At 39.8% G+C, this 1,097,909-nt stretch overlaps 8 protein-coding genes, 4 long non-coding RNA genes and 1 other non-coding gene across 40 annotated transcripts; 6 read left to right on the top strand and 7 right to left on the bottom strand.

Moving 5' to 3' along the window:
• Nucleotides 1-156,641: 156,641 nt before the first annotated feature.
• Nucleotides 156,642-157,426, bottom strand: LOC101127016 (uncharacterized). Its single transcript, XR_008667443.2, has one exon. It is a non-coding gene; the product is annotated as an uncharacterized lncRNA (long non-coding RNA).
• An 18,457-nt stretch (nt 157,427-175,883) lies between these two features.
• On the bottom strand, nt 175,884-755,950 carry BBS9 (Bardet-Biedl syndrome 9). 18 transcript variants are annotated; one of them, XM_063708103.1, is made up of 24 exons: nt 755,182-755,906; nt 738,835-738,957; nt 732,339-732,489; nt 729,315-729,379; nt 709,620-709,733; nt 629,776-629,950; nt 622,807-622,891; nt 613,691-613,874; nt 612,930-613,059; nt 550,360-550,541; nt 546,010-546,086; nt 542,345-542,398; nt 537,813-537,915; nt 535,657-535,761; nt 534,101-534,115; nt 528,974-529,114; nt 519,416-519,511; nt 503,455-503,627; nt 499,178-499,330; nt 381,162-381,344; nt 352,965-353,187; nt 282,183-282,293; nt 281,426-281,460; nt 277,551-280,714 (listed from the first exon to the last, which is right to left on the bottom strand). In XM_063708103.1, the coding sequence occupies exons 2-23, from the start codon at nt 738,944-738,946 to the stop codon at nt 281,444-281,446; spliced, it is 2,649 nt and encodes an 882-aa protein (XP_063564173.1). In that variant the 5' UTR covers nt 738,947-738,957; nt 755,182-755,906; the 3' UTR covers nt 277,551-280,714; nt 281,426-281,443. The 18 variants fall into 18 exon arrangements, 17 of the variants coding, with proteins under 17 accessions (XP_055203516.1, XP_018887207.1, XP_063564172.1 ...); XM_055347541.2 differs by lacking the exons at nt 277,551-280,714; nt 281,426-281,460 and adding an exon at nt 175,884-177,634; XM_019031662.4 differs by lacking the exons at nt 277,551-280,714; nt 281,426-281,460 and adding an exon at nt 196,493-196,566.
• Nucleotides 225,542-245,707, bottom strand: LOC134758838 (uncharacterized). The gene is made up of 4 exons (XR_010134446.1): nt 245,459-245,707; nt 242,827-242,913; nt 242,265-242,373; nt 225,542-225,689 (listed from the first exon to the last, which is right to left on the bottom strand). It is a non-coding gene; the product is annotated as an uncharacterized lncRNA (long non-coding RNA).
• A 19,867-nt stretch (nt 755,951-775,817) lies between the features above and the next one.
• LOC101125582 (retinitis pigmentosa 9 protein) lies at nt 775,818-790,447 on the top strand. Its single transcript, XM_004045295.4, has 6 exons — nt 775,818-776,022; nt 784,680-784,710; nt 785,807-785,936; nt 787,885-787,976; nt 788,694-788,755; nt 789,816-790,447. The coding sequence occupies exons 1-6, from the start codon at nt 775,871-775,873 to the stop codon at nt 790,012-790,014; spliced, it is 666 nt and encodes a 221-aa protein (XP_004045343.1). The 5' UTR covers nt 775,818-775,870; the 3' UTR covers nt 790,015-790,447.
• Nucleotides 779,316-789,392, bottom strand: LOC134758837 (uncharacterized). The gene is made up of 2 exons (XR_010134444.1): nt 789,273-789,392; nt 779,316-782,181 (listed from the first exon to the last, which is right to left on the bottom strand). It is a non-coding gene; the product is annotated as an uncharacterized lncRNA (long non-coding RNA).
• On the bottom strand, nt 790,324-823,303 carry LOC129523806 (uncharacterized). The gene is made up of 2 exons (XR_008667439.2): nt 823,173-823,303; nt 790,324-790,405 (listed from the first exon to the last, which is right to left on the bottom strand). It is a non-coding gene; the product is annotated as an uncharacterized lncRNA (long non-coding RNA).
• Nucleotides 823,304-823,323: 20 nt separating this feature from the next.
• Nucleotides 823,324-871,312, top strand: NT5C3A (5'-nucleotidase, cytosolic IIIA). Of its 4 annotated transcripts, none has more exons than XM_063708096.1 (10): nt 823,490-823,587; nt 850,113-850,167; nt 859,190-859,288; nt 861,988-862,057; nt 864,003-864,049; nt 864,741-864,826; nt 866,382-866,471; nt 867,854-868,016; nt 869,570-869,770; nt 870,608-871,312. In XM_063708096.1, the coding sequence occupies exons 2-10, from the start codon at nt 850,132-850,134 to the stop codon at nt 870,707-870,709; spliced, it is 894 nt and encodes a 297-aa protein (XP_063564166.1). In that variant the 5' UTR covers nt 823,490-823,587; nt 850,113-850,131; the 3' UTR covers nt 870,710-871,312. The 4 variants fall into 4 exon arrangements, with proteins under 4 accessions (XP_018886437.2, XP_063564166.1, XP_055203502.1 ...); XM_055347527.2 differs by lacking the exon at nt 823,490-823,587 and adding an exon at nt 844,870-845,238 and having other exon boundaries at nt 850,116-850,167; XM_019030894.4 differs by lacking the exon at nt 823,490-823,587 and adding an exon at nt 844,870-845,238.
• LOC129523807 (small ribosomal subunit protein uS14-like) lies at nt 845,255-850,098 on the top strand. Its single transcript, XM_055347535.2, has one exon. The coding sequence runs from the start codon at nt 849,719-849,721 to the stop codon at nt 849,887-849,889; it is 171 nt and encodes a 56-aa protein (XP_055203510.1). The 5' UTR covers nt 845,255-849,718; the 3' UTR covers nt 849,890-850,098.
• A 7,278-nt stretch (nt 871,313-878,590) lies between the features above and the next one.
• FKBP9 (FKBP prolyl isomerase 9) lies at nt 878,591-927,579 on the bottom strand. 2 transcript variants are annotated; one of them, XM_055347526.2, is made up of 11 exons: nt 927,145-927,510; nt 921,210-921,368; nt 910,511-910,656; nt 909,902-910,091; nt 908,769-908,914; nt 904,578-904,767; nt 896,505-896,650; nt 888,816-889,002; nt 885,269-885,414; nt 882,689-882,852; nt 878,591-880,341 (listed from the first exon to the last, which is right to left on the bottom strand). In XM_055347526.2, exons 1-11 carry the CDS (start codon nt 927,363-927,365, stop codon nt 880,165-880,167), a joined length of 1,872 nt encoding a protein of 623 aa, XP_055203501.1. In that variant the 5' UTR covers nt 927,366-927,510; the 3' UTR covers nt 878,591-880,164. The 2 variants fall into 2 exon arrangements, with proteins under 2 accessions (XP_055203501.1, XP_030868840.1); XM_031012980.3 differs by lacking the exon at nt 921,210-921,368 and having other exon boundaries at nt 927,145-927,579.
• Nucleotides 883,476-883,578, top strand: LOC115935453 (U6 spliceosomal RNA). Its single transcript, XR_004071081.1, has one exon. It is a non-coding gene; the product is annotated as a U6 spliceosomal RNA (small nuclear RNA).
• A 14,200-nt stretch (nt 927,580-941,779) lies between the features above and the next one.
• On the top strand, nt 941,780-971,693 carry LOC101153372 (retinitis pigmentosa 9 protein-like). 2 transcript variants are annotated; one of them, XM_004045290.4, is made up of 6 exons: nt 941,780-942,066; nt 954,984-955,014; nt 956,402-956,531; nt 963,661-963,752; nt 966,703-966,764; nt 967,531-971,693. In XM_004045290.4, the coding sequence occupies exons 1-6, from the start codon at nt 941,915-941,917 to the stop codon at nt 967,727-967,729; spliced, it is 666 nt and encodes a 221-aa protein (XP_004045338.1). In that variant the 5' UTR covers nt 941,780-941,914; the 3' UTR covers nt 967,730-971,693. The 2 variants fall into 2 exon arrangements, 1 of the variants encoding a protein (XP_004045338.1); XR_010134443.1 differs by lacking the exons at nt 941,780-942,066; nt 956,402-956,531; nt 967,531-971,693 and adding an exon at nt 951,232-951,722 and having other exon boundaries at nt 966,703-966,765.
• Nucleotides 971,694-992,165: 20,472 nt separating this feature from the next.
• Nucleotides 992,166-1,022,620, top strand: KBTBD2 (kelch repeat and BTB domain containing 2). 4 transcript variants are annotated; one of them, XM_055347524.1, is made up of 5 exons: nt 992,166-992,353; nt 996,662-996,923; nt 1,010,892-1,011,399; nt 1,015,660-1,015,825; nt 1,019,908-1,022,620. In XM_055347524.1, the coding sequence occupies exons 3-5, from the start codon at nt 1,011,230-1,011,232 to the stop codon at nt 1,021,441-1,021,443; spliced, it is 1,872 nt and encodes a 623-aa protein (XP_055203499.1). In that variant the 5' UTR covers nt 992,166-992,353; nt 996,662-996,923; nt 1,010,892-1,011,229; the 3' UTR covers nt 1,021,444-1,022,620. The 4 variants fall into 4 exon arrangements, with proteins under 4 accessions (XP_055203499.1, XP_030868838.1, XP_030868839.1 ...); XM_031012979.3 differs by lacking the exons at nt 992,166-992,353; nt 996,662-996,923 and adding exons at nt 999,069-999,203; nt 999,924-1,000,045; XM_055347525.2 differs by lacking the exons at nt 992,166-992,353; nt 996,662-996,923 and adding exons at nt 999,083-999,203; nt 999,955-1,000,045.
• A 28,982-nt stretch (nt 1,022,621-1,051,602) lies between these two features.
• LOC115935302 (protein C-mannosyl-transferase DPY19L1-like) lies at nt 1,051,603-1,079,683 on the bottom strand. Of its 3 annotated transcripts, XR_010134442.1 has the most exons (8): nt 1,078,697-1,078,830; nt 1,076,547-1,076,618; nt 1,074,232-1,074,281; nt 1,070,838-1,070,862; nt 1,069,986-1,070,105; nt 1,064,042-1,064,167; nt 1,057,563-1,057,795; nt 1,052,316-1,052,420 (listed from the first exon to the last, which is right to left on the bottom strand). XR_010134442.1 is itself a non-coding variant. In XM_063708098.1 (6 exons), the coding sequence occupies exons 4-6, from the start codon at nt 1,070,843-1,070,845 to the stop codon at nt 1,052,264-1,052,266; spliced, it is 291 nt and encodes a 96-aa protein (XP_063564168.1). In that variant the 5' UTR covers nt 1,070,846-1,070,862; nt 1,072,969-1,072,996; nt 1,074,232-1,074,281; nt 1,076,547-1,076,620; the 3' UTR covers nt 1,051,603-1,052,263. The 3 variants fall into 3 exon arrangements, 2 of the variants coding, with proteins under 2 accessions (XP_063564168.1, XP_030868842.2); XM_063708098.1 differs by lacking the exons at nt 1,057,563-1,057,795; nt 1,069,986-1,070,105; nt 1,078,697-1,078,830 and adding an exon at nt 1,072,969-1,072,996 and having other exon boundaries at nt 1,051,603-1,052,420; nt 1,076,547-1,076,620; XM_031012982.3 differs by lacking the exons at nt 1,052,316-1,052,420; nt 1,057,563-1,057,795; nt 1,064,042-1,064,167 and adding an exon at nt 1,067,907-1,068,529 and having other exon boundaries at nt 1,078,697-1,079,683.
• Nucleotides 1,079,684-1,097,909: the final 18,226 nt, after the last annotated feature.

Here is a 1,097,909-nt window from a genome sequence, read left to right as displayed (position 1 = left end):
CAGGTTACTTTCCCAGGCACATGGACCTGGTGCTTCCTCAGTTTCCCCCATCTGCAAAACATAAAATGAATTCTTCTCCAAGGCCTTGCATGGCTTGGATGAGCTACACAGAAAGTATTATGTGGCTTCCAACTTTCATCTGCTTTATTGGTTCATGAGTGAAAACGTTCATTTATTTTTATGGGACACATGGGCTTGGTAATTTTTTATTATTAAAAATGAAATTCTTGAGAAAAATTCAAAACTTTGGTTTCACAGCTTTCTACAATATTACATTTGGATTCTGTGTCTCTCAGGCAAAGCCAAAGAGCTGAATGACAACAAAACATGTGGGTTTCTTTTGAAATAAAAATGAACGTGTGCGCAATTTTCCCCCATTCCTCCCCTCCCCTTTCCCACAAACAAAGACTCGTGAACATTTCACTTCACTGTTTTCCAGGGAGTTGACACCCAAGTAATGAGTGGGCTGGTTGGTTGAATAAGTAAAGCTGATTGTGTCAATCTGTGACCACCCAGGATGACCATTTTGACAAATACTTCCGAAGAGGAGGGAAGAGGAGACAGTGCCCCCACCCTCCGACCTTTCTGATTGATCCTACTTTTGAACCGCAGATCCCAGAGAACCAGGACCTTCTGCTTTTATATTGAGGCACACCTGTGTCTGCATTTACTCTGGCACTGGGATGAGGGATAGGAGTGGATGTGTGGATGCTATGGTGATGTCAGCCCAAAATGGTGGGAGAAAGAATAGGCTTTGGAAAGAAATGAGCTTGATTGAGGGGTTGGATGACATGGGGCCATGAGTCTTCAAATGGGGTTCAAGAAGCCCTCACATCAGAACGATCTGTATTGCTTGCTTAGAATGGAGATTCCTGGGACTCCACCTCAGTTCCTAAATGGAATCTTTGGGAGTGAAGTAGAGGAATCTGCGTTTTTTATCAGGACTCCAGGGAAAGTTAAAAAATTACTCTGGGTCAGACAGGAGGAAAAAGCCCAGATACTCCCACTCATTTGCTGAGTCAACTTGTCAAACCTCAATTGCCTTCACCCATACAATAGAGATAATCTGTACCAGTGGGACTATCTGTACCAGTAGAACATGGTTGGCTGCAATAAACATAATTTCCAATATTTAAAAATAATATAAGCATTCATTCACTCACATAACCGTAAGTCCCAAGAGAGTAGTCTCATGGTAGGTAGACTCAGCATTCAAAGGCTTCAGGAGTCTGTCTGCAATCATTATCTCCTTTTGTGCAACTCTGTTGTAGCCACTAAACAGTCCCATGTGTTCTGGTCCAGGACCTTGAATTCCGATTCCATTTGTACAGTGTAGGATGTGTTTTCATGATAGTAAGATGGCTCAAATCTTTTGTGCATGGATAACGTAGGTAAACACAAGTAAATAAACAATATGAGGAACTCAGGAATGAAAGCATATGTTTGTTCTACTATAACTACACAGGGCAACCTCACTGTGCGTGAATGGGCAGCTGGCTGCCCTTGTTGTGAAGAGTTTTCTGGTTGGGGTTAACAAGAATGAAAATCAAAACAGACCAGACTCAAAGCCTCACCCCATCCCATCTCAGGGAAGGGCTGAGAGCCAGGGGAGGAAGTAGGAGGAGATCAAGGTAATGGGTCTTGTGGATAAACCAGAAAAGGAACTGTGGGCAGCTCTCTTAGAGAGCCACAAGGCTGGCAATACAAGATAACCAGTCTAGACTGTCTTCCGAGGGCTGAGAGACAAACTCTCACCCCGTGCAGCCCGACCAACAGGCCCGCCCCTTTGCCGTGGCTTCCCAGCTGCTGCCACCATGGAGTTGTCAGGAAATTTGTGATAATTCTTTTTATTGATCGTCTCTATTGATTTTGTCTATGGTGAAAATATACTGCAGACACATTAAGTAGCTATTATAGGTAAATTGTCTTTTAATGAATTGTACCAACAGACAGGATTTTACAGTTAACCTTAACTGGGACTCAGACTTCTCAGACACTAATGATCATAGAGGGACTAGATGCTAGTGCAGAAACCAAGCTGACATTGGACCATGGAGATTCACCTGGATACTACCTGGACATGCAAAGACCTGCCCAAATGGGCAAGCCTGAATAAGCATGGGTTCTCTTCTCATTAAGAGATAAAACAAATCACCATAAAGATCACACAATGATGAATCCTATGACTCTATTTCAAAAGCATACAAATTTTGCCATTTTCCTCAACCTTAAATATTTGCCAATTAGTCTCCTTATTTCAAAACTCCATCAAAAAAGGCAGGGGGAGGGCATCACTTTGGATGAACTCCCTGTCTTGTCTCATATCTTAAAACCAGGTTATTGCTTATGAGAGACTAGAAGAAAGCAAGACTTCAGCACTTTGTAGAAGGGTTTGCTTCTTTCTTCTTCATGCAGTTTTTTGTTTTATTTTCTTAAAAAAAAACAACAAGCTCTGTGTGTGTGTGTGTGTGTGTGTGTGTGTGCATGTGTGTGTGTCTGAATTTTGGCAAAACTGTATTGAGAAGAATCCTTGGAAGCTTAAGTCTAATCTGCCAAATTATAGCCAGTAGCAACATTTTTCCACTTTGTTATCACATCCTCAAAACAGGGCTTGAAATAGAAGTGTCACTTTGTGGTGGTGCTAGCAAATACTCAGAGTACTCAATGACCAGAAGCAAGACTTTGGCTATTATTGTTTTACAATGTAATGGGCAGAAATCACCATAAAAATATGCTATCTCTGATGGGAAAACGCTCCTTGCCAAACTTTTGAAAATTGTGATTTCAACGGTTTGGCAGGAAAAAACCCCTGTATTTTGACAGAAAATGAATTATGGCTACAGGCATTGAATACAAAGGCCAATGTCTCGATTGTATTTGAGTTTTGGTTTTAAGGGGAACAATCATTTAGGGCTGGTCACATGATAAAAATCCTCTTTTCTTACACAATCTACGGGAAATAGAGTAGCCCTTCCAATTCTCACTGGCCAACATGCCAGAATCCTTTCGGTACAAATCCAAAGGAAGGTTCCTCTCCAAATCAACAGAACCCAGGCTGCTGCTTAGATTACGTGGACTGAACGCTGACTATAGGCCAAGCTCTGGGCTCACAGCTTTGGTCCTTCTCTTCTGACTCTCAACAGAGCCTCTGTCCCAAGGCTGTTTTGCCTCTTGGTTATAAGATGGCTGCCTGCAGCAATCAGCATTCATTTGTGTACTGATTCCACCCAACAGGACAAAAACAAGAAAAGAACACTTTTCTCCCAACATGGGATGCAAACAATTCCTGCTTGCATAGTTGAGTCAATTCAATCATGTGCCCTCTCCTAAATAACTGCAGATGTTAGGGAAGGACCATAGGCTTCTTGGTTTACATTGCTCAGAACACCTCTCTGGAGCTGGAGACAATGTGGACACCTAGATGAACCTGGGGCTCTGTTCAGAAATCAGGAAGTGAACGTCGGGTGGGCAATCAAAGGTGTCTGCTACATGGTCTTATTTAGTGCTTACTATGCAGTGTGTATGATTTTGGTTCATGAAGAAATTGAAACTTACAGATATCAACAAATGTGCCCACTTACAGATATCAATAAATGTGCCCAAGTTTACATAGCTGGTATATGGTGGAGTCTGGGTTTGAACCCAGGCATATTGAATGAGGAAAGCTCATACCTTTAACCTCATCATTCTGCCGCTTCCTTTTAGTCAGCATTCCAGGCTGTGCTTCCAATATTTTTCTTTATACATGTTTATTGTCTATGCCACAAAGAAGTGATGTTTTTCTGTTAGTAATATAAATAGCAAAGAAGTATGAGCCAATGGGATGTAAGCAATTGATTCTGCTCTCCGTTACTGCCTTCCTGCATCTGCCGCTACACTACAAAACTTAATGGTTTAAGATAGCTATGTTAAAGGATAATTTTCAAAATAAGGTAAAACCATAATCTCATGTAGGTATAGGATGAGCACATGTTAAATAAAATGAAGGAAACAGATAGATGTTACAAGTAATTCAAAGAAGTCAAAGAAGCATAAATTTATATGGAGCAAAGGGAAGTTGAAATGCAAGCAAAAATGGGATAAAACTGACTTTTGCAGGAAAAGACAGTGCTGTTCCTCCACTGGACAGAATTCATTTAAATGTGTATAGACAAGAATTATTTGTGGTTGAGATCAGTTGTTTATAATATCACAGAGCTGTGAAATAGCTCCCATAGAATTAGAATCTGATAACCTGGAAGGGTGTGCTGTAGATAATGCATAGTTTTCCATTGAATTTCTTCCCTATACCACAAACATTCACTTTCTCATGACTTTACAATTTGGGCTGGATTCAGCTGGGAAGCTCTGCTAGTTTCACCTGAGATCATTCCCATGGCTTTGATCATCTGAAGGTTTGACTAAGGCTGGATAGCCCTCCCTACTAATTAGGGCTGGTTCTAAAATTTGTACCCACAGGGTTTTAATTGATAGAAGAGACTGAGTGACAACATGGAGAGGTTAATGACCTTGAGAGAAGATTTTTGTTACTTACATTTCCCCAGAGAAGGGGGCACTCCAGATCACTCAGGACCACATGGCAAAGAACTAGGTTTTGATTTAGAGGCAGAAACAAGAGTAAGGGGGAAGCCTAGACCTGAGACTTTATTGAGGTTTTTGCAAAAAGGCAAGGCAAGACAGAGTCAAAGCTTAGAATCATCTCATTTGAATAACTCTGGGGGGCTCGGAGACATAAAGACTTGTCCCTGGTTGTCTGACACCTGGCCCTGGATTGATTTAGGACAGGGGAGATATTGACTTGGTGTGTGGGAGTTAGGTGAAGGGGGTTGGGGGACAGCACTGGGCCAAACAGTCTATACATGAAAGGCCAACACCCCCAGGAGTAAGCTGGCTCTGCGAGGGGCAGTGTCTCCCCAGGTCTGAAAGACCTGCAAGATGTCCAGACATCTTAACAATACAGAAAATACAAAACATGATTAACACAGTGCTGCCATCAGCTGAACCACCTCCATTCTCTTCTGAGTGGCCTCTCATTATCCAGTGCACTTCACTGGGTGTCATGTTATGGCAGCTGAGATCCAAGAGGGAGGGCAGAAGCTGGCAAGACCTCTAGGGGCCAAGGCTCAGAAATGACAACAGTGTCACTTCCACTGAATTCTATAGGTCAAAGCAAGACACAGGGACAGCCCACGCCCAAGGAGGGGAGAGAGAATCCTCTTTTTCATAAGAGGAGCCACAAAGAATTGGTGACCATAGTTAATCTACCCATAGAAACTTATCAAATCACTCACCAAATTTTATTGGAATTGCTTGTTGATATGGCCAACTCACACACTCACACACTAAATAAGATTCTTATGGGACGAGACTGTGCCTTATTTATCTTTGTACTCAAGGGCCTGAAATACATTAAACACTATTTGTCCAAAGCTAATGGATAGAAAGATCATTCAGATGGATGGAATTAAATGAACAAAGATAAGGAAACAAGAAAATACAAGAACTGTTCAATTTCCCGAAGCTGTTCAATTTAGCGTATGATGGATAGTAGAAAACAAAAGTTGTAAGAGCCTTGTATTCAAGACAAAGGACTTGGACTTAGTTCTTTGGAACTAGGATACCACAAAAGGTCTTTGAGTGAGAGAATGACTGGTACTGTTGTGCCTCTAACATTGCTTAAATTAACTGGTGGCTGGGATGAGGGGCCAGTTTAATCATTTTGCCACAACAAAGACAAACACTAGGGGACACACAGGGGCTACTTTACCTTGCAAGGGATGCAGTCAGTTGTCTTATGCATCGATTTCTTGTCTCATCAGTTCTGTTGCAGAATGGCCTGAGTCAACTTGGTCATTCACAATTGTCCACTTCTTTTTGGTTGATTTCTTTAGCCTCTATTGAGAGCTGCAAGTCTCTCATACCCTCAACAGCAGATCATATGTTACAGTGAAATCAAATCTCTGACCAAATTCTGCCTCATGAACAAGCAATTATTAACATATAGGCACAAAAATATCACAGAATCTGCTCATGTAAGTTCAGGGAGGCATCACTGCCTTCTTCAGACTCCCTGAAAAGTAGCTTGCTTGACGGTTTTACTTGGGGCAAAGGCCACTGTGCTCTAACAGCAGATCTTAGCTAACCTGAGTCCATTCAAGCCACATGATCCCTCCATGTTATGGCCAAATCTAAGACTGAATGAGAGTCCTGGGCCTAGGGTACCACTTGGGAGAGTACAAGGCTCTGGGCTTTCCACATTCTTATGCCTCTCGTGCAAAAACAGAGGTACTCTGCTGTCCATTATTTCTAGTCAACTCACATATTTTATACACCACTCCTTTCACAGATGTATGCATTTCTAATATTATTTATGCTATTTAACAAATGCCCTGATATAAATCTTTAAACAGCTTTATTGAGGTATAATTCACATGCCATATAATCCACTTACTGTTAGATCAACTAGTACAGATCAAAACGTGATCCCCGTAGCTCTTGTGTATTAGTTATCTATTGTTGTCGCATAAAAAATTACCTCTAAATCTAATGGCTTAAAACAACATTTGTTATCTCAGTTTCTGTGGGTCAGAAATCCAAATACAATTTATCAGGGTCCTCTGCTTTGGGGTATCTCACAAGCTGCAATCAAGGCATCAGCTGGGTTCACTGTCATCTCATGGCTCGACGCAAAAGGATCAGCTTCCAAGGAAGGCAAGAGAGAGAGTGCTAGCAAGATGGAAGTCACAATCTTTTATAACCTGATCTTTCAGAACTTCTCAACACTTTTGCTATATTCTATTTGTTCAATCAAATTGATTGGTCCAGCCTATACTCAAGTGGAGAGGATTACTGCACAAGGGTGGAAACACTGGGAGACTGCCTACCATACCTTATAATAATTTCCCGTGGACTCTTGATTAGAGTCTTTCAAATGTTAACCAACAACCCTCTACTTTAGGTACAGAAACAAATTAATACAAGTATTTATCACCTTGAAGTCTATGTTGAAATATTTTAAAGTCAATTACAGACAGAATAATAGTACTGCTACTCTATTTGCCCAAGACACCAAACTATATTTTTAAAAATTTCTATTAAAAATAATTTTATTTCTCAGTAGAGTTTCCTTTAATCCCTGATCTTTACATTTATCTTACCAGTTTTACAGGCCTTATTTCCATGTATGGCTTACAGAGAGGCAGAACAGGTTAAGCTAAAAAATAAATAAATAAATAGGCCCAAGACTTGAAAAGTTGAGTTTTTTCTGATTACAGAATGTTTAAATCCACAATAAGAGACAGTACAAAGTCACCAGGTAGTTACTGAGATTGCCAAAATTATAGCTGGAGAAGACAGTTGACATTGAGGTCATTTTTTCTAAGAAAATAGCCCTCAAATTTTTGTCTATCTTGAGTAGAGGAGGAAAAAAAGAACAACAGGATTACTTATACTGAAAATAATCTACTCCCTCTTTGGTATTGGAAACCATAAACAGCATATTTTGACAAGAAATAAAATATACTTATTCAGGATGTAATCTTTAAAACCTGACATAAAATTGACAATTTCTGCTGTGTGACCTGGGTAATGCAATAAAATCATCTTTGTGTACATGAGCTCTCAAACAAATCTCCTATGAGCCTGCATTGTAAAGGGTGGCAGAGAAGAAGATAATGGACTCTCACCCCTGCACAAGATTGGGTTTCTTGGAAACACAGGACGTATTGTTATCCTTTACTTTATTCAAATATGACTTGGATAGAAAATTATTCTTGGGGTACACAAACCACAGAAGGCTTTTGGATGGAACACAACTTTCAAAAATTAAAAGATTCCAATCTTGCGAAGTTTCAGTTGGATTCATGTCCTTATAAAAGTCATTTTTATTTAACTTGGTAATTGCAAGGTCAAATCAAAAGTGAGCAGAGTGCAAACTTCTAAATCATGTCATTAAGCAGCCAAATTTATAAAATTTCCCATTATTAAGAAAAGGTATAGCCACTCAATGTTATTGGTAAAATCATTTTATTCTAAAAACAGCAATAACAATAGCAAACTTGTAAAATGGCTAAAATGAAAAACAAAACAATTCATTTCCATCAACTCATTGTAGGAGAACGATACTGCCACATAAACAGCAATAAGATGAAGACTTCTATTTCTTTTGGTGTAATTGAAAGCATCTTGATAAATGTCAGCTTGTCTATTGAATAAAATCCATGTCAACCTGTCACATAAAAATACAACATTTTTTTTTTTCATAATCTCATGAAGTCAAGGCATTCCCTGGGCTTCAAGCTTGTTCCAGTGAGAAACAATAAGATCTTTATGCAGCTATTCACTTTGAGGTATAAATAACCAGAACCCCAGATAAGAAAATTATATTTACAGCCTAACTTTATTATTTTAAAATTGTTGTTTTTCTCCTTAGCAGATCAGCTGACTGTGGATTGCTGGAAATCCCTGCACATTTTATCATGCCTCAGTCAGCAATATATTCTTGGCTTCAGAAACATTGATGTTGAAAACTGAACATCTGGTCTTCCCTTTCTGCCCCCCCTTCTACCATTTCTCCCCCAAATAATCAGCATTTCCTCCTTTGCTTCCCTGGCTTGAGTAGCTTTAAAACTTGAATTTGGTGTATATTACATTATATTTATTTGGTTTTGAGCCACTTTGATACTACTTCCAGTTCTGTAAAGTTCTTAGCAGTGCCATTTCTGTTGTTCCTTTTTAGAAACCACTTAAAAGAAAGATTAAATGTTACTCTGATGGGTTGGATTAATTGGTCACTAGTAAAAGGAATTATATCGCTGCCCAAGGTGAGAATCCTATTTCTTTCCTCTCACCTATTATGGATATTTTTAAAACAGACCTAAATGGAAATCTTCCCATAATGACATTCTAGACCTGAAGCTTCTTATTTTTCTAGACCTGGAACTGAATGCAAAATGCAATGTGTATGTGGTATGCATGTTTTCTTTTACTTGACTTTAATAAGTTTCTCAAAATGATCTATAAGCCTTATATTTTAAGAACCACATTTCTAAGCCAAGAAGATTCATCACTTACTTTATATAAACCCCCAAATTTCCTCCTTGAACCACTGCTAATTTTCACACAGTGTGAGGGATACTGCTGAATATAAACTTGTCGGGTAGAATATAGAGAAAAGGCAAATCCAGAGTGATCCAACAGCATTCCCAAATGCATCCAAAATACTGGAGTGCAGGACACAACCAGGATTATTTGAATTCCATTTGGATCCCCATAATTCCATTCTTTTTAAAAACAGGTCATTCTTTTCTTTATTATAATGAAGCATTCTTTAATATTTCTTGCCTCTCTGGTTGAAGATGCTTTTGAAAAGCAAGACTTTAGTTGTATATTTTTTCTGGATTCCCTAGCAATATATTTTGATGCAATCATTGAAAAATATCATGCTCTCTCTGGGGTCTTCGCAGTCAATGGTAACTAAACATTTGATTGAGAAGTGTACTTTCTGTGGACTTTTTTAGGGTCACTGCGATGTGAACAGAACCCAGTAGAATTCACTTCTGCTGTTTCATTTTAAAATAGGGTTGAGAATGGAAATAATGCCTTTCTAAGTGGAACTGAGCTTCAACTTTGAAGAGATGCTATAGATTTCTGAGGGAGCAAGAGCTTGTGTCTGGAACCCAGCATCTCCATGTGGTTAACAGCTTCTAAAATTTATCTCATGTGTTTAAGGTTTTTTGTATAAATTTAAGGGACTTCACATTTCTAACCAGTGTGTTAACACTTAGATTAAGACCACACTTACATACCCTTTTCTTACTTATGAGCAATTAAATGGTGTACTAACAAGAAGAAAGTTACTTTATTTACAGTGTTGATGGAAAAATATTGGCAATGTGATAACTATTACTATAAAAATATGATTTTTTAATACTTCTAAACTAACCTTTGAAAAAGGCTGTGTCTTTTTTCTTTTTTTCAAGGCAAGATTCTTGGAATCACTTGGTGAGTCTACATTGAATATTTTACTTTCTTTTTTCTGTGAGACAGCAAAAAGTTCATCCAAATAGAACCATGCTTCTACCACATAAATCACTCAGAAAATCTGGTAACCTTCCATGTGATTCAGTTAAATCCTTTAAATCCCACAGGAGAATTTACTTGCTTTTGGCATATTTCACCATATTAGGAGGAAAACCAGTCTCCAGGGACATGGTGGTTAACGAGAATGGGCCAAAGGCAGATGTCCTAAACTCAGTTTTGTTAGCTTAGGCATTTTCAGATGGTGTTTCTCTTGGTCAAAGTTCCTCGGGAAGTTTCTTTTCTGTGTCCTCCATCCCCGCTTAGGTCCCCCACCATATCTTTAAAAGGACAGACCCTTTCCTTTTATAATTAAATATAAGATTTAAATGTAGAGGGCCGTTAACATGTTAAACTAAACCCAGCCTTACCTAACACCAGGATAGGTGGGTTTGAGCGCACAGCAAGAGATGCAGGGAGAGGAGAAGAGAGCAAGACACTCGCTGACAAGTGGAGGGGCTGAAGGAAGCAAACCAAGTCTTCTCCCACTTCTCAATTTTGCCCAAGGCTGGCCCACATGTTAGTGGATTCTCTGAGCTGAGATAGAAATCCACCTTCTGGAGGCGGTTGCTATTATATGGGTTGTGCAAACTCTAAACAACTTTAAGCCAGAAGACTTTTGCATCCTGCATATTTTTAAGTTTTATTACATAAATATGAATGCACAATGCCCAGGAAAGAGGTGTTCTGTGTCCTAAGAAGAGTCACTGTTTGTTCATAGACGCTCAGGTCATGACTCACATGCTTTTTAAGAGACTTTTCTTTCAAGTGAATGTAAATGGGGTGGAGGAAGGGAGAGAGGGAGACAAGATCAGGGACAGAATGCCATCCACTATAAATTATATTGATGCCACAATGAAAAGAAATAGCTCCTCTGCAAGACTTCACATATTCAAGTCAACAAATGGCTAAGTGTTGTAAATATTTCCCAGTTCCATGGGTTTGAGAGTAAATTTTAAAAATCATATTGGGGCTCTCTGCTAAAGACAGTAGAAGTCCAGCCTCTCCCACAGTCAGACTGGTCATTGGTCATCTCCACTCCTAGAAGAGTTTCAAACATCTGTACTTTCAGACTGGAGGAAATAAGGTAAGGAAGGAAACAAAAAGGAATGTTTTCAATGTGTGGCCTCTTACTCTACCCTCTTGAACAATCTCAGTAGATCCTGGTGAGACCCCCCTTCCCTTTCTTTTCGAGAATTTCTTCGATAGAAAATTTAGCATAGCAGAGCTATAGAATTTGGAGAATTTCTACATATATGCTTGATCTCTTTTGAAACTCAATAGACCTGCTAGCAGGGTAAAGAAGAAAAGTATTGCATTCAGTCTAACCCAAGGGGGACTTGGATCACCTAACCCAGATTCCCCAGGGCTCATGCTGAGGCTCATTCTTCCTTAATTCAAAACATGGTCTGTGTCTTGAAGTCTGAATGCAAAGGCTCAAGTTAGATAATAAGGTGCCATTTGTCCAGGGAGAGAGACAAAGCAAAACAGAAGAATGTGAATAGATACCAAGGCATGCCAAAGAGTTTCCCGTGCTTGTCGCCTGAGTGTAGTTAGGTGAAATACTTAAAGCCTGCCTCTGTAGCCTGAGCCCAGGCAGCCAAAGTGGGAGAAAATTGCTCCTTCAAAAGTTAGTGCTTAAATTAACTGCCCCCATCTCCACCACAGCCCCAGGTGTTGTAAAAACTGGATTAATCTAAGGTCTTTTTAACCCCCTACTTTGCATACATATTTAAATTCTGGGGCTGTAAGCCAAAATTCCCCAGTGGACCACCTTATCCTTTGTTAATTGAAAAAATAAACAGTTCTGTGGTAGTGGAGAGGGGTGTTTTCACAGAAATGTCTTTGATGCTAAGGCTGCTTTAGGGATACATTTCCTGTGCCTTCCATGAAGTTTAGCACAAGACAAACTCAAGGACCTCAAAAAACAAAGGGGCAACCAATAGTCAGGACCCAAAGTGTTTTCTATAAAGGCGATTGACGGGTGGTTACACTTACCCTGACTCAGGTTAAACCCAGGAATGGTGAGGGGTTTGGGGAATAACAGCCTATGCATTCAACACTGCCCAGAAGTCAGAGCTCAGCACAGTGTGGGTGTGACCAACACATGCACACCAGGCTACTGCTTCTCCTCTCTTGAAGTGGTGACAGCTTATGAAATTCTAGCTGCTACTGCTGATTCAGCGGAAGGAGTCCATGGAATGTTATTGCCAACCACTATTTCTCCATTAACTTATCTATACCCACCATGGGTCATGGGAAAGAAAAGTTTATCAATATTGCATTTGTTTTTACTTGGTGTGAGAGGTGGAGGGAAGCTGGCATGTGCCTATAACACACAGTTATATTAGATTGACAGGATTTAAATAAGCATGAAGACCTAGCGGAGAGTTACTTTCCCCTATGCAAAGGATTTTTTCCAAAGGGGTGAAGAACATACATTCTCAAGGTATCTGCTGGACCCCTATTGACTTCTGTAGGGATGGCACTGAGAGACCAAAGAAAAGACCTACAGCCAGCGAACGAAATACAGGCTTTATTGAAGACTCACCTATCGGGTGGTCCAGGGACAGCGGATTAGGCAGGAAGACCCACTATCGTGTGTAAAAAGTATGCAGTGTATATAGCATTTTGGCTTAGCAACCTCCACCTAGCAACCTCCATTTAACCCAAAACGAAGGGCCTTCCCCTCCCCGGATGGCCTGTATTTCAAGGAACGGGCCAGGAGTTCAGATATTCTTCGTAAAGAAGGAGTGAATCTCCAGGTTGGCCACTCCCATATTCCTTAGCTTGAAACTGAAACAAAATTCTTCCTAGATCATACGGCCATTCTCTGGGTTTGCTTAAGTTATTGCTGTCAGGTGCATCTGCCATACACACGGTAGAAAGAGACACTTTAATGTGTGGTAAAATAAGAAGCATAGTTTTGTAGACCCTGCAACTGGATGGACTAACCTGTTAACAGGCCTACACCAGTAATCTGAGAGCACATAGTCCAGTGTGCTAGCTAAAAGCACCTGTGCTGAAGTAAGGCTGCCTTGGGTTCAAATCCTGACTTCTGCCACTTAGGTGAGTGACAGTCTTCAGAGTCTCTAAGAAGTAGACCCCAAGGCAAAGATTCAAGTGATCCATCAACAAAGAACTCCCCAGGGAAAGTGGTAAATGAGAAGCCCACTACAGAAGGAGAAGTAAAGAGGTGTGATTTTAGTTGAAGGCCAGTCACAGCCTGATTCTCAGGGAGCTCAGGAGTGTAAATTGCACCCCAGAATTCATCCAGAGGCAAAGAAGCTGATCTTTGGTTCACCAATTGGTCATCAGCTAGTAGGTGGAGGTTCAGTAATCAACTTCTGGATGCTTGGGTACAGGTGAGGCGGCTATGGCAGCCCACAGGCAAGCCTTTGAAGAATTTTCCAGCCATAAGCCCTTGGCAGCAAGGCACACGGAACTGGGGAATGGGTGCAGAGCACTGGTGATCATGACCACATGGGCACTTGACAGGGGTGCCAAGGGTGTTCACTGTAGTGAGTATGGACACACTTCCTAATTTCTCTGGGTCTAAGTTTCCTTCTATAGAAAATGGGGATAGGGTCGGGCATGGTGGCCACGTCTGTAATCCCAGCACTTTGGGAGGCTGAGGCGGGTGGATCACCTCAGGTCAGGAGTTCGAGACCAGCCTGGCCATCATAGTGAAACCCCGTCTCTACTAAAAATACAAAAATTAGCCAGATGTGGTGGCACGCCCCTGTAGTCCCAGCTACTCAGGAGGCTGAGGCGGGAGAATCACTTGAACCCGGGAGGCAGAGGTTGCAGTGAGCCGAGATCATGCCACTGCACTCCAGCCTGGGTGACAGAGTGAGACTCTGTCTCAAAAAAAAAAAAAAAAAAAAATTACTAAGGACTCCAAAGAGCTTAGTTTATGTGGGGTATAGCTATCAATATTTTCCATATTAGAAACTGAAACTGAGAAAAATTTTAAATATTAATTACTTAACTGTAAAGTAATAATTACATGTTAAAGTAAATTACACATTTTATGAAAAATAGCTATATTTTCCAAAACAGAAAAAAACGAGAGAATAGTGGCATTGTTTTACATGTTTTCAAATTTCTTTAATATCTGGTTCTGTAAAGATAGCAGGATTCTCCTCTCTGCTTCTGTGTTGCTTACTTTGCAATATGTTGTTTTGGTTGAAGTATAGAAAGAAAATCCAGCTTCACATAGTTATATAGTTGGAAAAGCAGGAATATGTTCCAATTTTTTCAAATAATTTTAGGTATTTTTCTTTCACTATACTCCAAAACTCTACACATGTTAGTTTTAATAAAGGTGAGTTGCAGAATAGAATTTGAAACCAGGTAATTGAACATTTTATACTCAATTACATTAAATCCATTGCCTATCTTGCATGTTGAGTGTATTATTTTATCCACACATGATTTATAACCTAATATATTGGAAAATATTACACTGAATTATGCAAATCTTCCCAATGTTGACACGTTTCATTTACAGTATTTTAAAATACCATTTATAAATAATGCCACTGATCCTATCAGAAAACTCTTTAAATATTGAGAAACTTTCAGGCTCAAAGTAAAAGATAAAAGTTTTCCAAATTCAATTTTCAGTTGAAAGCTCAGATTTGCACTGTTCTAATTACCGTTGAGACTGAGAAGCCATCCCTGACCCTCCCAGGCTGGGTCAAGGACCCTCCTGGAACAGCATCCCTTCCTGGCCTCTGGCGCAACACTTGCCACATTCTATTGAGATTATCTGCTTTGGTCACTGTGTCTCTCACTAGACCGTGAGCTCCTTCCAGGCAGAATTATGTCTTCTATCTCCTTGTCCTTAGTACCTCACACATAAACATTAGTCAGTGAGGGAATGATTGAATAAATCCCTGGGAGTGATGAATGCAGTGACTACAGGAATCTGTCTCACATTCCCAGACAGGAGATTTTGTTATCATGTAAATCCTATGCATGACTGAAAATGTAAGCCGAGCTGAAGTTGCCTTACAAACATAGATGTCACACGGGTGATGCAAAAACACACACCAAAGAAATAAAGGTCTGTCTTCCTCTGGGGCAAGGGCCCAGAATAAAAAGGCCAAATGGAAGCAGGGACAAAAGACAGACCCTGTGAAGTGGGCAGCAGAGTGGGTGGGTCATACGCGGGGCGTGGAACCATTTGTGGGGGAAGGGAATAGAAGGAGGTTTGAAAGGAAACAGAAAATAAGGAATGGGAAGCACAAGTCCAGCCAGAAGAAGAAACTAGGAGGCAACAAGACTAAAGGATGGCAGAAAAGTTGAGGAAGAAAAGAATAACCAGAGCCCAGCCCTCGCTCGGCAGCCACAGACAGAATAAGAAAGGGGCAGAGACAGTAAGGAGAGGTGGATGTGAGCACAGCAGATGGACGGCAAAGAGAATACTTTGAGATACTTTCCATGTAGAATTTGTCTACCCCCTAAATTCCTCACAGTCCCACCCCACCTCCTGGCCCCAAATTCATGTTTATTTGTGCAATGAAATTGTGTCTCTGCATTTGTCTACACTGGAAAGAAGGCCTTCTCTTATCCAGATATTTTTCTACTCACTTTGAAGAAGCCCTGAGCGACCTTTTCTGTAGGACCACATTTACAACCATCTACATTCGGTCCATAATGATTTCGTGTATTTGTCCTCTGTGTCCAGGACCCAGTGGTTGTACTGGAGAATTTTATCCCTAAGCCCTGCCTGACAATACAACAAAACTGACATCAAGGACGAGTGAAGAAACAGTGAACCAGACAGTCTATAACCAGCATGGAACACTATTGTGTGAGTCAATGTCTTCTGATGAACATCTCTTCCATAGCATCGCAATAGTCATGGCATGAGAACAAGTTAGGGACACTCAGGGTTAAAGAAAATTCAACAGGCTTCTTTATTGTAGGGATTCTCAAAGGTAATCTTCACTTTGGGAAGACAGCACACTGTATCTCCCCAGTTTATTTACAAACAAGGCCTTTTTTTGCTGAGCAAATATCTCTCAGGATAAGCCCCTGAAGATCACAGTTTGGAAACATTAGTATAAACTCTAATGGCAGAGAGAGGGTCTGTGAGGCCTCAGAAGCTCCTGGACAGGTTGGAAAGCCACAGACTTAAAAATAATTTCTAACAAGTGTTAAGATACTTCTGTTCCCTTGGGGTCCCTTCTGCAAATTTCCAATAATCCATTTTTCAGGTTAGGTTATTACCACCATAGACAGACCAAGGCAGAGATGAAGTCCAAGGCTAGAAAATATCAGAGGGAGTTCTTCCCCATGTCAGGTGCACCCTCTCCCAGGTGCCTGCATGGCCGACTGTCTTTCCTCCCTCAAATCTCCTCAAACATCATCTCTTCATCGGGTCCTTCTCTGATTGCCCAGTCTAGAATTACAGACCCATTCCCCTGTGCTCCTTCTCTCTGCTGCATTTTTTTCTATCCTCCTTCTCAACATCTAACATACTATTTAATTTAGTTATTTATTTTGTTTCATTACTGTCTGCTTCTACCAGAATGCAGGCTCCAAAAGGGCAGGAATTTTCATCTCTCTTGCTTACAACCAAATCTCCAGCATCTGAAGCAATGTCTGGGGAATATCAGCTACTCCATAAATCTTTGTTGAGTGAATGAATAAATGAGTACGAGAAAGAAGGAATGCTGGGTTTTTAGTTGAGGTTATGGAGCATGTTTCACATTTCTTTGTCGCATCCCTCCATCCTCCAGCCTCTGAGCCTCTGGGTCTCAGCAGGCTAAGCAGTCACGGAGATCACATTCTGATCTTGTGACACTGCCCCAACTCCAGCCCTCTGAAGCCCTGGGTGTTTGGTATCCTGGAGGTGAAACAGCAGCAGCCTTTGCGTTTCCAAAGCTGTGTCACTCAGCGACATCACACAGCCACCCACAACAGGCCAGCTTGCGAAATTGTTAAGGAGCCTGAGGATATTATTTTCATTTCCACACAAACATAAATGATCAGATATAAGCGTGGAGCTGCTGCTCTGGAAAATAACCATCAACCATCAAGGGAATGTGGCATAGTTTCCTTAATATTCCTCCAAATACTCCATATTTAGGGTATGTGCTAATTTCTCTCTCTTATAAGTAACTCTTTTTTTTTTGGACGGAGGCTCACTGCCCAGGCGAGTGCAGTGGTGTGATCTCGACTCACTGCAACCTCTGCCTCCTGGGTTCAAGGGATTCTCCTGCCTCAGCCTCCCAAGTGGCTGGGATTACAGGCACCTGCCACAATGCCCAATCAACATTTTAGGATATAACTCTTTTATATTTAGTTAATGTATTTGTGGAACATATTTAAAAACATAAGTACTGAATCAAAATTTATGGACCCTTTTAAGTCTTTTAATACATAGTTCTAAATTTCTTCCTAAAAGAATTAACAGTGAAGGAGAACACATCATTTTCATGCAATGGATATTTTAACTTCATGTAGAAGAATACCAACATTTTAGGCAGGAATTTACATTCTCCTTTGAGAATGTGAAGCCCTTATCTTATTCACTTTTTAATCGCTACAGCCTTGTGCATAACTGATGCTCAATAACTATTTGTTGAATAAATGAAACAACACCGATGAATTTTTATTGAGTTTTTTGATCAATTTCTATACAAGGCAATTTTTTAAATTCCAAACTTTTTCTTATTATTTTTATTTTACCAATATTGTCTTCATCAAAGTCAATTCTTTGACCTTAAATTGCATGACCAATTTTTGATTAATCATTAAAGATTTTTTCTCTGTATTAAGCATTGCAAATTAAAGCCATTGTCTACTACAGATTTTATTCTGTGATTATTTATTTCCATCAAGTTCAATTTCCTGAAATCAATTATTCAGATTTACCTTTTAAAAGACGTTTGTTTTTATTCTTCCATCGATTTTAGTCAAAACGAATGTTACCATGTGTAGTTTAACTATGAGCAATTTTATTTTATTTTGAGTATTTCTTACCTAAGTTATTCAATTTTGGTGAATTTTTGTCATTTTTAATCTTACAAACAAGAAGTGACTTTTTAGGCAGTTAATCATATAACACTGAATCTTTAGTAATATATAGTATGAATTGAATAACAGTTTTTATTTTATATTAAACAGTCACAAAATTGTGATTCCTCTCAGATACTGGAAGGTTGTTCTTTTATGAAAGTACCGTATCACTCTCAAAATCTTCTTTCAACTTTTATGAATTCTGAAAGGTGCTATGGTAAAGTCAACACATCCTTGGGTAAAAATGGTACGAGTGCAAACATTGGGGTCAAAATGTTCTGCTTTGGATTAGAAAAGGCTCAATGCAAGATGTTAAATTTCAGTTAGGCATGGAAGAATAATTAAGATTTGCTGCCAGAAGGAAGGAGTACAGATGGTTTTCATGCAGCTACTTTGCTCCATAACTTTGACTCCACCATTTGACCAGGTGGTAGTCAGATCCCACCCTTCCAGCCCATTTTGACTCATGTTTATATATTTTTCATCCAAATTTTGCCAACACTGACAAATCATCTTCTCATAAAATCTTTCTTGGATGAAATGTATTTTCTGAATCAAATGCTATTAAATCATTTTACTTCTTTTAAATTATATACCACACATTTAAACTTTTTAAAATAGTTTTTCCATTTTCATTTTTGTTCTGAAGTTTTATCAGATTATTTTCCTTGTAAATTTTAAGATGTTATGCAACACTTTTTTATTATTTATAAAGAAAAAAGGTTTAATTGACTCACAGTTCCGCATGATTGGGGAGGCCTCAAGAAGCTTACAATCATAGTGGAAGGCACCTCTTCACAGGGCATCAGGAGAGAGAACGAGAGCCAGCAGAGGAAATGCCAGATGCTTATAAAACCGTCAGGTCTCGTGAGACTCACTCATTAGCAAAAGAATAGCATGAGGGAAACAGCCCCCATGACTCAATTACCACCGCCTAGTCCCACCCTTGGACACTTAAGGATTATGGAGATTATAATTCAAGGTGAGATTTGGGTGGGGACACAGAGCCAAACCATACATTTTTAACTGAGCTACTTTTTTGTGCTGGGCAGTGTTCTAGATACTGGGATATAGGAATAAATAAGACAGATACAGATTCCTGCACTCATGCAATTTAATATTGAATCATGAATCAGGGCTTTGTTGTTGTCTAGAAATAATTTTAGCGTAATAATCTCTTCCTATGTGGATTTTCCTCTTGAGGCCACTATTTCTAACAAGTTCAATGTTTTTCTCCAATTTTACTGATTTAGTTTTGGTTAAGAAGACTTGATTCTTCTATCAGTTTTTTTGTTTATTCGTCTGTATCTTAGTTGTGGACAGTTTTTTTCATGTTGATTATTTCTAACAAGTCTATTTTTTTCCTGAGCCAATTTTTGCCATATCCAATATGACCAACATGATATGATGTTTTAGATGATTTTCATTTATAACTGATTGTATGTATGTATAACATACATTGTATGTTGCAGACAATGTATGCATACATTGTATGTATGCATGTTGCATTGTATGTATGTATAATTTATAACAGATTGTATGTATGTATAACAGATTATATTCATTTATATGCAGATTGTACCAATTGTCAATTTTATTTTGTGTTGATAATTTCTGAAAAGCCAAAATTTTCTCAAGCTACTCAGTAAAAAAGCCCTTTGGGTTAAATTTGCAGTGTCAAAACTTCAGAGTATATATATTTTTAAATCCTTATCAAAATAGTCTGATTTTGTGAATTGTGATTCTAGACTTCTTATTTTGAAAGAATGGAAGGAGAAAACATGAAGAGTCATGGATGTTTACAGTGGCACTTCTTAGATTTTAATGTGCACATGAATAATGTGGGTTCTTGATAAAATGCAAATCCTGATTCAGTGAGTCTGGGTAGGGCCTGAGACTCGGCATTTCCAACAACTCACCAGGTGATATTGATACTGCCAATCCACAGGCTGAATAGCAAGAAGCTGGAGTGTGTTGCTTTGTGGTTCAGCAGGCCTGGGTTCTAGCCCCTTGCTGGCTGTCTAATCTTGAAAAAGTTACTTAACCTCTGAATCTGGTTTTTTTTCATTTGTAAAATGAAATGGTAATAATATTATCTATCTAAGAGATGTGTTGTCAGGAGCAAATAAGATGAGTTATGTAAAATGTTTAGCACAGGACCTGGCACCTAGTAAATTATGAATGGTAATTAACCCTTGTTAACTGATGGGTGAAAGCACACAGCAGGTTCAGGGAATGAATGGTAAGGGGTTTGAGGTGGCATAGAGCCTGGCTACTGAAAATGTGGTCCTTGGACCAGCAGGATCTGGGGGCTTGATAGAAATGCAGACTCTCAGACCCCACCTCAGACCTATGAATAGGAATGTGCATGTTAAGAGATCCCCTGGATATTTCTGGGCACCCTACAGTTGGAGAAGTGCTGGCACCATATTTAAAGACAGGGGGCTGGAAGCAAGTCTGGAAGGGCAAGAAAAGTCAGATAGTAAAGGGCCTGACTTACCTACTAAGGATCTTGAACTTTTTTTTTTTTTTTTTTTTTGAGACGGAGTCTCGCTCTGTCGCCCAGGCTGGAGAGCAGTGGCGCAATCTCTGCTCACCGCAACCTCCACCTCCCGAGTTCAAGCAATTGTTCTGCCTCAGCCTCCCAAGTAACTGGGACTATAGGCACGTGCCACCACGCCAGGCTAATTTTTTGTATTTTTAGTAGAGACGGAGTTTCACCATGTTGGCCAGGATGGTCTCGATCTCCTGACCTCATGATCAGACCGCCTCAGCTTCCCAAGTGCTGGGATTACAGGCGTGAGCCACCAAGCCCGCTGATCTTAAACTTTTTTTAGAGGGCTATGGGGTGGCAAATATCCACACTTCCTACCCTCCCCTGCATCCCCTTCCCTCCCTGCATCTTGTCCCCTCTCTCCCCAACCTCCTGTCAGGCATTGTTCATCAATCCAGGCTCTTTCCAGCTGAGCCTCTGTTCATCCTCATGATCCTTACTAACACAGTGCCACAGACAGGGCACTATCAGTGGATCCAAGTTGACAGAAATGAGAATTTGCCATCACTGCAAGAGACCAAAGGGAGCCACTAAATAACTTTAAAAGGGAAAAATGAGATAGCATGTGTAAGTGCTTAGACAGCACCTAGTATCCAGTAAGCGCTCAATAAAGAGACGTCATCATTATTTCTGTCTAGCCTAGCAACATTGTCAACATTTGTTGTGCCAACATTTTCACCAGACAGTGAGTAAATGAGAAAATGTAAGACAATGAATTAACGTTTTTGGTATTACAATGCCCATTTTTATGTGAAATGATGGGAAGAGTAGAAAATTTTTTTTTTAATTTTCATATGACAAAATGAAAACTTTGGCAGTTCCATGTTCTCTTCTGCCCATTTTCTGCGTTGTTAAAGAATGACACTGTGAACACCCGCAGGTGATGAGGGTTTATGTAGATGGGCCGTGGGTAGTTGGGTGGCTTTGTGCTGCTGAAAACTCCGAGCAGAGTGGACCAGCCCTTCTTACTGTTCTCCCTCTCCTCACCCCACAATGTCTGCTTTTGAACAAGTAAGAGTGAGAATGTTTTCTCTTGCAAATTATGAAAGTTCTCCCTCTTACCATATCACACCAGCGTTCACTCTGCACTTAGAGGAGTAGTGCTGACAAGAAGGAGTGGGAGCCTGTGACAAGACCAGCAGTGGTGGCAAAAAGCCATCATGAAGGATTCAGCTCCAGCTATCCCCATGAAGTCTGCCCAGGCAGTGGTATTTAAGAGGGAGAAGGTAGAGTCTCCCTATCAGCAGCCCTCAGAGGCTAAAACGGGTAGGATTAGCCCAGTCCAAGGACCCAGAGTTGAAGAGGGTTGCTTTGCATGAGACGACCCGAGAGAACTTTTGCAATGTGAGCATCAGACTTTTGGACACAAGTGAACTGCTGGCTCCATTTTCTGGAGGCTGCACTGCACCAGGATACCCTCAGCGCTCAGAGCCAGCACTGGCTTTGCAATGCATGTGCTTCTGCTTCCAAGTGCTCGGCTCTCCCTGAGAGCTCACTCAGTGTTTCAAAGACCAAACTGTTCTAACAAGCCCAAGAACCAAAGCCCATTGAGGTTTAAAGCTTCTCTTGTTTAAAAACATTTTGTATTTACTGCCTTTTTATTTTTTAGATCAAACACAGGAATCTGTGTCCTGTAGTAAACCACCCGCTCCTTCTTCCTATACTCCCTGGTGTCATGTATGTAGTTGCACTGCCATCTGATTCTAGAACATTAATATGCAAATAGAAGTAATAACAATGCCATATAGTGAAATACAGTGTTATTCTTCAACTGGTCTCTTCTTGGCAGAGCAACCCGAGAGAGAGAGGGGAACCAGAGTTCAGAGCTGCAACCTACGAGGATGAGACAGGAACCCCATTTACTACCACACTATATGCCATATTTCCCATGGGGGCCTTCCTTGACTTCTTTTTGAATATTCAATTTACCCAAGCTCATCATTAATTCACTTTCAAAGTGTGATATCAACAGACTTCCCATAAAAACATCTCTCAAATAATGAAGGCTTTGGTTCTAATGGGTTGCTTTGAAATGGCAGCCCTTACAAACATGATTAAAAGTCTCCATTGGAGCTTATTATTAATGAATAAGATTTTGTATGTATGCATATGAGGCCTTCTCCTGAAAAAGATTTCAAATTCTGTTCCCAGTGAGGCTCGGGGCAAACATCACCACTTCCCATCATGAGTAGATACACTAGGGCTGGTCTGTGTGGCCAACAGAAGCCATGACTGAAAATACAAAGTATTTTAACCTTTTACCAAAGGATCAAAAAGAAAAAGAACAAAGAAATAGTGCTGACCACCTTCCAGCTGTTTTGCTGTATTAACAATGTCTTTTGTTTTCTGTATTCTGATGCTTTGACATCTGGGGCTTTGCTCACCCTAAAGAGACGACCCCTCCCAGGGTTAGCCAATTCCTAGAGATAGTAAATGACTCAGCACAGAGCACTTTTAAATACAAACCAACCACTCCAGAGGGCCAGCCATCTCCTTTATAGGCCTCTCACACTCCAGGCTACCATCCACCTGCCCTAATCACCCCAGGGCCAGGTACCAGACAACTAGGGACAGTCCCTGTGCCCCAGATCCTGCTGAAATTGTTCCAATCAGCCAATCCTCAGCCTCCTTACCCTGTCTTGCCTGTTCCTTTTCACAAAAACACAGTGAAGGCCTCTGCCCCCCAGTGCTGTCCCACCTCTGCCTCCTGACTGACCCCTTAACTGACCTGTGCACCACCCATGACATGGCATGCCCCTTCTCTTGGGATCTGTGAGTAACACACTTTCTTTTCAATAGTAGTCATCTCCTGCTGTGCTGGTGTTACCATACCTCAAATTTTCTATTAACTTTATAGAAATTTACAACTATTTTAAAACATAGTTATAAAGCATAGACTTTATAGTGCTGGACACCTCGTTTGCTCACCAGGTGAGAGCAGCACATCTCTAGTTCTTTTATTCCCCAGTTCTTCCAGTGAGCACCTGTCATCCTGTTTCCCCATAGGCTTTTTTCCCTATGCCCCTACTCCCGACCAGGATGGTTTGTGTCAGACTTGCTACTGCCATTAGGCAATACATTGACATTCTGACAGCTTCAACCTCAACACCTCCCAGGTATCCCTGGCTCCCAATTTGAGAAACAACTCTGAAGCTGCTCACTGCAATTACTTCTGACAAAGATTTGGGTTTATTTCATTTTATCCTTAGGGGGGATTACAGAGATGTTGTTACACCTCCCCATCCGGAAATTCCTTGGAAGCCTCTGAAAATGACCCCCTTTCTATGGGTATTGAGGGTTCTTGGATTGGTAAAGAAAATATTTCTCTCCTTCCTTCCCCAAACAGTTAATTTCTCTGGGGCCTTATTTCCTTTGAGAAAGAGACCTCTGCCACCAGTGTGAGAGAGCGGAGAGATCCATTTCCCTCTATTTAAGCTCTCATCATGTGCTTGTTCTCCTCTGGGAGGATTTGGTAACAATTCTCTACACAAAGAGGACCTACGTTCACATTCAATTTTATGAAAGCCAAGGTAACTGCTTTTAAAAGGTATGCAGGGTCCAAAAGCTCTTCTGTCACTGAACTTGAGATATGCAAGGAGATGCTTGGCTTCAGCTCCCCTTCAGCCCCTATCCTCCAAAGAAAAGAAACAAGGAAAGATTTTTTTTTTTCCAATGCTAAACTTGTATCACAGGATTTGGGAGTCTAAGGTGACTTCCATGTGTAGGGTTCCTCCGCTTATCTATGTTTCCCTAGCTTATGGCCCATCCACCCCCACCCCTGTTTTCATGCTGCTGATAAAGACATACTCAAGACTGGGCAATTTAGAAAAGAAAGAGGTTTAATTGGACTTACAGTTCCATGTGGCTGGGGTAGCCTCACAATCATGGTGGAAGGCAAAGAGGAGCAAGTCACATCTTACATGGATGGCAGCAAGCAAAGAGAGCTTGTGCAGGAAAACTCCACCTGATAATAACCGTAGGACCTTGTGAGATTTATTCACTATCACTAGAACAACACAGGAAAGACCTGCCCCCATGATTCAATTACCTCCCACCGGGTCCCTCCCACACCATGTGGGAATTCAAGATGAAATTTGGGTGGGGACACACCCAAACCATATAAACCCCTAACACAGTTGCCTATTTCTCTGTAATATTTCACCTGAAATGGAGGCAATGTTCAAGCCACAATAAACATAACTCAATAATATAGGAGAGAAGAAAGAAGAAAACATAGAATTGATCTAGCTGCTCGTTGTTGCAGGGCTTTTGACTGAATTTGGGTTTGAGCTGGGAGACTCAGGCTCCCCAGAGACAAAATGCCTAGTTTAGATGCTTGACATCTCTGGGAAAGAATTCCCAACCTCTTTCTCCCTGCGCAATCTTAGAACCAGGAAGGTAGAAAGTGAATCCTTCCAACCACCTTAGTTGATGTTCTTAGTACTCTCCCATGGCCCCATTTCCTCCTTATCTCAGGGTCCCTAGCCCAAATTACAAGCTCCCAGAGAAATGCACCTGTGTTTCTCTGACAGAAGGCCTTTGCTGCTACTTTGTAAGCTAAAAGTACAAGGGAATTATGCTCCCCATGAATAGCCCTCAACAAAAAAAATGAATGGATATTGGTACTTTCTACCCCAGGGTGTGCTCTATGCTGGCTCCCAAAGATCCACAGCAGGACTAAGCTTTAGATTCCCAGTAGTAACTTGCTTGATGATGAACCCTTATCTTGGCTGCCCTTCCTCCCTGCCTCACTTTCCCACTCTCCTCCCAGTGTTTCCTGGGATCACCTCCATTAATGTCCTTATCTTAGTATCTGCTTCTGGAGGGACACAGACCAAGACATCATTTGTGAAAGAGATCAGTCCTTTTGCTACAAGCTCTCATTTTCCAAAATAAGAGGTGAACTTTTGATGGAGTCATTCATGTGAAAAGTAGTTACTGTACATATCACATGTGCCAAGGCCCCTGCTCATTGCTCTTGCTTAGAAAGCCAGGCTCAATCCTATTCTTCATCTTCCCATAGACTAAAGAGAAGTGGGGAATAATGATGAAAAGTCAAGGCTCCAGAGTCAGAGCACCTGGGATTGGATCCCAGCCCTAAACCTTCCTAGGTGTGCAATTTTGAATAATTCATTCTCCATGTCTCCAAGTCTTCATTTCTCTGTCTGTAACGTGGATAAAATAGTTGTGTCTACCTTAAGAGATTTAAATGAGATAACTTATGCAAAGCACTGAACACATCATGTGGTGCAAAGCACATGCTCAATAAGTGGCAGATTCTCTTATTGACCTTCTAGTTTCAATTTAAATGCCCTCTCTTTGCGGAAGCCTTGCCTGGCCTAAGAGTAAGGTTTTCTCGTATGTTCCCACAAGATCCCTGTTCTTCCTCTGTCATAACCCTCACTGCTCTTTATTTCAATTACGTGTTTGATGCCTGTGAACTACGATGTTTCATTGTCCAATGAGAGCAGGAACCTTTTTGTCTGCCTTGTGCTCTCATATATATAACATATGTATGCATGTGTGTGTGTGTGTGTGTGTGTGTGTGTGTGTATTTGTGTGCATTCAGCTCCTGTGGCTGCTGCAACCAATTAGTGTACTGCAAACTGGCTGGTTTAAAACAACAAAAAATTATTTCCTCACTCTTCTGGAGACTAGAAGTCTAAAATCAGTATTTGCAGGGACACATCCCCTCCGGAGGCTCTAGGGGAGAACCCATTCCTTGCCCCTTCCAGCTTCTGGTAGCTCACAAGTCAAGCATCCCTTGCCTTGTGGCTGCATCACCCCAATCTCTGCCTCTGTGGTCACACTGTCTTCTTTTCTGTGTCTGTCTTCTCTGCGTGCCTCCTATAAGGACAATTGCACTGAATTTAATCGAGGATGATTTCACCTCAATATCCCTAACTTAATTACATAAGCCAAGAATCTTTTTCCAATTAAGGTCACATTCAGAGGTTCTCGGGATCAGGACATGGATATATCTTTTGGGGGGCCACCACTCAGCCCACTACTATATACATATCTAAAGCATACATACCGAAAACATGTTTAATATAGCCATACATATATATGAGGCAGTATGTATGTGTGTGTGTGTGCGTGCATGTGTGTGTGTATTCTCAGTGTGTAGCACAGAGTGGTTCACATCATGAATGTGTAATAATTGTTGTTGAAGGAGCAAATAGACAAACAGAACAGGGTCCCTGCCTTCTAAGAATCAGAGAAAAACTAATGTCAAAAGTGGACAAATTTTAGTTGAGCACAGTGGCTCACACCGGTATTCCCAGCACTTTGGGAGGCCTGAGGTGGGTGCATCACAAGACCAGGAGTTCAAGACCAGCCTGGCCAACATGGTGAAACCCTGTCTCTACTAAAAATACAAAAATTAGCTGGGCATGGTGGCACACACTTGTAGTCCCAGCTACTCAGGAGGCTGAGGTAGGAGAATTGCTTGAACCCGGGAGGTGGAGGTTACAGTGAGCTGAGATCGTGCCACTGCACTTTAGCCTGGGTGACGGAGTGAGACTCCATGTTAAAAAAAAAAAAAAAAAAAAGGAGACAAATTTATGGAGAATATCCTACTATTCACAAAATATGTAATTCCCTCACAACACTCCTCCAACATCAACAAATAGCTCAGGAGAGTGCCTGGACTTGGTAAAAGCTGTGACTGCTTCTAGAAGCACTACTCTTTTCAGGTCACAGCCTGCCTCCAAAATTTCCCTGGAAAAAACACAATAGGGCTTTTACTTCCTAATTAGCAAGATCCTGTCCAGAATATTCTAGCACTTCAAAGAAGCTTTCATTCACCAAGTTTTCTCTAAAGAAACCGTAGCCCCCGACTGTTCACAGCTTTTCATTATGAAACTGGGGGCAGTAGGAACCCTCCTGTTTCCTTTTCCTCAACATATAATATTTCTCTCATGCACCTTTGCCAAAAATGGCACTTCAGAAGATCTAAGAGGGGAAAAATGGCTGATCATTGCCAAGAAAATCATGGAGAATTTCACCCATCGTGGCCACACACTCTCTGGAGCACAAACAGGGAATTTGCCTTTCACGCCTTTACTCTTTAATAAAGTCAGATCTGCACAGATATGGGCTGGCTTCTGTGGAACTCTCTGTTATTTGGCATTGTCACTTTGACAGTGGCCATCCCACTTAAGTCACTGGGTCATCTAAAGGTCACGAGAAGGTGTGGTTCTTTCTCCCATGTCTCAGCACAGAGAAAAGATGGGGGCACCCAAGGAGGTGGTGTCTGAGCTGGAGTCACAGCCATGGACGCCCTGGCCAAAGATCACCTCGCACCTGACCTCCAGTCACTGAGGCTCCAGATGGTCATAATTTTCATGTTTTCCCAGTCAGGTTTGGAACTGAATCAGTGTCATCGTCTCCTCCCCACCCCAACCCCTCTATCATGGGACTTTCTGGGGCCAGCTCCTGCCATTTTCTTCTGTGGGTCTCTGGCACCCTGACCTTCCTGCTCAGGCTTTCAGACGAGGAGCCATCCAATCCTCCTGTGCTGTGGCATGGCACACAAATGCCATGGGATGGGGACAGTGCATCTCGCTTTTCATTATGAAGATTTTTTTTATAATTACAAAATTTTTTTTTTATTACAAAAGAGTGTAAAATAAAAGTGTCAAAAAAGGTAAAAAATAAAATAAAATCAGTTATTATCCTACTATTCAGAAATAACCACAATTACCATTTGATGATGATATTTTTTAATGCAACATAAGCTTTATTTAATACATATTTTCATTTGGTTTTTCTTTGCTCTTGCAAAATTGGGATCACATAAACAATGGATCTTAGTGAACCTTCAAAAGAACCTTCACAAGTTTATTAGGTGATATTAATTGCTACAGTAAAAGCAGGAGCTTAGATGAGGAAGGTGAAAAGAGCTCAGTCGGATGCAGGCTCAGATGGTACAAGAGGCAAGGCAAACAGGGACAGCCTGGCTTCTGAGCCCAGCAAACCTAGCAGGTCAGAACCTTCTACTTATTGGCTCTGTGACCTTGGGCAAGTTCCATAATCCCTCTGACCCACTGCTTCCTATCTCTAGTGCATATAAAATTATTAGCATCATACCTAGCAAGTAGGTAAAAATATGAATGGTATTAGTATCCTTCTCCTTCTGAATAGCAATGTGGCAGCCACAGAGACTTCAATCACTTCCTCGGGGTAAATTTTTTTTCCTAAAGAATAAATGTCAATTTGTGTGATAATTATCGATTGTATTGGTCTTCTTGGGCTGCTATCACAAAATACCATAGCCTGGGTGGCTGAAACAACAGAAATCGGTTTCTCACATATCTGGAAGCTGGGAAGACCAGGATCAAGGTGCCAGCTGATTCCATTTCTGGGGAGGGCTCTCTCCCTGGCTTGTAGATGGCAGCCTTCTCACTGTATCCTCACATGGTAGAGACAGGGAAGCAGAGATTTCCATAGGATTAGTAGGGCCATCTATGGCTCTACCCTTTTGATTTCATTTAATTACTTCCTTAAAGGCCCTATCTCCAAATTAAGTCACACCAGAGGTAAGGACCTCAGTGTATGAATTGGAAGGGAGGGCAGAGAGACATGATTCAGTCCACAGCACTGATTAATATTAATAAGGCAACACTAATACAATAGTCTTCTCCTGCAGAAAAAGGCAGTATGATGCTTTTAACCTATGGTTAAGTTGGACGTATCATGAGAAAAGAAGAGGGCAGCATGAGTCTTCTCCAGTGCAATGTGAGAAGCCTCATGGATCTGCTCCCTCAGACCAACAGCATTTCTTCAGGGCCCCTGTCAGTGACCCAAGGAAAGCGCTGTTCACTTCTGCAGCCTCCAGGAAGAAGTCTTGAGGTGAAAGCTCACTGATTTAGAGTTCCTTACTTGAGACGAAGAATTAATATTAACTCCGTCTTAGAAAGTTAAGGCAACTTTCCCCGCCAGTTATTGGAGTGGTTTTCTAGTCTTTCCTGTAGCTGGTTGGTGGGTGAGGTTGCTGAGGAAGATAGGAATTCCTTCTAACTCCAGTGGGAGGGAATGAGGTATCTTGACTCACCCATTCCTTTCCTCCGCTCTTCCACTCTGAGGCATAAACAGTGGTCTGACCCTTTGCCCACAGGCTGGCTTCCCCTGAAATTAGAATCTCTAATGGGTTGAACATATCACACTTGCAGGCTGTGAAGGAAGCTGGTTTCAGAATCTCATCTGCCAGTTCCTCTTCATTTTCTACTTGAAGAATCCAGGGCTGTTTCTTCCACCCTGAGAAATGCCTCAGTCTTCAGAAGAGCAGAAGTACCTCAGGTAGTAGGAACTGTGCCCTAACTTCTCATTCAATCAACGGTTTCCGACTTGTAGATTTGGCAGACTTGGATAATGCATTGTGGGGATTCTCATGGAGCTGTCAACTTTGTAATTTCACCAGTTGCGTGGCTTGCTATCTTGAAATAGCTGGTGTTTCAAATTAGGAAGAAGATATTCCTAAACTAAATTGACAGTCTTTCCCACATGAGACCTTTGGTGACCTTAGACTGATACATGGGTCTAAGGTTACCAAAGGTGTTTTATGATGTAAAATACTACATTGTCTTTATTCTTCTCATTTTGTGATAGATGATAAAAAAAAAAATCACCAAGATGGCACCAGTCCAGAGATTAGACATTTTGGAATCTTTGACCTTTGATTCTGCTTTTCATTCTTCCCCATTTCAGAGCTGGCTCTTTACTGCTCTGCAGTTATTTTCTCACTTTGTCTTCCTCCTGTCTTCTCGTCTCTTTTACTCACAAATCTGTTGACTGACCCTACAGGATCCATGGTTGGTGGACAATCAATTGTGGTCAGAACTGAAGGCATGCCAGGTCTGGGGTGGCATAACTATGAGTACTTCTATGTGAGCCACCTCCAGCTCTGCATCTCCTCTGGTCTGAAGTGATTATGTAGCACAAATCAACTTCACCCACACTTGCAAGTTACAGCAGATTCTAAGCTCCTTGAGGACAAGAACTGGTCATTCTTCATCTCCATATCCTCTGGGCTTGGCAAAGTGTCTGGCCCAGAATACGGCATCAATAATTTTCTGTTGAATTTATTTACGTTGAAGTCCTTTACCTTGATTATTATTTTTTCCTTCTGATTCCTGAACTTTAGTTCACCTAAAGAGACCTCAGAAAAATTGTATTTGAGACCCAACCCATCACCATCTTACTTACACGTTGCTATATTTTATTCTCAGAAACATCATCCAAGGGTGACAGGGTTTGGAGTAGGAGGCAGCCAAGTACCATTAAAAGAGCAAACGCTGACCAATATTTCCGCCTCTGCCGAGACCTCCTCCTACTCTCTCTTCTGCAGTGGGCTGATTCATTCAACACATATGCATGTTCATAATAACCTCCATCTGTAGACCAGCTTGGATCACATGAGTGGTGGTCATTTTGTAAACCTCAGTGTCTTGGCACTTTACACTTATTTTAAAGTATTTACTTAAATAAGCTCTATTTAGAGCTTATTCAGCCAAAGATAAAGAAATAATTAAAAGGTCAATAAGTTAATGCAAAGATCCACACTAATGGCTTGAAACCTTTATCTTTTTAGAGGTGGAGAATTTCAGGAAAGAGATAAGATACAGAAGGCTCTGGGATCTCCCTAACCAACATTTCACTGACTAACACCCTAAAACAGGATCAAACTCTTCACCTTCTCCAGCCAAATCACTGAATTGATGCAATCCAGGAGGTCTTAAGAACAGTTGTTTTAAGAGATATTTGAAAAAAAATAAAAGGATTAACCTCTCCACCTGATTTTTCCTTATCACCAGTGTAGCACTTAAACAGCAATGCTATAGTAGTTTAATTCTTACTAACTTAAGCAGAAAAGAAAAAAAATTAGAAAGAAATCAGGACAACTCATAGGATCAAAGGGATGCTGAAGGACTAGGTTTGGGCAATGGCAGGAACCAAAGGAGCACTGAGGGCCAGAAGTGAGAGTCCTGTGGCTGGGACCCCCATGGACCTGGCACTCCAGGCAACCAGCAATAAACCTGGCTCTGAAATGCTTCCTCTCCATTGTCTTACTTGTTGAAGAGTCAAAGTCCCAGAAATGGTTTTTGATTGGTGGGGCTTACTCATGAGCCTGGCTCTAAGATCACACTCTTGGCCTTTAGGTCACACTCTTGGCCATTGAACATGACAACGAGCAGTAGGGAGGAAGAATCTGGACACCCAGGTCCCACAATGTGAGGCATATTCTGGGAATTGCTCTCATGTCAACTCACACACAAAAGGGCATTTCCACAAAGGAAGATTGAAGTGTCAGCAGGAAGGTTGGGGGTTTGGATATTAAGGCCAAGAAACAAAAAATGTCCACTAGACTCTTTCATGAGAATGGAAGTGTCCCTCTTCACTCAGAAGCTGGCATGGTATCAATATAATTTTTAAAAATATATTTTTAAACTTTTCTTCTTTTCAATTTGGGGAATCCCTTTCGAAATACTTTTCCTAATGAAGGAAATTCATTAAGAACATATTAGATTCAGGCATTTACATCCTTTCTAAGATGGAAATTAAAGTTCATCTTCCATATTCTTATCAAAAGCATGTCACCAGGTGAATTTCACAATTGTTCTCTCACAGCCTCTTCCTTCCCCTCTGGTTTCTTACACATGAGAAAGAGAAAATGTACCATATAGTGATGCTGCAAAAGGAAAAAGATTCTGGCTATAAGACAACAAAACATCCCCCTTGGAGCATGAGAATGTGAAGAATGACAGCTGCAAGAAGAGAAAAAGGAAAATAGTTTAAAATTAAAAGAGGTTAGGTATCCAGCTACCACTCATTGGGTACCAACTATGTGCCAGGCACAGTTTATGTTTATCACATTATTTTCCCCAAATCGCAGATGAGGGAACAGACATTCAAAGCTTTAAGTTACTGAAGGAATGCTTGAATGAATAAACATGATGTTAAGTGGAGTTGAGGGGTCCTGGTATTTGATGGCCCAGGCATCACGTGTCTGGCCAGATCTGATCTCCATGCCCCCAGCCTAATCTAGAGATTGCTGTGTGCGCCTTGGCTTCCCTGCCCGTGACTCTACTACCTCTTGGGCTTAGAGTCCTTCTCCAAAACCCAGAGCAACTGGCTCTAAATCCAGCCAGTCACCCAGCACCACACCCTGGCCCACCTGAGTATCATCATCTCCTGAGAGGTGGGCCACACCTGACAGGTGTGTCCCCTCTTCCCTGCCAGGAGGCCAGCTGAACATACTTCCATGCTTATCTGGCATCCTGTGATCAGCCCTACCATCTCACTAACCACAGCACAATAAGATGACGAAAAAAACCTCTCTTAGATCTTAGAGCAATAAGACAACAAAAATTTCCCTTGGCATTGTGTTGATTTGTAGAATGTAGGGACCATGTCATTTTCATAGTTTTATTTTGTTTTTTGTTTTGTTGTTGTTGTCGTTTTGAGATAGAGTCTTGCTCTGTCACCCAGACTGGAGTGAGTGGTATGAACTCAGCTCACTGCAACATCTGCCTCCTGGGTTCAAGCAATTCTCCTGCCTCAGCCTCTCGAGTAGCTGGGATTACAGGCATGTGCCACCACGCCCAGCTAATTTTTGTATTTTTAGTAGAGATGGGGTTTTATCATGTTGGCCAGGCTGGTCTCTAACTCCTGACCTCAGGTAATCCACCTGCCTCGACCTCCCAGAGTGCTGGGATGACAGGTGTGAGCCACTGTGCCTGGGCCAATTTCATAGTTGTAAACCCAGAACCTAGCGCATTGCCTCACATATAGTGGGTACATAATAAATGTTTGCTGACTGAAAAACAAAACAGAACAGCAATGATGCTCTTTGGAGTTTGAGTATTGGACTGCCCTAATATCATATAAGAGCTACCTTACAATCAGATGATTCTGCCCTGCCTAGTCCCACCCTCCTCAACACTTTGTGTTTTTAATACTCAAAAAGCATTATACCTAAGCCTGTCCACAGGATGGCAGAAACATGTCTCCACTTTGTCCTCATTCAGCGATTTTTATAGCATAGAAGAAATGATGTTAAGAACAATGGCCAAAAGATGCAGCAGTAGCCTTCATTGTTCATGGGGTACTATGATCAGTTTGTTCTTCCTAGCACAAGGAATTGGAATATCACTGTGGATTGAAACAAATGACTTTCTGTTTACTTCCTACTTAAACAGAAATTCAGTTAGCTAGAACACCTTGTTCTCCGAGCACTCTGGCTCATCAAGGATTTATCATCCTGTATTGGATAATTTTTCCCTTCTGACATCTGCTGCATTTTTATGGTATTCATAAAGCAGTGTGCTTCTTTTACAGAGGAAGTCTAATTATAATGACTTACATTTGTACATGGTTAAAAAGCAATTTCTGACAACAATCTGTAATAAAGTTAGGGCAGGTGTTAATGTCCCTACTTTGTTTGTGATTAGACTGAGTCTTACATAATTAAATATGCCTGGGTTCACAAAACTGATACAGGGTTCCCACTCATTTATTCAACAAGTATTTGTTGAGCACCTACTATGTACCAAGTGCTGTGCTAGGCCCTAGGATGCAACTTTGAGCTAGACGGACAGTCTCTCCTCTCCCAGAGCATAAGTGTATGGCTGCAGGTCATGCCATTTCCCTTATCCCTCACTAGGGCCCCACCCCCTGCCAAATAACTCCCTGAAAGCCCCTGAGGAAGCTTCCCAACCATGCAAGAAAAATGGAGGCCCAATTTCCTCCAGGGCAAAATGGCTGGACATGTCCATTTGAACGGCTAAGGCTTCTCAGTGCAGTGGGATGAGGGCTCCCCAGCCTCCTTCCCCCACCTCCAAGGAGGGTGAAGTTCAGGTCCACACCCACACTGTGCCCAGTCTATCTTGTCCAGCTATGAAACCCTTGCTCATTCTGATGTCAGTGAGTCATTTACCATGCAATTAGCAGAGTTGTGAAAATGATAGAAGGAAAGGAAACAACTCTGGTGTTTAAATGTGGTGCTTAGAATCAACACTACCTCCTTCTCCATCATCATGGCTAATCCAAAATGTAGAAATGCATATGATAGATGGTTACGTTTGGGGAGATAAGATCTAGTTCTTGGTCTATAGAATAACAAAATGTGCTGAAAAGCAGCATTACTGCAGTTCCAGGTTTCTCTTTCATTCAACTCTAGGGAATTCGCACGAGCTAAATACCATAGTCATTCAGATTCTCTCTTTTTTCCCAAGAGAAGCTACTGAGCCCTTGTAGCAGGCAATCATATTTTATTAATAGTGGATTTAAGAAGGGTTCAGGGAAGATTCTCAGAAAACTTATTTTCTAAGGATACAGGTAGTAGATTAGCAGTCTGATCCAACTGAATATCCCCCCTTCCAGCCCTCACCCAGTGGACCCTTATGACCTTGGGGTCAGACCTAACATATCTGACATATCCTATCCCCAGACCTTGATCATAGCTGACCTGCACCCTCTCCCAGATAGGCACAAGCCAGTGGCTGACACCACCTCCCCATATCCCACCTGGGCAATCACTCAATGCCCTTTTCAGGCCACTCTTGGTCTCCTACCAGTTGCTTTTATCCGTTAGTTTCAGGATTTCTGATCCTATACTCTGGCTTTTATCCCTACATGTGACACCTTTTGGTTAGCAACTCTCCAGCTTCCTGATGTGAAGATTTAGACTTCAACTTCCACCCATGCCAACTGTGTTCTCAGTTCTAGGGACTTCTGGAATGGGTGTCTCCTGCGGCCTCTGAGAAAACTCCAGATCTACTCCTAGCCTTGACAAATTCCTCTGGATGGAACATTTCTAATACCCTCCATTTCTCCTCTCTTCCTACTAGGTCTTCTTCCTATTCCCCCAAATCTAAGCTAACCTGTAATTGCACCAAACAAAACAGGTTCAGGTGGAAATGGACCAGCTTCAGCAACAGTGAAGCTAAACACACTTCCAACCATAAAGTACCACATGGAGAGTGGCTAACTAAAGCCAAGAGAATCACAGAGTGATGTGTCATCTCCACACTGACTAGAAAGGATAATGCTGCGTCTGGTGAGTGTCATGCAGCTGCAGCAGGTGGCATAGAGGAGGGCGGTGAGGGATGAGGTCAGCTGAGCCATCTGTGTGTTCCCCGACTCTAAACCAGTGCCAGATACATGAAGACATTCAGTCCAAGCACAAACCCCAGCACCCCTTCAACAACCATGCAAAGGGAGTCAACTCACCCAGCAGGCACTTCCAGCTTGGCTTTTCAAGATGTCCCTCAGCTGCAATGCAATGGGAGGTCTAGAGGGGTGGGGTAAAGAGGCTCTAGTCCATTTGGAGGAGAGCAGAGAGAAAATGCCTGAACCAGCAGTGACGGTGGATGGGGAAATCAAAAGCTCCTGCAAAAGCAGATTGGAAAGGGCTTAATGAAGGAAGGGGAGCAGGAAGGGCTGATCAGGGTCCCAAGTTTCTGATTTGGTTAACTGTGTGAATGGGTGAAAGATGTAAATATGCTGGAGGCTTGGGACAGCGGGGATGTTGAATTTGTTTGGGGGCCTATTAGGTCTGAGGCCCCAGGGGACCTCTACTGTGGAAACATCTACAAGGTGAGTTTGGGATTGAAGGGCTTGAAAAATGTTTACATTAACAGAGATCCCTTCCTGAGGGCCAAAGCACAATTTATATATAAGCTGATAAGATGCTATCAAGATAAAGAAAATAATATAATGTATATTCCCTGTCAAGGTGACTCTCATGAGAGAACTACTATATAAAGCTGCACTCATCAAAGCATGATTAAAAGATAAAATAATGGCCAGCATAATGGTTTACACTAAGAAAATGACATTCCTGTGAACTGTAGAGAGGGCGTTTGTGTGTGTCTACCTGTGCTTGTCTGTCTATATGTGTCTGTCTGACTCCTGTGTCTGCAGGGCCAGGACTGGGGGTGGCCAGTGAGGCAATCAGAATTGAACGGGGCTCCAGAAACCACAGTAATCAAGATAAATCATTTTTGTCTTCATCATTTTAATGTGATATCTTCAAAATCATAATTAACATGAAAATCCATAATAAACAAAACATCAACATTTTAAATAAACGCAGGATCAGTTACAGTACCATGCCATGACAAACTGTATTGGAGCCTGAGGCAAAGGAAAAATCAATAATACTGATCCTGCCTCTGTTTAAAGTTTTGATATTCTGTGCATCATGGGTTTTTAACATTAATTCTGATTTTTAAAAAAGATTGCATTAAAATATTATTTATCTTGATTACTGTGGGGTTTTTTTTGGCATCTCCTTAAGTTTTGTGCCCAGGGCAAGTGTTTTACTCAACTTACCTTAATCCTGGCCGTGTGTGTGTGTGTAAGTGTGAGTGTGTGTAAGACTGAAGACAGGAAGACAGAAAGAATGAGAACAAGTACATCAATTCAAGTAGAGCTTTACAGTAAAGAGACTACAAAACAGACCCTCAGCATATAACATCATTCCTTGCCAAGCAATACTTATTTTTTCTTTTGAGATGGAGTTTCACTCTTCTTGCCCAGGCTGGAGTACAATGGCATGATCTCAGCTCAGTGCAACCTCTGCCTCCCAGTTTCAAGCTATTCTCCTGCCTCAGCCTCCCAAGGAGCTGGGATCACACGCTCCCGCCACCATGCCCAGCTAATTTTTTGTATTTTTAGTAGAGACAGGGTTTCACCATGTTGACCAGGCTGACATCAGGTGAGCCACCTACCTCGGCCTCCCAAAGTGCTGGGATTACAGGTGTGAGCCACCATGCCCGGCCAACACTTTTTTTTTTTTTTAAGATGAAGTCTCAATCCCTTCACGCAGGCTGGAGTGCAGTGGTGCGATCTCTGCTCACTTCAATCTCCACCTCCCGGGTTCAAGCAATTCTCCTTCCTCAGCCTCCCGAGTAGCTGGGATTACAGGTGTGTGCCACCACGCCCAGCTAAGTTTTGTATTTTTAGTAGAGACGGGGTTTCACCATGTTGTCCAGGCTGGTCTCGAACTCCTGACCTCAGATGATCCACCCACCTCGGCCTCCCAAAGCGCTAGGATTATAGGCGTGAGACACCCCACTTGGCCGGGCCAACACTTTTAACTTCAGGTTTCATGCTGTCCTTTGTTGCTGTTCAAGATGCATCTATAAGGCTCAAGACCTTATTTTAAACACCAGAAGTCTGACACCATCATATTTAAGCACACCAACAATGTACAAGACTCCATGGCCTTCCTTCACCCACCCACCAAGCTATTCTCAAACCTGTGCTGCCTGGATCCCGGGAAGGACCTGAGCTTCCCTTCCCAGACTGGAGACTCTTTTACAACCCTTAATCATCAGAGGTCACACAGACACTGGGGATACAGGACAGGGTTGGCGAGAATCAATGACTAGGTACCTCATTTGGCCCCCTCAAAATAGAAATGTTTCCCAATGTGATATGCTTTTATTCTGGGCATGAGATATAAGTTTTACAGCAGCAGACATCAGGGAATCACCCAGATAATCTGAACAAGAGTGTGTAAAAATGAGTTCAAATATAAATAAGGTTCCAGGCCTTCAAGGTTGAAGAGAGCCCACAAACAGAAGGTTATGAGAGGAAAGTATGGCTACCACTGCAGTGGACAGAAATAAGGCACCAAACTCAGACAAATTTGGCAGAGCAGAAGGTGCTAGGTGTAGAAAAGCAAAAGACTTGGAGTTGGGGCTTCCCTGCCTGCTTCACAGGTCAGGCTGAGCTCTCCCAGCTTCAGAATGAGGGCGTGTTCAGTTTGTTCCTACTTGGCCGCCCTTGCTCTGCATGACCTTGGAGGCAATCCAGAACGACACCTACGTCTGGACAACCCAGTGTAACTGACAGATCAGATCTCAGTGACCCAGGCCCACACGGCAAAGGCCCTCCGTGCCTCTAAGCTGTGTCCATTCAGAGGAGCACGTAGGAAACCAAAACAAAAGTGAGACTTTTGGCTTGCTAACACCATTTGACACATTTCCCAGATTTTGAAGGTCAATCCAGCTGAAATTTGAGCATCCAAGATTTCGGGTGTTGAGTTTTAAAAGGCCTAATATAGGATGACTCATATGCCAACTGAATCAACTATCAACACTGTGATTTTTCAACTAGATAACCAAGATGGCTTCTGAAACCTTCTAAAAGAACGGCTTCTGCTCTGCAACAGTTGGGCTGCCAAGTACTGTCATGGGGGAAGAGAATAGTCTCTCATGTTGCCTATTGCTGAATTCACCTCCAGGTTCATCTTCTTAACTCAGTTATTCCTCCTTCCAAATGTGAAAATCGTAAATAACTTTTATTTTGCTTTAAATGTCACCTCACTTTATGTTAAAGATCTTAATTTATTAGCCTTCCATAATCAGTTTTTTAAAGAAAGTTCAGGCCTACATATAGGAGGCATTACAGCCCCTTTGCCTGTCAGGTAATTACTTAAGAACTAGGTAGGGAATTGCAAGAGAAACAAATAAAAAAGACCCAGATTAAACCTACTACACATTTGTCTGCCAGTGTAAAACTGCCTGGAATAGACTTTTTTGGTTGTTTAAATTACCTCTGTAGGGAAGCCCATCTCCAAATACAGTCACATTCTGAGGTACTGGGGCCCAAAACTCCAACATATATTTTTAAAGGAGACACAATTCAACCCATAACACCGCTGCACCCCCAGGATCTAGCACAGTGGTTGATGCTGAGTAGGGGTTCAATAACTATTTGTGGGGTGAATGAATGAGAGGCTCACTCACTGCTTTAGCTCAGGGCCACCCAAAAATCTTGGCCAATCTAAAAGCCTTTTATAGACCGTATTGCTTGACTGAAAGAGTTGCAGAAAAGGGACAGAACTCTGTCACAGGATCAAGGACATCTCGGCATAGCCTCAGTTTCATTCTTTCCTCAGCCCCTCAGTTATCTCTCAAAAAGCCAACACTGGTGCTATGCCCTCACCTTCCTGTTGCATGAGCAAGCTAGACTTCCAGCAACAACAGCACAAGACAAATGATCCTTGTTGCATATGAACTCTTTACACATGAAAATACATTTCCAGGCCGGGCACAGTGGCTCACACCTGTAATTCCAACACTTTGGGAGGCTGAGGCAGGCAGATCACTTGACACCAGGAGTTTGAGAACAGCCTGGCCAACATGGTAAAACCTTGTCTCTACTAAAAATACAAAAATTATCCAGGCCTGATGACACACACCTGTAGTCCCAGCTACTTGGGAGGCTGAGGCATGAGAATCACTTGAACCCGGGAGGTGGAGGTTGCAGTGAGCTGAGATTGTGCCAGTGCACTCCAGCCTGGGCAACAGAGTGAGACTCCATCTCAAAAAAAAAAAAAAAAGAAAGAATATATATTTTTATAACAAACAAAATTATCTGTATTATGTTAGTGTGATTCAACATTCTCTAAGTATTCACATTGGACCCATGACCCACAGAAAGCACAGGTCTTAAGGGTTTTACATTCAACCTAATTGCAATCAAGCCAATACACATTTTGTTAACTGAGTGCCATGTGCAAAGGACTGGGCTTCACACTTTGGAGACTTTTTTTTTTTTTTTTTACTGAAAAGAGGAGGCTCCTGCCCTCAAATAGCTTATAATCAAACAGGAAGATTAGTCGTACTCAGAACATTCAATGACAAAGGGAGATGTACTAAGATATATAATTCCATCTGTAGAGGATTGAATGCTGCATGGTGAGGAGGAGCAGGGAGTAAATGGAAGGTGAAGAAGGAGTTGTCTTTCTGCAAGTAGGAATGGAAGGGAAGGGTTGATGCTTCTAAGGGAACAGCATGAGCAATGGTAGGGACACGATGAGCCTAGCCCTACTATGTATTACAGAGCACACAAAATGAGTTAGACCTTGGCAGGGGAAATAAACTATGTACAGACAGGGAAGGGGAGGAAAAGGATGACAGAAGATGCAGAGAAATTGAGAAAGCCTTCGTAGAAGAGATAAGTATTTGAGATAGAGCTTAAGAGAAAGTTAAACTTTCCAGGAGAGATGGTAGTGGGAGAGTCCAAGCTAAAAGAAGAATCTGATAAAGGATAGAGGTACAAAAGTGAAGAACATGCCTGGGGAACCACAAAGGCCTCTTTTCCTTTCTATTTTTAGCTGAGTGCATGATGGAGAAAGTAGAGAAATTGGAGCCCAATTGTAGAGGGCCCTGACTACCATATTGGGGATTTTGAATGAGATACTCTAAGAAAGTACAACCAAGCAAGTTTTTGAGCAAGGACAGGCAGGCACATGATCAGAGGTTCCCAGGGTGCAAAGGATGGACAGGAGAGGTACTTAAAGGTGGGATGGGTATCTAAATCTCCCTAGGCCAGTTCCTCGAGAATGTCACTTCCACGTGGACATGGATGTTTGTTTTGCTCACTGATGCATCCTGTGTCTTGGCCTGTGTCCGGTGTATGGCAGACATTTAGTTAATTTTTGGATTTTTGGACAGGAACTTGGAAACAGCCTTCCTACCTGACCACAAGGCTGTTAAGATGTGAGCCCATATCTGTCAACATTCCTGAATCCCACCTCATGGAAAAGTTTGTTTGCATACAGGGTCAGAGAAGACAGGTGAGTGGAGAACACTGAGGCCATTCCCAGTGTCTCTGTTCTCCCCGTGCTCAGTTGTGGGAGCCACTTGGGCTCAAGCTTGCTAGAGTTAGGGTGCTCTTACTTAACCAAGAAAGCACCAACATCATTCCACATAACCCAGGCTCACTCAGCTCACACACCTCTAGTGAGAGAGGGGCCTTGAAATCAGCCACCACTGCCCCGACAGCTTCTTCTCTCTCCCTAGTTCTTGTCTCCCGAAGCTAGACAGAGGAAGTCCACTTGTTCCTAGACTGATTAAAATGGTTTTCATGTTCCCTTCTAGTCTCCTCTTCCACATGCAAGAGACCCCAATCCTTCCTACTGCTTCTCTTCTCATGTGGAGTCCAGGCTTCTCTAAATCCTGGCTGGTCCTCTTCAGGTAATCCCGAGTGTCTTTTAAAACTGGTGGCCCAGAGCTGAGCATGTGCTCCCAGGAGTAGTCAGACCTGAGCCCCTTGAGTAGCATAACTCAATGGTGGGCACCACGACTCAGTTCACACAACGTGAACTGCATCCTGATTCACTGCTGTCTTATGATTATGAAAGTGCTGACTTCATTGGAACAGCCAGGGCTTTTCCTTCCCTCATCTGTAAATGGGCTGGGAAGGTAGAAGGGGTACTGACTTCATGCTCTTTGGAGTTTCTTTCCCTTCTGTCATGATATAACACTGAGCACACGACTGGGTATTAATCAGTGATTATTCTTCTGACTGTAATCCTTTTGTCCCCTTCCCTGCTTACCAGAACATTTCGTTATGGTCTAGCAGAAGATTAGCAAAACTCAGGGAACAGGAGATTCTCACCACAAAGATAGAAGTCCCTGGTAGAGTCTGGAAATTGCTTGCTGTGGCAGGGAACTTCTGAGACGGCTTCCAATAATGCCCCCCACCCTTGATTATGGCCGGACCTACATTCAATGTGACTTGACTTGCTTCAAAACTTACCAAATAGAACATTGCAAAGGTGACAAGATGTTATTGCCAAAATTAGGTCATAAAGGGCTGTGACTTCCCTCCTGCTTTCTCACTTGTTGCTCTGATGGAATTCAGCTGCCATGATGCAGGCCGCCCTATGGAGAGACCCACATGGCAAAGATGGGGGTGGTCTTCATCCAAAAGCCATCAAGGAACCAAGGCCCTAAGTCCAACAGTCTGTGAGAAAATGAATCCTGCCAACAGCCATGTGTGTGAGCTTGGAAGTGCATCCTGCCCCAGTCTTACCTCAGGAGGACTGCAGCCCCAGCTGGCACTGTGCTTGCAGCCTGTGGGAAATGACCCGGCCAAGCTGTGCCTGGATTATCTGCTCTGGCTTATCTGTCCAAGGTATCCTCTACCGTCTGCTAAGGATTTCAATGTCTTTGTCATGTTTCCAAGCCTTAGAATTAAAACCCTTACAGATCAAGACCATATCAGATTCACTAATTATTCTACCTTGTGTCCTGGCAGCAGAATCTTTAATAGGCTGAATCATAGGACATTGCCCTTATTCAATGGTTTCTGACCTACACTAATAGCCAATTTATATGGTTCAACTTCACACCTCTCTGATATTGCTTACTGTTATGTGTTGTCAGTTTTTTGCGTGCCTGACTCCTCTTCTAGGCTCTGGCAACTTTAAGGTAGGAAATAGTGATTTGCTTAAGTTTGAGTCCCTGGCACCTGGCCCAACAGCTGCCACATTGCATACATCAATAAACATCTTTAGAATTGAGTTGTTGGTATGTTTACATTGTCTCACAAAACAATTATTCATTAACTCAATAAATATTTCCAAAGAACCTGAGTGTCAGGTCTGGGCTAGGTGCCAGCATTACAGAGATGAATCATTCCCTGTCCCTGAAGTGTTCACTGTCTAATAGGAGATAGATAAGTAAGCAGAAAATTACGATTCAATATGGAAAGTGCTTAAATAAGACATTAACAGTGATAAAGGTCACAAACCAAGTTCATTATATCTAGGGTAGTTAAGAAAAACTTCCTAAAGGAGGTAAATTCAGAGCTAGCAGGGAAGCGACTGATAGTGTGGGTTGTGGATTTAGTCAGCAAGTCCCAGGATCTTAGGAATATGACTGTATTTAATTATCTATTTCTGCATAACAAATTACCACAATATTGGTGATTTAAAACAACACATGTTTATTATCTCATAGCTTCTGTGGATCAGAATTTCAGTCCTGGCTTAGCCAGGTCCTCTGGTTTATGGTTTCTCATGAAGCTACAATCAACTTATCAGGTACACTCAACTTATCACGTAGGGCTGGGTCTTATCTGAATGCTCATCTGGAGAAGGATCTGCTTCCAAGCTTACTTACACAGTTGTTAGCAAGATTCAGTTCCTTTGAGCTGCTGGACTGAGGGCCTCAGTTTCTAGCTGGTTTTGGATTGGAGTCTGCCCTCAGTTCCTTGCCATGTGGGCATTCCTAACACGGCAACTTACTTCATCAAAACCAGCAAGGGACAGAGTTTGCCAACAAGACAAAAGTCAGCAATTTCTTGGACTATAATCATGGAATTGCTATCCCATCATCTGTGCCATATTCTGTTTCTTAAAAAGCAAGTCACTAAGCCACCCTACTCTCAAGCGGAAGTGATTACATAAGTCCTCGTCTTGGGCTCTGTTTTAGGAAGAACCCAAAGTAGGACAGGCCCCATACAATTACTCACTAAATCATGTTTTAAGACACACCATTGACTTTCATTGATGGGTGCTACAAAAACAGTCTTATCAAAACTTCTGCAATAGGGAAATTGCCAAGGAATCTGTTCACCTCATTTCACAGATAAAGTCCCACATTAATGCCTCTCAAGCTGGGGGCTGAAAAACTTTGCTTCCTCTAAGGAAATTTTTACTACTCAGGCACAGCAAAAATCATACCCACTGCTCAGTGGCTTTCCCTCTTTGCTTCAGCCACTAGGAACCATCATCCAATTTATGGACCAATTAATGCAATTAGGTATGCCTTTATGGACTATAGGTCTGGGTTCTATTTTTACCTTTTAGTCTTGGTATTGCATTCAAATTTATGTTTTCTTCAATCCTGATTTTTTAAATTATGTTTCATCATTTTACCATATGTATTTCTTATAAGAGGCCTCAGCTTTCATGGATAAAACAGGGCCTGGTCAAATAAATAAAGTTACTTTTGTTTATATCCTTTAATAAATTTCTTAGTTCTTCAAACAAAAAGTACATTTAGGAATTTTTGAATTATGAGTTAATTATAAGTGTTAATTTAAAATGCTATGTTTGTTGTTGAAAACACGATGAGTAAAGAAAAATTTCTGTGATCTTACCAGCCAGATATAAACCAACATATATTGGTAATTATGTCCTTTTAATCCTTTTCCTACAGATATTATTTACTAAAATTATTTCATTAATTCTAGTTTCATTCCCTGCTTTTTATTTCACTTAACATTATATTGGGGTAACAATCCTTTTTGACACTCAGTAGTCTTCAAAAATTGTTTTTATGTTTGCAGAATATCTATGTGATAATTTACTTAACTACCCCCTTCTATTGGACATTTTATTATTTCCATTTTTTCATTTTTAGAATGATGTTATGAAAATCCTTATATATGTAATTCTATTTGTATCACTGATTACATCCTTAGGATAAATTATTAAAAGAGGTATTACTTTATTACAGTACACAAATACTTTTACTCAAAAGCCCTTAACAATTTGCACTCATACTGGCAATGTAGAAGCAGTATGTCCATTCCCAACCCCTCGCCAATATCAGATACTATTTTTTTTAAATGTCAACTTGATAAAGTACTGCTTAATTTTAAAGAGCTAACTAAAGACAGTGGACCTCTCTGCAAGTCACTTTGCTTCTCTTAAAACAACACCTCACTATAAACTCAACTTCTATTTAAAAGCAAAAATATTTTATTGAATAACTATGTATCGACCACCTACTAGTGCAAACAAGGTCCTCAATTCTCCATCCCTTCAGGCAGTATCAGCTTGATGAAATTTCTTGGCTCACATAGAAAGTAAGACTTTGCCATGTGCCTGGGAGGCTCAAAATTGCAAATATAGCCAACAAGAGGAAAATCCACACTACACGTTTTGGTGCAGTGCCACCATTTGTCAGACACTGTTATAAATAATGTCTTTGAGACTTTTAGAAGTGTGCACTGTGCCTTGGAGGTGCGGCATATGGAAAGTTCCCCTGGAGTGTCAATTTTGAAATGAATTCCAATGCCAAGGTCACAGCTCCAGCTAGATTCTCCTTTCAGAACGGTGATTCCATGGGAATTCCCATAATCCATATACAGCTACTACTCATGGAGGGTGAGAAGGTGAGATGAAAACAAGTCTCTTTCTTTGAGGTCTAGTCACTTGGAAAATAATGAACTTTAGTTGGTGATTTTAACGTCTTTGAGATCTTTGCTTTAAGGTGACCCATGAAGGGGAAATATCAGTGGAATTAAGTTACTGCAGGAATAAAAAATGTTGCCCAGACTACAGGATAATCAACCAACTTATCAGGCAACTATTCATTTGGGAACCTGGAGTACCTTTCAGTGCCTAGTGTCCTTGGCCAAGACAGGTAAGAGGTGGTGGGGAAGGGTTGGCCTAAGTGGATCTCATTGCCTTTGTCTTCTCAGGGACCCAGCATGCAAGTCCATTTTTTCCCCATTCACATGTGCCAACATTCAGTTTTTCCTATGGCTCTAACATGGACAAAGGAGGACCAGGTCAGATTTTCTGCCTAAAAACTCATAGGTGATGGCTATTGCCCTTACATAGGCAAGCAAGCACAAGCCACAGAAGAGCTCTAGCAGATATAGAATCATTCCCATTTCAAAAGTCGTGAACTCCAGAACCCTCTCTCCCGCATCTGCACTCCAGGCCTGGTTCCTTACTCAGGTTCCCCATACTTCTCACCCACACACACACACAAACACACCCAGGCAGAGTCATGTGCCTGGCAGTTCCATTTTGCATGCCTCTTGCATAGTGGGAACTTGTTTACTTTACCTGAAATTCAGTTCATTTTTCATTCCTATTTCTTCTGTTTTTTAGCGTCATTGTAATGGAAGGACTAAGAAAATTCAACAGATGCTGCACACCATTCCTTTGGTTTGGGGATTATAGCCTTCAAAAATGAAGAAAATTCACATTATTCAATGTCCACCAATGGTATAAATAAATGCTTTATATGTAGCAGAGTGTAATTGCCACATTCCAAGGTAAATTAACCCATTTAAAAAATGTTCAGGAAACATTTTTATTTTCTTTAGATTCCCAAGGGAGATTGGGATGAAATAAATATCTCCACCCTTCTACCAAGTAGAAGAAAATAGAATATTTTGGCACAATTTGGGTTCAGAGAAAGGGCAAAATATATATAAGTAAACAAACATATAGTCATAGGTTTCCTTATCCAACTTTATTCCCAAAAAGATTTATCATGGAGGAGAAGCAAACACACCTAGGTTGCGGCAACTCTCACTTCAATTCATTGGCGCTGAAAGGAACAAACCCAAGTCTTCATTTGGATTTGGGTTCCTAGGACCTTATTTCAACCATTCCCCAATATTGTGAGCAGAAGTTCAAGGCAACTTAAGAAAGAAAGCACCCAGGTCAAAACTTTGTGAGTTAAAGCTAATTTTATTTTTTGCCCTGAGATTCACTACTGTGCAAAACAACTTGTCCTCTTGTCTCCCCACAAGGTTTCCCCACCACAGAGCACGTGCTCCATGCCGGGAAGGAAAGCACACCTACTCTTCAGGGTGTTTTTCATATCACGAAGTTTGGACGTTAGGGCAGGAGCCTCAAACAGCCAACAAAACGGAATGAGGCTGTGAGTCAAGAGGAGTCGTGAATCAACAGCGGAAAGCCTGCTCTGAGCCTGGGTTGGTCCCGCCAGTAGGTGTTACTTTAGCCATTAATCCGGGGCGCTCTGTGGATGGAGGAGGGTCGCCTCCTGCCAAGACACACACAACAAAACTCCAAACCAAACTGAAATCTGCCAGTTCTGCAAGTCTCCTCTGAAGGCAGAGTTGGGCCCCTAAGACAGGATCCAGAGCTCGCCTGCGAGGGCTGACAGCAGCCCCACCCGGCTGGGGCAGCAACACAGAGCCTCCTGGTCGCCATCGCAGGCTGCTTCACTTCATCATTCAAAGTGGCTTTTGGCATTGGGATTAGTATGATTTACTGCAATTGCAACAATAACCATCCTCACCCACTGTCTGAGGCCATGAGAACCCATCCAGCACTGTTTATTAGCTTTGGCTTCACTCGTCATGATTAAGTCCTTTTCAGCATGCTTTCCCTGTCCTCTCAGTCTTACTTCTCTCCCAAGAAGCTTTACACTCTAGCTGGAGGACCCAAGTTCCCCACGTTTCTCTACTTAAAGCATGTGCTTTATGAATTCAAGGTCATCAGGGGCAAACAGAAACTTCCCTGCTGCTTTGCAGTGGCCATCATACTGAACACGAGTCTTAACGATCTGACACACCTGCACAAAGCTTTTACCCTTTCTCTGTGTCCTGCAGCCCATATTGCGTGCAAAAAGTCCTCCTGGCCAGTAGGGGGTGCTGCATCTTTCACTGTTAGGACGATCGGCTTGTGGATTGCTTGCAAGGTGGGCTGTGGGTATTTTATTCAGATTTACAACTCTGACTACACCTTCTTCCCTTTCTCACTCTCCTTTCCTGGAGTTAGACACATACAAAGTGTGACGGTGTCCTCAGTGATCACTTAATCCAGTGGTCAGCTGAATTGTTCTGTAAAAGGCCTTATGTAAATATTTCATGCTTGGTGGGTTATGAAGTCTCTGTTGCAACTACTCAGCTCATATTGTAGCTCAAAAACTGGCACAGACAATATGTAAACAAATGGGATGGCTGTGTTCTAGTAAAACTTTATTTACCAAAACTAGTAGGGACCCCTTATAATCTAATGTCAGATTTTTTTCTTTTTTTAAGATGAGGAAACAGAATCTGAGAAAGGTCTATTCTTTGAGCAACATTACATGTCTAGTAAATGTGAAATGCAGAGGTGGAATCAAGGTTTTCAGACCCACTGTATCAGGCTATTTATTATCCATCGTATTTCCCGTAGTGTAAGTTTACTCAAAATGCCTGAAAGAATCTTAGTCATCTGTGATTGGCTAATATCAAACACGCACTGGATAAAGCACTTTATTACTTTCTGACAGAACGTAGTGCAAAAGCATGACACTATAAATGCTACTAGCATCCTTGGCTCTGGCATGCAGGTTGGCTCAGTCACCAACTTTATAATTATAATATCCAGGAGCAGTTCTGTGTCTGATTCTATTATAGCTCTGTTACTTTTCTTGAAATCCATGAGCTCATATCACAGCCTCCATTGTGACCACCAGTTCTTCATCTGTTTCTCCGTATTTCACCCCTAGTCTCACAAGGGGACAAAGTGAGAGACAGTGTCTGGAAACGCAGGACAAATCCAGCTCCCCCCTGTTGGGAAACACTGAAGGAACATGCTTTCCTTGCAAATAGCTTTGAAAATAAATTACTTTGTCCTATTACTAGATGAGTACTATTCTTTTGGTATAGATTAAACACTCTTCGGGAAGTACCATGATGAAGCAAAAGAAAAATCTTTGTTGCCAGATTCTTGTTGTGTGGCTTTGAGGTAGTTAACCTCTCAGAGACCCAGCTTCCAGAAATAATGGAAATAATAAGATTTTGCCTAAAGAGTCCTTGTTCAGAGTGTACATAGGGTGACAATATAATTTATTATCCAAATCAGGATATTTCTGAAAATGAAAGGGAATTATATTATAATTATTCTAGGCAAAATCTGGAACTGAGTATATGGCCACCAAGTTATACAGTATAGTGACTGGTACATAGATACTTGACACATCTCAGTTTTCTTTTGTCTTTTTCTCCAGAATTCAAGCAATTCTACATATATATCCTTTTCTTCTGTGTGTCAGTGTCATTTTGAGCGCTAGGACTAGACAGTGAAGCCCTCCCCTCCTCCACCCCTTTCCTGATACTGCAGAAAACTATAGCTGTGCCTGGTCACTCTGCTTTGAAAGCCTCAGTGACACCATCAGGGTCAGCGGGGCAAAAGAAGATGGCATTCACTATTCTGCACTAAGCACAGATGTTAATTTGAAACAACAACATGCCTATTTGGGAAAGAGAAACATTGTGCTGTGAATGCGACAATTATGAAAGCATAAGGAATAAACGCGTTGGATGGGGCAGAGGGAGGGTTGGGTGGGAGTTCTGATCAGCTCAACCCGTGTACACTACGTGAACTCACTTAGAAATAATAAAGCCTCTATGCTTTCTCAGTCTTGTATTTGTCTTCAACTCAGGCCCGCCAAATTGTGCCAAATTATGTGTTGTTCAACTTGGACTGCCCCGAGAACACTAAGCTCCTTTTGCAAGTTAACTGTGCCGTATTTATAAGATTTCAGCATTACAACTAGGAGTTATCGACAGAGAAAGGGAAATAAACAGATAATTTTTAAAAAGTCGAAATGACAGCCATTCTTTCCCTCAAGCTTGAATCAAGGTTACATTTGTTTGAGTCCCTGGGTGACAGTTACATGCATGTACACACAGGCAGACTCACGTTATACAGTACTCTGTGTATGAGAACATGTAAATAAGAGGATTAAGATCAACATCATGTTGCATTTCTGAAATTCGCATCTATTTTAAGATAGGACATTTTGAATGAACTTCACTTTTAACCCATAGAGTTATTCTTTTTTCTTTTTGAAAATATAATTTATTCATCTCATTTCAAACTAGTTATTTAACTCAGGCCAAGAAAATAATAATAAAAAATTTATTTTGAAAGGTTACATTTCCAGTATTTTTTAAAAAGTTACTTCTCCTCCCCACTCCCCACCACCCCATCCCCTCAATAATCAGATAGCAAGGCACACTTGGGGGTTAAGAGTTTGAAGTGTAAGTTCAAATCCCAGCTCTCCCACTTCCACAATGTGACATTGGTCAAGTTACTTGACTCCTGCAAGCCTCAGTTTCCTCATCTGAAAGTGGGACTAATGAGAGTTCTCACTTCACAGAGTTTCTATAAAGGTTAAAAACATGTAAAGTGCTTAACAGTTTTTCAGGCAGAGAGGAAGGGGACCAAAAATGTCAGTTACTCCTACTCTTAACGACTCAGCTTAGTTAACTTCCTCCTGTGTAAAACCTCACCCTCCTCTCCCATGGTAACTAGAGTTCAGGCCCTCCTAACCTCACCCCTGGATCACTGCAGAGGTCGCCTGCCTGGTCTCCATGCCACCTGCCTCATCCTACCTGCCGGTGTATCCTGTGAACTCTGATCAAACTAGCATTCTCTTTCTAAACTGTATTCTCATTCACATCTCTTCTCCAAAAGTTTTAGAGGCTCCCTATTCCTACAGGAAAAAATTAAGTTATTAGTAGTGTGTATGGTACAACTATCTTTTTATTCCTTGAAACTTCTCAGTTTTGCTCACTTCACAAAGGTGTAAAAGAGGGCTCTGAGTAAAAACTCCCCAAATGGGATGATTCAAGGTCGGCCTGCTCTGATCTCACTTTCCAGTGTAACTTTGAACCCCATATGTGAACTACTAATTGCTTCCCCTACCCCTCCGGCATGACTCTCCTTCAAGGGCCATCTTAATCTCCCCTCTTCTATAGAGCCCTGTCTACCTTCTCCACCATGACAGATTCATCCCTGCACTGAATCCACTCAACAGACTGTTGCTGTATCCCACTTGGCACTCAGTTATGAACTCTCTTATAACATCTCTACAACCAATATAATAGTATTTTCTCCCAACTAGAATGTGGACTTTTGGGGAGCAAAGAATACTTTTAAAATTTTTCTGGATTTCTGCCACTTCCACATAGTAGATGCTCAATAAAAAGCTTGTTGAGGCCGGGCGCAGTGGCTTATGCCTGTAATCCCAGCACTTTGGGAGGCTGAGGTGGGTGGATCACGAGGTCAGGAGATCAAGACCATCCTGGCTATCATGGTGAAACCCCGTCTCTACTAAAAATACAAAAAAATTAGCCAGGTGTGGTGGTGGGTGCCTGTAGTCCCAGCTACTCGGGAGGCTGAGGCAGGAGAATGGCATGAACCCAGGAGGCAGAGCTTGCAGTGAGCTGAGATTGTGCCACTGCACTCCAGCCTGGGCAACAGAGCAAGACTCCATCTAAAAAACAAAACAAAACAAAACAAAACAAAAAGCTTGTTGAATGAGTGAAAAAGAATTAAAATGTAAAACATGAGGTCAACATTTTACAATGTAAAAATCAAACTCTATGATAAAGACTAAAGGTTCTAATTTATAATGACTGTGATAGGCTTTTCCACTCTAAAAATGTGTAAGATAATATGACTCATAAAAATGACAGTGTGAGAGATGACTGACATTTCTTTGGACCACTTCTTGTGGATGAATATTTTAGAGAATTTGATCAAATCAGGAAAAAGAAATTCCATTTAAAATGATAATATTTAACAATCACGTTAAACCCATCTCAGGGTCAAAGCGCCCTGACATCAATCTCCCCTTTCGTAAATTTCTAGGGAACAAAGTTTACTAGATGATTATCTAACCTACACACCTTCATAGGCCAGTTCATCAAATATAATACACTGGAGATGAAAACAGATCTTTTTTTTTAATTAATATACCTTGAAGCCAGCCCTTAAAACAATAGTTTTCACAAAGGCAAGATGATTTGCTGTGTTCATGAAGAAATTTGATAATGTCTCAACATCATCCAAATGTCTGCGGCATATGCTGCCCATCAGACCCAAAGAAATGTATAAGTGCATCTGTTTTTACTCAGAGCCCTCTTTTACGTCTTTATGAAGTGAGCAAAACTGAAAAGTCCCAAGGAATAAAAAGATGGTTGTAACATACACACTACTAATCACTTAATCCTCTCTCCAGTGCCCAGGCTGTCGGGGCCAGGACGATAATGCGGATGCTAATACATGCTGTCTGCTGGAGCTGTCACAGCCGCCGCGTCCTGGAGCTCTATTTGTCAATACCAGAGGGATTACAGAGAGACAAAGTACATAACTGAGAAGAGTGTGTGTCCAACATGGATCCAGTTTCCTTGTTTGTCAGCGAGTGCTGATGGATCCAAGAAGATGCTGCTGACACCAGCTGAGTTCTCCACAGGCAGATGCAGTGGAATTTCTGTTCCAAAGCAAAGTAATAGGCAGAAGGGGCCAGAAAGAACAATTCAGTGACCCAATCTCCAAAACAGCTGGGTTCACTTAACTCATACTTAGCCAGAGAAGTTCCATCCCGGCTGAAATCCCACAGGAGAAAGCGTTAGATGTTAAAACACCTGGGTGCTTGGAAACCAAAACTCAAAGACCATTTCCAAGACTGTTGGAGCCCGGACAGTCACGTCACTTGTCCAGGCTTCCCGCAGCTCTGCATGAAGAAGGGCAATTGGAAGCACAACCAACTGCTCAGGGATGTAGTGAGGCTGAGGAGGCAAGAGAAGTGAACGCCCCTGGTGAGATTCCTGTAACTCTTGGTGATTGTTTGCAAGGTGAGGACGCAGAACCAGCTGTTCTGAAGCCCTGCACTGCTTGAAGAGTTGCACAACCCTCTTTCTGCTTTGGCTGGGGAAGGCCGGGCGTAGGTGTGGCGCCAAGCCCAGCTCATCTTTATTTAAAGACCATTGTCTGAAACACAAGTTCTGCTGTGCCACGTCTTCCCGAAAACCTCAATTCCAATCCAGCTGGCATTCGAAGAGAGAATGGATTGGGTCAAGTAGCCAGTCTTCATTAGTGTGAAGGCTAATAATGTCTAGAAAGAATAACAGGAGAGTGACCCTTCAAAGGGAGGCGGAGAAAGAAAAAAAATCCTGGCTCTCCTACCCACCAGCGATGAGACTTTAGGTGCTTCACCTGAGCCTCACTTAAAAAGTGGGGATCATCAAATCCACCATCCTAGTCTTGTGCCAAGACTAAAGGAGATGATTTATGTAAAAATTATCTGGCATTGTTCCTAGAACTTTGCAGCCACTCAAAAATATGTTATTAACATCCCTTTATTGAACACAGAGAATTCCCAGAACATGAAATGGTTAGGGATGGTTTCAAATGCATTAAGGCTTGAGTGGCTTGTCCTGGACTCTGCCAGTTCCTTGGAGTATAAGAAAGAGGCAGTCAATCCCATGGAAGGAAATAGTCTATCAATATCTTCACTGAGTACTCTGAAAAAGAGGAGGATTTTCCACATCCCCCTTAAAGATATAGCGTAGCTTCAGCTGGACGTAGGAGGCCAGTCCTTAGTGACTAGCCAGATAATTGAAAAAACAAAGGTTAAACTTTGGTGTTTCTCAGTCTAGCATGGCAAATGCCCAGTGCAGATTTTCAAGACATTTTTTTCCCTTACATAAGAGAAAAACAGGTGCTGAGAAGGGTGAGCTTGGTGTAAATCCAGCTTAGAGCAAGCACAGAGCCACTGGGGGAAATCTTGCCAAAGCATTAACAAAACAGGAGTTTACCTTTCCCCAAAGTTTGCTTTCCACCACAGTTTCATATTTAATGTGATAGGAAATAGTACGTGTTAATTTTCTTACTAAACACACTACATGTGTTCCACACCTCCGAGGGCCAGTCCAGGTGGGGAGATGAGGAAAGAAGGCACCTAGGGTCAGCCCGCATCCCTATAAAAATGGGGAATAGCAGGCCAGATAGTCGAACTTCTGAGCCCTCTCGTGCCCTAGTGGGACTGATGATCTTTAAAGACACCTCCTCATGCATCCGATGAGGTTGAAAAACACAGTGTCATGGAAAGAGTGATGGTGGGAAGCCAGCACCTAGAAATTAGAGAGGAGAAGCAGATGGGCTTTGTTCCTATGCTAGGATCAGCAGGAGAACGTGTGCTGGGTACAGATTCTGAGCCGATGGTGACCTATTCTTATCACCCTATGTCATCAGACACCGAACCCCCTCCCTGGCTTCATCCCTAACTACTGTCCCCAGGCTCACACAACTCAGAGTCATACTGGCCTCCCTGATATCCCCTGTAACTGCACGCATGCTCCGACCTCAGGGCCTTTGCATGTACTGTATCCTCTGCTCAGAACACCCCTTCCCTTGTGTCTGCGTGACTTGTTCTATACTTCATTCAGGTCTCTGCACATTTGTGCAGCTACTGGAGAGAACTTTCCTACCCACCACATCTCAAAAGCACCATCAGATTCAGCCTCCCCACCTCACCATTACTGTCACTCCTTCTCCCTTCTCCCTGCTTCGCTCTCCTTTGCAACACTTGCCACCCCTTAAATGTATATACTCATTTATACTTTGTTTTCTGCCTCCCTCACTGGTATGTAAGTTCCATGAGAGCAGAAATTTTGCTTGTTTAGTTTCTGCTGTATCCTCAGTTAGTGCATATGTGCTTGGTACTTAGTAGTATCAAGTACTACTAAGACTAAGTAGTACCAAGTACTATTAAGACTAAGTAGTGTTCAATAAATATCTGCTAAATTAATAAAAGAACATTATTCCCCACATAACATTATGCTGGAGCTTAAGGGCCCTTATAAACTATCTAGTTTCACCCTTTTGTTTTAAGGAGTTTAAGTCTACTAAAGGGAAATAACTTGCCCAAGAGCCCACAACTAGTAAGTCTAACAACACAGAAGGCAAAAGTGGAGAAAAAATGATTCTAGCCAAAAAAAGGAAAGAGAAAGAGAGTACACACACTTTTACTGGCTAAAGAAGAGATTCTATAGTCCAAACATGTTTTAGATACAGCCAAACTAATATTTAGTATCTATAAAGTACTTTGCAAAATCGCATCTTTTGCAAGCAGACAAAACAAACTTAGGAACGGGCCCGAGACGTTCAGTTCTCCATTCATCACTGTGGTGCAGTGGGAATATTCCAACTGCTGAGGTTTATCTAAAGAGCAATTATTGTTTTGGTTCAAATCTCCCACCTGCAGGCAAACTTCATTCATCCTAGATGGAGAAGGAAAAAGGAGAAGGAAACAGGTATTTGTTGAACTAGGCACTATGCCAAGGGCTTTCAAGTATCTCAGTTAATTTTCATAACATCCCTGTGGCCACTTTACAGATGAGAAAACTAAGTCTCAATGGGGTTAAGTGAAAGGCTCCAAATCCCACAGCTAATCAGTGGCAAAGCCAGAAGGCTCACTTTGGTAAGCCAACTCCAAAGCTCAGGTATTTTCCACTACATTAGGCTGTTCTCTTTAATTTTCAAAAGAAATTCAGTGAAGAAAACTCCCCCATGCTTGTTTTGACCTAGGATTTTTCTACCCACTGAAGGGCGAAGGGGGATGGATGTATAGTCAGCAACGTGTCTTGTTTAGGTTCCTCAGGTTTACATAAAGATAGGACTCCACCACTCATCACACTGATAAAGCATTCAGATTTGACAACAGAGCGCCTGCATTGGCTCTGAGGGGGAAAGCCATCAGTTTCCCCCAAAGCCACCCCTATATAAACATGCAATCCAAGTCAAAACAGTGTGCTTGCTATGCAAACGTGGCTTTGAAACACCCATCCTAGCACTAGGGTGACCAACTGTGTTAGTCCTTTCTTGCACTGCTATAAAGAATTACCTGAGACTGGGTAATTTATAAAGAAAAGAGGCTTAATTGGCTGATGGTTCTGCAGGCTGTACAGGAAGCAGGGCTTGGGAGGCCTCATGAAACTTACAATCATGGCAGAAGGAGAAGAGGAAGCAGGCACGTCTTACATAGCTGGAGAAGGGGAAGAGAGTGAAGGGAGAAGTGCTACACACTTTTAAACAACCAGATCTCGTGAGAACTCACTCACTATCACAAGAACAGCAAGGGGGAAGTCTTCCCCCTATGATCCAATCACCTCCCACCAAGCCCCTCTTCCAACACTGGGGATTACAATTTGACATGAGATTTGGGTGGGAACAGAAATCCAAACCATACCACCAACTGTCCCAGTTTCCCTGGGACTAAGATGGGCAGGGTAGCAAGCTGTGAGGATGCAGAATTTTTAGCCTCAAAACTGGGAAAGTTCTGGGCAAACTGGAAAACATTGGTCACCCACCCGGCACCCATACTTGCCACAAAGCTTCCTCTCTTAAGCCTACTGTCATGAAAGCCACGTTTGTCCTTATACAACCTCAAACTCACTTTTGTTCAACTTTCGTTTCAAGTTCTATTGATTAAAATGTCATTTATAGAAGATAAAAATATATGCATTTCATCTATTTTTTATTTTAGATTTTAATCCTGGATTCACTGAAGCTCTAGAAATATGTACCAATGAACCATAATCTTGTAGTCCTTTTTCAGAATTCCTTTAAAACGACTGCACTTTGGTATTTTGCCTTTATATAATATGAAGACACCATAAGAGTACTATTGAATTAAATGGGGGAGGAGGGATGATGAGGACAATAGTCACTACATAATTTATTGTCCTTTTCAATCTTCTAAAGAAATTTATTTCAGATCTAAGTGACAGGAATATTTCCATGTCCCTTGAGGAACTACATTTTCTATAGCTTTTTTCTGTATGAAAATTGGTTCTGTATACCTGATCTTGTTTCCATTTTTACTTAAACCAGATGGAAGCTCAGAGACAAATTTCTTGCTCAACACTAAAAATTGTGTCAGACTTAGACCAATGGAACAGAACAGAGCCCTCAGAAATGATGCCACATATCTACAACTATCTGATCTTTGACAAACCTGAGAAAAACAAGCAGTGGGGAAAGGATTCCCTATTTAATAAATGGTGCTGGGAAAACTGGCTAGCCATATGGAGAAAGCTGAAACTGGATCCCTTCTTTACACCTTATACAAAAATCAATTCAAGATGGATTAAAGACTTACAAGTTAGACCTAAAAACATAAAAACCCTAGAAGAAAACCTAGGCAATACCATTCAGGACATAGGCATGGGCAAGGACTTCATGTCTAAAACACCAAAAGCAATGGCAACAAAAGCCAAAATTGACAAATGGGATCTAATTAAACTAAAGAGCTTCTTCACAGCAAAACAAACCACCATCAGAGTGAACAGGCAACCTACAGAATGGGAGAAAATTTTTGCAACTTACTCATCTGACAAAGGGCTAATATCCAGAATCTACAATGAACTCAAACAAATTTACAAGAAAAAAACAACCCCATCAAAAAGTGGGTGAAGGATATGAACAGACACTTCTCAAAAGAAGACATTTATGCAGCCAAAAAACACATGAAAAAATGCTCATAATCACTGGCCATCAGAGAAATGCAAATCAAAACCACAATGAGATACGATCTCACACCAGTTAGAATGGCGATCATTAAAAAGTCAGGAAACAACAGGTACTAGAGAGGATGTGGAGAAATAGGAATACTCTTACACTGTTGGTGGGACTGTAAACTAGTTCAACCATTGTGGAAGTCGGTGTGGCGATTCCTCAGGGATCTAGAACTAGAAATACCATTTGACCCAGCCATCCCATTACTGGGTATATACCCAAAGGATTATAAATCATGCTGCTATAAAGACACATGCAGACATATGTTTATTGCAGCACTATTCACAATAGCAAAGACTTGGAACCAACCGAAATGTCCAACAATGATAGACTGGATTAAGAAAATGTGGCACATATACACCATGGAATACTATGCAGCCATAAAAAATGATGAGTTCATGTCCTTTGTAGGGACATGGATGAAGCTGGAAACTATCATTCTCAGCAAACTATTGCAATGACAAGAAACCAAACACCGCATGTTCTCACTCATAGGTGGGAATTGAACACTGAGATCACATGGACACAGGAAGGGGAACATCACACACTGGAGACTGTTGTGGAGTGGGGGGAGGGGGGAGGGATAGCATTAGGAGATATATACCTAACGCTAAATGACGAGTTAATGGGTGCAGCACACCAACATGTCACATGTATACATATGCAACAAATCTGCACGTTGTGCACATGTACCCTAAAACTTAAAGTATAATAATAATAAAAAAAGAAATTAACAACAACAACAAAAATTGTCAGACTCTTTTGTCTGTATATGTATATTTCAACTTTCTGCATGTTACAGATTTTAATTTTTATGTAATGTAATGAGGTGATAGTGAGAATATGATCATATGTGCATTTCATTATAAGTTTCCATTTCTCCTTACAACAATCCAGTGAAGTGGGTGTTATTTTGGGGATTTAAAGTACCTGTTGAAATCTGAGAGACAAAGGAAAATGTTTAGTTCATCATTGGAATGGAAATTTAAGACGAGTAGCTGAACAAACAGCAATGATTGGTCAAAAGTTTTCTGATTTATTCTGACATTTGTCAACACCTTCTATATGTTTCCTAGGGAAGATGGAGAATGCCCAGCTGAAAGGCTCATAGATGCAATCCCCAATTCCCTCTTTGAAAGGTCTCAGGTGAGGTGGAGAAACAGCCTCACTCCTGTTACTAATGGGGGCCAAATACCCAGCCTTAGGCCAAATGGCTCAGGTTATTTCTGAGGCAGCCTGGTGTGGGACAGGCAATGGGTCTGGAGCAGAATCTCAGTCCCAGTATTTGCTACCTCTGTGACCTTGTGGCCCTGAATGTGTCACCTGAACCATTTAAGTCTTCATTTTCTCACTGGTAAAGCAGGAATAATAATATCCACCTTAGAGAGTTATGATGATGACTAATTGAAATCATGCAAATGAAAGCATCTCCCTATCCTCATCCCTACCACCCAGCACAGTGCCTGGCATGCAGTGAAACCTTAAAAAGAAAAAGTCTTAGCTGTTACTACAGAAAAGTTAATCCTCAGACTGACAGGGTTCACACTGTCCCTGGCAGTGACTAGAGATTTTATCACAATCCTCTGGCAATGCTGCCTCATATAACTTTGGTCACTTTTGCTCATTTGTTAAAGGATCCTACACAGGCCCAAAGCAAAGGCCCCACATTAAAGTGGTTATCGTAGTGGGTCACTGGGGTTCTTTTTCCCCAGGCAACAATGAAACTGCATTAACAAGCATTCACCAGGGCAAACCATAGGCCATGAACATTAGAACGTTGCAAAAAATAACAAACTCTTAAAGAGATAAACTGCTACACAGGCCCTCCTTCAGGGATCCTTGCTTTTTGCACATGCTAAGCTGGCCAGAGCCAACAACATGTTATAGTAGAAGCATGCTAAGCAACACTATGTGTTCATCCTTGGGATGCCCTAAGATCCAACCTTTGAGAAGTTGCAGAGACCTGCTCAGATCATGTTAGCTAGTGACAGGCTGCCTTGTGCTGTCTCTCTCTGCTCCTGCTCACCTCCTCCCAATCTCTACTCAGCATCCTACCCCGACTGAATCTGACACTCTCCAAATTCAGGTGTTGGAATGGGCAGAATAAACAGAGCCGATTACAAATTTAGCCCCATTCTTTGGATCACAGACTCAAACCACAAGAAGCAAAAAGGACAACAAGAATGACCCACAGGGTCAAGACTCCTGAGTCTCAAGCTGGAAGTGTCAAATGCTTCCGAAATGCTCCATGGGTTGGGAAATCAAAAAGAAAAGGGATAGTGCCAGTAGAAAGAATGGAAGAGAGTCTCACAATAATTTAATGCCAGGGCATTATTTGAATGCATGGAGTATTCAGAGCACAGATTCTCAGAACTAACTTTTAGAAGTTATCTCAGCCAACCCTTATCTGATGTATGAATCAATTTAGAATTCACTAACAGAGAAATGAAATCCACCCGAGGCAGCCCATACTCTTTTGGGGATAACTACAATGTATAAACTGGTCTTCATTTGTCCTGCAACGTCTATATAATTCCTCCCTTATTTTGAAGCTCTTTATGTGTTTAACGAGCACTTGCTCTGGTGTCAGGCATTGGGCAAAAACTGGGGGTGCATTGGAAAACTGGGGAACAAGAGACACATTTCTTGCACTCATGGAGCTTATTGTGTAGTTTGGGAGACAGACATTAATCAAACATGACTGATGGGTATGGGCTAAGTACTGTGAAGGAAAGAGAAAAGATAGTTCGATGACATAGCTCCACCTAGGCTGCAGGGTAGGTGGCAGGGAAGTGGTTTGTTGGAAATGCTCCTCTGAAGAAGTCATAACAAGCTGAGAGCTGAAGGACGAATAGGAATTAACTATTGGATGGCGTTAGGGGCCAATGATGTTCCAGAGAGAGCAAGCTCAAGGCAAGAGGGATCCCAATGGATGCAAGGACCCGAAAGAAACCCAGAGTGACTCCAACCTAAAGTGAGTGGGCAAGAGCCATGCAAAGGATTTTTTCCTTATTCTAAAAGTAGTGGGAACAACTAAAGAAGTGTATGTGTGTGTGTGTGTGTTGGACCCTATATATGTACCTTCAGATTCTATTCTCCTCAACCCTCTCCCAAACCCTTGGCTGCCTACTCCTGGAGCGCCCTGGATGATGCAGCCTCAGGAGCTGCCGCCTCACCCTAGTCCCACCTGCATGCACACGGGCCACCAATGTGGGCTCCAGCATGGCCCTGGGTGCCCAGACCCAATCTTGCCATCCCATGGAGGCTGTGCCTCTTCCTGCCACTGGAGTTTCGTCCTATCAGCTGTCAGAGGGATTGGGATCTGACTTCCATAGGAATGCATCCATAGGAAATGGGAAAGACTCAACAAATAGGTTCTTCCATCCTGTTCTTCCTCCCTTTAGTGGAATATGAGAGGCTTAGTGGTTCCTTACGGCCTGTCTGGTAATATCCTATTGACCAAGCCACCAACCATGTGTGTCTCTTTGTGGAGCTGTATCTGGCATCATAATCACACCATCACTCCATATTTTTTCCCTTTGTCCCATAACTTAATTCTCTTCTACCTGGCTCTTTGTCCCCAGACCTCCAACAAAGCATTATCTTTTGAGCTTTGCCCTTACGTTCTGAAGAAACTGTATGTAGAAGACCATATATGTAGTGGGTGTGTATGTAAGTGTAACTGTGCGTAGAAGACCGTATATGTAGGGGTGTGTGTGTGTGTGTGTGTGTGTATGTGTATCTGTGGCTGTGTATGTGGATGTGTTTGCACTGAGAGTGTTTGCTAAGGGAAGAAGCATGGGGAACCACAATAATAAAGTCACATTTGTGTTTGGTAAAGGTCACCATGCACATGGTGAATGCAATGGCTGCTGTGGGCAGTCGTGGTCATCCAGGAGAGAGGGGATTACAACTTGGCCTCCCTGTTGCCCCTTTTAGCACTTTAGGTGTCCTAAGACAGCCATCACTCCTTCTAGAGGCTTCTCTTCTTTGGGTTAAATACTTATGCTCCTTCACTTTACAACTGCTATGAGTTTTCTCAGCATCTTGTTTGCTCTCATCTGGACGTAGTTTAGCTTGTCAATATTCCTCTTGAAATCTGTTGCTTGGAACTAAATGTAATATTCCAGGTGTCCTTTGATCAGCTAGAAAAGAAACAATTGCCATTTTCTTTTTTCCAGACAGCACACTTCCACTAACATGGCCTGGTACCGAGCCACTTTTCCATAACAGCTGAGCTTTGAGTCTTCGATTCTCACCACTAGGCCTGTGGTCAGGGAGCACCTTGCTCATGCTCTGCTTGTATCCTAGTTACTATTATTTTTGTTGCTGTTGTTTTAACTGACACATTGAGCCATGCATTCCTTCCAGTGAAACTCCATCCTGTTGTTTTTGACCCATCGCCCTAGCCTGTTGCAAATTTGGAAGGAGATACAGTGTAGTGGTTAAGAGCATGGACTCCTCAGAAATAAGGCAGTCCTGGCTTGAAGTCTGGCTCCCTCTCTTATTAGGTTGTGATCTGTGGATATTGTTTAATTTCTCCAAGCCTAAATTTACTCATTGAGGAAATTGATGTAAAAAGAGTACTGCTCTATTATTCGGTTTCTATCGAATAATAACAAACGTTCTCTCAAAATTTCAATAGCTTAAAGCTAACACAAGGGATTGTTGCATAAAGCTTTAAGGTTTAAGCAGCACATATTTATTTTACACTCATAGGTCTGCAGATTGGGATGGGATTCTGGTGTTCTAGCTGAACGCAGGCTTCCAGATACATTCAGGTCTGCTCTACCTGAAGATCCATGCTGATACCAAGGGTAAAAGGCTACAACTACCTGGGGCTTGCTCTTCTTATAGAGATCACGGTAGTGAAAGAAGCCAGGTCAAATGCCCAGAACTCACATAAGCTGCTCCTGCAAAGTCAGCTGACAGTCCATTGCTTTCTAATTTCCCTTCACTGCCTTTAATGGGGCTATTGTGAAGAATACTTCAGTCATGTCAATGAAGGGCTTAGCACAGGGCCTGGCTCAAAGCAACCATGCAGCAAATGTCAGCAGTTGCCACTGTTAGTCCCAAACCTGTCATCCAACACACTAATGATCTTTCACATATTTGAGTCATTCATAGCCACATCTGTCCTCTTTAACAAGACAAATTCTTTGCAATTGACATGATTCATCACAGCCTAATGCAGAAAAAGGGTTAGATCTCTAATTCTGCTGGGAGTGATGAGTGATGAAAAACAACTACGTAACCCCAAATAGGCAAAGCCTAAATTAGGTAACTATGCCTCACTTAAGCTTCCATGGTATTGGAGACCATTTCTTATAGGAGTGGGATGTGTGTATAGGGAAAGGAGTGAACTTTTGAAAGTTTAAGAGTAATTCAAGAGAATTTTGCCATTAATAGATTTTTTTTAAAAAGCTTGCCAAACATCACCTAGATAATCTTTTTCTGACTGGAACAAAGGAGAAGACTGGAAAACAAGCAGGGAAGAAAAGGGGATTTATCTCTAGACTAAAGTGAGCTTTCTCTCACCAGCTTATTTTTGAGGGATTCTCTGAATGTAAGCTCTCCTGGATGGCACCATAGAAATGTTTGTGACAGGAGAGCACCTTTTCAACAAAACCTTACACTCTTGTATTTATATACAAAAAGCAATGCATAAACATATGAAAAAGTACGCTCTGTCATTAGTCATCAAGAAAATGTAAATTAAGACCCCAATGAGATACTGCTACACACCCACCAGACTGGTCAAAATAGGAAAAGGTTGACAATACCAAATGAAGACGAGGATGTGAAGCAACTGGAATTTTCAAACAGATCGCTGTGGGGGTGCAAATTTACACAGCCACTTTAGACAACTGTTTGAAGTAACTCTTAAATCCAAACATACAAATACCCTATAATTTAGCAATTCTACTTTTAAGTATACATCTCACTAAAACACTTACATGTGTGTACCAAATAACATGTGCAAGAATTTTCAAAACAGCATTATTCCTAATAACCCCAAACTTAGGTTTTTCCCATTTAGGAAAAGCCTAAATACCTATCAAAGTAGAGTGGTATTGGATACTATGCTCAGTACCTGGTGATGGGAATCATTCGTACCCCAACCTCAGTATCATACAATATACCCAGGTAACAAACCTGCACATGTACCCTCTGAATCTAAAGTAAAAGTTGGAAAAAAAAGGTAGAATAGATGAATAAAGTATGTGATATACCATGTATTATGCTATGTATAAATAAAATTAAGAAACCACTACTATATGCAAAAATATACGGACATTTCAAAAATACAATATTGAGCCAAATGAATTAGATGTAAAAGGCTGCATTGTATATTATTCTATTTATATAAAGCTTAAAAACAGGTAAGACAATTTCTTGTGTTAGGAGGGATAGTAATAACTTATGGAGATGAGAGATGGATAAGGATTGTTAGAAGGGCATAAGGACATTCTATTTCATGACCTAGATGGTAGCTGTGTAATTACAGTGCACTGAATAGTGTCTACCCAGAATCTTGGAATGTGGGCTTATTTGGAAGAAAAGTCTTTGCAAATGTAATCAAGATGAGGTCATCCTGGATTAGGACAAGCCCTAAATCCAATGATGAATGTCTTAATAAGAGACAGAAAAGAAAAAGGTACAGGGAGATACAGAAAGGAGAAGTTCACGTGAAAACTCAAGTGAAAACTGAAGCAGAGACTAAAGTTATGTTTCCACAAGCCAAGGAACACCAGAAGCCACCAGAGAAGCTGGAAGTGGCAAGAAAGGGTTTTTCTCTTAGGCCTTCAGACGTAGGCTTGCCCAGCCAAGATCTAGAGATTTTGGACTTCTGGTTTCCAGAATGTGAGATAATAAATTTCCGTTGTTTTAAGCCACTCCCTGTTTGAGGTAATTTGTTACAGCAGCTCTAGGAAACCAATACGGGTTTTGGTCCCAGAAAATGGGGTATTGATGTAACAAAAACCTAAAAAAAATGTGGAAGTGGCCTTGCAATTGGCTAAATGGCAGAAGCTAGAAGAATTTTGAGGCACCTGATAGGAAAGATGTAGTTTAACCTGCAGAGATGGTTGACAGAGATATAGACTTTAAAGGGCATTCTGGTGAGGAGTTAGAAAGAAGAGAAGGGCAGGAAAGAGAATGGTTCTATCATCTTAGAGAATACATATTTCATCAAAAATAGAATCTTAAAAGAAATACAAATGGTAAAGGCACTTCTGGTGAGGTCTCAGAAGGAAATGTGGAATATGTTTTTGAAAACTGGTGGAAAAGCTATGCCTGTTATAAAGTGGGAAAACCTTGGCTGAATTTAGTTCTAACATTGAGTGTAAGGAAGAATGTGTAAGCCGTGAACTTAAATATTTAGCTGAGGAGATTTCCAAGCAAAGTCTGGAAGGTGCAGCCTGGCTTTTGCTTGCTGCTGCTTGTAGTAAAACACCAGAGGAAAGAGATAAACTGAGGAAAGAACTGCTAATCAACAAATAACTAGCACTTGATAATTTTAGAGATTCTTGGCCTATCCAGATTGCAAAAGATGCTAAAATTAGGAAACTAATACAGTGGTTGTGCTCACTTTGTGGTTATACCTCAAGCTGGCACTTACAAGTTACATAATTTTCTATATGTATGTTATACGTAAAAGTTTTTTTCAAGCAATAAAGCTCATGGTTGAAAAACTAGAAAATATATATGCAAGAACAAGAAAATAAAAAAATTATCCATATTGGCAATATTCAGAAACAACCCCTGTTAAAATTTTATTATATATGCATCTAGATTTTCTTCCATCTTTTAATATTTCTACAGGTATTTTCACCAAAGTGGGATCTTATTATGCATTCTGATTTATAGGCTACTTTTTTCTCTTAACAATGTATTTGTTAACAGATAGCTTTCTAATAAGTATACTCCTATAAGAGTATTCTTAAGATCTAAAAAACAGCAAGTGCTTTACAGGTTTACACAAGTTTCACAGTAGCACATTTTATTCTTTTTATTTTATTTGCATGTTCCTTTTAAAAGTTGTCAAGAAGTACAGAGGTTAATAAATAAAAAGTCTTACTTATCAGCAGTAATTTGTTTAAATTTGCATTTATTTGATTAGAAGCAAGGTTAAAAACATAAAAACATGTTTTTATATTTTATTGACCATTTATATTTCTTCTCTATGAATTGCCTATTTTTAGCCTTTGTCCCTTTGTTTCAATTGTAGTGTTTATTTTTTTCTTATAGGCGCATAGTGATTCTTTACATATTGAATATATTAATCTCTTGTTTGTTTCATATGTTACAAATACTTTTCTCAGTTCTGCCATTTGCTTTTCAATTCTGTTTATGATACCTTTGATGCATAATTTCATATTTATGTAGTTACATATCCAAATGTGTTTTTCATGGTTTTTGCCTTCAGTTTATGGCTAAAAAGACCTCCCACATACCCAGATTATATAAATAGTTAACTAAGATTTATTTCTTCCAGTGCTTTTGTGGCATATTTTATCTTTTCAATTTTTTATCTTCCCAGGATTTGTTTTATTGGTGAGAGGTAAAAGATTCTTGATTTTTTAAATCAAAATTACATTAGCTTCATTTAGTGGATAAACCATCATTTCACATTAAAAAATACTTTTTCACTACTAAAAAGAGATATATCCTTGCATTTAGGGTTGTCTTATTTCATTATTCTATCTATTCTGATAAAATTTCTGCATATTTATTTGACTGTAACTTCACAATTTAATATTTAGTTAGTGTACATTTCCCTTCAATTCCTTCTTTTTAAATATTTTTTGTTATTCATGTGCATCTATTCCTACAGATAAATTTTAGAAGTTACAAAAATAAAACCATTTTCACCTCAATTTGCAACTCCATTAAATGTGTAGATTAATTTCGAGAACTGCCATCTTTACAATAAGTATAGGGTATTCAGGCAGAGAAATGGAGAAACAGTAAGAAACACAACTGTGTGACTAAAGAAAAGTATTCCTGTAGAATTCTGTAGAAGCAGAGACACAGATAACCCTGGATCACTAGGTTGTAGCCAAACTGCATTTAGATTATCTTGGAAGCAGTACAAAGAATTTTTAAGGAAAATTAGTCTCACAAACACGCATGTCCTAATGAAACTGGAGAGGTACAGGAGGCCAGATACTGATGGGGTCTCCTGGAATAGTTTGGAGGCAAAAGAAATAAAAGATTACAGAAGTCAGGACCTGGTGCCTTTTCAGGCTTGGGGGACAAGACAGAGGAGGTTCTTATGATGTTGCTGTGGTGTCAGGATCAACAGACAGGGAGAAGCTGCTGCCAGCAACAGAGAGAAGGAAGTCAGGAAGTAACTCCCAAAAGTCAAGAGAGACAACGGGCTCAGGTTTAAACAGGCTAAGATGAAGACATGGCATGACTTCTAAGTGGAAATGTTCAGGAGGTTGTAAGTTTGGAGCTTTCTGAGAGGTAGGAGTACAGCAAACACCGAATTTGGCACACAGGGGACCCTCAATAACTGTTTGTGGCCCTGGACTCAGTGGTAGGTTCAATGGGCGTCAGAGCTGAAAACCGTGTTGTGGAAGAACAAAGATTCAAGAAGTATGCTTTAAACCTTGTTGAATACTACATTTACAGGACAGAAAGAAAACTAGAGTCAGAGAAAGAAACAAATAAAAAATAAAGGTATGACTTGAATTTTTATACAGTCAGCAAGAAAGAACATGAATTTAAATAGTGTTGTCACAGGGAGGGAAAGGCTGGTCACTGGAACATGTGGAGTGCCCACCCGAGTTTGTAGCGAGCCCATGGCCTTGTGGTTTATCAATGTTGTAACAGGCTGTGTGCACGGAATTAGATATGCAGAATGTGATGAGCAATTTAAGGGATTTTCAAAGGTAATTTTGGTTCTACATCATTTTCACCGCCCCCACCCCCCCCCCAGCAATGACTTCTAGACAGTAATCCTTTCATGAGGTATGACTTCACACTAACTTGGTCTTTTCACATGGTTTTTATCACGTCATGTTATTACACTCAAGTTGCTGCAACCCCCTTATCTGAGCCAAAGCCAATAAATTCTCTAGGTAGAAATCTAGGTGAAAATGTCTAGGTAGAAATCTCATATGGATGGCATAGCTACAAAGGATGCTACTGGGCTCACACTCAGACCTGTGGCCCCCAGTCCTTTGTATCGCTACTAAAGGGAGACTAGTAAAGTGGCTAAAAGAATGGACTCTAGTCAAACTCTCTGTGTTCAGATTTTATCTCTACCACCTTCCATCTGTGTGACTTGGGCAAGACACTTAATCTCATGAACTTCAGCAGTCCCATCTGCAAAATGGGGCTAAGCATAGTTCCTATCCCATGGGATTGTACTTAAGTAATTGTTAAATGAGTTTGATATATGTGAAGAGTTTAGAACTGTGCCTGGCCACGTGTAAATGCTCATTAAATATTAGCTATTAGGTTCGTGCAAAAACAGCTGCAGGTTTGGCCATTTAAAGTAATAGCAAAAAACTGCAATTACTTTTGTATCAACCTACATTAATTAGTATCCATATACTGTTCCAGCTAACAAAGTAGTTAAATAATTTATCCAAATATATACAGCTGGTAAGTGGGTGAACCTAGACTCATAAATATCTTGATGAGTTCAATATTTTTTCTACTACTTTATACTTGTTCAATCATGTGTATACTCAAAGTAATGAACTATGTCCAATTTGGGCAACAATATAGTTTGACCAAAAAAAATGTGCTTAATTCAAATTAATTCACTTTCAATTTTGGGGGGTGTTTGGTAGGGCATGTTTGATGTATTTACATGCACACAAATAAATATATTATGTATGACACATGCCATTGATCATACCACTAACAATTGTTCTAGAACCCTTTGGAAGAGTGAAAAGTCACTGAAACCAGACCAGTGGTGACACAGGCCCTCTTGCTTTGAGAAACCCTGTCACCACACACTTCTGAGTTTGAAAAATGAAACCAGTAATGAGGACCATGTATTGGGAGCCTGTGGGTGGTATGCTATACTATGATAAACTCTTTGTAGATATTATCTCTAAAATAAGTCTCAGTATTTCTATTATATAGATGAGAAAACAGGGCTTAGAGAGGTTACATAACTTGTCAAAGGAATGGAATAAGTACCCAAACCCAGGTCTGCCTAACACCAAAACTCTTGTTCTCCCCCACCTCAACCGTGTGGCTCCAATCAAAGTTAATGGGAATTAAAGAAGAATTAAAATGGTCGGATGTATACATGATGAACCACTATGAAAGCCACTGTTGTGAACTTTAACGGCTGGAGAGTCACTAGCTCAACATTGGTTAAGAGAAGGCTTTTACAATGATTATGTTTTTCCCTTATTTTTCATGTTGTTCCAAAACAAAAGAACAAAGGGTCAGTCCAAGTTCACGGCAGGTAAATTTAGAAAAAGAAAATTGTTTTGCCCCCAGCATGGAGCCCCACTATAGAATTTCATATCACAAAACACTGCAGATCAAATATCAGGGCTGCAGTTTTTAAAGGCATTTTGGTTAATTTAATGATCAACAATAATGCTAGCTGTTGACTGGGCTAAGATTAGAGTAACCAAATCCCATGCCTCAGGGCTTCAGCTGACTTCCACAGAGGCCAGAGAGGAGAGTTTTCGTTCTCTCCTGCTTTCACCATCTGCCACGTAACCTTCTGGACAGAGATCCTGCATGTCCTTCCACTGTCCCGTGAGGCTCTAGGTCTCCAGCACAACCAGCATGTCACTGACAACTCATCTGACCAAAGCAGCAAATGTCAGTCCCCATAGGAAAAGCTAATCCAGTCACTGAAGGGTTACCCAGTCCAATCCCCCACCACAAAGTGAAAACAGAGCAGGGTCTTTGTTTATTGATTTGCCTAGGACCCTCTGACTGGCAAAGGAAGAAAAAAAATAACCCAGCGCAAAATAAATGTTCGATTTTTTTATGTAAACAAGATCAAGACCAACTTGGCTGTACAAAGCAATTCTTTGCATGTAAAGCAAAAAATAGCTCCCCTGAGGAGGAAGGAACCCAAGCCCCGCTCCACTCTCCCTCCTCTCCACGCTTCCCCCAGACATTTTCAGTAACCACTGCTTTTCTGCCAATGAATGTCTTATTCAGGGTCCCTGTGCGGGAGTCACTGCAGGCAATGAGCTCACTCCCACCCCACCTTTCTATCCAAATTGTTTTCTGATCGAGATAAAGGATATGGAGTCTAGGCTGAAAGTCAGTATTATTGCCAATTATCTCCATAAAAAAGAAAAACTTTTATCCAAAAATCTCAGTCTCCTATTTCTTTCTGTGGGGCTCTGACCAGCTCCAAACTGCTTTTATGTGGGTTTAGAAGTGGACTAAGGGGAGACTTTTTTTAAAAACCCAAATTCTTTTTGTCAAATACCCAGATGGTGGATGGCAATCTGGATGCAAGTCCTTTAAACAAGGGTCCCAAAAACTTAGTCCACCTTTTGGGACCAAGGAAATTAATCCTAAATTCTTGTTCAATCCTTATTTACACCAAACTCTTAGTGACTTCAGTGAAACATCTGCCAATTTAGATCACATGACTCGGCCTCATTAGCCAGGATATCTATGGATAGGAACATTTTAAGGAAAACAAGAACCTAAACGAACCTTCACCCCAAACTCAAAGCCAACACAAACGAAAACGCTCACATTTTAGATCTGATTTCCTGTGGAAAACGAGGCTAGTTTTTCACTTTCATACAGGTCTCATTTTCTTAGTGCATTCAAAATGAAGCCTGAATAAATCTCTCTGGAAAACCTCATTCCCTTAGAGTCCAGTGACACAGAGAGAACTGGGCATTGGGTATTTGGGGTACAGGATATGTATGATACCCTTCTAAAACTCCGTGTAGGGAAGCATTGGGCCTGATTGATGTTCTCACATTTATTGGGGTACTCAGGGAATGCAAGGAAAGTAGAAAAAGGGATTCTTACACTTTACTCGCTGATACTTCTCTGACTGAGAACCCAAATCCTGGCAGGTAGGCCCTGAGAACATAAGAATGCCGACTGATTAATCACATAGATGTAAGAACGTTCTTCCTGGATTTACTCAATGAGCCCATGAACTGCCCTCCATGAGAACACTGGGAACACACATAAGAACTAAGCAGAACCCATGGTGGTATCGGCACTGTCTTTCCTTCCTGATTGCTCATGGCTTCATCCCTTAATAAGGAACACCCCAGGAACTGAGTGGCCTGGACATACAGGGTGGGAGGGGACAGAGGCACACCCTCTCCTAACTAACCCTCCCTTTCCTCAACCATCCTGGTGCTCAGGAAAGAGGCAGGTGTGAGTAACAGAGGAGTTAGTCTTATAGGGTCACATGCAAATTCCTGGTGCCCCAGCCTTTAGTAAACTCATGGCATCTCAACTCTTCTATCTAGTGATGAGATTCTTCTAATAAAATGAGTGATACAAGATAATCAACAGAAATGTGTGTTGTTTACCTACTTGTTCACATAGGATACATTTATAGTCCACCTCATTCTACAAAGGATTTGAGGTGGAACAACTGTTCATTCTCAAAGGCTCAATGAAACTCTTCCAGAGGGTTATTATCTTGACTCAAACTAGAGGTTGCCAAAAACAAAGGACAAAATCAGGAAAGCAATCACCGCCAGTATGCCAACAAGCTCCACTAGCTACACGTCCCAGGGTGGAAAATGCTCCAGTGGTTAAAAGTATTCTGTTTTGGCATTCCTATCCTAGAACAAACTGTATCTACCACAGACCAGTGCTCCTTTTCATTCACTGTGATGTCGGACTTAACCACAGGCAGCAAAATATCTGCAAGGCCAAGTACATTCAAGTTTTACCAAAGGAAAATGAGCTATGGTACACTGGGCATGGGAGGAGAGAATTACTATCAAGGGACATATGATGTCTACCAATTTCCTACCAAAAAACTACAAGTGTCTAAAATAATTCTTAGGATAGAGGGCAATTCTTAGAAAAAGTCTGAATTTTAGACTCTTTAAAAATAGGCTATTTTTAGAGCAGTTTTAGATTTATAGCAAAATTGATCAGAATTTACAGAAAGTTTCTATATACCCCTTTCCCCCACAGATGCACACAGCCCCCCAAAATGGTACATCTGTTAGAAATGATGAACCTACATTGACACACCATCACTGAAAGTCCATCGTTTACATTATGGTTCACTCTTAGTGCTGTATGTGTTATGGGTTTTGACAAATGTGTAGTGACATATATCTATCATTGTAGTATCATACAGAAAGTTTCACTGTTCTAAAAATCTTCTGTGCTCTGACTATTCATTCCTTTCTCCCCCTGACCCCTGGCAACTACTGATCTTTTCATTATCTCTACAGTTTTGCCTTTTTCAAAATATCATATAGTTGGAACCATATGGCCTTTTTAGAATAGCTTCTCTCACTTAATAATATGCATTTAAGTTTCCCCATATGTTTTCCTGGCTTGATAGTTCATTTTAGAGCTGAATAATATTCCATTGTCTAGATGTATCACAGTTTAGTTATCCATTCATCTACTGTATTAGTCTGTTTTCCCACTACTATAAAGAAATACCCAAGACTGGGTAATTTATAATGGAAAGAGGTTTAATTGACTCACAGTTCCACATGGCTAGGGAGGCCTCAGGAAATTAAAATCATGATGGAAGGGGAAGCACACATATCCTTCTTCACAAGGCAGCAGGGGAGAGACAAGTGAGTAGCAAAGGGGGAAAAGCCCCTTATAAAACCATCATATCTAGTGAGAACTCACGCTCATGAGAACATCACGGGGGAAACCACCCCCATGATCCAATCACCTGCCACCAGGTATCCCCCTAGACATGTAGGGATTATGGGGATGACAATTCAGGATGAGATTTGGGTGGGAACACAAAGCCTAACCATATCACCTAGTAAAGGATATCTTTGTTGTTTCCAAGTTTTAGCAATTACGAATAAAGCTGCTATAGAAAACCATGTGCAAGTTTTTGTGTCAACATAAGTTTTTAATTCATTTGGGTTAACACCAAGGATCATATGGTAAGAGTATGTTCAGTTTTGCAAGAAACTGCCAAATTTTTAACATAGTGGCTGTACCATTTTGCATTCCCACCAGCAGTGAATGAGACTTCCTGTTGCTCCACATCCTTACCAGCATTTGGTGTTTCAAGCATTTGGTATTTTTGCCAACCTTAAAAGTGCACAGTAGTATCTCATTGTTGTCTGGAGACTTTTTTTTTTTTTTTTTTTTTTTTTTTTTTTTTTTGTTGAGATGCAGTCTTGCTCTGTCGCCCAGGCTGGAGTGCAGTGGCACGATCTCGGCTCACTGCAAGCTCCGCCTCCTGGGTTCATGCCATTCTCCTGCCTCAGCCTCCCGAGTAGCTGGGACTACAGGCACCCGTCACCACGCCCAGCTAATTTTTTTTGTATTTTTAGTAGAGAGTCTGGAGACTTTTTAAGCATTCATTACATTTCTTAATTACAAAGCCATCCACTAATGCAAACTCAGTCAGCCAAAGGAAGTTAATATTTAATGAAGATAGATACCCTCTAAGCCCAGGAACAGCACTAGATATTCCTTATTCCTATTTTACAGACAAGAAAACAGAGATTCAAATATGTTGGTTCATTTCCCCGGTCACACAGGTCAGGAGGTGAGGCCCGGATTTGTACTCATGTCTATCTTTCCCCAAAGGCCATGCTTCTCCCACCATATTAATCAAAGCAGAAGGGAAGTAAGCTTACTTATGAGTGTCCATGTTGGGCAGGCCAGGCCTTATGAGTTTACAACCTTCAATACATTCTCTTATTTAATCCTCATAGAAAAGCTAACTGTGATATTATTGTCCCCATCTACAATGAATGAGAACAATGGAGCTCAGAAAGGTTAGATTCTTCCTGGGCTAGGAACTGACCATTTGGTTGTTAGACCATGAGGGAGGATAGAAGATGGGGGCTTGGTGGAAGGGACTTGGGTGCTGAGATGGGAGGATGAAGACCCTCAGGAGGTCCATGGAAGAGATGACTTACAAAATTGTCTGGGAGAATTTTCCCATGTTGACAATCTGTGTGACCACATCAGCCAATGCCAGCTCTGAGGGGACCTAACACAATTTGCTGATGGATTAGATGTGGCGAGGTGGTGAGCAAAAAAGAGAGGACTAATGTATAACATAGGCATTGGCTTTGGCAACTGGGTAGATAGTGATGCCATTTCTTGAGACAAGAAAGACTGCAGGAGATGTGTTTTCAGGGATAAAATCAGAGTTCCAAAGCTATGCCGTTAGTTAACAGTAGAGTACTGTTTATGCTCAGATTTCAGCACTAAGTCAGAGAGAAAAGTTTGCAAAGAAGAATAAGGCATTATTCCTGGTCAGCTTTAATGCAGCAGTCATGCCCCTAATAAGCCATAATACAAGGCAGAACAAGAGAGGTGGCTAGAGAGAAGAACTTGAAGGCTGTTCTAAATCCCTTAGTTTTCTATATACTCATTGGCCAATTAAGCAACCACACAAATCAATGCTTCACTATAAACCTTAAAATTGAAATCCTAACTTCAAGTCCAGGCCTAAGATATTGTAGAGAAGAGAACACAGTGAGAGCCCCAAAGAGGACAGCCTTCCATACTTGAGCATGTTGTTTGCGTGGCATAGCCTCAAATTGCATGAGAATCATTTATTTGTCTTTAGCCATCTGCTTCATGAGCTTTTCTTAGTTTATGTGGTAGGAAGGGAGGGAATGTGGTCTTGTGTTTTGCATCATAGGTTTCTGGCTTTGCAGCAAACTCAATGAGTGATCTCCGGTAAGATGCGGAGCGTCACTAGAATGTGAATCTACAGTTATCTGCCTTGGTTCAGGTGTATTAAAAAGAACAAGAATATACTGCACCATTTTGCAAAATATCAACAACTTCAAATAGCACTGTAGAGAGTTATGCAGATGCTGAAGTCCCATTTGAGAGAGAGCCTTGCCCTCATTTACAAATGACCTGAAAACTCCCCAAGATATGTTCTGAAGAAACACTGAGACAAAGGCCATGCACCCAGTCCTTAAGCCCAGAAATCTTGTCTCCAAGTACAGAGGTAGCAGTGGTAGGGAAAGAGTTTTTGCCAATTATTGGCTGCCTGTATAGAAAAGATGGTCTTGGCCAGATGCAGTGGCTCACTTCTGCACTCCCAGCACTTTGGGAGGCCAAGGCAGGTGGATCACCTGAGGTCGGGAGTTCGAGACCAGCCTGACCAACATGGAGAAACCTTGTCTCTACTAAAAATACAAAATTAGCTGGGTGTGGTGGCGCCTGCCTGTAATCCCAGCTACTTAGGAGGCTGAGGCAGTAGAATCGCTTGAACCCGGGAGGAGGAGATTGTGATGAGCTGAGATTGTGCCACTGCAATCCAGCCTGGGCAACAAGAGCGAAACTTCATCTCAAAAAAAAAAAAAAAGAAAAGAAAAGATGGTCTTTACAGAGAATTTGATTATTTATTTAATCAGGGACAGGGAATAGCCTTGAAGACAGTTAGCAGAAAGCACTTTTTAATGATGACAATTGTGACTCTACTACATGGCCAGTGCAGAAAAAGATGCTCGCTCTGCTAATTCACATTACAACCCCACAGGCAGAGTAAGACTGTACCCTTACTTTAGATATGAAGAGACTGGGTTAAGGAACTTGCCAGGGATCTTACAGCAAGTAGAAGAGCCAAGATGTGAGCATGAGTGCCAAGCTGCTCAACCCTCACATCCAGACACGTTTCTAATGCCCCACACTGCAGAAGGCAGATCATGTTTTTCCTCAAGGATCAAGTTCACTTGCCCTCCAATGACCTCCTCTGTGAAGAGAAGGCCGCTTTAGGTGATCTCTGAGGATCTCGTGAACTCTAGAACTGCCAAAGCTTATTGTGATTTTTAAGCCAAGATGTGTTTCACAACACAGCATAGGAGGAGAAACCTGCCTTTATAGATCCTCCTTCCATGTAACTCTGAATTTACTGCCTTGATTTTCTCATTTCAAAAAATGGATCTGTACCAAGCATACCACTTACTTCTCTTAAAATACATACCATCTTGCTGACAAATATGTTTATAATACATTTTAAAATAAAGATAAATAATAATGCCATGAGAAAAAGCAGGGGGTAAACAATGTTGCCAAATTTAATAAGGGTTTCACTCTTTTTTTTCTTTTTTGAGATGGAGTTTCACTCTTGTCTCCCAGGCTGGAGTGCAATGGTGCAATCTTGGCTCACTGCAACCTCCGCCTCCCGGGTTCAAGCAATCCTCCTGCCTCAGCCTCCTGAGTAGCTGAGATTACAGGTATGCACCACCACACCCAGCAAATTTTTGTCTCTTTAATAGAGACAGGGTTTCACCATGTTGGCTAAGCTGGTCTCGAACTCCTGACCTCAGGTGATCCACCCACTTTGGCCTCCCAAAGTGCTGGGATTACAGGCGTGAGCCACAGTGCCCAGCTGGGGTTTCACGTTTCTTTTAAAGGATTATTTTTAAAAGGCTGGTCACTATGTACTAAGCAGAGAAATGTCATCTGAGTCAAGGGATGAGAAATGGGTTCTCACAAAGGCAACACACAGTCAGCTCAAGGGTAGCCCCATGTCTCACAGTCTCACAAGCTGTGACTTCCCACCTTTGAAGTATGGAAGCTAAAGTCTCACCAGATCCCCATAGGCAGAGTGGTGCCAGGAGTATTGATAGTGACAATTGAAATTCAATGTAGATTGACCATTTTATCTGTGCCAGGCAGCATGAAAAACTTTAGGAAGATGACTAAGATATAATTCTTGCCCTAAGAGCTCATAGTTTTGTCTGGTGATCTTTGACTCTGTTTCCATGGCAACACACTTGACTAATGACTTTCATATCCCTGGCACAGTAGGATAAAGTGCTCAGTTACACCTAATTCGCATTCTGGAGCTGTATCTCCACCACCTTCTCTCTCGCTCGCTCTAGCTCTCTCTCTTGTCTTTGTTCTCTTGCTCTCTTTCTCAGTTATCTAATGTTTAAATATGAAAAACAAAGCCAGCATATCTCCCTCACTGTGAGAGTGATCTAGCAATGATCTTAGCTTCCCTTAACTTGTAATAAAGAAGGAATGTGTTTGAAAATGTTTGTACTTTATTTATTACTAGCAACCAGTGACCTGCAACCACCTCCTATTGTCTTGACATGCCAGTGTGTGGAGCATCACAGGAGGCTGAAAATCACTGGTCTTGTGGGAACTGAGCCTCAAGTTCAGGCTGCCGTCTCCTGCCGGGCAGGTTGTGCACCGCATGACTCCAGAGGGCGCCACTCGCACAGTCTATGATGGGGAAGGAACCCCACCCCCCCGCCCCACTGGAGTTGTGTAATCAGGTGGTCTTACCCAAGTTGGACTTTGGGTCCAACTTGAAAACCTCCTAAACACCCGCTTTGAGCAGGCTAAGCTTCCATATCGCAACATTCCGTCTGGCCAAACTACATGGACTCTTTTCTGCAAGGGAGTTTCTAACCTGACTTCTGACTTTGTAGGGAAGAAGAGAAAAGCAGGAAGGTTGATTTCACTCTAACCAGCTTTTAAGACGACTTGGTTTCTCATGAACCTGGGATCTTTAATATGGAGGAAAATCCAGCTCTAGAGGGAGGAGAACGAATGGTGAGAAGCAGGTCTCCACCCTCTTGCTTTCTATTGTCAAACAACAGGTCCCCAAAACCTAAGACCGATCACATGGAAATGACCCTATGCCAGTGCATCTGCAGATGTTGGAGCCATGGGGACCCTGAAGTGGGGGTAGCGCCAGAAGCCCATTCCAGGAACAGGAATTAGTTGCATCCCTGCTCTGGTGACAGTGGGTGATGTGGACAATAGCTGGCTCCAGTAGGCTGGGAGGGATGAGGGATATCTTGACTTTGTCAGGGGCTCTCCTATCCATGAAGCCTCCTTTCCTGATAATGTGTTAGAGGGTTTATCAGTGGGGTACATCGGGCTGTCCTGTGAGAATGCCTCCCATTGCCCCCATAAATGAGCCCAGATGTTTCGGGCCATCTCCTTGACATAGCTTCGTTGGAGTTTCCATACAGAAAATGGCTACTCCCTGCCTGAGAAAATTTCTCAGCTGTCTTGGCTGCTTCCATGTTCCCGACAAGCTGCTCCAAAAGTTATTTCAAGATGGAAGCAGCAGAAAGATGGATTAGCTCTGTCAACGGGGAGTCCTGAAGTCCTGCCATTCACTGAGCAAAGAAGCGTGTGCCTGCCATGGGCGGCTGATAAGGGAAGTGGACACAGGATAAACTTCAGCCCGGCCAGCTGACAAAGCTCAAATGCAGTCTGAAAGAAAACAGCTACTCCTGGGCCTCTGGTTTTTCAAAGCAAAGACTGTGGGCTTTGTTCGATTACCAGGTTGTTACCATCAGCAGAAAGCTTGCCATTCTGAGCTGCTGCTGCCTTCTGCAGAGACAACAGGACCAAAAAGTATCTCTTATAAGACAGTTTACTTGTAAGGAACCAGAAGCACAAGTTGCCACAAGAAATGCTCAGTCATCTCCTATGCCTCACGTCTCTGCCCCTCACCCCTAAACCATAAACCCCTCCACTCTTGTTCATTTTAAAGAGCAGAGCAGGGTTTTTACATAATGGACTTCCTAATGCATATCTCAGAACTGTGTAACTGCTAACACTTACTGGAGAGTTCAGTGTGTGCTTAATAAGAACAGTAAGAGCTTCACATGCATTCCCTCATTGAATCTTTACAACACACTGCTGTAATAACACAGCATTTTGCAGATGAGGAAACCAAGATGCAGTGTGGTGAGGTGCCTTGCCTAAGCACAGCAGACAGGTGGTAGCTCTGGGAAGCGCTACCAGGCTGGTCCTCTTCTGTTAAGTGCGCTCCTTCTCTTGCCTTTTCTTACAACAACAACAAAAAAATGTTGTGTTTACAGCTTGCAAAGGCTTTAGAATCTCTTGCCTGCATCACAGGCTTGGAGAAGCACAAGTTGCATGTGCTTCCATGCAATAAAATAATAACCAGACACTAATAATTCCCATGATTCCTTTCAGAAATCCCTGTGTCTGTGTTTGTCCCTTTTGAAAGGATTGTCCAGTTTGCTTGTTCCTATCTTATCTTGGTTAATTGAGCCAGATTTTACTTTTTTCCTGGCTCCTTGAAACTCTCCCTGGCTAGATAAGCCTCAAGGGTTCTCTCTCCTTGCTATTAGTCACAATTTCCTAATGTTGAGCTTCTGCCAGGAAGACAGAGGAGGCAGCTCCAAACGCAAATGATTAGTTTGTGTGTGGGACTTTGGCAAAGTGTTGGTCACTTACAAAGGCTACACACAATTGGCCCAAGGACAGCTCCATGTCATTTTCCATCACAATGGAAAAAAAAAAGTCTGTGTTAAAGTTGCTTCAAAACAGCTAGTTCCTTAACTTCTGTGGGGATAACTGGGCAGACATCTGAAGCCAGTGTACTGGGTCTCCGCAGGCTTCTGGCTCATCCAGGGGCTTGCCCCATCAAGGCAATGCGCGCAGCTGTTTCCTAAAAAGAACTGAGGGTCCATTAGGAAAAGTCGGCCAACCGTACCAAGATTTGCAAATGAAACATGTTAATCTTGTGCCATTTCTTTAGCAAATATTCCCCACCTTGCAATGCAAGGTCCAGAACCAGAATACAAAACTGCACATAAAACTGAATGAAAACTGTTATCGAAGACAGCAGTTTTGAATTATTTAAGTATGTTTCTCAGGTGACCATTATTTTTAACAGACATAGAAACACAATAATTTTATTAATGGCTTTCTCCTTATCTCTCTAATAATAAATACCTTATTTCTGTATGCATTCATTCAACAAGCATGTCACTGAACCCTTACCATGCACTTGCAAGACAATACAGACACTAAGATAATACACTGAGCCCATTGAGGAGTCCACTGTCCCATCCCATGGGAGTGACACACAATGTATCAGGAAAGACTGGCTAGAGTGTGCTACAGTAACAAACAATACCAGCTTCTCCTCGGCCTAAATTAGCAAAGGTTCTTGCTCATGTTATGCATGCACTGTGGATTGGGAGGTGCCTAGGTTGATGGAGCAGGGGCCATCTTTAACATTGCTAGTCACCATGCTAGAAGAAAAAAGATCTCTCCAGACTCTTGTACGGGCAATTAAATGTGCCATCCTAGAAATGACACTCAAGTCTTCTGCTCTCAATTTGTTGCCCAGTACTGGTTGTTGGCCCCACCCAACCACAAGAAGCCCAGAAAGAGCAATTCTACCTTACAATTAGATGGGAAGATGCATCAACATTTGAAGAGCAGCCCTAATGAATACCACACACACATTAGTTGGTAATCATGATACCATGTGAAAAGTGCTCTAATAGAAACATGGAAAAAAGAGGGAGCAATAAACTAACAAACTTCACGGAGTCATTACAAAAGGTACCCAGAGGCAGTGGCATTGAGTTTACTCTTAGAGGATAAAAAGGTGTTTTTCTGAAACTGCATATGGGCATTCTAAGAGAAAGAGTGCTGCAAAGACAGGGAACATGAAAAAAACACCTTTTATCTGAAGGCAGTGGAAGGAAACCCAGGGTGGCCAAAGCAACGAAGGTGAGAGAAGCAGAGAAAAGAGGGGCCCATTGTGAAAGGCATTTGTCTTCTCAAGGAGTTCCAGTTCATCCTACAGACAACAGAGAGATAACAGAAATTATCCTACAAGGGACAGTCACACAGAGGTGCACCAGGAATATGTTTATTTGTTTTTCAGGAAGATAACACAGAAGACACATGGATGAGGAACTAGAAGAGAGAGGAAGGCCATTAAGAAGCCATGGCTGTCATGGAGGTAAAGATAGTGAAGCCGGAGCCAGACACTGCCAGGGGGTCTGAGATGTGAGCGGCGTATCTGAGGAAGAACTGATAAAACTCTAATGTGGAAGCTGGTGACAAGGGAAACCTTCAAGACCACTGCAAGGCTGCTAGCTTAAGAAATGAGGTAAATGCTGAACACCATCCCCCCAGGCAGGGATTCCACTGGAGGATGCAGAGGTTTGAGGCAGGAAGATGATGAACTTAGGTTTGTACAGGTTGAATTTGAGGTGCCCCTGGAGATTCAGGTGGAGCTGTCCCTGGGAATGCAGGACCCAGGAGTCTAAGTTCCTAAGGCAATATAATTTGGAGATTGATGTAATTTGGGATTAATGCATGTAGTTGGCAGTTGAGCCCTAGTCATAATGACAGTACCTCTTGGAGAAAACTGAAGGGACAGATGAAAACACATGGAAACATTCTGAAGTGTAACTTGGTTAGTCACTACCTTTATAAAACTAAGTATAAGAAGCTCAGGCCAAATAATTTGGGAATATCTCATCCGTTCAAATGCCCTGAGAAAATTACTTCTAAAATTTCCATTAACATCTACCCCCATCAGAGCAAAAATTTATACATCTGCTTCTTCTAAATTATCAACATTTCCACAGGCAACGTTGTGGAAATGTTGATAATTAGAAGTAGATGTATAAATTTCAGTCAGAACTGATTTCTTGTTTAACCTGAGGAAAGAATTTTGAAACTGAACTTCTAATGACAATTATAAGTAATCAATGCTATTTTTAAGGGACTAATCAAGTTTTCAGGGTTTCAGCAAATTTGGGTGGCCATCCATAGGAATTTTCATTAAGCTAGAGTTTGTTCTTTTAATTTTTAATTAAGTTGGCCTAAGTCAGCAATCAACGTTTCCATGTTACTATGTAATGTATAGGGTAGCAAGTACAAGAGGCTCCCACCAGCTCCAAAAAAGTTCATTCAGAAGGCTGGAGGGAGAAATCTGAACTCTCATTGTCAGCGATCCAAGAGATAAACAGAGCATTATAAGTCGTTCTGAGGCAACGGGATCAGGGTTTTTTAAATAAATCATATTAATATGTGAATAAGACAAGCATTATTCTCTCTTAAAATTTAATAGAGCTTTTGTTTCTGCCAAGTAGGAAGGTGACTCTTGGGCTGTGCACCTGGGGAATACGTCACAGGCTTTCTGGTCTTGCCTCTCACATGCACCCACTTTATAAGTTGCTAACCCTGACTCCCCGGGTCAGTCCACTTCTGCTAGGCAAACACAGACAGTTTCTAGTTGCAAGATATCCCCCATGGCAGGGAAAAAAAAAGTTTCTTCTGGGATGCAGACAATCCAGGAATCGGTAATAATCCACTGACCTTTCTAGGAAGTAACAGCAAAGAACAAACAGGTTAGATTCTGAGAAGCTGTTTCTAAGTTTGATGGGTTTTTTTTCCTAAGCCCGAGGCACTGAGAAGGGTTCAAGCTTGTATTCTCCAGATGCAAGGTGAGTCTGTCTTTTTGCATTTTAAAAACTAGACATACTTTTCTCTTCTTTGCTAATCTATGTTCTGAAAAGCAGTGGCTTTCAAACTTTTGGCAACTGACCCACGTTAAGAAATATGTACATATTTCATTGACGCAGAAGTTTCTGCAACAATATTTGATTTTGCAGCATGAAACGTGGCCTGATATGTTCTAGTCTGTTCTATTTCATTTTAAAATGTCTGCTGGGTCCTAAATGATTCATGACCCCCTAATTAATTTTGCCCCACAGTTTGATAAATACTGTGATCTAGTATCTCTTCCCAAAACATACATTTAAACCTACATTGGGCTGGGCACGGTGGCTCATGCCTGTAATCCCAGCACTTTAGGATGCCAAGGTGGGTGGATCACCTCAGGTCGGGAGTTCAAGACCAGCCTGCCCAACATGGCCAAACCCCGTCTCTACTAAAAATACAAAAATCAGTCGGGCATGGTGGCTCATGCCTATAATCCCAGCTACTAGTGGGGCTGAGGCAGACGGATCACTTGAACCTGGGAGGCGGAGATTGCCGTGAACCGAGATCGTGCCACTGCAGTCCAGTCTGGGCAACAGAGTGAGACTCCGTCTCAAAAAAATCCTAGATTGAAAAAAGCAAATAACAGTGGTAAGGCTTGATGCTCTTGATGTGCTCCATACTATTGACTCTGGGTCATCAATTCAGAACTGACTGTTTCCTCCCCACCACTGATGTTGAGTAGATTCTGATGTGCCTCAACTCCGTGGAGCCCTCTGTTGCTTTTGACCAAAATTTTATCACCAGCATATTTGCCATATTTGGCCTCTACATTCTCTAACAAACCCCCTCTGGTGACTTGAGGCTACAAGGCACTTGGCTTTGCTAATTCTAGACCAGCACTCTATCCAATAGAACTCTTAATAATAGAACTTTTTTTTTTTTTTTTTGAGACACAGTCTCGTTCTGTTGCCCAAGCTGGAGTGCAATGGTGCGATCTTGGGTCACCAAAACCTCCACCTCCCGGGTTCAAGCAATTCTCTTGCTTCAGCCTCCCCAGTAGCTGGGATTACAGGCACGTGCCACCACACCGGGCTAATTTTTTGTATTTTTAGTAGAGATGGGGTTTCACTGTGTTAGCCAGGATGGTCTCAATATCCTGACCTCATGATCCGCCCGCCTCTGCCTCCCAAAGTGCTGGGATTACAGGCGTGAGCCACCATGCCCAGCCAATAATAGAACTCTTAATAAGCATAATACCTGATACTTTTTCGATCCTCACCCTTCTCCCTCCCTCCGACCTCAAGTAGGCCCTTACATCTGTTGTTCCCTTCTTTGTGTCCATATGTATTAAATGTTTAGCTCTCGCTTTTACATGAGAGCATGTGGTATTTGATTTTCCATTCCTATGTTAGCTTACTTAGGATAATGGCCTCCAGCTCCATTCATTTTGCTGCAAAGGATATGCTCTCATTCTTCTTTATGGCTACATAGTATTCCATGGTGTATATGTACCACATTTTCTTTATCCGGTCTACCTTTGAAGAGCATTTAAGTTGATTCCATCTCTTTGCTATTATGAATAGTGCTGCAATAAATATAATTTTTCATGATGATGGAAATGTTTGATATCTGCACTATCCAATATGGTGGCCACTAGCTACAAGTAGCTAATGAGCGCTTGAAATGTGACTAGTGGGACTGAGGAATTGAATTTAAATTTTATTTAATTTCCATTACTTAAATTTAAATAACTCCATGTTGTTAGTAGTTCTTATATTGAACAGTGCTGCTTCTAAACAAATCCTTAAAACATTTTCTCATTTCCTCAGTATATACCTCCCCTCTTATTACTTGTGATTAATTATACTGGCATCACATTGACATGGCACACTTGATGTAGTTCATCCTTTAAAATCATGTCTAGCAGCAAAGATTCAATCTACAACACTCTCCATTTTCCTGCTCTTTTCATTTTTTAAATGAGTTTTTCTTTGTTTTATTTTCATCATGACTTCATCTTCCCAGGCCTTTCAATATCCTCTCAATTTCTACTTTTTTTTTTTTGACGATTTGATGCTTTTTTCTTAATTTAAAAAAAAAAAGGCTAAAAGTGAATTACAGACTCAATAAGCATGCTATAGACTACTTGTAAACAAGAGATGGTTGAGACTGAAGTAATCAACCCCAAATGCCATTTGTCAGTGGTGAGTGAAGAGAACTTATTAAAACTTTAGCTCTGGACTGTAGCTTGTTTGCATCTTATATGCTGGAAATGTGTATATTTTATATCTGAAATTAGAGAATACCTAATAGAGGAGCTTCTCTACTTGAACAGAGTAATAAGCTGAGGAATTAATAGTTGAAGAAGAAGAAAAATTGTTAAGAAAGATACCTTCACCCTCTAGAGAGCTTTGGATTGACAGAGGTAGACAAATGCAGGTAGAAGTAACTTCACTGTGAGGCAGACTTGCTATGAGATAAAACTGTCAGAGAGGTATACTCTTATTCAAGACAGTTTCAGAGAAGAAGAGCTCTGAGTTGTGAATGTGAGTATAGAGGGCTTTGCAGAAGAGGCTAGGTCTTATAGATTAGGATGTATAAATATTTAAGGGCTAGGAAGAGCATTACAGGCTGGAAACTATAGTTAAGGGAGATTTATAGCACATGAATGTGTGGCATATTCAAATAAGGCTAAGTTTCTAGGGTCTCAATGTCCCTTGTGTCTAATTGGGCCTGGATTTTAGGAAGATATATTCCTCAACAAATATTTACTTTGGATGGTAAGATCAACAAAATAGTTTAGAGCAGGGAGACCAGCTTCTGGATTGATAAAATCCAGGTGAGAGATAACAATGATCTAAAAGAGGAGGTGGCAAACTATGGCCCTGAATCAGACTGGAAGAGTGTTTTTATAAATAAAGGTTTATTGGAACACAGACATGCCTATGCACTTACCTATTGCCTATGGCTTCTTTCATGCTTTATGGACGTAGTTGAATAGATGCAACAAAGGGAGTGTGACTCACAAAGCCTAAAATGTTTACTATCTGGCCCTGGCCCTTTCAAGAAAAAGTTTGTTGGCTGGGCAGAGTGGGCTCACATCAGTAACCCCAGCTCTTTGGAAGCCCAAGGCAGAAGGATTGCTTGAGGCTAGGAGTTTGAGATCAGACTGGGCAACACAGAAAGACCCTGTCTCTAAAAAGAAATTTTTTTAAGTAAAAATTTTTAAAAAGAAAAGGAATGTTTGCTGACCTCTAGTCTCAACTGGAGCAATGGGAGTAGAAAGGGTGGAATACATATCAGGGAAACAGTGGCAGTGAAACCCACATGATTCAGAGGCAGATGACATCATAGGATTGGTTTATAAGGAAGGTTGACATCAAGATATCGCTAGGGTCTCTAGCCTGGAAAACAATTCCGTTAACTGAAATGGGGACAAGGAGAAGACAGGCTAGGAAAACAGGTAAAAGTTTACATGTTAGAAGTGTTGTGTTAGGCCCCTGTGGTACACCAACATGAAGATAAATGTGTCCAACACTACAGCAAACAAGAGAGGGCCCAACTGAAGATGCAGGCTTGGGGCTGTATGCCCAGAGTTGAGAGATGATGAGAGAGGAGAGGAGAAACAGGAACAGGCCAGAAACCTGGAGGAAACATCTCCATAAGCAGCTGACAGAGAAAAGGGAACCAGTGAAGAATTCAACAGACAGGCAGGAGCAAGACTACGGCATCATGGAAGTAACAGCAAGCAGCAAACATAAGAGAAAGAGGATGGCCACCAGCATGGAAAGCTGTCCTAAGAATGAGGAAGACTGAGATGAGTTGACTCAACACATTAGAGCATCATTGCAGGCATGTAGGGACAGAATCCAAGGAATGAACAGAAGGCGAGCAAGTCATAACAGCAAATAAAGATGAATCCTTTGAGGTCTTTTGCTATTGAAGAAAGATAAGGCCAGCAGGGAGCTAGAAGGGGAAGCAGGTCTAAGGGGGCTTTCTTGAAGAGAAGGGAGCTTTGCCAAAGCTGATTTCACACAACTGTCAGTAGACTCTGACATGAGGATGTTTCCCAGACTCTGCCTGGTTTACAAATTGCTCAGATGCCTTTGTTTGCTCTTTTAACGCATACATCAGCATGATCATCTGAAAGGTTGATGCTTCCAGAGCCCAGGGACAAACCAACTGATAGGCTCCTTCTAACTCAGTGCAAAAAACTTCTTAAGTTTTCTAAAAGGGACCAATTCCTTTTTAAGATAAAAGTTTGTAAAAGAGCTTCATATCCTTTGAGTTCCAAAGGCGGAAAACGTGCTGATAAAATCTGAACACTGGAGGAGAGGTTAGTATCTGGAGTCTGTGGCCTCCCCAAGCAGCAAATCCCCTCCTCCTAAGCCCAGGAGGTTTCTGTCCAGACTCAACTTTTTGGTGCTTAGGGTTCCAGCCCTCAAGAATGTGCCTCTTCCTCCGTGCTGCCTTTGACTTCTCAATTTAACATTCAATTGCAGATGGCGTTACTTTAGAGGCAGAGGAACAGAAATTTAAAACTTCCAGGTTTGGAGCCAAGTCCTAGATGTAAACCAGTGGTTTACATCCCAGGGGACATTTGGCACTGTCTGGAGACATTTTTGGTTGTCAACAAATGTGTGTAGAGGTACAGCGAAACATCCTACAATACACAGGACAACAATTCCACAACAAAGAATTATTCAGCCTAAAATGTCAGTAGTTCCATCCAATCTGCTCTGAGCCACCTATCCTATTGGAAAAGGTGTCATACATTAATTTCCACTAAAATATTAAAGATTGATGTTGTATTAATGTGTTTTTTGGGCTGCGGGGTCGGGGGTAATCTTTACAGTTGAAGACACTTTTGGTCTCCTACCTCAAATGAATTTCCTATTTCCTCTTTCCTAACAAACCCTCTTTATAGTTAAGGAAATCACCCATTGACAGCCACAAAGGATAACTAGTGCACGGCACTGCGGGCTTAGGGGTGAGAGGTGAAGCCAGCTGGGCTTCTGGGTCAGGTGGGGACTTGGAGAACTTTTCTGTCTAGCTAGAGGATTATAAACACGCCAATCAGCACTCTCTGTCTAGCTAAAGGATTGTAAACGCACCAATCAGCACTCTGTAAAAATGCAACAATCAGTGCTCTGTGTCTAGCTAAAGGATTGTAAACACACCAATCAGCACTCTGTAAAAACACACCAATCAGCACTCTGTGTCTAGCTAAAGGATTGTAAATGCACCAATCAGCACTCTGTAAAAATGCAACAATCAGCACTCTGTGTCTAGCTAAAGGATTGTAAATGCACCAATCAGCACTCTGTAAAATGGACCATTCAGCGCTCTGTAAAATGGACCAATCAGCAGGATGTGGGCGGGGCCAAATAAGGGAATAAAAGCTGGCCACCTGAGCCAGCAGTGGCAACCCGCTCCGGTCTGCTTCCACACTGCAGAAGCTTTGTTCTTTTGCTCTTCACAATAAATCTTGCTGCTGCTCAGTCTTTGGGTCCACACCACCTTTAAGAGCTGTAACACTCACCACGAGGGTCTGCGGCTTCATTCCTGCAGTCAGCAAGACCTTGAACCCACCAGGAAGAACAAACAACTCCAGACGTGCCACCTTTAAGAGCTGTAACACTCACTGCAAAGGTCTGAGGCTTCACTCCTGAAGTCAGCACCACCATGAACCCACCAGAAGGAATAAACTCCAGACACATCTGAACATCTGAAGGAACAAACTCTGGACAGACCACCTTTAAGAGCTGTAACACTCACTGCGAGGCTCCGCGGCTTCATTCTTGAAGTCAGCGAGACCAAGAACCCACCGGAAGGAATAAATTCCAGACACAGGAATAGACATATAAACTAGGTTGGCCCAGTGAAACAAAAAGATTGAAGGAGTGGTGCTAATAAATGTTTAACTAAAGGTTGTCCAGGAAAAAATTATATCCATATATTTACATACATACATACATACATTTATTATAAATTTTTACTGACATAGTGGATGTGTAGAACCCAATATACAAATAAAATAAAACATACAATGCTCTTTATTGTACCACACTGCCAATCAATTTTTCACAGAATACTTTCATTGACTTTTGCAATTCATGCATCTACAGCCAACCTATTGCTGCAACTGACAAATGAGTATAATACTGACACAAATGTGGGCTGTTTTTGTTTGTGTGTGAAGACATATGTCAGAACTCCATTCATCTGTCAATGATGTGAGTGACTTTGCTGAATCAAATAATACTAGGAGACTATTTCCTCTAATTTTTGGGCCATTCACAATGTAACAGTTTAGAGCCAAACCTTTGAAAGTTTAACCTGCATTATTTACATTTCTCCATCATTTTCTTAAGTTCAGATGATAAAATAAAATCAAAATCTGATTTATAGCAGTTGCCTATTTCTATGCTAGAAACACTACTACTATCATGGCTGATTTCAAGCCACCAATGTGATATCACTGAGTGTGGAGCTGGGAGAGACGTACAGTAGCATACCATTGTATACTGTCACCATCCTAAAAATATGATAGACTTTATATTCATGTCATGTCAAAGGCATAATAATAGGAAAATAATTAACAAATGATGCATATTGAGTATTATCTTTATTTTAATGTAACTCATTTCATTAAATTATATAATTTAATGTTTAATAACAGCTGTGTTTAACAATCAGCTTGCAAAATTCCTGAAAATTTAACAGTCAGATCTCATCAGTCCGTACAAGCCAATTCTAGTACACCAGTGATTAAGACAGAGAGTTTTCTCTTTCTCTCCTGCAGGGTGCAAATAAAGCCCGATTTCCACTGGCAGCTATTATAACCAGGAGAGGATCCTGCCTTTGGCTAAGGCCAGTGGAAAGGAAGGCAAATGGAGAGATAGAAAGAGCCTGAATCTTTCAGCCATCACTCAGTTGCGATCAAACTGCCTGGAACCCACCCCACCCCTGATCTCCTGCTCGGACAAAAATAACTCAAGCTCCCATTGTTCAAACCAGCTTGTGTCATGGTTTCTGATGTTTATAACTAAGACCAATTCAAACAATACAATATTTTAAATCTTTATTATTTTTTAAGGAAACAATAGCTTAAGGGTAAAAACTCATCTGTAATTGTAAAAAAAAATTATCTCTAATTGTAGGCCTTTGAAGTTAGGGTCGGTCAGTATTTTTAGATAGAATCTTTCAAAACTCAGGAGAGAGACTCAGCTTATTTTATCTGTGTGATGAGGATGTCTCCTTTATTCTTTTTCCTGCTATCACACTTATGCCAGGCTTTCTTTCAAAACTTAACTCACCCAGCTCCTTGTCTTTGAAGCCTTCTTTTAATTCTTCTCCCACATTCCCCAAAACCAAGTTAACTCTCCCTCACTGCCCTCATGTGTATAAATTGCATATCATATGGCATTTTTTTCATGTCTGTAAGACTCCCAATTTCCCAAAGGCGAGGTTACTGTCATTTTCTTCTGTATCTACAGTGACCATCACATGAAAAGTACTCCATAAAGGTGTTAAGGATGGAATTGTGTCCCCAACCCCAAAATTCATGTGTTGAAGCCCTCACCCTGGATGTGACCATATTTGGAGATAGATAGGGCTTTTAAAGAGGTAATTAAGTTAAATGAAGTCAAAATAGTGGGGCCTAATATCATATGACCGATGTCCTTATAGGAAGAGGAGACACCAGGGATGTGCACACAGAGGGGAGTCCATGGGAGGACGGGGCAAGAAGGTGGCTGTCCTCGAGCCAAAGAGAGAGGCCTCAGAAGAAACCCAACCTGCTGGCACCTTGATCTTGAACTTTCAGCTTCCAGAACTGTGAGAAAATAAATTCCTGTTGTTTAAGCCACCCAGCCTGTGGTATTTTCTTATGGCAATCCAGGCAGACTAATCCAACAAGAGTGCTGAATGAATGAAAGTCCTTTAAGAAAGAGAGTTCACGTGTATACATTAATCTGCTGCTATTAAGCACTTATTTCTCACTATCCCAAGAGTATGATTTTATGAAAACTCTGACAAATTAGCTTAATTTAATGTTTGTTAAGAAAAGGAAGAAAACATCAAAACAGCATATCTGTTTGCCATAGAAAACATAAAGAGATTTTCTCTGTAAGTCCTTCTGTATCCCTAATTTATGATTTTTTTTTTCGGTTTGTTTTAAAGAGAGTATGATGAACCCAGTGGAGACCTGGGAACTATACCCAAAAAGGAAACAGGACCAAAGAAAGAGGTTGCTTTCATCTCCCATGAAAGCAAGGCTGTTTTTGTTGATACATATGGAAAAAATCAGGGCCAATTATACATTGTGATTTGGCACCGAGGTTGCAGCCTCACCACAGGCCTTTTCTTTCTTTCCACAGATTTACCGTTACAGCACACTGAAGTCCTGAGCCCTCCGCCACCCGCAAGGCCTTCCTCGGAGACAGGGACCTATCCAGAGATGTCTCTGTCACTGTCAGGATGCGCTGCAAGTGGACAAAGGGTTTCCTTCGTGTTGACCCTAAGAAGACCTCAACTTGATCAAGGAAGAACTGAGCATGGCTTGCAATAGAGACAGTCACACACAGCTTCCCACGAATAGGTGTGGGCCTGATCATCCTAGCACCTTCTCTAGCCTTCAAGAAGCTCTCAAAATCAGGGCCATCTTGGTGTTTCACTAGCTGCTTCTTTCTTTTTTTGATATTTTAGAGACAGGGACTTGCTATGTTGCCCAGGTTGGACTTGTATTCCTGGGCTCAAGCCATTACCCTGCCCCAGGGCTCCCAAGTAGCTGGGACTACAGGCCTGTGCCACTGTTTATTATAATCCTCGCCGTTTATTTCAATGAACTGCAGGTTGATGATGATCAATCTTCTTTCCTCATCTCCTGGTTGAAATTAGGGATATTCAGATTTTTTTGAAGTGGAGACTATCAGGGTGTTCGAAGACCTAGTTCTGAACCCGCTCTCTGCTAACTTACCATATGACTTTAGGCAAGTTGCTGCCCCACTAAGAACTTCAGTCTTATCTGTGAAATCAAGGGACTGGACTAAGTGGTCTCCGAGATCCCCTCCAGCTGAAACCATCTCCTGTACTGTCCACTATTATAGCAAATAACCACACATGGCTGATTAAATCTAAATTAATGAAATAAAAGTAAGAATGCAGTTCCTCAATCTCACTAATCATATTTCAAGGGCTTTAATAGCCACGTGTGGCCAGTGGCTGCCAGGTTGAACAGTGTAGTTCTCCTGCTCTCATTTTATTGATGATCATGGTTTCACAACAAAACCTGCCAGTTGAAGACCACTTTCACGTGTATGGTGCATTTTAATACATTCTTACATTTAACTACCCAAAATAGGCAAGAGAGATATTCTAATATCTGCTTTATCAGATGAGGACACTAACTCAAAGAGTAAATTACTTGCTATAGGGTCATACCACTAATGACTAAATGTAGTTTCCAAGCCCAGGACTCTCTAACACATGGTGCAAAGTCATGACGAGAAGACATGTGCCCCCTGGCCAAAACTATTCAACCCATGGTGGCACCAGAACTGAGATCCAGGGATTAAGGGCTGATCTGGAGACCCTGTGCCTTGGTGTAGACCTTAGCTCAGCACATCCTAGCTGTGTGACCATGGGCAAGTTATTTAATATCTCTGGGCTCCTTTCTAGTCCTCTGTTAAATGGGAATGACCACAGGATCCACTGCTTATGAGAATTGCACAAGTAGATGCAAATAAAATGCTTTGCATGGGAGGTCAGGCACATAACAATGGCTCACTTAGCATCGTCACTGCCTTTATTTTACTCCAGGCCCTTGCATGTCCTCACTGCCCCAAATAGACCGATGGCCCCTGCAGCCTTACTCCCAACTTGTCTAAAGAAAGATGCTACTCTTAGGCATGGACAACAGCTTGCTTTTTGAAACCTACTGAGTAGTTTGGCCTCATAGCCTCCTGGGGCTGTGAGCACTCTGTATTAATTACAAGTTGTACAGGAAGAGCGCTTTCTGAGGGATCGGATTAACCCACCTGGGCAGTGTGCCATGAGCAAATGGCTTTTCCCTATATACTTTTTTGAAACTCTTCAGTGGCAGGAACCCACCATATACCTGCCCCCAAGGAAGACCTGACCCACAGTAGGTGCCACCAGTGCATATGGCAAGAGGGGTGAGGAGGTGTAGGGGCCACCCCAAGAGCCTCCAGCACAGCACTCTGCCCTGGAGCAGGGTACAACAGACTGCAAAGCTGGCTCTGCCCAGACTAAATTTTATCTTCTGCAAAAGGCAAAGCAGACACACATATCCCCTGGTGATGGTTTTTCCTTCCCTGTCCCATCACAGTGTACTGTTTGAAAGAACAATATTTACACTGATGTTGCGGCAGGAGTGGGGGCCGGGCTACAAAGCGGAAACTGGGCTCCACCAGAGCAGGAGGGAGGGTCTGGGCCCAGCACCGACTCCAGAGGTGTTTTCCTCCGCCCTCCTATCCTCTCAGGGGCCTGCCCTGGGGACTGAGGAAGCCAGGAAGGATCATCTGGCCCCATGTCACTTCTCCAGGGGCCAGGAATGGAACTACCATCAGAACCTAGGTCACTCTTGATGCAGGAAAATGAATAGCTACTGGATGCAGCTATTGGGCATCCATGGAATGCAAGATGCAGCGTAAACCATTAACAGTGGCTTCTATCTGCTGGTTTCCACATAACACAACCAAGGCCACAGGCATGCCAATGTAGAGGAGGCACTCAGTCACTCACATGCTTATCTATTTGTTCATTCATTCAACAATGACTTACTGAGCACTTGGTCTCAGGGATGATTCTGCGCTAAGTAAAACATGGTTCCTTTAGCAAGAAATTCAATAATCAGTGGGGAACACAGAAGGACAAAAATCAAATTATAGTATATTAAGTGCTAAAACTGAGACACAAAGAGTTAAGGGGTGGACAGAGATCCAGGGTCCTCTTCCAGGAGGAGATGTATGGGATCTGCGTCTCAGTCGGCAAATGAGAATTTGCGTTGGGCTGGGGGGTGGGGGATATCAGGGGAGCAATCTTGTGCAGCCTTATAGACCACTGTAGAGACTTTTACTCCAAGAGACGTGGAGAGCCCTTGGAGGGTGTGGGGCAGAGGTGTGATATGATCCAAATGTGCATTTTCATGGGATCACTCTAGCTGTTCTGTTGATAACAGATTGGGATTGGGAGGGGGAGAATGGAAGCAAGGAGACCAGTTAGGGGATTATTGCAAAATTCAAGTGAAAGTTGATGGGGGCTTATTGACTCAAGCCCCTAAAAAAAATCGTCACTGCCTTTATTTTAGCAGAGCCTGCTATACAGTAGATGTACAGTCAGTGTTAAATTATACCAGCCATTCGTGATATTTTTTAACCACCTGGCCAGAGCAAACCTTCTTCCTCCTTCGGCAGCTGTCAGAGTCTCTATCTTCCCATTTATTGTGCTCATTTTCCTCCAAGTCTTCAAATAACCACCAGGCCCGTCGAGTTTCCCTTCATAGTACCCTCTCTGGATCTAAGCACTTTGCAGAGTGTCTGCCCCATCTCTGGGGTGGTTGGAAATCAATTAAGGGGATCCTGCTTTGGAGAATCATACCAGTTCAAGCCAAGTTCGATCATGAGGGTACCCTAAAAATTCCCACAGACCCAGTCATTGCTATTACGGTTCAGTACCAGAGATATGGAAAGACAGATATCAAAATGCCATGTAAGTACAACAGACACCATTCTTCCCGGAGTTCCTAGGAGATACCTTGGCTGTCTTACAGAAGACCCTCTTTTGTTTCATCTCTCTCCCTTCTAGGGTGAGCAGTGTCCTTAAAGGAAGCATTTAGAGGAAAATGTCTCCACAAGCCTGATCCCTTTCTCTGAAAGCATAATAACGCTCAAGAATGACAACAATGTAAATCGCCAGGATCATTAGCGGAACCTCGATGAATTAAAATGGCTCACATCAGGGTAAGATTAGGTCAGCTGCATTGAAGGGAGCCAGAGTGCTGGGGTTTGCTGACTTCCAAGCATTTCAAAAGCAAATATTGTCAGAGCCCCACCGTCTCAGTCTCAGCAGCACGGATAGTCAACCCCTGATAAGATCATCCTTGTCTGGAAAGGACCAAACTACCGTGCTGTTCAGTCTCTAAGACCCCTTCATTACCCATCCCACAAAGACAAATTACCCTGGAAACGCTGAAAGGAGTGAGCCTCTAAAAAGGCTCCATCTGCTCCATGGAGAAAGGGCTACTTCTGCTCACAACACAGGTGGAGGTGAAGGGCTATGCAGAAAGCCCAAGAGTTCGCCTCAAGAGAAAAATGGCATTGAAATCATCAAGCAAGCCCAGGAAAGTCTGAATGCCCCAAGAGGTGAAAATCCTAAAAGCAAAATAGAGCCATTATGTCTCAAGCCAAGGGAAAGCTTGAGAGATTCTGGTGCCTGAAACAAATAACAGGAAAACTATGTCAGATGTGTGGTCATGGCATAAATCATGAACAAAAACACAATTATAAGACTCCACAGAAGCAGGAGGAGCGATTGCTCGAGCACAAATCTTGATAACTATTGAATACAATTTTCACCACGGAGAGGCAGGCAGTTTGTAACCGAGTTTATTTTAGAATGTCAGGAGTGGCTTGTCCTGAGGAGCTATGGTGGGTTTAAATTTGTTGTTGTTGTTTATTTGAAACACAGTAAAATTTATACAGGAGAAACTGGGAGTCGATTCCTTCTGAGAGTAGAGTGCACTCCAGTCTCAAGGACCATGAGAATGAAGCAGGGAACAGGCCTGGATTAATTGCAGCAGCAAGTCCCCCAGTTGCGTCTGAACAGCACGTTGCATTTCCTGTTCCGCTCTCACCATTTACGACTAAGTCATTTGGTTTGTCTGATGTGAGCCTCATGATTTTGGCCCTTTTTTGTGCAATCTCTCCTAATGGGGTAAAGGAACACCTGGTACATAAAGGCTCAGTTCTTAATGCTCTGGAATCCAACTGCCTGGGTTCAAATCCTACCTCCACCACTTATGAGCTGGATTAGCTCAGAAAAGTTACTTAATAACTCTGTGTCCTCTGTCCTTCTCAGTAACAAAGGAATAACAATAAAGTAGTCAAGAAAATTAAATTAGCTCATCCATATAAACTGCTTAGCTATCATTAAATATTTGCAGAATTGGATTAATAACAGACTAGAGATGAGTAGAAGGCAAGGAAGGCACAAGGGTCTGTGTCACACATAAAACATAAGCCTTCAGTCCTAGTCCATGGGTAATCGAGAGAGGACTTAAGCAATGCATTTTCCGCTGGGGAAACATATTTTCATATTTTAAAAATTAAGAGAAAATAGTGAATGAGGGAGGGATGAAGAGAGCCAGTTATCACAGTTGCCAAAATAGAAGCGCATGACCCAAAATGGCCTCAGGAGAATACAAAAATATCTAGAAAAGGCTTGATGGCAGCCTCTGAGTGTGGCTGTTCCCTACTATATGCCAAGGAATCCTCTTGGTCCATTATAGAGAGTTTAAAATTGAGGATACGGGGACCATGGAGATGTTCTCAGGAAACAAGAGTCCCAGAAGAGAAAGGGATGGCCCATGATTCCCGTTTATTATGTTACTATGCTGCGAGATTCTCAAATATTGTTCATATTATAGCAGCCCAATAACATAGGTTTCACCATTTTACGGATGAGGAGAGTGAGTCTCCAGGAGGAGCCAAAAGTCATGCTACCAGCTGAGTGGAAAAGCTGAGATTACAACCCAAGTTTGTCTCACTTCCAACCAAAGCATCCAAGCATCTGTGGCCACCAGCAGCACACACTTGGTGGGGAATATCAGTTAATCTGCTATGCTCCTCAACAAGCCCGTCTTTCATTAATGACAGAGGGGAGTGACAGTGAAGGGACCTTTATTCTTTCCCTGACTGAATCTTCCCTCTCCACATAATGCACGGTTATCCTCGAGCACATTTCTTGGAGGCAATTTGAGGTTTCAGTGTCCCCTAATGTCACACTGCCAAGCAGGAAAGGAAAGCCAGTGTTAACAATGCATCTCATTTTTCACCTAATGAGCACCAACATGCTTAGGGATGTGAAGGGTGAAGTCTGACCTGTCAGCTGCTGGCGAACACAGACCCATCAGTGTAAAACCCCTCCTGGGTGGGGGAGTGGGGTATTTCCCAGTTGAAGGGTGTTGTTCTTGGCTGAATAATTGACAAAACATTGACATCGTTCCTCCTCTTTTACGTCTATGGTTCTGGAAGAGTCTGGCACTGCCGTGCACAAGGCTGACTTCCCTCCCAGTTCAGGAGTTTCTTGGGATTCTTTGCACCCACAAAGCCTGCTCTGAGGGAGTGAAGCGACACGGCCACCCCTTCTTTTGCCGGGAATAGAAGCTGCCTTCTATCAACTGTCCACCGCTGTGGATTCTCCCTCCTCTCCAGTTACAAAATGGAAACAGATGAATTCAATCAAACATAAGCCCCCGAATTATGGCTTCCTTTATACCTTGTGGTAAAGGAGTTTAGACATAATTGGCACATGATTTTCTCCAGCGGTTTCAAGTTGTTCCCAAACGTAAAAAGGAACCTTTCAGTTTGGGAACGAGATGGTTTTGTTTCAAACCAATCCATCATGCCTTCCGAAGGCAAAGAGGGTGGGTCTGCTGAATGGAACCAGGAAAGTGGTGGGTGGGTCACAGCCTTCATGGCTCTAATTGGGCAGATATAGGCAGGCCGCGGGTCAGTGAGAAAAGAGGCACAGAACTCCCTTTTGGCGGTTGTGGGGGCTCTGGGGAGTGAGACTGTCAGAGTTGGGGTGGAGAGCCACTGATTATTCTGTTTCACCAGCAACACACACTTGGAGAGGGATATCAATTAACCCGCTATTAATCCCCCCCATGTAATTGAGCACTGCAGTCTGTTATTGGACCATAAAATATAGAGGTAAGTCCTTCCCTTTTGCAAAACAAGGTCAACAGACACCCAAAACTCCATGTTTTACAGACCCTGCAGATAAAAAACAATCTCCACCAACAAACACTGCTGGCCCCAAAAAGCAGCATAGTCACCATTCAGCTATGTTTACACAAATCTGCAATGACAGTCAACATAGAAAACAAGGGTACACTTGGCTGTAAAAAGCTGGGTTTGGAGCCCGAGAGGTTTTCCTAAATTACTATTAACAAAGTCAACAGGTTAGTATGTTTTCAAGACTTCATCCAAATGGGGCACCTAGATAATGATCCTATTACATTAAGGTAAACAAAAGGGTGGTTGTGCACACCCTAGGATTAGGAGGCATCTTAAACGCTCTTTCATATTTATTTTCCACAATTTAGCAAGCCCAAAAGGGAAATGTTCAACTTCATTAGAGAGGAGTGCTTACATGTTGTAGAAACAACAGGTCACTCCAGGTTCTCCGGGCATTAAAGATTCATTTAGAAATCTTACCGAGGACATCGTAGGCCCCATATGGGTCAGCCTTTAGCAAGCTTTCCTAGGAGATAATGGATACAAATTTGAGATGATAGAACCATCAGCCAAGGAGAGAGAATTTCTGCCACAACCTGTTATTTACTTCTGGTTGGGGGCAAAGGGGCCTTTGTTTTCAAGAAAGTCTGGATTGATTGTGAACCAATAGTCTGCCAAGCTTAGGAAACCCAAATGTGACTCTTCTGGGTGCTGCCCTGAGTTTGGCTCCTATCCCATCTCCCTCTCAGACAAGCAGGAACTGGGAGCTCTGGTCCACAGAGGAGAGTCACGTGGTGGTAACCAGATCAGCTGCATCAATCCTGGTCAACACAGAGAGAGAAATTCTGAATGCAGATGACCCTCACACGTGTGCTTCAGAGCAGAGGCTAGCTCCAGTTCTGCAGATGAGGACATTAAAACTTGCAAAGCTAGTTCAAGGTAGCAAAGCCAGGACATGGTTCAAGTGGAAATTGGAACCAGGTCTTACATCATACTCAGTGGCTTTTCTGCATCCCAAGTTGAGTTGTTGACTATTTAGCATGCAGGTCCAACTTCAGACCTCATCCCAGGCTGCCCAGGCAACTTTCTCCAGGCCTCAGCAGGAAGCAAATGATCAAGACCCTAAGAATATTAGCAAAGGCACTTCATATTTGGAATCATCTCAGACCTTTTAATACAAAAGATCAACATGGACAGGCGTGCCCCTCATTTCCAGTCTAGCTCTAGCTGAAGTAATTGTTCTCTCTCTTCTCCATTCCTCAAATCCACTCAATCCCCCATCATGATTTGTTCTTAGAGATATGAAGCAAATTTGTTTCTTCCCTCCATCACCACTGGCACTACCTTAGTGTGGGTAACAGCTTCTCTTACCTTGCCTGCTTCAGAACTGGCCTCCTTGTATCTGGGGTTGTGCCTAGAGATGGGCTGTGTCTTTTTCAGAGTGAACTTGTCAAAACCCAGATCTGGCCCCAACATGTGTTTCTTTCAAACCCCACCAAGTCATCCATTATACTACAGGATAAATCTCATCTCTTCAATAGCATACAAGGTTTTACAAGGCTGGCCTGACCTCCATCCATCTCAGCAGCCTGAGCTCTCACCACTCTCCGCCTCTTACTTCATGTTCCAGCCACTGCTGGAACTGTTTCTGCTTCCTTAGATAGATCATGCTGCCTCACTTTCCAGACCTTGTCTCATGCCGTCCCCTTCACAAAAAGTGCCTGCTTTTTCTCCTACATGTGACTTAATCCTACCCCATTTCTAAGGCCCAGACACTCACTCCTCCTCTCTTCTCCTGCTCCTCCTTCCCCTCTCCAATACAGTCCCTCATTCCTCTGTGGTGCCACTGCATCCTGGCATGCATCTCTCTGCCACCACTGACATCATATTGTAACATCATTATCCATGTGGGCACCTACCTTCCACACCAACTTGGGACAGAAGACTGAGAGTAAGCATGCTGTCCACGCACAAATGGCCAGACGAGTACTCACACTCACAATGAAAACACAAGCAAAATAGTGGATTTGCATGCCCACCGCTTTGGATACAAATTCAGGTTTGCTTACTCTCTCTCTTCCCACAGCGAAATGGCCACACAACCATACCGAAGTGGCAGAAAGAAAACGAAGAAAGCTTCCTTCCGGGTTCAATTCAGACACATCTACTGAGGATGTTTCAGGCAGATGTGGAAGAACATCAGGCTGGCATTTGAGGGGCAAATGGCTTTGTGAGGAGCCTACTATTATTATCTCCTTTTGGAAATAAAGGGATTTGCAGGTCAAACAGATTTAGGAAATACTGCATAGTGTTATATTGAAAGCTCCGAGAGGTCCTGCAGTAAGTTAAAAGTATATATGTATATATTTTACAGATAGGGTCTTGTTATAACACCAGGCTGGTCTCGAACTCCTGTCTTCAAGTGATCCTTCCACCTCAGCCTCCTGAGTAGGTCTTTAATCTAACATTTTTGGCATGCATTTGATCACAGTCCCTCCTTCCCCTTCCCTTTTCTACACATCATCCAGAGGACTTCATTCTAAGCACACGTGGGTAAATGCTGGCTTAATGGAAATGTGTGTAAGCCACAGAATCAAGCAGACCCTGCTTTCAATATCTGCTTCGCCATCTCTAACAATGAAGGCAATTCATTTAAATTATCTGAACTGAAGTTCCCTCACCTCTGCAAAACATGGACAGTAATATCAGCCTGATAGGCTGTCGTGAAAATTAAAAGAGATACCTTAAGTAAACCACTTGGCACTTATTAAGTACTTAATCATTGCTAGTTTTGCTTGCTTTCCCCAGTGTCATCCTAGATGTCTACGCTAGAGCCATGTCTACATGGCCTTAACACTTCTGGCAAAGAAGCAAATGCCAGCGGCACGACAACTCGCTTTCTAGGGCACCAAACAAACATTACACTTTACTGAAATGTTTGACTAAATTGACCTGAAACAATATCTACTACAGGCACACCATCAAACCCTCCTTTTCAAACTGGCTGATCACTATTTCCAAATAAGGACTCCTTTTGTGCCATGGATATCATGGATGTCATGTACCATGACACAAACATGAAAGTATCCTGTCCTGGCGCCCGTGAGACGCGCAGTGGGAAATTAGCCCCCAGCGTAGAGGATTGGGGCCACCAGGGTATCATTCAGAACACACAGCAGACACAACTTTCATTTTATTTCTCTTCCTTTGAATAAAAATGTGTCTGATGCTTCACCTACAATGAAAATATTCTACAAGTTGTAAAAAACAAAAGTATTAACACACTTCATAGACATGCATAACCATGAGATAATTGTGCTTCTCAGTTCGTTGATATCACCCAACCCCCAAACCAGGGGTTATAATGTGTGCCTTGTTGTGTGGTAGTTCCCCAAAATATTATTCATGGGAGGTTTATAATAACAAAGCATTACCATAATAAATAGTGGTCACAAGAGTCTTCTATCGAGAAGAAACCTGCGAACCTTGCTCATATTCCCTAACCTTGATTCAAGATTAAATTTCACTCTTTCAATCACGGATTCTAAATCCTAAGAACTCTAAACCTTGAAATTGATACCCTTTTTTGAAAGAAAAATTAGATCGGAACTGTCAGAAGGAGTGATCAAAATGACATGAAACAAATCAGATGACGTGTGTGTAAGAGGTTTTCTTTAGTTCAGCTGTCAGGAAAACGCTGAAGTGTCTTATCTCTCCCAAAGCCCCAAAGCCAGTGTCCCAGGCCAAGCAAGCCAAAATTGTTTTAAGAAAAAATAAAGGCACAAAAGACTTCTTAGGAAATTCAAATTTAAAGTGTTACTTAAGCTCACAGCTTGGACCTGTCAGAAATGGGAAATCCAGGATGGTGGTAGGCAAATGAAAGAAGAAATTATTTATACTAAAGCTCAAATCCTGTTAAAAAGAACTCTAAAGAGACCAGAGTTGTTTAATTATTCTACCCTACTACTCTATCAAATATTCCTTGAAGTAACTGGGTCAGGATTTAGACCTTAGAAATTTAATTACTGTACATAATTTTGTTGGAAGAGCATTTGTTAGAATGCTTTGATGGAAAAGACAGCCTACTTTTTAAAAATCCCTTTATAATGAAATACAGTATTGGCAACTTCTCTTGAGGGGTCACTCAGATCACTTAAAATGCGTAGTGCAGGCCAGGCACGGTGGCTCACGCCTGTAATCCCAGCACTCTGGGAGGCCGAGGCGGGCGGATCACCAGGTCAGGAGATCGAGACCATCCTGACTAACACAGTGAAACCCCATCTCTACTAAAAATACAAAAAATTAGCCAGGCACGGTGGCGGGCGCCTATAGTCCCAGCTACTCAGAGGGCTGAGACAAGAATGGCATGAACCCGGAGACAGAGTTTTCAGTGAGCCAAGATCGCGCCACTGCACTCCAGCCTGGGTGATAGAGCAAGACTCCATCTCAAAAAAAAAAAAAAAAAAAAAAAAAAAAGGGGCAGTGCAGCAGAGGTAAATCTGTAGTTAACCAATGTGGGAGTTATTGATTATTAGCCCTGCTGTGTTCTGAAAGTGAATTGGAAACCCATTTGCCTTAAACCTTACAAAAAATATTCAGCAAGGGGTTGTATGTGCATGCCTGTCATTGTAAGGACAATGTCATAATCACAGTAGAGAGAAGTACTGGTTCCCATCATTCACTGCTCCCTTGCTCTAGCCTCACTGTGGCTGGGTGCACCTCCCTGCCTGCATTGGTAGGGTTCAATCAAAGAAGCAGAATCATGGTGAGGGGCATACTGGATTTCTTATAGAGATCAGACCTTATGTAATCTTGGGAGTGGGGTAAGCAGCCCATTTCAGGATGTTGTCCTTGTGTCTGGTGCTAGACCCGAGCACTGGCAGACAGGAAGGAAAGCTGGATGTGAAGCGAGGAAGAGCAGTGGTAAACCAGAGGCCACAGGATGAGCTAGATGCCACATGGTTGTCTCACTGCCTCCAAGCCTCCAACATTCACGCAGAACGACAGAAAAGCTCGTGCATTTCTCCATGGAGTGGCCCTTGAACACCACCCATGATTTGAGGAAGCTGAAGGAGACCAGGTGGGAGCTAAAGGAGGTTGTGAGCTGACTGCTGCCCCTGTGCCAACAAGGCGAGCCAGCAGGTCCTCGCCGGTGATCGCAACTGCATAGATATGACCATAGCTTGACTTCTGCTTTCCAGATCTTTTGCAAATTTCTCTTTCAGCCAACCCTACTTCACACCCATAAAGAGAGGGACATTCTTGGAAGCACAGTTTCAGCTTAGCTAAAGCCACCACACTTCCCCATGGCTTTGAGTTCAGCCATGTGACTTACAGAGGTGATCGTGTACCAAATCTATGTCCAGAACTTAAGAGACTCTAAGTGCCACCTGACCACTTGTACCATCTTGCATAGAACTGAAGTGAGAAGCACAGCAAGCCCATTGCAACCCCAGCAGCCACAGCCTAAAGCAGAAGATGCCAGCCAAGCCCAGACTAGATGAGCTGAACTGGGGCCAAGCTGCAGATGTATGCTCAACAATAAATGACTGTTGAAGGCACTGAGTTTTGGGAAGTACCTGATACAGACTTACCTTGACTTTGATGATTAAGGACCCTCTAATTACTGATCCCTCTCATGATCCCCAATTCCTGCAAGGTACCAGGCCCCTATTGCCCATAAGCACATAGCCATGAAGACTGAAACCCTGAAGCAAGAATTTAGTCTATCCTCCTAATTTCGGGAATCCCCTTTTTAAAAGCAGTTGGGGTGTACATGTATAAATTCAACATTAATCCCAACTACAGCCACAATAATACAAAACCTTGAGAAAAATAGTTAAAGAAATAAAGCCTGCATGAAGACAAACATAAAATCTGACTTAGGAACATGAATAAATGGAAAGGCACGCAATGTTCTTACGTGGGAAGACACAGTGTTGACAAGAGGCCAGTTCTCCAAATTAAATTATGAATGTAACGTAACTCCACTTAAAATCCCAGTGGGATTTTGGGGTGGAGAAAGCTTGGTAACATCATGAGGAAAGTGAAATGTGTGAGAATAGTCAAGAAATACCTTTCAGAGGTAAGGTCTTTTGAATCTTTGAATCTGTTTCTGATGGCGAGGGTCCTTCTGGCCCCAGGACCCCATGAATCCTTGCCTCAAAGACCTTCACTTCTTTGCCAAGGAAGCCTGCATAAAGAGACTCAATAAAAGCTGATGAGATAAATACATAGTCACACACACACACACAAACACACACACACAAACACACACACACACACACACAAATAAACAACATTTTTTAAAAACATTTGTTTGAATTTCTTTTTTTAGGCACACGTTTCCATTCTTTAAGTTACTTCAAAAGTCTGGGAGTTGTGGCTTGTCCCTGGGCAAGAGGGAACAGAAAGAGGCAACCAGTGGCTCCCAAATGCACCCCTGGATGTGCAGAAGCTGTGTCAGCTGCTTGGTTGTGATTTTGACCTAACACAGAGCTGCCCAGACCAGGGGTGAACAAGTGATGTCAGAAGTTTCAAGCCTTGTGTTGAATAGCACTGATGTTATTTAGGTTTAGTCTTTAAGAAAAAGGCTCCACTGGCACTCAAAAGCCCCTGTTTTCAACCACAAAAGCCCTGAGTGTCAAGGAAATCATGTGCTAGCCACTAACACTCAACTGTGGATTTTCCTGACTGCTAGACTATTTTTATGCATGTAGTATTGGCTACAGTCTTTGGAGCCAAAGGTTTTACTGCCATGCAATTTCATAAGAAAGCTCAAGCATCGATTTGACATTAGTTAACAGATCATCCCCAGCTCCCTCTATGGGGTGAGGCCAAGGGGGACCCAGAGGACAACCTTGGGGGTATTCTATTCCCAAGAGGCTGCAGCTGAGGGTGGGGGCTGCAGATGGAGTTAGATAGGCGGATAATCCACAGAGCTGGAGGTGGTTAAGGCAGTTTAGCTGGGAGAAGGGAGAAGGCTCAACAGTAAAGCACCCTGGGTTGAAATCCCTCCTCTACAGATCCTATCACTCTAAGCAAACTACTGGGTCTCTCAGAGACCCTACTTCCTGGCTGTAGAAGGGGGGTGATGGTGGCTGTTGACAGATCCTGGTGAGAATTGTCCTGAAAAGTTATGTAAAGCCCTTACCACTATGCCTGGCACACACAGTAGTGCTCCACAGATACTTGTATGTATGTAATGAATGTTAAAAGCAGTATTAGAAGTGCTGGACTAAAGACACATTCAGTTCAGTAGGCACCAGGGGTGGGATGGGGCTATTAATTCAGCCTGTTTTGGCTTAGGCTTCTCACAGTAAGTAATGTTTGAGCTGGAACTTCAAGAATGAATGGGGGCTGGGCACAGTGGCTCATGCCTATAATCCCAGCAATTTGGGGGTCCAAGGCAGGAGGATCACTTGAGCCCAGGGCGTTGAGGCTGCAATGAGCTATGATTGCACCACTGCACTCCAGCCTGGGTGACAGAGCAAGACCCTGCCTTAAAAAAAAAAAAAAAAGAATGGGATTTCAGCAGCTAATGATGAGGGAGGCTCTCCAGGATAGAGAAAGAGCATGTGCAAAAGAGAGGAGGTGGAAAGAGGTGTGAAGGGAGGTGAGGGGAGAACCGTGAGGCACCAGGGCAGCTGGGTCCAGGTTGGGGGCACCCTGTGTGCCACAGGGAGGATCAGTGAGCAACCAGAGAGGGTTGTGAACTAGGGGTGATCCTCAGTCAGATAACATCACCTTCTTATGCCACATTTCCCTTCTCAACCTGAAACCTTCACAATTACAGAAAAGTAAGCACAGGGTGACCAAGAAGCAGGTGGCCCAGAATTCCCTTGGCCACTGCTTTGTGTGACGTGATCTTCCCACCGTAGCCTGGCCAGGCCATGCCCGGTTGCCAGGCTGTTCCATCAAGGACTCTCATCATCCATTTTCCCAGAGCCCCTTCAGCTATCATAAGAAAATATTTTTCCACTGGGAGTCTACTAAATGTCATGTCTAATTTAATCCTAAATACATTTCCATAGAAAAAGGAGTCAAATGAGTAAACCTCTTCTACGTTTCCTGATTTCTTGTTGCTCTAGGCCTTCACCCATATCTCCATTCTGTCTCTCTCTCTCTCTTTTTTTTCTCCTGGGGAAGTAGAAGTGGATGGGGAGGAGAGAAGGAGGATCCTGTCACTTACTAATTCATTTTCCATCCTCAGCCCTGGATTTCATTCTCTCTGAGTGGGACAGAACAGATGGAATTGTGCCAAAGGGAGACTAACTTATTTATCCCGAAAGCGTAAATTACCCCCAATTATCAGAATCCCAGTTACATCCAAGTAAGCCCCTCCGCCTCTCCTCAAACATTTTGTTTTTCTCAGCTGTTCATTTAAGTTTTAATGGGGTAGCGAGAGGTTAGAAAGTCAGGGAGAAATTGAGCTTTGCTGTAGATCTAAGCCCCCTCCCCCTTCCCCCTATGCTGAGCTCTTCCCTGCTCTTCCTCGTGGGGGACCTGAAATGATTCTGACTAGCAGCAGATGGTGGGAAGACCCCTGGTGGGGACAGGAGACCTGGGCTTAGCGTCAGCTTGCTGCTGAGTTCCCATGTGGCACCCAAGTCTCACATGTCCCAAGACTCAGCTTCCGCATCTGCAGGACAAGGGATTCAAAGGATTCTCACCAATACCTCTTCGCACCCTGACTGCTATAATTTCAAGATTCCAACCAAATTTACCTTTTGTTTCTGAATCATCTCGTTTGATTTAAAATTACTTATGGAAACCTTCTGTGATGTGTGCATTAGTGCAATGCCACTCAGAGTGTGGCCACAGCCCCAGGCCTGTCTGTGCATTGTTCCCGGTCTGTGTTAAGGTAACTAGGAAAGTTGAAAGTAAGCATTTAGAAACTCTATGGCAATTTGACATGGCCAAAACCTCCAAGCAAGTGACTAGGGACCTCGTTTGTTTGAGCTTGCATGGTGAGTTTTTTGTCGCATCAACTATGTTGTACACAATTGGACCTTATGTAAAATGGAAATAAAAAAGAAACAAATACTGCAGCTAGGTGATCAAGGTCAACATCAACAGTCATGCTGATAGTTTGTGCCATTAAATATGATGTAATAAAAATGTCACTTTACCTCTGTAGTGTTCCTGCTAATAACCCTTAATTCCAGTTTTTTTAATGTTAGAGACAAGGTCTTGCTCTGTTGCCCAGGCTGGAGTACAGTGGCACAATTATAGCTCACTGCAACCTCAAGCTCCCGGGCTCAAGCAATCCTCCATCCTCAGTCTCCTAAGTAACTGGGAATACAGGTGCACACCAGCAAGCCTGGCTAATTTTTAAAATTTATTTTTGTTGAGACAGGCCCTTGCTATGTTGCCCAGGCTTTTCTTGAACTCTTGGCCTCAAGCATCCCTCCTACCTCAGCCTCCCAGAGCACTGGATTTACAGGTGTGAGCCATTATGCCTGCACCCAGCCAATTGCATTCATATGACCAAAAAAAAAAAAAAAAAAAATCACACAAACTCCAACAATGGAGCATTCTACAAAATACTTGACCAGTACTCTTCAAAACTGTCAAGGTCATCAAAAAAGAGGCAAGTCTGAGAAACAGTCACAGCCAAGAGGAGCTACAGATACATGATGAGAAAATGCAATGTGGTGTCCTGGAGGGAATCCTGGAACAGACAAAGGACATTTGGTAAAAACCTAAGGAAACAGAAATAACTACAGACTTTAATTTATTTTTTAAAAAAGGAAAGAAACAAACTAGTCCTTCCCACAGATAATTTAAGAATTGCTCTAACATAGATTAATTTATTAAATCTTCATAAAAGCCCTGGGATGTATGGAAAGTAAGTGGTCTGTTTCCCATTTTATAGATTTTTATGAATGAAGTAGCCCAGTCTAATGTTATTTAGTGAGTTATAAAAGAACAAAGTCTGAGCTCTCTTCTCCTGGCTTCTGTTCTCTCTCTTTGGCTTTTCCAAGTAGATGGACATTTATCCAAGTTTATGTTCTTTTTCTGATTATGAAACAACCCATGGTTGGTGTAAAAAAATCAAAAAGTATATACAAGATAAAGAAACATACTTTTTAAAATCATTCATAATCTCTAAAGTCAGAGCAAGCAGCTGCTAACTTTTAGATTTCCTTCGTGTGTGTGTGTGTGTGTGTGTGTGTGTGTGTTTCCTAGGCACTTACCACTCCTAAGTGTGAAAGGGAGGGAGTGGGTACTAGAACCTAAAGAGGGAGAGAGAGAGGGAGAGAGAGAGAGTGCTCGTGTATGCTGTGTGGAGAGGGCCATCCCACAGGAGATCAGGAGATGGCCCTTGGGTGCCGGGATGCAGCCACCTGCTGGAAAAAAGAGGGAGGGAGAGTAAGCAGGAACTTATGGGACAGCAGGACAGAGAGAAGCTTCCTCTAGACCACAGTAGTCATGGTCTGTAAGCAAATAAGAAGGCACCCGTTGAAATGAAGGGACTGAACATGTAAGAAAGAAAGGGCTAGATGGTGACACAAGGCACTAAGGAAGTAAGAGGGATGGCATCAGGGATGGTGTCAAGAGCTATGGGAAGAGCCCAGCAATGGAACAAAGAAGGGACTAGATTTCTCAAAATCAAAATGAAACAAGAGAAAGGGTGAAAATACAGTGATTTCTGGGGTGCAAAGGACATAGCTCAAGTCAAATGACCTCATCTTTTTAAATTTTTTTGTAAAGTAAGATTTGAGGTCACCTATGACTGAGAAGGGGGCAAGAATACAGTCAGAGTTCTGGAAGGTAGAGTAAGTTTTAAACATCTGCTGTAGGGATTTAGCCAGAGAACTCATTAGAAATTAATAAGAGCAGTTTCTAGCACAACCGAGGTGAGAAGTGCATCACTTCTTAGCTGTGTCAGTAGAACAATGGCTACATGTGAACAAACTGTGACCTCAGCACTGGTGCACCTTTGACCTTATGACAGCAAAACCTTCAAGGAAGCCCAGTAGTCACCAATCAGTTCTCCCAAGCCTGGCACCATCTGCTTCATCTGCAAAGGCCTGAATTCAACGATGTGACTCAGCCTGAGCTGCACTTGTAAGCACTGTTAGCCAGAGAAGAGATGCGCCTGTTACCTAAACTTGCATGGGGTGGTATTCCAATGAGGAACCTGAGGTCACGAAAGAAAGCAGAACCTGTTGGCTGGGCGCGGTAGCTCACGCCTGTAATCCCAGCACTTTGGGAGGCCGAGGCAGGCAGATCATGAGGTCAGGAGCTCGAGACCAGCCTGACCAACATGGTGAAACCCCGTCTCTACTAAAACTACAAAAAAATGAGCCAAGCGTGGTGGCATGTGCCTGTAATCCCAGCTACTCAGGAGGCTGAGGCAGGAGAATTGCTTGAACCCAGGAGGTGGAGGTTGCAGTGAGCTGAGATTGCACGACTGCACTCCAGCCTAGGTGACAGAGCGAGACTCCATCTCAATTTAAAAAAAAAAAAAAAGATAGATAGAAAGCAGAATCTGTTACAAAAAAAAGCAAAAGAAAACCACAGCAAGAGCTGAGTACAGTAATTTAAAGAGTGGAATAGAGCAGGCCAGGAGGTAGTATGGATGTATCCCCAGGAGCCAGAAGGAAAGAATCTTCTGATAGATCTGGCAGGCACTGCTGGTTGTCAAACTGTTATGCTCTCTCCCCTTCTTCCTTAGAAATGGGTCCCACCTTTGTTGCAGACAACACCATACCCAGCTAGAAGGCAATACGTACATTCCTCCTGTGCAGATGGAATAGCGTGTGATATAGTTCTAGCGAAGTTATATAAGCTGAAGTCATTGGACGAAGTTTTCAGAAAATCTCCTTCAAATGTGGGGACAGGAGCAGAGGAAGAAGACGGAGCACAGCTGTCTCCAGCTGTTTCATGCTTCATCTGCCCCCTTTGCTTGCCTAGAACATGGGGAAGATGCCAGAGGAGAAGTGGGAATAATCTTGGTCAGTGGTAAACAAAGCCAAGAGAACTCCAAGAACCTGGATCTCAGTGTCCCTGAGGACAACTCCATCATCACAGCTGCATGCTACAGACTGCTTCTTACCTAAGAAAAATTGAACCAGTCATCTGTGTAGGGCTCTGCCTTGGGGGCCTCGGTTTCTCCCAGCCGAATATAATCCCCAATTCATACCTTAAGCAACTTTTCATTTCAATCATTAATTTAGAAATAGTGTGTCAGATATTTGATGTACTAGAGTTTCATGTAGCCATTATTCCTTGAAAGAACCCAGCCATCATTCTTCGGGGACTTAGAAATCCTTTTGCACAACTGAGATTTTGTTTTGGGGTGTCTGTGTTTGCCGTAAAGCCAGTTGATCTACATACATGCACAACGTATGATAAGCATGAAGCAGCCCAACTGGTTTTATTAGTTTTCCTTGGGCTTTGGTCTAAAAAGGTTTCTTGCTGAGTTGATTTCACCCCCGATAACTTCCTTTACACTCGACTTCCTAATCGAAAAAGGCCCACATCAGGGGTAAAGAAACAGAGACTGATCCTTTCCCAACCCTCTCCTGGGACTCCTCAGCTCTTTACTACACCGCTGGGCTGGCTTAGCAAAAGCAATTTGATGTCCAGAATTTCCTGGCAGCCTTCCACAACTCTGTCTGCCTCATCAGAAAACTCCAATCAGTGAGTCTGTGGCTAAACGCAGTCTGATCTCACTGGTGGTGTTGCCACACTTTGTTCTTTTTCTAATGTGCTCTGTGTTCACAATGGTTTTGTTCTTTTTTAGTCATGAAAGCTGACATGATTTTGGAAAGTGAAACATGCTTCCCTAAATCTTTGCTCATACCCCCTCAGGTGAAACTCTCCAAGTCATTAACCTTAAGGCCATTCTTGTTGTGGGAGGGCTGTTTGTATTGGATTCCAAGAGCTACCATTCCCATAGCCTAGATTTAAAAATTGGTGTTAGTTGCAATGTAACTGCTTCAAGCTAAAGCAAATAGAGAAAGTCAATACATAAAAGCAATAAAAGTGGAGGTGTTCTGATTAAAGTGGAGGCCTGCAAGGGTGAAGAGTATGAGGGAAAGACTGTTGAGAGCCCCTCCAGGTTAACCATACCCTTCCTCCAAAAGGATCTCCATGGGGAATCCTCCAAGGAACCATAGGATTCCCGGGAATACAGCCTGAAAACCACTTTGCCATAGGCCTAGAGTGGCAAGAAGATGTTTCATCATCATCTTTAAGATAAGCAAGCTAAAACCACATTGAATCTAGGTGTATTAGTCCATTCTCATGCTGCTATGAAGAAATACCCAAGACTGAGTAATTTATAAAGGAAAGAGGGTTAATTGACTCAAAGTTCTGCATGGCTGGGTAGGCCTCCAGAAACTTACAATCATGGCGGAAGGGGAAGAAACACATCCTTCTTCACATGAAGGCAAGAAAGAGAAGAACAAGAAGTGCTGAGCAAAAGGGGAAAAATCCCTTATAAAACCATCTGATCTTGTGAGAACTCATCCACTGTGACAAGAACAGCATGGAGGTAACCACCCCCATGATTCAATTACTTCCCATTGGGTCCCTCTCATGACATGTGGGGATTATGGGAACTACAGTTCAAGATGGTCACACAGCCAAACCATATCACTAGGACACTGGGGACTCTTGATGAAAAGAGTCTGTTTCTAAACCTTCCCTTCATTTCCAAATTACACTGACCATTTTCAAGCCTCTTGCATTTTGTTTTCTGTCTTTATTCCCTCAGCTGTATTGAGATATACAAAAAATATTCTGTACTTACAGTGTTCAACATGATGCTTTGATATATGTAGATGTTGTGAAATTAGTATCACAATCAAGCTAATTGGTATATCTACCACCTCATATAGTTACCTTTGTGTGCATGTGTATAGTGAGAACGTCTCCTCTCTTAGCAAATTTCAAGTATATAATACAGTACCATTTACTATAGCCACCATACTGTACATTAGTTCTCCAGAACTTCACAGAAACTTTCTGCTCTTTGATCAGCATCTCCCAGAAACTACTATTCTACTGTCTGCTTCTATGAGTTTGACTGTTTTAGATGCCACCGATAAGTGAAATCATATAATATTTGTCTTACCATGTGTGGTTTATTTCACTTAGCATAATGTCCTCCAGATTCATCTGTGTTGTTGCACTTGACAGGAGTTCCTTCTTTTTTCCTTCTTTTTAAAAGCTGAATAGTACTCCATTGTGTATACACACCACATTTTCTTTATCCAATCATCTGCTGATGGACACTTAGGTTGATTCCATATTTTGGCTACTGTGAATAGTGCTGCTATCAACATAGGAATGCAGATGTCTTTTTGAGAAACTGATTTCATTTTCTTTGAATATATACCCAGCAGAGGAATTTCCAGATCATATGGTAGTTCTAGTTTTAATTTTTTGAGGAACCTACTGTATTCCATAATGGCTGTATCAATTTACATTCCTACCAACCGTGTACAAGGTTCCCTTTTCTCCATATCCTTGTCAACCCTTGTTATCTTTTGTTGTTTGGGTTTGTTTTCAATGAGCTTGAAAGTTTACAGACTTGCCAAACCTAAACGGATTTGGATCATTACCATGGCTCCCTAACATTTTCTAAGTTGAAAAATAATGAGCTTGCTATATAGGCAAATGACCAAATCACACAGTGATTCAGAATTAGGGACTGGATTAGGGGACACAACCTCTGTGGTGTCATGCTTAGTCATAAACAATAGATACTCCCTCACTCCCAATGACAAATTATGTTTCCTTTATGTGTTTAATGTTTTGTTTTGCTTTTCTCCTGTATCTATGTATGGCTCCAAATGAATCATTTTCTCAGATCTCTTTTATTCTAACTCTCCTCAACATACTATAGTCATTCACTAACAGACACACCTAACAAGAGAAAAAGCACAGAGCCAACAGAAACTCAGTTTCCTTACCAGCAAAATGGGAAGAATAACACACTGTATTTTCTGGAGTAGTCCTGGGAACCAAGTGAAATAAGGTCAGGTGAAAGCATAGTGTCCAGTACATCCTGAAAATTCAATTTAAGATGTTATTTTCTCCTCTGTCCTTCCACATGCCTTCCAGGGAAACATGAGAGGCTGTGTGAGTCCATTCTTGCACTGCTATAAAGAAATACCTGAGACAAGGTAATTTATAAAGGAAAGAGGTTTAATTGGCACACAGTTCTTCAGGCTGTACAGGAAGCATGATACTGGCACCTGCTTAGCTTCTGGGGAGGCTTCAAGAAACTTACAGTCATGGTGGAAAACGAAGGGGAAGCCAGCACATCTTACATGGCCAGAGCAGCAGGAAGGGTGGAGGGAGGCACTACATACTTTTAAACAGACAGATTTCATGATAACTCACTCACTCACTGTCTTGACCAAGGGAGATGGTGCTAAATCATTCATGAGAAACTGCCCCCATGATCCAATCACCTCCCACCAGCCTCCACCTCCAACATTGGGGATTACAATTTGACACAAGATTTGGGCGAGGACACAGATCCACACCATATTAGAGGCCATGGGTAAAAATGCTCCGAATGATTTAGAAAACTAAAAGCAAGCAAGTGCTTAGAACTCTCAGGTTCAAGACCATGGGTAAAGCTCTACACTGGAGCCCTCTGAGCTCAGCCTATTTGTGTCTCCTCGTCTGCAGACACACCAGCATTCACTAGCTCTTTCTCAATTGTCAGTCCTGAGTGAGGGACCTTCCACACCTGCAATGATGTGTCTTTGTTCTCACTCTAACAATACAGATTCCATTTTATTCTGGAAAAGTTGGCTCCTCAGAAAGGGTTTCCTTTGACCAACAGTGGAGTTGAATGTTAGAGCAAGGAAAATGTTTCCCGTTTCCTCCTCTGATTTGGATCCATTTTTGACCAGGACCTCAAGTGGCATCACATTTAACGTGGGACAAAAGAAGCCATTTCCACTCAGGCCTCATGCTGCCCACTGTAAAATTCCACCACAAAGCTGTTTTCAAATTAATCCAATAGTTAGAAGCTATAATGCATTCTGTTTTCGATTTTAAAATTCAAATATATGCATGTATGCACACACACACACACACACACTTATGTGAGTACACGAAGATTTTGGTAGCATCTGGTAGAAGAAAACTCCAATTGCTGTCTGCCCTCTAATTCCATCTCACCTTTCAATGACCCTAGGAAGGTTCGCCATCTGCCTCCTGCCAAAAACTGGAGGTAGCAGTGGCGAGAGAATGAGTATATTTTTATTTTCTCCTTTAAGCTGGGCTCAGCGCTAGACACTTAACCCAACTTGAACCCATGCAATAGCCCTTAAGCTCAAGTATCATTATTGCCATTTTAAGGTGAAGACAATGAGGCCAAGTATTGCAAAGTTCTTGCTTAACTCTTGGCAAGTGGAACTGTGTTTTGCTTACTTTTGTACCTAGGTCACACTTCCTCATGCATCATGGTGATTCTTTCCAGAAGGTCCAGCTAAGTGTAGACACAACTATGATACATAAGATTAGAAACTCAGGCCAAATTTAAGGTGAGTGGTCCCAGGCAGAAGACAGAGGGGTTCCAGAGAAAGGCCTTCATTGTGGGGTGGGAAGTGCATCTCCTGGGTTTCCTCAATGATTGGTTGCGTGATTTCAAAGAAAAATGGGCTTTAGAGCATTGAAGACCTGGGCTTGGATCCCCACTCAGCCACTTACAAATTGTGTCACTTTTGACATCTTCTGTGGTCTCTTTGAGCCTCCATTTTGCACTTAAAACAAGAGGAGATAACAATACCTATCTCAGACAGTCATGAGAATTAAATGAGAGAACAACAGATGTGAAACTTCCTAGCCCACATCATGACATGCGACAAATGCACCATAAATGTTTGTTTCTTCCTCCGCTTTCCCCAAAGTCCAAAGCATTCACAGACTCTTTACAAGGTGGCAGGAGGCTTGTATTAAGTATCACCATGACCCCTGATGTTCACAGTCTCAACATCTTTAAAGCAATATCTAGAAAATGGTGATTTTTTTCAAAATTCAGAATTAATGAAACAAGAATCTGATACAGTGGAATTACTTTGTTTCACGTTTTTTTCTTCTTGTAATTGAAACCATTTTCAAGTTTTATTTAGTACAAAATTAATTTCACATTTTCATCAAGGAACTCATGTGGGTCTCAGGATGATTCAGATTTTCCGATACAGAAATTCATAGCATTCATGACTGAGTGTTTTCTAAGACAAAAGAGTTTATGCCACAGGAGACCATTTCAGTCCTGTTATATGAGCAAACTAAAAAACCTTTTACATGGCACTTCCGAATTCAGGTCTAACATTAACGTTTTGTAAGAGAGCTCGATTTTTAAAAATCTACGTGAGTTACTCATCCCCAACTTTCAAGTTCCCCAAGTAAAAAAAGCAACTTGATTAACTTTAAGAATAAACCAGTTTCCTCTTGAACTGAACTCAGAAGTCACATTGAGCTCACTTGTCAAGGCGAAGTGCATACTGAATCAGCTTGTGTGGTGTAAGGCTCTGGGCACAAGAAATTGGGAAGGTTGTCCCCTCAAGCTTCACAAGGCACAGGCTATCAGGTTGATCCCATGGCTTTTTCATAGACACACGAGCAACACCACTTGGGTCACAGCTAGGACCCCTCTAGCCTGTATTCTCTACCAGGCAAAGAAAAACAGAGGATGTGCTTTGAGACATCTGACCTAAGCATTTGAGGGAGCAGTCACTGCTATTAGTCTCCAGAACCTAACTCAGAGTCAGAAAAGCCAGCCAAACTGGGGCAGGTGAGCAGGAGGCAGTGGTCAAGGAAAGGTAAATGGGTTCTTTCCAGAACACGCCTGTGTGTACACTGCATGAGCGCATTCCCACCAGACCTGACCCTGACATTATTCACCTCCCTCTCTCCAACGCTGGAATCAAACCACACTCCTCTCTGGCCCTACCCCTGCCCCAGGCCTCAGGAGCCCCTCTTAGCAATCTCCAGGATGCAGGCGGCATCCCCCCAACCCCATCCCTAGCCATTCCCTAGCACTTGGGAGAGCTGACGTTTGTCCATGGTTCAGTGCTCTTAGTTCATCTTACCTCTTTTTTCTTGGATTGAGGTAAAAGTTACAAAACATGAAACTTGCCATTTTAACCATTTTGAAGCGTACCGTTCAGGGGCTTTTAGTACATTTACAATGTTGTGCAACCATCACCACAATCTAATTGCAGAACATTTTCATCACCCTAAAAAGCAATCCTATACCCATTAAGTAGTCCCTCCACATTCTCTGCTGCCCCCGGCCCCCGGAAGCCACTACTGCACCTCTGTCTATGGATCTGCCAATCCTGGATAAGTGGATTCCCTTAAGGAGTACTTTTGCCCTTGGACAATACCATGAGAAAGGATGGCCAAAAGATGACCCAAGCTATTTTAAGATATCAGTGTCTCTTCAGCAAAATGTTAAATTGCCCTTATGGTAGAGTTAGTATGTTTTGTTTTGTTCTATTATCTTATTCCCTAAAATCTATCTGTGGCATTGCAATAAACCTGGACTCTTAATCAATGAGAACATGCATGCATGGATGGCTACATGTGGCTAAGTATGCACCTGTGTACGAATGCATATGTTACTGTACATAGATGTTCTGTTTTCACAGAAGGGCCACACTCCATGGTCTCTGCCCTGAAAGGTCTTGCTACTGTCAAATGAGAGGAAGTGCATGGTGCAAGTTTCCAGGGAGAAAGAAGGGCTCTTGATGACAGCTTGGCACAGTGGGAAAGGCAGCGCCACTTGATTTTGGCCACGTCACCCTTGCCCTGGGTCTCATGGAATTTGTTCCCCTCTGGATCTAATATCTGTGCCTATAGAAGTGCAGGAAAGGAGGTTGTCATCCATCGATCTGTCCGAGGCCTCCTGGCAACACTTGGGGAGCACATTGCAGTTTTGTAGAATTATGTTCAAAGGTCAACTCTACTTGTTAAGATTCTTAAGGTGTCTGTTTCGTTTAAACCAAGTTTTGTGTTTGTACATGTGTGTTTTTTAAGGGAGAATGGAATCTACTGAGAGAACAATCCCACACAAATTAGAAACACGTGCAGGCATTCAGTAGGTCAGCTCGGTAAAGATGTGTTATTATATCTTGTGTATAGGAACCGTATTCACAGACAAGGCCAACATATGAATTTCATGATTCTCTGGTGCACAGGTTAGCTGGTCCCCCAGATCCTGGTCCATACAGTTGCTCAGATGCAAAAATTATTTTCAACTCCTTCAGATAGAGATAAGGAGGAAAAACATCATATTATGATGTAAAGAGTTAGAGCTTAGTTGAAGAATGGATGCACTCATGACATCTGGCATCATATTTAATACCAAAAAGCTAAAGAGACACAAGGTCTGTGCGGACCACACTGCTTTAAAGCATCCTTGACCTCTTTTGCTTTGCAAAACAGCCCATGTAGAGCCAATTTAGTATCTAAATATGAGAGAGATTTAGAGACAAGATTAATACTGTTATTAGGACTTTCTGCATTGAAAATTAAATACACAAAAATATATTTCATGGTTGTTTACAATGACCACTTCCTCTCTCTACATTTCAAAAGTTGCTAAGTCAGTAATGCCAATATAATGGAAGAGGGAAGCAAAAATAAGAAGGAAAGGAAAACACACTTATTGATGATCTTGTCCTCTCTATTAGATTGTAATATATTTGATCCTATTTTAAGTTCTTATAACCACCATATAAGGCCAATATTATTATATCCATTTTACAGGTGGGAAAATGAAGATTCACAGAGATTTAATAACTCATCTGAAGGCACATAACAGAGCTGGAATTTGAAGCCAGGTTGGTCTGACCTTAAGAATCATATAACTCTGTTAAGATGTTAGACTAGAAGCTGCCAGATACAGTGGGAAGAGCCCTAGGGAGGGGCAGAGAGTTCTGTTCCTATTACAAGCTTTGCCACTCTCTTGCTAATGTTGTGGAAGAGCCAAGAATTATCTGGGCTTCTCTTTTCCCATTGGTGCAATGAGAATAACACTGCCTGCCTTCTTGCCTCTCAGGAATATCATGAACATCAAATAAGAAAAGAGGTCAGACGTGGTGGCTCATGCCTGTAATCTTAGCACTTTGGGAGGCCGAGGCGGGTGGATCGCCTGAGGTCAGGAGTTCGAGACCAGCCTGACCAACAGGTGAAATCCCTGTCTCTACTAAAAATACAAACATTAGCTGGGCATGGTGGCAGATGCCTGTAATCCCAGCTATTGGGAGGCTGAGGCAGGAGAATTGCTTGAACCCCGTGGGGGCGGAGGTTGCAGTGAGCCAAGATCACACCACTTCACTCCAGAAAATAAATGCCAGGCGTTGGGGAGAGACTTTGAAATAGAAAAGTAAATTATTTGCATAATATGATTTAGTTATCTATAGATATCCCCAAAGTGGAATGCACAAGATAATCCACTGAAGTATAAGAAGAAATTATTCAAACTTCTATTTATATTTCATTTTACCTTAAAACAAAGAAAAATATATAGATATATTGATAAGGGTAGATGTACACAAATTCACAGATATTAGGAGTGGATGCCCTAATTTTTTTCTCTGATTGGGTGCATGATTAGAAAAATTTGAAGAGCATAAATTTATACAATAGACAATATAAATCCAAAATACTGTGGTAGGGTTATGGGTATATGAGTAGTAGTGGCCATTGTCACATAATGAAGCTACCAAGTGAATAGCTCAGAGCTGTGTTAATACATTATCAGATAGCTATTTTTACTGCTTAAGCATCAGAGCATAATGCAAAGACTATAAAAGTCATTTTTTTTCTTTTTTTCTTTTAACGGGCTTCAATTGCAGAGTTGAATCATTCATCATTTTCAGTTCGTAATACATTGTCATCATTGGTCCAGATAGGTTGAATTCTTATTTCATTCATTCATTACTCATTCATTTATTCATTCAGTTACAGTGCCGTCAATGTCCATACACTCACCGCTCTACTCAAGAACTTGAACTGCTATTTACCTATATGTTCCTCTATTATCCTACCTCCTACCTCCCCACACAGCAGCAATCAGTATCCAGAAGTTTATGATTATCACTCCTTTGCTTTAAACAGTTTGATTACATGTATATGTATGCCTAAATTATATAGTTTTGTGGGGTTTTTGTGAACCCCACAAGAGTGAAATGTTCTAAGTCTTGTGGGACTTGTTTTCATTTAATATCATATTGAATGACACTCGTATTGTTGTGGGTAGCTGTAGGTCACTCCGCTTCACAGTTGTGTAATATTCTATCATGTGATTTTACCATAAGCTCTCCACCCATTTTCCTGAGGATAGCTATTTGGATTATTTCCAGTTCTTTATTAAGAACAATACTATCTTGAACATCCTTATATGTGTATTTCCTAGTACTCCTTTATAAAAATTTCCTTTGGAAATATACCAAGAATTGGAAATTTGGGGTTGTAAGGGCATGTGAAAATTCAATGTAACAGAATAAAACCATAATTTTTCAAAGCAGTTGCATGAATTGGTCACTTTCTTTGCCAGTTTATTCAGTTTTCTCACACACAAAGCCTGGCTACAATGACTAACTTACAGATAGTTATGAAGATAAAGAAGTTTAACAGGAAAGTATCCAGCAACCTTTCTAGAAAACAGAAGATTATCAATAAGTAAGCACTTAAATCTTTCTCCTAGTTCCCTTAACACCATGCTTTATACAGATCCCTTGCCCTGTCTATCAAATCACGGGGGTAAGACTAGGGGAGTTCCAGGTCCCTGCAGCTCTGACCCGTTGTGAGTTAGTGCCACAAATGCTTAAGAAGTAGACCCTCACTGCAGGCTCCAGGGCCTTACCCTCAGAGCAGGATGTGCTTTTCTGCCACCTTGGTATTTATTCCCTAATCCTTGGAGTGTATTCCTTAGAATTTCTGCAAAACTGGATGACAGCCAGCAGGTTCTTGGTGCTAGATACTTGTTGAAATTATGATGGAGAGGGAAGAAAACCAATGAAGAAATGGTACTTAGAATAAAATTCAAACTCTCTACCAAGGTCACGCGAGATCCTTCCTGCTGATTTCTCCCACCTCATCTCTAGATCTTCGCTTCTTTGCTCTCCAGGTTCATCCCTAGTGGTTCACCTTTTGCAACCATTCATCTGCTCAATTCCTGGAACATTCCAAGCCATTTCCTGCCTCAAGGCTGCTGCACATGAATCCCTTTTGCTTAGAATGCTTTACCCCCAACTTTTTTCACAGCTGGCTCTTTCTCATGCTTTAGGTCTCTGCTTAAAGTCATCTGCCCAGAAAGGCATTCCCTGTCCTACCCTATGTGAAGTCATTTCACATTTACCCCAAATATTCTTCACCTCAGCCTTTACTCCCTTTATGACATTTGGCTACATTTATCATGATTATATATATTTGTTTTTTATATATTTTTTAATATATATTTTTAAATATATTTTTATATATTTTATTTTTCACCTCCCTTTCTTACTAAACTGTTAAATCTACAAGGACACAGACTGCTTTAATCGTTCTCATATTCCCCAGCCTCTAGCACAATGCCAAATGGTTGTTGAATGAATGGGTATATTAGTGACTACTAGGCAACGAGTTTTGTGTTAGTCACTCTACACGAGTAACTGTTTTCATTCTCTCAACAATCCTCTGACATGGCTATTAGTAACTTCACTTAGAAGATAAGAAAACAGGCTTCTGGGGGTTAAGTAACGTCTCCAAAGCCCCACTTCTATAAAATGATAGAGCTAGGATTTAAACACAGATCTGACTTCAAAGTCCATGCTCTTTCCACTGAATCATGAAAACCAGAGGAAGAGGAATTGAAGGAATCCAACTGATGGTGGACGGTCTTTCCAAACTGCCAACCCAGAGTTTCCCTGGGAATTTCTCATTTTCTATGCTAAATCTTGGAGCTGTTAGTTTTGCAGCATTGCACAACACACCAATGGAAAATGTCACCTGACTTCTTTATCTGTTAAACAAACATTACGAATAGCGATTTGGCCAAACTCATGCTATTGTTCCCTCATCTATCACACTACGGTATTACTTATCAATGGAAAAGCATGTTCCCAAATGTCACAGCAGGACTTTAAAAGCTAAGTAGAACTGTAAATCATTCTTCTAAAAGCAACAAAGCTGACCTCTTCCTTAACACTCACATATTTAATCCGTAAATTATTTAGCTTGCAGTATTTCTTTTTCCCAAAGCCAATAGTAAAGCAGCCACTTTCATTTCCTTTTGTATTTCTCCAAGTGATTAGAAAGTAGCACTCTTCAGAAACATAAGCCACTTTTATGTTTTCTTTTTTTTTGAGATGGAGTCTCACTCGTCACCGAGGCTGGAGTGCAATGGCATGATCTTGGCTCACTGCATCCTCCGCCTCCCAGGTTCAAGTGATTCTCCTGCCTCAGCCTCCCGAATAGCTGAGATTACAGACGCCTGCCATCATACACCCAGCTAATTTTTGAATTTTTAGTAGAGACAGGGTTTCACCATGTTGGCCAGGCTGGTCTCGAACTCCTGACCTCAGGTGATCCACCTGCCTCAGCCTCCAAAAGTGCTGAGATTACAGACTTGAGCCACTGTGCCTGGCCCCACTTTTATATTTTCGATAAATGGACTAAAAGAATAGATTTCCTTGGCCTACTAGGTGAACTGTGCTTTCACTGCAGAAATGCAAACACCAAAGGAAAATTGCTGGAATATAAGTAATTTCCAGTTTTCAAGTAATAGTGACACAGATACTTTTCTGTAGTCTATCATTTTGGAAAACACCAGAGACAGCCATACACTTCTCTGTCAACTACATACATCGTTTCTCTCAACATTTAACTAAATACTGTGTCTTCCAGGAGCTCTCGCCTGACTAGTCTTGATTTATGCTGTTCAATCCCAGCACTGGCATATGACACACACCACACTATTAACTTCGAGTGTAAGTATTTCCTTATATTTTTGTTAGTTGTTCCAAAAACTTGCCACAGAAATAAGTGCCTGGTCTTCCCATGTTTAGATGGCAAGCATTTCAAGGACAGGGACAATTTCTTCTAACTCTTTGGTGCCCCCATACAAGCCTACGGATGCATGCATTCATCCTTCTCTCCCTCCATCCATTCTGCAGACCTCCTCAGAGCAACTTTAAGACTCCAGATACTGTGTTGCGTGCTCCTGGGGAAACAAAACTGAAAGATACACACACAACTTATACTCGATCAAAACGAAAAGTTGCTGATTCAACACGCTTGGGGAAAAGCGCAGCACAATGTTGATAGTGATTGTCTTAAAGGGACAGAGTTCTTTCTATTTCTCTTACTGATTTTTCTGTATTTTTATTAAGAATACGTGTTCATTTTATATCAGAGAAAAGCTATTTAAAAAAAAATCTAATCACTAAGTTGAAAGACCAACGTCAAATTTACAGAACAAAGAGGTAAATAAGAATGTAGTAAACAAACACTCAAATGGGACTTAGCAGCTTGGGTCTGAGTTGAGACTTTGCTCCTGACAAATTGTGTGATCTTTTCAAGGTTTGGTGTCCTTAGTCTATAAACTGAAGATGAAAATATTTCCTTAATAGAGTTGTTCTAAGGATTCTATGAGATAATGCCACTGAAAATGCCTTACAGGCATTGAATAAAGAAAGGTATCATTACTGATGTTGTGGATTGCGTCTGATTTCAAATGACAAGCTCTGGAAGTCAGGCCTGTTGCATATACCACTAAGCATATTATGAAATTATGAAGGTCAAGGCCAATTATGCCAAAAAGTAGTTTAAATGCTTGGTTCTCCCCACCCCATGGATGTCACAATTTGCTCAAGATGAATGAATACTAAAAAAGTCTTGCCAATTCAAGCGCCCTTCCTACTTGCAATTAAAACCCAGGCATTGCAGACCACAGAAAGAGAGTGGGTTGACAAATTCCTCGGGCTCATGTTTCTTTCATGGTCTTCCGGGCTGTATGAAATCACAAATATATGTTCGGATTTTATTTTCACAAGTCAGGGAAACAATAGGGAGCATGTTGATTTGTTTTTCTTTCTTATAAAAAGAACAAAAGCAGTGACATTCCATTTTCATCTACTAAGAAGAGATGATAAACTTTGGTTGAGAGGAGAACAAATTGCTTCGTTCCCCTGATCAGGCACAACGTCCTAATGTCCTGTACTATCCTGCTTCTATAATTCCTTCAATTGTTTTGGGATTTACTGTGCCCCCTACAGCTCTAAGGGGAATATTCACTCCACAAGTCACTTGCCTAACGATGGAAGCAAACTTCTTACGGCATGTATTAATGCATTATTTCCCCTTGTTCTAAATTTCTCTGCACCAAGCAAAAGAAGGAAGACATGCTCTTTCAAAATTACTGGACGAAGGTTGGCTAAAGTCAAAACTGGCCTATTAAATTTCTCTGCACCAAGCAAAAGAAGGAAGACATGCTCTTTCAAAATTACTGGACGAAGGTTGGCTAAAGTGAAAACTGGCCTAGTAATTGCCCAGTAAATCACAAGTCATAAGGCATCCTCACCTCCTCTGAACCTCAAGCCTTCAAGTTCTCTCTCTCTCTCTCTCTCTCTCTCTCTCTCTGTCTCTCATTAAATGGAAAGATAACAGCTGCTAGGGTCAGATTACCTTGGGCTGAAATCCTGGCTTCTCCATTTTCAAGGTTGATGGGCTTAGGCAAGTTATTTAGCTTCTTGAAACCCCATTTTCTTCACATGAGTAAGAACATCTAACTTGCAAGACTGTTATGAGGATTAAATGAGATGACTGTAAAGTATCGAACACAATGCCTGGCACATGATCAGTCTCAATAAATACTAGTTTCCAGATTCCCCTCCTTGGCCTCTTTTGCTAGTTTGAGTACAGCATATGTCTTCATTGTACATTCATCACAAATTCCTGGACCTCTGGCACATCAGATGTTCCAAGCATTCAGAGGTAATAAATTGGAGGGAACCCCCAAGGCTGTGGGAAGCCTGGTTTCCCAGCCCCTTATGCAGACCACCTACTGCTGCCTGCAGCAACCACCCTGTGAGGAGAGCAGCTGCCAGACAAAGGGACAAGGGACAGGCCTCCATCTGTACCTCCTCCTGTTTGCCTCCAGCACAGCGGGCAGCCATCATCCCCCAGGAGACGCCTGGGAGAAGTTTCAGTGTTTCAGATGACAGATCAGCCCATGCTCTCTGACCCAGATTAGACCAGACCCAGAACCAGTCCACCCCTCTATGTCACCAGCAAAGGATTTTAATTCACTCCCAGGAGACTGTAAGGAACACTTGGACCAGTGACGCATGTAATCGGTTGCGCTCTGCAGTGAGCCTTTGGAAGGCTGTAAGTTTCACATGTTGCACTAATATTTCACCAGCCTGTCAGCCTTAGCCTGTCCATAGAAGCCAGGCTGCAAATTCAGCACTCTTCGTGTCCCCAGACAGTTGGGGGAGGAGAGGCAAAAAGGAGGCAGAAGAAGACTCAGAAGAGAAGAAGAAAGAAAACACATTTGAGACCTAATTCAGTGGTTCTCAGTATGGCCCTGGTCCAGCAGCATCAGCATCCCCCAGGAGCTTGATAGAAAAGCAAATTCACAGGCCCCACCAGGGCCCCATCAGATATTCTATGGTGAAGCCTAGCAATCTGCTTCCACAAGCCCTCCTGCAAATCCGATGCACGTTATCACTTGAGAACCACCAAGCAAGCTAAATAATGTTTAGGTAAACTAAAAGTCTAAATTTGATGAGAAAAACAATGGCCCAGGGATCGTTGTGATAAAGGAGGAAATCTCTACTTTGGGATCAGGAGTCCTTAGTATCATTTCCAGCTCCAGTGATTGCTAACCATGTGATCTTGAGGAAGTGACTTATCTTTTCTAAGCTTCAGTTTCCTCTGTGTTAAAGGTGGTAATCAGACCTCCCCTGCAGAGTTGGGGGATGAGATACACTCTATCGATGATCTAACATTTATAAGCCTATTGTTTACTACACTACACCACAGAGCTTCCCCTGTATACTATCAGGGCAGGGTTCTCAACCTGTGGCAACTGAAAATGTCTCCAGACATTTCCGCAGGCCCCCATTCTGAAGCTCCAAGCCAAGTCAATATTGGAGTATCTTTATGCCATTCACATGAGTGAGGCAGATGGGAGGCAGGGAAGAAAAGGGAGTGGTAAGAGCTTGGGGTTCTCACAGATCTGAATTCAAATCCTAGCTCTGTACATGTTGCTTTTGTGAGCTTGGCCAAATAATTTAAGCTTTCTGAGTCTCAATTTTCCTATTGGTAAAATGGGTAGACAAATAGTAGCTACTTCTTAGGGTCTCAGTGAAAAGTTACATGATATCATGTGTGTGTAACACTTAGCATAGTGCTAGAAAATTATCACCTTGAGGTACTATGTGGCCATATTTGGCTGGGCTCACAACAAATTGTGCATGATGAAACTGAAGACACTGTCTCTTAACAAGAATCCTAAAAATGATACATTTCAGTACAATGAGAAACTGGTTCCACATTTCAGTCTCCATCCTTCAGTCCTTTACGGCCATTATGAACTTAGGGGTTGTCCATACAGAGAGGCTCTTTCATCAAGCCATAAGAGATTAACCACAATACAGCTTTAAAGGAACACTTTGTTTAATACCCCCCAGGGTGTGTGTGTGTGTGTGTGTGTGTGTGTGTGTGTGTGTGTGTGTGTGTGTGTGTACAGAGAGAGAGAGAGAACAAGAGAAAGAGACTCTTCTTGAACTCAGTAACAGTTGGCTAGAATGTCTCACCTCTAGGATAGAAAGGGAGTCCCCCTTTATATTATCAGTTACTGACCACTTACAACAACGTAGCACAGTGCACTACCTGCACTACTCACTTCATCTGCACAACCACCATTGTGAAGATTATATAGGTACCACTATAATCCCCGTTTTACATGTAAAGAAACAGGCTTTTAGGGGTAATTACATCCATACCACCTTAGGCAGACAGACTGATCTAATTCATTTCTTAGAGAGATTTTACAACCGATCTTTGTCATCTATTTAGCTAATATTTTCCAGAGTCAGAAGAATTATCTTCCTCCGCATTAAGCTCCAAGTTGCTCTGAGACCTGATTTAGGGGGGTCAGAGGAACTGGACTAAAGCCAGGGTCATGGACTGGATTTGTCATCTTCTCCAAACATCTTTACATTCAGGCCAGACACAGCTCTGGGGAAGGAAAGCCACAGAACTGTAGATGTGTTCCTACGTTCTGTACCAAGATGGGGCTCCCACTTGGATTATGCCTGGATGGCAGCTGGCAGACACCTAGCTACATTCCAGCCACATTCAGCACCATTCTGGGGGAGCTGAGGGCCTCCCTTCCTTTTTAAAGACCACCAAACTTCACTGATTCACACACTTTTCACTTTGTGGGTCACAGTTGATCATAAATATAACACGTCTGAAATCTGTGAATTTACGCTGGGTTTGTATCAATCGAGCCATCTACCTCTGGACCACTCGGGTGATACATCAGACATAGTTGCACTTTGCTCTCTTCCTGAATTCGCTAGAAACAGTTTGGGGCACATGATTAGGAAGGTGTTTATTCAAAGGTAGAGTTCAGGGAGGAAAATATTATTAGGTGACTGTTGGGATTGGCTCATTATGCAAAGACTGGCTTAGAATTGCTTTTATCATAAAACTTTCACTTCTTCTAAGTTTAGTCCAATAACAAAAGTCTTCCTGTGGCAGTGGAAGGAGCCAAACAATAGCATGCTTTGTCTTTGGACTCACGAATTTTATTTCTAAGGTGTTGGGTGCCATTGGTCCTTGAGCTATAGTGCTCACTAGGCAATGGGAAATTATGTAGACGAATTGAAGGACATAGCCTATATAAATTGCTAATCTAGTAAAACTTCAGCTCATGCTAGAACCAAACTTGTCTCCAAGGTTTTGAGCAACATTTGGTCTTACCATCTCTTCCTCTCTCAGGCACATGTGGACTGCTGGGTTCTAGGCTAACTGGAAAGGAAACAAAAGCTAAAATCTTACAGCCAGAAAACCTGTTTATATTTAATTGATAGTCTTAAAACTTGTGTCTGGGAGGAAGTGTTGTCTAATTGTTACAACTGTGAGCGATCCCTAATTTCATGAGTCTAGTCTCTTTTACTATTACCAACAAATTATACAAGACCTTCGGTGATTTAATTTAAACCAAAATGGCCTAGTTTTCTTGGTGAATGATAAGAACATAGAATTAAAGACGTTATTCAGGTGTAAGTGTTATTCAGGATTAAATTCTCCGAAATGGAGAATTAAATCCTGGGCAAGGAGTTCGAATTTGTGAGCAAACTTGACCAGGAAAGAGAACCAGTAGGTATTGCTTTTGGAGAGGCAGCCTCACCATCCTGATATTTACAAAATTTCTACCCAGGGACCCAGGAATGAATTTGGTTCTCAAAAAGAGTTTAAAGACACCCCTCCCAGAAGTCTTTAAAGGCAGTAAGGAGTATTGGTGAACAATTTCCATTACTTGAAAATAAACCTTGATAACATTACATAGGCATGCTATCTAAAATACTAAATGTCTTTAATTTTTAGCTGGAGAAACATAACTTACTTGATAACACATATTCTGAGCAGAAGCTCTGATAGTCTTTGATTAATGAAAACCCCCAAATGAATTTTTATTACTAATTGAGGTTTGTTTGCTAGATTAAGGCATTTAAAATATGGGGACTATGAGGAAAGAATAATAATAAAAAAGGTACTTGGAGGAGCTATTTGCTTGTTGGACCATTGGCTCGTTAGTTTGTTTTGAGAAGGGTTGGGGAAATGAAGGAAAGAACTAAAATGAGTGTGAAAAGAAAAATAGAGTTCAAAATTTCAGTTAGATGGCAGGAATTAGTTCTACAGATCCATTGTACAATATTATGACTACAGTTAATAACAATGTATTGTATTGTATTGTATTTTTGCAAATTTGCCTAGAGAGTAGATTTTAAATGTTCTCACCACACAAAAGATAAAAAGTGTGTGAGGTAATGCATACGTTAATTAGCTCAATTCAGGCATTCCACAGAGTATGCATATTTCAAAGTAACATGTTGTACGCAATAAATAGCTACAATTTTTATTTTTCAATAAAAAATAAATTTTTAAAAAGTAAGCAAGTAAAACAGGAACAAAAAGAGAATAGAGTAGTCAGCAAGCAATCCACGAAGCATTTATAAATTGAGTAATAGATTATAGCGCCACCTCGTGGTTGGAGGAGTTTTTGTTTTGATCATTCATTTAGGTTTCATTCCCCTATTGTTACTGCAACAAAGATAGAAAATAATTACTCTCTAAATAGGATGCTTTAAGGGCAGGATACCCTAGGTATTGCCAGGGTGCCTTCAAGTGTGTTTTACTTACAAAAATATAAGCCCCTGAAATGCTGATGGACCACAACTTGATACTTTCCAGAGTGGCAATTAAGAGGCTTTTTTAAATAGAATTTTCTTCCTAACAGGTTATGAATAATACATTGCTACCAACATATAACCATTGTGGGTATACATTGTTACCCAACACACAGGCACAATTCTGCTTGACGACAGACTATGCCTCCTAGTAACCTGAGGCGAACCCAGCATACGCTCAGCCGGCCTGCTGCCTGCTGGCCTCCCCAGCCAAACACGTGGCCAACACCATTCATCAACTGGAGAATTTCACCCAACGACAATCTTTCTCCACACGGCATTCCAGGCACTACTACTAATCCAGCAACTTTGACATAAAATCCTATTTGCCTACCCAGCCTTAAGTCAGAGATGTCACATAAATTTGAGATCTCACTCTTGGGAGGCAGTGAGGCACAGGAGAAACACTGTGTGTTGACAGTCACCCTAACCTAGTTTCAACTCTCAGCTCTGTCAGTCACATAGCTATGTGTGCTTGAGCAAGTGACCTCACCCCTCTGAGTCTTGATTTTCCTCTTTCTTTTTTTCTTTATTTTTTTTTGAGATAGAGTCTCTCTCTGTCGCCCAGGCTGGAGTGCAGTGAAGTGGCACGATCTCAGCTCACTGCAACCTCCACCTCCCGGGTTCAAGCGATTCTTCTGCCTCAGCCTCCCAAGTAACTGGGACCACAGGTGTGCGCCACCACACCCGGCTAATTTTTGTATTTTTAATAGAGACAGGGTTTCACCATATTGGCCAGGCTGTTCTCAAACTCCTGACCTTGTGATCCACCCACCTCGGCCTCCCAAAGTGTAAAAGAAATTACAGGCGTGAGCCACCACACCCAGCCTCCTCTTTCTTAAATAATGATTATATCACCCAACAGGATTACTGTCAGGATTAAGTGAGATAACATTTCCAAGTCAGGCAGCATAGTGCCTTGAACTGAGTATGTGTTTAACAATGCTAATTCCCTCTCCTGCCAATATTAATCATAAAAGGAGTTATGCATCTTACTTTGAACTCCAAATTCTCTCTTTGGTACCCCCTATCAATCTCCCCAGTTTTGGCTGTTCAGCTCTTGTGTGAACAGCAGTCTCCCTTTATTCATGGAGAGTACATTCCAAGACCCCCAGCGGATGCCTGAAACCTTGGACAGTACTGAAACCTATAGAAACTGTTTTTGCCTATACATACATGCCTATGATAAATTTATAAATTAGGCACAGGAAAAAATTAACAATCGTGAAATTAGACACTATAATAATATACTGTAATAAAATTTATATTAATATTGTCTCTGTCTCTCTCTGTTTCTCAAAATATCTTAATGTACTGTACTTAACCTATTTTTGGACCACAGTTGAGGTAACAGAAACTTGGGAAAGCTAAACTGTGGATAATGAGGGCCAACTATAATTAATTCCGAAAATAAGTAAAGCTCGAGAAGAGGAATAGATTAACTCTATTGTGAATTTTAGAGCAAGTTAAAGAACAAAATACAGACTGAGAATTGCCAAACACTTGGTCTGAGCAGTCAATTCTCATCCGTGTATAAGCTTTGACCCCATACAACCAACAAGTGTTAACAATCCCATTGTGCCCAAAGTGGCCACCAATCAGACAGTTAAACCTATGAAGCCATGAACATAAGCCACCAACGCAAAGTGAAAAAACTCAGTTAGGAGGCACAACTGAGCAAATTCACCATTCCCCAGGCCATTTCTGCCCAAAACTCTGGTTCCACGTTCTACGACAATGGAATCATTTGCTCAGCAACCCGGCTTTACCATGCAATCTTCCTCTGCTTCCTTCCTTTGGAATAAATAGAACTTGTCCCATGCTCTCTGTGGCTGATCCCCAGTGCAGACGCCAGCTTTCACTGATTTCATGAGTACAGAAGGGAAAGCCAAAAAATCAACAAAGAGAGAAAGCTACTACCTTGATCTATTTCTAAACAGCAACCCTGCTGTTTTTCATGGGCAGACAGGAGCTGTGAATGTAATTGTGACCAATGCTGAGATTAAACCCATGAATGATTTGGCTTGAGCTTTTAAGAGTGATCAAAATTGTGGAGCATAGCCTTGTTTACGGGTGTATAGATCTGCCTGGGGCATCCGACGCCCTTGACTATGATTTATTATTACAGGACAGAGATTATCTCAGACTGGGCTGGAAATGGATCTTGGCTGAGTTATTTAACTCACCGGATGCAATGTGTGAGAGTTGATGGCCTTGTTTCTCAATTTGTCAGTTGTAAAGGGAGTCCCCAAGGCTCAATTTCAGACCCAGTATTGTTTACATAGCCCGGCAATAATACATCACATGTGGCAAAATATTACAAATTCATTTTTATGCTGATGATATGGCTCATGCATAATGGCAGCTAATGTGCTGCTCTTTTTATTTGAAATTGCAGCTACGTCTCTAAAGGCACAAAGGGGCTTTTGTGTTTTGAACCATAAAGAAGAGAATGTATATGACAGTTTTTAGAAGGACTAATGAATGGTTTGATGAGGCTCGGCTGCCATCTGTAAAAGAGTCCCATTATAGCAGTTACGGTCATTATAATACCATACTATCTGAAGGTATCTGTCAGGATTTTTTCATACTATTATTATTATTATTATTGTTTGGGAAGCAATGGAAAATAGCTTTCCATTTTGCTATTTATATTTAGATGATGGGAAAGGAATAATTTGAACAATGATTTCCATCTGGAACTTTATTCAAATGGCCTGCACCAGTCATATGGAGACGACACTTTGGCACATACATGAAGTACCAAAGGGTACACTGAGTTTAAAATTTGGAGAAAATTCTCCATATAAATAAATTCACTATGAATCACAACAAATTGCCTACCCACTGCTTCTGAAGCATCTTTAGCAGGAAAAACACCAGCACATTTTAAGAATACAGAAATGCTCCCAATGAGGCAGAACTGCATTTCATTTTTGGACTTAGAAAGTAAGAATGAAAATCATGGGCATCCATATCAAGAAAGAACAGTGCCTTTTAAACAAGATTTCGTGCTCTAGGACAGTAACAAATCAAAAAAATAAACAGATAAAACAGCAAATTCCTCAGGAATTTGGTGTGTTTTAAAAGAACATTTACAAAAAGGGAAAGAAAAAAAGACAGAGTCACTTCATATTTTTTTCAGATATTTTCTAGCCCTACAAAGCCCTGCCTTTTCCCACACGGAAAGACAGCCAGTGGCTGCGTGGCCACGGGTAATTTGGATTTAATTGTGTTTGCTTAAGCCATACATTCCACTCCCAAACCATAAAAACGAATCCTAGAAATCACAATAATTTGAAAATTCTGGAGTCTGTGTCCTGTTCGCTTTTTCAAAAGAAGATTCTCAGGAAAGCTTTATTGCAACCTGTATGTTTACCTTTGGGATCTTCCTAAAACACAGTACCTCCTTTAGAAGGATGCATGGAAGATCAAAAGACGCAACTGCAGTGCCTCCAAGTAGCACTGTCAGCCCATTGCTAGAGGAGGATCTCCGAGAAAGAGGGCTGGGTTTCCAGGGCCTTTACTCTCATATGTAGCCATTTACTTCTTTGACAAATATTTACTGAGTGCCTACTATGTGCTAGGAGAAAAAGCATCCTGGCGAGAGCACAGGCTTAGAATCCGATAGGCCTGAGCTCAATGACTGGCTTTGCAATTTTCTAAATGGGCAGCCTTGGGCAGATTAGTTAACCCTTGTATGCCAGGCACATAATGGAAAGTCAGTGGAGATTTGTCAAGGAAATAAATAAATTTTTGTTTCTTCATCTATAAAATGTGGCTATCAGAGCCTGCTTTGTGGGGTTATTGAAGATGTGATGAGAAAATGGATAGATCGTGCTTTACTGCTGTTGCTGTTTTTCCATTAGTATACAGTGGTCCCCGATCTTTGGTATTCTGGAGAAGGCAGACAAGCAAATCAACAATTATTCTGCAATGTGGCTGAAAAATAAACTAAACTGGGGGTGGGAAAGCACAGTGGTGAGACTCAGAAAAGGCTTCCCAGGGAAATGATTCTCAAGCTAAGGTTTATCAGGTAGGTAAAACCCAGCCAGGCAAAAGAAGGGAGGAATGGCATTCCAAGCAAAGGGATTGGAACCCAGTGGGCAAAGAGGCAGGAGGGAGGTCTGTGTCCTGACAGGTGGCTTGATGTGGCTCAACTCCCAGGCACACAGGGGCAGATAATAGGCTAAAGAGATAGGCTCTATTCAGTCATTTTTCTGGGTCTCAACCTTACATTCTTAATCCAAACCAAACACCAGTGATGGAGGCACTGGTAAGAAAGAAACTTGGTCAGCCACAGTGGCTTACACCTGGAATCCCAGCACTTTGGGAGGCCAAGGCAGGCAGATCACTGGAGATTAGGAGTTCGAGTCCAGCCTGGCCAACACGGTGAAACCCCATCTCTACTAAAAAAAAAAAAATACAAAAATTAGCTGGGCGTGGTGGCACATGCCTGTAATCCCAGCTACTAGGGAGGCTGAGGCAGGAGCATTGCTTGAACCCGGCAGGTGGAGGTTGCAGTTAGCCGAGATTGAGCCACTGGACTCTAGCCTGGGCAACAGAGCAAGACTTTATCTAGAAAGAAAAAAAAAAGAAAGAAGAAAGAAGAACAGAAAGAAAGAAAGAAAGAAAGAAGGAAGGAAGGAAGGAAGGAAGGAAGGAAGGAAGAAAGAGGGAAGGAGGGAGGGAAGGAAGGAAGGAAGGAAGACTTGCAAGCAGGAAAGCGTCTATTGCCACCATGGCTGTAGGGCAGTGGGGTGGTTCCAGGATTCAGCCTTCACAGAAGCCACCAGAAAATCTGCAGGAGTCAGCAGGAAACCTGTTATTTTCCTGAAGCACCCAACTCTAAAGGACACTTGAAATCTTAGAGTTTTAATATCTTTATCCTAGTCTTTTTAGTTCTGAATTCCTGAACTTAATTGCTAATCCCATCTACAGTCACGCATGGCTTAATGATGGGGATATATTCGGAGATATGTGTCCTTAGGTGATTTCGTTGTTGTGACCATCACAGAGTGCATTACACAAGCTAGATGGTAGGGCCTCCTACACACCGAGGCTATGTGGTATGGCCTAGTGCTCCTAGACTACAGACCTGTACAGCATGGTCCTGTACTGAATACTGTAGGCAACTGTAACACAGCAGTATTTGTGTATAAGATATCTAAACACAGAAAAGATAGAGTAAAAATACTGTATTATAATCTTATGGGCCCACCATCATCTATGTGGTCCTGTGGTTTAATAAAACATCGTAATATGGTGTGTAACTGTAGTTTTACATTTTCAGCTTTTCATCTATGAGCATTTTATCTTAATATTTTACCTCCTCTATGCTTATGCTTTTAAACTTTTATCTTACTAACTTCAAGCCTCTTATCTTTTATTTTAAATGTCATTCATTTTATCACATGTACCTTATCTTACAAACATTTTAAATTTTATTTTCAACTAATACTTTGTTTTTCTTACATTTTTTTTCTGGCAGTGTTTTAATGTTATTCATCTTGTAACTTTCTAGCTTCTTTTTCTTTTAAAAGAATTTCTTCTTTCTTTTCTCTTTCATTTTCCTTTTCCTCCTCCTCCTTTTCTTTGCCTTCCTTTTCTTCTATTTGACCATATTTGGGTTTGTTTTTTTAATGTCCAGAGAAGACAAAAGCTGATAGAGAAGGGAACATGGTGAGAAGCTACCCCACAGACAGAGGCAGCTGGATCAATGTCCTTCTTCCCCTTGGGTAACTCTGTGGACCCTCCTGCCCCAGCCTGGCTCTGCCCCAATTGTCCTTGCAGCTTCCCCTAAAATGCAGCCTGAACACCCTCCCTCTGCCTGCTATCCTGCCCAGCTCCACCAATGATTTACCCAGCCCTTTAAAGAATGGATTGAGAAAAAGAGAGAGAGAGAGGAAACTTACCTGCAGAGAATAACATGTTAACCCCTTCCCTGGCTGCAGTTCTGTGACATAGTACACAAAAGATATTGCAATGGTTTTTCTTTCTGACATCATATCTACCAGGCCTTAAAGGAATTTTTTGCATGTTTAGAATCCATGTGTGTGTGTGTGTGTGTGTGTGTTACCAGGGACTGTTGTGCCCCTACTAGGAGGTTTTAAACATTGTCAGAACCTATACGTGTTCTCCCAGAACATCAGATATCAAAGAGCAAGGGGGGCCCGTGCATTTCGAAGATACGTGCCCAGGTCTCTCCTAGTAGTTCTCAGGGAGAGAAGTAGGTAAGGCTGAGCTTCTCCACTTTTTTATTGTCTTCCAAAAAAGAATAGAATGTTATTCTGAGGAGAATGGCATTTCTGAAGATCATTTAATCATCTCTCAGGGTCTAGGCTGCTTTGTACACATAAGAGTAATTTAGGGAACTGTTAATAATGCAGATTTCACCTACTCAACATCAGCCTTGGCAAAGAACTTATGGCTAAGTCCCCAAAAGCAATTGTAAGAAAAACAAAAAAAAAACAGTGGGACCTAATTATACTAAAGGGCTCTGCACAACAAAAGAAAATAGCAACAAAGTAAACAGACAACCTGCACAATGAGAGAAAATATTTGCAGACTATGCATCCAATAAAGGACTACTATCCAGAATGTGTAAGGAACTTCAATCAGCAAGCAAAAAACAAATGACCTCATTAAAAGACACGCAAGGCTGGGAGCAGTAGCTCACACCTGTAATCCCAACATTTTGGGAGGCCAAGGTGGGCAGATCACTTGAGGTCAGGAGTTCGAGACCAGCCTGGTCAACATCCAGTGAAATTCCATCTCTACTAAAAATACAAAAAGTAGCCAGGCATGGTTGTGCACACCTGTAATCCCAGCTACATGGGAGGTGGAGCAATAGAATCGCTTGAACCTGGCAGGCAGAGGTTGCAGTGAGCTGAGATCACACCTCTGCCCTCTAGCCTGAGCTACAGAGCAAGACTCTGTCTCAGAAAAAAAAAAAAAAAAAGATGGGCAAAGGACATGAACAGTTGCTTCTCAAAAGAAGATATACAAGTGGCCAACAAACATATTTTTAAAAATGCTCATTGTCACTAGTCATAACAGAAATGCAAATCAAAACCACAATGAGATTCTATCTCACCCCAGTCAGCATGGCTATTATCAAAAAGTCAAAAAATAGCAGAGGCTGGGGAGGTTGCAAAGAAAAGGGAACACTTAAACACTGCTGGTGGGAATGTAAGTTAGGCCAGCTACTGCGGAAGGTAGTTTGTAGTTTTCTCAAAGAGCTTAAAACAGAACTACCATTTGACCCATCAATCCCATTACTGGGTATAAACCCAAAAGAAGATAAACTTTTCTACCAAAAAGACACACACACTCATATGTTCATCACAGCACTATTCACAATAGCGAAGTCATGGAATCCATCTAGGTGCCCATCAAAGATGGATTAGATAAAGGAAATATAGTACATATACACCATGGAATACTACACAACCATAAACAAGAATGAAATCAGGTCCTTTGCAGCAACGTGAATGCAGCTGGAGATTATGATCCTAAGCAAATGAATACAGGAACAGAAAACCAAATACCACATGTTTTCACTTATAAGTGGGAGCTAAGCATTGAGGACACATGAACATAAAGATGGGAACAATAGAAAGTGGAGACTACTAGAAGCAGGAGGGAGGAAGGGGAATGTGGGCTGGAAAACTTCCTATTAGGTACAATGCTCACTACTTGAGTGATGGAATCATTCGTACCCCAAACCTCAGCACCATGCAATATACCCAGGTAACAAGCCTGCACATGTACCCCCTGAGTCAAAAATAAAAGTTGAAAAAAAATTTTTATTTATTTATTTGCTTTTTTTTTTTTTTGAGACAGAGTCTTGCTCTGTTGCCCAGGCTAGAGTGCAGTGGCTCAATCTCGGCTCACTGCAAGCTCCGCCTCCTGGGTTCACGCCATTCTCCTGCCTCAGCCTCCCGAGTAGCTGTGACTACAGGCACCCGCCACCATGCCCAGCTAATTTTTTGTATTTTTAGTAGAGACAGGGTTTCACCATGTTGGCCAGGATGGTCTCAATCTCCTGACCTCGTGATCCACCTGCCTCGGCCTCCCAAAGTGCTGGGATTACAGGCGTGAGCCACCGCGCTTGGCCAAAAGTTGAAATTTTTAATGCAGATTTTACAGACACTCCCCAGAGATTGTGACTCAATAGAATGGGGTCCAGGAATCCAAAAAAGTTTTTGCCAGATGTCCCCAGGAGATTCTGATGTAGGTGGTCCATGGGCTACACTTTGAGAAGCACTCACTAAGCTTATATGGACAGAATCTTTTTATAGATTCTGCCTTCAGAACTCTCCCTTTGCAGCATCCTGCTGAGGGGGTGTCCCCTTCCCAAAGATGGCTGTTGTCCCACTACTGTAAAACCCGAATGTGTCTCCTACCCAGGAAGATGCTTCTGGTCCTTTTCTAAGAAACCTTCAGACTTCTCTCACCCTTTCCAATACTCCTCTCCAGAATTATCCTGGAAACTCTCCTTAGGTGCCCGACTCAGGAATAAGCCCCACCCTGGCAAGGGAACAGTCGCATTCCACCTTTGGTGGGATGAGTCAGGTTCGTCAAAGCTGGGATGAGCTGTTCCACCAGGCAACACGGCCGTAGTGGCTGCCCGGTGCAGTGAGGCCATGGGATGCATTCCTCCAGCTGCTCTGGATCCCCTAGAGTGAGGCTTTCATCAGTTGAATTCCTGTCTTGGAGCCCAGCCAGTTCCAGGATAAGGGCCTGGGACACTGGGCTCTCGCATAGATTTTGATGCTGGGTTTGTTTGCTGATCTGTTGTTCTTGTTTTTTTTTTTTAAGACTTGAGGGTGTGTTTGAATCCTGAAAGGGATGTAATAAAGGGGAGAAGCTAAGATGAAGGAGGAGAGGGCCTTCCTACCTGAAGGAGGCCCCAAGAAGGCAGCAGAGAGGGATCTGAGCACAGTTCCTCCAGTGTGGTTAGGAGCAAGAAGTGGAGGATGAGCGTAGGGGCAAGTGAGAGCCTGGGCTCAGCAGCAGGCTCCATCTGGCAGCTCCACTATGAGGCTGAAACTGAGGGAGGGTTCCAGTGGAACCAACTTTTAGAGAGAATACAGGGAATGGAGGCACCTTGGCGAAGGAGGGAAGAGTGAGCTCTCTGGAAAAATGAAGTAAGTTTTCTGTACTCCATCGGGATCCCAGTTAGCGTTGTTATTTCAGAATTTATGATGTTAAAAATTGACACAGTTGTGCAGATTTCCTCCGGCGATTTTCAGACGCCAGGAGAAGGTAGAGGATGGATTCATCCAGGGTTGGAGTCTTGCTAATTCCATTTTGGAAGGACAGAGATGCATAGGAATTTAATATGTAAAAGATTAGTTTTATGAAATCTGAACTGAACAATAAAGACAGGAGGCAGGTGATGGATAATGAGAAAATGTATATATGGGGAGCTGGTCAAAGGTCCCAATTAATTCTAAGAGCAATTGAAGATGGAAGGGGTGTTGAATAGATGGCTGAAGAGGAGAAGAGGCTAAGTTCAAGAGTGGGATGTTTGTTTTCTATGGAGAAGTTCCTGGAACTGACAAGGATCAGGATGTGACCATGGGAGGAAGCTGCTAAAGTTGGATAGAAGAGGAAAAGATGACATAGTCCCAGAACAGAGAGGATGGTGGATGGGTTAGTTGCTTGAAAGTGATTTCTATGGTAAGCGAACCACTTTCTTACCATTGTGATTTCTATTAGGTATAATAACCGAAATGGATAATTCTACCCCTATTACAGAGGCGATGGCATTGCATCAATGTGAGACATGCTTCTGGGGAGAGCGTGGTTCACGTCCCTTGCCCAGGGAGGATGGCAAGGTATAGAGAATTTGCTCCTCTGTTCTCTATCGTCATTTTGAAGGACTCTGAATGGTATAAAAATGATTAGCCGCTATCCCTCACTTTAAAAATGGAATTTTACCATAGCTTAGCCTAGCCTGCCTTAAACGTGCTCGGAGCACTTACATTAGCCTAGAGTTTGGCAAAATCATCTCACACAAAGACCTTTTTATAAGAAAGTGTTGAATATCTCAAGTAATTTATTAAATACTGTACTGAAGGTGAAAAACAGAATGGTACCCAAAACACTGTTTATACTGACCTCACCTTATGTTCCCACCATCATAAAGTCAAAAATCGTAAGTTGAACCATTGTAAATTGAGGACTGTCTGTGTACAATTTTTGCTGGTTAAAAGTAAATAATCATAAAGAAAAAATAAAAATGGATTTTTATTTCTTAGTGTCAAAAATTTAGAAGATAAACACAAGGAAAAAGAAACAGAAAATGAAAAACTGTGTATCGTATATTACTCAAAATATCACCTTACGAAGAAAACCACTATGTACATTTTAATGTATATAATTCTAGGATGTGTGTGTGTATACTTGTGTGCATTTTTTAAAAAAATAAAATCATATTGCATAGTAATATGCTTGTCTCATCTGTTTAGTTATAAATGGATTTCCGTGTCAGTAAAAAAATCATCCAGCATGGTTTATTTTTACATTGTTTTCTTCAACATGATTTTTAGTGTCTATCCTACTTCACAGGTAAACTACAATTTCTTCAATCCCCTATTTTCTCATTTTCGGACATTAGAAACAATGCAATGATGAACATCTTTGTAAGTACATCTTTGGACACACCCATGATTATTTCCTTCAGTGAATTTTCTAGAAAGAGTCTTCCTCATGGCCATACTTGTCTTGATGTGTTTTTACACAGCCAAACTGCCATGCAAGAAGGTTGTATCAATTTAGAAATATCAGAAGTGCCAGTTTCTACACACCCTCACAGGTATGAGGCATTATTCCTCTTTGGAATTAGTCTCTGTAGTCTTTGCCAATCTGATAGCTGGAAAGTAGCATTGCATTTTTATTTACATTTTATGGATTCCCTGGGATGTTGAACATCATCTCACACAGATGCATTCCTGGCCCCACCTTCACCCCTTCCCAAACGACTTTTCCCAGCCTGAACTTTGGAATTTTGCCCTGAACGTACACTGAAGAACACTCTGAAGAAGAGTCCCACAAAGTGTGTGTTTGTATTCACTATAAGAATGTTATGGAGGGTTTGGATCATCAGGAAAGATGTCTTTTTCTAGGACCTTTCTCACTGAGAGGAATAGGCTGCTTCTGAATATCCATTTTATTTTTATCTCATTGATGCTGTGGAATGTGCAGTTCACTCAAGTCTATTCCACTTGCCTTCTTGGCTACCAACCCGACCTCTCTCTTGTCTCCTTGTTGTCTTTCCAATCTTTATTTTTCCTTTGTCATATTTTCTGCAACTATTTCTAATTTGATTGCTTCTTGCTTCTTGGGCATTTACGCAACATAGGGTATAAAGAGATAAAATATGGTAATTGATGGGTTGATTGTGGAGTTTTACGATGGGTACCACCCCATACCTTGGCAGACACTGATACTGAGCTAATGTGGAGCTTCCCAGAGTTTTGTGCATTATGGTACACACAGAAAATGATGATGTTGGTATGACTCATTCAGGAAAAAGGAGGAGATTCCAGAGCCAGAGGAGATTGTTGAGGGATTCTATTCCCACCCCATCCCATTCCCTAAGGTGTGGGAAGACCACTGGTGGCATACAAGTTGAGAAGCCCTGGACCAGTGGAACAAAAATACTTTACTAAAGTAAAGCTAATAAAGGTAAATTATTTCCTGACTTGTTCCTACTTCAAAAGAAATGCTTTTTTTCCCCTCAGGTAAATGTATATTATTTCAATATACTATAAAGAAAACAAGAATGATTCCCTAGTATGGAAGTTACCTACAGACCGCTGCTACCCTTACGTGCTTCTGGAATTTCTGTTCACCCATGTCCTTTTCCTTCTTTTCTTCCATGCTTTTTTTTTTTTTTTTTTTTTTTTTTTTTGAGACTGTCTCACTCTGTCACCTGGGCTGGAGCACAGTGGCACGATCTCGGCTCACTGCAACCTCCACCTCCCAGGTTCAAACAATTCTCCTGCCTCAGCTCCTGAGTAGCTGGGATTACAGGAGCCTGCCACCACGCCCAGCTAATTTTTTTTTTTGTATTTTTAGTAGAGACGGGGTTTCACTGTGTTGGTCAGCTGGTCTCAAACTCCTGACCTCATGATCTGCCTGCTTCGGCCTCCCAAAGTGCTGGGATTATAGGTGTGAGCCACCACACCCAACCCCCATGCTTCTTTAAAAGCATCCAATCCCTTCTCAGAGCCTCAAGATGGCACCTTCTATTCATGGAGACCCTGGAGTCTTTGGCTCTGCCTCTCCTAGGCTGGCTCCTGGGTGTCCTTTTCCTTTTGCTCCAGGCTCCCAGTCCTGCCTTTCTCTCTGTCTTCACCATCTCTCGGGTCCCTTCCTTCTGCCTCCGCCCAGACTAGGATTCAGACACCTCAACTCAATGTCTTATCTCACAGTGGCAGAGAGGACTCAGATGTTCGCCATGCGTGTTTCAGTTTTCTGGACACAAGGCTAAGCTGCCTTTCCTGGCATGCCTGTATCTAGGTGGGGCACCACAGAGAGTCTCACCATAGCATGTATGTAGGGCTGGCTATGTCACTGCTGGGCCCAAGGAGTTCAGCACGTGTGTCTTCTTTACTCTCTCTCTTCCCCCATCTGCCAGCTGGACCACAGCAAGGTGACCTTGAAGTCCCATTCTGGACATGGCAAAGCCACACAGTGGGAGAAGAATGAAACCCTGAATGACTGCACAGGGTAGGGTTCCCCACTAACTGCACTGAGCTGTGACATGGTAGAGAGATAAATGTATGTAGTTTAAGATAATCAAAATTCAGGGAGTTGTCTGTTACAGCAGTTAGCATATGCTAATTATGTACTCATTTTTTCTTCTGTTTCTAAAGACAGGAAAAGCAGGCCCTTCTAACTTTTTCATTTTAAGATTATGATTACCAGTCACCAGGGTATATACCCCAGATACAGGTTTTTGTTTTTTTGGTTGTTTTTTTTTTTTAAAGGGCAAGGGAGGTTTTGGAATTATTAAATTCTTAGAACAGTGTTTCGCAGAGGGTACTTTGTGGAACACTAGTTCCCCCAGGAGTACAAAGCAAAATTTAGAAAAGGAGTTTCTATGGCTTAATAATATTGGGAAATGCCAAATTAAAGACAGTGGGCTTCTTTGCTACAGGCCTTCTCAGGGCCTTTGATAGACAGTTGTACATTGTCTCTCTCCACAAGGGGGCTCTGTTGAACATATTTGTCTCAACCCAAAAGACTAAAGAGCAAATTGGAGCAGAGCAAGAACTGGCTCCTTTCAGAGTGAAATTGGCACCTCTGGGTACCTTTAGAAGTAGAAATCGCATTCTGCTGGGACCCTGCACCAGCCTAGAGTGATTCTCCTAAAGCAGATCTTTTAATGACCCTCCCCCATAGCAGAGGACCCAATCTAGGGGCGCCTGTTCCATCATCCACCTCCTCGTGTTGCATCAAACTCACCAAGGTGATGGTGGTACCATGATCCCTGGTGAAAGCAACAAGCCCCTCCCACCTCAGGGCTGCTGGCATGGAACCATCATGGCCTCTTCCCAGGAAGGCAAAGAAAAGACAGTCTCCAATTGCCCAACAGCTACTGCAGTTGAATAGTTGATGTGGTATAGCTAAAGGGAAGGTTGGTAAGAGTCATACCATGTGTGGCCTGAAGGGAAAGATTGAGGAAGGACAACCAAGTCCTCAGTAGAACAGAGGAAACCAAGTCAGCATGACAAGCATCAGAGTGTGTACTTAGTGACAGTCTAGAGAGGGCAAGAGGTGTTGTTGCCCAAATTCCGTATGAGCACATTAGCAGTCAACCGCCTGCAAGCCTTCCAGTAAATAGAGTGCAGCCTTGCGTCAATTTCTGAGAGAAAGACTGTCCGAACTTGCTCTGAATCACATCCAACTGAATGTTGTAACCCTACAGTCTTCAAGCCTCAACACTAACTCTAAACTGTATCACTTGCCCCTGCCTGAAACCCGAGATTCCATTTCCTGCCGTGATTGCAGCACACAGAGCTCAGCAGACAAGTTGCTTGTAAGACACTTTTAAGACAAACTAAATGTGCATTTTAGGTTTTAATCTCATCTGGAAGATGGCTAGCACCAACACCAGGAGAAATCTCTGTCAGCTTAAACCAGAGGAGTCAATGTTGTCCCAAGAAAGGAAGTAGAATAAGGCCTGCCCTCAGTGGCGCTCACCAGTGACTCCCCCATCTGTGGCACACTAACGGAGCAAAAATGCCAGCTGGCATTATAGAAATCATCCAACACCCAGGACCCTGGACTGCTCCTTGTGTACTTAAGAACTCAAGTCATCGTCTACCTAGATTTGGCAGGGAAAACTGAATGTCCAGGCTGAAACTGTACCCTTCATCTCTCTAGATACCAAAGGCCAGGCATTCATGCTCCTCAAAGTCAAACCACGCCTCAGTACCAGCATCATCCATGAATCCAGCCTCTGCCAGGGAGAAACAGCGCCTGGAACAGCTGCTGGGCCTTCACCAGTCTCACTCTCCCCACCGCTCTACCTCCTTCATTTGTGTTTCCCACAGTATTGGACACACCAAAGCACAATAGATCCCTGTCAAATGAGTGAAAACCAGGTGAAATACATGGAATAATGCCTTGACCAACTCTAGCTCCAACCAAAGTGCTGACAGTCTCTTTTGCTCCCCTTGGTGTCTTCATTGGATCTCCTAATTGTTCTCCAGCATCATCCTCTCTGAGTATATGTTACAGACACAGTTCCCAGGCCTGCCATTAGACATTCAGAAGTAGAGGCAGAGGGGAGAGCCCAGGAATCTGCATTCTGAAACCTCTGCCCAGGAGACACTCTGCACATAGAGTGTGAAGAATGCTGCCCTAGGTTCCTACTCCCGGCAGCCTTCCTTCTATCCGGAGTGAACTGCAGACCTGCCCACACCCACTCACTTCCTGCTTCCCTGAGGACGCCCATTCGCAGGCTAGCCTCTCTCCTCTCTACTACTGCCAAACCAGTGAGCTCTGGCCTCTGAGAAAGGAGCACACCCCTCCCAGTCTTGCCCATAATCCCACCTCTACTGCCCCACCAGGCCATCGCTGCTGCCCACGTGTGCTGTCAGATGAGATTCTGCTGCTTCCCCTCCATGTGAGAGATCACACTCAATGTCCCCATTCTTTAAAAAAAAAAAAAAAAAATCAGGTCTGTCTTCCCTTCACCACCAAACCCATTAACCTCCTGCCTACCCTGGTCCTCCTCATTCCCCACCTCCCCCTTACTCTCCAGTCCTGCCTGCCTGCCTGCACCACTCTACTGGACCACCTGCAGCATCTGTCATGAAAATGATGCTGTGTTACACCCAAAGGGTGCTTTATAGCTCATGAAACACTTTCACACGTTTTGTCATTTGAACCTCATGACTCTGATAAAAGCATGCAATATCTCAGTCCCAAACTTCAGGCTAGATGATCGTACCACCTTCCCCATGTTTGCCATATCCTTTTGCCCCTCAGTTACTTACTAAGCATTTTTCTTAAATAGACTCACCTATTTTAACAAATTTATTTTGAAAGAAAAATGTATATTGTTCTTATTAATAATCAATATCATTGGTCTTAAATAAGAGGCACTAGTATAAAGAAATTCAGTGAAAACAAAACAATGTTGTTCAATTTTAAAGTCAGAGACTGTGGCCTGTGGCTGAAGGTGAACTCCTGAGCCCCTGGAGAAAGTCAGCTCTCTGGTTTCCCCCACTGCTCCCACCCAGAGGAGGAAGGCTCACTCCACCTACTGAGCTTCCTCCTGGCCCTTCCAGGTCCATAGAGGCCTGTCTCACTCACAAGGGTCAACATCAACCCTTCCCCTGTCCCCAGATGCCAGACTTTTCCCAGGACCTAGTCCCAGACACTGCTTTCTAACCACTGTCCAACCCACGAGGAGGAGCCTCCACCCCAGTCCCACCCATAAGGATCTCAGCGGAGCCTCACGCCCAGGTGCCCACAGGTTTCTTTGATGGCCCATAGGAGAGGCAAGGAATGGGGCACTGGGAGGACATAGTGGGGGCCACGCTTGAGTGACCACGTTTCCAGCATTTCCTTTGTAAGTCTAGCCAGAAATGATTTCCTGACAAGGCTTAGAGCCCACAGTCCATTCACATTTTGTCTTAAAATGAGGATGCTGCAGGCATTGTGAAAAACAGTACGGAGGGTCCTCAAAAAATTAAGCGTAGAACTACCATTTGATCCACCAATTTCACTGCTGGACGTGTACACAAAGAAATCAAAAGCAGGGCCTTGAAGAGGTATTTGTATGCCCACGTTCATAGCAGCATTATTCACAAAATCCAAAGGCGGAAATAACCCAAGTGTCCTGGATAGTTGAATGAATAAGCAAAATGTGGTCAATCTGTAAAACGGAATATTATTCAGCCTTAAAATGATAGGAAATTCTGACACATGCTGCAACACAGATTAACTTGAAGATATTACGTGAAGTGAAAGAAGCCAGATATAAAAGGGCAAGTATTATACAATTCTACTTATATGTGATACCTAGAGTAGTCAAAGTAATGGAGACAGAAAGTATTAATGGTGGTTGTCTGGGGCTGGGGAAGGGGGGATGGAGAGTGATTATTTAATGGATACAGAGTTTCAGTTTGGGTTCATTAAAAAGTTCTGGAGATAGGCCAGGCGCAGTGGCTTATGCCTGTAATCCCAGCACTTTGAGAGGCTGAGATGGAAGGATTGCCAGGAGTTCAAAGTTGCAGTGAGCTATGATCACAGTACTGCACTCCAGCCTGGGTAGGAGAGCGAGACCCTGTCTCAAAAAATAAAAAATAAAGTTCTGGAGATAATGATAATAATTGTACAACAATGTGAATGTACTTCATGCTACTGAACTGTACACTTAAAAATGGTTAAAGTGATTTTTATATTATATGTATTTTATATTATATATATTTTATTTATCACAATAAAAATTGAGCTCAGCAGTTAATTATTGCAAAGCCATTACAGTCATACTAACATCAAATTGAAACTTTCTATTTCACCAAATTTGAACTGAAAAGCAGATTACTTTCTTACTGTGTGATTCAATATTATTTTGAAGGTCACATTTCAGTATCTTCAAAACCACCAACTGATTTTGGTATGTTTACCAAGTTTGGGGAAACACTCTAATGTCTTACATAGTTATTACACAGGTAAGAACAGTAATAATGAATCCCAGACATAACAGATGTAGTAAGTGGATTCCCCAAGGTCACACATAGTAAATGGCTTGATAGAGGCTATTCTGATTCCTGACTTGATGTCAGTCCCATTAATCCAGAGTGTTCCTTCGCCTTTCTCCTCTTCTTCTCTTTTGGCATCCAAGACTGAACTCATTTTGTTTTTCTCCTTCCCGTTTTTCTTCCTCTAATTTTTGTGGGTTTTCTTAAATTAGTAGACCTCATTTTTTAGAGCAGTTTTAGGTTTACAGAAAAATTGAGCAGAAAGCACAGAGAGTTTCCACATAACTCCCCCTTACCCCTGCCAACTTCCCCATTATTAATATCTTGCATTAGCATGGTACGTTTGTTAGAATAGATGAGCTAATACTGATACAATATTATTAAAGCCCACAGTTTACATTACGGTGCACTCTTTGTCTTGTCCATTCTTTTGGTTTTGACAAATGTATAATGACAGGCATCCACCACTACAGAATCGTATCGTTCCACTGCCCTAAAAATCCCATTTGTTTCTCTTGATTCGCCCAAGTTTAGAGATTTCGCAGAGTTCTGGCCCTCTCCTCTTTCTCTCCTTGCTTTACTTGGGCAGAAAATGCCTTTGGGGGATCCCTTCCTCCCCACATTTCCAGGGATCACTTCCATCTTGATCACTTCCAACTCTCCGAGCCACCTCCCTGCTGGCCTGCTGCCCAGCACCACTGGGATGTGGAAGAAACCCCACTGTATTGTGTGTCTCTGCCCCCACCCCTGACCACCTATTTCTCTTAATGACAAGCCATCCTCCTAGTCACCTCATCACCCTGGAATCAACTTTGGCTCTTCCCTTCTTATCCTTTGAGGCAGAGGCCTTAAAAGGGGGCAGGGGGCAGTGACAGGTTAGAGTCATGTCTGCGATGATTGTAGACTCTCTGGCTGCGGGAATCTATCTTCAAGTCTTCTGACCCATGCAAGGTGAATGGCAAAAATAATGACCTGGTGAGCCAGCAGCCACTTTCACAGAAGAAGTGCTTCTTTGTAGTCAACCCACGAAAGACCCCTCCCTCTATTTTCACATCAAACAGGTCTTTCCCTCCCCACCCCCTCGGCTGCCTTTGATGTCTCTCTTCTCTGACCCAGGTCTTGGCACTGGTGGGAAAGAAGCTCAGGATGAGACAAGATTTGCTGATCACCAATAGAACGATTGAGCTTATTCTCTGAGGGAAATGTTCGAAGAATTTATTAAAGGTTTATTTTAAATATAAACTCATCAATTTAATAAAAATGTACTGTACAAGGCTAAGTCTGACCCAATGTTTGCCCTCAAGTAGTTCACTGAAGAGTTGAGGAGAAACCCACGTAAATAAGGAATGAAAATTCAGTGTGATGTACTGTGTAATTATAGAAGTCAGAAGATGACAAAGGAATGTATTGGGGCTAGGATTGTGTCCAGGTGCACGTAGCAAGAAACAGTGACATAACCAAATAGGAGTCATTTTTCCCAAATAACAGAAAGTGCAGAGCTATGTAGTCAGTCCAGGGAGGTAGCACCAGAAGCTCCATTAAGCCATCAGGTCTCAAACTCCCTTTATCATTCCCCCCCACCATCCCTCATTTGTGACTTTCATCTTTATGCCTATAAGATGACTGCTTGCACACCCAGACATCGAATGTGGGTTGTGGGCATGAAAAACAGCTAACAGTGAAGGTCAAAAGGCATGTACCACGTGAGACTGTCTCTTTTAACCAGGAAATTAAGAGCTGTTCAGGAAGCTCCACCCAATAGACATCCACATACACCTCATCGGCTAGAATGATGTCATGGGGCCACCAGGCACAAGTGAGCTGGGAATTCAATTTTATAAAGTGGGCACATTGCTGCACTGAACAAAATTGGAGATCAGTGAGAAAGGAAGATCTGGGACAAGCCAGCCATCATGTGGTAAAGACACTCCATCAGCTATATTGAGAGGTCCATGTGGTGAGGAACTGAGGCTTCCTGTCAGCCACCAGCACTAACACATCAGCTGTGTGCTCAAGCCACTTTAGAAGCAGTTCCTCCAGCCCCATCAAGCCTTCAGATAACTGCAGCCCCAGTTGTAACCCAATGCAATGTCATGAGCCCCTCAGCCACAATCACCCAACTAACCCCCTCACGGATTTGTGTGTTAGTCTGTTTGGGCTGCTATTACAAAAATACCATAGACCAGGTAGTTTATAAACAACAGAAATTTATTTATCATGGTTCTAGAAGCTGGGAAGTCCAAGATCAAAGTGCCAGCAGATTCAGTGTCTGGTAAGGGCTTTCTTCCTGGTTCATAGACAGCCATCTTTTTTGCTGCATTTTCACACGACACAAGGGGCAAGAGGGTCTCTTTCATAAGGGCACTAATCCCATTCATGATGGCTCCACCCTCATGACCTAATCAACTCCAAAAGGCCCCACCTCCTAATACCATCACATTGGGGGATAGAATTTCAACATATGAATTTTGGGGAGACACAAAAGTTCACACCATAGCAATTCATAACTCTCAGAAATGTCATGAGATCATAAGTGATTGCTGCTGTTTTAATGAAGTTTGGGGCTAATTTGTTAAGTAGCAATGGATTAACTCATGACTAATGCAGAAAATGAGAAAGAAGAGATGGGGGAAATGTGGATTGGGCAATTAGCCATGCCTACCACAAAGAGAGAATAGTTAGAAATTTCTTTCAGAGTTGGATAAATCTTTGAAGAAGAAATAATATCTTAACAAGGTGTACAATAATAGAACAGCTTGCCAGGCTGAGAAGGAAAGTCCGTGGGGAAATCCTTTAGATAAGGAGAATCCATGCCTAGTTAACTGAGCCCACACACTGTATGGATATTGGGTTTAGAGGAAGCACTGCTACTTCCAGCTTGTCCATTGGTGGCACCAGCAGGGTGGGGGTTGAGGTGGTGTTGGGGAGAGAAAAGTGAAAGAAGCAGTAGATGTATGTGAGAGCTGAATCATAAGGGGCCTTGAAATTCTCATTTAAAATCTTAGTTTTGCTTGGAGTTTTGATGGAGGGCCTGAAGGCTCTGAAGAGGGGATACTCATGATCAGATTCTATTTGAAAAAGATCACATTGGCAGTAGCGGGGAGCATAAACTAGACACAGACTTCCTAGACCATTTAAAGGAAAGTTCTATTGATGAAATTAGATGAACAAAACTTGGCAACCACATGACATTTAGGTATTTCAAGTTTTTGCAGAGATCATGGGCCCTTTCACGATGCCTAAAAGTAGCAGAAAATTGTGCATCCTTATATCCAAAATACAAGTAATGTACAATAGGCAGAGAATAGCTGCCTGACTCTGGACTTAGAGTTCAGCCTAAATCACACCCTGCTACACACCCTGATGCAAAACGAGATGCCACTTCACACTTATCAGAATGGCTGAAATCCAAAACACTGACACCCATGCTGGCAAAGATGTGGGCCAACAGGAATGCTGCTTCACTGCTGGTGGGAATGCAAACTGATACCACCACTTTGGAAGACAGTTTCACAGTTTCTGCTACTTAGGCAACGCCTCACCTTTGGAGACCCTCTGTACCTTGGAGCCCTCTCCAGTAAAATGAGGATAATGATGGAGTCTATCTCATAGCCAAGAGTGAGCTTCAGAAATAAACTATGTAAAGATCCCAGCAAAATGCTTGGCAAGTGGTGGGATCTATCTAGTACTCTTCAGTTGATTGTCTCATTATCTGTAAAACCGTTTAGTCAGCAAGATGGTACTGGGCCGAGTCACCCGCTTCACAAGTAAGGAAACCCTAACAAAGATGATTTATGATTTATGGCAGAGCTAGATTTGAATCTGGGTGTCTTGATTGTCAGTTCAATGTTGCTCCCCTCAGCAATGACATGCAGCCAAGCAATTACACTATTAGTAGTGAAAATAAAAGTTAAGAAATTCTGATGAAAGATAAAATAAACAATCAAAATAAAGGCACAGGATTATTCCCAGAAGATGCATCTTCAGCCTTCTCTCCCCTGCTCTCAATCCACGTCTCCACCTGTTTAGTCCATTTTCACACTGCTGATAAAGACTTACCCAAGAGTGGGTAATTTATAAAGAAAAAGAGGTGTAACGGACTCACAGTTCCACCTGGCTGGGGAGGCCTCATATTCACGGCAGAAGGCGAAAGGCATGTTTTACACCGCATCAGGCAAGAGAGAAGTGCCGAGCAAAACGGGGGAAAGCCCCTTATAAGACCATCAGATCTCGTGAGAACTCACTCACTATCACAAAAACAGCATGAGGGTAACTGACCCCATGATTCAATTACCTCCCACTGGCACCTCCCACAACATGTGGGGCTTATGGGAACAATTCAAGATGAGATTTTGGTGGGGACACAGCCAAACCATATCTCCACCCATCTTACTGCCACTCCATCTTACTCTTATTCGCAATGTACCATAAGGTGCTGTGGATGAGGATCATGCTTTTCTGTGAATTATCTCACTCTACCCTCACAGGTGTTCAGTGAGTAAGTGGCAATTGCCACTTGGCTTTGTCACATTTGTTACAGGTGCATTATTTTAGTTCAGAGGAAATTGAGATTCTAACATGGTTGGTTATTGAGTATGTAAAGTTAAACAAGCACGATCTCAGCCCTGGAGGAGTCCAGTATTCAGTGGGGAAAACAGGCCTTGAGCGAACACCTAGTGTGCCAGATGATAAACCATACCCTAGAGAGATAAGCAGCCTGCCCTGAAGAGCACAGACAAGGAAATATTTCATTGTAGTTCTGTCAGTGAGGAGGATGGATGGACCCCGAAGTTAGAATAAGGGTGCCCTAGAGTTAGGTTTTGAAGGATGAGTAGAAGATCACCAGAAAGAAAGGTGTTTGAGCCAAAGGGGAGTAGCATGAGTGATGTCCATGAGCACAGACACCGAACTGCTGTGGAACTGAAAGAATGTGCGCAGTGCTGGAGGGGTGTGCGCAGCACTGCAGGCAGGGAGTGGCAAGAGATGAGGCTGGAAAGACAGGCTGAGGCCTTGATGCCTCTTCAGAGAGGGAGGTGAGGCTTCATTTCAAAGACAGTGAGGAGCACCTGGGAGGTTTGTGAGCACCGAATTCAACTCTTTGGCTTTTGGAAGAGGCACCTATCATGGGCTCCTCCTTCTGACACCATGTCTTGTTTTAACAGTACCGAGGTTGTTCACCCCGCAGAATCCCATGGCGAATGCAGACCATCCATTTTACTAGGGACTGAGTCTTTCCCTTTTGTGAGCCCACTGGAGTCACAAACGAGGCATAATGGGAGTAGCATACATGACCAACAGACACTTATCTGGGCCAAATCCAATTGTTTATGAGGGTGATTTATCAAGAAAGCAAACCCACTGCCAAGTTGGGGGAGCAGGAGTCTCCTGGAGCTGATGCACGCTTGCTGGCAGAGCATTAACATCACTGAGCTCCACACTCAGAGAGTCATCGCAGCTCCCTGGCCATGCCAGTGCCTCCCCGCCATTCACAGGACTGTTTGGGAGGGGACCTCACCTCTTAGACCACAGCACCATACAAGTGCACCAACCAAGCAGAAAGGACTTAGAATCCACGGAAGTTGTCATGAGCCCTTTGGGCTCCACTAATGTGATTTGTAAACCTCATGGTGACCTCATCTGGGGGCCAGCCCGGGTCCTCCAAGAAGACACTGGGCGCCACTAGGACTGAAGAATTTATTTATCACCTGCAGCATCCAGGATTGCAGGAGGAGGGAAGCATAGAAAACGACCAGCCACCCATGGTTCAAGAAACACCCTGCCCAAATATTATTCTGCACCAGGCGTTTACTGCCCTTCTCAGCAGCTCTCTGGATTCCGGCTCTGGGCCAGTGCCATGCCCTGTGGGAGGAAGCCCTTTCCATCCCCACCATCCCGTCCAGCCCTCTCAGGTGACATCGGACCCAGCCAAGGAGCTTACCAATCTAACTGGCGAGGGATCGCCTCACTGCCTGTGAGACACATAAGTAACTCAGGGCCAGGACCTCCTGTTGTTTTGTAACATAAGTACTTTCCACCCAGGGTGCATAAGTCAAGGAGAGTTTGATTGTGGAGTCCAAATCTCCGCTATCGCAGTGTTATTGTAGCCTCCCATTCTTCCTTCTGATTACTCCACTCAACATAATCTACAGTGGTCAGCGATAAACCTGCTGGCACTCAATTTATAGGCAAACAATTCCTGTCTCTTGTCAGACACTTATCTTTTCCAGCAGTCAAAGAAAAACTATATATAGTGTCTCTCTGGCGTCTAATCCTCTTTTTTTTTTTGACAGAAGGGAGACATCAAGGTTTTATGTTGGGTGAAAGGGAGCAGAGTTTAGCTTCTTCCTGGAACATAACAAATGGCTGTGTACCAGGGTGGAGCCGGCTGGCAGTGCAGGACTGGCTGTAGAAAGAACAGGTAAGGGAGGGGGAGGAGCAAGGCTGGAGATGAGGCCATGACGTAGCCTGCAGGTGATTAGCCCAACACACAAACCGAGTGAGACAAAAGCAGGATTGGTGTTGGGAAGGAAAATGGCAACAAGACGAATGACCAAGAGTGGTCCTCCAGAAAACTCTCCCCTTTTCTTCCCAGAACTTGGTGTCGTAGTAATGTCATAGGAAGTCTGTACGGTGCTTTCTTTATGAAGCATTTTCACACCATATGATTGCATTCCCACGGTAATCCCATAAGGCAGGTTGAGATAAGAACTACTCCCATTTTTAGATGAGAAAACAGACATGCTAAATGTGCTTGCCAAAGGTCATAGCACTGGTAAGTAATAAAGAGAAGGATAAAAAGTCCTGGCTTTCTGACATTTAATCCACTGCTTTTCCCATTCAGTCCACTGTAGGGTTTATTCATCTTAGGCTAACTCAGTTGCACCTGCAAATAGTCACACACACACACACACACACACACACACACACACACACACCCCTAACACTACCAGTAGCGAAATAGAAGGAAACATAGAGAAGTGGCCAAAACTTTCTTCTTATTGCAATATTTATAATATTGTCTGTCCTCTATAGAGATGCAATTGATTACTGCTCAGAAATTATTCTTAGCACTTCAGAAGAAAAGCCAAAATTAGACATCAGCAAAAGAAACCTTCGCTTAATTGGCTGTTTTCTGTCCTCCACTTTTGGAGAAAAAAATAAATGCTCCAAAAAACAAGTTGATGAAAAGGATTTTTTTGGCCCAGCGTGGTGGCTCACGCCTGTAATCGCAGCACTCTGAGAGGCCAAGGTGGGCAGGTCACCTGAGGTTTGGAGTTCAAGACCAGCCTCACCAACATGGAGAAACCCCATCTCTACTAAAAATAAAAAATTAGCCGGGCAAGGTGGTGCATGCCTGTAATCCCAGCTACTCAGGAGGCCCAGGCAGGAGAATTGCTTGAACCCAGGAGGCAGAGGTTGCAGTGAGCCGAGATCGCACCATTGCACTCCAGCCTGGGCAACGAGAATGAGACTCCATCTCAAAAAAAAAAAAAAAAAAAGGATTTTTTTTTTGACAGTGTCTCTCTCTGCTGCCCATGCTGAAATGCAGTGACACAATTATGGCTCACTGTATTCTCAACCTTCCAGGCAGAAGCAAACCTCCTGCCTCAACTTCCCAAGTAGCTGGGACTACAGCCACCATGCCTTGCTAACTTTTGTATATGTATATGTATATGATGTATATGTATATATGTTGCCCAGGCTGGTCTTGAACTCCTGGACTCAAGCAATCATCCTGCCTCAGCCTCCCAAAGAGCTGGGATTACAGGCAAGAACAATTGCACCTGGTTAATATTTTGTTAAGGTCATGACCCAAGATTACTCAGCTCAATTTCCAAAGCTACACCCCTAGTCCTCTTTGCGTGAGCAAAAAGCGTGCATCCCATTTGCTCTGCTTTCTAAAACAGAAAAGATATATGCAGTTAAGGCAACATTGCAACAAGAATTAAAACCCAAAAGGGGGTCTTGGTTACCATAAAATTAAAAGAATAGTGCTCCTCATTTCCCAAGTGTTCCAGGTAAACAAAGCTTATCTCTACAGGAATTTAGGAGGCTTTTAAAATACTTAGTAGAACAAAATACAATAATTGCTTGCTAAAGAAAAACACCTACCAGCTTTAAATGAATTTTTAGGGTATAGCCCCATTCTTTATCCCAATTTCAGATCAAATTCCTCTACCAGAAGTACTGTGACAATCTAAATCGACTGTTTCTTTCCCCACTTCTGGTCCTGACCAGGCTTGTTTCTGACAAGACTTCATCAACAGCAGTACTTCTTAATGAGGACTGCTCTGGGCAGCCATGTGTGATGTAGGTCCAGGAAGGAAGGGGTTTCAGGCAAACTGGAGACAAATCCCAGACTTATGAGGTGCCTGGTGAGTGTCCAGCAGATGCAGGGCAGAGCCACGTGAGGCTCAGGAGGGTGTAAGGAAGCTGTTTTGACCCAAAACAAGAAGAGAAGACTGGAACCCAGACAAAAGGGCCTGGTCCTCATGGGAGAAAGGAACTGAGATGTGACATTGGCCCTTGGAGCAGAGGCCACAGGCCCTGCTCTGCCCTTGAGGAGCTGCCAGTGGACTGTCAAGGCGATAAGTGCCATGCACAAGAACAAGGAACTATGGGGGCCCAGGAGAGATGGTAAGTGGGTCTGATCATGTAGTCCAGGCAAGGTTTCATGCTGAAGGTGACACTTGAGAGGAGACTTGAAGGATTTTTCTAGAAGGAGGAGGGTAGGGGACACTAGGTTGAAGGAACAGCTTGAACAAAATTAAGGAGGTTGCAGTGGGTGAAATGGTGGCCCCCAAAAGATATGCCCACATCCTAAGCCCTAAAAGCTGTGAATGTGGCCTTGTTTGGATAAGGGATCTTTGCAATCTGGGTGGGCCCTAAGTCCAATGACACATAGAGAAAGATGCCACACAGAGGAGAGACACAGAGGAAAGGAGAAGGCCATGTGCAGGAGGCGGCAGGGATTGGAGTGATGCAGCCCCAGCCAAGGCACACCTGGAGTCAGCAGAGCCTGAAGGAGGCATAGAAGGACCTTTCCTGGAGTCTCTAAAGGAAGCACGGCCCTGCTAATGCCTTGATTTTGAAAGTCTGGCCTCCAGAACTGTGGGAGTAAATGTCTGCTGTTTCAGCCATCCAAGGGTCTAGTCATTTGCTGCAGCAGCCACAAGAAACTAACAGACAGCTACGAAAGGAACCGTAGTCCTGGGCCTGTTTGCCCTGAGAGCCACTCCTCAACCATTTCCTGCTCTGCTGTCTATGGCAGGGGCTGACCCCTGAAGGCTGTGTTTCCCCAGCTGCCCCAGATCCCAGCAGGGCTCAGCCAAGGAGACACTGACAAGAGTCTGAGGGTGGGAGGAGGAGAGCAGCCAGGGAACTTCCTCTCTCCTCTCTCAGCCTGGAGTGGCATCTTCAGTCAGCGTCCATCTCCTCCACGGATCCAGCTCCCACTACATAGGATCACTGTGATTCCAGGGTGCCCTGAGTGACCCCAGCCTCTCACTCTAACTAAAAGTCATGATAGCTTCTGGGAAAATGACTCCAGAGATACTAGGGCACAGAGCACATGCGGGGAGGGAAGGCAACAATTTTTCCAGACTAGGGGGGAAGGGGGCAATGGTTTCTGGATGAAACTGTTCCACCTCAGATCATTAGACATTAGACTCTCATAAGGAGCATGCACCCTAGATCCCTCACATGCACAGTTCACACTAGGATTTGCACTCCTATGAGAATCTAATGGGGCAGGTGAGCTGATCTGGAGGAGACGGAGCTCAGGCAGTAAGGCTCGCTCACCCGCCACTCACTTCCTGCTGTTCCTAACAGGCCACAGACCACAGACTGGTACCAATACATGGCCCTGGGGTTGGAGACCCCTGGGCTACTCCACAAACACTGAATGACATCGGCACAAACAGCAGGGTTTGGGGGCTCCTCTCTGAGGGCAAACATCAGCAGAAGCTGCAAGCTGTCATCCCTGACTTGACATCCAGTGGTACCCAGCTTGGTCGTCATGAAGGTGCCAGACATTTCTTGGTAGTGGATTGTAATCGTTTCCTGGGATGACCATGACAAAGTACCAGACCGTGTGACTTCCACAACAGAAATATATTTTCTCACCATTCTGAAGGCTGGACGTCTGAGATCAGGGTGTCAACTTCTTCCAAGGTAGGGTTGGTTCCTTCTGAGGCCCCTGTCCCTGGCTAGCAGATGAGCGTCTTCTCCCTGTGTCTTCATATGATCTTTCCCTTTGTGTGTGTCTGGGCCCAAATTTCCTCTCCTTATAAGAACATCAGTTATATGCAATTAAGGCCCAGCCTAACAACCTCCTTTTACCTTAATTACATGTTAAAGGCCATCTCTGCAAATACAGTCACACTCTGAGGTACTGAGGGCTAGGATTTCACATATGGATTTGAGGGAACAAAGTGCAGCCCCTAGTCGGGACTTAGGTGTCAGTAGCAGACAGAGAGACTGGAAGACATAGCAAGCCCCGTGGGAACTGCACACACCCAGCAGAAGAGGCCAGCACAGGGGGAAGGAAGGAAATGGAAGATGCCTTGGAGGAGCTGACCTGACTACTTGGGCAAGTCAATACTGGCCTCACTTCCGAGAGCATGTGAAAAACCCCAAGGACTTCCAGAAAGCTCTAGCTGAGGTGCTGGTGGCTGGGAAGGAAAAGAGTCAGCGAACAAAAGGTTTGCATTATTAATGCAACTCTGTTTGTACCCACAGGTTGATGAAATCTATTAGGGGAAAAATCTGTAGATTTGGGGAGGAATTAAGTTCTTCCTATGGCCCGGCCCTCCGCACCACAACACAAACATACACAGGTGGTGTCTGGCCTCCTTTACATGGCATCCCTGCAGAGGTGAAAACAAGAAACCAGGCCACGCAGACAGTCATTGCAAGTAGAGGGAGACTCAGACAGAGGCTGCGGGAGCCGGCCCAGCTACGTTTGTGTGTTGGCCACATGCAGCTTGTGCGGCCGCTCCAGGACCCTAAGCCTATATCCAAGGGAGCCATAGACACGTGCTTTTGCTGATGAGCCACAATTTATTAATAGGAGACTCTGTGGGGTGCACCGCAATAAATTGTGATTCGTGAAATTTATAAACTGAGATAGCACTAGCAAGAGGTCCTGTGAATCGTAATTCTCTCGACCTGACAAATGAACTGCTTTGAGCAGTGACAGCTTCAGCCAAGTAAGAGAAATAAATCAGCCGGTGGAACTGTGGTAAGAAAGCAAACAGTTTTATTGGTCTACGGATCTTGAGAAATGTTGATTAAGTCAGATCTGGAATCCCCCCATAGTCGTTTTACAAGCTGCTTTATCCCAGAGACCCCCCCACCAGGCCTCTCCATGTTACCACAATCTCCCAGGAAAAACAAGGAGTGAGTTACACTGTGTTTAGGGTAGGAAACAAAAATATATATTTTTATGGTCCTGGGAAAAGGTGAGTCCAACCATTCATTTGAGGCGGCTTCTGTATTCCCCAGGACTACATTAGAGGAAAACTTCCTGGAAGGCTTTCCACAGCTGATAACCTCTCAGTCTCCAGAGAGCAAAGAATAGAAAATACCTTGAGTTGTGGAAGCCATTATGTGAAAACAAATTTAGAATAAATGGGACTGATCAGAGATTAGTGTTGGAACTAACAAACTATGGGTTTACTTGGCAAGTTAAGAGTAGAAACATGAATGCAACGGGCAGTGTTGAAACTGTAGACACTAGAACAAACTGCTTTAAATTGTATTTATGTCCTGAGAGAACCCATTTGCTATCAAATAACTAATTACACTCCTGTCTGTTCATTGAAGGAAGCCCCAAAAGACTCCCTTCCAGAAAGCGGTCTGGTTTCAGCCAATGGTTACATTTATTTTTAAGTGTAGCCCTCAATCTCAAAATGGGCGACAGAGCGAGACTCCGTCTGAAAAAAAAAAAAAAAAAAGTAATATTCCAGACTTGTCTTCCCTCAGTTGATACAAATTACCAGGCGGGAACTATTTAATTCAGAAGTTTATTTGCAAGACCCCAGGAGGAGAGAGGTAGCAACTTCAGAGAAGGGAAGGAAAGTAAGGGTAGGAAAATATTGATTAGCCATCTATGTGCCAGGCAGCATGTTCAGGGCCTCACAACCTTCAAGAAGCTATTATCACCTCATTTTAGACAGGAGACCGAAACTCAGAGATGTTCATTAATTTGCTGTGGCCACACAGCATTGATTGGAAAAGGCAAGGACGAACTGACAACTAAGTTCATGCCCTTTCCAGGGTATCATGTCACCTTTCAAAACTGAGGACCCTAGAATCTTCCAGTTGATCACTCTCTCCATGTGCCCCAGCCTCTTTCTGCCTGCAAACGCAGATCTAACTGGATCCCAGAGATGATCACTACCTCCCTTATTCTTCACCGTCTCTATGGAAGGAACCCCTACCTCCTCCCTGGGGCAAGGTGCATGGGAAACTGAGTCTGCGCCACCCATGGGGCAAGGCTGCCATGCTTGGACAGAGAGGCCAGGCATTCCAGACAACTCCCCCTGCCCCACCCCCACAAGGAGAGCCTGAGGGGTAGGGTGAGGAGGTGCTGGGGAGTTTCCAGTTTCAGGAGCTGGTTGCCCTAAGATGGAGAAAGACAGGTCACAGCGGTGCTCCAGTGCAGATTTGAACAACTTGTTGCAGCCACAGGAAACTTCCGAAATGTCTTTCCCAGCAGCTCTGCCTCCGCCAGGAGCAGGAGCATGTTTGTGTGGCTGCAGGGCACCGGGAGCAGCGCTCTGTGCTCTCCCGGCTCCCTGTGGCAACAGGAGCAAGAACTTCGGGGGGTCAGGCATAGAAACCACAGCAATGAGATCTGACTTCAAAAACACAGAGCCGCGATGTCCACTTCCAGAACACACAACAATGGATCACCAATAAGATTCCTGCGACCTGAGGTGGAGGCAGGGCAGGAGGCGTGCCTCGGGCCTTGTGGCTTGTGAGGAAAACCGGTCTCCCTCGCAGCCCCCCGCCCCCCTCCTTCACTCACGCCTGCATTGCTGTGGGGCTCCCAAGTGAGTGTTCTCTAAGCACTCTAGTGGCTTCATTCCCAAACACTTCTCCCATCACTTTATCCCCAGCTCTAAAAATTGTTCTTGCTTCCTCTTAGCCTAGAGCAGTGCTTGAAGGAGGATAGAAATTTCCTGGGGGTCTTGTTAAAATGCAGGTTGTGATTCAGCAGGCCTGGGGCGAGCCCGGGCTTCTGCGTGTCTAACAAGCTTTCAAGTCCAAGGATGCTGTTGGTCCCAGGACCACACTTTGAATGGCAAAGGCCAGTACGTATGTCCCAGATTCCTAAGTCTGGTGTTCAAAACTCTGGGCCCCTCCCCCTAGACTACCTTTCTTACCTCCTTGATCTCTTCCCCACCCCTGCGATGCTACGGGCAGAGTCACCTGCCAGCCCACAGGCACACCCACACCCCAGCTTGCCCACCATGGGGGTTCTGTGCCCACCATTTCCCTCAGCAGGAAAGCTAGCACCCAGCTCTGCCGTTCAAATCTTACCTCCTTCAAGTCCTAGCCTTCCCATAAAGACCATTGTCTTCCTTACAGGAAGAGCTGCATTCCAGAGCCGTGGCATACAAAGGGAACAATCTCTGCTTTCTCGGGAAGTGTCAAACCCAGACATTGTTTGGGAGAGACAGATCTGGGCCGCCTCCCTAGAGTGGTGGAGCAACCCCTGAAAGCTGCCTTGGCTGGGACCATGGCTCTCCGATGGGAAGGCCTGCTGCATGATGGCCCTTTCGGAAGGGCATTCACTAGAGTCTGGTATGCTTAACAATTTGGAAACCAGGGTCCGTCATGCAGTGAATACATGTGTCTGAGAGAATCTGGCTGATACAGATAGAATTTCATTTTCATGCTTCACCTTGGTAAGGCCAAATACCAGCTAATGAAAAGTGGATTATGAATTCTTTTTCTTTTTGAGATAGAGTGTCACTGTGTTGCCCAGGCTGGAGGTGCAGTGGTTCGATCTCATCTCACTGCAACCTCCACCTCCCGGGTTCAAGCAATTCTCATGCCTCAGCCTCCTGACCTAGCTGAGATTATTAGTGTGCATCACCACGCCAGGCTAATTTTTGTATTTTCAGTAGAGACGGGGTTTCGCCATGTTAGCCAGACTGGTCTTGAACACCTGGCCTCAAGTGATCTGCCCACCTCGGTCTCCCAAAGTGTGGGGATTACAGGTGTGAGCCATCACACCTGGCCTGTACTTTCTATAAAAATATTTCATACCATCTGATATTTAACTGGAAAATGACTGCAGAACTCTTAGCCATCCTTTGTTTTAAATATTCAAAAGCACTTACCTGACACAGGCCCCTAAGAAAGGCTATCTGGGGCACTCTTTTAGTTTTTCTGTTTTATTCCTGATGGTGAAATTCCAGCCAAGATTTTCTGGTTGTGGAACCTCTTCTGATTCTGCCGTTTCACTGACTGGAAATGATTGCTAATTGGAATGAAAATTTTCATCTTATCTGCCCCTCTGTTATTTTGCAGAGGAGGGTGTGGTGTTATCAGTTTGCAGTGGGGTTTAGGGGTGGTGTCAGCCTTGCAGAAAGTTTGGTGGGTTTTCATTTCCCTGGCTTTGCTATCTGCTGTTTTGAGGGAAATGGGTAACCGGATCTTAGAATCCCTGGATGTGAAGAGATAACATTTGGACTATAGGCAATTCTATTTACTGATAAAAATAATATATAGTTTTCAAACAGTCCCATAATGAGTCACTTCTAAATAGTCAGAAATACATTTCCTGCTATTATTCTTTGAGACTGAATTGATAATTTTATAAAATTACTCCCCTCACTAAGGTAGTCCTATTGAATGCATGCCGAATTTGCAACATGGTCTTAAATCTGCAGTACCCTGGTCTTTTGGGACCCACCAGATATGAATCAAAGTCCCGAGCATATTCTCTCATAAGAAATGTACTCTACTTGCTTCTTGCTGTTCACGTTACCAAGAAAAAGAAATGTACTCTACATCTAGCTCCCCTTCCTGAAAATAACAAAGAATAGCATCAGAACAAGAGTCAGACAAAATCTACTGGCAAGAGTCCAGAATGTCAGGGCACTAGCTCTTCAGCCATCCCCCTCTTTGGCAAAAGGCAAACATCACAAATCACTGATGAGCCAAAGCCTCATCTGAGCACCGAGTGTGGCTGTGGGCTCTTGAAGCAAAAGTCAAGAGACCTGGATACTGTGTCCTGCTGCTTTGCCCCTCAACAGCTTGGTTACTTTGGGCAAGTCTTTTAATCAGTGTGAGCCTCAGCTTCCTTATCTGGAAAATGGGGTTAACGACTGCCCCACTTACCTTGCAGGATGGCTGTGACAGTCAAGCCAGATTGTTCCTGGGCAAGCACCTTCTAAATTTACACAAAGAGGTGAGTGCCATGTGATTGGCAGGGAGTATCCGCTGCTGGTTCTGGGGCTCAACAAAGCAGTTCTGTCTTCTGCTGTGCTCCCAGCCTTCCCTCCCAACCTGGGTTACCTTTTAAAGATAGAAGAATTGGCTGGGAGCAGTGGCTCACGCCTGTAATCCCAGCACTTTGGGAGGCTGAGGCAGGCAGATCACGAGGTCCATAGATCGAGACCATCCTGGCCAACCTGGTGAAACCCCGTCTCTACTAAAAATACAAAAATTAGCTGGGCGTGGTGGCACACATCTGTAGTCCCAGCTATTCGGGAGGCTGAGGCAGGAGAATCTCTTGAACCCAGGAGACAGAGGTTGCAGTGAGCCAAGATTGCTCCACTGCACTCCAGGCTGGTGACAGAACAAGACTCTGTCTCCAAAAAAAGAGAGAAGAATTATGTGGGATAGGGGTCGAAGTGGAAGAAGGAAAGCAACAGATATTTTAGAGGGATCAGAGCCCTGTCCATTTCACATGTGATTCTTTGAATCTGTCTCCTGCATGTCCTCACTGAGTCCCCAAACAAATTCCCCAATCCCATCTTGTCACCCAGCTCAGTAACAGAATTAGTTAATCCTAGTTAACCTAGATAACTTATCTTTTCCCCACTCCTAAAGAACAGAGGCCATCATTGTGTCTCCACAGGCTCTCTCAAGGGAGATTACCCTTCATCTTCTCCAAAAGGTGGAGAATGAGACAGTCCTGATAGAAAAGGGAACCTTCAAAGGATTCTAGTGTCTCCCCGGGACTGGAAGGGAAGGGAGCTGTGATCCCAGGTGTGGAGGCTCTCCTTCTCTGACAACCCTCGGGAGGCGACAGGGCCTCAGGGAGAAATCGTAGCAATGGCAAAGCTCTGCCAAGGAATGGTGGAGCCACCAGCCTCCCAGGAGCATGAGGACTTAGCAGATGAGCACATCAGTAGTCACCCCTGCGGACCGAAGACCAGAGGACTCTATCCAAACGATCTGGGCGAATGGCCACAGGAACTGAGAGGAAGGGGCATTTCAGGAAAGTCTGCAACTGAATTTCCTACCATCCTGGCAGGATGGCTACAGTAGCATATCAAATTTAGCTTAAAGTAATAAAAGAAACATGAAATTTCTTATGCCCTATTGTTAATGTAGAATTCATATGCCTGCTATCTTTCTGATACATTCTGGCAGATAACCCTGCTTTCTTTGGATACTCCAGAATTTGGGAGAAACAGTTCGAAAGATCAGCACAAGGTCTTTCTGAAATTACCTTCTGCTCCCTCCCGCAATGAGAACTTATGCAGGGAAACAGCAGCCCAGCAGATATTTCCTCCATAGCCTGAAAACTGAGCCACAGATGCCCTACCCTCAGCTCACCCACGAGCACTTCTCGGCAAACCTGGAGGAGAAAATAATGTCTTATCGTTCTTATGTTCAAAAAGGAACACACAATAAACACATCAAGAAATAAATACAAAACTTTATGACTAGAAAACATTGTCCACAGTTACCAGGCAAGAACTAAGGTTGAACTGCTCTCCCAACCAATGCTCACAATTTTGGAAATAGAAATGTTATTGTGCTTATTTTACCCTCAGAAAATTGAGGCTCAGAGGTGTTAACTAACTTGCTAAAGATATCGAGCTATTAAGTGGCAGAGCTAGGATTAGAATCCAAATCAGCATTCTATTCTACTGCATGTCATAATCCCAGTTATCAGGTATTCTCTAGCAGCATGCTTCTGTTTTTTAGTTAGTAACGTGTGTGTGTGTGTGTGTGTGTGTGAGAGAGAGAGAGAGAGAGAGACTGAATGTAGAATAGAAAACACAGATTTTAAAATGTAACCATTGCCATATTTGTTGAACTCTGGAAGGAGAAACTGTGAGTTCCAGTAGGCGTCTGTTGAGTTTCAGCTGAAATGTGCCCACCGGCTGATTTAATGTGATAATCAGGGGTGGGGGCCCTGGTGACAGGCTATGATGTATTGGCTGTTGTTCAGCACTTTGATGTCCCTTGGAATTTGTCAAAGCTTCACTTCAGCACTCCAAAAATGCCATGACATCATCCGTCCCACTCTCTGCAGGAGCAAATGGCAGGGGAGTGGCTGTCCCTGGAGTTCAGGTCAACAGCAGGTCGGAGAGTGGCAGACCTTTCCTGAGGACAGGTGGCGGCAGCCGCTCCCCAGGCTTACCACTTCACAGCCAGGGGATTCCTGTCTCTGGGGGATAAAAATCTTCGCTGTCTCTGAGTGAAGGGGGACTGCAGATCCCTCCTGTCCCAGCTCAGTCATGGGCTTGTGGAAAAAGGAATCCTCTTCCACACCCTTAGTCATGGGGATTGAGCTGCAGGCGAGGAAGGTGGGCAGGGCTGGCGGAATGAGGGGGACGTGCCGGCTGAGCGCGCAGCCTCCGGGACACTCCCTGCCAGCAGCCCGGGTCAGGAGCCAGCCTCCGCCATCCCCTGAGGCAGCTGTGGTCACACTGAGGCAGCAGCAGGCAGAAGGGCGTGCTGATGCACAGTGTCAGGAGCCAGATGAGTCACCCCCAGGGCTTGGCCAGCTGGAGAGCGGGGCCCTGGTTGCTGAGGCTGGTCTGGACAACATAAAGATCTGGGAACACTGCTGGCTCCCAGCACCGGAGATCTGTAGCGGCTTCTGACAGCCGCTGGTCTCTGAAGAGTCACCCTATTACAGAGGCGAGGAATGGCAATGTTTGGGACAACGGGGTTAAGTGGGAGAGTGGTTTGCCTAGAAAACCCCATCATGCTTTTGGGTTGCCTCACGTTGGCCTCTTGATAGGACTGGACCTGTCAAGTAGGATCTCAGTGGGTCCCTGGTACTGTGCCATTGGAATCATTGTCCCGATCTTCCCAGCACAACATGACACCACCTCTATTGAGAAGCCAACCCCCCATCCAAATAAAGCCATATGCCTTAGCTCATTCAGGCTGCTGTAGCAACATACCATAAGCTGGGTGGCTTATAAACAACAGAAACTTATTTCTCATAGTTCTGGAAGCTGGGAAGTTCAAGGCCAAAGCACTGGCCAGTTCCATGTCTGATAAGGGCCTCTTTTCTGATTCATAGAAGGCACCTGTCTGCTTTGTCCTCCCACCGTAGAAGGGGTAAGATCGTTCCCTTTATAAAGCCCAATCATGAAGGCTTCTTCCTCATGACCTAATCACCTCCCAAAGACTGCACCTCCTAATACTATCAGTTTTGGGGTTAGGGTTTCAACATATGCATTTTGTAGGGACATACACATTCAGTCTATTGTATGGCATAACTCTTCATTTTATTTTTCTCTCTCCAAACCTTAGTTTCCAGATCCATAACATGAGATTTGTAATGTCCTAGCTTAGAGAGCTGTTTTAAGAACTAAGTGATCATGTACATTAAAATGTTTAAGCACGGTGCCTGGTGTATAGTAAGTGCTCAGTAAATATTCATTGGTTTCCCTCTTCCTTGCCCTCTCTTTTCCCTCCAAATCCCCAAATAAAAATAAACACCATTTTGCAGTAACTAAAACTTAGAAAAGATGATGTGACATCGTCAACTACCACAAAGCTGGAGACTAAACAAGCTTCTAGAGACATCAAGCTGCTTCCCTGTCTACTGCTGAAGGAAACCACATTCCAGTCCTGTAAGCAGGGAGCCAAAAATCATGCCGGCCCCCCATGCAGGGGTACAGCTAGTGAGGGTGGCAGTCACTACAACTAGCTGAGACAAAGAGACTTAAACTAGGAAGCTTGGGCAGTCCAGACATGGGTCTGCAGGGGAGAAGTCCTCAGCCAGAGAAGCCATCAATTTCCCTTCTATTTCAGCTGGAAGGAGGAGCCTCATTGGCCCAGAAAGGGCCACTTCTCATTGCAAACCAACAATTTCTGACAGGGAAGTGGTCTTAAGGGTCACTTGGGATTAACTACTGGGAAATAATTTCAGAAACGGGCCACAGACATCGAGACAGTTTGGCTCCCTGTGCTGAGAGGGTGACGTCAGCCATGCAGATAAATTCTAAAGAATCTATCACCCCTCAAGCATGTTTTACTAGCTTATAAAATGTTCCTGAGATCTTTCCATACTAATGACTTCTGGGGGGTGTCCAGGGCATCCTGGAAAATTACAGCAAGAGGGTATCCCTCCAATTCTTCCTTGTCCAGAGCCTAATTTCTTTTAGACCTAGCCTAATTGCTTTCTATCCCATGAATTCTTATTAAATGGGAAAACTTGATACTGCATATTTACTGTTGAGTGTTGTGCAGAAGAGCATGGAAACATGGCCAAATGCTAGGTTCTGATCAGAAAATATGCCAGACTTGTATAATGACCACAGCATTGAAATGATTACAATTTGCCTTTCTGAGTTCCCACTACATCATTTCTCAAGACCTGCTTATGGGTGTGGTATCCATTCTACAGATCAAGAAACTGAACTATAAAGATAGGCCAGATAGAATCTGCTTATGGATATTGAGCAAAACATCTGCTGAACCAATCCAAAAGGTTATGACATCTTGATCCGCCTCACCATCATTCTTCGGAAAACAAAGTGAGATTCAAGAGAGAAAACAAAAGTGGAAACAGAAGGTCCAAACAAAGCAGGAGTTCCCTTGATCTAATAAGCGCCCAGTGTCCTTTAGGGGACTCTTTGAGAGAAAAGAGATTTCCATGCGGTGGAAGGAACTAGTCAAATCCAAGCAAACATTTGCTACCAGCCAAGATTACTTAGTAGAGAATGCAATCTACTTTTACAAAGAGCATTTGAAAATGTGTAACATCTTCTCACTTGTTGCTGACAGCAAAGCTGTGAATATGGTCTTATTATTGCCATTTTCCAGACAAGGAAACAGAAGCTTGGATAAGGTACCTTGCCCAATGTCATACCACTAATAAGCAATAAAGCCAGACCACCCAGCAACCCAGTTGTTCTGAATCCAGGTCCACTGCTCTTTGCCCTACATTTCAGAAGTTCTTACATGGACAAGGTAACCAGATCCTGCATCATTGAACAACAAAGGAAACACTGATCCAAAGGGATCTGAACATGCCCTAGGAGAACTTACTTTTAAGAGAATATTCACTCAACAACTCCCCAAAGTATTCAAACAAGATGAAAATGGCAGGGGGGTTCTAGGGCGGGGAATCACTGAAGGGGCCTATTCTGGGCCAGGAGGGGTTTTAGAAGCCTTTCCCAATGAACCCCTTAGGGCTGGTGTCTTTTCAAGATGGAACTCTTGTGTTCACTCTAGCATGGGCTCAGGGTGTGCACTGGGACCTTGGACCCTGAAGCCTTACGGAAAAGCCCTGGGATGTTTCAGGCCTCCTGCCATACCAGGATCTGGTCCAAAGGGGTACAAACCTGGGCCTCATGTTCTCCCAGGATCATTCACAGAGACTCAGACTCCTGTTCTCTGTCACATCTGCGCTTACAGAGCTGGGCCTCAGGAGGTGAAGTGGGGACAAGACAACATCCCCAGGTGTTGACTCCAGCTTAGGCTCAGGGTCGGGAGCCCTGGCCACAGCCAAATGACTTGCCCCGGCCAACACAGTCATAAGCACAGATGATCACACCCCAGGCTAAAAAGGCGGAAAACCAGTAGGCAAGGAAACCGTTTTGTCATCCAAGGACAATAAAGTTTATGTATTCCCAGATGTGGGTCCTCCCACTTAATCAAAGCAGAGGCCCATTCCCGTGAAAAGAGCTTTTCTCCAGCAAAATGAGAAGGCAACTTCTTTGGGGCTAAATTTAGACTTCACCCACAGGCAAAGGGCTCCAGTTCTTCTGGGCTGTCAACAGAACAAGCAAATGGTTCAGTGTCCCAGCTGGCTACAGCCAGCTCCAGAGCCAAGTCAGCATGAGTCTGAAATGTTCCGAGCCTAGGAGTGTGGGCTGTGTAGTCCCTGGGGCCAGGCTCTGCTCCAGGCTGGATCACATCTTAGAGGGTATGCAGCTTTGGTCACTCTGCTGATGTGTCAGCCTGTTTGCTTTCCCCACCGAGGAGTAGCAGCCCAATACCCACTACTCCACAGAGCAGGCTCAGAGTTACAGAGGATGCAAGGTGCAAGAAGGCCTTTGCCTTTAAAACTTTCTTAGAGATATCCGGGAAATCATCACTGAGAAGGCGATGCTTTGCAAAAGGACCAAATCAGTATACAGGACATTATGGCTCCAGAGAAGTCAAGATAAATGACCTACAGTCACATAGAGCTTCAGTGGAAAAGTTGAGGTTTTTTCCCTGGGGCAGGACCCCTTTGATCTGAAGCTTGCAGTGTCCTGTCCCTACATCAGCACTTTTTCTTAGTGGCCCCAAAGCCATCATGGCAAAATATTAAGAGGCATGCCCTGTCTTGGGGAGAAGTGAGTATGCTCTCTACTTAAAAAAAAAAAAAAAAAAGTTTGTTATTTCTCGGCTTGGCCAAGCTGGCATTTTCCCAAAGGTGCCCTAAACTAAAGATCTGGCTTCCCATCCTTAACTCTCAGGAAGTATACGCCAGCACGTCACAACGTGGTCACGAACTCGCTACTGCCAAACCTAATCACAACGTACACCAGGTGAAACTGGGTGAGACTTGGATGGGGAATGATAATTAGAATTTACTGTATCCTTCCCAGTCAGCACTCCTATAGATATGATCCAAGATTGTTTAGGGAGTAAAACAAGATAAAAATTCACCCCAAAACATGCCTCATACTGCATAGACACAGCTCCAATGGTGTTTCCTTAGAAGCCTCTGGCTGGTAGAGCAAACCACCGTTTCCACTGAGCTGCCATGGCCCTGTGCTCTTGGCTGGGTTACACCACCTACTCCTCTGTAAACATTAATGACCTACATTGGTATCCCCCAGAGACTGGGAGTTATTCCAAGGAAGGGTCCTGGTTTTTTCTCATTTTGAATCTCTAACTCCAGGGTATAGTAGGCTTTCTATAGACATGGGATAAGTGAGTGAATGATTGAAACTCAAATGTGTAAACATTGTTGTTTAAATATCATGGTGTTCTCCTTAATAAAAGGGGCTGGTGTGAAGCTAAGGTTAATAGAGTTCCATTAAAAAAAGAAGTACTGGCCGAGTGTGGTGGCTCATGCCTGTAATCCCAGCACTTTGGGAGGCCAAGGTGGGCGGATCACAAGGTCAGGAGTTCGAGACCAGCCTGACCAATATGGTGAAACCTCATCTCTACTAAAAAGACAAAAAAATTAGCCAGGTATGGCGGCACATGCCTGTAATCCCAGCTACTCAGGAGGCTGAGGCAGGAGAATTGATTGAACCCAGGAGATGGAGGTTGCAGTGAGCCGAGATCACGCCACTGCACTCCAGCCTGGCAACAGAGTGAGTCTCCATCTCAAAAAAAAAAAAAAAAAAAGTATTCCAGGACTGCACAGCCACCCCTCTCTACCCTGTGATGAAACAAACACCATCCTCTTTAAAGTGAGTAAGCAAATGTTAATGTTTGATTATTCCCCAACTGGCTTTTGTTAAATGGAAAAAACTGGGCTACCTTGTGTATCTCTTTCTTTCTGCTTATCCTGAGGTGGGGGTGCTGCTTTACCCTGGTGGGTCCCCTGGCAGCAGGGTTAAGCAGTATATCAAAAATCCATCCTGATTCAAGAACCAGAGACAGAAAAGAAAAAAACCCAGCTGCCCTTACTTTCTGGAGTAAAGCCCCTCAGCAACTTCCCAGTCTGTCTGTCCCTACACCAATGACCTGCCTGCTGATACACACTGTGGGGAAGTCAGACTGTACCAGACAGACTCCAGAGGTCAGCTTAACAACTCTCTCCACCAGTCCTAGGGTGAAATACACACAGCGACAGTCTAGCAAGGAGGGAATATAGGAATCACCTCAAAGAGTGAGAGAATTCTCAGAGAACCTAATCAAACACAAGCAATTACACTATCTTCTAAGGCCAGTGTCAAGAAAAGAGAAGCATGCTTGTATCATCACTCCTGAGCCAAATTTTGCACTGCATCTCACCCAGGCAACCAGAAAGGGAGGACAAGAATGCAAATCCCATTGAAATAATAAGTAAATAAAATCACTTTCTTTCACAGCAGCCAGACATTTCTAAGAGGTTTTTGCTAAGGCAATGTACTGAACAAGAATACTGGGAAGGAATTGCTGAATGGAAGAATGATTAGGGTGGATGAGCGTGTTTCCTTTAAAAATAAAGAGATATAAATGATCATAAGTTGCCATGCATATTTCAACTTGATGTTTAAAGACATTGTACTTAGCAGGTAGGAACTGTTGCCCTCTACTGGCTGGAACGTCATAAGAATGCCATGATTTCATATTTGCAGTTGCCTGGATGCTTTTTATCCTTCCAAGGGTGCAGATGGTCACGATGGTGGTGAAAATGATGATGAAGGAGAAGGAGGGAAGCAGGAGAGAGAAGGAGGAGGTGATAACCACGGCAATAAGAATCCCTTAGATTTATACAGCACTTTAGTGTCTTACAAAGTACATTCGCACAAACTGACTTACTTGAGCCTCACAGTTATCCTGTGAAGAAGGTGATGTTGCAAATGAGATGACTTTGGCAAAGAAATTAGATCAGTTCCTACAGATACCAAGACAGTAAGAGGCAGAGCTGAAGTTCTGACTCAGGCTTTCTAAGTCCAAGCCCTGGAATGGTTTCCCTTCACTCTGTTTATTTGGCAAGTTCTATTTATATTTACTTAAATCCAGTCTTTCGGGGAGAGCTTTTACAAATCTCTTTTCTGTACTGAAGATAGAATTCATTAACACATTTATTCACAAACATTATTATACACCTGTTCCGTGTCTGGCCCTTCAATTGTAAACTAGGGAATAGCAGAGAACAAGGCAAAGTCTAGCTCTTATGAAGCTCTCATGGGGCAGTCAACAAACAAGGGAACAAATCAATGAGGATCATAATGTCAGAGAGTGGTTCGAAGGCAATAGGACAAGGTGAAGATTTACAATGGCTCCAAGGTGAAAATGAACTTAGCAGATGACAAATTTTGGTAGCTAGAATTTTTTCAGACAGGTGACTTCTAACAGAAAAGGACCAGCCTTGGTCTTCCTAAATATAAGTCTGGAAACCATAGGAGGATATCAGAGGGGTGAACTGGAGATGGTCAGTTTTGCAGACACCCCTTTAAGAAACCTCTGAAGTATGTAGGTAGGAAAGATCTCTCCTTGAAATGTGTATATTGTTCTATTAACTAAGATTCAGAGAGCTCATTTCTAAAAGATCTGCATGACTGATATTCATTTAAATTTATTCAGCCAGTTATATGACTCATGCAGCTTTATATACATAAATATCTAAAACCTGAAAACAACCCAAATTTCAACTGGTGAATGGTAACACAAAGTGTGGTGCATCCATACCATGGAATACTACTCAGCAACAAAAAAGGAACGAACTGTTGATACATGCAACAACTTGGATGGAGCTCAAGGGAATTATGCTAAGTGAAGAAAAGCCCATCTCAAAAGATTACACACTGCATGATTCCATTGATATAGCATTTTCAAAATGGCATTGCTGTAGAGATGGAGTGCAGGGGAGTGGTTGCTAGTGCATAGAAAAGAGGAGGGTGTGACTACAAGGAGGAATACAAGGTGCTTTCCCCCATAGTGACAGCATAGCTCTGGAACTTGATGTGGTGGTAATTATACGAATCTATATATGTGATAAAACATCATGGAATTAGATACAAAAATATACAAAAATGAGTGGATGTGAACACTGGTGAAATATGAGTAAGAGCTGTAATCCAGTTGATGATCTGGAGCCAATCAATGTCCTTGCTTCATGATGTAAGAAGTCATCATTGGGGGAAACTGGATGATAGGTACTCGGGACCTCTGCACTACTGTGACAACTTATTGTGGTCCATAGTGATTTCAAAAGAAAAAGAGAGGGAAGACAAAAAGAAGACAAAGATGAAGAAAAAGCGAGGACATGAGGAGGAGGAGGAGCTGCTGGAGGAGGAGCACGAGGAGCAGGAGCAGGAGAAGCAGGAGGACGAACAGGAGGAGCAAAAGGAGGAGGAGGAGGAAGAACAGGAGGGGCAGGAGGAGGAGCAGGAAGAGGAGGATAAGCAGGAGCAAAAGGAGGAGGAGAAAGAGGAGGAGGAGCAGGAGGAGGAAGAGAAAGAGAAGGAGGAGGAGCAGGAGGAGGAAGAGGAGCAGAAGGAGGAGAAGCAGGAAAACAAGGGTCAGGAAGAGGAAGAAGAGTTGGACGAGGAGCAGAAGGAAGAGGAGCAGGAGGACGAGGAGCAGGAGGAGGAGAAAGAGAAGAAGGAGCAGGAGGAGGAGGAGAAAGAGGAGGAGGAGCAGGAGGAGGAAGAGGAGCAGAAGGAGGAGGAGCAGGACGAAGAGGAGCAGGAGGAGGAGGAGCAGGAGGAGGAAGAGGAGCAAGAAGAGGACAAGGAGCAGAAAGAAGAGGAGCAGGAGGATGAGGAGCAGGAGGACGAGGAGCAGGAGGAGGAGAAAGAGAAGGAGGAGTAGCAGGAGGAGAAGGAGCAGGAGGAGGAGGAGCAGGAGGAAAAGGAGCGGCAGGAGCAGGGCCAGACAGCCAGGCCCCCAGACCCAGCAGCCAGAGCTCTAGTACAGGTGTCGCTGGGATCTCCATGGCAGCTCACACGGCAGCCTCTCCCAGTGCTAGGGCTGCCGCAGAAAGAGCCTGGGGAGGAGATGGACTCAGGCACCCACCTTGAGGGCACTTAGGAGAGCACCTGGCGGGGGCTGGTGCTGCTGCTGGGTGTGGGGGCAGTCACCTCTGAAAATGCGTGTTTTTATATTAAATGGAGGGATTGGATTAGGTGGGTCTCAGGACTATCCCATGCCTAATATTCCGCATTTCCAGGAGTCGCCTAAGCGAATCTGGTCACCATGATTCAGCGTTCACTTGTGCTGCTTGCTCTGTTTCCTGACAGCCAAAGTGAAATCACCTATTTTTTGTGCCAAGTGTTGACACTCATCATAGACAGCTTGTGTTAGTGACTATAGTTTTATTTGAATATCTTGTCCCACAACTAAATTATAAATTCCTTTTGAGGCCATAACTGCCTATTATTTGTGACCCTTGGTGTCTTTCACATAGCAGGTCTAACTGCAGAGTTTATAATAATTGAACAGAGCTCAGTGACTAAAAAAATTAAAAGTTCCAGTTGAAAATATTGATATATTTGACCATTTTTTTAAAGTTAAAAGTTTTGTAGGATAAAAATCACTACCAAGCCAAAAAATTAATGGCAAACTGGACAACATATTTGTAAAGATAACAGGACAGATGTGAATAAGCAATGCACAAAACAAAAATGACAAATGGCCAATAAGTACATCGATAGACATTCAGTCCCATCCTTATCAAAGACACTAACATTAAAACAATGAGATGTGGCCGGGCGCAGTGGCTCACGCCTGTAATCCCAGCACTTTGGGAGGCCAAGGTGGGTGGATCACGAGGTCAGGAGATCAAGACCATCCTGGCTAACACGGTGAAACCCCGTCTCTATTAAAAATACAAAAAATAAGCCAGGCACTGTGGTGGGTGCCTGCAGTCCCAGCTACTCGGGAGGCTGAGGCAGGAGAATGGCGTGAACCCAGGAGGTGGAGCTGGCAATGAGCTGAGATCATGCCACTGCACTCCAGCCTGGGCGACAGAGTAAGACTCTGTCTCAAAAACAACAACAACAACAAAAAAACAATGAGATGCTAGTTTTTGTTTTTAATTTGTTTTTATCTATTAGATCAGCAAAAATTAAAATGAATTACAATATATAACATTAGCAAGGATGTGGAGAAATAGACATTCTCATTAACTGCTAATAGGACCATAAATGAAGGTGGTGGGCATGGAGTAAAATTTGTTGGTAGATAACAAAAGTCTTTAAAATGTGCCCAGTAGTTCATGACTTAGGGATTTATCTTAAAAATAATAATCCGGGAACAAACATACAGAAGAATAGTAATTGAATAACTGCCTGGAAGAGTATAAATTTGGAAATAAGCTAATTTTTCATTAACAGAAGAATGAATTGATAAATAGGAGTGTTTTTTATCTAGTGGAATATTATATCATAGTTTTAATGAATAAACTAGAACTACATGGATAAATCTCTAAAATACACTGTTGATGCCAAAGATCAGGTTGGAGAAGAAAATATATAGTATAATAGCATCTGTATAAATCTTAAAAACACAGAAAACATTATTATTTTGTCCACTACATATGGTTCATGGATATGCAGCAAAGTTATAAAATGGCTGTAAAAGATACTCATCAACTTCAAAATTGTGTTTGAAGGAGAAGGATGAGAATATTGTTTGTATGATGTTTTGGTGCCTTTAAAAAAATGGTTGAATTAAATGAGAAAATGCATGTATGGCCTTTGGTGTAGTATCTGACTAAATAAATAGAAATATCAACTATTAACATAATGTTGCTACCTAAGTATATACTTATACGTACGCACTTATAACTTACTATTCTTGTGTATGTCTCCTTGTTCCCCAATTATTATTTTTTAAGACAAATCCATAAGTGATGAATTCTTAGGCACATTTTAAAAAATTTATTTACTTTCAAATTTTAGTCCATCTCTACCCCCTTCACTTACGGTCTGACTGGCAGGTTATGAGTATAGTCTAAGAGGGAGGCTTTGAACTTTACGGGGAAGAATACAGAATAAAAAGTAATGCTTAAGGTTGAGCATGAAAAAAGGGGGAATATGTGTAGAGGTGCTTCCTTCGACAGGAAGGAATTGTGCTAGATGTGTGCCATCCATTGTCTCCTCGAGTCCTCACAGCAACCTATGTCACAATTTTATTGGGCCCATTTCCCTCACTGGGAAACTGAGGCTCAATTACTAGATTATGTAATTTGGAGAAAATTATAGCTCTATCAGTGGAAGATCAGGGATGTAAATACGAGCTTGTTTGACGCCAAACCTTAGGTTCTTTACATTGGATCACAGTGAGTTGAGAAGTAAAGAAATAAAGGAAGTTTCTACACAGATGCTGGAAGGGTTTACAAAGAAAGTCAGGGTGACATGGGCCTGCATCTCACCATATCTTGGACTGGATTTGCCATTGAATTTCCTGCTAATGTATTCTCAGAAGCTGTCCCAGGGCTGGGGACTGTGTCGTTGACCTATTAAACAAACATCCCTGCTGACAAATGTGGAGGCTGCCAAGATGGGATGCAGAGTAAGTAGGAAGCTGACAGCAGATCCCAGCACCCATGGTCTAATCAGCAGGATTTCCAGCAAAGCTCTCAGTCCCCCAGGGTCACAGGGCTCCCTGGTTCCTAGCTTTGCAGAAGCCAAACAAGAGTGTGAATGATAAGTAGATAAGGACTGCCTAGCATGAAAAACAAAGCCCAGGATTTGGGACTTTGCAGGGGACACGCGATCTGTAAGCAGTTTTTATTTTTCCTTTCTGTTAAAGTTTCCAAGACCTGAAGTATACGGGTTGGAGAAAGGGGGAGACAGTGCTATTGTTATTGTAAATAATACAATTGTTTAGAAACTGCAAGAGAAACAACTGAAGAAGTACTAGAGTGTGGCATGTAGTGTGGTGGCGAAGATCAACTCCATAGCCACACCAGCTGAGGCTGAGAGGAACATGTGTCTGTTTAACACCAAAGAGAAACCCTCTCAGGAAAGACAGAAACAGAACATTATGATGTGCCCTTGGAAAAAGAGCCCTGGGGGCATGAGCATATGACCTACGGCAAGACCAGGGAATACCTAACCTGTATCCTGGATGAGCAGGAATTAGGGAAGCTTGAGGCAAAGGGGAGGAGAGGGAAGAAGTAAGAAGGAACCCAGTAATTTAGCAAGAGTTTAGAATCTGCAAAGAAATTAACACTGCTGATAATTTCTCCATGGTTGGAACAATCTTCAAATGTCCAAGAACATAGGTAACTGTCATAGGCTGAAGAATGGCCCCTCCTCAAGAATTAAAAAAAAACATTTAAGAGTTCCAAGTTGTAATTCCTGGAACCTGTGAATGTTACCTTACATTAATTCTTTTTTTAAAAAAAAAGGACCACACAGATGTGATTAGGTTAAGGATCTTGAGATGGAGAGATTATCCTGGATTATTTGATCACAGAAGAGAAAGCAATGTGATCACAGAGGTAGAGATCAGAGAGCTGTGGTCACCTGCCAAGGAATGCCAGAAGCCACCAGAAGCTGGCAGAGGAGAGGAAGAGGCTAGATCCTCCAGAGTGAGTGTGGCCGCACCTCCACCTTGATTCTGGTCCAGTGGTAGTGATGTTGGACTTCTGGCCTCCAGAGCTGTGAGAGAATACATTCCTGTTGTTTTAAGCAACCACATTTGTGGTAATTTCTTACAGCAGCTGTAGAACACTAATAGAACTAAAATTCAGTTTTGAGAAATTTGTTGTGTTGCTCTGTTAACTAATCCCCAAATAGTCATAAGTAGTCATTTAAGCTTTGTGTATAAAAGTAAAAAATTGTAAACATCCTAGAATGTCTATCAACAGCCATTAAACAAATTATGATAATTTGTTAAGTGAAGTACTATGCAAATATTAAAAATGAAATGGCAGAAGTATAGAACTTATTTCTTGACATGGCCCTGTGTTCATAATATACTTACCATTGAGCAAAAAACAATAAATACCAGTTATATAATACTTTTTTACATTTAAATTTTGACCTGTTTGAAAATTATTCTTCTATACGACATGCGGTGTAGATATAAATATATCTCTTCCTACTTGGCTACCCATTTTATAATTTGTCCCAACACCATTTATTGAGTAGTATGTGCTTCCTCCCATATATTAAATTCCCATATATTGCATGTATTAAATTTTGCATATATTAAATTCCCATATATTGCATGTATTAAATTTTGCATATATTAAATTCCCATATATTGCATGTATTAAATTTTGCATATATTAAATTCCCATATATTGCATGTATTAAATTTTGCATATATTAAATTCCCATATATTGCTTTATTTTTGGACTTCTCATTTTGTCCCATTCTTCTGTCTGCTTATTCATGCACGCATCAATGCTGAGCAGTTATAATATAATTTAATATAAGATAGGACACCTCACTCCATTGGCCTATTTTTTCTGAATTTTTCCTGCTTTTCTTGCTTTATAGTTATCTCAGTATTTTTTTCAATAAAACCAGTGGGCTCTTTTTTGTTATAATCATGTTAAATTTGTAATTAGTGAAAATTGATAACTTTATGGTGTTGTCTCCCTAAGCAAGAATGGGTAGGTATCTCCTGTGTTCGTGTGTGTGTGTGTGTGTGTGTGTGTGTGTGTGTGTGTGAACATACTCATGCTCTCTTCAGAAGTGATTTTGAAGTTTCCTTCATATCTTTATTTTTTGTTATCTTTATGAAGCTTATTCCTAAGAAGTTTATCCCTTTTGTTACTATTAAACATGGGAATTTTTCATTATACTTTCTGATTGTTATTTTATATATATAATCGATTTTTATCTTTATTAATTTGCACTCTAATATATTGCTGAATATTCTCATTTTTAACTTTTTCAGGTGCCACTTTTGGGTTTTACAGATAAATTATCTTTTACAAATAACAATAGTTACATTTCCTTCATTCCAATTTTTGTAGCTATCACATTTTCCCTTTTCTGATTCTATCAGTTTGTGTTTCTAGTAAAATGATAAAAAGAATAGTGATATCTATATAATATTCCTGAATTTACTGGGAATGTTATTAACATTAAGCATGGTTTATACTGGATTTGGACCTGAAATATTAATAGATGTCAATGAAGTATCTGTTATTAATGTATTGAATGTTTTATCAAGAATGGATATGAGATTATGTCAAATGATCTTTCAGCATCTATGAAAATAAACAGTTTTTCTTAGATTAACATAATAAATTTATTTATATATTTCTTAATATTGAAACAATCTTGCATTCCTAGAATACCTACTTAGATATGATATATTATTGTTTCAACGTGTTGTTGAATCATATTTTCTAATATTTAATTTAGGATTTTAAAATAAATATTTATAAGAAAGATAACTCTGGCCAGGTGCGGTGGCTCACTCCTGTAATCCCAGCACTTTGGGAGGCCAATGCGGGCGGATCATGAGGTCAGGAGATCGAGACCATCCTGGCCAACATGGTGAAACCCCGTCTCTACTAAAAATACAAAAATTAGCCAGGCGCGGTGGTGGGCACCTGTAATCCCAGCTACTTGGGAGGCTGAGGCAGAAGAATTGCTTGAACCCGGGAGGCGGAGGTTGCAGTGAGCCGAGATCACGCCACTGCACTCCAGCCTGGGTGACAGAGTGAGACTCCATATCAGAAAAAGAAAGAAAGAAAGATAACTCCATTTTGTAATCTTTCTTGGTTTTGATATCAATGTAATGCATTTTCTTTGTAAAAATTGGAAGTTTTCCTTATTCTTCTATGTGCTATGCTTTTTGTATGTTATGGGGTTATTTTTTTTCTTTATATATGTGATATAATTCCCCTGTGAAATCATCCGGGCCTCATGCTTATGTAGGAGATTACTCTGAAAACTTCCCCTATTTCTTCTGTGGTAATATATTGGTTTGGATTTTCTTTCTCTTCTGGGGTCAGTTTTGGAAAGTTATATTTTTCTGGAAAGTTGACCATTTCATCTAAATGTCAAATTTATTTGTATACAGTTGTATACAGATTTTATGATTTAAAATTTTGCCTCTATTTATTTTCCTTTATCATTTGCCATTTTTGTAGAAAATATAGGAAAATTCTTTTCTTTACCTTCAGAGTAGAAAATGAAAGCTTTTGTAACTATGACTTAACAGCCAAAAGCCATAAAAAAGTACAGATGAATTCTACCACATAAACTTTATATATTAAAAAACCTTTGCACAGCAAAAAAAAACACTATAAGAAATGTCTAAAGTTTGACAACAAATTGGGAAAAATGTGAAATTTACACAATAAATCAAGGGCTAATATCCTTACATATGTATAAGACATATTAAAAGACCTTTTGTAAATACAGAGAAAAAAAATCCAGTGGAAAAGTTAGCAAAAGATATGATGATATGGTTCAGAAATAAATTACATATGGCTCAGGAACATATGAACAGATGTTTATCTCACTTATAAGAGAAATTCATATTAAAACAAAACTGAGAGACCATTTTTAAAATACATATTGGTAAAAATGTTAAAGTGTGATTACATGCTTCTGTGGAGTGGCTAGGGGAAACAGGTAGCCTCATATATTGCAAGTGGAAGTAAAACTTCATGCAATACCTAAGGAGGGAAATTTGAGACTCTCCATCAAAAAGGAAAATGCTTTGACCAAGACATTCCACCTGCAGAAACATCAGCTACATTTCTGGGCCAGCTGGGACTGACAGCCAAGTACAGCCTCTGACACCATCTCTGCTTACAGCAAGTCCCATAAACTCTTACCGGATGGGGACAGTTTTCACACAATAGAGGACAGAAGCCGCAACACACCCAACAAAATCACACTTGCTGATGTTGGCCAGAACATTTCTCACAGCTGTTTCTCTTTCCTGGGTTTGACAACGAGGGATCCTGTGCACTGAACAGACTCAGCCATATGATCTCGGCAACGCAACACCTCTCAGTCTTCAAGCACTGAAAAACCACAAATGAGAAGTGTACTCCCACCACTAATTGCTTTAAGATGTGATATGAATTAAAGCTGCCTTCCCTCCCCTTTTTAATTCAGGCCACTCTATTAATTTTGCTACCCAAGGGTGATTACTCTAGTTGTCCTAAACTTTGCTGACAACCTGCCCTTCCCATGAAATATGTACCGCATTTCTAGAGAAGGCCTTTGGTTAAAGATACCCTCCTTCTTTGTGATACTTTGCTCACCTTTCCATAACTCTGTATTCTGAGTAGCAACATGAAATGTGACAAACATTCCTCACCAAAAATGATCATGATCCTAATATAACATATTCCATTTCTATCTCATTCCTCATTTACCTTTACCAAGGCACCATTCAAAGGGTTAACTCCTTTCCCCCAACAGAGTGAAGCATTTTTTGCTGACCCAGTGTGAGATGGGTTGGGCCAAATTCAATTTAGCTGCAGTCAACAGGAAAGTAGGAAGAAAAATAGGATCTAACAAACAAAGCATTAAAAAAAGAGGGAGTCCACAGCAGGAAATAATTATTTGGGCAATTGTTCACTTTGTTAAAGGACCAGCCCGTATGAATATCCATCAGGATGCAGTGCTGTGTCCGTGGTTTCTCCGCAGCACCCTGTCTGGTCTAATTAGTTACAAAAGCAGTTCTATGGGCTGGAGAAATGTGCAATTGTGTTGTGTTTCAGGGGAACAAACACATATGTCATTGAAGTGGAGTCTGGCACCAGCCTATTTTGGTGAAACCTCGAGTGGTCGGCCAGAATGGAATCAATACGAAAGGAAGCTCTGAATGCCAACAGAAGTGGTTTACAAAAATAATTCACTGACCATTCCATCTGCCTCGGATTAAGCGTGTTAAACGGTTCAGTTCAAGTTAACATTTCTAATATATAGATATACACAAAATAAACAAAACCACATACTTTTATCAAATATTTGCATTTGAAAACCTCCACTAACATATACACACCCAGAACTCAGCCTGTGCTCTTTCATCTGACCGTATACTTTTCCCCTCAGAACATTTACACTAAAAACATGGAATCTGAAAGAAAACTCAGATTGGCCCACTAGAGAAGAGTAAACCCCCTGTGGAAAGGGAAGTGAAAATAATATTTTCAGAATAAAAATCTTTCAGTCTGTAAAAGGAGTTTTATAGCTCAGTCTTGGGAAAGTCAGCCAAAGGTTCACCTGACATGTGAACAGAGCAGGTCTTGGGGAATCAAGGCTTAGCAGATTTGTTCTTTCACAGTCCTGACAATGGGTGCTGGAACCAAATCAATAACCTGTTGATATTGCAAAACTATCAGTTTGCATAGAAAGTCTACTATATGCATTTTTTAATTGCATAAATTAGAATCTAAGGAGACATGATGCCACAGATAAATAACAAATAAAAATGTCAACACATATTGAATACTTACTAAGTTAAATACTGCTCATGTAATCTCTGTAACCACACTGAGGCAGGCATTGTATTACTATCTCAATTTAGCAGATGTGAAAACTTAAGCACAGAGTGGTTGAGTAACTTGCCCAAGATCATACAGCCAGGAACTACAAGAGGCCTGGATTGGAACCTGGGCCATCCAACTCCGGATCATGCTCTATTCTACTCCCCAGTGTACACAAAATAGGCAAGAGAGGTGTCACACAGGAAGACAGAGCAGTTTCCCACAGCAAGTCCTAGGAGCAGACAGGGTGAAATTAATCTACTCATTGGCAGGCCTTTGCCTCCCATTCACCCCCTTCACACAGTAGGCCATGAAACAAAGGGGCCCTGCATCCACTCAATCTGTACTGCAATCCTTTGTTCCCCACCTGCCTACCCTGGGGACTCTTGCCCCTTACCTGTGGAAGGAGGGTGAAATGGGATAGCTTTTCACAGCCCAGCAGGGAAAAACAAACAAACAAACAAAAAAGCCAGCTGCTTCCCTGGGAACAAATTCCTAGGCTTGGCTAAAGAATGGCTTTGCAGGCCATCAATGTCAAGTTCAAACTCTGCAAATGAGCATATCCTGCCAGATCAAGTAGCTCTAGAGATTCTGCTTCCCTGTAGGGTCCCACGACCTGTGCTCCAGCTTATCTGGTAAGGAAGCAGAGGTGGACCAGGAAGACAAAGGCAGAAGGACTCGGGAGCACATGCTCCTACATGCATTTGACGCAGCTTGTCTCGGTGAAGCCTCACAGGATCCTGTGTGGCTGATGAACTCAGAGTGTGTAAGTGGCTTGATGAAAGTCACACACATAGTGAATGGCAAAGTGAGGATTCAAGCTGAGCTCTGACTCCTAGCCCTCGCTTTGTTGGCTTGGTGATGCTTGGCAGCCCAGCCAGCAACCTCAAATGCCACTTGGTATGAGTTTTTCAATGGTGCCCTTACTCCATGCACTGCCAGCAAAATAGCACAAAAATGATAAAATCGGTGAGAGGATTGGCACCCCCAAAGAGGGCAGCCCTGATGCTGGAGGACAGGGGCTCAGGTCCCTGAGACTGGTCTAGTGAACCTCCGCTAATAGGGTCCTTGGCTTTAGTCTGCGAGCAGCATGTGAGCTCATGCGGCTCCTGGGTCAGGCTGAGCAAGACTGTGGAGCGTTTCCAGCACTCAAGGTGACGGGAAATGTTGAGCAAAGTAGGTGCAAAGCCTTGTCTAATATTTCCATTTACCTCCTTTGTCTGTCTGAATAAGTGTCATTAATTCAAACCATTTCAAAATGGGGCTTGAAGATGTGTGAGAGCGGAAGCCCCCAAGCCCCTGGCCTCTCCGCACCACATCCTTGCTGACTCTATCTCTTGTGTGCAGTAATCAATTGAACCCCAGCAAATGTGCTGTGAATATTGCAGCTAAACTGACCACTAATGTGCGTGTGTCTGTGTGTGCACGGCGAGGGGAGGGGGACTAGAAGCAGCATCCTAAGCCGGCTCTTCTCCCATCCATTTCCCTGGCCTGACATCCCCCTACAATCAAGTTACCCCTCCTTCTCCAGCACCCCACCCCCCAAATAAAGCAAGACCACACCAGGAACACTTCAAGGGAAGAAAAGACACTTCAAGGGGAAAAAAGGTGTTATTTTCTCTCTAGGAAATACCCCCAAATCAACTACTTCACTAACTTCTCACTGCTAATGCTTTTCTTACAGAGAGCAGAGTTCTCACTGAAATAACAGCTAGCTTCAATAATACTGTAAATTCTGCAGCCAGAAGGAAAACCCATCCTTTTCCAAATGCAAGAGAAACGTCTGAAAGCTTAGCAATGTACAACTTTAATATTTTGGTTGATAACATGCCATGGACCCAGAGTATTTTCCATTTCCTCTTTGTCCTTTTTCCAGTGATCTTAAGGCCTTTATTAAATCTATCAAAACCTAAATATGAGTCGTGATGGTAAAAATTAGGTGACTTTTTTCCTAACAAATATGGTAGAAAAGTATACCCATCCAAATGAGTCTCATCCTCTTCAAAGTAGACTCCTACATGGGACTTAGGCTTATGTTAATGAGGTCTCACCCCCCCCCCCAAACACACACACACACACACAGAGTTATCTATGTGTGTGGGAAATTCTTTTGCAGTTGCATTCAGCATAGGCACATCATTTTGAATACACTTCATGGTACCATACTACAATTTTTAGGAAAAACCCAAGATGTTCAGTGCCATGTCTGCTGTCTTTAAAAAATAATCAAGCTGAAGCATAGTATTTGAGGGTCAAAATGAGATTGCACTAGAGCAAAAAAATTGATTTTCTGATGTATCCTCAGAAGTCTTTTGTACTGGAGTCCATTATCCAAAACACATCAAAGCAGATTGAGGGCTGAGGAAGAGTGTGCCTGCCAGTTTAACCCCTCCGGTATTTAAACACTCCCCACCTTTCAGCAATTCCTGAGGCACCTCTGAGATCCCCTGCCTGCCCTCTGCATACAGCCCGGTATTCAAACATCTAAGCCAATTCTAAAAAAGCTGTTTGTAAACTGTAAAGCCCAGGATAAACATGAGTCTATTCTCCCCAGATCTGCTCTATTAGCCACAGGGTCTGTCATCTGTAGACATCTATGGCCACGACTAAAATAATGATTTCAAAACATTCATCTACTGCGGTTGACCCTAGCCCTGACCTCTAGCAACTTACTGTCCACAAAGGGGTTCCGTGATCTCTCTAAAAATCACTACTGTAGTAGGCAGAATTCTAAAGATGTCCCCAAGATTTTTACCCAACAGTCATTCAATTCAACACAAATCTAGGTGATGCTATGAAGGGACTTTGCAGATGAATTAAGGTTACTGGTCAGCTGACTTTAAAATAGGGAGATTATCCTGAATCATCCAGTTGGACCCTACGCAATCACTTGGGTCCTGAGAAGCAGAAGAGGAAGGCAAAAGAGGGAACCAGAAGAAGGTGGTGGAAGAGGGAGGCAGGGGACAGATGAGCTAACGGGAGGTCAGAGAGATTTGAAACATGAGAAAGACTCAACCCATACTGCTGGCTTTGAAGAAAGAGGAAAAGGGCAATGACTCAAATAATGCAGGCAGCCTCTGGAAGCTGATAATGACCCTGATCAACAGCCGGGAATGAAGTGGGGACCTCAGTCCTACAACCACTTGAATGAAACTGGAAGTACATTTTCCACAAGGGCCCCTGCCTCCTTGTGCAGCCCTGCCCACATCTTGATTTTACCTTGTGAGACAAATTCACACTTCCAACCCACACAACTGCAAGATAATAAATGGGTATTATTTTCAGCTGCTAAATTGGTAGTAACTCACTGTGGCAGCAATGGAAACCTAATACAGCTACCCACAATGTTTTCCTGACATCTGCAGTCTTCTAGACAAAATAGATCACTCTTAGTATTAGAAGATACTGTTTCAGTCCAGTTCATTTGGCAAACATATGGGGCACCCACACGCTGGGCAGAAGCCAGGCGAGAGGACACATCACAGGTCATAATGGAGAAGACATTGCCAGGGGCTAGATGGGCTACAGCCTGATATTTGGAAACAGCCAGGGGGAAAATGAAATGATGTGAGTCTAGTCTTGGTGCTTAACACTGACTGCTCATTGGATTCACTTGGGGAGTTTTTAAAAATCCCCATTCCAGCTCATACCTCAGACCAATTACATCAAAACTTCAGGAAGATGAGCATCAATGCATTTTAAACCTCCACAGGTGATTCCAATGAAAGTGAACATTGAGAATCACTGGTCTAGGCATGAGGGAAGAGGAAAATTTGATTAGGTGGGGGACGATTTCATCTGCTGGTAGAACTTGTGGGAAATACTCAAGAACAAAATCTCCTATTCAGGTGCTGGCAGGTTGCTCTGATGGAGTTTATCTTCATCGTTGACATGTATTGCTCAACAGAGAAAAATGCAGACATTGTCTGTCTTGAAAACTGTCATATTCCCCAGAACTGGCAGAATGCCTGGCACATAGTTGATTCTCAAAATTTTTCACTAACTATCTTGTCTTTTCAGTAATTCTCAGTTCCACTCAGAGGAGTATGGAGACATTGCAGAGTTTCCTAATATAAAACAGGGTGTGTGTTTGCAATGTGGAAAGGCCCTCTGCTCAACTTTGCAGGGAGCATTTTAGGAGGACATGGAAGATTTTGCTCAGAAATGGGGAGGAGGGTAGAGTAGAAAGCTGTCTACCACAAGGCTCTTTCTTAGTCCTAAGTATGGATACCAACAGGGGTGTAACCCTTGTAGAGGGTTTCTTTCCAATGGGTGACAAGGCTTCTGCCATGATGGAACTGACAGTTGAACAACTTGGGCCAATGGCTGGTTTTCCCACATTCGTAAATTTCTACAGTGTGCTTTAGAATTCTCAAGTTACTCTGTGCATTCTCAGTACTTAGGCATCAAGGCAGGGGGCAGGGAAGCAGGCTTGTCTTTATGGTAATGTTTTCCGTTGAATATGTCCTATGGGATGCATCCTCTGGCTAATATGTGAAGCCTTCCATGCCAGGTGGGTTCAGGGTGACCGACCGCCTTCCAGAATCTTTCCCACATGAACTGCATCCTTGGGTCTTCTCACTTACTCATGAGTTGGTACACTGAGCTGACATTCTCCATTGCCTGGAAAGCTTTTTCCACATTCCAAACACCTGAGAATCATTGCCCCTGTGTGGACTCTCCCACAGCGACACCAGTTGAAAACTGTCACAGGAGATTTTCCCACACTGCAAACATGCAAGGTTTTGCTCCTGGATGGATTCATTTGGGGTCAGTTCATGGCTGAAGCTTTTCCCCACAGTGGCCCTGTGGATCTCACAGTCTCGTTAACTCACATACTGATCACACTTTGAGACAATCTGAAAGCGTAAGTTATTATTTCAAGTGTCCTACTTTACATGTATGAATCCGTTTTTATTTGGCTGATGGCCTAGGCAAATACCATTAGCATTTTAAGCACAGGTTGGCACAACAAACGTTTCCATAAAACGTTTTTTGAACACACAAATATTACTTTGTCAAAGGCTTTCAATGCTGCTATTCCCTGGCCAAGGAACCTAGAGCTAAAGTTTCTCAGCTGTTGCTGCTGCTGCTGCTGCTGCTGTGAACTCCTCCTTTGCAGCCCCAAAGCAATCCCTTCTAATAACCAGTAAGCTTAAAGGGAAATGCAGACATGGAGAAGCAATGTCTAGGGAGGAGACTCTGAATATAAAAATTGTGCAACTAAAAGGTTTTTACAGTTAATGCAGCTCTTTCCCACTGTGAAAGACTACCTTTAAAAGCTGTCATTTCCTTTGCATTAACTAAAAATGGACACATCTGTTGAAAGAAATAGGGCGGGGAGAAGACAATAGCTATTATGATGGTCAGGCAAAGTGTGTGTGTGCATAAACCTCTGAAGAAAGTGCAAAGAGGGGCAAGACTGGTGGAAAGATTGCCACAGGGTTGCTGTCAGTTATTATTTATACATCACCATAAATGCATGGCCGTCAAAGTCAACGGCCATCTTACTTAACTGCCACCTAAGTGCTGGCAATGTGAGACCTCAGAAGAATGACTCTTCTATTTAATATTTAACCAGATGCTTCCATGTTTGAAAATATACTTTGCTCCTTACAAAAGAGGGAGCGAAGGCTGACTTGCAACTTCCGTGATGTATGAGCTAACGTTGAGAGTAACAGAAAACCAGTCTTTGTTCATCAAATTTCATTGTCAGTATTTCCACCATGTTGGCAAACACAGCGTTTTTCTACAAGTTTGAATAACTTCCTATATTATTGCATTCATTAACATCTTGATGAAATAAGCTAAGGTAACTACTATATCTGCACAATGGAGATAGGAAAGCCAAGGCAGGAAGGTTTTACACAATCAGCCCCAGGTCAGGAAAGATGGAGGAAGGGCTAAACCAGAAGCTGACTTTTTTGTTAGGGTTTGACTTTTGTGGTAGAATGGAAAGGTCGTGTTACCTGGACTGATGGTCTTTGGGAAATTACCCAGATTACCAAATGGAACCAGAACTGCCAGTTGCACTCAGCACCCTGAGATGTGCTAAGTGGCGATGCCCATGTTACTTGCAGAAAACTGGAGACTTCCCACCTCTCCTCCTTGAGTGCTCTCTCTCCTTGTCTCAGGTACATCCCTTGCCTCTCAGTCATTTCTCATCTTTGTCCTCCACCTCTGGGCCTTCTCCAAGCCCAGACATCATAGCCATGGCCAACCACCCATGGGACAAGGTACTCATGCATCCCATGGCCTCATCTTGAAACTGACTTAGAAGGCCATCAGTCAATCAATACAGTGACCAACAGGCACACAGAAAACAGTCACCAAGAGCCTCTGGGGCACACCTGCCAGACAGCCTTCTCCCTCTCTGCATCATGAAGAATTTACTTTCCTTCATGCCTTTCTATTCTGCTTCCGCCTGTGTGTGTGGCACGTCTCTTAATGGCTCTGTGCTTCTGCCCATGCTTGGGGAGGGGGTGGGTGGGTGATGGAAGTAGCCAGCCCCTTGAAAGGCCCTCTATTATTCCAGAGCTGTTATTGTTACAGCTTGACTGTCAAGCTCTTTCTCCCACGTCTCTCACACATCATTTCCTCTTGGGCCTGTATATCTTAAATGAAAAATGTAAGGACATAAGACAGACTAAGAACAAGAAAGCAATAGCCACAAGAAGGAAGACTGTCTGTTCTTGTTGTTCTTGGTTTACTTTAATCTCACCTTTGGGCCTCTTTAATACATCCCACTCTCCTGAAGGAAAAATAAGAGAGACAGAGAAAAATTGAACAATGAAGCATTTCTGTGCTCCACTCACTAGTTCCCCCATCCCACCATCCCAGACCCCCTAGGGCCAAGAATGACTCCCATGCTTCATAAAATTTCAGATAATATTGAGGGGGATGTCAGAATGACTTCACTGGCACATACAGACAGCATCTGTACAGGCTTCTAAGGGAGATGGGATCAGGCACAGAGCAGCCCCTTGTGCCGGGGACAGTATCAGAGGGTCCCATTATCTGCAGAAGGGATGTGAAATTGGAACAACTCCAGCTGAGAATGCACCAAGCCACACCATTTACATGAAATATACGGTGCTGGGCCCGCCACAAAACAGGCTGGCTTTGATCTTGGTGAACTTTTGAATCATGTGTGACTAAAGAATTCTTTACAAAGAATTATTTCAGCTCTCTGAGTTAATGAAAAGCCAGGCTGCACAATTTATGGAAGCAAGAGACCAAGCATTAGAAGGAGGAAAAAAAAAGTCGTAAAAAAAATCCCCAGGAGCCTTTAATGCGACAGTCCTCATGGTCTGTGCGGATCTCTAACCCCACATTTTTCTGTCAGATTTATTAGGTCTTACTGGGATTCATTCTTCTCAGCACTGGGGTTGTGGAGATGATCTTAGGGAGAAAAACGTATCTGAGGCAAAATGAACAATATTGATGAGACAAAATCAAGAGAGCAAGCTCCTAATTATCAGGCAGGGATCAACCCCGCATATGCCACTTTACAAAACTGGTGTCACTTAAACACTGCCATAGTACCAAAAGGATTTCATAGGAGTCCCGAATACCTAGGATCAATGATTGTAGCCGGCGCAGCAAAAATCCACAAAATCAACCTGCCATTTTTATTGTGTGAAATGGGTCTGCTTCCTGAACAACTTCATGGTAGATGATGTATTCTCAGGGGAAAAGACATATGGGAAGCTTGGGGAAAGTGACCACTTAAAAGCAGAGTGCATGTCTCTTCTAAAATGGATAATGCCTGCGTGCGTTGGTCCGGTATTTACTACAGAACCATCTTCCAGAGAGCGTATCACAGGATACATACGAAGAGAGAAACTGGAGTAAAAGGGTTAAGATGTGAGTCATCTCAGATGTGGGAAACCATTTCTCGCCCAAGGCTGGGCATAGTTCACTTTCATTTATGCTTTTCCAAGGTTTTTCTTCCAAGAGGAGATTAAAGACAGCAGTGATCTCTGAGATTCCTTCATTCTTTATGCTGCAGTAATAATAAATCTAAACCTTTCCACTGGTTATCGCTTTCAATAAAAAGAAAAAATTCTACCCATAGGCCATCCTCTACACAGTGAGAGGGGAGTGTTGGTTTGGATAATTTTTCTACTATAGGGAGGCAACCTGGTGCAGAGGTTTAAAGCTTGGTCTCAGCATCATACCACCCTGGTTTGAATTTTCCTAGCAAGTTCTGCCTTTTCTGGCTGGGAACTTTGCGCTTAGCTTTATTCTCTATGTTTCAGTTTCATCATGAGAATAATGATGCTGTCTCTCTCTTTAAGTTGTGATAAGGACCCAATGAGATAATAGATAATAAACTCTTTCTGGTATATAGTAAACCTTCAGTAAATACTAAATGACTTCCTGAAACAAGACGCTTTAGAAAATATATATGGGTTAGGTCTTTTTAACTTAATTTTAAGCAGTTTTCAAGTTTAAGGAGGAACATGCTGTTTAAAAACAGAACGAGAATGCAAATAACATCCGTTTATTGCTCCAACGAAGCTCTCAGTTGAACAAATTCCCAGTAGCTATTAATATATTTAGCGTATACCTAGGTGTGAGCATGCCAGCTATTTTAATGTACATCATTTAATTTTTTTTTTTTTTTTGAGACTGAATCTCACTCTGTCGCCAGGCTGGAGTGCAATGGCACGATCTCAGCTCACTGCAACCTCCATCTCCCAGGTTCAAGAAATTCTCCTGCCTCAGCCTCCTGAGTAGCTGGGATTACAGGCACATGCCACCATGCCTTGCTAATTTTTGTATTTTTAGTAGAGACAGGGTTTCACCGTGTTGGCCAGCATGGTCTTGAACTCCAGACCTCATGATCTGCCTGCCTCAGTCTCCTAAAGTGCTGGGATTACAGGCATGAGCCACTGCACTCAGCCCATCATTTAATTTTAATTCTCAGAATCAATACATGGAGGAGACTACCATGTTGTAGCTTTGAACAGCGTTCAGTGATATTATGTGATTAGTTTACAGTTTCAAAGGTAGGAAGTATCAGGGCTTGCACTTGAACTCAGAGTTTCCTATTCCAAGTCCAATACTCAATCTAGACACCATATTTCTTTTCCTTTTTAGTTCCTAATAGGTCATATTCAAAATTCAGATTATAGGATGCATAGTCTTTACTAACAATAGCTTATCACATCATAAAATAAAAAGCAGAATCCTATTATAACCTGTCCCTTAGAAAAATATGCATGACTTTGCCAATAAGGGAAAGTAAATTCTGTGCCTCTTGGGTATCCAGAAACAAGAATGAAATTAAAGAATACCGATCATTAAAGGCTGAAATTCAGAGAAACTAAAAAAAATAAGTGAGGGAGTTGAGATAAACATCAGAGAATGCTACTAAATCTTTGAGAAAACAAAGTCAAGATTTGGGGGGTTATTTGGGTTTTTTGGTGATTTGAAAAGGAAATTCTCAAAAATACCTTCTCTCCTTAAAAAAAAACCCACCAATAACCTGTGAATTATTTTAACTGCTGGTTAAAAGTAAGTATTATTAAAGTGCCCTGGGGCTGTTTCTTTCTCTTTTTCTTCCCTGTCCAACATTCCACAAAATAAAAGAAAGCTAATCTGCAAGTTTTTACTCTCTTCCAATACAATTTTTAAAAAATAAAAGGTCCCCATGTTGGGCCATATGCATTCACAGCCCATGTTAGGCATCTCTGGGGAAAAGTCTTGAGGCCCCTCCCGGCAGCATGGTGGAAAGTGAGCAGCTCTCATAGAATGAAGCGACGCTTCCACAGACCCATTCCCTCTACTGAAGCCACGATGCCAGTATATTAGTTTTCTAGGGCTGCTGTAACAAAGTACCACAAAGTGGTGGCTTAAACAAGAGAAATGTGCTGCCTTGCAGTTCTGGAGACTAGAAGTCTGAACTTAGTGTGTCCTCAGGGTTGATTCCTTCTAAGGACCCTAAGGGTCCTCAGGGAAGGATCTGTCCCAGGCCCCTCTCCTTGGCTTGTAGGTGGCCTTTTCTTCCTGTGTCTCTTCACATTGCCTTCCCTCTATGAGCGTCTTTGTCCAGATTTCATATATATATATATGAAATCACATCATATCATAGATATATATCATATATATGATATATATGTATGATATATGATAGATATGACATATATGATAGATGTGATAGATATATGATATATATGACAGATATAGATATATAGAGATAAATATAGATATCTATCATATATATGATCATACATATATATATATATATATATATATATATATATATATATATATATGATCTTAAGACAGGTCTCACTCTGTTGCCCAGGCTGGTCTTGGACTCTGGTTCAAGTGATTCTCCCACCTCAGTCTCCCAAGTTGCTGGGACTACAGGTGCACACCACCACACTCAGCTAAAATTTCACCTTGCTATAAGGATAGAGGTCATATTGGATCAGGAGCCCACCCTACTCCAGTAAGACCTCAACTGATTACATCTGCAATGACCCAAATAAAGTCACGTTTTGGGATAAGGACTCTAAGATACAAAGTTGAGGGAGACACACTTCAACCCATAATGGTGGGTATGGCTCTGAAATGTTGTCTAGAAAAGTTGGCTCCAGCCACTGAAAGGATGAATTGAGTATTAGCCAAATACTGTCATGCCTATTAACACACTTTCTAAGATTCTTATACAAATAGGTAGTATTGTGTCTATAATCACCTTGAAAATTTTTTCCCCTAAGCAAATAAACTCTCAAACCACTGTAGTCATGAATTACAAGATGGCACCCTGACTCTTGAGATGCCTAACCTGTTATTAGTGGGTATCTAACTATCTGAACTAAAAGGAGGAAGACACAGGATTGGGGTTGGGGAACCAATGAAATAACATTCAAACACATTTCTGTTTGAGTTACAATACCTTGCTTAGTAAGACAGACAAATGTTTCCCACTGGGTACTAAGGTTTAGGGCTTATTTTATCTGATTTATGTACCATTCAGAGTATTTGAGTTAGCCCTGGTGTGGTCTTCTCTGGATCCTTTTCTGGGAACCCTTCCTCTGCTCCCCACTACCAGAATGAATTGTCTGCCTTTACCTGAACTCCCCAACATTTTGTGTTCCTGACGTGGCTCATTCCACAGACTGAAATCCTTGACAAAAGAGGTCATGCTTAATCACTACAGCCACAGTACAAAGAATAGTACAGTAAACATGTGTTAAAGGAAAGGAGTTCAGTAAGTATTTGCAGAATTAAAATTGGATAAAAATGGACCATCTTAACTCGAGAGTCAGCTGGCCAGGTGCAGTGGCTCACGCCTGTAATCCCAACACTTTGGGAGGCTGAGGCTGGAGGATCACTTGAGCCCAAGAGTTCAAGACCAGCTTGGGCAATATGGTAAGATCCTGTCTCTACAAAAAATAAAATACAAAAGAGTCTGTGACCACCTAATTGTCCCTTCTGAATAAAGAGGCACAGCCATCCTCCATTTTTTCTGAGGAGACCATAGAGGGAAGAAGCAAGAAGGGTCTTGAGTTGCACTGAGACTGCTACCCACCATGCAGACAGGTTCCACCTGTTTATGTGAGTCCTTTGCTGGGCACTCACAAGTGACATATCAAAACGCACAGACCACAGCTGACTCCCTTGTGAAGATGAAAAGATTAGATACTTTGAGCCTTTTTAAGCCAAAAGTATGACTGTTTAAATTTTGTCTTCCTTTATTTTGAACTAGCTTTGCTGAATCTCTGGACAAAGCTGTTGGAAAAAAAAAGTGTGTATCTTTTTGCAGTAGTTTCTCCCCTATGAGAGTTTCTCTATGGCATTTACTGCTATTTTATTTGGGCACATTTGGTTTCTCCCACAAGGACTCTATCAGCTGGCATTAGGAAATCTTATAAATGTGTTTACAACAAAGCACTCTTGAAATTGAATCCTCAAGATGACCCAAATCTAAAGGGACTGTTATTTTATTAACGCAACTCTGTTTTCTCTAAATTTGCTTTTGTTAAACTAAATTCTTTCACGAGTTGGGACTGGGTCAGGAGGCAACAAACAAACTTAGGTTAACTCCTTATCAACTATAAATGCTGCCAAGAGGGGAAAAGTTGCCTTTATTGGGTTCCTATCTCTGAGTGGCTTAGCACATGGCGAGACTTCTGGCAGCCCTGAATTAACTGCCTTCCAAAGTACTGTCTTCACGTGTCCTCTTGAGCCACCTTGCATTCAAATTCAAGACCTCAATGGGAAGAAGTTCAGGGAGGTGTCCCAGGATCCCAGGACAATGTGAGTCCAACTTAGTCCTAATTTGGTGACAGTCTTCAGAATGCAAAAGAAAGAAGAATTGCTTTCTTATTTGATGGGATTTTTATCAGAAAAACTCCAAGTACTTAAGAAAAAAAAAATTCCCATCACCTCTCATCTGTTTGGTTCTATATGTACATAATTCTGGGGCTATATGATCCAGCCTTCACCTTGGGAGAAGAAAAGACAACTATTATTATTGAATGCACTAGCCCATTGCAGTGCAGATGAACCCCCCTCCTGCTCCATGGGGGATGATGTCAAGGGTAGATGTACAACCAAAAGATGGAGAGCGAAGCCCCTTGGCACCATCACCCCCCTACCCTCCCATCAAACTCTGGTGGCCCCTCCTAACCTTTAGTACCACTGTCCTGAGCTCTACAAGCCACTCTTACTGAGCCAGACTCTGTCTGTACAGGGAGGAGATGAGCTCTTGTTTTGTTTCTCTTTCTGAAGAAAACAGTTTTTGTTGGAGGGGGATCTATACAGTGGTGAGAATGCAGTATGAAACGTGCTTCTTCCATGGGCCATGAGGAAGATGACTCATGTTCCCTTACCATTTAAATCCGGAGACGGATGAAAAGAGTTTCTCTTCTGACTCTGAATAGCTGGCACATGGAATCAAGTTGTGGATGCATTAAGCCAAATGCAACATAATGGATAAAAATTGTAAAATCTTTCAGTGGCGTTCCATGCCTTGTAGGATATCTAAACCTCATCCTATCTTTCAGCATTCTAGAGTCCTATCCATCACAACCTCATCCTTCACTCCCACACCACCCCATTCCCCTAAGCTTTGTGCTGTCAAGCTTCCTTCCTCCTCACACCATTCCTGCTTTCCCTGCTTCTGCTGTTAATCACCATAGCTTGCCCTCTGTGTTATTGCTTTGAAGACCTGCTAAATTATGTGTCACAGTCTTGTCATAGCCACCTCCTCAAACTGTTTTATTATTTTTAAAAGAGCCTTGCTCATGCTGAAAGACAGACTTTCATTCCTTCTCTTTTCTTTTTTAGCATTAGACGTCGGACCCAAAGACCTTGCCACAATCGCTCTCAGTTCACTTGAAACATTACACCTGAAGCCAGTTGTGTTAAATGGGTTCACAGGTTTCCTCCTCTGACATTTTTCCCTTCCTATAAAGTAACACCAGCCTGAAATTTCTTCCAAATAAGTTCTTTCCTGGAGGGCTTTTCTATCTGGCCTAACTTTTCAAAGCTTGTATGAGCAGCTGCAGATGCAATGGGTATAGTTCAGTTCTGTTAAAAGTGGTGTTATCAGCTCTTCTTGGCCTAAAGTGGCCAAGTGGTGATCCGAGTGGTGATCAGAGAGGCAGTCAGAAAATCTAGAGGTGAGAGGCGGTTTGAAGAACCAGGCTCTGCACATTCCGCTGTGAACCCGGGCCCATCAGGGAAGGGGAGTTAGGAATCACATGGGGGGAAAAACTGCCTTCAGAAAATGGGCCGGTGCAAACTTAGCATCTTCTAGTTCAACACATTTTAAAATAACCCAGTTCCTACAGCTAATTCATTAATGGGTACTGATCGGGGCACAAACATCTGAAACTATTCCGGCCCCTTGACAGCACAGGGAACATGTCTAATTCATCTTTGTATCCTTAGCACGTAGGAGAGACTTGATATAGATGCACAAAGCGTGACTAAATGAAGATAAATAACTGCAGTTGCACATCATAAGTCATCTAATCCTTGGTTTGGGGATAAACCTCATCTTTATCAATTCTCAATTAATTCTCAATTAATAAATGGGAGTCACCCATGTATTAGTTTCCTATGGCTGCTATAACAAATTACCACAAATGTAGTGGCTTAAAACAACTTAATTTATTATCTTCCAGTTCTGGAAGTCAGAAACCCAAAATCAGCTTCAGGGGCAAAAATCAAGGTGTTAGCAGGGCTGCACTTTTTCTGGAGGTTCTAAGGGAAAGCAAGTTTCTTGACCTTTTTCAGCTTCTAGAGGCTACTCACATTCCTGGGCTCATGGCTCCTTCACCCAAAGCATGCTACTGCAACCTCTGCTTTTGTTCTTAAGTCTTCTCTTTCCCACTCGGACCCTCCTGCCTCCCTCTTAGGATTATACTGAGCCACTTGGATAAACCAGGGTAATCGCCGTATCTCAGGATCCTTGGCTTAATCACATCTGCAAAACCTCTCTCACCACATTAAGTCACATATTCACGGGTTCTGGAGTTGACAGTGTGATCATTTTTGAGGGGGGACATGATGTAGTCTACCACACTCTATGTAAAACATAAGTATTTTCTATCACACCTCTGCTGAAGATTTTTCCAACTCTCTTCTTACTGTACTTCAGAAGAAAGTTAGATAACACAGTGCCCTTCAATAACCCACTCTTCCTACTTCTCTAGTAGTTCAAAGTTGCTGTTAAGACCACAGATTCAAAGTCCAGCAGCTCTGAGTTTTTATGAGCAATGAAATCTTGGACAAGTTACTTGACCTAACTTTTGTTTTCTCATCTAGAAGTGAGAGAAGTGACCATCTGTCCCACAGAGTTATTGGTGAGGATTAAATGAGATAAATCATGTAAGTATAGCCATAAACTCAGACCCTGGTACATAAAAAAGGTAATAAATGGTAGTTAGTTATACAAATACTATATCATATTACCATTATTGATTTAGTCAAGTCATCATCTATTGTTGGGCAGCTACTATGTGCCAAGCATTGTTCTATCCACTTGGGATACATCAATAAAAAAGAGACAAAGGTTTCCACTCTTATAGAGCTCACATGCTGATGGGAGATATACACCGAAGAAACAAAGAAATAAATAATAGTCCAAGTTAGAGAGTGGTACACATTTTAGAAAAGTTTACAGGAGCAAGGTAAGGAAGACTGGGATGCTGGAGTGGGAGGATACTGGTGCAATTTCAAATGTGGAAGAAGGAGGTCAGTGTATCCCACTGAGTAGGTGACCCACGAGCCAGAGACTGAAGGGGGTGAATGGGTAGCATTCTGGGCAGAAGGAAAAGCAAAATCCTTAGGAGAGGACGATGGTGCATTGCAGGAGCAGCAGGAAAACCTGTGTGGTTCAGTGAGCAAGGACAAGAAGAGGTCAGTCTGAGCGGAAGATGCTACTTAAATCAACTTTTTGGAAAGTGATGAGGGTTCCCAGGGCTTTTTAGGACACAGTAGAGACTCTGGCTTTTACTCTGAATGAAATGGGGAGCCCCGGTGGGGTTTGGAGCAGATGAGCGGCATGAGCTGACTTGGATTGACTGCTGTGTTGGGAATCCACTGCAGGGAGGTGAGGCTGAAGTCAGGGAGACAGGTAGGAAGCTGTGGTTATAATGCAGAAAGATCAATCGTACTCCAAACCTCAGCATCAGGTAATGTACCCATGTGATATGATTTGGTTGTGTCCCCACCCAAATCTCATCTTGAATTGTAGCTCCCATAATTCCCACATGTTGTGGGAGGGACCCAGTGGGAGATAATTGAATCATGGGGGTGGTTTCCCCCATACTGTTCTCGTGGTAGTGAATAAGTCTCACAAGATCCCATGATTTTATAAGGGGTTTTCCCTTTTGCTTGGTTCTCATTCTCTGTTGTCTGCTGCCATGTAAAACGTGCCTTTTACCTTCAGCCATGATTGTGAGGCCCCCCTAACCATGTGAAACTGTGAGTCAAACCTCTTTTTCTTCATAAATTACCCAGTCTCAGGTATGTCTCTATCAGCAGCATGAAAACAAACCAATACACCATGTGACAAACTTGCGTATGTACCCCCTGAATCTAAAAAAAAGTTAAAAATTTTAAAAAGATATGGTAATACCTCACACCAGGGTGGTCACAGCAGAGGAACTGAGAAGGGCTCAGATTCCAGATACATTTTGAAGATAAATCTAAAAGAATTTCTTGTTGGATTGGATGTGAGATGTTAAGAGAGAGAAGTGAAAAATATTCTTGCTCTACAATATAGATGAACACTGAAAACATGATACTAAGTGAAAGAAGCCAGACACAAAAGGCCACACATTATATAATTCCATTTATATGAAATGTTCAAAATAGGCAAATCTATGGCTATGGAAAATAGATTAGTGCTTACCATGGCCAGGGGGATGAACAGAACACAAAATGATTGCTAATGGGTAAAGGGATTAGTTTTTGGAGTGATGAAAAAGTTCTGGAGTTAGATAGTGGTGATGCTTGCACAACATTATGAATGTACTAAAAGCCACTGGGTTGTACACTTTAATTAAAATGGTGAATTTAATGTTCTGTGAATTTCACCTCAATAAAAAAAAGTAACTCATCATATTCTGATTTGAGCAACTGGCAGAATGGAGTGGCCATCGACTGGGGCGGAAAGGCTGTTGGGAGAGCAGACCATACAGGGGTAAGCAGACCATACAGGGGTAAGTTTAGCTTTGAACAGTATGAATTATTTTAATTTGAATTTTTATTTTAAGTTCTGAGGTACATGTGCAGGATGTGCAGGTTTGTTACATAGGTAAATGTGTGCCATGGTGGTTTCCTGCACCTATCAACCCATCACCTAGGTATTAAGCCCAGTATGCATTAGCTATTTTGTCTAATGCTCTCTTTCTCCCGTTCCACCTCCCAACAGGCCCCAGTGTGCGTTGTTCCCCTCCCTGTGTCCATGTGTTCTCATTGTTCAGCTCCCACTTATAATTGAGAATATGCAGTGTTTGTTTTTTTTTTTTCTGTTTCTGTGCTAGTTTGCTGAGGATAATGGCTTCCAGCTCCATCCATGTCCCTTGGACTTTTTGAATTTGAAGAGTCTATTAGGTACACAAATAGAAATGTTGAAAAGATAGTTTGGCATGCATGTTTTGAGTTTGGAAGGGTATTTAGGCTAGAATATCTAGATTTGAGAGCTGTTGGCATGGCTCTGTCTTAGTCAAATTTGTCTTAGTATGTTTTATGCTGCTGTAACAAAACCCTCGAGACTGGGTAATTTATAAAGAACAGAAATTTATTTCCTCACAGTCTGTTGGCTGGGAAGTTTAAGATCACAGTGCCAGGACGTCTGGTTGTCTGGTGCAGGCTGCTCTCTGCTTCCAAGATGACACCTTGTTGCTGTGTCCTCCAGAAGGGAGGATCCCTGTGTCCTGACGTGGTAGAAGGTCTCGAGGCTGAATGAAATCACTAAGGCGTGACTGCAGAAAGAGGAGAGGACCAAGGATTGTACTCTTGTAAACTCTGAAGTTAAGAACTTAGGGAGAAAAATAGGAACCAACCAAGGAGATAGAGAAAGGGTATCCAGTGAACAGGAATACAGCCAAGAGAGATTATTATTGTCTTCTATCACTCTCCCAAGCTCACCTTCTTGATCATACATGAAGGTCCCAGACAGTGCCATGATGTGTCATATCATAAGGAGGCTTCCTGTATGCTGTTTTCTCTCACTAGAATGTGCTTTCTCCTTTCTCAGCTGGTTAACTCCTTCTCATCCTTCAAGTATCACCACTCGCAAGAAGCCCACCTTTCCCCTCTATCCTGATTTAGAATGCCCCCATCTTTGTGCTTCCACAACATCGCCTTATCTCAGGATCCTTGGCTTAATCACATCCACAAAACCCCTTTTACCATGTTAAGTCACATATTCATGGGTTCTGGGGATTAGGATGTGACCATATTTTTGAGGGGGGACATGATGTAGTCTACAACACTCCATGTAAAACAGAAGTTTGTTCTCTCACACCTCTGCTGAAGACTTTTCCAACTCTCTTCTTGTACTTCAGGAGAAAGTTAGAGAACACAGTGCTTCCACAACCCTGGGCATAATTTACCATAGCCCTTATCCTGCTGAACATGTCATCCAGCTTACATGTCAGTCTCCCCTACAAGACTCGAAGACAAGGGTATGTCGTGATAGCATGCTTAGCATTTAGTCCAGGATTCTGCACGTAGAAAATACATTTAAAAATATCCACTTAATGAAAGACAAATATAGAGATGCCTTACTTCACCCAGTAGGCATGTTCTTAAGAAGTTAAGTGTACGTCAAAGTGCTTAGGAATTTTTTATATTCATAATCCTCTGTTAAACATACTGGGTGGGAATGCTACTTAACTCTATGGAGAGTTATTTTATAAGGCAAAGAATTCTATTATACCACCAAAAAAATCCACCTTCAAATCAGCTGTTATTACAAGCTGTGATTTCTATGCACATATTTGGAATTTATATGCCATTCTACTAAAATTAATTTGAAAGGTTGCTTTTATCTTGTATGTTTACATATATTTTAAAATATATAATTATATCTAGATGTTTGGGGTAAAAGAAAAATCTGAAAACAACAGCCAGAATATTTGCAAATAAAGTTCCCATTTTTTTTTTTTTTTTTTTAGACGGAGTCTCACTCTGTCACCCAGGTTGGAGGGCAGTGGCGTGATCTCGGCTCACTGCAAGCTCCGCCTCCCGGGTTCACGCCATCCTCCTGCCTCAGCCTCCCGCGTAGCTGGGACTACAGGTGCACGCCGCCAGGCCCAGCTAATTTTTTGTATTTTTAGTAGAGACGGGGTTTCACCGTGTTAGATAGGATGGTCTCCATCTCCTGACCTTGTGATCGGCCCGCCTCGGCCTCCCAAAGTGCTGGGATTACAGGCGTGAGCCACCGTGCCCGGCCAAAGTTCCCCATCTTTAAAATGGGGAGCTGGGACTAGCACATGCTGTAATGTCTCCTATGGATGCAAACTGTCAAATGAAGAAAAGTTAAAATTATATACAGGTATTGTAATGAGAATCAAAATACTGTGTTCAAGACTTTGCATTAAAAAAAAAAGACGCCTACAAAAACTTTTTATCACATGAGGGAGATTCTCTCTCAACTTTAAGAAGTTTCATAATCTTATTAAAAGAAACATAAACTCTGACCCCTCAGTCATGCTTAGAAAAAGTAATTCCATATGTTTATTACATTAGGAAAGGTAATTATGTCAGAGGCCAAACATGCAGAAAACAGACAAACTCCAATAGAAAGCCACCTCATGATCACTTCTTTTTCCTATGCATTAATCTGTCACCATGAAAGAAGATCCCACACAAGGCAGAGCTGGTGACTTATGTGACTAAGAAGGGATCAAAATGTTGGATTTGCCTTTCAAACAAAAAATAAAACTACAGGGGGGATTGCAACAAAATCCTTTTAAGCATGGCCTGGCATTGCCTCAGTACCTGCTAGCAAGCCTTCCAGATGCCCTGGGCTTCCAGGCCCATTCTCCTGTTTCTACTTTGCTACCTTTGACGTCTGAGGAGAGTTTGGCAAGAGAAAGACAGTTTCACAACTCGGGATTTTCGTCTAGATTTGCTCCGAGCAGAGCTCAGTTACAGGCTGACTCTGGGAGTATTCTGCACTTCTTTCCGCCTCTTGAGATTTACCAAACATCATTCAATGAGGAATCGGCCAGCTAAGCCCAAAGCACCTCGCAAGAGTGTTAGGTTACTGCCTCAGTGCTTACCGAGTGGGACCTGGCGTAATCTTTCTCAATAGAAAGCTTGTCTTTCTGACAGACGGTAAGAGAGAGTTCTAACAGGAACAAAAGGAGAACACCCTGCAGAATCAGCCTGAGTGATCTCCCGCCTCCTGAACACCTCGCTCAGGCCTGGGCCGCCTGCGCCACACACAGCAGCCAGGATGCCCAGTTGCGCTGCCACTAGAGGAGCTGTTTGTACTTGTCAATCATTGGACTAAACTGGCAGAAAACTGCTGCAGGCCAACCCATTCACAAATATGTCTTCTCCTGAGCAAAAACATGCAATGTGATGTCACCTTCTTAGAGCAGCTATCCTTCAGGGCTTGCAAAGAATGCGAGGCTTGCGTCTGTGGTGGGCTTGTGCACAGACTAAGCCTATGCGCTGAAGAACACATCTGAGGAAACTTTTTCCTTAATGTTGAAGACGAACTTGCTTAACCCCTCTGACCCACATCTCTCACTAGATTTCAGGCTCCGAGTCTGTCAGTTAATTTTCCTGTCAAGCGTATTTTTTTTCCTATACAGCATGTGTATAAACAATGGGCAAAATATACAGCTGTCAGGAAAACATATGTGAAAACATGTCATTAGAAACACTCCTCAGGCCAGAGCGTAGCCCTGAAACTTGATAACCTGTCTGGAGCGCTTCAGAGCAGCGGTCACACGCTTTTGTGACATGGAAATTTAGCTGTCCTGTCATCCTGGGAGATTTCCAGATTGAAACCAATCATCACGAAAAATTGGGTCTAGTTTTAGAGCTTCAGCGTTATTATGCTTACTTCTCCTGCAGCCTCTGCTCTAAAATTCATGCTTTTCTAAAACTGAAGATAGATAGATAGATAGATAGATAGATAGATAGATAGATAGATAGATAGACAGACAGACAGACAGACAGACAGACAGACAGACAGACAGATAGATAGATAGATAGACAGACAGACAGATAAATAGATAGATAAATAGATAGATAGATAGATTTTTGTAGAGACAAGATTTCTCTACGTTCCCCAGGCTTGGTCTCCAACTCCTGGGCTCAAGCGATCCGCCCACCTCGGCCTCCAAAAGGGCTAAGATTCCAGGCATGAGCCACAGCGCCCGGCTCCCGAAACTGAATTTTAATGCATGTTGCCTCATCAACAAGGAGCATAAACCACACCTTACACAATCATTTCTTCTATCTCCTAGCACGTGAGCTCCATGAGGGCAAGAACTTAACTCAGTGCCTGGCAAAGGTTAGGGCTGTACTTTTTAGTTAATAAATGCATACATCATACTAACTTAAGTCAACCTTGAAATATTTCTCACGGTTTCAATATTCCAAGAGTTTATTCATGAGAGAGCCGCAGGAATACTGCAAGCTTTTAACACGAATCTGGCAGTATCACTAAATTGCTTGGACTCCCATGAATTCTTGACTCTCCAGCTAGAATTCCCACTCTTTACAGAAGGATCTAGGCTTCGTGTGTCTTTTTTTAAACCCCTCAGAGCCTAACACTAGCTGCAACCAATTCTGGTGTTGGCTAGGAGGCAATATTTCACCTCCAAAATGTTATGAATGATGAATAAATTATGAATTCAGTCACATTTATTTTGGGTTGGGATAACCTTTATCTCCATGCAAGAAAGTTGTATAGAAAGAAATTAATGAAAACAAGAACAACCAAAGTAAATAATTGATACTTGTTTTTAACTTGTTTAAATTTGTTTTTAACAAATTTATACTTGGCAAATGGGTTGCTTCTCTATTTTACCCCAAAGTAATAAAATAGAATTTCCCTAAAAAATATGCAATAAAATGTACTTTTCAGTCATTTCTATTGCTCTTTTTTCCTGTTAGTCTCAACTGGTGAATTGTTTGCTACAAGAAAAAAAGGCTTCAAGGACCAAAACTATTAGTCTTTTGATAACCTGCGTTCGACAGTGGATTTAAAGTATTTATGGGTACAGGTAAATATCATAATAGCAGTTGCAACTCTCATTTGAACAATCTGAAAATAATTTTTATGTTCATTTTTGTCCTAGGAAAATAACCATAGAGTTTACTCTTTCTAAAAGAAATGGAACAAATGACTTTCTTTTCTAATTCATCCAGAAATCTTTCTTTCCATCAGTATACCACTTAAAATGTAATATCCAGTACAGATTATGTCACTGTAAATACACCTATAAAGTCATGATGCTGTATTTAAAAAAAAAAAACAGAACTTAGATATTCCTAACAGAGTCTAATTCTTTAGGGCAGTCAGCTTGGAAGGAAATCCTTAATTTTTTTGTTCAGTCTACCCTAACAATCCAGGAACTGGTCACTATTGAATAGTATGTAATATATGTGATATAATAATATATCTAACCCATAGCACTTATCATATCTTATGTGATGTATTTCATGTATTTCTTCTGTCTCCTCCATTTCCCCCACCCAAAGTGGATTGAGCACTCATCAAAGAACAGAGTGAAATAGTGGCCGGGCGCGGTGGCTCAGGCCTGTAATCCTAGCATTTTGGGAGGCCGAGGTGAGTGGATTGCCTAAGCTCAGGAATTCGAGACCAGCCTGGGCAACATGGTGAAACCCCGTCTCTACTAAAATACAAAAAAAAAGTAGCCGGGTGTGGTGGCGTACGCCTGTAGTCCCAGTTATTTGGGAGGCTGAGGCAGGAGAATTGCTAGAACCTGGGAGGCGGAGGTTGCAGTGAGCTGAGATCATGCCACTGCACTCCAGCCTGGGTGACAGAGCGAGACTCCATCTCAAAAAAAAAAAAAAAAAAAAAAGCAGAGCTAACTGTGTCTTATTCACCTTCTTTATTCCAAGCACCTAATATTGCATTAGAGTAATAATAATAAGCCCTCAATAAATATCTGATGACTAAGCAAGCAAGTGAATAAACTAGAGTGATTCAATTAATGCTAAAAAGATATTTTCTGAAACTTCTTTCTAAACTACCTTCCAGAATCATTTTTGCAAGGCATCCAAGAAAACGCTTCTCATGACTTCTTAGTGGCACCTCATGGGTAAATTAAAATTATATTTCATGCTTCATTCACGAGACATGATTGGGAGGTTTCCAAAGTGGAATTTACCTTTACCCATAAAAGGATGAAAGTAATTGAGAATATTCAATAAACCATGCTTCAGGATCTAAAGGCAGCCTTGGCACCAGAATCCACCTTCCCAAGGGACAACCATGATGTAGGCCCTACTAATCTTTATGATTTTCATCATCATTTTATCTCTACACCTAATAGGAAAAAATGCTTACCATTATTCTGAAATTAGCTGAACTCAGCAGTGACCAAGCCACACTATGCTGTTCATGGAAAATACAAGCACAGCCAAAAACACTAATGGAGCAATGTGTGTGTGTTCATGTCAGCTCACCTCTGACTCTAAGAGAGAGTACTGAGAACTTATAGGTGATTAATCCATCCCCATTCATGAACAATATAATTTTAAAAATCCACGTTAACCTCAGCAGCAGAGTTTTCATATTGAGCTAGAATTCCCTGTGTGTCTCAAATAAGGGGGTTATGTCTCAATTCCATCGCAGCCCTTGGCAGGAATACCTTTTCAGGGAATTCAGGAATAGGCAAACCCAGCTCACTGCTAAGAAAAAGTCCCCTATGTGGTACCAGTCTGAGCCCAAGGATTTTCATAGATCATGACAGCGGTTTATAGAGAATTATACAGAGAGTTCATAGAGAAGTAGAGCAGAGTGTAACCTAATAGACCACATTAGCATATATTTTGTGTGTATAATATACACCTGCATATTAGATTATACCCTAATCTAATATATTAATGACAGAGGTCAAACTGAAACTGCTAGGAGGAAAAAAACTGGCTTTCTAATGAAACCCAATATAAAATCAACCAAAGATGACAGAACACAAGCCCATCTACACACATGTACACATATCTCTGTACACACACACAGACACACACACACACAATCCCACAGGGGCTATACCTGACTCATATGATGGATATCTCTACATCTTGACTCCTTGAATTTTTTTTTTTTTTTTTGAGACGGAGTCTCGCTCTGTTGCCCAAGCTGGAGTGCAATGTCATGATCTCAGCTCACTGTAAATTCTGCCTCCTGGGTTCAGGCAATTCTCCTGTCTCAGCCTTCTGAGTAACTGGGATTACAGGCGCCCAGCTAGTTTTTATATTTTTAGTAGAGATGGGATTTCACCATGTTGGCCAGGCTAGTCTCAAACTCCTGACCTCAAGTGATCTGCCCACCTCGGTCTCCAAAAGTGCTGGGATTACAGGCGTGAGCCACTGCACCCGGCTCCCTTGAATTTTTAAGACCACATTTAGAGGCTGAAGGGAGGATGTGACTAATATTTCTGCAGTGTCAGAGACCTTGTTAGGCAAGTCATTAACACAAAATCATGTTTACCTTCCAATATAAACAATGTTGAATCTGGCCTCTGTAATCTTTGCTTATACTGTCCCCATAATGTGGAATATTCTTTTCCTTCCTCTTCACTGAGGTAATGCCTGACCTTCTTTTAAGATCTGGCATTCAAGTCCCAAGCATCACCCTCTGGAGAGCATTCCCTGACATGCCACCACCCTCCAGGGTGGGGTTAGGTACTCATCACCTGTACTCCCATAATGCATCTCTCTATCCCAGCACTCACCACTCTAGACCCTAATAATCTGCTCCTGGGCCTCCCTCCTCTGTTGAACTGTCATCAGGAATTTTTGGCCTATTCATCTTTGCATCAAGTATTATGCCTGGCACTTGAAGGGAGTTCAAGAAATGTTTGTTGATACAGTTTGTCTCTGTGTCTCCACCCAAATCTCACCTTGAATTGTAATAATCCCCACAAGTCAAGGGCGGGACTAAGTGGAGATAATTGAACCATGGGGATGGTTCACCTCATCCATGCTGTTCTTGTGATACTGAGTGATGGTTTTCTAAGGGGCTTCCCCCTTTGCTCAGCACTTCTTCCTTCTGCCATGTGAAGAAGGATGTGTTTGCTTTCCTTTCTTCCATGAATGTAAGTTTCCTGAGGCCTCCCCAGCCATGCTGAATTGTGAGTCAATTAAACCTCTTTTGTTTATAAATTGCCCAGTCTCAAGGATGTCTTTATTAGCAGTGTGAGAATGGACTAATACATTTGTATAATAAATAAATGGATTAATTTATTGATTCATTTAATATCATCAGTACCTCTGGTATTATTTTTCCTGACTGAAGGGAGAGGAAACTGAGGCAGAATTGTTTAACTTGCCCAAGTTCACATAGTTCATAAGGCAGAGTCAGAATTCACATTCTGAAATAATTATACAGGCAATCATTTTTCTTTTGCACCAGATTAAGAGATTGGAAGGAACGATGAAGAGAGTTAACTCTTATAAATTATCACAAGTAGCATGAGGCACTGATCTCAAAGAGAGAGACCCACACAGTCAAAGCCTCTTCAAAGAGGAGGCTCTATTTCCCTTATCAATTCTCCTCCCAGAAATGCTTGGCACCTTTAGCTAACGTTTGATGTTGACAGTCTGAGGCAACTAAACATACAGTCAATAGTAAGCAGGAGTTCAGACTTCCAAGAAAATCAAACCCAATTATTGTAAAAAGAAAAAGAAGGCTTTCTGGGTTTCTTTAATATCCAGGTGTTATTTTATTTAGCCACAGAGTACAACGTTCCATTCCTAAGGTATTCTGATGTAAAAGTTAATAACAACATCTTCATGTTTCAAGACAGTAAAGACGTTTCTGTCTCCTTATTTTCTCCAAAACTACCCCAAACTGTAAGTAGGATGAGAAACAGAAACACAAACTTGCTATTGAAGCTAAATTCAATAGCATTAGGAAACACCTATAACCTTATGCTGTAATACACAAATGCAGAAACAAGACGGACCAACAGGGTGCAGGAGGGTCAAAATAATGCCTCAATGGCACTATCAATGAGAAGCAAGCTAAGTCACCATGTTAAACTCTGGAAATATTCAGACACTGGAAACACCAAGATGGCACAGGTAAGGAGAGAGGCTGAAAACAGGGATTATTTGAAGTCTGTGTTAGAGTCAGTTATAACTCGAGGTTCCGTCTTTACCTGCTGACAACCTTTCCCCCACTGGAGGTAGGTGGTATGGTCTCTGGAGAAATGGAACTCAAGAGACTCCTGAAACAAAGACACAGACACTGAGGTGGACATCAGACTAAATATTGAACAGTGTTTACTCCAAGCTCCCTTTCCAACCCACCTCTCAACACCAGCTGCCAAGCTTAAAAGCCTTAGGCAGGAAATTGAAAGATTCTCTTCAGAGGTACCATACCATTGAGAAGATCTATAGATACATTTGAGTCACATAAGAAAGATCAGTTAGCAACTAGATGCTATTACAGGGAAGCAGCACCTATACACAATTACAATCAACTTTTTGGTAGGCTACTTTTTACGTATTAAAGGCAGCCAAGAATCACTAGACATTTGAGAAAAGCTTCCAAGAGGAACAAGAGAGACACAAAACAAATAAATATAAGGGAATTCAGAGATTCTCTAGGAAGGAAATTTCAAAGAAATATTGAAACAAGAACAGGTTGCTACGTAAGGGGAATAAACAGGGAATAAAGACTTCTTGAATATTAAAAACAGCTAAATATTTTTAGTCAGCAAAAAATTTAACTGTCAGGTAAAAAAGTCTCCCCAAGAGTAGAATAAAAAAATAAAAAAGATACATAATAGAAAAGATGAGATAGAGACTTTATTCAGGAAGTCCAATTTCCAGAAAGGGAAATCTCAGAAAGAGAGAATAGAGAAGATGATAGAAAGAAAATTACAAAGAAATAATATAAGAAAAATTTCCCAGACTCCAGATTGGAAGGGCTTACTGAGTGCCCAGTGCAATAAACAAAAAAATACCCATCAAGGCATATTTTCATGAATTTGCCAGGATACTAGCAATAAAGAGATCTTAAAAGCTTCCAGAAAGGAAAACAGACACATACAAAGGACTAGGAAACAGAATGACATCAGGCTTTTTAATACCAGTATTAGAAGCAATTTTAGGCCTGAAAATGCTGGGTGAAAAAAAATTTTAAGAATCCTATATCTAGGCAAACGATAAATCAAGTGCAAGAAAGAAACACAGATAATTTAAGATATACAAGTCTCAACAAAGTGTTTTACCCATAGACTTTTTTTCCCCAAATGTTACCGGAGGATACAATTCACCAAAATGAGGGAGTAAAGCCAAGAGAGGAGAAATGGGATCGGGAAAACAAACGATGCAACAGGTAACATCTGGGCAACAGGTCCAGAGAGTGACAGTCGTTTTTGGAGTGGGAAATGAAATAATTATTAACTGTAGAAAGAAAAAAACTTCTTAAATAACAGGAAAAAGAGTCATGATATATTACTTGGCATAGCTGATGTGTATCTCACTAAATATAAATTTAATCCCAAATTCTGATACTGTTGTCCATAATGCCAGGTTCTGTAGGACACAGTAGTAGTGCTGGTCACCACAAGCCAACAACAGGATGACTAGGGAGAGAATATGGAGACAGCCTTGAAGCTCTTGAGCCTTTGGTTACACTTCCTTTAACAAGGCTTACTAAATATTCTTTGCATACATTGACAAGTAAATCAATGAGTCTTAGAATTGAATCAACTATATGTGTATTTCCCTTTCTGCCAAAGACACAGTTTCATTAAGTATGCAAACATCAGACATGCAGAATGAAAGATGATTTGTAGAAACTCTCAACATCCTGAAGTTTATTTCAGTTGTTACACTTTTTTGTTATACTTTTTTGGCATGCCATCCAGTTTCTTTAGCTTCTAAAAAAATATGGAGAGCTATGCTTTATTAAGGGTATATTTTGAGCCACTTTACAAATATCTATTTTTATCCTTATTCACCATCTTACAAAGTAGAAAATTATGACTATATATACATTAATTTAAAATAAATCGGTTGAAATAAAAAATTAGCCAAATGATTAATTAGGTAAAAATGAATATTTCCAGATACATAGAATTTTTGTTTATATTAGTCATCTTGGTGCATATTAAGCTGTTTTGGTACTCTTTGTAAATTTTTATGCATTTTTGCAGGTTTTTTAATTTGGAGAGCAACCCAAAATATTATGGATATTTCTGGATTTTGGTTCACTTTACAGATCTTTGATTTTTTTTTTTACATGTTTGATTTACCTTTAGCCAGTTCTGTCCACTCTGTCTGGCAATAATTTTTGCTTTACATTTTTATCTCCAGCTCTACATGAACTAACTGAAAGTAAAATGGTCCAGAATTTCTTGTTTCTGATCAGTAATTCACATATTGATGATGTCTGTGTATCCTGGTATGACTTTTCTGATTTTTAATTATAATTTTTAATTTTAATTAATTTTTGTTTAGATAGTTTATCCCTTTCTAAGTGCCTTGCTTTTTAAAAAGTGTAAACATATTTTGCAACAGTCACACCACTTCTGCCTTATTAGTAACTGTGAAACAAAGGACCTGCACTACATAAATGCATATTAGTGAATGTGAGTAAAAGGTACAACAATGTCTACTGGGATGAGCAAATAATGATAAACTGTCTAGGCAAATATTTATCAACTTTTTATTCTACATTCCATTTAAAAAAATAACCTTTTAGTGACCAACTAAGGAATAGCCAACAAAAATTGCACGCAAAAAGTAAAAATGAAATAAGACATTGTGCAATGAATTTTGTGGAAATAATGACTAAAGAGGCAAAAATAGGCATTACTCACAGCTTTACCACTATTGATTTCTCTTTATAGTTCTTTTGGCTTTATTTTATCTTCTATTTCTATTATCTTTTACCTTTTACTAATATCATAAATTTTCATAAATGGCTAAAATTGCATTAGAAATAGTGTTTAAATCTCAAAAGCTAACAGAGAAAGTATTAAGGTACATTAAAAGTTGTTAAATCATCCCAGAAGTCACAAAACATAAATTTGTAAACAAACGCTTTTAAAACAAAACAAAAATGCTTGTAAGGTGTGTTAAAACAAATGCTTTTAAAACAAAACAAAAATGCTTTTATGGTGCATTAAAAGTTGCAAATAACAAACGCAACAATTAGAGGCAGAAAATACCAATATTCAACCAACTGTCATTTTCACAAGTTAATCTTTCAACTTGTATATTCAACTTGAATATTGAAATGACAATATTCAACTTGAATACTGAAATGACAATATTCAACTTGAATACTGAAATGACAATATTCAACTTGTCATTTTCACAAGTTAATCTGAAAGTAAATAATCTGTTTCTGTTGCTTTTGTGATGGTCATGTTACCTTGAGCAAACCAGATGAGGGGTTAACACACAGCTGGCTAGTAAGAGGCAGAACTGGGAGGTGCATCCAGGCCCGCTGACTCCCAGGCTCCCTGGGATGGCTCTCCCTTGCTGGCCTCTGTCTCCTGGCCTTCTGTTTTTTCCTGATTGATACCCTTTATACCTGATTCCAAATTGTTTGTTGGGTGAAAATAAAGAGAAAAAAAATCTCATGTCTAGTATTTCATTTTCCCTTAGCAGTTTTAAAAATTGATATTAAGGGAAATCAAAATCAGTAGTTAAAATAAGACTGAGATTCTAGATGAATTTCACAAATATTTCACATATTCCTGATCCTGAACCATCAAGAGTTGACTCTTCTGGCAAATATGACCCCCAAAAAGTACACTGGATTCCGAACAACACCTTTCTTTGCAGCAAAGACCAGGCACAAACAGGGAGTATCTCGGACATGTGTCTTCTTTGTATGTGGTTTCAAACTGGAATAGGGGTTTCTCTGCCAAAAATTTCCAGGCTGTTGCTGTGTTTTTCGGCCCCCCTTCTTGATTTATCAAATCAGAAAGAAGATTTTTAAAACAGGCAAGGTATTTTAATCCACAGCAGTTCATTTCTCTAACGTTTTAGCTATCTAAAGGATGTGAATACAAAACACAGTATATAGTCAGTATGACAGCATGTGCTTGCCAGAGAGATGAAGCTCTTAACTAAAACAGACGAAGCCAGATATAAATATTTAAATTAAAACAGGAATATTTTAAAACAAAGTAAGCTGGATTTGTGGCTTAGTTTCTTTCATTCTTTCTTTTTTCTCCTCTCTTAAAAAATTAAGTATGTAAGTTTGTTTATAATGCTAGTAAGCAAACCTCACTTGGAAATTCATTATTATTTGATTAATCAGATTATCTTTTTTAAACATCATCACTTAGAAACATTTAAACTGGGGGCAGGTAAGGGAGAAGTATGAGAGAATGAAACAATATCATTCATATTATATATATTATCTCATTTAATCCTTACCACAATCCTGTGAAAAGGACATTACCCTGCCCATTTTATAGATGGAGTGGGAAAATGTAGGCTCAGAGAAACTAAGTAGTTCACTCAAGGTCACATAGATAGTAAATGTCCAAATAAATTTTGATATTTATTCTGTCTGTTAAAAGCTTCTACCCAGCATGAAGCACTGCCTCCCAAAGGAGGAAAAGACTCTCAAACACATTATTAAGGTTTCTGAAAAACTATTAACTGGAAGGGAAGCTCGTGTTAAAAGCAGTGAATGAAGACTAAAGGTCACTTATTTCTCTGTAAAGGCTGCGATCTCTCCAAATGCATCAGTCTTTTTCTGAGCTGACCCCACTAAGTGGGAGGAAACCTAGGAACCAGCGCTGCTTCCCCCAACTTGAAATCCATCTCAAGGATATTGACTGGTTCCTGCATCACCCTCCCATGAGCTTTCAAAACGTTAAACAAACACGGTCACCTCCAACAAATCACCTCTCCTGTCTAGTGCACAGAAGACGATGCCTTGTGTGTAGATTTGCTCGTAGCTTTGATTTGCCCAATTCTGGCAGCTCACCTCACCAGTCCTAACCCTCAGTCGTAAGAAGTTAGTGCACCGGGGCTGAGGGGCTGCTGGCTCGAGTTTAGGATCTGCCGTTCGGCTTCTCTTTCCTTGTCTGCTGTGCATTTCGAATCAGGCAGGCATGGGATACAAATCAGCTTGTATATCTGTGCCCAAAAATAGGCTCAAAGAAAAAGTCATCTTTTGTTTAATCTGTGGGCAGTTTGCGGGAGTCATACTTAAGAAGGTCGCACACACATACAGAGAAAAACTTGAAAGGGACATTTATTCTAACAAATAGAGAAAGAAAAAAGGGCAGACAGAAAAACCAGGGGACAGGAATGGCGTGGCTTCTCACAAGATAGCACTGGTTTTATTTTTCAAATCACAGAGGTATGACAAAGAATGGCACAAACTGCTACTGTGAGCTTGAGGGAATAGATACCTTTTGTCTTGTTCTTTTTTTCAATTTGTGAGAGCAGCTATTATGCTGTTGTTTTTAGCTGGCCAGGGCCTGCAAGGGAGCCCTTCCCTCTGCTGGTGACGCTGCTTCTCTCACAGGTGTGTTAGTCTTTGGGGGACTCTCATCTAAAACTCAAGGGCATTCCCTGGATTGGTCTTTCAAGCCCTCTTGACCTTGGGGAGTATCTTATTCACTCAGCTCAGTCTGCACTGTTACATTTTAGAGAATAAAGAGTCCCCTGGAAGTATTAAAAGTGCACATTTATGTGCTGGTCCCCTTTGTAAACTCAATCAGATTTAGCTCTGAAAACATAACTCAAAAACAGTTAACTTCAGTAACAAGAAGTTACTGAATATAATTTTCCAGGACCAAATAATAACTCTCATTTTTCCCCCTACAGAACAACTCTCATTTTCCCCCCCAACATAAATTCTGTAATAACGTGATTATGCATATGTGTGTATACAGCACCTGTTTTTCCTTACCATTCTTGGTCTTCCAGAAAACCATATATCACTGTTATTTATAAAACTGACATAGTACTAACATAGTAATAAAAATTAATAATTTTCAAATCCATACACTTATCAAAGATACATAGATTAATACTAAATTTCCTAGAGACTCCTGATTTAATGTACTCTCTTCCAATGTATGATTATGGCTCATCAACTATGGTTCAAACACGTTTGGATTCAGAAAATGTGGTCACTCTATATGGAATGCCAGCTGAAACTCTCTAAGCAGCTGTAAGACCATAGGTTGCCCAAGTAGGCAAAATGTTAAGATTATCACGGTATGAACAAAGTGGTCACTCTTTATCTGCCAAGAGGTGCTGGAGAAGCCCAGCCCCAGAGACCAAAGACAGAAAGGACTGCAGGGTCTGTCCTTGCCCCTTGAGTTCGCCCTGTCTGGAATGGATTTCCATCTTGAAAGTGAGGCATCCAGGTTAGTTCAGGGGCAACAGATACATGAAAGAGACCATGTTCTTGGCTCTGTTAACCTTTCATAGTGGGTTCACGGGGACCCACTGCCAGGGCACACAGAGGGCACGGCTGGAAAGAGCTATTCCCAGAAAGCTATTGATTCATATAAAGTGAATCTACAGGAAAACAGCCTTCTCCTCACTTTTGTATATCACGTAGCCCTTGGTTCACCTGGCCTGGAACCCCCAGCTTACTACAGTTTTGTGAAAATGACATTATGGACACCCTGGACAACTGTTCCATGGCATCCGGTGCCCAACAACTCTCTCTCTCCTTTTATCTAATTAACAACTAATAGAAAGGGGACCCAAGCCAACATATGAATCCGTCACGTGACATCAAACAGGGAAGCCTCATCTCCTTCCTCACCTTATTTTGCCAGTTAATATCTACAATGCATTTCAAAATCTATAAAAAAGATGTTATCAATAAACCAAACATATTTATCATTAATCCAAAATAGATCAAGCATAGTACTGAGAATGAAGCATACTTTTTAATTCTGGCTCTGGGATCAAACAATAATTCATAGAGAAAGAGATCCCCAAACACCTGCTCCCTTTTGCCACAGCCAGGGGTATAATGAGATAGCAAGCAGGCGTGTAAGGCCCAGGAAGCCACAGATATTCCTGTCTGCCCAGCTCTTTGAAATGGCCACTTGCTGTAGGAAATCCTCAGAGACATTTTCTAGACTCTGAAGTCTCTTTGGAAATCAAAAGTTTGGTTTTCCAAATTTGGAAGTAGCCAGAAGCAGCAAGGCAAGCTCCTGCATAAGAAAAGAGATTTCCCAGGGAATTCTGCTGGGGAAGAGCATGAGGACAGTTTTGAGGCCTTCAGAGAATGATGAAGCCAAATAAAGACAAAATCCTAACTAGGATTCCAACACTCTAGCTAGGGGGCAGTATCCCTGGTTGCTCCTTTTGCCTCACATTCCTGCATAGCTCTGCAGGGCACTGCAAGTGTCTGGTCCATATTTAAAATCTTGATACTTTCTTCATCTTGGAATTTTGTGTTATTTAAAATATTGCAGTAAGATATTCTTTATCTTGTTTACTGAATTTTTGACCCCCTCCTTGTAGGTTGCACCCAAAGCAAGTGCCTCACTCACTTCGCCCTGCACCTGAAGCCCTCCCTTTAAAGAATGTTTGTCGACCCCTGGCTAGAACATAGAGGAGGCCAACCGAGTTGTCCTTCTAGTGAGAAATAAAATCAGTAGTCACTGAAACTAAGCTCAAAGGAAAGGCAAAGAAAAATGGAAGCATAGTATGTCTTTTAACATCAGCACGATATTGTGGTTAAGACATTGCCAGTTGAGTCAAATAGAAGGGCAAAAGAGTCTCTCCCACTAGGTTCTGTAGCCATCGGCTTGGTTTTCACCTGGGAAAAAAACAGGCTTAGTGGAATACATGAGTGAGTAATCAAGGTAGCATGAATATTCTGCAGCACATCAAGTGTGATACTCTCAGGCACAATCACAGTTAGCTATGGCCTCCTCAACCAAGCCCAATGCACTAACCCTCCCAGAAGGCCTCACACATCCCACTGGATTTCCATGAACCACTAAGCCTCTAGAGGCAGGGACATATTTGCCATATTATTGGTACTAAATTATTATGAAAGAAAGAGAGGAAGGGAAGAAGGGAAGAAGGGAGGAAAGAAGGAAGGAAGGAAGGAAGGAAGGAAGGAAGGAAGGAAGGAAGGAAGGAAGGAAGGAAGGAAGGAAAGGAGGGAAGGAGGGAGGGAGGGAAGAAAAGAAAAATTAAAGACAACAGGCTCTGCAGACAGAAGCCCTGGGCACTAATCCCACCTTGTGTGACCTTCAGGAACTCTCTGAAGTTCAGTTTCCTCATCTGTAAGATGGAGAGGAGAACAATAACTATTTCACAGGGTTTAGGAGAGGATCAAATGATAAACTGCTCCTGAAAGTGTTTCATAAAGTGTAAGAATGTAGTTTAACAAAAGACTGTATTGGTTTAAGTGCTACTGAGAAAAATGCTGTATGCTCTGGAGGGTATTTTTGGAGGAAGTGAAAATCTTTGGAGCCAAAATAAAAACAGTGAGGGAAGGTCATGAATGATTAAGGGAGGTGATTGTCTGCTACTGTCTATGGAAAACAGAAATCAAAACATAATTCCCCAAAAACAGAGAAATGAAGCTTTCAAGTATTGAAAAAAAAAAAAACCCATGGCAAGAGACCATGGTCCTCATTCCTGCATAATGTGAATATGTTTCAGATTATAGGTCTAGTTTACTCAGGGCACAGTCAGAATCCCCCAAAAGCCATCATTTTCTCTGTTGATTGCTTTTCCAAATATGTAGTATTCAAAATAAATGGTCAGATGCCACACACACCACACACAAAAAAGGAGAGTGCTCGTGTTTTTAATAGCTTGTGAAATGCAGCCATGGGCCTGCTGGTTGGGGTTGAAAGGAAGTAGCCCATAAACAACTCCATCAAGCGTGACAGAGCATGTTTGAGCTCAGCTTCACACAAAGAAAATTATTCCACAGTTCCAAGTGCCTGGGACCCTCAAGCAAGATCACATCCTACTGGTAGAGACATAAGGTGCTTCAAGGAAGCTGCAATGATACCTTGTAGCCCCAGCCTGAGGACTGAGGTGTGAGATTTAAGATTTATAAGAAACATGGGATCTATGGATTGCTCACTTATAAAACTGATAAAAAGCTTTACTGACAGTTTTATAATGTTAGAGTTTGAATGGAAGCTTACTGTGTAGGGAAACAATTTCAATTTAATTTGTTTTTGACCAATTAAATGTTCATAGGAAAAGATATATCTCTTTGGGAGGGTAGGGGGAGTCATTCACTTAGATTCCTTCTCCTTGTACACAGAATTACCTCTCAAAGTGGTTATAGAATCTATTCAAATGAGTCGTTAGATCCCCTAATGAGATCTAATTCAATATATTCAAGTAGACAGAATGAAAAGCCGAGATCTGTGTTTCATTCTTAATCCATTCAGTTACTGCTGTCTGAGTATGTCTAAGTCCTTCAACATCTCTTCATCTCAGCCACCACCTCGGATAAGTGGGAGCCATGGTTCTCAGCCTCTGGAATGATTCAACCTGGCTTAATACCAGGTGATGGCTCCTCTCTACCCTCAAAAGTGCATGAGAGCCACCTTGTCCCTACTATATGCCCCCACACTCTGGTCCAATGAGACCCAAGCTAGGGAAATCAGTCTCTACACATTTTCTATCAGATCTACAAGAGAGTCATTTTCTGCCACCTGGATAGGTAAACGGGCAAGACTGTTCCTCAGGAAAGAACAGACCATTTGACTACAATTGCCCAGGAGAGGTAGAGAGGAGACACCAAGAGGACAGAGATTTGGAGGATCTCAGTGTCCCAGTTGTAGGATCCTTTTCTGAAGCTCAGCTGCCTCCCAAGTTCTTAGAACTCATGATGTGCTGCTAACATGAAATCAATAAAAGCCCCTAACTTGAATATAAGCTTGCTTAGGTCAGGTTAGATTTTCATAATTGCAGCCTGAAGAGCCCTAACTAATATAGTTCTGTAATATAAACCCTAAAACTAAATTAGGTAGTATTTGTGATGTCTAGCCCTATGTTCCTTACCACCACCACCTCTCTTTCTCTGTTTGTTGAATAAATTAGATTTATAGATGAGAAGACTGGACAAAACCATAGGGAACATCTGATCACATTCCACTTATAGATGCAGAACCAGAGAGGTTAAGTGACTTGCTCAAAACCAGCTTGTTTACAGTGGAAGATTCCGGAAGCTTTCTATTACAGCCACAATATTTTAGGCAAACGTCTTACAGGTTTTCTATTTTTCTCTCTACCTCTCTCTTTCTCATTGGGTAACCCTTGTTTCAATGTGCTCTGAGAGTGTGCTCTAAGAAACCTAATCTAGAAATTTAAGAGGTTGGGACAGAAATCCTATGCTACAAGTCCAGATACCACAGGGAGACAGTGTTTGGGGTAGAAACATGGTTTGCATGTCGGACTGCCTGGGTTCAAATCCAGCCCTACTACTCAGGAGCTACGTGAGCTTGGCAAGTTAAACTCATTTGAACTACATTTTTTCATCCCAAAATGGGGATGACAATGCCTGTCTCATAGGGTTGATGCCTGGTACCCCATCACATAATGTTGGCTATTACTTTTATTAAAGGGCAGACCATTTCAGCAGACAGAGAGAAAACTGCCACATACAAGACCTTTCAGCCTCATTGGTTATACCTTTTCAACAATACCCTCTGCCAAGCCTGAGAGAAGCATTACCTACCCACATGGTAAGAAAATAAAGCAGACGCATTAGAGATTATGGGGAGCTTAAAAAGCCACCTGCGAGACATTTACAATACACCCAACTGCTCCAAACAGATGTGTACCAGAATAGGTTTCGCTGTGCTTTTTAACTTACTCTCCTGATTTCTGCCTCCAGGTGACTGGGACACTCATTCACAGCTTGGAGCCAAACACTTTCACATAGATGCTCAGAAATACTCCACTTACTTCATGGCATTGCTATTTTAACTATTTGAGAAATTTATCTTTCATTTTGCCCATCCCTCGAGTCTTCACTTCTAACCTCAAACAAAAGCTCTCAGGCACTCCTTTCCTCCCTGACACTGACAGAGAAAGTAATTTAGCAAAGCGGATATTTACTTAAGTGACTGGGTGTTGATTTAAACGCTAGTGATAAATTTGTTGATCTTGCTCTAAAGGCTGTTATTCTTGGTAATGTAATTGTCATGGATCATAACTACAAGACAAAGTATAGCTTCAGCCCTCCTGCTTGTTGCCAGAGGATGGAATGTCAAGTGATGTTTTGACTATGGAGCATTTCCTGGAGAACGGAGAACAATAGACCCTTCTCAAGACGGGATTAAACACATAAGAAAACATGTCTTGAAATTGGTGGAAACATGGATCTACCAAGGAGTTATAAGAGAGTATTTCTTTCATTCCTTTCTTTTGTAGCACTAAACAGCATTTAATTAATGATATTCAATGGCACCCCACTGCCTTCTGAAAATACTTTGCCTTCCTTTTCCTGTTCCACTAACCCACCACACTTTCTTACCTGTCTCTTTGCCCACGCTCTTTCCTCTCCCTCAAATCCTTTTCTTTTCTCATTTACTACACCAAGATCTAGCAGATAATTCTTTTTTTTTCTTTTTGACAGAGTCTTGCTCTGTCGCCCAGGCTGGAGTGCAGTGGTGCAATCTTAGCTCGCTACAATCTCTGCCTCCTGAGTTCAAGTGATTCTCCTGCCTCAGCCTCCCAAGTAGCTGGGATTACAGGCGTGTGCCACCACACCAGTTAATTTTTGTATTTTTAGTAGTGATGGGGTTTCGCCATGTTAGCTGGGCTGGTCTTAAACTCTTGACCTCAGGTGATCCGCTCGCCTTGGCCTCCCAAAGCGCTAGGATTACAGGCATAAGCCACCGCACCCGGCCTAATGGAAAATTCTTTATCATTCCTCAAGGGTCAGCTCAACTCTCCTCTCTTGGTAGGTTTCCATGAGAGTCCCAAACCAGTTGGAGATCCCTGCTCAATGTTCCTAAAGCTGTGCTCACTGTAATGACCCCTCACTGTAAATCATGGACATACATGTCTGTTGTCCCAGTAAGCGTGAATTTCTTCAAACAGGGTTAACAATTCATTCATCTCTGCATATTAGATGCTGAATAGTATTGTTGAATGAATGACTGAACCAGTTCGTGAATAATGAATGAATGGTCTTTATGCAGAAAAACAACAGAAATGAAGACAATATCTTGTAACCTAGACAAACTGGGAATTCTCTGACATTCCAGCCCAGCTGAAAGTGCCCACTGGGTTTACACAGGTCAGAGCAATTACAGAGTAGAAAAAAGATTTACCTCTACTTTGCGAAAGCATTTGTTTTAGAAACAATCTGAGGTAACAGATCATATTTTCTGCATTCTCATTTTCTTGTTTCTTATTCCAAAGCTATTTTCAGAAAAACAGGATGTTACATGATTCCAAGTTCATTTTTTTTCTGCTCACTCACCTCCCCAACAGAAAGCTTGGTCCTTAACTGGTCAGCACTAGAGAAAATCACAGTACCCACACCCCCTGCTCCACACACACACACACACACACACACAAATTATATATATATAAAATTTCAGATGGATAATAAGCCAAGGTGCAAAGAGGGAAAATATTAAGCTATCATCATGAAGGTCTTATTTCTATTCCTGTATCAGACACAAATGGGAAGGCAGAAAGCACAGAATCACACTGTTTATATGATACATGGGTATTCATAGGGGTTGTTTTGAAATAACCCACCCTAAATCTTCCTGCATAAAAAACTCTGATCACACAGGTTGGTAAAACATGAAGAAACAACATGCTTTCAAAGTGAAGACCAATTTGGAAGTACCCACCTTTTAATACTGAACATGGAAATTACCTGGACTGGCAATATGGCAGCAGGCAAAATTAGAAAGTAGATGACCAATTTTCTTAGCAACTGTCCTGCTGAGAAGCTCTGCAGTTGAGGCTCATGCAAAAGGCACTGTGTCTCCATAGGACACTAGGCTGTCCATGGGTGTTCCTTCTCTGTGTCTGAGTCTGTAGGAACTCTGATGTAACAGGAATGCCTCTGAATCATTCCACACTGACAACCTGTACTGCTCATGAAATGCTGTCTTCAAGACAGACTCTGTAAGATCTTTCTGTAGGCCATTCCACAGCAACTAATCCAATCTGGGAGTGCTGGCCATGTATTGAAATGTAATTCAAATAACAGCACTTAAAGTACATGCCTGGCACTGTGTCAAGCACAGTCCTTACAAAAACTTGAGTCTTATAGGATTATTATCCCCATTTTACAATGAATAAACTGAGAATCAAAGAGACTGGCCAATTTGACCAGTCATAGAGCTAGGATGGAGTTGATCCAGATTGAACCCAGCCTGTCTAACATCTAGGCACATTTTCTTATTCGCTACATTTGGACAGAATCCATGGTCTCCACACTCAGTGTATCAGAATACAGAAAAAGCAGGCACCAGCTCTGCATGAAAACCTGTTTGTTTCATGACTGTTTCTAAGGACCCTCTCTCCCTAGAGATGAACAACCTTAGTCCTTTAATATTTCCATATTCAGATGATATTTCATTTCTCCTTGTCATGATCATCAGTGTCATCAGAACTACCATTTACTAAGCCTGTACTATGTGCCAGATCCTTTATTATAATTCTACACAGTAAGCTTGAGAAACAACTCAATTAAAACATAGGCAAAGGACCTGAATAGACATTTTTCCAAAGAAGACATATAAGTGGTCAATAAGTGCATGAAAAAAATGCTCAAATCACTTATCATCAGGGAAATGAGAATCAAAACCACAATGAGACATCACCTCACTCCTGTTAGGAATCTACTGTCAAAAAGACAAGGAATAACAAGGGCTGGCAAGGATGCAGAAAAAGGGAGCCCTGTACACTGCTGGTGGGTCCTAAATTAGTACAACCACTTATGCAAAACAGTATGGAGATTCTCAAAAAGTTAAAAATAGAACTACCATCATATGATCCAGAAACCCCACAACTGGGTATGTATCCAAAGAAAATGAAATCAGTATTTCAAGAGATATCTGCACTCCCATGTTCATAGAAGCATTATTCATAATAACCAAGATATGGAAACAACCTAAGTGTCCATCAGTGGATGACGGATAAGGAAACTGTGGTACATATACACAATGGAATATTATTCAGCCATAAAAATGAAGGAAATCTCGCCATTTGTTACAACATGGGTGAACCTAGAGGACATTATGCTAAGTGAAATAAGCCAGACACAGAAAGACAAATACTGCATTATCTCACATGTGGAATCTAAAAAACTCAAACTCATAGAAGGAGGGTAAAATGGTGGTTACTAAAGGCTGGGGATGAGGGAAATGGGGAGATGTTGATCAAACTGTACAAACCTTCAGTTATAAGATGAATAAGTTCTGGGATCTAATGTACATCATGGGTGGTGAAGAATGTTTTAATTATTCTGATAGTGATAATCATTATGCAATATATACTTAAATAAAATCATTGCATTGTATACCTTGAATATATTCAATTCTTATTCATCAATTAAATATTTCAAAATTTTAAAAAGCCTGAGATGTTCATTATCTAGAAACGAAACGTTCAATGAGATGAGCTCACTTGCCCAAGCAAGCCCTGGTTTCCAGCAGGTGACAAAACCAAGATTCTAACTTGGTTGACCCTATAGCCCAGGCTTTTCTTGTAATTCCTTGCCACAGCTCCACAGTTAGAGATCTTGACTTCTACTCTAGGTCTTGTAAGTCCTCCTTTAGTCACAGAAACTCATACTGGACCCTCCACCTTGCCCAGAGCATGATGGAAAGATGATAGACCCACACACCAGCGCCATATGGGCTTTTAAAAGTAGAATCAAAGGGGAGCAACATGCTCCAGGATAGACAATCACATTCCTGTTTAAAGAAACCAGACAGGAGATGACTACAGACTAGCAAGTTGAGGGGATCCTTGGAAGGTGTGTCATATGCTATAGAAAACTTCCCAAGCCCTTCCTGATTTTAAGGCATTTGGCTACTGACACTGGTTCGAATTTACTAAGCACAAAAATTTTAAAAATTAAAAAAATAAAGCACTTGGCAAGCAACTTAGAACTTTCACTTCCTTAGTTTCCAGCCGAAACTTTGGTGTCACTGTGGTGGAGCTAAGTGGCCCTGGGTGGAGCTTCACTCAAAAGGTTCGCTTCGGAAGGGCAGTGGGAGAATGAGCAAGTTGAAAGAGAGGGAGTGTCTTGAAGCACATTTGTAGAGCAAGCACAATTTCATTTATTATGCACAATTATATGCAAAACTATCTCAATTGCATAATTACTTATTAGATTAATTTTAGTGGGTGTTTTGGTGCTGGTGATAGGAACTAGGGAAGCCCTTGAAGCCACCGCTTAGCAATGCCCCCCTCATTCAAGGCATATGACCTTCCTGAGCCTCCATTCCTAACCTATAAAATGGAGATAAAAACACCCACTTCATAGAATTTTGTGAGGACTGAGTGAGTTTGCATATCCAGGGCTAATACACAGTAGATGCTCAATTAATAGTGGTTACTTATTAACCCTAAATTGAGTTAAAACTACTTATGGCTCCTTTTTCTCCTTCATGAAGCTGTTATTAAAATGTTTTCTCTAATACATATGAAAATGCCTGGACTATCAAACCCTGGTTTGGAGGACAGTTTGTTCTTAACGTTTACTAAATATTACACAACATCAAGGACCAAAAAGGATTTGAGGTGGCCCACAATAAGAAACACAATGTAAGAAATTCATGAAGCCATTAAACGAGAGTGATAGAAAAGATTCCAGTAAAGGGGGGAGAGAGAAATGGTGCACAGCCTAGAGCAGCTCTTCTCTCCCTGCAGAGGCATCACTTGCCAACTTATTGGAATGCAGGTCCTGCCTCCCCAGGTCCCCGAGTGGAGCCCGAGATTCTGCCTTTCTCACCAGCTCCCCCCAACCCCACCCCCAGGAAGCAAATGCTGCTGGTTCACACTTTGTAGGGTGAAGGAAGTTAATGAAAGAGGACAAAGCTACTTTATAGTTCAAGTCAATCTTTCTGAACAAATGCAACATAGAATCTCATATGGAAAGGCATTCTGATGACTTTTTTAATTAACAGAAAACTCCGGGGATGTTGGTGTGTGTCAAACAGTCCTCCCTGCTTGAACAAATGTTTTCTACTCCTCTGTCTCTCCCTTTTCCTCCAGGACCTTCTGGACCTGACGCAGTGAGCAAGAAATCTGACGTGCCCAACAACCCTCTCTCTAAATGACTTCAAGGAAGAGGCAGCAAGCTGCACAGATACTGGAAATGCGTGATGTAACCTTTTACATTCAGAGAAAGGGCTGTCCCTAATTCAAGCCATATTTCACCCAATGAAGTAGACTTATTTAAAACTGGAAAACATCCAAAGAAGATATGAAATTCAATATATTTCAGTAGGTCGTGGCCTTTGCCTTCTTGTGGCCCCAATTACTTCCCTGTGCCCAGATGGGTCGTCCCTCTTTCCTCGTGCTGGATACTTCCTAATGCTCATTCCAACCTGAGCTCTCAAGTGAGGCATCTGCGGGTGAGAAATCTATAATGCACTTAAAGGTTGTTGAGAGCTTCCCAGGAGTCAGGCTATGTCCTAAAAGCTGTAATAGATTATCTCATTTAACCCACTGTGAGGACTTTACAGATGAGGGTGTTTATAAAGATGGAGTATATTATAAAGTCACACCTGTATTAGGTATCATCACAGGGATTCAAACTGCAGTCTATTTAGCCCAGGATTTCTCCACCTCAGCAAAATGTCAAGGGATATTTTGGCCCTGATAATTCTTTGTTATTGGGGGCAGAGGGGCTGTCCTGTGCATTGTAGAATATTTAGCAGCATTCCCTGGTCTCTATTCACTAGATGTTATTAGCAACCCCTAATCCTATTTATGACAAACAAATATGTCTCCAGACATTGCCAAATATCCCCTGGGGGGATAAATTGCCCCTGGTTGAGACCATCCCAACCCAAAGCCTGAGACCCTAATAAACAAGGACAGGCATTAGTTTTCAACACTTCACAAGGGCCTATTGTAGGCTGAACTATGTCTCCCTAAAATTCACATATTGAAGCCCTAACCCTCAGTGGCTCAGAATGGGAATGTACATAGAGATAGATGCTTTAAAGAGGTGAGTTAAAATTAGTTCATTAGGGTGAGCTGTAATCCAATCTGACTGGTGTCCCTATAAGAAGAGGAAATTCAGACACACAAAGAGATACCAGGGTTGCACACACACAGAGGAAAGCCTACGTGAGGACACAGCGAGAAGACAGACATTTGCAAGCTGAGGAAAGAGGCCTCAGAAGAAACCAGCTCTGCTGACACCTTGACATTGGGCTTCCAGCTTGCAGAACTGTGAGAAAAGTCTTGTCGTTGAAGCCACAAGTCTGTGATATTTTATTATGATCACCCTAGCAAACTAATACAAGTCCCCAAAAGCCACACTCAGCTTTCTGTCTTTACTTTTCCATTTTGTTTAGAATATATCTTGGAAGGTTTCAGAACCAATTCCAAGCCTAGCCAAAGAAAAGGTCAGTTCATGAGTTCTGTGGAGAGATATCCCAAAATATAACCTGGCAATACTGTGCCTGATCCATATTTGTCTGGAAGATAACCACTGCTAGGAAAATATTCCTGAAATTCTTAGCAGGCCATAGCAAGTTGCTTTAGGACTTTCATGACTGGTTGTCAGTCACACCCTCACACTAACCCTGTTTGTGTCCTTGTCTTTATGTGTTTTTAGTGAGAATATACTTTCTAGAAACTAAACAGAATGGCAATATGATGTAATGCCAAGATAGCAAGGACAGTTTTGATGTCCCTCCCCAGTCTAGTTCATGGCAGACATTATAGAAAATGAGTCCCAGCTCACTTTCTCACTAAGACAAGAAGGCATCAGAATCCTTCTTAACACTAGGCTCCAGGCAAGACTACAAAATGATCAGAGGTGGCAGGAGAGGTGAATTCTTATGCTATCTTAGGTGCAATGCCGTGTTCTGTACCCTGGCCGCACACTGGAATCATTTGACGATTTTTTTAAAAATACCATGGAAAAGCAAAAATTGACAAATGGGATCTAATTAAACTAAAAGCTTCTGCACAGCAAAATAAACTATAATCAGAGTGAACAGAATGGGAGGAAATTCTTACAATCTATCCATCTGACAAAGGTCTAATATCCAGAATCTACAAGGAACTTAAACCAATTTACAAAAAAACAAACAACCCCATTACAAAGTAGGAAAAGGATGTGGATAGACATTTCTCAAAATAAGACATTCATGCAGCCAACATACATATGAAAAAAAGCTCAACATCACTGATCGTTAGAGAAATGCAAATCAAAACCACAATGAGATATTATCTCATGCCAATCAGAATGGCGATTATGAAAAAGTCAGAAAACCACAGATGCTGGCATCATGGAACAGAGGATTCCAGCCTGCCTGCAGGCTCAAACACACTACCTGTAGGGCTACACAAAAAGCTCTCAGGATCTTGGGGCCTCAGTTTTCCCATTTGTAAAATGGCCATCATAACTCTTGCCTTGCCTATTTTATGGGATTGCTATGTTCAAACAGATAAAGTTGAAAACCACACAAAATATAGAGTGTGATCAATTTTAAAATCAAGCAATATTCTGCTGACATTAGCATCAGTGGTTCTCATCTCATCCCTGCACCAATCCACTGTGCAACCTCAGGTGAGTACTTTGCCTCTGGAGGCTTCAGTTTAGACTCACATAAAATGAGGCAGTGTCTAAAGCCACCTTCAGAACAAACATTACACGTTCCTGGCGGGAAAGTTTAATATGTCGTACATTAATCATGGCTATTTCAGTTGAGATCTGATTTTCTCATTAAACATCATGGGTTTACATTCCTCCTCTTAACACCAAGATGACTTCAGGAATCAAATTTAAATTACGCTGTAGCCTGGAAGCTAATTTTGTTATTGGGATCAAGTACCTTAAATGTTCAATATTTGGCCCGGAAGTCCAATTCTTGGAATTCATTTTAAGAAAATAATCAAGATGTGGTCAAAGCATTAGGTACAAGGATGTTCATTACAGCATTATTTATAAATGTGGGGGGCAGGGAGTAAATATAACATCTAACAAGAGAAATGTTTCTATAAATTATGATACAGTCATAGGGTAGAATATTATATAGTCATGAAAAAATACCTGTATCAAAAAATATTTAATGACAGAGAAAGTATGATATATGTTAAATAAAACAAGAGATAAAGGACAGAAAACTTGATACAACACACACACACACACACACACACACACACACACACATCCCAGAAAATGATTAGAAGGAAATACATACATTGAATTGTTAATCAGTGATACTAATTTTAATGATTTATAGGATGCTTTTATTTTCTTTATATTTTCTGCACTTTCTAAATTTTCTTCCATATGCACAACTGTTTTTATCAACAGAAGGGGAAAAGCATTATTTTAAAGAGCTACTGTGGATTCAGACATAATAAAGACAATACATTTGCGGAAACATATGGTGAAGGAAAACATAACAGGCCAACATCTCAGCAAAGAAACCAGCACCATCCCCCAGAAGCAGGGCCTGTGAGAAAACTGGGAGAGGTCAGGACTTCAGGTGAAAAGGGAAGACCAGCTGCGGCCTCTCCCACCTGCAGCAGGTCGTTATGCAGTTGGAAAAATGGCAAAGTCTCCCAGCTCAGTGCTTAGTGGGCTTTTACCATCTTATCTGCACAACTCACATTGTATCTTTGGAGGACGTAGGGAAGGAAGAAAGAATCCAATGTAAAGCACCAAAGAGGCTTAAAACGTTATTACTATAAAATGAATGAAGCCAAAGCTTCAGGACACCTCACTCCACTGGCCCCTTCAAAGCCCCTAACCCCCTAGCAAGGTGTTCATGTCCGTGTGGTTGATGTTTCCCAATATTTGCAAAAGCAAACTATTTTAACTGTAATCAATGATAACTGCAGTCACTTCCACTTTTACCTCCATCACGGCTCTGCTCACATCGGGGGGCACTGGAGTGGCTGTGGCCTTTGGGGGACCCCTCCAGTCAGGGTTCCTCAGCCTTGGCACTCTTGGCATTTGGGGCTGGATTCTCCTTTCTGTTGGAGCTACCCTGTGCACTACAGGATGTTCCCAGGCACCCTGGCCTCCACCTGCTTGATTTCAGCAGTACCAACACCATCCAAAATGGTCATGACAACCAAAAATGTCTCTAGACATTTCCAAAAATATCTGAGGCAGTGGTGGGGCAAAATTCCCAGTCGTTGAGAACCACTGGCCTAGGGGGACATTGAATACATTTGGTTTGGGGTTTATAGTGGAATATAGTTATGTGGTTCATGGTTACTTCCCTGCGCAATTAAGTTCCCAGATATCCTGGTAGGAAGTTTTTCCAGGAAAACTTCCACAGCTCTCTATTGATTCACCTGTGTAAGATGAAGGTGCAAGGCCAGAGGGGTCATGTGTGATGGGAACGAGACCATGGCACTTGGCACATAAACTATGTGGGTAGTGGAGGAGAAACAATGTTTAAAATATATGGAGCCAGAAACTACTCAGCAGAAAGTTCTTCCAATCAGATGTGTAAGAGAATTTCATTTCTCACCAATGCTGATCAAAGTGAAAGTTTTAATATGCACCACATAAATTATAAATGCACCAGGTAAGGACATCTCATTTATTTTTGGATGGAATCAACAGAAACAGTTTTGACATAAAGAAACAAATTGGTCCAGGCACGGTGGCTCACGTCTGTAATCCCAATACTTTGGGAGGCCGAGGCCAGGGGATCGCTTGAGTCCAGGAGTTCAAGACCAGCTGCTTGGGTAACATAGTGAGACCCTGTCTCAACAAAAAAATTAAAAAAATTACCCAGGCATGGTGACATGTTCCTGGGGTCCCAGCTACTCAGGAGGCTAAGGTAGGATGATTGCTTGAGCCCAGGAGGTCAAGGATGCAGTGAGCCAAGATAGCGCCATTGCACTCCAGCCTGGGTGACAGAGCAAGACCCTGTCTTTAAGAAGAAAAAAAGCAAACTGTAACCAAAACATTTTCAAAGCACGCAAAAATCAGTAATTCCTTAAGAAGGAGAGATGTATATTGCGTAGAAGTCATGAAGAAGTTCATGGATTTGATATTCCATCTAACAAGAAGAATGGATTCATATAAATACAGAAAGAGTTTTCCTTTTTTTTTTTTTTTGAGACAGAGTCTCGCTCTGTCACCCAGGCTGGAGTCTCACTCTATCGCCCAGGCTGGAGTGCAGTAGTACAATTTCGGCTCACTGCAACCTCCGCTTCCTGGGTTCTAGTGATTCTCCAGCCTCAGCCTCCCAAGTAGCTGGGATTACAGGCACACACCGCCACGCCCAACTAATTTTCTGTATTTTAGTAGAGAAGGGGTTTCACCGTGTTGTCCAGGCTGGTCTCGAACTCTGGAGCTCAGGCAATCCACCCGCCTTGGCCTCCCGAAGTGCTAGTATTACAGGCGTGAGCCACCGCGCCCGGCACTTTTTTGTAAATTTTTGCTGTTTGACATGAAATTACTGCTATGGATGAAGATCACATAAAACTTATAATTCTTAGGCTAGGCATGCTGGCTCACACCTGTAATCCCAGCACTTTGGGAGGCTGAAGGAGGCACATCACTTGAGGTCATGAGTCCGAGACCAGCCTGGCCAACATGGTGAAACTTCGTCTCTACTAAAAATACAAAAATTAGCTGGGCATGGTGGCGCGTGCCTGTAATCCCAGCTACTTGGGAGGCTGAGGTGGGAGGATTGCTTGAACCCGAAAGCCGGAGGTTGCAGTGAGCTGAGATCTTGCCACTGCACTCCAGCCTGGGTGACAGAACGAGACTCCATCTCAAAAAAAAGAAAACAACAACAACAACAAAAAACCTTATAATGCTCCACTGAAACAAGGATGTGAATGACAAACTGTTTAAGGAGCACTGTCAATTCAAATACTTAGGTTTCATTACTATGCAAGAACACTTCGAGATCCTTAAAACAGATTTGATAGAGGCCTTCCTAAATTTGACAATAATTCTAAAATTTAACAAGACATTACTAATAGCAATTTGTGAAGCAGAAAGAAACTTTTGAAAATTATCAATAGCAAAAAAGGTTAATCTGATCAACCACACCAGAGGAAACACAAAATTATCTTCTTACTCACTCCACAGAAAATCGAACAAAAATTGTCATGTGAAGAGGTAGTCAAAGAGTGCATAGCTCAAAAATATAGGGAAAATGTATTAATGAGGTTGGATATCCAGCAGTTAATTAATACAAATATTATATCATTCTGGATGTTATGATGTTTGTGATAATGGTCGGCTTTTAACATTTTTGAATTTGTGGAGATCTATTATATTTTTAATTCAGATTTTTGTATTTTTTCTTTTTCTTACGGGATCCCCCCCAAATTTCAAAAGCTTCAGGCCTCACCACCCTGGGCCTTCCCCTGAGCTCTCACCCCAGCCAGGCCCTGGGTATATGTCCTCTCAGTCACACTCACATCCACTGAATAAAGTGGGTCTGTTATTATCCCTTTTACAGTTAATCTAATTTATTGGCTCATATACCTTTCTCCAAAACATGTTAAGGATTCTGACACTTAATTTGGAAGTGCCCAAAAGTCTACATCACAGAAGAAATCCCCATTACCCTTTATTACCACATTATAGAGTCCACGCGTGTCAGTGACTCTCATATCAGAGGACAGAGACGATACCCTCTCACTGTGACCTACAGTGGGTACTGAAACTCTCAAGACAGCAGCTAACGTGACAGAGCACATATCCAATCAGCTGTAGACTAGTCAGCTCCATTAAATTGTCTCCAATTTTAAAGGTAAAAGATGTCTTAGTTAGATTATATAGTGAATAGGCCAAAACAAATACACTTAGTTTAGTATCAATCCACTGCACAAATAGCTAAAGGTCAATCAGTAATACAGCATTACTTATGCTATTAGGCCACTAATACTGAGAATATGTATTTTTCAGTGTTCTGAAAAGAAAGATTTTTAGCCTGGGAGAGACTATTAGCCTATTATATTTTCCAGAAAGCTCTGTGAGTGCCAGGACTATGCGCTAGCATCTAGCACCATACCTGGCACCTACAGATGCTCAACAAATATTTGTTGAATGGATGAGACTCTACCACTCTTTCCTGTTTCCTGGGAGTGAAGAGAGAATAAGAAAATAGGAGTAGCCGTTTTCTTCGTGCAACGACCCCTGCTTAACAAGGGAAACCCACTGTTCAGAAACCTGAGATTACAGTAACAAGTAGACTCTTAAAAAGGAAGTCACAACAGATCCCACTGACCGATGAAGACACAATTCAGCAGCACCAAGCGAGCGCAAGATGGCTCCTACTAGAACCAAAAGGCAACTAAAAGCTAGAAATCCCCACCAGGGCCATTTATTTATCTTAAAGGCTAAATTTAGCAAAATTCTCTCTCATGTCAAACTCGAGGCAATCTGAAGATTTAGCCTTGGGAGGATGTAATTGATTGTAAATTATTTTCATTTTCCATGTAGTGCCTGCATTGCTACATATTTGACTGTTAGAACGATTAGGCGGGAAAGTATAATGTATATCCTAAAATGTGTGATTTATAAAAGTCGCTTCAATCTCAACACTGATTTTTATTGCATAGTGGGACTATTTCCTTCCTTCTCTTTTGAAAATGTACACCTCTAACACTATGTTCCACAGGAAAACGTTTTCTACAGCCAACTTTATAGAAACATATATTTAAAAGAATTCTAAAGACCATGCCAAAATCCTTTCCTCACCAATGACTGGTTTTGTATTTGTTAGACCTGAATCAATATACAACATTCCTGTCTTCTCTTGCTTTTGCACTTTTTAGATTTTATTTAGATGTTATTCTCATCTATAAATATATACTTTCTCCCACTCTTTGAAGAATCAAGTGCAAAGAAAAGTCTTAAAAGGAGACAGTATGAGATGATCATTTGCAGAATCAAGAGTTTGCTATGTTTGATTTCTGTCCTTGGCAATACTGAGGCTCATGGTATGTTTTACCTCTTAGCATTTTATATTCCTTGCTGCCTACTTAGCAATGGGCAACCAGAGTATTTACTTAGATTAATTAACTGTTACTTAAAATACAATGATTTTTCTATTAAATCATCAAATTACGAGCCCAAATTTGTGGTCTATTTGTATAGGATATGCGAGATATTACTTCTTTCAAAAGTATTTTTCAGGATCATATAGGTGATGGCAACCTAGTTTTCCAAGTTTATTAAATTTGAAACTGGACCATTGGAGAAAAAGTGCAAACAATTCCAAACGACTCAAAACAGCAATAGGCTTAAATTATATTTTAATGACTTTCACAACAAACCTCAGTGTCTGTTTTGGCAAAGAATGTCTCCTAACTTTATTGAAAAAAACAAGCTCAAAATGCCAAAACATTTTTAGCAAAATCTCAGACTGATGGTTTATTTGCTTTGTGATTTAAAATAATAGGGAAAAAATTTCAAAAAAATAAAAGTCTGGAATGAAACTGCTAAAATTTAAATTTACATTCTTCTAACAGGGTTTAAAATCTGTTTGAAGACAGATAATTGAATGATGTAGGTACCAGTTCCACATCAGTCATCTGCCATGCTGTTCGTCATGAGCAGACATGATGCCTGCTGGGAATTAAATTGCTTCATGTTGCTCAGAGTCAGGAGATAGGACTGAACTCTGACCCATGGGTTCTGTATCCCAGAGCCCACTGGAGATGCCAATAATGGCATTATAATAAAGCCTGAAGAACCGTAAATCTGAGTGAGGAGAAGGGCTGGTCCCCACCAGCACTGACCGGCCCACTAGCTATCAGCATGTGATGTTGGCCCTCAGTGTTGATGGAACTAACACTTCACAGTAGGAGCCCCATGAAGTTCCCTCAGGTTAAGCAAAACCACAAAGAAAATAAAATCTGAGGCTGAGTTGGTTGCACTACAGCATTACAGAATGCACCTACCTGTACAAACGGCCTTTCTGGGCTGGAAGTAGATAGAGTTTAGAAGCTTTACCAAGCCCTATCTCCTGAGGTCCAGAAAAGGGAACAGCCGGCCACACAGTCTGGGGCAGAGCAGGAATGGGGATTCAGGGCTCTCCATGTGCAAATCAAGCCTTCCACACAGCTTTGCCATATCCTTCCACCTTGAAACAAACCAATTCTACTCCCTTACCCTTAAAGTGATCATAATTTATGCTTTGGGTCTGAGCTTTCACTGAAACTCTGTGCCCCTTCAACAGCAGCGCTCTGTTAGCACCAAATTCTATTCCTTCTAGGCCATTTTTAGGCTTGCCAAGCTTTAAAGTGGGCCCCAAAGGAGGAAGATAATGATGTTAATTGAGTCTCCTAATTTCTCCCCATAAAAGTTATGGAGTTGCTTGATGAAGCGAATTTATTACAGAGTCAACATGTAGCGGGGTGAGTGTGGGGGCTGTTCCCTCTCAGTTCCCGGATCTTTTGCTGATGAGGCCTTTGAACTCCTGCCCACACAAAGCACATGAATCAGTGTCATTTACCATGTGCATTTAGATAATTGAAATAATAAAGATGAAATGTATACAAAAGATCTACTATTTCATGAATAGTAACCCCTTTTTATCAGCACACCAACTGTGAAGCAAATTAAATCACCTACTTCCTTGCTCTGTAAGAAAGTTCCTATCCTCTTGCCCCCATCTTTCCACCATCCTACCAATTTTCACTTTCTTCCTCAAAAGGTCCTAACACACACACACATATGTGAACTTCCAATCAAATTTACCATTTTCAATGGAAATAATATGAGAAAATAATAATACACAGTAAGAAAATTAAACCCACATTTTTATATTTTCCTGCTTCGCTATAGTTTTAAAAATTTAAGCATACAAAAACTGGAAGTTTTAACAACTCAGCTCACTTTAAACTTTGAAATGCTATGCTGAAAAGGAATAAATGTGTTCATATTTAAAGCCACTTAACCTGCCATAAAATCACAAAAGAATATCATTATTAAAAATTAAATACTCCTAAAATAAACAGTCAGGAAGACATTATTGTTATGAGAGGACTTCATTACTTTTGAACATTATTTTGAATGTCCAAACCTGTCCTGAAATCCCAGTGATGACAATAAATCATGCTTTACCTCCCTTACTAGAAACTTACACAAATTTAAAAGGGACATAGCACATCTGAATCAAAAGGATTCCTCTAGATCAGTTTCCAATTTCAACATTGGTTTCCTATCTATAATTGAACTTCAAAATGTTAAACCATCCACAGCTTTAAGTCACAAAGACAGCAGTGAAGGAAAAGAGTACATTCTCTTGACAAAGAATGCCAGAAAAGGAAACTTTTAAGGGAAACCTCTGTAAAAATAGACACTTAGCTAAGACATGCACAGTGTTACCAACGCACTTGTCGCTTGCCTTCTGTGCCACAAGATTACCCCTTGACAATCTTCTGAGGTCTAAGTGTGGGCCTCTGAGCAAACATCTGGGGGCTGTTTGCATCCTTCTCCCATTACAACCTCTCTTCACCATCCCGAGTGGCATCAGCATCTTGGACAGTCATTCTCTCTGAAGATAACCTTTGCTCAGAGCATCAAACAGCACCAGACACACACAGGACTCTCAAGAAACAGTTGTGTGAGTTAATGAGCCAGCACTTCTCTTCCATCTGGCCTTACAAATGCTGGGACTCAGAGCACGATACTCCAAAGACAGCTCTTTGGTGTACTAAGTACTTCAAACTGAAGGATATCAGAAAAGTCTCACAAGCAAGGTCCCTCTGACCTTCTCCATCCTCCTGTCTCCCATCCCTCTTCCTCCTCTGAAGTGAATCACAGAAACCAGAATTCCTCCTCCCCAAGGTGGAGTCATAAAAACTAGAACCCCTCTCCCCAAAAGTAAGCCAGAAAACCTACCAAGGTCACTCTCTTCCTTCTCCCTTCGGTCCTGCCCCATCCCCAGGGGGAAGGAATGCTACACAGAAAGGCCAGGAAGAATCTGAACTGACAGGCCTTGCTGGGGTTCCCCCCTTGGTCTATTGCCATGAGGTCACACCTTTTGTCCCATCACAGTTCTACATGGCTATCCATTCTTCATGGAACCTAAGCATAAAAAACAATTTTCCCTGGGGTTTTGGGTCTTCATTTCTAAAGGCTCTCACATCACGTAAAACTTTGATTCAATAAATTTGTTATGCTTTTCTCTTGTTAATCTGTCTTTTGTTATAGTAGTGTCAGCCGTGACCCTTATGATAGGTGGGGAAAGTAATCACACCTTTCCATCCTGACGCAACTCAACAGGAGAAAGTTCATTTCCTCAGAGGTCTTTCTGCTCAAATGGTCAAGATACCTCCTTGGCCTGGCTTTCAAACTGGATACTTCCCCACATAGGAGTGCTCTAAGGAAACTTTTCTACAGGTGCTCAGATGAAATTTAAAAAAACAGCAAAGAAGAAATCAGAAAGAAAGTAAATCACAAACTCTCATTTCTTTCTCCCACCAGATATGTTCAAATAAAACTAAAAATTCCAGCAACCTCTGGGGGACTTTTTGTTTCCTTTTTTTCCCTACATTCCTTAAAATTTCGGTATCAGCACTCTAGGAAGGCATAAATTCCAAATTCCAGCATTTCAGACTATCGTGGTTTTTATTAGAGAAACTTGAGATTTTAGAAGGGTTAAAACAACACTGAAAGCCAGGCTTTGGGGATCAGAAGATCCCTCTGCTTTGGGTGTATCAATAATTAACTTTATAAAATTTCGAGAAAATAGTAGCCATTGGCATCTATTTGCCAAATAAAGCATGGACCACTCACTGAAAGGAATTCACAATCCAGTTCAATTTCAAAAGCATCTTACTGAGCAAAAGTGCCCGACATTCTGCTAGGTAACGAGGAATCAGAAATGACTGAGACATGAGGCAACACGGCAGAGGGGAGAGGGCAGAGCATGTAGCAGGTGGGGAGGGATAGTGTTTACTCCAGAGCATTCCTCAGTGCCAAGCTGAGAGCCAGCAGGTCCGCCCTGGGACCTGGCAGAGCACGCTGATCTCCTGGAAGAGCCCAAGCAGAGTATCTGAGTCGGGGAGTGGGTGCAAGACCAGGAGGCATTGAATCAACAAAGAGGAGCCACCCAGCTGAGAAAGACCAGGTGACATGTTTGTCAGCTGCAGACATCAGAAAAACAGGCCAATAAAACACACAGGGGCAAGGCTCCCTGGAAATGCCAGGAGCTTCAGTGCAGCAGGGGCCAAGGTAGGACCAGAGTCCATCCACAGATCCAGGCACCATCTTGATGTAGATCCAGGGACCGGCTCATGAGAGCAAGCGCTGTGCCCACTCCACACAGCCAGCCACTATCTAAAGACAAGCAGGGGACAGGAAATGGAAATTAGAGAGGCTCAACAATCATCATTAAAGACAGGTTTACCTACAGAGACTCTAGAAAAATTACTACTGGGGCTAAGATTGAAGGTGGATTATGTACTTAGTTATCTTTTGCTTTCCTATTACCTAGAAGGGTAGAGGTTCCTGCAGAGCATGAGATAGTTATAGAGAAACAAACAAACAAACAAACAAATTTTATTTTGCTCTTGCACAGCTTAATTGCAGTGGACAATCCAACTGACCAAAAAAAAAAAAAAAAAAAAAAAAAAAAAAGAATGGCTGTAAGGATATGCCAGGCTTGGAGGATGAATAAAGCAAAGGTATGGAGTTGAGAATATGAGCACCACATTTGGGAATTAATAAGATTTTCGACTTCACTATAGAAGAGAGTCTAAGAACAAGACCCTCAAAGGTCAGGGCAATATGGAGGTTTACGATTCCCTCAATATGGAGTTTAAACCTTATTATTTGACTTTAAACTCAAGTTTCATTTGCAAAACAGCAGCATTTTTTCTGAGTTAAAAATAAATCCAAATTTCAAATTAATGTCATCATTCACCTTCAATGCTCTAGTCTGCAGATCTTTTCTTTTATGGAGAAATGCACTAACAATTTGACTACCGATGGAGAGAGGAGAGATCCTTGGGGTAAAATAAATCTCATGTACAAGAGGAGCTGAATTCATTATATGCATGTTCACGTAAAAAGTGATCAAAATGAGCAAAATAATAAAAAGAGACACATAGTAAAACTGTACCACACCAAGGGATTGCATGGTTTTACTTTCCACTGGACTGTAAACTGTCTGAAAGAAATTTTAAAAAAAAGGGATGTCTGGGTTGAATTTCAGCACATCACATGAGGAATTAATTACCTCCAATTTCAAAACTAGCCTTTCTGGGGTTTGCTTTCAGTTTGGGATATTTATGACTTTGAATCTTTTTTACGTCAAATTAGCAGGGTTTTCCCCTTTTATTATCCATGGTACAAAAATAGCCATATCCTTCCCCATCATACAGCACTGAGGTCCTCATGACCTCATTGGGAAAGGTGGCTGTTGTCAGAGGCCTTCACCCATCCATCCATCCCCAGCAAGGGTCAGTAAGGGGGCTCCCCCTCATCATCTGTACTTCTGGCAAAGGAGGGTCGGGGTAGATACCAGCTCACCTCAGCACTGGCTGTGTCATCTGACAGGCAAGGCAATTCTGCAGCAAGCACTATGCAATGGAGTCATACACTGATGGTCAAGGGCTACTCCTTCCATGTTGATCTACATGTACGTCCTTCAAAAGGAAATAGACTTTATCTTCTAGGACCACAGGCATCTGCAGTACACAGGCTGTCTCACCACAAAATTCACTAATGTAAATTGGAATTTTATCTGGCAGTTTGGAATGGCTTTTGTTTGAAACTCAGTGGGACAGTGCTCCTGCCTCCCAATTTACATGGGCTTTTGAGTTACTGAGGGGATGCACACATGCAGAATCATCTGCAGTTCCTCGACCATGCTGAGCTGTTTTATGTCTTTTTCCTCTACCTGAAATACCCTCATCCTCATCCACTTATCCTTCACTGAACTCCTATACACTCTTTAAGACCCAGCTCAACTGCCACTGCTCAGGCTTCTCTGACCTTCTACAAGGAGGGGTAATTGCTTCCTCCTCTGAGCAAGCACACACCCCTCCCATTTATGGCATACATCACGGTTCACTGCACTCATGTGTCAGGAAGTTGGTCAGTGCCCACACTTCTACAAGGGACTCCAATAGCCTTGAGGATAAAAAGTTGATTATATGCTTGGCAAAGAGTAGGTGTTCAATAAAGGCTAATTGAATGTAGCAGATACTAAGAGAAGGACAAAATGACAATGGGGCAAGCTATACAAGGAGACAATCAAGCTGTGTCAATGGATGTGCTTTGCAGTAGACTTTGTTAAGTAACAGAATGGGGTGGCAAGTGAAGTGGTGGAATGCCCACATGAAATTCAAGTCAATGACTAACTGATAGGTACTGATGAATGACTAATGGAATGAGAGAATATTAATTGAGCAAAATATTTGAGTTGGTAGGATAAATAGAGTCCCCCAAAATTAACTTGTTAATTGATTGTAGCTGCCACAATAATCTACAGGAGACACAGTGTCTTTACATAGATGAATGAGGCAGAGAGATGCAGAGTCTGCTTGACTGAGGGTGGTCCTGAGTGAAGCACCAATCCTCAGAGTACGGGCCAGGCCTCAAGGCATGAGAATCATCAGCAGTGAATCAGCGTCCCTGGGGGTGGCCTAGGTATCTATATTTTAAACACATTCCATGGTGATGCCTATGCATTACAATCTGAAAACCTATGCATAAGAGAGTCATCTCCCTACTATAGATTTTGACCTTGAACTTGCTTCAAAAGTAAATTTCAATGGAGAAAGTGCGGTAATTTCAATAAAAGATGCTGGAGCAATTGCAAATCTATGTAGAAATAAAGGCGAATATTGACCCCCATCCCAAACCATGTACATAAATTCATTTCCAAAGGGTTTGTAGATCTAAATATAAGACACAAAACAATAGCTCTTATGGAAGAAAACATAGAAGAATAGCTCCACAACTCGGAGTAGGAAAAAATTTCTTAATAGATCACGAAAGAATTAAATAATTTTTCCTTCAGGAAAAATATATATAAATTGGAATATATTAAAATTAAGAATTTTGTTATCAAAAGACACTATTAAGAAAGTAAAATCCAAGCCACAGGAAGGATAAGAGTTATCTATGATACAGATAGCAAACCTGACAAAGGACTTCCCACAAGAATAAATTTAAAAACTCTCATAAACCAATAAGGAAAAGGCAACTTTACAGTAAAATAGATAACAGACTTGAATGGGCACTTCACAAAAGGAAATATACGAATCGCCAATAAACATAGGTAAAGGTGACCAGCATCATTAGTTATCAAAAAAGTGAAAATTAAAACCACATTGAGATGGATCAGGTCATGCTATCCCCAAATTATGGCATGTTGGCATTTGAGAAATCAGCAGAAGCGGGAAGTTCTCTCCGACTTTCTCCAGCCATTCTCCCCTGAAGGAGGCCATAAAAGAATCATTCAACCTTCCTCTAAAGTAAGTTACAAGAGCCTCATTCCATCAGTCTTCCTTATAAGAAATGAAGACACGGACAAGAATCTGAACAAACAGGCCTATGTTCCCCCGTTTTTTGCCAGTAGATCATACCCTTTTTTCTCCAATCATACCTCTGCATGACTATCCATAAAAATACACAGCTTTCTTTACTTCTTCAGGGCTTCATTTCTGGATGCTTCAGTGTTATGTAAAACTTAAATAAACTTGTTATGCTTTTCTTATGTTAATCTGTTTTTATTCAGAGGTCTCAGCCATGAACCTTGCAATGGGTGAGGAAAAGATATTACTGCTTCTCCCCTACACATCCAACAGAATGGCTAAAACTTAGAAGACTGGCAACGCCAATGTGAGTAGTGTAGAAAACAAAACAAAACAAAATCTCTTCCTCTAACCATCTCAGGTTCTCCAGTGGGGTACTGTAAATCAGACTGGCTAAAGTCAGATGAACAACAGAAAAACAAACAGAGGTTTATTTGCATGTGCATTACACATGGGAGTGCCCAGTGATGAGTCCCAAGGGTGATTAGAACTTGGGTTTACACACCATCTTAGGCCAAAACAAAGGAAAAGAGGCTTGGGGCTTCTTGGTAGGGGAGACAAGTTACAGGAAGATGACTGGGAAAAGTATGGTAAACAAGGGTTGTTCAATAAAGTATGTTAAGTGGATTTAAGTTGGCTCCTTCTCCATTGATAAGAGTTGTTAAGAATCCTCCTCTTCCCGGTATGGGAGAGGAAGACATTTCTACAAATGGAATTTTCTTTATAAATGTAAATTTGCTTTACAACAGAAAAACTCGTGCCCTGTTTTAAGAGCTTTTCTGGCATCTGCTGGTTCTCAATGGCCTTTAGCTCAAAATGATCTCTACGCCAAAGAGGCAAATGGGGGCAGGCGGATAATCTGGTGCCCCTCAGTAAGGTTATGGAGCAATCAGAGCACTCACACACCACTGATGGGAGCAAAAATTGGTACAACAATTTCTGAAAAATGTTTGGCTATATACCAACGTCAAGCATGTGCATATGCACTTGATGGCCCAGGAATTCCACTCGTATGTACCTATCCAAAATAAATACATACATATGTTCATCAAAAGACATATACAAAAATGTCATTAATAGTGGCATTATATGTAAGCCAAAAATTGGAAACAACTAAAACATCTTTCAGTAGGAGAATGGTTAAATAGTATACTTGTACAATAAAATCTCACATAACAAAAAGACCTGAAGAATTGTGGCACAGACGAACATCACTCACACTGTGCTCAGAACAAAAAGCCAGGTCCTAAAGAGTATATTCTGTGTGATTTGAGCTTTATGAAGTTCAAAATCAAGTGAAAATAATCTATGGTGATAGAAGTCAGAACAGTGGTGACCTTAGGGGGTGTAGGGAATGAGAAGGGGCATGAGGGATACTGCAATGTTCTATTTCTGGCTGTGGGTGCTGGTTACACGGGTGTATTCAGTATGCTGAAATTCATCAGGCTGAACACTTACGATGTGTGCACTTTTTTGTATGTATGTTTACTTCAATAAGAAAGCATACTTGAAAAATAAACTCCTGAAACAAGCCACCATCTGAGTAGACACTTTGGCATTAGCATTCCACAGTCTAGTACACTCTTCCATCCAACAGCTTTGCTAAGCTGGACTTCACCCATAAAGCCACTCTTCTGTATGATTATAATGGATTTCTGCATTTATATGGCGCCTTTCCTCTGTAGAGATCAAAGGGCTTCTGCATAATAAAAGATAGCATATCAAATGCAGTTAGCTCTGAGGGAATAAAGGGGGAAAACTGAACTCAGGGACATATAATCGAGGAAGCTTACAGAGAATAAGTAAAATAAGTCATAAAAACTGTAATGTAAAAACAATCATAAACATCAACTATCAGAAATTCACTTGTGTGAAATAAAAGGCTCACTTCTCTTGAGGTTGCTTTCTTACTCTTGACAGGGGAAGGACGGAGAGCAGCCGAGGCATTCAATTTAGGACTTAGACTCCTAGGCACCACATGGCAAGATTTCTCTGGAGTCAGCTTGGCACCTCACCGCAGTAAAACAGAACAACTAAATAAACTCTCTGTGCTGCTGTTCAAAGAGCTTTCATATGTGCTTTAAGACATAAACTCACTAGCTCTGACAATTAATTAAATGGGCCTTGTTCATATTTGTGAAATAAATATTCTATTGCCATATCTCTCTGAGGCATGTAGAATTATATACATCACTTTCATATTTTACATTGATATTCACCAAATGTGTTTTTCTCAAGCTTTAATTCTTGAAATTGCCTAAGGAAAGTACATACAATGAGGAATTTTTCACTGACCTAAGGTCAGTTTCGAAAACCGTGCGGGTGACATTCTGGCTTGGCCAGTGACCCCAGGAGATGTTTCCATTGGCCTAAAAAACGATACCCTTAGCTTTGTGGATTGTGAAACAGTGGCCCAGGCATCTCCCTGTAATCTCTACACATGTGGAAGGAGAAAAAGGAAAACAGTTTGCCTTGAATAATTTAAATAGTCCCTGTTCAGCAAATGGATTAACTTCAATAAAGGGAATCAGATAAAGAAAAGCAGGGTTTTAATTTCATGTATATTTCCCTTGTGAGGGATGACAATGGTCAGTGATGATGGAAAGGAGAAGGAGGAGGAAACTGGCCGTGAACATTTGATAAGCCTTTAAATGGATAACCTCATTAAATTTTCACAACAACCCTATTAAGTTAGTAGTTTATTATCTCCATTTTACAGATAGAAAAATGGGGATTAAAAAAAAAATGCTAACTAGCTTGCCTGAGGGTCACACTACATAAGTGATAAAGCCAAGGTGTAATCCCAGACAATGTGACTGCAGAGCTTTTGCTCTTTGGCTGGGCAGTTGATGAAATCAGGTGGAAGGGACACTTGGGCGTCCCATGGTAAGGTTTTGTGTTAGAAGACGGCCTTTGCGTCTCCGAGGGATCTTACTTTTCAGGGACTGCTCTGGCAGCAGCTACTCTTGTCATCTGTGATAAGCTTCAGAGAGAAAAATATCTGCTTCCCTAAGTAGAATGAGCCACAAGTCCTGTGTGCCTACAGGACTCTCAAACAGTGTGCCAGGAATCAGGGCACTCCTTGCAGTCATGTTTTGACACAACTCACATGCCTTTAAAATATTAAAACCACACCCCCTCATCAGAGTTTGCCCTTTTGAAGATTTCCAACTTGTCCTTGTGTTCAGGATTTTGGCTAGCAGCATTTACAAAGGGTTCCCTGGAAGGTAAGTTCACTTTCCTTGAAAACCCTATGGAACAATCCAGATTTCCTCTATAGGCAGTAGCAATGATTCATTCACAACAAGAGTGTTGCTAACTCGTTCAATAGGAGACCAGTCTTTAGGGAAAAAACCACAGCTAGGAGATTTTCATCTGAACAGGAGGTCACTTTAAAATTCAATTTAGTGACACACTTGTGGGTTTTCCCTGGCACCTAGAATATATGGACTAATAATTGGGAACAGCTGCATGTCTTGACTGGAACCACTCTATTTAAATAGCTCCAAGATTACACCCTTGGCCTCTGCTTCTTTATATACTTTGGAAATAAACTACTGTGGATGCCCAAATGTATTCAGACAATGGAAGAAATGATTTATGGAGACTGACCATATACATCCAGCGCTACAAGCCCCATTCATTTCTCTGGTTCAATCATCACCACCCATGCAATGGAGGGAGAAAAAACTGACAAGGTCATGCGGTTACTTATCCCCAAGAGTCAACCTGAATAAAAGTTACCCTCAGATTGAAGTTCTTTTTCATGACCTTCACTCTAAGACACAGTTGTTGCATTCTGACTTCAGCAAACACCTTAGTTATCAACTTTATTCAATCTGACAATCCCAGAGCATTTATTTCTGGTGGGCCCCAAGTGAAGTCCTAAACAGTTAATGAAATTCCTTTAGGATATGGGATTTATATGTTTTAACTGGACATTTTAAAAGATGCTTCAGTTTTCTTCACATTTGGGCAATGTTATTCAGTTTTATTTTTCTTTTGAATCATTGATTCCATAAAGATTTATTATATGCTTATCCTGGGCCAAGTGCTCATCCCTCAAAATGGCCTGAGCTAAATCTCTTCATGCCAAACACACTTGTAATCATCCTTTTCCAATGTAAATATCCAACAATAGAAAAGTAATAAAATATAGCATGGCATCTCCACTTGGAAAAAGATTATGGGCCCATTGACAAATAATGATAGCATCTACAGGAAATTGGGAAAATTAAAATGATATTAAGTTAAAAAGAAAGAAATTGAATAGACACATGATGACAATGATGTAAAATTATAACAGAAAAAAAGGTGGAAAGGAAATAAAACTCAAAAGGAAACAAATAGTCTATATTCTGAATCTCTTCATAAATATTCCTGAAAACCACATAGATCAACAAAATGAACAAGTAAAACCACCAAGAACCCATGCCTGTAGCATAACTACGGAACAGAGAATACTCCAAACTTCAAATTATGCCCAAACAGGTAAATAAATGACCAAATTCAGAAGAAAAAGTGCAGAAAAGAAGAAAGGAAAGCAGAGGAGTAGGTATGGAAAACACCCCCCAGAGAAACAATGTCTCATCCCAGATGGGAAAACATTGAACACAGTTGTGAGACGTGGCGGATTAGGGCACTGGCTACTGAGAATCACAAGGAATGAGATTGAAAGTCTGCAGGAACAGAGGTAGGTATCTTGGGAAGCCAGGGGTTCCGTAGGAAAAGGATTAACTGGAAAGGGCGGCCTTCAGAGATTTGATGTTGAAGAAAAACAAGAAAGAACTGGAAATTAAAGTACTGGAAAAACAAGAGAATTACAAAACCAGAAGGCAAACTGCCACTCCCCAAAAGGAGGGCAATTTTTAAGGAAATTGCACTTCACAAACAAACAGAAGAATCTCTTGAATTCAGAAACCTCATGTATCACCCGGTCCTCACCTCCTCACCTCTGTCTACATGTGACAGTCATTGCTGGCTGCTCCAGGAAAGAAAACATCTCAAAATGAAGGGTAAATAGCAACATATCCATACAAAGTGACTAGAAGATGAAAGCAGATCATAAAAAACCTTTTAGCTGATGAATATTCTTCCTCCCCAAACAATAATGAAGCATGAGAAAATGTGAACACCCCAGTCTTAATTAAATAACAAGTAAACTTGGAGGTATGGGAGAAAAAAAACACCCTGCCTCAGGAAATGTAACCCATGGCATCACTAGGGGTATTTTGGCCAAAATATTTAATCTGAATTGAGTCATTCAGAAACAGCCAGACAAATTCAAATTGAAGGCTATTTTACACAAACAGCCTGGACATGAAAAATGCCATTATTAAAAAACAAAGAGAGAGCAGAAAGACTATTCCAGATTAAAGGAGACTAAATGAAGTCAAGCAATTAAATTATAGGAGATGACTCATTATATCACATGTAGTTTTTAAAAAACTATAAAATTTTTGAAATGATTGGGGAAATCTGACCATTATAACTGCATTGCTTCATCAATGATTAATTTTATGAGGGTGATAATGGTATTGGGGTTATACAGGAGAACATCTTTGTTTTAAGGTGATAACTGATAAAGCATTTGGGGGAAAACATGATGTTTACAACTTTAGAATGGTTCAGAGAAATAAGAAAATACGGCAAAATGTTAGCAGTCAGTGAATCTGGGTAAGGAAAATATGAGTGTTCATTGTACTGTTATTTCAGTTAACCTAATTTGAAATTTTCAAAATTAAAAAAAAATTGAAAAAAAAAGTCAAAAGTATTTAAAGATGTTAGAAGAGGAGGCAGGCTAGTGATTGATTACCTAGGCGAGGGGACAGAGTCGTGACTGGAAGGGACATCAGGGACTTCTGGGACTGGTGATGTCTCCACTGCTCTGGATGGTGGCTACCCAAGGCTGTTCACTCAGAGAACTGTAAACATACAATTTAATCGAGCCAGGCTTCCATTAAAACTGTATTTATTGTTTGTTTAAGGCAAGAGTCATGAGGTTAAGGAGATTTTGTTATTTTACTTAGCTACTTTTCTTTTCTGTACATTTTTAAAAATGTCTTTTAAATAACTCACATTTATAATTCAAATGCTATAAATAAATGTCTTAAAGTTTAAATCTTCCTTTTCCTCTTCAGAGATGCAAGAGAGTGTGATGGTCTAAGGTGTAACAGGGTATCAAGATTCCATTTCCTGTCGTTCAGGAAAGGCTTGATCTAGGTACTTCTTGAATGGAAACATCACTGCATTTCCTTATATACCAGGTGACAGCAAGAGAGGTTTGTATTCTAAATATTTCCCTTTGGAGATAAGTGACCATATTTCATGGTGATTAAACAATGGCTGGTTCAAAAAAAAATGTTTAGAATATTTACCCCAAGTGATTATTGCATCTGAGTCTATGCTTTTCTTCGAGCTCTCTTATGTTTTCAGATTGGTATGGAGATGCCATACCCAGGAATCTAGAGACAAAGTAACAACTAGGTTAGCAGCAGCATCAAGACCTGCTGTGTTCCCTTCCCAACTTGGGCAAAGCTATTTGCAATACATAGTATAATAAAATCTGAGTAATAAACATGTCCTTCTCCTTCTGTTCACTCATTTTAGAACTGACTTCATAACATTACCCTGCAGATTTTATTGGTTATCTACATTTTATGTATCTGCAGGGTAAAGATGAAAAAGTGAATAAAAATAGTATATCTCTGTAAGCAGGTACATCTGTGTAGAGAAGAATGGCAGTTTTCTAAGGGAAGAAATGTCAGCTTTTTAAAAAAGATTCTAACCCACACTCTAACTTAAACTTTTTGATAAGAGAAAAAAAGATAGTCCAAGCACTTCTAAAACAGATTAAAGAGCAAAAGCTGGGCAGCGTCCTTGTAGTGCAGAAATGAGAGATGAATGAGGCTTCACTAGGTCATTCTCAATATCCTCTAGAAAGTTCCCTGGGTGTTCTTCTTACTTCTCTGACCACATTTTTTGTAAAATTATAAGCTTACCTATTTTTCAAAGCTTCACTGAATTAAAAGCTTTGTAATTATTTGAGGAATGAAACAAAAAATGATTAAGAGAATAATTCATCTCTTAATGGATGTAATTTAAAACACTGGCAGTCTCTTTTCATGTCAACATACCACTGTTCAGAGCTCAGTGGGTCTGAGGTGGAGCAGAGGGACAACACTGACTCCAAAGAGAAAGAAAGCCTTTTCTTTTTCTTTTTTTTCTCAGATAGAGTTTCGGTCTTGTCACACAGGCTGGAGTGCAATGGTGCAATCTTGGCTTACTATAACCTCCACCTCCTGGGTTCAAGCGATTCTCCTGCCTCAGCCTCCCAAGTAGCTGGGATTATAGGCGCCCGCCACCACGCCCGGCTAATGTTTTGTATTTTTCAGTAGATACAGGGTTTCACCATGTAAGCCAGGCTGGTCTCAAACTCCTGACCTCAGATGATCCACCCGGCTCAGCCTCCCAAAGTGCTGGGATTAATTGCACCCGGCCAAGAAAGTGTTTTCTACTGGAGGCCACATCCACACAGACCTTGTTCACCAAAGTCTAGAAGGGTTCCATTCAAAGGCAGCACTGACTGTCGCAGAGTCTTAGTCTACTCCTCCATGTGCTGGAGCCCCAGCCATTTCAAACAAGTTGCTGGTTGCCTGTAGATTTCTAATTCTCCAGACAGTGGAGAAAACTTACAGGAGAATAGTGCTGAGGACATGGGAGAGTAAGCTTCCAAAATCCACCTGATGCAGATACCAGCTGGAGCAATTACTGTTGGTCTTCAGCTCTGCCCATCCCAGAGAGAGGCAGCACATTCACAGGCAAAGCCTTCATGTCTGGCGACTCACTCATCTCCTAGGGAAAGAAGTAAAATAGACACAGCCTCCCTTTTCCAGTGAAACATCATTTCCCTTAAAGGAACACAATGTAGTCTTCCCATGGAAATGGACAGAAATGCTTAGCCAGGCACAGGGTGGGAAAGGAAACACTCTTGAAAAATCACAAATCCTTGCCTCTGGTTAAGATTAAACCAAAGTTATCTTTCAATGAGCACTTACAGCCTAAATTTTAAAATGTCCACAGAAAGAAATGGATTTCTCCTCGTCCACAAATTTCTAAACATGAAAGAAACATATTTTCCTTTTTCTATGTAAACTTTTCATCAGTTCTTGATAGCAATAGATAACATTTCCTGTAATATTCCACACACACATTCAGCCTTCATCCACTGGAGCCTGTTATTTAGTCTCCTCAGATGAGCTTTCTTCACGTTGGGCAATTTTCATCCCTTATTGATTCCTCATGTGCCTTGCTTTTCATGTAAAGATGTATTCCTAAATGCATCAAGCAGACCCTCTATAACACATCCATGTGTTGCAAGGTCCTGGTCCACATGCCATACAAAATTAACTTGAATAATCCTGTCACCTATTTAGAAGTCAGCATGGTGGTCACCCCTGGGGGTGGTGACTGGAAGGGGGCACGAAAGTGTTACATTGTTCTGTTTCTTGACCTGGATACTGATTCCATGAGAGTGTTCTCTTTGTGACAATTCATCAATCTCTGTCGTTATAATTTCCTGCACTCCTCCGTATGCGCCTTACTATAGTTAATGAACTGTTAAAATGTTTGCAAGAAAACAACAAAACATATCATGTCATCTACTGACTTTGCCACAGGTTCCTCACACATTAGATGGAAACCTTACCCTCGCCTATCTCTCAGGGTTGCTGTGAAAAAGAATTCTGATAATATCAGGGGCGGGGCTTTGTAAACTGTGAAGCTGGTGGTGCCATTATGGCGGATCACATCAATACTGAGCTTCTCAAAGGGCTATGTTTTGCAGGACTAGCCTTTACCAGTGTAATGTATTTACAGTTGATAAGCAGACAAAGCAGAATGAAGGAATACATGATTTACACATTGTTAGACCACAGTTGGAACTTCTATTGCCCAACCCTTCTCTCACCCACAGTCCCAAGACAGATTATTTTGCAACTAATTACTTACAGATGTGAAATCATTTAGAGTGTTATGAAAATAGCAGTATGGATCCTGGAATGGGAGGCAGTGAGTCTGGAGTAGACAACATAACACAATTATTGTTATTCCGGGCTTGAGGCCTCATTTCGTGGCTCTCAGTTCTGTCTCCCTCTGATATTCTACTAGGGAAGAAGTAAAAACTGCATCCATCTCATTAAAAACAAATCTAGATTGTATTTTCTTTCTTACTTATTCACACCCTTAATACCAGAAACTGAAAATATAACTTTAGCCCTTCCATTATTTTCAGTTTTTAGCTTCAGCCAATTGGAAAGAGGACAAATTCTTCAAGAAAAGTGACACAGAAGGGGCATTATTTCAAAACAGAAGGGAACAGAAGGAAAATAATGAAGCACTTCTGAAGCAATAAATGGAAAGAGGGAAACCCTAGTGGAAGGAGCTAATGGCATGGGATTTTCTCTCTCTCTCTCTTTCCCCCTCCTCCCTCTCCCCAGCCATACCCCCTTGCTCCCTTTGCAAAATATTTAGCCAATGTTAGAAGCATTAGAACAGAATGGCACAATTATTGCTTTAAGCAATTATTAAACAAGAAAAGACACTTCTGAATTTTGGGAGTGAAGGACAGAGCTTGAAACATACATTCCTCACAAGTGGAAAAGGAATAAAGATAGAAGAAAAATGTTTGCTTGAGACCCCATGGGACCAAAGCTCTTCCCACAGGAGTAGAATCCCTCAGACAACAAATAACCCATGTGGAGGCCTCATTTAGGGGGCTCAGAACTGAGTGAGGGGAGAAATCTGTAGATCGTGAATCCCTTAGTTCTGAATTATTGCTTAATTCATGCCTTGGTGGGCATGTCTTCAAGTAAATATTTAAAATCAGGCACATCAGCACTATGAATTTCTCTCTGTTGGTTTAATACATTACAAACAACTTTGCTTATAAATTAATTACTGGGCACCCCAAAACTAATAAGAAAAACAGTTTACCTACAATGGAAGAAGTAACCCCAGATGCAAGAAGACAAAAAGTAATGACTTCAAAGTTAAGAGGGAAAATGATGTTGTTCTAATTAGCATTTTTACCAGGAAAAAACAATTATTTTAAACTAAAATTCTACTAATAGGGAAAATATTATTCACTGAAAGTTTATCAAACAAGAACTTTTCTGTTCTTGCTTCTAAGAATTATTAGAAGATATCTTCTAGGAAAAAAAATCCAAAGCAGAGATCCAAAAGAGGAATGCATGGGATCCAAGAAAAAGCAATAAATAAAGAAATTAGAAAAATTCATATGTAAACCTAAAAATGTATTGATAATATGACCAGCACTTCAAACATTTGTCACGAAATTATGCCTAAGTAGAAGCATAATATAAAAAATACTTTTAGTATTATCATCAGTTTTTCTTTCAGCTAAATCATTCCCATCTGCCAAATAAACGAAAAGCTCTGCCGTTAATTTTCCTAAACTTTTTTAAAAATCTTGCTGCAAAATAATCCAAATTGGTGAGAATTGATTGTTTTTGAAGCAGAGTGACATATTCACAGTTCTCTTCTTTAGTGTATGTTTGAAATTTTCCACAGTAAAAAAAATTACAAATTTTCTCCTGTTGAAAGAGATACAGACTGAGGGAACGGAAGAGAATCTATGTTGATATTTCAAAGAGATACATTTAAGCTGAGCGCGGTGGTTCAGGTCTGTAATCTTAGCACTTTGGGAGCCTGAGGCGGGCGGATCGCTTGAGCACAGGAGTTCAAGACCAGCCTGGGTAACATGACGAAATGCATGAACTCAAAATACAAACCCATTAATTAAAAATATAAAAATTAGCTGGGCATGGTGGCACACACCTGTAGTCTCAGCTACTTGGGGGGCTGAAGCAGGAGGATCACTTGAACCCAGGAGGTCGAGATTGCAGTGAGTCAATATCACACCACTGCACTCCAGCCCGGGCAACAGAGGGAGACCCTGTCTTAAAAAAGAAAAAAATACCATTACGACAAAATTATTAAGAATGATTAAAAATGAAGAGATGAGGAATAATATACCAGGTGAATGTTTTCAAAAAAAGAACTAGATTTAATATATTAGTATCACCAAAATATAACTCAAAATGAAAATATTAAACATGACAAAGGGAGATTACATTGATAGAAGGCGGAAACATTTTTGTGAATCTTTATTCACCTAAATAGTAGCATATAAAGTAAAAATTTTGGAAGGATAAGGAGATATTAACAAATCCAATGTCATTGTGGAAAACTTTGACCTAATCTCTCACAAATCAACAGATCAGGTTGGGCAAATGTAAGATTTCAGAATATTTACCAAAAAATGGTGATGTAATGGTCCTCAAGGAAAAAACCTCCATAAATTATGAAAGTAAAAATCACAGAGGGCTCATTTCCTGATCATAATGTAATAGAACTAGAAAGTAATATTCAAAACATAGGGGAAAAAAATCCCCTTCATTTAGAATGTATTTAATACTTCCTTTTAAATAACTTGCACACAGGAGGAAATCAAACCTGAAATATCACAATACTTTCAATGCAGCATAGCAAAAGTTATGGAAGGTTTGCAAGCTTTTGTCAAAACATCTCATGTATACCATAAATACATACACCTACTATGTACCCACAAAAATTCAAAATAAAAAATTATTTGAAAACCATTATGGAATGCAGCCAAATTGGTACTCAGAGAAAATTTTATCATCTTAACTATATGTATTAGAAAATAAAAAAAATTGAATACAAAAGAACTAATTCAGCTAAAAGAAGGTAGAAAAAGACCAAATAAACCTAAAGGAAAATAAAATAAGTAAATGTCATCTTATTCCATTGTCTCTTTATGTCAGTTTGAACTCTCCTTTGAGTGTGTTTTTTTTCAGAGACTGTGTTTTTGTTTTGTTTTGTTTTTTGCTTAGGCTAATTGCTGGTGCCTCAATCATTTTTCTAAAAATTTCCTTCCAGAGCTTATAGATCATTTTTTAAATCTTCAAGATGTTCTCCTTCCTTCTATAGTATTTTCTCATCAGCCTAAATTGAAGTTTTAAAAACAATGTTTCTATCCTTTACAGGAAGAGTCATCTAAACTCAATATTTGCCAACACCCAGCAATATATTGACTTCCCATGGCAATGCTGACGTGAGTTATGTTCAGACTTGTGTGTAGGCTAACATAAATTCCTCCCTGCCCAATTTCATGTAACTAGTGGGCACTCATCACGTATGGCTCCGTTGTGGTGAGGTGGAATTATTTACTCCCTCTGCTGTGGAGACTGAATTGGAGATGGGATATACTTGATCCACGTGGGAGCACCAGAATCAGCTCTGCTCAGACTACCTGCCGCTGATAAATAATCATGGCTGCCCCATTAAGCCCACATTCAGCCTCAGACTATTTCTGGACACAATTCTCCCCATAGTCTTCATTATCTGTCAAAAATTGTCATATAAGATGAAACCTACTTTTCTACCCTATGCTCTACCCAATGGACCATCTGCAAACTCCTGTCTGGTGTCCACTCTGCTCAGAAAACTGCCTTCGGCTGGGGCTGCCTCCTTGCTGTTGCCCTTGGCTGGCTTCCAGAGCTGCCTCTTCTTCCACAGTGCCCCTTCCCTTTAGAAAATTATCCCTTTCCTCCAACCCAATAAATATGTATAGCTCAGAGGTAGAAACCACTTTCTTGTGTTTTTTAAATTATTGTAATCTTCCCAACCTTTTGGATATCCTCAAGTGACCCTTGCTTGGGTCATAATCTGAAATTGGGACGCAATAGCCAACATTTAATTTCTGTCAGGTCTCCAGTCATCAGCACGTTGACTTGAACTCCATCTGGAATGATCTAAAATTAAATTACCATTGTCTTTGCCCTTTAAAAAATAAAATGTCTGTATTATAGCTACCTACACTTTGAGCATGTTAGGCTGAAAAAGTACATACAGACCAATAGTCTTTCAATGAATTTAATTTCCTACTTATTTCCTGAATGTAATTCATTAAAATGAATAGTTGAAAGAAAAATGCCTTACACTCTCCTATATTTGGATACCTAACAGTGACTAAGAAATCCACCTCAAGGAGGAAGACCCTGGAGTCAGTCAAAGCACAGAGGATTTTTCCAGAAAGAAGCAACAGAAAATGCAAACTGATTAAAGCAAAACAAGGCGGGGTTTGTTGAAAGGGCACTGAGGAGCTCACAGACTGGAAGAGCCGCAGCTGCATGGAGCAGGCTGGTTCCAGGGCCCTGGGGGGCTGGTTCCAGGGCCCAGGCCTGGCAGCCTCTCCCTGGCACCCCCTTGGCTCAGTACGGCTCTAGGCTCCTCTTTCTCCACACACCAGGAAAGATCCCTGTGTTCCTCGCATCACAGACCAAAGACAGAAGGACCTTCTCCATTGGCCTGTCCCAGTTCTAACCATCCCAGGGAAGGTGTCTGATTGACCCCACTTAGCTTTTGGGTCCCTCCATCAGCTGGAGATGCTGGCTCAGGGAGTGGGGTATTCTTAGGGTCCAGGCCTCGATCCTCTGTCCAGTCCTGGGGTCTGTGAACAGAGAGAGATGGAGGGAGTAATGGCAGAGGAGGCATCCAACACCCACAGCTACCACATCCATGCCATGTCCCTCACACAGATCGCAGCATCTAATTCTGAGCACAGGATTGAACCGGGGGAAAAGGAAGGACACTGGGTACCGATGGTTTCGAAGAGAGCCACTGCGAGTGTGGGAGGCCAAGGACACCAAAAGAGAATTTCAACTGCCCGTGACAGGCACCCGCACCTCTGAGCAGGGATGTGTGAGGAGTCCACTGCCCATCTCTAACCCCACACTCGGGACTAAGCCTGTGGCTGGAAAATCTCTTCTTGATGTCGTCATTTAGCCCACTGTGGGGCCTACTCATCCTCCTTCAGCCTGATGGCTTTCAAGTTCTTACCAAGTCTTACTCCAGCTTTTATTCACGCCCTGCCCTGTCCACATACACACTGCATGCTTACACATCCTCAGCTCAGGGGCTCCCCAGCAGGGCTTTGTGGTTGTTTCTTTAGCCGTTTCCTACAAATGTGCACTGAATCTGTTTTACGTGACACAGCCTGGGCCTGGACAGAAACTCACACCTGGGGTAATAGGACCAAGGTAAGATAGCACTGAGGGTAGGGGCATCTGACAGGGTGTCTGTGGAAAGGTCTAGAAACGCTCTTATGTGATTCCTACTATGTGCCGGGAAGGATGCAAAGTATTTTACACTTATCATTCAATTTAAACCTAACAACAACCATGTGAATAGGCATTATTATCTCTGCTTCACAGACAGGAAAATGAGGCTCAGAGGGCTTAACAGTGTGACCACTGAGCTGCAATTCTGACCTCAGGCTGCCCACTGCAGAGTCCAAACAAGCTCCATGCACCACCTCTCACGACTCACACACTGCAAGGACAGGAGCCTTTAGGCTCTGCTGGGTCTTGTCCTCCTCTTTTTTGGCAGAGTGCTTTAGCCAAAATTGAGCCTTGTATCCATCCACCTCCCTACCAAGGCTCAGGCGCTCCTGGGGGAGGCAGGGACTTGGGAGAGCGGGGAGTCTGCAGGTTTCCACTCATGGATCTCCATGGGAGAGGGGCCTGCGTGAGGAAGATGTTCTGTGCAGCTTCCTGAGGCGGGGTGGCCAGATTGCTGGGGACCAGCGGGAGGCTGTGCAGGGCTTGAGTCACTACGGATTCCCAAAACAGTCCTTAGGTCTCAGATCTGAACTGTGAAGAGAAGGGCCATGGCATTAGGTGCAGCACTGTTTTCATGAGTAGGGGAAGACTCTGCAGGCAGGGTTGGCAGAGAGCAAAGAGGGCTGGATAGGGAAACAGTTCTGATGTCCAAGTGACAAACTCCAACTCACACAGAGGAAAGGTAGGCTGCAGGCAAAAAGTCTCCCTTTTATTGACCTCAAAACCACATAACCCAAGATAATTACAGGAACACAGTTTTTACAAGAGGAAAATAATTTTTCCTCTGAATCTGTAAAGTCTACAGAAAGGAATACTGCAAGTATGCCTTTAATAGTTTATAAGGAAGCTATTCCAGAGATCGTGGGAAGCCACTACCTGCAGTAAAACCCGTAAAGATCACAGGAGAACTGTATTTTAGCATTTACCTGGTAAAGAGCTCCTCTCCTATCACTAACCCAAGGATTTTCAAATCTCAAAAAAAAAAAAAAAAGAAAAAAGTTAACTTTACCAACTTCACCATACAAAGCAATTGTTCATGGTGTTCATGCATTCCCAATCTTCAAAACCTGTCAGCTGAGTAATATGATTTTCCCCAAGAAATAGTTCCAATATGTAGCCCTGCTTTCCAAACATATCTGGCAGTTTTCTCAGAAGAAAATACAATCAAGTGCTTTTTAAAGTTTTTTTTTTTTAAGTCTTTTCTTAGAATATTTTCCAAAACAAAAGCAAACTATATAGAACTATTTTCTAGTAAAACCGGTGACTACACTTCCACTTTGCCTTATAGGAACAAACAATTCAATCAAATCAGAAGTAAGAAGTGTAAAGAAAGGAATGTTGTGTGAGGACAATGCTTCGGGCACACAAGCAGCTCTTTCAGGGATTAAGTATTTGGGGCAAGTGGCTTCCCCAAAGCAGATTGTCTTAATTCACAAGCCTTGTTTGGTTTGGTTAATCCTAGTTTGGGCCGCCTGATTGGGTCACACCAAGCTTTAGAAAGGGTTAGAGTGCCGACCACTCACCCAGCTGAAAGGTTTCCTTGATCCTTTGTGACAAACCAGAGAAATTCTTCCTTAAGGCTAAAATGAAGACGTGGCCTCAACAGCCTCCAGCCATCCCCTCATTCAAACTCACCCCAAAAGCAACCACAACTCAGTCCAATGCTTCATTTACATCTATCTCTGTATTTCCTTTTTTTAAAAAAAAACTAAGAATGTTTGAGTAGTGTGGCCTTGTTATAAGCTGTGTACATTAAAGCCAACACACGGAGGCCCATAGTCATTGTCTTCCTTTACTGCGGAGACTGGCGGGAGGGGTGGGACGGGAGGTGCTGGGACCTGGAGTCCCCGGGGCTGGGCAGTGGTCGTTCTGAAGCCAAACACCGAAGCCCGAATGGGTCATTCTGGGACGGGGAAAACACAGGATCCGGCGAACCCAGAGGGAGGACAAGGCAAAATCGCAAGTCCACCAGAACGAAGCAGCAAGCCACCCAGCAGCCGCGAGCGGGGCGAGGGCGCCGGTGGAGCGCGGCTGGAGGGGACAGAGGCCCGGGCAAGGTGGGTGCACGCCAAGGCGGTGCTCGCTTGTGGCTCATTGTACAAACAGAAGATAATGTCAAACAAAGCCTTTCCATTCACACCATGATTTTGAAATAAGTGGAAAGCAGCGATCCCCCCACCTAGGGTCGGTGGAACACTGAAGAGTGAACATTTCTCAGGGGGCGCTGCTGCTGCTGCTGGGAAGCAATCGCTGAGCAAAAGGGTTTATGATTGTCCAGGCAGGGCGAGCGCCAAGTAACACCGAGGACAGGAGGAAGTAAGCCCTTTGGAAGGACAGAAGGGAGACACTAAAGAAAACCCACTTATGAGAGCACCTACCCCGTTCTCCTTATGCCATATTCCATTACATTCCTGGCACACCAGTCTGGCCCGCAAACAATTTCTTCCCTACGGTTTCCAACCTAATTTGTAGGCAAATCTCTCCTTTCCCTCAACACGAAATACAATACCTTTCTGTGATGAGAGGGAATTTATTCCATTCTACGTACTAATTAGCTCTGTGATTCCCCATTTTTGGTCCCCTGTTGCTCACTGGAACATCCCAAAAAGCACAGCCTCCCTCTCCAGGCTTTCTTCATAATCCCCATCATGGGAACACCAAGCAGGGAACAAGGATGGGAACAGGCCTGGCCCCGACAGTGTGGAGCACGTCAAGGTTGAGTTCCTCTGTAGAAACCACACACTTCCACCACCCATCCAGTGTTTCCTTACCATCTGAAATTGCATCGAGCTGGAATTTGGTTTGCATTTAAAGGGAGGGGTTTTTTGAGGCAAGGGGCCCCTGCACTGCTACCGGATGAGTCTGGGCCACCACTGGGAGGGCCTCTGAAAATTGGATTCAGATGGCCAAGTTGTGTCCATAAATGCTCAGCAAACCAAGCCTCGAAATCATGCTTGGCCCTGCTTTCTACACACATGTTCCTCCACTTCATGATGCCTGCTGCCTGCGGGAGCCTGTGAAAGGAGCTAAGGATGCAAAGATCAACAGGCCATGAGGCCAGAGTGGGGACATTTCACCCTTTGGAGAGGACAAGGTCATTAAAGCCTTTCCAGAGAAGGGGACACTAGAGCTGAGCCTTGAGGGATGAAGATGATGGGAGAGGAGGGTCCAGAGAGAAGGAAGAGCCCGCTGGCATGGAACGCTGCTGGGATAAATATCACCATCCTTAAGTCGCCTGCAGGGCCGGCATGGGCTGAGGGTCTCCCTGGAACGGCGCAGTTCGCCATGCTTCTCTCCTGTCTGTGGACCAGACACACGGCCTTTTCGCCTTTCCTCCAAATTACCACTCTGCACACTCTGATGAGCCTCCTGGTCTCAGGGCCTCAGTCACTTCCTCAGAAAAGCTTTCCCCACTTTCCAACAAAAAACAAGTCTCTGCACTTTGCAGGGGCCTGTATCACCCCCCGTGCTTTGCCTCGGTAGCACTCCTCAGAATGGTCGTTTTGTAGTTATCTATGGAATTCATTGAGTAAAGTCTATTTCCCCCCACTTGGCTGAAATCCCATGAGGGCAGGGAGAGGGCTTATTTTGGGCTGACTATTGTATCCCCAACACTAAGCACAGTGCCTGGCACATAGTAGACAATAAATATTTATGAGATGAATGTCTGAATGGCTGAAAGAATGCATAAATGAGTGAGTGCAGAAGGCAGGAAACCATGCCTCTGCATCCAGAGGAGTGCAATGTCACCAGAGGGAAAGGTATGCATGGCAGGTAGGGATGCCCAGCGAGGAAGTCAGAGGAAGAGGGGTGATGAAGGAACTTGGCTCCACTGAGGGTGTGAATTTGAAGTTGATACTGAAAGCTGTGAGGATCTGCTGAAGACTCTTCAGCAGGGGACTGGCTGCCTGACAAATCTAACTCATAGAAAACATGCAGTGTGCTTAAGTATTTAGGGCCTTACTGAACTCACGAGGAGAGAGTTTGATCCTTAACGGATGCAGGGGTAGGGGCATTGTGGTTTAGTAATCCAATTGAATTGGCTCAACAGGCAGTAAGTGCAATTTACTGTGAACCATAATTATATGAGTTTAATTTTTTACTCCAAAAAAACTCCCCAGAAGAATCAATTATGCTGTGATTTGAAAAAAAAAATTTGAACTTGTACACTTTAAATTTCTCTTACATGCTTTTCGCACCTCATTTATTTTTTGTTCTGTTTCAATTTGAAATAAATCCTCCATATATGTGTAAATTAAATGGATTTGCTTTTGTTACATGGCTTGAAGTGGTTTTCATGTGGATCTGTTTTGCTTTGCTTATGTCTCGTTTCTGTGTGTTTTAATCATTATTTGACAAGGGATTTTTAGACGTAATTAAAAGCAGCTAATCATATCAAAAATTCAAATGGAAAGTTTTATAAACCTGTGGCACATTACAAAAAAAATGTAAATAGTAGCAATGTGGGAGCTGTGCTAGGTTTCACAAATAAGAATCCAAACCTTATGAAAGGTCTCGAAATATAAACTGTTCACAAGAGAAGGCCCAAATCTGAAATTAGCCTTTTAAAGTCTTTTAAATATTTACACAGCAATAAAATACAGAGGAGTTTTAGAGGAACTCAGAGGTAACCACAGTAGCAAGTGTAATTATTGAAGTTTAATTTGCTGATACATTTAAGAAAGATTGTATTGATTTAAGAGCATTGAGCTGAATACATGGTTTCACAGAAATGTAATTTTAACATTGAATCAGGATATGTCACAGTGAATACTTGACCTGTGAAGTTTAAGTACCTTATTTCTGACAAAGTTCAGTGACTAACGTTTTAAAATACCTAAAAGGGAAAGAAGCAAAATAGTATCACTTGAGCTCCTACTATGTGTCAAGCATCATACCAAACGAGTTATACATTTCAGCACAGTTTAGTCAGCACACAAAGGGCTGAGGGAGGCATTTTTGTACTCATTTCACATATGCTAAGAACAGAGGTTCAGGAAGAGTCCCTCACTGGCTGATGTCACATAGCGATCGAACAGCAGAGCCAAGTTTGCCACCCAAGTCTATCCCTGAGTCCCTTTGCCCTTTCCACTGTCACTTAGAATTAAAAAAACAAACAAACAAAAAACAAAGGAAACAAAAATTGTTAAATCATTTTTTAAATGAGCTCACACAAGAGTATTTTAGCAAGAACCCCCCCATGCAGGATTTAAGAGCAATTATGTAAATGACATTCTTTGGCTCTGGAAACTAACTCCCTAATTCACACAAAATGTACATTCTCCTCATTTGTGTTTTTGCCCCTGTATGGGGACTTTAATGTGCTAAGTCCTAGAGGTCAGCGTTTACTTTGCTCCTTGTGTACAGGCTCTATTCAACAGGTTGCACAAATGAGCACTCAATAAGGACTTGGATAAGGACAATGACTCAGTTGCACCAGAGTTCATCCCCTTCCCTTCCTTGAATTCCCATTCCAATACCTGTCCCGGGCTAACTAGGGAGCCCCTCATGCTCATGGTTCTCTGGGTGCACTACTGTGAAGTGCTTGTTACATTGCATTTACTGTGTTGTTTGTGTCTTTCCTGTTCTGAAAGCAGGCAAGAGTATTGCAATTTTACTTTCCAATTGTTTGTTGGTAATATATGGATATTATCAAGTGTTTACATTAAGCTTGTATTCTGCAACTTTGTTAAATTCAGTTATTCTATAAGAATTTGAAATTCTAAATTCTAGTTTCTGAGAATGACATTATCTGGGAATAAAGACAGTTTTATTTATTCCTTTCCAATTTCTGTGCACTACCTGCTGGCCTCATTGCACTGGATAGCATCTCTAGTACCTGGCTGAATAGAAGGCAGAGCAGATACATTCTTTCCTGATTCCCACTCTTGAAAGTAAAGAGCTCAGTCTTTTACCAGTAAGCATGATGTTGACTCTAGGTTTTCATAAATGCCCTTTATCACCTTGAGGGAGTTCTCTTCTATTTCTACTTAAGCAATAATAGGTACTGAATTTCATCAAATGCTCCTGCTGCATCTACTGAGATAATCTTAGTGTTTTTCTCCCATATTCTGTTAATACAGTGAATTATCTTGATTGATTTCAGAATGTTAAACCAACATTGCAATTTGGAGGTAAACCCCACCTGGTTATGATGTGTTATCCTTTTCATATATTGCTGGCTCCTACTTGGAAATGTGTTAGTCAATATTTTGCATCTGTATTCATGAGGGACATTGGTCTCTAGTTTTTTTATTCTTCTGTTTGTGTCTTTTGCTATTGTCATTGTTTCCTAAATACTGTTTTTGTCTGGTTGGGTATCAGGATGATGCTGGCTTTTAAAAAAAGGTGGAAATGTTTCCTCTGACATGTTTTCTGAAAAAGTTTGTGTAGGATTGATATGTCTTCATTAAATCTTTGACAAAATTCGCCAGTGAATTTGCCATCTGAGACGTTTTTAAATTACAAGTTTAATTTTTTTTTTGAGACAGAGTCTCATTCAGTTTCCCAGGCTGGAATGTAGTGGCACAATCACAGCTCACTGCAGCCTTGACCTCTTCAGTTTGCCAAGTAGCTGGGATCATAGGCATGCACCACCACATCCAGCTAATTCTTTTATTTTTTTGTACAGATGGGGTTTCACCATGTTGCTCAGGCTGGTCTCAAACTCCTGGGCTCAAGTGATCCACCCGCCTCGGCCTCCCAAAGTGCTGGGCATGAGCCCCCATGCCCAGCCTGTGTGGTATAAATATTTATTTAGGGAAATCCTAAAACAAACAACAGCAACTTACTTGATCACTATCGGCTTTGTGGTATAATATCAAGTGTCTCATATCCAGGCCACACTGATGCAAGGGGTGGGCCCCTAAGACTTTGGCCATCTCTGCCTACGTGGCTCTTCAGGGTACAGCCCCCTTGGCTGCTTTCACGGGCTGGAATTGAGTGTCTGTGGCTTTTCCAGGTACATGGTACAAGCTGTCAGTGGATCCACCATTCTGGGGTCTGGAGGATGGTGGACCTCTTCTCACAGCTCTACTAGGCAGTGCCCCACTGGGGACTTTTTGTGGGGGCTCCAAGCCCACATTTTCCCTCCACACTGCCCTAGCAGAGGTTCTCCATAAGGGCTCTGCCCCTGCAGCAGACTTCTGCCTGAACATCCAAATGTTCCCATACATCCTGTAAAATCTAGGCAGAGGCTCCCAAGCCTCAACTCTTGCCCTTTATGCACCTGCAGGCCTAACATCATGTGGAAACCAAAGCTTACAGCTTGCACCCTCTGGAGCAGCAGCCTAGATGTATCTGGGGCCCTTTTAGCCACAGCTGGGGCTGGAATGGCTGGGATGCTGGGAGCAGTGTCCTGAGGTTGTGCAGGGCAGTGGAAAACTGGCCCCAGCCCACAATACCATTCTTCCCTCCTAACCCTCTGGGCCTATGATGGGAAGGGCTACCACAAAGTTCTCTGAAATGCCTTCCAGGCATCTTCCCCATTGTCTTGGCTAGTAACATTTGGCTCCTCTTTACTTATGCACATTTCTGCAGCCAGCCTGAATTCCTTCCCAGAAAATGGGTTCTTCTTTCTACCACATGGTCAGGCTGCAAATTTTCCAAACTTTCACACTCTGCTTCCCTTTTAAATATAAGTTCTAGTTTCAGGACATCTCTTTGCTCATGCACATGACCATATACTGTTAGAAGCAGCCAGGCAACATATTTAATGCTTTGCTGCTTAGAAATTTCTTCTGCTAGATACCCTAAGTCATCACCCTCAAGTTCAAAGTTCCACAGATTTCTAGGGCCTCCAACCTCTTTGCTAATGCATAACAACCTCCACAATGCCTCCAACCTCTTTGCTAATGCATAACAAAAGTGACCTTTGGTCCAGTTCCCAATAAGTTCCTCACCTCTATCTGAGACCACCTCAGCCTGGACTTTATTGTTCATGTCACTATCAGCATTTTGGTCACAACTTTAACAAGTCTCTAGGAAGTTCCAAACTTTCTGTTACCTTTTTATCTTCTTCTGAGCCCTCCAAACTGTTCCACCCTCTGCCTGTTACCCAGTTCCAAAGTTGCTTCCACATTTTCAGGTACCTTTATGGCAATGCCCCATTCCTGGTACCAATCTTCTGCATTAATCTCTTCTTGCATTGCTATAAGGAACCACCTGAGACTGGATAATTTATAAAGAAAAGAGGTTTAATTGACTTCACAGTTCTGCAGGCAGTACAGGAAGCAGGGCTGGGGAGGCCTCAGAAAACTTAGAATCACAGTGGAAGGTGAAGGGGAAGCAAGCATGTCTTACATGGCCAGAGCAGGAGGAAGAGAGAGAAGGGAGAAGTGCTACACATTTTTAAACAACCAAATCTTGTGAGAACTTACTCACTATCATGAGCACAGCAAGGGGGAAGTCCACCCCCATGTTCCAATCACCTCCCACCAGGCCCCTCTCCTCCAACACTGAGAATTACAATTCAATGTGAATTTAGGTGGGGACACAAATCCAAACCATATCACTTCCAAAATGGATACATATTCATAACTAGTCTAGTTAAACTAGACTACCCACCATCCTAGTGATTTCTCTTTTTAATTTTCAGACATATAATTTAGTGTGACAACTTAGAAATGTTATGAGAGCTTAACTAAGATGATTATATATTTATTCTAATTGCTAAGATAAGTTATAAACAACTGCTAATCCTTAACTGTGGCTAAGTAAACAGTTAAGCATATCTTATGACCGTATCTTTATGAGGAAAAAGAAATATCAGCATTACCCACCTAAGTAGGAGAATTGGATCTGTTAGGCTCCATCGCTAACAGTCATAAAAATCATGGTAAGGTGCTTCCTGAAATTAATGTATTAATTACAATAGCAGTTGTTTACATGAAACTTAAGAGTCACTTTAGGAATGTGCAAAGGGAGCCTGACCCTTGCACCAGCAGTGATACAGTTGGTAATCTGCACAATAAAAGAAAAAATCCAGAGAATCAGTAGTCATAGTAGATAGAAGACAGGTTTTTAAATCAAACAGACTTAAATTTATTTCCTTAAGTCTTCCACCTATGTAACCCTGGGCAAATTTCTTGGCAGTTTCCTCATGTGGACAACAGAAATAATACCTTCTTCATATGGCTGTTAAGATGAGTAGGTGCTATAATATGAGTAGAATTCAGTGCCTGGAACATAGTAGGAACACAATAAAGGCTCATTTTTATAATTTTATTATTATTTATAAACCTGTACAACTCATTTCTATTTCACCTCCAGATAAAATTTTCATTCTTCCTGTCATATTTCTGATTTTGAGCCCATATAGAATAGGACCCAAGGTACTATAATTTTGTGCTTCTTCAGGTGGTAATCAAACAAAAAAATGACAAAACATACAAAATGACCTTTCCCTCATAGAATAGTTGGGCACTTGTTGCTTCACATGAATTTCCAATAAAACTCCTTATCAATAAACAGGTACATCATTGGTTGGTGTCAATGAAGCCTAGCAGACACATCTACTGAGAGTACTGGTTCAGGACTACAATTATGGCCGTACACATTTCTTAACTCAGAGTGATTACTGTTTATGATGTTTCAATCGTTGAAAGGATAACCTGTACCAGACCAGATGTGCCTTCAGCTGGGTACTCACTGAGCTAGCTTCCTCTATAATCAGGATGACCTACACCCCAGGACTATTCTATTTTACACCTGTTATTTCAGCATAATTATTAATAGTGCCCCCTTTAACTCCCCCAAAATGTTACAGTTTGGATAATCAATTACATGGTTTCTCTATTTACAATTATCCTTTATCAACTATATTCTGCAACTCATTTGGTGGCTGTCATAAAGTACTATTGCGCTGTTGTTACTCATGAAGCTGATACAGGGTTAAGACCTATATTAACATCTGGAATGTGTGAAACACCACCTGGTGAAGCAAATTACTTTATGCCAAGCTGGTGGTGAATTTAAAGAAAACACATGGAAAGTTAATTAGAAAGTAAAAGAGGAGAAATAGATCTCAACAGTACTGCCAAACAGAATGTTTACAGGATGAGCAGATACAGATGGGATTGTTAGCTCAGAAGTTAACAGCTGCAAAATTTTCTGCCCACTAGCAATCCTTGGCTTCTAATGTGGCCACTGTGTGGTAATATTCAAGGGTTGAGGGTGGAGGTGGGTGGTAGGTGGTGGGTGGAAAGAAATAGATATCTAAACAGACAAGGATAGGTATTTATAGTTATAAAAGTCATATTCAGTATAGTATTATATATAATTTTACATTTAGAAAACTAAAATAGCCATTGTTTTCTTAAACCAAGGGAAATAAAGTCTGACAAAAAGCTCTTTTGGCCAAGATACACAGAGATTTGCAAATTGGGCACATCTCTCTCAAGGGCTGAAATTTATCAGAATCATGAGGGAAATTAGAGGCATGTCGTTTTCTGTTTTTAAATTTTTTATGGTAAAATAAATTAAACAGACAAAAGAGTAAGACTTATATGAATTTTTTTTTAATAATAGAATGAATGAAAGATTTGCTCACCAACCAGCTTAGGAAATAAAACAGGCCTTCTGGCCCCTCCCCAGTGGTATTTTCTCTCTCCTCAACTTCCAAGAAGTAACCTCAATTAAAAAAGTCAATCCTAAGCCAAAAGAACAAAGCTGGAGGCATCACACTACCTGACTTCAAACTATACTACAAGGCTACAGTAACCAAAACAGCATGGTACTGGTACCAAAACAGAGATATGGATCAATGGAACAGAACAGAGCCCTCAGAAATAACGCCGCATACCTACAACTATCTGATCTTTGACAAACCTGAGAAAAACATGCAATGGGGAAAGGATTCCCTATTTAATAAATGGTGCTGGGAAAACTGGCTAGCCATATGTAGAAAGCTGAAACTGGATCCCTTCCTTACACCTTATACAAAAATCAATTCAAGATGGATTAAAGACTTAAACGTTAGACCTAAAAGCATAAAAACCCTAGAAGAAAACCTAGGCATTACCATTCAGGACATAGGCGTGGGCAAGGACTTCATGTCCAAAACCAAAAGCAATGGCAACAAAAGCCAAAATTGACAAATGGGATCTAATTAAACTAAAGAGCTTCTGCACAGCAAAAGAAACTACCATCAGAGTGAACAGGCAACCTACAACATGGGAGAAAATTTTCGCAACCTACTCATCTGACAAAGGGCTAATATCCAGAATCTACAATGAACTCAAACAAATTTACAAGAAAAAAACAAACAACCCCATCAAAAAGTGGGCGAAGGACATGAACAGACACTTCACAAAAGAAGACATTTATGCAGCCAAAAAACACATGAAAAAATGCTCATCATCACTGGCCATCAGAGAAATGCAAATCAAAACCACTATGAGATATCATCTCACACCAGTTAGAATGGCGATCATTAAAAAGTCAGGAAACAACAGGTGCTGGAGAGGATGTGGAGAAATAGGAACACTTTTACACTGTTGGTGGGACTGTAAACTAGTTCAACCATTGTGGAAGTCGATGTGGCGATTCCTCAGGGATCTAGAACTAGAAATACCATTTGACCCAGCCATCCCATTACTGGGTATATACCCAAAGGACTATAAATCATGCTGCTATAAAGACACATGCACACGTATGTTTATTGCGGCATTATTCACAATAGCAAAGACTTGGAACCAACCCAAATGTCCAACAATGATAGACTGGATTAAGAAAATGTGGCACATATACACCATGGAATACTATGCAGCCATAAAAAATGATAAGTTCATGTCCTTTGTAGGGACATGGATGAAACTGGAAACCATCATTCTCAGTAAACTATCGCAAGAACAAAAAACCAAACACCGCATATTCTCACTCATAGGTGGGAATTGAACAATGAGATCACATGGACACAGGAAGGGGAATATCACACTCTGGGGACTGTTGTGGGGTGGGGGGAGGGGGGAGGGATAGCATTGGGAGATATACCTAATGCTAGATGACGAGTTAGTGGGTGCAGCACACCAGAATGGCACATGTATACATATGTAACTAACCTGCACAATGTGCACATGTACCCTAAAACTTAAAGTATAATAAAAAAAAAATTTAAAAAAAAAAAAAAATTTTGTTAATCTTTGCCTTACAGTTTGCCATCTAGGTATATACCCTAAAACAATATGTTGTTATGTTTGCCTGATTTCAAACTTTCATAAACAGAATCATAATATATACATTCTATAATTTGCTTCTGTCTCTGAGATTCATCCATGTTAATCTTTGTAGCTTTAATTAACTTTTGTTGCTGTGTAGTACCCCATAGTAAGAATATATTGAAATTGGTCAAATCTACAGTTGATGACTTTTTAGATGGTTTGGGGGTTTTGGTTTTTCTTTTTTTTAACCATGCTTTTATGAGCATTCTCAAAATTCCTATTGGGCAAGATTTTCTCTAAGTTATACATCTAGGAATGTAATTCCTGGTGATAGGTTATGTGCACGTGCAACTTTACTAACAAATGCCAAACTCTTGGCCAAAACAGCTGAGCTGAGCCAACAGATTCAATAGATGTGGGTATTTTCTGTTCTATGTCCTTTCCAACCGGTATTTGTAGACTTCTCCTTTTTCTCCTATCTGGTAGATGCAACAACATATTGTGTTTTAATTTGCATTTCCTCAACTACTAATGAGATTAGGTTTTTTTTTTCCAATTTTAGCATATTAATTGTTTAATCTTCTGTAAGCCATCCATGTATGTTTTTGCTCATATTAAGATGTTGCTTTCTTATCAAACTGCTGGAGGTTCCTTAGACACTCTAAATACTAATTCTTTGCCAGTTATACGCACTGGAAATATTTTCTTCCACTTTATGACATGATTTTTACCTTTTCTTATAGTGTCTTTTGATGACTATAAATTCTTAATTTTAAGGCAATCAGTATTTTTCTTTTAGGCTATGATGAAATTAAGGAATCCTTCACTACACTGAGGTCATAAAGACATTCTCCTACATGTGTTCCTAAAATATTTGTTGTTTTGTCTTTCACATTTAAGTATTTAATCCAACCAAAATTGACTTTTCTGTATGGTTGAAGTATGAGTCTAATTTCATTTTTCTCAATATGGTTATCCAATTGCTTCAGCAACATATATTGAAAACTATTTTTACCCACTGATCTGCAATATTATCTCTGTCATATTTGGACATTCTGTTTCTGGACACATTATTATGATGCATTGGTCCATTAGTATATCCCTACATTAATTCCATACTATGTTTTAGCTTTACAATCAGACTTGATATCTGGTGGAGCAAATTTTTCAAGAATGGCTGTTTTGAGGCCTTTGCTCTTCCATGTAAATTGTATTTTATGTATATATTTTCTCAAGCTTTATTAAAGTATAAATGACAAATAAAAATTGTATATATTTACGGTATACAAAGTGATGCTTTGATATTGAATGTGTATATGCTGTGAAATGCTAATTAACATATCTAGTATTTCACATACTTTTCATTTTTTGTGTGGTGAGAGTATTTAGGGTCTACTCACTTAACAATTTTCAAGTATACATTATTACTAACTATAGTCACAATGTTTAACTGAAACTTGGTATGCTTCGACCAACATCTCCCCTTCTTCATCTCAACCCCACAAACTAGAACCTGACAGCCACCATTCTACTTTCTGCTTCTATGAGTCTGACTTTCTTACATTCCACAAATAAGTGAGGTCATGCAGTATTTTTCTTTTTTATTTTTATTTTTATTTTTTATTTTTTGAGATTGAGTCTCCAGCACCGAGGCTGGAGTGCAATGGCGCTATCTCAGCTCACTGCAACCTCTGCCTCCTGGGCTCAAGCGATTCTCCTACCTCAGCCTCTGGAGTAGCTACAATTACAGGTGCGTGCCACCACACTCAGCTAAATTTTGTATTTTTAGTAGAGATGGTGTTTCACTATGTTGGCCAGGCTGGTCTCAAACTCCTAACCTCATGTGATCCCTCTGCCTTGGCCCCTCAAAGAGCTGGAATTACAGGCGTGAACCACTACGCCCAGCCCATTGTAGTATTTGTCTTTCCATGCCTGGCTAAGTTCACATAGCATAATGTCCTCTAGGTTTATCCACATTTTCACAAATGACAGGATTTCCTTCTTTTTAAAGGCTAAATAGTATTCCACTGTATGTACTACCACATTTTCTTTATCCAGGTTAGGTTAATTCCATACCTTGGTTATGGTGAATAATGGTGCAATAAACATGGGAATACAGGTATTTCTTTGACATACTCATTTTATTTCCTTTGGATATGGTGGGATTGCTGGATGATATAGTAGTTCTATTTTTAATTTTTTTAAGAATCTCCATACTGCTTTCTTTACACTAATGGCTGCACTAATTTACATTTCCAACAATGTGCAAGGGTTCCTTTTACTCCACTTTCTCGCCAGCACTTTTGTCTTTTTGATCATAGTCATTCTAAAAGGTGTGAGGTGATATCTCATTGTGGTTTAATTTATTTTCCTGATGATGAATGATGTTGAGCATTTATTCATATACCTGTTGGCCATCTGTATGTCTTCTTTTGAGAAATGTCTATTCAGGTCCTTTGCCCATTTTTCAATCAGATTCTTTGTTTCCTTGCTATTGAGTTTTTTGTGTCCCTTATGTATTTTGGATATTCATTAGGTATACGGTTCACAAATATTTTCCCCATTCCATAGGTTGTCTGTTTACTCTTTTGATTGTCTCCTTTGCTGTGCAGAGCTTCTAAGTTTAATGAAATCCCCTTTGTCTATTTTTGCTTTTGTGGTCATGTCCAAATAATCACTGCCCAGATCAATGTTAAGAAGCTCTTCCTCATGTTTTCCACTAGTAGTCTGCAGTTTCACATCTTACTTTTAAGTCTTTTTTCATTCGTTTTTGTATATGATGTGAGATAAGGGGCAATTTTTCATTCTTCTGCATATGGATGCCCAGGTTTCTCAGCACCATTTATTTTCTCCATTGTGTATTCTTAATACCTTTGTTAAAGATCAGTTGACTGTAAACACATGGAATTATTTCTGGACTCTGTTATGTTCCATTGGTCAGTGTTTCTGTATTTATTGCAGTACAATGCTGTTTTGATTACTATAGCTTTGTAGTATATTTTAAAATCAGGTAGTGTGATGCCTCCAGCTTTGATCTTTTTGCTCAAGACTGCTTTGGCTATTTAGAGTCTTTTGTGGTTGCATACAAATTTGAGAATTGATTTTTCTATTTCTGTGAAAAACGTCATTGGAATTTTGATGGGATTGTATTGAATCTATAGACCACTTTGCACAGTATGGACATTTTAACAGTATTAATTCTCCTGATTCAAAAAGACAGGATATTTTTTCATTTGTGTTTTTTTCCTTTTTTTTCATCAATGCTTTATAATTTTCAGTGTATAGATCTTTCACCTCCTTGGCTAAATTTATTCCTGATATTTTTTATTATTGTAAATGGGATTTTTTCTTGATTTCTTTTTCAGGTAGTTTCTTGTTAGTGTATAGAAATGCTACAGATTTTTATATGTTGATTTTTGTCCCGCAACTTTACTCAATTTATTGCTTTTAATGGTTTTTAAAAGGAGTCTTAAGGGTTTATTTAACAGTTTTTTTAAGGAGTCCTAAGGATTTACTATATGCAAGATTATTAATCTATTCAGATTTTATATTTCTTCATAATTCAGTCTTGGTAAGTTGTATGTTTCTAGGACTTTGTTCATTTCCTCTAGGTAATCCAATTTGCTGGCCTATAGTTTTTATATTAGTCTCTTAATATCTTTTCGATTTCTGTGGTAGAGGTTGTAATGTCTCTTCCTCCATTTATAATTTCATTTGCATCTTCTTTTTTTCTTACTCTAGCTAAAGGTTTGCATTATTTTGTTTGTTTTTCAAAAGTGCAACTCTTCATTGATCTTTTCTATTATTTTTCTAGTCTCTATGTATTTCTGCTCGGATCTTTATTATTTCATTCCTTTGCTGACTTTGGTCTTAGTTTGTTTTTCCTTTTCTAGTTCTTTGAGGTGTAACATTAGGTTACTTATTTAAAGTCTTTCATATTTTTTGATGTAGGCATTTATTGCTACAAACTTTCCTCTTAGAACTGCTTTTGCTATATCCCATAAGTTTTGTCTGTGTTGTGCTTCTGTTTTCTTTTGTCTCAAGATACTTTTGGATTTCCTTTTTGATTTCTTCTTTGACCCATTGGTTATTCAGGAGTATTTTGTTTAATTTCAACATATTTGTGAATTTTCCAATTTTCCTGTTATTATAGTTTCATAGCATTGAGGTAAAAGAAGATACTTAATATTATGTCAATCTTCTTGGATTTGTTAGGACTTGTTTTGTGACCTAACATATGATCTATCCTGGGTAATGTTCCATGTGCATTCAAAAATATCGTGTGTTCTGCTGCTGTTGAATGGAATGTTATACATATGTCTGTTAGGTCTACTTGGTCACTAGTGTTGCTCAGGTCAGCTGTTTTTCTTATTGATTTTCTGCCTGGATGATTTATCCATTGTGGAGAGTGGGGTCTGAAGTCCCTTACTACTGCTGTGTTACTATTTGTTTCATCCTTCAGTTCTATTAATATTTTCTTTATGTATTTAGGTGTTCCAACATTGGGCAAATATATATTTACAATCGTTATACATTCTTGATGAATTGACCACTTTATCAATATATAATTATATATATCTTTGTTTCTTGTGACATTTTTTGACTAAAGTCTATTTTGTCGGATGTAAGTATAGACACCCCTGCTCTCTTTTGTCTACAGTTTTCATGAAATATCTTTTTTCATTCCTTCATTTTCAGGCTACGTGTATTTTTAAAGCTAAAGTGAGTCTCTTCTATGCTGCATGTAGTTGTGTCTTGTTTTCTAATCCATTCAGCCACTCTGTCTTTTGATTGAAGAATCTATTTATATTTAATGTAATTAATGAGGACTTCTATTGCCATTTTGTTGTTTCTAATTGTTTTGTAGTACTTTCGTTCTATTCTTCCTCTCTCGCTGTCTTCTTTGTAATTTGATAATTTTTTTCATAGTGGTAAGCTTTCTTTCTCTTTCTCTTTTGTGTACCCACTACAGGTCTATTCGTGTGTGTGTGTGTGTGTGTGTGTGTGTGTGTGTGTGTGTGTGTGTGTGTGTGTGTGTATGTGTGTATGTGGTTACCATGAGGCTTATGTAAAACATCTCATAGTTATAAGTCTATTTTAAGCTGAAAAGAAGTTCACTTGCATATGATAAATCTTAAACTTCTCACTCACATTATGTTATTAATGTCATAATTTACATTTTAAAAAAATAGATGGGGGTCTTGATATATTGCCCGGCCTGGTCTGGAACTCCTGGGCTTAAGTGATCCTCCAACCGCAGGCTCCCAAAGTGTTGGGATTATAGGTGTGAGCCACTGTACCCAGCCATAATTTACATTTTGTAGATAATGTGTATCTGTTACCAAATTATCGTAAGTATAGTTATTTTTATTACTTTTGTCTTTTAATTTTAATACTAGAGGTCAAAGTGATTTATGCACCACCATGATGGTATTAATGTAGTCTCAATTTAACTACATTCTCATCTATATAGTGAGTTTTATACTTTCATAGGTTTTCATATTGTCAGTTAATGTCTTACTTTTTTTTTTTTTGAGACAAGGTTCTGCTCTTTCACCCAGGCTGGAGTGCAGTGATGCGATCACAGCTCACTGCTGCCTCAACTTCCTAGGCTCAAGTGATCCTCCCATCTCAGCCTCCAGAGTAGCTATGAATACAGGCATGTGACATTATGCCCAGCTAATTCTGAAACAAAAAAATTTGTAGAGACAGAGTCTCACTATGTTGCCCAGGTCGGTCTCTAATTCCTGGCCTAAAGCAATCATCCTGCCTTGGCCTCCTAAAGTGTTGGGATTACAGGCATGAGACACCATGCCCAGCATGTGTCCTTGCATTTAAACCTGAAGAACTCTCTTTAACATTTCTTGTAAGGTAGATCTAGTAGTGATGAACTCCCACAGCCTTTGTTTGCCTGGGAACATCCTTATCTCCCCTTCATTTTTGAAGAACTTCCATAATGCATATGTTAGTTGGCTTGATTATATCCCACAATTCTTATAGGCTGTCTACATTATTTTATCTTTTTGTTCCTCAAACTGCGTAATCTCAAATGACTTGTCTTTGGGCTCTCTGATTCTTTCCTCTGCTCAATTGAGTCTCCAATTGGAGCACTCTTGAAGTTTTCAGTTCATTCATTGTGTTCTTTAGCACTAGAATTTGTTTGGTTCTTTTTCATGGTTTTTATTCCTTTGTTGAACACTTTATTTTCTTCATGCATTGTTTTCCCAATTTTGTTTAGTTGTCTACTGTGTTTTCTTGCAGTTCACTGAGCTTCTTTAAGATGATTAATTTGAATTATTTCTCAGGCACTCAATAAAGCTCCATTTCTTTAGAGCTGGTTACTGGTGCTTTATTTTACTCCCATGACAGTGTCAAGTTTCCCTGATTATTTGTGATCCTTGTGGCCATGCACTGATGTTTGCACATTTGAAGAAGGAGGCACTGACCTCTTTATCTTTACGGAGAACTGACTTTATCATTATGTTTGGCCCCTCTTTATCCCTGATAACTTACCTTTCTCTGAAGTCCCTGTCTGAAATTAATACATTGACTTCTGCTTTCTTTTGATTAGTGTTATGGTATATACTTCTCCATTCCCTTCTTTTAATCTATATGTGTCTTTATATTTAAAATGAATTTCTTGTTGACAAGATATAGTTGGGTCTTGATTTTTGATTCATTAAGACAATGTATCTTTTAATTGGTGTATTTAGATCATTAGCATTGAAAGTAATTATTGATCACAGTTGTCCATCAATGGATGATGGGATAAAGAAAATATAGTATATTTATATATACACTATGGAATACTACCCGTTTATTTTAAAAAAAGAATGAAGTCATGTCTTTTTTGCAACACTGAATGAGCTGGAGGCCATTATCTCAAGTGATATAACCCAGAAACAGAAAGTCAAATACCACATGCTCTCACTTATAAACAAAAGCCAAATATGTGTACACATGGACATAGCAAGTGGAATAATCGACATTGGAGACTCCAAAAGGTGGAAGGTTGGGAGAGGGATGAGGGATGAGAAATTATATATGGGATATAATGTATACTATTTGGGTGATGGTTACAGTAAAAGTCCAGACTTCATTCACTATGCAATATATCCATGTAACAAAACTGCACTTTACTCCCTAAATCTATAAAAAGAAAAGACAAAAAGCAAAAATTAAAATGAAAAAAACCCAAAGTGACTATTAACATAACTGGATTAAGATCTATCATATTTGTTACTGTTTTCTATTTCTTGCCCACCCCCCATTTTTTTTCCTATTTTTCTCTTTCACTCTTTTTCTTCCTTTTGTGGTTTCATTGAGCATTTTATATGATTCCATTCTCTATCCTTTCTCTCTCTCTATATATATATACACACACGTATATATTATATAAAGTTATATAACATATATGTAACTTTTTAGAGGTTGCCCTAGTATATCTACAATACATATTTACAACTAATCCAAGTCCACTTTCAAATAACACTATACTTTTTCATAAGTAGTGCGAATACCTTATAACAACAAAATAATCCTAATTCTTCCATCCCATCTCTTGTATCATTGTTGTCATTCATTTCACTACGTGTATGTATATATGTATTCAATATATATTTCATTTCACTTATATATATATTTTAATACATTGTTTATTATTTTGAATAAACATTATCTGTTAGATCAATCAAAACTAATAAAGATAAAAATTTTTATTTTACTTTCACTTACTCTTTCTCTGATGCTCTTCTTTATGTAGATGCAAATTTCTAACCTATATTATTTTCCTTTTCTCTGAATCACTTCTTTTAACATTTCTTGCAAGGCTGGTCTGCTGACAACAAATTCCCTCAGTTTTGTTTGTCTGAGAAAGTCTTTATTTCCCTTTCATTTTTGAAGGATCATTTTGCAGGGTACAGAGTTCTAGGCTAGTGAATTTTTCTTTCAGCACTAAATACTTTACTCCACCCTTCTTGCTTAGTTTCTGAGAAGTGGATAGGATTATTTTCTCCTTAATAGGTAGGGCTTTTCCCCTCTAGCTTCTTTCAAGAATTTCCTTTATCTTTGATTTTCTGCAGTTTGAAACTCATATACCTATGTGTGGATTTTTAGTATTTACCCACTTTGATGTTCTCCGAACTTCCTGGCTCTGTGATTTGGTGCCTGACATTAATTTGAAAACATTCTCAGTCATTATTGCTTCAAATATTTGTTTCTTTTTTCTCTTTCTGGTATTCCCATTATGTGTAAGTTACATCTCTGTAAATGTCTAACATTTCTTGGATATTTGTTCCAGTATTTTTTTTTCTTTGCTTTTCTGTTTGGGAAGTTTCTATTGACATATCCTCAAACTCAGAAATTCTTCCCTCAGCCATGTCCAGTCTACCAATGAGCCCATCAAAGGCATCTTTATTTCTTTTACAGTGATCTCTAGCACTTCTTAATTCTTAGAATTTTCATCACTCTGTTTACATTGCCCATTTGTTCTAGCATGCTGTTTATTTGATCCAGTGCAGAACCCTTAGTATACTAGAGTTGTTTTAAATTCCCATTCTGACAATTCTAACAATCATGCCATATCTGACTCTGGTTCTGATGCTTGAAATGTCTTTTCAAACTGTATTTTTGGCCATTTAGTATGCCTTGTAAGTTTTTCTTGGCAGCTGGATATGATGTACTGGGTAAAAAGAACTGTGGTAAACAAGCCTTTAGTAATGTGGTGGTAAGGTTGTGGGGCAGGGGAGGGCACAGAAGGCATTCTATAGTCCTATGATTAGGTCTCAGTGTTGCAGTCAGCCGGCATCTGAACTGCAAACTTCACAAGTCCTTCTTAGCTCCCCACCTCCACTCCTTCAGTGAAACAGGATTGACTGTGGACTGACATCAGGTATTTCCCGTCTTTCAAGTTGGTTAGGCTCTGTTAAAACTCCAGTAGTTTATGCTCTGGAAAATAGTTTCACTTGAAGGAAGGCCTTGTTAAGAAGGATAGGATGCTCTGGCATATTTCAAAATCGTTTGATTTCCTCTCACACTGTTGGAAACATGAAAGGATTTTCCTTAAATATTCACTTCAGAACATGGTCAAGCTCCTGAAAGGAAAACTCATGAAAGTGTGGAGGCTCCCTTATGACTGGGTCTTCTGGAGTTTTTAACTCTCAGACCTGTCCACTCTGGGCCTCCAGCAATTAGTTAATTACACTTCAGGTTTTCTTGCCCTGATACTAGCTCCCATAGAGGTTTCTGCTCATGGGTTTCTGCTGCAAAAACCTGTGATTCTCTGTATGCACCTGTATTTTTCTCCAAACCACAGGGCAGTGGTTTGCCCTCTGACCTCATTTCTCTGACAGATAAGAAGAGTTACTGATTTTTTTCAGGTTTTCCCTTGTTAGGACAGAGTGACGTTTTCCAAGCTCCTTATATCTGGGACCAGATAAGTACAGACGGAATTTTAAAAATGTATGTATACATAATATAAAAGAAACTACAATATAAAGAGGGTGGGTAATGGGAACCATAAGGCAAATGTCAGTAGGATTCACCTGTAAAGTCATGTGTCACGTTATTGTATTTTTTGTGGCAAGGTTAACTTCTGATATTTTTAATTGTTATAGGATTATTCAAGTTTTCACTTTCTTGTTTAGTCAATTTAAAACTGTATTTTAAAAAGGATAACCATTTCATTGAAGTTTTTGTATTTACTGGCATGAAGTTGTTCAACACAGAATTTAGCAGAAACTATCAATGTGAAAGCTGGTTTGGCACAGGCTGACCTCTCAGGATTTCTGCTTTCATGCTTTTCATGACAGCTCAGCATATCATAAAAAGGCATATTTATTGTATTTTCCCAGCATTTAGTTGTGTCAACTGGTAGAGTTAGTCATGGCATATAGCCTGCCATGCAGAAACAGAGTGTATGGTTGTTCTTTCTTAAATTAGGACATAAGTCTTCAAAGCCTGAGAAACACTTTACTCTATACTAATGTATTCTTCAACTAGACTAATGGTAGAAGTCCAAGCCTTGGTGTTATTCATGATATGTCTTTCTCTGTAATATAATGAACCCCGGACTGGGGACAAGAAGCCTTGGCTTCTTGCCCAGGTCACCTATTTTTGTCATTGCTGGGTCACTTTAAGGGAATACTATATACTCTGATCCTACACTTTTCCATCTGTGACTTGGGATGTTAATTTTTTTTTCGTGTATGTTGCAAACATAGTGAGGTTGTTGCGAGGATCAAAAAATATCCACTTAAGCGAATGAGGTTTTTGTCACTTTATACAAGGTATTATTTTTCTGTGTGGCACTACACTAAATGGGATGCATACAAGTCATATTTCCAATTCCAACCCTCCCCTCACAGCCTGCCAACTCTTATCCAAGCAATCCTGATGTACAGCCAGTCTGAAAAACCCCTGTACCACAGTATACATTCTCCATAACATTATGGAGAAGTGAAAATATACAAACTTTGAAGTGACAAGTAAAAGAGCACTACAGGAATTTCACGGTTATAAAAGACATTAATCAAGGAGAATTCACAATTGCTCTTCCAACCACTAAGGAACAACAGTCTTACATTTTAGGGTTCTTTCAAGCATTTGAAGCCCTTTTCTTTGATTTCCAGAACAATACTTTGAGGATGGTGACACAGGTGGGACAGGCCCCCCACTTTGCAGATGAAATAATAAGAGCTTGGAGATGCTAAACTACATCTTCTAGCTCCCTTTCCTAATTACTTTCTTCTAAAGTTGAGTTTTTGTCATCTTGTATTGCAACTATCCATTTTCTTCTCTGTTCCCCCACTGAACTGAAAGTTCTTTAAGGACAAGATCCATGTTTTATTGTTCTTTGGAGCCCCGGTGCCCAGGACAATGTCTGAAAACAACTTAATTTTGCTGTTGAATGAATAGATCTCTATTTAGTGCATATAAAAATGAGGTGAAGAGAGGCTAAGTGACTGACACAGATCAGAAAGCACCTTTTCAAGAGGACCAGGCCTAAAATTGAGGCCATCTGATTCCTAGTCATAAGGTCTTTTCTCTATATCATATTGTCTCCTTAAAGAAGTGGACTTTGAGTGGCTGTCTAAAAATAGAATGAACCCTGACCAGACAGAGATGAGTAAAGCTTGGAAAAACATCCGGAAGAGGTACTGGGATAATCAGGCAAACAAGACTCCTAGCAGATGAGCTTTGATGGGATGAAGGAATAGACTACACAATAGAAGATAAGGGAGAGATGACATGAGCCAGTGCCACTGTAGGGACCAATGATATACATGCAAATGATGGGAGGGACTCAAATGAAGGACAAAGACAACCAGGCATCAGAGGAGGTGATGACATTGGAGGGCAGCCTGGGGAAAAGTACATCACTGTTACTGAAATGGAAAGGGAGGACCAGATCCAGATGGCACTGGTTTTAGAAGTAGGGAATGTGAAGTGTATGTGTATGTGTATGTGTGTATGTGTTTTATGATTTGTTATTGACATTTTGGGGGAAAAGTTGAAAATAAATCCCAACTCTCATCCTCTATCCATCCTCATGTGATTAAAGTCTGGAGAATGTTTAATGTTTTCTTTCAGAAATACTTGTTGATTGCTTTTTTCATTTTTGTGAGCTGCTGAGTGCAAAAGATGAGTATTACACACCATACTTTCCCCCAAGGAATGAGTAACTTAATTTTTATCCCAAAAGACTTAGTAAAATAAAAGCTTCAGTTTCCTCACTTACGACTAGAGATCTAAAGTAATTTCCTAATTTTCATCCTTAAATAAATAACAGTTCACTTAAATGTTATCTGTTAACTATTTCTACACAATAGAAGATAAGGGAGAGATGACATGAGCCAGTGCCACTGTAGGGACCAATGATATACATGCAACTGATGGGAGGGACTCAAATGAAGGATAAAGACAACCAGGCATCAGAGGAGGTGATGTTAAGAAATGTTAACTTCTTAATATTAAAGGATATATTTTATCCTTTAATATTAAAGGATTATATTTTATCCTTTAATATTAAAGGATTATATTTTATCCTTTAATATTAAAGGATTATATTTATTCCTTTATATATTATTATATAATAATATTATATATAAGGTATAAGGTATAATATATGCCTTATATATAATATTATTATATAATAATATTATATAATATTATATAAAGGAATAAATATAATCCTTTAATATTATATATAACACACCATATATATTAATTAATATTAATTATTAATTAATTAAGGATTAAATATCAATCATTTAATATTATATAATATACCTTATATAATATTATTAATTAATTAATATTAATTAATTAAATAATTAATATTATATATAATATATACCTTATATATTATATATAATATATACCTTATATATTATATATAATATATACCTTATATATTATATATAATATATACCTTATATATTATATATAATATATACCTTATATATTATATATAATATATACCTTATATATTATATATAATATATACCTTATATATTATATATAATATATACCTTATATATTATATATAATATATACCTTATATATTATATATAATATATACCTTATATATTATATATAATATATACCTTATATATTATATATAATATATACCTTATATATTATATATAATATATACCTTATATATTATATATAATATATACCTTATATATTATATATAATATATACCTTATATATTATATATAATATATACCTTATATATTTATTATATATAATATATACCTTATATATTATATATAATATATAATATTATATAAAGGAATAAATATAATACTTTAATATTATATATAATATACCTTATATATAATATTACATTATTATAATATATTATTATATTAAATATTATAATATTAAAGAAGATAATATTAAAGGATTCAATGAATATTACAGACCTAAATTTCACAAAGTGGTAAGTGACTTGTGTCTGGGCTTAATCAGTACTCTGTTCTAACTGAGAAGATAAAGTTTCTAGATTTTTTTGTTTACATAAAAGAATTTAGTTCCAACTGTTCTTCATATTCAGATGATCTTAATGTTCTTTTGGGAGGCCTGGCACATAGAAATGAGAGTTCACAGGTGACATCATGAACTTCTTTTTCTGGAACTGGTACCAGATGGAATAAACATGATTACTGTAGCCTGTTAAACAGAATTTCATCAATTTAATAGCATTTTAAACCTCCTCACTTTCTCCAATCAGATGATCCTGGAGCCAATGAAGCGGCTGGGCCCTCTTAAATTTGATAGCTTGCTGTGAACTTTTTATCTAAAACCGACCCTTCAGCCAATTGAGATACAAGACTGACTCAGTCCCTTTTGGGACAATTCATGGAGTGGCTGCTAAGAAATAAGCATTAGTAGAACTGTCCCTGAATGTGTAAGGTGAAACATCTCTCCACAAAACCAAGACAGCGAACAGAGAATTGCTGTTTTGCTAGTCCATAAAGGTTTGCTGATATTTCTCAGGGAACAGTTAATTACTAAAAATGAAAAGTAAAAGTGTACTTACATTTGAGCCCAAAGCTAGGTCGAGGCTCACACTGGCAAACTTAAGGAGACCTATAGTATATTTAAGGGAATTTTGAATACCTCCTTACTGTTATGGTTTGAATGTTTGTTCCCTCCAAAAGTCGTGTCGAAACAGTATTTAGGGGCGAGACTGTTAAGAGGTGATTAGGCCATGGGGGCTCTGCCCTCATGAAGAGATTAATGTCATTATCTTGAAAGTGGGTTCATTATCAAAAGTTGAATTTCGCCCCCTACTCCCTCTTTCTCTCTTGCCCTCTCTTGGCTCTTCTGCCACGCGAAGAACAGCATTGCTTCCTGCCTCTGGAGAATGCAAGGCGTCGTCTTGGAAGTGGGAGTTGGACCCTTACCAGATATCAAACCTTCTGGTGCCCTGATCTTGGACTTCCCAGCTTCCAGAATGCTAAGAAATTAATTTCTATTCTTTATAAATTACCCAGTCTGTGGTATTCTGTTATAGCAGTACAGAAATAAGACACTTACAAAATCTGCCCTTTCCACCTGCCACACTCATACTGCTATCCCATACATATTTTGGAGTTATTTCAACCACGGAGGAAATTAACAAGCCAATAATTTAAAGTGTAGTTTCTATTCTCTCTCTCTATCTCGCTCGCTCACTCTCTCCTGTTATAAACAGATTTACTGTGATGCTAATCAGGCTTAAACTTCAGGGCAGTTCCTTGCCCGGGTGTATGGTCATATGCTTTTGCACAATTTGAAAAAAGACATTTTAATCATGATTGGTGAAAACTACTGTCTCTTCTGCCTGTCTTCCCCTTGTAGCAGGCATTGGAAGGGTGGTGGCCTTGACAATCTGGCTAAGGGGAAGTTGAGTTGGGGAGACATTCAACTTGGGCTAACTGGATATATTTATGGGGATTACAGACAACTCTGTATATGGTTAAATTACTGATAGCTGTTCTGCTGGAAGAATGGATTCCAGGAATATCATTACCACCCACTGCTCTCACTTAAGCCAGTGTCATAGAGGAAGGTGTGGAGCAAAACGCTGTATCACTAAATAAGCATGTTCTATGCAGCCTGGCACCAGAGGCATAAATGTGTTGGAGATAAAATATGATTTGAAACATATGAAATCTGACGTTCTGACCATCAGACATGTAAAAGCAGAAGCAGTAAGATTCCAGTTTCATGGACCCCAAGTCAAAGGAGAATTTCTTGCCTGTTAAGAATATATTTAATAATTCAGAGTACACAATTACAAACTCATCATAAAATAACTTTCCCAATTAACTCCTATATAAAATGGATAAAAGTTATTCTGTCAATAAGCAAATTATAACAAAAACATTTTCAAATCATACCAAAATTAACTCATTAAGATGAGATGATACATTTGAAAGAGAATAAGCAGACTTTGGATTGTCTAATAATCTAGCTAATGAAGAAGAGTAAATCACATGAACATATTCGAAAAATACTTAAATATCTTCTTGCTGATTTGAAATAAAATACTAGTGGTAATGAAGATCATTTCAATGAGGATTTTGATGATAAACTGGCTAATGAGTTGTCAATTTCCACAAAGACCAATGGAACAGAATAGTGAACCCAGCAATAAAGTCACACGCCTACAGCCATTTGATCCTCAACAAAGTCAACAAAAATAAGCAATGGGGAAAGGGATCCCTGTTCAATAAATGGTGCTAGAATATGTAACTAGTCATAGAAAGAAAAATAAAACTGGACCCCTATCTGTCATTATATACAAAAATTAACTCAAAATGGATAAAAGATTTAAATGTAAGACCTCAAGCTATAAGAATACTGGAAGAAAACCTAGGAAACATCATTCTGGACATTGGTCTTAGGAAACAACTTATGAGTAAGTCCTCAAAAGCAAATGCAACAAAAACAAAAATTGATAAGTAGGACCTAATTAACTAAAGAGCTTCTGCATCATAAAAGACACTATCAACAGAGTAAAAAGACAACCCATTGAATAGGAGAAAATATGTGCAAACTATGCAGCCAACAAAGGTCTAATATCCACAATCTATAAGGAACCTAAACAAATAAACAAGCAAAAAACAAATAATACCATTTAAAAATGTGCAAAAGACATGAACAGACAAGCATTCAACAAACATGAAAAGATGTTCAACATCAATAATCACCAGAGAAATGCAAATTGAAGCCACAATGAGACACCCTCTCACACCAGTCAGAATGGCTATTATTAACAAGTCAAAAAACAATAGCTGGCAAGGCTGTGGGGAAAAGGAAATGCTTGTACACTTTTGCTGGAAATGTAAATTAGTTCAGCCACTGTAGACAGCAGTTTGGAGATTTCTCAAAGAACTTAGAACTACCATTCCACCTAGTCATCCCACTACTGAGTATATATCCAAAAGAAAATAAATAATTCTACCAAAAGGCATAGGTACTTATATGTTCATTGCAGCACTATTCACAATAGTAAAGACATGGAATCAACCTAGGTGCCCATCAATGGTGGACTGGATAAAGAAAATGTGGTACACATATACCACAGAATACTATGCAGTTATAAAAAAGATCATGTCTTTTTCGGCAATATGAATGTAGCTAGAGGCCATTATCCTAAGCAAATTAATGCCAGAACAGAAAACCAAATACCACATGTTCTCACTTATAAGTGGGAACTAAACAATGGGTACTCATGGACTTGAAGATAACAACAATAGACACTGGGGATTACTAGAGGTGGGGAGAGGGGCCAAAGGTTAAAAAATAGCTATTGGGTACTATGCTTAGTACCTGGGTAATGGAATCGATTGTACCCCAAGCCTCAGCATCACCCAGTATACCCAGGTAAGAAACTTGCATGTGTACCTCCTGAATTTAAAATAAAAGTTGAAATTATCTAAGAAAAAAAAAAAAGAGTTGTCAATTGCATGGCTATTTAAAATGTATCACTGCATAAGAAAAATTAAAATGCCCTGATAATATAATCCTAAAAACCTGGCTGACATTACAAATGATGAGTTGTAAAGCTGAAAGAAGTTTTTGCAAACTATCAGTAATTTTTTTTTTAAAAGTCTGATCAACAATTTCAGAGAAAAAATTATCTTTTAATTCACTGTATACAAAATGAAATTACAAATGGTCTATAATTAAAGAAGTGAATAAGAAATGTGTGCAAGAAAATGCAGAATTGTTAAAAAGGTATATCAAGTAGTTAATATAAATATTTGTATAGATTTTGTGATATATATGGTGATTATCAGCTTTTTACAAATGTGACTTGTTATTCTTTTCTTATTCTAAATAAATGTTCATTTTTGTAACTAATGTTGTATTAGAATTTTTATTCATCTTATTTAAAGCCTGAATCCTGTGTTTAAATCAATGTTACCCAAGTACTCATGAACAAAATCATTAAGTATTGAATTTTTAAGATTCAAATCTCTCTTCAAAGCCAAATTTAAGAAAAAATAGTAGGATAGTCACATCAGCTTCCTCTCAGCATAAACCGAAATACTAAATTAGGAAGGTTAGACCACAGTGTTCTAAATCACCGGCTTCTCCATTTCTCTATGACTTGTTGATTTCTTTTAGGAGATTAGTTGACCTTTTGATACAACAAATATTTACCAAGCAGCGAAAAGAATCCAAGAACAGTTATGTCCAAGGAGCTTGCAAATCTATCCTACCAGGAAAGGAAAACATAACTTCTGAAATACAATAAGTAAGAGAGAGGTATGTAGAGAGGCATAGAGTTCTCCAGGGATTCTAAAGAGGGGAAGATGACTGCCAAGAAAGGTGATTAGGAGAACCTTAAGAGGAGACAGTGGGACTATATTCATTTCCCCATTCCATTATAGAAATGATTTAAGGGGCATATAAGAGAGACACAACAAGAGAGAATACACTAAATGTTGAAGCAAAATAAAAAGACAAAAACGAGGAGAATATAATAAAGGGCCAGAAAATAGGGCTAAAAGTACAGTCCATGATGCCTTGTCCACTTATTCCAAGAGGACCTCGAATGTGGCTCTTGGTGTAGGGATAAGGAGATAATTGATTCAAAATGAGCCTTGAAGTGAAGGGTTGGGGTCTGAGTTTACAATTAAGATGAAATGATGGCAAAAACCTGGGAAGTAGCGTGTTGGTAACGTTTTCCCCACATTAGCCAGAATAGAGACTCTCTCTGCTCCAGACATTAAGCACTGGGGAAAGTGGTTATTCCAAGAGGCATCTTACTCTGATTAGGCCTTGGCAGTTGTGCTGTACCATAAGTTATATATTTTCCAGTCCAAAGCAACAAAACCCTTAATGCATGTAATGTCCACATAGCTTCCATAGTTCACCTGCTAAAACATAAAAATAATGCCAGCTAATTCAACACTGCATAAATCACAAGGCCGTTGAGAAGACAGCATCCAATAGAATCCACACAGCCTTCTGTTGCTCTTTCAGAACCATCTCTATAATTGTTTTTGTATTTCACTGATAGGTTTACTTTTTGACATAAAGGACTTAAAGAGAAAATGATAATTTCAGTAAAATTTTATGCTCATATCATGGCTATAAATGATCATAATGATGTTATTTTGATAATATATCTGCATCTCCTAAAAGAGGATGCTACAAATAATAAGTAATACATCCTCTGCAGTTTTTTTTTGACATTTCACACATAGAAAAACCATAAACAACTTTCCCCTTTGTACTGAGAGGCATTCCAAAACTGGCAAAGGCATATTTTTATTTAAATAAATCAGTCTCACAACTGTAATTCGAACTTGAAATTAGCAAAGTTTCTTTCACTTCTTACACATAAAAACCTTAAATTTTAACTGTAATAAAGTGTGAATCCTTTAATAACCTGGATTTTTAAAAGGTGCCACCCAATGGGGTAATGAAAAGGGGATGTTAATGTACTAGCTTCCTTGAAAATATTTAAACATTTTCATACAATACTAGAAAACTTCCCTTCCTCCACGTTTAGCTTAATAGAACAAATCACATGAAAGTTTCATAGTGGTTCTTTTATTTATAAAATAATCACATTCAAGTCTTACCAGAGAGTAGCAAAGTCTTCAATTCCTTTCCTTTCCTTTGAAGAAATAATGTAGAGCAATCACTCATAAATCCCTCTAATTATAAATAAAATCCAAGATATTATTTGACAATGAGATGCTTTATTAAACTTGATACATTTACTATATAAGAATTCTGTGAAAAAATGGGGTATGAAATTATTTTGGATCTGAATCTTTGCATTATAAAATCTAACCCAAAACTATGTCATTTCACTGTATTCTGTGACTATTAGCAGATGGATGACCAAAGGCAACTACTTCCTTTCCTGGCAAAACAAGACAAGTTTCAGCTGACTTCCCCATGGTGTTACAAGTCCTCCTAGTGAAGTAAAAAGTCCCAACCCCTCTTTCTATGCATGTCATCTCCAGGTAGGTAAGCTTTAGGAAGCACCTGCGCCAGCCCTATATCTGTGCTTGGCATGAGGTTCACACAGGTTCGGCCTTGAGATGGGGATGTTCCTCTCAACCAAACAACTCTACTTGAATTATTCCAAGACTCCTTGGAGGGGTGAAACTTCTGGAAAAAAAGAGAGTAAGAGAGAAAGAGAGAGAAAAGATCTGAATAGTGACAGGAATACACAAAGGATCAAATTCAGCTGCACCAGTGCTAAGGGGAAGAATGAAGAAATTGGAAAACAAGCAGCTTTGCGGAACGCTCTCTGGTATGACAAAAACTGACCAGATTGTCACTGCTTCTGACTTAACTAACGCTTGTGAAGGCCATCCATTCTCTTACCAGGCCTGGGTGTCTCTGCAGTGAGATGTCTGTGGTTGGTAAACAGTTCTGTAGAGTCTTGTTCTACTGATCTTTCTTCTAGGTCTGACTCTGGGATTGTAGTACAACCACCTAGTTGAAAAATACAAACAATATTTTAAGCAATGTGTAAGAAAATCTGCCTCTCTACACAGCAATCATAGCTTAGGAACACACTGATCATAAAGATAATAAATGACGTGACAACAATCTTCAGGAGTGGCCTGAAAAGAATAACCTTAAATGTTTCTTTTTGGTGAGAATACTGGGAATGAATTACTGCCCCTAAAGACATATTATACTGATTATGACTTGGCAACAGCAGCAACAGTATTGTCTTTAAATTTATCCTTTTTAAAGTCAGAAAGGACAAAACCTATCCTATAGCATATGTGATATCCAGAATATAAAGGCCCCTCAGCAGGAATTCCCTTTAATACCAGAGCATCAGAAACTATAAAAGAAGCAAAGCACATGAACCATGAGGGAAAGAAGCCTTCCTTGAGCAAAGAGAAAGGTTGCTGGTGTTCTGGGACGGTGGTTGTGGTCGTATTTCTCTGGAATTTGATTCTATTCCTGAATCCCAACACCTTACAGCACAGACACAAACACTTCATAATTCAACAGCAAAGTCATGAACTGCATTGTGGAAGATTTCAATCCAAAGGTGACTTGAGGATGAGCTGGCAGTGCTGTGCTTTTGAAGTACTGGGTATAACTCATTTGACTTTATCCACCAAAATCTTGTATGGGAAACTCACAATCATGAGAGAATTTCCTGACTACATCTGCAACTTGATTTGACTGATTTGCCATCATTTCCTGGAAATGTACTAAAATGTTGTATACTGTACATGCTTTTTTCCGAAGCCATTCTTCTTATTAATGAAGTGTGATTTCTTTTTCTGAGGCTTCTCACACACAGAGTCCAAAGCCTCAGCTCTCAAGTTTGGTTTTATGCATGAGGGGGTTTATGAAGCTCACATCATTCTGAGGAAAGAGAGGGTATCAGCAGCACTGATTTCAAAACCACATCATTCAAATGAGAGGGAAGTGGCAAGACCCCAGGTTTGAAGGAAAACACACCTTACTATCCACGCCTCTGCATCAACTCTGAAACAGAAATCGATGCTGAGGGAAATGAGAGAAACGCATTTCCACACTCATAAAATAAGAATTAGAGCTATCCTCAGAGATTCCCTGAATAGAAAACATTAGAATTATCCATCAATGCAATGGAACTTGCCCAGCCATACCCGAAAATGACAAGGGCCTTACCCAGAAGGAGAACCAGGCTTATTTTTAATCTCTCCAAAGCCTGTAGATCACAGTAACAAGAACTATCATTATTGAGTACTTTCTAAGGGTTAGAAATCCTGCCCATATTATCTCACTTAATTCCTACACACTACACCATGAAATAGATATTATTATTATTATTCTCATTTTATAAGAAAACTGAGGTCTCATGAGATTCAGTAACTTGCCAATGTCACAGAACTCCAGTCTTGTCACACGGTGGGGCTGAGACCTTTGGAAAGGCACAAAAACCCAGTTCTTTTCTTCTTCTTTACACTCATCCAACTGAGTAAAAAGGCAAAGGGTATATGCGGTGGTGGCAGGGGCTGGGGGAGACCTGGAAGACTAATGACAGGGAAGAGCAGAAAGAAGGGATGTGCACCCTGCTGAACAGAACCCTGAAAAAAAAAGGCAGAAAAGTCACTTCTCCATCCCTGAGACAGAGGGAGGTGGGGGAGGCCAGGAATGCTGTACTCATGCAGCTGCCTTCACACACAAGACAACTTCAGGAGCAAGGAAGAGACGTCCCCCAGCCAACAGATGAGAGCGAGTTTGATGAGCAGTTAAGACAGCTGCCACGTGCTTGGGGAGAGGCAGGTCTCCACTGATAAATTAGTGTCCCTTTCATTCCAGCTGACTCAGTATTTTGACAAAACAGAAATAGAAGACTTCCTAGTTCTCTATCATGAGGGCTCAAAAGGAAAAGCCAGTTGCTATAGATTATCAACAATGAACGTAATTTCCTCTCTTCTCTCTGCCCTACCCGACATACAGAGACGGCAAGGTGCCCTGCCCTGGTGCTCTAACCCTCAGGTGCTGTAGTGGGCACAGATTGCATGCACCTCCTCAGACTCCACACCCACAGCAAGGGCTGACCAGCCACTTGCCCTGGGAATGCCACCCACCTTTCTTTCTTTCTTTTTTTTTGAGACAGAGTTTCGCTCTTGTTGCCTAGGCTGGAGTGCAATGGCGTGAACTCGGCTCACCGCAACCTCTGTCTCCCAGGTTCCAGCGATTCTCCTGCCTCAGCCTTCGTGAGTAGCTGTGATTACAGGCATGTGCCACCATGCCCAGCTAATTTTGTATTTTTAGTAGAGATGGGGTTTCTCCATCTTGGTCAGGCTGGTCTCGAACTTCCAACCTCAGATGATCCGCTTGCCTCAGCCTCCCAAAGTGCTGGGATTACAGGCGTGAGCCACCCTGCCTGGTATCACCCCCCTTTCTTTGGATGCCTCCTGTAGCCAGACTGCCCAACGGCACACCCAGAGTGTCTGCCACTTCCAGTTTGGGAAGAACAATGTTGGTGGGCTCTGGCATCCTGCCCAGCGGGTGCATCATAGGAAAAGAAAAGAAGCCGAAGCTGAGCAGAGAATTCCCCCTCTGCTCCCACCAACTAGGAATATGCCAGATGGTTAGTTCTCTTCTGTAGGCCTCGAAAAAAAGGGCTGTGTGCTGTGTAGCTGCACCTGCTCAGACTCTTCATGGCTCTTGGAAAGAGGCACTCCCAGGTGCAGGCAGCACCACTCTGCATGGCCTCATATATTCCCTTGGTTGCTGCCCTTTGTCCCCACCCTCCCTTCCCTGAGTCTGTGTTCTCAAACAGCCATCACTTCAATCCTTGCCCCAGGCTCTGTCCTCTTGAGAAAATCACTGATACTGGGAGTAGTTGTATAACAAAAAGTAGGTCTTCACAATGGAATTTTGAAGTTAGACTGGCCACCCATCTGAAAGCACTAGGGGCTCCATAGCTGGAGGTGAACGGGATGGTAAGAGCCCCTGGTGTACAATTACTTATGCTTTTACCCATGCTTAACTAGGATGATGTGCAGGCAGAAGTCAAGACACTGGGAGATCAAGGGGCTGTGGCATGTAATTATAAGGATTTCAGATGCTGCTTCTGATGACTGCGTATCTTGCAAAAAGAAAATGGCAGCTCATGGGCTAATGGGCAATGGGAGGTAAGTCCACAAATTCGGAAGGCCTCTTTGGCCTTGCTCATGTAATGAGATCACACCAGCCGAACAGGAATCACCTGGGAGCCTGTCAGAAATGCAGAATCTCAGGCCCCATCCCACATCTACTAAATTGACATCTGCTAAGAAACAACAGATGAGTATATCTGATACTTTTGCTAGGAAAAAAATATGTATTTGTTAAAAATTTAAGGTTAAGCAAACAAAAGAATATAGATAAAATATAAAACTTCCAAACAAACTGAAACTCTCTGAGGTCATCCATGGAAATGAAGCCTGGGTTCTATGGACTCCAGATGAAGTACCCTTGGCTTAGAGTCCATCCCATAAAAGGAGAAGGGGAAGAAAAGCTGCAGCTGGAGGAAGTCATCCAAACACAATGGCAAGTGTGACACAAATGAGCCCGCAGGCAAGGACAAGCAGAACTGCAGGCTTCTGGCCTGGAAATCAGGCAAGCGTCTCGCCTCGAGGAGGGCAGGAGACTTAAAATCCCATGGACCTACTGTGTGCTGAGCACTCTACCTTGCATTTTCAGTACAGTAACTCACTCCATCCTCAAATAACGCTGTCACAAAGGGCTCAGTGCCCTCACTTTGCAAGGGTAAATGTATTGATAGTAATGTGTGCTTTTCTTCTACTGGCCCTCCCCCTGCCCCTTTTCCTACAATGTTACCCCAGATCATTTTGTGCCTCCTCGCCTCCAAGGAAGTTTGTAATGGGGCCCCCATGAATAAAAGTAGCCTGGAAATACTTTTCTTTCCAGCTTTGGTTTTCCATAGCCAGGGCTCCCTGAAGAGACAGAACTGAGAGAGTAAGAGGCAGCCAGTACCTGAGTTGGCTCAGAGGCAGCAGCCCACAGCCCAAGGTAACAAGACATCATCCAGAGATGGAGGCATGGGACACAGAAGGACTGGGCACCAGAAGCCCCAGCCTTAGCCACAGTGAGCCCTGGAGTTGACTCTACTGATGGCTCAGGCATTGAGGCTGTGGGTAGCTACTGTGTCCTCATTTTCTGAGCCCCATGTATAAGCCTCCCTGGATGCAGTGGGGTGTGGCAAGGGTGGGCAATAATAACTGAGACTGAATTCCTTACCCTCTTGCTATTAAAGAAAATATAAATTTTACATTTCTTGCATCTCTGACTTAGCTATGCAGAGTCGGGCCTGCTAGAAAGTTTCAATTTATTAAATAAAACCAAGAGATATGGTATTTGCTAAGGCTTACACAAGTTTCTATACCACTGTAACCTGGCTCTCTATAGTTTACAGTGATGCTTCTCAAAAAAAAAAAAACTTGCTTTTCAAATTTCCAATCTATCTAAACCAATACTTTTGTAAAAGGTAACAGAAATGAATAAAAAGAACTAGTAGAAAAATTAAATGAATAAGACATCAGCTTTCACCTTTTAGAATTAGGTTCAACAGTCGTAAAAATGCCCTTTCAATTGCTACAAAAGTTTCTCAACACTTTGTGAATGTCACGTAACAAAAAGTTTGCAGACAGATGCCAGTCTTCCGGCCATACTTTGAGTAGCACTAACTACTTAACTAATAATTAAGTTAGATATGATCTAACTTAATTAATGTGATATGTAGAATTAGGGTTAAAAATAATAATACAGCAAATTCCTATTTATCTAAGGTTCAAATACCAGCAAACTCTTTGTGGCAACAAAATGGGCTTTCCCAACTTATGTTCATTCTTTCTAGTCATACATCTAGTGACTAAATGTGGCAGCTCTCTCTCTAGTGGTCATGGTGTTCAGAACAATCTCTCTCTCCCACCAGCGCAGGGTGTCTAGGTTCCCCTCACCACTGCTAGGTGGAACATAATTAAGGGAATCTGGCATCTTGAGTCAGAACTCTAGATGCATTTCTACAATGGAATATTGCTGTTATATGTGATAGTTTTATTATTGAGCCCTATTACAATTATTACTTTAAAAACTTTTCTGGACTAATCTGGAAAACTAACTCGTGAAATTATAAAATATGAAGCATATATAATGAATTTTGAACAATCAGCATAGAACCAACCATTTATAAATTGGAGACTACATCAATGGATGTTAAAAAGAATGTCTTTGAGGCACTTTATTATGGGGCCTATGACTGAATTGCTGACAATCAAATTATGTATATGGCCCTTTGTGTTAACTAAACCTCGCTGTAAAAATTTGACTTTTCCACATTGATAACATATTCATACATATAGCAATCATTAGCCAGCCAAAAATTTATTTAAGTAGAAAATTTCACTGACTATTTTCAGGCCAAAGTCAGGAACACCAAAAGAAGAGTAGGATAAACAGGTCAAGATAAAGTCCCTAAGGTGGGGAATAGGCAGGGTAGGTTTCAAACAAACTGATATATCCCTGGGGCCAAAGACAGCTTCCAGCAAAGAGAAAAGTGCCTGAAAACCTTAACCAGATGGCCACCTAGGGAACTGGCTAATCTATTTTACTCAAGCCCTGCCTAATATCTCTCCTGCTACTTGATCTGCTGGGTTCCAATATTTGATTCTACCCCAGGTGAATTGGGCCTCTTAGCTAGCTTGCCTCAAAACCTACTTTGTAATTCAAATAGCCTAAACCAGGGGGTTGGCCAGATAGTAAATATTTTTTAGACTCTGTGGGCCATCTGGTCTCTGGTACCACTATTCCATTTTGCTGTCATAGTGCAAAAGCAGCCATAGTCAATACATAAACGTGAATGAGCACTGGCTGTGTTCCAATAAAACTTTATTTACTAAAACAGGTGTTGGGCCAGGTTTGGCCTGTGGGCCATAAGTAGTTTGGCAACCCTGGCCTAATCTAAGGCTCACGGAAAGCTTCTCTGCATACAGTATCGTAATTTTCAAACTTCCTAGAGGCATTTAACACTGCCAGATGTCTTATCTTACAATATTACTACCAGAATATCCTATGGTGTTATTATCATAAGTTTGAAAGCATAGTTTTTGCCCAACTGTGACAAATGTTCTTTCTTGTTGGGTAACGGTAAAAAAATTTTTCTCTAATAGATTTTATTTTTTAGAATAGTTTCAGATGTGCAGAAAAATTTATCAGATAGTACAGAGAATATCCTCTGCATAGCTTTCCCTATTAATATCTTTCATTAGTGTGGTACATGTGTTATAACTAATGAACCAATATTGATACATTATTATTAACTGAAGTCCACAGTTTATTCAGGTTTTTTCATTTTTACCTAATGTCCTTTGTCTTTTTCAGGATGTTATCCAGAATACTTCATAACATTCATTGTCACGTCTCCTTTGGCTCTTCTTGGTCGTGATAATTTCTCAGACTTTGTTTTCAATAGCCTTGACAGTTTTGAGGAGTACTGGTCAGGTATATTGCATGATACTTTTCTATTGGAATTTGTCTGATGTCCTTCTTACGATTACACTGGGGAAATTTTTTTAAAGAAGGTTTTTTTTTTTCCCATAAACTCTTAGAGTTTCCAATATTTTACAATTGTCTCCAGGAGTTTCTCTTTTCCTCTATCAATAGTGAAGCCAAGTGGGGAGTGAACAGAGAGGCCCCTGAAGGAGAGAAGGCAAAGAACAAGGCTTAAGTCTTGAACGGTGGAGTTCAAGTTATCACAGTAGTGGACCAAGCTGCACCTAGCTGTAGGACCCGAGGCAGATCATCAGTTGCCCCATCTTTAAAGAGGGGGTGATGCTGAGGCCGACTGTGAAAATGCCATGAGATCATGTAAACCTAGCATCACGCTCAGCACACCGTGCATTTTATCACCTCCTGCCTTCTATTTGTTTTTGGTTTTTTTTTTTTTTTTTTTTGGTATACATGCACTTTCTGCACCATTTTTTTTTTTTTTGTGGAATCAAAGAACTGTAGGTTTAGGTTTAATCACTTTCGTGTAGTAGATATCAAGACAGAGGCTCAGAGAGGGGAACTGATGCCACAAATGTCCCAGAGCTAGTGCAGGTTCCCCTTCTTCCTATCGCACCAGGGCTTTCTCAATAACACATTTTTTTTTTTGGCAGGAAGATCTTAATGGATTTGCTTGTGAGTTGGCTGTCCTAACTAGTCCTTCCTTTCAGTGATACAGAAAATCCAGAAGGCTGGCAAGCTGTTCTATGGGTATATTTGAAGACTTTGCTGGTTTATTTTCTTGCAATAGTGACCTTTGTAATAAACTGGGTATTGGATGAGAGTGTCCCACTCCTTCACAGAGGAGAAAATCTTTTCTTCTTTTTTCTTCATATATTTAAGAGGAATCAGGCAAGGAGACACATTAAGAAAATCACAAATGACCACAGATCTTGTTCTGACTTGCCAAAGAATCTTCTGTCTGCATGACCTGAATTGCCACTAAGAATTAAAAACAGCAGAAACCTCAAAAATATACACCAGTGACATTTTTCTTTTGATCAAGATTTACTTGATGAATAAAGTGTTTTTCTGAGATTTCATTTCAATGGTTTATAATTCATGTGCAGTGTGAGGAATGGGTCCTTTGAAAAGAATATCACACTATCTTAAATATGAAGCTTCCCTCAGACTCAGAGACTCTATAAATATATTCATTTGGAGAAATTTTACTCTGTGTGTGTGTGTGTGTGTGTGTGTGTGTGTGTGTGAGACAGAGAGAGAGAGAGATGATTCATATATATGCACATAGGTACATAGACATGTATAAATTTTCTGATAATTCTCTACTCTGTTAGTTTTTCCAGTTGTTTCAAATATTTTTTTCTAGCCCAAGGAGAATGTAAGCTATAAAAAGCCAGGCATCTGCTGTATGCTTGTGTAGCAATACTGGCTGAGTATTTAGAAACTCTTTGGCAAAATGGAAGAATAGAAGGAAGGGGGATGGGCAGGAGAGAGGGAGACAGGATTAAAAGCAAAGGGGAGGAGAAAGAATGGATCATAACATATTTTATCTTTCTGTGTATGCACTTCTACACAAGACATTAGAGGTGATTTACAAAAGGTGTAAATGACAAAATAGTAAATCATACAAAATATATTAGCAGTAAGAAGAACGTAAACCAGAATAGGAGGTATAGCGAGGAAGAATCATGGATAAACACAGACAAGGACTTACACAAGGGCTACAATGGAGACAAAATGCAAAAAGTTATGGAGAAAAAGTGGGACTGCACTTCCTCTGATCCATCCTCCATGACCTCTCTTCTTCTACACTGGACTTCAGACCAAAGGGCTCAGTCTGCCCTCACTTGGACTTAACTTTTCCTCAAGAGCACCCAATTGGTAAAGGTATGATGGTGGGAATTTTTTTGACTAATTAGATAGACAGATAGATAGATAGATAGATAGATAGATAGATAATTATATATATATATCAATTATATATCTACAATTATATATATCAATAGTCACACACACACATATATCAATGTGTGTGTGTGTGTGTGTGTGTGTGTGTGTTTCCGTTCTGTGCTCAGGGGCCATCTTGGAAAGCCAACATTTCTGTGAAATTGTTGGGTTTTTTTTTATTTTACTTTAAGTTCCAGGATACGAGTGCAGAATATGCAGGTTTGTTACAAAGGTATATGTGTGCCATGGTGGTTTGCTGCACCTATCAACCTGCCATCTATGTTTTAAGCTCCACTTGCATTAGCTATTTGTCCTAATGCTCTCCCTCCCCTTGCCTCCAACCCCATGACTGGCCCCAGTGTGTGTTGTTCCCCTCCTTGTGTCCATGTGTTCTCATTGTTCAACTCCCGCTTATAAGTGAGAACATGTGGTGTTTGGTTTTCTGTTCCTGTGTTAGTTTCCTGAGGATGATGGCTTCCAGCTTCATCTATGTTCCTGTAAAGGACATGATCTCATTCATTTTTATAGCTGCATAGTATTCCATGGTGTACACGTACCACATTTTCTTTATCCAGGCTATCACTGATGGGTTTTGGGTTGGTTTCATGTCTTTGCTATTGTAAATAATGCTGCAATAAATATACACATGCATATGTCTTTACAGTGGAATGATTTATATTCCTTTGGGTATATACCCAGTAATGAGATTTCTGGGTCAAATGGTATTTGTGGTTCTAGATCCTTAAGGAATCACCACACTGTCTTCCACAATGGTTGAACTCATTTACATTCCCACCAACAGTGTAAAAGTGTTCTTATTTCTCCACAGCCTCACCAGCATCTATTGTCTCCTGACTTTTTAATAATTGCCATTCTGACTGGTGTAAGATGGTATCTCATTGTAGTTTTGATTTGCATTTCTCTAATGATCAGTGATGTTGAGCTTTTTTTCATGTTTGTTGGCTGCATAAATGTCTTCTTTTGAGAAGTGTCTGTCTGTATCCTTTGCCCACTTTTTGATGGGGTTGTTTTTTTCTTATAAATTTAAGTTCCTTGTAGATTCTGGATATTACACCATTGTCAGATGGGTAGATTGCAAAAATTTTCTCCTATTCTGTACATTGCCTGTTACTCCGATGATATAGCTTCTTTTGCTGTGCAGAAGCTCTTTAGTTTAATTAAATCCCATTTGTCAATTTTGGCTTTTGTTGCAATTGCTTTTGGCGGTTTTGTCATGAAGTCTCTGCCCATGCCTATGTCTTGAATGCTATTGCCTAGGCTTTCTTCTAGGATTTTTATGGTTTTGGTTTTTACATTTAAGTCTTTAATCTATCTTGAGTTAATTTTTATGTAAGGTCTAAGGAAGGGGTCCAGTTTCAGTTTTCTGCGTATGGCTAGCCAGTTTTCCCAGCACCATTTATTAAATAGGAAATCCTTTCCCCATTGCTTGTTTTTTTCAGGTTTGTCCAAGATGAAATGGTTGTAGATGTGTGGTCTTATGAAATTGGGTTTTCAAAGGCACTCACTGAGCAGACATTTTCCAGAATAACATATATATAGGAGATTGTTAATAAATACAACAGGCACAGACCTCATCAAAGCACATCTTGGAAATAAAGCCCTTGGGAATGGAACATTTTGCTTACTGTGCTCTTAACACAGCATGGTGAATCAGGTTGACACCATCCAATGCTGCTGTTGCTCTCTAGGTAAGACTGGAAGACTTATGTCCATTTCTCTCTCATTTCCATTTCTACTCTACTCTTCACTGTGTTGTCATATAGAGGCAAAACCCCCTTAACCAGGTATAATTTTACAGTTGCAAACTCAGCAAAGCAGCAGAAAAAAATGCCTTTCTATATAGTCTTAGGTTTCCAGTGCCAACATATGATATTCAGTTTTCTACGTTCCTTGTAAATCCATCCCATGACTTTTCTTTCTCCCTGTTTTTGCAGAAACAATGCTGACCACATTGACAGAGACAACAGTGTTCAGCTGCAGAGGGGCAGGTGAAGGTCACTGTAGCGTGTGTCCAATAGGATGCCCTGCGAAATGTATGGAGCTCAGTTCCGCTGCCTGATAACCAACTTTGATCCCCACAACATGGTGGGAACTGAAAGTGTGTTTAAGACTATGCATGTACCCATGTTTGAAAATATTTCCATTTCACACCTCAGAGCAGAGACAAAGCGTGTGAATAAAAGGGAGTCTAATACATTTTAAGAGGTCCAGCATGTGTCTCAACAAGTTTTAAAACCCTGTAAAGGCTGAACACTAAGTCCCTTAGGGTATAAGGGCTCCAGTCAGAGAGTCGGGATTTAAGAGAGCAGGGTGCTCCTAGTATTAAGATGTTTCCACAACTTGAATAATGATAGGTGTCCAAGTATTCTTTTAGCTGGATTGCTGGTTAGAATTTAGGCTCACTTGGTGGCGAGAATTAAGAAATTACAGAAACATAGCCATTTTCATCCATTGATAATTATGTAAACAGAATGTACTAAGCAGAAAAAGAGTTCTATTTACAAAAAAGCAAGCACAGTCCATAAATCCTACAGATTGGAATGGATCCAGGTTAAGAATTTCTCCAGATGTCAGTCTGTAAACAGGGCTTCATAAAGTGAATTCCCCAATTAATTGTTAGCAAGAGCGGTCTCTACACTATGTTGGTGCATTGCGACCCCCTACCATATGTAGGTGAATTGCTGTCTGGCCCTATCAATTGTTAATCAGTTATGATACAACAAAACTCAGAGAAAAGCAGCTGGGTTCAGCACAAATTCTTCTGATATGGCGAGAAGGTACTGTAAAATTACTGCTCAGGAACTCAGAGCTCTGTTCATTGAAGGAAATGAGAACTCTTCTATTTATTTGCATTACATCTGCTTTTCTAACACATTTAGTTCTTAACCTAGAGCACTAGGAAAGACACACACCCAGTAAGAACATAAACATGGAACCTAAAAAAACAAAACAAAACAAAACAAAAAAAACCTCTACTCACTATTTTGTTAAAGTCTTCAATCACAGTGTTTTTACACATGTTAACAAGGCCATTAAATCCTCCAAACAGGAATACAAAAGTATTGCCCAGCCATTGTGAGAAGGTGGGGAGGAAAAGAAAGTTAATATTTGCTTTTCCTTGCCATTTGATCAATGTCTGGAACACTCTGGAATGAAATGTAAGATCTACTGTCTTTCAACTAATTCTTCACTATACAGTACAATGTTTTCTAGTTTGAAAAGAAGGTATTTGTGATTTTTTATTTTCCATTTTGTTTCTAAATCCTAAAGAAGTCCAATGTACAATTGGAAAGACACATAATTTTAAGATATTTCCATTTCAAATACTTTCCTTTTCTAACTCCCTCTTCAGAGACCAATACTCTCTCAAAAGTACACATGCACAAATAAAACATTACAGCTACAGCTGAGAAAGAAAGGAAGCCAACGGTTCTGCAATAATAATTTCTCAAAAAAATGAAATGAAATGGAATAGTAAGAGCATAACTCCCCTTTGCCTGGACACCACATAATAAGAGAGCTAGTGTTCTTCACAGCTTTCCCTCTTGCATCAAGTGGCTATTCATTCCCCAATGATCCTGGCAACATTTCTTCAACTTGAGTTTCTTTCCACATCCCAATTAAAAGCCATAATCTTGACCAAATTGTGTTGTTTTTAATAATGACAGAGTCTAGGTGGTGATTAGGAAACTGAGAGTCCAGCTGGGTCACTGGCTTGGAAACAGGTTGAGAGAAGACAGAAAAGAACACAACAGCTCTGGAGTGTGCCTGTTTTATCATATCCTTCCACATAGGACAAGGAAACTGAAGAAACACTCAGGACTCATTCCCAGGCAACTCTACTATCTAGCGATATATTTGTTTAACAGCCCATTAAACAATGCTATATTTTAAAGAAAAGAGAAATATACACAGAGTGGCAAACTAAACCATTGATCATAGAAAGGGACACTCTGAAAGGGGACATGACGTGGCAAGTATCATGTATCCTGAGCAAAGTCAAAGTCTGGGCCTTCATTCCCTTTCCTTTCAATGCAGAAAATATAGCATGTGCTTTCTGAGAGATTAGGATTAAATTAGATGCTTGTAATGGGGCCCATCACAATGCCCGGCACAGAGAAAGACTCCCAGTAAATGTTAGCTATTATTTTCAGTTCTAACTCCCAATATATATTAGTCATTACAAGTTACAGCCAAATACACATGAAACTGCAAGCCATGAATACAGCATAAATTTATATATGACTTTCTAAAAAACGCTCAGGTAAAAAAGTTGAGGATGGAGTAAGTAGACCACTGGTGGAATGCTCATAGCTGAACTCAGTGGTGAATGGCAAAATTGTCACCAAGGCATTAAAAGTAATTCACATGAAAATACTGTACACATCCCTTTTAAAATGAAACCACGGATAGTCTACTATCATAGATAACCACTCCTCTGAGATTACAATAGGAATTTTTAAAGGGCTCAAATGATGATGATGATGATGATGATGATGGCAGTGACGACGGCCAGGGGTACATAATCACATTCATTGTTTTCTATTTACCAGCAGTGCTATTACTACTGAGAAATGCAAACTCACAAGATAATATGACACAAATGGATGAAACATTAAGATAAAAGGGTAAAACAGTGGTAGGTTTGCTTTCTCATGGGAAATTGTAATGGCCAGCAGCTGAACCTTGAAAGAGGAAGTCTGCTGATCTAGTGTTACTAAACATAGGAGGCAGCCAAGGAACAGAGAAATAGAGCAATGTATTTAAATGTATGCCTTGAAGGAAACAAACACCAATTATTTTTATATGACTTTAATTCTCCCAGTGAATACTTTACGGGTGTTGGCAAGTCCTTCTGGAAAAGGAAGGGATTATTAATGAAGGATTCAGTGGCAACTGCTCACCAGTGCTCTAAGAAATAACACTTAACAAAGAATCATTTAGTTCACACCTCATCTCTAGAGACATAGAAATTTTAAGGATCCTTTTAAAAAATAGTAAAATATTACGTTCACATGCAAAGCCCTTTCTATTTTAGTTTCCAAATGATTCTATAGCCTGTGTGATAAACAAATCAGCTTCCCACAGGAAAATAAACATATAGAGGGAAGGAGTTAAATTTTTTTCCTCTTATGCAAAGAGTAGGTGCTTAATATTTACTTGTTGACTTAAAAAGGAATTTATGAAACTTGAGGAAATACAGCCTTAAAAAAAAAAAGTCATCATTTAAGAATGTTCCACCACATCCTTCCAGGATTGTGGGCTGAGCACAGCCCACTAATGTATAGGCTAGTAAATCTAAGGAAATGACCAATCAGCTCCTGTATTCTATCCTGTTTCTCCAAAAACATAACCCATTCACTCAAGCAAATTCCTATATTATGTAAAATGAAATCTCTCTAGCTAACTGCCTGCTCTTAAAATTCTCCAGTTGCTTCAAAAGCATGGCCTCTGGAGCTAAACCGTCAGAATTTTAATCCCAGCTCCACGATTATTAGTTTTTTTTAAAAAAAGAAAAACTATTTACTTGATCTTTCTCTGCTTCAATTTCCTTATTTGTAAAATGCAGATAATAATTATACCTAGTTCATAGGGTATTGTAAAGATTAAATGAGTAAATGGATGTAAAGCGCTTCAAATGGTGCCTGACTCATAGTAAATGATACACAAGTGTTATAATAATAAGCATTTACAGCATCAGCATCATTTTTGCCCTATACTGCCAAATTATTCCAGTCTAAGCCTGAGATTCTCATGTAAGATGAGTGGGGAACTGAAGGTACAAAGGGTAGTAAATTTTAGGAAGACAGAGCAGCAACTATAGCTATCTAGGAACACCAATAGTTGGATTAAATATTCAAATAAAACCTTAATTGATTGTCTGATCTGGTAAAAAAAAAAAAAAAAAAAACAGTGGCCAGTAAGAAATAACAGCTTGGTAAAGAAAGAACAAAGATTAGGGTCCAGATCAATAATAGAGGACAACAATATACATCAAATCAAGAAAAATTAACTATCTCTTGACCCCACTTTCATGCCAGCATTTTCTTCTGTTTCTTTGCTCCTCTTAGCAGCAAAGCTTCTCCGAAGAGTTCTCTATATATGCTCTTTACAACTCTTCTTTTTTCCTTTCTCTCACACATCCATCCCAGTCTAGCTTTTGCCTCTGCCACTCTACAGAAGCTGCCCAAGATCACAATGATCTTCACATGGTTCCATCAATGGGCTAATTTTCAGCTCTCAGCTGACTTGATCTGTGAGCAGCATTTGACACAGCTGATCATTCAGTCTTCCTTGAAACTTTTTTTGCTTGACTTCTAGGATACCACATTCTACTGCTTTTCCTGTTACCTCACTGCAGGCTCTTTTTCAGTATTCTTTGCTGGTTCCTTCTCTTCTCCCAAACTTCCTAAAAGTTACAATATCCAGCACTCAGTTTTTGGTCCTCATCTCTTTTCTAAACTTACTCCCTTGGTGACTTTATCCAGTCTTCTGGCTTTAAAGTAACATTTTCATGCTGACAACTCCTAATTTTGTAACTTCAGCCCAGATTTCTCTCCTGAACCCCAGATTCATACCCAACTTCTTACTTAATATCTCCACTTAGATCTCTAACAGCATCTCAAACTCAACATGTCCCAAACTTTACTCTTATCCTTCTCCACAAACCTTTCCCATCTCACCCCACAGCCTTCCCCATCTCAACCCCACCTTTTCAGTGTCTCAAGCCAAAACTACTAGAGTCATTCTAAATTCCCTTCTTCCTCTCACATATCATGTCCATTCTGTTAGGAAATTCTATTGTTTCAACATTTGAAATACATCCAGAATAAGACCATTTCTCACCACTACTACCACTTTGGTACAATCTATCATCATCTCTTACCTGAATTACAGTAATATGCAGTTTTGCTGTCTGCAGTTTAAGTTACCTGCAATCAACCACAGTCTGAAATATTAAATAAAAAATTCCAGAAATAATTCACAAGTTTTAAATTGCACTCTGTTTTGGGTAGTGTGATGAAATCCTGGGTCATCCTTCTCCATCCTGCCTGGGACGTAACTCATCCCTTTGTTCAGCACATCCATGCTGCATATGCTACCTGCCTGTTATTGTATAGGAAAACACAACATTTTTTCATAGTACAGGGTTCAGTACTATCTGCAGTTTCAGGCAACCACTGGGAGTCTCAGAACACATCCTCCATGGATAAGGAGGGAATTACTGTATTGCTAAATTGCTTCTCTGAGTAACCCTTAAATTGGACTGCCCATTTTTACCTCTGACCCCCACTATAGTCTATTCTCAAAAGAGTAACCCGTGATCGTTTTAAAAGGTAAAGTCATGTCATTCCTTCATTCAAAATGGCTTTCCCCATTTCACCCAGAGGAAAAGCAAATGAGCAAATGTCTGCACAAAGGCTGCACGTGATCTGATCTCTCCAGCCTCCTCTCCTACCACACCACCTCACTGTCCTCCTTGCTGTCCCTGGAACACACCAGGCCCATTCCCACTTTAGGGATGGTGCTGACCATTCCCTTTACCTGAAACACTTGTCCCTCTGATTTCTGCATGAATAATTCCCTCACCTTCTACAAGTCTTTCTTCAAAAATTGTCTTGTGAACAAAGCCTACCCTGACCACCCAATTTGAAATTATAACCATGTGGCCCCCATCCCTTTTCTGACACACATTTTCTTTTTCTGTAACACTTAACATTAGCACTTACTACTTTCTCACATACATAGTTCACTTATTTATCATGCTTATTGCTTATTGTCTTCACTTGTGAGAATAAGAGTTCCAAAATGGCAGGGATCTCTGTCTAATTTGGTGGCTACAGTATCCTAAGTCTTGGAACAGTGCTTGGCACACAACAGGCACACGATATTTAGTTGTCAACTTAAATGAATGAATTTAGGCTGAGAGATTAGGAGGAAGCAATGGAAACCAAAATCAATTCTAATTTTTACATAGTATTATCTGCCTTTTCCGCTGGGAGGTTGGAAAGCAGTTACAACAGAACACAGTATAGAATCTCTTCTTTCTACTCCCCCAGTAGACCTGGCTGCTCTGTGAACCAAAAAAGGTTCTTAAAAACTTCTTTGCTTTAGCTGATACAAATCTTTAGGAAATGAATTTCACTGGATAAAAACACATGGAGAACTTGTGAGACTGAATAGGTACAACAACAAAATGTCCACCCCAGAGAAAAAATAAGATCCCAGTAGTAATTTCTGTAGGAATCAAAGTTAAAAAGAAATAACAGAGCATTTGTAATTCCAGTTCTTGATAATAGTTATTTATGGATGAAGAAACTGCAAAAGAAGGTATAAAGACATCTGTCTGCTTGGGAAATTTCTCAAAACGAATGAAAAAGGATCCATGTTATATCCACTGGGGCATCAAGTTATGGCCTGGAACAGTTTATTTTTCCCAGGCTACTTCAAATCTAAATGTGTTTTTAAAAGCAAGCCCAATGAAAGATTAGATAAACAACTGGACAATGTTTTTTACACTCTGGTAACATAAACATTTCAAATTCCTCCCCAACTCTTTACTAGCATAAATCTCTAATTCCAGAGAAGGTGAAATATCCTGAAAGTTTAAACATTACTTTGAATTATTCACATTTACCTCCATCTCTATCTTATATTTTTTTGGCAATAAAAAGTCAGGTTTTGTCCAAACTATGGTACTAAGACTCCCTTGCAATTGTCAAACGATTGGACTAACCCCAGCTCTACTTTCTTTGAAGATGGAACATAGCAGCCCTTCCCAATGGTTTCTGTTCTTTTCTTTCTTACCTCCTATACATCCTGCACTGCCCTTTTTCAAACCAAGCTTTTATAAACACAAAGAGGAAATGTAGAACTGTCTGCCTTCAATTAAGCTATGAAAACAATTTTTAAAATGGTATCAAACACCAAAGAGATCAACTGAAACAGAAAACATCAGGCAGAGGAGAGAGCTCTCTCTGGTTAAGGAAAGGGGATATAGAATAGGAGCTCCAAGAAGCAGCTCTGTGGAAGCACTACAGAACAAAGAAAAGGAAGGGAGAGAATGGAGGGAAGCAAAGGATGTGAAAACCCAGAGGGAATGAGGATAAGTGGCTCACTGTACAATCCACAAGTCAGAAGGTATAGGGATGACAGAGTGGTGGCCAGGAGAGAAAATACTGAGCTGAGAGAGCTGTTCCATTGACATCATAGTCCACAGTTTATGAAAGAACTTCACCTGACCCTGGGTCTCACAACTTTGAGCAGTAGAGTAGGTAAAAATCTGCACCTTTTTTGTTCCCAATTTTTATTTTAGAATCGGGGGTACATGTTCAGGTTTGGAAGGGGTATATTGTGTGATCCTGAAGCTTGGCGTATGAATGGATCCATCACTCAGGTAGTGAGCATAGTACCCAACAGGTAGCTTTTATTAACCTTCACTCCTGCCCTCCCTGATCTTACATTCTGCAGTGTCTATTGATTCTATGTTTATGACCATTGTACCCAATGTTCAGCTTCCACTCATAAGTGAGAACATGTGGTATCTGGTTTTCTGTTTCTGCATAGTTCACTTAGGATAATGGTTTCCAGCTGTATCCATGTTGCTTCAAAGGACATGCTTTCATTGTTTTGTTTTTTATGGCTACATAGTACTCCATGGTGCATATGTACCACATTTTCTTTATCCAATCCACTGCTGATGGTCACCTGGGTTGATTCCACGTCTTTGCTACCGTGAATAGCACTGCGATGAACATACAAGTACATGTGTCTTTGGGAAAATGATTTATTTTTCTTTCGATATATACCCAGTAATGGAATTGCTGGGTTGCATGGTAGTTCAACTCTCAGTTCTCTGAGAAATCTCCAAACTGCTCTTTATAGTGGCTGAACTAATTCACATTCCTACCTACAGTATATAAGCATTCCCTTTTCTCTGTGGCCTCACCCAGATCTGTTATTTATTTTTTTTTACTTCTTAACAGTAGCCATTCTGACTGGTGTGAGTTGGTATCCCATTGTGGTTTTGGGTGGCATTTCTCTGGTGATTAGTGATAATGAGCATTTTTTCAGGTTTGTTGGCTGCTTGTATGTCTTCTTTTGAGAAGTATCTGTTCATGTCTTTTGCCCATTTTTAATGAGGTTATTTGGTTTTTACTTGTTTATTTGTTTAAGTTCCTTATAGAAAATCTGCACCTTTATGTCCCAGAAAAACCACACATCAAGTTAGCTCTCGGGCAAATTACCCAATACCTTTGAGTTTCTATTTCTTCATTTGAGAAATGAAAGTATCTTCCTAAAACTGATTGTGGGGAGTAAATAAAACCTTATATAAGGCATCACAGGTAAAGTGATGCTCAGTAATTGGCAGTTATTATAATAAATGATAAAAAGATTTACTGACCTAAGGTCAGACAGCGAGCCAATGACCCTGTTAGGAGTAGAGCCCAGGTCTGCTGTGTCATGAGTATTTTCTACCAAAGCACACTGCAGTAGTGAGAGAAACACAGTAGGCAGAAATTGAAGAAACTCAAAAAAAGGTACGAATGTACAAGGCAGGAATGTACAGATTATCTACAGTTTAGATAATCCAGACAACTAGATCCAGACTATGGGTTTTGAGGGGTGATGAACCGGATGCAATTTTTATATAAGAATATGTTAATCATAATTGAATAATAATTACATTAGTACCTTTTTTTAGCACTTATGTGCTAGCCATAGTGTTACTGATTTTGTGTTTGCTCATTTAATAGTGATCTAGAATGGTAGTGATTAGTGTCTCATTTCACTAATGATGAAACTAAGCTGTAAAAAGCTTAAGTGACTTGCTCAAAGTCACATACATAGTGATTGGGAGAACTTGAATTCCAATCTGTTATATGCTGACTCCAAAATTCAAGTCTAAACTATCCCATTATCTCGCTTCTCCTTGTCAGAAAGGAAAGACACATAGAAATGCAGTTGTGAATTACTGTCCAAACAATCTGAGTTCTAGACGGGCAAAAAGAAGATCATGGTATATACTCCATATCCTCAACACCTACTACACATCCCTTGCTCAAAAGAAAAGTGAAAGGGTTTGGGAAAATCACTGAAGTGTCCTCTTAGTAAAAAAGGAATTAGCACAGAAGTAACTTAAAGAGACACCAATGAAGATAGACCCTGAGACTGTCTAAAAACATCTTACACTGTTTTAAAAGAATTCAGCATTGGTGGATACTTCTATAGGAATCCAGCATATAATTACGAAGGAGAGAAAGTGGCTCATTAGAGTAGATAGGATTTACAACTAAAAAGAAGTAAAATAATAAAGTGGAAAATAAAGCCTTTACCAATTCTGTTGAGGAAAAAGACAAAATCAATCTTCTGAAAGTTGGGAAAATTCAAAGGAGCTCATAGAGGATAAAATTTAATTACAACAAATATAAAGGAAAAATGATTAAAAGAATGATCTTAGGGAAAGGGAACTTGGCATTTTCTAAAGATGCTGGACAGTGGTAGAACATTTAACATTTCTAGGAAGATCTATTTTCCAAAGTTAGCATCACCATGCTATAAAACCACCCAAATCCCTGAGTACAAACTCATTCAGAAAAAAATTTGAGAGCAATCTCATGCACGTATATGTATGCAAAATCCATTAAGGTATTAGTAATTCAAACTCAGAATCATATTTTTAAAAGTATAATTAAAGATAACTTGATCCAGAAATGCAAAATGATTCAATTAAGTCCTCAAATAAATATGTCAAAACGGAATCTCAATAGAGGATAATATTTAACATCCACTTCTAATTTTCAAAAAAAAATAGAGATTCCATAGTGTAATGATGAGCACTCTGGACTCTAATTTTTAAAAAAATGCCAGTGAACTAGGAATAAGGATCTAAAACTAATAGGCAACATAAAATTTATAAGTAAAGCAGACAAAATATTCACGTTAGCATTAGGTTAAAAATGAGGATCTTAGCTATCACAACTACTACTTGACATTGTTCTAGAAATTCAAAGCAGTATAATAAGATATTTTAGAAAGGAAGAAATGTATGCATTAGAAAAAAGAATAATCATAATTTCCAGATGATATAATTGTAGACCTAAAAAATTCCAAAAACATAAAATAAAAAGTCTTATTTTCCACCTATCACATAGACTAGGTAGAAGATTACAAAATACATGTAAAATATAAGTATAAAAATATTGATCATTTCTCTCTGCATTAACAATATCCACTTAGAAAATATAGTGGAGGGGTTATTATATTCAAAGTAACACCAATTAAATTATATCCTCTGCCAGGAATGTTCCTTTAAATAACATTCTTCATGAATCAGCTTAAAGAATAACTATGATAATAATTATAGAAATAATAATAATAATGACAATGGCTAATATCTATCAAGTGCTTCTAAAAGGCAAGTGCTATTCTAAATGAGATATATATAATAACATTCAACACTGGTAACAACATCTACAAGGTAATGCTACTATAATCTCCCCTTTACAGATGAGAAAACTGAGGCACAGAGGGGTTAAATAACTTACCCAAGGTCACACAGCTAGTTAGTGTGAAGCTATGATACAAACTCAACCAAAAATGTGGCTCTAAAACCATGTTCGTAGCATTTGGCCTCTCCAGGTCACTTCCTCTGTAAAATTTTTTCCAGCCCCAAATCCAGAGTCAAGCCCTAGCTCTCAAACAACCTAGATGTTCCCAAAGGGCACATCACATGTTTTGGCGTCTTTATTTGTGCATCTCCTGTACCAGACTCTCCTATGCTGAGGATTTTATCTTATCCTGGCTTGTATCTCCCATAATTAAGTACAATCACTTGGATAAAATGGCTTTCAATAAATAAATAAACAAACAAAAACTATATGTGAAAATTAAAGAAACCAAATATCAAGAATCCAATGTGAGAAATATATATATAAAGAGAATCAAGGGGGAAAGGACAGGACAGGACAGGACAGGACAGGAAAGGAAAGGAAGATCTAGTCTATAGATAGTCTGTCTATAGATAAAGAAGTCTATTTATCTATCTATCATGGATCTATCAAATGCATGTGAGCTGATGCAACAGTATCAACCAAAACACCAAAAAGCAACACAAGTAAATAAAATTAGGGAGAAAGGGTAGAGGGGAGAGGAAACAAAAGTACTGAGCATCCCCCACTTGTCAGGCACGGTGCTAAATGCTTTCATATTAAGATATGTCACTGAAGTAGTCAAAAAGGAGATTTCTTTACTACTGTGTCTGAGCTTGGTAAGGTTAGTCTTAGAAAAAATAGAATTCTGTTTTCAGACATATGCGGGTCAAATTGTAGATACCAGGAAAATGAAACAAGAGGGTATATTCAAGATAATGTAAAATACAGGAGAAAGGACAGGCTCCCACATTACTTAGTTCTGGACCAGTAGTTTTGTTCCAAAGGCTGATCCTCTGGTAGCAGGCAGGAATAGATGTGGTATGGAGCTCCCACAAACTGAGCAGACGTGCAATACCATGGCAGTCATAAGGGGACACATTTAACAAGAAAGTATGAGGATGGGAAAGGATGTTGCCAAGTTTAAATTAAGAAAAGTCTTTTATCACCCAAATCCTCATATTCTCTTTAAGTCCATGTAAACATACAATGTGGCAGATCTGCTCCTGGAGGGCTTTAAGATGTTCCTAACTAAATGTTTACTGAATTGAATAAAATGAATGGGCAGGAGGTCAAGTGAGTAGAAATAGAACCTGAAGGGCAAAAGTGTCCAGAAATGTTAACTATGTAACTTTGACCTTGTGAGCATCAGATGCAGTGTGTGTATGTGTGTGTGTGTGTGTATGTATTGTAGAAACAAGGTATAACTATGAAAAGCGAACAGTGATCATATCATCCTTGTACTTAAAAGCCTTAAGTGGTTCTGTTTAGCTTTTCGGAGTAGACTGCAGTTCTCCCAACCTGTCCTGGCCTTCACTTAGCCCCTTCCCAGCCTCCTCTGATGGACACCACCCCTTCCAAGCAGCCCCATGGGTCTGCTCACATTACGTTTCCGAGCCTCCTCACACTGTGCCCCACCTCTGTGCCTTTTTGCATGCATACAGTTCACTCAGCCTGGAACACCTCTGCCTCCTAGTTGGCCTAACTCCTCCATGTTTTCCAACAACCACTCAGATGTCTGATAGGCCTTCCCTCACCCCGTGCCCTGACTGAGATAACTCAAGGACTTAGGGTCAATATCTATTACAGCAAAGAGGGGCTAGGGGTAGGTGAGAAAACCAAGCAGAAAAAAGACAAGTCATGATTTTACATCAAGTCTTAAGAAAAAGAAGACAAAAGAAAAAATCACAATGTTCTGCAAAGGCCTGGAAGGCTCACCGATGACTGACCATGGTGTAAAATAATTGGAAGTAAAACTGTCTAGACAACACAAAAGAAGGAAAATAAGAAAAGGAAAAAAAAAAGAGTGCATTAGTCTATTAAGAAATTGATAGTAAATTATTCTGGAAATCGTGTGTGTTTAAATTCATGTGCGTGAAAAACAAACTGAAACAGTATATGCTATATATATTACGGCTTTTACTTTCTAAAAACCTTGTAAGGATAAAATGAGATCATATAAATGATTTTGCAAAGGTCAGAATATCATATAAATGTTAGTGGCTATCATCATTCTGGAACCAGCAAGGCTTTTGAACCCAAACTACAAGAATAACCAACCCTCTTGGCAGGTGATACTTCTAACTTTCATGAAAATTAAAACCAGCTATTTATCAGCTGGGCTCCGTTTGTTACTACTGAAGGCTGTTCAGGTAAGTAGATCTAGCCAAAGTCTCTGAATAAGTTACACGAGCCTTCTTGCACAATTGCTTCTTTATTTGATGTCTATTTGTCAAGCAGAGATACAGCTAGACAGGCTATAAAACAAAGCTCTGTTTTTACAGGAACAAGTTAAGGCTGAGGTAAAGTGGCTTTTTATGTACAAGAATATGGGCTTAATGTGCCACAGTCATAATGTTTATAGGTGTAAATAAAGTCTCTGGACATACAGTGACCTTCCATTTCGCCAGTGAGAAGAACTTACTCTGCTATCATTTAATTCTACTAGAAAAACTACTTATTTTTGAAACAAATGTCCTATTTTATAGTCTTTTTCCCCGAAGCAAGTACAAAGTGTCTTGGCCCAAGATGGACATTTTAGAACAAAAAAAAACAAATAAAAAAGATTCTTCTCACTCTCTTCCTCTCTCTCTCTCTCTCTCTCTCACACACACACACACACACACACACACACACACACACACACACAAATACAGACAAAATACACACCTTTCGGTAAGTGGTAGACAAAGGCTTTCTCTGACTGCCATGGCCAATGACTGGCTATATAACACAGCTTGGTATGGATACTTACCAATGTTTAAAACAACCTTTACTTTTTCCAAAGGTTCTGTTCTAAATGATGTGGTTCACAATGCAGAGAGAGCATTAAACCTCTAGCACTCCAAGTTACTGAATCACGGGTTTCAGTGATATTCATGGAAACCCTAAGCATATAAAAGTGAAAAAATCCAAAACTGTCTTAGCATCCTGGCTGAATCCATCACCCTATATATGTTCAAACTGGAATGATTTCTATTGTATTCCTTTCAGCTATTTCTGGAAGAGATGAATGAATAACTCCCATCTGCCAGTTTCATCTGTAAAAAATTTCTCCTCAGTGAAATTATTCTTTAACAACCTTCCAGAATATTCTCTGGTTCAGCCTCTTGTAGGGTTCTTTGATGTTTTCTCTGGTCTCTTTTGAGCAGCATGTGGGTAGTTATCACTTAAAAAGGAAAAACAAAGTCTTTTCTTGGCAACACAAGCAATAGCTATCGTTTTGCATACAAATAAGCAATCTTATTTCTTGACTGTTACCTACTTCATTTCTACCTAAGTCTACTTCTATAAAATTACTTCTACGGGGCCCACTACAATTATACACATGCTAAATAAGCATGTTAAAAAAGTCAATTTCTCCCATTGTCCCTGAAAAACAATGCCTCGTGATTAACTTTCTTTTCTCGAGTGATCATCTAGTAGACGTGTCATCAACCAACCATGTTACCAGGGCTAACTGAGCTACATGACAGAAAATCATCTAGTGAAGAGGGTACCGTGCTGCAGTGAGACTCCTGGGCTTCAGTTCCTGCTCCACAGCTGGATGGCCTTTGGCAAGTCACCTAACCAGCAGAGGCCTCTATTCAGTCATCTATAAAGTAGGGGGGTAATAAGTACCTATCTCGTAGGATTTTTTAAAAGATTAAATAAAAGTTCCCATAAGGATATGCCAGGCATATAAAAGTGGTCGACAAATGTTATTGTTATCATAAATAAATTGGTTTTAAAACAGCTAATAATTAAATAAAACTTTTTGCTGCATTTATGGTGTTCCAATTGAGTAATGACACAGAAAAGAGAGTTCTTCATAAAGAATATACTAGGTATGAAGCAAACATTATAGATTACATTTTTTGGTTGGTGTTCTGTCCCAAATGAATGAATTCATCCAGTTGAACATAAACTGCTTAGTTTTAAATTTTTAAACAAACATTTGCCTTAGACTTAGAGTGAGGAGGTGGAGGGAATTGGGTAATTCTCTAATCTGTCTTGAAATGCTTGGCTGACATTTTATTTTTTTCACCATCATCAGGGGTACTGGGAAGCTCACTAACACTTTATTGAAATGGATTCTGAAGTCTGGTTGTTGTCCAGGTCATCTTATAATTTAACTTCTCTTCATCTGATCATTAAAATGACAGGTAATATCCTAGCCACTGTTGAAACTTCTTTCATGTTTGAGGCGAAAATTGATGGAAAACAAACCTCAGTGCTTCAAGACAGGGCTGTGATACACGCTGGGCCAAACCTTCCAAAGAGTGTAATAAACATATTTTAACTCTTAACAATTTAGAAAATGAATTCCCCTTTGCATGACACAAATAAATAAGACCAACTTGAGATAGTGGATGGCTTGGTGACCCTAAGACCTGGCAATACTAGGAAACAAGACAAACATACTGTCCTGTTCCATCTCAGATAGAATAGGGTCTTCTGTACTGGCTCCCTTTCAGCTCATAATGAAGTGTTTCAGAGGATGAAGTGGTTTGTCTTTTTTGGAGGCCCCTGAAGGGCAGGATGAATTCCAAGCTAAACACTGAAAAGGATGGCCCTTCAAAAATTTCCCACTTTTATTAGGGATTTCAAATAGGAATGCCCAATACTAAGATTTTCAAGTTGTCAGGACTTAGGGCCAAAGAGCAAGCTTTAGCTTTCTGACTGTGGAGAAACAGACAGCCCTGAAGCCTGGTGGGAGAGCAGAGCCTGCAAAAGGCGGCAGCCTAAAGCCACTGAATGTGCTTCTTTGAACACAGGATTTTCATGTTCTGGTACTTTTAATGCATATTTCCTTTGGGCTTTACTCCAGTGTTTCATACTAGTTCTTGCATATGTTTTTGCATATGCTTTGCTAAGTATATTCTGAATCCAGTTGGAAAACTACACCATTGTCCTTTGTCCTAGAGATACAGGAAATATGAAAGCTTATATACTGATATGGGATAGATTTTAACAGCTCAGGCATCTCAGAACACAGCTGTGACGATGAGTCCTTCCCAAAAGGCAATGCAACATAAAAGCATAAATTCCTACCTGAAACCTTGGTTTTTGTTTTTGTTTTCAGGCTGTGTGTGGCAGGGAGATTGTGCTAGGTGAGTGGTAACACACTCAACTTCCTATGTAACTTCTGGTTTATCTTCCAGAACTTGCCAAAACTAGGCTTCAAATATTTAGCAGAGTTCTCCACCAAAACAAGAGAAATATGTAGAGCAGTGCAAAAGTAGTCTTAAAGGGCCTGCACAAGCAGGTGACTTCCTGTGAAAAAGGAAGAAGCAGTCTCTGGCATTGTCTTGCTCCATTCCAGACCACAGCTGAACAACTATTGTGATTTCTGGGATCGCAAGTCATCCCACTTGGGAGTGTCCTGCCTTGTAGGGAAGAACAAGCATTGGAGTCAGGAGTCCAGCTTACTCATTTCCTACCAGCTCTACCTCACCACTGTACTGCAACCTTGGGCAAATTGCTTAAAATCTCTAAGACTCAGTTTTCTCTACACACTGGTGGTAATAGCTTCCCTCCTTATTTCAAGATCTATGTAGAAATTAAATGTGATAACTTGTGTGAAGGCATGATAATAGTATAAAATTATTACAAATAAAAAATAAAGTGATAGGGCAAAGATATGTCTGAATCCAATTTTCAGACTTCTTAGCAAGAGGACATTTTTTAAAATTATACTTTAAGTTCTAGGGTACATGTGCACAATGTGCAGATTTGTTACATAGGTATACATGTGCCATGTTGGTTTGCTGCACCCATCAACTCGTCATTTACATTAGGTATTTCTCCTAATGCTATTCCTCTCCTACTCCTCAATCCCCCATCAGGCCCCAGTATGTGATGTTCCCTGCCCTGTGTGCAAGTGTTCTCATTGTTCAATTCTCACCTATGAGTGAGAACATGCGGTGTTTGGTTTTCTGTCCTTGTGACAGTTGGCTGAGAATGATGGTTTCCAGCTTCATCCATGTCCCTGCAAAGGACATGAACTTATCCTTTTTTATGGCTGTATAGTATTCCATGGTGTATATGTGCCACATTTTCTTAATCCAGTCTATCATTGGTGGATATTTGGGTTGGTTCCAAGTCTTTGCTATTGTGAATAGTGCCACAATAAACATACGTGTGCACGTGTCTTTATAGTAGCATGATTTATAATTCTTTGGGTATATACCCAGTAATGGGATCGCTGGGTCAAATGGTATTTCTAGTTCTAGATACTTGAGGAACCTCCACACTGTCTTCCACAATAGTTGAACTAATTTACACTCCCACCAACAGTGTAAAAGTGTTCCTATTTCTCTACATCCTCTCCAGCATCTGTTGTTTCCTGACTTTTTAACGATCGCCATTCTAACTGGCGTGAGATGGTATATCATTGTGGTTTTGATTTGCATTTCTCTGATGACCAGTGATGATGAGCATTTTTTCATGTGTCTGTTGCCTGCATAAACGTCTTCTTTTGAGAAGTGTCTGTTCATATCCTTTGCCCACTTTTGGATGGGGTTGTTTTTTTTCCTTGCAAATTTCTTTAAGTTCTTTGTAGATTCTGGATGTTAGCCCTTTGTCAAATGGGTAAATTGCAAAAATTTTCTCCCATTCTGTAGGTTGCCTGTTCACTCTGATGGTAACTTCTTTTGCTGTGCAGAAGCTCTTCAGTTTAATTAGATCCCATTTGTCTATTTTGGCTTTTGTTGCCATTGCTTTTGGTGTTTTAGTCATGAAGTCCTTGCCCATACCTATGTCCTGAATGGTATTGCCTTGGTTTTCTTCTAGGGTTTTTATGGTTTTAGGTCTAACATTTAAGTCTTTAATCCCTCTTGAATTAATTTTTGTATAAGGTGTAAGGAAGGGATCCAGTTTCAGCTTTCTACATATGGCTAGCCAGTTTTCCCAGCACCATTTAAATAGGGAATTCTTTCTCCACTTCTTGTTTTTGTCATGTTTGTCAAAGATCAGATGATTGTAGATGTCTGGTGTTATTTCTGAGGCCTCTGTTCTGTTCCATTGGTCTATATCTCTGTTTTGGTACCAGTACCATGCTGTTTTGGTTACTGTAGCCTTGTAGTATAGTTTGAAGTCAGGTAGTGTGATGCCTCCAGCTTTGTTCTTTTTGCTTAGGATTGTCTTGGCAATGCGGGCTCCTTTTTGGTTCCATATGAACTTTAAAGTGTCTTTTTCCAATTCTGTGAAGAAACTCATTGGTAGCTTGATGGGGACGACATTGAATCTATAAATTACCTTGGTCAGCATGGCCATTTTCACGATATTGATTCTTCCTATCCATAAGCATGAAATGTTCTTCCATTTCTTTATGTCCTCTTTTATTCGTTGAGCAGTGGTTTGTAGTTCTCCCTGAAGAGGTCCTTCACATCTCTTGTAAGTTGGATTCCTAGGTATTTTATTCTCTTTATAGCAATTGTGAATGGGAGTCCACTCATGATTTGGCTCTGTGTCTGTTATTGGTGTATAGGAATACTTGTGATTTCTGCACATTGATTTTGTATTCTGAGACTTTGCTGAAGCTGCTTATCAGCTTAAGGAGATTTTGGGCTGAGACGACAGGGTTTCCTAAATATACAATCATGTCACCTGCAAACAGGGACAATTTGACTTCCTCTTTTCCTAATTGAATACCCTTTATTTCTTTCTCTTGTCTGGTTGCCCTGGCCAGAACTTCCAATACTACATTGAATAGGAGAGGTGAGAGAGGATATCCTTGTCTTGTGCGTGTTTTCAAAGGGAATGCTTCCAGTTTTTGCCCATTCAGTATGATACCGGCTGTGGGATTGTCATAAATAGCTCTTATTATTTTGAGATATGTTCCATCAATACCTAGTTTATTGAGAGTTTTTAGCATGAAGGGCTGTTGAATTTTGTCTAAGGCCTTTTCTACATCTATTGAGATAATCATGTGGTTTTGTTGTTGGTTCTGTTTAGGTGATGGATTATGTTTATTGATTTGTGTATGTTGAACCAGCCTTGCAACCCAGGGATGAAGCTGACTTAATTGTGGTGGATAAGCTTTTTGATGTGCTGCTGGATTTCGTTTGCCAGTATTTTATTGAGGATTTTCACATCGATGTTCATCAGGGATATTGGTCTAAAATTCTTTTTTTGTTGTGTCTCTGCCAGGCTTTGGTATCAGGATGATACTGGCCTCATAAAATGAGTTAGGGAGGATTTCCTCTTTTTCTATTGATTGGAATAGTTTCAGAAGGAATGGTAACAGCTCCTTTCTGTACCTCTGGTAGAATGTGGCTGTGAATCCATCTGGTCCTGGACTTCTTTTGGTTGGTAGGCTATTAATTATTGCCTCAATTTCAGAGCTTGTTATTGGTCTACTCAGAGATTCAACTTCTTCCTGGTTTAGTCTTGGGAGGGTATATGTGTACCAAGAGGACATTTATTTAAGGCTTTTAAGAGACATACTGATGAACTGTTTCATGACAGCATGATTGAACCCATGAGAACACCACTCTAATTCAACTAAAAAGTTTAAAGGAATACTGGGCCAGCCAAGAGCATGCAGCATCAATTCTTCTCTGTCCTCCTTTACTTGGGAGAGGCTGGAATATCTTTTTTTAAATCATTTCATACTTTTAAAAGACAAATACTTACCAGCCTCAAGTCCTGAAGTTTAGAGTGGTAAATCATCCTATCACCAGACCTGTTCAAGTCAGATAAGGTTACATAATAGTAGAAGCCAGATAAGAGCCCCACTTGTGAATAAAAAGATCACTTCTTTTTAATTAATCGTAAGCAACAAGCCCAAGTTATAACTTCAAGAAATCTTGAGGTATTTAAAGTATGCATATTTTAAATTTAAAAATAGCAATCAATTAACTGCTGAAAGGTAAAAGTTTTAAAATGTCTTCAAATTTTCTTTTGAAATAGTCTTTCCACTCACTCTGAAATAACCCGTCAAACTCTCTCTATATAGTTTATACATAAACTATATAAAATAAATAAATAGTGAAAGTGTGTGTGTGTGTGTGTGTGTGTGTGTGTGTGTGTGTGTGTGTGTGTTTTCTATGACTTCCAGTACAATTGAAGTACTTATTCTTCCCTGTATCAGAAATTTCTAGGATAATCTGTGTGGTCCCAGGGGATCTCTGGCTCTGGTACCAAATATGGCAGGGGAAAAAAATAAAAGACATCAGGGAGACATATTCTTGTCTGTGCTGCCAGGACTTTATCAATCAGCAGCCCAGACCTTGAACACGCATGTGACCTTGAATGAGTTACTTAGCTTCTCTGGGCCTCATTTTCTTCATCTGAAATCATCTCTACCTTGTTGGATGACTGGAAGGGATAAATGCTTTAATATGTGTAATGTGCTTAAAAAGTGGCCAGCACATAGTAAGCACTGTGTATCTGCTGCTTACCACTGACCCACAGTTGGTGAGAAGAAAGGGCAAAGAGTTGCAGCAAAAATTGGAGCAAAAAAATAAAGGACCTTAAAGGTTAAAATCAAAATAAGTTATTTAGCTTCTTATATTCACTATTTGCAAAAAAAGTTTTTCCAACTCCATGCCAAAGTCTGATGTTTGTAAAAGGAAAGATGATGTGGTGTAGGTGGAACAAGCATGTGTTTGGAGATCTGGTTCCAGTCACAGCTCACCATTAAAATGCTATGTGATATCAGGTAAGCCTGTGGGCACTGGGACCCCACATGCACAATGGAGAAGTTGAAGTGGACAGTCTTTGAGGACCTTCCTTTTTAAATATTCTACCAGTGAACCACCTGAAGACAAAGATAGCATCGCCACCACTAATGCCAGCAACTAAAAACCCCAAGCGAGGTGCAAATAGCCTTGTACATGTGAAATGGGAACAACTAAGTAGCCAACCTTTATTATTTAGGAGTTAATGTTCTCATACCCTACTCTCTTCTACTCCTTGGCTATCTGCATCTTCACTATTTCACTGTACATTACTATATCTACCAGAGAGTAAATGAGAAATAAAAAATAAGGTGGAACAAATCAGTCAGTAACACCCCTAGTGAGCACCTTTGATAAAGTTTTAAGAAATAGCTAAGATGAAGTCTTAAAATTAATTATCAATACCTTTAATAAAATGAAAATATATCTGCACAAAGTAATAAATTACAGCATTTTTTTGCAGTAGCAAAAGAGTTGAAACTACTTAAATGAGAGTGGTTGAATAAACTATGGTATATCCATAAATTGGAGAACTATAAAGCTTAGACAAGAATAAGAAAGAGCTCTATGAACTGGTAGAACCTGATATCTAGGGTACACTGTTACCCTGCAAAATCAAAGTGCAAAAGAGTATATTTCATGAGCTACCATTTTTAGATGCTAAAAAAGCAGTCTAGGGAATAGAAGAGCAAACAAATCATAAACATTTACTTCTTCGTACGTTTTTCCTGTCCACTGAAGAATCAAGAAGCAATAACACACCAATAGCAATAAGCACACCTACTACTCAGATACTGGTTTCTTAATAATATCCTATACTAAAAAGAACCAGGAGAAATTGCTTATTTCAAGCTTGGGAAGGTACAAAATAGGCCAAAAATGTCTTATTGTACCAGAAAATTAGAAAATTAGGGAAAAAAATGATGGGGGCATATTAAAAGGACACAGGAGGGTGAATTTTGTGGCATGTGAATTATATCTCAATAAAATTACAAGAAAGAAAGAGGGAAAGGGAAGAACAGAAAGAGGAGCCAGGGAGGGGTGAGAGGGAAGGAGGACACAGGAGCCTGAATTATTTTCCTCTGGTCAAATCTGGGAAATTTTCAGTATCAAAATAAGCAAAGGCAGTAGTGAAGTATAACCACTGAATAAAATGAATCCATCAATCCTATATTAATTTTAAAAATGGATAGGTAAATAGTTGATTGATAGACAAGAGAAAGTTCTCAAACAGCTCAATAGCAAAAAAAAGGAAAGAAAATCCAATTAAAAATGGGTAAAAGATTGAACAGACATTTCTCAAAAGAAGGTATACAAATGGGCAACACATACATGAAAAATATGCTCAACATCACTAATCATCAGAGAAATGCAAATCAAAACCACAATGAGACATCATCTCACTCCAGTTAAAATGGCTTTTATCAAAATGACAAAAAGTAACAGATGTTGGTGAGGATGTGGGGAAAGGGGAATGTTTGTACACTGTTGGTGGGAATGTAAATTAATACAACCACTATGGAAAACGGTACGGAGGTTCCTCAAAAAACTAAAAATAGAACTATTATATGATCTGGCAATCCCACTGCTGGATATATATCCAAAAGAAAGGAAATTGGTATATTGAAGAGAGATCTGCATTCCCATGTTTATTGCAGCACTATTCACACTAGGCAAGATAAGTAATCAAGTTAAGTGTCCATCAACGAATGAATGAAGAAAATGTGATACATATACACAATGGAATATTATTCAGACATAAAAGAATGAAATCCTTTCATTTGTAATAACATGGATGGAACTACAGGACATTACGTTAAGTGAAATAAGCTAGACACAGAAAGACAAATATTGCATGTTCTTATCCTGCCTTAACTCATATGTGGAAGCTAAAATATTGACCTCATGGAAATAAGAGAGTAGAATGACAGTTACTAGAGGCTGGGAGGGTAGTGAGGAGCAGGGGATAAAAAGGTTTGGATAGTAAATACAAAAATACAACTAGATACAGGGAATAAGGTCTAATGTTCAGAAGCACAATAAAAAGACTATAGCTAACAATAATTTATTGTATATTTAAAAATAACGAGAGGAGTGGAATTGATATGTTCCTAACACAAAGAAATGATAAAATATTTGAGGTGACAGATGTTCCAATTACCCTAATTTGATCATTGCACATGGTATCCTTGTATCAAAATATCACATGTACTACATATTTATGGTATGTACAAATATTATCTATATGTAAAAATTAAACATTTATATTGAAAAAGAGAGGGTTCTTTTAGCAGAATGCTCCCTGATGAATGTAAAATTTAATTGCACATGGAAGTTGAGTGTACCTTACTGTGGCATCTCAAATTCCAAAATGATAAGAGTTCTATACTAATGAAACCATATAACTATAAAAAAACATAAACTTCCTCTGTAGCCTGGGATTGAGAAAAATTTCCTAATTATAGATAAAAATTAAAAGAAATCTGGCAAAAAAAGAAGAAAAATTAAATGATCATTTCAAAGATGCAGAAGATACATTTAATAAGCTTAAAACATCCACTCATGGTAAGAACTTTCAGCAAACTCAGAATAGAAGAGACTTTCCTTAATCTGGCAGAAAGAGCATTTTATGTTTTCCAGTTGTCCTCCCATTTTCTTCTTTTTTCGTCTCCTTTAATATTTTCTGTTTTTTCTCTATTCTATTCTGTTCTTTCAGTAGTTTCCCTCAAAATGGTAAAACACATACCTAAATTATAAAAGTCAAAAGTTAATCGATAACCCAATAGCTTTATCCTAAATATCTGTATGTATTTGTTTTTAGGAAGAGACCATAGAGCATATTTGTAGTTCCTCTTTATAAACTTTTTTGTTTTAAATAATTTTAGAGCAAGATTGAAAACAAAATAGTACAATGAGTTTCCATATACCCCTCACCTATATAACATCTTATATAACCACAGTAAAATTACCAAAACCAGGAAATTAACATTGGTATTATATCGTTAGCTAGTTAGCCGACAGACTTTATTCAAATTTCACCAGTTTTTCCACTAATGTCCCTTTTCTGTTTCAGCATCCATTATGAAATTCCACATCACATCTGTTGTTACATCTCCTTAGTTTCCTCCAGTCTGTGATAATTCCTTAGTCTTCATGACACTGGCACTCCTGAAGCATACTGACGAATTATTTTCTGAAATGTTTGTCAACTTGGGGTTGTCTGGTGCTTCATCATAATTAGATTGAGGTTGTGTGCCTTTGTCACTAATACCACAGAAATGATGTTGTACACTTCTCAGTGCATCACATGTGTGATACATGATGTTGATATGTCTCATTACACTGTGATCATTTGGTTAAGGTGATGTCTACTAGGTCTCTCTCCTGTAAAGTAACAGTTTTCCCTTAAAATTAATAAATATATTTGAGACTATGCAAATATTTTGTTTCTCTTCAAACTTTCTCTCACTGATGTTAGCATCCACTGCTGGATCTTGCTTGCAGTAATGGCTATTGTGATGTTTGTCTAATGGTGATTTTACATTCTCTCATTTCTTCTTCATTTATCAAATGGAATTTTACTGTAAGGAATAGCTGTCCTTCCCCCCTATTTTTATTTATTTATTTATATCAGTATGGGTTCATATTTCTTTTATTCTACAGGTTATAATCTAATATCACCATTATTTGTTTTGTTGCTCAAATTGTTCCAGTTTGGCTGTTGGAAGCTCTTTGAGGCTGGCTTCTATGTCTTTTGAGCGCACTTTCAGCCTTCTGGCACTAGAAGATGCTTCAGGCTCATCTTGTGTTTTCTTGAGTCTGCCCTGGAATCAACCACTTCTCCAAGGAGCTCTGGTTCCTTTTTTAAAGTATTTAATTTTTATATCTTCTGTCACGTAGAAGAAGGTGCTATTACTATTTATATTTAATGCAAAACCTCCTTGCTTTTGGATATGCTTTGAATCTTGAAAAATGCTTTTTCTCATTTGGGACAGCGCTTACAATACAGAAAGTAAGAAAAGCAGAATAAAACCACTTTTTAAGATAAGCATGTATTACCTACATAATCAGCCTGGTTATTTTTATTACAGATGGTAATTAGAAACCAAAATCTGGGCACCAGCTATGTTCACTACTACTAGTATGTCTTTGCTCCCAGGCCCTCTTTGTTCCCAGGTCCTCTTCAGACAGAGCTAGGGAATATCATGTATTATGTATGCATGTGCATGCACACATTCATCTATTTTATTTTTGCATTTATTTTATTTTATTTTATTTTTTTGAAACGGAGTCTTGCTTTGTCACCCAGGCTGGAGTGCAGTGGCGCGATCTCGGCTCATTGCAATTTCCTCCTCCTGGGTTCATGCCATTCTCCTGCCTCAGCCTCCTGAGTAGCTAGGACTATAGGCGCCAGCCACCCTACCCAGCTAATTTTTTGTATTTTTTTTTTTTTTTTTTTTAGTAGAGATGGGATTTCACCATAGCCAGGATGTTCTCAGTCTCCTGACCTCGTGATCTGCCCGACTTGGCCTCCCAAAGTGCTGGGATTACAGGCGTGGGCCACCGCGCCTGGCCTATTTTTATTTTTGCATTAATATATCTGCATATATATATATGTCTGTATACTACTATATATATATATGTATATATGTATATATATATATACACACACACACATCTGTATATACTAAAAACCATGAGTTCATACTACTACCTCTGATTGAGTTTGATACTACAGGGTTCCCACTTCCATACTTCTAACTTCTTTGTTTAATCCTAGCATACACATAAAGCAGTTTCAGAATTGATAATCCACACTGCTAGGAGACACAAATTCACTAACTTGAGCGAAGCGTTTGTGTATAATACTTTTTACCCTTAGCCTCACAATACCAGTCAAAATACCCAGATTAGTGCTTTTCTTTCCCACCCCCTTCAGTGTAAATATGTTATCAATATCAATTCACAATAAAGTCAGGCTCATCTGTTATATTTTGTATCCAATTTTAGGTTCCCCTACATCCTGGTTTTATTGATCTATTTATTTATAGAGAGGGAGTATGCAAAACACTACTATGTTTCTAGGAATCAAGCAAAACACAAAGAGCTTCTCAGAAAAGAATTGTACCCTCCTTATCCTTTTTATCTTGTTTCCATCTCTCTCCCCTTCTTTCTACCCCTTTGCCATTCACTTCCTATAGGTAACCAATCTCTTTAGTTTCTGATTTATCCTGCTTTAATTTCTTTTACACAAATAAATACATGCACATATATTTTCTTATATTCCTTCCTTCTTACCCGAAGGGAAGCATACCATAACACCATTCTGTATTTCCCTTTTTCATTTAGCAGTATATACTGTTCAACATGTTTTGAAGTTAAGCTCTTATAGAAGTTAGAAGAGAAATTCTGAAAATAAGAGAAGATATGATACATGATGACATTGGCAAAACCACTATGGAAACAGTAAGGAATTGTCACAGTAATTCATGCATACACTCAACTCAAGAAATAGCTTTGTAGTATCCACTATGTTCCAGGAACTACTAACGAGTTACAACACAGATAAGCCCATTGCTAACCTTAAGGAACTTACAGTCTAGAAGGGAAATGTGAGAGTAAAAAGACAGTTCTAATACATTAGGATAAATCCATGATAGGGGTAAGCGATAGGGTTACCTAGGAGAAAACACAAAACTGGTTAAGTGGGAGGAAGGAAGTGGGGATGTCAGCAAGAGCTTCTGGAGGAGATATCATGCATGCTGAGAAATTAAGTCAATTAGAAACTCACCAAGCAAAAGTGGTAAGGGAGGAAGAGGCAGGAGCTCCAGAGAGGAAGCCATGTACACATTTTTAAAGAGAAAAATCCATGTCATGCATTGGTATGGAGAGTGCTGAGAGACAAGGCTAGAAAAGAAAGCAATGATGAAATCATGAGGTCACGAAGGGCCTGATAACCATATTAAGGAATTGGTACTTAAGCCTAGAGATAATAGGAGGCAAAGAAGTAAGACTGTAAGCCAAGGAAGTTCTTTCTATGTGTTCTGAAGTATAAAAAATGTATTGAAGAAGAAAGACTACAGGAAGGGAGAACAGGCTGCTGCAACAAAGCAAATGTAGCAATAGTGGTGGCCTAAGCTAGGCTAATGGGTGGGGACAGAGAGATATGGTTCAGGGCAAGAGATTTTATGCATCTATTTAAATCTAGCTTGAGCACCTATAGGTGCCAGTACTAATCCTGAGATATTAAATACAAAGAGAAGTAGGTTTTGGGGTAAGACGGGGTATGGAAGATAATGACTTCAGTTTCTGAAAATATTGAGATTAAGGTTCCTCTGTCACATTTAAGTGGAAAAGGTCAATAAACAATTGGATGTATGGATCTAGAGCTTGGGAGAGAAGACCTGGTGAGAATTCAAATTGAGAAGTCATCAGCATGCAGAAAGTAACTAATAACAGAAATTAAAACCACCCAGTAAATGAGAAGAGCCAAGGACAGAATCTGAAGGAATACCAACTTCTCAGGCTAAGCAGAGAAGAGAGGCCCATGAAAGAGGCTGAGAAGGAGCAGCCAAGGAGATGAGACAATCAGTGGAAAGTGATGCCCTGGAGCCTGGGGAAGAGTGCTCAAGGAGAAAATCGTCAGCAGCACCAAATACTGCTCAAAAGTTAAGAGAAATAACAAGGTAGGTGATTTCAGAAAAGTATGTTTCAAAGTAGGAGAACAAAATAGCAACAGCTACTGAGAGTCCTGGTATCCAGGGAGATATATGCAATATGCACATTTAAAGAAGAGAGAGACTGCTGAGTTTGAATGCTGCTGGGAGAAGAAATGAGTTTATATATTTTTCAGGTCACATAAAGAGCACTGTATCATCAGATAGAATGAAAACGCACAAAGATAGAACTTCAGGTAGGCTCACCCTAAAAATTTAATAGAGAACAGTCTGGACTTGATTTACGGATTCCTTAAGAAATGCACATCTAATTAAATCTACTTCCACATGACATCAGGCTTCCATTCTGAAGGGGAACAGAACCCCATCATCATTCCTATCTCCCTTTCCTTTTATTGGTCTCATTACCCCACTGAACTACCACTGGAAAGAAACTTACAACCTGGGGAAACTTAGTTCCTCATATACAGTTATTTTTCTTACGTTCTTAAATTCTAGCTGTTTACACTTTTAACATAAAGGATCTAATATTTGTTCTTATAATTTTCTTTGGAAAAATGTGTCTCTAATTTGTCAAATGTACATTCTTCTTCAATGAAATTTAAGCCAATTTAGCATCTGTGATTTGAAAGTTTTGTCTTTATATTAATAACATATGTGTTTTATAACTTCTGGCAAAAATGCACTGTATACATACAGTAATGACTAACTAATTCACCTTGTTAAAAAAATAAAAAGATAGCATTCTGATAATAACCAGAGCTATAAAAATAGAAAACAGGCATTTAAATTTGAAAAGCACTAAATCTTTTATCTCTACCTTTCAAATCATAGATACTTCTTCAAAACAAACAACAGAGCAACTCCTCTTTAAATTTTAAGTTATAAGGTCCTTATAAGTGTTTGATTTTCTTCATTAAGTGGGAACTTTAAGGCTGATGTTACTCTCAAAATTCTCTGTCTTTCAGGAAATAACCTACCATCAGAATTTCAAAATATATATACATAATGTATACATATACATTATAGATGTATAATATTAGTAATTATGTTACGCATCATGTATTATGTATTGTGAATATATATATATTACAATGCAATATCTTTCAAACTTGGCAAAAGTACAGACATCTTTTTTTAAAAAAGCATTACTTCTTGTCTGCAGCATTTCTTGATCACTGACCTAACATTATGCCAATATCTTAATAATGAGAACCAATCTTTTCCATCAGTATATCAATATTGTGTCTATAAATATGTGAAGGTGTGAGTATAGAATGGAGTCTGTTACCCATAAGGCAGAAGTCAACAGAATCTGTCTAATGGAAGGAAACTTAAATAGACATTTGTAGATAAAACTGGTCCAGATGTTATCTGCAGACCACACTCCTTACGTTTTTTTCCCCCAATAGTAAATAAGTGATTCAAATAAGATATTGGGACACCATCTCTTCCACTTCTCACCTTGTACCTGTATAAATACTCTACAACTGCAGTCTAAGAGGTATCCTAATTTATTTATAGCTATATATATATATATATCAGTATATATAGCAGTATATATATATATATATATACTACTGATAGCCTTAATGTTTTGTATTGATCTGGGCTCTGCCTTCAACCCTATTTGGATGCTGGCTATTATGCAAGTTTCCAAGTCAGACCTGAAGATAGACTGTTAAAACTTAAGTGACGACATGCCTGTCTTTCACATTCACTGGCAAGACAATACCCACAACCCAGAAGCTCTGAACTGAATATAGAATTTAAAACAATCTCTGCTATCATCATGCACCCTGGAAAACAAAAAGACAGGGAACCAAGATAAACAACAAAAGAAAATAAACTACTGAATAACATCATTCTGTTGACTACATAGACTTATTGAACAGAAGTCATTACCTGGCACTGATGCATTTTTTGGGAGCTCACAAATGTTTCAGCCAGTACACAGTTACCACCTAATTTCCCTTTAAGTCGCATTTTCCTGAAACTCTAATAGGCAACTTATGTGACAGAATCAGGTTCCTCATACCAAGTAAGCAAACATAGGAATGGCTCAGAAGTGAAGGCTCAAGGTCAGAAAGTCTAAAAGTAAGACAAGTCAGTAAAAAAGAGATAGTAGTACATGGAAATATGTGAAACACTGTAGGAAGGACAGAAGACAATGAAGATTTACTGAGCATCGATTATGTACCAAAGACTAGCTCAAGGCACTTCATATATGTTATCTTTTTTGATATTTCAATATCCTTATGAAGTAGGCATTATAACCACCATTTTAGAAATGACACCAAAGCAAATGATTAGTAAGTAGAATCTAGATTTTAAATAGGCTCACCTAATACCAACCATCAAGCTATTTTCACTTCCCTGTGTAGCCTCATGCACTACATTATATAAATATTTCCTTTTGATGTTATATCTACACTGCAGTTCTACAGCCAGGGATTCTTAAGTGTTGGTTCCAAAAAATTAGTACAAATCATTCTTTACCTCAAAAAGAGAGATTATCTCCCAGCAATGAATTCAGTTTTTGGAGAAACAGGCTGGATCTGCTTTCAATCTCAAATGCCTGGTAAGGCAACATAGAAATATTTGTGAGATTGTTGTTATTCTCATCATAGAATGAGCACACATTACATTTTCACCTCTTTTCCAGAAGAAATGGATCAGGGCTTTAAAGTGACAGCCAAGAATTTATGTAATCTTCTATCGCAGTTTCAGAACATCTGACGCAAAAAAAAGAATAAATCACCTTTCCATTATAATAATCAGAATAAAACGAAAAGTCATCGTGAATTGAACATTTCCCATGGGCTAGGTCCTATGCTAAGTGTCTTCCATGCATTATCTTGATCAGTCCTTACAACACTACTATGGTCTCAGATAAGGAGACTAAGGCCCAGAAAGGTTAAGTTACTTACTCAAAATCACAAGGCAACATAAGTGATAGGCTAGAATACAAATCCAGGTCAGCCTGTCTCCATATATAACGCCCCTGAAATATAACACATCATTTCCAACTAATTATTTGTTGCTTGTGTTGTATTAAAATCCCTTCCAATGTCAAACATGCAAGACGAATTACAGGTGAGTTACAACTATGGTGATGAGGGTGCCATGGGTGGATAGTGTAAGAATAGGTCTATAGCAGATAAATTACACTATAATGTAACTAAGATAAAATAAATAAGATATCTCTCCTCTCTCTCTAATTTGCCAATAAAACACAGAAGGGGAGGTGATAGCTCAAAAGAAGACAATCTTCATCTTTAAAGCAAGATTCAGTAACATAATGAAATTTTTTTTTAAAGAATTGATGAATTCCAGGCAAGATTTTTAGAAAATCTTTCAAAGCTAAAATGAATAAAGCATAAGTTCCAGTAAGTATGTGGTCTTATTGGCAGCTATATACAGAGATCTGCAGTCTTAAGTTAGCTGCTTTCTCAGAAACTCTGATCATGCAATAAGGCCTGCTGTAAACATTGTTCAAAGAAGCTCGCACTTCGCATCTCATGACTTTGTTTTAGCGCCGAATGCAGATTGGCACAGATACTATATTGCAGTCATACTCAGACATTCCTTCCCTCGACCATCACTTACAATACACAATGCAGCTACAGTGACCCCATATGTGCAACTCAACAGGAATAGAGGATTGAGTTATTCACGTGAGAATCAATTTTACACCGGACTAGAATAAAAAGTTGCTTTTGAAATGCATAAAAGAGGCCAAAAATACACACTATTTCTTTGGCAGCAAAAGCACCACACTATCTTCATGCTAAGATAGAGAGTAGTTGTACAATAGGCCATAAAAAAGTTATCAAAATTCAATTTTCTAATCAAATGTCTTGATTTCAGATCAGAATGACATCAGAAATAGCTCAAATAGAACTGCTTTTTCAGTATAGACTTTACCTCCTGTGTCAGTGGAGATCGTAAATTCTTTTAAAAGCAATCTCTTAGAATGATGGCCATAGTTGTTTGTGAAACAAAACAACTGTTACTAATCCTAACAATAAACCCATTTCCAGATCCCAGGTTCCAGTGGTCTTGACCTAGGTTTAAAGTTGAAGTGAAATGCATAGATGTCTTATAACTGGGAACATAAATCAGACTGAGTGCCTACACATATTCTAGCAAATCCTTTATTTGATTATTATCTGAACTTATCCTTTTGACACCAGAGGTGACTCAACACATCTGGAGTACTGTTTTGACAGTACTTCTGATTTACACTCCTAGACCCATTGCAATCTGTAGGCTTTAGCAATATAAATTTTAAAAATACACTCTATAATAATAATTACACCTATACTCTCCATTGCATCAACATGACATCAATATGTCATCAAAATAAGCATTTCTTGGTTTTGTAAAAATATGTTAAGAATGGTCTCCTTTCTCTTTTTCTTTTTTTTTTTTTTTCTTTTGAGATGGAGTCTTGCTTTGTCACCAGCCTGGAGTGCAGTGGCACAATCCCGGCTCACTACGACCTCCACCTCCTGGGTTCAAGTGATTCTTCTGCCTCAGCTTCTCGAGTAGCTGGGACTACAGGCGCGTGCCACCACGCCCGGCTAATTTTTGTATTTTTAGTAGAGACGGGGTTTCACCATGTTGGCCAGGATGGTCTCGATCTCCTGACCTCGTGGTCCACCCACCTCGGCCTCTCAAAGTGCTGGGATTATAGGCATGAGCCACCGCGCCCAGCCTCCTTTCCCTTTTCCATGGCTTCTGTCACTACATTTCCAAGCGATTTGGCTTTTTCAGCTTTCACAGGTTAGCTGTTTCAAGTTCAGTTTAGGATTTGGGGCTGTACCATATAATAAGGCACCTCCTTGACCTAGCGGAAGCCAATTAATTAAATTTGGGGGAAGAAGGAATTCTATCTTGTCTGCAGATTGAAACTTTAGTCAAATGGTGCCTTTTCAGAGAAGCAGGAGAAAAGAATATTTCATTTCCTTTTGAGTAGCTGTTGTTAATTTTGAATAGTCCTAGGTTACAGACATGCATATTTAAAAAGAAATATCTCCTTAAGGAATCCCCCAGAAGTGATTATTACCATATATGTTTTTTATCACCTTGTTGTATATACCACAGAGACTTCACAGTCCACCAGCCATACATTCCAATATCATCCTTTGATTTTCAATGGTAAATCTAAGGGTCAACTAGTCTTTCTTTGAAATGCCCTATATGGCACAGTTATAGGAAAGGCAGAGTATCATTAATACAATCTTCAATTAATAGAATAAAACATACTACTACTTATATTCCTACTTTGAAATTGAAGTTACTTTGAAATTTCAATGGCAACTCTATTTTCAGCCCAGGATTATTCCTAAAAGGTCAGACTACATAGAATTGTTAAGGGGTAAAATTAATAACGACTATTTTTCAAGAAAGAAAAGACAATTGTTGGTAACATGTCTATGTAATATCTTTGAATCAATAACATAAAGTACATAGCCATCAGTGGAAAATACTGCTGTACTTGTATTACAAATTCAAATCACTGTTCTTATTCTGGAATTTTCAGCTGGTTTAATTTTAATAAGAAATCTTACCATGACATTGTCCTGTTGGAAGATCACAAATTAAAGCATTTTTCCTTCTTCATACTTGATCAGATCTGTTTCTTCCTGTTCTTTTCTCTTGTTCTAGTTTTTGACTCCGTTTAATTCTCATTCACACTTTTAATGATCTCCTCTCTAGTTTTTAGAGAGAAGTCGCTATTTTTAGGTGGTGGATGCACGGCATATTTTTATTTTCTGACTCATCTTCCTCCTCATATCATTCCCAAATTCTCATCTCAGAGTCCCAAAAAGATCAGTGTTCCAAGAGCTGGGAATTTATCGTTTCTGTCAACTCAGGTGGCTACTACCTCTACAATTTGGGAAAGGCTAGAGGAAAAGAGAAAACTGTTCCCTTTCCTTCTTCCTCCATCCTTTGAGCTATCTTGGCAGAGCAGGACTCAGAAATACTGTCATCATGGCCTGCATTAAACTTATGCATGAAGAAGTAGGAAATAAGACAGGACAAACATTTACCCTTAAGTAGGAAAACCAGGGTGGAGTTGGGCGGAGAGAGAAGAATATTGGACAATGGTAGCAGTTCACTTAGAAAAGAACTCCACAACTCTAAAGCACTTTAAAACGGTGTCCATCAATTCTTCTTCAGTGTATTAGGTGGCTTACTAAGGTCACACAGATTGGTAGATTAGAAAAATGAACTGCAGGATTAAACGACAGACTTGAAATGTATAGTCCCTAGTAGTTGTTGCAGTAAGAGCAAAGCAAGTTTTAAAAGGAAGGGTCTCCAAGAAGTAGCATAAGGAGAAAAAGGCAAAACGGGGTCCATTTAGCACTAGAAAGAAAAAGCTGCCTGGGGAAGTCAGACATGTTCAATTAAAAATAGGGATGGGTAGGTGCTAGTGAGTATTTTTTATTTCCACTGAAGCCAAGACAAAAGGAAATGAGCTTAAATTGCAACATGAGGGATTAAAGTTAAACATTAAGGGAAAAAACCTTCCTGATGAGAAGGCTGGTGAGATAATGGAACACATAATTGAGAGGGCTGTGGAAGCCTATCCCTAGAGATGCTTAAGAATAAACATCTATCTTTCTGGGGTGGTTTTAGATGCAGAAGGGCCTGGAGTATTTGAATGGAGACTTTTAGATTTATCTTCCAGTCCTAAAATACTATTGCTTTATTTAATGAGACAGACCATCTTCTTGGTACATCCACTGAAGCAACAATGAATGGGGGAGGGGGAAGTAAGCAGCAGCACTGTTTTATTTTGACCTTGCTTGGATAAAAGCAATTCTCAAAGCACCTGAACCAAAGCTTATACCCAGGTGTGGCTAATCTTATAATAGTTAATGAATGCATCTCGTGGTGATTTCACAAAGTTAACGGCAAGTTTGGACTGTGTTCCTTCATTAAACAAAGGGATTGGGAAAAATGTCTTCATTTAGAAAGGGAAGCAGTTGAATTGTTTGTAATGTGATGGGAAGACTAAAGTAAGTTTGGTTATCTTGTTCCTACCCAGAATAATCCACCATGATCCCTAGGCTGGTTTGGAGAAAATCCAGTTGTTCTACACAATTTCAGGGCCAGGAAAGAGATATACTACATATACCCATCCGTCCTGCAGCAAGCATCTACCATGTGCTGGCTCTATGTTAAGCGCTAGGGGTACCAAAGCCACAAAACACATGCACTATCCTCAAGGATCCCACTGCAGGGTTGGGTTAAGGGAAACAGAGCTCTATAATACAATGCAATCTCAGATACGGTATCTGGGTAAACTGATAGAGAGGGGTGTTGTGGGTCAGGGGAAGAGTCATGAATGGCGTTAGGCAATATTGGAATTACGAAGGACTACAGGAGTCAGCCAGCTGCAGTAGGAAAGATGGGAATCCTGGGCAGAGGAATAATATGCCCAGGATCAGGGAGATCTGGGAACAAAGGAGAATATGCATCCTTCTGGAAGCTGCAGATAGGTGAGAATGATGGCAGCATAATTGCTGGTGGCAAGTAAGAATGAAGGGGCTGGAGACACAGGAACTAGATTATGAAGGGACTCACGAGTCGTAGCAGATAATTAGGAGTTTATTGTGAAGGCAATGAAGGACTTCAAGCTCTAGAGGGATATGATCAGATCACATGTGTCTATAGGGGTTGCATAATATAAGTAAACTCAGCTGGCAGCATATTTGGCTGCGATTTTTCAGTACACGGATAGTGGTTAGGTCAGGTGAACATGTGAGTAATTACCAGGCTGTTAAGTCTCGTATTCCCAAGCCACAATCCTGTTTTTATCGGGTAAGGCTGCTATCTGAAGCTTCGGCCAGTCAAGCCTCCTGGCTCATCCTGCTTCTATGCCCAACAGCTAAATGATGAAGTCATAATCCTGGGGGCTACTCTTGGGTTATATTTCTTAAAGAAAAAAAATCATGGTTGGCTAACTCCATTCTTAAAGAGCAGCTTGTATCACTTGTACCCCCAAGACACCAGGAATTAAAAAATAAAATGTCAAGAGTTACAGAGTTCCACTTTATCTTCATCAAATACCCTGCGGTTTCTGAGCAATTATCATAGTGCTTTACCCAACAGCTGTGCAGTGTTTATTCCCAGTCTTCTACGGGCACAAAAAATGTTTAGGAAATCATCTACGAAGATAAGTGTGGCCACTGGGGACAATTCTCTTGCTGATGATCATTTTCACCAAAAGCAGGGAGCACCATTATGAATCATCTATGACCACTTACGCTTAAGCTGAATACATTAAAATTTAATGGTTTCAACACAAGAAGCTAGTCGTAAGTCTGCACATCAAGGCACTAATGTGTTGGGCCCAATTGTACTTAGGGGAAGAAGGTCAGGAATGCATGACAGCCAACTATATTTTGCTATAAAATGAAAATTATGAATCTCTAATCACAAGTGAGGAGTCTTTTTAAAAAATTCATTATTCATGATTTCATTCTCTAAATTATTCATTTTCTCAAATGTTATTGCTGTAGCCTTTTAAACTTTTCTACTCTCTCCACTTTCAAGTGATAAATGCCTGAGAACTGAGCAGTCTTTAGCCTTTGAATATAATATAATGCTATTTCAACATGCTGCGGGCTTCTGCTCACAATTATTCCAGATTATGAATGCAGGTTGGCCATTCAAGGTTAAAACTGTCACCTTTCATTTGGTCTAAGAGATAATAGGTTCATAAAAAAGAGGCCTGTTTCAAGAATTTTCATTTCTAATAAAACCTAAATTTTGAAACAAGGCCTCTATAATCTGGCCCCAGTCCACCTTACAAACGCCATCTCACATCATTCTCCCCAGTCACCCTGGCCTCCTTTCCTACCTCCTTTGAATCCTTTGCCTGCCCTGTTCCCTCTCTCTGGAATGTCTAGCCTTCCCTGCCATGCCCAAGCCCATCAAGTGCATCTTCACACTGCTGGCTCCTTCCCATCCATCCTCACCTCACATGCCCCCACCTCAGTAAGGCTTCCTCAAGTATCTTCTCCCCTGCCATTTACTCTTATCACACTACCCTGCTTACTGCCTTCATCTAATTACAAGAGTTAGTAATGATCTTTTTTGTTGTTTGTGTACTGTTTTCCCTTCCCACTAGGACGGATACTTTATGAGACTTTGTCTATTTTGTTCCCCATAATATATGCAGGCTATATAGTATCAGAATGGGCACAGAGTACGTATTCAATAAGGATTTATAAAATAATTTTTGATTCCAAGAGATAATAAAGGTATATTTTAATGCAAAATCACCTGTTCAGTTAAATATGTTCAATTTGTTCCCAGTTTGCCTCACTTCTTTCTATGAACTGACTTCATGAGCCATCAAAGGGCTCTATGTAAGCCACTAGCAAGGCCACAGGCCATAACCTTGAACTTGGGATGGTGGTGGTAAGGATGACAACATAGACCCTCACTAAGATAAGGATCCTGGGATCCTGACAGTTGGAGGTAAAGAAAAAGAAACTGTGGTTCAGAGAGGTCAAGTGAAAAACCATCTGCTTATCTTCCAGCATCTTGCAATCCACGGAGGATGTCCCAAGCCAACTGCAGGATCGTTGGAAAAGAGTCTGGAAGCAGCCTGCAGCATTATCAACTTAGATGTGCTCCTTAGAAATGCCACAAATTCATGTGCAAATTAGTTTCATACTAAACCTGCCTGTTGAGTAGAGAAAGAGAACCCACTATGCCCAGGATTACCCCTCATCAGCTGGCATGGTCCACCAGACCATTGTATCCAAAGGACTGACATTAATTGCAAAAGGAATGAAACTAAATGGGTCAAGTTTGTAGAGAATAAGTCTGTCAGTTATTGAAATATATTATCACAATAAAAATCAAAGTATGGTACCTTTGAGCATTTTATGCTTTCTCAAATTAAGTGATGTCTCTGGATAGCACACAATGTATTACTACAATAAAGAAACCAGAAACCTTAGATTCAGATATTAAATATAATGATGATGACCTTCTAGCTAATTCGAAAAGCTACTCAAATGGAAACTGAGTGCATAATTACTAGACATTCTTGGCAAATGAAAAAAAGTAAAAGATCTTCAGATAAGCAGTCCAATTAAGCACCTTGGGATAATTGAAGAGATGATTTTACAAGTATTCTAGACAGGGTTATCATGGTATTTTTTTGGAGAACTAATAAATTCTTCAAAGCATTTCTTTGAAATATTATTATTGGCATTTGTAGGAGACCTGAAGCCAGGGAGAGGAAAGGCAACTGGTCTTGTTATAAAATGCATGCCTAAAATGACAAAGGCTCAGAAAAGGGGGCTTAATACTTGCTGAATAACTGATGAGCCAGATAAAGATCAGAGACATAGAAAAGCTTACATTTCAACTCCCAGTCCCACATAGAACCCTTTAGATTAGGCTAGTCTTCTTGTAGACAGGCTTGTACTTCTTATTACTCATTAAAACTAGATTTTGGAATGTCTACTGAAGTCATTCAAACTGCCCTTTTGTACCTTAGGTGGCTAATGTGGCAATATAATTTACAGAGGATACATTATGTTAGACCTTAGAGCAGTTCTGTGATGTTCTCAGATGCCCACCAAGGACTCCAGCAAATTGACACCTCTAAAGTCATTTTCCTGGCATCTTGAGTTGAATTTAGTGCCAGGTCTTCAAATGTGAATAGCTCATATGTCATCCCATTATGCCACCTGGCCTCTGACCAGTACACCTTTAAAATAGATTTATTTAGGCTATAAACTTACAGGACAGTGCCTCTGTCTTCAAATATATTACATTTAAACAGCTGGGAAAATAAAATACTAATTTTCCAATGCTGAAATTTCTGAGGCCAATTTGAGAAACAGTATAAAGAAGGCTATCAAATTCTATTAAAGACACAAATTTAGATGATGTTTTGTAATGTACTAAAGGAAAACTCACAGAAAGGAAAACATAAGACTGGGAAAACTCTCAAGGGCTCATCACCCTTGTGTTTGACTTGAGGTGTGGTTAAATAATATTCAACACAGTAAGTCGGGGTAGGGATGTCATGACTTTAATTGGAAAGTAGTTCCAGATAGAGAACAAATTCCTCTAGTACATCGGAGGATATAATTCACTTCCTGTTAATAAACTCACTCACTCCTATTGCCGTGAGAGAGACTTGCTGTCTAATAAATTTTTGTAGATTATGAATTAACCATAAGAAATGAGGCTGTGTCTCAAGGAAATCACTTAGTGACACTGGTAATCCAAATACATACTACTTCATAACACTGTGCACTACCAAGTGTGATCACTTAGATAAACAAAAATAGTAATCATGTATTTTGTACCCACATGGATTTTCTACTCTCACTTAAAACACACGTACATAGCAATTAGAGAAACACAGTGTGACACGAAATGACAATGAGATATACTGGCAGTAATTATTAAGTTGAAGCATATGAAACAGCTAATAATTAATCGATAAGCGTTAGAATAATTATCAAAGGGTAGAATATTCAGGGAAGGCTTCCTGTAAGAAAAGCAAACATGAGAAAGCTCTCAAATTCAACATGTACAAAACTAAACTGATGATCTGTCTCCCTCAAACTGTATGCTTTTCCAAAGATGTCTTCTTGATGAATGACACATTGGCCAACTAGAACCAGCAATCTGGGGGTTCCTTCTGATACCTCTCCTTTCCCCTCAATCCTTATCTCCAATCAACTACCAAATCCTCTCAATTTTATCTCCTGAAAAAGTTCTCATACCCATTTGCTCCTCTTCATCACGCTTGCTGCTTCCAAAGTCTGAGCCTCCATCATCTCTTGCCTTCATACTATTTCTCTCATTTTGTAATTGAGTATCTGCTTAATTACTTCATTATCTGAAAAAACAGGCTCCATGATGGCAGAGACCAAGCCTGCTTTGCTCACCATTATTTTTCCATTGCCTGTGACAGTACCTGAATGTAAGGAAGGAATAAGTAAAGAAACTGACCTAAATGTAGTTAAGTGTTCAAGATAAAGAAGAGTGGGAGAAGACGACACAATTAAGCCAGATTCTGAAAAGCCTGGACCTAAAACAAGAAGCTTGTTTATTCATTCTAATTAGGAATGGGTCTGGATATGTGTCCCTCTGATGAAATAACAAGATAGGGGCTCTTTCATTTCAGACAGTGTTTATATTGGCTATATTCTGTATACTTAAAAAAGTTAGCAACACAGGTTTAAAACTTTATATGAAAGAGAAGGAGTGAATATATAAAAGGAGAAATGTTACAAATTTACAAGAATCTCAGGTAGAAGTATGTAAGCTCCCACCCCTGCCCTCACCTTGCTCCATCTGCTGACCTTGGAAATCCTCCCTTCGCTTGGCTTCTGTGTGGCTGCTTTCTCAGAGTTTTCCTCTTTCTCATTCCTTGGCTGCTTCTCTTCAATTTCCGATGTTGGCTCTTGCCCTTCCACCTGACCTCTAGATGTTGGAAGGCCTCCAGATTTAGATCAAGCTCCTCCTCTCTTTTCTCTCTCCATATAAGTGAAAGCCCATTCAGTTTCAAATACCATATATAGACTGCTGTCTCCTGACAGTCCATCTGCAGCCCAGGCTTTTCCCCTGAGCTCTGGAGCACTTGGCATCTACAACTGGGTGCCAACTAGGCCTCTCAAATGGAATATAGCCAAAACTGAGTCTTCGATTCTGCCCTCCCCAACTCACATACACACATACTGTTCTTCCCTCAGACTTCCCCATTTTACCAATAGCACTACTGTCCACCTTGGTACTAAAGGCAACATTCCAGGAGTCATCTTTGCTTCCTCCCTTTATCTCACCCCTTACACACAATCCAGCACCAAGCTCTGTGTATTCTAGCCTTTAAAACACACTGTAGATCTTTGTGCTTCTATCTCCATTGTTACAACCCCAGTCAACCTCATCTCTTGCCTACATTTCTACAATAGTCTCTTCAGCTGCTCCTGGTTTCCATTTCAGCTGTTTTCCAAAACATTCCCCACATAGCAGCCACAGTAATTTTTAAAGGCATAAATCAAATTATGTAATGTCTGTAATACTTAAGACTATTTGATGGCTTCCTACTACTCATAGGATTACTATCATCTAAATTCCTTACCATGAGAGGTAAGGAACATTACACAATCTAACTCTCCCTGCCATTTGTCCTCATCAAGATCAAGTCAGATAGACCATGTGTCTTTTGAATGTGCCAAGCCCTTTCTCCCCTCCCGGCCTTTAACTTCTATTCCTTCAGCTTGGAATGCTATTCCCCTGCTTCCTCATTTCTTCATCCTTCTCCTCACAGAAGCCTTCCCCAATCACCCTATCGAAAGTAGCCTCCACCACAAACTCTCTCAACTCATTGTTTCACTGTACTTAATATAACCTGCAATTCTCATGTTTAGTTGTATAGCTGTTTATTATCCGGCTCATCCCCCAGAATGTAAGCTCCTGTGGGTAGGAATCCTGTCTCTCTTGTTAGTCATCATACCCCAATGCCTAGCATAGAGCCCAGCACACAGTAGCATTTAAAAAAATCTGTTAAACTTTTAAAAATTGTCCTATTCATGAGTAAACATTCTTTCCCCATTTTAAGAACTCTACATTTGTTAATATTGATGCTCCTAATACTGTTCTCTTGACCAAAAGAGGAATTATTTACAGATGCTGCTATTTAGCTTAATTCCAAATTTATCTTTAAGAGGCCACAGTACAATTGGTACAATTTGTAGGTCTGGAAGGGAATGAAAATAAGATAGTTAATATAACATGAAGAGTCAGAGGGCATTACTGGAACAGAGGAAAAGTGAACAAAGATTAGAAATGGGAGGGAGACAGCAGAAAATATATAGTAGACAGGTCAAGTGAGACAAATATGAGGCCACAAGGTCCCTGAGGAAAACAGGAAATGGGAGAGGATGCAGTTCATTCATCAGCTTTCCTTGGGACACCCATTACATGGCAGACACTAAGCTATACCATAGTAGCTAACGCAGACACTGTCCAGCTCTTCATGAAACTTAGAATACGGTGGGGAAATATTAAATAGCCCACAATGAAGATGCAATTATGAACTATGCTTCAGCTATAAAGAAAAAGTCCAAGAGACCATGAGTGAGAATAATAGGGGTCACAGAAGACATCTTACAGAAAAGCCATCTTTAAGTTGAGATCTGAGAATGGCTATAAGTCAGCCAGTGAGACAGTGTGGGGCGGGTACAGGAGAGGGAATGTTTGGGAATGGATAGAGGACAGTATTCAAGGCAAAGTGAACAGCATATGCAAAACCAGAGGCAGGAAAACGCTTGGTGAGTAGAAGTGAAGGAAGATTTGTGTGGGTAAAGCAGAATGGGCAAGGAGAATTGTGAAGAAATTGCTGGTGGAGAAGTGGATGGACAGACAGAAGCAGAGTTCTGCAGGCCACGGTAACAAGTCTAAGTTTAATCCTAAAACCAAGTCGTCTTCTGAGAAAGAACAGAAAGATGAAAGATTAATAAAATTACACATAAATTTTGAAATAAATGGATGGGAAGGGCAGTTTGCTTTGACTTTCATAGTGCAGTAGAAGTAAGGTCTTCTGCACAGTTTGAGATGAGACTGGAGCTTGAGCAAAATGACAGGCATTAACTTCTGTTGGGAATGAGATAGGAAATCAATTAGAAACAAGTAAATGAAACAGATTAGCACAGAAGGGCCCAGGTGAAGTTACACAGCCAGAAAGGAGGTAGTTTTATAATTAATTTTAGTAACAATTTCCAGTTGCAGAGTTGATCTAAGAAAAGCCAAAGATTGACTCAGGGCTGAAAACTGACAAGGAATCCAAGAGAGAAACCCATGGGGTTTCAAGGGAAGAGCACAAAGGGCTGGTGGAGGGGCCAATGGAAGTGGAGTGGATGTGTTGGAAGGTGAGGTGGGGAGGATTAGAGAGCTGACTGCTAAGAAACTGAGAAAGGGAAGGAATAATGTTCACGTAAGTGATTCAATTCAAATCTACTCGATCTGTTGAGCATCTTCTGTGTTCCAATTGTATTAGATTCTAGAGATGTGGAAATGAATGATAAAGTCTCTGCTATCAGATATTATAGTGTAGTAAGCTGATGTCAACAGACAGTGGACATCTAACAGTGGCTCAAGATATAATATAAAAATAAAAAACTCAAAATAAAGATAAAACAATAATATGAAAATTCTTTTATGGCACAAAACATTTCAATGATCACTACAGATATGTTATCTAATTTATTTTTTTAGGAACACTTCTCAAGAATTGCTTTGGCTTCTTTTCTAAAATTGAAACATATTCTTTGATCAGAAAACTTTAAAAACTGTGGTACTCCAATAATATTACTATTAACAGTAATAAACTAAACTATAATATTATATTATACAGCCAAACATAATTATTTTAACCATCACAAAAGGAATCTGTCTCAAATAATACAATATGCCATCCTCTCATTTCACCAAATGACTGAAAAAAAGTCATAAGAAAGATGTGGCACAAATGGTCAACAGCTGGCATTCTTTCTCCTTGTCTTGATGTACTTTTCTGCACTGCACTTTTCGTTGTCTGAAATTTATTTCCCTGTATATTGACCGTCCCCTGCCAGAACATAATAAATTCCCTGAGGGCAGGGCTTGGATTAGTCTGATTTACCACTGTGCCCCCAGTACCTAGAACCATGCCTGAAACATAGTAAGCACTCAAAAAATTTCACCTTGGGGTCTCAGTCTTGGCTTGGTATATGTTGTGTTTTTCAATGGAAATAATGTACAAAGTGTACAGTTTCCACAGCTAAGTGATTTTCCATGAGTTAATAGGTTAAGTTTTAAAGAAGATCACAATCTGGTGTCTTATCTTATTTTGAAAGGGAAGATTCATCTCTTTCAAAAGCAGGTAAAAATATCAGGTAATTTATTTACACAGTACATAGTCACATATACTGATTAGGTGCTCCGTTTACTGCTGCAACTAATTTTATTTTTCTTTGAAACCCAGCCAGACTCCTACACCTGAGCCCTTAATATCTATCACCACATTTGCTCATAACTATAGCGGCAGTCAACTGGGGCCTGGCACCCCCTTGCTATGATCCTTACGAGGACAATGTATTTGCTTCTTATTTTACAATTGCAGTCACTCCCAAGCCTATTTTTAACAAATGCTAAAAATACCTTAGAGCAACCAACAAGCAAACACCTGTACTAAATAAAAACCATCCTATTGGTATTAGCATAAATCATAACTTCTGAAAGTTAAAGTGACATCATTTTATTTTTTTGGTAACATTTTCCACATGACACTGGAGTATGGCTCAGAAAGCAGACTTGAAAGGAATACAAAAACCCTAGCTAACTAAAATAATTATTTTTAAATAAAAAATTAAGCATTTCTAAAAGAAAAGGCTAAATTTTAAATAATATACAGAGTTGAGACATCCTGTACACAGAAATACAACTAAAGGTGTTTACTTTTTAGAATTGGATATTCATATGTTCTGAGAACCACCAGGAACAAGACAATTGTTTTTCATTTTAATTTTTAATTGTTTAAAAATATCCACACGACACATAAATCAGGACTTGACTATTCCAACAATTTATTGGAATAAACACACTAAAATTGTTTTTAGAAAAAGTTTAGTATGAAAAGATTTTTTTTTAAAGGTTGGCAGCATAGATCTGGCTTCATTCAGCATGACAGTTCTAAAGAACGTCATCTTTGCATGTTGTGGCTGAGTAGTGTCAGAAGCAGAGTGTTGCTCCTATTTTAGGCCAGTTATATTGGCCAGAATTAAAAGGCCTAAGCCAGAGGAATAGGCCAAATTGTTGTGTCTGCCCCATTTACTTGTGGATACTCACATTATGCATATATTTGAAAAATTTAAATAAAAATAATGCAATATAAAATAAGTCTTAATGACTGTCTCACATGAGTAATTGATTGGATGAGTTGCTTGTAAGTAATTAATATACTTTATCTAGGCACCCTAAAATCTAAAGGAAAATACAAAATAAATAAAACTTTAATAATATTCACAAATTTACACTGAAAACAGAAACATTCATCTTATTGCTGGAAACTGAATTTCTCAGAGAGAGAGCAGATACCGGGAGTAGAAGTTGAAGGAAAAGAAACAGGAAGTATGTTTATTGTAAGTTTTAGGTGACTCAGAAAACCGTACTATAAAAGATAGATACACTGAGGTAGCAGAAGTTGGGAGTAACAGTTGAAAAAAAATTGTTATATGAATCAGTAGAAATCCCTTCATGATTTTATTTTTAGAGCCAGAATCTGCTGGAATAAATATCAACTTTTTCATCCTCATATTTGAAGACAAAACAGTACCAAATGCCAGTAGAATATGTGAGAAAAGTTATTTTTGATGTGATACAAAACCTCAGAGCTAAATATCTTCCTGAGGGATACTCCAGTGTTCTTGAGATACTCTATCTTTTGGCAAATCGATGCAATTTTTAAGAATACTGAAAATTATACAGAGTTCAGATTTCCATTGTGCTATTTCATAGGACAATAGAAAAGGCAGTTCACTGGTGTGAGATGGTATCTCATTGTGGTTTTGATTTGCATTTCTCTGATGGCCAGTGATCATGAGCATTTTTTCATGTGTTTTTTGGCTGCATAAATGACTTCTTTTGAGAAGTGTCTGTTCATGTCCTTTGCCCACTTTTTGATGGGGTTGTTTTTTTCTTGTAAATTTGTTTGAGTTCATTGTAGATTCTGGATATTAGCCCTTTGTCAGATGAGTAGGTTGCGAAAATTTTCTCCCATTTTGTAGGTTGCCTGTTCACTCTGATGGTAGTTTCTTTTGCTGTGCAGAAGCTCTTTAGTTTAATGAGATCCCATTTGTCAATTTTGTCTTTTGTTGCCATTGCTTTTGGTGTTTTGGACATGAAGTCCTTGCCCATGCCTATGTCCTGAATGGTATTGCCTAGGTTTTCTTCTAGGGTTTTTATGGTTTTAGGTCTAACGTTTAAGTCTTTAATCCATCTTGAATTGATTTTTGTATAAGGTGTAAGGAAGGGATCCAGTTTCAGCTTTCTACATATGGCTAGCCAGTTTTCCCAGCACCATTTATTAAATAGGGAATCCTTTCCCCGTGGCTTGTTTTCCTCAGGTTTGTCAAAGATCAGATAGTTGTAGATATGCGGCGTTATTTCTGAGGGCTCTGTTCTGTTCCATTGATCTATATCTCTGTTTTGGTACCAGTCCCATGCTGTTTTGGTTACTGTAGCCTTGTAGTATAGTTTGAAGTCAGGTAGTGTGATGCCTCCAGCTTTGTTCTTTTGGCTTAGGATTGCCTTGGCGATGTGGGCTCTTTTTTGGCTCCATATGAACTTTAAAGTAGTTTTTTCCAATTCTGTGAAGAAAGGCATTGGTAGCTTGATGGGGATGGCATTGAATCTGTAAATTACCTTGGGCAGTATGGCCATTTTCACGATATTGATTCTTCCTACCCATGAGCATGGAATGTTCTTCCATTTGTTTGTATCCTCTTTTATTTCCTTGAGCAGTGGTTTGTAGTTCTCCTTGAAGAGGTCCTTCACATCCCTTGTAAGTTGGATTCCTAGGTATTTTATTCTCTTTGAAGCAATTGTGAATGGGAGTTCACTCATGATTTGGCTCTCTGTTTGTCTGTTGTTGGTAAACTATCGCAAGAACAAAAAACCAAACACCGCATATTCTCACTCATAGGTGGGAATTGAACAATGAGATCACATGGACACAGGAAGGGGAATATCACACTCTGGGGACTGTGGTGGGGTGGGGGGAGGGAGGCAGGATAGCATTGGGAGATATACATAATGCTAGATGACGAGTTAGTGGGTGCAGCGCACCAGCATGGCACATGTATACATATGTAACTAACCTGCACAATGTGCACATGTACCCTAAAACTTAAAGTATAATAAAAAAAAAAAAAGAAAAGAAAAGGCAGTTCACATTTATAGCTGGGTGAAGATAAAAATGGGCATTTTACAGAGTTATCTACATGACAATTAAAGAAATAAGAATAGTGATGTCTTTCAAAAGCTATTTAATTTATCCCCCTACTTTTAGACAGATTTTTTCCCCCAAATTATCTTTAGACTGTTGAGTATCCACATTAGTATAAACATCTGCTGAGAAGGAAATTACTCAAACTCCCCTGGTATTCCATTCCTGTATTAACAACCCTACTTCCAAGAAGCTGGTCTTTGGTCATCACATTGTAATTAGTTACCAGCCAGCATGTCTATCAACAAGTATTTGCTAAGTACACATAGGGAGAATGTTATTCTATGAGGTCTTTGATGGTAGACCTTTCCCTACAGTTGCTCCTAATTGCTTCTTCTGTCAAATCCAACTCTAATCCTAGATTCAAATATTTTTCCACTAATCTTCCATTCATCTCATTATGGACTCCCTGTTACACTGGATAAGAATGAGCATACTATTAATAACTGAACGCCTCTTTATTTATAAACTATAGCTTGACTTTCAAAACAATTTTGAAACAATAATGTTTCAAAACAAGGAGGTAAAAGAACTATGAAAGTGAAAAGGTATGGCTCCAGAAAAATAAACAGCTGCACAATTGCTAAATGGCTGGCCTTGTCCTTTCCACAATGGCTATTGCAAATCAACTTTAATGTGATTTAAGTATAACCTGACCATTTACCCCTCTCACTCTGTCAAAAACCATTATAAGACTTTACTTCTCTAAAGCCTATGTGGCTAGACTTCACTAAGCTTTCCTTTTTAAAAAAAATTTTTCTTGTATACCCAGCATATATCTAGGTTCTCACTTTTTCTCTTCTCAAATGCTAACTTTATTCAGTCTATGTATATTCTAGATTATTCTTTCTGCCTCCCAAAGGTTTTCCATTTAACACAAACGTTGGATTTTGGCACTCTCATCTTGCTATACCACCTGAACTTCAAACATCTTTAAATGTCTTTTAAGGGAAAAACAAAAAGAGAAGAAATTAAAACCCTGACAATAGCCTACTTTTTCTTCCATTTGCTTTCCTATATTTTTTCTTCTAGTTATAGACAGATCCTTCCTGACCTTCTGCTATCTTTGACAGTAGTGATACCATCTCTTATGTGAATTTCTTAAAATTCACTGCTCCCTACAGAGTCCTCTTCTTGCCCCCAACTATAGCTCTGTAGCTGTCACCATTAGGGGAAGATGAGTGAAGAGTATATGAGATTGTATGTACTATTTTTGCATCTTCCCACGAGTCTATAATTATTTCAAAATAAAAAACTTTAAAAAAATACATGGTGGGCATGAACTATATGTGTGTGTGTGTGTGTCTGCACTGCGGCACAAGTTGGGTATTGAGGTCATAAAGAAGAACAGAATACAATCCAACATCTTCTACCTGAGGGTGAGGCATGGAATCAATGTATTAAATGATTGTACTCTATAACACAAGTACTATAACAGCCATATGCTCAGGGGACCAGGGAGCACAGATGGAAAATTTACTAGCAGTTCCAGGAGGAGGACCAGGGAATGCGTTCTGGAACATCATTTCAGCTGGGTCTTCAGAAATTAGCGGTAATTTTACCACCAGGTCAAGACTGCCTCTCCAGGCCAAGGGAACTCTTTAAAAGCATAGAAACTTGAAATGCATGGTGTGTGTGGAGAATAATGAGTATTTCAATATCAGTAAAAGGTCTTAAGGAAGAAAATGTAGAAGATATGGCTAGAAAAATAATGTTCTAGTAAAATAACATAGTATTTCTATGTAAAGAACATAGTATTTCAGGCTTAGAAATTTCAATTTAATATGGTAGATAGGAGGCAACTATAAAATCTTCTAAAGCAGGGAAGTAATATAACCAGCTCCAATTCATATTCATGGAAAAGTATAAATTCATCAGGATGTACACAGATTTAGCTACAAGAATATTCATTAAGTAATTGTGTACATACCAATATCAGAAGCAGTTTATATGTTTGAAAAAGGGAACTGGTTAAGTATGTAGCTTTTTAAAAAATGTATGCTATTTAATAATGAAATAACTTAATGAAAGTTTAAAAAATGGATTATAGGCCGGGCGCGGTGGCTCACCCCTGTAATCCCAGGACTTTGGGAGGCCGAGGTGGGCGGATCACGAGGTCAGAAGATCAAGACCATCCTGGCTAACACAGTGAAACCCTGTCTCTACTAAAAATACAAAAAATTAGCCAGGCGCGGTGGCAGGCGCCTGTAGTCCCAGCTCCTCGGGAGGCTGAGGCAGGAGAATGGCATGAACCCGGGAGGCGGAGCTTGCAGTGAGCCAAAATCGTGCTACTGCACTCCAGCCTGGGCGACAGAGCAAGACTCCGTCTCAAAAAAAAAAAAAAAAAAAAAAAAAAAAGGATTATAAAGCAGTAGGTATAGTATGATCCAATTTTTATAAAACAGAATGTACACATATGCAAAGAAAAAAGTCTAGAAGGATATGCATACAAACACATACGTAGTGAGTGTATACACATATACAAACATTTACATATATTGAATAATAGTTGGATTTATATCTATTTCAGAATGGTTAGATTATTAATGATTTTAAATTTTCGATTCAGGGGATCATGACAGATGGGGGGCAGGACTAGATTGCAGCTCCGGACAGAGCAGCACGGGGAGGCTTGCATTGTGAATTTTAGCTGCAGATCGCCTGCAAGAACAAACCAGCAATCCCGAGGACCCACAGACCCCCTCAAGGAAGCAAGACTTGGGAGACCCCCCCCAAATACTGTGAGTGCCCCAACTGCAGAAGCGGGAAAGGGAGCCCCTCCTGTCCCGAACACACACCCCCACTGCAGAAACTGAAGGTTTGTGGGAGAAGTTTCCGACTTTACTTAAAGCTGAGTCAAGTTAGAGCGCCAAGCAAAATATGGGGATAGAGGAAGCAGCAGAAAGGCCCTAGGAGCTCACTGGGTCCCCAAGCAGCCCATTTCTGCCTGGCACCACAGTGATCCATTGGGAGGGTGGCCAGAGGAACAGGGGGTAAAACTCCACAGGGAGAAGGAATTCTCTAGCTGAACTTTGTAACAATTTGAACAAGAAAGGCCAGGGACAAGAAGCCTCCTGGTCAGAACTTGGGCGAGGGCACAAATTGGGCATGCAGACTCTACAGGCAGAGGAAGAACTAAAGCCCTTTTCTCTCACAGCTGGGAGGTGGATAGTCTCAGGCAAATTTTCAAGCTCATCTCGCCCTCTGACTAGAAACAGAGTCGGGGCTGTTGGCAGGGGCATGGTGGGTGTGAGACCAGCTCTTCAGTTTGCATGGGAGCTGGGTAAGGCCTGTGACTCCTGGCTTTCCCCCACTTCCCTGACAACCTGCATGACTCAGCAGGGGCAGCCATAATCCTCCTAGGTACACAACTCTAGTGACCTGGGAACCTTGTCCCCATCCCAGACAGCAGCTGCAACAAGACCCCCTCAAGGACAGCCTGAACTCATACACACCTAGTCCCACCCCCACCTGTGTGGTCTCTCCCTATCCACCCTGGTAGTGGAAGACAAAGGGCATATAATCTTGGGAGTTCTAGGGCCCCACCCACTGCCGGTCCCTCTCCACACTACTACAGCTGATGCTTTCTGGAAAGTACCACCTCCTGGCAGGAGGCCAACCAGCACAAAAATAGAGCATTAAACCACCAAAGCTAAGGACCTTCATGGAGTCCATTGAACTCTCCACCACCTCCACCAGAACAGGCACTGGTATCCACTGCTGAGAGACCCACAGACGGTTCACATTACAGGACTTTGTGCAGACAACCCGCAGCACCAGCCCAGAGCCAGGTAGACTCACTGGGTGGCTAAGACCCAGAAGAGAAACAACAATCACTATAGTTCGGCACACAGAAAGCCACATCCATAGGAAAAGGGAGAGAGTACTACATCAAGGGAACACCCCATGGGACAAAAGAATCTGAACAACAGCTTTCAGCCATAGACCTTCCCTCTGACAGAGACTACCCAAATGAGAAGGAACCAGAAAACCAACACTGGTAATATGATGAAACAAGGCTCTTCAACACCCCCAAAAAAATCACGCTAGCTCACCAGCAAACCAAGAAGAAATCCCTGATTTACCTGAAAAAGAATTCAGGAGGTTAGTTATTAAGCTAATCAGGGAGGGACCAGAGAAAGACAAAGCCCAATGCAAGGAAATCCAAAAAATGATACCAGAAGTGAAAGGAGAAATATTCATGGAAATAGATAGCTTAAAGAAAAAACAATCAAAAATTCAAGAATCTTTGGACACACTTTCAGAAATGCAAAATGCTCTGGAAAGTCTCAGAAACAGAACTGAATAAATAGAAGAAAAAAAATCAGAGCTCGAAGACAAGGTCTTTGAATTAACCCAGTCCAACAAAGACAAAGCAAAAAGAATAAGAAAATATGAACAAAGTCTCCAAGAAGTCTGGGATTATGTAAAACGAACAAACCTAAGAATAATCGGTGTACCTGAGGAAGAAGAGAATTCTAAAAGCCTGGAAAACATATTTGTGGGAATAATCAAGGAAAACTTCCCTGTCCTTGCAAGAGACCTAGACCAAATACAAGAAGTTCAAAGAACACCTGGGAAATTCATCGCAAAAAGATCTTCACCTAGGCACATTGTCATCAGGTTATACAAAGTTAAGACAAAGGAAAGAATCTTAAGAGCTATGAGACAGAAACACCAGGTAACCTATAAAGGAAAACCTATCAAATTAATAGCAGATTTCTCAGCAGAAACATCTAGACATTGGCTTAGGCAAGGATTTCATGACGAAAAACCCAAAAGCAAATGCAATAAAAACAAATGTAAATTAGCTGGGATCTAATTAAACTGAAGAGCTTTTGCATGGCAAAAGGAACAGTCAGCAGAGTAAACAGACAACCCACAGAGTGGGAGAAAATCTTCACAATCTATACATCTGACAAGGGAGTAATATCCAGAATCTACGACAAACTCAAATCATTAAGAAAAAAAAACAATCCCATCAAAAAGTGGGCTAAGGACATGAATAGACAATTCTCAAAAAAAAGATATACAGATGGCCAACAAACCTATGAAAAAATGGTCAACATCACTAATGATCAGGGAAATGCAAATCAAAACCACAATGGGATACCACCTTACTCCTGCAAGAATGGCCATAATCAAAAAATCAAAAAACAGTAGATGTTGGCGTGGATGCAGTAAACAGGGAACACTTCTACACTGTTGGTGGGAATGTAAACTAGTACAACCACTATGGAAACAGTGTGGAGATTCCTTAAAAAACTAAAAGTAGAACTACCATTTGATCCAGCAATCCCACTACTGGGGATCTACCCAGAGGAAAAGAAGTCATTATTTGAAAAAGATACTTGCACACGCATGTTTATAGCAGCACAATTTACAATTGCAAAATCATGGAACCAACGCAAATGCCCATGAATCAACAACTGGATAAAGAAACTGTGTGTGTGTGTGTGTGTGTGTGTGTGTGTGTGTACATGTGTATATATATATATATATACACTCACATATACATACGTGTATATATATATACAAACACATATATACACACACACATATATATATAATGGAATACTACACAGGCATAAAAAGGAATGAATTAACAGCATTTGCAGTGACCTGGATGAGATTAGAGACTATTATTCTAAGTGATGTAACTCAGGAATGGAAAACCAAACATCATATGTTTTCACTGATATGTGGGAGCTAAGCTATGAGGACACAAATGCATAAGAATGATACAATGGACTCTGGGGACTTGGGGGAAAGAGTGGGAGGAGGGCGAGGGATAAAAGACTACAAATATGGTGCAGTGTATACATGGGTGATGAGTGCACCAAAATCTCACAAATCACCACTAAATAACTTACTCATGGGCCGGGTGCAGTGGCTCACGCCTGTAATCCCAGCACTTTGGGAGGCCGAGGTGGGTGGATCACGAGGTCAGGAGTTCGAGACCAGCCCGACCAATATGGTGAAACCCCATCTCTACTAAAAATACAAAAATTAGCCAGGCATGGTGGCACACGCCTGTAATCCCAGCTACTCAGGAGGCTGAGGCAGGAGAACTGCTTGAATCCAGGAGGCGGAGGTTGCAGTGAGCCGAGACTGCACCACGGCACTCCAGCCTGGGTGACAGAGTGAGACTCTGTCTTAAAAAAAAAAAAAAGAACTTACTCATGTTACCAAATACCACCTGTACCCCAATAACTTACAGAAATATAAACAAATTTTCTTCTTTTGGTTCACCTGAATTTTCTAAAAATATACAAAGAACATGTTTTATCTTTACACTAAAAAATGTTGTTTTTAAACAAGTTTATTGAGATATAATTCATATATAACTTACCATTTTAAAATACACAATGGTTTTTAGTATAGTCATATCACCACAATCTAATTTCAGAACATTTTTCTTACCCAAAAGGAAACTCTGTACTCATTAGCTATCACTTCTCATTCCCCTACTCCTAGTCCTAGGCAACCACTAACATACTTTTCTGTCACCTTGAATTTGCCTATTCTGGACATTTTATACGAATGGCTTTATAATAATATGAGGTCTTTCTGACTGGCTTCTTTCACTTACCGTAATGTTTTTAATGTTTACCCATGTTGTAGTATGTACTAGAACTTCAGTTATTTTTATTATTAAAGAATATTCCATTGTATGGATATACCACATTTATTATCCATTTATCAGTTGATGGATATTTGGATTATTTCCACTTTTTGGCTATAATACTGCTACAAATAGTCATATTTTTTATGGTAGCACTGAAAATGAAGACAGAATATTAACACAGAGAGATGAATGATAGGTCATTTTAACTGTCTAAATAAGCGATAAGAGTGTTATCATTGATTGATGGGCATTTGGGTTGGAAATAGTAGTGTGGGCCATGAAAAGAGATATATTTGGGAGGTAGCATCATCAGGTCTTGGTGACTGGCTGAATATGGAGAGTAAGAGAAACAGAGAGTCAAGGTTGTTTCTTGAGGCCTCTGGCCTGGGCATTGAGTAACATCATCCACTGAGATCAGACATACAGAAGGAGGTGAGTTTCCTTCAGGCATGTGGAATTGCCTGAAGGAGTATTGGTGCAGACACGTGGAGCTTGGAAGAGAGGCCAACCAGAAGGCATACGAATTACAGTGGTAGCTTGATGAGACTGTCCAGGGGAGCATGAAGATGGAAAACCAATAGTCAGGAGACAGAAAAGGGAAAAAGAAGCCACAGAGAATGAGAGAATGAGAAGCCAAGGAATGAGAATGTTCTATGAGGAAACCTGTCTCATTGTAAAATGCTGCAAAGTAGTAAAATGGATTATCAGCAAAGTGCAAAATTATGGAGTCACTTTGACAAGGTGAAACATTAGTCAGAGATCAATAACTTGAATGACTTGGCCTATGCTCAAGAGGAGATACAGAGTTGGGAGGGGAGAGAATCCAAAAAACAGCTGCACACATTTCTGCAGTCCTGCAAAGGACTTGGGTTAGTTCATGAGAACTGAAATACAAACACGCTCCATAAACACATGGTCATTGCCCTTTTAATAACTTACTTCCTTTTGAAAAAAATTAATTTTCCTGACTTATGAATTGGCCCTTGTTGTTTCCTTACCACCATTTCTGATACAATTATATAGTTGTTTTCCTGTTGGTTCTTTCTATCACGGGGCCTTTTTACAAAAGTTATATATGTCATTTTCAGAAAATGTACAAAATACATGGAAGAGAAAGAGCAAGAGGAGACTCAGACACCACCTGTAATTCTAACACGCAGGGATAGTTATCATTAATACACACCTTGGTTTATATTCTTCTGGACCCAATTTTGAGAAGTCTATAACAAAAGCTCAGTCTTCTGTTTATTGCCTCTGCTAACTTACATAGAAAGGCCTATCCTGCTTCCATATCAATGTATCCACCTTTATGTCCTTCTGTGATTTATGAAATTTCTTTTTTTGAATTTAAATGCCTTATTTGTCTGAAATGTATTGTGTGATATGGGATGAGGTAGGGAATCTATTTCTTCTCTCCAAATGGTTGGCCAGTTTCCAACACTATTTTTAAACTAATTCATCTTGTCCTCTCCTCATTGCTTTGAAACATCACATTAGCACATGTGGTTAGAGTTAAGGTTAACACATTCTAAGTTTTTACATATATAATTGAGGGGAAGAGGGTGGATCCTCCTGCTTAAGGAAGTTTTAATTATCCCAGTTGCTATAATCATAGAAAAGCAAAAGCATAACACAAGGATACGCACTCAAAAACTGACCACTTCTAAAATTAGTCTGCACTCAAATATCCTCCTGCGTTTAACACTAGAAGAATCTCTGCCTGCTACCAACATTTTATTGGTTAATCCCTCACTGACTGTAGGAAATTACTGCAAATACAACATGAATTGGCTGTAGAGGAAAACTATAAATCTTGCAAATTATGCCAAGTTTAACGCAGTTAAAGTGTTATTGGAGAACTGTGCCTGTCACACGCAAGGCCAGTGAGCAGTGAAAATCTGGCAGTCAGTTCAGTTGACAATAAAGAAAAGAAAATTGACAATGATGATGACATGATAGATGTTTCTGATGAAAATAACTTGCATATCAAAGGACTAAGAGAGACTGCTAGGAAAACAGATCATGCCTCGGAATATTTTTTCTTAAAAGGACCCTTTCTGTAAAGGTGCCTGTAAGGCCAAAGTTGAGTATGCACTATTGTCATTCACTTTTGCTTAATAATGAATAATCTGAAAAGGCAAATGTTACACACTCTTTCTTTTTAAAAATTTCCTGTTATAAGGACAATGGCTGCACTGCAGTCAAGTACAGGCCAAGGTACACACCCGGCACAGCAATGACACAGCAGGATTGGAGTGCAGGTGCACAATCCTGTGCATTATATAATCATATCTATGTAGCCATAACATGGGAGGGCTCATCACCTGGCTCTGAGCCACTATTGTCTGGGAGGTGCATAAATGCAGCACCAACAGTGTGAGTGAGTTGCTGAATAAAGCCATGTCCCACCTACTTGTGGTCTCTCAAGTGTTCTTTCAGCTACCCACTACCCCATCAATTCCCCTCAGACCTCAGCTTGGGCTGGAAACTCACACCTGTATAATCTTATAATTTTATTCTTCTAATTGAACTCTAGAATCCTTTTGTCAAGTTCTCCCAAGTTCCTTCGGGATTTTACAATAGTATTCATTATTATTAGTAACAGAAGCTCACACTTAGTGAGAATTTGCTATGTGTCAGGTACTTGCTAAGCATTTTCCATGTACTACTATATTTAATTTGGCCAACAAATCTATAGTGAAGTATCATTATTTTTCCTATTTATAGTTGAGAAAACAAAGAAGTAGACAGACTAAGTAACTTGTTCCATATCATATAACTGGCCAACCTAGCTATGGAACCCATATACTTCTGATGAGAAGTCCACTTCACAATAGCATTTTCCCATTTTGGAACTCACTCCCTTTTTTTTTTTTTTAATGTCAAGATAAAGTATTGTATTCTCTGTAGGAAAAACAGGCTCAGAAGCCATTTTTGTATATTTAAGTCATCTAAATCTCCTTAAAGAATGACTTCAAACTTATAAAAATTCAAAGTGTAAAACCAACAGTTAAATCATACTGACAATATGAAAGTAAACACCAAATGTCTTATTGAGCATCTAAGTGACACCTGGAAGAATTAAATTTAAATTCAGTTGAAATGGGCCAATTGGAAGTAGCTTCAAAATATTATCAAATCCTCAAGGCAAAAGGTCATTGACTCAAGTTTTAAATACTAAAAAGAATTTAAAATCTCTCTCTCAAAAGGCTAGAATAGACATCTTATTCACATTTATACTCTGTATTCAGATTCATACTGTCTTTTCGCCCATCCACTTAATACAATAAAGATGCACAAAATGCTAATTCCTGGGTGGTCCCTACCACATCTCAAAATGATAACTTTTTAAATCCATATCTATGAAAATATATGGATTATATAAGATACCTAATCTTATTTATCAAATCTTCTTTGCTTCCTTTTACTCCCTCCTCTCGGCTTCCTTTTAGCCCAGGAATCTGGCAGTGTGAAAGAAAATACAGCTGAAGCTACGGCCCATTATGACATGTGAAGTCATTTGATCACATTAAGAGAATGTTCACTTGAGGCACCTGATCAGCCTGGATTGTCTTTACACCCCTTTTCCTTGCCCAGCTTTCTATGCCTGCCCTGCTGTGGTGCCTACAGCATTTGCTCTCCAAGCTTCTATCTGATGGGCCATCACTTATCTATATTATTTCTTAGGCAAAGCATCACCTAGTTGAAATTAAGTTTAACAAAAGCACAGAGGTGACAAAAGCTCCAGTGTTCATGAGGTTAAAATGATAAGTCTTCAAATATCATGAGTTAGGCCCACTCATGTATACATTAAGTTTTGCATATATGCTTGAGAGGTTCAAATCTTTGCTATAATTAGGGCTATTGAAATATTGCCCTAGATACTGAGGTTATAAAAGGAAGCCTCCTGCAAAATACAGCAAGTCTTTTAGTCCTAGGCAGCTGCAGGGAGAAGGTTGGGAACATATATGCATGAAAAGGCCAGATAGACCACTAAATCACTTACACTCAGATTTTTAAAAAACACTAACCAGGTGGCCCTTTGTGACTTCTGCTCTAAGAGTAGAATGCATACAGCTGAGATTGGAAAATAGATATTTAACGAAAGTAGATTCCTTACAAGCTATATTCACCAGCAGAAAGATGTGAACGCCAGAGCTGCAGATGAGAGAAATAAATTTGATAGCTCTGCAACAACAACAAAAAGTTCACCAGAAAAGGTTAAGGGAAAAACTGATAGAGAATTGGTAAAGTCAAGCAAGAGAAATGTAAGGCAAAGAAGTTCATAAGGTAATTCCCACTGGGAAAGATTTTCAAACTCTGGACGCCAGGGAGGATGTTGTCACCATGGCCTTCGCTAGAGCAAAAAAAGGGCACAGCCAAGGTGCTGGGCTCATAAAGTCATGAGGCTAGAAAAGACCAAAGGTTTTTTATTCTGAGATGTTTATCCATCTGCAATTTAATAGGGAACATGGCAAAATTACACACACTCCTGCCTTTTAATACTGAGCACTTATTCACTTCACCTTCTTAGACCTTCGTTACCTCAGCTGTTAAGTGAGGGAGGTGAACCAGACGATTTCGAAGGTCCCATCTAAATCTTAAAAAAAGATCATCTCTGCAAAAAAAGCCTTTATGCTTATTCAGTAATCCAGTCCTTTCTAATATGCCACTTTGTATATTCTGATACAACTACTGGAACTAAACCAACATTGTAAACTGCACAATTACAGGCTTGAAGCAGAAATAACTCCTCACCGTATTTCTTAATAAGAAATACTCATGATAATGTTATCATGTCACCTTTGGACATAATAAAAATTAAGCACAAAACAAATATAAGATAAATCTTTAATATATTTCTCATAGCAAAGAAAAGAAAAGAGACTGTGTGAAACTATTTCTGCCCTTTTGCTTTCACACTGCTAGACCAATTTAAGTGGAGTGGGGGGAGGCAGGGGGCGGGGGGAAGGCGGGGGGCGGGGGGAAGGCGGGGGGCGGGGGGAAGGCCGAATCAAGAATAGCTTACACAGGAGGAGGCTCTGGTTAAAAACAGATCTGTACCACTGTGCTCTGTGTGGCCTAGAGGGAAGCACAGTGGGCTGGGAGATTCGGATTCTAGATCTAACCCTTCCAGTAACCATGAAACCCCAAGGCAAGAGATTTCAATTTCCCTGCCTCCATTTTCTATTTGTAAGACAGCAATAATTCTACATGTCTCTTCTACCTCAAAAATATGCCAATACAGAGATAAAGCATGTGAAAAATCTGAGTTATAGGGAAGAAAAGTAGTATAGGCAATAGTTAAGCATGTTAATGACAACAAGTGCTGATTTAACAATTTTTTAAAACCTCACTATTCTGATTAGATCAAGACAAGTGGGAGGGAGAGCCACTCAACCACAGAGTGGCAAGCGGGTCGTCGGCAAGTAAAGGCAAGGCATTGCGACTGTGACCCTGATTGCCCATGCACACAGCCTGAATCTCTCCAACAGAACGAACTCAGCTAGACCAGGCATAAATCTGACTGATGGCCCGCCCTGGACTGTGAACAAACACACTGTCCATCTTTCTTCTTTTCATTTCTTTCTCTCTTCCTTCTTTTCCTTCTTTCTCTGTCCTTTACTTCCATACATTTAAAAACTTTGCACTGAGGTTTTAAAATGTTCCACATCCTAGATACGGACACAGCCCTTAGGTTACTTACAAATCTAGTTATTTAAACAAAAACGACTAAGACAGGGATTTGAGGATCCCTGAACAGGAAAGCTCAGACAGGGACCTGAGAAGAGAATTTGGGGCTGCTGCAGCCTGAACTCACAGGTAATCAGCCAATCAGATGGGCCATCCCATCCCTCTTCAAATTTTTTCTCTCTCTCTTTTTTTTAAAATTAATGTATCTGCCCTTTTCCCTCAAGTCTCCTTTGTTTTTCCTGTGGGCAAGCAGGGAGGGAGAGTCATAAACTGATACTGATTATAATGAATAGTTTTCATTTACTATCTCATTAAGCCTAAATATCTCTTAGGAAAACAATCCTGTAACAGTGGACAGACGATGAACAAGTGGAACAGTTAAGAGGATGTTACAGGGCAAGATAAAGAGGTTCTAAATGAAGGCAAACAACGTCAGAACTATTTCTCTATGGAAAAGCATTTCTATTATAAAAGGCCAAATAAAAAATATTATTTGGAATAAAGTTGGCTTCTACCTATGTATAGTTGAGGTAAAGATATTCAAATCATATAGAATCCATAACCCCAAACCAGCTATTTTTCCACCTCTAAATTTAAAGGCTGAATCATGCATATATCCATAACAATGATAATAATTACAGCTTAAATTTTTTGAGAGTGTCTCTGTTCCAAGCATTGTGCTAGGTGCTTGATAAACTCATAGGGCCCCAGCGGCAGGGCAAGCATTATTACATTCATTTTTTTAGGAAGACATGAAGACTCTAGAAAAGAAAGTAACATACTCAGGGTCATATAAGTAGTAATGGATAAAAAGAGGCAGGATCCAAGCATTGTTCTGTCTGTCTCCACAGTCTGTGCCTATTAGATCATGCTATGCTGTCTCCATGTTTATCTTTTACAATTTCACTTGCATTCCTTTTCACTTCTAGGAATGCTGAGTGAGGGGGAAAAGGAAGCAACAGCAAGACTACCAGAGAGGGAATGGGGGCGGGGAAGTAAAGAAAGGCATGTAAGAAGGAAGAAGAGAAAACCACACCACTTCCCACACTGTGGTTCTTGCTGTAGGAGGAAAGAGATGCTATAGCTGCTGCATCAATTAATTCATTGATGTAATGCTCCTTGCTGCTGCCACAGAGAGGCTAGGAAGAGGGAAGCAGGAGTTGGGAACTGCTGCGCCTAAGAGACCTGAGGGCTGCACGACTGACTGCTCAGCCCCTATGACCATGGGAAGGACAGCCCTGGGTGCCCACGACCATCACTGACTGCCCATGGAGGGGCAAGTGGAATCTCTCTCCTTGCTGGCCCATGGGTGCCTGGGCTCTGAAGCCTGCTCACATCTCTTGATCCTCGTCTTTCACTTTGTCTCTTCCCCCTTATTCTGATGACCACAATCCAAGCAAACAGCAGAAGAGACTGGACTCATCTGGATTACATTAGTTGCTTATATCATGCTATTTACATTTACGAAATATTGTATCACGAGATCACATTTAGTAAAACTTTTTCTTAAAAATAGTTTATCCTCTAATCCACTTTTTATTAGTTAGAAGCAAAACAAAATGGATCATACATTTAAAAGCAGAGAGAAGAAAAAAGACATACCATTCTGGAAATGTCTAGCAAGCAAATATCTCAGGAATATTTATTCAAGGGGTTACCCTGGGATGTCAGAGGGGAAACGTGAAATCAATTTTCTTGGCTATCATCACTTTAATATGAAATTTAAACCCCAAATACAACCACAGGCACATTCCTCTAATTTAGGAGAAGTACAATTGTGATTAGGGAGCATGGACAGAGCTCTTACCTGGCATGACCATGGTCTGTGGGGCCGCTGCATCGGTACTTAGGCAGAGACGGCCACCTTTGGCTAATCTATCGCAGAGCAAGGTGATATGTTTCTTCAGTTGGCTTGTGTCTTTGGGTATGTTCAGCTGGCTGTTGAGGTTCAAAGCCTGCTCCTTAGAACTCTTCGACAGGCAAGTCTTCAACAGGTGGGAAATGGCGGCATCCACCGTTTCTTCCCAGCCCTGGATACAAAAGCCAATTTTGAATTAATACAAAGATGACAATAAGAAAAGTGGGCACTTGATGTATTATACAGATTATTGAGTGTTTATGTTCAAGTGTTGGGAACCTGTGAAGAGTGTGGTATCTGGAATATTCCAGACTAGGCTGGTTTGGAATTCTGGCTCTGTCACCTGTTTGACCTTGAGCAAGTTACTTAATTCCTCTTAGCCTCACCCTCATCTACAAATGAGGATGTTAACAGTCTGTCCCTCCAAGGGTTGGAGATCTATGAGAAGGGTTTAGCTCTGAGCCAGGCATAGAGTAATGAGTAACAACAAAAAGAGTATCAGGCACACGTCTGTTTAATGATCTGGTGGGTAAAGCTGCTAGGATTATAGTTTGTTTTGCCTTATCTTTCTTATCTTCGGCTAAAGGAAAGCGGGCCAGGAGAAGGAGGACCTTTGGATATCCTGGGGGAAACTGGAATGGAGGGAAAACCCTGGTGTCTCCCTCAGGTACTGGTTCCACAGCCTTGGGGTTATAGGCAGAAACAAAGGAGCTATTGCAAGAAGGATCGTGTGAGACACAGGGCCTGCCTAGTACTGCTCACTGTCCAGGTGACGGTAAATGACCCACAGGAAGTAGGCCATTGCCCCCACTTTTGTTGGGAACAGTGTGGCTGTGCAGCAGTGAAAAACCTAGAAAAGTGCAGTGACAGCTGCAATTCAGGAACGTCAGCACAAGGCAGGGACCTCAGCATTGTCATGGAGAGCACTGGCACCAGCAGGACTGGCATGGGGAGGCACTACCCTCAGGTGGGTTCAGCTAACACTGGCAACAAGGAGTATGAGATAAAGAGCAGGAGGGGTCAGTTTAGGAGCTCCCTTTAGGCATCCCCAGAGGCTCCCAGGAATAACTGGGTAAGATCTTTGTGGGGATCTGGAGGTCCTAAGAAGCAGAACAAGGAAGCAAAGCATGAGTGAAATCTGGGTGTTGCTGTGAATGTGACTCCATCTGTACACAAAGGCTGGTAAGGCCTAGAGCACCATGGGCCTGACCATCCAATACAATTATAAAGAACGACAAGAAATGAATTTATGATCATAGAATACTGCGGAATAGTGCAAGTCCCTTATATTAGAAGTAAGAGCCCTGAGACTCAGAGAGAAGGTTCATCTGGAACCCATCATTCCATCCTCAAACTTATCATTTGAGCCACCATTCAAGTATGCAAATCAGATGAGGTTACGCCCAAGCTTCAACTATGATATGGTTTGGCTGTGTCCCCACCGACATCTCATTTTGTAGTTCCCATAACCCCACGTGTCATGGGAGGGACCCAGTGGGAGGTAACTGATCATGGAGGTGGCTACCCCCATGCTGTTCTCATGATAGTGAGTTTTCATGAGATCTGATGGTTTAATAAGCATCTGGCATCTCCCCTGCTGGCACTCATTCTCTCTCCTGCTGCCCTGTGAAGAGGTTCCTTCTGCAGTGACTGTAAGTTTCCCGACATCTCCCCAGCCATGCAGAACTGTGAGTCAATTAAACCTCTTTTCTTTATAAATTACCCAGTTTCAGGTATTTCCTTATAGCTGCATGAGAACAGACTAATACAAACTCCTAAATTCAAATGGTCAGATTGGCATTTAAGGAACTTTCTGCTCCAGCTCTTGCTCCACTGTATTCTGTTCCCATCCACCTGCACCCACACTGTCTCTCCCTTAGGCCTCTGCACATGGCCGTCGCTCATGCTGCAATGCCCTAACCTCTATTCTTTACCTGGCCAACTCCCATTTAATGACTTGCTCAGGCATTGCCATCCAAGGGTTGATGGGTGGGCCCTCTTTGGGGCTCTGAGACTTCACACACCCAGATGCATCACAGCTCTTGTCACCCTGTGACATGGGTGCTGTTTGCATGTCTGGTATTCCCTGAGAGTGACTGGAGTTCTCCACATCCCCACACTGTTCTTGGTATACAGAGGATGGTCAAGAAATATGTTTGCTGCACAGAGATGGTGAGATATAAAACCAGGGCCTTAAAGTTGGGAGAGCTTTGGAGATCTTTATGTCTAGTCTCGTGGGGGTTTTCCCAGGATCATTTATACAACGGCAACCATCTGCCTAGGCATAGCTGTCTTCAAGATCCAAAATCACTACTTTTTGAGGCAGTTCACTCCTTTCAGGGACATGTGTAACCAACAGAAAACTATTCCTGCACTGAGCCAAAGTCTACCCCATTGGCCCTTCTTCTACCCTCCAGAGGCATGCAGAATAAATCTAACCTCTCCTCTACATGACAGCCCATTTTATCTGTGGAGACAGCAATTCCGTACCCTCTCCTCCAGAATAAACATCCTAGTTCCTCTAGTTCTTCCTTATATAAACTGAGTTTCAAGTTTTTTCTCCATCCTGACCACTCTTCTTTGAATGAGCTCCAATTTGAAACACTTAAAAATTTATACAGCTAAATAGAGAACCCCAGACTGACCCCAAAACACTGGGCTGCGGCTTGGAGTGTAAGTATCCCACAGCCCTCCCTCCTTTTTTCTAGGAATTCTCCTGCCAGCCTGGCCTCCAGTTGCCTCTGCTCTCTTGGCAGTTGGATTACATTCTTGATTCACATTGAGTGCACTGTCACCTAAGCCCCAGGTCTTTGCCACACTTGCCACGTCTCTTCTTCTAGGTTTATGAGGCTCGCTCTCTCTGTCTCTCTCTCTCTATTGAGACAGAGTTTAGCTCTTGTCGCCCAGGCTAGAGTGCAATGGCGTGATCTCAGCTCACTGCAACTTCCTCCTCCCAGGTTCAAGTGATTCTCCTGTCTCAGCCTCCTGAGTAGCTGGGATTACAGGTGGGTGTCACCACATCTGGCTAATTTTTGTATTTTTAGTAGAGATGGGGTTTCACTGTGTTGGCCAGGCTGGTCTTGAACTCCTGACCTCAGATGATCTGCTTGCTTTGGCCTCCAAAAGTGCTAGGATTGCAGGCATGAGCCACCATGTCTGGCCCTGCAGTTGGTTCTTCAGATCAAAGTGCAGACTCTACATATTTCCACTAGAGAACTTCCCACTGATTGCCATAATTGGTTAATCGGGACTTTTCACTCTATTGGCCCATTTCTATTGACCCACCTATAGGTGTCACTAGGCAAGTTAGGAAACAGGTAAATGATTTTAAAGTCATCTTGAAAATCCTTTCAACAGATTCAAGAGACCTAAAAGACAGCTTCCTACCCCAAATCACTAAAGAATAATAAGCACTGGTTGTTACAAAAACATCTCTTTACTACTACCAAAATCTAAACTAGACTACTATCTAGAATTGAGTTTGAATTTCAGTAATAATGGGAAGAGATAAATGAAGACAAAATAGTAACCCAGACATCACTGGAGAGGGCATGTTTTCAATTGGAGCCATTGACAAAGACTTCTGGAGTAAAGAAGAAAAAAATCCTTTGAATATAATTTGGCATTTGTATGCTCTGCAGTCATTTCAGCATTAAAATAGTTCATACTGTCATTCATTTAAGCAAACTACTGTATCATAAAAAGATTACAGTAACATATTATTTAAGTAGATATGACATTTAGTTAATACAGAGTACTACAGAATTTCTTTTCCTGATGTCAACTTGCAGATCAAGTCAAAAACCATGTCATGTTTAGGTATTTGGCATGGTATATTTCTTTAATATAGATGAGGCATGATGCCAGTACTTTAGAAAGATTGCCACAAAAATACAGAGTTATTACTTGAAGGGACTGAATTGCTACATAAATTCAAATATAAAACTAAAAGGAATATCTTTGAGACAAAAAAAGAGCCTTTGAGAGTTTTGTTAAATAAAAATACAATGTGATAATTCACTGATCAAACATGTAGCATACTTACCTATGGAAACAGGAAATAAAACTGTGGAATCTAGAATCTCAGGTGTGAGAAGTACCTTAAAGGTAAGCTATTTTAAACACCTTTTTGGTATTTGAGCCCATTACCTTTATTCATAGCCCTTAAATTGGTAAGGCTAATGTTCAGTTTTAATGTCTAAATACATACACATACTACATGCACATACCTAACCTTTATCCTTTAAAGATAAATATCAATCATACTAGTATTTTTGTCTTATATTGTGAGAGTAAAAGAAAATCTTAATTTGGGAAATATAGCACTAAAAATTTCTGGAAGGGAATTGGGCATGTGCTCTTCAGTGAGAAATGATTTTTGTTATAGTCCTCAAATCCACAATTTGCTGTAAATTCCAGGTTGACCTGTGTATGGCTTTTAGAAAACAACAGTGGTGGGGGAGTGGGAGGCAACTGGGGAAGGGAAGGGGATGGGAGAGGAGGGGAGGGAAGGGAAGGGAGAAGGAGTTAGTTAAATGTGCATGTTACACTACTTTATCTTTTCCACAGCCCTTGTCGTTATTGGAAGTTAACTTATCCATCGGGTTTGTGGGGATTTTTTGGTTTACTTTGTATAGTCTAGCATTGATAACTGGGTTTTCCTTTGTTTCCAGACCTTGGCTTTACCCAAGTCCTCTACCAGAGCCCCTGCCTTAGGAGCCTGCTGAAAGTGTCACTCCTTGATAGATAGCTGCCTAGCTTCTGCAAGATCCCTCCAAGGAACCGGACTCAGGGGCCGAGGCCCTGCCTGCTACCTGACTTCTCCAATGCCAAGTTGCCTGCTGTATGCATCCCCCAACATGGCTGCCCAGTCCCCTGCTTCCACATCTTACCAGCCTGTGCAGAGGCTCCTACAGTCCATGCTGGTCCCAGATGCCTTTGTGTACCAGTGTGATTGCTGGTGTGCCCTTTTTCTGTGAGCCAGCTCTTTAAATTCAAGGACCTGGCCTTGCCTAGTCTGCTCCTCCTGACTGAATTCAGCTGAGCTATGCTTCTTGCTATCCAGAGACCAGAGAGCCACAGCTGAATTTCTGACTGCTTTGCTTTACTACCCTGCTAGTCTCCACTGGTCAATAGGCCTAAATACCAGATCAAGCAAGTGGCTTATTAGAAACAGTAAGAAGCAGAAAGTTTGACCACACTTGTAAAGTTAATTTCCTAGGGTATCGACCAAAGTAACCAAAGCACAAAATAAACTAAGAAAGTATTCCCATGCCACCTGTGAATCAAAACAGTTGAGTTGATGATAGCTGTCCCGAGGCTCCTGAGTTCTGACTTAACCTCATTCACCTCATCTGCCCCTTCACTGTGTGATCTTAGATAACTCATTTAATCTCTCTAGGGTACACGTGAGGTCTCCACAAAACAGCAATAACACTATTCATTATGCCAAACTTCTATAAGTGGTACGGCACTCTGAAATCTTAAGTGGAAGAGACTATGAAATGAGAAAATATATTCAATCCTACTTTTTTTTAAAATCAGAAAATAGAAGTATGTAATTGAAATCTAAATTTCCAAGTAATATCCTTAAACTTTTTTTCAAACAAATTATAAACTCCTACAAACCTATGTTTATAATAGAAACACTACCACATCCTTAACTACAGTGGTATAGGGAAAAACCACAAAATGCCACAGTAACATTTATTACCAAATGTGTACACAGTTAAATCTAAGGGAGAGAGAAAAGGTTAAAAAACAAAAACAAACAAACGAAAAACCACGCGACCTGTTAAAAGAACAAATGGAGATTTTGTGGCAGGAGTCCAGATTTCAAGTGAAAAGAGAAGACTCTCAGAAATGGCCCATCTTGCATTGCATATTTGAAGGCGAAACAACCTTCATATCATATTCATTTATCTTAATAACAAACTGTATTAAAGGGAAAAAAATTTCCTCTTCAATAGATGTAAAGGATGCAAAATGAAAAGTGTTTGGTATTTATAATTGATCCACAGAACATTATGGTTATTACTTTGTATCATATTGTATGGAATTGTATTACATTATATCTAAATACTTATTAGATTATTTCTAAATATTATATCTAAAGCTAATCGTGTAATGGGTTATTGTAAACCCCAGAACAAATAAAACTTGGTACTTTAGTTCTAAATTAAATATCTTGGAAAGTACAGGGCCTTTTCAGGAAACATCTAGGTTCAGATTATTTCCAAATATTATTTGCTTGACTGTAATCAGTGAAATCCCCTTGTCATGCAAAGAGGGCTCAAAATGTTGAGCAATTCACCTTTGAAAAATAAAACAGTCCGAGGGGAGGAGCCAAGATGGCCAAACAGAAACAGCTCCGGTCTACAGCTCCCAGCGTGAGCGAGGCAGAAGACGGGTGATTTCTGCATTTCCATCTGAGGTACCGGGTTCATCTCACTAGGGAGTGCCAGACAGTGGGCGCAGGTCAGTGGGTGGGCCCACCATGTGCGAGCCAAAGCAGGGCGAGGCATTGCCTCACTTGGGAAGCGCAAGGGGTCAGGGAGTTCCCTTTCCGAGTCAAAGAAAGGGGTGACGGACGCACCTGCAAAATCGGGTCACTCCCACCCGAATATTGCGCTTTTCGGACCGGCTTAAAAAACCGTGCACCACGAGATTATATCCCGCACGTGGCTCGGAGGGTCCTACGCCCACGGAGTCTCGCTGATTGCTAGCACAGCAGTCTGAGATCAAACTGCAAGGCAGCAGTGAGGCTGGGGGCGGGGCGCCCAGCATTGCCCAGGCTTGCTTAGGTAAACAAAGCAGCCCGGAAGCTCGAACTGGGTGGAGCCCACCACAGCTCAAGGAGGCCTGCCTGCCTCTGTAGGCTCCACCTCTGGGGGCAGGGCACAGACAAACAAAAAGACAGCAGTAACCTCTGCAGACGTAAATGTCCCTGTCTGACAGCTTTGAAGAGAGCAGCGGTTCTCCCAGTATGCAGCTGGAGATCTGAGAAGAGGCAGACTGCCTCCTCAAGTGGGTGCCTGACCTCTGACCCCCGAGCAGCCTAACTGGGAGGCACCCCCCAACAGGGGCACACTGACACGTCACACGGCAGGGTATTCCAACAGACCTGCAGCTGAGGGTCCTGTCTGTTAGAAGGAAAACTAACCAACAGAAAGGACATCCACACCAAAAACCCATCTGTACATCACCATCATCAAAGACCAAAAGTAGATAAAACCACAAAGATGGGGAAAAAACAGAACAGAAAAACTGGAAACTCTAAAAAGCAGAGGGCCTCTCCTCCTCCAAAGGAACACAGCTCCTCACCAGCAATGGAACAAAGCTGGATGGAGAATGACTTTGACGAGCTGAGAGAAGAAGGCTTCAGACGATCAAATTACTCTGAGCTACGGGAGGACATTCAAACAAAAGGCAAAGAAGTTGAAAACTTTGAAAAAAATTTAGAAGAATGTATAACTAGAATAACCAATACAGAGAAGTGCTTAAAGGAGCTGATGGAGCTGAAAACCAAGGCTCAAGAACTACGTGAAGAATGCAGAAGCCTCAGGAGCCGATGCGATCAACTGGAAGAAAGGGTATCAGCAATGGAAGATGAAATGAATGAAATGAAGCAAGAAGGGAAGTTTAGAGAAAAAAGAATAAAAAGAAATGAGCAAAGCCTCCAAGAAATATGGGACTATGTGAAAAGACCAAATCTACGTCTGATTGGTGTACCTGAAAGTGACGGGGACAATGGAACCAAGTTGGAAAACACTCTGCAGGATATTATCCAGGAGAACTTCCCCAATCTAGCAAGGCAGGCCAACGTTCAGATTCAGGAAATACAGAGAACGCCACAAAGATACTGCTCGAGAAGAGCAACTCCAAGACACATAATTGTCAGATTCACCAAAGTTGAAATGAAGGAAAAAATGTTAAGGGCAGCCAGAGAGAAAGGTCGGGTTACCCACAAAGGGAAGCCCATCAGACTAACAGCGGATCTCTCGGCAGAAACCCTACAAGCCAGAAGAGAGTGGGGGCCAATATTCAACATTCTTAAAGAAAAGAATTTTCAACCCAGAATTTCATATCCAGCCAAACTAAGCTTCATAAGTGAAGGAGAAATAAAATCCTTTACAGACAAGCAAATGCTGAGAGATTTTGTCACCACCAGGCCTGCCCTAAAAGAGCTCCTGAAGGAAGCACTAAACATGGAAAGGAACAACCGGTACCAGCCGCTGCAAAATTATGCCAAAATGTAAAGACCATCGAGACTAGGAAGAAACTGCATCAACTAACGAGCAAAATCACCAGCTAACATCATAATGACAGGATCAAATTCACACATAACAATATTAACTTCAAATGTAAATGGACTAAATGCTCCAATTAAAAGACACAGACTGGCAAATTGGATAAAGACTCAAGACCCATCAGTGTGCTGTATTCAGGAAACCCATCTCATGTGCAGAGACACACATAGGCTCAAAATAAAAGGATGGAGGAAGATCTACCAAGCAAATGGAAAACAAAAAAAGGCAGGGGTTGCAATCCTAGTCTCTGATAAAACAGACTTTAAACCAACAAAGATCAAAAGAGACAAAGAAGGCCACTACATAATGGTAAAGGGATCAATTCAACACGAAGAGCTAACTATCCTAAATATATATGCACCCAATACAGGAGCACCCAGATTCATAAAGCAAGTCCTGAGTGACCTACAAAGAGACTTGCACTCCCACACATTAATATTGGGAGACTTTAACACCCCACTGGCAACATTAGACAGATCAACGAGACAGAAAGTCAACAAGGATACCCAGGAATTGAACTCAGCTCTGCACCAAGCGGACCTAATAGACATCTACAGAACTCTCCACCCCAAATCAACAGAATATACATTTTTTTCAGCACCACACCACACCTATTCCAAAATTGACCACATACTTGGAACTAAGCTCTCCTCAGCAAATGTAAAAGAACAGAAATTATAACAAACTATCTCTCAGACCACAGTGCAATCAAACTAGAACTCAGGATTAAGAATCTCACTCAAAACCGCTCAACTACATGGAAACTGAACAACCTGCTCCTGAATGACTACTGGGTACATAACGAAATGAAGGCAGAAATAAAGATGTTCTTTGAAACCAACGAGAACAAAGACACAACATACCAGAATCTCTGGGATGCATTCAAAGCAGTGCGTACAGGGAAATTTATAGCACTAAATGCCCACAAGAGAAAGCAGGAAAGATCCAAAATTGACACCCTAACATCACAATTAAAAGAACTAGAAAAGCAAGAGCAAACACATTCTAAAGCTAGCAGAAGGCAAGAAATAACTAAAATCAGAGCAGAAATGAAGGAAATAGAGACACAAAAAACCCTTCAAAAAATTAATGAATCCAGGAGCTGGTTTTTTGAAAGGATCAACAAAATTGATAGACCGCTAGCAAGACTAATAAAGAAAAAAAGAAGAATCAAATAGACGCAATAAAAAATGATAAAGGGGATATCACCACCAATCCCACAGAAATGCAAACTACCATCAGAGAATACTGCAAACACCTCTACGCAAATAAACCAGAAAATCTAGAAGAAATGGATAAATTCCTCGACACATACACTCTCCCAAGACTAAACCAGGAAGAAGTTGAATCTCTGAATAAACCAATAACAGGAGCTGAAATTGTGGCAATAATCAATAGCTTACCAACCAAAAAGAGTCCAGGACCAGATGGATTCACAGCCGAATTCTATCAGAGGTACAAGGAGGAACTGGTACCATTCCTTCTGAAACTATTCCAATCAATAGAAAAAGAAGGAATCCTCCCTAACTCATTTTATGAGGCCAGCATCATTCTGATACCAAAGCTAGGCAGAGACACAACCAAAAAAGAGAATTTTAGACCAATATCCTTGATGAACATTGATGCAAAAATCCTCAATAAAATACTGGCAAAACGAATCCAGCAGCACATCAAAAAGCTTATCCACCATGATCAAGTGGGCTTCATCCCTGGGATGCAAGGCTGGTTCAATATACGCAAATCAATAAATGTAATCCAGCATATAAACAGAGCCAAAGACAAAAACCACATGATTATCTCAGTAGATGCAGAAAAAGCCTTTGACAAAATTCAACAACCCTTCATGCTAAAAACTCTCAATAAATTAGGTATTGATGGGACATATTTCAAAATAATAAGAGCTATCTATGACAAACCCACAGCCAATATCATACTGAATGGGCAAAAACTGGAAGCATTCCCTTTGAAAACTGGCACAAGACAGGGATGCCCTCTCTCACCACTCCTATTCAACATAGTGTTGGAAGTTCTGGCCAGGGCAATTAGGCAGGAGAAGGAAATAAAGGGTATTCAATTAGGAAAAGAGGAAGTCAAATTGTCCCTGTTTGCAGACGACATGATTGTATATCTAGAAAACCCCATTGTCTCAGCCCAAAATCTCCTTAAGCTGATAAGCAACTTCAGCAAAGTCTCAGGATACAAAATCAATGTACAAAAATCACAAGCATTCTTATACACCAATAAAAGACAAACAGAGAGCCAAATCATGAGTGAACTCCCATTCACAATTGCTTCAAAGAGAATAAAATACCTAGGAATCCAACTTACAAGGGTTGTGAAGGACCTCTTCAAGGAGAACTACAAACCACTGCTCAAGGAAATAAAAGAGGATACAAACAAATGGAAGAACATTCCATGCTCATGGGTAGGAAGAATCAATATCGTGAAAATGGCCATACTGCCCAAGGTAATTTACAGATTCAATGCCATCCCCATCAAGCTACCAATGCCTTTCTTCACAGAATTGGAAAAAAACTACTTTAAAGTTCATATGGAACCAAAATAGAGCCCGCATCGCCAAGGCAATCCTAAGCCAAAAGAACAAAGCTGGAGGCATCACACTACCTGACTTCAAAGTATACTACAAGGCTACAGTAACTAAAACAGCATGGGACTGGTACCAAAACAGAGATATAGATCAATGGAACAGAACAGAGCCCTCAGAAATAACGCCGCATATCTACAACTATCTGATCTTTGACAAACCTGAGAAAAACAAGCAATGGGGAAAGGATTCCCTATTTAATAAATGGTGCTGGGAAAACTGGCTAGCCATATGTAGAAAGCTGAAACTGGATCCCTTCCTTACACCTTATACAAAAATCAATTCAAGATGGATTAAAGACTTAAACGTTAGACCTAAAACCATAAAAACCCTAGAAGAAAACCTAGGCATCACCATTCAGGACATAGGCATGGGCAAGGACTTCATGTCCAAAACACCAAAAGCAATGGCAACAAAAGCCAAAATTGACAAATGGGATCTCATTAAACTAAAGAGCTTCTGCACAGGAAAAGAAACTACCATCAGAGTGAACAGGCAACCTACAAAATGGGAGAAAATTTTCGCAACCTACTCATCTGACAAAGGGCTAATATCCAGAATCTACAATGAACTCAAACAAATTTACAAGAAAAAAACAAACAACCCCATCAAAAAGTGGGCGAAGGACATGAACAGACACTTCTCAAAAGAAGACGTTTATGCAGCCAAAACACACATGAAAAAATGCTCATGATCACTGGCCATCAGAGAAATGCAAATCAAAACCACAATTAGATACCATCTCACACCAGTTAGAATGGCAATCATTAAAAAGTCAGGAAACAACAGGTGCTGGAGAGGATGTGGAGAAATAGGAACACTTTTACACTGTTGGTGGGACTGTAAACTAGTTCAACCATTGTGGAAGTCAGTGTGGCGATTCCTCAGGGATCTAGAACTAGAAATACCATTTGACCCAGCCATCCCATTACTGGGTATATACCCAAAGGACTATAAATCTTGCTGCTATAAAGACACATGCACACGTATGTTTACTGCAGCATTATTCACAATAGCAAAGAATTGGAACCAATCCAAATGTCCAACAATGATAGACTGGATTAAGAAAATGTGGCACATATACACCATGGAATACTATGCAGCCATAAAAAATGATGAATTCATGTCCTTTGTAGGGACAGGGATGAAATTGGAAATCATCATTCTCAGTAAACTATGGCAAGAACAAAAAACCAAACACCGCATATTCTCACTCATAGGTGGGAATTGAACAATGAGATCACATGGACACAGGAAGGGGAATATCACACTCTGGGGACTGTGGTGGGGTGGGGGGAGGGGGGAGGGATAGCATTGGGAGATACACCTAATGCTAGATGACGAGTTAGTGGGTGCAGCGCACCAGCATGGCACATGTATACATATGTAACTAACCTGCACAATGTGCACATGTACCCTAAAACTTAAAGTATAATAAAAAAAAAAAAGAAAAAGAAAAAGAAAACAGCCCTTTGAATGTAAAATAGAAAATAAAATAAAATAAAAATGAAAGCAAGTTATATGGTCTATATGCCATCTTAAGTTTAAAATCATATTCAATGTTTTTATAAAATAAAGCACTGGAAAAAATCAGCTTTAATTTTTTCAACTCATCATAAAATGAAGAAAATTCCACATGTAATCTACTAACTCTCATTCCCCAGTACCATTCCTTTTTATTTTAAATGGAAACAATCTATTGGACTTTTGGATTTCTCCGTATCTTTGTCACAACTCACAAGCTGTAAAAACTTAATTGAGGTTTCAACCAACGGTAGAGCAGTGTGCAAGTTTATCCACACCATTTTGTGGAAAATCAAGCACACTGCCTCCTATTGGATGAAAATCTAAAACCTCCTTAACAAATACAAGCTAAGAGACCTTCAGAAGGTTCGGCTGCAATGCAAGCAGAAAGCTGCTGCAAACCAGCCCACTCTGATCCCTTTTGTAAGTTTACATTTTGCCAGGAACATTTCTATTTGACCTGTACTCCCATTCCAACCCCAAATTCTTTAGATGGAGGAACACAAAGTAGATTACCTGAATTATTATAAAACGTGATCCTGGATGGAGATCATGAGTTTTAAAACAAAGCAAAATACTAATGATGTCTGATGGAGCCAGTCACCTTGACTAAGCATTAAAGTTTAGTTCAGGCAAAAGCTTCCAGTTACCTGCACTACTCAGAAGCAACTTACAAAAAAAAATAAAGACTGGTAAATCAAATTGATAATGCAAATCCAGGGGAAAGCTGTTTCTGGTGGTGGTAAATTATATCACTTGGACCAGATTTCCCAGTGAGAACAACTGGAAAAGAACATATAAAAATCATTCCTTTGAAGGCACAGGAAAGCTAACAAGATAGTGATAAATTACCGGGTCAAGAGCCAGGGGACAATGGAGTCCCAAGAAAGACGAACCCTGAGTTTAAGGCTGCCTTTTCCTCTGTGGTCATTAGCTATGTGGCCTGCAACACTGAGCCTTCACTTATTCACCATCTCACACTATGACTTGCACTTATTTATATATTTCCACAAAAGGGGAAGTATGGGCCATGAACGTACATTGGATTAGAAGTCAGAAGACCTAGACTGTGGCTTTATGTCTCTGAGAAAATTTAAGCTTTAAACATAAGCTTAATGTCTCTGGGAAAATTATTTTAGTTCTCTGTATCTCGGTTCCCTCATCAGTAAAAAACCAGGACAATATTTTCCTTGCCAGGTGCTTACTAAGATTTAATGAGACATATTTAGCAAATGTAGGTAGTTAATCCCGTACCATTATTCTTACTTCTGAGAGTTCTCTCTAAAGTTTATCTTTTCTGTGCGGGTTCACTTGAATAACAGCAGCAGAAATAGCAGCAACAGCAACAGAAGTAAAATCTATTTTGGGGCCGGGCGCAGTGGCTCACGCCTGTAATCCCAGCACTTTGGGAGGCCGAGGCACGTAGATCACAAGGTCAGGAGTTCGAGACCAGCCTGGCCGAGATGGTGAACCCTCGTTTTGTATTTTGTAAAAATACAAAAATTAGTTGGGTGCAGTGGCAGGCGCCTGTAATCCCAGCTACTCGAGAGGCTGAGGCAGGAGAATCGCTTAAACCCCAGAGACGGAAGTTGTGGTGAGCTGAGATCGCATCACTGCACTCTAGCCTGGGCAACAGAGCAAGACTCCATCCAAAAAAAAAAAAAAAAAAACCTATTTCAGACCTCTTATGTGCTGAGAATCTTACAAATATTATTTCAATTAATTCTCTCGACTACCCTATGAGTGGGTATTATAACTTCCAACTGAGGATTTAGATGTAAGGTACTTCACTGAAAATGTCATAATTATTAAAAGTGGGAGCTGTAATATAATCCAGGACTATATAGCTGTAAATACCACACTTGACCACTGTGGCCCAGAGCCCATCTTTCCCATTTCGTTATGTTTGTCTTTCAATCTGTTATCATTAGATCTGCTTAGGCTCCTTTTACTTTACTGGGCTTCAGAAATGACTTCTTCCCCTAGAAGATTCATGGTCATAATTAACATATTCGCAGACCCAAAATTTAAATCAGCTTCTTTATCCAAATGAATAACTTGCATATAATTAAATGAGATTTTACTGCATAAAAAAAAAAAAAAGCACAATGCTCTGTGCCAGTTTGGTTGGGCAAAACTTTTACAAGAGTCCACCAAAGCTTTTAGCACCTTCATAGACTACTGTAACTGACATTATGGTTATAGCCTTTGGACACCATGGCTCTCGAAAACATAACAATGGTCAGACATGATTCTAATGAGTCTGAAGTACAAACACTCATTGCAGGCACTCATCATTGAGAATACTTGGAGCAGCCACTCCTATTATCAAGACATACAACACAAGGGGTCACATAAGACTCCTCAGGTGCCCATATATTTGACAGAGTCTGGGGAAAACTTTATTGCCACCTAGGACAAGAGAAGAACCATGTGAGTAAGCTAAAGGTACCAACTCCTCTCCTGACAATGATGTGTCCTTAATAATCTCAAAGAACAAGGAATGACTGAACTCAGGGAAAAACGTGTCTAAAAATACATGAAACCACCGATTTAAGTGAAAAGCAGTACAGGTTTCTTTTCTTTCTTTTTTTCTCTCCTCTCTTTAATTACTTTGGATTTTTCAGGACCACCCAGAAACTTCACTATTTTAAGACATGGCTATTTATTTCTCTCTTGATCAAGACCGCCAATGGATATGAAACAGCTCCAGAAGGTCCATATGCTAGATTTCTATTTCTATTTTCTTCAAATAGAAATCAAGTCTGGAGAAAAAAACATTTAGAATTGCATCTGGAATGACAGAGCTGCACATCATTCAATGTTAGTGTCAATTTTCACAGCTGTCAAGCTAAGATAACAGTAGGGGAGCAGCACAAATCTCAAAACTGTAGAGTAATAGTGATGAAGTAGTGTGTTTACCCACACATTCATCCCAATTTTAAATATCATTGTCTATCAAATAAAGTTTAAATTTGAGTCTATACAGTCATTTATTTTAAAAATATTTATTTAGAGCCAACTAGCACAAGACACACTAAATACTATGGGGGGTTTTTTTCTTCCAAAAAGGTGAATCAGATATGGATCCTACCTTGAACTAACTTACACTCAAGTGATAATATAAGAATATATACAAAAATATAATGATGTAGAAAATGGAATGTACTTAGAGAAAGTACAGTAAAGTGCTTTAGTAATTATTTGTTTTAGCTCTCATGCCCTAGCCCCATCCTAGAATAATATGAAGAATTATTTGTCAAATAAAAGTTATTCATGACAGAAAGGCCTATACAATACTGTAAATACAAATAATATAAAACTTTCCCAACAGTTTTGTACAAAAATTAATTATATAGCTTGAGTTTGTTTTAGTGTTATATGAAGCAAGCCATGAGTTGATTAAATGTGCCAGCATTTTTCTGGTATAGGCTTAAGCACACGCACATATAACTATAAAATATAAATCTACATTTATCCTTGTTAAATAGATTGGAGAAGAGTAAAAATTCAGTATGATCAGGCACTCATCATTGAGAATACTTGGAGCAGTCACTCTTATTATCCAAAGTTACTCCATTGAGTCAGACTGTTCATTTTTGTGAGGCCCCTTAGTGTGGGTTCAAATCTTGCCTCTGTTATTTTCTAGATATGTGGCCTTGGACTCATTTCCTCATCTATAAATTGGAACTAATAGTCCTGAGACAAAGATAAAAGCCCGAGTATTTGACTTGAGAGCAGAGCCAAGAAGTGCCAATGGGGAGTGGTGAAATGTGATGAAAAGTGGAGAAAAAGCAATAAAGGGCGTATGCTGTTGAGCGGCAACGGGTGCTCACTCCTGCCAGAGAACTCTGGAGGATGGTGTATAACATAACTCTCACACTTACCCTGCATAAAGGATGAGGGAACCTGGGCATTAATCTACTAAGTCTATCAGTCATTGGCTGAGCATGGTGGCTATGTAGCCTCTGCCAAACAGGGATAGCCCTCAGGCAAAAAACTGCAGGTGTTGAGCAGGTGGAAGCATTCAGGAATGGTGAGAGGTTAAGAGATAGGAATGAGATATGCACAGCATGTGCTACCACTGCCTACTTCAAAGGGACATGGTGAGGATTAAATGAAATAACATATGAAAAGTCCTTGATCAATGCCTAGCACATAATAATGCTCAATAAAAGTTAATTTTCTTACATTCCTTTGGCATATCTTATTTGGGTGTGTGTTTAACTCTTCTCCCATTTTCTTTACAAAATAGAGAAATCTAGTTAGTGAAGTTCACTGGACTTAGTTCTAAGACTGCTAACCAATGTTTATGACCTTGACTTCAGACCCAATAGGTTAGAAAGGAACTAACAACTGCCGTTAAACAATACAAGCTAGATTTTTATTTCTCAGGCAGCTGGGGAGTTTCACCACTCCAAATGCAAAAAATGAAACATATTCCTGTTAACACTGTTAGTGATTTCATCCACAAATTCTTATTCATTGTTGTGGGTGAGAAGATCTGTGTTCACTCCGTTCTCACAAACTACTTATCAGTGAGATCTAAACCTAAATTTCCTACGTTAGGCAATAGACCAAATTTAAAATGATACCAATAGAGACTCAATCTTCACTACTTCTTACTGTTTATACATGGCTTTCTCTTCAAAAAGCAACAACTGGTAAGATTTTTCCTATTTATTGTATATGAAATGTGCTTCTAGTCAAAAACACCTACTCCAAGATAGGAAGTCATGGACTTGCCTTTTTCTATAACTTCCTGTCTCCAATTCAAACCACTCATAAATTCCCTCTTGATTAAAAAAAGACTACAGTGATAATTTCTTTACTCTGTGCTTACAAATGTGTTCCATCAATTTTTTTTTTTTTTTTGGAGATGAAATTGCTCTGTCGCCCAGGCTGGAGTGCAGTGGTGCAATTTTAGCTCACTGCAACCTCTGCCTCCCGGGTTCCAGTGATTCTCCTGCCTCAGCCTCCCAAGTAGCTGGGATTACAGGCGCCTGCCACCGCACCAGGCCAATTTTTGTATTTTTAGTAAAGATGGGGTTTCACCATCTTGGCCAGGCTGGTCTTGAACTCCTGACCTCATGATCTACACGCCTCAACCTCCCAAAGTGCTGGGATTACAGGCGTGAGCCACCGCGCCCGGCCTATGTTCCATCAATTATAGGACATTTCTCCCCCACATCTCAGAAGTATTATATGCCACTGTGTCTTATACTCAGTGGCATATAATAATAACTTCTGGCTTTCAGGTTCCGGTCATGCTATAGTTTTCATTGCCTGAGCATGTACAGCCTTTATCTTAGCAGTTCATATTATGTCATGTCCACTGACTTGTGTGCAATGTTAATACTCCTCAATGAATTAATTACCATTTAAATTATCTTTTAAAACCACACCATGACTTATCATTGAGTAAAAAAGTTACTGTGTGCACAGAAAGGTATGGAAATAGTGTAGTTAGAAGTATAAAGTTGAACTGAGTGAGGCAAACATTCATGACTGAAGAATGACAGCAATTTCATATTTTCTCACAAAGCAAAAGCTAAGCTGAAAGCTTTCCAGGATGTGAGACAAGAAAATACATCCAGATAGAATAAACTGTGTTATGCTTTGTTACTGAAAGACACGCACAGAGATCACTATCCTATGTCAAGGTCAAGCAATACAACTAAGGTCAGGAAAAACTGGCAAATCCCTGAAATAGATGTGGTTTAATTAATTAATGTATCATGTAGGACTATTGTTAGAGCATTAAACATCAATTTGCCTAAAATTTCTTGCTGACTTTGAACAGAGGCTTCTTAACTTCAGGCAACATACAGTTCAACTGAGGAGGAAAAATGAAGTTTTGAGTTTAGTCAAAAAGGAAAGTTTTTGAAAGGATATAAGAGGCTCAGAAAAAAGAAATCATGAAGGCAACAGTGGCACACTCAAGAAATGCTGCATCAACAATGCTCGTTATAGTACACGGGAGGGACAATGCTACATGGAAAAACACAGCAATGAGCTGTAGTTTAATGACTTGTCATGATTTAGGGGAATCAAACTTTGAATGTGAAGAAGTTTCAGGGATACCTTACTCAGTTTATGTTGCTTGTATCTTTCTTCTTATTCAGGCACAAGAGTAATGTATGATAAAATTTATGTCTAAGTCTAAGAGAGCTCTTTCAATAATAAAAATAAAAGTGATAAAACTATTACGTCATAGTTTAATCAGCAGTGTCTGGTTTTTTTTCCTGATTCATCCACAAAGCAATGCCATAACTTAGAGTAGATGGCATTGTCGTCATACAGTAGCAATAATAACTACCAATTCTTGGATGCCTGTCACATGCCAGGCACCATTACTTGGAACTTCATGTACTTTATCTCAATTAGTCCTTACAAAGCCTTAAGATGTATATGTAGAGTGTCCTCGTGAAACGTGCACACCTTTGAAAAGTAGATGTCAAATGGGGTCATGCATCTAACGCAGTTTTTACAGCATTTAGCACCACTGTATTATTATTGTTGTTATTATTATTGTCTTCCAAAGGATATCAGTAATTAAGAACCAAAACCCTGAATCTGAAATGATAGTGAAGATACCCCAGGGAAACTCCATGTGTGGTTTAATTCATTGAGACCAAACAAGCAACGCCATTTTTAGTTACTTTGTGTAAGCAACATAATTTGGATATATATTTGCATATCTTATTGAAGAAGAAAAAACTTATTCTATATTTTTCTCACTCGATGTGTTTTATGTTATAGTAAATCATTTACAGTACCCAAAGCTAACAAAGGCTGGATTCTGTTGTTTAAATTTTTTAAAGTACAGGAAACTCCCTGTAACAGCTCCCATCCTAACCCTGTGAAACGGGTGAGCCTGTGGTTCTGAGCACCTCAGAAATGGCCATTTCCTCACTCTGTACAGACTATGTTTTCCATCAAACTCCAGTCACCCCTTGATGAGAAGGGCACTAAAGAACCACGTTCATTAACTTTCTTAATATCATGTTCCCCTTCTGTACTGTTTGTTTACTGGTTCAGTAAGAATATAAAAAGAAAGCAACCTGAAATCAAATCCGAATGGCCACTCTCACCTCTCCAAAGCAGAACCAGTCCTTGGGGAATAGTCTAGTTCACCACCATACAGATAAGGAAACCAATACTCCGTGAGTTCCACCACTTGCTAAGGACACAGAGGTAGTTAAGTATTTGTTCCAAAAGGGATTTGAACCCCAGTCTGACCTAATTCTGTTCAACTGATAGGCCACAGTTTATATTTTGCAACTATTAGCTTTTAGGTTGCTTTCAGTGCTTCATAATTCAAATTCTAAATGCAAACATTATGGTACCAAATGGATTTTAGGTTACTGCTTTTAGTGCATTAAGTTAGATGACTGATGCCAAGTACAAGATTAGTTTTATGATTGACATTTTCCTAGAGGACTCTCAGGAAAGACCATATCACAAATAAGTGGGTATGTCGATTTCACCATATGTCTGTCAGCACTATATATTAACAAATTTGGCTAAATCAACATAGGTGAAGTGTACCTAACAGTTGCTTTCACTTGTATATATTCATCACTGGTAAGACTGGAAATTTTTGTGTATATTGACTTGAATTATGAGGATATGTGAATGAACATGTATGTGAATATTTATTTATGGTGGTTTGACTATAATCTATCTATCTTTTAGCATCTGTACAGGAGAGACCAGGTTTTGTTCTTATAAAACCCAAAAATATTTGAGGTATCTTAGAAAAAGGGGAGGGGTGTGGAAACAGAGGTAGTATACTTCCTTTTCAAAAAATGATTAAAAACTACACAGTTGTTGGACAAGCATCTGTAATTATGTGAGACATTATGAAAATACATGGAGTATCAAGCAATACTTGTACACAACTATACATTTAATTGCTTTAATTCTGTGGGAATGTAGAAGAATATTTCCTTATATTTATTAGAATGTAGGACAAGTACATATAATAATTTTAGAGTACTTAATGAGAAATAAATTGCATTACACCATCCAAGTGAAATTCACAAGAGAATGGGAAGCCAGAATAAAGAGGGAGGAAATGAACATTGATTTACTTCTTAAAGAGAATAGAGAATAGATGGAAGGGTAGACAGGGGACACAATTTTAAGTGAAGAAAAAATCCTTCTTCGCTCTGGCTTGATGGAAGAAGCTGTGTACCCATGGTTCACCTTTCCCAGAATGAAGGGGGTAGCCGGGGAATCACATAAAATGAGCTTTAGAAATTAGATATGGTAGAGCCAAGTGACTGAAGGTCCTCAATGCCTGGCACTGGAGTTCAATCTAAACAGGGGCCAAAAGAGCCATGTAAAGTATGTACACAGGTGTGTGATGGGAGAGCACTGGGCTGTGAGTCCAGCAAAGGTGTGAGGGGCACACCAATGCAGAGACACGGGCAAAAAGGCTACTTCGGATGCCAACACAGAAAGTCAGGTGGAAAAACAGGGCCTGAGCCAAGGGGCGTTTCCAGAAAGATTTCCAAATGAACAACAGCGGGCCAGGGAGATGAACTGAACACGGAGATTCAGGGAGACACAGAGCCACATGTTGTGGTCCACAGCACAGCGGGCGTGCTGCTTTTAAAGGAACGAAGGCCAGCAATTTCCATGTATATGTTTCTAAAACAATGTACTGTCACAGAAAGGTCAAAATCATCTCTTTGTAATTAGCAGACTCAAACTAGGTCAGGGAAAAGTATTTTAAGAAAACTACACTAATATAAACACACCTCTAGCCAGGAATAAAATTGGTAAGCATTATGAAGTTGATGATGATCACTATTTTCCTCATTGTGATTGTTTGAATTTAATTATTACATTATTCACATTTAAATCCTACTTTATTTCACAGAGGATTTGAAAAGGCATACACAGAAAGTGATACTTCAATTAATTCTTTATTTGTTTTTTTAGTCTCCTTATTTTAAAATGCATAAATACCAAATGTGTCCATTAAAGCACCATTCAATATTTGATGTAAAGAAAGTTTTTTAAAGTACACATCATAACTTGTGCATTGTATTCTACTTGACTTCTATCCTATACTATATTCTACAGTATTTCAACTATTTCAATTTTTCAAAACAGCAAGAAAACCATCAGAAAGGCTCTAAGATATACCATATTCAACTGTAGTGAGGCAGAATATTATACAATTAAGTAATATCAGTTGCATCTCACTAGCAGCAACACAGGGTATGTGGTCATTATAACATGAAACTAGTTCTTTCATGTTTATCTTGCTGGCTAAGATCATGGGAATTACCAAAATATTTACTTTCTGCACTGTGTTCCCATAGACAGTTATAATTGGGATGATACTTTAACAGTCACAAAGGCAGACTTAATACTGACACCAGACTTCCTCTTTTTGTTTGCCTTTTAAGAAGAGGTCATTAATAACGGCAATGATTAGCCATCGCAGTCATCACTCAACCCAGACAGCAAGCACAATGGCCCTTACATTAAACCTGACCTATGACGTAGAAGTCTTTAAACCCTGTAAGTGAGCTTTGATAATTCCCTCCACACAATAGCATTTCCTATTATAAACATCTGTTTTCTCACATGAACCATGTTGAACACGTTATAAATAAGTTTCTCTTTCCATATCAGTTTGTAAAAGGGATAATCAATCAAAAAATAAGGCTGAAGGCCCAAGTCTCCTTCCCCCACTGATGTAAATTTCCATCCTAACTTTCCCAGGGGATTTTTAGGTTCAGTACCAGGGAAGGTAACTATTAAACCCTTAAGAACACAGTAAAGCTTTCCTTCTTCAAATTATAGATAATATCTAGTAAAGACATTGAACGTACTTTAAAAGAAAAGAAACAGGCATAATGCTATACAATGTGCTAATATTCCTTCCAACTCTAGGATTCTATGCATTCAGGTCCCCAAACCAGTGCACTATTGCTCTTTTCATTAGAGATTCCTCTGGAGTCAGGTGAGCATAAATGAATATTAGAACAGACATCTGATACAGGCAGTTTTGGAAATATCAAAACTGCTCCTCCTTGTTCTCTTGCCATAAGCTGGATGAAGAATCTTAGTCATTTAAGCTGTTTACTAAGATAATGAGAAGGAGATTTGTACAGAGATCAGGAAGGGCAAAGAGGATTCATCTACATACCAACTCCAAGTGACAGTGACCACCTAGAATGCTGTATTCAAAAGGATTCTGAGACCACGTGCAGGCTCAACAGAAAAAAATTAATCATGGTTACAATGTTTACCAAGGCCACATGGGGGAATAGGAACAGCAGCACTTGTGCCAGCTTCTTTCCTCTCTTATATGCATACATCTCCCCAGAGAAGTTTCTTGTTCCTAAAAGTGTCTGGTTATTGCACATCTGAACAGGCTGAACCTAGGATACCACAAATAGGTACTGCAAATGCAAACACCATGGTATAACTTAATGTTAGTATCCTACCCTAATTTCATTAGTGTGTTAAAATGTGCTGAGGTGGTCAACTCAACTGATAAGATGTTTTTTCTCTTGACTGATAGTGCTATGCAACAGAACTTTCTGCAATAACGGAAATGTCCTATATCTGGGCTATCCAATGTGGTAGCCACTCATTCACATGTGGCTATTGGGTAGCTGAAATACAGCCAGTGTGTTCTTATTTCTTTTTATTTAAATTCACATGACAAGGGGCTACCATATTAGGCAGCACAGGACTAGAATGTTTGCTTGCAATGTTAAAGTAAATCCACAGAGGATTGGCTCTAAGTCTGTTCTGCTTAGTGAGGTATGCTATGTGCCTAGAACACTGCCTAAGACATAGTATGTGCTAAGATCTTCATTGAATGAATAAATGAGTAAAGAGATTTGTCCTATCAGGCCATCCTGAAGTATGGATGGTTTTGCATCTTTTGGCTTCTGTGCAGCATGATTAGAGGGAGATGTGTATAATACCACAATTCAACACTCTCTCAGACTCAAACCAGTAACACAGCCCTCACTGAGCTTAGCAGATAAAGTATTTTCCATAGAACTTCAAGCAGACAGAGGGTCAGTCGAGACATGTTTAAATTCTGCATTGAGAATTCAAATACCCTGAAATATCTCCAGCCCCTAACCTGAAAGATATGAAAACAATTTATTTTAAAATTGCCCAATCTGATACTCTGCTAGAACATTATTTTGGGTGACACTTCTTTATCATCACAGGAAGACGGTAGAGACAATACTAGGTTATCAAATGGAACCAAGTGTAAGAGCTTTTTTAGGAGACACCAAATAGAATATTTAATGTTCTTCTGTCATGAAAAGGGGTATCCCCACAAAAACACATCTGGCACATATAACTTTGAGCACTTTTAAAAATTTACATATACCAGCATTTATTTGCCCCAAAATAGTATTAAGGAGTGACAAAAATGGAAAGGCATCATTAAAGAGACAGATCACAGACAACGATTAATTCTGATCCAAATGAAATGGCATTTTAAACAAAATACTGACAATATAGTGTGGAGAACATTACTTTTCATCAGCAATAGCACATTCTAAATATTTTTGCATTGTGAACCTGATGTCATTAGGGAGAAAACACTCCAGAGTTGGCTATTGCATTTAGGCTGCCTTTTAAAACATACCATCAAAATAACAACAAATCATTACACAGTGCTGTCTGAAACATAAACAAAACATCTTCTGAGCACTTTCTTTTACCTCTCAATACTTGTGGGGACATGTGACCTTGAGCTGAGAGGCTCTTCTGAAAATGTCGTCCACATGTCTAAAGCTTTCCCTCTCACACGTGTACTCTGCCATCCACCCTCAACCAAACCATCTAAATTACATTCAGATTTTTGTGGTATCATAATAACTTCAATATGGGATATATTTTCAACATTCTGGTAAGAGAGTCCTTTCTTCTCTGCCTCACCCTTCTTCCAAGTTATTTCAGGTTTGCATATTTCATTTTCACATCTCAGTGGGATACCCATCACATAACATTTATTTGTGAGGTCTAAAGGCATAATGTGGGGGATTGTGAACTAGCATGTCAAAACCACATACTGCATGCGTATGTCTTAAAGAATGAAAAAGGATTCCTTTTTTCTCAAGATGTATAAGCTGTCTCAACAGTATAAGTCCGAAGTGAATACCACAACCTAATTAAAGATGAAGAGCATAACAAGCAGTATTAAAATATCTTTTTTGATTCATTCTTCTCCAAGTTATGTTTTTATCAAATGTCTTGTCTCATTAATGACTCCAAAGACATAATGAGTATACATACCTTCTAATCTCACCGAATTCAGAAGAGAGTTGAAAGAATTTTCTTCTACATCTTTTGGGGGCTATGACAGCAGAGAATGTAGAAAGGGGCTTTCAGGAGAGACTAAGTCCATTCACCTGCCTACAGGGATAAGCATGCTTATATATTCCCAGACAAATAAGACTTTTTAAAGATCTCTCAAGTAAGAAATACCACAATCTCTTCTGGGTACCAATTCCTACATTTAGAACATTTATTTCTAGGAAAGTCTTCCTTTGAGTTTAACCATGCTTCAGGGCCAGCTTCATGAGCATTCAATCTCTGCAGTCACAAAGGGGCTCATGCTCAGAAGGATGACCTGCCAGCCCTGCCTGGCTTAATGTTTTGTTGTCACCATCTTGAAATTTTTAATAATTTTACCTCTGAATTTGTGTTTCCTAAGTGAACTCTGATGGAGCAATGAAGCATGTGTATAAAAAGGGAAGATATATGCAGTATGCATGCCCCCTTTCTCCTTTCTGTCTCATTCACATGTAGCCCCATGAGCTCTGAATTCCTGTGGCCCCATGATGAGTAGGGGTTCAGGGAGACTCAAAGCAACTACAAGGAAGGCATGTTATGTCTAGACTGATTAAGTGGGGACACTGGTAGCCCTGAGAGGCTTTCCATGAGAACCAGACATATTTTGAATAAAGAAGGAAGGCAACAGAGTTCAAAGCAACAGGAATGACTGAAGAAGCCCATTGTATCTTTTCTTACTCCTGTTACTTCCCCTGTATTACCTAATCACTTACAGTGAAAATGATAACATAGAAGGAAAGAAAAAGAGTGATACATAGTTCCTTTTCCTTTCAGTCCTTCCTTTCTCATCAGTAAGCTGAAGGTAGAGAGCACTGGAAGATAGGCACATATCAAGAAATGAAATAAAAAGTTAAGTCTGGTGATTCCACAGTTCTATAAGAACAAAATATATGTGTAAGTACAAGCTACAAAATATAAATTGTGTAATTTTGTTGATTCTGCATATGAGTCTAATGCAGTCATATTTGTATTTCAAAGAGGCACTGCACATTACAAAGACCAATGGTAAAATTCACACTAACAATTTAAATTTTTTATTTTTCTTACTTAGAACATAAAATAGCAAATAAAAAACGCCACGACAAGTCAGGAGAGACGCTGCAGAAAGAAAGAAGCTTTGCTTTTAGTACGTGTTTTAACAGCACTTTATCACCTCTTCCCCTACGTTTTGAACAAGGAGGTTCAAGTATTCATTATGCACTAGGCCTTGCAAATTACGTAGCTGGCCCTGACCCGCTTCCTCATGCTCCAGATTACATCCACTGCATCTATTCTTTGAGGTCACCATTTGTTAGTTTTCACCCTTTCCTTCATTCATCTACCCGACAAATACTGACTGCTCTGTGCTCAGGCACTGTGCCAGGTACTGAGGATATAAAAAGGAATAAGATATTATCATTCTTAAGTGTAGTTGTGAAGATGGACAAATAACCATGAAAGTTACTAAGACTGGGCCAGATGTGATAGTTCACGCCTTGTAATCCCAGCACTTTGGGAGGCTGAGGCAGGAGGATCACTTGAGGTCAGAAGTTCAAGACCAGCCTGGCCAACACAGTGAAACTCTGTCTCTATGAAAAATACAAAAAAAAATTAGTTAGGCATGGTGGCATGCGCCTGTAATCCCAGCTACTCGGGAGGCTGAGGCAGGAGATTCACTTGAACCCAGGAGGCAGAGGTTGCAGTGAGCTGAGATCACACCATTGCACTCCAGTCTGGGCAACAGAGCAAGACCCCATCTCAAAACGAAAAAACAAACAAACAAACAAACAAAAAAACTGATCTTGCATAACTTTAGTGAGGACAATAAATAATATACATAAAATGTACAAATCACTTCCAGTAATGATTGCTAATCTTTAGCACTCTATGTAATTATCTCATTTAATTCCTATTACAACTTACTGGGTAGGTCCTATTATTGTTTCCATCTTACAGCTACAGAAGAGAGATTTAGAACAGTTAAGAAACTGAACCACAGTGATTTTGTCACTAAGTGGTGGAACCAATAACCGAAGTCACCCAAACCTGTTTGACTACTAAATCTGAGTTCATAAGTGACAGCTATCATTCTTATTAATATAATCCTAACCATTACTTTCTAGTATTACAGTTGTGTCTCCATTTCTAGTTTCTCAAAGGTCAATTTTAGTCGCAATTTTGTCAATCACCTTATAATATATCATTCACCACTAAACAAAAATGTGTATTCTAACTTTTTCCAATTTACTTATTAATAGTTTGGTTAGCACATAAAATATAGCTTCTTTTTTAAAAAAAAATCTGGCAATCCTCTGACCTAACTGCAGAAAATTCAATTCAGCGGATAAAACTGTGGTTTTCAAAATTACATTCATGATCCTGTTCACTAAAATATAGGCAGACAGAAAGAGTTAAGAAAAGTACTTAACTCTTAAAGCCTAAATTTTCCCATAGGTAAAACAGGGATGGAAACAGTACTTTAATTACCTCACTGGCCCACGCTTAAGAGTAAATAATTCTTACAAAACACTTAAAATAACACCTGGTACCTAATAACCACTCAAAAAAAATTGTTAGTTTTAATATTACTATTTTTAGTTCTCAAATCTAGGTTTTAAAATGGATTTGAAATGATTTCCCCTTGAAATGTTTTCATCCAATATGAAGAACTAAGTTCAAGGGTCTCTAATTTCCGAGATTTGTATTTTCTTTTGTAAATAAAAGCACACAAAAAGTCCCCCAGAACGGCCCGTGGTGGTCATATATATCTCTACAATTTAAAGGATCTCAGAGGTTTTAAGTTAAATAATCCTTTCCTGAAAATGCCAAATACTACCCTCATTTTTTCTCTTTTCATTCTAAACTGCCTATGCTAGGACTGAGGGTAAAAGAGTTTATAAACTACACATAAAGAACTCTATAAATGTAAGGAACTATTCACATCAGTTATAGCAAGGCTATCTCCATTCTCTCTAACCTTTGAAGTGACACTTAAATTTAAGAAGGTTGAGCAAATTAAAATGGCCGAAGTGTTTTCTCTGGCGGAAAAGGAAAGGATTAGCTAATCTGAAGGTTACTGCCATCATCTAGACTGTCAAATGACTGTTTCCCTGGCTTCTAAGTGATTGAAGAACACATAAAAAGTAGACTGGACCACATAAAAATTGACTATATACCTATTCTTAAAATAGCTCTACAGAAAAAGGCCTTTGTTTGACATTTTTATTATGGTTTAAAGACAAGGAAAGCAGCATTTTTGTAAAAAATCAAACCCTTATTTGATACCTTAGAAAACCTGATAGCCATGTGATATCTTCCTAAAGCCGAAACTTCAATAATGCTGGCTGGTCCCACCACAGGCTTTCAGGTCCTTACCAATTCTTGAGTGTCTTCTTGTAGCGGCAGAAATGCCGCTTCCAGAATAGCAACCTGGTCAGCACTAAGCTTCTGCCACAGCGCGATCAGCAGAATCACCAAATGGGTGGCACTCTTCAGCCTGGTGAATGACTGAAACAGATTGCCTTGGTTTTCCTCCACTGCATCTGCTAGAGCGATTACCTGCAGATATTACAAACTTTGGTTAGGGATAATTTCACAATTATTGAGCCCTCAACAAATTACGTCTGGCACACTTTTGTTTTTCTTCAAGACAACTTGATGAACTTTGTCTTCCACAAACACAAGCTATGTTGAGTAATAAAAGAGTTATCATTCATCTGCTCACTTCCTTCTTTAAAAAAAAAAATGCCCACAGTAATTCCAAATCCATATGGCCAGAAGTGGAAAATATCCACAAAATAAGCTTAGCAGGGACAGTGTTCAGTGTCTGCTTTGCCATCTATTGACTTTCTTCAATATATGGTAATATAAGTAACCTCTAATAAAGTTATCACAGTCTTTATTACCAGCCACATAAATTAATCAATTAAAACATTCTCAGAAGAATAATTGCATTTGCCTTGTAGTTCAAAATAACTTCATTACACTTTTTTCAGAACATCGTTTTCCTCTAATATTAGTCTTTAGATGCCACATGGTATTGAGATATCTAATATTTCTTTATTATATCTAAAAGGTAGATAATGTTCAAACATTTGACCAGTTGAGTAATGTCATTTTTAACACAAATATCAGGCACCAGCCCACAGGGACCTGAAAGAAAAAAAAAAAAAAAAAGTTCAGGGTGTGTTAGCTTTACAATGCCAAATCTACTTAGGATAAAATTGGCAGGAGTGAGAAGAATTGACTTTTTTTCATCTTTTTGAATAATCCTGTGGAAAAAAGAACTAAAGCAACAATTGGATGAAACATCCAAAACTGCCCATTGGTGTTTTATTTTAGTTTAATGTCTTGGTGAATTTTGTGCTCATTAAAAGTAATGAACTGACTGCCGCAGAGGCTCAAGGCGTCTGACAGTCCCCAGAACAGCATTAGCAAAAGCCAGGGCCATATGAGCTCCTTTCTACAAGCCCCCACCAGCTGGGGGACTGGAGTTCAGATGAGTTTCAGAAGTCTGGTGCAGATGATCCATTTGGTGATATTTCACGGTTTATTGACACGGGCCCAAAGGGCTTGTTAAAAAATCATCATTCAAACAAGTACAATGTACAGCTGTGTGGTCTCCCAAATTCCATGTTGGGAGAGGGGCTGTACAGAAACAGCCCTCAGAGTGTCTCGGAGATACTGGAAAAGAGATGTAGGCAGAGCAACTGAAGGTCCTTGCCTGAAATCGCTAGGGCGACCAAGATTCTTTGCCACTTCGCTGAGGGCTTGCAGGAGTTATAAAAGGCAATGACAATTCACATTTCGCTCTACAGGGAGGCATGGAAGTTTAAAGGAAGACTAGCATAATGTAAAGTGCACTGCTTGCTATGTGCCTAGTACTGTGCTACTTCCCAATTACATTCAAAAGAACTATACAATATCTTACAGTCCACAAGGATCTTATAATTTGTTGGAAAGAAAACATACATACACAGCCAATTAGTGGGAAGAAACATTACTATAATAATGTCCTAATTGTGCAGAACAGAAAGTAAGTGTGAAAGAAGTTAGCAAAGGGACGGATTACTGTGGGCCAGAGTTAATATCCCTGGGGCCTCTTTTACTCAAACGGAGCTTGGAACTCATCCCTTCCCCATTACTTCAAGAAGTCCCCTCGAAAAGATGGAAAGAGCCCACTTTCCTTAAACCAAAACACCTGGAATCGTGTTCCTCCCCCACCCCCACCATGATTACAACGGACTCCTGTTAAAGTCTGAGTTTATACTCTTTTTCTTCCTGTGAATGTTACCAATTAAGCCTCATTGTGGGGCCATCACATTATGACACAGATGCTTATTGTCAAAAAGTCCAAATCATACAAGGATCAAGGTCATAAACACCCACTGAATGCCAGATATGTGCAAGAATTTGTGGGAAGTATTGTAGGGAATTCAATGGTGACAGATCTAATCTCCACCTTCAAAGAGTTTGTAATAGAAAGGAAAATCAGTCAGGGAGGCAAATATTGACCACATAAGGAAGACTCTATAGGCTATAAAGGAGAATTCCACTAACATTGCGATTATTATGTGAATAACTATCCCTCCAATTAATTGAACATAGGTCGCATGCCAAGCATTCTGCCCTGTGCCATACAGGTATCAGTGCCTTCAATCCTCACATCTCCCCTGCGACTTAGTTGATATTTTCTTTCACAGATGAGAACTCTTAGGCTCAGCAAATATAAGGTATTTGCCCAGGACTGTACGCAGGGTGTGCAAACTGTGCTCGAGCTTTGACGGGCCTGAATTTGTTTAACGCTCTGCTGTCTCTGCCTTGAAATTCTCAGTAATTTTATTTTTGAGCTTGCGTTTTGTAAGTAAAATTGATAGGGCAATGGAGCATGCACATGCGCAGAGGAGTCATGTGCACTCATGAGTTAAATGCTCATACTTGCATTTAAAACTGAATTAATGTAACGATTAATGGTAAAATTCATGCTACTTATTTGAAATTTTAGTTTTTTCTTACTTAGAAAGCGACTAAAAAGAAAATAAGAAAATATCATCAGAAGCTGTGAAAGAGAGAGTACTGAAGAAAAGAAAAAGCTTTTTATTTTAGTGGTTTTAACAGCGCTTTCTTCCTGCCTTTTGAACAATGGCCCCTCATTTTCATTTTGCACTGGGATCCACAAAATAAGTAGTCAGCCTGACCATCACCTAGTAGATGAAAGAACAGGATTCAAACTCTGGAGTGTGTCTCACTCTAAATTTTGTTTGAGACCTTAAGCATGTTGTAGGTTCAGAGATGGGCATACTACTACTAGCTGAGTGTAGGGGGCCTTAGGAAGGAAGAGGTAGAGAAAGAAGCAGTGGTATGCCAGAACTAGCTCAGTCAGCTCCTCCCACATCAGGAGAAAGAACCTATTGTTCAGTTTTCAGAAATTTTGCAAGCCAGCTGTCACACATGGCCATTACTAACAATTAAATCACATAAACTTAAAACTAAATAAATTACATTTAAAACAAAGGTAATAAATACTCAACATTCATTACTTCCTACTATTATCTAGTTTCTTGAGGTTATTTATGCCTATTGTATCCATATGTTGGAAACACTTTGCAATGGGCTACGGTTTACATTTCTTCCCAACTTTGCATTCAGGGACCTCACATTGGTAGCTTGAAATCAGCCATGGTGGAAGTATTTACTACATGAAAATCCACAAACGTTACAAAATCAGGCTTCCTACCCTTCCCCTTCTTCCCCAGAGAGCTATTTACTAGCACACCAGTGAGAAGAGGTATCTGAAATGTGTCCTAAAGAATAGATATTGAAGGCTGGGCGCGTGACTCACACCTGCAATCCCAGCACTTTGGGAGGCCGAGGCGGGCAGATCACAAGGTCAGGCATTCGAGACCAGCCTGGCCAACATGTTGAAACCCCATCTTTACTAAAAATACAAAAATTAGCTGGGCGTGGTGGCACGTGCCTGTAATCCCAGCTACTCGGGAGGCTGAGGCAGGAGAATCACTTGAACCAGGGAGTCGGAGGTTGCAGTGAGCCGAGATTGCGCCACTGCACTCCAGCCTGGTGACAGAGTGAGACTCCATCTCAAAAAAAAAAAGAATAGATATTGAATAAGTGCAGTTTAGGGACAGTGTTTGATGACATTAAAAAGGTAGGCTGGGCACTGTTGTAGAGGAAACAAAATGTCACAGTGAAAGCATTCACTTAACTCTGTAGGCACTGGGAAGCCACAGAGTATTCTGAGTGTGGGTGTTACTTAATGGAGGCTGCACTCTAAGCAGCTATCAGATCATAACAAATATTTGGGGCATTTTCTGGACTTAAAGGATGCTTTTATGCACGTTCCTCACTATCAAGGGAAAAATCCTCACTAAGTGCAACAACATGTCAGTTCATGTACCCACCCAACTTGCTAAACACAGCTGTTATGGAAGAATGACTTCTCAGTGAGACAGCAGTCCAAGCCACAGGATCTTTCCTGAGCAAGGCCCAAAATATATCAGTCGGACAGAAGCATCTCTAAGTCTCAGTCTCATTGGATATATTCCTGTGCCATTGTGGAAGGAGTCTGCTATCCCCAAATGGTCACAGAAACTGGAAAGAAATGGGATAAACAATTCCTTATGTAAATTACCCCCAAGGAAAATCTTCCTGACCTACTGGCCAGCATGAAATACTAAACAGCTCTCCATGTTCTCAATTTAGTTTTACACGTAACAGCCAAGTTTACTGTGTTCCCCATAAGAGCCAAATGAATTTAACAGAATTAACATAGTAAAAAGAGCTGGAAAAACTACACGCATCAAGATTCAGATCTCCGAGACCAAGGCCTAGAAGATCTCGCTGCTCACCTGGAACTGAGAAATGAGGCCAACCAGCTGCTAGGACTTAAATTTGAGGGAGAGCGATTTTTAAGGGTGCATCACTGGCTGAGCAAGATGTGTGTTCCCTAGTGTTCAACAGAACTACAGAAAGGGAGGGGTTTAGGAAACAATAAATGCTAACGATTTCAAGCACAATGTGTTGATGGCCTTTGTTTTGCTTTTTCAAATTGAAGGTTTCCAAATAAAATGGAGACCCCAAAGGACATCTCTGTCCAACTGACATATCAGTTGATGCCAAAGTAATGAGGCAGAGGCCCAGGGAGCTGCTTGCAGGAAAACGCTCAACTCATAAAGTGAGTGTGAAATTAATCCCAAATACTTCCAGCTGCCAAGATAGGCTCTAAAATTGGTTACAGGAAAGCAGCAGCAGCAACAGCAGAGTAGACATGAATCATCATACTATGTGAACACGGACATGTCCAATTTCTTCACCTAAACTTACCGTTGAATCTGCCTCCATATTTCATGTGTGGCACTACCACTGCCTAAACACTACATTGCTGTTTAGCTGTCATTTCCTGAGGACTGACTGTGGGCCAGGCACTGTGTGCAAGGCTGTCATACCCAGATTATCATGTGGTCCTCATGACAACCCTCTGAGATAGGAACTGCTGACCCCCTGTCCCCCCACTTCCCGATGAGGAAACAGAAGCTTACAGGCATCTGAACACACTGCCTGTGGTCATGAATAAGGGAAGATAAGGGCTAGGATTCTAATCCTGTCTTCTGATTTCCTACTGGGTGCCCTTTCTTCTACACCAATATACAAATTATATATTCAGCCCCATAAAATAATCCAGTGAATTTTCATCTTGATATTTAAGCAAAGATACTAAGGAAGAACACTACTAATACATTACATCCACGATAGGCATATGTGCTTTAGTTATGCTTTCCTACTGTCGCAGCTTTAAACATGAGGTCAATTCAAATTGGCTGGTTTCTGTACAAAGTTGTGTGGTATTGCCCAAAGTTACATTATAAAGGAAATTAGTTCATAACTTGTAAGAATGGGAAGTTAACATACTAAGGTTTTTTTCTTAACAAAGAGAATTTTATTATGTTCCATATAGCTCAAAAATATGAAGATTTTAGAAAACAGACATTTTCTAGGCCTGCTCCTTTAGTGAAGCTACTTTTTTCAAGGGGATGATTCATTTATTTTCTGTAAAATCTCACATTACAACATTTTCAGTGGTCTGAGCAGGTTAATGTTTTGTAATAATAATTGTCAACATTTATTGAAGGGTATCTAGGAGCCAGGGGCTGTGCTAACCTCTTTACAGAAATAATCTCACTTAATTATAAAAACAATACTGTGAGGTATATACTATTATTACTCCCATTTTAAAAATAAGACCAGAGTACAGAAAGTGTCAAACAGTAAGCAGTAGAGCCAGAATTCATATACAAGCAATCTGACCCAAGAAACGTCACTATGAAGCACTGCCTGCATTAACCTTCTGCCTGCATATCAGTCTCATCATGTGCAATATGCGAAACTAATCCTATCAGGAGCTCCCCAATTGCAGGTTTCAGCTTCACTAATCTCCCAATACCTGAAATTTATTACAATAAACCAGATAGATTTGTTGTAATAAAAGGTCAGCACAGATGAATGAGTTAAGAAAACGACATTCCTATGATATGGATGAATTTATACATCCCCTAGGGAAGAATGCAATAGGCTGTGCTGGAACAGGCAATGTCCTGGGAACCAAGGAGACAGAGCTTCTAGTCCTGACTTTGCTACCAAGCAGCTTTATGTCAGTGTTCATCAATTTACTTCCCTTTTCTGGGCTCTAGTTTCATCACCTTTAAAATGTAGGAAACATGATCTCTAACATCCAACATAGCTGTAAGTGTCTGATTCAAAAAGTTTTAAATTACTTTTGGATGATGTGTTGTTTTGAATTATCCATGCCACTTCTTCCCCTCTATTTGCACACATAATAGGATTCTTGTTGACATGGGGGTTTTATCTATAAAATAGCATTATGAATATTTTTCTTTGGCTAATTCATAGGATTATGAAAATTAAATGAGAGGAGTAAAAAGATGGACAATAACAAGTGCTGGCAAGGATGTGGAGAAATTGGAAGCCACGTACATTGCTGATGGAAATGTAATACAGTACAGCTGCTGTGTTAAATAGGCTGGCAGCTCCTCAAAAAGTTAAACATAGAGTTACCATATGACCTAGAAATTCCACTTCTAGGTATACGCCCAAGAGAAATGAAAATATATGTCCATTTAAAAACCTGCTCACGAATAGTTATAGCAGCATTACTTATAATAGCCAAAAAGTAGAAACAACTCAAATGTCCATCAACAGACAAATGGATAAACAAATTGTGGCATATTCATATAATGGAATATTATTCAGCCATAAAAAGAAACCAAGTACTTATACACGCTATAAAATGGGTGAATCTTGAAGATGTTATGCTAAACAAAAGAAGCCTATGACAAATGAACACATATTGTATGATTCCATTTATATAAAATACCCAGAATAGGTAAATCTATAAACACAGAAAGTAGATTAATAGTTGCTTAGGGCTGGGGGTGGGTGGTAAATAGGAGGGATGGGAAGTGACAGCTAATGGGGGTTTGGTTTCTTTTAAGAGGGGTTAAAATGTTCTAAAATTAGACTATGGTAATTGTGGCACAATCCTGTGAATAACTAAAAATCATTGAATTATACTCTTTAAATGACTGAATTGTAATATATGTAAATGATATCTCAATAAAGCTGTGAAAATAGTAAGTGAATAAAAGATACTTTGCAAGTATAATTCCTGTAAGCTAAATACATAAACACAAAGGCATCTTTACTTAGGCAACAATTTTGATATATTAATGGCCATATCATATTGAAACTAGGGCTTAATTACCTTAAGGATGATGGAATAACCATGTGACTGGAGTCAACCACATCTAACTATGACTACTGGTGATGCTACTTATTAGTTGTACAACTTTTGGCTAGTTACCTTACCTCCCTCAAACTTAGTTTTCTCACCTATAAAACAATACTCGGTAAAAGCTAGTGAACATCCCTGCTGTTCATTTCTAATTGGTTGGGCTCCTGGTTACTATTTCTTAAAATTTTCTATAGTTTAGGGCTCATTTCAGTTTAGTAACACCAGGAAAATTCTGCTTTTTCTATTAGATTAATAATGACATTGAAAAAGGAAGACTCTTCTGCTTGAGGCAGTCTACCAACCGCTACCTCCCAAAGTTAGGCAGGATAGCTGATCACCCTGCATTGTACCCTGACCCTCACTCTGTGGTCACTCAGTGAAAACAGTGTTCATTTTGCAGCTAAGTTTAATCAAGTTTCAAAGCTTGATTAAAAGCTTGTAAGTTACTCAACGTTGGATTTCCCTTTATCCACTCCTTTAGCAATACTATTAAAACAAGCACACAGACATACAACTTTGCCTGGTATGACTTGTTCTCTAGAAATCCTCTGAGGCTTGTTACTTGGGGAGCCAGACATTGCTTGTTCTTCTTTTATACCTTACTGAAAATGTTAGAAAATTTGGTGATTTGAATAAAATGTTTCTGAAGTACACCACGAAAAGCCATAGAAAATCAAAACTCAAGCTCAAAAAGCCCAGAAAATTCCAGTGTAAAAATATCAGCTGATAAGACCCCAACATGCCCGCAATTTTCCAGTACGAGGTACACATTGGGTGTCCCATAAATGCTGGGTGAATTGATGAGCTTCAAAGTCAGTCCACCTAAAGATATAGCACAACTATATTTTTTCTGCTTCTTAAATCCTGGACACACTGAATCAGGCACTGTCAGGCTCCCAATTTGAATGGAACCCAAGTGATGTCACATGGAAACAACAGACCTACTTCAATATATCTGTCATCTACTTTTTAAAAAATTGCTCCAGTTCACCTTTAGCCAGAGCTTCCTAAACACCAAACAGACAGCTCTAATGACTGTTGAAATGAATTTATTCTTCAGATGGCAGCCCTTTGGTTGGAAAGGCGCACTCTCAGTCTAGGAGAGAATTGGAAGCAGACAAGAAATAGGGCATACTTCCCTCCCAACAATGTTGTTTGTGATGGCATTTGCTGCAATTCCAACATGGCAAAGGCTTTGCAATAAGGAAAAAAGAAAAGATTTGACCAGGGCTAAGCTTTTACTTTGGATGAAATGATCCAATTTGTATCCAAAAGAATTGTTCTTTTACCAAAAACAATGAAATAGGGCTCAAATGAAAAAGAAATGGCATGGAGATGGTTTAAATGCCAGACAGGCATGTAAGAAGCATTTGGGTAGCAAGCTTATAACTAATTCATTCATTACCTACATGCATTCATTACCTCTGTGCTGAACTTATGACTAGATAAAAGAGAAATCTGAGGCTTTTACTTTGAAGGCATAGCAAGAATCTAATTCTTAGCTGTTTTTGCTATTATATTATTTTTGTATTAATAGGACAGTGAACTGGATTTCATTCTATTGCACTTCATATTGTAAACAAAACCTGAGACTCCCCTTTAACATGCATTTAGCTTAAATTTGTAAACCAAAACCAGGATCAGAATACTTTTTTTTTTTTTTGAGATGGAGTCTTGCTCTGTCACCCAGGCTGGAATGCAATGTCACAATTTCAGCTCACTGCAACCCCCACCTTCCGGGTTCAAGCGATTCTCCTGCCTCAGCCTCCTGAGGAGCTGGGATTACAGGTGCCCACCACCACGCCTGGCTAATTTTTTGTAGTTTTAATAGAGACAGAGTTTCACCATGTTGATCAGGCTGGTTTCGAACTCCTGACCTCATGATCTGCCCACCTCGGCCTCTCAAAGTGCTGGGATTACAAGCGAGAGCCACCACGCCTGACCCAGAATACATTTTTAATCATAGTATCATTTTGGGTAGCCATTAAGGCAACTGCAAAAGTGTACCCAGTCAGTAAAAAACTTCAGTTGCAAAAATGATTTGTCTTCATAAAAAGAGACCTCCTAATGAGCTAAACCACCTGATCCTTCGAAACACTAAGGTATGATCATGTGACTCTTGGAAGTCACAATGGTTTTTCTGGTCTATGATTACAATTATCCCGGACACCAATCCACACTTGCAAAATGCCTTGAGAATTCACGTAAAACCGGTTTTAGAAAAACAAATTATTTCTGAGACATTTCTTTATAATATATATAAGTACGACTCCTTTTTTCTTTTTTTAATGTTCTGCTGAGAAGAATATAAAAAGTAGGCAGTGTTGGAATATAAACTTTGGCTAGGACTTTCAAAATATAAACCAATGATACATAAAAATGTTAAATGAGAGAGACAATAAATCATTTATTAGTGACATAGAGACAAATTTTTCTATTTCTGCAAAGTTTATTCACCATATAGACATGTAACTTAATCAGCTGAAAGGAAACGAACTCCAATGCTTGGCTAATATAAAGTTAAAAATACAACTGATCTCAAGCCTGCTTACTATTTTTACCTTTTTTTCCCCCTGGCTGACCAAATTTTTACCCCTTTCCATAAAATTATCTTCCTATAGCCAAGTGAAACCCCAATTTAAAAAATAATAATTGATGGAATCAGGTTGTAAAAAGAAGAATGAATGTTCTCCGGACTATGGTTACTCATTGAACAGATCGCTATTAAAGCTGGAATCTATGGTTGGCAATGTCAGAGCTCATTTTACAGGCCCTGGAGAATGCCACAGTTATCACTCTCCAAAAACAACATCTACAAGGTCTGATCTGAATAGTTTCTAAGTTTAGAATGTTTCAGGCCACATTCCTACATGCAGACACGCCAGTAATTATGCAACCACCCACACTGCCTCGAGTGCCATCTCCAATGAAGGGAAATGATGGATAGATGGGCAGTTGGCGGTGTCCTAAGAGCATTCCTTTAGCTAAGGTAGCAAGTGCTAAGACACATTATTACATGTGATCAGGTACGGCATGCTCCCAAAAAGGCAAAAAGGGAGGCTGGAAACCCCAACAATGCTGGTGACACTGCCAATCATTTCCTTGGTTCCAGAGTTTAAGAGGTGAAAGTGACATTTTCACAATAGAGTGAAATTGTTGAGGCTTTTCTATGAATCCTCTTTTAAAACATCTAGTTTTTTCAGAGGGTCTACTTCTCTTCAGTATTTGTAGTTTTTATGTATTTTTGCTTTTTTAGATAAAATAGTTACACCACTACTATCTGGTAGTTTTTGGCAAAATATGTAAATGTCTATATGGCTCAGACCACGTGGAAATAACACAAAAGGCAATAAGGAGAGCTGCCTGGTTTCACATGGAGTGAAACTAGGGTAAACTGTAGGTTATTTTTACAATCACAGGCTATTGGAACATTGTAATTGGAAGTTGCCTTGGTGAAGATATGTAATGCGTGATTTCTACTGTGCTATAAACTCCCCCAGGTCAGAGACTATTTTATTGTTTGTTGTACCCTCCTACGGTCTCTGGCTCACAGCAGGCATTCAATGAATGTTTGTAATACTAAAGTAAATTTAAAATTCTGATGACTCAGTAGCCAAGAGTATCCATTAAGATGGTAATTTATAGGACCACTACTTGGGTAAGGGAAGTCCCTCCCTATACTCCAGGTAAACAAGACCAAAGCCTCCCATTTTTGAAAAGTTTTTGCAGGCTATGTTATTCATTGGGTTTACCACAGGTTGTAAATAACTGGGCTCTAAATCCATACCTTCCACATGTATTATATTACAATGAATTCCTAAATTCATTCAAGTCTTTACTGCTGAGTTTACTGCAAGTGTTATGAAGTCTGTAATTTAACTTTAAAATACATCATCACAGAGTCATATCATGCAAGCATGTGCATCAGTTTTAAGTGCACTCTAGAGCAGGGTTTCTCATCCTCCTCGTTAATGACATTTGGGGCCAGATAATTTGTTGTTGTTGGGGCTGCCCCAGGTACTATATGAAGTTTATCTGCACCCCTGTACTCTACACACTAGATGCCAATAGCATCTCTCATTACCAGTTGTGACAACCAAAAAATGTCTCCAGACATTGTCAAATGTCTCCCTGGGGGCAAAATCACCCTGGGTTGAGATCCATCGGTCTAGAGTCAGTGAGATTGTGCTCAAAACAGTTATCCTTCTCATCAGCAGCAAAACCCACAAGCCAGAGGGGCTACCACAAGGACTTAGGCTACTAGTATCTCCAGCAACACTGGAGACTTTTTCGTTCCATAATAAATGTCAGAAATGGATTCTGATTAATGAAGTTTGATGATCAGAAGTTTGATAGTCAGCATTATAGATATTAGAATTGGTTCATTGGCAAAAATTAATGGTATTAAAGACATGTGGATTGACTGAATATTTTTATACTCAGACCCTCCTCTGCATGAACAGGGTACATGAATTCCAGCAAGACACTCATGGGATGGGGTCCAAGGTGTAAACCTAAATGTTCCTGTGTCTTGACTTTGGGAAGCAGATTTCTAGCTACTTGACGTCCATTACGAGGGGAAAAAGACACTGCCTTGGATTATTGTCCAATCCGCCCCAATGGAACCTTTCCGGAAAGGTGGTAGTCTACTACCTAAAGGACAGCTGGGCCTTCACCCAGCCTGCAGAATAAGCCATATGAATTGTCCCATGCTTATAAATGTTTATTTAATAAATGTCTTCATATGTGACAAAATTAGGTATGAGATGTACTTTCATTAGAATCAGGGAGAGAGGTTTGGGGCAAGTCACTCATTCTCATTTACCTCAAGCTTTTTGATGGCTATCATTACTTACTGAAAACAATTTCAGATTTGTGTGTGACTAAATTGGCAAAAGTAGTGTGCCACATCAAGTGTGTGCTGAGTGACGGGGATACATGTGTTTAAGAGCTACCTGCAAGGAACCAACAGTCTCACAACAAAAATAGGCCAGGCGCGGTGGTTCACAGCTGGAATCCCAGCACTTTGGGAGGCCAAGGCAGGCGATCACTTGAGGTCAGGAGTTTGAGACCAGCCTGGCCAACATGGCAAAACCCTGTCTCTACTAAAAATACAGAAATTAGCCGGGCATAGTGGCTCATGCCTGTAATCTCAGCTACTCAGGAGGCTAAGGGACAAGAATCACTTGAACCTGGGAGGTGGAGGCTGCAGTGAGCCAAGAATGCACCACTGCACTCCAGCCTAGGCAACAGAGTGAGACTTCATCTGAAAAAGAAGAAAGAAGAAAAGAAGAAGAAGACTAAGAGCAGAGGGGTTAAGCAACTTGGTGAAAATCACACAGCAATGCCAAGATTCAAAGCAGGTATCTTTAAAACCTACAAAGCCCAAGCATTTTCCACTGTGCCATACTGTACCCTTCAACACACACACACACACACACTCACTCCTATACTAGATGACAAGTGCTATACAAATGGCTATCAGGTTAAGTGAGTATGAGAAATACCTATAAATGACTCCTCCCCAACAACTGATCTCCTGGGGTGAAGGGCCCACAGATTCCTTTGTTTGTCCCTCTTTTAAGTAAACCTGCATTTGAATGTTTGAATGCCTTTGGTTCAGAACAACATTCAAGTTCTGCACATTACTCCTTATTGTTTCCCATCTACATCTGTGTTACCTGCCTGGCCCTCTAGTCATTTGAGTTTGTAACCACTTCAGTAATCATGAACTCTAAACATTAAAAAATCTGTGACAGGTATGGAAAAACAGAGATCGTCCTCATCATAAGTGATTAAACTGAATCTGGCCTCTGGTAATTTAATCCCAGGAGGTCCTCGACGTCTTTAAGCTTCAGTTTTCTCCTTTGTAAGAGACAAGTAATTACGTGGCTTGAAGATTAAATGAGATACAACTTAAAATGTATTTGTCACAGTGGCTAGCACATAGGAAGCATGCAATAAAGGTTAGCATTATTATTATTATTTATTATTCCCTGGCTAAACACTCAACCAAGTTTTTGTTTTGTTTTGTTTTGTTTTGTTTTTGAGGTGGAATCTTGCTTTGTCACCCAGGCTGGAGTGCAGTGGTGCAATCTTGGCTCACTGTAGCCTCCACCTCCCAGGTTCAAGCAATTCTCATGCCTCAGCCTCCTGAGTAGCTGGGATTATAGGCATTCGCCACCATGCCCAGCTAATTTTTTTTTGTATTTTTAGTAGAGACAGAGTTTCAACATGTTGGCCAGGCTGGTCTCAAACCCCTGGCTTCAAGTGATCCACCCACCTTAGCCTCCCAAAGTGCTGAGATAACAGGCATGAGCCACCACACCCAGCCCAACATATCCTTTAATAAAGCAAAATAAAATTCAAAAAATGTCATATACCTGAAGACAATAATAACACTCCCTTTGGCTTCTTCATCTCTAGTTTATACAATCCCAATAATTTCAGTACCTCTTCATGGGATTGATTTTGTATATAAAATACATACATTATTTACCAAAGTATGTGTCATAATCTCCACATCTTCTCTCTCAAAGCACCCTGTGTGTCCCCTTCTATTATATCCATCACATTTGGAATGACTTGCTTAATACATGTAAGCTCTGTGAAGACAGGGACTGTGTCTTGTCTTATTTATTACTGTGTCCCCAGCATAGAGCATAGGGCCTAACACACAGTAGGGCTCAACAAATATTTGTTCAATTGAACTGAATTAAATCCCATTTGGTACATCCTAGAAGGGTAGCATATTAGCTTAATATTACTAGCAGAACATTCTCTTAGAAGTAGAGCTAGTACCTAGAATACCAGTTGTGAGGCAGAGCAAATAATAGATTTCCTTAATTCCATAATGCCCTTTGCTTGTTAAGCACCTCTCCCACCCATACACACATTTTTGATAAACACTTTAATGGTTTTCAAATCAGGATATGCCACATTTAATGTGGTAGCTTTGCTTTTTATCCTCAAAAATTATCTAATCAATAGTGTGCTCTAAAATTAATGTCTTAGAATTCATTAAATGTATTTTTGTGTGGTATTTTGTTTGGAGTTATACCTCCCAGTGTCTTCATCCAGTTTCCAGGAAATAACTATTCTAAGAATACTCCCTGGCTACCCCTTGTGGGGCATTCTCTCCAATATACACAATGATCCCTCTCCCCATACTTCCTAGGTAGGACCTACTATAGGCCAAGCATGAGTTCCTTCATATGGTCTCTATAATGAAACTGTGCAGTGGGGCTATTAGATCTACTTTGGCTGTGACGAAACTGATGGTTTAAGATGCTGACTGTCCACAATCATGCAGCAAGATTCAAACCCAGGACTGGCTACCCAACAAAGCCCATGTTCTGTCACTGTCCACACCGCTTTGAAAGAACTCCACGGAGCTAGAAAATTCACTTCCACAAAGTTGTTACTTATTTTCAAATTAATTATGCTTATGACTTCAATGAAAGAAACTGTGCATTCTGGGAAAGTAATAAAGTTTATTTCTTATTAATAGAATAGAAGCTAAGATCAATTTACCCTGAGAAAAAATAAAATATATGTTTATTCAATCTCTTCAAAGAGTATAAATTGAGCACCCACTGGAGTGTTAGGTGCTGCATGAACCTTAATGGAGGAAGAAATGTGGCTCAATGAGCAACTGAAACTGGGGTTAATAAACATTTGTGAGATAGTGACATTTTTCACAGTTATGACATAATTCTTAATGTCTATCTTTGAAGTGATTTTCAACTATAAAACTAGCCAAAAGATAGTTGATATCCATGTATAATTCTAATACAGATGAGAATTAAACAAAAAGGGACATGACAGCTTTGGTCCTGGCATTGATATTCTCATGTAAAGCTTCTCTGTTAAAACATACAAATAAAAAGAAAATCAAACCAGGCAGAAAAAAACAAAAAAGAAAAAGAAAAAAGATTGATCTTTTTAAAACTCAGCAAATAAAGAAAAATCTACAAACCTAAGTAAATGTGGTATGTATAAAACAGATCTTTTCTTGAAATGTCCAAATTTGGATTTGATTGGATAAGGGGCCCCTCTAAACCCATGTATTTCTTCCTTCGAAGTAGCTAAAATAGACTATATGAGGATGAGAGCATCTGTTAAGAGAGGTATGGATTACAACTAGTTTTAAAAATAACTCACTTTCTAGTTCACTTAACAAATTAAACAGGTGTCACAGTTCAAATTGGAATCCTCTAACAGAATCCACTTACTAGAAATCTGAATCCATTTTCAGAGAATAAGAACAAGATTATTATCTTACAAATAACTGATTCACACAGCCACTTTTTGTTTAAATTCTTGGTATTAATATCCAACACTGTGATAAAGAGCTGAATTTGGATAAAATAACAAGTATCACACAAACCATCCAGAGAAGAAATTTTAATTCTGGGGATAGAATACCATCTTCATAGTGGAAGCATTCATGAGTGATAGGAAAGATCACACAATAGCACGTGAAGCTTCAGGAAAGAGTTCTTTGTTTCAGTTCTCTAGGGCTTTATCCTGTGGCCATCATTTTAATTCCCCTAAAAACACCTTAGAAAATAGTGTTTGGCAATCTTCAGAAAAGTTATGATTTGATGATCAAAAATAATATTGAGAAAGATTACATAGATTATTGGGGAACTGGCCACCATAAAACTTCTGGTATATCAGAAGTCGATTCTGGCAGAATCTGAGAATGGTAAGTTGAGCAGTCTCCTCTTAGTTTACCGATATTCAGAATATTTAGATTATATCTCTAGTTTTATACCAGCTATTGCCTGAACAGAGATGAGTGCACCAGGAAGGTCTTGGTCATCAACACTACTTTGATAAGTTATTAAATATCCAAGTTTTCCTTCTACCTACTGGAGAAAACTCAATTTCAGCAAAAAAAAAAAAAAAAAGCCATAAGTGGTTATTTTTATTTAAAGAAGTCTGTCCTGGCTGGGTGCAGTGGCTCACACCTGTAATTCCAGCACTTTAGGAGGCCAAGGAGAATGGATCACTTGAAGTCAGGAGTTCCAGACCAGCCTGGCCAACATGGCGAAACCCCATCTCTACTAAAAATACAAAAAATTAGCCGGGCGTGGTGGTGCATGCCTATAATCCCAGCTACTCGGGAGGCTGAGGCAGGAGAATTGCTTGAATCCAGGAGGCAGAGGTTGCAGTGAGCCAAGATCATGCCATTGCACTCCAGCCTGGGTGACAGAGTGAGACTTCATCTCAAAAAAAAAAAAAAAAGAAGTCTGTCCTGAATGTTATCTGGTGTCTCAGACACGCACGCCACTTACAGCTATTATCAATCACCAGTAACGCTCTGCTAAAAACCAAGTAAACTCTATTCCCTCATATGAAAACTACTTTTCTTGGTGAATTTCTTTCCTCTGGAGAGAAATAAGCTCTAAAATGGAAGAGACTGAGAGGAGATAAGTTTTGCAATCACAGAATCAGAATTTCAGGGCTAGAACAGAAGAAATTTACTATATCACACTATGGTCATTTATTTACATCTCTTTTCCTTAGATTACATGTTTTTTGAGAACAAGGACAATGTTCTTATTTATAGTTCATGACACTGTAAATATTCAATATACTCATCTGAATTCAACTGATTGAATCTGAAAAGACCTTCAAAATAATCTAATCCTAGCCCCATATTTTAATGTTAAGGAAACAAAAAAGTTCTAAGGCCCAGAGAGATGTGGTGACTTGCCTTAAATCACACAGGAGGTAAGTACTGGAACCAGGGCTAACCCCTCACATCAACATCCTCCTTTAAGGATATTACCTACACTATCTCATTAAGTATTCACAACAACTTTACAAATTAAACAGGCAGAGCACCTAAGTCCCCCTTTTATGAGGAAAAAATGCAAAATGTCAAGGTTACAGGGAAGGCTAATAAGGGTATCAAACTCAGAACTTCTGGTCTGAGCTTTTGTTCCTATGGCACAGAGGATTTGAAACATGCCACTTATTACCTACAAGGCATGAGCTTGCAAAGGGGAAGTGAATCTAGTCCAAGTGTGCAAGTAGATGGACAGCACAGAAGAAAAGGGAAACATAGATGTAGCATAAAAAAATTAATATGAGGAAGCATGAATACAGTTGGCTGGAGAGAAGAGGAGAGCTTGAAGCTGGAGTGACAGCCCTCTCCATAAAATGGGATCAGAGTTTGGCTTTGTCTTGATTTTCTATTTTTTCAGAAACTTAGTAATTTCCTTCACTGTCACAGTTTTATAATTTACAAAGCTGATTTCATGTACAATTTATAGCCTATCACACCTCTGATATTGATAATTATTTTCCCTGTGGTTAAGAGGCTATGATAGTGGGCTATCAAGTTGAGACAGTCTGTTTATGTTAAAAGAGACAAGAAGGGCATGTGGAAAGAGAGCTATGAGCCTCAACCTTATATTTCTCAGTTTGGGCATAAGGTGTTCCCTGATGGCTGAGAACAACACAGTTCAGAAAGGGCAGTCACCCAGACACATCCCCTGACCATTCTCATCAGAATTACTGGGATGAGAGGCCCCAAAATGTGAGCATAGGGTACAAGGGAGAAAGAAATGGCCCAGATCTCTTCCTCCAGCAGCAAAGCCTGCCTAAAGCTTGCTTGATATCACGCAAAGAACACAGGCCTTTGCCTCAATAGTTTGAATTGTGCTGTTTACCTCAGGCAAATCATTTTACTTTTCTAGACAATCCTCCTGTTTCTCTAATGTAAAAAGTAGCAAAGTAATATTAACTTGCCTCACAGAGTTAGTTTTTTAGGGGCCAATTTAAGTGATCTATGTGATGAATTTTAGTAAACTGTTAGATACTATATAAAGTTAGCTATCATTACACTAGAAGCATAAGGAATTTAACATCTCTAAATAATCTTAATTAATATTCTCCAAACTGAGGCCTACTGTTCAGCTAATTTACATGGAAAGAGTATAAAAACCAGTAGCTTATCTGGAAAAACCCCATAGCACCTGGAACAAATTACAGTTTAAGAAATGGAGAAACCAACGAATTACAATGAATCCTAAGCTTACGTCTTTAAACAAAGAATGCTATCTAAGAGTAAAGATTGGCCAGATTATACAGGGTAGAGGGGACATTTAGTAGTCACAAGGTGAGGATCAAAAGACTTCCAATATCACAAAACTTTATAGAAAGAATTTTTGCTTTCCTTCATACTGGCATTGAATTTCAATTTATAAAATAAAACATCATTAGTTCAGTACATACAAATTACGAAGATACCCTAGTGGGGTAAGACACTACCCAACAAATCACAAATTCAACTTGTGCTTATGAAAGACACTATTGGCTAGGACAATGAATTATGTTTCATTTGCTGTGTATCAGCACTGGTCTGAAGCAGCTGTAGAGAATTAGAAAAAAAGAGTTCCCCTGAGAATTCCCCTTTTCACCTGAATGGCTACCAGGGTCACCTCTAAACAGCAACTGGCTTGCTGCCTACAAAGTTACTGGAAAGAATCCTGGGATTTTTTAGCATCTATCCAAACAACAACACTAACAAGAAGAAGAAGTTAACTTCCAGTTTGGGTCAGGAAAGAATAGGAGTTTGACTTTGTCCCCCACATCTCTCATTGCTGAAATAAACCTATACCTTAAAATCTACATACCCAAAAGTTAGCAAGGATCTCTGAATATGTAAAAATACGAAATGATACAATTTTGAAGGGGTTTATTCACTTTAAAGAGTAATTCTTAACAGGATCCATTTAGGTTTAGCAACTACTTAAGTGCACTGAAAATACAATTTGATTTAAACAAATTTAATTTCTTTACAGCTTTTTCTCAGAAGCACAACTGTGATACAACTGAACAGGAGATTGTCTGACTGCTGGCTTCTCACTTCCAGTACTTCCTCTCCAAGGAGATTTCCCTGGGGCTGTTCCTGACCCACACATCCATCAGGAGGCCATTGACAGCCCACTTGAATGTTATGAATTTGAGAAGCTGTCACAGCACCTATTTATTCCAAGAGGGTTCACTATTGTAAGCTGAAAAATGAATTTAGCCTGGATTGTTTAGACTGAGGGAAAAAAAAACTGTGCCTTAGACTCAACTCTGGCAGAGGGTCTTGAACAATAAGGCTAAATTGTGCCCCTGAATTTTGGGGAAGATGGAGGCTGCTTCGGTTTTTCTACTTTTCCCCTACTCCCACACCGCCAACAAGAACACACGAAAGATTAATTTCCAAAGTTAGGAAATCAGGCTTCAACCCACCATTGTGTAGTCATAAGAATTACACCTAACTACTCATGAGTCATCAGGCACTGGATTCAATCAGTGAATGAATTCATCTTTTTTCCTCTTTAATTGAGGTGACCAGCTATCTCCATTCCAGCAAAGAACTGGCAAAAATGAACAATTTGGTTAAAGTGATCCAATAGCCTTCTTAAGGTTCACACCTAATCAATTATTTAATTTTGGATTTGAGTGTCAACTAATTTGACCATATCTTGTCATAATTTGGCCTACTATTGTCAAGGCTGTTATTCATTATATCACCCAATGTCTACCTTATAAAGACTCAGAAGAAAAATTTCTCTCAAACCTCATTATTAGGAAAATGTCTTTTTTTAAAACAACTTTTGGCCAGGCGCAGTGGCTCAGGCCTGTAATCCCAGCACTTTGGAAAGCTGAGGCAGGTGGATCACGAGGTCAGGAGATCGAGACCATCCTGGCTAACACGGTGAAAACCCATCTCTACTAAAAATACAAAAAATTAGCCAGGCGTGGTGGCGGGCACCTGTAGTCCCAGCTACTCGGGAGGCGAGGCAGCAGAATGGCATGAACCCGGGAGGCGGAGCTTGCAATGAGCCGAGATCGCGCCACTGCACTCCAGCCTGGGCGACAGAGCGAGACTCCGTCTCAAAAAAAAAAAAAAAAAAACTTTTATGTTAAGTTCCAGGGTACAGGCATGGGATGTGCAGATTTGTTACATAGGTAAATAAATGTGTGCCATGGTGGTTTGTTGCACAGATAAACCCATCACCAAGGTATTAAGCCCAGCACCCATTAGCTGTTCTTCTGATGCTCTCCCTCCGCTATCCCCACGACAGGTCCCAGTGTGTGTTGCCCCCCAACAATGTGTCCATGTGTTCTCATCGTTCAGCTCCCACTTATAAGTGAGAACATGAGGTATTTGGTTTTCTGTTCTTGCATTAGTTTGCTGAGGATAACGGCTTCTAGCCCCATCCATGTCCCTGCAAAGGACATGATCTCATTCCTTTTTATGGCTGCATAGTATTCTATGGTGTATATATACAACATTTTCTTTATCCACGCTATCATTGACAGGCGTTTGCATTGATTCCATGTCTTTGCTGTTCTGAATAGTGCTGCAATGAATATATGTATGCTTGTATCTTTATAACAGAAGGAGTTATATTCCTTTGGGTATATACCCAGTAATGGGATTGCTCGGTCAAATGGTATTTCTGCCTCTAGATCTTTGAGGAATTGCCACACTGTCTTCCACAATGGTTGAACTAATTTACACTCCTACCATCAGTGTAAAAGCATTCCTTTTTCCTTCTCCACAGCCTTGCCAGCGTCTGTTGTTTATTGACTTTTTAATAATCACCACTCTGACTGGCATGAGATGGTATCTCATTGTGGTTTTGACTTGCATTTCTCTAATGACCAGTGATGTTGAGTTTTTTCATGTTTGTTGGCTGCAGTCAAAATGCTGTTGAAAAACCAACCAACAAAAAACAAAAAAGCAAACATAAAAACAAACCACAACAACAAGAAAAATAAGTATGTGTTCTGTTTCTTTAAAACATTAAGAATCTTTTAAATGGCTAAGATTCCAACTTTGTATTGATTAGACAGAAGTCATATTCTACATCTGGCAACATAGAAATATATACATATGCTGTATACATAATATAAAATATATATTTTTTCATCCAGACTGCTTGAGGCTTTTGAGAAATCTACTTTGATGTAACCTTTTTTGTAGATTTTCCTGATTACTCGTGGGCTGACTCTATTGATTAACATGTATAACTTCTGCTGAATTTGATTTAAGCGGCTTATGCCAGGAAGAGAAGAATAAAAATGATCTCAATTCAGATCAATCAATATTAACAAGTATTTAGGTCTCAGCTCAATAAGTCACATTTCAGAACTTTTTCTCCACATTGCCTTAATACTAATACCAAAGAATTATTTAGCATTTACTATATTCCCAATACTGTGTCTCAAAAAGAAAATTCTTTGAAAGCTTGAAGATAAAACTCAGTAAAGGTCTGTTGAGGTCAGCGCAGTGGCTCACATCTGTAAATCCCAACATTTTGGGAGTCAAAGGTAGGAGAATCACTTGAGGCAAGGAGTTTGAGACCAGCCTGGGTAACAAAGCAAGACCCTATCTCTACAGAAAATAAATAAATAAATAAAAATTAGCTGGGCATGGAGTGTAGATGTAGTCTCAACTACTCAGGAGGCTGAGGTGGGAGGATTGCTTGAGCCCAGGAATTCAAAGCTGCAGTGAGGCATGATCATGCCACTGCACTGAAGCAGGCAATAGAGTGAGATTCTGGCTCAAAAAAAAAAAAAATCTGTTGAGATCAAACTCGAATCTATTAAACCAAAGCAAATATAAAATATCACGTGATACTGAATTCAGTGGTAAACATCAAAATGTTTCCTAGAAATGACCTTGATGGGATTAAAAAATGAAGGCTGAAGTTGTTAGAAAAGACTAATTGGAGGTTGAAGAACCTAAATTAGATCTGTTGAAGGAATGAGGTGATTCTAGGCAAGGTATATATGCCAGTGAAGGCACTAAGGTAAAATAGACACCATTATCATTGAACAGAGCCACGTGAAAAAAGCAAAAGTTGCAGCATAGAAAGTTCTGGAAAATTTACTTATGAAAGGACTTAGTGACTAGAACAAAGATTTGAGTGTAATGAGTACAAAGTCCAAGAAGGGTTCCTTGTTTTTCCATCTTGGGCCAGGTCAATATAGAGGGTCACTATTCTCTTTATGGAGTACAAGGATTTTCTGCTCAAGGTCTAGGACCAAATTATAGCAAGACAGGATACACTTATGAAACATTTCAGTCTGTTTTAAAGCTATTCCCCCCACCCCCCAAAGAAAAGGTGTTTATTCTTCATTTAGAATTCATGAGTTATCCAAGCTATGAGATTAAAATGTAAAATTGCCCCTTTTAAAAATTTCTATCCAGAATCTAGTTTACTAATCCACTCTTAAAATAGACATAACTAACATACTTATATTCATAGGACAGTTCCCATTTCCCATTCACAGTAAATGGAAAATGATTCCCATTCATAGTAAATGGAAAATGATTCCCATTCACAGGAATCAATCCCATTTCTATCCCAGAATAGCCCAGAAACAGAAATAGTAAGGTATGGATTGCCAGAACAACAGGAGGACCTTTCCTCTGAAAATCACTGAAGCACCAATCCTTTAAACCCATTTCTGCCAGTCTATAGAACCTGGAAAGTTACAGATTTAATACCATATAATTTCAACTGAACTGGAAATATGTGGTTTCTAACATAGTTTCAGCAGACAAATTTAAGGCTAACTCTTAAATTGAAAGAAATGCTTTCTAAAATTAGTAATTAGGGGAGAGAAAATACCCGCATAATTAGAAGCTCTACAACTTACTAACCTAACATAATATTATTTCCAGGATATCCTTTTTTGTCTCAATTATACAATTGTATTTCCTATTTTGAGCCATCTTTCATGGCATCTCCCCTATGTTACCAGTTAAAGCTAAAAAATAGGCCATGACAGACTTTGGAAACAAAGCCTTTTTTAAATTCAGATTAAAAAATAAGAGAAGAGTTACAACCAGAGAACCAATCACAGTGGGATACAGGAGCAGCAGTGATGGATGTGTTCCCCCATCCAAGGCAACATGGTAGTCAACCAGCAGGAAGGCCCTCCCTCTGCCACTCAGTGAGCACCTGAACATAACTGTCCTTTTCTCCATTTTCCTAATTCTTGCTTTATCAGTCTCTAAAATGAGAACGAACAGTATGTTCCCATTCTCCTAAAGAATATGTGAGAGTTGAGTAACTGTCTGACTTTTCATGAATGTTGAGTTCTGTGGTAGAAAAAAAAATCACACTTTAGTACCACCCTCTGATTACTCCAATCTTTACCCGATCAGAGACACCGTTAACTACTAGTCCAGTTGCTACTATATGGGTTTACATAATAGTTCAAGATGTGGACATTAATAAGCCAATTTTCCCATGAAAAAGTCCCAAACTACAGGATGACATCCCTCCCAATTTGCTATTAATTATGCCAATTGGCTTGAAACCTTAAAATCAGACCTAAAAATTCTACTTTTATCCCCTTTATTAAGACCCCATGTCCTTTCGATTCTGCCCTTAAAATATCTCCCTATATTTATTTCTTCCTCTCCACTCCAAACAAGAGCATCCTCTACAAATCACCCCTAGGTTACAGAAACAGACTTCAGCTAAATTTAAAAAGGGCATAAAAGATCACTTAAAATTATTTACTACCTAGAGAGAGCCTTTACAGTATTAATATTTTGGGAAACATCTTTTCAGACAATTCTCTCTAAGACTACCTACACATATATGGACATGTATACAAATTTACATTGTATTTCATATTCATCACATTGTATTACATAACCATATTTATGTAAATTTGTACACTGCTTTGTTCATGCAACATTATATAATATCATATTACATAATTTAATTCTGAAATATCATTTTCTTTAGTTGTATTTCTTCACTGATCTTTTCCTACCCTTATTTTATAGAGAAATACATGTCAAAGTTATAGGTCTTACCTATGCTATGGAGTAATTTAATAACAATATTCAATGTCTTCCCAATCTTGCAAGTGTTTATCTTGTCCAATGTCAACCTATACTACTCTCCTATATTAGCCTCTTCATCAAAACAAACTTGGATCACTCATCACCTATCCATACTCTGAGTATTCCCACTACCATACACTAACTTGTATTTTTCCTTCTGCCAATAAGTCCTTCCTATCTCCTTGTGTGCCCTTCCTTCAAGGTTAAATACAAGTCCCACCTCTTCATTCATGTATCCCTTATTCATTCTGTCTTAGTCCATTTTCACACTACTATAAAAAACTCCCTGAGACTGGATAATTTATAAACAAAAGAGGCTTAATTGACTCACAGTTCCACATGGCTGGGGAGGCCTCAGGAAACTTACAATCATGGCAGAAGGTGAAGGGGAAGCAAGGCATTTCTTACATGGCAGTGGGGGGCTGGGGGTGGGGAACTGCCAAACACTTTTAAACCATCAGCTCTCCTGAGAACTCACTATCATGAGAACAGCATGAGAAACTGCCTCCATGATCCAATCACTTCCCACCAGGTCCCTCCCTCAACATGTGGGAAATACAATTCAAGATGAGATTTGGGTGGGAACACAAAGCCTAAACATATGACATTCATTCAACATATATTCCTATACATCTATGAATCAATGCTAAAGATTTAGAGTTGAACAATATACACACCAGCTCTGCCCCTAAGCAACTTACCAGCTAATTGCCAAGAATGACACCTAAGCAAGTGATAACACAAAAATAAGATTAACATTAGGTCAAGATACATGACAGAAACCTATGTGGCACCCATCATGAGAACTTCCTTTGTGAAGCTTTGACAAGACATTCTTGCCCATAATGTCTACTCCCAGATCAGAATTCCTCTGCCATTTATTTATTACCTATGCTATTCATTTCAAAACTTACTCTATGCTTTCTTGCACTGTAATTAACTCTAGGGGACACGTCTTTCTCCCCCATTTAATGGTTATGTTCCTTACAAATAAAAACCCTCTTTATCCTTCTTCTGTATTGCTAGAAACTAGTATAGAGCCTTGCACAAAATAAATAATAATTTACTGTTACTGCTGCTGCTGTTGTTAACACTGGGAAATAAGAATTTGACTATCACTAGTAATTTCAAGCTTCTGATAAGAATGTAGAAGAATGTTTTAATCATTACAACTGTTCTTCATATCTCTAAGTTGTTTCCACTTACCTAAAACCTTTATTGAGACCTTCCTCCTTACTGAGCATTGCTATATGAAAACAATGCTATGATTCCTCCTGATCAGTTTAGCAGTATTAGGCAAAAAGTCAATAAGCTTGACACCCAATGTTCTGAAATCCTTTGAAAAAGACAGAAAATATTTGCAAACTATGCATCCAACAAAGGTCTAATATCCAGAATCTATAAGGAACTTAATCAACAAGCAAAAAACAAACAACTTCATTAAAAAATGGGCAAAGAACATGAACAGACACTTCTCGGAAGCAGAAATACCTGCAGCCAACAAATATATGAAAAAACACTCAACATCACTGATATACAAATCAAAACCAAAATGAAGATACCATGTCACACCAGTCAGAATGGCTAGTATTTAAAAGTGTGGAGAAAGGGAATGCTTATGTACTGGTGGTGAAAATGTAAATTAGTTCAGCCACTGTGGAGAGCAGTTTGGAGATTTCTCAAAGAACTGAGAGTTGAACTACCATTCAACGCAGCTATTCCATTACTGGGTATATACCCAAAGGAAAATATATCATTCTACAACACATTTACCCATATATTCACTGCAATGCTATTCACAACACCAAAGACATGGAATCAATGCAGGTGCCCCTGAACAATGGATTGTATAAAGAAAATGTTGCACATATACACCACGGAATACTATGCAGCCATAAAAAAACAATAAAATAATGTCCTTGGCAGCAACATGGATGTAGCTAGAGACCATTATCCTAAGTGAATTAGCACAGGAACAGAAAACTAAATACCATATGTTCTTATTTATCAACAGGAGCTAAACACTGACACATGGACACAAAGATGGGAAAAATAGATACTGTGGACTACTAAAGGTGGGAGGGAAGGAGGCATGGGTTGAAAAACTACCTATCGGGTACTATGCTCACCACCTGGGTGATGGGATCATTCATACCCCAAACCTCAGGGACACACAATTTACCCACGTAGAAAATCTGCACATGTGCACCCTGAACCTAAAACTAAAGTTGGAAGAAAAAGAAAAAAAGAAATATTCAGCCTTGAAAAGACAGAACTGCTTGCTACATTCTATAGCCATACCTTGAATTGAGCCTAACTTGCTTGCTAATTTTTATTTCAGGAATGACAGCTATCAGTAAATGAACAGTAAAGTAACATTATCAATCAAATATAAATTGTGTTCAAGGAAAACAAAAGCACCATATTTAAATTGCTAAAAAAAAAAAAAAACCCACTAACATCATCTTTACTTCTCCTGCCTATTTGGGAGAACAAACTATATTGACTGCTTTGCAGACATGTCAAGAGTATCTAAATGAAGGTTCACAAACAGTTATAAAATAAAATATCTGGCTCTAATGAGTTATGTTCTGATTTATGTGAAATAAAAAGAAAAACAAATAAACAAAAAACCTGGCACCACCTCTCAAGTAAAAAAAAAAATTACAAATAAATTGCTAACAAACATCCCTGATTGTTTTGACTAGAGCAAAGCTCTTGATAAGAACACCTTTCATTCTGAAATAAAATTACACTTAGTGTGCTTTTTTGTATTTATCTAGATGAGTATTTGAGATTCCTACTTTTTTCAGTTAGTTTTAACTCTACTGCACCTTACATCAGCCACTAACAGAAGTATTCTATAAGAAATGTAAGAATTAACATGGCCATGCCAATTCCACAGTCAGAAAACTAGAGTGGCTCCCAATTGCTTCCCAAATGAATAACAAAATTACATATATTGGCATGTTCCTAAAACCCCTAGCTTTTCCTTTAGCTTAGAGGTTTATAACCTGGGCCCAAGAATGGGCCCCAGGTGTTGGTAAACCCCTTGAAACTGAAACTAACATTTTGCATGTTTTTATGCATTTTTCTAGAGGAAAGAGCCCAACATTTTCAGAATCCCACTGGAGTCTTTGACCTCAAAAAAACGTTCAAAACTATAATTTTAATATTCCCCTTTCATCAACTCTTTCATATTTAATGGCCCACAACCATTATTATTTCACAGATCTGGAATTTCTAGCAGAGTCAAGAAAAACTACCTACTTCCTTGTAGCAAGAGACATACAATTTCCTTCCCTTTATATGTCCTAACCCTTGCAATAAGTCATATTTAACACTTTCTGGCTTTTCATTTCTCTCTGAAAACCTTTCTCTTCTTCCAAAAAACCCAACAAACAATACCAAACAAAAGACGACACAACCCAAAAGTTTCAAATGATACTTCCTCCCCATTTCTGATGGCTATTCCACCTAATGGCACCACACAACTAGTGGTCAGCACACATATTTTAATGAATTAGTTAACCCCCTTCTAGAAGCTCACCGCGTCTATTCCATGATTAAATGCCTATGGTCAATAATATATCTATGGTGAACAACCTAATGCTATACTTACTTAATCATGGTGCTTCAGGACACTGAAGAACAACTAGTAGGCAAGTTAAGTCAGAACTGAACTTCTAATTCTGAACTTCTAAAAGTTCTAGCTGAGCCAGTACTTGCCACTGGCTAATCAAATCCATGTGATTGGGAGAGCCTTCCTTACTCTCTTAAAATTGAAGTCCTTACATTCACACAAGCTTTAAAAAAAATAATAACTTCTATTATGAGATATTAAGGTATGCATCTCTGTGTTAATTTATGTATGCTTTGAAGTAGCCAGATGCACAGCAAACAAACTAGAAGGAAAAAAGAAGTGTTTGGGGGAGGATACATTCAAATGGACTTTTCTCTTTGACATACATTTTCACCCTTATTTCCTATAGAAAACTCATTTTTAGGGGCTATAGTTCTTCAAAGTGACTGCCTGGCTCAATCAGTTATGGCTAGAATATAAGGGTAACAACAATGATGACGATGATGGCTAATATTTATTGGGTACTTATGATATGCCAATTACTTCTCAAAGTGCATTTAGTGTATTATTCCCTTAATCTTCCCAACAATCACTTTGAGACCTAATGGGTACCTTTATTATCACCATCTTATGGATGAGAAATCTGAGGTACAAAGAAGTTAGATCTTTTGCTCAAGACCACAAGACTAGTAAGTGGAAGGGCCCACTTGAACCTGGGCAGTTCAGCTTCAGAACTAGTGTTCTTTGTCACTAGGCTATAATGGGTCCCCAGGTGAAATAATTTACCAACTTTTAAACTTCTTTTTATGTTTATAGGAATCAGACACTAACAAGATATCTGATATCAAGCCATCAAGATATATATTAGAATATAAATTACTACTGACAATCTATATACATACTTAATTTACACTTTATTTTAAAAACAACATCTCTTAACAAGATAGAAATCTTTTAGGTTTATATGACAAGACAGTTGGGGTTGACAGTTTCACATCAGCATGAGTTTAATCAAGAAAACAAACCATTTTGAGTAGGTACAATTGAGGGACTTTGATGTGGAGTTTAGTAGGTAATGAGAGAGCTGAGAAGTAAGACGGGATGGATGATGGGCTAATTTAGAGATTAGCAACAGCAGGAAGCCAATACCACCCCCTCAGGCTGGAGGGATACTGGGAGGAGACAAAGCTATCACAGCCCAGGGGTCCAGGTTTGTTTAAAGGTGGTTGGAGCCAAGGAGGAAATGCAGCCATGGCCAAGACGCTGCCCAAGGCAGACAGGGCGATGGAGCAACACCGACTTCAAAATTCCTGCTGCCCTGGAGTCTCCTCCCAGTGCCTCCCAGCTGACGTGGATCCTGAGAAATGCCTGCATCCCTCTAAGATACAGAGCAGAGCCAAAGAAGGGTGAGGAATGGCTCAGAGTAACTGCACAGGTTTCCACCATGGCTTTTTTACCCATATAAATAGTCCAAGTGGAATCCAACACTATCCAAGACTTAAAACCTCCCTAAGCCAAAAAAAAAGTCCATAAATTCACCAGATTTTTCATATTTCACTTATGTAAAATAGAAAACCAATTGTATTCTATTAATGTTCTTTTTGAAAGACTAACAGAATTTTACAAAATGTTATAAATTTTGTAAAAAAAATTCTTTTACTACCTTTGCATGAAAAACATTCTAAAAGACCCAAATACAGATGTCACCTTTAACTGAAGCTTTACTTGATAGGATATTTTACTTATCAATTGACCACTTCTCTGTATTTATCGCACCAGACTCTAAACTTTCTTCAATTCTGCGATTAGATTCTAGTCTCAGAAAATGTTAGAAGGTGGGTATTCTTGTTCCATTTTCTGGAACATTTTGGCAGTGAAGTCTTTTGTTCTCAGGAATTATGATGTGATTGTCAGTAGACACTGCTGGTTGCCTGTCCAACAATCATTCCTCTCGCTCTTTCTTTACATCATAGTGATTTTGTATACACTCCTTCCCCAAATGCTACAAGGAAAAGTGAACCTCTTCCCAGACCCAGGGAATATATCTGAAAAGTCTATGTCTAAGGGAGAGGGAGAAATCAGAGAGTTTGTCCCCTAGGGAACATTTGGGAACATCTGGCGATATTTCAAACTTTTTTTTTTTTCTCGTCATACTAGAGGAGAGGCAGGGTGGCTACTGGCATCTAGTGGGTGGAGGCCAGGGATGCTGTGAAACATCCTATAATGCACAGGATAGCCCCACAACAGAGAAATATATTTAAGTGAGATTCTTGAATTCACAGCCTCAGCATTACCTGGGAAATTATTAGAAATGCAAATTCACTGGCTCTATCCCAAATATGCTGAACCAGCAACCAGGATGGGATCTTGTATTTTAACAAGTCCCCAGTTGATTCTAACAAATGCTAATGTTTCAGAGTTACTGATCTAAGGTTCCAGGGGTTAGCAAACTATGGCCCATGGGCTTACCACCTGCTCCTGTAAATTAAGTTTTACAAAAATACAGCCACATCCATTCATTTATTTATTTATTATCTATTGTTGCTATTACAGCAGAGTTGAATAGTTGCAACAGAGACCAGATAGACTGCAAAGCATAAAATATCTACTGTCTTGCCCTTTAAGAAAAAGTTTGCCAACCCCTAGAGCCAATCATGGTAATCTTATTTTTCTTGCCAGTTATTGGTTTAGGAATGGATTGCTTAGGAAGGCAAAGACTATTAGGATCAATAGGATGGAAGACAAATGATGCTGGACATGAAGATGGGACATTAGGGAAAGCATTCCTTTTTGTTTGTTTGTTTGAGACAGAGTCTCACTGTCACCAGGCTGGAGTGCAATGGCGCAATCTCGGTTCACTGCAAACTCCACCTCCCAGGTTCAAGCAATTCTCTGCCTCAGCCTCCCAAGTAACTGGGATTACAGATGCCCGCCACCACAGCCAGCTAATTTTTGTATTTTTAGTAGAAATGGGATTTCACCATCTTGGCCAGGCTGGTCTTCAACTTCTGACCTCGTGAACCACCTGCCTCAGCCTCCCAAAGTGCTGGGATTACAGGAGTGAGCCACCACGCCCGGCCAGCATTCCTTATTTCTAAGGTATTTCTAAGGAGCATAGACAGAAAGAGATGTACTCCTTTTTCCTCTGGATATTACATCATCTGGATGTGATACTAGAACTGCAGCAGCCATCTTGCAATTACGAGGAAAGCCAGGTTAAAGCAAAAACAATATTCCAAACATAAGAAAAGTGAGACATGGAAAGAACCTGATATTTATATGTTAAAAATTTTTCCCATAGTGAAGCTGTATTACTTGAGTAATAAGAAAAAAATTAAAGTTAAGGGGCAAAAAGACTGGATAAGAAGACAAGTCGGGGAAGCTGAATCCAAATAACCACAGAAGTTTTTAATTGCCTTAAGTCTGTTTTAGTGTATGTATGTTTGGATCCATAAGCCATACAAATGTTAAAGTAAAACAATTCTGGTTTGAAGCAAATTAAATTTCCCCCCAACAACAGTGAAGAGTAACTACTACTTCTTGCATTGTAACCAGAGCAATTTAAACTAACAGGCCACATGGCAGAAATATAACCAAAGGTTCACCACAGGGAACACACAGCACAAGCTCAGTATACTTGAAATCATTTTCTCCAAGAAATCAACAGCAACTAAAGAGACCACAATTTGGATTTTAATCAATTTGAATTTGTGATATAACAAATCCAAATAGATATTTAAAATCTTCAAAGTGTAAACAACCTCATTTTCCACAGAATACAGCCCAGCATATATTTACGTAGTATACAATGTATACTACAGGTTCATAATATAAAATGAACCTGGCATTGGACGAGGTTCTAGAGACAAAAAAATAAATAAGATATGATTCCCTGCCTTTGAGTAGCTTATGTCTGGTGGGGAAAGTGATAAATATACACAGAGAATTGTAAGACAAGGAAACATAGCACAGAAGTTTGTAGAGTTTTATGGAAATGCAGAGGAGAGACAGATAATCTAGTTAGAATCAAAGTCAAGAGTATGAAAATATTATGGAAACTGTAATTTACCATGCAAATACAATGATTTTATAAGCTGCTGTGTGAAAAACTAGTATTTATAAAAATGTTGGCTGAGCGCGGTGGCTCAAGCCTGTAATCCCAGCAGCACTTTGGGAGGCCAAGGAAGGCGGACCATGAGGTCAGGAATTCGAGACCAGCCTGGCCAACATGGTGAAACTCCGTCTCTACTAAAAATACAAAAATTAGCTGGGTGTGGTGTCGGGCCCCTGTAATCCCAGCTAGTCGGGAGGCTGAGGCAGGAGAACTGCTTGAACCCAGAAGGTGGAAGCTGCAGTGAGCCAAGATTGTGCCACTACACTCCAGCCTGGGTGACAGAGCAAGACTCTGCCTCGGGGCGGGGGGGTGAGGGAGGGGGAATTGTTGCATGCAGATACTTGTATAGCCAATTAATTTGAATGATATTATTTAAAATACTTTAGTCTGTAGGCAACATTTTTGTTTTTCAAAATACTATTCTTCCTAAAAGTTCATCGCACTTGGAGATTTATCTTCATTAATTTCTAACTGGTAGGGGAAGACATAATCTTTCAAAACTAACATTCCAAGGATGGTTCCAATTTCATGAATGACAAAGTCTTCCCAAGTTCAAAGAAGAATCCATCCCAGAGCTGGAGCTCAGCAGGGCCATCCAGGGCCCACCTGGTCAACTTAGAGCCCTGAGGTAAGGTAGAGGTTGGATCCAGGAACTAGATCAATAACCAGCCAAGTCACCATGAAGAAGAGTTCTTGGGATGAATCATTTTATTACATATTTGACCAAGTGGAAAAGCAATTTGTTCTGTGATTATGGTCACTGAAACTGTTGAAAATGTTTATCATGTGGCAAGTTCCACAAACAATAAAGTATACCTGTTCACTACAGGAAAAAAGTAAGGGTGGTTGAGAGAGTGGGGCTAATGCTACCGTATGTTAGGATCCAAGAACTACAAGATAAAAAGAGGCCATTTGGCCCAAATAACTTACACAATTAAATATGCCATTAATTTCAACTATAAACTCTGCTTGTCGAGGTATTCTACCATTACCTCTTTGCTAAAGAATCTCTCAAGCAGTTAACTAATGCCAGGCCTGCTAGGGACAGCCTGTCTATAAACACTACCTAACCTCCATGTTATCTACCATCATGCCCTCATCTAATTAGATCTGAGCAGTCACCCGGCTTCAAGCTTACTTATTACATTTGGCCCATTTACTAGAATTAGATCCAGAATCTTCTCTGAGAGATATTTTCTCAAGTATTGCATAAGAAATCAGTGCTATATTTTTTTCTGGAAAATGATCCTCCTTATGAATTTTGCTTTGCTATTATCCACTATAATATCAAAAAATAAATAAAATCCTCCATGATCAAGGTCTAGGCCTTTATCCAAGATTCTCATCTGCTCCTCATCTATTTCTTTTCCCTCAGAACTTAATAAACTTACCTGGATAACTTCACAGTGCTTTAGATATGCCTATTGCCTCTGAAGAAATAAAAATATCATTTCTCTGCAAGAGTCACTATTTATCCTTGAGCAATCACTCCTACACCCTCTGGCTTACTTCGCTAGTTCTCAGTCAGAGCCTACAGAAAGATTAGATGAATAAATGTTCCTCTAGAAGTTTCTCTGTCAGTCAAAAGGCCCTAAGAGGAAAGTGGGGTTTTTTTGCCCTAAGAAATGACTAGCAGAACAATCCTTAGTGAGTAATTTTAGGCATTTGTGGTCAGAGGCAATCTGGCCTGAAGAAATCCTCAGCCTGAGCCACCATTACCAGTCTGCTCTACCAGCTGTGTGGAACCCTGGCTTCCCATAAAATCCATTTCAGTGACCTGGTGGCAGTTCATGGTTTTGAAAATTCCACTTTAAATGGAAATTTTCGAAAATGGTTCTGTTGCTCTGGTTTACTGACAACCAACCTTTACAAATTTGGCAAGAACCCTCTGTTGCCCAGCTGCCTCTGATTTACTGTCCCTGGGCACAGTCTCCAGCGTGGCTGTTGGGCTCTATACAGCTAACACTGCCATTGCCTCTGGCAATGTGGTGTGGTGGAAAGCACAGTGGACAGCTAAGGAGACCTGGGATCAGTCCTGCTCTGTCACTAATGAGAATGCCCTTCTAGACCTTAGTTTCTGCATTTCTAAGCTCCCTTCTAGGTCTAGTCATACTGTTGTTCCACCAGCAGTTATGAGCACCTATTATGGACTATACGTGTAGCAAGGGATACAAGTCACAAACCCCAACCTCAGGGAGTTCTAATGATGCTCTGATTCTATGAACAGCCAACTTGCCATTTTTTATGCTAAGACAAGAAATACTAATGAATGATAAAGCCAAAATCAATTCCAACATCTCATTTTGGCCAACTCTTTAAACTTCACCAACTTCTTTACAAACAAATAGGTAACAATTTTAGAATAAACGAAAGACCATCACTTGCAGCATTTCTTCCCCCATCCCACTATGACTGTACATTTAAAAATCAAGTAAAAGGAGGATGAAACAGGAGAAACAGCTTGGATAAGTCAGCAATTAGATAACTAGCCACTGGAACAACAAAAAGTTGCCCAAGTTGATGCTGAAGGAAAACATACTTTTTAGTGATACCAGCTAAAAGTGTCAGATTATTCCACATGTGAAGATGTCACATTGAAGACTGGTTAATGAATAATCCGCAGGAAAATGAACCTGTATCAGTATGTGGCACGATGGCATTATAGAATCTACTATGTATCAGCAGTATCTATTTCTCAGCCGTTTTCTATCCCTCCCATCTTTTGAAAAGCCTACTCAAAACTCATCACCTATCCTCTAACCCCAGGACACCCCCTTGAATGAGTGTCCTTCAGGATGTCCATTTAGCTGCCCAGGTCTCCACAGAACACAGCTGTACCAAGGATTCTCTTACATTATTCATGTGTTGCTTTGTGAACTTGTGTGTGATTGCTCTTCTACAGTGGACTTTAAATCCTCCAGAGGTAGTATATTATAACCCACGGTGAGCAGGCACTAAGTATTTTCTGCCTCCCTGGCTTTGCATCTTCTAAAGTCTATTATGCTAAGATATAAATCCAGTACAGCTTTGAAAATAGAGAATTCATCATTGATCATTGGCATCGTACATATCAATAGAGGAATAAAGCTTGCTATTTTCATGGAAAATTGGAGGATAATCTACAAGAGAACAATAAATAGGGGTGGTAAAAAAGTGAAGGGGTAGAAATGGAATCTACATTAGAAACTTAGGGAGAGAAGCTGAATAGCAATAGAAAAATAAATATCTTTTAGAAGGTCCAGAAGTGATTTTTTTAAAAAAAAATAAAAAACCTAGATTCTAGCCTCCCTTATAATTGAGTGACCTGTATCAAATCATTTCATCTGAGAAAAAAAAAGAATGCTGGTGTTCAATGTTTACAAAAATCTAGGAAACTAATATGAAAATAAATGTAAAAATCTGGAAAAAATATTCTTGTAATTCTATATTGTTATGAAAAGGCAAAGTAGTACCACAGTTGGATTTAGTACAATAAGCACTTCTTGAGGGCCTGCCACGACCCCAGGCATTGTAGTAAGTCCTCAGTTCCAAAGATGAACAAGACATGGCCTCTACCCTCGAAGAGCTTACATTCTAGTTCCAAGCCCAACAAAGGCTTTCTCAGAACAAATTCAATTTAACACAGCAACATCTGCTATTAATAGTTATAGTAATTAAAATAAAGAAAACTTAAATGTGCTCATAAGTATATACTCTAGAGAAAAAGAAGATATTATTTTAAGAAAATCAAGACAACAGAGCCAGCTGGTTTGTTCAAGGTCATATCATGAGGTAAAGTGGAAGCAAAGAAAACACCCTAGGGCGCTTTGAGTTACAAACCAGGTTTACATGCTTTCTGGAACCAAAAAGGGCCAGGCAGCTTTCTTTTTCTTTCTTTTCTTTGTTCTCCTCTTTTTTTAACAGCTGGGAAAGTTGTGGGGTGAGGTGCTTGATGCAAAAAAGTTACTTTTTTGGCTTTGCTTAGTTTTGCAAAAATAAAAAGCATTTCAAATAGATATTGCATTGTTGCAGTTCATTTAACCCTCCAGATATTTTCCCACTTCGTCAACCATTTCATTCTGCATCTTAGTTAAAAAATATCTTCCCCTACTCCTTATCAATTTCTATACCATTTTCCATCTTATTTAGTAATGATATCCCTCCTGTCTATAGAAAGATAGGACTTTGTAATATTACAGTATATTCCACAGATATTTAGCCAAATAAAATTGATGTGGATGAAGAAAATGGCTATAAAGTCCATGAACTCATTGTCCAAAAATAGAGATATCTGTGCACACTGATTTTACTGACTACTTCATGGGTCTTCTCTTCCTAGATAGGGGGAAAAGACATCATGGGCTACAATTTATGGCATCCCAGACATGGACAATCTTTTATCTCATTGCACTTGGTACAGATATACTACTCATCCATTCTGGGCTAAAGTGGTTTGGCAAACAATGCATTCCTCAGTCTCTTTATTCTCCCTCAGATTCGACCAATATACTGAATGGGGTGATGACCAGTCTGACACTACTTACCAATGCACAGTCAATCTACTCTACTGTAAAAGTGGTTATTAATAAAACCTCCAAAAGAGCAGATGACTTCTCAAAAAAGTAGTCTCTCACAAAAAAGAAAAAAGGAATCAGTAGATTGAAGAGAAATCTGTATGCCTGTTTAAAGCAGCACTATTCACAAGAGCCAAAATATGGAACCAACCTAAGTGTCCACCAATGGATGAATGGATAAAGAAAATATGATATATATACACAATGAAATACTATTCAGTCACAAAAAAGAATGAAATTCTGTCATTTGCAGCAGCAAAGCTGAGCCTGGGGGGACATTAAATTGAAATAAGCCAGGCACAGAAAAACAAATATTGCATGTTCTCATTCATATGTGGGAACTAAAAAAGTTGATCTGATGGAGGCAGAGAGTAGAATGATGGTTATGAGAGGCTGGAAAGCATAGTGGGGAGCAGGATAGGCAGAGAGGTTGGTTAACGGGAACAAAAATAAGTTAGAAGGAATACATTCTAGTGCTTGATAGCACAGTAGGATGATTATAGTTTGTTATATATTTCAAGATAGCTAGAAGATTTCAAATGTTTTCAACACAAAGAAATGATAAATATTTGAGATGATGGATATCCCAACTACCCTGATTTGATCATTAATACATTGTATACATGTATCAAAATATCACATGTATCCCATAAATATGTACAATTATTCTATATTAATAAAAACAGAGTGGTCTCTGAATGCAGATCAGAAATGAAGGACTCAAGCACTTATCACTGTGTAATAGGGTCAGCCTTCATTGTAGAATACAAAATGAAGCCATTAGAACAGTTTTCTAATAAGTATTGAAAATATTTGGGCTTGAGACAACTTGATTTGACTCACTGTGTCCACACGGCCTTCATTAATTCTAGGAGAGTCTTCTTCCTCACTACTTTACCTAGCTATTTTATCTACCCCCGATCTCTCTCTTTTCATCTTCTTCCTCCCACTATTTTCTAGAACACTAGAGTAAAAGAACGTATATATCTTCCAGTAGCTAAATTTTTCCCTAAAAAATAAATAATCACTTCAACTTTTAGATCACAGAGCACATGGCAGGCTTGATCAATTATCAGCAAAGTGATGAACAAAATTATTTTAAAGGTGACCATGTGATCTTCTGCCAGGGTCCAGGCCAACTCAGTGAATTAACTCCATATTTAGATTTCAGCTTGAGCACTGTGTTGATTTCTCTTATCACTTGCTTCCTCCCCCACATGAACAAAAAGTGTCACATTTTCTCCTCACCAGTGTTTCACCTAGGCACCCCAACTACTCAGAATCTGTTAGAATTTCTACACACTAAAAGATCCATATCATTTATTATCTTTCAGTACAAGAAATATCTATTTTTTTCACTGCTAATTCTGATTCTCAATTTAATTTCTACCACCTAAGGATGATCTAATGTTATGTGTAATTTGTGTCCTCAGGTAAGGACAGAAGATTAACACATTATATAAAGAGTAGTTATAAAATAACTACAATAGTGGAGGTTGGGGGGGGGTTCCCACAGCACTGGTGAATTAGTGAAAAAGGAGAGGGCATTAGCGAAAAACAGGCCAATTAGGTCAAAGTGCAAAAAATATACAAATGAACTAACAGACTTATTTGTGTAAACTAGGAATAGGAAATCACAAATGAATTAAAGTTAAATCTTGTCTAGCCTCATAGAAAATCAATGGAGATAACACAGGGTCTGGGATCTCTAATGGTTTTAAATAGACCTGGAAGGTGATACAAACAAACAAGGAGATAGCATGTCATTCTGGGTCTAGTAAACAAACTAGAACTAAAAGAGATGTTTTGGTAATATCAGTAACTGAGCAAGCAGACAACCTAGAGATACTACATGCAATGTTTCCCCCCAGAATCAAGTCCCCATCTCTAAGGATGGGTGCAATAAATGTCTTCAGACCATCTTTAATCACAGCCTCTGCCCCCACTGAAAAGGTAACCCATATTCTCTTTAAAGATCAACAGTTCTTGAATGTTTATTATTCAGTTGTCATAGTAAGGAGTTTGGTTGTCATAAGAGAGAGAGAGAGAGAGAGAGAATGAATGAATGAATGAATGAATATGAATGAATGTGTATTGTGGGAAGAAGGGGTCCTGATACTTGGGAAACTACATCAGAAACCGGCTCACCCTTGACCTCTGTGTATACCCCTCTCCCCCTCCAAGATTTCCACACTGAGGCAGAGCCTCTAATAAACCCATGCTTGTGACAAAGTCCCTTGGTCAAATACATGTCACTGGACTTCCCTCTGTATCCGCCTCTGACTTATCAACACTTGGCATTGTCCTATTCTTTACTGGTTACAAAATGACTCTTCAACTGCCATTTATCCTTCTTTTTTTCCAGTGTTTTTCTGACTTTTAAGGATCTGAAATGTGATGTCATGATTCTTACTCTTCCACTCAGTAATTAATTGGTGTTTTTCAAGACTATCATTACTCCAGCCAAGATATGGAAACAACTGAAGTGTCTGTAGACAGATGAATGAATAAAGAATAAATGGTATGTAAACACACACACATATATATACACACACATACACAAAAGATTATTATTCAGCTTTACAGAAGTTAGCCCTGCCATTTGCAAGAACGTGGATAAACTCAGAGGATCTTATGTTAAGTGAAATAAACCGGGCCCAGAAAGACAAATACTGCATGACCTCACATATATGTAGAATCTAAAGAAGCCAAAGTAGAATGGTGGTTGTCAAGGGCTGGAAGGTGGGGGAAGTGAGAGAATGTTGGTCAAAGAGTACAAAAGTTTAGCACTTATTCACGGAGGATGAATAAGTTCTGAACATCTAATGAACAGCATGGTGACTATAGTTAATAATACTGTATTGTACGCTTGAAATTTGCTAAGAGAGTTGACCTTAAGTTTTCCACTACACACAAAAAAATCTAACTGTGAGTTGATGCATATGTTAACTAGTTTGATGGTGGTAACCATTTCACAATGTGTGTATATATATATATATCTCTCTCTCAAAAAATCATGTTATATACTTTAAATATATACAACTTTTATTTGTCAGGTACACTTCAATAAAGCTGGGGGACAAAGACTACCACTACTGCTAATTAAATGATCTTCCTTGATTTATATCAACTTGATTCATTTTTATAGTTCATCAAATATAGTAAGAAATGAAATCCTTTTTATTGCTAGAAAGGGTATTTTTTCAAGTTAATAGTCCAGTTAACTGTCAGCAACAAAGCAAGAAAATAATAATATACAGTGATAGCAGCTGACATTTATTGAGCATTTAGTATGTGCCATGCACTGTTCTAAGTAAACATGTATCCATATGTATTAACTCAATCCATACAATAACCTTACAAAATGAGGCTATTGTCACCGCACTTTACAGATGAGAAAACTGAGATATAGACAGTAACATGCCCAAGGACATACAACTAATAAGTGAGAGACAGGATTCAAACCCAGATAGGTCACAGAAAGGGATTTATAATTCAAAACCAGACACTTTTGAGAGAATAATAGTGTCCTGAAATCCGTTAATATTTATAGAGTGTTCATTTTATCTTTTTAATATAAGAAACTGCCAAAGAAGGAACAGTCCTTCACTGTATTAACTAAAGTACTTTGGGCAAAATAACATTCATGTTTCCCCTGCTGGCATTCCTCTGCAGGTGTGCAGTTCACAGTGCCCCACCTGCCACAACTCCACCCCAAGAAGAGATCTGCATTGGGAAGTTTCACACGATCATAAAATAAATATGCCTCATGAAAGCATTAATGAGAGGAAGCTGAAAAAAAAAAAAGAATAAATCATGGTTTTTTTTTCCTTACAGACACTAGCTTTCTAGCACCAAAAAAGTATTACCTCCAAAGCGAAATTAACAGGAATTACCACAGATCCCATCTCTACATGCTGCAAAACAACTGAGACACGTACAGGAACTCTGGCTTTTATGGAAGAACCAACAAAATTATTAAAGAACAACATAATCAGCAATTAAATTATAATATCTGATTAACTGATGTACCATCAGTAGCACCTGGGGTTGGCAGAAAAAAACAGTAAATTGTTAAAAAGAATGATGGTGGCACGCGTCTGTAGTCCCAGCTACTCGGGAAGCTGAGATGAGAGAATCGATTGAGCCCAGGATATCAAGGCTGCAGTGAGCCATGATGACACCACTGTACTCCAGCCTGGGTGACAGTGGAAGACTTTATCTCAAAATTAAATTAAATTTAAAAGGAAGTGTTTCTAAGTCTCGATCTCCTCATCTGTAAAATGTTCATTATAATAATAGTTATGTAATGGACTCATGAGAATATAATAAAATTAACTGATAAATGTGCTTTATAATATCAAATATTAATTAAATATATAATATAAAAACTGAGAATGAAATCACTAGCACTTTTTACTTACAACCTAACAGAACGATCTGAAAAAATTAGTGTATCTTCCTATACTCCAGTATGAAAAAAATTATTGAACAGATGTTATTACATTTTCATTTGGATCATCTAAATGGAGACCTTTACAAATTCTGGTGAAAAACTGAAGTTTAAAGCAAACTAGTCCTCACCCCCTCCCCAAAAAAGTCTTTACATAATTGTAAAGAAGTTTTCCAGTTTCATATCCATTACATATTTATTATTCTCATTCTGTCTACTATGAAGAAAAGAGATATTACTCCTATTTTACAGAAGAGGAAATAAAGTCAGGGAGTAAGTAGAAAACCAGGAAATCCCAAATCTTCTGGTCTACAACCCTTAGTTTTTAAAATTACCCCAGGTTACCAAAAAATAGTTCCCTCATTTTCATAAGGCTCATGTTTGTTTTATCTTGACCTAGCTTTTCTGATAATGTCTGTCTTTAGTTAAATAAAGCTAATGTTGTTCAAGTATATTAGCATTTTAAGCAATCCTATTAACCAAAGCAGTCAAATTTATAAAACGAATTTTAGTAAGCATTACACAAATTTGGATATATTATAAATGATGTATGATTTTAACTTAACAAAAAATTTAGAATTGCCATTTAAAAGCATAAAATACACTGTATTTTAAAATTAGCACATCTAAAAATACTTAAGGACATTATACTGTAAGATTTGTCTACCTCACTGAACAACAGGCAACGAATACATCCAGAAAAATATTACATTATTTTAAAGTTTTCATATACCCACATAAAACATAAATGTCAACTCAGAATTTCAGAAAGGGGTGGGTTGATAGGAGATCAAATTTAAATTTTAAGTTTAATATTTCCATAAGTGAATGTAGGAACTTTACATTTGTTTAATATTTGGTGGGTCTCATTCTCTTCTGCTTTGGAAAACAGAATAGCTTAACTGTCTAAAATACTTAAAAAACATGATTTTAAAATTTTGTTTACAATCTGGTTGCTATAAACTCGATTGTACTAGCTGAAACTTGTTCCAGTGTAGAGGAATCTGATTAGCTTTATTTCAGACAAAAATAAGAGACTAAGAGAAGTGTAAAAGCACATCCTGGCTCACACAGTTACTGTATAAACTCACAGTCTAGAATCACAGAATTTTTAAGACTGGAAGGGATCATTGTAACAAAGAAATACTTTGGGACCCATTTCTCCCACTAATCTAAACAAGACAACTATTTTTTTTTTCTTTCACAAGTTTCCTAACTGAAACTGGATCTACAGAGCAAGATGCAGGCATTCCCCCTATCAAAAAGTTAATGTAGAAACTCCCTTTGCTATTTCACTTCTGCATACACAATGCCAGCACAATTGGTTACAAAAGGAAAATCTAAGCTGTTGCCTGTCTGTGTTTTGGTCTACGTGACGCTAAGCAAGGATTTTGGTTTGGTTTTGTCAATTAATTGATTGTCTGTTCGGCTGCACAATAGCCTCAATCCTCTGGCAGTGATAACTAAATACAAAGAGAGCCTGGGAATACCACTCCGTTTAAAAAGTCTTGGCAAATCTCATCAAACTACAGGTCTATTACTTTTTAGGCAGACCCTCCAGGCACCCCCAGATCTATTTAGCTGAGCACACACCCTTATTTCACCCATTCACCCATTTTCTCCTAGCTTGTCCCTACTGTCCTAAGTCCTAAAATGTTTAACGTGCAAAGTGATTGTAGTTAATCTACTCACTCAGGTTTCCTTTAAATATTTCCTAATTTTAAACACCCATTTTTTAAAAAGTGGACAGAGTATGGCTTCAGGACTGCTTCTTGAGAAGACCACTCTCATTTTGCAAAAAGAGCTGCCCATCCAACATGTGTCCTTTCACCCTTCCTGGGTAACCCGAATTTGACTTATTCTGAGTAATATCCCTCATTTGTATGGAGTAGGTTTGGAAGAACCCACTCAGAATATTTGAATATTTTCCATAAGCATGTGCCTAAGTTCATTTTTTTAAACTTCATATAACCGCAAGTAGAACTTACCACCACTTTTTCTGTCACTGCCAGAAATAATGTGAACTACATACATTAGAAACATTTACAGTTTCAAATTCAGCTACTGTGATTTTCCAAGTCAATCTACTGTAATATTTTTTACTGTCACCCTAGAGTGTTTTCAGAAATATGCAGCCATTCATGGGGGAACATTTCTGATATCTAATAATTGTGGCAACTTAGAGTTAAATTTACTCTGTGCCATCTTCCAATGCCACGTCTCAACTATATTACTGCATTTACATACTGACATTATATTTCTTGTCAAAAAAACTTTACATATTTCCTCAATCAATGAAATGATTACAAGGAAAGCGTGACCAATTTCAAATGTAAATATATCTGGGATACAAAAGACAGTCATGACTAATGATCCAAATTTGGAATATTTTATATGTTTAACACAAGGAGAACATTTCATAATAGGAGAAGCTAACAAGGAACCAAGTATTATCCCAATAAAACATTCTTGTGTAATCAAACTAGAGTCAAGGTTTTAGATTTTGATTTAGTTTATTATTTAATAATTAACCTACTGTTCCTACCCTAAGAAAAAACTATACATTTTCATGTTTGAATATCATAAAGATGTCAAATAAAGAAATGAAATTAAAATGACCTTAGATATGAGAAGAATTAGCTTCACCAGCACTTAGAAAGCAATACAAACTGACTGCTGGCTGCTAAAATTAAAAACTGCAGAATTCAAACACTATTTCTGAATGTACTTGGTAATGAGATATGCCATGTGAAGTTAAAAGGGTCCAAACAAAAAGACTATCTTTTTAGGCAAATCTTCAAAAACCCCAGCAACATGACAAAGAAGAAAAAAATTAATTCTATTTCATAGGTAACTGTCAAATGCAGATCTCTTTTTTTCCTATTCAGAGTAAACATTTATTAACTCCATAAATAAAGTGTTATTGAACACTCAGCCTAATTTTTTAATTTTTGTTTCATTTTCATGAAGTCATATGGAAAGTAGATACTGTGCCCAAACATTTAAATTGACTTCTGCTATCTTAGGGAAGAGCTAGTTGTCTTAGAGTGGAAGACTGGAAATTAAAAGCCTGGAATCTTTTTCTGAGAGTCTTACAAACTCTCCTGAGATGAATATGGAAATTATCCAGAGTTTTTTTTTTTAAGTAACTTTGGAAAAAGTGGTGGGTATGTTAAAGAATAATCTGTTTTTAATAATAAAAATCAAAGCATTGAGGAAAGTATGTTTCCAAATTGAGTATTTTGATTTTGATAATGAACATAAAGTTAGGAATAACTTTTAAAAATCATTCCACTGCTGTGGAAGACCACTTGGCTGTTCCTCAAAAAGTTAAACATAGAATTACCATATGATCCCACAACCCTACTTCTAGGTATATGCCCAAAAGAACTGAATACAGGTACTCAAACACATACACACATGTTCATAGCAGCTCTATTCACAATAACCAAAAGGTGGAAATAGCCCAAATATCCATCAATAAATGAGTGGAAAAACAAAGCATGGTACAGCCACATAATGGACTATTACACAGCCATAAAAAGGAATAACGTACTGCTACATGATACAAAGTGGATAAACCTTCAACACATTACGCTAAGTAAAAGAAGTCAGATGCAAAGATCACATATTGTATAATTCCAATTATATGAAATATCCAGAAAAGATAAATCCATAGAAAGAGAACTCAGACTGGTAGTTGCCAGGGTCTAGGGAAATGGGTTAATGAAAGAAACTGCTTATTGGGTAAGGAGTTTTGCTTTGGAGTGATGGAAATGGTTTAGAACTAGATAGGTGTGGAGATCATACAACATTGTGAATGCATTAAATGTCAATGAATTCTTTGCTTTAAAATGATCAATTTTATGTCATGTGAATTTCATCTCAAATTATTTTTTTAAATGCTATATCACCAAAACTTCCGATGATATAGAGGACAGTAATGTTTGGAAAAATACAGACATTGACAATTCTAAATTTAAAAGTGATCCCAAATAGACTCTGAATGTGAAAAAAAAAATTAAGCATACCTTGAACAAATTATTTTGCTTGTATTTTTCTTTATATGTCTATTTAGTGTGATAAAACATAAAATTTTGTCTAAATAAACCTTGAGTTTTTCAGTACATAAAAAATATTTAATAAGAGAAAATATTCATTTTAAAACCAAAATTATTTTCCCTTGTACCTAAAATGGTTTAAAAATCAACAATGCTACTTAAAGAGAAAACCCTGACAGGTTACGTCAATCAATTATGGGCATAGAAGACAGTTTTTGAAATAAACAAAGCAGTTAAAGATAAAGCCAAGAAATTCCAGAAACCATCTTAGGAGAATTTAAACCTTAAATTTCTACAGAGATATGAACATTACCCAAATGAAGGACTATCAGTTTAACGTAAATCACAATAGAACTCTTTTAGCCAGGTTCATCATTATGCAGATTTTCACACACTTCAGAACAAATTATCGATTTGTAGACAAGGCAGGATTAAGTGCCTTTCAGCCGTAGGAGGCTATTAAATAAAACTAAATACAACTACATATGGTAAAAAGTGTACAATAACAAAGTTGCTTTAAAGTAACAGTAGTCTCAAACACCGTCAGTATATTATAAAAGCAATACATTTTACAATCCATGTTATTGCAGGTTTCATTTAACTTATAAAGATTCATTTTGAATTTCAATATTACTTGGGTAACTAGAATGTTCCATGTAAGCTCAAACATAAGAAAATAATTTTTAAAGTACACTTATATAATATATGGTAAAGACCAAGTTTTAAAAACTGGTCTTATTAACAAATTAAGCTTAGATTTTGGAGTTTAAAAAACTAAGCGCCAATAAGCACACCTAATGCCCAGATCTTGGTTTCTTCAATAAAAAGACCAGGGCTCCTTGGAGAAATGGCTGATTCCAGCAGGGGGCAAGAGATATATAAGATAAACCTGGAGCAGCGTGTAGTGCCAGAAAGTAAGGAAGTGCTCAAAACCAAAACTCATTTTCAGTGCTAAGGCACTGAAATGAGATATTTTGAATATCTGCTTGCATAAACTGGCTATGAATTTGTAGAGACGGGCCACTTCTTTTAAATGCCTTTTAATTTCTTCCTATAGAACAGAGCTTTTCAACCTCAGCCCTGTCGACATTTTGGGCTGGATACTTGCTTGCTGTGAGGGCTGCTCTGCCCACTGTAGGAAGTTTAGCAACATCACTGGCCTCTACTTACTAGATGCCAATGGTATCCTCTCCCTTCTCCCCAGCTGTTACAATCAAAAATGCCCCCAGACTTTGCCAAATGTCCCGGGGTCTCAATCATCCCACTCCCAATTGAGAACCACAGCTCTAGAGAAATTTCCAAAATGCTGAGCAAAATAAAACATGATAGTTAAAACAAACAGAACAATACCGCAAGATTCTGGCTGGCGTTAAAGAACAAGCAAAGGGAAGAGGAATCTCAATGGAAAGGAGTTCGTTTTGTCTTCTTGAGTGTTTATTTTCTTCTTTCCTCTTCAGTAATTGGCAATAAGGCCCTTTTAATAACTGGTTTAACACTGTACTCCTGATCCCCTAACTTCATTCCCACTGCTGCCAACAAGCCTCATGGCAGAAAAGAAAAAAGCCCTAGTGTTTGACACATTTCACAAAAGCTGTCCTTCAAAAACACTTGGTTGAGAAGTAATTTAATTAAAGACAAGGACAACAGCCTGCCAGTTAAACTCAGAAACACCAAGTAAGGAGGGTGCTACAGTTTCTGGAATCTCATCTTTTCTGCTACTAATAAAACTCACTGAGCCCAGAGTACTAAAAGAATTGCCATAATGTATTCGGGGTGTGAAACTGAGAAATGTTCACCTATTCCAGTGAATCACTCTTCCATAACATTTAAAAAGAAGTGCAGTGTACTCCCCTTGGGCAAACACCTGTTTACAAACAGGAACATACAATTAACAGAGACTAGTTCCTTTTACACCCTGTGCCAAATTCACTGTAACTCATTTGGCTTCTGCCAGAATTGGATTCTAATCCTTTGTTCTAGACCATTAGCTATAATCTTTAGCTTCTTGTTTGTTACTTATTTTAGCAAAAAGCAGAGAAAGATTTTCCACAAAGAAAAACTGGCACAGAATAGTTAATATAAGCACTCCCCAAAGTGGTAAGGTAATTCCACAAATGGACTAGAAATTTAAATGAAAGTCTAATTATATATACTGATACCATATACTCTCAAAGAAGAAATCTATGGATCAAATGAACAAACAGGTACATTGGGACCCTGTTCTGAAAACTTTATTCTCAAAAATACTAAAAGAGGCCTGTTTTTATCTTTTACATTTTTTCTCTCATTCAAAAAATCAACTTTTTACATTTTTCAGATGTGTTCCATTCAGCCTTTCCTCGGATGACTTTCACATTTCTTCTTAAAGAGTGATATAAACAGTTTTGCTAAATCAGACATTTTCTATAATAAGCGTTATTCAAAAAAAAAAAAGTGCACAGAGTCATCCAGGCTAGACAACTGTCTCTTTTTGTCTCTTTTACAAGCACACCTGAGGACTCCATTTAAATTGGATAGTGCTGATCTCAGAGCAGAACCAGCTAATTGTCTCAGAGCTAAAAGACTAGAAATTAAAAGCCTCAAAACTTTTCCTGATCCTGCCACTTGCTGTGTTACTTGAACGTCACTTAACCTCTTCGGACTTTTATTGATCTATAAATGGCAACTATTTGGCAAACGATAGGGTGATTTATGGAATGGGCACTTTAAGAGCATTGACTAAAAGTGGTTAAATTAAAAGTTAAGTTGTATTTTTAAACTCTAAATAGAGATATTGAGGTCTTTAACACTCTTTTCAGACACAATTTCCTGAAAGTTCCTTTTTTACAGATAAATATATCATGCTTCCAGACAAACTAACCTTGAGTTCAAAATCATCAGCTAGCTAAGGAAAATTCAAAAGACTGTTTTCATCCTAAGATACCATACATGTTTTCCATATATTCTGTGAAGTATTTTAGTGTAAATTATATCTTATTCCATCAACAAGTAAGTTTCAGAAGGTATCTGATCTCTCAACATACAGAAATGAATACGGTGACATTTCTCATTGAGTGACTATAGTGACAGTGCTTATTAAAACAATAACATAACCAAGACCCAAGAGTCCTTTTTCTTTGGTACAGAGAAAGTCTTAAAATCTTACCCTCAGGACAGGTGGAATAAAGGTCCTGAAATCTTCCTATCCTATTTCTCAATATTAAGAGACTAGTTTTGTAGAAGCGGAAACTCCTCTACATAAGCATAAGCTAATTTATTTCATTCTTGACGTTGCTCTTGTACCTCAGGAAAATATGTGGTCTCTTGCCAATAACACACAGTATTATAAGGCTGATTGCTTCTGTGACTCATTAATCAGCATGTCCCACGCATCTTCCAGAAAGATGACCCTCGGGGTAAACAATGTCTAAAGAGACCCACAGAAGCCAGAGAAGAGGGCAAAAGGGTAAACCCTAATCTCTCTCCCAAAGGATTCGCTTTAAAATAGTCTGAAGTACACGTATGGCCCCCTCTTAGGGGCCAAGTAGACATTTTCCACCTTGCACCATGGTGACCAAATCTCACCCCCACTTACTCCTTGTCCCACTTAATTAATCCTCATCCCACTTAATTAACAGTGCTACTCATTTGTTCTACAGATGTTTTCTATTTAGGAAAATCAACTAATGATCAGAATCAGTTATAAGAAGTTAATCAATAATCCTTCTATTTATGACTGATTTGTTCTATTTTAAAACTTGAACTGTTTGGAGATGTTACATCTTGTCACTTTTTAATCAAAGTTCCATCTGACACTCTGTAGGAGATGTAGGGATATTATTTAGTAGCAGCCTACAACATTCATGGTTTTGTTATCCATGACAGCAAACCTGAACTTTCCATTCTATCTGAAAGAGACACTTACTTACCCATATCTAGGATACAGAAAAAAAAAAATACTTTAGGGGAGAGGGGAAAAAATGAAGAAAGTCCTCGTTTAAATTCAGGTTTTGTTTTTTTAACTCAAAAACAACCATAAAACCCATCTAGAACAAAGCAAAAGAGAGTTTTCTAATTACCACTTAAAAATAACTTTGTATTAGACTAATATAAATTAGTACAGGCACAGGTTTAAGAGGAAAGACTGAAGTGAAGACAGCATCTTATTTCTTTTATTATCTACCTTTCCTTGCATTCATTACAAGTATTACAGCAACACAGCTGCCACATTGTAAATGATGCTTTCTTAATTAAATGCACATTTTTTCCTTCATTATGGAACAAATTCTAGAATTTACATTCAAAGTCAAAGCCTATGGGAAATTCAACAGTACCTAGCAGTTTAAAGGATTTCAAATTACAGCTCAAATTTGTTTAAACGTACATTATTCCCAAATCAGTTCCAAGACACTCAGTCCCCATCCCTCTGTGTACTATAAACATATCTGTTATTTCTATGATTAAACAAAAATTGTTCACCAAAGGACACAAATATTACATAAGACTCACATCTTGGCTGATGGGCTTTATGTGTGTGCACATGCGTGTAGGACCCCATGCCTCTGCTTTGAGAGCTAATTTTTCCCCAGCACAATAATTTCATTATCTCCACATATTCCAGATACTTCTGAAATTGCTTGTTATCAAATATAAAAGGCAGGCATAGTGACTTACTCAATGGCACTAATAAACGATTTCTTCTTTTTTAATATCGTAACAATATGTTGGGCCAAATAAGCAACCACTTATCACTAACAGCTCTGTTAAAAAGAAACACAAGAAAGGCCAACCCAGATTTTTCTTATTAATACAATCCTCTGTAGTTCTGATCTTTGGTTAGCTGGGGACCCAATTCAGACATGGCCTTTTTAAAGAAAATCAGTACCCTAATTACCACACCACATGGGGGTGTTTTCACCATTGATGGTTTTCCAGCCTCTAATGCCATAGTCGCCTGTTAATCATTGCTGCGGGGATAGTTTTGGTGAAGTAAAGCCTAGGAAAAGCCAGACCAACTTTGTCAGATTGCCTTGAGTAGTGGGACATGAAGGCAATATTTTGAAATAGGAAAAACAAAAAACAAAAAAGAAGAAGGGATAACTTGCCAAGAATTTCTTTCTGGGTTAGTAAGCTGACTTTCTATAAAATATGAACAAATTTTCTAGTCAGAGGCAGATTTTACCTGGAAAATTTTCCCTAGAAAATTATGAAGGACAGCAGTAGCCCAGAATCGCTATCTCATCTCAGAAACTGAGGTTTCCTGACAGCAAAGACAACTACAGATGGTGGACTTTGTGTCTTACATGTTCCCTCCCACTACAGTACCAACAGCTCTGAGGTAAGTACCACCATCACGTCCATATTTTACAGATGAGGAACTGATGTCTGAGGAGGTCAAGTGATTTGCCAAGGTTTTCTCATCAGGGAGTGACAGAGCCAGGGAACAACTGTGTACCAAGTACTCAAGAACAATAAAAGCAGCTAGCATTTACTGAATACTCTGCATATATCATCTCAACCTCACAACATGATAAACTGTATATAACTGGGATTGCTCCTCCTTTATAAAAGAAAAATGAATTGTAGGGGAATTGTCACTTGCCAGTGGTCTTACAGCTCATTGGAACTGCTCTTACACCAGAAAGATAAACGTTTGCCTTGGGCTCTGAGTTTCGAGAGGCCAGAATGGGGTCCACTCCTGGCCAAACTTCTCCCCACAGGGAAAGTTGTCTATAAAACCAAGGGGATGTACAAACAAAGAAACTGCACCTTCCCTTCTAAATATGTTCTTTTTAGCACAGAATTCCCTGCCCAAACTGCCCCAAGTCTACCTTCCAGGGCCACTCCTGAAATCCTTCCCCAGGACTCACTATATAGCAGGTGTGCACAAGCCTACATCCATCTACCTAACAGTGCAGTAGCCATTATGATTGTGGTGTCTTGACCCCAGGTCTCGAGATGAATCATGATTTGTCTGAGCCAATCATGATAATCCAATCCCATCCTCTTGGCAGTGACCTGTTAAGGAACTTGGCCTAAGCCACTTAATGCTTCTCCAGTATCAAAGATTATTTCCAAAATGGACAAGTGATAAAATACAGGCCAGAGAGAAATAAGGAAATGTCTGCTGGGAGCTTCTTGGAGTTTATTTCCTCTAAGAGTAAGCCTTTGGATAGTGTGTGCAGCTGTGAGGTCCAGTACTGCTATAGACATCTCACTACTACCAGCCTGAGGGAGAAAACAAAACACAGAGGAAGTCAAAGCCAAGTGAGTGATAGGGCAACAGAATAGAAACTACTGGATTAAAAACAACTCTGAATCCTATGGACTTGCAGTTATATGAACTCATACATTTCTTTATTGTTTAAGCCAATCTAAGTTGGGTTTCAGTTATTTAAAGCCCAAAGCATCCCAAATTAGTAGATTCTCAAAGCCCATGTATGATATTGCCTCCCATGCAGGGCAGGAGATGGGGGAGGACCAGAGGCAGCACTGACCCCCAGGGAAGAGACCCCAAAGGCTACTAAGCCATGTTCCATCCAGAGTAACATGTATAGTTGACACTTGAACAATGAGGGGATTAAAGGTGTGACCCCCACACCCTGCCATGCAGTCAGAAATCCATATACAACTTTTGACTCCCCCAAATTTAACTACTAATTGCTTACTCTTGACCTGAAGACTTCCCAATAACATAAACAGTCAATTAACACATATTTAATATATGTATTATATACTGTATTCTTACAATAAAGCTAAAGAAAAGAAAATGTTAAGAAAGACATAAGGTGGCTCATGCCTGTAATCCCAGCACTTTGGGAGGCCGAGGCAGGCAGATCACCTGAGGTCGGGAGTTTGAGATCAGCCTGGCCAACATAGTGAAACCCTGTCTCTACTAACATACAAAATTAGCTGGGCATGGTGGTGCATGCCTGTAATCCTCGCTACTCGGGGGGCTGAGGTAGCAGAATTGCTTGAACCTGGGAGGCAGAGGTTGCAGTGAGCCAAGATCATGCCATTGAACTCCAGCCTGGGCAACAAGAGCAAAACTCCATCTCAGAAAAAAAAAAAAAAAAAGGAAGTCACAAGGAAGAGAAAATACTGTTCATTTAGCGGAAGTAGATCATCATAAAGGTCTATATCCTCATGGTCTTCATGTTGAGCAGGCTGAGGAGGAAGAAGAGGAGCTGGTTTTACTGTCTCTGAGGTGGCAGAGGCACAAGAAAATGAACTTATAAGTGGATCTGTGTAGTTCAAGCCCATGTTGTTCAAGGGTCAACTGTATTTACATCCAGCCTGACACTATCAGCAGAGCAAAGGCCATTTAGTCCCTTCTTCCCTTTAGCTCAGCTGCTTTGCTGAGTGGGGTTAAAAAAATCTGAATCCTCCACAACATAAGACCACGTAAAGAGCAAAAAGAATGTGTCTTAATGATATCACCACTCTTAACCCATAACCATAGTTAAGACCTAGCATGATTTCCAGTACTTCAAAATTTCAGTCATATGGAAGATTTTGGAAGAGATGAGTGTTTGTATAGCTAGCAGTGAAACATATTATTTTGAAGGAAAACCTTTCTAAATTGTACTGCCAACTCCACTGCCTTCTTAAATAAAGTGCACAGTCATGTAATTTAATCTTTTCTTGATGACTCAGAAGTCACCATTATGAACATCAATTATTATATTTGATTATAAATTTATTCAGCCAGAAGAAATTACAGACAGGCAGAAAGCTCTTTTGATCCTATACTACCTGGCTATAACTTTTGCGCTATTATCACTTTTATATTTATAGTTTTTGTTCTCTTTCTTCTGATTACACTATCAGTGGTTACTTCCCACTGTTGCTACAGTGTGTTCCCATAATAACCTTTTTACCCTCAAAATTTATGACATCTACTCTACTGTAATTTTGGAAATCCACTAAACATATAAGTAGGTATTTTAACAAATATTTAATAATAGATATTTAGTGAACACTTAGTATGTTTCCCGAATTATGCTCAGAGCTTTGTGTCCATTACCTTATTTAATATTCAAACAACCCTATAAGGGACATATGATCTTCTCCACTAGAGAAAATAAGAACGCTGAGGCTAGAAAGACATTAAAGGCAAAGTTCCAAGTGAGGATATACAGCACTTTCCTACAAGTAAAGTGCAAGGGGCTTTGTGAACATTGTTTTGACTATTCAAAAAGCTGTAGTTCTTGGTGAGGGAAAAGAAGGGCTGAATTTCAGAAAAATAGAGGTCGTTGTGGAAGGACAAACTTGGAAATGAACTCAATTCTATAAGCTAATGTTAAAGAGGTAGTTCTCAGAACCAAACACTTAGTAATAAACTTAACCAAGGTGGTGGAAGACTTGTACACTAAAAACTATAAAACACTGCTAAAAAAAAAAAAAAAGATAAAAATAAATGAGAAGATATCCTGTGTTGGTAAGATCCCTATATCAAAATTCCACTGGTGGCCAGGTGCAGTGGCTCACGCCTGTAATTCCAGCACTTGGGGAGGCTGAGGCAGGTGAATTGCTTGAGGTTAGGAGTTCAAGACCAGTCTGGCCAGCATGGCAAAACCCCCTCTCCACTAAAAATACAAAAACTAGCTGGGCATGGTGCTGCACACCTGTAATCCCAGTTTCTTGGGAGCCTGAAGCACAAGAATTGCTTGAACCCAAGAGGTAAAGATTGCAGTGAGCTGAGACCACACAACTGCACTCCGGCCTGGGTGACAGAGCAAGACTCTGTCTCAAAAGAAAAAAAAAATGTTCCCAATGGCATATTCTGCAAAAACAGAAAACAAAAATTGTTAAAATGTCCACAATACCAAAAGCAATCTCAGAGTTACTAAAATCCCTATCAAAATCCCAATGGCATGTTATGCAAAAACAGGAAAAAAATTCTAAATTTCATATGTAACCTCAGAGAATCCAGAAGAACAAAAACAGTGAGACAGAACAAAGCTGGAGACTTCACACTTACTGATTTCAAAACCCATCACAAAGCTGCAGTAATTAAAACAGTATGGTACTGGCATAAAGACAGATATGTAGACCAATGGGACAGAACAGAGAGCCCAGAAATAAACCTCAAATATATGGTCAAATTATCTTCAACAAGGGTGCCAAGACTACACAGTGGGTGAAAAGATAGTCTCTTCCACAAATAGTATTGAGAAAACTAGATAACCACACATAAAAGAGGGAAATAGGGCTTGTATTTAACACTATATTAAAAATTTACATAAAATGGATTAAAGGCTGAAACATAAGACCTGAAACTATAATTTTTAGAAGAAAACATAGGGGAAAAGCTTTATAATACTGCATTTGGCAAGGACTTATTGGCTATGACACCAAAAGCACAGGCAACAAAAGCAAAAGTAGAACTTTATAAAACTTTATTAAAACTTCTGGGCTGGGCACGGTGGCTCACGCCTGTAATCCCAGCACTTTGGGAGGCCGAGGCGGGCAGATCACAAGGTCAGGAGATCGAGACCATCCTGGCTAACATGGTGAAACCCCGTCTCTACTAAAAATACAAAAAATTAGCCGGGCATGGTGGCGGCCGCCTGTAGTCCCAGCTACTAGGGAGGCTGAGGCAGGAGAATGGCATGAACCCAGGAGGCAGAGCTTGCAGTGAGCCGAGATCGCGCCACTGCACTCCAGCCTGGGCAACAGAGCGAGACTCCATCTCAAAAAAAAAAAAAAAACAACTTCTGAACAGCAAAGGAAACAATCAACAAAATGAAATGGCAACCTATAAAATGGGAGAAAATATTTTCAAACCATGTATGCGATAAAGAATTAATATCCAGAATATATAAAGAATTCCTACAACCCAATAACAACAAAAAAAACTAATCTGATTTTAAAATGAGCAAAGAATTTGAATAGAGATTTCTCCAGAGAAAACATGCAAATGGCCAAGACGCATAGGAAAAGATGCTCAACATCAGTAATTATCCAGAAAATGCAAATCAAAACCACAAAGAGCTATCACCTCACCCCCATTAGGACAGCCACTATTAAACACACACACACATCAGTGTTAGTGAAGATGTGGAGAAACTGGAATCCTTGTGCACTGTTGGTAAGAATGTAAAAGAGTGCAACTGCTATGAAAAACAGTATGGAGTTTCCTCAGAAAACTAACAATAGAACTACAACATGATCTAGCAATCCCACCTCTGGGTATACATCCAAAAGAATTAAAAACAAGATCTCAAAGAGATATTGGCACATTCATGTTCATTGCAGCATTATTCGCAATTGCCAAGGGGAAGAAGCAACATAAATGTCCATCAAAAGATGAATAAAGAAACTATGGTATGGCATACATATGAATATTATTCAGCCTTTAAAAAGAAAGAAATCCTGTCATGTGTTATACAGCATAGACGAATACTGAGGACCTTATGCTAAGAGAAATAAACCAGTCACAAAAAGACATGATTCCACTGCACGATTCTACTTATGAGGTATCTAAAGTGCTCAAAATGAAAGAAATAGAAAGTAGAATGGTGGTTGTCAGGGGCCGACCTGACAGGGAGTGGGAGGTAGAGAGTTGTTGTTTAATGTATGTAGGGTTTCAGTCATGTGGGGAATGGGTGGGTCTGAGATCTGTTGCACAACAATGTATATGTGGTGGACAATATTGTACTATACACTTGGAAACGGGAAGGTGAATTTTATGTCGTGTGTGTCTTTTTTAATATCTTTATGCATTTGTTTGCCACAATAAAAAGGGAAGGCAGGATGGAAGAGTATCTCTGTTATTGGCCAAGAATGATACAATTTGTTTCCTTAATTCCTATGGTAAAACCACAGGCATAAGAAATACAGTTGGTTGAGTTTGTTTATTTCATTTAAATGTTTTGTTTCCAGGTTATATACAGAAAGATATGTCCTGAAAATGTCTTTGTACTCTAACACAGATACATGCTGACCATTCCAATAATGTGAAATCTTACTCATTAAACTTGGCTTATATGAATTTCTCAAAAATAGTAAACCTTCAGGCCATCCCAAGCCCTCACTGCTGGCTTCCTGTCCACACAAGAAGTCATCTGTCCACCCAGCCCCCAAGCCTCTCCAGGGCTCCGGGCCCTAAGAACTATTCCAGTTACTCTAGGGGTTAACTTAGCTATTTATTGGTGAAGCATGCTGAGTTCCAAACAGTGAAATTACAAATTTGGGAAACAAATCTGTCCATAAATTGGGAATTGCCTGTAGCCAGTACCATTCTGTTAGTGATGTATTGTCTATGGCTGGTAATTCACGTACCCCCTCCTTTACTGCTGCCCTTACAGAAGCCCCAGGGAATAAACAGGGCATTGCAGTTCTCCCCAAAGTCATCCATGCAGGGCTGACACCCCAGCTAAAGTAGCAGCAAAAAACTGAATTCCACAGCACAACTACCATGATCGATGCCCAGCACAAGGACTCAGGACCTGGGTTTCTTCCTTGTCTCTCCCTTTCTTCCCTTGTTCATCTCAATATTTACTGAGAGGCAGTGAAACTCTGGAACCAGACTACTGGCATTCTTCTCAGCCAGCTAAGAGCTGTGTGACCTTGTGCAAGTTACATAAATTCTCTGAGTTTGAGTTTAACTCCAAAATGCAGGTAATAATACCTACTCTTGTCCTCTGGGAGGAAATGAGTCAATATATGTAAAGCACTTAGAAAAAATTGATACAAATTAAGTGCTCACTAAATGTTAACTATTTTTCTTATTGTGTGCCAGGGCCTTCATGCCAGGGCCTATGTCAAATACTAGGGAGACAGCAGTGAATGAGACCAACATGGTTACTGCTCAGGGAACATTTAGATTTGCAGATTTGGCGCCAGTTCTGATACTTTATGAATAAACTGTTTCAGATTCCTATTCTTCAGAAAGGAAAAAACAATCCTATTCAATGCTTGTTGTTGGTTTAGCATAATCATCATTAACATATCATTTCAATGGTACTGAATGCTTACATTACAGGTATTGGGCCAATTGCTTCACAAGCTTTACCTCATTTAATCCTCACATCAAAGTCCTGAGCTATACTATCATCCTCTTTTACAGTTCAAGAAACTGAGGAACAGGGAGATTAAGTATAATAAGATTCAAATCCAGGTCTGTCTGACTTTGTTCTGGAATCCTACCCCATGCCGCCTTCAGAATAGTAAATGAGAGCCCTTGAAGTGGAAAACTGCCAAGGCAAAGGGAATGCACTCAGACTACATCACAGACAGGAAAAGACACTATCTGGAAAACCAACCCAAGCCCAATAGAATATACATCAGAAAGGCTAGGAAACAAGGGAGGGAGAGAGGCCTGAACTGGGGCAATTTCTAGAGGTCTGAACAGAGCTGATATCAGAAAAAGTCCTTGGTTTCCCACACAGGAAACCAAGGCAACGCTGCAGCTATCAGGACAAGCAGAGTCCAGAAAACTAGCGGCCAAGAATCAGAGTGGCAGAACATCAAAGAAGGCAGGAAGCCTTCAACTTCCAACTTACTGGCCAGAACTGCAGAACACATCCACTCTAAGCTGAAAAAGAGCCTAGAAAATAGATTGGTTTTTTTTGTTTGTTTTGTTTTTTTACAAACTAGGTATCAGTAAAACTTTTGCTCATCCAAACCCCTCTCCACTAGCCTCCCTACTTCTCAAACAAAAGTGGAGTCCTGCTAGTAATGAAATTAGATAACATGTAGGCAACCCACAGAACCTGAACAACATATATCCATCTTTCCTTATTCATTGAAATCAGCTCTAATTCTTTAATTGTTTGGAACTTTCCAAAAATAACCTGCTATATACCAAGGACAAAAGCCATCAAAAGTCAGCATTTGTGTGATTTTAAAATCACAGAAATTCTGTAACAGATACAAGACCCATAGCGGCCTTCTCAGATCATTAACCTAATCATTCCACAGGCATCAAATAAATATTTAACACCCTGATAGTAAACTTCTCTAAAACAACACTAAATATTTCTAGTAGCAGATATGTATTTTAAAAAGTCTTTTTGGAAACAGTTGGATGACTAACCTAACAAGCATTAAATCAGATCTAAAACTTCTATATGCAAATTTTTTTAATGTCAGGACAATATTCAAAGTCTATTCAAAGTCCACTGAAGCCATGACTCCTAAAAAGGCTGATTATTTTTTATTACTTGATGTATTAAGTACTGCAAATGCTCAGTGTAATGAGTTTGTCCTCTGAAATCCTAGGTCTAACCAAACTGTCTTCCTCTGACATCTATTTCTTTGAGAGGTGCCCACTATGATTGCTTCCCCGCAGCTTCCGTAATTAATTGTGGATCTCAAGCCTCTTGTTGTGATATCAGTCTGGGGCCATCTGGCCTAGAAGTGAAGGGAGAACACTACCAATCAGGAAAAAGTGGTATATTCTGGTTTGTTTCTTCTTGCACAACTTTAACAAGCTTTGTTTTCCTATTTCTTCCTCCATGATAATGTGTAAGAAACACAATCCTAAAAATACTTGCATGGCCTTTGGATGGATGCTTCTAAGGCCTGATCCTTCGATAATGTAACATACTTCTTTGATTATCATATAAATTCATTAGTTTCTTTCCCACCTATCTAAACTATTAAACCTTCTCTTGGTAGCAGAACTTGCCACCTTTAGCCAATCTAGGGTGAAATGAGCCTAGCAGTCAACTCAGACTGAATCTGTTCTCCACATATTCAGGCTTTGTCCAGATGCCAGCCGGAAGCCCTCTGAAGTGCTCAACATCAGAACCGAATTGGGGATTGGTGTGCTTCAGACAAAGGAAATGGAAAAGCAAACAACACAATTTCTTTCGCTAATATTGCTCACTACTCACTCCATAGCATGTTAGTGAATAGGCTGACCATGAAAAATGTGGTCTCATCTTTGATGAATGAAAGAACTGCAGATAAGACAATGAAAATGGCAAGAATTAAGCTGCTTTCTCGTTTAATCACTTTCTACCTTTTCTGGGGCAAATACCAAGCTTCCAACTTTAATAAACCTTAAATGAAGGCCTCATTCTCTTTTAGATAGGTTGTTTGATCATGGCAATAGGCAGGTGTGCAATCGATACCTCATGTTTGCATGCTTTTAGACTTGATATAATGAAGTTATGACATCTTACATTGTAAGGGAATTTCAAGCTTTTTCAAAAAAAACAGATTTAACATTTGGTTTAATTAATAATTAATACTGCTTAATAATTAAATGTTAACTTAATATTTACTATCAAGATATTAACCAAATGGCAATACTATGGACTAAGAATTGTACCTTAATATTAGACATAGAAGCACAGGAACTTTCTACTTAAGTAAATTATTCTCTTTGCTCTCAAAGACTGAATTTTTAAGGCCTCCTTTATTCACCTGTAAAGTGTTGTGACTATGATTCCATGATGAAAGAGTTTTGTTGTTGCTGTTGCTATTTCAATCTTAAGGAACCATATTTTAGATCTCTCACTCTCAAATCAAATAAATTTAAGCTTGGAGTTTTTGTTCTTAATATATTACTTGAAAGAATGATAATACAATTATACATCTTCTGCTTCAAAAATCTATTAATATCTGTATTAGTCCGTTTTCACACTGCTCTAATGATACTACTTCAGACTGGGTAATTTATAAAGAAAGGTATAATTGACTTACAGTTCCACATGGCTGGGGAAGCCCTAGGAAACTTAAAATCATGGTGGAAGGTGAAAGGGAAGCAAAACCTTCTTCACATGGTGGCAGGAAAAAAAGAAGTGCAAGTAGGAGAAATGCCAGATGCTTATAAAACCACCAGATTTCATGAGAACTTACTATCAAGAGAACAACATGGGGGAACTGCCCCCATGATCCAATCACCTCCCACCAGGTCCCTCCCTCAACACATGGGGATTATGGGGATTACAATTCAAGATGAGATTTGGGTGGAGACACAGCCAAACCATATCAATATCATTTAGATGGATTAAAATAGTTTCAACAATGTGATAAGCAGTTTAATAAACAGAGAACATTCCAACTAATGGAGGACAACACAAACTTTTTATACCTCAATTTCTCAATCTGGTCACTGAGGTCTTATTATAAAATTTAACTTTATGCATCAACATACAAGTAGTTTACTAAGTAGATATTTACCATGATGTACTGGTATTTCTGACATAAATGCAATACATGTGTTCCTGCAAAACATGTTTTGCAAAATTGCTATGAAAATAACAGGGCTTATGAGGGAAAAGGGATTACGAGCAGAGCACTCAAACCTTATGCAATTCTGTAATCAGAGCATTAGCTAAAATAATAACAGTTCTAATACGAATATTAGCACAGTTCAATCTCCGCTGGCATTTGCATTCAGCAGTTAGTCAATGCTTAAAGGCCTGAAAACCCAGGCTCTGCTTCCTCCTACAGGATGTAGGTCCTTACACAGATTCTCCAAGAGAGACCGGTTCCATCGAAATTTAAAATGTGACCTAGGGATGTAACCTATTGTACAGCCTTGTTCCTCTTCTTCTTCCTCTCCTTTCTCCACTCACTTCCCCTCAACATACATGTACTATTTTTCTAAATGCAGGGAAAGATGCACTCTGCCCTCCCAACTTCCCTAGACAGCTGAAAATTATGGACAATCCAGCCATTTTGGAAGCAACTAAACCAGCCACTACTTGCCCTAAAATAAGAGCTTTCTGCAAAATTTTCAACTGTATTTTAAGGTCTGCATATATTGATAAGGCTTTGTCTTCAGCTGTGAGCAGGGAGAATAGATTATACTGGGCATGTCCTCTCCACCAGCGACAGACTCCAAAGCATGAGCTAGAGCTCCTAGAATAAAAAGCAGTTAGTTGACCTCCCATCATGCGATGTTCTGGGCTCTTACTTAAGATCACTAAGCCTTGACCCTGGCATAAATCCAAGCAGCACTCATTTAGTACACGTTCTTTGGAGCCAAGACATCTGTGTGTTGTAATAACATGCAAGTTACAAAAGAGTGTTTATATCTCACTTTAGTATAATGTGAACATTTAACTATTGCAAATCAGCTTTCTATAATGACTAGTCCTTACTTAAAAGATTTATTATATTTCCAATTAAAGTCCTTAGCAATACACAACAAATTTATATGAACTGATTAAGCTGTTCATTATGGCAGCTCCAGAAGTGCTTAATACAGTAGTTAACCACATTGGAAAACAGAAAAATTTAAAATAATCTATATCATGTAAAATAACTAATCATATTTAGTGACTACTTCCAAATAACTTTTTTCATTTTTATCTCCCTAATAGAGTTACCGTTCTTCAAAACTGACAATAAAGAAACAGTTTAAGAATAGAGAATGATCCTTGAGGTATCAAGATGCAGAATGATTTGCATTTGGGGAAGCACTTCTCTAAGCCCCCATCTAAGACAGCAACAGTGGTGGGCATCTCTATTCTGAGGGTCTAGTGAAATACAGATGTGCAAGGTCATATCCTGACCCAATATGCTGCACCACAGGTATCACCCTTCAAAAGGCAAAGCTGAAATTCTGGCTAGGGTTGCCTCAGGGGGAAACAAGAGGAGAGTAATTATCCTTCAAACCTGAGGAGGTAATGGGAAAGGTCATTTCAGAGGTCAGAGGACCAATTCAAACAGCTCATCAATTCAAACACCTTCGCTGATTTTTAAAACTGTTCTACTGTGGTGAGCACAGTTTGAGCTCCCTGTTTCGGTAACTCATAAACTCCCACTGATGACTTCTTTTCTCAGGCATTCACTTTATTGCCTTAAACTTGTCTCAAGTAAAGTAATTTTTTAAAAGTTATAATTCATGGTCACACAGAAGGGGTCTGGTGTCATATGTAACCCATTTTGGCATGATTACAAATCCATGCTTGCTAAGACTATAAGAGAATGCCAACATGAACTTCTTACAGGTACAATAGAAGATCAACAAGTTATTTTCGTCTTTTTTATTACAAAAACTGCTCGCTTATGTGGAATAGGGATTCCAAAGTAAAGCAAAATGTCAAGTCTCTTTGTAGCAATTATTTCACACTGATCAAACACTTTTACATGCAGTTCTATGCAGTATTAATAAAAGCATGTACAATTGATATACTGTCCTTGAGAGACAATTTTTAAAGCATGGAGTCCATAGGGAAGAAAAATATAGGGGTTTCCCGGTGGGAGTGAAGGGCATGAAAGACAGGATATCTGGATTTAAGAGAATCCCAGTGACAAAATTAGTCCTCCACTAGCTACGTCTCAGAATATGAAGGAATCAACTTTTCCAGATTTCTCTTGATGAACAAGCAGACATAATGACAAGCAAGTCTCCTTTTCCATTTCCATCTTTCTATCAAACAAAAATCAAGTCATTCTCATGAACAGTTAGGATTGAAGGGTTTGGGTTTTAAGATATTTGGCTTAAAACAAGTTCCATTTTTACCAAAACCAATCTCCAATTCATAAATTCTTGGTAATGGTGCCAGTTCTACTACAAAGTAGTCATAATTTTTCACAGAAATGAGTACATGATCTACCCATTTAGCCATATACAAGGTGTGACAGTACAATAATGAGACCGATTCCATAAGCCAGTCATAAAAACCAATTCCATTAACTTTTCATACATGACATATAAGATGCCAAATATGCTTTATGTTTCCAATAGACTTCCTCAGTTTTCAAAGCTATTTCTAAGGAGTGTTTTTTTCTTTCTGTCTATATTTACACAGTGTGAAAATTGGACAAGGACCAATGCAGGTAATGGCTGCTTATAACTATAAGCAGACCTGGGTTAACTAAAGAAATCTGATAAACACCAAGCTAATGAGACCAAAAAAAAGGTGATCACATTATGCTTAATGCATACACCTTCTTTGAGGAACAATAATCCTTATACTTGGCACATTTATAGTGGAGCTTCCCATCATCACTGTTGATTTGTGAGGTGCTAATTACCTTTTCTTTCTCAATCAGAAGAAAGTAATAATTTGTCAGATCAAAATGCACTTGCTTCCATTTTAATCAATTGTAAAACTTTAGCTTACTATTTTAAAAAACACTTTCTAACATTATTAATGTTCACCCCTCAATTCCACTACAAACGTAATAATTTGATGAAATGTTTCCAAAGTACTTCAAATACATGCCACTGGTACTTTCTTGAGAACATTTATTTTTAAAAGTTCATATCTGTATTCTACAAACAACTTACACACCACAAACCACACTGCTCATTCTCTATGATTTATTTTACAGCCTGAATTATGCAAAATATTGTTATCTAAATCTCTTTCCTAGTCTTTGGCAAACATAATATGATAATTAGTATCAAGGGCGTTTAGACCAAGTATTCATGGATTCAACTGTCAAACTGACTGAAAGTGGAAATTTCTTAGAAGCATACGCTAGCAGTCAGGCACGGTGGCTCACACCTATAATCCCAGCACTTTGGGAGGCCAACGTGAGCGGATCACCTAAGGTCAGGAGTTTGAGACCAGCCTGCCCAACATGGTGAAACCCTGTCTCTACTAAAAATACAAAAATTAGCCAGGCATGGTGGCGGGCACCTGTAGTCCCAGCTACTGGGGAGGCTGAGGCCAAAGAACGGCTTGAACCCAGGAGGTGGAGGCTGCAGTGAGCCAGGATCATGCCATTGCACTCTGGCCTGGGTGACAGAGTAAGACTCTGTCTCGGAAAAAAAAAAAAAAAAAAAAAAAAGCATATGCCAGGGATGGTTGAAAACATTGCTATAATTGATGGGCAATCTTTGAGATAACCTATAAAAGGAATTCCTTTAACACATCCTAAACTTTCTGAGCTCCAGAAGAGTCCGAGTCCTCATAATGGATTCTTAGGAAAGAAATCAAATCAAAAAGGTAATGAGATAAAAGTCATGAAAGCATACATTAGTTGCAATTAAATGGGCTAACAACCATGCAAACATTAACTTCCTGATTTAATAGAGATATTATAAATATAAGTGCAAATGTGGGTTTTCAAGCTTCATGTGTTATTAACCAGAATGCTCAAGATCTCAGAAAGAACATTCTAAAGAAATAGACATAATTTATGTAGTAATAATCCAAAATATCATTAAATGATGAATTAAGTTTCCACAAGGTATTATTGTGATTTTCATTTTATGAATAGATGAATTAAAACAATGAATATAAAAAATGAACATTAAATATTTTTTGCAAATCAATCTAGCGTCTTGCCTCAGTTTGTGTCCTGCTCTGTCTGAGCCCTTGGGGATATGGTTTCCAAGATTTGAAAGATTGAAAGACCTTTCTCCCCACCCTTTTCTTTTTTTTTTTTTTTTTTGGCCATCTACAGCTCATCCTTTCCCCAAAACCCAGCTCATACACACAAATAGGGAGCATTCCTGGATTGACTCCACTCCAGCCTATGTTGATGATTCTTTTACTCTGCTTTCTCTCACAATCAGATATTCTACTTGTTATATAACAATCTATACCCACTCGATTATTGCTTTCATGCTTGGTAATTTTTTCCATTTAAACATTTTTCTTCTTTTATTATTTTTGTTGAAGTGTTCGGAAAATGCACAGATTTTAAGTTCTCAGTTCAATGAATTCTGACAAATATATCTACCTGTATAACCAATACCCCACTAAAAATATGGAATATTTCTATCACCCTTCAAAGTTCTCACATTTCTTTTTCTAGTTAATGCCTCTCCCTCCCCAAAAGCAACCATTCTTCTAACTTCTATTGCTGTTGATCATGCCCATTTATTAAATTATAAATTATATCACTGCTAAATGGCATACGCCATGCACTAGATCTTATGCTTCATATGAGCTTGGCCTACCTCATGCAATGGTATACTGATGGACACTGAAATTTTTCCATATTCAAAAATTCCCTATGTCTAACATCAATTAACTTAATGTGTTGTGATTCAGTACGTTTTCAGGTTCTTAATAAATGACTTGTTTAGGAAGGAAATTCAAAATTCTGGCAGCTTCCCTTTCTTGACCTCAAACCTTTAAGCACTGCCTCAATAAACCTGAGTGCAGCCCCTCAAAACTGTAAGCTGTGGCCTATGACCTTCCATGTGCTACACAGTAGCATCCCCACCAAGCACCATTGCATATTTAATAAATTTTATCTGTTAAAAGGAATGCCCCCAGCTGTCATGCATTTATGAATATTTAAAACTACCCTTTCTTTAGAAAACAAAAGCCAGTAAGAAAATAGGGATGACTGTTACTCTGTGCTAAACTAAGAACATATACCATGTACTGATGAGGGCAAAAGAGACCAAAACAATGTTAGGCATCATTTAGAAAAATATTGATAACACTAACATCTCAAATTTGTATGGTATGTTATAACTTACAATGCACCTTCAAATAAGTTAAATTACACAACTCTATGAGATAAGCTTTATTATTTCCAACCTTCAATGGATGGAACTATGGCTTAGAATTTTTATGAGTCTTTTCCAAGATCAAGAGTTTTTATAAGTGTCTTTTCCATGATCACAAAGCTGGAAAACCACCAGCCCTAACGTCTAAGCCTTTTTGCATCACACTGCAAGGAAACATTACCTTATTTCATATCAAATTTCTCCTGGTATACAGTGTACTGCTCTAGACAAGCATCTCACGCAAAACCCAAACACTAAGGTTGACTCACTTGCCTTGCCTACCTCACAGTCAAGTCCTTGTGCCCTACCCTAGGTATCAGAAGAGACAGATTTATCTTTTCTTCCTCTAGAGAGAAAGGTTTTCCTTTAAGAATTGATAAAAGGCCGGGCGCAGTGGCTCACGCCTGTAATCCCAACACTTTGGGAGGCCGAAGCAGGTGGATCACGAGGTCAGGAGATCGAGACCATCCTGGCCAACATGGTGAAACCCTGTCTCTACTAAAAATACAAAAATTAGCTGGGCGTGGTGGCACACGCTTGTATTCCCAGCTACTTGGGAAGCTGAGGCAGGAGAATCGCTTGAACCCGGGGAGGCAGGAGAATCGCTTGAACCCGGGAGACAGAGGTTGCAGTTAGCCAAGACTGCGCCACTGCACTCCAGCGTGGCAACAAAGCAAGGCTCCATCCAAAAAAAAAAAAAGTGATAAAAAAAGAGAAAAAGTGGAAAAAGTGGATGTGGGCGCAGCCTTATGGAGACAGGAATGCTTCAATCTGAAATAATGAAAGCTGAGAAGGGAAATGTAGAAATCTATGAAATCATGGGTCGCATCAGAAAGACAATAGCATTTCTCCCAAAATAATATAGTAAAATGGAATTCTTTAAAACTCAGAGAAATCCATTTGATACATGCAAAAAGTAGTAAGAGCTCACATAATCACTAAAAAATCACAATACCCCATGAGATAATTCTTGCAAGAAATAAACTGATTCCAAAAGGAGAGAGCAAATATAGGAATAGCAGGGCCATGTGAGCAGCAGTAAGAAAAGGTGAGACAGTCCTTCCCAGCTGGCCCAGGGAAAAAAACTAGGGCCCGGCCTAGCATGTCACTCAGACCTGAGCTGGCCCCAGGCTTTAGGGCTGAAGGGTCCATAAAGCTTGACCAAGAATACAGGCATTTTTGGCTGTTTGTAAATCAGCCCAAAGCTTGAACACTCTGTGTTCACTCTTGGTGACTTACCTACCAAAGCACTGGTAAAGTGATAAAAATCTTGTGGGTACCTACCAAATATGATAAACTAAGGTTGTAAGAGACTCCTTCATCAGCTTTAGTCATGATAACTTGCTGAACTAACTGTTCCAATGGAAGAAGAGAATAGCAGCATACGAGAACATTCGCCAGCTTTGTGAAATGAATATCCTGTGTTCTTTCTTTCTCAGCATTGTGTTTTTGAGACTGCGTTAAATATTAGCATGTATATAGCCCAAGTTCTTTCATTTAACTGCTCTCCAAATACTGTATCTAATTGTGCTCCTACAAGTAGTGTATGGGAATTTGTCATTGCTCCATGTATTTGCCAACACTTCATCCTATCAGAAATTTCCCTTTTTCTTCAGTTTGATATATATGAAATGGATTTTCCCTATGGGTTTTAATTTATACTTCTCTGATTACTACCAAGGTTAAGCATCTTTCAATGTCTTTTGGCAGCTTACATTTTCTCCTTCAGAATTTTCTACACATATCCATTGCCTAATTTTTCTACTGGACCTGTTATTCTTAATTATGTCGGATTCTTTACATACTCCTTTCCTGGTAGAATGAATTAAAAATATCTTATCTTAATTTTGTACCTGGTTTCCTTTGTTATACAAAAGTTATATTTCAATTTAGTCAAATTTATCAATCTTTGATTTTAAAGGTTGGCTGTGCTTTTTATAACTTGCTTAGGAAGTCCTTCCCTACCCTGAGGTTAAAAATATAAGCTTCTCCCTTTTCTTTTAAAAGGTATATGTTTCCCATTTAGGCATTTAATTTACTTGAGATTTATTTTTGTTTATGGTATGAGGTAAGGATCCAATTGTATTTTTTATATATAGATAGCAAATTGGTTTAGTTCTGTGGTATTTTAAATAAAAACACCACAATATGTTCATTATGGCCCTTATCACCAGGTGTTATAATATGCTTTTCTGCATTTTGTTGACAGTGAGTTAGAATTACGAAAGAGAGCCTATGTGTTTTTCATTTCTATATTTCAAAACTTAACACCATGTCCAGCAAAAATGTTGAAAAAGTTGCAAAAGCTGTTCAAAACAGCTGTACAAAAGCTGTGGGGTTTTTGTTTGTTTTGTTTTTGCAATGGAGTCTCACTCTGTTGCCCAGGCTGGAGTGCAGTGGCAGGATCTTGGCTCAGTGCAACCTCTGCCTCCCGGGTTCAAGCAATTCTCCTGCCTCGGCCTCTCGAGTAGCTGGGATTACAGGTATGCAACACAGTATCTGGCTAATTTTTTTTATTTTTAGTAGAGACGGAGTTTCACCATGTTGGCCAGGCTGGTCTCAAACTCCTGACCTCAGATGATCCGCCCACCTCGGCATCCCAAAGTGCTGGGATTACAGGCATGAGGCACTGCCCAAAAACTGCTCTTAAAGATATGCTGGACATATACACACTGTTATCTAAGAAGCTATGACTTCTTGTGTAGTAGTAACCTTCAATATAAATCAATCTGCATTTCCAGGTAAAGAATTTATGTGAAATTCAAAAGAATTTTCCCCTCAGAATTGGAAATGTGTCTGACAGATAACACTCTGATGCTTCTCTATATATCCATTAAAAATACCCTGGAGTGAACCTGATATAGCACTTGGCTCTATTTGATGATCACTCTCAGGTCGCTGTTTGGAAAGAAGACTGGTGTGGGAGCAGAGAGGTCAGCTGCGTGGCCTTTCACAAAGGGTGAGCCATGCTCTGACTCCAAAGAGGTTAAATGCCAAGGCAAGTTTCAGTTATCTTAACTCAATTTACCTCAATAGAAATAACCTAAATTAGATGGTTTCTAGTTACCCTTCTAGACAAGGATTAAATGTCTGAGATGGGGCTAAAGCAGAGACAAGCTTGTGATGGACAGATAGATTCCAAAAGACTGGTCCAATTGACACTTAAAAGCTGTAGATGGTTTCTTTTTCCTTTATTTAATCGCTGATATTTTAAATCATATATTAAATTTCCTCACTCATGTACAAATCTCACCACCAAAGTTCATGTTAAATAAACTATGTCACAGTTACAAGTCAAGTTACACAGAAATTATCTCAGATGGCTAATGCTTTATAACTTATGTGTTTTATACAGTATTCCATGCTTAAGTAAATTCAAGATAATCTGGAAAACATTTATCTGGCATCTATTAACAATGAGAACACTTACTAACATTTAGGGATATCAGTGAAGAAGACACGTCCCCTTCCGTTAATCAGCTCACAGCTTTGTTAACAAAACAGATGTGTAGTCAAGTAACTGCAATACAGCGTTATCAATGCCATGGTCAAGGTGGATCTAAAAAGTTGATGGCAGAGAGAACAGCTTGCCTTCAAAGGGAGTTACCAATGGAGGTGAGTCTTAAGAAATAAATTCATTTTAAATAATTTCAACAAATTCAGAACCTTTGGTTTGAACTTGAAAAACAAAATGTTTTTATTCGTTATTTCTAATATGAGTTTGAGATTATAAATAATGTAATTACAAGTATCAATTATATAATCCTTAGGAAACTAACTTTCTGAGGAATGATCACCTGAAGTTAGAAGACAGATGATTCAAAGTTGGGGCAGTGATCAAGGGGATACCATTAATCATTAATAATAACAAAGTAAAGATTTTAACCGATGAGCATCTTTCATCAAGTACACTACAACACACTTATTTCACAATGCAAAAACATGATCTAAGTTCACATCACTAGCAATAGCAATGGTGTATGTTTTGCTACAGGGCTCCCACATCTCTAGGATTCAGGGAGTCCTTAAGTAGCAGAAACACAGTAGGTAATGGCAAACCAACAACTCCTGCTTAAGTAGGGCAGCCCAAACTGTGTTGGCTCCAGCTTCAGTACAGCGACCTACCTGGAAGTTAGCGAGCTGACCTGTCTTGAAGTTGCACTTGCACAGCACTCTACAAAAAAAGACTACAAATATGTTAATTCTCTATCTCAAAGAATTGGGGAAGGCTGCTAAAGGTCATGGGAAGACCAAAGCCACCTCCCCCAAGTAAACACTTGGTGATACCTCTAGCCCAAGGAATCCACTGATAATTTTTCAGAGTACTCTTGCTTCACTGTGAGGAGTGGCTAATATTCAGCACTGATAATAATGAACACAAAAGTTTTCACATATCTGAAGCACAAGGGACCAAAAACTCAGTGTCACAAGAGAACACAACAAACCCTCCTGGAACCAACTGAATGGCCTTTATGGAAAATATATCTCCATAAAATATGCACTGCTATTTTGTGAATATTATCTTTATTATTGTGATTCCTGCAAATGGGGCAAACTGGTTCCAACAGCTGCAAACACAGGATATTGCCAACCCACATACTATGCTTGGTATTTAATTCAATATCTATTGATGCATCTATATTGCAAGGAGAAGACAAAAACATTTTTGAAGGCATTACTTTTCTGAGTGCTGCATACTTAATAGATTTAGTTCCTTTCAATAGAGCCCTTGGTCTAGCCTTAACCTTCCACATATTTTACATGCAAGGATAAGAAATTAACACACTTTTATTAAGGAACATCTACAAAAGGGATATTTTACTCATTATTCAATTCAATCTTTGAGGTAATGTCATTCCTCATTAACAGACAAGAAATTGTACTCACAAAGTATCAAAGATTTAACAAATCCTTGATATTAACAAAGTTCATATAGCCAGTAAATATTTAAAAAGGTCATATAGCCAGTAAATTTTATACATAAAATTTTTGATGACTCCAAGTATTCTTATAATCCCTATGCTTCCTTTTTCCTCCATTTTACCATCAGTAAGACATCAACCAATGCAGAACCTACAGAGAAGTGTTCAACTAAAAAGACCACCAATCAACTGACCTTCTCAACATGCAGTATTTATTATACCTAAATTTTAGGGTTAGTTTATAATTCTATACAATTGTATTTCCGGCAAATTGGGCAGAGGAACAGAAATCATGATTCATTTTATGTAGTCTTTATAAAGGAGATGAGATTTCCTAGTATTGCGTAAAGTGCCTTGTGATAGAAGGCTAAAATGAAGTAATGCAGTCACAATACTTTAATTTAAACATTTTCTTTGAACTTAGCACTTTCTGCATATTTCATGAGGTCAAAGCCGCAATATTACATTAAATTCATATAATATCATGTCATGACCATCATTGTACATTTTAGACTCCATTCTTCAAGATGCAAATAAGCATATGAGCAGCAGTATGTTATTTCAAATGTAACTTGTTTTGATTAGATTACCTAGACTTTGTACTAATTTTGAAATAATTATAAATACAAAATTAAGTCACTAAATGGTTCTATGAATGGCTAAAAACACAGGTGAAACACAATGAGATCTCAGTTATTACTGATGAAGTAGCAGATAGCAGCTCTCATTTTTCCACAGCAGACTTACAGAACTGTTGTTATCTGTCTGAATGCTCAGACCCCTACACCATATTTCCATTCAAATATTTAGCTACAGGATCTAGCAATATAAATCATCAAAAATTACACACTAAGAAAAGATAGCCCACCAAAATGTCAGGTGGCTTTTAGCACTAGAAGGCTATCTATTGAGTTGCTTTGGTTGTTTAGCAATCTAATGATGTCCTAACTTGTCTATTTTAATGAATATATTACTAAAAAGACAGATACACATTAAATAAAAAAATGACTTTACAGCACCATAAGCTAAAACAGGGAGTTTTTTTTTTTTAGCAAACAGGAAATTAGAATTCAGTGTTTTTAGAAAGTTGTTTGGCAATATGTATCAAGAGTTTTTTAAAGGCTAATATTCTTGGCCCATAATTTCACTTCCAGAAATCTATCCTATGGAAATAACCAGAGATATGGTCAAAGATTTATAAATGAAGATATCCATCATTATTGATTAAAAAAACTATGAAAAAATATTTGAAAATTGAGAATGGTTGAAAATGATACAATAATATAAACAATTATATATTCATCAAAAATCAACTTTTAAAAATGTTATATGGCAAAATATGCATCATATAATGCTAAAAATCAGTATTCAAAACTGCATATACAACATGAACTTTATTATTTAAGAAATAAGACTAGAAAGTAAAATCAACTTGTCAATAGGATGATGAAAATACAGATGAATTTATTTCCCTACTTATACAGTTCTAAGTTTTACACATTCCAAATTTTTCAAATTTTACATAATGATTATTTGTAAAATAAAAATATATAAGGTTATTTTACATCAGCCTCATATTAATCTCTTATTTCATTCCAGTTGGCACCAACAAAATAAAAAGATCTACTCTACAAAGAAGTCTCTTCTATGAATGTGAAACAAATGCAAAACCAGACTAGCTGATCCAGAGGGTTCTTGACATAATTGTGTCTCTTAGACTGAATACTAATGCCGATGGCACTAATGGAATGAAACCAGAATGGCATGAATAATACATTACTTGCACTGATCAATATTATGATGTTATAAGCTGATGGAAAAAAATACTCAGAATAAAAACAGAGGAAGAAATTTCAAATGCAAGTACAGTATAGAAATCTATCTGATATCTCTACTGGATCACGGTATGGGAAAATTATTGCAACTCTGCCAAAACAATGCAAAATCAGTAACAATTGTTGCTTTCTCATTGCCAAATTGTCCTCTACCAATGATGTATCAGAGGAAAGGCATTATACAGATGACTGTGATTGAAGGTAAATTATTGACTAATATACATATGTTTTCATGTAACTACGTATACCCATTAACAAAAGACTTGTGATACCAGCAAATGCAAAATTTTAATTGCCTATCTCTGCAATTAGTATAAAATTATATGCCATATGTTAAAGAACAGAAATAAAATATATAAAAGAGTTAATTATAGCCCACATTACCCATATTCCTAAATCAAGTGCCTCCTACCATGTGGTACTGGAGGAAATGATTCACAGTTTTCGGCCTTTAGGTAAAGTGGCTAGGTGATTGATGGACCATGCCTCAAGGAATACATAAACCCTCTCTTAGTCACATATATGTCAGTTCCTTTTCAACTGAGGGTCTGAATTATAGGCTAGATCAGTGCCCCAGGAGAGAATGAGGGAGAGAAGAAACTAGCAGGTAAAAGGATTCTTAATTCTAAAATCATGTAGGGGAAGCTTTTAGGGCATAACGTTCCAAATATGATACAAATGAGGGAAAATAACTTGAAAAAAAGGAAAAGCATGCTTATCATAAAAACTTGCCTAGAAATATTTGTAAATAACTCTTATATAGGCCTAATAAAAGTGATATAGTTTGGATTTCAAATTATCTTCCATTTCGAATAACAACATAGACAACTTTTCTTTTCCAGGTGCATTTTTTATCTGCTAAATTATTTCTTCTAAAACAACAAAGAGATAAAGTTGTCTTAACGATTTAATACTTTAACCTAATGGCCAAAAAGAACACCTTAAATTGGATGATATTAGCTAGTTTTCTATGGAACCCTTTAGGTTTGTCATAAAAGAAACAGAAGATGTATATAATCACATTATAATGTAATTACACTGCAAAATAAAGAGTTTTGAGAGTAATTTAAGAAAAAAAATCAGCTGGGCGCGGTGGCTCATGCCTGTAATCCCAGCACTTTGGGAGGCCAAGGTGGGCGGATCACGAGGTCAGGAGATCGAGACTATCCTGGCTAACACGGTGAAACCCCGTCTCTACTAAAAAAAAAAAAAAAAATTAGCTGGGCACGGTGGCGGGCACCTGTAGTCCCAGCTACTCGGGAGGCTGAGGCAAGAGAATGGCGTGAACCTGGGAGGCGAAGCTTGCAGTGAGACGAGATCGCACCACTGCACTCCAGCCTGTGAGACAGAGCGAGACTCTGTCTCAAAAAAAAAAAAAGAAAGAAAAAAAATCCTGGCAAAAATGTTTAACAAACTAGAATGAGTTTCTTAGGGATATTATAAAATACTCTTTCATTGCTGCTCATTAAAAGGACAAATATAAGGGACTTTTCAATTGACATGGTAACTATCAAGTGGTGCTTGATTTGCTCTTTTCTCCTATTTCAATGTTCATTCCCTCAAAAGCATATATTATAAAAAGATGCCCAGTTACAAAGCAGTTCAAAGTATGAACATTCATGGTGTATTATGTCCACCACACATCAGGAGTAATTTCCATTAAACATATGGCTCTCTTTCTGTCTTAGTCCATTTGGGCTGCTATAGCAAAACATCAAAAACAAAATATCACATAAATCTGTGACTTATAAACAACAGAAATCTATTTCTCACAGTATGGGAGGCTGGGAATTCCAAGATCAAAGTGCTAACAATTCAATGTCTGATGACAGCCCTATTTCTAGCCCATAGATGGCACCTTCTAGCTGTGTTCCCACATGGTAAAAGGGGCAAGGCAACCTCTGGGGCCTCCTTATGGAGGCACTGATCCTATTTGTGATAGCACCACCCTCATGATCTAATCACCTCCCTAAGGCTCCACCTTCTAATACCATCACATCGGTCATTAAGTTTCAATATATGAATTTGGGGTTGGTGGGAAGGGCACAAACATTCAGATCACAGCGGACTCTGACTAGGAGAGCCACATTTAGCAGAGAAGGCTGGAAGTTCAAAAAAGAGTTCCACCAAAATCCACTGCCTTCCCCTAGTCAAAAATCTACATCAACCCAGACCCAGAATGCTATTAGCCACTTCTTTATTGGACAAGAACGGCTTTCTTAGGTAACCAGTACCATTTTTTTTTTTTTTTGAGACAGGGTCTTACTCTATAGCCCAGGCTGGTTGGAATGTGCAGTGGCATGATCTTGGCTCAACACAACCTCTGCCTCCCAGGCTCAAGTTATCCTACCACCTCAGCCTCCCAAGTAGCGGTATTACAGACACACAGCACCATGCCTGGCTAATTTTTTTTTTTTTTTTTTTCTCACAGAGACAGGGTTTCGCCACGCTGCCCAGGTTAGTCTGAAACTCCTGAGTTCAAGCGATCCACCCGCCTCAGCCTCCCAAAATGCTGAGATGATAGGCGTGAGCCACCATGCCAGGCCAGTACCATTGTCAAATCTTTCTCTTCTCCCTCACAAACACCTACGGCCAACTCTTTTCATATTCATTGAAGACTGCAAATCCCAAGTGTGCAAACAGCCAACAAGGGAGAGGTAGACATGCCCTATTTCTTATGATCGAAACACTCATTTATTAAATGTTTATTCAATTTCCACTGTCCATTGGCCACTGGTGGGTAAGAAAAACATTGTCCCAGATTTTATCATATTTTAAATCCACATGAGATTGATAGAGGAAAGAAGCAGAGATAAGGAAAAACATGAAGGATAAATTCTAGAATCTGGACTTTTATCCACTGCTTTTGATAAACAAGGAACTAGAGTTCTTCAATTGATCTGAGATCAACTGAAGAACTCTAAAATAAGTTCCCTCCACATAAGTGACTAGGCCACAAAGTAAAACAAGACTTCTTATTCTCCCAGAAGAGTACCCAAGTTTCCTCTATACAACAAACACTTATTGAGATACTATAACATACCAACTATTTTCTAGATGTTAGGGATACAGTAGAGAACAAGAAAAAAGCTGCTGAGTCCATGGAATTTATATCTAGTGAGAACAAACATAATTATTACCAAATAAATAAGAAAAATGTTAAGTAGAACCTAAGTCCTATGAAGTCTGGGATCTTCTTTTTGTTGACTGATAAATCCAAAGTGCCTAAATACTACTTGACAGAGCAGACTCTCAACATCTTTTGAGTAAGTGAGTGAATACATGAATTTCAGTTAATTGGTTGTAGGGAGACCATATCTAGCTTTTTTCACTGCTGCTTTTTAATTGCTATACGTCTGTGTTAGTCTGCTTATTGGTAACAGAACTAACCTTATATGGCCACCAGCCTGAGCATGTAGTCCAGGTTGGACCCATCCTAGCAGCACTCTCCCTGGTACCAGTAAGACCCATACACCAATTTTTTTAAATCGACCTGACTTCATGGGGAAAAGACCCTTTCCTCATGGGCCACAAGCTAATGTAGGCTTAGAACTTCCTAAAGACAACTCTCCCTTCCCATAGAGAAGCTGGTCTCAGAAAAAAATGAAATTCAAACAGTTAACAAAACTATAGGTTTTTTAATTTTGCTATTTGGCAAGTAAAGTTATTCTCCTAAACAGCTACTATAAAACCACTGCGACAAAACTAAATCAAAATTGAAATTATAGAGTATCTATAAAAACATAAAATTAATAAAGAAAGGCATTCATTGGCCAACCATCTACCTTTTAGGTACCGTGCTATGAACTCTACAGAAAAAAAATAAATAAATAAATTTATTTTTTTCAATTCTGAAAAGTAAGTATTATTAGCCTCATTTTATAATGCAGAAACTGAGGCTCAAGATTATGGAATCCATGGCAGGATCCTAGTAAAGATCTAGCTGTTTCCTAAACCAATGCTATTTTCACCAAGCCATACTGCAACATCACCACACTTAAATGTGGTATGTTGGCAAAGCCATACTCAAACACAAATTCATAGCCTTAAATGCTTTCAGTGTTCTTAAAGAATAAAAATAAATGATGTAAACATTAAAGTAACAAGTTTGAAAAAGGAGCAAAGCAAATCATGATAGGCAGGAAAAAGGAGATTCAGAGTACAATGAATTAGAGTAACTGAAAACTAACACTTCTGGCTGAATTTTTTTTTTTATTTCAAGGCAAAAGCTACGCAAAAAAGGGGAGAGAGTGGCAACACAAAATTATAAAATAAAAGGAGATATAGCAACAAATAGAGGTGGCCTTTTTTGAAAAAGAAAGAAAACTGCTACACATATGCCAATGTGTTCCAAAGTGTGCTTCCACAGAAAGTTAATACATGCTCCACTAAAAGAAGCACTCAGTGCCTAAGTTTGGGAAATGCTGGACTAAACAAAGTGAGCAAGCTATTTCTAGCACTCTAGGACTTTACCTAGTCTTTAACATGCTTATAAGTGTATTGTTAATCTCCAAAAGATATATCATTTGACCACAGAATCATTTCATAGAATATACTCTTCAAACATATTTCAACATGGAAAAATGCACAAAATGTATTTACAAAGCTAGCCTAACGCCAATGTCAAAAAATTTCTAACAAGTAGCACAACAACAACAAAAAAATCAATGCAAAACCACCATAATAGCCTGTAGAGGCTAATTAAACAATTATGTATAAACCACAAGAAAACTATCATAGTTATTATAGATCTGTATATTAATTATTATTCTCTCTTTGTTAGAACTCTCACTGAAAAGGATGTCAAGGAAAGCAAAGTTTAAGTATCTTATCCTTTGTCAGTTGACATTAGGAGGACAAGATAGTGTTGCAATTTTCCATCCTCAGCTGGGTTTCATTTAGATGAGGAATGTGTACCCTATAAAGCCAAGTCAATCATGTTCTTCAGTTTGAGGGGGTGGAGGAAGAGAGAAAAGAATAATTATCTCCTGTTTTGCTTTTTAAAATGTCATAAATATTCCCTTTACTTTGGACTGCACTAAGTTCTGGAAACCCATAAAACACTGAGGTGTGAGAAAAGGATGTGCAGTAATCCATTTTATCTATATTGGAACTGTCAATAAGGGTGGGTCTACCTTGGCAATAAAATACTTTTAAAAGCACAGTAAAATATTTAAAACTATTTGAATTCGGCATATTGACTCAATGGGAGATAATATCCTAGAATCACATCTGTCAAAAATCAATTGCACAAATGTGACTAAAATCTATCCTACTATTTACTTGGGTATTTCATTTGCACAGTAGAATGAACACACACCCTGTTTTTCTATGACAGTCTGGACTATACCTGTTGTCCTGGTGCAATTATTAATATTGTTCCCCTTTCCTCTCCAAAATGTCTAGTTTGGATTATAACTACATGGTCACCCTCAGCTCAAGCCAAATAATGCCATAAAACCTTAATTTGGCAGACGGTGGAGGGGAACAGAGAAAATTGGACATTGAAGTCATACATACATACGTGTATTTAAATCATAGCTCTAATTACCTGGCCTGGGGGTGATCACTTCCTCTCTGGTTATCAGTTTCCTCATGCATAAAATAAGGATAATAATAGTAACTAGTTAGGGTCATTATGAGGATTAAATAAGAAAATATCCTACGCTTAGCTACACAGTAGCTGGTGTTTAGTAAGCACTCCATAAATGAGCAATGAATATTATAAGAACCACCTCGAAGAGCATCAAATTTCTTCACATGTAAATTTCAGAATAAAATACCAAAATCCTGAATAATATGAATGGTTACATCAGAAAACACGTGTAAACTGCCAAGCAGAGTAAATTGCCTAGTCTGTCTTTCCCTAAATGTACAAGAACTGTAAAACTAACAATCCAGCACCATTTGGTATTTCATTATATAAACAAATTCTACACCTGGAAAAATCAAGCACAGAAAAGAACAGTAGCAAAACATAATTGATGTCTAGTCAATAAAACCTAAAAGGAAATCTATAGGAACTGAGATTAATTGGCTCAAAGGAGCAACATTGCCAGGAAAGTCAATAGTCCAGACTGTTTGGAAGATGCTTAACTTTGCAGTCCTGTGTTTTCTCCATTCTTCACAGCTTTGCCCCAGCCACTCTATTCTTATCTCTCACCCTACTCCACCCAACCCTTCAGGAATTGTGAAAGGTCTAAGATTTTACTGTAATTGCAAATTAACAAGTTTATCTGCCATGGTTTCACGGATGCTTGCAAAAGATTCAAGACTGCTAGGTCAGAGGCAAAAGATTTTACTACTTAAAGCAACAAGAGTACCCAGAACATCAGCATTTGTGCCAGTTCCCTGAGCCCAGATTCCCACAGGTAATGTGAAAAGGGCCAAGAAGGTGACATCTGCACATGCGGAGGGGTTGTGTTACAGGAGAAGAACCCCGAGCTTAGGGAACCCAAATCTTTTATAATGGTCAGTAATCATGCTTAAACTTTGTCCTGGAAGGATTAATTGTCTTTGTTGCACTAGATAGTAAACAACCTACCCTCTGCTCTGCAGGGAGATACTACCTCTGTTGTCCAAGGGTATTCTCTATAAAATATCCTTTTTGAAAATATAGTACAGAGCAAGTATAGTACAGAACAAAGGCACTGACTAGTCCCTCTGCTCGCAAGATGCACAGAAACAAAAGACACCCAGCAGAATTGTCTCCCAATACCAACTAGGCACTCATGGAATGTTCACCAATCCTCCCTCCCTGACCGCTCCTCTCAAGGTGTTCCATAGTTAAATTAAGGAAATAGTAAACACAGTTTTTAAAAAAACTCCATTTTTTTTTTTTAAAGCAGAACTTCTCAGATCCTTTAACAACGGAATGTGGCTTAATGAATCCCCAGCAGAAGGACACAGAATGCAGTGCTTCAAAACCCATTTTTTACAGAACATCTATTAATATCTCCCAAAAGAATATTCCTTGGATCACAGTTTGGGAAATCTGGGGAGAGTTTATAGCATATGCCCAACACCATCATTCTCTCTTGTACAAGGTTAGCTAATATTTTCCCATTTATTTCCTAGAATCCCAAATCCACGGGGAAGTGTTTACATAAAGAAATGCTCTTTAAAAGCATTAAGTTATTGAAGGCAAAACATTACAGAGTCCCTCTGTACAACAGAACCCTTTAAAATAATTGAGATAATGTAGGTAAAGTGCTTAGCAATAGCTGGCACTCAGTAAGTGCTCAAAAAATAGCAGCTATTATAAGTATTTGCCATTTTTATCATGGTGCATTTACAGAACCCTCTTTGTTGTAACACACTGAATTCCTATTATAAGTAAGCTGGTGTGGCTGTAGTAACATCGGGTCATGACTAGTGATTTTTCCTTCTCTAATTCTACTCCCGTACATTTTCCTACATGCAATGTTTCCGTTCTCTTCATGCCAATATTTTACTCCACAAACTGGACCTTATAAACTTCTTGGTTTATTTTAGTCTAAATTTGATAAATGTTACCTAAAGTCAGCCTTCCTTTTGGTTTTATTTTAATGTAAAAAATTAGATCCACATTTGTTTAGAACGAATTCTAAGTTTCTGTTTGTGCTTACTTTAGTTTGTTCTCTCTTAACATGATTGCCACTGTAAGGTCAAGCTGGATCTCATAAGTGAGCAGCAAAAGACACTGGCTTAGGTATCTGAAGCTCAACATTAAAATAAAATACAGCAAGGCCCACTTGGTATTTCAAAAGTAAGACAATATCAACTCTGCTTAACTAGGTCCCAAAAGAAGTCTCTTAATTCCCCACTTCTTCCAACTCCTCTCATAACAACGCCTTTAGTTACTGAGCCTTTTAAGGAGGAAAGACCAGACACGCAAGCTGCTGTCCATTTCGACACAGCATCCATCACCTGACTAGACTGTCTCTCAAAAATGTGCCTGTTTATAAGAAAACATGGACACAGGGAGGGGAACAACACACACCGGGGCCTCTTGAGGGGGCTGTGGGGGAGGGAGAGCATTAGGAAATACAGCTAATGCATGCTGGGCTTAATACCTAGGTGATGGGCTGATAAGTGCAGCAAACCACCATGGCACACGTTTACCTATGTAACAAACGTGCACGTCCTGCATATGTACCCTGGAACTTAAAATTAAAATAAAAAAATTTTTTAAAGTGTACCTGTTTGTATTATCATCATACTTTAAATAAGTAATGATAAAAATTAATAATAATAATTGAGCTCCACTGGATAAAGTGGGGTCTAAGTAGAAAGACTAACAATGGGATCTATGACTGGTCTGTAAGTTTAGACATAGGGTTGGGAAGGGAGGAGAACTTCTCCATTTATGTAGAATGGTAGATAACAAAATGGCACAGGAATCAAAATAACCCAATACTCTTCTATGTGTTTACTGTAGATTAGAATGTCCTTAGATAAGTGGTTTTCCTCCTCACTGCTCAGTTTCTTGTCTATAAAATAGAATGTGATCACTTCCCCTTTATTTCATACTTTGGGGAAGAAGAGGTCAATAAACATTTTTAAAATATTAATTTATATCCAACAAATCATACACTTTTTAATTTTTTTTACCATAACATGACGGTGAGTATCTACTTGCACATCTGTTACTCTGAGTGATCAAATCTCTTAAGTTATAAAAGGAACTTCAGTTACTCGATATTCTAGATCCTTCTTAAATAGCAGCTAAACAAGGAAGTACATTTCCATTTCCATTAAAAAAAATCTTATAATTATACGGCCATCAGTATAAAAGAAGAAACCCCCAAATAAGAAATTTCATTACACTATGGTCTGCATATTAAAATTTCCTACAAAATTCTGTTAAACCCTCTGCTTAAAGTCTTATTACATGTGCTTTTTTTAGATATTTTTAAAAACCTGTTTCTGGTAACAGGAACTTTTTTAAAAGTTCATTTTGAGATATTCTCTTACTAGTGTAGTTCTCACACATTACAAGAGAGAAGGCTGCCAGGCATTTTCCTGGACCCTGCCTCAGAATCATCAGGGAACCTTTTAAAAAAAACATTTCTTCTCGTTTGAAATTCGGTGAGTCTAAGGGTGGAGCTCAGGAATCTGTATTTTTTAATGTTCCCCTCCAGACTGAACCCAAAGCAAATTTCAGAACTACTAAAGTGTCAAATGTATACATTTCAAGCAGCATCTAGCTGGCAGCAGAAAACTGTTCTTTGGAAAAGGAAGAGTTCTCTCCTTTTATAAGAATAGAAAGTAATCTTCTCTCTATTCTTTGGAAATGATAAGCCAAGTTTTCCTATATTCTTCCATAATCACCTTGCTGGAACCACTTGTTCTTCAAGCATGAAATCAAAAAGATAGAATTTTTTTAAATATACAATACACATAGTGTATGTGTGTGTTTTTCCAGCTACAAGGTGATGAGAAAAGCAAAGTTCATCATTAGTTAATGTCAAGTTTGAGACAGACTGTATTGCTGGTGGCCGGAGCAAAAAATGCCACTGAGTAGCTGAAAACTCAAAAAGTGTCCTTTAAACCAATCAAGAAATTAATTGAAAGTTTAGTAAAATTTACTGAACTTTCTTTTCATTTTATTTTCTTCACTTCAAAAAGGAATCAAAGTGGTCCTTTCACTTTCCCACCTGGGAAAAAGCTTTACTAGTCAGACTTGTAATTTTAACCAAATCATGGCTACCCCCTGGTGGCTGCTTACCCCAATTACAAGGTTTTTAGAGAGGTTTAAATTAACATACTGAAAGAAGACTTCAAGTTTTGTCTTTGAAGAAGGAACAGAAACTAAATTTGGTCTCGAAATGTCCTGGTATGCTCATTCTTGTAAAGTAATGATCCCAGGCCTTTAATTTATTTCCTGGGGCACCTATAATTTCTGAAGTTTACTGACTCTGAATTGTGTTGCTGAAACAATGCAAGATTTTTAAATACTTTTTTTTTTTTTGCTTTCTACATTTATATATTCTTCACACATCATATGAAAGGCCCTCTTAATCCTAGACCCTGCTACCAGAAGTACAGTGTGCACACCCGTGGGCCCTGACTCAAAAACCTTTGTTTTTCTCATCCCCTTATAGCTAGAAACACACACACACACACACACACACACACACCCCCAAGGTATACATTTTCATTTTAAAATTCTATCTTTTGATTTTGTGCTTGAAGAACCAGTATGGTTACAGCAAGGTGATACATGCCTCCCCTGCTGTATTCCCACAGGCTCCAGGCTGCTCCTGACCCCAGCAGCAGAGGCAGATGTTCTCTGCTATGGAATCGGATCCACACTTGTGCTTTTGTGGTCAATCTTATCACATAGCCAGGCCTGTTAATGTCTCAGCCCCTCAGCAGGTAGCTTCTGTAGTATCTTTAACATAGCTACAGCTTCCAATTTGGCTGACTTTCTACCTCCTAAATCAGCAAAGTGTTCCGATCCCTGGCACTCATGATCACTGTCCTGGCCTGTTTGGAAAGCAGCATTCACTTCTGATAGAAGGGTCATTGACCTAGTCACCCCAAGTTCTCTTCCAGCCAGTATTCCTTCAGGGACATTCATGTGCCAGACATAATTCAAACAGATGTGCTCATATATAAACTAAGGCCAGGCACGGATGGCTCATGCCTGTAATCCCAGCACTTTAGGAGGAAAAGGCGAGAGGACTGCTTGAGGCCAAGAGTTTGAGACCAGCCTGGGAAACACAGCAAGACCCTGTCTTTATTTTTAAAAAATAAAAATAAAAAATAAACTGAACATTCGCATTTATTAATTATACTTTTCTTTAAAAATCTGATAGCTCTGTTTCTCTGGTAATTAGCTGTTTTCTCATTGTTGAAAGCCAAATATAATCTTTTGTGCTTCTATTCTTAAATTATCACATTATAAACAGAAGACATAATTATTATAAAGTAGGAATTTAAAGCAGGACAATCAAAAGTAATTGAATTGTGGTAGCTAGAAAGCAGGAAAAGTTGGGCAACTATTTTACTACTTAGCCAATATTCTTAAAAACACCAACACAATTAAAGTATCATCACTATGTAATCACAAACCACTAAAAAATATCACTTTCTCTCTAAAAATGGTCTAGAAGTTAGAAAGAGAAGCTTCTTAAAGTAAATCACCAACAGTAAGAAAAATCAGCTAATTCTGCGATGGTAAATATTTATTCTTTGTGGTATACATCAAATATACAGTGGTCTGCATCAGAATAATATTTATTCACAAAGTAAAATGAATTACTTACATGTTACTGTGAAGCAATATGCCACACATTTTTTAAAAGACAGGAGCATACCATACAAACATAACTGAAACTAGCAACCAGAGTTAACTATATTTACGAAAAGCTATAGCAGCTATAACCATACATACAATTTATATTTACAAGAAAAAGCACTTTCCAAACAGTATGTACCTTATGACCCAATTTAAAAATATTTCTATTTCTTATTTATATTTATACATAATCCAAGACATTCATAAATCTGGAAGGCTATATACTAAATTTAAACTATGATTTTCTGGGTGGTGCAATTAGGGTATTGTTTATTTTTATTCCCTTCCCTTATCTGTATTTTCTGACAAAGAATTCTGATATTTAGTACTTGTGTACTTTTTTAAAAAGTTATATTGAAAAGAAAAGCAAGTAAAATACACCATGCTAATTTTCAAGTGTTATCTGGAGGTACCAACCATGTCCTTTCTTTAAGAAAGATCAGCGTTACTTAGTAAATTAGAGAATGCTTTTCTTGTTTGAGGCCTTCTCAGAGGATGGGGAGCAGGAGTGCACACAGAACATTGTTCCAAGATCTCTACTGTTTGTTTCCATCATTTTTAAAATCTTAAATCCCTCTATATCTCAACATTCCAGACTGACTAAGAAAAGACAAGAGTATGTTTTGCAACAACTAGCTTTTGCTGCACTCTGCTGGAACATTCCCTAATGTTCTGTACAAAATGATCAATAAAGTATGCCTAGGTCTTTGCTACATCTGGTTAAAACGTTCTCATGGAGGTTTATATATTTCTATGAATAATTAAGAATATTTTCAACTAACAAAATGGATATAGTTTACAAACATACACACCAAGTATTATCATGCTCACATATTAATAAATGGCTACACATGCAATAGTTGATTATGATGTATGACAGGGAGTATTTTTAAATGGTGTATGTTTTGCACTCCCTCACGACTAGATCTTTTCTTATTTCTTCTAAACAAATTCAAAGTTCTATCTTCAATCATGTAAAAGTCGCTGTAAATTCCTTGGATGTACCTACTTGGACTCACAGTTTGTAGAATCATTTGTTTACAGTAAAAAAAAAAATTAAAAATCCTCACCAAATTAAAGCAGGCAGTTCTACAGTTTAAATAGCCAAATGACTTAAACCTGCTTTATCTAATGATCAATCCTTCCATTTTTACTCCTTTACTGCCTCCTCCAAAATACACCTGCAGTCAACATTCAGCATGAAGTTCTTTCGCTGAAAAGCAAATCAATTTGTGTTGGCCCAAGATGCCACAAAACAGTGTCTAGAGAGGCCTCGATGATACGGATGCAGTGGAAAAGAATAGTGGCCGGCTTGTTTCAACAATCTTCCAAGGGTAGTGAAGATAAACTTTCACCTTAGCAATGTCTTGGGGGTTGCAAACACAGAGGCTGGCAAGAATCCCAGCATACACAAAATACTTCTCAATTTTTACTAATACCTGCTAAAATTATGTTTTGGCCTCTCTGCCTGGAAAGAAAAGTCTGGAATGACCCCTTCTTTTGACTTTATAATCTGCATAAATCTCTCAAAGAGGGTTCACAGGAAAAGTTTCCATGGAACATTTCTTTTCCAAGAAAAAAAAGCAGCGGGCTCCTCAGCATCATCTCTGTCTCTGTGGATTTCTCGGCTATGCTATCAAACAAGAGTAGGGAAATGCAGGAGTCCCGAGGCCACAGAACCAAAGCACCTGCTGCATGACTTCAGCATGGATTCCTGCCCAAACCTCACAACAGTATCATCATAAGCCAGGTGCATACTAGTGTCCCCTTGTCTGGTGCTGGTCAGGCAGCAAACCCAGACCTCATCGCCAAAATAGCCAGGGTCTTGTTTGGCATAAGTGACTTGCTACAATACACAACACTGTGTTGTAGAGAAGACACTGACCTAGCAAAGGGAAGGGAGCCAGCACTGATAAGCCATTTGGAAGGGTCAGAACTGAAGCTCAGTCTTCAAATCCATTATCTCATGAAATCACACAATGGAATATCATCCCCATTTTACAAAAGATAAAAATGAGGTTCAGAGCACTTCAATAATCTGCCAGAGCTTACAAAGGTAGTCAGGGTTGAAAACCAGATTTGTCTGACCCCAAAATCTCTTTCAAAACCAACAAATTGTCTCAGAAACCCTGGTTCTTGTCCCATCTCAGTTATTAATAATGCAGAACTTTGGGCAGGTCATTGAATATTTGAGGCTTCTTTTTATTCTCCTGTGAAATGAGGTAACTGAACCTAATTTCCAAAACTTCTTCAAATTAAAAACTCCATTATTCTCAGGATCTGTTCATATCTTTCTTCCACCACCTGCCCCCCCGCCACCACCACCAATTTTCTGTTTTCTTTTTTCTTTTTGATGTGACATAAAGATGTAAACTCTCTAGGCTAAAAAAAATTCAAGGTAATTTTAAGGGCTTTGTATGCCAGACAGTCTCTACTGCTGAGAATAAAGTTTGCAATTATCAGTAATCTCTCTGAACCTGATGATTTTTAATGAAGTATACAGATTATCAAATAAAAACAGGCCAAACAAAGCACCAAATGCTCTTAAGATATTTAGCTTAGTTTCAGGAAATTTCATTTCCTACTTATTATTTATTCACTATAAGTTTGAAAAATACAAAAAAAGTTATCTAATATATTTGGAATCAAGAAATATGAGGCATTCTTGCCACACCACCATTAGGCTCTGGTTCCATGACATTTTATTATTATAAGACAATCTCTAAGCATATTTATATAAGGTGACAATGAATGTAATTAGGAAACCATTACATTTAAAAAGCAAATGTTTTAATACTTTAAAATGGAAACAAGCTCCCCATTTCCATCAACAGCTTAATCAATCATTTGGCCTTAACCAAGGAATGGTTATTTCAAAAAGAAAGAAAGCAATATTTTAAAATCTATTTTCATCAAAAAAGGTACATTTTATTTCATTATTGATATACAATTTTAATTAAAACTTCAAGTCCATATATTGCTTAAGTGACAGATATTTTCATTAACTAGCAAATAGTTAACCCATTGTCACAATCCTGAAATAATGTGTGTGATGAAGAATAATTAAGGTAGCAAGGGCAAAAGGTTACTCAAGACTTTACTACAGTTTGAGCTTAAATTATAGGTTTTAAACAAGATGTAAGGACCAATTCACATGAAAAAAAAGAGCAATTTTAATGGAATGCAGAACAAATTAACTTTTTAACATTTAATACTACCCAATTGCATAATGGGATTTTGCTAAGTGCTACAGGGAGCAGAAAATAAAAGTAACACTGAAAGGTATGCTTGTTAACTACTTCAAGCTAAAGGTATTATTGATCTACTAAATGCTGTAGTAAATGGACACATTGTGACATGAAAGACTCTGGGTTCTGCCATCTGATTGGCATGTTTTGTGTGTTGTTTCTTTTTTAAAAAAGGATGAAAAAACTTTTAAGGAGTTTTGTTAGCATATTCCCAGAATGTCTTCTCAACACTTCGCTAGACTGGGAAAGGCTTCTCCTGCAGGGTTACCTTCTTCCCTATTAAGTCAACCAGAAAGGTGGCTACAAGATGCTTTCAAACCCAGCCCTCTCCATGGGGGTGAAGCCACCACAGCATTCCTGTCTCCAGCGACCTAGGGAGCCTGCAATTCAATCTGAGCCTCTAGCTTGTAAAGCAATAACCACAGGGCATGGGGCAGCCTTTGTTTTCATCCAATTAATTGAGCGAAAATGGTTTCCACTGTGAAAAGACCCTTCATGACCTAGCCCCAAAGGTTGGCAAAAAAGAAATAGAACACGAGTCTGAGCTTCAGAATTCCACTGCAAGAAGTCACCCTGCCAAACACTGGCCACACACTCAGTCTCCCAAGGGAGAGGGCTCTTGCACGGTCAGTTTTTATTCCTAGTCATCAGGGGTTAAAATACATCATCAATCTTCTGCTGACCAGAAGCCTTACCACAGAAATGTCACACTGTATGTCCGGAACACACTGCAAATCTCAAAGGCAGTATCACAACCACAACCAGCAACAAATGAACACATGGATCTGTCCATTAACACACATTTGTAATCAGAAACCTAATTACACAACCAGAGAAACCAATACAATGCTGCTTGAGAGCACGGAGAGCTCATTTTAAATTTCCTCCCAAGATGCCAAGGGCTGTAGTAATTCATTCTATAAACTTAGAGACACCTACCCTATACTAGTCATGCTGTACGCAAGGCACTGTGCTTGGTAGAGTGAACAAGACGGATATGGTCCCTGTCCTCAAAGAACCTAGGACCTAGTGGCTGCACACTGCACCAGAATACAGTCTCAATCACCAGGCTTAACCCCTGGTAAAAAAGAAGAGTGTCCAGACTCAAAAAGTGAATGTAGCAAGTCAGTAGAAACCTTTGTTGTTTCTATCTCTCCTCATTACCTGATTTATTTTCTGTTCTTTAATCTTTTGGTGACGTTCCCAATGAACTTGGCTGAATGGAAGACTGGCCATTTGATAAGAGAAAATGGTACTAAGACTTCTGTTAACCAAAAGCTGACATGAAAACTCACTCTGATTAGCTAGAAAATCTCCTTTCTTATAGTTAGGCATATACTAAAACATTCTTAATTCCCATGATCTTAACAGACTCCACTAAACAGTTATGGCAACCTTTGTCTTAGAGCCTGGATAAACCTAAGAATCCTTCTTAACTCAGCATTTTCGGTAGTCACCACAAATTGTTCAAAATCATCATAAGAGATGAAAATTATTTGCCAATGTAATCTTAGATTGCATTGAATGACAGAGTTTTTATACCCAGTAGAAGGTTGGGCTATATGACTAAGGTCAGTTGCAATGCCCCAAATCTAGGAATATGAAATTCTAAAAAGAGGAAGTATCCAACTTAAATGAATTATAACATTCCAAAAGTATGTCTATTAGTAGAGTATTCAAGCCCACAGAAGGAATTTCCCCAGTGAGACAATGCTATAAACTGTGTTTATTTCACAAACCCATCCACAAAGACTCTTAACCCATGATGTACTAAAATAGAACTGAATCAGAACACTTTTCAAATAAAAAACTAGAAAAATAGATTGATAAGGGCCTAAGATAATATTCACAATAAAAGTTTAAAACAACTTTATAGACCAGACCCAAAATCTAACAACTATTGTTAAAACGTAGTGTCTATTGTAGCTATTGGGGTGCATATCTCATCTTCCTAACTAGACTGGAAACTACTTGAGGAGAGAAACCATTTCAATTACATTTTGTATATTTTTCTGACTGTCTCACCTATGGTCCCTAATAAATATCTATTGAGCAAGTGTAGATAAATGAAAGATTTTCATAGAAAGAAACCTAGGAGCGTCAAGGAGCAAATGTCCCTGTGCTTTTCTATCCACATAAAAGAAAAGGGAACAATGGAGCTTCAGAGTCATTTTTTGCTCACTAAAAGGAGACAATTGGCTGCCTCCTCCACTGCCTCCATGTGACTTCGAATGGCCACTTACACCTGTGAGATGCTCATAAGCTATGGATTTGGAATAACGTGGAAAACCCCATAGATTATAGACTCCTTAATATTGGGGACCATGGCTGTCTCATGCACTGTTGAGGCTTCAATGGCCAGGCATGGTGGCCATCACTGTGCATCACAGCTTAGTGGTCTGGCACACAACAGGCACTCACATAACATTTGTTGCATAAATGAATGAGTAAATTAGTAACTATAGTCTCCATGCAATAGAGCCCCCTTGGGATCTGTACTGGTCATTATAGTGTCCTGAACCCTAAAATATACAAAACCTCCCAGCCTGCCATTCATTTTTCTAATTTTTACAAATGTGGGTAAAAGAACAATTTCTCTTTCTTTTTATGGTTTTACAAAAACTACAAAAAGCAACACCAACTTGATGATACAAGATAGCAGAACCTCAGGCTGTATCAGGAGACAATACCAGTGGTGAAATCTGTCAAGCAGAAGAAGGCAGGACCCATGTGAAGGGGGCAGCCTGTTCTCACCATGAGGACATGCAGGTCCCGTATGGCCAGAGCTACTGATTTTTCAAGACAAATTTTTAAGTCTGCTAGATTTTAATTTTGGCAAATAATAAATGTTTTGATAGAAACACTATGTGAAGCCAGCCATGGTGGCTCACACCTATAATCCCAGAACTTTGATAGGCTGAGGTAAGCAGATTGCTTGAGCCCAGGAATTTGAGACCAGCCTGGGCAACACGGCAAAACCCCATCTCTACAAAAACTACAAAAGTTAACCAGATGTGGTGGGATGCACCTGTAGTTCCAGCAACTCAGGAGGCTGAGGTGGCAGGATCCTAAGCCCAGGGAGGTCGAGGCTGCAGCGAGCCAAGATTGCATCACTATACCCCAGCCTGGGTGGCAGAATGAGACCCTATCTCAAAAAATTTTTTTTCTTAATTAAAAAAATGTTTTAAAAACCACTAGGTGAGCCAGTTATAATGTCTGATCAAGAAGATGAAGCTGGCTTATTCCTATGCTGTTCCTAAAGGCAAAAGAGGGAGACAGCACTACACTTTCTTGGGAGTGTTTAAGTAAAGCTAAGAAGACTATAGATCAGGGATACAACAAGCAGGAGGTTGAACTTAGCAGCCTCAAAGCCCCTTCTAAACTGGAAAGTCCGCTTCTTGATATCTCTGTCAACACTGGGAATTATTAAAAAACATATTTGCCAGTTTTATAGATGAAATGGTGTCTTACTGTTTTACTGTGAATTTATAGTGTGGTTAGGCTTTGGTCCCTATCTTTGTTGATATCTGGGATGAGCTACTTCCTCTTTCAGGCCCTAATGTTGGTTATGGAGACTGAAGTGCAGAGCTCTCAATCTAAGACCAAGTTTTTAAGTATTTTCATCTAGTTTGTCTCCAGGTCTCTTAGAGGCATCTTCTCTTATACATGCTTTCCAAACTCAAGGAATATGGGGAAAACTATAGTTCTCAGTTTGTATTTCTATTAGCTTTCTCCCTAACTTGGGGTCTTACACACAGTACTTTATACTGGAACATTTTACAAGACACACTGACATACTTTTACTTCAGATTGTGACTCTAAGTCCATCTCCCTTCTTTAATTTGCCATAGACTTTGCATCCTTTCCTCCCACCCCAAGAAGCCCACCATAAAGGTCATTGGTTTTTCCAAAATGGGACTTAAGGAACCCCAGGAATTCAGCAGAGCCTTTACAACCATCAAGATAAAGGGTAGGAAGGTATTTCGATCCAAATAACTCAGGTTTTTATTGTTGTTGTTTTAGGTATTAGGCTTCAATTTGAAGTTGTGATTTCAATTTTTAAAAAATGTGAAAACCACTACCCTAGTTATCATAATTTTTCCAAATAGTCGACGGTAAACTGATATCATCTCTCTGAAGTGAAACATTTGTACTAGGAACACTTACAAATATACACAGAACCTGGTCCAACATCTCCACATCTAAAAATTTATTCTAAGAAAATAGTCATGAATGTTTCAAGTTTTACCTCCAGAAGTGTTCACTGCAGCATTGTTCATAGTAATGCAGTAGTCAAAACAATCAAATTATTCAATACTAGGAAACTGATTAAATTGATTTTTACATGGCTACACTATATAGCATTGGTATTATAATATTTATAATGACATGAAAACTCTTCTTGAGATGAAATTAAGAGGAATAAATAGGATTCCAACAGATTTTTATATGATGATCCCAATTTTTAAAATAATGCATGCATATATACACACAAAGAGACAGGAGAATGTTCACAGGGAACTATGGGCGCTTTTCCATTTTCATTTTTGTGTTTATTTTTATCTGAATTTTATAAATTTTCTACAATGATAATATTTAATGTAATTATTTTAAAAAGCTTTGTTTAAAAGTACATAATGTGAAAGTATTTCTGATTATTCTGAAAGGGGCCTTTGTAAAAATTTTCTTTGTAAGTAGAATTTAAACCCATTTAACTATATATAACCTAATCAAAAGTCAATCATTGTTTAGCCCCCTTTTGGTCATTTCCCCTTTTCTCTCTTTTTTCTTTTAGAAAAATGAAGATATGTGTAGGCCTGAAGGGAAATTGCTACTAACTGATCTAAATCCCAAAACAAGATAACACTATAGGAGCACTCATGTGCTGGCTGCCTCCTTCTCAGTCTCCTCTGGGAAGCTGGGTTCTTCTTCAGTTTGGTTTTTCGTTTTTTGTTTGTTTTCGGGTTGTTTTTGTTTGTTTGTTTGTTTTTCTTGAGAGGGAGTTTTGCTTTTATTGCCCAGGCTGGAGTGCAATGGCGCATTATCAGCTCACCGCAACCTCCACCTCCCAGGTTCAAGAGATTCTCCTGCCTCAGCCTCCTGAGTAGCTGGGATTACACGCATGCACCACCATGCCTGGCTAATTTTTTTTGTATTTTTAGTAGAAATGGGGTTTTTCCATGTTGGTCAGGCTGGTCTCAAACTCCTGACCTCAAGTGATCTGCCTGCCTCGGCCTCCCAAAACGCTGGGATTACAGGCATGAGCCACTGGGCCCAGCCTGGTTTGGCTTTAATTCACTATAAACAAGGGGCCAATAGCCAGTCCCTGTCTTTAGCTCCTCATATCCACATTCTGTTTTTTTTACACGCAACTGTTGGCTCTCTCCAGCTGTGCTGGGTGGTCTTGTAAGACAAGACCATGAAGGAAGGCACATTCTGTTGGCAAAACCCCATAAGATGCTCTGAAAACAGTGATACTGATGTACTTACTAATGAAGACAGTGTCAGGGAATACTTAAAGAATCACCTGCACATTTTCTATGCCTCATCAACTCATAAAATTAGTAATAATCAGCTAATTTATATTAAGGCCTTAAAATACTCCTATTCTTTGACTTTGTAATTACCATTGTAGAAACCTATCTTAAGAAAATAATCTTTATTTAAAAAGAATAGTCAAAAGAAAAAATTAAACTCAGCCTGTCTTAATAAAGGAATGTTAATTAAATTATCATTCATGGTCCCAGTGGATTCTCCACCTAAATAAAACTGATAGTTAAAACAGCTGACAGTAGGAGTGAGACTGCAAGGATTTTTAGATACCAAGAGTTGTAGGAATGCCTGCTTCTCCATACCTTTACTATTGAAACTGTATTTTCTCTGAGTCAGTTCTTGATTGAAGGCTATCAGAACTGCCATCTAACTCATTACCCAGTGTTAACTATGAGGAGTCCAGAAAAATTAACTCATAGTAAAAAATGACTCTTTTTCTAGGTCGTGAGTATCCAATTGTTCCATAACATTCCCTACTAAACTATATCAAACATTGTAGTCAACAGCTTTCAAAATTTTACATAAAATCATTTTTTATTTTAAGAATAAAAGGCTAACTCAAGGAAGAATGGTATCAAGCTAGAAAGCAAAATTTGAAAAGATGAAGTACTTTATAATGTCACTTCTAGTCCTATGATTCAGGCTCATGAAAAACATGCTTTAAAAAGAACTATATACCTAATTGGGATACAGCAAGTAATTTACCTCAAATGATATAAGTGTAAACTTTCAAATGTTTGCAACTTAACACCAGAAAGATGATGAGACCTATTCTTGTTCCAAGATGATAATTGCTTTTTAAGCATAAAAGGATCTTAAAAATCCCATAGTGACAAAACTGGGAGTCCCAAAACAACTTGATAGTTAAAACACAGTCAAAGCAAAGGAGTACTATCCACAGCAGCTGCAATGACTGCTGAACTCTAGGAGTAGGAATGATAAGCAAGTTGTAAAGTGCATATCTCATTAGCAAAATAATTTCCTGGTCCCAGGGAAATTACTGGCAGAAACAGAAGGCATACCTTCAGAAACTCACTGAAGAAATGCCAGTTGCCCTTGGGACAGGACCAGAGAGCTCAACAAATGTGTACTGAGCACCTAGAATGCATCACACCAGGCTCTATGTTAAGCACTGTGGCACAGGAGTGAACGTTAGGTCTGGCAGTTAGTCCTACTCTGGAGACAAACTAAAAACAGACTGAAAATCCAATTCAACTAAATTGTGCAGTATTTACCTGCTAAATAGTTTGACGTCTTGGAAGAAAAAATGACACAGAAGCAGGGCTATGAATTTTTTTCTAACAAGATGGGTTCTATTACAAAAATACATTAGAATAATCTATTGTTGAGCTATACAGTTCCTATTAGTCACTAGTGATTTCAACCAAAATGATTTTCATATAATACATTTTAGTTTAAAAAAAAAGTATGATGCATCTGCTCATATTTCACTCAGGCACCATTTTATTTTTTCAGATATTTAAATAATCATCCTCAATGGTAACTGACTACAATAAGAAGTAACACTTGTCCATGCTTATAATTATTATCTGTATAAAACATCGTGCTCCTTGAGGCTATACACCATATTATAAACATCTTTATATACCTCCTCTAATCGTAAAGACCCCTACACAGAGTAGCTGCTTGATAAATATTTGATAGCACAATCCTTTAAATTGAATCTCTTAATCCCTAAATTTTAATGATCAAATAATATTCATTCTAAGAGGTTTTTTCCCTAGTATCCCCAAATATTCTTACATATTACATTGAACATTTGTAGACTGAATAACACTTTTAAGACTCAAAACTACCATAAAATGTATTTCCTAGGATGAATCTATAGAAGTTTAATTAAGTACATATATAAGTTTACATAAAAAGCAATAAAAATACACAATTTTTGCGTTGTTTCTTGAAATTTGATCAAAATCTAAGTTTAAATTTACATGTATAGGAAAAAGGAATAAATGTGGTTTACTTCAAGCAGACAGTTTTGCAAAATTTTTAAACTAGCTCCACAAAACACAAAGATTGCATCTGTATTGAGTGTGCTTAACAATAGGTTTGTGGACAAGCAAGAGTGTTGAAACCTTGTCAAGAAATATTTTAAATATTAAAAAACTATGTCAACCCTTGTTCTACTCATGACTGAACTTGATACAATCAAGAAAAATTAGTTTCGGATGTGGGATACTTCAGGGATTTGAAGTAGTTTGCTAAATAGGAAGCTAAATCCAATTACTTTTATGAAGATTTGGCATCTTCAACTGAAAACCAATATTCCAATTAACATTAGACAAATATCCAAGCTTATCCACATGTTCCAGGCATCCTTTCTGGCTAAAAGAAGGCTGCATTTCTGCATATAATTATTCCCGTATGCATATACAGGGTCTGCACTATATTGGAGATATATAAAGCAAAAAAAAAAAAACCAACATTTTAAGTTCTTCTGTGGTCTGTGGCCAAGATTATATATATATATATTAGACGGATACATGAAATAAGAGGTGAGAAGGCAAAAAAATAAAAGTACTATGGATCTTACGAGACATGTGTGTGAAAAGGAGAAAAAGATAGGCTGCATCTAGAAGAGAAACACAAAGAAAAGTTGTAGGAGGCAGGTCTATGTTGGGATAAACCTCAACATGTTTTTAGGCTATAAGAAAGCAAAAGAGCAAGGGAAAGATCAAAAACATAACAGCCAGAAAAACTGGCTTTTATATAAATCAGTATTCCAGAAGCTAGCGGAAGGTCAAAGGGATCAAGGGAAGGGTTGATCTTAAAGAGAAATAAAGTACCTGATCCTTTGAGACAAGAAGGACAGCAGGAAAGTTGGGAATAGATGTAGACAAGCTTCTAGAAGGGTTGGTGAGACAATGAGGGAGACATAGCTGAGAGTCTCAATCTTTCTGACAAAACAGAATATAAGGTTGTCTCCTGGGAGTGACAGAGAGGGGGCTGAGTCACTACTTAGCCTGCTGACTGCCTGGGAGAAATGGGAAAGGTGACTGACCAAGGTGAAACTAAGATTTTAGGCAAATGAGTCTGGAGGTATGAATTTCAAGCAGCAGCAGGAAAAGAGACAGTGTTCTGATGAGGCTAAGCTTCCTAAAGAAAAAGTAAGATATAGAGCAAGGGACTCATGGGTGCAGAGAAGAAAACATTTGAGATGATCAGTACTGGATTCCATGCCCTAAAGAGAACAGGGAGCATGAAAATAAATTGAAGAATAAGCCATCTCTTCTTTAACATACATTTTTCTCTGAGGTCTTTGTCAAACAGTCATGAATTATTTCAATTATGTTACTGTCCTATGCATTGGTGGGCAAGCAAAGAAATGGCCCCAGTTGTCCAAGCTCACCAGGAGAAAAGATGGAAGTACCCAAGAAACCATAACATAAGACAGAATAATATAAGTAAATTTCACAACAGAGGTTTAATCATAGCGCTCCTAAGGTTTAAAGGCAGAAGAGATCACAGATAACTGGAAAAGGCATGGTGAAATAGGAAAAGCTTGAAAGACAAGAGGGTATCTACAGGAAGCTTCCATAAAGGAAGATGAGGGAAAAAAAGGGAAATACATGTAGTAAAAATAACATAAGCAAATGCACGGTGGCAGAAATGTATATGGTAAATTTGATCAAAAAATAATAGTCTAATAAACATATTTTTAAAAGTTCAACATCGTTAGGAAAATGCAAAATAAAACCACAATGAGCTACCACTACACACCTACTAAAATGACTATAATTTTTAAAAAATAAACAGACAACAATAAGTGATGTAAGGATGTGAAGAAACAGAATCCTCATACACTGCTGGTAGGAATATAAAATAGGGCAACCTGGAGGCATCACATTACCCAAGTTCAAACTATACTACAAGGCTACAGTAACCAAAACAGCATGGTACTGGTACAAAAACAGACACATAGACCAATAGAAGAGAATACAGAACCCAGAAATAGAGCTGCACACCTATAACAATCAATCTTTAACAAATTAACAAAAATAAGCATGGAGAAGAGACTCCCTATTCAATAAATGGTGCTGGGATAGCTGGCTATCCATATGCAGAAGAATGAAACTGGATCCCTACCTATCATCATGTAATAAAATTAACTCAAGATGGATCAAAGACTTAAAATGTAAGATCTCAAACTATAAAAATCCTAGAAGAAAACATAGGAAATACACTTCTCAGTATCAGCTGTGGCAACGAATTTATGCCTAAGTCCTCAAACACAATTGCAACAAAAACAAAAATGGGCAAGTGGGACCCAATTAAACTAAAGACCACCTGCACAGCAATAGAAATTATCAACAGAAGAAACATAAAACCTAAAGAATGAGATAAAGGAATGTAAATGAATCAACAAGCAAAAAACAACCTCATTAAAAAATTGGCAATGGACATGAACAGACACTTCTCAAAAGAAGACATACAATTAGCCAACAAACATATGAATAAATGTTCATCATCACTAATCATCAGAGAAATGCAAATGAAAACCACAATGAGATACCATCTCACACTGGTCAGAATGGCTTTTGTTAAAAAGTCAAAAAATAACACATACTCGTGAGACTGCAGAGAAAAGGGAACACTTCCACTACTGGGGAAATGTAAATTAGTTCATCCACTGTGGGGAGCAGTATGGAGATTTCTCAGAGAACTGAGAGTTGAACTATCATTCAACCCAACAATCCCATTACAGAGTACAGACCCAAAGGAAAATAAATTGTTCTACCAAAAAGACATGCACCCGTATGTTCATCACCACATTATTCACAATAGGAAAGACATGGAATCAACCCAGGTACCCATCAACAGTGAATTACATAAAGAAAATGTGGGAGGAGCCAAGATGGCCGAATAGGAACAGCTCCCGTCTACAGCTCCCAGCGTGAGCGACGCAGAAGACAGGTGATTTCTGCATTTCCATCTGAGGTACGGGGTTCATCTCACTAGGGAGTGCCAGATAGTGGGCGCAGGACAGTGGGTGCAGCACACCATGCACCAGCTGAAGCAGGGCGAGGCATTGCCCTACTCGGGAAGCGCAAGGGGTCAGGGAGTTCCCTTTCCTGGTCAAGGAAAGGAGTGACAGACGGCACCTGGAAAATCGGGCCACTCCCACCCTAATACTACACTTTTCCGACGGACTTAGGAAACGGCGCACCAGGAGATTATATCCCGCACGTGGCTCAGAGGGTCCTATACCCATGGAGTCTCGCTGATTGCTAGCACAGCAGTCTGAGATCAAACTGCAAGGTGGCAGCAAGGCTGGGGGAGGGGCGCCCGCCATTGCCCAGGCTCACTTAGGTAAACAAAGCAGCCAGGAAGCTCGAACTGGGTGGAGCCCACCACAGCTCAAGGAGGCCTGCCTGCCTCTGTAGGCTCCACCTCTGGGGGCAGGGCACAGACAAACAAAAAGACAGCAGTAACCTTTCCAGACTTAAATGTCCCTGTCTGACAGCTTTGAGGAGAGCAGTGGTTCTCCCAGAACGCAGCTGGAGATCTGAGAAAGGACAGACTGCCTCCTCAAGTGGGTGCCTGACCCCTGACCCCCGAGCAGTCTAACTGGGAGGCACAGCCCAGTAGGGGCAGACTGACACCTCACATGGCCGGGTACTCCTCTGAGACAAAACTTCCAGAGGATCGATCAGACAGCAGCATTCGCGGATCACAAAAATCCGCGGTTCTGCAGACACCGCTGCTGATACCCAGGCAAACAGGGTCTGGAGTGGACCTCTAGCAAACTCCAACAAACCTGCAGCTGAGGGTCCTGTCTGTTAGAAGGAAAACTAACAAACAGAAAGGACATCCACACCAAAAACCCATCTGTACATCACCATCATCAAAGACCAAAAGTAGATAAAACCACAAAGATGGGGAAAAAACAGAACAGAAAAACTGGAAACTCTAAAAAGCAGAGCGCCTCTCCTCCTCCAAAGGAACGCAGTTCCTCACCAGCAACGGAACAAAGTGGGACGGAAAATGACTTTGACGAGTCGAGAGAAGAAGGCTTCAGACGATCAAATTACTCTGAGCTACAGGAGGAAATTCAAACCAAAGGCAAAGAAGTTGAAAACTTTGAAAAAAATTTAGAAGAATGTATAACTAGAATAACCAATACAGAGAAGTGCTTAAAGGAGCTGATGGAGCTGAAAGCCAAGGCTCAAGAACTACGTGAAGAATGCAGAAGCCTCAGGAGCTGATGCGATCAACTGGAAGAAAGGGTATCAGTGATGGAAGACGAAATGAATGAAATGAAGCGAGAAGGGAAGTTTAGAGAAAAAAGAATAAAAAGAAACGAACAAAGCCTCCAAGAAATATGGGACTATGTGAAAAGACCAAATCTACGTCTGATTGGTGTACCTGAAAGTGATGGGGAGAATGGAACCAAGTTGGAAAACACTCTGCAGGATATTATCCAGGAGAACTTCCCCAATCTAGCAAGGCAGGCCAACATTCAGATTCAGGAAATACACAGAATTCCACAAAGACACTCCTCGAGAAGAGCAACTCCAAGACACATAATTGTCAGATTCACCAAAGTTGAAATGAAGGAAAAAATGTTAAGGGCAGCCAGAGAGAAAGGTTGGGTTACCCACAAAGGGAAGCCCATCAGACTAACAGCGGATCTCCCGGCGGAAACTCTACAAGCCAGAAGAGAGTGGGGGCCAATATTCAACATTCTTAAAGAAAAGAATTTTCAACCCAGAATTTCATATCCAGCCAAACTAAGCTTCATAAGTGAAGGAGAAATAAAATACTTTACAGACAAGCAAATGCTGAGAGATTTTGTCACCACCAGGCCTGCCCTAAAAGAGCTCCTGAAGGAAGCACTAAACATGCAAAGGAACAACCGGTACCAGCCGCTGCAAAATCATGCCAAAATGTAAAGACCATCAAGACTAGGAAGAAACTGCATCAACTAACGAGCAAAATCACCAGCTAACATCATAATGACAGGATCAAATTCACACATAACAATATTAACTTTAAATGTAAATGGACTAAATGCTCCAATTAAAAGACACAGACTAGCAAATTGGATAAAGACTCAAGACCCATCAGTGTGCTGTATTCAGGAGACCCATCTCACGTGCAGAGACACACATAGGCTCAAAATAAAAGGATGGAGGAAGATCTACCAAGCAAATGGAAAACAAAAAAAGGCAGGGGTTGCAATCCTAGTCTCTGATAAAACAGACTTTAAACCAACAAAGATCAAAAGAGACAAAGAAGGCCACTACATAATGGTAAAGGGATCAATTCAACAAGAAGAGCTAACTATCCTAAATATATATGCACCCAATACAGGAGCACCCAGATTCAAAAAGCAAGTCCTGAGTGACTACAAAGAGACTTAGACTCCCACACAATAATAATGGGAGACTTTAACACCCCACTGGCAACATTAGACAGATCAACGAGACAGAAAGTTCACAAAGATACCCAGGAATTGACCTGAGCTCTGCACCAAGCAGACCTAATAGACATCTACAGAACTCTCCACCCCAAATCAACAGAATATACATTTTTTTCAGCACCACACCACACGCATTCCAAAGTTGACCACATAGTTGGAAGTAAAGCTCTCCTCAGCAAATGTAAAAGAACAGAAATTATAACAAACTGTCTCTCAAACCACAGTGCAATCAAGCTAGAACTCAGGATTAAGAAACTCACTCAAAACCGCTCAACTACATGGAAACTGAACAACCTGCTCCTGAATGACTACTGGGTACATAACGAAATGAAGGCAGAAATAAAGATGTTCTTTGAAACCAACGAGAACAAAGACACAACATACCACAATCTCTGGGACGCATTCAAAACAGTGTGTAGAGGGAAATTTATAGCACTAAATGCCCACAAGAGAAAGCAGGAAAGATCCAAAATTGACACACTAACATCACAATTAAAAGAACTAGAAAAGCAAGAGCAAACACATTCAAAAGCTAGCAGAAGGCAAGAAATAACTAAAATCAGAGCAGAACTGAAGGAAATAGAGACACAAAAAACCCTTCAAAAAATTAATGAATCCAGGAGCTGGTTTTTTGAAAAGATCAACAAAATTGACAGACCGCTAGCAAGACTAATAAAGAAGAAAAGAGAGAAGAATCAAATAGATGCAATAAAAAATGATAAAGGGGATATCACCACCAATCCCACAGAAATACAAACTACCATCAGAGAATACTACAAACACCTCTATGCAAATAAACTAGAAAATCTAGAAGAAATGGATAAATTCCTCGACACACACATCCTCCCAAGACTAAACCAGGAAGAAGTTGAATCTCTGAATAGACCAATAACAGGCTCTAAAATTGTGGCAATAATCAATAGCTTACCCACCAAAAAGAGTCCACGACCAGATGGATTCACAGCCGAATTCTACCACAGGTACAAGGAGGAACTGGTACCATTCCTTCTGAAACTATTCCAATCAATAGAAAAAGATGGAATCCTCCCTAACTCATTTTATGAGGCCAGCATCATCCTGATACCAAAGCCGGGCAGAGACACAACCAAAAAAGAGAATTTTAGACCAATATCCTTGATGAACATTGATGCAAAAATCCTCAATAAAATACTGGCAAAACGAATCCAGCAGCACATCAAAAAGCTTATCCACCATGATCAAGTGGGCTTCATCCCTGGGATGCAAGGCTGGTTCAATATACGCAAATCAATAAATGTAATCCAGCATACAAACAGGACCAAAGACAAAAAACACATGATTATCTCAATAGATGCAGAAAAGGCCTTTGACAAAATTCAACAACCTTCATGCTAAAAACTCTCAATAAATTCGGTATTGATAGGACGTATCTCAAAATAATAAGCGCTATCTATGACAAACCCACAGCCAATATCATAGTGAATGGGCAAAAACTGGAAGCATTTCCTTTGAAAACTGGCACAAGACAGGGATGCCCTCTCTCGCCACTCCTATTCAACATAGTGTTGGAAGTTCTGGCCAGGGCAATTAGGCAGGAGAAGGAAATAAAGGGTATTCAATTAGGAAAAGAGGAAGTCAAATTGTCCCTGTTTGCAGACGACATGACTGTATATCTAGAAAACCCCATTGTCTCAGCCCAAAATCTCCTTAAGCTGATAAGCAACTTCAGCAAAGTCTCAGGATACAAAATCAATGTACAAAAATCACAAGCATTCTTATACACCAATAATAGACAAACAGAGAGCCAAATCATGAGTGAACTCCCATTCACAATTGCTTCAAAGAGAATAAAATACTTAGGAATCCAACTTACAAGGGACGTGAAGGACCTCTTCAAGGAGAACTACAAACCACTGCTCAATGAAATAAAAGAGGATACAAACAAATGGAAGAACATTCCATGCTCATGGGTAGAAGAATCAATACCGTGAAAATGGCCATACTACCCAAGGTAATTTATAGATTCAATGCCATCCTCATCAAGCTACCAATGACTTTCTTCACAGAATTGGAAAAAACTACTTTAAAGTTCATATGGAACCAAAAAGGAGCCCACATTGCCAAGTCAATCCTAAGCCAAAAGAACAAAGCTGGAGGCATCATGCTACCTGACTTCAAACTATACTACAAGGCTACAGTAACCAAAACAGCATGGTACTGGTACCAAAACAGAGATATAGATCAATGGAACAGAACAGAGCCCTCAGAAATAACGCCGCATATCTACAACTATCTGACCTTTGACAAACCTGAGAAAAACAAGCAATGGGGAAAGGATTTCCTATTTAATAAATGGTGCTGGGAAAACTGGCTAGCCATATGTAGAAAGCTGAAACAAAACCACAATGAGATACCATCTCACACCAGTTAGAATGGCAATCATTAAAAAGTCAGGAAACAACAGGTGCTGGAGAGGATGTGGAGAAATAGGAACACTTTTACACTGTTGGTGGGACTGTAAACTAGTTCAACCATTGTGGAAGTCAGTGTGGCGATTCCTCAGGGATCTAGAACTAGAAATACCATTTGACCCAGCCATCCCATTACTGGGTATATACCCAAAGGACTATAAATCATGCTGCTATAAAGACATATGCACACGTATGTTTATTGCGGTACTATTCACAATAGCAAAGACTTGGAACCAACCCAAATGTCCAACAATGATAGACTGGATTAAGAAAATGTGGCACATATACACCATGGAATACTATGCAGCCATAAAAAATGATGAGTTCATGTCCTTTGTAGGGACATGGATGAAATTGGAAATCATCATTCTCAGTAAACTATCGCAAGGACAAAAAACCAAACACCGCATGTTCTCACTCATAGATGGGAATTGAACAATGAGAACACATAGACACAGGAAGGGGAACATCACACTCTGGCGACTGTTGTGGGGTGGGGGGAGAGGGGAGGGATAGCATTAGGAGATATACCTAACGCTAAATGACGAGTTAATGGGTGCAGCACACCAGCATGACACATGTATAGATATGTAACTAACCTGCACATTGTGCACATGTGCCCTAAAACTTAAAGTATAATAATAATAAAATAAAAAAATAAAGTAAAACTCAAAAAAAAAAAAGAAAATGTGGTACTGGGAGTATTACAGTGGGGAGAGAGGGAGGTGTGGGTTGAAAAACTACCTACTGGGTACCATGTTCACTACCTGGGTGACAGGATCCATACCCCAAACCTCAGCATCACTCAATATACCCATGTAACAAATCTGCACATCTACTCCCTGAATCTAAAATAAAAGTTGAAATTATTTTTTTAAAAAATTTTAAAGGAATTATGGTATATAAACACCATGGAATACTATGCAGTCATAAACAAAGAATGAAATCATATCTTTGCAGCAACATGGATGTAGCTGGAAGCCATTATACTTAACTCACACAAACAGAAAACCAAATATTGCATGTTCTCACTTATAAGTAGGAACTAAACATTGGGTACATATGAACATAAAGTTAGGAACAACAGACACTGGAGCGATATAAGAGTGGGGAGGAAGGAAGAGGGGTAAGAGTTGAAAAACTACCTCTCGGGTACTATGCTCACTACCTGGGTGACAGGTTCATTCATACTCCAAACCTCAGCATCATGCAATATACCTTTGTAACAAGCCTGCACAGGTACTGCCTGATTCTAAGATAAAAGTTGAGGAAATAAAATAAAAAGGAGCAACCACTGAGGAAAACTGATAGATGAACCTCAAAAACATGATATTAGGTAAAAGATGCTAAAGACTACATATTGTATGATTCCATTTATATGAAATATCCAGAAAAGACCAACCTATGAAGACAGAAAGTAGATTAGTAGTTTCTTGTAGTTGGAGTGGGAGTGAGGATTAGGTGTAACTGGGCACAAGGGGGCTTTTGGCGGAATGGTGATGTTTAAAATTGGATTGTAGTAGTGGTGCACAACTCTACAAATTTACTAAAAATCCTTAAATGGTACACTACAACGCATGAGTTTTGGTATGCAAATTATATATCAATAAAGCTGCGTTCTTTTTCAGAGGATAGGGTAGCTTGACCAGCATGTAGTTTCTGCAGAAATAGGAGATGAGATTAGAAGAAATTGGGTGCAACTCTTCAGAATTTTTGAATGTCAGAGTGAGAAATTTCAACGTAATCTAACAGGCAACAGGGATCCCCTTGAAGGTCTTGGAATAAGACAAATACAAACAAATAAAAACCACAGATAATTACGTTCATAAAATTAACCTCATCTAATGAGGCAATTTGTTGACACATTTGACCATAAGGACGCGGACCTGTGGGCTTCCTTGAGACCATGGCCTGGATTTAGCAAGGGCATGAGGAGACACACTCTACAAACCACAAAGTATCATCAGAGAGGTTTTATTTAACCCTATATAACATGACTTACTTTCCAACCTGACTCTGGCATAACATCACATGATATTATATAAGGAAGGAAATCAAAATATTTTACCCCAAATATGTTTCTTTGTCAAATCTTGAAATAGCCCTGCAAAGCTGTCTCTTGTGGGGGGAAAAAATCTACATTCTGTAGAATCCCCTTCCCTTTCCAGGCCTTTTTTCTAGACAGAATCAACTGGGAATCTGATAAACATTTGCAGTCTGTTCTCTGAAGCCTGCTGCCTGAAGGTTTAATCTGCATCAAGGGAACCTTGGTCTCCAGGATCTCTTGTCTTAACCCAGATATTCCTTCTATTGATTCTAGGTCTTTAGACGGCAATCTAACTCTTTCAACCAGTTGCCAATTAGAAAATCCTTGAACTCACCTATGACCTGGAAGCCCTGCCCCCCACCCCTTCAAGGTGTCCCACCTTTCCAGACCAAACCAACATCTTACATGTATTGGTTGATGTCTATGTCTCCTTAAATTGTATAATTCCAAGCTGTAGCCCAACTACCTTAGGCACATGTTCTTAGGACCTCCTGAGACTGTGCCCCAGGCCACTGGTCACTCACACTTGGCTCAGAATAAATCTCTTCAAATATTCTACAGTTTGATTCTTTTTGTCAACAGGCAGATCCTCTCAAATACTTTTACCTTGAATCACAAAAGTGGGAAAAAAGATGGAGGGAAATGGTCCCATGAAAATCTATCACTTCCACAGGAAAAACATCTCCAAGAATATGGCTTCTGGCTTATCATTCTAACTGGGAATCAACTGAAAAAGAATATTAAGTGATGGGCTAGAAGCCAGTCCTAGATGAGATCGGGTGGAGGAAAGTTGGGAAATCAATATTTGGCTGAGGGCCTAATTCTCTGAAATTTAATATCCTGCTATAAGAGATATGGAAATCATATAAAAAGGAAGTTAAAAACAAAAATACAGGTGGCCCATCTGGGAGCATGGTAAAGTTGGATAGGTATTGATCCTACTGCATGACATTCTATCAATGATTCTCAGGTAGTGTGACAAATATATTTAAATCCACTTAAGGTCAAATGTTCAAAGTACATTTCTTTTAATTACATTAAATCACTTTTCCTACTGCTAGATTGTTCCAGGCTATACAGCTGGGCCTCATAAAAGTATCTTTTTAGGAAGTACAGCACCTTAATTTATCCTTAGTTATATTTGGTACTTTCAAGCAACACTCTGAGCACTATTAGCTGTCTGTATATTAATATACAGAGAAACATATCGGGGTTGATATAACTGCTCAGCTGTTCATAGATATGCTTATAAAAACAGTACATCTTTTTCTTTTGCTGAGAAAGATTACAAAATAATCTCTCAAGAAAACTGGCTTTGTTTTCCTCTACTTAAAGAGAGAGAGAAAATGATGGTAAGGGAAGGAAGGTGGACGGGAGGACTGTGAGGGTTATAAGGGTTGTAATAATCGCTAATTCACAATTCAAACCGTTCAGAACTCCTTTACAAAAAACTAATACAAAAAGAATAATTGTGCCAGATGGGATTAAACAGGAAGATAGATAACAGAAATGAAAGAAATCCTCATACAATTACAGATAATTGGAGGCCACTTATGTATTTTTCTGTCATCACTGACACAAAAAGATAAGATTTTCATTTCCACATAATGAGCCCATTAATAGTTTTATTGTAATATTAGAAACATCTTGTTTCTGAGTATATCTCAAAGGACTATTATTTTTTTAAAGATCAAACAGCAAAGAGAACAAAATTTTAGCAGAAGAGGGTACACACTGATTACTTCTGACTCAGAATAGTTTATTTCAGAAAAGTGATCAAATTTCTGAATCTGATAAACTTACCAAGATAAAATCCTAATATTAAATTTACAATACAGCCAGTTGTTCAAGCTAACACTAGCAAGCAGAAAACTCAAATGCTGATTGAAGAACATGAAGATAAAGAAGCATGCATTCAATTTATAAAAAGTGAACACGCCCCAGGGAAGTAAAGCATACCAGATGGTTATTAAAAGGAGAATGTTTTCGTACGATAATAGGTCTGTTCTCCCCTTGAAGTATGTACAACCCCCATTAATGTCAATTAGCATTACATACCTAAATCCAGGGAACCATAACTCCAATGTTATAATACTTTGCACTTACATATCTTTTCTGAAACTAATTCAGTTGCACAAAGCCCTATAACTTACATCATTGTCATTACAGTGTACCTAACAAATGCTGACTGGGCAACAACCTCACCCCAGTTTAGGGGCTGGCACTAGATGATCCCTAAGTCCCCACTGATTTCTGAAATTCTGAATTGATGAAAATTTAAGATTCTAAGTCCCTTTCATAACCATTATGCAGGTACAATAAACATTTATTGAGAATTTTACTGGAAAATAAGCACCATGCAAGATGCTACACAGACAAGTTCTATCTACAGGGTCCACAGATTAAAGTGAAGAAGGTGAAGCTCAGAGAGATGACGTGATATGCCCAAAGTCAAAGCACCAGAAAGAACTGGGACTAGGACTCAAGTCTGTTGACATAAAATTTGATGACATTGTTTTAAACAATATTTGAATGTATAGTTTTTACGAGCTAATGTTTCTGGTGATTCTCTAACCACCTAAGAGTGCTTCACAACTGCCTGCTATTCACATCCAGTGAGTGAAAATCATTGGCTCAGTGACAGTCTATTCATGAATAAGAATTTAAAAAGACTAATGGAAAGAAAAAAAATCAAGAAAAAAGACATCACAAGAAACAATATAAAATGAGGAACTGACAATTCTCTATGCCTGGTACGGCACTATCTAATAGATAGCCACATATAGCTAATTCATACTTGAAATGTGCTGCACATATAAAATAAACCAGATTTTTGAAGACATACTATGAAATATAAAATATCTCAATAATTTTAATTTTACTACATGTTGAAATGATATATTGAATATATAGAGTTAAATAAAACACATTGTTGGGCTGAGCACAGTGGCTCACGCCTGTAATCTCAGCACTTTGGGAGGCCAAGGCGGGTGGGTCACGTGAGTTTGTGACCTGCCTGGCCAACATGGTGAAAGCCTGTCTCTACTAAAGATACAAAGATTAGCCAGGTTTGGTGGCGCGTGCCTGTAGTCCCAGCAGTGAACCAAGATAATGCCACTGTACTCTAGCCTGGGTGACGGGGCAAGACTCTGTCTCAAAAAATAAATAAATTAATAAAATACACGGTTAAAATTACTTTAACTTGTTTCACTTTACTCTTTTAATCTTCTAGGAAATTAAAAATAATATATGTGGCTCACATTTGTGACTTGAACAAATTTCTGTCAGACAGTTTGGCTAGATTCTATACCCACACACAGATATTGAATACATCAGGGACATACTTATAACAAACACTCTTTGGAGATTATTACTCTGACCCGAATAAAGAAAAATTTACAAAATTTTGAAAGAGCTTTGTATATTGCTCTTGTTTGGCTGAGAAACTAGCAAGGGTCAGACAGAGCAAGAGAACATCCACCTTTACATTCACTCAAGCATACCATTCATTCAGTTATCTAACTGCTCTCTTTTCAGTGAACAGGAATAAACTAACTCATATATGGAATAATTCAAAACTCTAAACATTCTGAGACCAGAGAAACAAGTTCATAGGGTATAGACAGGAAAGAGAAAACAGCTCCCTCAGAAATACCAGTGAAGAACAGGAGTTCCATGACTACAACCCAGTTTTCAAAAAGTTGTTATCTGTGGTATTATATCTGGTAAAACACACATAACATAAAATTCACATTTCAAGTGTGAATTAGCTATATGTGGCTATCTATTAGATAGTGCCATACCAGGCATAGAGAATTGTCAGCTCCTCATTTTCAAGTGTATGATTCAGTGTATTAATGCATTCACATTGTTTTGAAAAAGCTATTTTTGTGCTCATCAATTTTTTTAATTTTTTTTTCCTTCAACTATTATTTTAAGTTCAAGGGTACATGTGCAGGATGTGCAGGTTTGTTACACAGGTAAACATGTGCCACAGTGGTTTGTTGCACAGATCAATCCATCACCTAGATATTAATCCCAGCACCCATTAGCTATTCCTCCTGATGCTCTCCCTCCCCTGACCCCACTCCCACAGGCCCCAGTGTGTGTAGTTTCCCCTCACAATGTGTCCATGTGTTCTCATCATTCAGCTCCCACTTATAAGTGAGAACATGCAGTGTTTGGTTTTCTGTTTCTGCATTAGTTTGCTGAGAATAATGGCTTCCAGCTCCACCCATGATCCTGCAAAGGACATGATCTCATTCCTTTTTACAGCTGCATAGTATTCCATGGTGCATATGTACCACATTTTCTTTATCTACTCTATCATTGATGGGCATTTGGGTTGATTCCATGTTTTTGCTATTGTGAACTGTGCTGCAATGAACATACGCATACATGTATTTTTATAATTGAAGATTTATATTCTTTTGGGTATATACTCAGTAATGGGATTGCTCGGTCAAATGGTATTTCTGCCTCTAGGTCTTTGAGAAATCACCACAATGTCTTCCACAAGGTTGAACTAAATTACACTCCCACCAACAGTATAAAAGTGTTCCTTTTTCTCTTCAATCTCACCAGTATCTGTTGTTTTTTGATGCTTTAATTATACCCATTCTGACTGGTGTGTGAGATAGTATCTCATTGTAGTTTTGATTTGCATTTCTCTAATGATCAGTGATGTTGAGCTTTTTCAGATATTTTCTGGCCACATGTATGTCTTCTTTTGAAAAGTGTCTGTTCATGTCCTTTGTCCACTTTTTAATGGGTTTTTTTTTTCTTGTAAATTTGTTTAAGTTTCTTGTAGACTCTAGATATTAGACCTTTGTCAGATGGAGAGACTGCAAATATTTTCTCCCATTCTGTAGGTTGTCTGTTCACTCTGATGATAGTCTTGATCCATCTTGAGTTAGTTTTGGTATTTGGTGTAAGGAAGAGGTCCAGTTTCAATTTTTGCATATGGCTAGCTAGCTCTCCCAGCACCATTTATTAAATAGGGAATTCTTTCCCACTGATTGTTTTTGTCAGGTTTGTCAAAGATCAGATGGTTGTAGGTGTGCGGTCTTATTTCTGAGTTCTCTATTCTGTTACATTGGTCTTTGTGTGTGTTCTTGTACCAGTACCATGCTGTTCTGGTTACTGTAGTCTTGCAGGATAGTTTGAAGTCAGGTGGGGTGATGCCTCCAGCTTTGTTCTCTTTGCTTACAATTGTCTTGGCTATTCAGGCTCTTTTTTGGTTCCATACGAATTTTAAAATAGTTTTTCTAATTCTGTGAAGAATGTCAGTGGTAGTTTAATGGGAATAGCATTAATCTATAAATTACCTTGGGCAATATGGCCATTTGCACAATACTGATTCTTCCTATCCATGCACTCAACAAATTATAATATTTTTTAAAATTGCATAAAAATGTAAAGTCATCTAAAATAAACATACACCATTTTCAATTTTTTGCACATGTATCTATTATAGACACATCTATTTTATTATTTGTAACTTATTATATACTATTTCATAATCTGCTTTTTTCAGTTATATAAAATGTTTTATATCATTCCAGTTTTGAAAATAATGAAACACAATAATGATATGAAATGATATCACATCAAACAGTAGTACTATGATAAACCTAATCACTTTCCAGCTAGAAAGCTGGTTACAATTTCCTGCAAAGATAATTAATAATATAAATGAATATCTTGATGAATGTATTTTTTTCTTTGTGAACTATTTCCTTGCCTAAATATTCAAGAGTAAAATTACAGGGTAAAAACGTACAAATTCCATTTTTTTTACTGACATCTCAGTTTTTTTGTTTTGTTTTGTTTTGTTTTTACTTACCACCCCTGTTCATCCACAAACATACGATTGCAAATTTCTGCATCCTCCTCCTTTCTCACCTATTTACTCTATCACCTTCTGAGAAAGAATTTCCTTTTAGCTCTTAAGTGGTTATATGAAAAACAAGCCCAGCAACATCACCACATCCATGAAAGCTCCTTCTTAGTCTCTCAGCATGTTATTTTTACTTGTCCATGACAATGAGGAAAGTGGGCCTCTGAATGGTTTCATTATATATTCCTCTGTGTTATCAGCCAAAATCATGCTCATTTAAAAACCCATGGACCAAAATGCTCTTAGACTTCTGCGTGACTTAAAATGATTTTTATATATCAATACTATACAAATAAACAGAGTGGAAGGAAGTTTAAAGTACAGAAAAAGTAACAAATAGCAAACTCCAAACCACAGGATCTCTATTTAAAATTATGCCTAATACAGCCTCTGTTTTGTAGAAGAGAAAAATCAGCCATCTGCCTCTCTAGAACATTAGTGACTACTAGTCATTACATCACACATATGTCATCTGACACCAACTTTTAGATCAGTAAACATTTTCCCTCTGCTACAACAGAGGGTTAGTGTTGAAGTGAGGAGAAAAACCTCAGCACATATAATAGCATCAAAACATAAGCCAAGTCATAGGGTAAGTCTAATTTCTTCCATTTCAATTTACTCAGCCAATCAGTCTTGCTTTGACTAACAAATTTATGTGAAAATTTTATAATAAAATAGAGAATTTATTTGGCAAAGCTTTTCTGCCAATCAGCATTAGCATTTGAAGGCAAAGAAGCTAAACTTAGGTATAAGTGAAATCAACAAAGTCACACACCCAAAAAAAGTCCTCTGATACTTAAGTTTCAGATATAATTTCAGAATTGAGGGAACTCTCCAAAAGATTTTGTTACCTGTCTAATAGGTGTGTATACAATGACTATTAGATGATCATGAATATACATATACGTAGCATGAACATGTACAAACAGTTCGCACACATTTCCTTTTTCTTTACCCTGACCATAATTTTGCTAAAGAAAATCTAGGCTGTCTATGTCCCACCTGACAATGATTAAAGTAAAATTTCCACTTGATATTCTAAAGCCTGGACTTTGGAATACAATGCTTAATATCTGTGTAACACTGAGCAAGTTTCTTAACTCTACTCAGAGTCTCAGGTTCTTCCTCTATAAACAATAATGCCACCCTCACATGATGATTCTAAGTATTAAATGAAGTAATAAATAAAATTTACTTCAAACTCAGCAGACACCCAACAAATAAGAATTTCCTTTCTTTTCTCCTACTTTATTTCTTAGGTCCTCCAAAAATACATTCAGTTGATTGAGAAGGCAGTATTACAATTTTACAAATGAGGAAATTTAGGTTTCTAACTACTGAAAAGAAGACATTCTCAACATGGTTACATTCTTTCAACATTATACCTCCAAAGCTAGAAGTAAAGATGAAAATTCTTTCAAAAAGAATGATATTTTTCCCAAAATTTTATTAGTTTTAACTTGTATTTTAAGTTCAGGGGTACATGTGCAAGTTTGTTACATAGGTAAACTTGTGTCACGGGGGTTTATTGTACAGATTATTTCACCACCCACATACTGGGCCTAGTACCCATTAGTTACTTTTCCTGATCCTCCCCTCCTCCTACCCTCCACCCTCCAGTAGGCCCCAGTGTGTGTTGTTCCTCTCTATGTCTTCATGTGTTCCCACCAGTTAGCTCCCACTTTTAAGTGAGAATATGTATATTTGGTTTTCTGTTCCTGTGTTAGTTTGCTAGGGATAATGGCCTCCAGCTCCATCTATGTCCCTGGAAAGGACATAATCTTGTTCTTTTTTATGGCTGCATAAATACAACATAATTACTGAAACTGTGGTGGACAAATGAAAAATATTTATTCACTAGAGGCCAAATCCTTCCCCTGTAAGAATCACGCTCTGCTTTTCCCAGATTGATAATCCCAGGTCCCCTCTCCTCGCTTCAACCTTAGGTTGGCCTCCGTAAGGGTGCTTGTTGTATGTTCCTAGTGGAGTATGATGCAGTAGTAGACACTATGTAGGCAAGGCATGCTAGCAAAAATAAGATGGGGATGTGGCTTTGAGGGTTCCTATACAGGATACAGGAAATAACCTGCATTTGAAAATAGGGAGGGAAGTGGTTGGCTTTTGTACCAAAACTCAAAACTATTAATGATGCATCTTGAAGCCAGTGACCCACCTGTTAGAAATATAATAAGAGGCTGCCACCCACAATAGGCCAAGAGAGGGCTAATTGCAGGATGATGGTCCTAAATGAGATAACCCTTCATGGATGGTTGCCTCATTGCCAATTAACCAAAATGTTTGTCCCAAAAAGAAGCACTTGAACTATCCAGAAGAGCTACCACGGATGTCCATTGCATCCCGTTTTCTTCATCTTTGGAAAAGCCTACATGTGATTTGGGGGTAGGGGTAATAAGGCTGTTCTCTATTTGAACTTTGCTCTGCATCTGAACTCCCAGGTGTCTTGTTCTACTCATCAGAAAGTTGTTATTATCCTAACAGGGCCAGGACCAGCTACATTATTTGAGGTGCCCAGAGCAAAATAAAAATACAGGACCCCTTGTTCTAAAAGTATTAAGAAATCCAATATGGCTGCTATAGAGTATTAAACCAAAAACAGGGCTCTGTGTGACTGTGCAGGTGACATGCCCACGAAGCCAGTACTAGACAAAGCTAAGGTGAAGACCTATTTAAAAAACTGGATAATAGATTCCATCCTTCAAAGAACTGACCATAACTAAGCACATGGGCAAATATTCAGACAGTTTTATTCGCCTAAAAACAACACTGATGCTCTGTTTGCATTATTTATTTATTTATTTATTTATTTTTTGTTTGTTTGTTTGTTTTGAGACAGGGTCTCACACTGTTGCCCAGGCTAGAATACAAAGGCACAATCATGGCTCATTGCAGCCTCAACCTCCCAGGCTAAAGCAATCCTCCCACCTCAGCCTCCTGAGTAGCTGAGACCACAGGTGAGCACCACCTCTATCAGCTAATTTTCAAATTTTATGTAGAGACAGGGTCTCTTTATGTTGCTCATAGGGATCTCAAACTCCTGGGCTCAAGGGATCTTTCTGCCTTAGCCTCCCAAAGTGCCAGGATTACAGGCGTGAGTCACCATACCCAGCCTGCTCTGTTTGCTTTAAACAACTCTTGACAAACCTAATTAATTTTCAGATAAATTATCTTCAGAGTCCATAGACCACAACTGCTTATGAGTGAATAAGATTTTAATGACAACAAAAATTTAAGTTTAAATGTCAAAAGTATAGAAGAAAAGACATCTCTAAGTATAGAAAAACTAAATTGAAGGGTTAGAAAAGTTTCAAAAATAACTGTTCATTTAAAATAGTTTGCTAATTTAATATATGTTGAAAGAAGGAGGATAGATTATAAAAAAGTACACAATTCTCCACTCCTTCAACAAAGAGGCAAAGTCTATATCCCCACCTCTTTGATCTGAATTGACCAAAGCCGATGGAACACTAGAAACATGACACAAACAGACGCCTGAAAAGTGCTTGTGCATTGGGACATATAGTCACCATGTGAACAAGCCCAGCCTAGCCTGCTGGGCCATGAGAGACAAGTGGCCCAATTATTTCAGCTAACTGCAAGCCATCTGCCAAATACATGAGTAAATACGTCCTAGCTATCCAGTCCCGAGCTGAGCCACCAGCTGACCAGAGACACATGAGTGAGCCCAATCAAGATCAGCCAGGCATGACCCAGATCAACAGAACTACCAAGCTAATCCAGAGACTCATGAACAATAAATAATGAATTATTGTTGTTTTAAGCCACTAAGGTTTGGGATGGTTTGCTATACAGTAAAATTGTTAAATGATTCAGGTAGTATTTTAGCTCAGTAGAAGAATGGAATATGTGATAAGCAGGGGCTGAGACAATAAGCTCACCAGGGAGCAGGGAGATTAGATTCTCACTAAATTGCACAATAAATTCCAGATGGAGTGAAAAAAGTACACTTAAAGAATCATAGCATAGAAGTGTTAGAATAATTTATAAATTGATATTCATATACTCTTGGCATACATAAGGAAGGATTTCCTAGGCAGAGAAACCTAAACGAAAAAGATGGACAGATTTTACTATGCAAGCGTTTTTTTAAACCTCATGTGTCAAAAATACATTACAAATAAAAAATAACAGGCAAATGATAAATTGGTAAAACTTTTTTATGTATGAGAGATTACATACATAAATAGGTACCAAGTATTTTCATGCATGATGAAAGTATGATCAAAGATTATCCCTCAATATACACAAAATGGTAAGACAAAGATGAACATGATAGAATATTAAACAAAATGTGTACATACGCAAGTCATAAAAAAGAAATACGAATGGCCAATTAACATGTGAAAAATATGCAGCATCTCTGGAAAGCAACAAAAGAGGTAAGAAGTAAAACAACAATCAAATTACTGTTTCAGTTAAAAATTGTAAAGATGAAAATAAGTAATAATACCTAGGAAAGCAGGCATTTTCATACACTATTGGCTGAGCTACAATCTGGTACAACATACCTGTAAGGTAGTGTGTATGTACGGGTATGCTGGTGTATGTGTGCATGTGTATATGTGTGTCTCATAGAGAAAACTTTGCTGAAAAATTAAAAATCCCATCACAGGAGGAAAAAAAAACTCTAAACAGGTAGCAGATCTAATTTTAAAGCAGTACGTTGGGAAAAGACTTTAAAAATCTAGTAAAGTCATGCAATGGAGTTATGCCACAGGGACAGGAATGGACTCTAGCATGGCTTGTTATTTCATGAGCTTGACTAATCCATCAAGTAAATCATGCTCCCTACCTAGGCAAAGCATAAAGATAAGAAAAACACTAAACAGAAGGTATGTGATAATAAGGTATGTGGTATGCTTGTTCGATCCCAGAAGAGTTGTCGAAAAAGGATTTTTCTCAATGTTAGACTCAACATTAAAACTATTATTAAGATTTGTCCTTTAATAAACTGTGATTGTCCATACTACAGACTGTCCATATCATAAACTATTATGTAACCATTACAAATAGAGAAATACATCTATGCACTAATATGCATAGAGTTCCAGTACATACTTTAGAAGAAAAAGAAAAAAGAGAGCTAGATTAATACATATCGTATGATACTCTTTATGGAGTTTTTCTTTAGCCTGGTGAAACAATATTTCATTTCTATGCACCAAAAAAAAAGGTGTGGAAAGAAACAAAAACAGTAAGAATGATTATATTTCTGAGCAGATCATAAGGAACCAAGATGGGAAATTTAGCATTATGTATAATGTTATAATTTTCTTTGGGAAATTATATTCATGTGTTAAGTATGTCATTAAAAAATTGACTAAACGGAATTAAAATAGACTTTATTATGCTCAAGAAACTTACTGAACAATCAACACCTCACCCTCATTTATTACAAATATATATATATATAATAAAATTGAATGGCAAGGTACATAAAAATTAAGTCAAAATCCTTATAGTACTCATATTTTTCCTTCAAATGCTTATTCATTCTTTTCATTAATCTAAAAGGAATGGGACTTAACAATATACATTCAAGTGAAAAGCCATGGTTTTGATCATCTTGTCTGTAATATTACAAATCATGGAAAACCTCAACCTTGAGGCTAAGCCAAAAAAAATAAAAACCTCTGCAATTTAAATGTATAAAAGACGAAGTCTTACTATATAGAAAATCTGGAAAGCATTAAATCAAGCATCCTCTTCAAGTTCCCTTAAATGCCCTTCCACCATTGTGTCTACAAAAAGATACAGCATCATTAAATACAAGGTTGACCATACCTTCAGCCTCAAGTATGGCAGGCAGGGATGGCGGTAGACCCCAGAATGAGAAAGAAAAGTGAACAAAGAAATGGGAAAAAGGAAAAGGAAAAGAAGGAAGGAAATAGAAAACAAAACAAAACAAAAAGAGTACTAAAGAGGAAAAGAGGTGTGGAACAGACAGGGCATTGGTGCCTACTGACTGAAGAATCATATAATTACCCCAGCACACACACACGAAATTGGCAGTCTATATTTGTGGAACAAATTTTGTAAATTCCATACATTATGGAATATAATCTTTGTAACAAAAGAGTAGTCATCTCATTTTATGGAACAAAACATAAGTTCTGGGAGGGTAAGGGAATTGCCAAAAACCATACATCTAATAAGCAACAACACTGCGGTGTTTGAATTCCAAGCCCAGTGTTCTTTCCAATATTCCACTGCTACTATAGACTGTCCTTTAAATTGCTGCTAATTTTCAAATAATCATGAATTTTTTTTTTTTTTTTTTAGATGGAGTCTTGCTCTGTCACCCAGGCTGGAGTGCAATGGCGCGATCTCGGCTCACTGCAACCTCCACCTCCCGGGTTCAACTGATTCCCCTGCCTCAGCCTCCTGAGTAGCTGGGATTACGGGTGCCTGCCACCATGCCCGGCTAATTGTTCGAATTTTTAGTAGAGACAGGGTTTCACTGTATTAACCAGGATGGTCTTGATCTCCTGACCTCGTGATCCACCCGCCTAGGCCTCCCAAAGTGCTGGGATTACAGGCGTGAGCCACCATGCCCAGCCTAACCATGAAAATTTTAAGAAACAAATGTATTATGAGCAAAAACATAGTAAGCTATTTTTCTGTCCCCTAGGAAAATTAATTCTGAAAACAAAAATCTGATTTGTCCTTTCAAAATCAACAGAATGGAGTGGGGCAGGGGAGAAGGGCAGAAACGTTGTGATAAAGGACCACATGAAGGAGTTCTGTGGTGAAGCGTCTAGAATGTGGTGGCGGATGCTGAATCTACACAGGTGATAAAATTGTATACAACTTAATACACACACCCACATAAATGAGTACAAGTAAGTCAGAATAAGACCTGTGGATTTTATTAATATCAATATACTGCTTATGATATTATACCATAGTTTTGCAAAATGTTACCATTGGAAGAAAGCAGTTAAAGGAGACATGAGATCTCTCTGCATTATCTGTTACAACTGCACAGAAATATAGAATTATCTCAATTAAAAAACTCAATTCAAAAAATCAACAGAATATTCATACCAGCAACACTGACTTTGAAACAGGAGAGTAACATTGTGAAGAAATATAGGAATACACAATATAGTCATTCAAAGTCTTCATTATAACCATTCAAAGACATTATAGCAGAACTGGTAGAAGCCTTCTCATGATTTTTTAAAATTATTTTAAAATTTAAAAAATAATTTTTAAGTGAGAGATGTTTTGAATAGTTTTTGGAGAGACAGTGCCTTAAGAGTGACAGCCAGATCACCCAGCCATGCAAATGATAAACTATGGATGGAAGGTGATCAAGAAGAAGAAAAAATATATTTTGAACTAGAACTTTTTGAACTATGCTGCTTAAGAATTCCATCTCAAAATATCAACTGACATAATACTAGAAGTATGAGCCAGTTGCTTGGTAAGACAATTGGAGAATTATGGTAATAATTATGGAATGCACCAAGAATTGTCTCATAATACTAATCATAATAGCTACTATTTATCAAGCACATATTACGTGCCTGGCATTGTTCTTGTTGCTTTACATAAAAGATTAAAAATCCTCACAACAACTCTGGGAGGTAATATGTGGAAACTGAGGGCGCTCATGTAATTTACCCAAGGTCACACAATTAGAAAGCAGCAGAGTTTGACTTTGAACCTAGGTTTTTCTGACTCTAAAGCTTGTGCACTGTTCACTGTTCTTAAAGCACTGGAAATGAGTACCTTATCTTGGATATTCTGGTACATGACTCTAGGGTGACAAAAAAAAGTATAGCCAGTAATAGAAAACTGTTACTGGTATTATACTGACCTGCTTGTAGGTTCCATCTAACAAAGTGTCCAGGTGTTGAAGAGGGGCAGGAGTTTTATCTTTGAATCTTGCTAGTAGCCGGCGTTGAATGGCCCGAAATTGTACAGCTCTCTCAGATAAGAGTTCTTCTAATTTTTCACCATTTATCCGTAGCTGCAATGAATAATTTCTTAAATTGAGATTAAATGGACACAAAAAACATCTTTAAAGAAAAAATACACACAATGATAATAAAAGTAAAAGAGTAATGAAGAAATTTAAATGCATTATAGAGTTAAGGGAATTAAAACAATGTGGTATTTGGTACATGAATCACTAATTCACAGATAATACAGTGGAACAGATCAAATGGAAAATTGTAAAAGTTAACCAGCATCACTGGAGGAAAAACAGATCATTTAATAAGTGTTTTTCAATAATTGGTTACATGGGAAAAAATAGAAATCTTTTCTCATTCTTTACAGCAAAATCAATGCAGAGATTAAAAGTTTAGACACAATAAAAGCACTAGAAAAATCAGAATTTTTAAAATGATCTTGGTATAGGAAAGGCCTTTATTAGTGTAAGTCAAAAGCTAAAAGCCACACCCACACACAAACACACAAACACACCCCTGATAAATTACTAACTAAAAGAAAACAAAAACATTTAATTCTACATGATTTTAAAAAATTATAAAGAAAATAGGACAAATAGCAAACTGCAAAAAATAACAGCAATAACTACAGAGACAAAGTCATGCCCATATCTAGAAAGCATCTACAAATCAATGAGAAAAAGACCACAACCCAACAGAAATCAGTAGGAAATCAGCAACAATCCAACAGAAAAATGGGCAAAGTTTTACATAAAAGTTAATACAAATACCTCTTAAACATATGCCTTTGACCTAACAATCCCACTTCTAGAAATGTATCCTAGAGATATGCTTGCCGAAAGTAATGTATATATCAGGATACCCATTACAAAATTGTTTGATCTATTGTTATCATAGTAAGACATTATTAATAATCAAAATTCCCATCAATAGGGGAACTGGTTAAATAAACAAGACTATTCTGCAAGACTACTATGTGCTGATATGCAATGCTGTGCAAATATGATAAATGAAACAAAGCAAAACAATACAAAATAGTATGTATAATGTGCTACCATTATTTTTTATTTAAAAAAAAGAAACCTATATATTAACATAGTTGTGACTGCATAGGATATTTCTAGAAAGATATACAAGAAACTGGACACCAAACACTGCCTCCAAAGAAGAGATTGAGTGGCTGGGGAATTAGAATCCTAAATGACTCTCTTCACTGTAACCCATCTCATTTAAATTAATACTGTTAAAATAAAAGAAAGCAGCCGAGCACGGTGGCTCACGCCTGTAATCCCAGAACTTTGGGAGGCCGAGGTGGGCGGATCACGAGGTCAGGAGATCGAGACCATCCTGGCTAACACAGTGAAACCCCGTCTCTACTAAAAAAAATACAAAAAATTAGCTGGGCGTGGTGGCGGGCACCTGTAGTCCCAGCTACTCAGGACGCTGAGGCAGGAGAATGGCGTGAACCCAGGAGGCCAAGCTTGCAGTGAGCCGAGATCGTGCCACTGCACTCCAGCCTGGGCGACAGAGCGAGACCCCGTCTCAAAAAAATAAATAAATAAATAAATAAATAAAAGAAAGCTAGTCAAAGTCACAGGGTAAAAGGGACACTTCATAAGATTAGGTCATGTGAATCACTAACTCAACTTTACAAAACAGTAATAAACTAGCTGAAATAAACATCATATTCAAAATGCTCAGAAGTCAAACATATCGTAGTCTACATTTCTAGTAACAAACCGAATTCCTTACCCTTTCAGTGCATGCATTCTACAATTACATATGAAATAAAAGTAACTTGAAATTTTAACTTTTTTTAAGTGTATTCATGTATTTTGTCTTTATTTACCCTTCAGTTTTGAGAGACATTTTCTTCTTTTTTTTTATTTTTTTTTATTATACCTTAATTTCTAGGGTACATGTGCACAACGTGCAGGTTTGTTACATATGTATACATGTGCCATGTTGATGCGCTGCACCCATTAACTTGTCATTTACATTAGGTATATCTCCTAATGCTATCCCTCCCCCCTGCCCCACCCCACAACAGGCCCCGGTGTGTGATGTTCCCCTTCCTGTGTCCAAGTGTTCTCTTTAGAAGCACTCAGTTGCTAATTAAATCAAAGAATATTCCCTTGAGCAAAAAAATACCAAAAATTAAGTAATAAAAATATTTTTAAATAAAGTTTTTAAAAGAACATTAACCTAATTATTAATAATTCATTCTTCTAATTGTATAATTTACTGCTATAATTTATTTCCTGTAATAAAAATATTTTAAAATAAAGTTTTTAAAAGGACATTAACCTAATTATCAATAATTCATTCTTTTAATTGTATAATTTACTGCTGTAATAATTTATTTCCTAAATTCTTGATACACTAAAAAATTAAAAAGATGTTCTCAATACTCAGACTATCAACCAGGTTATCATTCCTTTGAATGTGTAACAAAGCAGCAGTGATTGAAATGTTTTCACATGTCAGAATTTCAATGCTTAACAAATATTTGTTGATCCCAGAGCCAAATCCTGGTCCAGGCACTAGAAATTAAAGCAATGAATAATACAGACAAAAATTTCTGCCTTCATGAAGTTTACACTCCAAGGCACACCTGGATTCCAAAACCCAACTGTATTCAAAGTTTAAAATCTTACTAATGGCTGAAAGCAGAGAAAGGAGACAGAGAACAAAGGAAGCATAACCATGCCCCCCTTAATTTATGTGTGTAACAAATGAAAGTGCCTGTCATTCACCATATTCTCTAAGTCCCTCCTCAGAAAAGACACACCCCTGATGTAGAAGCTCCAAGGAGTTACTTACTAGCCAGAAAGTATAAAGGGAAAATTATATGTCAAACTTATTAGTCAATAGTATCTAGTACTCTCTATTTCAAATATTACAAATATATAATTGGTATAGTCTTTCCGTGGACCCTTTCACAAATCACTACACTTGAGTTTCCAACAGCGAAGCAAGAATTTCTTAAAATATATCCCAAAGAATTGCAAAGATTCTCATTCCATACGATACCTAAACATACTCTTACAGACTGTGTCAATTTTGGTGCTACAATTTGACCAAAGGCATGCGTTCCTAGAAAATATTGTCATCACAGATCCTCATCATAGATGAGGAATTATGACATAATTATTCATAATTCGATTGTATACACCTGAAATTTTCTTTTTATGTTCACACTACATTAAAGAAGTCTTCATAGCTGAAAGTCAATGCTCTTAGAATGTTCAATGGTTGACTGAAAAATTATATGACTGGTAATTCTCTCTCTCTCTCTCTCTCACACACACACACAGAGACACACGCACACACACTCCTAAACTGAAATGTAGTCCCAAGAACCAATGCTTACTTGGATAATGTTCAAAATTCTCTCAAAATTCCCCTCTTGTATTGTCTGTAGAATCTGTTTATAGACTATGTAAGTGGAGCCTGATGACTGGAATACAGGGGACTTTTAAAAAACCTATGACTGTCACTGTCAAATCCACTCACAAACCAAATATTTGGCTAGTCCCAATCATCAAATCAATCTTCAAAAGATGAAGGCATGTCACCATTGAGATACTCAAGAGAATCTAACATAGGCTCTGAAGGCACTTCCAAAGAAGAAGTGCAAAATATTCAGAGCAACAAAGTTACTGTTAGATCTCATTTATTCATATATGTAATCATTCAGCATTTACTAAGCACCCACTGTGCCAGATACTGGGGAATATTTTAAGTGTTAACCCTCATTCAGATGCAGAAGTTCTGGTATGCTTGTTAAAAAAGAAAAAGAAAAATCACTTTACTTTATAATCACACCTCATTTATGGCCTGCTAGAATTAGTTAGCCAAATGGCCTCCGATAAGCTCAAATAGTTTTAACACTGGGTTATTGGGGTCAAGGGCTAAGTCTCCATGTGGGAGAATTAAATCAGCTCTGTTCCAGGGCCAGACGACATGGTTAGCTCCAGGCAGCCACTCTGTAAATGTCTGTAATTGATCACAAACTGGGCAAGTGGGCAGGAATGGATTCACGAAATCCACCATCCACATAAGAAAAACAACTAGAAGCACATAGCCTAATGGCATGCATACAGAATTCTTCTATAGCATCTATTTCTCTTTCATATATTTAAGGATTATAGATGATGTGGGTTATGATCATACATACCTCAAAATGATGATCAATCAACTCAAAATATTCTTGAAGGGGTATAGATCCCGAAAAAGAACATGCAAAATCTTTGACTCCCTGTTTTTCAAAATATTCTTGAAGGCGAAGAATAAGCTCATTGGTTATGAGCCAAAGATCTTCAAATTGTTCACTCTGAATGCGATATCGTTCTGAGAGAAAAAAATTAAGGAATAATGCTTAGTAACACAGAATTACTAGATAAAGCTACATGAACTATCACTAATCCTGACTTTAAAAGTTCAAAGATTTCATTTTTGTAACAAAGATATGATTACACTGGCTTTATAAAAATACTTTCACTGTTTCATTGCTCCCTGCATCAACCACTTAACACTTTCAAATCTAATTCCAAAGGTAGGTGGTCACAGTGGCAAAGTGTAAAGCATGGTCCTTTTTGTTATATATCTTATAATAGGCTTCAGTACAATAAAAACACCCAAATTTGGGTCCTTTAAAAAGGCCTGTATTTAAAAAGAAAAGAGCCACTGCAAGAATACAATTTGTTATCATTAGTATCATTTCAAAATACTGAAGTAAAATTTATTCTATATAAAATTCAATATCCTGGATACTGCAATCAGCATAATTCACTGTAATCATGATCAGAGCTTTCTATTTTTCTAATAGTTATTTAATTTGAAGAGAGATTTTGCAGTCAGACCCTTTTCTAAATATAAATCTTGTTTCCCTTTATTCCCTGAGACCTCAGCTCCACTACTCCAAGATGACCAATTTCCAGCTATTCTCTACCCTGAAAATGACGACAACAGTGGTGACAATGATGATAAGAGAGGTGGTAATAACACCTATGATAAGAACAGCTATTATTTGTTGGGCACAAACTGTGTACCAAGAACTGTGATTACAATAGCCCCTTTTTTATACAAAATAAAGCACAGAGAGTTTCAGAGACTTGCCAAAGATCAAAAGCAATTAAATGCCACTGCTAGAATTAATAGTTCATATCCTTCTGCCTAAATCGTACTTCTTCATCAGGACCTGGCTTTAATCTCATCTACTCAAATCTTGATTTCTTTGATATCCATGGGAGCTCAATCTGCACCAGCCACATTTTAAGCACTTTACATTCACTTTCTCATTTAAACCCTAACAGCCCTATGAGAGAAATAGTGTTACTAGCCAGTTAGTAAGAGAACAGGCACTGGAACACTAGATATTAATCTTAACTGCCTCATAACATTGTGTCTTCCTGAATTTATATAGAGACTTACTATGTCTACAGTTCACTAGGCACTTAACTACGTAAAACCATGCATTCTTATATAACTTCCAAGATTATTACATTTGCTCCCTTTAAAGGAATTTATACACTTTTTTTTTTTTTTTTTGAGACAGGGTCTCACTCTGTCACCCAGGCTGGAGTGCAGTGGCATGATCTCAGTTCACTGCAACCTCGGCCTCCCCGGTCCAAGTGATTCTCATGCCTCAGCCTCCCAAACAACTGGGATTATAGGTACCTGCGATGACACACAGCTAATTTTTGTATTTTTAGTAGAGATGGGGTTTCACCATGTTGGTCAGGCTGGTCTCAAACTCCTGACCTCGTGATCCGCCCGCCTCAGCCTCCCAAAGTGCTGGGACTGCAGACATGAGCCGCCACACTGGGTCAGGAATTATACACTTTTTTGAGATCTAGGACTAAGTCCCCTATTCCATCTAATTCAACACTTATTGACCATCTATTATGCAGATGTCATAAAGAGACACACTGGGAGTACAAAGATGAACTCAGTCTTGTTGCTTAGGGAATCTAAGATCTAGCTAGAGTAGCATGATACATGGACATATAAAATATTTCTTTATGTTCCCCATGGTAACTGTGGTAAATTTTATAAATGCAATTACTTCTTCGGATTGGTTATTAGGACTTCAATTTGTCATCTCCATCCAGAATTCAATAGTATATCTCCTCTCATCCCTAGTCATTCCCTTTTACAATGATAAAGAATAAAATATACTGGGTATGCCTGTCACAATCCATGCAAACACACTGGTCTTTGCTGCTGAAGTCATACCCCATTCCCCTTGAAGCTTCACCACCCCTCCCTTCACCCCAGTCTTATTCTGGATGCTGAGTTCTGCCCATAATGCCTATTAGGTGTTTTCCTTAATCAAAGATAATACTTTTTAAAATAAATGCCACCAAACATTTACTTTTGTAAATAAATGACACTGAAGTTTTAATGTTTTAGAGACAATACAGTTGTGGCGGGGCAGGGGTAGAGAGGTAGATGGGAGAATAATGATGATAAAGTACCGTATAAGAACCTTTTAAATCTAGTCTTATCCACACTAAGCTTGAGATCCAACATATTAACTCTAGATTGTATTTATTTACTTTCATTCATTTACGTAACTCAGTGCAAGACACTGGGGATAAAATCAGGAATAAGGGAAGAAGAGCTTCTGCCCTCAAGGAGCTCCCAGGAGACTTGGAAAGAGAGCCTGATAGCAGAAGACTGAATACTGCTTCTGCCATCACTCTTCTGCCATCACTGATTCAGGACCAATCATTAGGGCTGACCTTGCCACAGGGGTGCCAGGACTTCCCCCCAAGAAGATATACTACCATTTTCAAGTATAGGAAGGCCTATCGCATAACAGAAGAATTAGACAACAGCTAGAGAGATGCAAAGGGCACAATACATGATAAGAACTATATTAACAATGATAGATGCTCATGGCTGCCTCAGGAAAAACTGCCATTAAAAGTGTTTTTCAGGCTCTGAACCCCCTGGTCTTTGGTATTTTCTTGAAAGTCTACCTGTGAGTTGCAGAACTCGGTGTAAAAGAAAGGTCATTTCATGAGGTACAGACCTGTCTCAGATCTTGTACCAGGATCCTTATTTTTATGTGTGTCTGTCCATCCTAGGCAGCCCACATCTAGGCCCAGGTAACACCCTAGGCTTCTAGGGGGAGCTGAGTTTGGCCAGCTGTATCTCTTTTCACAGCTTTGTGATCTCCCAGAACACTGGCTTCAAATCCTGTTGCACCAGGCCTTGTGGATGTAGCAGATATAGATGAAAAAGTTGCACACTGCAGTGATCCTGGCCTGAGAAGACAGTGAGATGTGGTAGTGGCTCGCAAAGTCACAAAGCCAGATGTGGTGGTGGTGGCAGGTATGGGCCAAATTGCTCAAGACACATATATTGGCACTGACACAATTGACCACAGTTACCCTCACTATAGGCAGCTTCTGCAGAGCCACAGTCTTGATGGTGAGTGTGGTGTCCCCCATAGAGGCCTACACCTGTGGCAAGAGATTCTGCACTGTGAAGTCCAGGCAGGGGTCCATATCCTCCCACTACACCCTTTGCAGCAAGGAACAGGTCTTGTCCAAGGTAGGTAATTCCTTCCAGGCTTGGAACTCTGCCAATAGTGTCACATCCACCTCCTTGTCCAAGGTGAGGGCATGTCTCACAGTGGGGCACAAGGTCAAGGAGAGGGCACTGCTGGTGCTCTTAGGTTGGCAGTGGGCCTTGCAGGGTCCACCCTTAGTGGGGCTCAGCAGGTGCAGGTGGAGCTTGTAGTTGGGAGAGGCTGGTGTGGACATGATGACCAGTGTCTTCAAGCTGTCACCTCTGCCTGCAGCATGCCTATCTTTCCCCATGCCTCTGCATTCAGCTGCTTTTCTGACACTGCCTACTGTACGCTGGCTTCCCACACCATCTTGTGGGCTTCCTCAAATAGGCCAGTCATCAGCTCCTCCAGCTCCTGTGCAGCTGCTCCTGCACTAGGACCAGCTGCTCAGTCTTCGCCCTTCAGCTGCAGCTCCTTGTGAGCTTTGTGCCGCTTCTCCTTCAGGAGCTCAGAGCCCTTCTTGTGAATTCCTATGGAGATCCTGTAGGAATACCTGCCAAAAGCATTAAAGAGCTTCCACCAGGTTCGTAAGGTTGAACAGGATCCTTTACAACTCCCAGATTCTGAAATTTCTGCTTTAATATGCTCATTTCCTTTCACATATATGTACCTTTAAATAAAACACTTAAAACAATGCTTGACATATTAAGCACTCAATAAATGTTACTTATTGTCATTATTGTTTTCATTACTTTCCCCAATTTATTATAAAATAAAGGGCAGAGACATCATAAATTTCTTTGGACCTACACAGCACCCAGCTAATCAAGTAACTTTCACATGGCAGATACAAAACAACTATCTTTAATAAAATATGTTTTCTTTAGCATATGATTTACTGTCATTTCAAATATAGCTGTAAATTTTTACAGAAATTTCACAGTGCTAATTTTTCAAAGAAAATTCAATTCATTCAGTTTCTAGAAGGATTCTGAATAAGCTTCCACATGCAGATAGAAAAAACTTGGGGTTAGCCTAAACATATATAAAGAAAATTCTTTATATATGAAATAAAATAGAGCTGTAGAGAGGAATTTATTCCATTCAACTATAAATTTTCAGTGAAAATGTATTACAATCTTAAAAAAGATAAACATAAACAACTAGGATTATTATGACACGTTTAAAGAACTGTATCATCTGGCCCCAGAAGTAAAAAGACACATATATAATTCAAGGTACCTGAATGAAGTAAAGGAGCAAGCCATGGGGAAATCTATGGGAAGAGCATTGCAAGCCAAAAGAACTGTAGGGACAAAGGCACTGAGGCAGAAATGTGTTTATAGAACACAGACGAGGAACGTAGTACGTCTGAAGTGGAGTAAGCAGTTTTTATGCTGCACTATAACAAGACATTATACCAGCTTCTGTTAAATCACCCATGTAGGTATTGCAAAAACATCTGGAAACAAAGCATGTTCAGGTACATCCAGGCAAGCCTATCCGCCATAAGTTAGTGTGAAAATTGATCAGAATTTATCACTGGGGAAAAAACATGGACATGATTCTCAGCAGAACACCAATAGCATGCCCAAGCTCAGCTGGCCAGAGCTGAGTTCTTGATGAGGAAAGACAAACCCAATTAGGACCTACTCCAATACCTCAGTGAAACTGCTAGGCTGAGTCTTCACTCATAGCTTACACTGGGCATGTGTGTTGTATGAAAGAAAATGGGGGATGCTGTTGGCTAACCAAGAAAGGCAGCAGTGCCCCAAACTCTTCCTCCAGCGAAGTCAAGCGTCTGCCTCAGCTGCCTATGGAGCTCCTTCCTTTTACTGTCCTGACAAACAAAAAAATCTCTGACAAAATGAAATGTGAATAAGTCTAAGCTTTTCTCTTCTCCTTTTATAAAAATTTGGATTACCTCAACAGGGGCCTATGAGCTCTCCGAAAGGCCCATCTCAATCCCCCATATTGGGCAAAGACTTCCCTCTCTAAAGATAAAGTAATAGAGAAACATCACACACAGTAGGTTCAAAGGAAAGAGACAAATCAAAGGGACGAAATTCTCTTTATAAAAGAGAGGTAATAGAAGATAATTCTTGTTTATAGTTTAAATAAGACTCAAGGTAACACTGCATCTATTCATTTATTCAAAAAATATTGCTGAGTGATAAGTGCTAGGGAGACAATAGTGAACAACACATACATGATCCTAGTCCTCATTCTAGAGAGAACGGCAGAAAATAAACAAGTGAATAACATATGAAACAGAACCTATGAAAATACTGCAACGCAGAAACAAAGGTGCTGTGATAAAGACAAATGGGTGGCCTTTCTTGAGATGCTATGGTTGGGAAAGGCCACATTGAGAAGGTGACGTCAGTGGATAGTACTAATGGTAATAAGGATGAAAATAATACAAGCAGCCAAAATTTACCTAGCACTTACAACGCATCAGGAAATTATTATGTGCTTTTTAGGGGTTATTTCATTTGATTCATATATAATACTACAGTACTATTTTATGGCCATTTAATAAATTTTTTAATGGTTATTTAATTTTTCCAAAGTCGTTCAGAAGAATTTTAAGCTAGAGCTGGGATCTAAACTATCAATTTGAGTCTACACCTCACATTCCTAATGATTTTGTACATAAAGCCAAGAGCCGAATCAGGAACACAATCCCATTCATAATTACCACAAAAAGAATAAAATATCTAGAAATATAATTAACAAGGGAGGTGAAAGATCTCTACAATAAGAATCTACAAAAACACTACTCAGATAAATCAGAGATGACACAAACAAATGGAAAAACATTCCGTGCTCATGAACAGGAAGAATCAATATCATCGAAATGGCCACACTACCCAAAGCAGTTTACAGATTCAATACTATTCCAATTAAACTACCAATGACAGTCTTCAAGAGCTAGAAAAAATTATTTTAAAATCCACATGGAACAAAAAAATATAACAAATAGCCAAGGTAAGCCTAGGCAAAATGAACAAAATTGGAAGCATCACATTGCCCTACTTCAGACTATACTACAGGGCTACAGTAAACAAAACAGCATGATACTGGTATAAAACCAGACAAATCGACCAACAGAACAGAAGAGAGAGCCCAGAAATAATGCTGAACACCTTCAACCATCTAATCTTCAACAAAGCTGACAAAAACACGCAAATGGTGCTGGAATACCTGGCTAGCAATATGCAAAAGATTGAAACTGGACCTCTTCCTTACACCACATACAAAAATCAACTCAAGATGGGTTAAAGACTTAAATGTAAAACCCAGATCTATAAAAACCCTGGAAGACAACCTAGAAAATACCATTCTGGGCATAGGAATTGGTAAAGATTTCACGACAAAGACACCAAAAGCAATTGCAACAAAAGCAAATGTGACAAATGGGATCTAATTAAACTAAAGAGCGTCTGCACAGCAAAAGAAACTATCAACAGAGTATACAGATGACCTACAAAATAAGAGAAAATATTTGTAAACTATGCACTGGAAAAAGGTCTAATATCCAGAATCTATAAGGAACTTAAACAAATTTACCAGAAAAAAAAAAGCAACCCCATTAAAAAGTGAGCAAAGGATATGAACAGACACTTTTCAAAAGAAGACATACATATGGCCAACAAGCATATGAGATAATACTCAATATCACTGATCATTAGAGAAATTCAAATCAAAGCCAAAATGAGATACCATGTCACACCAGTCAGAAATGTTAATATTAAAAATAAGTCAAAAAATAACAGACGCTAGCAAGATTGCAGAGAAGAAAGAATGCTTATACACTGCTGGTGGGGGTGTAAATTAAGTTCAACCCTTGTGGAAAGCAGTGTGGCACTTCCTCAAAAAACTAAAACATAGCTGCCATTCAAGCCAGCAGTCCCATTACTGGGTATATACCAAAAGGAATATAAATCGTTCTACCATAAAGATACATGCACACATATGTTCATTGTAGCACTATTCACAATAGCAAAGACAAAGAATCAACCTAAATGTCCATTGACAATAGACTGGATAATGGAAATGTGGTAGGGATACATCATAGAATACTGTGCAGCAATAATAACACGATCATGTCCTTTGCAGAAACATGGATAAAGCTGGTGGCCAATATTCCTAGCAAACTAATGCAGGAACAATAACAACAACAACAAAAATACTGCATATTCTCACTTATAAGTAGGAGCTAAATAATGAGAACACATGGATACAAGCAGAGAAACAAGAGACACTGGGGCCTACCTCAGGGTGGAGGGTGGGAGGAAGGAGAAAATCAGGAAAAAATAATTTTCAGGTACTACACTTAGTACCTGGGTGAGAAAAAGTAATCTGTACAGCAAACCGTCATTACACAAGTTTACTTATATAACAAACCTGCACATGTACCCCTGAACCTAAAAGTTTTTTTAATGTAAAACTCATAATAAACATTTAAAAAGGTGTGATATTTTCAGTAACTTTAAATTTTTAGTTTCTGTTTCTTTCTTATTTTTTCATCAACATATACAGAAGAAAAACAAAAAACAATTTTTCTGGAATAAAAAATTTACCATTAGGATGGGCACAGTGGCTCACACCTGTAATCCCAGCACTTTGGGAAGCTAAGGAAGGCAGATTGCCTGAGCTCAGGAGTTCAAGACCAGCCTGGGCAACATGTTGAAATCCCATCTTTACTAAAATACAAAAAATAAACTGGGTGTGGTGGTGCACACCTGTAAGTCCCAGCTACTCAGGAGGCTGAGGCACGAGAATCAGTTGAACTGGGAGGCAGAGGCTGCACTAAGCCAAGATCGTGACTGCACTCCAGCCTGGGTGACAGAGTAAGACTCTGTCTCCAAAAAAAAAAAAAAAAAGAAAAAAGAAAGAAATTTGCAATTAGTCTTGGAATTTATAAACACAACAACATTTTTTGCTTTTTTTAGATTACCAAAAATCCAAAGAATCAACGAGTCCAAGATTTATAAAGTATTATTTTGATTACTAAACATTTTCTCAGTGTTAGTACTCCAAGATGGTTAATACTATCCCTGGAGACTTTCCAGAGTTTATATTTCATGGAGGGAGAAATGAATTTTTCCATTTATAATATAACATAAAAGAACCTGTATTTTAAAACGTGCCCTTAAAATATTAGTAATCAAAATAGCTGTCAAAATGAACATTCAATTTGTTTATCTCTTTTCTTTTGTATCTTGCAATAGTAGCTCAGTGGAAATAACCACTTCAGTTTCCAGATAAAATAAATTTAGATGATCAAAGCCTAGACAATTTCCATAACACTCTATTACAAATGGAGAAAAGAATATATTTAATTAAGGAAGGTACAAAAATGCATCACATCAGTCTTTATGTGTGTCAGAACATCTTCTCAAGTTCATCAATATAATGCTTGTATTCATATCATAAACAATGAACTACACAATTCATGCTATTTGGAAATTTTGAAATGCGAGACATAAAAGCAGATGAATGCTTTTTAAACCAAAATGTTGAGGAAATAACATAAACTACTTCAGCAGGTTTTTTTTTTTTTTTTTTTTTGAGACGGAGTTTCACTCTTGTCGCCCAGACTGGAGTGCAATGGTATGACCTCGGCTCACTGCAACCTCCGTCTGGCGGGTTCAAGCGATTCTCCTGCCTCAACCTCCCAAGTAGGTGGGATTATAGGCAGGTATCACCATGCCCAGCTAATTGTGTATTTTTAGTAGAGACGAGGTTTCTCCATGTTGGTCAGGCTGGTCTCTAACTCCCGACCTTAGGTGATCCACCCACCTCGACCTCCCAAAGTCCTGGGATTACAGGCGTGAGCCACCACGCCCGGCCTTTCAGTAGGTTTAATATTTTAAATATACAACCTCTTCAATATTAGCAACTAAGGATGGTTTCTCAATGCTTACTTTTCAACAGGCTTTTTCCAAGCTAGATTTATATAATATTCTCATTGTCACTTGATAATATTGCTAAGAAATTTTAAAATAAATATTAACAGTAATATTATATTGCTGAATCACTGTATAAGTTAAACTATTCTCAGGGGCATGAGGTGGGCATCAGTTGACCTTAGATTTGGTTATTATACTTGTCCCTAAGTTTCCTGACCTCATTAAAGGACTGTCACAGAGCCCTTACCACATGAACTTTCAGCACACAAGAAAATTTACTAATCCTTTGAAACCTCATGCTTTATCAAGCATCAGGATATACTTTCCCCTCTTCCTAGAACGACCTCCACTTGATAGTCTCCTACTCCTTCGTCAAGACCCTCTACAAATAAAATTTCTATCGAGTTTCAATCCTTTGGGATATAACAGCACTAAAAAACATGCTTCTATAAGCACATCAAGCATTCTATTATTGGTTCTCTTTACCTGTTTGTCTCTCCCATTAGTGTAGGAGCTCCACAAGAGCCACAACAGTGTTTATACCTAACATGTCTGCTGAATGAAAAATGAATAAATGTATTGTCTACCAAGATGAAGTAAAATAATACTCCCACTTCCTTTTTCTCCAGGTACTTTGTATAACACAGTTCAAGATCACATATGCTTTCTTTTGGAAGATGCAAAAGAAATCCTATTTCAAGGCCCAGCCATTTTTCACATATGTGACTACAATCCTTCTATTATACCTGAAAGCAAAATAATCAAAATGGACCAAAAAAAGGATTTTTAAACTTGACCTTATTCAATTCAATCACTCCTCCTAGCATGTTAAAAATCTTTCAGGATATTGAAACATCGATGTATTAGTTACCTTTTCCACTTTTCAAACACCTACCTAAGGCTATACCAATTTGCTACACATTAGGTATACTTTATCCAAAATGCTCAGGACAGGAAGTGTTTTGGATTTCAGATTTTTTCAGATTTGGGGATATTCGTATTATATACTTAAGCAGTTTGGCATTCCAAATCCAAAAATCCAAAATCCAAAATGCTCCAAACTTCCAAACTTTTTGAGCACTTTGGATTTTGAATTATCAGATTTGGGATGCTTGACCTGTATTTGCAATTTGTCAGTGTCACTTTGTGACACTGAGAGTATGTGTCTATTCAGCATTCTTTGCAGATTATCAACTTAGCAAGACACAGCATTCTAAGTTGAAAACTCCCTCCAATCTTGGAGAAAACTTCTGCATTGTCTTCTATCATTGAATTATTTTGATGAAAAGCTAAATGCCATCTTGATTCATATCCCTTGAGTAATTTGTTTTTTTTCTTTCTAATCTTTAAGAATACGCTCCTCAGTGCTCTAAAACTCCACAATGATTTGTCTGAGAGGGAGAGAGAAAGAGAGAGTGTGCGTGTACTTTCTCATTCATTGTGCTAAGCATCAAAACAATACAAAAGATCAACAAAACAAAGAGCTGGTTTTTTGAAAAGATAAAGAAAATCGAACAAACCTTTAGACTAAAATAAAAGAAGGAAGACTCAAATAAAAGAAAAAGTAGAAATTACATCTGATACTACAGAAATACAAGGAATCATTAAACTGTTATGAACAACTACATGCCAACAAACTGGATAACTTACAAGAAATGATAAATTCCTGGATACATAAACCTACCAAGATTGAACTAGGAAGAAATAGAAAATCTGAACAGACCAATAACGAGTAAGAAGATTGAATCAGTTATACAAAGTCTCCTACCAAAGAAAAGCCCAGGACTTGAGGGCTTCACTGCTGAATTCCATCAAACATTTAAAGAAGAACTAATAACAATTCTACTCAAGCTATTCCAAAATATCAAAGAGAATGGAATACTTTCAAATTTCAATCTATGAGGCCAACATTATCCTGATAACAAAATCAGACAAGGACATAACAAAAGAAGAAAACTACAGGCCAGTATCCCTGATGAACAAAGATGCAAAAATCCTCAACAAAATCCTAGCAAACCAAATTCAACACAGCACATTAAAAAGATCATTCGCCATGATCAAGTGGGATTGATTCCAGGGATGCAAGGATGGTTTAACATAAGCAAATCAATAAGCATGATACATCATATTAACAGAATGAAGGACAAAAACCATATGATCATTTCAACAGATGCAGAAAAAGCATTTGACAAATTCAACATCCTTTCATGATTTAAAAAAAACTCAATAAATTAGGTACACAAGGAATGTACCTCAATACAAATAGGCCTTTTCAATATCCACAACTGTGATACCTCATTTTCTTGAAATCTTTGTCCCCATTGGTCTTCTCTCCACTTTAGCAATCCAGTCCCCCAGTGATGAGCTTGCCATTATCAGAATCTGCAATTTCTCTGAACTCTTGTTCTCAATATCTGATCCATTCTCTGACCACTACCTTTTTTTTCCCTTTTTTTTTTTTAACCTAGTTCACTTGCTCTATAACTCCTACTACTTTACTTCCTCAAACTTTCAAGAATTTTGATCAGGTGAACCCACTAATTTTTCACCATGTATCAGTTTTCTCTAATCATCACCAATTTCCTTACCATCTCAGATTTCGTAGTCCATTATGATAATCAATCTCATTAAAAACATTTTATCGGTAATTCTGTTTTAAAATCCGAGCCCTGTTTTTAGTTGCTTAGATGCTGATAAACAAATCACTTCCAGGGAAAATCACCTAAAAAGGATGGCTGGTTTCAATTCAAAATGTAGGATCTCAAACTCTAGATGGAAATTCCACAATGCCTGTTTCCCTCATGAGTTTGCTTTCTTACTTTCTCACTATTTTTTTTTTCAGATTTATACATCATCAAAGCTCCTTTATCTCTCCACTAACAAATCTACAAAGTCTCCCTAGGTGTACATACGATCCCTCCTGTTACAGAGAAGTTACAAAGGCCTATTCCTCAAACCCTCCCACAAGCTTCCGCATCCCATCCCCTCTCTCTTCTTCACAGACTTATGATCCACTTCTCTTTCCTGATCATCAACCTCTCCCACTGAACTCAATCATTTAAATTAATGTTCAAACATGTTCTAATATTGCTCATTTAAAAACAAAATACACACCTCCTTCATCCTACATCTCATTTCTGAGTTACTGAAATTGGTTGCTCAATCCTTATTGAAAACACTAGATACTGAAAACTTGCAGAACTAGTTACTCAAAATGTATCCTTGGATCAGGCTGCAGCTTAGACCACACTGATTTGGGCTCAGGAAGAATTATATTTAATAAATGGAGTTTTATCATTATTTTCTAAAGTTCTGTGAAATTTGTTTCTCATAATTACTTAAGCATAATCTTTATAATTATATAAACTATAGAGATATTATTGAAGGAACTGTCTTTTTGAATATTCATAAGGGAAATTTCATCTTTGACTCAGCATCAGTAAAGGGTGTGCATCTCCTCAACAAAAGGTTTAATATTTTGAACACTCTGAAAATGGAAACAAAATGATTTCTTATTATTTTAGGTGACTAGCACCTTTTTGATCATACAGTATGTATTTCTGAGTATTAATCTTATTTCTACCTTTGTTAGTTTCCTGCCCTGATTTTCTCTTTCTGTTTTCTTGAAATACTTATTTTCTCTTTTCATATTTTGGATACTTTTAAACTCTTCTAAATTCTTTAAGAAGCAAGTAGAACAAGGCAATGTACAAATAGAGACAAAAGATAAAAACAGAACCAGAGAGAGGCAAGACCAAGAAAAGTACAGAAACAGAAAGGGGCAGGAGAGACTGGGGAGAGACAGCTAGCAGTGTTTGTTGTATATGGTAATAAGTCACTATGTGGATGTGGACCTTAGGAAAGCAGCATAAGAATATATACATATTTAGATAATAGCATATTTTTCTGAAATCCCATTATACTGAATCACTCAAAATTATAGATATCCACGCAGAAATATTTTGCAATATTAATTATAAAAACATTTGATCTCACAAAAGTAGAACTTCCCCGTTATTTTTAATTTAGGACTGTGATAACAGTTTTCGGAAATGTTGCTAGCATATTTTTCCCAAATTTAAGCACTACTTTTTTTTTTTTGAGACAGGGTCTCACTCTGTTGCGCAGGTTGGAGTGCAGTAGTGCAATCTCAGCTCATTGCAGCCTCAACCTCCTGGGCTTAAGTGATCCTCCCACCTCAGCTTCCAGAATAGCTGGGACTACATTCATGTGCCACCACAACTGGCTAATTTTTCTTTTCTTTTTTTTTTTTTTTAAATAGGGACTAGGTCTCACTATGTTGCCCAGGCTGGTCTTGAACTGCTAGGCTTAAGCGATCCTCCCACCTTGGCCTCCCAAAGTGTTGGGATTAAAGGGGTAAGCTGCTACACCCAGCTACTATTCTGCTTTCTAAAAATATAATCCTACTCAGTTCCCCAGGGAATTTGGTTTGGTGTCTGAGACAATGAGCTACACCTTACTTTTCTCTTGTTTGCTTTGACTGGTCTATACTGAATCAGAAAAAGGAACTAAAATCGCCATACAGCATACATGAAGGCTTGGTTGATTACCAAGCAGGTTTTAAAAAGAGATGAATACATGGAACCCACAGAAAATACTATCCAAGAGCCAAGGACAATTCTATGTGACTTATGAATCATTTGACTGTTTACTATGGAAGAAATACTAGGTTCTTTCCATTCGTAGGATTTTTCTGTAAAGCAGATTGCTGGACTATAATTAATACTAGGTACCTTTCAAAAAATGAAAAATGTCAAACACAGATTGGGTACAAATTACTTCATTCCTTTCTTCAGAATGAATACTCTGATAAAGCAGTAGGAGCACCAACATCTGCCTCAATCCCAGAAAAGTACACTCTCCTTATACCTATCTCTCTCCACCACCATAGGCATCTCCTAGGTAGGATTCTGTGTGTCACTGTAGCCAAAAACCATCATAGAATTGTAATGACTACTATTCAGGTTTCAATTTACACAGTTTATTTGGCTCCTTGTTTAAAAGGTCCTGTCCTATTCCATTATTTGATTTTGTGTACCTACACTATGTTAAGTCAGGGAATTGCCATACATTCAGATAAAGAGAATAAATCAGATATATAATTGATTTTTGGTAAAATTTAGATAGCAGTAAGGTAATCATGGGCAACATCAGTGTTCTACTTGTTACTTTATATTAAAAGTTATAAATAAAATACATTACGATATAAATATATTCATTTGCAAAAATTTTTGCCTTTTTTAATGGTCTCAATTGCAGATTCATTATACAGCACCATCAACTGCAGTCAAACAAATGTGTACAATTTCCCAAAGAAATGTTGGTATAACTTTTTTAGTTTAACTAAGGATAACTGTTAAACTAAGAGAAATGCACCAAAATGGTTCTACCATCCAACTGGAGATTAAAGCTAATCAAAGCAAAATGGTGCTATGTACTTACAGTTAGCAATATTGAACTATACATTTGAAATTTTGTTAAGTGGATAGATCTCATGTTAAGTCTTCTTATCAAAATAAAATGATTTGTTTTTTAAAAAATGATGCCAATGTAAAGAATACTGCAATCATGACCAATCAGAAAAATCATGAAAATAAAGAATCTCCTCTTTCTTCTCAGAGTTGTTATTTCTGTGACCTATTATTGAGTCTTCAATAGTATCTGAGTCTATTTTACCAGTCACCAATTGACATATTCCAGAAACTATTATGATTTTAGCCATAAAAACATTGTTACAGTTTCTAAATGGGATGTCTGTTCCTCCTGCTAATACTTTTCTTTTTCAAAAACAGATGGCCTTATTGTACTCTTATTATTAGAAAAGCAATAACCAACTACAACTGCAAATGCATGGGTAGAAAGTGAAAGCTCACCAGAAAAACTAGAGTTTTTTTTTTTTAATTGGAATGTCCTGAGCCAGACTATTTCAAGGGGGTATGGGTGTGTGTGTGTGTGTGTGTGTGTGTGTGTGTGTGTGTACTTTTTTCTCTCAATACAAATTCGTTAAATACTTCCTTTCTTAATATCTTACTTTATTCCCATGAAGGTGTGTATAACTCAGTAAGTTCAGTAGCTTCAACATACTACACATGTCAAGAGCTAGTTTTACATTGACTAGTTTCAACTATTATTTTCACATATATAAAGCAACCAAATCAATAAAGCATATTTAAATTCAAACTTGACTATATAGTTACTACACCTTTCTGCCTATTGAAATTACACTCAGCAAAAGCTATCCACTTTCACTGTCATCTTTGCCAATGTCCAAAAGGAATAAACAAGAATATATGCAAACAAAAAAATTCCAAGTTCTAGGAGTTCCCAAATCTAGGTCACCATATACCTACCTCAAAAATATTTTTCATTTCTTTAAATTCCTCTCTTAGACTCTTCTTAGCTCCAAGACAAAAATTACATACACTCTGATAAAGTGAATATATCAGTTACATATCTGATTTTTGGTGAAATTTAGATCATGGTAAGGTAATCTTGGGCAACATCAGTGTTCTCTAACTTCATAACTTTCACATCCTATCTACTTAATATCATGGCTTTTAGTTACTGAAATCTAAATGAACATCACCCTTTGCAGGAATTATTGATGTGAGTATCCTCTTTGATGTGGTATCCTTAGAAAAAAATTTAAAAAGCAGTAATAACATGGTTTTACTTACGAGAAGTTTTGGAAGCAAGAACAGTAATTCGAGCACCTCCTAAGAAGTGAAAACCCATTACATTCACCTGATCATCATCTGACTGACTGGCAAAACCTACAAAGAAAAGAGAGAAATCACCTTATGTAACCAGAAGGCAAAATGAACACATTTGAAATAGGAACCTTAGTTGAATGATGCGTGTTTTTTATGTCACTAGTCATGTATAAACTCCATGTGTGAGCTATAATATATTCACCTTGATTTCCATAGTAGCTTCCAACTAATGAAATTTCTGCCTTACACTAAAACTCTGGAGTCATTTAATTTCATTTATTCTAATGGTTGATTCCAGATATGAGATAGAACACGTGCAAGATGAACTTAGAATATCTTTTCACGCCAGATAGCAAGGAAGCTATTAGCGAGCCAGTAGGGTTTTATGAAAACAACTTGAAAGCCAGCTTAAAGAGACTACTACTGGCCAGAGATAAAAATATTAGAGTATCAAAGAAAATAATAATTGCAATGGAGTAAAACACATCAAATATGTTTAAAGGCATGAGTTCATACAGAGACTTAAAAACAAAATAAAAACAAATGGTCACTATTGGATGATCCTAGAGAATCAATACTATTTATTTTAAGCTCTATTTATTTAAAATATTTTAAAAATTAGTAATAAAGGGAAAGAACCAAGCATTTATCCTGAAAACCCTGCTCAAACTGCACCATATAACAACTACTAAAGGAAAGGTTCTCTCTGTAGAAATATTCCAGCTAAAAAATGAAGAAAGTGTGAAAGAAACAAAATATCTATTTTTCAGCCTGTAGTGAACTAATGGATCTCAGCATTGAATATCAATGGCTGTTACCATCACACACAAAAAAAGACAAACAAATATTATGTGCCCTCTGTTTGCTGAAAGTCTATACTACCATCCATGAAGAACTCTGGCCAGAATAGTCAATCTTGACTCTGCTAGCTGTAGATCCAAGTTACCAATTTACAGACAAAGTGACAGAGAAAAGAAATATTAGGCCAGGCGTGGTGGCTCATGACTGTAATCCCAGCACTTTGGGAGGCCGAGGTGGGCAGATCATGAGGTAAGGAGATCGAGACCATCCTGGCTAACACAGTGAAACCCCGTCTCTACTAAAAATACAAAATATTAGCTGGGTGTGGTGGCATGCACCTGTAGTCCCAGCTACCCAGGAGGCTGAGGCAGAAGAATCGCTTGAACCCAGGAGGTGGAGGTTGCAGGGAGCCGAGATCGTGCCACTGCACTCCAGCCTGGGCAACAGAGTGAGACTCCATCTCAAAAAAAAAAAAAAGCAAGAAAAAAAGAAAGAAAAGAAAAAAAAAAGAAACATTAAACATCATCACAGGGGTAAAGGATGTCACCAAGATGGTAAAGTAGGGGACACTAGTCTTCATCCCCAGCAAGAAAATTAGAGAGAGAGAGAAAGACAGCTATTCAAACACCATAATAGCCCTATGGGAGCTCAAGGGCCCATTTAAGAAGCTGCAGCAAAACGGAACAAATGGCTAGTTATATCGGCATACCTAAGATGCCTACAGATGGCTAGTGACAAAGAATAAAGGCAACAGCCTATTGGTGACAGCCGTGGAGTGGGAACTTCCATGGTTCCCAGCAGCCTGCTTCACAGAATACACCAGCATCTTTTGCCACTGAGGTAACCAATAGCCATTTCCACCAGGGAACCCCAGAGAAGAAGGCATGGCTCCATATTCCCTTGCTCAAGAAGTAGCTGCTGTTGTACCACCCCAGAACCAAAACCACCACCTCTCCAAACCTTGCACTTTCCCCTAACCCCCAGGTCACAGTCACTTCATGAATGCGCATACTTCAGACACTGGCTCTGTGGCTGCACTATGTCCATCCATGTCTCAGATACCAGAGCTACCACCAGAGTGAGCCAGCTCACACCCGAGATCCTACAGCTAAGGTCTCTCTGCGTATTCCTATGGTTCAGTCATTACATCACCTGCCATAGAGGACAAGGTCCCATCCTGTACCCCAGAGCCAGAGTAACTGCACACATCCATGCTCCCATCTCGGGCTCCCCGGCTGTTTCATAAACACTAATGCCTCACATACCATCACCAACACAGCAGTGGGGGTTCCTGTGCCCCAGGCACTGGTGCCATTACCACCCAAAGCCCAGAACCGAAGTCCCTTTACACATACCCATGCTTCAGGACTTGGCTCCATGGCATCTCCATAGGTGCCACTCATCAGGCACTGGAAACTGGCCCACAAGCCAGATAGAGTGCCAAGAGGGATCCCCTTGGCCATGATTTCCCTGGTGGGAGAAAAAGAGATTGGGAGTACCCTAGCATCCACTGCCATTAAAGATCCCAATAGCCCTCACTATTGCTGAGAACACTCACAGAGTTGGCAACTGAGGATACCTGCAATCTTAACCAACACCAACCACAGCTAAGAGAGCTGCACACAGTTTACATTGCTATGCCCTTGCCAGGGCCAGAACCTCTACATCTCATACAGCCAGCACCCTTGACCTTCCCATAGAAGAAGGTGTTTCGCACCAAAATCAGCACACGAAGTTGGAAAGAGGAGACTGATCCACCAAATGTGCCGGCATCAAAGTATGGCAACAAGAAACATGAAAAACAAAGAAGACATATCCCTACCAAAAGAACACAATGATTTCCCAGTAGCTGACCCCAAAGAAATGGACATCTACAGGTTAACAAAGAATTCAAAATAATTGTTTTCAGGAAGCTCAACAAACCAGGAAAAAAAAAAACAGAGAAACAAAACTCAGAAGAATGACAAGTTTTGGAGCTGAAAAAAATACAATGAATGAAATGAAAACAGCTGGGCGCAGTAATCCTAGCACTCTAGGAGGCCGAGGCAGGCACATCATTTGAGCTCAGCAGTTCGAGATCAGCCTGGGTAACAAAATGAAACCTTGTCTCTACAAAAAATAAGAAAATTAGCCAGGTGTGATGGCATGCACCTGTAGTCCCAGCTACTTGGGAGGCTGAGGTCGGAGGATTGCTTGAGCCCAGGATGTCAAGGCTGCAGTGGGCCATGATCATGCCACTGCACTCCAGCCTGGATGACAGAGCAAGACCCTGAGAGAGGAGGGGAGGTGAGAGGAGGGGGAGGAAGACAGGATGGGAGAAAAGGGTGGAGGGGGAGGGGGGAAATGATGGGAGGGGGAAGGGGAGGGGAGAGGAGGGGGAAGGGGAGGGGAGAGGAGGGGGAAGGGGAGGGGAGAGGAGGGGGAAGGGGGAAAATATAAGGAAGAATATCAAAAATAGAACTGATTAAGCAGAAGAAAGAATCTGTGAACTCAAAGTCAGATTATTAGAAAATACAGTGAGAGGAGGAAAAAAAATGAAAGGAAAGAAGAAAGGCTGCAAGATTTAGGGAACAGAATCAAGTAAAACAATAAGAGAAAACCTTCCAAATCTGGAGAGAAGTATAAATATCCAGATATAAGAAACTCATGACATCAAAACATAAAATGTGGGGGGATGGAGTAAAAATTATTCACATAACTGTAGAAAAAAACTAAATTACAGATCAATTTCTCTCATGAACATAGATACAAAAATTCTAAAATACAGTTTGGCAAATTAAATCTAAAAATATAGTGAAAAGATAATATATCATGACCATCTATAATTTATCTCAAGAATGCACGGTTGGGCTAACATTAAAAATTAATCAATGTAATCCACCATATTTAATCAAATAAAGAAGAAAACGATAAGAATGTCTCAGCTGATGTAGAAGTAGTCTTGAAAAAATCCAATATCCATTCCTGATTACAGTCTCAGCGACCTAGGAATAGAAGGGAACTTCCTCAACCTGGTTAAAAAAAAAAAAAATCTAAAAAATACTTATAGCTAAAACATACTTAATGGTGAAAGACAATATCTGTTCTCACCATTTCTATTCAACATTATCCCAGAGGTTCTAGCCAAGGCAAAAAGCAAGCAAAAACAAACAATCCAGTTGGAATGGAAGAAGTAAAACTGTTTTGATTTGCACGTAACATGATCATCTATGTAGAAAATCTGATGATTAAATCTACAAAAATGCTAATAGAGCCCACAAGTGGTTTAACAATGTTGCATGATACAAGATTGATATAAGAAAATCAATTGTAAGCTAAGCGGGGTGGCTCACGCCTGTAATCCCAGCACTCTGGGAGGCCAAGACAGGTGCATCACCTGAGGTCAGGAGTTCGAGACCACCCTGACCAATATGGTGAAACTCCATCTCTACTAAAAATACAAAAATTAGCCAGGCATGGTGGCATGTGCCTGTAGTCCCAACTACTTGGGAGGCTGAGACAGGAGAATTGCTTGAACCCGGGAGGCGAAGGTTGCAGTGAGACGAGATTGTACCACTGCACTCCAGCCTAGACAACAGAGTGAGACTCCATATCAAAAGAAAATAAAATAAATTGTATTTCTATGTATTAGCAAAGAACAATCTGAAATTGAAATAAAACACAATAGCATAAAAATATAGGAAATAGGGATATATCTGACAAAAGATTTGTAAAACCTGTACATGAAAAACTACCAACCCTCACAGAGAGAAACAAAACAGACCCTAAATAAATGAACGATGGTCTGCACTTTCATCTTAAGAAACTAGAATACAGAGAGAAAATTATACCATGTTCAATATTGTTAAGATACCGGTTCTCTCCAAATTGATATATGGAATCAGTACAATCACAATCCCAATCAAAATCCCAACAGCCAGTTTTATTTAATTTACAAGATGATTCTAAGATTCATATGAAAATGCAAAGGACCTAAAATATCCAAAACAACATTGAGAAGAATAAACTTGGAGAAATTATACTACCTGACTTCAAGACTTATTATAAATATACAGTCATCAAAACACAATGTTATTGGTATATAGCAATAGACAAAGATATCAATGGAACAAAATTAAGAAAGCAGAAATACACCCACACAAATGTGGTCAGATGATTTTCAACAAAGTTGAAAAGGCAATTCAGTGGAAAAGGATAGTCTGAAAAATAGTGCTGTAACAATTAGACACCCAGATGCAAAAACATGAATTTCATCCATCCCTCACATCACACATAAATATCAGCACAAAATGGGGAAGAGACTTAAATGTAAAGTTTAAAACTAGAAAACTTCTATCAAAAAAAAAAAGAGAGAGAAACTTTGCAACCTTGGATTAGGAAATATCTCTTAGATGTAACAGTAAATTTATGATCCATTAAGAAATTGATAAACGGGGGGTTTATGAAGATTAAGAACTTCTGCTTTTCCAAAGATTCTGTTAAGACAATCAAAATACATACCACAGACTGGGAGAAATTATTTGCAAATCACATATCAAATAAAGGAGTAAAAGAAGACAGATGAAAAAGAACATATACTATATAGTTCCATTTTATAAAATTCTAGAAAATGCAAATTAATCTCTAGTAACAGAAAGCAGATCAGTGGTTGCTTGGGATGCAGGATAAGGAATTACTAATAGACAAAAGGAAACTTTTGGCAGTGATGGATATGTTCAGCATCTTAACCGTTGACATGGTTGCACAGATAAATACAGAAATCAAACTTTTCAAAATTATACGCTTTAAATGTGTGATTTATGGTACAAAAGTCATACTTCAATTTAAGCTTTTTTAAAAGCACAAAAATATGCACTGAAGCTGTGTTTGAGAACAAAAGAATGTATAAAAATGTACCAGAAAAAATAAGTAAGTATTTTATAATCTTAGAATAGAGATCATTGCAGGCATAACATGAAAACCTGAAACTACGAAGAAAGCAATTAAGAAATTTTACTACCTAAAAATATAAACCTTAAAAGAAGGAATTAGAAGAATAAATGCAAGTAGTTAAGAAAAATTAAACATATTAGAAATTCAGGTTAAAAATGAAATGTCATTTTTTACCTAATAATGTCAAAAACGTTAAAAGACTTAATGAATCCAGCTGCTATCATGCGCATGAACCTTGATGCTGGGAGTATAACGTGATACAATTTTTCAAAAAGGCAGCTGGTATTTGAATAAAGTTTTCAAATATGCATACCCATTAACTCAAGCATTTGTCTCCAAAGAATTTCTCCTAAGAGAAATAGAGAAGTACAAAAAACCTGTATGTACATGACACCTCCAAACAATGGAATATTATGTAACCATTAAAATATAAATGTATTGACAAGCAAATGTAGAAACATACTTGAGCAACATAAAAGACTATTATCAAATGACATTTTATCTGTTATTACATTTAAGTAAAATTTTTGTATAAAACTACTGGTATTGTGACATACATTGATGGTCAGGTAATTTAACACGTTCCCAACCCCCTTTTCTCTAGCCCATTTAGTTCTCAGCCTTTTGTACTGCTAAAGGAAGCCATGTGACAAAAATTATGGCTATTGAAACCTAAGCAGAAATTTCCTAGGGAATCTTGTGAAAAAATCCTCTTCTGATAAAAGTTATCATCATTACTATATAGCTATTTCTTCCCCCTACCTCCTACCTTGTAGTAAGATATGATGCCTGAAGCTGAAGCAAATATCTTATTGTCGTGGAACAAGTCAACACACTAAAGATGGCAGATTACAAAAAAAGAAAAAATGCTAGGTATTTCATAACAGTCATAAACTACTGCCACAGCTTCCACTGCCCACTTCTGGATTCCTCTTTATATGAGATAAAGAAATGTCTTGGCCAGGCACAGTAGCTCACACCTGTAATTCCAACATTTTAGGAGCCCAAGATGGGAAGACCACTTGAGCCTAGGAGTTCAAAACCAGCCTGGGCAACACAGTGGGACCCTATCTCTACAAAATTTTTTTTTAATTAGCTAGGCATGGTGGTACATGCCTGTAGTCTCAGCTACTCTGGAGGCTAAGGTGGGAGGATTGCTTGAGCCCAGGAAGTAGAGGCTGCAGTAAGCCATGATTGTGCCACCGCACTCCAACCTCAGTGACAGAATGAGACCCTGTCTCAAAAAAAAAAAAAGGTATTTATTGCTTAATTCACTTTTCTGGGGCGCCAGAAGCACCCCAGATAGCTATTTCTATATGTAAATAAATGTTTTCTATATAATTATTAAGCATATTAAAAGGTTTTTCTTATAATATTCTCTATTGGCAAGGTTTGGGGTACTGCACGCCTTTATTCAAACATTGTTGTTAGGGTTAACTGGTATTCCTTAAGGAAGTCAATTTCACACTATATTTCAGAAGTTTTAAAAACATTCTGATTCTCTGTCTCACCCAGCAATTCCACTTTTAAATATTCATCAAATAAACTATAATAAATTTGAAGAAGTATTGTTACAACAATGTTCATCACAGGTATATTTACAATATTAATAAACTAAAAGCAACGTAAATATCTAAAAGTATAATGCTGGTCAAATGATTTTATAGTATGGATTTATGAGAGAATACTATGTAATCATTAAAATCATATATCAAAAATATCTAATGGTGTAAAAAGATGTCTCAAAACAGTATGACAAGTGAAATTCTTTTTGGGGATAAATGCTTAGAAAGAATATTTATTTAAAGATTAGAAAAATGTAATGAAACAGAAAAAGGTATTGCTGGATAGTAGAATTACTAGTAACATTCACTTTTTTCCTTTCGGTTATCCACATTTTCTAAATTTCACATTTCTTTTGTAATAAGAAAAATTAAAGCTATTTTAAATATACCTATATTTGTTCACAGAAAGAGAACTGGAATAAACAAATGGGAAGACATGTAGAGTAAAAGTTGTTTTATTTCTTCTCTATAAAGCTCATTAATTTTGCTTCTTTCAGTTAAAAAAACAGACAGAAGATTTGCAATGGCAACTTTATCTAAGTCTTACTTTTATAAGAGTGAAGTGATACTTATTTTAAACAAGCACATGATTCCATCCAGCATGTTTAACATTAATACAAATCCACGAATTTTTTAAAAACCACTCTATATCATATATATTGGATCCCAGAAGAAATTTTTAAAAATTTGTCATTGTGTCCCATTCCTAAAGTGAGTAAGAAGCAAATATATGCTGATGAGCATAATGACAGTAAAACAATTGAGCCCAAAATCAGGAGGAAAATGGATAAGTCATCTAAGCTTTCTTTAGTACACACTATACAATTCATATCTTATGGACATTACCTTTCTGCTCAAAGGCATGTGTTTTTATTCAATTCTAATTGGGTTCCATTTATCTACAGTAAAGATCAACCCTTCCTCAGAAGTCAGGTGTTCAAACGTTTTTCAAAGCCACCAATAAATTTGGTGTTCAACATATAATTTCCAACTATGTTCCTAAGGTAGTATAGGAGACCGAAGAAACTAATAAGTTTATGCAAGATGTTACAAAAGGTAGTGAGTCTGTTTTTTTCATAATCCAAGTTTGTTACAAGAAAACTGACTAAAAAATAAGGAGGTAAAAGAAGAGATGGGAGAAAGAACCCAAAAGGTAAAAAATATTTTGCTAACAATATATACATATATATCTCCAAACTCAATTCACACTTAAGAATAGAATAATTGTAGTAAAACATTTAATCTTGGAGATTTTTCAGAGTTATATATAAATAAAATTTTTGAAATACTGAAAATTAATAAAAAATAAATTTTAAGCACTTTAAGTAGTTAATAACACAAAAGTTGACTTACCATAAATTTCTAAACCTTGTGAGAAGTATTGTTTGTATCCTAAATCTTATCCACTAATGCAAAGGTGAAGATGCATCTCATAGCCAACAGTGCTGATTTTTAATGAAGGATTTAAAAGGGTTGATTTAATTCCAAGATTTTATTCTTCAATTCTACCCCACCATCAAGAAAATTAATGACATGACACACTAAAAACCTTGGTTACTAAGGATGCTTTATCCAATAAAAGCTTCTTTAGTTTCTAAGCCACTCAGAAAGAAAAACTGACACTTCTCTCCAAGTCATACCATCACAAATTACCCCAAATGTTCACTGTGATATTGAAGCATTAAATATGAAACCCTTCTAAACAACCAGAAGCACAGGATGCACACCCTCTAGCTGCTGTAGACAGCAGAATAAAACAGTACAAAGAGCATCTACTTACGAGATTACTTTTCAGAGACATAAGAATATACTTTAAAAGGTACATATACAAAAGCCTAGAATGACGATAAATAATAAATATTTATACACTTAGAAGACAGATATATCCAAAAACCTACCATAAAGATGAATAATAAATATTTACATTCCAAGCCAAAAAAATTCACAGTCTAAAGAGAAACACTTGATGTTTTTATTTCTGAATACCGTAGCAAAATAATTATTATGATAATTTTAATCAAACTTAAAAGGAATACCTTATTACCTTGTTGATATAAGCTATTCACCTTTGAACAGGCAAAGGAGGGAAAAATCCTTGAGGCATTTTTATACTCTTACTTAATAATTATCTGATAATTACCCCATCATCATCTGCTGATGAAGGATTCCATTCTAAATTCTTAGCATTTTTGATGCTGCAGGCATGTTATTTCAAAAGTCTTACCTGGGAAGAGACTAAGAAGACTGACTGGAGATTTGTTGGTATCAATAGTAATTTTGTGGCTTGCAGTTTTTGAAGGCTGACCTGGTAGGCAAATTAACTTTAGGGGAAGTCTAAATTTACATTGGATAACTCGCGGAATGCCTAAAATAAAAGAGAGATATGTAGATTCATAGACTTGACAAATAATTTGGCAAAAAAAAATTTTACTACTAATACTTTGAGCAGCAACATATCTTGGTTTGTTTGTTGCCTGCCTATTTTGCTTAACAAAGCTGAAATAACTGTAAATTATTATCATGATTCATATTTCATTACTATTTTTAAAAGGTACAAGGCAAAAATAAAATTTTAAAAGAAGCATAGACATGAGATCTGTCTTTAATAGTAGTATCATATTTTTAAAATCATCACATTTGGATACTATATAAAACATTATAGTCACTTACATTCAATTACTGAACTAAGTCTTTAAGACCTTCAGAGCTCTAGCCCTAATCCAAGACTATCAGCAAACATGAGCAAAGAATATGAAGTTTCTATCATATCTTTAAGACTGTATATTACCATATCTAAAAATTTATCTACTCAAAAACATTTTAAATCTTTAGTTTTTTTTACTTGATGAAGATTCAAATTATGAACATGAAAGCAAGATTTGCTCTCCTGAAGTTCTATTGAAGTCCATGTCCATTTTACACATTAATATGTAGAATATTACCTTTATATGAATTATACTTTTCTCAAGCCATTTAACTTTACATATCACTTTAAGTGACATTTCAGACATTTAGACAGTCATTCAATTGTTAAATGATTTTAATACTCATACATGCATACTGAAATAGGTAACTGAATATATGACAATGAAGAGTTTCATATTAGAATTTGTATAAAGCTTTTCAAAATCATTTTCAATATTTTTACAGAAAATGAAATTGAAACCAAAGCAAATTAGGCTCTCTACTTATAAATCTAGAAAAGCAATACTAAAATCCTAGTTTTCTCTCCTTTTTTCTAGAACTCTGTTTTTGACTGGTTAAGATGAAAGATAATATATAGAAGCCTATGTCGTGCCATAGTGCTGTAGAAAAACTGAACACTCAAAATGTTCTAACTCTACTTGATGAATCCACACATTAATTCCTTTATTTCTTTATAGAGGAGTCAGGGAGCTGCTTAAAAATAGCAAAAGCAGAAGCAGTTAGTTTGGAGACAGGATCCCAAAGCAGGATCCCTGGAATTAGCAATATATTTTGCTAAAGTCAATTGGAATTGTATGTCTTACTCCACATCCAAGCTGGGAGTACACTTTTCAGTACTACTTATTCACTAGGATAGTGAGAAATCACCAACAATGGCAAGCATATTGATATATGAGGTCAATTAAATACTTTTTCAGAGCATGTGGAGCATATTTGTCATTCTCTTCAATATAATCTATTATCCATCAAGTTTTACGTAGCTCATTTTTTTGCTCATAACCAACAGATGTTAAATTCACTTCTCCTGGAATCCTAGATGCGAATTACAACTGGTGTCTCTTAAGAAAAGTCCCAGGGTATTATTTCATGACATTCTGTGAGGTTTTTAGAGGCATGTGTATTTGTACTTTACAATGATGAGATGTTTTGACTCAAAATATTATGGTAACATGATCTAAGATACTGCACAAAGCACGACTGTCAATATCACCACAAAACAATTACAAAGCACTACTTTCTCCAACTTCAAGGAAATTTCCATATACTCTATATATCCTCAAATTATGGAAATACACCCACTGAGTAAGTTTCCTCTACAATAAGTAAACTGTAGAGAAAATTTCAGATTGTATCAATTAATAGATACAATCTGGAAAGAACAAGGAAACTTAAACTTGTTTCCATCTTCTTCATTTTTAATGACTAGTACAACAAAAACAAATGCTTCCTTTTCTGACCATTCTGTACAGGCACAAAAAGAAACTATCTTCTATACACTTTCAACCAAATTCTGAGCTAATTACTCAAACCAGAATTTGGCTGTGAATGTTCCTCTAAAACTATACTGCTAAAACTGTAGCCACTACTTTACTTGGACCAGGTACTGACTGAATTCACAGTTAAAAAAAATTAAATATAATCAACAACACTGCCTATAAGTGACTGAGCCTATATATTTGAAGATTATTACCCTACATCTCCACGAACCCAGAGCTAAAGAAACTGGTAGTGTATATGTTTTCAGAAATTGAAACAAATGGATTGCAAGCACTAATAAACCCAAGAAGGAAAATACATTATAACTCAATTTACAGTTCAGTTAGGTCAGTTAATGACAATATCACACACTAGGGCAATGGTTTGCAGTTGCTAAGATTTGTAGAACCCCTCCAGAATATCTTTTCTCTGCAGGAATTATAAGCCTGTTTCATAGGACATTTGGAAAATATTACTTTGAAAAATGATGACACTCATACTTAATAAAATGATTACGGCTATTTTTTAAATGATGGCAGCTTGAAAAGTTTTACCATTAGGGAGAAAAAGTTATGAAATCCTTAAAAAAAACCAGTCTACAGAAACCATCCCTTAAAAGAAAAATTCGAATGTCACTATTTTATAACACTATCAAATTAAAATCCAAGGATTTTACAATACAATCTCTAGTTTTTAGACATGGGGTTCATCAGAGGCACATTTCTACTGGGATTTACACCTTCTTAGGAAACCTGAAGTGTAAATTTGGCTACCAATTACTCTTCAGGCTGTAATTATGTCTAAGAACCTGAAGCCAAAGACTCATAGAGGCATGTGTGGGTGTATGTGTTTGTAATAGAGAAGGAAAAGAATTACATGTATTTAAAGACTTTTCACAGTTGCTAGCAGAACAGCTTTCAACTTAGTTGAAAGAGACTAATTGGTCCTAACTTTGCCTACCATCAGCAATATTTTCTCTCTATAGTTGGCAAAGTAGTCTCCATATCTGGCTTACTGAATTCTCTAAGTGTTACGCTGAGAGAAAAGAAACTTTTGTCATTTATTTTACTCCAATATTGGCCTAGTCATTTATCAGAATGACTGTTCTGTAGTTCTTTTTACCAGATATAATCACCTCTCCTTCAAACATTTCCCTTCCTAACCTACTAGAGGAAATGGATAGTCGTAACTACTATGGCGCAATTAATCACAAAATTATTTAACACTCAGAGAGAATATTCTCATCAAAACTACCTCTAACAGAACATTTTACTTCCAGGAAGAGACTTCTAATTACATCTGGCACACCCCAAAAGCCCAGTATCACTGTCAAATTGGAAGCCAAAATGTGCTTTAAAGAAATAAAGGAAAAAAGAACATAGAAAAAAATATGTATATATAAATAAAATAACCATACCTATATATTATACATCTATATAATGCCTTTAGAACTCTTTCCAGGGGACTGCTAGAGTAATTTCATATTGAAAACAAGGAACCCCAAAGCAGTAGCAATGTCTGGTAGCCAGAACTTCCTTGATCCCTTCCTGTTATGTCTGGCTACGTACTGTGCTTCATCTGCAGTCATGTTTTACACTGCCCACGTCCTGTAACTTTAATGCAGAAATAATGGAGACTAACCCTTATGGGACAACATAAAACCTCGTTTGCCTCTCTTTTTCCACATATAAAAGCAGAACTGCTTATCTGCATTGCAGCCCGAACAGATCAAGACAATAAAATGGATCAGTCTTTGAAATATGAAGCCTTGTGTGTAAGTAAGATCTAAGTGGCAACATATTATTTTCTTGCCTACTAGGTGCCACTGAATATTTCAACTCCACTCCCTAAAGCTTAATTATAATTTTAAAATATATCAAAGAGATTATTAAAACCAGCTTTCACTTTGTATTGAAACACTACAATTTCTACAAATTGTGGGTTTTTTCCTCATAGTTTGGGCTGAATTTACAGTAAGAAGGAATAAATTTCTTTGAACAATAACCTTAACTGATTTTTTTAAACTTAAAACTAATCATTTAAATAATAATGTGATATTTTACAAAATTCGGTCCAAAATCTTAAAAATTACAGGCAATCTAGCTAATTAAAATGTAAATATTCATTATTAATATCAGGTTATTTTTTAATGACCCAAATTCTAATTTGACAAGTATACTTTGTGTTATTAAGCTAATCATTTACTTCTATTAAAACACTTCTCATATAAATATATATATACCTTCCAGATATCAAGATGGCATGTGCTATGCAACTCAGATTGTTGGCATCACCCAAACGGCATGAGTAAATATTGCCACAATCTTTAAGTCATTTCATTATATTTATTTATTACTAATTAATATTGCTATCTAAAATGTATCTTAAAATAACTTATAAAGATAAACTACCACATTAAGTCTATATCTAAGAGGGAAAAATAATCAGAGATACTTGTAGTGCCTGCTATGTACTCTGTTAGTATGCAATTCAAAGATGAGTGCTTGACCCCTGCCCTCAAAAAGCTCAAAACCTACAAGGAGAACCTAAGGAACAAACTTAATTAAGTTCATATTGTGATCAGAATCATAGCAGAGTCAAGCAAAAGATTTGGGGAAAACAAAGTGAGTAACAACACTGACCCAAGCAAGTTAGAGGGAGTCAGATGTTTGATAACATTCCCCTACAAATTCTAAACAAGACAAGGAATAGGCCCACAGAGCAAACACACACACCATTCTTATCACAGAGAGGTGAATCTCTTGGAGCATGTAGAAAAACACAACTTAGAATTCAGTGACAAACACTCTTTTTTTAAACTCTTTCTTTCTTTTAGGTAAAATAACAGAGCATGCAGCTAAATAACCAATGACTTGCAGAAATAAGTTGTCAATAACACCTTTAATATTTTTCAAAAAAGACGTTCTATTTTTACTCCTAATTTCATTCTTTCTCATGACTCCGAAACAACTAATAATGACAAGTCTCTGTGGAAACATCTACTATGCTCTCCATAGCAGAATCAAGGCACTGTATCATCCTAAAGAACTTTTTCTAGTTAAAAGAGCAGTCCATAAAAAGAGTTCATTCATAGTATAATACCAATTCAATTCATCAAACAAATTTCAGTTCTGAAATTCATTTTTTTCTAAATTATCTTTACACTTACCATCAGGATTTCGATCTGTCCATCACAGGCAATGCAAAAATGGGTAGGGGGAAAAGAATGCAACAAATTATCTGTGGTAAAGTTACAACACAAATTTGACACATATCTGCTTAAAATACAAATTAAAATTTCAAGATTCTCACAGATGACTTAAATGACTCTCCAAACACAAGTCAATTCACAATTGAAAGTATAACACAAATAAATGAAACCCAACAATACATTTATTTATATTTCCATTCTCAGAAGTCTATGAGAATGTGTTATTCCACTGTAAATGTGGAAAAAAAACAAGATATATGATCTAGCCAAACAGCAAAAAAGACTCAATAAAGGGGAAAATACATAATATTAATATTTCCAGTTACTTTTTGAATTTATTTTATTTTCTTTTAACTTTCCCCTTTAAACTCAATCCAGTTCCTCTTTTTTATAATAATGTAAGTAAAGAATACTATTGATAACGTCCATTTTTGCTTCTCTTGGCATTCTGCAGACTCTCTCAATGTTAATTTCTAATTCACTTTCAACCAATACCAATAATTAGTAATCTTCTAAATTCTGTCTTTTAAACTGCAGAAAAGCATAATAGCCAAAAATGTTGAAAAATGCAGACTAAGTTTTAAAAGATCTGTTCTTAAGTATTTTAACACATAAGATGCTAAAGAGTTTTATTTAGTCACTAAAACAGTGTCTAAAACTCTGATTACTGCCCTAATGTTGGAGTAATCCATAATATTATTTTCTACTAATTCATACTGATAGCGGTAGGAGGCAGACAAACGCCTAAGCAAATACGGAAAGGTCCCAGGTGAAATCTTACCTTCAGGCTTAAAACAGCCTGAGGGCTGAAAGACCGTACTGCTGGTCCTGGATGAAACCCAAAACCCAGAAGAACTTCTGCCCCTGTGTGCCTGCCCTTTCCCAATTGATTCTTTCTGAATAATGTCTTTTAGCCAATCGAATGCTGCCTTTTAAAATACTACCTATGGCTTGCCTGGACATGCCCACGAGCGAGCGCACTGGGGAAATGGGGTGGGGCCACAAGGAATTTGTGCCTTACGCAGGGGAGGAGCCTGGCCTCATCAGCTCATGTGTGGGAGCCCTGGTATTCAATTTGTGAGGTGGAAACCCGCTTTAAAAATTCCACCCTCCTCACTCTTCACTGTGTCCGCATGCCTAATTCTTCCTGGTCATGAAATAAGAACGCAGATATAGCTGAACTAAGGAGCAAAAATCCTGCATCAATACTAGCCTTTGGTTCAAATAAATGAAGTCTGACTAGATAACATTCTTCTATTAGGAATAAAAATGTATCAGATTTGCTATTAACTGAAAAGAGGGAACCAAACATTACATATGGAAATCAGCTAAATAGCCTTATCACGAACTACTCATAACACATAAAAGTAATGAAAACATGATTTTACTTAACAGTAGAAAATAACATTTTCTCATTTACTGATATTTCACAGTATGTTTTCTCATCTTAAATGCATAAGCATTTTACTCATAACTCCAACAACTTAAAGTAATGATTAAGCCTGTATGTTTACCTGTTGGTCTGGAATAAGAAACAACAGCATTTCCTTCCAATTCTGATGGTGTATAACTTCTTTTCAGATAAACAGAAAAGCTTACTGTTCTAGTCAAATCTGGTGCTATAAGCAATGTAAAAATAATATAAATTACATAATTTGGGGCAATTGTTATTAACAAGAGTTAAAATTTAATAAGCACTCACCACATGCCAGGTACTGTCATAAGCATTTTACATGAAGTAACTCTTTAAATCTTCACAACAAACCTGTGAGGTTGATACTATTATTGTCCTCATTTATTATGCATGAGAAAACTGAAATACAGAGAGATTAAGAAGCTTGCCTAAGACCGGGCACAGTGGCTCATGCCTGTAATCCCAACACTTTGGGAGGCCTAGGTGGGCGGATCACGTGAGGCCAGAAGTTCAAGACCAGCCTAGCCAACATGAGAAAACCACATCTCTACTAAAAATACAAAAAAATTAGCTGGGCGTGGTGACACCTGGAAGGTGGAGTTTGCAGTGAACCGAGATTGCTCCACTGCACTCCAGTCCAGGCAACACAGTGAGACTCTGTCTCAAAAACAGAAACAAAAACAAAAAAAGAAGCTTGCCTAAGGTAACACAGCTACCAGGAATTAACTCCAGAACAAGGTACAAAGAAACTGGCATTCTTCACCACTGCTGCTCTTTACTTCGAGGAACAGACAGCATGAACAGAGAAAACGGTACACAAAAGGGCAAGAGAATTTGGGAGGAAAATAGCAATTTATCATGGGTAGAACACAGACTGAAGGAGAAAATGGATGAGGGAGTGTTAACACAGTAGCCACTTAACAGATTGTGCGTGCTCATCTATGTTAACATATTTGGCCCCCAACCTGTATTAGAGAGCCACAATAAATGGAAAAAAAAATTATTTAGAATGTATTTTAGAAAGACAAATTGGAAGTGTTATACAAAATCAGAAATGCAAGCAAAAGTTCAATGGCTGGGTATCACCTATGAGGTTACTTCACTCAATCGTTTATTCATTCATTCTACAAAGATTTGTTGAATTCCTACTAACGGCAGGCACTCAGCTATGGGTTGGTTATGTGGATGCAAAAAAAGAAAGATATGTTCTTGACTTTGTGAATAAGAGATAGAAGCCTTAGCAGAAAAGCTATAGTAAACTAAAAAAAGAAAAAAGACTTGAAAGGTAGTTCAGACTATCTTAACAGGACTAATGACAATTTGGATATAAATGGTTGGGAGTAAGAGATTCTATACAAAGAAACCTTACTAAGAGTTGCCATTAATGACATGTCTACTATTTTAAGCATTATTATGAATATCTTTTATAGATTTACTTTTTAATTAAATCCTCAAAACAACCTTGTAAAACAAATATCATTACCCCCTTTTTGCAGATTAAAATAAATGAGGCTCCAAGTGATTACTAATGTAGTTTTTGCCTAAGGTTACACATCAAGTGAGTGTTAGAGCTGGATTCAAACTCAGGCCAAACTCCAAAGTCCATATTAATTCTTCAAACATTACCGATTCAATAAATAGATCATTAAAGAAACACCAATAAAGAAAGCCTTCTAAATTTTAGTATTTAAAAACAGGCCAGGATCGGTGGCTCACGCTTGTAATCTTAGTACTCTGGGAGGCCGAGATAGGCAAATTGCTTGAGCCCAGGAGTTCAAGACCAGCCTGGATAACATGGCAAAACCCCGTCTCTACTAAAAATACAAAAAATTAGTCAGGTGGTGTTTTCCTGTAGTCCCAGCTACTCAGGAGGCTGAGGTGGGAGGATCACTTGAGCCCAGGAAGTCGAAGCTGCAGTGAGCCATGATGGTGCCACTGCACTCCAGCCTGGGCCAATGAGAATGAGACCCTGTCTCAAAAATAAATAAATAAATCAAAAACAATTATAGGTCCAACAAGTTCAGAAAAGCACCTAGAAATCTGTAAACGTAAAAGATTAATTTGACCCAACAATCATTGATTGAACGTTCATGCTGATGCTAAGAGGGAAAATATAAGCAAAACAACACAATCATTGATTTTGGGATGATCCCAATCTCACCATTCAGACATGAAATAATAGCCATTAAATGAACAAACTAGTATTTTTTAAAAATTCACACCATGGTAGACTTTCAGCCAAAACAAAAAACTTACTCATAAATTCAAAGGTGAACTGATCACAAGTCAATTCTAATGGTGGTTGCACGTAGACTGATAATTTGGCTTTTTGCAATATCACTCTGTTCTGCAGTGTGACCTAAGGAAACAGAAATTGTTATCAATAGAAAATTACATTTTATTCAAACTGATAGACTATCATAACTACTTAAACATAACTAGCAAATAATTAGAAAATATTACCTGAGGAAAAAATGAGTAGTCACAAAACATAATACAGTAAGTAATAGATTAAAATATTCTATCAAGTAGAAACTGTGCACAAAAGTTAAAGAGACTTTACTCAAAAGAATAAAGATTGGCAATATGTACATGCAAAGATGCTCAATAGCCTTAGTTATGAAGGAGATACAAACTAAAAACCACAATGAGATACTACTATGTACCCAATAAAATGGCTATAATCAAAAGGACAGACAATAACATGTGTTAGCAATGATGTGGAGAAACTAGAACCCTCATATATTGCCAGTGAAAATGTAAATTGGTACAGCTACTCTAAGAAAAGTTTGGCAGTTTCTTCAAAGGTTAAACATAAATTTAACATAAAACTTCACAATTCTATACCAAGAGAAATGAAAACATATGTCCACCCAAAATCTTATACACAAATGTTCATAGCAACAATATGCTAATAGCCAAAAAGCAGAAATAATCCAAATTCCCATCATGATGAATGAATAAAGAAAATGTGATATATTCATACAATGAAATATTGTTCAGCAATAAAAGAAATGAAATACATTATGAATAATATTAATGATAAAAACCATTAGCAGTTTTCTATATCCATGAAACCATGCTAACAAATTTATGTGCATTATTTCATTTACATGCCACAACATGGGTGAACCTTGAAAACATGATGCTAAGTGAAAAAATCTAGTCACAAAGAACCATATATTGTATGATCCATTTATATGAAATGTATAGAATAGGCAATCTATAGAGAAATAAAGTAGATTAGGAGTTGCTTAGGGATGAGAGAGATGGGGAATGGCAGCTAATGGGTATGGCATTTCTTTTATGTGGGATAAAATGTTCTAAAATTAAATTGTGATAGTTGCAAAATTCTGTAAATACACTATACTAAAAATCATCGGATTGTAACCTTAACTAAGTGAATAATATAGTATCTAAATTATATCTAAGTAAAGCTATTTTAAAATGTTCTATCATGGTGACTCGTATGTCATGAGAAAAAAAATTAAATAAAATAAACCACCATTCTATATGGTACCTTTTCTACATGGCAGTTCAGTCTAGTTGTTAGACTTTGTTATATGAGACAGATACATACATTAACATAATTCAAGGACCATTCTTATTGTTAAGAAAAGTAGTTTTGAAGTTTCTTTTCAATAAAAAGCATGTATTATCTCTTCCTTGATTAAATATGTATAATATTTTTATATATGCAAGAATATACAAGTGGCCCACAAACATTATGAACACATAATTAGATTCAGTAAATGTATTAATTTTAAGTGATGTGAGTATTCTGCACAACTTAAAAATAAGTTAAAAACATAAAAATTTTGACTTGCAAAGGAAAATTTTTAAGACAACTATTGATGCAATTAAATATGATAAACACCATGAACAATGAATCCTCAATTTTTACTCTGTAAATCCTGGGAATACATAGGGAATCATCATGCCACAAACTAAACTTCCTCAATGATGTCTGGCCATTGTAAACATAATACCTTTTTAGTAAAACCCTGATGGTTATTATGGCAGGAAGACACCATGCAAGTGCTACAAACAACTTTCTTTCAACTAGCTGGTCCATTAAACAAACAAGACACAATTTAAATATTCTGCTATTACAATAATATAATACTAGTCTGTACATATATTTTTAAATAAAATGAATAATATTAATGATAAAAAACATTAGCAATTTTCTATATTCATGGAACCATGCTAACAAATTATTTATGTGCCATTATTTAATTTACTCTTTACAAAAATGTTTGACAGGTACCATCATAAACCATTTTACAAAAGACTGTGGCTCAGAGATGCTAAGTAATTTGCCCCAGGCCACTTTGATTGCAAGTGGAAGAACCACAATTTAACTGCTATCTGCCAGAATCCTGAGCCCATGCCTTTAACCAACTGTGGTTAAGACTCAAAATAACTTTGCAGATGAAAAAGTATCCCTATTTTACAGTTTAAAAAATAGAGGTTCAGAGAAGGTAAATAACCTGTGCAAAGCCATCAATCCAAGTAGAGAATTGAAAATAGTGACCAGGAAAGTCTTATGAGAGCTCAGTTTTAAGTAAAAATGAAAATTCCTTTAAGTAGTAATAAGCCATTTGAAAAAGAGCAGTCTGGCTTTTCCTGGTACAACAATGTCTACTTAGACAATAATCACAGAATTTTACATTGTAACAAGAAGGGTTTGCATTTGGTTTAGTTGCACAATCATGATAGCTCTCATGCACATATTTATTGAACCCCAACAATGGGCTAGGCCCTTTCAAAATACAAATCAAGGAGATAGGTAATGAAAATAACAAAGTAACAAAGAATAGTTGTGTTTGAGCCAAAAAAGAGTTAAAGACTTGGCTAGATCACAAGTCTTATATTTTAACAGGAAAATAATTATAGAATATTAAGGAGAAAATATAAAACATTGATACAAGAATTTTCCATGCTATTTTCTGCCTCTTATGAAATATAACCCTTAGGAAATATAATACCAAATTTTTATCCTAAATATATAAATATGACACCAAAGGCCAGGTATGAACAACCACTCGCCTAGTTGCCTGGAATAGATGGTCACGCATCATGCACACATACTCAAGGTAGCCACATCTTCATTCACTTGGAACGGATGGAAAAATTTTCTCAATTAACAGGATTTATTATGATGGAAACTTGCATGGTTATATATCTTGGCTGCTGTTGTTATAAAAGGTCATAAGGAGAGATTTATAGTAGAAATTTGTATAGAAACTGTCAGACAGGATCAGGAAGTCATTGTGTCTGCTGTGTGAGTCCCGCCAATTTTCTGCAACTCTTGCCTGTTGCATTCTTTCTCATGCTTTTATAATGGCAATGAGAAAGACAGTTGTGACTTAGGTATTCTCAAATATAGTAAGTTCCACGAACGGAAGGAGAATTTTCCAGTAGTGTCATGCCGTCATTTTAAGGTGGCTACTACACATGAAAGCTTAAGAACTGCATGGGAGGGAAAGGTATGTTTACTTACGGTGCTAATTCCTGGTTGGCTGGGGGTACAATTAGCATGAGCAATGTTATCTAGTTAAGGCACAAGATCTCTTATTGCAATTAACAGTGCACTCCTAAATTATTACATGTATGTGTCTGAACGTTATCAGTAGATAGATTTAAAAGAGGTGTCCCTATACAAAAGTACAAATCATTCCTGGAACTCGACAGTTATTTCTTTTTCTTAAGTGTTTGATTTCTTGCCACTAATGCCTTTCCAGATTCAGAAGTATTAATGAGATAGAGCCATTGATTGGATTGGGGGAAAGGAGGTTGGGGAAAGACCACCCTTGTTTCCAGTGGCAAGAATCCAAAAAACTTAGCTTAGGAAACTGTTGTAAGATTCAGCTCCCTTCAAGTTCGACCAAAGATCTCCACATTTGGGCCATCCGCTGGTTCCAGTGTAAGCGAACACAATTGGTAAAGCTTGGTGCCCTGTCAAGCTCCTCCAAGGACAGCAACCCATAATCTAAGAAAATATAAAGCCCCATCCAAGTTTTGACTAAGTGAATTGCCAAAATCCACAACCTTCCCTTGCTTCCAAGGTCTGGGCATGATAAATATTTTCAGCTTAATAATGTGCTGACTGATTACCATATTTTAATCTAAATGCTTTAAGAAGGTTCTACATTTAAGTTCTAGTTCTAAAATTCTACAATGACAGGACTAAAAATCTTAACCAAAACCACATCCTTAATATTCTATTTTCCAGACTATCAATTTGTTACCATTCTAACTTTGTGGCATCTTCATTTAATATTTTCTTGCTGTAAATACATCCACTTAAAGTTATGGCAGAGAGATGGCTGGAAATTCTTTTCAAACACCACATAATCATAGGTAGAAGAAAGATATTAGCATCCCCGTGCTTCTCCAATATCAATTCACAGTATACTACATATGATGCTACTTGATTGTTCTATTATGAATGGTGATGACACAATTCCTTTAGCAGATTTAAAATGTTAACTTTATTTCCAAAGAAAAAAGCCTGGATCATGCTACACATTTAAATAATGGTAACAGTACTTCATAATAGTTATTTATATTATATACATATTGCTATAAATGCAATTACCAGTTTTATATTTGCAAGTAACAGTAAAGGTTTTCTATTCACTACTCAAGGCTGGGGAAAAATCTACAAATGCCAAGTGTTTATTTTACATTTCTGCAAGCTACTTACAAGTTCTCAACAGTGACAGATGTGATGAAATAAATCATATTGTTTGCACATTACAGTCTAAAATCTGGTACAATACCTTCACCGTGACAGAAGGGACAAGGTCAGTTCCCACCTCAACATCGGTCGCTTGCTGTAAACACAGAATTGAGAAGGCAAGAAAGAATGATGTCAATATTACACAGCAGTGAGTGAACACAATGAGTGCAATGTATATTTCCTACTATCAAAATAGGAAACTATAAAAGATTTATTACTCTAATGACAGACTAAAAGAGACAATCTGGCTTTTTTGATGCCTTCGTCCAGAAAGTCATAAGCTAGTATTTAAAAACTCATCCCCTGGGCCGGGCACGGTGGCTCACGCCTGTAATCCCAGCACTTTGGGAGGCCGAGGCGGGTGAATTATGAGGTCAGGAGATCGAGACCACCGTGAAACCCCGTCTCTACCAAAAATACAAAAAATTAGCCGGGCCCGGTGGTGGGCGCCTGTAGTCCCAGCTACTCGGGAGGCTGAGGCAGGAGAATGGCATGAACCCGGGAGGCGGAGCTTGCAGTGAGCCAAGATCACGCCACTGCACTCCAGCCTGGGCAACAGAAACTCCATCTCAAAAAAAAAAAAAAAAAGAAAAGAAACTCATCCCCTAAAAAGGAAAGAAAAGGTCACATATTTTATCAAACCACTCCATTCCCAGATTTACTTAAATATTGAAAGTATTAATTCTATTAACTTGTTATTTATATTGCATAGAAGAAGACCTCCCTGTATGTCCCAGAAAAATATTATGCCATTCTTTCAGGTCCCTGTATTTTCACCCTGCGTAAGGTATGTGTTATTCTGATTAATAACATGTATCTAAGACATGCAGCTAATGATATAAAGATTGAGTGGCTTTACACCCATAAAATAAAAGTAGGCCATGCGCGGTGGCTCATGCCTGTAATCCTAGCACTTTGGGAGGCCGAGGCAGGTGGATCACCTGAGGTCAGGAGCTCGAGACCAGCCTGGCCAACATGATGAAACCCCGTCTCTACTAAAAATACAAAAATTAGTTGGGCGTGGTGGCAGGCACCTGTAATGCCAGCTACTCTGGAGGCTGAGACAGGAGAATCGCTTGAACCCGGGAGGCGGAGGTTGCAGTGAGCCCAGATCACGCCACTTCACTCCATCCTGGGTGAAAGAGCGAGACTCTGTCTCAAAAATAAAGGGGCGGGGAGGGGAGGGGAATGGAGGGAAAGGAAGGGAAACTTTTTTTTAACCAGTGCATATCATAAACTAATTCAATAGGCATTCTTTGAGCGTCACCTCGTGTTACCTGCTCCTTCCTCTTAAAGAATACATAGTATAATATAATACATAAAACACTTCCCTTATCACTTATAACTTATTTTTTAGAGTGATACATTGGTAGGGGAAAATGCTCTATGATAGAATAAGACTAAGGAGTGACATATTTTCTAATAATACCGTTATGAATTCTGGGGACTAATTAAAATTATGTCTCTATCCAACCAATGAATATGATCCATTGCGTTTTTTTACTTGAAGTATTTTTAACTAAGAAAAACTAAGCCACTTCTAAGCAATGGGGATTCTATGATGTAATTAGCATCAGCAGAATTCAAAGTTGAGAGATTCATATTCTACTTATGGCTCCACAGGAAACCATATTTAAACTATGATCTTGCTTCTCAGTAACGAAGATGGGATAGCAATGCTTATCTCCTCTAAGAAAGACTCCATTCTAATATAAATTATATTACTTTTTTGAGATGTGTGCATTCATAATAATGATTCAAAGTAAAATATTAATCCAGGCTTTGTGCTCTAATAATACCTAAAATCCAGGAAATATTTTACATTTAGCTATCCACAGATCTAGAAGAGAAACCAACATCTCCTGTTTCCTGCTCATTTCAATCCATGACTAAACACCTAGATACTTCAAGGACAGCAGTCCTTTGGGAACATAAAACTATAGCAAGAAAGAAATGGCTATAAGAAGACGTCATGGCACCAAAGCCACATAAATTGTAGGGCTAATGTTTTCCAATGAGATTAATATGATACTCTCAAGAAATCTCTTAAGAAAGAAAAAATAGTAACACAGGGAAAATGAAGCTGGAAAGAGACACCTACTTAAGAGGAAATAGCATTCAGGGTTACCAACAGGGAAATATACATTATAACATAGTGCTACTACATAAGGAATTTTCCTACAAAGACTAAAAGTTCCTAAAAAACAGAAAGGGAATTCCTCATTCCAAACAGCCTATGTTAAAGAGAACCTAGAAAAACTTATATAAGTTGCCCAAAGGAAAAAAAAGTCATTTCCACAGCAAGAAAATATGTGTACATTTGTCAGCTAACTAAGCAGAAATGTTCCACTTAGACTACACCCTTCAGGTAGAATGAAAAATGGTGTGTGCTGAATGGCCAATGTTTAAAACAGTGCCTCTACTATGTGACTCAGCTGGGTGAATGTTTCTTTCATATATAGTCCTACTTTTTTGTGTACCCAATTTACTATAATATAGCAATGTTAATGTGATTTTTATCACAAATTGGATTGGCTGTTTATACTAAAATTAATCTTTTGACACTCATGATATACGTTTTAAAGTATGTTCTGATACCTAATGAAGACACTTCCCAAGCAGAATTATATGATATGAACTCCAAATATGGTAAAATGAGTGAATTCAACCACTTCCCTAAATTGATCATATGTTGGTGATCAATTTCTACACAGATTTCTACACAGATCAATTTCTACACCAATTTCTGTTGGTGATCATCTGTTTCTACACAGATAAACTGCAGTCAGTGAGATATAATCAGTCACATCCTAACAAGTGCTTATAGAAAACTTAAGTGAGGAGATGAAGTAATATAATCAAGAATAGTCCTCCTTTAATCCTTTCTATTTCTCAGTTGTATTAATTCACTTATTCATAGAGCAAATATATATTGAGCACCCATTATTTGGCAAGCACTAAGGATACAGCAGTGAACAAGACGACTCATGGACAAAGATGGTTGTGATAATCATAATGATTATGATGATGTTGATGATTATTATAATGTAGAAAGAAGTAAAATGTAATTTGATGATAATGACAATCATAACAATTATCATAACATTCAACAAAGTAGATTCTATTATTATTCCCATTTTGTGGATGAGAAAATTGAGACTAAGAAAATTAAGTACCTTGCCTTGTGTCACACAGATAGAAACAGGGGAAAAATTAAGTATTGGACCAACTATATACTCTTAAGCTACCCTACCACCACCACCACCATAATGTATTAAAGACTAGAAATCATCAAACTTTGAGCTAGGCCACTCACAAACCTTATCTAATTGAATCTCCAACAAAAATCTGGTAGGGTCAGTATTATTCAGCTACATTAGTATTACGTCAATGCTATGGTACTAAGAAAGTTTGAAAAAAAAATTTTTTTAAGTAGGATTAGAACTAGGGCAAGAAGCCCTTCTACTGCTCTCTCTTCCCCCACAACCCCACTTCTTTTTAAAACAGAAATCCTGCCCAAGGAGCTCCTTACTGGCACTAAGGGGCTACTAATGTTTTTATCTAGAAAGTAACAAGGCCTACAATTTGTTATCCTCCCTGAAGTGTCTACTTGGAGGACCAAACTTTAAACCAATGCATTTTGGTCCTAATTCATCAGAGTTTACCACTATTATAAACCCCTTTAAAATCTGCAAGTACACCTACAGAAACTGAATCAAAGTTAGGAGAAACCACGACAGAAACGTTCAAGTCATCTTCTCTCTCAGTCATGGGCCAAACACCTGTGATTTAAAAAAAGAAAAATTATTTAATCATAAAGTAAAACTTTCTGTATATAGTTTTTCTTTAAAGGTTTGTCTATACCACATATAAAAAACAACCCCATAAACATACTCATAAGTTGAAAAAACTAATGCATTATAGTATTAGAAGCTTGATGCTAATTCTTTCCCTCTATAATATGGTAAAAAATATTGTCTTTTTCTGCAGATATTCGCTAAGATGTGAGCCATTGACTGACCAGCATTAGGAATTTCAATGCCCTCTCTGTAACTACTAGTGGAAGCCCAAATTAGTACAGCCTTTGTGAAGGTAAGTTGGCTAGAACTAGCAAAATGTAAAATGTACATATCCTGTGACTTAATTCTACTCCCAAGAATGTATCCAATACCCATAACCATGCCCAAGGAGGTCTCTAATGTTAGTAGTTATTTTTTCAGAAATGAAAACAACCTAAATATATATATATCTATTAATAGGCTAATTATTAAATAAATCATGGTATATCTGTACTATGCAATGTCCCAAAGTCATAAATAAGGGTGCTGTCCATCTTTACATACTGATATTTTAAAAACTCCAAAATATATCTATTAATTTTTAAAAAGCAAGATGTAGTACAATGTGTCTAATATGCACATATTTGTGTCAAAACAATTACATAAACATGAATATTTTCTAGACAAATACACAAAAGCTCTTGATAAGGATTGCCTTTAAGGAGTGAAACTAGGATCTTGGGTTGAACAAAGATTCACCTTTCATTATTTATCCTTTTAGCACTGAATTATTTTTACCATACACATGTTATTTTCATAATTTTAAACATGTTTATGTTGCATAATGAGATATTTATTCATAGTATCAACAACGATCTTAAACAAAAAACATTTTTAAATTATATATATTTATATATAATATATATATACATATCAAACTATTGGCTACCTACTTAACATCCATTCTTCCCTCCTCCCTCTGTGTATTGGAACCCTAATTTTGTGGAGCTATTCACCTTCATCTCAGAGAAAGTCACCCCTTCCAGGCTCCAGGGTCAAATCCAATCATCGTGATTTCCTTCCACTGACCATTTGTTGTTTTAGCCATGAACATGGGACTTAATCCTGGCAGATGGAAGGTAAGGGAAGTTGGGAGTGGAGAGAGCTGGCACATGTTTCTGGGAAAGCTATTCCTCCCTAATAAGAGGAGAGACTCAAGAGAAATAGCCTGATGATTCTTCCCTGGAAATCATATCTGCACATAACACCTAGAATTGCTGAGATCACCCTGTGACCCTGAGAGGAAACATTCCCCACACTCTGAGGATGGCTGACTGAAAATATGAATCAGCTATCTCACAAAAAAAGGAACTGCCTACAACTGCTATCAGGCATTCCCACCAAACTGCACGATTTGGAATGGGAATTTCCGTAACTTAATCAGAGTACAAATGGCTGTTCATTGCCCATCCCAATAACCATTCTTCAATTCTTCTTTACTTAAAGCCCAACTTTATTCTAAGCAACAAAATACTCAGCTAAGTCATGTAATTTCCCAGCCAGTTTTGCAGCTTGGAGTGGCTGGTGAGATTTAAGTAGGAGCCATTCAGGGTGTGGCTTCCAAGAAAGCTCCTTAAGGGGGCTGACTCAGCAGCAGATGCGAGGGCAGGAGTTCCAAAAGCCATGCGGGACCAATATATGACTCCGAGATAGAAGGAATCAAGAGTCTCTGATGACTGTGGAACTGCCAAGCCAACCCTGGACTGCCCATCACTAGGTTTCTTTTGCAAGAGAAAGAGAAACCTCTATCTTATTTGGGTGTCTTGTGACATGTAGCCAGATAGAATCCTAAATGAACAATGTCACACAATACAAATGATTCTACTACTCAGTGGTATCATCAGCTTAGTTATCCTGGACATTTCAAATGGAGTGCAGACTTTCATTTATATCCCCACGTCTTACTGCTCTCTGTCCCTTTCTGAAGACACAGCTGTATGGGCACCTATCTCAATGTTGCACCCAGTCCTTCATACTCACGCCAGGTAGACAACATGATCAACTATCTAAATCATAAATAAAATTCTGTCTTTGAAAGTTCCTACGAGTAGATGTTGTTGACTACCGGTAACAAAAATACTAGGCAGGATTCACATTAATGAGTTGAGTATGAAAAGCTTCAGAATCCATGAGCCATACAGAAATTATTACTATGATTTCATGCTTACAACATACATTCCTCTTATAACTTACACACATAAAATCAGCTTCAAAAACACTTTTATTACGGTAGATAATATACACCATGTGTACAACAAAATGTACTCTTTAAACTGGCTTTAAATTTTGCTGCAACTCTTCCTTTGAAAACACTTTTAAAAGCTTTAAGTACTGAACATAACCCACAAGGCTATGAACATTTTTTGTAAGTTAAAGCTCCCAAACTAAAATAAGTGGCATTAAAATGAATAATGGGGTCATCAAAAAGTTCAGCATTTTAACTTCTCATAATAAAGAGAAGCTAAAACTGTAATAAAACAATTTTGTGCTTTTATATAATTACAGGTATTTTAATAAACAAACATACCATGGTTTTATAAGGGTACAAGATACTAAATTTTTTTCCATATCTAGAAATAAAATGTTTTAAATACCTCTCAGTTTAAAAAGTTTCCCTTTGTTTCCTTCCCAGAAATAAAACTAAATGATGGTGGCATAGAAGGGGCAAGGAACTTCAAACATTAATTAAAAATTGAGGTTATGTAAATCATGCACTTTGCACCTAAGTCTATGGGTGTATCCCTATCTTAATTAGCAGTTATTTTAAGACATACTGAAGGATCAAGGTAATGACAAGTAAAACAGCCTAAACTTTCTCACCCAAGGTCATCACTGTAACCACCAAGAAATAACTTTTAGCTGTAAGGGATTTTCTGAGAAATTTCATATTCAATTAATGTTAATCAAAATATTATTGGAACATTACTATGGAAAGGGCAAAATCTCAGGACAAAATTTGAAATGAAAGCCATATTATTTAATGAACTCTGGAAATTTCATGTTTCATGCCTATGCCACCCTTCCCCAATTATATTTTTAAATGACAAAACAAGACTTATAATTCTATTAATCCCAAACATGCTAGTAACAAAAATTGAAACAAAAAATTATATACTGCGATATGACACATCCCATTTTAACCACTCTCTATTTGACATGGCAGCGCTGACAACAAATAGATTTTTAAGTAATTGGAGGTACTTGAAAGACCTGAACTTCACTGGTTTACTTTCAAAACTTTCTAAAAGAATGTGTGAAACCAAAGCATAATAACTTTATTTTAATAATTGTATTTTAAAAATATATTATCTCAATTCCTCAGGACCAGAGGAATACAATGTTGGTAACATAGACTCAAAAGTACATAAATCTAGTAAAATGATTGGATCAGGATTAAGATTGGCTCTGTTGTTTTGGTTGGCTTTTGATGCTCTGCTTCTTTTATTATTCCTACTTGTTTTAACATTTCTTTCATGTGAAAATAGTCCATATTTTTTCTCATTAAAAAAATACTTTTACCTGACCCTGAAAAGGGAACTTGAAGTAATGCTTTTCACATGTCCAACTCAAACTGCAGGATTGGTGTTTTGTTTCTCCTTTTAATTTACAAAAAAAATTATACCCATGTGAGTCCCAAAGTAAGATAATATTGAGTTATTCAAAACTCGGGAACTGAAAATATCATCAGCCTCTGAGTCATTAGAAATCAGCATACCGCAAGCTACACACCATTTGGATGGTTAATTAACTACAAACATAAATTATGTCACTAAGCTGCAAATGACTACATTTTTAGTAACAAAATGGTAGCTCATGTGCTTTGGTTTCTTTTAAAAGAAGAACTAAAGTTGTTTCAGGAGTATAAGAAGTTAATAAATGACCACTCTAAATTTTAATGCTCTTCTCAAGGCCTAAAACCACCACCCAAAGAAGTACTTCTTCCTTTCTTAGCATGTAAAGAAAAAAACTAGATAGTGCTGTCCATGAAACATTAACAACAAAAGCACTTTCTTAAATAAAATACGTTTTCAGAAGCCATAACATACAAAGTAGACATAAAGACCCTGTGTGCTAAAGAGCAATACTGTTTTTACAAATATGATTTTAATTAAGCCTAGAGGAGAAAATTAACAAATACACAAAATAATATCTATCTACAAGATAATATGAATTTCACAATGAATACTAAAATAATAAAAAGCTGCAAATGAGATACCTTGTGATTTGTTAACATCTTTGATGATTTTCTGAAGTTCTTTCATTTCTACATCAAGTTCATCATAGTTTAGTTCTCGAGATTGAACATTTGGAGCTTGGAACAGAGAAGGATCTGTCCCCAGGTATGAACACTGCAAGTGACCATCATCACTCAGAGTGACTATCACTCCCTTTAAATCACTACAATAAGGAAGAGAAAATGAGACATAATTTTAAATTTCAGTAGAGTTAGTCTTGACCAACTACATTTTTACTCAATTCAGCATCAACACACCATTAAGAAAATAACTATATATCTATTTCTAAAGTTTTACTTCAAAGACTAAATTCAAATGTTTCAAACACGATTTGTATTTACAGAAGTATTCCCAATGTTAAGGTCCACTAAGGCCGGGGAAAAAGCTTAATTATTATAATAGCTACCACTTTTGGGGACCTAACTACAAAGCAAATCCTGCTCTAAGAGCATTTTAAGTACTGTTTTTAATCCTCCTTCCAGCTACTACTTGGCATTTCCGTAATAAGCATGTGAACAACACTTTGGAGGTACAATGGACCAAGAGATGGAGCGGGGCTGCTGGCTGGCTGAAGACCAGGAAGGAGGCACAGGAGTGAAGACAGGACAACCCAGGGGACAGAAAACCAACGAAGTTGATGTGGGAAGCCATTGGAGGTCTTGCGAAAAAAAAAGTGCCCCCAGTCTTTCCTCATCCTTTTCCCTCTCTACCCTTAGGATTCATGTTTGCCCTCTTTCCCAGGTCCTCCCATCACAGCTTCCTTCACACGCTCTCCTATTCAAGTGGCCCTCTGGTTTGTTCTCTCTTTCTCTTCACTTTTAGCTAGAAGCAGCCAATTGTCCCATTTACTAGCTCTTTCTCTATCACTCTTCTCATCCTCATTATCTGTTTTATTCCCCATTCTTTCACTCTTCCTTCTCTCTTAGGCTCCCTGAGGTCTGTTTTACTCTAGAAACTAGCCATAATATATAAATTATGGATAATTTTAGCACACAATTTTTTTAAAGTTGTAAGTTTTTGTGAACATGTCATAAAAAGTAGCTGAGATGAATACTGTATTTGCTTCCTCCCTAAGTTTGCCATAAAAACAAAAAAATTCAACATCCTGATAAGCCATTTTGAGTTGATACATAATGGATTTGTTTGACTCACTTTTGTTTGTTAGGTTTTCTACAGAAACTTTTGATTTTTTTAAAGTATTTTCTACTCGGTTCTAAAGGTTAGATATTAATCAAAAATAATAAATTGGGCACAGTAGCACAAGCCTGTACTCCCAGCTACTTGAAGAGGCAAAGAATCACTTAAGCCCAGGAGTTTGAATCCAGCTTGGGCAACATAGCAAGACCTTGTCTCTAAAAGTAAACAAAAATAGAAAAATTGTGAGAGAAAAGAAGATTTTTAAATGTTGCTATTCATCTGAAGAAGAGAAAAGGACATAAAGTATATAACAGATAAGGCATGTAAGAGTCTAGGCTTATTTAGAATGAACAAAAATGTTTAAAACTCCCCAACTGTGGATCATGGCAGGTAGTCATTTCATTAATCTAAAAGCTCAACTGGGTTGGGAGTAGATACTACCATTGCTCAGTTCTGCCCATAAGACGGTCACCAGCATCCACTTCACCACTTGCCTTAAACACAACATTCCAATACACATCATCTCCAGGACTCAGGCATAGTCAGTGACATGCAACCCTCTCGTATTACTTGAGAGGAATAAAAAATAGATTGTTGTCACTGGTTCAACAACTAAAGAACTAGACTAGGACGCAGGAGACTTGAGTCTAGCTCTGATGCTGCTCCTGTAGAGCTCAGTCAACTTGGGAAAGTTTTCCTAAATATTCTTTATCTGTAAAATGAGAAGGTAAGACTAGATAATCCTCAAAAACTTTAAGTTTTATCAATTGCTTCTGCCATCTACCCCTCAGAAAACAAATAGTCCAAAAATGGAATGATCTTCTTAAAGTATGAAAAGCAACCCCAGAGTACCTTTGGGTTTGAACCTTTCTTTGCAGGTAACTGAAGCCATCTAGTGGCCATGGAAATCCCAACTTTCAGCTCTGACAAGCCCATTTCAAGGGAGCAAACCTTCCCTTCCCTCTGAGTTGTGACTGCAGTCTGTTCCGCATTCTAGCCAGCCCCACTAAGCCCTACGAACCCAATGAGTCCTCAGGCAACTCTAGGGTGCTAAAGCGCAGACCTCTGGGGGAGCTTCTCAGAGAATGTGAGATTCATCAGTTCTTTGAATTCAAACAGGCATTTCCATTTCATCTTCATCCTTTGAACAGTCCATCATACAGAAAAGCTAGCATTACCCAATACAAGTATTCCTCCTTATCTAAATTGAGTTGGTCTTTGAGTTGAAAGGTTTATTACTAAATCAGTTTTATTCCATCAATTTAGATAGCAAATGGCAACAATTTAGATACAAGGCATTTATCTAAAAAATTATCTGAACCTATTAAGTTTCTGAGTTCAAATAGGAAGAGTTTGGATACTAGAGAATACATATATTTCTTCAGACTCTCTAAAAACACTTTTTACTGGTATTTCACATGTTCAAACGGTAAAGAGAGTAGCCAGGGTCTTCCCTCACCAAAAGAACAAATTTCACCAGAATGTCTTGACAGCTAAGGTAATTATAGAACTTAAGCAATTTACTTTTTAAAAAATCAATTGCAAAAGACATTATAGGCTGGGGATGGTGGCTCACGCCTGTAATCCCAGCATTTTGGAAAGCCGAGGCAGGTGGATCGCTTGAGGTCAGAAGCTCAAAACCAGCCTGGCCAATGTGGTGAAATCCCATCTCCACTAAAAATACAAAAATTAGCCAGGTGTGGTGGCAGGCACCTGCAATCCCAGCTACTCAGGAGACTGAGGCAGGAGAATCACCTAAACCCAGGAGACAGAGGTTGCAGTGGGCTGAGACCACTGCACTCCAGCCTGGGCAACACAGCAAGACTCGGTCTCAAAAAAAAAAAAGACATTATAGCTTATTTTGTTTATTTTTATGGCTGAGTAGCATTCCCTGATGATTAGTGATGTCGAGCACTTTTTTATATGTTTGTTGGCTGAAGAAAAAAAATATCTTCTTTTGAGAATTGTCTATTCATGTCATTTGCAAAGATATGAAACCAACCTAAGTGCCCATCAACCAATGAGTGGATAAAGAAAATGTGTATACACACCATGGAATACAACTCAGCCATAAAAAGGAATGAAACAATGTCTTTTGCAGCAACTTGGATAGAGCAGGAGGCCATTATTCTAAGTGAAGTAACTTAGACAACCAAATATGGTATGTTCTCACTTATAAGTGAGAGCTAAGCTATGAAGATGCAAAAGCATAAGAATGATGACATGGACTTTCGGGACTGGCAGGAGGGGATGGTTGGGAGAGGGGTGAGGGACAAAAGGCTATATAATGGGTACAGTATATACTTCTCAGCTGACAGGTGCACCAAAATCACAGAAATCACCACTAAAGAACTTATCCATGTAACCAAAAACCACCTGTACTCTAAAAACTATTCTTTTTAGATGAGATTCCTAGAGTAGTCAGATTTGTAGAGACCCATAGTTGAATGGTGGTTTCCAGGAGCTAGGGGAGGGGGTTGAGAGATACAGTCTTGTAAAGATGAAAAAGTTCTGGAGATGGATAGTGGTGATGATTGCACAGCAGTATGAATGTACCTAATGCCACAGAACTGTACATTTTAAAATGCTTAAAATGGTAAATTTTATGTTATGTATATTTTACCACAATTTAAAAAAACACATAGCACGAAAACAAGGGTGAATGAATAAATTTCAAAAAGCTGTATCAAGAATGATAATATAGTATGTAATTTGTTTAGGGACATTAAAGCCTTCAATCTTGTTTTTCTTTTTTGTTTTTTTTTTTGTTGTTGTTGTTGTTTTGACACGGAGCCTTGCTCTGTTGCCCAGGCTGGAATGCAGTGGCGTGATCTCAGCTCACTGCAACCTCCGCCTCCCGGGTTCAAGCGATTCTCCTGCCTCAGCCTCCCAAGTAGCTGGGATTACAGGCGCCCGCCACCACACCCAGCTAATTTTTATATTTTTAGTACAGACGGGGTTTTGCCATTTTGGCCAGGCTGGTCTCGAACTCCTGACCTCGTGATCCACCTGCCTCAGCCTCCCAAAGTGCTGGGATTACAGGCGTGAGCCCCGCACCTGGCCTCTTGTTTTTAATTTTTTTTAATTCAATAGTTTTTGGGGTACAGGTGGCTTTTGGTTATGGCTTCAGGTTTTAGATTTAAGTCTTTGATCCAACTTGAGTTGATTTTTGTATAAGGTGGGAGATAAGAATCTAGTTTTATTCTTCTACATGTGGCTTGCCAGTTTTCCCATCCCCATTTATTGAATAGGGTGTCTTTTACTGAATTTATGTTTTTGTATGCTTTGTCAAAGATCAGTTCGCTCGAAGTCTGGCTTTATTTCTGGGTTCTCTATCCTGTTCCATTGGTCTATGTGCCCGTTTTTATACCACTACCATGCTGTTTGGGTAACTACAGCCTTGTAGTATAATTTGAAGTTGGGTAATGCGATGCCTCTAGATTTGTTCTTTTTGCTTAGTATTGCTTTGGCTATGCGAGCTCTTTTTTGGTTCCATAAGAATTCCAGGATTGTTTTTTCTAGTTCTGCGAAGAATGATGACGGTATTTTGATGGGAATTGCATTGAATCTATAGATTGCTTTGGGCATTATGGTCATTTTCACAATATTGATTCTTCCCATCCTTGAGCTGGGGATTTGTTTCCATTTGTTTGTGTCATCTATGGTTTCTTCCAGCAGTGTTTTGCAGTTTTCCTTATAGAGCTCTTTCACCTCATTGGTTAAGTATATTCCTAAGATTTTTTGTTGGTGGTGGTTTTTTGGGGGGAGTTGTGTGTGTGTGTGGTTTTTTTTTTTTTTTTTGCAGTTGTAGAAGGGACTGAGTTCTTCATTTGATTGTCAGTTTTCTTGTTGTTAGTGTATAGCACTGCTACTGATCTATGTACATTGATTTTGTATCCTGAGACTTTACTGAATTTGATCTAAGAGCTTTTTGGATGAGTCTTTAGGGTTTTCTAGGCATACAATCATACTATCGGCAAATAGTGACAATTTGACTTCCTCTTTTCTAATTTGGATGCCCTTTATTTCTTTCTCTTGTCTGATTGCTCTGGCTAGGACTTCCAGTACTATGTTGAATAAAAGTGGTGGAAGTGGACATCCTTGTCTTGTCCCAATTCTCAAGGGAAACGATTTCAACTTTTCCCCATTCAGCATGATGCTGGCTGTGGGTTTGTCATATACGGCTTTTATTACTTTGAGGTAAGTCCCTTCTATGCCTATTTTATTGAGAGTTTTTATCATAAAGCCATGCTGGATTTTATAAAATGCTTTTTCTGTGTCTATTGAAATAATCATATGATTTTCGTTTTTAATTCTGTTTATGTGATATATCACATTTATTGACTTATATAAGTTAAATCATCCCTGCATCCCTGGAATGAAACCCACTTGATCATAATGTACTATCTTTTTGATGTGCTGTTAGATTCGGTTAGCTAGTATTTTGTTGAGGATTTTTGCATCAAATGAAAATTTTAACAATATTGTTCATGTAGGTTAATAAGTAAGGTTCTATGAATGACAGAATGTTATGCTGAATGGAACCATCAATTAAATCCAATACCGTGTACCCTATTGCTTCTGTCTTAAAAGCATCATTAACATTGACAAAATCAAGGTCTCTGAATTATTATTGGTCTGTGAAGTGCATCGGCTGAGCTAAGTCACTAGAATAATGTACTTTATGAAGAATCAGGGTCAAAGATATTACATTCCTAGGATGTTTGGTTATTTTGTAATTTCAGCAATGGGGCATGAAATTAAACAACAGAATTTTGCTCAGGAATCTGTAAATAATGATTTTATCACTCAGTAAACAGATTCCTGCCTTAACAACACATTAAAACAAAATTCCAGATGGATTTTTAAAGTTCAATTTAAAAATATGAAACTACAAAAATATTTATCTCCCTTTGAGATGGTAAGAAAACTTTTGCTATAAGAACGCAACAGAGGAAGCTACAAAGGAAAGGATCTCTAAATTAAACTACATTAAAATTTTAAACTTGTTATAGGCTTAAGAATACAACATAATAAGAACAAAGGACAAACTCAGAAAACATTGGCAACCAATATAAAATACAACATTTTAAGTTAAACCATGTGAAGTTCCTGATATTCAACTGGTTTTGACTTATAAAAACAATTTTATAGACCAGGCGTGGTGGCTCATGCCTGTAATCCTAGCATTTTGGGAGGCTGAAGTGGGCAGATTGCCTGAGCTCAGGAGTTTGAGGTCAGCCTGGGCAACACGGTAAAACCCCATCTCTACTAAAATACAAAAAATTTAGCCAGTTGTGGTGACGTGCATCGGTAGTCCCAGCTACTTGGGAGGCTGAGGCAGGAGAATTACTTGAACTGGAGAGGCGGAGGTTGCAGTGAGCCGTGATCATGCCACTGCACTCCAGCCCGGGCGACAGAGCGAGACTCTGTCTCCAAAAAAAAAACACAATTTTATATGTTAAATCTAATATGTAAAGAACTCTTATAAATCAATGAAAATAATACTATACCCAACAGAAAAAGGTTAAATAAAGGCCATCTGCAGACAATTCACCCATAAAAATAATACAGTTAATAAATTAATGGAAAAATTTTCAAAATCAAAAAATGTACATTTTAAAACTTTTTAAAAAGGTATATTTGATTAACACCTCAAACTAGCAAAAAAATTGTATTTAATAATGTGTCTAGCTGTTAGAGAAGGTACACAGAGACATACTCTCATATACTTTTGATACCAATGTAAATTTGTTAGAATCCTTTTAGAGAACATTTTAGAAAAATATATCAAAAACCATAAAAATACTATTGTCTTTTATGCAGTAATCTACTTTCATGGTTATTTTAAAAATTTAGAAACAACCCAAATGATAAAGGGGGAATACTTTTTAATTGTGGTGTATCTATAATAGAATGTCTAGAAACCATTAAAAATCATATCTTATCAAATATCTGTTATCAGAAAAAATAATAATAAATGTAAAAGCAAAATATAATACTGCATGTACATTTTATTCTGTTTATAAATATATATGTATAAAACATGAATTAGGAAAAATACCTAAATGTTAATAGGATGTGACTATCCCTAACTAGTGAAATGATGAATTATTTTCATTTTGTCTTATAGTTACAAAATAAGATTAGGGCCAGGCACGGTGGCTCACACCTGTAATCCCAGCACTTTGGGAGGCCAAGGTGGGTGGATCACCTGAGGCCAGGAGTTCAAGACCAGTCTGGCCAACATGGTGAAACCCCATCTCTACTAAAAATACAAAAATTTGCTGGGAGTGGTGATGTGCACCTGTAATCCCAGATAGGCAGGAGGCTGAGGCAGGACAATCACTTGAATCCAGGAGGCGGAGGTTGCAGTGAGCTGAGATCGCGCCACTGCACTCCAGCCTGGGACACAAGAGCGAAACTCCGTTTCTAAATAAATAAATAAATAAATAAATAAAAGAAGGAAAACCTTATCCTTTTCTAAGAAAAAAAGTTCCATTTTCCATTCTCAGTGACTAAATTTCAATCAGTGACTTAAAAATTAAATATCTGTGGGATTAAAAACATTTAACTAGTTTTATTTTTCCAACAAAGCCAATCTATAAAATGTATAACATGAAATTATTTGAAATATAGCTCAATAGATAGAAAATAAATGGTTTCTTTCGTTTCCTAATACACTAAAACAAAAGAATACTAGTTTTAAAAACAAATAAAAAGAACATGCATTGGACCTAATGTTCTCTTGTTTGGCTTCATTTTATGCAAAATAGGAACATTGTAGGTTATCACATTGTCAAAGTCTGGTTTTTACTACTATATATAGATACCAAGGAAATCTTAAAACCCTAAATAGTATTTATTGCACCCCAAATTTTATTCTACCTCAGTAAGGAGCATATGATTGAAAGGCATTTCCCTTCAAGTGCAGTCAGCCACACTCAGTTCACACAGCTCTTCCTCAGTCCAAAAGTACTGGACGTGGGCACTTGAACATATTTTAATCAATCCACCATTAATCATTTCAGACATTTTTATTAAGCATCTGCTATACAACAGAAGCTATAAAGGCAAAGAAGACATGATGCTTGCTGTATAAAAAACTTTGGTCTAATTGGGAGGACTTCAAACTTACTTTAAATAAAAGCAATTGCAATCCAATGTAGTAGATAGAGCACAGTAAGAAGAGAGTGCAATGGGCCTGCATGAGAGAGCAGAGCAAGGCTTCACAGGGCAGACGATGCAGAAGGTGGATCTTGACCTACAAGTAGATCCCCACAGATGAAAAACAATGGACGAAATAAAGGCAAAGGATTCCAGCCTTGGTGACCTCATTCAGTCTTAATGACTTTAAATACTTTCTTCACGCCAGCCCCCACCTCTATATCTCCAGCCAGACATGTACATCCAGCCCCCTACTTGACAGCCACACTTAGAAGGCCAACAGACATCTAAAGCTCAACATGGCTACCCGTGAGTTCCTGATTTTGGCCCCACCTCTCCAACTCAAAGCTACCCTCCTGCATCTTTCATATTTCTGCTATTGGTAACTCCATTCTTTAAGCTGCTCATCCAGAAAGAACCTTAGAGCCATCCTTGACTCCCCCTCCCTTTTCTTTTTCTTGCAACCACATAAATTCCATCAGCAAATATTGCCAGCCTTACTTTTTAAATATGTCCAGAATCCAACCACTTCTCCCCAAGTACACTACTGCATGCATGAAACAAATATTTGTTTTTTATTGTTTCTCCTTTAGAGACAGACTCTCACTCTGTCACTCAGGCTGGAGTGCAGTGGTATGATAATGGCTCACTGTAACTCAAACTCCAGGGCTCAAGTGACCTGCCTCAGCTTCCGAAGTAGCTGGGACTACAGATGCATGCCAACATACCAAGCTAATTTTGTTGTTGTTGTTAGATATAGGGTCTTGCTATGTTACAGGTCTGGTCATGAATTCCTAGCCTCAGGTGATCCTCCTGCCTCAACCTCCCAAAGCACTGGGAATATAGGTGTGAACCACCACACCAAGCCTAACAAACACCTTTAATCTGCCCTGGATAACTGCTATTAACCAGCCTCTCCACTTCTATACATGTGCCTCTACAGTAACTTTCCAACAAAGCGGTAAAAATATTCATGTTACCTTATAATCCTCCAGTGGCTCCTCTGGCACTCATAACAAAAGCTGAAGTCCTTACAAGAGTCTTCAAGGCCCTACATAATATGTTCCTCCACCTCATTTTCATTTTCTATTCTGCCAGAATAAAAAATGAAATTGTCCATCCAAGTGGTAGGAAACTGAGTTCCAGGAAACCTTGCCACTGCAGGTAAAGTGTTCTGTGGTCCCAAATAAATTTGAAAGTCTAGGCCACAAGAACCACAATTCCTGGGCAAGTCCTAGTGCTTCACTGGGCTCAGTGCCAGTGGACATGGAGGGCAAAAGATAAGACACCAGATTGGGCAGCCAAGGGAGTGCTTGCACCACCTTTCCCCGAACGCCCAGCAAAGTAGTGCACAGCTCTGGAAAAGAACCCTTCCTTCTGCTTGAAGAGAGGAGAGAGGAGAGTAAAGAGTACTTTGTCTTGTAACTTGGATGCCAGCTCATCCACAGTAGAATAAGGCACTGAGCAGAGACCTCAGGTACCCATTCCAAGCCCTAGCTCCTAGATGACATTTCTAAACATACCCTGGGCCAGAAGGGAACCCACTGCCTTTAAGTGAAAGATCCACTCAAGGCAAGTTTCATTACCTACTGATTAAAGAGCCCTTGGGCCCTGAATAGTCAACAGTGGTAGCCAGGCAGTACTCGTCATTGGCCTTGAGTGGAATTCAGAGAAGTGCTGGCTTCCGGTCAGCACATTCCCAACTGCAATGGCCATGGGGGAGACTCATTCTGCTTCAGAAAAGGAGAGAGAAGAGTAAAGGGGACTTTGTCTTACAGCTTAGGTACCAACTGGGCTGCAGTGGAGTAGAGCACCAAGCAAGCTCTTCAGGTCCCCAATTCTAATCCTTGGCTCTCGGACAGCAAGCATTTTAGGACCTGCCCTGAGAGAGGAACCCACTGCTCAAGCCTGGCAGCATTCATCACAAGCTGACTGAAGAGCCTGGGGCTTGAGTGAACATCAGCGGTAGCCAGACAGTACTCACTGCAAGCCTAGAGGTGGTAGTAATAGGGAGAGATTCAAGGGAGAAGAGGGGAGGGGGAGGGGAGGGGAGGGAAAAGAGTGGGAAGGACATTGTCTTGCGGCTTGAGTACCAGCTCACTGTGCTAAAACAGAGCACCAGGTAGATTCCTAAGTTTCTGATTCCAGACCCTGGCTCCCAGAGAGCATCTCTGGACCCGCCTGGGGCCACAGGAAATTCATTGCCCAAAAGGGAAGGACACAAGCCTGGCTAGCTTTACCATTTGATGATTGTAGAGCCCTAGGGGCTTGACCACACGTAAGTGGTAGCCAGGCAGTGGTTATGAGAGGCCTTGGATGAGACCCAGTACATTCTGGATTCAGCTCTTACCCAGCATACTCCCACTGGTTGTGGCCACGGGAGTCCTTGTGTCACTACTCCCCCAGCTCCAGGAAGCACAGCAGAGAGAGAGAGAGAGACTCTATTTGTTGGGGAAAAGGTAAGGGAAGAAAGCAAGAGTCTCTCCCTAGTAATCCAGAGAATTATTCTGGATCTCATCCAAGTCTACCAAGGTGATACCACTGTAAGAGCCATACTGTTACTGGGCTTCAGGTGCCCCCTAATGCAGATATGGCTGCAGTGACCCAAAATCTAGATTGTAACACCCAAGTCCCCCTGAATACCTGGAAAGCCTTCAGAAAAAAAGGACAGGTACAAACAAACCCAGATTGCAAAGGCTACAATAAATACCTAACCCTTCAATGCCCAGACACTGATGAATATCCACAAGCACCCAGGCTATCCAGGAAAACATGACCTTACCAAACGAACTAAATAAGGCACAAGGATCTAATCCCAGAGAGACAGAGATATGTGACCTTTCAGAGAAATCAAAATAGCTGTTTTGAGGAAACACAAAGAAATTCAAGATAACACAGAGAAGACATTGAGAATCCTATCAGATAAATTTAACAAAGACATTGAAATAATTTAAAAGAATCAAGCAGAAATTCTGGAATTGAAAAATGCAACTGACATAATGAAGAATGCATCAGAGTGCCTCACCAACAGAACTAATCAAGTAGAAGAATTAGTAAGCTTGAAGACACGCTATTTGAAAATATACAGTCAGAGGAGACAAAAGAAAAAATAATTTAAAAACAATAAAGCATACCTACAAGATCTAGAAAATAGCCTCAAAAAGGTAAATCTAAAAGGCATTAGCCTTAAAGAGCAGGTAGAGACAAAGATAGAGGTAGAAAGTTTATTCAAAGAGATAATAACAGAACTTCACAAACCTAGAGAAAGATATCAATATTCAAGTACAAGGTTACAGAACAGCAAGCCAATTTGACACAAATAAGACTACTGCAAGATCATTAATAATCAAACTCCAAAAGGCAAGGAGAAAGAAAGGATCCTAAAAGCAGGAAGAGAAAAGAAACAAATGCCCTACAATGGAGCTCCAGTATGTCTGGCAGAAAACTTCTCAATGGGAACTTTACAAGCCAGGAGAGAGTGGCATGATATATTTAAAGCACTGAAAGAAAAAAAAGACTTTTTCCTAGAATAGTATATCCAGCAAAAGTATCCATCAAACGTGAAGGAGAAATAAAGATTATCCCAGACAAACAAAAGCTGATAGATTTCATCAACACTAGACCTGCCCTACAAGAAATGCTAAAGGGAGTTCTTCAATCTGAAAAAAAAAAAAATGGATGTTAACTAGCAATAAGAAATCATCTGAAGGTACAAAACTCACTGTAATAGCAAGGACACAGAAAAACATAGAATACTACAACACTGTAACCGTGGTGTGTAAACTATCTTGAGTAAGAAGACTAAAAGATGAACTGAATCGAAAATAAGAGCTACAACAACTTTTTAATACATAGTACAATAAGATATAAAGAGAAACAATAAAAGTTAAAAAGCAGAGGGACAAAGTTAACTGTAGAGTTTTTATTAGTCTTCTCTTTGTTTCTTTGATTTGTTTGCTTGTTTATGAAATCAGTGTTAAGTGTTCATCAGTTTAAAATAATGGGTTATAAGATCATATTTGCAAGCCTCATGGTAAACTCAAATCAAAACACATACAACAGAGACACAAAAAATAAAGAGTAAGAAATTAAAATGTTCCACCAGAGAAAGATAACTTTCACTAAAAGGAAGACAGGGGTCCAGGCGTGGTGGCTCACGCCTGTAATCCCAACACTTTGGGATCCCAAAGCAGGTGGATTACTTGAGGTCAAGAGTTCAAGACTAGCCTGGCCAACATGGTGAAACCCCGTCTCTACTAAAAATACAAAAATTAGCCAGGTATGGTGGCACCTGCCTGTAATCTCAGCTGCTCGAGAGGCTGAGGCAGGAGAATTGCTTGAACCCGTGAGGCAGAGGTTGCAGTGAGCTGAGATCACTCCACTGCACTCCAGCCTGGGTGACAGAGCAAGATCCTGTCTCAAAAAAAAAAAAGGAAGACAGGAATGAAGAAAAGAAGGAAGAGAAGACCAGAAACCACAGAACAAAATGGCAGGAGTATGTCCTTAATTATTAATAATGAAAACTGAACATAAAAGTACTAAACTGTACAATCAAAAGACATACAGTGGCTTAATGAATTTTTTTTAAAAAAGACCCAATGATCAGCTGCCTACAAGAAACACACTTCACATATAAAGACACAAATAGACTAACAGTAAAAGAATGATAAAATATATTCCATGCCAGTGGAAACTAAAGAAGACAAAGAGTAGCTATACTTATATCAGACAAAATAGATTTCATGACAAAAACTATAAAAAGAGACGAAGAAAGTCATTATATAATGATTTTAAAAAAACTCAATTCAACCAGAAGATATAAAAATTGTAAATATATATGCACCCAATACTGGAGCATCCAAATAAATAAAGCAAATATTACTAGAGCAAAAGACACAGGTAGAACCCTGTAAAATAATAGCTATAGACTTCAGCACATCACTTTCAATATTGAACAGATCTTTCAGACACAAAATAAACAAAGAAACATCAGATTAACCAGCATTACAAACCAAATAGAAGTAACAGATATTTGTGGAATATTTCATCTAACGGCTGCAGAATACACATTTTCTTCAGCACATGGATCATTCTCAAAAACAGACAAAATGTTAGGCCACAAAACAAGTACTAAAACATTCAAAAAAACTGAAACAACATCAAGAATATTCTCTGACCAAAATGGAATAAAACTAGAAATCAATAACAAGAGGAATTTTGGAAACTATGTAAACACATGGAAATTAAACAATATGCTCCTTAATGAACAGTGGATCAATGAAGAAGTTAAAAGGAAATTTAAAATTTTCTTGAAATAAACAATAATGGAAATGTAATATTCCAAAACCTATGGGATACAGCAAAAGCAGTACTAAGAGGGAACTTTACTGCTATAAGCGTCTACAGTTAAAAAGTAGAAAAACTTCAAATAAACAACCTAATGATGCATCTTAAAGAATCTGAAAAGCAAAAGCAAATCAAACCCAAAATTAGTAAAAGAGAAAAATAATAAACATCACAGCAGAAATAAATGACATTGAAATAAAGAAAACAATACAAAAATCAATGAAAGAAAAGGTTATTTTTTGAGACGATAAACAAAATGAACAAACCTTTCGCCAGACTAAGAAAAAAAGACAGAAGGCCCAAATAAGTAAAATCAGAGATTAAAAGGGAGACAGTACAACTGATATTGCAAAAATTCAAAGGATCATTAGTGGCTACTATGAGCAACTATATGCCAATAAATTGGTAAACCTAGAAGAAATGGATAAATTCCTAGACACATACAAATATACCAAGATTGAACCATGAGGAAATCCAAAACCTAAACAGACCAAAAACAAGTAATGAGATTGATGCCATAATAAAAAGTTTCCCAGTCAAAAAAAAAAAAAAAAAAGCCTGAGACCCAGTGATTTTACTGCTGAATTATACCAAATATTTTTTTAAAAACTAACACCAATTCTACTTAAATTATTACAAAAAAACAGAGAGGGAGGGAATACTTTCCAACTCATTCTACAAAACCAGTATTATCCTGACACCAAAATAAAGCAAAAACACATCAAAAACAGAAAATTACAGGCCAATAAAACTGATGAACATTGATGCAAAGACCCTCAACAAAATACTAGTAAAGCAACTTCAAAACACATTAAAAAGATCATTCATTAGGACCAAGTGGGATATATCCCTAGGATGCTGGTATAGTTCAACATATGCAAATCAATCATTGTGATACATCAAATCAACACAATGAAGGACAAAAACCATATGATCATTTCGATTGATGCTGAAAAAAAGTATTTGATAAAATTCAACATCCTTTCATGATAAAAAACCCTCAAAAAACTGGGTGTAGAAGGAATACAGCTCAACACAACAAAAGCCATGTAAGACAGACCCATAGCTAATATCATACTGAATGGGAAAAACTGAAAGCCTTTCCTCTAAGATCTGGAACATGACAAGGATGCCCACTTTCACCACTGTTATTCACCATAGTACTAAAAGTCCTACCTACCAATTCAACAAGACAAAGAAATAAAGTTCATCCAAAATTGGAAGAGAAGAAGGTAAATTGCCCTTGTTTGCAGACAATATGATACTACATTTGGAAAGAACTAAAGACTCCACCAAAAAAACTATTAGAACAAATTCCGTAAATTTGCAAGATACAAAATCAGCATACAAAAATCAGTAGCATTTCTATATACCAATAGTGAACAATCTGAAAAAGACACCAAGAAAGTAATCCCATTTACAAAAGCTACAAAGAAAATTAAATACCTAGGAATTAACCAAGGAAATAAAAGGTCTCTAGAATGAAAACTATAAAACACTTTTGAAACAAATTGAAAAGGACAGAAAAAAACGGAAAGATATTCCATGTTCATGAATTAGAAGAATCAATATTGTTAAAATGTCCATACTACCCAAAGCAATCTATACACTCAATGATATCCCTATCAAAATACTACTGACATTCTTCAGAGAAATAGAAAAAAATAATCCAGTGATTTATATGGAAGCACAAAAGACCCAGAATAGCCAAAGCTATCCTGAGCAAGAACAACAAAACTGGAAGGATCACATTACCTGACTTCAAATTAAACTACAGAGCTATGGTGACCAAAACAGCATGGTACTGGCATAAAAACAGACACAAAGACCAATGGAACAGAAGAGAGAACCCAGAAACATCACTGTAGATGAATGTATTTACAGTGAAATAGTTTTTGATAAGGCTGTCAAGAATATACATTGGGGAAAGGACAGTCTCTTCAATAAGTGGGTCTAGGAATACTGGATATCTATATGTACAAAAATGAAACTAGACCCCTCTCCCCATGTACAAAAATCAAATCAAAATGGATTAAAGACTGAAATCTTTTATCTCAAACTATGAAACTACTACAAAAAAAAACATTGAGGAAACTCTTCAGGACTACAACGAGATATAATCTCACCTCAGTTAAACTGGCTTTTATCTAAAAGTCACGCAATAACAAATGCTGATGAAAATATGGAGAAAAGGGAACACTCATACATTGTTGTTGGAAATGAAAATTAGTACAACCACTATGAAGAGCAGTTTCAAAGTTCCTCAAAAAACCAAAAATAGAGCTACCATATGAACTAGCAAGCCCACTCCCTGTTATATACTCAAAAGAAAGGAAATCAGTAGATTGGAGAGATACCCAGTCTCATGTTTATTGCAGCACTATTCACAATAGCCAAGATTTGGAAGCAACCTAAGTGTCCATCAACAGATGAATGGATAAAGCAAATGTTGTTATATATACACAATGGAATACTATTCAGCCATAAAAAGAATGAGATCCTGTCATTTGCAACAACAAGGATGGAACTGCAGGTCATTATATTAAGTGAAATAAGCCAGGCACAGAAAGACAAAGTTTGCATGTTCTCACTTATTTGTGGGTGCTAAAAATTAAAATGATTGAATTCATGAAGATAAAGAGTAGAACAATGATTACCAGAGGCTGGGAAGGGTAGTGGGAGAAGGATGGATAATGGGTACAAAAATATAGATAGGAAGAATGAATAAGATCTAGTATTTGCTAGCACAACAGGGTGACTAAAGTCAACAATAATTTTTTGTATATTTAAAAATAGCTAAAGAGTATAACTGAATTGTTTGTAATACAAAGAAGGGATAAATACTTGAAGTGAAGAAATCCCCATTGCCCTGATGTGATTATTAAAGCATTGTATGCCTGTATCAAAACATCTCCTGTACCCCATAAAAATATAATGCTACAATGTGCCCACAAAAATTAAAAATACTTTTTTATATGTTTGTGGCCATTTGTATATCTTCTTTTGAGAACTGTCTATTCGTGCCCTTGGCCCACTTTTTGATAGGATAGTTTGGTTTTTTTCTTGCTAATTTGTTTGAGTTCCTTGTAAATTCTGGATATTAGTCCTTTGTCAGATACATCGATTGTGAAGATTTTCTCCCACTCTGTGGGTTGTCTGTTTACTCTGCTGACTGTTCCTTTTGCTGTGCAGAAGCTCTTTAGTTTAATTAAGTCTCACCAATCTTTGTTTTTGTTGCATTTGCTTTTGGGTTCTTGGTCATGAAAAAATATTCAACATCACTAATGATCAAGGAAATGTAAATCAAAACCACAATGTAATACCACCTTACTCCTGCAAAAAAATGGTCATAGTAAAAAAAATAGATGTTGGCATATATGGGGTGAAAAGGGAACACTTCTATACTGCTGGTGGGAATGTAAACTAGTACAACCACTGTGGAAACCAGTGCAGAGATTCCTTAAAGAACTTAAAGTAGAACTACCATTTGATCCAGCAATCCCACTACTGGGTATCTACCCAGAGGAAAAGAAGTCATTTTATGAAAAAGATGCTTACACATGCATGTTTATAGCAGCACAATTTGCAATTACAAAAATATGGAACCAGCCCAAATGCCCATCAATCAATGAGTGGATAAAGAAACTGTGGTACATATATACAATGGAATACTACTCAGCCATAAAAAGGAATGAATTAATGGCATTTGCAGCAACCTGGATGGAACTAGAGACTATTATTCTTTTTTTTTTTTTTTTTTTTTTTTTTTTGACATAGAGTCTTGCTCTGTCACCCAGGCTGGAGGGCAGTGGCGCGATCTCGGCTCACTGCAACCTCTGCCTCTCAAGTTCAAGCGATTCGCCTGCCTCAGCCTCCCAAGTAGCTGGGATTACAGGTGCCCACCACCATGCCCAGCTAACTTTTGTATTTTTAGTAGAGACGGGGTTTCATCATGTTGGCCAGGCTGGTCTCGAACTCCTGACCTCGTGATCCGCCCACACTGGCCTCCCGAAGTGCTGAGATTACAGGAGTGAGCCACTGTGCCCAGCCCTCAAGACTATTATTCTAAGTGAAGTAACTCAGGAATGGAAAACCAAACATCATATGTTGTCACTCTTAAGTGGGAGCTAAGCTATGAGGATGCAAAGGCATAAGAATGATACAATGGACTTTGGGCACTGGGGAAGGGAAGGAGAGGAAGGGGGGTGAGGGATAAAAGACTACAAATTGGGTTCAGTGTATACTGCTCAGATTATAGGTGCTCCAAAATCTCACAAATCACCACTAAAGAACTTACTCATGTAACCAAATACCCCCGTTCCCCAAAAACCTATGGAAATTAAAATATTTTTTAAAAAATAATAATTTTTATTTAAAAAGTAAAGTAGCCGGACTAGATATAGATACATAAATAGAGATCTCAAAGGAACTTGAACCAGGCAGTGAGAATATGGGATTGAAGGGTAGGGACAATGGTTACAAGAGACCTCACTGTCTGAAAAAAGTGACATTTAAGCCAAAATACAAAGAAGAGAGACTTGGGGAAGGAGGAGCAGAGCTATGAGAGGACAAATGTTGTAAAAGCTTCTTTCAAGAAGGACCAATATATGTAAAGACTCCAAAAGAAGCAGATACATGAAACATCCAGTGAAATAAAGAAGCCAAGAGTGGCAAGAGCAAAGAAAATTCAGAGGGCAATTAAGTCAAGATTGGGCAAAGGAATCACAAAAGGTTAAATTATTCAGGCTCTTTAGACTCCATTAAAGGTGGTGAATTTTATCTTCAAGCAATGGGAAGTTATGCAAGGGGGTTTTGTTTTTGTTACCTTGTTTTGTTTTGTTTGAGACAGAGTTTTGTTTTGTTCTGTTTTGTATTGTTTTGTTTGAGACAGTCTTGCTCTGTTGCCCAGGCTGGAGTGCAGTGGTGTGATCTCGACTCACTGCAACTTCTGCCTCCTGGGTTCAAGCAATTCTCATGCCTAAGCCTCGCAAGTAGCTGGAATTACAGATGGACACACCACCATCCCCAGCTAATTTTTGTATTTTTATTAGACGGGGTTTCGCCAGGTTGGCCAAACTGGTCTCAAGTTCCTAGCTTCATGTGATATGCCCTCTTTGTCCTCCCAAAGTGCTGAGCTTACAGGCGTGAGCCACTGCGCCTGGCCCACGCAAGGGTTTTAAGTACAGGAGTGACATGATCAGATTCATCTTTGACAAAGATCCCTTCTGATTTCAATGTGAAGAGACCACTTTAGATAGAGTTAACACAGTAAATCCAGGAAAGAAAAGATGGTAGCCCAGGCAAGATGGATGGGAAGAGAGAGGAGACAAACTCAAACATCTTTAGGGGGTGAAACCACATTATCTCATTTAATCCCTCCAATAGCCTTATGGAAGAAAAGGTGTTGCCTCTACTTTATTTGAACAGAAATATGCTTTAAAAAGATACACCCTTAAAGACTTAATATTGTTAAAAAAAAAAAGATGTTGATTCTCACCAGTGACCTATAGATGCAACATAATCCAGATGAAAATCCCAGCAAGCTTTTTTTTTTTTAAGTAACAAGTTGATTTCTACACTTTCTACAAAAATGCAAAAAACCCAAAATAGCAAAACAACCTTGAAAAAAGAGGAATAGATATGGAGGGGTTTCACGAGTGAACTCAAGATACACTATAAATCTACATACAGTAATCAAGACAATGTGGTATTGGCATGAGACTAAACAGATCAATGGAACAGAATAAAGACTCCAGAAACAAACCCATGCTCATATGCTCAACTGATTTTCAACAAAGATGCCAAAGTAATTCAAAGAAGAAAGGAAAGTCTTTTCAATAAATAGTGTTGGAGCAATTGGATATCCATTTGGAAAAAAATAAACCTCACATTATACACAAAAATTAATTTGAGATGGATCACAGACCTAAACAAAGAGCTAAACTTATAAAGCTCTCTAAAGAAAACATAAGACAACATCCTGATGACCTGTAATAGATAAAGATTTCTTAGGATGCAGAAAGCAAAAACCTTAAAGGAAAAATGATAAACTAGACCTCTTCAAGTTTCAAAACTTCTGCTCATCAAAAGTCACTGCGAAAAAACGAATAGCCATGCCAAGGACTGGGAGAAAATATTCACTAAACAAATTTTCATCAAAGGACTTGCGTCCTTCTATATAAAGAACTACTATAACAACCAAAAAAAAATTTAACTGGGCAAAAGACATGAATATACATTTCACAGAGCGAAGTATAAAAATGGCCAATAAGCCACGAAAAAAATGCTCATCATTAGTTATCAGGGAAATGCTAATTAAAATCACAAGTAGCTAGCACCATACACACATTAGAATATCTAAATTAAAAAGACTGATAGTACTAAATGTTGGAGAGGATGTTGAGCAACCAGAACTGTCATATCACTAGTAGGAATGTAAAATAGTCTAACTACTTTGCAAAAAGTTTTGGCAGTTTCTTAAAAGAATAAATATATAACAACCCTTTAACTCAGCAAATCTTCTCCTCATCATTTAGCCAAGATAAATGAAAACATAAATCCACAAAAAGATTTACACAGAAGAGATTTTTTAATTATGGTATATTCATTGAATGGGACACTACTCAGCAATAGAAAAATAAATTTCCACTGTTACATGCAACAACACAGATGAATGTTAAAAAATAGTACGTTGAACAAAATAAGACAAATATTAAAACATACCTACTGTATGATCCCACTTACATAAAGTTTTAGAATAGGCAACTTAAACCTATTGTGAAAAAGAGAATATGAACAGCAGTTACCTGGGTGCAGGCAAGAGGGGATTATTAACAGAGAAAGCACACAAGGAAACTTTCTAGGTGATGGAAATGTTCTATAACTTGAGAGACGTGTGGATGAGACAGATACAACCATTTGTCAAAGCTGCATAGTTAAGGTTTGTATCTTTCAATGTATGTAAATTTTACCTTACAAAAAGCCATAAAAAATAAGAGTAGATGGAAGTATAGAAAAAGCAAGCACACCAGAAGGTTGATAATTGTTTAAGCTTAGTGCTGTGTGCACAGGAGTTTATTATACTATTTACTTTGTATGCATTTGAACTTTTCCATAATAAAAAAACTGATGGTTTTAAAAAATCACAAATAAAATTAATACATGTATACACATATATATCCACATAAAATGACACCACCAACACACCTAGAAAGATGATACATAAAATCTACCCTGACATGACCTAGGACTGCCTAACATTTTAACTCTATATTATGCTACAAATGTTCTCTTCCACCCCTACTTAACCCTCTCCTTCATCCTCCCCATTTCTCTTTATCAGTGTGGTAGACTGCAAATATGACCAAAATGGTCTCCTCTAGGTATTCGCTGTCCTTGTAATGAGACTTTACAGCTCCTTTCATCAAGGGAAATTATGGAGGAATCATTTTATTCCTCCGCTCCTTGAATCTGGACTGACTTTGTGGCTTGCTTTGGGTAAGAGAATGATGAGATCATTCCGAATTAAGATAAGCTGTAAATCCAATGATGTGTATCCTTGTAAGAGACAGAAAAGGAAAAGACAGAGAAACACAGGGGAGAGAGCCTTGTGAAGACAGAGGAAGAGACTGCAATGATGAGTCTACTAGCCAAGGAACACCAAGGGTTGCCAGCAGCTAGCAAAGACTAAGAGAGAGGCATGGAACAGATTCTCCCTGACAGCCTTCAGAGGAAACCAGCCCTGTTGACACCTTGATTTTGGAGTCTGTCCTCCAGAACCGTGAGAGAATAAATTTCTGTTGTTTTAAGTCACCAACTTCGTTGTAATTTGTTACAGCAGCCTTAGGAAACCAATACACCAGCCAAGAGCAGAAAAATCATCCAACTAAGTCCAGCCCAAAATTAACCCATAGAATCATGACCTAAATAAATCATTGTTGTAAGCTACTACATTTGTGATGGTTTGTTACACAGTAAAGCTAATTGGCACAATCAACCTAGCAAATACCCACTCCTCTTATAAAAATTCTCTCTCCCAAAGCCAGTCTTACTACCTTCAGATAAAATACATCACTCCTACCTTTATAACCTCACTATACCCACAAAATAGTTTTTCTATAATAGCATTTATAAAATGTTATTGCATTTTTGTGCATGTGTGTCAACTTTGAACAGACTGTACGCTCTCTCAAGGCAAAGACTATGTGAGATTGAATTTGTGTATGTCAATGCCAGACAGGATGACATTATCCACATGAAATTTTCCCCAAAATATCCACTCTTTATAAAGTTCATCTTTATCTATAATACTTATTTATAAGCAAATACAAACACACTACAACACTCCAGATACCAATCAACTAACAAAGAAATGTAAAACTCTTTAATTGCCCATAATAGTTCAAATGGAACCCTTGAAGTCAACATAAAATATAACCAACTCTTTTACAGTCATGTAATATTCCTTCCCTATTCCTTCTAATTGTCAAATAATATGGTAATGCCAAAAGTGGGCAATACCAAAAGACTATGCAAATGATAGCTCTAATCTAGCACTGAGCCTTGAATGTATAAATGCCAAGAAGGCAAGTATTCAGATATATCCTCTCCCAAAGAAAAGGAGAAACTTCATTTTTCTAAAGTGGAAGATCAAGGCAACAAATGCTTCCATAAAGAAAATCTGTAAGAAAAAAAAAAAGAAAGGAAATTAAAATTAGATATTGAAGTCCTTACCTAACACATAAAAGAAGACATGATTCTAGGCCAGAATTTTCCACTGTATTAACCCCTTCCTGGAAATAAGTCAAGCATTTAGCAAATTACCTGCATATGTTTAGCAAATATGTGCTGGGGAGCTACTTTTGCTATTTTTAAAAATAATCATGTCTTGTTGGTCCTTTCTTACATAACCATCTTTCAGGAAAAGCTTCGTAATAATACATTTCCACATACACAGCTCATTCTGAACACAAAAACCCAGGAGCCAGGAAGAATCAAACCTAGAACCTCAGTTTCCTGATTTATACTGAGGTATGTTTTGCTCTCTATGCCATGCTGACTTCTCAAGAGTAGACATTTTTAAATAATTTTTAAGGTGCAATTTGAGGTTTATGTAAATGGCTTTCAGTTGTTATTGCTATTCACCATTAGCCTCAATAATCAAGAGCTGGACTTAATGAGAGGGACATGGTAATTAAAATGCCCAAGAAAAGGACAAGTAAAATGGAGGAGCCAAGGCCAGCCTTCAAAGATATCAAAGCAGCAAGAATTCTGCACAAAAAGAAGTTGTCACCGAAAACTGCAAAAATTACAGAGGTTATAGAAGGGAGACTGAACAAAATACCTTTTGTAGTAAAGAAATGTTTGTGTATCAAGAACTCAGAGGTTACCCTGTTCTTTTGAAACTAACTCTTATTAGACTTACTAGAAAGTCAACACAAGACTGTTACATCTAATTATGTTCACAGACTAAACAAGTAAATTGCTAACCAGAAAAAAAGAAAATGATGTAACTTTCAGACGTGCCTATTTCGTACTCCACAAGCAAAATATGTTTATAAATATTTGACACAACTTCTTTCATTAATGAAAAAATATTTATTTAGCACCTACAATGTTCAGCACCACTCTAGAGGCTAAAGATGGGCAAGTTACACTGGTCATTCCCCTCAAGGAACTTAAAAGTAAAGAGAGTAATATAGAGATATATAAGATAAATAAACAAAGGAGATGACCAAAAAAATCAGACAGTGAGGGAAAAGAATGCTTCCTAGAAGAAATGACCTAAGCAAGAATTCAATAAGGGAAGAAGTAGGGCATTTCAACAAAGTGTTAACCACAAAGCACACAAATACAAATACGTGCCTGTGCGCGCACACACACACACACACACACACACCACAGAGTACAGCACATTTATAGAAAAGTATTTTACTAAGGCCAGAACCACTCATTTAAAAAATACATATTGAATACCAATGATGTTTCAAGCATAGTTCTCAGAATTAGACTATAAATGAAGAAACAACCCAAAAATCTCTGTCCTGAAAAAGTTCATTCAAATTTTAGAGGGGTGAGAAAAATAATGAACAAAAGAAATAAATATAGTACATTCAAAGATGACAGGTGCTATGGAGGAAAATTAAGCAGATAAATTAAGAGTCAAATTGAACCCAGAAGAACAAGTATAATTTGTAAAGGTGTTAAGGCTAGAGAGGTCATTCTGAAAAAGTGGAACAGCACAAGCATAATATTAAAATACATGTGTTCCTACCAGCCAGAAAAGTCTATTTCTCCCCAAGAGGCTTGAAATGGAAAAATTATGATAAAAATGAAAGGTGCATAAGGCCTTTGAATGTCTGGCAAGATGTTGTAGGCTTTACCCCACTACCAATGAGAAGCTATTGAAAGACTCCAGTGGAGGAAATCAATATATTTTCTCAGTCCTCCTCAATATCTATGCGGCATTTGAAAATATTAATCACACCCCTCCCATTCACTCATTCAATACGCATTCACTGCGCAGCTACACGATGCTGTGTTAAAAACAATATTTTTAATGCAACACTATTACAGGTCATCATGTCATAAAGGTTACAGAAGTATATTCATTTCCAGTCACTAAGGAAGACAGATGCCTATATCCCACTTTAGCTAACACAAGATGCTATGTGCTAAATAATATCATGGATGCACAAAATTCAGTCATAACACAGAAAAGAACATTATAAAATGTTAATCTTGTGAAACCAAGAAAGGCTTCATGGAGGATTTGAAAAACAAGTAGAATGTAATCAAAAAAAGGTGGACAGAAAAAAGGTATTTCAGGTGGAGGAGCAGCAGGAACAGAGGTTTAAGGGTACACAATTGTATGTCATTGCAAGTGCAGTGTGGCTAAGGCATTGGCAAGAAACCTTGTATTACAAAATGCAAATGTTTCTTGGACAAACTATTTTTCTTTCAAAATTGAAATCACTTTTAATATGCCATATGGGGGAAGGCAGGTTTCTTACAATTTAGATTAACATTCCATTGCACAGAGGAATGTCAGTCAGAAAAAAAATAGCTATTGCTTTTATGCCACTGGAAGGTTAATATATAGACACTTTTTTTTTTTTTGAGATGGAGTCTCACTCTGTTGCCCAGGCTGGAGTGCAGTGGTGCAATCTTGGCTCACTGCAACCTCCGCCTCTCAGGTTCAAGCGAATATCCTGTCTCAACCTCCCAAGTAGCTGGGATTACAGGCACATGCCACCACACCCGGCTAATCTTTGTATTTTCAGTAGAGACAGGGTTTCGTCATGTTGGCCAGGCTGGTCTCGAACTCCTGACCTCAAGTGATCTGCCTGCCTCGGAATATGTAGACATTTTTGAGGAGAAAAAGCAAGGCAGCTTTCTAACGGTAAGCAAGGTGGGTATATGAGAAGAGTATACGGAGTGACAGATAAGTCACAAATGCAAATGGGTCTAGCTAGGACAGATCTCAAACGCTGTGAGCACCCAGTCTCTTTAAAGCAAGATAGTAAAAAAGGTAGTGACACAATTAGATAATATTTTAGAAATGCAGCCTTCTATAAAATGCAAATCTGATCATTCCCTTGATTAGAAACCTCCAATGGTTTCCTGTTTAGAAATCAAAACCCTTTGAACAGACCCCTGGATCACCGCAGCAGCCTCCTCTCATCACCTACCTCCCATCCCCTACCCTAAGTCCCTCTACCACTCTGGCCCTCTTCCACTTATCTGAAGTGGTCATCTTCCATGCCCCTTTGGCACCTGGTACACTCTTCCTCACCTCTTCTTAGAAAGGATTTTTGTCTGATTCAAGTCTGCTTAGCCGTTGGATTTCAATATGTCAGAAAAACTTCCCCTCACTTCACATTCTAGGCCAGGTCCCCTGTTATATGCTCCCAAAGTGCCAGCTACTATTCCTTCACAGTACTTCTCACTGTTGGAATGATATGTTTATTTGAGCAATTATATATTTAATCTTGGTCTCTCCCACTACAAGTTCCATGAATTCAGTGACCATGACTGCTTTGCTCATGAATATATCCCCAGAATCTAGCACAGTGGCTGGCATAGAGAAGGGGGTTAAATAAGCACTTGCTGAATTAATTAAATGCAAAAAGCCAAATAAGTCTTTCTTGTGGCGACTGTCTCATGTATCACAGGATGTTTAGCAGCATTCCTGGCCTCTACCAATAAATACAAAAAACAACACTTCCTGCTCCGGTTATGACATTCAATAATGTCCCCAGGCATTGCCAAATGTCCCCTGGGGTAGGGAATTGCTCCCAGTTGGGAACCAGGGAGCTAGTATAGCCATATATCCTGGTTGCACAAGGCAGTCCCTTTTAATGCCTGTTATCCTGGTAAAATTATTAACAGAATCCCCTTTTACTCTCAGAAATATCCCAATTTCGATGAGTATTATATTGTCATCCTATCCATGGCCCATCTGGATGTGTTTTGGCTCTTGCCCAGAATGAGTGAATTGTTATACACATAATGACCATGGTTTCACTTCCAACATAGAAGAAATTATAACATTTCCAACAAGTGCATTTTTTTTTAATCTATATAGTAGGCTTTGGAATTAGTAGAAATAGTGTAATGACAATGAACAGAAGAAACAAGACAAAGAAAAAATAATACTACATGACGATTAAATGTAGAAAAACAATGACAGAAAGAAATCAAAGATGATTCCTAAGTGTTAGCCTGGGAAAGCTGGGTATGAAGCCATCTATCAAGATTAGACACACTGTAGGAGGAGGGCTGAATTTTGTCGGGTGATTGAGGAGGGAAGGCAAGCAAGCTTGGATTTTGAGACAGCTACTCAACACTAAGGTGATACCCAGCAGACACTGGAAAGTACAGGTCTTGCTGACACACAGATATTTGTTGTGATATGTGCCCCTTTTTTGGCTCCGATGCCACTGGACTTAACTGTCTTGCTTTTCTACCTTCTCTAGTTTCTTTTAAGGTCTCTTCATCCTGCCTCCTAATTATGAGAATCCCTAAATATTCTACTCAGACCTTTCTTCTTCCCATGCTCCACTAACTCCCTGAGAATTCAATGCTATATTGGCTACTAATTCTGCACTGACAGGTGCCAGCCTAACCCCTAGTCTGTAACCTCCACTACCACATGGCTGGATCCTTCTAAGTATTTCCACTTGAATTATATTAACTTACATGAGTATGAGTATTTTCAGTTTAAAAGGGACTTTCATATACATTTATTTCCATCTATGTACCTCGGTCACCATACATTCAACAGGCTGGAAACCAAGCTTTTCTTTCTCATAAACCTGGTCCCTTTTCCTACCTTCTTATTTCTTATAATATCACTATAATTAACCCATCACCTCTGTTCCAAAGAATAACAATACTTCTTTCTCTGCTTCATGCCCCTATATAAAAAGTCCCCAAATCAATTTATTTACTTGCTTCTTGAGTTTCCTCATTTCTAAAATGAAGCAGTTAAACTACTCCTAGCTCAAATGTGTTATAATTCAAAGTCTTGGAAATCTTGGGTTCATTCACCAGTCAAACGTGTTATAATTTGAAGTCTTGGAAATCTTGGGTCCATTCTTCACTCAAACGTGTTATAATTTGAAGTGTTGGAAACCTTGGGTTCATTCACCACTACCTTAGTCTAGGCTAGTGATTCTCAATCCTATTGCATATTAGAATCACCTAAGAATCTTCTTTTAAATACTTCTATGTAATCCTCCTGCAATCCAGGCATCAGTTTTATTTAAAGACCCCCTACTCCAGTGATTCTAATGTCATCAAGACTGAGAACCATAGATCTAAGCCCTCATTACTGTCACCTACATTTTGCAGATGAGAAAACTCAGGCTCAGAGAAGTGACAGATTGGCTCAAAATTTCATAACTAATAAATGAACCAAGCTCACTCTGATTCCAAAGTCCATATTCTTTCCTTGTGCCAAAAAGCAACTGGTACTTAAAAATACAATCTATACCAATTGATATAATATTTGTTTTTACGTTGCTTTAAAAATGCTTCATTTTCTTTCATATGTGTATAGTTGGTGGCTCCTAAGAGGCCATAAGTGAGAGGTGGAGTCTTCTCATTTGCCCCATAGAAGCTACGTCAGGATTGAGGAAAAATAAGTACAAAGTCTATTTTTAAAACACTGTTCGTAAAGTACTGATGTGGGTTTGCATTTTCAAAATTCCAAGGAGAGATCTATTCATCTCTTGAAAACTGCCACAATCATTTAAGTAAGCTGTCAACTGACTGAGATGGAGAATCATTATGGTACAAAGTTCAGTAGGGAAATACAAATCCTAGGTACAGAACTGTGATGGATAGTGCTTTCCTATACCTCTACAAACACAAGCTGCCAAACGTCAGACCTTTAGTGAATAACCAGATCTTCTGAACAGACACCTTAGCAATGATAACATGTTAGTACACTCCAGTAAAAGCAATGAATTTCAGAAACTCTGTAATTTCTAATTTCTCATCTACTTCACTCCTACATGAAAAGTTAGGCTAATCTTGATAAATCAACTTTTTTCTAAATTTGTTTCACACCCTTTGGGCAGTCTATCCCTTAATTCTGGCCTTATTTTGTTCTCTAAAGAGAGAAGCGGGGTCTGGAATGAGCTGTGTCCTCCAAATCCAGTCCTTCCTAACATGATTCCACATTTCTCAGCAGATGCTGCAGACCCTTTATTGCTATGCTTCCTACTAATGATGCCTTCATGAGGCATACAGTCAGCTAGCTGCCTGAGCCTCTGAGAATATCAAACTAACAACATCCTGCTTACCTGCCTTTTATCAGTCAGAAGATGACATCTACTCATTTGCACAATGAAATCCCAATCCCAGCCTCACTATACACATACACACCAATGAGCACGTGTCACTTCACTCCCACCTGGTTTTTGACTTAGGCCACTTTGGAGATGTGCTAACAATACCTAGCAATTGGTTTGTGTTAGAACTGCACTTTTGGAGAGTATAAAGTGACAACATTTCAATAAATGACTACCAGGTCCTACAGCTGAGGAATTAATTAGTAACAAATACCATCAGCCCTCTATACTCATAGGTTCTGCATCCATGAATTCAACCAACCATGGATTAAAAATACTAAAAAAAAAAAAAAGATGGCTGCATCTGCACTGAACACACAAAGACTTTTTTCTTGTCATTATGCCCTAAAAAATACAGTATAACAACTATTTACATAGCATTCACATTGTATTCAATTTTATAAATAATCTAGAGATGACATTAAATAATACAGGAAGATGTACATAGGTTATAAGCAAACACTATGCCACTTTATATAAGAGACGTTAGTATTCATAGGTTATGGATCTGCAGGAATTCCTGTAACCAATCTCCCACACATACTAAGGGATGAGTGTTTACAAAAAAAAAATGCAATAGTTAAGGCAAAGATTATACTTCTAAACTGGACAAGCCAATTTTGTAAACACATGTCACTGCTAATAAGAAATTTTTTTGAAATTCTAGATGGTTTATGATAAACCATCAATAATAACAGACCACAACAAACACATGCTCTTCAAAATGAGAAACAAGAATTGGCCTTCTTTATGATTACTAATTACTTCTGCTACCACTATTACAACAGGCTGAAAAGTCCCTTTGGGTTCAAATGACTTCAGAATGTTGCCAACATTTAACATCCAATAAACACAGACCACAAGTAGGAAAGAAAATCTTATTTTTGTTACTGTATATACACAACTAAGTGATACTTTAAAGGCAAATATAGGTTACAAATTGAAAATTGAAAAAGAATGCTATATTGCATTTACCAGTGAATTGTCATTCAAATTGCTTTGTGTTCTTGCTTTTTAAAATTTTGAGGTTTAAGACAAAAGTTTTGCATTTAATAGCTGAGGAGATTCCTCACAGATACTGCATACATACAATGTTCCTGCAAATATCCTTATTTCATTCAAGAGATTGCTTATAGAATGTGTTACTTCAATTATTTGCCAAGATATTTTATTCTGTGCTATTTCTAACATATATCATGCTAGAGTCACAGGGATACTAAATTTGAAGGGGCATTTCTATGCTTAAAATATGAAACAAATTATTCTGGTATCTAAAATAACCTAACTGCAAAAGCAACTCCTACACACATGTGGTAATAATTTTCAAAAAGCTATCTTTTATTGGATTCTAGGTAATAACAATAGCATATGCTTTTTGTACGTCTACTCTTACAAAACAAATTTTTCACAACATAACCTTTCAAGAAACCAAAATGCTTCAGATACTTTCCATCATACAATATCAATTCACTAACTCAAATATCTGGCTTACCGGATTTAATACAAACACTTTTTCAGATTATTATCAAAAGAAAAGCCATTCATCATTTCTATTCCAAAACAATTTATTGATTGTAAAAGACTCATATTTTAAATCATAAAGTTTCATATTTTCCATTTTCTACATGTTCTTGTCCTGAGTAATAGGACTGAGTATGAGAGACTTCACATAAAATGAATTTCGCACATGGAAGGAAAAAACCTTCAGTAGCATGATGGCCTTCATTATAGATTTGTGACTTAACATCTATATGTTAAGTCACAAAACAAGTCTTAAAACATTCAAAAAATTGAAATAATATCAAGCATCTTCTCTGACCACATGGAATAAAACTAGAAATCAACAAAAAGAGAAATTTTGTAAAGTATACAAACACATGGAAACTAAACAATATGCTCCTGAATGAAGAGTGGGTCAATGAAGAAATTAAGAAGGAAACTGAAAAGTTCTTGAAACAAATGATAATGAAAACACAACACACCAAAATCTATGAGATACAGCAAAAACGAATACAAAGCAAAAACAAAAATATAAGTGCCTACATCAAAAAAGTAGAAAAACCTCAAATAAACCTCACAACGCATTTTAAAGAACTACAAAAGCAAGAGCAAACCAAACCCAAAATCATTACAAGAAAGGAAATAATAAACATCACAGCAAAAATAAATAACACTAAAATGAAGAACACAATACAAAAGATTAGCCAAATGAAAAGTTGGTTTTTTTGAAAAGGTAAACAAAATTGGCAAACCCTCAGCCAACATAAGAAAAAAAGACAGAAGACCCAAATAAATAAAATAAGATATAAAAAGGGAGACATTACAACCAATGATACATAAATTAAAAGGATAATTAGAGATACTATGAGCAACATATGCCAATAAATAGAAAATCTAGAAGAAATGAATGAATTCCTAGATGCATACAACCTATCAAGATTGAACCATGAGGAAATCCAAAACCTAAACATATCAATATCGAGTAACGAGATGAAAGCTGTAATAAAAAGTTTTCTAGTAAAGAAATGCCTGGGACACGATGACTTTACTGCTGATTCTACCAAATATTTAAGGAAGTAATAACAATCCCACTCAAACTATTCTGAAAAATAGAGGAGGAAGGAATACTTCCTAACTCTTTCTACAAGTCCAGTATTAATCTGATACCCAAACCAACAAAGGTACATCAAAAAAATAAATAAATAAAACTAAAGGCTAGTATCCCTGATGAATATTGACACAAATATTCTCAACAAAATACTAGCAAACTGAATTCAAAAACACATTAAAAAGATGATTCATTAGGACCAAGTGGGATTTATCCTAGGGATGCAAACATGGTTCAACATATGCAAAATGATCAATATGATACATCTAATCAACAGAATGAAGGACAAAACCCATATGATCATTTCTTTTTTTTTTTTTTTAATATTTATTGATCATTCTTGGGTGTTTCTCGGAGAGGGGGATGTGGCAGGGTCATAGGATAATAGTGGAGAGAAGGTCAGCAGATAAACACATGAACAAAGGTCTCTGGTTTTCCTAGGCAGAGTTCCCTGCGGCCTTCGGCAGTGTTTGTGTCCCTGGGTACTTGAGATTAGGGAGTGGTGATGACTCTTAACGAGCATGCTGCCTTCAAGCATCTGTTTAACAAAGCACATCTTGCACCGCCCTTAATCCATTTAACCCTGAGTTGACACAGCACATGTTTCAGAGAGCACGGGGTTGGGGGTAAGGTTATAGATTAACAGCATCCCAAGGCAGAAGAATTTTCCTTAGTATAGAACAAAATGGAGTCTCCTATGTCTACTTCTTTCTACACAGACACAGTAACAATCTGATCTCTGTTTTCCCCACATTTCCCCCTTTTCTTTTCGACAAAACCGCCATCGTCATCATGGCCCATTCTTGACGGTCGCTGTCTCTTCCGAGCTGTTGGGTACACCTGCAGAAAGGCTGTCACTTCACACTTGGAAGATTGCACAGCGGCCAGGCAGAGGTGCTCCTCACTTCCCAGACAGGGCAGCCGGGGAGAGAAACTCCTCAAATCCCAGACGGGGTGGTGGCCGGGCAGAGGCGCTCCTCACTTCCCAGACGGGGTGGCAGCCAGGCAGAGGCACTCCTCACTTCCTAGGCAGGGTGGCGGCCGGGCAGAGACACTCCTCACCTTCCAGACGGGGTGGCGGCCGGGCAGAGGCACTCCTCACCTCCCAGACGGGGTGGCGGCCGGGCAGAGGCACTCCTCACTTCCCAGACGGGGCGGCCGGGCAGAGGCGCTCCTCACTTCCCAGACGGGGCGGCCGGGCAGAGGCGCTCCTCACTTCCCAGATGGGGCGGCCGGGCAGAGGTGCTCCTCACATCCCAGACGGGGCGGCTGGGCAGAGGCGCTCCTCACATCCCAGATGATGGGCAGCTGGGCAGAGATGCTCCTCACTTCCTAGACGGGGTGGCGGCCGGGCAGAGGCGCTCCTCACTTCCCAGACGGGGCGGCCGGGCAGAGGCACTCCTCACTTCCCAGACAGGGTGGCCAGGCAGAGGCGCTCCTCACATCCCAGATGATGGGCAGCTAGGCAGAGACGCTCCTCACTTCCTAGATGGGGTGGCGGCCGGGCAGAGGTGCTCCTCACTTCCCAGACGGGGCAGCCAGGCAGAGGGGTTCCTCACATCCCAGAGGATGGGCGGCCAGGCAGAGACGCTCCTCACTTCCTAGACGGGGTGGCGGCCAGGCAGAGGCTGTAATCTTAGCACTTTGGGAGGCCAAGGCAGGTGGCTGGGAGGTGGACGTTGTAGCGAGCCAAGATCACGCCACTGCACTCCAGCCTGGGCAACACTGAGCATTGAGTGAGCGAGACTCCATCTGTAATCCCAGCACCTCGGGAGTCTGAGGCAGGCAGATCACTCGAGGTCAGGAGCTGGAGACCAGCCCGGTCAACACAGCGAAACCCCATCTCCACCAAAAATGCAAAAACCAATCAGGCGTGGCGGCGCATGCCTGCAATCCCAGGCACTCGGCAGGTGAATCATGGGAGCCCGAGGCAGGGAGGTTGCAGCGAGCCGAGATCACGGCAGTACAGTCCAGCCTCGGCAACAGAGGGAGACCGAAGAAAGAAGGAGGGGGGAGGAGGGGGAGGGGGAGGGGATCATTTCAGTTGATACTAAAAAAAGCATTTGAGAAAATTCAACATCCTCTCATGACAAAAATCCTCAAAAAACTGGGTACAGAAAGAACATACCTCAACACAATAAAAGCCATATATGACAGACCCATAGCTAGTTTCATACTGAATAGGGAAAAATTGACTTTTCTCTAAGATCTGGAACATGGCAAGGATGCCACTTTCACCACTGTTATTCAAAATAGTACTGAAAGTCCTATCTAGATCAATTGGACTAGAGAAAAAAATAAAGGGCATTCAAATTGGAAAGGACAAAGTGAAATTATCCTTATTGGCAGACAATAAGATCTTATATTCAGAAAAACCTGAAGACTCCAGCAAAAACTTAGAACTGATAACCAAATCCAGTAAAGGTGCAGAATACAAAATCAACATACAAAAATCAGTAGCATTTCTATATGCCAACAATGAACAATCTGAAAAATGAATCAAGAAAGATATCCCATTTACAATAGCCATGAAGAAAATTAAATACCTAGGAAATAATCAAAGAAGTGAAAGATCTCTACAATGAAAACTATAAAACATTGATGCAAGAAATTTAAGAGAAAATGGAAAAATGTTCCATGTTCATGGATTGGAAGAATCAATATTGTTAAAATGTCCATACTACCCAAAGGAATCTAGACATTCAATGATATCCCTACCAAAATACCAATGACATTCTTCACAGAAATGGAAAAAAATAATCGTACAATTTATATGAAACCACGAAAGACCCAGAATAGCCAAAGCTATCCTAAGCAAGAAGAACAAAACTGAAAGAATCACATTACCTGACTTCAAATTATACTACAGAGCTACCATAACTAATACAGCAATGGTACTGGCATAAAAACAGATACAAAGACCAATGGAACAGAAGAGAGAACCCAGAAACAAATCCAAACATCTACAGTGAACTAATTTTTGACAAAGGTGTCAAGAACATAAATTGAGGAAAGGACAGTTTCTTCAATAAATAATGCTGAGAAACCTAGATATCCATATGCAAAAAATGAAACTAGACCCCTATCTCTCACCATATACAAAAATCAAATCAAAAGGGATTAAAGACGGAAATCTTATATATCAAACTATGAAACCACTACAAGAAAACACTGGGGAAACTCTTCAGGATATTAGACTGCTCAAAGATTTCTTGAGTAATACCCCACAAACACAGGCAACGAAAACAGAAATAGACAAATGGGATCACATCAAGTTAAAAAGCTTCTGTACAGTGAAGGAAACAATCAACCAAGTGAAGAGACAACCCACAGAATGGGAGAAAATATGTTCAAACTATCCTTCTGACAAGCGATTAAAACCAGAATATATAAGGAGCTCTAACAACTCTATAGGAAAAAAATCTAATAATACAACTAAAAACAGGCAAAAGATCTGAATAGGAATTTCTCAAAAGAAGACATACAAATGGCAAACAAGCATATGAGAAGGTGCTCAACATCACTGATCATCAGAGAAATGCAAATTAAAACTACAACAAGATATAATCTGACCTCAGATAAAACGACTTTTATCTAAAAGTCAGGAAATAACAAATGCTGATGAGACTGTGGAGAAAAGGGAACCCTCATACATTGTTGGTGGAAATGTACATTAGTACAACCACTATGGAGAGAAGTTTGGAGGTTCCTCAAAAAACTAAAAATAGAGCCACCATAAGACCCAGCAATCCCACTCCCTGTTATATACACAAAAGAAAGCAAATCAGTAGATTGAAGAGATCTCTCCACTCCCATGTTTACTGCAGCACTATTCACAATAGCCAAAGTTTGGAAGCAAACTAAGTGTCCATCAACAGAAAATCAGATAAAGAAAATGTGGTACCTATACACAATAGAATATTATTATTATTCAGCCATAAAAAAGAAATGGAGATCCTGCCATTTGCAACAACATGAATGGAACTTCAGGTTATCATGTTCAGTGAAATAAGCCAGGCACAGAAAGACAAAGTTTGCATGTTCTCGCTTATTTGTGGGAGCTAAAAATTAAAATAATTGAACTCATGGAGAGCACAAGGATGGTTACCAGAGGCTGGGAATGCTATTCGGAGGTTGGGAGGAAATGGGGATGGTTAACCATATTTAAAAAATAGAAAGAATGACTAAGACTTATATTTTCTGGCATACAAGGAAGATGATACTCAAAAATAATTTAATTATATATTTAAAAATAATTAAGAATATGCTTATATTATTTGTAACACAATGGATAAATGCTTGAGGTGATGGATACCCCATTTACCCTAATGTAGATATCCCATTTATCCTGATTTTAACATGCATTCCATGCCTGTATTAAAATATCTCATGTAACCCATTTATGTGTGTGTATATATATACACACATATATATTGTAAACCCACAAAAATAAAAGCAAATATAGTAGCCAGAAAAGGACAGGTACCTTCAAAGAAGTAATAATTATAATAATATAGCTAACTTCTCAATAATACCTACAGAAGCCAGATGGACCAATGGATTGATGTCTTCAAAGTGCTGAAAGAAAATAACTGCTAATCTAAAATTCTATACCCAGCAAAAATATCCTTCAAAAAATAAACAGAGTTTTTTAAATGCCTTCAGGCAAAGAAAAACTGACAGATTTACTTAACAGTAGACCCATACAAAAAGAAACAGTAAAGAGCATTTTTTAGTCAGAGGGAAAAATAATCTCAGATAGCAGCTTGAAGATTTAGAAGGAAGAACATTAAGGAGGAAGGTTAAAATATGAATATATCTAAATGTTATTAAGTGTCCAGAGTTCATTACTATTTCATGAATCCTTCTTATATCCACATAGAACAGGGATAGTATTGATATTGCTATTCCCATTTTACAGAAGAAAAAAAAAAAACAAGGAAAGGCATATCCAAAGTTAATTTTTCCAAAATCCAAATTATAACCCTGGCAACTGCAAGGAAAGAGTCTTGGTCTACATTTCCCCTACCATAATTAAGAAGACAAAATTAAAATTAAAATAAAAAAGAAATGGTTCAAATAATTAGAGACAGAAATAGAAAATCCTGGCTCACCGATGCTTTGACATTGAGAAAGTATTTTCTCAGTACAGCATCTGTGAACTGGATATTTTCTGTTTGCCCTGCAAACTTCCCATCTGTTTCCAATCTGCTCCGTGCCAGAAGCTGACCACTGCATCCAAGGATCCCTTTCCCTCTGGCTTCCAGTTGAGTTTGGCCAGTGAAAATCACTGGCAAGAGACTGAAGAGAGGGAGGAAGGTGGGGTCAGAGTATTAACTTCCTCACCTCCCTCCCTGCTGAGTCTCCAGGATTGATTGTGTCCATCAATCTAAGGCAACAGCTCCTATCAGATGGCCCTCTCTTATAGCTACACTACTCTCTGCAGGATCCAATAACAAATCCCTTCTCTGGCCCTTTCAGATATAGGAACGGTAATAGTTCCCATTGTTGTTAGTGCCAAGATGCTTCACCATTCCTTGCTAGTGTCTCTTTGTCTCTCTCAATTACCCCATTTGAGTGAAGATCTATTTGCTGCCAAGACTGCTTGCCAATTTATAGCACGGAAGGTGGTAAAAACAGAATAGGGAATAAGAACCCCAACACTAAAGTCAAAAACAACTAAAATTGGATCCCTGCTGCAAAACTGGCTTTGTAAGAGTTTGCTAACATTTCTAAGCCTCTCTTATCTCATCTGTAAAATAAAAAAATAATAGTAGTACCTGCTTCAAAAATTGTTTGGTGTGAATTAATAAGGGCTTAGCCCAGTGCCTGATTGATGCAAAGCACAGGCTTAATAAATATTAAACTAGTATTATAAATTTAATATTTAGTAAATACTAAATTACTAAATTGTGAATATTACTAAATTATAATAATATTGATTATTATTAAATTATAATAATATTACTATTATTTTGGAAGAGAACATTATCATAATAAGTAGTTCTGCCCTACTTCAACATTACTGGAAAAACAGTGGCATAAATTAGCTCAATCTTATTTCAGCTGGCTCAGGGCTAAAGAAAATTATAATTGGGTCAAGTCAAAGCAAATCATTTCAGCACATCATATACAACTTCCCTGAACTCCCTAAAAAAGAATATATTACATAGAAATTGAATATATAATTGTGATCAGAAATGTTCAAAAATAAGAGTAATTTGAAGACTAAAAATAAGAACAGATGAAACAGAAGACAGATCATCAAAATACAGTACCCATCCTTCAATTTTAATATTATGACTGAAAGTCTTAGTATGCATGCAATTGTGAATAAAAAGACCAAATACAGCCAGCAATGCTGAAGCATGATAGCTAGATTGGTTGCATGTCCTTTGGAAAACAACTGCAGCTGCTGCCCACAGGGTCTGCATAATAACAATATATTTGGCAGCACTAAACAGATAACCATCTTCCGAAATTTCTCTAAGTGAAAAACAGTTATCAACAACAATAAAAGACTTCTGACTGCTGTTTTAACCATGAACTAAAATATTTTCTCCCAGGTTGGCCGTGGTACTGATTCAATAGATGGAAAAAGAAAAGCGTGACTTGTTCCTTTATACTGCATCAAGGTACCAGTAGTTCAGCCTGGCCTCTATGTGGACTACAGTTCAAGTCCTTGATCTTCCAGGCCATAACTAGCTGCCTTCCTGAATCAAATGCCTCTAAGAAACACCATTTCCCAGCTCCCTCTGATTTGAACTGTTTGAACTTGATGCAATCCAGCAAGCAAAGGAAGCTAAAACAGAACTCTGCACACATGGGCACTAAATGATGTTTCTAAGTGGCCCATTACATAACATTCACCAGGAAATACCTAACTCTTTGCCTAGCTTTGCTGTCTCAGGCCCAGTCTTTCAAGAGAGATATCATTCAGAAACAACTATCATTCTTAAAGGGATTTAATTCAATAACTGTATTTATAGCTTCTCTAAGTAAAATAATTGTTAAAAGTGGGCATATTGGTAAATGTGCCAAAACTAACAGTAATGTTGGCTACAACATACATAATGTCATGTGCCAGGCAGTCTAATAAAAAGTTAACTTATCCAATCCCCAAAATAACCCCACAAAGCAGATATTATTATTAAACCCATTTTACAGAAAAGCGGGGAGGCACTGAGGCACAGAGAACTTAAATAACTTGCCCAAGGTCTCAGAGCTAATGAGTAAGTTAATCAGCCGTGGTCGGAGTCTTCTGCTTTAACCTTTATAATACCCCAACACTAAAAATACGGCTTTAAAAAATATTCGTATGTGTCAATGTTGAACCTGGCAAATAAAAAAAATTAAAATGAAAAAAAATGAAAATATTCCTGAGCCATTACATTACTGAATTAAGATGCTTCTATAGCTCCCATCTCTCCTTTCTCTTCTATTTATCCTCAAATTAACAATTCAAAGTCTAGATTTACCAACAAGTAAGAGAACTGAGCATATCTCTCCTAAAAAAAAGAAAAGGCTGTAATAAAATTTCTACCCAATGAAATTTTGAAAGGTTCACTACGGTAAAACCATAGAGGACTGAAAAACTGTCTTTGATAACTATTTATAAGGTACTATAATTGTCCAAGAAGTTTTCAATAAGATGATGGTATTTGTGTTTAACAAAGTTAAATCTGTCCTATGCTCAATTTTTAAAGAGAAGCATCCTTTCATGATTCTGAATGTATTATTTACCAACCTATCTCAGAAGTATTATCAAATGCCTGCTTTTGGCTTTTTCTGTTCCTACACAAAATATAATCAACAAACTTCCAGGAGTCCACTGCATTGGTAATATTGTGAGATACATCTTTTGTTGCCCACTCCACAAAAAAGGTGGCAAGTAGGTGTCTAAAAAAAGAATTTATTCCTTCTTGCTTCTCTGTTTCTTGATTCTTCTACTGTTTCCAGATTAAGGTATATGATGCCAGAATTACCAAGCTATAATAGGCAAAACACATCTACCAGTTTTAGATTCTAAAATCTATAAACCAAGTCACCCACCGCTAAAGACTGATCAATGATTACAATTTCTTAGAGAAATGCTTCCTTATATTCTTTAGTCATACAGAAACTTATTTTGTTCTTTAAAGTACATATCACATGGTATGTTCCATAGCAATGGTTTACAGTTTTATGTATTTAGAACAGTGGTATTCATTGAATAGATTTTCACCTCTAAAACAAATCTGATGCCCACTCAGGAAGGTAAGTTCATAGGAGCAACCATGTAGAGAAAAATCAACCATCTGAGATATCCACTAAATTCTGAAATAATTCACAACAGGTCATCTCCTGGAGTCATACGTTATTCATTTCTACATGTTCTTTTACTCCGGCTTGTTTTCTAAGGCTTGCATCCCAGAAAATCAGAATGTTTTCCCTTTCATGTCAACAATGACTCTTTTAAAGGTCTTTTCTATATCAGAGAGAAATATATTTCCACTGAAATTTTCTTTTATACTCTGCAACTTTTGAAGATAACCAGGCACAGAAAGACAAAAACTTTCCTTTGAAGAGTAAATGTTACTGGCACCTAAACCTTTTCTTTTTCTGTTGTTTGTAACAAAAGTACTGGGTCCTAATATTGAATTCTATCTGGTTTCCTATCCTAAACAAACCACAATTGGAAGTGCCAAATTAATTCTGAACAAATTTGCTTCAGGGCACCTACAGGGGCCATGGGCCTTTAATCTTCACATACCAAGAGTGTTCATTCGCCTCTGTTGGAAAGAAACACAAGTCTGGGAAGTCAAAGGTTGGTCAGTAGAAGAGAAAAATGGGGTAGAATCTCTCAAGATGACAGAAGAAAGTAATGAACCCTGCAAGTGTTTTCCCCGGCTAGCTGAGAGAATTGCCAAGTTTGGGTCAGAGGTCTCATTTAACTAGGAGTTCCATATTGCTCTTTTAGGTTACAACAATCTCAATAAAGCAGGTGATTATTCCTTGACTTAAAAGAACTTCCAAACTACAAACTCAAAATGAAGTTATCATTGCCAAATAATGCAACTTGTGAATAGAAAATAATGGTGTTAAAGCAATTGGGTATCAAGATTGTTTACACTGTCCATAAAACTTTATCAAAATACGATCAAATGTCATAAATTAAATTCTAATTGTTTTACACATACGGTATGTGATATTTTCCACAGATTTATAACTTAAAAGTACTAACTGATTCCAAGATATGTTCAGAAAATAACTATCAGGAGTCTCTAACAGAGAATTCCAGAGATACTTCTTAAGCAATAGTACATCAGTTTAAGTAATCTATTTTGGGTTTTTTAAGCTAGTTAAAATCTTTTTCTACCCATTTTAAAGTGTGTTGAATTTATGGATGAATTAAAATGTATTTCAATGTATAAGTAGGTTTAATTTTTACATGGTTGTTTAATTCTGTGATTAATAGGCCATTGAAAAATGAGTTTGTTAATCGCTGGGATTTTTCTTACTCATGTTACGTGGAAGGTTCTGGACATCCTCAGCCATTTTATATATTCCACCTTTTATTTTTATGTGAAAAATTTCTCTTTTTGGTATAAAAAATTTTATTATCTTTTCTTTGCAAATAAAGAGTGGTGTCAATTTGTAACTTAAAAAAAATCACTGATGACCAAAAATTCCAATTACAATATTTTCTAGACTATTTTGTTAACAGTCTGGATCAAACAGATGTCAGTATAGTAATTAAATCACATTGCAATATATAATTTTTTCTTGATTTATCAAGAAACCATATCTTAAGTTCTCTCTTAACCGTATCTTAAGTTCTCATATCTTACTTCAATGTCAGTGTTTTCTAAATTGGAAAGTTGCTTTATTCTAATATTATCTGGAACTGTTTTTTTTGAATTCCACAAACTAAAATAATAATAGACTATTTTTTTTAACTTACATGCAAGGTAGAAAAAATTCTGCAGAAATTTTAAAAGATGGGGGGAAATGGGATGAATCAGGAGTGAAAAAAGAAGTTCAAAATTTAAGCATCACAAAAAAATCTGGTTTCTTTAAAAAATTATTTCTTAATTTTGCTTACTTTATTGTTTTTCAAATAATTGAAACTTTACATAATCTGTAGTATTTGAAGTTTAATTTTTAAAGTGCTGTTCAGTAATTTCTCATTTCAAATTTAAAATTAAGTACCAAAAATTCTGTATAAATACCATTAAGAAAATGACACAGGAGAAAAATATCAGGAAATTCTCCACTATGGTTTAAGAATTTTACTCTTAAACATCAATGGCAATTAATATCTCTTTTTCTCTAATATTATGAATAGGTAGAATATGTATGCTTGCCTTAGTGGTATAAATGTGTAAAATTATGTAATGTCTCTGTATATCCTTTAGTCTAGAACCATATTTTAAATGTTCAATATGCCCATTCTAACTGAATGGGTACTAACTGAAGAAAAAGCTCCTAAATAAAATGCCTAAATAAAAGATTGTACTGGTCTCATTATAACAGTAAACCTATTAAGTTACTTCCAACTAGAGCAAGTTTACTTAGGAAAGAAGAGACTATTTGAAAAAGCATTTGGCAAAATAAATTTATTATCAAGAAAACCACTTGCAATGAAGCACAGAATATCATAGCATAACTTACATTTTTATTGTGTCAGTTTACACAGATGAACACTAAAAGCAACCATTTGAATTTCTAGATGAATTCATCATTAACCAGAAAATCAAATTTGGCTTCATGAATATAAATTCACTTTTAATGTGTATCATGTTTAGACTTTTTAATATACAAGCATGACTATGATTGCATAAAAGCTTCTAAATGTGATTTATTTAGTAAGAACATTACTCTAAGATATCACATTAAAGATTGCCTCTTAAAGCTTGGGTATCCAGCAGCTAAAAGGGTCACTACATTACCAAAAGGGAGAGGGCAGATGCTGCCTATTAATAATGCCCACTGTCTTAAATTAACTGGAGCCTCCAGCCAAGACGCCTCTGCCTGCCCTCTCTGGCAAGCCACTCACACTCCAGGGAAGAAAGATATGTACATACATACTCAGATGGATGGGCGGATGGATGGATGGATGGATGGATGGATGGATGGATGGATGGACAAAGAGATAGATAGATAGATAGATAAATAGATAGATAGATAGATAGATAGATAGATAGATAGATAGATAGATAGATAGATAGATGGAAGTATTGTGTGCGTGAGTGTGTGTGTGTGTCTGTGTGTGTTTGGCATATGGGGGGGGAGGGTTGCTGCTGTTAACAGAAGTAAACATTTATAAATGGAAAAATATTTATAAGTAGTCTTATTGTTTTAATTGACTAGATCAAAGTTAAACAACATCATATAATGTAAAATAAATTATTTGTACTGGCTTCAAAGTATATGTTAGACTAAGATTCACAATGCTGTGTTTCTGTGCCTTCAATTTAGAGGTTCTTCCTAGGCTCTTCTGAGAGAAATGGAGAAAAAGTCTTTAAGATGCCCCACATTAGAACAATATAAGTTGTGCTCCACTGAGAAATGAAGTAACATAAAAATATTTCTAGGAGTCACACTAAAACCTACACTTTATGTAGATCTCTTCACGAAGAAAAAGAACTAAGTCTCTCAGAAGAAAGTGATGAAATAAAGAGGTATATAATGAAGAACAAAAAAAGATATTTGGGAGAAATACAGCATATTACTCATTAATAATTGTAGTAATTAACAGTATAGGAATCTCTACGATTTAACTAGAGTACTGAGTCTAATATATAGTCTATAGAGATAGGTTCTATATATTGACTAAATGAAACACAATCCTATTTAGACATACAGAAAAGGGAAAATGGAAAGAAATAATAGATAGCATACTGCACTTGGTCTTATATTTCCCGAAAGACACTTCATTTTATTATAAATTTTCTGTACTGATACTTTTTCCTAGATGACATCATGGGACCTCCAGAAACAATATTTCAATAGAAACAATACAAGTCTGCATTATACAGTATGAATGTGTTCAGGGCCTCCTAGGTAGAAATCTATACATACTTTGACCTGTGTTGATTTATCTCCTCTCATATGACAATTACAGATCCTTTTTTCCATGTCTGTGAGTCATCTGCTTGTCTATATCATCATTAAAATTCTGAAGTTCTTCCCAAAGAGCATCAGGATACTGTATAATTCTGATACCAATTTTTCTTTGCTATAACCCCTTCTATTTTCACTTTCACATAATTATATATTTTATGTGGAAAATGATAATATGCATGTATTCAAGTTTAATAAAAATATAAAATATTTTCATGGTAAAATATATAAATGAAATGTTGACACAGTCCATTAGAAGATAACCAAATCTGCTTTTTTGAAAGTGGTATGAGAAATTTTGTACATAAAAACACTTGAACTCATGACTGTTGGTATAAAATGAGGTCAATGCTAATAATTTCTTTTGAAACTTTTTCTACAATTTTTTTTTTTTTTTGAGACGGAGTCTCACTCTGTTGCCCAGGCTGGAGTGCAGTGGCACGATCTCAGCTGACTGCAACCTCTGCCGCCCAGGTTCAAGCGATTCTCCTGCCTCAGACTCCCGAGTAGCTGGGATTACAGGCAGCTGCCACCACGCCTGGCTAATTTTTGTATTTTTAGTAGAGACAGGGTTTCACCATCTTGGTCAGGCTGGTCTCGAAGTCCTGATCTCATGATCCACCTGCCTCGGCTTCCCAAAGTGCTGGGAGAGCAAGTATGAGCCCCTGTGCCCGGCCAACTTTTTTCCATAATTTAAAGTAACAGTATAGGCATACTTATCAGCATAGCAAATATTATTTATGCATATAATAAGTTCAAATTGCAATTATCACCTTAATTATATATGGATCTAAGACTCTTCATGGGATATTCACCTGACATAATAAAAAACAGTTAGTAAAAAGGTTGACCTAAACAAAGAAATAAATGTTCCACAAATAGATGGGGTGCGGTGGGTCATGCCTGTAATCCCAGCACTTTGGGAGGCCAAGGTGGGCAGATTGCTTGAGCTCAGGAGTTCGAGACCAGCCTGGCAAACATGGTGAAACCCCATCTCCACCAAAAATTCAAAAGTAGCCAGGTGTGGTGGCACATACCTATGGTCCCAGCTACCTGGGGGGCTGAGGTGGGAGGATCACTTGAGCCTGGGAGGCAGAGGTTGCAGTGAGCCATGGGCACACCACTGCACTCCAGCCTGAGCGACAGAGGGAGGCCTTGTCTCAGGGGGGGGAAAAAAAAAACATTTTTAAGTAGCCAAACTAAATGTTCTTTTAATTTTCCACAGGCAAGGTATTCAGGCTGTGAAGCAACATGACTTTGAATCCTCTTCTAAGTGAGTCACTTGTTTTCAGATCATTCTCTCATTAATCTCTTCATCATGCATTCATTCATTCAACCAACATTCACTGAAAATCAACTCATTGCCAAGCATGAAGAACTGAATAAGGGTGGTTCCTATATGAAAGAGGAAACATCTTTCTATAAGCCAATTCCCTGGAGAAAACTTCAGCTGGAGGAGGTAGTTCTCCCCAAAGACTTGAAAGTGGAGTGGCCCTAAAGACTACACACCACAGGACTCCAGTCCCAGCTACAGAAAAAACCTACTTAAGGAATTAAGACCTATTAAAATTCATATTGCAAGACAAAGGCCTTGTTTCCATGCTACATGGCTTCCTGAATAAACTCCATTTAACACTGCTATTCAGTTAGCTTATCTTTAGAACACCAAACTTTGTAGAACTCACTGGGTTTCTATGGGTTAATGAAATTTTCTGTGGTCTTCTATGGGCTAGTGATATCTGAGCATCACTTGGAGGTTCAAATGGTTTAAGAATGAGATTTCCCAAAACTCAAGGTTCATTAATCCATTTTAATATTCTAAACGTAAAGTAACATATACTTCTACTCACAATTGGATTTCCTGAACTCAAATGTGACATAATCTTGAAAAAATTATTCAAAATAGGCATGAATTTTCATGAAATATATACAAGCTGAAAGGAAGATATGTATTTGGGAGAAATAACATAAGAAAGGTAACAATAATCTTCCTAAAGGCAACATCTAACTATTGCTTAAGTATTTTAGCATTTAAAAATAGGCAAAGGTAACCTGGACAAAAATTATTGTGATTTTAACAAAACTTTAACTTTTCTTAAAAGAACAGTTTTTAGACACTAACTAAGGAATAAAGAAATAAAAAAGAGTTAAGATAAATAACTGATCCAAAATTACTATGAGAACTGTGATTTCATTGATTAAAAGTAAAGAATTTACTATCTAAATTCTATGCTAGTAAACACAAATTCTATCTGATAAAAATATCAAAACAGAAACAAATAGTATTTATAAGGTCTGCTGTGAGGCAGGCACAAATAAAAATTATTTTATGATATTTCATATTATTTAAGGAGAACTTTATTTTGCTTTGTACCCTATTTTAAATTTTTAACTACAAAAATGGTATATTTACTGAACTGAAATTAGCATAAATAACTAATACTTTTTTCTTTAAAGTAATTTTTGAGTAGGAAACAGCAATACACATTTCCATTTCTGGCAAAGATGTAACAGTCTGGACAAAAAGGAATAAAGCAAATATACAGGTTTAATGGACCACCTATTTATAACCATACTCCTTACTTAAAAAGTAATTCATTTCAATGATACATAAAGAAATCTCTATGTTTAATTCTAAGTCATAAGAAAATTTCTATACCAACACAAATACTGAGAATTCTGTTCTAATCTTAGAGTATGTCTGCCTGGGCATTACTTCTATCATATCACTATGCTACACACACTAAAAAATTTTAAAAAAATTTAAAGAGCAAATCGTTCTGCAAACTTGTAGTTTTCTTTAATAAAACTCTGTAAAAAGTTCTAAATTTTGCCTTTTTTAATGTCGATGCTTTAGTGGCTGCAGTAGTTGCAGTGATGTCGTTACACTAAGGAACAACAGATGGGTTGAAGGGAAGAACAAAGCATTTCCTACTATCTGGAAGCCTGCAGATATTGAAAAAGCAGTGAGATAACTTTTTAACTGCATCCCTCCATTATTCCCCATGTGATTGTGTTTTAATTTTTCATATATTTGACTTAAATTTTAAGTACTCTGGATATTGTCTCCATATAAACTGTGTTGCAGCTGCTTGATCACTCACACACCAGCCCCATGCTGCATTCACATGGTATGCACGTTGCTAAGGTTTTGGAAAGTGGAGGTCTTTATCTAACTATAGGACCTTAACAGATATATTCGCTTGCTCCATTATTAGTAAAGTTTTATAAAAGGCAAAAAGCAGAATTTTTGCATTCCTAAATGCTTGAAGTTATTGCGACATTCACTCCTAAATGCGAACTGTAGATATTCCAATTCAAAATAATTTCCTTCCAAAAAAAAAATTTTTTTTTTTTTTGAGATAGAGTCTCTCTCTGTCACCAGGCTGGAGTGCAGTGGTGCAATCTCGGCTCACTGCGACCTCCGCCTCCCAGGTTCAAGTGATTCTCCTGCCTCAGCCTCCCGAGTAGCTGGGACTACAGGCACGCCTGTAGCACTACGCCTAGCTAATTTTTGTATTTTTAGTAGAGACAGGGTTTCACCATGTTGGCCAGGATGGTCCTGATCTCTTGATCTCGTGATCTGCCCACCTTGGCCTCCCAAAGTGCTGGGATTACAGGCGTGAGCCACCACACCTGGCCCCAAGAAAATTTTTAAATATTCAATTAATATGAATTGTAACTACCCATTTAAAATTTGGAGGTAACAAGATGGAATAAGAAGATGAGAGAAATGGAAATAAATACAAGTTAAAGATAAAAAGTAGTATATGAAATGTTGCATCTGAAATGCAAACACTACTATTTTTTTCATTGTATTTTGACTACTGAAATACTAGTAATTTCTAATTTACAAGCCATAACTTTTCTCTCAAAAAGAAAAAACAGTTTTACATAACACTGTCCTTAAAATCCTTAATAATTTATCTTTCATTTTTTATTCATTCCAAATAATTTACGTTTGAATCTAATGCATCTAAACTATTTTAGATTTAAATGAAAGAGGCTTGGCTGCATCATTAGTTTTCCAAAGACTCAAGTTGATTTTTAGAATGTCTGAGACTTTCTAAAAGATATTTAAGGAACTCATCCAGGCCCTTCCACCCCTCAGTTCCACACTCCAAAAGTAATAACTTTTGTTTTAGGCTTCCGCTTTCTGGTTTTTCCAGGTGTTTACCCTAACAACTCTACATAACATACGTCTTGTTAGATAGAATATTGGATCGCACTAATCTGAAAGGGAAGCAATTATCTTAGAGAAGGGAAATGTATCAGAGTTTTTCAGTAAAAGCAAAAATTGTTGGGACTTCTAGCAATATGGTGGACAAATACTCTGAATGGACCTACCATATTCTGCTTTTCTATATTGTAACACCAACTCACTTAGGCTGTAATTAGCTGTTTACATGTTTTCTTATGAGCTCGGGCATGTTATTTGATCTCTCTATGCCTCAGTTACATCATCTATAAAATGAGGATAACAATAATAGTAATAATAGTAGTAACTGTTTTAGAATTAAATATGTTAATATGTCCAAAGAATTCAGAATATTGCCTGGCACATAATGATACAAATTGCTATTATCATCATATAAATTCTTAGAACAGTGTTATTGGGAAATAACATGTTACTCATTAGCCAATAAATGAACATCTTCATAATATATACTTCATGCTAACTATCAACAAATATAAAAATACTCTTGCTCAAAAACATTTGAACATAAACAGTAATTTTTTGATGAAATACAAGAGGAAAAAGGGTAATGTCTTTCTTCACTAAGCAAAGCTTTTATCTAGCCAAGTTGTTTCAAGACTAGAACATAAGTGCTAATTATTAATAGAACATAGTTCATCATGTTACATTATTCAACGTTAATGAATTCCCATAATAACATTTTGTCATCTTCTACTTGATTGAAACTGTTACAGTCTTGCCAATGCACCACAATGTAGCAGTCTCTCATTGTGAAGTACCACCCAGAGTTTTTTGTCTCACAACCAAGAGAATTAAGTAGTGTGGACACAAAAAGGGTGAGGTTAGAGCAAAAGTTTAATAAGCAAAAGAAGAAAGCTCTCCGCCGTGAACAGGGAGCCTGGAAAAGAGTTGCCATTTTTACAGCTGAATGTAAAGGCTTTTATAAGAAACCAAAGGAGGGCTGGGTTGCATAACGGCATAAGGCACGGATTTCTGGTAGCTCCACCCCATCCTCCTAGTGCGCACGTGGGTCCTTAGCTTGAGTTAATCCATATTGCTTTGTTCCCCTTACTGCACATGTTTCAGGAGACAGAATTTTCCATTGCAGGCATGTCTGGACAAGTCACCCATTTATCCTTTCTTACCTGTGCAGCTGTGGGCATGTCTTAGGCAAGCCCCGCTATGCAAGTTCCCTCATCTGTGCCCAAAGCTTGATTTTTCAGGCTGTTCTTTAGTTTGAAACAATTTAAGTGAGGACCCACCCTAACTGCCTGCCTGACTGGTTTCTTCCTTTCTCCTCTCTCAAAACAATAACATTTTAACCTTAAATTAATTCAGTTTTCTTGTATAGTCTTAAATATTACACACACAAAACATTATATGGGTATCTATCCCTTTTTTAGCACATTAATAAAGCAGGTAGCAATTCTTTCATTTTACACTTATTTTAAATAGTAAACTGCACTTTAGGGAACAAAAGTCAGTGGATTTTCTCTATTTAAAGGCAGGAAAACCACTGAATACAGTTCCACATTTTAGAATATCTGGGGACCCCCACAATCTGTTAACTGGCAGGTTCTGTTGATCAGATAACCTAGAGTTAAAGACCTATTTTATCAGGTGAGACTTAATTTGCTTACAAGTTTCAAGTTAGAATTCCAAAAATGACTTAAATGATATGACTATTCATCTATTTTACTTTTCAACCCAACTTTTAGTAATTTCAATTAATACCGTTATCTTGAAATGTAAACATGCACCATCACTCTCCTAAATCTTTTTTCTTAAGATGTAGGGGATTTACTAAGGTTTTTAAAATGTTAAACCTGATGTGTTAAAGACTTAGAAAGTTTTGAATAAGCTACCAATGTAGCTCTTTGTAGAAATTAAGAGTCTAATGATGAAATGATGCTAGTGCATAGCAAGCAATAAAAATTGCTAATTCTTTCATTTCCTTTTGATTCTAATTTTAAGTCACCCAACATTATCCTATACCATAAGAGTTATATATTTACACTCTTTTTTTATTCTGATGATAACTCTGATTTGTGCTCCAAAGCTAGTTCTGAAATACAGGTCATATACTACTTAATAGAATAAAGGACTAAGTCCACCCAAAGTTCCGAAGCCCAAAGTTCTAAGTTCTTCTACAAAGAGCTTAGTAGCACATAAATCTTATGTTATCAAAAAAAATCACTTTTTCCCATTTCCCTTTTATATTACAGTAAGCAACTAAGAAAATATAAACTTTTTCCTCTGGGAAACAGAGACACAGAGATATTTCTCTTTTTTTATTCTGGTGATAACTCAGATTTGCACTCCAAAGCTAGTTCTAAAAAACAGGCCATACACTAGTTAACAGAATAAAGGACTAAGTCCATCCAAAGTTCTAAAGTTCAAAGTACTTCTGCAAACAGCTTAGCCGCATATAAACTTTATGTTACTGCCCCCCACACACAAATGAATCACTTTTTCTCTTTTATATTCTACAGTAAGTAACTAAGAAAATACAAACTTTTTCCTCTGGGAAATAGAGCTATTTCCCAAGATTCTCAGGAACCCATAAAAATAAACTCATTCTATCTTTGAAACCAGAGAGTAAAATTTCAGTTATCAGGAGGGCCCACTATCTGAAGTAAGGAGAAAAAAATGTTAAATCACATGTGTTTTCTAAGAAAAATGAACGGCAAAGTCACTAACCTGATAGAAATGATCTCCGGGACCAAAGGGCCAAGAAGGTATGTGCTTAGTGAAAGGCAAACCCTTCATAACTAGTGAAAAGCAAACACTTTCCTTTTGGCTACAACCCTACTGCAACTGAATCCCCCATATATCAATTATGGGATACAGAATGCGGAACCCAAAACACAAAAGGATTTTTCCTACCGGTATAAATTATTTTCTTGGAGATTGAGAGTTTCATTTTTAAGAGATGTTCACAGTCTTGATGACAGTACTTCTAAAGAAGTTTTTCAGTGGAAATATGTGGTAATAAGTAGAATTCTACCATTGAAACATTTAATTTATAAAACAGAAAATCATAAACCCAACTGGCATTCTAACTGCAACTACTTATCCTTGGCTATACAGTGTTTCTAAAATCTCTGCCAGGCAAATTAAATAGACTTACTATGGAATGTAACAAAATCAAACAATCTGGAACTGTAATTACTATGATATTGTTCAGGAGAATGGAGGATGCTGTGTTTTACATTATTACATTAAAAATAAAATGATCATGAAAACATGAGCCAAGCAGAAGATATATAATTTTTCCTAAAGAGAATTTTTCTGAGAATTATAACCTTGACCGACACATAAAAATAAAGATATGGCTTTTTAATTTATTTAATGATTCCTACAAGGTCTTTTCCATGTGAATAAAACACTTATCAAAATAGCCATACTACAGTTTATGAAAGTAGTGTACCAAATGACAGGCCATACCTCAATAATGGTTTAGCCACATGGCTATAAGGACATTATAAGCACAATTCTTGTGCTTCTCCATTTTAAGCCCCATCAATATAATATCTAGGGGTCATCTCATAAAGACCTTTTATCTGACACAATGGAAATATATGCATGCATGTAACGATGACCATCAAAAATCATGCAACTAATTTTACCCCCAAAATCCTTCAATGATATTGACATAATTTGTCCAAATTATGTTTACTGAGGTACCAATAATAAGAGGAAGAAAAAATATACAAACTATGACATAATTCTGTTCCTTCATCCCCCATAACTCACGTTAAGTTACAGTATACCACAATGCAATAGCAGATTCACTAGGCCCTAAACCAAAGCTCTCCTCTTTTGATAGGAACCCATGAAAGCCAAGAGTTCTGTCACTCTACCTAACATTTCTGATTATAAACTCACTGCCCCATCTGATTCAGAATTCCAAGTTCTATATGAACCAGAAAACTGTGCAGACATCTGTTAGTGACCTAAGATTGAAGCAACATATTTTATAACTACCCTCTTGAATCTTTCCAACCCCTACCACTGCCCGTGGCCCCTCTACACTATCTATTGACTTCTAAACAAAGGTAGCAAATTCTATAAAATTGTCCAAGTAAAGAACAGAGATTAATAATGGCATATTATATACTCAGAGATAAAGCCCCAAAATAAACACTATAAACATGTTTCAAAGTAAGATGTACTTGGTACTAGTGCCTCATGGGAATTGTAACTTGGCATATACTACATTGGTTAAGAGTAGCAAAGATACAGGAGGTAGGAGGGAAGTGGCTGGGAGAAAGACAGTACCTCAGCAGACTAAAAAAATCTTCCACTGTAGACATAGAAAAGACCAAAACCAGTGCCATGGTTTCTCAAAACAGTGATATGGAACACAAATTTTACACACTTCCCCAGAAAACAGAGAAAACAAATGACAAAGAAATGAAAATTATGAGGAAAAAGAGAGCAGATATTGGGAACAGAAAATAAGTAGCCAACCAAAAGATATTAGTTTTCCTGAAGGATAGATTAAATCAAACAAAACTGAAGAAATAATCAAAGATATAACACAGGAAACCTTTCTTCAGCAGCAAAACAAATGGTTTAAACAGATTAAATTCACTACATTCCCAATAATATCAAGGAAAATATCATCATACAGATATATGGTGGCAAGTGTGGCATTTACAGAAAAAATGAAAAACATTCTACAAGCAATCAAACATAAAGAACTGATTACCTACAACAAAACAAAAATCAGGTTGTCCATGGATTTCTCCTCAGCAACAATAAAGACTGACAAAGACTTGAATTCTAATCAAAGATAATACAGCAAAACTTACCAAAAACAGCAGAAAGTACTACAATAACTACCACCTCCCAAAAAAAGGAAATTGAATGAGGAAATGACTACAGTCACAATCAACAAACTTTGAAGCCTACCAAATATCTTAAATTCTGGACCACAGTAAGATAGGATACCAAGAGCTGGCACCAACTCTGCAGACTTCAAGCGGAAGAGAGAGTCAGGTCCTAGACTAACGGAATGAGATTTAAGGACATGCGTGGAATACAGAAGGAGTGACATCAGAAAAACCAGAATGGAAGCAAAAGATATGGCCCTATACCTGTGCTTTTATCAGCTTCCTAACCAATGAAGACAGAAAGACAAGTGGCAGCCACTGATTCTTAGCACCAAGGACCTGTGACAGGGGCCGTTAGGGGCTTCTGTGAGACTCACTAGCCTCTTGAACCCTGAAAACAAAGGAAAATGGACCCCCAGGGCAAAAGAGAAAATAAACAGAGTGAGAAGGTGAAAATATTCAGGTGATCTGAGCTAATCATCACTCTCCCTCAAAACTCCCCACACAATCCTTCAGCAAACTGCTGTCACCATTTAAAAAATGAGTAACTGTAAAATAAGAAGAGATGTATGTGTGGAAATTGCAAAAAAAGGAAAGGGGTAGACATGAGGGAAATGAGAACATAAAAGACAGAAAATATCCATAGCAAAAACTTCCTAAAGAAACAAAAGAAGAATTCAGAGAAATAGTTACCCCTTGTATCAGTGAAATAAAAGAAACCATTTTTTTCATTGTTTGGAGAACTCAAAAGATACAGGGGTTGAAAGCCACACTAGAAGCAATAACTAGAATAAATAAATTTTTAAAATGAGAATAAATACACTAAAAACCAACTCAAGAACATGGATAAGCGACATGAAAAAAATCACAAAAATCAAAATAGAAAGAACAAATATATACAAATAATTAATTGATGAGGAGTAATGTTTTAATTCTTAAGGACTGAGAAATAAGTCAGACGAGCATCCAGACAGAAAAAGTAATTCATCCAATAAGATGTCTTTTTAAAAAAAATTAAGCTACCTTCAGGCTTTTCCACAGCAACTTTCAAAACCAAATGGAATGTCCAAATTTCAGAGGGAAGCTAAAGTTATCTTCAGGTATAAAAGCAATATACAATCATTAAGGTAAGAACACTTAAACGGCTTTCCACAAAACTACAGGATGATTAAACTCAACTCACCAAGAAATGAATCAAGATAATTCAGGAATAGTAAAAGAACTAGTGGTAAGCTTTGACTCCATTTAGATATATCAACAGGATGAAAGCACTATAGAAATTGTGATTACAAAAAATGTATGGAAATGTTTTAAATTTTGACAAAATAAATAATAATATACCAATAATACCAGAATTTGGCAAGAAGAGAGGAAGAAAATATAAGTATGCTATTTCCTTATGTTTCACAATAGGAAGTCAATAGACACTACCAAAATTTGAAATGCAGCTTTAAAAGACTAATGGTATCAACCAAAAAGGCATTTTTTTCTATTCTTGTTTAGAGAAGTCTTTTAGAAACTAAAATATAATGTTGTGAATAAACATTTATAAAAAATTCATATATTCCTTCCACTTCAGCTATTTCTTTTTTCCACTAGGATATAATGAAATAAATTTATATTTTAAATTCATGGCCACACATGGTGGCTCACGCCTTTAATCCCAGCACTTTGGGAGGACGAGGCGTGTGACTCATGAGGTCAGGAGTTCAAGACCAGCCTGGCCAAGATATTGAAACCCTGTCTCTACTAAAAATACAAAAAAATTAGCCAGGCATGGTGGTGGGCACCTGTAATCCCACATACTCAGGAGGCTTAGGCAGAGAATTGCTTGAACCCAGGAGGCAGAGGTTGCAGTGAGCTGAGATCGCGCCACTGCACTCCAGTCTGAGCAACAGAGTGAGACTCCATCTTAAAAAAAAAATTAAAAATAAAATTCATGTGGTCCTGTTTTGTAAATTTTATTCTATGCCTAAATTTGCACGTGTGTAGAGAAAAATATCAGGGTTGATATTTAAAAGTGCTAACAAATGTTCATTCTATTTGATAAGACTCAGGTAACTTTAATAAAAAGGTATTTTATTTTTCTTTGTACTTTTAAATAATAGTTTTTAAAAATGCAGTTCTACACTTTTTGCAAAAACCACAAAGGTTATTTTCTCTAAAAGCTATTTTAAAAACAAATAAGGGGCCAGGCATGGTAGCTCATACCTGTAATCCCAGCATTTTGGGAGGCCAAAGAAAGAGGATCTCTTGGGGCTAGGAGTTCAAGACCAATCTGGCAACATAGGGAGATCCTATCTCTACAAATTTTTTTTTAATCTGCCAGATGTGATGGCATGCACCTATAGTCCCAGCTACTTGTGAGGCTGAGGTGGGAGGATTGCTTGCACCCAAGAGATCAAGGCAGCAGTGAGCCATGTTCACACCACTGCCCTCCAGCCTGGTCAACAAAGCAAGACCGTGTCTCAAAAATAATAATAATAATTTTAAAATTAAAACAATAAGGAAGCAACATCAATAAAGTCTGAAGGTGAAATATAACAATACATTTTTACCACGGAATATAATAACACCCTATATCATTCCTGGGAAAATTAAATGAACCTATTGAAAGATGAAGCATTGGCCAGACACAGTGGCTCACACCTGTAATCCCAGCACTTTGAGAGGTTGAGGCAGGAGAATGGCTTGAGGCTAGGAGTTCAAGACCAGCCTGGACAATATAACAAGATCCCATCTATAAAAAAAAGAATTTTTAATTAACTGAGTGTGGTGACACATGCCTGCAGTCCCAGCCACCTGTGGGGCTGAAGTGAGAGGATTGCTTGAACTGAGGCATTCAAGGCTGCAATAAGCTATGATTACACCACTGCACTGCACTCCAGCCTGGGAAACAAAGTGAGACCCTGCCTCAAAAAAAAAAAAAAAAAAAAAAAGGCATAGACCACAGCATACCAATAACTAATATCTAAGTGAACTCAAAGCAAACAAATGAAAAAATAAGCAAACAAAAAAAATTAAATGGAAACCCAAAAGAGGTCATTTTATAGTGATAAATTTTTTTAACTCACCAAAAAAAACAGCTATCAGGAATATAAGCTGACTAACATAGAATATCTAAACCAAAAATGCTTATTCAACAGAAAACTGACAGAAAAATATAGTAATGAAAGACTAATATTCTACTCTTGCATTATAACAAATACAAGAAAATATCAATAAAAATGCAGAGGTGCTAAATATCAGAATTTATACCTTACGTAAATTCCAGGAATATTTACGAATTTTCTGTGGAATGTAAGAATTCAAAAAGAAAATCCTTAAAATACAGGATAGCAAAAAGTATATAGGCTCACATTCTCTTTCTATAATGTAAAAAAAAAAAAAAAAAAAAAGACAAATTAACAGCAAAACTTAAACCAAAAAAGAAAATGTCACTTTGGAACTAAAAATATTTTGCTAATAAATTCGGTTTCAAGAAAAAATCCTTCTTCCCTCTATGAGTCTGTTTTTTCATATTTTAAAAAGGTTTTTCAACTAAGAGATCTTATAAGGTCTTTAGAGCCACAGGTCTTCCCCTGACACATAAAAACCACAATGACTTTTAAGTATTTAGGAAGCATATATCATATGTTCATCTTTCTCACTGATTATTCAGTGTGATATGCAAAAGTAAAATGGACTGTATTATCTAGTTGGAGAGTTAGGAAAGTCAAATAGTAGTTCATCAACATAATTATAAATGTGATAGAAATTCAGAGAAGAGGGAGACCATGATAAGCAGGAAAGGCTTATTTATGTGACTTGAGCTATGTCTCAAAATAGAAATACGAAAATCCAGAAAAGATATGGGGGAAACATTCTGGTCAACAATATTAGATCAATGAAAGCCAAAGAACAAAGTACTATTGAGCACACATGGACATAAACATGGGAACAACAGACACTGTGGACTACAAGAGTGGGGAGGGAGGGAGTGGCTGTGGGTGGAACACCTACTTATTGGGTACTATGCTGACTACCCGGGTGACAGAATCTGTACCCCAAACCTCAGCATCACACAATATACCCATGTAACAAACTTGCACTTGTACCTCCTGTATCTAAAATAAATGTTTAAAAAAATTTAAATAAGCTAGGAAATTTTTTAAAAAGAAGAAACTGTTAAGTAACAAACTTAAAATAAGTGACTATTGTGGACCTAGCCTAGGAAGAAAAACATTGAAGTACTAGACCAAATTGCTCAAACTAAAAAATGAGCTGCAATAAGTACTGCAATAAGATTTTAAAGCTTGCTGTGAGCTGCCAGCAAAGTTTAGAATGGTTCTCATCTCTGTGAAGTTTCATTCAAATGGACTTCCACTTGTAGATATATTTATTTGATATCTCCAGAGAGAGTAACATTACTGATAAATGATGATCTTTATTTGCCACTTGAGAAACTGACCACAGCAGAAGTAAGATGCTGGGCTCTTCTGATTCTGTAACCTGTGTATTGATTTCAATTTCCCATAGTCTGACCTACAAAAATTGAAAATAATTAAATAAAAAACAATTTAATTGAGAATGAGATTTAATCTGAAAAGGAAGAAGAAAACACAGACAGAACTGGAACTGGTATGTAATAAACAAGGTAGAGAGGACTAAAGCTGCCAAGTAGGTGGGAGTGGAAAGAAAAAAAACATCTTCGACTCTGAGCAAAATGCTGTTATTAAGTATAATTGCATCAACTTGATCTGAATCCAACATTTCTTATTCACTGAAAAGAAACGTATTTAAAAAGCAGCAACTTCCTTCATAAATCAACACATTCAGCCAAGGAAGCTTCTATCAAAAAGCTTTAACCCTAAAGGTAATAAAAAGCAAGAGAAAAATTATTTCAGTACTGTCAATTTCAAATAACTTCCTAATATAAATATGTGGGCTGAGCACTGTGGCTCATACCCATAATCCCAGCACTTGGGGAGGCCAAGGTGGGAGGATCACTTGAGGCCATAAGTTCAAGACCAGCCTGGGCAACATGGTGAGTCCTCATCTCTAAAAAATATGAAAAAATTAGCCAGGAATGGTGGCATATGCCTATAGTTGTAGCTACTCAGGAGGCTGAGACAGGAGGCAGAAGTTCAAGGCTGAAGTGAGCTATGATCATGCCAATGCATTCCAGCCTGAGCAATAGAGCAAGACCCTGTCTCTAAAAATAAATAAACAGATAAGCTATAGCTAAGTTAGTAATAATTACCTTTAAAATTCTAACAGATTATGATATTGATTTGAGTAATAACTCTCTCTCCCACATGGTATGGCTAGATGTGCGTCAATTAAATGCTCTCTCGACTGCAATGTCATGAATTAATTTTGTTTGTACAGTGAGCAGGAAGAACTCGTCAGGCAGTTACAAATTTGGGGGCTTATCCAGGATCCACCCTTGCAAATATCTGCCCATGGTTCATCAGCCTCCTCCAGTATAACAGACCTAGAGGTGAGCTCTCGCAACTGCTTATTTCTATTGAGGGTCATCTCTGGCACTGTACCTGCTGGTGAGGCACTGTCGACCCATAGGGCAGAGATCTAATTACAGTGAAGAAATAGTCCTGGAACCTGTCTGAAATGCCTCTTATTAAAAAATCTGTTTGCCTTCATCACATACAAAGGCCTAGCCCATCTGCAATGCCACCTCCTGATATGGGAAACAGCTGTTCAGCTGAACTCATCTAGTCTCAGGACTAGGAAATTTAAAAAATATGGGATGATATATTTAAATTTGCTGTTTTCTATTTAGTGAATCTGTATTTCTAACAATCTACTCATTATCCTATAGTCTGTGGTTCACTTAAGTGCTATGCTAAAACTGTGGGTGAGAATATTAACGTCTTTGTCATACAAGCCTTGGAAGCCCAATCAGGCACATATGAATACATGCAATGCAGTTCCACTCCTCTTACCCTAGGGGCAACCCATACCACAACTATGCCCCCTGTCAGTAGGAAGAAGTTAGAGCAGTCCTCACCCTTTTCCCATATCATAGCTTACACCTCGGGAATGCGGCATGCTGAAACTCAAAGGGCGAAAGTGAAACAGGCTTTGCAAAAATTATCACAGTGAGAAAATTATGGCAGTGGGGGAGACATGATCTAACCTACATCCCTCTAGCCTCTAACCTTCAAGCTCCCTTAATTATTCCTAGGCTTAGGCTAGGCTAGCTTTGGGAGACATTTAGTTTATAGTTTAAGTAAAAATAGCCCTTCCCCAAAACTCAACTGTCTTTGTAAAGCTAATGAGAGAACACCAGGCTAGGAGGATAGAGTAGCCTGAATTTTGCTAAGGTGTAGACAAAAACAATTGCCAGCCATTATTCCAGAGGTCACAAGATATGCAACTTCCCCAATACTCCTACAGATAACATCACTATTGTAGAACCTAACAGTGGTCTTGTAAGAGATCTTTACAGGTTTTTTGCATTTCTGAAACCCATGATGGTTCCACCTGGACCCACCAACTGCTCCCAGAAGTGATTCAGCATGCAACAGGATCATTTCCCACACCCCTATGATTGCACCTTCCAAACAATTAGCAGCAAGCACCCATTGCCTAGCCACCCCAAACTCTTCCCCCAAAGAACTTTTGAAAAACCCCTAACCTATGAGCCTTCAATGAGATTGATTTCAGTAATAAGTCCCTCTTCAGTGTGGTGTGGCTGGCCTTGCATCAATTAAACTCTTTCTCTACTGAAATACAGTGAACTGATTTTGTTTGTGCAACAAGCAGAAAGAACCTGTCCGGGGTTACAGTATCTGGCCCACAATATTTTCAGCTGTCTGCAGGAAAATATTTATTCAATTGTTCCTCATACAAAAAGGGAACCAACTACCTACTCAGCTATTGGGCATTAGATGTGCTTTGTTGGCAAGATAAAAAATGTGGGGCTCTTCTTAGGGAATGACAAAAAGAGGAGCATTGAAAATCCAAGTGCTGTGATTTCTCGTCACATTAAATAACAGCAAGACCCTCTAATGAAATGATGAGCATCCTCACATGGCCTTGTAAAGTGTCAGCGCTGACTTCCTCAGGCCTCTGCAGGGTAAACATACTCTTCCCTTAGACATTCGCTGTCTTTGTGGTTTACAGACACTAATCCCAGAGCCACAGTCTGCCCCCAGGTGATGACAATGGGAAGAAGGCCAACTACCACAACTACATCATAGAACAGATCTTCACAGGTGGGCTGCAGTTGGACATCACCTGCCAAGTCTGCCATGGAGTCTCCACCACCACAGACCCCTTCTGGGACATCAGCTTAGATCTGCCTGGCTCTTCCACCCTCTTGTGGCCCATGAGGTGAGGGAGTGAGGGCAGCATGGTGAATGGCAAAAGCCACATTTTGGGAACCACCACACCTATGGACTGCTTGCAAAGGTGAGAAGCCCACCAGCGCTCACGTGGCAAGGAAGTATCTTCCTCACAGGAAGGCTGTTGTTGATCAGGACAAAAGCAGGGCTTTTCATTCACATACCCAGGATAGAGCCTTGAGAAAAGACGTGGCATTAGCCTGCAGTTGGCTGCAGATGCTCTTGCTAGTTTATGCTGCTTTTTTCTTTTTTCTTTTTTTGCCAGATGACTAGATATTGGTGTTCACTAGCTTTGCATTGTGTAGGGTATCTGTAACACCAGCTACTATTCCAACTTCCCCCCTGTAAATGATCTGACAGCCAAAGAGCAAAACTGGAAGCTCCCTTACCTTTTGTGGTTAATAACCTAAACCGCAGCATGAGCTAAGAGCTGAGTGCTCTCCCCATGGTCCACGGCCTTTTTTGCAAGTGATTAAAATATAGTTGTGGTGTTCTGTACTTATGATCATTTTTGAAATTGTCCATTTACTGCCTCAGTTTAGATAAGTAATAAGATTTAAGATGTGACTATGATAAAAGGTATTTAAATAACTGTAGCATACAGCATACAATTGTGGTGAGGGCAGAAAACCTTCCTAAACTTTATGTTAATTGAGTCTAGTGTTTTACAATCTTTATTTTCTTTTTCATGCATTAATTATAGTTTACTGAAGAAGAAAAAAACTCTAATAGAAATTACAATGGAATTCTTTCAAACACAGTCTAATCCTATACTTTGTGTTAAATTATATGGAAGAAAAGAAAAATCTTCAGTTCAACCATTAGAATTTATTTTTATATATTAATTGTGGAAAATACTAACGGCAATATTTGGATTTAATTGTTTATAACTGTCATCTTGCAAAAGCTATGAGAAATAGGAAGGTTCACTCACAGGTACCTAAAATAAAATGACAGGCTACTTTTGAACATAAGCATCATGATGCATACTATATGAAAATTTGGTGTTTTACTCATAATATTTCAGTTATTATTGACCGTTAACTCGTAAGTTGCACCTAGACCAAAAACTATAAATTAACAATAAATATCTGCTGAGAAGCCATACTTTTGCACTTTTCTCAATATGGTGACTCCTGAAATGGGTACCTCCCTTGTACATAATGTATGTGTAAAAATATATATATTTCAACTAAATGTTCTCAATAAGGTCTTTCTACCCATCATTCTCCTGTGCTCAAAATACACACCAAAACCCCAATAATTTTTAAGTATTTCAAGATATTGGCTCCTGAAGGACATGAAGATTATAAGTCAAAATGAGACCCATACTCACCAGTGTGGATCTGTCTTTTTGCAAATGAACTGTCACTTAAGAGACCAAAGAGAACAGCTTTGGATGGATATATAGACTCCTGCAAGAATTACTCTTCCAGAAGTGAAATACTTGATGCTGCCCTGCTGGCAAGATGTTTTTCCTGTTCTAAATCCTTCTAAGTAAATCTGATACAAAATGTCTGGTGAGTATGAATATTCTGTTAAATTTAAAAAGACCATGTGATGGACATTGCAAAAGCCAATCTCAAAACTTTTACATTATTTTTCAGACACAAAATAACTATAACTTGTGTTAAGTGCATAGCAATTAGAATTATATGTTTTTTCTCATAAAACATAAGAAAGCAACTTCTTTTTAAAATATTCAATGTTTTCAAAACACAGTTTCCATTTTTCTAAAATTCAGGCTTTAGATAAAACACTGATGCAAATATGAATACCCTTCGTTGAGCTTCAACAATAATATTACACTCAAGCCCTTAATAGGAGAGAACAACTCCATCCTGATGAGAAACTATAGGTGTCACTGAAGAATTCTACAGATGGCTTTTTTTTTTTTTTTTTTTTTTGAGACACAGTCTCACTCTGTCACCCAGGCTGGAGTGCAGTGGTGTGATCTCGGCTCACTGCAACCTCCACCTCCTGGGTTCAAGCAATTCTCCTGCCTCAGCCTCCCAAGTAGCTGGGACTACATGCACATGCCGCCACACCTGGCTAATTTTTTGTATTTTAGTAGAGACGGGGTTTCACCATGTTGGCCAGGCTGGTCTTGAACTCCTGACCTCAGATGATCCGACCACCTCGGCCTCCCAAAGAGCTGGGATTACAGGCGTGAGCCACTGTGCCCCGCCCCGTATGGCCTTTAAATGCTCAATAAAATATTATAAATAAGTAGAACTGAATACATCTGAGAATCTATGACGCTTTATGGAAAGTTGTATTTCTAAACGTTTGCTGATATTTTCTATTCCTAAACATAATCTAAGATGCTAAAAAGTTCATCAGCATCTCAGTTTTTATACTGATGACCTAGAAAAATTACTCACTTAGATGGCTCATTTCTGTCATTTTTGATAAATTTTGTAAACTTAATGTTAAAGTATGAATTCTGTTTTTCAATTTAAATACAAAGTAGCCCCACTTAAAATCTAAACTATGTAAACACATGATCATTAACAATTCTGCATCAGTTGACTTAATGAAACGTCCGAAACAAGGTGAGAACTTATTATAATGAACAGTATAATATCGTCACAGTCTATCAATAAATGTTCTCTAAAAGGGACTCATCAAATGCTAAAAGAAATATTTTTGTATTCTGAAGAATAATCTATCAAGTAAACCATTTTCTTGATATCTTCACCAGTTTTTACCTTTAATTTACTAAGGATATCTTGCTAGAAATATTAAATGAAAATGATTAATAGCACTAATTATCCTTCCTTTCCAATAAAAGTTATATTTTAAATTACTTTTATTATTGACATTCATACTACAATGTCACCTGTAATTTTTTAATAAAATCACTTGTCATTATTTCATAGAACTTCTAGAAAATTTCTTGACTAACATCCTCTTTAAAAACTGTGTTAAATTAAATCACTTACTGCAAACAGCCCACTCTTACTGCTACAGGAATGTGGGGAAGTTGGGTGGCCCACTTCAGTGTCACATCTTGATAAATATGCAGCATGTTATTATGATTTCCAATCAAAGTATTTATTGTTCCTTCAGAAACTGTAAGTTGAAAATACAGAAAAGAGACACTAAGAAAACAGTCATTTGGAAAAGTATATCTCTTTTAGGAAATTGATAGCACAAACTAATTCTAACACCTGGATTTTAATACATAAAGATTTTACATAATAAAACATTATTTTGTAACTTTACCAGTATAAAAAAGAAAGGAATCATTTTACAGTCTTGGAAGCTATAACTAGATAATCGCCAACATTTTTGCATTTCATCTAGAAAGCATGAATTTCATTAATATGTAACACATTTAAACTAATGATTTACTAGGCATTCACTACAGATAATTCATTCTATTAGACATTACTATTGTGCTTATAAAAGAGTCTGATGTTCTCTTGAAAGCATCTTGAATAGCCACATTATGGAAAGTATTAATGTATGCCGGAGGCCAATTTTACAAGTCATTTTGTACAAAGGAAAATGACTGACAAAACCAAATGTGTGCTTTATATCAAACTTGTATTCAAACTTTGAAAGTTAAAATTTCCATTACATATTCAATATTAAACTGTTTTCATATATGTTTAAAATATGTGTATGAGTGTGGCTTTTTCTGGTGTATATCACATAGCCTTGACATATGGAAGAGATAAAAGAAAATCTTTCTACACACCTGAGCAATATGGCAGAAAACAACTTGGGCTCCAATCAAGCTTCTTCATGAATCGAATTTGTCCATTATCCTTAAGGCAAAAAAAGTTTCTCTCACCAAGAACAAAAACAGAGGATGCCGACTGATTGAAAGAGACAATACATATGTCAAGGGCTTGCTCTCCAATATTTAGAGTCCAATCCACCTACAAAGCAAAACTCAATATCAATTTAGTTGCTAACCTCAGAAAATTTCAGTTATTTTCATATCAATATAAATTAAGAAATTGCTTTACAACGAAGCAGAAATATAAAGATGGGCTAATCTCTTTCATTTCTTTATTCTTTTTTTTATCACTATGACCATTTTTCTGGTATTTTACAAGACTCTAATCAAAGTTTTGTTCCATGTCTTACCAAATGATATTAACTATTCTGCAGTTCAAGAACACTAAAACACTTATCTGCTTCCCTAAAAAACTTCCATGAAAATGATATTGTGCTTAATTTGCAAATCAAATTTAATAATCCATAAAAACTATCATTATGATTGCACATGTGTTTTTATAGGGCAACTAAAAATATATCAATATGCATATACAGAGTAGTCACCAAGCAACTAGAGAGTATAGCAGAATATTCTATACATAAGAGCTACTCCAGAATATCTCCATATTGGTGGGATACAGTTAATGTTCAATAAATGCTTCTTAAAGTAATGAAAGAATGAATGTAAAATGAGAGCTTTTCAGGATTCATCTTCCATACAATATTTCTAAGTCAGGAAAATGCAAAAGAGCAAAGACATACCATTTTGAAAAATATTGGCAGAAAGGCATATACTGTTTTCAGTTTTTCTAACTTTTACTTTAGGTTCAGGGATACATAGGAAGGTTTGTTATACAGATAAATTCATTTCACAGAGGTTTGGCGTATAGATTATTTTATCACCCAGGTACTAAGCGTAGTATGTGATAGTTATTTTTTCTGATCCTCTCCCTCCTCCCACCTTTCACCCTCAAGTGAAAGTAAGAACATGTGATATTTAAGTGAGAACAAGTGATATTTGGTTTTCTGTTCCTGCATTAGTTTGCTAAAGATAATGGCCTCCAGCTCCATCCATGTTTCTGCAAATGACATAATCTCATTCTTTTTTATGGCTGCATAGTATTCCGTGGTGTATATGTACCACATTTTCTTTATCCAGTCTACCTTTGATGGATATTTTGATATTTTTGAATTGCTGAGGATTGTTTTATATCCAATTGTGTAGCTGATTTTAGAGTATGTGCTATGTGGTGACGAGAAGAATGAATATTCTGTTGTTTTGGGATGGAGAGTTTTGTAGATGTCTATTAGGTCCATTTGGTCAAGTATTAAGTTCAGACCTTGAATATCTTTGTTAATTTTCTGCCTCAATGATCTGTCTCATAGGGTCAGTGGGGTGTTGAAGTCTCCCACTATTATTGTGTGGCAGTCTAAATCTCTTAGTAGGTCTCTAAGAAATTGCTTTATGAATATGGGTGCTTTTGTGTTGGGTGCATATATATTTAGGATAGTTAGATCTTCATGTTGAATTGAACCCTTTACTATTATGTAATGCCCTTATTTGTCTTTTTTAGTCTTTGTTGGTTTAAAGTCTGTTTTGCCTGAAATTAGGATTGCAGCTCCTGCTTTTTTCCATTTGCTTCACAGAGTTTTCTTCATCTCTTTATTTTGAGCCTACAGGTGTACAGCATGTGAGATGGGTCTCTTGAAGGCAGCATACCATTGTGTCTTGCTTTTTGATCCAGTTTGCCACTCTGTGTGTTTTAAATGGGTCATTTAGCCTGTTTACATTCAAGGTTAGTATTGATACGTGTGGATTTGATCCTGTCATTGTTGTTAGCTGGTTATTATGCAGACTTGGTTGTATGGCTGCTTTATAGTATCGTTACTCCATGTATTTAAGTATTTAAGTGTTTTTTGTATTGGTTAGTAACAGTCTTTCTTTTCCATATTTAGTGCTTCTTTCAGGAGCTCTAGTAAGGCAGGTCTGGTAGTAACAATTTCCCTTCTCATTTGCTTGTCTGAAAAGATCCTTATTTCTCCTTCACATATGAAGCTTAGTTGGCTGGATATGACATTCTTGGTTGAATATTTTTTCTTTATGAATATTGAATACAGGCCTCCAATCTCTTCTGGCTTGTAGGGTTTCTGCCAAAAGGTCCACTATTAGCCTGATGGAGCTCCCTTTGGAGGTAACCTGACCTTTCTCTCTAGCTGCCTTTAACATTTTTTCTTTCATTTTGACCTTATAGAATCTGATGATTATGTGTCTTGGGGATGATCTTTTTGTACAGTATCTTGCAGGGGTTCTCTGCATTTCCTGAATTTGAATATCAGCCTCTCTAGTGAGGTTGGGGAATTTTTCATGAATGATATCCTGAGAGAGGTTTTCCAACTTGCTTGCTTTCTCCCCATCTCTTTCAGGGATGCCAATGAGTCATAAAGTTGGTCTCTTTACATAATGCCAAATGTCTTGGAGGTTTTGTTCATTTCTTATCTTTTTTCTTTATTTTTGTCTGACTGTCTTATTTCAGAAAGCCAGTCTTCGAGCTCTCAGATTCTTTCCACAGCTTGGTCTCTTCTGCCATTAATACTTGTGATTACATTACGAATTCTTGTAGTGTGTTTTACAGCTATATCAGGTCCAGTTAAGTTCTTTCTATACTGGCTATTTCGTCTGTCAGCTCTTGTATCATTGTATTGTGATTCTTAGATTTCTTGTATTGGATTTTGACATTCTTCTGAATCTCAATGGTCTTTATTTCCTGTCCATATTCTGAATTCTATTTCTGTCATTTTAGCCATCTCAGCCCAGTTAACAATCCTTGCTGTAGAATTAGTGTGATCATTTAGAGGAAGGGAAACACTGTGGCCTTTTGAGTTGCCAGAGTTCTTGCACTGGTTTTTTTTTCATCTGTGTGCATGAGTATTCCTTTTCGTGAGGTGTAAATTGAGTATAGTCAGTAGACTTCTTTTCTGGATGTTTTCAGAGGGCTGAAGCTTTCTGCAAGGTTTTTATTTATAGCTAAATTCTTGCCTTTGGTTTCAAAGTGGGGTATGTTAGCAAGTGCATTGGTCAGTAAGTAGGCTCTTTCTCACTTATGTGGCACCTCTATATTTTCTCTTTCTCTCCTTTTTTTTTTTTTTTTGAGACGGAGTCTCGCTCTGTCGCCAGGCTGGAGTGCAGTGAAGCTATCTCAGCTCACTGCAACCTCCGCCTCCCAGGTTCAAGCGATTCTCTTGCCTCGGACTCCTGAGTAGCTGGGACTACAGGCACACGCCACCACGCCCAGCTAACTTTTGTATTTTTAGTAGAGATAGGGTTTCACCATGTTGGCCAGGATGGTCTCGATTTCCTGACCTCGTGACCCGCCTGCCTCGGCCTCCCAAAGTGCTGGGATTACAGGTATAAGCCACTGCACCTGGCCTTTTTTTTTTTCCATTTGGAGTCTCACTCTGTTGCCCAGGCTGGAATGTGGTGGTGCAATCTTGGCTTACTGCAATGGTTGCCATCATGTTCCCTATCAATGCTCTGAAAGTGCAGCTCTTCTCCCACTTCTGTGCTGGCTGTAGATCACAGCTTGGCACTCCCAGGCTGCACTCTGCCTCTCTGGGGAGATCTCAAGCTTTATATTCCCTCCCCAGCTTAGAGGCAGCAGAGGAATGGACCTTAGCAGTGGTTGGAGCCAAGGGTCTTGTCTCCTGGGGCTTCACCCAAGAGAGATGCAGAGCTGCAATCAATCCATTAATCGGCCCAAAATGGGAGAGCTGTGGACCCAAGCCAGGGTCCCTGACAGGCATATATTGTATATGAAAGTAATAATGAGATGGTTTCACAGAGAAAAATCTGCATAAAGAGGAAATAGGGCTGCTGTGAAAGTTAGGCTATGATCAACAAACAATGGATCCAAGAAAAGATCATGAAAAGTCACATTAAAGACAAGATGAATTTTTGGCCATCAAGACATGATCTTAGGTATTCATCTACTTTAGATATTAAAATATTTGAAGAAGGTATAAAATCCAAATGGGGCTGGCCAGAAGGGCAAAGATTGCCAGGATATGTATAAGATCAATTTGTAGAAGGGAGACAGCCTAGTGAACATAGGTAGGTGCATCAGACTATCCTAAGCTGAACTAGAATTCAACATTAAGAAATTATTTGATTACTATTTGGCTCAAGTATTGCTCACCTATATAAAATGACTCCACTGGACAAGACATGAATATCAGTCCCATGACAGTTATATTTCTCATTATATTGTAACAGGCTAGCATTTGGCTTTGTACGTCAGTGTCTGTACCTCGGGCTGATGTGTGCCTCACTCTGAGAGGTGATTTATTCAAAGTGAACAGGCAAATCATGTTTCTGAGGCCACAGTCTGAGATCCAGCCACTAAATACTTTCAATTTACCAGGTACTGAATGCCACTCTGTCACCTCCACTTAGGGAAATACACTATATTCTGAATTAATGAGTCTCATAAAACACAGAAATTTGCTAAGAACAATAATAAAAAAAATTCTTCCACTTCCAGCCAAGAAGGAGTAAAAAGGAAATGATTTAGCATCCCACCTAAAACAACGACAAAGTGGACAAAATAAATGAAACAATAGTTTGCAAGGCACTGGACACCAGACAACAAAGCACAGCAATCCCTTAAAGACAGAAAACAAACGAGGTGAGTGGCATGATTGCTCCAGCCTTGAAAGAGTTTCTAGGCCATACATAGTGCAGGGAAGAAGAACCTAGGCAGAGCCCAGCAGACTCCGTGAATTGTGGAGATGGATACTCAGAGTCTGGAGAAACCACAGCAGTTGGAGTTAACAAGACAGCACACCAAATAGCTACATATAAATGCTGCATACAGACAGAACTCTGGAGATCTGCAGAGAGTGCCCTCAAATATTCAGCTGAGTACTTACTGGCAAATTATTGTAAGGAAACTACACAAGGCCAGGGAAAGAACCACCCAAAAAGATTAGAGATAACAGTGCCCAACATTCATACAGGGTATAAGATATTTCCTGTGCCCACCAGCCAGGCTGCAAAACCTCATAATTCTGAGTGAATTGGTACAGTACTAAGAAGGATCTTGCCTGAGGAATAGGGAATAAGTAGCCCTAAAATGAGCACTACCCTGGTCCCACTTAACAAGTCTTGAGAACAAGTCCCCCAAAAATCAAACTGTTTCCAAGTAACTTAACTGTGTCCCAGGGATAACCTCAAGAACAGTATACACATAAAAAATGAAAAATTCATCACCAGCAGGCCCACACTAAAAGAAATGTGAAAGAAATTCCTTTAGTTTGAAGGAAAATTAAACCAGATGGAAATATGGAATTATACAAATTAAAGAAGAACAGCAGAAATGATACCTACATGGGTAAATACATATTTTTCTTGTCATTTAAATCTCATTAAAATATAATTGATTATTTATGCAAAAATAATTACAATGTAATATGGGGTTCACAGCCTACGTAAAAATAAAATATAGGACAATAGCACAAAGACTGGAAGGTAGGAAACAGAAGCATAGTTCTCATATTATATATAAGGTAATATATCACCTGAAGGTAGACTGTGTTAAGTCAAAGAGAAATACTGGAAACCCTAAAGCAAACACTAAAATAACAAAACAAAGAGTTATAGCTAATAAACCAACAAAGATAAAATAGAATAAAAAAACTGGATAAATCCAAAGAAAAGCAGAAAAAGAGGAAAAGGAAACCAAAAAAACTAGACAGACATATAGATAAATAAAACAAAATTAAATGGCAGAGTACATATCACACTGATTTTAAAAAGCAAATCCCAACCAACTACATGCTTCTTATAAATTATGCACTTGAAGTATAAAGGGACAAACAGATTCAAAGTGAAAAGATAGAAAAAGGTATCAGAATAACACTAATCAAAAGAAAACTGAGTATTTTACCAACAGATTAAGTAGGTCTCAGAAAAAAGAAGATTATCAAACAAAAGGATAAAGGTCATTTCATAATGTAAAGGGGAGGGGTTCATCATGAGACAGAACAGTCTTAAATGTTTATGTACCTAATAACAGAATTCCAAAATATCTGAAGCAAAAAATAAATAAATAAATATAGATATATGCCAGGCATGGTGGCTCATGCCTGTAATCCCAGCACTTTGGGAGGCCGAGGCGGGTGGATCACAAGGTCAGGAGATCGAGACCAGCCTGGCCAACATGGCAAAACCCCATCTGTACTAAAAATACAAAAAAATTAGCTGGGGCCGGGCGCGGTGGCTCACGCCTGTAATCCCAGCACTTTGGGAGGCCGAGGCGGGTGGATCACGAGGTCAGGAGATCGAGACCATCCTGGCTAACACAGTGAAACCCCGTCTCTACTAAAAATACTAAAAATTAGCCGGGCGTGGTGGCGGGCGCCTGTAGTCCCAGCTACTCGGGAGGCTGAGGCAGGAGAATGGCGTGAACCCAGGAGGCGGAGCTTGCAGTGAGCCGAGATCACGCCACTGCACTCCAGCCTGGGCGACAGAGCGAGACTCCGTCTCAAAAAAAAAAAAAAAAATTAGCTGGACATAGTGGTACATGCCTATAGTCCCAGCTACTCAGGAGGCTGAGGCAGGAGAATCACTTGAACCCGGGAGGCGGAGGTTGCAGTGAGCCAAGATTGTGCCACTACACCCCAGCCTGGGCAACACAGCAAGGCTCTGTCTCAAAAATAAATAAATAAATAAATATAGATATAGATAGATATATTTCCAAGGAGATACAAAAAAATCCACAATTACAGTCAAAGATTTCAATACCCCTCTCTCAATAACTAATAATAACTAGTAAAAAAACTAATAAGGATATAGAAGAGTTGAACAACACTATCATCCAACATAATCTAATTGCCATGTATGAAACACTCTAACAACAAAAAAAATACACATTCTTTTCAGGTGCACACTGAACGTTTACCAAGATAGATCATATTCTAGGCCATAAGACAAATCTCAATGAATCTAAGAGAATTCAAATCATACAAATTATTTTTCTGAACACAAAAGACTTAAATAGAAATCAATCAATAAAAAGGTAGCTGTGAGTAACACAGGAAGCTATTAAATGACTTCCCACAACTATCTTATTAAAATCACTCCATTGGGTAAGTTCTGTTTCTTCTGCAATAGATTTGATATTGCTCCATGGTATCACACTCCTGCAAAATGACTATCGTGTAACAAAATGAAGTTTTACTGCTATTTCTTACTCTATTCACTAATCGAATGGAAAAACCACTCAACTGCAATTGCCTTCAGAATACATCCTCAGTGTGAGACATGGAGTAATCAATAAAAACTGCAAATGATAAGGAAAGGCTATTCCAGACAGAAGAAAAACCATATGCCTAGAATGAAGAAGAGCCATGGAATATTTGGAACAATGAGAGGCCCTATATGGCTGAAGTGCAGACTATAAGAAACAAATGGAAGAACACCACTATTGAGGAGGTCAAAGGACAATTTAATTACCATTATCAGTAAGTTCATCCAGACATTTTGCTATGTACTTTATATATTTATTATATACAATACATATATTTATATATAAATACATAATTTATCTTATAACAACTTTTTTTATTTTGAGACGGAGTCTTGCTCTGTCACCCAGGCTAGAGTACAGTGGCACGATCTCAGCTTACTGCAATCTCTGCCCCCCAGGTTCAAGCGATTGTCCTGCCTCAGCCTCCCAAGGAGCTAGAACTACAGGCATGGGCCACCATGCCCGGCTAATTTTGTATTTTAGTGGAGATGGGGTTTCTCCATGTTGGCCAGGCTGCTCTCGAACTCCTGACCTCGGGTGATCCACCTGCCTCAGCCTGCCAAAGTGCTGGGATTACAGGCATGAGCCACCGCGCCCAGCCTAATAACAACATTTTAAAATAGATATTATCACTTTGCAAATGAGGAAACTGAGATTTAGTAAGGCTAACAAACTTGCTGTAACTTGCTCAAAAAAAAAGTAAAGCTCTCAAGACCTGTTTGACTTCAATCTGTGCTTTAACTATTATTACTATGGTGCTTCTAAATTCTGTGCAAAACTATATCATATTTTTATTCATTGTGCTCTTTTACTTTTTACTACCAATGAAAAAAAATATTTCATCTGATTCTTGACTCTTTCCAAGTTACCCTTCTGTTCTACCATCTCCTGAACTTCTGTATCCTAATACAGAAAATTCTTCATAGTCTTCTCCAATATTGTTATGTTAGTATTCTAAATTCTACATTATTTCTCCATTTAGCTTCCTTCTTGTGTATCCTCAGATTTATTTCACTGTTTCCACCATAATTTTAGTTCCTTCTATTTTTTGCCTTGCTGTCTATGGAAGTTCTCAAGATAAGAAGAGTTCATAATCACCATCTATTCCCCAATTTGCAATAAATGGAGAATTCATCATTTACAATTTTTCTTCAAACTACTTTTCAAATTATCAAACTTCACCTTTGTCTTTGAGCTAATTCTATCTTTGTGAGCTGTGAATTTTTATCTTTTACTTATATATTCGGTCGCATGCCTACTAGTTGCAAAATATTTAAAGAATTAATGGCCAAAACATTTCTAAATTTTATGCAAACTAAATATTCATAGATGCAAGAAGATTAACAAATCTAAAGCTCAAAAAAAGAGAAAGAAAAGTACACATTATAATCCCATTGCTCCAAACAAGTGATAAGAGAAAATCTGGAAAGCAGCTAGAGAAAAAAGACACTTCAAACAGTAGAATATAATCTACAAAATTTTGCCTATTAAGGAGAAATTTTTTTAATGTTTCTATTTTTATTTGCTAAAAGTGACTCCATCTGGATATCCACGGTTCTAGTGGTACAACTCTACAATCTGTTATATTAAGACCATGACCAGGCATGTGTTTCCATTGCTCAACAACAACCAACTCAATTCTTAGGTCATTAATATAACCATAATATAGGAAAGAGAATGGCTGACATATTTTTTTACATTTTCTTCCCATGAATTATTATTAACAAACATATGTGATTAGATATAGCATTATTGAAATTTTTATATATTAAAAAAAAGGCCTTACAACTAGTCTTTTTCCAGAACCAAGTTTTTGCTGTTCAGTCTCCTGCCTTTTATCTGCATCTGTTGCAAAAGCAAGTACCTGGTACCTGTATGAAAGAAATTTAAAAAATTATAAATGAGTTTATAATTAAAAATTATAAATTATTTTAAGCTTTAAAAGTACACAATAATCTATAAACTTTATAAAGCACTTTTTCCTAGTTTTTAAAAACTCTAAAATTTAAGATCGAATTCTTATTGAGTGATATGGTGACATAAAACTGTGTAAAATGTCATGATAAAGAAATTATAACCATATGTCCATTATTCAGTGTTGGGAAAACAGCTCTACCAACTATTAAAGCACTTCCATTAGAATTTTATGTGACAAGTAACAATGCTCAAGAAAGATCTAGCACCTAAACACCAAATAGACAGAAAAAAATGTAAATATGCAAAGCAGTCAGATGGAGTAGAAATTATCAGTACATAATCTATGGAACCAAAAAGAGCTCAGTTTAACCCCAGTTTAACCACTTAACTAGGTAAGCACATTTTTGGCAAATAATCACTCTGTGTCTGGCTTCCTCATCCATAAAACAGAAATAATAATCTCTAACACAATCATTGTTAAAAGGATTAAACAATAAATTACAAAGTGCCTACTATTTGGTATATAGTAGGTATACAATTATTGATTGATGAGTTGACAAAGAGACAGATTTATATAGAGATAGAGATCAATCACAGTAGTTTGTAGCTGGGAGGTAGTGAGTTCTCAGTAATCGACATTATGATCTATAAGTATTTTACAGCTTCTATTTCAATAGTGGCATTTAGCTCAAATTATTCTTAAAAACAATTTATAAATATTATTCAATCTAGAAATGATTAATTTATCTAATAAAGTTGAAATTTCTATATTTCTCATTAATTAATGGCATATTTTTAGAAGAATAATCTTACTGTACGTAAAGCAACTACAGACTCACAGATGCCTTTCCCTCCTATTGAATCAAAACTCACATTTTCTAAGAGACAGATATCTGAGAGTGTAAAAATCAGGGACCTGAATGAAGGCAATGTGGCATATCTAAATGAGCACTGAAATGTACAATGGTCTTCAAATGTCATATACCAACTCTGAAAACATCCTATCTCAATCAAGAATAATTCACTTATAAAAAACCTGTAACTTCAGTTGAATGCAGAATGACTATGATTTAAATTTTGGAAGACACAGAAGCTGATGACAAACTTAACAATAGCTTATAAAAAATAGATCTTATCATTAATATGAAAACGTAATATATATAAATTTCATTCATTTTATAAACATATAGTAGGGATCCAATACAAACATTAACAATGGAAAAACTACTACATAATCTATACTCATAAGGTGCTCCCACACTAGTTGTAGAGACTCATATACAGACAGCTAAGTATAACTCAGAGTATCCTGTGCTAATTAACAGAAGGTATGCACGTAGTACCAATAGTAACAAGAAATTGGGGGAGAAAAGATATGCTCTTGGTATAGGTTCAGGAAGAGAAAGCTAGGTTTTAAAGGATGAGTGAAAATTCTATCACACTGGTAAAGAAGGAGAAGGCATTATGGTAAATCAAATAACAAATGCAAAGGCATGCAGCAGTAAAAGAGACATGAAAGGCCATGACAGGAGTTTAGGAGAGATGCATGACAGGGAGGAATGAGTCATGGGGCGCATGAAGTAAGAGGGAGAAGATCTCAGCCTTGTAAAACCATGCTACAAAATCCCACGGTCAGCTGCAGCCAATCTCTCTATACCATCTGAGATTGACCTTCAAAATCCCAAAGTCTCTAAAAGTGCAAAATAATTAGACCTCACATTCTGAACTCCAAATAGGATTGTTTTCCTATTCCCAGTTCATAGCAACAGAAATAGTATGCGCTGGTGACTAGAACATCATCCCAAAGCTTGTCCTGCTATGGATCTAACCCTAGGCAATTAGTTACATAGGTGGTTCATTTCCTACAGAAACCAACCTGCCAAGGGATAATATAGATATTCATGAGATTGTTACAAAGGTCCAAAACTCTTTGAGCTGTTTGAAGCTTATATATATAACTATGGTCATTATTTTATCTAAGAAATAAGTGAGCCCCTAAAGCGGCCTTATTAACATTAAAACAGCAGGCAGAGGCACAGCCAAAATTGACTACTGATTTCCAAATCCAAACCATTTCTCTTCCTAAAAGACAACTCAGAAGAGTATTTTATTACTTAAACTTGACAGTAAAATTAGATGATGACAAACTTACAAGAGCATCTATTTTATGGTTCTTCCTTAATTCCTCTTAACTGTGACCAATAAAATACGTAAAAATCTATTTCCAAAACCAAACAATTCCAAGCAGATTTGGAAATTCTGAAATAAAATATTTGGATCTTTTTTCTTACCACTCAAGTGTTCAGTAACATAAGCTACACAAAAAAGTTCCCTTGTCGAGATTGCTGAAAGAATAATCAGGGCCAATGTAACAAGATCTTATGAAACAGTGCCATACATGTCTCTCAGAACAGAAAGGCACTAATCGCAACTACAGCAAGTGCAGCTAAACGGTGGTGCTTTTTGACTCATTAACCACAAATGCTTCACAGGTCCTGTAGTGCACCAATAACAAACTCAACCACATAATTTAATACTCTTCCAAATTGCTTTGTAAAAACAGCAGCAGGTAACTAAAATATAGATTGAGGCATCACAGAGCACAAAAGTAAACCCTCCAACATCATTTATTTTCAAAATAAACATAACTGTCACCTCAATGAGTGGCAGGAAGTTTTGGAACCTTGATATGTAACCCAGAGAACTTTACTAGAAATGGAAGCTCGAGACACAGAGCATTATTATGTTGATTTCGACTATAGCTAAAACATTCTTGACTATGCCGGGGAGAATCCTTTTCATTGAAAGATGCCAGTAACAAAACAGAAGCTTTCTTTATACACTTTTCACTCTTTTATCAGTTCTCATTGAACACCCACTTTCACCAAGGTACAGTGCTGGGCACTTCAGGGGATACAGAATTCCTGCCATCGAGGAGCACTGAGCTTAGTCAAGGAGAAAAACAAATGTTTACTATCAGTGAAAGCATAAGTAATACCTAAGGGAAACACTGAAAAACTACTATGTAAATTGAGAAAAAGGAGATGTTGGTTACATCTAGGTCAGGGAAGAACTGAAGGGGAGCAGGGAGGCTTCTAGACATAATTTCCATGTGCAGAGAAAGAAGGAAAAGCGCTTCAGACATAGGAGATAGACAGTATGTGGGAAAAAAAAAAAAAAAGGAGAGAGAGAAAAGCCCTTAACATATATGGAGACTACAAATATTTCCATTTGGTCAGAGCCAAAGATTGGAGAAGAATACTTCTTTTTAAAACAGTCAATTAAATTCAACAAAAACACTTTTAAATATTTATTTAAGGCTGATTATTTACTTAGCGATGTATTAGGAGCTATTGAGGGGTTGCTGGGGAAGGGGTATAGCAGACAGAAGGAGAGAAATAACACCCATGGCAGGTATACTCTTTTAGGGAGCCTCCCTACATTCAACTCTTAGAGGTCCCACCTCGAGGCCTCCTCAGCATCCTATGCAAAGCTCCGCTATAGCCTGTATGACAAATGGACTGAAGTAGCTGACTGACTTCCTGCCTCCTTGAATACTATTTGAGGATAAGAGGCACGTCTATTTGACTACATTTCCAGTACCTTGCACAGTGTATGGCACACAAGCCTGTTGAAAAATATTTGCTGAATGAATGACTGAATAAACAAACCGAATTATTCAGTCAGTGAAGAGATGTTTAACACAGATTCTTCTCTCAAGAACCTGATAATGCAAGATACTCTGGAAAATGTCAGTACAAGAAGGCAATACATGACATTAGCCAAAAATCAGTGTTTTAGGCAGTAATATATCTAGGAGGTGAAAAAAGGAAGACAGTTGAACCAGTTAACTTCAAAAGTCACTTCCAAGTCCAAAAGTCCACATCATAGAGGTAAAATGGGACTGGATTATAAAAAGCACTGAATGTCAATAATAAAAAATCTAGGCCGGGCATGGTGGCTCATGCGCGTAATCCCAGCACTTTGGGAGGCTGAGGCGGGCAGACTGCCTGAGCTCAGGAGTTCGCAACCAGCCCAGGCAACACAATGAAACCCTGTCTCTACTAAAATACAAAAGTAATTAGCTGGGCGTGGCAGCATGTGCCTGTAGTCCCAGCTACTTGGGAGGCTGAGGCAGGACAATTGCTTGAACGCGGGAGGCAGAGGTTGCAGTGAGCCAAAATCGCACCACTGCACTCCAGCCTGGGTGACAGAGCGAGACTCAGTCTCAAAAAAAAAAAAAAAGAAAAAAGTCTAGGTCTCTTAGTCAGAAATAAAAATTATTCTGGCTTAAGGAGGTGTTTTAAAAGAAAAGATAGGAGAAGAAACCTTCAAAGTTTAGAGAGAAAAAAAAAAAAACGGAAATCCAAGTGAAAAAATATAGGCCTGAACCAATGGGAATGGGAAGGAAAGGCTGAATAAGAGAAAGTATTAAGGGCAGGGATTACTGACTAAATAATTCTGCAAGGCAAAGGATAAGAAAAGAGAATAAAAGATGATCAAAGTTTGGACATACATGGCCCAGAGAACAGTGGTACCAAAGCCCTTACCCTTACCCTCAATAAAGGGCAAACAGGCCAGGAGTGGTGGCTAATGCCAGTAATCTCAGCACTTTGGGAGGCCAAGGCAGAAGGATCACTTAAGCCCAAGAGTTCAAGACCAGTCTGGGCAACATAGTGAGACCCCGTCTCTATTAAAAAAAAAAAAATTTCTCAGGGCAAACAATTCTCTTACTTCAAAAGAAAAACGGTGCTCAAAGTGTGCCCCTGAATTAGATTGATCTGGAGTAAAAATTTACAATGATGATTTCTGGGTCTTATCCCCTAACCTATTAAAAGAAATCTAGGGGACTGGGGACTAGCATCTGTAAAAGTGCATTTTATAACAGGCTGTCCAGGTGACTCCTACATACACTGAAGTTTGAGATCCCTAGCCTTCACTGGTTTTTATTTAAACATAATTAAGCAGGGTTTAAAGAAACTAAAGGTATCAATATCAAAAATGAAAACGAGTTATGTGTTAAAAGCCTATTCTATTAACTGATTATATTATATTAACTGAATATAGACAGATTTAATAAAGCCTCAAAAGAACAAACATAGTTTTCATGCTTTCTCCAAAATCCAAAAATGCAGCAGTGATTATCATTTAATATAATCTATTAAAGTTGAAAGCATATATAAGTACAACATACTACTTAATGTTGTAAACCTTCTTGATTGTCATCATTTCACAATAATCTCGTATCTCATGCATTTTTACCATTATAAATGATCCACATAATGCATAACGTGTACATTTTTTAGTCTAAGACAAAGATGAATTTAATAGATTGGTATGCTGGAGACTTACCACAGTTAAAACAATGTGAGCTTCTGTTAGATTAAACTCACACATTAAGGAAATCTACACATTACTTCTCTATCCAATCACTCCCAGAGTTATTATCAAATTAATTCCTATGCACATATTTCAAAGAGTAAGTAACTGGGTGTTTAAATATTTGTACTGTGGCTCTAGCATAGCACTACTTGGCAGGAGGTGAGGCACAGAGCTGGGTGGAAAGCTAAAAAGCAGATGTCCTAATATTGCTCAAGTTTGGCAGGCTTGAGTAAACTATACAGATATTTTTCCCAACCTCTCCAAATAAATATAATATTTTATTTATTACCAGTAGCAATGCCACCATTCAATCATCTCCTTTGGATAAGAGCCATAAGAATTACAGAAGGAATATTACATGATGATACACTTCCTAAATCGGTTAAATTCTGCTTACTCACAAACATTCACTTATTTTCAGAGTTTTAACCCTAGATGCCTTGACAATCATTTACAAAAAGCAAATGGCTACTTATGAAGAGAAAACTGCATTAACTTGTTATATACACAACATTGAAACATGAAGACAAAAATTTACATCTGTTGCCTGATGAATTTATATCTTCTTCCCATCTTGGGAAAAATGATGTGGCCAAAAATAATGTTGAAAAGCCATGATGATGTGTTGCTTAGATGTTTAAACTTCCAAATGTTGCCACCAGTAAGACAACACAATAAAGTTACTAAAGGCACTGAAAACCTCCAAGGCTATTTCTTTTCCCAGCATGAATTTCTACTCTTTTCCCCATTCTCTCTGCCAATAAAAAACATACTCTCCAAAAACTCAAAACCTTGACTTTTATTTAAATCTAGCTGGTGGAGAAGAAAACAGTCTCTCTCATACACAATTTACCAAGACCAATAAGAATTTCTAGCGAATAAGTATAAACTATTTGCCTAGGGTCATTTTCATACTTCACTTATACTATGAATTGTTCTTCTAAAAAAGTATTGACATTCATATTAACAGTTCATGCCAGTATTTTTCCTATATCACACTTGTTCTTTTTTCTTATAAAAGAATTCCACAGCTAATTCTTCAATTTGGCTTTTTTCACTCAACATCATATTTAATTATTTATTATATCAAGGAACAATCACAATAATTATTGAGCATTTTTTACAGGGTAGTAACTGGACATACATTTAATCCTTATAATAAACTTGTCAAAATGAGCTATATTACCTCCTTTAGAGCCAGGATAAGGACCATCAAACATCTGGAGTGGTAAAATCAGGATTCCAATCCAGGTCTGCCTCCCAAACCACTGCACTATATTGCCTTTCAAATATTTTACAATAGTAAATGATATAGTCTAAGTCACCACAATCACATATTTTCAAAGAAACCGATCTCTTTTTCATTTGTGATATTGAAGCTCTTTGTGGACAAAAATTAGTCGGCAACAAACGCACCAAAAAATCATGATTCCGAAGACTTAACATCCAAACTTACTTATAACTTTCCACTTGTTGGCAGGAAGAGACAGTAAGAAAGGAATCTGTACGGGAACTGTAGGCAAGAGGACCAGGCAGAAGAAAGCCAGGGAGAAATCTTCCAAAAGCGTAGCTCTCCTGCTCAAATACCATCAGCATCCCATCCATAGACTGGATGCAAATTAAATCTCGACCTAAAGAAGAATTAGAGAAAATTAGATAACCTATTCTTTTTATAAATATAATATTTTTATTAATCACTATCTACAACATGTATGTCTTAGGCACCAATTTTACATAAATCATAGCATTAAGCAGCATTCGGTGTGAAAATTACTAATAGTGAAAAATACCAATCCCTAATTGCCCTCAACTATAAACTAATTCTGAGGTGTCTTCTACTATTAGTCTACCAGTATTAAGCACAATATTCACAGTTCTTAAAATTTACTGAGATGATGGTAATGATGATTTCTATGATATAGTTTATCATAGAAAACTGATACATAGAAAACATAGATACATTAGTATCCCTGATCTGAGAAAGATCTAGTGGCTATAACCTTTCATGTCCTGCTAGTGTGATTAGTGTATCCTATAATGTATTACACAGGGAAAAATTATGTTAGAGGAAAATTAAGCTACTCATTAAGGGAATAAATAAAAGGCCAATCTTGTACCTTGTCATCTCTAGCTCATACACCATATACAGTAAGTACTATAGTAACTATTCTTTATTACCTTGAATATCAGTGACAATCTTAAATAGTATACTTAGATTTTAAAGAGTGCTCAAAAAGAAATCAAATTGCATAGAAATAGATGACACTCTTCTTGTATCTGACTAAGGACAATCATACAGCTAAGCAACTTTTAAAAAGAAAACATATCATCAAAAGAGGCTAAAAAAAAAGAAAAAAGAGAGAGAACAAACTGAGTTTTGGAGTGCTTATTACTGCATTATACTCTAACCCACCTCAACTGATACAATAGATTTATCAACCTTAAATAGTCTGAAAGATGTTCTAGGATGAGTATTGTCTGTGAATGAATGTTCACTAAACATACATCTGAACCATTCAGGAATCTCTTTTAGAGAGATAAAAATTGTTTATATTAATGCTGTTTGAAAAGTATTCTCTCAATACTCAGATTCTTTTATAACATATGGTAGGCTTTACAGTTACTGTTTTAAGCTTTGTTTTTGTTGTTTTGGTTTTTTTTGTTTGTTTTTTTTGTTTGTTTTTATTTGAGACAGAGTCTCGCTCTGTTGCCACGCTGGAGTGCAGTGGCACGATCTCAGCTCACTGCAACCTCCACCTCCTGGGTTCAAGTGATTCTCCCACCTCAGCCTCCCAAGTAGCTGGGACTACAGGCACCACCACGCCCCACTAATTTTTGTACTTTTAGTAGAGACAGGGTTTCAACCATGTTGGCCAGGATGGTCTCGATCTCTTGACCTCATGATCCACCCACCTTGGCCTCCCAAAGTGCTGGGACTACAGGCGTGAGCCACCACGCCCAGCCTAAGCTTTGTTTTTTTAATGTTATCCTTATCCACTATGCTATTAAAAGTTTCCAAAAAAGATGTGAGTTTATATGCATGTTGTATGTGTATGCATGCTGTACACATGTATTCACAGAGACACAATCAGACAAAAAGAATCTCATCTAGCTATTTGGCAAACCTACCTGTCTGCAATCAGCAAAAATGAGTAAGTATAAAAATGCCTCTAAGTAGTTAAAATAAATGCTGCAAGGTCTTTGTAATAAAAATCATGCAAATTTTCAAAGGTAGGATTCCCAGTTCCCACTAAGGGCATCAATTCTTATTTTAATTATGGTTCTAACAATTGTCGTTTTTATAAACAAGTTACTGATATTCCTGTAGCTTCAGCCTTCTCATTTGTAAAATGAGTATATTTGTATAAGAGCTCCAAGGTTATCAGCTAATCTTCAGCAAAGGCGCCAAGAATACACAATGGTGAAAGAACAGTCTCTTCAATAAGTGGTGCTGGGAAAACTGGATATCCACATGCAAAAAAAAAAAAAAAGGATCCTTATCTTACACTATACAACCAAAATCCACTCAAAGTAGATTAAAGATTTAAACCTAAGATCTGAAGCTGTAAAACTTCCAGAAGGTAAACATATGGTAAAAAGCTTCATGGCATTGGTATTGGCAATGATTTTTTGGATAGGACACCAAAAGCACAAGCAACAAAACAAAAAATAGAGGGGAGGACTACATCAAACTAAAAATTTTCTGCACAGCAAAGAAAACAATCAACAAAAAAACACATAATGGGAGAAAATATTTGCAAACCATATATCTGATAAGCAATCAGTCTCTAAAATATATAAGAAGCTCACACAACTCAATAACAAAAAACAAATAAACCAATTCAAAAATGGGCAAAGGACTAGAATAGACATTTTTCCAAATAAGACATACAAATCGCCAACAGGTATATGAAAAGGTGCTCAACATCGCTAATTATCAGGGAAATGTAAATCAAAACCACAATGAGATATCACCTCACATGTCAGAAAAAAAGAAAGAAATCCTATCATTTACAACAACATGGATGAACCTAGAGAACATCATGCTAAATGAAATAAGCCAGAAAACAAAAGACAAACACTACATGATCTCACTCATATGTGGAATATTTTTTAAAAGTCAAATTCATAGAAACAGAGAGTAGCAGGGTGCTTACCAGGGGTCAGGGATGGGGAAAACGAGGAAATATTGGTCAAATGATATACACTTGCAGTTATAATATGAATAAGTTCTGGAGACCTAATGCACAGCACAGTGATTACAGTGAATAATAATGGACACTTGAAATTTGCTAAGAGAATAGATCTTTGTTCTCATCACAAAAAAGAAGATAATTATGAGAAGTGATCCATACTAATATTAATTAGCTTGATTCTGGTAATCATTACACAATGTATATGTATAACAGAACATCACATTGTACACCTTGAAGATATATAATTTTTATTTATCAATCATATCTCAATAATGCTGAAAAAAAGAGTTCCAAAGTTACAGGAAAGATGTCAAAGTCCCTAACACGGTATAGCACACATAAGACACAGAATAAATTATGGCATTATTAAGAGGGTTATTATTACCTGCTTCCCTAGCCCAGAAAAAAAGAAAGTGGTCAATTAGAAAGGGGGTAAAGACACTGTCAGCTGTGAGAAATGACAGCTGATGCCCTAACAAAAATAAAAGAGAACATCTATAAAACACATATCAAATAATTCAAAAAAGAACATCTGTCTTGGCTTAGTTAGCATAGGAGCAATTATGAGCCCTATATATCTCAAAAAGAGAAATATCATTGTTAAGTGGATTTAACATAGTTTGGTATAGCTCTTTTTTTGCAAAAAAGAACTTTTGGCAGAGATGCTAACTGCTGCCCCCAACAGCCATTCTTTCTTTAGTAGTAGAATCATGAATTATCACTAGACACATGGCCATCCAAAATAAAGCTTCCACTTACAGTCCTCTATTTACAGACGCATCATATTATTATGTTCTTCTCAACAAGATAGGAGCAGAGGTTATACATACAACTTGCAGACACGCCCTTACATGGACCAACTATACACTTCCCTCCCCTCTTTGTAGCATCATGGTAAGGCTGGAGCAGTTGTCTTGGCCTCAGAGATGGAAGTCATGTATTGTGGACAGCAGAACCTCTCTATCAGCCCTAGACTCCTTTATCTCCAGATGGTTAAACATGACAGAAATAAACATCTTTTTGTTTTGTTTTAAGATGGAGTCTCGCTCCCTTGCCCAGGCTGGAGTGCAGTGGCACGATCTTGGCTCACTGCAACCTCCTCCTCCTGGGTTCAAGCAATTCTCCTGCCTCAGCCTCCCGAGTAATTGAGATTACAAGCTCGCCACCACCCCTGGCTGATTTTTGTATTTTTAGTAAAGATGAGGTTTCACCATGTTGGCCAGGCTGGTCATGAACTTCTGACCTCAGGTGATCCACTCACCTCAGCCTCCCAAAGTCCTGGAATTACAGGGATTAAGCCACTGCGCCCGGCCAAACATCTTTCTTATTTAAGCCATCATTAAGTCGAGTCTTTGTTAAAGCAACCAAATCCGGATCTTAAATAACACAGAACCTAATCTGAGCCTAAAGATCCATCCAGCATTGCTGTCTCTTAAAATTTAGTTTCACTTAACTGAACCCTGGTACCAAAAATAACAGGTATAGGAAAGATATTGGGACAACTGGGGGAATTTGAATATGACTGCATGTTAGATAACATTAAGGAATTATTGCTAATTTTCTTAAGTGATCATGGCATTGTGAAATGTAAGAGAATATTCTCATTGGGAGATGTGTGCTGACGTATTTATGGTAAAGTGGTGCAAGATGTGTAACTCACTTTCAAATGGTTCATCAAAAAAAGTGTATAAATACATATATATTTACAACTGTTGATGTGGTAGAAATATGGGTTTTCATGTTACTTTTTCTATATACGTTTTCACAACAAAAATATAAAAAAATTAAGTCTAAATATATACATTTTGTATGTAAATACAAATGTCGATACATTTTCTACTAAGATATGAAGTATTTATGCAATGACCTTGACCTACGGTGGAGGATATTATGGTAACCAATATGATACTCTTGATATCTGTGTTATTGAAGACTGTAAGCTCAGAACATGTGTACTTGGAAGCAGAAGTACCAATAAAATTTGTGTTCATTTCAATATGTGGTATCATTGAACCACAAATCTTCAGTCTCCCGAAGACCTCAAAGAAGTGGTCTTCAAAATGTGGCCCCCAGACCAGCACCATTTGCATCACCTAGGAACTTCTCAGAAATGCCAATTCTAAGATACCAATCTAGGCCTACCATATGAGAAACTCTGGTCACAGAGCCCAGAAATGCTAGGTTTTAACAAGCCTAGAGACTACTACGGTGCATGCTAAAGTTTCAGAACCACTACCTTAGCATGATAGGATGAAAAAGTAAGGCCTGAAGAAAGCTTGAGCCCCAGAGAAAACCTGGCCTGTTAGCATATGATATGGTTTGGATCTGTGTCCCTGTCCAAATCTCATGTCAGATTGTAATCTCCAATGTTGGAGGTGGAGCCTGGAGGGAGGGAGGTAATTGGATCATGAGGGTGGTCCTTCATGAATGGTTTAGCACCATCCCCTTGGTGCTGTTCTTATGATAGTGAGTGATTTATCAGGACATCTTGTTTAAAAGTGTGTAGCACCTCCCCCCTCCCTCTCTTGCTCCTGCTCTCAGTATGTGACATGTGTGCTCCTCCTTTGCCTTCCACCGTGATTGTAAGTTTCCTGAGGCCTCCCCAGAAGCCAAGCAGATGTCAGCATCATGCTTCCTGTACAGCCTGCAGAACTGTGAGCCAATTATAAATTACCAGTCATGGGTATTTCTTTATAGCAATGCGAGAACAGCCTAATATAGCGTAGTAGAACAGGTCCTATTTCCTGAAACTCTGGCAACATAGAGGAGAACACTTAATATATTCAAGTCCAATGGCTGCCTCTAAAGCCAAATAATCTAGGTTTGAGTCCAGCTCCACCAATTGTTAGCTGTGAGCTTAGACTCAAGTTTCCTTATCTGCAAGATGGAGTAACTACTTCAGTAACTAGTGAGAATTAAATAAAATAATGTATGGAAACTAGACCTAGCAGTGGAAAATACCCAAACACATTATTATTTCTATAATTATTTTCTAACTCTTATACTACATGTTGTATTAATGTTTAACTGCTTGCTATTTCCCACACATGTCATGATGATGCATGCTTCCTTGCTTTTGTTTACGCAATTTTCTTTCCTCCAAAGATCCTTTAACTTTTCTCCCCCTCATCTAGCAAACATTTGCTAGCTTCCCCCCAGTTATCCATTCCCCTCTCCTCATGCTCAGCCATAAGGTTTGGGTGAGACTGACCTCACTCTAAGCTTGAGGCAAGGACCTGACTTATGTAAACCAATTAGTACCCCAGTAGTCACAGTGATTGGTTCAGGGATAATTTACAACCAATGAGAGAAAAATTAAATCCCTAATTTGAGCTGGAACTAGAGGAAAAGTTACTCTTCCCTGGTGAGTAATGCGTGAGGAGCATATGGTATGGAATCACAGAGGCCATTTGGCTTTTCCAAAAGCAGTTAAGAGAGAGCCATGGTAGACACTGTTTGAGCCAGTGCATCAAGCCTCACCTGGAGCCAAATCTTCCTCTGAACTCTGCAGGCAATTCATTCCTGTAGATACTGAAGTCACTTTGAGTCAGGTCTCTGTCCCTGAATCAGGTGGATCAGCACATTTTTCCTCTGAGAGACATCACAAGCTAAGACTCACATCTTTCCATAAGTCTTCTCATTCCGCTTCAATCACCCTCCATCTGAGATCCCACAGAGCCCCCGTCCCACCTCCATCTTAGAACACGTCATCTATTGAAATGATCTGTTTTTGTGTCTCTCATTTGCCCTGGACTAACTCAAAGGCAGAAACCATATCTTACTCATCTTCGTAAATCCAGCAACTATAAAATGCCTGGCACATAGGAGATACATTAATAAATGTCTGTTGAGCTGAAGTAAGCTAGGCAAAATAATTTATTCATCTGTACCTCAGATTGGCTGAGATTTTATTCCATGTGTTTCACTCTGCATACAAAGTATGTGAAAAATGCTTTATTTATTACAATCTTGGCTACTGATGTTTAGAAAAATGTAGAGATTGATCCAAAACATTACTCAAAAATAAATAAATAAATCCTTCAAATCACTGTTTTGGAAACCACTTCAGAATACATACCAAAGGCTCCCCTTACAGATAATGGGAATAGAAAGAACAGTCCAGAAAAAGCCATGAAAGTTTTGTCATTCTGACAGAACAGAGCCAACAGGAAGCCTTCACAAAAGCAATGGGATTTCAGAAGCTATTTAAATGACCTTGCCATGAACCATACTCAAAGAGTCTTTACCACATGCTCAGTATTATATCAGGAGCTGTAAGAAATATGGAACAACAGCAATATTAACTACTACAGCCATTTACTGAGCACCTGTTACATTTCTGGCCTTCTGTTAAACATTTAAACAGCATTATTAGTTATAATTTTTAATAACTCTAAAAAATAGACAATAGTCCCATTTTATACACGAGAAGACTGAAACCTGCAGAACTTAAACAATTTGTCTAATGTCAAAGAATTAGAAAGTGACAACAAATATTCAAATAGGAATCCATCTGGCTCCATTATAACACACTGAAACCCTGGGAAGGAAAATTTATATCCATTTATTAAAATAATATGCATTAACATACAAAATCTAAGTGGTGTAAAACAGACTAAACACTGCAGAAAATCAAAGAACTGCATTACAATAAAATTTCCAGGAAAGATTTCATGACAGATACGATGCACCCTGGACTGCAAAAGATTGGCAGAGTGAATAGCAGTCAAAGGTAAAAGTAGAGGGAAATTATTGGACAGAAAAGGAACACAGAAAAAGATGCAGAGGCAATTATACTTCATCCACAGTGCAATGGATCATGTTTCACCAACAGAGCATGAAACATGAAAGCACAAATTGAAAAGATGACAATATCTTAACAATGACTCCTCAAAAATTATGCTTAAACCATACAGGAAAAAATAATTTTTAAATCGGAAAAAAACTAGGAGATTTCAACAGAATTTAAAATCTGGATTTTATTCTAGTCATTTTCAGCACAATAAGAGAAAAACAACTGTTGTGATTTGAAATATTACTTGTAAGATCTGGAAACAAATTGAGAAAGAACTGACCAAGATCAATTTGAGAGGATTTTAAAAATCAATTATTTTTCATTTTCAAAGGCAAAAAAAAAATTCGTGCCTGTGGGGATGGGGGGTAGAGGCAGAAAAGTTCCATTATGGCAGCTTCATGTCATGAACATTTATTCCATAGTATGTCTCATTTTCTGGCATTAAAATATCATATAGTCAAAGCTTTAACATGATGCATAAACTGGTAATCAACTAAATGTTAATCAGACTGCTAAATTTAACAGTCTTCTCTATTAAATTATAATCTATTCATGAAAATTGCAATCTATTCATGAAGTGTAGGAGTGTGTGTGTGTGTGTGTGTGTGTGTGTGTGTGTGTGTGTGTGTGTCCCCATGCCCAGAAGTTCTTTCTACCATGCATGACCCAGAGCATGTTCCATCCTTCATTATTATGGCAACAAGGGCCTCATGGAGGGCAGTCCTGAATGCCATGTCCTCCATTTCTCTGTCTTTCTCTTCCTGTGGAATATATACAGCAGAGTAAGTGGTGTAGCAAACATGAAAGAAAACTACCATTACTCAGCATGCTACATGTTTTTTGAATCTCTCTATGCTCATATTTCTTTTACACATTGAGTAAAAATACAAGTGAAGAAATGCAAACGTGACCTATGGCCAAGCATATATGCAGTTCAGCATGCAGCTGTCAAAAATATTTGGTCTTTCTCCAAGTCTGAAAAACACACAAAAAACAGCTGTATAGGTAGTCAAAAAGGCAGACAGGAAACATCAAGAGACTGATGCATAAGAACAGAAGAGTCCAAAAGTCTGTGGAACTTCCGCTCATTTTGTTCATTTTACGCATGCACGGAAAAAAAATTTGTTATTGTTACAGAAAGACTGAAACACTAACACATTAATCTTCATTGCAAACCTACCTCAAAAATGATACAACATGTTTGCTATGAACAAAGACATAAAAATATTCGGAGTAGGATTCTAACAGATACTGCCTTAAAAACAAATAGTAGATGGATATCTAGAGGTTGCTGGATTGTAAATTTGCCATTAAATATCATTTTTGTACTTTTCACTCATATCATCATGCAAATAAAACTACTATCATAGTTTTGAGATCATGCTACTATTTGGCTATGCTTAGTAACTAATAATTGGTAATTAGATGAAAGAATAGCTAGCTTCTTTCTTATTACTCTCTCCCTCATATTCTGTTATTGTTTGAACATTCTAAAGATAATTAGTGCCTAATAATAATGCAATATCCAATTAGATTCTAAGTTTAAAACCTTGGGCATAAATAAATACATTTTAAAACCTGAAGTAAACAGAAGAAATGAATAAATAGAATGCATATGTTGAGATAAACAGCTAATATTTTAAATGATGTACCAGGGAAAGTTACACAAATTCTCAACTATAATTCAAGTGTTACTCCAATAAATAGCCTCATGAGACTAATTGCTTTAAGATACAAGAAAATAAAATTTAAGTCTACATATTAACTTCTCCTATGAACTTGTCTTTTGACATTTTAATGTGTCTAATTTTAATAGCAAACTTTAATTGCCTCACAAAGACCATTACTAGGTGTTCTGTCAAGCTATTTATCACAATCTTTTCCCCTAAACTGTGAACAAGGTTAATAACATAATATAAGAAAATTACAACCATTGATTAAATTAGCATTATATGTGATAGGTTCAATATGAATGCAATTTTAGAGTTTAAAAAAAGGCCCTAAACATTATATTATTGCTTGCATCCACAAAATATTGGGTGAATTATTTTGTCAGATGGAACGATCATGAAAGTTTTGATAACATTTTCCATAACTCATATTCATTCAACAAATTCCATGCACATTCATTGTACATCTAGTATGTGCTAGGAGAGACACAGTCGCTACTCTCAGAAAGTTGGGTGAACATGGGAGTTAATTAAATAGTACAACAATGTAAGAACAGAGATATATTAAAGTAATTTAAAAGGCTATGGGAGGATGATTAAAAGCTTCAGAACACTGGGTCTTGCAGGTTGAGAAAGAGTTTGCCAAGCAATTAGAGAAGCAAAAGCAGATGGAACACCATGCATCGAGACATGGATTTAAAAAGAGGTGTGTGGAAGGTGTTGGGAGGGGAGGGACTGGGTGCAGAGAGACACTGGTGATGAAGATGACATGTTCATCAGAACTGATGGCAGAGCCACAACTTGAGGACAAGTTTGCTGCATCCTTATCCCAGACCCCTGGGAGCTCTATCAGTTTCCTCAACTGTAAAGTAATGGTAAGAAGAGAATATTACATGATACTGCAATAAGGATTAAATATAATTAAAATACATACTGCCTAGTACCTAGCAAGCATTCACTAAATGTTAAGTAATTGATATTACTGGGTTATTCTATTCCTTATAGACCAAACTTAAAATTGAAAAACTTAAACATCAAGGGAAAAAATTCTTTCAGAGAAAAATGGATAAAATTTAACGTGAGAAAGACTGCATGCACACATACACACTCAGAAATTCATCTTTTTTGCCAAAAATGGGGGAGTTTTAAGACTTTAAAAAATATGAGAAGTCTCTCGGAACTTAGGTCTGTGGGAACTGTTGGCTGTTCAAATGATTTTCTGACAATTTTAAGTTAACTTTCCTCAAAATAGCAATTTCCTTAACATGCTAACTATTGAACTCTCTAAAGAAGAAGATTGTGAGTGTGTCAGAATCTGGGAATGGGGAATGAGCTGTCTCTGTCTGCACACCCTCACCCCAACACACACACATATTCACATTCGTATTCTCTCTCTTTCTCTCTCTCCCTTCCCCCACCCCAATATTGATATTTTCTTACAGGACGACTCCCTAAGAAAGACAAGACAGACAACATCATACAGAAGAGCTCGTGTACTTTAGCATTCCTTTCTTCTCCTGTATCCAAAAGAAAAATTATTAAAGAATGAGTATAATGTTGAGGCATAAATTTAAAAAATATAACCAGTTTCAAAGTAAGGTAAACTACTCAAGGTAATAGCCAATCATGATAAGACCCCAGAGAATACTCCCAAAAATATTTAAAAACAAAAAAAATTAAATACTTTATTTTGTATAAATATTCCTCACTTGCAATAATATCAGTCCCATAAAGCATTAACTTCAAAAGCTAAATATTTGCTTTTTACATATTATCAACTCTCTTAATCTTAAATCATTAGCATCTCAAAAGAAGAAACAAGAAAAAAATCTTAGTTTACACTGAACTCACTGTGACCAATTAATTAATGTTGTAAAGCCAGGAAATTATCAGCTGAGTTTCAACATGATTTAAACTTACATGGTTTTAAAAGGCAAATCAAAATGAATTAGGGATAGTTACAACACTAAATTTCCTGAACTGTCCATTCCTATCACAGACTTCAATGTGCCATTTAGCCATTGTCTGGTCTCTTAAATGTCCTTGGTTTCTTCTAAGGGAAGTAGTTAAAATACCACGTTTAGTAAAAGTCATACAGACAAATATACCAAAATATTCATCTTAATATACAAATGCAATCATGTTATCAACCCACTCAAAAACTTCCAAGATACTCCAGTACCTCCAGAATTAAGTATAAATTCATAAACAAGATATCCAAAAGAACTCCTCAGTGTATGTCTGCTAAATGAACATAGTACTCCCTCTCACCCAGCCCCATCAGCCAAATACTCCAAGTAAAATAACCCTGCCCTAAATGTCCTTATATCTTAAGTCCTTAAAGATAAGTTTATTTTCTTTTCATTATCAAGCTCATAGCATTGAGCACAGTCTCTTATATGTTGGTGCTCCAAAAATATCTGTTTAACTAAATTGAACCATCATGAAAGCAAGAAACTATGTTAAACTGTAGTTCTAGATTAGCAATATGTCAATTACCACCAAGAGGACCAAAATGTTTGAAAGTATCACCATATTCACATGACAATTCCATAAGAACTGCCATTATGTTTTATTCACCATGCCTCTCCATCCCTGATAGTCCCTCGCATCCACTAGAACCAAAAGTATTTACTGAATGAATGAATAGCATCAAAGTAAAAATAATATATGGTGAAAGTCCTGAAATAATTAGTTTTGGCATGTGACACTTAAGAGATTGTGATTCAAAATTATTACAGAGTTTAGTATCCATCTTGGTATTACAGAGTTAGAACTAAGTCAAAAGACTAAGTACTCATTCATTGTATGCCTAACACTAGAAAACACTAAGATCTATTAAGAAGAGAGGGGAAAGGTTAAGGTTAAATCTGCTCTTAAAAAAATAAAATAAAGAGATAAAGCCTACTGGAAAGACAATATAAAAAAATATGAAATAAAGGAAGCATGGCTGAGAACTCTACAAGGAAAATATACAAATTAGGAGAAAAATCATTCAACCACAAAGAATAAATTGTGGAAGCCCAAAGTGGACACCAAAGGAGCAGAATGATCCTTAGATCCCTTAGTATTTCATAAAACTCTGACTTCAAAAGCATACTCAGATTAAACTTAAAGCTCTAGTAATTATTAGAGCCTGGGTACAAAGTCTTTTTCTTTTCAATACAAAACAAGAGATTATTATCAGCAGGCAAAGTACCAAAAAGGGGCACTAATTAGGATACTCCCTGACTGTTCCCTGTTTCCAAAGCAGGATGGTATATCATAAAACAACAAATTGAACAAATATGGAAAGAGTATCAAATGTAGATATAGTACCAATAAGTAGTGGAAAGGGCAGTGATTTTTGATTCAGAAACACAAGATGATAAGGTTTTGAATTCTGGCTTTCACAGACACATCCTAGATATGTGACTTGGGTACTTTGTTTAATTTCATCCAGTTGGTATCTTCAAATGCAAAATAAGCCTTATTATAACCTCTGTACCCCAATGGGTTGCTAGGAAGACTAAAGGAGGGGAGGAGGGAACCTGTATTAACTACCTGGTACAGTACATAGAACATGGTAGGAATGTATGGCAATCTTAAACCAAAATTTAGCATGCTTTAAAAAAAGTATCAAGCCAACTTCCCCCAGCACCCATACTTATTTATACCTTGGATATCAGATAATTTAGTTATTAAGTCTCACTCTTCACATACCAAAGGATAGAAAAGATCTCAGAGGAAGGTTAGGAAAAAATGTGCCAGAAAGTTGGAAATGGTTCAATTCAGAAATGTCAATTTTTATTTGCTAAAGTACTCAGTAAAGCAGTGATTCCCAGGCTCATGAATTTCATTCACCTGTAACATTTCAGAAACTACTGGAGAACATCATAGGGTTGTCAGCCTTGTGAAAAGCCCATCAGGATGTTTGTTTGTTTATTTGTTTGTTTGTTTTTTGAGATGGAGTCTCACTCTGTCACCCAGGCTGGAGTGCAGTGGCACAATCTCGGCTCACTGCAACCTCTACCTCCCGGGTTCAGGCAATTCTCCTGCCTCAGCCTCCTGAGTAGCTGGGACTGCAGCCATGTGCCACCACTTCTGGCTAATTTTTGTATTTTTTATTAGAGACAGGGTTTCATCATGTTGGTTGGCCAGGTTGGTCTTGAACCTCCTGACCTCAGGTGATCTGCCCGCCTCAGCTTCCCAAAGTGCTGAGATTACAGGCGTGAGCCACTCCGCCTGGCCCCAGTCAGGAAATTTTTTAAAGAAATAGATTATAATCACCAATATTCTCTTAAAAGACAATACTAACACAAATAAGTAGGAAGTAAAAAATGTCATCACTAAGTGTAGTCCTCTAACTGAACAAATTTTAGCTTTAACTTACTTACATTAGCTCTTTTTCGTCCACTATCTTAAGACCATCCAAAACTTTAACATAGGATAGTAATTGAGAACCTCTGTTACAACTCAGCATTAACCATTTTTAAGGAACTTGGGAACAACTATTATAAAGAACTCAGAAAACAAACACAAAAAGTTTTTCACTTCCAGGAACAAAAGAAAAACTGGTTCCTATTCAGGCCTAGGTGAGGAAACAGACATTTCCCATAAATATTCTGACTTGTTAAAATCTCACTACTGTAAGAGTTCTGGAATCAAAAAGTGAGACAAAGGCTCCCTCTGCTGACAAGTAGGCAATACGATCCCATTAAAAATCTTCCCAATATTAATTGGATACTGCATAGGCTTTTACTATTCTCTATCAAAGACTGGCTTTATTTTATGCCTTAAAACAGGAATTCAGCTGCATCAGATATGAATGTGAAGGACATGTGTAACTACGTAACACTCCTTGTGTATTCCAATAGATATTTCTAAATCAGCTTTCAAAATTCTTGGTTTCTGCTCTATGCTCTAAAAGTTAACTGAGCTCCAATGTCATACAAGGAGGAAATTAAACAAGGAAGGCTAAAGAATTGAGACAGGTTTTAAGAGGGTTTGAGGAACAACGGTAGCAATCTATGAATACATTGATGACCTTTTCTAACGGAAGTCCAATGAAATTAACAGAACCAAATGAAAGACTTCAGAATTAACAGTAATAGCCATTTACAACCTGGTCCATACATTATTAGCACATCCAACTATTCTATAACTTGGGAACGTCAAGAATTATTGTCCTCATTTACTGTGGAGAGACCTAAGGCTCAAGAAAGTTCAAATGATTTATTAAAGGACACACAGCTGGTAAGTAGCAGGGCCAGAACTCAACACTACGTCTTCTAACCTTCCTACTGTTTCTCCAGCTGAATGTTATGCATAGTGTAGGTACCTAATGACACAATTTCTAAATTCCTTTCTGATTCCAAATTTAACATGGTCTATCATTACCATAGCATTTTATATGCTTATAAGTAACATCTAATTTAAATATAAAATGTTAAATATTTCACTTTAGCAGACGAAACTTGATGCTGAATTCTTTGTTAATTGCTTGCAAATGTAAATAAAATCAAACAATAAGTAGAGGACAAGTAGAGGAGAATAGCATATAAGACCCTGATTCTCAGACTAAAATTAGTGTATAAAATATTTGTTCAAAGCAGTACTTTTAAGTACATCAATATGCTGCAAAAAAAAAAAAGTAAATAAAATTTAGAAGCTAAAAACTAAGTAAAAGTGTGAACCCCATAAAGGTAAAAAGAGCTGTTGGGCATTTTCCTAAATCAGACAACCATAAGCTTCAGTTTTCATGCTCTCAAATGAGATACAGTAAAGGAGAAAAAACTTGTGGACCACCTTTTGTGGGGAATCTAGTAGATCCTCATATTGACTTTATCTCCCCAGTACAAAGCAAAGACCACAAAGAGCTCTACCTCTACTGTAAGGAGAACTTGTAAATAGCATTCCCCCTCAAGCCCAGGAGAAAGCAAAATAAAGTACACATCTCAAAACTTGGAACCAGATGAAGGAAAAAAAAATCTATCCTAGGAATTCATAAACCCCAAACTGATTTTAATGTGGGTTTGCAGACTAAATTCATTCTATTGGACGACCCAAGAAACTTCAGTCTGTGATTTTAGTGTAAAGTGATACTGGGTTGGAAGTATCACCAAACATCTGACAAAAGATTACTCAAATCTTTGAAGAAAGACACCAATCATTCCCATTGATAATGTTCAAAAGAATATGACCTCAAAGTCAAAGTTACAATACACAAAAAATTGAAGGTAACATGACCAAGAAACAGCAAAAATAATAGAGAATGAGATGAAAACTGCAAAGACTTTGTGTACTGAAATTGACAGAAAATATAAAAATATTACACTTTCTGTTTAAAGAAATAAAAGCAGGTATTAAAAATGATTAAGAGACCTTATCAATGACCAAACAAAATTTTTAAAAGAACAGAAATTTGAGAAATAAAAAATATAATAATTAAGAGTGAACAAAGTTAACAAAACTCTAAGAGCAGTTTTAATAAGAATTTGTAACTAAATAGCAGTGATTTAGAAAGCAAAACAAATAAATCTAAAAAAATCCAAGACGCATCAAAATAATAGAGATGAATGGAAAATACACGTGAAGTTAAGAGACATAAACAATAGCGTAAGATGGTCTAACTTATATCTAACTGGATTTTCACAGGTACATAATAGAGAAAATATGGAAAAGGTAACATTCAAAGAAATAATGGCTGAGAATTATCCAGAACTGTTGAAAGTCACCAATGCTAATCCAGTTTTAAGTCCAATAAATCCCAAGTGAGATAAATAAAAATAAATCCTCCCTTAGATACCTGATAAGAAACTGCAGAAGCACAGAGAATGTCTTAAAAGCAAATAGAAAAAGACTGAAACCTAACTTCTTTCTATCAATGGAAGCCAGAGTAGAGTGGAATGTTATCTATTGTGTAGGAAAAATAACTATCAACATAGCTTTGCCTACCTAGTCTTCTCCTTGCCCTCCCCTCCAAAAAATGTTTTAAAGTAATAAAACAAAGATTTCATTCACAATAGCCACCATGCAATTAGGTTCCTAACACACTGACGCTAGGTCAACTTCGAGATCTTGACTTGCTCAGGAAGGCTAAATTAAGTAAGGTCAAATTAAGTAATATACCCCTAAGATACACCCTTATTAACACGGTATCTTTTCCCTCGTAATGGTTGTGATTTGACACCTATTGCTATCTACTTAATCATTATCTACTTAATGTTTATCTCCCTCCCCAAACTTAAAGAAGCCACAGACCTCGATTTTGTATCCATAGTGCCTACCAGGGTGCTGGCACATAAATGGAAGAAAAGAAGGAAGTGAGCAAGTGGGGTGGGAAGGAAAGAGATAGAGAAGATCTAACCAACCAAAAAACTAATACAGGTAAAACGTAAAATTTTTACTGAAAGACATAAAAGAATATCTAAATAAATAAGATACACTGTGTTCCTGGATGGGAAAAATTGTATCACAAACATGCCAGTTATGCATTACAATAATTTATAGATTTAATGCAATGCCAAATAATATTCTAAAATAATTTTTTTCATGGAACTCAATAAACTATCTTTTAAAGTTCAAGGGGGAAGTGAAAAGGAGCAAAAATAACATAGAAATTTTTTAGAAGAACAATGGGTGGGCCCAGTGGCACACGCCTGTAATCCCAGAACTTTGGGAGGTCAAGGTGGGAGAATTGCTTGAGCCAAGTTCAAGGCCATCCTGGGAAACACAGCAAGGCCTCATCTCTACAAAATAAAAAAATTAGCCAGGCATGGTGGCGCCTGCCTGTCGTCCCAGCTACTCAGGAAGCTAAGGTGAGAGGATCAGTTGAGCCCAGGATGTCAAAACTACAGTGAGCCATGATCATGGCACTGCACTCCACTATGGGTGACATAGCAAGACCCTGTCTCAAAAAAAAAAAAAAAAAAAAAGAAGAATGATTAGTCCTCCTACACAGCAAAACATACTGTACATTAATATTTTTTATATGGTATGGCATTCATTATAGATAAACTACAGACAAATAAGTCAAAGGAAATAAATAGTCTAAAAACAAATTAATGACTATGGGAATTTAGCATATGAGAAAAGAATATTCATAAAAGGTGCCTGGACAACTGGATAAATGTTTGGGGGGAAAACTGGAGCCCTACTGTAAACCAAATCTTTAAAAAACACTTTTTTAAGACAGGGTCTTGCTCTGTCACCCAGACTGGAGTACGGTGGCAGAATCACTGCAGCCTCAAACTCCTGGACTCATGGGATCCTCCTACCTCAGCCTCTGAAGCAGCTGAGACTACAGGTGTGCAGCACCACCATGCCTGGTTAATTTTTTATATTTTTTTAGAGATGGGGTCTACATTGCTCAGGCTGGTCTTGAATTCCTGGCCTCAAGCAATCCACCTGCCTCAGACACCCAAAGCACTGGGATTATAGATGTGGGCCACCATGCCTAGTCCATATCTAAAAATAAATTTAAGAAAAGATATTAAATATTTTAGAATGTTAGTATAGGAAAGGTCTTAATGAGAATACAAAGATCAGAAGCCATAACAAAAGATTAAAATATTTGATATCATAAAAAATTAAAACATCTGTATGATTAAGCAAAGTTGTGGCATGGTGGCACGTGCCTGTAATCCCAGCTACTGGGGAGACTGAGGCAGGAGAATCGCTTGAACCAGGGAATCAGAGGTTGCAGTGAGCTGAGATTGCACCACTGCACTCCAGCCTGGTGACAGAGCAAGACTCTGTCTCAAAAAAAAAAGTTAAAAAGATAACCCACCACTCATAGGCTGTGTGTTCATGGGCAGATTGCTTAATCTTGCAAATCTTAAATTTTCTCATGCCTAAAAGGAGAATGATCACCTATTTCACAGGGTTGTTTTAAGGATTAAACGATAAAGTTTAGTTTAAATCCTTAGCGTAGTCGTAGGTAGCAGCACCAAGTAAGTCCCCAATATATTTATTATTATTATAAATTATGCAAATATAATAAGATGTCACTTTTGCCTGATGAAGATTAGGAACTTTTAAAAACTTTCAAAAAATGATACTACCTGGTATTGGCACAGATATTACACACAGCTGATGAAAACAAATTAAGCCCATCTCTGTGACATAAGACAATTTAAAGTATGCTTCAAACGCTTTTTGTCCCAATTATCCAGTCCTGGGATTTGATCCTAAAGAAATATCAGAAATGAACACTCATGGAGATTCAAATACTGGTAATTAATAACCACAGTATTTTTTAAGCAAAATATTAGAAAAAATTCCACTAATAGGGGTATACCACAGAATTCTTTACGACCATTTAGATTTATATTGCAATAGAATAATTATTGACTTGGGGAAATGCTTACAATATTTTTAAGTGAGAAAAGGACTTTAAATGAATAAATACAATATGAATCCACTTTTACTGCATATAAATTCACAGTAAAAAGCTAAACAAATATCCTAAAATACTCATTTGGTTAAAGCTCTCAGTGGCAAAAATAGAAAATACTTTTTCCCTCTTAATGCAAACTTCATATGAAGTTTTCTACAATGAGCATGTTACTTAAGTTAAAATAAAAACAAGGGTCGGGCATGGTGTCTCACACCTGTAATCTCAGCACTTTTGGAGGCTGAAGTGGGTGGATAACCTGAGGTTGGGAGTTTGAGACCAGCCTGACCAACATGGAGAAACCCTGTCTCTACTAAAAAAAATACAAAAATTAGCCAGGCGTGGTGGCCCATGCCTGTAATCCCAGCTACTCAGGAGGCTGAGGCAGGAGAATTGCTTGAAACTGGGAGGTGGAGGTTGCAGTGAGCTAAGATCGCGCCATTGCACTCCAGCCTGGACAGCAAGAGCGAAACTCCATCTCAAAAAAAAAAAAAAGATCTTTGAGGAATCACACTCCCCACTATTCCTGAAGTTCAGGCCCCACCAATGACTGACTCTGTCATGGGACATGATGATCAAAGTTTGGGCACACATTTTTTAAAATCATATGTTCAAACATGTATATTGAACCTTGGCAAGAAAGCAAATGTGTTACAAGACTTTTAGCAAAAATGGTGACCTAAATATTGGCGGATTTATATCCCTCTTTCCAAAAGCACTTAGATAATAAGCAGTCAGTCTGAAAAGGCTATTCTTATTTAATGGAGCAAACAATGTCCACTGTATATGAAATGGCTCTCTATTCTTGAGGATGAGGGAGGAGAGGAAGAGAAGAGAGGACAGAAAGAGCAGGCTTTCACCTCATCAGAAAGCAGTTGACACAATTTCTATCCACTGAAATTTGTCATCTGAACTATCAAAAAGCCAGACTTCTACTGATCTTGATTGTCACAAGAGTAAAAGTTTGAATAAGCATCCATTACTGAGAAGCATACTTAGAGCTGATAACTCCTGAATCTTTATCAATTTATTTTCATAGAGTGAAAAGTCAATGAAAATCTTCCATTAGCCAAATGGGCTTTCAGTGAGAAGGTTAATTTAAATGGTTGTTGAAGAAGGTACTAGATGAATGTGGTAATCCTGAAGTGAGGAACCTCTTCCTCTGAGCTTATTTGATCAAGCACTCTGCAAACTTTCTAGAATATTTAGCCAACTGCCTCTATTTTCCACCACAAGATCAACACATACCACTACTCTTAAGTGAAATTAAATGTAAATGGTAAAATGTATGTCACAGACAGATCAAGAGGATACACACCCATGGGCTTTACTGTGAAGGCATATACTAAGGCAGAGTGAGCCACTGCAAAAACACACTGTCCATAATTGAAATTTTAGAAGCAATCTCAATGACTAAATAATGAAATATCCAAATATAGAATTGTACATAGCTCAAAGAAGAACAAAAGTCTGTGTGTTTGGACATGAAAAGATGTCCGTGTAACTGAAATCAGGAAGTTACAAGCTAATATACAGAGTGACCTCATTTATGTAAAACAACATAAAACAGAACCAAATATGTTTATAAACGCATTGAACATTGTATCCAACTGCAAGGTTGCTGACTATTTTATTTACCTTGGCACAAGAGTGAGATTTCATCTGCAGAAGGGAAATGAAAAGGAACTTTTCAGTTTTGGTTTAATAAAAATGTATTCATTTTATATTTTTAATATATAAAGAATTACAAATAAGTTCAATGATTTATAAATATAAAAACTATTGAAAGCATTAGATATACATTAACAGATGACTGATTAAATTAATTATAATGTGTATGCATGTGTAAAACACAAATTGTACGTCATTAAAAATGATGAGGTAAAAGGGTACAAAGTTTCAATTAGACTGGAGGAGTAAGTTTTAATGATCTATTGTACTGTGCAGTGACCACAGTTAATAATAATGTAATGTATATTTCAAAATTGCTAAAAGAACAGATTTTTAATGTTCTCACCACACAAAAAAACTAACTTGATAAGGTGAAGGATATGTTAATTAGCTTCATTTAATCTTTCTACAACGTATACATAGATCAAAATATTACATTGTACCCCATTAATATATAAAATTGTCAATTAAAAATACATTAAAAACAAAAACAATCCTACTAGCACACATTATAATGTTTGTATAAATATTCATAAATTATGTATTTTTTAAATGATGAGGTAGATTTATATATATATTGCCATAGAAAGACAGGCACAGTATATTGTAAGGGGAAAAGCTTATAATGGACAGTATAACCCATTTTGTTTAAAGTATGTATGTGTATATAAATAAATATATAAAATTCTGAATTAGCAATCACAATTAGTCATAAAATTTAACAACATTCACAGTCGTAATTGTTTTGTATTCATTTAACTGTATTCTCTAATTTTTTTTCTTTTTTTTTTTTTTTTTTTGAGATGGAGTATCACTCTGTCGCCCAGGCTGGAGTAAAATGGTACAATCTCGGCTCACTGCAGCCTCTGCCTCCTGCCCTTCAAGCAATTCTCCTGCCTCAGCCTCCTGAGTAGCTGGGATTGCAGGTATGTGCCAACACACCCAGCTAATTTTGTATTTTTAGTAGAGATGGGGTTTCTCCATGTTGGTCAGGATGGTCTTCAACTCCCGACCTCAGGTGATCACCTGCCTCAGCCCCCCAAAGTGCTGGGATTACAGGCATGAACCACCATGCCCGACCTTGTATTCTCTAATTTATAAACAATACAGTAGTGGTGTAATAAGGAAAAATATTTCTTAAAGTAGTTTCATTACTTTCATTTTCGTTACTCAAAAAGAGCTATATATCTAAAGTTCAAGAATAAATAAATGCTAAGCCAGTTTCTTGTCAGACAAAGTTAAAAGTAAAAAGATTGTTTATATAATTCTAAAAATATATAAAATTTGGGAGAAAATAAACAAGCATTTCCGGTAAAGGTGATTAAGAGTCTGGAATCAACTCTACTTTTCCCCTTCACTTCTGGTATATGTATCCACTACCTCAGTGACTTTGAATCTTTCAGTGCATACATATTTCCATCTTCAGTCATGCGGATCACTTTAAAAGTCCAGTTGATTTTGTCAAGGACAAAAAAGTGGCCAGTAAAGGCACAAACTTAATTTAATGTTATTTCAACAGAAGCTGCTACATTTTAATGCATCTTTATAAAACCCATAAAACAAGCACTATAATGAAAAAGAATGCCACAAAACTACTAACATGATGACTTTTAGCCTTTTTAGTGCACAATGGGCAGTCAACAGCTTTTTTTAATTCTGAGGCCCAAATGTACTATAAGGTTTATAAAAGAAAACTCTACTCCCAAGTTCAAAATTCTCATTGCTTAAAAGTAGTAATAAATTCCCTAGTAAAACATTGGATTCTGGTTTTAATTAGAAGTAAATGTGCTAAGATTGCCACCTCCTGCTCAAGAAAAAGGCAAGTCCTTCATGACCTATGTCAGGTGGACTTTCAAAAGTCCTCAGATCTGAATCCTGTCATAAAAAAAGAAAGAGGAAGGGGAATAGAAGAATATATATTTTCATGTGTAAACATAAATGATGCCACTTAAACTATTCAATGCTACCAAATGCAAAATTCTCACTCCTAAAAAACATTAAACATATTCTTTCTTTGGGTCCATGTCCTCAGATAACCAATAGAATCCCTTACTTAATGGCATTTTCACATCTAAAAGTCAGTAAGCACTTCCTCCAATAAAATGCTAAAATATACTTGTCACATATTAAATTCAAAACCAAAATATATAATCAATGCCAAATTAAAGGAGAAAAAATGACTATATTATAAAACCACTACTTTTACTACCTTCCATTCAAACAAATCTCTATGATGAAACAATGAATGTTGAAAAAAATCAGTACTTCCCAAGAACTTTTTCTCCGTTCCCTTGAGACTGCCATTATGACATTCAAACCTTAAAATTTTCAGATGTTTTTACCCGTGTCTGTATATACTCATATATTCATATATACACACATATACATATATGTGCATGTATATAAACGTATGTGTGTGTGTGTGGATAGATGGAGGGATGGAGATAGCTAAAAAGATATAGATATATAGATAGATATCTATATATGATAGATGATAAACAGATTTCAAGGGGGACAAAGTTTCAGCTATGCAAGATGAATAGCTTCTGAAGATCTAATGTAAAACAATGTGAATATAGTTAAAAATATTGTATTGTACATAGTTGCTAAGAGGGTAAATCTTAAATACTCTCACAAAAATAGGAAGGGAAGGAAAAAATGCTAACTATATGAGGTAATGGAACGTTAATTGCTTGATTGTGGTGAATATTTTATAATGCATGCATATATCAAATCATCAAGTTGTAAACCTTAAAAACATACAATTTTTAATTGTCAACTATACCTCAATAGCTGGTGCAAAAAATTATAGCAGTCTCCCCTATCCACAGAGAATACATTCCAAGACCCCCAGTGGATGCCTGAAACCTTAGTACCAAACCCTATACACACACTGTTTTTTCCTATACATACATACATATGATAAAGATTAATTTATAAATTAGACACACTAATCTTGCACTTTGTTCATTCATTATTCATTAAAATTAGGGTTATTTGAACACAAATACTGTGATCACCACCACAGTCGATGTGATCATTGAGAAGGCTACTAAGTGACAAACAGGAGATTAGTGTCTACAGGGTGGATATGTGGGACAAAAAGATGGTTCACATCCTGGGTGGGACAGACATCAGCCAGAATGAACAGCAATTTAAAACTTACGAATTGTTTATTTCTGGATTTTTCAATTTAATATTTCTGGACTACAGCTGACCTCAGGTAACTCAAACCACGGAAAGTGAAACTGTGGATATGAGGGGACTACTGTAAATAGAAGCATGTGCAGGCACCTGGCACAGTCCCAGTCATATAACCTGCAGTCAAAAAAAGGTTTGTTTTTCTTAGCTTTTGGAAAGAAATAGAAATTTCAAAGTTAAAAGCCTTTATTAAAAGACATCTTTAACACAACAAAAAGATATAGCATCAGCAGTTGTTTGATTTTTCCTTCTTAAATCAAATACACTCTTCATCTATGATAGCTGAACAGCTGATTACTGTCTTCTTATTTTGGGATGCCAGTTATACAATACCAGTAGCTTTTATAAGAAAAAAATGCTTGATATGACAGAAAATATAGTGTATGAAATACAATGTCCTTCCTCCTTATAGAAAGTTCATATCCTTTAATAAGTATCACATAAAATAAAATCAGCTATTTGTCAATAAACCTCTAATGATTCCAAAAATAAACTCAGCAAAAAGTTAATAATGAAAAGCTTCCCTCTTCTAGGTAAAATGATACTAGACAGATTATTTGTAGTTTATAAAAAAACTTTTTGTGACCTAGTGACATTTTATTAACTCCTTGAAATCATTCAAAATTGCAATGGTACATTCTAAGAGAAAATAAAAACCAAACAAAAAGAGAAAAAACAAAAACAAAACAAAAAGAGAAAATAAAAACAAAAATAAATTAACAGTTTCGCATCACCAATAGCCACCCAAACAATGGGTGCCAAGATTCAGATTTAACCTTGAAGATTACTTCAGCTTTCCAAGAATGGCTCATTTCTCAACCCCCCCTATTTCTTCAATAGATAGCATGCATCATTCTGAGAAATTTCTGATTGTTAAATTCTGCTAAAGGCTTAAGTCAAAGAACAAATGCTTCTTGTTACAAAACTCAACAATTGTAATAGAATTATGGGTTTAACATATAAAGTCCTGAAACCATTTTCTAAACAGACGAATTGTTTGAGAGTTACGACTTTCCTTAAATTTGCCTACACCAAAACACATGTTGTTTCAATTACATAGCAAAGACTATGGCTTCTGTTCAAACCTAGATTTTATTGTTTATAAAATTAGAAACAGACATACATATAGATATATACACACACATATAGATATATACACACATATACAAGCATATACACCTAGGCCATATATTATACATGAACAGTTGAAAGGTTTAATGTGTTATGTAAGAAGTTACTTTACACACATATGAGGAAGTTAGTATTAATCTCACAAATGGATAATTCATTCATAAACAACCCTTTTTATCTCAGAGATATCCTTGTACATGTCAACACAATTATTTATACAATTCAGACAAACCTAAGGAAGCAAAAATAATGATGAGCTCTAGCATCTTTATTTTCTTTAAAAAAATGAAGAACTGTTTAAAATCACAGTTTACCATTTTAACCCAGGAAGGGAGGATTTAATTACAATCTACAAAGTCTCTAAGTGTTCACCAAAACCACACTACATTTTTCATCAGTACTTGACTTAAAAGTACATGTATTTCTATTTATATCTAAACTTTAGTATTAAAGGTGATTTTAATCTTCTTCTTAATAAGTTTCTGCATTTTTCCAAATTTTCTTAAAATTATTAATAGATTACCTGTATAATTTTTAAAATGAAATAACTTTAGAGCAAGAATTAAAACATCTGACTATGATAACTAAATCAGAAAGACTGGTATTGCTGTAATAGTCACTTCCTAAAAATAAAATGTGTAATAGTACCAAAGAACTAATCCATTAATTTATGACGTCTCATGGTTTGTTCAAAAGGGACATATATTAAATTCTAATTCAGATCTAACAGTTGTAACAAGAGAAGAAAAGAGGAGTATAAGTTATACTTGCAATGCAGTCCTTAATTTTTGTTAATATTCATCCTATAATGTTGAGCAGTAGGGGTGATTTTGTCCCCCAGTGGTTGTCACACTGGATCGGGGAGCAGAGGGGTACTACTGGCATCTAGTGGGTAGAGGCCAGTGATGCTTCTATTTATCCCATAATGGCATATAGGACATCCTCCACAACAAAGAATTACCTAGACCAAAATGTCAATAGCGTCAAGGGTAGTAAAACCCTGATGTAGAGAAAGAAACTCTTATGTTTCAATTATAAATCAAACCCTGAAAACAAAGAATTCTAATTCAAAAAGTCATTCCTGTCTATTTCTTTTGAAGGATACTCTAATTCGGATTTCCCAAGCATCTAAATTACCTACTTCTTTAAAATAGTTTTAAAAATAAAAGGTCCAAAATCCAAATGACATTCTTCACAGAAATAGGAAAAAAATCCCAAAGTTTATATGGAACCATAAAAGTTTATATGGAACCAAATAGCTAAAAAAAATTCTGAGAATGAAAAACAAAGTTGGAGGCACCACACTCTCTGACTTAAAATTATATTACAAAGCCATAGCAATCAAAACAATATGGTCCTGGCAAAAAAAAAAAAAGACACATAGGCCAGAGGAACAGAATAAAGAGCTAAGAAATAAACCCAAATTAATACAGTCTACCAACAGCACCAAGAGGATACAATAAGTAAATAAAGAACAGTCTCTTCAAAAACTGGTGCTGGAGCCAGGCACAGTGGCACATGCCTGTAGTCCTAGCTATTCAGGAGGCTGAGGAAGGAGGATCACATGACCTCAGGAGTTCATGGCCAACCTGGGCAACATAGTGAGACCCCATCTCAAAAAAAAAAAGGGTGACAGAAAAACAGAATTCCCACATGCTAAAGAAGGAAATTGGGTTCATCTTACACTATACACAAAAATCAATCCAAAATGGATAAAAGAATAGATATTGGCACAGATGTTGTGAAAAGGGAACACTCGTACTCTGCTGGTGGGAATATAAATTAGTATGACTTCTATGGAAAACAATATGAAGATTTCTCAAAGAACTAAAAGCAGATATACCATAAGACCCAGCAATCCCACTATCCTGGGTATCTACCCAAAGGAAAATAAGTCATTACATAAAAAACACACCTGCATGCATATGTTTATTGCAGCACAATTCACAGTTGTAAAGATATGGAATCAACCTAAGTGCCCATCAATTAATGAGTAGATAAAGAAAATGTGCTATATATACATCACAGAATACTACTCAGTCATAAAGAAGAACAAAATAATGTCTTTTGCAGCAACTTCATTGGAAATGGAGGCCATTATCCTTAGTGAAGTAACTCAGGAACAGAAAACCAAATACCACAAGTTCTCACTTATAAGTGGGAGTTAACCCACGGGAACACAAAGGTTTACAGAGTGGTATACTAGACACTGCAGACTCAGAAGCAGGCAGGGCGGAAGGGACGTGAAGGATGAAAAACTACCTGTTGGGTGCAATGTGCACTATTTGGGTAAAGGGTACACTAAAATCCTAAACTTCACTACTTGCTATACAATTCATCCATGTAAGCAAAAACACTTATACCTCTAAAGTTAATGAAAAATTTTTTAAAAAAAATTAATGGATAAAAGACCTAAATATAAGACCAGGAACTATAAAACTTCTCTAAGAGAACACAGTGGGAAAGCTCCTGGACATTGGCCTTGGCAATGATTTCTTGGAAATCACACCAAAAGAGAAGGTCACAAAAGCAAAAATAAATAAATCAGACTACAGTCAAACTAAAAAGCTTCTATAGAGCAAAGGAAACAATCAATGAAATGGTAGCCTACAGGCTGGGAAAAATATTTACAAACCGTATATCTCACAAGGAGTGAATATCCAAAATTTATAAAGAACTTATACAATTCAATAGTATCAAAACAATCTGATTTTTAAATGGGCAAAAGACATAAATAGACATTTCTCCAAAAAAGACATACAAATGGCCAAGAGGTATATGAAAAGGTGCTCAACATCATTAATCATCAGGGAACTGCAAATCAAAACCACTATGAGATAGTTCCTCACACCCATTAGATGGCTATTATCAAAAAGGCAAAAAACAACAAATGTTGGCAGTGGTGTAGAGAAAGGGGAACTCTTGTATACCGTTGGTGGAAAGGTAAATTGATATAGCCATTATGGAAAATAGGATGGAGGTTTCCAAAAAAATTAAAAATAGAATGATCACATGACCCAGAAATCCCTTTTCGGGGCATATACCCAAATGAAATGAAATCACCATCTTGCAAAGACATTTGCACTTCCATGTTTATTGTGGCATTATTCACAATAGCCATGATACGGAAACAACATAAGTGTGCATCAGTGGACAAACGGATAAAGAAACTGTGGTATATAGTTATAATGGAATATTATTATAGTATTACTATAAATATTTGTTATCTAAGAAAGAATGGGATCTTGCCATTTGCTACAACATGGATCAACATGGAGGATATTATGCAAAAGGAAATAAGCCAGACACAGAAAAAAATATATTGCATGTTCTCACTTATACGCAGAATGTAAAAAAAGCAGAACAAAACAAAACTCTAATACATAGAACAAAACAGTGGTTATCAGGGGCAGATGGCAGGGGGAGAAAATGGGGAGACAGAATACACAAAGGAAGTATACAAAGATATGAAGTCCGAGTATAAAAAGTAGCAGATATGTACAATGAACAGGTCTAGAGAACTAATGTAAAACATGAAGACTACAGATAATAAAATTATATTGTATTTGGGATTTATGCTAAATGAGTAGATTTTAGCTGCTCTTGCCACAGAAATGAAAGAAAAATGGGTAACTAAGTGAGATGATGGATATGTTAATTTGTTTCACTATAGTAATCTTTTTAATACCTATATGTAACTCATAAATCATGTTGTATACCTTAAGTATACACAATAAAATTTACTTTTGAAAGTTAAAATAAATAAAGCCTAAGTCTTCATCCTCAATTTTAATTCTCTGTTTTCATTTCCCTCTGTACATCTCAAAAACAAATTAAGGTATAACTTCATGTCAGTAGATATAAAAATACAGTTGACCCTTGAACAACAACTGTTTGAACTGTGTGGGTCCACTTATACGTGGAGTTTCTTCCACCTCTGCCACCCCTGAGACAGCAAAATTGGGGTTACCTGAAGAGGGGTCACCTCCTCTTTCTCCTCCTCCCCAGCCTATTCAACGTGAAGATGACAAAGATGAAGACCTGTATGATAACCCACTTAGACTCAATGAACTGTAAATATATTTTCCCTTCCTTATGATTTTCTTAATAACTTTTTTACTGTAGCTGACTTTACTGTAAGAATACCATATAAAACACAAATAACATAGAAAATATGTGTTAATCAACTGTTTATGTTATCAGTAAGGCAACAGTAGGCTAATAGTAGCTAATTTTTGGGGGAGTCAAAAGTTATACATGGATATTTGACTTAAAGGAGGGGTCAGCATCCCTAACCCCCACACTGTTCAATGGTCAACTGTATAGAGAAAGTTATTCCTCTTCCTTTTGTGACTAAATCTTCTGGAAGAAAGAAAATGAAAAGGTTTCTGAATTTGAATAAAAGAAAATATAATCTAGCTGTTAAGGATTTTTATTTCAAATTAATATTTATTTTATTTTTAATTGCTTCAACTAAATAAAGATTGAAGGATTTAAGGGCAAACGACATGAATAGACAATTCTCAAAAAAGGATATACAAACAGTCAACAAACATGAAAAAATGCTCAACATCACTGATTATCAGGGAAATGCAAATTAAAACCACAATGAGATATAGCACCTTATTTCTACAAGAATGACCACAATTAAAAAGCCAAAAAATAATAGATATTGGCATGGATGTAGTGAAAAAGAAACACTTTTACACTGCTGGTGAGAATGTAAATTAGTACAACCACTATGGAAAACAGTATGGAAATTCTTTAAAGAACTAAAAGTAGAACTACCATTCAATCCAGTAATCCCGCTACTGGATATCTACCCAAAGGAAAAGAAGTCATTATATGAAAAAGACACATGTGCACACATGGTCATAAACATGTGTGTTTATATCAGCAACACAATTCACAATTGCAAAGACATAGAATCAGCCTAAGTGCCCATTAACCAACAAGTAGATAAATAAAATATGGTATATATACACCATGGAGTACTACTGAGCCATAAAAAGGAACAAAATAATGTCTTTCGCAGCAACTTGGATGGAGCTGGAGGCCATTATTCTAAGTGAAGTAACTCAGAAATAGAAAACCAAATATTGTATGTTGTCACTCATAAGTGGGAGCTAAGTTATGAGGATGCAAAAGCATAGGAATGATATAAAGGACTTTGGGGGTAGGGGGAAGGTTGGGAATGGGGTGAAGGATGAAAGACCACATATTCAGTACACTGCATACTGCTCAGCTGACAGGTGCACCAAAATCCCAGAAATTGCCACTAAAGAACTTATCTATGTAACCAAAAACCACCCATTCCCAAAAAACTATTAATTTTTTTTTAATTTTTTAAAAAAGATTAGGCCGGGTGCAGTGGCTCACGCCTGTAATCCTCAGCACTTTGGAGGATCAACGCAGGGGATCACTTGAGGTCAGGAGTTTGAGACTAGCCTGGCCAACATGGTGAAACCCCAACTCTACTAAAAATACAAAAATTAGCCAGGCATGGTGGCGTGTGCCTGTAATCCCAGCTACTCAGGAGACTGAAGCACGAGAATCACTTGAACCCGGAAGGCGGAGGTTGCAGTGAGAACTCCAGCCTGGGCAACAGAGTGAAACTGTGTCTCAAAAAAAAAAAAAAAAAAAAAAAAGACTGATGGCTGTAAGGTCCCTAAACAAATTACATAATATATTATCATTCTTGACACAGCTTTTTGAAATTTACTCATTCACTCTTTTTTGGTGCTATGTGGTTTTTAAAAATTGTGGTAAAATATACCATTTTAACCATTTTAGAATGTGAAGTTCTGTGGCATTAGGTACATTCATAAGTGCATTGTGCAATCCACCACCATTCATCTCCATAACTTTTTCATCTTTCCTAAGTAAAAGTTTGTATCTATCAAACACTACTCCCCATTCTCCTTTCCCAAGCCCCTGGAAACCACCATTCAATTTTGGGTCTACAAATCTGACTACTCTACTCTAAGAACCTTATGTAAAAAGAACCATACAATATTTGTCTTTTTTGTGACTGGCTTATTTCACTTAACATAATATCTCCAAGGTTCATCCATGTTATGGCATATATCAGTACTCCATTCTTTTTGTGGTCAAATAATATTCCATTGTACATATATACCATATTTTGTTTATCCACTCATCTATTGAACACTTGAGTTGCTTCCACCTTTTGGCTATTGTGAATAATGCTGCAATGAACAAGGATGTATAAATATCTTTCCTAATCCCTGCTTTTACTTCTTTTGGACATATACACAGAGTGAAGTTGCTGGATCATAATTTTTTAATTGTTTTGAGTATTAATTCTAGCCATTCTAGCCATATTTTGTATCCTTTTGTTTGTTCTATATAACATTGAAAGTAGAAGAGTTTTCTATAATCCAGCAGCACTTATCTAACACTTATCAATAAAAGACCTATCAGATATAAAATCACAAGAATGTGTATTTGTTTAAACTCTAAAGCAGATTATCATCTAATGATCAAAAAGCCATTAAAAATCATCTCCAATGTTAATAGACAAAATTATCCTGGAAAAAAAAAATCTCCACTATAGAGATGAGAAATTTTCCTCTTCTGGGTCACAAATTATCAAGGGGAAAGAGTAAGGATCACTTTTCAAACTGCACTGACAATCACTCACCAATGAGAATCTATAGGTTCCCCCTCCATATCTTTTTTCCCTTAAGAATGAGAATCATTGCCACCAAGTCATTATTATTAAAGGGAGTGTGCTGTACCTTTGGCTATGTTGGAAGACAAAACCACTGAAGGTGCTTATCTAAAAACTTCTTCCAGCAAACATATATACAAATGTGTGCATATGCACACACATGTGTACATATATGTATGTAAAATCAATGAGGATAAATAAAATGTCTGTAGGTCTGCATCATAATTGGGAGTATCCATATGAACCCATAATATAGTTTACCTTTAAATACTAAGTATGTATATTTCCTAACTCTATCCACCACAATAGTGCAGAAGCAATAACCAGCAGGAGTAGTGAACACCACCAGCACCCACACTGTGATCTTCAAATGTCATTTCCCACAAAAAAAAAAAAAAAAAAAAGAACCAAGCTCCTTAAAGAAATGGCTGATTCCAGTTCTGGGAGAGGAAATATAAAAGATGAGGCAGGAACATCTCATAATACAAAGCAAGAAAGCTAACAAAGACTACTGAAGCTATATCAAAAGGGTTGATGAACCAACTGGAAAAACCTCCCTTGGCTAAAGATTGTACAATATTGACATTAACAAAAATAATAACTTCAGATGAGTGCAGTGGCACATGTCCGTAATCCCAGCACTTTGGGAGGCCAAGGTAGAAGGACTTCTTGAGGCCAGGAGTTCAAGACCAGCCTGGGCAACATAGCAAGACCCCATCTCTACAAAAAAATATTTCAAAAAGTTAGGCATGGTAGCAGGTACCAGTGGTCCCAACTACTTGGGAGGCTGAGGCGGGAGGATCACTTCAGCCCAGGAGGTCAAGGCCACAGTGAGCTGTGATTATGCCACGGTATTCAAGCCTGGGCAAAAGAGTGTGACCTTGTCTCAAAAAATAAATATAAACAAATAATAACAATATCAATAAATTGAAAGGCATCACATATTTAAATCCATCAGTTCATTATAATATGAAAACAACAACTACTAATTTGTCATCTTCAAAGGATGCTAGAGAACCAACCCTGAATTTTGAAAACAGGGAAACAACAAGGCATTTATTCTGCCTTTCTCCTAAGAATATATCTCTGGGTAACCTACTAGCTGATAAAGGGAGATTTCTTCCTTTAAATATATTTCCACTACATAATAAAAATTATAATATAACCATTTTAATCCCTAATAAATCAGTAGCTCTCTAGCACTGCCTAGATCATCAACAGCTACTGATGCCTCAAAAAGAGAGACAACCAGGGAGCATGTGCCTCCTCACATAAGAATGAAACACTAGCTGTAAAGTTGTACTGCCAAAAAAATCAAACCTGAACCTGACCAGTCCTCTACATCTAACTATGAATTTACAGTAAATGTGGACAGAGGAACACATTTACAAGACACTGTGGGGATGCAATGAGCAAAATCCAGACTGTGGGAAATTAACAGGACAAACAATCCAACCTATTCGACAAATAAGTTAGGGAGAAGATCGGTGGGGAGGTGAGGGTGAAGATAGAGAGAAGCAAAAAAGAGGGAGAACCTATTGTTAATCTATTAACATATTTTTTTAAGCCAGAAAAATTTGGTGTTACTAACACATTATTTTGCCACTGTACTCTCAAGTTAAGCCTAACTGAAATGTTTGCTGTAAGAATGCTTTTAAAAGCCTGAAATGAAGTTACTGCTTTCAAATTATTATTTGCAATTACTGTCATATAAACACAACAGACAGATATAGAACAGTTAGGAATTCAGTCTACAGGGTCAGATCCACCAGGTCCAAATCTCAGCTCTGACTTAGTAGCTGTGTAAACTCAAGTAACTAATTTAACTTCTATAACCATCAGTTTCCTTATCTGCAAAATGAGGCTAATTGCACTGACTTGACAACATTGTTTTGGCGATTAAATAAGATAGCACACACAATAATTTAGCACAGTCATTCATCAAATATGTCCAATGAATGTAGCTATTAGTAGTATTATAAATAATAAATATTTCATATAAGAATTTTAAAAATACAAATCTGACTAATCACAAAATTCCCACTCAAAAAGTAAATATTATATTTACCACATTTAAATACACTGAGACCCATTTAAGGAAACACCACAGAAGATGGAAAAAAGTAATTTTAAATATACTCAGTCAACTTTCAATCTATGTTAACTGATAAGAGCAAACATTTACCAACTATAAAGTAAGAGATTAGAAAATCAAATTAGCAATTATTACTACAAAGTGGCACTAGCCTTGGACTGGAAGCTATCTGTAAAATAGACCCAAATATAATAAATATTAAATAGCCCCTTGAGCTTTTAGGATTCCATTCATTCAACAAACAGAAGTTCTATCAGGCACAGATGAAGAAATAAAGGAAGTCTTCTTTGATCTCAAGTAACTCATAATCTAGTGAAAAAAAAAGACAAATTTTAAAAGTGTAAGAGAGCATAGTAACTGCTTAGAAGAACATACAGAATATTATAGTTTCACATAAAAGACATTCCTAAGTCTTGCGGGTGAGAGGAAGGTAGGTGTGATTGGTTTCAATGCCCTCTCCCCCAAAAAGTGAAGCATGAATTCAATCCTGAAGGAGCAGGAGTTGGCTAAATGAAAAACATGAGGAAAAGTGTGTTGTGCATAGGCAGAACGGTGAGAAAGTTGTTGTTAAGACAACAACTACTGTTTTCAGGTTCCAGTTAGGAGGAATAAGTTCTGAAGATATACTGTACAGCATGGTGACAAGAGTTAATAGTAGTGTACCATATACTTGAAAATTGCAAATAGAGTCTATTTTAAATGTACTCATCACAAAAGAGTGATAAGGATATAAGATGATAAATATGTTAATTAGCTTGAATTAATCATACCACAATGTACACTTATATCAATACATCCTGTTATACACAATAAATATATAAAAGTTTTATTTGTCAATTAAAAAATTAATTTGGGGTAGAAATATTGACTGCCATAAAAAATATAAAATAAATATATATATAATAAAAAAATTAATTTTTTAATGTATTGTGTTAAGTTGGGACCTGAAGTAAGATCAGATCAGGGGGCTTAGCAGGGCCAGAACCTTATATAAACCCTGTTATTCTTCTTACAAGTGATGGGAGCCACTAGGAATTTTGAATTTTTTTTTTTTTTTTTTTTTTTTTTGAGACAGGGTCTTGCCCTGTTGCCCAGGCTGGAGTACAGTGGCGTGATCTCAGCTCACTGCAACCTCTGCCTCACAGACTCAAGTGATTCTTTCATCTCAGCCTCCTGAGTAGGTGGGGCCACAGGCATGCACCACTACGCCCTGCTAATATTTTTTTTTATTTTTAGTAGACACGGGGGTTTAACCAATTTTGGCAGGCTGGTCTCAAACTCTTGGCCTAAAGTGATCCACCCGCCTCAGCCTCCCAAAGTGCTGGAGTTACAAGCAAGAGCCACCGCACCTGGCGCCACAAAAAATTTCAAGCAGGACAAAGACAAGATCAGATTTGTGATTTGAAAATATTACTCTAAAGTAGAAAAATGGAGAATAGAAGGAGAAGAAACCGGGGGAGACCTGGAACAAGATATGAGGCATACAGACCAGTAGGAATGCTCTTTCAGTAATGCACATGAGAAACAGAGAAGGCTCAAATTCAGGCAATAATGGTAGGAATGGTGATGAAGCATCTTCTTCCTTCATTTTCTATGTTATTAGAATTCCCTGTTGAAAGCCACAGGAAATCAGGGCCAACGATCCTTACCCTTTTGCTCATAGGATAAATAAAATGTCACCCATTCCATGCATTCTGCTAGCTTAGGGACTATTCTTCAAACTTTTCTCTTAAACCAACCAAAAAATCAATTTGATATCTTAGTTATAAGAGATGAAAAAATTTAAAAAGGTATAACTGCATATAACATCTATCATTTCTATCAGCAGTCACATGCTTGAGACTTTGACTTCTTAGGTAGACACACACACACTACATGAAATTTAAAAGTTTCATAGAGTTCATGCTAATAAACAAGAAGTCAAAAAATATTCAAACACATCATTGTATCTGCTATTGCTAATTATACACTGGCTTCCTTTAATTTACAAAGACCCCCTTATTTCACTGTGGGTACATATAACAGTATTTTCCTTTTAGGATTAAAGTTCTTATACTGTATTTGGTCTTTAACCAAAAGTATTTCATATCATATGTGTGTGTGTGTATATATATATATATATATATGTTTTTAAGCATTTCATATCACATATATGATTTTTTAAGTATTTCATATCATATTTTTGATATGAAATACTTTTTAAAAATGTAAACACAAACACACTTCCAAATTCAAACTTGCCACATACCTCAATGAAGAATAGCAACTCTGGCAGGGCTTGTAGGATTGTGAAAATTTTTTAAACAGTTTACAATTAAAAATTCACTCTAGTATAGGAACAATATAAAACCTTTATCTTTAGTTACATGAATTGCCTGAAGTACTCTAGATTTATTCCAGAATTACAACACTTTATCATTTCTGCCTAGCAACAAAATGAGTAACTTAAAAGCAAGGGAATTGTTCTAATCAAGGACATAACCTCCCATAGTAGAAAGCAGTTTTCCCTAATTTTTTTTTCTTGTTAGAATAAAATAACCAAAGATAGATATTTTAATTCTGAACTGAAATATCTTTAAATACTTTTTCCATGGAGTTCACAGTACTTGATGATTTCAGTCTCATACGCAATTTTTTTAAGTCAAAATATAATTAGCACATTCATTTATTCCAGATATTGACTACTTGCTCTATGTCTGGAACAGAGTGGACTATGTACTGGAGATTAAAAACATGAATAAAATATGATCTCTGATCTCAAGAAAGAAATGTTGAAGTCAAGAAATACTAAAATAAAGCATTACATAATACATGCAATAATTAAAGGTAAGGTATGAACAAATTATCTAGGTATAAACAAGCAGAAACAACCAACACAGCAGGGCTTCACAGAGAAAGTGACACCAGCAGAGCTGGGCCTCAGAACAGGCTTTGGCCGCAGTTGATAAGACATCAGTCTGTAAAGACAATCTAGGCAAGAGAAACTGCATGTGCAAAAAAGCACGGCTAAACCTCTAACAAACGCTTTAGATTTTTCTCTTACACTTTAGAGAAGGTACATGGCCTTAATTTTGCAGTTGTAAAACAAATTTCTTGATATAAATTAAAACCATGTAACATGATTTCTTTCTCCTTATCCTTAGCCAAGCGAAATTTTAAACTTGTATTTAAAAGGTGGGCTCAGAGTGTTTCATTTTTGTTATTATTACTCCATGTAAATGTGAGAATTAAAAAGGGCACTAGTATTTGTTTGGTACTAGTCTGTATAAGAATAAACGTAAATAAGTAAACACATGAATTGGACAATGTACAATAGGCAAATAATATATGTATAAAGGAATGTATCACATAGAACTCATTTCTTTACTAATAAAATCACAGCATGTATGCCAGAAAATGAATTATCTTCACATTTCATAAACATAAGCATGCTCAAAACTGCTTAAATTTAGCCTTTATGTTTATGGACACATTATGTACAAAGTAGTTTTATATATATAGCAATCACCACAATGGTGAAGACAGTCTGACCACAATAGGACACAGCAAACATCAAAGCAAATCTCAGGTGCAGGTCGACTGGAAACAACCTCAACATCGCAATCTCAGAGAGCTTCTCACATTTAGCAACAAGGGGTCAAAGTCAAAAAGAATCAGCAGCATCTGCCCTGACCATCCCTCAACATGAAAATACGCCCCTCCCTTTCTTTTAACTATGCCATGATATTTAACCTTCAAACTCTTCTCATCATTTCCCCTGAAGAGTTGTTCCCAACTGTGAGGCAATATAAGTGTGAATAGTTTCCTCATCTGCAAAATAAACTGCAATTATAAGACTCTAAGAAAAATGCCTGGCACATGGTAAACACTCATGAAATGGGTGAAACTGTGTCCGGAATTGGTGGGTTCTTGGTCTCACTGACTTCAAGAATGAAGCCACGGGCCCTCGCGGTGAGTGTTACAGTTCTTAAAGGCGGCGTGTCCGGAGTTTGTTCCTTCTGATGTTCAGATGTGTTCAGAGTTTCTTCCTTCTGGTGGGTTCATGGTCTCGCTAGCTCAGGAGTGAAGCTGCAGAACTTCGCGGTGAGTGTTACAGCTCATAAAGGCAGTGTGGACCCAAAGAGTGAGCAGTAGCAAGATTTATTGCAAAGAGCGAAAGAACAAAACTTCTACAGTGTGGAAGGGGACCCCAGCGGGTTGCCACTGCTGACTCAGGCAGCCTGCTTTTTATTCTCTTATCTGGCCCCACCCACATCCTATTGATTGGTAGAGCCAAGTGGTCTGTTTTGACAGGGCGCTGATTGGTGCGTTTACAATCCCTGAGCTAGACACAAAGGTTCTCCATGTCCCCACCAAATTAGCTAGATACAGAGTGTCCACACAAAGGTTCTCCAAGGCCCCACCAGAGTAGCTAGACACAGAGTGTCGACTGGTGCATTCACAAACCCCGAGCTAGACACAAGGTGCTGACTGGTATGCTTACAAACCTTGAGCTAGATACAGAGTGCCGATTGGTGTATTTACAATCCCCGAGCTAGACATAAAGGTTCTCCACATCCCCACCAGACTTATGAGCCCAGCTGGCTTCACCCAGTGGACCCTGCACTGGGGCTGCAGGTGGAGCTGCCTGCCAGTCCCGCGCCCTGTGCCCGCACTCCCCAGCCCTTGGGTGGTCGATGGGACTGGCCGCGGTGGAGCACGGGGCGGCGCTCATCGGGGAAGCTCGGCCGCACAGGAGCCCACGGAGTGGGTGGAAGGCTCAGGCATGGCAGGCTGCAGGTCCCGAGCCCTGCCCCACGGGAAGGCAGCTAAGGCCTGGTGAGAAATTGAGCGCAGCGCCGGTGGGCTGGCACTGCTGGGGGACCCAGTACACCCTCCGCAGATGCTGGCCTGGGTGCTAAGCCCCTCATTGCCCGGGGCCACAGGGCCGGCCCGCTGCTCCGAGTGCGGGGCCCGCCAAGCCCACGCCCACCCGGAACTCCAGCTGGCCCCGCAAGCGCCGCCCACAGCCCCAGTTCCCGCTCGCGCCTCTCCCTCCACACCTCCCTGCAAGCTGAGGGAGCCAGCTCCGGCCTTGGCCAGCCCAGAAAGGGGCTCCCACAGTGCAGTGGTGGGCTGAAGGGCTCCTCAAGTGCTGCCAAAGTGGGAGCCCAGGCAGAGGAGGTGCTGAGAGCAAGCGAGGGCTGCAAGGGCTGCCAGCATGCTGTCACCTCTCAAAACCTTCAACTGATAACAGTTGATTACATAAGATGTGTCCATCACCAACACAATGTGTGACAGAAATTGACATTTAACTAATGTTGGTTTCTTATATTGGTTTCTTTCCTTCCTTTGGGCTAGCACACTAGCATGTATTATCTTGTAACTCACCTAGCAAAGAGTTTCACAGAAGAAGCCCGTGGTAAATCCTAACTAACTAAAAGGCTTCTGTAACTACTTCTGAATACTCGCCTATCTCCCAGTGCCACATGTGGTTAATAAGTTCTGGCTTGGCCAGTTCAGTTACCACACACTATAAAAATAATACCCTAAATTTACAAAAATGGCTTTCTTACCAGGAGCTTAAGCCACTTTTAAACAACAGTTCATTACTGACAATGACAGGGTCAGGCAAATATACAACCATATTTTCAGGGAAATCCAAGGCTAAGACTATGGACCTTATACCAACAAAGTCAGTAAATGGTAAAGCAAGGACTCAAACTCAGAAAGTTTTCCCTGAATTTGAAATTTTTTTCCAGCCCAGAATGTATTTCCTCAAAGGACAAAAGTACAATGATTTACATCAATTTTCCAAATATTCACTCAGTAAGTATATAATCTATATACAGTTGTAATTAAACACTTGTAAAAGGAAAAATGTCAAATCTTTTGTTTATTAATCTGTACCAATGTATCCTTCTCTGTAATGTCTAATTCTAAATCTTTTGCTTTTTTTAGGGAGGTTGGCTCTATATTAAGTACAACTATTTTTAAACCTACTACAAATAGAATTAAAATTGTATACAAAATTTAATGTTTTCATCCTATGACCTTTTTATACTTCTGTTTATTTCCTTTGGCCATTTGCTTTTAATGTACAACCAATGAATAATGGTTTTTTTAATGCTTTACTTTTAAAAATGCAATCTTCCAAAAGCTCAGCCAGAAATGTCCATTTCAAAAAGCTTACTCCATCCAGTTGGCTTGGTCAATGACATATGTGCAAAGTGAAAATGTAACCCATAGTGATTTTCTGCAGGTCAGATGGAATTACTTAGCATACTCAACATGGTTTCCAGTCCATGCCTCAAGAGGAATGTCCTTCGGCTAGCAAGTGTTTCTTTTAAACATCAGACTGGCTACTGTTGTTTGAATGCTAGTGTTATCTCGGCATGGTTAGAATATATGTGCATGCTGAGAATTATAAACATTATTCTGTATCAAAATATTGAAATGTATTTGTATTATGAACATTATATGGAGTCCACATAAAATTTAAGTAATCAGCAGGTAGTGTTTGAGGAGCTAAACATGTTTAATGTTAGTCATTTCTTCCGTTTTCAAAGTTGCTTTAAGCTCAAAACACTTCGTAGATATAATAATGGCTCATGTGAGCAGAAGCGCTGAATGTCAAAAAAACTTTAGTGTTAATAAAAATTAGAAACTGCAAATAATCTTAAATTATGCTATAGCAAATGATTAGTAATACACAACCTGTTTAGCAAAACCAAAAAATACCATAAATACATCAACATATGAGAAAATTTCATATAATTTTCTTATATCAAATTTCAATAAATATATTTATTTAAATACATTTAAATATATTTTAAAATATAAATTTCAATAAAAAGAAAGTGTCAAATTTCACCAAATATATTCCTTGCTCTTCTATGGGTTGTATTTTTAGTCGGTTAATTTTTTTTGTTTTTGGAGACGGAGTCTCGCTCTGTCACCCAGGCTGGAGTGCAATGGTGCAATCTCAGCTCACTGCAACCTCCACCTCCCGGGTTCAAATGATTCTCCTGCCTCAGCCTCCTGAGTAGCTGGGATTACAGGTGTGCGCCACCACCCCTGGCTCATTTTTTTTGTATTTTTAGTAGAGATGGGTTTCACCATGTTGGCCAGGCTGGTCTCAAACTCCTGACCTCGTGATCCACCCGCCTCGGCCTCCCAAGTATTGGGATTACAAGCATGAGCCACCACGCCCGGCTGGTTAACTTTTTTTTTTAAGGCAATCCCAATTTTACAAAACAATGAATTTTTTAAAAGGCAATTTGGCCCATCCAAGAGACTCCTTCCTTCATACCATATCAATAGGCTAAGAAAACACAAGTATTTACAGCATCAAATAAGGTCAAGATTCTCCCACAAACTATGACTATGTGACAAAGCCAACCACTGTACACTTTTGCTAATACTATAACTGATTTTCAATGAGTTTATTACCTGATTGCCTTTATACTTCCCGTAGATTTCTTTTTTTAAAAGATCAGGAAATGTTTTCACAGTTAAAAGGCAATTCTTTTTTAGCCCACTGGTTTGTTACCTTGATTGGAATATAGTACCTATCCTTTTTTGTATAGAAAAGAATTACTTTTCTTTGTGCAGACACACTAATCCCTTTCCTTGGCAAACAGAAAACAAAGTTCGGCTTGTTTTTTTGAAGGATAGGACTGAGGCCTAGGTTTGGGAACAAAAAAAATTGTGTGTCAACCATGAGTAAAGAATTTCTGCTACTAATGGAAGAACCATTCTATTTTTAAAGACAGTGTTTAGAAGGGAGTTAGCCTTATTAAAAGCAGAAGTATAAATGTCATTACACTAGCCGAAAGAATAGTATGTACATTATGACACTGTATATTTAACAAGAACACAGAAAGCCCAGTGGCCTAGTGTCAGAAGTATGCATTGCCTTGTAACGGATCAGAGTTCAAGGTCATTAAACAAAGCCTTTGATCCTCAAATGGCCAAGCATAAGGAAACTAGTAACAATGAACTACAGATGGCAATAACAACCCTTTCCCTGCTGAATGCAAGAATCAGCATTCAGACTTCTCTTTTAGGTTAGTTTCCTAAACATGATATTTGTAAGACAAAAGAAAATTCAAGAAAAGTGGCAGAGTAAAAATCTAAGTAAAAAAAATCTTAGACATACTTTTACATGTTTAATCTAATCATAAAATTATTCTAGAGCTTCTCCTCTTTCAGCTTCTCTGTCATCATGAGATCTACTTTTTTGGCTCCCGCATGTAAGGGAGAATATGTAATATTTGTCCTTCAGTGCTTGGCTTATTTCACTTAAAACAAGGACTCCCAGTTCCATTCAAATAGCTGCAAATGCCGGGATTTCATTTTTATGGCTGAATAATATTCCTGTGTGTGTGTGTGTGTGTGTGTATGTCTGTGTGTCTGTGTGTGTCTATGTGTGTGTGTGCATTTCTGCCCAGACCAATCTCCCAAAATGTTTCTCCAGTGTTTTCTTTTAGTAGTTTCCTAGTTTCAGGTCTTAATCTATTTTCAGGTCTTAATTAAGTTCTTAATCCATTTTGATTTGAATATAGTATATTGCAAGAGACAGGAGTCTAGTTTCATTCTTCTGCATATTGTTACTCAATTTTCCCAGCAGCATTTATTGAAGAGACTGTTTCCTCATTGTATATTCTTGGCATCTTTGTCAAAAATGAGTTGACAGTAAACATACAGATTTATATCTGGGTTTCTATACTCTGTTCCACTGGTCTATGTGTCTGTTTTTTATGCCAGTACTATGCTGATTTGTATACTACAGCTTTGTCATATATTTTGAAGTCAAGTAGTGTGATGCCTCCAGCTGTGTTCTTTTTTTTTCTGAGACGGAGTCTCGCTCTGTTGCCCAGGCTAGAGTGCAGTGGCACAATCTCAGCTCACTGCAAGCTCTGCCTCCCGGGTTCACACCATTCTCCTGCCTCAGCCTCCCGAGTAGCTGGGACTACAGGTACCCGCCACCATGCCCAGCTAATTTTTTGTATTTTTAGTAGAGACAGGGTTTCACCATGTTAGCCAGGATGGCCTCGATCTCCTGACCTTGTGATCACCCGCCTTGGCCTCCCAAATTGCTGGGATTACAGGCGTGAGCCACTGCGCCAGGCCCAGCTGTGTTCTTTTTATTAGGGATGCTTTGGCTATTTGGAGTCTTTTGTAGTTCCATATAAATTTTGTTTTTTCTATCTCCATGAAGAATAATATCAGTATTTTGACAGGGATTGAACTAAGTTTATAGACTGCTTTGAGTGGTATTGATATTTTAGCAATGTTATCCCCATCTATAAGCATGGAATATCTTTCTGTTTTGTGTGTGTGGCCTCTTTAATTTTTCTCATCAGTGTTTTATAGTTTTCATTGTATAGATCTTTCATTTATTTGGTTAAATTAAGTCTTAGGAGGGCAGAGCAAGATGGCAGATTAGAAGCCTACAGGCAGGCTTCATCCTCCTGGCAGGAACACCAAATTTTAACACCTATCTGCCCACGAAAAAGGACTGACACAAAATCAGATGAGCAAGCACAGTAGTAGTTTTAACTCCATATCACTGAAGTTTAACTAGTTTTAACTTCATATCACAGTATAACCAAAAATCAGATGACCAACTACAGTAACTTCATGTCACTGAAGAGGGTCGGAGACAGTCTTGAATCACAGATGCCGCCCCTCCCTCATACCCCAGTGTAGAGTCTGTGCACTTCGTGGAGGGACAGCACAGTGACTTGAGGACTTTACATTGAACTCAGTGCTGCCCTGATATAACAGAGAGCAAAGCCATGGTGGGCTAAGCCAGCACTCATGCAAGGAGGGAGCACCTGGACCAGACGTAGCCAGAGGGGAATCGCCCATCCCAATGGTAGGAACTTGAATTTCTCAACAAGCCTCGCCATCATGAACCAAAGTGCTCTCCGATCCTAGGTACACATGAAAAGCAGTTTAGGACACAGGTATGCAATTCCTAGGCAACTCCTAGTGCTAAGCTGGGTTCAGAGCCAGAGGACTAGAGTGACACTTGAGCTAGGGAGACACAATCCGGGGTGGCTAGGGGAGTGGCTGTGTCACCCCTACCCCAACCCTAGACAGTGCAGCTTACAGCAATGAAAGTGACTCCATCCTCTGCTTAAGGAGAAGAGAACGAGGAGTAAAGAGAACTTTGTCTTGTATCCTGGATACCACCTTAGCCACTGCAGGATAGGGCACCAGGCAGTGTCAAGAGGCCCCCATTCCAGGACCTAGCTCCCAAATGACATTTCTAGACATACCCTGGACCAAAAGGCAACCTACTGCCTTGAAAGGAAAGATCCAGTCTTAGCAGGATTCATTACGTGCTGATAAAAGAGCCCTTGAGCCCTGAATAACCAGCAGCAATACCCAGGTAGTACACAGTGTGCCTTGGGCTCTGAGACATGCTAATGACACATGTGACCCAGCACATTCCCAGCTGTGATGGCTATGCTGAAAGACTCTTTCTGTTTGAGAAAGCAGAGGGAAAAGTAAACGGGACTTTGCCTTGCACCTCAGGTACCAGCTTGGCCACACTGAGGTAGAGCAACAAGCAGGCTCCTGGGGTCTCCAAGTCCAGGCTTAGGCTCTTGGACACTATTTCTGGACCTGCCTGGGCCAGATGGGAGCCCACTGCCCTGAAGGGTGAGTCCCAGGCCTGGCAGCATTTACCACAGCTGTCTGAAGAGACCTTGGACTTTAAGTGAACACGGTCAGTGGCCTGCCAGAACACTTCTGTGGGCCAGTGGTAGTGGTGCCCACAGGAAGAGGCTCCTCTACCTGTGGAAAGATGGGGGAAGAGCAGGAAGGACTTTGTCTTGTGGTTTGAGTGCCAGCTTAGCCGCAGTAGAATTGAACATCAGGCAAATTTCTAAAATCTCTGTCCCTGCCTGGGACCTGGGGGCTCTTGCCATCCTGAAGGGAAGGGCACAAACCTAGCTGGCATCAGCACCTGCTGATCGTAGAACTCTAGGGCCTTGAGTGAACATAGGAGGTAGCCAGGTAGTGGTTACAGCAGGCCTTGGGTGACACCCAGTACTACACTGGCTTCAGGGCTGACCCAACACAGTCCCCAGTGTTGGTGGCCACAAGACTGCTTGCATCACCAAATGCCTAGTTCCAGGTGGCTCAGCACAGAGAGAGAGAGACTATGTTCAATTGAGAGAAAGTAAGGGAAAAGAATATGAGTCTCTGCCTGGTATTCCAGAGAATTCCTCCAGATCTTATCGAAGGCTACCAAGGCCGTACCTCTACCAGCCTGCAGAAACCACAGCAATATTGTGCTTGGAGCTGAAGTCCCTCTGAATACCTGAAAGCCTTCTCAAGGACAGGCACAAACAAGCCCAGACTGCAAAGACTACAATAAATACCTAACTCTTCAATGCCCAGACACTGACAAACATCTACAAGCATTAAGACCATCCAGGAAAACAAGATCTCACCAAACAAACTAAATAAGGCACCAGAACCAATCCCAGAGAAACAGAGAAAGAGAATTCAAAACAGACGTGTTGAGGAAATTCAAAGAAATTCAACATAACACAGAGAAGGAATTCAGAATCCGATCAGATAAATGTAACAAAGAGACTGACATAATTAAAAAGAATCAAGCAGAAATTCTGGAGTTGGAAAATACAACTGAAATACTAAAGAGTGCATCAGAGTCTCTTAATAGTAGAATTGATCAAACAGAAGAAAGAATTAGTGAGCTTGAAGATAGCCTATTTGAAAATACACGGTCAAAGGAAACAAAATAATAAAATGAAGCATGCCTACAAGATCTAAAAAATAGCCTCAAAAGGGCAAATCTAAGAGGTATTTGCCTTGATGAGGAGGTAGAGAGGGGTGGTAGAAACGTTATGCAAAGAGATAATAACAGAGAACTTCCCAAACCTAGAGAAATATATCAACATTCAAGTACAAGAAGGTTATAGAACACTAAGCTGATTTAACCTAATTAAGACTTTCTCAAGGCATCTAATAATCAAACTCCTGAAGGTCAACGATACAGAAAAAATCATAAAAGCAGCAAAAGAAAAGAAGCAAATAATATACAGTGGAGCTCTAATACATGTGGCAACAGACTTTTCAGTGGAAACCTTACAGGCCAGGAGAGAGTAGCATAAAATATTTAAAGTGTTGAAGGAAATAAAAACCCTTACCCTTCAATAGTGTGTCTGGCAAAAATATCCTTTAAGCATGAAGGAGAAATAAAACATGAGAGATTTCCTCAACACCAGAACTGTCCTATAAGAAATGCTAAAGGAGTTCTTCAATCTGGAAGAAAAGGATGTTAATGAGAAAGAATAAATCACCTGAAGGTACAAAACACATTGGCAATAGTAAGGACACAGAAATATTACAAAACCATAGTCATGGTGGGTAAACTACTCTTACATTAAGTAGAAAGACTAAATGATGAACCAATCAAAAATAATGACTACAAAAAATTTTCAAGACATAGTACAATAAGACATAAAGAGAAACAACAAAAGTTAAAAAGCAGGGGGATGATAACAATCAAAAATAAACAAAAAAAAGCAGGGGAATGAAGTTAAAGTGTAGAGTTTTCTTTTTGCATGTTTGTTTTTTGTTCATGCAATCAGGGTTATACTGTCATCAATTTAAAATAATGGGTAATAAGACAGTCTTTGCAAGCCTCACAGGAACTTCAAATCAAAAACATACAAGAGATACACAAAAAATAAAAAGCAAGAAATTAAAACATACCACCAGAGAAAGTCACCTTCATTAAAAGGAAGACAGGAAGGAAGAGAAGACCACACAACAACCAGAAAAAAATAACAAAATGGCAGGAGTAAGTCCTTACATATCAATAATAACATTAAATGTAAATGGACTAAACTCTCCAATTAAAACACAGAGTGGCTGAATGCATGAAAAAACAAGACACAATGATCTGTTGCCTACAAGAAACACACTTCACCTAAAAAGATACACATAGAATGAAATCAAAGGGATAGAAAAAGAGATTCCATGCAAATGGAAATCAAAAAAAGAGCCAGAGTAGCCACACTTACATAAAACAAAAGATAATTCAAGACAAAAACTGTAATAAGAGACAAAGAAGGTCATCATACAATGATACAGGAGTCAATCCAGCAACAGGGTATAATGATCTATACACTCAACAATGGAGCACCCAGATATATAAAACAAATATCACTAGAGCTGGCTGGGCTCGGTGGCTCAGGCCTGTAATCCCAGCACTTTGGGAGGCCAAGGCAGAGGAGTTCAAGACCAGCCTGACCAACATGGTGAAACCACGTCTCTACTAAAAATACAAAAAATAAGCCAGGCATGGTGGCGCACACCTGTAATCCCAGCCACTCAGGATGCTGAGGCAGGAGAATTCGCTTGAACCCGGGAGGCGAGGTTGCAGTGAGCCAAGATTGTGCCACTGAACTCCAGCCTGGGTGACAGTGCAAGACTCTGTCTCAAAAAAGAAAAAAGTACATATCACTAGAGCTAAAAAGACAGAACTCAACACAATAGTAGCTAGAAATGTCAACACCCCACTTTCAGCATTGGACAGATCTCCTAGACAGGAACTCAACAAGAAATATTGGATTTAATCTGCACTATAGACCAAATGGAGACATTTACAAAACATCTCATCCAAAGGCTGCAGAATATACATTCTTCTCCTCAGCATATGGATCATTCTCAAGAACAGACCATATGTTAGGTCACAAAACGATTCTTTAAACATTCAAAAAACTTGAAATAATATCAAGCATCTCCTCTAACCATAATGGAATAAAATAACAAATTAACAACAAGATGAATTTTTGGAAACTATACAAATACATGGAAATTAAACAATATGCTCCTGAATGATCAGTGTATCACTGAAGAAATTAAGAAGGAAATTGAAAAAGTTCTTGAAACAAATGAAAATGGAAACACAATGTACCGAAACCTATGAAATACAGTGAAAGCAGTACTAAAAGGAAATTTTATAGCTATAAGTGCCTACATCAAAAAAGAATAAAAACTGCAAATAAACAACCTAATCATGCATCTTAAAGTGCGAGAAAAGCAAGAGCAAACCAAACCAAAAATCAGTAGAAGAAAAGAAATAATAAAGATTAGAGCAGATATAAATGAATTTGAAATTAACAAAACAGTAGAAAGGATCAATGACACAAAAAGTTGGTTTTTCAAAAAGATAAAATTGACAAACCTTTAGCCAGACTAAGTAATAAAAAAAGAGAAAAGACCTAAATAAATAAAATCAGAGAGGAAAAAGGAGACTTTACAACAGACAATGCATAAATTAAAAGGATCATTAGGAGGTACTATGAGCAACTATATGCCAATAAATTGGAAAACCTAGAAGAAATGGATAAATTCCTAGACACATACAACCTACCAACATTGAACTGTGACAAATGCTGCTGAGAACGTGGAGAAAAGGGAACCTTCTAACACTGTTGATGGGAATAATTAGTATAACCACTGTGAAGAACAGTGAGGAAGTTCCACAAAAAAAAAAAATAGAGCTACATATGATCCAGCAATCCCACTCCCAGTTATACACCCAAAAGAACGAAAATCAGTATATCAAAGAGATATCTGCACTCCTATGTTTCTTGCAGCACTGTTCACAATAGCCAAGATTTAGAAGCAACCTAAGCTTCCATCAACAGACAAATGGATAAAGAAAATGTGGTTACATATATACAATGGAATACTATTCGGCCATAAAAAGAATGAGATCCTGTCATTTGCAACAACATGAATGTAACTGAAGGTCATTATGTTAGGTGAAATAAGCCAGTCACAGAAAGACAAACTTCACATGTTCTCACTTATTTGTGGAGGCTAAAAATTAAAACAATTAAACTCACGGAGATAAAGAAAGATGATTACCAAAGTCTGAGAAGGGTAGTTGGGGGATGGGGGAGGTAGAAATGGCTAAATGTACAAAAAAATAGAAAGAATTATATAAGATCTAACATTTGATAGCATAATAGGATGACTATAGTCAGTAATAATTTAATTGTACATTTTTAAATAACTAAAAGAGTCTAATTGGATCATTTGTAATACAAAGGATAAATGCTTGAGGTGAGGATACTCCATTTACCCTGATGTGATTACGCATTGTATGCATATATCAAAATATCTCATGTACCCCATAAATATATATCCTACTATGTGCCCACAAAAATTAAAAATTAAAAAAAAAACAGAACTTTCCTGAATTCAGAAAATAATAGTGGTCACCCACTTCCCCCTACCCTCCTAGAAAAAACATAAAACCACACTGAATCCATACTTTCTGCATTACTAGGAGAAAGAACATTTGCTGCCTTCACTATATGTAGAAGAAAAAAGAAACAAATTCCATGGCACTTCTACCATCAGCCCACTGCTACTACCACAAACTTCAGAGTATTGAAAGTGAGGAAAGAAAGGCTTATAAGATTATGTGAAAAAGAACAGAAGAAAGCAAAGGACTTATGGAAGGCACAGACCCAACCACCCCAGAAGGAAAAGGTGAAACAATAAATGCAAAAATTCTCAACATGGGTTGGATCTACAAGTTCAAAGCTCTGGCTACAGAGAAGGAATTTGAAAGGGTGCAGCACTGGACGTAGCAGCCTCTGGGAACACGAATACTTAGAGGAATTTGCTAGAAAAAGAAAACAGAGACAGAGGTTTGTTTATCATAGGGAAATGGTCAAAATCAATTCTGCAGCTACTTTAGATGTATTATAGACATGAGCAAATGAATATGTGGCTTGATGTTGAGAGCCAGATATTCACTTAGAAGAAACATATAAATACTGAATAGGGGATGGCAAAAAAGAATTATGTAGGAATGAACTGAAGTTGGATATACTGGTAGGAATGCATGACTTTTAAGTTATATCTATGGGCTGGGCGTGGTGGCTCACGACTGTAATACCAGCACTTTGGGAGGCCAAGGCAGGTGGATCACCTGAGGTCAGGAGTTCAAGACCAGCCTGGCCAACATGGTGAAACCCCATCTCTACTAAAAATACAAAAAATAAGCCAGGCATGGTGGCGCACACCTATAATCCCAGCTACCCAGGAGGCTGAGGCAGGAGAATCGCTTGAACCCAGGAGGTGGAGGTTTCAGTGAGCAGAGATCACGCCATTGCACTCCAGCCTGGGTGACAGCACAAGACTCTATCTCAAAAAAAAAAAAAAAAGTTATATCTATATATAAGTGTACACATTTATGTGCACATGTGCATATATGTATATGTTTATGTACAGTATGTACAGATATGTATATGTGTATATACATGCACATATTTTCTAGCACTGTCCCTGAAAGGGGCTAAAAGTAAAGATACCATAGTAACAGGATCACACCTAGCATCTATATCTTGGTCTCTAATACTATTTAGATGGCTGCGCAGGATAGGTATCAGATTAGCCTGGAACATCTTACTATGCTAGAAAGTAAAGAAATGCTAACAAAAAAAAAAAAAGAAGACATGTCACAAGGACACAGGAGCCAGCTTAAAGAGGCTCCCACTGGCCAAATCTGGGACAATTTAAGCATCAAAATTATTAGGTTCAGTATTGAATTAAAACTAACAGAAAAAAATTGAAATTAATGAATCCACATAATAAGCAGACAAATAAATAGGGGAGAAGAAAGATCTACTGCTTACAGTAGAAGATTGAGAACCAATTGACAAATGTGAAGGAAGTGCCAATTTGGAAATCATCATTTTGCAACTACCACAGTAAAGATTATTGCAGGCAAGAATCGCTAATGGGTTATCAATTCAAGGGGGAATGTTGATGAGAAGCAAAATATTTACATTTCCTTATTAGTTGCAAGGCATAAAACACCAGTAATTAGTAATTACACAGTGGAGAATTCAGGTAACAAGCTTAACCAGAAGATCAAAATTAATCAATAATGAGGATGCTTCTATGTGATAATATAGGAAGAATGCAATATCACCTATTCTTGACAGGATTTTGGACAACAATGTATAATCTTGATTTAATCACAGGGAAGTAAGAGACAAAATGAGAAAAAAAATTTAATGGTATGGGAGACTATATTCTTCAAAAATGTCAATGTCATAAAAGACAAAGAAAATTGGAGGAAATTTTCCAAATTAAAAGAGGCTAAAAGACATGATAATTTAATGCAATGCCTATCCCTAGACTAGATTCTGTAATAGTTAGGATGGAAATGTAATCATTGGGATGGGAAATAATGTGCTACAGGGCACATTATTATATTATATTATTAGACCAATTGACAAAATTAGAATTTGGATGATACAGTAGATAAAAATGTTGTATATCAATGTAATTTTGGGAAACTGATAACTGTACTGTGGTTATATAAGAATATTTCTATTCTTGAGAAATACATTCTTTCACACTGTTCAGGGCAAAATGTACACACATGAGAGAGAGAGGGAGAGAAGGAGACAGAGCAAGTGAGAGCAAGGGACAGGAAAAAACATAAAGCAAATAAGGTAAAAATATTAACAATAGGCAAACCTGGGTAAAGGGATAAAGTTACTTCTTATTTTTAACCTCACAGAAAAAGAAAGGAAATATAATCATGTCTTAGCTATCAGTAACAACTACAGTGTCATAATAATGTAAATTTTTATGTCTATTACAAAAAAGGCCAAGCTGCTATAACAAAGATATCCCAAAATACAATGGCTTAAATTAGATAGTTTATACTTACTTTGCTAACTATAAAGACAGTTTCTTCTCTTAACCATTCCCACACTTCTGTAAGTAACCCCTTGCTTTAAAATCCCTTCATTTGAATCATCTGCCATGAATCTATTTCCTGCTGGGTCATTAACTGATACAGTACTTGGGGATTTGCAGAGATTTGGGGACTGGTTTGCTCACACATATTTGATGAATGCGCAGATGACCTCCCTGCCAGGGGAAAAAATGAAACAACAAAATATGGGACATGCAATGAAATCACAATTATTAAAATTATCACTGCTGCAATGTGGGATGGAGTGCCAGTGAAGGACAAAGCTTTGAGATAGGTGACTACTGGACTTAATTTTTGATAACAATAATCATTACAAAGATGGCTGAGTGGGCTATCTGCTTTAATTAAACACTTACAAAATAAAAAAGACTGAGACTTCCAACTGTCAAATCAAGACAGTGACTACATGACCAGAGATGTCCATCAAAAAATGGGCTACTTGATCTACTGAGTCATGAAATTGGGTATGTGAAGCAACATGTCATCATTAAATAGAAATCAAATATATGAATAGGAAAAGAAGACATAAATTTAATGAGCACTAGTGGCTCAAACTCCTATAGTATCTACCCTTGCTGCTTCACTGCCTCTTTCATGCCTCATGAGGAGTTCCCCATAACCAATGAACAGAAGAAAAAAATACACAGACCTGGTTTACAGATGGATTTGCATGATATCCTGGTACCTGAAGTCAACTAAAGTATCAGTTTCCCACTTAGGGGTATCCTTAAAAAACAGTTACAGAAAGAAATTTTCCAGTAGATGTAAATTTGAACAATATATCTGGTGGTCAGTTTACTGGGAATGGAAGATGACCTGGGATTTAGATTTACACTGATAGGTGGGCAATAGCTAATGGGTTGGGATTAAGTAATTAGAAAGAACAAAACTGAAATACTGGTTAAAAAGGAGATCTAGAGGGGGAAGTACATGGAAGCATTTCTCATAATGAACAAGCACTGTGAAAACACTGGAGAATATGGTTCCCAGGAAAAGAAAGCTTCCACCAAGGAATACAGCCATGGTTCTATTAAATTTGAAGCAGAGAATTCTCTGGTCGAGACTCCACCACATAGGGGTGATAAGCAGAGAAGAAGGTTAATGTACTAAAGAATGGTTGATCCTTATTTCTAAGAGGAAACTAGATGGCTGCTTTGCAATAAAAACAAGTAGGCTATGTCTAAAATCCAAGGGATTCATTGGGCTGCCTCTTAGCACAATGTTCCTATCTGATAAAATCGATGGGAAACTACAGTAACCCAGTAAAGACAGGCCCACTAAAGACTTAAATCCTTTTGGGTATAAAAGTAAAGAATTGTGACCAACCAAAGTACTGGAAAAACTAAGAGGAACATGAAATGAGTAGTGGCGAGAGGAAGTTATGATTATCAATGTCAGCCTCTTGACTAGCTACAATGGTGGAGACTGTTACAGCTAAGTATATTTTATACTAGTCAATTATTTCTCCCAATACACCTCTTTTCCTGCTATCTTGTATGAGGGTAGTAGTGATGGCTACATGCAACTTTGGTTTCAAATGGGAATATGGCTGAAATGTTACCCCATGACAATAAGGTAACTGATTGGACTTCGTGTCTCATCTGTTTGGGGGTGAGAGGTTTTCATCTGAATGAAGAGTAGGAGGAAGGACCTTTCTCCATGGCCCTCTCTCTTAATAAGCCCTCAAAATAATATCATTTCCTCCTCCTGTCCCTTCACCTTAGAAGTGATAACAGCTTCCACTGCTGATAATCTGTGTGCTTCAGTATTTGTTCCCTTAACCCTGCCCACACTTCTATCAGTGATCCCTTCACTAAAATAACTTTTTTTTTTTTTTTTGAGATGGAGTCTGGCTCCGTCACCCAGGCTGGAGTGCAGTGGTGTTATCTCGACTCACTGCAACCTCTGCCTCCCAGGTTCAAGCGATTCTCCTACCTCAACCTCCCAAGTAGCTGGGATTACAGGTACTCGCCACCACCACTGGCTAATTTTTGTATTTTTGTAGAGACGGGGTTTCAACATGTTGGCCAGGCTGGTCTCGAACTCCTGACCTCAGGTGATCCACCTGCCTCGGCCTCCCAAAGTGCTGGGATTACAGGCGTGAGCCACCATGCCCGGCCTAAAATATCTTTTAATCATCCAAGATATGTTGTATTTCCTGCTAGGATGCTGACTGACACAAACGTACATGTGGAAATTAGAAAAGTAGTGTTCATTCTGGCCGGGCGTGGTGGCTCACGACTGTAATCCCAGCACTTTGGGAGGCCGAGGCGGGCGGATTACCTGAGGTCAGGAGTTTGAGACCAGCCTGTCCAATATGGTGAAACCCCGTCTCTACTAAAAATACAAAAATTAGACGGGCGTGGTGTCACACACCTGTAATCCCAGCTATTCGGGAGGCTGAGGCAGGAGAATTGCTTGAGCCCGGGAGGCGGAGGTTGCAGTGAGCCAAGATCATGGCACTGCACTCCAGCCTGGGTGACAGAGCAAGACTCTGTCTCAGGAAAAAAAAAAAAGAAAAGAAAAGAAAAGTAGTGTTCCAATATCGTAAAAATAAATAAATAAGGATGGTTAATTTCTAATACTTGTTACATGCAACCTACAGAGCAGCATTTATCATACCATAGTCTGCTGAACTCCTGTGGCTCCTATATGAGAATTATCTAGGGTACATTAAAAATGCACATTCCTGAGCTGTACCCCAAACTTCCCAAATCTGAATTTCTGGAAGTGAGGCCTCAGAAACAACACTTTTAGTAAGCCCAGAAAAGTCTCTGTACACTAAAATGTAAGAACCACTGTTCTAGAGAGCAGGGTTCTCAAAGTGTGGTTCCCCACGCCAGTAGTATTGGCATCACCTGGAAACCTGTTAGAAATGCTAACTCTGGGGCCTCATGCCAGTCCTGCTGAATCAGAAACTCTTGAGAATGGGGCCCAGCAATCTGTGTTTCAATAAGCCTCCCAGGTGATTCTGGTAGACACTAAAGTTTGAGAACCACTATTCTAGAGTTTTGTCTCTTCTCTCTATAGCAAACGTGTAGTTTTTATCAGCCAGCATGTATTCCCAAATTCTGTGTGATTCAAATAAGACTAACTACCTTACCAACCCCTACCACCTACCAAACAGCTGAGCACTTAACCAAGATGTGGGCCCACAGAGTATACCATCCTCTAACACTAGTGGTGGGCTCCAGAATTAGCATATGTCCCAAGCTGGGCCACTTGGAGCCCTTGGCAAATCCTTGTTGGTCAGAGTTATTGGGGGAGCCCCTTGTTTTCCACTGGAGTTACTAAGCTGGAGGCTGACAATGGGTAAGGGAAACCAAGCATGGGACTGAGTACTTTATAGACATTATCTCAGATGCTGATTCTTTCTCCAGGTAAGTTAAGTTTTGGATGATAACAGGAGAGCCATGTTGATATGGTTTGGACTTGTGTTCCCCCCCACCACAAATCTCATGTTGAATTGTAATCCCCAATGTTGGAGGAGGTGCCTGGTAGAAGGTAACTGGATCATGGGGGCAGACCTCCCCCTTGCTGCTTTCATGAAAATGAGTGAGTTCTCATGAGATCTGGTTGTTTAAAAGTGTGTACAGCACCTCTCCCTTCTCTCTCATCCTCCTTATCCAACCATGTAAGACGTGCCTGCTTCCCCTTCACCCTCCACTATGACTATAAGTTTCCTGAGGCCTACCCAGCCATGCTTCCTGTACCCCGCAGAACCCTGAGCCAATTAAACCTCTTTTCTTTATAAATTACCCAATCTTGGGTAGTTCTTTATAGCAATGTGAGAATGGACTAACACACATGTATAATAGTAAATGGCTCATATTCTGTCACAAGATAAACCAGGCTTCCTAACTGGAGATAGAAAATTGGAACCTGAGATTATTAACATCTCTAACAAACACTGGTTAAAATGCTCATATAGAAGAAGTTCATGGGCAAGCACAGTTTTTATCTCCTCTTCTTCCAAAAATAATACTAGAATGATAATGATCCTAGCATCTGCCAAAGTTAAGAATGCCCCCATTCTCTGAGCAAAACCAATACTATTGACAGCAATGAAAATGAAATTGTAGGAAATTGAGACAGAGCCCTATCGAACATTGCCACTCTCCTTATAATTCCCAATTATTATGCCAAGTTCTCATATATTACTCACCCTGATGCCTACCACATACCCAAATGTGGGATTACTCAACTGTCTGAACATTCACTGGGTCCCAGAGGTGAAATAACTCACTCAACTATGGAGGCAGACAACCAAGCTTTTCATCCATGACTTACAGCTGAGCTTCTGTAATCATGACCTGGCAACCATTCTGACCCCCTTTCCTTTTTCACACAGGACAAAAAATAAGAGCCTTTGGAGAAAGCCAATCACATATTCTTTTACCTGACTAGTGACTCTGAGGACAAGTTTTTCTCTAATATTTTCTAGAAACATTACATCAAAAGAGCAGACATGACTTCCTGCTTTAAGGTGGTGAATTAAAGACTCTTATGTCCCCTTCTCTCAAATAAAAAAAAAAATGCCCCCAAACAACAAGGATAAAAGAAACAAACATGAGCTTCTTCAAAGAAATCAGACCTGTGGTAAGCCTACCCACAATCTGTGAAAATGGAAAGTGAACAAGAAGAGGTAAATGATACCGAAGAGTAGAGTGAGGTCAACTTTGAATGCTTAGAGAGAAATATACTGATTCACCCCACAGAATTCTGAAAAGTCTCGGGAAGTAAAAGCACTAGGTACCACAGAAAGTGGGATGACGTAGGATCTGAAAACAGAGTAGCTGTTTAAAAGTCTATGGAATTTGTGCTCGCTTTGGCAGCACATATACTAAAATTGGAATAATACCGGAAAGAAAAAAAATTAACAATAAAAATAAAAAGTCTGTGGAAATAAACAGATACCCAGGATCCTTCCTCCATAGGAAACAGAAAGCACATATTCTGAAGAGGGTGAACTAAATAAGGAACTCCAGATTAGGGGGACACCAGGCATAGAAGAGCATGGGAATGGGGCAGACACCTGAAAATACATGAAGAAAAAGTCTTCATCCTGATAGTCAACCCAAAACCTCCTTCCCCACCCAGGTCCAGAATACATTATGCCCATGGTCCCCAAATAGGAGTGAAAAAAACCTCTAGAGTAAGAAAACAACCTCAGGAGAAAAGACATACAACTACTGCTATTTGAGTCCCCAATAAAACAGCCAGTTATCCCCTAACTGTCCTAAAGTAAAAGTAAAGCCCACCAGTTGACAAACCCAGGCCCCTGTCTCCAGGGACATACAGCTTACAGTCAGCCTTTATTGTATGACTGTCAAATAGAAATTGATAGCCAATAAAGCTAAGCCAGCTGTTCAATAATCCAACCCACTTTCACAGTGCTCAATTTTTCTACTGATTCATCCTCAAATCAAAACTGATGACCAGAAATGTGAGGAAAACCTGCTATAAGAAAAGCCCAAGAAAAACAAAAGAGCAAAACAAAATTACTCCAGAACAAAATGAGATCATTAAAAGGAAGAAAATTGGGTGTTGGGGGGGATTCCTTGTCTCTAGATAACAGGAAGGTCTCCAGGAACTAGAAAAAAACTGACAGATTCAACAATATGAGTGAAAGCCAGGAAAACCTTCAGGAATTGTAAGGCAATATAAATAAATATGTGTGTTTTAAAAATCCACTAAGATCGTTTTCCTTTGAGTAGCACAGGACATTGGATTCATAAAAGGACACTGGACTTCTGTGATCTTAGTACTCTACAATGAGTAATATTTACATAATTCAAACAATGTGTTTAACTTTTAGAATCATGAGAAGTCATGGAAGATTTAAGTTATAGTTACAGACCAGCATGTAAACATTATCAACTTGGACAATGTAAGAATAAAGGTAGAGCGGATAGAGGTTGAGAGACTTACATCAGAGAGAAATAAGAGTAATGATAAAGATAGCCAATGTCTTCATTTTCTAAAATGTAGAATCAAGGGGCTGAAAGTTGGTAGAACAAGAAATAGAAATTAAGTATACTGTTTGAACGTGCACAGGTGACCGGCAACAGAAATGAAAACAGTGATATAATTGGAAGGAGGATAAGAAAAAGGAAGTGTCAATAATCAAAACTTTTACCACTGTGGTACATCAAAATCTAAATAGGATAAATCCAAAAATAGGGTGTGATCACACAATCTAGAGATAAGGAGTTAACCATCAGAAAAAATAAAGGCATCAGTGACTAATATTAGAGAGCAGGGAGAATAATGGGGAGAGTGAGGCCTTCATATGCTTGTCTGTACTATTTGACTTTTTATTTTTATCAAATGAACTACACATGGTTAAAAGTTATTTTGAATGTTTCTGGGCTCTTGCAAGGCTTAAAATAAATGGTTTATTTTTAAATGTATAACAATATACTGTATCTTGCTAACATACTTCTAACATCCCTCTCCTTCTAAGATCTCGTTGCCTAAAAACTTCATCCTTATTTTTCTAGCAGCCCTGCAGTGAATTGAACCATATTTAAAGAGTCTTTTTAAATTATCCCACCTTCATTTAAAATTGCCAATAAATGTGTGTGGTGTATAATCATTTTTAAGTTTTGAAGCGAGAGGAGGAGGAAAGGAGAGTAAGTATAACATTTAAAAAAAAAATAGATTGCTGAAAAGCCAAAAAGTTGAGGACTGACTTCTACACTTCTAGCTTGCTTCAATAACTGTGCGATAAATACAAAGAGCTCAACTATTCCATAATAAGCCCTATATAAATCCTAAAACTCTACCATGATATATTAGCCTTTAAAAGCCAGAAAAACATAGCTATTGCCAGTTAATCTTGAAACTGGGGGAAATTTACAGGAAATATGTTTCAGGCATATTAGAGGTCCCTAATTTTAGTGTCTTCATTAACTGAGTAACCCATTAGGCCCAATGCCTACTAACCTACATCATTTGTCAAACTTACATTTATTTCAGTATAATTAATACAAACTGATTCCCCAACAGATAATCTATTCTAAATATTGACATCAAAACAATATGTTTTTCAGGAAGTTGGGCAAGAGAAGCAAAGAAAGAATAAGGGATGAATGATGGAGCCAATTTCCCAAGTTTAAAAAGAATTTGTCGCCATCTTTCAAAAAGAAAAGAACCATTGATTGGGTTCCCAAATTATATTATGTGTTGATCAATTCAAGAATAGCCTAATACTGCTGAGAAAACCACAGAATAACAGAATTTTGAATAATCTTTCATTGAAAGGCAAAAGTTAAACATCATATTCCTTTAGAGAACTAGCAACAGTAGACATATTAATAGTGCTAGGCACTGTTCCTAATATATCAGGACCCACATTAAAACCACTGCTGAAGTCTAGAAATGGTCATAACAAATCTTTCAACCTTACAGCATAAAAGTCAGTTGATAATTTCTTTGTCTAACACCTAATAAAATTCATTCTTCCAAAATTGTGGAAAAGCTAAGCACAGTCCTCCCTTATTATAAAGTTTCCTGTTACAAGGTTGCATGGTTTACACATATGTTATACTTTATTACTGAAAAAAAAGTCCTCCTTATAACACCCTCTTTGTTGTAATACTCAACATACTTTGCCTCCGGGCTAGATATATAATGAAAGCAAAATGAATTCAGACAGATCGTTGAGGAAAAAAAGCTAGTTTCTTTTTAGTATTCTTTCTAAAGTCTTTTTTCTTTCCTTGTAGCTTATCATCATCTCAACATTTTGTTCCTACTTAACATTTTCCTTTTCTTTTTACATAGTTCCCTTGGTAAATGAAAGATGATAGATTGTTAAAAACAGTTTGTACCACCTTGGAAACATGCACTTTTAATATACAAATCCTGCCTTCCAAAACCTTATATAAATTTCATCTTTAGGACAATGAACTATATAGGACTTAATCAACCAGCTGAAAAAAGCCATATGAAATCTTAATTTTCCACTCACACATTTTATGTTCACAGTCTCCTAAAATCATGATATAACTTTCCAAATTAAATTTAGGATTACATCTCAGTTATTGTTTCCATATTAAATAGTACTGTCTTATTTTAGTAAAGATCTAGAAATGCTGATTTAAAAGGTTCATGTTCACAAATTTCAATAAAAGAAAATTTGATTTTAAAATCCAGCTCACTTTTAATTTTTAACTTAGGTAGAAACATAATTGAAATAGTAATATAATATAGGTGAACTTGTTCTGATGCCAAGCTTTACCATTTCTGATATTCTAAGTTAGCCAGAAGTGACTGAAATTATGTACAATATGAAATACTGAAGATACAAATTTAGTATCTTTGAAGGTTGAGGTAAACACATATAATATGATTCTTCTACAAAAAGCATGCCTACCAATATTAGAACTCTATTCTCAATATTCTTGGGTGTCATAAAATTTTATAACGGTAAAAAAGATTGGGAATTTTTTAACAGTATAATTTAAAAATCATTTTACACTTGTATGATACTTATATTTTTGTATTGTCCACATAAATAATTATATAAAGATCTTAATAGCTTTATTCATATTGGCCAAAAACTGGAAACTACTCAAAAGTCCATCAAAAAAAACTCCTTAAATTTCATATATCTAGTATATCCTATAATCAGAGTACCAGTGTACTTTAAAAATATATTTGACATGCTAGTAGTCAACACAAGCATTTGCTTTTCATATTAAGCATTAATATATATCTTTATTTTGTGCTACAGAATTTAAACCTCAAAGCAAGTTTCCATGTAGAGACTGGAAAAGGGTGGCTGAATCAACTTAATTTAAGAGAGACCTGGGGGAAGGGCAGATTGTTCATTTCTCATGGCAATGTGTTGTGTAGATGCATTTTTGAAACTGCTGGAAGCCTTTATATTGCAGTGTCACTTGAATAAAGTAGTTCATGGTAGCCACTTTCCTTCTCAATTGAGTAGGATATTTAACAGCTTCATTACTCCACTGTTTAAAAAGGGACCACGATGAAATATATATATGGATCAAAAATGGTTGTCAAATCCTATCAAGACCACCACATTTAACCACCTTGTCAAAGGCAGTGCTGACCACAAGCATCACCTTAAAGCTTTTCCAGTCTTGGCATTTAGCTACCATGAAAGAAATTACTTTTTTTTTCAAACAACACTAAGAAACCTCTAATTTTTTTAGTCTTTCCCTCTCTTAGCAATAGCAGGCAAGGAGGTATTTAACCAAATTTTGATAGTGTATGTATAATGGCAATCAGAACTTACCTTTTAGAAAAAGTAACAACTTTAAATGATCATGTAAAAAACCAATCTGCAGACTACTGGGAACTCTCTTTATAACCTTCCCCCAGGAACTAAGGGTTTTATGCAACATAACATACAGGAAATCACTATTTGAAAGTCACATTATTTTATGGGTCTTGGACCAGAGATTTTATAAATGAATGCCATGTATATGAGAAAACTCAGCACAGGATGAGAGTCAATCCTATTATCCCCTTGATCTTCCGACTTCTCACTGTGGATCCATAAAGGATCTTAAAAACAAATGAGGGAAGTTCTCCAATATAATAAAACACCTACACTTTAATGCCTAGGCAAGGAACGGGAGCCAGTACACCACAGAGATTCTTCTCTAACATTACGCTCTAACATTTCAACCACATGTATGAGAAAATAAGGGCCATATGGTTCACTGGTGAGACAAGGGCTATCAAAACATTATCCATTGATTCCCTGTGAGGAAAACAGCGTTAATCTTTTATTAGCACTAACACCCCCACACAAAAAAAGCAAGGCTGTGTTCTGGCTGTTCATTCACCCCAGCTGAGCATATCAGTTCACTCTCTGGATGGCAATCAAAGAAACCAGACAGCTTTGGGAAGCATAGCCTCTCAGCAACCACATGTGGCCACTAATACATTTTCTTGGCAGATAAGAAAAAGGCTCCAGTTCAGACAATTAGAAGTTATTTGAAGGCTGAGGATCTGATTATCTAGGATTGTCTCAAGATGTAGCAAAACCTCAGAGTGGGGAGGATGCTTTTTTTTTAATTTTTTAAAATTAAAATTAAAAAGATGTGGCAAAAGGTGACTGACTTATCCTTCAGTTCACCATTTTCTTTGGCAGGACTTTTATTCCAAAGAATTCATGAATTTTTATTTATGTGACAATATAATCCCATACAAGCTTATAGAAGTCATTTTATGATTTAAAAAATATTCCACTATGCTCATATATATTATTGGTAAAAATCCATTCACTTCCTTTACTAACAATTATAGTCCAAACATACTGAACCTTTTATATACAGTATTTTTTTCCACCTCAGTCACAAACGTGAGACTACTGTGCTGTCAGACCTTATAATCTATACCATGCCAATATTATATCTAGACTCTGACATTAAATTTTCCTTGGTAAAAATTCTACTTTTCTGAACTTCCATTTGGCTGAAAAAACAATCAAAGTAGAAAAATTGGAAGAATTAAAGGAAAATGAATTTTCACAGGACACAGAGAGAAGATAAAAGTGTTACAGATGAAAAGATGTGTCTTTTACACTAAATATTAGAGAATTTAAGTAATTTTTTAAAACAAAAACATTTTGATTTGTGGACATTATCACAAATACTCGATAGTTCTGAATACCACATTCCAAGCTAAAAAGTAGGAAGAGTAATCTATAGAAACACAGTTGCAATTAGATAAGAAAGTGTATTTCTGCTAGATAACTTACATACAACATGCTGCATCACCAGCATATTGAGAAATAATGTGACTAAGGGTGAACCCAGGAGGCCCAAGTTACTCACCCTCACTTTACCACTATGGGAGACAGTGACTACAATGACCCATGCCTTATAATAGATATTTTAACATGTTTGTTAAAGAGGAAAATAAAACTTAGAAGTTGGCTAGAATAATGGAACTGAGCTAACATGTGTTCTAAAAAAATAACCTCAAAGTCTAAAGTATATAACACATCAGCCCTGCCCAATCAAATGTCTATTTTGGTTCAATCATTCAACAAATACTTATTAAGCACCCACTATGTGCCAAAGACTGTGAAAGACACTAGATATGCAGTCATGAACAAAAGACACAGTCCCTGCCCTCAGTAAGCTTATAGAAAAACCTCCCTCTCATTCCTTTCTCAGAATACATAGACCTTCTCTCTAACTAGCAAGGCAATTAAATAAGAGTTACTATATTAGGAAGAACATGAGCTTTGGAATCAGATAGCTCTGGATTCAAATCAGATAGCTATGCCTGGATGTGTCTGGAGAAACACCTCTATCTCTCTGATCTCCAGTCTCCCAGTATGAAAAAATGGTGATTATGTTATCTCACTGGGCTAAATGCAATACCACAACATATAGAAGACAATAAGTACTAGCTCTCTCTCCACATAGTCTTCTCTATAAATAAATATAAAAATTACTGCTAGATAATCAAACTCCAGGAAACAGAAACATCAAAATTCTGCATGGAAGAGAAGTTTCTAAGCTTAGAAGAAATAAAGTGTACAAGAAAAGAATGATCTGACCACATTAAAACACTTACACAGTTTAAAAGCCAATAACAATCTGGAAAAAAGATATTCACATCAAATACAATGAAATTAATCTGTACTAAATAAGTCTACCAGAATTATTCAAACAACTGAACTGTTGAATCCACAGGAATTTTTATGATGAACATTGGTTTTTCAAATCCAGCATTGGGATTAGTTTTAAAGACCCTTTAAAAAATGTAACTTCGTGGATTAAACAAATAAATAAGTAAATTATAGAAAACAGCAAACATACACCAATGGCAATGAAACCAAAGAAAGAACACAATTTCATACCACAATCTTTAAAATATGGTGACTATAAAGCAGATGTTTCCAAGAATCTTCAGGGCTAGATTTGGTGCATTTTGTGAAGCTGCTAAGACCAAACTCCACATAAGGAGAAGGAGGGGTGAGGCTGTGAATAAACAAAATTCTGAAAATTTCATTAAAACTCTCAAACTTATAGGAAGACAAATCCAGGAAGGGGAAGGGAGATGTAGAGAGCCCAGAGAAATGGAAATGCCCATAATACCATAAGTTCTACCTTTACCACATTCCTTCTGGTCAGAAAAGAAAAATACAGGTTTTATCATTTTGGTATTTTTTCTGCAAAAAGAAAAAAGCAGGAAAGGCCATAGACCATAAAAAATAGCAGCCAAGCTAAATAAATATCTCCAGCAATTATGATGAGTAGAAGAAGTGGAAGACAGGCGAGAGGAGGAATTGCCATGTGAAGCCTCACACACACCCACAGAGGACCAGAAGAAAAGTAGGGGGTGGCGAATGGAAACAGCTTCTAATGAAATACAAACAAGGGAAGCAACAAATGGCACTGACTCAAGGAAACCTGATGAATAGTAAGAGAGAAGATCCAAAATCTAAGAATATCTCTCAGCCTTCCAAGATAACAGGTTACAGACCAACCAGGTAGTGTGACAGTAATTCAAGATACTTAGCAAAATCACAAAAGAGAGGGTTGAAGCCAAATCCTATAGTAAGGCTGCTACAGCGAACCCTTCTTCCTCCCCATGTCTTCTCCACTGCCCCTAGATAGGTGATAAGCAGACACACTGAGTGATATCCAACCGTCAAAACAGTACGTCAGGAAGGAAAACAAACTCCTCTCTGATTGGGTAGGAAAGAAGGCAAGAAAAATTCACCAGCACCATAAAAAAGCAAACAGGCCCAAACAGAGTGGGCCAAGCTAAGCTTGATTGCTCAAGCAAGGTAAAGAGGCTGGCCTGGCAAATCCACAAACATACTACAAAAAAAAAAAAAAAAAAAAGGCAGAGAGAGGGAGAGGGGAAGACAATATGCAAAAGACAGATGAAGAAAAACAGAACCAAGAATCAGAACAAAGGTCTCTAAAAACATTTCACACTACTGAGCAATTTAATAAGAATATGAATTAAACAAAACAAACACACAGTGACAAAGTGATATGGGAGGCTAAATAACAAACAACAAAAAAAAGAACCCAAATAAAACCCTAACAGACAGATATACAGATATATATAGGAGATACCACATTATAATTGAGCGGCAGTTTGTTAACAAGTGAAAAATGGTTATGGTATCATTTACCAAATCTCCAACAACCAGTGGGTCATGTGACCACTGGGTCACAGCAGCCCAAATCCACATAATATGGATAGGATGTAAAAGGGATAGATCTAAAATGACTGTAAGAGACTACTTGCTATGGTCTGAACGTCATCCAAAATTCCTATGTTGAAAATTAATTCCCATTGTAGTGGTATTAAGAGGTGTGGCCTTTTGGGAAGTGATTAAGTAATGAGAGCTCCACCCTCACGAATGGATTAGTGCCTTGTGAAAAAATGGAGGGAAGTAGCTTAGGACCTTTGCTCTTCTGCTCCTCTGTTCTTCTGCCATGTGAGGACACCAAGGTGGTGCCATCTATGAGGAACAGGCCCTAACTGCACACTGAACCTGCTGGCACCTTGATTTTGGACTTCCCAGCCTCCAGACCTGTGAGAAATAAATGTCTGTTCTTTATAAATTACCCAGCCTCAGGTGTTTTGGTATAGCAACACAAATGGACTAGGACACTACTACATGTCAGGAAATCTCAGGTTTAATGTAACGAAAGTCATTTAAGAGCATTATTCCAAGTATATAGACTGAAAAAGTAACCTGAAAAGCAAGTTAGAAAGAATAAGCAGAAGCTTATGTGCAGTTCAAGAGGTCTTTCCCCAAATATAAAATGTGCACAGTTTTTATATTATTCTATATATTTTTGCCATCTTAAAGGAAAGACAAGTTTTGATTTCAAGTGCACGAATTGCAGGTGAAATGTATCATCACTAAATATTTAGGAATATCTTATAATATGCCACTTTTCCTATTTGCAGCTTGACCCAAATCATGCAGATTTTTTTCTGTCTTCTAGTAAATTCATATGTTTTAATACAAAATAAACACCAATATTGAATAAATTACTCAACTGACTTCAAGATATATGCATATAAAGTAAAGGCTTTTCCATTTAACATTTATTGTCATAACTTGCTTGCATTCCATTATACAGCACCAGACTTGACATGATAAACATGCTTTTCACTGGTTGGGCCCTTTAGGTGGTAAGACGACTAAATTCCAGGAACTGTAAAATTACTCTAAAATTACTCTGGGTTAGCTCAAGTTGAAACATTCTGGATTATATTCTACTGTCCACATATATGTTTTCAGTGGTTGCGTTTGGGAGGTGGTGCTCAATCATTTACTTTTTTTTTTTTTACCGGTACATATGTTTTAAATATGCCTCTGTGAACAAGACTACTTTTATAACAAAAGTATATACATCCTCATGTGAAGAATACTGAAAGTGAGGAAAAGATAAAGTAAAAATCATGACTTACATTATTTCAAGTTTCAATCTCTTCTGTAAATAATTTGAGACATGCCCCCGAATTTAAATATCTATGTATACCAAGCCTAAAATCATGACAAATGGTTTTGCAAAGCACTCAATTAAATTCAATTACAACAAATCCTCAAAATACACACAAACATTTCAAGCAATTATCCCCACACACTGTACCAGAATGAGGCTGCATTCAGCCCAGGACAGAGCATATCCTTTAACTGCTTAGGCCCTGCCTTCGCCAATTCATATACACACCTGAGGGCACACTCTCAAATCACCACTGCTGGCCTCTCCTGTCAGTTCTAAAGTAGTACCACAGGGAGGTCCTAGGAGAGAAAGTGAAACCAAAAGCAAGGTGGATATTTACAGTTTTTTGGCCACCCGGCACCTATTTCACTCTCTTTCATTAATGCTACAGAACCAGGTTAAAAGTGACCCCTTTACATATTGACCCCATGTTGTTTACTTCTTCATTCAGACTGACCATTAACTCAAAGCTCACGGATACCAAATTTAAATTTTTATATCAATTGCTTTAAACATAGCCCAAATAAGGATATTTTCAGCCTGTTTTGCATACCCTGAAAAACTGCACCCCACATCCACTAGCTATAGGTAAAACAAACCCTGAGCGTGTAAAAGACTGTATGTTGCTGCTGCCCTCCCCAGTCCTGCTTCTCAGCAACCTGGACACCTAAGCCCCACTATAAGTCCTCTCTACCCAGAAAGCTCCCCTGACCTCTGCCCCTTCTGGGTCGAGGCCACCTCACTCTCTCTGGAAGGTCTCTTGCTGTAAGGGACCTCCTCTTGCATGCAATCCTGCCAAAGCACCACACGAATAAAGCTTATTGTGTTCTACTGCCATCTGATAGCCATGTCTTTTTTCTTGATCAACTCCAAAGTCCTCAGATTCACCACAGTTAATTATTCACTGATATTCCTCTGGAAATCCACCCCTCTCCCCTCTCCACTCTTACTCTTAGTGGTAAGAGGACTTCCCACACCTGTGGCTCAGGCTCAAGTTTAATCACATTCCTTTGGTGGCAGTGATTGGTTCAGAGATGGCCCAACCAGAGCCTGTGAGTTGGAAACAGACTTTTGTTGAGCCTTCTACGAGAAAAAAAGAACCTCTTTTACATGGACTAGAATGTGACAAGTAAAGATTTAAAGCTGCTATAGCCATCAGGTAACCAGAAGGAAATAGCCTATCCCAGGAAATGGAAGCAAGAGATGAAAAGAGAGAAACCAGATCTGATCACAGAGAAGGCTCAAGTGACGTTAGCCAGTCAACTTCCTATTCTTGCTTAAGCCAACTGTCAGTTGCAACCAAGGGAGTCTTCAGTTTTACCAAAGACAAGGTTGGAAAGAAAACAAAAGTACATCTAAATCCACATGAAAAAGCAGAATTATGGCCTCTGCAGGAAATGGGAGGTTTGGATTTTTGACGGTAACATTTAACTCTTGAGTTGTGTGTTAACAGGTAAGCTCAAAATATAAATATCCCCATGTATCCTCTACCAAAAATACAAAAAGTTAGCCGAGTGTGGTGGCGGGTGCCTGTGGACCCAGCTGCTCAGGAGGCTGAGGCAGGAGAATGGCGTGAACCCAGAAGGCAGAGCTTGCAGTGAGCCGAGATTGCGCCACTGCACTCCAGCCTGGGCGACAGAGCGAGACTCAGTCTCAAAAAAAAAAAAAAAAAAAAAATCCCCATGTAAAACAAAGCTCTATAATCAAGAAAAGAAATTTTTTAAAGGAAAGCAAATAAGTTTAAGATGTTGATAAAGATAAAAATTGAAGAAAGAGCCAGTCACGGTGGCTCACACCTGTAATCCCAGCACTTTGGGAGGCCTAGGCAGGCATACTGGCTGGGCCCAAGACTTCAAGACCAGCCTGGGCAACATAGCCAGACCTTGTATCTACTTTTTTTTTTTTTTTTAAGACAGAGTCTCACTCTGGAGTGCAGTGGAGTGCAGTGGCTCGATCTCGGCTCACTGCAGCCTCTGCCTCCTGGGTTCAAGTGATTCTCCTGCCTCAGCTTCCTGAGTAGCTGGGACTACAGGCACATGCCACCACGCCCAGCTAATTTTTGTATTTTTAGTAGAGGCGGGGTTTCACCATGTTGGCCAGGATGGTCTTGATCTCCTGACCTCATGATCCGCCCCCCTCAGCCTCCCAAAGTGCTGGGATTACAGGCGTGAGCCACCACACCCAGCATCTATTTTTTTTTTAATTAAAAAAAAAATTGAAGAAAGAACCAGATGGTGGTGTAATGGTGATAATTTCTAATAAAGTATTTCTTTTCCTTTTCTTTTTTTTCCAAAGGGTCTGACTTTTAATCTCATGAAGTATTAAGTAGGCTTTTTCCCCATAAACCACATATTTATTATGAAAAGAAGGCAATAATTCAACAGGGCTATAAGGCACAAATTACACGATGAGAAACAATGTTTTAAATTATAGGCACATCATAATCAAAACAACATAATTTTAAAAATAAAAATGGGGCCAGGCACAATGGCTCATGCCTGTAATCCTAGCACTCTGAGAGGCTGAGGCAGGCAGATCACTTGAGCCCAGGAGTTTGAGACCAGCCTGGGCAATATGGCAAAACCCCGTCACTACAAAAAAAAACAAACAGCCTGGCATGGTAGCGCACATCTGTAGTCCCAGCTACTCAGGAGGCTGAGGCAGGAGGACTGCTTGAACTCGGGAGGCAGAGGTTGCAGTAAGCTGAGATCGTACCACCGCACTCCAGCCTGGGTGACAATGCTAGACCCTGTCTCTAAAACAAAAAAATAAAATAAAATAAAAGTAAAAATGTATTCAGGTCAAATTTTTTCAGCAAAATACTATCTATGAAAGGCATTTGGCTCATCAGATTAAGATTTCACCATGTGTTCTCAAAGACTTCTCCCCCCCTTATAAAGCATGTTCCCCTCTGGCTATGGCTTTAATTGCACCTACCTTCATGCCCAAACCCCTTTACAAAGCACCTTTCCTTTGGGATTTCCATTTCTTCTCTATGAATTCCTCATTCCAGTGCAACATGACCAATGTTCCTACCCTTCTGTTAAAATTATTCTCCCTAAAATCACCAATGACTTGCAAATGACCAAATCCAACATTTTCTTTCCAATACTCCAGCTGCTTAACCTCTGAACTCTCAAGTCCTTCAGTGCCTCTTGGAATCCCTCCCTTCCCTCTCCTTCCATGACACCATGCTCTTCTGTCTCTAAATTTATATTCCTTAATCTCTGTGCTAGTTCCTCTTCTTATCCCTACCCTTAAATTTGTCATTCTCAACAAACATAGTCATAGTACTCTTGAAGAGCACTATATCCTTCTCCATTAAAGATCAGCTGGTAGCTAAAGAAAATAATTGTCCCTTACTGAGGGCTTTATGCTATTTATGTTAAAAAGTCAATTTAGTAGCCTAAAAATGGCAAGGTTTTTAAAGCACTATAAAGTCTGAAAAGTAATCTTCTTGAGAGGAACAAACTATCCCAGAAGGAATTTGAATGGTTCAACCTTTGGGCAACAAAGGCTAAAGACCATACTGAAGACCATAAAATTGAAACTGGGAATTACTAATCTCTGGATTAAAGAGGATAAAAATGAAGGGCTGGAATAAAAAAGGTAACAGCACACTCCCCACTCTCATTTACTCCCCTTGCCCCCGCCCCTCCCCCCACCCTACCCCACCCCCCACCCGCCACACACACACACACACACACACACACACACACACACATTCACTCAACTACAGGGAGCTGCTCTAATCCCAGGGCATCGTTTTGTACATATTCATATCTATCATGATTTACCTCATTATTTTATAGTTAACCCTTCAACTTTATTACTCCTAGATTGTGAGCTACTTGAGAACATAAACTCTTTTTTCTTTTTTCTTTTTTTGAGACGGAGTCTCGCTCTGTCGCCCAGGCTGGAGCGCAATGATGCAATCTCGGCTCACCGCAACCTCCGCCTCCTGGGTTCAAGCGATTTCTCCTGTCTCAGCCTCCCAAGTAGCTGGGATTACAGGCACCCACCACCGCGCCCAGCTAATTTTTTTGTATTTTTAGTAGAGATGGGGTTTTACCACGTTGGCCAGGCTGGTCTCGAACTCCTGACCTCAAGTCTCCGCCCACCTCAGCCTCCCAAAGTGCTGGGATTACAGGCATGAGCCACCATGGCCAGCCTATAAACTGTCTTTTCTTTATCTGTCTATTCCAAGAAAACTAACACAGTGCCTGGGCACTCAGAATTCTTAGTAAATATGCATCGAATGGATGGGGGGATGGACAGATGGAGGGACAAAGAGAGATGATGTAAGGGAGGAACAACACACCAGACTTGCTTCAGTCCCTGAAAGTGCCCAAGCACCTACAACAAACCAACAATTCCTTCCCAGTGTCCCTGTTACACACTTGAAAGATTCCTATATATTATAAGGTTCATCATCTTTTCACAGCCAACAAGGCAAATTTGGGGTAACTGAGGACTTTGGGTCAGTTACTACAGGGACTCTAAATCAGACTATCAGTGAAGGAAATTCTAGCTCAAATATCTTGATACTACATAGACTACAAGAAGTATCTTATTTTACTACGTTAAGTATATGCAGCTGTTGACCTTAAAACAATATTATTTTCTTCACCACTGGCTTTCTGTGAATCAATATTAATGCTGTCTTTTTCCAAATATTATTTTGAAATGGCAAGTTTGTCTTAACTAGGTAAAATACCATGTTAACAACCATTGGAAATTTTAGTAACACAAAGAAACAAAAGCAAGTGAAAATCTGGCAAAAATATCATTTTGTTCTTTTTTCAAAAACAAGTAGAGTTCAAATTACCAAAACAAACAAATTCCACCAATATTACTAACATATCTTAAATCTCTTAAAATTTACCTTTTCAAAATTGATTTAGTATATGTCCAAACCGTAACTTGTTTGTCTATGCTTAGGCTACTCACTAAATTTTGCAAGCATTGATTTGTCAAGAGCATAAAAAACAAAGATAAACTAATATTTTTTTAGAACCCAAAATCACATATTCCTTCAAAAAAGCAGCTTGGATTTAAATTTTGAAAAACAACAAACATTTTTAACTTCAAACACACTTCCCTTCTGCAAAAATAAATAAATAAAAGCCCAATAAAAACCAATTAATACTATAATTTTTGGAGGAATTTAAATTTTTTTGGACTTTTCTTACAAACCAAAGCACCAACCAGAAAAATAAAACTGAAAAAGCAAACATACGACCCAGAAGTTACTTAACATATTTCCCATAATCTATGAAGAATCAAAGATATGCACTTAACTTTAGCCAAACCAAACTACACTCCATTCTGATAGGAAAGTTTTTTCTGAATGGGGGAGGAGGTAAATTCACTCACAGCCCAATCAAGGAGGCAGTTTAGTGTGACTAATACCAGAAGCCTCTAGATGCAGACAGGCTGGGTAGAAATCCTCTCTCCACCACTCACAGTTACTTTTTCAACCTGTAAAGCTCTTAGAACACTGCCTGATACAAAATAAGCATTTTGCAGACATAGGGCTATAGCACACCTCTAGATCACTGCAGCTTAGCATTACCTGGAATATTGTCAGAAATTCAGAATTTAAGGCCCAATTTCAGACTTACAAGAGTCTTCTAGAATCCGCATTTTAATCACGATCCCCTTATAATTCAAATGCAACTTAAAAGTTTTAAAAAAGTTAAAAGTTTGAGAAGCACAGCTAGAAAGCGCTTTTATATTATATTCTGTTATCTGTTATAATTAACTGTCTTTTAAAAACCCACCCTGTTGTGCAACTCGAAGAAGTTACATTTATTTTTAATAAAAGACAAAGCATTATTATGGGATCAACATTCCTCCATTAGTGATTTCTTGCCATACCTTATTCTAAGGCAGCAGCAACTAAGGCCAAAAGTTATAGAGGACTGCCATCTAGTGTTAGTTCATTTTGACGCACACACAAAATACTGCACACCTCTTCTCCCACTGCCTTTCCATAATTTAAATAACACATTTGCTTAAAACTGTGTTGGGCTTTAGTTTTGTTTAATTCCTTTATTGAGACATGACATGAATACCAAACAATAATTCCATAAGATGTCATATGAAATAGAGGAAAGTAGAAAACAAGGATTTTTAGGTTTCTTTTTTAAATAACATCAACTCCAGGGAAGCTTTCCAATTAAAAGAATCACCCACTCACTACTGGAAAGGTGCACACTAAATATACATTAAAGACATCAGGCTTAGAAAGTGGGCTTTCTTATGAAATGTACAAGTCTTGGAGTCTTACTTTCTTCTACCTAAGTTCTGAACTTTTTGCAATTTATACAGTAAGGAATAAAGCTACTTTCATATTGGAAAAAAATATTTTACAAGTGTCTGACTTAATAACTCAACCTCTCCACTCTATCCTAAGGAAATAATCAGAAATGTAGATAAAGATTTATGTAAAAAGATGTTCATTCATAGCTTTGTCAGAAGCATCGGAACCAGAGTGACTCCATCATGAATAGGGACTGGGTAAAATGAGGCTGAGACCTACTGGGCTGCATTCCCAGAAGGTTAGACATTCCAAGTCACAGGATAAGACAGGAGGTTGGCACAAGGTACAGTCACAAAGACCTTACTGATAAAACAGTATGTGGTAAAGAAGCCAGCCAAAACCCACCAAAACCAAGATGGCGACCAAAGTGACCTCTGGTTGTCCTCACTACTCATTATCGCTAATTATAATGCATTAGCATGCTAAAAGACACTCCCACTAGTGCCATGTCAATTTACAAATGCCATGGCAACATCAGGGAGTTACATTGTATGGTCTAAAGACGGGAGGAAACCTCAGTTCTGGGGAAATTGCCCACCCTTTTCCTGGAAAACTCATAAATAATCCATCCCTTATTTAGCATTTAATCAATAAATAATCATAAAATAGCCAATCAGCAGCCCTCAGGGCTGCTCTGCCAATGGAGTAGCCATTCTTTTATTCCTTTACTTTGTTAATAAACTTGCTGTCACTTTACTCTATGAACTTGCCCTGAATTCTTTCTTGTTTGAGATCCAAGAACCCTGTCTGGGGGTCTGGATCAGGACCCCTTTCCAGTAACATTTTCCTGGTGAACCATGAAAGAACGATACGAAGGAGACTCCTGACCCAAAGGAAACAGAATGCAGAACCCATTGGCTGACTATGGTTAAGTGGTGGATTAGAGGCCCAACTTAGAAGATTTAAAGTCTCTCCTAAGACAGAATGGGTTAAACGTCCCTCTTAATAAAAAGTAAGGATTCTCGACAAATTTGGGTTCGAGACCCAACTTAGGAAGGTTAGAGTTCTTCTTAAGATTTAGGCGGTTAGAGGCCCCTCTCAGTAAAATCCCTTTTGGTTAAAAATGAATTTGGCATTATGGGATGTTAACCGCTATTTTCTTTGGATTAATCTGCCTTGCGCTCTTTGTTGATGGCCGTGGGGGGATTAGGCATGTACAGAATCACCGGACATGGGGAGCTTCTTTTCTCCCCAAAAGGGGAAACTTGAAAGCTGATGGGACTGCTGGAAAAGATCCCTTAGCAGATGACAAGCAACCACCTGAACTTCGTTTAGTGTCACTGCAATGGGTGGGTCTTTCTCTAGCTTCCCCTAAGCTCCTCGTCTTCCCACCCCACTGCAGGCAATGCTTTTCTCCCTTCCCTTCCCTTTCTTCTCTCTCTCTCTCTCTCTCTCTGTGCAAACTGCTTATAGGTGTGGTAAAAATCACTACCTCTTGCAATATTTTAATTAATGAGAAAAAGGATTTGTGAGGCTGGTCTTAAGCTATAGCGACTCTGGGGAACTTTCTGCTATAAATGTTTTTTACTATATTCTGTCATAAAGAGGAGTACCTTAAGATTGAACATGGGCTTAGGACACATGGGCTTAGAACAAGCCTGCTGTTCAAGCTAGCCCAGCAAACTAGTCAGCTACAAACTTTGCTGCAGGTTCCTGAAGCAAACAAACAAAAAATACTGAATGAGGTTCCCCTCTTGTATGTCCTTGGGAGCTTGACCTTTTAAGTACGTGGCAGTACTTTCTCTTGTTCTCAGCCATCTGGAGGACAGGAATTTTGGAGTTTATGTCAGAGCTCTAAAAATTATCTCAAGCAGTTAAAAGCTTTTGCAAGCTCAAAATTGACTGCTCTGGGCTCTTTCTGGGAAGGGCAATGGAAACTGTCCAGTGCTGTAGCTTAGTAACTAAGGCTTATTGGTTTCACCTGTGAGGTTACTTTTGGTAACGTTTAAAAGCCAGAAATATTGTCTGTTTGGCCTGGTTAAAGTAGGGTAATAAGAGGTTTATAAGGAATTTTTTTTAAGGAACACTATGGTTAAAAGTCAGCTTACTTAAAAGCAGATATCCAAGTTATACGTACATTTTAAAGGCCTTTATGTTTTTTTTTCCTCTTCCTGGATTGTGTTTTTCTGGAAAAGGGGTTTTTTCTTCTCAGTCAACTGAATTTTCTCCATTTTGTCTTCTTGACATTCTTGATGCACACGAGAGGACCTAAGATAATATTTAACAGCTTGGGACACCTTGGGAAAAACAGAGGAGGTGCTGCAGACCCCATTTTGGGGGGAAAAAAAAGACTTCTGTTTCCCTCGTGGAACCCTAAGAATTGAAAATAGATAGATCCCTCTCACATTTTTTACTTTTGGGGGTATTAGAAATTACTTCATATTATGCGAGAGATTTCATGCATAATAACTAGGTAGGAAATACACTTTTGGGGCTAGCTAATGGAAGTTATGGGGGGACACTCAGCTCTTTCCATGTTTGGATCAGAGAAGCATGCTCTTGGCCACCTAGAAGGTATGGAAATGTCCCCATCCCCTACTGAGAGATAAGACTCCCATGGGAAATGGGCTGATACCCATTCCTTTTTTGGGATCCAGGATCTGGTATAAAAATGGAACCCTTAATTTTGGGGGATCTGTTTCGCCTTCCACCTATACCTGTTTATTAAGGCTAGAAACTGAATGCTTTAAAGGGAAACTTAGAAACTGGCAAATGAAAAATCTTACAACTATTGGATCTTCTCTTGTCTGTGTATTTATATGTGTTGTGTGTGTGATGTTTATATATATATAAAAGTTCTGATTAATTGGTTTAAAAATAATAGGCACTTAAATATTGTCAAAAAATTAAGACTATAATGCCTTTTAGTTCACGTGACTTAAGTACTCTTTGGGAAATAAAAACACAGCTTTAAAGATTATTAGTAAAATAAAGACACTTGGTCTAAATTAGGCAGGTCAGATATTAGGTTTGATAAATGCTTTAAGGTCATAAACTGCTTCTTTGACTCTTGAAAATTGTTCAACTTAACTGCTGTGGAGCCATTAGATTTTAAGTAAGGCCTGGGGACATGTGGAGTTAGCCACATCCCCTAACTATACATGAGAGTCACACCTTATCTGCACTTCTGTCTGGTGCCCTAGGCTCCATACCTAGTACATAATTAAAATCATGTACTTACCAGATTTTTCACCAAAAGTAAGTTTCTAAGAGTTAACAGTGTAACATATAATTGAGACTACTAGAGAAAGAGTTTTATATGCAAGGTGTGTCAGGAAAATGAAATGTGCTTTTGAAAAAAGATTATAAGAAGGCATGGGAATGTGGATTTTTTTCTTTTTGCCTAGTTTAGAGGGTTAAAGGATAGTTTTTTGTTTTGTTTTGTTTTGTTTTGTTTTGTTTGAGACGGAGTCTCGCTCTGTCACCCAGGCTGGAGTGCAGTGGTGCGATCTCGGCTCACTGCAAGCTCCGCCTCCTGGGTTCACGCCATTCTGCCGCCTCACCCTCCCGGGTAGCTGAGATTACCGGCGCCCACCACCATGCCCAGCTAATTTTGTTTTTGTATTTTTAGTAGAGACGGGGTTTCACCGTGTTAGCCAGGATGGTCTCGATCTCCTGACCTCGTGATCTGCCTGCCTCGGCCTCCCAAAGTGCTGGGATTACAGGCGTGAGCCACCACGCCTGGCCAAGGATTGTTTTAAGTTAGATGGGAAAAAGCCGAAGGTTTGAACAAGATGTGGAAGGTTGGTGAAAAATTAATCTTGTAAAAGAAATTCTGTGTGTGAACATATTGGCTAAAGTTAAAGGTGTATTATTCCGTTTTTCCATAAATTGAATATTGGAATAAAAGCACAACAGGCTTTTCTTAGAGCACTGATCTGCTTTTTAACAACTACAACAAAAAAAGGTGTAAAGGGTTATATGCAAGGTTTATAAGAATCTTATCTTCTGATCAAACTAAAATTGGATAGATTTGTCTATAAGGTTTTATTAAGAATTGGTTGTCATCAATAGTGTACTAATGCAAAGGTGAAAATTGGCTTTCTGTCTCGAACAGCATTTCCAAGTTATATTAAAAATAATAAAAGATTTGGCTGGGCATGGTGCCTCACACCTGTAATCCCAGCACTTTGGGATTTCCAGGTACAAAGAAGTATATAGAAATGTCTCACCTATTATTCTCTAGAGGTTTGCTAGGGCTGTTAGGTTCAATTTCTCATATTAGAAGTGTCCCGCCTATCCTTTAGTTCCACCTGCAGGAGGCTCCTTGCACCCTTCTTGCACTTCATCCACTCTGGCAGCTCCCCTGGAGGAGATCTAAGTCCCTCTTGGCATCGGCATGCTGGTACAAATCCTATGGCAGGATCCGCCCTAAGCCATATGAGGTGACCACGGAATCGCAGATAGGACCCACTCACTCAGCACAGCAGTAGTACTTTGTACCATTCACACAAGCGGCACCTCAAGTAGGAGTGCTTGTGATCATTCACATGCACATTCAGCCCCCTGAATATCCCAACCACCAAGGAAATACTTTGTCGCCTTTATGACGTTTCTTACCTCGCTCTGTGCACAGAGTTACCTGGTCGCCACGGTATGTGAGGATCCTTTTCCCCAGGTTGCTAGCCTGGGTTTATTTGTCACACCAGGTGGATCCCCAGTCTCTCACCCTGAGGCTACTGCCACAAGGCAGTGGGACATTTCTCCCTACAAGAGGCAACTGGAGACCTGTTCTCCAGGAGAGAATGGGCTCCCATACGGGCCACCAGATTGTTACAAACAAATGCTTGTCCCTCGGTGCCAAAAAGAAGAACCAGCGCTCAAAGAATTTTCTCGGCCAGGTGCAGTGGCTCATGCCTGTAATCCTAGCACTTTGGGAGGCTGAGGCAGGTGGGTCACGAGGTCAGGAGATAGAGACCATCCTGGCCAACCTGGTGAAACCCCATCTCTACTAAAAATACAAAAATTAGCTGGGCATGGTGGCATGTGCCTGTAATCCCAGCTACTTGGGAGGCTGAGGTAGAATTGTTGAACCAGGGAGTCGGAGGTTGCAGTGAGCCGAGATCACACCACTGCACTCCAGCCTGATGACAGAGCGAGACTCCATCTCAAAAAAAAAAAAAAAAATTCTCAGCAAGGCAATTTTACATCTATAGAAGGGTGCAACTCGCAGACAGAGCAATGGCGAGAGTACACCTGAACAAGGGAGGGGAAGGGATTCTTATTCCTGACACAGGTAGCCCCTACTGCTGTGTTGTTTCCCTATTGGCTAGGGTTGGACCACACAGTCTAAGCTAATTCTGATTGGCTATTTTAAAGAGAACAGGGGTATGAGCCAGAGCAGCGGGGTGAGCAGTTTGGCAGGAAAGACGGTTATGGAACAGGTAACTAAAGGTGACTTAGGTCAGAGCAGGTGACCAGGGCTGACTGAGGTCAAAGCAGGCAACCAGGATAAGTCAGGACAGAGCAGGTGACCAGGGGAACAGATGTGAACTACTGATTAAAACTGGTGGAAAAGGCTATTTACTGAAACTACAAGGAAGTTAAACTTTAAAATGGAGGACAAAGAACTGAACATACTGACATACTGATTCTTTGAAGAGAAATTGAGAACTCACTGTATCCAACAGGGTTAACTTGATCTGATAATAAAATAAAAAGTACACTGCAATCTATATAATAGTGGTCCCCAACCTTTTTGGCATCAAGGACCAGTTTTGTGGAAGACAATTTTTCCACAGACCAGGAAGGGGGACGATTTCGGGATGACTCAGCACATTACATTTACTGTGCACTTTATTTCTATTATTATTACATTGTAATATATAATGAAATAATTACACAACTCGACACAGTGTAGGATCAGTAGAAGCCCTGAGCTTGTTTTCCTGCAACTAGATGGTCCCATCTTGGCATGATGGGAGGCAATGACAGATAATCAGGCATTAGATTTGCATAAGAGCACACAACCTAGATCCCTCGCATGCACAGTTCACAATAGAGTTTGTGCTCCTATGAGAATCTCATGCAGCCAGATCTGACAGAAGGCGCAGCTCAGGCTAATGCAAGCGATGGGGAGTGGCTGTAAACACAGATGAAGCTTTGCTCACTCACCTGCCGCTCACCTCCTGCTGTGAAACCCGGTTCCTAACAGGTCATGGACCACTACACGTCTGTAGCTTGGGGATCGGGGATCCCTGCTATATAACATTTGATGTGATCTAAAGAACCACTGTTATGCTATCAAAAAACACTTTTATTTGGCCAAAGCACTTTTTTTCTCATGTTATAATTTTTTTATGATGTATGGAATTTAGTAATTTGCTTTTTGGAGATTCGGTAGGGAAAAGTGAATTGAAAATAGCTAATTAAACAAGGGAGGCCTAGGTTCCCTAATCAGGTCAGACATTTTTTCAAAGAACAGTAAAAATCAGTTCTAAAAGCTGAGGAAGCACTTCACTGACAGACTCTCCCCTCATCTAAATTTCTCTCTTCATCTAACTCTAGATACCTCCTTATCGTTCAAGTAATCCAAACATTCCTGTTATTCAAGCAGTCCTCCAACCTAACCAAGTGTTTTGTTTCACATCACTTCAGTTATGCAAAATATTTATTTGCACATCACCACCAAAAATATCCCTGATGCTGCTTGGTATACCCAAATTCAATTATTCCTTGTCTTTATCTGTACGTATTAATACAAAAAAACTGAGTTCACACGAATAATACTTCCAAAATGAAGTCATTTTCTCATGTTGCTAAGGAAAAATACAATGCAACAGTTAAACAATGAACTCATAAAACATGAGTCCAGGAAGAGCTAAGATATTATAAAATCCCTAGTTACATGCTCTGCAGGTGGCACAGGAACATAGATACATATGCACACAGAGTCACACAATCACACAGGTAAGTGTCACCACCTGGCTTCCTATCCTCAATCCAGCACCACCAGCTCCTCTACTACCCTGTCACGGTGCAGGGAGAGAAGTTGGTTTGGAAATAAGAGCCCTCCCATGCCAACAGCAAGAGTGTACACAAGCAAGCACCAAGCCTTGGTGAATCTGGAAGCTCTGGGACTGAGTGGACACAATGAAGGTGGCCTTTGTGCTAATTAGAAAAAGACACCCCTCTGCCAAGGTGGGAGGAACCCAGTCTCACTGAGCCAGTGCTAGATAAAGGTGATGCCTTTGTGAAACATAGAAAAAGCACCCCTTCCTCTGGGTAGATTTACTCCAAGCCAGAAAGCATGGCTCGATGAGCAGGATAAAGTCTGTATTTCAGCCCCACATCCCCCGCTCTTCCAGCTGCCCTGTGCAGAAACGACCCACACAACCCTGTGCAGCAGCCCCAGATATGGGTAGAGTGGAGAGAGGTGTTTGCAGCTTTATCCTGCCTGTAGCAGGTAGAGCAGTGACTTCCTGTCAATGAGGTCAACCATTTTTTCCACTGAGAGAGACAGTCAGGTACCACAGTTCCATCACACACAAAAAGAGCTCAGTTTCAGTCAGCTTATATATAAAAGACAAAATCTGTAGAAAAGGCAGTTTTAGAAATGTTTCTATAGACCATATAAAAATGTGCTGGTTATATAAAAATCAAAGACTTCCAATGTTTAAAGGTTTTTTTTTATTATTTTGATTGGGTATTTGGTCTCCTATCCAAGTACTAACCAGGCCTGATCCTGATTAGCTTCCAAGATCAGACAATATATCAGGCACATTCAGGGTGGTATGGCCATAGACTTGCTTGGGCATTTGGATACAAAGGTTTCAATAAAATGTCTATTTTAACTCTTTCTGAGAGTCAAACCACTTAATCCTCTGTTTTATATGACCAAATATTCTATATCTGTCACTTGAAATAGCATACTCATGATTAAAAGCAAATTACCTTTTACACCACCAAATGATCCATAGGTCATATTGCAGGCTGTTCTCTGAAGATTATGTTCATACATCAATTTCATCTGACATTGGTTCCCATGTTCCACATTACCCAAGGTTCCTAAGGAAAAAAAAAAAAAGGATTACTTTGTATTCGTGTACACTAAAAAATATTAATTTGTTCTCATCCACTACTCCGACTCTAAGTAATTTTAGGGAAATTATAATGGCAAAGCACTAAAATATTATGTATTGTGAAAAATTAGCATACTGATGACACACAAAGCCAGTACAGTTAAAACAATTTACATCTCAGCTAAATTACACCATTAGACAAAATATTACCCTGGGGACACTTTATATTCTATTTTTATATTTTATATACTACTTTATATTCTATTTTATTAGATTATATCTGAGTAAAGTGTAATTATTTAAATAACAACAAAACCCTCTAATTTCAGATCTGAAATAAATAAGTTCTCTGCATTTATAAACACTAATAGAGCAAAGAAATGACTCAAAGTGTCTAAGAAAAAAAATCCCCAACACTTTCAAGCAATTAATGTTCCTACCCCAACTCTCAAAATATTCAAGCCCCTAATTATATTCTAATTTAATTGAGAAATTTTCTAAGCTTCCCTCAACAAGCAAATAGGAAAATGTTTTTTATTTGAAGTCTGCCAAGAAGAATCTCCTTCCAAACACAGAAAAATACTCTGCATTTAATAGACTGCATGTGCTTCACTTTCTAGTTCTTTCTAAATGAGAAAAGAGTATTTATCTGTATTTTATACATATAGAGCAAGAACATTATGATTAAAACATGTGTTGGAAAGAAAAAGGATTCAGAAAGCAATTTTTTCCATAAAGAAGCATCACTCATTAATCCAAAATATAAAAGTTAAGGAAAATTTTAAATTATCATAAAGCAAATGCAATAGTCCTCAAACTGGGTAGTACTCAATCACTAAAAATATCTAAAAATATATGTATGTGTACTTATTTATTTATAAATTTATATAGGAGCATTTATTTGTTTTGGGTTTGTTTGTCCAGAAGAATTTACCAACATACACTGAGATTGTAAGAATATATTTTTATTTCCATTTTAGAATTGAAGCACCTTAAGTTCAAAACAAATTTACAGAAATTTCCCCAAAATCATACAGTATTCAAGGTAGAGAACTGAGTATTCAAACCAGACTTTTAGAACCTAAACCAAATCTTTAGAACCAGGTACTACGTATTGTATCCTGCTGCCCAGTTGTCCACCATTTAACAACTTTCAGGGAATGTGGTCCTCGCACCCAGTAAAGATTTTACTGTCCATGGATCCTGTCAACGACAATTTCCCCAAAGAAAACAGCTTCAAGAATATGTCTTTTCGGCCGGGCGCGGTGGCTCACGCCTGTAATCCCAGCACTTTGGGAGGCCGAGGCGGGCGGATCACGAGGTCAGGAGATCGAGACCATCCTGGCTAACATGGTGAAACCCCGTCTCTACTAAAAATACAAAAAATTAACCGGGCGTAGTGGCGGGCGCCTGTAGTCCCAGCTACTCGGGAGGCTGAGGCAGGAGAATGGCGTGAACCCGGGAGGCGGAGCTTGCAGTGAGCTGAGATTGCGCCACTGCACTCCAGCCTGGGCGACAGAGCCAGACTCCGTCTCAAAAAAAAAAAAAAAAAAAAAAAAAGAATATGTCTTTTCCACTGCGGGGTACCAGAATATGACGCCTCAAACAGGACTCTTTGGCATATGGATTATTTTGAGCTAAAGGACATAGGGAATTAGCCGGAAAAGCTCTAAAAACAGGTCATCATTTAAAAAAAGAAATCTCCATTTATAAAAAAAAGTCTCCCTCCCTTGTACCAGGACGAGGAGTACCCTTAGCTCTTTTCAGTGGAGAAGGCCTCAACTTAAATCACCATAACAAACTTTACTAAGCAACCCTTGTTTACCACACTTTTTCTGGTCACCTTCCCATAACTTGCCTTCTGTGTACAAAAGCCCAAAACCCATTTTCTTTTATTTCACCTAAAATGCTATGTTAGCCCAAGGTCCAACTACCCTTTTGAGTCACTCCTTATGGAATATTCCTATGTGTACATGAGCAATGCATATGTTAATAAATTTCTGCTTGTTTTTCCTATTGTTAATTAGTCTTTGGCCAGTCTAATTTATAGAGCCCCAGCTGGAGAACCTAAGATAAGTAAAGATTTTTTTTTTCCCTCCCTTTTGCCTTTCTCAGCCTGGCCAATCATGGTAGCTGACATTCAGCCAATCGTAGGCAGCCAACTGATCAGACCATGTTCAAGTAAGGTAAATGCTAAGCTGTCAGGAATGAAGCTGTTTCTGTACCTCACTTGCATTGTCTGTCCATAAATGTTTCCTGCTCATGTTGAAGAGCAGAGCGCTCTGAACCTCCTCTGGTGGTTGTGAGGGCTGCCCAACACCTAAGGTATTCTTTGCTCAATTAAAGGCCATTAAATTTAAATTGTCTTAAGTTTGTCTTTTAATAGTTAAAAGAGGAAAAACTATCAGGGGAGGATTTCTTGAAGGAGAATCATTTCTACTCAGTTCCATGGTCCCCACAAATGGTTAATTAACATTAGTTTTGTTTTGTTTGTTTTTTTTGATTTTTTTTTTTTAAAGACAGAGTCTCACTCTGTTGCCCAGGATGGAGTTCAGTGGCACAATTTCCACCCACTGCTCTGACTCCTGGATTCAAGCAATTCTCTTGCCTCAGCCTCCTGAGTAGCTGGGATTACATGCACCTGCCACCACACCCAGCTAATTTTTGTATTTTTAGTACAGACAGGGTTTCACCATGTTGGCCAGGCTGGTCTCAAACTCCTGACCTCAGGTGATCCACTCGCCTCGGCCTCCCAAAGTGCTGGGATTACAGGCATGAGCCACCGCACCTGGCCAAAAATAGATTTTATATACCAATAGAATAAGAAACAAAGATAAAGGCTTAAATTTGCCTGCTGACCTTGATGGAGGATGAAGGCTTTCTGGATTCTAAATGGTAGTAAAATCAGTGAGGTGCCAGGAAGCTGAGGAGGAATCACAACCAAACCAGCCACACGGGTGAGGGAAACACATACGGTATTAACCTGAAGAGAGTTCTAGCCTCCAAGAAACCAGAAAAAGCAGCTCCAAGAGTCACCTGGTTTATCCCTACAGAAATTTCAAATTTCATTCTGAACTGTTAAATCAAGTTTAGCCTAAAGCTGCCTCCTTACATATTTTAAGTTCAGCCTAAAGGTTTTTCTGTACATAGTGAACTATAACATAAATGGAAGTGTAAACAGACTGAAACCTTCCCCTGTGCCAATCATCGAGTTTTGGCCAAAGGCGGTCAGCTGATCAAACCATGTTCAAATGGGGTGAATGCTAAGTTGTAACCAATCCAGCTGTTTCTTACCTCATTCCATTTTCTGTACATCTCTTTCATTTTTCTGTCTATAAATCTTCTACTATGTGGCTGCACTGGAGTCTCTCTGAGCCTACCCTGGCTCAAGAGGCTGCCCAACTCACAAATTGTTCTTTGTTCAATTAAATGCTGTTAAATTTAATTTGGCTAAGGTTTTTCTTTTAACAGATGGTGTCAGAAGTGGGATCCAAAGTAGAGGTTCTAACAACCCCCAGGAGAGCTGAGTGACCAAGCGAGGTACCCACTAGGCCTATTGTGTCCATTGCTCTCTCACAGCAACTGGGGATCATGGTAAGTTCTCTCCCAGATTCAGAAGCTCCACATATTTGTGTTTTGAGCTCTCCTAAGTTTCTTTGAGCAAATGTCTGATCCAAACTGGGTTTGGAAGTCACAACAGAAACTGGACTGGGTCTAGGATCAGACTGGATCTAGGATCAGACTGGATCTGACAATTAACTGTCTTGTATCCAGTAGGGGGCTTCTTATATCTGACTAGGTCAGAAAAAAACTGGTAGTAAATGGAAATATTGCAGGGGGTATAAACTTTAGCTCTTGGAAATTAGCAGAAATTTCTGTGTTCTACCCACTTTGTTTCATTTTTCTTGCACACTTAGGTAGGGAAAAGTCATTGGCTAGGTTGACCAAGGAGGTCTGAGAGCCAAAGCCAATATTTGAGGTAAAAATGGGAACCTTAGTTTCTGAAGAACTGAGTACCTTCCAGCTTATACATGCATAAGTATTGGGCCCCAGAAGCAGTAAAGTCTAACAGAAATGGCAAAATATTACTAAAGATAAGTTACAAATGTGGAATGTTCCAAATGAACAACACTGCATCAAAGATGTAAATTTGAAAATGATGGCTCCCCAAATAGTCTCATCTAGGGATGCCTATTGACCTGTGGAAGCTTCTAAAATTTTTCAATTTTTTTTTTTTTTTTTAGGATGGAGTCTCGCTCTGTTGCCAAGGCTGGAGTGCAGTGGCGCAATCTCAGCTCACTGCAAGCTCCGCCTCCCAGGTTCACACCATTCTCCTGCCTCATCCTCGCGAGTAGCTGGGACCTGCCACCACGCCCAGCTGATTTTTTGTATTTTTTAATAGAGATGGGGTTTCACGGTGTTAGCCAGGATGCACTCGATCTCCTGACCTCGTGATCCACCCGCCTCAGCCTCCCAAAATACTGGGATTACAGACGTGAGCCACTGCACTCGGCCAAATTTTTCAATATTATTATTAAAAGACTCTTTATAAAAGGCAAATAAAAAGCTTAAGCAACTAATTGATAAGAAAAATTAAATGTGCTAATCTTTTGGCTTAGTTACTATCCTGACCAAAAGGTGAAAAGAAAGCTATGCTAGATAAAGTGTTTATAAAAGGCAGGCCCTCAGGCAAAATAGGCTTGCTTCTTTTTCAGATGCAACCATGCTGAGTCCAGGCATAGAGGATGCTTTCTTCCCCCTATTCCTTAATGGGCTCCACTCTGAACTCAGTAATTTTAGTTAAGAAACAGTAGCTAAATTAAGAACACCTATTGAACTAAAATATGCCTTTCTGGAATTTCATTGGCTATCTCGAAACCCTTCTGCAAAAGAAATTTACATCTATTAAGGAAATCACCATTTTTAAGGATGTCTGCCTGTGTATATTAGAAACTCTTCCCATTGTTTTAAATTGGCATAAGTCATACCTTTGATTAAGGTGCCTTTCTGGCCATCTTGTCTTAACTGAACTTTTATGGGAGCACCATTTTTTCCTTGGTTTGAGGCAAATGATGATACAATATTTAGGCCTAAAATCTTAGCTATGTACATATGGAATATAATTTTTTGTTGTTGTACCTAAGAGTTATTTTAGAAATGCAAATTTGTTGCCTGGTTAACAATTGCTTAGGGCAATGAAACAAGTAACTGGAAGATTAATAGACCAAATAGGGAAAAGGAAAACTATTTAAAAGCTAGCAAATGAAAATCTTTCATGTCCATGTGTGTTATGTGTCTGTGATAATATGTGGTAAATAAAGCAAATTCTAAAATTGTTGCTAAAATAGGAATAGCTTCAAAATTATCAGTTAAATATAACAAGATATTTGCTTGATTGACTGTGAGCTGTTTTTGGTGTAGAGCCTCTGGATTTGGGGGTCTGCATAGGTGGACATGACAAGGTCTAGAGTCGTGTTCTTTTCATTTTTTTTTTATTATTTATTTTTTTGAGACAGAGTCTCGCTCTGTCACCCAGGCTGGAGTGCAGTGGCACGATCTTGGCTCACTGCAAGCTCCGCCGCCTAGGTTAATGCCATTCTCCTGCCTCAGCCTCCCGAGTAGCTGGGACTACAGGCGCCCACCACCACGTCCGGCTAATTTTTTGTATTTTTTAGTAGAGATGGGGTTTCACGGTGTTAGCCAGGATGGTCTCAATCTCCTGACTTCATGATCGGCCCGCCTCGGCCTCCCAAAGTGCTGGGATTACAGGTGTGAGCCACCACACCCGGCCTAGAGGCATGTTCTTAGTGCCTAGACCATAAGCTACAAGCCAGAACCAAGCCCAATATGCTCCCTTCTGCCCTGCTTTCCCTGCTTGCCTACTGGCTATTTGGGGAGGGGTTGAATCCTCCAGATATAGTCTTCACAGCCCTGTCTTCTATCCTGACCATTGTACCTGGTATGTCAGGACTCAGAGAGGCCTTGACCTTCATAGGCCTCCTGGGTACCACAAGGCTACTTGGCACCCAGAATGACTAAGGGAAGACATTAAGGAGGGTACCTGTGTCATATTTTCAAAATTATTTTCAGTAATTTAAAATCTTCAGGTCATGTTATGTTAAATTAAATAATAATCATAAAATGTCTGAGTCATTTATAAGTTAAAATATTGAAACATTAATTATTAAACATGAGTTTGTCTGTATACGTTGATGTTATTTTTATATGATATGGAAAAGCTACATATATTTAGGTCTGTTAAAAAACAATAATTTGAAGAAAAATCTTTCTAAAAACTTAAAAAAATAGTTTTTATCACAAATACTGATATAAAATTAGTTCAAAATTATTTTCTAGGGTTTTAATCAGAAATTAAGGTTACTAAGGGTTAAAATTTTAGTGGATATATGTAATTAAAGCTACTAGAGATGAAACAATTTTGTATACATAGTGTATAAACAAAAGCAAGATATGCTTCTCATGAGGAAAGTTAAAAAAGCACAAAAATATGTGTTAAAAATATTATCTGGTTTGAGGTTTCTTATAGGTTTCAAATTGAAGGAGTAAAAAAATAGAAAAAACAAGATGAATATAGAACGCTGGAAAATGCAAAATGAAAGGTTTATGGAAATCTTGTGTGGTTAAGAGAAGACAGATTAGATAAATTTATTTATGAGATTTTATTAAAATTAGCTTTAGTATTTATAATACACTAATACAAAAGTAAAATTTAATTTCTCTTTTGAACAAAAATTTGTATAGCATTTATTAATAAGACACAGTAAAATATTTTCATTTATGCGTTGAGTAAACTGCAAAAAGGAAAAAAAGGAGGAGGAAAAAGAGACAGGATCTGTCATGCTGTCTTAGGTCTTATAATTGAAAGACTGAGTCTCCTCTATCAAAGAGTACAGGTTTTTTCTTTTTCAAAAAAAAAGTCTTGTAATTATCACTTTGGCTAAATGAATGACCATTATTTTACGGTGACCTGTGATCCTATCTTGGTCAAGTGTTATAAAACCTTGACAATTTGATGGGCTTCCCAAAACCAAATTTCAGGTCAAAATTAAGTCTCTTCCAGCCTCTAACTTTGGGATGCTACAGAGGGCACCTGAAGCAGCCAAAAGGAGATAAACAGGATTATCTGAAAGGTTAAATTACACGGGAAGCACTGTCAAACATGAAATGATCTTTAATCTTCAAGTTACATTTTAATGAATATGTTATTAATATATGTACCAAAATTGTATGGGGTTTCTAAAATTCTAGTATGTCTGGGCATATGCTATCAGTCATATTTATGATTGTTATGTTAAGTTATTATAGGCCATATAAATGACAAAATTTCCTTGTCGATCATGTCTTTATAATCATTTAAAGTTATTTCCACAGTTAATTGCTTAATTTTAACACAGTTCCTGAAAACTTTACAAGCATCCAAAATCCTAGAGTATGGTATCTTTAAGCAGGTTCATGAAAGGATAGAAAGGACCCCGACAAGCACTCTTGAATACAGGTTTCTGGTAACTTTAGGATCATATAATTTGGATGGGGTAAGAATTCCCAGAATTTAAGGCTGAGCGTGGTGGCTCATGCTTGTACTCCCAGCACTTTGGGAGGCTGAGGAGGGTGGATCACAAGGTCAGGAGTTCAAGAACAGCCTGGCCAACACAGTGAAACCCATCTCTACTAAAAATACAAAAATTAGCTGGACATGGTGGTGGGCACCTGCAATCCCAGCCACCCAGGAGGCTGAGGCAGGAGAGTCGCTTGAACCCGGGAGGCAGAGGTTGCAATGAGCTGAGATTGTGCCACTGCACTCCAGCCCGGGCAACAGAGCTAGACTCCATCTCAAAAAAAAAAAAAAGAATTCTCAGAACTTTAATGAACAGACTGACTAGTTTATAAAACTGCTAACCCAAGCAGGACAAAAATATTCAATACTAAGAAAATACTTTGTCAGATTTTCATGCTAAACCAGACAGTACTGAAATTGTTTATACATGCAATGTGAACGAACTCCATGATCCAAGTCAAAATACCTATAACTTTCAGTTATCAGTGCTGTGAACCTAAATTGGAGAAACAACTGTTATTTAAGAGGACATTAAGTCCAACATTAAGCGTGGACTCATGGAGAACCTGGACAGCCACCTTGTGCTTCCTGAGTCCTTAAAGCTTTTGTTATTAAAAGCTCTGCATTCTATGACTCATCATGGAAGAGATAAAATTATCCAAATTAAAAATGTATTAATTGGAAGGCGGTCACATAGGAACAGCTCTGATCTGCAGCTCCCAGCGTGATTGACACAGAAGACGGGTGATTTTTGCATTTCCAACTGAGCTACCTGGTTCATCTCATTGGGACTGGTTGGACAGTGGGTGCAGCCCACGGAGGGTGAGGTAAAGCAGGGTGGGGCATCACCTCACCCAGGAAGTGCAAGGGGTTGGGGGATATCCCTTTCCTAGCCAAGGGAAGCTGTGACAGACTGTATGCGGAAAAACGGGACACTCCTGCCCAAATACTGCCCTTTTCCAACAGTCTCAGCAAACGGCACACCAGGAGATTATATCCCACGCATGGCTAGGTGGATCCCACGCCTGGCTAGGTGGGTCCCACGCCCATGGAGCCTTGCTCACTACTAGCGCAGCAGTCTGAGATCGACCTGTGAGGCAGCAGCCTGGCAGGGGGAGGGGCATCTGCCATTGCTGAGGCTTGAGTAGGTAAACAAAGCGGCCGGAGGAAGCTCAAACTTGGCGGAGCCCACTGCAGCTTAGCAAGGCCATCTGCCTCTGTAGACTCCACCTCTGGAGGCAGGGCATAGCTGAACAAAAGGCAGCAGAAACTTCTGCAGACTTAAACATCCCTATCTGACAGCTCTGAAAAGACCAATGGTTCTCCCAGCATGGTGTTTTAGCTCTGAGAACAGACAGACTGCCTCCTCAAGTGGGTCCCTGAACCCTGAGTAGCCTAACTGGGAGACACCTCCCAGTAGGGGTTGAATGACACCTCATACAGGAGGGTGCCCTTCTGGGAAGAAGCTTCCAGAGGAAGGATCAGGCAGCAATATTTGCTGTTCTGCGATATTTGCTGTTCTGCAGCCTCTGCTGCTGATACCCAGACAAACAGTGTCTGGAGTGGACCTCCAGCACACTCAAACAGACGTGCAGCTGAGAGACCTGACTGTTAGAAGGAAAACTAACAAACAAAAAGGAATAGCATCAACATCAACAAAAAGGACATCGACACCCAAACCCCATCTGTAGGTCACCAACATCAAAGACCAAAGGCAGATAAAACCACAAAGATGGGGAGAAACCAGAGCAGAAAAGCTGAAAATTCTAAAAACCAGAGCACCTCTTCTCCGCCAAAGGATTGCAGCTCCTTGCCAGCAACAGAACAAAGCTCGACGGAGAATGAGTTTGACGAGCTGACAGAAGTAGGCTTCAGAAGGTCGGTAATAACAAACTTCTCCAAGCTAAAGGAGGATGTTCGAACCCATCACAACGAAGCTAAAAACCTTGAAAAAAGATTAGATGAATGGCTAACTAGAATAAACAGTGTAGAGAAGAAGACCTTAAATGACCTGATGGAGCTGAAACCATGGCACAAGAACTACAAGACACATGCACAAGCTTCAATAGCTGATTCAATCAAGTGGAAGAAAGGCTATCATGGATTGAAAATCAAATTAATGAAATAAAGCCAGAAGAGAATTTTAGAGAAAAAAGAGTAAAAAAAAAAAAAAAACGAACAAAGCCTCCAAGAAATATGGAACTATGTGAAAAGACCAAATCTACGTTTGACTGGTGTACCTGAAAGTGATGGGGAGAATGGAACCAAGTTGGAAAGCACTCTGCTGGATATTATCCAGGAGAACTTCCCCAACCTAGCAAGGCAGGCCAACATTCAAATTCAGGAAATACAGAGAATGCCACAAAGACACTCCTCAAGAAGAGCAAACCCAAGACACATAATTGTCAGATTCACCAAGGTTGAAATGAAGGAAAAAATGTTAAGGGCAGCCAGAAAGAAAGGTCAGGTTACCCACAAAGGGAAGCCCATCAGACTAACAGCGGATCTCTCGGCAGAAACTCTACAAGCCAGAAGAGAGTGGGGGACAATATTCAACATTCTTAAAGGAAACAATTTTCAACCCAGAATCTCATATCCAGCCAAACTAAGCTTAATAAGTGAAGGAGAAATAAAATTCTTTACAGACAAGCAAATGCTGAGAGATTTCGTCACCACCAGACCTGCCTTACAAGAGCTCCTCAAGGAAGCACTAAACATGGAAAGGAAAGACCGGTATCAGCCACCACAAAAACACACCAAATTGTAAAGACCATCGATGCTAGGAAGAAACTGCATCAACTAACGGGCAAAATAACCAGCTAACATCATAATGACAGGATCAAATTCACACATAACAATATTAACCTTAAATGTAAATGGCCTAAATGCTCCAGTTAAAAGACACAGACTGGCAAATTGGATAAAGAGTCCAGACCCATCAGTGTACTGTATTCAGGAGACCCATCTCACATGCAGAGACACACATAGGCTCAAAATAAAAGGATAGAGGAAGATCTACCAAGCAAATGGAAAACAAAAAAAAGCAGGGGTTGCAATCCTAGTCTCTGATAAAACAGACTTTAAACCAACAAAGATCAAAAGAGACAAAGAAGGCCATTACATAATGGTAAAGGGATCAATTCAACACGAAGAGCTAACTATCCTAAATATATATGCACCCAATACAGGAGCACCCAGATTCATAAAGCAAGTTTTTAGAGACTTACAAAGAGACTTAGACTCCCACACAATAATAATGGGAGACTTTAACACCCCACTGTCAATTAGACAGATCAATGAGACAGAACGTTAACAAGGATATCCAGGACTTGAACTCAGCTGTGCACCAAGTGTACCTAATAGACATCTACAGAGCTCACCACCCCAAATCAACAGAATATACATTCTTCTCAGCACCATATCGCACTTATTCAAAAATTGACCACATGATTGGAAGTAAAACACTCCTTAGCAAATGCAAAAGAACAGAAATCATAACAAACTGTCTCTCAGACCACAGTGCAATCAAATTAGAACTCAGGATTAAGAAACTCATTCAAAACTGCACAACTACATGGAAACTGAAGAACCTGCTCCTGAATGACTACTGGGTAAATAACGAAATGAAGGCAGAAATAAAGATGTTCTTTGAAACCAATGGGAACAAAGACACAACGTACCAAAATCTCTGGGACACATTTAAAGCAATGTGTAGAGGGAAATTTATAGCACTAAATGCCCACAAGAGAAAGCAGGAAAGATCTAAAATAGACACCCTAACATCACAATTAAAAGAACTAGAGAAGCAAGAGAAAACATATTCAAAAGCTAGCAGAAGGCAAGAAATAACAAAGATCAGAGCAGAACTGAAGGAAATAGAGACATAAAAAACCCTTCAAAAAATCAATGAATCCAGGAGCTGGTTTTTTGAAAAGATCAACAAAATTGATAGACCTCTAGCAAGACTAATAGAGAAGAAAACAGAGAAGAATCAAATAGACGCAACAAAAAATGATAAAGGGGATATCACCACCAATCCCACAGAAATACAAACTACCATCAGAGAATACTATAAACACCTCTACGCAAATAAACCAGAAAATCTAGAAGAAATGGATAAATTCCTGGACACATACACCCACCCAAGACTAAACCAGGAAGAAGTTGAATCTCTGAATAGACCAATAACAGGTTCTGAAATTGAGGCAATAATTAATAGCATACCAACCAAAAAAAGTCCAAGACCAGACGGACTCACAGCCGAATTCTACCAGAGGTACAAAGAGGAGGTGGTACCATACCTTCTGAAACTATTCCAATCAATAGAAAAAGAGGGAATCTTCCCTAACTGTTTTTATGAGGCCAGCGTCATCCTGATACCAAAGGCTGGCAGAGACACAGCAAAAAAAGAGAATTTTAGACCAATATCCCTGAGGAACACTGACACGAAAATCCTCAATAAAATACTGGCATACCAAATCCAGCAGCACATCAAAAAGTTTATCCACCACGATCAAGTCAGCTTCATCCCTGGGATGCAAGGCTGGTTTAACATATGCAAATCAATAAACATAATCCATCATATAAACAGAACCAATGACAAAAACCACATGATTATCTCAATAGATGCAGAAAACGCCTCTACAAAATTCAACAACCCTTCATGCTAACAACTCTCAATAAACTAGGTATTGATGGAACGTATCTCAAAATAATAAGAGCTACTTATGAGAAACCCACAGCCAATATCATACTGAATGGGCAAAAACTGGAAGCATTCCCTTTGAAAACAGGCACAAGACAGGGATGCCCTCTCTCACGACTCCTATTCAACATAGTGTTGAAAGTTCTGGCCAGGGCAATCAGGCAAGAGAAAGAAATAAAGGGTATTCAATTAGGAAAAAAGGAAATCAAATTGTCCCTGTGTGCAAATGACATGATTGTAAATCTAGAAAACCCCATCGTCTCAGCCCAAAATCTCCTTAAGCTGATAAGAAAGTTTAGCAAAGTCTCAGTATACAAAATCAATGTGCAAAAATCACAAGCACTCCTATACATCAACAACAGACAAACAGAGCCAAATCATGAGTGAACTCCCATTCACAACTGTTACAAAGAGAATAAAATACCTAAGAATCCAACTTACAAGGGATGTGAAGGACCTCTTCAAGGAGAACTACAAACCACTGCTCAACGAAATAAAAGAGGACACAAACAAATGGAAGAACATTCCATGCTCATGGATAGGAAGAATCCATATAGTGAAAATGGCCATACTGCCCAAGGTAATTTATAGATTCAATGCCATTACCAATGGCATATAACCAATAACACCACACGTCTACAACCATCTGATCTTTACAAAGCTGACAAAAACAAGAAATGGGGAAAGGATACCCTATTTAATAAACGGTGCTGGGAAAACTGGCTAACCATATGTAGAAAGCTGAAACTGGATCCCTTCCTTACACCTTATACAAAATTAACTCAAGATAGATTAAAGACTTAAATATTAGACCTAAAACCATAAAAACCCTAGAAGAAAACCTAGGCAATATCATTCAGGACACAGGCATGGGCAAGGACTTCATGAGCAAAAAAAGAAAACTACCAGCAGCGTGAACAGGCAACGTACAGAATGGGAGAAAGTTTTTGCAATCTACCCATCTGACAAAGGGCTAATATCCAGAATCTACAAAGAACTTAAACAAATTTACAAGAAAAAAACAAACAATCCCATCAACAAGTGGGCAAAGGATATGAACACACACTTCTCAAAAGAAGACATCTATGCACCCAACAGACACATGAAAAAATGCTCATCATCACTGGTCATCAGAGAAATGCAAATCAAAACCACAATGAGATACCATCTCACATCAGTTAGAATGGCGATCATTAAAAAGTCAGGAAACAACAGATGCTGGAGAGGATGAGGAGAAATAGGAATGCTTTCACACTGTTGGTGGGAGTGTAAACTAGTTCAACCATCGTGGAAGACAGTGTGGCAATTCCTCAAGGATCTGTAACTAGAAATACCATTTAACCCAGCAATCCCATTACTGGGTATACACCCAAAGGATTATAAATCATGCTACTATAAAGACACATGTATACGTATGTTTTTTGTGGCACTATTCACAATAGCAAAGACTTGGAACCAACCCAAATGTCCATCAATGATAGACTGGATCAAGAAAATGTAGCCCATATACACCATGGAATACTATGCAGCCATAAAAAAGGATGAGTTCATGTCCTTTGCAGGGACATGGATGAAGCTGGAAACCATCATTCTGAGCAAACGATCACAAGGACAGAAAACCAAACACTGCATGTTCTCATTCATAGGTGGGAACTGAACAATGAGGACACTTGGACACAGGGTGGGGAACATCACATACCAGGGCCTGTCGTGGGGTGGGGTGCAGGGGGAGGGATAGCATTAGAAGAAATACCTAATGTAAATGACGAGTTAATGGTGGCAGCAAACTGACATGGCACAAGTATACCTATGTAACAAACCTGCACGTTGTACATGTACCCTAGAACTTAAAGTATAATAAAAAAAAAAGTATTAATTAGTGTGGTGACTGTTCCATGTTGCTAAAAGAGTTTACAACCAATGTTTGCTTTTCAAACCCATATTCCTGGAAAGACAACAAAAATTTCAGGTACATTTCTGCTAGCTGATGAGCCATTTAAACATTTATAGAAAGATTTCATTCAATTGTCATTTTCAATGCATGTCTTCTGGTTGTATAAAAGCTTTCCCATGCAAGAGGGCTGATGTTATATAACGTTAGCTCTATTTGTCAAAGTATATTTCCACCGGGTGAAGAAAGCTTTTCACAGTCCGCTGACTGAGGACAATCAACCCCTTCAAAATCTAGAACACAAAGATTGAATCTTCTGAGAATACCAGAGAAAGACTGCCCTTGCCATCTACATTGCAGCAAAACTTTGGGACCTTGAAATTTTGAGTTAATAATCTCACAACTCAAAAGGGCCCCTCCACTCTTGGAACGGTACATCAATTGGCAACCTTAAAGTAAAGCTAAACAGGAAAGTATCTCCCCAGAAGAAGATGGCATCCATGATATAGACAGCTTTTTCTCAAGATCACAGATCAAGACTTCTCTGCTATCAGGAGACTCTTACCTATTTTTTCTTGCTTATGCTTCCATGAACAATAGAAGTGAAAAGAGGGTCTATTGTGTGCATTCATAGAGTATACTTTAATTTGTGAAGGATTTTGCAGCCAGCCTTATACCTGGAATATCTTATGCCTCAATAGATAAAAGACGAAGGCCCAATGCAGGTGAGAAATTTTAATGACACATTTGTTGCCTCATAATCAGAAACAGGACATTGGTCCACTCCTCTTAACCTACATCATAGGTTAAAGAGAACATTTCCAAGAAGTCTTCATTCTTCTAAATAGACATCATTTGTTAGGTCTCCTTTTCCATGGTTTGAAGTAAATGAGGTAATAATTAGAAATGTATCCCTCATGATAGGCTTTATAGAAGATTCTACCCTAAAGGCTACGGTCACACAACAGACTTTATATTCTCTTATGAAAGTTATCCTAAATAATAGAACTGCTCTAGATTACTTACTGGCTAAACAGCAGTATCTGTGCACTTGCTGGCACTTCTTGTTGGCCATGGAGAAATGCATCACATTGAGCATTATAGAGATTCAGTTACAGGGGACTAACGAAGAGACTGCTTATTTAAAACGAACAGACTCTTTATCTAGCTCATTCTTTGATCTATTTAATTTTAGTTGGTTTGGTTCATGGGGACCCTGGCTAAGAAGCACGCTCCAAACTCTTGGTATTATCCTCCTGATAGTCAAAATAGTAATCTCCCTAGTGTGCTATATTCTCTCAAAAGTTTTAAATGTTTGCATGCGGCCATCTCTAGAGTGCCACATGATCTCTCTTCCACTAGAAGGACAAGAGCTTAAAAAGATGTGTGACCATGAGGGCACTGTAACCTATGAATGACATCCTGAGACCAGAAACCCAAAATTGATGTTAAAAGAGAGTGGAACTAAGGCCCTAAGTTTTGGTCACACTCTCACCTATGTGAGAACCTGACTAAAAGGGGGAAGTTTGAAAATAAAATTATGGAAGGCCATTGTTTTGGGCTGAACTCATGCACTAGGTCCCAACAGACAAGACCAAGCCAAAATGAAGTCACTCATGTTAAATGTGACATAATCAAACTAAGATCTTAAGGAAACACATAGCTCCTAGAACAGACCAGGTTTTGTTTTTCTCCTCTAAACAGGACATTCCAGCATAAGGAAGTACCCTCTACTCTAACCTTTACAAAAAATAAACTAAATTCCTTGTTCCTACCTTACAAAATCCACTGTTCTGGTATTTCTCAGTGGGTTTTGAGATGAAATAAGCACATTTACAATGGTGATAGTGACATCAATGACTAGTTGTGGTCAATCTCTCAAAATTGAGAGGATAACCAAAAGAGGAAAATTGTTAAATCAAGTTTAGCCTAAAGCTGCCTCCTTACATCTTTTAAGTTCAGCCTAAAGGTTTCTCTGTACATAGTGAACTATAACCTAAATGGAGGTGGAAATAGACTGTAACCTACTCTTGTGCCAATCACTGAGTTTTGGCCAATCAAAGGAGGCCAGTTGTTCAAACTATGTTCAAATAAGGTAAACCTCAAGCTGTAACCAACCTGACCGTTTCTGTACCTCATTCTATTTTCTGTACATCTCTTTCCTTTTTCTGTCTGTCACTTTCCTTTTTCTGTCTATAAATCGTCTTTTACCATGTGGCTGTGCTGGAGTCTGTCTCAGCCTACTCTGGCTTAAGAGACTGCCCAATTCACAAATCATTCTTTGCTCAATTAAACTCTGTTAAATTTCATTTGACTAAGGTTTTTCTTTTAACAACATCTACAACCAGATCAATCCCTCTGAATAAGAAAAGCACCTATACATGCCTGCTAGCCAAAATGCAAGCAGGAACATTAGGAACTCATGTCAATCAACATAGGTGTCAGCAGCCAATATTTAAACTTGGCATGAAACGACACTAGGCTTTGTGTAAAAACTCCAAATGCACTGATACATCTTAAATGTCAGGTAATAGCACTTTCAAATTTAATAATGCAACTATGGAGAAAAAGACAATTTTCCTTAGATAACTACCTTGGAATAAAAGAAGTATTTGGGAATCTAATATTTCTGACCATTTTCTCCCTAAAAAAGCATCAGTGACATAATATTAAAATTATTTACATAGGTTCTGCCCTGGGATATATGGACTGAATATAGCATATATGATTATAGTCTACATACATTATAAAGTTTCATCAATTAGAAAATACATGAATATTCAAACATTTATGCAACAGGCCTTACTTAAACAAGATCTGATTTAAACCAAAAAATTCTCTGGAAAATCAAAGGTCACTGTGACAACAGTTTTCAGTGCAATTTTAGGTAACTGCTGAGCAATCTAAGGATGTTAAACTCAAAGCCATTACAGATTAAGTAAATTAGATTACGTAAGACTGTCAAAAGTAAAGAACCACATCTTTTTTGCCCTCCTCATGGAAACCATTAAAATTCTATAAATATGTCAGATGTTTAGTAAATGCTTCTTGAGAAGTACACATTTTTTGGAAAATAATATTTAAAACAACATAATCAGTATGGCTTACACTCACACATCTGTAACCATTTATTCGGAAACTGAAGCCCATCAGAAAGAAATCTGAGATACCATGTGATGCTTTCTCTTTACCAGAGTATGATAAGATAGGCCAACTTCAGGTCAGCAAGACCCTGTTTTTTCTCTATATTAAGCATACATTTGATGACACATAACCCACCAAAAAGAAGTTAGCAAAATAGCCTCTGACTATTAAGGGTTGTTAGTTATGTCCAGGAGACTGACCTTAGAAGGGCTCCTCTAGTTTGAAAATATTTGAGAAGGGAGCAGTTGAAGAAAAGGATGTCAAGTTCAGCTCACACGTTTGTCTGCTGACACTAGTGGTTTCACTTAAATTAGAAAACGTTTGTGCTTCCCCTGTTACAGTAAAAGCTAGGTAAAAGTTCAATCTGGAACTTCAAGAAACATATTCAAGAGAACAAAAACATTCCCATGCTTCTCAATTTAAGCCAAGCCAGGAAAAATATACAAATTGTCAGCCCACATCACAAGAGGCTGAAGAAATGAAAGACAGAAGGGAAGTGAGGTGGGGCCTAAGAGAATGTAGTTTGGACAACTCCTAGTCACCAGAGAATACAAAGCTTTTAAATGAACACAAAGAATAAAAGAGCTATAAAATCACCATTCCCATAGCAAATAACTTTCATTTTCAACACTTACTTGAAGGATATCAATATGCCATAAACAAATTGTCACCTAATATGCCAGTTTCTTTCAGTACGTTTTTCTGATAAGTACACATTTTATCCCTTGTCTGTGCTCTAAGCCCCAGTGGAACTCCAGAGGCATCTGTCTTTTTGGCCCATAGTTCGAGCAGGACCAGGGAAGGCCTAGTGTCTAATCGAATTTCTAGCTTCTAAGATACCCTCCTGTCTGCCATGCTTACAGCCCCCATGGAGCTTCAGAAGGAACTAATTGCCAAAGAAGTATTCTGGGTAACTATAACTGTAGGCAAGTTCTCCTCCATGGCTTGTGTAACCCACTTAGTAAAATAACAGGCTTACGGTCAAAAACAGAAGAATAACTAGATCCATGCAATAAAGTAGCCTATATCGTATGATAATACCTTCTCCATTTACTCTGGCATACTAAAAAAATGCCCTGACACTAGGAGGAGCAACATGAAACCATGTCCTTTACCATAAAATCAATGAGAGCACACTTTATCAGGCCTCTGACATAAACAGAGTGGGAAATAAAATGATAGTGGTAACAGAGAAGGGGACGAAAACAGACTATGGTGAAGAGTAATAAAGAAAGCCACTGTCAATTGCCTCAGCACTACCCAGAAATTTGTTCATTCATTCATTCAACAAGTATTAACTGGATGTCTACCATATACCACGCCAGGTTACCAAGCCTGCCTTGGAAATCTAAAAGATCTTCACCCTGAAAAGAGACTGCCTAAGAATATCCAACTCAGTCAGTAAATATGCATCATTACTCAAATTGAAAGCAAAATACAAAGAAAGCCCAAATCAAGAGAATAAGTCTGAGAAATCCAAATCCTAGAAGGTAACATTTACAGCAAGCTCCAAAGGAGAGGATCTCTGGTAAAAGGAACAGCCTCACAGACACTTAGTTTTCTCATACCCATAAAAAAATGCCCCCAACACTGACATCCATTAAAATAACTCTCAACTTGAACTAAACTTATCTAATAATTGAAATAAAAATTTTTAAGTTATATCTTACATTTAATAAAGGCCAAAATAAAATATAATAAAAACCAAACCACATACTATAATTTTAATAAAAACCAAACCGCATACTATACTTGTACCCACAGAACCATGTCAGAGAATGAAACCTGATGAAGCCTGACTGAGTGAAGACAACCAAAAACCAAGAAATTGGAACGGTAAAGAGAAAATACTTGAGGTTCACCAAAGAAAATGTACTTCAAACCACTATGACTTAGCATCTAATCAATTTTGTTATTGTAGAACATTTCTTAAGACTCAAGTGTCTTAAGTACCCAGAATTGGCCTCTATTAGTCACAGGCAATCCCGGAAACAATTCTGGAGAGGCAGGTGATTAAGAGGAATCCTCTGCTAGAAAGATACATATACACAGAAATAGTAGACCATGAAAATGTAATAGCCTAAGTATCTGAAAGAATAAATGAAAAATGGGAAAATGTTAACCAAGACAAGAAAATATTCAACTAAATGTTTTGTGTTCTCTACCAAGTCAGCACTAGGGAATATCATTCTCATATAACATTAAGCCCAATTTGTAATATAAATTCTACATTGGTAAAAATGTTTCTTACCTGAGACAGAGTAGACACAAAGTTTTCTAGAATGTAACACAGCCAAATGTAGCATTTCAGTACCTCTGAAAAACAGAGAAAGTTTTTAAAGTTTTCCAATATTAGTTTTAGACGTAACCAAAAAGTTGTAAAATAATTTCAAAAAGATCTCATAACCACAGCCACTGTGAGTAAACAAAACAATTCATTAGATAACATTCTAAACTGAAAAATAAATATAACAATAAACAGCCAATGTGACAACCCCAGAGGCTCAAGTACTCTGCCTCAAGGCACTGCCTTCAGATTGAAGCCAACAGAGCTTCCAAGAAAAAGTCAGATCTGAGGTCCTTCCCTAAGTGCTATTTCTTTCAATAAAGAAATCCAAGTTCTAGTCCTGGCTTTCTGACTAATTCACCCGTGACTTTGGGCAAGTCACTAAAATCTCCCTGAGCCTATTTCTCATGAAAAATAAGAGGTTCAATGAAATGAAATAAAATAATGTGAAAGCATCTTGTAAAGGTTAAAACATCACAAAACACCAACCATTATTACAAGTAGCATATATCACTTCCATATCTGAAATTTTATTACAAGTATTGAAAATATTTCTGTTTGGACTAAATCTCAAATAGAAATAAACTACCAATATCACCACAACAATTCCCAGCCTATCTCAAGTGGTTTCCAGAAACTAGCATGGCACAGTCTAGAGATCCTAAATTCAGTTTTCAAGGATCAAGCCAGGGGTTGTTAATGGACACCTAACATGTCCTAGGCACATGATGGGCACCTAATCATCATCTGCTTTTAGATGGAGTAGATATTTACCAACCACTTCAGTCACAAAATCTCCCCAATCCAGCCTGTCACAAAGCATAAAAGTCTCATCTCATATCCCAGCCTAAAGCATCTAAGCTACAGATGTAGCTGTAAAGAGTGTAAATGGCTGTGATTAACTGGAGACTGAACCAGACTAAAGGAGGTGGCTATTACTTGGTTCTGGGCTTGGGGCCAGAGCCCCACATTTTTTCAAGAAAAGCCAGAAAGCATTGGGTTTTACGTGAAATCTCTTGGTTCTTAAATGTTGACAGCTCTTTTAAATTTAAAATACTGAGCAGGCGGCCAGGTGTAATGGCTCACACCTGTAATCCAGCACTTTGGGAGGCTGAGGTGGGAGGGGGCGGTGGATCTCCTGAGATCAGAAGTTCGAGACCAGCCTGGCCAGCATGGTGAAACCCTGTCTCTACTAAAAATACAAAAATTAGCCAGGCATGGTGGCACGCGCCTGTAGTCCCAGCTACTTGGGAGGCTGAGGCAGGAGAATTGCTTGAATCTGGGAGGCGGAGGTTGCAGCAAGCTGAGATCACGCCACTGCACTCCAGTCTGGGCGACGAGAGTGAAACTCCGCCTCAAAATAAAACAAAATAAAATACTGAACAGGCTCACATGTACAAGTAGGCCTCCAGTGTACTACCCCTGTTTAGAACAGACTCTTCTAAACTGCAAGGACTATAATTGAAGTCTGCAGACCTAGATGGGGGTTCTGACTCTGCACCTTACTATATGTATGATCATTTAAACTTTCAGAGTATTAGTATCTTATTTACAAATAAGAATCTTATTAGATAACATCTGCAAAACATTGTTACAATTAATATATACTCATCATTTGCTCTACTAGTAGAAAATGCAAATATACATGACTATCACATAATCAGTATCACCTTTGGAAATTTTGTATATGTACCCTGGACATTCAAAACAAGTTTTCCACCATGCTCAGGAAAAGAGCATGATGTCATAGAAAGGCCTAGTATACTATCTACTTACCAACGTTAACTTCCTCCCCTTCCAATGTGAGCACATAGATGAGGGCTATACTTAAGGACTACTATACAGAATGATTATTGGCTGTGTTTCACTTTTTTAATGGTAAGGTAAAAACACTTTTTAGCAGGAAGGATGCTTTTGTCTCCTTACTTTGTAAATCCATCACACCTAATATGTCCTAGGCACATGATGGGCACCTAATCATCATCTGCTTTTAGATGGAGTAGATATTTACCAACCACTTCGGTCACAAAATCTCCCCAATCCAGCCTGTCACAAAGCATAAAAGTCTCATCTCATATCCTAGCCTAAAGCATCTAAGCTACAGCTTCCCAACAGAATAAAACATATCACTAGAAGGGGGTGAATGCTCATGAGTGGTTGTATGGTTTTCAAGCAGGAGTTAGGGCCCTGACTAAATGGCCCCTGGGGCCAATAAATTATGATAAACAAATGTGGAATGCCAAAATCCAGAGCTTAGGGCACTGCCCAGATTTAAAAAGGCAAAAGGGAGCTCAAAAAGAGGAGGCAAACCAACTCTGGCTACTTGATAAGTGTTCATCATACTTTTAAATGATTAAGAAATACAAGCTTAATTTTAAGAAAGTTTGTGTATGAAAATAAGAGGATCAGCAATATCATCAGTAAATAAAAAGCAGACATATTACCCAAAGTTCAAACTAATAAACAGTTTTCTAAAATAAATTAGATTTAAGAATAAAGTACTTTGAAACAAAGCTCTTGTAGGGGGAAGACTTACTTTGTGGGTTGAACTGACTTCTTTCAAGAAACGATAGGGCATCTCTACCCCAAATAAGTATTCATTTTAAAACCTCAAAGCTATGAACCAAAAAGTAATGGTTATCTGCTACTTCATCTAATTATAAACGGACACTTATATAACTTTAAATAAGTAGATACTTCTTATTTATTTCTTTATTTGGTTATTTTCAAAAGCTTATCTCTTTGTTTTTAAGCTTCTGATAATGTCAGGCATCTTAAGTCTATTACTATTAAAAGGCCCTAAATTATTATATCTTAAATGTACAGTTTCCACATAAAAAGCATTCCATACATGAGAAACACCTAGGTGACAATATCCAGAAAATATATTTAATTCATGGATAGTCTTCTTTGAAGAATACACAAAAGTGACACTGTAAAGGATTGACATACTCCAAGTAAAATACCAGAATTAGTGGGCTTACTTACGAAACAAACTTTCCTACTTCCACTTGAAGTACTGGATCTCGTAGATCCACTTCTAGAAGCAAATCTTCGGCTTGAGCTCCATCTCCTGTTTTTGCAGGATGGGGGCTAAAGATCCTTAGGTATCCCATAAAGCTACCCACAATTATTTTATCTGTAGAGAATTAAAAAAAAAAGATAGAGGGAGAAACAAACATTAGCAAATCTCTTAGGAAATAAGCTTTCTAATGTGTAAAAGAGAAATCTAAAAATTAAAAGAATTCAGTCTTGCTTTATACACAAAGGCCACTCTGTCAAAGAAGGTGTAATTAAAGAGTACTTATTTTAATAACACACAGCTTTCATAAATAGCTTTACATCCCTACAGTCAAATGTACTAACATATTGCATTTTTTCCTAAACCTTTATTTGGTATCAAAGTCATAATTTAACTCAATCAAAGCAAGCCCCTTTATCAAAGGACTAGTACAATGTTGTGAACTGATTCCATCATAGAGGCCAACTCTATAACTGCTTGTGGCTGTCGAAAACACTGTATTAAAAAGGATTCTGAGTCGTCACTAGATAGAGTGCCTTGATTAGCAATGTTTCATCTTAAGTACAAGCAGGGGAAATGATAGAATGGGTGTTGTAAGTTAAATTGTGTCCCCCCCAAAAAAGATATGTTAAAGTCATAACCCCAGGTACCTCTGAATGTGACCTGATTTGGAAACAGAGTCTTTGCACATGTAATCAAGTTAAAATGAGGTCCAGTTAATTAGATGTGTGATCAAACTCAATTAGTGTCCTTTAAGAGGACAGAACAGAGACATGGAGGGAATGACATGCAAAGCTGAGTGCAGTGGCATGCCCCTGTAGTCTCAGCTACTTGGGAGGCTGAGGTGGAAGGACTGCTTGAGCCAAGGAGTTCAAGGCTGCAGTGAGCTCTAATCGTGCCACTGTACTCTAGCCTGGGCGAAAGAACAAGACCTTGTCACTGAAAAAAAAAAAAAAAGGCTGGGTGCAGTGGCTCATGCCTGTAATCCTAGCACTTTGGGAAGCCGAGGCAGGCAGATCACTTGAGATCAGGAGTTCGAGACCAGCCTGGCCAACATGTTGAAACCCTATCTCTACTAAAAATAGAAAAAATTAGCTAGGTGTGGTGGTACATGCCTGTAATCCCAGCTACCCAGGAGGCTGAGGCAGGAGAATCGCTGGAATCCGGGAAGTGGAGGCTGCATTGAGCCGAGACAGTGCCACTGTACTCCAGCCTGGGTGACACAGCAAGACTCCATCTCAGGAAAAAAAAAATCCTCATAATAACCCTATGAGAGAGGTATAATCCTGGGAACTTCAATACTGGAGGCTTACAAGGTCTCTAGAGCCATGCCCATTCCTGTCCCCACTAAAGGCTTGTTCAGTTCAACTCTGCCTGCATTGGGAAAGCTATCTTATATTCATTCCAGTATCTTCTGTACTTAAATCTATCAGTTTCCTGTCACTTGTGGCCAAAAAAAAAAGATAACTGATATAGAAATGAGCACTAGAAAATAAACTGCAGGCATGCAAACATGCAAGCATATTTGGAATTGGTTCTTTTTTTTTTTTTTCCTTTGAGACAGGGTCTCACTCTGTTGCCCAGGCTTGAGTACAGTGATGCAATCACAGCTTGTTGCAGCCTCAACCTCCCAGGCTCAGTTGATCCTCCCACCTCAGCCTCCTGAGTGGCTGGGAATACAGGCATGTGCCTTCATGCCCAGCTAATTTTTGTATTTTTTGTAGGGATGTGGTTTTGCCATGTTGTCTGGGCTGGTCTCAAACTTCTGGACTCAAGCAATCTACCTGCCTTGGCCTCCAAAGTATGGGAATTGGTTCTTGACCTGAAATGCGGTACAAAACAGTAAGATTCCTTGTGGGGACAAGAGTAACTTTATTTTAAATGCTAATCTGCCATGTGACTCCTGACTAAACTCAAGTCCAAGAACTCCTCCAAGATCTCTAGTTGATGTATTACTCTTTATGCAGAAACATCTATTCATTGTAAGTTTTGCCTTTCCTCCAAAACAGCACTTGATGTTGCTGCATACATCATAGGCTGTGACACTCATAGGCACCTACACATTCTTCCCAGAGCATGTATACTTTTTTTCCCCAAGATACAAGCCCTGGGTCTGGGGGTTGTGGTGTGGAGAGCTGCCTGTCTTGCAACTGCCCAGGACATTTCTGCCCATAAGTTCACCTCATAAATTACTGTATACTGACGAACTGGATTTGTCTGCCTCAATCTTTGGTTCTCGGCTCATTCAGTATTTGAGGGCCACTTTGCGTATATGCCCTTTCACAGAACACTCCCATTCATGTTCTAGGTGGGTTTAAGTATCACTTTACATTGTAACAGAACAATTAATCAAGTTATCATCTCTAGTCATCTGGGACCCTGTGCCCATTGCAGGTGAAACTCTAGTAGACTGGACAGCTGCTGCCATAGGCCAGCTGAACAAGGAGGAACACCAAACCACATGTAAGATAGCTTTATCGAAGATAGCTTTATTTAAATTAAATTGGATAATTTAAAATAAAAGAATGATAGGTTTAATCTCAAAATTGTCATCTAAGGGTAAAGAATAAAACTCAGGGCCTTTGGTACTCTGCAGAAACATTTCTCACCACTTACTACTCAGATAGTGGGGCTTAATCACTGAGAAGCTCATTCAGAGACTGATTCTTTAAGTTTTAAATTATAATAACAAATGACTTGACAAATCTCTCCAGCCTTCTTAAGTAACAGTAAAGGCACTGATCAGGAAGAATGGAATTATACTGTTATAATGGAGTCCAGAAGGGTTGGAGAAGACTTAAACCTTTAAACCTTCCTAAAACATTCCCCGCTGAGCTTCCCATCTATCCTGTCATGCCCTAAATCCCCACTTTTACTCACTAAATAACCAAGATTCATGGATAGGTCAATATAGCCCTATCTTCAGGGATAAGAGGAGGTCAGGATGGCCAAGTCCACATGGTAACAAGCTAACCCACTGAAACAAAATGTATATGTACGATTATTAAAATACTTTGCAGGACTAGTATAGTAACCAGATCTCAGATAAGTCTGACTCTCACAGATTTCAAGCTACAATTAAATATGAGATTCCCCAGGAATTAATGAACATGCAGGCATTAAATGAAAAGCCATTAGTCAGTCTTATTTGCTCTCTACTCCAATTCTAGTAATAAACTTTCCCTCCAGGCCACAGGTTGGCATGTAATCTAAATTGTATTATTCAGATCCTCTCTCTCTCCCTCATTCTCACTATCTCTCTCAAGAGTCTGAATCTTGAGTTGAGAGAATTAGGAAAGTAAGTGCCACTTTAAATGCATGGGGTGTTCAATTTCAATTGTACTGTCAAGATTAACAAGGAATCCTTCTGTGTTTTACTCGGCTTCTTCTAAAGAATTTCAGGATCCCTGTAACTCTTCTCTCACTGTCTGATCACCTAAAAAAAAGTAGAGGTCAACTGACATTACTGTTTCAACCTCCCAACTTGACCTGCAAATTTCTCTACATCTGTATACATTCTTACCTTCTTTCCTCTGGCACTGTGGAAAAAAGCTTCCACATCTGTCCACGGTTAATCCTTCCATCTGCACACCTGATCCCATCTCTGACTGTCCTCTCTGGGTCCCTGCTCCATCAATGAAAGCCTCTATTCTACACATTGAATTTTTCCCACTTCCCTTGACCCTCCATGGTCTCCAAATCATCATCCTCCCTTCTTCAATTCACAGCTAAGTTTCTTTAAAGAGCCATAAATAGTCTCCCCACCTCCCACTCACTCCCCATTCATACATTCCAAATCTAGATCTCATTACCATTGTGCCCACGCATCCACTCTTGTCATGGACACTAATGAACCACTTGCTGCTAAAGAGCATGAAAACTTTTAGGCCAGGCTCGGTGGCTCACGCCAATAATCCCAGCACTTCGGGAGGCCAAGGCAGGAGGATCACTTGAGCCCAGGAAGTTCAAGACCAGCCTGGGCAACACAAGGAGACACTGTCTATACAAAAAAAATAAAAATAAAAATTAGCCAGGCATGGCGGGGCACACCTGGGAGGTTGAGGCTGCAGTGAGCCATGATCACGCCACTGCACTCCATCCTGGGCAGCAGAGCAAGACCCTGTCTCCATTAAAAAAAAAAAAAAAGGCCAGGTGCAGTGGCTCATGCCTGTAATCCCAGCATGTGAGGCCGAGGCAGGTGGATCACCCAAGGTCAGGAGTTCGCGACCAGCCTGGCCAACATGGCAAAACCTTGTCTCTACTAAAAATACAAAAATTAGCTGGGTGTGGTGGCAGGCACCTGTAATCCCAGCTACTTGGGAGGCTAAGGCAGGAGAATTGCTTGAACCCGGGAGGTGGAGGTTGCAATGAGCCAAGATCACACCACTGCACTGCTTCCCAGTTACCAGCCTAATTAGTTTTCCTGCCTCTCTGCCTGCTCTTTTCAGAATCTACTACTCTTCCCACACTTCCCCTGTTGATCCTCATATTCTCCAGGTTACAGTCCTATACCTCCTCCCCTCTTATTTCAACTTCTCTCCCTGTGCATTTTCACCTGTTCTCAGAGCTCCAGATATAAACACCATATTGTTCATCCCCAAATCTCTACCTCTATTCTGTATACTAGACATTTCTATCTTAAACAGAGCATATCCAAAACTGCTCTTGTTAACTTTCCATTCTATAAGATCAACAAAAATAATTCTCAAACTTGAGAATGCCAGCATTCAATTTTGGAACTTATCAAAAATTAGGAAACCTAAGTCACATCACCCCACCTACCCCTGGAGAATACAATCTCACAGCATCTCATGTGTCTGGGATAGAAAATCTCCATATATAATAATCACCCCACAATATTATGACACAGGTATCCAGGCTTTGGAACACAATGATCAGTGTTGTCTATGTGGAACACATATATGTAATGATTTTTGTATAGCAAGCTTCGGAAAACAGAGGAAGCTGCTCACAGCTCACCACAAACTGTGAGGGAAGCAGTATCTCAGCATATTCGTAACCTACTGGTAGCACCCCAGTAGGGAGCTCTAATAGAAATGAATGAGTGAACAGTATGTTATTCAGATAATCAGTAAGTATAGTTTCCAACCAAGCTGAACTTTAGATAGTTTAGGCAGAAGTGGGTTTGAAATTGTTCTCTCTGGCAGGTATTTCTGTGGCATGACTCTTACATGGCCAAATAACTGGGGAATCACATGCTTTAACAAATAGTGGGGGCAGAGGCAGGGTTGAGGAACCTTCCAATATCCTCTGAATAGAAGGCCTTCCCATCTCCTATCAGTGGAAAATCAGGGACCAAATTTTCCTTCAAAACAACTTAGTAGGTGCTCTGTGCGGTTTAGTACTCCCACTCTTCTGCTTTACCAATACAATTTTCTCCTTTCACATTTTCCTGCAGATCCCACTGTTTTAATTATAGGCAAGAAAAACAATTTTTAAAAAATGTAAGGGGATAATATTTATATGCAGTAAACAAAAGAATAGTTATAATAAGTTGTCTTTTTAAGAGGCTAATGACTATCTAGATTACAAAAAAAAAGCCCATGACTATAAACCAAATACAAATTTCAAATAGCAATGATACAATAATACAGAATTAAACTGTTTTAAAGGTCACTTAAAAAACATGAAGATGCATAAGAATAAGCTAGAATGTAGGTTTTAGTATTATAATATGATAATGAAAGCAAGGATTTAACAATTGTTTTCTACCACCAAATAGAGCTAGTGTAATTTCATTATGGTATGAATGGTCTCCAGGTCCAATAAAAAATTTATTTTTCTTGTAAAGAATTTCTACAAAAGGAAATTTTTCAAAATACAAAATATTTTACTAACTCTCCCCTAAGAGACCAAATTTTGATACAAATGAAGTGATGTCATATAATTTTTACTAAATTCCAGCAAACAATATGACAGAATCAGTACAAACCAGAACATAAACAAAACAGACTATAGTTATCAGTCTGATACCTAAATATTATTTTTAAAACTACCTTCAAAATTAGGTATAATTATGATAGTTCAATTAAGTTCTAGAAAGCACACATTTTGAAAAGCAAGTCATTTTTATTTTATCTCTTTTTTTTTTTTTTTTTTTTTTTTTTGAGATGGAGCCTTGCTCTGTTGCCCAGGTTGGAGTGTAGTGGCACTATCTCAGCTCACCGCAACCTCTGCCTTCTGGGTTCAAGCGATTCTCCTGCCTCAGCCTCCCAAGTAGCTGAGATTACAGATGCCCACCACCAAGCCCAGCTAATTTTGTATTTTTAGTAGAGACAGCGTTTCACCATGTTGGCCAGGCTGGTCTTGTACTCCTGACCTCGTGATCTGCCCACCTCGGCCTCCCAAAAGTCCTGAGATTACAGCAGTCGGCCACCATGCCCGGCCTTATTTGATCTCTTTAAAACTTTCATCCAAGATGTATGGTTGTAAGTTGCTTACCTTGTCCATTTCCACTATTGTCAACATTAGCCAGACACAAACAGCCTTGATCAAATTCTTCTTTATCTCCCAGAATAGTAGACCACCAATCACGGGCTTTAAATAAAGACATTTTCTTTCACACTAAAAAGAAAACATTTATAATAATCTACTTCACACTATGAACTAATAATTATGTCTTAAGGCATAGCAAATTAAACTTGGACAGATCTGAGAAGGACATTTCTATATTAACTTTTTAATATTTTGTACACATATTTGAAACCACAAATCCAAATGGCTGGAAGCATTAATCAGATATTTTGCAACACCGTTAGTAAATTGGGCTGAGAAATTATACATTTATGTTGTGCTAATTCTCTCTTCTGAAACATTTAGGAGAGAACTGCAGAAAATAACAAAAGAACATATTCTTTGGAGGATCAAGATTCAAATTCCATCAGCACTATTTAACATGTAAGTCTTCAGTGAAATACCTAACTTCCTTTCAGTCTAGTCATTGGCGAGACTGCACTAGAGTTGGCCCTTTGTACCTGTGGAAGATTGGTTCCAAGACCCCACAGATGAAAAATCCCCAGATGCTCAAGTCCCTTATTGTATATAATGACCTAGTATACCTAGTACAGTCAGTCTTCCATACCCACAGGTTTCAATCTGCAGTTGGTTGAATCCATGGATGTGAAACCCGGGGACACGGAGGGCCAACTGCATCTCCTATTACAAAGAGTTGCTGAGATAAATGAGATCAAATGCATTAGTGACTAGCCCTGGAACTGGTATGCTATAGGTACTCAAAAAGCATTCACTTCCTCTTGCTATGTTAGTTATAGAAAGGCAAGATAGAAGAGGGAAATTCACACCAAAAAAGAAGCAGGAAAATTGGGCTGCAGGACCATTTATACCACTAACTATCTGTGTGTCCTTGGGCAACACAAACAACCTCTCCTTACTTTGATTTCTTATCTAGAATGAGCATATACCAGCCCTACCTACCACTGAGTTGCTGATATGGCAGATGTGAAAGCACTTGGACCTTTTGAATTACAACACAGCATCACATGCCCTGGGACTCTACAACAGTTCATTTATTTAACATAAATGAGGTTTTCCTTCATGTTACACCGATTTAAATGGTAGTTATGAAGTGCAGTCAATTCTCCTTATTCACAAAAGTTATTCTGTATAAGGCCGCCATAAACAATGAATTAGCAAATACTGAGCCATTGCTCCTAGGAGAAACACAGGGTTAGACAGATTCCTGCAAGCTTCTAGTAACAACATTTTCTTCAACCAATCAATACATAATGCAGTTTTTTGTGTGTTTCTATTTAAAGATACCTTATTTAATATGTATTGCTGATTCATTACTATGGGAATCATGCCCACCAGCACTAGAACTCAGGCTGAGCTAACCTTATCTAATTGCATGTACAGATGCTTTTCAATTTATGATGGGATTACATCTCAATAGATCCATCATAAATTGAAAATATTTTAAGTCAAAAATGCATTTAATATACCAGGGAAAAGATCAAAATTCAAAATTTGAAGTATGGTTTCTATTGAATGTGTATCACTCTCACAACATCCTAAAGTTGAAAAATCATAAGTCAAACTATGGTAAGTCAGGGACCATCTGTCTGTTCTCCACAAGATACATCACATCCTTCTTGCATTTAGGAACATTAGACAGCACTTCAGTATTACATTTGCAGACCATTTTAAACAGTGAAAACACCACACCCCTCTCCAAAAACAACCTACCAAAATGTGGGAGAAAACATGACACTAAATACTGTAGACCATGAAACGACACTTGTTTACGATATGAGAACTGAAACAAGAAAGCAGTTGTTTAACATCAGCTGGGAACATGTGCATCAGGTGACTCAATTTTTACTCCTTTGCACTTGATCACAAATGACCACAAAAGCATTGCAAGCACTGATTTGGGGGTTACAAATAAATTTTAGCAAGTAGGCAAATTCACGAATGATACAGAGTCTGCCAATAATGAGGATCAGCTCTACTTTTTTAAAATGTAGACCAACCTGCCTCTTACAGTAAGCATTCCACATGAGCTAATCATAGAAACCAAGGTCATTTGTTTTTATACAAAGTTGGCCAAGAAATTGGCTGTAAATAATGTGGTGGGAAAGTATAGCCTCTAGAGGCAACCTGTGTGAGTTTGAATTCCTGCTCCACCACACATTAACCATGCAACCAGTGGAAGGTTACTAAAAGTTACTGAACATCTCTGTACTTTCGCTTTCTCATTTACAAAATAAAGGTAAGAGTGGTGTTGTGATGATTAAATAAGAATGCAGTTTCCTACAGAACTGGAAAAAATATGTGCAAGTCATATATACGATAAGGAATTAATATCCAGGATACATAAAGAACTCCTACAACTCAACAACAACAACAAAAACAAACCATCCCATTAAAAAATGGGCAAAAGAACCTGAACAGACACTTCTCCAAAGAAGATACACAAATGAGCTGGGTGCGGTGGCTCATACTTGTAATCCCAGCATCTTGGGAGGCAGAGGCAGGAGGATCACTTGGGGCCAAGAGTTCAAGACCAGCCTGGCCAACATGGTGAAACCTCATCTCTACTAAAATACAAAAATTAGCCAGGCATGGTAGTGGGCACCTGTAATCCCAGCCACTCAGGAGGCTGAGGCAAAAGAATTGCTTGAACCCAGGAGGCGGAGGTTGCAGTGAGCCAAGGTCATGCCACTGTACTCCAGCCTGGGTTACGGAGTGAGGCTCTGTCTCAAACAACAACAAAAAAGATATACAAATGGCCAAGAAGCGTATGAAAAGATGCTCAAAATCACTAATTTTGAACTGAAAATTAGTTCAAAATTTTTGATTTGCATATCAAAACAATATCACCTCACATCCATTATCAAAAAAAAACAAAAATATATTCAACCTAAGAATGATGATTGCAAGAAGAAAAAAACACAAAATAACAAGTGTTGGCAAGGACATGGAGAAACTGGAATCTCTGTACGCTGTTGGTGGGAATATAAAACGGTGTAGCTACTATGGAAAACAGTGGGTAGGTCCCACAAAAAATTAAACATAGGGCCGGGCACAGTGGCTCAGGCCTGTAATCCCAGCACTTTGGGATGCCAAGGCGGCTGGATCATGAGGTCAGGAGATCGAGACCATCCTGGCTAACACAGTGATACCCCGTCTCTACTAAAAATATAAAAACTTAGCCAGGTGTGGTGGCAGGCGCCTGTAGTCCCAGCTACTCGGGAGGCTAAGGCAAGAGAATGCCATGAACCTGGGAGGCGGAGGTTGCAGTGAGCCGAGATCGCGCCACTGCACTCCTGCCTGGGCGACAGAGCGAGACACCATCTCAAAAAAAAAAAAGTTAAACATAGAAATTTTGATCCAGCCATCCCACTTCTTGGTGGATATCCAAAAGAATTAAAGACAGAATCTCAGAGAGATATTTTTACACACGGATTTACTGTATCATAATTCACAATAACCAAGAGGCAGAACCAACCTAAACATCCATCAATGGATAAATGGATAAAGAAAATGTGGTATACCCATACAATGGAATATTATGCAGCCTTAAAAAGGAAGGAAATTCTGACATCTGCTATGTAGATGAACCTTGAGGACATTATGTTAAGTAAAATAAGCCAGTCACAAAAAGACAAATACCATATGATTCCACTTAGGTGAGGTACCTAGAATAGTCACAGAAACATTAAGAATGGTGATTGTCAGGGGCTAGGGAGAAAGGAGAACTGTTAATAGGTATATGGTGTTGACTTTGCAAGTTGAGAAGTTCTGGAGATTGGTTGCACAATAATGTCAATTTACTTACCATTACTGAACTATATAGTTAAAAATGGTTAGATGTTCAATTTTATGTTACATTATTTTACCACAATTAAAAATAAAAAATACACAGTTTTAGTTTTTTACAAAAAGGAATACAGTAGAGCACTTAGTACAATATCTGGCACATAATAAGCACTCAATAAGTGTTAGCCATTGCTCTGGTTTTGATCCCCTTTTATGATGTTTTAAACTTACATTAAAGAAAAAAACTCAGTGTTCTGGTTAAACACACTATGGTACATCTACACCATACCAATATAACTTGAGAATTTAGGCGAGGCGCGGTGGCTCACGCCTGTAATCCCAGCACTTTGGGAGGCCGAGGCGGGCGGATCACGAGGTCAGGAGATCAAAACCATCTTGGCTAACACGGTGAAACCCCGTCTCTACTAAGAATACAAAAAATTAGCCGGGCGAGGTGGCGGGTGCCTGTAGTCCCGGTTACTCGGGAGGCTGAGGCAGGAGAATGGCATGAATCCGGGAGGCAGAGCTTGCAGTGAGCCGAGATAGCACCACTGCAGTCCGGCCTGGGCAAAAGAGCGAGACTCCATCTCGAGAAAAAAAAAAGAATTTAAAACATAACTGACACTTGCAACTTGGATAGATTGCAAGAGCATTATGCTGAATGAAAAAAAAATCCAAAAAGGTAAAATATTAAATAATTAATTTCTAACTCTCAAAATGACAAAATCATACTAATGTAGAACAGATAGGTGGTTGCTAGGTTTACAGGAGGGTGTAAGTATAAGGAGCTAATAATAAAAGGCAATTTCTTCGGGATTAATTTCTTAGAACTATCTACAAAAAAAAAGTGCATCTAACATAAAACCTGGTGAAATCCAAATCAAATCTATAGTTTAACTTTAGTATTATACTAACATCAATTTAATGGTGGGCTGGGCACGGTGGCTAACATCTATAATTAGCCTGGGCAACATAGGGAGACCCCATCTCTAAAAGGAATAAAAAAATTAGATGGGCATAGTGGTCCATGCCTGTAGTCCCAACTACTGTCAGGAGTCTGAGGTGAGAGGATCAATTGAGCCCAGGAGTTTGAGGCTGCAGTGAGCTTTTTTGGGGAGTGAGGAATGGAGTCTTGCTCTGTCACCCAGGCTGGAGTGTAGTGGCACAATCCCAACTCACTGCAACCTCTACCTCCCAAGTTCAGGCGATCTCCTGCCTCAGCCTCCCAAGTAGCTGGGATTACAGACACCTGCCAACACACCCAGCTAATTTTTGTATTTTAGTAGAGACGGAGTTTCCCCATGTTGACCAGGCTGGTCTCCAACTCCTGACCTCAAGCAATCCACCCATCTCGGCCTCCCAAAGTGGTGGAATTATAGGCGTGAACCACCATGCCAGCCTGCAGTGAGCTTAGATCAAGACACGGCACTCCAGCCTATGTAACAGAGACCCAGTCTCTACGAAAAAAACAAATTTGATGGTTTTGATCACTGTACTGTTTTCATTGGGAAACCATTATTTTTGCAACTTCTAAGTGAGTCTAAAATTATTTCAAAATGATTAGTTTAAAAAAACAAATACCAGGAGAAAAAAGAAAGAAAACTCCATCCATAGTCCTCTGCTTATGCTAAGAAAGAAGTTAGATAAACACTGGAAGTTGATGGAAGTGAACAAATATCTAACAGGTAAACAAATTTATCATGAGTTTCAAAATATGTGGGAGACTTTCCGAAAAATATTTGCACCATTTGTTATTACTAATGACATTATATAACCATACAAATTGTCAGATTACTAAATTTCAAATCTGGTAGCAAGCATTCAAAAAACATAATAATATCTGTATTACACTTTTATTGGATTTTTGAGAGGAAAGTAACAGTATTCAATAAATCCCATATATTCTCACTATATATGCCAAGTACCTAAGAGAATTATAATATGCCATATTACTGGACTATGAGAATGAGGATACATCATTCACTTGCAGCTCAGAGCAAAATATTACCCAAATTCACACTTGAAATGCCAATGATTCCCTAGGAGGACTCACAGGACACAGCATAGTCATCTTCATGGCTATGAAGGATGGCTACGATAAAAGGATGAAAAGCATAATCAGGAAAGGGAAAAGGTGCATGATGGGAAATCTGAAGAAAACCAGACACAAGCTTAGAAGACAAAGGAGTGGTACAGAGGTTAAGAAGAGGAGGAATCCGGCTGGGTGCGGTGGCTCATGTCTGTAATCCCAGCACTTTGGGAGGCCGAGGCGGGCGGATCACGAGGTCAGGGGATCGAGACCATCCTGGCTAACACGGTGAAACCCCATCTCTACTAAAAACACAAAAAATTAGCCGGGTGTGGTGGCAGGTGCCTGTAGTCCCAGCTACTTGGGAGGCTGAGGCAGGAGAATGGCATGAACCGGGAGGTGGAGCTTGCAGTGAGCCAAGATCACGCCACTGCACTTCAGCCTGGGTGACAGAGTGAGACTCCATCTCCAAAAAAAAGAAGAAGAAGAGGAATCCACCAGAAGCTTAACAGGGGCATTCACTGAGATCAAAACAAAGCCAGAAGTGACTTATCTCGAAGGAAGTGGAAAAAAAAAATGTATCTAGAAAAAGGGAGTGACCAACTGTATCAAGTGCTCCTGATACACCATAAAGGATGAAGACTTGGAGGCATAAGCTCTATTGGGAGACATAGCTAAGGACAGAAATTAGTAGTAACCAACCAAAGAGTAAGTGATCCTCTGCTCACTCCTGCATCAGCCGGTTCAAAAGTCTCAAGGAGAGAAAATAAGAAAGGAAGAACTATACAACACTCAAAGGGGGTCTTACCTTTGCCTAACACAGGCAGAAAAGAAAACTTCATGGGGCCTGCCTAGAGAACATACTAAACCAAGTAAAGGAGAAAGAGAAGAGATTTTTCTGTCAATGATAATGAATGATACATTTTTAAAAAGTCAAAATCCTCAGATAAGTGACCACAAGAGACAAAGCTGGAGTTTGAATATAAATACTGCATCAAGTCAAAGTAGCTATCCTATGAAAATGGCCTTAAAAACCTGTTAGTCAATAAATTTTTTCAGCTTGCTAGAATGAATACAAAAAAATCCTCCAATATTATGATCTAGTGGGCTGTTAAAATAAAAAAGACAAAAAAAGAATCAAAAGAATCCTCCAATATGAAAGAACTTTCCAACAATGTCTACAAATAGGAATGCCTATAGAAGACATTCATTTCTCATTAACTTGTTTTTTTGTTTTGTTTTGTTTTTTGTTTTGGTTTTTGTTTTTGAGAGAGAGTTTCACTCTTGTTGCCCAGGCTGGAGTGCAATGGCACAATCTCGGCTCACCGCAACCTCCACCTCCCGGGTTCAAGCAATTCTCCTGCCTCAGCCTCCTGAATAGCTGGTATTACAGGCATGCGCCACCACGCCCAGCTAATTTTGTATTTTTAGTAGAGACGGGGTTTCTCCATGTTGGTCAGGCTGGTATTGAACTCCTGAACTTAGGTGATCCGCCGACCTCAGCCTCCCAAAGTGCTGGGATTACAGGCATGAGCCACCACACCCGGCCTCAATTCTCATTAACTTCTAACCGAAAATTAGAAATCTACTTGTACTGACAAAATAACAAAGGCATCATTTACATCCTTCTTGGCAAGGCACAGTGGTTCATATCTGTAATGCCAGCACTTTGAGAGGCCAAGGCAGGAGAATCGGTTCAGGCCAGGAGTTTGAGACAAGCCTGGGCAACATAGCAAGACCCCATCTTCCCCCCCCCACCAAAAAAAAAATATTAGCCAGTCTCCACTAGAGCCCAGGAGTTGAGGCTACAGTGAGCCATGATTGCACCCCTGCACTCCAGCCTGGACAACAAAGCCAGACCCTGTCTCTTAAAAAAATATATATCATTATTGTTTCTCCTGCTCTATCAATTTTTCCTTATTCACCCACCACTTCGTTAGCTCCTGAAATCCCCCTTTTCACAGAGTTTGGTCCCTTGCTACTCCAGGTGTAATCCCTGGATCAGCAGCATCTGTATCACTCAAAAGCTTATGAGAAACGTTTAATCTCATCCTCCCCAAACAGTATCTTCAGGTGAATCACATGCACCTTAAGGTTGAAGAGGCACTGATGTAACTGATACCTGATTGCCTAAGTGGATATTTTCTTACAGCAGAGCTCCAGTTTTCCCCTTCTTTTTCAGAGGACCTCTGCCATCCATTACCTTTTGAGGGCTTAAAAAAAATCATTTTTCAAGTCAAAGACCTAAAACAGCTGGAAAGTATCCATCAATCAGCTGGTCCTCTCATTTTATAGGAGAAGCCCAGATAAGTTACATGATTCCCATACCTCACACAGCTAATTGCAGGACCTTGCTTCTGCATACTCTCTCCCTCGTCTCTAGTCCCCTGTCTCATTAGGCTGCCAATAATCTACAATTTAATATCAAAAAACTGAAAAAGCATGTGGATAGAATGATTTTTGTGTTGTTTGTTTGCTTTATTTTAATCTTTAAAGACTGTGGAGGAAGGGCTAATTTTTAAACCTACGTCCAACAAATGGCTCTTCCTCACAAGACCATAGCTACCTTAATTATTTCAGAACAACAATATTTCAGAGCAACAACAATGACTTTCATGCCAGGGCAAACATAAGGTCATGCATAGCAGAATTTCATAAATTCCATTACATAAACATCTTGTATGTTTGTTCCCCCAATGTCCGAAGTGTTATGCACCATTGTAGACAATAATTTATTGAACAATAAGGACTCACATCTTTAAAGAATTAATGAACAATAGAAAAAAACAACAGTTCGGGCTGATAATCAATAGTCATCATTTGTTTCCCAAGTGCGTCTCTCCAGTTTCAAAAGTAGAAGCAGGGAAGGAGCACTGCCTACTCCCAAGAAATTAAGAAACCACAAACTCTCATCAGTACAAAGTTGGGATACCACTAATTTCTTTTGATAAAAAAAGGGTGGATTTCAAAAGACAACTTAGGCAGCAGTGATGGCAGCCACTGCGAAGACACTGGCTGCAGCGGGGGAGGCATGGCAGGGGCTGCCCACTCTGTGGAGCCAGTGGGGGCTGGGAACAGGCAGGAGCCCCGCCCCCTACCAGGTTGGAGGGCCAGGAGCCCTGCGCTCCTGGGCACATCTGCAGCTACCCAATCACAGCTCCAGACCCAAGCATCCCTGCACTGTCGGGGGCCCGGGAAGCACCCCTGCCCCTGCAGTTTGGAAGTGCCCACTCCCGCTCCCTGGACTCTCCCAACTCCCAGTGCCCACTCCAATTTCGAACCAAAGTTGAAGCCGAGCCCAGGTGCTGTCGCAACCCGGCCAGGTGTGTGTGCGCTCAGGGCAGTGCTGATACACCAGTCCCCTAACACCTCAGTCCCCTCCAGACTCTGGGCGCCGACAGCACAGGAAGGACACCCAGGAGGAGCTGAGGTCTTGGGTATAATCCACTGATACACCCAAGAACAGAGGAGATCCTCTGCTGACTCAAGAAGAAATAAAAAATCTAAATAGATCCATAATAAAAAAGAAATTGAATTAGTAATCAAAAAACTATCCACAAAGAAAAGGCCAGGCCAAGACAGATCCACTGGTGGACTCTACTAAACAATTAAAGCAAAATTATACCAATTCTTCAAAAACCACTCCAAAAAATAAAAGAGGAGAGGATACTTCCCACCTCATTTTATAAATCTAGTTACCCTGAGCCAAAACCAAACACATCACAAAAAAACAATAGACCAATATCCCTTATGCATATGGATGCAAAAATCCTCAACAAAATACTACTAGCTAATTGAATCCAATAATATATAAAAAGTATTATATAACATGACTAAATGGTGTTGCCTGAGGAATGCAAGGTAGGCATCCTTAACATCCAGAAATGAGTTAATGTAAAATCAACACAATCTAAATCAAAAGCCACTTGATCACCTCCATAAATCCAACTCTTCCATTATAAAAAACACTCAAAACACTAGGAATAGAAGGTTCCTCACGCTGATAAAAGACATCTATGCAAAATCCACAGCTTATATCATACTTAATAGTGTAAACTGAACACTTTCCTCCTAAGATCAGGCACAAGACAAGGATGTCTGCATTCACCACTTCTATTCAAAATCATACTGGATGCTCTCAACTATAGCAATTAGGTAAGAAAAGGAAATAAAAGGCTTCCAAATTGGAAAAAAAGAAGTAAAACTATCTTTACTCACAGATGACATAATCTTGTATATAGAAAATCCTAAGGAATTTGGGAAAAAACTATTAGAACTAATAAATGAGTTAAGCAAGGTTGCAGGATATAAAATAAATATACAAATATCAATGATATTTCTATATTCTTGCAATGAACAATCCAAAATGAAATTTTAAAAATAATTACATTTACAATAGCACCCAAAAGAGTAAAATACATAAGTTAGCCAGGTATGCTGGTGCGCACCTGTAATACTAGCTACACATGAGGCTGAGGCAAGAGGATCACTTCAGCTCAGGAGTTCAAGATTACAGTGAGCTGTGATCACACCACTACACTCCAGCCTGGGCAACAGAGCAAGATCCCATCTCAAAAAACAAAAAAAAAGAATACTTAGGAATAAATTTAACAAAAGAAGTGTAAAACTTATACTCTGAAAACTATGAAAACATTGTTATAGAAATTAAAAGAAGATCTAAATAAATGGAAAACATCTCATGTTCATGGATCTGAAGACTCAATATTGTTAGGATGGCAATACTTCCCAAATCAATCTACAGATTCAATGCAATCCCTATCAGATTCCCAGATGGCTTCTCTGTAGAAATCAACAAGGTTATTCTAAAATTTGTATGGAATTTCCAGGGACTCAGAATAGCAAAAACAATCTCAAAATTAAAAAAGAACAAAGGTAGAGAACTCACACTTCCCCATATCAAAGCTTACTAAAGCAACAATAATTAAGCCAGTATGGCACTAGCATAAGGATAGACATAAAGATAAATGGAAAATACTGAGAGTCCAGAAATAAGCCCATACATCTATGATCAACTGATTTTCAACAAAGGTGCCAAGATCATTCAATGAGTAATTGCAACAAATGGGTCTAAGATGACCGAATAGTGACATGCAGGAGAATGAAATTGGACACTTACCTCGAATAATATTTTTAAAATTAACTCAAAATATGTCAAAGATCTAAGTATAAGCTAATGTATAGCTAAAACTATAAACTCTTGAAACTCTTAGAAGACTATATAAGTAAATCTTTATGACCTCAGATTTGGCAATGGATTCTTAGATTTGACACCAGAAACGTGAGCAAAAATAAATAAATAAGGGCAAGGCATGGTGGCTAATGCCTGTAATTCCAATACTTTGAGAGGCCAAGGCAGGAGGACTGCTTGAGCCAGAAGTCTGAACCCAGCCTGTGCAACATGATGAGACCCCATCACTACAAAAAATATAAAAATTAGCCAGGTGCAGTGGTGTGTGCCTGTAGTCCCAGCTACTGGGGAGGCTAAGGTGGGAGAATTGCTTGACACTGGAAGGCTGAGGCTACAGAGAGCCATGATTGCACCACTGCACTCCAGCCTGGATGACAGAGCAAGACCCTGTCTCAAAATAAATAAATAAAGCCAGGTGCAGTGGCTGACGCCTGTAATCCCAACACTTTGGGAGGCTGAGGCAAGCAAACTGCTTAAGCCTGAGAGATTGAGAAGAGCCTGGGCAACAAAGCGAGACCCCATCTATACAAAAAATAAAAAATAAGCTGGGCATGGTTGTGTGTGCCTATAGTCCCAGCTACTCGAGAGGCTGAGGCAGGAGTTTGAGGTTTGAGCCCAAGAGTTTGAGGTTGCTGTGAGCTAAAATCATGCCACCACACCTCAGCTTGTGCAGCAGAGTGAGACTCTATCTCAAAAAAACAAAATAAATGAATAAAGTAGACTTTATCAAAACTAAAAACTTTTAGGTTTCAAAGGTCACCATCAAGAAGATGAAATGATGGGAGAAAATATTTGCAAATCATGTATCTGATAATATACAAGAACTCATACAACTCAGTAATTTAAAAAAGTCCAATTAAAAATGAACAATGGGTCTGAATAGGTATCTTTCCAAGTAAGATATACAAATGGCCAATAAGAACATAAAAAGATGCTCAAGGCCAGGCACAGTGGCTCACGCCTGTAATCCCAGCACGTTGGGAGGCCAAGGTGGGTGGATTGCCTGAGGCCAGAAGTTCAAGACCAGCCTGGCCAACATGGTGAAACCCCACCTCTACTAAAAATACAAAAAAAAAAAAAAAAAATAGCCAGGCGTGATGGCAGGTGCCTGTAAGCCCAATTACTTGCGAGGCTGAGGCAGGAGAATCGCTTGAACCTGGAGGCAGGGGTTGCAGTGGGCCAAAACCACACCATTGCACTCCAGCCTAGGGAACAAGAGCAAAACTCCGTTTCAAAAAAAAAAATGCTCAGCATAATTAGTCATTAGGGAAACACAAATCAAAACTATGAGATATCACTTCACACCTACTATGACAGAATCAAAGAAGTCAGATAGTAATAAGCGTTGGTGAGGATGTAAAGAAATCAGAGCCCTCATATACTGCTAGTGAGAATGCAAAACGATGCAACCACTTTGGCAAGGAATCTAGAAGTTCCTCTAACACTTAAACACAGAATTACCATATGACCCAGCAATCTGACACTGAAGTATCTATCCAAGAGCAATGAAAACATATGTGCATACAAAAAAACTTACACATAAATGTTTATAGTAGCATTATTCATAATATCCAAAATTTGGAAACAAACCAAATGTCCATCAGCTGATGAATATATAAACAAAAGGAAGCATCCATACAGTGGAATATTATTTGGCCATAAAAAAGAAAAGAACAAAATACTGATATATGTTACAACATAAATAAATAAAAGCATATAGGTTTTAGAATCAGACATATCTGGCTCTTAAAAACATGCTAAGTTAAGGAAGCCAGTCACAAAAGGCCACCTATTATATGATTCTGTTTATATAAAATATCCAGGATAGGCAAATTCATAAAGACAGAAAGTAGACTCGTAGTTGCTTAGGTCTGGGGGTAGGGGAGAAGGAAGAGAGAAGGAGAGTTATAGCTAAGGGATGTGAGGTTTCTTTCTGAGTTGATAAAAATATTCCAAACTTGGCTGTGGTAATGGTTACATGTATCTGTGAATATACAAAAAAGGAACTGAATTTTATGTGTTAAATGGGTGAATTGTATGGTATTTGAATTATATTTCAACAAAGCTGTTTTTTTTTAAAGATAACAAATGGTGATGGATACATGGGAGTTCATTTTGTTATTCTTCATGCTTTTGGTTATGCTTCAAATTCCCCATAAACTTTCATTTTTTTTTTAAAGCAGAACACTCCTGTATTTTGGCCACATTTACCATTAGGCCAGGTGTGGTGGCACACACCTATAATCCCAGCACTTTGGGAGGCCACAGCGGATTGATCACTTGAGCTAAGGAGTTCAAGACCAGCCTGGGCAACATAGTGAGACCTCAACTTTGCTGAGCATGGCAGAAAAAATAAAAATTATTACAACTTTTTTAAATATTAAAAAAAAGAACAATAGCAAATTAAATTCAGAAGGTCAGCAAAATAAATTCTGCCCTTTCTCCTGGAAGACATCCCAAGTCATCAAGAAAATGAAAAATTAGCCATAAATTGAGACACAAATAAAATGCTAATCTGTACTCCAATCTAGGAAAGATATAGGCCTTGACATTGAGATATTAAGATAAGCAGGTGGGTGGGGGAGGTCTGGTACTGACAGGTTAGGAAAAATGGTAAGGAACAATAGTAATAAAACATTTTTTGGTCATGAAACCTGGCTTTTGGGTTACAAAATGAACAAAAAGTGTTTTAAATAACAAAAAATAAAATATGTATACACTGATTTTTTTAATTCAGTTTAGTTAACTGTCTTGAATAAGGAACCGAGGTTTGCATTTTATCCCCTTTTCATTCAGTGTTGATTTCCAGTTGCTCACTGATTTGTCTTTAAGTAATTGGAAAATAAAAACCAGGTTTTTAATGACTTCGCCTTACAGGAAAGTATCTACTAATCATTTACTAAAGCCCAGTCAGGATCCTAAATGCTTTGCAAGCATTCTATTTTGATCTTCATAACAAAACTACAAAGTAAATTGTAGATACTATTATTCAGGCATCCTTGAATACAGAGAAGTTAAGAAATCCGTGCCAGTGGTCTCACTAGTTAAGTGATGTACAGTACCTAAACCCAGACTGTCTACTCCAGAACCCTAAACAAACGGCCTATGCACACGCCCCTCCATGTAGACTATAAAAGCAATAGCTCTATTCACACTAATTCTAAACACTACAAGTTCAAACTGCAGGCAAGTATGTCATACATTTGATTAAATTGTTAAAGGATGATTAGAAGACAATAATTTGAAGGTTGTAACAGGTGCAGTCCTATAAATAGGCATAACAGATTAGTTTCTAATGCCTTATTAGAATAATAAATGGGAGATAATCTCCTTATCCCCTAAACTCCAGAAATTCTCTTCTACACTCTTCACTTGACACTTTTTTGTTTCGAATACTTTTTTTTCTACAACAAGTTTACTCAGATTTAGGTTTCATTTAAGAGGTGGCTGACCTTTTTTCCTGACCTTCTGAATTTAATTTGCTATTGTTCTTTTTTTTAATATTTTAAAAAGTTTTAATAATTTTTATTTTTTCTGCCATGCTCGGCAAAGACAAGGTCTCACTATGTTGCCCAGGCTGGTCTTGAACACCTCATTGACCTAGTCCTACAATATGATCAGCTGTGAAAATAATAACCCCAAAGAATGCTGTGGAAAAAACATACAGGTTTGAAGGTCAGTTCTGGAAACAGACCTTGAAGCTGTTGTTCATTTTCAGAGCTTTGCTTTCTCCAGGTTATGCCAGTGTCACACCAAATTTAAGAAAGTAGAAATCAGGTCTTCCAGTCAAAGAAAGATGACAAATGCACGTAGTGTTCAAAAGAAGTATACTGCTTTTGAAGGCAATAATACAAGGGCTCCCTGTTGGAATTTTCAACAAAAGACTCAAAGGGCAAAATAACACAAAATTTGGAGTAGGACAGCTCTGGGTGCACTTTCTGACCACGTTTACACTACATGATCTTAAACAAGTCCCTTATCCTCTAGTATCTCAATTGTTCTAGGGTGGAGGAGGATAAAATGGCTCAACCCATAGCAAGTACTCAATAGATGTCAGTAATAACCCAACAGTAGAAACAGTGCTAGCAGGAGAGACAGTGGTAGTAGTGGTAGTTGAAAGAGACGGTGGTAGTGTGTTCTGTGCAAGACACAATTACGAATGCCAAACTCACCCTCTGGACCGAAATTTTAAATGGGACTCACAAAGACTGATAGTAATCACTAATGGAAATGTTATTAACCAGCAGGGATGTTTTATAATAACTTCATGTATTTTAATAATTTTTAAAAAATATTTCAAAGTATTCTAAAGCGTAAGACTTACTACATCCCTCAAAAGGTGTAAAAGTTTTAAAATTACTATATATACTACTGCTGTTGGATTTTTTCCCTTCAGTGAGCATTTCTATCAAGAAGTTGTACCATAAATGTAAGTGTATAGTTGTAATTTAACCACAACAATTACACACAAGGAAAAATCCCTTAAACTCTGACAAATAACTTGTAACTTATTTTCAAAATAAAGTTTTTTAAAATTCTTCTTTAAAAACTTCTAGGTTTTCTAGTTTTTTTTTTAATTCTTCCGTATATTCATGAAAAAAATCTCAGTAATTGTTTTCTTTATAAAATGCTAATAAGTTAGAAAGTCTTTCTCTGAATGCTGGCCAACTTAAGACCCATAGCTTCTCCTGCAGCATCTTTCAAGTTGTTTATCAATGAGGACATGTAAGATGTGTATACCTGTAAGATACGGTTTCATTTTTAAAGTAAAAGTGAGATACCCAAAAAAATACATTTCTCCAGGAAACTGAAGTCAAATGCAGGATTTGACTGGCAGGAGGTGCTGATAAAATCAGCGCAGCTCATCTAAACTGTTGTGGTCTCCAAGTAAAAAGAGGAGAAACAATAATCCTATTACTAGAAGGATTGGGGGTATTAGTACATGCATCCTACTTCAGTCGTAGGCTGGGAACTGCTTTGCCCATTTACTCACAGACCTGTTGAAGTGTCTCAGGAGGATGCTCATGCTCCAAGTGACATTCCTCAATGGAATCCTTAAAAATTCTCATCCCTTTTTTCTCAAAAGTATTCACAGAATCTCATACACTTTGTGCTCCTAGTGTTTGTTTATTTCAGTGCAAACATCTAAGAAATCAATCACCTTACAGACTCCAAACCATTATACTGCATTAGAGAATCTTGTTCACAAAATAAAACATGGAAAGGGTATTCATGTACCCGAAGTTTAACACCAGACATACCATCTTACCTGATGCCACGTCAGATGAGCTCTGCCCCACCTTTCTGCGAACCCTCGTTCGGCAAATTTTGCTTTATGAACGCCTGACAAGGTCCCAGTGATGGAGCAGAGGGAGCAAGAACGGAGGGTGCAGAGAAAAGCAACCTTTAGCTTCACTATTCCCTCTCGTCCTCCAGCTGAAAGTTGTTCCACGTCCCGGGCAAAGAGAGAGCCCCACCAGGCAGCACCACCAGCTCCACAGAGTTGTACTGATTCCCCCAAGAAGCTCCCCTGCGCCCCCCGTCACCCCCAGAGACCAGCAGAGGAAACGGCATCTATCCCTTGGAAGACACTAGGCAGGCGAGAACAAATGCAAGTCCTGCTGCTCACACCGAGGAGGAAAGGATGGAGGAGGCGGTGAATGGGATGTAGCAGTTACCCGACGGCCGCAGCGGAAGGGACACCTCCCCTCTCCAGCCTAACTCTGAGCCATCTTCGCCCTGTTGTCATAGCACTTACAACGGACGCCACTGCGCAGGTCACGCCGTGCCGCGCCGACTTCTGGGGGCTGGAGTCCAGAGAGGCTGAGGCGCAAAGGCGGAGACCGACTTCTGAGAGGGCCGCGGTTGGAATTAGATTACTATTGGGGCGGGGCTCGAGTGAACCACGGCCTGGTCCTCATTAGCAGAGAGTGATAATAACTGCAATCCTCTGCCCTGTCCTGGCAGCAGTTCCTTAAGGAAAACCCTCCTCCTGCCAGGGCTCCGGGCGCAGGCCACGCCCCCCCGGCCGCGTGCCCGCCCTCTCCCCTCGGTGCGTGTGGGTGGGGCCTAGTGGGGGCGGGGCGTCACTGGCTTGTCCATGGTGCTCTGGGATCCCGCGCTTCTGAGAGTCCCAATCGCGGTGTTTTTTTCCTGCCGGGACACTCATGAGGGCCCCGTCCATGCACCGCGCGACCGTGGCGAGGGTGGTCGCGGTGGCGAGCGCCAGCGTGTGCGCCCTGGTGGCGAGGGTGGTGCTGGCCCAGTACATATTCACCTTGGAGAAGAAGGCGAGGCGGAAGACCAAGATCATCAAGATGATGAAGCTTTTGAACAGTTTCCAGTTTTTCCTTTTTTTACTATTTGAAACAGCGCTGCTTTGAAGTTACTTGTGCCTGCGTCCTGATACACATGTGTTAAATATATTTTCCGTATATACCTTAGAGTGCATTTCCTGGTATATGGGATTGGATCTATGTCTTCTTTTGTTTTTGACTTATTTTTTTTAATCTTTACATTCAAATTCAATGTAGCCAACCTTGAAGTTTTTCTTGTTTGCTTTTTTCAATGGATTCTAGTGTAGGCTTTAAATTTCCAGTATTTCACCACCAATCCACAAATCCACAATCCCAGTAGAAAATACCATTCTAGTTTTAGTTTTTTGGGTTTTGGGGGCTTTTGTGTTTGTTTTTTGTTTGTTTTTTTGTTTTTACTGAGACTGGGTCTCGCTGACAGGGTCGCCTAGACTGGAATGCAGTGACACGATCACTGCTCACTGAAGCACTGAAGCCTCAACCTCCCGGGCTCAAACGATTCTCCCACCTTAGCCTTCCTAGTAAGCTGGGACTACAGGCACAGACCACCACACCTGGCTAATTTTTGTATTTTTTGTAGAGATGGAGTTTCGCCATGTCCAGGTTGCTCTCGAACTCCTGGGTTCAAACGATCCACCCACCTCGGTCCCCCAAAGTGCTGGGATTGCTGGCGTGAGCCACCGCGTCCGGCCTCAATATTTTTAAAAATGACCTTTCAGTCAAAGCCTTGGTAATATAACCAATTTCCAATTGTATTCTGCTATACAGAGAGAGCAGATTTTTATTAGACTTATTGAAATGACCTTATTACCATAAGAAGACTCACAAATGGTTTTCTAATTATGGAGGAATCAAGTAAAGAGAAAAAAGTTTTTATCTTTTTTTACACAAGTATACTTTATCAAATTGCTGTAAATTATAAATAGCTTAAAAGACAAGATTTTCTTAAATCTGGAAAAAACTATTTGAGTAAAGAACCAACAACATTTGAAATAAAATCATAAAAACATTGTCTTCATTAGTTATTTAAACTCATGTAATTAATTCTTGTTCTGCCTGATCTTGATTAATAGTTTCATGAACCCATTTTTTATTACAGTTCTGGAAATTGCTATATTGTCCATTGATCTTCAAGTTGTTAGACACCCAAATTTAAGAGTATATTTTAGGGCCAGGCACAATGGTTCATGCCGGTAATCCCAGCAATTTGGGAGGCCAAGGCAGGAGGATCATTTGAGGCCAGGAGTTGGAGAAAAGCCTGGCCAATATAGTGAAACCCCATCTCTACTAAAAATACAAAAAATTAACCCAGCGTGGTAGTGCATGCCTGTAATCCCAGCTACTCAGGAGGCTGAGGCATGAGAATCACTGGAACCAGGGAGGCAGAGGTTGCAATGAACCAGGATCGTGCCACTGCACCCCAGCCTGGGCATCAGAGCAAGATTGTCTCAAAAATAAATAAATAAAAATAAAAGAGTACTTGTTAGAATATTTTCCAGGAGTCTGTTTTTTAAAAAAGAATTCAAAACAATAATATGGATGACAAAAACTTAAAATAGCCATGGTTAAAAATCTGATGAAGTTAACAACTGAGAAGAACATTTATTTATTGCTATTATATACAGTATTTTAAGATAACCAGAATTATGACTGGTAATATAATACATTTGTACGAATTTTTTTTAAAGATGGGGTCTTGCTCTATTGCCCAGGCTAGAGTGCAGTGGCACAGTCATAGCTGACTGCAATCTCAAACTCCTGGACTCAAGCAATCCTTCTGCCTCAGCCTCTCAAGTAGCTGGGACTACACGTTTGTACCACCATGCTTGGTTTTTTTTGTTTTTTTTTTTGTTTTTGTTTTGTTTTGTTTTGTTTTGTTTTAATAGAGACAGGGTCTTGCTTTGTTGCCCAAGCTGGACACAAATTCCTGGCTATAAGTAATCCTCTGACCTCAGCCTCCCAAAGTGTTGGGATTATAGGCATGAGCCATCATTCCCAGCCGACTTGTATGGACTTATATAATTTTTCAAACATTCATATCAACAATATTCCCATAAATGCAAATAAAAGAAAAATCTAGTATCAGTTATCGTTTGACAATGTTTCTTATAAAATTTACCAAATCATTTAATACCTCTAAAAGATGAGAAAAATTTAATACCTCTAAAAGATGAGAAAGATATGTTTTAATGCTTTCCAGGAGTCCAACTGGAAAATTCCAAAGTTAATTCTACATTTAAAAAACTTAAATTGGAATTTGATTTTGAGGAAGTTTTTAAAGGGCTCAAAACACTGTATCAATACAGAATCACAAGTTACTTGTGAAATAAGTCATTTATATAACCAGAGTGATAATCAAAAGGCTTAAAAAGCCATACAAATAATTACATTAAAATTATCTTAACCATTTTAAACTTCAGGTTTTAAAAAAAACAAATCTAATAAAAGCAACACAGGAAATTATGTTGATAAAATGTATAATCTTCCTTAGGCCAGATACCAAAAAAGTAAAGAAAAACTTTCTGCAATGTGATTGTTTCTCCTTTTAGGGAGCTCATTTAGATAACCTGGAGGTCGAATCTGATGAAAAGGGTACTTGAATTTAATCAGATACAGGAAGATGTGTCCCAGGTCATGATTATAACAATTCACATGTATCAAGAAAAGCCAAGAGTACAGAATCAAGTTATATTGAAAAAGAGCATTGATTTCTAGGCCTTCAGGATAAACCTTTAGTGTCAGGCCATACCAGCAATTAGAACCAAAAAAAAAAAAAAATTGTTTAGCAACTGATGAAAAAATTGAAGGAGAGAGTTACCATCCCAGGCTTTCTAAAGAGGAGAAAAACCTGAATGCAATGATATATGACCTGGAAATCAAATAGCAAGACATGGCAAATTTGAACCACTGAGATATGAAATCTGAGAAATTTCAAAAGCAAAACTCTACCTCAAGAAATGATATTACCAGACGGGTGCAATGTCCGTAATCCAAGCACTTTGGGAGGCCAAGGTGGGCAGATCGCTTGAGCCCAGGAGTTCGAGACCAGCCTGGGAAACATGACAAAATCCTGTCTCTACAAAAAATACAAAAATTAGCCGGGCGTGGTTACGTGTGCCTTTAGTCTCAGCTACTAAGGGGGCTGAAGTTGGAGGACTGCTTGAGCCTAGTAGGTCAAGACTGCAGTGAGCCATGATCGTGCAACTACACTCCAGCCTGCATGACAGAGTGAAACCCTATCTCAAAAAAAAAAGCAACGAAATTATTATTTTAAATGAAGAAGACAGCATTTTTAATGTGAAACTAGGGAAATTAAATGAATCTCAGTGAAAAAAGGTGGCAGAAATAGAAACTGCCTGCAGTTTAGGGGATAGCAGTTAAAGAAATAGATTTTAGAATTCAAAACGAAAGCTTCTTACAGTTTTATCAGGAGCAGATCAATACTTCAAGAAAATGTTGTTTTAAAAATGGAGGACCAGGCTCCGGTCCTGTATCAATGCACCTCCAACATCAATGTTTAAATTTCAGAAAACCACTTATAAACTATTTATTTTTAATCCTGGCCAACCTGATCATTCATAAAAGTTTTCTCATAGGCCTATTATTCATAAATGCTCTTTGACTTGCTTAGACATTTTCTTATTTTTTTAACCCCCAAGTCTTTGTCCTACCATTTTTCATTTTTTAAAAAAGCCAATTATTTTATAGGACTAAAATTTACTATTCAAGATTATTTATCATACAAAAGTATTTTTTCTAAATTCATTTTTTATTAATAGATATAAATATATTTATAATTTTATAAACTTTAAAAAGCCAAAAATGAACTTATATTTATTCAGTGGTTTGTTTCCATTTTTATCTTATTTGGATGTGATCCAGACATTGTATCTACTATTTAACATAATATAACTTCAGGATTTTAAATTACATAAAAATTTTATTTATAAATATTTATTCTATTTACAATTAACTAATTTATTTTTTATCAATTACATCTAGATTACTTCTTAAAACAAATATGAGACAAAGCTAGTCATTGTTGTGTTTATTAACAAGTTTCATATCTGTTAATATCAAGTATTTATCTAAGTAAAAACTTTAAAGTTAAATACATGGGTATCCTGTTGATAACTCAGAAGATATAGCTGTTTTAAGTATATCAACAACATTAAATTAATCTTATATATTAAGGAATTTCACAACAAGGTCATTCTGTTTTAGACTGGGTTTATAGCATCATGACCTTAAAACATCCAGCAAAAACAAATATAAAATGATCTGATCAGGCCAGGCACGGTGGCTCACGCCTGTAATCCCAGCACTTTGGGAGGCCGAGGCGGGCGGATCACGAGGTCAGGAGATTGAGACCATCCTGGCTAACACAGTGAAACTCCGTCTCTACTAAAAACACAAAAAATTAGCCGGGCAAGGTGGCGGGCGCCTGTAGTCCCAGCTACAAGGGAGGCTGAGGCAGGAGAATGGCGTGAACCCTGGGGGGCAGAGCCTGCAGTCAGCCGAGATCGCGCCACTGCACTCCAGCCTGGGTGAAAGAGCGAGACTCCTTCTCAAAAAAAAAAAAAAAAAAAATGATCTGACCAGTAAACCTAGGCAAAAATGTATGTTGACAATTTTAAAACAAATTAATTAATGAAATATTTAGTTAAGTCACATAAACTAAAAAGGGAGGGTTATTTGCTATATATTTTATATGAGCCCTCATTTTTCTCACTGTTAATGAAATGTTTATGGATTTTTGGCTATGACAGATTTTATTATGTAAACACACCACATAACACATGTAGACATGCATAAACACATTTAAACATGTTTCCATAAGTAGAAATAAAGTTCTTATAGCTTTTATTTTAGCTTTTTAATCATGACATAGTAAATTATATAAACTCAGATGAGAGGTGGAGCAAGATGGCAAAATAGAAGCCTGCACCAAGCATCCCCCAACAAGGACAGCAATTTAAAACTCCCTACACAGAAAAAAGCACCTTCACGAGAAGCAAAATCAGGTGAACAGTCACAGTACCTGGTTTTGTTTTTGTTTTGTTTTGTTTTTGAGACAGAGTCTCACTCTGTCACCCAGGCTGGAGTGCAGTGGCACAAGCTAGGCTCACTGCTACATCCATCTCCCAGGTTGAAGCGATTCTCCTGCCTCAGTCTCCTGAGTAGCTGGAATTACAGGCACGTGCCACCACGCCCCGCTAATTTTTTGTATTTTTGGTAGAGACGAGGTTTCACCATGTTGGCCAGGCTGGTCTCAAACTCCTGAACTCAAGTGATCCTCCTGCCTTGGCCTCCCAAAGTGCTGAGATTACAGGCGTGAGCCACCACACCCAGCCAGTACCTGGTTTTAACTTAATATTGCTGAAAGAGGCACAGAAGAAGTAGAAAAAAGTCTTGAATTGCTAACACCACTCCTCCCACACTCCCCAGCAATGGTTGCATGGTGTAAAGAGCATTTCTGTGCACTGGGGAAGGGGGAATGCAGCAAATTTAAGGCGCTGAACTCAGTGCTGCCCTGTTATAGCAGAAAGAAAAACTGGACAAAACTCAGCTGACACCTGCCCATGGAGAAAATACTTAAAGCAGCCCTAGCCAACAGGAAATCACCAATCCCAGCAGTCAGAAGTTGAGTTCCCTCAAGTATCATGACAATGATCTAAAGTACTTTGGGGCTGTAAGTAAACTTGAAAGGCAGTCTAGGCCACAAGGACCACAACTCTTAGGTGAGTCCTGGGGCTGAAATGGGCCCAGAGCCAGTGGACTCAGGGGGCACATGGCCTACTGAGACACCAGCCAGGGCAGTTGTGGGAGTGCTGGCATCAACTCTCACCTAGTCCAGGCTGCACAGCTTGTGGCTTCAAAAGAGACTCCTTCCTTCCACTTTAGGAGAGGAGAGGGAAGAATGGGGAGGACTTTGTCTTGCATCCTGGATACTAGCTCAGCCACAGCAGGATAAGGCACTGGTCAGAGTCATGAGGCCGCCCCCCCATTTCAGGCCCTAGTTCCCAGGTGGTGTTTCTACACACAACGTGGGCCAGTAGGGAACCTGCTGCCTTGAAGGGAAGGACCTAGTTCTGGCAGGATTCATCACCTGCTAACTGAAGAGCCCTTGGGCACTAAACAACCAGCAGCAATACACATGTACTACATTGAGGGCCTTCGGTGATACTCTGAGACTTAAATGGCTTCATTATTGGCTGAGGTGAGACTCAGCACATTCCAGATGTGGTTGCTATGGAGCAAGAGTCTTCATGCTTGAGAAAAGCAGAGGGAAGAGTAAAGGGACTCTGTCTTGCACCTTAGGTACCAGCTCAGCCAGAGGTGAGTAGAACCCAAAGCGGGCTCATGGGGTCCCCAATTCCAAGACTTGGCTCTTGGATGGTATTTCTGCACCTGCCCTGGGTCAAAGGAGAACCCACTGCCCTGAAGGGTGAGACCCAGGCCAGGCAAATTCACCACAAGCTGACTTAAGAGCCCTTGGGCCTTAAGGGAACATCAGTGGTAGTCTGGCAATACTCTCCATGGGCCTGTGGTAGTGGTGGCCACAGGGTGAGGCTCATCTCTCTTTGGAAAGAGGAGGAAACAGTGGGAAGGACTGCATCTTGTGGTTTGATGCAGCTCAGCCACAGTACAATAGAACACCAAGTAGACTCTGAGATTTTTGACTGTAGTCCCTATCTCCCTGACAGCACCCTCATAAGAATCTGGGAGAACTCATTGCTCTGAAGGGAAGGACATAGGCCTGGCTGGCTTTGCTACATGCTGACTGTAGAGCTCTAGGGTCTTGCGTGAACATAGGTAAGTAGACAGGCAGTGGTTATAGCAGGCCTTGGGTGAGACCCAGTGCTGTCCTGACTTCAGGTCTGACCCAGTGCAGTCACAGTGGTAGTGGCCACAAGGGTGTTTGTGTCACTCTACCTCCAGCTTCAGGTGGCTCAGTTAACAGAGAGAGAGACTTCATTTGTTTGGGAAAAAGTAAGGGAAGAGAATAAGAGTCTCTGCCTGGTAATCCAGAGAAATCTCCTGGATCTTGCCCAAGTCCATCAAGGCAGTATCTCTACAAGTCTTCAAGAACCACAGGATTACTGTGCATGAGTTGCCCCCTAAAGCAAATAAAGCTTTAGATCACAACACACCCAAGTCCTTTCAAATATCTGGAAAGCCTTCCCAAAAAAGATGGGTACAAACAAGTCCAGACTATAAAGACTATAAGAAATACCTAATTCTTCAATGCCCAGACACTAAAGAACATCTACAAGCATCAACACCATCCAGGAAAATATGAACTCACCAAAAGAACTAAATAAGGCACCAGGGACCTATCCTGGAGAAAAATGGATATGTGAACTTTTGGACAGAGAATTCAAAATGGCTGTGTTGAGGAAACTCAAAAAAATTCAAGAAAACAGAGAAGGAATTCAGAATCCTATCAGATAAATGTTACAAAGAGATTGAAATAATTAAAACACATTAAGCATAAATTCTGGAGCTGAAAAAATGCAATTGGCATACAGAAGAATGTATGTCTTTTTATAGCAAAATTGATCAAGCAGAATAAAGAATTAGTGAGCTTGAAGACAGGCTATTTGAAAATACAGTCAGTGAGAGAAAAGAAAAAAAAAGAAGCACGCCTACAGAATCTAGAAAATGGCCTCAAAAGAGCAAATTTAAGAGTTATTGGCCTTAAAGAAGAGGTAGACAGAGGGACAGGGGTAGAGAGCTTATTAAAGGGATAATAACAAAGAATTTCCCAAACCTAGAGAAAGATAACAATATCAAGTACCAGAAGATTATAGAACACCAAGTAGATTTAACCCAAAGAAGACTACTTCAAGGCATTTAATATTCAAACTCCCAAAGATCAAAGATATCTACTAAAAGTAATACAAGAAAGAGAGAAAGATGGAAGAAAAGATCATAAAACAACCAGAAAACAAACGACAAAATGGCAGCAGTAACTTATCACTTATCAACCATAACATTGTACAAATATTGGGAAAGAAGTAGAAAAAAGTAACATTGAATGTAAATGTACTAAACTCTCCAATCAAAAGATATAGAGTGGCTGAATGGATTAAAAAATCAAGATACATTGATCTGTTGCCTAAAGGAAATAGTCTTCACCTGTAAAGACACATGAAGACTGAAAATTAAGATAGGGAAAAAGATATTCCACGCCAATGGAAACCAAAAAAAACAAGAGTAGCTATACTATTTGTCTATTACATTAGACAAAATAGATTTATACATCAGACAAAATAGATTTCAAAACAAAAACTATTAAAAAAGAAAAAGAAGTTCATCATATAATGATACAGGGGTAAATTTGACAAGAGGATATAATAATTTGTAAATATATATATGCCCCACACTGGAGCACCCAGATATATAAAGCAAATATTAGAGCTAAAAAGAGAGGTAGATTCCCCAAAAATAACAGCTGGAGACATCAACACCCCACTTTTAGCATTAGACAGATCATCCAGACAGAAAGCCAACAAAGAAACATTGTACTTAATCTGCACTACAGACAAATGAACCTAACAGATACCTACAGAACATTTCATCCAATAGCTCCAGAATACACATTCTCCTCCTCAACATAAGGATTATTTTCAAGCATAGACCACATGTTAAACCACAAAACAAGTCTTAAAACATTTCAAAAAATTGAAAATTTATCAAATATCTTCTCTCAACCCAATGGAATAAAACTAGAAATCAGTAATGAGGAGGCTGGGCGTGGTGGCTCACACCTGTAATCCCAGCACTTTGGGAGGCCGAGGTGGGCGGATCACAAAGTCAGGAGATCGAGACCATCCTGGTTAACACAGTGAAACCCTGTCTCTACTAAAAATACAAAAAATTAGCCGGGCGTGGTGGCAGGCGCCTGTAGTCCCAGCTACTCGGGAGGCTGAGGCAGGAGAAAGGCATGAATCCAGGAGGCGGAGCTTGCAGTGAGCAGAGATCACTCCACTGCACTCCACCCAGCCTGGGTGACAGAGCGAGACTCCAACTCAAAAAAATAATAATAATAACAATAATAATAATAATGAGGAATTTTGGAAACTAGATGAATACATGAAAATTAACCAATATGCTCCTGAATGACCAGTGGGTCAATGAAGAAATTAAGAAGGAAACTGAAAAATTTTTTGAAACAAATGAAAATGGGAACACAGCATACCAAAACCTATAGGATACAGCAAAAGCAGTACTAAGAGGGAAGTTTACAATAAAAAGCGCCCACATCAAAAAAGTAGAAAAACTTCAAATAAAAAACCTAATGATGCATCTTAAAGAACTAGAAAAACAGGAGCAAACCACCCCCAAAATTAGTAGAAGAAAAGAAATAATAAAGATTAGAGGAGAAATAAATGATTTTGAAATGAAGAAAACAATGCAATCAATGAAATGAAAAGTTGGTTTTTCAAAAAGATAAATGAAACTGAAAATCCTTTAGCCAGATTAAGAAAAAAAGAGAGCCATCCTGGCTAACACGGTGAAACCCCATCTCTACTAAAAATACAAAAAAAAAAAATTAGCCGGGCATGGTGGCAGGCACCTGTAGTCCCAGCTACTCAGGAGGCTGGGGCAGGAGAATGGCGTGAACCTGGGAGGCAGAGGTAGCAGTGAGCCGAGATAACGCTACTGCACTTCAACCTGGGTGACACAGCGAGACACTGTCTCAAAAAAAGAAAAAGAAAAAAGAGAGTAGACCCAAATAAATAAAATCAGAGAGGATAAACAAGACATTACAACTGATGGCTGCAGAAATTCAAAAGATCATTAGTGGGGCTTCTTTCTTCTCCCTTCTTCTTGCCTATTAAACTCTCCACTCCTTAAAAGCAAAAAAAAAAGATCATTAGTGGCTACTGTGAGCAACTATATATGCCAATAAGTAGGAAAACCTAGAAGAAATGGACAAATTGCTAGACACAATCTATCAAGATTGAACCATGAAGAACTCCAAAACCTAAACAGACCAATAACAAGTAACGAGATTTAAGCCATAATAAAAAAGTCTCCCAGTAAGGAAAAGCCCAAGACCCAGTGGCTTCACTGCTGAATTCTACCAAACATTTAAGGAAGAAATAATACCAATCCTACTCAAGGTATTCTGAAAAATAGAGGAGGAGGAAATACTTCCAAACTCATTCTATGAGGCCAGTACCCTGATATGATAACCAGACAAAAACACATCAAAAAAAGAAAACTACAGGCCAATATATCTGATGAATATTGATGTAAAAATCCTCAACAAAATACTAGCAAATCAAATTCAAGAATATATTAAAAGATATTCATCACGACCAAATGGGATTCATCCCTAGGATGCAAGGATGGTTCAACATATGCAAGTAAATCAATATGATACATCATATCAACAGAATGAAGGACAAGAACCATATGATCATTTCAATTGATGCTGAAAAAGCATTTGATAAAATTCAACATCCATTCATGATAAAAACCCTCAAAAAACTAGGCAAGGAAGAAATATACCTAAACATAATTAAAGCCGTATACGGCAGACCCATAGCTAGTATCATACTGAATGGGGAAAAATGGAAAGCCTTTCCTCTATTATCTGGAAAACAGCAAGGATGCCCACTGTTATTCAACATAGTACTGAAAGTCCTAGATAAAGCAACCAGACAAGAGAAAGAAATAAAAGGCATCCAAATTAGAAAGAAAGAAATCAAATTACCCTTGTTTGCAAATGATGTGACCTTATATTTGGAAAACCTAAACACTCCACCAAAAACTATTATAACTGATATATTCAGTAAAGTTGTAAGATACAAAATCGACATACAAAAATCAGTAGGATGTCTATATGCCAACAGTGAACACTGAAAAATAAATTCAAAAAGGAATTCCATTTATAATAGCACACATAAAATTAAATACTTAGGAATTAACTTACCCAAAGAAGTGAAAGATCTCTGCAATGAAAACTATAGGCCAGGCGCAGTGGCTCACGCCTGTAATCCCATCACTTTGGGAGGCCAAGGGAGGTGGATCACCTGAGGTCAGGAGTTTGAGATCAGCCTGGCCAACATGGTGAAACCCCATCTCTACTAAAAATACAAAAATTAAACAGGCATCGTGGTGCACGCCTATAGTTCCAGCTACTTAAGAGGCTGAGGCAGGAGAATCACTTGAATCCAGGAGGTGGAGGTTGCAGTGAGCCGAGATTGTGACACTGGACTCCAGCCTGGGCGACAGAACAAGACTGTCTCAAAAAAAAAAAAAAAAGGAAGAAAGAAAAAGGAAAAAAAGAAAAGAAAAAGAAAACTATAAAACACTGAGGCAATAAATTGAAGAGGACAGAAAAAAAATGGAAAGATATTCCACGTTCATGTATTGGAAGACTCAATATCATTTAAACGTTCATATTACCCAAAGCATTCTACAGAATCAATGCAATCCCTATCAAAATACCAATGTAATTCTTTACAGAGATAGAAAAACAATCCTACAATTTATGTGGATCCACAAAAGACCACAATGGCCAAAGCTATCCAGAGCAAGAAGAACAAAACTGGAAAAATCACATTACCTGACTTCAAAGTAAACTACAGAGCTATAGTAACCAAAACATCATGGTACTGGCCCAGGGACACACAGACAATGGAACAGAATAGAGAACCCAGAAATAAATTCATACACAGTGAACTCATTTTTGACAAAGGTGGCAAAAACATATACTGGGGAAAAGACCATCTCTTCAATGAATGGTGTTTGGTAAACTGAATATCCATATGCAGAAGAATGAAACTAGACCCGTCTCTTGCCATATACAAAAATCAAATTAAAATAGATTAAAGACTTAAATCTAAGACCTCAAACTATGAAACTACTACACAGAACATTGGGGAACATACCTAGGACATTGGGCAAAAATTTCTTGAGTAACTCCCATAAGCACAGGCAACCAAAGCAAAAATAGAGAACCAGGAACACATTAAGTTAAAAAAAACTTCTGCACAGAGATGGAAACAATTAACAAAGTGAAGAGACAACCCACAGAAAGGGAGAAAATATTTGCAAACTACCCTTTTGACAAGGGATTAATAAGCAGAATATATAAGGAGTTCAAACAACTCTATAGGAAAAAATCTAAGAATCCAATTAAAAATTGGCAAAAGATTTGAATAGACATTTCTAAAAAGAAGACATGCAAATGGCAATCAGGCATATGATCATCAGAGAAATGCAAATCAAAACTACAATGAGATATCATCTCACCCCAGTTAAATGGCTTATGCTCAAAAGACAGGCAATAATAAATGTTGGCGAGGATGTGGGAAAAAACGGAATCCTCATATACTGTTGGAAGGGATGTAAATTAATATAGCCACTATGGAAAACACTTTGGAGGTTCTTCAAGGAACTAAAAAATAGAGTTACCATATGATCCAGCAATCCCACTGCTGGCTATATACCCAAAAGAGACGAAATCAGTATGTTGAAGAGATATCTGCACTCGCATGTTTGTTTGCAATAGCCAAGATTTGGAAGTAACCTAAGTGTCCATCAACAGATGAATGGATAAAGAAAATGTGGTACATATACACAATGGAATACTATTCAACCATAAAGGAAGAATGAGATCCTGTCATTTGCAACAACATAGATGGAATTGGGGACCATTATGTTAAGTGAAATAAGCCAGGCACAGAAAGACAAACATCGCATGTTCTCACTTATTTGTAGGATCTAAAAATCAAAGCAATTGAACTCATGGATATAGAGAGTAGGGAAGGTTACCAGAGGCTGGGAAGCACAGTGAGGTGGTGGAGATAGTTAACGGGTAAGAAAAATAAAAAATAAAAAAAATAGAAAAAGTGAATAAGACCTACCATTTGACACCATAACATGGTGAGTATAGTCAATAATAACTTATTTGTGCATTTCAAAAGAGTTTGTAACACAAAAGATAAATGCTTATGGGTATGGATACCCCATTCTCCATGATGTAATTATTAAGTTTTGCATGCCTGTATCAAAACATGTACCCCATAAATATTAACACATATTATGTACCCACAAAAATTAAAAATAAAAATTATATATATATATATGGACTCACAAGTTTATAAAAGACAGTTGGATCCAAATTATGTTTCTGAAAAAATCAGATAAGGCTAACCTTTAAGACTTTTTAAATAGGTAATAATATGAAGGTGGAGAACGAAATTTTGGGTAGAGCAGTTTAAGTCAATTACCAGATTGGACAAATAAAAATTAGCTGTGAAACTGTGACTGGATTATGTCAGGAGGCCCAAAAGATAAGAGTTATTCTAACAAGGTCTGCACAGCATATTATTTGTCCTTGAAGATGAGAATGCTGCCATTCCTCAACCTTTTTGTAGTTCATGATGATTGCGTGATCACACAGGTGTGTGAGATGTGCCATCCGTTGCCAGTCTGAGGTTTAAAAAAAAAAATGTTGCCATTCCTTTTAGTATAGGGAAGACTTCTTTTATATGGGAATTTCATCTTTTATTCTTAAGAAACAGCACAAGGGTCAAAATGATTTTCTTTGGAATCTGTTGGTTTTCTTGTATTGTTACTTAAATAGTATGTCACAATAGCTGAGGAGTTTTGGAAGAAACAGTTTAGTTTAGAGAAGGATAGAAGCAATTGTAGAAAAAGATCCTGAAAAAAAGAGTCTCTGCCAGTTTTGTGCCAGTGTTTTATAAAAAGGCAATCTTTGAGTCATGAGAATTTTTTTGAGCCTCAAGATATCAATTGAGATATAAGTATTATTTGAAGTGTATGATTTTATTGCTGGTGTCTTAGTTTAGCTTGAAGAATAATAGACTGTCTGAATGATCCCATAATGTTTCAACATGTTACCAGCTGGAGTCCCAGATAATATTTTGGCATGCTGTGAAACTCTGACTTCCCATTTCTAACTAAATTGATCTAGATGATTCATTTTATTGCCAAATGCACAAAAACAAATTAAAACACAAGGACTGAATACACCAAAGCCACACAGACAGAAAATAAAATACATACTTACCAAGAAGGACAATAAGCCGCCTTCTCCAAATAAGGGGAAATCCCTACACCTAAACCTCCCAGCTGAGACTGACAGGAAGATGATGACCCCTCCCAGCAGGAGAGCTCCCAGACAGAGGAGGAAAGATGCCTCTCAGAAAAAAAGCGGGGAAGGCTCTCTTCAACCAAATTCCAAATAAAACACCATTTGACCAAAGTCAGAAGTCTGGTCAAAGAGAGACTCACCAAAGGGAAAAGAGGCAGCTTAGGAAAGCAGGAGGCTCCAGGGGTTCGAGTGTAGGCACATCTCATCACAGTTCCAGAGGCTGGGATTTTCCCCAAGGCAAGGCAGCTTTGGATCCATGCTTCTGACACCAAGTATGTTTAAGTCAAATATTATAGACAGATGAATCTCTAAGGTTAAAACGTTTTATTAGGGAAGCAATAATCACAATTCGGGGCATACACATAGACCAGGTGGTCTTTGGTATGTGAGATGAACAAAGAGAAGGTTGAAAGTTTTATCAGAAAGAGAAATGTTGACCGGGCATGGTGTCTCATGCATGTAATCCCAGAACTTTGGGAGGCTGAGGCGGGCAGATCACGAGGTCAGGGTCCAGACCACCCTGGCTAATACGGTGAAACCCTGTCCCTACTAAAAACACAGAAAATTAGCCAGGGGTGGTAGCGGGTCACCTGTAGTCCCAGCTACTCGGGAGGCTGAGGCAGGAGAATGGCGTGAACCCAGGAGGCAGAGCTTGCAGTGAGCCGAGATTGCACCACTGCACTCCAGCCTGGGCAACAGAGCAAGACTCTGTCTCAAAAAAATAAAAATAAATAAAAAATTAAAATAAATAAATAAATTAGAAAGAAAGACAAATGTTATGTAGTGTTTTGAAAGAAATCTCAGGCCGGGCGTGGTGGCTCACATCTGTAATCCCAGCACTTTGGGAGCCCGAGGCAGGCGGATCATGAGGTCAGGAGTTCAAGACCAGCCTGGCCAACATGGTAAAACCCCATCTCTACAAAAAACACAAAAATTAGCTGGGCATGGTGACACGCGCCTGTAGTCCCAGCTACTCGGGAGGCTGGGACAAGAGAATCACTTGAACCCAGGAGGCAGAGGTTGCAGTGAGCCGAGATTGTGCCACTGCACTCCAGCCTGGTGACAGAGTGAGACTCTGTCAAAAAAAGGAAAGGAAGGAGAGAAAGAAGGGAGAGAGAAAGGGAGGGAGAGAGGGAGAGAAGGAGGAAGGCAGGAAGGAAGCTCATTGGCACTAAAGAAGCTTTTGGGAGCCGGCAAGCTCTGATAGGTGAGTGACCGCAGTAGTTAAAACCAGTCGCAGAGCCAGGGCAGGCCATTTCAGCAGCTACCAGGTAAAACTGATCTTAGAGTTACAGCAGTCCATTTTAGCGGCTGGGCTTCTGGAAAATTTAATTCTTGGAGCAGGTCCTGTGACCCCAAGTGCTTTTCCCCCCTGACCCCTTGATTCTCTTTTACTTGAGTATGACAAAAATTACCCAATTTGTATAACTAACTTTCACACAAACGTGAGACAGGGACTAGAAGGAATGAAAGGTTATCAGAACAAGAAAAAGAGGGGAAATGAGAGAGAAAAATGGCAGGGAGAGAAAAACAAGATAACAATCAGTGAGAGAATGCAGAGGCAGGGACCAGAAAATGTGGTAAAATCAGACAGAAGGACACAATGAGAGGAACAGCAAAATCTGAGGCCAAGGTGGGCATGGGAAGCAGCATAGAAGAGCAGGGAGAAGGGGATCTGAAAAAGGACTGGTCTGAATCAAAGTCAGTAAACCAGGTTCTGTCAAATCCCCCTCAGACAGTACAGGAACCTCAAGTGTTAATGGTAAAATCCAACGTAATCCACTAAGGCCAGGCCCTAAAAAAAAGGTCCACCTTTCATCGAGTCTGAAATAAAGGCAGTTTTGTGAATCAGAAAACTACTGTGGTTTTGAGAACAGTAAACCCTGGAGGCTAAGCTATGCCAGCTGTTAACTTTTGCTTGGCACACACAGGATGGCTAAAGAAATAACCAGCCTTAGTCAGATCAGTTGAGGTCAGGAGTTCGAGACCAGCCTGGCCAACATGGTGAAACCCCGTCTCTGCTAAAAATACAAAAATTAGCTCAGAGTGGTCCCAGCTACCTGAAAGGCTGAGACACGAGAGTCCCTTGAACCTGGGAGGCGGAGGTTGCAGTGAGCAGAGATCGTACCACTGCACTCCAGCCTGGGCAATAGAGTGAGACCCTGTCTCAAAAAAACAAAGGGAAGGGGAGGGGAGGGGAGGGAAAAGGCCAGCTGAGGAAAAATACCTCCTCACCCCCATCAACATAGCAGGGCCCCATCTGTATTGTTTTTAATTATTAAATAAATAAATGGAATGAAAAAACATCCCCAAAAGTCCATCTGAGCCAATCTGAGGCCAATGGGACATCAGGGAAATTTGTTTCCAGCAGCTTCCTATCCTCTTCTTTACCAAGAGATTCTCCCACTCCCACGATTCCCACACACCTAAATTCATGAGGGTTGATGAAAAACTCTGGACTAGAAATCAGACCATTTTCGTTGCAGGGCCACACTCTCCTTCTGAGCCTCAATTTCCTTATCTTACATTGTCTTGCATGACCCCATAGGGTTTCTGTGAGAATGAACTGGGAGAACATATGGGGGCAGGGGGAGATCTGCACAGCACTATATAAATGTAAAGAATCACATTTTTCTGTGAGTAATAGAAGACCCAACTCAAAATCACTTCAATAATAAAGAAATGTACTATCTCCCAGAATGAGAAGTAAGGATAGGTAGCAACACCAGGACTGGTTGATCAAATGTCTCTATCACATCCCCAAGGACCCAGGGGTCTCCTTCTGTCCTCTGCCATCCTCTGGGGGTTGCAGGCAACAACATCTGGAGGCAGAAAGGGGATCTTTGACACTCCCAAGCATCATTTATTAAGAGCAAAGACAACCTTACCCTGAAAGCCACCTCCATCCGACCTCTCCTCATACCTCATTGGCTAAAATTGCACCACAGGTCCATTGCTAAAACAATCAGTGGAAACGAGAACAAAATTACTACGACTGGCTTAAGACAAGTCAAGACTCACCTCTAGAGAGGAATGAAGAGGCCTCCACTCTCTAACCAGCTTCCTGTATGATTCCTGAACAAAATCAAAGCTGGTAGCAAGGAAGAGAAGGAGAAATGTCAACTCAGTTGCCAAATATTTGCCCCAGAATACCAATTAAGTTTGGTGTCCTCCCTCAGTCTTTCGTACCTGCAAGCCTAAAGTAAAGCACATTGCCATTTTCCCTCCGATCCTACTGGTTAGCACCTATTGATGGATAGAAATAATTTTTCTTTTTTTGAGACAGGGGCTCACTCTGTCACTCAGGCTGGAGTGCAGTGGCACGATCATGGCTCACTGTAGCCTCAACCTCCTGGGTTCATGCAATCCTCCCACCTAAGCTCCACAAATACCTAGGACAACAGGCACAAGCCACCATGCCTGGCCCTAGAAGTAATTTTAACAGCTGTTTTTAGTGCATGACCAAAGGGATTCTCATGTTTCTACTGCGCTGCAGAAGACCGTAGACATGCATGCCTGAGGGTCCACTTCACCATGAGAGTTCCTTGAAGACTTGTATTTTGGGTAGGAAAAAAAGAAAGATTTTGCATTGTACTCTCTAATCTAGCCATCTATTAGAATGTGATCTTTCCCTTCTCCTACTTTTTTCCTCTCCTCATCTCCCCAGTGGGGAAAGGTCACTGGTAAGATAAGAGCTTGTAAAAATACACCTTAGCAGCAAAACAATGGTGTCAAGGTTACACTGTGAGGGGTGATCAATACAAGCAGGAGAAAATCTATTCTTTTTTTAGTTGCTCCATTCTGAAAGGTTTAAAACCTGTCCAGTAGCACAGACTAAGGACCAACTGCAGCTGCCCCACCACAAGTGGGCCAACACCAAGGCTGCTTGACTGGCCTCAAGAATGAATCTCTGGTGTCTTAGGAGGGGGCAGAAGAATAAAATGAAAAACAGAGGGGTTCATGGACAGGAGGGTACAACAGAAAGAGAGCACAAAGAGAAGTCAGAGAATATCAAATCACAAAATAATTTCACAGTCAGGTGCAGTGATTCCCACCTGTAATCCCAGTGTTTTGGGAGGCTATAGCAGGAGGATTGCTTGAGGCCAGGAGTTCAAGGCCAGCCTAAGCAGCATAGCGAGACCCCCGTCTCTACAAAATAAAAAACTTTAAAAAGTTAAAAAGAATTTTGGAAAGAGCAGTATCACATAGAAAATTAATGAGACTGTATTATCGAGGAGAGCCATGTCCTAAAAGAAAAAAAAAAGCTATTCATCATGATTCAAGACTTCAAAATATGTTAATCATCATAAAAGTTGGGCAGTTCATGTGGACAATCGCCATGCAATTGCCCATAATCTATCCCTGCAATACACTTTTTCTGTGTTGAATTTTCTTTTTAGTTTGCTTTCGTTTTTCTATTTTCTCTTTTAGCTTTTTCATTATTGTAAATTGTCAGCATTATGTTTTACAATTCACTATGCTATGTATTACATCCTAACATCATTTCTAATACTAGAGGCATCAACTATATAAAGACTTTTAGAGAGTTCAAATTTGTTTTATGCATTTTTTGCAAATATGACTCAATCAAAGCTCATTATTACAATGGCGACTGTGTAAGCATTCTACATATATGCAAAAATGTAGAAATTTCCTCGATAAATAAATAAGTGTCTTTTCTGTACATCTGCATTTGTGAAAGATGAAATTTCTCAGGATCTTGGCTCTTCAGGTGACTGGCACAGTGGTGACGTCATGGTGACCCATCCTGTCAAAAGAGTTAGGTTGTCTCTCATGGTATATCAGATGACCGCAGTTATAAAGCTGGGTGCACACTATTACCGAACATAATTATATGTTTATACATTTCACTTTTTGAACATTTTTTTTTTTTTTTTCCTGAGAGACAATCTCGCTTTTTCGCCCAGACTGGAGTGCAGGGGCACCATCTCGGCTCACTGCAACCTCTGCCTCCTGGGTTCAAGCAATTCTCCTGCCTCAGCCACCCAAGTAGCTGGGACTACAGGCGCCCGCCACTACGCCTGGCTAATTTGAACATTTTTTTATGAATACAGTTCATCTGCTCATCCCTATGTGACTGTTGCTAGTATACCTGAGGTGGGTGTGGCCGGGCGGGAACCTCCAGGCTCCGGGAAGCTCACCCAGGCTCCCAACTAGCGCCTCGCCCTGCTTCGGCTCCAGCTAGGCGGCGCTCCCCACCCACCCGCAGCAGCCCGCCTGGCGGCTGGGCCCGAGACCCGGAGCTCCTGACTTGGGGCACGGCGCGGGGAGCCCCTGACTTGGGGCCCGGCGCGGGGAGGCGGGGATCGGGCGGCCGAGGCTGAGACTTCGGGGCCGCCGGGGTGAGTTGCGGGGCGGCGGCGGGAGGGGGCGCTGCGAAGCCCCGCGACCGCCGCGCGGAGGAAGTGCTCTCTTGGCTGCCGCCGCCGCCGCCGCCGGAGCCGCGCCGCGGGGGTTGCCCGAGCCGCGCTGCGGGGGCTGACATGTCGTCCCGGCCTGGGCGCGAGGACGCGGGGGCTGCGGGCGCGCGGCGGCCGCGTGAGCCGCCGGAGCAGGAGCTGCAGCGACGTCGGGAGCAGAAGCGGCGGCGACACGACGCGCAGCAGCTGCAGCAGCTCAAGCACCTGGAGTCCTTGTGAGTCCCGAGCTGCCGTCCGCGCGCGGCCAGTCTTCTGAAACCAGGGGCCCGGGGCGCGGGACGCCGCGGTGGGCGCTAGGCCGGGTCCTCCGAGCCCCCGCGAGCAGGCAGGGGGGCCGGGCCCGGCAGGAGCCTGGTGCGGGCGACCGATGTCGGGCGCCGCGGTCAAGGACTTGAAGTCCATCCTCCTGGTGGGGCGTTCAGGGAGCCAACTGCCGCTCGGCACCAAGCAGAATCTGACTTGGGAGGCCCTGCGCTTCCCTAGCTCCAGGGGGTTCCAGGAGAGTCCAAATGACCCGGGAGAGTGTGGTGTAAAGAAGATTAAAATGTAGGGGAAGGAAATACGGTTTTCCTCTACCCTTCTAAATTCTTAAGCTGGGCCACAAATTAAATTGTCATAAGACAGATTAACAGGAGAAAAACTTTTAATTATGTACCCGTGCACTAGAGGGCCACAAAAGTGGGAGACAAAGAAGGGCCAGGGAATAGGTGCGTGGTGGAGACCTTATGGAAGGGTGATGGGGGAAATGTATGGTGAATAAAGGTTGCTTTGTTATCCCGATGAGGCGCTCAGGCGATAAAAGTTGCCCCCAAGCAGCTGTCTTCCTGATACAGATAAATTTACTACAGAAAATTTCCTTTATAGGTGTAAATTTCTGTTTACAACAGGCGAGTGGAAAAATAATAAGAACAAAAGGAAAAAAAGCAGTCATACTTTATTTTAGGCAGTTGAGGGGTAGCTGAATAAGTTATCCTGTGTTGTTTGGTTCTGTTACTTATAGCTCAAAGTCATCAATATGCCAGGGTGGCATGTTTGGGGATGGTGCATTCTTGTCTTTTGCAGTCATTTATCACGGTGGCGTTTCCTAAATTCTAACACAGACCTCGGGTGGAAAGTTCAGGCAGCAACTCTTTCAGTTCTTGTCCGTGATTCTATAATTAGCTGCATAAAACAACCTTTTCTAAGTGTGGCATTCACTCAGTTATTCAAGAATTCGTTTCTGTTTTAGCCACTTCTAGTTACCTGTGCTAAGTAGGTGTTAAGTATAGCCTAACGCTGCCTCCTTGAATATTTTAAGTTTAGCCTAAAATTTCTCTGTACTTAGTGAACTGTAACCTAAGTAGATGTGTAAACAGACTGTAACCTACTGTTATAAGTACCTGAGTCTCAGACAATCACAGCAGCTGATTTTCAGGCCGTCACAGGTGGTCAGCCTTTGAAACCCTGTTCAAAGAAGGCAAACGCCAGGCTGTATGGAATCCAGCTATTTCCCTACCTCATTTGCTTTTCTGTACATCACTTTCCTTTTCCTGTGCATAAATGTTATCCCACCAGGTGGCAGCCTGAGAATTGCTCTGGACCTATTCTGGTTATGGGGGTGCCCTCTTTGAAAACAGTTCTTTGCTCAAGTAAAGTTTAATTTGTCTACTTTTAAAAAACATAATTCATATAAGAAAAGATCCTCAAAGAGTTAAAATCCTTTATAATTAACCTTCTGGGAGGTTTGATGTGAGACAAATTCCTATGTTGGGACCTGGCCTGCTCTTTTTCCAGTGTGACCCGCTCTGAACGACTTTTCCCCTTAGCAGGGCAGGGGTTGCAGGATAAAGACCCTGCATTGTGGGCATCCACGTTACAGGGCAGTCCTGGCCCTTTCAAGTCACTGTGTGGCGCTGTTGGTCTCCCAGGGAAGTCAGGTGTTCAAAGATCTTCCCCTAGCATAAGCACCAGAATGCCTGGCCCTGCCCAGCCCTCAATATATTTAGCTAGAGGATGCTAGAGGATGGTTAATTCCACTTATTTGTAGCTCAGAGAGCTTTTTCACAGGTGAGAGAGATTATAACCTACTTTTACAGATGAAAAAATGGAGGAACAGTGGTTAAGTCATGTGATCAAGCGTACATTGACCAGTTAACCAGCAAATCTAGAGCTGAACCCAGGTGTCTGATTGACTGGTGGGATTTTTCCAGTTTCTGAGATTTAAAACTGAATGAGCCGTTGAGACATTTGCTTTGGCCAGTTCAGAATCTTGTTTGAGCTTTAAATTGTATTTATACCACAGTAATATGTAGTTTTAAAATTCAAGTAGTACTAAAAGTGCTACCAAAAAATAGCAATAGGCTGCCCAACTCCTCAGTAACCACTCATATTCCCTGTGTCCCTCTTCCCCCTCCCAAACCAGGCTTCTCTGTGTAAACTTTTAGGTTTTACTTCTGGGATTTAACTGTTTTTGTTTGTTTGTTTGTTTGTTTTTTGAAATGGAGTCTCGCTCTGTCACCCAGGCTGGAGTGCAGTGGTGCAATCTTGGCTCACTGCAGCCTCCACTTCCTGGGTTCAAGCGATTCTCCTGCCTCTGCCTCCCAAGTACCTGGGACTACAGGTGTGCATCACCATGCCCAGCTAATTTTTATATTTTTAGTAGAGATGGGGCTTCACCATGTTGGCCAGGATGGTCTCGATCTCTTGACCTAGTGGTCTGCCCACCTCAGCCTCCCAAAGTGCTGGGATTATAGGCGTGAGCCGCTGCGCCCGCCAACTGTATATTCCTAAATTGTATGTTTATACTGTTTACATCAACTCAACATCTTAGACATACCTCTTAACTTCTTGTCACAGTAAGGATTTAGTTCTTTACCTACCCTTCTTGTTTCCAATCTTCCAGTACAGTTCCATCATAGCAATTTTTGCTAAACGAATGCTTAGTATTAACATTATTATAACTAGGCTGGGCTCTGTGGCTCACGCCTATAATCCCAGCATTTTGGGAGGTAGAGGTGGGAAGATCGCTTGAGGCCAGAAGTTCTAGACCAGCCTGGGCAGCATTTATAGACCTTATCTCTGCAAGAAAGAAGGAAAAAAGAAATTAACCAGGCATGGTGGTACATGCCTGTGGTTCCAGCTACTTGGGAGGCTGAAGTGGGAAGATCTGCTTGAGCCTGGGAGGTTGAGGCTGCAGTAAGCCATGGTTGCACCACTGGACTCCAGCCTGGGCAACAGAGTGATATCCTGTCTCAAAAACAAACAAACAAAAAAACAGCAATATAACTATGAATTATTACTCACTTTTGAGCCAAGTAGTGTACTCTGATTTATTTTGCTTTCTATACTATTGTTAACTTTTAAGTAGTTAATCAGAGCCTTTGTTTTTCACTTACTTAATTTTCTACCGCTGTTTTTCCCCCAATGTCTCCAAAATCTGAGTACCATAAAGGTGAAAAGGTATCTTTCCTTACCTATCATAGGAGTCACAGCAGATACTCCTATAACAAAAAATAGGTCAACAAGAAAAAAGCATAACAAATGTATTTAATCAAAGTTTTATGTGACATGGGAACGTTGAGAAAGGAAGACCCAGAGACCCAGAGGAAACTATTTTTATGCTTAGTTTGGATGAAGAATGTATAGCGATGTAGAAATATGATTGGACAAAAAAGGGTATAATACAGTGGTCATAGGGAAAATCCAGCAAGCCGTCTATTCAGATTTTTCAGGCCTCTCTGTGTACGATTACTTCCTCCCAGATATGGGGCAGGACCCTTTCTGGAATGAGGGGTCCTGATCTATCAAACAAAGTAGGTCAGCTAATTTTTTTATGGCCAGCTCTGACACAGAAAGGCAAGGAAATGTTAGGGTAATATTTGTAGGAGTTTATTATTATTATTTTAAATATTTTTTTTAAAGTTCCACTGAGATTTTATCTTCTTTAAAAAAAAAAATTAAAGTTATTTGTAGGACTTCTGGCTTGCTTTGTGGGAGACTTGTTCTAGTTTTTATGGCCCACTTGTGGAAAAGAGGAATTCTGGCCTCTCTGGCTGCTTTGGGGAAGAAAGAAGGGCAGGAGACAGGAGGGCAAGAGAAGGTCAGAGAGCAACTTTCTTCTGAGGCCTTCTCTAATCTCATTTAGTTCAAAGTACTCAGCATGCCAAAGCACCATACTTTGGGGTATCATTTTCTGAGCCCCAGTAGTACTTTTTCCACACATAACTACATATCAGGTAATTAGTCAGTTCATTTTTTACCTAGACTCTTCAATCTGTTGTCCTTCAGTACACTGGTTACTTTTTAGACCTGGTCCAGCAGTGGTCCTAGGGCATCCTTTCCCACTCTCCTATCTTGCATCTCATTCCTGGATTCCATGTCTTCCTCTTTATATGTTTACTCTCACATTTTACCAAAGCCAATTCTGCAACTTCCTATGAAAGAGTGCATTGGAGGTAAAGTTTTTGACACCTTGCATATCTGAAGATGTCTTTATTCTATCCTAAAACTTGGTACATAATTTGACTAGGTATAAAATTATAGGTCAAAAATCATTTTGGGGCTGGGCATGCTGGCTCACACCTGTAATCCCAACACTTTGGGAGGCCAAGGCAGGAGAATCATTTGAAGCCAAGAGTTCAAGACCAGCCTGGGCAGCAATGTGAGACCCTGTCTCTACAAAAAATTTAAAAATTAGCCAGGCACAATGATATGGACCTGTAGTCCCAGCTACTCCAGAGGCTGAGGCAGGAGGAAAATAGTAACAACAATTTTCACTCAGTTTTGGCGATAGTACATCACTATCTTCTAGCTTCCAAAACTGCTAAGGAGTTTGATGCCATTCTGACTCCCTTTCTTTTATAAGTTACCTGTTCAAGTTCACCTCACCCTTAAACGTTAAGAAACTATTCTTTATTGCTGCCATCCTGAAGTTTCATGATAATGTTAGTCTTTTCCAATTGACTTTTTTTTTTTAACTTTTATTTTAGGTTTAGGGGTACCTGTGTAGGTTTGTTATACAGGTAAACTCATGTCATGGGGATTTGTTGTACAGATTATTTCATCACCCAGGTACAAAGCCTAGTACCCAAGAGTTATTTTTTCTGATGCTCACCCTCCGCTTGCCCTCCACCCTCAAGTGGGCCCCAGTGTGTGTTGTTCCCCAGTTTGTGCAGTTGACTCTTTTTTTCTTGACATCTCATGAATGCATTAACTACATATATAAATTTATGTCTTATTTCCTCTCCCCAATTTTGTTTTTTCCTTCTGTTGATTTTCTGTTGCTCTATCTCTTCTGTCTTTGTATTTTCATTGTACTTTGTAGTTGTATCTTTTTCTCTACTAAACATACTTAATTGTTATATTTCTAAATCAAAAAGCTTTTTCTCATTCTGCAAGTTGTTTTTTATATTATCCTGTTCTTGTTTCATAAGTGAAATATCTTCACTCATCTATGAGGATACTTACTCGTTTTTCTTTTTTGTTTTTTGTTCCCTACATTGCCTCTATTTCTTGTTTGCTTTTTATTTTGATTGCTGTCTTCCATTTAGTAATTTTTTTTCTTTCTCTAATATCTGGATATTCTTGAATCTCAACCATATTTTGTTTTGTTTTGTGTTTTTTAGAGACAAGCTCTCGTTTTGTCACCCAGGCTGGAGCACAGTGGCACGATCATAACTCACTACAGCCTCGACTTCCTGGGCTCAAGTGATCCCCCCTGAATCAGCCTACAGAGTAGCTGGGACTGCAGGTGCACACCATGACACCTAGCTAGTTTTTTTACACTTTTTTTTTTTTAGAGATGGAATCTTACTATGTTGCCCAGGCTGGTCGCGAACTCCTGGCTTCAAGGAATCCTCTCACTTCAGCCTCCCAAAGTGCTGGGATTACAGGCGTGAGCCGCTGCTCTGGCCTCAACTCATTTAAGAGTAGGCGCTATACAGCTCTTGTCAAGGGCAGCTGTGTGTGGGAGAGAAAAAAGAGAGAAGGTGTTGTTTGTTGATCAGATAGCTTCATGATAGGGTGCTCATGCTGCAGGGTACCCTTTTTATCAAGAGACTTCCAAATGTCAGTAGTTGGAGATTTTTTTTCTGGGGCTCCTAAGTTCCTCTAGAGAAGGGTCTTGAGTCCTCTGCCTGGGGGCCAGGGATCTCTGCCTGGCTGCCAGTGTTGCTGAGTTGGAGAGGTTAACCCTGCAGCCTCCTTCAAGTGTTGGGCAGGCAGCCTCTTGGCTATAGGAAGGAAGCCTCATCTTCTGAAAAGTGTTACTTCTTCCACCCCAGGAAGTCCATTGCTATTTCCACTTTCCCAAATTTGTTGAAAACTTCCTCTGATGTTGCCTCCTTTTGGGATATCTTTATGGCCTTTTTATTTTTTCACTGTCATTTTTAAAGCATCTGGGGAAGGAGATAGATAAGCATGTTGGTCAGTTGGCCATGTTAAATGCGAAGCCCCACAGTGCTCTTTTATAAATTGAATTCAAATCTTTTCATCCCTGATGTGATGGAGTCTCCTGAGTCTCCACCACAGATTTCCCTCGGTGACCCTGCCTGCCAGGCCCCTGAGGGCATCCGAGGCTTCCACCTGCTCCAACACTCTCTGTCACTCAATAGCTCCTGGGCTGCCAGGCATAACAGAGTGGACCTTCTGGGTGTATGTGGCAGTTTCACCTCTGCCACGCAGCCCCTTGGATGCAGCTGCAGGAACAATTGTGTGGAATGGAGTACACTTGCATTAGGGACTCTTCTCAAAGAAAACCCATCTCAACAGTCAACAGAAAGAGTAATTTGAAACACTTAACAAAAGATTTCTTACTCTGTACACACTTGAGAAGACAGCGTGTCTCAGACATAACTGCGGTCTTCTTCCTACTCAGAGAAAGTTAGTACAGTCTGAATGACTAAGTAAGGCTTTTCAGATGGCACAAAATAATGCATCTCAATCAACTTTTTTTTTTTATCTTAAGAATTAACTGCAGCTGGACACGGTGGATCATGTATACAATCCCAGTACTTTGGGAGGCCAAGACAGGAGGATTGCTTGAACCCAGGAGCTCAAGGCTGCAGTGAGCTGTGATCACGCCACTGCACTCCAGCTTGGGTGACAGTGACTGCAAAGATAAATGTGTACCTCTTAACTGTCACACTGTAGAACCTAAACTGTGCATGAACATACTTCAGTTTTCTAATCTGTATTTAGTAGTTAAATACTACTTTCAGAAATATATTTTTGAGTATACTACATTAATGAACTGTTCAGCCCCGGGAAACAACATGAACCACCCTTCTTTAAACTTGTGAAACCACTTGTAAAATGGACTTTGGGAATGCCATTGCTGATAATATTATATTTCCAAATGTGCAATTGCATCACACTCATTTTCATCTTGGCAAGAACAGTTACTTTTTTTTGAGAATTTGGATCTCAGTTTGATTGGCCATATATTTTTTGTATAATGCTTGTGGCTCAAAAGGATTCATTTATTGGATTTTTGGATTTATAGACTTCACTGTCAAGCTCCTTCTAGTCTCTATGCATAAGGTATAGCATTAATGTTTCTAATGAATGGCTACAGATAAACTGTATCATCTTCACAAGTTGTGCAGATTTCCATTGTTTTTGCTCTGTTAGGCCTATGTCATGCCACAGCTTTTTGTTAGAAATATTTTAAGCACCTACTTTGGGAAAGCACTGTACCACACTTACAAAGCTAATCCTGTTAATACACAGTTGTTTACTATTTAATCTTGAGGGAACAGATCCAGGATTAGTAGTATTTCTCATCCATTGTCCATCAGGTTGCTTTCTCCCACATCTTATAGAAGGGGGAATGAATTTTTTTTTTTTTTTTAAGACAGAGTCTCACTCTGTCTCCCAGGCTGGAGTGCAATGGCGTGATCTCAGCTCACTGCAACTTCTGCCTCCCAGGTTCAAGCAATTCTTCTGCCTCAGCCTCCTGAGTAGCTGGGATTACAGGCACCCGCCACCACGCCCAGCTAATTTTTGTATTTTTAGTAGAGACGGGGTTTCACCATGTTGGCCAAGCTAGTCTCGAATTCCTGACCTCAAGTGATCTGCCCGCCTCAGCCTCCCAAAGTGCTGGGATTACAGGTGCGAGCCACCACGCCTGGCCGAATGAAAATTTTTTCACTTTTCCCTTTGTCTATTCTTGACTCCCTTTTCCAATATTCATTGTCTTCTAAAGGGTCCCTTAAACTATGCATAAGACGAGAGTCCGAATGAAGAAAACATTAAATCATTAAGTGTTTCTCTATGTTGCAGCCATTCTGAAGTATTAAAATGAGAGAGCCAGGTGTCATGGTGCCATGGTACACAACTGTAGTCCCAGCTACTCAGGAGGCTGAGGTGGGAGGATTGCTTGAGGCCAGGGGTTTGAGACCAGCCTAGGCAACACGACAAGACCCTGTCTCAAAAAAAAAAAAAAAAAATACTTCCCTAAAGGTTTAAAGGGTCAAGGGACAGACCTGAGCTAAAAATATTTGCATATTACTCTTTTGGGAGGAGGTACAAATTGCTTTAGGAGCCTGAGAGTTGCTCTTTGAGTGCACAAACACCTCGCCTTCAGAATTTCCTTCCCATTTCGCTGTCTGTCCCATCTGGAGACTTGCGTGCTCAGCATTCTGGGTCTCCTCTGGGTTCAGACCCTGGATGGAAATAAGGAAGGCCTGGCCAGTCTCAGATGGCAGGTGCCACTCAGCACAGGGAGGAGAAGCGTTCTGCTCTTCTCAGGTGATTGCTCGTCTGCAAACCAGTGATAAAAGCTTATTGTTGCTAAAATCTCTGATTAAAAATCCTACAGCCCCTTTTTTGCAGTAACTTGATGTGTTATGTTTACATTAACATGGTTGATAAGGTTTTGTTTTTTGTTTTCCAGTTACGAAAAACCTCCTCCTGGGCTTATCAAGGTTAGTGTGAAGTTTGTACTCCTGGTTATTCCACAAGACATACTTGTAGACTCAGTAACTTGTTATGAAAAATAGTTGCATGATGTTAAATCTCCTTTTACCAAAAGCCTGTTTCTTTTCCTGCAGATGAATGAGGGGTCATAATTTTTAGTTTTGTCACAAGCCTCTGCCTTTGCAGAAATTTCATCAGCCATGTTTCCCTTCCCTGAAGAACCAGTGCAGGCCCACGTGGATTCCTTGGCCATGCCCCTCTTCTCTCTTCCTGGGGATGGCATCTCTAAGCTCCTTTTCCTTGTTGGCCTCACCCGGCTCAGCCCCTCGGTCCATCCTCTGCTGGTTTCTTGAGCTCAGCAGCTCAGAGAGCAGTAAACTCTGAGGAGATCTGACAGCTATCCAGTCCCGCTCCCTGGTACAGGCATCCCTCGTGCAGCTCCCTGGCCAAGGTGCCAGGGTGTGTGTGCACGAGGGAGACTTAGAGTGGCAGGCCACGGCCAAGAAAACTTGCTGTTTCATAACTCTCAGCGAAGAAATATTCTTTAAAAACATTAATCTATTGTAAATTTAATATTCATAGAAACTTGAAAAAAATCCAAAAGTTTGAAAACACATTAATTGTAAATGCAGTTATTGAGTGGTAAAAATGCACATCAGAGATATAGCATGTGTGTGACTGTAAAACATGACAGGGCCTTCAGGGTATAATAAACTATTCTAGCATAACAGGCCATTTCTATTATTCCAGGAAGCCTGGTTTACTTTAATTCTACATTTTGAGGTAGTGAAACTTTTTTTTTTTTTTAATCTTAGAATCTAATTTGGAGCTCCCCGTCATTGCTATATAAGGACAGATTTTTCTGCTTCACCAGTAACTTTTCTCTAAGAACAGCTACATTGTTTTTGGTATAGTTCTTCTGGTACATTTGTTTCCTGTTTTTTCAATCAGGTGTCACTTGTCTTTTTTTCTAGTTTTGAGAGGTAACTAAGATGATGTTGGCACCGGAAGCCCAGGAAAAAGCCAGGCAAGGGTGGCTCCAGGGGGAGCAGGAGAGAATCCCAGCGCTCTTGCCATGCTGTTTATACCTGTTCCCTTTTTTAGGAAGATGAGACTAAGCCAGAAGATTGCATACCAGATGTACCAGGCAATGAACACGCCAGGGAATTTCTGGCTCATGCACCAACTAAAGGACTTTGGATGCCACTGGGGAAAGAAGTCAAAGTTATGCAGTGTGAGTGTGGGAGAGTTTCCCTAATCCATGCAACTTACATGCCACAATTTACAAAGAGTGTTTACTTCTTTTATTTAACTTGTTCTCATCACAGCCCTCTTACAGCCAAGGCACGTTCTCCATCTTCTAGATAAGGAAGCATCCACCCCACCCCCCACCACCATGCCATGTGAAGAAGAAAGAGGGCTGTCATCTTAAGCCAGGAAGAAAGCTCTCACCACAAACCCACCTTGCTGGGACCCTGATCTCAGATTTCCAACCTACAGAATGAATGAGAAAACCAGTTTCGGTTGTTTAGGCCACCCAGAATACGGCATTTTGTTATGTCAGCCCAAGCTGACTAAGACACCATCTTTCTGCAGGTCCCCTTAACCTCTCTCCCATGTTGGATCACCCATTTTCCTGTGTCTTGAGTCTTCTTTATTATCATATTCTCTCCTTATGGTATAACAAATCCTATGGCAGTTACCTTCAAATGGGTTTATAGGAGATAAAAATGTTAAGACCTTTATTTTTCTGGAATCGTCTTTGACAGATTTTTAACTACCAGGATATTGAATTCTAATTTAAAAATCAGTTTCCTTGAGAATTTTGATGGGAATGCTTCATTGCCTTGATCATTTGTTAAGAGCAAAGACAACATGCCTCAGAGTTCAGTATCTATCGGTTTTTCGTCTTTGGGTGGGTTATATTTTCCCGGAGAAGGCTCCCACGTGGAGGGAAAGCCATACTATGAGTGTTCTGGGAGCCGAGTGGAGGGAGTCTGGAAATGTGTCCATCTGCTTTTCATTCGTTCGTATGACCCTTTGTGGCTATTGCAGCAGCTTCCTTCAGACCTACCTGATGTCTCCCTGGTCTCCCTGGCCAGAGACCCTGTGTTTTACCTTTTCCACACATTAAATAACCTTCTACCAGGGTCAGGAAAACAGGGTCTCACTCTGTCACCCGGGCTGGAATACAGTGGTGTGATCACAACTTACTGCAGCCTCAACCTCCCAGAATCAGGTGATCTCACATCAGCCTCTGAGATAGCTGGGACTATAGGCATGCGCCACCAGGCTTAGCTAATTTTTTTGTACTTTTGTAGAGATAGGGTTTCACCATGTTGCCTAAGCTAGTCTCGAACTGCTGGCCTCAAGCGATCTACCCGCCTCTGCCTCCCAAAGTGCTATGATTACAGGTAGGAGCCACTGTGCCCCGCCACCATTAATATTCTAAGAGAACTTGTGATTTTATTTACTTAAAAGTGAGAGTTTTGAACAGACTCAACCTGAGAAAGAAGCTTTTATAGTGTCTAAAATAGTAAATGAGAAGCAGAGATACTTTATGAAAACATTTACTCTGAAAAATATACTGAAACACACTTTAAAAAAATGTACCTTTTGGGCCAGGCATGGTGGCTCACGCCTGTAATCCCAGCACTTTGGGAGGCTGAGGCGGGCAGATCACCTGAGGTCAGGAGTTCAAGACCAGCCTGGGCAACATGGCAAAACCCCGTCTCTGCTAAAAATACAAAAATTAGCTGGGTGTGGTGGTACGCACCTGTAATCCCAGCTACCCAGGAGGCTGAAATAGAAGAATATCTTGAACCCAGGAGGTAGAGGTTGCAGTCAGCTGAGATCACGCCACTGCACTCCAGCCTGAGCGCCAGAGCAGGACTCCATCTCAAAAAAAAAAAAAAAAATTCACCTTTTGAAGTAATTCTCCATTGGATTGCTTCATAAATACTTGGTGATAGAATATTATTCCTAAAGGTATAAGACTAAAGGATGCTTGGGGAAGCAATTAGTTTACCTCTGTTTCTGGGATCTTACATGGCTTGTCCATAATTATATTTTGTTTTAGAATTAGAGTTTAATGAAGAAAAACTTGAATATATTCTGCTGATTCTTTATCTTGAGTAGGTGAAACTGTTATCTTACAGAAATATTTCTCTTTTTGTTTTTAGGTTGGCGTTGCAAACGGTATGGTCACCGAACGGGTGACAAAGAATGCCCTTTCTTTATCAAAGGCAACCAAAAGTTAGAGCAGTTCAGAGTGGTAAGTAAAGTCCAAGAGTGTCAATTTACATTTATCAGAGATAGTAAAAATCAGTGAAGCAGAAAGTCACCAGTGAACTTGAATGTTCACATAAAATACATTCCCAGAAGCCCTTTGACCAAAGTGTGTGCTGTTAACTACATGCTTATTAAATTACATTTGTATGACAAATTAGCTCTTTTACAAAAAAAAGGAATTCTTATTAAAGTGATCTTTGCTTGTAACTTGGAACAGTGACTTTTTTTCTGAAACAGACATTGTTATCTATTCAACCCCACTTTTTAAAATTTACTGTGTAAAAAAGTCATGTTTCATGACTAAAATCAGGGATTTAATTTCCCAGTCTTTAAAGAGTACATGTCTTTAAATTGTAAGATTAAAGTGTCCGTATATTTTTTCTTTAGATGACAGTTATTTCCTGTATTTTTCTTTTGTTTTTGAGGTGGCAGTGTTATAGCTCTGTGATTGCTCCTGCAGAGCAGGGCTACCCCAAAGACAGTGTGCTGAGAGTAGCCATTTCCTATATTTTTCTAATTGGAAAATCCATTTTTTAGCCTTAATGAGTTTTCAGTGATGTGACCTAGAACATGTTGAACATGCAGCTACATCAAACAGTTAAAAAAAAAATAAACTGGTTTTCATAACATAGGCATTTCATTGTATTTAACTTGTGATCCATGAAGCCTAACCAAACCTTAACCTTCTCTGACCCTTAAGGCACATGAAGATCCCATGTATGACATCATACGAGACAATAAACGACATGAAAAGGACGTAAGGTGAGGTCGTCCTGATGATAACAATATCCCCTTAAAGTTTTAAAATTATATAAAGTTGGAGAAAACCACTCTAGTGTTAGAGGAATGGTGCAGTAAACATGGTACTTCAATTGTGAAAATATGTGGAGTGCAGGAGTCATGGCTGAAAAGGCCAATGTTGGGGAATGAGCAGGCCGGCCTCCTCCTCCTTGGGTTAACTTAAAGCCATGGGCTTGGTCCAGCTCTCTGGCCACTGCAATTGATACTGGCAACCCGTGTTGTGCTGTCTACTTGTACAGTATAATTGATATTTTCATGTGATTCAGTTTATCTTCTCCAGAGTCTTTAGGGATATGAGCTTTTGTTAAAAATTATACTTAGGCCAGGCTCAGTGGCTCACACCGGTAATCCTAACACTTTGGGAGGCCGAGGCCAGCGGATCGCTGAAGTCCAGGTGTTTGAGACCAGCCTGGGCCATACAGCAAAACCCCATCTTTACAAAAAAATATAAAAAGTAGCCAAGTATGGCAGCACTCACCTGTAGTTCCAGCCACTCGGGAGGATGAGGTGGGAGGATCTACTTGACCCCAGTAGGTTGAGGCTGCAGTAAGCCATGATTGCACCACTGCACTCCAGCCTAGGTGACAGAGGAAGACCCTGTCTCTAAAAAAAAAGAAAAAAATTAGACATGATTAGAGAGAGGTGGAAAAAATTGGAGGGTTTGTTTTTTCAAATTGGTGGCATTATAACTGTTAAAGATGTAGATTAAGAAATTGAGCAGTAGGGGAATGGTTTAGTAAAGTATGCGTCTGTTAGAAATTACAATTGTAAGGACTGTGGAAACATGCAGAAATGTCTAGGACAATAAAAAATACAAAGTGGCTTGTACACTGGTTACAGTCACGTAAAGTAGGCATTCAGGTGGAGAAGAATGAGAAAACAGGTAAAAATAAAAATACTGTCTTTGTGACATGGTTATTCATCATCCTCCTATACTGCTTTTGAATGACATATTTATCTAAGAAACTGTTGTAAGTTAAAGCTAAAACTCACTGTTCTTTGATCAATTTTGAATGTTTAGGATACAGCAGTTAAAACAGTTACTGGAGGATTCTACCTCAGATGAAGATAGGAGCAGCTCCAGTTCCTCTGAAGGTAAAGAGAAACACAAGAAAAAGAAGAAGAAAGAAAAGCATAAGAAAAGGAAGAAAGAAAAGAAAAAGAAGAAAAAACGGAAGCACAAATCTTCCAAGTCAAATGAGGGTTCTGACTCAGAGTGACAAGGATGTGACTTGTTCAACATTCTCTTCTCAAACACCAAGGAACAGAGGAAGATGCAGTCAGAGAAAGCAGCAGGATAGAGACGCCGAGAGAGGAGTATATGTGGGTCACAGCAGTGAGCTCCCACCCGCCTTGCAGTGAAGATGTGACCCCAGGAGAGGGAGTGTCTCCTTCCAGGTGCTAGCTCTGGACGGCAGCTGATTTTAGGCAGGAAAGTTTCTTCATCGTTGTCCTCCCTGCTGGTCACATGAGTTTACGATTCCTTTGAAGTGTCTCCCGCAGGGTGGCAGGACTGGGAGAATCTCTGAGGCGTGTCTTCCAGGCCCTCCCACAGCTTGTGCCCTCCACAGTGTGGACTCAGGTCCCATAGACATCAGGCTGGAGTCTTCTCTGTTGTTGAGAATAATAAAAGCTCATTATTTATTTTTTAAATGGAATGTATTTATTTATGAATAATACATAAGTACAAATAATACCTAATACAAATTTAAAAGGTACATAAGATTTAATCACGAAAACTCTACTTTCTTCCTTTCCACTCCAGTTACCTTCCCCAATGTCTACCAGTGGTACTAGTTTCTTGTGAATATTTTATATATCACAAGCAAGTACAGGGCGTTTCTTAGCAAATGCTATCCACATTCACTCACACATAGTTACATTTTAAACTTAGAAGTATGAACCTTACAGTGGTCAGTATCTGAGGGGGTTGGATCCAGGACCAACTCCCTCAGTCCCTCACAGATACCAAAATCCGTGAATGCCCAAGTCCCTTATATTAAATGGTGTGCTATTTGCCTGTTGCCTACACACATCTTCCCATGTACTTTAATTCATCTGTAGATCACTTCTAACACCTAATACAATGTAAATAGTTGTTATAATGTATTGTTTAGGGAATAAGGGCAAGAAAGAGAGTCTGCACATGTTCCATAGAGACAGAACCATCCATTTTTTTTTTGAATATTTTCTATCTGTAGTTTGATGAATTCACGAATGTAGAACCTGCTGATAGGGTGGGCCCACTGTTTTTATATATCAAGTACATTTGGCTTTACTGCCATATCACAAGTGTGCATTTATATTTACCCGACATGATTTGTTGATTTGGGGGCTAGGGAGTTCTTAAAACAATGAAAAACCTTGTATGGCTGCATTCTAATTCTCTTGCTTTCTACTGCCAGAGTCCCACAATTTTCACAGAGTGACTCAGAAAAAGTTTAAGAATATACAGGGATTTCCATACTGGGTCAGGTACCCACATCCCAAAATCTCTCTCTCCCTTTCTTCCTCTTCCTGTTGCCTGACCACAGCCCACACATGCTCCTGTAGCTGAGACTAGGCCACAGTAGAGGCATCTCAGGAGGCCAAGGTGTTCCTGCAGCTAGAGGAGAGGAAGTCCATCATTTGCTGAGCCAAAGTGAAGCCGGATCTTGCTCATAGGCAAGCGTGTCCCTCTGTGGCCAACACTGGTCTCTTGCTGCTTTAGGCACTCAGTCAGGGTCCCAGAAACTCACTCCCATTTTCTGCCACTTTTCCTGGGGTTTGGATTCCCTCCTTTTTAAGGAACAGACAAGCCAGGCCCAGACTGACCCTTCTCCAACTCTCATCAGTCAATGCTACTATTCTTGGCCTTGGAATACAACCTCACGAACACAGTCAAGAATGAGATGGCCAGGACTTACTATTTCTGAAAACTGTAAGGCCAGTGATTCAGCCTTGCCTTACACTTATCCTTGTCATGCAGAACACAGGCCATCTGTCCTCTGCCATATGCTCAGCATTTCCCACCCAGGTAGAGCTGGTCCTCTTCTTCCAGGAATTGGCTACTGTCCCTCCGCAATCCCATTCATGATAAAAAGCATTCTTACACAACACGAGAAATGCTGCATCAATAATTCTCAAGCCTTCGAGGCATCCAAATCAACTAAAGATGCAGATTCCTGTGCTCCATTCAAAAACTACCAGAATTTTCCATTTCCTAGGTCTGGGGTGAACCTGGGAATCTGTCTTGCTAACAAGTGATGCTGACACTGTTGGTTCAGGAACCCCACTTGGAGAACCTGTGCTCTAGATATCTACCCTCTTACTGAAGCGTTCTTCCACTTCCTGCTTTAACTGGAATCCAGCCATCCACCCCTGCACCCCTTGCAAGTAAATTGCTATCCCTTCTCTCTCACTGGTTTTCTCTGTCTTGTCTGTTTCTGGCCTAGATTCTGGGGAACATCACTTCAGCCTGTCATCTCCTCTGACCTGTCATCCTTTTGTCCAGCTTTCCCAAAAGAAACTTCAATTAAAATCTTTCACTTCTGCTTGTATATACAGACTGCACGGGGAAAACACATACCCATGTGGATTGATGTCCCCACAAATGCATTATCTCCAAACTCAAATTTAAGAACTGACCCCAACATGCTGACTAGCAAACCAAAAGCTTGTTAGTCATCTATTTAAACCTTCATTCTCAGGCATTTCCTTCAGGTTCTGCATTTTCTACTCCTATCCAGGAAGACAATATCAGCCCTCAGACCTCCCCTTACTAATGCATCCTACCATCTCACCATCATGGTGTGCAAGTTAGGCAAAATTCTAAAATGACCCATGATCTCTCCCCCTAATCTTCAGTACTGTTAATAGGATGCATTTTACTCCTGTGACTGGATTATGTTACAAGCACAAGGAGAGGGAGACCATCTGGGTGTTCCTAACCAAATCATGAGAGCCGTATGGAACTCCAGAGTGGTCTATGGCTAATAATCAAAGAGAAAGTAAGAGAGTCCAAGCCTGTGAAAGATTCCACACATCATCACTGGCCTTAAAGTTGAATGGGCCCACATGGTGAGGGATGCAGCAGACTCTCATCAAAGGTTCCCAACTAACAGCCAGCAAGGAAATGGAGCTCTCAGTCCTACAGCCGAAAGTAAATGAATTCTGCCACCCTCAATGATTCTGGATGCATATTCTTCCCCAGAGCCTCCAGATGGAAGCCCACCTCTACTGACACCTTGGGTTGGGGCTTGTGAGATGCAAAGTTGAGAGCCCAGTTGAGCTTGCTCAGGCTTCTGACCTACACCACCGTGAGGTAATCAATGATGGTGGTTTTGAGCTTTTACGTTTGTGGGAAAGTGTTAATGCAGCAACAAACTGATTTAGAGGTTTAATGAGCTTTCCCTCCTCCTCTCAGGCCAGTCCATCACCTGTGCTCTGGATCCCACCATCAGCCAGCAGTAGGGGGCAGTGGCTGGAGCACTGGCCCTGCATCCAGACTGCCTGGCTTTGAGTCCCAGCTTTGCTAGCTGTGGAGTTGCTCCATCTCTCTGTGCCTCCATGTCCTTGACTGATCATATCCACCTCCTAGACTCCTCGTGAGAATGAGGGGACTTGATATGCGTAAAGCATTTAGAGCAGGATGTAGCACATCTCAACTCTGAATGTTACCTGCTCCTGCTGCTACTGGTACTGCTGTCACAATCATCTGATCCTTGGGGAGCTTCCTCCTTTATCCCATGTCACTCACGTCTTGAAACTCTTCCTTTCTGTTGTGATCTTGCCACTAGTATTTAAAAACTGTTTTAAAATTGTAAAATACATGCTCATAAAGAATTCACAATTCTGAGCCATTCAAGAATAAAAAGTGAAAGAGGAGTCTACTTATGATGCTTTGATACAGCACTCCAGATCCTGATCAAAATGCATCAGCAAACAGACGTACAGGAAAGGTTTTGAATTGTTAGTTTCACATAACTGATAAACACCAGGGATGCTGTTCTGTGACTCCATTTCACTCTACGTTGGTAATCTTACTGCTCACTACAAGCTTCAGGTGGCTACAAAATTCCTCAGTTTGAATGTGCCATGATTCGTTTAACCGTTAATCTACTTATCACAATTCATTTGTCTCCTATTTCTCATTCCTACAAATAAGACTGAAAAGAAAATCTTGGGTAAATATCTCAGTGTACATGTGCAAGTATTTCAATGGAATAGTTTCATAATGAGGCAATTGCGTATTTTAATTGTTACAGATACTACCAAATGAGTCAATGCTGTGGTTTGATTATGTCTCCCAGAATTCCTGCATTGGAAACTTAATTCCCAATGCAAAAATATTAAGAGGTGGGGTCTTAAAGAAATGATTATGGCATGAGAGCTCTGTCCTAACAAATGGCTTAGTGCTATTATCTCGTGAGTGGGTTACTTATCTCTAGTGGGCTTGTTATAAAGTGGCCCTGTGTTCCACATGCTCACAATTCCATGTTTTCTCTATTTTTTTTGATATGGAGTCTCCCTCTGTCACCCAGGCTGGAATGCAGTGGCGCGATCTCGGCTCACTGCAACCTCCACCTCCCGGGTTCAAGCAATTCTCCTGCCTTAGCCTCCTGAGTAGCTGGGATTACAGGCGTGCACCACCACGCCTGGCTAATTTTTGTATTTGTAGTAGAGACAGGGTTTCACCATGGTCAGGCTGGTCTCGAACTCCTGACCTCGTGATCCGCCCACCTCGGCCTCCCAAAGTGCTGGGATTACAGGCGTGAGCCACTGCGCCTGGCCTCTCCCTTTAAAAGCAGTCCTGTCTTGGCCAGGTACAGTGGCTCACGCCTGTAATCCCAGCACTTTGGGAGGCCAAGGGGGGTGGATCACTTGAGGTCGGGAGATCAAGACCAGCCTGACCAATGTGGTGAAACCCTGTCTCTACTACAAATACAAAAAATTAGCCGGGTGTGGTGGTGGGCACCTGTAATCTCAGCTAGTCGGGAGGCTGAGGCAGGAGAATTACTTGAACCTGGGAGGTGGAGGTTGCAGTGAGCCAAGATTGTTCCATTGCACTCCAGCCTGGGTGACAAAGCAAGACTCTGTCTAAAAACAACAACAACAACAACAACAACAAAAAAGAACACCATTTCTATTAATTAGGGCTGCACTCTCATCACCTCATTTAACCTTAATTACCTCTTTAAAGGCCTTAGCTCCAAATACACATTGGGGGTTGGGACTTCAACAAATGAATTTGGGAGAAATACAATTCAGTCCATAACACACCTAGCACCACCAAAAGAGCTCTTGTGAGCTCATTACCTCATTGTTATCAAATCTACCAGATCCTCTCCAGTCCCTTCTTTGACTTGTTTGGCCTTTGACTTTTTGGGACACTTTTTCTTGAAAGATCCTCAACATTGGATTTCATGGTTCCTCTCTTCCAGGTTCTCCACCTAACTACTTCAGTGGCTGCTCCTTCCTAGTCTCCCTTATAAGTCTTGGCCTCCATCCTTTAAATATCAATGTTTCTCACAGTTCTGGCCTAGGCCTTCTATGCACTCTTCTGTGATCTCATCCATTTTCATGGCTTCAAATATCATCAATATTCTGATGACACCATCCCAGAACTCCCTCGAGCCTTGGGTTTATCCACTTAGATGTCCCATGGGGACCACACCATTTATCCCCCTCACAAACATATTACCCTCAGCATCTTTTCATCTAACAGCCACCTCAGTGCCTGAGTCAGAAACCTACCCTGGGCTCCCAGAGGTGGTCAGGTGCCCCTCCCCTGTGCTTCAATATCCAGAATAGCCAGCACCCTAGTGCTGGCTAGCACCCTAGGCAAACATTTCCTTGCCTCACTGCCCACAAGTCTGGAAGCTTCTTGAGGATACAGATTTTTCTGTGTTGTATGCTAAGCTTCTAACACAATGCATAGCACATAGTGGTTTTCAATACAAAGTTATTGCATGTATACAGAAATGGTCCAGTTGGAACACAACTTTGAAGCAGTAGTAGATGCTATGTCGCCCCACCCTTATCTAACCCCACCTCACTCCCACTTTAGTATGCAAATGCTTACTCTCCCAACAGCCAACAGTTTGCACTCACTTCCCATTTCTAGATATCACCCGCCCATGCCTGAAGAGGAAGAGGGATGCCTCCCCACCAAGGTCACACTCCCCTTTCAAGGGCATCATACATCTCAATGACAAGGCAACACAGAGGTATAAAATGTGGCTTGTGGCCGGGCGCAGTGGCTCATGCCTGTAATCTCAGCACTTTGGGAGGCCGAGGTGGGCAGATCATGAGGTCAGGAGTTCGAGACCAGCCTGGCCAATATGGTGAAATCCCGTCTCTACTAAAAATACAAAAATTAGCCAGGCATGGTGGCACACCAGTGACCAGCCTGGCCAACATGGTGAAACCCCATCTCTACTAAAAATACAAAAATTAGCTGGGCATGGTGGTGCACACCTGTAGTCCCAGCTACTCCAGAGGCTAAGGCAGGAAAATCACTTAAACCCGGGAGGTGGAGGTTGCAGTGAGCTGAGATGGTGCCACTGCACTCCACTCCAGCCTGGGCAACAGAGCAAGACTCCATCTCAAAAAAAAAAAAAAAAAAATCACCATTCCTCATGGTGATTCCTCAAAGACCTAAAGACAGAACAACGATTCAACCCAGCATTTCCATTACTGGGTATATACCCAAAGGAACAGAAATCATTCTATTATAAAGACACATGCACATGTATGTTCATTGCAGCACTATTCACAATAGCAAAGACATGAAATCAACCTAAAGGCCCATCAATGGTAGACTGGATAAGGAAAATGTGGCACATATCTACCACGAAACACTATGCATCCATAAAAAAGAGTAAGACCATGTCCTTTGCAGGGATATGGATGCAGCTGGAGACCATTATCCTTAGCAAACTAACGCAGGAACAGAAAACCAAATATTGCATGTTCTCACTTATAAGTGGGAGCTAAATGATGAGAACACATGGACACATAGAAAGGAACAACACACACTGGGGCCTATTGGAGAGAGGAGGGTGGGAGGAGGGAGAGGATCAGGAAAAATAACAAATGGGTACTAGGCTTAGTACCTGGGTGATAAAATAAATAATCTGTACAACAAATTCCCATGACACAAGTTTACCTATGTAATAAGCCTGCATATGTACCCCTGAACTTAAAAGTTAAAAAAAAAAAGAAAGAAAGAAACTCCATGACTCTCATTTGGATGCAGCTAGACAAAATTTTAGGCTGCAAATGCAGTTTCCCAATGGTCCCACAGCAACCCTGCCCAGTTTAACTTCCAATTCAGGGATTTAGGCCCATGTAACCTCCTGACTAACAATCCTAGATAGGGTCCACTCTACATCTCTGGCCAACAGGAAGCAGTTGGAAGATAAGACCTTCACCCACATGCCAAAAATTTGTCATTGTTGCTCTGTCAGAGGTGAAATGTGGAGTCCTAATTAAGGAAACGGAGTCAGGCTGGCAGGACTGAGGGAAAGCAAAAAGAGAAAGCAGAGAAGCTATAAGTTGGCCTTTCTTCATGTTCCGGGATACGTAGCACTCCTGCACCTTACTATCTCCAAACACCTGCAGGTTAGCTCATGGCAACCTTGGCATTATCAATACTCAAAGTAGCACTGTGCAGCCCAAGAACTATCCTATACAGTCTCCAGCTAGCCTTTGTTTCTTTGCAGTCAACTCTTTTGTTGGCTGCCCATGGCAACCTTGCAACATATTTTCATACTTTCTTTAATAAATCTGCCTTCTTTACCTACAAATGTCTTGGTAAATTGTTTTATTCCTGCACCACTGGCCCAGATAGTCATTGCTCACCTATGACAATATACCCTTGGATTCTGTCAACCAAGAAGCGGCAAAATTCCAGACTGCAAAGCAGTAAGACAAGACGTTTATTGGCATCTTAGGAATTCCAGACTTGGGAGAAACAGATTAGGTTAGAAGTCAAATTGTATTCCAAAGTACTGAAGTAAAGTAGGAATTTTTTAAAGGACACTGAAAGTGATTATACAAGTTGTTTTGAAAGAATTATCATTGATGGAAATGGCTGGCTTAGTATACAACTCCATAGTTCATTGGTTGTTGCTGTTTAGGAGTTGCAGTGCTGGACAAATTCAGTTGTTTTCCAAGGATGTTATGGTCCTGGAAAGTGGCAGTTTGGCCCTGTTCAAAGGTTTGAGGCAAGGCAAATTCCTGAGTGGTTGTGGTTTTTGTTTTTGTTTCTGCAAGGTTGCAGGTCATGCAGGTAGTCCTTCTTAGTATGGCTTTCCAACTCCATTTTAGGGCTCTGAACCAGAGTGATGCCATTTTGTATATCATATTTCACAATTTTTATTATTATTTTTTTTTAGAGCTTGGATCTTGCTCTGTTGCCCAGACTGGAGTGCAGTGGCACAATTATAGCTCACTGCAGCCTCAAATGCCTGGACTCAAGCAATCCTCCTGCTTCATTCTCTTTAGTAGCTGGGACTATAAATGGGTGCCACCATGGGTAGCACATTTCACAATTCTAAAATAATTTGAAACAACACTTCAATAACCTCTAAACTAAAACTTTTCTCTTTTACAAAAGCCATTCTCATGCCTTATTTATAACCTTACTTTCCAAAAACACATCCTACTTTTGTTGTACACTTTGCAAATGTGTTTCTCTTATATCTAACAGTTTTAATTACATATATTAATTACATTGTTAACTCTTTTTTTTTTGAGACGGAGTCTTGCTCTATCGCTCAGGCTGGGGTACAATGGCGCGATCTTGGCTCACTGCAACCTCCACCTCCTAGGTTTAAGCAATTCTCCTGCCTCAGCCTCCTGGGTAGCTGGGATTATAGGCGGGCACCACCATGCCCAGCTAATTTTTGTATTTTTAGTAGAGACAGGGTTTCACCATGTTGGTCAGGCTGGTCTTGAACTCCTGACCTCAGGTGATCCACCCATCTCGGCCTCCCAAATGCTGGGATTACAGGAGTGAGCCACAGTGACCAGCCAACAATATTAACTCTTAGTAACCATAATTTTCAGTGAAAACCTAGGCAATTAGCAATTATAATTGTTATGTACCAGATGCAGAGCCCAGGACAATGAACAGAGCTTTGAAAACTGCCTAGAGAATCTGACCCCTCCCCGCGTGGCCAAGAGGCACAGCTGGTCCAGAGAGGATGGGGCCTGGGTGCTGGGGACACACACGTGACCCCAGGCCTTACAAAGGCCACTTGTCTAGACTCCAGAATCTAAAGGCTCAAAACCAAAACATAAGCTCACAGACAAGTAAATATTAAAAAAAATCACAGAAGTAACAGTTTAAGTACCTTAAAACATGTAGTAGAGACAGTATAAATCTGCTTGCCCAATATACCCAGGCAAAAATGTCTGAATTCTTGGGACATTTCTATTTTATTTTACCAATAATTTTTAAATTAGTGTTACTTATCAAGGTTACTAAAGTCACATGAACATGAAAAGCATTTGGGCTTATTAACTTAATTTATGAGTATTTATTTATAAATCAATTTGGTACCATGTAGACAATATTCAGAGACATATACACATGTATACAAAAAAAAACAGACACAAGAATCTTATAGCTTTCATTTTAAATTTTAGCCATGAAACTGGAAAAACTCACTACTTTAAAAGGACAGTTGGATTAAATTGTGCCTCTGTAAATGGAACAAGTTAAAGTGTATCTATCCCACATGGCTGAAGCCCTTGCCAAGTTTTGAAAAAAACAGGGTAGGGGACAGGAACAGTGGCTCATGCCTGTAATCCCAGCACTCTAAGAGGCCAAGGCAGGCAGATCACTTGAAGTCCAAGAGTACAAGACCATCCTGGCCAACATGGCGAAACCTCGTCTCTACTAAAAATACAAAAATTAGCTAGGCATTGTGGTGGGCACCTGTAATCCCAGCTACTCAGGAGGCTGAGGCAGAAGAATTGCTTGAACCCGGGAGGTGGAGGTTGCAGTGAGCCAAGATTATGCTACTGCACTCTAGCCTGGGCAAAAGAGTAAAACTCAACTTAAAAAAAAAAAGAAAGAAAGAAAGAAAAAGAAAAAACAGGGTAGCAAACTTACATCTCAAAGCACAGAGAAAGAATTTAAGGTTTGTCAAGACAGAGTTTGGGTATGTTAATCAAGAAGATTAAAAATGGATGCCAAGTGAATAAAAAATAGGAACTCATTACATGATTTTACAAGGAAGCACACAGATGAGCCTAGAGAAAAGTCAGAAGCCTTTTCAAAATAAGCAGCTGAATGCCAGAAACTCATAATTTGGAGAACCATCTATTTAGATATGTGGAGTTTTCATTTTCATTCTCTCTCTCCCTTTTTTTTTTTTTTTTTTTTTGAGAGATGGGGTCTCACTCTGTCACCCTGGTGACATGATCATAGCTCACTGCAACCTCAAACTCCTGGGCTCAAAGGCTCCTCCCACCTCAGCCTCCTAAGTACCTGGGAATACAGGTATGTACCACCCCACCTGGTTAAGATTTTTTATTTTATGTAGAGTTGGGGGTCTCATTATGTTGCCTAGGCTGGTCTCAAGCTCCTGGCCTCAAGTGATCCTCCCAACTCAGCATCCCAAAGAGCTGGGATTACAGATGTGACCAACCATGCCTGAACAGTTTCCAGTTTATAACTAGACCACTGAGCTCAGGGTGAAGCCATTAACAAATAGGGTCAACAAAGCACTTGCAGTTTTTAGGAACTAATATATAAATATGTGAAAAACAGGCACAGCTAGAAGGTAGAGCATCTAGATTCTTTGAAATCAAGGATCCCATTTTTTTACACTGAATACCAGGTTTCCCAAAACAGGGAAATGCCATGGGACCAGGTTACACAGTACTTCCGCAGCACATCCTGCTGCAAGGGCCACCAAATGGCAATCAGCCCAATCTACAATCAGCCCATTCCCCATTAGAGTCATCCATTGGTACTGTTTCCATGGCCTCCAAATGTTCAAATTGTGACTTTTAATCCAGATGAGCAAAGAAATGAGTAGTCCCCTGTAATAACCATTCATGGCAACAACTCTCAGCCACCTACAAAACTGGAGCTCTTGTCAGTGACTTACCAGCCATCACATAGAGAAAGCTCAAGTTCTCCCTCACATTACGAAGTAATGTCTGGTACACTCAAAAGACAAGGAGATGAGGTAACACAATCCATAAAAGAGCAGAGCTTTACACCTGCAAGGAACCTGCCTGATGACTCTTTGGACTGTAAAGAGCAGACAGAAGACCCAAAAAGTGGGTGAGTGGTGCCTTTTTCTGTGTTCCTCACTGGGTCTCAGCATCATTAGAAGTTCCCTTCTGGATCCACCCCCAACTCCTTTTTTTTTTTTTTTTGAGACAGGGTCTCACTCTGTCGCCTAGGCTTGAGTGCAGTGGCATGATCACAGCTCCCTGTAGCCTAGACTACCAAGGTTCAATCGGTCCTCCCACACAGCTGGGACTACAGGCATGTGCCACCATGCCCAGCTAGCCACCATGGTCGGCTAATCGTTTTTTTCTTTCTTTTATTTTTTGTAGAGACAGTGTTTCACCATGTTACCCAGGCTGGTCTTGAACTTCTGGGCTCAAGGGATCTGCCCGCCTCGGCCTCCTAAAGTGCTGGGATTACAGGTGTGAGCCACTGTGTCCAGCCCCTTCTAGATCATTTCATGTGGTACTGAAGATGACAAAGAGGAAAGAGGAGCAGAAGTAAATGGGAGAACAATTTAAATATATATATATATTCTACTACCACCAAAATCTGCACCTGCAAAGGCTCCACTTGGGCTTCAAGCCTCACTGCAGCAACCCTCCTACTCGTTGCCCGGTAGCATCCAGGGAGAACAATTCTTAAAGGAGCCAATTGGGGAAATTTTAAGCTTTCTGAAGGGCCAATAAAATGCTGCATTTTTCTCAGTAAAAATCATATCAACAAGAAAGGAAGTGAACAGAGGACCAAATATATTTTCAAAAGTTGTTTCAGTTGACTGAAAAAAAAAAATTCCCAGAAACAAGATCCAAAGAGAAAAAGTAGAAAGGCCTTTAAAATAAATAAATAAGTAAATAAATAAATAAATATCTTGAATATCAGCTTTTAATTATGCAGCCTTCTGACCACAGAGCTCTATTTAAAAAAAAATTCCTTTCAAATTTCATATGATCAGAATTATCTGATTTTAGCCAGAACAAACAGCTAATAATCCTGGCTTTGGAACTTTTTTACCAAAGGTACCCCCCTAAGTGACTCACCACCAAAGTTATGACTTAACCAAAGATACACAAGACATCTCCAAAGAGATGCAAAGCCATCCTCACAAGATCCAGAACCACCCCAAAGATAGCTCAAAGAATGGGAAGTTTCACTAGCTGCAAACTGACAACCCACATTTCTGTCTGGCCATATTCTCAGCTGACCACCTACACACAAAGACCTAAAAGTCCTGTGTGTCCCTACAGACAGAAGAAGACAAGAAATCAGAAGTTGTCCATGGAAAGTAAAAGGATCAATAACAAACGGGTACCCCCAAAAGTCAAAAGTCACAGAAATATCAAAACAAAAGGGACTAGTTCCCTGACTGGGAATCAAACCCAGGCCACGGTGGTGAAAGTGTAGAATTTTAACTAGACAAGATAGAGTAGTTATCGTTGCAAATCCTACAAAGGATTCAAAACTGGCAATTTGAGAGTACAAATCATTTTAAATTTGTTTTAGATCAGACTGTTGCTCTTTAATTTTGTCAAGAGAATTTCTAAGAATAGCCATGATACTATTACGTGTCTTTCTTTTAATTTAATCTTCCTATTAATACAAATAGGGCCACTGTTTACAAAGATGCAGAACCACCCCTTCATCCCATTTAATCTTTTTTAAAATTTAGGGATCTTTCTAATGTATAGGATCCATCTTTTAGATTAGAATTTCCAATGGTGTACTTAGGCCTTTTTAAAATTTTTTTAAACTTTATTTATTCATTTATTTATTTACACACAGATGGAGTCTCACTATGCTACTCAGGCTGGTCTCAAACTCCTGGGCTCAAGGCATCCTCCCACCTCAGCCTCCTAAGAAAGATTCCCAGCAGGAGCCACCACACCCAGCTCTAATGGTGTACTTATTCCAATAGCAACTCAATCTAATAAGCCTTTTCATAGAAAGTCTAGGAGGTAATATTCCAGCATTGGAATAAGTTTTTAACAAGAGATGTTTCCTGGACAGGACATCGCAGAGGCAATACCAAAGATCCCTTCCAAAAAATTTACTCCCAGTAATAAGATAAGACAGCAAGTCTCTTGTTGCCACAGACGGCTAAGGATAGTACTTTCCCAGGACTAACCAGGCAACAAGAGTTGTGATGACAAAAGTTCCTTATGGATGGGAATTTTTTTCTTTTGAGACAGAGTCTCGCTCTGTCACCCAGGCTGGAGCGTAGTGGCGTGATCTTGGCTCACTGCCACCTCTGCCACCCGGGTTCAAGCAATTCTCCTGCATCAGCCTCCCAAGTGGCTGGGACTACCGGCGCATGCTGCCACGTCCGGCTAATTTTTTGTATTTTAGTAGAGATGGGGTTTCACCGGGACTTCTTATTAAGACAAAAGTCACTGGAAAGTTTGCCGTATTCGGAAAAACATATACACTGCCACGTCTTGGGTTCCCAGCCAGTTTTAGATTGGCCACCTAATATGACCCCAAAATCACACCCACACCCATAGATGGTGGAGACCAAGAGCAGGTGCTCCCACTTGGTCACAAGTCAAGCTCCCAAGGACATACAAGACAAGAGAGGAACTTCATGTGGCTTTTATTTTGGGGGCCCACAGAAAAATTTGTCTACATAGATGATGGTCTAGTCAGAACCACAAAACCGACCTGTCTGCATGGCTGGCATGGTTGGCTCAAACAGGGGGCTTATAGGGGTTTTAAGTCCACGTCCTACCAGAACAACATAGAAAGACAAAGATGATGGAAAAGACTATTTCTGGGAGGAAAGAAATCAATATTTGATCCCCAGTTTATACCAAAAAAAAGTACACCAGAGTTGCGATACCCAAGACTAGTCACACAAATCCTTTTCTCCCAGATTTTGCATAGGAAAAAGGGACAAACAGTGATTTTTTTGTTTTTTTAATATCTGCTTGGCCAGCTTTTCCAGAGAGACCAGAACCTGGCTAGTAAGAAACTCATACCCCATTCTACTGGCTTATTGGGTCCTGGGTTCCCTTGACCGCTGTTTCCAGAAGAGCAGAGGGGCTTTGGTAATCTTGCTCACAGTGCCAAAACTATAGGGGACAAGGGAAACTCCTTCACCCTCTGAAGTTTCACTAAAACAATCAACTCACAAAGAGGATTAATAGGAGAAATGGAATACAAATGTGTTAATGTGCATGGGAAGAAATACAGAGTGATCAACCCACCCCTCCCACCCCTCTGTGCCTTATATGTGTCTCATATAAGGCACAGAACCTTATATACTATCCTGAGGTTACAGAAAAATGAGGGCTTGGATTGTGACAAACAGGTTATGAAAGGGGAAGAAGAATTGAGGCCTGACTAGCAAAGGTGATCTTATAATGCAGATGAAACCTCACAGGTAGGCTGGGCAGGGTGGCTCAAACCTATAATCTGAGCATTTTGGGAGGTTGAGGCAGGAAGATCGCTTGAGGCCAGGGGTTCAATGTTTCAGTGAGCTGCAATGGTGCCATTGCAATCAGCTTACATGACGGAGTGAGACCCTATCTCTTAAAAAAAAAAAAAAGAAAGAAAGGAAAGAAACCTCACAGGTAGCAGCTATCAGAGAAAAATAGATGGTGACTGTTTCTTTCATACCTTTAAAGGTGTCAGACTTTCAGTTAATCTTTCCTAGATCAGACAAAAGAGGGCCTCGGAGAAAGGCTGACTGCATCAATGCAGATTTTCTCTACAGATGCAAATCTCGCCCATAAAAGACAGCCTTTCAGCTATTCTTGTATTTCCAGCCTTTCTGAATAGCCATCTTGAAATATGTTAAAGAAGTATATTCTGGGGTGAAATATTTTGGTTTCCTATACATGCCTGCTATGTTTCTAGAACAGCAAGGAACCCATGTTGACTGGAACAAATGGGATGAAGGGGAGGGTAGTAGGAGATGACGGTCAGAGAGGTTAAGGAGGGGTAGACTGAGTAGCCTTACAGGCCTCTGTGAGCACTTTAGCTTTTATTATGGGTGTACTGGAAGAGCCATTGGAGGATTTCAAGCAAGGGAATGACATGAGCTCATTCATTGTACAAATGATCACCCTGCCTACTGTGTTTCGAACAGACTATTAAAGGGTCATGGATAGATTACCAAGAGACCATTTAGAAGGCTATTGCAATAATCCAAGTATGACGGTGAAAATGACTGACATAGCAGCAGTAGAAATAAGTGCTCAAATTTTTGATATATTTTGAATTGATGTGGTGTGTGTGAGAGAGAGGTCAAAGATGACTCTGAGGTTTTTTCGTTAGAGTACATAGACAAGAGCAGGGCAGGAGAGGGCTCCCCTCCACACACACACCAGGAATGTCAGGTGACCATCTGGTGATGGTCAGGCAGTTGTGAGCTGTCTCTCTAAAATACTAACTAGTCACAGCCGGCGCCAGGGAAAGGCCGGCTCCCAGTAAATAGAAAACACCTGAAACTGGTGAGCATCCGCTTCCCAGTAAGATCTGGGCGAATGGACTCACACATGCACACTAAGAGGGAAAATGGCAAAGTTTAACTGGGATATGACCTCCTAGGGACATGTGACTGGTAAGGGAAGAATGCCTCAAGTGAGCATGTGTACAACCCCAGTAAACACAGTGCGCATGCTCCCCTCCCACGTGACAGCCCACCCTAAGGGAAGAATCCAGGGAGAAGTAATGCAAGACTCCGGAAGTATGCCAACATATAAAAGGCCAAGCCAAAAGATCAAACCACACACTTGTCTTTCAAGTTGCCCACTTGGCCCTCTTCCAAGTGTACTTTCCTTCCTTTCATTCTTGCTCTAAAGCTTTTTAATAAACTTTCACTCCTGCTCTAAAACTTGCCTTGTCTCTCCTTCTGCTTTATGCCTCCTAGGTCAAACTCTTTCCTCTAAGGAGGCAAGAATTGAGGTTGCTGCAGACTCATACGGATTCATCGGTGGTAACTTATTTTGATGCCATGTGACTCAGATACTTTATACTGTTAACATTTTGACCTCAGTAACTAACAGATGGACAGTTATTAATGAGACAGAGAATGGGTGAGTGGCACAATTACAGAAGAAAAATGGAATGAGGAGTTTGGCTTTGAACACAGCAATTATGAGATGTCTATGGCATCCAAGTGGAGATGCCAAATAAAAAGTTGGACATATCTGTCTGTAGTGCAGGATGCTGCCCTGGAAAAGAGACTTATCAGCATACGCATGGTGCTCAAAGTCATAATAAGATAGAAGGAGACCTCATAGGGAGAGAGGTATAGGGAAATGAAGATATAAAACTGGACTGGGCTCTGGGGTGCTACCAGTAAAAGGAAGGAGGAGTCTGCCAAAAAGACTGAACAGAAGCGTCCAACAAACTCAAGGGAAAACCAGGAGTGAGTTATCAGAAAGGAAATTGTCTTAGTCTATTTTGTGTTACTATTAAAAAAACCTGATGGATAATTTATAAAGAAAAACAGTTTATTTGGCTCACAATTCTGATGGATGTTAAGTTCAAGATTAGGCATATGTAGCTGGGGAGGGCCTCAGGTGGCTTCTACTCATGGTGAAAGACAGAAAGTGACTTGGTGTGTGCAGAGTGTACATGGAGAGAGAAAGAAAGAGAAAGACGGGGAGGTGCCAGGCTCTTTGTAACAATCAGCTCTCATGGGAACTAATGAAAAACTCACTCACCTTTGAAGGAGGGCACTATTTTATTCATGAGGGATCTGCCCCCATGACACAAACACCTCCCAGTAGGACCCACCTCCAACTCTGGGGATCAAATTTCATCACAAGGTTTGGAGGACACAAATTTCCAAACCATAGCAGAAGTGAAAAAAGTATATCTCAAAGGAAAGTGTGACCAGCTATATAAAATGCTGCTAACATACTATAAAGAATGAAGAATTGGAGGCACAAATTCCATTTAGAGACATAGCCAAAGACAGAAATAAACAGTAACCAACCAAGAAGTAAGTGATCCTTTTTTATTCTAAGCTGTGTTTAGGAAGAGTAATATATCCTGGGTTTGCCAAATTCTTCATAGAATTGTTATTGCTTGTTCTAAATTGTTAGGAAGGAAGGACAGAAGGTTAGGTTGACCAAGTATTGCCACAGTTTGAGTGGTGGATCTTGTGGCTCAGCTCAATGTTTCCCTCTTTTCAAAGGCCATCTTCTAGTTGCACAAACCCCTTCACCTTCATATAAAAACAATTGAGATAAAATTGTTCTGAAGATAAGGGAAATACACTCCCTCCACCCCAAACTTCAGGTATTCTTAGGCAACTAAGAATCTTGTGGACCTTGGAGGGAAATCCCTGGTGATGTGCAACAGTCCATAGGGTTCCACTATGAACAGAAGAACATTCAAAATAGTCTAGCTCCTCCAGGAAACACTTATGAAGAGTGGTCATTTAGCATTAGGAGTAGCTCCCTCTTTCAGCAGCGAGTTTTCCTGAGACATGTAAGCGAGCTAAATCCACCTGGGAGTGCAAGCCTGAGGAGTAAAGCTCTAAAGCAACGTATTTTTGACCTTGTACATTCTTAGCTTAGTGCAGATGGATGGGGACAGGAAGTAACATGGGAAATTAGACATCAAAGATTGAAATCTTTGAAGGGTGCTTACCACCCCTTGAAACACCAGCTGGATTTATGACAAAATTATGGCACTTCATATTGAGAATTTTTGAATCACTGGATTAACATGCATATTGGGAGAGAGCTGGCTCAAAGATGAAAGAGAAAGAGTGAGAAAGCTACTTTCAATGGCATCTAGAAGCCTCTAAAGTAGGAAATGACAAAATCATTTCCATATGGGAGGTAAATCACAAGATTCTGGAAATTGTTTCTCAGTTGAAAAAAAGTCTGAATTGTCTACTGTTTTATCCTCTTCTACTACCGTTCCTGCTCCGTCCCCCAGAGCCTTTCCAATCCTCTGCTCTCAGAATTGCCCTGTCCAGACCTACCTTGACTTCCTCTCCCATTATCTATGGAAGTTTTAGCAGCACCTTCCAAAGAAAAGCTGAATCCAAGGGAGGATCCTTCAGTGGCTTATACCACTTACACCTGGACCAAATCAGAACTCAGGGGTTTTACTAATTTCCTGATCCTACCCAAGATCCTATAGGCTTTGCTAAGGAACTTAGTTTGGCAGTAAAGACCTGGCTGGGTGTGGTGGCTCAGCCTGTAATCTCAGCACTTTGGGAGACCAAGGAGGGAGGATCACTTGAGCCCTGGAGTTTGAGATCAGCCTGTACAACATTGTGGGACCACATATCTATAAAAAATAAAAATAATTAGCCAGGTGTGGTTTTGTGGTTCCAGCTACTCAGAAAACTGAGGTGGGAGGACTGCTGGAGCCCAGGAGGTCAAGACTACAGCGAGCCATGATCACACCACTGCATTCCAGCCTGAGTGACAGAGTGGGGTGTGTGTGTGTGTGTGTGTGTGTCTCAAAAAAAAGACCGATAAGCCAGTATATTCATATTTATGTCAACTAGTTCATATGTTACTATCTGAAAGGAAAGGTAGAGAATGGATATCAAAGGTTGATTTGAAGAATCCAGTAAGCAATTTCTATTAACAAAAGGCAGAGGACCCAGCAGAAGCCTCAGAACTGACAAACTGTCTAACACAGGTAATTCCCCAGATATTTCCCAAAGAACACTAATTGGTTTAAGGTGCAACAATGTAAACAAGGATCAAATGAGACTGTATTAGACTACTTTGAAAGATTTTAAAAGATGTTTAAACAATACTCTGGAATAAATGAGGCCAGTTGTATTAGTCCATTTTCACACTGCTATAAATACCCGAGACTGGGTAATTTATAAATAAAACAGGTTTAGTTGACTCATAGCTCTGCATACCTGGGGAAGCCTCAGGAAATTTACAATCATGGTGGAAAGCAAAGGGGACGCAAGGGTCATCTTAAATGGCAGCAGGAGAGAGTGAGAGCGAAGGGGAAACTGCCAAACACTGTAAAAACCTCCAGCTCTCATGAGAACTCCCTCATTATCACAAGAATAGAATGGGGTAATTCACCCCCATGATCCAATCACCTCCCACCAGGTCCCTCCTTCAACATGTGGGGATTACAATTAGAGATGATATTTGGGTGGGAACACAGAGCCAAACCATATCACCAGTCTAAGATCATCAAAATGATCCCTTACTAAATTCAAGTTTATTTAATGGGTTAGACAAAAAATTGGCCAAGGTAGTCAAGTTACATTAAATAAACTGGGACTCCTCACATATTTCTGAGCTTGTAAACCTTCTTGATAAGCCAACCAGGGTGATACAACAGAGGAAGGATGACAATGCCACTAAAATTATAAATTTACAACTCCAGCGACTTACTGGCCAAGTTGCTAGGTTTAAACAGAGGCCACCCTTTTGGAAGGCGTTTCAAAAACATCTAAGAATGTCTGTATTATAAAAAAAAAAAAAAAGACATCTTTTAAAACACTTGTAGAAAGCTGAAATGGGTGCAAAAGCAAAAAGAGAAAATGGAAAGGAAGAACAGGGAGGCTCTGGAAAAATAAAGAGGGCTTTTCCCTTCCTCCTAAGTTACACTCTAGGGGACGTAAATACGTTTATAAGCAAAAAACAAACGAAGGCTTTAGTTGATATGGAAGCCAGACTTTCTATTCTCAACCCTACCCTCCTAAAGAGCCCTCTTCCTTGGAGTAACCAACCACTTCGGATGGTAAGGATACCTAATCAGCCTATGACTGTACATAGATCAGAACTTTTAACTTTGCAGCTAGGGAATTTAGATAGACATCATTCCTTCCTTCTGGTGCCTTCTGTACCAATATATCTTACAAGGAGAGATTTCTTAGAGCTTTATAATGCCCATATCTCTTTTTCAAAAACAGGAAGAATATTCTTCAAAATGAGAAAGAATCAGCTGAAATTGATACTATAAACATTTTCAGTCAAATGATTATTCAGGTTCAATTACTAGGCACCAAAGGAGGAACACCATGATTTGTTAGACTTCATTCCTGATTATCTATGGTCCTGTGCATCCATGAACATAGGGAAAATTCCAATGGCTGTATCAGTAAAAAATACAAGTAGATCCAAATAAACCAATTCCTGATATTAAATGATCCCCATTAAAACAGGAATCCATAATAGGCATAAAGACGTTAATTAAGGAATTCATTGATAATCATTCCTTGCATCTGCCCTTATAATATGCCCATCATCCCAGTACAAAAACCCAAGGGGAAGAAATGGAAATTTATGCCAAATTTAAGAGCCATTAACAATATTGTTGTCCTTTGACATCCAGTATTTCCAAACCCTCATAACCTCTTGTCTAATACACCCATAAATAATAAATGTTTTACTGTATTTGACTTATGTAGTGCCTTTTTCAGTATACCAGTAGATCCTGATAGTCAATACCTGTTTGACTTTACTTGGGACAGTGCCTATACACCTGGACAGTCATGCCCCAGGGTTTCAAGGAAAGCCCAACCTACTTTTCACAAATATTAAAAGTTGATTTACCTGAACTAAATTTTGAAGAAAATTCTGCTCTGCTCCAGTATGTGAATGACCCTTGTTATGCTCTTCCAACTTAGAAAAATGAAAAAGGGACTGTCTATATTTATTGGAACTAGCAAAAAAAAAAAAAAAAAAAACACCATAAAGTCTCTAAGAAAAAACTTCAATTCTGCCTAACAGAGTGAAATACTTAAGACATTTTATTTCTAAGGAAGGGCTACACATAAATCCAGACAGAATAACTGGAATTCTTACATTCCATACTCCAAAAACTAAAAGATAACTTAATGGATTTTGAGATTAGCTGGTTCCTTTTTTTTTTTTTTTTTTTTTTGAGACTGAGTTTCGCTCTTGTGGCCCAGGCTGCAGTGCAATAGCGTGATCTCGGCTCACTGCAACCTCCACCTCCCGGGTTCAAGCGATTCTCCTGCCTCAGCCTCCCGAGTAGCTGGGATTACAGGCGCCCACCACCATGCCCAGCTAATTTTGTATTTTTAGTAGAACAGGGTTTCTCCATGTTGGTCAGGCTGGTCTCAAACTCCCGACCTCAGGTGATTTGCCAGCCTCAGCCTCCCAAAGTGCTAGGATTATAGTGGTGAGCCACTGCACCTAGTGAGATTAGCTGGTTACTGTCATAGCTAGATTCCTAACTTTTCCCTCATGGCACAAACTTTATATATTTATTATTTTTAACACTCTTTTATTTTTTATGTTTTTAGAGACAAAGTCTCACCCTGTCACCCGGGTTAGAGTACAGTGGCACAATCATAGCTCACTGCAGCCTCAACCTCCTGGGCTCAAGCAATCCTCCTGCCTCAGCCTCCCAAGTAACTAGGACTACAGGTGCATGCCACCACACCCAGCTAATTCTTTCATTTTTTGTAGAGATGAAGTCTTGCTATGTTGCCCAAGCTGGTCCCAAACTCCTGGCCTCAATCAATGCTGCCGTCTTGGTTTCTCAAAGTGTTAGGATTACAGGCATGAGCCACCATGCCTGGCCTGTTTATATACATTAGTAAAAGAGGATCATCCAGATCTCATACCTTAAACCACAGAAGGACAAACAGCTAACTAGGAGTTAAAGGATAGTTTTATAAAAGCCCCTGATTGAAGACATCCAAATTACTAGTAACGATTTTTCCACTTTGTCCATGGAAGTCATGGAATCACCTTACACATTCTGGCCCCAAAACACGGGGACAACATAGACGTATCAGCTATTACTGCCAACAACTAGCTTCTGTAGCATGTGGATTACCCCCTTGTTTAAGAGCCATCTCAGCCACAGTTGCACTTCTCAAGGCTACTCAGGAAATTGTAATGAAAGTTCCACTACGTATGTACCTCCTTCTGCTGAAGCTCTTCTAAATTTGCATTGCACTCAACCTTTTTCTATTAGCAGGTTGGCTTCTTTTGTTTTGTTGAGACAGGGTCCCACACTGTCACCCAGGATAGAGTGCAGTGGCATGATCATAGCTCACTGCAGCCTCAATCTCCTGGGCTCAAGCAATCCTCCCATCTCAGCACCCCTGAGTAGCTGGGATCACAGACATGCCACCACACAACCAGCTAATTTTTTAATTTTTCTATAGAGGTGGAGGTCTTGCTATGTTGCCCAGGCTGGTCTCAAACTCCTGGGCTCAAGCCATCCTCCTGCCTCAGCCTCCCAAAATGCTGGGATTATAGGAGTAAGCCACCGTGCCTCGCCAGCTGGTGTCTTATGAGATACTTTTACTGTCTTCCTCACATAATACAATCTTCATTATAATGCTCTTAAGCTCACTTCCCTGCTGCCTAAAGTGACTGATGAGATGCCCTATGATTATATATCACTAACAGTATAGCTCTTGATGGCCAGACAGGATTTGTTAAAAAAACAAAACAAAACAAAAAAACACTAGAGAATGCTGATGTTATTTGGTGATAGATCATATCTAAAGGATAAATATTGGAAAATATTGAGCAGGCTATGCTGTTGTGTCTTTTGTGGACATTACAAAAAGTAAGCCTTTCCTTATGGTGATATCACCTCAGCTGGCTGAATTAATAGAGCTCACTAGAACTTGCCAGTTGGCCAAAGATCAGACAGCTAAAATTTACACTGACAGCCACTATGCTTTTGGTGTAGCTCATGACTTCGGAATGTTACAGAAATAACAAGGTCATCTGACTTCCTCTAGACACCCTACAAAACATGGCTCTCACGTCTCTAAACTTACAGAAGCCATTCAATTACAAAAATAAATTTGGCTATAAGATCCCTAGACATTCAAAAACTGAGTCTCTGGAAAGTAAGGGAAGCCATTTTACTGATGTAGCAGCAAAGACAGCTGCCCTATTACCAGTATGAGATGAAATCATAGAAATAGCCATGCTTAAATGGAACCCAATTAAAAGGGAATGTCAGGATGCTCAAGAAAGAGCCTCAGAAAAGGAAAAAGAAATATGATTAGCAGGCTGGGTGTGGTGGCTCATGCCTGTAATCCCAACACTTTGGGAGGCTGAGGCAGGAGGATCACCTGAGCCGAGGAATTTGAGACCAGTCTAGGCAACATGGTGAAACCCTGTCTCTACAAAAAAAAAAAAAAAATACAAAAATTAGCCAGGCATGTTGGCAGGTGCCTGCAGTCCCCAGTTACCCAGGAGGCTGAGGCAGGAGGATTGATTGGGCCCAGGAGGTTGTGGCTGCAGTGAGCCATGATTGTGGCACTGTACTCCAACCTGGTAGACAGAATGATACCATGTCTCAAAAAAAGAAAGAAAAGAATGAAAGAAAAGAGAGAGAGAAAAGAAATATGGTTAACAAAGGGCAAATATTCCCCGCTACCACTTGTAACCTATAGTTTGGACTCAATGACAAACCCATTTGCCTATGGGATTTCAATTTCCTATGTTACAACACATCTATGAGCTTATACACTAGAGACCTAAAAAAAAAAATGATTGCATGAGAAAAACAATACTACTGAAAACCTTCACCCACAATAGCTTATAAGGTTTATGCTAAATAAACATAATCCAGCCCCTCTGTGAGTCACAGAGGCACTTCTCCCTTTCTGCTGGACCCTTTGATATTTGGCAAATACATTTCGTTCAATTATCTCCTGTTCAGGGATATAAATTCATGTTGGTTATGATTTGCATGTTCTCCCACTGGGTTGAAACATTCCCAAGCAAAAGAGCCACAATGCAAATTATAAGAAAATGTCTGTACTAGTCCATTCTCAGACTATTATAAAGAAATACTGAGACTGGGTAATTTATAAAGAAAAGAGGTTTAATTGGCTTCGGGTTCTGCAGGCTGTACAGCAAACATAGAAGCTTCTGCTTCTGGGGAGGCCTCAGGAAACTTACAATCATGGCAGAAGGCAAAGAGGGAGCAGCACTTCACATGGCCAGAGAAGAAGCAGGGGTGGTGTGGGGTCAGGGTGGGGGGGGCAGGGGACATGCTACACACTTTTAAACAACCAGATCTCACAATAACTCACTCACTATCACAAGAACAGCACCAAGGGGATGGTGCTAGCCTATTCATGAGAACTCTAACCCCATGATCAATCATCTTCCACCAGGCCCCACCTCCAACACTGAGGATTACAATTCAACATGAGATTTGGTGGGAACACAGGTCCAAACCATATTATTGCACCCTGGGCCCCTCCAAATCTCATGTCCTTCTCATGTTGCAAAATAAAATAATTCCTTTTCAAGAGTCTCCCAAAGTTTTAACTTATTCCAGCATTATCTCGAAAGTCCAAAGTCTAGTCTGAGATAAGGCAAGTCCCTTCTATTTATGAGCCTGTAAAATCAAAAACGAGTTAGTTACTTCCAAGATACAATGGGGTACAGGCATTGGGTAAATACTATCATTCCAAAAGGGGGAAATTGGCCGAAAGAAAGGGGCTACAGGCCCCATGCAAGTCCAAAACCCAGTAGGGCAGTCTTTAAATCTTAAAGCTCTGAAATAAGCTCCTTTGACTTGATGGCTCACATCCAGGGGATGCTGGGGCAAAGGGTGGGCTGCCAAAGCCTTGGACAGCTCCACCCCTTTGACTTTGCAGGGTTCAGCCCCTATAGCTACTCTCATGGCCTGGCATTCAGTGCCTGCAGCTTTTCCAGGTGCACAGTGCAAGCTGTTGGCAGCCCTACCATTCCAGGGTCTGGAGGATGGTGACCCCATTCTCACAGTTCCACTAGGCAGTGCCCCAGTGGGGACTCTGTGTGAGGGCTCTAACGCTACATTTCCTCTCCATACTACCCTTAAGTAGAGGTTCTCCATGAGGGCTCTGCCCCTGCAGCAGGCTTATGCCTGGACATCCAGGCTTTTCCATATATCCTCTGAAATCTAGGCAGAGGCTCCCAAGACTCAACCCTTGCACTGTGTGCACCAACAGGCTTAACACCACATGCAAGCTGCCAAGCTGCCACGCTTGTCCCCTCTGAAGTAGCAGCCTGTACCTGGTCCCCTTTGAGACATGGCTGGAGCTGAAGCAGTCAAGATGCACAGAACAGTTTATTATTTATTTCACAGCACACTACTGGGAGATGAAGACATCAAATGTCATGACCTCCAATTGGGTGACTACATTTATTGGGAAAGACATCAGCTAAAGGACTCTCTTAAGCCTCACTGGAAGGAACCTTATTAGATACTGTTGACTAATCATTGTGCAGCTAAACTTGAAGGATTTGACTCTTGGGTTCACATCTCTCATTTAAAAAAAGCCCCAGGCCGGGCGCGGTGGCTCACGCCTGTAATCCCAGCACTTTGGGAGGCCGAGGCGGGTGGATCACGAGGTCAGGAGATCGAGACCATCCTGGCTAACACGGTGAAACCCTGTCTCTACTAAAAATACTAAAAATTAGCCGGGCGTGGTGGCGGGCGCCTGTAGTCCCAGCTACTCGGGAGGCTGAGGCAGGAGAATGGCGAGAACCCAGGAGGCGGAGCTTGCAGTGAGCCGAGATCGCGCCACTGCACTCCAGCCTGGGCGACAGAGCGAGACTCCGTCTCAAAAAAAAATAAAAAAATAAAAATAAAAAAAGCCCCAACTCCTAAATGGATTTCTAAGCCCTCTGGAGATCTTAAGTTAAAATTTTGAAAGACTCCTGGCTCCTCCAAAGACAAGACAAAGACAACAGGGTACACAGAGTATCTCAAGATACTAGACCAGTCCCATACAATAAATTTATTCTATAGCTGGGCATGGTGGTGCATACCTGTAATCCCAGATATTGGGAGGATCGCTTGAACCTAGGAGTTCAAGACCAGTCTAGGCCACATAGCAAGACCTCATCAAAAAACAAAATAAAACAACAATTTCTTCTGTATATGACTTCTACTCTCATGCTTTCCTTTTATACTGTCTAAATATTTAATGACACCCCCTCTGTGGAGGACAAAGCAACTCCATCTTAAAAGTTAACCTGGCCGGGCACGGTGGTTCACGCCTGTAATCCCAACACTTTGGGAGGTCGAGGCAGGTGGATCACCTGAGGTCAGGAGTTCGAGACCAGCCTGGCCAGCATGGTGAAACCCTGTCTGTACTAAAAAAAAATACAAAAATTAGCTGGCCATGGTGGTGCACACCTGTAATCCCAGCTACTTGGGAGGCTGAGGTAGGAGAATTGCTTGAACTTGGGAGGCAGAGTTTACAGTGAGCCAAGATCGTGCCATTGCACTCCAGGCTGGGTGACAGGGCGAGGCTCCGTCTCAAAAAAAAAAAAAAGCTAATACACCATGTTGGCTTCTGATATTCTTTGTTCTGAGAAGGCATCTAAGATTTCCAGTTTATCTATCGTTCATTGTGTAAAAGCAAGTACCATAAATACTGCCCTAAAGTCAAACAAACTTGATATTATTGTATGTCAATTGTCCTACACATTCCTTCTAAACCACCCCTTCCCACTGGTATATAAGCCTTGGGTCTGAGGGGTCATGGTAATGGGCATCCACCATCTTGTCTTACTGCCACTGAAGACACAGACATGGCTTCTGTTTGTAACTGGATTTGTCAGCCTCTGTCTTCAGCCTCTCAGCTTCTGTGGACTTCGGGGTAGGTTTGCACATGTCTGCTCCCCACAAAACACCTTCCTTTATTCAATACCCTCACCATACATTGGAAAATAACTAATTTGATGAACATAAATATGGGACAGACTCTTATTTTCCAATATTTCCATATCAAAATGACATTGGTATTCTAATGTCAACCCCTTGGAACCAATCCAATGTTCCTACAGCTTATGGTACTTTCTTTTCAGATATAATATACTATCTGAAATAGTATAATGTACTATCTAGGTTCCCATGTAGAAAGGAACATCCAGAAAGTCCTTCCCAATTCTAGATCTCATTGGTCTATTTTTAATACTTGACAAATGGATCATTGTGTTTCTATAAATATAGGTATCAGTTACTGTGCAAGGTCCCCAGGTATAAGAAAAGACAGCAGCAACCTGTGTGCCCTGTCACAGTATCTCTTGACTGAGGGGACAGAAACCTTGCTTTTGTGGTTGGAAAAAAAACAGTATAATGTAACCTAGAATCACACAGTAGGAATCACTTAATGGACTAGGATCCCACTAGATGGTAATTTAGGACTCACTCAGAAAAAATATGGGAAGTCTTATGACACACTCAGACTAAGCTCTATTTAGGAGTAGCTACCATTCACCTCATGTTGATTTGGAACACTCAACATTTTTGGGTCCATAACTTATACTCAAACTGCACCTCTGCCATAAATGCCCAGTGGCAACAACATGTTTGGTGGATATGGCAACACTGGCCAAGTAAGGTAGAGATCCTTAGGAGCAACAGATGCAGGATTGGGAGTGTTAGGGCAAGTCAAGAGTGCATATAATGAAAAAAGGCATTTTCAAAAAAAATCAATACTTACTGACCTAAATTTAAGCTAAAGGAAGTACTCTTCCAGGAAAAAAATAAAGGCGAGGCAGCTGCCTGAAAAGATAATGATGCTATTTTTAAAGCGGGTAAATCAAACTGCTCAATTTACGGGGAAAATGCTAAGGTCCAATAGTGAAAAAGAGCATGTGTCCAAACTCACATTTTTTTAGTTCTGTTTTTTTTTTATGGATTTAGGGGTACAAGTGCAGTTGTGTTACATGGATATATTGAGTAGTGGTAAAACGTGGGCATTTAGTGCACCCATCACCAGAATAGTATACATTGTATCTAATAGGTGGTATTTTATCCTGCCCCCCTACCCTTGCACCACTTGGAGTCTCCAATGTCTATTATTCCACTCTGTATGTTTATGTGCACCCATTGTTTGACTCCCACTTGTAAGTGAGAAAAAAAATTAATTTTGTTTCTGAGTTATTTCACTAAAGAAAATGGTCTGCAGTTCCATCTATACATATAAATATATATATTTATATATAAGTGTGTTTTATATACTTATAAATTATATATAAATATATATAACATATTATAAATATATAAAACACATATTTATATATTATATATTATATTATATATAATATATACTATATAACATATAAAATATATAAAATAAAGGCTAGGCAGCTGTCTGAAAAGATATTGTATATTATATAAATATAATTTTATATATAAAATATATATTTTATATATACTTATATAATATATAAATTATATATTTTATATATACTTATATAATATATAAATTATATATTTTATATATACTTATATAATATATAAATTATATATTTTATATATACTTATATAATATATAAATTATATATTTTATATATACTTATATAATATATAAATTATATATTTTATATATACTTATATAATATATAAATTATATATTTTATATATACTTATATAATATATAAATTATATATTTTATATATACTTATATAATATATAAATTATATATTTTATATATACTTATATAATATATAAATTATATATTTTATATATACTTATATAATATATAAATTATATATTTTATATATACTTATATAATATATAAATTATATATTTTATATATACTTATATAATATATAAATTATATATTTTATATATACTTATATAATATATAAATTATATATTTTATATATACTTATATAATATATAAATTATATATTTTATATATACTTATATAATATATAAATTATATATTTTATATATACTTATATAATATATAAATTATATATTTTATATATACTTATATAATATATAAATTATATATTTTATATATTATAATTTATATTATATAAAATATATATAATATATATATCTTTATGTCCATGAGTACTCAATGTTTAGCTCCCATTTATAAGTGAGAACATGCAGCACTTGGTTTCCTGTTCCTGCATTAATCTGCTTAGGATAATGGCCTCCAGCTGCATTAATGTTGCTGCATATGACATGATTTTGTTCTTTTTTTATGGCTGTGTAGTATTGACTCATGTCCATGTACCACATTTTCCTCATCCAATCCATTGTTGATGGACATGTAGGTTGATTCGATGTCTTTGCTCTTGTGAATAGTGCTGTGATGCATGTGTCTTTTTGGCAGAATAATTTATTTTCTTTTGAATATATACCCAGTAATTAGATTGCTGGGTTGACTTGTAGTTCTGTTTTATGTTATTTGAGACATGTCCAAACTGCTTTCCACAGTGGCTGAATTAATTTACATTCCCACCAATAGTGTTTAAGCATTCTCCTTTGCCCATGGCCTCACCAGCATCTGTTGTGTTTTGACTTTAAAAGCCATTCAGACTGGTGTGAAATGATATCATATTGTGGTTTTGATTTGCATTTCTCTGATGACCAGTGTTGTAGAGCATTTTTTCATATGCTTGTGGGCCATTTGTATGTCTTCTTTTGAAAAATGTTGTCCTTCAAGTCAAGGGCAGTATGGTCACTTTTTAATGGTTTTTCTTGTTGAGTAGTTTGAGTTTCTTATAGATTTTGAATAGTCACCCTTTGTCACATGCATTCTTTGCAAATATTTTCTCCCATTCTATAGGCTGTATGTTTAGTCTGTTGATTATTTGTTTTGCACTGCAGAAGCTTTTTAGCTTAATGAAGTCCCATTTGTCAACTTTTGTTTTTCATTTTTGTTGTTTCCTTTTGAGGACTTAGTCATAAGTTCTTTGCCTAGGCCAATGTCCGGAAGAGTTTTTCCCAGGGTTTCTTCTAGGATTTTTATGGTTTCAGGTCTTACATTTAAGTCTTAAATCCATCTTGGTTAATTTTTGTATACAGTGAGAGACGGGGGTCCAGGTTCATTCTTCTGCATATGGCTCTAAAATTATCCCGGCACAATTTATTGAATAGGGTGTCCTTTTGCCAGTGTATATTTTGTCAAATATCAGTTTGCCACAAATACGGGACATTTATTTCTAGTTTCTCTATTTTGTTCCATTGATCTATGTGTCATGTCTATTTTTATACCAGTACCATGCTGTTTTGTTTACTATGGCTTTGTAGTATAATTTTAAGTCAAAATGTGATACCTCCAGCTTTACTCCTTTTGTTTAGGATTGCTTTGTCTATTTGGGCCCTTTTATGGTTCCACATGAATTTTAGGATTGTTTTTTCTAATTCCATGAAGAATGACATTGGTAGTTTGCCAGGTATTGTGTTGAATCTGTATTTGCTGAATATGTATTCCTGAATCTGTATTTGCTGAATCTGTATTGTTGAATTTGAATTGCTTTGGGCAGTATGGTCATTTTGATGACATTAATTCTTCTAATCCTGGAGCATGAGGTGTTTTTCCATTTGTTTGTGTCATCTATTCTTTCTTTCTTTTTTTCTTTCCTTCTTTCCTTCCCTTTCTTCCATTCTTTTCCTTTTTCTTGAGACAGGGTCTCACTTTTTTTTTTTTTTTTTTTTTTTTTGAGACACAGTCTTGCTCTGTTGCCCAGGCTGGAATGCAGTGGTATGATCTTGGCTCACTGAAAGCCACCTCCTGGGTTCATGCCATTCTCCTGCCTCAGCCTCCCGAGTAACTGGGACTACAGGCGCCCGCCACCACGCCCAGCTAATTTTTTGTATTTTTAGTAGTGATGGGGTTTCATCGTGTTAGCCAGGATGTTCTCGATCTCCTGACCTTTTCACCAAGGCTGGAGTCCATAATCATAGCTCACTGCAGTCTCCAACTGCTAGGCTCCAGCAATCCTCCCACCTCAGCCTCCTGAGTAGTTGGGACTACAGGCATGCAGTGTCAGGCCTCTGAGCCCAAGCTAAGCCATCATATACCCTGTGACCTGCAAGTTATATGCCCAGATGGCCTGAAACAAGTGAAGAATCACAAAAGAAGTGAAAATGGCCTGTTCCTGCCTTAACTGATGACATTCCACCACAAAAGAAGTGAAAAATGGTGGGTCCCTGCCTTAACTGATGACATTACCTTGTGAAATTCCTTCTCCTGGCTCATCCTGGCTCAAAAGCTCCCCCACTGAGCACCTTGCGACCCCCACCCCTGCCTGCCAGAGAACAACCCCCCTTTGACTGTAACACATTTTCCTTTACCTACCCAAATATTACAAAACGGCCCCACCCCTATCTCCCTTCACTGACTCTCTTTTGGACTCATCCCGCCTGCACCCAGGTGAAATAAACAGCCTTGTTGCTCACACAAAGCCTGTTTGGTGGTCTCTTCACACGGACGAGAGTGAAACGCAGCACCATGCCCAGCTAACTTCTTTGGTTTTGCAGGGATTGTAGAGACAGGGTCTCGCTATGTTGCCGAGACTGCTCTCAAACTTGTGGCCTCAAGCAATCCCCCAACCTTGGGCTTCCAAAGTGCTGAGATTACAGGCACCAGCCACCTTACCTGGCCTGATTTCTTTCATCAGTATTTTGTAGTTCTCTGTGTAGAGATCTGCATTAGTCTGTTTTCTGGCTGCTGATAAAAACATACCCCAGACTGGGCAATTTACAAAAGAAAGAGGTTTAATTGGACTTCCAGTTCCACGTGGCTGGGGAAGCCTCACAATCATAGTGGAAGGCAGGGAGCAAGTCCCATCTTACATGGATGGGAGCAGACAAAGAGAGAATGAGGAAGACGCAAAAGCGGAAACCCTGATAAAACCATCAGATCTCCTGATACTTAAGTCACTACCACCAAAACAGTATGGAAGAAAACACCCCAATGATTCAATTATCTCCCACCAGGTCCCTCCCACAACACATGTGAATTATGGGAGTATAATTCAAAATGAGATGTGGGTGAGGATACAGGGTCAAACCATATCAAGATCTTCCATGTCTTTCAACAAGAATAATTAATATGTTAATTCACATAGAAGCTGAAATAGTCTCCAAACATGGCCAACCCTCTTAGATTCAGAAACACAAGGTTTACACTTATAAAAAACATATGGACCCCTTTCCTCCTGGAAATTTACTACCAGGGTTTGTAGTCTAATTGACTATACTCCTACAGCTTTAACATCTCATATATATGATAATCAGACCTATGATATAGTATAACTAGTTAAAATAGAAATCATATTTCAGAGTACCCACATTCTTCCCATGTGCAGTTGACGGGCTATATTACAAAAACAAAATTTGGAACTCCATTTCTGTTTTAGATTGTCCACAGCTTCAAGACGAATGTTATTGTCTACAAAATGTTTAAAATCCTGAAATTATAGAAACGTGGCTTTAGTCTCTACCCATTCAAAATAATATGTAATATATGGAAAATGTTTTTGTTAAGGAAGAAAGATAAATGAGACTGTGACCATCTTAGGCCTCACAATCAGACAACATTTAAGTCATATTGGTATTTGGTGCAAAACTGGATTCATAAAAAATTACTTTGGCGACAAAATGACACAGTAGTCTAGATAGTGATACTCAAATATTCTGGGTATTAAAACTCAGTCTTCTTCAGGTTATACTCCCAGCTAACTTACTTTGGGACACGTTCTCGGTCTATACTGAGTCTGTGTTCCCAGGCTTAAGTCCTCAAACTTGGCCGAGTAATAAAACTAACCATGATTTCTTTAAGTTTTAGTGCCTGTTATTTCACCTTTCGGTCGACAAATCGTTTTTCTCATATTCCTCTGTCTTACATCAATTTAATTTGTAGACCAGCCAAATGACATAAAAGGCTAGAAGGAAACAATTTTTCCTCCCCTACAACTATTTCCTCTAGTCCTCCGGCTGAAAGTTGTTCCACGTCCTGGGCAGAGAGAGCCCCACCAGGCAGCACCACCAGCTCCACAGAGTTGGAGCGATTCCCCCAAGAAGCTCCCCTGCGCCCCTCCTCACCCCCAAAGACCAGCAGAAGAAATGGCATCTATCCCTTGGAAGACACTAGGCAGGAGAGAACAACTGCAAGCCCTTCTGCTCACACAGAAAAAAGGATGGCGGAGGCGGCGAAGGGGATGTAGCAGAAATTCCGCGGCTGCGGCGGAAGGGACACCGCCCCTCTCCAGCCTAACTCTGAGCCATCTTCCCCCTGTTGTTATAGCACTTAGAACGGACGCCACTGCGCAGGTCACACCGTGCCGCGCCGCCTTCTGGGGACCGGCGTCCAGAGGGGCTGAGGCGCGAAGGCCGGAGACCGACTTCTTAGCGGGCCGCAGTTGGAATTAGATTTCTATTGGGGCGGGGATCGAGCGAACCACGGCCTAATCCTCATTAGCAGAGAAGGATAATTACCGCAATACTCTGCCCTGCCCTCACAGCAGCTCGTGAGACCCTGAGTCGGCTAAAGGCCGCCTCCAGCCTGGGCTCCGGGCACAGGCCACGCCCCTCCCGCCGCGTCCTCGCCTCTCCCGTCGATGGAGTGTGGGTGGGGCTTCGTGGGGGCGGAGCTGCGCGGGGCGGGGCGTCGCGGGCTCGTCCGTGATGCTCTTGGATCCCGCGCTTCCGAGACTCGCAGTCTACGCGAGCTGCCTGTTTTTTTCCTGCCTGGACGCGCATGAGGGCCCCGTCCATGGACCGCGCGGCCGTGGCGAGGGTGGGCGCGGTAGCGAGCGCCAGCGTGTGCGCCCTGGTGGCGGGGGTTGTGCTGGCTCAGTACATATTCACCTTGAAGAGGAAGACGGGGCGGAAGACCAAGATCATCGAGATGGTGAGTGTGGAGGCTCGGCGCGCCCAGAGCACGCGAGGGGCCGGCTGGGCCGTCCGCTGGCCTCGGCAGCCTGTGCTGGGCCGCTGCTCGGTCGCGACTGGGAGCTGCCGGCGTCGCCTGTCAGGCTGGGATCTCGCTAGCTCGGGACGCGCAGCTTGGGGGACCCGGCCGCCCCGCGTGCGGCCACTCCGCGGGCTTGGTGACCAGGGTTGGGTCCCCGGCTGCGGCCCTTGGCTGCCTGTGGTCTTTGTTAGGTTTCCGTTTGAAGGAGCAAGGCAGAAAATAGATGAATCGGACACAGGCTACTTTGTGCTGCAAAACCCGTTTCTCTAGAGATAAGCTGCATGTCCTGGGCAGGTCGCTCCTTCTCTCCCTGCCTTGCTCCCGCCCTCCCCCCGGATCCGCGTCAAACCGTTGCCGCTAATCTAGTTGCAATTCCCGCAGAGGACTAGTTTTATGTTGGGGCTGCCATGAGTTAGATTATGAAAATGTGCAATATCTAAAATTTTACAAGAATGGCAATCCAGGAGAAATTCAGGGTAGTTTATTTTGTATTTGAATGTATTCCTTCTTGTCTCAAAACTCCCACGAAATATCTTTGTTTTCATCTTAACTCCCAAAGCTCTTGTATACATTTTCGAATTTAATTTTTTATTGAAGAGGGTGTCTCAAGAATTCCCTTTGAGATACATTATAAGTAATTGTTTCAAAAATGAGGATATTTAGTTTCGTTTTGTATTTTAGTTAGAACCCACTCAGGAAGACAATTCTTGCACAAACTTGCACGCTTATGTATTTCCTGAAATGCATAATCCTGGGTATACGCCTGACCGTGTGCTATACATGTGAACATCTAGGGTCAGATGATTTATGATAGAACAAAATTTAAAATCTACACTAAATAATATCATTTTAGGGTGTAATACTTGGAATTTCTCAGCACCTGCAATATGTTCCAACTGACGAAAGACACGATTTGTCCTATTGGTTGTATTGACCCCAGGTTGAATACAGACGTATTTGCATAATTAAAATTAGCCAGTGTCCCAGCTATATGGGAGGCTGAGAGGAGGATCACTGGAATCTGGGAGTTCAAGGTTATAACCACACCTGTGAATAGCTACTGCACTCCAGCCTGGGAAACATAGCGAGACCCTGTCTCTTAAAAAAAAAAAGTTAATTCCCACTTGTCTCATATTCCAATAATATTCCCTAATTTTGAATTAATTTATTCTTAAAGGGTCTTAATAATTCTAAAGGCTTATTAAAATTCATTTGTCCCACATCTGTATGCCCACAGCAGCAAATGGTTTTATCTCAGAAGTTTCATTTTGCTTTTGTTGCTTTCCTGCTTAGAAAACTTGGCTTTCTTTTGCCCACAACCCAAGGTTAATAATGCCTATGTACGGGAAAAAACCGAGTTGCCATATCTCCCTGCCTGTGCTTAAACTGTGGTTTGGTCTGTATACCACTTATCTAAGCCAAGTAAGGTTAAAAATCAGTGTGTTCACAAAATCCTTCAATGATACCATCATAGGAACAGTTTGCTATCTTTGTGACAAATAATGAAGACCTATCTAGAATACCAACTTATTGGTACTAAAGAAATAAGTCAATATTTACATGTATGCGTAGTATATTAATTCAGGTTGTAATATATGTGTAGCCTGCTAGTAGCTTTTCAATGGAAAAAGTGAAAAGAGCTTCATGTTAACTTTTTTAATTTTAATAGGTTGCTTCTTCAAGTGGAAGAAGTATTTGACTGGGGTCAGAAGACCTGGGTTGGAATCCTAGTTCCATCTTTCTGTAATAATGTAGGTCTGCTCTGCCCATCCTCTGCCCTCCTCCCTCAGAAAAATCTCTGCAAACCCATGATGTCCAACAGACATAGCTCATATTGGTCACAGCTAACGGAGTTAACTACCTAACCAAGTTGGGCCTATCTAACTGGCTAAGAAAACCAATAACTTCTGGGACTTGGTCAAAATGATGCATTGTCTTGCAAGAGTTTTTAATTGAGAGACATGAGGAAGTTGCTAGTGGGTTGTGTATGCTACAGCTGAAATATCCCATAGGGCAGCAAGATTAATGTACAGAAGAAGCCAGTCATGGCTAGGCATGGTGGCTCACACCTGTAATCCCAGCACTTTGGGAGGGTGAGGTGGGAGAACCCTGTCTCAAAAAAAAAAAGAAAAGAAAGAAGGAAAACAAGATAGGGAATGGGATCAAGAAACTGAATTGTAAAGGAATTTTGTAAAGCCATTATAAAGAGTTTGCTCTTTATTTTGTAACAAAGGATCATCAAAGGTTTGCTTTGGCAGGGTACAGTGGCTCACGCCTGCAATCCCAGCACTTTTGGAGGCTGAGGCGGGAGGATCCCTTGAGCCCAGAAGTTCGAGACCAGCCTGGGCGGCATAGGGAGACCCTTTCTCTACAGAAAATAAATATTTTAGCCAGTGCAGTGGCACACACTTGTAGTGTAGTGCCAGCTACTTAGGGGCAGAAGGTGAAATCTCTTGAGTCAAGGTGGTCGAGGCTGCAGTGAGTCGTGATCACACCATTGCACTCAAGCTTGGGTGACAGAGTCACCCAGAGTCTCAAAACAGAGAAACAAAAAACCCAACAGTATGTTTTATGAAGATGAGATAAGGTGGACTGGAAGGGAAGATCCTGGAAAGAAAGAAATTTAGGAGGTTGGTAGTATTGCTTGCGAAAGATGATTAGAGACCTTAAACTATGGCACTAGCAACAGGTGTGGAAATAAGGGATCAGGAGACAAACATTTCAGAGATAAAGTCAACGGGACTTTGTGCACAGACTGTAGAGTCATACAAACCTAGTTTTGAATCTAGTTTTTCTCATTTATCAAGCCATGTGACCTTGGGCAAATTACTTAACTTCTCTGAATCTCCCATTTTTCATCTATTAATTGGGAGATAATGATAGTACCTACTTCATAGGTTGTGAAGATTAAATGAGATAACACAGTGCCTAGAACATAATTGCTTTCTTTCAGAGCTTATTATTTGTGATCATTAGATAAAGGGATTAATTGTAAGGAGAAATAACTTTAAGGTTATCAGGTAACTGCTGATTCTGGTTATATTATTAGCCAAGATGAAGAGAAGGAAAAAGGGGCAGGTTTGGAAAGTAGCCAGGAGGTAAGGGAAATGTGGAATCACAAGTTCACTTTAAGTCATATGAAATTTGAGATGATCAAGGAATGACCAACTAGAAATGTTCATGAAATAGTTAATATATTTAAAGTGCCTAGAAAAGTGCCTGGCCCAGAGTAACTAATATATACATTACTTATTGTTATTATTAGCAATAGCAACTGAAAATGGAAGGCTGGTGCTCTAAAGATAAATTGGGGCTAGAAATAATATTTTCCCAAATGTCTAGCCTCTCAATGGCAAGTGTGGAGCTGGATATTATTTCTCATCCATAGTTTTACAGCGAGAAGAAAACAGAAAACTTGGCAATGCCAAGTTCAGTAAAGATGCTGAAAGCTGTCAGAGGTGGAATAACAGGAAATGTTTCCAAAAGAAGGGGCAGAATTAGCTATGTCCATCTTCTCTAAGGTCAGAAGTTGATGACAAGATCAGAAGTTGGTCTGAAAGGCTATGGTAGCAGTGGGTTGAGCCGCCATTGGTAAAACAATGATGTGAAGAAAACTAAAAAATGACTATTGGGCAGAGGTAGTAGTTGTGCTGAGGATGGGTATTTTGTTTTGTTTTTTGAATGGTTGGCACAGGAGTATGTTGGTGGGCAGAGGAGTAGTGAAAAGCAAATGGTTAAAGATAAGAGGAGGAGAAAGAATAATCAGCCTAGCAAAGTTCTAGGGGAGATGTGGACAGATGCCTTTTGAGGGGAATACGGAACATCTCTGTCTTTCTGAAAGAGTGTACTACTCTGGGCCAGGCGCGGCGGCTCCCGCCTGTAATCCCAGCACTTTGGGAGGCCAAGGCGGGTGGATCACCTGAGGTCAGGAGTTCGAGACCAGCCTGACCAACATGGTGAAACCCCGTCTCTACTAAAAATAAAAAACCAAAGTAGTTGGGCGTGGTGGCGGGTGCCTGTAATCCTAGCTACTTGGGAGGCTGAGGCAGGAGAATCACTTGAAACCAGGAGGCAGAGGTTGCAGTGAGCCAAGATTGCACCATTGCACTCCAGCCTGGGTGACAGAGCAGGATGTCATCTCAAAATAAAATAAAATAAAAAAATAATAAAAGTGTACTATTCATACTGAGTTATAGTTACTTATTCTCCATATTCTTATTATATTATATTATTTACAGCCTTAGATTAATTGCCTCCACCTACTTCATTCATTACTTCTATCCAGTTAATCTGATTTTTCCTACTAAATGACACCTCTTTCAAATGTTACATACCGACTTCTTTTCTAATTTCTCCTGCAATACCAGAATGTATTCTATTTTTATCAGCAAATTTTCAGTTTTTCTCTAATAAAGCTACCAAAAAGAGGATGAGACTAGAATTCAAAGAAAGAGCCAAAAGGAAAAAAAATGAGATTGCTTAATCTTATTCAGTTATTCTAATATCCTTTATTAAATTCTCTAAAGTAGAGTATTTATCCAGTGAAGTAAAATGCAAGCACAACACTAGAATGAATGTGTAGTCTTAAGCTTAGCTCCTAAAAAGCAACAAGGAAGGGAGGAAATTATTTAGACAGCAGGATAGGGGAGATGGAATGGTCACTAGAACCTCCACAACCAGTTAAAAATGGTCATTTCCAATTTAAATATATCTCTCAACGATTTATTGCTTTGTTGTTAACGTCAACTATTACTTAAGTAGCTGATGTGGGATAGGAGAGATGGAACGATCACTAGAACCTCCACAACCAGTTAAAAATGCTCATTTCCAATTTAAACATATCTCAACAATTTATTGCTTTGTTGTTAACGTCAACTATTACTTACGTAGCTGATGTGGTTTTTTTAAAACTTTAGTATACTGTGTTTCTTTCTAGGACATAAACTTCTTTTTTTATTTTATTTTCTTTTTGAGGCAGGGTCTCACTCCGTCACCCAGGCTGGAGTGCCGTGGTTGAATCTCAGTTCACAACCTCCACCTCCTGGGCTCAAGCCATCCTCCCACCTCGCCTTCAGAGTAGCCAGGACTAAAGCACGCACCACCACGCCCAACTAATTTTTGTATTTTTTTGTAGAGATGGGGGTTTTGCCACATTGCCCAGGCTGTTCTCAAATTACTGGGCTCAAGAGATCCACCCATCTTGGCCTCCCAAAATGCTGGGATTACAGGTGTGTACCAACTGTGCCTGGTCCTAGTAGATAAACTGTTAACAAAAACTTCTTCCTTTCTTCCACTTTAAGACAATATAGGCCAACTCTGGGTGCATTGCCTATGAGTTAGCCCTGCTCCTCAAGGAGCAGTTAAAAAAAGAACAAAGGGCCGGGTGCGGTGGCTCACACCTGTAATCCCAGCACTTTGGGAGGCCAAGGCGGGTGGATCACCTGAGGTTGGGAGTTCGAGACCAGCCTGACCAACATGGAGAAACCCCGTCTCTACTACAAATACAAAAAATTAGCCGGGCATGGTGGCACATGCCTGTAATCCCAGCTACTCGGGAGGCTGAGGCAGGAGAATCACTTGAATCCAGGAGGCGGAGGTTGCAGTGAACCGAGATCACACCATTGCACGCCAGCCAGGGGAACAAGAGCGAAACTCCATCTCAAAAAAAACAAAGAAAATATCACATGTTTTCTGGATATTATACTGAGTGAATCGAAAGCCCACTATTGAGTCTGTGTTTTAAAAAAGAAGGGAGAAGCAACCCAAGTTTTAAACAACTGCTTTAGTGAATCAAATAGACTTTATTTTATTTTATTTTTGAGACTAGGTCTCACTCTGCTGCCAGGCTGGAGTGCAATGAAGCGATCATGGCTCACTGCAGCCTCAAACTCGTGGGCTCAAGCAGTCCTCCCACTTCAGCCTCCCAAGTAGCTAGGACTACAGACATGTGGCGCCACACCTGGCTAAGTTAAATTTTTTTTTTTTTTTGTAGAGACAGGGTCTCACTATTTGCCCAGGCTGGTCTTAAACTCCTGGGCTCAAGCAATCTTCCTGCCTTGGCTGCCCAAAGTGCTGGGATTATAGGTGTGAACCACCATACCTGGACAGACTTTTAAAATACCTCCATATCTCAATTTTTATCTAATTTATATCAGTGCTTAGATTTATGACTTTTTAGGACCTGTTTTGAATTCTTGATTTGTTTTGTAAAACATTTTCTCTGAATTCCTTTGGCATTTCCTGATGATTTCTCACAATTTAGCAATTTATACAGTGTCTCATATTGTTTATTATTATTTATGTTACTTGAGGGTTGGAATGGGTGCTTTTCTTTTGGTCTTATTTATTTTTGAGACAAGGTCTCATTCTGTTGCCTGGCCTGGAGTGCAATGACATGATGATAGCTCACTGTAGCCTCAAACTCCTGAGCTCAAGTATTCCTCCTGCCTCAGCCTCCCAGGTAGCTGGGAATATAGGCATGAGCCATTATGCCTGGCTAATTTTTTGTTTTCTGTAGAGACAAGACTTTGCTGTGTTGCCCAGGCTGGTCTCAAAATCCTGGGCTCAAGCAATCTTCCCACCTCAGCCTTCCAAAGTGCTGGGATTGCAGGCATGAGCCACCTGACTAGCTGGTCTCTTTAAAAATTAGTTGCACTCGACTAAGAGAAAGAGAGACCCCAAAACAGTGGCTTCAGTAAACAGTAAATTTTATTTTTCTGATGGAATGACAATTCAAAAAAACAGGCAGTTGCTTGTGTTAATTAGGGCCATAAGGATACCAAGGCATAGGTCTTTGACATTTCCCTTGTCTTTTCTTCATGGTCGTGAGATGGTCGTTCCAGTCATGGCCAATGCATCCATGTTTCAGGCAGCAGAAAGGTGGAATCAGGGAAGAAAATACCTATTTCAGTCAAGCTGAATTTTCTGCTTACAGATAATTGGAGAGAACAAGGTTATATGGCCACCCTTATGTAAGTGAAGTTGAAGAATTGTTTTCTGATTGAGCACATTTGCCACCTTCCAACAAAAATGAGATATTATTAGTAAGAAAGAAAGGGAGAGAGTCCATTAATTAGTTACTCATAATACAGCAGTAGAGAACACAAACTCAGAACAGCTTCTGTCTTCTTTTTTTTTTTTTTTCCGACACCAAATCTCGCTTTGTGCTGGAGCGCAGTAGCATGATCTCAGCTCACTGCAACCTCTGCCTCCCAGGTTCAGGCAATTCTCATGCCTCAGTCTCCCGAGTAGCTGGGACTATAGACAGGCACCACCACGCCCAGCTAATTTTTGTATTTTTAGGAGAGATGAGGTTTCTCCATATTTGCCAGGCTGGTCTTGAACTCCTGACCTCAGGTGATCCGCCCGCCTTGGCCTCCCAAAATGCTGGGATTACAGGTGTGAGCCACCATGCCTGATAGCATGTATCTTTTGTTTACCCTGAGTAAAGATATATTCATTCACACTTGAAATATCTAGATTTTAAGTAGCTCTCAACACATAGCCACCTCCTTCGTATGTCCTAGTGAGATGTGGAAGCTAATCTCCCAATTATGTGTCACAACTAGCTTCAAAACTATAGACCTAAGAGTACTCCAAAACGAATGCAGATTGAGCATCCCTAATCTGAAAATCTGAAATCCAAAACTCTTCAAAATCTGAAGCTTTTTGAACGCTGACATGATGCCACACAAGTGGCTGAGATATTGACACCTTTGCTTTCTGATGGTTAAGAGTACACAAATTTGTTTTAGCCACAAAATTGTGTAAAATATTTTATAAAATTACTTTTAGGCCATGTATATAAGGTAGATGTGAAACATAAATGAATTTCATATTTAAACTTGGGCACCATCCCCAAGATATAATGTATGTGCAAATATTCCAAAATCCCAAAATACCCGAAATCTGGTCCCAAGCAGTTTGGGTAAAGGATACTCAACCTGTGTAAGGTTGTGAGACATAGCAACAAAAGGCTATGTGATAAAGAAACAGGAAATGACATTGCATAATGATTCATGGCTGTGGTGATGTTTGAAGGATAAAAATCATGATTGTTCCGGTTTGAAAAACAGAGAAATACATTAAATTCTTTTTTTTTTTTTTTTTGAGGCAGGGTCTCACTCTGCCACCCAGGCTGGAGTGCAGTGGCACCATCATGGCTCACTGCAGCCTTGACCTGCTTGACTCAAGTGATCCTCCTACTTCAGCCTCCCAGGTAGCTGGGACTACAGGTGCATGCCACCATGCCTGGCTTATTTTTGTATTTTTTGTAGAGATGGGGTTTTGCCATGTTGCCCAGCTGGTCTCAAACTCCTGGGCTTAAGCGATCCTCCTACCTCTACCTCCCAAAGTGCTGGGATTATAGGTATGAGCCACCATGCCCAGCCCATTAAACTCTTAACATTATCAAAGGCTATATTCAAGATGATCTTGAATTCCCAAATTTGTAAACGTGGAAATGTTTGTACCAGGCATGTATGACTTTGTCCTTTCAAATCATGTTTGTCAGGTTTCCTGTAGATTATCCATATGCCACAAGTTAACCACATTTTCAACTTTAATGAAAAGTTGTTCTCTTATCTAGTGAGCTACTTGTATATTAGCTAGAAACAGCTCCTTCCTGAAACAGTTTTAGCTTTACAATTTTTTTCTCTTTCCTTTTGTTGTGAATTCATTTACCTAACAGATGGAGTCCCCTTTGAACTGGATACTTAATTTTAAATTTATTCACAAATTTTTTTCTGACTAAAAGCCATTACTTCTTTCTTTCTTTCAGTCATTTATTTATTTATTTTAAGAAATGGGATCACAGTCTGTGAGCCAGGCAGTGCAGTGGTGCAATCATAGCTCACTGCAACCTCGACCTCCTGGGCTCCAACCGTCTTCCCCCCTCAGCCTCCCAAGTGGCTGGGATTACAGACATGTGCCACCATGCCTGGCTAATTTTATTTTTAGAGACAGGGTCTTGTGGCTGGGCACGGTGGCTCACGCCTGTAATCCCAGCACTTTGGGAGGCCAAGGTGGGCAGATCTTGAGGTCAGGAGTTCTGGAGCAGCCTGGCCAACATGGTGAAACCCTGTCTCTACTAAAAATACAAAAATTAGCTAGGCATGGAGACGCGCACGTGTAATCCCAGTTACTCAGGAGGCTGAGGCAGGAGAATTACTTGAACCCGGGAGGCAGAGGTTGCCGTGAGCCAAGATTACACCATTGCACTCCAGCTCTGGGCAACAGAGCAAGACTCTGTCTCGAAAAAAAACAAAAACAAAAACAGACAGTGTCTTGTTATGTTGCCCAGGCTCATTACATCTTTAGATCCTTTTACTTTCTTCACCTCGGTTACCAATACTAGCCATTGATTGGCAGGCAAGAGGTGGGCATTTTTTCCTACAATACAGCAATTTTTTACAACCTGGCTCAGGCTCATAAGAGCTGGTTATATAAACCATGACAACTAGAGAAGGATGAAACCTTATTTTGAAATACAGGATCCCATATACTAGTGTTTTACACCAATGGTACTCAAAGAGTGGTCCCAGACCATGGCATCAACATTGAGCAGGAACTTGTTATATATGCGAGTTATCTAGTCCTACTCCAGACAAACAATCAGAAACTGAGGTTGGACCCAGCAGTCTGTTTTAACAAGCCTGCAGGTGATTGTGATGTGTGCTAAAGCTTGAGAATCATTTAAGTAAACAATTCAAATTCTTACCACAGCAAAATGCAAATTTTATGTGTAACAAAACTTCCTGGTTACTTGCTCACAAATAATAGAATCGGTGCTGCCAGACAATTACTGTATAAAGAGAGAGTGATGAGGATATAGAAAAATAGGTACTTTCATTTACTTTATTAAAGGCAGTATACATTGGTTAAATGAATGATGGTGCATTTGTATAATAAAATATTGGGCAGCTGTGAAAAAAAATCTGTATGAGTTAACTTTTTTTTTTTTTTTGAGACCGAGTCTCTCTCTGTTGCCCAGGCTGGAGTGTAGTGATGCGATCTTGGCTCACTGCAACCTCTGTCTCCCAGCTTCAAGTGATACTCGTGCCTCAGCCACTTAAGTAGTTGGTATTACAGACACCTGCTACCACGCCTGGCTAATTTTGTATTTTTAGTAGAGACGAGGTTTCACCATGTTGGCCAAGCTGGTCTCGAACTCCTGACCTCAGGTGATCCACCTGCCTCAGCCTCCCAAAGTGCTTGGATTACAGGTGTGAGCCACTGTACCGGGCTATGTTAACATTTTAAAATTAAAGCTCAAGAAATGGTGACAAGGGGAAAAGGCAAGTTGCAGAACAGTTGTGCTCCCAAAAGAAATACACATGTATATCCTTATGTCATTGGAAATTAAAAAAACAAAACAAAACAAACAAACAAAAAAAACTTTGGAAGCTGTTTCTAGTTTTACTAATGACAGTGGACTTGGGAGGATGAGACCAGGAAGGGAGACTTCAACTTTTTCATCCTTTAACTTTTTATATTGTTTGACATATCATGAGCATGTATTGCTTTTATATATTTTTTAATTCGGTTTTTTAAAAGCAACAAGATTTTTTAAAGTGTGTTGGGACCACATTGTAGAACATCTCTATTAGTATAAGATATTTGCAATTTATTTGCTAGAGAGGCTTTGGGTATGGTTTTTAAAATAAGTGATACCATCTGGAATGTGTTTTGATACAATTAAACTGATAACTGAGCACACACTAAATTAATATTATTAGAATCTGGAGGTGGGGAGCAGGAATTAAAATAAGCCTGTATTAAAGATAATGAAGTATTAAACTGTTATGGGAGGAGTAGAAAGAGGAAGACAGAAGAGAGATGGATTGCAGAGGTGAAGTCTATAGGACTTTATATTTTTTGCCCAGTGTTTTGGATTATCCTTAATGTTCATAGTAGTTTGAATGTTCCTGTGTATTTTATGTTAAATAGTTTCCATATTTACCTCTTTTGTTTGCTTTAAAAATAGTTCAGTTGGCCAGGCGTGGTGGCTAACGCCTATAATCCCAGCACTTTGGGAGGCTGAGGTGGGCGGATCACAAAGTCAGGAGTTCGAGACCACCCTGACCAACATGGTGAAACCCCATCTATACTAAAAATACAAAAATTATCTGGGAGTGGTGGCAGATGCCTGTAATCCCTGCTACCCAAGAGGCTGAGGCAGGAGAATCACTTGAACCCGGGAAGCAGAGGTTGCAGTGAGCCAAGATTGCACCATTGCACTCCAGCCTGGGCAACAGAGTGAGACTCCATCTCAAAAAAAATAAATAAATAAAAAATAAAAATAGAAATAGTTCCGGTATTACATATTTAGAGAGAGTTATTAAAGAGAGAGATATATAAAGAATCTTAAGTCCTATTTTAATCTTTATTCTCTTTTAAATTAGAGGTTGTAGTTTATATCTTCAGCCTAACAACTTGACATGTAATGTCATTAAACCATACCTGATAGGTTTTTTTTCTCTCCTTAAAAACAGCAGTAGGGAAATCTATACAATTCAGTTTTTCCATCAGCAGGTGGCAGACTTCTCTGGCCATTGTGACACACTGCTATTCTATATCAAATTATCTTTCTTGTGTTACGCACTTTTATGTTAACTCTCAGAGTTGCTTAAATCTATACAATTTAAACCAAGTAAGACAACTTTCTGCCATTATAGACTTAAATGCCATTTTGTCATTTTTTTCATATATGTTGTTTATCTTCCTCATTTTCAAGGTGCTGATAGATTACAAAGTAGTTTAGCAGTTCATTAAAGAGTTGCTTCATTTGTTTGCCAAGTTCCTTCTTGTAATTAGGTGGAAGTAGAGAGCGAGTGCCTGCAAGATCCTTCCTGTCCCCATTCTGTCTTCTCTACTGCCTTGTCAGAAGGCCTAGCCTTCTCCTTTGCCTTATCTCCGATATCATTGGTTAGGCAGACTTTTCCCAGTGAAAAAGATCAGTTTTTCAGTCTATCTGGATTTCTCTGTCAAATGGTTAGGGTTCTAAGGGAACAAGTTGCTAGATAAAATTCAATGAGACAGGAAAAAGTTGAGAACCCAAGCATTATATACAGCATAGCAAAATGTTGCAAAATAGAAACTCACTATAGTCGGCTTAAGGAAAAAGGAGGCTTCACTGGGACTAGAACTAGAAAGCAGTTAGAAACTGACTCCCATTTGGGTTAATTTGGCACTGTGCTATTGTTCGATAACTAGGGAAAAACTAAAATTTAGAGGTGTCTACCTTGACCAAGTATACTCTACGCATTTATTTAGTCCTTAAAACACAGTCTAGCTGTAGTTACTTTCCTAATTTTCTGTTAACTCACTTAGGAAATAGCTAGTTAAGTAGCACAGTCAGCATTCAGTTTGATTCTTGTACTCTGAAGCTTTTGGATAAAGTTTCCCTGTTTGGGTAATTTAAGCAGGTGTACGTTTGTTGCCAATTTTTATGTAATTTTCTTTTTTTTTTTTTTTTTTTTTTTTTTTGAGATGGAGTCTCCCTCTGTCGCCCAGGCTGGAGTGCAGTGGTGCGATCTTGGCTCACTGCAAGCTCCGTCTCCCGGGTTCACGCCATTCTCCCACCTCAGCCTCCCGAATAGCTGGGACTACAGGCACCTGCCACCACGCCTGGCTAATTTTTTTGTATTTTTAGTAGAGACGGGGTTTCACCGTGTTAGCCAGGATGGTCTCGATCCCCTGACCTTGTGATCTGCCTGTCTCGGTCTCCCAAAGTGCTGGGATTACAGCTGTGAGCCACTGTGCCCGGCCTGTTGTCAATTTTTAAAATTTTGATGTCTTTCTAAGCTAGATAAATAGAATAAAAATTCTATTTTGTGTACAATATGTACATAAAAGAGATTTTGTCACATGTTCCTAATTTTGGTAAGATAGGAAACTCTAGTGTTCCATAATTTTTATTCTGTAATTCTTTGTGTGTGGCTTATTTAGTAATGATATACAGTATCTTTTTCCTTTAACAAGTTATAGAATCTATGGCTTGAACAGAAGACAATCTTGTAAGGGAATGGGGTGGTCTCTGAAAGTTTAGTAGTTGGTAAGTCCTTGGTTCAAATCTCAGCTCTGCCACATTTTAATGGTTTATCCTTGGACAAGATACTAAACTTTTCTAAGCTTCAATTTCCAGTTATCTAGAATGGGGATGATTCACCTAAATACTCTTATGTCTTGTTTACTTCAGGGTATTATATTAAGAATGTATTTTGACTTTGTCAGGCAATGTTGCTATAAGGCCTAATAATAATAATTAATAAAGAATATATTCTTAGTGTTTGTATTTTATTTCACTTGATGTTTTAAAGTAATTATATTTTGGAGAATTCTAACAGTATACTATTCTAAGTGCCTTCCTGGATTAAGATTGAAAAAGAGATGATATACATAAAGTTGTAAACAGTGCTTACCACATAGTAGTTATTCAATACATATTGTCCTATCTTCTCCCTTCTGTTAATAAAGCTAATTTTGTTCAACTTACTTTTAGACATGATACTCTCTTAAAGTAGGTTTAATTATGTAATGCATTAAAAAATTATCTCTAAACAATATTCCATTTGAGCCCTCAGATTTGGAGATAGCAGAATGTTTAGTGATGTCATACATCTTTCTTAAAGTTTAAAAAGATGGGATATGGGGAGATATCCAGCATTATGCCAAATTTTGAGCAACAATTTGTAACCTGAGCACTTAGCACTGTAGAAAACAGGGCCTGATCCCCTGAATGCCTGCCGTAATCATTGGAGATGATTAAAGTGACCCGGGGGTCTTGGAGGCATTGCATATATAATTATTTAATTTTGAGCTACTGAAATTTAATTTGGCTAAAACTATGCAAGAAACATAAGTTACTATAGATAATAAAGCTTTCATATATGTTTTACCCACTTTTGAATCCCCTCTAGTACACTTATAGCAAGCATAGATCGATCATGTGATTCACTATAGATTTCAGAAAACTAACTTATGAGGTCCACATTCATGGGTTTCCAGTCATGTGACCTAACTTTAAAGAAGTCTTAATAATTGGACTCATGAGTACCTGAATTATGATCTAGCTTTTTATAAGGAATTTGTTTATTTTAAACTATTTACCAGGCCAGGCAAGGTGGCTCATACCTGTAATCCCAGCACTTTGGGAGGTGGAGGCAGGAGGATCACTTGAGCCTAAGAGTTAGAGACCAGCCTGGGCAAAATAAGGGGACCTCATCTCTACTAAAAATCAAATACATCAAAAACACACACACACACACACACACACACACACACAAATCAAATGTATCAATACTATAAATGAAGACTCCATTTATGGTATTATCTTACATCCTGTTTTCTTGGACCTGACCTACCTATTGCAACATAAATGTCATTTCCTCTAAAAGTTTATTTAAATACAGAATTTAATCCTATTTAAGTAAGAAATTAAAAGACACACACACACACACACATACACATATAAAAGCCAGGTGTGGTGGCACATGCCTATAGTTCCAGCTACTCGAGAGGCTGAGGCAGGAGGATCACTTGACCCCAGAAGGTTGAGGCTGGTAAGCTAAGATCATACCACTGCACTCCAGTCTGGGTGATAGAGTGAGACCCTGTCTCAAATAAATAAATAATTTATCTATTTTATTTTGTATTGATTCTTTTTATATCATACAATACACGTTGATATAAAAGTGAATCTAGATGAGCAAAAGAAATCTATAATTTTCACCACCTTAAAAGACCCCCATTTTAGTAAGTGTACTTCCTTTATTTTTCTATGTATATAATTAAGTATAGTTTTTTTACCCAAATGAAGTCATTCTGTAATGTTTTAAATCAAGATTATTTACTTAATTTGTTTATAAATTTATACTTATATTTTCATAACTATATTGTATTTATGCTATTATATCACATGGATATCATAACTATTTAAAAATGTATTTAATTGATGCATAGTATTCAACTCAAGTTATCACCCGCCAGTCCTTCGTATGATTTCAGATAATTTTGCTACTAGTTACTATTAATTCATGAATTTAAATCTCAAAATAATTTTGTTTATTGTTCTCTTGCCTTAGTATTTACTTAATGTGTTTATGTGGCACAGTAAGAAGGGAGGGTAGTAAGTTAAATCTTAACTTTTTACTCCTCATTTAGATGTACTCGATATAGTGCACCAATAATAAAAGCTTAAATTGCATTACCTTTTTGCCATTTTTAATTTAACTTATAACAAAATAGTGATCTTAAACAATATTGTTTGTTTCTTTTTAAGGGCAGGAATACCAATTGTGAGATGTAGAAGGAGTCCAAAATTTTTCATCTTGTTTCATTTCAATCATAGAGATTCAGCTATAATAAAATAAAAACATTCAGGAGGCTGAGGTGAGAGGATTGCTTGAGCATAGGAGTTCAAGACCAACCTACTACACCCCATAGCAAGACCCCGACTCTTAAAAAAAAAAAAGGAAGCCAGGAAGCCAGGTGTGGCAGGGTGCACCTGTGGTCCCAGCTACTCCAGAGGCTAAGGCAGTAGAATTGTTTGAACCCAGGAAGCAGAGGCTGCAGTGAGCCAAGATTGCACCACTGCACTCCAGCCTGGGCGACAGAACGAGACTCCATCTCCAAAAAAAAAAAAAAGTCAGTGCTAAGCATCTTGAAATATTCAAACATATGGCATTTGAAAGGAGAGCCAGGAAAGACTCCCTTCATTTATGTTATTGTCTTACATCCTATTTTCTTGAACCTGACCTACCTATTGTAACATCAGTGTCATTTCTGCTAAAAGTTTAAAACAGAATTTAATGCTTTTTAAGTAAGAAAGTAAAAAAGATATAGTTCATGTTCAACAATTTTACTTGAGTTTTTGAAAATTAAATTACTTGATCTAGATTTTTGCAATTTTTTTTTTTTTTGAGACAGCCTCCCCCCGTCACACAGGCTGAAGTGCAGTGGCATGATTGTACTGCAGCCTCTACCTTCTGGGCTGAAGTGATCCTTCCACCTCAGCCTCCTGAGAAGTTGGGGCTACAGGCACATGCCACCACACTTGGCTAATTTTTTAACATTTTTTGTGGATACAGGGTCTCTGTATGTTGCCCAGGCTGGTCTCAAACTCCTGGGCTCAAGCAATCCTTCTACCTCGACTTCCCAAGGTGCTGGGATTACAGATGTGAGCCTCAGCCCCAGGCCTAGATTTTTGCAAAGTTTAAGAAATACATTGAGATGGGGACCATAGGTTCTCATCAGTTTGCATATACCTATGTCTGTAAATTCATAAGGCTGCAATCAGTCTCACTCACAGTCATCTACTGGGATAAGTTTTTGCAGTGATCTTCAATGATAAAAAACATGAGGCTGGGCATACTGGCTTAGCGCCTATGGTCCCTGGGAGGTTGAGGTGAAAGGATCACTTGAGCCCAGGAGTTCCAAGCTTTAGTGTGCTGTGCCAATCAAGTGTCTGCACTAAGTTCGGCATCAATATAGGAACCTCCTGGGAGCAGGGGACCACCAGGTTGCCTGAGGAGGGGTGAACTAGCCCTGGTTGAAAACAGAGCAGGTCCAAACTCCTAAGCTGATCAGTGGTGGGGTCATGCCTGTGAACAGCCACCGTACTACAGCCTGGGCAACATAATGAGACCCTGTCTCTATGTTTTTTTAAAAAAATTTTAATTAAAAAAAAAATGAGGGCTGGGTGCGGTGGCTCACGCCTGTAATCCCAGCACTTTGGGAGGCCAAGGTGGGCGGATCATGAGGTCAGGAGATCGAGACCAGCCTGACAACATGGCGAAACCCCATCTCTACTAAAAATACAAAAATTAGCCAGGTGTGGTGGCGCACGCCTGTAGTCCCAGCTACTCGGGAGGCTGAGGCAGAAGAATCGCTTGAACTCAGGAGGCAGAGATTGCAGTGAGCCAAGATCGTGCCACTGCACTCCAGCCTGGGTGACAGAGTGAGACTCCGTCTCAAAAAAAAAAAAAAAAAAAAAATTTTCATTTGCCATTCATTTTCAAAAAATATAATAAATGATTGTTTCATCTCTGTTTTCTCCTCCTTATACATTTTAAACCATATTCATATAAACATTTATAGTACCTTGTTTCAGTTCTATTTTGAACAGTCATAATATTGAAGTCAGTTCACTGTTGTCTTCAGGGAAGTTTGAAGAGAAGTCACATACCTAGACTGATGTTTTGTATGTTTAAAAAAATCATCTTTCTATTTACATCATGCAGCAATTAGCAAGAACAAGTTTTGCAAGAGTCAGTATAGAGACTATTGCATCTCATCTTCTACTAAATTGTCTTCCGTATATGGCAGCTTCATTGTTTTGTTTGGAATAACTTCCTAGGGTGTCATCCAATTTAAGTTTAAAAATACATTCCTTGTTGGAAAGGTAATTGGATTATAGTAGCCCAACTGTAAGTTAGTAAATAAGTGTAGATTGTATTGCTGAGAAATAAAAATACTTGCTACAAGTTTTATGTGGGATTATGATGTGATTTCTTTTACATGCAACTTTTAATTAATGCAATGCCTTTGTTTACTTACCTGTCTCAATGTTAAAAACAAATAATAAGTTATTAAAGCTTAAATTCATATATTTGGTTTTCTGTGGGCTTTTTGTTTTTTCATTATTTGGAATTTCTAAGAAATCTTTTGATGGCAAAATATGAAGTGATAATTTTTAGTTTTTCAAGTTGATTGAATAATTGACTATCTAAAAAGCTCTTAACTAGTTACTCAGAAATAAAAATGGATATCCCTTTTTCCATTGATAAAGACATCCAGTTTCAGCGTTAAAAGGGGAGGAAAAAAAATCTTGCATTTGTGAATTCTGTACAAGTGCTGTGCTCTTTGGCATATGAATTTCAGATCCAGAGTTTGCCTCTAGGAGTGGTAGGAGTGATTTCTGTTTCTATGTCAATGAGTAAATAAAACTCCAAGGCAACAGGCCCCAGTTATTGTGTACAGAGGTGAAAGTCCATTGTGCAGTTAAAGAACCTGTCTTTACAACTTCGTACTTCCATATCCTTTCTATCCCTTCTCAAAAAAAAATTTTTTTTTAAGTGCCCTAGAGCTATTAGAAACAAAATTCAGTGTCTTTGATTCAGTGCTTTGCTTGTGTCCTTATTCCTTTCTTGTGGCATATTTTTTAAACATTCTTACTCATTCATAGACTTCTCAAGCCCTCTCATGTTATGTGTTGCCCAGAGAGAGCCTGATATAGTTTGGTTCAAAATGTGTCCCATACAAAATTAGCTGGGCTTGGTGGTGCATGCCTGTAATCCCAGCTACTCAGGAAAGCTGAGGCAGGAGAATCACTTGAACCTGGGAAGGCGGAGGTTGCGGTGAGCCCAGATAGCGCCATTGTACTCCAGACTGGGCAACGGGAGTGAACCTCTGTCTCAAAAAAAAAAAGAAAAAAAAAAGTGTCCCAACTCTTGTACATTAAGTCACATAAGTAGTAAGTGACTTAACTTCTCCTGACTTCAGATTCTTTATCTATAAAAAGGGAGGAAGTATTATTTTTCTCTTAAAATTACACCAATTAAATTACAATGTATATAAAGGGCCATCGCATGCTTCTGGGACTTTGAAAAAGCAAGAAAGTGCTTGATACATGTTAGTCCCTCTTCCAGGGACACCCCACCAGTCCCACTATCTCACTCCCACCCGACTCCTACCACATACACACTGGGTGGAATTAAAAAGATGAAGTTCCTTATGGACAGGAAGTGACATCCATATTCCCTCTCTTCTCTGTTCTCCTTAGAATCAGACTAGCAGGACAGGCACACACACCAGCAGAGCCCAAACCACCTACCCTTAGAGACCAACACTCCTCTTGATAACATACCAGCCATCTTTTCATGCCATAAAGTGTTTTGTTTTGGAGCCGACAAAGCTGGCTGGATTCCTTGCGTCTGTGTCTCCATTAGAAACATTGTTTCAGACAATCCAACTATATGATGTTGACTGGGTTTTTAACTTTCTTTTCTGATTATGGACATGATGGGTGCTACTCCTATGACGTTTTTAACACGCTATTTAAATTTCCCAAGGAGCACATTTATTTTCTAAAACTCAGGTTGTAAAAATGGCCCCTTAATGTCATTACAAATACTGTCTTATGTATTCTATTTTAAACTTTCCTATACTTGTATAAAGATTTTTCCTTCTCAAATTGGACTCTTGCTGTAGATATTATAACTTTTTTCAATCAGTAGTAGACCATATGTCTGTAAATACTCAGCTCATGGAGCAGTACTGTGCAGTGATCTGAAACATGGATTCTGAAGTTAGAGAGAACTGAGTTAGAATCCATTTCTGCCACTTATCAAGTATAAGGCTTAATTTGCCCACCAGTAAATTGAAAATAATACTAGCACGTACCTTCTAGGGTTGTTTATAAGTATTATATGAGACAAAGAATGTCAAGTGCTTAGAGGCATCTGGCACATAGTAAACACAATACATTTTAGCTATTCATAATAATCATTTTTAAGAGCAGTATAATTTTATATTTTGTGTATGTATCACAGCTTATTCACCTCTTCTGTATTAGTGAACATTTAAATATTGGCCATTTAGGTTGTTTCAAGTTTCCCAGAATTATAAAACAAATTTGCAGTATATGTCCTGGCAGCTAAAGTTTTGTGTACTGCCTAATTTATTTAGGAAAAATTTCTAGACACAAAATTGATGTGTCAAAGGGGATGTATATTTCTACTGCTTTTAATAATATTTCTAAATTGCACTCCAAAAAGATTGTAGAACTATCATTTCAATATTCTTGGTTGTTGAAAGTGATCTGTGAATCATCTTTCAAAGTGATGTATTTTAAATTCTTACCATTGTCAACTATAGTAATATTAAAGTACATTTAAGTCATCATTTTCATACATAATACAGAAATATTTTAGAAATGGAGCCGTTTGTGGCCCTCGAGTCTTCATTACTGATTAGAGATAATAGGCTGTTCTCTTAGAGGAGTGTTTCATTATGAATTTTATTATTTTATTTAAATAAGATAGCAGTGTCAAAGGTTTCATGTTTGGTAGATACAAATTTGGATGGTTTTGTTTTTTGGTTTTTTGGGGTTTTTTTGTTTTTTGTTTTTTTTGAGACAGTTTTGCTCTTGTTGCCTGGGCTGGAGTGCCGTGGCGCGATCTCAGCTCACTGCAACCTCCGCCTCCCGGGTTCAAGTGACTCTCCTACCCCGAGTAGCTGGGATTACAGGTGCCTGCCACCAGGCCCGGCTAATTTTTTGTATCTTTAGTAGAGATGGGGTTTCATCATGTTGGCCAGGTTGGTCTCGAACTCCTGACCTCAGGTGATCCACCCGCCTAGGCTTCCCAAAGTGCAGGGGTTACAGGCATGAGCCACCACACCCAGCCTGGATAGTTTTTTAGCACCAATTTTAACAGCAATTTAAAATTTTTTTCATGTTGTTTTTAATAGCGAACGATACTTCACAAAATTTGATTACTGAAATATTACCTAGACTAGATTTCTCTGAGGACAGTAGAGAGAAAGCCGATAATAAAAATTTATTTACATAAGTGTAGTGTAGCCATGTTCCCTAATGATAAAGGTTCCCACAGCCCATGGCATAACTTATCTATCAGGTCCTGACACATGGTATTAGCATACTGCCACCCTACTACTCAGGTTAAAAGCAAGACTAGTTCTCTTTTTAAAAAAAAAAAAATTTTTTTTCTTCATGACAGTTGGACTGCTCTTATTTTTAACAGGAAGGAACTTTTTCCCCCAATTTTTAAAAACAAATTAATTTTTATTTTCAGATTTTATGGCTGGTCTTATTAAAAGTATAGGAAAATATAAAAATTACTTTAAATCCCACTGCCCTTTGATAAAGACTATTAACAGTCTTTTGACCACATTTGCATATATCATTTCTTTTTGTTTATGGACTTTAAGTGAGCTAATCTTTTTTTAATTGTGGTAAAATATACATAATATAAATCGTACCATTTAAACCATTTTTAAGCATTTCATTTGGTGGCATTAGGTACATCTACACTGCCGTGCAACCATAACCACTGTCCACTCCAGAACTCTTTTCATCTTCTAAAACTGAAACTCTGTCCATTGAGCAATAATTCCCCATCCTCCTCCTCCAGCCCTGGCAACAGCAACCTAATCTTTTTAACTTTGTATTAAAATAGAATATACAGAAAAGTTCACATATCAGAAGTACACTGACAAACCACTGACAAACCACGAGGAAAGGAATGTTTTTAAGTGTTAGTGTAGAGGTTCCTCTTTTCTTTCCAGAGCCAGTTGCCAGTTCTAATAGTACAGATTTACCTTCTCTTTAATCGTCACATAACTTCAATTGATAATGTTATGTAGATTGACTTGTGACTAGCTCAGAGCTAGCGAGGCTGTAACCAAGAGCATATATAAAGTACTGTGCAGCAGTGCGTCACAAGGTTTTTGCATAGGGCTTAGTCAAGGCTTTTGGAACCGCCCTCAGTTGCACCTTGTGCTATATTAGTACTTCTCAGACAGGAAGAATTTTCTTTTGCTGGTGTAGCTCGTCCGGTTACCTTCAGGGTAAGTGTGTACGGTTCATGTAAATGAGTTTCTCTTGTCTAACTTTATGTGATTCTTATTTGATTCTATAACTTACTGAAATTTTGGGCATTTTGAAATACAAACTTAGGAAATAAAATAATGTTCCAGTATAATGCAAAACTTCTTTATAATTTGTGAAGAAATGAATGTGCAAAACTTTGAAGAGTCTTAGGTCTCAGAAATTACATTTTATATGTTCTAATTTTAAGAGCTTCTTGTTTCACATGTAGATGTTGAGAAAAAACAAAGTACCTTTAGAAGTCTCTTTCCAGGTTGACGGGAAACACTCTAAGATTCAATTTGGTTGTTCATTCAGTTGGCTATGTGACTCAGTTTTACTGACAGCCACAAGCTTTGTGTTACTAGGATTAGGAACAGTTATTATGGGTAGTAATAAAGATTATCAATTTTTATTTTGTGCATGTGAGCTTTACCCAGGATTTTATAGAATGGGATTATCACTGGTATGTTTTATGAATTGATAAAAGCTAGATTACTGATTTATAACATATTGAAAATTAAGATTCAAAAATTTATATTACAGTAAAAGCCTAGAATATTATGGCTAAGTTATATTTAAATAATTGAATTATCTAAATTTTATAGATTTTTTTTTCCTTTAAATCAGAGAAGTTAGATCATGCTGCAGATCATTTCCTAAAGCAGTTTGCTTAGTTTTTATTGGCAGCCTGCATCCAAGCCCGGCATCTCTGGGTATTGCTTGTCACCTATGCTGTTGTCCTAGGACAAATTCAAGGACAGAAGAACTCAGGGTATCTTAAGGGTTGTCAGTATAAATTACTTAGTTTCCATGTGCTGTGTGTGTGGTTTACTTATCTTGAAAAAATGCTATTAGATATTAGAGGCAGTGAATGTGGGAAAGATAGAGGAATAAATTCTAAACATTGAAATTGTTTATTTGCATAAATATCCACAAAATTCTGACTCAGTAGCTGCTTTACCATTTGGGAAAATTGGTTAAAATTGCCCATTTTTAAATAACTAGCTTTTGAAATCTGTTTTTTCCTCTTTCCTCCTATATCTCTTCTACCCCTCCCACTCTTTGCTATTTAGTTTCATTTTTGTTTTATGCCTGTATTGAGAAAGTTTCACTTTGCAGCGTGTGTGTTTCTTTTTCCCCACCGCTGAGTTGAAAATCTAATTAGGGAGAATTATTTAAATGCCCCCCCAAATTATTACAGCCATACAGAAAAGATGAAGTTACAGTTTGATTTTGCATGTGCTAATCACCCTAAGACAGTAACATTAAAAAAAAAAAAAACAAAAAAACCCAAGCTTAAGAAAGTCAAATAGTACAGGTTACTGAAAAAGTATAGGAAAAATTGATGTTTGGTACTGTTGCAGATACTGTGTCCATGTTATGGTAATATATGCCTTTTCTTATGTGAGTAATACACAGTTTAGCATTCACAATTTTATTACCTTATCAATGTAGTTTACATGTTTCTGCGAGTATCACAATTAAAGCAGTCACAGTTTTTAAAGCTATATTCATGAATTTAATCTTTTTCACTTTCCTGTAAGACAGAGTCAAGTAGACCTTTAAAAGTAATCAGTTTGCATTCAGGTACTTTAAGACTTGCTTTAAATCAGGTAATTTTTTTTCATGTAGACATACCAATCAATTTTCATTAATTGACTTGTAAACTATCATCAGAATGAAATACTGTGATAACTAAAGTTTTCAGTTATCAAGTTTGTGTTAAGTGAAGTTCTTACCTCTTGCTTCAGTCTTTAGCCTTGTCCTACATATTCCTTGTAAAGAACTCTGCTATAGTAGAGACCTTAATCTCATACAAAAAGCACACAAAGTAATTATTTTCCAGTTTCCACATTTTCCAGTTCACATTTAAAGACTCTGAAGACTTAAATATTAAAACTTCCTTTGAAGAGAGTTCGTAGATCAAGGACAGTATTTTCTATTTTTGAACACGTCTTCTACACTTGATGTGTTTTTTCCAGCAACTCTTCTCTTGAAGCATCTGCAACAGATGACCATTGGCAAAGTAAGCCAGAACTTTATATACCAGGTATAGGTTTACAAGCCTATTGGTTTAAAAATACTCTGCCCTAATTTTCAGTGTCTTCCTTAGAATAGTGCCAGAATGCTGACATTTTACACCTGAGTCTTTACACTTTTTAAATGATAAGACCTTAGAGTAATTTTTGTGTAAGGACTGCAGTATCACTTTATGTGAGATTATCTTTGAACAAAGATGAATTCTGGTCAGATTGCTAGTGAGGACTGGCAAGAATGAAAGATCTTCAGTTGAAATTTGCATAGTATTCATGAATTGTTGGTATACTTACCAAAAAAAAAAAAAGGTCCTAAAGTTGGCCATCAAATTTCTTATCACTCTTTGTTTTTATTTGATGAGACCATAAGAAAGATGATCATTCTTTTACCAACTTATACTGACTTTTTTCCTCTTTAAACTCAAAATGTATGTTCCAAAAAGAGCCATACTTCAGAGGTAGAGAATAAAGACGATTTCTACTACCTGAATGTGTAACAAAAAGATCTTAGATTCGTAGATACTAAAATGTGTTTAATTCTTCACTGTGTGAATTGTTTGCCCTTGGGCTTTTCAAATGTTTCACAGATTATGCGGTATTTTTATAAACTCTACAGTACTTTTCCACAGTCTCCACACTATTCCTTTTTTTCAAGCTAATGAGATAGTTTTATTTAAATAGTGCTCTTTGAGAAATCTAGACTGCTTTTCACATATTAAACATCAAAGAAAAGCTGTAAGCATTTAATAATTAGGCTTTGATTGCTATGAATGAAGAAATAGACTTGCATGCAGCTTCTATAATATCTTGTTTGTTAAAAATCTGGATGACTATGACAGAAAAAAGTTAGACCAAGGAAAGTCTACTTAAACTTGACTATAATCATCTAAGCTAAAGACTACTAATCCCCAAACTACCATTATATTTTGAGGGTGGTGATCAAATGTTTTATGAATTATATAGTGTATGTGTGTATATATATAGCTGTACAAAGATATATACACATACACATCTTTATATCGATATATATACACACACTCATACTGCAGATACATTCTTTTTCAGATGTGAAAAATTGCAAGTTATCATCTTACTGTTTGGAAATCGTGTTTACTCAATTCTAAGATGCCGTCAATTATGAGACTATCAACTTACTAGCAGGCTTTCTGAGAGAGGGAGAAAAAGACATTTTGTAATTTCATGGACTTAAAATGGAAGGGAGTAGGGACCGAATTTCAGAATTTGAGAAAATTTGATATATCTGCTATAACACCTTTTAATTATAAAGAACACAGATCTAATGTCCAACTTATATTACTAGAGTTTAAGAAAAAGTCAGATATGTTCTCCCTTTCAACTAAGTTGCCATTTTAAAATAGTGCTTTAATTATAGAATTTTACTTATCTGAAATAAAGTAAAAGTAAAGTCATTATGGAACAAACATAGCTTAGTAATTTTCCCTAAGATTTATACTACCAACACAGCAACAACCAAAAATCTTAGAATAATGATGAGAGATGTTTTAAAAACTGGTTCCTTTTGTTTGATGAACAGATATATTTAAACTTCACCCAGACCCTAAAAGGTTCATTCAGTTGATAAACACTCTCACATACCTATTTTGTGCTAGACACAATGCTCGATTCAAATACAGCTCATGTCTTAGTCATATCATATTAAAAAATTAAAGATTTTAGGCCGGGCGCAGTGGCTCATGCCTGTAATCCCAGCACTTTGGGAGGCAGAGGCGGGTGGATCACGAGGTCAGGAGATCGAGGCCATCCTGGCCAACATGGTGAAACCCCATCTCTACTAAAAATACAAAAATTAACCAGGCGTGGCGGCATGCGCCTGTAATCCCAGCTACTTGGGAGGCTGAGGCAGGAGAATCACTTGAACCCGGGAGTCAGAGGTTGCAGTGAGCCGAGATCACGCCACTGCACTCCAGCCTGGCAACAGAGCAAGACTGCATCTCAAAAAAAATAAAAAAAAAATAAATAAATAAATATAAAGATTTTAATGTAAGAAAATTGAAGGAAAAAATGGACTTTTGTGTTACGTCTTCTCTTACTTTGTTCTGTCTGTATATTCCTATATTGATTCGGTAGTAGCAATGCATAATTTTCCCACAAACTTCATCCTTACATGTAGAGAAGGTGTTGATAAAATATTCTTGCAATAAAGTGCTCTTTGCAAATATGTACTTCATTTTCACTGTTTATTCAATTTTCTTAATACCATATAAGTTCTTACAGGAGAGCTTCAGATTCTCCATACAAAATGGTTAATCCAAAACTATGCTGGATAGAGTAAAACCCTTGCTGAGCTTCTTAGAAAAAAAAAAAGATGCTTTATGTGTCAAATATAGGCTATGTTAAATCATAGCAAAGCCTTTTGCCTCACTGCACTCCCGAAAGCAAGATGGGTCACCAGCAGCCCTACTGGAGCCACCCACGGAAGCTGGGCCAGGGTTCTCACTCTTGTCACATCTGCCCAAACCAGCATAGTCTGATCTGGAAACACGGCCTCAATATGTGCCTCGGGTGTTTCTGTCAGTACGCAAAGGACATAGGTTTCATTGAGTTGGACTAAGTGATCTTCCTTGAATGGATTATCCAAGGCATCCACCCAATGAAAGAAACCATGTTAGTTCTTTGTACATAAAATAAACATTTTTAAAAAACGAAATAAATAAGTCATACCAAAAATACCACCTAAATATATTATTGGCATAACAGGAAGAACCTGAAATTTATGTATGTTACGTGTACTTTTTTTTTTCTCTTTTGCTGTGACATCACCTGGGAAAATCCAGAAGATTGGATAACCAAGAAATGACTAATCAAGAGTCTGCCGTACATGTGAAAATGGTGGGTATTTGCCTATTTCCAGTTCCATTTATTAATGGTAAATCTTCACCACTTTTACCTCTGTCTCTAACGAGATAATTATGGGACTGAAATTTTATACAACTCTTTCTTCGCAGTGCATCACAAAATAAACCTCAAATACTTATTGAATTGAATTTCAAATTATCTTTAAAATGTTTTTGCTTGAAATCTAATGCACATTGTCGTGCTTCTCAGAATATAAAATGTTTCCCCTATTCCTTTTTACGCTAAATTTTCTTTGCTCAGCAATAACACACTTAAATCGTACAGTGTGAAATACATTATTGTAGGTTTCCAAATTTAAATGACAAGCATTCAGAAATTTTTTAAATACTTACTTGCATGACAATAGAGTTGCATTATATATACTAGGATGAGATAGGAAATGTACAGGCTTTGGAGTCAGAACTGGCTTCATATCTTAACTCATTCCGGCCGGGTGCCTGTAATCCCAGCACTTTGGGAGGCCAAGGCGGGCGGATCACCAGGTCAGGAGATCGAGACCATCCTGGCTAATACAGTGAAACCCCATCTCTACTAAAAATACAAAAAATTAGCCGGGCATGGTAACAAGCTCCTGTAGTCCCAGCTGCTCTGGAGGCTGAGGCAGGAGGATGGCTTGAACCCGGGAGGCGAAGGTTGCAGTGAGCCAAGATTGCGCCACTGCACTCCAGCCTGGGCGACAGAGCGAGATTCCGTCTCAGAAAAAAAAAAAAAAAAAAACTTAACTCATTCCTTATTAGCTTCTATAGCCCTGAATGAGAGCAGTAATCTTACCTTTAAGAAATGGGTGTGAAACCACCAACTGTGTGTTATTATTCATACTCAATGAAAACGTAAAGTTCCTAGTAACCACAGATTAAACATTCATTAAATATTAATCTACTCTATTACATTAGTGAGTGTTTTAACTGTGTAACTGGCATATTTATTTGCATGTGTGGAAAGAAATTACATCTGTTCTCCATATTCACAGTGATAAAATCTTAAAAACAACAATTAAAAATAATCCTTTCTTTTAAAGGGAACAACTGCCTCATGATCTCTTGTTTTCTCTTTGTGTTCTTATTATTGTTATGCCTCCTCTTCTGTTCCATTTATTTTTTCAGCTTTCTCTTTCTCTCTAGCTTTTTTCTGGCCTATAAACTAGAGCGTGACACAGCATTTTGTCACACTTAATAAATCTCTTGTTCATCTTTCCCTCAACCAGTGTAGGATCAAAGGTGAAAGTTGACTCAAAATGGTGATTAAGTCATCGTCAGTTTAGTTATTGCTCTTAGGTTGAAGCGTATGAAATTGTTTTTATATGTCAAATATAGTCCAATATTGCCAGTTTTATATGGTTCAACCTAATAACAGCTCTTTCTATCCATTGAAGGATTGGCACTTGATTCATTGGAATTGAGCATATCTCTTTGATACATAGAATTAAACCAGTCTAAAACTTATTTTCTTGTTTGGGTTGACTTTTTTTTTAACTTACGTGAACACAAGCAGTATAGGAATTCCCTGACATATAAACAATGTTAATCCTCTTTGTATAATGTTGTTACTTGGGTCCTAGAGCCCTCTAGAAGGTGTCTGTGGAGGCAAGTAGCAGTGTATTCACTCCACAGTTGTTCAGACTGTTGGAAGGAAAACAAGCCAAAAGATTTTTTTTAACTATTATTGCATTAATTTACACAATTTTTACCTTGGGTTTGCTTTCCTAAAAATATTGATAGGTCTGGCCGGGCGCGGTGGCTCACGCCTGTAATCCCAGCACTTTGAGAGGCCGAGGCGGGCAGATCATGAGGTCAGGAGATCGAGACCATCCTGGCTAACATGGTGAAACCCCGTCCCTACTAAAAATACAAAAAAATTATCCAGGCGTGGTGGCGGGCACCTGTAGTCCCAGCTACTCGGGAGGCTGAGGCAGGAGAATGACATGAACCCAGGAGGCGGAGCTTGCAGTGAGCTGAGATGGCGCCACTGCACTCCAGTCTGGGTGACAGTGCGAGACTCCGTCTCAAAAAAAAAAAAAAAAAAAAAATATATATATATATATATGTATTTTATATTGACAACTTTATAGCATGTTATTCTTCACTTCTCATGAACAGGATTCAGATCTCTCTGTCCAGACTTTTTACATGCACACTTCTCTGTGTACACTCAAGTACTATACAAACAGAGCTATTTCTCTTTTTCCCATATTAGACCCTGCACTTTGATTCCTCCCTAATCTCAGCATATCTAAATCCTGTTTCTCTTCCAGAGCCTACCTCTGTTGACTCTTCCTCCTTTGACCCCAGAAGAAGAAATCTTTGTTTCTTCTATTCCTCTTACATTTTATCTGGACATCTTGGCAATGTATTAATTATTTGGGTTTCTATTTTTTAATCCACATTAGAGAATATGCACCTTGAGTGTAAGATTTATATTTTATATATCTCTTACAGAGCGGCTTCACACACTGTCTTATACTTAATATGTGGTGAAGGAATGAAAGAATTTGGCCTACACTATCTTAATGTAGAAACAGACCAAATATGTAATAGGCAAGGGAAATCGCTATTACTAAAATTTAGTAGTGCATAATCTTCCAAATAAATCTGAGAATCATCTATGTGTGGGGGTAAATGTACCAGTTTGAATAGGTGGCTTTAAATCTATACTTTCTGTGTAGTTGGATAAAAACTCTAGTGCCTACTTCTTTGTACCACTGCAGTAATGAAGTCTTTTGTTGCTACCAAATATAAACAATGGAAAACCAAGAAAGAATATTTCTCTGAGAATATCTGACTGGAATTTCTTAAGTGATTCAAACTGATTTTTATGTGGGCTATTTACAGAAAAATGTAGGATAATACTAAGGTGATTTAAAATTCACTGAGGCTGGGCACTGTGGCTCATGCCTGTAATCCCAGCATTTTGGGAGGCCAAGGCGAGAGGATCGCTTGAGCTCAGGAGTTTGAGACCAGCCTGGGCAACATAGTGAGACCCGTCTCTACAAAAATTAAAAAATTACCTGGGCATAGTGGCAGATGCCTGTAGTCCCAGCTACTCTGGAGGCTAAGGTGGGAGGATCTGTTGAGCCCAGGAGGTCAAGTCTGCAGTGAGCTGTGATCACGCTACTGCACTCCATCCTGGGTGACAGAGTGAGACCTTGTCTCAAAAATTTTAAAATAGGTCAGGTGCAGTGGCTGATGCCTGTAATCCCAACACTTTGGGATGCTGAGGCAGGCAGATTGCTTGAGTCCAGGAGTTCAAGACCAGCCTGGGCAACACTACAAAACCCTGTTTCTACAAAAAAATGCAAAAATCAGCCGAGGGTGGTGGTGAGCCCCTGTAGTCCCAGTTACTTGAGAGTCTGAGGTGGGGGGATCACCTGAGCCCAGGAGGGAAAGTTGGAGTAAGCCAAGATCACGCCACTGCCCTCCAGCCTGGGTGACAGAGCAAGACCCTGCCTCAAAAAATAAAAAAAAAAAAACATAAAAGTAATTTTTTTTTTTTTTTTTTGGAGACCGAGTCTCACTCTGTCACCCAGGCTTGGAGTGCAGTGGCGAAATCCTGGCTCACTGCAACCTCCGCCTCCCGGGTTCAAGCAATTCTCTTGCCTCAGCCTCCCAAGTAACAGGATTACAGGTGTATGCCACCATGCCCAGCTAATTTTGTATATTTAGTAGAGATGGGGTTTCACCATGTTACCCAGGCTGATCTCGAACTCCCGACCTCTGGTGATCTGCCTGCCTTGGCCTCCCAAAGTGGTGGTATTAGAGGCATGAGCCACTGTGCCTGGCCTTTTTTTGTTTGTTTTTGAGACAGAGTCTCGCTCTGTCACTTGGGCTAGAGTACAGTGGTGCCATCTCGGCTCACTGCAACCTCCGCCTCCCGGGTTCAAGCGATTCTCCTGTCTCACCCTCCAGAGTAGCTGGGATTACAGGCATGTGCTACCATGCCTGAGTAATTTTTGTATTTTTAATAGAGACAGGGTTTCACTATGTTGGCCAGGCTGGTCTTGAACTCCTGACCTTAGGTGATCCGCTGGCCTTGGCCTCCCAAAGTGCTGGGATTCCAGGCATCAGCCACCGTGCCCGGCCAAAAATAAATTTTAAAAATAATAAATAAATGAAACTCATATAGATGAACATACATATTTATAAATTAAAAGTACAAGTAATTTTTTTAGTCTTGGTTAAAATATGAATTGTTTTCTCTGTACATTGTGGATTGTATAACCCTTAGTTTATTTTGTTTTTTATTTTTAGTTTAAGAATAGTAATTCATTATTTTAAATAGAATGTATTTATGTGTGTTTTTTAATACAAAATCTTTTTATTTATTTATTTATTTTTTGAGACAGGGTCTCACTGTGTCACCCAGGCTGGAGTGCAGTGGCATGATGTCAGCTCACTGCAACCTCTGCCTCCCAGGCTCAGGCAATCCTCCCACCTTAGCCTCCGAGTATCTGGGACTACAGATGTGCACCACCATGCCCGGCTAATTTTTGTATTGTTTGTAGAGACGGGGTTTTGCCACGTTGCCCAGCCTGGTCTCGAGCTGCTGAGCCTAAGTGATCCTCCTGCCTCAGCCTCCTAAAGTGCTGGGATTACAGGCATGAGCCACCATGCCCGGCCGTGTTTTCTTTTTTAATCAAAATTTAATATAATTTGAAATCTAGTTCAAACAGAATTAAACTTTGAAGTTGTCATAATCTCATCCTGGAAATTAGGATTATCCCTAGTCTGGAATATTATCATTGGATTGATGATACCAAGCCACACCCAGAAATTTGGTAACTGTACTATGGAGCTTCTCTTTTTTTTTTTTTTTTTTTTGAGGCAGAGTCTCGCTGTCGCCCAGGCTGGAGTGCAGTGGCGCGATCTCGGCTCACTGCAGGCTCCGCCCCCTGGGGTTCATGCCATTCTCCTGCCTCAGCCTCCAGAGTAGCTGGGCCTACAGGCGCCCGCCACCTCGCCTGGCTAATTTTTTGTATTTTTAGTAGAGACGGGGGTTTCACCGTGTTAGCCAGGGTGGTCTCGATCTCCTGACCTCGTGATCCGCCCGCCTCAGCCTCCCAAAGTGCTGGGATTACAGGCCTGAGCCACCGCGCCCGGCCAGAGCTTCTCATTTTTATCTTATCCCAGTGTATCCACAAGATCATATCAAATCTAATATTAAACAATTGAGTTGTGGATAAAATGGCATAACTTTGAAATCCATTTCATCTCTATAAATATATTAAGTATTGGTCAAAATAAATGAATTTTAGGTCTTTCTTAATCATTTTTGGTGTTGATTCAGATTGGCATCAATCAACCAACATACCCTGATTCTTTTCAGGAAGGCATTGCTCCCTCCCCAACATTTTACACTGTGGCTTTACCATAAAATGAATTTGTTCTCTTTTTATCACAAATGATGGAAATTTTTAGCTTCTTATTTCTTTTTCATAAAATTGTATCATAATTGAAATTTTTTCAGACAATTCAAAATACCTTGCCCTTCAAATTTGAAGTATCATTATTTATATGCCACCAAACCAAGTCTGTGTTTTTCTAAGAGGGATATAGACAGAAGGACTTTGTGGAGGTAACAAAAGTATGTGATCTCATGCAACAGTTGGAGCATGTTCAACAACAACCACCACAACAAAAAGTATGTGATGTATTTCATCATACTTCTACAGTGTGCTTATATTATGATACTCTTTGACATATTCCATACAGGAGTCTTTGATTCTCTTTCTTAGGCTATATTATAAAGTATTTGAGTAAAATACCCCATATCTCAAGTTCTTGTGAAGTATTTCTCATATAGATCAGTGACATTAATTGTGTATTGCAGGAGAGGAGTATAGTATACTATATAACCCAAGACAGATAGAATGGTCGTTTTTATATTTCTTGTACCTATTTCATCATTATTTTACTCCCGTGCCATTTGTGTACTCACTACTTATGAATACACAATGAAAATGAATGGTTGTATGTTGTACAGGAGCCACCAATGCCTTTAGCTACCGGTTCTCTTTCATCCATTGTGATTTAAAGTAAACCAGTATTGGCTGGGCATGGTGGCTTACACCTGTAATCCCAGCACTTTGGGAGGCTGAAGCGGGGAGATCGCTTGAGCCCAGGAGTTTGAGACCAGCCTGGGCAACACAGCAAGACCTTATCTCTATAAAAATAAAATAAACCAATCTTACATTTATTAGTGTAGCAGAAACCAGCCTTCTTCAAAGTGGTGTTGGTGTGATTCTCCTATCCGTTATCAAAAACTTGAAGTTGTGATTTGTCTGAGGTAAGACATCTTAGTATGGGTACAGTGAAATCGAATATTTAATTTTTTTGGTGAAAAAATAGTCTATGATATATATCCTGTGTTGCTTTCACCATAATGGATTGGTTATTGAATCAAACATATGCTGATTGCTGTGCGTCTGCCAGTTAGGGCTGAGGTAAGAACAGAAATTAGTTGTCAAGAGATAAACTTACTAGCTGAGGTATTTGTAAGGGAGTTACAGAAGTGATATTCCGAAACAGCAGTGGTTCCTAAAACTCAGCAGAAAAGCAGAGTAAATACTACTCATCATCATATCCCTAGCATTTAGCAAGAGTGTGTGGCACAAAGTAGACACATGGTAAATATTGGTTAGGCGAGTGAATGGGTTAATGTATGAAAAAAAAATAGGAACCAGTGCCTATCTGCCTTTCCATCTATTGAAAAATCACTATAAAATACATAGATAACCTTTAAGCCGTTGAAACTCATCCAGTTGAGTTAAAAGGATTACTACATCAAGGTTAGTTGCATTGCAGGTCATCCTACTTAAATATGGCTTTTTAAAATTAAATATATTGTAGGTGGTAGATCTTTCATCCATGGAGAAAATTTTAATGTTAGCACTTGTCTTTTCTCTACACTTTCTTTTTTTTTTCAAGCTCCGCCTCCCGGGTTTACACCATTCTCCTGCCTCAGCCTCCCAACTAGCTGGGACTACAGGCACCCGCCACCACGCCCAGCTAATTTTTTATGTTTTTAGTAGAGACAGTGTTTCACCATGTTAGCCAGGATGGTCTCGATCTCCTGACCTCGTGATCTGCCCACCTCGACCTCTTGAAGTGCTGGGATTACAGGCGTGAGCCACTGTGCCCGGCCTCTTTCCTCTACGCTTTCGTTATCATCTTCCAGTCTTTGGAAGACAGTCTATCCTTTTTCTGATTTTTCTACTCTTGCCCATTATGTAGGAACAACACAGCATCTGATAGATTTACGTGGTGAGATTCTCTCGTAGCAAAGATAGAAGGTCCAGGGAATTTTTGTAACCATGTCCATGACACACATGAACTATGTTAATATTACTAATAACATACCCAGAATAAAAACATATAAATAAAGATTATCCAATACAAACCAGTATAGAACTTGGGTTTGAGGTACTATTATGGCCTATGCTGTATAACTGACTATAAAATGAGGCATAATTTTATCCTGCTAGTTGTATTGTACATGTGCTATGAGTTTGTACTGATTTTTCCTCTAATCAGTTTCATTCTATTTGTGATAAAGTAGCTAGTAACAAGAAATAATACTTAAGATTAAATTGTTGAGCAACCCTAAAGTCTTCATAACTCTGTAGTAGCAGCCTACACCCATTTTTTTAGATGGGTCTTGCTATGTTGCCCAGGCTGGTCTCAAACTCCTGGGCTCCAGTGATCCTCAGCTTCCAAGTAGCTGGGATTACAGGCATGTGCCACTGTGCCTGGCACAATACTTTTTGGCAGTTATCTCAATTTGAAATAAATCTATTGTAAAATATGTGCCAAGAACAGTATATTATTTGGAAAATAGTACAATAAAAAGAGCAAAGATCTTGAAGCAGCTTTTCAAATTTAAAATATTTTAAATGTATTTTAATTATACAAAGATAAACTTTTGGGGGAATAATTGTGATAATTGCTTCCTTTCTGCTCAGGAACATTTTAAAATATAAATATGTAGGCAAGCTAAATGTATGTATTAATTCATAAAAGCCAGATGCAAAAGTATATAATGAGGGTGAGCTAAAACTATATGCGTATATATGCATGTTTCAGAGGGATATGCTCAAGGTATTATATTAGTATTAGGGTGGAAGTTTAGTTACTGTATTATATAAAATGGAGGCTTAATGGGAGTCATCTTAAGATTTTTAGAAAAATTAATCAATCGAGGGGTAGCTGCTGGGGTATTCATGGTTAAAATATGATTTCTGGGCTCTCTCTGGATTGCATCACAACCCAGAAATGAAACTAATAGAAAATCACAGAAATGAAACTAATAGAAAATAAATTTAAATGTTACTTGTTTATCTTCACGTAGTTGAACTCCAGGCAGTTTTTATTGTCTTTTTTATGTTTTTACTATTATTTCTGTGGTAAGCGTGCATTGCTTTTATACTTAGAAAAAGATATATACTTTCTGATAAAGCAATTGAATCACAAATGTAGTTTTATCTTACTCTGTAGCTGGAAAATACTGATAAGTTTTAAGTATTTTTGTGTGTATAAATGGTAATGTGGGAGCTGGGCTTGGTGTCCCACACTTTTAATCCCAGGACTTTGGAAGGCCAAGATGGGAGGATTGCATGAGTCCAGGAGTTCAAGATCAGCCTGAGCAACAAAGCAAGACCTCACTCACTTCTACAGAAAATTTTAAAAATTAGCTGGGTATGATGGCGCATGCCTTCTACCTACTCAGGAGGCTGAGATGGGAGGATCATTTGAGCCCAGGAGTTTGAGGCTACGGTGAGCTAGGATTGTGCCACTGCACTCCAGCCTGGGTGACAAAACAAGACCGCATCTCTAAAAAAGTAATACTAAAATAAATAAATGGTAATTTGATGTGGTGGCTTGCTTTTTAAAAATAATGCCTTAACATTTTTGTGTCTTTAAATAAGACAGGTTTCTGCTTGGTATCAAAGGAACCTGGGGAAAGAAGAATGAAAACTAATCAATTAATTTTCTTTTACTTTTAGATGCCAGAATTCCAGAAAAGTTCAGTTCGAATCAAGAACCCTACAAGAGTAGAAGAAATTATCTGTGGTCTTATCAAAGGAGGAGCTGCCAAACTTCAGGTGAATAATTATCAAGAAGCCTTGGCTGTGTGTGGTGGCTCATGCCTGTAATTCCAGCACTTTGGGAGACTGAAGCAGGAGGATCACTTGAGCCCAGGAGTTTGAGACCAGCCTGGGCAACATAGTGAGACCCCATCTCTATTAAAAAAAAAAAAATGGCCGGGCATAGTGGCTCACACCTGTAATCCTAGCACTTTGGGAGGCCGAGGCGGGTGGACAAGGCTGAGGTCAGGAGTTCGAGACCAGCCTGGCCAACATGGTGAAACTCTGTCTCTACTAAAAATACAAAAATTAGCCGGGCCTGGTGGTGCATGCCTGTAATCCCAGCTACTTGGGAGGCTGAGGCAGGCTAATCACTTAACCCCGGGAGGCAGAGGTTGCAGTGAGTTGAGATCATGCCACTGCACTCCAAAAATAAAAGCTTAATAATGAAGGCTTCTTTTTTTTTTTTTTTTCTCTTGAGATGGAGTCTCACTCTGTTGCCCAGCCTGGAGTGCAGTGGCGCAATCCTGGCTCACTGCAACCTGCTCCTCCTGGGTTCAGGCAATTCTCGTACCTCCGCCTCCCCGAGCAGCTGGGATTACAGGTGCCAGCCACCACAACCAGCTAATTTTTTTGTTTTTTGAGACTGAGTATTACTCTGTTGCTCAGGCTGGAGTGCAGTGGCACGATCTCAGCTCACTGCAACCTCTGCTTCCCGGTTCAAGCAGTTTTCCCTCCTCAGCTTCCAGAGCAGCTGGGATTACAGGTGCCTGCCACCACACCCAGCTAATTTTTATATTTTTAGTAGAGACAGGGTTTCGCCATGTTGGCCAGGCTGATCTCAAACTCCTGGCCTCAAGTGATCAATCCACCTCGGCCTCCCAAAGTGCTGGGATTACAGGCGTGAGCCATCATGGCCCAGCCTTATTTTATTTTTAATGTTAAAGCCGACTCATTCATCTCCTGTTTGATAAAATCTGAGTACAGCAAGTTTAGGTAGACAGTTTTTGCCTATCCTTTAGGAATATAAAATCCAGAAAATATATATCTTGAGTTGTTCTAAAACAGACAGAATACCCTATTGGAAAAACAAAAGTTAATAACCCTGAAATACTCTTAAGTTTGTATTAGTCTTAAGTACTAAGCTAACTCATGCTGTGTACAAAGATTAAACCATTTTAAGGATAATATTTAAAAGTGTATAGTTTTATGCTGCTCTTTCATGTTTTAATCATAGTAGTTCAGATTAAGATACAACCTTATTACGGGGATAATTGAGTTTTTAAAAAGTTGTCTCTGTTTTAAAGGAATGTGTTACATGTAAATTAAATCAACAGTCTGGATATTCTGTAAAAAATAAAATTATTCCTTTTTTAAAACATTTCTGAAAAATAATATTTAACCCAGTCTCCTAAGTTTCAAGAGCTGGCCAGCTATTTCAATGTGCATTCATTCATTGGTATAGTTTAAATAAGCAAGTTAAATCCAGCATGTAATGGTATCAGTAACTAAGAGCTTCATATAGTTGAATTGCTTCCACTGCATTTTTGTGCATTGACCAAGTTGGTCGAAAATCTCTAGTGAGAAGAGTAGCCATATCACCTGCAATTGCAAATTCCCATACCAATTAATCAGATTTTTTCAAATTTTTATTTTTATTTATTTATTTAATTTTGTTTTATTTTTTCGAGATGGAGTCTTATTCTGTCGCCCAGGTTGGAGTGCAGTGGCATGATCTTAGCTCACTGCAACCTGCGCCTCCCAGGTTCAAGTGATTCTCCTGCCTCAGCTTCCTGAGTAGCTGGGATTACAGGCACATGCCACCACACCTGGCTATTTTTGTATTTTTAGTAGAGACAAGGTTTTACCATCTTGGCCAGGCTGATCTCAAACTCCTGACCTCGAGTGATCTCCCCGCCTCGGCCTCCCAAAGTGCTGGGATTCCAGGCATGAGCCACCGTGCCTGGCTGGATTTTTTCAATTTTTAAAGTCGATACATAATAACTGTATATGTATATGGGGTATATGTGATATTTTCAAATGTATATAAAATGTGCAATAATCAAATCAGGGTAATTAGGATATCTGCCACTTCTAATATTTATTCTTTGTTTTGGGAACATTCTAAATCTTTTCTTCTAGCTGTTTTGAAATACACAATAAAATACTGTTTACTATAGTCATTCCACTGTGTAAACACTAGAACTTATTCCTTCTAACAGTATTTTCATAACCATTAACCAGCTGTTCTTTATCTCACCAACCCTCCCACCCTTCCCAGACTCTGGTAACCGTCTTTCTACTCTCTGTTTCCATGAGATCAACTTTTTAAGTTTTCACATATGAGTAAGAACATATAATATTTGTCTTTCTGTGCCTGTCTTATTTCACTTAAGATAATGACCTCCAGGCTCGCCCATGTTGCTGCAGATGACAGCATCTCTTTGTTTTTTATGGCTGAATTATGAATCAGATTTATTTGGTGAAAACACTAGGGCACTCAAGGTAGCACTTTGTAGTTCAGATTATTCCCAGGACTTTATAAAGGAACGGCATGAGAAAATTCAATGTAAAGAGAATAAGTTAACAGTGTGGACCAGAGACTGAGCACAGTCCTATGCATCTAGGAAAGCATGAAGTATGTGTTTGGGTAGCACAGAGAATTGCTGGCCATGTGGGCTATGTTTACAATAATGCATTTCACTCTTTTCTTACAGATAATAACAGACTTTGATATGACACTCAGTAGATTTTCATATAAAGGGAAAAGATGCCCAACATGTCATAGTAAGTGTGATATTTGTAAACAAATTCACAAAAGCATGTCATCATTATTTTAAGATCCTCTTTATATTACCTGTGAGATAACTGGGTTTTTAAAATTCTTCTTGGACATTGACAGTGAGGAGACCTGCTTTTTCTTATTATATTTTTGAGGTTTTTTTTTCCCATATTATATAAATGGTTATTTTCATGTATGGTTTTGGTAGCAAAGGGAATCAGAGACTCCTGAAATATTTCTTGCCAAATATGGTCTATTCATTATTCAAGAAATATTTAAATAGGTTGTAAACTTTGGGTTAACCTGAAGAAACACCATTTATCAAATACTTTGTTTTCTAGGAATTTTACCAAATTTTAATGTCTTTTTTGTTTTCCAACTTGGCTGTGAGTTTTTAAAATAACACTCTTCAACCTGACAGGGAAACGGTGAAATGAACTCTCTCATTTGCTTTTAGTACATGGGTAAATTGAAAAATTATTTTGGGGCTGGGTGCGGTCACTCATGCCTGTAATCTCGGCATTTTGGGAAGCTGAGGCGGGCAGATCATTTGCAGTCAGGAGTTCAAGACCAGCCTGGCCAAAATGATGAAACCCTGTCTCTACTAAAAATACAAAAATTAGCTGGGCATGGTGGCGGGCACCTGTAATCCCAGCTACTCAGGAGGCTGAGGCAGGAGAATCACTTGAACCCGGGAGGTGGAGTTTGCAGTGAGCCAAGATTGCACCACTGCTCCAGCATGGGCAACAGAGTGAAACTTCATCTCAAAAAAAAAATAAAAAAGGAAAAGAAAAATTATTTTGATAACTTGTATTAAAAAAATGCTAAAAATCGCCAGGCACAGTGGCTCACGCCTGTAATCCCAGCACTTTGGGAGGTGGAGGTGGAATAATCACTTGAGCCCAGGAGTTTGAGACCAGCCTGAGCAACATAATAAGACCTTTTCTTACAAAAAATAAAAAATTAGCTGGGCATTGTGGCATGCCTGTGGTCCCAGCTACTCACTTGGGAGGCTGAGAGGATCCTTGAGCCTGGGAGGGCGAGTCTATAGTGAGCCATAATCGCACCACTGCACTCCAGCCTGGATAACAAAACAAGACCCTGTCTCAAAAAGAAAAAAAAAAAAAACACTAAAAATCTTCATATCCTTTGCCCTATTAAGTCCTCTTTGGAGAATTTCTAATAATCCCAAATGCAGTTTTTAAAAAAGCTTTATTCGCAAAAATAATGGTGACTAAGCTCAACATAAAATTATTACTAATAGCAGATGCTTGGAAGCAACCTAAAAAGTTTAATGCTGCAGAAATGATATAAATTATTTTCTGCTCACATACCAGAAATTTTAATTACATGGAAAAATGCAGACTACAATGTGAAATGAAAAAGAAAATTCAAAATTACAGATTTGGTATGATCTCTTATCTAATTGATATACATGAAATCTTAAGACTGAAAGGAAATATACTAAAATATTGTTCATTACTTATTACTGAATGCTAAAACCTTTTACCATTCAATTTTTGTTTTCTTCTTTACAGTGGTCTGGATTTTCCAGATGTTTACGTTAAGCATTTATTATCTTTTTATTACGAAAAAAATGTATTTCCCATATGTGTTTCTTATATTTAATTACAAAGGAGAAAATGGAAGTGATCAATACACAGTTCATAGTATTTGAAGATATTGAATTGTCTTTCTCAGTGATGTAAGCGAGCAGTCACTGAATCTCAGATTTTAAGCCATTAGCTTCTTTAACAATGTCATGTGAATTATACCACTGAGACCAAAAGTTATAATAACCATGCTAGTTGACTTGGCATTACTTAAAAGTATGGGGTTGGTGCAAAAGTAATTGAGTTTTTTGCCATTACTTTATAGCAAATTATTCATAGTAGTGGTAGCATAAATCAGAGTATTTCTTTTAATGCTTATTTTGCTTTCTATCTTTAGATATCATTGACAACTGTAAGCTGGTTACAGATGAATGTAGAAAAAAGGTAAACACTAACAACAATCTATAGTCACTCAAAGACTTCATTACCCTTTTTGCCTGAGAATTTCTTCAGGTGCATTCACAGAAGTAAGAATGGATGTAAAGTGCTTACAGCCATACCTGCCACATAGCACTCAGTAAATAGTAGGTTTGCTGTATGAATTACACATTCAAAACATATTTTAAAGATAAAAATTCACAGTAACTTGACAACAAAACTTATATTTAAAACTCTTAAATGATTACCAAAGTATTCTGGTGTTGTAACGTTAACTGGAGATTTAAAACAAAAGTACTTCAGTTTTCTGTAGGTTTTGCTCCTTTAAGTTGATGAGGAAATTGCTTCAGTACTTTGCTTGAGTATGTATGTGTCTGTGTATATCTTAACAAAATGCAATTTGAAATGTGAATCAAATTTAATACCTTTATATGAAAACTAAAGTGTTTTTTGTACTGATAATTTTATTGTTGGTTTTTACTCACCTGAAAGTACTTTACAAAAGAAAGGTAGCTTTTTGCAGGTATATTTGATTACATGTCAACTAAGATCAACAAATATTTTTTCAATTGATGCATTAGCTCAACTTTTAAAGCAGTTTGTTGAAAATACTTGTTTACATTGTTTTGCTTTCTATAAAACCAAGCAGATTTATTTTCAAGTAATCTTCATGATTGAGTTATTCATATCTTCCTAGTTATTGCAACTAAAGGAAAAATATTACGCTATTGAAGTTGATCCTGTTCTTACTGTAGAAGAGAAGTACCCTTATATGGTGGAATGGTAAGTGTATATTAGGCAGTAGGAGGATTTAAAAAAAATAATAAAACAACACTGCAGTTACAACTGATGGCTTATTTTTTGCCTGTATTGCAAACAAACAGATTAATAAATTGTGCAAGTTAGAGCATTGAATAACAAAATGAGCTCTAATTATCTGATCTCTCTAATAGTTTAGGAATCCTTTTGTTTTGTTTATTTAAGGTGAAGTCCAGTAGGAATAAATTAAAAGTCCTGCATTTAAGTCTCAAATTAAAAACAAGAATTTCTTTTTAAGTATATGAACAAAGTGTGGCTTAATGTGTAAAGAAAAGGTATGAGGATTTAAACTGACTCTGAACTCAGTTAGAGCCAGCAGGTGATATGGTTACCCAAAAATCGACCTTTGGTTGCATTAATCAAAATGCAGTATTCCAGGCAGATCACACTGAAAGCACTGTGTCGGATTCTGGAAGAATGCTGTTAAGAGAAACCATGACAATAGTGACCAAAAAAAAAAAAAAAAAAATAGATCATGACAAACTTAAAAGGAGTCAGAGTAGTCCACCAGAATGATCAGAGGAATTTGAGCCTTCCCACTTGAGGAACATTTCAAGGAATAGAAAATGCTTTGATTTGAGAAGGAACAACTTGTTTTAAAATCTTAGGAGACCAGGAATGATTTGTCTTTATTGTCCCATTACCTAACAGTTACATACTTCATCTGTATTTATGGTATTAAATGTTGAAAAGATATTAGACTTAGCTCTACAAACTGGTAGCAGCAGAACTGGAACTAGACTTGGAAGATATAAGAAGATTGATTTCAGCGTGAGAAATGAAAAGCCTGTCTAGCAATTAAGAGTTTTCTGGCAATGGAATAAGCTTCCCTGGGAGAATGAGCTTACTAACATGATAGAAGCTGACCCAGGCAGGGAAGAAGGTGACTTAGGAATATTATAGGGGTATTTTTAGGTATCAGATGAAGAGTTAGGCTTTTTTTCTTTTCGTTTCTTTCTTTCTGTTTTTAGTGGCTGTTTGCATAACTGTAATGGGTTAGAGAGTCTAAGGGCCCTTTATACTGAGATGCTATGATTATAGGTGTTTTCTACATAAAGCAGGCTAATCTATATATGACACTTGCCATAACAAAGATTTTCTCTCTTGTTCACTAAGTAGCATCTTCAGTATGTAGAAAATTCAAACTACAAACAAATTTTAAAAATGGGGTTGCTCTAATTCATTTTACTGCAATCAGAGAAAGGACTATGCTTCCATAGGTTGGGTTGAGTTTTTATGTGTAGAATTAGGGAAGGTTTATAGCTAGTTTCCTTTCATTACCTTACTAACATATTTAAGCTAAGTCTGGGTTTGGGAGGACTGGGAAACTCAGTAAGAACATGCATATCACATTTTGAGACATGAGGTATACATTCATTAGTGATGAACTTCAGTCTCTAAAATTTAAATCCAAATATGAGGAACACATTTTCTCACATGGAAGGATGCTTTGTAATAAAGATAATAATTTTAGTTTGTCTTAATTGATAGTCTTTTTTCCTTTGGTCATAAACTCCAGGTATACTAAATCACATGGTTTGCTTGTTCAGCAAGCTTTACCAAAAGCTAAACTTAAAGAAATTGTGGCAGAATCTGACGTTATGCTCAAGTAAGTTTCTTGGGTGTTTTTTGCTGTTATTGTTCACAGACTTGAATTATTGCTATTTATGTAGTCAGTTGTACTTTTTAAAAATAAGATTGAATATTCCTTATATAACCATATCCAAAATATGCCACCTATCACAAAATACATAGTGGTAAGATAAGGAATTTAGAATGACATATTAGATCTTGGTGTAGGTAGTAAGAGCCTTATGAGATTTAAGTTCTAATTTGTATTTTGTTTCTCCAGATTAAAAATGTCAGACTTAAAATTTTTGAACCAAGGCCATTTAAAAATTTTTTAGCAAAATACTTAGGAAAGACATATGTCTTAGTGGTAATAAACAGTATTAAACAGGCTTATCTTACCACTATGTATTTTGTGATAAAATCCCTATTTAATCAAGTTAAATCCCTTTTAACTTGATTTATACATATGTGGTTTATTACCTCGTAAAATTTTCAACTCATTAGGCAAATATGATGATGTTACTTTTTTATGATGATGTTATATTTTAAGGTGATTACTTCTAAAAAGGAAAGCAATAAATTGTCAGAAAAAGTGTGAGGACAGCTAGTAAGTGTTTCATTCCTTAGTAGGCAACATTAGCATTCTTTAACCTATGGCCCAGGAAGGGTAAAAAAGGGAAGAGGGCTTAAGATCTTAGTAAAGAGACATGCCAGATGTCGAGAATACATCTAAGTTCCTGCCACTCTGCTTTTCTTTTCAATTTTATGGATTTTGATGAAACTGTAAGAATATCAAGTCATTCTTCATAATTTTAAAATCTGAAAATATTTTAATCATGTAAATGTATTTTTTGTTGGTCAATATATATCCATTAAGTTAGGCCAAGTTGATAAGCCCACTATGGGACTCCATCCTTCTCAGTGTTAATATATCCATATTTTAACCCCTAAGTGGGGTTTTCAAGGTGTAGCTTAACTATTGTTTTCTCTTTTTAAATTTCATTTTAGAGACAGGGTCTCGCTATGTTGCCCAGACTGGACTAGAACTCCTGGGCTCAAGCAATCCTCAAGCCTCAACCTCCCAAATAGCTGGGACTATAGGCATGCACTGCTATGCCTGCCTATTTCTTTTTAAATGGTATAAATTGTGAACTGTAGGTTTATATTCATATTCAATGAAAGCTTAAAGACATCTAGTTTGTAGTATTAGAATTGGTTAAAGGGAAAGTAAAGAGTTAACTGTTGTTTGAAAAACTTATAGTATTGTAGATATCAATAACAGCCCTCTTGGGCAGTATATTGAAATGAGAATATGAGTGAGCCATAGAATTACTAGGAATATTTCACTTTTTTAGCTTCTAAGTAAAAAGGAACTATATCTTGCTCTTTAATAATCAGTTTGTTATCTCCATCTTACAGAGAAGGATATGAGAATTTCTTTGATAAGCTCCAACAACATAGCATCCCCGTGTTCATATTTTCGGCTGGAATTGGCGATATACTAGAGGAAGTTATTCGTCAAGCTGGTGTTTATCATCCCAATGTCAAAGTTGTGTCCAATTTTATGGATTTTGATGAAACTGTAAGAATATCAAATCATTCTTCATAATTTTAAAATCTGAAAATATTTTAATCATGTAAATTTATTTGTTGTTACTTAATATATATCCTATATCCAGAAATTAGGCCAAGCTGATAGGCCCACTGTGGGACTCCATCCTTCTCAGTGTTAATATATCCATATTTTAAAAACAATATGCCCTTCTTAAACTTTCATTCCCCAAGCTATCGACTAATAATAAAAGTAGTAAAACTTTTTTTTTTTTTTGAGATGGAGTCTCACTCTGTTGCCCAGGCTGGAGTGCAGTAGCACAATCTCAGCGCATTGTAACCTCTGTCTCCTGGGTTCAAGCAATTCTTCTGCCTCAGCCTCTCGAGTAGCTGGGATTACAAGCATGTGCCACCACACCCGGCTAATTTTTGTATTTTTGGTAGAGATAGGGTTTCACCATGTTGGCCAGGTTGGTCTCGAACTCCTGACCACAAGTGATCCTCCCACCTTGGCCTCCCAAAGTGCTGGGATTACAGGCATGAGCCACCACACATAGCCTAAAACTTCCTTTAAAATATTTTAATGCAGCAACTTTGAAGCCTTAACATTCATAGTTGGAAAAAGAAGTGAGTTAGAACTGACATTATTTGAATAAGGTTTTCTAATCAAGGCAGTATATTATGAAATACATAAAATAACATAAAATAGGATATTTTGGTTAGAAACAAAATAAAAACTGAAAATTGAATTTCAAACTCATTTTGTTTTACCTTTTTTTTTTTTTTTTGAGAGGGAGTCTTGCTCTGTAGCCCAGGCTAGAGTTCAGTGGAGTGATCTTAGCTCACAGCAACCTCCACCTCCCGTGTTCAAGCAATTCTCCCTACCTCAGCCTTCCGAGTAGCTGGGATTACAGGTGCGTGCCACCACGCCCAGCTAATTTTTGTTTTCTTAATAGAGACGGGGTTTCACCATGTTGGTCAGGATGGTCTGGTCTCTTGACCTCATGATCTGCCCATCTCGGCCTCCCAAAGTGCTGGAATTACAGGCGTGAACCACTGTGCCCGGCCTTCTTTTTTTTCTGAGACAGAGTCTCACTCTGTCACCGAGGCTGGAGTGCAGTGGTGCCATCTTGGCTCACTGCAGCCTCCACCTCCTGGGTTCAGGCGATTCTCCTTCCTCAGCCTCCCGAGTATCTGGGACTACAGGTGTGTGCCACCAAACCTGGCTAATTTTTATATTTTAGTGAGGCGGGGTTGCACCATATTGGCCAGTCTGGTCTTGAACTCCTGACCTTGAGTGATCTGTCCTCCTTGGCCTCCCAAAGTGCTGGGATTACAGGTGTGAGCCACTGCACCCGGCCTTTGTTTTACCATTTAAAATAGTATCTAAAAAATCATTTACTTCTCCGAGCCCTTCTTAGCTATGGTGAATGTGATGGACTTAAGTGCTTTGAGATCTCTAGTATCAAAGATGCATTTACAAATATGATGAAATAATAGTGACATCAATTAAGAGCTCCAAAATATGAAAATCCAACAAATAGAATTTTTAAAGCCTGTTCAAAAGATTTATATTTTTCACAGGGGGTGCTCAGAGGATTTAAAGGAGAACTAATTCATGTATTTAACAAACATGATGGTGCCTTGAGGAATACAGAATATTTCAATCAACTAAAAGACAATAGTAACATAATTCTTCTGGGAGACTCCCAAGGAGACTTAAGAATGGCAGATGGAGTGGCCAATGTTGAGCACATTCTGAAAATTGGATATCTAAATGATAGAGTAAGTATACAAATCTGTAATTTTTTTCAAAGAAAATATTAGGATGAAACTTGATAGGCAATTGTTGCCATAGTCACCTGAGAAAGTAGTTATTTTAGAGACTTTTTTTTTTGAGACGAGCCTCTGTTACCGAGGCTAGAGTGTAGTGATGCAATCACATCTCACTGCAGCCTCGACCTTCCTGGCTCAAGCAATGCTCCCACCTCAGCCCCTCAGGTAGCTGCAACTACAGGCGCACACCACTACACCTGGCTGATTTTTACATTTTTTTTAGAGATGAATTCTCCCTGTGTTGCCCAAGCTGGTTTCAAACTCCTGGGCTCAAGTGATTCTCCAGGCCTCTCAAAGTGCTTGGGATAACAGGCGTGAGCCACTATGCCCAGCCAAAACATATTGTGATCATGCATTTTGATTGTTCTTTATACTGGTGATGTTTAAAAAGGAGTTGAGATGCATGCTATAGGTACTGGGAAAAGGGAGGATGTGTATTCTGTAGGAGGCCTCTGTGTCTTCTGCCCACTAGATGCTGGATAGCAGTGTCCTGCCATGAGACCCAAAAATGTCCCTAGACATTACTAAATGTTCCGTGGACAAAATCACCCCATTTGAAAACCACTGGACTGGAGAGAGAGCATTTTGGGGAGAAAAGCTACCATGTGGAAAAATGTCTGTCAGTGGGTCTTAAGAATTTGAAAATATTTCTTCATTTCAAAGATTTTTTGAAAGTGAATTTAATTTATTGCATTTTGCCCAAGAGATCTAACAACGAGATTCATACTGAAATTATTTGTTTCTTTGCCCTGCATGTTAATTTTCTTTTGTTCTTCTCTCGATTAGGTGGATGAGCTTTTAGAAAAGTACATGGACTCTTATGATATTGTTTTAGTACAAGATGAATCATTAGAAGTAGCCAACTCTATTTTACAGAAGATTCTATAAACAAGCATTCTCCAAGAAGACCTCTTTCCTGTGGGTGCAATTGAACTGTTCATCCGTTCATCTTGCTGAGAGACTTATTTATAATATATTCTTACTCTCGAAGTGTTCCCTTTGTATAACTGAAGTATTTTCAGACATGGTGAATGCATTGACTGGAAGCTCCTTTTCTCCACCTCTCTCAACACACTCCTCACCGTATCTTTTAACCCATTTAAAAAAAAAATCTTAAAGCCAAAATTAGAAAAATAACTCCCTACTTTTCCAAAGTGAATTTTGTAGTTTAATGTTATCATGCAGTTTTTGAGGAGTCTTTTACACTGGGAAAGTTTGTAGAAATTTTAAAATAAGTTTTATGAAATGGTGAAATAATATGCATGATTTTAAGTATTGCCATTTTTGTAATTTGGGTTATTATGCTGATGGTATCACCATCTCTTGAAATTGTGTTAGGTTTGGTTATTTTGTCTGGGGAAAAAATATTTACTGGAAAAGACTAGCAGTTAGTGTTGGAAAAACCTGGTGGTGTTTACAACGTTGCTAATCATTACAAAACATTCTATATTGAAGCACTGATAATAAATATGAAATGCAAAACCTTTTTAATTCTGTGGTCAAAACTATCTCTACTGAGTCAACAAATATTTATTGAGCACCTACCATGGTTTTTTGTTTTCTTCTTGTTTCTTTCTCTCCGTCTGCCTGTCTTTTGTGATATATAAATTCTAAAGTCCTTGTCATAGTGGCTATTTAGATTGAATATTTTCAAAAATTATTTAAGTCTAAAGATATTTCAGGGAAAATTTTGTCTGCCCTTCAGAAAATACTGAGACCTCTGAAAATTATTTTCTCCCATTTAAAACATCAGTAAAAGGTACAAGTCTGCAAGTTTCAGAAGCCGAGACAGGAAGCAGTGGAGCTGGGTCTCGTGGTGACTGAATCTGAGCAGCACTGCGACATTAGGAGCCAGCATCTCTCTGTACAGTCCAGCTACCCACTCCACATCTCTGGCTCTGCCTCATCATTTATCTTCAGGATTTAGACCTGCCATTGTGATAAATTTGACCGTGATTCTTACCCTTAATTCCAGATCCTATGAACACCTAACTGGTTTGCTTATATAAGCACCTGAGCTATGATACACACAAAGCATGATCTGATTCATTCTGGCCATCCAGTGTGAGCAGCAGTCTCTAGTTCAGTCAGATGTGGCTGGAAGGCAAGGTCACATGTTAGAAAACCTTTTTGTCCTGGGAATGCCCATCCTTATCCTCCCCCACCACTCCTCCTTTTCATCATCATAAGCAATGAAGCAGGCCAGGCACGGAGGCTCACACCTGTAATCCCAGCACTTTGGGAGGCCAAGGCGAGTGGATCGCTTGAGCCTAGGAGTTTGAGACCAGCCTGGGCAACATAGGGAGACCCCAGTCTCTACAAAAAATTAGCCAGGCATGGTGATGCACCTGTAGTCCCAGCTACACAGGAGGCTGAGGTGGGAGGATCACCTGAGCCTGGGGAGGTTGAGGCTGCAGTGAGCTGTGATTGCACCACTGCACTCCAGGCTGGTCAACAGAGCAAGAACTTATCTCAAAAAAGCATAAAAATAATGAGGCCAGGTGCAGTGGCTCACACCTGTAATCCCAGCATTTTGGGAGGCCAAGGCGGAGTTCAAGACCAGCCTGGGCAACATGGCAGGACTCAGTCTCTACTAAAAATACAAAAAATTAGCCAGGCATGATGGTGCGCACCTGTGGTTCCAGCTACTCAGGAGGCTAAGGTAGGAGGATTGCTAGAGCCTGGGGGGCCAATGCTTGCAGTGAGCTGAGATCATGCCCCTATACTCCAGCCTGGGTGACAGAGCAAGACCTCATGTCAATAAATAAACAATGAAACAAAAATGCAATGGCAAAAGGCAGACTAGACCCTGCCTAAGTGTTTCTAAAATCAAACTGAAAATAACTTCTTGCATTAAAGCAGATAGCATGGCATGGGAGTATCAGAATTACCTGCAGGACTTTTGCACATAGAAAAAACAGTTGGGAATCTGATTCAATGATAGCTCTTTACCCCTGTATTGCAATCAGAACTTATATTGGCTGTTTCCCAAAGGTGTTTATAATATGCTTCCATGAATAAGGATATTGCATGCTGTAAATCTAAAGAACACTGAAGTCATGATCTACATTCTGGACATGGCTCAGCCCCTTACTAAGAGTACAGGTTCAGTCACCTCCCTATATAATGAATGCCATAAGAACATGCACTCTCTAAGGCCTCTTCTAACCAATTCCATAAATTGAGTCTCATGCTTCTTCCATGATATGTTTATTAACCTATTACATCTCACTGCCACCTGATGCTACTGAAATTTAAAATATTGGTATTTGAGTTCAGTTTTCAGACCAGTTTAGTATAGCCATTAAGAGTGTGACCAGGACAAATTATTGAGCCTGTGTCCCAGTTTGCTCATCTATTAAGTGAAGATGGTGATATAGCTTCTAGATTCATAAGTAGATATGCTCATCTTTTATGTATGCATTTGAAATTTATGTATGCATTTAAAACAGTCCAAGTATTCAATGTTGTTAGGTAGAATCCATCCACAAATGTATAAGCTGTTATATCCCCCAGTACAGTGTTTGGTTGAATCAATGAAATGGAATGATCTTTTGCAGCCCCAGCAAATACTGGTAGTGTATGGTAACTACCATATTCTCCAAAGAGCCTAGCATTAGCCAGTGGTTTTAGTCAACTTTAAATTTTACTTTATGAAATAAAGTAATTTTGAGGGCTAGAGCTAACAATTTTGACAAAACTGGAAAAAAATGAAAACAACCATCAGTAATACTAGCTCATTCCGGAGTGATTTCATGAGAAATCTACCTTCCATGGTCTGTTTAATAGTCACCCAAATTTTGGTAGATGACCGAAGGTCTGTTTAACCGGCCTTCAGGTTCAGTTTTCTCTTTGATATACCATAGGGAGAATCAGCAAGGAAAAGATCAATGTAATCTTGAATAACTTATCCTGAAACTTCTCCAGAGTTACCCAGAGAGTCAACAGTCATGCTGCTTTTTGTACTTAGTCTGGTGTTTCAGTACCAGTTTAACACATAAAAAGTGATCAAGGTGCAAGGGACACAGCTTTGAAATAGTCAGACCTGGATCTGAATCTGTGATTCTGTCATCTGCAATAAGTTTCTAACTTCTCCAAGCCTTAGTTTTTTATCTGTAAAGGGGAGTATTAACTAGAGATGAGGATTAAATGAAAAGTCACTTACTCAACAAGTCTCTATGTTGTGCTGAGTTCTAGGGAAACAGTAGTTAAATCAGGGCTGGATGCGGTGGCTCATGCCTGTAAAATCCCAGCACTTTGGGAGGCCAAGGCGGGCAGATCACGTGAGGTCGGGGGTTCGAGACCAGCCTGACCAACATGGAGAAACCCCATCTCTACTAAAAATACAAAAATTAGCTGGGTGTGGTGGTGTGCGCCTGTAATCCCAGCTACTTGGGAGACTGAGGTAGGAGAATCGCTTGCACCTGGGAGGTGGAGGTTGCAGTGAGCTGAGATTGTTCCATTGCACTCCAGCCTGGAACACAAGAGTGAACCTGTCCCCTCTGCCCCCCCAAAAAAAAAAAAAAAAAAAAATCAGTCATGCTTCCTGCCCTCGTGTAGCTTCCATTCCTAGTGGGTCAAACAGGAGGAAAGAGTAGCAATTATGAATATGGTAAATGCTATGAAGAAAACACAAATGACCTACTTTATTTTATTTATTTATTTATTTATTTATTTATTTATTTATTTATTTTGAGATGGAGTCTCACTCTGTTGCCCAGGCTGGAGTGCAATGGCGTGATCTTGGCTCACTGCAAGCTCCGCCTCCTGGGTTCACGCCATTCTCCTGCCTCAGCCTCCCGAGTAGCTGGGACTACAGGCGCCCGCCACCACGCCTGGCTAATTTTTTGTATTTTTAGTAGAGACGGGGTGTTAGCCAGGATGGTCTCAATCTTCTGACCTGGTGATCTGCCCACCTCGGCCTCCCAAAGTGCTGGGATTACAGGCGTGAGCCACCACACCCAGCCAACAGAGATCTATTTTAGATATGGTAGTCAGAGGAAGCTCTTCTCAGGTGATATTTAAGCCAAAGTCTGAAGGATAGGGACCTAGCCATGTGAGGAGTTGAGGTAGAAGCATTCCCAGGAGAGGGAACAGGGTGTGCAAAGGTCCCAAGTGAGAAAGTTTTAGGGCATTTGAAGAACTGAGAACTGGTTTAACAGTATTATGAACAAAGGGAAGAATGGCATCAGGCGTTGAACGGGAAGTAGGTGGGTGCCAGATCATGGAGGGCTTTATAAATCATAAGAACTTTGGTTTTTCTCTCCTTGCAAAGGAGGGGCAGGATCACTGCTGCCATGTGGGGCAGGGACTAGTGAGGGCAGATAAACCCAAGCACACCAGTTTGGGGGATATTACAGCAGTTCCAGCTAGAAATAATGGTCGGTTTTTGGGGCTGGGGCTGTGGAACTGGAGAGAAGTGGGTCATTTCCAGGAGTAGCTTAGAGACAGAATTGACAAAACTTGCTGTTGGCTTAAATATGTAAAGATGAGAGAGCAGGGGGTCGCTGATGTCTGCTTTGGACACATGGGTGACAGGGAAGATGGAGAGGAATAGGCTTGGTGGTGTTGGCAAGGGAGAGGGAACAGACATGCTGTTTTGGACATACAAAGTTTGACGTGCCTGTGAGACATACAAGAGAAGATACCAAATAGACAGACTAGAGCTCAAAGGAGAAATCTGAGCAGGAACTATAAATGTGGGTGTTGTCTGCATTTAAATGAGATTTAAATATGGCCAGTGTAAGCTGGAAGAAATTGCCTGACCAATCAGAATTTCCAACATTAAGCATGGAAACCACACACAAACTATTAATAAGCATAAATATTTTGTATCTGCATCTAGCAACAAATAATCAGGAATATTATTTTGTTTTTGAGATGCGGGGTCTCCCTCTGCCCAGGCTAGAGTGCAGCAGCACTATTGGGGCTTACTGCAGCCTCAACCTCCCAGGCTCAAGTGACCCACCTCAGCCTCCCAAGCAGACCACTGGTGTGCACCACCACGCCTGGCTACTTTTTGAAACTTTTTGTAGAGATAAGCTGTGTTGCCCAGGATTGTCTCAAACTCCTGGGCTCAAGCGATCCTCCCACCTTGGCCTCCCAAAGTGCTGGGATTACAGGCATGAGCTACTGCACCCAGCCCAGCATTCTTATTAAGTAAAAACTCCAGATCCCTGAGAGAGTGAAGGGAAAAAGTCTTCAAAAAAAGCAACTTTGTCACTGGAAACCTGAGATAGTAAAGTAACAGATGGGGGCAGGGACCAGTGTTTATGTATAGTCCTGCAGTTAAACCTATTTCCCTGCCAAAATGAATTTTTTTCCTATCTTTTAAGTATTTGGACAAAATTATAAAGTCATAAATAATCAGAGATCAAAACTCACTGGTTTTAACAAAATGGTGCATACTGCTTACATTTGCAGGCGGCCTAGTTGTGTCAAACATACTCAGATGTCATGTTCATGTTCTATTAGACTCTCATCCCACAGCAGGTATCAATGACCCAGTTCATATGTAGGGTCAAAATCTGTATAGATCCGGAGTTAGGTAGTCACAGTATAGTACCTATCAATAAATGTTCCTGTCAGAAGGTCCAGAGGCTGGCCAGGCACAGTGACTCACCTGTAATCCCAAAACTTTGGGAGACAGAGGTGGGAGGATCACTTGAGGCCAAGAGTTCAAGAGACTACCCTGGGCAACATAGTGAGATCCCAAAAAACATTAAAAATGAGATCGGCATTTAAGTGAGATAAAGTGAGATAAAAAGTGAGATCGGCAAAAAACATTAAAAATATCTGGGCGTGGTGGCACCTGCCTGTGGTCCCAGCTACTCAGGAGGCTGAGATGGGAGGATTGCTTGAGCCCAGGAGGTCAAGGCTGCAGTGAGCTGTGATCGCACAATTGTACTCCAGCCTGGGTGACAAACCTTGTCTCAAAAAAAGAAAAAAAAGTGCTGTCTCAGGTGAGAACTGATTTAGAAAACAAAAACAAAAATTGCTGTGTGGCATCTCTGCCCTGTACTTGGCCCCTTATTTAGTATTTACAGCCTTGTTGGCAGAACTATAGCCCATAACCATAATGTAAATAGAAGCAAGTGTTGCAGCCATAGCATAAAGTGGGGCCAGCTAAGCAGCTTCCCCTTGCAGACAGATGAACGCGCCTGATCACTGAATGCCCTCCTCGGCAGCGGGAAGAATGGAAGTGCCTAGGCAGAATTCAGCAGGCCAAAGCTTCTCTCCATTCCTGAAGTTCTAAGGTCCATGTCCTTTTTTTCTTTAGAGTCAGGGTTTCGCTCTGTTGTGCAGGCTGGAGGGCAGCGGTGCAATCACAAATCACTGCAGCCTTAATTTCCCGGGCTCAAGCAATCCTCCCTCCTCAGCCTCCCAAGTAGCTGGGACCACAGGCACATGCCACCATGCCCAGCTAATTTTTAAAATTTTTTTAGAGATGGGGTCTTGCTATATTACCCAGGCTGATCTCAAATTCCTGGCCTCCCAAAATGCTGGGATTACAGGCATGAACCACTGCCCCTGGCCAAGAAACTTATTTCTGATTCAGCCCATCTGTCTCCACCATCACAGAAAACAGCCAGTGAAGAAATTCAAATAGGCAAATAAAAATCTGTGGTAGAGGATAAGCACAAGGTTTTTCTTTTCATAAGGCGGGTAAGGCTAATGAAGTCAAATGCATTCCAAAGCCCAATTCAACTTAGCAAGAAGCAAAAAAAAAAAAAATTTTTTTTTTTTTGAGACATAGTCTTGCTCTGTCGCCCAGGCTGGAGTGCAGTGGCGCCATCTCGGCTTACTGCAGCCTCCGCCTCCTGGGTTCAAGCAATTTTCGTGCCTCAGCCTCCTGAACAGCTGGGATTACAGGCACCCATCACCATGCCCAGCTAATTTTTTTTTTGGTATTTTTAGTATAGAAGAGTTTTCACCATGTTGGCCAGGCTGGTCTTGAACTCCTGAACCTCAAATGATCCACCCACCTCAGCCTCCCAAAGTGCTGGGATTACAGACATAAGCCACTGCACATGGCCAACATTTGCTTTTTAACATCAACTGTATGTGCATATAATACATATATTTTATGTATATTAATATATATTAAAATAATTGCTTTTAAATATATAATTGCACTACACACACACACAGTTTCTCTATACATGTGCCAGTAATTCTCCATTTGCTCCCACCCACCCCACCCCTACCTCAGATTCATTCTCCACCTTTCTCTGCACTCAAGAGGCTGACCTCTGAGAACTCCAGTCTCTGAGCTCCTCTTACCCTCTGGCTTCCAACATGGTTCCACTAATGGGAGCCAGTGGCAGGCATCAGAGAATGGGGGCACAGAGGGGATGGGGCGTTTGTCCCTCACTCTGCTGCAGTGTCAGCCGCACTGTCAGATGCAGCTGGCTGCATCCCTCTGTGACGCCTCCAGGTAGCCCTTCCTGTGCTGCTCCCACTGCCTCCTCTTGAGCTCTCAGGCCCTGGTGGTAGCAGCCTCCTGCGGTGGCCAACACTGCTGTCACTGGCACTCAACAGCCTCAGTTACCCCAGCCTCGCCCACATCCCTCTAAACAGTCCTTTCCTTAGCTTCTCTTCAGGAGTCCCAGAGGAGGGCCAGGACCCTGACTGACACTCCCTATAAGTAGAGTGCGCTCCCTCAGTAACTGCAGTGAAGTCCTGCTGTTTTCATCAAGGGGATTCTGACTGCACGGTGCATTCTCATAGGTCTTCAGCCTTCCAATAAAACATCAGAAAACCAGATAATATAATTCAACATTTTATATCAGAAAAGATCAGCTTTCCAATATTTATTCCATGAAATGAGTGCACAGCATTTTCATGAACTACCTCAGGGCTACATCAGTATAAAATAGTTTAAATTAGTAAAATAAAGTAGTTTCAAAGGGAAATCATTGACGACTTCAGGATAAGTGCCACCACCCTTTGGGAACAGAGGATAGAAGGTAGCCATGTGGTTATTCCATGATGCAGGAATCAGGTCGGCAGGTGGACTGTCATTGCTGTCTTGCAGCAGCTGGCCTCTGCCTTCAGGGTACCACCGTCTCCAGGACACAAATGGGCAGCAGAAAAATGTCACCTTGTTGATGCTCAGCAGCTCATCTATTGGGACAAAACTTCCATCTCGGCCAAGGGAAATACTCTGTTGAGTGACCAGCGGGGCCCAGCCCCCAGCCCTATTTATCTCATCAATATGGTTCAGGGAAGATAAAAAAGAGTGTTCTATGGGATAGAAAGGTGGGAATAAGAAAAAACTAAGTGGCTGGGCATGGTGATTCACGCCTGTAATCCCAACACTTTGGAAGGCCGAGGTGGGCGGATCACGAGGTCGAGATTGAGACCATCCTGGCCAACACGGTGAAACCCCGTCTCTACTAAAAATACAAAAATTAGCCGGGCGTGGTGGTGCACACCTGTAGTCCCAGCTACTCAGGAGGCTGAGACAGGAGAATCACTTGAATACGGGAGGCGGAGGCTGCAGTGAGCCGAGACAGTGCTGCAGTGAGCCGAGATGGCACCACTGCACTCCAGCCTGGCGACAAAGGGAGACTCTGCCTCCAAAAAAAAAAAAAAAAAAAATGAAAGGAAAAGCTAAGCAGATGACTTATGTGGCAAATGAGGAATCAAATTCTCTATTTGTGGTCTGAGATGCCTTTTCCTGGCCCAGTTTTCTGTCCAAAAGGCTCTTTTAACCTCCAAGTTATACACTATTAATGGTAGGCCCATAGTGGGGCGGGGTGTGATGAGCTGGAAAAGCATGATGTGCGTGTGCGTGTGCGGGGGTGGGGCCATCATTGGAATTTGCACAGGCTGCTGGGAAGAGCCATGGCTGTCTGCTGGGAACTCTGCTGGGGCAAGCAAGCCCTTTGACTCTCCTGCCCATCTCAAGAATATTTCTAAAATGTTTTAACCAGCAAGTTAAAAAAAAATTTAACCCTCTTTATATAGATACCCTGGACACTTTTTCTTATGGTTCCTCCAAGATGATTATAACTTCCGTCTGACACTATATATTCCTTTAAAAACAAAATTTCCCAGAAGGCTCACAAATCATGGTTGGCAGTGCAGCCTTTTCAATACTGGACACATCCCATGCTAAGGCCCTCTGCACAGATTTTGTTTACTATCACTGGCAATCAGCCTAAACTTCTCACCCCGTGTATCAACCCACCCCGATGTGTACACCAGATACTATGTGACCCACCTACTACTGGCTAATGATGCAACTTCTGAAAGACCCTTGCACCCTCACTGCACGTTCTGCCACACAGGTGGCTTGGTGTCACGTACTCCCTGGCACCATCTGGTTCATGCCAGGTTTAGAGTTCATCGTGTTTGGCTTCCTGGTCTTTGAGTTTAAATTCCTCGGCTGTGACCTTCCCATCTCCATTCCGGTCCTGGTTGGTGAACATATTCTTCACAATCAGCTCAGCATCAAAGCCAGGAGCGAGTTTCCCTTTGCCAGATGCCACCTGGGCGTGAATGTACTCTGAGAACTGGAAAAGAAGGGGACAGGAAAGACCATGAGTTCAGCCACCATGAACACCAGGCCTGGGGCCAGAAACAGAGCAGTCTGGGGGTGACAGGGCTGGAACTTGAGTCTGGGCTACCAACACAGACAAGATCTTTTTGGCAGCTATATGATCTATGATCTGTGTTTTGTTTTGTTTTTTTCTCTAAATGCAGGTGAAAAACCCTTGTACTAAATGACTCCAAGAGCCCTTATTATTCAGGTAGCCAATACCCAGCAGCCGTCAGAGCTATCCCTTCTCCCAACTTGGTTCCCCACCAAAGGCTGACCCCCATGACCACCCAAGACTGTAAGAACATTCTTGGATGCATGCATTCATTCATATGATCAAAACATATGGTCTACTATGTGCTGAGCACACTGTTCTAGATCTTGAAATACATCAATACACAAACAAACAAACACCCTGCCCCTGTGATGCTTGCATTCTAGTGGAAACAGACAATTAGACATGAACATAAAAATAGGTAAATTACACATTAAGTTACAAAGTGAAATGCTCCAGAAAAAAATCAAAAAGCGGAGCTCAGTAAGGCAGGGAGAAAGGGATGAAGTGTTGAATTCAGTGGTCAGGATAAAACTTTAAGGAGAAGGGAAGATTTGTGCAAAGTCTTGAAAGATGAGAAGGAAAGGGCCGAACAAGTTATCTGGGGTAGATGTCTCCTGAGCAGAGAGGGCAGCCGGTGCCAGGGCTCAAGGTGGACGCATGCCTGGGTGGTCACAGACAGCACTGGGGGCGGGTGTGGCCAGGTAAAGTGGGCAGAGGGAGACAGCTGGCAAAGAGGTTACAGCGAACAGAAAGTGCAGGGTCTTCACAGGCCACTGTGAGGCCCTGTAGACAGGGGCCTCTGCAGGTCTGACCCAGCTTCTGTGTGAGAACGGCCACTGTGAGGGCAGGAGGAGCTTCATGAACACCACTGCTGTGTGTGACCTGGGAAAGAGATGACAGGCCCCGGACTAAGATGCTACCGGGTGGGGGTGGTATGAAGTGTCAGGTTCTACGTGTGCTCTCAAGGTAGAGCTGGAATGATTTCCTGAGGACCATTACGGCCTACGAGAGAAAGAGAGGAGTCAGAGATCACCGAGTGCTCTCGCCTGAGCCACTGGAGGCCAGTGATGCCACTGACCGCGACGGGAAAGGCTTTGGGTAAAGCAGGCCCCAAGCAGGGTGTGCGGGTGGATAGCAGGGGTTCCGTAAATGAGGACATCAAGCAGGCAGCTGAACACATGAGTGTGAAGTGGAGAGAGAAGACTGGACTGGAGCTACAAATCCAGACGCCATCAGGATACGGACCCGATAAGACCACCAAGCGAGTGACTTAAAGACAGAGAAAAGAACAAAGGTCAAGACTTAGCCCGGGGTACTCCAACATGAAGCGATCAGGGACAAGAGGCCTGAGAGGGACGTACCAGGGAGGTAGAAGGAACACCATGAAGTGTGGTGTCCTGGAAGCCAGAGAAAGATGCATCCTGTAGGGGAATCAGCTGTGTTGAAGTTAAGAGGAGCGTGAGAGCTGACCACTGGATTCCGCGATATGGAAGACATTGGCCACCCTGGCAAGGTCAGGCTCAGAGGCATAGAGGGACAAATGCCAGAAAGGAGTGGGTTTAGGAGAGAATGGGAGGAGAGGAATTGGAGGCAGAAAGGACACACAATTCTTTTGAAGTTTTTGCTGTAAAGGAAGGAAAGCAATGAAAGAAACAGACACATCCAGGGAAGGGAAAATAATAGCACATTTGTATGCAAATGAGAAAGATCCAGAAGTGCCGAGGATGTGGAGAGAGAGAGGAAAAGGCTGGAGGATGTGCTTCAATAGCGGATGTGGAAGAGGCAGGGAGCTGGAATTCCCCAGGGGTGAGACAGAACAGATGGTTCTATTGCCCAGCTTCACAAAGAGGAGTGTGGTCCTGGCTCAAACAACTGAGTAGCTGTGTGACCTTGGACAAGTCATTTACCTTCTCTGTACAGTTTCTTCTAAAAAACAGCTGCTGTGAGGGCCAAATCAGAGAATACACTCAGCACATACAGGCAGGCGTTGAGCACCCAGTAACGAGAACTAAATGCAGACTGTGTGCCCTGGAATCAAGCCCTACACCTCTTAGGGAATCGGTTTCTTCAGAGAGGAATGGTGAGCTTCCATCGAGAGGGTGTGTGTAAAAGCGCTTGGCACACAAGTGTGCTGGTCATCTCACAAGCCCTCCAGCCAGCTGGCCTCACCCTTAGAAGGCCTCACCTTCAGAACTGGCCCCACGGCCTCACCAGGCTCCCTGAGCTCTTCGGTCCCACCTTCCTACAGAGGCCAGTTAGTTACCTCTTCCAGGAGGACTTCTCCGTTGCCATCCTTGTCAATTTCTTCAAAGAGATTGGGTGACACCTCACCATTCCATATGAACATGTACCCCTCAGGAAGGCCAGCCACCAGCTCCAGCAGCTCAATGTCAAACACTAATACGGCACTGCCGGGCACTTCTCCATCTGTCCAGGTGACAGGAGCGGGAGGCAGTGTCAGCCGGCAGGCAGCAGTCAAGTCCAACAACCAGCACCCACCCCAACCTCCAGCAGCCTCACTCAGAGTGGGACTTCTGACCAAAGCAAGAAAACGGAGCAGAGGCTAGTCACTTTCTCACTGTAGGCAGTGGCCCATTAATGACTTACAAAATCAGTTTAGAGGGTGGTGACCAGCGTTTAGTTGTTTTTTAAATTAAGGAATAGAATAGAGGCCAGGCATGGTGGCTCACGCCTATAATTCCAGCACTTTGGGAGGCCGACTTGGGCAGATCACTTGAGATTAGGAGTTCAAGACCAGCCTGGCCAACATGGTGAAACTCCATCTCTACGAAAAATACAAAAATTAGCTGGTTTGGTGGTGGGCACCTGTGGTCTCAGCTACTCGGGAAGCTGAGGCATGAGAATTGCTTGAACCAGGGAGGCAAACATTGCAGTGAGCCGAGATCGCGCCATTGCACTTCAGCCTGGGTAACCGAGTGAGACTCCATCTCAAAAAAAAAAAAGGAACAGAATACTTTGTACCTGTAGAAAAGATAGGTATTGTGTCATGAAACTTGAGTTTAAATTTTATATATAAAACTAAAAGTAATGCTCACTTTAGCAACACATACTAAAATTGGAACCATACTGAGAAGAATAGCATGACCTCCGTGCAAACAGGACAAGCAAATTTGTGATGTGTTGATTAAAAAAAAATAAATAAATGTGTATATGTGTAACTTGTATGTTTATGTAGAATACAGATTGGGAAATAAAATGTATTTCTTACTGTGTGTCTTGTGTAAAAAAGTTTGAAAGCTGCTTGTAGAGACTACAATACAATGGTAAAACTTTTAAGTAAATCTAACAGCGGAACTTTTAGAATCTGAACAATATGCCTGAAGATGATGATCCAAGATTTGACTGTAAGCACAAATTCAAGAATAGTGTATATAGTATAGGCCCAAAGAAGTTATCTAAGTATGGAATATATAAAGGTAATGTGTATTATTCCAAATTATTATATTTTATCTAGATTATATGTTATATATAATATGCTATGTATTATAATTATTAATAATATATCACAGAAAAAGTCTTAAAGAATATACAACAATTTTTTTTTTTTCTGAGATGGAGTCTTGCCCTGTCGCCAGGCTGCAGTACAGTGGCACGATCTCGGCTCACTGCAAGCTCCACCTCCTGGATTCACACAATTCTCCTGCCTCAGCCTCCCAAGTAGCTGGGATTATAGGTGCCCGCCACCATGCCCAGCTAATATTTTGTAGAGACGGGGTTTCACCGTGTTAACCAGGATGGTCTCCATCTCCTGACCTCATGATCTGCCCACCTCGGCATCCCAAAGTGCTGGGATTACAGGCATGAGCCACCGCACCCGGCCAGAATATACAACAATTTTTAAAGCGTTTCTTCTGGGATTGGTAGGAAGAACAATGTACTTTACAATTCTTTTATGGGGAAAAAATATCAATCCACAGTGCCTATCATTGTTACCAGTTAGCTCTTCCTATCTCCTCCATGTCCAGATATCAGCAGTGTGAAAACACTGAAAAGAAGGGGTTCCTGAGGCCAGGCACAGTGGCTCACAGTGATAATCCCAGTGCTTTGGGAGGCCTAAGCAGGAGCATCGCTTGAGCCCAGGAGTTAAGACCAGCATGGGAAAGATAGCGAGACTCTGTCTCTAAAAAATAAAAAATTAGCCAGGCGAGGTGGTGCATGCCTGTAGTCCCAGCTACTCGGGAGACTGAGGTGGGAAGATTGCTTGAGCCCAGGAGTTCAAGGCTGCAGTTAGCCATGATGGTGCCACTGCACTCCAGCCTGGGTGACAGAGTGAGACCCTGTCGCTGAAAAAAAAAAAGTTATTGAATCCCCATGTGGAGGACACATTGTGGCTGAAATGATGGAGTAAAACATAACCACTGTGAGGATGAGGTAAAGCCAGTATTTCAAGAACTTGCAACTAATCTCTCCCAAAGGAAACTGTCTTGGACAGCCTACAGGCTCAGAAGTGAAAAGCAACGGCCTACAGCATTCCACCTGTCCCAGGAAACAGTTCCAGAAGGACGTGCTCAGTCTGACCCCAGAGAAACCTCCCAGACAGCTCCCCTGGGGACACCTCCCACACATGGGTCTGAAGATCCAAGATTTATTTCACTCAAACTGGTTCTTTCTCAAGAGGGTAATGGAGCATTGACATGGCTCACTGAATTCACAGGGGTCTCCAAACAAAAATACTAAATAGTTTTTTAAAAATAGAAACCACACACTCTTTGGGTATTACATGTAAGAAGCATGCTGTGATTCTAACTATGGCACCCCAAAAAGCACAAAATTCAGATAGTAAGCGGGCCCCCAACACCCTTGAATAGCGTTGCTTACTCACCCACGCCAGCTTCCCCATAGCCCAGGTGAGGCGGAATGATCACTGTCCGTTTCTCGCCAACGCACATCTCTCTGAGACCCATGTCCATCCCCAACACAACTTGCCCAGATCCCAGAACAATATTGTAAGTTTTGCCTAAATTCCACCTAAAATGAAACAGAAGAGCCTCATGTTAGGTCACCAACCCATCGGCACTGAGAGTGTTCCCATGAGAAGAACACATCACTTCTAGGATATTTCTACCAAAGAAATGCAAATCCCTATCTAATCATGAGGAAACATCAGACAAAAACAAATTGGGGCACATGCTGAAAAATGTCTGGCTGTCATCTTCAAAACTGTCAAGGCCATGAAAATCCAGGCAAGACTGTGGAAGTTCCAGAGCGGAGAAGCATAGTGGAATGGGGTCCTTTTTGCTTGAGCCCAGGAGGTGGAGGCTGCAGTGAGCCAAGATCGTGCCCCTGCACACCAGCCTATGAGACAGAGTGAGACTCTGTCTCAAAAACAAAAACAAAACAAAAAACCCTGGCTTTGGGATTCAGCAAGACCTGAGATGGATTCCTGGTTCTGCCACTTAATTTAACCCTGAGAAATGTAATCTCTGTTACTTTATCTATGAAACGGAGACAACAAATATAGCTATCTCACAGGGACGTTTTAAATCGCAAATAACATGTTATGCTTGGCACAGTGGAGAGGAAGTACAAAGGGCTCAATAAATGTTTGGCCTTGAGGTGTAAAGTGTTTATGTCTGTAGCAGTCTAAAACTAAAAAAAAAAAAAAAAAAAAAAAAAAGACCACCAAGAGTTTAATTATCCTTGATGGCCATGGGCCTCAGGAAGCCAGTTAAAAAAAAGTTTGCTCTATCACTTCGGTCACTACTAAAAATAAATCTACTCCAAAATCTATGCCATTCCTATCACTTCCTAAAGGCAAACAGTGTTGATGTTCTTTACTCCAAGAAGAAAAGCCCCCTGACCCCCCTTGATGCCCATGAGCACTGGGGACAACATGGACGGGTGCCCCTTTGGGTCATATCCTCTTCTCAGGCTTCCCGACCTCCCCTGGGCCCAGGGCAGCCGCTTCTTTCCCTCCTCCAGCTGATTACCAGCAAACCAAGACAGGGTTTGTGTTTTCCCACCTGGGAGGAACCCGAAACAAAGCCAACTCAGGGATGGCTTTGGGGAGGGAGCCAACTCCCACTGCCTGCCTTTCTCTGGGGCTACTCCAGTTGCAAAGTCTTATGACAGAATATTCCAGAACTCAGTCATCCAGGAACGCATGTTTCTTCTTCCTCCTTGAGGCCAGTTTAAACACGCACGCATAAGAAAATTCTCCAAGCAAACAATTTGTTGTCATGTGTCATCTCTGAACACACCACTCATTCTTTTTCCTCGGGTCCTGTGATTTTCTTTCTCTCTTGGGCAGTGTTTCTCTCAAACACGGTCCTCACTCCCCCTGCATGCTTCCTGGCCCCATCCACCGCCGGCCTGCAGCTTCCTGCCTGCTTCACCCTCCCGGGCTCACTCCCACTCCTCTCCTCCCTTCTAGGCAGCAGCTGCTGCCTTAGTCCTGATGAATGGGGCCCAGCCCACACGGGGCTCTAGCTCGGACCAGATAGGCAGGTGCTGGCCAAGCTTTCCATTAGCCCAGTATTCTGAAGTTCACACCAGGAAGACACCAGCAGGGACGCCAGCTGCTACTCTTCTGCTGCAGATTTACATGTAATACAGAGGCTCTCAGAGTACAAAATGCACTTCCTGATAAGGAGCTCTGGCTCATGTGGCTCCTGAGTGCTCTGCCAGGATGTTATGAGTCCTTCAAACACAAGCAGGAGGCAGGGAGACTGACTCTCCCCGCCCCACACGAGAAGCAGATCCTGGAGCCTCCGAGAAGGAATTCCTTTGTTCATTCCCCACACCCACTTCCCCTTTCCTCAGCCTCAGGATCAGCGGACAGGAATATGAACATCAGCAGGAGCAGTGACAGCAGCCACGGACCTTACAGACCCTTCTAACCTCATGGACCATTTTCACTCTTAGGAGCTCACTTGATCCACAAAAGCACTACAAGCCATGCCCCTTCCCTGCTGCCTGCCTCCTGCTAGCTTCCAATAGTCAGTGGTTGGGATTTCTTTGCAAGGTCTGTTGTAAGCCAGGTCCCTGTACATCTGGGCCCTGGAAGCCTAGCACATATTTCACTGATTCTAAAATGCATATTTTTTCACAGTTTAACCTTTCTATAATTAGGATACATTTTATGACTGACAGTATGTCATCAGTTAGCGTTTTTACTTGGTCAGAGATACATGAAATGTTTCCATCATGCTCTTTAGAGTTGTTGAAATACATTAAATGCATTAGCATACAGGATCCCATACCGAGAGGGAGAGCTCTGAAGAGTATATCCATAGGGTCTTTTCTTTTTCTTTCTTTTTAGAGACAGAGTCTCACTCTGTTGCTCAGGCTGCAGTGCAGCAGCGCTATCTCGGCTCACTACAACCTCTACCTCCCAGATTCAAGCGATTCTCCTGCCTCAGCCTCATGAGTAGCTGGGATTACATTTGCCCGCCACTACGCCCAGCTAATTTTTGTATTTTTAGTAGAGACGGGGTTTCACCAAGTTGGCCAGGATGGTCTTGATCTCTTGACCTCGTGATCTGCCCACCTTGGCCTGCCAAAGAGCTAGGATTACAGGCATGAGCCACCGCACCCAGCCTCTGTGCATCAATTCTTAAAGAAAGCAGTTCGGCTGGGCATGACGGCTCAAACCTGTAACTCCAGCACTTTGGGAGGCCAAGAGGGGAGGATCATTTGAGGTCAGGAGTTCGAGACCAGCCTGGGCAACATAGTGAGACCCCCATCTCTAAAAAAATTTTAAAAATTAGCCTGGGTCAGGTGCAGTGACTCACACCTGTAATCCTACCACTTTGGGAAACTAAGGCAGGAGGATCACCTGAACCCAGGAGTTTGAGACCAGCCAGGGCAACATGGCAAAACCTTCTCTCTGCTAAAAAGTAAACAAAATTAGCCAAGTATAGTGGTGTGTGCCTGCAATCCCAGCTACTTGGGAGGCTGAGGCGGGAGGATCACTTGAACCTGGAAGGCAGAGGTTGCAGTGAGCCGAGATAGCACCACTGCACTCCAGCCTGGGTGAAAGAGTGAGACTTTGTCAAAAAAAAAAAAAAAAAGAAGAAAGGAAGGAAGGAAAAAAAGAGAGAAAGAAAGAGAAAGAAAGGAAAGAAGAGGAAGGGAGGGAGGGAGGGAGCAAGGAAGGAAGGAAGGAAGGAAAGATAGCAGTTATACAATGAGATCTGCTTTTCAGAAAGACAGTTTCATGGGGTGAAAAATGACCTGGAGCAGGGCAAGACCATTAACAGGAAACTCTTAACACAATGCACCTGAGCAGTGATGCAGCCACGAGCTATGCAGTGGGGCAGCATGGAGATAAAAGCTCTCAACCAGCATCTACCCAAGAGAGGAGGATGGTGGGAGCACGCAACTGTCACCCTCCAGGCTCACTCCCACACCATTCTGGTTGCCCTTACGTGGAGTCCAGCAGGGTCCCATCCAGAAGTGAGGCATTGTAGTGATATTTGAGGTAATCTCCCTTCTTACTCAGCACTGAGCAGTCGGGGGGTTTGTAGTGGGAGGTGATGCTGATGGAGTCCGAAGGGTTGTGGAAGTCGATCACATGGATGTCAAACACCAGCACAGCCGAGCCGGGGATATTCCCTAAAGGACAGACACGGGGAATTAATGAATGACCCCTGCAGGCTGCAGCACATGGTCCTCCCCAGTGTCACCAGGTATGTCCTCAAGGCCCTCCAAGTGAGGAAAATGGGCACCCAGATACAGAACCCTAGGAGGACTCCAAGACTGATGCTGAAAGGGCTGTTAGATGTAACCTCATCCTCATTTTACAGGTGGATAAACGGAGGCACAGATTTGCCCTGGGTCTCACAGCCTGTAATGAGCACAGTTTGGACTAAAATTCAAGACTATGGACTATTGCCCCATGGAATCGTTGAGCCTGAAAGATGAGTGGCTAAGTTGATCACAGATGAGGAAACTCAAACCCAGCCAAATTAATACTTGCCCCTCGCCCACTGGAAGTAAGAGGTGGGGTGAGAAAATCAGCCATAGAGTGAAATCACTCCAATGTCCTACCACTGCTCAAGAAAAACATAACATAAACTTCATAAAGAAAAAGACACCTCTCCCCCAAAATTGGCCCCTTATGATCATACACCTAACAGTCACAAGGTGCTTTTAGAATACATCCTATTTGTTCCGTACTAAATTATTTATTAACTTTTCCATAATTTCCACTTTTGAAGACAGTAGCTCACATCTGAATAATGTTTTAGAGTTTGCCAAAGTATTTTTCACCTACATTTTCCCTTTAAATCCCTGCAGCAACCTTATGGGGTAGGCATGGCCATAACCCCAGGAATTTAACGACAGCTTCCCAGGGGCGTGGGGGACACTTAAACATATGCATCAGTTGTAATACATCCCCCAGCCCAAATCATTTCAGAGAAGTTTAAATGTAAAATATTTTAAAATCATGTTACCTAGAGTCAAGGACATATTTTATTATCATCAGCATTTTACATATAAAAAAACCAACTCAGGTTAGGTATGGTGGTGGCTCATGCCTATAATCTCAACTCTGGGAGGCCGAGGTGGGAGGATCACTTGAGGCCAGGGGTTTGAGACCAGCCTAGGCAACACAGCCAAATGTCTCTACAAAAAAATTAGCTGGGCGTGGTGGTGAGCACTTGTAGTCCCAGATACTCGGGAGGTTGAGGCAGGAGGATTGCTTGAGGCCAGGAGGTCAAGGCTACATACAGTGAGTTAGGATTGCACCACTGTACTCTAGCCTGGGCAACAGAGTGAGACTCCATCCTCAAAAAAGAAAGAAAGAAAGAAATGAAAAATTCAGACATGATATTACTTATTCAAGAGAGTAACACAGCTAATGACAAAATTCAGATAGAGATACACAAACTCCAACAGTCCCTCCTTACCTCCTGTCCCCACACGTACTTTTCTGTGTCTGCTTCTTGATTGGTCTCTCTCCTATCTCTCTCTAATAGAAACACACTCACGCTCATATTTAATAGGCATTTATTGAGTACCAGGCATTCTTCTAAATTAAACATGTATTGTTTAATTCTCATTAAAATCCTGAGAAAATGGAGGTACAAATTTTGGGGCTGGCCAAAGTTAAAGGTAATAATTTGAGAAGGGTGTGCTTTAATAGCAGAACACAGGTGTCTGCTACTCACTCAAAACAGGGGCTGCTGGTGTGGGTGGAGTGGGGTGCAGCCTCCTTCCCACAGGAACCAGGAAGTACAGCCTGCCATTGGCCAGAAGGCTGCTCAAAGCCAGGCCACGGATGGCTCTGTGTGGGAAGCTAACACACATGGACAGGGTAGGTGTCTACAGAGGCAGATCTATGGTTTCTCAACCTTGGCAACCTGTTAAAAATCACCTGGGAATGAACCCGAAAACATTATGCTAAGTGAAAGGAGCCAGACACAAAAGGCCACATACTGTAGGATTCCAGGGACATGGAAACGTCCAGCATAAGCAAATCCATACAGACAAGAAATAGATTACCTGTTGCCAGCGTGGGGGCAGTGGGTGGATGAGGACAGGGTATGGAGAGTGACTGCTAATGGTTATGGGTTTCTTTTTGGAGTGATGAAACTGTGCTGGAATTAGGTAGAGGTAATGGTTATGTTACCTGGTTAATATACTAAAAACAACTAAATTGTAAACTTTAACATGATTACTTTTATAGTATGTGAATTATATTTCAATAAAACATTAAATAAAAATATCTTTCTTGGGTATATATACAAAAGAATTGAAGCTGGAGATGCAAACAGATATTTGTACACTCATATTCACAGAAGCATTAAGCATTATTCACAATAGACAAAAAGTAGAAACAGCCTCAGTGTTCATCACCAGACAATCTGATCAACAAAATGTAGTATATACATCCAATGGAATATTCATTCAGCAATAAAAAGGAATGAAATTTATTAGCCAGAAAAGAGGAATTAATTTTTTTTTTTGAGATGAAGTCTTGCTCTGTCATCCAGGCTGGAGTGCATTGGCGTGTTCTCAGCTCACTGCAACCTCCGTCCCCCGGGTTCAAGCAATTTCCCTGCCTCAGCTGAGATTACAGACGCGTACCACCACACCTGGCTAATTTTTGTGTTTTTAGTAGAGACAGGGTTTCACCATGTTGGCCAGGCTGATCTTGAACTCCTGACCTCAGGTTATCCACCTGCTTCAGCCTCCCAAAGTGCTAGGATTACAGGCGTGAGCCACCGCACCCAGCTTGAAATTTTGATAAATGCTAAAATACAAATAGACCTTGAAAACATTGTGCTAAGTAAAATAAGACAGACACAGAAAGAGAAATATTGTATGATTCCACTCAAGTGAGGCACTTACAATAGGCAAATTGGTAGAGACAGAAAGAAAGGTGGTTGCCAGAGGTTGATAGGAGGGAGGAATCGGGAGTTATTGTGTAATGGGTTTATGTTGGGGATGATGAAAGAGTTCTGAGTGTAGATGATAGTAATGGTTATACAACATTGTGAATATATTTGATGCCACTAAACTGTACACTTAAAATGGTTAACAAGGTAAAGATGTTAAGTATATTTTACCACAAATTTTAAAAACTTCTAACACTGAGCTAAGCAGTCACCAAATGTTGTCAGTTCAAATATAATCTCCCCTCCAAGATGCATTCAGGTGCAGGGCCTTCTCCAGGGCAAAAAGGAATGCATCTGGAACCACCCACATCCCTGGGATCTGATGTCAGCAGTCAAATGAACTCAGCCTCTCAGGCCCCGAGGATTCCAGGCACAAGAATTCCAACCAGTGTAGAGGTCGATTCACACCCAGTCAAGGAACCATGTAGCATCAGGTGAGTATGTCAGCTTCTAGGAAGTTAACGTGAGTCAGTCTCCCAGGTGCCTGATAACCTCTGAGGCACACACATTATTGAGGGCGTCAACAAGGAAACACTCTCTGTGTGCGTAGGAAGTTTTGTTTGTGTTTCTTTCTGCTGAATCCCTAACACCGTGAGCAGAGCCTGGTCATGAAGAAACTCAATAAATCTTTGATGGATGGATAGATGGAGTTTCTCGGCCTGCAAAAATGAAGATCAGAGCCTTGAACCATAGACCCCACCTACCCCAGGCAGCACCAAGGCCTTGAACCTCTATCCCTCTATCTTGCTCTGACTTCCACAAAGCTATTTGTAGATTAAGTATAGAAATGAGTGCTGACCAGCAAACGGACAGAAATAGTCCAACGTGGCTCCAACACCAACCTCCTCTCTGTATAAACCCTTAACCAATGCAGAAGTCATCATTCTGTTCTCACCATGAGGATGCCTCCCTCAGAAGAGATATAGATGAGAAAAACTTAAAAGCAGCCAATAGCCCACCCAAGAAACTCTGCAGCTCCTGCTGGGGGTGGGTTTCCTCTGCTGGTGGTGGGTTTCCTCTGCGGGGGGTGGGTTTCCTCTGCGGGGGGTGGGTTTCCTCTGCGGAGAGTCAGTTTCCCCTGAGGGGGGTGGGTTTCCTCTGAGGGGGTTGGTTTCCTCTGCAGGGGTGGGTTTCTTCTGAGGGGAGTGGGTTTCCTCTGAGGAAGGTGGGTTTCCTCTGAGCGGGTGTGTTTCCTCTGAGAGCTCTAGGACTTCTGGTTTGAGGTCTCGGTTCTCCACATATGGGTATCAACAAGTCACTACCTAATGGGGACTCATTCTTTCTGTCTGTCTAGGACACATATGGGTCAGCGAGCCCTGGGTCCAATTCCAGCTCCATCACGGATTAGCTATTGTGGCCTTGGACACATGGGTGGAACTCTCTGGGCCTCATTATATTTCTAAACAATGAGGGTAATGATGCCTCAGAAGACTGTTTCCAGGTTTGAATGAGTTCATGTACAAGAAGTCCCAGACACACAGTGGGTAAAATGTAATTTATTAACTTTCCTCTCTTTCCTAAAAGGGTGCTCAAAAGGTAATCTGGAAGTTGAGTAACAGCAAACCATCGATGAAGTGATGCTTACACATCCTCGCAGGCAGAATCCATTCCCCACTTTGAGGCTGCAAACCCATCCAAGTGCCCTAATTTCAGGGCTGACCCATGGAACAAAGCAGATGGCAGAAAGATCCAGAACCTCTCCCAGGAGGCCTACCCTTTCCCCTCCACCAATCTTGCAGGGGAAAATGGCTGTGACAGAATGAAATGCTGATAGAGGCTGAGAGCACACAGTCAGCCCACAATTCATTCCTTCCACAAATATTTGCCAAACATTCACAATGTGCCTGGCCCTGTGGTATGCAGTGAAGAAGCCACTAAGAAGACAGCTTCAGCATCCTGACCCCTCTCGGGTCAGCCCCTCAGGGATCAGCATGAGCTCCTATGTAACCCCCACAAAGAGGCCAAGGGTGCTGATCAGGAGAGGACAGAGGCAGACTCCACTCAAGAGCACTTGGGGTTTATACCTCAGGGTCACTCAGGGTGCCCTCCTCCCACAGCAACATGATTCAGGATGAAGCAGTCTCATTGCCCAGAAAATTTACGAGCCTTCGGCTGCTTCCCAGAGGCTTATATAATTCTTTGCAGAGCTCTGTCTCATACTTGATAGAAAGCCAAGAGGAAAAAAAGTAATTTCAGCAAATGTTTTCCATCAATGCATTCTTTTCAAAGAAAGGAAAGATTAGTCCTCAGGCCATAAAGAAACAAGAACATTCAGAAAGTATTTATCTGTTTCTGTTTATATTTGACTAGAAGTAGAAATCCACACGATAAAAAGCAATAGAGCATCAAGACACTAGACAAGCAGGATGTGTGAAGAAAGGCCTGTCGAATGGATCTTAAGCTGTGATCTGTTGTGGTTTAATCAATCAGAAATTTAAGTCAGGGAGAAAAAAATATTTCTCCATTGTACAACCTACCTTCCAACCAACTTGACGTTTCTTGGATCCTCTGGGATGAACACTACTGGGAAAACTCTTAAGATACATATGATGTATCAACAAAAAAAACAGAACTAACAAAATAAATGTACAGCCAGCAAGGCCAGCCTCCATCAGCAAAAGAATACGAAAACAAAATAAATACTGCATCACCTATTCCTAAGCGAGGGAGCAGCCATTAAAATACATAGCATAGAAAGTTGTTCACAACATATCTGTTGTTCACCACAAATTAGGTGAAGAGAGAAATCACAAAGTAATACGCATAGACAATCCCATGTTTGTCCGTGTAGGTGGGCATTTTTTTTTAAACCTATACATAAACTCAAAGGTACAGAAGGACATTCACTTCATGGCTGCATTTGTTTCCTACTGTTGCTGCAGCAAAATACCACAAACTTGTTGGCTTAAAACAACGCAAACGGATTCCCCTAATTCTGGAAGGCAGAAGCATAAATTCAAGGTATTGTTAGGGATGTGTTCCTTTTGGAGGCTGCCGGGGAGAATGTGTTTCCATCTTTTCCAGCCTCTCGGGGCCACCTTCATTCCCTGACAGGGTCCTCCTTCTGTATCTTCTAAGTCAGCAGTTTAGCACTTTTTCCCCGGTCTGACCACCTGCCTCCCTTTTGCAAAGACTGTTGCAAGTATTTTGAGGCCACCTGGATAATCTAGGATACTATTCCTATCTCAAGATCCTTAATCAAATCTGTAAAGTCCCTTTTAATAAGGTAACAGGAGGCTAGGCATGGTGGCTCACACCTGTCATCCCAGCACTTCAGAAGGCCAAGGTGGGAGGATTGCTTGAGCTCAGGAGTTCCAGACAAGCCTGGGAAACATAGCAAGACCATGTCTGTCTTTACAAAAAAAAAAAAAAATTGCTTTTGAATTGCCGTGCATGGTAGCACACACATGTAGTCCTAGCTACTCAGGAGGCTGATGCAGGAGGATCACTTTAACACAGAAGCTGGAGGCTGCAGTGAGTTAGGAGCTTATCTTACCACTGCACTCCAGCCTGGGCAACAGAACAAGACTTTGTCTCAAAACAAAATAAAGTAAGGTAACATACTCACAGGTTCTGGGGATTAGAACATAGATACTTGGAGGGGCTGAATATTCTGCCTACCAGATTAAGATTAACAATATTTATTTCTGGCATGGCATGGCGCTCACATCTATAATCCCAGCACTTTGGGAAGCCAAGGTGGGCAGATCACTTGAGGCCAGGAGTTTGAGACTAGCCTGGCCAACATAGTGAAACCCCATCTCTACTGAAAATTTTAAAAAAAATTAGCCAGGCGTGGTGGCACATGCCTGTAGTCCCAGCTACTTGGGAGGCTAAGGCACGAGACTCACCTGAACCCAGAAGGCAGAGGTTGCAGTGAGCCAAGATCGTGCCACTGTACTCCAGCCTAGGTGACAGAATGAGACTCTATCTCAAAAAAAAAAAAAAGAAAAAAGGAAAAAAATATCTATTTCTGGGTAGCAGGATTTCTTTGCTTAACTGTATTTTCTTTTTCTAAAGTCAACATGTATGATTTGTGTAACTTTTAAAAGGAAGTGTGGTATGAGAGTGACAAAAATGTTCTAAAACAGGATTATAGTGATGGTGACATAACCCACTAAATGTTCTAAAAGTCACTAAATTGTATACTTAAATGGGTGAATTTTATAATATATAAAACAAAAACCAAAGAGGGGCTTTTGCACTTACTTTCAATGGTTCAGCCCAAAATAAATAAATAAATATAAAAAGAGATCAAATATAGCAAAATGTTAACAATTGGCAAAACAAAGTGGAATTCACCGTAACGTGCTTTCGACTTTGGTGTAGGATTTAACATTTTCAAAAGGTAAAGGAAAATGGGCAGAGAAACAAGGAGAAATAACAGGACAACTCTAGAAACTAAATCTATTTGGGGATTCCAGTCTTAAGCTGGACTTTAGCTTCAATATTCTGGCTCTCAAGAAGCTCTGTGCAGGGTGTGGTGGTGCGTGCCTGTAGTGCCAGCTACTCTGAAGGCTGAGGCAAGAGGATCACTTGAGGCCAAGAGTTCCAGGCCATAGTACACGATGATCACACACTACACTTTCCAGCCTGTTCGACAGAGGGAGACCCTATCTCAAAAAGAAAGAAGAAAAAGAAAAAGAAGCCCTGTTCCAAGCAATGTGGAAGCAGCCACAGCTAGTGAGGAAGGCAGGTGATGCTGATGCTCACCTCTTCCTTCCTCTCCATACCCCAGGTGAGGGGGGACCACAATCCTTCGCTTTTCTCCAATGCAAACACCAAGTAGACCTTCATCCATCCCAGGAATCACGTAGCCCTGCCCAATGTACGTGTCAAACGTGCGGTTCCGAGAGTAGCTAGAAAAGAAGAAAGGAAAGAAAGAGGTCATTCATGAGGGCCTCCACAGCAGCTGTGCAAATTAGTTGGGAAAGAGATGCAAAGGCACACAGAGGCCTCCAGACTCCGGAACAGCATAAACCACAGTATCTGACGACACAGCCAGGAAACATGCTCCCCTGGAAGGGTAAATAGGAACCCCCACACAGCATGTGAACAGTCACCTGTAGAGACATGCCATGTGGCCCTCCAGTTTCGTCGGGTTATGAATGCAGTGTGGGTTATGAGAAGCACCACACAGAAATGGAGCTAATGTAAATTGAACACTATACTTTCTTTTTCTGAGGCAAGGTCTCACTCTGTCACCCAGGCTGGTGTGCAGTGGCACCATCATAGACAGCTCACTGCAGCCTCAACCTCCCAGGCTCAAGCAATCCTCCCACCTCAGCCTCCCAAGTAGCTGAGACTACAAGCACATGCTACCACACCTAGCTAATAATTTTTTTTTTTTTTTTTTTTTGTAGAGATGGGGTCCCACTATGTTGCTCAGCCTGGTCTTGAGCTCCTGGATCAAGTGATCCTCCTGCCTCGGCCTCCCAAAGTGCTGGGTTGACAGGCATGAGCCACCGTGCCCAGCCTGTACACTCCATAACCATGTCAAGTTAATGAAAACAATCAAGCTCTCAACCAGCCTGGGCAACATGGCAAAACTCTGTCACTACAAAATTACAAAACTTAGCTGGATGTGGTGGCACACACCTATAGTCCCAGCTACTCAGGAGGCTGAAGTCAGAGGACTGCTTGTGCCAGAGAGGTTGAGGTTGCAGTGAGCCAAGATCACAACACTGCACTCCAGCCTGGGTGACAGAGTGAGACCCTGTCTTGAAAACAAAAGACAGAATCGAACATAGCCCTTATCAGAAACTATGAATGTGTCACAAGGATAATGTCTCCAATATCTAAAGAGAAAATATCTGCATATGTGGGACATGAATATTCTGTTTTTATTTTCTAATTACTTTTTAATTTTTTTTTTTTTTTTGAGACAGGGTCTTGCTCTGTCTCCCAGGCTGGAGTGAAGTGGTCTGGTCTCAGCTCACTGCAGCCTCAACCTCCTGGGCTCAAGTGATCCTTCCACCTCAGCCCCTCAAGTGGCTGGGGCTACAGCATGCAATACCATGCCTGGCTCATTTTTGTATTTTTAGTAGAGACGGGGTTTCACCACGTTGCCCAGGTTGGTCTCGAACTCCTGGGCTCAAGCGATCTGCCTGCCCTGGCCTCCGAAAGTGTGGAATTACAGGCCTGAGCCACAGCACCCAGCCTGACATGAAGATTCCGATCGCCAGGAAAGCAGCATACACACTGAGAGTAATGAATTCCGCACTCTCCACCACAGCCCGACAAAAGGCCCCCACTATCACCCCTGCTCACCCCGCCACCCTGGTGAATACTTAGGTTTCCCAAGTGCTCCTGGCAGGAGCCCCAAGTCCACTCAGTGGAGAGATCCAGCCTGTGTGTAAACTGCCGAGTGAGTCTAGTACCATGAGTTTGGTAAAAAGAGGAATCAATTCCCCACAGCATAATGATTCCAGAATAAAATAATAAAACTTCATATGCCACAAGTCCACTATCAAACTGGACCACATGACCTGCACCCCTTCCCCACACCACCTGGTGCCGATGAGGCAGAAAGCCTGTCCTGAAAGAGCCAATTGGTCCTGCCATTCCCTCACCTCAAAGCCAGGGCATGATGCCCCGGAGAAGAGGGACCGCCGAGCGGGGCCAGGCCGATACACAGGCAGAGCTGTGGGGGTTCTCCCTTCTCAATACCCCTCAGAGACCACAAAGTCATGGGTCACGAAGAAAGAATCACAACAGATGTCTCTCCTCACCCAGGAAGCAGGAGATTGTCCACATAAACCCCCAGACGAGGCTGTGAGTCCCCCTTCCCACCCACTGAGAACAGCACCCCACGCTGAGCAGCTCCAAGCCTCCTCCTGGTGCACTGGCCAGGAAGGCCTGGAGGGGAACACAGCAGGGAAGAGGAGGACCGTGTCGGCTCCCAGCATCCTTCAGCCAGAGCAGGGCTCACCCTCCCGAGTTTCCCACCTGCAGGACCCTGGGGATCACCAGCAATGTGCAGCCACTGCCAGACATTCAGGGAAGAGAAGGATACCCACGTGGTGGGCTCCCGACAAAGGGACACCAAGTAGTGAGAGAGATGGCAGGTACCCACAGCGGGGATTGCTGCCCACTGGAATAGTTGCAAAGATTCCATGGCAGAGGGGAGATAGCAGACACCGAAGGCTGTGGGATCTGCCTAAGGGAAGAGCAATGGTCTGGCAGCAAGGGCCAAGCTGAGAGGCAGGATATTAAGAGCCTCAGAAGGAGAGACGGAGTGGCGGGGTGGGCTTGAATTGTAGTGAATGCTGAATAAAAGTTAAAGACAAGTAAATGCAAAACCATCCTGTTCCCCAATGGAAAAGCAAAGTCGTCAGTCCTCCCCTAAACTAACTTATAAGTTCTTTTATCTTTTCTTTTTTTTGAGACACAGTCTCACTCTGTCGCTGAGGCTGGAGTGCAATGGTAAGATCTCGGCTCACTGCAACCTCCGTCTCCCGGGTTCAAGCGATTCTCCTGCCTCAGCCTCCCAAGTAGTTCGGATTACAGGCATGCACCACCACACTCAGCTCATTTTTGTATTTTTGGTAGAGACGGGGTTTCACCATGTTGGCCAGGCTGGTCTTGAACTCCTGTCTTCAAGTGATCCACCTGCCTCGGCCTCCCAAAGTGCTGGGATTACAGGTGTAAGCCATCGTGCCTGGCCTAAGCCACCACGGCTGGCCCAAATTAACTTACAAATTTTAAAGCAATTCCAATCAAAATTGCTCAGTAATGTTAAAATTCATCTGAAAAAAGACATAATTAAGAATGCTGTTTTTAAGGTGCAGTATATAGCAAGCTATCATTCTTGTAAAAAATTAAGAAGGAAATATATACATATATGTACTTCATTATATATGTATGCAACACCTATGAAATTAATAAGACTGGGCCAGGGGCAGTGGGTTACACCTGTAATCCCAGCACTTTGGGAGGCCGAGGTGGGTGATCACTTGAGGTCAGGAGTTCGTGACCAGCCCGGCCCAACATGTTGAAACCCTATCTCTACTAAAAATACTAAAAAAATTAGCCGGGCCTGGTGGCATGTGCCTGTAATCCCAGCTACTCGGGAGGCTGAGGGCAGGAGAATCGCTTGAACCTGGGAGGCAGAGGTTGCAGTGAGCCGAGATCGTACCATTGCACTCCAGCCTGGGCAAAGAAGCAAGGCTCCGTCTCAAAAAAAAAAAAAAAAGAAAGAAAGAAAAAGAAATTAGTAACACTGGTTCCCTATGAAGAGGGGAGGTGGGACAAGGATAGGAGGGAAATTTGTCATTGTATACCTTTTCATACTTCCAGGGTTTTAAATCATGTTAATGCATCACTTAGTAGAAAAAAAAGTTATTTTTTAAAAAAGAAAAAGAATGCCCTCTACTATACAAATTAAAAAGCTAACACTAGTTAATCATAGTTAAAGGTGTGATGCTGCCCTAGGAATAGATAGAAGGTAAAGGATAAAAATTCTACACAAAGACTCAAAAGTACATATAAGAATTTAGTTCATAACAAAAATCACCTTTTAGAGCAGTGAGGAAATGATAGAGTCATTCATGACGGATGTTGGAAAAACTAGCTAACCATCTGGAAAAAAATAAAGTTAAATCCTTCCTGTCACAGTGATACCACAATAAATTCCAGATGGATTAAAGACTTAAATATGAAAGCATTTATGAGCATAGAGAGAAACTGCAGAACGTTGTTAACACTGGCTATCTCATGGTAGTGAGAATGGAAGGGGCTGACAGGAAATTTACATTTTCTGCTATACATTTTTGCATTGTTTCCATTATGCAATTAGGACATATTACCTCTGGCCTGACGCGGTGGCTCATGCCTGTAATCCCAGCACTTTGAGAGGCCCAGACGAGTGGATCACTTGAGGCCGGGAGTTTGATACCAGCCAGGCCGACATGGTGAAACCTCATCTCTACTAAAAATACAAAAAAATGAGTCGGGCAAATTTTTTTGCATCACTACAGGTGATGGTGCACACCTGTAGTCCCAGCTACTCTGGAGGCTGAGGCAGAAGAATTGGTTGAACCTGGGAGGTGGAGGTTGCAGTGGGCTGCAATCACATCACTGCACTCCAGCCTGGGCAGCAGAGTGAGACTCTGTCTCAAAAAAAAAAGAACATATTACTTTTGAAAATAAAAATTCTAATAAAGAATATCTTAAAGAATAGAAAAAAAAACCATTAAAAGGCTTGAGGGAAATACAGGCAAACATTTATATACTCTAGGAAGAGGACAGACTTTGTAACAAGTCACCAAAGACAGGAACCATAATGAGGAAGTCTAATGTATTTAACAACATAAAAGGTTTACAGTTAAATGGGCCAAAAATCAACATAACCAAAATTAACAAACAAATAAATTGAGGAAAATGTTTTTAATAATATGCAGCCATAAAATAATTAATATTTTTAATGTGTAGAGCTCTTCAAATCAACAAGAAACAGACATATGCCAACGCCCTAAATAGAAAAATAGGCAAAGGACCTGAACAGGTAGTACACAAAAGAAAGTACTCAAATAAACACCCAAAGGAATTTCAATCCCAATAGCAATAGAAAATTCAGATTAAAACCACAGGTATCATTGTTTTCTCCTATAAATTAGCCAAGATTATTTTTAAATGATACCCAGTGTTACTGAATTTGTAGGGAATGGGATACTCTTAAACTGTGATGCTGAGTAAAACCTTCCTTGAGGGCAACTTGGTAGTATGTATCAAAAGGTATAAAAATACACATAACCACTGGGCGCAGTGGCTCATGCCTGTAATCCCAGCACTGTGGGAGGCCGAGGCGGGCAGATGACTTGAGGTCAGGAGTTTGACACCAGCCTGGCCAACATGGCAAAACCCTGTCTCTATCAAAAATACAAAAATTAGCCTGGTGTGGTGACAGGCGCCTGTAATCCTAGCTACTCGGGAGGCTGAGGCAGGAGAATCACCTGAACCCAGCAGGTGGAGGTTGCAGTGAGCCGAGGTCACACCACTGCACTCCAGCCTGGGTGACAAAGCAAGATATTGTCTCAAAAAAAAAGGCAGGGTGCAGTGGCTCACACTTATAATCTCAACACTTTGGGAGGCCGAGGTAGGCAGATCACCTGAGGTCAGGAGTTCAAGGCCAGCCTGGCCAATATGATGAAACCCCTATCTCTACTAAAAATACAAAATTAGCTGGGAGTGGTGGCTCATGCCTGTAATCCTAGCTACTTAGGAGGCTGAGACACGAGAATCGCTTGAACCCACGAGATGGAGGTTGCAGTGTGCTGAGATCACGCCATTGCACTCCAGCCTGGGCAAGAAGAGCGAAACTCCGTCTCAAAACACACACACACACACACACACACATAACCTTTGACCCAGAGATTCTTCTAGCGATGTATCCCAGGGAAACAATTAATCATATATTTTAAGATTTCCCTACAAAAATAATTACTGCAGCCTTAAGTGTCAAAATACAGGAAACATACAGGACAAACAACAAGGATTGATTACCTAAATATAGGCAAATCTATACAATGAAATATATGCAGCTGTTAGAATGGGCTAGATCCCACTGTACTAAAATGGAAAGCTCTTGAAACCTAAGAAAACTGTGGTTCCATTACATGAACAGAAATCTGGTGTACACAGAAAAGTGGTCTTTCAATTGGAAATATAATTCCAGGGAATAAAGAACAGAACCACACTGGAATGTAACAAAGAATAATACACATATGCACTAAATGATTTTTTTTGGTAACAGAAAAAGATAAAAACAACTCAAATATTCATCAATAGGGGAATGGTTATCTAAATACAATATACTCACCCAATGGGACACCATGTAGATGTAAAAAATAAAGGATTTCTCTCTATGTATTAGTATGGAAAAATCCCAGAGTAACAAAAATCAAGGAGAACACCACCTTGTTCCCTAGTAATACTATATTCTGAAATCCATATAATTTAAAGAGAAGAAAATAACATTTGTGTTTGCTTATATTTGCATTTTTAAAAATCCACACATTAGGCTGGGCGCAGTGGCTCACGACTATAATCCCAGCACTTTGGGAGGCTGCGCTGGGTGGATCACCTGAGGTCAGGAGTTCGAGACCAGCCTGGCCAATATGGTGAAACCCCGTTTCTACTAAAAATACAAAAATTAGCCAGGCGTGGTGGTGTGTGCCTGTAACCCCAGCTACTTGGGAGGCTGAGGCAGGGGAATCACTTGAACCTGGGAGGTGGAGGTTGCAGTGAGCTGAGATTGTGCCACTGCACTGCACTGCAGCCTGGGTGACAGAGTGAGACTCTGCCTCAAAAAAAAAAAAAAAATCCAGACATTGGAAAAATTAAAAATAGAAACCAATAAAGATGATTAACTCTATGGGGTAGGGGAGACAGGGAGGTTAGGCAGACAGGAACAGGTATACAACATATCTTTTCTTTTTTTTTTTTTTGAGACAGAGTCTCGCTCTGTTGCCCAGGCTGGAGTGCAGTGGTGTGATCTCAGCTCACTGCAACCTCCACCTCCTGGGTTCAAGTCATTCTCCTGACTCAGCCTCCTGAGTAGCTGGGATTACAGGCACCCGCCAGTGCACACCTGGCTAATTTACAACATATCTTAATGCATACTTTGTTTTGGTTTTGAGCTATGTAACTATTACTCTTTTCCAAAAAATTTAAATGACAAATTTAAAAGAGATCCTAGGAACAAGAATGAATTATTCAAATGAAATAATGCCATATACAAATTCTTCTGTAATGGTTTTGGATGACTACATTAACTAGAAGTCTATCACCTCAGAGACGGGGAGGTTGCTGTCACTACTTGTTTGCTCTACTGGAAGCTAAAGGAGTAGTTTCAAACAACACATGCCACTAGAATGAGCAAAACAGGCCAAACACAAGCCATCTCTACAATTGCAGGCCATGCCTGATAAACAAAACAAAACTTTGAACAACAAAAGAGGCCAGTAATTAGCCTCTATGGCACCCAGCATCCAGAAGGGAGCTGAATGCATCCAACCAGTGCCGTCCAGCTGATCAGCCTCTGAAATTTGTAAAGCACTGTGACACATACCTTATCTCTTTAATCTAACCACCTACTTGACAAAGTTGCTGGAATAGGGAAAAATGAAGTCCAAGGCAGTCAAACACTATCCAAAGTCATACAGCTAGTGCACCACAGACAAGGGCTAGAGCCCAGCTCTCTTGGCATTAAGCCCATTCTCTGCCCACTGTACCTCCTTGACATCACTTCTGGCCACTCCTCATCTTGGGCCCCATAATGAGGTTTATAACTGGATAGCTAAGCACAGTATAGGGGGATGGTGGGAGTCGAGGGTGAGTCTCTCCTGTCTTCCTGCAGAACCATCTAAAACAGCCCCCAAGAAAGAAGTGGTTACAAGAGCCTATGAAGAAACTTAAGCCCATCTCTACAAAAAATAAAACATTAGCCAAGCATGGTGGCACACCCCTATCGTCCTAGCTACTAAGGAGGCTGAGATGAGAGAATTGCTTGAGCCCAGGAGTTCAAGGCTGCAGAAAGCCACAATCATGCAGCTGCACTGCACTCCAGACTGGATAACAGAACGGGACCCTGTCTCAAAAAAAAAGAAAGAAAGGAAGGAAGAAAGGGAGGAAAGAACTAAGTATCAGAAAACAGAAACCTGTATTAGAGATGAAAATGCCAACTACAAATCAGCAGGCACAGAGTATTTAAGTCATGGTCCAGCCAATGGCAGACTTTATTTAATACAATGTTCTGGCAATTGAAGACTTTAATCATTTCCTTACCTGGAATCAAAGAGGGTGCCATCCAGAAGCGTGCCATTGTAATGATACCTGAGAAAGTCCCCACTTTGACTTATCCGCTCACAGTTTTCAGGTACTACCTTGTTCTCAATGGAAATGCTGTCCTTGGGGTTATGGAGGTCCAATAATGCAACATCAAACACCAGAGATGCCTGACCGGGAATGTCTTTCCCTAGAATGGAATGGGAGAAGATGATTAAATGGGACACAGGATTTAGGAAGTACTTTACAACTCAACAGGCTTGGGGTTGGTGTTATTCATTTCTTGAGGTTTTGAAGCCAAGGAAACAAATGTTCTTCCAGGTCTTGAATGGGCCCCCATGGTGTCCAACCATGGGCTGATGGTATAATCTAAAACCTGACTTAGCAAAAGGAGAAAATTGGTATTAATGACATAAGAGACTACCATGACCATATTTTCTGGACTCATGCTGGAAAATCAAGGCTCTATGTAGGTGGGCAGGCACCCACAGGCAAACCCAAATACATACCTCTGTGGGTTTCTGTTTGTGAATAAATGCAAACCACAGACATTTAAAGGAGAAAATTCCAAATCTCTGGTCTGGTTCTGGAGAACTGTACACAGACTTGTTCTTTGAAACGAACGGCCAATTTTTTAGAGGCAAAAAGTAAAACTCAATGTTTTAAGTATATCCAAAGCAAGATATAAATAAGATGAAAGCAGAATAACAGAGAAAAAAATGGCACCCACAATCCAAAATATAAATAAATAGTCCTCAAATCACTTCTATCTCACTTCTGGGTAGTACTGCTTCTCTTGGATGTTCCTGCCAGTGGGAATATTTTGAATATCTGCAAAATGAAATCCACATGAAGAGATTACAGGACACTAGTTCTTCCTGCAAAGATCAACATCAACCAATAAATAACTCAAAATCCAGTAATTTGGGATAGTAGAAAGTTAACCAACAAACCAATCCCTCAGTTTTACTTGCCATTTGTTATATCATGCAAAGGAGTAGGCCCAGACAAGCAAACCAGATGCCGCCAAGCCTGAGCTCCTTCCACTGGCCTTTGGCAAAGCCCACCCTGCATCTCCTTCCCCTCCAAGGAATGATGAAATCTGCTGAAAGCCGGCTGCTGAGTCAGCCCCTGGAATGCAAGGTGTGGTCAATCCCTAAATCGCATGCGTGGGAGATAGAATATTAATCTTTTGTGCCTTACTGTATCTTTTCATTTAAGAGAAAAATGAAAGCCTTAAAAGTAACCATGGGGTTTAAATTTTTCTTTTCTTTTTTTTTCTTTTTTTTTTTTTGAGATGGAGTCTCACTCTGTTGCCCAGGCTGGAGTGTAATAGCTCAATCTTGGCTCACTGCAACCTTCGCCTCCTGGGTTCAAGCGATTCTCCTGCCTCAGTTTCCCGAGTAGCTGGGATTACAGGCACCTGCCACCACGCCTGGCTAAATTTTGTATTTTTAGTAGAGACGGGGTTTCCCCATGCTGGCCAGGCTGGTCTTGAACTCCCGACCTCAGGTGATCCACCCAAATCAGCCTCCCAAAGTGCTGGGATTACAGGCGGCAGCCACTGCGCCCGGCCTGGGGTTTCAATTTTTCTAGCATTAATGTGTACTAAATGAATAATGTTTTCTATAGCAACTTTGCAGAGATATAATTCACATACCATACAGTTCACCCATTTAAAGTTACACTTGGATAGCCGAGCACAGTATTCAAGTATAAAGTATTCAAAAATAACTACTCTAAATAAGCTATTATTTATTTAAAGTAAATAAATAATATTTCTCATATTAGGCTCACATCTGGTTTTGTTATGTGGCTGATCAAAAGGATCTGGGAGCCAATGTGAATGAACTTCTTGGGGCCAAGGACAAGACCATTTGAACATCAATAAGAAAACAGTAACTGCCAGGCACAGTGGCTCCCACCCGTAATCCCAGCGCTTTGGGAGGCTGAGGTGGGAGGATCGCTTGAGTCCAGGATTTCAAGGTAAGCCTGGGTAACGTAGCGAGACACTGTCTCTAAAAAAACTTTTTTAACTAGCCAAGCATGGTGGCACACGCCTGTACTCCTAACTATTCGGGAGGCTGAGGCAGGAGGATCACCCAGGAGTTTGAGGTTACAGTGAGCTATGATGGTGTCACTCCAGTCTGGGTGACAGAGTGAGACCCTGTCTCTAAAAATAATAATAACAGTATCTTATATCTCAGTGGGGGGGGAAGAATTAAGACATATTTATGGCACTGCTTTAAACTTTATTTTTCTTTTAGTAGGGAATTCCACCCCTAATACTCTGTTTAAGAAACCATCTGCAGATCCCCAGCATGTAAAATATATAAAAGTGGGCCAGGCACAGTGGTAAACACCTGTAATCCCAGCACTTTGGGAGGCCGAGGCGGATGGATGGCTTGACCTCAGCAGTTTGAGACAAGTCTGGCCAACATGGCGAAATGCTGTCTCTACTAAAAATACAAAAATTTGCCAGGCATGGTTGCATACGCCTGTAGTCCAAGCTACCCAGGAGGCTGAGGCAGGAGAATCTCTTGAACCCAGGAGATAGAGGTTGCAGTGAGCCGAGATCGCACCACTGCACTCCAGCCTGGGCAACAGAGTGAGACTCTGTCTCAAAAAAAAAAAAAAAGTGTATATATATATGAGTATATATATATGAGTGTATATATATATATGAGTATATATATATGAGTGTATATATATATGAGTATATATATATGAGTGTATATATATATACGAGCGTGTGTATATATATATATGAGTATATATATATATGAGTGTATATATATATGAGTATATATATATGAGTGTATATATATATATATATGAGTGTATATATATATATATATATATATATATGAGTATATATATATGGAGGTAGAAAGGAGAGAAGGCTGATCCCCATCACCTCAGGCTCCCTTCTCCTCCTGCTCCGCTCCACAGAGGCAGGAAAAAATGTTGAAAACATATTGGCTATTGTAAGTTGGCTATCACTATCAGTAAACTTCTTAAGAAGCATCATGTTCTCATTTATATCCTTAACTACAAAATCATGTGCTGCACAATGAAGTTTTGGTCAACAACAGACCACATATATGAGAGTGGTCCCATGAGATTATCATATCATGTCTTTACTGTACCTTTTCTATGTTTAGATACACAAATTCTTACCATTGTGTTACAGTAGCTCACAGGATTCAGTACAGATGCTGTGCAGGTTTGCAGCCTAGAGGAAACAGGTTACACCACACAGCCTAAGTGTGCAGCAGGCTGTAGCACCTAGGATTGTGTAAGTGCACTCTATGGCATTTGCACAACAATGCAATTGCCTAATGATGCCTTTCTCAGAACATATCCCCATTATGAATCAACACATCACTGTAGCCATCTGCTGTTTAAATGCCTACAGGTCTCTATGTTGTGCCAGCATGTCAATATGACTAAACGCACCTGAAATTCAAACATGAGTACCTGAGACATTCCATTTATCAGTCAATATTATGTGTTTTCCTTCACAGTAAAACTACAAACAGGACACTAGTTGTAATTAATGTTTTCTAACATTACACTTTGCTTTTGTCCATATGGAGTTAATGCCATAGGTAAAACTCATTGTAGAGGTGCAAACGGGGAAATCTGGCAATTCTGACATTGTATGGCTAAATTTCTACCTGGATATGTGCAACTTTTATAGTGTCTAATTCAAGTCTCATTTCACAAATGTTAAAGCCAGAGAGGTTGGTGGCCAAGGCCATGGCAGGTACAACAGGGGCAGAGGGGGTTACTTATGAATGCCAATGACTATAAGTAAGTGGAAATTTCTGCAACTCAATCATCAGACAGCAGACAATCCAGACTAGCACTGTCAAATAGAACTTTCTGAGTGATGGAAATGATCTGGGTCTGTATCTGCACTGTCCACTATGGTGGTCCTCAGCAACGTGAGGCTATTGGGTACCTAAAATGTAGCAGTGTGACCAAGGAACTGAATTTTAAATTTTAGCTAATTTTAACTTGTTTCCATTTCAATATAAATAGCCACATGTAGCTAGTGGTTACCATATTGGCCAGCGTAGGTCTAGACCGAAAGGTCTAGTGAGTTTCATGTGGTGACAACTGAATTAACCACTGCAATAAAAATAAGGGTAGGAGAGAGTGGCTCCAAGAGGGAGAAGGACTTACCATCTCCATCCTCTCCATAGGCCAGAAAAGGAGGAATGGTGATGATGCGCTTCTCACCCACACACATCCCCAGCAGCCCTTTATCCATTCCAGGAATCAGCCAGCCAATTCCCACATACGTGTCATATGTTTTCATGCGATTGTGACTGAAAGGTAATGAGAAAGGGAAAAAGTTCCACACCATGAGGATATTTCCAACTCATCTCTCCGTACGGTTTTTCTTACCCAAATATCAGCTAAACGATGATCCCATACCCATCCTAGAGATAGACATTTATGGATCTTTGCCCCCAAACACAGGGCAGATGTCCTCAAGTTTAGAAAGAAATAAAAAGCATGCATTTATACTAATGATAGACAAAAACAGGCCAGCTATTCCACTAATCAAACACGCTCTAATGAGAAGAAATTGCGAAGGGTTCCCTGATCTCCCGTGTAGCCCCATGCCTCTCCATAGCTTCACATACATTCATCTTTTCCCTCTTGCTTCCATGGGAAAACTATAAAAAGGAACCAAAACGTGCATAAGCCTCCTTAGAAATAGAGACTTACACGGCCGGGTGCAGTGGCTCACGCCTGTAATCCCAGCACTTTGGGAGGCCAAGGCAGGCAGATCATGAGGTCAGGAGATCGAGAACACCCTGGCTAATACGCTGAAACCCCGTCTCTACTAAAAATCCAAAAAATTAGCTTGGCGTGGTGGCATGCGCCTGTAGTCCCAGCTACTTGGGAGGCTGAGACAGGAGAATCGCTTGAACCCAGGAGGCAGAGGTTGCAGTGAGCCAAGATCGTGCCACTGTACTCCAGCCTGGGTGACGGGGCGAGAATCCATCTCAAAAAAAAAAAAAAAAAAAAAGAAATAGAACCTTTCACTTAATGATGAGATCTCAAAATACTGTTAAGTTAGATAAACACTGCTCTTCAATGTTTCTAAGATGTATTAAAATTTTGACTCTGGCACCAGAGAAGATGCAACACTGACCAAAAGTCTTAAGTAGATGAGTTCAGTACTGATTACAGTTGAGAAGAGTCCTTATTCTGGTATCCCCGTTAGCATAAAAAGCAAGTAAGACAGAAGGAAAGAACTATGCATGGGACATTTCACTGATACTGCCATGAACGACAGGACTTACCTCGAATCAAACAGAGTTCCGTCCAGGAATGTCCCGTTGTAGTGGTACCTCACAAAATCAGACACCTGGATGGTCCGAGGGCAACTCGGGGGCTTGAAATAGGTGTGAATCTGAACCTGGTCTTCAGAATTCCAAATATCCATCAGAAGTACATCAAAATGAAGCACTGAATTGGGGGGGATCACACCAGCTAGAAATTAAAGATTACACACTGAGTTCACAGTTGCTGCCTTTCAGGCCAGATAAATAAACACCTAGGATGCTCCCAAGGTGAATGTGGGCCAAAAGGGTTCAAGCAGTCTCCGCTATACAATCCCAAAATGACCCATTCTTCCTCCCTCTTTCCTCCAAATGAAATTGAAAGAAAAGAGAAAAAACAGTCTTCTTCTCATTGAGGGTATCATTCAATACATCTGTGTTAATGACACTTTCTTTCACATCTAGAAGAAATAAACCTAAGATGGAAATTTTAGCTGTGTATGAGTTCACTGCTTTTCATTTTCCCCCAGTCTAAAGCTTCCAAGATTCTCCAGTCTGTTTGACTTAACATCCTAAAAGTGTTCTCATTGTTTCTGCTGACGTGTTTATAAACGAGGAAGAAAAGCTTACAAACTCCTTCACTTCCGTAGGCAAGCTTTGGGGGAATCTTCACGAAACGTCTCTCGTTTACGCACATCCCAACAAGAGCCTGGTCCATCCCTGTGATCAGCTGTCCTTTTCCCACAAACACGTTGAAAGTGGAGTCTCTGTCATAGCTGAAGGCCCAAAGGGTAGGGAAAGAGAAAGAAAAGTATAAATAGTCCCTTCCTCAGTAAAAACCAACCTGTAAAAATGTGCCCACAGATGTAATGGGGCCATAGCAAAGCAAAAACCCTGCCTAGGAGTTACTGATACAGGAACATCTCCACTGGACAGTACTTGTAGGGTTGGAAATTTTAGACTACCTTGAATATTGCCAGCAAATCTAGTTCAATAAGAATCAGCATAACTCTCTCCAAAAAAAAAAAAAAAATGTGCTAAACTGATTTTGCAAAATAGTTACCTATTCTTTCACACACACAAAAAAGAAAGAGTTGGCTGTGGTCATGCCAGGGCTTTGGAAGGCCAAGGCAAGAGGAGTTAAGTTGAAGTTAGGAGTTCGAGACCAGCCGGGGCAACAAAGTGAGGCCCCCCCTCTCTACTAAATAAATAAATACATATAATTAGCCAGGTGTGGTGGTGCATGCCTATAGTCCCAGCTACTTTGGAAGCTGAGGTAGGAGGATCGCTTGAGCCCAAGAGTTTGAGGCTGCAGTGAGCTATGATTGCACCACTGCACTCCAGCCTGGGCGACAGAGTCTCAAAAAATAAAATTAAATTAAATTAAAAAAAAGACTTTACAGCCAGGTGCAGTGGCTCACGCCTGTAATCCCAACACTTTGGGAGGCCGAGGAGAGTGGATCACCTGAGGTCAGCAGTTTGAAACCAGCCTGGCCAACATGGTGAAACCCCATCTCTACTAAAAATACAAAAAATTAGCCAGGCGTGGTGGCACACGCCTGTAGTCCCAGCAACTCGGGAGGCTGAGGCAGGAGAATTGCTTGAACCTGGGAGGCGGAGATTGCAGTGAGCCAAGATAGCGCCACTGCACTCTGCACTCCAGCCTAGGTGACAGAGCAAGACTCTGTGTCAAAAAAAAACAAAAAAACAAAAAAAACTTCATTTCATTTTCTATATGATTGGTACCTAAAAGCAACATCATAGGTACTAATGGCCAAAGTTAACACACACACACACACACACACACACACACACACTTGATTTTTTTTAAAAGTCATCCAGCTAAGTTAAACACAGAGGCAGCATGATAACAGCATAAAACATACTTAAACTCTCTTAACCTCAGTTTCCTCCACTGCAAAATGCAAGAAATAATAACAGCCTCCCCAGGATCTGTGTAACAACGTGAAAAATGCTCTGAAAACCTAAGTGTTATGCCAATATTGCTATAATTATCACAGGTAATAGAAAGTATGATGTAGTCTTAGGATCACTAATACACGTGTTTTAAAGGCTGATAGGCAACAGCCTTAGATCAAAAGATAAATAAGGAAATCATGGCTGTGACTCACACCTTTATCTTCTTCAATGTCAAATTTAGCAATCAACAGGGGTTTGCCTATTAGGGGACTGTGCCAGGTGCTTTGGGGGATATAAAGTACAAGGCATGGACTTTGCCTACAAGTACCTTATATACTGATAGAGACCCACAGGGTTTCAGAAGACATAAAATAAAATGCTCTATGGCATTTTATAATAACAGATTTTTACTCACTGACACGGAGGGATATATACAATAAGAGTAAAGGGCAGGTTACAATGCCAGGCGTGGTGGCTCATGCCTGTAATCTCAGCACTTTGGGAGGCCAAGGATGGTGGATCACTTGAGATCAGGAGTTCGAGACCAGCCTGGCCAACATGGTGAAACCCCATCTCTACTAAAAATACAAAATTAGCCAGGCGTGATGGTGTGCACCTGTAGTCCCAGCTACTTGGGAGCCTGAGGTACAAGCATTGCTTGAACCTGGGAGGTGAAGGTTGCAGTGAGCTGAGATGGTGCCACTGCACTGTCATCCAGCCTGCGTGACAGAGTGAAACTTTGTCTCAAAAAGGGTGGGGGGGAACAGGTTAACACAGTATAAAATCACTCCATTTTCAACTTACATATATAGATGCATATGAAAAAATCCACAAGGCAATACATGAAATATTATCTATCATCTACAGGTAGAGGACTTCAGGTGACTGAATTTGTTTTCTCTTTAATTATCTTACTTTTCAAAATGATAATGTAATTAATTATGTAATAAAATGTTAAGAGCTGCTGGGATTTACTTCATGAGAATGCATCACCCTTTATTTTGCAACATACTTTCACTTTTTCCTCTTTTTCCCTAATGAACAGTTTGGGCGAGCAACAGAGTCCACCTCACCACTCCCCTCAGGGCAGCTTCCTGAGACCTGGCCCTCTTCTCTTTCTCCTCCTAGTTTTACAGCCTATTTTAATAAGTTTCCTTTCTTCAAGGTCAGTGAACAGAAAGCAAGATTTCAAGTACAGGCCAACAAGCCAGAGGACAAAAGCACATGGCCAGTTGTGTGCCCAAGTCAGCTTTACACCTCCACCCTCTACCTCCGGGGCCCCAATCCCCACCCCCTGGAATGCCTGCTCTTGAATTACACTTGGCTGGGGACTCGCCCTGCCACTAAGCTATCATCAAACTGGCAGATTTATTATAATAATGGGCCAGAAAGCAAGACTTCAAAGACTCCCAAGCACAGAACACAGGCAAGCAGCAACAATGCACCGGCAAGAAACTACTTTAAAAATATTTCTTTCATTCACAGAACCAGAATATACTTCCTAAATTTAACAAAACTTTTTAATACTAACTACCATTTACAGAGTATCTATTATTTGTTGGGCACAGTAGCAAACTAAGCTCTGCAATATATACTACACCATTTAATCCTCATACAATACTTTAAGGTGGGTGCTATGATACTCAGGCTCTTTGGAGGTTACAAAATTTCCCAAGCTCATGAAATTAAACATGAGGAGGGAAAAAAGCAAGAATCTAGGACCATCTCAATCTCACACTCCAGGGTCAGGGCCTCCCTAGAGGTGTATAGAAACAGTTGTTGCCCAGCTTGGGCAACATTGTGAAATCCCATCTCTACTAAAAATACAAAAAATTAGCTGAGCATGGTGGTATGTGCATGTGGTCCCAGCTACTTGGGAGACTGAGGTGGGAGAATCACTTGAACCTGGGAGGCAGAGGCTGCAGTGAGCCAAGATCATACCCCGGCACTCCATCCTGGGTGACAGAGTGAGATCCTGGAAAGAAAGAAAGAAAAGAAAGAAAGGAAGAAAGGAAGAAAGGAAGAAAGAAACAGTTGTTGCCTCACAGTATTAACTTCTTCATTTGATGTTGCCTAAGCACTGTGAACAATTAAGCACCAAAGTGCTAAAAACCAAAAAATATTTCTGAAAGAAAATGTATACATTTATACATTAATAATGTATACATTTATATAAGAGGCTAACAATGCAAGACCAGTCTTATCTACTGCTTAAAATTCTGACCATCTGGAAAAATAAAGTTGTTCTGAACAAATTTATTCTGATCAGCACAACTGGCACAAACTCATGGGCAGCATCAAGCCTAGAACTGGTCATGAAAATTACTTCTGCACACTCTGGAGTAAGCATTTATACAACCTGTCCTGGGATCTGGCTTATTTACACCTTTTACAGGCATCTCATTCAGGGGCCTGCAGGAAACAGATGACACACCCAAACGAAGCTGTTCAGGAAAGTTTAATAATGGGGTTGTGCACAGCTGAGATCATAATCAATGGTGAAAAACTGAAAGGTGTTCCCCTGTGATTGGGAACAAGGAAAAGATGCTTGGTTTCAACACTTCTATTCAGCATGGTCCTAGAACTCCTAGCTAGAGCAATTAAGCAAGAAAAAGAAATACATGGCACAGAAATTGGAAAGGAAGAAGTAAAAATATCTCTTTTAACTGACGAAATAACTTTATATATAGAAAACCCTATAAGAGTCCATAAAAAAAGCTGTTAGAACTAATAAACATTGGACTTGATGGTTCTGTGGGGGAAAAAAAACAACTAATAAACAAATTTGGCAAAGTTGCAGGATACAAAATCAACACCCCAAAATCAGTTGCATTTCTATACACTAATAATGAACAATCTTAAAAAAGGAAATGAACAAAATAATTCTATTTACAATAGCATCAAGAAGAATGAAATACTTAGGATTAAACCTAACCAAGGAGGCAAAAGACTACAATGGAAACTAGAAAAACATTGCTGAAAGAAATTAAAGAGGGCCAGGTGCAGTGGCTCATGCATGTAATCCCTGCACTTTGGGAGGCCAAGGCGGGCGGATCACCTGAAGTCAAGAGTTTGAGACCAGCCTGGCCAACATGATGAAACCTGTCTCTACTAAAAATACAAAAATTAGACAGGCATGGTGGCATATGCCTGTAATACCAGCTACTCGGGAGGCTGAGACAGGAGAATCGCTTGAACTTGGGAGGTGGAGATTGTGGTGAGCCAAAATTGCACCACTTCACTCCAGTCTGGGCGACAGAGCAAGACTCTGTCTCTAAAAAAAGAAAGAAAGAAAGAAATTAAAGAGGACACAAATAAATGGAAAGACATTTCTCGTTTATGGATGGGAAGACTTAATATGGCTAAGATGTCCACACTAACCAAAGCAATCTATTGATTCAATGCAATTTCTACCAAAATCCTGATGGCATTTTTTGCAGAAATAGAAAAAAAAACTAAACTAAAATTCATACAGATTTTTTTTTTTTTTTTTTGAGATAGAGTCTCACTCTGTTGCCCAGGCTAGAGTGCAGTGGTGCAATCTCGGCTCACTGCAACTTCTGCCTCCCGGGTTCAAGCAATTCTGCCTCAGCCTCCCGAGTAGCTGGGATTACAGGGGCCCGCCACCATGCCTGGCTAATTTTTGTATTTTTAGTAGAGACAGGGCTTCACCATGTTGGCCAGGCTGGTCTTGAACTCCTGACCTCAGGTGATCAGACTGCCTCGGCCTCCCAAAGTGCTGGGATTACAGGTGTGAGCCACAGTGCCTGGCCTTGGAATCTTGAAGGACTCTAAAGAGCCAAAACAATCCTGAGAAAGAAGAACAAAACTGGAGGCCTCACACTTCCTGATTTTGAAACATATTATGAAGCTATCATAATCAAGGCAGCATGGTACTGACCCAAATACAGACACATAGACCAATAGATCAAAATAGCCCAGAAATAAACTTTTGCCTATATGGTCAAGTGATCTTTGACAAGGGCTGAGGCTACACAGTGGGTAAGGATGGTCTCTTCAATAAACGGTGCTGGGAAAATTGGATCTCCACATGCAAAAGAATAAAGTTGGAGATTCTTACTTTATACCATAGGAAACAATCAATTCAAAATGGATTAAATGCATAAATATAAGATCCAAAACTATAAAACTAGGAAAAAAACACAAGGGAAAAGCATCATGACATTGGATTGGATATGACACCAAAAGCACAGGTAACAAAAACAAAAACAGACAAAGAGGACTTTGTCAAACTTTAAAACTCTGAACAGCAAAGAAAACAATCAACAGAGTAAAAAGGCAACCTAAAAAATGGGAGAAAATGTTTGCAAACCTCATATATGATAAGGGATTAATATCTAGAATATATAAAGAACTCCTAAAACTCAACAACCACAAAATAATCCAATTTTAAAATGAGCAAAGGGATTGAATGAATATTTCTCCAAAAAAGATATACAAATGGCCAACCAGCGTATGAAAAGATGCTCCACATCACTAAACAGCAGAGAAATGCACATCAAAAACCACAATGCAGGCCAGGCATGGTGGCTCACGCCTGTAATCCCAGCACTTTGGGAGGCTGAGGTGGGCGGATCAACTGAGGTCAGGAGTTCAAGACCAGCCTGGCCAACATGGCAAAACCCCGTCTCTACTAAAAATACAAAAATTAGCCAGGCATGGTGGCATATGCCTGTAATCCCAGCTACTCGGGGGGCTGAGGCAAAACCCCGTCTCTACTAAAAATACAAAAATTAGCCAGGCATGGTGGCATATGCCTGTAGTCCCAGCTACTCAGGGGACTGAGGCAGAAGAATTGCTTGAACCTAGGAGGCAGAGGTTGCAGTGAGCTAAGATCACACCATTGCACTCCTGCCTGGGCGACAAAAGTGAAACTCTGTCTCAAAAAAAAAAAAAAAAAAAGAAAGAAAAAGAAAACCACAATGCAATATTACCTCACACACACTTGTTAGAATGGCCACTATCAAAAAACTGGAAAATAAAAAGTGACGGAGAGGATATGGAGAAATTGGAATCTTTGTGCACTTTGATGGGAATGCAAAATGAACTTGCTCTAGAAAATGGTCTGTAGGCTCCTCAGAAAATTAAAAATAGAAGTACTGTATGATCTAGCAATCCTATCTCTTGGTGTATACCCAAAAGAACTGAAAACAGAATCAGGCCAGACGCAGTGGCTCGTGCCTGTCATCCAAGGTTGAAGCTTGAGCCCAAGAGTTCAAGACCAGCCTAGGCAACCTGGTGAAACACCATCTTTACAAAAACACAAAAATTAGCCATGTGTGGTGGTGCAAAGGTACTGTAGTCCCAGGTACTCGGGAGGTTGAAGTGAGAGGATCACTTGAGCTCAGGAGGTCAAGGCTGCAGTAAGCTGTGATCATGCCACTGCACTCGACCCTGGGCAATAGAACAAAAGACTCTGTCTAAGCCGGGCGCGGTGGCTCACGCCTGTAATCCCAACACTTTGGGAGGCTGAGGTGGGCGGATCACCTGAGGTCGGGAGTTAGAAACCAGCCTGACCAACACGGAGAAACCCTGTCTCTACTAAAAATACAAAAACCAGCTGGGCATAGTGCTGGGTGCCTGTAATCCCAGCTACTCAGGAGGCTGAGGCAGGAGAATCACTTGAACCTGGGAGGCGGAGGTTGCGATGAGCTGAGATCGCACTACTGTACTCCAGCCCAGGCAATAAGAGCGAAACTCTGTCTCAAAAAAACAAAACAAAACAAAAAAACCACTCTGTCTAAACTAAAACAAAAACAAAACAACAACTCAGATATTTGCACACACATGTTCAACTCAGCACGATTTACAATAGCCAAAAGCTAGAAGCAATTTAAATGTCCATAGACAAATAAATGGATAAAAAATATGTGGTATACACACACAATGAAATATTATTCCGCCTTAAAAAGGAAGGAAATCCTATCACATGCTACAATATGGATGAACCTTGAGGACATTACGTAAAGTGAAATAAGCCAGTCACAGAAAGACAAATACTGCATGATTCCACGAATTATATGAGGTATCTAAAGTAGTTAAACTCATAGAAACAGAAAGTGGAATGTTGTTATCAGCGGACAAGGAAGAGGGAAAAACGCAGAGAAGTTGTTCAGTGGGCACAAAGTTTCAATTTTGCAAGATGGAAAAATTCTAGAGATATATTGCACAACAGTGTGAATATAGCTAACACTATTATACAGTTCAAAACAGTTACAATGGTAAATTTGATGGTTTTTTTAAAGTAATAACAAAGTGGGTGTGTGCAAAGGTGTGTACAGAACACAGCAAAACACAAGGGATAGTACCTCTGTGGCTGGGTGGGGAATGCTGTTATCACACCTGAGCTTGAATGACAGAGACAGAGAGGGCAGCTAGGGGCTACCTGACAGGAACTGGGCCCTTTAGTTTAGGACCACAATCCATGGTGACCCTACAGACAGGAAGCCAGAGGAATACATACCTTCACCTCACTCTCTTCCCTCGCTTTGAACATCTGATGCCTGATAGGGTTTGGATCTGTGTCCATGCCAAATCTCATGTTGAAATGTAATCCCCAGTGTTGGAGGTGGGGCCTGGTGGGAGGGCTTAGCGCCATCCCCTCGGTGATGAATGAGTTCAGAGATCTGCTTGTTTAAAAGTGTGTGGCACCTCCCACCCTCTCTCTCTTGCTCCTGCTCTTGCCATGTGAGATGTCTGCTCCCCTTTTCCCTTCCACCATGACTATAAATCTCCTGAGGTCCTCACCAGAAGCTGACGACAGCATGCAATGCTTCCTGTACAGCCTGCAGAACTGTGAGCCAATTAAACCTATTTTCTTATAAATTACCCAGCCTTGGGTATTTCTTTCCAGTGATGCAGGAATGGCTTATCACAATGTCCCAATGGCTGAACCCAACCAAAGCCAGAAGACAAAGAGTCATTAATGCAACCCATACTATGCACATGTAGACCATACATGTCAGCCTCCCAGAGCAAAAAGCAAATGGAACAGGTGAAGGGTGGACCTAGAAAGGCAAATGGAAACGACCTAGCACATCCAACACCCTCCTTTCCTCTCCACCAGCTTGTTTTTGTCCCCTTCCATCACTGCCCCAGGGGGGTGATGGGAAAGTTGTCTGTAGCACCCTCTGATGATGCTCTTTAAAATTATTAACCCAAGGACCACTAAGACAAGAGACATCATAGTCAACACACTAAACTGCCTACACAAAAGCTCACATTATATTGGCAACACATTACTTGAGATAAATAACTATCCTCATGGCTATATTCTTTTTTTTTTTTTTTTTTTTTTGAGATGGCGTCTCACTGTCACCAAGGCTGGAGTGCAGTGGCACGATCTTGGCTCACTGCAATCTCTGCCTCTCATGTTCAAGCAATTCTCCTGCCTCAGCCTCCCTAGAAGCTGGGATTACAGGCACACGCTACCACGCCCAGCTAATTTTTGTATTTTTAGTAAAGATTCAGTTTCACCATGTTGGCCAGGCTGACTTGAACTCCTGACCTCATGATCCACCTGCCTCGGCCTCCCAAAGTGCCGGGATCACAGGCATGAGCCACCATGCCTGGCCCCCATGGCTATATTCCTAAGGCAGAATGGGGCTTCTAAATGTAGGTTTAAATCTGCAACAAGAACGAGCTTTTAAAAGGACAAATGACAGGCTGGGCATGGTGGCTCAAGCGGTAATCCCAGCACTTTGGGAGGCCCAGGCAGGCGGATCACTTGAGCTCAGGAGTTCGAGACCAGCCTGGGCAACATGGCAAAACCTTGTCTCTACCAAAAATACAAAAATTAGCCAGGTGTGGCAGCACACACCTGTGATCCTAGCTACTCGGGTGGCTGAGGCATGAGAATTGCTTGAACCCAGGAGGCAGACGTTGCAGTGAGCACCACTGCACTCCAGCCTGGGAAACAGAGTGAGACCCTGTCTCAAAAAGAAAGAAATAAAAAAAAAGACTGCCATATTTTGAGAACCCATAACAGAAGGGAGGCAAAGTAAGGAAGAACAAGTCCACTGGGCACGGGAACTACCCTTTGGGGGCCTCAAAGTTGGTCCTGTCTCACTTGGGCCAACTCAGATGGCTGACTCACAGGGGACCTGCTTGACGTTTGGACTGTGGTCCTGCCACCACCCTTCACGAATGGGACTGAAACTCACCTCCCCACTGGCCGCCTAGCTCCCAGCTGAGACTCACCCCCTCTGCTGGCTGAGTTTCACCACTGAGACTGATCTTACTGCAGACTTGAAAGCAGGGAGGCCGAGTTTGGCTTTTCTGCCTCCCACCTCCCTCTCCACACATTCACTCCCAAACGGGACTCTGGGCTTTCTGGACCCTTTGCCTAAGACTATTTCCCTCACACAGCCATCTCTACCAGTAGCTAATGAGACATGCCGGGGAGAAAAGAAAAGCAGTTAATGAACCGGCAAACTACCCAGACGGGAAAGTGTGAGAACGCTGCAGAGGAGGAAGGTTAGAGGAGGTGAGGGAGGAGAGAGGGAGCAAGCAGGAACAGAGAAGAAATGAGAGAGAACGCCTCCATTCACAGCTCCTCAGAGAATCAGACCCTGAAACATGAGCTGTTGGCTTGGATGGGCTTTGACCCATTAAAACATCATTAAATGAAAAACTTTGCAAAGCAAAGCAAAATCCATTGCTGTTATGGATTTTTGTTTTTAAGCAACTGCACAAATTAAAATGTCAGATCCCTATAGATGATTCCCATTTTTCACAGGGCTTAGCCCAGTAAAATACCATACAGCCAAATTAAATTGTTAATATAAATGTGTAATTGCTCGCAATGACCCACAAATGAAAATTCAAAGCCACGCTAATAAGTCTTCACCAGGGGTGCTTGGCCAGCTGCCAATGGCCTCAGGAGACCGCAGTGAGAAGTAGCTAGGATCTTCCCCTAGTTAGCAGAAACGCACAGGGCTAATGCACAGTAGCAGCCTCCGTTTCAGCACTCTCCTTCTCCATAAAAAGAGCTGCAATGTGGAGTCACACTCTAAACAACTCCTGTTAGCATGTCCTGACCTGGCCAGTTGCTCTGACACCACTGCCCCTGTCAGGCCCCCCTGACTGCATCCTGGCTGCTGCCCAGCCTACTGGCTCTTCCCTGTGGACCAGTCCTGCTGAAAGGGTGAGCCTGGGCCCCCACTTAGGACCATGTGACTTAACACCCAATAGGGTGGACACCTGCCCCAAGCAGGACCCATCAGATTATTTCTTGGAAACCTAGAAGTGAGAAAGTCCAGTTTGTCGGCGTTGGTGCTGGATCCCAGAGATCATGTGTGCAGCATGGGGAGCTTATTGGAGCACTCTTTTTCTAGTGGGAGAGAATGAAGCCCCGTTTGCAACCCCTTGGGGAGAGGCAGAAAGTCACCTCAGTCCATGATTCTGGACCCTCACAAGGAATTGGAGATACTTCCAATAAATTCCCACTCCTTTCTGCTTAAGTCTGCAGGACGGGCTTGTGTTCACCCCAACCCTGACTTGAGGGCAGGGACTTTTGTCAGCTTTATCCTCTGCTGTATCCCAGTACCTGGAATGTTAGAAGCTGGATGAATCCCTGTGTAAAATGAAGCCCCAATGAGGCTGATCTCTAGAATTTCTACTTACACTATCAGTCCATCCACTGAGCACCTCAATTCCCTTACTCCTCTGAACATAAACCTTCCCTTCACAAGATTCTGAACAGAAGCATATATTCAGGGCAACTTGAATCCATGGGATGAAAAAAAAAAAAAAACAAAACCAAAGTCCACAACACCTAGCTCAGCCACCCAGGCCTCCCAAGGACTGGTTCTCCCACACCCTTCCAGTGCCAGGTCCCCTGCCTCCTGACCCAAATATTGGAGCCTCTCACTGTTCCTTGAGCATGCATTACTCAGGCCCAGACTCTGGTCCACCCCATCCACTCTCTTAAACACACTCCCCGCTCCAAGGAATGAAATCCCATCCATGCTCAAGGCCCAACTCAAGCATCAGCTCCTCCTCAAAGCCTTTCATATGGCTTCAGCAAGAAGAAATCCTTCCCTCCCTGGAATGGGTAGAGGTATCTATGCATAATACTCACAAGGCACTCACTGCATGCTGGCTGCTTTGTGTGAGGCATGAGAGCTCCCCAGTCCAGAATCTGAAGGTCAGTTATATTAGCTGGGTGGCCACTGTCCTCTCACCTTTCTGGCCCTGTCGCCCCCACCCTCCCACCCCTCACTCCTACTGCTTTTTCTCCATAGTCCTCACCAACTTCTACTTTACCATATAACTTAAGAGTATGCCTGTCTTCTCACTAGTATGTAAGCTCCATGAGGGCAGAGATTTCTGTTTTATTCACTGTTACATCCTTGACACCTGCAAGAGTTGGTACTCAGTAAATATCTGTTGGATGAATAAATGAATTCCAGCCTGGCCAAGGTGGCGAAACCCCATCTCTACTAAACATACAAAAATTAGCCAGGTGTGGTGTTGCACACCTGTAATCCCAGCTACTCAGGGGGCTGACGCACAAGAATTGCTTGAACCCAGGAAGCAGAGGCTGCAGTGATGTGAGACTGCATCACTGCACACCAGCCTGGGCAACAAAGTGAGACGCTGTCTCAAAAAAAAAAAAAGAGAATGAATAAATGAATGAATATACAAAATGAAGTTGACCCCTGTTATTGAGTTCATGATTCTTTTATTTAGTTAGTTAGTTTTTGAGACAGAGTTTAGCTCTCGTTGCCCAGGCTGTAGTGCAATGGCGCAATCTCGACTCACCGCAACCTCCACCTCCCAGGTTCAAGCGATTCTCCTGCCTCAGCCTCCCGAGTAGCTGGGATTACAGGCATGCGCCACCACGCCCAGCTAATTTTTTGTATTTTTAGTAGAGACGGGGTTTCTCCATGTTGGTCAGGCTGGTCTCCAACTCCCTCAGGTGATCTGCCCGCCTTGGCCTCCCAAAGTGCTGGGATTACAGGCATGAGCCACCATGCCTGGCCAAGTCTGTGATTCTTTTAGAGCAGTGGTCCCCAGCCTTTTTGGCCCCAAGGACCAGTTTCATGAAAGGAATTCACTTTTTCCATGACCGGGATGGGGGGATGGTTTTGGGATTATTCAGATACATTAAATTTATTGTGCACTTTATTTCCATTATTATTACACCATAATATATAATGAAATAATTATACAACTCACCATAATGTAGAATCAGTGGGAGCCCTGAGCTTGTTTTCCTGCAACTAGATGGTCCCATCTAGGGGTGATGGGAGACAGTGACAGATCATCACGCATTAGATTCTCATAAGGAGCACATAACCTAGATCCCTCCCATGTGCAGTACACAATAGGGTTCATGTGCCTATGAGAATCTAATGCCCCTGCTGATCTGACAGGAGGCTGAGCTCAAGCAGTGACGTGAGCAATGCGGAGACACTGTAAATACAGATGAAGCTTTGCTTGCTCACCTGCTGCTCACCTCCGGCTGTGCAGCCTGGTTCCTAACAGGCCACAGACCACAACAGGTCCATGGCTCAGGGGTTAGGGACCCCTGTTTTATTTATTTATTTACTATTTATTTATTTTTGTAAATTGATATCCCATTTCAGTACCCCTCTTTTAGAGCAATGGTTCTCAAAGTGTGGTCCTCAGACCAGTAGCATCAGCTGGGAACTTGTCAGAAAAGCAAATTCCTAGGCCCTATCCCAGAGCTACTGAATCGGAAACTGTATAACAAGCTCTCTACGTGATTCAGAAGTATATGTAGTTTAAACACTACTGTGCTAGAGCATCTAGAACTCTGTATACCCAAAAAGGTATGTGGTAGGCACATAATAATATTTATCAAAAGACAAGCCTGGACCTTGGGGTCTGCAGACACACCCCTGAGCTCCTCCCCGGTGAATTTTCATCATCCTTGGGTCTTATCCCTGCCATCCCAGGATTCCATCCTAACCTCCCCCACACACAGACACAAAAATATATAGTTAAACCTTCTCTGTGCTTTCATAGCTACTTACCTTTCTTCTGTCATATACATGGGTGGACTACAGACCATAGATTATGGCCATGAACTACCTGGGTTCAAATCTCCACTCAACCACTTAGTAGTTATGTTCCTTGGGCAAATCATTTGAACTTTCTGAGCCTCAGTTTCTTCATTTGTAATGAGGTACCTACCTCACTGTCTTGTGAAGTTAAACAAATTATTCTAAGATTAAATGAGTTAACATATGTGAAGGCACATGGTAAGAACTATGTGTGAACTCTATGAGAGACAGAGTGTGCGCTACTGTCTTACTGTACTTATCACACTATGTTGTAATAGCCTAGGCTGTAAGTGGTAGGGATGGGGAAGAAGCATACTAGACTAGGACTAGTCTCTGTCTTGAGGGATAGACGCTGAAAAATGTTTGATGAAGGGATGGTAGATCCTCCATGCTCTTTCAACTGCCCTACACTGCCTCACAGTGGCTGCCAGCCCTAGAGATGTTCTAGATATAGGACAACTTGTTCTACTGGAATTAATTACCATCAACTCAAGCAAGAAATTCTTCCCTATGAAAGAAGCACATGAAAGAAGATACACAAATGGTCAATACGCACATGATACTCAGCATCGTTAGCCATTAGAGAAATGCAGATCCAAACCACAATGAGATATCATTTCACACCCACTAAATGGTTATAATCAAAGACACAGGCCAGGCGTGGTGGCTCACGCCTGCAATCCCAGCACTTTGGGAGGCCGAGGTGGGCAGATCACCTGAGGTCAGGAGTTCGAGACCAGCCTGGCCATCATGGTGAAACCTCGTCTCTACTAAAAATACAAAAATTAGCCAGGCATGGTGGCAGGCACCTGTAATCCCAGCTACTCAGGAGGCTGAGGTAAGAGAATTGCTTGAACCCGGGAGGCAGGGAGGTTGCAGAGAGCCGTGATCGCACCATTGCACTCCAGCCTGGGTGATAAGAGCGAAATTACATCTCAAAAAAAAAAAAAAAAAAAAAAAAAGACAAGTACAAGTGTTGTTGAGACCGTGGAGAACTATGAACCTTCATACACTGCTGGTGGGAATGTAAAATGGTGCAGCCATTGTGGGGAAACAGGTTGGCTATTCTTCAAAACGTTTATAACATAGGTGCCATAGGACGCAGCAATTCCAACTCCTAGGTGTATATCCAAAAAAAGGAAAAGGTACATCCACACAAAACCTTGCACATGAATGTTCATAACATCATTCATGATAGCCAAAAAGTATAAGCAATCCAAATGTCCATCAACTGATGAATGGACACAATGGAATATTACATATACAGCCACAAAAAGGAATGAAGTACTGATATACCTTACACCATAAATGAACCATGAAAGAAGCCAATTATACAAAGCACCTCAAATTATATGATTCCATTTATACAAAATGTCCAGAAGAGGCAAATTCATAGAGACATAAAGTAGATTCGTGGCTGAAAGGGACTGGAGGGCAGTCTAACTGGGGTTGGGGAGTGACTGATAATGGGTCCAGCGTTTCTTTTTTGGGGGTGATGAAAATGTTCTGGAAATAGCTAGTTGTGATGTTTGCACTACTCTGTGAATATACTAAAAAACACTGAATTGTACACACCAAATGGGCAAATTGTATGGCATTATATCTCAATAAAGCTGTTTTTCTGTTTCGTTTTTTGTTTTTTTGTTTTGTTTTGTTTTTTGAGACGGAGTCTCCCTGTCACCCAGGTTGGAGTGCAGTGGCACGATCTCAGCTCACTGTAGGCTCCGCCTCCCAGGTTCACGTCATTCTCCTGTCTCAACCTCCCGCATAGTTGGGATTACAGGCGCCCGCCACCTCGCCCGGCTAATTTTTTGTATTTTTAGTAGAGACTGGGTTTCACCGTGTTAGCCGGGATGGTCTCGATCTCCTGACCTCGTGATCCGCCCGCCTCCGCCTCCCAAAGTGCTGGGATTACAGGCGTGAGCCACCGCGCCCGGCCTGTTTTTTTTTTTTTGTTTGTTTGTTTGTTTGTTTGTTTTTAAGTAACTAAAATAGTAGTAAGAATGACCATTTCTAAGCGCTTGCTAGTGCCACATACTATGCTGAACAGCTTTTGTATATTCCTTGTCTGGAACTTCAAAAAAGTCAAGAGTCTACAAAATATTCGTAATGACCCTAGACCTTGGGGCACATAGCAGGGGCTCAACAAATAGCTCTCTCTGCCTGATCTAGTGTTCGCGAAGGGAAGTGCTGGCACAGACCAGGGTTTGTAACAAAAGCCTTGGCGAGGAGTAGCCTGGTGCTGGACGAAGAGAGGCCTGTTAACCCCGAACCTAAACTGGAGGGAAACTGGAGAGCAGTGCTGTGATCCTGAGGCAGAGCTGAGAGAAGGAGTTCTGGGCCTGATATAGGGCCTGGTGTAAAGCAGAGTGACGGTCCTGGACTACCTCCTGCCCTCGAGAGGTGTCGTGTTGTGTTTTGTTTTGTGATGGGATCTCTCTCTGTCTCCCAGGCTGCAGTGCAGTGGCAAGATCATAGCTCACAGCAGCCCCAAACTCCTGGGCTCAAGCGATCCTCCCGCCTCGTTCTCTCAAAGTGCTGGGACTACAGGCGTGAGCCACCACGCCCAGCCCCAAGAGAGGTTTTTGTATGGCAGGAAAGGAAGGGCAGTGGTAGTTGCGCGCACAGACTCTGGAGTTGGATTAAACAATCTGACTCCATTGTTTAAACACGTTTCTTAGCCGCAGTTGCTTGTTACCTTACTGATAAAATGAGGGTAGTGATAGTACCTACCTCACAAGACTGCTGTACAATTAAATGAGTTCACTACAATATGGAAAGTACTTAGAACTACACCTACACATTGTTAACAGCTCATTGTATGTTTGGGGCTGCTAGCCTCTTCACCATTGTTCTGTGTGAGAAGCACCATCTGACTAGATTCCCAAGGGAGCGGAGGGAAGGAACAGGAAAGGGAGAAGAGAGGCAGGCACGAACATCCACTCTTGGGGGTCCAGTTGTGCAACGTGGCCTCCACTTACACTGATTATTTTACACTGATTTTGCGTGTGTCCATGCGCTGGGAGGAAAGGGAGGACGTGGTCTGCCCCAACCCCGCTGCTCAAGGTCCTCCAAGGGTCCAGTCCCCGGCTGGCAGCCTAGGGCACGTGAGGGCCGGGAGGCTCACCCGCGGCGGAGGGTCTGGGGTCCGGGAGGATCTGGGCAGCGGAAGAAGGGAGGAGCGCGGCTGCACGGGGCGGAGCTAGGGGAGGTCTGGCAGGAGGGAAAGGCCTGTCCGGAGAGAGGGACGCGCATCCGCTGAGGCCGCGCCGGGCGCCAAGGGCGCGGTACCTGGAGTCGAACTTCTGGCCGTCGGGGAACGTCCCCACGTAGTGGTAGCGCACGAAGTCGCCGCTGCGCACGGTGCGCGGGCACTCGTCGGGCACGAAGCGCCGCTCGATCTGCAGCTCCGCGTCGGAGCCCAGGCCCGCCACGGGCGCTGCCTGCCCGGTCACCCAGAGCAGCAGCAGGAGCAGCGGTGGCGGCGGGGGCCTCCAGCCCCGGAACGCCATCGGGGCGGCGAGAAGAGTGGCGCGGACGCAGCGCGGCGCTCGGGCGGCACGGGTCGGCCTGGGCGTGCGGCTGCGTTTGCAAACGTGGACCGGTCTCCTGGCCCAACCCGGGCTGCAGCCGCCACCCCCTCTCCCCGGCCGCCCGCCCTCCCGGCCGCAGCTCCAGGGGAGGAGCCCAGCCTGATCGCTCGCCGAGGGCGGGCCTGCTGCGCCCTGCCCCGCCCGGCATTGGGAATGTGCGTGCCGCAGCGGGGAGGGGGGCTGGGAACTCCAGTGGGGACCAAGTCTGGGCCTAGAGAGGGCGTGTCCCCGAGCGAGACACTGTGATCTCCGGACAAGGCTTTGGCCCAAAGTCGGAAGAGAAAAGCGCGTACTGCCCAAGCCCACCCGCTGGTCTCCGCCCGTCCCTGGAGACACCGGGTTTGGTGCCGTGAGGGGCTCCTACGTGGCCGTGGATCCAATTTCCCCTTGCTGCTTTGGAGAGGGAGGGAAAATTAGATTTTAATTTTTTAAGCTTAGTTACAAGGGTATGGTCTACCTTGAAAGAGACCGAAACCTTCAGGACTTTTTTTTTTTTTTTTTTTTTTTTTAATACTACTTAAAGGAAAAGAGAGGCCGGGCGCCGTGGCTCACGCCTGTAATCCCAACGCTTTGGGAGGCCAAGGCAGGCGGATCACGAGGTCAGGAGATGGAGACCATCCTGGCCCACATGATGAAACCCCGTCTCTACTAAAAATACAAAAAAATTAGCCAGGCGTGGTGGCGCGTGCCTGTAGTCCCAGCTACTCGGGAGGCTGAGGTAGGAGAATCGCTTGAACCCGGGAGGCGGAGGTTGCAGCGAGCCGAGATCGCGCCACTGCACACCAGCCCTGGCGACAGTACGAGACTCTGTCTCCAAAAAAAGAAAAGGGAGGCATGTATTGCGAGAGGCTCCCGTGACACTTGTCTAGGCAAAAGTTTTAAGGCACCGTGAGGGTCCTCCAAGCCGTCAGCGGCCGCACTGTGAGCTGATACTTGCAGACATCCTACAAGCTCCCATATACGAGCCTATGCCAGGGAGGACTTCATCATAGAGACCCAGAAGCCACAGGAATCCATTAGAGTAATCAGATGCACTTGGAATTGGAATTGGGTGTTATAATTTATTAAAATTTTGGAATAATGAAAGCAAATCACCAACTCTTTCTTAACTCGTTTTGGAAGCAAACACAATTCTGATACCAAAACCTGGCAAAGAGAGCAACAAAAAAGAAAAATAAAACTGAAAAAACAGGGCACGATCTAATTTATAAACATAAATGCAAAAATACTGAATAAAACGTAATAAAATCGGATTAAACCGCATATTAGGCCAGGCGCAGTGGCTCACACCTGTAACCCTAGCACTTTGGGAGGCCGAGGTGGTTGGATCACCTGAAGTCAGGAGTTCAAGACCAGCCTGTCCAACATGGTGAAACCCTGGCTCTACTAAAAATACAAAAATTAGCAGGGTGTGGTGGCACGGCCTGTAGTCCCAGCTACTTGGGAGGCTGAGGCAGAAAAATTGCTGGAACCTGAGAGTCGAAGGTTGCAGTGAGCCGAGATTGTGCCACTAAATTGCACCACTGCACTCCAGCCCAGGCGACAGAGTGAGACTCCGCCTCAAAAAAATAAATAAATAAAAAATAAAAAAAAACAGTATGTTAAATGAAAAATATACCATTACATGGGCTACCTAGGTGAGCTTCTGCAAATTAACAAAATGTCAGTGTTCTCTGTAAGATGAAGATAAAACAATCATTATAAGATTACTATAATCTTAGGTTTCAGGGATCGAATGAGAAACTACATGAATAACAAGAAAAATGTTCATTGTTCATCTTAGAGCTTATTCTAGAAATAGAACACCTATTAATAAAATTATAGGACGGAAGAAGGGAAAAAAAGCTCTAAGATCATGTGGCCATAGACTCAAAACGGCATGAGATAAAATTCAACACCTACCTCTGATTTTAAAAACAAACAGAGGGCCTGGTGGCTCACTTCTGTAATCCTGGCACTTTAGAAGGCCGAGGCAGGAGGATCACTTGAGCCCAGGAGTTTGAGACCAGCCTGGGCAACATGGCAAAACCCCACCTCTACGAAAAAATACAAAAATTACTCACCCCTGTAATCCCAGCACTTTGGGAGGCCAAGGGGGGCAGATTGCTTGATCTCAGGAGTTTGAGACCAGCCTGGGCAACCTGGTGAAACCCCGTCTCTACTAAAAGTACAAAAATTAGCCAGGTGTGGTGTTGCATGCCTATAATCCCAGCTACTCCAGTGGCTGAGGCAGGAGAATCGCTTGAACCCCAGAGGCAGAGGTTGCACTGAGCCAAGATCGCACAATTGCACTCCAGCCTGGGTGATAGAGCAAAACTCTATCTCAAAAAAAAAAAAAAAAAAAAAAAGAAAAAACTTTCTGATTGTAGTCTATTAAGTCTATTAATGGCACTGACCACCAAAAAGTACTTTTGCATGTTATCTTTATATTGTCAAACAATACCTTGACTTTGAAGTATATAATCATTGATAATAAAAATTGTTATACATTTTATTGGCATGAATTCAGACATTCAGTTCATTCACTACACATATACTTTGGTCCAGTCTTTGCTTCACTTATGTCTCTGTGGCTTCAGGCAAGTCAGGTAACTTCTTACTTCCACCCTTGACTGTAAAACAGATGATACTTATCTTGCCTACTGACCTCTTACGGCAATTTGGGGAAATATCTTGGTGCTGAATTAGTTTCTAGGCTCAGACGCTAAACATACAATACATATTAATTGGTAAAGACTTGGGATTTGAAACTTGATCTTTTGAACTAGATGCCAAGAAGTCCAATCTTCATGACAACTCTGTATAAGGTCATAGGTATAATCACTACTTTACAGAAAAAATAAACTCCAGCCTGGGCAACTGAGTGATACCCTGTCTCAAAAAGAAAAACAAAAACCAAACAAAAATTAGCCAGATGTGGTGGTGTGTGCCTGTAGTCCCAGCTATTTGGGAAGCTGATGTTGGAGGATCACTTGAGCCCTGGATGTTGAGGCTACAGTGAGCCATGATTTCACCACTGCACAATTGGCCTGGGTGACGGAGAGAGACCTTGTCTCAAAAAAAAAAAAAAAAAAAAGAGGTAGAGCACAGCGGCCTGCACCTGTAGTCCCCGTTCAGCTACTTCGGAGACTGAGGTGGGAAGATCATCTTCAACCTAGAAGATGGAGGCTGCAATGAATTGTGATCACACCACTGCACTCCAGCCTAGGTGACAGAGCGAGAGCCTGTCTAAAAATATATATAAAATAAAATAAAAACGAATGTCTGCTCGTGGTGGCAGGATCTAGGAGCCTGTAATCCTAACTACTTGAGAGCCTGAGGTGGGAGGATCTCTTGAGCCCAGAAGTTCAAGTCCAGCCTGGGCAACATAACACGACTCTGTCTCAAAAAAGAAAAAAAAAATCTTGCTATTAAAAAATGTCACAAATTTTTTAAAGACAAATGATAAATTAAAAAAATACTTGGCCAGGCGCTGTGGCTCACGCCTGTAATCCCAACACTTTGGGAGGCCAAGGCGGGCGGATCGCGAGGACAGGAGATCGAGACCATCCTGGCTAACACGGTGAAACCCCATCTCTACTAAAAATACAAAAATTAGCCGGGCGTGGTAGCGGGCGCCTGTAGTCCCAGCTACTCAGGAGGCTGAGGCAGGAGAATGGCGTGAACCCGGGAGGGGGAGCTTGCAGTGAGCCAAGATTGCACCACTGCACTCCAGCCTGGCGACAGAGCAAGACTCCATCTCAAAAAAAAAAAAAAAAAAAAACACTTACGGCCAGGCATGGTGGCTCACGCCTGTAATCCCAGCACTTTGGGAGGCTGAGGCGGGTGGATCATGAGGTCAGGAGTTCAAGACCAGCCTGGCCAAGATGGTGAAACCCCGTCTCTACTAAAAATACAAAAATTAGCTGGGCGTGGTGGCAGGCACCTGTAATCCCAGCTACTCAGGAGGCTGAGGCAGGAGAATCACTTGAACCCCAGGGACGGAGGTTGCAGTGAGCCCAGATCATACCACTGCACTCCAGCCTGGGCGACAGAGTGAGACTCTGTCTCAAAACAAACAAACAAAAAAACCCTTACAACTATATGACAAAACAAATGTGTAAGCATAAGTGAACACCCCATCTGTGTTGGCCTGAAATTCTTTGAGGCTCCTCCCATTTAGAAGTGGAGTTTATGATTATCCTGTTGAATCTGGATAGGCCTGCAGCTGTGCTGACCAATAGAATACAGTCTAACTGATGGGCCGTGACTTCTGGGCTAGATTATAAAAGGCCATGTTGTTTCCACCTGGTTCACTGGAACACTTGCCCCTTAAGTCCTGATCCCTGTAAGAAGTCCCACTACCTAGAGGCCTCCATGCTGGGGAGATCACAGGCAGACTCTGTGATTGACATTCACACCTGAGCCCATACCTCAGCCATCCCAGCATAGGCAGCAAAAATGTGAGTAAAGCAGCCCCTGGATTAGCCATCTGCCATATGTTCAAGTCAGCCCAGCCATTTGAGCAGTAAGAATCATGTAGCAGACAAAGCCATGACTGCTATATCCTGCCAAAATTCCTGACCCACAGAATTTGTAAGCATATTAGATTGTTGTTTTTAAACTCTGGGGTGGTATATTATGCAGCAGTACAACAAAACTGAAGTCAGAATACACAGGTGAAGACTTCAGAAAAGAGGAAATACAAATAAATATATTCACCCTCACTAGTAATCAAGAAAATAAAATATGCTGGGTGCGGTGGCTCACACCTGTAATCCCAGAACTTTGAAAGGCCGAGGCAGGTGGATCACCGGAGGTCAGTAGTTCGAGACCAGCCTGGCCAACATGGTGAAACCCTGTCTCTACTAAAAATACAAAAATTAGCTAGGTGTGGTAGCACACGCCTGTATTTCCAGCTGCTGGGGAGGCTGAGGCAGGAGAATCACTTGAACCTGGGAGGTGGAGGTGACAGTGAGTCCAGATCACACCACTGCACTCAAGCCTGGGTGACAGAGCAAGACTCTGTCTCAAAAATAAAAAAGAAAAGAAAATAGAGAGTGTACTTTCACTTGTACCAAAGGCTGCACCTCCCCAATCTATAGATTGTTTCTCAGAAAATAAAAGGTCTCAATTTTCCTCAAAAAAAGAAAAGAAAATTAAGACAATGAAGTACATTGTTACAGCATTTAAAGAGATGCATGATTTTGTTTTGTTTTGTTGTTGTTTTGGTTTAATTTGTTTTTTGTTTGTTTGTTTTTTATTTTGAGACGGAGTCTCGCTCTGTCACCCTGGCTGGAGTGCAGTGGCATGATCTCGGCTCACTGTGAGCTCCACCTCCCGGGTTTACGCCATTCTCCTGCCACAGCCTCCCGAGTAGCTGGGACTACAGGAGCCCGCCACCATGCCCGGCTAATTTTTTTGTGTGTTTAGTAGAGACGGGGTTTCACCGTGTTAGCCAGGATGGTCTCGATCTCCTGACCTCGTGATCCACCCGCCTCGGCCTCCCAAAGTGCTGGGATTACAGGCGTGAGCCACTGCGCCCGGCCAAGTTTTTTGATACCAAGTAACAGAACTCCAAATTTCACATAGGGAATTAAAAAAAAATCATTTGAGGAATACCAGAGGTTTTCACTCAATTGAGGGGTTGTATCCAATTCAAAAAAGTGGCCAGGTTTCCCCTGCTAGGAGGAGTTCAGGAATCACTAGAACCAATATGGCTGTTTGCTGACATGCTCTGTCTCCATTTCTTGTTTCTGCATGTTTGTATATGGGCTTTGTTCTAAGATGCAGATTGTCTTCTGCCACATATCAAAAAACAACGCCCTTGACATCTCTTAACTTGAACATCTGGCAGGACATTGCAGCCCCAGTGATGGCGGATCTCATCATGTCTGTCATTGTAATTGGTCCTGATAGCTGCCGCCAGCTTAGCCAAAGTGCCTTTGTCTTCTGAGTTCACCTGTGTGAAGGCGACAGTGGTGCAGGTCTTCCGGTGGACTAGATGTCCCAGTCTTGCCTTCCCCTTGATAATGCAGTAAGGGACCCTCATTTTACAGCACAGGGCAGGCAACAAGACAACCCGCTGGAAGAAAGCATTAGCTGAAGAGTGTATTTTGACCAAAAGCAGTAAATTTCAAAGTTAATACCCAGCTAATTTTTTAAAAAACATTTTTAGTAGAGATAAGATCTCACTATGTTGCCTAGGCTGGTCTCCAACTCCTGGGCTCAAGAGATCCTTCCACTTCAACCTCTCAAATTGCTAGCATTATAGGCATGAGGCACCAGGCCCAGCCAGGGTTTAGGATTTTGTTTTTACTTTAAAGGTTTGACACCTGTCCAGTAATACAGGCTAAGGATCACGTGCAGCTGCCCCACCACTATTGGGTCAACACCAAGGCCGCCTGGCTGGCCTCAAGAATGAATCTGGTATCTTAGGACAGGCAGAAGAACAAACTAAAAAACAAACCGAGGGGCTCATGGACAGGAGAATACGACAGCGAGAGAGTACAAACAGAAGTGTTCCTCACTTGCATAGGCTAGGTGCCACAGTACAATGTGAAGGGTGCCTCCGTATGTGTTTATGGTTGGCTAACAATCACTTTACTCTCTCTCTGGAAATGGACTGTGCCTGCACAACCTTCCAGATGAAACAGGCATAAACTAAAGGATGATGGGTTAAAAAAATGCTTTAAAGTTATAATCACCAGGGAAAGAATTCCATAACCATCCATTGGTTAATGGACGGGATATTTTTGCATCGAATCTCTTGGTATCAGAAAACTGGGCTGGATTTGAGAGGTGACCCCATATAATGAAGAACCTGACTGCATTTTTGGTGTTCTACCACTGAAAACTTTCAAGCTCCACTTCCACGGTTCCCTCTGCCCCACATGTGAATGAGCTGATAGAAACCCCATGCACTCCTTCCCTTGGCACTGTAGGCGGAAGTTCAAGCCACACAAAACCTGGGCCCTTGTGCAGGAATGCTCACCCAGGTTCCACCCCTAACTGCAGTAATCCCAGGGACGCTTGCTTTTGCTTTGTCGAAGCCATTTTTGGACTGGCTGAGGCACCTGACCTGCTCTCCCCAAAAGCTTCAAAATGTGAGTAATACATTTCTTTTTCTTTTTTTGTTTTTTGTTTTGTTTTGTTTTTTCAAACAGTTTCACTCTGCCACCAGGCTGGATGGTGATCATGGCCCACTGCACCTTTGACCTCATGGGCTCAAGCAGTCCTCCCACCTCAGCCTCCCAAAGTTGCTGAGATCACAGGCATGAGCCATCACATCCCACCATCAAAAAAACTTCTCAGTCTGGTGTCAAAATATGTAATGAACCTAGATTCACATAAACAGGTGGAAATAAAGGCAAAAAGAATTTTCACTGCTTTATCAGCTCTAAGACACAAATTGGGAAAAGAAAAAAACTCTTATATCGGGAATGCCAATTCTTTTAAATTATCAGGCTAAGACAGACATGAAGTAAAACACAAATCACATTCTACTTTCCCCTTGAACTATGTATTCATCTCTTGAAACTACTTGCTATTGGCTGGGGGTGGTGGCTCACGCCTGTAATCCCAACACTTTGGGAGGCCAAGGTGGGCAGATCATGAGGTTAGGAGATTGAGACCACCCCAGCTAACACAGTGAAACCCTGTCTGTACTAAAAAATACAAAAAGAAATTAGCCGGCATGGTGGCAGGTGCCTGTAGTCCCAGCTACTCAGGAGGCCAAGGCAGGAGAATGGCATGAACCTGGGAGATGGAGCTTGCAGTGAGCCGAGATTGCGCCACTGCACTCCAGCCTGGGTGACAGAGCAAGACGCCATCTCAAAAAAAAAAAAAAAGAAAAGAAAAGAAAAGAAAAGAAACTACTTGCTTTTGCAACAAGTAGCAATAAATTAACCTAATAATGTCACACAGGACACTATAACCCACACCCTATAGTTAAATAATATATAGCTAATCACTAATCAATGTTAATTTTGTAAGCCAGTGAGAATTCTTGACAAACAACTTTGTATCAGCCTACTACCTGCCCCCACCTTTTTACTTTCAAAAATCCACTTTTGGCTGGTTTTGGGGGCTTCCGCCTGTAATCCCAGTACTTTGGGAGGCTAAGGCAGGAGGATTCTTTGAGGTCAGGAGTTTGAGGCCAGCAAAATAGGGGGATTCCATTTCTACAAAATATTAAAAAATTATCCAGGCATGGTGGCACACACCTGTGGTCCCAGCTACATGGGAGACTGAGGCAGGAGAATTGCTTGAGCCCAGGAGGTTTGAGACTGCAGTAAGCCATGATCACACCATTGCACACCAGCCTGGACAACAGAGCGAGATGTTGTCTCAAAAAAAAAAAAAATCCACTTTTAACTGCTGCTAATCGGAGTGCATATTCAGGACAACTTGAATCTATGCCCCCAGGTTGCAATCCTCAAGCCTGGCCCAAATAAACTCTCTAACTTATATTAATTTTGCCTCAGCTTCTTTCTTTTAGGTGAACATAATTATCAAGAAGAGATGACTAGAATGCAGATCCTGTCGGATTATTGAACTGCCCATTTCCTACCCAGCATCCCAGCATCCCCCGTCTTTCTCTCTCTGTCTCTCTGTCTGTCTCTGTTTAAGTCATAGCACATTGATTTTGGTTTCCAGAACTACCCCTTCCCCACTGTCAGTCTACATGACAGGGGTAAAGCTGATTCCACCCCTGGTAATTATGGCAGGCATGTAACCTAGGCTTGGCCAGAGTGACACAGGATTTTTCTCAGTCATTTTGCCAGCCAGGGACCTCCAGCCGGTACCACTGCCACCTGGGCCTTGCTCAGGCATGCTACCTGCTGCAGGAGGTGCCCTGCCTACTCAGTCTGCCTGAGCCAAGTCTGGCTTGCGCATTGGCTCAGTCTGTGGCTGGGCCAGGTGTGCCTCAGCTCTCCTGTGTTACAGCATGTACACACATTCAGTGGTTCCTAAGCTCCTGTCCCATGTCCAAGAAGAATAAGGATACACTGACAATGGAAGGGTGAGGAGGGTGGAGAAGAACTTTATTGAGCAAGGGAATAGCTCTCAGCGGAGAGGGGATGCAGAGGTGGTCTCCTGCTCACCCCCCTCCCCCGTCGGTTGGTTTCTCTCTCAGTGTGGCTGAGTCTGGGGCTTTTATGAGCTCAGAATAGGGAAGTGCATGCTGATTGGTTTGTGAGTACGCAAAGAAAGGCTAAAGCAAAGGCACCCCTCAAAGGTGGGTATGGCAGTGTAGAAAACCAATTAGGAAAGGGTAGGTATATGTAAAATAGGTGAAGGGTGGAGAATCAATCAGAGGAAAGCATGTCAAATGGGAAGACAGATTCTCAATCTCATCCGTAGATTTGACTTATAGCTTGGCTTTCAGGTTTTACACTGTCTTCAGCTTGGAGGTGGGGTTTCTCCAGGGACTTGCCCCTATCTGCCTAGGCATTTGTCTGCCTACTGCCGCTGTAAAGAGCACCGCATCTCTCTGACCACAGTGATTTTTTTCCTTCAGAGCTACGTGATGCTTGCTGAGTCAATGAGTATAGTTTTAAGTTTTTTGGAAATAAGATTTCTTTCAGTGGAGGCTGCTAAATTGGTGGCCATCTATGCCTTCTAGTGTCCATCTTTGCCACCACAATGAGAGAACCTACATGAGAATAAATCAATACAAAGGAAGGTGAGGCTGAGAGAGGGAGAAAGTGCTGACTGTATAATTTCAGCACCTAGATACAGTCATTCCTGAAGCTTCACCCGTGGGCATTTCACATATGTGAGCCAATAAATTCCTTTTTTTTTTCCTTAAAACAGCTTGATTTGGATTTTGGTCCATTGTTATTTTCAAAAGAGCCTTGATGCATAGTTCCTTAAGTGGAAATATTGATCCCTGGGTCTTCTTGGTGAGAAAATAAATTACTGTTGTTGTATATCTAACAAGGCAAATATTCGAATCAGTCAAAACTCTTTCAATTGCAAGTGAGAGAAACCTGACTCAATTGGTTTCAGCACAAAATTATATCTTAACATTTTTAGACTACTTGCTTGCTGACTCTAAGGTCACTGATTATGGCTGGACAATTTCTTTCTTTTCTTTTACCCTAAAGGAATTAAATAAAAGGGTTCATGCTTATAATCCCAGCACTTGGGGAGGCTGAGGCAGGAGGATTGCTTGAGCCCAGGAATTCAAAGCTGGAACGAGCTGTGATCGTGCCTCTGCACTCCAGCCTCGGCATAGCTAAAATTACTGTCTAACTGAACACCTTTTTAAGAAATATAACAATATAAAAAATATAGAAAATATAAAAATATAAAAAGAGGGCCAGGTGTTGTGGCTCACACCTGTAATCCCAGCACTTTGGGAGGCCGAGGTAGGCAGATCAATTGAGGTCAGGAGTTGGAGACCAGCCTAGCCAACATGGCAAAAACCCATCTCTATTAAAAATACAAAAATTAGCCAGGAGTGGTGGTGTGTGCCTGTAGTACCAGCTACTTAGGAGGCTGAGGCATGAGAATCACTTGAAGCCAGGAGGCAGAGGTTGCAGTGAGCTGAGATTGTGCTACTGCACTCCAACCTGGGCAACAGAGTGAGACTCTGTCTCACAAAAAAAAAAAAAAAAAAGGCCAGGCATGGTGGCTTACATCTGTGATGCCAGCACTGTGGGAGGCCGAGGTGGGCAGATAACCTGACATCAGGAGTTCAAGATCAGCCTGGTCAACATGGTGAAACCCTGTCTCTACTAAAAACACAAAAATTAGCCAGTTGTAGTGGTACATGTCTATAATCCCAGCTGAGGCAGGAGAATTGCTTGAAACTGGGAGGCGGAGATTGCAGTGAGTCAAGATCATGTCACTGCACTCCAGCCTGGGCAACAGAGTGAGACTCCATCTCAAAAAAGAAAAAAACAAACAACAATAACAACAAAAAACCAAACAACAACAACAAAACCACATCATTTTCCTGCATTGGTATTCCTTCTGTCTGATGACATTCCAGGAGTTTTTTTTTTTTTTTCTTAATTAAAGCTTCATTTGCCTGAAGAAGCCAGATAAGTTTCTCACTGGTTCAAAAATAATTATGTGTATGGAAGGATAAAAAGACACTTATGTGACCAGGCATGGTGGCTCATGTAATTCCATTGCTTTGGGAGACCAAGGTAGGAGGATCACCTGAGGTCAAGAGTTTGAGACCAGTCTGGGCAACATAGTGAGATCCCCTGTCTACAACAACAACAACGAAGACACTTATGCAATGGTGTTGCTGTTCAGTGATACTGTCTCCACTAAATTTGTGGTCTGTATATGAGTGCATGTGAAATGGATTTCTGTATACCTCAAACAACATAGAAACATGGCACAGAAGATGTGAAAACAGAGAATGCTGTTGGTGTATATCGAATCGCAAAAGAATTTCAGAAAGAGTGGCACTTCATAGAAAATTAATGTGAACGTATTATCCAAGAAGAATCATGTTCTAAAAGGGAAAAAAAGCAGCTATTTATCCTGATGCAAGTCTTCCAATAATCATAAAATTGGCCAGCTCTTATGGACAATCTCCATGCAATTGGCCATGATCTATCCCTGTAATACACTGTAATTCCAGTTACTCAGGAGGCAGGAGGATTGCTTGAGGATCGGCCTGGGCAACATAGTAAGACTTCATTTCTAACAACAACAACAACAACAAAAATTAAGTTAAAAGGGAAGGAAAAGTGAACAGAGCTTAAGGGACCTATGGGACATTATCAAGTGAACCAATTTATGCATTGTGGGAGTCCAGGAATGAGGAAAGAAACAGAAAGGGGCACAGAGACTATTTAAATAAATAATGGCCAAAACTTCTCATATTTGATGAAATCCGTGAATATAAAAATCCAAGAAGTTCAACAAATTCCAATTAAGATGAACTCAAAGAGATTCACAACAAGACACATTATAGTCAAACTTTTGAAAGACAAAGACAAAGAGAGTATCTTTAAAGCAGCAAGAGAAGCAACTCATCTGACAAGGGATCCATAATTAGATTATGTGCAGATTTCTCATCAGAGACTTTAGAGGCCAGAAGGCACATGGCTAATATATTCAAATTGCTAAAAGGAAAAACCATCAATCATATGTCCTATATCGAGCAAGACTGTCCTTCAAAAATTAGGGACAAATTGAGACATTTCAAGATAAACAAAAGCCAAAGAAGTTTATTACCATTAGACAAGCCCTGAAAGAAATGCTCAAGGGAGTTCCACAGGCTGAAATAAAAGAACACTAGGCTAGGCACCGTGGCTCATGCTTGTATTCCCAGCACTTTGGGAGGCTGAGGCAGGTGGATCACTTGAGGTCAGGAGTTTGAGAACAGCCTGGCCAACATGGTGAAACCCCGTCTCTACTAAAAATACAAAAATTAGCTGGGCGTGGTGGCATATGCCTGTAATTCCAGCTATTTGGGAGGCTGGGCACAAGAATCGCTTGAACCCTGGGGGCGGAGGTTGCAGTGAGCCAAGATTGAGCCACTGCACTCCAACCTGGGTGACAGAGTGAGATTTTCTTGGAAAAACGAGACAAAAATAAATTTAAAAAAAGAAGAAATAAAAGAACACTAGACAGTAAGCAGAAGCTATATGAAGAAATAAAGATCTCAATAAAGATAAATACTTGGGTAATTATAAAACCTAGTATTGTAACAATGGTTTGTAACTGTAGTTATTGCCCTTTTTTTCTTTCTTTCTTTTGTTTTTTAGATGGAGTTTCACTCTTGTTGCTCAGGCTGGAGTGCAATGGCGCAATCTTGGCTCACCGCAACCTCCACCTCCCGAGTTCAAGCGATTCTCCTACCTCAGCCTCCCGAGTGGCTGGGAATTACAGGCATGTGCCACTACGCCCGGCTAATTTTTTGCATTTTTAGTGGAGATGGGGTTTCTCCATGTTGGTCAGGCTGGTCTCGAACTCCTGACCTCAGGTGATCTGCCCGCCTCGGCCTCCCAAAGTGCTGGGATTACAGACATGAGCCACTTTAGCAAGTCTCTAAAAATAAATAAAAAATAAAATCTACCACCAAAGAAAAGCTCTGGACCTAATTGCTTCGCTGGTGAATTCTACCAAACATTTAAAGGACTAACACCAGTTTGGCTGAGTGCAGTGGCTCATGCCTGTAATCCCAGCACTTTGGGAGGCTGAGGCAGGTGGATCACAAGGTCAGGAGATCGAGACCACGGTGAACCCCGTCTCTACTAAAAATACAAAAAATTGGCTGGGTGCAGTGGCGGGCGCCTGTGGTCTCAGCTACTTGGGAGGCTGAGGCAAGAGAATAGCGTGAACCCTGGGGCTTGCAGTGAGCCGAGATCACGCCACTGCACTCCAGCCTGGGCAACAGAGTGAGACTCTGTCTTAAAAAAAAACAACAAAAAAAAAAACTAACACCAATTCTTTTCAATCATTTCCAAAAAAATTAAAGAGAAAGGAAAACTTCCTATCTCATATTGAGGCTAGCATTACCCTGATACAAAGCCAGACAAAGACATTATAAGAAAACTACACCCCCAAATCACTTATCAATATTAATGCAAAAATTCTCAACAAAATGGTAGGAAAACAGGTTGAATACCTTATTAACAGGGTAATGCACTATGACCAAACGGAATTGATTCCTGGAATACAAGGATGGTTCAACACACACAAATCAATAAATGTAATATGCCACATTAACCTACTCGTACCTACTTGCTGCAAAACAAGTAAGAGGCCCAGGGAAGGTGTCCGTTTAGATTCCATATGAATTTTAGGATTGGTTTTCCTATTTCTGCAAAAAAAAAAAAAAAGTGGGATTTTGCCAGGGATTGCACTGAATGTGTAGATCACTATAAGGGTGGTAATAACACAAGTTTAAGATTAAAGACATTCTTATTAAGGGTTTAGCTGATTGGTACATAACAAGTGCTGTGTATGGTAGCTTTTATTTTCATCTCCAGAACCTATACCTTGCTAAATACAATATACATTGACTATGTTTTAAGCATGGATCATATGATCTGAAAATTGGAGAATTTATATGCAGAGTATTGCTTTCTTCCAAAAATGGCTGAATCCTATTGCTATGTAATGAGCAGCTCCCGTGGGTCTGGTCACTAGGGATCTACAAACATGACTTGCACAAGACCCCTTGCCTCGGTCGGGAACCTCAAAGGGGCAGGGAGATGAGTGTGGCCTGGCAGGAACCCTGAAGCTCCTGGAAGCTTCCCCAGGCTCCCAACCAGGGCCCCGCCCCGCCTCGGCTCCAGCCGCCGCCAGTGGGCGCTCCCCCCCCACCGGCGGCTGGGCTGTGGGGCTCTGCGCACCGACTTGGGGCCAGCCGCGGGCAGGCGGGAATCTGGCGGCCGAGGCCGGGACTTCGGGTCCCCTCCCGGGCGAGTCGCGGGGCGGCGGCGGGAAGGGGCACCGCGCGGAGGAAGTGCCCTCTTGGCCGCAGCCAGAGCCGCGCCGCAGGTGCCGCGATGTCGTCCTGGCCGGGGCGCGAGGATGCGAGGGCTGGGGGCGCGTGGTGGCCGCGGGAGCCGCTGGATCAGGAGCTGCAGCGGGCCCGGGAGCAGAAGCGGCGGCGGCACGACGCCCAGCAGCTGCAGCAGCTCAAGCACCTGGAGTCCTTGTGAGTCTCGAGCAGCCGTCTGGGCCGCAGTCCGCGCGCCGCCCGTCTTCCGGGAACAGGGGCGCCGGGCGCCGTGTTGGGCGCTGGGCTGGGTCCTCCAAGCCCCCAGGACCCAGGCAGGGGTGCGGGCCTGTGAGGAACCTAGTGCCTGCGACGGGACTTCTAGTCCTCACTGGGTGGGGAGCGAGGCCCGCCCGGCCACGGAGGGGCCCTGGAGGCTGCGGCGCGGGTGGGCGGGGGCCTCGGCCCGGGGAGGCGGCAGCGGCTTGCGCTCCTCGCCCCCGCTTTGGTGTGGGCGTCGCCTCTTTTGGGGAAGCCAAGAGTTGTTGGCGCTTGCTCGGCATTTGTGGACCGAACAGGCAAGTTCAACCGAGCACGCTGCCCCCGCGCTCCACCCCTGAGTTCCCTGGGCCACTGCGACATGGAGAAACCCCGTTCTTTTAATCCTCTGCTATGGAGAAGGGACGAGGACACGGGTCCTGCAGTGTTGGTGTGGCGAGGCCGGGAAGAAGAGAGAATGGGCGGCGGGGACTGGCCACGGCGCTGCCAGGTAGAACAAAGGCGGACTTGTTCTCTCCGGGTTGGAGGGATTTTTTTTTTTTTTCAACCAGGGTCCAGGGTGGGCATTCAGGGAGCCAGCTGCCGCTTGGCACCACGCGGAATTCGGGCCCTGACTTGGGAGGCCTTGCGCTCCCGTGGCTCCAGTTCAAGGAGGGTCCAGATGACCCGGGAGAGTGTGGTGTAAAGAAGATTCAAAGGTGGGGGAGGGAGATATGGCTTCCCTCTACCCTTCTAGGTTCTTTAGCTGGGCCACAGATTAAATTGTCATAAGACAGATTAACAAGAGAAAAACTATTTTTACATACCCATGCACTGGAGGGCCACAAAAGTGGGAGACTGAAAGAAGGGCCAGGGAATAGGAGCATGGGCCTTTTGGGGCGTGGTGGAGACAAATTATGGAAGGGTCAAAATGTATGATGAATAAAGGTTGCTTTGTTAGGCTCCCAGGTGATAAAAGCTGTCTGCAGGCAGCTCTTTTTCTGATACAGATACATTTACTCATGGAAATTTCCTTTAAAGATGTAAATTTCTCTTTACAAAAGGGGAGCAGTTGCCGGCGAGGTGAAGTTTTCCTGTGTTGGCTGGTTCTGTTTCTTTTAGCTCAGAGTCATCAGTATGTCAGGGTGGCATATTTTGGTGCCAATTAATTTGAGCTTTTTCATATATTTTGGTAATGAAATATCACATGCCTGTAACACATATAAACATAGGCATACAGACAAACAGAAGCAGATCTTTTATAAGATTGTTCATTAGCCAGTTTTCTAATAGTCTGTGTCCACTTCAGATGATCGTCTGAAGTGATCATCCACTTAGATCGTCTACTTAGTGATCCTCCACTTAGTGATCGTCCACTTTAGAGGATCAGTCTCTTGATTATCTTTTCCACTACCCTAAGTAATTAGTAGCTAGGCAACCCTAAGCTTGCACTTTCAAAAGCCTATTAGATGAAACAAAGTAAAAAATTTACATCTAAAAGACACAGAACTTGTACCTAAACAGAATTATTTGCTGAGACAAAGAAAGGCATAGGTTAAAAACTGGTTAAAATTACCAGGAAAAGTATTTTAAACAGAGGTACCGTACCGTTTGTTATGTAAACTTTAAGCCAATGTCTTCCCCATCCGGAAATTTTCTAGTGGTTTAGGTCCACCGAGGGAGATGCCCTTACAAAAGGAGGTTTTTTTTTCTTTCTTTCTTTTTTTTCTTTTCTGAGACGGAGTTTCCCTCGGTCACCCAGGCTGGAGTGTATTGACACGATCTCGACTCACTGCAACCTCCGCCTCCCAGGTGCAAATGATTCTCCTGCCTCAGCCTCCCAAGTAGCTGGGGTTACAGGTGTGTGCCACCACACCCAGCTAATTTTTTTTTGTATTTTTAGTAGAGATGGGGTTTCACCATGTTGGCCAGGCTGACCTCGAACTCGTGACCTCAGGTGATCCACCCGCCTTGGCCTCCCAAAGTGCTGGGATTACAGGCTTGAGCCACGGTGCCCGGCGGTAGATTTCTTTTATAAAGAGTTTCAGGCTGGGCGCCGTTGGCTCACGCCCTTAATCCCAGCACTTTGGGAGGCTGAGGTGGGCAGATCACTTGAGATCGGGAGCTGGAGACCAGCCTGGCCAACATGACAAAACCCTGTCTCTACTAAAAATATAAAAATTAGACAGGCTTGGTGGCGCACGCCTGTAATCCCAGCTACTGAGTAGGCTGAGGCACGAGAATCGCTTGAACCTGGAGGCGGAGGTTGCGTTGAGTCGAGATCCTGCCACTGCACTCCAGCCTGGGCGACAGAGCAAGACTATTTTTTTTTTTTTTAAAAACAGAGTTTCAAAGTAGCCAGCTAAATGTCAGGAAGTTGCATTTTGTCAACTGATTTAGTTTGATAGATTGTTTCTTCTTCTTCTTCTTCTTTTTTTTTTTTTTTTTTTTTTTGAGGCAGAGTCTCCCTCTTTTGCCCAGGCTGGAGTGCAGTGGCGCTATCTCAGCTCACTGCAACTTCTGCCTCCCAGGTTCAAGAGGTTCTCTGCCGGGCGCGGTGGCTCACGCCTGTAAACCCAGCACTTTGGGAGGCCGAGGCCGGCGGATCACGAGGTCAGGAGATTGAGACCATCCTGGCTAACGTGGTGAAATCTCGTCTCTACTAAAAATACAAAAAATTAGCCGGGCGTGGTGGCGGACACCTGTAGTCCCAGCTGCTCGGGAGGCTGAGGCAGGAGAATGGCATGAACCCGGGAGGCGGAGCTTGCAGTGAGCCGAGATGGCGCCACTGCACTCCAGCCTGGGTGACAAAGCGAGACTCCATCTCAAAAAAAAAAAAAAAAAAAAAAAGAGAGATTCTCGTGCCTCAGCCTCTTGAGTAGCTGCAGTAGCTGAGATTACAGGCACCTGCTACCACACCCAGCTAATTTTTGTATTTTTAGTAGAGAGAGGGTTTCGCCATGTTGTCCAGGCTGGTCTCGAACTCCCATTCTCAAGTGAACTGCCTGTCTCAGCCTTCCAAAGTGCTGGGATTACAGGCGTGAGCCAGATAGATTGTTTCTTAATGAGATTTCTGACTTCAGGATGGAGCCCCTTAATGAATAGGACAGTGAAAGAAGTTGCAGTTTTCAGGGCCTAATATTTAAATATGTGAAAAGCAGGCACAGCTGAAAGGCAGAACATTCAGATCTTTAAAATTCAAGGATTCTACTTTTACATTGAATCCCAGGTCCCCAAGAAGAGGGAAATACGACTGAACCAGTGTGAATTCTTTCCACAGTTTTCCTCAATACAAGGACATTTCACAGAGGCTGGTGGGTGACCTGACTCTATCAGTCCACTCTGCAATCAGCCCCTCTCCCACAGGAGTCTTCAAGTGTTCAAAGCACACCTTTTAAATCTAAACAGGCAAAGAAACAAGTTTCCTCCTTCAATAGTGACCATTCACTGCAACAGCTGTCAGCCACTTCCAAAACTGCAGCTTTTGCCAGTGACTTGCCAGCCATCACACATGCAAATGTCAAGTTCTCCCCCACAATACAAAGTAATACCTCATACTCCAAAAGCCAGAGATCCAGAAACTCCGTGCAAAATAGAGCAGAGCCACAGACCTGAGAGAAGCCTACTCATGACTCTTAGATTCCATGAGAAAGACTGAAGACCCCAAAAAAGTGTGGGCATGGCTCCTTTTTCCGTGTCCTCAAGGGGTCTCAGGAGTGCCAGAAGTCTCCTATGTGTTACCAAAGACGGCAAAAGGGAGAAGGAGCAGAAGTGGAAGGAAATGGAAGAGTTAAGTATTAGAGGGGCCAGTTTGGGAGATTTTCAGCTTTCTAAAAGGCCAATGAAGTTTTACATTTTTCTCAACCAAAATAATGCCAACAAGGTAGGAAGCAAACAGTGGCCTCCAACATTTTTTTAAAAGGGGTCTCAGTCGACTGAAAAATATTATCAGGAATAAGATCGAAAAGAGAAAAAGCAGAAAGGCCTTTTTTAGTTCTCAAAAAAAAAAAAAAAAATTATAGCCTGAATGTCAGCCTTTAATTAAGCAGCTGACTCTGACCACAGAGCTTTTTCTTTTTTTTCTTTTTCTTTTTTTTTTTTTGAGATGGAGTCTCACTCTGTCACCCATGCTGGAGTGCAGTGACATGATTTTGGCTCACTGCAACCTCCACCTCCCAGGTTCAAGTGATTCTCCTGCCTCAGCCTCCAGAGTAGCTGGGATTACAGGTGTGCGCCACCACAGCTGACTAATTTTTGTATCTTTGGTAGAGATGGGGTTTCACCATGTTGGTCAGGCTAGTCTCGAACTTCTGACCTCGTGATCCACCCAACTCAGCCTCCCAAAGTGCTGGGATTACAGGCGTGAGCCACTGCACCCGGCCAACCACACAGCTCTTTAAAAAAATTTTTTTATATCTCTCATGAGCAGATTTCAGCCAGGGCAAACAGAAAGGAGATTTCCCATTTAATTTGTCTGGTTCTAAACCCAGCTTTTCCCAATTGTGCAGATAATTGAATTACTTTAGGCATTTCAAAGGACCCCTATATTGGCCATCATAATTTGGGGTCCTCTCGAGTCATGTGGGCCAATGTGTGCAAATACTTATAAGATGAAACTCAGCAGGTATTGCACATAAAACCAGCTGGTGTCTCCGAGGGAGGGTGCCTCCTCGGGGAGTCCTCAGACCCGGATGATTTGTTACCCATAATTTAGAGACCTGAATCATTCATGACTGTGAGCATGGTTTTGGGCCTAAATGTGCCGCTTGTGAGTGTATCACTTCGGTGTGTCACCAGCAAGTCAGGTCTCCTCTCTTATGTGTCTCAGAAACGCTGAATCCCCTGAAGGTCACAGAGGACTCACAAATGCAAGATGACCAGCCTTTATGCACACTCACTGGCAGAGTGACAGGGTACAGATGTTCTCACAGAGGAAACCCTGTAAGGCCACTGAATGTTACGGACAAAGTCCTGGCACCTCGCCAAGTCTCTAATTATTTAGAGTTCCCTAATGGGCCAGAGGGAGCGAGTGCCTTTAATCTTTGGAGGGAGGTATTCGTTCTCATAAATTAGGAAAAGGGACTCCAAGAGAGGTTGGTCCAGGGTGAAACAAGCACAGTTTCCATAATGAAAGGTCATAATGCAACAAGACCTTGGCCCCAAACCAAAGTAAATTGGCGACTTAAGACCCATGTGTTGGCAGATAAAAATCCTGATCCCCTGACCTTAGGAAAGTCAGAGATAGGAGTTCATGTTGGTACCAAGTGCCGCTTTCAGAGAGAAACACTGGGCAGTGGTGGAGGGAGGGACCTATTCTGCCAACTATGCCAGATATGTTGACCCAAAGGAAAAAACTGAAGCTAAATTAATGTAAGTATAGAGTTTATTTTGGGCCAGGTTTGAGGACTGCAACCCAGGAGTGTATATTCCCGGCAACTTAAATAGATACTCCCAGCTTGCAGTCCTCAAATTTGGCTCAAATGAACTCTACTGACATTAATTTTGCCTTCTTTTTTTTTTTTTTTGGGTTGACATAGTGTGATGTTCACTCAGTCAACAGTTTGTTTCTGTCACAGGCACTTTTTGTTACCTATGCTATGTGGGTCATGTAAGGAAAGGTCCTCAAGGAGTTAAAATCCTTCATAATCAGACTTCCGGGAGATTGCATACAAAATGCAGTTATTTGGTGGAGTCTGGCCTACTTTTTGGTGGCCCAAGAGCTGAATGACTTTTCACCTTAACAGGGCAGTGGTTGCAGGATGGAGACCCTGCATTGTGGGCATCCACATTACTGGGCGTTTCGGCCTTTTCAAGTCACTGGGTGGTGCTCTTGTTCTCCCATGGAAGACAGATGTTTAAAGATCTTTCTCTAGCCTAACTGCAGGCAGGGCCTGGCCCTGCCCAACACTCAGTATATTTAGCTGTAGGATGCCACACAGTGGTTAATACCATGTGTTTATTTTGTAGCTCCTAGACAGCAGAGAGATTATAACCTACTTTTGCAAATGATAAAATGGAACCTCACCAGCTAAGTAATATAGACCTATAAACTAGCAAAACCAGATGTTTACTTCTGCCATGGTTTGAATGTGTCCTCGAAGTTGATGTATTGGAGAGCTGGGCATAGTGGCTCATGCCTGTAATCCCAGCACTTTGAGAGGACTGGGTGGGTGGATTGCTTGAGCCCAGGAGTTTGAGACCAGCCTGGCCAACATATTGAGAACCCATCTCTACAATAAAAATAAAGATTAGCTGGGTATGGTAATGTACACCTGTAGTCCCAGCTACTCTGTAGGCTGAGGTAGAAGGATCACTTGAGCCTGAGAGGTTGAGGCTGCAATGAACTGTGATCAGGCCTGCACTTCAGAGTGGGCAACACAGTGAAACTCTTGTCTCAAAAAGTTCATTTATTGAAACAATACCCAATGTAACAGTGTTGAGAGAGAGGACTTTTAAGATGTGATTATGTCAGGAGGGCTCTGCCCTTTTTGTTTGTTTGTTTTTTGAGATGGAGTCTCACTCTGTTGCCAGACTGGAGTGCAGTGGTGTGACCTCGTCTCACTGCAACTTCCGCCTCCCAGGTTCAAGCAATTCTCCTGCCTCAGCCTCCCAAATGGCTGGGACTACAGGTGCACACCACCACACCCAGCTAATTTTTGTATTTTTACTAGAGACAGGGTTTCACCATGTTGGCCAGGATGGTCTCCATCTCTTGACCTCATGAGCCACCGGCCTTGGCCTCCCAAAGTCGTGGGATTACAGGTGTGAGCCCCCGCACCCAGCCGGCTCTGCCCTTATAAGTGGATAGGCGCTGTTATCTCAGGAGTGGATTAGTTATTGCTGGGGTGGGTTTCTGATAAAAACATGAATTTGCTGTCCATCACCACCCATGCTCTCTCTTGCTCTTCTGCCTTCTGCTATGGGATGATGAAGCAAAGAAATCCCCTGCCAGATGCTAGCCCCTTGACCTTGGACTTTCTAGCCTCCAGAACTGTAAGAAATAAATCTCCATTCCTTGTAAATTGCCCAGTCTCAGGTATTCCGTTATATCAGCATAAAATGGGCTAAGATTCTCAGAGCACTGGGGTTTTCTAGTTTCAGAGATTTACAACTGACTGGACTGTCAATATGTTTCGTTTGGCTAGTTCAGAGACTTGTTTGCTTTTAAATCAAATGTTACTCATTCCAGAGTAATACTTCATGTAATTTAAACTGTTTAATCAAATAGTACCAAAGTTTTTTTTTTTCTTGACCCAAGTGAACTCACAAGAAAAGGCTAATTTAAAAAAATAGTTGTTGGAGACTCCAGTTACCCTATATATTCTCTGCACCCTTCTCCCCTATCAAGACTTCTGTGAGGAAACTTAGTTTTTTCATCTGGGACATAACTGCTTATTTTATTTTATTATTATTACTATTTTTTTTTTGAGATGGAGTCTAGCTCTGTCACCCAGGCTGGAGTGCAGTGGCACCATTTCGGCTCACTGCAATCTCCGCCTCCCAGGTTCATGCCATTCTCCTGCCTCAGCCTCCCGAGCAGCTGGGACTACAGGCACCCATCACCATGCCCAGCTAATTTTTTGTATTTTTTTTTTTTTTTTTTTTTTTGAGACGGAGTCTCGCTCTGTCGCCCAGGCTGGAGTGCAGTGGTGCAATCTCGGCTCACTGCAAGCTCCGCCTCCCGGGTTCACGCCATTCTCCTGCCTCAGCCTCCCAAGTAGCTGGGACTACAGGCGCCCGCCACTGCGCCCGGCTAATTTTTTGTATTTTTAGTAGAGACGGGGTTTCACCATGTTAGCCAGGATGGTCTTGATCTCCTGACCTTGTGATCCACCCGCCTCGGCCTCCCAAAGTGCTGGGATTACAGGTGTGAGCCACTGCGTGAGGCTGTAACTGTTTATTTTAAAATCATGTTTCTTGCCTTTCTTTCCCTCACTGTCTCCCTCCCTTCGTCCCTTCCTCCCTCCCTCCCTCCCTCCCTCCCTCCCTGCCTCCCTCCCTTCCTCCCTTCCTCCCTTCTTTCCTGGTTTTTTAGAAAGAGGGTCTAGCTGTGTTGCCCAGGCTGGTTTTGGACTTAAGGATTCCTCCCACCCTGGCCTCCCAAGTGCTAGGATTATAGGCATGAGCCCCCGTGCCCAGCCTTATTATTGCCTTTTTTGATTCCATAATGGACATTATCTATTTAAGGGGAAAGTTTTTTTCCTTCCACTCTTCTAAGGTCCAGGGCCCCTGTAACAGAAGATTAATAATAAAAAAAAACAAGCATTGCCAGGCACAGTGGCTCACGCCTGTACTCCCAGCACTTTGGGAGGCTGAGGCAGGTGGATCACCTGAGGTCAGAAGTTTGAGACCAGCCTGACCAACATGGAGAAACCCTGTCTGTACTAAAAATACAAAATTAGCCGGGCCTGGTGGCACATGCCTATAATCCCAGCTACTCAGGAGGCTGAGGCAGGAGAATCGCTTGAACTCGGGAGGCGGAGTTTGCGTTGAGCTAAGATTGTGCCATCGTACTCCAGCCTGGGCAACAAGAGTGAAACTCCATCTTAAAAAAAAAAAAAAAAAAAAGGCTGGGCGCAGTGGCTCATGCCTGTAATCCCAGCAGTTTGGGAGGCCGAGGTGGGCAAATCACTAGGTCAAGAGATCGAGACCATCCTGGCCAACATGGTGAAACTGCGTCTCTACCAAAAATACAAAAATTAACCAGGTGTGGTGGCATGTGCCTGTAGTTCCAGCTACTCGGGAGGCTGTGGCAGGAGAATCTCTTGAACCCGGGAGGTGGAGGTTGCGGTGAATTGCACTCCAGCCTGGAAATGAGGGCGAAACTCTCTCTCCAACAAACAGAAAAAAACGAGCAGAAGTTTATTACCATGTATATGTTCTATATACATGGGAGATACCCAGTGGAATGAAAAATCTCGAAGAAGTGGTTTTGGATTCAGGCTTAAATACCATGTTCAGCTAAATCAAAGAAAGAAAGATATGGGGGAACTGAGCTATGGGATAGTGACCAAGAAAAGTATGATAAATAAAGGTAAGGTTTGTTATGCAGGTTTGCATCTGTGCTTTCCCCGTTGTTAGCATTATCTTGTGATTGAGAGACATTTTTCTCTTTCTTATATAGAAAGGGTCTCACCTGTGGCCAGGAGCGGTGGCTTACGCCTGTAATCCCAGCACTTTGAGAGGCCGCGGTGGACAGATCACAAGGTCAGGAGTTCGAGACCAGCCTGAGCAACATGTTGAAACCCTGTCTCTACTAAAAACAAAAAAAATTATCCGGGCGTGATAGTGCGCACGTGTAATCCCAGCTACTCGAGGCTGAGGCAGGAGAATCGCTTGAACTGGGAGGCAGAGGTTGCAGTGAGCAGAGATCAAGCCACTGCACTCCAGCCTGGGTGACAGAGAAAGACCCCATCTCAAAAAAAAAAAAAAGGCTCTCACCTGAAATGGAGATTCCCTTTATAGATGAACATTTCTCTTACAAAAGGGTGACTTCTGCTCTCTTTTCAGAGCTTCCCCTGTGTCTGCTGTTTCTCAAAATGATCCTTAGCCAAAAAGGTGTGCTTTGAGGTAGCATATTCTGGTCTCCTACAGCTATTCAACTGAGGACAGAGTAGGTAAGATTTTAGTTGTTTTACTACCCTTGTCTCCTTCCTTCCTATGTAGCCATATTATAATAATTTTTGCTAAATTAGTAGTTAATATTAACGTAAGTATTACTATGCAATATCATTCACTTTTGCATCAAATAGTGACCTATGATTTGTTTTGTATTTTTAAAGTAGTTAATAAGAGCCTGAGTTTTATTCATTTGCTTAATTTTTTTTTTTTTTTGAGATTGTCTCGCTCTGTCGCCCAGGCTGGAATGCAGTGGTGTGACCTCAGCTCACTGCAACTTCCATCTCCTGGCTTCAAGCGATTCTCCTGCCTCAGCCTCCCGAGTAGCTGGGACTATAGGTATGCACCACCATACCCAGCTAATTTTTGTATTTTTAGCAGAGATGGGGTTTCCCCATGTTGGCAGGCTGATCTTGAACTCCTGACCTCAAGTCATCCACCCACCTCAGCCTCCCAAAGTGCTGGGATTACAGGTGTGAGCCACCATGCCTGGCTGAATATTATTTTAAACTTTGGAAATATCTTAACATGCTACATAAACTAATGAATTGTTTAGCCCCAGGGAAAAAAGCATCAGCGCCCCCACCCCTTAAACTGGTGAGAACACTTGTAAAATGGACTATTTAGGAAATGCCATTGCAAATAATAATATAATTCAGAATGTGCAGTTCTATCACATTCCTTTTCCATCTAGGCAATATAGTTACATATTTTTCAGGAATTTGGAACTTAGTTTGGCCATATGTTGTTTGTTCAGCTCCTGTGGCAAAAATAATTATTTGTTGGATTATTGGATATTTTCATAGACTTTACCACCTCCCTTCCAAACTCTCTTAGGCCTCTGTGCATAAGGCATAATATTTTTTAATTTTTATTTGTTTATTTGTTATTTTTTGAGACAGAGTCTCGCTCTGTTGCCCAGGCTGGAGAGCAGTGGTGCAATCTTGGCTCACTGCAAGCTCTGCCTCCCGGGTTCATGTCATTCTCCTGCCTGAGCCTCCCGAGTAGCTGGGACTACAGGCGCCCGGCTAATTTTTTTGGATTTTTAGTAGAGACGGGTTTTCACCGTGTTAGCCAGGATGGTCTCGATCTCCTGACCTCGTGATCCGCCCGTCTTGGCCTCCCAAAGTGCTGGGATTACAGGCATAAACCACCGCACCCGGCCTTTTTAAATTTTTTATTTTGTAGAGATGAGGTCTTGCTATGTTGCCCAGGCTGATGGCAAACTCCTAGCCTCAAGTGATCCTCTTGCCTCAGCTTCTCAAAGTGTTGGGATGACAGGCGTGAGTGGCCAAGGCATAGTATTAACACCTCTAAAGGATGGCTGCAGGAGGTCTGTATCATCTTACCATTATTCTTGCTTATGACACACCACAGCTTCCATTAGAAGATATTTTAAGTATTTACTTTGGAAAAGCACTGTATCATATCTAAAAAGCTAATTCTGCTACTACCCAGTTGTTTACTATGTAATCTTCATGGAGTAGGTTCTCCTATTCCATGGATCAGTGATAGTGAGGGTGAGAGGAGTCCTTTGACAGTGTCCACAGATGAAGCCAAAGAGAAATCTTTCTTGCTGTAGCGACCTGTGCCATTTCTCATCTGTACTCTGGCAAAGTCCTTTTCTCTGACACCTTGGAGGCGAATGGAAGGGAAAGCATTTCACTTTCTCCTTAGTCTGTTCTCCTGAATCCCTCCCTCCTCCAGTATTTACTGTGTTCCAAAAGGGTCTCTAAAATCAGTTCATAAGGAATGGTTCAGGATGAAGAGAACATTAAATCATTAAGCATTCCTATACTTTGCAGCCATTCTGAAGTATTAAAATGAGTACTTCCTTGTAGGTTTAGAGGGTTAAGGCACAGATCTGAGCTACAAATATTTGTCTTACTTTTTTGGGGGAGGTGTGAATCCCTCTAAGAGCCCGAGTTGCTCTTTGAGTGCACGAACACCTCACCTGCAGAATTTCCTTCGCATCTCGCCGCCTGTCCCAGATACAGACTTTGCGTGCTCAGCATTCTGGGTCTCCCTCGGGTTCAGTCCCTGGATGGAAATAAGGAAGTCCTGGCCCGTCTTTGGTGGCAGGTGCCACCTAGCACAGGGAGGAGAAGCGTTCTGCTCTTCCCAGGTAATACCTGTCTGTGCGGGGGAAGGAAAAATGGCTTCCCTACACCCTTCTAAATTCTTTGGGTAGGCTATGAATTAAATGAACATAAGATGGATTAACAGGAGGAAAAAAATCTTAATTATATCTCTATGTATGGGAGTCCCACAAAAGTATGAGACTCAAAGAAGCACCAGAGGAACCTTATATAGCATCCTCAGCTGCAGAAAGGAACGGGATTGGGGCTTCTGGGAGAGGGGAGAAATAAATTATGGGAGGATGGGGGAGGAAACATATGGTGAATAAAGTTTGCCTTTTTATGTAGATAAAAGTCTTTCATGTAATAAAATTTGTCTGGGAGCAGCTCCTTTCCTGATACAAACTCCTTTATTACTAATGTAAATTTCCTTTATATAATCGATGTAAATTTCTCTTACAAAATGGCAGCTCTTCAGGGCTACTCCTTGTCTGCAGTTTCTCAAAGTAATCAGCTTTAAATAATTAATATGCCAATGAAGCATATATTAGGGTGGCATATTCTGGTGCTCTGCAGTCATTTTTGGGGTGCTGTGTCCTGGCCTCAACATCTGTAAAACTGGCAGGCAGTGGGCAGGCGGGTGGAATTGGAGCTGGCGTTGCAGGCCCATGGGTGAGGGTGCCTCTGGGACAGGCCTGTCCACGCAGCTCTGTGCATCCTCCGCTGTGCCACCCACACTGTGTTGGAACAGATTGCACTGCTTTCCCCCAGGAGCCTGTTCAGTGTTGAGTACATGGATGTTATGCTAGGTCAGTAACCTGAGAAAAACACAGTGATGTTTTGGAACCAGAGGACCCACTGTCTTCTCACCTCATACTCTCCCTGCAACCTCTTGCTTTCCTTTCTCCTCCAAATAAGATCATTGTGCTGAGAGACATTAGTTATTTCAATGAACATAATTTCTGGATCTCTGCAGGATGTGTTATCTCATCGGTTTATTTATATGTGATCTGGAATGCTGAGCATATTTTATTAACTGTTTTAGATATAATATACTAAAATGTAGTTTTGAATTTTCTCTAAGAATCTCCTTTTTATTCTGACCTGGCTGCTGTCTTTTGTTCATAAAAGTATGTTACGTTCCCATTAAAATGGTTGATGGTTCTGTTTTTTGTTTTCCAGTTATGAAAAACCTCCTCCTGGGCTTATCAAGGTTAGTGTGAAGTTTGTACTCTTGGTTATTCCACTAGACATACTTACAGACTCAGTAATGCATTATGAAAAATGGTTGCATGACATTTAAATGCCCTTTTATGAAAAGTTTGTTTCTTTCCTGCAGATGACTGAGGGGTCATAATTTTTAGTGTTGTCACAAGCCTCTGCCTTTGTGGAAATTTCATCAGCCATGTTTCACTTCCCTGAGGAACCAGTGCAGGCCCACATGGGTTTCTTGGCCGTGGCCACCTTCTCTCTGACTGGGGAACGGCATCTTTAAGCTCAGCTGCCTCCTTTTCTTGTCAGCCTTACTTGGCTCAGTCCCTCAGTCCATCCTGTGTTGGTTTCTTGAGTATCAGCAGCTCAGAGAGCAGTCAACTCCGAGGAGACCCGACAGCTCATCCAGTCCAGCTCCCCGGTGGAGGCATCCTTCCTGCAGCTCCTGGCTACGGCACCAGGGTGTGTGCGCACGAGGGAGACTTAGAGTGGCAGGCCACGGCCAAGAAAACTTGCTGTTTCGTAACTCTCAATGAAGAAAGATTCTTCGCCAAGCGCAGTGGCACATGCCTAAAATCCCAGCACTTTGGGAGGCTGAGGCAGGTGGACCACCTGAGGTCAGGAGTTCGAAATCAGCCTGGGCAACATGGCAAAACACTGTCTCTATTAAAAATACACACATACAAAAAAATTAGCTGGACGTGGTGGTGCACATCTGTAATCCCAGCTACTCAGGAAGCCAAGGCAGGAGAATCTCTTGAACCTGGGAGGTGGAGGTTGCAATGGGCTGACATTGCACCACTGCACTCCAGCCTGGATGACAGAGCAAGATTGTCTCAAAGAAAAAAAAAAAAAAGATTCTTAAAAACCATCTTTCTATTGAAATTTAATATTCATGGAAACTTGAAAAAATTACAGCATGCATGCAACTGTAAAACATGATAGGGGCCTTCAGGGTATAATAAGCTATTGTAGCATAATATGCCATTTCTATTATTCCAGGAAGCCTGGTTTACTTTAATTCATACATCTTGCTTCATTCTGCATTTTGAGGTAGTGAAACCTTTTTTAAAAAAACCTTAGAATCTAATTTACATCAAAATTTGGAGCTCACCAGTCATTGCTATATAAGGACAGATTTTTCTGCTTCACCAGTAACTTTTCTCTAAGAACGGCTACATTGTTTTTGGTACAGTTCTTCTGGTACATTTGTTTCCTGTTTTTTCGATCAAGTGTAACTGTCTTTCTTTCTAGTTTTGAGGGGTAATTAAGATGACGTTGGCACCCACAGCCCGGGAAAAAGCCAGGTGAGGGTGACTCCTAGGGAAGCAGGAGAGAATCCCAGCGCTCTCTTGCCATGCTGTTTACACCTTGTTCCCTTTGTTTAGGAAGATGAGGCTAAGCCAGAAGATAGCATACCAGATATACCAGGCAATGAACACGCCAGGGAATTTCTGGCTCATGTACCAACTAAAGGACTTTGGTTGCCACTGGGGAAAGAAGTCAGAGTTATGCAGTGTGAATGTGGGAGAGTTCCCCTAATCCATGCAACTTACATGCCGCAACTTACAAAGTGCGTTTACTTCTTTTATTTAACTTGTTCTCACCACAGCCCTCTTAGATCCAAGGCATGTTCTCTGTCTTCTAGATGAGGAAACAGATGTGTGTATGTCAGTAAGTGGTCCCAGGGAAGACGTAGAGCAAAGCTTTGACTCTAGGGTTCCTGATTCCAAGTCCAGCATTCTTTGCTCAGGACTGTCACTGCCTTGGGAGTACACTCTTCGGTGTTACTCCTGTAATAGAAAGGACTTTCTGGAAAGTAATAGGAAGTAAAGAAAATAATAGAAAGGAAATGCCATGGGAGTGAGGGATGCATTAGAGAACGGGTCTTTTTGGGTCTTGCCTCTGTTGGGCACTCTCTATCAGTGGTGCTTTGTCCATGTAACGGAGAGAAGCTACCATGGAAGGATGGGTCTACACAGGTGGAATTCTCTGTGCGCATGCCCTGCCCCTCCGTTGCAGTTAACACATTCGAGAGCGTACGAAATTACTCTTCCATTGGGAGGCCGAGGCGGTGGATCATGAGGTCGGGAGATCGAGACCATCCTGGCCAACATGGTGAAACCCCGTCTCTACTAAAAATACAAAAATTAGCTGGGTGTGGTGGCGCATGCCTGTAATCCCAGGTACTCGGGAGGCTGAGGCAGGAGAATCGCTTGAACCAGGGAGTCGGAGGTTGCAGTGAGCTGAGATCACGCCACTGCACTCCAGCCTGGTGACAGAGTAAGACTCTGTCTCAAAAAAAAAAAAAAAAATCAATCTTCCAAAGAGTCAAGCTTTTTTAGTTGGTTGTTTTGATGTTTATCTCCACATCTTAACCTCATAGTTGCATTGTTGCTCCATGATTTTTCAAGTTTGGTCATTTTCTGATGCCTCTGTACAGCGGAAGATGAGTATGTAGTTCTCTCTCCTGCTTTCACCACACATGTGTAACCTTCTATATCTCATTTTCCCAGTAATTATTATATCATAAACTTAGTTAAATAAGTCTTTGGTATTTACTATGATTATGACCAGAGGTGAGCTGTATCTTGCAAAATGTGTCCGCTCAAAATGTGTCCTGTTTTTATTGTTTTTGAGTTTTTGTTATTATTATTATTGTTTTTGCTTTCCATGTACTGATCTGTAATTCAACCTCAACATTTTTCCAAGCTTCAAACTTAAGACCTTCAATGTATATACTTGAGATGTTCTGTCCATTTCATCTTACTGAAGGTGGCTACTCCCATGCTTATCATCCAGGCATCTCCCTTTACCAATATATGATGGACTGAATGTTTGGGTCTCCCCATAATTCGAATGATGAAGCCCTCATCTCTAATGTGATGACGTTTGGAGATGGGGCCTTGTGAATTAATTAAGGTTAAATGAGATCATGAGGTTAGGGCCCTCGTGATATGATTGGTGCCCTTTCAAAGAAGAAGTTCTAGAGATCACTCTCTCTTGCGTAGGCCCAGGCTCATACATACATTCTCGCTCTCACTCTTGCTCTCTCCTGTCCTATCCCTACCCCCTTGTGCCATGTGAAGACAAAGTAAGAGGGCTGCCATCTCAAGTTAGGAAGAAAGCTCTCACCACAGACCTACCTTGCTGGGACCCTGAGCTCAGATTCCAACCCTCCAGAGCTGAGAAAATCAATTTCTGTTGTTTAGGCCACCTGGCACACAGCATTGTTACGTTAGCCCAAGTTGACTAAGACACCATCATTCTGCAGGTTCCTTTAGCCTCTCTCCTGTGTTGGATCACCCATTTTCCTATATCTGGAGTGTTCTTTGTTACTATATTCTGTTCTTATGGTGTAATGAATCCTAGGGCAATTTCCTTCCAAATGGGTTTATAGGAGGTAGAATTTTTTTTTTTTGAGACAGGGTCTTGCTCTGTTGCCCAGCCTGGAGTGCAGTGGTACCATCTTGGTTCACTGCAGCCTCGACCTCCTAGGCTCAAGTGATCATCCCATTTCTCAGCCTCCCACGTAACTGGGACTACAGGCATGCGCCACCACGCCTGGCTGATTTTTTTTTCTTTTTTTGAGACAGAGTTTCAGTGTTGTTGCCTAGGCTGGAGTGCAATGGCGCGATCTCGGCTCACTGCAACCTCTGCCTCCTGGGTTCAAGCAATTCTCCCGTCTCAGCCTCCCGAGTAGCTGGGCTACCGGTGTGCACCACCGCACCCAGCTAATTTTTGTATTTTTTGTAGAAAGAGGGTTTTGCCATGTTGTCCAGGCTGGTCTCAAACTCCTGGGCTCAAGCAATCCACCCACCTCAGCCTCCCAAAGTGCTGGGATTACAGGCATGAGTCACCATGCCCGGCCCCTAGAATTTTCATTTTATGTTTTTTAATTTGCCAGGATATCACATTCTAAGTTAAAAGTTTCCTTTAGATTTTGAAGCCATTGCTTCATTTTCTTGATTTTCTAGAATAGCTATTGGGAAGTCCAAAGTAATTCCAATTTTTGATCTTTTCATAAGGCCTTTTATCATTGCTTTGTTTTTTATTTTTCTTCTCTGGAAGTTTATAGCATCTTCTCATTCCTGGTGTTCTAAAATTTCATGGTGGTGAGCCCTTTCAATCTGGAATGCAGGTCTCTCAATTTTAAGAATTTTAAAAATTCTTTTCTCACCTCTGTGTCTGCAGTTCTGTTCTTCAGATAGGCACTATCCTAGCTTAACACCAGTTTAGCCCTATTCAGGGTAGCAGGGACTACACAAGAGTGTTCTTTTTAGGGATCAGCGATTATTAATTAGGGTCATTTTAGAGAGTGGCTGCCACAGTATTCTTGTTTTTTAGTGAGAGATGTAAAGTTGATTGGTAGCCCTGAGTGCCTGAGTAGGGCTTGTTGATCCCCCACTGCAGGGTGATTTTCTAGGTAGTTGGTTGGGGAACATCTGAGTTCAGTTATCTATTGATTTTTCTTCTTTGGGTGGCTTGTATTTTCCCAGAGAAGGCTCCCACGTGGAAGGGAAAGCCATGCTGTGAGTGTTCTGGTAGCTGAGTGGAGGGAGTCTGGGAAATCTGTCATTGGTTTTCCATTCATTTGTATGATCCTCTATGTCTGTTGCGGCGACTTCCTTGAGACCCACCTGACGTCTCCGTGGCCAGAGAACCTCTGTTATACCTTTTCCACATGCTAAACAAACTTCTGCCCAGACTAAGGAGAATTGCCTATGGACATTTAACCAATCCTCCTGATTTTAACTGCCCCTTCACCTCCAGAAGTATCTGGTGCTGCCAATTGCTGAGCTTTGGAGGTTCTGCAAGTAGAAACTGAGTCGGTTCTCAGATTCTACCCTCTGCTGCCTTAGACTTCAGTTTTCTAGGAACTGCTATTCTTTTAGTATTCATCTATCTGCATTATAACATCCCACGTTTTTTCATATGTGACTCTTTTATGGTTTCCCAGTCCTTCTGTGTTTATGGCTTTTTAAAAAAGGATTTTTGTGGTTTATTTTGGATCACTCAAAATCACCCTCAAATAAATGTATAATGCAGTGATTTTTAGTAACTACCAAGTGTGTGCAACCATCATCATAGATAAGTGTTAGAACATTTTCATCCCCTCCTTAAGATCTCTCAACCCATTTCCAGTTCATCCCCATTGATGCCCTAGGCAACGATTAGTCTACTCTCTTAGTGAATTTGGCTTTTCTGGACATATATAAGTGATCTGACTCTTTTCATTTAGCATGTTTTTGAGGTCCTGCAATGGCATCATTTATTATTTCCTTCTTCTGCTTATCTTTGGTCTGGGTTACTCTTCTTTTTCCTGATTTTTATGATAAAAACCTAGATTATTGGTTGAGACCTTTCTTCTATTATAAGAATTAGAAGCTATAAATTTTCTTTTAACCACTATTTTATCGGCATTGTGTAAATTTTGGTATGTTGTGTTTTAATTTTCTTTTTTTTTTTTTTTTTTTTTTTTGAGATGGAGTTTCGCTCTTGTTGCCCAGGCTGGAGTACAATGGCACGATCTCGGCTCACCGCAACCTCCGCCTCCCAGGTTCAAGCGATTCTCCTGCCTCAGTCTTCCCAAGTAGCTGGGATTACAGGCATGTGCCACTATGCCTGGCTAATTTTGTATTTTTAGTAGAGGCGGGGTTTCTTCATGTTGGTCAGTCTGGTCTCGAACTCCCAACCTCAGGTGATCCGCCCGCCTCGGCCTCCCAAAGTGCTGGGATTACAGGCGTGAGCCACTGCAATGGCCTGCTGTGTTTTAATTTTCTGACATCCCCTTTGACTCATGGATTGGTTACGCATGTGTTATTCAGTTTCTATATACTGGATTCTTCAAATTTCCTTATATTGTTGCTTTGTAATTTGAGTCCATCCTAGTTAGAGAATATACTTTGTATGGTTTAAATCCTTTTAATTATATTAATTCTTGTTTTATGGCCTAATATAGGGTCTCTGGATAATGTTCCATGTTGACTTCAAAAAGTGTTTATTGTTGGGTGGTAGAGTGTTTTATAAATATCTGTTAGGTTCAATTGATTTATATTGTTGCTTAAGTCTTGTAATTCATTGCTGATCTTCTCTCTAGTTGTTTTATCTATTATTGAATGAGGAGTATTGAAATCTCTATTATTGTTACACCGTTCTATTTTCCCCTTCAATTCTATCAGTTTGTGTCTCAACTATCTGGCACTCTTTTGCTAGGTTACATACATACTTATAAATGTTGTCACTTCTTGATGGATTGACCTTTTTATCAATACAAAATATCCTTCTTTGTCTCTGGTAACAGTTTTTGTCTTAGGGTGTATTTTGTCTGAAATTATTGGAGCAGCTTTAGTTCCCTTTGGGTTACTGTTTGCATCATATATTCCTTTCCATCCTTTTACTGCCAACCTAATTGGGTCTTTAAATCTACAGTGTGTCACTTATATCTAGTGCTTGGATAGCATTTTTCCTTTTTTTTTTTTTTTTTTGAGACAGGGCCTCTCTGCTGCCCAGGGTGGAGTGCAGTGGCACAATCACAGCACACTGCAGCCTAGACCTCCCAGGCTCAAGCAATCCTCCCACCTCAGCCTTCTGAGTAGCTGGAACCACAGGTGCTTGCCACCATGCCTGGCTAATTTTTAAAAATTTTTTGTACAGACGGGGTCTCACCTTGTTGCCTAGGGTATTCTCAAACTCCTGGGCTCAAGCAGTCCTCCTGCCTTGGCCTCCCAAAGTGTTAGGATTACAGGCATGAGCCACTGCACCTGGCGGATAACATTTTTATCCATTCTATAAATCTCTGCCTTTTGATTGAAGTGTTTAATCCATTTGCATGTAATGTAATTACTGTTAAGGTAATTACAAACCTATGCACATGGTTTTGATTTTACCAATTTTAGTATTAATTAGAAAAGTGGGTCTCCCACTTTGATATTTCTACAAATAACCAGTAAATCTTTTAAAATTCAGGTTATATGTCCGTATCAGGCCCAACCCAGAAATACTGAATATCCAGTATTTGAATATCCAAAATACTGAATACTAGATATTCAGTATTTCTGGGTTGGGTCCTATACCTTGCTTTTCTAACAACCTTCCTCATATTGTTGAATTTGCTGGTCCATGGACCACACTTTGAATAGCTGGGATCACCTTTCCATAATAAGAGGATTTTGAGCGGAAATGGTATCTTCTGGATATCTATACATCAATGCTTGTTCCATGGCATTTCACATCCCTTCAGCTTTGCCATAAAGGCAGATATTAATTTGAAAGAGTGTAGTCCTTCTTCCCCAAACTTTAAATGGTGAGGGAGATAAGGATAGGGATAGCTCACAGGCAATCAATAGAAATCCACAAACTTAGGCCAGGCACGGTGGCTCACACCTGTAATCCCAACACTTTGGAAGGCTGAGGTGGGCTGATCACGAGGTCAGGAGTTCAAAACCAGCCTGGCCAACATGACAAAACCCTGTCTCTACCAAAAATATAAAAAATTAGCTGGGTTTGGTGGCATGCATCTGTAATCCCAGCCACTCGGGAGGCTGAGGCAGAAGAATTGCTTGAACCCAGGAGGCGGAGGTTGCAGTGAGCCGAGATCGCGCCACTACACTCCAGCCTGGGCAACGGAGTGAGACTCCGTCTCAAAAAAAAAAAAAAAAAAAAATCCACAAACTTTATTTTTTTCAGTGGTTTCCTGCATTCAATCCTCAAATAAAAATAAAAAGAGAAAAACTTTCTTGCCCTGTCACTACGTATTTTCTGTAGTTGCCAGCATAGAGCAAACTTGGCTGAACTTACCTAAATCCCTCTTCATGCTTCCCGACCTAGTTGCTTAGAATTGCTTAATACTCAAACACAGGGTCTCATTCACCATTCCTGTACAATTTCCTGATTTACACCACATCCAGATGGTGCTGAGAGGATATGAACAGGTGAGAGAAGTAACAAGGATCTCATCCATTCTTGCTTCGCTCACCACTTCCTTTTTCTCAGAGGTCAATGCCTGATGCCAGGTCCACTCACTGAAATTCCGTGAAGACTGGAATTTGTTGCCTTGGAGCATGTATATACATTCTCTTGTTATTCTCCTCCCAGTTCCTCATCAGGACCTTCTGTTGCTTCTAATAGTTAACCTCTTTAAATAGCACAGTTTCCCTCTTCTGCAAGTACAGTTGCAGTAGGGTTCTGATGGCATTAATATTTTAAAAGAACTTGTGATTTTGTTTACTTAAAAGTGAGGGATGTGAACAGATGTCGACTCAACCTGAGAAAGAAGGTATTTGTTCTAGTGACTAAATTTATAAATGAGATTCAGAGCCACTTGATTAATAGAAGATATTTACTTTGAAAAATACACTGAGACACACTAAAAAAAATTGACCTTTTGCAGTACTTTTCATTGGATTGCTTCATAATTTCTTGGTGTTGGAAAATTAATTCCTAAAGCACAAGATTAAAGGATGCTTGGGTAAGCAATTAGTTTACCTGTCTTTCCTGGGACCTTACACGGTTCATCCATGATTGCATTTCTTTTAGAATTGGAGTTTAATGAATAAAAACTTTAATATAATCTACTGATTCTTTATCTCACTAAGGTGAAACACTCTTATCTTACAGAAATATTTCCCCTTTTCTTTGCTTTTAGGTTGGCATTGCAAACGGTATGGTCACCGAACAGGCTACAAAGAATGCCCTTTCTTTATCAAAGACAACCAAAAGTTAGAACAGTTCAGAGTAGTAAGTAAAACCATACAATGTCATTTTACCTTAATCAGAGATGGTGAATATTAATTAATCCGATAGTCACCAGCGAACTGAATGTTCACATAAATTACATTCCCAGAAGCCTTTTGGCCAAAGCATCTGCTGTTAGCTATACCTCTGTTAAATTGCATTTGTGAGACAAATTTAGCTCTTTAAGAAAAAAACTAACATTTATAAAAGTGTTCTTTGCTTATACATTGGGACAGTGATTCTTTTTATGAAGAAGACATTGTTCCCTATTCAACTCCCCTTTTTAAAATTTATTATATAAAAAGTCATGTCTCATAACTAAAATCAGAGTTTTAGTTTCCCAGTCTCTTTTTTTTTTTTTTTTTGAGACAGAGTCTCGCTCTGTCACCCAGGCTGGAGTGCAGTGGTGCCATCTTTGCTCACTGCAAACTCCGCCTTCCGGGTTCACACCATTCTCCTGCCTCAGCCTCCCAAGTAGCTGAGACTACAGGCACCTGCCACCATGCCCAGCTAATTTTTTGTATTTTTGGTAGAGACGGGGTTTCACCATGGTCTCGATCTCCTGACCTCGTGATCCACCCGCCTCAGCCTCCCAAAGTGCTGGGATTACAGGCGTGAGCCACCGTGCCCGGCCTAGTTTTCCAGCCTTTAAAGAGTAGATGTCTGTCTATTATAAGCTAGAATTGTGTATATTTCCTCTTAAATGACAGTTAGATCTATCATTAGCATCATCTATCTATCATTCCCCGCTTTAACGTAGAGTCACCTCCCAGAGGTGTTAATTCACTGTTCAGTAACTACTTCTGCCAAGTGAAATATGCTGCCTTGTGGATCTACTGGAGTGATCAGCATACACTTGTCCCTTGGTATCCATGGGGAATTGGATCCCAGTATCCCCTGGGATACCAAAATCCACAGGTGCTCAAAGTCCCTCATATAAAATGGTATGGGCTGGGTGCAGTGGCTCACGCCTGTAATACCAGCAGTTTAGGAGGCCTCGGCAGGTGGATCACCTGAGGTCAGGAGTTTGAGACTAGCCTGGCCAACATGGTGAAACCCCAGCTCTACTAAATATACAAAAATTAGGCTGGGCACGGTGGCTCACGCCTGTAATATCAGCACTTTGGGAGTCTGAGGTGGGCAGATCACCTGAGGTCAGGAGTTCAAGACCAGCCTAGCCAACATGGTGAAACCCCGTCTCTACTAAAAATACAAAAATTAGCCAGGCGTGGTGGTGGGCACCTGTAATCCCAGCTACTTGGATGGCTGAGGCAGGAGAATCACTTGAATCCAGGAGGTGGAGGTTGCAGTGAGCTGAGATCATGGCACTGCACTGCAGCCTAGGTGACAGAGTGTGACTCTGTCTCAAAAAAATAAAAATACAAAAATTAGCCAGGCATGGTAGCACATGCTTGTAATCCCAGCTACTTGGGAGGCTGAGGCATGAGAATCGCTTGAACCTGAGAGGCAGAGGTTGCAGTGAGCCAAGATCATGCCACTGCATTCCAGCCTGGGTGACAGAGTGAGATTTTGTCAAATAAAGTAGAATAGCATATAAGCTGTGGACATACTCCTGTATATTTTAATCGTCTCTAGATTACCTATAATACTGAATAAAAAGTAAATTGTTGTTAAACTGTATTGTTTAGGGAATAATGACAAGAAAAAAGAGTCTGAACATGTGTAATACAGACACAACCATCCTTTTTTTTTTTTTCCAAATATTTTCAATCCTTGGTTGAATCTGTGGACATGTAACTCTTCAGGATACAAGGGCCAGCTATATATGAAACTGAAGTCAACAGACATTCTTTTAACATTTTAAGGCATTTAAAGTTTTGTGTTTTTGTCTTAATCTGAAAAATAATTATTCTAGATCAAGCACTTTTAGGTGAAATGTCAGTTTTTACAGATAGTATAAAACAAAGCTTGTTGATAAATCTGAAAAATTTAATGTACTTCTTTTTGACTTAGAAATTCAACTTCTAAAAATTTACCCTAAGGATATAACAGAACATCAATTTATACAACTCTATAAGCATAATGTTCATAATTATGATTTTTTATTTTATTTTATTTTATTTTGAGACAGAGTTTCTCTCTTGTTGCCCAGGCTAGAGTGCAGTGGTGTGATCTCGGCTCACTGCAGCATCCGCCTTTTGGTTTCAAGCAATTCTCCTGCCTCAGCCTCCCAAGTAGCGGGGATTTAGGTGCCCACCACCACACCTGGCTAATTTTAGTGTTTTTAGTAGAGACAGGGTTTCACCATGTTGGTCAGGCTGGTCTCAAACTGCTGACCTCGTGATCCACCTGCCTCGGCCTCCCAAAGTGCTGGGATTACAGGTGTGAGCCACTGCGCCTAGCCCATAATTGTGAATTTTAAGTCACTTTCGGTTATAGAATACAAGAATACAGATTATTTGCCTTATTAAGCAAAATGAAGACCTCATAGTAAGGCTTTTACCACCAAGTCCAATCTTGCCTCCCTCCTGAGAGTGGGTTTGCAGCAAATAGCTTGATGTGTATATTTCCAGACTTCCTTGGGGTATGTAACACGTATTTTTGAGTACTTATAAATAATCATTCCTATGTATCATTTTGCAACTCATTTGTTTCGCTTAATACTATCTTTTGGTCTAACCCAATAGAAGAAAGAGAATTACCTCAGTATTTCTAACTTGAGTACTGTTTTATAGTATGACTCTTCCAGTTTACGCAGTTATTTCCTCATGAAGAATATTATTTCGTGTATTTTCTCATTGGGAAATTCTTTTTATAGCCTTAATGAGTTATCAGTGATATGACCCTTAAAAGGATTAAAACATGTTGAGCGTGTGGCTACATCAAACAGTAAAAGAAAAAAAAAACTGTTTTCTGTAACATAGGGGTTTAATTTTATTTAACTAACGGTCCATGAAGCCTAACCAAACCTTAACCTTCTCTGTCCCTTAAGGCACATGAGGATTTCATGTATGACATCATACGAGACAATAAACAACATGAAAAGAATGTAAGGTGAGGTTGTCCTGGTGACAGTATCTATTTAAAGTTTTAACTTATATAAAGTTGGAAAAAAACCTTCTAGCACTAGGAGAGTGATATAGTAAACATGGCACTTCAATTGTGAAATATTTATTGGGTAGGAGTCATGGCTGACAAGACCAGTGCTGGGGAATCAGCAGGCCGGCCTCCTCCTCCTTGGGTTAGCTTAAAGCTGTAGGCTTGGTCCAGTTCTCTGACCACTGCAGTTGATATTAGCAACCCATGTTGTGCTGTCTACTTGCATGGTACAATTGGTACTTTGATGTAATTCAGTTTATCTCCTCTAACGTCTTAAGGATCTGAGCTTTTGTTAAAAATTATACCTAGACAAGATTAGAGAGTGAATAGTTGGGAGAGTTTGTTTTTTCAAACTGGTTACATTAAATTATAATTGTTGAGGATGTAGATTATCTGTTAGGAAACTGAGCAGTTGGGGAATGGTTTAGTAAAGTACGCATCTGTTAGAATTTATAATTGTAAGTACTGTGGGAACCTATAGAAATGACTAGGACAAGGAAAAGAATACAAAAATGGCTTGTACACTGGTTACAGTCACATAAACATAGGCATTCAGGTGAAGAAGAATGGAGAAAACAGGTAAAAATAAAAATAAGTACTGTCTTTGTGATGTGGTTATTCATGATCCTTCCATACTGCTTTTGAATGACATATTTATCTAAGAAACTGTTGTAAGTTAAAGCTAAAACTCGCTGTTCTTTGATCAATTTTGAATGTTTAGGATACAGCAGTTAAAACAGTTACTGGAGGATTCTACCTCAGATGAAGATAGGAGCAGCTCCAGTTCCTCTGAAGGTAAAGAGAAACACAAGAAAAAGAAGAAGAAAGAAAAGCATAAGAAAAGGAAGAAAGAAAAGAAAAAGAAGAAAAAACGGAAGCACAAATCTTCCAAGTCAAATGAGGGTTCTGACTCAGAGTGACAAGGATGTGACTTGTTCAACATTCTCTTCTCAAACACCAAGGAACAGAGGAAGATGCAGTCAGAGAAAGCAGCAGGATAGAGACGCCGAGAGAGGAGTATATGTGGGTCACAGCAGTGAGCTCCCACCCGCCTTGCAGTGAAGATGTGACCCCAGGAGAGGGAGTGTCTCCTTCCAGGTGCTAGCTCTGGACAGCAGCTGATTTTAGGCAGGAAAGTTTCTTCATCGTTGTCCTCCCTGCTGGTCACATGAGTTTACGATTCCTTTGAAGTGTCTCCCACAAGGTGGCAGGGCTGGGAGAATCTCTGAGGCATGTCTTCCAGGCCCTCCCACAGCTTGTGCCCTCCACAGTGTAGACTTGAACACCTGGCCTCATGTGATCCTTCCACCTTGGCCTCCCAAAGCATTGGGATTACAGGCGAGAGCCACTGGTTGGCTAAAATATTTATATTTACCTGACATGATTTGTTGATTTGGGGGCTAGGGAGTTCTTAAAACAACAATAAAAAATCTGTGGGTGCATTCTACCTCACTTGCTTTCTACTGCCAGAGTCCCATGATTTTCACAGAGTGACTGACTCAGAAAAGGTTTAGGAATATAGGGGGATTTCTGTACTAGGTCAGGTATCCACATCCCAAAATCCATCCCCCCCTTTCTTCCTCTTCCTGTTGCCTGACCACAGCCCACCTGTGCTCTTGTAGCTGAAACTAGGCCACAGTAGGGGCATCTCAGGAGGCCAGGGTGTGTCTGCAGCTGGAGGAGAGGAAGTCTATCCTTTGCTGCGCCAAAGTGAAGCCGGATCTTGCTCATAGGCAAGTGTGTCCCTCTGTGGCTAGCACTGGTCTCTTGCTGCTTTCGGCACTCAGTCAGGGTCCCAGAAACTCACTCCCATTTTCTGCCACTTTTCATGGAGTTTGGATTGCACCTCTTTAAGGAACAGCCAAGCCAGGCCCAGACTGACCCTTCTTCAAGTCTCATCAGTCAATGCTCCTGTTCTTGGCCTCAGAATACCACCTCCGGAAAACAATCGGTTGAGACTGGAATGTCCAGGACTTAACTATTTCTGAAAACTGTAAGGCCAGTGGATTCAGCCTTGCCTTACACTTATCCTTGTCATGCAGAACACAGGCCATCTGTCCTCTGCCATATGCTCAGCATTTCTCACCCAGGTACAGCCGGTCCTCTTCTTCCAGGAATTGGCTACTGTCCCTCTGCAATCCCATTCATGATAAAAGCGTTCTTATACAACACAAAAGATGTTGCATCAATGATTCTCAAACCTCCAAGACATCCAAATCAACTAGCATGCTTAAGATGCAGATTGCTGTGCTCGACTCACCAACTTCCAGAATTTTCCATTCCCTAGGTCTGAGGTGAACCTGGGAATCTGCCTTGCTAACAAATGCTGACACTGTTGATTTGGGGACCCCACTTGGAGAACCTGGGCTCTAGATCTCTACCCTCTTACTGAAGCCTTCTTCCACATCCTGCTTTAACTGGAATGCAGCCGTCCACCCCTGTAGCCCTTGCAAGTGAATTGTCCCTTTTCCCTCACTCTGTTTTTTTCTCCTCTGTTTCTAGCCTAGATTCCAAGGAACATCACTTTGGCCTGTCATTTCCCCTGATCTGTGATCCTTTTGTCCAGCTTTCCCCAAAGAAGCATCAATCAAAATCTTCCGCTTTGCTCCTGTAGACAGACTACAGGGGAAAAATCCCAGAGCCCCTACAAATCCATCTCCAAACTCAAATGAGAACTGAGCTCAAAAAGCCCACTAGCAAACCAAAAGTGTGCTAGCCACCCACTTAAACTTTCTTTTTCAGACATCTCTTTCAGATATACATTTTCCATTACTATCCAGGGAGACAAAATAAGCCCTCAAACCTCCCTTCACTCAGACATCGTATGATGAATGTCAGACATCCTACTGATGTGGTTTGGATGTTTGTCCGCTCCAAATCTCATGATGAAATGTAATCACCAGTGTTGGAGATGAGGCCTGGTGGGAGGTGTCTGGATGATGGGGGCGGATCCCTCATGAATGGGTTAGTGCCATCCCCTTGGTGATGAGTCAGTTCACACCAGATCTGGTTGTTTAAGTGTGAGTGGCACCTCTCCCTCCCTCTTTTGCTCTGGCTGTTGCTGTCACCATGTGATATGCTGGCTCCTCATTGCCTTCCATCGTGACTGTAAACTTCTTGAGGCCTCACCAGAAAGATATTCCAGCACCACACTTCTTGTACTGTCTGCAGAACCTTGAGCCAGGCATGTGTCTTTTCTTTATAAATTACCCAGGCTAAAATGGCATCATGATTTCTCCCACTAATCTTCAGACTGTTAATAGGATGCACTTTACTCCTGTGACTAGATTGTGTTACCAGTACAAGGAAAGGGAGACCACCTGGGTGTTCCTAACCAAATCATGAGAACCCTTTGGAACGCGATTTGTCCCTGGCTGTTAACCAAAGAGGAGGTCAGAGAGTCCAAGCCTGTGAAAGATTCCACACATCATTACTGGTTTTAGAGTTGAAGGGGCCACATGGTGAGGGATGCAGCAAACTCTCATCAAAGCTTCCTGACTAACAGCCAGCAAGGAAATGGAGCTCTCTGTCCTACAGCTGAAAAGATCTGCATTCTGCCACCCTCAATGATTCTGGATGCATATTCTTACCCAGAGCCTCCAGATGGAAGCCCACCTCTGCTGACATCTTCGGTTGGGGTTTGTGAGATGCAAGGTTGAGAAACCAGTTGAGCCTGCTCAGGCTTCTGACCTACACCACCGTGAGGTAATCAGTGGTGGTGGTTTTGAGCTTTTATGTTTGTGGGAAAGTGTTAATGCAGCAACAAACTGATCCAGAGGTTTAATGAGCTTTCCCTTCTCCTCTCAGGCCAGTCCATCACCTATGCTCTGGACCCCACCAACAGCCAGCAGTAAGGGGCAGTGGCTGGAGCACTGGCCCTGCATCCAGACTGCCTGGCTTTGAGTCCCATCTTTGCTAGCTGGGGAGTTGCTCCACCTCTCTGTGCCTCCGTGTCCTTGACTAATCATGTCTACCAGACTTCTAGTGAGAATAAGGGGACTTGATGTCCATAAAGCATTTAGAGCAGGGTGTGGCACATCTCAACTCTAAATGAATGTTACCTGTTTCTGCCGCTACTGCTGTCACCATCATCTAATCCTCAGGGAGCTTCCTCCTCCTTTATCCCATGTCACTCACGTCTTCAAACTCTTCCTTTCTATTGTGATCTTGCCCCAGTATTTAAAAATTGTTTTGGCTCATGCCTGTAATCTCAACACTGGGAGGTCGAGGTAGGTGGATCACTTGAGGTCAAGAGTTTGAGACCAGCCTGGCCAACATGGTGAAACCCCATCTCTACCAAAAATACAAAAATTAGCTGGGCATGGTGATACACACCTGTAATCCCAGCTACTCAGGAGGCTGAGGCAGGAGAATCACTTGAACCTGGGAGGCGGAGGTTGCAGTGAGCAGAAATTATGCCACTGCACTCCAGCCTGGGCAACAGAGTGAGACCCTGCTCCCCCAAACCCCACCAAAAAAAAAAAAAAAAAAACAATTGTTTTAAAACTGTAAAATACATGCCCGTAAGGAGTTCACAATTCTGAGCCATTGGAGAATAAAAAGTGAAAAGGGAGTCTACTTATGATGCTTTGATACAGTGCTCCAGATCCTGATCAAAATGCATTAGCAAACACACACATGTAAATGCATGGTTTTTGGTTAGCTTTACATAACTGATAGACACTAGTAATACTGTTCTGTGACTTCATTTCACTCACCATATGTTGGCAATCTTACTGCTCACTACAAGCTTCAAATGGCTACAAAATTCCTTGGTTTGAATATGCCATGATTTGTTTAACCATTAATCTATTTATCAGAATGCAATTCTTTCCCATTTCTCATTCCTACAAAGAAGACTGAAAATAAAAATTTTTGAGTAAATATCTTTGGTTTTTTTTTTTTTTTTTTTTTTTTGAGACAGAGTCTCGGTCTGTCACTCAGGCTGGAGGGCAGTGGCATGATCTCGGCTCACTGCAAGCTCCACCTCCCGGGTTCATGCCATTCTCCTGCCTCAGCCTCCCAAGTAGCTGGGACTATAGGCGCCCGCCACCACACCTGGCTAATTTTTTGTATTTCTAGTAGAGACGGAGTTTCACTGTGTTAGCCAGGATGGTCTCGATCTCCTGACCTCGTGATCCGCCCACCTTGGCCTCCCAAAGTGCTGGGATTACAGGCGTGAGCCACCGCACCTGGCCTTGAGTAAATATCTTAATGTATGTATGCAAGTATTTCAATAGAATAGTTCCCTAATAATGGAACTACATATTTTAAGTTTGACAGATTCTACCAAATTACCCTCCAAAAGAGTCTACCAATTTATCCATTCTCTTACAGTATATAAAGTGGCCCATTTCCCTATCCAGCAGCATTTAAACAAGCTCAAGTCTCCCTTTAAAAAAAAAAAAAGAAAAAAGAAAAAAAAAATCCGGAGGCCACGCACAGTGGCTCATGCCTGTAATCCCAGCACTTTTGTAGGTCAAGGCGGGAGGACCATTTGAGCCCAGAAGTTTGAGGTTACAGTGAGCTATGATGGCACCGCTGCACTCCAGCCTGGGCAACAGAGTGAGACCCTGTCTCTGAAAAAAATAAAATCCTCCCTTGATCCCATGTCTCTATCTAGCACTTTTCTCTCCTTTACAGCTGTTTTGTCAACCTTGGACTCATTTATTTTAGGAACTGAATAATTCTAAGTGGTAGGGTTCGATTCTGTGCATTGTAGGGTATTGTGTGGCATCCCTGGCTTGTAACCACTTGATGCTACTAGTACATCCTCCAGTGGTAGCAACTAAAATTGTATTTGAATATGCACCTGCAAAAAAATAAAATTGGTCCCTTATCTTACACTATACACAAAAATCCGCTCAAAATGGCTTAAGGACTTAAACTAAAATCTGAAACTGTAAAACTCGTAGGAGAAAACAGGGAAAAGACTACATTGGCCTTGGCAGTGGCTTCTTGGATATGACATTGAAGGCACAGGTAACAAAAGCACAAATAGACAAGTGGGATTGCATCAAGCTAAAAAGCTTCTGCACAGCAAAGGAAACATCAACAAAACAAAAAGGCAATACATGGAAAGGGAGAAAATGTTTGCAAACCATAAATCTAATCATGGGTTAATATCTACAAAATATAATAAACTCCTACAACTCAATAGCAAACAACCAGATGACCTGTTTATTATAACAACAGGCAAAGGGCCAGGAGTTAGAGGCTGCAGTGGGAGACATGATTGCACCACTGCACTCCAGCTGAGGCAACAGACCAAGACCCTGTCTCAAAAAATAAAATTTAAAAAATAGGCAAAGAGCCGGATGCGGTACCTCACACCTGTAATCCCAGCACTTTGGGAGGCCAAGGTGGGTGGATCACCTGAGGTTAGGACTTTGAGATCAGCATGATCATTATAGTGAAACCCTATCTCTACTAAGAATACAAAAATTAGCCGGGCATGGTGGCGTGCGCCTTGTAGTCCCAGATGCTTAGGAGGCTGAGGCGGAAGAATTGCTTGAACCCAGGAGGCAGAGGTTGCAGTGAGCTGAGATTGCGCCACTGCACTCCAGCCCGGGTGACAGAGTGAGACTCTGTCTCAAAAAAAAAAACAAAAAAAAAAAACTGAATAGACATTGATTCCAAAGAAGAATGACCAGCAGGTATATGCAGAGGTGCTCAACAGCAGTAATCATTAAGCAAATGCAAATCAAAATAATAAGGAAATATCACCTCACACCTGTTAGAATGACTGTTTAAAAAAAAAACCCAGGCCGGGCACGGTGGCTCACGCCTGTAATCCTGGCACTTTGGGAGGCTGAGGCAGGTGGATCACGAGGTCAGAAGATCCAGACCATCCTGGCTAATGTGGTGAAACCCCGCGTCCACTAAAAATACATAAAATTAGCCAGGCGTGGTGGCGGGCGCCTGTAGTCCCAGCTACTCAGGAGGCTGAGGCAGGAGAATGGCGTGAACCCAGGAGGCGGAGCTTGCAGTGAGCCGAGATGGCACCACTGCATTCCAGCCTGGGCGACAGAGCGAGACTAGGTCTCAAAAAAAAAAGAAAAAAGAAGAAAACGCAAAAGATAACAAATGTTGGTTAGGACATGAGGAAAGAGCCCTTAGACACTGTTGATGGGAAAGTAAAGTGGTGTGAGCACTGTAGAAAACAGTATAGAAGTTTCTCAACAAATTAAAACTAGAATTACCATATGATCCAGCAATCCCACTTCTGGGTATATATCAGAAAGAATTGAAATCAATCTTGAAGAGATATTTGTACTCAGGTTCAGTGCAGCTTTATTCACAGTAGCACTGACATGCAAGCAAACTACACATCCATGATGAAAGAAAATGTGGTCTATCCATGTATAATGGAATATCCTTTACCTTAAAATAGAAGCAAATCTAGCCATTTATGACAACATGGATGAACCCAAAGGACATTATACAAAGTGAGATAAGCCAGACACGAAAGGCCAAATACTCCATGATACCACTTACAAGATGAATCTAAAATAGTCAACTATTTGAGGCCACAGGTTTTGACACCAGGCTGGGCAATATAGCAAGAGCCCATCTCTACAATAAATAAAAGAAAAATTGGCCAGCTGTGTTGGCCCATTCCTGTAGTCCCTGTTACTGGCAAGAAAGCCCTAGGTGGGAATGGCTGAGGCCTTTGTTGTGATTGTCTCAGAGCCCAACTTCTCCCTCTGCCCAATCACATTCCCTTTGCCCTCTGAGATGTTATTCCCAAGAACACGAATGTGAATTTTCCCACAATCTCCGTCTCAGAGTCTTGTCCCCACACATGCAACCTGCCACAGGAGTCCAACAGCTTCCAAACATAACCAGACTTTTCATCTAGCCTCTAGGACAAAGGTCCAACTATGGGCAGAACTACAAAGCAGAAGTATCCACTGATTGGCCCCATTCTATTTTTGTGCTTCTTATCCACCTACTGTCAATTTTTCCAACCTTCTAGAGTCCTGACGTCTTCCTACTGTAAAGACAGCCCCAGTCCATTGAAGTAACTACTAAGTACTACTAACAGAGTCAGTTTTTTCCACACTACTTGTACTGCTATTGTACAAGTGTTAAAAAGGCAATCAGATTCAATGGCTTCACACCAACACATTAAGGAAAATCCACTCCCTTTCATCTTGCCATGTAATCTAAGGAAGTAGGAATTGGATGGTTTTAATAGAAAGCGGAATGCCTTTCCAGATCCTACAACAGAAGCAAGGATGTTGGGTCACCTATAATCAGGAAGCCTTCACAAGAACCTCACTATGGTTTTCCTACTCCAACCTTCTGTGATTCTGGCCAACTCATTCCTAATCTCAGCCTCTGTACATCGTGTTCTGTTTGGTGTGGAATGCTGGTGGAAACAGGGACAAGGCCAGATGAGTCCTCTAAGGTTAAGACTACATGATTCATTCCGCAAGTACCTGGGTGTATACTCTGCACCAGGCTTCACACCAACTACTCCATGGGGATGCCACAGTGGCTACAATAACCACGGCCCTAAGGAACAGATGGAGTCTGGTTGAGGACAGAATTGAGGCCGTGAGTCTCCAGAGTCATGTCCTGAAATAGGTTATCAAAGTGTAATAACAGGTGCTATAGGATCATAGCAGGGTCACCTAATCTAGCCTTGGGTTAGAGAGGGTTTCCTGGAGTCTCTAAACCAAGTACTGAGGTAGGTACTACTTAGGCAAAAAGTGAGGCCTTCTCAGAAGAGCAGCTTTGGAAAAGCTCTTATCTTCTGCCTGCCTTTGGGATGTCATCTGGCAACACTGTTATCACTTCTCACCATCTCCTCAAACCCTATTTTAAGGTGCTTGGTTAGGACAGTGAGTTATAGCGTAGCAGGGATGTCTTCATCACAGCTTAATTTAGAGGTGACATGCAGGGGACCCATCCATGTGCACCACCATCCTTTTCAGTCTACCACCCAGGGAGTTCTTGGAGGCACCTCTGTCCTCTCCCACATATACAACGCTATGAATCCAACAATAGCATGTTCTTTCAGATAACCTTGGTATACCCCTCAACCACACTACACCTTTTTGGCACCTAGTCACCAACTTAACCTCTAGTATTTATTGGAAGATGATTGTGTCAACTGACTTAAGTCCTAGGTTCTGAATATAAAGAAGTTGTGTTTACGAAACAAACATTTCTTTGTTTCTAGAGTGTACAGTGGTTGAAAGGGAAGAACATATGATACTCCAAATCACTGCTGCCCACATCTGTCAGTGTTATTATCAGTGTTACGTGTCAGGTCTTTATTTGTAAAAATGAATAGGACATAGACCCCATCCCCAGGGCACTTCCCATCTGTCTGCAGTTCATCCCTCGGCTTGATTTGACCCCATCATTTCCCCTTAGCTAAGCCTCCCTGGAGGTGAGGCAGAAGTACATATGGCAACATGCATGATGGGTATTGATTTGGTATCAGTGATAGAGTCACTTTGGGCGAGAAGGTAAAATGGCTTAAGAATCACACAGACATGCAATTCCATTTACTATTTTAAAACTTCTAGTTGAGGCCGGGCGCGGTGACTCACACCTGTAATCCCAGCACTTTGGGAGGCCAAGGCAGGCAGATCACGAGGTCAGGAGTTCGAGACCAGCCCGGCCAACATAGTAAAACCCTGTCTCTACTAAAAATACAAAAATTAGCTGGGTGTGGTGGTGCACCTCTGTAGTCCCAGCTACTCAGGAGGCTGAGGCAGGAGAATTGCTTGAACCCGGGAGGTGGAGGTTGCAGTGAGCTGAGATCACACCACTGCACTCCAGCTTGGGTGAAAGAGTGAGACTTCATCTCAAAAACAAACAAACTTCTAGTTGAAAAGGTTTTATATATCCCATTATCTAACTTGTTCACTGGTGTACCAGAGCTTTGTTAGTTGAAATGAAGAAAGATCTTCCTAACATGACATTGGCATTAGTAAAGTCTTCCTTCAGGTGGAACTCAGCAATTTGTTTCCTAGGAAATAACGGAAATCAAAACATTTTCTGAAATATCTCATGTAACAGATGCAAGATAAGTTATACAGAGAATTACTATCAATGTATCTTTAGTTTCCATTTTATAATGAAGCTAAAGGCCTTATCTTGACATTTTGCCTGAATTTAGTTAGTCTTTATGATCACTGCAGGGCAGAAACGGCCTCTGAGTCAAGGGACTGCTGTTTAACAGCCCAGCACAAGGGCTTGGAGGGTGGCAGGGATACTCAACACCAAGACTCTTTCGTGCCACTTGCTCTCTGACTGGATGAGCTAAGCTTCCAGTACTCACCTCTAAACTGGGACATTGTAATTGTGAAGTCACTGGGATAACTTACAAAATCCCATGTAATCCATGATAAGCAAGCTGGACACTTGCACAGGTGTGCCAATAGAAAAGGGCTAATTGAGGCCCAAGCATGTTCAACATGGAGGCTCCATCTTCCCTTTTCTTTGTCACCATGTGTACAGTAAAGGAACAGGCAACATGGTGCCAGCCAGGTAGAAAACCCATCTGCATAATAAAAGATTAGGATGGGGCAGCCAGCTTCTTTGTGTGCTATGCAAATAACACACCTGGTCAGATCAATCTTTCATGCCCTATGTAAATCAGACACCACCTCCTCAAGCTCATCTATAGAACCTTCTGCATTTCAGCCGGGCACGGTGGCTCACACCTGTAATCCCAACACTCTGGGAGGCCGAGGCGGGTGTATCACGAGGTCAGGAGTTGGAGACCGGCCTGGTCAACATGATAAAACCCCGTCTCTACTGAAAATACAAAAAATAGCTGGGCGTGGTGGCAGGCACCTGTAATCCCAGCTACTGGGGAGGCTGAGGCAGGAGAATCATTTGAATCCGGGAGGCGGAGGTTGCAGTGAGCTGAGATTGCACCATTGCACTCCAGCCTGAGCAACAGGGCAAGACTCCATCTCAAAAAACAAACAAACAAAAACACCTTCTGCATTTCATTGCAGAAGTAGCAACCCATTTTCTCCGGGACCCCTCTCTGTGCAGAGAGCTTTTTCTTTCACCTGTTAAACTTCCAATTTTTTTTTTTTTTTTTTTTTGAGACGGAGTTTCGCTCTTGTTTCCCAGTCTAGAGAGCGATGGCACGATCTCGGCTCACCGCAACCTCCACCTCACAGGTTCAAGTGATTCTCCTGCCTCAGCCTCCCCAGTAGCTGGGATTACAGGCATGTGCCACCAGTCCAGCTAATTTTTTTGTAATTTTAGTAGAAACAGGGTTTCTCCATGTTCATCAGGCTGGTCTCAAACTCTTGACCTGAGGTGATCTGCCCGCTTTGGCCTCCCAAAGTGCTGGGATTACAGGCGTAAGCCACCACCCCTGGCCTGTAAAACATTTTTTTTATGTAGATGTTCAACCAGGTAAAGCAATATATCCAATAGGTGTACTAAAGGAAACTTGTTCGGAGTGAGCAATCAGAACCAGAGCTTCAGGATGTAAAAATCTCAATTTTAATAGAATTTCATGTTCAGCAATAGAACTGCATTATATGAGTGGCTTTCATATTAGTTTTCAAAGTTTCACATGAAAGATCCACCCATACATGGTGGAACTTTTAACAGTAACCTAAGGTCTAAGAATTATTCTACATCTCTGTACTGTCTTGGGGAACATTTGCTTTCACCCTTTTCGTGTGTATCAACATCAGATCCAAGATTCTTTTTTTTTTTTTTTTTTTTTGAGACAGAGTCTCGCTGTGTCACTCAGGCTGGAGTGCAGTGGTGTAATCGCAGCCCGACCTCCCTGGGCTCAAGTGATCCTCCCACCTCAGCCTCCAGAGTAGCTGGGACCACAGGCATGCACCACCACACCCAGCTAACTTTTGTGTTTTTTTGTAGAGATAAGGTTTCACCATGTTGCCCAGGCTGGTCTTCAACTCGTGGGCTCAAGTCATCTGCCCAGCTCAGCCTCCCAATTACAGGCATGAGGCACAACATCCAACCCAAAATCAGATCCAAGATTCTTTTTTTTTTTTTTTGAGACGGAGTCTCCTTCTGTCGCCCAGGCTGGAGTGCAGTGGCGCGATCTCGGCTCACTGCAACCTCCATCTCCCGGGTTCACACCATTCTCCTGCCTCAGCCTCTGGAGTAGCTAGGACTGCAGGCGCCCGCCACCACGCCCGGCTAATATATATCCCAGCACTTTGGGAGGCCGAGGCGGGTGGATCACGAGGTCAGGAGATTGAGACCATCCTGGCTAACACGGTGAAACCCCGTCTCCGCTAAAAACACAAAAAATTCTCCGGGTGGGGTGGCGGGCGCCTGTAGTCCCAGCTACTCCGGAGGCTGAGGCAGGAGAATGGCGTGAGCCCGGGAGGCGGAGCTTGCAGCGAGTCAAGATCGCGCCACTGCACTCCAGCCTAGGCGACAGAGCGAGACTCCGCCTCAAAAAAAAAAAAAAATTACCATCTCGCAAACAGAATGAACCTATCTGATACGAATGCCAGTTTTTCTATTTCAGAAAAGGGGATGCAAAAGTTTACCTCTACCCTGAGGGTTTTTAGCTGAGCCTGATAAATTGCCATAAATAAAAAAAATAACGAGAAAAGCATACAAATTTATATGTTTTAAATGACACGGTGAGGTAGGAGGTGGGATTCCAAAGGCGAGGCTCAAAGAGGGGACCAGATTGAGGAAACTACTTTCCATAAGACACGCCCACTAATGTGCCATGTGAGTTTACCATTGCCATGGCAACACCCAGAAGTTGCCACCCCTTTCCTGGTAATGACCCTACCACCGGGGTTGTTTTCCTAGAAACGTCTGCATTACTTTTCCTAGAAATTTCCGCATAATTCACCCCTTAATTTGCATATAATTACAAGCAGATGTGAACATGACTACAGACCTGCCTTTGAGCTGCTACTCTGGGCACACAGCCTGCTGGATAGCCCCACTCCACAAGGAGCAGTGCTTCTGCGGCTGTGCACCGCTGCTTCAATAAATGTTGCTGTCTAACACCGCCAGCTCACTTTTGAATTATTTGCTGGGTGAAGCCAAGAAACTTCCTGGGTTAAGCCCCAATTTTGGGGCTCACCTGCCCTGAATCATTTAGAGCCCTCATAAGGAAATGAACACCCAGAGAAGTGGCGAAATCTAAATGCTTTTATATTAAGTTGAATAACGAGAGGCAGTTGTAGAAAAGTGACTAAATTATGTGTGGATGCTACAATATATATATACATACATATATATATACACGTACATATATATACACATACATATATACATACATATATACAGATATATATATATATACATACATATATATACACACATATATATACATATATACACACATATATATAGACATATATATACACACACACACATATATATATATATATTTTTTTTTTTTCGAGATGGAGTCTTGCTCTGTCACCCAGGCTGGAGTGCAGTGGCGCGATCTTGGCTCACTGCAACCTCCGACTCCCAGGTTGAAGCAATTCTCCTGCCTCAGCTTCTTGAGTAGCTGGGGTTACAGGCACCTGCCAAAACAATAATTATTTTAACAAGGTCATTTCTACTGACTTCTCTCAGCTATGATGTGCCATTGAAGAATGTTTCTTTTCTCCTCGTACAAGGAGGGCATCTTTCATGTAGGAGTTCTTATTTCCTGTTTTCGGGAAGAAAAGAGATCAGGGTGCCCTTCTTGCATCTGCTGTTTTTCAAGTAGCTCAAAATAATCCTTATACTAAAGTGGCATATTTTGGTGTGGCATATTCTGCCTCTCTTCACAGTAAATAACTTTTTTTTTTTTTCGAGATTAAGTCTCGCTCTGTTACCCAGGCTGGAGTGCAGTGGCACAATCACAACTCACTGCAGCCTTGACCTCCTGGGCGCCATGATCCTCCCACATCAGCCTCCCGAGTAGCTGGGACTGCAGGCACACAACACTATGCCTGGCTAATTTTTTTGTGTCTTTTGTAGAGATGGTGCTTCACCATGTTGCCCAGGCTGGTCTCAAACTCAGGCAGTCCACCTGCCTTGGCCTCCCAAAGTGCTGAGATTACAGGTGTCAGCCACCTCACCCAGCCAATAACTTCCTTTGAAAAATAATTTTTTCCCCTTCCCAACCCCTCCCCTGAAAAATACTTTTCAGTAGCAATCACATCTTTGAATTATGAATGTATTACAATAAATGAAGTAAACTGTTGGTTGAGGACAGTTGTATTTATAGATCAGAAGTGCTGGCCGGACGTGGTGGTTCACACCTGTAATCCTAGCACTTTGGGAGGCTGAGGTGGGTGGATTGCCTTTACTCAAGAGTTTGAGACCAGCCTGGGCAACATGGTAAGAACCCCCTCCATCTCTACTAAAAATACAAAAAATTAGCCGGGCATGGTGGCGTGTGCCTGTGGTCCCAGCTTGGAAGGCTGAGGCAGGAGAATCTCTTGAACTTGGGAGGCATAGGCTGCAGTGAGCTGAGATCACTGGCACTGCACTCCAGCCTGGGCGATGGAGTGAGACTCTGTCAAAAAAAAAAAAAAGTGCTGGGAAAGATTCTTGATATTCTCTTCATTTACTCGAGAAATAACCTCACGGTTTCCGATTTTTATTTCTCTAGTTTTCACTGAATTTATATATCATTTTTTCATATTATTGTCACTACTTTTCTGTCACTGAAAAATGTGTGTATTCATGTACACACACACATATTTTGCTAGAATAAAGTTTCTATTATAATAATTGTATGTGAACTTCTTTTTTTTTTTGAGACAGAGTCTCGCTCTGTTGCCCAGGCTGGAGTGCAGTGGCGGGATCTCGGCTCATTGCAAGCTCCACCTCCCAGTTTCACACCATTCTCCTGCCTCAGCCTCCCAAGTAGCTGGGACTACAGGCGCCCGCCACCACGCCTGGCTAATTTTTTTTTGTATTTTTAGTAGAGACGGGGTTTCACCGTGTTAGCCAGGATGGTCTCGATCTCCTGACCTCGTGATCTGCCCGCCTCAGCCTCCCAAAGTGTTGGGATTACAGGTGTGAGCCACCACACCCAGCCTGTATCTGAACTTCTAACAATTAGGAGAGAAAATATGAAATTTGTGGATATTTGTAATGTGCAGATCCTTATCAGGGATTTCACATGTGACTGAAAAATTAGCAATAAATGGCAAGTGGAGGAAGCAAGTATATTAAAAACATAGCTGACCCTGTTTAAATTGCTATATTTATTTATTTCATCTAAGGACCATAATCTTCCAATGGCTGCAGGAAAGAAAAATAATTAGCAAAATAACAAATAGCCTTGTTTATAGTCTGGGCAAGATACTTCAAGTTTTAAAAATCTATGCCTTGACTTTCAAATTATGTTTTAAGGTAAGAATAAGGTTCAGAACTAGATTATTCATCGTAATATTGTATTATCACCATTTTATAGTTGAGGAAACAGGCACATAGATATTAAGGAGCTTTTCCAAATTCTCTCTAACTATGAACACCAGGATTTCAATCAGATCTCTACAATTCTATGCTCAAGGCCAGAAAAATAATCACATCACAGCTGTAATTAAAATAGCCTGTGTTAGGAAGACATAGGAACTCAGTAAATAGTTGTTGCCTGAATGGTTAGATTTATAGATTATTGTTTGCAGATTACTGCCAACTACTAATAAGTTCAAACAAATGTGAAGTATCTTTGAATTTCATTAATATATTAGTTATCTATTATTTTTTAAGTTTTAATTTTTTTTTTGAGACACAGTCTTGCTCTGTTGCCCAGGCTGGAGTGCAGTGGGGTGATCTTGGCTCACTGCAACCTCTGCCTTCCAGGCTCAAGCCATCCTCCCACCTCAGCCTCCCAAGTAGCGGGGACCACAGGAGCACACTACCAAGCTGGTCTAGTTTTTGTATTTTAGTAGAGATGAGGTTTCACCATGTTGGCCAGGCTGGTCTCAAACTCCTGGCCTCAAGTGATCTGCCTGCCTCGGTCTCCCAAAGTGCTGGGATTACAGATGTGAGCCAGTTATCTATCATTATGTGGCAGATTATCCCAAAATTTAGCAGGCGGCATGAGCCTATAGTCCGTCCCAGCTACCCAGGAAGCTGAGGTGGGCTCAACTCCGTTTGAGCCCAGGAGTTCAAGGCTGCAGTGAGCTATGATCATGTCACTGCACCCCAGCCTGGGTGACAAAGTGAGACCCTATCTCAAAACAAACAAAAACAGACATTTATTATCTAACATTGTCTAAGGGTTAGGAATTGAGGAGTGGATCACCTGGGTGCTTCTGGTGCAGGGTCTGTCACAAGGTGGTAGTCATCCCAAGGCCTGACTGCAGCCGGAGAATCAGCTTCCAAACTCGCTCAAGTTGTTGGTTGGCCTCGGTTCACCATTGGCTGTTGACCAGAGATCTCGTCACTTGCACCTCTCCAAAGACTGTGTGAGTGTCCTCATGACATGGGGGCTAGCTTCCCCATGTACAAGTGATGAAAGAGAGGGAATGGGGATGGGTGGGTATAAAACACCCCAGAGAGAAAGACAGAGTGAGAATGAGAGCGAGAGCTAGAGAGGTGGGGGGGGGGGGGAGAGAGAGAGAGAGAGAGAGATAGATAGAGAGAGAGAGAGAGAGAGAGAGAGAGAGAGAGAGAATGCTCCCAGGATGGAAGCTACAGTCTTTATAACCTAACATCAAAAGTGATACACCATCACGTCTGCCCTGTTCTATTGGTCACACATACCAAACTGGACAATGTGGAGAGGACTACACAAGGCTGAAAATACACTATACACTGGGGGGCATTCTTTTTTTTGAGACGGAGTCTCCTGTCGCCCAGGCTAGAGTGCAATGCAACTCTCAGTTCACTACAACCTCACCTCCCGGGTTCAAGTGATTCTTCTGCCTCAGCCTCCCAAGTAGCTGGGATTGCAGGCTCCCACCACCACGCCCAGCTAATTTTTGTATTTTTAGTATTTTTAGTAGAGGTGGGATTTCACCATGTTGGCCAGGCTGGTCTTGAACTCCTGACCTCAAGTGATCCACCTGCCTCAGCCTCCCAAAGTGCTGGGATTACAGGCATGAGCCACCATGCCCGGCCTACCGAGGGCCATTTTTAAAGCTAACTACCACAACTAGCTTTAGAAATTTGAAAGGAGGTGTTCTAGAAGCAGCATAGACCCCAAAGCTGGCTTCTCAGTGATCATCCCACTTTCTAAATTGGGAACATGTGATTAGAAGAGAATAAACAATCAATATTTCACCATTATTACACAGCTAATTAAGAGTTGAACTAAGATCCACTTCTCCTAGGTCTTGTTCCAAAGGTCTTTCCTGTATACCAATTAATGACCCATGGGTTGTCAGATCATGGGCTTTATGACAAGTATGGCATTTAGCTTGGAATGTAAAAACATTTACACAACCCAACTCAGGTATCAGCTGGGGTCATTCTATACTTTGAGATTTAAATAAAATTTAGCTCTTTCCCCCATTCTATACACATTGGGAGGCCCATCATCCCTTGTAAATATCTGTTTGGATACCTGGGACATGTTTCCTTTTACATCCCTGATTTCAAGTTCCTGTTTCTGGCTGAGTCCTAGGTCTCCCTTACATGCTTCAATAAGGGTTTTCCCTTCTCATGCTCTGCACTGATAGACTTTGTCCCTTCTCTTTACCCTCTTGAACACAGAATCAAAGTTGTGCACCTAGCAGTTGAATCGTGGCCAGGAAGGCCAGTATTGGAGTGTATTTATATCACAGAATAGTACAGCAAACAATTTATTTTATTTTATTTTTTGAGACAAGAGTCTCACTATGTTACCCAGGCGGGAGTGCAGTGGCGAGATCCTGACTCACCGCAACTTGTCTCCCGGGTTCAAGCGATTCTCGTGTCTGAGCCTCTGAGTAGCTGAGATTTACGGCACCTACCACCACGCCCAGCTAATTTTTGTATTTTAAGTAGAGACAGAGTTTCACCATGTTGGCTAGGCTAGTTTCAAACTCCTGACCTCAAGTGATCCGCCCACTTCAGCCTCCCAAAGTGCTGGGATTACAGGCTTGAACCTCCACGCCTGGCCAGCAAACAATTTAAAAATGAATCTTAGAAATCCTCTTCTAAAAAGTGCTTCCATCGTCCCCACCACAAAGACATTTTCTCTTAGAATTCAGCCACACTGCTCTCTACCCTTTCTCTACCTGCTCAGCTAACTTTTTTTTATTAGAACCTCAGAAATTCCTGTTCATTTCTCATGCAGAGCATGTCTCGTCCAGCCTGTAGGCCCTCATCTTAAGAATAAATATGCCCATTAAAACATTTTCCTGAAATAGAGGGTTTTCCCCTTGAAAAGACAAAATATGTGGCCAAGTATCAAAAATAGTACATTTGATCTCTGCCATTGTCGCAGTAACAATTTTGCTAGATAACGTACTAAGGACATTCATGATTTTTAGAATTAGAGTATTTTCCCTTAAAGCTAGGAAGAATTAAGCCTTAAACAATGTAATACTTTGCCAAGTTACCTCATTTTAACTTCATAAAAGACCCAGGAAGTAGGTACTATTATTATTTTCATTCTATAGAACTGGAAACTGAGGTTTGGGTAAGTCAGGTAACTTGCCTCAGGTCACGGGTCTAGTAATTGGCAAAGCCAGGCTTCTGTCCAGTGCTGTTTTGTTTTGTTTTAAACTTTTTTTTTTTGCTAAGATATTACAGGGGCAGGAAAACTCCACCTTCACCCTCTTAGGGTCCTGGCTAGGCCTGAGAATTAAATTGACATAAGATAGATTAACAGGAGAAGAGCATTCAAAGTGATTTTACAAGGTTTATATGACGCAGGAACCCTTATGAAGAAATGAAGACCCCAAGAAGCAGTTAGAGTAAGTTACTTCCATTCTGGATTAGACAAAGAACAGTAAACTGAAAATGTGACGAAATTACATGGGGGAGCATAAAAGATAAGTTATTCTTGGTCAGGCATGATAGCTTATGCCTGTAATTCCAGCATTTTGGGAGGCTGAGGCCAGTGGATTGCTAGAGCTCAGGAGTTTGAGATCAGCCTGTGCAATGTGGCGAAACCCCGTCTCCACAAAAAATACAAAAAATTAGCCAGGTGTGGTGGTGTGCCTGTAGTCTCAGCTACTCGGGAGGCTGAGGTAGGAGGATGGCTTGAGCCTGAGAATTCAAGGAGGCAGTGAGCCAAGATGATGCCACTGCACCCCAGCCTGGGCAACAGAGTGAGACCCTGCCTCAAAAAAAAAAGTAAGAGTTATTCTAACAAAGTCTGTACAGTATTCTCTCAGTTTCAACATTGTATTCTCTCAGTTTCAGCATCTCATTGTTGAAGATAAGGATATTGCCTTTCCTTCTAGAACACGGAGAGCATCTTTCACAAGGGAATTTCATCTTCTGCTTTTAAGAACTAGCACAGGCTGGGCGCGGTGGCTCATTCCTGTAATCCCAGCACATAGGGAGGCTGAGGCAGGTGGATCACAAGGTCAGGAGTTTGAGACCAGCCTGGCCAATATGGTGAAACCACGTCTCTACTAAAAATACAAACATTAGCCAGACGTGGTGGCGGGCGCTTGTCGTCCCAGCTACTTGGGAGGCTGAGGCAGGAGAAGCACTTGAACCTGGGAAGTGGAGGTTGCAGTGAGCCGAGATCGTGCTATTGCACTCCAGCTTGGGTGACAGAGAAAGGCTCCGTCTCAAAAAAAAAAAAAAAAAAAAAAAAACAAATAAAAGAAACAGCACAAAGTTCAAAGTGATCTTTTGCACCTGCTGTTTTCAACTGTCTTTAACTTAAATAGTCAACTATTTAACCCTTTCAATATACATAAAATTTATCATTTTAATCATTTTAAGTGTAGAATTCAGTGACATTCGGTATGTTTACTACAATGTTGTATAGCCATCACCACTATCCTTTTCCAGAACTTTTTCATCATCCCAAACAGAATCTCGGTACCTGTTAAACCCCCGGTAACCTCTATTCTACTTTCTGTCTCTCTAAATTTGACTATTCTAGGTGCCACATACATATAAATGTAATCATAATATTTGTCCTTGTGTGCCTTGCTTATTTCACTTAGCGTAGTGTTTCACGGTTCATCAGTGTTTTAACATGTATCAGAATTTCATTTGTTAATTTTTGTTTGTTTGTTTTTGAGCCAGGTGGAGTGGCACCTGCACTTGTAGTCCCAGCTACTTGGGAGATTGAGGCAGGAGGATCATTTAAGACTAGGAGTTCAAGGCTGTGGTGTGTTATCATTGTGCCTGCGAATAGCCACTGTACTCCAGCCTGGGCAGCATAGCAAAACCCCATCTCTAAAAAAACAAGATATATATATCTATATATATAGATAGATACAGATATATATACACACACACATATATAGTAGAGGCAAAACTTTACCTCTACTCTCTTAGGGTCTCTGGCTGAGACTGAGAATTAAATTGACATAAGATAGATTAACAGGAGAAAAGCCTATATATTTTTACAGGCACATGGGAGCCTCCACAGGAAAATGAAGACCCAAAGAAGTGGCAAAATCTAAGTGGTCATATATTAGGCTGAACAAAGACAATTGTGGAAAAGTAACTAAAACAGGTAGGGAGACTGAAGGAAGATAAGAGGTACTTTAACAAGGTCTGTTTTTATAGAATGTACTTAGCCTGGACTCCCCGTCGCTGCTGATAAGAATGTTTTCTGCAGGCCAGGTGCGGTGGGTCATGCCTGTAATCCCAGCACTTTGGAAAGCCAAGACAGGCGGATCACCTGAGGTCAGGAGTTTGAGACCAGCCTGACCAACATGGAGAAACTCCATCTCTACTAAAAACACAAAATTAGCCGGGTGTGGTGGTGCATGCCTGTAATCCCAGCTACTCGGGAGAATGAGGCAGGAGGATCATTTGAACCCGGGAGGCAGAGGTTGCGGTGAGCCAAGATTGCACCATTGCACTCCAGCCTGGGCAACAAGAGTGAAACTGTGTCACACACACATACAAAAAAAATTTTTCTGCATCTGTTAAACAATATCTCCTCATTCTCCTCTCCCACCATTCCCTGGCAAGCACTATTCTACTTTTTTGTGGCTGTGAATTTCATTACTCTGCATACCTTATAAGTGCCTTATACAATGTGTACCTTATACAATGTTTGTCTTTTTGTGTTCCACTTATTTGACTCAGAATAATGTATTCACGGTTCAGGTTATAGCATATCATAATTTTCTCCTTTTAAAAGGCTGACTAATATTCCATTCCATTGGAGTAATGTTCCAATTTATATACATTTTGCTTATCCATTCATCCACGGACAGACATTTGCTTCTACCTTTTGGCTATTGTGAATAATGCTTCTATGAACATTGGTGTACAAATGTCTACTCAAATTGCTGCTTTCAATTCTTTTGGGTATCTACCTGTGAAAATTGATCATACAAACTGGGTCATTCTTGTCATATTCAACTAAAACAGAGTTGAGAGGCCAGGGAAAAAAAGCCCTTAGGGCACAAAACATTGCTCTAAGAATGTAATTCTCTGTAAGCTGGCTGCTGAAACTGCCTGAAACCAGTTTTATCTAATAGCTACTAAAACAGCCTGCTGCAATTCTGCGACTAATTTTACCCACCGCTGTCTCTCACTACTCAGAACTTGCCAGCTCCTCAAAACTTTACTAGTGCCAATGCACTTTCTCTCAAAAGAATACGTAATATTTCTCCTTTTTATAAAACCTCCAGCCTTCTCTTTCTTCTTTGGATGTAGCAAAAACCACTTGGTCTGTACATATGCCCTGAATTGCAATCCTTGCTTCCTACATAAAATGTTTTAAATTTAGAGATTTGTCTCTATTTTTTTAGGTCAACATACCTAGAAATGGAATTATTGGATAATATGGTAATTCTATGTTTAACATGTGAAAAAGAATATGATATTAAAAACTGTTTTTAATAAATGCTTACTATGTGCTAGGCACTTTGGTACACTGTCTTGAATCCTCATTCCTTCTTTTTTTTTTTTTTTGAGATGGAGTCTCCCTCTGTTGCCCAGGCTGGAATGCAGTAGCATGATCTCGGCTCACTACAACCTCCACCTCCCAGATTCAAGTGATTCTCCTGCCTCAGCCTCCCAAGTAGGTGGGCTTACAGGCGACTGCCACCACGCCCACCTAATTTTTTTTGTATTTTTAGTAGAGATGGCATTTCACCATGTTGGCCAGGCTGGTCTCGAACTCCTGACCTCAAGTGATCTGCCAACCTCTGCCTCCCAAAGTGCTGGGGTTACAGGCATGAGCTACCCGCACCCGGTCCTCATTCATTCAGCATAATATGACCAGGTTCAGATAGGTTAAATAACTTGCCAGAATCATATAGCTACTGAATGGCAGATTGAGGATAAAACTCAGTTTGGTGCTTATACACTTCCATTTCCTATGTGGGTCTCATGGTTTGATTGTCTTTGTGGGAAACATGGTTGGTGGTCTCATCTACTTCTTCCTTGCTGAGAGAACGAAGATGTTGTCCAGATTGAAGGAAAAAAAAAAAAAGGAATGTGCTCAGAGAAAGGGGAACTCTTTCCTCTCTCTCTCCCAACTAATGACTGGAGACCATAACAACAATCTCATTATCCTGGCCAAGAAGACATCAGGGGTACTCTGTTCGGGATTCTGAGAAATATTTGTCCTACCTGATTAGAAGAGAGAAGGGAGAAGAAAAATCACCCCCTTTTCCTTTCTGCTCATACTACTTAAACTATATTGCTGAGATAATATGGCAGTTCCTAAGATTTAAAGTGATGCTGGGAAGCAATTTGGTAGGAGGACAGAAGTCAGTAAAGCAGAGTGGTTAAGATCATAGACTCTGGGTGGGGCATAGAGGCTCACATCTGTAATTCCAGCATTATGGGAGGCTGAAGCCAGAGGGTTGCTTGAGGCCAGGGGTTCGAGACCAGCATGGGCAATGTAGTAAGATCCTATCTCTACAAAAAATTTTTAAAAATTACCTGGGTGTGGTGGCACATGCCTGTAGTCCCAGCCAATTGGGGAGCGGAGGCGGGAGGATCACTTGAGCCCGGGAGTTCGAGGCTGCAGTGAGCTGCAATCACACCACTGCACTCCAGCCTGGGCGACAGAGTGAGACCCTGTCTCAAAAAAAGAAAATGCAGACTGGGCAACATGGCGAGACCCCTCTCCACAAAAAAATACAAAAATTAGCTAGGCGTGGTGGTGCACCTGCAGTCCCAGCTACTCTGGGGGCTGAGGCAGGAGGATCACTTGAGCCTAGGAGGCAGAGTTTCCAGTGAGCTGAGATCGCGCCACTGCACTCCAGCCTGGGTGACAAAGTGAGACTCCGTCTCAAAAAAAAAAAAAAAAAGAAAGAAAGAAAATCATAGACTTGAATCACGCAGCCTAGCTTTGAATCTCAGGTCAGCTAATCTACTAGTGTTAAGAGGTGAAGCCTGCTGGGCTTCTGGATCGGGTGGGGACTTGGAGAACTTTTCCGTCCAGCTAAAAGATTGTAAATGCACCAATCAGTGCTCTGTGTCTAGCTAAAGGTATGTAAATGGACCAATCAGCACTCTGTAAAAACGGACCAGTCAGCACTCTGTAAAATGGACCAATCAGCGCTCTGTAAAATGGACCAATCAACAGGATGTGGGCAGGGCCAAAAAAAGGAATAAAAGCTGGCCAGAGGAGCCCACAGCGACACCCCGCTGGGTATTCTTCCACGCCGGGTATTCTTCCACACCGTGAAGGCTTTGTTTTTCTCCTCTTGGCAATAACTCTTGCTGCTACTCTCTCTTTGGGTGCACACTACCTTTATGAGCTGTAACACTCACTGCAGAGGTCTGCCCCTTCATTGCTGAAGTCAGTGAGACCACGAACCCACCAGAAGGAAGAAACTGCGGACACATGTGAACCACATCTGAACATCAGAAGGAACAAACTCCGGACACACCATCTTTAAGAACTGTAACATCATGAGGGTCCGCGGTTTCATTCTTGAAGTCAGCGAGACCAAGAACCCACCAGAAGGAACCAATTCCGGACACAGTGTGACCTAAAATGAGTTACTTAACCTCTTGGTGCCTCACTCAGTTTACTGGTGAAGTGGGGATAATAGCAAGCTCGTGTAGTTGTAAGGATCAGATAAGTGCTTTGTACATAATGAGCACTCACCAAATGTTAGCTATTTTTTGTTGTTGTGATAGGTACAAAACAAAAACCTAGGACATGCACACAGCAGCTGGCAGACATACAATCCTTGGCGTGGGACTTGAAATTACTAAAAGCCTAGCTTCCTTTCCCTCAAGAACACACACCACTCAGGTTGTATTTTGACCTTTTAAAACATTGCCACTTTTTGCTTCTTCTATACTATTCTTCATGTTATTGTTGTTGGTGGGCTGGTTCAGGTTCTTGATTTTGCTGCACAAAAGGATTTGGGGCTGGGCATGGTGGTTCACGCCTGTAATCCCAGCACTTTGGGAGGCGGAGGCGGGCGGATCACAAGGTCAGGAGATCGAGACCATCTTGGCTAACACGGTGAAACCTCATCTCTACTAAAAATACTAAAAATTAGCCAGGCATGGTGGCAAGCGCCTGTGGTCCAAGCTACTCGGGAGGCTGAGGCAGGAGAATGGCATGACCCCGGGAGGCGGAGCTTGCAGTGAGCTGAGATCGCGCCACTGCACTCCAGCCTGGGTGACAGAGCGAGACTAGTCAAAAAAAAAAAAAAAAAAAAAAAGATTTGGGCCTGGTGTGGGGGCTCACACCTGTAATCCTAGCACTTTGGGAGGCCAAGGCAGGAGGATTGCTTGAGCCCAGGAGTTCAAGACCAGCCTGGGCAACATAACTAGACCCTGTCTCTATTTGATAAAAATTTTCTTAAAAGAATTTGAAGAGTGAGTCCAAAGTAAGAGTAAGCAAAAAAGTTTATTGCAAAGCAAAAGTACACTCTGAGAGGCAGAGCAGGTTGCTCAAAGGGAGTGATAGCAGCTAGTGTCTTAAGAGGAATTCCTTTTATGGGCTCTGTACGTGAATATTTATAAAATACTGGTGAGGTCCGGTAGGCACAGGTGGACCCACAGTTGGAGCATGCACTAGGTCTCTATATGCTCCAACACACATCACATGTATCGTTAGCATATAAAATCTCCGCTAGGGGTGTGTTTTTTTACTATTAAAGTGAGGAAAAAGTTACTATAAGCTAAATCTTGAGCCTAGCTGCACATGCAAGACCCAGAGACATCCCTGGCCCTCGCTCTCAAGGCAAGAATTTGTAGCTAATAGCTTCCTGGGCTTTTGGTACTGATTGGTTGGAGATTGGGGAAGTTACATTAGGAATAAGGGAAGTCTGTTCTCTTTCCCTGGCTGTACTAGGTATCAGAAACTTGTAACCATGTGGCGGTCGGCTGGTATCCTGTAGAACTGCTTACCTTGCAAAAGAGGTGCTGACCCATGAGGGTGCTAGCAAAAGGAGACTGCTGCCAAAGGGGCCCACTGGGCTTCACACAAGAGGACAAGTCTGTATGGCCTCCTAACGTTACTTACCCAGCCTCGTTATCTTCCTAAAGTACGTATTATCTTCCTAAAATACAAAACTAATCATGTTCCTCTGATAGTTCCCCATTACCTTAGAATAGAGACCAAACTTACCACATGAGTTCTTTCATGATCTGTATCTATCCCTCACCTTCTTCTCCAGATGTCCTGCCATTCCTTCATATGTACTCCATGTTGCAGGCATGGCCAACAACCTCATTCACTCAACAAATATTAACAAGTACCTAGACAGAAACTGTAAAACTAGTGAGTCAACAGGATATAAAATTGGTTTCTGCCTTCAGGGAGCTTACCTCATAAAAACATTTAATTATTATATAATCATGATAAGGGCAATGACATAAAAGTACTGTGTGTAATAAAAACATACAATGATAAAACTTACCAGAGCTCATTTAAGCCTCTGTATCATGATCCCTGTATGTTCTGCTGGTTCTCTTTTTCCACCTAGACTGTTTCCCTTTTCCTGAAAATCCTTTCTTGATCTACTTGTTCTTCTTCTGTGCTCTCATAATACCCTGTGCATATTGCTTTCAAATAATGTATCCCACTGTTGGTTTGCTTGGGTCTTTCCTTCCAACACACCCATTCCTCTATGGGTCTCTTATCTCTATATCCCAGGGTATTTATTGAATAAATAATGTCCATTTTTTTGACTTTTTAACTTTTTTTTTTTTTTGAGACACTCGTGTTCTGTCATCCAGGCTGGAGTGCAGTGGTGTGATCTCAGCTCATTGCAACCTCTGCCTCCCAGGTTCAAGTCATCCTCCTACCTCAACCTCCTGAGTAGCTTGGGACTGCAGGTGCATGCCACCACAACTGGCTAATTTTTGTATTTTGTGTAGAGACGGGGATTCCCCATGTTGCCCAAGCTGGTCTTGAGCTCCTGGGCTCAAGTGATCCTCCCACCTGGGCCTCCCAAAGTGCTGGGATTACAGGATTACTTTTTTTTTTTTTTTTTTTTTGAGACGGAGTCTCACTCTGTCGCCCAGGCTGTAGTACACTGGCACGATCTCAGCTTATTGCAAGCTCTGCCTCCTGGGTTCCTGCCATTCTCTACAGGATTACTTTTTATCTTGACTTCAGCATAAGACTCACAAGAAGTAGCAAAAATAGTACAGTGAGTTGCCTGTGTACCCATCTTCCAGCTTCCCCCAATGTAACATCTTATAAACTATAGTACCTTATCCATAAAGAAGGCTCTGGAGAAGCAAAAGAAAAGAAAATAACAACAATAAAAAGAAACTCCAAAAACTATAGTACCTTATCCAAATTAGGAAATTGACACTGGCACATTGCAATTAACTAGACTCGGATCTTACTGGATTTGATTTTTTTTTTTTTTTTTTGCCAAAACTTTGTTATTTACTAGGCTTGAATCTGAATTTTTTGAGGAAAAAAAAAAAAAGCCAAGCATGGTGGCTCACGCCTGTAATCTCAGCACTTTGGGAAGCGAAGGCAGACAGATCACTTGACCCCATGAGTTTGAGGCCAGACTGGGCAACACGTCAAACATCATCTCCACAAAAAATACAAAAATTAGCCAGACATAGTGGCGGGTGCCTGTAGTCCCACGTAGTCGGGAGGCTGAGGTTGGAGGATCACCTGAGCCCAGGGAAGTCAAGGCTGCAGTGAGCCGTGACCATGCTACTGCACTCCAGCCTGGATGACAAGAGTGTGACCCTGTCTGGGAAGAAAAGCTGGCCAGGCCCAGAGGCTCATGCCTGTAATCCCAGCATTTTGGGAGGCTGAGGCAGGATCTTACTGGATTTCATTATTTTTTGTATGAACTAATTTCTTGCTGTGTATTATATATTAAACATATATATGTGTATTCTATAAAATTTTATTATATGTTATGGTTTGAATATTTGTACCCTCCAAATCTCATGTTGAAATGTGATCTCTAGTGTTAGAGTTGGGGCCTGGTGGGAGATGTTTGAGTCATGGAGATGGCTCCTCATGAAGGGCTGGGTGCCCTCCCATTATAACGAGTTCATGTGAGAGTAGGTTGTTTAAAAGAGCCTAGCACCTCCTCCCCTCTCTCACCATGTGATGCGCTGGCTCCCTTTTTGCCTTCCACCATGACTGTAAGCTTCCTGAGGCCCTCACCAGAAGCAGATGCCTGCACTATGCTTCATGTGCAGTCTGCAGAACCATGAGCCAAAATAAGCCTCTTTTTAAAATAAATTACCCAGTCTCAGGTATTCCTTTATAACAACACAAAACTGACTAACAAATATGTATACATTTACACATAGTCAAGATACACAACTATTCTGTTACCACAAAGAACTCCCTGTGCTACTCACTAATAATGATGTCCATTGTAACTGGATTTTCTCTGTATCATTACAGGGAAGATATACTGCATATTAGCTCTGCATTGCACTCCCCCCCTCAGACAGGCTCCTGATAACATTCTCCCACAAATCCAAGATTTTTAAGTCGGTTAAAATAGTGTTAAAAAAAATTCTGGGCTGGACACGGTGGCTCACGCCTGTAATCCCAGCACTTTGGAAGGCCGAGGCGGGTGGATCATGAGGTCAAGAGATGGAGACCATCCTGGCCAATATGGTGAAACCCTGTCTCTACTAAAAATAAAAACTTAGCTGGGTATGGTGGTGCGTGCCTGTAGTCCCAGCTACTCCGGAGGCTGAGGCAAGAGAATAGCTTGAACCCAGGAATCAGAGGTTGCAGTGAGCTGAGATCGTGCCACTGCACTCCAGCCTGGCGACAGAGCAAGGCTCCATCTCAAAAAGAAAAAAAAAAATTCTGACAAACTAAATTTAATAGAGTTTAAATGAGCAAAGAACAATTCACGAATCAAGCTGCCTTCAGAACTAGAAGACGGGCTGAGAGCAGTGGGTCATGCCTGTAGTCCCCGTACTTTGCGAGGCCAAGACAGGAGGATCACCTAAGGCCAGGAGTTTGAGACCAGGCTGGCCAACATAGTGAAATCCCATCTCTATGCTGCCTGTGATTGGCTGAAGCTCAGCTGCTGTGATTGGCTGAGACTCAGCTGTTACAAAAACATATACTCCTAGTTAGGCTTTCAGTTTCTTCCTATACTGTTAGGCTGAGGTCATTATGTAGGGACTCAAGGTTGGAGGCATGCTCAAGGCAAATTTAGTTTAACAATATTAAAATTAACTTTAATTGTATCTTATCTCATCAATTACAATCTTAAATGATTATGATTTGTAAGTCAGAAATAAACACTTAATTTTAGAAAATTTTTAGTCATATATTTCTTTTTTTTTTCTTTTTTTTGAGATGGAGTTTAAGTCTTTTTGCCCAGGTTGGAGTGCAATGGCACGATCTCGGCTCACTGCAACCTCCACCTCCCGGGTTCAAGTGATTCTACTGCCTCAGCCTCCCGAGTAGCTGGGATTACAAGTGCCGACCACCACGGCCAGCTAATTTTTGTATTTTTAGTAGAGATGGGGTTTCACCATGTTGGCCAGGCTGGTCTCAAACTCCTGACATCAGGTGATCCCTCCACCTCGGCCTCCCAAAGTGCTGGGATTACAGGCGTGAACCACCTGTGCCCGGCTGCATGTTTATTTTTCTAGGAATCATTACTATATTCTTTCTGTTCTAGAATCATAACAATGTTTAAAGTACAGTTTTAGGATGATACTTTTTGTTGCCATCAGTTGAAAGGAAAGATGACTTATTAATAATTAAAAGGAAAGATGCCTTGTTAATGGAAAAGGGTTGCATGAAATAATGTTTTGGATACGGATCACAAGAGAGATGTTGTACCTTCCAAAAGAGTTTGTGTAACTGCTAGAAAATACTGATGTATGACTCCCTAAAATGGACACTGGAACTTGCTGTGATCACTCAGAGCCTTCTAAGCTCAGAGACAAGATCTCTAAGGGAATTAAGATGGTGTTTTAGGTGGACCATCAAATTAACGATGCCAAGAACCTACAGTTATTCTAAGATGGCAGCTGCAAAAGGAAAGCTGAACGGGAGTCACCCTCCCGACTGCACCAGTCCCTTCTTCCTCGTTGTTCCAGTCCCCTGTGAGACTGTTTAAGGGGATGGGAACCTTGAGATAAGGGATGGCAAACAACTACAACTATTTGAGTATAAATGTTCAACCTGTTCTTTTCCCAGTTAAGATAACACACCAAAGCGATTGGCCTTTTTTGAAACCTAGGAACATCAATCCATCCTAACAGCTCTCAGGGTTTTAAGTGTTAAAGAAGGATGCTTTAAATATTAACTAACTAGCCGACTGCTATTTGTCTGACTTGTCTGACCCAATATCCATTCCCAGTGTTTTTCTCTTTTGTAATCTTTATAGGTGGCCAAATTACAATTCTAGACAATGAGATGTTTGTGGAAGTCTGCTGAGTTTGGGAGATGTAGTATCCTGAGAAAGCTTTCACTTTCCTGAAGAAAAAAAAGACCATGGATGGTGGAAGCCACCCCCTTTCCCCTCTTCCTGCCTTGAACAAAGGTGCGAAGGCTAAAACTGCTGCAGCCATATTGCAACCATGAAGTCAATGTCAAGAGAATCACAGAAATGATGGCCCTGCTGTTCTTAAGCTATTGAACCAACAAAGGTAACTGCCTACCTGTAGATTTGAGGTCTTGTTTAAGCTATTATAATGGAATCTTTTCGAAAAAAATGTGGTCCCAAATGCATTCCTAACTGTACAGCCATTAAAAGGACACCTTTTAGTCCTCTCTTTCATCCTCACAATTCATTACTCCTCTTATAGTCACTGATAACACCGTCTAATCACCCTAACTAAAAAACTCAGTTATCCTTGATTTCTTATTTCCCCTCATCCTCTAGGTAATCAAGTCTTATTTATCATAGCTGGCTAGTTTTCAAATTTATCTCTGCTTCTCCGTTCTCACTGACACTGTTAGTTTGGACTTCCTCTCCAACTCATGTCTGGACTGCATGAACAGCGTCCTAACTAGTATCCCTGCTTCCAGTCTGCTATCTACCATGCTTTAGAATTTTTTCTCTAAAATCTTATCAAGATATTCTCCTGCTTAAAAATCTTAAGTGGCTTTTTGTTGCCCACAGGATGAATCATGAGCTCCTTGCCACAGGTATCATTTGTTGTTGTTGTCTGCATGTTTAGACCGCATCTCTCATATCCAATCTGGCACAAAGTAGGTGCTCAAGTGTGTGTTAAATGACTTTAATCTTTTGTATAGCTTGTTTGATATCATACCACTTAACTATTTAATTAGAGTAAGTACAGTGGTAGCATGCTGGAAACTCAATAAAGATTTGTTGAATGTAGTTTCCAGATTCTACAGTAAAACAATCCTTTATCAGTAGTTCCTGATAACACGCATCTTGGTGTGCATTCAGTTGATCTAGCCTAGTTTACAGGAAGAGGCTCCCTTCAGTAATGTACTGTATGGCCTTTCAGATTATAATTAGTCATCTATATTTTCTAGATTGGGCTTGTGCCAAGACTGTAGGTTAGGAAGGTAGGTGGAGTCTGTGTGGGCATTTCTGACAATTTTTTGATCCACGAATAGCTCCTAGCAAATTTACAGCCTGCCTGCCAGCAAGCTGTGCCAAGTTAACTAAAACAGTACGGGCCACAGCCATTAGCTGCTGCTACAAACGCTTCGCTTTGCGAAGCAACGCTGAAGGCGCTCTTTTGGAACTCGGGGGGTTGGGGGGAGGTGCAGCCGCCGCATTGCAGCACACAACGGAAGGCTTCAGACGCTGGAGCTGCCGTCCGCACCCAGATGTCTCTCTCTCCCTTTTCCCCTAACCTCCCCCAAGTGCGGGCCCTTTTGGGTGCTGCTCTGAGTTCTTCCTTGGCCTTGGGAAAAGCCGAAGCGGCTCTGGAGAGAGGAGGGCATGGTTTGGAGAAGAGGTGCTGCGGCAACAAAGCGACCCGCCCAACGCCTCCTCAACTTTCTCCTGCCCCCGGTCTGGTATTGTTTAGTCCTACTCATTCCCACTTTCCGAGCCAGCCTGCAAAAATCTGTATTTCAGGGGAAATTCCAAGGGATAAAACACCTCCTTCAGCATAACAATTGGTGTTTTGCTCTCTCGATTTCCTAGCAATGAACTTGCCGGGCCTCTCCATCCGCCCGTCTAGGCCCAAGGCCTTGGCCGCCGCGGCTCCTCGGAGCGCCCCTCTGCCGCGCACGCGCCCCTCGAGGGCTCTCCCATGACCTTTCCCGGGAACCCCCTTCAATTACGCTTCCCGTCACCTCGCGCCGCCCCCGCCCTTCCTGCTCTTTCCGTTTCCTCTTTCGCGCCTGCGCGGCCCCAAGTGTTTTGGCTTTCCGGTGGCATCCGGCAGAGGAAAAGGGCGGGGGCAGCTAGAGTAAGGGAGGGGCGGGGGACGGTCGCGAGGACCCGGGAAACTGCAAAACTGCCGCTGGTGCCGACAAGCGCGCGCGCGCGAGGCGGGAGGGCGGCGTGGCGAGGGCGGGCGCCGTAGGCTAGCCAGCAGTCCACTGCGCGCGCGTTCCCGGGCCGCGGGCGGGGGCGGGGGCGGGGGCGGGGGCGGGGGCGGCGGGCCCGGCGTCTCGCGGCCCCGGACTGACAAGGCGGCGCGGGCGGGCGGCGCGGCTCCCGGGGGAGGAGTCTGGCGGTGGTCGGGCCCTGAGGAGCGTGCGGCGGCGCCCGCAGAGGACGCTGCTTTCCGCGCTGGACGGACCAAGCGAGGGAGGGTGCGAGGGGAAACCGGAAGGAAGAGGCGGCGGCGCCAGCCTTCCTCGGCCGGAGGCGGAGGCGAGACCCCAGGCGAGGCCGCGGCGGGAGGGCCACGCCCCCGCCGCCGCGCCGGAGGGGCCCAGTGTGGACGGGGCCGCCGGCTGGACCGGATCCCACACCTCAGGACCGAGGGACGCGGGTGAGCAGGCGACAGTAGCGCCAGGCGGGCTGGGAGCCCGCGGCGACCTGTGGAGGGGCCGGGGAGGAGGGCTGTGGCGGGAGGGGGCTCGGTCCTTTGTGGCTCGGCGGGTGGCAGGCGGCGGCCGCGGCATCTTTCAAACCCGAGACGCTTCCGCCGCGGGCGAGGGAGGGGCGCGGGCGGCCGGCGCCGCCCTCCGCACCCCGCGGCGGCCCCAGGGCGGCGGAGCTCCGGGCAGGTCCGCGGGGGAGGGGCGGCCCGGTACGCCGCTCGCTGGGCGTTTCCGGCCCCGGCACCGGGCGCCTCGGCGCCCGCGGGGCTCCCGGGCGGCGCCTTGGCCTCGGCTCGCGCCCGCCCTTACCGAAGTAAAGCTGTTTCCCTTAAAGACTCGCGACGTGTTCGCGACATGGTGGGCCGAAGGAGGACACCCCCTTCCTTCTGTATTCTCCCCCCCCCCCCCCCCCCGTACATCTGAACTAACCAAGAGAGGTCTGGACGAACAGAGCTCCTGTTATGGTCTATATCGACTTAAAAAAGCAAGCAGAAACTGCCCTTTGAAACGGAAAATTGTGTACGTGTTTACTTTGTGAAATCTTTAACTTCCTTGAATTCGACCACCTCCCTGTCCCTACGGATTGAATAACCGGGGAATAGAAAAATCGCTTAGTTTGGTGTGGGGCGGTTATTTTGAGTTAACATCTTTTTTTCCCCTGGGCTTAGCTATCTAAGAACTCTTTACCTGCCTCAAAAGGTAGAGGAGCGTCCATTCCACGGGCTACCACGGTGACCCCTTCCAGTGGAAATAGGAAAAGAATTCAGAATACAAAATGAACTTTAAAAGGGTATGTTTGTGTGAACTATCTTCTGTGTCAATTAGCCTTATGAAGACGTAGGAGACAGGACTGGTCACGTGTTGTTTATACTTGAATCTGTACGTCGGGCTCACAGCATTTAGGCATTCAGAAACGAAACCCTGTCAACGCTGTGCACTGACCAAAATGATATTTTCTTTTATCGAGGCAACTAATTAACAGGGATCTTCCCCCTCTTCCCTCTGAGTTGTACATTTTTGCCGAATTTGAGTAGTATGGGTCTTAGATCTCTTGTAATTGTGAATGACTTAGTTTGGTTAACCTTTGATAAGGACTTTTTTCCCCGACTTTTTTGTCTGATCTAAAGTAAATTGAAAAGCCAGTCGGTTGTTTTCTAATCTCGATGATGTGGAATTTTGCTATTCTTTCCATCTGGCTGATAACTAATGTTAAGCTTATTTCTTCACTTTGATCTTCTGTTGGCTTAGTGTTTATTGAAGCCCTTTTAGGTTGGGGCCTGGAATCCTCAAGAGTTGTTTTCTGTCAGTAACTCTGGAGTGCTGTGGCCTTTCTGTTGAGCATGCTCTGTAGTCCACACGTTTCCACATAGTGGTGTTTTCTTTGCACATAGTTTTGTAGGAAGACTTTATGAGTGCTATAACTCTACTCCCCTTTTTGCTCTCATAAGAAACATTATAAAATGTTAACTTATGTTATTCACGGGGCATGTAAGGAGATGGGAAGGAATAGAGGTATCAGTACATATGTCCATGCTCCTCCATAGATTTTCTTCTGGTTGGTAGAAATGTTGAGCTTTTCATTCCTAAACATTGAACATTGAATGTGCAAGGTGAATTCCTAGAAACTTGAATGCAGTCTTAAAAGCCAAATGATAACATTGGTTTTTCCAAAGATGTTACACATTTAGAAAAGAGTCCCCCTTCCCCTCTTCTCTTTGCCCACATTCCTAAGACAAGTAAGGCCAGGAAAAAGGATTGGTCCTGGTGTCATAAAATATGAGTGAAAATTTCAAAGTCCTTTGTTAGCTTAATCTTTTCAGTTTTGTAGAGTTTGAATAGACCAAGTGATACTTAAATAACTCAGTATTAGAAATGACAGGTTGATCTCAAGTAATTTTTTTTTTTTTTTGAGACAGTCTCACTCTTGTCACTCAGGCTGGTGTGCAGTGTCACGATCTCGGCTCACTGCAACCTCCGCCTTCAGGGTTCAAGTGATTCTCCTGCTTCAGCCTCCTGAGTAGCTGGGATTACAGGCGCGCCCCACCAGGCCTGGCTAATTTTTGTATTTTTAGTAGAGATGAGGGTTCACCATGTTGGTCAGGCTGGTCTCGAGCTCCTGACCTCGTGATCCCCTCACCTCGGCCTTTCAAATTGCTGGGATTACAGGCGTGAGCTACCGCATACGGCCGATCTCAAGTAATTTTTTTTTTTTAAGAGACGGAGTCTCGCTGTGTCGCCCAGGCTGGAGTGCGGTGGCGCGATCTTGGCTCACTGCAAGCTCCGCCTCCCGGGTTCACGCCATTCTCCTGCCTCAGCCTCCTGAGTAGCCCACGCCTGGCTAATTTTTGTATTTTTAGTAGAGATGGGGTTTCACCGTGTTAGCCAGGATGGTCTCGATCTCCTGACCTGGTGATCCGCCCGCCTCGGCCTCCCAAAGTGCTGGGATTTACTGGTGTGAGCCATTGCGCCTGGCCACCTTTCCCCAGCTTTCTTAAGTCACTGCGCAGAGGTGAGAGGAAAAAGGAAAAGTGATATCCAAAATAAAAGGACATAGTATACTCATATAATTATTGTATCGCAGGTGGCATTGCTTTTATGTTCTTGTTTAATTTTTTAAAACTGAGATAACTTGTTAATCATAATATAGTACAGCTTGTACTTGTGACCTGAATTTACTTAGGGTGCTGAGCGTAATTAACCTGATGGAGCCATGTCATCTATCAGTATGGTTGGAAAGAGAGAACAGACCTAAGCTCTGAATGTGACTAGAGCAGAGGAAGCTATGCTGAAAATTTTTTTTTTTTTTTTGGGACGGAGTCTCGCTGTGTCGCCCAGGCTGGAGTGCAGTGGTGCGATCTCGGCTCACTGCAAGTATGCTGAAATTTTTAAAACTTGATAGATTCTTCAAAAGGCCAGGTTTTTGTTTTTTTGGTTTTTTTGTTTTTTTTGGTTTTTTAATTGATGCCTGTCACAACTCCAGAAAATTCTGTTTGTGTAGCAGTTGACAATCTAAAAAACAAATGGTCTTTTCCAGACATTCTCAACTATCGTGGTTGTTTTGATAACTTGAAAGCAAACTGTTTCTAGCACCCATCTCTTGTCCTTCCTAAGGAGAAAACTATCTCATTGAAATAAAGAAAGGCTTGTTTTATTTATGACTGGTGCCTTTCTGGACTCTCATTTAGTTTTTTACACTGACATCAGCCTCCTCAAGATTGGTCGTCTTTTAAGCACTAGTTTGTTTCATTATTTGTACCATCAAAATATGTGAGAAAAGGAAAAAAAAGGAAAAATTATCTTAATATTTTAGAACACTGAATTCAGATTTCAAATGTCAAATGTTTGCAAAAAAGTCCCAATATTCTCTGAAAACATTGGATTTCTCTTATGTAAAATACCATTTAGACAGAATGAAAAAAGAGAACTGTATTTGGAGTGCTGAGACCTTGAAATTGGAATCTTCGGACCTGGTGTAGGTGGGGAATCCAGGAGTTGGGAAAGTGCTGCAAAAGCTTCATCAGTGGGTGGGTTAATAAAAATAATTTCGAATATCTATGTAGTAGTGCTGTGTGTCAGGTACTGAACCAAGTATGAAATGTAATCCCAGAACAATTCATTGAGAAGAGAGTTCTACTTTTAACTACATTTTATAGATGAGCAAACTGAGGCATAGAGAATAAATAACTTAAAAAGGGCCACACAGCTATTAAGTTGCAGAACTGGGGCTTTAACCCAAGTAGTTTGGGTTTGTAGTCAGTTATTTTTCAATGGTTGACCTCCATGGAGAATGCCTTGGATCTTTTCCAACAAAAATTTTTAATCTTCTCTATTGACATTTGTAGCATTGGGAGATGCAGCACTCCCTAAGTTAGTAATGTACAATTTGAACGTGCTTCCTACAGGTGAATGATTTATAGCCGCACTGCCCTTCCTGGAGGGAGACCTATCATTCCTTCATTCCTACTATATAATTTATTTTATTTTTAGTTGGCAAATAATTGTATGTATTTGTGGACTACAATGTGATGTTTCAATCTGTGTACACATTGAGGAATGATTAAATCAGGCTATTTACATCTGTCACCTCATCTACTTATTTTTTTTTGTGGTGAGAACATTTAGAATATTTAGCAGTTTTGAAATACACAGTATATTATTGTTAACTGCGATCATCAACCTGCTGTGTAACAGATCACTAACACTTATTCCTCCTGTCCAATGGAAACTTTGTACCTGCTACTGTGCTTACTGTAGCAGGCCTTGCTAGCAGCCTCCTTCCCATCTTTTTATCCTTTCTTCCTTTTTCATCCACAGCTCAGTTAATTGCTGATTGGTTTCTTTATCACATTCAATAGTTCTTTAATCCTTTATTCGTTCCTCAGTCTCTGTATTCTGCCTGGTTAACATTGGAAAAGCTTGCTTTGCTTCTATTTGTGTTTCCAGGCTACTCAGTGGGAGGATGCTACAAAGTACACACCTCTAGGAATGAAAATTTGATTTCAAAGTGAAATTAGACATCTATCCCCCCTCATTGTCTCCTCCCAAAAAGCCAAAACACTGCCATCAACCTCTGAAATCTTTAAAAGTATTTGGGATTTTTAAAAAATTTCAACATTTCATACTTTTAATCTTGGTTCCTTATCCTTTAATATTAATAATCAGAATCTGTAAAACAATTTCATGGTCACTTATCTCTTTATGAGTATTAAAGTAGTATTTACTTTGTAAATTTTCTTTGCTGATAGACTTTCGGGCATGTTTTGCTGCTTATAGTGAGAAGTTAAACATCTTTTTAATACTGTTATTTTATAGGAAAGTTAAGTGAGGAATTCAGACAACCAACTTAAATTTGTTGAATAGAAACACAGTTGTCTCTTGGTTTCAGTGGGAGAATAGTTCCTAGGTCCCCTTGGGATAGGAAAATCCAAGGACACTCAGGTCTCTGATATAAAATGCCGTAGTATTTTCGATAACTTGTGCATATCCTCCCAATACTTTAAGTCATCTCTAGAAATAATATTTTGTGGGAAGAGTTTCAGATTTTTAAGTAGAATTGTATATGTTACTGTCGATTGCTAACTGATTTAATCCTGACAATCATTTAGTAACAATGTTTCGAAACTTTTATGTGTTGGAATTCACTCAGAACCTCGGAGACTTGGGCATCCTAGAGAAAATGTATTAGAAGCATTTGTTTTCAATCAGTTTATAAATTTTTGACTTCTGTAGGTAGTCTTCGGATTTAAAAATAAATAGGACTTTGTCCTGTAATAATTCGTAGAAAGTCAGTGGGTAGAGGCCGGACGTGGTGGCTCATGCCTGTAATCCCAGCACTTTGGGAGGCTGAGGCAGGCAGATCACCTGAGGTCAAGAGTTTGAGACCAGCTTGGCCAACGTGGTGAAACCCCATCTCTACTAAAAATGGGAAAAATTAGCCGGACATGGTGGTGCGTGCCTGTAATCCCAGGTATTTAGGAGGCTGAGGCAGGAGAATTGCTTGAACCCGGGAGGTGGAGGTGGCAGTGACTGTAGATCACACCATTGCACTCCAGCCTGGGCGACAGAGCGAGACTCCGTCTTTAAAAAAAAAAAAAAAAAAAAAAAAAGTGTGTAGACAGTGGAGGAGAGGATTTCATCCTGTGTATAACATTTTAACCTTATCTTTGCCATTCTCTGCGATCAAGCAAATCAGTCAAAAACACTGAATTGAGCACAGGACTTAAAAGAAGGAGTAAGAATATGTACACTTCTTATGTCAAAGTACATTGCACTTTATTAAGATTGTGAATTTCATTATATTGTGTTTGCATGACTCCAATTTAATTCTTATGCTGGTTAGCATTTTTTACTATGGAATATATTCTAATGATCAGTGTTAGAATATAGGACTTTCTTACTAATCTGGAAGCACCTGATACCAGGAATTGTGGCTTGTAACAGGGATTTCCCAAAGTAATTTAAGTGTTTCTGAATAGCTTTTTCTCAGTATGGATTTTTTTTTTGGCAGGTTATCTTGGGGAGAGATGTCTTTTTTTTTTTTTTTTAAACCTTAAAGGTACTCACACTAGATAAGAACATGTTTCAGAAGTCCACGGAACTAGCAGGAATTGGGGAAAGCAGTTGTGTGACTAGGTAAAAGATGTTAGAATATTTTGGTTGAGAAGAAAAGTGGAATATATATAAATTAGCTTAAGAATTATATTTAATTCCGCGTTCAGGAATTTAAAGTTTGTGCTTTTCCTTGTTTTTGTGATCTGAAGAGAAACATTATTCTTGCAGAAACGACTTGAGGTACGTATTTTAGTCACTGACTAAATATTTCATCAAGAAGCAGTGTAAGGCCAGGTGCGGCGGTTCACGCCTGTAATCCCAGCACTCTGGGAGGCCAAGGCAAGTGGATCGCTTGAACATAGGAGTTCAAGACCAGCCTGGGCAACATAGTGCAATCCAGTCTCTTAAAAAAGAAAATTAAAATTTGTGTGTGTGTGTATGTGTATATATACACATACACACACACACATATTTATATATATAAAAATATAAATTTTTTAAAATAAAGCAGAGTTTGGTATGTGTATATATATACACATACACACACATATTTATATATATATAAAAGAAATATAAATTTTTTAAAATAAAGCAGAGTTTGGTAAATGTGGCCTGTAACCTGTTCTTGTAAACAAAGTTTTATTGAAGTAACATTTGTTTCCATATTGTCTTTGGCTGCTTTCAGGCTGCAGCAAGAGTTAAATTTTTGGGATAGAGACCTTTTGGCTCCCAAAGCCTAAAATATTTTGTCTTTGTTATGAGAAGAGAGAATAGTGTACCTTTTGAAGTTTTATTATTATTACTATTTTTATTTTTATTTTTTTGAGACTGAGTCTCTCTTGTTGCCCAGGCTGGAGTGCAGTGGTGCGATCTCAGCTTACTGCAACCTCCTCCTCCTGGGTTCAAGCCATTCTCCTGCCTCAGCCTCCCAAGTAGCAGGGATTACAGGCACGCACCATCACACCAGGCTAATTTTTGTATTTTTAGTAGAGACGGGGTTTCACCATGTTGGCCAGCATGGTCTCAATCTCCTGAACTCAGGTGATCTGCCCACCTCAGCCTCCCGAAGTGCTGGGATTACAGGCATGAGCCACTGTGACCAGCCTTTTTTTTTTTTTTTTTTTTTTTAATTAAAAATTTTAGAGGCAGAATCTTGCTGTTGCCCAGGCTGGAGTGCAGTGGCATGATCATAGCTCACTGCAGCCTTGAACTCTTGGCCTCAAGGTACCCTCTCGCCTTGGCCTCCCAAAGTGCTGGGAGTACAGGAGTGAGCCACCACAGCTGGCCAAAAGTTTATTTTGTAAAAATCAGGTAATCATTGCATATATTAATAAAATCCAGAAGGTTTAAATAGGTCTTCAATAAGTTCTTCCTTCCTCCTGTGTGATCCACTGTTAGTAGTAGGGCTGAGCACCAGATACCTTTGCTCATTTTACCTGTACTACAATTTTTCTTACGGTAAAGAGTAAAATTTCTTGAACTCATGTCTCTATTAAAAGTTTGAAAGAAAAAGATCAAGATAGCTACATTTCAAGAAAAATGTTTCATATACCCAGCTTGCTTCACTCATTTGCTTGCTTCTTGGCTTTTAAGTTTGTCTAGAATAGCTGGTTTTTAAAACACCATGTTTTTGAATGACAGCTGTAGCTGTGGCTGTAATCTGTAGTAAGAGTAAAAGCCCTTGGTGTTTTGGAGCTTTGGTGTTTGGCTTCTCTCAATCCGAGTATGTAAAGTGCAATGATTGGCACTTAGTATTCAATAAACATTTGTGGAATTTAGCCATTCATTCAGAAAAGAAAATTAAGTCAGCAGTTTCCTTGATACCTGAGAATTAATCTGGGGAAGCTGGCTTCTACAGATAACAGGGTGTGTGACGTTTTGAAGCTGATTTTAGATATAGAATAATATACAAAATGTAATTATTGAAAAGAGAAAATTTGTAAAATATGTCACATCAGTTGGTAATTAATATAGTACATACTGAATTGCTTCAGAGGATTTAGAGTACTGGTTTCAAGTTTTGTTTTTAGGAGGGAAGGAGTCTTTTACAGAAAATGTTTGTGTTGTGGGCATTTGAAGATTGTTGGTTGATCGTCCTAAACTTTGCAAATTTTCACATTTTTATTTTTATTTTCGTGAGACAGAGTCTTGCTGTGTTGCCCAGGCTGGAATGCAGTGGTGTGATCTCAGTTCACTGCAACCTCCTCCTCCTGGGTTCAAGTGAGTCTCAGCTTGAAGCAGCCTCAGTCTCCAGAGTAGCTAGTATTACAGGCTTGAGCCACCATACCCGGCTAATTTTTGTATTTTTAGTAGAGACAGGGTTTTGTCATGTTGGTCAGGCTGGTCTTGAACTTCAGGCCTCAGGCCTCAAGTGATCTGCCCTCCTAGGCCTCCCAAAGTGCTGGGATTACAGGCGTGAGTTACCACACCTGGCCAAGCTTTCACATTTTTAGTTAATACCTTTTGAAGTCCATGCTCCCAGAGGGGTGAGATACTTAATTTTATTTATTATTTTTTGTTTTTGTTTTGTTTTGTTTTTGAGACGGAGTCTCGCTCTGTCATTCAAGCTGGAGTGCAGTGGCACAATCTCGGCTCACTGCATCCTCCGTCTGCCAGGTTCAAGTGATTCCCTGGCCTCAGCTTCCTGGGTAGCTGGGATTACAGCACGTGCTACCATGTCCAGCTAATTTTTTTGTGTTTTTAGTAGAGATGGGGTTTCACCATGTTGGCCAGGCTGGTCTTGAACTCCTGACCTCAAGTGATCCACCGACCTCAGCCTCCCAAAGTGCTGGGATTCCAGGCATGAGCCACCACTCCTGACCTTAATTTTATTTTTAATTGTACTTGTTTATTTACTTAGTGTCATATCTGAATGACTTACTTTTTCTGCCTATTTTAAGGTAACTTTTACGTAGGCTGCCTCTCCAGGAAGAAAGCGTATCCTGGATTACAAAAGAAGAGTGGAAATAGGGGAATCTAATAAAGCTGTGTTAATGAGTATAATGACTTTGTACTTTTTTAGAAGCAGACTTCAATTGTTTTAATACGGTTTCATGGATACGATAAAAAATCAAATCTAGCAAAACCCAGTCATAAATGAGGCCTCCCCAAAATCATTGCAGAAAATCATATTATTATATGGTTAATGAAATGACCAGAGTGAGCCTGTACCGCTAGCCTGCAAGAAATTCTGGGGTCTAGCGGCATGATTTAAGTCTGTCTTGGCCCTGGCCACCAGTTGCTGTCACCTTGTTTAAACATGGATGGGGACAATTTTGAGTCCAGCTACTGGGATTAGGACTTCTAATTTATTAATGCATATATTTCTGTAAAATATATTTCTAGAAGTAGGATTAGTAGATTGGTATTAAGCATTTCCAGTGCCAAGTATTATTAATACTTGCAATTTTGAAATTCAAAAAGCTCTGAAAAATCAAGTTGTTAAAAAAAAAAAAATCTTTGCTAGTAAAACCTGACCTGAAGTAACGTGAGGCTATATATAGTCTTTATTTTTCACACCATTCATAGTTGCCTCAGCAAAGATAATATGTTTGATTATCCATTGCTACCTGAGACTTCTTGAGAGGGTTTTATAATGTAGGGTACATGTGTCACAATACCTCTATAAAATCTGGAAAAGTGTAAATTCTGGAGCGTGTCTTGTGTCAAGAGTTTTGAATAAGGGATTGTGGGTATGTATCAACTTACTCCTCTGTGTAAGAATGCTTGTTTTTCCACACCCTCAACAACACTATGCCTTGCTGCATTATTAATGTGTGGAAATAGCCAGTGATTTTAAGTATTATTTGCCTTAGAGATTATAGTAGTAGAACTCAGATTTATAGTGTGACATGCTGTTCTGGAAGAGCAAAGTTATTACCTTAAATGACCCAGAGTCTCACTCTGCCTTTGCACCTGTTTTAGTTACTTTCAAAGTTAACTTGGCTGGAAACTTGACTGTATATCAAGTTAGTAGTTACTGTAATAGTATAGTTTGTCAGGAAGTATATGTGATTCTCTTTGACATAATGGATGGTATTTTGTGAGGAAAAATAACTGATTCTAATGATGGAGTCATTTCTCATTATGGTAACTAATGGTCATCTTTAACAGTTGGTGAAAAAAGCAGTGGCAGTTTTTATAGTTAACATATTAGTAGCATTCTATTTGGGATTTTCCTCTTTTCCTGATTTGTAATTCCTTTGCCATGTGTTGTGAATACTGAGTTCCAAATTAAATTTTTATTCAGCTGGAATTTTGTGTTTTTTTTTGATGAATGGTATGCAGTATGACTAAAGCCTAGGCTTTTTTTGCCCCCTTGAGCAGTTAGCCACTTCCAACATTATTTGTTGAAATAAACCATTCTTCCTAATTTGAGATACCATATTTATCTTTATCATATCTAATATCTTTTTTTTTTTTTTTTTTTGAGACGGTGTCTTGCTCTGTCACCCAGGCTGGAGTGCAGTGGTGCGATCTTGGCTCACTGCAATCTCCACCTCCCGGGTTCAAGCAATTCCGCTGCCTCAGCCTCCTGAGTAGCTGGGATTACAGGCACGCACTACCACGGCCAGCTAACTTTTGTATTTTTAATAGAGACAGGATTTCACCATGTTGGTCAGGATGGTCTCGAACTCCTGACGTTGTGATCCGCCTGCCTCGGCCTACCAAAGTGCTGGGATTACAGGCGTGAGCCACCGTGCCCGGCCAGTCATCTCTGGTTTCTTATGTGTACTTGGTTTTATGGGAGTTTTATAGTACATTTAATATTTTCATAAAAATCATTAAAAACTTGCCCTTCTTCCCCTCAAATATCTTAGCAACCTTTGTGCATTCTTCCAGATAAATCCCTTGAAAATAGGATTTATATTGGATTTGTATTAAAGCTACATATTAATTTGGAGAACATTCATATTTGTGTAATATGGAGTTTTCTGGGTGGGAACATATATCCATTACATTTTATGTTTTTTTTTTTTAAGTAAAATTATATGCTTTTATTCGTAAAGATTCCTAGGAAAGAACCACTCTACAAAGAGACAAATTACATATACTTCTCTTAGTGAATTGAATGGCAAATTTGAAAATTAACAGTTTGAATCTATTTACCATATAGTTTAAATTAAATATGAAGACTTTGTGAACGTGTTTAAAATATATTCGGAGAACGAGAAATCTCTATGTAAGAGAGCAGGTTTTTTGTTTTTTTAAAAAAATATTTTTTCTTAAATATTATGATCATTTGTTGCTACCAGACAAATAACTAAGAGATCTGGCTTTGGTAATTTGTCTATTTTGAAAGAGCTTTAAAAATGTGTACTTATTCATGTGTTCGTTATTTTCTGTGACAGTTATATTTTGTATAGAAGGCAAAAGTTAACTTGAAATTACAACTGGTAATTTTCTTGTTTTTTAATTTTAAATGTAGACTAAGAATCTTCATTTTTGTCATGTTTCACTTTTATGGTAATGTCTAAAGTTGAACTTGAAATAAATATGATTTCTATTTAAGGCTGCCATTTTAAACGTTATATTCTAAAACCGTACTGGCCTAGATACTACAACTGAACTTTTTTTCTTTTTAGTTACTCCACAGGATCCACTGAACATAGGATGTTGCCACAAAATCTACCTCGTGTATTTTTCTCTTTCACTCATGAGCTGCACAATTGCAGATTTGAGCACAATGTCTGCAGACTGTGTTGAAAAACTCTGAAGAACCTAATTAACACAGGATGACCTAGGAGTGATTCTAAGTCTGTGTAACAAGATATTACTCATTAGTGAATGTGTCAGTCTTGGTACTGAATGCTGCAGATAACAGCAAGTAGTTTCTCCTTTATTTCTGAAGTATTCACTTGACCTTCCATCAGTAAGACGGACTTTTCTAATCTGTTCCTGGAGATATTAATGGAATACAGTCATGTCCACTCAAGACGAGAGGCAGATCAATACTGAATATGCTGTGTCCTTGTTGGAACAGTTGAAACTGTTTTATGAACAGCAGTTGTTTACTGACATAGTGTTAATTGTTGAGGGCACTGAATTCCCTTGTCATAAGATGGTTCTTGCAACATGTAGCTCTTATTTCAGGTAAGTACTTTTAATGTTTTAAATAGAAATTCTTTGAAATGTTATTTAATTTTTTAAAAAGCCACATCTCAATTTTTGTTTTTAAGTTTTGCTTAAGGTTTCTATTCAGATGATGTAGTACTTGGCAAATCTCATTCTTGCATGTGTAAGAGACACATGAAAGAAGTTTTATAAAGGTTTAAATACAAGAAATGTGTTGCAATTAACTAAGGTACAGTTTTAATGTTGGGAAGGCAGAAAGGTTTAGAATATTCTTTTTCCATTAAAAGAGAAAGAAAAATGGGATAATTTACACTTTGAGATTTTAAAATGCTGCCTTTAGAAAACAGTGATCTCTGTTTTTAAACTGACAAGTTATAGGCTCAAATAGTAATTTTTACAGGGTAAAAATTGGTGCTGTTAGATAGGTTAAGACTTTTCTTTACAAAATATATTTTTTTCTCACTCTTCACTATTACCATTTGTGATATTTCTTTGTACTAACTAGACTCTTTGCCAGATTTAAATATTTAATAACTAGTAACGTTGGTGTTCTCTGTGCCTCTGAATGCAGAAGTTAATTTAGTTACTCTTTGCTAATAACAAATACATAAAGCTTAACTTTACATTTTTATGATCTTTTGTGTCTTTGTTGTACGTTTCCTGAGCAGAATAGAAGCCAAGGCATAGATGGATTGCTTTATTTGTTCTTTGCTTTTAGGTAATTTTGACTTAATATTTGAAAGGGACAGGGAGAATAAAGGTGAATTAAATGTGGACCTGTATATTTCTACTACAAATATTAACAGCCATAAGCAGCAATCATTAGTGAGTTTGGTGTTGCTGTTTTGTTTTGGTTTTTTTTTTTTTTTTTTGAGACGATCTCGCTCTGTTGTCCAGGCTGGAGTGCAGTGCAGTGGCGCGATCTCGGCTCACTGCAACCTCTGCCTCTTGGGTTCAAGTGATTCTGCTGCCTCAGCCTCCCAAGTAGCTGGGATTACAGGCACGCACCACCACGCCTGGGCTAATTTTTGTAATTTTAGTAGAGATGGGGTTTCACCATGTTGGTCAGGCTGGTCTCAAACTCTTGACCTTGTGATCCGTCCGCCTTGGCCTCCCGAAGTGCGTGAGCCACTGCGCACCGCCTGTTCTGCTGTTCTTTAATGGCAGCTATAGACAGGATAGATTTCATTTGACCTTTCAGGGCTGACTTACTTTGTATGAAGATACCGAAACTTCACATTCCCTAACACATCCCATGATGATTGCAGAAGCTAAGGCTCAAATACCAGTTGTTGCCTTTGCTATGCCTACAATTTTTTTTTTTTTTATTTTTTTAAAGACAGTCGCAATCTGTCACCCAGGCTGGAGTGCAGTGGTGCTATCTCAACTCAACTGCAACCTCTGCCTCCCAGGTTCAAGTGGTTCTTGTGCCTCAGCCTCACAAGTAGCTGGGATTACAGGCACACACCACCATGCCCGGCTAATTTTTTTTGTATTTTTAGTAGAGACGGGGTTTCACCATGTTGCCCACGCTGGTCTGAAACTCCTGACCTCAAGTGATCCACCCGCCTCAGCCTCCCAAAGTGCTGGGATTACAGGTGTGAGCCACTGTACCCGGCCAAGTCTGGGAAGTTTGTTAACCAGTCAGTCCCCCACAGATACCAAGGGACAACTGTGTATTATACCTAAAACAAATCAGATATTTATTAAATAAATAAAAATAGTTCAATATGTGTTTGGGGTTGAAGCCACCCATCATTAAAATCTTGTGCCTGGGACAGTTTCATATCCACAGGATATAATTTGAGCTTTTCACAAGTGTTCTTCAACTAGATTCTGCTGGCAGAATTGTAGATTTCAAGATCTTTACATGTAATGCTCCTATACATCTACTGTAGAGATTTTGCCTTCTGAACTAAATACATTCTTCCTTTGTAGTTTGAGTTACCAGTTCTGTCTATCCCACCAATAATTAGTAGGTACCTCTGAATAATAGTTTTAATATTTCTTGGTAACATTTATAGTTCATTTTAGACCCAAAATGAGAGAATTGCTTGAGAATTACTCAGCACTTCTGTTGTGGTACTTCAGCCTGTTACAGTATTATGAAATTAAGTATTTGCTGTTACTGGTCGGGAGTGCTGGCACATGCCTGTAATCCCAGCACTTTGGGAGGCCGAGGCGGGCGGATCACGTGGTCAGGAGATTGAAACCATCCTGGCTAACACGGTGAAACCCCATCTCTACTAAAAATACAAAAAATTAGCCGGGCGTAGTGGCGGGCGCCTGTAATCCCAGCTACTCGGGATGCTGAAGTAGGAGAATCGCTTGAACCTGGGAGTTGGGTGTTGCAGTGAACTGAGATACCACCACTGCACTCCAGCCTGGGCAACAGGGTGAGACTCTGTCTCAAAAAAAGAAAAAGAAAAGCACCAGATCCTGTTGGCTCTTTATAGTGGGTTTTGTTTGTCTGTTTGTTTGTTCCTTTTTGAGGTAGAGTTTCACTTTTGTTGCCCGGGTTGGAGTGCAGTGGCTCGATCTTGGCTCACTGCAACCTCTGCCTCCCGGGTTCAAGTGATTTTCCTGCCTCAGCCTCCTGAGTAGCTGGGATTACAGGCACCTGCCACCACGCCCAGCAAATTTTTGTATTTTTTAGTGGAGACAGGGTTTCACCATGTTTGCCAGGCTAGTGTTGAGCTCCTGGCCTAAGATGATCTGCCCACCTTAGCCTCCCAAAATGCTGGGATTACAAGCGTGAGCCACCAAGCGCCCAGCTATAGTGGTTTTTGTATTCATTTCTGCCAATATAACTCAGTTTCTTACCTCTTAGGTATATTATTGTCATAGCCTGATAGTCAGTTTTCCTATCTCTAGCCTTTAGCTCTTATAGTCTGTCAGCTTAGAGTATTCATCCTACATTTATCACTTACATTTTGTCGTGCTAAATTCAGACTTGAAACCCTTTGGTTTTCCCCACTATCTACAAGGAAAAGCTCAGACTCTCTTGTCTCATTTAAAGGCCCTCTGTGATCTGACTGCTCTCCATCTTTCCAATTCATTTTCTGGTTTCCTGCATGAGCCCTTATGTTCAAGCTATGCCCCTTGAACAGTTGCTTCTTATGTTCTACCCTGTTTTATCCATTTTGAATAGCTTCTTCATCTCTGTCCTTGAGGGGCCCAAGTTAGTGACTGTTGTGACACTCACTGTTGACCGCTACATGCAGAAGCTTTTCTCTCCTATTTTCGTCTCTTACCTATATATGGGCATTCTACTTAGTATTCTCCATGATGCCAGTTGCCTTTCCATCATGATTTCCTGTATATAATAGATTTTTAGGAAAGTGTCCTGCATATTTTTAGAGAATTGTTTGAGTAAATGAATTTTTAACAGCTTTATTGAGATGTAATTTATATACCACAAAATCTACCCATTTTAAGTGTATAATTAAATGAATTTTAGTATATTTACAGTTACACAATCATTTCCACAATCTAAATTTAGAGCACTTTTATCACTTTGTGTCTATTTATAGTCACAGACCCCATTCTTACAGTTCTAAGGAACTACTAATCTACCTTCTGTCTCTATATTTTCCTTTTTTAGACGTTTTATATAAATGGACTCATATACTATGTGGTTTTTTGTGTGTGGCTTCTTTCACTGAGCATAATGTTTTCAGGTTCATTTATGTTAAAGTATATATTAATACTTAGTTCCTTTTTATTGCTGAGTATTATTTCATGGTATGAATATAAGAAGTGAATAGAATTTTGAGATTTTCACTCAAAATGGCATGGTGGAATAGTCTGGTATATATTTGGGACTGGATTTTATTCTTATCTGTCTCCCTCAAAAATTTCATTGGCTAGGCACAGTGGCTCATGCCTGTAATCCGAGCACTTTCAGAGGCTGAGGCAGGAAGATTGCTTGAGCTCAGGAGTTGGAGACCAGCCTGGGCAACATAGGGAGGCCTCGTCTCTACTAAAAGTAAAAGAAAAAATAGCTGAGTGTGGTGGTGCATGCCTGTAGTCCCAGCTACTTGGGAGACTGAGGAGAATCGCTTGAGCACAGAAGGTCAAGGCTGCGGTGAGCCATGATCGTACCACTGCACTCCAGCCTGGGGGACAGAGCAAGACCCTGTCTCAAAAAAAAAAAAAAGTTTCTCTTATAAGTAAATACCCTAAATAAACACCTCTTGTTGTCTAATTGTTCTTTTCAGCTCTACATTTGTTTTACACAAAACCCTTACAACTTTGTTTTCTCCATCTCCCCTGTAGGGCCATGTTTATGAGTGGACTAAGTGAAAGCAAACAAACCCATGTACACCTGAGGAATGTCGATGCTGCCACCTTACAGATAATAATAACTTACGCATACACGGGTAACTTGGCAATGAATGACAGCACTGTAGAACAGCTTTATGAAACAGCTTGCTTCCTACAGGTAAGCATATATATATTTTTTTAGACGGAGTCTCTCTCTGTTGCCCAGGCTGGAGTGCAGTGGCACGATCTTGGCTCACTGCAACCTCCGCCTCCCAGATTCAAGTGATTCTCCTGCCTCAGCCTCCTGAGTAGCTGGGATTACAGGTGCTAATTTTTGTATTTTTAGTACGGGGTTTCACCGTGTTGGTCAGGCTGGTCTTGATCTCCTGACTCCGTGATCCACCTGCCTTGGCCTCCCAAAGTGCTGGGATTACAGGCGTGAGCCACTGTGTCCAGCCTACAGGTAAGCATTTTTTTACTCAGTTATATACATGAGTTGTAGCTTATTGGTTTATTATGTGGTTTATTTCGTGAGGAAACATTGTTAAACATTTTTTATTTATGTTTTTGAGACGGGGTCTCGTTCGGTCACCCAGGCTGGAGTGCATTGGTGCAGTCATGGTTCACTGAAGCCTTGAACTCATGGGCTCAGGTGATCCTCCTGCTTCAGCCTCCTGAGTAGCTGGGATGACTAAAGGTGTGCACCACCATGCCCAGCTACTATTTTTATTTATTTATTTATTTATTTTTATTTATTTATTTTTTTGAGACAGAGTATCACTCTGTCACCCAGGCTGGAGTCTAGTGGCGCGATCTCGGCTCAGATGCAAGCTCCGCCTCTGGGTTCACGCCATTCTCCTGCCTCAGCCTCCCGAGTAGCTGGGACTACAGGTGCCCACCACCACCCCCGGCTAATTTTTTGTATTTTTAGTAGAGATGGGGTTTCACCGTTGTTAGCCAGAATGGTCTTGATCTCCTGACCTCGTGATCCACCCACCTCGGCCTCCCAAAGTGCTGGGATTACAGGCATGAGCCACCACTCCCTGGGCCAATATTTTTATTTTTTGTAGAGACAGGATCTCACTGTGTTGCCCAGGCTGGTCTCAAAATCCCAGGCTCAAGCAATCCTCCTGCATTGGCTTCTCAAAGCCCTGGGATTACAGGTATGAACCACCATGCCTGGCCCAGTAATGTCTTTTATCTATGTAATTTTCTTATTACGTATTTTAGAAGGTAAAAGTTTTTTTTCTTTTTACAAAATGTGTAAGGGAAAAACAATAGGATTTGATTACCCAGTAAACTAAGTAGTTTTGTGATGGGAATGTAAATCTGTTAATAAAAGAGATAGGTGAAAATTTTATACTGGTTTCGTGTGTTTTACTGCCTAACATACCTGAGAATTTTGATTTCAAGTTAATTTTTTTTTTGAGACGGAGTTTCACTCTTGTTGCCCAGGCTGGAGTGCACTGGCACAATCTTGGCTCACAACAACCTCTGTCTCCTGGGTTCAAGTGATTCTCCTGCCTCAGCCTCCTGAATAGCTGGGATTACAGGCATGTACCACCATGCCCAGCTAATTTTTGTATTTTTAGTTGAGGTGGGGTTTCGCCACATTGGCCAGGCCGGTCTGGAACTCCTGCCATCAAATGATCCACCCGCCTTGGCCTCCCAAAGTGCTGGGATTACAGGCATGAGCCACCACTCCCAGCCAAATTAAAGTAATTTTTAACAGTGTTTATTGAATTTAAGTGTTTCAATTTTTTTTTTTTTTTTGCTTAGAGCTTAGATATACTAATTTTTCATGATACTATTTTTCACAGAAAACTTGGTGGAAATTATGATAAATATTTATAATGGCTATGTGACCATATTGAGCAATTAAGGAGAAGTATTTAAACAAAACAAGTGATGGTTGATATATTTATGTATGACAAACTGTTTTACTCTTTATTTCCCCATCATGTTCCCTTTTTAAATTTTAAGAGGAATATAAGAGTTTTTTTCTTCATTTCATCTCCTGTTTTGGAATAACACTGTATTTCACAAAGTTTCTTCAGAGGGAGAACCTTTAGACCAAAGGTTAGATTTGGAGAGCACTGTTTGTGATATTTGTTAAGTACTTAATAAATATGCACTGAATGAACATACATGACACTGGTTGAATGCCAACACCTGGGTATAATTCTGGAAACCAGAACTCAGTTCATGCTTTATGTAGTCTCCTTCCTTTTTAATCTTCCATAGGTTGAGTACCCTTTATCCAAAATGATTGGGATCAGAAATCCAGTTCAGCCAGTTTCAGATTTTTTCAGATTTTAGGATATTTGCATTATATTTTAGATTTACATCATCCCTAATCTAAAAATCTAGACTCTGAAGTGCTCCCGTGAGTATTTCAAGTGTCATGTCAGCACTCAAAACATTTCAGGTTTTGGAGCATTTTGGATTTTGAATTTTTGAATTAGGGATACTCAACTTTTTGTGTGACAGGGTCTTGCTCTGTTGTCCAGGCTGCAGCACAGTGGTGAGATCACAACTCACTGCAGCCTTGATCTGGGCTCAAGTCATCCCCCCGCCTTAGCCTCCTGAGTAGCTGGGTCTGTAGACGTGCATCACCACACTTGGCTAATTATTTGATTTTTTGTAGAGACAAGATCTTCTTATGTTGCCCAGGCTAGTCTCAAACTCTTGAGCACAGGCAGTCCTCTCACCTAGGCCTCCCAAAGTGCTAGGATTACAGGTGCGAGTTACAACACCTGGCCAACCTTTACTCCTTATTACACTAACCTTATCGTTAGTGTTCTACTCTACCCACAACTCTGGGGAAACTGAGGCTGGGGTAGCTTGCTGGTGCGCTAGTAATTCCAAACTTGAACGGGAGAAATGCTTATTGTAAGCACTGTCTTTATATAGTTTGCAAGTTGTCATTACTTTTTATTTTTAGAGACATGTCTTGTTCTGTTGCCCAGGCTGGAATGCAGTGGCATGGTGATAGCTCACTGCAGTCTCGAATTGCTGGGCTCAAGTAATCCTCCTCCCTATAATCCCAAAGTGCTGGGATTATAGGCATGCACCAGCACATCCAGCTAATTTTTTGTTGGTCCTTCTTTTAAAAGCAGGCATTTCTCAGAATTACTAAGGCATTAAGGAATTTTAAGAAAATCTGATTCCAGAATACTTTGTTACTGTAAATATTGACACTGCTCCTTAACATTTTTTTTCTGCCATTTTAACGAAAACCATATACTACATCTGCTTGCTCAAATGCAAAACAGGACTCTGCCTCTTAGACTGTGTTGCCCTGGAAGCCTGAGATGGGGTATTCTATGACTACCAATATGACTTTCACTATCAACCACATGAAGTGATCATATGTTTCAGTACCAGATGGTGTACTAATACTTTATATATATTCTCATCTGATCGTTACAGGGCTCATTTGAGGGAGATAACTATTATTTCCCCATTTTATATAAGAGAAAATTGAAGTTTAGAGATGTGAAGCTTCTTTCCTAATAAGTAGTTTCCAGGTACTAATTGGCCAATTAAGTTTTAAATCCAAGCAACCTGACTTCTCAGTGTAAACAGTTTCTGGTTAATCACTGTGATGCTGAATAAGTATAGTGGGTAGCACATCTGATTGAACTGAGATCTACCTTCTTAAGAGAAAACAAATCTAGGAAGCTTACAGTGGCTAAGATGGGTCATTTAAATGTAGGTAATTTATAACTGCACGTAAGTCTATTTCGTGTTGCTTTGATATCTTACCTTTCGATAAGAATGGCAAATAACTACTCTTACTCATTGTGCATGATTTTCTGGTTTTATGTGACTGTGTTCAAATTGAGGAAACCAGAATCCAGTTATTCAACAACAATAATTTTCTCTATACTATGATTTATTTACATTTTTTCATATAGTTCTCTCAATTATATATAAAGTGTAGGAAAGTATGACTTATATGTGAATTTCATTACCTGTTCTTTAAGGCTGTTTTGTTTTTTAAGAGCCTATTTATTGTTGTACTGCTGGTTCCTAAATAGAATAGTTAAGTAGGCCACTGAGCAGGAAAAAATACTGCAAAATTTTATAGTCTTCTGAGTTTATTACTACCAGAAGACCTTATCTCAGCCCAGATGTGTGTATCTGAAAATAAAAATTACACTATGGGCATCTGATTAATATACTTACGTCTTACATAAAAGTAGAATGTGTCTGTCCTGGCCCTATCAGCCTGTTTTTTTTTCCTTCTCATTCTAGGTAGAAGATGTGTTACAACGTTGTCGAGAATATTTAATTAAAAAAATAAATGCAGAGAATTGTGTACGATTGTTGAGTTTTGCTGATCTCTTCAGTTGTGAGGAATTAAAACAGAGTGCTAAAAGAATGGTGGAGCACAAGTTCACTGCTGTGTATCATCAGGACGCGTTCATGCAGCTGTCACATGACCTACTGATAGATATTCTCAGTAGTGACAATTTAAATGTAGAAAAGGAAGAAACCGTTCGAGAAGCTGCTATGCTGTGGCTAGAGTATAACACAGAATCACGATCCCAGTATTTGTCTTCTGTTCTTAGCCAAATCAGAATTGATGCACTTTCAGAAGTAACACAGAGAGCTTGGTTTCAAGGTCTGCCACCCAATGATAAGTCAGTGGTGGTTCAAGGTCTGTATAAGTCCATGCCCAAGTTTTTCAAACCAAGACTTGGGATGACTAAAGAGGAAATGATGATTTTCATTGAAGCATCTTCAGAAAATCCTTGTAGTCTTTACTCTTCTGTCTGTTACAGCCCCCAAGCAGAAAAAGTTTACAAGTTATGTAGCCCACCAGCTGATTTGCATAAGGTTGGGACCGTTGTAACTCCTGATAATGATATCTACATAGCAGGGGGTCAAGTTCCTCTGAAAAACACAAAAACAAATCACAGTAAAACAAGCAAACTTCAGACTGCCTTCAGAACTGTGAATTGCTTTTATTGGTTTGATGCACAGCAAAATACCTGGTTTCCAAAGACCCCAATGCTTTTTGTCCGCATAAAGCCATCTTTGGTTTGCTGTGAAGGCTATATCTATGCAATTGGAGGAGATAGCGTAGGTGGAGAACTTAATCGGAGGACCGTAGAAAGATACGACACTGAGAAAGATGAGTGGACGATGGTAAGCCCTTTACCTTGTGCTTGGCAATGGAGTGCAGCAGTTGTGGTTCATGACTGCATTTATGTGATGACACTGAACCTCATGTACTGTTATTTTCCAAGGTCTGACTCATGGGTAGAAATGGCCATGAGACAGACTAGTAGGTCCTTTGCTTCAGCTGCAGCTTTTGGTGATAAAATTTTCTATATTGGAGGGTTGCATATTGCTACCAATTCCGGCATAAGACTCCCCTCTGGCACTGTAGATGGGTCTTCAGTAACTGTGGAAATTTATGATGTGAATAAAAATGAGTGGAAAATGGCAGCCAACATCCCTGCTAAGAGGTACTCTGACCCCTGTGTTAGAGCTGTTGTGATCTCAAATTCTCTATGTGTGTTTATGCGAGAAACCCACTTAAATGAGCGAGCTAAATACGTCACCTACCAATATGACCTGGAACTTGACCGGTGGTCTCTGCGGCAGCATATATCTGAACGTGTACTGTGGGACTTGGGGAGAGATTTTCGATGCACTGTGGGGAAACTCTATCCATCCTGCCTTGAAGAGTCTCCATGGAAACCACCAACTTATCTTTTTTCAACGGATGGGACAGAAGAGTTTGAACTGGATGGAGAAATGGTTGCACTACCACCTGTATAGTGGGGAAGTTCAGGGAGTGCACGCCTGAGTTATGTGCTTTGTCATTTTCTTTGCTAAACAAAAGAGGCTATGAAAGAACTAAATATGAGTACATAAAATTCTATCTTTGATAAATTTTATTTTTATGCCCTACTTAATATTTGCATCAGTATAATATATATCAGTGAGTCTTACAGAAAGATATGCTTCCATAATATGAAATAGATTATTCAATAATTGAGAAACTTTATGTGTAATCATGAGAGTATAAGAATCTGGATTATCTAACATTGTTAGCCGTGTGTATGTACAGTTCAAAAAGTTCATTTATAAAAGTAGTTTCCTGTTCCTAGTGTGGTATATCACAAATTGTGCTGAGGTTATTTTAGTATGTGTGTTTCATTCCCGTGCTTCTGTTCTGAAGTCCTGGAATACAGTTTTCAGTGTAATTAATTCAACTGCACTTAACACTAATGTCCGTGTTGGTATAGAAATGTCTAAATCCTATACTCTAGTTGAGGAAGATCTTCCATAATATTATGGTATTACACAGGGAAAGCTATGACTGCAGGATCAGTCTAACTATACTATTAGGTGCATGTATTCTCTTTTCACTAACTTATACTTGTCTATCTATCTAGAATACAGGTCTTCCAGTCAGCTGGTCATTTACCAGGTGTGGACTTAAGTTGCTGGGCTTGCAGTAAGAATTGCCAGCCACTCATTGTGCGGGTCTGCGTGGAGCTTTAATCAGAAAAAGCCTCCACTTTCTGTATTATGTTAACATTGGCTCATGCATATAACTACCTGCTGCTGATGTAGTTCTCCATCTTCAAGATTTAGAGTGGGTTAACCAGGTCATTACATCTTAATTTAATAACAAGCATTACTGTAGAGTGATTGTGTATAGATCTGTTAGCTGTCAGGGTGTGTTTTTTTTAACCTGTTGTGTGCGTGTGGGGGTTAGGATTAGTAAAGTGAACTGTTCAGGAATTCTCTGCACTAGCTGTGCAGAAGAGCAGATAACTAGCGCTGCTCTGGCATTAATCCCAGGAACCACTAGCAGTAGTGGGGCGCCGCCAATCTAACATGAGCACAGGTGCTTCATGACAAACATTACTAGCATGTTCAACTGCATCATGTTCTGGCACTGTATTTTGAATGACATTAATTTATTAAATAAATTGTATATATTCAATATCTATTTTTCTTTTGTTATGGGAATGGTCTGCTTTTTAAATTTTGATTTTGCTAGGTCAACTTAGCTAGTAATAGGTGGTTTCTTCCAAATTTTGTTTGATAAAGATTGAGAGATATGCATAGGCTTTCCTTAGGCTAGTGTCTTTCTACCCTGCTGGCATGTTAGAATCATCCGATTCTGATCATCATCTTTAGAAGCTTGAGATGATGCCTGAACCTCACCCCAAACAAAATGGTTTCTTTTTACAGCACATCATTGATCATGTTTATAGACTTGAACTGCCCCTCCACTGCCTACTGAATGAAGTCCAGATTCCTTACCACATTTAAGGCTCTCTCTAATTTGGCTTTAAATTACCTTTACAGCCCTACCTTGCATTGTTTTCCCATAAGCCTTATCTTCTGATTAGGCTTTCGCTATGCTTTTTTATGCTATTCATGCTACTCAGAATGGTTTCTTCATCCCAACTTTACTTGCAGCTGTCTCAAGAGCTATTTAAGGCAGTTTTTAAAGAATGTTTCCTGATAACCATGTCTTACCATGAGGTGAAAAGTATCCTTTCTCACGTTTTTACTACCTTGTACCTAGATCTTATTAATTGTACTGATCATTCTATTGACTATTACTAGTTTTGGCCAGGTGGGGTGGCTTATGCCTGTAATCCCGGCACTTTGGGAGGCCTAAGTGGGAGGAACGTTTGAGCCCAGGAGTTTGAGACCAGCCTGGGCAACATAGGGAGACCCTGTCTCTACCAAAAAAATAAATAAAATTAGCTAGTCATGGTGGTGTGTAGTCCCAGCTACTAGGGAGGCTGCAGTGGGAGAATCACTTAACCCTGGAAGGTCAAGGCTAGAGTGAGCCTTGACTGTGCCACTGCATTCCATCCTGGGTGACAAGACTGAGACCTCATCTCTAAAAGATAAAATAAATGAATATTATTAGTCTTCATGCTTTTCTACGAAATGATCAGTGTTGATTGTCTTATTTACAGCTGCATCCCCCTGCAGTGTAGCGCAGCACACTGTATAGTTGGTGATAAAACTGTTGGATTAAAGCAGATAAATACGAAGAGCTTTGGAAAGTTTGAGAGTCAAACCCAATATGCCAGTTTTTAAATTCTCATTAGTAGTTCCATTAGTAACCTTTTCACTTACCTCTCCATCCAGCTCAGATCTGTCATCTTAATACTTCTGCCACTATCATGGCAATATCTTAAACTCCTTTTGCCCTGTTGTCATTAACTTATAACTGACAAAACCTGAGCCTTACATGAATTCAACTCTATCTTCCTTACTACTTTTTTCTTTTCTTTTTCTTTTTTTCTTTTTTTTTTTTTTGAAAAGTTGCTGTGTGATGATGGAGGCAGAAATTAGAGTTATGTAGCTGCACACCAGGGAACACCAAGCATTGCCTACAACCACAGAAACTGGAACATGAGTATGGCCATTGATAGGGTTTGGCTCTGTGTCCCCACCCAAAATCATGTCAGATTGTAATTCCCAGTGTTGGAGGTAGGGCCTGGTGGGAGGTGATTGGATCATGGTGGCAGAGTTCTCATGAGTGGTTTAGCACCATCCCTCATTAGTACTGGTTTTATAGTGGGAGAGTGGTCATGATCTGTTTTTTTTTTTTTTTTTTTAAGTGTGTGGCACCTCCCGACTCTCTTCCTCCTGCTCTGGCCATGTAAGACATGCCTGCTTTTCCTTTGCCTTCTGCCATGATTATAAGTTTCCTGAGGCCTGCCCAGAAGTAGAAGCCACTATGCTGCTTGTACAGCCTGCAGAACTGTGAGCCATTAAACCTTCTTATAAATTACCCAGTCTTGGGTATTTCTTTATAGCAATGCAAGAACAGACTAATACAGAAAATTGGTACTTGGAGTGGTGCATTGCTATAAAGATACCTGAAAATGTGGGCATTGCTATAAAGATACCTGAAAATGTGGAATCAACCTTGGAATCGGGTAATAAGCAGAGGTTGGAAGAGTACGGAGGGCTCAGAAGAGGACAAAGATGAGGGAAAGTTTGAACTTCCTATAGACTTATTGAATGGTTGTGACCAAAATACTCATACTGATATGGACAATGAGGCCCAGGTCTCAGACAGAGATGAGGAATATATTGGCAACTGGAGAAAATGTCACTTCTGTTATGTGTTAGCAAAGAGCTAAGGATCTGTGGGACCTTGAACTTGAGAGAGATGATTTAGGGTATCTGGCAGAAAAAATTTCTAACCAACAAAATATTCAAGGTGACCTAACTGCTTCAAACAGCCTATGCTCACATGCATGAGCAACGTAATGACCTGAAACTGGAACTTATATTTAAAAGGGAAGCAGAGTGTAAAACTGGAAAATTTGCAGCCTGGCCTTGTGGTAGAAAAGAAGAACCTCTTTTCTGGGAATGAATTTAAGCTAGATGCAGAAATTTGCATAAGATGAGCCAAGTGCTTATAGGACAATGGGGAGAAGGCTTTGAAGGCACTTCAGAGAACATTGTGGCAGCCCCTCCCATCACAGGCCCAGAGGCCTGGGAGGACTGAATAGTTTTTGGTCCAGGACCAGGGCCCCACTGCCCAACACAGCCTCCAGACACTGCTCCCTGCATCCCAGCCAGTCCAGCTCCAGCTGTAGCTCAAAGGGACCCATTTATAACTCAGGTGGCTGCTCTAGAGGGTGCAAGCAATAAGCCTTAGAAGCTTTCACATAGTGTTAAGCCTGCAGGTGCACACAGTGCAAGAATTGAGGTGTGGGAACTTCTGCCTGGATTTCAGAGGTTGTATGGAAAAGCCTGGATGTCCAGACAGAAGCCTGCTCCAGGAGCAGAGCCTCATGGAGAACCTCTACTAGGGCAGTGCAGACAAGAAATGTGGAGTTGGGTAGTGGGGCACTACCTAGTGGAGCTGTGAACAGAGGGCCACCATCCTCCAGACCCCAGAATGATAGATTCGCCAGCAGGTTGCACCCTCTGCCTGGAAAAGCTGCAAGCACTCAACATCAGTTCTTGAGAGCAGCAGCAGAGGCTGAACTCTGCAACGCCACGGGGTTGGAGCTGCCCAAGGCCTTGGGAGCCCATTCCTTGCACCAGTGTGCCCTGGATGTGAGATGTGGGGTCAAAGGAGATTGTTTTGGAGCTTTGAGGTTTAATGACTGCCCTGCTGAGTTTTGGACTTGCATGGGGCCTGTAGCCCTTTTATTTTGACCACATTCTCCCTTTTGGGAGTATTTACCCAATGCCTATACCCACATTGTATCTTGGGAGTAACTAATTTGTTTTTTTATTTTACAGGATCATAGATGGAAAGGACTAGCCTTGTCTCAGATGACACTTTGGACTTTGGAGTTTTGAGTTAATGTTGGAATAAGTTAAGACTTTAGGGGACTGTTGGGAAGGCATGATTGTATTTTGAAATTTGAGAAGGACATAAAATTTGGGAGGGGGCAGGGGTAGAATCATATGGTCTGGATATGACCCTGTCCAAATCTCATGTCTAATTGTAATTCCCAGTGTCGGAGGTAGGGTCTGGTGGGAGGTGATTTGATCATGGAGGTGGAGTTCTCATTAATGATTTAGAGCCATCCCCTTTGTTATGGTATAGTGAGTGAGTTATCATGAGATCTCATTGTTTAAAAGTGTGTGGTACCTCCCACCTCTCTCTCTTGCTCCTGCTCTGGCCATGTAAGACGTGCCTGCTTCCCCTTCACCTTCCTCCGTGATTTTAAGTTACCCGAGGTCTTCCCAAAAGCCCAAGCCACTATGCTTCCTGAACAGCTAACGGAACCATGAGCCAATTAAACCTTTTCTTTATGAATTACCCAGTTTCAGGTATTTCTTTATAGCAGTGCAAGAATGGACTCATACAGCTCTGCTGACACCTTGATTTCAGAATCCTACTCTCCAGAACTGTTTGGGAATACACATCTATTGTTTTAAGCCAGTCAGTTTGTGGTATTTTGTAGAGCAGCATTAGCAAACTAATAGATCAACATAAGGAACCCAGTTAGCAAATGAATAGGCACTGAAACAAGGTGTGTGGTGGGAATTACCAGCCTTAAAAGTGGGAACAGTAAAGACAGCCCCCTTAAAGCCACTGGGGCACAGAAGGCAAGATCTGCACTATAGACTTGGAGTCTGGAGAAGCCTGCAGGAGCCTGCCACACAGGACCCTAAGTGAGAGGCCACTGTCATGGCCCCAATGAGAGGCCATGGATCCTGAGCCTAACCAGGACCACAGAAATAGGGTGCGAAAGAGGTGACAGCTGCCAGGAATACACAAGAGGCAAAAGTGGCAAGATCTGGTGATTGGTTGGATGTTGGGGGGACAATGCAGCGGGAGAAACTTAGGTGGATGGTGATTTTGCAGCAAAAATGAGGAATAAAAGCCAGTTTGGGGAATAAAGGGAGTTTATGAATTCAGTTTTTGACATGCTGATTTGGGGAAGCTTATGGAATATACAAATGTGTTCAGCAGACAGTTGAGTGTATAAATCTAAAGCTCAGGGAGATGCAATACACAAAGATAAATGGGAGTCAACAGCATGAAGGCCATTAAGATCACAGAGAGTAGGTAAAGACGAAAAAGCAAGTGTCAAGGGGAGAACCCTGAGCAACATCATCATGAATGTGGTGGGCAGAGGAGCCAAGGCAAGAAATGGGAAAGTCACTCTTCAGCATCTTCCCCCCACTCCCACTGAGTGTTCCAACTCAATAGAGATGGAAAGGGCTATAAATGTGTCAGTCACATTCTGAATCAAGGATCCACAATCTGGCTCCAAGGTATGAGAAAGTATAACAATGGGGCCAAATATTTAAAATCAAGACCATCTCAGAAAATGTGGCCATGCCAACCGTAAAGGCATATGCAAATTGCTACCAGAAGCTGCCCAGAACAGAGGACATGTGACTCAGGACTTGCATGGGAGGAGGAGGAGGAGGAGGGAACCACAATTCATGCGAGAGAAACACGTGCACAAAGACACAGGACAGGAAAGCTCCATATGGCACACCATTTAGAATTAATCAGTGATTTCAGATTGATGTGACCATTGGAAGATTTCAAGTATGCATCGCTAAACTTGAAAAATTAGTAAAACAAAACAGGAATAATTTTTATTTAAAAATAACAGTATTGTATTTAAAAACAATAGTACACGTCAAGAGATAATTCAGTACTGCCAAGGGTTTAATCTAGCATCCTCTTTCTCGCTAATCACACCATGTAACCTTGCATAAGGTACTTCTCTGTGTGTTTCCACATCTATAAGATGGGAATAATGTGTCTACCCCAGGTTCATTCAAGGAGTCCTGTATACATGCAAAGCCCTTGGAAGAGTGCCTAGAATATAATGAGTGGTTGATACTTGTTCCTGTTAATATGGAAAATATTACTGTTAATAGTGCTTAAATAGTTGATAGGCTGCAGTTAACCTGCAGGACTCCTTGGTACAGGGTGCAGTGTTGAGTTCAATCCAACCAAGACACCAGCATACACTGGGTGGGGAGAGCAGCTATGGCCTGGGAGCATTACCAGGGGAAAGGCAGCTGGTGGAGCACCTTGGAGGAAATTCAAGCCTCCTTGGCAATTAGGGAAGATTGATTGTGTGTTTACAGCCGTGATCACCCATGTGCTCTGTGGTCTCAGACTTCCATGTCCCTGCACTTATCGCACAGGGGCCCTGCAACATGGCAGTCACTGAGGACTCGGTCTGCAGTCGAGATAGACATTAGGGAGTGGTGAGGTTTGTGGTGAACCAAAGGTGCAGATGCCTTCGGAAGGAGAAGGTCACCCCTCAATTTTAGCCAGTTGTCAGAATATTAGCAAATCATCTTGATTTTTCAAATATGAAAAGTAGGAATTCTGTGGAGAACTTCCCAGTTGAAAAATGCAAGAAAAATTAGCTCTTTGTTTACAAGCAAGTTGCAGCCTGCAGATCACAGTTGTGAACCCCTAGATGAGAGGCTCGTAACGTAATCCTCTCGCCACGCCCTTTGATGTGCAAGCACCACTGGCAAGAAGTCTGGATACTTTTCTCATAAGATTCTAACCAGTCCCAGAGGAAAAAAACTATTTCTTTTCTCTGGAAGAATGTATATGTTGATTAAAGGAGTGTTACTACGTTAAGACCACTTTTCTGTGACTTTTACTGCCTCAGTCTGCAGCTCACCAACCTGTTCAAGGCTAGGAGTTGGAAGTCATTTGCTATCCCCTTTTCCTCGCCCTCACAGCCAATCCATGACCAAGTCTTAAAGAATGGATCACTTCAGTATCTCATAGATCTATGCTTCCCACTCACATGTCAGGCCATGCCATCCTCTTGCTGAAGCCCTATTGATGCTTTCTAACAGGTTCTCGTGTCTCTCCCTGACCAGGCCCTCTTACAGACTCTGCAGAATTACCATCCACAGTGTACTTTGGATGAGAATGTGTCACCACCATGCTTAGAACCACTCCTATCACTGACAGGTCAATATCTGAGCTCCTTGGCACAACACACATGTCCAGGGAGTGGCCAGTAATTAGTTGTGCCTGGAGTATTGAGAGCATCAGTGGCCGGGAACATCAGGCAAGATGTGATGTTTTAAAGAGCTTTGAATGCCATGCTAAGGACTTGGAACTGCATTACACAGCCCATGGGGAGCTCTGGAAGGTTTAAAGCAGAGAAGAACCTTGCCTTGTCTAAATTCTGTAAGTCTCAGCACTCTGCTTCCTTCATAGCACTTGTAATTATTTCATTGACTTGTTTATTTTTTCCATATTTTCCACTAAATGTCAAGCTATGAGCAGAAATAAATTATGTCTGTTTTGTTCACATTTACTTCTCAACTACCCTGTAAGTCCCTGAAACATAGTATGAATTCCATAAAAGGTAATTGAATACATGAGTAAATGAAGGATGAATGCAGGAATTGGATAAGTAGAATCAACACAAAATTAACCATGGGTTTCATTCAACACATACCTCACCACTCCTGCATGTATATAAGATTCTTCTGAAATATATCAAAATAAAATGCAAATTATATTGAAGCTTGGATGCAACAGAATACAGCAGCAATGACTGGACCTGAATGATGTGCATCTTATTGAGTAGTGCACAGGGTGGAGCAGACATTAGCAAGTAATTAGAGGCATAAGACCTTCACAAGTGCACATATGCCAGAATTAATGGAAAAATCTGCTCATTTTTACTGGGGGCATAAATGCCAGGATTTGGTGTTCAACTCCACCTATAAGCATGTAAAATAAAGAGAGCTTACAGTCTTTATTAAGGTCTTCTTTCTTTGAATTCAAATAAATCAAGTTATTTATTAATTCAGACATACACTGAAATGTTATTGGGGTCTTCTCTGAGTAGTGAGATTTTCTCAATTGTCCAAAATTTTAATAGTAAGCATGTATTACTTTAAAAATTAGAAAAACAATAAAGACTTAAATGATTCTTGAGAATCAATTTATAATGCATTGTTTGAAGCCCTATAGTTGATATTTTTCAAATCCTTTTAATAACATTTTGATCCTTAGAACTAAAGTTTTTAGAGTAGGTGGAAATGTTGTCAGATCATCTGATATAGCTCCCTGTTGTTTCACAGGTAAATTTTTGACCAGCCAGGGTCCCTCCCCAACTGCATGAGATTCTAATGAGATTGTCAATCATGGAGATAGGTGGGGAGTCAGGGAATTCAGAGAGGCTAGAGAACAAAATCCAAATTAAACTAAACTCACAGAGTAACTGAAATATTTATTTCTCTGGAAACTAATTAATCCAGAAGTGTTCACATGACTCAAAACAGGGATAATCAGACTATTTCTGTTGAGAAGAGGATTGTTCTCTTTATCTTGGCTCACAAGTCAACAGAAGATGTGTGTTTGGAACTGTCATTCAAACTTTGAGTGATCTGCTTGGCTCAACTCAACTCTTTGGACTTCCCAGAAGAGTATTAAGCCAAAAAGTTTGTGTATGTATGTGTGTGTGTGTGTGTGTGTGTGTGTGTGTGTGTGTGTGTGTGTGTGTTTGCTGAAGGTTTGGATTCATTTTCTGTCACATACATCAGAAGGAATTTTAAATAAATAAGCCCCCTTAACTAATGCCATCTGTCCCCTTGGTTAAGATCTCCAAACATGAGGACCCTACAATATTCCTGGGTCTCTCAATTCAATGATTTTTGTTTTTATAATAAGTGGTAGCAAAAACAAAATTACATTTAACTTAAACTTTCTGCTAAAATATAAAGTTAAGAACTTCTGTTTCCACCAGATATAGAGTAACAAGAACTGAATATATGTTCTATATATGTTCTTACTGAAATAACCAAGAAAAACAGACAAAGTATATGAAATAAATGTTTTCAAGTTACTAGATATTAGGCAACAAATACGGTGATTCCTGAGACGACTAAACTAATGAGATGAGCCCTGTCATTGTCCCATAATACCTTTTTCAGAGAGTTCACAGGCTATTGCATCAGGAGGAAAAGCCTGGATAGAACTTGACAGATTCCTTGAAGTCAGGAAACATAGCTGAGAGTCTAGAAAGATGGAGAGGTAGAGTTTGCAAGACAGAGTAGCAAAAAGGCAAGAACTGCACAGAGAGTGATCTGTGGACGTTCCTTTTCAAGTATTCAGCAAAGCACAGATTAGCATATATTTTTAAGGAAATGACCTGAGGCTGAGGGAAAACCACCTGGAAGGATCAGAGAACAGTGTCCAGGGCACACACAGGATAGTGAATAGTGCCTGTTCTAACCAGCCAGACTGGAAAAAAACATAATTTGTGGTAGACTGGTGGAGTACTCAGGAAAGTCATGCCTCAGTGGTAGGGAATACATAGCCCTAGACTGAGCACTGCTCTGGACCCACCTAAACAATGACAAACTCAAGACCCAAAAGGACCAGACTGTTTCAGAGCAACTTGACTGCTTCCCAGAATAAAGTTCAAAGATATTTATAGAGATATAAAAATAATCAGCACCAAGCAGGGTACAATTCACAATGTCTGACATTTAATCAAAGGTTGTCAAATGTGCAATGCAAAGAAGCTAAAAAATATGACCCAGAATGAGAATAGTCAATCAATAGAAACTGACACTGATGATGGAGCAGGCAGAAAAGGACATTAACGTGTTTGTTGTAACTGTACTACAGTATGTTCACAAAGTTGAGTAGAGACATAGAAGACATTTTTAAAAGATCCAAATGAAATTTGAGGAAATGAAAATGATCATGGCTTAGATAAAAAATACTCTGGATGGCATCCACAGCAGATTAGAAATTTCTAAAGTAAAGATTACTAAACTGAAAGGCATAGCAATGGAAACTATTCAAAGTGAAACAATGAAAGTAAAAAGGATCCCTCCTCTTGTTCCCCCCAAAATGAAAGAAGCATCAGTGAGCTGCAGGGCAATTATAAGAGCATAATACCTATGCAGTTGGAGCCTCCAAGAGACAGTGGAGAGAGAGGTGTGGACAGAAAACATATTTTAAGAAAGAATAACTGAAAATTTGCCAAATTTGATGAAAACTGTATATCTATGGATCAAAGAAGCTCAATGAAACATAAAACTATACCAAGACACATACGATCAGATTGTTTAAAACCAGTGAAAAGGGGCAAATCCTGAAAGCATCCAGAGAATAACAATGTATTACACACAGAGAAACAAAGACGAGAATTACAGCAGATTTCTCCTTGAAAACAGTGAAAGTAGAAGGACAGTGGAGAAACATCTTTAAAGCACTGAGAAAAAACTGTAAACCTAGAGTTTATGCCCTGTTAAAGTATATCCCAAAGTAAGGGCAAAATAAAGACATTTTCAGCCATATGACAGCTGAAAGACTTCATCACCGCTAGACACGCACTCTAAGAAATGTTCAAGGAAGTCCTTCAGGCAGAATGAAAATGATACCAAATGGAAATCTGTATTCACACATAGGAATGAAGAGCACTGGGAATGGTAATAACATGAGCTAATATGGACATTTTTTTCTTACCATTAAATATTTAAATTTTAAGTCACTCTTTCTCACCTGGTCCTCCATGGTCTCCAATTCTTCATTAAAGTCCTTTATGTAAATGGAGATCAATCCAACGCCTTTTACTCATCTTTCCTTTTAATTTAACATCCTTTTACTATTGCTTTTTCTCTTCTCATGGGACTCACTTTCTGCGTCTTCAAGACTTGTGCTGTTCCTCTTTCCACCTGCTTTAGCTTCTCCCCACCTTCCTGAACTGTGTAGCCAGATGTCCAAAACAAGCATCATTTGTGTCAATAAGGACACAGTGGCTTGGATGCCATCTTTTCCATTAGAATCTTTTTAGTTGCTTATGAAAACTTGTACATTAACTTTGTTCTGGAAAGTCAGGGTGCATATTAGCACATTAAAGTTTCTGAGAAAGTCATTACCAAACTATTCTATGTTATAGATCCCAGGATTTTCCCAACATATTGTCTACAAGATCCTTGGAACACAATTTGAAAATTATTAATCCCATCTTATGTCCTCACTTTATAAGAGAGAAAACTTAAGCCCAGAGAAGTAAGGAACTTGTCCAAGATCACACAGGATGTTAGTGTCAGAGCAGCAGCTAATACTGAAGTCTCTAGAATAAGACTACTCTTCTTTCCTCAGCATTCACCCAGAAATCTTGGTATTCTTGAAATTTTCATTAGGAATTTTCTATCTCTCCAAATCAAGCTCACGGCTTACAACTTTGCCCTTCACTATCAAGTTTGATTGTTTCTTCCTAGCGTAAAACTCTACAACTCTGTGAATTAGTGGATGCCTGGGCATTTGGACAGGAATCCAATCGGGTCCTCAGGCTCTGCAGCTAGCTCATTGTGAAAATGCCATCTGAAAAGACAATGCTGTGCCTCCTCAGAGGTGGCAGTTCTACTTGGAATTGGCAGCTATTTCTCTGTCATCACTTAGTCACTTCTGTGCTCCAGCTCTGAAGACAGCCCTGGCTCTGCTGGGAGTGACAGACGCTGCGCTGAGCAGAGCCCCTGGCTACCCCACCCAGCCAGGCCCACTTTCAGCAAAGGCTGAGTGAAAGGGGCAGATGTGGGGCCCAGACTATTTTGACAGAAGATTCACTTTCTCCCCTCTCCCCTCCAAAAGACTATTTTATCTCCATATGTGTGGGTGAATTATTTCTATTCTCAATGAAAGGCAAAGAGGAACAGTAAGAAATGATTCCGGATGGCACCTGGGAAGAAATGCACAAAAAGAAAACCCCAGGGGTTTGCGGTATTAAAAATGGTTAGTAATCAGACCCACCCAGCCCACAGATTTGCTCATTTGTTCCTGGCTTTGGGATTAAGGAAAGGGAAGGGGGTGAGGAAATGTTATTTTTTGAAGCTGCCTGCTATTTAAGCTTGATGGTCAGTGAATCAATCTTTAAAAAGAGTTCTGATTTTCTGGCTGGGAAAAACAACTGATTATGAACAGGAAGCCCCCTAGGAACAGATAACCTAGATAAGAAAGTAAGACAAAAAGGAAATAAATTGTCCTGCATAATGCAGAGGAATCTAGGATTTGGCCAGAAGTGACTGGAAGTGGGGGTGGGGTCTCTTGAGCAGTGGAGGAATGAAAGCGAGGGGGAGCAAGAGACAGTGCCCCACAGAAGGGCAGTGGGCAGGGGCTGGGGAAGAAGCATAGTCAGCAAGAAATTCCTTGTGGCAGAAATGACAACATGATGGCAGTAACTGTGACCCAGTGCTTCCAGTTGTCCCAAACCTCAGTGCAAGTCTGTGACATGCTGCGTCTTGAGTTGGCAGTGTTTGGAGGGCTTAAAGGAAAACAGGCTGCCTGCGGTGCAGGGTGAGGAGGAGAGAACAGCCATAGGAAAGATGCTGCTGCTGTGATCAAAGGCCAGCAAGAGCGAGCCTTGCACCTGTGTCAGGATCCCCAGCTGTTTTTATTGTTATATTAAATGGAAGATTAAGCACTGAGAGCTGGCAGTAACTTGGTAAGAAAAATAAGATCTCATTTAAACCTCACACCTGGGCCGGAGAGAATCATGATGCTATTTTACAGACACAGAAACAGAACTTGAGAAAGTGAATTCATCACCTAAGATCACTCGGCCTTTGCCTCTAGAGCATGGCAAAGCCAGGCTGCCTACCCTGCTCCGACCCACTCCAAGACACGTGCTCTTAACCAGTCTGCTTTTGATAAAACTTGTATGTCCTTGAACTTAACTGTGGATCTCCTTGATGGTAGGCAGTGTGACTTACTCATTCTATAATGCCTGGTGCCTGACATGCAGCAGGTGCTCAATCTGAGTATGTTAAATTGGAACACAGATGTGAAATGAAGTCCTACTAGTTCTGTCATGAAGAATATTCCCCAGCTAGCTCAAAAGTTATTAATTCACCTGAGGTCATATAGCAAGAATGTGATGCTCTATCATGTGACCCCTGTCAGCCCTAAGTAAACTCTCACTGAGGACCTGCTATGTGCAGCGTAGAGCTAGTCAAGCAGATAAATAAAGAGGGGACTAGAAGTGAGGCATTGCAGGTGCTAGGGGAGCACAGAGGAGGATTCCCAACTGAGTGGAAGGAAGAGGGGGTAAAGACTAGTTACTGGGCAGGTAACACCTGTCACCTGACCAATGAGTGAGAGATGCCAAGTGTCAAGTCTTCAGTGAAAGCAAAGGCTGAAGCAGGGAGGCATGGGAGGGAACAATGGCTTCTTTCTCCAGCTAACGTGGGTCAGTTCTTAGAATTTCCAGCACAGACGTCCATCTCAATTGGTCCCAGACCTCCCTGCCTGAACTTGAGTCTCAGGAGCTGTCCATCCTTACTCCATCAAATATAATCAATTCAAGGGTCCTCAGCTCTTGCAAAATTTAAACAGCCTGACTCTTTAGGGCTGTACTGTCCCATGTGGTAGCCACTAGCCACATGTGGCTATTTAAACTTAAATTTAAATTAATTGAATTTAAATAAAATTAAAAGTATTTCTCGATCACACTAGCCACATTTCAAGGGTTTGATAAGCACTTGTGGCTTGTGCCCACCTTACTGACAGCACAGTTGTAGAACGCTGCCATTGTTGCAGAAAGGTCTATTGGATTCCACTGCCCTAGGTCTTCTTTGCCTTCCCAGGCCTGGAACTCCGGCCTGGAAGTAAACAGCATTTCCTCTCTGGCCAGTTTCCCATTCTTCCCTGATTTTTAGTCTCCCCTGGTTCCCAGTCTGAGGAGTTTGAGTCTGGGCTGCTCTCTTCTGAGTGTTTCAGCCCCTCTGCCCTGCTCACCTCTTGACCCTCATGGGTGAAGTCAGGCTGCCACGCATTTTTCCAAGCTCTTCTCCCAGCCCATATTCCTCAGCAAGCTGTTCAGCTGAGTACTGTCTTGTGCTTCCCCAGCCAAGGAGTCTAAATGGCAGTTCTTCAAATGAAACCTAGATTTTCTCTCCCCAAGAGATGAAAGCTCCACCAGAGGGTTTGAGACATGCTTCTGCCCCTTATGGGGTGATTCGAATAACTTTGGGCAAATCACTGAACCCTTCAGAAAAGCACAGAAATACATCAGAAGGACATGATGAAGTTTCCATAATCCTACAAAGTTCCCTTCATGGTCCTTGGTCTACATTCTCTTCCTGTGAGATGGTAGTCAGAAATCCTCCTGGCTTCTCCAGTGAAGGCATGCCACATCTTATTGAAGGCTCTACCTGTCAACCCTTTCCTTTCACATCACTCCTCTTCCCTGCGTTAACATGCACTCCAGTCTGACTCGAGTCTCACATATGCCACTTGTTCCTCTGGGGACCCGTGGAGGCCTTGCCTTGCCCAGAAGTCATCCTGGGTGGGACGGTGCTCCTGGTTTGTGGAGAGCTGAGTGACAGTTCTTGGCCAGGACAGAGGCTGCTCCTGTCCCATTGGCTCAGCTGTCTTTTTGCTGCCTGTTTGCTGCTTCAGAACACAGTGTGTCCAGAGTCCTGACATCACTCCCTAACATTAGACCCACATCAAAGTGGACATCTATTAAGAAGAACGCTGTGCCTTCTCCATCCAGCCTCCTTAAGAAGGGAGACTTTCCACAAAGGTGTTGAAAATCATGGTGTCTATGTATAGGATCCCACTGATGTGAGTGCTGAGCATTGCATTGGGTTTCTTGTCCCTGCCTCTCACAACAACCCTGCAAGCTAAGTAGTATTGATTCCATACGTTCCAATGAGGAAACTGAGGCTCGCAGAAGTTCAGGATTTCAGATAGTAAATGGCCAAGCTAGAATTAGAAGCTGGGTGCACCTGGCTCATGACTTTGACCTTTCCGTTGGCCCAGCCTCTCTCTACTGCTGATTGAGAGGGGCTTAGTGTGTTATGCTTTCAGGAGAATTTGCTTTCTTTTTCAGAAGTACTGGAAATGAGTCTTAAAGACTGTCTTTCTAATGATGGGTTTATAGACACCTGGATAGGCAAGGGAGTCATATTTTGGGGCAGCAATCTGCTTGGTATCCTTCAGCCAACCTCCCAATGACCCTGTGTGGGCATCAGAGAGCCCCAGCCTCCCACACCTCTGCTTAGGGCCAAGCCAAAGGTCCTGAGTCAGAGCTGAGAGATGGAGTCATATAGCGCCCCCTAAAGTAGGAATGCCCTCCAATCCTTTTCCACACAGGGTGAGATCTCAAAGTCAGGGCAAAATAAGCGGCAAGGAGAGGCAGGGTAAAGGGAGAAATCAATAAAGGAGTCTGTTTTTCTTAAAAAAAAAAAAAAAAAAAGTCCTTTGCACAACATGATAAAGTCTCCTGGCTTCAGGAAACTGATTCTGGCAGAAATCTTGGTTCAGCTTGATTCTTTTGGTTCCCATAGGGATCTTTGGGTGATAATAAAAGCTCTGTGTCTGGAGCAAACATAGAGCCACAACAATTATTTGCGAAGTGAATGTCTAGTAATCTGGAACCAGAAATAAATTCAGCATGAGTATCAAAAGCAAAAGTCAAGGGGCATAAAGACACTTAATTAGAAACACCTATATGCCCTCCTGTGTGTAAGCATACCCAGAGAAGTCCTGGGCTCTTTATCTGTCATTGGAGTATGGTGCTTTCCTGCCTGGGTGTGTGTTCGGCTGATGGCACCATACCATTTCAGCCTCCTCCCCGTCTGCTGCTATCATGGGTAGGATGTAAAGAACCAGGATTCATTACATTTGGACTATAAACTTTTGCATACAGTACTTCAATGCAAATGTCCTAACAGCCATATGAGATTCTCATTATTTCTTGTACACATTTCACTCAGGAGGCAATGTGATTTCAAGAACGTAATTGACTTCTTCTGGTTCACACAGCTAAGTGTCGAGCAGATTCAGTATATCCCCAAGCCCATGGTGAATGCAGTTTCTTGGTTAGGACCCAGGGACCAATTTTTTAATTTCAGCTGTACTACTAAATATTAGTGTGAGCTTGGGAAAATCTCTTCCCCTCCCAGAGCCTCAGTTTCTTCATTTGTAAAAAAGAAGATATTGGCTTCAATTTTGTCAGCAAACACTTTCTTCTAATAATCTGTGGTTTTATTATCCTACGTAGCCACTGCTGGCCTCATAAATAAGACACTATAAACGAACTCACATCACATGTATTTTTCTGCAAATTATATACACATATTTTTGCTCAACAACATCTTCCTGAGTCATCCATGCTGTTGCCTATTGCTATTTTACCATTTTACATATTTGATAGGATCATACTGGATGATTATACTCAATGTCTTTATCCTCTCTACTATTTACTCCAGACACACATTCAAGTGATTTCTGAGTTTTCTGCTTTTTTGAACAATGCAGCTGTGAACATGTTAAACATGCTCCTGGTGCATACATGTAGGAATTTTTCTGGGGTATGTATCTAAGGAGTGGAGATGCTGGGTTGTATTTATTAGGTAATGCCATTTATTTCCAAAGTAGTTACCCTCCACTGGGAGTAAAGGAGAGTTCATGATGTTCCACGTTTCTCAATACTTAAAAATTTTGCCAATGTTAGGAGTTATAAATATTGTTTCATTTTGCATTTCCCTAATTATGAATAGGTTGGGTTTTTTTTTAATGTTTATGAGCTGTTTGTATTTCTTTTTTGGTGAAATGTCCGTGTCTTTGGAGTTTTTCTAAAGGATTCTTTGCACTTTCTTACTGTTTGCAGTTGTCTATTCTCTAATCTTTTGTCAGGTACTCAAGTTGCAAATATCTTGAATGCATCGTGGCTTACCTCATTCTCTTTTTGATATCTTGTAGTGAACAGAAGTTATTAACCATAACAGTGAATTTATTGATCTTTTACAGGTAGTGTTTTTTGGGTCTCAGGAAGTCCTTCTTTAAGGAAATCTCCTTGAGAAGGTAAAGATATTATCCTATATTGTCTTCTAAGTTTTACAATATTGCTTTTCATGTTTAGATATTTGATTCATCTGGGGAGCTTTATTTTTGTGTATAATGTGAAGTAGGGACTCAATACCATTGTTTTTGATATGGATAATCAATTATCACAGCCTCATTTATTAAATGTATGCACACTTGCTCCCAAGCCATCTATTCTGCTCTATTAGTCAATTTTTAAAATATTCCTGTGCCAATACTTCTACAGGTCTTGTAATAAACTTTGACATCTTATAGGAAAAATGCCCTTATCTTATGTTCTTCTGACTTATCTTGATTATTCTTTACCTATAAAAATTTTACATTGTTTGTCGGGCTCCATAAAAAGTCTTACTGAAATTTTGATTAAAACTTTAGATAAATTTGAGAACTGATATTTTTATATCTTGTTAACTTTATTACTAGGTTCTTGTTTACATTTTTATTAATGATTGCAATAGACATGCAATTTTCCTTTATTGCATTGACCCTACTGTGCTCTTGGTATTAATGTTGCAGTCATCTAAAGAACTGAGTTTATTTGCTATTTTTTGGATGTTTGTGTAAGACTGGAATAATCAGTATCTTGAATGTTTGGTAGGAATAGCTTATAACACTAGATATGTTGTTTTCTTCAAGGGAAGATTTTAAAAAGTTGTCAATCCAGCTTCTTTCTGGGGGATGACTGTTATTTCTAATTTCTATTTCTTCTTGGTTCAGCTCTGTTTTTTCTAGAAATTTAGACATTTTATCAAAATGTCCAAATTTATTGACAAAGTTTGTTTATAATATCCCCATTACCTGTTTACTCTCTGCAGCTTCTGTAATTTGCCATTCCTTATCTTTTACACCTTCTCTCTTATCTCCTGATTAAGGTTTCAAATAACCAACTGATATGGTTTGGCTGTGTCCCCACCCAAATCTCATCTTGAATTCCCACATGTTGTGAGAGGGACCCTGGTGGGCAGTAATTGAATCATGGAGGCAGGTCTTTCCCATGCTGTTCTCGTGATAGTGAATAAGTCTCATGAGATCCGATGGTTTTATAAGGTGGAGTTTCCCTGCACAAGCTCTCTGTCTGCTGACATCCATGTAAGATGTGACTTCCTCCTCCTTGCCTTCGGCCATGATTGTGAGGCCTCCCCAGCCATGTGGAACTGAAGTCCATTATACCTCTTTTGTAAATTGCACAGTCTCAAGTATGTCTTTATCAGCAGTGTGAAAAAGGACTAATACACCAACTTTGACTTTGTTGATCTGTTTTCTGTTTCATCAATTTCTGCTCATTATTCCCTTCAAATTGGGGTGGGGGAACTATTCTGTTATTTATATTCCTGATACAGATATTTATTGATTTTTGGCTTAATGAATGCATTTTAGACTAAAGGCCAAAAAAAAACTCTAGAACTGCTTTAGTCATATTCCACACACAATTTGTAGCATATAATTGTTCTATTTTTTTCTCAAATTTTCATCATAAATTATGAATTAATATTTAAAACTGTTTCATTTGTGCTGATTTCCAACTAAAGGATTTTCAATCCTTAGGGTTGTTTTTTTCCCCCCCAAAGAACTGCCATTTGGCTCCAGGTATGATCAATTCTTTCCTTTAACAAATATTGGGCACCCACATGTGTCAGGTACTGTTCTAGATGCTTAGGTTACATCTGTAAACAAAATAGGCCAAAAAGTCATGCTTTCTTGGAGCTCACGTTCAAGTTTTTTGTTTTTTTTTTGGAGGCAGGGGTCTCACTCTGTCGCCCAGGCCAGAGTGCAGTGGTACAATCATGGCTCATTGCAGCCTCAACCTCCTGGGCTCAAGTGATCCTCTTACCTCAACTTCCCAAGTTGCTGGGAATACAGGCACATACCACCCTGGCTAATTTTTTGTAGAGACAGGGTTTTGTCATGTTGCCCTGGTTGGTCTCAAACTCCTGGGCTCAAGAGATCTGCCTGCCTCTGCCTCCCAAAGTGCTAGGATTAGAGGCATGAGCCACTGTGCCTGGTCAGGAGCTCATGTTCTACTGTCAATTCTTGGAAATGTCCCATATACCTGAATAGAATGTATACTCTTCACTTGTTGGGTGCAGTTCTACATATGACTGTTAAATCAAGTTGCTTTTATTATTCAAATCATGCATTTCCTTACTGATCTTTTTGCTTATTATCTCAATTTCTAAGGAGAGGTATATTAAAATTTCCTGCTGTGATTGTTCCTTTGTCTATTTCTCGTTTCTAATTACTATCCTAAAAGCCATATTCTTTTAAAAGAAACTGATGTTCAAGAAGCATGCCCTATTTCACTAAGTTTGTAAAGGATGGATTATGGATTCCAGCATAGTTGTCTCTATTATGACAATATTAATTGTGCAACTGTTGTCATCTGTTTTCCCTAATATCTACACCCAATAATAGCACATCAGTCCCTTCCCATCCTTTGGAAAATCCCTCTTCCCAGACTTTTAATCAAATTACCAGAGTTCCTTGCTCCCTGTTCAGCAGCAAATGTGTCTATGGCTGGTCACCACAGTATCCTGAGCCACACACTGAAATCAGGTCAATGAGTCCCGCCCCTGGACAGAGGTACGTGTCTTTATCATATTGCCTTCCAATAAATTCATACGGTCACTAGCCATGTCTGAAAGTACCTACCAAGGATATGCTATGAGGTTAATTATTGTTTAGCTGTTTGACAAGGATATTTTCCCCTACGATATTTATCTCATCTGATGATGTCCTGCATTTCCTTGTTATTTCTTTTCCATGGCTGGAAAACATAAACTGTCTTTTAGTCCTAAAAACAACTTTTATTGCCATCTGCAATTTACTGCATTGTTGAATAAAGTATGGTTTATTTCAAAGCATCATTAAGCAGTACTACTTTCCAGGAACTGTGCTAAGAGGCACTGTGGATTCAGAATGGAGTAAGACATGTTCTTTTTATGAAGAACACAATAGAGTGGGGGAAAAGTCATGTTGATAAATGTGTGCATGGGAGTTATGGGCACGTGGGCAGTGGGAGGCAATGCACTCAACCAAATGGCAGGCAGTCAGGAAAGACCTCACGGAAGAGGTGACATTTGAGTTGTATCTGAAATACATACTAAGAAAAGCATATTCCAGGAGGGGCAAAAAGCGTCTGCAGAGAAGACACATGATTCCTCACACAATAAATTTTCAAAGTGATTTGTATTTTTTCTTTTAGCTGCTATATTCCCATTTCTTCTTGACACTCTAATCAGGGTTTACAAATATGTGGCAACTGCACTGCCACTCTCCCCCTTCTCCCTGCCATTGGCAGCATCCATAACTGAAGACAGAATTCTTTCCTGAAGAGTCTACTCAACACTAGGTGCCATGATTAGAAATAATGTAGAAATTAATAATCACAATTAATAAAGTGTACATGACAGACGCTTGCCATTCCTACTTTGACTGGGTGGAGACGTGGAAACCTTGTTATTCAGAGGTGAAGTAGGGAGGGCAAGTTCTAAAATGTTAGCCCTAGGGCACTAGAATCACTGGGGATTAAAAAAAAGTTCTAAATCTCAGGCCACACATCTCTAGGGGTGGGAAAAAGGCTTCAGGATTTTTTGAAGCTCCCCAAGTAATTTTAATGTGCAGAGAAGTTTGAGAATTACTGCCATAGAAGTCTGTTCAAAAAGGTCAAATTTGTTACCTATGTAAAGGGCTCGAGGGATTACAAAATTGTACTCTTCTGGGAAGAGAATTTTCCAGAGCAAAAGCGAGGCCTCCGAATCTGAAGTCTGGTCACTAAGCGGATACCAGAGTGAAGACTTGAGGAGCCTGGCCAAAGAGCAGGATATCAGCAGCAGGGAGCAGAGCCAGAGGTGGCCTGCAGGCATCTTTCTTTCCCAGTTTTCATGACATGATGCCAAATCTACTTAGCAATGCCCATTTCGTATTTTCATTTCTATTTTTTCAGAAATGCATAAGGACTAAGGGTATCAGAGTAATCAGCATAACAACCAAACGAGCTGAAGTCTGCAAAATTCAACTCCCCCCACCAAGATATTAAATTTGCCTACAGGAAAAAAGCCCACCAGGTACTTAAAAAAATCAACGAAATGATATTATGCTGCATTAAAAAGAACATGCCTATGAAACAGAATACCATGTAGTGCTACCATTTATTTGAAAGTCATTTTGACAACACTGTGCATACTGATTTAGAGTTTTGGGTTAAAGATAATTGAGTATAGAAAACTATAGAAAACATTGCTTTGAAAGTGGATCCAGTATCAATGTTATCCTAATCTCTTTGCAAAAAAAGGAAACTATCTCTTAATTACACTACAATCAAATCGAGTCTTCAATTCTTATATATTCATTCAGAATTTTAAAATCTCTCTCACGGGAGGAAATGTAAAAGGAAAGTTTTCAAGACCTTTTTGTACCTTAATATCCTTTTCAACTTCTAATGTAAAATGTATTCGTCCTGATAACAATGCTGTGAAATAAAGACCAATTCAGGAATGTAATGAAGTTTAAAAGTAGCTCCTCTTTTTCTGCATTGAGAACAATTTTGTTGATTCAAATTAGAAACTTCTAGTTTGGGGCAAGAGAAAAAGGAGGAAGAAGAAAGAAGCAAGCAATCTGTGACCCAGCGCTGATTATTGGCTGACCTCTAATAAAGGAAGAAGATTTGGATTTGTGGTGCCAAAACAAAAGTAATAAAGTGGAAAATGAATTTTTGCAATCCCCACACATCATTGAATTTATCTACTGTCTTCTAGACAAAGTAATCCTACAAAAGGAAGTTCTATTTCAAGGATTTTCACTCCTTTTCCATCTCTGAACTGAAAAGAAACGAGGTGCAGTTTGCAGCTTCAAAATATGTAAATAATCTATAATTCATATCAGTGTTCCGACTAAAAATTACCTAATCTGTTCTTTGCTCCTTGCAAGTTTCATTGAAGCAGTGTGCCCTAACAGGCAAAGAAGGTACGTGGTAAAATTCAGCTCCTGGTAGAGTGTCCATCAACCAGCTCTGGTGGGATTGCTGTGAGGAATGGAGCGCCCCCTGGAGGCCAGTCATCCAGCCAGTCTGTTCCCACCGATTAGAGCAGAGGCTCTCAAGTATGGTCCCTGGACGAACAGCCTCAACACCACCTGAGAACTGTTAAGAAATCCAAGTTCTGGGGCCCCACCATAGGCCAACTGAAACAGAAACCTCTGTGGTGGGGCCCAGCAATCTACAGGCCTTCCAGGTGATGCTGATGCCTGCTAATTAAAAGAGGAGCTACTTTTAAACTGTATTAGAACACCTCATTCCCCAAAGATGTCAGAATCAAGGTGTCATTGTGTTAAGAAAGTAATTACACAGGAATGAAGAGAGCTGAAATGTCTTTCCTACATAGAGAAAGAACCAAGAAGTTGATGTTTGTATCAAGTAAAAACATTGAGCTACAATTTAGAAAATGTTGATACCAACGTATTTTTTAAATACATTAAAGCAGCTTTTAGCAACTCTTTAATTATTCCCAATATATAGTTTGAATGAATTATTGTGTCCCTTGATGAAAAGGATAAAGGAATGTAAGTGACTCTACCATAAATACAGGAAAAGTTTGGATAATCTCAGTACCTACCACTACCAACAACAAGACCAAAGAGTCTACTCCCACTGTTATGATCCCTCCCTCTCTTCTCAGGACTGCCATCTGACTCAAACCAGTTCATGGCTATCTGACTACAAAATGAGGCTGAACTTGATCACAATCAAGGTGGAAATGAAAATAACAATCAAGAAAAACATTTCCCTCATTTTTCATGATTTATTTAACATATATAGTACATGTAAACAACTGGCATAAAATTCATAAAAATACAATACTCCTATGCAATATCACTTTATTCCTGATATATACTTTCATTTTCTCATTAATATCACTGCCTATTTTAATACTATACTTTTTTTGCTAAGCATTTTTAGAGGCTTATCTTTTTAAAGAAATACGGCCCAAACTTTGTTTTCTAAAATGTCATAGCAATAGCTATTTTGATCGCCTCTTTGCCCATCCTTACTTTCCTCACACTAAAGCAAAAATATTTTTAAGTGCTAAAAATATGCAAAATACTGAGCTTTAATACTGTTTTGTCATGCCTATGGAACCTGCTATCACTCTGCATTGCCATCAAAGGTGCGGATGCTCCATAGCACTGGTGCTGCGAGCTGTGGCCATGGCTGCATAGCAGGGACCTTCAGGCCTCTGCTCCAAACTGGCTCTCCTAATATATAGTCACATTTTGCTGGGGGTTACATTCATAAACCCTGCTACAAGAGGATCCTTCTGGAAAAAGCTAATTTGTACTACTTGCAATGGTTCCCAGCAAATGAAGCAGTTATAATAGTATTTTTAATGCTTTTTTCCTGTACAGAATTTCTACTTGTTACATGTGAACTTATTTGGAAGGAAATTACTGGGGGTGAGAGAAATATAAAATAAATGTAAAAGTATAATTTTTAAAAATTGTAACTGCTGGATGTACACAATCAGCCACACTCAGGTGAGCAACAATCACAGATAAGCAGCGCGCACCTCCCTCTCCCTGCCCATGTCAACTCTCATCCTCAGCCTCAAGTGTCACTGCCCATTTTCCTGGACTGTTGTGCATCATCGCTCAACTGTTGCTTTTAATCCACAAATCACGGGCTGCTTCCCTATTTTCTAAAACTAGCAAAAGCCTAAGAAATAAAAACAGTCAACCAGCAAATGAGGAACAGTGGTCACAAATCTGAAGAACACTGCCAGAGTCCCTCTCCTGGGCCGCCTCCAGGGAAGGAGCATCCCTAGGAGCTGCGGCTCTGGGCACTGGGGCAGGGCTGGGGGGCGGTGCTTCTCTGAGGGCACACTCCTCAGCCTTTGCAGCTGACTCATGTCAGCAAGCTGCTGCTTCCCCGGGACCAGGCCTGCCCTTGGGCTCTGGTAAGAAGGTAGAAAGGGAACAGCGGCTTCCAGGAATGGGCACCAGAAACCATGCCTGAGGACTAAGGTCTGAAGGACAATCCACAATGAGGTTAATCTGCCTGTGGTTAAGAAAGAGAAGCAGTATAATTAAATGTGTAGTCAGTCAGCCATAGTCACAGTTTGCTTAGAATTTAAAACCCTAAAACCTTTTCTCAGAGCTACGAGGTTTCATCGTTTTGAAGAATCTCATTTCACACAAATTAACTTCTAGGAAACAAAAATTCATGCAAGGAATTCAAAGAAGGTGTAGAAATTTCTCAAAATAAAAATAAATAGGACGAAGAAAACTAAAGAGGAAGACGAAATATACTCATTCCTCATACTGAAATGATGATTTTTTAGAACCAAAATTATAACATAAGGCTTAAGGCTTTGTCTTAGTAAAGACAGGCAATCTTAAAAGTAAAATATAAAAACTTCATTTATTGTTATTCTTTACGTTTTTGACAGGAAAATTAGTCATGTTCTATTGTATCTTAAGAGTAAAAGAAAAATTACCATGTACTACAGTCTACTGTTCCACTATAAGTGATGTCTACTCAAATATACATTAGTTTCTAGATGCACTATATTTGGGGTTGTTCAAAATAGTTTTTCTTAAAACTATAATTAAACATGAAAAAATTTTAAAGTGGTTTAAAGTATTAAAATGTAAACATTTGAATAATGCTAAAAAATGAGAAAAATACAGTTACCAATAATTTTTTTAAAACCAAGAATAAGTATTTGATAAGCAACTAAATGAGTAAACAGTACTTATTTGACAGAAAATGTTCGGGGGAGGAGGAGAGAGAGCGAGACAGAGAGAAAGAGACATGATAATGCCACATGGCTGGAAGTTAAGGGAATTTCCTAACCACAAGGCCCAAGAGTTTGGATTAATAATGGGCAGGAAAAGCTTCATTAACAAGAGAACAGAGAACAAAAAGAGCACAAGGAAGCAAAACAGACAGATAGTTCCACAAAGCAAACACTCTATGTCTGCCCCATCTACTGTAACTCAACTTGATGACAGGGACTGACATGACCGAAGAACTTACAATCACTGAAATGTCCAAAAGACAAGAGCAAGAGGCAGAAAAAAGAAGCAAGGGGCATTAATAGTTCTTACACTATAAAATCAGCCCCTACATTGTCAGAATTGTCCTGTATTTTCACGTCATCCTTGTCACAACTCATTGTTTTCTTTATACAGGTAACTTTGCTCACTTTAGCACAAATATTAAAGTCAAGTACAAGCATATACTCATTTGCATAGCAAATTTTAAAGGGGGCATTGAAATAGTAACCAATTGATAAAGGTATTGTCAGGCCTCTGAGCCCAGGCCAGGCCATCGCATTCCCTGTGACTTGCACATATACATCCAGATGGCCTAAAGTAACTGAAGATCCACAAAAGAAGTAAAAACAGCCTTAACTGATGACATTCCACCATTGTGATTTGTTCCTGCCGCACCCTAACTGATCAATGTACTTTGTAATCTCCCCCACCCTTAAGAAGGTTCTTTGTAATTCTCCCCACCCTTGAGAATGTACTTTGTGAGATCCACCCCTGCCCACCAGAGAACAACCCCCTTTGACTGTAATTTTCCATTACCTTCCCAAATCCTATAAAATGGTCCCACCCTTATCTCCCTACGCTGACTCTCTTTTCGGACTCAGCCCACCTGCACCCAGGTGAAATAAACAGCCATGTTGCTCACACAAAGCCTGTTTGGTGGTCTCTTCACATGGACGCGCATGAAATTTGGTGCCGTGACTTGGATCGGGGGACCTCCCTTGGGAGATCAATCCCCCCCACCCCTTCTGCTCTTTGCTCCATGAGAAAGATCCACCTACGACCTCAGGTCCTCAGACAGACCAGCCCAAGAAACATCTCACCAATTTCAAATTCAGTAAGCGGCCTCTTTTTACTCTCTTCTCCAACTTCCCTCACTATCCGTCAACCTCTTTCTCCTTTCAATCTTGGCGCTACACTTCAATCTCTCCCTTCTCTTAATTTCAATTCCTTTCATTTTCTGGTAGAGACAAAAGAGACACGTTTTATCCGTGGACCCAAAACTCCGGCGCTGGTCACGGACTGGGAAGGCAGTCTTCCCTTGGTGTTTAATCATTGCAGGGACGCCTCTCTGATTATACACCCACGTTTCAAGGGTGTCAGACCATGCAGGGATGCCTGCCTTGGTCCTTCACCCTTAGCAGCAAGTCCTGCTTTTCTGGGGAAGGGGCAATTACCCCAACCCCTTCTCTCCTTGTCTCTACCCCTTCTCTGCTTTTCTGGGGAATGGCCAAGTACCCCAACCCCTTCTCTCCTTGTCTCTACCCCTTCTCTGCTTTCCTGGGGCTGGGGCAAGTACCCCTCAACCCCTTCTCCTTCACCCTTAGTGGCAAGTCCTGCTTTTCTAGGGGGCAAGAACCCCCAAACCCCTTCCCTTCGTGTCTCTACGCTCTCTTTTCTCTGGGTTTGCTTCCTTCAATATGGGCAACCTTCCACCCTCCATTCCTCCTTCTCCCTTAGCCTGTGTGCTCAAGAACTTAAAACCTCTTCAACTTACACCTCACCTAAAACCTATTCTGGTGAAATAAGGTTTCACCAGAAACCTTATTTTCTTCTGCAACACCACTTGGCCCCAATACAAACTCGACAGTAGTTCCAAATAGCTGGAAAATGGCACTTTGAATTTTTCCATCCTACAAGATCTAAATAATCCTTGTTGTAAAAGGGGCAAATGGTCTGAGGTGCCTGACATCCAGGCATTCTTTTACACATCAGTCCCTTCCTAGTCTCTGTGCCCAGTGCAACTCGTCCCAAATCTTCCTTCTTTCCCTCCCGCCTGTCCCCTCAGTCCCAACCCCAAGCATCGCCAAGTCTTTCTAATCTTCCTTTTCTACAGACCCATCTGACCTCTCCCCTCCTCGCCAGTCCAAGCTAGGTCCCAATTCTTCCTCAGCCTCCACTCCTCCACCCTGTAATCTTTTTATCACCTCCCCTCCTCACACCTGGTCCGGCTTACAGTTTCGTTCTGTGACTAGCCCTCCCCCACCTGCCCAGCAATTTACTCTTAAAAAGGTGGCTGGAGCCAAAGGCATAGTCAAGGTTAATGCTCCTTTTTCTTCCCAAGTCAGAAGCGTTTAGGTCTTTTTCATCAAATATAAAAACCCAGCCCAGTTCATGGCTCGTTCGGCAGCAACCCTGAGACGCTTTACAGCCCTAGAAACTAAAAGGTCAAAAGGCCACCTTATTCTCAATATACATTTTATTACCCAAATCTGCTCCCGACATTAAATAAAACTCCAAAAATTAAATTCCGGCCCTCAAACCCCACAACAGGATTTAATTAACCTCGCCTTCAAGGTGTACAATAATAGAAAAAAGTTGCAATTCCTTGCCTCCACTGTGAGACAAACCCCAGCCACATCTCCAGCACACAAGAACTTCCAAACGCCTGAACCACAGCGGCCAGGTGTTCCTCCAGAACCTCCTCCCCCAGGAGCTTGCTACAAGTGCCAGAAATCTGACCACCAGGCCAAGGAATGCCTGCAGCCCAGGATTCCTCATAAGCCATGTCCCATCTGTGCGGGACCCCACTGAAAATCGGACTGTTCAACTCACCTGGCAGCCACTCCCGGAGCCCCTGGAACTCTGGCCCAAGGCTCTCTGACTGACTCCTTCTCGGCTTAGCGGCTGAAGACTGACACTGCCCGATCGCCTCGGAAGCCCCGTAGACCATCACGGACGCCGAGCTTTGGGTAACTCTCACAGTGGAAGATAAGTCCGTCCCCTTCTTAATTAACACGTAGGCTACCCACTCCACATTACCTTCTTTTCAAGGGCCTGTTTCCCTTGCCTCCATAACTGTTGTGGGTATTGACGGCCAAGCTTCAAAACCCCTGAAAACTCCCCCACTCTGGTGCCAACTTGGACAACACTCTTTTATGCACTACTTTTTAGTTATCCCCACCTGCCCAGTTCCCTTATTAGGCCGAGATATTTTAACCAAATTATCCTTCCCTGACTATTCCTGGACTACAGCTGCATCTCATTGCCACCCTTCTCCCCAGCCCAAAGCCTCCTTCGCATCTTCCTCTCATATCCCCCCACCTTAACCCACAAATATGGGAAATCTCTACTCCTTCCCTGGCAACCGATCACATGCCCGTTACCATCCCATTAAAACCTAATCACCCTTACCCCGCTCAATGCCAATATCCCATCCCACAGAATGCTTTAAAAGGATTAAAGCCTGTTATCACTCGCCTGCTACAGCATGGGCTTCTAAAACCTATAAACTCTCCTTACCATTTCCCCATTTTACCTGTCCTAAAACCAGACAAGGCTTACAAGTTAGTTCAGAATCTGCGCCTTATCAACCAAATTGTTTTGCCTATCCACCCCCAGGTGCCAAACCCATATACTCTCCTATCCTCAATACCTCCCTCTACTACCCATTATTCTGTTCTGGATCTCAAACATGCTTTCTTTACTATTTCTTTGCACCCTTCATCCCAGCCTCTCTTTGCCTTCACTTAGACTGACCCTGACACCCATTAGGCTCAGCAAATTACCTGGGCTGTACTGCCGCAAGACTTCACAGACAGCCCCCATTACTTCAGTCAAGCCCAAATTTCATCCTCATCTGTTACCTATCTCAGCATAATTCTCATAAAAACACACATGCTCTCCCTGCTGATCGTGTCCGATTAATCTCCCAAACCTCAATCCCTTACAAAACAACAACTCCTTTCCTTCCTAGGCATGGTTAGCATGGTCAGAATTCTTACACAAGAGCCAGGACCACACCCTGCAGCGTTTCTGTCCAAACAACTTGACCTTACTGTTTTAGCCTAGCCCTTATGTCTGCGTGCAGCGGCTGCCGATGCTTTAATACTTCTAGAGGCCCTAAAAATCACAAACTATGCTCAACTCACTCTCTACATTTCTCATAACTTCCAAAATCTATTTTCTTCCTTATACCTGATGCATATACTTTCTGCTCCCCGGCTCCTTCAGCTGTACTCACTCTTTGTTAAGTCCCACAATTACCACTGTTCCTGGCCCGGACTTCAATCTGGCCTCCCACATTATTCCTGATACCACACCTGACCCCCATGACTGTATCTCTCTGATCCACCTGACATTCACCCCATTTCCCCATGTTTCCTTCTTTCCTGTTCCTCACCCTGATCACGCTTGATTTATTGATGGCAGTTCCACCAGGCGTAATCGCCACACACCAGCAAAGGCAGGCTATGCTATAGCACAAGCCACTAGCCCGCCTCTTAGAACCTCTCATTTCCTTTCCATCGTGGAAATCTATCCTCAAGGAAATAACTTCTCAGTGTTCCATCTGCTATTCTACTACTTCTCAGGGATTATTCAGGCCCCCTCCCTTCCCTACACATCAAGCTCGCTCAATTCATCCAAAACCGTATCCAGGCCATCACCAATCATTCTATATGACAAATGTTTCTTCTAACATCCCCACAATATCACCCCTTACCACAAGACCTCCCTTCAGCTTAATCTCTCCCACTCTAGGCTCCCATGCCACCCCTAATCCCGCTTGAAGCAGCCCTGAGAAACATCGCCCACTCTCTCTCCATACCACCCCCCAAAAATTTTCACCACCCCAACACTTCAACACTATTTTGTTTTATTTGTCTTATTAATATAAGAAGGCGGGAATGTCAGGTCTCTGAGCCCAGGCCAGGCCATCGCATCCCCTGTGACTTGCACGTATATATTCAGATGGCCTAAAGTAACTGAAGATCCACAAAAGAAGTAAAAACAGCCTTAACTGATGACGTTCCGCCATTGTGATTTGTTCCTGCCCCACCCTAACTGATCGATGTACTTTGTAATCTCCCCCACCCTTAAGAAGGTTCTTTGTAATTCTCCCCACACTTCAGAATGTACTTTGTGAGATCCACCCCTGCCCACCAGAGAACAACCCCCTTTGATTGTAATTTTCCATTACCTTCCCAAATCCTATAAAACGGCCCCACCCTTATCTCCCTTCGCTGACTCTCTTTTTGGACTCAGCCCACCTGCACCCAGGTGAAATAAACAGCCATGTTGCTCACACAGAGCCTGTTTGGTGGTCTCTTCACACGGACGTGCATGGAAGGTATGAGTCATTTTTATAATTAGAATGACATTCAAATTGACCAAATAAAACATTTTCTATTTGAAAACAGTTACCTATAAAAGTTTTTGGGATATGAACAACACATGACTTAGCAAAACATTAAAACCATTACAGATGTAGTTCTCCGTAGGCAGCAGGTCATGTAGCAGTCATTCTTTTACAACTTCTAGGACTTTGTAAACACTGTTCTGGAATACAGTGGTGAAGTGAGGTTTGGAATCCTTCACCAAGAGGTTACATAAGGGAGTTTTCCCAGCATTGGCAGGATCTTCTACATCCCAAATTTCAGGCATACTGCAACCAGGCCTAGAAAAATGAATGTACACGTTAAAAATCAATATGCATTATATAACTGCAGATAAAGCAGGGCACTTCTTACATTCCTGACCTCATTTCCTTTTTCCTCCTTAAATTACTTTAGTTTTTAAACAATCCTGTCATGTAGCTTTCATGCGTGTCCATGTGAAGAGACCACCAAACAGGCTTTGTGTGAGCAATAATGCTTTTAATCACCTGGGTGCAGGCGGGCTGAGTCCGAAAAGAAAGTCAACGAAGGGAGATGGGGTGGGGCCGTTCTGTAGGATTTGGGTAAGTAAAGGAAAAAGGGGGGTTTTTCTCCAGTGGGCAGGAGTGGGGGTCACAAGGTACTCAGTTGGGGAGCTTTTGAGCCAGGAGAAGGAATTTCACAAGACAATGCCATCAGTTAAGGCAGGAACAGGCCATTTTCACTTCTTTTGTGGTGGAATGTCATCAGTTAAGGCAGGAACCTGCCATCTGGATGTGTACATGCAGGTCACAGGGGATATGATGGCTTAGCTTGGGCTCAGAGACCTGACATTCCTGTCTTCTTATATTAATAAGAAAAATAAAATGAAATAGTGGTAAAGTGTTGGGACGGCAAAAATTTTTGGGGGTGGTATGGAGAGATAATGGGCGATGTTTCTCAGGGCTTCTTTGAGCGGGATTAGGGGCGGCGTGGGAACCTGGAGTGGGAGAGATTAAACTGAAGGAAGATTTTGTGGTAAGGGGTGATATTGTGGGGTTGTTAGAAGAAACATTTGTCATTTAGAATTATTGGTGATGGCCTGGACACAGTTTTGTATGAATTGAAAAACTAAATGGAATAAGAGAAGGAGAAAAACAGGTATTAAAGGACTAAGAATTGGGAGGACCTAGGACATCTAATTAGAGAGTGCCTAAGGAGGTTCAGCATAGCCTTGCCAGCAAAGATTATTTATTTACTTTAAGAGTTAAGAGTGGCTGTTTGGGGATAGCACCAGGAGATATCAGCTGTGATGGCTTGGAGAAACAGTGTAAACTGGCAGTGTAAACAAGAGCAGGGCATGTATGAGTAGCTGAGAACAGTGAATAGGAGTATGACTAGACAGAAGACAGTAGGGATGACAAGTTTTTTGGGGCACAGTCCAAGTTGGTCTGGTGTCTGGAATGATACTGGGGCCTAATAAAAAGGAGCATCTATACAGGAGCTTAAATGGGCTGTACTTTGTAGCATTCTGAGGACAGACCTGAATTCTGAGAAGGGAAAGTGGTAAAAGTATTGTCTATTCCTTTTTAAGTTGGTGGCTGAGCTTGGTGAGGTGTGTTTTTAGTATGTTCTACTTTTCCTGAAGACTGAGGACTGTAAGGGATATAAAGGTTTCACTGAACATTAAGAGCCTGAAAAACTGCTTGGCTGATTTGACTAATAAAGGCTGGTCTGTTATCAGACTGTATAGAGGTGGGAAGCCTAAACTGAGGAATTATGTCTGACAGAAGGGAAGAAATGACTGTGGTGGCCTTCTCAGACCCTGTAGGAAAGGCCTCTACCTATCTAGTGAAAGTGTCTACTTAGACTAAGAGGTATTTTAGTTTTTGTGACTCAGGCATGTTGAGTAAAGCTAATTTGCCAGTCCTGGGTGGGGGCAAATCCTTAAGCTTGATGTGTAGGGAAGGGAGGGGGCCTGAATAATCCTTGAGGAGTAGTAGAATAGCAGATGGAACACTGAGAAGTTATTTCCTTGAGGACAGATTTCTATGATGGAAAGGAAATGAGAGGTTTTAAGAGGCGGGCTAGTGGCTTGTGCTACAGCATAGCCTGCCTTTGCTGGTGTGTGGCAATTAGGCCTGGTGGAACTGCCATCAATAAACCAAGTGTGATCAGGGTGAGAAACAGGGAAGAAGGAAATGTGGGGAAATGGGGTGAACGTCAGGTGGATCAGAGAGATGCAGTCATGAGGGTCAGGTGTGGTATCTGGAATAACATGGGAGGCTGGATTGAAGTCCGGGCCAGGAACAATGGTAATTGTGGGAGACTCAACAAAGAGTGAGTACAGCTGAAGGAGCCAGGGAGCAGAAAGTATATGCGTCAGGTGTGAGGAAGAAAATAGATTTTGGAAATTATGAGAGCTGTAGAGAGTGAGTTGAGCATAGTTTGTGATTTTAAGGGCCTTTAAAAGTATTACGGCGGCAGCAGCCACTGCATGGAGACATAATGGCCAGCTTAAAACAGTAAGGTCAAGTTGTTTGGACAAAAAGGCTACAGGATGCCATCCTGGTCCTTGTGTAAGAATTCCGACTGCACAGCCCTGCACTTCAGCTGTGTGTAATGAAAAGGGTTGGGATGAGTCAGGGAGAGCTAGAGTGGGGGCAGTCTCTAAAGCTGTCTTCAAGGAATGGGAAGAGGAGTGGGGAAAGGATTTAGGATCTATGGGGTCAGCTAGGTTTCCTTTTGTGAGTTTATAAAATGGTTTTAGAATGGCAAAACCAGGTATCTAAAGTTGAAAGTATCCAACCATGCCTAGGAAGGAAAGGAAATGTTGTTTTGTAGAAAGTGCTGGGTTTTGAGAGATCAGGTGGACACGATCGGCAGGGAGGGCACATGTGTTTTTATGAGAAGCCGAGATAGGTAACAGATGAGGAAGAAATTTGGGCTTGACTGAAGTAATAGGGGCTGTCTGTGAGGCCTTGCGGCAGTATAGCCCAGGTAATTTGCTGAGCCTGATGGGTGTCAGGGTCAGTCCAAGTGAAAGCGAAGAGAGGCTGGGATGAAGGGTGCAAAGGAATAGTAAAGAAAGCATGTTTGAGATCCAGAACAGAATAATGGGTTGTGGAGGGAGGTATTGAGGATAGGAGAGTATATGGGTTTGGCACCACGGGGTGGATAGGCAAAACAATTTGGTTGATAAGGCGCAGATCCTGAACTAACCTGTAAGCCTTGTCTGGTTTCAGGACAGGTAAAATGGGGGAATCGTAAGGGGAGTTTATAGGCTTTAAAAGGCCATGCTGTAGCAGGTGAGTGATAACAGGCTTTAATCCTTTTAAAGCATGCTATGGGATGGGATACTGGAGTTGAGCGGGGTAAGGGTGATTAGGTTTTAATGGGATGGTAAGGGGTGCATGATCGGTCGCTAAGGAGGGAGTAGAGGTGTCCTATACTTGTGGGTTAAGGTGGGGAGATATAAGGGGAGGATGTGAAGGAGGCTTTGAACTGGGGGAAAAGGCAGCAATGAGGTGTGGCTGTAGTCCAGGAATAGTCAGGGAAGCAGATAATTTAGTTAAAGTGTCTTGGCCTAACAAGGGAACTGGGCAGGTGGGGATAACTAAAAAGGAGTGCTTAAAAGTTGGCACCAGAGTTGGGGAGTTTTAAGAGGTTTAGAAGCCTGGCTGTCAATACCCACAACAGTTATGGAGGTAAGGGAAATAGGCCCTTGAAAAGAAGGTAATGTGCAGTGGGTAGCCTCTGTATTGATTAAGAAGGGGACAGACTTACCCTCCAATGTGAGGGTTACCCAGAGCATCTGTGATGGTCCTATAGGCTTCCGAGGCAATCGGGCAGTGTCAGTCTTCAGCTGCTAAGCCAAGAAGGTCTGGGAAGGTGTCAGAGAGCCTTGGGCCAGAGTTCCAGGGGCTCTGCGGGCCATGGGCATTCCTTGGCCCAGTGGCCAGATTTCCAGGACTTGTAGCAAGTTCCTGGGGGAGGAGATTCTGGAGGAACCACTGGCAGCTGTGGTCCAGGCGTTTGGAAGTTCTTGTGTGCTGGAGATATGGCTGGGATTTGTCTCACAGTGGAGGCAAGGAATTGCAACTCAGAAACACATTGCTACTTGGCTGCCTCCACTTTATTATTGTAGACCTTGAAGGCGAGGTTAGTTAAGTCCTGTTGCGGGGTTTGAGGGCTGGAATTTAATTTTTGGAGTTTTATTTAATGTCGGGAGCAAATTGGGTAATAAAATGTATATTGAGAATAAGACAGCCTTTTGACCTTTTAGGGTCTAGGGCTGTAAAGTGTCTCAGGGTTGCTGCCAAGCAGCCATGAACTGGGCTGGGTTTTTTATTTGGTGAAAAAGAGCCTAATGCTATCTGATTTGGGATAAAGAAAAAGGAGCATTAACCTTGACTATGCCTTTAGCTCCAGCCACCTTTTTAAGAGGAAATTGCTGGGCAGGTGGGGGAGGGCTAATCACAGAATGAAACCGTAAGCCCGACCGGGTGTGAGGAGGGGAGGTGATAAGAGGATTATAGGGTAGGGGAGCGGAGGCTGAGGAAGAATTGGGACCTAGCTCGGCCTGGCAAGGAGCAGCCTGGGGAGGAGGGGAGAGGTCAGATGGGTCTATAGAAAAGGAAGATTGGAAAGAAGAAAGACTCAGCGATGCTTGGGGTTGGGACTGAGGGGACAGGCGGGAGGGAAAAAAGGAAGATTTGGGACAAGTTGCATTGGGAACAGAGACTAGGGAGGGACCGATGTGTAAAAGAATGCCTGGACGTCAGGCATCTCAGACTGTTTGCCCATTTTACGACAAGGATTATTTAGATCTTGTAGGATGGAAAAATCGAAAGTGCCATTTTCTGGCTATTTGGAACCACTGTCGAGTTTGTATTGGGGTCAAGTGGCATTGCAGAAGAAAATAAGGCATTTAGGTTTTAGGTCACATGTGAGTTGAAGAGGTATTAAGTCTTTGAGAACACAGGCTAAGGGAGAAGGAGGAATGGAGGGTGGAAGTTTGCCTATAGTGAAGGAGGCAAGTCCAGAGAAAATAGAGGATAGAGACACGGAGAGAAGGGATGGGGGATGCTTGCCCCCAGGAAAGTGGAGAAGGGGTAGAGACATGGAGGGAAGGGGTCGGGGGGTTCTTGCCCCCCAAAAAGTGGTACTTGCTGCTAAGGGTGAAGGCATCCCTCCGTGGTCAGACACCTCTGAAACGTGGGTGAATAATCATGTAGGCATCCCCACGTGGTTAAACACCAAGGGAAGACTCTTCCTGATTCTGTGACCGGCGCCGGAGTTTTGGGTTCACAGATAAAACGCGTCACCTTTGTCTCTACCAGAAAAGGAAAGGAACTGAAATTAAGAGAAGGGAGAGATTTAAGTGTGGTGCCAAGATTGAAAGGAGAAAGAGGTTGCGGGATAGTGAGAGAGGTTGGAGAAGAGAGTAAAGAGAGGCTGCTTACCCGATTTAAAATTGGTGAAATGTTCCTTGGGCTGGTCAGTCTGAGGACCTGAGGTCGTAGGTGGATCTTTCTCATGGAGCAAAGAGCAGGACAGGGGATTGATCTCTTAAGGGAGGTCCCCCAATCCGAGTCATGGCACCAAATTTTACTCGCATCCGTGTGAAGAGACCACCAAACAGGCTTTGTGTGAGCAACAAGGCTGTTTATTTCATCTGGGGGCAGGTGGGCTGAGTCTGAAAAGAGAGTCAGCAAAGGGAGATGGGGTGGGGCCATTTTATAAGATTTTGGTAGGTAAAGGAAAATTACAGTCAAAGGGGGGTTGTTCTCTGGCAGGCAGGAGTGGGGGGTCACAAGGTGCTCAGTGGGGGAGCTTTTTGAGCCAGGATGAGCCAGGAGAAGGAATTTCACAAGGTAATGTCATCAGTTAAGACAAGGACTGGCCATTTTCACTTCTTTTGTGGTGGAATGTCATCAGTTAAGGCAGGAACAGGCCATTTAAGTATCACTTCTTTTGTGATTCTTCAGTTACTTCAGGCCATCTGGATGTATAAGTGCAGGTCACAGGGGATGTGATGGCTTAGCTTGGGCTCAGAGGCCTGACAATATTGATTTAAAAAATTATAAAGAACAAATATGCTTAGTTCACAGGCAAGTTGCATTAATTGTATAGATGCTCCTCAACTTACAATGGGGTTATGTTCCAATAAACCCATCATAAGTTGAAAATGCATTTAATACACCTAATCTACCCAACATCACAGCCTAGCCTAGCCTACCTTAAACATGCTAGGAACACTTGTATTAGCTTACAGTTTGACAAAATCATCTAATACAAATGCTGTTTTATAACAAAATGTTGAACATCTCATGTAATTTATTGAATGCTGTACTGACACTGAAAAACAGAATGGTTGTATGGGTATTTGAAGTATACTTTCTACTGAATGCATATGGCTTTAACACTGTCATAAAGTAAAAAAATCAGTAGGTCGGCCGGGCGCGGTGGCTCACGCCTGTAATCCCAGCACTTTGGGAGGCCGAGGCGGGCGGATCACGAGGTCAGGAGATCGAGACCATCCTGGCTAACATGGTGAAACCCCGTCTCTACTAAAAATACAAAAAATTAGCCGGGCGTGGTGGCGGGCGCCTGTAGTCCCAGCTACTCGGGAGGCTGAGGCAGGAGAATGGCGTGAACCTGGGAGGCGGAGCTTGCAGTGAGCTGAGATTGCGCCACTGCACTCCAGCCTGGGCGACAGAGCCAGACTCCGTCTCAAAAAAAAAAAAAAAAAAAAAATCAGTAGGTCAAAACATCTTAAACTGGACAGTTGATATTCTAGAATGAATCAATTTAAAGAAATTCTGGTAGTGTTGGACATACATCTTAGCTAAATACATAATTAAATCTCAAAAGCAATATATATAAAGAATAGAATAAGTAAAATTGGCATCATATGACATTTGCCTAAATAAGTCCTTCAAAATGACAGTACCATTTATTTTAAATCAAGAACAGTTTTATAGATAGAACTGTTGGATACTGCTATCTACCTTTTGAGGAATTTTAAAAAACAGAAAAACATATGGGAAAATTATAGAGAATTGACAACTGCTCATGTTTTGTCATAATTGCTTCCCTTTTTATTTTTATTTCTAAATAAGAGAAAAAAAATTCCCGACAAGTCCCTCTTATGTTTAGTAGCAGTCCCTTCCTCACTCTCCACCATGAGGCAAACACTGTAGCAGGGATGTACATCATTTTCCCTTTTTAAATAACATATTTAATTTATAAGTAATCAGTCATTATAAAAGTACCAAATATAGACCTACATACATTTTAAGAAATGAAAGTCACTATCATCTCCAATAGCATTTCTCAGAGGTGACTTCTATAAACAATCCAGCATATATCCTGCTGGAACTTTTAAAAAAAAATTATTTCAATAGCTTTTGCAAAACAGGTGGTTTTTGGTTACATGGATAGGTTCTTCAATGGCAGTTACTGAGATTTTGGTGCACCCATCACCAGAGCAGTATCAAGTGTACTCACTGTGTAGTCTTTTATCCCTCACCCCACTCCTCGCTTCCCCCAAGTCCCCATAGTCCATATCATTCTTTTGCTTTGCATCTTGGTAGCTTAGTTCCCATTTATAAGTGAGAACATACAATATTTGCTATCTGCTGGATCTTTTCTTATCCAATGTCAGACACACATACAGACACAGATATCATTATATACACAGATGCTGTGATGGTTAGTATTGAGTGTCAACTTGATTGGATTGAAGGATCAAAGTATTGTTTCTGGGTGTGTCTGTCAGGGTGTTGCCAAGGGAGATTAACGTTTAAGTCAGTGGACTGGGAGAGGTTGACCCACCCTCAATCTGTGTGGGTACCATCTAATCAGCTGCCAGCATGGCTAGAATAAAAGCAGGCAAAACAATGTGGAAGGACTAGACTGGCTGAGTCTTCTGGCCTCCATCTTTCTCCTGTGCTGGATGTTTCCTGCCCTTGAACATCAGACTCCAAGTTGTTCAGTTTTTGGACTCTTGGGTCTACATCAGTGGTTTGCCAGGGGACCCTGGGCCTTCAGCCACAGATTGAAGGCTGCACTGTCAGCTTCCCTACTTTTGAGGTTTTGGGACTCGGACTGGCTTCCTTGTTCCTCACCTTGCAGATGGCCTATTGTGGGGCCTCACTGTGTGTTTGTGTGAGTCAGTACTCCTTAATAAACTCCCTTTCATATATAGATTTATCCTATTAATTCTGTCCCTCTGGAAGACCCTGACAGATGCTCTTGAGTTGTTTTTACAAAAATGGAATTATTCTGGGACTCTATACTGAACAATAAAATGTGGCACTATTTTTCCATCTCAGTGCATAAAGACCTACTCTATTGTTTTTAAAAGCTGCTAGTTCTCATATGTATTATTTAACCAATTCTTTACAGATAGATACTTTAATTGTTTCCCATTTTGCCATTATAAAGCAATGCAGCTACAAGCAGTCTTGTGCGGCGCTCCCTTCTGCAAGCTAAACCTCTAGAGCAGCAGTCCCCAACATTTTTTGCACCAGGGACTGGTTTTGTGCAAGACAATTTTTCCATGGATTGGAGGGTGGGGGCAATGGTTTTGGGATGAAACTGTTTCACCTCAGATCATCAGGCATTAGATTCTCATAAGGAGTGTGCACCCTAGATCCCTCGCATGTGGAGTTCACAATAGAATTCGTGCTCCTATGAGAATCTAATGCTGCCACTCATCTGTCAGGAGCCAGAGCTCAGGCTGTAATGCTTGTTCACCCTCTGCTCACCTCCTGCTGTGAGGCTGGGTTCCTAACAGGCCACAGACCAGTACTGGTCCATGGCCGGGGGCTTGGAGACCCCTGCTCTAGAGGCAACATTATCACTCTGCCAAAGGACTGCACATTTTTTTTTTAACCTTCCCTTCATCAAACTATCCCCTAGAAATGTTTTGCCAGTGAGTGTTCCCATGAAGAGGGTTCAAGTGCACACTTTTTGCACACCCTTGCTGACACTGGTTTCTACTGACATGGAACACCTATGATCATATGGCTGGGCATGGGTTTTCTACCTTTTAATTTTCTCCTACATGTCAAGGCTGAACTGTTACAACACTGAGGGCCCATGGTGGCAGAGAGTGAGACGCACAGAAAGTAGAGGACGACCCACAGTTTTCCTGAGTTCAACAGCTTTTAGGAAAAAGAGAGGGCAAACAGCTGTCTTGGGGAGTTCTGTTTGCCTTGTGCAACACTATTTAGTGCTCATCTGAGTTTCCCAAGGTTTCTCAGGCCAGCCATCTGCAAATAGCATTAATGGAAATCTGAATAATTTTCTTCTAAATGCATGTATTTTATGTCAACTGTATTATTGGAGTAAAAGAAAGCAGAGAACTGTAGTTAATTTAAAACTAATCTACAACTTGCATGCAAATAGATTTGAATGTTTATATTTAAACTCAGTGTCAAATATTTAAGGAATAATCAAGCCATACAATTAAGCCACTTGTAAATGAGATCATTTAAACCTAGTGCTCACCAATTGCCAGGCACAGATTAAGCACTAGATAAATATTGGTCCCTCTTCCCCTTCCTCTCCTAACTGAGTTCCCCATCTGCTTCCCCCATTCCGACATACTTTCACGTCCCAGCAGTCTACAGGGGTTTCAGGCTGATCATAACTGAAATGGAGAGTGAAGGCCAAGGAAATAAGGAAGGTCCCAAACCTGGCAGAAAGCTTTGTCAAGAAACTTCCTACTCTAAATGTAAACACTAGATAAATATTAGTCATTCTTCACTTTCCTCTCCTATCTGAACTCCCCATTTGCTTCCCTGTCAGGACAGAAAGCACAGCTTTTGTTTTGTGTCAAGGATGAAGCAGAGTGGACCTGTCCAAGGTTTCCTGACAGTGTGTCATCAGCCTGGCTTAGATCTTGTACTAGATGGAGAGTGTTGTTTTAATGAGTGGGGAAAACAGATGAGAGAGTCACTTTCGTAGCTTCCTCCCACTCAACTCCTGCTGTGACAGACACAATAAATGGCAAGTCAAGGCCCAGATGGGGAAATCCAGCACACCCTCTTCTGCACCCCAACTCTCTGTCTGAGTGCTCGTAAGTGACTTGAAGTCAGTTCAATGTCTGCTGATTTTGTTTAGTGTGCAAAGTTTATTGCCATACTTCCTGAATTTGCCTTCATATCCCTTCTTGTGTGGGTAAAACAGTGCTCTGCCTACCCAAACATGAGACTGTTAGAGCTATGCAAATCCAGGGAGCTCTCCCAACACTCTACAGCACAAAGCCTCTGCAACTTTCACATATTCAAACTCTATGCAGGGGTCTAGGCAAAAAATGAACTCTCAAAGGCTCATTGTTAGCTCGGAGAAAAAAGGTTATGAAAATTATTTTTACGTTCCAGTAACTTACAGTTGTTTCAAGAGAGTGAAGCCCAAAGAAATAAAGAAGATCCCATTTTCTGGTAGAAAGCTATGCTAAGAACTGAGTTCTTCCTATTGCAAATGTCAGCCTATCATTCATTTCATATAATCTCCTGATAAGATCGTCATGAGATGCTTAGAACTTTTCTGTCCTAAATTTATATAACAATGTGAAAGGTGAGTATATGAATTTCATATATATTCACAAACGCTTAAAGCATTTTCTAAATTATTACAAAATAACATTTTCTATAAATCCTGACTGAATTCAAACCACATAGCACACGTTCATAGGAAAATCATTCTATAATCAACAATTATTTTAGTTGCCTTATGAGCAAAGCTGTAGATACTATGTCACAGAACTATTTTTCACTCATGACTCAGTATTTAACAATGTTGTCTTAATACCATATGTGTCATTGAAATATATGGTGGGCAAGTATGATCAAGCCACAAATATAGCAATCTCTTGAACACTTTTGTTTAGTTACAGAGTAGTAAGAATTTTAAAAATATTATTCCATAAAATAGTGTTTATTTCTGATAAAATTGTTCCTGTACTGTGCTCCTCATGAAGTGAATGTTTTGGTACTTTAAAAGCAGGCTACTGTCACCTAGTGTCCAGTCACTTACGTGCCACATTTCTAGATAGCTTTAGATTCACATCTGCTTTGAAGATCTTACTGTCACTTGGAGCTATACTCAGCTTAGTAAACATCTCTGTGGAAATAGAAACTTAAAAACTATAAACCCAAGAGAATGTGGGTCACAGTAGAGTCATTTTCCCATTCAAGTAAGATGTGAAACACCAGGAAAGAAAAGTTTCATTCTGAGTTGATGCTGACAGGGTATCCCATCCATCGACAGGACATGGTGTAGCACAGAGACCCAGTAAGGATAATGCGGCCCCTGGTGCTCAGCTGCCTGACTTCACCAAAAGAGATTCCCCATTACTTGGTTTCAGACCCTGGAAGTCTTTTGAAAGAAAATACATCCAACTTTAAATAAAAGCTTCTTTAAAAACATCAAAAGCAAATATGAACAATTTGGGAGATTATCAATTAGTTCCAATAAAATCTCTTTAAGGTAGTATGCACATACAAATCATTATTTAAAAAAAAGATATTTATAAAGACTAGAAAAGAAAGTCTCCAAATCATTATCTAGAAGGTTTTTTCAGGCCAGGCATGGTGGCTCACGCCTGTAGTCCCAGCACTTCGGGAGGCCAAGGCAGGAGTAGCACTTGAGGCTAGGAGTTTGAGACCAGCCTGGGCCAACACGGCAAAACCCCATCTCCACTAAAAATACAAAAATTAGGCGGAGGCTGCAGTGAGCCTAGATTATGCCACTGCACTCCAGCCTGGGCGACAGAGAGCCTGTTTAAAAAAAAAAAAAAAAAAAAAAGGAAGTTTTTCCATGTATACTTTATGTTATATACACACCCCTGCCACCAGCAAAGCATGTGCCATGTGCTTGAATTAACCCTCGTGTCTTATGATTATAAAATGTTAACTGTGTTGATACTCACTTGGATCTTCTTACACACCATGACTCTTCTAGAATGTAATAGTTCACTTTTAACTTTATCAGTTCTCGCTTCACTTCTTCAGCTGCTTTCCGACTATACATTGAGTATACTATTTTCGTTCTGGCTCTTTAAAGAAAAATAATGGGGAACAAAATTTTCAAGATTAAAATGATACAATAACACATTTGGAAGAAAGCACTGAATTAGACTAGAAGACAATGAAGAAGAATCCAGTCAGGAGGAAATTCCCCATGGAAGTTCCTGCGAAGGGGCATCAGTGAGGTCAAAAGCAGAAGGCAGGAGGAGGACAAGTCGTGGAGAAGAGGGTGACCTTTAACACACCCCTACATTTCCAAACTTGGTCTCTTTGTGTTTGTTCACTTATTTATTTGTCTTAAATTCTTCACTACTGTATCACATATAAGAGTAAGGTACCCTGTGTGTGAACAGGGATGAACTACAAGAAATACTACTACAGGACTACTCAAGCTGCAACAGTCCCAACTTTGATATCAACAATAATTCACATTAAATGGTTCTTCGTTTTATTTCTAGATTTTAGAAATACTAAACTTATTTAACAAAACTGGTCTGGAAATTAGCTTGATGAGATTGATTTTTTAATGAAAAATCTTATTTGTAAATGTACATGCCATTGTTATGCAAAAGAAGATGCTAATAAGATTCACTTAATCATTTAGAAAATGAATAGCTTCACCTGCCTTAGAAACTGCATGAAAAATTTAATCTTTTTAAAAAATTTAGACAAAACATCTCTAAATTATTTTTTAAAGTCTCAAAAAAATCTAAAAACAAAGAAAACACCCAAGATCATTCTAACAGGCTATACTGGTGAAAACCAGAATAAATTCCTCTTTGAATGGGATTCTATTTCAAATGACTTCTCCAAACTCAAGAAAAATCACCTATGAGAAAACCTTACTAAACACTCTAAGCTAAACTCTTCAGGGAGTTACAGGATGAAAAGGACTTGGACATTTTAGAGCCCTGTTAACCTGTGGGAAAGTGCTACAGTATTACTTCTTTTTTCTGCCTGGTAGAGAAGATAGCCCCCAAAGTTGTCGCTTTCCTGCCCTGTGAAGACTTAAAGGATTTGTTTAGAGCTTATCAGTCTTATTTCAGCCTTCTGCTCCCCGACTTGATAAACCTCAGTTCATCATATCCTTTTGGAACATTCCTCATTACTTTGCTAGTGTCCTCCACTCACTGTCTGTTTGCATGGAAGGTTTGATCTCAAGCCTGCATCTTCATAATGTGGATGATTCACAATGGGCTGAAGCGCAGAGAGCTTAACACTTGCCATCGTGGGCGTGGCACCTGCAAACGCTGCATCTGGAAGTCAAGAGGAATGTCTCAGGAAGACACTCAGTGAGGGTGAGAAGGGGTCTCCTTCAAGTGTAAATCAATTATTTCACAGGTAACAGAGTGGAGGCCCAGCAGGTTCATGACTTCAAGATTCAATGGCAGAACTAGAATGAAGTCAGATGCCTAGGTTTTCTTCTAGGGTTTTTATGGTTTTAGGTCTAACGTTTAAGTCTTTAATCCATCTTGAATTAATTTTTGTATAAGGTGTAAGGAAGGGACCCAGTTTCAGCTTTCTACATATGGCTAGCCAGTTTTCCCAGCACCATTTATTAAATAGGGAATCCTTTCCCCATTGCTTGTTTTTCTCAGGTTTGTCAAAGATCAGATAGTTGTAGATATGCGGCGTTATTTCTGAGGGCTCTGTTCTGTTCCATTGATCTATATCTCTGTTTTGGTACCAGTACCATGCTGTTTTGGTTACCGTAGCCTTGTAGTATAGTTTGAAGTCAGATAGTGTGATGCCTCCAGCATTGTTCTTTTGGCTTAGGATTGACTTGGCGATGTGGGCTCTTTTTTGGTTCCATATGAACTTTAAAGTAGTTTTTTCCAATTCTGTGAAGAAAGTCACTGGTAGCTTGATGGGGATGGCATTGAATCTATAAATTACCTTGGGCAGTATGGCCATTTTCACAGTATTGATTCTTCCTACCCATGAGCATGGAATGTTCTTCCATTTCTTTGTATCCTCTTTTATTTTATTGAGCAGTGGTTTGTAGTTCTCCTTGAAGAGGTCCTTCACGTCCCTTGTAAGTTGGATTCCTAGGTATTTTATTCTCTTTGAAGCAATTGTGAATGGGAGTTCACTCATGATTTGGCTCTCTGTTTGTCTTTTATTGGTGTATAAGAATGCTTGTGATTTTTGTACATTGATTTTGTATCCTGAGACTTTGCTGAAGTTGCTTATCAGCTTAAGGAGATTTTGGGCTGAGACAATGGGGTTTTCTAGATATACAATCATGTCATCTGCAAACAGGGACAATTTGACTTCCTCTTTTCCTAATTGAATACCCTTTATTTCCTTCTCCTGCCTAATTGCCCTGGCCAGAACTTCCAACACTATGTTGAATAGGAGTGGCGAGAGAGGGCATCCCTCTCTTGTGCCAGTTTTCAAAGGGAATGCTTCCAGTTTTTGCCCATTCAGTATGATATTGGCTGTGGGTTTGTCATAGATAGCTCTTATTCAGGACATAGGCATGGGCAAGGACTTCATGTCTAAAACACCAAAAGCAATGGCAACAAAAGCCAAAATTGACAAATGGGATCTAATTAAACTAAAGAGCTTCTGCACAGCAAAAGAAACTACCATCAGAGTGAACAGGCAACCTACAAAATGGGAGAAAATTTTCCCAACCTACTAATCTGACAAAGGGCTGATATCCAGAATCTACAATGAACTCAAACAAATTTACAAGAAAAAAACAAACAACCCCATCAAAAAGTGGGCGAAGGACATGAACAGACACTTCTCAAAAGAAGACATTTATGCAGCCAAAAAACACATGAAAAAATGCTCACCATCACTGGCCATCAGAGAAATGCAAATCAAAACCACAATGAGATACCATCTCACACCAGTTAGAATGGCAATCATTAAAAAGTCAGGAAACAACAGGTGCTGGAGAGGATGTGGAGAAATAGGAACACTTTTACACTGTTTGTGGGACTGTAAACTAGTTCAACCATTGTGGAAGTCAGTGTGGCGATTCCTCAGGGATCTAGAACTAGAAATACCATTTGACCCAGCCATCCCATTACTGGGTATATACCCAAAGGACTATAAATCATGCTGCTATAAAGACACATGCACACGTATGTTTATTGTGGCACTATTCACAATAGCAAAGACTTGGAACCAACCCAAATGTCCAACAATGATAGACTGGATTAAGAAAATGTGGCACATATACACCATGGAATACTATGCGGCCATAAAAAAGGATGAGTTCATGTCCTTTGTAGGGACATGGATGAAATTGGAAATCATCATTCTCAGCAAACTATTGCAAGGACAAAAAACCAAACACTGCATATTCTCACTCATAGGTGGGAATTGAACAATGAGAACACATAGACACCAGAAGGGGAACATCACACTCTGGGAACTGCTGGGTGGAGGGAGGGGGGAGGGATAGCTTTAGGAGATATACCTAATGCTAAATGACGAGTTAACGGGTGCAGCACACCAGCATGGCACATGTATACATATGTAACTAACCTGCACATTGTGCACATGTACCCTAAAACTTAAAGTATAATAATAATAATAAAATAAAAATAAAAATAAAAATAAAAGAATGAAGTCAGATGGCTGATAAAGTAGCAGTTGGCAGCCAGGCCTGGGTAAACTATTTTCCTTGGAAAATAGAGCTTCATCATCTCATCATTAAAGATTTCTTTCTTTCTTTAAAGAAAAATCTTAGAAATCTTTCCTGAATCTAGAAAAGAAGTATGAAATGGACTAGGACTAGGAAAGCTTTATAGTAACAAGGAGTTCTGGAAGATGATTTAGTATTCAATCATTTGATACTCAGATGACAACGAAGTCTCCCTTTCCACACATGAATAAAATACCACATTCCATGAGTTTATTTCAAGAAGGAATGTGAAGGACTAATATTAAAAATTCATTAAGAAAATAAGCACAGTAAAATTATTTTAAATTTGGCATTTATGACTGTGAATAAATTTTGAAAAAATTAAAATCTGTAAAAAGTGGCAGAATAAATTACTAAGAACATATGTATAACATTTCCCATGCAAACCATTTAAACAGGATTGATATCTCCTTTGTTTTAGATATTCTAAAAGCAACATTGCTTAGAAGGAGTAAGATCAGTGGAAGTAACTAGGGTTTAAGAGTTTGGAGTTTGCAGTGGTATATAAAATTGTGGGAAAAACAGTTAAATAATATGACTTTTTTTTTTAACCTGGTTTAGTACTATATTTGATCCATTCTATAAGTTCTTCTTGTGGCAAATTGCTGAACTCCCCTACAGTATTCCACTGGGTTTGCAGATTTGCTGAACCTTGTATTGACATTGCTGCTAATATAGCAAAAACAACAGCACCAGGATGTACTTTGCAAAAGAGCCATCCAAATAGCTGAAACCAAATTAAGAATACATCGGTAATTGTTAGTATAAAGTAGTATGCATCTGTCATGCAAAACTTCTTCCCAGAGAAGAATGTGCCCTCTGCTAGAGTCCCAAATAAAGCATTAATTATCCTAAAGAAAAAGCCCCAAAATAATAATCTTTGAGATCAAAAGAATTCTACCATCAGCCTCATATAAGTGGAACACAATGTAGGAAGCTCTTTTCTCAACCTGCTTTCTCTACTCCCAGATTCAAGTAAAGCCACAACCACCTATGCAATTTACAAGGCCCAGTGCAAAACAAAAATGTGGGGTCTCTTTTTAAAAAAGTATTAAGACGTTCAAAACAGCAGCAGAAAACATTCAACCAAGTTCAGGGTCCTTCTGAATGCGAGGTCCTGTGTGACCAGCAGGAACCCCACACTTGCAAAACCTGCCCTGGGTGACACTTTCTATTAGGTTGGTGCAAAAGCAATTGCAGGTTTTGCTATTTTAATGCCAGAACCCAAAATTACTTTTGCATCAACCTATATCATCAGTCATGCTGTGGGATAAGACTCAAGATTAAAGGCTTCCAACCAGCCTCCTTTCTTGTGCCAGCCTGAAGGGGTCAGAAAGGTGGAAAGTAGTGCCTTTCTAACATAATACAACATTCTGATTGGGAACCTCCAGGCTGGCTAATTTTTTCCACATCCAAATAGTCCACACACCATAACAACACTTTGCTCTCTTGATCTTTCTCTACAAGTCTACAGAGCTAGATTTCAAGTTTCTTGAGGGCTTATAAACACTGGCTTTTGAATTTTCTGTCTACTACTCTCTCCTCCATCCCTAGAGTGCACAGTGTAGGTGCTCAGTGACTATCTGCTGTGTTTAAGGGAGATGCTGCTGTTGTACCTAGGCTGGTTGACTGATGGAAAGGTGACACTATGGAGAAGCATAAATCTGTGAATACAGAGCAAGGAGGCAGTTATCCAGGAAAAATAAGCAACAAACCACCAAGGAAGGTTTAAACTAAATTTTAAAAAGCACAAGTCAAGAATGTGCACACAAATGTGCACCAAATGAGAAAAAAAGAGTAAGTTTGATACTAAAAAAGGAACATATAATTTTCAAGCACTTATAACTTGAAATTGTTAGAATTCTTTGTGATGTGAATGTCAAAACAAAAAAAAGTTATTATTTGTACAATTAAGCTCTGCTTTCTATCAGCACCTGCAGCAATCACTCATGAACTCAGTCTGTACTAAATCGGTATTTGTTGTACACCAACAACTATTTTAAATCTTTAGAAAGATAGAAAATGATCAGCTTTGGCCCTTGCCCTTTAAGAAAGATAAGTACAAAACCATGAAGAGCTTTAACTATAATCACTTAAAAGACTTTGTAATTCATTATTTTAGGGCCACTCAATAATAAAGGCTAAAATTATCATAGTAGCTATACTCCAACATAACATGTTACCTGTCTTGAGCAGATCAGTGATGCCATAACACACATGTGTGGTATCAAGAAGAGTTTTAGTCTCATAATTAAAATACCAAGGGCTGTATATGCTAACAATCGCAATGCATGGTAAACCAGCTGAAAGAAAGAAGAAAATGTTTTTTACTCCTACTGTTTGTGAAGTTTAAGAATACTAAGCTGGCAATATGCAGAAAGGGGTACGTTCTCCTTAGTAACAAAAAATACTACTACTTTGGTTTCTGAGATTTCTAAAACAATTCTTAAAATTCACTATCAAACTGTTCCATTTTAGTGGAAGGCTAAAATTATAAAGTCATTAAGGCAAGTGTTTCTGTGATTCTCAGAGTCAAACCTGTGGTTAATAAAGCCCACATTTTTAAATCTACCTTGATGCTACCATCAGACCAAGAAAAGACAGTGGTAAAAGAAATGACTGCTGCCTCAAGGTCTGAGGGCTACACCTTGGAACTGCCCTCAAAACCAGACTGGACCACTAGGAGATGGGAGCAGTAACCAATCACATCTCTGAGGCCTCAAGCAAGGTGAGCAGAGAGGAAATTGATTTCCAATCATGCAATAGACACCTCACACGTATGTCTAAATGGGCTCCAGAAATCAACTGCTGTTAGCGTAAAGATGATCAGAGCAGAACAAATGAGTTTCCTAGTTAATTTTAACAAATGAATGGTCAGTGAGTCTGCATGTAGCATTCTCATAAAAACACATAACAGGCTATTTTCAAGATGATTGCTGACAATTCCAACAAAGTTAGAAACTGGAGCTAGAAAGGAAAGTCCAAATGCATGCAACTTTAAGATAAGTAAAATTATAGTGATATTAAGTCTTTACCTCTCCATGATCAAACTGGTGTTTTCTGGAACAAAAAAATATATCGCTATCAATTCATTATTGAAGCACTTACTTCATATATTTGCATTTTCATCTTGCAAATAGGAGTTTTACAACTTCTATAACATTCTCTCAGGACACATATAGGCAAATCAAAATAACTAAAAGTTACATGCCAAAACTGGTGCTATACTCTTTTAAGAAAGTTTATGAAGAATGGCAATGTTGTATTATATCCTAACTATTTGACTACATGGGTATTTATTAGGACAACAAAGGCACACTGTGGTGTCCCAGCTCCCTCACTGGTGATACCCCAGCAAAGCATGGAATGAAAAAAACCTTTGAGATTTTCACTAGGCAACCAAGTAGAGATGACAAATAGGTGGTTATATGTGTAAATCTGAGTTCAAGGGAGAAGTCTGTGTCAGAGACAGAAATGTGTGAGTTGACAACACACACCTTCTCTTTCTTAAGCACTGATATGTTCCCAAGTTCTAGAGTAATACCTGGCACTTACAGCTCAACATTTTTAATGAATGAACAAGTGTATCAATAAACTCTTAATCCAGGCCAGGTGTGGTGGCTCACGCCTGTAATCCCAGCACTTTGGGAGGCTGAGGTGGGCGGATCACGAGGTCAGGAGATCGAGACCATCCTGGCTAACACAATGAAACCCCATCTCTACTAAAAAAACATACAAAAAATTAGCCAGGTGTGGTGGCGGGCGCCTGTAGTCCCAGCTACTCGGGAGGCTGAGGCAGGAGAATGGCGTGAACTTGGGAGGCAGAGCTTGCAGCGAGCCGAGATAGTGCCACTGCACTCCAGTCTGGGCAACACAGGGAGACTCCGTCTCAAACAAACAAACAAAAAAACAAAAAACTGTTAATCCAGGTAGCATATAATCTAATTTGAGAATTTGGCCTCAAAAAGACTGATATATTAGCAAACTCAGGACATAAGGGGCTAGTGAAGGAGATGAAACAGTTCTTTCTTTATTCTTGTTTCACTCCACGTAAAAACTATCAGTTACCATTTGTTGAGTACTTACAATGTTAATATGCTTAGTACATTCCATTAACTCTAACCCTACAACCATTTATTACCCCAATTTACAGCCAAGGAAAGGAATCACAGAGCTGCTAAGTGGCAGCCAGGACTATATTCTGACTGACTTCAGAGCCAATATACTTTTTACTACATCATGCTGCCTCTATCCCACTTTACTTCCTGGGTCTTTGAGTAAAGAGAATATTGGCATTCACGTCTTTGATAGTTAAAATTTATGTCCTACTCTTCTCCTTTTTACACTGGCTTTGGTAGCTATGCAAAATAAAATGTCAACATTGCCACTCCTCTTCCAAAAAAGAGCTCTGATCCTATTTGAACTGAAAACCCCATGAAGCTCAATGGTTTCCTATAATTACTTCTATAGGTGAGTTATTACTCTTGAAGGGACAGCTTTGTTTCTGTGAGAAGTTCCACCTTCCTCTTTCAGAGTTGCATAATACAGCTGAAACTTTGTAGCTTCTTCCTGAGCTCTTCAAAAATAATTTCACCTCAAATGAAGAAAAATTTTGGCATTGTAAACCAGAACGTTTTTCTTTCCCCCTTAGCCCTCAACTCAAATGTTACAGGTATAAACATATACCTGTATATGTTACAGTAAATTGTTTCTAAATGAGAACAAGGATTCTCTCAGGAGTATGTGCAATAATTTATCATTATGTTGGCAGAGACTTGGAGGTGAGGGAATACAAGGGTGTGTATATTCAAATTATAAAAGAAAATATAGGGCCAGGCGCAGTGGCTCATGCCTATAATCCCAGCACTTTGGGAGGCTGAGGCAGGCAGATCACGACATCATGAGTTCAAGACCAGCCTGGCCAATATGGTGAAACCCTGTCTCTACTAAAAATACAAAAATAAGCTAGGCATGGTGGGTGGTGGTCGCCTGTAGTCTTAGCTATTCAGGAGGCTGACGCAGACGAAATTGCCTGAACCCGGGAGGCAGAGGTTGCAGTGAGCCAAGATCGTGCCACTGCACTCCTCCAGCCTGGGCAAGAGAGCAAGGCTCTGTCTCAAAAAAAAAAAAAAAAAAAAAAAAAGAACAGAAAATATAGATACATACATTCGACAGTCCTTGTCCTCCCAAAATCCTACAAAAGAATAAAAGTAAAGTTAAAACTACCTTCACTCCATCTTCCAGTTCCACACTCTTAATAATTACAGGTTTTATCTTTCCAGGTCACTTCTATGCACAAACACATAAAAATCTCCAAATTTTAAACAGAAGTATAATCATCCTACACACACACACACACACAGGCAATTTTTAAAATTCAATAATGTATACTGGACCTATTTCCATAAAGATGGCCTAACATTCCACTCTATGATTGGATCATAGTAGATATTTTGGATGTTTCCATTTCTCACATTACACACAATACTACAAAAGGCATCTCTCCCCATCATCTCTGTATTTCTGTGAGCATCTCTGGAGAGTACACTTGCACTGGTAGAACCTGCAGGGCTAAAGGACAGGCCCACTATATGTTTTACTGTGTATTGCCAAATTTCCCTCCCATCTACTACCTCCCACTCTTGCAAGCATTGGATATACTATTAATTTTTAGAAATATAAGAAGTGAAAAGGTCTTCACTTTAACCTGAATGTCTGTACCATAGGATCGAGACTACCTTTTCATGTTCATTGGTCATATGTAAATACTCACTCATTCAACTACTATCCTTTACTATCTTGCAGGCACTGTATATAAACTGTTGAACAAAAATGATCCCTCCCTTCAGGAGATACAGGTCACACATCAACATTTAAGTACAAAGGGTGATAAATGGTAAGAGAGTAAGATGAAGGGTGTGATGGTGGAAAATACCAAGCATGCTGTAGGCCTCCCTAACTCTCAGATTATAAATGTACCCTCTTAGTTAATTTTGGGGCTTTATTTTTTTTCTATACCTAATTCTCTGCTTCATCTGAAATTTATTTTCTGCAAAAAGTGAGGTATGAATCCAGTTTTATATTTCCCTGCTCATTTCCCAAAAGGCAGTCCACTGGTCCTAAAACCACTCACATAATAATTTACTTTCCCTGCTGAACTGAAGTATAAAACTGTGTCCTTTGAGTGTAGATTACGTGCAGGGCTACTGTCAGACTGTACTGGATAACATCTGAAGGATGAATAAGTGATGTGCTGTGTTCTGCACAGATAGGAAATAAGAAGAAACACCAAGAAGGGAAATGAGCACAATAAAAACATCAATTATCAAATATTAGGTACACAACATGTGAGTATACAATTAATACACTGTAAATATCTATTTAATAAATGAACAGAGGAGGTAACAAAATTCTTAATAGCATATTTACCTTATGTGTGTCTGTTGTTTAGCTAAGACAGCCCACATATCACTAATAATCTGTAAATAGATTTTGAAACACTTTAGAAAAGCTGTGTTGGGAAAAATGATATTTTAACTAAAGTATCTTCTAAACTGTAAAACTTTTAATGAAAAATATAAGTATAGAGATAAGAGATAACTCAGAAAATAATAATCACAACAACATAATCTTATATTTGTGTAGTATTTGATCAACACTAATATTCAACAACCCTGTTGGGTAGATTATATCATCCTCATTTTGCAAATGAGCAACAGGTTCATATGGATTAAATGATCGCCCTGTAGGTAGACAACTACTAAGAAGCACTGCAGTCTTGAAACCAGATCTTCTGGCTTCAAATTCACATTCAGTGCTGCTTCCACCATGCCAACGTTGTTGGCAACACCTCTTCTTAACAGTGCACTCAGAAAACTGGAGAGCTGGCTCAGAGGTTGATAATCACAGCTGGAAGCATTCAAAACACAGTCACTGTGCTTTCATATTTAGCAATAACGAGGAGGTCATCTAATCTAAAATCCTATCTCCAGTACAAATATTCTCTACAACACTGATGACAGGCTGTAATCCAGCCCTTAGAATCCACCAGCTGCTGCTTGAATCTATAACACTTTCCTTATCAGTCGAGATCAGTTCTGGTCAAAAGTCCTACCGCCTGGAATTGGCCATGATTCTAAGGAGCCAGATTGTGTGTAACCTTATTTTCAAGGCACAGGCTTTTACCATATTTCAAAGTAATTATCCGCTTTCCATCTGCATCTTTTCTTCTTTAAACGAAACAGCCCAGCTAATAGTTTTCATCACCTGTCACCACTCAGGTTGCTGTCTTTTGCATATGTTCTGGATGGCCAGTGCTTAGTAGTTTTTGAGTACCCACTAGGTTCAAATCCACATAAAGTATATAAAAGTGCAAAGCACACACAAAGCCTAGCACACAGCAGGAACTATTTATTTATTTATTTATTTATTTATTTATTTATTTATTTATTTATTTATTTTGAGGCAGAGTCTTGCTCTGTCGCCCAGGCTGGAGTGCAGTGGTGCGATCTTGGCTCACTGCAAGCTCTGCCTCCCGGGCTCACACCATTCTCCTGCCTCAGCTTCCCAAGTAGCTGGGACTACAGGTGCCCGCCACCACGCCCAGCTAATTTTTTGTATTTTTAGTAGAGATGGGGTTTTAATGTGTTAGCCAGGATGGTCTCGATCTCCTGACCTCGTGATCCGTCAGCCTCAGCCTCCCAAAGTGCTGGGATTACAGGCATGAGCCACTGCACCTGGCCAGGAACTGACTATTAACTGATTAGAGATGAAAAGTGCTGTCGGAGTGCATAGCTGAATACCAGACGTAGCCCAATGATGGGGGAAGGTGCAGAGCCCGAGTCACACTCTTCCCTTGCTTTTAAATGGACATGATGTGAGGTTCCTAACAACATCTTTGATCTTTCAGTTCTGTATGTTAAAATGGAGATAACATTTGTCTACCCCATAGGGCTGTCGAATAAACAATTTAAATACTCACGTGAAATTGTTCTATACAAAGCAGAGTACAAATATATAATATGAACAATTATTATAATACAGAATATTCTACAAATAAATGAAATTGTGTTAACACGGAAATCACTGGCTACAGATCAGGAAACTTTTAAGGTCTGTCATCTCTTTTTCCATCACAGATTAACTTCTATTCATTCTCTTAAGACACATTGGGTTACAGAGTGCACAATTTTTGAAAGAAAAAAAGAGAGGGAATATCACACTTGCTTTGACCTTATTTATATCTGGGCTTAGAATTTTATTATCAAAGCCAAGTTGGGGATCCTAAACATTTTATCTAGTTCATCAACACATTGCAAATACTGTTTTTTCTTTCTGATTAATAATACACACAATCCAGGAGTTACTGCACACTGCACAAATCACTTAGAAAGGTATATATTAAATATTTTAGGGAAATATTACATTAAAGGTAAAAGCCAGTAATAATTTACACAGGCAAGTTGTATCTGGGTCAATATGGTCTCTGATCATGCCTTCCAAAATACATGACTATTGAAACTTTAGCCATCCTTTTCCGATGTCTATTTTATGCTAGCAGATAGAATATTTTGAAGATATATAAATTTCTATCAAAAACCAGCATTAAGAAAACATAGAATATGTTACAGTAAGCCCATACAAAACATTGTATCAGATTAATATGTGGCCAAGTATATGCAACTACTATGTAAAAACAAGAAAATATTCTATTATAAGAAAGAGCTCTTAAGTGATAGACATACCTTTCTAACAATAGCAACAAACACTACAAGAACAACTGGAAGCAATAATGTCTTTGTGTATCTCAGTGGAGTCTGAAATTCAAAGAAATGTTTTGTTAGAAGGAAACATTTTAACCAAATAAAGTTTCATTTCAAATAATGAAATAGGTAAATTTCTAAAAGTAGAGAAATATGAACATTCACCAATCTTCTCACTGACTGCCATCATAAAAAGGAAAGTGCATTTCCATAGAAATGAACTTCCCCAAAATGCTGAGTTGAAACACTAAAAATACAGTACCCAAACACCTGTAAGTGTGAAATGTCACTGAAGAGATTACTGCTCACTTTTTGCATGCTACTTATCTAACTAGAGAGACCAACTTAATATTCATCTAAGGTACGTAAAGCTCCTTTAAACGGAATAAGCTTTACCTGTATATTTTGTGGGGGATAAAAATATTATCATTGAAACATACACACACACACACACACACACACACACACACACAGTTTCTCACACATAAACAAAATAATGATTGATGTTTGAGGGGAACAAAAGACTTTTACATTTTCTTTAGTAGCAGAAAAAAAATAGAAAAAAGTTTAATAACAAAGCCCTATACCCCTCAATTATCTCTCCACCCAAAAAACCACTGTCAAAATTTTGCTCTTTTACACTTTTTTTTAGTTTTATGTGTGTTAATTATGGGTTAATAAGACTATATCATTTTGTTTACTCCCTTATATATCTTAAGCATCTTTCCATGTCAGTATGATATCATGTTAGGAAATACCATGTTATAGGTATTGTATGGGTGTACCATAATTGGAACATATATTCCCTGAATTGACACTACTCTGTCTCTACAGCACAGTCCCTAAGAATTCAGATACTTACAGTGATGAGGAATGGTATGCTGGAAACAGCTTTGCTATTTTCTTCAAATTAGCTGAAGTCATGCTATGCCTCAATAAATTATTTCTTTCATTACATAACTTACATTTAATACTCTCAGATTGTAGCAGTATGTATGATGTTCTCAATAACATTAAAGAACTTCTACCACATCCTAATTCTCTAATATGTGAAGGAGTCTTGAACCCCTATGAACATGCATTTCAATGTCTTGCAAGATATGCTTCCTTTGTTTGTTTCAGCAGGTTTAACACTAAAACTCATATACCTTTGTCAGCCATTGTGTGTCAAAACCATTTGCCAGAACACAATAAATGAAGACTGACAGGCCACTGGAGTACACAGTACCTCTGCAGAACACACTCAACTCCAAATGGCTGGTAGATAAAAGTTTCATGTGTGGTGCCCTCTCATCCACTGGTCTGGAACTCTGGACACTGGGCTAACACAGTGGGATCATGAGGGAAACTAACATGTCGATAGAGTATTGTTGGCCAGTTTCATATACACACACATACCACTCTGAAGGAGTGACACAGATAATATAATTAATCAGTACCACGTGGATGGTGTTAAAAATGCACATATATACATGTTTATTGAACTAAACCAGCTCATAAAGTATTGCAAATTAATATTTTATTTATCTAAAATATCAAAGTACTTTCCTTTGTATTATCTCATTTTGTCTTCACAATATCTGTTTATGGCATGCTACTAGAAACTAGTAAACTGTAACACAAGGAATGAGAGTCGCTTGTTCAAGAACATCAAGCAAAATTGCAGGCTTCTGTCTCACAATCCACTAAACTACTCTCTGCTTTCCTTCTAAATCTCTGAATACAGTTTTAGAAAGAAAAATGCTGTTGGAAGGAAAAGCTTGGACTTGATGTTTCAAAGCAAATATCTATTTAAATAACCACAAAATGAGTGGAAATGTAAGAGTTTGAAAGCTTGACTAAATTAATGCTATCACTGAAAAATGACAACTTTTAATGCCTCTGTGTTTACTCACCTAGAAAACCACTGCTAGTCTGAATGTGTATTTCTAAATTATCGAAATGAGTAAAGGCCATATATTTCAGGGAGCTGCACTAAAGTAAATAGAAAAATCTTTCTCTAAGTTGCCAGATTTTCCTTTTCCTTCAAACTGAGAAAGCAGCACACAAAGAGTCTGATATAAGAGGAGCACCCTTTATGAAAAATGTATGGGCCAAAACCTTAGGAAACAGAACTAGAAATCACATCTTACCTCTTTTTCCATAAAGTCAAACTCCGCTGCACAGGTATACAATAAAGTATCAAAATCCTTATAACTAAAGAATTTTGATGTTAGTAAGTTGCCAATATGAGCCTGGTAAGAAATAAAGTTACCATTACATTAAGCCATACACTGCAATAATATATTTTAATTTCAATAGTATCTGAAAATAGTTTTCATTACATTATGGGACCCACTGTTCCCACACCAAGCCTGCTTTTGTTAAAGAAGGAAATGCTATATCCTCCACCTTCACGGTTCCCTTCTTTTGCTGCACAGTGATAGCTCCAATGACACCCTACCTTCCACACTCATCGACATCCCAAAGGCTTTTTCCCTTGGGTTTTCCCAGCTTACTGTGCTAAACCTGGTGAAACAGGCCGCACAGCATCTCCCTTGCTGGAGCCTACCAGCAGCTCTGGGCTTGGGAGCACACACAGACTTCTTTTAATCATAAAAGCACAAAGGACTACAGGGTAAAGAAAAGGAAATACGAATTCTGAAAAGGAGATTGAAAAGAGTACTTGAGTGAAGTAGAAATGGGCGGGCATTGGAATTAAAGGTAATTTTTGACTGATAATCACCTCTCACATAATTATTCACATGTTATCAAGGATTCTCACTCACACTGCCACATTTACCTCCCACAAAAAGCCATGTGAGGAAGGTGGAATTATTTTCACTTTATAAATAAGAAAACTAGGGCACAAAGACATAAAACATTTGCCAAATGTTCAAGTTCATTATAGTCTAAAAAAAGCAACAACCAAAGAAAAGAGGAGAAATTATATCTAGGACAAACCATGACTAAAATTCTGTATGATATCTACATGAAGCAGAAGGAACAGGGTAAGAGTAGGAACTAGATGGTGGCAGGTATGTGATGAAGCATTTCAAAATACTATGCCTTGTTGGGAGAAGAAATGTATGCTGATAAGCGTAAGAAATCAATAGGAAGAATATACAGCACCTAAAATCGCATAAGAAAATAAATGCCAAACAAAATGAAAGAAATAAGCCCTAGCATTATGACAATTAGCATATATGTAAAGAGCATAAATTCACTAATTAAGGGACAGACGCTCAAATTGGACTTAAGGAAAAAAAATCTAATATTATATTGTCACCAAAAATACTTAAAACAAAAGTATGCTGAAAGGTTGAAAATAGAAGAATGGAAAAAGATATACCAGGTAAGTTTAAAACAAAGAAATCTGTTAACAATTATAATGTCTCACAAAACTGAATTCAAGCAAAAAATACATGAAAAGAGACAATAAATATTATATGCTAGTAAAATTAACAAAAAAGCAAGTTTATACATATTGCCAACATATCTGCAGTTAAAAATATAGATTCAAAGGACACAGAATAAGAACTGACAAAAACTAAAGGAAGAAATAGAAAAGTTGACAGTGTTCATTGAAAATGTTAAACACTGCCTCCTAGAATAAAAAAGTTGACAAAAGTTAACATAAAAGCTGAATACAATCAATTAGCTCACAGAGAATATAAACTTTACAAAGAGAATACACATTATCCTTGAACACAAGTGAAATATTTTTAAATATTCACATACCATGCAACAATAAATTCCAAATATATATATATATATATATATATATATATTTGATTATAAATGCAGCCTGTAGTGCAGTGGTGCTATCTCGGCTCACTGCAAGCTCCGCCTCCCGGGTTCACGCCATTCTCCTGCCTCAGCCTCCCGAGTAGCTGGGACTACAGGCACCTGCCACCACGCCCGGCTAATTTTTTTGTATTTTTAGTAGAGACGGGGTTTCACTGTGTTAGCCAGGATGGTTTCCATCTCCTGACCTCGTGATCCGTCCACCTCGGCCTCCCAAAGTGCTGGGATTACAGGCGTGAGCCACCGCGCCCGGCCTAACTTCTTTTTTTTAAGAGATAGGGTCTTGGCTGGGCGTGGTGGCTCACACCTATAATCCCAGCACTTTGGGAGGCTGAGGCGAGTGGATCCCTTGAGGTCAGGAGTTCCAGACCAGCCTGACCAACATGGTGAAACCCCGCCTCTACTAAAAATACAAAAATTAGCCAGTCATGGTGGCATGCACCTGTAGTCCCAGCTACTCAGGAGGCTGAGGCAGGAGAATCCCTTGAACCCGGGAGGCAGAGGTTGCAGTGAGCCGAGATCACACCACTGCCCTCCAGCCTGAGTGACAGAACAAGGCTCCATCTCAAAAAAAAAAAAAAAAAAAAAAAAAAGAGAGAGACAGGGTCTTGTTATGTTGCCCAAGCTCCTGGGCTCTCCTGCCTCCACCTCCTGAGTAGCTAGCTATGACTACAGGTGTGTGCCACCATGCCTGGCTTCTGTATTATTATTATTATGAGACAGGGTCTCTGTCAGTCAGTCTGGAGTGCAGTGGCATGATCATAGCTCACTGCAGCCTCTAACCCCTAGGCTCCAGAGATCCTCCTAACACAGCCTCCCGAGTAGCGAGGACTACAGGCATGCACCGCTATGCCAGGCTAATTTTTTAAAAAAGTTTTTGTAGAGATGGACAGAATGAGCCCAGAGGCAAGCCCAGAGCCAAGTGAGTGCCAGGCAGGGGCGCTGCTGGCTGCGGAGATTTCCAGATGGTGAAGCTTCACAGAAAGAATCCTGTGTCAATATTACCTTTACCAGTTTTACTATATCTTTTCTATATTTAGATACAAAAATACTTACCATTGTGTTACAGAAGTCTACAGTATTCAGTTCAGTAACATACTGTACAGGTTTGTGGCCTAGGGGCAAAAGGCTCTACCATATAGCCTAGGTTCTTCCATCCATCTAAGTCTGTGTAAGTACACTGTATGATGTGGACACAATGATGAAATTGTCTAATGATGCATTTCTCAGAACATATCCCTGTTGTTAAGTGACACATGACTGTATACAATTCAGTAGTTTTTTGTTTTCGTTTTTGAGACAGGGTCTCACTGTGTCACCCAGGCTGGAGTGCAATGGTGCGATCTCAGCTCACTGCAGCCTCAACCTCCCAGGCTCATGTGATCCTCCCAGCTCAGCCCTCCAGTAGCTGGGACTGCAGGTGCATGCCACCACACCTGGCTAATTTTTGTATTTTTAGTAGAGGCAGGGATTCACCATGTTACCCAGTCTGGTCTCTAACTCCTGGGCTCAAGCAATCCATGCTCCTCAGCCTCTCAAAGTGCTAGGATTACAGGCACGAACCACCACACCTGGCCCAATTCAGTAGTTTATAGTATATTCACAAAATAATACAACCACCACCAGTATCAAATTCCATCACTCCACAAAGAAACCCTGTACCCATCAGCAGTCACTTCCCCTTTCTCATCCAGCCCCTGGAACCCACTAATATACTTTCTATTTCTATAAATTTCACTATGCTAGACATTTCATATAAATGGAATCATATACTTTGTGGTGCTGTGTCTGGCTTATTTCACTTATCATAATGTTTTCTTTTTTATTTATTTAAAAAAATTTTTTTAACACCTTTAAAAAAAAAACAGGGTCTCACTCTGTCACTCAGGCTAGTGTGCAGTGGCACGATCTAGGCTCACTGCAACCTCTGCCTCCAAAGCTCAAGCAATCTTCCCACCTCAGCCTCCCGAGTACCTGGGACTACAGGAACGCACCACCATGCCCAGCCAATTTTGTATTTTTTGTAGAGATAGGGTTTCACTTTGTTGCCCAGGTTGGTCTCAAACTCCTGAGTTCAAGCGATCCACCCACCTTGGCCTCCCAAAGTGCTGGGATTACAGGTGTGAGCCACCATGCCTGGCCACATAATGTCTTCAAAGTTGATCCATGTTGTAGCATGAATCAGTCCTGTATTCCTTTCTATGGCTGAATAATAGTTCATCATATACTTTCAGCTGTTATGAATAATGCTGCTATGGATACCTGTGTATAAGTTTTTGTTGGAGTCATATTTATTTTTAGCTGTTTGTTTGAATTAGGACCAAAATAAAGTCAACACATAATGATGCCATTGGTTGATACATCTTGTACGTCCCTGTGGGTTCCTCCTCCATTCCTTTATATTTTTTTCCAATTTGTGGAAGAAAATGAATAATTTAACCTGTACAAGTCTACAAAACGAAGATTTTTTTTCTTTTTCTTTTCTTTCTTTCTTTTTTTTTTTTTTTTTTTGAGACAGAGTCTTGCTCTGTCACCCAGGCTGGGGTGCAGTGGCCTGATCTCAGCTTACCACAGCCTTGATCTCCTGGGCTCAAGTGATTCTCCCACCTCAGTCTCCCAAGTGGCTGAGACTACAGGCATGCACCACCATGACTGGCTAGTTTTGTTTCTTTTTCATAGAGACAAAGTCTCACTATGTTGCCCAAACTGGTGTCACAACTCCTGGACTCAAGTGAATCCTCCTGCCTCAGCCTCCCAAAGTGCTAGGATTACAGGCATGAGCCACCAGGAAGCACAAAACCTAGATTTTGCTGATTGCATCCTCTTGGTATAATTTAACATGTTCTTCTAATATCTATAGTTTTATAAATTGGTAGCTGGGTATAGAGGCTTGATTAGATTCAGACTTGATGGGGAGGTTGGAGGCAAGATTACATTATAGATAGTCTGTTAATTCTACCAACGTAATGTTTAGCAGTCTCTGTTTTAAAAAATATTAATAGCCATTGGTGATCATTGTCTAGATCCATTACGGAATGAGAAATAGTGATAGTCTAATTCTGTCATTCCTTCTTTACTAGCTGGAATATGGTATAAAGAAAAAACTGGGCTGGGCGGCTCACGCCTGTAATCCCAGCACTTTGGAAGCCAAGGCAGACTGATTGCTTGAGTTTAGGATTTCAAGACCAGCCTGAGCAACATGGCAAAACCTTGTCTCTATAAAAAATACAAAAATTAGCCGGACATGGTGGTGCATGCCTGTGGTCCCCGCTACTTAGGAGGCTGAGGTTGGAGGATGGCTTGAGCCTGGGAGGCGAAGGTTGCAGTGAGCCAAGATTGCACCAATGCACTACAGCCTGGGCAACAGAGTGAGACCCTGTCCCCACCGCCAAAAACAAAATGGACTCAAGGGTCAAACATATTTGGTATATTCCAAACCATTGGATTTATTATTGTTACTGTTGCTCATACTGTCTTTTCTTTGGCCAATGGTTCTTGTTGCCTAGTTGGGTTACAAGTCTTCGGACTCTAGCAGTTATTTTGTTTTGTTTTGTTTTGTTTGAGATAGAGTCTCGCTCTGTCACCCAGGCTGGAGTTCAGTGGCGTGATCTTGGCCCACTGCAACCTCCACCTCCCAGGTTCAAGTGACTCTCCTGCCTCAGCTTCCTGAGTAGCTGGGATTACAGGCGCACACCACCACACTCAGCTAATTTTTGTATTTTTAGTAGAGACAGGGTTTCACCATATTGGTGAGGCTGGTGTCGAACTCCTGACCTCAGATGATCCACCCACCTCGGCCTCCCAAAGTGCTGGGATTGCAGGCGTGAGCCTCCGTGCCTGGCCAACTCTAGTAGTCTTTGATAGCTTCCTTGATATCTGGTAGAATGAGATGTTCTAGGCTCCTTTCTATATTTCCTGACTCTCATCTGGAATCAGCCTTTTCTCCAAAAATTCTTGGCTCCTTTAGTGGGAAAGGTCAATTCAAAATTACTGTCCACGGGCTAGGATGCTCGCTGCCGTAGGATTGGTGATTATTTTTAGGCCTCTTCAGTATAAATAAAAAGGAGATATGTTTTGTTTTCTTTTACAGTAAAATACAGAATGCATTCATAGAGATAATTGCAATGCAAACTCAGGACCACAGGGTTTTACTTCTCTTCTATTTTACATCTCCTTTCTTCTATGCAGAGAATCTCAGTTCTGAACTACACTACTAATGACAGATTAGATAGATTATTGCTCATTTGCTTTAACCCACAGCACACATGCAATGGTCTCAGAATACTAATACCAACATCACCACTAATAATATGACTGAAAATACGTATTTTTACTATCTTATTTTCTTTGAGGTATATTCCACTAGTGATGCACAAATTACTGTTTTGATAAAAAGCTATTATTGCTATGGTTATGCTACCCCCTGGATACTCATTTAGATGCACCAGCTTCATCCTCAAATCTTTTACTTTGGTTTCATAATTATGTAAAATATTTACATCGTTCCAAAGTCAAGTTTACAAAACAGGAGATACTGAAAGAAACTTTTTTTTTTTTGAGACGGAATTTTGCTTTTGTCGCTGGAATGCAATAGCATGATCTCGGCTCACTGCAACCTCCGCCCCCCAGGTTCAAGCGATTCTCCTGCCTCAGCCTCCCAAGTAGCTGGGATTACAGGCATGAGCCACCATGCCTGGCTAATTTTTGTATTTTTAGTAGAGACAGGGTTTCACCATGTTGGTCAGGCCAGTGTCAAACTCCTGACCTCCAGTGATCTACCTGCCTCGGCCTCCCAAAGTGTTAGGATTACAGGCATGAAACACCACACCTGGCCAAAAGAGACTTTTATTATGTTGTTTTCGGAGACAGGGTCTCATTCTGTCACCCAGGCTAGAGTGCAGTGATGGGATCATGGTTCATAGCAGCCTCCACCTTCTGGGCTCAATCGATTCTCCCAAGTCAGCCTCCCAAGTAGCAGGGAGAGGTGTGCACCACCACACCCTGCTAATTTTTTGTATTTTTTGGTAGAGATCAGATTTCATCGTGTTGCCCAGGCTGGTCTCCAACTCCTAAACTAAAGCAATTCACCCACCTTAACCTCCCATAACTTTTATTTTTATCCCTCACTTTGTTACTTCCCTCTTCCTGTAATTAACCATTTTTAAATGTTTATAGTTTATCCTTCCATTTAAAAAATATAGCAAGTACTGGCTGGGCACAGTGGCTCATGCCTGTAATCCCAGCACTTTGGGAGGCCGAGGTGGGCGGATCATGACGTCAGGAGACCAAGACCATCCTGGCTAACATGGTGAAACCCGTCTCTACTAAAAATACAAAAAATTAGCCGGACGTGGTGGTGGGCGTCTGTAGTCCCAGCTACTTGGGAAGCTGAGGCAGGAGAAAGGTGTGAACCCAGAGAGCGGAGCTTGCAGTGAGCCGAGATTGTGTCACTGCACTCCAGCCTGGGCAACAGAGCGAGACTCTGTCTCAAAAAAATATATATATATAGAGAGAGAGAGCAAGTATTTTATATACATAATATATTATGCATTTTGCTATACACAGACAAACTTTCCTCCACTTTGCTTCTTAATAATAATATGTTTTGAAGATCTACTCTATCAATCTGACATTATTTGTATAATCAATCCTCTATTGGTGGACAATTGGGTTGTTTCTGTCCTTTTTGCTCCTACAAATATTGTTGTAAGGATGGCTGTATGTGGTGGGCCATGCCTGTAATCCCAGCACTGTAGGAGGCTGTAGTGGGAGGATTGCTTGAGCCAGGAATTTGAGACCAGCCTGGGAAACAGAAGACCTCATCTCTATAGAAAATTTTCTAAAATTAGCCAGGCTTGGTGGCATGTGCCTGTAGTCCCAAGTCCCAGCTACTCAGGAGGTTAAGGTGGGAGGATTGCTTGAGCCTGGGAGGTTGCGGCTGCAGTGAGAAGAGACTCAGCCACTGCACTCCAGCCTGAGTGACAGAGTAAAACACTGTCTCATATATATATGTGTGTGTGTGTATGTATGTATGTATGTATGTATGTATGTATGTATGTATGTATCTATCTATCTATCTATCTATCTATCTATCTATCTGTTGTAAGGACTAACGGCCTTGTGTATATATTTAAAAAGTATTTTTTTGCAGCTTGGTGTGGTGGCTCACGCCTGTAATCCCAGCACCCAGCACTTTGGGAGGCCGAGGCGAGCAGATCACGAGGTCAGGAGATCGAGACCATCCTGGCTAACATGGTGAAACCCTGTCTCTACTAAAAATACAAAAAGTTAGCTGGGCGTGGTGGCGGGCGCCTGTAGTTCCAGCTACTCAGGAGGCTGAGGCAGGAGAATAGCATGAACCTGGGAGGCGGAGCTTGCAGTGAGCTGAGATCGCGCCACTGCACTCCAGCCTGGTGACAGAGTGAGACTCCGTCTCAAAAAAAAAAAAAAAAAAAAAAAAGTAGTTTTGCTCATGCCTGTAATCCCAGCACTTTGGGAGGCTGAGATGGGTGGATCACTTGAGGTCAGGAGTTTGAGACCAGCCTGGCCAACATGGTGAAGCCCCATCTGTACTAAAAAGAAAAAAAAAAAAAAAAAGAAAAATTAGTCAGGCATGGTGGCACATGTCTGTGGTCTCAGCAACTTGGGAGGATGAGGCAGGAAAATTGCTTGAACCTCAGAGGCAGAGGTTGCAGTGAGCTGGGATCACACCACTGTATTCCAGCCTGAGTGGCAGAGCAAGACTCTGTCTCAAAAAACTAAAATTGTATTTTTGCCAGTTTGTTTTGGGGATAGATTCCTAGAAGTAGAATTGCTGGTCAAAGGGCGTATGCATTAGTAATTTTACCAAATTCTGCCCAATCCTCCACAACCACCACAGTAAGAGGGTAATTTACAGGACCATCAGCAATGTGAGCATGCCTGTTTACCCATCAGCAGTCATGTCAAACTTTCTAATTTTTGCCAATTTAATATGTGAGAAAGAGAATCTGTGATTTTATTTTTTTACATTTCTGTTAGTATGAATGAGATAAGCATATTTTCATATGATAAAGAATCATTTGAATTTCTTTTCCTGTTTATTGTTCATCCTACAAGCTCTTTTTCCTAAGGTTTGGGTTCTTTTATTATTATCTGTTTATTTTACTTATTTATTTTTGAGATGGGGGTCTCGCTATGTTGCATAGGATGGTCTTAAACTCCTGGCCTCAAGCGATCCTCCCACTTCAGTCTCCTGAGTAGCTGGGATTACAGGGTTAAGCCATCATGCCCAGCTTTTTATTTGTAAAGGTTGTTTATATATTAGAGATACTAACACTAGGAGTACCTTTTCCCATTTTGTCATTTGTCTGTTTACTTTGCCTGTGATGTCTTGTTACTTGCAAATGTTTAATTTTTGGTAAGCAAAATTATACTTCTGGAATTTGAGCCATAGTTAGGAAAGTTTTCCCTACTCCCTGGTTATACAGGAAATCACCTATGTTTCTTTGAAATGGTTTGGCTCTGTGTCCCCACCCAAATCTTATCTCAAATTGTAATCCCCATGTGTTGAGGGAGGGATCTGGTGGGAGGTGACTGGATCATGGGGCAGTTTCCCCCATGCTGTTCTCACGATAGTGAGGGAGTTCTCATGAGGTCTGATGGTTTTAAAGCATGGGACTTCCCCATTGCTCATGTTCCCTCTCTCCTGCTGCCATGTAAGTTGTGCCTTGCTTCCCCTTTGCCTTCCACCATGATTGTAAGTTTCCTGAGAGAGCCTCCCAGCCATGCAGAACTTTGAGTCAATTAAACCTCTTTTGTTTATAAATTATCCAGTCTCAGGTAGTATCTTTATAGCAGTGTGAGAACTGCTGAGAATTGGTAGTGGGGCACTGCTATAAAGATAACTTAGAAATGTGGAAGTGACTTTGGAACTGGGCAATGGGCAGAGGTTGGAACAGTTTGGAGGGCTTAGAAGAAGACAGGAAGATATAGGAAAGTTTGGAACTTCCTAGAGATTTGTTGAATGTTTTTGACCAAAATGCTGACAGTGACATGGACAATGAAGTCCAAGATGAGGTGGTCTCAGATGGAGATGAGGAACTGGAGCAAAGGTCATTCTTGTTATATTTTAGCAAAGAGACATTGACATTTTGTCCCTGCCCTAGAGATCTGTGGAATTTTGAAGTACATAGAGATGATTTAGTGTATCTGTCTGAAGAAATTTCTAAGTAGCAAAGCATTCAAGAGGTGTCCTGGCTTATTCTGAAAGCATTCCACTATATGTTCACAGATAGATGGTTTGAAATTGAAACTTATGTTTAAAAGGGAAGCAAAGCATAGGTTTGGAAAATTCATAGGAAGCAGAAATTTGGAAAATTTGCAGCCTGACCATGTGGAAGAGAAGAAAAACCCATTTTCTGCGGAGGAACTCAAGTGAGCTGCTGAAGTTTGCACAAGTAACAAGCAGTCAACTGTTAATAGCCAAGACAATGGGGAAAATGTCTCCAGGGCATATCAAAGACCTTCATGGAAGCCATTTTCATCACAGGCCTGGAGGTCTAGGAGGGAAAAATGGTTTCATGGGCCGGGCCCAGGGCCCCACTGCTCTGTGCAGCTTCGGACTTGGTGCCTTGTGTCCCACCTGCTCTAGCTTGAGCTGTGGCTAAAAGGGGCCAAGGTAAAGCTTAGATTTTTGCTTCAGAGGGTGTAAGCCCCATGATTTGGAAGCTTCTATGTGGTGTTAGGCCTGTGGGTGTGAAGACAAGAGTTGAGCTTTGGGAACTTCTGCCTAGATTTCAGAGGGTGTATGGAAATGCCTGGATGCCCAGGCAGAAGTCTGCTGCAGAGGCAGAGCCCTCATGGAGAACCTCTCCTAAGGCAGTGTGGAAGGCAAATGTGGGGCTGGAGCCCCCATACAGACTCCCCACTGGGGCACTGTCTAGTGGAGCTGAGAAGAGGGCCACTGTCGTTCAGACCCCAGAATGGTAGTTTGCACCATGCACCTGGAAAAGCCACTCAACATCAGCCCATGAGAATAGCTGCAGGGCTGTACTCTGCAGAGCCACAGGGGCAGGGCTGCCCAAGGCCATGGGAGCCCACCCCTTGCATCAGCATGCCCTGGATGTGAGACATGAAGTCAAAGGATATTTTGGAGCTTGAAGATTTAATGAGTGCCCTGTTGGGTTTCGGATGTGCATGGGGCCTGTGGCCCCTTTGTTTTAGCCAGTTTGTCCAATTTGGAAGGGGAACATTTACCTAATGCCTGTACCCCCATTGAATCTTGGAAGTAACTAACTTATTGATTTTACAGGTTCATAGGTGGAAGGGACTTGCCTTGTCTAAGATGAGACTTTGAACTTGGACTTTTGAGTTAATGGTGGAATGAGTAAGACTTTGGGAGACTGTTGAGAAGGTATAATTGATTTTGAAATGTGAAAAGGATGTCAGATTTGGGAGGGGCCGGGGCAGAATGATATGGTTTGGCTCTGTGTCCCCACCCAAATCTCATCCGAATTGTAATCCCCATGTGTCAAGGAAGGGAACTGGGAGATGATTGGATCATGGGGGTGGTTTCTCCTATGTTGTCCTCATGATAGTGAGGGAGTTTGCATGAGATCTAATGGTTTTAAAGTATGACAGTCCCGCTTCACTCTCTCTCCCTTTCTCCTGCCACCTTGTAAGATGTGCCTTGCTTCTCTTTCATCTTCTGCCATGATTGTAAGTTTCCTGAGGCCTCCCAGCCATTCAGAACTGTGAATCAAGCTTCTTTTGTTTATAAATTACTTAGTCTCTTGTAGTATCTTTATAGCAGTGTGAGAACAGACTAATACATTATTCTATGAACTTATATATCTACAATTGTTCAAGCACCATTTTTGAAAAGACTATCCTCTCCCTGTTGAATACTTTTATTAAAAATATTGACTATATGTAGGGTCCAGCCCCACAGGGTCGGTGGGTTTTCTCCCCGTGTGCGGAGATGAGAGATTGTAGAAATAAAGGCACAAAACAAAGAGATAAAAGAAAGGACAGCTGGGCCCGGGGGACCACTACCACCAAAAGGCAGAGACCGGTAGTGGCCCCAAATGCCAGGCTGCGCTGATATTTATTGGATACAAGACAAAGGGGCAGGGTAAGGAGTGTGAGCCATCTCCAATGATAGGGAAGGTCATGTGGGTCACGTGTCCACTGGACAGGGGACCCTTCCCTGCCTGGCAGCCGAAGAGGCAGAGAGAGAGAGAGGGAGAGAGAGACAGCTTATGCCATTATTTCTGCATATCAGACACTTTTAGCACTTTCACTAATTTTGCTACTGTTATCTAAAAGGCAGAGCCAGGTGTACAGGATGGAACATGAAAATGGACTAGGAGCATGACCACTGAAGCACAGCATCACAGGGAGACGGTTAGGCCTCCAGATAACTGCTGGTGGGCCTGACTGATGTCAGGCCCTCCACAAGAGGTGAAGGAGTAGAGCCTTCTCTAAACTCTCCTGGGGAAAGGGAGACTCCCTTTCCTGGTCTGCCAAGTAGCTAGCGTTTTAACTTGACACTGACGCTACTGCTAGACCATGGTCTGCTTGGCAACAGGTGTCTTTCCAGACACTGGCGTTACTGCTAGACCAAGGAGCCCTCTGATGGCCCTGTCCGGGCATAACAGAGGCTCGCACTCTTGTCTTCTGGTCACTTCTCACTATGTCCCCTCAGCTCCTATCTCTGTATGGCCTGGTTTTTCCTAGGTTATGATTATAGAGCAAGGATTATTATAATATTGCAATAAAGAGTAATTGCTACAAACTAATGATTAATGATATTCATATATAATCATGTCTATGATCTAGATCTAGTATAACTCTTGTTGTTTTATATATTTTATTATACTGGAGCGGCTCGTGCCCTCGGTCTCTTGCCTCGGCATCTAGGTGGCTTGCCACCCACAACTATACAGGCCAGGCACTGTGGTTCACGTCTGTAATCCCAGCACTTTGGGAGGCAGAGGCAGGCGGATCACTTGAGGTCAGGAGTTTGAGACCAGCCCAGCCAACATGGTGAAACCCTGTCTCTACTAAAAATACAAAAATTAGCTGGGTGTTCACACCTGTAATCCCAGCTACTTGGGGGACTGAGGCAGGAGAATCACTTGAACCTGGGAGGCAGAGGATTCAGTGAGCCAAGATCACACCACTGCACTCCAGCCTGTGCGGCCGAGCAAGACTCCATCTCAAAAAAAAAAAAAAAAAAAAAAAAAAAAAATATATATATATATATATATATATATGGACTATACATATGTATGTGAGGATCTTTCTGGATTCAGTTATATCCCATTGATCGATGTCTATCCTTATGCAGTACCATGTTATCTTTATTATAATAAAACTTTGGAATAGTTTAGAGTAAGTCTCCTTTGTTCTTTTTGTAAAAATTGTTTTGACTATTGTAGGACCTTTGCTTTTCCACATAAACGTTATAATCAGCCCATCCATTTCTGCAAAAAAAGAAAAAAAAAACATAGTGGTGGTTTGATAACAATTGCATTAAATCTGCAGACCAATTTGGAGAGAATTACCAACTTACCAATATCAACTCCTCCAAACTATGAACATGGTATATTTCTCTCTTCAGATCTTTTTAAATCTCTCTCAGCAATGTTATATAGTGTACAGTTCTTATACATCTCTTGTTGAATTTATTACTAAATGGTTTTCCTTAATGACACTGTTAATTTTTTTATGGCTGGGCACAGTAACATAATCCCAGCCCTTTGGGAGATCAAAGTGGGCAAATTGCTTGAGCCCAGGAGTTTGAGACCAGCCTGGGCAACATGACAAAACCCCATCTCTACAAAAAATATGAAAATTAGCCGGGCATGGTAGCTTGTGCCTGCAGTCTCAGGTACTCAGGAGGCTGCAGTGGGAGGATTGATTGAGACTGGGAGGTTGAGGCTGCAGTTAACCATGATGGCACCACTGCACTCCAGCTTGGGTGACAGAGTGAGACCTTGCCTCAAAAAAAAATGTTTTTTAATAGTTGATAGTACATACAATGCAGTTGTTTATTGACTTTTTTTTTTTTTTTTTCAGAGATGAGGTCTTGCTCTGTTGCCCAGGCTAGCCTTGAACTCCAGGGCTTAAGTGACCCTCCCACGTCAGCCACCTCAGTAGCTGGGACTGCAGGCATGAGCCACCAAGCTTGGCTTATATTGGTCTTTATCTTGTAATCCGGCTACGTTATTATTTCTAGAGTTTTTGTTTTGTTTTTTGAGACTCCTTCAAAGCCATATGCCTTTTCATTTTTCCTTAAACTATTAAGGGTTAAATTTTTTCTTTTCCTTGTCTTATTGCCTCAGTTAGGACTTCCAGTACAATTGTGAATAGAGGTGGTGAAAGCTGACATCTTTGTTTAGCTCCTGATGGTAGGGGGAAAGTTTTCCATCTTTCACTATTAAACATATTAGCTGTAGATTTTTCATAGATGTTCCTTATCAGGTTGAGGAAGTTTCTTTCTCTTCCTAATTTGGTGAGTTTTAATCATAAATGGGTCCTCTAATTTGTCAAATAATTTTTCTATGTATTAGTCCATTTTCACACTGCTATTAAGAGCTACCTGAGAGTGGGCAGTTTATAAAGAAAAGATGTTTAATTGACTCACAGTTCCACATGGCTGGAGAGGCCTCAGGAAACTTATAATTATGGCAGAAGGCAAAGGAGAAACAAGCCATATCTTACATGGCAATGAGAGAGAGAGAAGAGAGAGAGGAGAGAGACAAAGGAGAGAAGGAGAGAGAGAGAGAGAGCAAGTGCAAAGGGGGATGTGCCACACTTTTAAACCATCATATCTAGTGAGAACTCACTATCACAAGAACAGCATGGAGAACTGCCCCCATGATCCAATCACCTCCCACCAGTTCTCTACCCTAACATGTGCGGATTAAAAATTCCACATGAGGCCGGGTGCAGTGGCTCATGCCGGTAATCCCAGCACTTTGGGAGGCCGAGGCGAGCGAATCACCTGAGATCGGGAGTTGAAGACCAGCCTGACCAACATGGTGAAACCCTGTTTCTACTAAAATACAAAAAATTATCCAGGTGCACAGGCGTGGTGGCGCACGCCTGTAGTCCCAGCTACTAGGGAGGCTGAGGCAGGACAATAGCTTGAACCCAGGAGGGGGAGGCTGCAGTGAGCCGACATCACCCCACTGCACTCCAGCCTGGTGACAGAGCAAGACTCTGTCTATATATATAAAAAAAAAAAATTCCACATGAGATTTTGGTGGGGACACAGAGCCAAACCATATCAGTATCTATTGGCACAGTCCTATGGTTTTTGTCCTTTATTCCGTTAGTATGGTATGTGATTTTCTGATATTAAAGCAATCTTTTATTTATGAGATAAACTCTACTTGTTTATATCCTTTTTATATGTTGGGAAGTTTTTTTTTTAAATTCCAACTCATTTGATGGTTATTTGACAAATCCTTTCTCCATGGTGTCAGAGACATTTCAGTACTAATTACAATTCCAAAATAGTTGCCTGAATGACTTTACTGAAATTAAATTTTTCTTCATGACCTATACACTCCTTTACATAGGTTTTGTCCAGTTCTGTGCTTGTTATGTGCCACACACTTTTAGGTGTTGAAGATAAAGAGATAAATAGGGTAGACACAGCCCTTGTCCTCACAGCAGTGAAGACAATCAAAATGACTAATACAGTTTGGTGTTATAAGTAATATGAGGTGCATTTGAAATTTAAACAAAAGGAACCAAGATACAATTTTTGTTAAAGCCTCCTGGAGGAAGTTACATGAGGTGTAAATTGAACTTAACCAGGGTTACCATATCATTTACCATCCAAACAGGCACACTTTTGAGAGTGATAGTGAAAACAAGCATAAACTAGGATGTATGGTTACCTAAGATTTAACCAGTCCATGGGGAATGGTGCTTAAGGCAGAAAAAACTGTATGAAAAGAAGGCCCATTAAAGTAACTAAAACATTCAATTTGGTCAGTTTGTAAATTGTAAAGAAGGAAATTAGTCCAGAAAAGCAAGCAAAAAGGCCTTATAAATCAGAAAATAACCTGGATTTTATTTCAAGGGTAATAAATGTTCTAAACAAAAGCATGACATTAAAATTGTATTGAAAAATATCTGATTGCAGTGTGGAGAAAGTGTGAGCAAAGAACTGCACCAAAGAGATCATCTGGGGAGGGAACGGAGAGTGGTATGGGTTTTGGGGGTCATGAAAATGTTACACAATGGATTGATAGGTGCACAACTCTGTGAATACTCTAAAGATCAATGGATTGTACATGTTAAATGGGTGAAATGTATGGAATGTGAATTATAGCTCAATAATGCAGTTAATTTTGAAAAACAGATCACTTAGAAATTTATTAAATTCTCCAGGTGACAGATGATAGGGGCTCGATTCATGTGTTAGAAGTGAGGATGAATTCGAGAGATTTGAGAACCTACCAGGCCTTGTGACTGACAGAATTCATGGAGGTGAGGAAGAGGGAAGAGTCGAAGTTGACTTTCAAGTTTCCACCTTAGAAAGCCAGTGGGGGATGGTGCCACTTACTCAACCTGAACCACAGGCAGGTGTGGGGTAGATAAGAGCCAGAGGTTCTTCAGACATGTTAAATTTGAGACCTTTGAGATATCCAAGGTGGATATCCAAGGCAGACTCTCAGGTAATGGTCTGGGCTGAAGGGTATCAACATGATTCACTGTAGTGAACAAGACTGCCTATGGCATGTGTGAATAGAGGAAGGCCAAGATCTGAGATGGTTAGAGGTGAGATCAGCAAGAGGCTGAGAAAATCCCAAGATAGGAAGAAAACCAGGGAAGTATAACATCAGAAGTCCAGTTCAGAGTGTTTCACACAAAGTGTTCAGTGTGGATTACTATCATGTGTCAATGAGACAAGTAGCCTCTGAACTTTAAAAAGATTGAAGTTTCAACTTCAGTGGAGTGATAGTTGCACAAATCACTCTCACCTCGGTTCAGTGGAGAATTGTGGTTCATCAGAAGACAAGGCATGGAACAAGGTTTGTGAAGGGGAGAAGAGGGAAAGAGTTGAGGCGAGAAAGATCTTTGTTTTTAAAATGGTTTGGCTGTTTTTCCTTTAGAGAGGTTAAAGATACTGAAGAAATGAGCAGGCTGCATAAAAATCAGCTAGGAATGATCGTTTAAAAGTTAAGGTTTGGTGGTGGCCGGGCGCGGTGGCTCACACCTGTAATCCCAGCACTTTGGGAGGCCAAGGCGAGTGGATCACCTGAGGTTGGGAGTTCAAGACCAGCCTGACCAACATGGAGAAATCTTATCTCTACTAAAAATACAAAATTAGCCGGGCATGGTGGTGAATGCCTGTAATCCCAGCTACTCGAGAGGCTAAGGCAGAAGAATCGCTTGGACCCAGGAGGTGGAGGTTGCAGTGAGCCGAGATTGCGCCATTGCACTCCAGCCTGGGCAACAAGAGTGAAACTCAGTCTCAAAAAAAAAAAAAAAGTTAAGGTTTGGCAGGCCGGACACAGTGGCTCATGCCTGTAATCCCAGCACTTTGGGAGCCTTAGGCGGGTGGATCACAAGGTCAGGAGTTCAAGACCAGCTTGGCCAAGATAGTGAAGCCCCGTCTCTACTAAAAATACAAAAAATTAGCTGGGCATGGTGGCGGGCACCTGTAATCCCAGCTAATGGGGAGGCTGAGGCAGAGAATTGCTTGAACCCAAGAGGCGGAGGTTGTAGTGAGCCAAGATCACACCGCTGCATTCCAGCCTGGGCGACAGAGACTCCATCTCAAAAAAAAAAAAAAAAAGTTAAAGTTTGGTGCCAGGTGCAGATGCTTACGCCTGTAATCCCAGCACTTTGGGAGGCTGAGGCAGGCAGATCACTTGAAGTCAGGAGTTTGAGACCAGCCTGGCCAACATGGTGAGACCTGTCTCTACTAAAAATAGGAAAATTAGCTGGGCATGGTGGCGGGCACCTGTAACCCCAGCTAATGGGGAGGCTGGAACAGGAGAATCGCTTGATCAGGGAGGTGAAGGCTGCACTGAGCTGAGATCATGCCACTGCACTCCAGCCTGGGTGACAGAATGAGACTCCCTGTATGTCTGTGTCTACACATGGCATTCTCCTCTCTGTGTGAGTCTCTGTGACTCTTTCCCTCTTATAAGGACACCAGTCATATTGGATTAAGGTGCAGCCTAATGAGTTTATCATAACTTGATTACATCTGCAAAGACCCTATTTCCAAATAAGGTCACATTCTCAGGTACCGGGGTTAGGATTTTGGCATATCTTTTTGGAGACGCAATTCAACCCATAACAGTTGGGAATATCTTTCTTACATTTATTTGCATGCCAAGTTCTTTGTTAAGATTCAAATCTCCTCTCAGGTTTTCTTTCCTGCAGGAAGAATTCCCAAGATGCCTTGCCCCCATTTCCATCTTGGTGGCACCACCATATCATATTGAAGTTATATTTTTATATGCCTTCTCCCCTATTGGACTACTAGCCCCTCAAGGCCCAGGATATTCATATATGCCTAGGGCAAAGGCTGGTGTCTAATAGAAGATATTCAAAGCAGAATTTAGATTTTGTGTGTGTGTAGTTTAAATCTATTTTTTCTTTGTTGCGAGTTCTTATTGTGAAAAGAAAAATTATGTTTTCCAAATCATATACCCTGGAGGCACCCAAAAAAGATCCATTGGCATGTAGAAATAATACATTAGAATATCTATTTACATATTTTATATCTTCCTTTAAAAGCTGTTTGTCAAATGTGCATTATTATATTTATACTATATTTGTACATAGTACAGATATGAAGTCTAGAAATATTAATAAGTAATCAATAAAATTAGTAAATAAATACAAATATTGGCAAATGCTAACATATATCTCTCTGTTTCCCTTTTAAATGACAATTACTAATTTAAAGTGGCTTCACCAGGGTAGGCAAAAAAAATCACATTTGCACAAACACTCAGCACTCTGGCTCATATTCAAATGACCCATCCTCTTCTCTGACCCATCAGAGCTTCAACTGCTGTCGTACTGAGCCTTTGGTTTTAAAAAATTAACATTTTTGGTCGGGCACGGTGGCTCACGCCTGTAATCCCAGCACTTTGGGAGGCCGAGGCGGGCAGATCACAAGGTCAGGAGATGGAGACCATCCTGGCTAACACGGTGAAACCCCGTCTCTACTAAAAAAAACAAAAAACAAAAAACAAAAAAAAACCCAAAAAATTAGCCAGGCATGGTGGTGGGTGCCTGTAGCCCCAGCTACTCAGGAGGCTGAGGCAGGAGAATGGTGTGAACCTGGGAGGCGGAACTTGCAGTGAGCCGAGATTGCGCCACTGCACTCCAGCTTGGGTGACAGAGCGAGACTCTGTCTCAAAAAAAAAAAAAATAAAATAACATTTTCCACTCCAGCCTGGGCTATAGAGAGAGACCTCGGCTCAAAAAACTAATAATATTTAAGAATACATGAGACTTCAGAATCTACAGTGAACTCAAACAAATTTACAAGAAAAAAACAAACAACCCCATCAAAAAGTGGGCGAAGGATAT

The sequence above is a fragment of the Gorilla gorilla genome, chromosome 6 (genome assembly GCF_029281585.2).
Source record: "Gorilla gorilla gorilla isolate KB3781 chromosome 6, NHGRI_mGorGor1-v2.1_pri, whole genome shotgun sequence".
In the NCBI taxonomy this organism is placed as follows: Eukaryota; Metazoa; Chordata; class Mammalia; order Primates; family Hominidae; genus Gorilla; species Gorilla gorilla.
This window is presented reverse-complemented; position numbering and strand designations above follow the sequence as displayed.

Bases quoted from the DNA above. Each gene is read 5' to 3' on its own strand.
- FKBP9 (XM_055347526.2), bottom strand. From the start codon at position 927,365: ATGGCGTTCCGGGGCTGGAGGCCCCCGCCGCCACCGCTGCTCCTGCTG. The intron at 904,768-908,768 runs GTAAGTCCTTCT...ATTCCATTCTAG, and splicing joins CTATGGAGAGGATGGAGATG to GGAAAGACATTCCCGGTCAG. The intron at 880,342-882,688 runs GTAACTAACTGG...CTTCTTTTCCAG, and splicing joins GAGAAGTCCTCCTGGAAGAG to TTCTCAGAGTACATTCACGC.
- LOC101125582 (XM_004045295.4), top strand. From the start codon at position 775,871: ATGTCGTCCCGGCCTGGGCGCGAGGACGCGGGGGCTGCGGGCGCGCGG. The intron at 776,023-784,679 runs GTGAGTCCCGAG...TTTGTTTTCCAG, and splicing joins CTCAAGCACCTGGAGTCCTT to TTACGAAAAACCTCCTCCTG. The intron at 787,977-788,693 runs GTAAGTAAAGTC...CTGACCCTTAAG, and splicing joins AGTTAGAGCAGTTCAGAGTG to GCACATGAAGATCCCATGTA.
- LOC101153372 (XM_004045290.4), top strand. From the start codon at position 941,915: ATGTCGTCCTGGCCGGGGCGCGAGGATGCGAGGGCTGGGGGCGCGTGG. The intron at 942,067-954,983 runs GTGAGTCTCGAG...TTTGTTTTCCAG, and splicing joins CTCAAGCACCTGGAGTCCTT to TTATGAAAAACCTCCTCCTG. The intron at 966,765-967,530 runs GTGAGGTTGTCC...TTGAATGTTTAG, and splicing joins CAACATGAAAAGAATGTAAG to GATACAGCAGTTAAAACAGT.
- LOC129523807 (XM_055347535.2), top strand. From the start codon at position 849,719: ATGGGTCACCAGCAGCCCTACTGGAGCCACCCACGGAAGCTGGGCCAG.
- LOC115935302 (XM_031012982.3), bottom strand. The intron at 1,074,282-1,076,546 runs GTATGTCTATCA...ATCTATTTACAG, and splicing joins TTGTTGCTATTGTTAGAAAG to ATTATTAGTGATATGTGGGC. The intron at 1,070,863-1,074,231 runs GTAAATATGCTA...TTTTTGTTCCAG, and splicing joins AAACAACAGACACACATAAG to AAAACACCAGTTTGATCATG.
- KBTBD2 (XM_055347524.1), top strand. From the start codon at position 1,011,230: ATGTCCACTCAAGACGAGAGGCAGATCAATACTGAATATGCTGTGTCC. The intron at 1,011,400-1,015,659 runs GTAAGTACTTTT...TCTCCCCTGTAG, and splicing joins ACATGTAGCTCTTATTTCAG to GGCCATGTTTATGAGTGGAC. The intron at 1,015,826-1,019,907 runs GTAAGCATATAT...TTCTCATTCTAG, and splicing joins AAACAGCTTGCTTCCTACAG to GTAGAAGATGTGTTACAACG.
- NT5C3A (XM_019030892.2), top strand. From the start codon at position 823,435: ATGAGGGCCCCGTCCATGGACCGCGCGGCCGTGGCGAGGGTGGGCGCG. The intron at 864,050-864,740 runs GTAAACACTAAC...ATATCTTCCTAG, and splicing joins CAGATGAATGTAGAAAAAAG to TTATTGCAACTAAAGGAAAA. The intron at 866,472-867,853 runs GTAAGTTTCTTG...TCCATCTTACAG, and splicing joins GAATCTGACGTTATGCTCAA to AGAAGGATATGAGAATTTCT.
- BBS9 (XM_063708101.1), bottom strand. From the start codon at position 738,946: ATGTCTTTATTTAAAGCCCGTGATTGGTGGTCTACTATTCTGGGAGAT. The intron at 629,951-709,619 runs GTAATTTGCTTT...ATTCTTCTTTAG, and splicing joins ATCATTTGGTGGTGTAAAAG to GTCGAGATTTAATTTGCATC. The intron at 546,087-550,359 runs GTATCTCATTTG...TTTAAATCACAG, and splicing joins AGATGTTAACAAATCACAAG to GTGTTTGGCCCATGACTGAG.